At 41.8% G+C, this 868,263-nt stretch overlaps 4 protein-coding genes and 1 long non-coding RNA gene across 7 annotated transcripts; 4 read left to right on the top strand and 1 right to left on the bottom strand.

The window, feature by feature from the left end:
• Positions 1–30,921: 30,921 nt before the first annotated feature.
• On the bottom strand, positions 30,922–203,651 carry vps41 (VPS41 subunit of HOPS complex). The gene is made up of 29 exons (XM_052023137.1): positions 203,578–203,651; positions 183,724–183,762; positions 156,445–156,552; positions 151,544–151,621; positions 134,211–134,285; positions 116,557–116,619; positions 112,713–112,778; positions 94,071–94,190; positions 92,463–92,609; positions 90,231–90,297; positions 84,405–84,502; positions 81,187–81,316; positions 74,509–74,624; positions 73,825–73,881; positions 73,057–73,118; positions 72,889–72,970; positions 69,145–69,237; positions 67,539–67,666; positions 66,689–66,833; positions 63,563–63,604; positions 63,258–63,308; positions 59,377–59,514; positions 56,354–56,408; positions 49,456–49,596; positions 45,684–45,820; positions 39,502–39,601; positions 35,944–35,988; positions 33,591–33,670; positions 30,922–31,379 (listed from the first exon to the last, which is right to left on the bottom strand). Exons 1-29 carry the CDS (start codon positions 203,593–203,595, stop codon positions 31,320–31,322), a joined length of 2,541 nt encoding a protein of 846 aa, XP_051879097.1. The 5' UTR covers positions 203,596–203,651; the 3' UTR covers positions 30,922–31,319.
• LOC127574276 (uncharacterized) lies at positions 101,990–146,010 on the top strand. The gene is made up of 4 exons (XR_007956893.1): positions 101,990–102,067; positions 108,335–108,588; positions 143,580–143,662; positions 145,877–146,010. It is a non-coding gene; the product is annotated as an uncharacterized LOC127574276 (long non-coding RNA).
• A 32,419-nt stretch (positions 203,652–236,070) lies between the features above and the next one.
• On the top strand, positions 236,071–709,134 carry pou6f2 (POU class 6 homeobox 2). Its single transcript, XM_052022624.1, has 10 exons — positions 236,071–236,175; positions 249,593–249,767; positions 440,042–440,133; positions 459,504–459,732; positions 559,124–559,311; positions 629,895–630,008; positions 663,161–663,370; positions 668,642–668,801; positions 673,024–673,192; positions 708,630–709,134. Exons 1-10 carry the CDS (start codon positions 236,071–236,073, stop codon positions 709,132–709,134), a joined length of 1,947 nt encoding a protein of 648 aa, XP_051878584.1.
• Positions 709,135–798,801: 89,667 nt separating this feature from the next.
• Positions 798,802–863,085, top strand: LOC127574701 (ras-related protein Ral-A). Of its 3 annotated transcripts, XM_052023988.1 has the most exons (6): positions 798,802–798,982; positions 804,505–804,626; positions 847,910–848,076; positions 855,441–855,649; positions 858,230–858,404; positions 860,229–863,085. In XM_052023988.1, the coding sequence occupies exons 3-6, from the start codon at positions 847,963–847,965 to the stop codon at positions 860,349–860,351; spliced, it is 621 nt and encodes a 206-aa protein (XP_051879948.1). In that variant the 5' UTR covers positions 798,802–798,982; positions 804,505–804,626; positions 847,910–847,962; the 3' UTR covers positions 860,352–863,085. The 3 variants fall into 3 exon arrangements, with proteins under 3 accessions (XP_051879948.1, XP_051879946.1, XP_051879947.1); XM_052023986.1 differs by lacking the exons at positions 798,802–798,982; positions 804,505–804,626 and adding an exon at positions 829,404–829,709; XM_052023987.1 differs by lacking the exons at positions 798,802–798,982; positions 804,505–804,626 and adding an exon at positions 833,121–833,249.
• Positions 799,038–805,530, top strand: otulina (OTU deubiquitinase with linear linkage specificity a). Its single transcript, XM_052022625.1, has 3 exons — positions 799,038–799,133; positions 804,505–804,626; positions 805,098–805,530. Exons 1-3 carry the CDS (start codon positions 799,038–799,040, stop codon positions 805,528–805,530), a joined length of 651 nt encoding a protein of 216 aa, XP_051878585.1.
• Positions 863,086–868,263: the final 5,178 nt, after the last annotated feature.

The raw sequence follows: 868,263 nt of genomic DNA on the forward strand, positions 1-868,263 counted from the left end.
CTCATTTATTATGCGCACAAGCCATTCATATATTTTTAATATCGTTTCCTTTATTTCTCTGCGGGGTGTATCTATTTATAATTGCACACCGCTTGTATTTATAAAATTGATCTCAGACAGTGGGGGACCATGACTAATTGGCCACCGCATAAAATCTTTCCAGCGTCCAACCTGCGGCACAGTATTTAAGAAAAAAACGAGTATTTGGGGTTAATATTGCTTAGATTATTTGTGTGCTTACTTATTGCCAAATGGAAGCCAAAACATATTCAGGATCATTCGCAGAGATGCTTGCGTTCTCTCCAACATCATAATTCTATTTCCCAATACAAATGCACAAGGATAACATTAAATTAATCTCTTTCTAGTTGTAAAACCCTCTGACCTACGCCCTTGATTTTAAACCCACGCTTATATATCCCGCTTTTTGCTCAATAATTTAACCGTTCAGTTCAAACGAGAGTCTTTTGTAGGCAGCAGATCGTTCAATTTTCCTGTCTACTGATTGTGTTCACGTGGTTTAAACTGTAAACCTTAAATGCAGGAAAACACTTCCGAGGGAGCAGAGGTTTTCTTGAGAAATTCCAGTTGGACAATATGGTAAAATTCTCAGGAATTTGTCTCACAACATTCCCATTTTCATCATATTAACCTGTTAATTCTAACCTAGTTTTTCAAGGTCAAATATCAAGGTTATTGTTTATGCGGAATACCCCATTGACATCAAAATGAATAGGTTACTACAGTATCCTCCTTCCTGATAGAGTCAATATATTTATTACAGATCTAACCATGTCCCCAGCCATATTTCTCCTCAATCCCCCACTTAAGAAGTTTTACTGATCACTGTCATGCTCTGTTTTTCTGGGAACTTGATGAGCAAGAATTGGTGGTCATGTTTCCTACATTACTATTGTGACTATTCTTCATAAGTATTTCCTTGGCTGCAAATCACCTTAAGAGATCCTGAGGTTGCACGTGCTACGTAAATGCAGGCCTGCCTTTCTTTCAAAGCAAATTATGTTGACTTGTGTGCAGAAGTTAATCTATTCTTGCTCACTTATTGATGCAAAGTAAAGATAAAACACAATGCACATTAAAATACAAACTCAGAAATTTAATTATGGAAATATTGCATACGAAAATAGGCTAAGATGTCTTTATTAGTCAAATGTACATCAAAACACACAGTGAAATGCATCTTTTGCATAGAGTGTTCTGGGGGCAGCCCGCAAGTGTCGCCACGCTTCTGGCGCCAACATAGCATGCCCACAACTTCCTAACCTGTATGTCTTTGGAATGTGGGAGGAAACCAGAGCACCCGGAGGAAACCCACGCAGTCACAGGCAGAACATACAAACTCCTTACAGACGGTGGCCAGAATTGAACCCAGATTACTGGCACTGTAATATCGTTATGCTAACCGCTACACTGCTGTTCTGCCCTGCTGAGCATCCTTGGCCCTCCTAAGAAGTTCTAACCCAAGAGCTGCAGCATAAACAATTGAAGGACATTGACTTTCAGAGGAGGAGTTTGTAGAAAGTCTTCGAGGATGACCATGAAGAAAACTCAAAGTAGAAACCTTGGTGACAAGAAACACCTTGTAAACAGGAGTGGATACAGTCTGTGTTGATTGTTGGCTGATGGATCAGGAAAGGATATTTACTACGCTCTTACCAAATCAAGACCAATCAATGATTTTTCAACTGCTCTGAATACTGCTTCTCAGCTCTTTGTCAGGAGATGTTGCCAGCAGTGAGTCACCACAGGTTTAGGAACTGTCAAATCTGTCAGGGATTTTAATGTTTCTGAATGGTTCTGACTTTCAGCAACATACAAAAAAATGTACAAACCCTTAAAAATAACTGAATTGTTTAAAAATTTAAAGAATTTAAATGAAAAATTAAAATACTTAAACATTTTACAATCAGTAACATTAACAAAATAAACTAAGAAATTTAACTAATACCCTTATCCCTCACAGTCCTTCTTTTCTGTTGAAATGAATAGACTTGCAACTCCTGTTACAGGCCTAATCTGGTGCGGTGCCACTGTGCAGATTCTCCAGTGCGAGAGGTGGGTAGCTGTAGTACAAGCTTGCTCTGTCACCGACCTCCATGGGGAGTCCTCCATGGAAGCAAAGTCAGGGAAGCATCAGGGAAGAGCAGACAGCAAGTTCAAGACAGCCACGATTGCACTGGGATCTTGAATCTGGTGGCAGACACGGTAGTGTAGCGATTAGTGTAACGCTATTACAGTGCCAGCGACCCGGGTTCAATTCCGGCCACTGTCTGTAAGGAGTTTGTATGTTCTCCCCGTGTCTGCTTGGGTTTCCTCCGGTTTCCTCCCACATTCCAAAGACGTACGGGTTAGGAAGTTGTGGGCGTGCTATGTTGGCGCCGGAAACATGGTGACACTTGCGGGCTGCCCCCAGAACACTCTACGCAAAAGATGCATTTCACTGTGTGTTTCGATGTACATGTGACTAATAAAGACATCTTATCTTATGCAGAGCAATGCACATTCCTAGCAGATTCTGGCCCATTGATTGAAGCTCTGTGCCATTCATTATACACACAGGCTACTGTGTGTTTAGAAACCAGTAGGTGTCCCTTTCTTGACAACAATTCACTCTTTGGTGTCATCTGCACAACAGACTTATTTGCAAGTGATTCACAACAATCCCAACATTCACATTTATTTGGGCTGTGGGAATATTAACAAGTAAATTGCTCCTACCCTCCCACTCACATGCCTCCTTCCTGTTCCAGGTGGCCACAACCCCCCAGTTCCCTGCCCCTCCCCAGGTGTTGCCAGACACTACAAAATTCCCAAAACTCATGTGGCTTGCTCCAAAATCAAACTGAAACTGGACATTAAATTCAGTGCCTGAAATGTTGCACAATGTTTAAAATCTCTTATTACCATCACGGTACTGGTTCGTAGGTTTTGGATCTGAAATTGATTTCTTTTTGGCAAAATGTTTGCTGCTTTTGAACAAGGGTACAAAGCTGATTAACAAGAACAATTGAAATAAGTGAATGAATTGAAAGCCCTCGGCTTTATGTTCAATGTCACAAATCTGTGGCCTATAATTGAGATTCACCACAGTGACAGCACAGTCAGAAATTAAATGTCACAGTAGCATTAAACATCTTCACCGATAGCAGTAATATTTTGATCAGTAGTGACTCAGACATTGATGGAAGTCTTCCATGTAGTCTGCGGTGTTTGATTGGGGGAGACCTACCATTAATTTGCTGTCAACACAAAACATGTAACAGTACTTGGCTTGCTTTTTTTTTACTCTGCTTTCACATGTCTCCACAGCCATCTAACTAAAATAGTTAGCACAGCAGAAAAGACTGCGAGTCCAGGGCAATGCCGCAGTTGTGCCTCAGCAGAGTTTCCTTCACTGATGAGTCTCTGTTCACAAAGTTGTGGGTTTGACAAGGGCGGGGGAAAGCTCCGCGTTGATGTGTGAATGCCGACATCACTGAGGGCTTGCGATTGAAATAAAGTTCATGGAAACAGGTTTCCGTCCACCTACAGACTACCACCACCATTTGACAATTGATAAAAAAGTAATGTTAAATACTAACAGTTATAAACTCACCACAGAGAGATTATATAAGTACCTTCCTTAAAACTTAACCACACTACCAACCAATGAATAGTCCCTCCCCGTCTGAAGTCACACCTAACATTACTTTGGCTCTCTTTGTCCTCACCACAGCTAAAGGTCTCAGAACTACATCTCACCTATTGTTACCCCAAAGGTGGTTACGAGGACCACGGTATTTATTGGTTGCAGGATTAGAGGGGGCCCAATGTCATTAAGAACATGAGAGGGCTTGGTGGAGCAAATACTATGGAGGAGCGATGCCCCGTTTCCTCAGAGAGACACAGGGCCGACCACACACATGTTGAGAAGACTGAGGAAGCAGATCACTACAGAGGTTAATGACATGATTCAGCTGGAAGAAGTACAATAATCTAACATGAGATTATCAGCTTCGGTGAATGCATCTATAAATGTTAAATACCACTAACTGTACTCAGAGCCACAGTCACACTACCAACCAGCTAACAGTCCCTCTCATCATAAAGTTACATCTAACATTACTTTGGTTCACTTCACTCTCACACTCTTACCACAGATACAGATCTCAAAACAACATCTCACTTATTCAGTCAGCTATTCAACCAAGAAAGCCACTTCCCCCAAACTGACTGCACAATGGGCTTTGATGCACTTCCCTCCTGTTAGCACAACCAGACGAAGATGGAACAAATTGCACAGGAGAGGCACAGATCCTGTTTTATCATGGAGGAGACAGCACTGACCAGCACAAGAGGGACATTCTTCTGGCTACAGCTGCCCAAGGGGTGACACCACTGAAGGTCACAATTTCTTCAGACTGGTTTCTTCCACTTCCTTACATCCCATTTCCTCTGATTTCCAGTTTACTTCAGACTTAAGCTGCAGATAGTATAACCATGCATGGCGTAATCGTTGTGCCTTTATTTGGAAACCTAAGGCCTCACCCTGTCCAGGGAGTGGTGGTGAGTCGAAAAACATTGAAGAGGAGTGGGTACTTTGAATTTCATGCTCACGGTACCAGCTAAAGGACTGGCATTGTGCATAACTTCATGGTGAACACAGGCAGAACTTCCACATAGAGGAACATTGGGCAAAGGTGTACTTTAGCCAAGGCATGGACGGGAACCAGGCCAGAGAATGGAATCACACCTAAATTTTGCTGCAGTGGAACTTGGTAAAGGACTTGATGGACAAGACTGCGAAAATGGTCGTTGGGTGTATGCATTAGAGTGTTTAGAGCAATTGGGAACTCCGGCAGAAAATTTATGTCCAATCTTAAGTGCAGGGGACCCCAGTTTTGAGCTGATCTTGGAGAAAGTACTTCCCAACATTGAAGTGGACGGCAATCCCTTTGTAGAGGCAACTTTGGGACATTATCTGATGGCTAATGTCTCCACTTTCAAGGTATAACAGAACACCAGTGCTTCTACTTCCTCAGGAGGCTAAAGAAATTCAGTATTTCCCCTTTGACACTCACCAACTTTTATCGATGCACCATAGAAAGCAACCTATCTGGATGCATCACAGCTTGGTACAGCAACTGCTCTGCACAGGACTGCAAGAAACTGAAGAGAGTTGTGGACACAGCCCAGCGCATCATGGAAACCAGCCTCCCCTCCATGGATTCTGTCTTTACATTTCACTGCTTTGGTGTAGCGGCCAGCATAATCAAAGACCCCACCCACCTGGGTCATTCTGTCTTCTCTCCTCTCCCATCAGGCAGAAGATACAGGAGGGCACATACCACTAGGCTCAAGGACAGCTTCTTTCCCACTGCGATAAGACTATTGAACGGTTCCCTTATACGATGAGATGGACTCTTGACCTCACAATCTAACTTGTTATGACTTTGCACCTTATTGTCTACCTGCAATGCACTTTCTCTGTAGCTGTGACACTTTACTCTGTATTCTGTTATTGTTTTTACCCTGTACTACATCAGTGCACTCTGTACTAACTCAATGTAACTGCACTATGTAATAAATTGACCTGTACGATCGGTATGCAAGACAAGTTTTTCACTGTACCTCGGTACAAGTGACAATAATAAACCAATACCAATACCCGTTCAGCCTTTGTCAGAAGGACTTGTCCACGGCTGTCTGGGCAGTGGAATCGCACACTGACACGTGCGGTGTCAGACCTCTGGTGCATCATGGCTCTCGGTCGATGTTTATTGTATATATGTGCATGAAATTATAGTCATTTAAAAAGACATCTGCAGAGAAATGCTAAAAATACACTATTTACTTAAAGCTGAAATATTTTCGAGGTGGGTGAACAGAAGTCACATAAAATTATATTGCAGGGGATAGCACAGTGATGCAGCTGGTAGTGCCGCTGCATCACAGCTCCAGTGACCCAGGTTCAATCCTGACCTCCGGTGCTGTCCTGGATTTTCCCTGTCACCATGTAGGTTTCCCCAGCTGCTCCGGCTTCCTCGCATATGTCAAAGGCGTGTGGGTTGGTAGGCGAATCAACTTCTCTAAGTTGCCTCTGGTGTGGGTGATTGATAATATTGATGGGGACGTTCTGTCATTGCATTTAATAAACCAATTCCACTGTCAGAGAATAGGTAATAAAGAAACTTAGTGGGGGAATGGGATTGCTCAATGAACCAACAAAGATTCAGAAGGCTGAATATGCTCTTTCCCTGTTGTAAGGAAATATGGAAATTCCAAAAAAAAAGACGTACGGGTTAGGAAGTTGTGAGCATGCTATGTTGGCGCCGGAAGCGTGGCGACACTTGCGGGCTGCTCCCAGAACACTCTACGCAAAAGATGAATTTCACTGTGTGTTTCGATGTACATGTGACTAATAAAGAAATCTTAAAATATGGAACAGCAAGACAGTGTTTCAGATTGGAGTTACAGATACAGCATTTGACAGATTTCGGCCATGACCTTCTATTAAAGTGCAGACACTTATAATATTTGCCATCTCTGAGATTGGTAAATTGGTAAATTAGTTTATTATTGTCACATGTACTGTACAGTGAGAAACTTGTCTTGCATACCATTCATGCAGATCAATTCATTGCACAGTGCATTGAGTTAGTACAAGGTAAAACAATAACGGAATGCAGAATAAAGTGTAACAGGTACAGAGAAAGTGCAGTGCAAGTAGACAATAAGGTGCAAGGTCACATTGAGATAGATTGTGAAGTCAAGAGTCCGTCTTATCGTATTAGGGAACTGTTCAATAATCTTATAACAGCGGGATAGAGCTGTCCTTGAGCTTGGTGGTACGTGCTTTTAGGTTTTTGTATTTTCTGCCCAGTGGGAGAGGGGAGAGAAATACAGGTCGTATCATTGGCTGCGCAACACTCCAAGAAGATATAGCCTCTGATACAAGATCATGTCCTGCTCCTCTTCCTCCTCTCCTTCCCTTTTCCAGCAGCTTGTTCTACTTGGAGTGAAATCTGCTCATGTTCCCAGCTAATCTCAGTACCAACAGGAAAGCTGCCCAACCCTGGAAGCAGATGATTTGTATATAAGCCTTTATATTAGCAATAAAAAAAGTAAATCAGCATCAGTCAGAGCACATTCTGCAAGCTGTGAAACTAGAGGATGGAAAATGGGCTGTAAAATGGCAGATAGAATTTAGTGCTGACAAGTGTGAGGTGATGCACTTTGGGAGGACAAACCAGTGTAATACTTGCACAGTGAATGGTAGGGCACTGAGGTGTGCGGTAGAACAAAGGGACCTGGGAACACAGATCCATAGTTCCTTGAAAGTGGCGTCACAGGTAGATAGGGTCACAAAGAGAGCCTTTGGCATTTGGCCTTCATAAGTCAGGGCATTGAGTACAGGAGTTGGGATGTTATGTTGAAGTTGTACAAGATGTTGGTGAGGCCAAATTTAGAGTATTGTGTGCAGTTCTGGTCACCTACCTACAGGAAAGATATCAATAAGCTTGAAAGAGTGCAGAGAAAATTTACAAGGGTGTTGCTGGGACTTGAGGACCTGAGTTATAGGGAAAGGTTGAATAGGTTAGGACTTTATTCCCTGGAGCCCAGGAGAATGAGGGGAGATCTTAGAGAGGTTTCAGTGCTGTCGTGCTCTATGGTTCTATGACTCTAAAAGCATCCAAAACAGATAGAATTTCAGCAGCAAGTACAGAAAAAAATAATTTAACCATCAATTTGTAACCAGTTGATGACTCCTTTAAATAACACTGGTGGGGAAGTTCTTCATGCCATTAAGCACATGGTCAACCAATCAAAGTTGAGACTGGAGGTATCAGAAACAGGCCCATTGGCCCATCATGTCTATGCCAACCATCATGCCTCTCCCCTTTGCCTGCATGTCCCTCTATGCCCTGTTTATTCACCTACTTGTCCAGATGCCTCTTGATATGTTCCACCATTTAAAAATGGATCTGCTCTCCCTTCCTCCCCCGCACCTGCCCATCACTATCTCTTACCTGCATCTACCTATCACCACCTTGTGTCCACTCTGCCTCCCCTCTTTTGTCCACCTATCACTGCTCTGCTATTCTCTCTTATATATCGGGCTTCCCCTTTCCCTATCTTCAGTCCTGAAGAAGGGTCCTGACCCGAAATGTTGACCGCCTGCTTTTCTCCACAGATGCTGCCTGGTCTGCTGAGTTCCTCCAGCATCATCGTGTTTTTCATCGAGATTCCAGCATCTGCGGTCCTTTGTTTCTCTAACTTCCATCAGATTGATTTGCATTTTTGTTGCCATCAACCTGTGCTCAAAAGTTAATGACATGAAAGTGAATTCACAAATTCATCAAATTATCATTGCTTGAAACAATTATATATTTTTAAGATAAGATAAGATTTCTTTATTAGTCACATGTACATCAAAACACAGTGAAATGCATCTTTTTTGCGTAGAGTGTTCTGGGGGCAGCCCGCAAGTGTCGCCACACTTCCAGCGCCAACATAGCATGCCACAACTTCTTAACCCGTACGTCTTTGGAATGTGGGAGAAACTGGACCACCCAGAGGAAACCCACACAGCCACGGGGATAACGTACAAACTCCTTACAGACAGCAGCCGGAATTGAACCCGGGTTGCTGGCGCTGTAATAACATTACGCTAACCACTACACTACCATGCCTGCCCCTAAATATTCACCTAAAAGCCAAAACAAAATGTATTCTCCTTTTCTACAACTGTTATTAACACTATAACTACTCTTTTGGCAGCTACCTTGGTTCTGAATTTATTGCACGCACGAGGTGTTAACATGAGCCATTGGGTAGCCAGGAATAAGACAGGAGCCTGTGAGATGAGAAAAAGAAGTAGCTATTGTTTGTGAGGGACCAGTTTCTGGTGGGTTGGTAGTTGCAAGACCAAGTGATGTTGGCTGCCTTGTTTCCCTGTAACAGTACCTATCACTCAGAAACTCTTTCACTGGTTGGAAGCCGCTCTGAGGTTATGATAAGCATGTCTCACTTGCATTTGCTTTTTGATACCACTGTAACATAGGGACAGGTGTGGACTATTCAACCCCTTGAGCCAATTCTGCCTTTCATGTCTGGTCCCATATCTGAAGATCTATGGAGTTCATCTACACTTCCCGCTGCCTCAGGAATCCAGCCAACATAATCAAGGACCCCCTCCCACCTCGGACATCCTCTTTTCTTGCCTCTCCCATCGGGCAGAAAATGCAAATGGTTGAGACCACGTACTATCAGGCTCAAGGACAGCTTCAATCCCACTGCTATCAGACTCTTGAATGGACACCTCTAATACACTAAAAGATGAAACCTTGATCTCATAATCTACCTTGTTGTGGCCCTTGCACCTTATTGTCTACCTGCACTGCACTTTCTCTGTAACTGTAACATTGTAACTGCATTCTGTTTTTCTTTTGGACTACCTCGATATACTTATTTACGGAATGATCTGTCTGGATGACACGCAAACTAGAGCTTTTCACTGTGTCTCGGTACGTGTGACAATAAATAACTAATTCCAATTCCATTTCCAAGACCCCTCTCTGAAAGAGGCCTTTAACAACTCTGGTCACGCTCATAAGCAACATAGGTCATGCTAGCTGTGGTGAATGGCAGATCTTTCACTTCTGAGTCAAAAGCTTAAGTCACACTCTAGAGGAAGAACAAAAATCAACACTATATTCTGCATTCTGTTATTGTTTTTCCTTATGTACTACCTTGATGTACCTACGTACGGAATAATCTGCATGCAATGCAAAACAAAGCTTTTCACTGTATCTCAGTACATGTGACAATAATGAACTAATTACCAATTACCAATCACTACTGGCACTACATCAATGGCGAGCAGTAGAAGTATTCCTAGTGACCTGATCAATGTTGAGTTCTTAACTAAAACAGATTAACTCATCATTTTCATTTTGGTCTCTATGGGATCTTGCTATGTGCAGTCTAGCTGCCTTGTTTCCATGTAACAAGAAGTCAAAACTTATTTCATAGGTTGTGAAGTACTCTGAGGTTATGATAAGTACATCTTGCTTGTACTAAAAGAGAATCTCTGTGGAACATAGGGTCAGGTGTAGGCATTCAGCCAGTTGAGTTATTCTCTCTTTTATGACTGGAACTTATGCTGACTCCAATCACCCAACTGTCCTGGCTCCAATCCCTTAAGGCCAATAACTAGAATAAAAATTAATTGAGCTAATACTTACTGCTCTTTGTGGGATTATGGGTTTCTACATTCTTAGTGGTCTTCACATAAAGAACAGTTTCCCAATTTCTCACCTCAATGACCTGGCTCTGATTTTTTTGTCCCTGTATTTTAGGTTCCCCATTAGCAGACAAAAGATCGTTCCATAAACTGGTTTCATAAAAGCACATGTTACTTCTTCAAAGAACTCCAATAAGTTGCTCAAACATGATTTCCCTTTTAGAAAACCACATTGACTTTGCCTGATTGCCCTGAACTTTTCTAACACCTTTAATAATAGCCTATCATATTTTCCCTGTGGAGATGTGAAGCTCACTGACCTGTAGTTTCCTGCCTTCTGTCTCTTTCCCCTTTTGAAGCAAGGAGTTACATTTGCGGCTTTCTAATCTAATGGAACCTTCCTTGGATCTGGGGAATTTTGGAAATGGAAATCAGTGCATCATTTGTCTCATTGGCCACTTCATTTAAGACCCAGGATGAAGTCCATCAGGACACGGAGACGAGTCAGCCTGCAGCTCCACCAATTTGGCTGCTCTGCTGACTGTAACTTTCCTGAGTTCCTCCCTCCCTCCTAATTCCCAAGTTATAGCCATTGCTGGGGTGTCACTTATGTCTTCCATAGTGAGGATTAAAGCAAAGTTTAATTCATGTGCTGTCACCTATTTTTCAATTAGTAATTCCTCTGACTAATTTTTTGTAGGACCAGTGTTTACTTTTTTAACTTTTCTTTTTTAAATTTCTGTCTGGCTTTACCTCATACTCAGATTTATTAATCTTTCAGTTATTTGTTGTTTTGTTTTATATTCTGTTCAGTCTGCTGACCTCCACCCATCTCTGTGCAATTCTGTGCTCTTCCTTGAAGTTTGCTACAATCTTTAACTTCTCTAGTTTACCACAGATGCTGGGTCCTCTCTGTGGAATTTTTCTTTCTCATTGGAATGTATCTGTTCTGTTTATTCTAAAGCATCCCATAAAAAAGTAGCCCCTGCACTTCGATTGACTGATCTCTTAACTTAATTTGCCAGTTCATTTTAGTTCACATAGATGCTTATAATTGTCCTGGACTCATTCTTCTTTCCCTGAAACTGAATGTAAAATTCATTTTATAAATGCTGCCACCTAAGGTTGCCTTCACAATGAATTCATTAATTCATCCTCTCTCATTGCATTGTAGAATAGCCTGCTCTCTCATAGGCTCCAGAATGTGCTGTTCTAAGTCACAATGTATCCCTAAAACACTTGGGAACTCTTTGCCCATCAGATTTTCCCAGTTTATATGTGAAGTACCCCATGATCATTGCCGTACCAATATTTCTTCTTTATACTCTGGTAAATTGGTTCATTATTGTCACTCGTACAGTGAAAAACTTGTCTTGCATCCCGTTCATACAGATCAATTCATTACACAGTGCATTGAGGGAGTACAGGGTAAAACAATAACAGAATGCAGAATGGTGTTACAGTTACAGAGAATGGAGACACAAGAAATTCTGCAGATGCTGGAATCTGGAGTAATACAGATATACCGGGCAGGCACGGTAGTGTAGCGGTTAGCATAACGCTATTATAGCGCCAGCGACCCGGGTTGAATTCCGGCCACTGTCTGTAAGGAGTTTGTACGTTCTCCCCATGTCTGCATGGGTTTCCTCCTGGTGCTCCGGTTTCCTCCCACATTCCAAAGACGTACGGATTAGGAAGTTGTGGGCGTGTTATGTTGGCACCAGAAGTGTGGCGACACCTGTGGGCTGCCCCCAGAACACTCTACGCAAAGATGCATTTCACTGTGTGTTTCGATGTACATGTGACTAATAAAGAAACCTTATCTTACACAAAAAGTGCTGGAGGAACTCAGCAGGTCGGGCAGCATCCATGGAGGGAAATAAACAGTCGACGTTTCGGGCCGAGACCCTTCATCAGGACTGGAAAGGAAGAGGGCAGAAGCCAGAATAAGAAGGTGGGGGGAGGGGAAGGAGCACACGCAGGCAGGGGACAGGTGAGTCCAGGTAATAGGTGAGTTCAGGTGAGGGGGGGGGAAGATGTAATAAGCTGAGAGGTGATGGGTAGAAGAGGCAAAGGGCTGAAGAAGAAGGAATCCGGTCGGAGAGGGCAGTGGACAATGGAATAAAGGATGGGGGAGGGGAGGAGAGGGGATGGGCAGGTCATCAAGGTGGGGGAAGGGAGCCACAGGAATAAGTGAAGACAAAGGAGTTGGGGGGGGGGAAGAAAAAGAAGCGGTGGTAAAAATCATGAATGAACAATGTAGAGTTCATAACCTGGTCTCCAATGAATCAAAATCTTTAAGGATGCTATCCCCTTTTCCCAATTTCTCTGCCTCTGCTGCAGCAGCTCCCATAATGAGGCTTTCCACTCCAGGGCATCCGAGATGTCCAACTTCTTTTCTAACCGGGGCTTCACCCCCGACTGTGGTCGAGAGAGCTCACACCCGTATCTCTGCCATTTCCCACACCTCCGCTCTCACCCCCACCCCTCCCAGACCCAACAGGGATAGGGTCCCCCTTGTCCTCACATTTCATCCCACCAGCCTACGTGTCCAACACATCACTCTCCGCCACTCCTGCCATCTCCAACAGGACCCCACCACCGAGCATATCTTCCCCTCCCCATCCCTTTCTGCCTTTCGCAGGGATTGCTCTCTCCACAAATCCTTAGTTCACTCCTCCCCCACCCCCCCACCCATCCCACTCCCACCCCAGGGACTTTCCACTGACCACACCATAGGTGCAACACCTGCCCCTACACCACCTCCATCACCTCCATCCAGGGACCCAAACAGTCCTTTCAGGTGAGACAGAGATTCACCTGCACCTCCCTTAATATCACCTACTGCATTCGGTGCTCCAAGTGTGGCCTCCTCTACATTGATGAGACCAAACGCAGACTAGTTGACTGTTTCACAGAGCACCTGCGCTCCGTCCGTAACCGTGATCTGCATCTCGCCGTTGCCGGTCACTTCAACTCCCCCTCCCACACCATCACTGATATGTCAGTCCTCGGCCTCCTCCGCTGCCAGGAGAATTCCAAGTGCAAACTGGACGAACAGCACCTCATTTTCCGTCTTGGAACCTTGCAGCCTAACAGCATGAACATTGAATTCTCCCATTTTAGGTAATCCCCACCCCCCATCCCCACCCCCCTTCCCCACACCCCCCCACTCCCCCACCCCCCCCCACCCCCCAACCAGGCTTCTTCTCTTCTTCCTTTTCCTAGCCTCTTTTTTTCTACCTTTTTTTCCTCTCTCTTCTTACATTTGACCCATCCTCCAGTGGATCTGCTCTCCCCTCCTCCCCCACACCTGCCTATCACTATCTCTTACCTGCATCTACCTATCACCACCCTGTGCCCACCCCGCCTCCCCTCTTTTGTCCACCTATCACTGCTGTGCTTTTCCCTCCTATATATTGGGCTTCCCCTTTTCCTATCTGAAGAAGGGTCCCTGACCCGAAACGTTGACCGCCTGCTTTTCTCCACGGATGCTGCCTGGCCTGCTGAGTTCCTCCAGCATCATTGTGTTTTTCATCTAGATTCCAGTATCTGCAGTCCTTTGTTTCTCCTTAAGAAACCAAATGTGAACTTAAGCCCTTAATTTAGGAAACACAGATGCTTCAAGAAATTGCCCTAAAACTGAGATACTCAAATTAAGTTGGAAATACTTTTAATGTTATTAACAATTTGCATGAAAGTACAAAAAAGAATTACATGGTGTCTGAATCATTCTGCTCAATTCCATTAAAGGTTTAAGAATTCAAAAGGTACAGTTGCACAAGGTCAAGTCGTCCTTTCTCTGAGTAGGTATCAGAAAATTGCTTACATAGTGATAAGTGAGCTTGTTATGAATAGCTAAAACAACCATGTAGAAGATGAAGTTCTTTTTCCTCAAAAAGAACATTTAATTGACTGTTACAAATAATTATGGGAGAATAAATGGCCAAATTCTTTTCAAAGCCTATTACCTAATTGATCAAAACCTTGAGATAACTTTGGGAAACACCAACATTTGCTGATATTAACACCTTCACCTACTTATTTTAATTTTACATCAACCATAAAGTGACAGGATGGTCACATTGACTATAATTTTACAGTGAACATATTAATAAAGTGATGGTTTGCTGACTTATTTCCACCTGTGGGTCTGGAACACTGGGACCACATGGCCAGCATTGAACCTCTTGATATCTGCAGAGAAGACATGCTCCTTAAAGAGCACTGCTGTCTGGCAGCCAGCGAAGCCCTCCCACTGATATAGGGCCATAAAGCCCACTCTCCTCCCCCAATGCACCCATATAAAATCCCCCTACTGGAACGCAAGGAACACCTGGGCAAACTCAGGCACTCAAGGAGAGGCCAAGGAAGATGAAGCTACCTACTCCACGAGTGGAAAATGAGGAACAGTCCAAGTTATGTGCGACCACCCAAGTCACATCAGTGCCCACATATTGGACTCCAGCCCTTTGATTGCAACCTATGAATGATAGAAAGACACATGAATGATAGAAAAATAGGGGGCTATGTGGGAGGGAAGGGTCAGATAGATCTTAGAGCAGGATAAAATGTCGGCACAACATTGTGGGTTGAAGGGTCTGTACTGTGTTGTAGTGTTCTAGCCAGCGATTGGGGTTCGATTCCCGTCGCTGTCTGTAAGGAGTTTGTACATTCTCCCATGTCTGCGTGGGTTTCCTCCGGGTGCTCCGGTTTCCTCCCACATTGCAAAAAGACGTACGGGTAGGTTAATTTGGGTTTAAAATGGGCGGCGCGGACTTGTTGGGCCGGAAGGGCCTGTTTTACCACGCTGTAAATAAAACTTTAAAAATTAAAAATTTAAAAATTTAAAATTTATTCATTCACACTGCCTCACCAGAGGTTACGGAATGGATTGCTAACTTTGGCATTGAACTAAGACTGCTACCCTGGTTAGATTAGATTACTAGGATTTGACTCTTGACTCTTGACCTCACAATCTATCTTGTTTGACCTTGCGCCTTAGTGTCTACCTGCAATGCACTTCCCTTTAGCTGTGACACATTACTCTGTATTCTGTTATTGTTTTTACCCTGTACTAACTCAATGTATCTGCACTGTGTAATGAATTGATCTGTACGATCGGTACGCAAGACAAGTTTTTCACGGTAGCTCGGTACAAGTGACAATAATAAACTAATTCCAATACATTTGGCTTGTGAAAATCAAAGAAAAACTGCAGATGCTGAAAATCTAAAACAGAAACGGAAAATGTTGGAAATACTGAGCAGGTCAGGCCGCATATGTGCAAAGAGAAGCAGAGCTAGCATTTCAGATCTGAGATCCTTGGGGAGTGCAATCATTGCAGCTGTCAGAGTTCTTTAGTTTTGATGACTCAGCACATCAGAAGCACGTGCAATTGCTTTTGAACCTGGAACCAGACCACAAATTCTGCAACAGAATCATTTTGAGTTTCACAAGCTGTGTGATCACTTCTCAGTCACAAGACTTCTCCAATCATTTAAACACTGAACCCAGTTACAAAATGATAGTGACAAGGAGAAGACGAGTGAGTGGATTGGATATTGGTTACAAAGGAAAATAAAAGTCCTGCACTGGGAGCATTGTAATAGAATTTAAATGATTACACGAAAAAAGGCAAAAATGTGCAGAAGAATTGACGATGTTAAGGCAGTTTGCATTTTTAGTTCAAATATTTAAAGGCTATTTTATCATGTTAGGGTTACAATTACAGAAATACAGCTGCTCCTGTTTATTTAATATTAATTTCTGTTGAGCTCCACAGGGTATTTAACCTTTTGGCAATCTCCTTATTAACTGATCACAGCAGGAGCTGCAATGGATTAGTTGCAAGCATTGGGTTTTGATCGTAATTATCAAGTCTAGGACCATTTTACAGTGGCATTGCATAAATGATTGTACATTAACTGGACCTCTGCCCTGTTTGAGTTGAGAGTTAACTGGCATCATCAGAACTGCAGTGTAATTTTAATAAACACTGTGATGTTCATGTTATATGAGTCATTCATTTATAAGGGAAGGGAGCCAAAATTTACCAGTTCAAGAAGAAATATAATGTCAAGAATTAGTTCTTACAGGGCCATGGCATATGAGTCATTCAATTTAAGGGCTCGTGGCATGCATTCCTAATCAGAAGAAACTGTCAGAGTGAGACTATCAACCCTTCTAGAGAGGAAGGTGTAGAGTTCTCTTTTATTCATACATGCTAAGTGGGTGACACAGGCAGATCTAGTATTTAATGCGCATCCTTCATTGTCCTTGGAAGAATGGTCTAAAGCCACCTGCCTGAAACACAGCCCTTCCTGTGGGAAGCAAACTCCCATTGTGCTGTTTGAAGAAGCGTTCCAGGATCTTGACCCAGTTACATGAGTCGAAAGTACAGCGCCGAGTCAAGGGAGTATGTGACTTGAAGGAATCAGCAGGCAGTGGCAGCCCAATATATCTGCTGCTTGTGTCCTTTTGTCAGGGTTTATATAGGAAGAAAGAGTGAATAGGACGAGAGATCAGGCATCAGTATGGATACTTGGAGTGTCTTGAGTGCTATTGAACCTGTGCTCGTCCACGTAAGTGGAGTGGATTCCATGATACATTCCAACTGATGCCCAGCTCAGCCCTGTTCCCACCTTTCAATGCATAGACACACAAGTCAGATGTGAGCGGAGACTTGAGAACATAAGCCAGGCTGACTTTCAATGGCGAGTCATCTTCCTGAACCACTGCAATCGTTGTGGTGAAGGTACGCCCGTAATAGTGTTGGACGGTGAATTCCAGGAAATACCTCGAAGTCAGGCTGGTGTGTTATTTGAAGGGGAACAGGCAGGCAATGGGATTCCCATGCACCTGAAGCCCTCATCTTTCTCAATGGTATAGGCTGTGGATTTGGGAAGTGCTGTCAATGTAGCCTGGGCAAGCAGCTGCATTTCATTTTGTAGATGTCTCACACTGGTGCCCTGGTGGAGGGAATAAATGCTTCGGGTGTTTGGATGGATACCAGTCAAGCAGCCTGCTTTGTTCTGGATGGTGTCAAACTTCCTGTGAGTTATTGATGCTACATTCACCCAGGCAAGCGGAAAATATTCCGTCTCGCTTCTGTCTCACGCTTTGAGGATGGTGGAAAGATTTTGGAATGTCAGGAGGTGAATCGCTCACCACAGGAGCCTTGTGTGAATAACAGCAGCCTGGACCTGCCTTTGCTACAATACTCTTTATGTGGCTAATCCAGTTGAGTTTCTGATCAACGGTGACCTCAGCATATCAGTAGCGAAGGAGATGATAATGCTGGGTGCCCTTGATGCCACTTGTACAAACTTTTTGAATCAGAATCAGAAATCAGGTTTATTATCACTGACTTGTATGTCATGAAATTTATCATTTTGTGGCAACAAGACATAAAATTCATATAAATTACAACATAAATAAATAGTGCAAAAAATACGAATAGTGAGGTAGTGTTCATGGGTTCATGGACCGTTCAGAAATCTGATGGCGGAGGGGAAGAAGCTGTTCATGAAACGTTGAGTGTGGGTCTTCAGGCTCCTGTACCTCCTCCCCGATGGTAGTAACGTGAAGAGGGCATGTCCTGGATGGTGAGGGTCCTTAGTAATGGATGCTGCCTTCTTGAGGCATCGCCTCTTGAAGATGTCCTCGATGGCGGGGAGGGTTGTGCCCGCGATGGAGCTGGCTGAGTCCACAACCCACTATAGCTTCTTTTGATCCTGCACATTAGAGCCTCCGTACCAAACGGTGATGGAACCAGTCAGGATGCTCTCCACCGTACATCTGTAGAAATTTGCAAGAGTCTTTGGTGACGTACCAAATCTCCTCAAACTCCTAATGAAGTAGAGCTGCTGGCGTGCCTTCTTCATGATTGCATCAATGTGTTGGGCCCAGGATAGATCCTCTGAGATGTAGTTCACTGATATGGTCTTCACAATGTGGTCTCCTCTGCACTGGAGAGACCGAACACAGATTGTGTGACTGCCCTGCGGAGTACCTGTGTTCAGTCTGCGGGGTGACCCTGACCTCCATGTTGTCTGTCACTTTAATCCACCATCACACTTCCTCTCTCACTAAGCTGTCTGTGGCCTCCTGCACTGTGAAAACAAGGTCTACGGGAAGCTTCAGGAACAGCATGTCACCTTCCATCTCGTTACGTCGCAGCCTGATGGACTCAGTATTAAATTCTCCATTTTCCATTAACTTGCTGCTTCAGTCTCGGTCAGAACTGGCATTTTTGCTGTAAGTCATCCATCTGTGACATTAACTCAGCTTTTTTCCCTCTCCATTAGCACAGCTTGGCCTGCTATTTGTCACACATCAAACTTCTCTGCCATCCTTTAACAACCCCATTAACAACTCATCTCCAGAGCAACCCTGGCCTCAACCTTGCACAGATATTTCCTTTGTTTTATCTATCCTTCCCCTATCCTTAAAATTAACTTTTTTTTTCTTTCTTTGCTCGTCTTCAACTTGAAACATTAACCCTGGTTCTCTTTCCACAGGCCTGGTTGGTGTTTCAGATTTCCAGCTTCTTTCTTGACCTTCATTCACTGCGATGCAGGGAGTGGTTGACCAACCTCAGCTAAGGCGCAGGTCTATGGGGGGATGTGACAAGGGAAAAGGGGACAAATGGGAGCTGGTATGGACTGAATTGACAGAACGGTCAGTATGTCTATTAAATACCAAAGACTGCAGTTAGTGCAAATTTGAAATAAAATCATAGTGCAGGGAAGTCCCAACAGGTCAGTCTTCATCTGTGGGTGGAGAAACAGGGCTAATGTCTCAGGATGAAGACTTTCATCAGAATTAGGAAGAGTTAAAAATCGAACACGTTTTAAGTTGCAGAGAAATGGGAGGGTTGGAGAGAACAGGGGAGCAGAGTTAGCCTGGAGACCAAAGGAGGTGGTGTTGGCTTCTTATTCACTGCTGGTCTGTCTGGTTCAAACAGACTGTGGACAGAAGGGAGGGAAAAATCAAAAATTCTGGGTATTCTCAAGAGAATGCTATAAATATCAGGTGGTCAGGTAGCATCTGTGAAGAGAGTTAAACTGAGCTAACATTGTAGGTTCATGACCTTTTCGTGAGAACTGGCCATTGAAAAAAACTAGAAAGGCTGGTGATTTGAAATGGCTGAATTGTGAAGACGAGATGGTGTTCCTTGAGTTTATGTTCAATCTTATCTTTCTCCCAATACCTTAAACAAGAAGACAGAATAAACATGAGAACAAAATATGATTCACGTGTAGGAAGGCAACTTGTATTAACCAGAAGAGGTAACAGAGTAGATTTACCAGGATGCTGCCTGGATTGGAGAGCATGTCTTGTGCTGTGCTATAGTATTCCATGTTCTATGTTCTAGCAACTCAGAATGGTGAGCAGGGAAGAAGGTGGCAGATCCAAATAGACACTATTAGCTTTGAGGCGGTGGCAATGCGCTAACTGCAAACTAATTACAGCTTTACCCAGGCTGATTGGACAGGCTAGCTCTTTGATCTTGATTTTTCTTGGGACCGACCAGAGTATTTGATGATACACAAGTGCAAGATGTCAATGACAGTGGTGATTCACAGATTCATAGAGTTATAGAGGACAGAAACAGGCCCGTCACCCAATTCATCCATGCTGACCGTATATTGGGCTTCCCCTTTTCCTATCTTCAGTCCTGAAGAGGGGTCCTGACCCGAAACGTTGACCGCCTGCTTTTCTCCACGGATGCTGCCTGGCCTGCTGAGTTCCTCCGGCATCGTTGTGTTTTTCATACTGACCAAGATGCCTATTTAAGCTAATCCCTTTTGCCTGCATTTGGCTCATATCTCTCGAAACCTTTCCTAACCATGTACTTGTCCAAATGATTTTAAACATTGCAACTGTACCTGCTTTTGCCACTTCCTCTGGCAGCTCATTCCATGTACCCACCACCCTCTGTCTGAAAAACATACTCCTCTGATCCCCTTTAAATCAGTTCCCTCTCACTTTAAAACAGTGCCTTCTGGTTTTAGACTCTCCGACTCTGGGAAAAAGATAGTGACTACCTACCCTGTCTATCCCCCTCATAATTTTATAAACCTCTATAAGGTCACCCCTCATTCTCCTTCACTCCACTGAAAACAATACCAACCATCCAAGCTCTTTTTATAACTCAAACCCTCCAGTTCAGGCAACATCCTTATGGATATTTTCTGCACCGTCTCTAATTTAATCATATCTTTCCTATCAAATTCATGAGGCACAATTTCCCACACACAAAGCCATGCTGACTATCCCCAATCAGTCCTTGCCTCCCCAAATGCAAACAAATCTCTTCCAGTAACTTTCCCACCACTGATGTAAAGCTCACTGGCCGGTAGTTCCGTGACTTGTTCTTGCAGCCCTTCTTAAATAAAGGCACAACTTTAGCCATCCAGTGCCTCACCTGTGACAAACAAAGGTACAAAACTCTCTTGGAGGCCTATTTCTTCCCTTGCTTCCCACAATGTTCCAGGATACACCTGGTCAGCCCCCAAAGATTTATCCACCTTCATGTGCTTCAAGACCACCAGCACCTGATCTTTCATAACGTTTCAGGATATCACTATTCTTTTCACCAAACTCACTAGCTTCCATGCCCTTCTCCATGGTAAATACAGACAAGAAGTATTCATTTAAGACTTTGCTCATCTTCTGTGGTTCAACACATAGATCCTTAGGGGGACGTACTCTCTCTCTCTCTAGTTATCTTTTTGCTCTTAATATACTTGTAGAATCTTTTAGGATTCTCCTTTATCTAATCTACCATGGATATCTCATGTCCTCATTTTGCCCTCCTCATTTCCTTTTATTCTCCTACATCGTGTATACTCCTCAAGGGACTTGCTTGATCCTATCTGCTTAAACTTGACACATACCTCCTTTTTCCTGACCAGAGCCTCAATATCCTTCATCAACCAGAGCTACTTAATCCTGTCAAAGTGATAAAAATTCCACATCAGTATGTAGGCATCCCAATCCGAAAATGAAGTATCTGCATCCCCTGGTAACATCCAAACTGGGATAACTGCCACCTCAGTGGACCTGAACAACATTCTGTACATCATTGTGAAATAGAACACTCGCATGTTTTAACAGAAATGTGAAGAGGCAAGAACTTTCCAAGGTACTAAATTGAGAAAGCTCGCACACAAGGTTCATTTGTTACAGATGGCATAATACACATTCAACACACAATCCAGAGAAACATCGACATAACCCAGCAGAAAGAATAATCAAACAAAAAGCAAAAGCCACTTATACCTGTACCCAATCAATCTACGCTGCGTGGAATTGACTGTGACCATAAACTTTCAAGATGTTGTAGGAAAGGCCATCAGCAATTATCTAATGCCAGTGGCCTGTTGTAAAATATCATCACATTATAACAAGTATTACACGGTCCAACCAAGGACACATTTTGATCATGCACTGGCACCAAGCTCTTTGAGGTCAGATACAGCAGAAGCCAGAAGCAAGTTCAGTCTTACCTTAATCACATTGCTCAAACAACAGATGCAACATTATAAGCCACTCTAAGTCCCTCACAGATCCTGCCAAATCCCTACTTGTGCACAATTATGAACACATCTTATGCTAAAATTCGCAAAAAAGGAATGAGGTTGCACAAACTCATTTTTCATAGAATGCGTACTGCAAGCAGAGCTACCTTGAGATTATGGGCTGGTTTCAAACCTAAAACCACAGCAATGGATTTGCAACCTTTGGACTCTCAATGTATACTGAAACTAGAAATCTGTCTAAAAGATCATTTGCAATCTTACAGCAAACCACACTGAGTAAACCATCCATCAAAGATCAGCTACTCCAGATGGCTAACTGCATGTTAAGAACATAGAACATAGAACACTGCAGCAGAGTTCAGGCCATTCAGCCCACGATGTTGTGCCGACATTTTATCCTGCTCTAAGATCTATCTAACCCTTCCCTCCCACATAGCCCTCCATTTCTCTTTCATTCATGTGTCTATCCAAGAGTCTCTTAAATGTCCCTAATGTATCTGCCCCCACAACCTCTGCAGGCAGTACGTTCCACACACCCACCACTCTCTGTGTAAAAAACTTACCCCTGACATCCCCCTCATACCTTCCTCCAATCACCTCAAAATTATGCCCTCTCATGTTCGCCATTTTCGCCCTGGGAAAAAGTCTCTGACTGTCCACTCGATCTATGCCTCTGATCATCTTGTGCACCTCTATCAAATCACCTCTCATCCTCCTCCTCTCCAAAGAGAAAAGCCCGAGCTCACTCAACCTATCCTCATAAGACATGCTCTCCAATCCAGGCAGCATCCTGGTAAATCTCCTCTGCAGCCTCTCTAAAGCTTCCACATCCTTCCTATAATGAGGCGACCAGAACTGAACACAATACTCCAAGTGTGGTCTAACCAGAGTTCTATAGAGCTGCAACATCACCTCATGGCTCTTGAACTCAATACCCTGACTAATGAAGGCCAACACTCCATATGCCTTCTTAACAACCCTATCGACCTGCGCAGCACCTTGAGGGATCTATGGATGTGGACCTTTGAAAATTCCCAGGATAGATAACTAGACCACAGTGTCCCAATACCTTCAGCTTGTTCCTGATGTTATGTAGAGTGGAAATGAATGGGTGAAGACTAGCTCCTGTGGTAGTAACTCTAGGCGGCTGAGATATGTTGTTCTGGGACTCACTGTCATTGAAAATTGCCATGGAGCCTCCTCTTCCTCTTGGCTGTTTCATTATCCTCCGCTATGCAATAGTTGGCAGGACTGCAGGCATTTGACCTGATCCATCAATTGTGGAATTATTTCTTTCAATGGCAAGTCACCTTCACTGTTCAGCGTGTTTGTAATTCTATGTGACTGCTTCATCAGGTTGGCACCGGTAGTGTTGGGGCAGGCACGGTAGTTTAGCAGTTAGCATGACGCTTTTACAGTGCCAGTGACCTGGGTTCAATTCCTGCCACTGTCTGTAAAGAGTTTGCACGTTCTCCCCGTGTCTGCGTGGGTTTCCTCCGGGTGCTCTGGTTTACTCCCATATTCCAAAGACGTACGGGTTAGGAAGTTGTGGGCATGGAATGTTGGCGCTGGAAGCGTGGCAACACTTGCGGGCTGCTCCCAGAACACTCGACACAAAAGATGCATTTCACTGTGTGTTTTGATATACATATGACTAATAAAGATATCTTATCTTCTTGTAAGTTTCCTTCTTTCTAATACCTGTACACAGCACAAAGGGAGTTGGCAAATTTATTCATACTTGCAAGTGTGGCCTTTTGTAGCTTGTCACAGCATCTTTTCTGGGCTTTCTGCCAGCCTAGTAGCTTGGCAAGTCCAGGTCATTAATGCTTGGTGTCAATACTTTTTTTCTGCTGGTCTGTAATTCTGTGAGACATTTGATGTAATCCTTAAAATTTCCCTAAAGTCCTGGAGGAAATCTGATAGATTTGGGTTTCATTGTGTTCCTATAAACAAAGGCTTAAGAAAAATAAAACTAATTAAAAGTATACAAAGTGTGGGAAATCAATGCATTTTATTCAATGCAACTAATTATCTACAATTCCGATTGTTAAATAGCAAAAACAGAAGGCCTCAAGAGGGCATACCAACTGAGAAATCAGCATCCTAATAACATTGAATTATTAATGATAAAATTAACCTTACTAAAAACACCCACATTGTTTCAGAATTATTCATGTGCCCACATTATGTCAATCTTCATTCTCTGTCAGATCAATTAAATCTTTGCTTGACCAAAACTAGCTGCTGAAACTGATGACATGGTTCAGATAGGGGGCTTCTTGCTTCTAATTTTAAAAGGTGTTCGACACTCCACCATAATAAACTTACTTAAAGCAGATGTGCAATGTGGTCTTTGTGGGTAAAATGCTGACATGGACAATTGTTTTGGACTGAAGGAAGAGCTGAAATTTCAATGTCAAAAAATAATATGTTGAATTGAATTGACTACACAATCCAAACCAACTCGCAGTGGTAGCATGGAGAGAAAGGAACATGCTCAAGAGTGGAGCTAGTTCTGTCTGATATTTCCTCCTGTTCGATGGACCTGTGAAATAAGCTGCGTCCAAGGAAATGCCAGGTTAATTTGTGTGTTACTAAAACCCATGATATATGTTCCTTTCTTTTAATCTTACAGAAAGCAAAGCAATTATAGTTACATATTTTCTTCCTGTTTCTTGTCTTCCACTGAGCAAATTCAGTGTGTGTTATCATGATCATTAACAGGAATGAGTCATGCAACTCAGCGAGCCCAACAGATTAACACCACTTCCCACCTTCACCTGCAGTTCCTCATTTGCCTTTGTGCAGAAACACTTGGTTACCCATTTAATCTTTTTATACCCTATATTACAATGAATTTCCCTGTTAGCTTTACTTTCCACTGCTCTTGGGCGAAAAGCTCCCCCAACTCTCATTCTTAATCCCATTTTATTACTTATCAAACTTGTACAACTGTACAATTTGACCAGATTACTTGACTCATCGGCCAATAATTTTGAGAACTAGATTATTTCAAAAGTCTTCCCTTGGCCAAAGAAAACTTGCTTAACTTTTCCTCAGCAATTAGGATCAATTTTCTTGCTTACTCTTTGTGTTTACAAGGGAAGAAGTTCTTTGTGACTAATATCTAATGTAAACTGATTTGCTTCCTTTATTGCAACCATGCACTATTCTGATGGCTTTGGTTTATACTAGCTCAAAAATAAGCAGATTTAGTTTCTGATCAGCATCTACCATGTTCATATATGTTTCACGTTTAGATTGAATTGTAATTACCACTGGAAGCGGTCACTGTGAATTACCACAGTGCATTTACTTTGTGCATTGATTTTGGCTTTGGCGTGAGAAACTTGCCATTTTCTTTGTTACAGGGGCCAAATTTGTAGGTTGGCCTGAAGGTTTCATCTTACTGGTGACATGGTGTAAGATCTGTGTGTCATGAGCTCCAATCCATCTATTACTGAATCAGCCAATTCCGGGGATGTTCCAATCATCTGACCCTGCATGCTCTCCACATACTGGCTATCACACCCTGAAAGCATTGTGGCTTTGCCTCAGGACAGTTCAACCACCAAGCGTTTATATACTTTGGAAAACTTTCTCAACACCACACGGCCAAAGGAAGATGTAAAAGCCAAATAAAAACCTGTCTCTTTGGCCAAGCTTGAAGGGTATTAAAGAGAGGGAGCTGTAGAGCTGAAGGCCCAGAAAGTGAACCAAGGTTTTGCTGATACAAGTGGGATATAGAACATAGAACACTAAAGCACAGTACAGGCCCTTCAGCCCATGATGTTGTGCCAACACTTTATCCTGCTCTAAGATCTATCTAACCCTTCCCTCCCACATAGCCCTTCATTTCTCTATCAGTCATGTGACTATCTAAGAGTCCCTTAAATGTTCCTAATGTATCTGCCTCCACAACCTCTGCCAGCAGTGCATTCCATGCACCCACCACTCTCTGTGTAAAGGACTTACCTCCGACATCCCCCTTATATTTTCCTCCAATCACCTTAAAATTATGCCCCCTCATGTTAGCCATTCTTGCCTTCAAATTCGATCTCCCGAAGTGTATCACTTCACATTTATCCGGGTTGAACTCCATCTGCCACTTCTCAGCCCAGCTTTGCATTCTATCAATATCCTGTTGTAATCTATGGCAAACTTCTACGCTATCCACAACACCACCAACCTTTGTATCATCAGCAAACTTACTAACTCACCCTTCCACATCCTCATCCAAGTCATTTATAAAGATCACAAAGAGCAGGAGTCCCAGAACAGATCCCTGCGGAACACCACTGGTCACTGACGTCCAGGCAGAATCCGCTCCATCTATCACCACCCTCTGTCTTCTATGGGCGAGCCAATTCTGAATCCACACAGCCAAGCTTCCCTGGATCCCATGCCTCCCTGGATCCCATGCCTCCCTACCTTCTGAGTGAAATATGTGCAAGAGGACACAGTTAGAACAATTCAAAAGGGTGGAGGTGACAGTAAAGAATTAAAAAATGGAAGCACTGATCAATCACGGCCCGTGTAAGTTAGTGAACGCCCAACAAATAGTTTTGGAATTTGGTGCAAGAATACGGGCAGCAGAACTTTGGAATGACATCTGAGCCTCATCAACATTACCTGTAAATAACATTTCCTTAAGACATTGACTGGTAAGAAAGTAGGACTTTGGGGAGGCTCACGGTTATTGAAATCTGTTCTTCAAGGAAGCAGCAGAAAGTGAGACCCATGTGAGCACACTAGGAATGCTCATGGGAGATGCTCACATTGTTATATGTCTCACATCGAGAGCTGGGCTGCAACTGCTGCACTTTCTGGTGCAGGATGCAGACAGTCATGGGTGAGACATGGGGCGCCAGAAGAATGGTGACCCTTGCGGGCTGCCCCCAGCACTTTCTCAGTAACGTAAAAAGACATATTTCACTCTGTGTTTCGATGTACATGTGACTGATAAATATCTATATATCTGGGTTGTGGACGCCTCCAAAATCTTCTCAGATCCAAAACACCAAGCTTACTCCAATATACTGCTTAACACCCCACTTTGTTCCTGACATTGCTTTCAGTGCAAACTAATTCACCCTTCTGTTCTTCAAATGCACTGTCCGCTGATATTTCAACTCCTTTCAAGACTTTAAATTAGCATCAATTTGACACGATATTCCACACATTAACCTGAGGGAAAAAAAAAGCAATCACGTGGCTTGGCCTCCTTTAATTCACATTCAATCTCAGAACTGCAGCTGATGTCATTTCATTACATTGATAATTAAATACTATCATGTTTCTTGGTGTTTTTTCCAGTGAAAATAATTTTATTTTCCTTTCTGTACCTTTATACTTTGGAGTTCTGAGTTGCAGAATCATCCTAATTATCCTCCCCATGCTATTTGATACAGCTAACTACTGCTTTAATTCAAATGATTCCTTACCACATATCTATTGCTTTTGAAACACAAGGCATCTCCAAGGAACGATTGTGTACACCATTAAACAGCATTCTCCCTTCCCATCATCAGCAATACTTTCAACACAAAACTCCAGCTGCCTTTTTTTGAATCCATGCTCAACAATTAAAACGTTAACCATTTCTAATGTTCGCCTACGACATGTCAAAGTAATTGCAGATGCTTTCTCAATAGCCAATGATAAACTTGCTAAGGACTGCAAAACTATTCAATGACCCTTCTTAACACTATTTTAAGGCAAAATCCAAATCTTTAAGGATTTCTCTTTCTAATTTGTATCCACATTCCATCGTCACTGAAGTTAAAAGTTTCGATAAGTTCAAGTAATCATATTCTCAACTACATTTGCCCAACCACCACTGTTGAAAATTTGATATTTGATGTTTTAAAGCTAGAGGCAAGATGAGAGTCGAATAACTCTGCTAGCTCTGTGAATCTGGATTAAGACCCAACACTTACTTCAAAATACTTTATTCTATTGACCTACAACCATCAGATTTTTGAATATACCTGCACAACCCTAATCCTACCTCAACAATAAAACACTACGGACCTCCTCTTGTACAACCATGGACTTGCTTTGATTGCATCCTTGTTTGTTTTTGCACCGAGGTAGTGCTTTTGCAGTTTTTCCACTGTATGGTGTAATTACAGGGTTAATTCATGTATAATTTATATTCTGTGTGTTGCCTGTGCCTACGTGCCTGTGATGCTGCTGCAAGTTTTCATAGAACTGTACCTCACCACCTCTCGCTGCATTGGTGAAGCAGCCAGCATAATCAAAGACCCCACCCACCCGGGTCGGGTCATTCTCTCTTCTCTCCTCTTCCATCAGGTAGAAGATACAGGAGCCTGAGGGCACGTACCACCAGGCTCAAGGACAGCTACTATCCCACTGTGATAAGACTATTGAACGGTTCCCTTTTACGATGAGATGGACTTTGACCTCACAATCTACCTTGTTGTGACCTTGCACTGCACTTTCTCTGTAGCTGTAACACTTTATTTTTACTCTGTACTGTTATTGTTTTTACCTGTACTACCTCAATGCACTCTGTACTAACTCAATGTATCTGCACTGTGTAATGAATTGATCTGTACGAACAGTATGCAAGGCAAGTTTTTCACTGTACCTCGGTACAAGTGACAATAATAAACCAATTCCAATAAACCAGCTTTGGAAAAGGGAATAAAAAGGACAAAGGAATTTCAGAACAAGCCTTGAGAATTTAATGTGCATGAAGGTCTTTTGTTTGTGGACAAATGTCAGTGCACATTTTCCATTGTGCAGCTGTTGATAAGCACTTATCTCTTGAGATCTTCAGAAAGTATAAAATCTATTCCATCAAACAGCAATACATATCGGACAAGAGTGCAGCTATGCCATCCCCATCTGTGTCTTGGGGTGGTTTCCAATGGGACACACAAGATCTGCTTATGACCAACAGAGCCATGCCTGGATCATTCATGTCCTTAAGAGGAGGAAGCTGCATTGCATTTAATTCCTGCATTTTGTCAATGAATGAGATTGCATTGGTTTACATCGCCTAGGTTACTATGGTTGTGTCAATTTAGGTCAGTTTTGCTTGTGACCATTCAGATAACTCTGTCATATTATGCTGTGTGTAGTAGAAAGTTATCTTTGTTTCAAGAACATAATGTTCTACATCAAGTTCTCCATGTTCAACAGAATGCATGATAATTAATTGAAAAATTTGATCAGTCTTTAGATTTAGTTTTAAGAATATACTGGCTACCATCCTGTATGTAAGCCAAAGAATGAGTTTCAATATTATAATTAAAATATTAAAGGTAATTAATTTCAGACATATACCATTATTTGCTGAAGTGAGGGCATCAGATCCTAAATGTTTCATGGAAAAACAAAATCAGACCAATACAGAGGGGACAGCTTTCAAATGTGTAAAGAGTCCAGTAAACCACAGGTCCATAGCTGCTATCAGGGCAGGTTAAAATAATGCAAAGAAAATAATGGAATATTGGCATGAAGTATTTTTTGAATGGAAACATGTAATGTCTTATAGTAGGTCAGCAGTGACTCAGTTGGTAACATTCTCACCTCCAAATCAAAAGACTCTGGGTTAAATTCCTACTTTGAAGACTTCAGCTCAACAGTCTGGGCCGACATTCCAGTGTAGTAGTGAGGAAGAGCTGCACTGTTGGAGGTTCTGTCCTTCAAATGAAATGTTAAACTGATTCTTGCTTTCTCAGGTGACTATAAAAGAACACTGGCATTAGTTTGAAGAAAAGCCAGGAATTTTCCCTCAACCAACATCGCAAAAAAATAAATTATTTGGTCATCATCACATTGCTGTTATTAGTGTGCAAATTGGCAGCTGTACTTCAACAATGGCTACACTTTAAAAGTAACTAACTGGCTGTCAACTCCATTGGAACATTTAGAAAGGGCTGTAAAAATCTTCTTTCATAGGAAAGACTGCAACCACTGATGTAAGGTGAGATTGTTGTGCACAAGCCTTTGAGTTCAACTGAGCCACAAGTATACCACAATTAGTGCTTACACCTCGACTCAATGACTTGGATGGGAAGAACAAGAGTAAAGCATCCGGGTTTGCTGACAATAAAAAGCTGGGTGAGAAAGCAAGGTGAGGAGGAGGCAGAGGTGAGGCTCACATTCTCTAGACATGTGTAAAATTCTTAAAAGGCTTGGAAGTGAAAGATGTTGGTGTATGTTTTCCCCCAGCTTGAGAGTTTAGAAATAGGAACATTATCTCAGAAAAAGGAATCAAGTATTTAAGATTGAGATGATGAGGATTTTGCTCAGAGGATTGAAAATCTTTTAAATCCTGTACTTTAATGGTCTAGGACTTCTCAAGTATTGAGTCCATTCAACATAGAGGCCATGGATTTCTGGACAATGGGAATCAAAGGGGATGGAGATAGTGTGGATAAGTGAAGCTGAGGTCATTCATAATCTGTCTGATAGAACTGACGTTTCCAATGAGTTTTCTTTTCTATCAGAAAGTCAGAAGGTTACCATCATGAAAATGTTGAATCTGTCTCACTCTCCACATACGCTGCCAGACCTGCTGAGTAGTTCCAGCACTTTTCATTTTAAACCGGGCAATGGTATTTATTTGCAGCCAGACAGAATTAAAAAGTAGAGGGGTGATACTAACCCCACATTGAGTATTGGAGTACCCTTAGACTACCATGCAAAGCTCTGGTCTATATACTACAGAGAAGGATAGAAAGAGAAGGTTCAAAAATGATTAAGGAGTTTTAAACCCAAGGGATGGCCCAGAAGAGTGGGAAGAGCAAACCCAGAGGCATCGATATTAGATAGGCACCAGGAAACCAGATGGGGAATTAAAACAAAAACTTTCTTTAAACGGATGGATGAGAATTTCTAACTTGCCACCACAGGGGATGGTTGATCCAAACCGTATCCTTGCATTGAAAGAGTGGTCAGATAATAGGTGGGAGTGGAACATAAACACGGCATGCAGTGTTTTGGTCAAACGGCCTGCTTTGTACATTCTATACAATTCCTCATGCAAATCTCCAGAGACAGATCTAAATAGAGGATATGTCACCAAGCACTACAACACTTCTCTTATCAGATTAAACCAAATAAATAAGTAACTATTGTGCACTGAGAATGTGTGAACAACTATTTATTAGATTTTTCATACGTTTACAATTTCTGTATCAAGTGCACATACTTATATTACAAAAGCAAACACAGTTTAACTTGGTTGTATCTTTGACAAGCCTCAACTTTCTTGTGAAAAGGTCAAAGCTGTTGCACAAAAGACAGCAAGGGATCTGGAGGATAAATACACAGTTGTTCTCTGCATTTATATACGATCATACGGGTCCTGCAAGCAGATTCTGTACAAGTTGGATGGCTAAAATAATTTTTATTAAGAACTAATATTTCACATTCAAACACTAGCTTTGACGCTTGTCAAACAATAGTTGACAGAAAGTGACGTGTTGCAACAATTCAGCCAAGGTTTTTAAATTAGTGGTTGTCAGTCAAATTCGTCACAGGGTTTAAACTTCACTCATTCCACTGGCAGGCCCTCGATTTTTTGCACTGCAGATGTTACAGAACTGTTTATAAAAGAAAATCAGATGTTAATCTGTACTGTAAATAAGGAAGAAACAGAAGTAACATTTGTTTTAAACCTTAGGTGCGAGGACAAGAAATAATCATGAAATTTGTAACCTTTAGCTTTCTCTGGTCTTTATGATGGGCTTGAGTTGATGAAAGATTAAAGTGAAATGGTTTACCTGTAAGTACTGTCCACAACAGCATTCCTTAGCTTATTATTTGCTTGTAAAGCATTCAAAACATCTGTGACAAAGTTTTGGTGTTCAAATTGTGTTTTGTTTTAAACATTAGAAACTATTTCCATAGCACATCCCCAATGGTATTTAGTTTTTTTTATTTATTCTCAGAGTGGATGTCACTGTCCCAACAACAGGTTCAGTTGAGATCTAGGCTTATACATGAAGTGGTTTATACTGTGTGCATGCTTTCTCTACGACCAAAGAAAACTACCTCACACTACAAACAGGACATCCTTTCCACCAGTGCAAAAAATAGCAAGCACACACAAGTGCTTGCTGAGATAACTTCACTAAAATGATCATTTTTCATGGGACTTCTGAGTACCTTAAGTATTTTTTTGGAATATAATAAATACTGGGAAGGATAAAGACATTTTCTTTAGCTCCTCCTACATAATCTATTTCTGGGATTATAATTCCGTCCCCTTCCTTGGCCAGACTGCCAAAAATCTTGAGAACCTTCATGAGTTTCCAATCCCGTATGTTTCCAGTCAGCTAGTTTGCCTATTACTTTTTATTTACTCTGTAATTTTGCCTTTTTATTGCCAAAACATACATGCACGAGTCTGGATAACTCCAGTTTGACTCTTTCAATGTCTTTCTACCTGGCCTCCACTCTTCCACCCGACAGAAACTTCAGTCTATCCAAACCTTTGCTGTCTGAATCCTAGCTTGCAGCAGTTCCTGTTCAACCATCAATCTGTGGATGCTGACCTATGTTGACTCATGGTATAGGAACTCTACGAGGTTTAAAACTCAGGTTGCTGTTTTGAAATGGTCTCATGCCCTCGTCTCTAATCTCCTCTAGCCTACATCCTTCCGAGCCCCTTGCACGTTTCCAATGTCCTTCAGTTGAACATTTGCCACCATCCAGACCCTCAGCTCTGGAACTTCCTCCCCTCTTTCTCTCTATACTTGTCTTTCTTTAAGGCACTACTTGAAACTCACTCTTTGGCTTGGCATTTGATCATGTGTCCTAAAATGTCCTTATATGGGACATCTATGTTAAGAGGTACGAGATATAAATAAAAAATGTTCTGCCAATTGATAAGAAAGTTAAACATGCTGCCAATTTGTTGTGGTCTGCTTTACACCTCCACCCAAAATTAATTTTACCCTCAAAGACATTTTAGTGCTGGAATTTGTCCTATAATCCTCTTTCTGGCTGTGTACGTTAGTCCCCTATCAGGGAACAATTTTATAAATTCCCATTTTCCATTTTTGTACTGCTCTAATAGAAGAGCACTAGAAGGACTTAGCTACAGCTATACATTTAATAATACTGAAGGGACAAGATCAAACTTTCCAGCCTATAGCAGATGTTTTCCCTACATGCAACTGAAAGCAGAAATGAACCCAAATTTCAGGAGACAAATTCAGCATCTTTTGGAACTATGTAGGCTGACAGTCAGCTCTATTATACAAAAATGGCTTGTGGAAAGCCAGGATAGTAGCATTTTAAGAGCCTATATTGTACATCATTCACAAGCAACGAGAAAAAACAATAAGCTCTCAAATATTGTCTACCTGCACTGCACTTTCTCTGTAGCTGTGACACTTTATTCTGCATTCTGTATTGTTTTACCTTGTACTACCTCAGTGCACTGTGTAATCAATTTATCTGTATGGACGGTATGTAAGAAACGTTTTCACTGTACCTCGGTACAAGTGACAATAATAATAAACCAAAACCAAATACTAACTTAAGGAAATCTAGACATGTTGAACAAAACCTGACACAGAATCCTTCACTGTAATTGGATAAAGGAGAAAATTATTTCTGCTGTAGTGCTGAATTTTTCTCTCAACCCTTGCATAAAGTTGGAGAATAAATTGGAAATCACTATTGTCAGGTTGCAACTTGAAGGAATTAGATGATTATAGGACCAAACTCATGTAAGTAAAAATAATATTCCAACAAATGACATAGCCTTTATAAGTCTACATAAATAATTACTGTCAACAACATACCATGCCAGGAGAAGGAAGGCAATCCTTATGAAAGATGTGCCTGCAGTGGAAGACCACTACACTGAATGTTTTTGTGGCATCTAAAATGAGGAAACACAAAATATTCACTCATTCACTCTCTGCATTAAAAGACCCAACTTCCAAGTGCAGTAAAATCAAAGGTTACATAAAGTGACAATGCTCAAGCCTGCCAGTGTGGAGAGATGATTGGGTAATTCCCTTATCAATCAACCTTGGTGGTCACAATTGTTGAGTAAATAGGATTAATTTTACACACACAATTTATGTCTAAACATCTTTCATTTTCAGGAGAAATCACACTGCTTTCATTGAGAAGTTGCTGTAGTTTCTGTTCCCTCTGCATTTTAAATTTTCGAAGTTAATTAACTTTGTTCACTGTACAAAAGATTTGTTTGTTGCAAGCACAGTGTGTCCCAACTCCCACTCACTGCCTTACACAGTATTTCCAATAACTGCTCTGAAGATCAAAAGATTCAACAATAAAAAGGAGCTGATGGAGAGAACCAAACACTAGTCAAACATCGAAAGATAAAAAACCTTTTTGCAAAAGGAAAATTGAGCGAGTTAAGAAAAAATGAGGTCAAAGTTTATTGAGCAATTCCCACTGTTCAGTCATGAACCCAATGGGTGCACAGACTAACCACACAAAAGAATATCTCCAACAGATTAAATGGGATCTGAAATCAGTTCGGCAAATAGAGAATGGAACATTGATTTTTGTTGCAGGGCACCTGCAAGCTTTGCCCACTTGGAAACCTGGAACCATCTGTAACTCAGTGGAATAGAGGAGCATCCAAGATTTGGAAAGAAGTGCACAAACAAAGTCAGTCAGGTAACCTGAAGCTTTGATCTTGATATATTTAGATAACCGGGGATAAAAAGAACACTTAAGGGTGAGTGGACAGTGCGGAGTTTTGTGAAGACAGTCAAAATAATTTGTATGTAATAGACATAGGGGTTATCTTCCCACAAATTACAGCCTTTAGATACACTATTAAATAGGCTGGTGGGCCAATGCAAGATGGCACCAGAGCATGGTGACTCGTTGCAAGCTGCTCTCTACAGATCTACTCATTACCCTTACTATAATCGTTCTACACTTTCAATGTGTAATGAATTGACCAGTACGATGGGTATGCAAGACAAGATTTTCACTGTACCTCGGTACAAGTGACAATACTAAACCAACGCCAATACCCTGCAGAGTGCTGATTCCTCACCGTGCTCTCAGTGCAACAGTCGAGGTACGCACCCCCATGATTTGATAAAGAGATCCGCTCGGGATGCATACTGCTGAGACGGGAAAACTGGGGATAAAACCCAGTCCGCTGCTAGTGCTCTTGTAGTAATGAGCTACCCACAACTCGATGTGGAGAGGTCGCCTGTGTGGGCAGGCAGAGGCAGGTGAAGCAACAACTCAGTATCAAGATGTGGGGCTCCTGGCCCGCACCATGAGTCCAAGCCATCACTGGGGACTGGCACCACTTACCTAGATCACATGGTCTCTTTCATCATCCCTTCATAGATGTGATGGGAGCTGTTGGCTCCTCCTCTCTCTGCTTGGCTGCACAACTCTCCCTGGGTCAGAGAGGGCAAGGTAGCAGCTTCCACACCAGCCACAGGAGGGAATAAGAGAGACCACAGGACGTGGCTGGTCTGCGAGCGCATGGAGCAGCTGCTGCCAGTCGCCAGAAACGGCCGATACTTCGGTGACGGACGGCTGTACTGCTCACCGTGACCCTCACAGACGGCCTCTCCACACCAAGCCTTGCGATGGTTCATTGATGGATTCATTCCTAGCACCCGGTTTGCTGGCACAGTGACTGGTAGAAGCAGGGAGGTTTTGATCAGCTTCCCAGTAGAGCAGTGCTGGCAGTAACACATCTCTTTATAATGACCTGTTCCAGTACCAATTCCATTACTACTCTTGAACCTGGGAGCGCATCCTGAACACTCCGTGAGGTACCAGTGTAGATTATTAAATTTAAACTCCACTGATTCACAAGACTGGTGTCTTCACTCAGATGGAGAAACTTTTGAACACGTTTAATGGTTAAACATCCTTTATTATCAATTAAATGAGAAACACAACATTAAAAGTGACTTTGCAATATCAAATTAAGAAAGATGATCTGAAATGCATCTGCACAGAGGTGCTTAGAATAATTTGAATTGCTGGACCACATATCTTCCTAACGAATAAAGAAAGGAGGTGAGTTTTACTTAGCATTCCAGCCAGAAGAGAACACTATAGAGTCACGTGCAACACAGATTCACCGAACTTCCTTCTCACAGTTTCACTCACCCTTCCACCGGCTTAAAGGTCACCTACCTGCAGGCAAGATGGGAGAATGGCATGATCCACAAATATTCTCTTCTGCAAGAAAACAGTGATTACTGTACACTCTGCTGCAGAATCATTTCTATCACAGAACTGATCCAGAAACAATCATTTACAGAATCATAAAACAGTACAGTACAGGATTGTCTAAAAGAATTATTCTGATTAATCTCCCTCATTGGCTCTTTTCCACATAGCTTTCACATTTCCCCTTTTTAACTTTTTACACAACTCTTTTTGAAAGTTGTCACTGAAGCTTTTTCCACCAGGCAGTGTGTTCTGTTGCCTGGTTAGTGACACTCTTGATTCTGGAAATGGATTTCCCTCTCTGACTCTATCAAAACCCCTCATAATTATGACCTAAATTCAATCTCCCTTAATCTTCTCTGCTTGAAGAACAACTCCAGCTTTTCCAGTGGCTCCACATAAGTGAGGTTACTCCTGGCATAATGTTAGTACATCTCCTCTGCACTTTCTCCAAGCTCTTCAGAGACTTTCTAAAACATAGAACAGAGAATTGAGGTCCAACCAGTGATCTTTAAAGGTGTAGTGTGACTGCCTTGTACTAATACCAAGAAATTTCTCCCCTTTGTTTAAAACAAAACATACTTATGAACTTTCTCTGCCACTTTGAAAGACTCGTGAATATAACCCCTTGTGCCTCTTTGCACCTTTCCTCACTCTACTTTAGGAGAAAATAATGTCTAGAAACCAGTAATACAATGAATAATAAGCAGGACATCAAAAAAAATGTCTTGCTGACCTAACTCTTTCACTTCTTTGAAGGGGTAACAGAGAGTAAAATAGTGGGTGTAATTTATCTGGATTTTCAAACGATCTTCAATGAAGCCCACCTAATAAAAAATTAATTTTAAAAAACTGATTCTGGAAATGATAACAGAAAATGCCAGAAACATTCAGCAGGTCAGGCAGCATCACCATTCTATGAAGGGTCTCAGACCTAAGATGTTAACTGTGTCCCTTTCCACAGGCAGTGCCTGACCTGCTGAGTGGTTCCAGCAACCCACAAGATGCTGGAGAAGGCAAGAGATTCTGCAGATGTTGGAACCTGGAGCAACACAAAATGCTGGAGGAACTCAGCAGGTCAGGCAGCATCTCTCCAGAGCGTATTTCCCTCCATAGATGTTGCCTGACCTGCTGAGTTCCTCCAGCATTTTGTGTGAGATGCCAGAGGAACTCAGTGGGTCAGGCAGCATCTGTGGATGGAAGTGGGCAGTCGACGTTTTAGGTCGAGACCCTTCATCTGGACTGAAAGAGAGAGGGGAGATAGCCGGTATAAGGAGGTGAAGGAAGGGGTGGAACAAGTGCTAGCTAGTGATAGGTGGATCCAGGTGAGGAGGGGTGATATGTAGATGAAGGAGGGGAGAGTGGAAGTCATGACAGTAGCTGGGAGGTGTTAGGTCCAGCATTTTCTGTTTTTCAGTCCCAATAAAAGGTGACTGAGTAAGTTCAGAGTCTGGAGACAAACAGCAGAAAGAATTGCTGCTTGGCATCTAGCCAGAGTCTAGGGGCAATATTCAGTGTGGCAGGAGATGGGAAATAAGATTACTCAAGTATCTGTACTGGGACCACTCTTACTCATAATTTATATTAACAGTTTAACATTTGGAATCAAAAGGTCAATTTATAAGATTAAATTTGCATTTCCAAGCAAGGGTGAATAATCAATATAAAAAATTGCAACCAATTCCCTTAATAAAGAAAATGGATGTATTATGTACAAATTAATTTCAAGAGACCTGACAGTGAGTACATTCTGAGATGAAAAATAAGCAGGTCACAGAGTACTTGGAAAATACATCACACTGAAAGTAGAGGTACAAGTTAATGAGAGTGGTTAAAATGCAAACTAAACATGGATTCTAGAGGGATAGAATCAACAATTAGAACACACAAGAGTCTTGTACACAATTCTGGTAGCATATTACAAAAATCATATGGAGGCATTGGAGAGGATATAAACAAAGATCAGCAAGCATGATACTGGAAATTCATATATATCCACTGTAAAAAGGACATATGGTTGTCAATACAGATGAATCAGTGCTGAGCCAAACAATACATCTTTATTGGTTTGATGAGAACAATGAAAAGAATGCTCGACTCTTAACAGGTAGAATTTGTTGAAAGGCAGAATTATCTTGTTTTTAGATAAATGTAGGTTCAAGCACCAACAGAGTGCCTGAAGAGGGGTAAATGAATTGTGGGAAAAGAAAGCTGCAGAGACACAGACTTACAAACAATATAAAAATGTCCTTTGATTCTCTGAAAAGAGTCTACAAACTATTTAAATCTGGCAACTCTTCATAAGTTGTCAGGTGGCACAACATTCATCAAAGACAAGGAAGGAATCACATGAAGATGGGATGAACACCTTAGAAGACCATCTATGTGCCTTTGAGGAAATCATGGAAAACCTCAACTACTTTCCAACAGTTCATAAGGCTAAAAGAAAGCCATCAAAATACTAAACACTGACGAGATATCCAGCAAAAAATGAATATATCCCAGCGGATTGATAGTAAGCATATGATCCAAGGAGTAACAGTGAGCTCCACCACACCTTGAACAGAATCTGGAGATAGAAGAAATGCCACACATAAGACTTCAAGAATCTCATTGCTGCATCACTGTTCAAAAACAAAGGCAGTCGGGCCTGACTCAGGAAACTACAGAAGCATTGCCTCCTCTGTATAATGGAATATTTCTGCAAACATTCTACTGAATCAACTCATTGCAAGTAATGGAGGCAGATGGCATAATGCAGTAATGGAGACCAGAGAAGTGTGAATGAGAAGGGAACAGTGGTTTTGCTGATATTGAGCGATTGAAGCCCAAGTGGAGTGTTAATGCCAGCAAGGCCCAATTGACACAAGTTTCTCTGTTGAAGATTCTATGTGATTTTTTTTCCAAAATGCATCACTTCCCACTGTTTAGGAATGTTTTATCTGCCATGAGTCTGCCCTCTTCAGCAATATCCTTCTGAACTCCATTTCTTCCCTCTTCACTGTCTACTGCATCGGCAAGTTTAATGTCTTCTGTAAACTCAAGTTATTACCTGCATATCCAATTTGAAGACGTCATTATATCTTAAAAAGAGAAGAGATCCTCATGGTGATCCTGGAGTACTTCACTGTACATTTCCTTCCAACTGAAGATCTCCCATTCACTGCCACTCCTTGGCTTTGTCCTTTGACTGGCTTTGTATCCATGCTAATCTTGCCTCTTCAATCATATAGGCTTCAATTTAAAAATCAGGAGGAAAGGAAGGACCACTTATGGAGATTCTTCAATATTAACTGTTTCAGCTGCCTCTTATTGGAGGAATGTCCGTATTTTAGTTTTGAATACATTTTACTGAAAGTTTCACTGTGTCAGTAGTTATTCACTGGGGTGAAAAATTAATCCCAAGAGGAATATTTCTCTGACTAACCCAGAAATACTCAATGTTAACAGTAGAATTCAACAGTCAGTGCAAGCTTAATTACAACCTCAATGCTGTAGGGATGGACATGGAAGGTTGCTTACCATCAACGCGAACACCTCTCATCTGGGTTTTATGCATTTTCTTCAGCAATGCCAAGCAGTCAGTAACAATTATCTTTTTACATCCTTCCCGCAGTAAAATCTGCAAACAAATATTGAGATCAGCTGAAACAATCAATGAAGTGAAAGCTCTCTTTTCTCTTCATGTCAAAATAACATTAGGACGTGCTAAGTGAAGGTTGTGTTAAAGTCATTTTTTTGAATTTTAAAATCTTATCATCACAGCAGAAGCCAAAGTGCCTTACAACCAATCAATTACATCTGGAAAGTCATAAACAAATGCGGCATCCAGTTTGCAAAAGCCAAGCCTTCAGATATGATGTTCAGCCAGTTCCAGAGCTTCTGGTGATAGACTATTGTTGACAGGTCAGAGAGAAAACTCCATGATCTTAATACTGTACTGGGAAAGTTTTAAACCCACATGACTGTAGTCTTTTATTAACATTCCATCCAAAAAATGGCATCCTTGACAACTGGCCCTCCACTAAAATGTTTCTGCAGATTTTGTGTCATTGATGCAGTGATTTTTATGACTCAAAGGTGACACTACTGTACTGGCTGAAAGAAAGCCAGAAACGATGCGAATATTTATCGGTGCGAAAGCTATTTCCTTATTACGGCAAGAACTATATCAAGTTTGCAAAAACTATAGCAAATTTTCTCATTTGAGTGAGTTGACTTAAGTTAGAGATAACCCTTTCATCAGTGGTTTAAAACCCACCATATTTCCCCATTCTCTAAACAGTCAGTTTCTCCTGTGGGATGTGATAGGTTAGGGCAAGACTTAAATCAATTCAATCCCACTGATCAAAGGTAAATTACCTGAAAAAACTAACACCATTTTTCTCCAATACATGCTGCCTGATTTGCTAAGTAACTCTGATATTTTATGTTTTTAATTTCACAAGTTCAGCATTTGCAGTATTTAGTTTTTTACTTACTGAAGCCCCGCCATACAGTTTGTAAATTGCAGCCCTGCTTTCTGCAGAAGTGGGGATTGTCCACAGACACAATCTGAGATGTAACTGGTGGAATACACAGGGATCAGTTCTTTGCCCTCAGTTATTTACTCTTTATATTAATGACCTGGAGGGACAGGCACAGAATGTAAGCTATCCAAGTTTGCTATTGACACAAAAATAGGTGGAAGGTAAATTGCAATTCTGCAGATGCTGGAATCTGAAGCAACACACACAAAAATGCTGGAGGCAGCATCTCTGGAGGGAAATCAACAGTCGACGTTTTAGGTTGAGACACTTCATCAGGTCGAGACCCTTCACCAGGTCCTGATGAAGGGTCTTGACCTGAAATGTTGACCGTTTATTTCCCTCCATAGACGCTGCCTGACCTGCTGAGTTTCTCCAGCATTTTGTGTGTGTTAGATAACTTGAGTAATGGAGTTTAACGTGGGGAAAGTGCGAGGTCAAGAACTTTAGTAAAAGGAATCAAAGGCAGATTATTATTTCAATGGAAAGAGATTGCAAATGAGTAAAGTACAGGGGGATCTAGATGTTCTTGTGGTAAATTGGTTTACTATCGTCACATGTACCGGGTACAGTAAAAAACTTGTCTTGCATGCCATCCATACAGATCTATTCATTACACAGTGCATTGAAGTAGTACAAGGTAAAACAACAACAGAGTGCAGAATAAAGTGTTATAGTACAGAGAAAGTGCAGTGCAGGTAGACAGAAAGGTGCAAGGTCACAACGAGGTGTGCATGAATCACAAAGTGTAATAGTTACTTGCAGCAAGTAGTTAAGAAGGAAAATGGCATAATGGCTTTTATTGCCAAGGTGCTGGAGTTTAGAAATAGAGAAGGTTTGTTATAATGTGCAGGGTGATAGTCAGGCCTCACCTGATGTACAGCGCACAGTTCTGGTCCCCTTATCTAGAGATGATCCAAATGGAGGTTCACTAGGTTAATTCCTGGAAGAATAAGATTGTCCTAAACAGAGGCTAAGCGGTTGGGTCTGTATTCTTTGGAGCTTAGAAGAGTCAAAGGTGATCTTACTGAAACATATAAGATCCCAAGGGAGCATGACAAGGTAGATGCCTGGACATTTTTACTTCTAGGGAGTATCAAAAGAGGGGAGTACCAAAAGAGGGGAGTACATTCAAGATGAAGGGCCAGTCAGAGAAACATCTTGCAGAAGGTAGTAAGTCTCCAGAATTCTTACCCCAGAGTGAAGTGAAGGCTGCACCATTACTAGTGTTTAAAGTGGAGGTAGATAAGTGTTTGAAAGATCATGGTATTGAGGGCTATGGAGGTCTGGCAATGGGAAGCTGAGGCCTGGGGTAGATCACCCATGGTCATATTGAAATGGGTATGTTAAGGGGCCGATCGCCAAATCCTGCTCTTATTTTCTTGTGTGAGATACGTTCACCTATATGGATGCCTTCTGAACTTGGTTTTATTTCATGTTCTACCTGGCAGTTAGCCAGATTGACAAGCTACCCAGAGGGAGAGCCACAGCAGAAGACTGCGGTTGGGAAGAACTGGGAATGATCCCGAGCGACTGGAGCAGATTGTGAATTCGGGTCATGTTGGTGGTATGGGCCAGGGATGGAAAAGAGACTGGAGATCTGGTTGCTTTTGGAGCACCGGAGAAGGACACTGGGTATTGGATGTTGTAAACTGTCCAGATCTTCCCAAATCCTGCTGTAGTCCTGTCTGTTGCCAGCCTTCAGTTGTGCAGAGGAGCAAAATTGGGAACATTTCAGAATTCATTTAAGGAGGAACAAGGCATTGATGAGTAAAACAGAGAGTAGAATACGGGAAAAAGCCAGAAATTTGATTTCTGCCCTTCTGGCTCTCAGATTCCCCATAAATATTTCACCATTTACCCTAAACCTATGACCTCTAGTTCTAGTCTCATCCAACCTGAAGGGAAAAAGCCTGCATGCATTCACCCTATCTATACCCCTCATAATTTTGTATACCTCTACAAGATCTCCCCTCATTCTCCTGCGCTCCACGGAATAAAGTCCTAACCTGTTCAACCTTTCCCTATAACTCAGGTCCTCAAGTCCCGGCAACATCTGTGTAAATTTTCCCTGCACTCTTTCAAGCTTATTGATATCTTTCCTGTAGGTAGGTGACCAGAATTGCACACAAGGCTCTAAATTCGACCTCACCAACGTCTTGTACAACTTCAACATAACAGCCCAACTGAAAGACACTATGATGCTGGAGGAACTCAGCAGGCCAGTCAGCATCTGTGGAGAAAAGCAGGTGGTCAACGTTTCGGGTCAGGACCCTTCCTCAGGACTGAAGATAGGAAAAGGGGAAGCCCAATATATAGGAGGGAAAAGCAGAGCAGTGATAGGTGGACAAAAGAGGGGAGGTGGGGTGGGTACAAGGTGGTGATAGGTAGATGCAGGTAAGAGATAGTGATGGGCAGGTGCGGGGAAGGAGGGGAGAGCAGATCCACTGGAGGTTGGGTCAAAGGGGAGGAGAAAAAAAGGGATAGGATAGAAAAAAGGGATAGGCTAGGAAACTGAAGAAAAGAGGCATGGTTGGTGGTGGTTGTGGGAGGGTTACCTGCATCTACCTATCACCACCTTGTGCCCACCCCGTCTCCCCTCTCTTGTCCACCTATCACTGCTCTGCTTTTCCTTCCTAAATATTGGGCTTCCCCTTTTCCTATCTTCAGTCCTGAAGAAGGGTCCTCGCCCGAAACGTTGACCGCCTGCTTTTCCCCACAGATGCTGCCTGGCCTGCTGAGTTCCTCCAGCGTCATCGTGTTTTTCATCTAGATTCCAGCATCTACGGTCCTTTGTTTCTCTCACTTCCCAACTCCTGTACCCAATGCCCTGATTTATGAAGGCCAATGTGCCAAAAGCTCTCTCTACAACCCTATCTACCTGTGATGCCACTTTCAAGGAACTATGGATCTGTATTCCCAGGTCTCTTTATTCTACCACACACCTCAATGCCCTACCATTCACTGTGTAAGTCTTACCCTGGTTTGTCCTCCCAAAGTGCATCACCTCACACTTGTCTGCATTAAATTCCATCAGCCATTTTTCAATCCATTTTCCTAGCTGGTCCAGATCACTTTTCAAGCTTTGACAACCTTCCTCGCTGTCCATTACACCCCCAATCTTGGTGTCATCCGCAAATTTGCTGATCCAGTTTACCACATTATCATCTAAATCATTAATATAGATGATAAACAACAACAGACCCAGCACCGATCCCTACAGCACACCCCTAGTCACAGGCCTCCAGTCAGAGAGACAACCATCTACTACCACTCTCTGGCTTCTCCCACTAAGCCAATGTTGAATCCAATTGGCTACTTCATCCTGAATGCCAAGCAACTTAACTTTCTGGAGCAGCTCCCATGTGGGAATTTGTGAAAGGCCTTGCCAAAGTCCATGTAGTGGCAATGTACTGGCATAGATTGAAAATTGGCTAACAGACAGAAAACAGAGGAAAGGAACAGATCTTTTGCGCACTGGAAGGCTGTAGATAGCGGTGTTCCACAGGGACTGGTGCCGGGACCTCAGCTGTTAACAATGTACGTTTTAATGAACTGGAAGCGGAGAATCAAATGTGATATATCCAAATTTGTTGAGGACACAAAGACAGGTGGAAGTTTAGGGAGGATGCAGAGGGGCTTCAGGGGAGATAGACTAATTGTCAATAGGCAAGGAAATGGCAGATGGAACATAATGTGGAAAAATGTGAGGTCATCTCCTTCAGTAGTGAAAATAACAAGTTGGACTTTTTTTTAAAATGGTGGGAGATTGAAAGATGCTGATGATCAGAGAGACATGGGTGTCCTATAAAAGGAATCATATAAAGTTAACCTGCAGAGGCAGTGAGCAAATTAGTAAGACCTTTATTGCAAGACGAGAGATGCTAGACTGCAACTATGCAGGGCCCTGGCGAGATGTCATTTGGCACAGTGTGCATAGGTATGGTTTCCTGATATAAGGAAGGATATACTTCCACCAGAAGGTGTGTAGCAAAGGTTCACCAGATTGATTCCTGGGATCGAAGATTTGTCCTTTGTAGGGAGATTAAGCAGATTGGGCCTGTACTCTTTAACGTTCAGAAGAATGAGAGGTGATCTCATTGATCTGTACAAAATTCTTGCTGTATGAGGTGTGTATCCAGGAGTCACAGTAAATGTTCATTTCCTCTCCAATGGCACACAGTGGCTGTAGTATATACAATCTATAAAACACATTACAGTTACTAGCCTAGGCTAATCCAACAGCACCTCTACCACCAAGGAGGACAAGGGCAACCGGTTCAAGGGAACACAGAGTCAGCACGTTCCCCTGCAAGTCATACACCATCCTGACTTGGAAATACATCACAGAGCTTCATCATCCTGGAACTCCCTCTCCAACCACACTGTGGGAGCACCTTCACCAGGAGAACTGCAATGGTTCAAGATATGGCTCACCTTCTTGACAGAAATTAGGGATGAGGAATAAATACTAGCTTTGTCAGCGACAACCAAATCCCAAAAATGAGCTAAAAAATATTTTAAAATAATGGGTCAATGTTCAGGACAGAGATAAGACGAAATTTCTTCACACAGACAGTAGCGAGTTTTTAGAATTCTCTAACCAAGAGGGCTGTGGAGGCTCGGCTGCTGATTACATACAAGTCAGGGATTCATTCATTTTTAAATATTAAGGGAATCAAAGAGGGAATTAGAGCAGAACAGTGGCGCTGGGGTCCGACTAAAAAACCCAGGAGGCAGAAGTGGTCAAATGGTCCAGTCGTGCTTCTAATTTATGTTCCCTCCCCGACCTCACTGTGTCACACCGATCAGCTCCTCGCCCATTTGAAGTTTTCATGATGTGCCTGAACATTTCCAGTTCAAGGGTCAAGGTACATGAGATCCAGCGACCCTTCCAGTTCCAGCTCCAAAATGACTATTTTATGAGACCTGCGATTCAGTTACTTTGTGCCACCATTAAATATAATGGCTACGTAGAAAAAAATTGCTATCTAAATGCAGATGATTTAGTTAGTCATGCAAAGAAAATGGTGATCTTCATTAGTTTTCTCTGGTTCTTCAGCCACAGTGGGTAAGACATTTAAATACGCCCTTTAAAGACATTTTCTATGGATCCTCTGCCAAACATGGTGCAGAAAATGTAATTTTCCGTGTTTTCTATCTTTCCTCAATACTGACCTGCAAGTTATAATCCTGAAGGATCTTCACCAGTGAATCTCGCAGGTTAGGGATCTCCATGCCTTCCTTTATTCGGTGGATCAAGAGGATTGGATCAACATGGGTCCCAATATTATTCAGCAATCCAGTAATGAAGGCTGTATGGATGGTATAAAAGGCACATTGTCAGCAGGTAGTTTCTGGGCTCGACTTGATGAGCAATATTCAAATACCAGGCAACTACATAGTGAATCACAGCATCTCAGATCCCAACCCATGGCATTGAATATTATTGTCTTAGAAGTAGTAAATTATCCTTCAGTTTTGAAAATCACAGTGAGCAACCGGGGTCATTTATTGCATCCGGTGTTCCCGGTGCAGCCTCCTCTACATCGGTGAGACCCGACGCAGATTGGGGGATCGCTTCGTCGAGCACCTTCGCTCCGTCTGCCAAGGCGGCCAGGATCTCCTGGTGGCCAGCCATTTTAATGCCACTTTTCATTCCCACGCGGACATGTCTGTCCACGGCCTCCTCTACTGCCACGTTGGGGTGAGACGCAGGTTGGAGGAACAACACCTCATATTCCATTTTGGGAGTCTCCAACCTGATGGCATCAACAATGATTTCTCTAACTTCCGGTAACCACTCCTGTTTTCCTTCATTCCCCCATTCCTGTGGCCCCCTCACCTACCCCTCCCCTACCCTCACAATCTTTATTCCCTTTATTCCATGGCTACTGTCCTCTCCTATCAGATTCCTTCTTTTTCAGCCATTTTCCTCCTCCACCTATCACTTCCCAGCTTCTTACATCACTCCCTTTAAACCCCCCTCCCCCCCCTACCTACCTTCCCCCCCCACCTGGACTCACCTATCACCTGCCAGCCTGTGCTCCTCCCTCTCCCCCTACCCTTTGATTCCGGCTTCTGCCCTCTTCCTTTCCAATCCCGATGAAGGGTCTCGGCCTGAAATGTCGACTGTTCATTTCCCTCCATATACACTGCCTGACCTGCTGAGTTCCTCCAGCGTTTTGTGCGTGTTATCATACATTCTTACTTTTTCCAAATGAAGCCAAAACAATAGTCATCAACTAACAAGCATAAGCCAAAGTGGAAACAAGGACAGAGATCTAAGGACATATTAGATGTCACATGCTTAAAAAAATCAGATTCTGCTTTCTATAATTTTGGAAGGGAGCTGCAAATGGGAATTGAAGAGTTTTTAAAAAGAACAGATTACATAGCTTAAAATTTAACCCACAGCATGTAAAGTCAAACATTCATTTATCCTGTGGCTTAAAGAACCTTTGTATAAACAAATCCCTTATACATATTCAATGCTAACCAACTGATTCTTTATATGATATGACAGGGAAGGAATTTAAGTAACCAGTGAATAAATAACTTGAATCAAAGAATGCTGCTACAGGACACTGGTGAGGCCGCACTTGGAGTATTGTGTTCAGTTTTGGTCGCCCTGCTATAGGAAAGATGTTATTAAACTGGAAGGGGTGCAGAAAAGATTTACAAGGACGCTGCCAGGACTTGAGGGAATGGGTTTTAGGGAGGGGTTGGACAGGCTAAGACTTTGTTCCTTAGAGCACTGGAGACTGAGAGGTGATCTTAGAGAAGTGTATAAGATCATGAGAGGCATAGATAGGGTGAATGCACTCAGTCTTTTTCCCAGAGTTGGGGTATCAAGAACTAGAGGGCATAGCTTAAATGTAAGAGGGGAAATATTTAATAAGAGCTCAGGGGGCAACTTGTTTTTTTTTACACAAAGAGTGGTATGTATGTGGAATCAGCTGCCAGAGGAAGTGGTTGAGGCAGGTACAATAATAACTTTTAAAAGACAGTTGGACAGGTACATGGATTGGAAGGGATTAGAAGGATATGGGCCAAACACTGGCAAATAGGACTAGCTTGAATGGGGCATCTTGGTCAGCATGGACCAGTTGGGCCGAAGGGCCTGTTTCTGTGCTGTATGGCTCTACGACTCTCGCTGGGCACAGTCAGCCCAGCCCAGCCCTGTCAATTAACTAATAGATACATGCTTCAAGATAATAAAGGGCTTTCATAATGAATTCAAAAATGGAATGAATACACTGGCAGCAGTATAACTAATTAAAATTGGTTGATTTTGTAAATTACAGAAATATAATGCATTGGTAGAGAAATGATTTACTAAGACTTAACTTGCCCATGCCACTGCATTAAAGTGTAGAACCTGTGAGCTCCCTGCTCTCCACTTCCTTCCATCAGGCTCTGACCACACTATATCTCGGACACTATATATTGAATGACTGAGGAATCAACTGGCCAGAGGCTCAAACACCAGATAAACTCCAAACTGGACCCACCCAGGCAGCAAAAAAGCCTTGTTGCCTGGCAGCCAATCTCCTTTTAATATTAGTCCTAACTCGGTTGAGGTGAGAGGAGTGGAGATTTATCTTATCTTTCAGGAAATTCAAAGTTCCACTGAAGAATAACAATCCAATCAATCAGATCCAAACAAACACAAAGCTGAACGTCTCTGCAGAGCTTCAGACAAGAGATTGCTGCAGTCTACTGGCATTAAAGACAAGTTATCCCAAATCAGATGTGGCCATGAACCAGGCCCACGTCAATCTTGCATCAATCCACAGGCAACCTACTGTTGCTCACAACCAAGACACTGGATTAAAATTCGCCACAGGTGTATAGCTTAGGACAGTGTACCTGTGACTCCAGTTCTAGCATTTCAGTTATACAGATTTCACAAATGACAATAAAATGAATGGCCTGCAAAAAATATCTGCTAATCTTGATGGAACAGATGGTTCTGCTCCCAAAGTCATTTACTTCACTGATCATTTTTAATGGAATGAAAGTTACATAGAATAAGGAGCTGTTTTATCACCACAATTGTATGGACCTAGAATTTACCATTATAACAATAGCAAAACTGTCATCGTTTGCAGTCATTACTCTGTGAAACTGACAGCAATTTTTGGTAACAGAAACCTACAAGTTGCTGTCAATATTAACCTGCTCCTCTACATAGCACCCTATCATAGTCTTTGTCAAGGCAATCAACATAGAATTGGACAGGAACTTCAAGTTTTTATGCACTATTCTTGCTGTAAAACTATTCAAACAGTTACACCTCATTGACAGAGGAGAAATTGAGTATTTTAGTGTCATTCAAAACCATCATTCCTGTTGAATAACCTTTCTGCTCTTGCGTGTGTGTGTGCGCGTGTGTAAAATCAAATTCATTAGCAAAATTATTCCAACATTCTATGACTTACAATTTTTTAAAGTGATTTATGATTTTTCAGTTTCTATTTTAATTAGTGTATACATCCCAGCATTTAATTTATGCCATGTAAATTTTTTAATTTCTGTGTTATTTTCTGTCAGAATTCTTCAATTTGATTGCAGGTATGAATTGTGAGCAATTTCTTTGTAGGAATGAATGAATTTTGAAAGAGATAAACAAATGAAGATTAAAAACTGCACTGAACAAAGCTCCCTTGTCTAATCTGCATTCCTAAACTTCAGGAAGCAAAGATAGGGCTCACATTTGAGAATGAACAAGATGAGGAAGATTAAAGGTTTTACTCGGGCACCATTGAAGGTAGAGATGAGGGAATTGCGAGGTAGATTGCTGTTCCACAGTAATACTAGAGGACCATAAACTAGTTGGGAATTTGATCATGCCAATGTGAATGGATGGACAGATTTCAAAGAGAAACACGGTACCTAATTCCAGAAAATGTCTTGTATTTCAGATAACTTAGGGTCATCTACATACGTGGTTTGTCAATGGAGTGGGAGATGAGGTCCTCCCAGAGCTCAGCATCATCCTGTTCCTTGGCAAACTCAATGGCCTTGTCTACATCTTGCAGTTCCTCAGTTATCATCTGCAGTGCACGCCGGCAATTGCCCATTCTACCTGCAGAAGAAAAGCAAGCATTTTACACTTCAGCCGTGGGGAGAACCCATCACCAATCACAGCAGCTTATTCCCTCTATTCCATTGGAAATGACAGGTGGAAAATTTTAAACTTTTAATGCTAGGAGGGAAGGGGTGGCAGCAGATTATTGACCTGCTTAACAGCCTGACCCAACTGTCCTCTCCAGTGACTTCAGTTAAAAAAAAACAAGCAGGAGTCAAAAGTGAGTGACCCTGACAATCTCACAGGTGTTACCATCTCTGCTCCAATACATACTCTGGAAACTTGATCCATAAAACACAAGATACACTTGAAATTATTTAGCTCCTTTCTTGACATCAGTGTGTCACACAGTGCTTCAGAACCGATGAAAGTATTTCTGAGCTTACTTGATAATCTACCTTATCTGTACTTCAAATTGTGCTACAATTGAAAAATAAGGTTAGATTGCAAATTTTAATTTAAGAGCAATGTACGCATTTATTAAAAGAAACAAGATCACAGCAATGAAGGCAAGGACCTGGATAAGCAGGCCCCAATCGAAAACGTTGTTAGGATTTCCCCAACTATGGAAGTTTTCTTCTATCATAATATCTACAGTTGTGGCCCTTTCGTTGCAAGGACCAAGAATGTGCACAAACAAACAAGCAAACATTTTCTCTTGAAAGGTCATCGGTCTGAAATATTAACTCTTGTTTTTCTCTCCACAGATCTGTTTGATGTGGTTGAGTATCTCCCGCATTTTCTGCTTTCAAGAAACATCTTCTCTTGCAGAGAATCAATAGCTCAGTGTACACGGTTCGCTGAAGGTGTCAACTTCCTTGAATTTGGCGTTGTATTCAAGCTGGGAAGAAAAGGCTTGTACCTTGTAAATTTGTGCAAGGATTTGGGAGTAGTCAAGAGATGGATTACTTGCTGCAAAGTACTCAGCCTCCAGCCCGCTCTACCTTACATAATATCTCTGCAGCTGGTCCAGTGAGCTTCGAATGTCAACCCCCAAGATGTTGAAGGGGAGCTTTTTGCAAAGCTGGCTCCAGCATGCTTGGCTATTTCTTGATATGTTAGATGTCTTTATTAGTCACATGTACATCGAAACACACAGTGAAATGCATCTTTTGCGTAGAGTGTTCTGGGGGCAGCCCGCAAGTGTCGCCACGCTTCCAGCATGAATCTTTTTACTCAAGCCAGGTGACAACGGAACTTGCTGTGACATGGAGTCACCCAAGTGATTATGAAGTTGGATAAGTATATGTGCCAGAAAGGACAAGCGGATATAGAGGTGGAATAAAAGCTGAGAGAAGCGTCTTGTAGAGTTCAAATTCCATCATTTCTGGTTGGTTACCGGTTACTAGTGGTGTGCTGCAGGGGTCGGTGTTGGGACCGCTCCTTTTTACCTTGTAAATTAACGATTTGGATGATGGAATAAATGGTTTCGTGGCTAAGTTTGCAGATGACACCAAGATAGGGGGAGAAGTAGGGAGTATTGAAGAGATAGGAAGGTTGCAGAGGGACCTAGACAGTTTAGGAGAATGGGCAAGGAAATGGCAGATGAGATTCAATGTAGGGAAATGTGCAGTTGTACACTTTGGAAGCAGAAATAAGCGGGCAGATTATTATCTAGGAGGAAAGAAAATCCAAAGCACATAAGTACAAAGGGACTTGGGGGTACTCGTGCAGGATACCTTAAAGGTTAACCACCAGGTTGGATCGGTGGTAGAGAAAGCGAATGCTATGTTGGCATTCATTTCGAGAGGTATAGTGTATAAAAGTAAGGAAGTGTTGATGAGGCTCTACGGGGCACTAGTGAGGACTCATTTGGAATATTGTGCGCCGTTTTGGGCCCCACATTTTAGGAAGGATGTGTTGACGTTGGAGAGGGTTCAGAGGAGATTTACGAGGATGATTCCAGGAATGAAAGGGCTTACGTATGAGGAGCGTTTGTCGGCTCTTGGACTGTACTCACTGGAGTACAGAAGAATGAGAGGGGACCTCAAAGCGACATTTAAAATATTGATAGGAAAGGACAGAGTAAATGTGGCTAGGCTGTTTCCCTTGGTGGGTGAGTCCAGGACCAGAGGACACAATCTTAGAATTAGAGGGTACAGTTTCAAAACAGAGATGAGGAAAAATTTCTTTAGCCAGAGGGTGGTGAATTTGTGGAACTCCTTGCCACATACAGCAGTGGAGGCCAGATCAGTGGGGGCGTTCAAGGAGGAGATAGATAGATATCTAAATAGTCAGGATATCAAGGGATATGGGGATAAGGCTGGTAATTGGGATTAGAATAGTTTTTTTTTTCTTCTTCTTCTTCTTCTTCCCCCATTCCCCATTTCTCATTTCTATTTCCCTTCCCTTTCAATGGGCCGAATGGCCTGCTTCTGCTCCCTTGTCTTGTGATCTTGTGATAAACTGGTTGATGAGTTGGACTGCTCCTGTGCTATAAATACTGAGCAATTCCACCTGTCGTTAGGCCATCAACCTCATTAACTAAAATTGTGCAAAGGAGATAAGGCCAAAGGGAAAAAGCTTTCAACAGAAGATATTAATTAAATGAATCATTTCTGACTTTGATTGTTCTTCAGGCTGGTTCCCAGTACTACTGCAGTACCTTCACCCTCTTGCCACCCAGAAGTGTGGCCTTATGCAGTAGTTGGCGTGTTGATGAAGTTGAAGCGGGAAAGATACACAAGAATGTGAATGCGGAAGGGCAAAAGGGGCCTCAGTGTATTGTTTTATCTGAAAGATGGCCACCTCTACCTGTGCAGAAGGTCCTTGTGGCTGCAGTTAAAGGTAGTTCTAGATTGTGCCCATCAGTATTATGCAACATCAACCAGAATTTAAAGAGTACCTTTAATTTTGGAAAATGCTTAATTCAAGGTACCTTATAGGATTGTTTTCAAACGAAATTTGGTCCCAAGTTACCTGGAGAGACATTAAGGGAGATAACCAAAAGCTTGTTTAAAGAGTGCCGAACAGATTTACAAGGATGTTGCCAGGATTAGAGGGCCTGATTTATAAGGAGAGGATGGCTAGTCTAGGTCTTTATTCCATGGAACGTAGGAGAGTGAGAGGCGACCTGATAGAAATGTTTAACACTATGAGAGGCAGAGATAAGGTGGATGATGACGGTCTTTTCCCCAGTGTGGGAGAATCCACAATAGGGAGCATAGATTTAGGATGAGAGGGGAAAGATTTAAAAAGGACCTAAGGGACAACTTTTTCTACACAGAGGGTGGTGAGTATACGGAACGAGCTGCCAGAGGAAGTGGTTGAGGCAGGTACAATAGTCTCAGTTAAGAAACACTTGGATAGGTACATGCAGAGGCGGGGCTTGGAGGGATATGGGCCAAACGTAGGAAATTGGGACTAGCTGGGTGGGCACCGCGGTCGGCATGGACTGGTTGGGCCAAAGGGCCTGTATCCGTGCTGTATTACCCTCTGACTCTAAGAGGTAGATTGTTAAGGAGTGCTTTAAAGAATGAAAGTAGATGGTAGTAGTAGTTTAGGAAGAAATTCTGAGAGCTCTGGGCCACTGAAAGACTGCTGATATACTGGTGAAAGCATGGACAGCAATAAGGAGTGATTAAATCTGAATTGTTCAACAGGTCGGAAGTGGGGGAGCTCAGATATCTTTGAACGTATATCAGGGATGAAAGACAGTCCTGATGAAGGGTCTTCGACCTGAAGAGTTAACTCTAATTTCTTCCCACAAATGCAGTCTGATGTTGCAACTGTTCTTATTTCAGATTTCCAGCATCTGCATTTTTTTTTTGTTCTTAATTTGGAAGGCAGTAGGGTTGAAGGAGCTTACAGAGAGAACGATGCGGTGAAAGCATGGGAGGGGGATCTGAAAACAAGACAGAATTTTAACACTGAGGCAGGGTTTAAGCTGCAGTCAATGTAACTTGCCAGGCACAGGGGCTATGTGGAAGCAGTATTTAGATTACCTTTAAGTTTATGGGCAGGGAATGGAGGGAGACTGGTTGCAAGCACTGTGGAATAGTCAAGTACAGAGCTAACAAAGGTACAGACGAGGGCTTCAGCAGCAGACGAGCTGAAGGAGCAGGGTCAAGTGCTGTTAAAAGTGGAAACAGGCTGCCTCAGTGATACTGCATATATGTGATTTGAAGCTCACCTCAGGATCACAGATAAAACCAACACTGAAACAGGTTGGTTCAGTTTCAGACAGTTGCCAATGAGAGGGATGGAACTGGTGGCTAGGGAATGGAATTAGTGTCACAGATGAAAGGCAGCAGCTTTGTTCTTCCCAACATGTAGTTTGGGGGAAATTACTGCTCAATAATGACCATCACACAAGGAGTCTGACAAGGTAGACAGTGGAGGGATCCAGAGAGTGTGAGGTAGAGGTGACTGTCATCAGCATACATGTGGAAACGGATGCTGTATTTACTAACATGTTCTTGTATACAGATGAAAAATAGGAGAGGGCCACAAATCCTCCACAGGCACCAGGTAACGATGGGGACATGTAGGAGGAGCTGTTGTTTGTAATTCTCTGTGTCCCAACTGCTCTTATTTCAGATTTACAGCATCTGCATTTTTTTTGTTCTTAATTTGGAAGCCAGTAGGGCTGAAGGAGCTTACAGAGAGAATGATGCTTTCTCTCATTATACAGAGAGAATAAGTGGATCTGCCCTCCCCTTCTCCCCCACATCTGCCTATCACTATCTCTTATTTGCATCTACCTATCACCACCTTGTGCCCCCCCCCCCGCCTCCCCTCTTTTGTCCACCTATCACTGCTCTGCTTTTCCCTCCTATATATTGGGCTCTCCTTTTCCTATCACGGTTAGTTACCAATATCGGGCAAATGGAGAAATAGCATGGAGGAACTATGGAGCTGGTAGGAACCCTATCCTTGCTCCGGGCAGGAAGCGAGCAGGTGAGAGCAGAAGAATTTTGTAAGTGCCACCAACTATGGTGAAAGGAACCACAGTTAAGGAAAAAGGTCATTAGGTATCTTCCAATGACCTAATCTCCTCTGGAGATCTCCAAGTTATAGAGGTAGGTTTGAGTGAGTATGGGCAGTCGAAAAGTTGAGGCACCCAATGTCTTGCCGGAGGTTAACAATGAATAGATCTAGAGAGGATAGGAGGATAGAGGGTGGGGCCACATTCATCATGAAATCTGAAGATGGGAGAAAGGATCTTGGCCAAAGAAATGGATCTGCAGTTGTAAGTGCTGGGAGAAGAGCTCAATATTATACAGGGCCAAGAATTCATCACAATGAGGAACTAGCAGGAAGAAGTAGAAGTTGGGGACTGATCATTCGGAATCACAGAGATAGTGAAAGCGAGTCAGGGGCTAAGGCTAGAGCAGAGCCAGGGTCTGAGGAAAGTGTAGGCAGGAGAAGATCTGAAGTAGTATTAGACTTCAAGAGTTGTTGATCTTTGATGCTCGAAAGAAAAAGAAATGTCCTTGTTGAAGCACTGTAAGCAGCAAAAGATGAAGTCAGGGGAGAGAGAAGCCAAGAGCACGCTTGTGCCGACACATGGCATTGAACACGACTCTCAGGAATGGAATGAGATCAGTAAACTGAGAAATGCTGAAAATCTTAAATACACGTAATCATGGGTAAACATGAAATGCAAAGATTGCAAGTTCAGTTGGAATGCACATGGAATTAATCTGAGCTGGAGAGGAGGAAAGAGGTGTGGCTGTGGAAGTGAAGTTGGAGGAATTCTTGATCTTCTCGTTTCAAACCAACAGAATCTGAATGGGTGAATACCTTTAGCCTGGAGGCATCTTCCTGCTAGCATTTTGTCCAGTGCACATAGTAGATGCTGAATCCATAACTGGTCAAGGCAAAATATCTCCCCAGACATAAACAATACAAACAACAAACCAAAACTGCCTGAAGCCTCCATTTGCCAAGAGCCTCCTGTAATTGCTATCAGACAGCACTTTAAAAGTGTTACCTATTAACATATGGGACAATTGTTATTATGTTTTGCCCACAGAGATAGGTGTAAAGAACTTGCTTAATTGCATGAACTGGTTACTATAAACATATATCAGTCCCTTTGAACTTCTATGTTATGGGCACCTGGCTAACACCATTTGCCCGATATCGGTAACAGTCTATGATAAGCAAAGACTAAATTTTAGGATATTATAAGTTTTTATGATTCTTCAGTTCTTGCATTTTAGTTAATCTCAATGTGTACTATTGAAATTCTCCAGGAATCACTTTTAAACTTGTTCAATAGTTTTATTCTCAAAGTGTAGGAGAGACCAGTGGAGGGCAGCATTTGCCATTAAATAAGACAACCAACATGCAAGATGAATGGAAAAGGGAAAGTATTCCCCAAATATAAAGAACTGATGAAAATGCTCTTCCTTTTGGCATGAGAATACAATAATCCATCTTCTTCATTTTGATGATATCTCTTAAGCTGCATCCTTTCTTTGCAGAACCATTCCAGTAAAGGTAATTGGAATCCTTCATGTTGAGAATGCCACAGTACTTTGGCTGGTTTAATTTCTCGGCTTAATGCACACAGACTATATTTCTTTAGTCTTGTGCACCCTTAAGGAAGGCTTCAAAGCTTTTGGCAGCGTTGGAGAAGGACTTTTGCCAACAATGTGAAGCTGAACCAGGCACCTCACAGCAAACCATTGCTGAAAGCAGTTACTTAATGTGTCTCTTCACTTCGGTCCAAAGAGACTTTTCTTCCAGAGAACACTTCTCCCGCAACCCTTCCCAAAAATGCATTAAGCATCAAAAGTGTGCTTACTTAAGAGAAAAACCGTCTCTTCAACAAAGTTCCTCTGCTGACAAATTTCAAGAGCCTGTGGAGGAGAAAAACAAAAAATTAAGGCTGTTGACGTTTCTCCTTATTGATGTTTCAGTTCTTCCACAACAATACACACCTCAGGAGAGGGGAAGGTTTGAGATATACCTGGGAAGATGTACGTGCCTGCATTTTATGTACTATCACTATCAGTTTCAAGATATTTTCTGAGGAATGTTTGGTCCTGGGAACCTGCTTTACCAAGATTCATATCTGACTTGTTTCCTCAGAGTTGCTGAAGACCAGGAGCTGAACAGGCTAGTCAACAAAGAATGAGCAAAAGGCATTCGCCACAAGCTCCATATCTCACTTAACCTTTTTATAAAATGCCAATTTTATTGCCAAAGTCAAGTTTAACCTCATTGCTTCCATGCTAAGGGCAGCAATCCCCAACCTTGCAAATTATTCTTAACCCAGACATTCCAATTTTAAACCCTATTTTTTTTTTACAAGATTTCCAATCTTTTGTTTTCATTGTTCGTTATTTTTCGCCATTTTGTAAACACTTGTGCTTGCTCATGATCAACTGGTATCACACTTTCCAATGAGTAAGAAGATTTTTGGGTCTAAACACAAAGGAAGTCCAACAGTCTCGTACAATAGTGAAGGAGCACTGCCCTATCTATGCTGTCTTTTGAATGAGATATTAAGGTTATGCTTGTTCTTTCAAATGGATGTGAAAGATTCCTCAGCACTATTCAAAGGGAGGAGAAGTGTTACCCCTAGTGTTCCGGCCAATACTTTTCCTTCAATAAATAATACTAATACTAAAACATTAGCTGGATCTCATCAGAATTAGTTTTGGGAGAGCTTGCTGTGTTTCCTATATGACAAGACTTCAAACATACTCCACTGGCTTTATATTAGCCTGAAAAAAATTATTATTCCATTACCTGCTCTTAATGTGGGCAAGAGATTTCAAGAATAAATCAAACAGCTCTGCATCTCTCTTAAGTTAGAGAGAAACAGGCTATATTTGATGGAAAGTAGCAAACACACCAAAAACAATGAAGCAAAATAGATGACAGTAATTGCTAAATAGCCTAATTACTCCAATTTTCAACTGAGGTCAGAGCTATTGACGTAAAGATATTATATTTATGTTATCTAAATAATTCTGACCTGACTAATGTATCAATGGCATACAATAACAATCATGAGATATTTATTAGTCACATGTACATCGAAACACACAGTGAAATACATCTTTTTGCGTTACTGAGAATGTGCTGAGGGCAGCCCGCAAGTGTCGCCACTCTTCTGGCGCCAACATAGCATGCCCACAACTCCTGACCTGTACGCCTTTGGAATGTGGGAGGAAACCGGAGCACCCGGAGGAAATCCATGCAGACATGGGGAGAACATACAAACTCCTTACAGACAGTGGCAGGAATTGAACCTGTGTCGCCGGCGCTATAATTGCGTTACGCTAACCGCTACACTACCGTGCCGCCCTCGCATGTAATGCTGATAACAAAAATGAACATGCAGTACCAATTTTATTTTTACATTCATTCTTGTGATGGAGGAGTTACTGCAAAGTTATCATTCCGAATTGTGTTTGGTCAGAGTGACTTCCTACAATATATCAGAGGGTATTTGAGCCAATCATTTTGTTGTGGGTGTGGGTTCACATTTATTCCTGGACTGGGTGGGAACAGCATATTTTCTTCCCTGAGGAAGATTTCTGAACTAGATGTCTAAAATATGGTGGTTTCGTATCACCATCACCCTACCAAATTTTTTAATCTGGATTTAATCAGCCTGATTTATCAGCAACTACCAGCTGGTAAAGTTTGTAAAATAAATCAAACAGCTCTCTTCTCTCTTTACCCAGTAGCTCATTTCCTCCCACTAACAAACACCTCTAATCCCCAACCTGATCCCTGGACAGACCTTTGTTCCTCCGACACCCGGGCAGCCAAGCCTTGCACCCCCTTGGGTTGCACTAAAGAATTAGCCGAGCAGTGCTATTCCTTCAGGCAACATGTGGGATACCGGATAGACTCAATCCCAAGTCTGAGGGGAGAAACACACTGCATTGATCACTTGCTGTTCTTCAATGGTCAACCTAGCCATTGTCCAAACGTGAAGGATACTGGAAACCAACAAAGCAACCAAACCTTTCTCCACTGTCCGTAGTTAGTCCACAGCAAACTGTGATTGCACATGTTGAAGGCATGTACATTGAAGGCATGTACATTGAAGGCATGTACATAAGCACACATTTCCACCAACAGGAACTCCACTTTTCTCATTAATGGGGTTCCATGAACCTTTACTTGTCCAAACAAAGCATTCTTTTTAGAATAATAATCAAAGATCAACAATAAAATTGGAGATAAATATCAAAAAGATTCAGTCCTTCTGAATGTTGCTTAATTCTTGATGAAAGACATTAAAATTATGAAGGTCTTGGATCAGTTTAATGAAGAGAGATCGTCTCCACCTAAGTGTGCCTAGACAAAGGGCCAGCACTGAGCTGCTGCTGGGAGATTGCCCTTAGTGTGTAGATGAGTGGTAGATAGATGGGACTTTGGGGAAAATAAAATGGGTGCTTGATGGTTGGAGTAGACTAGCTGGCCGAAGGCCCTATTTCCATGATGTATCTTTCTATGACTCTGAGGGGGCATAAATTCAAGACAGCTTTTGAAAATCAAAGAGGAATTTACGATTTTTATTATTGGAAGTTGTTGCCACATGGTGTGGTTCAAACAGATCGCCCTGATGTATTGAAGGGAGGTTTGATCCAAAAACATAGGGAGCAGAGTGGGAAGAGATAATTGGAAATGAAAAGATGCATGTGGACTATAAACGTTGGCACAGAGCAAATGGACTGAGTGGCATTTCTGTGCTATGGAACATAATTATCTCGGGTGTACTACTTAATTAACAACAAATGTCCCTCCACGGCAGCACTCCTGCAAAGAAAGACACGTTACAGAGAATTACCAAGACCAATTTACTTTCTCCAGTGGGCAATGGGTGCTGTCTCTCAGGAACGGTAGCAGGCTCGGTCGATCATATTCAGCATACAGACTGATCTGTTGCTCGTGGAACTTCTGCCCTTTATGGTGATCTCTCTTGAATAGGTTATGCAAGTACTGTTTAAAGAAAATGTTGTGCAAGTTAGAACAAAACATTGTAAAATATTAAACAAAACTTTCAAACATAAAACAACCTTAGTAATACTATAAGAGAATGGTAACATGAGAAATATTGATAAGAAACACATATTCAGACATTTCCCTCACAGAAAAAGAGTCTTGACAAAGATACAAGATCAGCACACTTAAAGGGAGAATATATGCTAACAGAATCTTATAATTTTAAAATTGCCCTTAATTCCTTCCAGATTTTGGAATAAAACATTAACTTTTCATGTTTTCATGTCACCCAAGTCCATCTGATATTGCAATTAAAATAACATGCTAAAGATGCAATTTTCCTAACATTCATATAAAATCTATAGTGGAAGTAACTTGATGATTGAGGCTCAAAGCGGTGGGTGTCCCAAGAATTATTTGGACACAAATAATAAGATTTTTTAATTTTAAAAGTTCTATTTAATAGATTTTAAAATGTGCCTAGTGTCTTTGGGTCTGAACAAAGGTTTATTTCTTGGGGCTTCCTTCAAGTATGACAAACAGAAACAATGAGCAGAAATCCCCAATGAGGCCTGATGTCGGGTCGAAGTTAGTTCATGCAGGGAGGGGTGATGGTGGTGGCTGACATCCATTGCAAGGTTTACTCAATAAGTCAGAGTAAATTATAGTGAAAGCTTTATTTGTGCTAAAATTAATTTTCATTCACAACTCTTTAACCTACTGATTTGGCCAATTTCTGATGAATTGCACTAAAATTCAATTGCCTCCCAGGAGAAAGTCCAGGCCACTAAAATTACATTGTGCAACAGGGAAAGCACTTTCTGTTTTATTTTGAGAAATTCTTGCAGCATTGACACACCATAATCAATAAGCAGCATTGTCAACTGGGGATGAAACTAACTTCCTTAAACTATGCTTCAGCACCAACTCTACAATAATTGTAAAACGTTACTAACATCGTCACCTAAATATCTGTAGGAGTGTCTCTTTGGGATTACTGACATGAAATTACATCACAAATCTTGACTTGGCATTTAATTATTTTTATGCCCCACATTCTGGATAGCTGCCTCAATCCAAAACTAATAATCCTATTACCCTACCTTTCTGAATCTTCCTCTGTTTAATTCATTTATCAATCCAAAACTAATAATCCTATTACCCTACCTTTCTGAATCTTCCTCTGTTTAATTCATTTATCCAATTTTCCTCTGAAGGACACATTGGTCTGTGCAAGCATTCCATGACCAAGCATCAAGTTATTTTCCCTAGTCCTACATTCAGTGACTATTTTAAACTAACAATCATTTTTTTTTGTTCTGTTACCAAAGTAAATAGTCACTATTTGCATAATCTTAACAACATTCTAATCCGTTCTTAGCTTTTTCTGCCCTCATAGGAATAGCACCATGGTCTCACTGTTTCTTTCATCACTGTAAATTGATTAATATTCTTTCCATAGCTAAATCAAGATTTTGTTTGCTTTTTCCTGTAGCTATTTATATTAACAAAACTCTTTCCTTTGCACACAGTTCGGCTACATGGCGAAGAAGCAGGAACATCGTATGAAGCTTCATGGGACATTGCACTCCAGCCACTCTGAAACTAATGAAACCCAGTCACCACTTACATTGAGAACAGTGGGAATCAATCAATTTACTTCATGTATAACCCCTGAGAACCCTCCTGAGGCAAGCAGCAGGTAAAGAAAAATCTTTAGTGTCAGAAGTCTTTAATCATTGAGACACAAATTCTTTTGTCTAAGGCTCTGACCACTTGATGACAAATTCTAAGACTTTTCATATCACTGCAAAATCCATCGCCAGAACCGGTAGACTGCATTCGATGGACTCCTGCAGTATGTTGTAGTCTAAGTTAGCAACATCAAATAAATGTGTCTGAGTACAACGGCTGCTAAATCAGTTCTGATATCTTAAACTTCTTTGGAAGTATAGCTACCAGTTGGACCATTCAGTCCTTCAAGTTTATTCTGCTGTTCAGTCAATTTGTGGCTTATCTGCATCTCAATTTCAGTCAGCCAACTTTACTCCACTGAAATCCAAAAAAAAATCCACCTACCTCAGCCTTGATTCCCTGATTCATCCAGTGTCCACAAAGACTTCCATCTTATTACAACCATGTGTCAAACCCTGTTTGATCCTGAACAACTTAGCTCTAAAATTAACACTATATCCCTTCATTCCCGATTTCTCCTAACAGAGGAATTAGCTTCTCTTTCTACACTCAATCTAGTCCTTTTATTGTTCAGTCCCCAGGAGTAAGCTACTTTTAATCTTGTGTGTCTAAGGCCATACAAGACAAAGTACACGCTCAGGCACCTTGACAACAGACGCCAGTAGCTCCTCCTCAGCAGATGTTAAATCTGCAGTTATAGTTCCTGGCTCTCTTTCTCCTACCTGTATTAAATAATGGAGTGAGATTTGCAATTTAGCAGCATAATTTCCAAATCAAGACAACTTTGAAAGATTACAACTAACACTTCTTCAATTTCCTCATCTGCTTTCTATAACAAACTTAAGGGTTTTCACCCCAAAATATCAAAACTCTCTTATTTCCTTCATTACATCTTAAATTTATACAATCCACAAGTCCTTTATTTTTAATTTCCATTTTCCTGACTTGTGTTTTATTCTCTTATTCTACAGTGAAAACACTAATTTTAAAAAATAATCTGCCATTATTTGTTACCTTTTATTGTATAACTTGTACTTATCTTTAATGGGCCCACATCTCCCTTGACCACTCTTTTACTCAATATATTATTAAAACTTTTACGATTAGCCTTCATATTAATTGCAAGTTTTTTGTTAGTCCCTTTCTGCAGCTCTTGATATTCCCTTTGTTCCTCTTTGCCTTTCTTCCAAGAAATGGAATTAGTTCACTAAAACTTTGTGAAGTCCTCACACTCAGGACTGTGGTGGTGCCAGACTCAAGATTTCCTGGACTCTCAGCTGTTATTATACTGATGGTCCAAAACCCTTTTAATCCACTTTCTTATTAAGATGTTACACAGTAGAATAATAATTTTCTTTCTCAGTGGATCTGGGAAGTTTAAAGGGACTGTGCGTAACAGAACCAGGTAAGTTGCCTGGGGTAGCCAACAGAACCAAGAGAGTTTACAAAGAGCTCAAAAACCAGGGTGCTGGCAAGTGGAAGGGGAGCAGGGCAAACATCATCGAACATCCAGAGATACTTTCTACAGCTTTATATTCATATTTTCTATTATCATGTTATAATAACATTTTATATTAATATATTAATATTTTATATTAAAAGCTCAGTCCACTTTCAAATATTCAGCACATATCATTCCTCTAAATATAACTAAATTTATGATTTTGGTTTGGGTGTTATCATTTTTTGATTTTAAATTTAACGTCCAATCATGTTATGGTCATTGTTTGTAAGATGCACACTAACAGATGACTTCCCAATTCTTGGTTGTGAATTATTCCAAATCCGGTGTTTCCTTGTCACTTTTAAAACACTATTGGCACTGTCTCAAAATAATGAAGTAAATGGCACTCGCTTGTTTAAATGGCCCAGTAAGTTGGGGCAAGGGAATAGTTGCTGCCTGAGCTGCTCTGCCCCACTGTTGGTATTTCAGTCCCTCATGCAATGACACCTTGGACAAGATCACAAACTGGCAAATGCAAAGCCACAATATCATATGACACACTCAATAGCAAGCATTAGATGCCTGTCTAAAGCAGACTCACCACATGCTGCAGTTCAGGTTGGTCCTTCAATTCCTCTACAACTTTGTCAATCTTAAAAAACAAAATTAAAGTTAATCGGAAAAACACTGTTAAGGGATCACGCTATCTTTAGCTAGATTACACTGTTCCCAAGCATTCCCCAAATGAACTACTCTCTTTACTACATTACAAGTGATTCACTCCATAAGTATGCCAATGGCTGTTGTCGCAGAAGAGTCTGCATGAATGCAGGCGTTTCCCTTTAGTTTAATTTTGAAGGCTGTTTTCAACACGAGAACGAGTTGTGAATGAAGTTTGCAACTTACTGAAATTTTATCTTCATTGTCCAGGAGCATATTGACTGCTTGCTATGGAGGAAGCAGAGATATTAATGGTTCAAATAAGAGAACGGTAATGAGGTTTTACAATAAAGTTCAAGGCAGTTCACTCTTCGAATAAGCTTTCTAACAAATATAAGAAACTGAAATCACAAGCGATCAGTCATTTTTAGCCAGTCTTCATTGAGACGATGTGTTAGGCACAATTCACTTATCTGACAACATTAATGTGGAAAGTACCGGAAGGTATTTCATAAGATAGGGCAGAAGAACAGATGCCAAAACAGGAAAGGGGCAAAGTAAACAAATCTCAAGGAATGGATTTAAAGATGAGTTTACAGCAAAGGCTCCATCTGCAACCACTGAAGGCACAGCAAGGAATTCTAAATAAATGAGATTGTCGGAAACAAGAAATGCTCATCTTTACTTCAGTGATAATGACAGTAGAATTCCTCATGCACACAAAGCAAAATTTCATATTTAAACTATTTTATCTCATCTTTCCTGCCATCACGACAATGTATGCTGGCATTGTCCAAATAAGATCATAAGATATAGGAGCAGAATTAGGCCATTCAGCCCATCGAGGCTGCTCTGCCATTCAATCATGGCTGACTTTTTTTTCCATCCCCATTCTTAAATACACCCAATGACTTGGCCTCCACAGCCGTCTGTGGCAATGAATTCCACAGATTCACCACACGCTGGCTGAAGAAGTTCCCCCTCATCTCAGTTTTAAAGGGACATCCCTCTTTTCTGAGGCTGTGCCCTCAGATCCTAGACTCTCCCACTGATGGAAACATCCTCTCCACGACCACTCTATCCAAACCTTTCAGTATCCGGTAGGTTTCAATGAGATCTGCCTCATCCTCCATTGAGTACAGGTCCAGAGATCAAATGCTCCTCATTTGTTAAACCTTTCATTCCTGGATCATTCTTGTGAACCTCCTCTAGACCCTCTCCAGGGCCGGCACATCTTTCCTTGGATACGGGGCCCAAAAATTGCTCACAATACTCCAAATGCGGTCTGACCAACACCTTATGAAGCCTCAGCAGTACATTCTAGTCCTCTAGAAATGAATGCTAACCTTGCATTTGCCTTCTTAACTACTGACTCAATCTGCAAGTTAACATTAAGGGAATCCTGATCTATCAAGTCCCTTTGCACTTCTGATTTCTGAATTTTCTCCCTATTTAGAAAAATAGTCTACACCTTTATTCTTCCTACCAAAGTGCATAACCCCACACTTCCCTACGCTGTATTCCATCTGCCACTTCTTTGCCCACTCTCCCAACATGTCCAAGTCCTTCTGCAGATTCCCTGCATCTACGACACTACCGGTTCCTCCACCAATCCTGGTACTGTCTGCCACAATGCCATTAGTTCCTTGATCCGGATCACTAACGTATAAAATGAAAAGTTGCAGTCCCAACATTGACCGCTGTGGAACCTCACTAGTCACTGGGAGCTGTCCTGAAAAAGACCCCTTTATCCCCTCTCTCTGACTTCTGCCAGTCAGCCAATCTTCTATCCATGCTAGTACCTTGCCTCGAACACCATGGCCTCTTAACTTGTTTAGCAGCCTCAGGTGTTGCACCTTGTCAAAAGCCTTCTGAATATCCAAGTAAATAACATCGACTGACTCTCCTTTGCCCAACTGCTCCTTACCTCCTCAAAAAATTCTAACAGATTTGTCAGGCAAGATCACCGCTTTATGAAACCATGCTGACTTTGCCTTATTTTATCATGTACTTCCACGTACTCTGAAATTTCATCTTTAATATGGACTCTAAAATCAACCACCAAGGTCAGGCTAACCAGCCTGTAATTTCCCATCTTTTGCCTCCCTCCCTTCTTATACAGAGGTGTCACATTTGGGATTTTCCAGTCCTCTGGGGCCCTCCCTGACTACAGTGATTCTTCAAAGATCACTACTAATGCTTCCACAATCTCTTCAGCTACCTCGTTCAGAACTCTGGGGTGCAGTCCATCTGGTCCAGGTGATTTATCCACCTCCAGGCCTTTCAGCTTCTCCAGCACCTTCTCCTTAGTAATGGCCACTAAACTCACCTCTGCCCCCTGACTCTTGAATTTCTGGCATGTTACAGGTGTCTGACACTGTGAAGACTGATGCAAACTACTTATTTAGCTCCTCCGCCATTTCCTTGTTCCCCATTACTACTACTTCAGCATCATTTACAAGCGGTCCAATGCCCACTCTTGCCTCTCTTTTACCCTTTATGTATCTAAATAAAATTACATTGAGTGGTATACAAGTCAGATGAATGCCTGACATGATCCATGGTTTCTGCTGGGTGAGTTAATCTTCAATGACAACAGAAAACTGGGCTTTATTTTCCCACCAAACAGAAACAAGATTAGCTGAAAAGAATTTATTCTGGAAAACTCAATTAAAGATAGATAGATATCATTATTAGTCACATGTACATCAAAACACACAGTAAAATGCATCTTTTTTTTTAAAACCCACGCAGACACACGGGGAGAACATACATGGGGAGAATGTCCTTACAGACAGTGGCGGGAATTGAACCCAGGTCGCTGGTGCTGTAATAGCGTTACGCTAAACACTATACTACAAATTACTGACAATTCTTTGAACCATCACACGATTAGACACAGTTGGTATAATACTACATGAGCCAAGAAAAAAAATAAAAAGAATTCCCTACGTTCTAATTCTACATCCTGCCATACGCCATGTGCTAGAGCAAGTTGTCCCTTATCACACACTAAACTCTCCTGATCACACCCTGCAACATTCTGTTCCTCTCCACGCTACCATCAGTAACAAAGCCTTCAGTTGTCGCATCCCAGAACAGCCTTTAAATCCCACTACTTTATTTATTGGGAGCTTTCGCCACCTTCAAAGGTTTCCTCAGAACTTAGCTAATTTACCCCAGCCTCGGTGACCTCTTGTATTACCTCTTCCTTCGTGTCAATGTCCCACTTCCCCACTCAATCCAGGATTCTACACAAGAAGGTCATAACATCCCATGCATTGAAAAATCATCATCTTTGGCTTTAAAATACGTTACGAAATCAAGTAAAAAACAACAATGGAGAGCAAGGTGTGCATTAAACTTACATACCTCTCTATCAAACTCCATGAGCAGAACTATTTTATCCTTTATGGAACTGAAGAGATTGTGCTTGTGTATGAGCTGGAAAACATCTTTATGTCGCAGTTTTAAGTAAATTTCTAGGGCTTTATCATAACGCTGGTCATAGGTATACCTACGATTAACCAAAACAATTGTTAACTCCAGGTACCAAGTATCTAATCTGAAGTAACTTAATGCAACATATCTGATGATTTGAGTTGTTCAGCACCATGCTTCTATTTTGCTGGTTTATTCTATTTGCATTGCAGGAAGATATGAACATTTTAAGCACAAAACCAATCACTGAATTATCTAGTTTAAACTGCAAAGGTGAAACCAAGTTGGCAAATGCACAGCAGATGAAAAATACATCATGTTTTCTGGAAGCCATTGCAGAATATACATGTGTACAGAACTAGATGGGGTAAGGATTAACAGAGGCAGGTGTAAAGTACTACTCATAGAATAGAAAATAATTGAACAACAGCAGGGAGATGTGTCTAGAGACTTCCCAAATGGATGAATTCAGATGGGCAGAATGGCCTTTCTTGTCCATATTTTAGCATTCTCAGGTTATTTGAGCCAATTAGACATGTTCATCTAATCTAATAGTATCCTCCCCTATGATCTCTAGAAAATGTCTCCCATTCAAGCAATTGTAAAATACACTTTTAAAAGAATTTGTACATTCAGATTCAACAATAGCTTGATGCAATATGCTAGTCACTTTCTTAACTATCTTCTTGGTTTTACAAGTTGCTCTCTTTAGCAAAGAACCTTTGAGATCTTTGATTCAATAGGCATTGTTCAGAACAGACACACAGAACCAGATACTCACAATTCTGCCAGAGTTGTCAGCAGTGTTCTATTATTTGGAGCCCCATCCAAATGATCCAAGACGGAGCGGACTACAGCCATATTATTATATATGTCACCTGGCCACTCTCTGATCAAGGACGCAAACCCCTTAGAAAGAGAAATATGCGTAGATTAAGAATCCAAACTCATAATTGGTGAATTCTTCTGAATGGCTGCATCCTCCACACAACAATGAAATAATGCCTAACTAGTTGATTGGTCCTGAGACCTGGTATAAGATATGCCTCCTAACATAAAATTATTTTGCATTCCTTGGCAAGACAGGGGACCTTTCTTGTATACTGGTAGGACTGAAGTGATATCACTGTGCCATACATTGACAACATTCGGGATTGATGATGTCCTTTCCACAGGTGATGCCATAAAGTTGGGTGCACTCACAGTTACATAGGTGGGAGTTACATGGCATCGGCAACTATTATATCAAAACACAACTGTGAGTGGTCAATTGCATTTTAAGCGGCAAAGCCTCAGTCACGGCTGTTGTTGACATCTGGCTATGAAGGCACTCAGAATGTTTAGAAACAGATAGTACATGCAAGTGATCAGCACAAATGAATCAACAGCCACAGCTTTATTGGGAATGCAGATCCCCAGCTCATTCACGAGACACAAGAGATTGTAGATGCTGGAATCTGGAGCAACAGACAATGTGCTCGAGGAACTCAACAGGTCGAGCAGCATCAGTGGGGGCAAAGGAATTGTCAGTGTTTCAGGTCGGAACCCTGCATCAGGTCTGCACCTGTGACTCCACTTTGTTGCTGGACTCCACGAGGAACCCAGCCATGGAAGCCCCAGCTCAATGAATTCCAAAAACCATCCAATCCTCTAGTATACAATCCTTTTTTGATAACACTGCAAGTTTCTCTCCTTAATCTACCACTATCTTCAACTTCCCTTGTTAGCCCTGATTGGACCAGTTTTCTCCTACTGGTATTTTTATTCCTAAGGGTAATGCGTACCTGTTGCAAGTTGTTAACTATCTAAATCCATCATTGTTTACCCGCTGTCATACCTTCTATTTTAATATTCTGATCTGCCCCTCATAAACTATGTAGTTTTCTTTGTTCCTAATTATAGGTCTAAACATCAGTATCGAACTCCACATAGAATACCATCATGATCACTATTCCTGAATATAAACTACTATGATTTTTTTTTTAACTAACCCAGTTTCATTTGCCATACACTCTAAATTTACCTGCTTTCTCAAATTTCTTTATAAGTTCACATTCACTTGGATAAATATTCTTGGGCAAATGCATTCTGACTCTGTATTTACTGCAAGAAGCTTGTATTGTCATTACTAAATATTCAAATTTATTTTCTTACTTTGACGTACTGCTTTCATAATCACAGGAGTCAAATATCTTGAGTGCTATAACCAATTGCAATGCGGCCTGTCATTTCCCAAACTGCTAAAATCCAATAAAATGTACCCAATTTAAAGGTATCAACCATAGGGCTTAAAATAACTCTCTGTTTTGATAATTAATACTAATTAATAGCTCAACTACTTCTGCGATTAAACCAGGATGATTATCGAAATTAAATAACCAGATTACCTCATAATCGCTCTCCAGGAACTCGTACAGGATCATTTCATATATAGCAGGCCTCAGGCGTAAGTCACCTCTGGGCAAATACCTACTAATTGCCTAAAAGGAACAAATAACTTGATATAAGTACATAGAGTAATGCACGAGAATTTTGACAAGAGTTACAAAATGGTCAAATACTTAATACTTTTTGTTGTTGTTGTTAAAGTTCTTAAAACCTGCCATCAAAGCTGCTTTTGGCTGCTTTCTACACTCATCATAGGAGAAAATGCTGCAGCAGTATATTTAAGAAATGTTCCAGTGTCCCAATGTTATAGCGATATGACATGGTAAGAAACAATCTACTGGGAAATTAGACTGGAAGACTAGCTCACCCCACTAAGGAAATTATACTCCCTTGTCTGCTGCCAGATGTAATTGTTCCACACTTTATGTCTAGTCATAGTTTACAGTTCTTGTGTACTTAGGCTGTGAATCTTATTTCCTGTCTCAAGACTGGGATAAAAATACCATCTCAATTGTTGTTTCCATTTATAGGGGATGCATCAGATCTCATCTGAGAAAGAACACTGTCTCTTGCAACTGACCATGTTGTTAGTGCAAAGTGTAGTTGTGGCTTACAATCAAAGGAGGTAATGCTTTCAAAGAAGCTTCTGAAACTTTAAAATATATTTTGAAAGCCAACTACTATTCCTCTGTACTTCAAGGTGTGGACTTCTCAGGCTATCCAATGAGTAGTTAAATGTCATGCCACTAGACAAAATGTTCAGTGATATGAAATTAGCAGTAAGCTTTGCAGTTAATTACCACAACAAATGAGAAATCTGAGTGACTTTGCAATGTGCATTTATTGACACTTTGACATAAAGCAAGGTTTATTGCTAAAATATCTGAGAGAAAAGTCAGAGATTACTTGTCATGCGAGCAGCCCAAATGCAACCTGACAATTCAGCAGTACTACATTTCTAACTCATTTGCACTAATTTTGTAAGATGACAGTTACGTGTTTATCCTTAACACACTGATGCTGGATTGAATTAACCCTGACCATTGGTTTTAATTAATTGGTTTGTTGAAGACAATCATCATTTGAACGGAGGAGGTTGCATTGCTTGTTATTGAGTTATTTGCAAGTTTTGAGCTGGTGTGAAGTCTCTGCTTGTTAAAAGTTATTTCCCTCGACCACCAGCACTTTCCTCTCTTTACGCTATTGTTTTGCCAGTTGTACAAATGCCTGACTTACTTGGCATTGATCAAATGTATACTCCACATAAGAATTATTAGTATTAAAGTATTAATACTAGCATTAAAGATTTGTCATAAATATTTTTAACAACATATGAACAAAACTGCAAACCAGCTCTACAGTATTTAAAGACCTGATAACTCTACACCATCTGATAGTTGTTTTAATGAGAAACTATTTCCAAACAAACAGATACGGGGACATGCAGCACACTTAATAATGAAAGCCATTTTTTAAAAAAAAAACTGGAAAATCAAAGGTTGGGTTCAAATATAGAAGTTAATATTTAAAGATCTGCATTCTAAGCTGCAAGTTGTTGAAGTGAGGTGCCAAATGCCACAGCATTCACGTGGGATAGATACCATGAAGATCAGTTCAGATTAGACTGCAATTAGATCAGTATATTTCTTTGGACTTGACTACCACCCTAACATTGGGAACTAAACATAACCAAGTGCTAGCTGCAAGGTTTGATATAATATGTTTTAATCAAATTATTTTGATTATGCAAAGTACAACACACTTGTCAAGTACTAAATTCAGTCTATTAAACTGTGAAATCAGATCATAAACAAACAATTTGCCACAAAGATAGTGAAAGTTAAACTATTTACCAAATATTGTCTCTTATCTTTCTGATCAACTGCCGCAAATGTTGGGATCACACTCAGGGATGTAATTTATTACACAAAGATCGCCACAATAAATTTGACAGATATCATCACTACAGGGAAAGTAGCAATGTGTATCAGCAATGGCACCATACATTGTATCATGACACCACGCGTTCAACTGACTTGCCGCCCCATAAACCCTCTGGGCTGGTCCCAAGAAGAACAATGTCCCCAACATCTGTTGAATGATTCCATTGTTGAGAAAAATTATGCATTACAAGAACTGGCGAAATGGTGGTGAATTAACTAGAAGGAAGTATGCATGGTTTCTTGCATTAACCACCACTGCACCTTCATACTTGGAATTGTTTTTGTTCCGCATTTATTCTCCGTTCCTTTCCTTCCCTGGCTAGCTTTGGTCTAATAGTTTTTGTCTAAGTTGATGTTTGTGAAGTATTTTGTCCAGATTTTTTTTAGATTCAAAAGTTGCTGTAAACAAGCAACTGAACTCAGGAACAACTCCCCTATAACAGGTGCCCCATTGGATTCCCTCTTTGCAGTAGTTATCCATGTAGAAAGGATCATGTATCTTCAAAGTTTTAGATATGTAGAAGGCACAAAAAGCATTTAATCTACATTGTTTTTTCTTCCCACGTATACTGACCAAGTGCTGGATGTTACAGCAATAACTCTCCTTCATTTTAGCAATGCAAAAGGAATGCTTCTTTTTCGATTTTACATGAATCTTTTAAAAATACTTAATTGCAGACAACATCACATTATTGTGTTGAAAAGTATTAGGTGTAAGTTTAATTTTAAGGCTTGTGCACACTTTCATTTTGCAATTTCTGGTCTGCTTCACAAATAACAAAGATCCAATATCAACAAGCAGAGCAATAACTTCCTGCCTCTCCACTGAGAATTATGTTTTCTAATCCCTTCCTTGCAACCTCATGATGGTGGTTCACCTGTAGATGATTTCCCATATCATAAGATGCTTTAAAATTAGTGCCAGGCCCCACGTAACTTGTCTCCTATTTCTCTTTCACCCTGTGCCTCCGTGTGTGTGACAGCATAACTTGATTCATTGCATGTTCACCAATTCATGCTACAGAGTATGCTGGAAGAACATAAGAAACAATGTTGAATGGAAATGTTGAAACAAAGCTTTCCTGCTATTCAGTCTAAAACATATAGCAACTTTGCATTCATCTAGCTGCCATTTCCCAAAGGCATAAATTACAGGAACCAACAGAGAACATAAACATAAGAAGTTGCGGAGGAGATTTACCAGGATGCTGCCTGGATTGGAGAGCATGTCTTATGAGGTTAGGTTGAGTGAGCTAGGGCTTTTCTCTTTGGAGTGGAGGGGGACGAGAGGTGACACAATAGAGGTGTACAAGATGATAAGAGGCATAGATCGAGTGGACAGTCAGAGACTTTTTCCAAGGGCGAAAATGGCTAACATGAGGGGACATAATTTTAAGGTGATTGGAGGAAGGTATAAGGGGGATATGAGGTAGGTTTTTTTTTTACAGAGAGTGGTGGGTGTGTGGAACGCACTGTCGGCAGAGGTGGTGCAGGCAGATACATTAGGAACAAATAAGAGACTCTTAGATAGCCACATGAATGATAGAGAAATGGAGGGTTTTGTGGGAGAGAAGGGTTAGATAGATCTTAGAGCAGGATAAAATGTCAGTACAACATCGTGGGCCGAAGGGCCTGGACTGTGCTGTAACGTTCTGTGTTCTATAAAAGCAGCTAAATGTTGTTCTCCATTCCACTGCTCAATGCCTTACCCTTCTTGTCAATACCAAGTTACAAATGGAAGATTAAAATGAGGGATATCTGTACTATTAGAAATCTCTATGCAAGTGGTGGCAAACTTACTTTAAGTTGGCCTATCTTTTTAAAGCGGTACACTTCATTTTCCCAGAGATCCATGTTTTTGCCAAGAATCTTCTGACATTTCCTAGAAGATAATAAAACAAATTTTAAAATAAAGTCACATGAAGTTCCCTTTGAGGTGAAGGATAAAAATCCATTAATGAGCAGTACCTTGCAGCTCCATGATAGTCCCCTTTGTCCACCAGGTAGTTGATATAGGCTCTGCCAATATCCTACAAAATGAAATGCCACCAAACAGGTATTTAATTCTGTATGGATAAGTATCCATACAATCCATTCTTCATTCATTGACAAGGTGCTCGAATATATGTCACGTAGTATGTACTACTGCCTTTCAATAACTGCTTCAAATTTTTAACTGCTGCAGCTCTTTAATTGTAGCTGATTGTGTTACTGGTGGTGACAAGAGGTAAAATACTGTACTTGATTTATGAAAGGCATACATAAAGATGTTTGATAAATCAAAAAGGCTGGCTGAAATGCTCTGTAAGCATTTTGATACTGTGTATTCTCACGTACAGAGACTGGAGCCCCCTATGTTACAGCAAAAAATAGCTTCATAAATTGAAGACGACTTAGGCTGAAGGGTCAATGACATTGTAGTGAAAATTTCTAAAATGGCTATTTGTAAATCATGGGATTACTGTAATGTTAAATCACACAATTTAAATAGATGTCTTTAACTTAGGTAAACTAATTTAAAGCTAATCATTCATACTGCCTGCTCCCCCTCATTCAGTGAGAGAGAGGAGTCGGCCTTCCAGATCCTCAAGCCTGCTTTAACATTCAGTTCAAGTTTTTTTAAGTCATTGCATAATTTCTTGAGGGTTGGATGCCTTTCTTTAAGGGCTTGAAAGTTCTTGCATACAAGCTGGGCCCAAACACCTCATTAATGCAGTATCCATGTGCTTAAGTTACCAGTATGTTATGTCTTTTTATATTCTTCTGGCTGATTTCAGCTGCCATCATGGCTTCCTACAACAGAAGACAAAAAAATGATCTTTTTGGAATACAGCATTAAAAAAATGCCATTATCATTAATCATACAACATAGAACATTGCAGCACAGTACAGGCCCTTTGGCCCATAATGTTGTGTCGACATTTTATCCTGCTCTAAGATCTATCTAACCCTTCCCTCCCACATCGCCCCCTCCATTTCTCTATCATTCATATGTCTATCTATGAGTCTCTTAAATGTCCTTAATGTATCTGCCCCCACAACCTCGCTGGCAGTGCATTCCATGCACCTACCACTCTCTGTGTAAAAGATTTACCCCTGACATCCCCCTTATACCTTCCTCCAATCACCTTAAAATTATGTCCCCTCTTGTTAGCCATTGTCGCCCTGGGAAAAAACTCTCTGACTGTCCACTCGATCTATGCCTCTTATCACCTCTGTCAAGTCACCTCTCATCCTCCTTCTCTCCAAAGAGAAAAGCCCTAGCTCGCTCAACCTATCCTCATAAGACATGCTCTCCAATCCAGGCAACATCCTGTTAAATATCCTCTGCACCCTCTCTAAAGCTTCCACATCTTTCCTATAATGAGGCAACCAGAAAGATCATACACAAAGAGACAGGGAGCCGGAAAGAAAACTTACTTCATACTTCTTTTTTTCAAGCAGCCATTCAATGTGGTCATCCTGGTCCCGTTCCTTTGCCACTACAATGTCCCTTGGGCTGATGATGTAGAACAAGGATTCACCACTGGAGTGTTCTGTATGGGAGAGTGGGGAGGGAAGGGGTGTCTTTTTCAGGTTAAACTATAAAGGCGTGTAGAAACTGATTCACCTGTCGTATATTATCTACAAAGCAGCAACTAATCAAAAGCATCACAGAAAAACCCTATTGTCTGCATAAAATGCTGTGTCCAACACAGTGAAGTGTGCTTGTAAAGAATAGACATGCAAAAAAAATATAAACCTAAATACGTTGCTGTGAAATGAATGATGATTTTTCATGGAGTCAAAGGAATAACCAGCAAGTAGAAATGCTAATGAAGAATCAATTATCTGCAATAATCTATTCAACAACCATTGAAAGTGCTCAAAATATTTTCTTTACATTAAAAATAAGGTTTGCCTCATTAATTCATTGAAATAAATCAAAAAGTGAATCTTTAAATTTCTGCATAAAATATAGAGGACTGAGTGCTTGATAGGAGGGAGGTGGCGATCGATTCCTGTTGACAACCTCCTTGGTGGTAGTGGACTGGTCAGTGTTTTTTCTAGTTCATTAATTTTTCGAGCTCAGCAAGTTGTTGGGAAGCTCAGCGTTTACTGTCCACCCCTAATTGTCTCTGAATTGAGTGACTTGCCAAGCATACTGTTGGGATTGAATATAGGCAAGATCTGACAAGGAGAGCAAACTTCCTCCCCCTGAAAACACGATGGGTTTTTCTGGTAGTTTTGTGGTCATTGGGTAATGACCTTTTTTAAACTTAATTTAAATTCCACAACTACCATGGTGGGGTTTGAATTGAGGTGTTTGAATGTTAGTCCAGGCCTCTGGGTTACTGGCTCAGTAATCTAACAGCTGTGTCAACACCATACCCAAAATATTATGAGCTACAGTGCACATATAGAAGGAATGGCCGTAGGAGGGCTACACTGTGGGAGACGTCATCTCTTGAACAAACCATTGTTAAACTGAGGCTCTGTCTGCACTCCAAGGTGGACAGAGTCCTAATTAAAATGCTATGGTACTATCTTAAAGAACGGATAAGATGATCCAGAACCCTGGCTAATATCAGGCCAAGAGTTGTTGGTGGGAGCCTGCTGCATGCTAAGGTTGTTGCCGTTGCCCCTACATTTACATCAAACTACATGCTTTATCGCGAAGTGCTCAGTTTGTTCCAAGGTAGTGAAAAGGGGTTACACACATACAAGTTCCTGCTTCTTTCTACATGTGAGATTCACAAGGCAGAGTGACAGCCACTTGTCTCATTTGGATAAAATAACATGAAATTTGATTTTATTATTTTGAAGGACTGAAAGTCTGAATTGTACAATAAGCATGATTTTAAGAAAAAAGTAAATATGTAGTTATTTTGAAGTAACAGTCATATTTTGAGGAAATTAAAAAAAAAATAAACAAAATCTGTGGGGGAATAAAATGTTGAGAATGTAATTTTCTACAAATTTAGAAGTGATGGGTCAAGATTTGCTAGCAGTGACTTTCAAATAAATTACAAATATACTTCAAATGATCTAGCCAGTTGCAGCCTGTGAAGGAGAGTGAGTTGGATCCCTCAGGATAGGGACCTGTGACATAATAGGACAGTGTTGGGTATGGGGTTTTCCATTAGGAGAACAAGGCTTGAGCAGATAGTCCAGGTGAAACAGAAACTGGGGATGTGGGAGCAATGCTCCCTGTCGATGGCGGGCAAAAACGTAGTCTTGCCAGGTGGTTGGTGTTGCTGTAGTTTTGCCCATACCCCACTTTCCGTTTCATCTGCAGTTCCACAATGGATGCACCCAACAGATTGTGATGTATCTCCAGAGAAAGGGGGCTAAAACACACCCAATGTAGCCTTCACCCTAACAACCACCTTGTTATGTGACTCCATTGAGTTGTGAGTCAAAGTAAGGGACACAAACACAGAGCATCACTATGTGCTAAGATTCGACCTGTCCCTGCTGTTGTGAAGGATGGCCCCAGCCTCACTGTGCCCCAGTCCCACTGTGCCTCAGTTGAACCTTGCCCCACTCACTGCATTTCATGGAAAAGATTATGTGCAAAAACACCACAAATAATAACCAATGCAAATACATTTTGTGTACTTTTTTTGAATTTCCTCACTTGGCTGGCAATGAGAGGGGACCTCCCTGTCAGATCCTGCATAGCCAGAGTCTCACTCCCACCATACACTGCCCTCAAGATGGCTGCGGAGTGGATGAGACCATCATCCACATCCCCATGGATTGTATGGAAAGGGATACAGTGATCCTTGTCAAGGGCTGCCCTGAGCAGCTGCATAACAGATGATTCTGTGATCTATGGGCTGCTCCCAGGGACACAGAGTGAGACAACCGTCATCTGCTGCTGGAAAGTTATCAACTCAGTTAAAGGATTATCAACTCGGTCAAAGGTGCACTTTGATCTGACTGAAACTGGTTATCTTCTAGTGTAAAGAGATGTCCGTAATGAATGCTGCTGACTGGTGTATTCCAGGGTGCAGGAGTACTAGCCAAGGGATGCACTGAAGCTCGGTGCAGCCACTGCAAAGGCTTTGTGGGGAAGGATTACAGTCCAGGACTGTACTGCCACTAAGGGCCCTATCCGACAGCCTCTCACTTGCCTCATGGCTGCTTTGTTTAAGGAAGAAATGCAGATGATATTGATGCATTGAAAGGGAATGTGTTGATCTGATGGCACAACAAATGTACAGAAAAATGTGTACTGATTGTATAGTTATGAATATATTTTTGAAATAATAAAAATCTTTACAGTACACGCTTTGGAAGGGAGGATCACACTACACCTGTGCGAATCTCCACAGCATCCGATGACCCTGTGTCTCTACTTTGTTAGGAGTTGGAAGAGATTTGGGATGTTACCGAAGACTATTACAAATTTCTACAGATGTACGGTGGAGAGCATCCTGACTGGTTGCATCACCGCCTGGTATGGAGGCTCCAATGCACAGGATCACAAGAGGCTGCAGACGGTTATAAACTCAGCCAGCTCCATCACGGGCACAACCCTCCCCACCATCGAGAATATTTTCAAGAGACGGTGCCTCAAGAAGGCGGCGCCTCAAGAAGGCAGCAACCATCGTTAAGGACTCTCACCACCCGGGACATACCCTCTTCTCGTTACTAACATCGAGGAGGAGGTACAGGAGCCTGAAGACCCACACTCAACAATTCAGAAACAGCTTCTTCCCGTCCGCCATCAGATTTCTGAACAATCCACGAACCCATGAACACTACCTCATTATTCCTTTTTGTTTTGCACTATTTATCTATTTTTGTAGTTTACAGTAATTTTATGTCTTGCATTGTACTGCTGCCACAAAACAACAAATTTCACGTCATATGTCAGTGATAATAAACCTGATTCTGATGTACATGATGGACGTGCTCTCCAAGATAGGCTTTCGTGAGGGAATCTGTATTGGGATACAACTGGTCTATACAGATATCAGTAGAAAATTAGAAGCTTTTTAGTCAAATCTGAAGTCAGGCAAGGCTTCCCTCTTTCCCTGATCTTGTCTGTGTGTTATATTGAGCCTTTTGCTGAATCCATTACAAAGGACACAGTCATAAGAAGAGTGACAATCTGAGGTAATGGAGGCACTCAAGTCAAAGTCTCCCTGTGTGTGGATAAGACACCGTCTTCTGCTTGGACCATCTGTTGGTCCACAGATTGTTCGGCATCTATGACTGGTTTGAACTGACCTCGGGTGCCAAGGTCAATCACAGCAAAGATGACACCACGTTCTTTGTAAGCTGGTCCAATGATCCTTTGTTCTCTTCACCAGCAGTTCTGATTACCTGAAGGTACTGGGGTAAGGGTTATAGGGAAAAGGCAGGTAGTGGAGCTGAGTCCACAGCCAGATCAGCCACGATCTCAATGAATGGTGGAGCAGGCTCGGCGGGCCAGATGGCCTCCTCCTGCTCCTATTTCTTCTGTTCTTATGTACTGGGGATCTGGTTCAGACGAACTGGGGCAAGAGGCAGGAACTGGCTTGAGCGAACAGTCTAGGTGAAATAGAAATGGGGAATATGGGAGTGGTGCTCCCTCTAGATCAGGGAGAACATCAGGCAGGTGGTGCAGGTGCAGCCCAGACCCTGCTCCTGCGCTGCCTCAGTCACCTGAGCCGTCTTCTATTTCACCTGGAGATCCAAAATGGATCATGTTCAAAGGGATGTGATGTACAGTGTGCAGAGAAAGGATGAAAACTGGGTCGCTGAGCAGACTGTCAAAGTCATTTGGCAGACTGTCTCACCACAGAACTTTCAGACAAGCACCATGACCTTGCTTGGTTGGTGGTGGGAAGGCACTTGCATGCCTCTTTCCCCCCCTATCAAGATCTTTTATACACAGCCAGTGTCTCACTCCCTTGAGGAGGCTGTGGAGCGGATGAGACCGTCATCCATCTCCTTCTTGAATTTATGTTTGCTAAGAAAGCCTGGAAAAGGGAAGCAGTGATCTCTGTTGGGGCTCATCGCGAGCAGCCGTGTAACACAGGGCTCTCCCTCTACAGTCTGTTCCCTGGAGCCTATATCAAGATAAATGTGTCCTGCTGTTGGAAGGTCATCAACTTTGGCCTGCCTGAAACGTGATAGCCTACCAGTGGATGGAGTGCCCACAACTCAATGCTCCAGACTGGCACCTCTGAAGGTGCAGGATTACATGCTGAGGGATCTCTTGAAACCTGGTGCAGATGCTGCAAAGACTCAATGGTGAATGAATGGCCACAGTTCAGGATACTGCCAGCACTGTGCACTGGGCCTCACTTAATACCCTCTTAAGATCTTGCACCTCACCTCCAACAGACTTTCCATAAGTGTGGAGCTAACCCTCCGAATTGATGGGAAACTGTTCAATCAACGGTAACTAGACTTCAGAACCAAAGTCACCTAAGCCTTAGAAGTGGAGCTGCAGTACACAGATGATGTTTGCACTGCACAGACTTGGAGACCGAGCTTCAAGAGGGTAGACCTTTCGTTTAACATCCGCAAGACCAACATCCTACTGCATCACACTACCTTGTGACAGGTTCACGATGAGACCATGAAATCATGGAATTCTTCACATAAGTTGACAGCCACTTCTCAATGAAGGTAGACATTAATGATGAAATTTACTACCATCTTCAAAGTGCCAGCACAGCCTTTGGTCAGTCGCAGAAAAGGGTATTTGATAATTAGTATCTAAGACCCGGTACAAGACTCATGCCTACTGGGGGCAACAGTGATCTCTGCCTTCCTATATGATTCTGCAACCAGAACTACCTACGGCAGACCCCACAAGGCACCAGAAAAATAACACCAGTGCTGTCTCACCAAATCCTCCAGATTCATTGGAAGGATAAATGAACCAATGTCAACATCCCCAGCACTGAAGCTCCAGTTACTCTCAGTCAGTTACATTGGGAGGCCACATCGTGATTGCGTGGGTTTCTTCCGGGTGCTCCGGTTTCCTCCCACATTCCAAAAGACACACAGGTTAGGAAGTTATGGGCATGCTATGTTGGCACCGGAAGCGTGGCAACACTTGCGGGCTGCCCCCAGAACACTCTATGCAAAGATGCATTTCACTGGGTGTTTCAATGAACATGTGACTAATAAAGAAATCTTATCTTTTGCATGCTCGACACTGGAGTTCTGAAACAAACAGCCTATCCTGACCTCTGTCACGGCAGGAGATCACCAGGCAGATACAGAAAAAGACTGAGTGATGTGCTCGAAGCTTCCTTGATGATGTGCAACATCCCCACTAGCTCCTGGGAACCTCAGGCTAATGAATGTCTGAGCGTTTAAGATGGCAGAGAGAATGTTGAGGCCATGCGTCTGGAGAATACAGAAGCAGCAGAAAAGGCAGGCCATTTCACAAATCACCCAGGCACTTTCTGCCCTATTTGCAGAGTGTCTGCAGCTCCACACAACGGGCCTCATTGATCACCTTAGAGTGCATGAAAGCAGAGTGGAAGCAAGTCGTGTGAGCAAATGTAATGACATGCTGGGTGCAATGAATGAGAACAAAGTAGTAAAATTGTACATTTTATATATGGAGGATATTGTTGGAAAAAGGATGCTGCACTTTCCAGCTAAGAACATTGAAGATAAACATTAGGCGATCCTTGGCTTATTTCCTGCTATGTAGCCAGGGAACTGTTAAAACTCACAAACATGACCCCTCCTGAGATCAGCAAAGCAAGCAGAGGCAGGGAATTAAATTTGTGACGGGGCTACGTGCTTCATTGCACCAGGCATTAAGCCAGGAGGAGCTTTGTTGCTTTACACTTGGTCTGACTACATAACTGCTCTCAAACACTGTACTGGGCTTCATCAATGATTGGTAAATATTCTGCAACTTTATCCCTTCACCCATTCTGAGGGCTGGAACAGAATTCTAGTGAGATTGTGTCGATTTGGTTACGAGTGACAGAATGCTTGGCGACTTCTTTCAACTGTCAATCTGCAATACAATACTCAAACGTTGTCTGATTGCATACTTTGAGGGGATAAAATAATACCAGCATTCATTGGATGTACTATTAATCGATAACCATCTCCACAGTGAAGGTAACGTTACTACTAACTTCTTACCCAAGCTGTAATCTCTGCATTCGTTCTCTTGGAAACCTCGCACAGACAGGGCATCAGAAGATATCTCCTCATATGAATCAGGCAAATGGTGGATGATGTCAAGCCGAGGCCTTGCACAGTGTTCATTATCCTGCTCCATAAAGAAGAAAGGGTATGTCATTTTCTTTCCACAATGACAATGCTTCTTCCTTTCCTCCCCACTCCAGTTCCTCCAGCCATTGGGATCACACATCATCCTGTGGACCAGTTAATCTGTTGCGCTTGAGTGATATGGACTAGAACCTTCAAGTTCATTATTTTTAAGCTCTGATAAAGAGTAATAAACTTGCTATCCAATAGAAGAAGGGTTTCAAATGTTAGCTGTTGCTAGATTATAATCACTGGTTGGACCGTGTGCTGATACACGATCATTGTTTCTTCTTAATCATGATTAAAAACCACACCCGCTAGCACTCCGTAAACAACAACCAGTGGTTTATTAGCAGATTGTGATTCCAAAGACTCTGATGTTAAATTTGTTAAGTGATAACTGTTACATCTTATGATATAGTCTTTCAAAGCATTAAATCTAACACAGTAAATGAGTATTTTAGAACTTTAATTTGTTTCGAACGTACAAAATTCCTTAAAATAATCTTGTGCATGTCAGGACAAAGTCACTTTTATTGAGATTTCAGTTATTACCTATAGAATATTCTCAAATTTTGCTCATATTTTCAGAGTTTATTGCTGGAAAAAAACTGAAGTACAATAGACTTATCGACGTTTACTCCTCCAGGTTAGTTCTTCTGAAACTTTGCAAATGGTTCACAAATTCGAAGAACCCGGAGCACACCCATTTTAGTAGTCCAGGAGAGTGAGCAGATTATTCACAAGTATAGCAATACAGAAAATAAGTTTACCCCACCAGAAGCACAGGTAACACAACAAACAGAATCAATACACAAAAACATTAAGCAGCAATAAGTATTAGAATAAAGTGTGAGTGCAGGCAAGTAGTAAATTCACATCATCTTGAATTTATTTCCATTGAGATTATCAAGGCCAGGTTTATGTTAATCATTGATCATTTAAACTTTTTAAGACAGGAATATGAATGGTTTCCAAGGAAGTCAAGTTCTGATTTTCCCTGAAGTAATTGACAAGGACAACACCCTGTGTCAATGTTACAACCAACAAGAGATAGAACATGGAACATTACAGCACAGTACAGGCCCTTCAGCCCACAATGTTGTGCCGACATTTTATCCTGCTCTAAGATCTATCTAACCCTTCCCTCCCACATAGCACTCCATTTCTCTATCATTCATGTGGCTATCTAAGAGTCTCTTAAATGTCCCTAATGTATCTACCCCCACAACCTCTGCCGGCAGTGCGTTCCACGCACCCACCACTCTCTGTGTAAAAAAAACTTACCCCTGACATCCCCTTTATACCTTCCTCCTAGCACCTTAAAATGTTGCCCCCTCATGTTAGCCATTTTCGCCCTGGGATAAAGATGTGTAATACTTGGCTTGGCTCTTCGATATACACACCAAAAATATCGACAAAGTGTCTGACATTGATTTGTGTAACTTCAAGGGACAAACCATCTAATTACATGTAACGACCTTCAATAACATGCTACTGCAGAACTGATTACTGAGAGAGAAATCCTTTGGAGCACATTATATAGTGGAGGTAATGAGATGGAAGATGTTAGGATGAGCCTCATGAGCAAGCAGCAATAATAAACAAAGGTTTTAAGTGTAATGATACTGAAATTTCAAGTATCAAGTTATAAGAACAAGTTCCTTGCATTCTCTCAAGTTAAGGCTGAAGGATGATCTAATCAAGGAGTTTATAATGTTAAAAGCATTTGATTGGGTAAATAAAATAATTACATCCTCTGGAGTGGAAATCAAGATCAAGGAGACTTCATTTTAAAAGTGGAACTATTTTGGCTATTCTGAAATCAGGAACCACACAAAATGTAATATAAATATAAACTGTAAAAAGAAACAATTGAAACACAACTTCCTCCAGAAGTGCATGGTGCTAGAGCAAGTAAGAGCTGAGTTTACTGGAATTTGTAGGTCAAGGCATATAGAGCGAAGGAATTGAAATGCAGAGCAGCCACAAATAAACCAGGTGCAAAACAGGGGGCTGATTGGTCTACTCCACATGTTTATCAAGACAGTGATGCAATAAAACAAACTATATGAAGACAAATTTACTTAATGAATCTACGTCAAAAGTCCTTTTGGACTTTTGCACTTACTGTCAGATAACACACATTGCTATAACCTTAGTTATAACAGTGGTTGGTTAGGCTAGAAACAGATAAAGCTCTGAGAAATGGCCACAGTTGAATTGAAGGTTAGACTTCTTCCACACTCAGTAACAAAGATATCCGACATTCAAATGGAATGTCCTAGGCAGTTCATGTTAGCTCCTCATGATATTTATACATATCTTGAGGTAGTGAAGTTAATGATTTCAAAGTCTCTCCTCATTTACAGCCTTAAATGCTTTTACAAAGAAAACTTTTCTTTGTTAGAAAATTATAGCTGGGCATCATGGTTCACAGAAAGTCTTGAAATGTACAGTCAAGGAAAACAATACACTGTAAACCCGTCTTTAAAAGTCATCATAATCGGAGTCTGAGCCATCTGATTTTACTTTAAGCCATACCCGCTTGTAAAAGACTGACCACATTAGGTTTCAAAGACCATTACCACCAAAGTTCAAGTCCTCCTGTACTTCCCACAATCAATTGTTCTCCTACTTTGATATAAAGTGCAAATGCAATCACTTTGCACTGAGATTCTGAATCCAGATTGCTGAACTAAATTAAGAAGTGAAGGCATTACCAGACAAATCCTTATAGTATCTTACTGGAAATATAATTTCCCCAAAACCTAACTTAACTCCTCAGTAAGTAACCACCATACTCTTCATCAAGTTTTGCAGAAAGTGCCATGTTAATGTTGAATCATTGAGGTTAAGTTTCATGAAAAACCTGGACACATGAGTAACCTCCTTCCATGACCTAAACATCAGGGTGGGGTGACATTGAAAATTTTTTTTGTTTGCGAAATTTGTCATTCGCAAGATAATGTACTTAAAAAAAATCATTGCACAAAGGGAGAAGATTGAACAAAAAAGTATTTCTCTTGCACATTACTTTCCCTTTAGTTGCACGGCTTTAAAGCATGATGTTTTGAATCCACCATTACCTTCTGTTCCAAGGTCTCCTTCACATACATGAGGAGAACAAGACGCTCGCCGAGTGGTGCAAGTCCACTGATGTAAAACTCTGACTCAAAGGCAGACACTGTAAAGAAAAGGAAACATTGGATATCATAGTATATTTCATACTGCAAAAAAGCAAAGAACACATTATTATAGCTTGCTTAAAATATGACCTGGTTGGTGTCTTTATTTCATAATAAATATTGGAAACTGTACACGAGAAATGTGGACCAAATCAGAAGTAATTGGTGGACCCTGCAATGAGATTTGACTCTTCAAAAGTGAATTATCTCCATGAGTTCTAACCTCTCTTTAGTTAAAATGAAAGCTTTTTGAAATTGAGGTGATGTATTATATTCTGAAACATGTCTCAGTACATTGTTATTTATCAAATATTATGCAATCAAGCATTTCATTTGAAATACTGTTCAAATTACACTTCATAACATGAAGCCTGTAGAGGGCACTGAAGTTACTGCCTCTGAAGAGATTCAACATTCTAGTTCAAAGAGAGAATCAATACCAGTTCCATTTAGCTGTACTGCACTGCAAGACTAAATATATATTCTCTGTTTCAATTTGGAGATTGCCTTGCAGGATTAAAACATTTAAAATTGGGTTACCTTTAAAATTTGAATCATATTATCAAATGGCAACTTCCACTGTCTGTCAGCAAAAGAAGTATGCATTTCTACAGAAAGAACACTTAGCAATGGTGGAATCTGAGCTATCTAGGGAAGCTCATATACCCAATGTCATTGTAGTATTAATAAAGTGCCCTCTACACAGCATACCACAAAGCAGCAGCATTGCAAGGATGGTTTTCATGAGGAGTTCACATATGAAAGACAACATCAGTGAAGAAACATCTTCCATTTAGCAGCTTAAATCTAACCATCAGATGAGATAAAATATCTCTTTAATTAATTAAATCATCGCTACCTAATTATTTGTGAGAATCTGACCACCTGACTTAAACAGCTCCGGCATGGAAGCTAAAGTATCAAGATCATTGCTACTGGTTTAGGTGCAAAGCCAACAGAGCCAAAACCACACCCTGCTTACACATCTTAAAGTGCTTTGGGGGCCAGGTAAACGCAAAAAGCCAACGATGCAAACCTTTGTGAATCTGTAGTCACTGGAAATGCAGTGGCACTTGCCATTCACCCTGAAGAAAGCTGATCAAAAAATCTACCAAACCTCTGTGATATGAGTTCACTTTTTTTATGACGTGTTGCTATCAGGGTCATTTGTGGGCTTTCCATGTTTGCCTGCAACTCTATTGTCATCAAATTGGCAGGGCAAACACTAAATAATTTTTGCAAACAGCAAACCAAGTAAGGGAATAAACACAATTTCAAACTTGTCAAAGAACAAAGTAACAGCCAAAACACGAACACATGATTAAGGTAGAAGCAGAAATACGGGAGTTCTGTGAGACCCTCTCTCACCGCTCCCCGATCTCTGCTGCTCTCCAGCTCTTCGACCATGTGCTCACCTGGGCAATCCCTTTATTCCACGGTCTACTGTCCTCTCCGACCGGATTCCTTCTTCCTCAGCCCTTTGCCTCCTCTACCCATCACCTCCCAGCTTCTCACATCACTCCCTTTCATCCGTCCTGCCCCACCCACCTACCTTACCCCGCCTCACCTGGACTCACCTGTCACCTGCCAGCCTGAGCTCCTTCCCTCCCCCTCCCTTCTTATTCTGGCTTCTGTCCTCTTCCTTTCTAGTCCTGATGAAGGGTCTCGACCCGAAACATCAGCTGTTTATTTCCCTCCATAGATGCTGCCTGACCTGCTGAGTTCCTCCAGCACTTGTGTGTGTCGTTAGAAAAATCATATTTTGTATAAATTTAAAGCCAATTATATTTTGAAACATGAGCAAATTGCAATCCACAGAAACAAGAAGTATTTTTTTCAGGCCACAGAGAGTTTGCTAAGTAGTAATTATGACTTAGTATGACATTAAAAGTTCACTTAGTTCTCATAAAACAAAGTCTAACGTTTTCTATATTATTTAAGAGTAAATGCAATTTATAAAGTACTTCAAGCTCACAGTAATTCAACTGATATCCTTTGTTCTGTTGAAGAAGGCTGTAAGCAATGCTGGGTTGAATCACCAACAGCAAATTTTAGATTACTGCAATAAACCACACGTGTTTGGAAATCCCAATGTTGCTACCAGCTTCACAGTGTACTGACAGTAAATACTGGTAGTTTCATTGCCATTATAACTACAAAATCTGTATTCTTGTATTCCTTCTGTAGGGTTTTGAGAGAGTTTGCAGTCCATAATTCCATGCAGGTCTGTCTTTTGAACAAAATATAATTCTGAAGGATGTGCTGAATCACTGGGAAATGCATTCACAACTCAATTAAAGACTATTCAGTTAGAACTTTGACCTGCCAAATGCTTGGACGATAGATTGAAAATGTGTTTTATTTTACAAAACACCAGAAGGCAATCTTGAGTGCATCAGTGAAGGAGGACCAAAGAATGATTCCCATCATGTATTAATGAAATATCCAGAGAGTTACTGCAGAGCAGAACATGGAAGTCCAGCACTTTCAACAGAAGTGGCACTTCCAGTTCATCCCAGATGTGTGCCCAGTAAACTTAAGTTCCACTTGGAATTGTTCGAATCTGGCTGTAAAACCACCAAAGACCATAAGATGCTGGAGCAGAATCAGGCCACTCAGCCCATCCAGTCTGCCCCACCATTCGATCATGGCTGATTTTTTTTCTCAACCCCATTCTCCCCGTAACCCTTAACCCCTTTACCAATCAAAAACCTATTAAACTCTGCCTTAAATATCCCCAATCACTTGTCCCCCACAGCCCTCTGTGGCAACGAATTCCACAGATTCACCACCCTTTGGCTGAAGAAATTCTTCATCATCTCAGTTTTAAAGGGACGTCCCTTTATTCTGAGGCTGTGCCCTTGGATCGTAGACTCTCCTACTCATGGAAACATCCTCTCCACGTCCTCTCTATCCAGGCCTTTCAGTATCTGGTAGGTTTCAATGAGATCTCCCCTCATCCTTCTGAACTCCATCCAGTACAGGCCCAGAGCCATCAAAATCTCCACATATGTTAAGCATTTCATTGCCTGGATCAGCATATCTTTCCTTAGATATAGTGCCCAAAATTGCTCACAATATTCCAAATGCCTCATAAAGCCTCAGCAGTACATCCCTGCTTTTACATTCGAGTCCTCTATAATAACATTGTGTTTGCCTTCCTTACTGCCGACTCAACCTGCAAGTTAACCTGAACTACAACTCTCAATTCTCTTTGCACCTCCAATTTCTGAATTCTCTCCCCATCTAGAAAATAGTCTACATCTTTATTCTTCCTACCAAAGTGCACAACCCGTCCAAGTCCTTCTTATAATTATGGGGGTGGGTGTGGAAGAGAGGTGGGGTATGTGCAAATGGTCATTCTACTTTGGGGGGGGGGGGGGTGGCGAGCTAGCTCAGTATCTTCTGCATAGGAAATGACAGAGTGCAACATGCAACAAACTACGCATCAGCCCTGAGGCTTTTCTTGCCATCATACATCACCCTAAAGCTGCACCACGTAGTTCTTCCTGTTGATAAAATGGCCTTTCCCTTGCCCAGAATTAAATGCAAACTGTTGAATGGGGACTAATTTAATTTAATAGAATGTATACACCAGTAAAACAGAATGTTGCACGAGTGAGTCCAAAAAACAAACGTATTCTTTTCTCACCCAATGGTTACTCACTGAAGGCCATTTACTCTTTCAAATCTTCACCTCCTCTACGTAGCGGCAATCCAGCCAATCCCAGTCCTCTCCCTGGAGGTTTGCAAATTCTTTGCTTTCTAATACTTATCCAGCTCCCTTTTGAACACTACTCAATCTGCCTCATCTCTGGCAGTGCTCTCCCAACCAGAAACCAACTGCAGTGTGAAAACAATTGGTCAAATCACTATTTTTTCTTTCATCAATCACTTTCATTCTATGTTCTCTTGTTCTTGATCTCTATCCCAATGGGAGCAGTTTCTCTCCATCTATTCTGTCTGCACCCTTACAATTTCAAAAATCTCTATCCTACACAGAGAGTGGTGGGTGCGTGGAACGCACTGCCGGCAGAGGTTGTGGGGGAAAATACATTAGGGACATTTAAGAGACTCTTAGGTAGACACATGAATGGAGGGCTATATGGGAGGGAAGGGTTAGATAGATCTTAGAGCAGGATAACACGTCGGCACAACATTGTGGGCTGAAGGGCCCGCACTGTGCTGTAGTGTTCTATGTTCTATGTTCAGATCTCCCTGAAACCTCCTCTATTCCAAGAAGAACAAGGTCTGCTTCTCCAGGCTTCACATCACTTCTGAAGTGGGGTGCTCACACTCCAGGTGTGGCTAAACCCATTTATAAAGTCAGGACCCTACATACTTTCATTTTCTCTGCCTGACCAGTCACTTCCAGGGAACTATGTACAGGTACCCCAGACCCCTCTGTTCTTGTACTCCTTTTAGAATTGTGCCCTCTAGTTTGTGTTGTTTCTTCTCATTCTTTCAACCAACATTAATTTCTCATCTGCTACCTACCCGCCCGTTCCACCAGTGCCCTCCACTCGTGCTTTATGTCCACTCATGGTTCCGAAAACCTCTCGAGTTTTATGTCTTTAGCATATTTGGAAATCATGACCTGTACACCCAAGTGTAAGTCACTTACATTAAGAAAAGCAGTGGTCCTAGAACTGACTCCTGGGGATCTCTCTCCAGTCTGAAGACCCAGCTATCAACGCGGTAGCGTAGCAGTTAACGTAACGCTATTACAGCGCTAGCGACCTGGGTTCAATTCCGGCCGCTGTCTGTAAGGAGTTTGTACGTTCTCCCCACGTCTGCGTGGGTTTCCTCCGGGTGCTCCGGTTTCCTCCCACATTCCAAAGACGTACGGGGTAGGAAGTTGAGGGCATGCTATGTTGGCGCCGGAAGCGTGGCGACACTTGAGGGCTGCCCCCAGAACACTCTACGCAAAAGATGCATTTCACTGTGTGTTTCAATGTACATGTGACTAATAAAGATATCTAGATATATAAAAAAAAGAATCTGTTTTCTGTTACCAAGTGAAATTTCTATCCCTGCTGCATATCATAGACTTCAATCCCGATGATGAAGCTATCACATGCCACTATCTCAAATGCCTTTTGAAAGTTCATGTATCAACTGCGATTCCTCATTAACCTCTCTGTTACTTCATCAAAAAAAACTATCAACTCAGTTCAACATGATTTGCCTTGAACAAATCCACATTGACTTTCTCTAATCAACCTCACTTGTCTAAGTGACTTTTCATTTTACCTCTGGTTATTGTTTCTATAACACTGGAATATCCATCAGAAGAATGTAGCAATAAACCACCATTAAGAAAATGAGCTCTGCATTTATTTTCTTCATGTGTTACTAATTACTTCACATCATCTAATGCTCCTGTATTGTAAGCCCTACTTTTGCCTCTCTATGTTTCCATCCAAAATTTAACATTTCAGTTCTGTGTAAGTTTAGTCCACTGGTAGGAGTGTCCCTGCTCAGCACGTGTGTATTTAAGGTAACTGGACGAGAAGATTAATTTTCTAAACAGACATCCTGACAAAACTCATTGAAAATTACACCTACATTATTTTAATGATTTTTAAAAAATCGTTCAAGAGACTTCCATGTTGCCAGAATGTGCTACTATATCACAGTATCTCAAATGGCTAATGAAACAGTTATTATTTCACATGGATATCTTGAACATGTCAAAACAAACCAGTGACTTGAGAGAAATCTTACCAATTTCAACATAACGACTGGGCAAGTCTCTTAGATCAGTCGGATCACGCTCCTTCACTACACATACCTGGGAAAAAGACAAGGTACCTTTTAAATTAAAGCACAGATTCTACTCCTGATAAGAGGGTGCTACTTGATGAGGCACTGCCTGTGGTTCTGTGTTTCAAACACATTGTACACTTCTAAGTCACGTGGAAATCCATTTGGAAGATTTAAATGGATTCAGAAGAGCTCAATAATGGCCACATAGCACATTCTAAGGGAATATACTCTTGTTAATGACCATACTGATAGGTTTCATTAACAGAAACACTTTGAAAATTATGACATGAACAAAAATGCAACATGCAGAATGTTGACCAATAGTACGAAATTTAAAATGTGTGCACAAGAAAATCCCTCACTGTGTTGTGTTTTGCCAAGGATCTTTAACTTGTACTATAGCTCACTACCATTCATTCCAATTTCCCATCCAGCACCTTCAGTTACAATGTACTGCTCGGTCCTGCTTCCTATCAGGCATCAACATCCACAGCAACCACTCCTTCCCCTGAATCAACATTAACATGCCAGGGAAATTGTAGAAGACAATGGGAAGGGAACTCTGGTGAACAAAGGGTTACTGGTTATATAGCTGCTGTAAGAGCCATCTGCTTCTCTGGAATGTGGCGTGTTTGACAAGGAGTTACTGAGCTGAAACTTCAAGGCCACAAGGAAACAGGGTTGTTTGTGACTAACTGTTAAAGATGTGTTAACCTGTCTGGCTGCACACCACAGCCTTGGCTTGACCAATGGTAGCGTGAGCTGGTCAAGCATGCCCAAATATGGGTATACCTGTGCAGTAGGTGGACACCCACCAGAGAACAATGTATTTAAGTGCAGGGAAGAGCAGCACTGACTATTTGCTCCTCCATGTACCCCCCACTCCAGCTAGCGTTAAACAATAAAGAACTTTTTGTACACTCCTTATTTCTGCTGTTATCTGCTTTATTACAGCACGGGTCAACTTTCACAAAACAAACCCTACTTTAACATTCCTAGCCACCACAAACCCACCCTTCTCTTCTCCACCCCACCCCAGTGCCCACCCAGTGTCAATATTCACAGTTTGCAGTTGTGACTCTCCCTATACGCCAACAGACCAGCTCACGGGCTCTAGCTACGTCCCACTATCCCAATCACTCTCATTTACTGTGCCCTGAACCCACCCTCAGAGGTCACTCAGATGACCATGAAATGTGACCTTACTGCGGTATGTACAGCAGAGCAAGGCTGGGAGGATCTCTGTGACTGCTGCCATTTGAGAATTCTGGCAGGGAATGACACAACTTCATCACATTCCCCATGGCAGAAATTGGTGTCATCAAAAAAATACTCAGAAATAAAAGGTAGCCAAGATTTTCTTCCAAGGAAAAGAAACAAAAATGAGAATACTTAATCACATTCCTCACTTTAAAACCTTTATAATATTTAGATAGATGAATATATCAATACCTAAATGGACCTTGTGACTGCTCCTTGCAATTCAAGTGTGTAGAATTATACACACTTTGAATACACAAGTTCAATAATTTAATGGATCTCTTATTAGGACATAAAGCAATCCAAAGCAATGGTTCGATCAGTACAGATTTTAAAACTGTGCCATAAATCACATGCCCAACACTTGCCATTCAGGATCACGATGGAATGAGCAGAGTGGATTTTAATCTATTCAGTTTTGGTTTCCATTAAATCTTGTGTTAATCTAAATACTTAAAATAAATGTGTTAAAAGCTACTTCCAATTTCAGTGACCACTTAATCTTTATTCAGCTTTGCTGCAGCAAAATAAATGTTTTTAAAAATTATCATTGAGCACTATAAACTTAAAACATCTATTGCACAAATGAAAGAAAATATCTATTTTCATGAAAGATGGGTGCATGACAATTTTTTTCTTCTAATCTAAAGTGTATTCCTGCTGCAAACAATGTCATTAGTGAAAAGAGTAGTTTCAAATATTACCCCATGCTTCTCTCAACTGGTGACAAGCAGGTACTCAGAGGGGAACAGAAAAAGACTTTTTTCTTCCCACAATAATATTGATCTAAAGATTAACAATCATTCACACTCAAAGCTATTAAAATATTGAGAGAAAATTAAGATTTCTGCGTATAACTGATCCATCTTGATAATTCAGGAAGAATTGAGACCCTTCAAAATGTTGTCTTTGATGTGAAGTGGAACATACCTTAACAGATGTTGCCCAACCAATGATGAGTGTTAGGTTGTCCTTCCAACACAGGCTGCAGAGATACATATCCGGACGAAAGTCTGTGTTGTCTCGAGCAATATTTGTGATTCGCTGCTTTGAGCTGGCATCGAATATCTTGACTCCCTAAAAAAAATGGATTGAGGGTGGCAAGTAGAATTTGACAAACAGAATGCGATTTTCTATTAAAGTGAGATACATGGAAGGAGATGGTTCTTGTCAGAAGGGAAGAACTACATCATTATAACGCACTTAATCATGGCCTTAATTTTACTAAAATAAAGATAATGAATGAATACCCAGTTTTCTAAAATACTGACCTGAAAACATGATGTTCAAAATAAAGGAATGCTTTTGGGATCAGTAGTCACCACAGTTAATACTTTCCATCCAACAAAAGTAAGTTTCCAAAATGTTCTCAGTTATTGATATCAAGAGCCCAAACAGGGAGTCAATATTGATACATTGGCTTCATTCAAAAATATCACCATTAAAACCAGGACAATTAGGAAACAACATGTTCATTCCTCCATGAGTCCCTCCGTGGACTCTGTCTACACTTCTCACTGCCTCGGTAAAGCAGCCAACATAATCAGAGACCCCACCCACCCCAGACATTCCCTCTTCTCCTCCCTCCCATCGGGCAGAAGATACAAAAGCCTGAAAGCACGTACCACCAGGCTCAAGGACAGCTTCTATCCCGCTGCTATAAGACTACTGAATGGTCCTCTAGTACGATAAGATGGACTCTTGACCACACAATCTACCTCATTATGACTGTGCACCTTATTGTCTGCCTGCACTGCACTTTCTCTGTAACTATAACACTTTATTCTCCACTGTGACTGTTCTCCCTTGTACTAATGCATTGTGTAATGAATTGATCTGTATGAACAGTATGCAAGAAGTTTTTCACTGTACCTTGGTACATGTAACAATAATAAACCAATTTACCAATATTACAATAAAGACATTGAGTATTTGTCTTGTTAATGAAATTTTCCCTCAAGCGCTACCCAAACATTGAGTAACTGAACATTGATGGAATTATATGTTTTTAAAGGAGAATAATACAGGCATTGGAAGCAGACTGGATGATTGCTTGTCTATAGTAAGGACAATAGTGTCATGAGGAAGGAACAATGAGGAAACAAAGGAATAAAAACAAGACTTCACATTTGGAACCTTTTACAACTGAAGGAGAGATGTTAAATGGAATTTAACAAAGATTTTCAAAATAATTCAAAGTTTGGAGAGGGCAAATAGTGAGAAGCTATTTGAACTGTTCAGTATAGTTATGACCATAGAGCTGAGGCATTGGATTATCACCAGCAGGACAAAAGGGGAAATCAGGAAGTTTTTTTTTACACAATGAATTTGATAACATGGGTTGCTTTAATATCAGATTGGCCATTGAAGCAGAGATTTAATTTAAATGAGAACTTTAAGAAAACCAACAATATAAAACAAACGAGCAAAGAAATGGAAGTAGGATGTACAGCTCCAGTTTACTTGCCCTCTTCCCCTTTTTTTTTAGTAATTTCTTAAGTTTCCATACGTTATTAGTAAAGCAGCAGAATTCATTACCACACTGTTCGACCATGCAATGAGGCTGCCCCTCCATTTGACATTTGTTATGGTGCCTTCTCCTTCATGTAACACTGTCATTTTCCACCGGTTCAACCAGTTCCGTTCATAGAGCAGCAACTAGCAGCAAAAATGTGGGAAGGGGAGGGGAAGGAAGAAAAGTTCAGAAATTACTGCAAAATCGTATCAAGTCAAACTACAATCCTTTCAATTTATTTTGTTGTGAGTTAATCTTTGCTAAATTAAATACCAGACAAATAGAAACAACCTTTTAAAAAATAGGAAAAAGGATTTATTAGTTGCAATACTACTGCTGTCAGTCATAATTTGATCACAAATACCCAAATTCAAATCTTAAAGATCACATCACCACTGATAGAAACATTTTTAACACCAAATCACAAGAAAAAGACTAAACCAAGATATTGGTTATCGAGAGCTGACTGAGAAGAGCATGAGAATGAGAAACGAGACAGATGGAGAAGATGGGTGGCACGTGGGTGCAGCTCAGAGCGCTGCTGCCTCACATCACCATAGACCCGGGTTCAATCCTGAGCTCGGGTGTTGTCTGTGACCACTGTCTGTTCTCCCTGTGACCACATGGGGTTCCTCTGGGTGCCCCAGTTTCCTCCCACATCCCAAAGATGTTGTGGTTAGTAGGTTGATTGACCACTGTAAACTGTTCCTGGTGTGTAGCTGAGTGGTAGAATGGGGGGGGGGGGGGTGCGGAATACAAAAAAATGGGGTTAATGTATTATTACTGCAAATGGATGGTCGATTGTCAGGGCAGACTCGGTGGGCTGAAGGGCCTGTTTCCGTGTTGCCTCTCTCTCTATGACTCTAAATGAAACCAAATCCAGGTGGAGAGTTACTTCACTTGGTATCTTGGCTCCAACCACTTATACAGTCATACAGAATGGAAAAAGGCCCTTCGGCCCAACTGGTCCATGCCCATCAAGATTCCCATCTGAACTAGTCCCATTTGGCCCATATCCCTCTAAACCTTTCCTATCCGTGTACCTGTCCAAGATGCTTCTAAATGTTGTTAATGCACCTGCCTCGACCACTTCCCCTGGCAGCTCGTTCCATATACAGACCAACTCCTGGGTGGAAAAAGTTGCTGCTCAGGTTTTTATTGGATCTCTTCCCTCTCACCCTAAACCTATGTCCTCTCATTCTTGATTCTCCAATCCTTGGAAAAAGACTGTGCATTCACCCTATCTATGCTGCTTATGATTTTATACACCTCTGTAAATCACCCCTGATTTTCCTACACTCCAATGAATAAATTGCCAACCCTGCTCAACCTCCTTCCATAATTCGGTCCTTCGAGTTGTGGGAACATCTCCTCTGCACTCTTTCCAGCTTAATGGCACCTTTCCTACAGAAGGGTGAGCAAAACTGAACACAAAATTCCAAATGTAGCCTCACCCATATCTTGCACAACTGCAACACAACATCCCAACGTCTATACTCAATGCCCTGACTGATGAAGGCCAGCGTGCTAAAAGCCTTCTTCACTGCCCTGTCTACCTGTGGTGCCACTTTCAGGGAACCATGAAGTCCTACCCTGATTTGTCTTCCTAAAATGCAACACCCTGCACTTAACTGAATTAAACTCCATTTGCCATTCCTCAGCCCATTTACCCAGCTGATCAAGATCCCTCCGTAAATCCTGATCACCAACTTTACCATTAAAATTCCAAATAACTAACTTCACTGTCTAGAGAAAGTAATATAAAGAAAGTAATCAATCTGCACCACACAGACTCCTCTCCCAATGCCATTCATAAAATAGTGATATTTTCAAAGTGATATAATGATACATTCACTATTTAGTGAATGTTTCTTTTATTCATGAACAGATGTCACTGACAAGGGCAGCATTGATTACGTGTTCCTTGTTTCCCTCAAGAAGATCGTGGCGATTGTCTTTTAGAACTGCAGCCATCTATGTATTCCAGTGCCACTGGGGATGGTGCTCCAGGACAACAAAGACCAATAAACCTCCAAGTAAGGACGATGTACAACTTGAAAGGGGGACTTGGGAGTTGATGACATTCCTATCCACTTTCTAAACTGTAGAAGTCATGGGTTGGGGAGGGGCTGTTGAAGAAGCCTCGGTGAGTCATTGCAATGCAGCCTGTCATTGCACACTGTGCAGCCACGGCGCAGGGGGAAAATGCCATTCTATTAAACAATTCATAAAATTATATCCAACAACATAATGTCATGAGGAAAATCTATATTAGGTGAGAGAACTCAATAACTATCAAAAGTGCCTCAGAGAATTATTAGTTTCCTTGCCCACTGACCAATTTTTGCATAATGCAAACTGCCCATTAATTGTACAAAAGATATAAGATATTTATTTATTAGTCACATGTACAGCAAAACACACAGTGAAATGTGTTTTCTCGCGTCACTGAGAATGTGCTGGGGGCAGCCCGCAAGTGTCACCACGCTTTCGGCGCCAACATAGCATGCCCACAACTTCCTAACCCGTACGTCTTTGGAATGTGGGAGGAAACCAGAGTTTATTTTGAATTATTTCTACACTGTAGTATTAACATAGAACATGGAACATTACAGCACAGTAAAGGCCCTTCGGCCCACGATGTTGTGCTGACCTATATAAACCTACTCCACAATCAACCGAACCTTTCTCTCCTACACAGCCCATAACTCTCCATCCATGTGCCTATTTAAGTGTCCCCTATTGTATAAGTCTCTACCACCACCCCCGGCAGTGCGTTCCAGGCACCCACCATTCTCTGTGTAAAAAACCTACCCCTCATATCTCCTCTAAACCTTTCTCCATTCATCTTAAATGGATGTCCTCTGGTATTGGCCATTGCTGCCCTGGGAAAAAGGTACTGGCTGTCCACTCTATCTATGGCTCTTGTAATCTTACACACCTCTATCAAGTCTCCTCTCATCCTCCATCCCTCCAAAGAGAAAAGCCCTAGCTCACTCAACCTCTCCTCATGAGACATGTTCTCTAGTCCAGAGAGCATCCTGGTAAATCTCCTCTGCACCCTCTCTAAAGCTTCCACATCCTTCCTATAATGAGGGGACCAGAATTGAACACAATACTCTAAGTGTGGTCTAACCAGAGTTTTACAGAGCTGCAACATTACCTCATGGCTCTTGAACTCAATCCCCCGACTAATGAAGGCCAGCACACCATACGCCTTCTTAACCACCCAGCATCTTGCGCGCCAACTTTGAGGGATCTATGGACTTGGACCCCAAGATCTCTCTGTTCCTCCACACTGCTAAGAACCCTATCATTAACCTTGTACTCCGCCTTCAAGTTTGATCTTCCAAAGTGTATCACTTCACACTTTTCCGGATTGAACTCCACCTGTTACTTCTCCACCCAACTCTGCATCCTGTGTATATCCCATTGCAACCTATGACACAACACCTCCAACCTTTGTGCCATCTGCAAACTTACCAACCGACCCCTCCACCTACTCATCCAAGTCATTTATAAAAAAATCACAAAGTGCAGGGGTCCCAGAATAGATCCCCGCAGAACACCACTAGTCACCGACCTCCAGGCAGAATATGCTCCATCTACTACCACCCTCTGCCTTCTGTGAGCAAGCCAATTCCGAGTTCACCTAGCCAAGTTTCCATGGATTGCATGCCTCGTGACTTTCTGGATGGGCCTACCAGGGAGAACCTTGTCAAACACCCTACTAAAGTCCATGTACACCACATCCACCGCTCTGCCTTCATCAATTTGTTTTGTCTCCTCCTCGAAAAACTCTATTAGGCTCGTGAGGCACAACCTGCTCCTCACAAAGCCAATGATGACTATCCCAAATAAGACTATGCTTCTCCAAACACTCATAAATCCAGTTCCTAAGAATCCTCTCCAACAGTTTGCACACCACTGACGTAAGACTCACTGGTCTATAATTCCCAGGATTATCCCTATTACCTTTCTTGAACAACGGAACAACATTTGCCATCCTCCAATCCTCTGGCACCACTCCTGTGGCCAGGGAGGATGCAAAGATCATTGTCAACGCCCCAGCAATCTCTTCCCTCACCTCCCGTAGTAACATGGAGTATACCCCTTCCAGCCCCGGGGACTTATCTATCCTAATGTTTTTCAGAAGCTCCAACACTGCCTCTATCTTAACCTCGACATGCTCCAGCACATTAGCCTGTTCTATGCTGACCTCACATTCGTCAAAGTCCCTTTCCCTAGTGAACACTGAAGCAAAGTATTTATTAATTTTTAATTTTATTTATTTCTAGCACAATGATATGCCTTTAATAGAAAGCACCACGTCTCAGACTGCTAGTGAATAAACCTGAACACCCACTCCATCGTTAACAGAAACTCTCGCACATTACAGCTGCTGTTTATTTCATATATTTCATGCTGACTTATACAGATGCTGTACTGCACAGTCATCCAAAGACAATACTTCTGTCTGCCGGGACTTGGTTGAAGAAATCTTAAGTCTTGGTAAAAAGTTGTAGATTGTGTCGGATCCAGTTATTTTCAAATCAGCAGGCTCTTTCAGGAGTCCAAGAATGAGTTGAAGACAACTTGGTGCTTCACAAATTTTATTGGAAAAGTTTAAAACAAAGAAACAGTCACAGAGCACATGGCACTAGCTTTACTACTGGGAGATGAGCCGAGACAAAAGAAGTAAACTGAGCTAGGGCCAGGGGGAAGAGAGCAAGAGAGAGATTAACAAAAAAAGACACCTTTTATATCTGAGATAAGAGGTACTCCTCAGCTAACAATAGTCCAAACAGAAAACCTATTAGATACCTGTGGCAAAACCAACCAATGAGAAAACACATAGTCACCTGATGGACAAACCAATAAGCTAAAAAGCAGTTATACCTTGTACAGCCATTTGAGGTGTATTAAACACTATACGTTAAAAAAAACTACTTAAAACAGTCAAATCCAACAATTGTAACACCCACTTTCGTGATTTCAGCATGAAATCTTGGCTAAGGCAGTGCAGAACAGTGGGATTGGTGTTCTCTCAGAGGCGTAGCCTGTTAGGTCAGACATTCATCCCTTCAGCGTAGTCTAAAATAATTCATGGAACTATCCGAGGTTGTGGAAGCTGCTTTATAAAAGTTGTTTTCCTTCCTCAAAGTCGATTTTCAAAAACATCACAAGCCTTGATCAAGGAATGGGCTCTTTTAAAATGCAAAGAAAATGACTGCACTGAAAAAATATGCACTCAGTGACCTAGCTAGGAAAATTCAGCCTCAAACTTGTAAACCTATCAGATTCACAACTGAAATTGCAAGTCTAAACTCCGCCTGTAGCTGATACAGAAGAAAAAAAACCTCTTACTCTCCTCTTAAACCTTCGACTAGAGAATCTGTCTACAGCTCTACAAAAGAGCGGACAACAATCTGTGGATCAGGCAGCACAGGTGTAGAAAACCACCAGGATGTTGGTTTGGTTATGAATCCTGAGTAAAACAGCATTTCAAAAGAAAGAACAAAGGAAAGGAGAAAGGGAGAAACAACATCCCTGCACCAAAAAAATATTAATAAACATTCCACTCTAAGATGCTGATTGCTAGATCACCAGTTTCTAGTATTTTTTCATTTGTATGTTAGCTCCTCGAAAGTGGCAACACGAGTAGATAGAGTGGTAAAGAAGACATATGACATGCTTACCTTCATTGCTAGGGGCATAGGGTTTAAGAGCCAGGATATCATAATGCAGCTGTATAAAACTTTAGTTAGGCCACACTTGGAGTATTGTGTGCAGTTCTGGTTGCCCCATTATAAGAAGGATGTGGAGGCTTTGGAAAGGGTGCAGAAGATGTTTACCAGAATGCTGCCAGGATTAGAGGTATTAGCTACAAGGAGAGGTAGGACAAACTTGGGTTGTTTTCTGGAGGCTGAGGAGAGACCCAATAAAAGTTTATAAAATTATGAGAAGCATTGATAGGGTAGACAGCCAGAATCTTTATCCCCAGGGTAAAAATGCCAAATACTGGAGGGCATAGGTTTAAGGTGAGAGGGGGAAATATAAAGGAGATGTGCGGGGCAAGTTTTTTTTACACAGAGGTGCCTGGAACGTGCTGCCAGGGTTGGTAGCGGAAGCAAATATGATAGTGGTGTTCTGAAGGTTTTTAGATAGACACATGAATCTGCAGGGAATGGAGGGATACGGATCGTGGGCAGGCGCGGTAGTGCAGCAGTTAGCGTTACGCTATTACTGCGCCAGCGACCCGGGTTCAAATCCGGCCACTGTCTGTGGAGTTTGTACGTTCTCCCCGTGTCGGCGTGGGTTTCCTCCTGGTGCTCCAGTTTCCTCCCACATTCCAAAGACATACGGGTTAGGAAGTTGTGGGCGTGCTATGTTGGCACCGGAAGCGTGGCGACATTTGCGGGCTGCTCCCACAACATTCTACGCAAGAGATGCATTTCACTGTGTGTTTCGATGTACATGTGACTAATAAAGATATGTTCTCTTAGTTTAATTTGGCATCATACTTGGCAGAGACATCATGGGCCAAAGGGCCTGTTCCGGTGCTGTGCTGTTCTGACTCAACTAACTCGTGTTTCCTTTTTATCCATTTGCAGGATGTGGCCACCCCTGGCAAGGGCACCATTCACTGCCCACTTCTAATTGTTCTTAAGCAAGTGGCAGTGAGACGTCTTCTTAGGCTACCACAGTCCTTCTGGCGAAGGTACTTCATAGTGAAGGAAGACAGGGAGTTCCAGGATTTAGATAACACAACAATGAAGGAACAGAAATATTTTCAAGTCAGAAAGATATGTGCAAGATTACTGTACAATGGTTTCTCCCTCCCTACTTGTACCAACATACCTCTATTAAATTTCTAGTAACCATCTTTGCTGTAAGAAATTTCAACTACTGTATCATCTCAGCTCATGCAGACCAGTCCAAACATGTAGGCCTGTCATTGAAAGAATAATGATCCAAGGTGGTTGCAAAAAATTTAAGTAAATTTGGAAGCACATTGTAAGATTAAAGTGGGAAAGTTGTAAAAAAATTAGTGCTGTTCATATTGTAACTGTGTTCTGTGATTTATTTCACTTTATCACCTGAATTAAGATAAGATTTCTTTATGAGTCACATGTACCTCAAAACACACAGTGAAATGCACCTTTTGCATAGAGTGATCTGGAGGCAGCCCACAAGTGTCGTCACGCTTCCGGTGCCAACATAGCATGCCCACAACTTCCTAACCCGTACGTCTTTGGAATGTGGGAGGAAACCGGAGCACCCGGAGGAAAACCACGCAAATTCCTTACAGACAGTGGCCGGAATTGAACCTGGGTCGCTGGCGCTGTAATAGCATTACGCTAACCGCTACACTACTGTGCCTGCCCACTACCCGTGCCTGCCCTGAAGCAGTAACTCCAAATTTATTGGGCTTACAATTGACACAAAGCAACACTTTCCTTTCAAAAAGAAACACACATACAGATATAGGCCTCATGTCTCCTGGATGCATTAACTTTCCACCTTCCTTGTCTGGAGAACTGGAGAACAGGGGCAATGACCAAAAATGATTAAAAGGCAAGAGAAATCATAGCAGGCCGAAGCTCAATTTGGCCAGTTTTACAAGTTAGCAGTAACATGAGGTCAGATCAAATCAATAAAAAGCAGTGCAGATGTCAACCGAACATCAAGAATAGATTAAGCAATGTTATCAATTCCTTTACAAAGTACGGTTTCATTAAACTAGTACGGTAAAAATACTCCACCATGCTGAAAGTATCTTGTTTATCAGTGTTCTAAATTGTAACAAAAAGTTTTTATCTATTGATTCTGTGTGACATAAGGTCACCACTGAGCCTTTCTCAACTCTTAACCAGTTCTATCAGCTTTTCTATTACGCCAACTTGCGTCACAGCTTTTTTAATGTAGCAAGTGTCCCAAGGCAATACACAGATACAAGAACCAAAGATTGAACTACAAGGACATTCACTGGTGCTGATAAAGTTGCGGATAGTCAAAGGTGAGACAGTTACAATGGCAGCATCAAGATATATGAAAGGTCCATGACTGAAGGAGGCAGAAAATGCTGAAGTTCCAGACCAGGTCCTTGAGGCAGGAAAGGTTTGTGGATGAGGATGATGGTTTAGTAAATTGGTGGGAGAAGTCAACTACATGGACAGGGCTGGTGAAGCTGTGCACACGTTGATGTTCTTGTAGAAGCTCAGGAGGCCTGTCAGCAGGGCACTAAAGGCCAGACTAGAAAAAAAGTGCTTTAGCAAGAGATTGCCGAGCAAGGGTAGATGTAATATTACGGAGAAAAAGAACACAGAGGGATCTGGTATTCTTGTGCATGAATCACAAAGAGTGAGCAGATAGTTAGGGAGGCAAATGGCACAGTTGGGTGGGGAAGCTTAGAAATAGTGAAGTTATATTATTACGATTGTACAGGGTGTTGGTGCACTTGGCAAACTGTCCAGTTTTGGTTCTCTTATTATGTAGAGGTTTTGGAGAGGGTGCAGAAGAGGTTTAACAAGGATGCTGCCTGGATTAGAGGGCATGTGCTATGAGGAGAGGTTGGACAAACTTGGGTTGTTTTCTCTGCAGCGGTGGAGGCTGAGGGGAGATCTGATTGAGGTTTACAAGGTTATGAGAGGCACAGACAGAGTATACAGCTGGTATCTTTTTCTCTGGGTTGAAATGTCTAATACCAGAGGGCATGCGTTTTAGGTGAGAGGAGGTAAGTTCAAAGGAGATGTGTGGGGCAAGTTTGTTTTTACATAAAGAGTGGTGGGTGCCTGGAATGTGCTGCCGGGGTGTTGGTAAAAGCAAATATGAATGAGGTGTTCAAGAGGCTTTTGGATAGGCACATGAATATGCAGGAAATGGAGGGATACAGATATTGTGTAAGCAGAAGGGATTAGTTTAGTTGAGATTTGATTCTAATTTAATTAGTTCGGCACAACATCGTGGGCCGAAGGGCCTGTTCTTGTGCTGTACTGTTTTATGTTCTACACTCACCAGGCTAATTCCTGGGATGAGAGGATTGTCCAATCAGGAACAACTAAAGAATTTGGATCGGCATTCTTTGGAGTCTTTAAGAATGAGAGGCGATCTTATTGAAACATACAAGATCCTAAGGGATCATAAAAGGGTAGATGTTGAGATGTTTCCAGTCACTGGAGAGTTTTGAATGAGGGGACATAATTAAAAGATAAGGGGGCAGTCATTTAAAACTGCAACGCGCACGAGTTTCTTTTCACAGAAGGTGTTGAATCTCTGGATGTTTCTACCCCAGAGGGTTGCTGGAGGCTAGATTAATGGAGGTGCAGAGACACAAGAGATTCTGCAGATGCTGGAATCTGGAGCGACGCACAAAAAGTGCTGGAGGAACTCAGCAGGTCAGGCAGCGTCCATGGAGGAAAGTAAACCGTTGACGTTTGGGGATGGATGCTGTCTGACCTGCTGAGTTCCTTCAGCGCTTTTAATGGAGGTGCTTAGAGAGGAAATAATAGCATTTTTGAAAGATCTGGGAATCGAGACCTATGGGGAACCAGCAGAAGTGGAGATGATCTCTGGGCAGATCAGCCAGGATCATATTGAATGGTGGGGCAGGCTTGAGGGCCAGGTGAACATTTTTTGGTGAACTAGCATTTGTATAGCAAGTTCCTTAAACCAAAGATGTCTCAGTGTACATTACAGATGGAATTTCTAGTTATTTTTTCCTGTAATACAGCACAATGTTATCTTGTCTATTTTGCTACTTTCCTTAATTAATTTGTGCTTTGTTCTAATGATCCAGACTCTTCCATAATTCAGTGCTAAAGTACTCAACTTTTAGTCAAAACCTTACAAAACTAAAATTACTTGAGCATTTTAATGGTTCCTATTAAGGTTTAATGTAGAAAGAATTTACATTTACATCATGCCTTCCATGACTCAGTGGTCTGAAGCACTTCAGAACCAATGAAGCACTTTTACAATAATAGCAGAAATTGCTGGAAACACTCAGCAGGTCAGGCAGCATCTGTCGAAGAGAAACAAAGTCAATGCTTCGGGTCCAAGACCCTTTGACACCTGGTTTTTCTTTCTGCAGATGCTGTCGACGGTTTTCCAGCATCTTCTGTTTTCGCTTCAGATATCCCACATTTAGCAGTTTTTTTAAAATTTCCATTTACTTTTGAAGTAAAGTCACTGTGGTAACGGAAAAAATAAAATAAGCAGTTTGTACATCCAAGGTCCCACAAGTCTGCTTTTGTATAATGTTTTAAGGACCAATATTGACTGGGAAACGAGGAAGGGCTTCCCTGTTCTTCTTTGAAAATACTGTACTTGTAGCAGGAAGGCTTTTGGAGTCAGGGATAATTCAGTCTGTGCTCGAGCTTGACCCAAGTTTCACAAGAGAAAAGGCAGTCTTTTTTTGCACTCTGACCTCAAGGTACGCAGAAAGCACTTACAACATTAAAAGCAGTTAACCTCCCGGAATTCTAAGGAAGTACAATATTGTATTGTAGTTTTGCTAAAGTTTGAATTGAGGAGGCTTGCAATTTAAAGAAAATAAAAAAGCCTATTTTGTCTCATTGGTGGATAAATCCAAACCATAACATGCATAGACCATAGAACAGTACAGCACTGGACAGGCCATTCAGCCCATGATGTTGTGCTGATCTTGATGCCAATTTATACTAAATGTCCTCCTCCTGTTTATAATCCATATCCCTCCATTCCCTTCATATTCACATGTCTATCTACTCCACTACACTGCCTGCTTCCACTACTCCCTGGTCACCCATTCCAGGCACCTACCACTCTCTGCGTAAAGAACTTGCCCCTCACGTCACCTTTAAACTTCCCCCCTCTAACTTTAAAAGCATGTCCTCTGGTGTTTGACATTTCTACCCTGGGGAACAGATTCTGACTGTCCACCCTATCTATGCCTCTCATGATTTTAAAAAACCTCTATCATGTCTCCCCTCATCCTCCAATGCTCTAGGGAGAACAACCCAAGTTTGTCCAACCTGTCTTTACAGCTCATACCGTCTAATCCAGGCAGCATCCTGGTAAACCTCTTCTGCACCCTTTCCACATCCTTCCTATAATGGTGCGACCAGAACTGCAAGCAATACTCCAAGTGCAGTCTGACTGAAGTTTTCTACAGCTGCAGCATGACTTCCTTACTCTTACACTCAACACCCCTAGCAATGAAGGCGAGCATTCCATACACCTTCTTTACCACCTTATCTACTTGCGTTAACCATAATGCAGGTTTGTTAGTATCAACAATATGAGATACACCATTATAGGAATATAAAACTAAATCATGTAACATTTAAGAAGAAACAAAAAGAACCTTGAATAAATAATATAGTGAAAAAAAATTTACAATACATTCTATATCCCAACAAGAATTTTCTTGAGAACTGCATATGTGGACATTCCAGCATTTCTCTCAGTGAACCATATACAACTTTTATACCTCTGTTCTTGTTGAATAATTGCATAAACCCAAAAATGTTGTGGCAGAAGTGTCAAAGTATATTTTTTATGTACCAGATTTATTAAAATAGAATAGGCAGAAATGCAACATAAGATGAGATTTAATTGTCTAACTGATCAGAACAAACCCAAACCTCCTGGTGTAATAACCACCTGCATGTTATACGACACAAATTCATTTACTTCACCAAAGCTCACAGCACTTCCATCGTATACCAAGCCAAATCTAGTTCAGTTAGAAATCTGTACTTCCCAGTGTAAGCATATCCCAATACGAGCATACCCTTTATGTTATTTAAGCACTTTTATGCATCTATAAATACCAACCGTATCCATATTTATAATGGAAATGTCTTTGAAAATTTACAACATTGTAAATGCACTGCTTTCCTGAAGAGGTAAATCATTCCCCTCCCCCTCCTGGCTCCATCCACCCACTTCAGACACAGTCCCCCCCCCCCCCCCCCCCCACCCCCCACCCCTCCCCTGCATCTGGTTCCAATTGTCCTTCACCTCTCCCCTGATGGTTCCCATTTTCACCTCCTTACCCGTATCCAGCACTGGTGGCACTTCGTGTTCCTGCTTATCTCCCTCCAGCAGCTCTCTCCTATCTTCACACTCCCCTCCTCCCACCCCACTGTGTTTTTTTCCCCTTCTCCCTCCCTCTGTCTCTCTGCCTCCATCTATCATTCACCTGCCACTGTCTCCTAACTCCATCCACACTCCCCTCCCCAGCACTACCTACCTGTCATCTTACACCCCTCCTCAGTCCATCAATCATCTCGGAATCCTTTCTCACCACTCCCATTCTCCTCTTTATACTGGCCGTCTCCCCTCTCTGCTCTCAGTCCTGATGCAGGGTCTTGACCCGAAACGTCGACAATTCCTTTCCCCCCCACAGATGCTGCTCGACCCGCTGAGTCCCTCCAGCACATTGTGTGTTACTACAATAATGGTTTTGTTACTTAAAATGCAGGGAATTATGGCAGAGGTGTTACATAACCACTGTGTTTTTCTAACACAGACTTTTTCCAGTGTTTAAGATAGCAGAATGGGACACACATCAGTGTGTGACAACTGTATTTAATTTTAAAAGAGGCACAATTGAAAATAGACTACAATTTTATAATTAGCTATGGTTTGGTTGCCTCCAAGTCAGAAGGTCTTGGTTCAAGTCCAACTTGCAAGTTTACTAACAGTGCTTTACTCAACTAAAGAACTTAGGAGAGACAAGTATCTACATACAAAAGGCAGTTTTTCTTGTGTCTTTCTCCCTAAACACTTTGCAAGACATACTCATGAGCTGTTACTCACATGCTACAATCCTGCAGTGAGCATCTCCCAGCCATCTTCTGTGGAGTCTTGTAGAACAAGGCCTCACATGACTCATTAGTTTGAACTGCACTGCCTCAGGATCGATGGTTCGCTCCCGAATCAAGTTGAAACACTTGGTTATCCTTGCACCACCAATATCTTGGTGCAGATACATCTGGGGTGTGTTCCTGTCCTCCTCTGACACCACGTATATTGTGTTGAACTGGAATGCCAAATCTGACCCATCCCTGTCCCTGCACCGGTCATCTTTTCCACTCTGTGAACCTCCGATGTCCTCTTCATCGTGCACTGTTTGTAGAAATTATTTTCCATTCCACATTGCACTTTCTCCCAATCACTGAGAATTTCTTCTTCACCAACTCATTCTGATGTCCACTATACCTGCAACATCTAAATTACCTTGGCTGTGCTTTCCCCATTCTACCTTTGGTCTCACTACACATACTTCCTCCTGTTGGCTAACTAACATTTCCAGCCAGGCTTTGGACAGCTGCAAAGCTTTGCGTGACTGCATACACGTGTCCATATACTTCTGTCTTCCTCACTTCTGCAGATTGGACCCACAGACATCACAAACAATCCAAAATCTATGTATCTGCAGTAATCTGTCAACAGCACCATTAATAAAATATCAGAACATTCTCTCTCCTGATTGTGAGAAAAGAACATGCAAATGTTTGCCTTCTAGATGGCTGCATGGTAGTGTCATGCATCTAATGCATTCTTCAAGGATTCTTTTGAGGGCTTTATGGTGCAGTACAATTCTCTTCTCTTGAGGGCAATGGGATAAAATGGCATTATTACTTATTAGCACCATAGAAGAAAGCATCCTATCTGGATGTATCACAGCTTGGTACGACAATTGCTCTGCCCAGGACCGCAAGAAACTGCAGAGAGTTGTGGACACAGCCCAGCGCGTCACGGAAACCAGCCTCCCCTCCTTGGACTCAGTCTATACCTCTCATTGTCTTGGTGTAGCAGCCAGCATAATCAAAGACCCCACCCACCTGGGTCATTCTCTCTCCTCTCCTCTTCCATCAGGTAGAAGATACAGAAGCCTGAGGGCATGTACCACCAAGCTTAAGGACAGCTTCTATCCCACTGTGATAAAACTATTGAACAGTTCCCTTATACGATGAGATGGACTCTGACCTCACAATCTACCTTGTTGTGACCTTACACCTTATTGCACTGCACTTTCTCTGTAGTTGTGACACTTTACTCTGTACTGTTATTGTTTTTACCTGTACTACATCAATGCACTCTGTACTAACTCAATGTAACTGCACTGTGTAATGAATTGACCTGTACGATCTGTATGCAAGACAAGTTTTTCACTGTACCTCGGTACAAGTGACAACAATAAACCAATACTTCCATCTGTTCTGGTTTATTTTATATATCCAGTTCAACAAATAGTGGTCAAATTTTCACTCGTATGTCTCCTTTCTTTATTCAGGGAACTTACCCAGAGATCCAGCTTCTTGGGCATCTTAATTTGTTCTATGGTGCACACTCTGAATTGAACCACACAGCTTGCCGGCTCCCAGCACATCCATATGTTTCATTACTTGTCAGGGATTCAGGCACAGCATCTGAATTTCATAACTTTACCAACCAGTACTTCTGACACCATGCATCAGTACCAGCCGTCCTCAGAGAGTGATAAGCTAAACTAACAAAGTGCCTCACTAAACAGAAGAAGGTACAGAGGTAAGTGTTATTTATCTACTCTGTGCCATCTGCACACACAGACAAGCAGGCAGCTTCTCTACAGGGAGACAGACTTTCTGGAACCTTCCCTTTAAACATTGTTGGAATATATACAGAAAACTGCTCTGCTAGTTAGGACTGAAATGACCAAGATATGCTGGAATCCTTAAAGTTAGGACTGAAATGACCAAGATATGCTGGAATCCTTAAAGGGATACATGCTCAAAATTACAGGTGCCATACTTTTTCTATGCACCACAATAGCAAGTACACTTTAAGAGCTTTTCACTGATTATAGTGTGGTTTGGATCATATTGAAAAGGACATGAAAGATGCAAAATAAACACAACTTTTTAAAGTAAATTGTCACTTTGAGCCATTTGACTGGCATGTCTTGTAGCATCCCCAAACCTCCAATCCCAATTAACAATAACTTATTGCCAATACATTGTTATCTGAACAAAATGTTGTTGATTTTGACTTTGGGGAAGAGGTTTGTCTTGCATTGTTTGACTCTTCATAACTTGAACACAGCAGCAATATTACACAGTTTCAGTGAAACGCGTCATGGATATAATTCAGAGACATGCAAAGACAAGCTAATGCAGGAGGAACAAATCCTGGAAGTGCATGTATACACAAGTGCTGCAACTCAGCCATGAATGGACACTGTAAGCTGGGTGAGAGGAACATCTACTGAATGGAAAAGCTTGGCAGGCATGGTAATGTAGCGGTTAGCGTAACGCTATTACAGCGTCAGCGACCCGGGTTCAATTCCCGCCACCGTCTGTAAGGAGTTTGTACGTTTTCCCCATGTCTGCGTGGGTTTCCTCCCACATTCCACAGACGTATGGGTTAGGAAGTTGTGGGCATGCTAAGTTGGCGCCGGAAGCGTGGCAACACTTGCGGGCTGCCCCCAGAACACTCTATGCAAAGATGCATTTCACTGTGTGTTTTGATGTACATGTGACTAATAAAGATATCTTATAACTAAGTGTTCTATTTAACTAAAGAACTTAAGAGAGACCTCCCTCTGCGACTGGATCCTCGACTTCCTTATAGAGAGACAACAGCCAGTGTGGATCAGCAATAACATCTCCTCCTCGCTATCAACACAGGTGCACCTCAAGGACGCGTGCTTAGCCCACTGCTCTACTCTCTCTACACTCATGACTGTGTGGCTAGGCACAGCTCAAACGCCATCTATAAATTCGCCGATGGCACCAGTGCTGTTGGTAAAATCTCAGATGGCGATGAGGAGGCATGCAAGAGTGAGATAGTTTAGCTGGTTAAGTGGTGTTGCAACAACAACCTCACACACGACGTCAGCAAGACCAAGGAATTGATTGTGGACCTCAGTCTTCATTGAGGGGTCAGCGGTGGAAAGGGTTACAGCTTCAAGTTCCTGAGTGTCAACATCTCAGAGGATCTATCCTGGGCCCAACACATTGATGCCATCACGAAGAAGGCACACCAGTGGCTCTACTTCGTTAGAAGTTTGAGGAGATTTGGTATGTCACCAAAGACTCTTGCAAATTTCTACAGATGTACGGTGGAGAGTATCCTGACTGGTTGCATCACAGCCTGGTATGGAGGCTCCAATGTGCAGGATTGCAAGAGGCTACAAAGGGTTGTAGACTCAGCCAGCTCCATCGTGGGTACAACACACAGACGGCCAAGCCGATCTGTAAGGGGACCTATTCTCTCCCTAGCCACCCTTATACTCTTAATATACCTATAGAATCTCTTGGGATTTTGCCTCACCTTGCCTGCCAGATCCCTCTTATATCCTCTTTTTGCCCTCCTAACTTCTCTCTTCTGTGCACTCCTACACTTCTTGTAGTCAGCAAGAGATTCACTGGTTCCCAATTGCTATTGCACAGTGTATGCCTCTCTCTTTTTCTTAACCAGAGCCTCAATATCTCTCATCAACCAGGGTTCCCAAAGCCTGCCAGCCTTGCCCCTCATACTGACAGGAACATGCAGGCCCTGAACTCTTGACAACATACTTTTAAAGGCCTCCCACATGGCAGATGCTTCTTACCCTGCAAACAATCTCGGCCAATCAACCTCTGCAAGATCCCACCGAATGGCTCCAAACTTTGCTCCGTCCCAGTTCAGAACGTTAACCTGTGAACCTTTTCCATAACTATTTTAAAACTAATAGAACTGTAGTCACTGGACCCAAAGTGCTCGCCGACAGACACTTCTGTCACTTGTCCTACCTCATTCCCCAGGATGAGGTCCAGTGTTGCACCCTCTCTAGTAGGTCCCTCTATATATTGATAAAGGAAGCATTCTTGGACATACTTCACAAATTCCACTCCATCCAAGCCTTTTACACTATGGTTGGCCCAGTCAATATTAAGGAAGTTAAAATCTCCCACCAATACCACCCTATTATGTTTACAACTAGCTGCAATCTCTGTACATATCTGCTCCTCCAATTCCTGCTGACTACTGGGGGGCCTATAATACAATTCCATCAGAGTGACCATCCCCTTCTTGTTTCTAAGTTCTATCCATATGGCCTCACTGGACGATCCCCCAAGAATATCCTCCCTAAGGACCATTGTTATGTCCTCTTTTGTCTTTCATCAAGAAGGCGACTCCCCCTCCTCTCTCACCTGTACCTCTGTCACACCTGTAGCATCTGCATCCTGGAACACTGAGCCGCCAGTCCTGCCCTTCCCTCAGCCATGTTTCCGTTATGGCTATGATATGAATAGAGTGGACAACCTGCACCTTTTCCCAGGGTGGCAATGGCCTATGCCAGAGAACATCCTTTTAAGGTCAGAGGAGGATGTTTAGGGGAAATGCCAGAGGTAGGTTTTTTTTTCCCACACAGAGGGTGGTGGGTGCCTGGAACACACTGCCAGGGATGGTGGTAGAGCCTGATACAATAGGGACATATAAAATCTTAGACAGGCACATGGATGTAAGAAAAATGGAGGGAAGGGTTAGATTGAACAGGGAGTAGGTGTTTTTATAGGTCGGCACAACATTGTGGGCTGAAGGGCCCATACTGCGCTGTACTGTACTATGTCTGTCTATGATATCCCAGTCCCCGGAGCCAATCCATGCCCTGAGTTCATTCGCCTTACCTCTTGCAGTGAAATAAATGTAGTGTAAACCAATGGTCTTTCCTCTCACTTGACTGTGCTCCTGTCTATCCTGATGACTCAACTTGCTCTCATTGGCTACTGTACTATCCCCTGATTTTTTCATCAGCCACTCTACTGTCAGGGCTCCAACGCCCTGCCACTCTAGTTTAAACCCTCCCAAGGAGCACCAGCAAATCCCCCAGCCAGGATATTGGTTTTCCCCTCCAGTTCAGTAGTCTCAGCACACTGACCTTATAGATACACCTCTCCATGCCTTTGACCACAGCAAAACTTTCATTCCCTGCCTCCCCTTGTCCAAGTGTTCAGCTGCTGAGGCCAGTTTCACTCTTTACTTTCCTCGTCAAGCCTTTCAGTCTTGTCACTTCCCTTATCTTAAATATCCCCTTTAAATGCATTCCTTGACCAAGTTTTTGAAACTTCCAAAATCTTTTCTTCCTTGGATTAGCATTTGTTTTTCTTATACACTTGTAAGGGTTCAGTTTTAGGACCAGTACAAATGAAAATAGGGCTCACTTATTAGAGGACTGTTGGAAGAATTACTAATAGTATTAACTCTGTTCCTTTGACAAACATCTAACAAATTAAGTTGTGCATCCTCCATATGTTATTATTTTATCTACAAATTTGCTGCAAAACCTTACAGCACAGAAGACTGCATAATTGAAACATCTGTACAAAAGGTCAATGATGACGTAACAAAACTACTGGAGTATTATTAGGAGTTGTATTTGTTACTTCTGCCTCACCAATTGTCCATTTTTAAATCTCCCAAAGATAACTATCTTCCAACAAGCATCTGTCCAACCTTATGTTCCTTACTCATTGGTCTGTTTTCTTGTGTGTAATGTGCACTATAAAAACGCCAGTTTCGTTGCAGCATGATTAACAATGTTTTCACTTGAAAAGCACCTATTAACTCGACATAGATATTACTGCTCTGTAGTTCAGTTGTTCCTGGCACATTTAGTAAAAATCAAAGAGATAGATCAACATGCTTACCTTATTTGATCCTGTGATGAATTGCTTGCTGCTTGATCTGCCAAACTGTGGGTGAAGAGCCACTATCTAAAATATAAGTGAAGACAAAATACAACTGAGAATGGCTAATAGTCCTTGTAGAGCACAGATTTTCTTTGGTTCATTCTCAGGATGTGGACTTCACTGAGACTTCTGCCAACCACAACTAACCTGAGAGATTTGTGATGGACCATTTGGTGAAGGAGTTCCCAGAGAGGGAATTTGGGGATTGTACAAGGAATGACGCATCTTTGGTTCAATAAGGATTGTATACCTTTAGTGGGCTGCTTATTGCAATACTTCCCCCACTTGTGCTTCAAATACTCCTCTCTAAACAACCCCCGGTCATCACAATTACGGAAATCTGGCTACACTGAATCCACTTGAGAGCAACAAGACCAAGATATCTGTGGTCTAAACTGGGCGTACATCCTTATGGATTTTAACTATAATAAATTTGCTTTCAGCAGTCTCTGTGGCTCTCTCTATTCATGACTGGTTTAGAGAGAGAGTTTTTAAAAAAGCCATTAAATATATAAGTCACTTGATGTGTCATTTATAAAGAGTGACAATTTGTATATCAGTTTCAGATACACCTTCAAAATGCTCATTCACCCATCAGCTAACAGATTTTTCTGCAATATGGGTGCCGTCAGAGAAAAACGTCTCTTACACTGTTCAAATTAGTCCCGAATCCATTCAGCAAGCAAGGGGTTAGAGAAGCAAACTTTACTTCTATAACCAATTACTGCTATGTGAGGTATGTATATGAGCAGGAGATTGATGTTTACAGAATTTTCTTGAATTAATCACCAAATTACAAGCCTTTTCCATTACGACACAGTGGTTACAAATTAGCTTTGCTTCAATAGATTTCCAGCTTTTCACAAGATTGAAAATCGATAAAACTCTTACAAGCCTCAGGGGTACAATGATGAATGGCAGACGCAAGCTCCTTCCAAAAAATTCCTAACATAGGGAGGTTCCAAATTCAATTGCTTTGATCTGTGTACCCATTAGCAAGGAGGGGAGGCAAAAGAAGAACTTTAGCCAATTTGCACCATTCGGCTTACTGTCTAACATATGGAACAGCAAGAAATGTGATGAATACACATGGCAGGACATTTTAACATTGGCATTTGCCTATTCAAATCTCACTTTATCACTTGCTGTCTGCACTTCTTAAAAGTCAAACCATTAAAAATATTAATGATTAACTGACAAATTGTGTTGAGATGGTTGGTAGAGGGTGTTGTCATGAATGGCTTTCCACCGAAGACCTGGGTTTGAATTCCATCAGACATGTAGCAAAACATGCACTTCTCACGGATTCTGCAAACATTGTGTGTTTGAAAACTCTTGGTGCTGAACCAAGGACATGTGGCAACTAGAAATAACTTAGAACACATTAAACTGGAGAATGAGTCGGGCAATCAGCCCTCGAGCCTTCTCTGCCAACCAGGACTTTTTCCCAGAGCGACAATGGCTAACACGAGGGGACATAATTTTAAGGTGATTGGAGGAAGGTATAAGGGGGGATGTCAGGGGTAAATTTTTTTACACAGAGAGCGGTGGGTGCGTGGAACGCACTGCCAGCAGAGGTTGTGGGGACAGATACATTAGGGACATTTAAGAGACTCTTAGATAGCCACATGAATGATAGAGAAATGGAGGGCTATGTGGGAGGGAAGGGTTAGATAGATCTTAGAGCAGGATAAAATATCGGCACAACATCGTGGGCCAAAGGGCCTGTACTGTGCTGTAATGTTCTATGTTCAATATGATCATGGCTGATCCAATCTTGGCCTCAACACCATTTTCTTGTTCTCTTCTCATACCCTTGACTCCCATTGGTGGTGATTGAGGCTGGCACTTCAGTTCAGCTTCATTAATGACCTTCCTTGCATCTTAAAGTCAGAAGTGGGGATGTTCGATGGTGATTGGACAATGTTCAATTTTATTTGAAACTCCTCAGTAAGTGAAGCAGTCCATGCTCGTGTGCAGCAAGTAAGTGGCAAGTACAGTAAAACTTCAATAATCCAGTGTGCGTGGGACTGTGGCTGTGCTGGACTAGTAAATTTTCCAGACTATTGGATCTTGATTCTATAAATACCCAAACAAACTTTTATTTCACTTTACATGTTACACAGTAGGATAATAAGTTTTCCAGTGAACCTGGTGAATTTAAAGGGAGTGGGAAATACACGAGCCTCTGGACTAGCCACACACTCAACCCGCAGTCTGCTTCCCAACCCGGCCACACTGTGCTCTCCCGCCTCTGGCTACAGAACCACTTGCACTCTGCACTCCTGGGTCACAGTCCAGACTAATGAATGGCCCAGATGCCAGAACATCAGGATTTCAGAACAATTGGATGCTGGATTATCAGGAACCTTACTGTAACTTTTGCTCCATAAAAGCTAGTCAATGACCCTCTCCAATAAGAGAGAGTCTAACCACATGCATTTGATATTCCAAGGCATTACCATCATCGAGTCCACCATCAACTTGCAGGGGTCACCACTGATCAGAAACTAATCTGGACTAGCCAGGTAAATATCTTGCCTATAAGACCAGGTTGGAGGCTGTGTATCCTGAGGTGAGTGACTCACCTCCTGATACCCCAAGGCCTTTCTGCCTTCTACAAAGCACAAGTCAGGAGCTCGATGGAATATTCACTCCCTGCCCAGATGAGTACAGTGTCCAGAACTCGCAAAAAGTTCAGCACAATCCAGGAAAAGCAGCCCACTTTATTGGCACCCCATCAGCCAACCTAAATGTTGACCGCCGCCCAACACTGGTAAACAGTGGCTGCAGTTACAAAATACATTGCAGTTACTTGCCCAGGCTACTCCGACAGCACCTTTCAACCTCATGAAGCCTATCGCCAGAAGGACAAGGGTAGCAGGTGCACGGGTAAGATCTCCTCAAAGATGCACATCATCCTTACTTGGAAAGATATTGCTGGTCCAATCATTGAGGGAGAGTGATACATTGTCAGAGAAGCAAAGAGACTGCCGATGTCTGTGGACGCAAAGGGATAGTTGATGCGTTGGGTCAAGATCCTGCATCACGTCTGGCAACAGTTTGCTTTTTGCTTCAGACCACAGCATCTGCAATGTCTTGTGTCTCCACTGGCACAGGGTGACCTTTCAGTCCTGCTGTTCAACCCAGTGGACCAATAGACTGGAAGGCTGCTCTGGTTTAACCAAGATGCATTACATCCCACTTGTCCGAGTTAAATTCCATCAGCCGTTCCTTGGCCCACTTTCCCAGTTGATCTAGATCCTGTTGTAACCTTAGACCACCTTCTTCACTGTCCACCACACCACCAATGTTGGTGTCATCCACAAACTTACTAACCATGCCACCTACATTCTCATCCCAATCATTAATATATATGACAGATATCAGCTGACCCAGCACCAATCCCTGCAGCACACCACTGGTCACAGGCCTCCAGTCTGAGAAACAACCCTCCACTAGCACCCTCTGGCTCTTTCCACCAAGCCAATGTTGTATCCAGTTGGCCAGCTCACCCTGGATCCCAAGAAATCTCCCCTTCCAGACCAGTCTGCAATGTAGGACCTCGTCAAAAGCCTTGCTAAGGTCCACGTAGACAATGTCCACCGCCCTACCCTCACCAGTCTCCAGCTCTGAACCAATCCAAAACCAAAGTATGAAGTCTATCTTCACAGCTCATGCTCCTGTGCCAGAGCTCATCTTTGCTGCTTTCTATATCTTGTGAGTTGCTATAATGTTTACCTTTAAATCTCTCTTTCAACAATCCAATATTAATTTGCAGATTTTGTTTTAATACACTTACTTTGATAGGACAGTCAAAGCTTTCATGAAATCCTTCTCTGGTGTACAATCCAACCACCTGGACCTGTTTGGTAAGCAAAAAGCATGGTCACAAAACTAAAAAAAGACACAGGAAACCCCACAAGAAGACAATTCAATATAAGCATCCAGTGTCATAAGTAAAAGTAGAATGTGCACAGCTACTGAGTCAAAATCTTAATACCTTTACAGACTAAACAGAGGTCAGTAAATAATATTTTGGCAGAACTGTCGTGATGTTGGATCTGCATAAGATATTCACCTGTATTCTCTATTTGCAGCTGTTATAGGAGCTGCTGTGCATTTCCCAACATTCTCTGAGTAATCAAAGCTCTCTTAAGAATTAACTTCAATGGAAGGCCCATTATTCCGTCTCTTGAAGTACTGAAGATAAAACATTAAATTCTAAGCCTTCGTCTAATGCAAATGTTTAAATTACGCATGGAGTGTATGATTTTCCCTCATATAATCAATTTGAATATTCTATTTGAACCTCCCAACCCCTCCCCTTCCCCCCGCCCTCTCCTATTGATCGTCCTCCAATCCCTCCTATTTTTTGTCTCTTTTCCCATACATCACCTCCACCCCCACCCCCCCCCCCAACCATTCCAGTGCCCCTATCATCCATTTTCATCCCCCTCCCCATTCTGGTTCCATCCACTCACTACCCACATATTTTACCCACCAGCTCTCCCCCCTCCCCCATCTGATCATGGTTCCATCCGCACTTCACCTCTCCCCCAATGGTTCCCATTTTCACCCACCTTACTTATCAGGTTCCAGCACTGGTAGCCTTTGTGTTCCCTCATATCACCCTCCAGCAACTCTGTCCACCTTCAACTCTCCCCTCCCCTTCCTGGCTCCATCTTTTTGCTCTTGTCTGACAGGAATACTGAAGATTGTACAGGTTTAGGTAAAGTAGACAAAGAAAAGCTGCCCCCAATAGCTGATGGTACAAGGACTAGGAAACAAGATTTGGGATGTGAGGAAGGCTTTTTCTTAAATCCAATGACTGGTAATGACCTGGAGATCGCTGCTTGTGAGGGTGATTAAAGAGGTGACAAACTATGATTCCAAATGGACATTTTATAGATTGTTGAGGGAAATTACTTTCCAGGGCTATGGGAATAGAATTTGGATGTGGAAATGACCAATTTGCTCCACAGAGTATAGGTTTGGAGTTGACAGGCCAAAAGCCCTCCTTGTGAACTGTACAAGCTCTGACTTAATTGGGCTGAGATGTTTCAGTGCCCAACGATCAATAAACCAGTCACAATTGATAGCTGAATTCTGAAACACTGGATCCCACTGCTGATCACATTCTGGCTAAACGGTCATTGATTTGATTGGGAAATACAGAACAAATCCGTTAAGTGCGATTCCCTACCCTAGCTCTCAGACATTTCTTTCTGACTAGTTCTGGAACAATATTGGCAGGGTAAAAGAGCAGGTTGCTGATCACAAAACTTAGTTCAGAGTGCCTGGACACAAAAAAGAGAAAGGAAACAAAACTTCACCAACAAGTCATCTTTGATTGTCAACATGGCTAAGTAGTAGGGCAGGCAATGGTAGTGTAGCGGTTAGCATTACGTTATTACAGCGCCGGCGACCCGGGTTCAATTCCCGCCACTGTCTGTAAGGAGTTTGTACGTTCTCCCCGTGTCTGCGCAGGTTTCTTCCGGGTGCTCCGGTTTCCTCCCACATTCCAAAGACGTACGGGTTAGGAAGTTGTGGGCGTGCTATGTTGGCGCCGGAAGCGTGGCGACACTTGCGGGCTGCCCCCAGAACACTCTACGCAAACGATGCATTTCACTGTGTGTTTCGATGTACACGTGACTAAAAAAGAGATCTGATCTCAGTAGTAATCTCACCTCTGACTCAAGATGATTGCAGGTTCAGGGCATACCATGGACTTGCAGATCAAGTTTGACACTTCAAACGAAGAATCATAGAGTCGCAGAGCAATACCGCTGAGTACAGGCCCTTCGGCCCAACCAGTCCATGCCGACCACCCATCTAGTCCCAATTTCCTGCGTTCGGCCCATATTCCTCTAAGCCCCGCCCCTGCACATACCTATCCAAGTGCTTCTTAAATGATACTATTGTACCTGCCTCAACCACTTCCTGTTGTTATGTGTCATGTCAAGATCTAACAGCGACTTCAGTCATCAGATTCTAAGTATCATTGGCTATTGAATGCATTGTCTTGTTTCATTGCTGCATCAGTAGAAATGCCATAATTCTGATGAAACCATGACTTAGTTCCCCTTTCAGATACGAATAAGATACTCAAAGATACGCATTGAGGTTTTTTCTATCTGGTATTCCCCTCTCAATCAACATGACTGTTTCATTTGATGTAACGATGAAACCTCTTGTAGAAATTAAACTGGAGGATGAAAACTAACCCTTTTGGGGCAAAGACCTAGGGAACCCATAATTAATGAAATCTAACATCTGCCCAACTTGGCTCAGTTGGAGCAGTGATATTTGCAAGTCAGAGGGTCATGTTTGACCATGTAACCCCAGCTGACAATTCATTGAAGTACTAAATGAATGCTGAACTATTGGACTACAACCTCTACTTCTTACAGCAGTATTTTTGTCTGATGCAATTTTTCTTTTATACACATTGGCCACAACAGGGGAACAGAAGACTGCAGATGCTGGAATCTGGAGCAACAATGTGCTGGAGAAACTCAGCAGATCCAGCAGCATTTGTGGGAGGAAGGGAATTGTCGACATTTCAAGTCGAAACCCCATGCAAATTTTTAAAGACACTTATTAACAGGGTTTGCATGAGTGAAAGAACCTCAGCTAAACTGTTAATGATGCAAAAGTATGATGCAAACTGATGACGATGACTCTAAGATTACCGCAGGGATAAGTCAGATTCTTTGATCAAAAATTCTTGAAAACTGCCTTCTACTAACTGACAAATCACCTCATCCACGTGAACTGAGAACTGATGGACATAGGGAAAAATGTTTTTTGTGCTGCAGCCTAATTATGAAATCCCCCTGATATGTGTGTAACTACCATAGGACTGCTAATCTAATGATTTTTGTGACACAAGGTAAATTAAATGAGGGCATTTGATATGGAAGATGAACTCCACTCTGCCTCTGATAAAAAGATGCATTGTCAGCAAAGTTGGAGACCCTGGAATAAAGGAGGAAATGACAGGGTGAATAAATTGTCTTAGAAAGGGAAAACAAACTGGGGTGAAATTCATTTTCAGTCCAAAGAAGTAGTATTCCCCAGGGAATTCCCCAACTAGATTCACTGCTTCTCCTTGCAAACTATGTGTGGGTACCTGGGCTTCATGGAAGCAAAGAGTAGAAAAGTGAAAACCTTTATAAAATACTGGTTCAACCACAAAGCAAACATTGCATTCAATTCTGATCGTGGTATTTTAGAAAGGATATGAAGATCCTGAAGAGGATGAAGAAAAGATTTATCATTATAGCTCTTGGCACGAGGACTTCATGTTACAAGGAAAGATGAGAGAAGACGAAATTGTTTGCAGAGCAGAGAAGTTCAGTTGGAATCTTGCTTTAGACTGGAGTCACAACCAGTGCTAACAGACAGACTGACACCAGGAACAGGGAGAGAGAGAAGACTGTAGAGGAGGCTGTCAAACACATGGGGCTCCCTCCGGCTCTGTATTAGATCGATTGATTGATTGGTTGACAAGTATTTTTTCCTTCTGTATTTTAGTAACATGGTTAATGAGTAGACGTTATATAATCCTAATAAAGTAGTTCTTTCTAACCTTGAACACCTGTACAGTGCCTCCTTTGTTTGTGACTACCTCTTGCTGCTGAATCAGGAAAGAACAAGGAATGAATTTTAAAATATTTCATGACAATTAGTGTAATTGTCACAGTAGTGTATGGGCAGGCGCGGTAGCGTAGTGGTTAGCGTAACACTATTACAGCGCCAGCGACCTGGGTTCAATTCCGGCTGCTGTCTGTAAGCAGTTTGTACGTTCTCCTCGTGTCTGCATGGGTTTCCTCCGGGTGTTCCGGTTTTCTCCCACATTCCAAGGACGTACGGGTTAGGAAGTTGTGGGCATGTTATGTTGGCGCTGGAAGCGTGGCGACACTTGCAGTCTGCCCCAGAACACTCTACGCAAAAAGATGCACTTCACTGTGTGCTTCGATGTACATGTGACTAATAAAGAAATCTTATCTTATCAAAAAGATGGATGCTCGATAATCAGGAAGGACTTGGTGGGTAGAAAGACCTGTTCCTGAGATATGTGGCTCCAAATACCTTTTTATGCAGCAAATGATTAATATCTGGAATGCACTGGATGCAGATTTAATGGTGACCATTAGAGAGAATTGGAAGGCCAAGGGTAAAGGCCGGGAGAGAGCCAGTGGTTGCATTGTTCCTGCAGAGACCCAGTGTGGACTCTAAGAACTAAATAACCATCTTATAAACTATTTTATGAATGGAGCCACATGGAGGGGAGTAAATGGACAGTTTTCATCTTTATTTGAAGACCTGTTTTCAGACAGATGCTCTACCACAAGGGTCAAGTGAAGCAGAGACTGCAGCATCTTTTGAAAGGCAATTTTGTTAATATTTATCAGAAAAACTAAGGGGCAAAGGCAAGAAAATGGGATTAGTGCAGAGGACTCCAGATAAGAAAGTTAATGACTTCACTTTATGCTATGCATGTTTATACAATTATAACTCTATTAAACTTATTTTGCTAATGAATTCCTAAACACGATGGTACCTTTAACATATTAATTGCTTTGGATTATTATTCACTCGCAGTAATACTTCGGAGATCTAGTGATTAAAACTTCAAGTTGGTGCTGTATTTATGCTGAAATATCCCAATGGTGCCAAATTGTTCATCTTTACTTGTGTAGCTTCGGGTTAAACCTGACAAGCAGCATTGATTTATCCATACTTGCTTCAATCCACGCCTTTGAACTTAAGAATATATGGAACCGAATTGAACTGTTGATGCTTTGGTTCAGCACAATTAGCAATGTATCGATTAATCAATATTGATTAAGCACAGACAAACCTAAAGCACATACTGGAGTAGGTCTTTATTGCAAGATTTCAGTCTTGTAACCTTGCACTTTTTCCAAATGTACTTTGTTACCCCTGTTCCTAACTGGGCCATGCAAAAGAAATGTGGGGAGCGATTAAGAATAGCCTTGCAAATACAAGTATGGAAATTATAAATTGCAATTAAGCCGTAGCTGTTAAATATAATGCAGACAATAGATCAACCACTCCACTTACTTACTTGAATCTTCTGTGGACTCTTTTTGTGGACAGTTCTGTGGAGAGCCGATGTTAATCACACTGTTCACAGGCTGGGCAGATTGGCAGGGGTCCCAACATTGTGAAAGGCTCGTATCAATTAAAGCTAGTCTGTACTACACAGCTTAAAGTTAGGCTGAGCCTTTAAAGAGGTGTGCATCATGGTTGGTGTAGGTGCTGAACATGACGCTGCAAAGAATCTGCCCTGGGAAACTATGAAGAAGGGCACAACCCGGCTTCAAAGCGTCCTCTGTCGACAGATGCTGTCTGGCCTCTAAGTATTTCCAGCTATTTCTGTTCTGTTTTTAGACATGGAGACAGACTTTCTGTTTCATTTGCCACTAACTTTCCAAATTTCCTAAACCCTTTGCGTAAAGACATTTCTTGGTGGAAGAAGTACATAGTAGGAGAAATATCTCAGACCCACAGTGGTTCAGGAGGTCCTCCAGGCACATGTTAAAATACCTTGGGAGTAGTTAACTCCTCACATTGATCTGCAAGACTAAGTCCTGAGGACCTGGATGCAGTGCTGCAACAGGACAATGAACTCACACTGGTGGCTACCTGGAAGTGTATCTTCAAAACACCTCAACTCAGAAGCTGCACCACCACCCTCACACTGCCCAAATCACCACCCACCTGCAATGTCCATCGATCAGGACTCATTTAACATTTATACACTTCACCTCACCCTCTTACACTTCGCACTGCTTGCTCCAGTGATGAGGTGGCACATACCTGGATGCACAGGTGACGTACAATCTTGCATTCCTCAACTCCCATAAAAGAGGTGGTGACCATTAGAAGAACAACTGCTGACTCCAGGGCCAGTGTCAGGGCTGAATCAATTGGTGGTGGCATCCTTCTGCCGAATCCTCCTTGGTATCTCCAACTCTGCCTCATCCCACACCCTCTTCAAACTTACAAGCTGCAAATGGTTTAAGCATCCACCTCCTCTCTCCATTATTTTATTCCTGTGCCATTCACTTTTCAGATACCGATGAAATGTACACTGCCCAGACTCCAGAGAGTGATGATGAAGACACACTATCACTTAATACCATATTTTTTAACCAACCACCAGTTCAAATGCTCACACAGTAGCATAGCGGTTAGCGTAACGCTATTACAGTGCCAGCGACCTGGGTTCAATTCCCGCTGCTATCCGTAAGGAGTTTGTACGTTCTCCCTGTGACCGCGTGGGTTTCCTCAGGGTGCTCCGGTTTCCTCCCACATTCCAAAGACGTACGGGTTAGGAAGTTGTGGACATGCTATGTTGGCGCCGTAAGCGTGGCGACACCTGCGGGCTGCCCCCAGCACGTTCTTAGCAATGCAAAAAGACGTATTTCACTGTGTGTTTTGATGTACATGTGACTCTTTTTCACCCAGAGAGTGGCTGGTGCATGGAATGTGCTGCCTGGGGTGGTGGTGGAGGCTGATACATTGGACAAGTTCAAGAGATTGTTAGATAAGCATATGGAGGAATTTAAGTTAGAGGGATATGTGGGAGGAAGGGGTTAGATAGTCATAGGTGTAGTTTGAAGGGCGGCACAACATAGTGGGCCGAAGGGCCTGTATTGTGTCGTATTGTTCTATGGTTCTATGGTTTAAATAAATATCTTATCTTAAGATGCATAATTTAAAGGCAGATTCTGCAAACAGTGAGAGACCAGGCACAAGTGGGTTCCATCCAGCACAAGTGGTAATAATACAAGCGCCAGCTCTCCAAATGCAAGGTTGCACAGTGCATTCTGACCAAGGTATACAGATAAGTAGTAGTTTAAAGTGGATAAAGGCTGAAGAGCATTCACAATGAAAGGTCTGGTAACTTGGGAATCCTGCCAGAAAGTCGGTGTTCAATATCAAGGAGAACGGAAAAACCCAGAACTAAACTGGTACAGTTTCATTAACCTTCTGTTGCAGTTACAATAGAGATTGTGACATCACTGCTCATCTCCTTCCTCTGCCCACAACTCTCACCTCTCCTCACACACCAACCGACTGTCCCTATCCTGACCACCTCGGGATGTTCAGGGTAGTTTTATTATCAACATTTGGGACATTGCTACAAACCATTTCAGCAAGTTTTTAAAGAAAAATGTCGGCCACCAAAACAGTTTATTCTAAGTCATCAGCAAAAGGGTAGAAAGTGTCATCGATGGCAACATCAAAAAGCAAACCTTCACCTGTAATCTGTTCTCTGGGGCTTAGTTTGGTTTGCAACAGGATTAATCAGCCCCAGATTTCAGCACAGACTTAGCCCAAAGTCAGATAGCAGAGCCAAATTCTGGAAAAGAGTCAACATTGGTTGCCCTCGACAGCAAAGCAATGTTTAACCAAATGGGACATCGATGAGATCTTGTAAAACAGTGGGCATCAGGAAATAAACACCTCGACGGTTGGGCTCAAAACGTGCAGGAAGGAAGGAAGGAAGAATTTGACAGTTCTTGAAGTCAATCATCACAGCTGTTTCTTCGATTATCTCCCTTCTATCATATTGGGTTGTTTGCCGATGAATGTGCAACGATCAATTTTATTCATGGCTTCCCAGATGATGAAGCACTCTGTGCCTGCAGCAAGGCTGAGACAACATTCCAGGAGGGGTTACTAAGTGGCAATTAATGTTGCTGCAAACCAATGTTAGCATCCTCCCCCAGGTCAACATCTCCAGCACTGAACCCCTTGTTACTCTTACTAATCCCCAGTTAGCGCATGACCACGCAGAGTGGAGAGGGCACTTTCAGAACAGCAATGAGAATCCCAGGGCCATGATTGGGAGGACCCCGAATCCCTGTGGAAGGAGTGCACCACCTCATCTGCGACCACTCGTCTGCCTGCCCCATCAGCTCCTCTATGCAAGAGTCTGTGGATTTCACATTGACTTTATTAACCACCTCAGAATTCACACAAGTGGAGTGGAAGGAAGCCATCCTCGATCCTACCCAAGAAGAATATAAGCACCAGGTTATGACCTTTTCCAACAAGAGAGTCCAACCAGCTACCCTTGATATTCAATTCTTGAGTCTCCTGAAAACATCTTGAGACCAGTATAACAGGTGGGGCTATTCGGGCACTGAAAGTGGGGTCACCATTGACCAACAACTGGACCAGCAGTATGAATACGATGGCTACAAGAACAAGTTCAGAGCCAAGGTGACTCAGCAATTGATAATCCAAACTTTTCCACCATCTACAAGACACATGTCAGGAATATGACTGGACTGGATGATTGCAGTTCCAACTATGTTCAAGACACTTGACACCATGTTGTACAGCTGTCCAAATGATGGGAACCTAACCAACTCTCTAAACATTTATTCCCTCCACTCCCTGTGTATACCATCTACAAAATGTACTGTAGTTCTTTGCCTAGGTTGCTCTGATAGTCCCCCTCAAACACACAACCTCTACCATCAAGGGCAGCAGATGCACGGGAACATCAGCACCTCCAGACTCCCCTCCACGTCCCACACCATCCTAACTTGGAAACATATTGCTGCTCCTTCATCTTTGTTGAGTCGAGATCCCGAAATTCTCCACAGGACTCAAATGATTCAAGAAGGTGGCCCATCAACGTTTCACAGGAACTTAGGAGTGGAAAATATATGTTGGCTTGTTAGCAATGCTCATATGCTGTAAAGTAAAAACTTATGAACATCATGGTCTCAGAACTCAGATAAGTAACCAGGCAAATTATTTTTTGTTCCACGGAAAAGGAAATCTTTTCTAGTCCTCAAACTATGTTTTGCTAAAAAGTGAGTCTCATCAAAAAGATGGATAATTCCAAACATGACAGAGTGCCTTCCTTGCCAGCATTATAATGGCAACGTTAATCCAATCTAACAGTTGATTAAAGGTTCATAGTCAGGAACAGTCCATTGTGGCTACCAAATACCTTTCCATTTCTGCTACTGTGCATAAGTTATTACACATAGAAACATAGAAAACCTACAGCACAATACAGGCCCTTCAGCCCACAAAGCTGTGCCGAACATGTCCCTACCTTAGAAATTACTAGGCTTACCTACAGCTCTCCATTTTTCTAAGATCCATGTACCTATCCAAAAGTCTCTTAAAAGACCCTATCGTATCCGCCTCCACCACCATTGCTGGCAGCCCATTCCATGCACTCACTAGTCTCTGAGTAAAAAAACTTACCCTTGACATCTCCTCTATACCTGCTCCCCAGCACCTTAAACCTATGTCCTCGTGTCAACCATTTCAGCCCTGGGACAAAGTCTCTGACTATCCACACGATCAATGCCTCTCATCATCTTATACACCTCTTTGTCATTAAGATCCTGCTCTAAAGCACATTACCTTAGTAAAATCTGTTGATTATTTCTAAATCTAAATGATTAATTAGACCAGGTTTTATTGAAGGTACGAAATCTCTCTGCTAAGTGCCATTTGCCAGTATTAAGAAGTTTATATAAATATTAATTTTAGAAATATGCAGTCCATTTTCTTTACAAATAGTATCCGTACCACAGGCTCCAGGAAAATTGTGAGGAATTTCATTATTAAACGTCTCTACTCCTTCACGTTAGAACACAGAAGTGCGCCACCTAGCCATAATACTGGAGCTGTGTTTTCTCCCACATCCCAGGCTCTGGCTTTTGCCCCTTGCCATTTATCATCAGTTTGTGTCTTTTTGACTTTAAATTCTACACAGTTAACTGGCACCAATTTTAAAACTACTTTAAAAGCCTCACACAAAAAAAAACCTTTATCCAACCATATCAACATTTCAAACAAAATTACTAAAAAAGCTTTACCATCCAGAAAACTCTATTAGCCTGGCATTCTTCCCTAGAAGTCTATACAAATTCATCCTTTTTTATTTAGGAATATTTCTGCTTCTGCTTGGCATGCACCACCTCTCTGACATCATGCCTATACCAACAGGATTTGGACACAAGTACAAGCATGTTGTGCTTACAATCACACAGAGGTTGGATATAATTAAGCCATGCGAGAAGGGTGAAAAAAAGACTAACTTTCTGAAGACATTTGACATGAGCTCATCAATGATCTACACACTCTAAAGGATCAGTTACTGAACGTCGTGCCTTCATTCGAAATGTACTAGGCTGTCAAAACCATTGTACTATTTAACAACTGAAATCAGTCCAGTTAGACAAGGTTTTGGACAAGTGTTTTGCTTTGAAGTATTTGGAAGATTCATCAATTTCTGGACCCATGCTGATCAAAAAGGCTAAAAGACTTCTGAGAAGATGGAGATTACAGGATCCTGCAAATTTTCAGAAAGTTGGTTGTTGCGCTTCAAGCTTCAGCAAAGCACACAGAGGCTTGATATTTCAGGGACAAAAAAAAATCTGCTGATCAAGAGAGCGCTGAAAAAATACTGAGTTTCTTCAGAAGTTAGTGGATGAATATGATTTCTCCCTGAAACAAATCTACAGTGCTGATGAGACTGGTATCACTGTCTTCCAGAATTAACATTAGCACCTGCAAAGAAAACAGCATCTGGCTTTAAGCAAGATTCGGCTTACTGCCCAAGTTAGTGCCAAGGTAGCAGGCACATACAAGATAAAGTTCGTGGTTGTTGGAAAATACAATGAGCCAAGGGCTTTCAAGGAGGGATCTACCAATGGAGTATGAAGAACTTAATGACTGGATTGACAGCAAAATCTTCTGGTATTGGTTCCATTGTGTTTTATGCCAATACACAGAAACATTTGAGGTAAACTAAAAAGCCAGGAGATTCTAAGGTGATTCTTGGTAGAGTCCATGCTTCAGAGTTCAAGCTAGTGTCTGGGAATATTTTCACAGCCTTCCTGTTTTACTAGTGTGTTACCTCTTATACTGCCAACGGATCAAGGAATTCTCTTAAACATGAAAATGCTTTACGGGAAGGATTACATATACGTTGGTGAACTATGAGGTTAGAACTGTAGAATTTCAATCCAAGTACATCATCAAAGATGCAATTTATAATTTAGCATGTATATAGAATTCTGTGAAGTCAAACATTGAGGAGAGCCTGGAGGAAAGTCTTACAGTCCAGTGCGTTTAGGAGTGAAAAGAGTTTTGTATACAAAATATTAAGGGAAATAGATAGAGTAGACAGCCAGCAGCTCTTTCCCAGGGATCCAATGCTCAATACAAGAGGTTATGGCTTTAAAGTAATTGGGGGGGGGGGGGGGGGGGGGGGCGGAGGAGGAAGTTCAAGGGAGATATCAGAGGAAGGTTTTTCATCCAGAGAGTGGTTGGGGCAGTGGTGGAGGCAGGTTCATTGGTCAAATTCAAGAGATTGCTAGACAAGCATATGGAGGAAGTTAAAATGGAGGGATATGTGGGGGGAAGGGTTTAGATAGTTTTTAGGCGAGGTTTAAAGGTCGGCACAACATTGTGGGCCGAAGGGCCTGTATTGTGCTGTACTTTCTATGATTCTCTGACGAAGAAGAGTTTGAAGATTTCAAAGGAAGCAAAGAGATGCCAATTCGTAAAATCCTGGATATCCTCAGGTTTACCAAAACCTGAAACACACTCACTGAACTTGAAAAACAAGCAATGGAAGGATGTGGTTGCAATTGTCAAAGTCATTTCAACTTCAACTGATGATCAAATCTTCCAAAACGTTGTTAATCTTGAGCAAGCCATTGCATCAGGTGAAGATTCTGTAGAAGACTTTGACAACCTGATCAGCCAACAACAGCCTGGGCAGATCTGGAACCAATCATCAAGTTCTACAAGAAGAATTCCAGTTATTCTGCTCAGGAAATGACTAATTATATGTCATTGTAGCAGTTAGCGGTACACTATTACAGCGCCAGCGACCCAGGTTCAATTCCAGCCGCTGTCTGTAAGGAGTTTGTATGTTTTCCCAGTGTCTGTGTGGGTTTCCTCCAGGTGCTCCAGTTTCCTCCCACGTTCCAAAGACGTACGGGTTAGGAAGTTGTAGGCATGCTATGTTGGCGCTGGAAGCATGGCGACACTTGCAGGCTGCCCCCAGAACACTCTACACAAAAGATGCATTTCGCCACGTGTTTCGATGTACGTGTGACTAATAAAGATATCTTATCTTATCATCCACAGGAGTTTTTTTGAAGAAAAAGCAGCTTAATATTAGGCAATCAGACATTCAAAAATTGGGGCAAAATGATTCTACTGCATATGTGATACCTTCAGGCTCTGCAGCCTCACCAACATCATCAACAGCTGGTATTGCAGATTCTCTTTCTGAGACAGAAATGTTCAAACAATATATTACAGTATACTGTAATATCTGTAAAAATATATAATACTGATAGGTTAGTGACAAGTGAAAAGTAAGTGTACAGTGTAATTTTAAGTTATTGTGTACAATATAGTGCATTTGTACTACGCTGTGTAATGCTTCACTACTGCATGACAATAAATGGATTACAACTCATTGCTGAGTACCTTAGAAGACTGTATTTCATTTCCTTCTTCTATAACTTTTATAGTATTATTTAAAAACGTTTAACTCTTTACAAACACTCCCCCCCCCCACCCAATTCCCATGGATGCTAAATGAAGCTTTTGCTGTACATCATCCATCCACTAATTTTACTTACTTTCATGTGACCTGATCTACCTGATTACTCCATATGGATTTTGCACCCCTTAAAGAAGTGTTGATACCAATCATGAAAGGTTAAACTTTATCCTCAATACGGATATAAAGCCGGCTGTTTTGGATATTACAGGTTAATTTTTCATTTTTATTTTGAATGTTTAGCTCTTGCTTTCTTCTGCATTTCAAGTAAAATACAGATTTGCAATGGAGCTCCTGTCCCCTTTAACCAGAATCTTATCATTTGACTTGCATTTTGTTTTAAGTATATATTAAATGGTCTGGGAATTCTGTGGACACAAAACAAGAGTAATTTAGTGGTGATGGTACTGACTTAACACTGAGATATCTTAAGTTCAATCCTGCTGTGGTAACTTCTGAAAATGAATTCAATAAATCTGATAATTTGTAAGGCATCAGTAAAAAGAATAGAACTATCAACAAATCTCAATGGGGGCGGGAAACTACAATGTCTCTACATGATTTAGCTAAGGATTTATTCCAACCTTACACCATGTTTTATACACCCAGGGCAACTCAGGACAAGCAATAAACATGGTTACACAGTGCTGCATGCATCCTAAAAACAAATAAGTTAATTCCTGGTGTCAAAAGCATTGTATATCTCTGTGTTCTCAAAATTCCTAAGTCAGTATGAAATAGACCCTGCAGTTGTAACGGCATTATTTGTTAATAACAATATAGAGAATTAATTTATGGTAACTGCATTTTCCTGACCCTACAAAATAATCTATCATAATTCACTTCTAAGGGGGAACTGTTCTTCAACATATTTGGATAGGAAAATAAAATCTTTGTATTCTTCCTTCATGTTGTACACTCGATTACTCATTGTTCTCAAGTCAAATAAATTCCAAACACTTCCTCATTCTTCGCCTCATTATAGGAAGGATGTGGAGGCGTTGGAAAGGGTGCAGAGGAGATTTACCAGGATGCTGCCTGGATTGGAGAGTATGGATTATGGGGAGATTAAAGGAGCTAGGGCTGTTCTCATTGGAGAGAAGGAGGATGAAGGGAGACATGATAGAGGTATACAAGATATTGAGAGGAATAGGTAGAGTGGACAGCCAGCGCCTCTTTCCCAGGGCGCCAATGCTCAAAGCAAGAGGACATGGCTTTAAGGTATTGGGTGGGAAGTTCAAGGGTGATGTCAGAGGGAGGTTTTTCACCCAGGGAGTGGTTGGTGCATGGAATGCGCTGCCTGGGGTGGTGGTGGAGGCTGATACAATGGACAAGTTCAAGAGATTGTTAGATAAGCATATGGAGGAATTTAAGATAGAGGGATATGTGGGAGGAAGGGGTTAGATAGTCATAGGTGTAGTTTGAAGGGCGGCACAACATGGTGGGCCGAAGGGCCTGTATTGTGCCATATTGTTCTATGATTCATTCTTCCTTTAGTGGGAATCGTGTAGCCTGTGTGAGTTTTCTTTTTATTTCTCTCAAAACAGGGAAAAAGTAGCAGTAGGAATCAAATCAATTGCCAGCCTTTTGGTATCTGAAAAACACATTGCAAGCAACCGTTGTAGCCATCGTAAATAAACATTCTTTACAACTGAAATCAGATGATGCAAATTGCCGAGTTATTTTCAGAGCCTCTGGCTCACGAAAATCAAAGTCTTAGTTTTCCTCTAAGATAATAATCTTGGTCATTGAATTTAGATTTTACCTACAATAAAATGAAATGACATGAAACAATGCAAAGACATTTGTCTTTGGATCCTGTCAACAAAGAGAGGTTTTTCACATTAAGACTGCCTAAGACTTGCTCACTTTCTCTTCCCTCACTCCTGCAATACAATTCGCTGTAAAATAATAAAAATGTAAGGAAGTAAAAGGTCTGAACTTTGTTCAGAAATTGTGTTGAATACATTCATAATATACAGCATTATTTGAATGTACTAACACCATCAATTTTACAAATAGGGATTTTTGTACCTTACCATTGTTAACTTTCACTGAAAATACATGCAAGTTTGCACTCCAGTGGCAGAAATTTTCATCTTTAGGACATAATCAAGGCAGCTACCAGCATATCTTTGGCTTACTGGCACTACTTTAAGACTGCTACCATTGCCTCGATTTTCTCTTCAACTGTAAAGGGTGCCTACCAGCACTGTGGTGGAAAGGTCCAATAAGAACCTCTAACGAAGATGAGATAAGATAAGATCTTTATTAGTCACATGTACATTGTAACACACAGTGAAATACATCTTTTGCGTAGTGATTTTGGGGGGCAGACCGCAAGTGTCGCCACGCTTCCGGCGCCAACATAGCATGCCCAGAACCTCCTAACCTGTACATCTTTGGAATGTGGGTGGAAACCGGAGCACCCGAAGGAAACCCACACAGACACGGGGAGAACGTACAAACTCCTTACAGATAGTGGCCGGATTTGAACCCAGGTCTCTGGCACTGTAAAGCATTATGCTAACCACTATGCTACCGTGCCAAAGTCTAAATTTCCACATCAGGCTTAATGTTTACCAAATGTTTAATCAAGGACACCTACGAGAAATTTTGTCAAAATAATGCATTAAAAGTTAATTCTCAACCTAGTGCCAAGCAACAGAACTCTCTTTTTCAGTTTTTTTTCCCCATTGTTTAATCAAAATCCACCTTGCAATTTGGATGTGTCAATGGCAAAGTCTACTGTTAGACTATAAAACTGAAGCTATCCAGACTGCATAAATATTTGAGGCTTGGTATAGCAACTGCTCTGCCCGTGACCGCAAGAAACTGCAGAGAGTCGTGGACACAGTTCAGCACATCACAGAAACCAGCTTCCCCTCCACGGACTCTGTCTTTACCTCTCACTGCCTCGGTAAAGCAACCAGCATAATCAAAGACCCCACCCACACCGGACATTCTCTCTTCTCCCCTCTCCCATCAGGCAGAAGACACAAAAGCCTGAAAGCATGTCCCACCAGGCTAAAGGACAGCTTCTATTCCACTGTTATAAGACTATTGAACAGTTCCCCAGTACAATAAGATGGACTCTTGACCTCACGGTCAACCTCATTATGACCATGTATCTTATTGTCTACCTGCACTGCACTTTCTCTGTAGCTGTTACACTTTATTCTGTATTGTTTACACTGTACTACCTCAATGTACTGTGTAATGAATTGATCTGTACGAATGGAATGCAAGTTAAGTTTTTCACTGTACCTCGGTACATGTGACAAGAATAAACTAATTTCAATTCCAATTCCAAGTAAAGAATTCTTAAGTTACATTTGGCGATGCATTAGTTTCTGCATTCAGCACTTATGCAAAAGCAATTAAAATATTGTAGATGCTGAAAGTCAAACAAAAAGCAAAGATACTGGAAAACCTGAGGTCAGGCAGCATCCGTAGCAAGAGGAGACATTTTCACATGTGCTTTGCTGGTTATGACAGAAGGTCAAATCCAGAAATATTAATTTGATGCTTTTTCCAAACAAGCTGCCTAGCCTGCTAAGTGTTTCCAGTATTTTCTGAATATATTTCCAATTGTTTTCATGTTTCTCTCCAATCACCATTAGTCTCTCTGACTGTGTCTGAATACCTGGGTTGAATATGAAGATCTTTCTTTGTACCCGTTACCTTCCCACCAATCAGGGACTCAAACAGTCCCTCCAGGTGAGGCAGAGATTGACTTGCACTTCTTCTATTCCAGTGTACTGCATTATAAATGTTACCTCTCTACATTGGAGAAACCGAACGCAGATTAACTGATCACTTTGACGAGCATCTGCAGGAGTGACTGAGCTTCCAGCTGCCTGCCACTTTAATTCACCATCCCACTCTGACCTTTCTGTCATTGGCCTCCTACATTGTTACAATGAGGTCCAACACAAGCTTAAGGAACAAGACCTCATTTCTCGTCTGGGAACGTTGCATGTTTCTGGACTCAATGCTGACTTCTCCAACTTGAGGTAACTCACTCTTTCTTTCTGTCGGTATCTGAATTGTCTATTTCTCCGTCTTCAACTTGGCTCAGTTTTCCTTGTTCTGTTAGTATTGTCTGGACTGCTGGGCATGACAGCAATCCAGACAATACTAACAGAATTCGCTATTAACAACACACGACACAGACATAGAAACATAATGTGGCTCTAACTGCCACTAACTTGTTAAATTATCTGGTCTCACCCGATCAGAGATGTCCCCTTTGCTACTTCCTTTGTTGCTATTCAAAAACTGAGCTGTTTTCTCTCTTTCTCAATTCTGATCAAGGGTTTAGGACCTAAAACGTTACCTGTTACCCTTTCCACAGATGCTGCCTGGCCTGCTGAGTATTTCCAGCATTTTCTATTTTTGTTTCAGGTTTTCAGCAGCTGCACTTTACTGATTTTCATAGTCTCAGTAATAATTTGATTATAAGTAAAATACTGTTTCTTCCTTTCAAATGGTCCCTTAAGAGGGACAGTTAGTTAAATTTTAAACATATCCACAGGTTAATATACTTCTAAATATACACTTGGAAGTGAGAGCACTCCAAGAAATTGGTAAATTGGTTTATTATTGATACTTGTACCAAGGTACAGTGAAAAACTTCTTTTGCATACCATTCATACAGATCAATTCATTACAACAGTGCATTGAAGTGGTACTACAATAAAATAATGAATCCATATAGCTCCTTCTATTTTATTCATTGCTGGATTTAAGGAAAAATGTAGCGGAAAGCAACCATGGAACATGGGAAAACACAGCAAGAGCAGTAAGCAAACATGGGAGAGACAGGAAAAGGCGCAGACTATTGCAACTCTTACCTTGCCATCTTCTGAACAAATCCCAATATATTCTCCACTTTCATCCAGGCTAATCTGATTCACCTTCACAGAACTCTGAAATGCAGCAAGTAAAACAGAACAGGTCACTGATCAACAGATAATGGACACAGTTGCAGTCGTCTCACTGGACAGTCCTCTGGATACATAAGGTATAAAGCTAGGAAAGAAATATGAAAATAGGACAATGGAATGTTTTACACATTAATAAAATTAAAAGATTTGTATTTGAAATATAATTTAACAGTATTCAAAATAAAAATCAGGCAAAAGTAATAGTATGCATTCTAGAAAAATCTCACTTGATAGGTAGAGTTATCCACATTTAAGGAATGTTGGCACACTTTAACACTGAGAGTTCAAATTATTTTTATTTACATTAGGAAATTAGTCCTGAAGGTGCCAGATTGTTATTAAAACCCAAATTGCTCATCATGTCTTTCTGAGTTGGAACTGAACTCATCTAACCAACGTGTGGCTCCAGTCACACACCAATGTCATAGAACCTTAATTTCCCGTTGAAGTGGTCTCACCAAGGTTTAAAACCATGCATTGCTTAGAGGCTAAGTGGACCATATCAAGACAGGATTGGTGGTTGAAGGACAGGTGTAATAACTAGATTGGAAAAGCAGATCAGGAAATAATGTTCTTGTGCCAGATAAGTACTGGCGTGACTTATCAGGGTTGGAGAAACACCATTAAGCTATCAGCTGAGGGATGGAGGGAAAAAATGCCAGAGTTTTCTCAGCTCACCAGTATCCATTTATAAAGTGGGCTGTTAAAAATAGGTGCAATGAGAGGAAGCTTTCTATTGTTAGCTGCAGAATATAAAACAGAGCAGCTAAATAACTTACCCACCCACGTCTTTGGAATGTGGGAGGAAATTTGAGGAGATCTCGTTATGTCACCAAAGACTCTTGCGAATTTGTACAGATGTACGGTGGAGAGCATTCTGACTGGTTGCATCACAGCCTGTTATGGAGGCTCCAATGCACAGGATCGCAAGAGGCTGCAGAGGGTTGTAAACTCAGCCAGCTCCATCACGAGCACAACTCTCCCCGACAATCAAGGACACCTTCAAGAGGCAGTGCCTCAAGGAGGCGGCATCCATCATTAAGGACCCTCACCACCCAGGACATGCCCCCTTCACATTACTACCATTGGGGAGGAGGTACGGGAGCCTGAAGACTCACACTCAACGATTCAGGAAAAGTTTCTTCCCCTCTGCCATCAGATTTCTAAACGGTCCATGAATACTACCTCATTTTCCCTTTTGTTTTGGCATTAATTATTTATTTTGTAATTTATAGTAATTTTATGTCTTTGCTGCCACAAAACAACAAATCACTCAAGGTCAGGATTGAACCCGGGTCTCTGGCACTGTTAAACAGTGGCTCTACCAACTGTGCTACTCTGTCACTCTCACAGCCATTTCAGTTACAAGGAGAGACTGAATAGGCTGGCTTTATTTTCCTTGGAGCTGAGGCTGAATCCAATTGAGATGTACAAAAGGATGAGGGGCATGGGTCGGGTGGATAGTTGGAAACTTTTCCCCATAGCAGAAACATCCAAAGCTACAGTGCATAGGGTTAGGGTAAAGGGTGAGAGGTTTGGAGATCTGAGATGAGAGTAGAGGGAACCCAGCATTCACTGCCTGAGAAGGAAGTGGAGGCAAGCATTTAAGGAGTATCTGGAGAACAACCTGAATCACCAATGTATTAAAGGCTACAGGACGAGTGCTGGCAAAAGGGATGAGTGTAAGTAGGTACTTGATGGTCACCACAGACAGTGGGCTGAAGGGCCTGTTTGTGTTGTATGCCGCGATGACCAATAAGGAACTGCTGAAAGTTGGAGCCTCTTCTTCAGAACGCAAACAAGTGAAATCTGTGGATGTTGTTAATTCATACAAAGTGCATGGCCAGTTTGATGGGAGGAGAAACACTATTTGCACTGACAACAAGTTCCACTTAAAGTTCTGTGATCTTTTGCAATGAATTAAGCCAATTTCAGGTAAAAAGGTTAAAGTTACCTGGGTAACCAAGGAGTGAACTATTACCACCAGCTGAAAAAAAATTGAGCTCGGCAACTTACAAAGCACTTGTCAGACCACAGCTGGAGTACTGTGTGCAGTTCTGGTCACCACACTATGGGAAGGATGTGATTGCGCTGGAGAGAGGGCAGAGGGGATTCACCAGGATGTTGCCTGGATTGGAAAACTTTTGTTATGGGGAGAGTTTGGATAGGCTGGGCTTGTTTTTCCTGGAGCAAAGGAGGCTGAGGGGGGACATGATGAGGTATCCAAGATTATGAGAGGCATAGTCAAAATCTTTTTCCCTTGGTAGAGGGCATGGATTTAAGGTGAGAAGTAAGAGTTTTAAAGGGGATCTGAGGGGTTTTGTTTTACACACAGGGAGTGATAGATATCTGGAACACATCCCCAGAGATGGTGGTGGAATCAAATGCAATCATTACATTGAAGAAGCATATAGACAGACACTTAAATAGGCAAGGCATAGAAGGATATGGTCCTAATGCGGGAAAATGGGATTAGTGTACATGGGCAAATGTCAACATGGATCTGATGGGCTGAAGGGCCTGTTTCTGTGCTGTACAACTCTAGGAGCTCCGTTGCCATTTACAATCAAACTGGATAAAGATGCATTGTCTAATCATACACAAAGGTATGCCACTGGGATGAGGTAGCATGCAAACCTTATCTTGTCTGAATTACAAAGATTTGCCAAGAAATTAAAATGTGGAAAGAACTGTTTAGCTCAATCCAGTTAATCCACAATGAGCAATAGCTAGATCCCTGCTCCCTTATCTCGCTATCACTTTTCTTCAATGACCCAATTTGATTTTTAAATGATGCCTTAGACTCTGCATACATCATCACCTGTGAAAAAGAAATTTCTCCAACCATTTCTATAAATCTCCTACATTTAAATCATTCTTTGGGAACTCATTGCAATATTCTAATAACTGGAAACAATTAGTTTAGATCTCCCATCCAGAACACAAGTGGCAGCCAAGCACTAGATGCTCACAAGGTGTGCAGGTTTGTATTACAGCACAATTTGTAACCTTGCAGCCCAGGATAAGCCCTACTCCATCATCATCAATTCAAGCAACTAATCCCAGTTCAATAAGTGTAGAACAGCAAGCCAGGAGCAGCATGAGGTAAACCTAAAATGAGATGCCAAGCTGGTAAAGCTAGTCAGAGACTTTTTCCCAGGGCAACAATGGCTCACATAAGGGGGCATAATTTTAAGGTGATTGGAGGAAGGTATAAGGGGGATGTCAGGGGTAAGTTTTTTTTTACACAGAGTGGTGGGTGCGTGGAAGGCACTGCCAGCAGAGGTTGTGGGGGCAAATACGTTAGGGACATTTAGGAGACTCTTAGACAAATGAATGATAGAGAAATGGAGGGCTATGTGGGAGGGAAGGGTTAGAGCAGGATAAAATGTCGGCACAACATTGTGGGCTGAAGGGCCTGTACTGTGCTGTAGTGTTTTATGATATCAGTGAGATTTTCCCTGCTCTTCCAATAATGCTATGCTAGCTTATCAGTCTTCCAGTCGATTGAAGACTCCAAAATTATCACTTAATGAACGTTCAACATTAGATGCACCCATTTCGGAGGAAGAAATAAAGAAACCAATTTTTTCAATGAACTTGGGTAAAACACCTGGTCCCGATGGGAACAGTTGAATTTTTAAAATCCTTTTCTGATCTTCTCTCTCCCTGGTTAGGTAAAATTTTTAAAGATGCCCTATTAGTAGGTAAATTACCACAATCTTTTTCTGAAGCAACCATCTCTAATTTTGAACAAGGATAAAGATCCTACTGAATGTGCATCTTACAGACCTATTTCTTTATTGAATGTGGATTCCAAAATTTTTTCCAAAATATTGCCTTCTAAACTAGAAAAGGTACTCCCACAAATTATTTCTGATGACCAGACATGATTTATTAAGAATTGTTATTTGCATTTTAATATTAGGAGGTTAATGAATATTGTATATACCCCTTCATCTACAATCCCAGAATGCGTTATCTCGCTAGATGCCAAGAAGGCATTTGATAGAGTTGAATGGGAATATTTATTTAACACACTTGAGAAATTTTAGTCCAAATTTTATATCTGCAATTAAATTGATTTATCATACACCTATGGCTTCAATACTTACTAATAATCAGAGATCCCCCTTTTTTAGGCTTTTTTGAGGCACTAGGCAGGGTTGCCCTTTGAGTCCTTTATTATTTGACATTGCCTTGGAACCCTTGGCAATTGCCCTTCGGGACTCTTCTAACATATTTGGTATTACTCGTGGAAAGGGGATCCATAAGATATCACTATATGCAGATGACCTGTTGCTCTATATCTCTAACCTGAAGAAATCTATCCCTGCAGCATTATCATTGCTTGCTCAGTTTAGCGTTTTCTCTGGTTATAAATTAAATCTTGATATGAGTGAACATTTTCCATTAAATATGCAAGTCCCAATTTATAGGCAATTACCATTGAGATTAGTGACTGATTATTTTACGTATCTGGGTGTTAAAATTACCAAGAAGCATAAGGACTTATTCAAAGTTAACATCTTACCTTTAATTGATCATGTTAAACAATTGTTTACTAAATGGTCCCCATTGTCTCTAACATTGATTGGTTGAATTAACACAGTTAAGATGAATATTTTACCAAAATTTTTGTATTTACTTCAGGTAGTTCCAACTTTCATTTCGAAATCCTTTTTTGATTCTATTGATTCTAAAATTCTTTCATATATATGGCAGAATAAAAATCCAAGGTTAAGTAACAAATATTTACAAAAATTAAAAAAGGATGGTGGTATGGCTTTGCCTAACTTTAGATTTTATTATTGGGCAATTAATATTAGGTACTTAATTTTCTGGGCACAAGATTTAGATGTCCTCGATGGGTGTATCTTGAGTATGAATCAGTGCAAGGATTTTCATTAGCTTCTATTTTAGGAGCCTCACTCCCTTTTGCACTTACTAAATTGAGTAAACAAATGATTAACCCAATAGTTAAACATACAATACGAATATGGTTTCAATTTCGTAAATTTTTTGGATTGAATAAATTCATTTTATCAAGTCCTATCTAATCTAATTTTTTCTTTCAACCATCTAGAATTGACTTAGCTTTTTCTTTATGGAAAATGAAAGGAATAACATGTTTTCGTGATTTATTCACTGATAATTGTTTCATGTCTTTTGAACAGTTGTCTGAAAAATATAATTTGCCTAGATCACATTTTTTTTGATATTTACAGATTAGAAACTTCTTAAAAGTCACTTTACCTTCTTTTCCGATACTATATAAAACTGAAATTACGGGAAAAATCTTAGCTTTAATCCTTATCAGAAGGGCTTGAAAGCAATAACTTATGATCTGATTATGAAATCACATCTAGAGACACTTGATAAAATTAAGAATGAATGGGAAAGAGAACTCTAGATACTCTGACCTACAGAGACATGGAAGAAAATTCTTCAATTAGTTAATACTTCTTCAATGTGTTCTAGACACTCTTTGATACAATTTAAGGAGGTCCACAGGACCCATATGTCGAAGGACAAGTTAGCCCGTTTTTATCACATATAAACCCTATATGTGACAGATGTAATTCGGAGGTGGCTTCCCTGACACACACGTTTTGGTCCTGTCCTCTTTTGGAAAAATATTGGAAAGACATTTTTAATATTATTTCAACAGTATTGAATATTGATTTACAACCCCATCCTATTACTGCCATTTATGGGTTACCAATGATGGATTCTGGCCACTTATCGCTTCTGCTTATTGTATGATTGCTTTTGTTACATTATTGGCCAAGAGATCCATTCTACTTAAATGGAAGGACTCTATACCCCCTACTATATTTCAATGGTTTTCTCAAACTATAACATGTTTAAACTTAGAAAAAATTAGGAGTGGTACTGTTGATCCTTCACTTAAATTTGAGGAAGTTTGGAATCCATTTATTCAATATTTCCATACGATATGAACAGACCTTTTTTCAAATCCTCTTCAATAACCTTTGAATATAGAGGACTGGAGCTGACGACATAAGAATGTGTTTTTTTTTAATCGAAGAAATATCAGTCCAGTTTTTTTTCCCTTGAAGTTTTTGGGTTGCTTTGGTTTAATATTATATTTTTTTTTGATTGGGTGGGGGGGGGGGGTTGTCTCTTCATATAATTAAATTTCTTTTCAATTTTTTTTCTCATCATGTACACTTAGCAAGAGTGCGGGAGGTCTAGATTACATATTTTACTCCCTGTGAGCATAAATATTAACTGTCATTATTGTTATCCCGATCTCTTTGCATCATATGATTAATTATTAATATTATGTACATCAATTTGAATTAATTTGAAATTCAATAAAAAGATTGAAAAAGAAAGTCTTCCAGTCAAGGGTGGGCACAGTGGTGCAGCTCACAGAGCCTCTGCCTCACAGTGCTAGAGACTCAGGTTCATTCCTAATCTCAGGTGCTGTTTGTGAGGATTTTGCATGTTCTCCCTATGACTGCATGGATTTTTTCCAGGTGCTCCAGTTTCCACCCACATACCAAAGATGTACGGGCCGATATGTTAATTGGCCACTGAAAACTGCCCCTAGTCCGTGGGGGCAAGTGGTAGAGTCTGGGGGAAGTTGATAAGAAAGTGGGGAGAATAAAAATAAATGTGATTAGTGTAGGATTAATAAGTGGGTGGTTGATGGTTGGCATGGACTCAATGGGCTGAAGGGCCTGTTTCCATGTTGCATCTCTGTATGAATCCATGACACTGCTGGATAATTATGGCATCACATGATCAAGATTCCCAGTATTTCTTTGGACTCATCACAACAGCAAGACTTCCACACCTTTGGTGTTTTTGAATTCAAAGTGCAACTGTATTGGACAGTGAAGCATTAAAGACTCTTAAACGTTTAACAGAAAATGCTGGGCATTTAATAACAGTGAAGATGGTCGAAAGCCATGACCATAAACTGTCTCCAGTTGCAGGGAATTACTACAATTATCAATTGCACACAGCCGCAAATTAATATTCTTTATATATTGTCCATGAAACCATGAACATTATCTCATTATCTCCTTTTTTGCATTATTTATTTTGTAATTTATAGTAATTTTATGTCTTTGCACTGTACTGCTGCTGCAAGACAACAAATTTCACGTCATATAAGACTCGGTTCTGATTCTGATTTTGTTAATATATTGACTTCATTCAAGTATGTTGAGTTACAAATAAATGTTTCTGGAGGAAGTGAAGACAAAGAGTGAAACAATTACTAAGCTATAATTTATTGGTTAAGATAAAGCCTTGCAATAATTTGTAGAAGACAATCCATTGAACTCTGTCCAAAAACTACAGTTCCTCAACTCCAAGAGGCTGTGTTTTACAGGTATTACAAAATAGCTTCAATTCTGCATCCCAAATGCTTTCATATTTTTAAGTGTGAGCATGCAGGTTTACAGTCAGGATAACTACACTCTGTGCGCTTCAGGGATCTTAAAGAGGAAAACATTGCGCCATTACTCTTCCCAACAGTGTCGATAAAACTTTTTTTTTAATAAATGTACTTACTATGGCTCACTGGGTCCATAAGCAGTCCTCTCACTTACTCTCTCTCACATGCCCATCAACTCGCTTTGGATTCTTTTTTGTTCCTTACCTACACTCAGGGGTAATTTTGAGTAGTCAGTTAATCTAGCAACACATCTGTCACTTCTTCTACATTAAACAATCTGAAGATCATCTGAGATATTCATTCCATTTCCATGATGAGGATTTGGTCTCACACTCAAATCCTCCCGATTCCCCCAAACCCAATATTTTCCTAACTCTACAAAAAGTTCTGTTTGTTTTACAGCTGTTAGCTTGATAAAGGGAGAGGCTTGAAATATTGCAAATACATTCCAAAAGTGACTATATTGTTTAATAACTCTGTCGACTTCAGGACATCCTTAGGTCTGAAAAATGCTGCGATATGTTCCTTTCAATAAAGCACTGCAAACCTCTGGTCACTTGGTGGCACTATTGCACCTCTATGTGGAGCCCTAATACAGGTTGTCCCTGGGTTATAAATGCCCAATGCTGACATACCCACTGTACATATGAACAAACTCCCATAATATTATTACATTCAAAACTCTAACGTAATTACATATGAACAGCAGAACTAGTTTTCTCCCTCGCTACCTTTAGAAATTGTTCTTTCAAATTAGCCGTGTGCTTTTGATGCCATTCCTTACAATACTGTGGAGGTGTGCTTACCGTATCGTGTGATTGATTTTTGTGTATTTTCTGACTTACGGACAAAACTGACTTACGGATGTCTGTTAAAACGGAATTCGATTGTTACCCAGGGAGGCCCTGTACTTGCTGCACCACAATCTGAAAACAGAATTAAATTAAAAATATCTTCTAGGTCCTCTCATCTTTGTTATCTACTCCCCCATTAAACCCTGACCAAAACAATGCAGCTTTGTCGCAATAGAAGTGTAGAGCCACCTTTCCCCCCCCCCCGCCCCCTTCTGTTCTTCATTGACAGGCTTTGCTCACTCTTGACCTCACAAGGCTTTGCTCAATGCCTCTAAGCATCTCTTCACCGCTCCCACACAGCCTCATCCCCCTCACTATCCCTTTCCATGTGATACTAGATAATCTCTGACTGCTGCTTTCCTTGCTAAAACTGTAAATAGTAAAGGCTTGTGACAGAAGTCAGTGTCTGCAGTTTGGGTGAAATATTGGGGTCATGTTTTCTCATTGCATTCATAAGAACTGCAAGGAACCCAACAAAGCATCTGCTAGCAATGTTATAGAATTCATGTGTGTAGCCCACACTGTATCCAAGTATCATAGCTGTTTCTGGTAACATGTCTAATAAAGTGATTCCACTACCTCACCAGGAGTGAAATCATGGGAATAATATCTGTTCCTTCCTGTTGGAGATACACGAGATATCCCTGCACATAACTAAAGTTGATTTGAAAGAAGACAAATCATTTTGTTGCAAAAAAATATAACTAGTGCAGAATTTATAAAAGAGCTGACAGTTAAACCCCTAAACCTAGACTGTAAAGTACGGAGAAAATACCCTCAAGTATGGATTCTGTCAGCTTTTTGATTTCCTAACTATTAGGAGAGCCTTTTATAATCATATCATTTTTGGTAATGTCGTCTCCCTCGGCATCCATCACACCAGCTTCTGCTGCTCAGATACCCAACGGAAGCTAAAGTGATCAATCAGCTAATGGGTCATTTGTAAAACTTGCCTTGCTAACAAATAGGTAATTGATTCTTTTGCAGATGTTGCATCCCCATGGAAAATCTGCTTTGGAAGGGTAAACTGCGAAAAAACTCAAAGGGAAAGTGAGTGACTGAAGTAGCAGGTGAGGTCTTATCATGCTATTATCTTTTTTTGATGAGCTTTATACAGTCATTAACCCCACATACCACAGTGCAAAATTCAAGAGTCTCTCAATAATCTTAACATTTGTTTAAGACCATAAGACAAAGGAGCAGAAGTCGGCCATTTTGCCCATCGATTCTGCTTCGCCATTCTATCATGAGCTGATCCATTCTCCCATTAACCGCACTCCCCCACCTTCTCACCATAACCTTTGATGCCCTGGTTCAATCTCTGCCTTAAATATGCCCAATGACTTTGCCACCACAGCTGCCCATGGCAACAAATTCCACAGATTCACCACTCTCTGGCTAAAGAAATTTCTCCGCATCTCTATTCTGAATGGGCGCCCTTCAATCCTGAAGTTGTGCCCTCTTGTACTAGACTCCCCTACCATGGGAAACAACTTTACCACATCTACTCTGTCTGGGCCTTTTAACATTGAAAATGTTTCTATGAGGTCCCCCCTCATTCTTCTGAACTCCAAGGAGTACAGCCCAAGAGCAGTCAAACGTTCCTCATATGTTAACCTTCTCATTCCTGGAATCATTCTAGTGAATCTTCTCTGAACCCTCTCCAACGTCAGCACATCCTTTGTTAAATAAGGAACCCAAAACTGCACACAGTACTGCAATGTTTAAATGTTACTTTAAAAGTAGCACTTTAACATTTAAAATAATCGGCTTGGTATCGCTGCCTGATGGAGAATGTCATAAAAATTGCACTGTACTCCTTGTTAATATTGCAGTAATATTTTGGAATATTTCAAATCTTTTATTCTCGACTTATTTTGGTTCTCATATCTTAAATCAGTCACGAGCAATTGTTGATGCAGGTTCTCAACCCAACCCGCCAACCATCCCGCTGCCCCCACAGATGCTGCCTGAACTGCTGCATTCTCCCAGCAGTTTATTTTTGCTCCAGATTCCAGCACCTACGCTCTCTTGTATCTCCATTTGATTAAGTGGATGGGGAAGGGTCTGGCAAATGGAGGAAGAGGTGGGAAAACTTGAAATTATCCATTTAAGCAGGAAAAATAAGGAAGTGAATTATCATAGAGGGACTGCAGAGCACTGACCTGCACAGGGATGTGGGTGTACTAGTGCATTATTCACAAAAGGCGAATATGCAGGTACACCAAATAATTAGGAATGTTGTTTATTCCAGAAGAATTCAATACAAAGTAGGGAAGCTACGCTTGAGTCATATAAGGCATTGGTAACTTGGAAGGGTATACTACAAAAGAAAAGTGAGTGACTGAAGTCAGAGAAATAGTGGGTGGGGACCACACCTGGGGTATTGTGTATAGTGTTGTTTATCCCATTTAAGGAACCATGTTAATGCACTGGAAATAATTCAGAGATGGTTTACCTGGAATGGGTAGATTGTCCTCTGAGCAAAGGTTGGACAGGTCAGACTTGTATCTGCTGTTGTTTGTAAGAGTGAGAGGGACATCACTGTAACATATTGGACTCAGAGGTCATGACAGGGTGTACGTGGGGAGGATGTTTCCCCTTGTGGGAGAATATGGAATTTAGGCATCACTGTTTAAAAATAAGGATAATCTAACTGAGACAACGGCAAGGTAATTTTTCTTACTCAGAGGGTCATAAGTCTATGGAACTCTCTTCCACAAAGGGTAGAGGAAGCAATCCTTGAATATTTTTAAGGCAGAAGTAGATAAGTTCTCAATAAGCAAAGGGTGATTTATTATAAAGGATAGACAGGAATGTGGACTTCAGGTTACAATCTGATCAGCATGATCTTACTAAACAGCAGAGCAGGCTTGAGAGGCCGAGAGGGGCACGGTAGTGTAGCGGTTAGCGTAACGCTATTACAGCACCAGCGACCCAGGTTCAATTCCCGCCACTGTCTGTAAGGAGTTTGTATGTTCTCCATGTGTCAGCGTGGGTTTCCTCCGGGTGCTCCGGTTTCCTCCCACATTCCAAAGATGTACAGGTTAGGAAGTTGTGGGCATGCTATGTTGGCACCGGAAGCGTGGCGACACTTTTGCGGGCTGCCCCCAGAACACTCTACGCAAAAGATCATTTCACTGTGTGTTTCGATGTACATGTGACTAATAATCTTATCTTGTCTTATCCTGATACAAATTTGTATGTTCATAATTTCTGAAGATTCCATTTATTACACTGCTCTGTCCTGTGCAGTACTGAAGCAACTGATATCTGTGTTACAGTTGTGCAAGCAAACTTGCGGTAATGTATTGGGTGAAAAAGCGATCGAAGACCTCGAGCAACATATGGTGAGAACAGAGCTCTGAATGACAGCCAAATTGTGTTTAATATGAATATTAAAAACATGTTAAAAAAATTACTTGTCATCTTTTGGGTAGCAAATCCTCATCACAGGGAGTTTACAGAATTAATACTTAGGTCACTTACAGTAGAAGGAAACATTTAAGTAGTGGTTAAATGACAGTGGCGAGAAAACTAGCCCAATCTGCATTGATGAAAAACATCAAAATGGATTTCAGCTCCAACATGCTGCTGTAAATTTTCAAAAAAAATTATTTTTTTTTAAAAACTTTGGTAGGCACGATTTGATTATTCTTTTCCTCTGTTAAAACCAATATGAGCTACAAATCGAAGGCTCCAGTAATAATCAGCCACATCGGGGCGTTAAAGTAAGTGGCAGAAAACATCATGCAGGATGCATGTTGTGCACCATGGTCACTGAACTACAATCGAGTTTCCTACAGTAAATGTTGATGCTGGTGCCACGCTGTCCCATCACTCTGATCAATTTCTACTTCCTTGGCAACACATCAAAATTTTCAGCAACTGTTTAATCGTTTTAAAGGCATGAAATTATTTTATGGTAATAATCAGAAACACCTTGGGCTGAAGTGACTTGGATTCAGACAACAACCAGGATTCAGCACCTGCATTGCTGCTTCCCTGCACTTACACAGATGTGGCAGGCCAATTGAATTGACCCTTTGAGACCAATAGTTGGGCAGCAAAGCCTCACCAATGAATCAGACCCCATCCCTGAAACACACTGGCAGTTTTTGCTGGGAGGGAAAGCTACACCTCTTGTCAAAACTAGGAGCCCTTCAAAAAATAATTTTTATAATATTCCTGATATTCAGGAACATTTTAAAAACTATTGAAACTGCTGTAAGTAATCTAAGTTTAAAAAGAAATAAATTTTTTATAAATAGATTAAATCATTAAGTAGTTAAAAGCATTAAGATATAAGAAAAAAAACAAAATACCAATCTCTAGGCCGAGAACCTTCCTTAAAAGAATGGGGTCTCCAACGTTACACTTGGTTTGACTGGTCTTCCTGGGTTACAGAGGTGGATTCAACAACAGAGTGCTGGGGAATTCCAGCTAGAAAGACCTCACATGGAATCCAGGGACTGAATGGAGTGACAGGTGCACTGATTTCTGCCACACTACACATGCCAAACTGGTTCGTGCATGTCCTGGACTTGCTCACAAGGGAAAAGCTGATGGAGGTCACATGTTTGAAAGCAGCTGTGGAAGTTGCTTGGTATTTCTCCCGGATAGTACACAATGCAGCCACGATGTGCCAGTGGTGGAGAGAACAAATGTTTTGGATCGAGTGCCAATCAAGTTTGCTAATCAAGTGGCATCTTTATGTGACTGATGCAGCTGAAATTCCAACTAACGGTGACTCCCAGGATGAGTGGAGCTTGGCAATGAAAATGCCATTGAACACATGGTCCAGATAGAGTCTCGACCTGAAACATCGACTATCCATTTCCCTCCATAGATACTGCCTGACCTGCTGAGTTCCTCCAGCTTTTTGTGTGTTGCACCAGATTTCAGCACCTGCAGTGTCTTGTGATGCCAGTGAAAGTGATGGGTAGGTGATTAGACAGTCTCACCGGAGATGATCACTGCCTGGCACTTATGGCACAGATGTTGCTTGTTACTTACTAGGCCATGCCTGAAAGATGTGTAGGTTTCGATACATGGTGGCATGGTGTGCTTCATTTAGAATTCGAAAGGAATTGAACATCTTGCAATCAGCAACAAACACTCTCACTGCCTTGGATACCACCCCGAGGAACTCCTGCATGTACATCTTGGGGCTGGGGTAATTGATTTCCAACAACCATGTGTTGGCAGTCCTTAGCAATGTCACTATTTTATCTTAGCTGCATCTACTGCAAATTGTTGAAATTAGTGAGGGTGTAGTTATTAATTCCTTTGGTGTGAGAATCAAAAATAATCAGGAATAATCTAAAGTTTAGAAGTGGGAGATTCGAGAGGCACGGAATCAAGAACCAATTTTGCCAAGTGCAGGGACAATCCAGAAATCACATCCCTGATGTGTTAAGGATGTGGAGACAACTGAAGCCTTCATGGCTAGGACTTTTGTTAAGTCAGGAGGAGAGGCAGGCAAAGGCAGGAAAAGGAGTTGAGGTACAGATCAGGAATAAGGAGCAGAGGTACAGATCAGGAATAAGGAGCAAAGGCAGGCAAAAGGAGTTGAGGTATAGATCAGCTATTCAAAATCATAATTCATAATGCAGCTCCATAAAACCCCAGTTAGACCACACTTAGAGGATTGTGTTCAGTTCTGGTCACCCCATTATAGGAAGGATGTGGAAGCTTTAGAGAGGGTGCAGAGCAGATTTACCAGGATGCAGCCTGGATTAGAGAACATGTCTTATGAGAAAAGGTTGAGCAAGCTCGGGCTTTTCTCTTTGGAGCGACGCAAGATGAGACGCAACTTGATAGAGGTGTATAAGATTACGAGGGGCATAGAAAGAGTGGACAGCCAGCATCTTTTCCCCAGGGTGGCAATGGCCAATACCAGAGGACATCTGCTTAAGGTCAGAGGAGGAATGTTCAGGGGAGATGTCAGAGGTAGTTTTTTTTACACAGATAATGATGGGTGCCTGGAACACACTGCTGGGGGTGGTGGTAGAGGCTGATACAGTAGGGACATTTGGGCTCTTAGACAGGCACATGGAAGTAAGAAAAATGGAGGGTTATGGGGCAGTGCAGGAGGGAAGGGTTAGATTGATCATGGAGGAGGTGTTTCATATAGTTTGGCACAACATCGTGGGCGAAGGGCCGAACTGTGCTGTACTGTTTAATGTTTATAATCGATTGACAGTAAAAATCTGGAATACAAAGAAAATGATGGAAATACTTAGCTGGTCAAGCAGCATCCATGGAGAGAAAAACAGTTTACGTTTCAGTTTGATAATCTTTCATCAAAGCCTTCATAATCTAAATTGATTGCAGAATAGGTTTGATGGTCTGTTCGTCATATTTCTGCTGCTAGTACAGAATATTACATTTGTATTCAAAACTTATTTCAGCCTCTCCTTTTTTAGAAATGTTAATCAGTGAGTTCCAAGTATTTGGTAGCTCTGATGTCTGGTGTCAGCTTTCAGTGATGTGCTCCAGGATAATGAATTACCCAAAGCCTTTTGTAGGTTCTCTCCCATCTAGTTTTAAACCTAATTATACAAATTTTATTTTACACAAGATGAGGCAATAAATTAAGCATAATTTACATCACAGTCTAAGGTGTAGAAATAAAAGGCCTCTGTCTACCACCAAGTAAGGCTTTTTACAGTCTTCGCCAACCTAAGTAGTGTTTTTTACTTGTTTTTTTTTTCCCCAGTGCTAAGTGAGTCATAGCTGCCTAATTAACTCTCTTAAATTTCAAACTAACTCAAAAATTCAAACACCTATAGCTCCACAAATATCTCTGAAACTGTTGCAAAGACCATGGATTTGAATTATTTTCACTTGTCAACCACAAATGAAAATAACTAGCAATCATACATATAACTAAATAAATCATTTGTCCTTTGTTTGTTCAAAAGAAGACCGGTTCCTCCCTGAAGCTTTGGAGACAATCAAACAAACCTTGGAATATTTGAATCAACTCAAGCTTGGTCTAAGATGTTGCCTGCAGCTGATTTTTAAAATCAGTTTTAAAATCACTGGCTATCCTTTTAAAATCATTGTCGGCCAGTGTTCCAAAACTATAAAAAAAAATCTCAAATTATTGTACTCTGAGGGAAAGACTAATTAACACCATAGTTAAAATGAACACCCCACTTCTAAATCTCAAGTATGGTTTAATTATTCAAGCTAAATTAAATGAAATCCTTTGCATCCCCTTCTCACTAGACTGAACATTTACTTCCCCAAACACAGTACTGTGATTTTTATCCTTGATAATGCTAAAACTGGGAGTTTTCTAAATAGATTAGCAGGCTCAACACACATTGAACGTCAAAGCAACATCACAATGAAGACCAATGTTTCAGTCATCTAAAAACAAAAATATTGTTTTAAAAAGATCTAATATAATGGAAGTTCTAAACTAATTTACACTCAAGGTATAACAAAAACACAGAAAGAAGCAGCTCTACTATAAACAGATTTAGCAGATTCTTGAATTCTTCAAATGGACAGCTTTCAGGAAAAATATATAATAAAGATGGAGCTAGCAGCAAACAGATTCTTAACATTCAGTTGAAATTCTATCTCTTTATTTGAGAAGATAATGAATAGGAGCAGAGTAGAACTTGAGAATCCCCAAACCCATTGAGTGAAATGACAATAAATGGTCTCCAGAGTCCAATCAGGATTATTTCTCTTCACTCTAAAATCCAAATTACACTTCTAAATATGACTGACAAAGAATTACCCCATCATCTCCATTCTAAACAGGACTCATGATTAATCCATTTGGAATCGAAAGGATAAATGGATAAAGGGATAGGGCAGGCATGGTAGTGTAGCAGTTAGCATAACGCTATTACAGCGCCAGCGACCCCGGTTCAATTCTGGTCACTGTCTGTAAGAAGTTTGTACATTCTCCCCGTGTCTGCGTGGGTTTCCTCCAGGTGCTCTGGATTCCTCCCACATTCCAAAGACGTACGGGTTAGGAAGTTGTGGGCATGCTACCTTGGTGCCGGAAGCGTGGCGACGCTTGCGGGCTGCCCCCAGAACACCCTAGGCAAAGGATGCATTTCACTGTGTGCTTCGATGTACATGTGGCTAATAAAGATATCTTATCTTAATTATTAATTAAATGGAGGGAGACGTTGCCAAAGAAAAATCTTATCAACCTGAAACACTCTCTTTCCTCCTCATCATACTCAATTTCCAGCAATTTTTTAAAATTTCATATTAAAAGCATCTTAAGTATTTTGCTTTTGCTTATTGTACGAGCTAAACTTAGTACCTTGTGCAGGTAGAGACATAGGATGAATCTAAAACAATTTTCATTCACCAAGTGCCATCAGCATAATAAGAGATTCCAAAGAGCAGAGCAGAATTAAATAAATAGAGTCAAAATTTCAGATATTATGACCAGTGATCTAAAACTTTGCCAAAGAGGCAAGTTAAAAAGAGTACAATACAGGAGGAGGTACAAATGGACTGTATTCAAAATATTTATGCCTAGAGGTAACATCTCTCTTGTAATAACTCTCCGACATCAAAGCACGGTTTAGAATTTTGTGGAATAAGGCACTGATTCAAACCTTCACTTTTCCATTCCAAATCTCAGCTGAGCTGTCATAAGGGCAGAAAAGGAGGAAAGAAAAATAATTGAAAGGAGCAGTCAATTTGAACCGCTCTCATGAAGCTTTGTATAGCCAGCTCTGGAGCAGTATGGGAGGAGACCTCAGTAAGTTGTTTGCTCATCCTTCCAAAAGAGACAAAAGAACTATATGAATTTATGGAGCAGGAGGTAGAAAAGCAGAAAGCAGGAGGTGGGGGTGCAGGGGATTGGTTTAAAGATGAACAGTAGAAAAACAATTCAGATGGAGAGGAGAAATTTTTAAAAAACTGACACTCTTGCAGGGCTCGTAATACTACCACATCATACTTACGATGTCAAAGTGTTGCGTCACATCCCCCTGGATGTCCAGCAGATAGACTTTGCCATGATGTGTCCCCAGTGCCAAAAACTGCAACAGAAGAACAGTAGAGTGAAATTTATTTAAGATATTTGCAGCCTTCATCCTCTTTTATCAACAGAAGTCACTTATTTTATTTCACTGAAAAAGCTTACAGCAACTATTGCTATTCTTAAACAATTCATATAGAAATGAAACATTTACACCCATTTCCTTATACTTCTGGAACGATGTGCAAATCATGATAATATATGCCAAGGGGAAAATAGAGGTGCCAGTGGACTGTTTCTGTCAGCGATGGAGAGAGCTAATATCCTTGAAGACAAAAGAGACTGCAGACGTTTCGAGCTGTGATATATAATATTGGATTATAGTGACAACAGTGCAAAATTCAAATACTGCCATTGTTTTGATTGAGATGAGTTAATTGCTTTTTCTTGAACTGTGGATGGACCTCTCCTGCACCTCACCTGCAGAAATAGATAGCGGATGATGGGGGAACCTTGATATTACCCTTTTATTTCATTGAGATTCTTGAAGGAGCATAGTTCTGCAGTGCCCTGGAGAACTATTGCTCCTTCTACATTTCCACCGTGGCATAGATTTGTGGAGGAAAAAAAAAGTATTTTGCACAAGTTCTACATCTGTGCATTTGTCTGGAAGCTGATGATTGTACAATATTGACATGCAAGCCATATTATATTATAAATATGTTAATAGTTGATATTAAATATCTAAAGCCAATGTCAAAGTAGCTGTCAATAACAATATTGGAATTTAACAAGGGTATTAGATACAAAAAGCAGAACTCTGGAAGTACTCGGTGTGTCAAGCAGCATCCGTGGAGGCAAAAGGTGTACGTCAACGTTTGGGTCGCGACCCTGCAGATAGGACTGAGAGGGAAGAGGAAAGATTGCCAGCAAAGAGCAGTACGAGGGAGGAGTGGGACAGAGGCTGGTAGGTGACAGGTGGAACCAGATGGAGGGAGTGGGGGAAAGCAGATGAGAAAGGTGAACGAAGGGAGAAGAAACCTGGCTGGACAGGTGACTGTGTGTGGCAGAACACTGACATACAAAAAATCAGCATTCATACCATTGGGTTGTAAGCCACTGAGGTGGAATATGCCACGTTGTCCTGCCTAATTTCCATCTGGCCTCTGCGTAGCAATGGAGAAGGCAGAGGACAGACAGGTCAGGGTGGAAGCGGGAAGCAGAGTTAAAACGTCATGCAACCCAAAGCTCAAGGTGGCTGTTGTAGACAGTGCACAGGTGCACCACAAAATGATTGCCTAGATTGTGCTTGGTTTCTTCCAATGTGGAGGAGGCCCCATCGTTAGCACAGGGTGTTGAAGACAAGAGGTGCAGGTGAACACCTGCCTCACTCGGAAGGGCTGTTTAGGTCTCTGGATGGTGGTTAGGGAGGAGGTGAAGGGAAGACGTTACATCTTAAATGGTTGCGGGGTGAATGCCAGGGCACAGGGAGGGGTGGGTGGGGAGGGAGTGAGCAGACCAGGGAATCACCATGAGTGGTCTCCATACAAGCAGAAAAGGAGAGGGGAAGATGGAAGTGGTGGTGACATCATGTTTGGAAACTGGTAGAAAGGGCAAAGACTTATGTTTGATGCAGAGGCTGGTGGGGTAGGGAGAAAGGGGTGTAGCACGGTAGTGTGGCGAGTAGCGTAACGCCCTTACAGCGCCAGCGACCAGAGTTCAATTCCCGCCGCTGTCTGTAAGGAGTTTGTACGTTCTCCCCGTGTCTGCGTGGGTTTCCTCCGGGTGCTCCGGTTTCCTCCCACATTCCAAGGACGTACGGGTTAGGAAGTCGTGGGCATGCTATGTTGGTGCCGGAAGCGTGGCGACACTTGCAGGCTGCCCCAGCACATTCTTAGTAACGCAAAATGACGCATTTCACTGTGTGTTCCGACATACATGTGACTAATAAATATCTTAATATATATGTGGGAAATGGAGGAACTGTGTGTAAGGGCTCCATCATCTACGGCAGAAGGGTAGCCACATTTCAGGAAGGACTTTTCATCTTGAGAACAGGTGCAGTGGAAATAGAAAAATTGAGGTAAAAGGGATGGCATCCTCAGAGGAGATGGGGTGGGACGAGGTGTAAGCGAGGTATCTGTGGGACGTCAGTGGGTTTAGAGAATGTTATCAGTGCCAAGAGAAACCAGGAACGAACTAAGCAACTGTTTGGCAGAGTACCTGCAATCTGTCCGCAATAGGCTTCGAGCGTCCAGTTACTTCAACTCTTCTTCCCACTCACACACCGACCTGTCTGTCCTTGATCTTTTCTACTGCCAACGAGAGGCCAAACGCAAATAGGAAGAACAACATCTCCTGCTTGGGTAGCTTACAACCCAGTGTTACCTGAATTTGAGAATTTCAGGTAACCCACAGCCCTAGTGTTCTCACGCCACACATTCTCCAGTCCACCTTGGTTTCTTCCCCCTTTGTTCGCCTTTCTCGTCTGCTCCTCCCTCCCTCTCCTGCACCCAATTGCATCTGCCCAACATCCCTCTGTCTGGTTCCACCTGTCACCTACCAGCCTCTGTCTCACTCCTCCCTCATACTGCTATATGCCAGCAAACTTTTCTCTGCCCTCTCAGTCCTGAGGCAGGGCTTCGACCCAAAACGTTGACAATACACCTTTTGCCTCCATAGATGTTGCTTGGCACACCAAGTTCCTCCAGACTTCTGCTCTTTGTCTCTAATTATCCTTGCTAAATTCCAACATTGCTATTGACAGCTACTTCAACATTGGCTCCAGACATTTAATATCAACTATTAACATATTTATGACATAAAATGGCTTGCAGGTCAACATTGTACAATCATCAGCTTCCAAATAAATGCACAGATGTAGAACTTGCACATCATAATTATTTCCCCCAGAATGAGGACAAATCCATGCCACATTGGAGACAGAGAGGTTCTCAGCTCCAGGGCACTGCAGAACTATGCTCCTTCGAGAATCTCCATGAAATAAAAGGGTACTATCAAGGTCCCCAATCTTCCGCTATCTATTTCTGCTGATAAGGTGCAGGAGAGATTCTTCCACGGTTCCAGAATAAGGATTGGGGTATCACCCCAGGGGGCCCACACGAGTGGCATCGGTGCTGTGGGTTTTATAAAAATTAACACTAATGATTGATCTGTACATGAATGTAAAGGTTTACACTGTTTCATTATTGTATACAGTTTGTCTTTTATTATGAATAAAGTTTATTTTGGTTTAAAAAAAATTAACTCATCCCAATCAAAACAATGGCAGTATTTGTATTTTGTATTGTTATCACTATATCCAGTATTATACATCACAAGCTCAGAAACATGAAATGGGAGAACATTACAGATTCATAGTTCATTGTTCCTTGCTACAGAAAATTATATTCTCCAAAATCTTCACACATTTTTAATATACTTTTAATTTACAATCACTTTACCACCCCTCAGAACTAAAGAATTACATAAATAGCAATAAACTCAACTGCGATTTACACCTCATATTCCTCCCATATTATCAGCCTTGCCACCAAATATGCTGCTTCCCAGCATGCACCCATAAGTTCTGTTTATATGTGCACATTAAGTATTATTTTGCTTTATCATAATTAGCAGTGTTTTCCTAATTTCCAGCAATCATCACTTTTCTCATAAGAAAAACAGTTTCTCTTCAATTCAGTGACATCTTTACTCAAAGTGAGGCTTTGGGCCAATGTTATTGTGCAAGTACTGGCTACCTGTCAGAATGAGTCACAAGGAAGCCTCATCTGCTGACAACAAATTGTTTCTTTGCAGCTTGTGCACACTCACTGATGAACTGTGGCAGCAAATTAAAAGTGTAGCATTAAAACAGGAGGAAGATACAGATGCACAGCAAGGATGAGAGAATGTCTGCGGCTTTATTTAACAGAGTTATAGCTGTGTGAAATGTAATGGTTCAAAACAGCTGAAAATGCCAAGTTCTGGGAACACGCTAAAAAGAAAAAAAATACATAATACATCCAGGATTTTAACAAGCATATAAAATAAAATTTTAAACACCTGAGTTTAAAAATGGAACAGTAAACAGGAAATCAATACATACGAGTTCAATGCATTAACCAAATTCTGGGGCAAACTCAAATTACAGTCCTTCTGAGCATCCGAGCATGCTTGATTGGAGGCTCTAATGAAATGCTTCATATTACAGGCACTACCAAGCATGTCAGTCAACCAGCACCATCTAAAAATAACCTTCCATTAACTTGAGGTTTAAAAAGGATTATCAAGATGGAATTGCTAAAATGAAAATTAAATTCAGGCACTTATAACATGAACCTGCATTAAAGAGGAGAAAAGGAAGACGAGGTGCACTTGCAAATTCAGCCCGGCAATGTCTTCCGCCCCTGCAAGGTTGCTATTTTTTTCAGGAAGGAGAAGGTTCCCCCGGGTAAAGAAAATCAATACTGGTTAATAAAACATCAGGTGTGCGACATACTAGGTATGACTATTCCACTGCACAAGCCTGCTTGACTGCACCAGGTGCCATGCCGATAGTCATTAGTACAGACTGATGCTTGTGAAAATATGATGCTTTAAGAAAGGAAAGTGGCTGCTTGAAAGAGGGGAAAAAAATTTGAATAGATAGTGAACATTCAATTTGAAAAACCCAGATGCTTTATGAATGCATAATCACCATTGCTTGATATAAATCACGAGATGGACCAGCTATGCGTATGATTTTTAATTATTCACTATTAGCAACAGTAACAGTTCTGTAATCTGCATAACATGTTTTAGCTTCCTTAAAGACTTCATTAGAGAAATTAAAATCATTTGAAGATTATGGATCTTTCAAAAAAAGCTTTACGAAGGGACTACCTTATCATGCACGATCATACAACTTGCTGCATCTTTCTGCAGAATTTCTGTCACTCCATTACCCAGTCTTTCATACTTAAGCTTTGGTTCCTCTTCACTTTCTTCCTCCTGTGTTTAAATAAAATGAAAAAAAAAATCAACAGCTAAATGAACTGATAATTTCAAGGTTTTACTCTATTAAAACCACAAAAACAATTACTTTGGAACTCCTGTTATCCCAGGACAACCATGAATTATTGATTGTCTGCCAAGATTCTACCTACGGGAAATTAAAGTGGCAGACCAACTACTTACAATTTCTTGAGTCACCAAATAAGCTTATGTGCCCTGTTAGGTTATATGCAGAGATATTTTATTAACATGGCTACAAAAGTGAGTAATGCTATTTACATAGTTTTAGGAAATCAGCAAGACCTAGAAAAATTTAGTCGCCAAAAACAACTAATCACATCATGACATTGCTCCTTTGTATAATATTTTTCTGGATCGGTGTGATGGATGACTGTGCTAGGGAGGAGAATATTCTATTTTTCAAACAAGTGACAATGCCAAGCTCTAAGATTAGAAACAAAAAAGGCCAGGGGAGCTGTCTATTCCCACCACCCCCTCAGGTCTTCATCTATGGGGTTGAGATGGCTTGAGAACTGAATCCTTAACCCAATGGACCACTATTCTAAGGATTTTCTATTGCCGAAACAATGCTAAATGAAAAATATACTCAAAATGTTAAATTAGTACAAAACTGGATTATTTATTCCCCTTACAGCATAGAAGGCTAATTTACTATAAGATTCTAAAGAACTGCTCAGGGTTATCAGGTTTTGACTTCAAGAGAGAAATCTTTTTCATTAATAGGCAAATCAGTGACCAGACGATGTTGATTTATATAATGGAAGGAAGAGCCAGTGCAAAAGTGAGGACTATTTTTACTTTGTTTTGACACAGCAACTTACGATCCAGGATACATACCCTGAAATGCTAGTGGAACAGATTCAATGATAATTATTTACAGAAGGGAATATATTACAAATTCTGTAAGAAAAAAAAATCAGCAGTGCTATGTGAAGTTGGTGCAAGAATGGGTTAAATTAAGTTACAGCTTCAATAGGTGGAGGTAGGCTGACTGGCCTAATGTGATGATTTAATGGGATACAGAGCGTGGTTTTATATTTTCTGATAACTTGAATTGGACTGGACCAACTTAATCCATGCAAGCCCCGCCTTCTTTTGTAACTATTTTTGTACCGATTTTTAATTTTAAGGGTGATAAATATTTTGTAAATAACTAGGGGAGAAAGTATATATGATGCAGAGATGTTCAAACTGATCTGTTTGACCTGCAGTTCGGTCCAAATTTTGCTTAGGAAGGAAGAGTCGCATCACATAATTTTAAGATAGTCAGAGGCTTTTTCCCAGGACTGAACTGGTTGCCACAAGAGGACACAGGTTTAAGGTGCTAGGGAGCGGGTACAGAGGAGATGTCAGGGGTATGTTTTTTGAGTGCGTGGAATGGGCTGCCGGCTATGGTGGTGGAGGCGGATACAATAGGGTCTTTTAAGAGACTTTTGGATAGGTACATGGAGCTGAGAAAAATAGAGGGCTATGGGTAAGCCTAGTAATTTTCCTAAGGTAGGGTCATGTTCTGCACAGCTTTGTGGGCCGAAGGGCCTATATTGTGTTGTAGGTTTTCTATGTCCCAAACCACATTACACATTGCTTTTGATGTCTTGTCACTGTTAATACCACAGGATGCTTCATAACTGAACAATGCCATTCAACCAATCATGCCTACATCATCTTTTTGAAAATGCCATCTAATTAGTCACATTTCCCCCCCAGAGCATCACTGCTCTCAGAAATCAAGATACGTCTTAGCTATAGTCCTGAGGATTTTTAGTACTGTTACACCTTTGATTATATGAATAATCAGTTTAAAATGCTAGTTTTACAAACTGAAGGCACTGGGAAACTGGGGTGGCATGATATGAACTTTCAAATGTGGCCCCTGAAGTTTCCATTGGAATTGGTTTATTACTGTCACATGCACAGTGAAAGATTTGTTTTGCATACCGTCATACAGATCAATTAATTACACAGTGCACAAGGTAAAACAATAACAGAATGCAGAGTAACGTGTCACAGCTACAGAGAAAATGCAGTGCAGGTAGACAATAAGGTGCAAGGTCATAATGAGATAGATTGAGAGAATTGCATCCATGCAGACCATAAAAATTGTGCACACATTTGATCACATCTAACGGCATGCATGCCTGCTGGACAAATACCAACACAATCGAACTCCAACAGTTGAGCCTTAACCAGATGGTCTGCAACCTGGATGACTTACTTGCCCAAAGAAAACTTTCCGACCACACATCTGCACCATTGCCAACATCAATTACTTTCACCTGACTCAGGCTTCAGCTTCAGTTCTTGTTGAATCCTTCTTCCCACGTCTTCATTGCCTCTAGACTCATCTCTTCTAATACATATCAGGGTATTTCCAAGTTTAATTCAAGCAAGGATGTGTTTATATCACTAGTGATACCAACATTTAATGTCTGTTCCTAACTGCCCTTGAAAATCTGTGGTCATCCACCATTCTGTAGTCCTCGTTATAAGCGTACACTGAAGGCACTGGTAGATAGGAAGTTCCTAGAACTTAGATCCTTGTTACAATAAAGGAACAGCAGTATATATCCACATTAGGCCTGGTGTGCAACCCTGGAGGGAATTTGCACAGAGCGGCATCCCCATGCACCCGCTGACCCTTGCCCTTCAAAGATGGCAGAGGTTGCATCTTCAGGAGGCATTTCAAAAAATCCTTGATTTGCTTCACTGCATTTCGTTAATGGTACACACTGCAAGAACAGTGCATCATTTCCACAGGCAGTAAATGTTTAGAGTGATATAATGCTATGCTTTGTCCAAGGTAGGTATCAGACATCTTGACAACTGTTGGAAATACAGGGATCAAGGAAACAGAGAGGACCCTCTGCTGAACTCCACCTCATTCATCAGCTTAACTTTATGCAAAACTCTGCTGCCTATATCCCAACACAGAATCTCATTCATTCATTAGCTGCTCAACGACGTACCTTGGCACCCAAACTATACAATGCGTGATCTTTAAAATGATCCTTGTTTCAAATCACTCCATAGACATCATGCCTTCCTACCTCTGTGACCACCTCCTGCTCTAAATCTCTTCATGATAACACAACTCATCCAATTCTTGCCTCAAGCATATTCCCCATTTTACTTGCTCCATCACAAAAATATAAGAAGCAGAGGCAGGGGAAGGCAGTCGGCCTCTTGAACCTGCTCTGCTATTCAATACCATGACTGATAAAACCTTGGCCTTAACACCACTTTTCCTGTACTCCTCAACCCCCTTATATTTTAAATGTCCATCAATCTTTGCCTTGAATGTGTTCAATTATTCCACCTCTGCAGCTCTGAGGAACAGAATTCTAGAATAACAACCACGTGAGATAAATTCCTCCTTATCTCTGTCTGAACTGGCAACCCCTTATTCTGAATCTATGCCCCTTAATTTTAGATACTCCAAACAGAAAACATCTTCTCAGCATCCACCCTGTCATTCCACCCCCGCCTCTGACCTTGCAGGTTTAAACAAGATTGCCTCCCATTCATCTAAACTCCAAAGAGTACAGTTATAACCTGTCCACACTTTCTTCATAGGTCAACTTCTTCATCACAGGAATAGACATGGTGAACTTTCTCTAAACTGCCTTCAATGCAAGCTCATCCTTCCTTAAACATGAGGACCAAAATTATTTAGTGCTCCTGGTGTGGCTTCATCAATGCTCTGTAAAGTTGTACCAGAACTTCCTTTCTTGTGTATTAAAAGCCAAAAACATTAACCTTCCTCATTCCTTGCTGTCTGTGCATGCTAACTTGTAGCAGATTTCCCCAGATCCCTCCGTACCGCAACAGTTTTACTGCATTTAAACAATGATGTATTTTCTTCTTCCTTCTGAAGTCGATAACTTCACATTTTGCTACATTATACTCCATTTGCCAAATTCATCATCACTCAACCGAACCGTATGCCTTTGTAGGCTCTTCGTGTGCTGGTCCCACAGTACACTTTGCCCTTCCATCCATCATCAATACAGATTATACGTAGTTGAAGATCCTGCACTGTGACATTCTATTAATTACCTATTGGAAAATGACCCACTTATCCCAACCGTTGCTGACAAGATGCCGAGTCTATAATCAAGAAAGAAATAGCTAATCATTTAGAGTAGCTTAATGCAATCAAACCAAGTTAACAATTTTTAAGGAAGGTAAATAAGGTCTGATAAATTTTCTAGAGTTCTTTGATGATGTAACAGAGTGGACATAGGGGAACCTGTAAATTTAGATCTTCAGAAGATATTTACATGGTGGCACGTATAGGGCTGGTGCATTTAAAATAAGCTCATGGCATTGGGGGAGGTGTGGAGGAGATGGGGGAGACTAGTGAAGTGTCCCTAAGATCAGTTCTTGGCCTTCAATTATTACGATTTTTATTAATGAACTGGAGGAAGGGGCAACCAAGCTCAATGATGACATGAAAATAAGTTGGAGGTCACGTTGTGAGGAGGATATTTGGATGCTGCAGCAGGATGGAGGTTGAGTGAGTAGAATGAAAACTTGGCCAATGGAGTTTAATGTGGAAAATGTGAGACCATGCACTTCGGTAACAAGAATCTGAAGGCATACTATTATCTAAATGAGAAAGTTTGGAGGTGAGAAAAGTACAGAGGGATCAAGGTGTTCTGCACAATCGCAAAAAGTTAACATGCCGGTACACAAGTGGTTAGAAAGGCAAATGGCAATATGGCCTTTAATATAAAAGACCTGGAGTTTTAAAATGGTAAATACTGTTTACAATTGTCAGCGCATTGGTAAGGCCACACTTGGAGGAGTTCTGTGCAGTATTTGGTCCTTATTTAAGAATATGCTGCAGTTGGAGGCAGTCCAGAAGAGATTCAATAGGCTAACTCCTGGGATGACAGGGTTTTCCTATCATAAGTGAACTAATGAGAGTTAGTTTACTTATGATAGGAAAAACTATTTAGTTCTTCGTTGCTCCAGATTCCGGCATCTGCAGTCTCGTGTCGTCAAGGCATTTTCCTTATGTTCTTTTTCTATAGTCAGCTACTCCCTTATCCTTGCCAGCATATTAATTCTAACCCAATGTGCTCTTATTTTGTGCAGTAACCTTTTATGTGGCACTTTGTCGAATGCCTTCCAGAAATCCAAATACACTACATTTATTGGTTCCATTTCATCCACCCTATCTGTTACACTCTCAAAATGTATTGGCACCCTCCCCACCTTTCTAAGACTCCTTACAACAATTTTGATCACAACTTACTTTGCTCATTATCACATTTTGCTTGATAATGATTCCATAAAATACTTTGGCATAATTTACTATATTAAATATGCTGGCCAAGTATAAGAGACATGCAAACTCAGGACATAAAATGTGCAGTAAAGGACTTGATGTTTTTGTTTATATAGAGTGTGGGCCAAGACAGCAGAAAGCGATTCAAGTGAGAAATGCTGAAAGCATGAATGGAGATTTACAGAGATATAATAAGTAATATACTTTTTCAATTACATAATGGTCTTCAGTTATAGGTCATTGGAGGTAAAGTGCAAAAAACTGCACCATTTCTCAAGTACACTATATTTCAATACATTTTCTATGCAGGCAATGAGCAAGCTTGTAGCCATTCAAGAAAAATTGTGAGTCAATAAATGATGGACCAATGTATATCCTATTGTAATTCTAATTAGATTGACGGCATATTGTAACTGGCTCTTTGTTTCCATACACACCACTTTCAACAAGAAAAAATTCACATGTTCTGCAATCATTCTGGACACAGTATTTACATTTTTTAAGACATTTAAGACTCCAACTGAATCACATAACAAGTACATTCCATTCACCTCTTTGGTGTTGATTTAAGCTGTATTCTGAAGTATTGTATTAAGGCATTATTTTTCACTGTGTAGGGAAAAGTGTAATGTCAACTTTACCCATTTGCAGTCTTAAACTTTCACAAAGTACACACGGAATAATTTACATTACATGCCAGTTTATGGTACTGAGGCTATTTAAGATATTGATTATAACATTTGTATTATGTTTGATCAATATCTACAGCATTATTCTTGAGATGCCAGCAACTGAACTATACTAACATTACTTCTTTTGCTGTAAAGAAATGAACTTCTAAACTGCCTTTCTTTTTTTTTAAGAAACACCACAATTTGTTTGTATGTCCATCACTGGGTCAAATGAAATGCAATGAACTTTTTCAAGTGACCACCAAACACAATGCACAAAGTGGGCTTTCATTTCATTGAAAGCTGTGGTCTCTGAAAGTTTTCAGTTCCATGCTCACAGCATTGACGGTGGATCTGCCGTCAAATCACAGACTTACCCATTCTTATAGGCAGGTCAAAAACCATTGATACACAGTGATAACAATAAAGACAAAACACCAGCAATGCTGCCTCACACAACCTCAAAAGTGAATGCTCGAGATGAAAAAGGAGGAATATCAGCTTTGTCCAGAACTGAACTAGTAGCTTATCAGTTAGCTTTTATAGATAAGAGGTAAACAGAACCAAACAGAAGAGAATAAACTTGACTTCTCAGGATGTTGCAAAATGCATCGCATCCCTGAAATATTAGCATACAATAAATGGCCAGATACTGAAATGGGATTCAAGCACACCACTATCTGCCTTGGAGGTGAATTTGCTACCAAATGAACCGAATTGACACATGCTTGGGTGCTTTTGGGAAAGAAAGCACTAGCCATCACAGGAGGTATTGGAAAACACGATGATGCTGGAGGAACTCAGCAGGCCAGGCAGCATCCAAGATGGATGCTACCTGGCCTGCTGAGTTCCTCCAGCATCAATGTGCTTTTCATCTCGATTCCAGCATCTGCAGTCCTTTGTTTCTACAGGAGGTACTGGGTTCAAGTTCCACACCAGAGACATTTCGGTGCTGTGCTGAGGGAATGCAGACCATTGGAGTATTGCATTTTTATCGAGAGCTTATATTACGTCTCCATCTGCCATTCAAATGGACGCAAGAGATCCAGGATGCTGCTTAAATTAGAACTAGTTGTTTCTGGTGTCCTGGTTAATATTTATCCTTTGTTCAAGCAGATTAGTCAGGCATTATCTCATTCCTATACAACAATGTTTGTGCATACATGACAGAGGTCATAAAACCCCATACAAGCTTTCCTCTTTTCAAAAGCATGAAGGAGACAGGTCTAGCCAGTAACTAACCAGACAGCTTGGCAATCCTTATGTGGAAGGGAAGACACAGAATCTCACAAGAATCTCAGAATAATACCTGTAAGCAAAATGCTAAGAGGATCAACAGGGCAGATTCGAGGAGGATGTTTCCCCAAGCTGAGTTGTCTAGATCTAGGGGGTCACAGACTCAAAATAAGGGGTAGGCTCTGCAAGTATGAAATGAAAAGAAAATTCTTCACTCAATGGGCAATGAATCTTTGGAATTCTTTATCCTAGAGGGTGCGGAGACTCAGACATTCCAGGTATTAATCAAAATAATCACAGATGCTGGAAATCCAAAAATAAAAATGGAAAGTGTTGGAAACACTCAACAGATCAGAATCAGGTTTACTATCATTGACATATGACGTGAAATTTGTTGTTTTGCAGCAGCAGTACAGTGCAAGACATAAAGACATTAAAATTACTAAAAGTTACAAAAATAAATAGTGCAAAAGAGGAATAATGAGGTAGCATTCATGGGTCATTCAGAAATCTGATGGCAGAGGGGAAGAAGCTGTCCCTGAATCATTGAGGCTTCAAGCTCCTGTACCTTCTCCCCGATGGTAGTAACGTGAAGAGAGCGAGTCCCAGGTGGTGAGGGTCCTTAATGATGGATGCCGCCAAACAACTAACATTTCAGGTCGAAGATCCTTTGTCAGAACTGGTTCTGACGAAGGGTCTTTGATCCAAAACATTAGCTCTTTCTCATTCCAGGTATTGGTCTAGAAAACCTCCACAGAACTGTTTTGCCAATGCATTAATATCCAGAGTACTCTGGATATGGTCTCAATTATGTCCTTTATGATTGAAGCCTACCCTCCCTACTTTTGTATTCAATTTCTCAAACAATAAAAGATAACATTGTCAGCTTCCCTAATTACTTGGTGTACCTGCTTACAAGCCTTTTGTGAATCATGTATCAGAACATCCAGATCCTTCTGTGCTTCAGAGTTCTGTAATCTCTCACCACTTAGATAATATGTTTTTTGATTTTTTTTCTAACAAAGTGGACAAGTTCACATTTTTCCACATTGTAGTCCATTTGATAGTTCTTTGTCCATTCACTTAACCTATCCATAACCTCTTTGTAGCTCTTCTGTGTTTTCTTTAAAATTCACTTTCCTACCTATCCTATTCCTAACTTAAATGGCTCTGGTTTCAAACTTCACTCGAGTACATTATGACACAGCAGGTGTGTTGCATGGGGAGATCTTTCAAATGAGGCAATAATGCTCTTGGCTGGTGTCCAAGACAGAGAACTATTTGAAGAATGTGGGCAGTCTCCTGGTGTCTGGGCATTTATTCAGCAAATATCTTGTCATGTATTTCACTACGTTTTGTGGGATCTTGTTGTGCATAATAGCTGTTGCATTTCCTGCATTACAGCAGTGAAATTTGTTCCAAAATGCTTCCTTGGCTGTAAAGAGCTTTGGAACAATACGCGGTGCCATGTGTTTCTTTTCCAAGTGAAATTGAAGTGAAGTCCTGGCTGAAGCGGAATAAAGTACCACGAGCAGCAATGGGAGAATGCAAAACTAAACAAGCAAACTTGGTTTTATATAACATATCGGTCAATTAATTGCTTTTTCAAAGGCGATGCCACTTGCAAATTGTCTGTCACTTTTGCCTCCATTATGGTACAAACACCAACAACGAACAATGCTATGAGACTAATAAATGCTTCAGTTGATGAATTATTGGGTATTGGGCTTAACAAAGACACAAGAGACAAACTGGAGAAACTCGGTGGGTCAAGCAGTACCTGTGGAGATATCTGTAAGCAGGCTATAATAAGTCCAGCTCAATAGCACCATCAATGGCACATTCTATCATTTTGTTTACAACTGAAATCGCCCAGTATTTACTGGATTGGATGTTCCCTACTTTTAAGAACGTAAGAATTTTTTTTTCCCCAGGAGTAGGCCAATTGGCCCCTGAAGCCCGATCCACCATTCAACAAGATCATGGGTCTTCTATTTTCCTGTCCTCTGTCCATATCCCTCAGTTCCTCTAACATCCAGAAATTCACTGACCCGTTTTGAATGCAACCAATGACTGACTCTCCACTGCCCTACAAGGCAGAAAATCCCAAAGATTCACCACCCCAAGAGAACAGGATATTCCTGGGTAATTTTCCATATTGACGGGTAGATGCCAGTGTTGTAACTGTATTGAAATTACTTGGCTTGAGACAGATGATTCTACAGCACAAGTCTTCAGGACCACAGCTAGGTTGTTGTTTGGTTCCGTAGCCTTTGTATCCAATACCAGACTGTCTCTTGATAGCACATGGAGTCAACCTAATTGGCTGAAGAGTGGCTTCAGTGATGGTGGGGGTCTCAGGAGGAAGCTGAGATGGGTCACCAACTGAACTTCTGGCTGAACATGGTTACAAAACTTCATCCTCACCTTTAGCGCTTAGATGCTGGATCCTGTCATTGTTGAGGATGTTCTTGGAGCCTTCTCCTCCCTTCAGTTGTTTAAATTTCTTCCACCATGTATGATCGGGTGCAACAAGGCTGCAGAACTTTGGTCTGACCTGTCAGTTGTCAGATTGCTACACTTGGTCCAGTGCATGTTGTTTTTGCTGATTAGTCGAGTTTGTTGTCATATGCTCAAGTAGATATATGCGTTGGTGCAATGAAAAACTTATAGTGGCATCACAGGCACGTAACATGAGAGACACAGCATTCACAAAAATATAAATTAAACATAAATTATACAAGAAAGAACATGATTAGAACAAAAACAAACATCGTAGTGCAGTGGTCCCAGTATTGCTATACTGAGGTAGTGATTAGGGTAGTGTAGGTTGGATCAAGAACCAATAGTTGAAGGGAAGTAGCTGTTCCTGAACCTGGTGGTGTGGGACTTCAGGCTTCTGTACCTCCCACCTGATGGTAGCTGTGAGAAGATGGCATGGCCCAGATGGTGGGGATCTTTGATGATAGATGCTTCCTTCTTGAGGCAGTGCCTCATGTAGATACTTTCGATGGTGAGGAGCGGTGTGCCCGTGATGTATTGGGCTGAGTCCACTACTCTCTGCAGCTTCTTACATTCATGCACATTCGAATTTCTGTACCAGACCATGATACAACCAGTCAGGATACTTTCAACAGTACATCTGTAGAAGTTTGTTGGCATGTTCGGTGACAAGCTAAACTTCCTTAACCTTCTAAGAAGGTAGAGACGCTAGCGTGCTTTCCTTGTGATTGCATCTATGTGCCGGGCCCAGGACAGGTCATCCGATATGTTAATGGAATATAATTAACTGCAATTCTGCTGCTGCTGATGGTGGTGTACAGCACCTCATGGATTCCAATCTTGAGCTGTCACATTTGTTCTGACTTTATCCAATTTAGCATAACTGGAGTGGTACTCAACACAATGTACTAGCCCTTGGTGTGAAGACTTTAACTCCAAAAGGGCATGCAGTGGTCACCCTTACCGTTCAATGCATCTGCCACAGGTAGAACTGACAAGGACAAGGTCAAGTAGGTTTTAAACTCCCCCCCGTCCCGTGTCAGTTCCTCTGTGCTCACTACCTTATCACAGATAAAGTCTGGCAACTGTGCCCTTCAAGGTTTGGCCAGGGCTGATGTTACAAAGCCAGTCTTGTAATGACATTAAAGTTACCCACCTAGAGTACAATTCATGCCCTTGCTACTTTCAGTGCTTCTTCTATGTGTTGCTTATTGTAGAGGAACACTGATTCATGAACCAAGAGAGGAAAGTAAGTGACAATGACTGGAGGTCTCCCAGCCATGTTTAACCTGTTATTATGCTGCAAGTTTGATCAGATGACAACGAAGACCTCACGGCATGCAACCATCCCATCATTGTATTGTGGAGCTCCTAAAACAGCAACATTGGAATTGGAATATTATTGTCAGGTTGAGAGCTTCAAGTTCCTGGGAGTGAACATCAACAACAGCCTGTCCTGGTCAAATCATGTAGATGCCACGGCCAAGAAAGCTCACTAGCGCCTCTACTTCCTCAGGAGGCTAAAGAAATTTGGTTTGTCCCCTTTGACTCTCACCAACTTTTACCGATGCACCATAGAAAGCATCCTATCTGGATGCATCATGGCTTGGTACGGCAACTGCTCTGCCCAGGACCGCAAGAAGCTGCAGAGAGTTGTGGACACAGCTCAGCACATCACGGACACCAGTCTCCCCTCCTTGGACTCTGTCTTTACCTCTCGTTGTCTTGGAGAAGCAGACAGCATAATCAAATATGCCACCCACCCGGGACATTCTCTCTTCTCTCCTCTTCCATCGGGTAGAAGATACAGGAGCCTGAGGGCACGTACCACCAGACTTAAGAACAGCTTCTACCCCACTGTGATAAGACTATTGAACGGTTCCCTTATACAATGAGATGAACTATGACCTTACGATCTACCTTGTTGTGACCTTGCACCTTATTGTGACCTTGCACCTTATTGCACTGCACTTTCTCTGTAGCTGTGACACTTTACTCTGTTCTGTTATTGCTTTTACCTGTACTACCTCAATGCACTCTGTACTAACCCAATGTAACTGCACTGTGTAACGAATTGACCTGTATGATCGGTATGCAAGACAAGTTTTTCACTGTACCTCGTTACAAGTGACAATAATAAACCAATACCAAGTGAGGTTTAGTGAAAAACTTATCTTGCATACCGTTCATAGGGATCAATTTGTTACACAGTGCATTGAGGTAGTACAAGGTAAAACAGTAACAGAATGCAGAATAAAGTGTAACAGCTGCAGAAAAAGTGTAGTGCAGGCAGGCAATAAGGAGCAAGGTCATAACAAGGTAGATTGTGAGGTCAAGAGTCCATGTATAAAGGGATACGGAAGTTCTGGAGAAAATCTAAAAGACTTCCAAGGATTCCAAAGGATTGAGAGGTTTTAGTTATCAGGAGAAACTGAACAGGTCAGTAGTTTCTCAGTAGAACTACTGAGAAAATCCTTTTTAAAGTATTAGCATTTTTGATGGGGTAGACACGGAGAAGATATTTCCACACAACACGAGAATGAAAGCCAGGGGTCATTATCATAATGTAGTCAAGAAATATCTGATGAAGAACTCTTGATCCAGAAAATGGCCGCTACAGTGAGTAGAGGAGGCAAATAGCTCAGATGCATTAAAGGATAAGTTAGGTAAGTAAGTACATGAAGGACAAAATATGATAAGTTGATACATCAAGATGAAGGGAGTTGTGGCAAGTCATTTGTAGTGCATAAACTTTGACATGACTCAGGTTAGGAAAATCAGATACTTCCATGCTATAAATTTCAGTTTATGTGAAATTTATAGAGGTGCATAAGATGATAAGAGGCATTGATTGTGTGGATAGTCAGCGGCCTTTTTCCCAGGTCTGAAATGGTTGCCAAAAGAGGACACAGGTTTAAGGTGCTGGGGAGTAGGTACAGAGGAGACGTCAGGGGTACGTTTTTTACTCAGAGTGGTGAGTGCGTGGAATGGGCTGCCAGCAATGGTGGTGGAGGCGGATACGATAGGGTCTTTTAAGAGACTTTTGGATAGGTACATGGAGCTTAGAAAAATAGAGGGCTATGGGTAAGCCTAGTAATTTCTAAGGTAGGGACATGCTCGGCACAACTTTGTGGGCAGAGGGGCCTGTATGTGCTGAAGGTGTTCTATGTTCTAAAAAGTCCTCAGTAAATTGCTACATTACAGAAACATCAGGTTTTATAACATCAGGCCTCTTCTGCAATCAGAAGAATCATCAACTAGTTCCCAGGCTCCACACCTACCCCCACCACAGACCTATTCCCAGCCTCCTGACCAGACTCACTTGTTTCGACAGGATGTGAAAATCACCCTTCTCTGCCACTTAGTCTAACTTGCTTTCTCTCTTTCTCAGTCTGATGAGGGGTCTTGGACTGTTTCTCCTTTCACAGATGCTGGCTGACCTGCTGAGTTTTTCTAGCATTTTGTGTTTTTACTTCCCTTGCTTCCACAGTAGACCAAACAAATCAAATCCCTGGATTCAAGGAATAAACTGCAGTGCACCAACGGATGTGAAATGAGGAGAAAATTTAAAATACTCTACAAACATGAGTTAATGGTATGATTTGAATGTTTCAAAAAAAGTATATACTTTAACCTGTTTGTCTCAACCCCAGAAACAAGTATTCTCATTGACTTTTGAAAATTACTGGAATTAATAGTTCATATTATTTCTTGGCAATTTTGCCAATTTTTTCCACAAGTCAACAGCAACAGTTTTGTGCTCGTCCCACAAGTTACACAAGGCCTTAAAAATAAGCGAACTTTGGACCATCTGAAAGCACACCAAGATTCAAGTCCCTGCCTTAAAATGGAAGAGAGCAATAGGAACTCCAAAAAACCTAAAGATAGATCAATAACAAGGATATTCATAATTACTTGCTAAAAATATGCAGAAACTGTGCACAAGTCACTTTACAGCAAACTTTCTGATTACTTAAATTGTTCCTTATTCATCTAAAAAGCACATTAACATCACTGGCTGTCATGCCTCAGAAACAGGTGTAAGATCAAGAACGACCCGAGTAAACTCTTTAGCTTAAGTAAAAGGAAAATCAATAATTTTGTTAAATTTTAATAATCCTCTAAACTAACAAATATAACCACTAATGTTCTGAGTTCAAATGATAGTTAGTAGTGTTTCTATGGAAACCAAGTGCAACCATTAATGAGTTTTGACTTGCAGCAGAACCAAGATGTGAACAGAGACATTCTGGCCTTGCACAGGAAAAAAAAAAGACATCACTAGGCTTCAGAAAAATCAATTGTGTTGCTACTCATTTCTGGACCACAATTATTTAAGTTTGTTCCATTACATAAGACTAAGCATTATTGAATTCTATTAGTTACACAAGAGACTGCAAACGCTAGAATCTGGAGCAAAAAGTGAACTGCTAGTAGCCCAGATGCACGGTTTGCTGAGCATCTGTGGTCTGTCTGCAATGTCCACCTTGAGCTTCTGTTTGCACATCTTTTCAGTTCCCCTTCCCATACCTACCAGTCTGTCCTTGGCCTTCTCCACTGCCACAGTGAGGGCCAAATGCAAACTGGAGGAAGAGCACCTTGTGTTCTGCTTGGGTAGCCTATAACCCAATGGTGGGGACATCGAGTTTTCCTGTTTTTGGGTGATCCGCTCCCCATCAGTCCAACCAGGATCTCTCTCCCTTTGTTCACCTTGTCCATCTCTCTGCCCCTCATTGCCTGGACTCGTCGCCTTCCCCCGCCTGGTTGCATCTGCCCCTCACCCATCAGCCAGAGTTCCTTCTCCCTTGGGTTCAGCTTTCCTATCCCCTTCTAAGCCCAGTTATGTCTCCCCATCATCTCTCCCTTATCTGGCACCATCCATCAACTACCAACCTGTATCTCAAACCTTCCCCCTCCTGGCACCATCTGTCCATCACCCCTCCTCATCTGGCCTCACCTTACACTTAACCAGCTTCTGTCATATCCTTCTCTCTCACTTCTATATACCATCCATCTTCCCTCTACACTCTGTCCCGAGGCAGGGTCTTGACCCAAAACCTTGACCATCCCTTTGCCTCCACAAATGCTGCTTGACCTGCTGAGTTCTTCGAGCAGTTCTTTTTTTTGCACTGAAATCTATTGGTCTGATGTTTATTATTTTTTAAAAAATCAAGATTTAGATTATTGTGTTTGAATGAAGATCTCAGAAGTATGATTTTACAGCCTCAATCTTCTGTAGTGAACTGAAAGAGACTTTTTATTCGGCTACCAAAATAAACTAACTCACCTCTCCAGACACTTTGGCAGAACAATGGTTCCCATTAATCTCAGCGACAAGACCATAATAAAATCTGTCGATTTATTCTCATATGATCACGCGTTTACTGCTTTTGTTAAGACAGAAGCTTGGGGGATTGCAAGGGATACAATCAAGTTGACCTTGATTCTGGAGTGGAGGGAAGATTCAAGCGTTTCCCCCACTTGTCTTGCAGATTAGTGCCACTCCAGTGGGGAGCTTGTTGGAGGCTAGATATGTGATCAAGCACCTCAATCCTTGAGGTGCAGTATACACACGATGCCACAAATTCTCCATTCCATTCTCACTCTGATTTATCCGTCTGTGCTCTGATACCTCAAGGTCCAATGCAAGACTGAGGGACAACATTTCATCTTTAATCTGAGTACATGGCAGCTTTCCAGACTCGATATCAAACTCTTCAACATTAGGTATCTCAATCTTTTTCTATCTGGATCCTCGTTGTCTATTTCCACCAGTCAACCATCTGTGATTCTGGCTTAGTTTTTCACTCTCCATTAATATAGTTTGACCTGTTGGCCAGCCCTGCTATTAGCAACACAAAACACATACAAAAGAGCGTGATCTGCCTTTAACTGCTACAATAATCCATCTGATCTCACCCTATCAGAAATATTCCTTTTGTCCTATCCATCTCTCCCACATTTGCAACTTGAAAGTAACTTGTTTTCTCTCTTTTGCGGTTCAGACAAAGGGACTCGGAACTGAAACTGTTTCTCTTTTCACCAATACTGCCTGACCTGCTGGTTTATCTCTTCAACTTTCCACCATTACCAATCAACCCCCACCATGCCTCTCACTGCAATGCCCTACTTGATCATCTTTCAGAACTTCCCAAGACCCCTGAAGCATCTGCTTTGCATTCTCTCCAATCTTCACCCCCACTATCCTCTCTCTTGACACCCCCTCCATTCCTCTGATGTTTCTTCACTTTCACTCTTTCCCTAACCCTCGATCACTCTGACAACCACACCAAACCCATCCCCTCATAAACCTCTCCAATTGTCCACCACACAATCCTCATTCCAGCTCTGACCCCACACATACCTTCAACCCTCCAACTCCCACACCACTCCCTCATTCCTCAAACCTCATCCCAACTCATTTCTTTCATGGTGGTCCACAGTATGCAATTGAAAGCAAATGTACAGGAAGAGCAGATTATAACACCCACAAAACCCTAAGCTTCACATGTGCCAGAACATTCAAGACTCCCCTCAACAGTCCAAACCAAGAATAGTCACAGGCCAATTGTTCCTATGTTGAATATCCTTACAGTAGCAGGAATATCAGAAGCATTTTCAGAACTCCAGTGAGGTCTAATCAAGGTTCAGAACAAGGTGAACATATCTATCTCCCGGATATGGAACCCAGCACTTTTCTTCTCTATAAAAAAAAACCTTATTAATCTGTGGCACTACTTTTAGTGATTTGTGAATTAACAAAGACCCCCAAGACTCCACTCCTTCTCTTCTCCAGTATGACACTTATTTTTCCTACTAGCATACTGCTGCTTCCTTAGTTCTGCCTTTACTAATTGCAAGTTTATTGGTGCGTTTCTATACTTGGCCCTGTCTCCCAAAAACAAGTGCACCCCCAATATTCTGTCATCCATAAACTTTGAAATTACACGTCCCAAATTGCTTGACTAAATTGTGTGACTGGCCCTGATGCACGTGGAACACCATTTAAAGAAAATACCTTGTCCCGTTCTCTCTTCTGTTTTGTTTTATACTCTGCAACCTGTCCCTGACTCCATATTTTCTCATCTTAGTCTTGTGGTACTATACCAAAAGTTTTAAAAATTTCAAATATATTACAGCCTTTATCCACCCTGTTATTTCTTCAAGAAATTCAATAAAGATGATGGAACCTTCCCCTTTTTGAAAATCGATGCTGACCATTTTATTTTTAGTTTCTAAATGTTTTCCTATTACATCTTGAGAAAGGATTATCTTTCCAACCACTGACGTTAAGCTGACTTGTCCATAGCTCCCAGGATTTGTTCTATCATTCTTTTTGAATACAAGAATCGCATTAGCTGCCCACCAGTCCTCTTACACTTATGTCTGTTTCTAATGAATTTTTATGTAATGCCTTTGCTATCACTTCCACACCTCCTTTCAATAAGCACAAATACAATTCATCCAGACCAGGGATTTTATTCTTTTAAGATTAATTAGTTTATCAATTATCAAATGTCACATTCATCATGTTAACCTTCCTGCTAAACACAGAGCGAAAGGAATTATTCAATCTTTCTGTACCTTTGCCAGTATTTTCAGTAAATCTGCTTGATTTTTTTTATTTATAAATGTATTCCATTTTCTGTTACTCTCTAATATCCATCCACTCATGTTTGCCGTTGTCTTTAGACTCATTTTTGTCTTTTTCTTTCTTTATGAATTCACATCATGCCATTACTAGGTCTTTCTTTTATGGGATATACTGTTAATTGCAAGCTGCTCTCTGCAGATCCACTCATTACTTCTATTATAATTGTTCTACGCTTTTAAATCTAATTCCACTTTCACCCTCCTAAAATTAATAATGTTCGCCAGTTTACTTGCTTGTTTCCTACTTATGCATTCTCAGTTTTTACCTTAAAGTATATATTTTGTAATGGCTGCTTTGGTTTTGCTGTTCTTCTATGCTTACTTCCCCTTACTATTGGTTCATTTCCCCATTATCAGGTCCAGTAATATTACTCATTCTGGGCCTTTAAAACACTGGGTAAGAAACTAATTTGCACACATTTTAAAAATTCCATTTGCTCTACATTTATGCCCCCTCCCCTTGCCAAGTTATCTGGCGGCAGCTGAAATCTCCCGTTATTACTCCATGTGCTTTCCTCATTTCACAGAATGGCTTACACATTCTTTCTCCATTTTTTGTTATTTCTGCATCTATAAAATGCTTCCATTGAATGCACCTCCACCTGCAATGTCTTTCTAGTTTAATCCATTTAATTTGCATCTAGACTGCAGTTCTAGGCACACCAGGAGAAAATTTCCTTTCATAAACCCCAAGAGCACCACTCAACAACCCATTCCTTAATGGTTTAGTCCCTCATTAACTACCCTACACTCTCTTACCTACACCCAGTTACTAATTAAAGTCTGAAAATTATTGATCAATGATTTGCAAAGGAGACTTGTGAAAACAGCAGGTTCTGTTGAAACGCAACTTAAATCCCAATTCACAAAAACACCCAAGGGTTTCCTGGAATTGAACACAAAGCTCCAAAACAACACAGAAGAAGGGCAGCATTTAAACTATCCCCACTGACATTTGCTAGGATTTCAGAAATTCTACCAGCTTAATCATGGGGGTGGTGGGGTGGGGAAGAGGGGGTGGTGTGAGGAATTGAGATGAAGAGAGGGGCTGAGCTGGGTTAGAAAGTGGAGAGGACAGTGGGATTTGCAGCTTGAGTCTGGCAGCAAAAGAGAGAGCTAAAGGAGTCCACACAGGTTGAGTTGAAGCAAAAGGTACTTGACCTAAAGGTTACCAGACCATGAGATGTTTCATTGTGAATGGGTGAGAAAGAGAATTGGTTATTCCTTAAAGGGGGAACTGTGTCTGAAGAATTCTTTGATATCATCGCTTGCGTGCATTTTCAAATCCTTTTCTAATTTTCTCCTGACAGCCCAATCACTTTTCTTTTACCAGTATAATTTTGTATCCCTCCATTCCATGTGAATAATAACTGGATCATTTTGTTAGTGCAGAAGAAAGCTGCCTTTCAAGACTCCCTCGTGGACTCAATTAGGAAGAGTCAAATTCCATTGGCAAGTTTGGAGTTTTTCCCCTACTTTATATGGAATTGGCTCTAATTCCCTATTAATGCAAGCAGTCTATTTTCTCGTTCATCATTCCAATGTCATATGTAACAGGTTATTCTGGCAGGACTGTAGCAGACCCTAAACATCACCTTGGCCATTTTCTTCAGCTTTGTGTTGGTTGTTTCATACAGAACTATAGAATCCTTTTCAGTAATCTCCTCTTAAACATCCAAACATTCTTTGCTGCTCCAGATTTCAGCATCTGTAGACTCTCTTGTATCTAACTATGTGGTGCATGGCCATGTATGTTACAGGCATACATATGGCATGTAATGCACATCTTGTATAGTACAAGCTATTAATTTCCACATTATATAGCATTTTTGAAGATATTATAATGTAGGTTTGTTCACTAACGTCCTGTAGGGGAGGAAATCTCCCATCCTTACCTGGTCTGACATAAATTCCAGACCCACAGTAATGTGGTTAACTCTTGACTGTCCTCTGAAATGGCCCAGCAAGTCATTCAGTTTTAAGGAACCACTAAAAAGCCACAAGAAAATAAAGCCAGACAGATCACCCAGAAGCAACCGGGGCACCGGAAACGACAAAGGCAAAAACTGCCCTGTAGATCCTGCAAAGTCCTCCCTACCAACATCTGGGGGCTTGTGCTAAAATTGGGAGCATTGTCTCACAGACCAGTCAAGCAACAGCCTGACATAGTCGTACTCACGGAATCATACCTTACAGTCAACACCCCACACACACCATCTCCATCCCTGGGTAAGTCCTGTCCCACCATCAGCACAGACCCAGCAGAGGCAGCAGCACTGTGGTACGCGGTCGGGACACTGCAGTCGTACATCGACTCCGGATCCCATCAAATCGCATGGCAGCAAGTGAATCTAGGGCAAGGAAACATTCTGCTGATTACCACCTACCATTGCCCCCCACCCCGGCTGATTAATCAATATTACTCCATGTCGAGCACACTGGGAGAAATCACTGAGAGTGGCAAGGGCACAGAATGTACCTAGGGTGGGGAACTTCGACGTCCATCACCAAGAGTGGCTCAGTAGTACCACTACTGACCGAGCGCTGAAAGACGTTACTGCTTCATTTGGTTTGCAGCGGATGGTGAGGGAACAAACAAGAGGGAAAAACCTACCAATCTACCTGGCACAGATGCATCTGTCCATGACAGTATCAGCAGGAGTGACAACTGCACAGTGCTTGGAGATAAAATCCCATCTTCACAGTGAAAATACCCTTCGTTGTGACGTGTGGTACTACCACCGTGCTAAATGGGGCAGACTGCAAACAGATCTACCAGCTCACGGCTGGGCATCCATCAGGCACTGCAGGGCAGCAGCAGCAGAACTGAACTCAACCACAATCTGCAACCTCGTGGCCCAGAGAGCAGTGGACTCGGCCCAATACATTGCAGGTACATCCCTCCCCACCATCGGCAGTATCTACAGGAGGCACTGCCTCAAGAAGGCAACATCCATCAGCAAAGATTCCCACCATCTGGGACATGCCATCTTCTCGCTGCTACTATCGGGCAGGAGGTACAGAAGCTTGGAGTCCCACACCACCAGGTTCAAGAACAGCTACTTCTCTTCAACCATTCGGTTCTTGAACCAACCAGCAAAACCATAATCACTGCAGTTTAGCAACACTATGACCACTCTGGTCATTTTGCACTAAAATGGACTAGGGGATAAATTGTGGTTCAATGAAGAGTGCTGGAGAGCATGCCAGGCGCAGCATCAGGCATTCCTCAGAATGAGGAATCAACCTGGTGAAGCTACAAGACAAAACTACTTGTATGCCAAGCTACATAAATAGCATACAAGAGACAGAACTAAGCGATCCCACAACCAATGGATCGGATCTAAGCTCTGCAGTCCTGCCACACCCAGTCATGATAGAGGGTGGAGAAGGTTCCACAAATATCCCCATTCTCAACGATGGGAGAGCCCAGAATACCAGTGCAAAAGGGAAAGCTAAAGCATATGCAAGAACCTTCAGCTGAACTTTCAGCCAGAAGTGCCAAGTGGATGATCCACCTCGGCCTCCTCCAGTGGACCGCTGCATGCCAGTCCTCAGCCAACTTAATTCAATCTGCACAATATCTAGAAACAGCTAAAGGCATTGGATACAGTAAAGGCTGTGGGCCCTGACAACATTCTTGTGTTGACGACTTGTGCTCCAGAACTTGCTGCACTCTTGGCCTAGCTGTTCCAGTACAGCTACAACACTGGCATCTACCTGATAATGTGGAACATTGTCCAGGTATGTCCTGTCCATAAGAAGCAGGACAAATCCAATCTGGTCAATGATCACCCCATTAGTCTACTCCCAATCATCCGCAAAGTAATGGAAAGGATAATCGATGGTGCTATCAAGCGGCACTCGCTTAGCGACAATCTGCTCACACAAGCTCAGTTGGGTTCCAAAGTCACTCAGCTCCTGACCTCATTACAGCCTCAGTCCAAACGTGGACAAAAGAGCTGAACTCCAGAGGTGAAGTGAGAGTAACTGCGTTTGGCATCAAGGCAGCATTTGATCGAGAATGGAATCAAGAAGTCCTGACTAAACTGGAGTCAATGGAAATCATGGAAAACCCTCTGCTGGTTGGAATCACATCCAGCACAAAGGAAGACTGTTGTGGTGGTTGGATGTCAATCACCTCCACCACAGGACATCTCTGCGGGAGTTCCTCAGGGTACCAACCGTCTTCAGCTGCTTCATCAATGACGTTCCTTCATTCGCAAGGTCAGAAACAGGGGTGTTTGCAGATGATTGCGTGATGTTCAGCACCATTCACGACTCCTCAGATAATGAAGCAGTCCACATCCAAATGCAGCAAGACCTGGACAAAATCCAGGCCTGGACTGCTAGGTGGCAAGTAACGTTTGTGCTACACAAGTGCCAGGCAATGACGATATCAAACAAGAGAAAATCCAGCTATCACCCCGACATTCAATGGCATTACCATCACTGAATCCCCACTATCAATATTCTGGGGGTTACCATTGACCAGAAACTGGAATGGGATAGCAATATGCACAATTTGGCAACAAGAGCAGGTTAGAGGCTAGGAATCCTGCACCTCCCAACTCCCTAAAGCCTGTCCACCATCTGCAAGGCTCAAGTCAGGAGCGTGAGGGAACACTCTCCACTTGCCTGGATGAGTGCAGCTTCAACAACACTCAAGGAGCTTGGCATAGGACGTAACAGCCCACTTGATAGACACCCAATCCACAACCATTCACTCACTCCACCACCGACACACAGTGGCAGCAGTTTGTACCATCTGCAGGATATGCTGCAGCAACTCACCAAGACTCCTCAGACAGCACCTTCCAAACCCACCACCTCTACCAGCTAGAAGGACAAGGGCAGCAAAAGCACGGGGAACACCACCCCCTGGAAGTTGCCCTCCAAGCCACACACCAACCTGACCTGGAAATATATTGCCATTCCTTCACTGTCACTGGGTCAAGATCCTGGAACTCCCTCCCTAACAGCACTGTGGGTGCACCCACACCTCAAAGACTGCAGTGGTTCAAAAAGGCAGCTCACTACCACCTTCTCAGGGGCATCTAGGGATGGGCAATTAAATGCTGCCTCAAAGTCCACATTCCTTGAATGAATATAAAAAAACGTGAGGGAATGGGATTGCTCGGAGAGCTGGCATAGACTTGATAGGCCAAATGGCCCCCTTCTACATCATAAGGAATCATGAAGTACATTAAAGCTGTAAAATGCAGGTCAAATTGATCGCTGAAACCAAAATAGAGAATGTGAAAATTGCCCAACAGATCAGGCAGATTCTGTGTAGAAAGAGAAATTGAGTTAATATTACAGATGGATAACCTCAGAGCAGAACTGACCAGTTCTGATACAAACTGGAGTGTTCTCCAAAATTGTTGAATTAGAACTTGAGTCCAGGAGGCTGCAATGTACCCAGCTGGAAGATGAGGTGCTGCTCCTTAAGATTAAATCCAACGTAACCTCAAGGAACAGCAACTCATTTGCCGCCTAGGCACGTTTAGGAAGGACAGATACTGTGGACAATTACGCACAAGTAACTGTGCACTGGGCATGAAACAACTCTGTGGTCACTGTTTGCCAGGCTTTCGGGAACGGGCTTGAGTATAACCTAACACAGGCAGGAAGTAATACTATTGTGCCACTCTACACAGCGCAGGACAGGTCCCCTGCTGGACGTCAACTCCAAATGCAGGAGGTCACACTTAACATTTCAGCATGAAGGTTCGTGGGGTTCAAACACTCCACCAAGTTCAATGCTAAGCCAATACCTAGTCCCAAACATAATATCCCAACCACACACCCTCTCAAATTATCTATTCAGTGCTCACTTAAATTTGCTTCCACCCACTGTTTTCCCATACGTACAACTGCACCTAAACTACACATCCCTTCCGAAAGCTTAATCAGATGCATCCAGGGAAAGAGTAGGCCCCCTTAGGGACCCTGGGGGAAAACTGTGTGTGAAGATAGGAACTGTTGGAAAGAATCTAAAGGCACCAGACTTATCTTCACTTGGAAAGGCAAGCATTGATTAGGGATAGTCAGCATGGCTTTCTTTGTGTAAATTCCTGCCTCACAAATTTGATTGATTTTTTTTTGAGGGAGTAACGAAGCATATTGGTGTTATCTGTGTGGATTTTGGGAAAGCAATTAACAAGATCGCACACGGTAGTTTAATCCAGAAGGAAGGAGCCCAAGGGATCCAAGGAAAACTGTAAATTGTCCAAAATTGGCTTGGTAATAGGAGGCAGAGGGGTGAAGGTGGAGTGTTGCTTTTCTGATGGAAGTCCGTGACTAGTGGTGTACCATAAGGATCAGTACTGGAACCCTTGATGTTTTGTAATATACATTAATGACTTCTTATGATTAATAAATCTATAGAAAATTTACCTCTCAGATTAAATTTCTCCCCTCTCACCTTAAACCTGCGTCACCTAGTTCAGACTCCCCTGCCCTGGGAAAAAGATTTCATTTATCCCATCCATTCCCCTCATTTCATCAACCTCTATAAGTTCTCCCCTCAGCCCCAACGTTCCAGTGAGAATAAACAGCCTATCCAACCTCTCCAGCCCTCCATTCTAGGTAACATCCTGGTGAATCTCTTCTGCACTCTCTCTATTGCTACCACATCCTGCCTGTAGTGAAGTGACCAGGATTGTGCACAATACCCTAAGGCCAGAGCATGGTATAGATCAGCTAGAAAGTTGGTTAGAGCAATGGCAAATAGAATTTAATCCTGACCAATGTGAGATGATGCATTTTGTGAAGACAATCAAGTAAATGGTGGGGCCCCAGGGAGTGCTGATGAACAGAGGGACCTTAGTGTACTAATCCAAAGATCCCTGAAAGTGGCAGTAAAGATGGATAAGATGGTGAAGGCAGCAAATGAGATGCTTGTCTTCACTGGCTGTGGCACTGAATATAAGAGCTGGGACATCATGTTACTGTTTTATAAAACACTGGTTAGGCCACACCTGGAATACTGTGCACAGGAATGTCCTATAGGAAGGATGTGACAATGCTGGAGAGAGGACAAAGGAGATTCACCAAGATGTTGCTTGGAGTTGAGCATTTAAAGAGAGACTGAATATCCCGGGTGTGTTTTCCCTAGAGCAGAGGAGGCTGACGGGTGACCTGATAGGGCATATAAAATTAGGAGGAGGACAGACAGGGTAGACAGTACAAATCCTTTCCCCATGGTGGGGACGTCAAAGACAAAAGGGCACAGGTTTAAGGTGAGAAATAGGAGGTTTAGAAGGGATCTGAGGGGGGGAATCTTTTCGTACATTTGGTGGTTAGAGTCACGAATGCACTGCCTGAAGAGCTAGTGGAGGCAGATACTGTCATGACATTTAAGAAAGGCTCTAACCGAACTTGGCTAAAGACCAGAAGACACAGGAGCAGAGTTCGGCTATTCAGCCCATCGAGTCTGCTCCGCCATTCAGTCATAGCTGATATATTTTTCCCTCTCAACCCCATTCTCCTTCCTTCTCCCCGTAACCTTTGGCACCCTTAGTAATTAAGAACCTATCAACCTCCGCTTTAAATATACCCAGTGACTTGGCCTCCACAGCCGTGTGTGGCAATGTATTCCACATATTCACCACCCTTTGGCTAAAGAGGTGTTAGTAAATGGGGTTAGTGTAGGTAGACCAATGAGCAGCATGGACATAGTGGGCCAAAGGGCCTGTTTCTGTGCTGTACGAATCTATGGCTCAATCTTGGAAGGTAGATATAAGGTTTGATTTAACAATTCTCTTCAAACTTCATCATTTTTAAGCTGCTGGCTCATTGGTGATTCAAACAACATTTGAATTACAGGAAAAAAATAGCAGGAGTCACGTACCCAAATAAAGTCGCACTATTTCCACGTTGCCAAGAAAACTCACCAGTGCCTCTACTTCCTCAGGACACTAAAGAAATTTGGCATGTCCCTGTTGACCCTCACCAATTTTTAAATTGATGCACCACAGAAGCATCCTATCTGGATGCATCACAGGTTGGTATGGCAACTGCTCTGCCCGTGACCGCAAGAAACTGCAGAGTTGTGGAACACAGCCCAGCACATCACGGAAAGCAGCTTCCCCTCCACAGACCCTGTCTATACTTCTCGCTGCCTCAGTAAAGCAGCCAGCATAACCAAAGACCCCACCCACCCCGGACATTCTCTCTTCTCCCCTTTCCCATCGGGCAGAAGATACAAAAGCCTGAAAGCACATACCATCCAGGCTCAAGGATAGCTTCTACCCCATTGTTATAAGACTATTGAATGGTTCCCCAGTGTGATAAAATGGACTCTTGACTTCACAATCTATCTCATTATGACATTGCACCTTACTGTCTACCTGCACTGCACTTTTTTTGTAGTTATTACACTTTTTTCTGCATCCTATTATTGTCTTATCTTGTACTACCTCAACTCACTGTGCAATGAATTGATCTGTATGAACGGTATGCAAGACAAGCTTTTCACTGTACCTCAGTACAGGTGACAGTAATAAACCAATTCCAATAATGTCAACATCTAATGACTTACTTATCTAAGCCTATTGGAAGACAAGAAAGAAACAGAATATCCTTCTCTGTGCAACTTAGAGCTATAGAACTACTGTCTTCCTTTCAAAGAAGTTGCTGATTAATAGTGGTTTGCTACGTCAAACTTGATTTGCACGCACATATGCCCTTGACTATTGGCAGCACCATTTCTTTCTCATATTTCCTTACAATACAGATAACATCAGAAACCAAATTAAAATGGAGACCTCCCGTTGCATTAATGTAATGTAAAGAATGTAAATCCACAAGGATAAAATACATTCCTAGTTTCTCATAACTACAATTTAAAATATACAGTTACTTTAACATTTTAGAAGTTAAGACAGTGTTGCATCATAGTGAAACTGCACACTGCATTTAAATGGAGAAGTTCATTCATTTTTTATACGGCAGGACACCCAATCATAATGTACTTCAATAAATGCAGAGTATAGTGTATACAAGGAGTCCACAGTAAAGTACGGAACATGATATTTGCATGAATCTAACTAATATTTGAAATTACGTAGACAAATATTACACAACCGCCCATTAATAAATCTTAATGAAGCTTATGAGCAAGGGATGGAATTACATGGGCCTAACAAAAGTCAAGCCAGCAGGTCAAAATCTGCAACTTGAATTTGACTGAACCAATTAATTTTAACATCTGTGTTTAGTGTTTCCAAACTGTATAACAGGCATGATATCCATCTGCTTGATGTGATTTCAGCTGTATTAAAAAGGACCATTCACAACTGGAAATTGGTGGCCTTCAGGAGGAGTGGTGGACACAACATTGACAGCACTAAGATTTAATGACACCTTTGTTGAATTTCCTTCAGAGGCAGAAGGGATATACTTGTCCCAAAACAGGAGAAAGAAATGGCAGTCTCAGAGGAGATGGGTAGCAGAAGCGTAGAACTCAAGGCTTGGGTTGCAATGTAGAAGCAATTTAATGAACTAACTGGAATAGTAAAAGCTATTTGCCAACTGAACCAGATCCTGTGCTTTAAGTATCATCTCCCTTCTCCACATCATCTTTTCTTGCTAAGCATTTCCATCACGTTGTTCTTTATGCTTACTGAACTTCCAGCAACAAGCAGCTTTCACTCTCTAGACATTTCTTTCCCATTTACAATTGATACAACTCGTCAAATGATGTGCGAGTGTAAATGTGCTGTGCTAGAGCAGGGACGTCAGATAGGTTTGTACTGAAGTAACATATAATTGCCGGATTTAATTTACCTCTGATTCATCTGTGGACTCCTCATAGTTTTGAGTTTCCTGTAAAAGACAAACAGAGTAGAATTGAAGCACTGTGTACAATATAAACTACTTCAAAAGAGAATAATATAACAGAATATATGCAAAGAACCAGGCAACAGGATCAAAGTATACTGCTTTAGTGAAAAATCACCAAGGCGAGAACAGCAAGCAGGGAGCCACCCCCTGCACTGTAAACTCTAATTGTCTAATTGCATTTCTACTGTGGCACATTAGTTTGGAGGGGTTCCATTATTTAGTATTTGGAATATATACAACTATATGGGGTGGGGAGTGGGGGGGGGGGGGGGTTGGGGTTGGGAGTGGTGTGTGGGAGGTGGGGTGTGGGGACTGGGGACTGGAAGAAGGGTGGCAAAGGCACTCATTGTTTCAATTGATTGGCTTACCAGGCCATATCAAAGACATAGGATGGAAATCCCAGTTAACCTCCATCGGAATTGGACTCCAATAAAGTGTGGAAGGTGGGGGACTCTGTAACCACTTCACAATGCCACGTTTTAGGGGTAGTAGACAAGCCAAAACACAGCATCTCACAGCTCAAGAAATGGCCAACTGATAACACTGTCACGTTGTAAATCTTCCAAAGCCATGTTCAATGCCTGACAGTGTCACGTGCTGCTAAGAAGTTAGTAGAAACTGTAGAAAGTTTAGGATTTTCTTAAGGCCCTCACCAACATGCTGTGGATGATTCAGCATGTCTCCCCTGGTTGGAAAATAGCTCGTTTCGGGATGAGTGACGTTTTTTTGACTGGGTGAGGGTTGTTTCAGGATGATGCACTCAGTTTGTTCTTTGAATCCAAGGGAACCCTACCTTTGAAGTGCAACAATTCCTGCTTTTATCTGGATCCTGGGTAAACTCAGACTTCAGGCAGATGTTGAACAATATCACAGCCAGTCTGCTAGTACTGGCCTTTGCTTGTCCACGACTGCAAGAAACTGCTGAGTTGTGGACACAGTTCAGCACATCACGGAAACCAGCCTCCCCTCTGTGGACTCTGTCTACACTTCTCCCTGCCTCAGTAAAGCAGCCAACATAATCAAAGACCCCACCCACCCCAGACATTCCCTCTTCTCCCCCCTCTCATCGGGCAGAAGATACAAAAGCCTGAAAGTACATACCATTTGCTCAAGGACAGCTTCTATCCTGCTGTTATAAGACTACTGAACAGTTCCCTAGTATGATAAGATGGACTCTTGACCTCATGATCTACCTCGTTATGGCCTTGCACCTTATTGTCTGCCTGCACTGCACTTTCTCTGTAACTATAACATTTGTCACAAACCAGCAACAAAAGAAACACACTGAGCATGATTTAGTGTTAAAAACTATTTTATTAATCACTACTTATGATAATACGTAAAATAAAAGTAAAAATGTTAAACCTCGAACGTTAACCCCAAAACTAAACTCTTGTGTGGTGTGTGTGACAAAGTCCAAAACTTCCCAGTTCCTGAATGGTTCTTAAAGTTCAGTTCCGCAAGCCATAAGGTGAAACATGAGCAAGGGCTTCTTCAACAACCACCGTTGTCTGAAGATAAGATGTAGATGTAGAAAAACATAGAGAGAGTACATACGAAATCCAAATGTTCCACGATGGAACCCAAACGACACTTCAGTGTTTACTCGGTAGTGACTTCCTCACCCCGAAAAGCATCCGAATCGTGGTCGTCCACACAAATACCTGTTTCCTTCTACAGGTCAGCAATAAAGTGAACTCCACCGGATTACTTCCAACTTCCATACATGGATTTCAGTGGCAGACACAGTTATCGTTTCTCATCCATCGATAGAGAAAACTAGCAGGCTGGTGTCTCTCTCCCTTCTCTCTCTCTCCTTCTTCTTCTTCTGACTTCTTCAACAACGTCATTACGTCCTTTATCTTCTATTGACGTAAGCATGCCCCACACACACATGCACACACACTCTCTATCTTAAAGGGACTTTCACTGAGTCCGTAACACCTCCCACCTAAAAAAAAATTTTTCCCAAGAAAAATTTAACCGCGCATACAGTTAGTAATGTTAATAATTATCATGCTACACAACTACAGACTATCAGATTAGTACAGATACATGTTTCCCATTTAACATCGGAAAGACAATCAGCAATCACATTATCTTTGCCTTTAATGTGAGTTATCATGAGATCAAACTCTTGCAAAATTAAACTCCAGTTTAACAGCCTTCTGTTCTTGTTTTTGACTCAGCTCAGAAACACCAATGGGTTATGATCTGTATATACATATACACTGAAATGTTGCAAGGCTAAAACAAGCGACAGTAATTCTTTCTCTATGGTGGAATAATTCTTTTGATGCTCATTAAATTTCTTTGAAAAGTAAGCTACAGGATGGTCAATATCATCAAGGTCACCCTTCTGCAACAACACAGCTCCTGCAGCTTCATCACTGGCATCTACTGCTAATGAAAATGGCTTTTCAAAGTCAGGTGTTTCTGAGCACAGGATGGTAGCATAAAATGGCTTTCAGCTTCTTAAATGCTTCTTGACAAGAATCTGTCCAAACAAACTTACTCCCTTCTTCAGAAGATTAGTTAGGGGAAGAGCAATATCAGCAAATTTTACAAAATTTTCGATAATATCCAACCATTCCCAAAAATCTTCTAACAGTCCTCGTACCTGTGGGAATAGGGAACTCAGACATTGCTTGATCTTTTGCCTGAACAGGAGCTTGCTTGCCTTGACCTACAACATAACCAAGATACGTCACAGTGGCATGGCCAAATTCACTTTTAGCCAAGTTAACTGTAAGGTTAGCCTTGGAAAGTCTTTCAAACAACCTTTCTAATGCAGAGATGTGATCCTCCCATGTATCATTCCCAGTCACTAAGTCGTCAATGTAGGCATCTGTATGTTTTAACCCATGAATCACTGAATTAATCATTCTTTGAAATGTTGCCGGAGCATTTTTCATTCCAAATGGCAAAACATTGTATTCATACAATCCAGAAGGGGTTACAAAGGCTGAAATCTCCCTTCCTCTATCTGTTAATGGAACACACCAGTACCCTTTTAATAGGTCAATCTTTGTAAGAAATTTTGCCTTTCCCACTCTGTCTATGCAATCATCCACCCTAGGAATAGGGTAAGCATCTGACTTTGTTACAGCATTCACTTTCCTGTAATCTGTGCAAAATCTAACAGTTCCATCAGGTTTAGGTACAATAACACAGGGCGAACTCCAATTTGAAGTAGAATGTCCTAATAATATCATTTTCCAACATGTATTTTATTTCCTGATCAACAAGTTTACTTTTTTCACATTCATTCGATATGGGTGTTGTTTGATTGGTTTTGCATCCCCAACATCAACATCATGGGTAATTATCGATGTTCTGTTTGAAACATCTGGGAACAGATTTTAAATTTTAAAATTAATTCTCTCATCTCGTTGTTTTTGTGAAACTTGTAAATGGTCCAACTTCGTTTCAAGGTTATCCAGGATATTTGGTTTTTTAGTTTCGATGGAACAATATTTGGTCTAAATTGGCCTTTCCTCAACATCAACATCAGGCATTCTAGAAACAACCTTTACACCATCCACCAAGGCCACAACTGAATCCCTCTCATAATAAGGTTTTAGCATGTTTACATGACAGAGTTGTGTTTTCTTGCGTCTATCTGGTGTTTTGATTATATATGTTAGATCAGTCACCTCGAGATTCATAACATAGGGTCCAGAAAAACGAGATTGCAAGGGATTATTTTGGCTAGGGAAAAATACCAACACCTTTTGCCCCACTGCGAATGTCCTAGGCCGAGCACGGCTATCAAAATATGTCTTCATTCTTATCTGGCTTGTTTTCAAATTCTCTCTCGCTAGCTGGCAGACTCTCTCCAACCGAGTTTTAAATTTTTGGACATAGTCCAACAGACTCAAGTGAACTTCCTCATTAACCCATTGCTCTCTCAACAACTCCAAAGGTCCTCTCACCCTATGTCCAAATACAAGCTCAAACGGACTAAATCCTATTGACTCCTGGATCGATTCTCTAACGGCAAACAAAAGTAAATGGATACCTTCGTCCCAATCCTTGGTATTTCAAAGCAATAAGTCTTCAGCATATTTTTGAGAGTAGAATGAAATCTTTCCAGAGCTCCTTGAGATTCTGGGTGATATGCAGATGATACAATCTGCTTTGCTCCCAGCTCATAGACTATTTGTTGAAAAATTTTGACATAAAATTACTACCTTGATCAGATTGGATTTCTTTTGGCAAACCAAACAAGGTAAAAAATTTTACAAGAGCCTTTGACACCGTCTTGGCCTTAATATTTCTAAGGGGTATTGCCTCTGGAAATCTAGAAGTGGCACACATGATGGTTAACAAATACTGATTTCCAGTCTTAGACTTTGGTAAGGGGCCAACACAGTCCACAATCACCTTCGAAAAGGGTTCACCAAAAGCAGGAATTGGTTTCAAAGGAGCCACAGGGGGTTTTTGATTTGGTTTACCTACCATCTGACATGTGTGGCAGGTTCGACAAAACATCACCACATCTTTTCTCAAACCAGGCCAATAGAATTGTTTCAAGATCTTCCCTACAGTTTTATTCACACCAAAATGACCACCCAAAGGCATACTATGGGCCAGGTTTAAAATCTCATCCCTATAAACTTTTGGAACAACAACCTGATGAATAACTTCCCATTCCTCAGTAACAGGAACATGAGGAGGTCTCCATTTCCTCATTAACACTCCATTTTGACATAGTATCCAGTTGGCACCTTTCAATCTCCTCACATGAGAGAGCTTTTTCTTTCAATTCTGTCAACTCAGGGTCCTTTGTCTGTTCCACCATAAAATCCTTCCTCGACAAAGACAAATCTTTAAATTCAGGCTCACTATAAGGATGTTGATCCTCCAGTGAAGACAGAAAAGTCTCAGATAAGGCATCATAATTTTCTTCCTGTTTAGGACTGTCACAAGGAACTACATCAGACTGCACCGGACTGTCTGTCTTGGCTAATTCTCTAGCTCTAGCTCGAGTCACCGCACATGATGGGTAAACATCTGGATCATTCTCAGACTCATCAATCCTTGGTTTGGTTGTTAACCGTACCACAGGAACACTTTCTCCATTTGCAAGGTCATTTCCCAATAACAAAGAAACTCCTTCCACTGCAAACTAGGTCTTATCCCTATCTCGACTGGTCCTTCTACGAACTTTGACTTTAAAATCACCCTGTGAAAAGGGACAGACATGGTCTCACTGTAACACCTCGCACTAGATTTATCTCACCAGTGTCACTTTCTTCACCAAAATTTAAAACACTGTCCAGCAAGAGAGATTGACAAGCCCCAGTATCTCTAAGAATTTTCACTGGCACCTAGGGTGACTCATCATTCAGTGAAACAAAACCCTCTGATACATACGAACGGAATTCCTTTCTCACCTCCTCCAACTTTTCCGCTTTTATCTCTTGCAAGGACTGATCTTTAACAGCACCTCCTAAACCTTTTTGATTTTTAATTGCCTGAAAGCAAGCATTGGGCCCAGCTTCCTTCTTTTTCTTCAAAAGGGCACAATTAGATATCACGTGGCCAGGTTTCCTACAGTAATAACAAGTACGCTCAACAGGTTTGTCCAGCCCTGGCTTCTTTTCATCTTTTCCTTTTTTATTACCTCCCAATTTAATCTCTGGTTTACCTGGATTGTCTTTGTAACTCTTTTGAAAGGTTTTAGGTTGTCCCCATTTGGATTTATGGGTTAAAGCATAATCATCTGCCAACTTAGCAGTTTCTTGTAAAGTTTCCACTGCCTTTTCATTTAAATATGTTGTTAATTCAGCTGGAACACATCTTTTAAAGTCTTCCACCAGTATCAATTCTGTCAATTTATCATAATCCCCATCTACATTTTTAGCCAGGCACCATCGTTCAAAACATATTCTCTTTCCATTGGCAAATTCCATATAAGTCTGATCTGCAGATTTCCTCAAGTCTCTGAATTTTTGTCTATAAGCCTCAGGGACCAATTCATAGGCCTTCAATATAGCTTGTTTTACCTTGGTATAATCAGCTGCATCCTCAGCAGACAAAGCAGAATAAGCTTTTTGAGCTTTACCTTTAATCACACTCTGTACCATAAAGAGCCCATCCTTTCCTTGGCCAGTTTGAACTCACAGCAACCTTTTCAAAATGTTGGAAATACTGATCAACCTGATCTTCTTCAAACGGAGGGACTAATCGAACCTCCCTGCTGGCTGAAAAACCATCATCAGAATCAGATTCCAAACTCTTTTGCTTCATTTGTAACTCATGCTGCCTCTGTTTTTCCTTCTCCTCTACCTCAAACTTTAACCGAATTAGTTCCCATTCCCGTTCAGCCTCTAACTTCATCTGAGTTATCTTTTGTTCGGCCTCTAATTTCTTTTGTTCTCGTTCAGCCCTCTATCTTTAACTGGGTTTGTTCTCGTTCAGCCTCTATCTTTGCCAGCTGCACCTGTGCCTCAGAAATTGCTATTTCACTGCCAGGAAACTGTTTTAACACTTCCTTCTCAAACACCTTCTTTTCCACATAATGACCAGCTATCAGTCTCTGAATATCTGCCTTTCTCATAGACTGCTTTACTTCTGTAAGGTTAACCTTGTAGCAATCTTTATCAGATCATCCTTTTTCGTCACCTCCAATCCCTTTTGGGTTGGTGACTCAAAAATGCCTTAATATCCATTGCTGCTGGTTTCCACACACACAAGCCAATTAAAAAGAATTTATCAGACCTCCCTCAAAAATCTTTGGATTGGATCCCGGACGAATCTCGTTAACCTTGGGAACTATCCCGGATGACACTCGTTAATCTTTGGATTGGATCCCGAACAAATCTCGTCAATCTGGGGAACGATCCCAGACGAAACTCGTTAATCTTGGGAACTATCCCGGACGAGCCCCCAATTTTTGTCACAAACCAGCAACAAAACAAACACACTGAGCATGATTTAGTGTTAAAAACTATTTTATTAATCACTACTTATGATAATACGTAAAATAAAGTAAAATGTATGTTAGAATTCAAAAATGTTAAACCTCGAACGTTAACCCAAAACTAAACTCTTCGTGTGTGTGTTGTGACAAAGTCCCAAACTCCCAGTTCCTGAATGGTCTTAAAGTTCAGTTCCGCAAGCCATAAGGTGGAAACATGAGCAAGGGCTTCTTCAACAACCACCGTTGTCCTGAAGATAGATGTAGATGTAGAAAAACATAGAGAGAGTACATACGAAATCCAAATGTTCCACGATGGAACCCAAACGACACTTCAGTGTTATACTCGGTAGTGACTTCCTCACCCCGAAAAGCATCCGAATCGTGGTCGTCCACACAAATACCTGTTTCCTTCTACAGGTCAGCAATAAAGTGAACTCCACCGGATTACTTCCAACTTCCATACATGGATTTCAGTGGCAGACACAGTTATCGTTTCTCATCCATCGATAGAGAAAACTAGCAGGCTGGTGTCTCTCTCCCTTCTCTCTCTCTCCTTCGTCTTCTTCTGACTTCTTCAACAACGTCATTACGTCCTTTATCTTCTATTGATGTAAGCACGCCCCACACACACATGCACACACACTCTCTATCTTAAAGGGACTTTCACTGAGTCCGTAACACATTTTATTCTGTATTGTTTTACCTAGTACTAGCTCAATGCACTGTGTAATGAATTGATTTATATAGATGGTATGCAAGACAAATTTTTCACTGTACCTTGGTAAATGTAACAATAATAAACCAATTTACCAACATACCTGCTCTTGTAAATATGATCAAGTTTTGTTTTCTATTTTCTACTCTTCTCATTAGCTTCCTTTTCTGCTGCTTATTTGGGGACCTTCAGTTTTAAGCAGTTGGTGTGCTTGCTGGTTAGCTGCTACACTGTAATGTTGCACTTCATTATGCAGGTCATTACTTAAATTGGCAATGGGGCTATTTTGCTATCATGCATTGTATTAGCATTCTCTACCAGTCGCTACCAATGGCTTTTGCTGTCATTCTAGCAGTCCAGCACCAGCACCTTCTCCCTTTCTGTAGTGTGTTCAGCAAAAGGATCAGATACGGTGGGCAGGTCTGGTGAGGGTTACAATAATGTTATTTATTTGGCAGTTTCGCAGAATGTATGTTTTGGCAATGTATTTCATCACACTTACATAGTGTATGCCTCAATTTTCTGATCAAGATTCAATATAGTGCTTTGCCAAGATATGCTGTGAAATTCTGCCACTTTGCTTTCTTGAAATTGATCCATTGACAAAAACCTGCCATTTCTGGTGTTACAGGTAGATCCAGAACCACTTTGCAACTTCATGCCGTAATGTTGCTTTTAACAAAAGTGAACTTAATTTGTAGCCTGGTTTCCAACTTCGACTATTAAAAGGGCTTGGCATCTTGAATCACTGGTTTACCGCCACCCAGGTTTCTATCAGTGGGGAATTCAGAAGGAACTTCTTCACCCAAAGAAGTTTGGGACTCAAAGCTCACTGCCACAGAGAGTTAGTTGAAGCAAATAGTATGGATATACTTAAGGGGAAACCATGTAAGTAGACAAGGAAAAAGGGAATAGAGCAATGCTAGACTTAGATAAGAAAGGGATGAAAAAAAGGTTCAAATGAAGCCCAAATGTTGACTTGGTTTGGTTGGGCCTAATGAGCTGTTTCTGAGCCTTATATGTAACCTCCGTAGTCATTGGTACTATTGTATACCCAGTCATTAATGTGTCATTGTAGTGGGTCACTGATGCTGATTTGATTGGCAGTTCTGATTTTATAAAGACAGCACTGTCAAAATGTTCATTAAATCTTTCATCCCAGATATTCATGGACTGCTACTGTTTAGCCCTTTGTGCATCTCCTTTAGACAAACAACGTCACATTTTTGTTTTTAAAGCACAACTTTGCAGGTTAGCAGTGGTTGACAGAAGATGCCCTCAACATTGACAGAAATGATTGTGGAACTAGGCTTGAGGTGGGCCACTTATGTGGTGAACCTAACGTCCGTGACGCTCTTGTTGAATTGTTTTGAAGCCTACTTGGTGAATATTCATAGCAGGATCAGAAATCAAAAAGACTCCCATGTTTGCAACAGGGATGCTCCTGCTGTGGCTCCCGCTTCAATTGCCTCTGTACATTCAGTACCAATTTTTTTTCCCAGATAAAGTCTATAAAGTGGAACTACTGCTACTTCATTAAAGCACCAAATTAGTTAGACACAATTATCCCTTGACAGCTCCATGGTTATGAGTCTATATGAACCCATCTTCTCCAACTGAGAAATATTTACAGTAGCCAATTAACCTACCAACCAGCACAGCTTTGGGATGTGGAAGGAAACTGGGGCACTTGCAAGAAAACCCATGGAGTCACAAAAAGAACATCCAAGCTCCACACAGACACACTGGAGGGCAGAATCTCTGGAGCTGAGATAGCTGCACTACCTGAGACACCACTGTGGTGTCCCTTCAATTTCTAATTGAAGCTCCTCTCTGCCCAGGTTTAGGACTTCAGTAGGAATACCTGGAAGTATAAGATGGTGCAAGGCACTAGGTTCCCACAAGTAAGGGAATGCAATTAATCGAATGGGAACTTCACCCCAGGTGAGACACAAAGGCAAAAGTAAGCCAACTCAAAGATCAAGGTGGTGGGTACACCTTTTGGAAAGGCAAGCCAGAAGAGTAACACAGTGTTCACAGGGTGGGTTGCACTGTTAAGAACTAAACTGGTGATTCAGCAACAGCCTGAGTGGGATAAGTGGATGCCCCACCAGTCTCCAGTTCACGCCAACACAAAACCAGCACAATATTGTCATCAGCACATTCATTCCTTGGAAGCCATGGATGAACCCAGAGCTGCTCCAACCTGAAAAAAAACCCTGGCCCTCTGACCACTGGGAGACTTCAATGCCAGGGTCAGAAACAATACAATCATCTGGAAAGGTGCAACAAGTAAGGAGATTGTCAGCAAAACTAACTCCAGCAGAGTCCTGGAATGTAGTCTTGCATTATGCAACACCCTTTTCATCAAAGACAAATTTAGACCACTCAAATGGCAACACCCACAAGACAAGCACTGACACCATCAGACTGTGGTATCATCTGAGCTAGAGAACACAAGGACATCTACTTCATGATCATAATAACAGGGCACTGAAGACTGTTAGACCAACCACCACCTAATCCGCTGTTATCACCATTGACTCGCCACAAAACAATGGCAGAAACAGATGTGCTGCAAGAAAATCAAAAGTGCAAGTCTCAAGAACACTACAAAAAAAAGCTATACAAATAGAGTCTCACGTGCAAGTCAATGACCCCCACCCAACAGAGGCACACTGGATTGCCCTGAAGTCCATCATAATTAGCACTGTAAAGAGACTCTTGGCTTCTTTATCAGAGAACATCAGGGCTGATCTAAAAGAGAACAATCATGAGATCCAGGAGCTAATTAATCCTGGACGCATGCAGTAGAGACTGGGAACTCCAACACCTCAAGGGAAATGAAAACAGCTCTGAAAGTAACTGAAAGCCAAGGTCCCACAAAAAAAATCTTTAAGTTACAGAGCAACTGTAATCTAAAGATGAAGCATTGGTGGAAAAAATGCACAAGTTCCACCGACATCATATAATCACAACATATGTGGATTCTTTAGCATTGAGAAGACCTCTGGAGCCAAGTCCACTGACAACCAAGGACAGAGATGGTCAGCACCTGCTTGGAGAATTTGAATAAAAACCTAACCATGGCTCTATGGCTGATGCAAGACCCTTTGGCTCCCTCCTATGTTGAACTCTCTGTCCAGCCTCACCATCATCCCAGATATTGACAAAAAACCACAAAGCCTCAGGAAACAATATTTCTGCATTGAGTTTTTAAATTTAAAGATGAACCTCAGTGCCTAGCCTCACACATCAGGGAGGAGTAGGATGTGCCAGGAGACCCAAGCATCATCATAACTGAAACTACAGAGAAGCTCCCCATTGACTGCCACAAGAAAAAAAAATCGAGGATCTTCCTCAACTGTCTGCTCCCAGAAGCAGCAGATCTGCTCCCCAAATGATAGAGTGGATTCCATACACCTAAAGGCACAGTAGGCATAATGTTCAAGACACAATAAGACACAGTGAGCAGTACCTACCACTGTACTTGACACCCCAATTCCCCACTACAAAAGCCCATGACTTTGGTTCAATCAAGAACTGCAAAAAAAAGTTATCAATTTAGCTGTCCTCGTAAATTTGCCTTCATGTGCCAGACTCCTGAACCAGATACTCTGCTCCACACTCTGTCACCACCAGAGGTTACCAGGTTGACAGGAAATATCACCACTTTACTCACGGACTGCTTGAAAAACCTTTAACCTTCCCACTGAGGGAACACCTGACCCATGACTACTCAAAATGAAGATGGAACATTTGAGATGAAAAAGAGCCTCAAGTCCCTTCATCAGAAACACCACCATTCTGGTGAGGATAGCATCAACAGCAGAAGGAGGACCTCAGTTACTTATCCACCTGCCCACGGCTTGGTCAAGCACCTCCTACTCCACCGGAGGCAGAGTCAGTGGGTCCCACATTGGCCACTTCAGAATCCAGAAAACGGGAGCAGCAGCAGGTCATCCTCAACCCATGGAGTGCCCGAGAAGCAATAAACAGTTGTGTTTACAAGCCTAATAAATACACCTCAGATGGATATAACACAAAAAAGCACACCACTTTCTTGACAATAATGATTGTTGAATGAAAAGGAAGCGACAAACTGAAGACTTGCTGAATCCTCCAGACCCATGCTCAACCCACCACTTCCACAGGAACTGAAAACTCTCTGGACAGCTCCCTCCATGTGACACAGACACACACTCGACACATACTCTTCACTCCACACACACACTCGACACATACTCTTCACTCCACACACACACACACTCATACTCTTCACTCCACACACACACACACTCATACTCTTCACTCCACACACACACACACTCATACTCTTCACTCCACACACACACACACTCATACTCTTCACTCCACACACACACACACTCATACTCTTCACTCCACACACACACACACTCATACTCTTCACTCCACACACACACACACTCATACTCTTCACTCCACACACACACACACTCATACTCTTCACTCCACACACACACACACTCATACTCTTCACTCCACACACACACACACTCATACTCTTCACTCCACACACACACACACTCATACTCTTCACTCCACACACACACACTCATACTCTTCACTCCACACACACACACTCATACTCTTCACTCCACACACACACACTCATACTCTTCACTCCACACACACACACTCATACTCTTCACTCCACACACACACACTCATACTCTTCACTCCACACACACACTCCACACACACACTCCACACACACACTCCACACACACACTCCACACACACACTCCACACACACACTCCACACACACACTCCACACACACACTCCACACACAGACACACACACGCTCTACACAGACACACACACGCTCTACACAGACACTCTACACACAGACACACCCTCCACACTCTACACACACACGCTCTACACACAGACATACCCTACAGAGACACACCCTCCACACCCTACACACACACACCCTCCACACTCTACACACACACTCTACACAGACACACAAACACAGACTACAGACACACACACACTCTACACACACACTCTACACACACACCCCCTCCACACAGACACACTCTACAGTCACTCTACACACACACCCTACGCAGACACACCCTCCACACTCTACGCAGACACGCGCTCACGCTCCACACACAGACGCTCCCCACACACACACGCTCCCCACAGACACTCCCCACACACACACGCTCCCCACAGACACACACACACACGCTCCCCACACACACACACACGCTCCCCACAGACACTCCCCACACACACACGCTCCCCACACACACACACACACGCTCCCCACAGACGCTCCCCACACACACACACACACGCTCCCCACAGGCGCTCCCCACACACACACACACACGCTCCCCACAGGCGCTCCCCACACACACACACGCTCCCCACAGGCGCTCCCCACACACACACACGCTCCCCACAGGCGCTCCCCACACACACACACGCTCCCCACAGGCGCTCCCCACACACACACACACGCTCCCCACAGACACACACACACGCTCCCCACACACACACACACGCTCCCCACAGGCGCTCCCCACACACACGCACACGCTCCCCACAGGCGCTCCCCACACACACGCACACGCTCCCCACAGACGCTCCCCACACACACGCACACGCTCCCCACAGACGCTCCCCACACACACGCACACGCTCCCCACAGACGCTCCCCACACACACGCACACGCTCCCCACAGACGCTCCCCACACACACGCACACGCTCCCCACAGACGCTCCCCACACACACGCTCCCCACAGACGCTCCCCACACACACGCACACGCTCCCCACAGACGCTCCCCACACACACGCACACGCTCCCCACAGACGCTCCCCACACACACGCTCCCCACAGAAACTCCACACACACGCACACGCTCCCCACACACGCACAGGCTCCCCACACACGCACAGGCTCCCCACACACGCTCCCCACACACGCACAGGCTCCCCACACACGCTCCCCACACACGCTCCCCACACACACGCTCCCCACGCTCCGCACAGGCGCTCCGCACACACACGCTCCCCACGCTCCGCACAGGCGCTCCACACAGGCAGACACGCTCCACACAGGCAAACACGCTCCACACAGGCAGACACGTTCCACACACGCGCTCCACACACGCGCTCCACACAGGCAGACACGCTCCACACACGCGCTCCACACAGGCAGACACGCTCCACACACGCGCTCCACACAGGCAGACACACACACGCGCTCCACACAGGCAGACACACACACACGCGCTCCACACAGGCAGACACACACACACGCGCTCCACACAGGCAGACACACACACACGCGCTCCACACAGGCAGACACACACACACGCGCTCCACACAGGCAGACACACACACACGCGCTCCACACAGGCAGACACACACACACGCGCTCCACACAGGCAGACACACACACACGCGCTCCACACAGGCAGACACACACACACGCGCTCCACACAGGCAGACACACACACACGCGCTCCACACAGGCAGACACACACACACGCGCTCCACACAGGCAGACACACACACACGCGCTCCACACAGGCAGACACACACACACGCGCTCCACACAGGCAGACACACACACACGCGCTCCACACACAGACACTCCAGGCAGACACACACACACGCGCTCCACACACAGACACTCCAGGCAGACACACACACGCTCCACACACAGACACACACACACTCCACACTCCACACAGACACACACGCAGACACACTCCACACGCAGACACACTCCACACGCAGACACACTCCACACGCACTCTACACACATACACACACACTCTACACACAGACACACCCTCCACACTCTACACACACACACCCTCCACACTCTACACACACGCTCTACACAGACACACCCTCCACACAGACACACCCTCCACACTCTGCACACACACTCTACACACACACACACACTCTCTACACAGATACACACCCTACACAGACACTCTAGACACAGACACACCCTACACAGACACACCCTCCACAGACACACCCTCCACAGACACACCCTCCACACTCTACACACACACTCTACACACAGACACACTCTACACAGACACACACCCTACACAGACACTCTACACACAGACACACCCTCCACACCCTCCACACCCTGCACCCACACCCTCCACACAGACACACCCTCCACACCCTGCACCCACACCCTCCACACAGACACACCCTCCACACTCTGCACCCACACTCTACACACAGACACACCCTCCACACTCTACACACAGACACACCCTCCACACTCTACACACAGACACACCCTCCACACTCTACACACAGACACACCCTCCACACTCTACACACAGACACACCCTCCACACTCTACACACAGACACACCCTCCACACTCTACACACAGACACACCCTCCACACTCTACACACAGACACACCCTCCACACTCTACACACAGACACACCCTCCACACTCTACACACAGACACACCCTCCACACTCTACACACAGACACACCCTCCACACTCTACACACAGACACACCCTCCACACTCTACACACAGACACACCCTCCACACTCTACACACAGACACACCCTCCACACTCTACACACAGACACACCCTCCACACCCTGCACCCACACCCTCCACACTCTACACACAGACACACCCTCCACACTCTACACACAGACACACCCTCCACACTCTACACACAGACACACCCTCCACACTCTACACACAGACACACCCTCCACACTCTACACACAGACACACCCTCCACACTCTACACACAGACACACCCTCCACACTCTACACACAGACACACCCTCCACACTCTACACACAGACACACCTCCACACTCTACACACAGACACACCCTCCACACTCTACACACAGACACACCCTCCACACTCTACACACAGACACACCCTCCACACTCTACACACAGACACACCCTCCACACTCTACACACAGACACACCCTCCACACTCTACACACAGACACACCCTCCACACTCTACACACAGACACACCCTCCACACTCTACACACAGACACACCCTCCACACTCTACACACAGACACACCCTCCACACTCTACACACAGACACACCCTCCACACTCTACACACAGACACACCCTCCACACTCTACACACAGACACACCCTCCACACTCTACACACAGACACACCCTCCACACTCTACACACAGACACACCCTCCACACTCTACACACAGACACACCCTCCACACTCTACACACAGACACACCCTCCACACTCTACACACAGACACACCCTCCACACTCTACACACAGACACACCCTCCACACTCTACACACAGACACACCCTCCACACTCTACACACAGACACACCCTCCACACTCTACACACAGACACACCCTCCACACTCTACACACAGACACACCCTCCACACTCTACACACAGACACACCCTCCACACTCTACACACAGACACACCCTCCACACTCTACACACAGACACACCCTCCACACTCTACACACAGACACACCCTCCACACTCTACACCCGACACACCCTCCACACTCTACACACAGACACACCCTCCACACTCTACACACAGACACACCCTCCACACTCTACACACACACACACCCTCCACACTCTACACACAGACACACCCTCCACACTCTACACACAGACACACCCTCCACACTCTACACACAGACACCACCCTCCACACTCTACCACACAGACACACCCTCCACACTCTACACACAGACACACCCTCCACACTCTACACACAGACACACCCTCCACACTCTACACACAGACACACCCTCCACACTCTACACACAGACACACCCTCCACACTCTACACACAGACACACCCTACACAGACACTCTACACACAGACACACCCTCCACACTCTACACACAGACACACCCTCCACACTCTACACACAGACACACCCTCCACACTCTACACACAGACACACCCTCCACACTCTACACACAGACACACCCTCCACACTCTACACACAGACACACCCTCCACACTCTACACACAGACACACCCTCCACACTCTACACACAGAACACCCTCCACACTCTACACACAGACACACCCTCCACACTCTACACACAGACACACCCTCCACACTCTACACACAGACACACCCTCCACACTCTACACACAGACACACCCTCCACACTCTACACACAGACACACCCTCCACACTCTACACACAGACACACCCTCCACACTCTACACACAGACACACCCTCCACACTCTACACACAGACACACCCTCCACACTCTACACACAGACACACCCTCCACACTCTACACACAGACACACCCTCCACACTCTACACACAGACACACCCTCCACACTCTACACACAGACACACCCTCCACACTCTACACACAGACACACCCTCCACACTCTACACACACACACCCTCCACACTCTACACACAGACACACCCTCCACACTCTACACACAGACACACCCTCCACACCTACACACACACACACCACACTCTGCACACACCTCTCCACACCCCTCCACACAGACACACCTCCACACTCTGCACACACTCTACACAGACACACCCTCCACACTAGAACCCATCCACACTCTGCACACACACTCTACACACAGACACACACACACACACCACACAGACACACACCCTACACAGACACTCTACACACAGACACACCCTCCACACACACACCCTACACAGACACACCCTACACAGACACACCCTCCACACTCTACACACAGACACACCCTCCACACTCTACACACAGACACACCCTCCACACTCTGCACACACAGACACACCCTCCACACTCTGCACACACAGACACACCCTCCACACTCTGCACACACAGACACACCCTCCACACTCTGCACACACAGACACACCCTCCCCACTCTGCACACACAGACACACCCTCCACACTCTGCACACACACTCTACACACACACTCTACACACAGACACACCCTCCACACAGACACACCCTCCACACTCTGCACACACACTCTACACACAGACACACCCTCCACACAGAAACACCCTCCACACTCTGCACACACACTCTACACACAGACACACACACACACTCCACACAGACACACACCCTACACAGACACTCTACACACAGACACACTCTACACAGACACACCCTCCACACACACACCATACACACTCTACACACACACACCCTACACACTCTACACACACACACCCTACACACTCTACACACACACACCCTACACACTCTACACACACACACTCTACACACACACACCCTACACACACACACCCTACACACCCTACACACACACACCCTACACACACACACCCTACACACACACACCCTACACACACACACCCTACACACACACACCCTACACACACACACCCTACACACACACACCCTACACACACACACCCTACACACACACACCCTACACACACACACCCTACACACACACACCCTACACACACACACCCTACACACACACACCCTACACACTCTACACAGACACACCCTACACACTCTACACAGACACACCCTACACACTCTACACAGACACACCCTACACAGACACACCCTACACTCTACACAGACACACCCTACACAGACACACCCTCCACACTCTACACACAGACACACCCTACACAGACACACCCTCCACACTCTACACACAGACACACCCTACACAGACACACCCTCCACACTCTACACACAGACACACCCTCCACACTCTACACACAGACACCCTACACAGACACACCCTACAGACACACCCTCCACACTCTACACACAGACACACCCTCCACACAGACACACCCTCCACTCTGCACACACACTCTACACACAGACACACACACACACTCCACACAGACACACTCTACACAGACACACACCCTACACAGACACTCTACACACAGACACACCCTACACAGACACACCCTCCACACTCTACACAGACACACCCTCCACACTCTACACAGACACTCTACACAGACACACCCTCCACACAGACACACCCTCCACACTCTGCACACACACTCTACACACAGACACACACACACACTCCACACAGACACACCGTACACAGACACACACCCTACACAGACACTCTACACACAGACACACCCTACACAGACACACCCTCCACACTCTACACACAGACACACCCTACACAGACACACCCTCCACACTCTACACAGACACACCCTCCACACTCTACACAGACACACCCTCCACACTCTACACAGACACACCCTCCACACTCTACACAGACACACCCTCCACACTCTACACAGACACACCCTCCACAGACACACCCTACACACTCTACACACACACACTACACAGACACACCCTCCACACCCTACACAGACACACCCTACACACTCTGCACACACACTCTACACACAGACACACCCTCCACACAGACACACCCTCCACACTCTACACACACACACACTACACAGACACACCCTCCACACCCTACACAGACACACCCTACACACTCTGCACACACACTCTACACACAGACACACCCTCCACACAGACACACCCTCCACACTCTGCACTCACACTCTACAGACACACACACACACTCCACACAGACACACTGTACACAGATACACACCCTACACAGACACTCTACACACAGACACACCCTACACAGACACACCCTCCACACTCTACACACAGACACACCCTACACACTCTGCACACACACTCTACACACAGACACACCCTCCACACAGACACACCCTCCACACTCTACACACACACACACTACACAGACACACCCTCCACACCCTACACAGACACACCCTACACACAGACACACCCTCCACACAGACACACCCTCCACACTCTGCACTCACACTCTACAGACACACACACACACTCCACACAGACACACTCTACACAGACACACACCCTACACAGACACTCTACACACACACGCTCTACACACACACGCTCTACACAGACACACACACTCTACGCTCACGCACACTCTCTACACACACACACCGGGACACACATCGGAAGAACAAAAGTGAAGGTGTTCACATCGCCCCCAACCCCACATCACCCTCTGTACCTGCTCCACTTCCGCCATGGTTCTCGTGACTCCGCCTCACGTGATCTCCGCCTCACGTGATCTCCCCAAACTGCGCGTGAACCGCGGTGGTTGATGGGACTTGTAGTTCAGTAAGTTTGTAAAAACTTTAAACGCGACAAAACGGGAGTCAAATGGTGGGAGCGTCTTGTCACTGTGCACCACAGCCCGGCACCTCCCGTCACTCTACATTATAGACCAGCACCTCCCGTCACTGTACATTATAGACCAGCACCTCCCGTCACTGTGCACCACAGCCCGGCACCTCCCGTCACTGTACATTATAGACCAGCACCTCCCGTCACTGTACATTATAGACCAGCACCCCCCGTCACTCTACATTATAGACCAGCACCTCCCGTCACTGTGCACCACAGCCCGGCACCTCCCGTCACTGTACATTATAGACCAGCACCTCCCGTCACTCTACATTATAGACCAGCACCCCCCGTCACTCTACATTATAGACCAGCACCTCCCGTCACTGTGCACCACAGCCCGGCACCTCCCGTCACTGTACATTATAGACCAGCACCTCCCGTCACTGTACATTATAGACAAGCACCTCCCGTCACTGTACATTATAGACCAGCACCTCCCGTCACTGTACATTATAGACCAGCACCTCCCGTCACTCTACATTATAGACCAGCACCCCCCGTCACTCTACATTATAGACCAGCACCTCCCGTCACTGTGCATTATAGACCAGCACCTCCCGTCACTGTTCATTATAGACCAGCACCTCCCGTCATTGTACATTATAGACCAGCACCCCCCGTCACTGTACATTATAGACCAGCACCTCCCGTCACTGTACATTATAGACCAGAACCCCCCGTCACTCTACATTATAGACCAGCACCTCCCGTCACTGTACATTATAGACCAGAACCCCCCGTCACTCTACATTATAGACCAGCACCTCCCGTCACTGTACATTATAGACCAGCACCCCCCGTCACTGTACATTATAGACCAGCACCTCCCGTCACTGTACATTATAGACCAGCACCCCCCGTCACTGTACATTATAGACCAGCACCTCCCGTCACTGTGCATTATAGACCAGCACCTCCCGTCACTGTACATTATAGACCAGAACCCCCCGTCACTCTACATTATAGACCAGCACCCCCCGTCACTGTACATTATAGACCAGCACCTCCCGTCACTGTACATTATAGACCAGCACCTCCCGTCACTGTGCATTATAGACCAGCACCTCCCGTCACTGTTCATTATAGACCAGCACCTCCCGTCACTGTGCATTATAGACCAGCACCTCCCGTCACTGTACATTATAGACCAGAACCCCCCGTCACTCTACATTATAGACCAGCACCCCCGTCACTGTACATTATAGACCAGCACCTCCCGTCACTGTACATTATAGACCAGCACCTCCCGTCACTGTGCATTATAGACCAGCACCTCCCGTCACTGTGCATTATAGACCAGCACCTCCCGTCACTGTGCATTATAGACCAGCACCTCCCGTCACTGTGCATTATAGACCAGCACCCCCCGTCACTCTACATTATAGACCAGAACCCCCCGTCACTCTACATTATAGACCAGCACCTCCCGTCACTGTACATTATAGACCAGCACCTCCCGTCACTGTACATTATAGACCAGCACCCCCCGTCACTGTGCATTATAGACCAGCACCTCCCGTCACTGTACATTATAGACCAGCACCTCCCGTCACTGTGCACCACAGCCCGGCACCTCCCGTCACTGTACATTATAGACCAGCACCTCCCGTCACTGTACATTATAGACCAGCACCTCCCGTCACTGTACATTATAGACCAGCACCCCCCGTCACTCTACATTATAGACCAGAACCCCCCGTCACTCTACATTATAGACCAGCACCCCCCGTCACTCTACATTATAGACCAGCACCTCCCGTCACTGTACATTATAGACCAGCACCTCCCGTCACTCTACATTATAGACCAGCACCTCCCTTCACTGTGCACCACAGCCCGGCACCTCCCGTCACTGTACATTATAGACCAGCACATCCCGTCACTGTACATTATAGACCAGCACCTCCCGTCACTGTACATTATAGACCAGCACCCCCCGTCACTCTACATTATAGACCAGAACCCCCCGTCACTCTACATTATAGACCAGCACCCCCCGTCACTCTACATTATAGACCAGCACCTCCCGTCACTGTACATTATAGACCAGCACCTCCCGTCACTGTGCACCACAGCCCGGCACCTCCCGTCACTGTACATTATAGACCAGCACCTCCCGTCACTGTACATTATAGACCAGCACCTCCCGTCACTGTGCACCACAGCCCGGCACCTCCCGTCACTGTACATTATAGACCAGCACCTCCCGTCACTGTACATTATAGACCAGCACCCCCCGTCACTCTACATTATAGACCAGAACCCCCCGTCACTCTACATTATAGACCAGCACCCCCGTCACTCTACATTATAGACCAGCACCTCCCGTCACTGTACATTATAGACCAGCACCTCCCGTCACTGTGCACCACAGCCCCGCACCTCCCGTCACTGTACATTATAGACCAGCACATCCCGTCACTGTACATTATAGACCAGCACCTCCCGTCACTGTACATTATAGACCAGCACCCCCCGTCACTCTACATTATAGACCAGAACCCCCCGTCACTCTACATTATAGACCAGCACCCCCCGTCACTCTACATTATAGACCAGCACCTCCCGTCACTGTACATTATAGACCAGCACCTCCCGTCACTGTGCACCACAGCCCGGCACCTCCCGTCACTGTACATTATAGACCAGCACATCCCGTCACTGTACATTATAGACCAGCACCTCCCGTCACTGTACATTATAGACCAGCACCCCCCGTCACTCTACATTATAGACCAGCACCTCCCGTCACTGTACATTATAGACCAGCACCTCCCGTCACTGTGCACCACAGCCCCGCACCTCCCGTCACTGTACATTATAGACCAGCACCTCCCGTCACTGTACATTATAGACCAGCACCTCCCGTCACTGTGCATTATAGACCAGCACCTCCTGTCACTGTGCACCACAGCCCGGCACCTCCCGTCACTGTACATTATAGACCAGCACCTCCCGTCACTGTACATTATAGACCAGCACCCCCCGTCACTCTACATTATAGACCAGAACCCCCCGTCACTCTACATTATAGACCAGCACCTCCCGTCACTGTACATTATAGCCCAGCACCTCCCGTCACTGTGCATTATAGCCCAGCACCTCCCGTCATTGTACATTATAGACCAGAACCCCCCGTCACTCTACATTATAGACCAGCACCTCCCGTCATTGTACATTATAGACCAACAGCTCCCGTCATTCTACATTATAGACCAGCACCTCCCGTCATTCTACATTATAGACCAGCACCTCCCGTCACTGTACATTATAGACCAGCACATCCCGTCACTGTACATTATAGACCAGCACCTCCCGTCACTGTGCATTATAGCCCAGCACCTCCCGTCACTGTGCATTATCGACCAGCACCTCCCGTCACTGTACATTATAGACCAGCACCTCCCGTCACTGTACATTATAGACCAGCACCTCCCGTCACTGTGCATTATAGACCAGCACCTCCCGTCACTGTACATTATAGACCAGCACCTCCCGTCACTGTACATTATAGACCAGCACCTCCTGTCATTCTACATTATAGACCAACAGCTCCCGTCATTGTGCATTATAGACCAGCACCTCCCGTCACTGTGCATCATAGCCCGGCACCTCCCGTCACTGTGCATTATAGACCGGCACCTCCCGTCACTGTACATTGTAGACCGGCACCTCCCGTCATTGTACATTATAGCCCAGCACCTCCCGTCACTGTGCATTATAGACCAGCACCTCCCGTCACTGTACATTATAGACCAGCACCTCCCGTCACTGTACATTATAGACCAGCACCTCCCGTCACTGTACATTATAGACCAGCACCTCCCGTCATTGTACATTATAGACCAGCACCTCCCGTCACTGTACATTATAGACCAGCACCTCCCGTCATTGTACATTATAGACCAGCACCTCCCGTCACTGTGCATTATAGACCAGCACCTCCCGTCACTGTGCATTATAGACCAGCACCTCCCGTCACTGTACATTATAGACCAGCACCTCCTGTCATTGTGCCGTATAGCCCAGCACCTCCCGTCATTGTACATTAAACACCAGCACCTCCTGTCATTGTGTATTATAGACCAGCACTTCCTCTCATTGTACATAATATGCCAGCGGCTCCTGTCATTGTACATTAAACACCAGCAGCTCCGATTTTTATACCTCTTATACGACCTATGATGTTACATTTAAGCTACCAAGAGTGGCATAACTCTTACCTCTCATTCGACTTTCCAAATACTGTTCCTATTTCCAAATGTGTTTGGACCTTCTGGTGTTTCATCTCTACCACTGACACCGTTGGAAACCTCCACATACCTGAATGGAATTTTTACCAAATACAAAATATCACAATGGACAGTACAAGTGGATCCAAATATTTACCTAGTAATTCTGAAACAATACCATAGGTTTGGTAGTGTTTCTAAATATCCTCTCAAGAACAGAAGCAGGCCACCTGGCCATTCAAACCTGCCCTCTCCTTCCTCCATTCAATATGATTGCAGTTGATTTGTCTGATTCTTTGCTGTGCTAATACCACATTGCTCTCAATACCCTGACCTTTCAAAAATGTATCTACTGCTTCTGTAAGTGCTGCTGGTGTTCTAGCCTCCACAACCATTTGGGACAGAGAATTCCAAAGTTTTATCACCCTCTACAAAGATAAATTAGTATGCACTCTAGCCTTAAATGACCAATTGTTTTGTAACTTTGTCACCTCGTTTGAGACTCTGTCAGTCGTGGAAATACCTCAACATCTACCCTGGCATTCCCCTTAAATTTTATATATTTCAATAAGGTCACCTTTCATTCTTTTAAAGTCCAAAGAATACAGATCTATCTTTCTTTTCATAGCCACTTGTTAGAAGGCAATCCCGTCCATTACCCCATCCATATCACATTTTATGGGTAATATAATAATATATAGGATATATGTTCTTTATGAATTCCTAACATGCTTCTGTCCATTTGCAGTGTGCACACAAATACATCCAAGGCACAAGAAGCTCAAAACAATGCATGCCCTCTTTATTCAAAGACTCTTCACAGAGTTATACAGCGCAGAATCAGGCCTTTTGGCTCAACTTGTCCATGCTGACCAAGTTCCCTTTCTGAGCTAATTCCCATTTGCCTGCATTTGGCCCATATCCCTCTAAGTCGTTCCTATCCTTCTACTGATCCAAAAGCCTTTTAAGCATTGTAATTGTACTCACCCCTACCACTTCCTCTGGCAGTTCATTCTTTATACCCACCACTCTCCGTATGAAAAAAGTTGCCTCTCAGGTCCCCTTTAAATCTTTTCCCTCTCACCTTAACCCTGTGCCATTTAGTTTTAGACTCCCCTACCCTGGGTAAAAGACCATCATAATCCACCTTATCTCTTCCCCTCATGATTTTATTAACCTCTGTAAGGTCACCCCTCAGCTTCCTTTGCTCCAGGGAAAGCAGTCCCATCCTTACAGACTGCCTGTCTGGATCTCTCTACAAATACTGCTGCAGCCCACAATGAGGTAACATAAAAGAGGTACAGACTTAATGAAGATTTTTTTTTAATTGATCAATTAGAGTTTGCAGTTTTGTACATTAAGGGAATCCGTGGATATGCCGTTAGTACAGGAATGTTGTGCTGAGATAAAAGATTAGTTAAGATCATGGTTAAGATGGTGGTTTATCGGAAACAGAGTTTCATGTTTTCACTAGGCTTGGTGTGAAGTCATGCATTATGACTTCATTCCTGAACATCCTGTCTCTAATCCTATATAGTCGTGTTTTTCACTAAAGGGCCTTGATGGTTAAATTCAAACTTTCAGGAGGAGGGTGCCACCAGCGCAGCCAGCAATTACCGCCCATCCTTAATTATGTTTGAGAAGATGCTGATGAGGCACCTTTTAGAACTGCTGCATTCCATGTGGAGTAGATCCTCCCTACGTTCTATTGGGTCAGGAGCTACAAGATTTACACCCAGTAATAATGATGGAATAGTCACATATTTCCAATTCAGGATGGTGTGTGACTTGAAGCGAACTTGCTTATGGTGGTGCTCCTTTGCTCCTGCTTTTCTTCTTGTTGCTAGAGCTTGAAGGTTTGGGGCATTCTGTCAGACCTGCATAAGCAACTAACTACAGTGCATCTTATAGATGGTGCACACTGCAGCCACTGTACATTGGTGGTAGAAGGAATGGGTGTCTCGGGTGATGGATTAGGTACCAGACAAGTCAGTTGATTTTTCCTGGATATTGTTGTGCTTCTTGATCATTGAAGTTGCGCTTCACAGGTGGAGAGTATTCCACCTCATGGAAAATCTTTGAGATGTTGGAGGTGAGTCACTTGCCACAGCAGCCTCCAACCTGCCTTTAACCATATTATTTATGCTGCCAGTCCTGCTGAATTTCTGGTTTACAGTAACCCCCAAGAAGTTGTTAGTGGGGCTCAGTGATAGTGATGCCAATAAAAAATAATGGTAGGTGGTTAGACTCCCTGTTATTGGAGATGGCCATTGCTTGACACAACAGTTACTTGAGCTTGGTGAAAACCCGATGATGCTGGAGGAACTCAGCAGGCCAGGCAGCATCCGTGGAGAAAAGCAGGCGGTCAACGTTTCAGGTCAGGACCCTTCTTCAGGACGGACCCCTTTTCTCCACGGATGCTGCCTGGCCTGCTGAGTTCCTCCAGCATCATTGTGTTTTTCATCTAGATTCCAGCATCTGCAGTCCTTTGTTTCTCTAGTTACTTGACCTTATCAGTCTGAATGTTGAAATAAAAACAAAAAAAAAGTTTGAAACATTCAATAGGCCAGACAGCATTTGTGAAAACAGTAACAGAGTTAAGACTTCAGAGTTAACTGCTTTCTTTTCACAAACGCTGCCTGACCTGCTGAGTATTTCCTGTATTTTCTGTTTTTATTTCAGATTTCCAGCATCTGTGTTCTTTGGGAGGATCTTCAAGGTCTTCCTATATGAAAGCATGGACTGCTTTATTTATTGAGGGGCTGAACATTTAGCCCCTACTCTGATCTTATGATGGGAAGCCTATGGATGAGTCAGTTGAATATGTTTGGGGCTGGACACTCCCAATGAAGTCATCAGTTTTGTGGCTGGGATGATTACCATGCAACAATCACAATATCTCCCTTGTGTAAAGGCTGACTCTGACCATTGGAGTAGCTTCCCTTTGATTCCCATTGACTGCCATTTTTTCAGGACTCCTTGATGCAACATTCAGTCAAATGCAGTCAAGGACAGTCACTTCCACCTGATCTCTGGAATTTCTGATCTTTGGTTCATGATTGTAATGAGGTCTGGAGTTATGTGGTCCTGGCCAAACCAAAAATGGGCATCAATAAGCAGGTGACTGGTGAGTGAGTGCTGCTTGACAGCATTGCCAATGACAGCTTCTACCACTTTGCTGATAAAGAGAATAGATATTGGGCAATGGTTGGATTGGATTTGTACCACTTCCTGTGGAAGGATATATCTGGGCAATATTCCACTTGTTGGGTGGATGCTGGTGTTGTAACTGTGCTGCAATAGCTTAGCTGGAGGCGTAGCTAGATGTAGTGTACACGTCTTCACCGCTACAGGTGGAATGTTGTCTGGTGCTAAACCTTTTGCTATATCCAGTGCTCTCAGCTGCTTCCTGAAGGAAGTGAATTGATTTAGTCTAGCTTATAATAATTGTGGGATTATTGTAGCTGGAAGAAATGATTTCTCTGTATTTACCCTATAAAATCCTTCAATTTATCTGAAGAACATTCATTATATTAAATTTTATACTCAAGTCAACTCAAGCTTATTGTCATGTGCACAAGTTCGGTGAGGTACAGGTACAATGAAAGGTGTGCTTGCAGCAGCATCACAGGCACGTAGGTACAGACAACATGCAAAATATAAATTATACTTAAGTTATTACAAGATGGTGAAGAGAGAAAAAAAACAAGACCTTAGTGTGAAAAACAAAGACATAATCAGAGACAAGTCCAAGTAGGTCAAGAGGTGGTCCGTAGTGTTCCATTGCTGAGGTAGGGTTAGGGTGGTGCAGTTTGGTTCAAGAACTTGATGGTTGTAGGAAAGTAGCTGTTCTTGAACCTGGTGGTGTGGGACTTCAGGCTTCTGTACCTCCTGCCTGATGACAGCAGCGAGAAGAGGGCATGACCCGGATGGTGGGGATCCTTGATGATAGATGCCTCCTTCTTGAGGCAGCGCCTCCTGTAGATTCTGTCAATGGTGGGGAGTGATGTGCCTGTGATGGACCAGGCTGTGTCCACTACTCTCTGCAGCTTTGGAATTGCTGACCCAGGCCACGATACAACCAGTCAGGATACTTTCAACAGTACATCTGTAGAAGTTTGTTAGAGTATTTGGTGGCATGTCAAATCTTCTTAAGCTTCGAAGAAAATAGAGGCACTGGCGTGCCTTCTTCGTAATTGCATCTATGTGCTGGGCCCAGGACAGGTCATTTGAGATGTTGATGCCCAGAAATTTGAAGATGCTTACTTTCTCCACCTCTGACCCACCAACGAGAATTGGCACATGGTCTGCCCACTTCCCCTCTCAGATTACTGCAAGGATAGTTTGCGGTATGCGTCCCCATAATTTATCCATTTTAACTTCAATATAATTCTTGTGATTCAGCCCTGTATTCCCACAAAGCCAATACATCCTTCCAGAAGTGGTGTCCCAGAAATCAGCTCTGTACTTTGAATAACTGTGACATAACTTATTTCCTTTGTGTTCTACTCCATTGAGATAAAGGACATTTGGTCATTAGCCTTTCTAATTTTTGTCGGTACATCTGTGATTTCTGTAGTTGGACCACAACCTGCTCTGCCGCTGCACAATTCTCATTTTCTTACCATCAGATCCAATGTGGATGACCTCATAGACCCCACATAGAATCATTAAACAACATCTACCACAGTTTTGCCCAATTAAGTAATTTATCTTCTCAGATGTGGCAGATGAGGCTGTTAATTTGTGTCAACTTCCTCTCCACTAAGTTTTAGAACTTCAGCTAAGATGGAATCAAGGCACTCATGTCAAGGACGAGTTCTTCAAAGTGTTCCATCAGGTGCTTACTCTCTGTTTGTTATTGATAGGCTCCGCTCTATTGGGCTCTCAGTAGGGTGGGTTCTTGGCTGTTTAGGCCATAGATAGTCTTGGCAGTGTTAAAGAATCCATGTGTGTCATAACTGTTGGTGAATTGCTGAGCTTCCCGCACTCGTTCCATCTACCACCTGTTCCTTAGGTCATGGGGTTTTTGGATCTTGGGCTTCAGCTGTTTGTAGAACTGTTTCTTTTTCCCCGTGTGTCGTTGGTGATTAGCCCCTGGTCATTCTCATGAAACCAATCCTGATGTAGAAGCCAAAGGTCTTTGTAGAGGTGCTTGTAATAATTGGTTATCAGGGCAGTCCAGCTGCTTTGGACATGTTGTAGCTCCTAATAGTTATGGTTGGTAAGTTGTCTGTGAGCTGTGGCCTGAGAAGAGCTTGCTTTTCCTTGAGAACTTCAACACTGATTTTCTTGTTTATGTTGCTGCAATTTGTTTTGGGGCTGGGCCTTTGGAGATCATAGAGTGGATTCAACAGCTATCAGTACAACAATAATCAGTACTTGTCATGATATGTGTTATGTGGACATCCTTATAGTTTCTCATGCAAATGATGACATAATTTAACAGATGCCAGGGGTGTTGCCAGGAAGCCTTATACTTGTTTCTCTAATGGATCAGGGCATTGGTTATTGTGGTCCAAGCCTTTTACTGGCAGCAGGGCTCCACTGGAGTTGGCTTTCCCATTTCCCACTTTGCTAATATCACCTTTCTGGAGATTGTGTCTTCTCTACCTAGGATGATCAGTTTGGGATATGGGCTATGGTTCTTTCATGGTCGGAGTTAAAGTCCCTTTTGGTATTGACTGTGGCTTTCAAGGTGGGAACATGAACTGATGACTATTGTGTGCTAGTTCTGTGTTAGTGTGATCCAGAAGAAAATGATCCCACAGGGCAAGTCACTGAGCACAGGGCTCCAGTAGCTTGTCCTGGTCCAACCATGTAGACGACATGTTCAAGAAAGCGCACCAGTTGCGTGCCATTTTAACTACCCTTTCCTTTCCCACGCTGACCTGTCCATCTTCGGCCTTCTCTACTGCCAATGGAACTAAAGGAACAACAGAATGTCAGGGTGGAGCTGAGAAGTAAGAAGGGGATGATCACCTTGTTGGGATTGTACTATAGGCCCCCATAGAGTCAATGGGAATTAGAGGAACAAATATGTGGGGAGATTGCGGAGGGTTGCACGAATAATAGGGTTGTCATCGTAGGGGATTTTAACTTTCCTAATATAGACTTGGACTGCCATCGTGCTAAGGGCTAAGGTGAGGTGGAATTTGTAGCGGTTAGCATAACGCTATTACAGCGCCAGTGACCTGGGTTCAATTCCGGCCACTGTCTGTAAGGAGTTTGTATGTTCTCCCCATGTCTGTGTGGGTTTCCTCCAGGTGCTCCAGTTTCATCCCACATTCCAAAGACATACGGGTTAGGAAGTTGTGGGCATGCTTTGTTGGCGTCGGAAGCGTGGCGACACTTGCAGGCTGCCCCCAGAACACTCTATGCAAAAGGTGTATTTCACTGTGTGTTTCGATGTACTAATAAAGATATCTTATCTTAAGTGTGTCAAGGAAAGTTTCCTCAGGCAACATATAGAGGGCCCTAGTAGGGAGAGGGCAAAGCCTGAGCTACTCTTGGGTAATGGGGAAGGGCAAGTGACTGAGTTGTCAGTGGGGGTGCACTTTGGGACCAGTGACCATAGTTCTATTGGTTTTAAAACAGTTACGGAAAAGGACGGAACTGGCAAGGTGAATTTTGACATTATTAGACAGGAACATACAAAAGTTGATTGGAGTCGGTTGTTTGTAGGCAAAAGGATGTCTGGCAAATGGGAGACTTTTAAAAGTGAGATAACGAGAGTTCAAGGTCTGCATGTTCTTGTTAGAGTGAAGGGCAAGGCTGGCAGGAGTAGGGAACCCCGGATGATGAGATATTGAGGCCCTGGTCAGAAAAAAGGAGGAGGCATCGGTCAGGGACAGGCAGCTAGGACCAAGTGAATCCCTGGAGGAGTAAAGGGGATGCAGGTGCCTACTTGAGGAAATCAGGAAGGAGAAAGGGGGGGGGCATTTGTAGCTTTGGCAGTGAAGATCAGGGAGAATCCAAGGAGATTTTTATAAATATATTAAAGGAAAAAGAGTAACTAAGGAGAGAACAGGGTGCCTCAAGGTGGACATCTATGTGTGGAGCCATAGGAGATGGGTGAGGTCTCAATGAATATTTCTCCTCTGTTTTTACTGTGAGCAGGACATAAAGACTAGAGAACTCAGAAAAGTTAATGGGGGTATCTTGGGGATAGTCCACATTACAGTGGAGGATGCCTTAAAACGTATGAAGGTAAATAAATCTCCAGAGCCTGATCAGGTATATCCACTATGGGGAACTGGAGTAGGAAGTGTGGGAGCCCTGGCTGAGATATCTCTATCATTGCTCACAACGGGTGAGGTGCCAGGAGGCTGGAGGGTAGCTAATGTTATGCCTTTATTTAAGGAAGGTTGCAAAGAAAAACCTGGGAACTATAGACCAGTAAGCCTAACCTCTGTGATAGGTAAGTTATGGGAGGGGATTCTGAGGGATAAGATGTACACACATTTGGAAAGACAGGGGTTGATTAGGGATAGTCAGCACAGCTTTGTGCTTGGGAGACCATGTCTCACGAATTTGATTGAGGTTTTTGAAGAAATCACCAAAAAAGTCAATGAGAGCAGGGTAGTAGATGGAGTCTGTATGGACTTTAGCAAACCTTTGATAAGGTTCTGCATTGCAGGGTGCTCTGGAAGGTTGGATCACATGGGATCCGGGGGAGCTGGCTAACTGGATACAGAATTGGCTTGATGGTAGGAAACAAAGGGTGCTGGTGGAGGCACAGACACAAGAGATTCTGCAGATGCTGGAATCTGGAGCAACACAAACAAAGTGCTGGAGAAACTCAGCGGGTCAGGCAGCATCCATGGAGAGAGATAAGCAGTCAACGTTTTGGGTCGAGACCCTTAATCAGGACTGGAAAGGAACCTGCAGACAAGGATGGTGCTGTTGTAGTCTGGCAGACTGACCTTAACATTGCTGAGGCCAGACGTCAACTTGAAGGTCAGTCCACCAGACTACAACAGCACCACCCTTATCTGCGGGTTCCTTTCCAGTTTTGGTCTCGACCCGAAACGTCGACTGTTTATTTCTCTCCATAGATGCTGCCTGACCTGCTGAGTTCCTCCAGCACTTTTTGGGTGATGATGAAACGTTGTTTTTTGGTCTGGAGGCCTGAGGCTAGTGGTGTGCCTCAGGGGTCGGTGCTGGGCCCATTGTCGTTTGTCGCTTGGATGAGAATGTAAAAGGTATGTACAAGAATGTACAATGTATAAGTTTGTAGGTGGTATCATAGGGTGAAAAAAGGTAATCAGGAATTACAGCAGGATCTTGATCAGTTGAGTAAGTGAGCAAAGGAATGGCAAATGTGGATAAGTGTGAGGTGTTCCATTTTTGGAAGACAAACGAGGGTAGGACTTTCACAGTGAATGGTAGGGCCTGAGGACCGTTATAGAATAGAGGGATCTAGGAGTACAAGTACATAGTTCCCTAAAAGTGGTGTCATAGATAGACAGGGTGGTGAAGAAGACCTTTGGCACACTGGCCTTCATTAGTCAGGGCATCGAGTGTGGACATTGGAATGTTATTTTGCAGGTGTACAAGGCTTTGTGTTCAGTTTTGGTCACCCTGTTATAGGAAAGACGCAGTTAAGCTGGAAAGAGTGCAGAAAAGATTTACGAGGATGTTGCCGAGACTCGAGGGACTGGGTTATAGGGAGAGGTTGGGCAGGCTAGGAATTTATTCCTTGGAGCATAGGAAACTGAGAGATAATCTTATTGAGGTGTATAAAATCATGAGGGGTAGAGGCAGGTCTTTTTCCCAGTGTTGGTAATCAAGAATCAAGAACTAGGGGGCATAGGTTTAAGGTGAGAGGGGAAAGATTTAAAAGGAACCTGAGGGGCAACTTCTTCACTCTGTCTATATCAATGGTGCTGAGGTGGAGATGGATGAAAGCTTCAAGTTTCTGGGTGTAAATATCACCAACAGTTTGGCCTGATCCAGCCACATGGACGGTACATACAAAAAGCACACCAACACCTCTCCTCCCTCAGAGGGCCGAGAAAATACGGCATGTCCCCAGCGGCTCTTACCAATTTTTATCGATGCACCATAGAAAGCATCCAATTCAGATGCATCACAGTTTGGTGTGGCAACTGCTCTGCCCAAGACCACAGGAAGTTGCAGAGAGTTGTGAACCCAGCCCAGTCCATCATGCAAACCAACCTCCCCTCCGTTAACTTTGTCTACATTTCCCACTGCATCAGGAAAGCAGCCAACATAATCAAAGACCCCTCCCACCCAAGTCATTCTCTCCTCTCCTTTCTCCCATCGGGCAGAAGGTACAAAAGCCTGAGAGCATGAACCACCAGACTCGAGGATAGCTTCTATCTCACCATTATCAGACTCTTGAACAGACCTCTCTTACGCTAAAGGATGAACTCTTGAACTCTTGATCTCCCAAAATACTTCATTGTTGCCCTTGCACTTTACTTGTCTACCTGCACTGCACTTTATCTCACAATAACACCATATTCTGCATTCTGTTTCCTTTTTACGACCTCGGATGTAATTATGTATGGCATGATCTGAATAAAAGCTTTTCACTGTATCTTGGTACATGTGACAATGATAAGCCAATACCTTACTTAACAAATTCCAGCATTAGTAGCCTTTGTGTTCCTGCTTATCACCTTCCAGCCACTGTCACCATCTTCACCCTCCCCACCCACCAGCTGGCCCCATCTTCCTCTTTATTTTGTCTGCCTCCATCTACCGACCATTGAAAGGCCTGGATAGAGTGGATGTGGAGGGGATGTTTCCAGTAGTGGGAGAGTTTAGGACCAGAGGGCACAGCCTCAGAATGGAAGGATGTCCCTTTAGAACGGAGACAAGGAGGAATTTCTTTTGCCAGAGGGTGGTGAATCTGTGGAATTCATTGCCACAGACGGCTGTGGAGGCCAAGTCATTGGGTGTATTTAAAGCGGAGGTTGATAGGTTCTTGATTAGTAAGGGTGTCAAAGGTTATGGGGGGAAGGCAGGAGAATGGGGTTGAGGGGGAAAAATAAATCAGCCATGATCGAATGGCGGAGCAGACCCGATGGGTTGAATGGCCTAATTCTGCTCTTCTGTCTTATGATCTATCATCTACCTGTCTCCCAACTCCACCCCTCCCCCTCCCATACCTGGCCTAATCTGCCCATCATCCTTCACCCAGCCCCTCGGTCCTCCAGTCACCTCTGGCCCCTGTCTTACCACTCTTCCTCTTCTCCTTACCCTCTCCATTCTCAGTCCTGATGCAGGGTCTCGACCTGAAACATCGAGAATTCCTTTCCCCCCACAGATGCTGCTCGACCCACTGAGTTCCTCCAGCAGATTGTTTGTTGCTCCAGATTCCAGCATCTGCAGTCCCTTGAGTCTCATTCGGTCAAGCCTGTGTAGTGATGGGGGTGGAGAACAGCCATCCCAAATAAAAAGAAACCACACACAGGCAGTGTTCGATATACGACTTCAGTGATAACTCAATGTTATCAGACATGAAAGGATCAAGCATTCCAATCATTTTTTTTAAAAAGTATGCATATTAATCAGCTGCACCAATGGGATGCAAAACACAACAGTTCATTTTCAATTTAGAAATTTAAGTTTACTGCTGGCTGGTACTTTATATTCAGTAGCCATCCAAAACAAGTTTGGAGATTGATCAGTGTAAAGCAGACAGCACATTGGCTTTGTACTCATCTGAAGTTGGTCCAGTGGGTGCAAACTGTACTGTTCCATGCCTAGGGGTCGAATATCATGCGGTGCAATATTTTCAATGGCTAATACAAATTAAAGGTAGTACCAAATAAAGTCAACCTGCAGTACCTAAAACTAGTCCTTGCTTCCGACAGAGAGATGCATCAAGAACATATTCAGTCAGCTACTCGATTCTAGCAATCACATCATCCAAACAGATTGCACACTCCTCCCTCTTCCCTGCAGGAACAGATGATATCCAACCAGACACAGAACCAATTAATCAGGTGTGTCCAAATCCTAGCGGAGGAGACATCCTTTGCCATTATTGTTAATGGCATATTCAGCAAAGGGATTGAAACTATCAAAGACATGTGCAATATCCAATTCCAAACATTACCTTGCCACCACTTCTCCTGTTTTCTCCATTATCTCTGTATTGGAGGAACAGGTTTCCTCCAATTTAAACATTAAGACCAAAATCATCATCATTGCCCTCCCCATAACTGCACCCCAAACCCCCATGTCACATGACTGCAACCAATCAAATACAGTGTGTGTGTTTATATGATCCACTCTTTTAAAAAGATCAAATTTCATTTTCTTCTCAAATTAAGAAAGCCACAAGTTTCATCTCACTAAAGATTCATAAATCTGGTCGATGTTCTCACAGCTCTAATCTCTTCTCCACCTCTACCTTTCCCCAACGATGAAACAATTTCACCTTTGAACCTGTCAGAGTAACAGTGTTCAACAAATTCATTCTCTTGCACCTCACCACTTTCTGTAGTTTGAACAGATGGCATTGCACATGTTGACCTTTCTGAGCACTCTGACGCTGTTGTCATGGAATCTGTTCAGGCAATGAGACACAATCTAAGGCATAATATAACTGTGACTATACTTCAACTTGTTCATGTATACCTCTCCATGTGGTTCATGTGCTCACCCCTGATTTTTGTCAACAATGCTACTTGGAATGGCCAACAGTAACAAATGACCCAACTTCCCATTTGTCTGCATCCATTTTGATGAGGTATTCAAAACTCAGTCATGGTCATTGATCTGAAATCTTCCCCCCGTGGAATCTTACTTGAAATACTGCTTTTGGCAATCTTGTTTCTGTTCCACTCTGTCAATAATATTCAACAGTACCAAACTCAGCCTTATTCAGAGTATTGCATTGGGGCTGTCATCAGTCAAGGATTGGACAATGGGAAGGAGAAGAGCAAACAAAGTTACACACAAACAGAGAAGGAGGCATTGGGATTGTGTTTGGCATCAGGAAGTTTCATTAATCCCTTCTTGGAAGCAGTTTATTGATTGATCTCAAATACTCTTTTTTGTAAGATGCTGGTGCATACCAAGCGCTGACAAATGAGAATCCCTGCCGTACTTGTTTCCTTCAGCCTTCTTTAAACATCCTGACAGAACATTCAATTGCTCCATTGGATGCCAGATGATAAGAGAATAGCTAAGAAGTACATGAAACCACTTTCTGTCACAAAAGCCTTAACTTGCCATGAATAAAACTGTGGTCCATTGTCAACAATGCCATCTTCCGATAGACCATGATACACAAAAATGTACATTTTCCTTTTCCAGTGTACACTTTCTAGTGGCAAATGTTACAATATTGGAATTGGAATTGGTTTGTTATTGTCACATGAACCGAGGTACAGTGAAAAACTTGTCTTGCATACCGTTCATACAGATCAATTCATATCACAGTGCATTGAGGTAGTACAAGGAAAAACAATAACAGAATGCAGAGTAAAGTGTAACAGCTACAGAGAAAGCCCAGTGCAGGTAGACAATAAGGTGCAAGATCATAACGAGGTAGATTGTGAGATCGAGAGTCCATTTTATCATACTAGGGAACTATTCAATAGTCTTATAATAGTGGGATAGAAGTTGTCCTTGAGCCTGGTGGTTCATGCTTTCAGGCTTTTGTATCTTCTGCCTGATGGGAGAGGGGAGAAGAGAGAATGTCCAGGGTGGGTGGGGTTCTCGATTTTGCTGGCTGCTTTACTGAGGCAGCGAGAAGTGTAGACAGATTCTATGGAGGGGAGGCTGATTTTCATGATGTGCTGAGCTGTGTCCACAACTATCTGCAGTTTCTTGCAGTCCCGGGCAAAGCAGTTACCATACCAAGCCGTGATGCATCCAGATAAAATGCTTTCCATGGTATATCAATAAAAATTGGTGAGGGTCGATGGGGATATGCCAAATTCCTTTAGCCTCCTGAGGAAGTAAAGGGACTGGTGAGCTTTCTTGGCCATGGTGTCTATGTAGTTGGATCAGGACAGTATATTGGTGATGTTCACTCCTAGGAATTTGAAGCTACTTAACTTCCAACACTTGGAATGTCACTCAGTGAGGACTAGAAAATTGTCACCTCCATTTGGACAGAAATCTACATGCACTTGTAAAGGTTTCATAGACTGAGGCCACATTTTCAATGGTGTTTACACATTTGTACTGCTGACAGATTTTACTGTACCTCATCAGCTTCTTTAAATCATGATCCAGATGTGTCCATTTACAGAAAGCTATGAGCAATTATCTTCATTGTCACCATTCCTGTAGGTTCTGTATGTACTTCTGGTAATATTTTTGGTTTCAGATATGACCACATAGATGCCCAAGTTTAACCAGCCTTGGTTATATGATAATTCATTTGGTCAAAAGTAAAATGATCAAAGTTCTTCAACTGAACATTTCTTTAATTCTGACTAACTTCCAGGAGTGTTTGCATTAATCTTGACTCACAACTGGTTCTTTTGTTTGTTTTGCTATTTCGGAACTAATACGGGAAAACCATCACTCACTTGACTTAGCACATCCCACAATTCGACTTTCATGAGGTAGTTTGGACCATGCACCTGCCACTGCATTCTTTTTCAAGGTCTTGTATTCTATTTTGTGGTCATAGCATGATAGAACAATTGTCCATCCTTGCATTAGAACAGTAAATTTCAGACCCAAAATTGTCAGTAATGGTTTGAGATCTGTTATCAATGTAAACTGACTTCTAACTGATGAAACTTTCAGATGCCAAGTATGATACTAAAGGCTCCTTCTTGATTTGGCTGGAATTCCATTTGCTTTTCACCAAAGTATCTCTTGACACTTGTCACATCACTCCCCGTAGACTTCAGTAACTTGAAACAACTTTGGAAAGTATCAAACACTTAAAACTGTAGTACAGGCCATTCCTGGGTAATGAACAGGTTCTGTTTTTTGCTTCTGGTTCATAAGTCAGAAATAACCCTATATGTAACCATACCTCCACAGTATTGTATTGAATGGCATCAAAAGCGCATAAGACTGATAAGAAAGAACAACTATTAAAAGTGAAGAGAGGAAACTAGTTCTGCCGTTTATAGGAATGACTGTATGACGTACATCGGACTTTCACTGTCTTGCGTAATTTATGTTCTGTGCGTAGTCTGAATCTATGTGCCTGTGATGCTTCTGCAGCAAGTTGTTCATTGTACCTGTACCTCACCGTACTTGTGCATAAGTCTATAAACTTAATTTGACTGGAGTGTCCATAAGTCAGGAGTTCTTAACCTGGGGATGGCCTGTGATCAGAACAAAACAATTATGTTCATCCACTGAGCTCTGAAAGTAGCAAGACAGGTAAAAAAATCTATTGAAAAAGTCATACAGGAGACTTTCCTTTATACACTGAGACACAGAAATAAGATAAGATATGAGATATTTATTTATTAGTCACATGTACATTGAAAAACACAGTGAGATGTGTTTTTTTGCATCACTGGGAATGTGCTGGGGGCAGCCCGCAAGTGTCACCCGGGTTGCTGGCGCTGTAATAGCGTTACGCTAACCGCTACACTACTGTGTCGCCTAGTGAGATTATGCTAGGACTGTTTTATATAGAACATTGGTTAGGCACAGTGTAAATCTGGATATAGCTCTGGTCACTGTAATACAGGAAAAATGTAAATGCATTGGAGAGAATGCAAGGAAGATTTGTAACAATATTGCTTGGAATGGAAAATTATGGCTATGAGGAAAGATAGGATAAGGTAGAGTAGTTTTCTTTGGAACAGAGGAGGCTGTGGGGTGACTTAATTAAGGTGTATAAAATTATCAGGAGCCTAAATAAACAGGAGGGACCTATTTTTCATCACTGAAAGGTCAGAAACTGGGGAGGGGGGAAGGGGTCACAGATTTAAGGTAAATTGATAGATGGATTAGAGGGAAAATGAGAAATGGACCCAGTGTTGGAAGGTGAAAATAAGCTGGGCAGCTCTTTTCAAACAGGCACAGACACTATGACCTCCTTCTCTGTTGTAAATCTTTGATGACTCAATGGATCAGTAAATAGCTGATGATTCTTTTAAATATCAGAATCAGAATCAGGTGGGGAAATTTGTCGTAAAATTTGTTGTTTTGCGGCAGCAGTACAGTGCAAGACGTAAAAATTACTATAAGTTACAAAGAAAGAAAGAAAGAAAACAGTGCAAAAGAGGAATAACGAGGTTCATGGACCGTTCAGAAATCTGATGGCGGAGGGGAAGAAATCTCCTCAAGCTAGTAATGAAGTAGAGCTGCTGGCGCGCCCTCTTTGTGAGTGCGTCAATGTGTTGGGCCCAGGATAGATCCTCTGAGATGTTGGCGCCCTGGAACTTGAAGCTGCTGATTGTTCCTGCTGCTAATGTGCGCTCAGTGCAACTTAAGAAAGGCTTGTGGCTGGAGAGTTCAGCATCAAAATGGCAGCACTGGTGCTCCATCAGCGCCACACACCTAATTAACATCATGATCAGCTGACTCTGTACACGTAGAACATAGAACAGTACAGCACAGAACAGGGCCTTCGGCCCACAATGTTTTGCCGACATAGCTAATCCCTTCTACCTACAGAATGCCCATATCCCTCTATTTTCCTCTCATTCATGGGCCCATCCAAGCCCCTCTTAAAAGCCCCCAATGAGTTTGGCTCCACCACCCTATCAGGCAACGCATTCCAGGCATCCACCATTCTCTCAGTAAAAAACGTACCCCTCACCTCTCTTCTGAACCTACCCCCTCTCACCCTAAATGCATGCCCTCTGGTACTGGATCGCTCAATAATGGGAAAAAGATATTGCTTGTCCACCCCATCTATGCCCCTCATAATTTTATACACTTCCAACAGATCACCCCTCAGCCTCCGTCATTCCAGAGAAAAGAGCCCAAGTTTGTCCAGCCTCTCCTGATAACACATGCCCTCTAATCCAGGCAGCATCCTAGTAAACCTCCTCTGCACCCTCTCTAAAGCCTCGACATCCTTCCTGCAGTGAGGTGACCAGAATTACTTCAAGTGGAATTGGACAATAAGCGCACATTGACACCATGATCGGCACAATTGCCCACTGTAATTCACACAAGGATGTGTGAGTGTGTGGGACACCATTATGGAGCTTTGTTGACATCCAAAACACGGCATAACTAGATGCAATGTCACCCCTTTGCACTTTCTCATTGAAGTTGATGCTCATCAAATGGGTTATTTATTTTTCAGAGCAGCTTGTTCAGGGATGGTTTCTTACTCTGACAGCACAAGACAGGCTCAGCAGAGAGACCTGAGACAATGAAAAGGTGCTAATTATTTTGATAAGCATATGTGTGATTGCTGCTTGATGATAGTGAGAGAGCACTGAAACAAGAAGACGAAATAAGTGAAAACATGAACTGCATATAAACATGAAAGCCGCAGTAAAAGTGTCAATAAAGCTAATAAGCGGCAAATTGGCAAGTACGTCTGTTTCTTTTTTTCTCCCAATAGGTAGAACAATGTCATACATTTGGATGTGAAATGAGGGGCCCTGATTTTTTTGAGTGAGACTTGCTGTATTCATCACGAAATGCATCAATCTCAAATAACGATGAGTTGGAGTATAGGAAGGAGATAGAGAGCTTAGTGACATGGTGTCATGACAACAACCTTTCCCTCAATGTCAGCAAAACATAAGAGCTGGTCATTGACTTCAGGAAGGGGGGCAGTGCACATGCATCTGTCTGCATCAATGGTACTGAGGTCGAGAGGGTTGAGAGCTTCAAGTTCCTAGGAGTGAACATCACCAATAGCCTGTCCTGGTCCAGCCACGTTGACGCCACCATCAAGAAAGCTCACCAGCACCTCTACTTCCTCAGCAGGCTAAAGAAATTTGGCATGTCCCTTTTGACACTCACCAACTTTTATCAATGCACCATAGAAAGCATCCTATCTGGATGCATCACGGCTTGGTATGGCAACTGCTCTGCCTGGGACTGCAAGAAACTGCAGAGAGTTGTGGACACAGATCAGCACATCACGGAAACCAGCCTCCCCTCCATGGACTCTGTCTATACTCCTCGCTGCCTCAGTAAAGCAGCCAACATAATTAAAGACCCCACCCACCCGGGTCATTCTCTCTTCTCCCTTCTCCCATCAGGCAGAAGATACAGGAGCCTGAGGGCACATACGACCAGGCTCAAGGACAGCTTCTATCCCACGGTGATAAGACTATTGAATGGTTCCCTTATATGATGAGATGGACTCTTGACCTCACAATTTATCTTGTTATGACCGTGCACCTTATTGTCTACCTGCACTGCATTTCCCTGTAGCTGTGACACTTCATATTCTGTTATTGTTTTACCCTGTACTATTTCAATGCACTGTGTAATGAATTGATCTGTGCGAACGGCATGCAAGACAAGTTTTTCACTGTACCTCAGTACAAGTGACAATAATAAACTAATACCAATACCAATACCAATGTCGCACACTGATCTTGTATGCATTCAGGAAGATATCCTATTGAGATGACCCAAAACTGTGGAATTATCTGCGTGATCAGGTCCTGTAGCCAGGTCAAAATAAGCCGAGCCCAAACAATGTTTCCAAAACTATTAATGAAATAAGCAAATAAAACATCAAAAAATAAAACAACTTGAAGAAAAAAAATATATCATTTAAAAACATATTAAGTAATTAAAAGCATTATTCAAACACCTTATTAAGAAGTAATGCAACGTACCATGTTGCTTTCTTGCAGTTGTAAGATTTCTATTGAAATGAAAGAGCTTATGGATCCTGCACCATCAAGTTGGTGTGGGATCCAAGAGCATCTTCTCCAGTTAAATGCTGGAGAAATAGAACAAGCTCTCGTTCAAAGCACAGCCAGTGAACTCAGGACTTTGCATTAGCACAAGACTCTTGAAACCTTCAGGGATTCATCAGGTGGGTATGATTGTTCCTGGCTGAACCATACAAGTTCTACCAAAATCTCCAGCAGTGCATTATTAGTAAATCTGAGCACAAAGCTAATTGAGAAGATCTTTAGCTGACAGTGAAACAGTTGTGAAAGAGTGTGTAACTTCGGGCTGATAGCTAACGCAAGTGTGAGGGAGTGTGAAACCAGGGGCTGATGGCTAAAGCAATTGTGAGTGAGTGTGCGAATCTACGGACTGATGGCTGAAGCAAGTGTGCAAGTGGGAGAGTGTGCAGTTTCAATGGTTGACAGCTGAAGAAGGTGTGAAGGAGTGTGCAATTCCAGGAACTTGTGCTGCAGTAGTGTTTTTCATTTCTTCTCTCCATTCAGATAATAATGTCTTTTGATTCCTCTTGCCAAAGTGCATGACCTCTCATTTCTCCACATTAAACTTCATTTGCCAGGTTCTTGCCCACTCAATCCCGTTGCAGAATCACAATGTCCTCATCACAACGTGCCCTTCCTCATATTTTCGTATTATCAGCAAACCTAAAAACCTGACATTTTGTTCCCTCCTCCAGGCCATTAATGTAAATGGTAGATGACTGAGGGCCAATAACAGGTCCCTGGGGTACCTCACTAGTTAAATCTCTCCAGCCTGAAAAGGACCCATTTATTCCAACTGTTTGCTTTCTATGTAACAGCCAGTTTTCAACCCATGCTAACACACATCCTCTAATACCTTGGACTCTTAATTTATGCACCAGTCTCTTATCTGGCAACCTGTCAAAAGCTTTTTGGAAATCCAAATACACTAAATCTCCAGGTTCCCCTCTATCAATTGTCCCACTCGCACTGATTTTGAACAAATTTGTTAAACTTTTGTAAAAACCATCTTGACTAGGTTTGATTATATTCAGGTTTCCTGAATGATTATTAATGTCCTCTTTGATTAGTGACTGGCATCTTGACAACAATAGACGTAAAGCTAATTGGCCTGTTGTTCCCCACCTCCAACCTTCTGATTCCTTTGTGCAGTCTGCAGTCACGTCCTTTAAAACCCTTGGGTACAGGTCATTGGGTTTCAGCAACTTGTCTGCCTATAGCCCTGTGAGTTCCTCAGATACTTTACCTCTTCTGATTGGGATTTTTACAAGTTCCTCTCTGTTATTTGAAATTATCTGTTATCTTGTCATGTCCTCCACAGTGAAGAATGATGCAAAAAATTGGTTTAACGTATTTGCCATTTCTTTGCTTCTTGTTATTAATTCACCAGCCTCATTCTCTAAAGGTCCCAAATCTACTTTACCTGCCTTCTTCCAATTTATACCTCCATAGAAATTCTTATTGTTTGTTTTGATATTATAGGCGATCTCCACATTACAGGGGGTTGCGTTCCTAGAAAATGGTCTGTATTACGATTTTCCATAATGTGAAGCCGTGTCACCTGCCCATGCGTCAAGAAAGATAAGTTGAAAAAGAAAATTTTGTGTTTATTTACTTATTTTTTCCACTCAAATTCCGTGAGAACAAATTTTATTCTATATCGCAAGTTTCTGGGGAGTGAATTCTGTCAGGGTAAATTTCTGTTACCTATACAGCCATAATGCAGGAATTACCTGTACACAAAAGTTTTCCCTCAAAACCAATTTTTCTCCTGTTATGAACTTTTTAGTCATTTGCTACCTGATCCTATAAACTTCCCAGTCCTCTGGCCTACCATCAGCCCAACTTTGTATGCCCTACTTTTCAATTTAACATTGTCTGTGACCTCCTTTGTTAAACAGAGATTTTTCCTCTTTCTCATGGAATCCCTCTTTCTAATTAGGATAAATTCCCGCTGAGTGTTATAAGATATCTTTATTAGTCACATGTACATCGAAACACACAGTAAAATGCATCTTTTGCATAGAGCGTTCTGGGGGCCAACATAGCATGCCCACAACTTCCTAACCCGTACGTCTTTGGAATGTGGGAGGAAACCGGAGCACCCGGAGGAAACCCACGCAGACACGGGGAGAACATAAAAACTCCTTACAGACAGCAGCCAGAATTGAACCCTGGACCAGCTGTTTGAATATCAGCTATTGTTCATCCACTGGCCTGTCTCTTAGCTTATTTTTCCAGTCTACCTTAGAAAACTCCACCTTCATACCATTATAATTGCCCATTTTTAAGCTGAAGACAATGGTTTTGGTCCTCATGTGTTCACCCTCAAACTGCATCTGAAATTATATCATATTATGGGTCACTACCTCCTCGGGACTCTTTAACCGTACAACCTCCTGTTAATCCTTTCTGATAACCCGTGTCCAAAGCTAAGATAACCTGTTCCCGGGAAGGTTCAGAGACATACTGTTCTCAGAAGCAATCCCTGACGCACTCCATAAATTATTCTACTATACCCTTGCCAGTTTGGTTCATTCAATCAATTTGTAGATTAAAATCTCCCATGACAATTGCACTTCCCCTCAAATATGCCCTAGATATTTCTCCATCAGTGCTCTGCTCTGTCAAGAGGTCACATGTTGTGGGCCTGTAAACCATTCCCACCTGTATCATTTTTCTCCTGCTATTCATGATTTCAACTCAAGCTAATTCTACATTACTATCCACTGTTTCTAGATCACGACTCAACACTGTTCGGATACCATCATTGCATAATGGTCACCTCTACCAGTGTTGTCATGAACAGGATTATCTGCCACAGGTGGATTGGTGAGGATGAGGTTAAGGGTTTTATCCCTCATGTTGGTTCACTCATCACCAGCCACAGACACAATCTAGCAGCTATGTCCTTCATGAATCAGCCAGTCCCAGTGCTACCAATCTAATCTTGGTGAGGAACATTGAAGTCCCTCACCCAGAGTACATTCTGTGCCTCTACTTTGAGTGCTTTTCCCAAGTGTTGTTCAACATAGAGGAACTCTGATACATCAGCTGAAAGAGGATAATCAGGTGGAGGTCTTCTCTTCCATGCTTATCCTGATGCTATGAGGCTTCATGTGGCCTTTATGTCCCTGGTAGGCTTGGCCTGCCAGTGGGATAAGAAGTACACTATGACGCTGGAGGGACTCAGCAGGACATCCTGAAGAAGAGTCCTGACCTGAAACGTTGACCGCCTGCTTTTCTCCACGGATGCTGCCTGGCCTGCTGAGTTCCTCCAGCATCATCGTGTTTTTCATCTAGATTCCAGCATCTGCAGTCCTTTGTTTCTCTGGGATAAGAAGTACTTCTGGATTGTGAAGGAAGACCATAACATAGAACATAGAAGAGTACAGCACAGTACGCGTCCTTTGGCCCATGATATTGTGCTGACTATATAAACACCTGCTCCCTGATCAATCTAATCCTTCCCTCCTACACAGCCCATAACCCTCCATTTTACTTACTTCCATGTGCCTATCTAAGAGTCCCTTAAATGTCCCTGTTGCATCAGCCTCTACCACAACCCCCGGCAATGCGTTCCAGTCACCCACCACTCTCTGTGTAAAAAACCTACCTCTGACATCTTCCCTAAACTTTCATCCTTTGACCTTAAACTGCTGTCCTCTGGTATTGGCTATTGCCGCCCTGGGGAAAAGGTGCTGGCTGTCCACCCTATCTATGCCCCTCATAATCTTATACACCTCTATCAAGTCGCCTCTCATCCTGCGTCGCTCCAAAGAGAAAAGCCCTAGCTCGCTCAACCTTTCCTCATAAGACATGTTCTCTGATCCGGACGGTATCCTGGTATATCTCTGCACCCTCTCTAAAGCTTCCACATCCTTCTTATAATGAGACGACCAGAACTGAACATAATACTCTAAATGTGGTCTAACCAGAGTTCTATAGAGCTGCAACATTACCTCATTGCTCTTGAACTCAGTCCCCTGACTAATGAAGGCCAGCCCACCATATGCCTTCTTAACCACCCTATCGACCTGTGCAGCAACTTTGAGGGATCTATGGACTCGAACCCCAAGATCCTGCTGTTCCTCCACTCCACTAAGAATCCTGCCCTTAACCTTGTTAAGAGCCTGGCATGTTGTGGGTAAAGTATGGTTCAGTGAGTCTGACTATGTCAGACTGTTGCTTGATCAGTCTGTGGGATACGTCTCCCAATCTAAAAACCAGTCCCCAGGTGTTTGTGAGAAGAACTTTATGGGTTAACTGGGTTGGGAGCAATTTGGTGATTTTGAATTTGTTGGCTAAGTCAATGCCTGATAGTCCATCAAGTTTTGTTATTTCCCTGTTTCAGCGTAGTGGTAGTAGTCCAACTGCAGTGGCTCATCAGACCGCTTCAAAGGGCATTGAACAGTTAACTATGTGGGGTGGATCTATGGTAACACCGAGGACCGACTGGGTAAAGGTGGTAGATTTCCACCTCAGAAAGAATCAGAATCAGAATCAAGTTTATTATCACTGACATATGGCACAGTAGTGTAGCGGTTAGTGTAACGCTATTACAGCGCCAGTGACCTGGGTTCATTTCCAGCCACTGTCTGTAAGGAGTTTGTACGCTCTCCCCATGTCTACGTGGGTTTCCTCCGGGTGCTCCGGTTTCCTCCCACATTCCAAAGACGTACGGGTTAGGAAGTTGTGGGCATGCTATGTTGACGCTGGAAGCGTGGTGACACTTGCGGGCTGCCCCCAGCACACCCTATGCAAAAGATGTATTTCACTGTGTGTTTCGATGTATATGTGACTAATAAAGATATCTGATCTGATCTTATCTTATGTGTTGTGAAATTTGTTGTTTTGCAGCAGCAGTACAGTGCAAGACATAAAAACATAAAAATTCCTACAAGAGACATAAAATGTTTTCTTTGACAAACCAGTAGATCTGTGGTTATCTTACTGAGATTAGTTGTCATTATTTTTCCAAATTCCAGATTACTAACTGTGTTTAAATTCCACAGCTGCCGTGTTGGGATTTGAACTCAGATCTCAGGGTTCTTAGTCCACGTGTCTGGATCACTAGTCTCATAACATAGTCACTGTACCATCACCACCACTGACTGGCTGTGTAATTCCAAGGGCTGACGTTTGCAGCAGGGGTGAGTGAGTGCACAATGCCAGAGGCTGGTAGCTAAAGCAGTGTGAGTGTGCAATTCCAGGGACCGACAGCTGCTGAGCAGGTGTGTGAGGGAGAGAGAGAGAATGAGAGTGAGCTGAGAGGTGATGTCTGAAAGAGTTGTGAGTGTGTGCAATACCAGTGGTGCATGAGTTGTGAAATAATAAGCAATTCCAGGGTCTGATGGCTGACGTATGGGTGAGGGAGCATGTGAGGCCAAGGGTTGATGGCAACATCCAGGTGCGAGTGTTTGGGGTTCATTGTGTGTTGAAAACAGTGTGGGATAATATGTGATTTTAGGGCGGGGACTGACACTGAGAGTGTGCAATTCCAGAATTGGTGGCTGAAGCAGGTGTGAGAAAGTGTGCAAATCCAGTCACTAATGGTTGAAGTAAGTGTGAGAAAGTGTGCAATTCCACGGGCTGATGGGTGAGACAGATAGGAGAGAGTGTGCAAATCATTTTTCTAATAAGACAGAGGAGCAGAATTAGGCCATTCAGCCCATCGAGTCTGCTCCACCATTCGATCATGGCTGACTTATTTTTCCCTCTCAACCCCATTCTCCTGCCTTCTCCCCGTAACCTCTGACACCCTTACTAATCAAGAACCTATCAACCTCCGCTTTAAATACACCCAATGATTTGGTCTCCACAACTGTCTGTGGCAATGAATTCCACAGATTCACCAGCCTCTGGCTAAAGAAATTCCTCCTCATCTCTGTTCTTAAGGGATGTCCTACTATTCTGAGGCTGTGCCCTCTGGTCCTAGACTCTCCCACTACTGGAAACATCTTCTCCACATCCACTCTATCCAGTCCTTTCAATATTCGGTAGGTAAATTATGAATCAGAATCAAGTTTAACATCACTGACATATGACGTGAATTTTTGTTTTGTGGCAGCAGTGCAGTGCAAGACATAAAGATATAAAAAAATTACTGTAAGTTACAAAAATAACTAAATAGTGCAAAAGAGGAATAACAAGATAGTGTTCACGGGTTCATGGACCGTTCAGAAATCTGATGGCGGAGGGGAAGAACCTGTTCCTGAAATGTTGAGTGTGGGTCTTCAGGCTCCTGTACCTCTTCCAATATGGTAGTAATGTGAAGAGGGCATGTCCCGGATGGTGAGGGTCCTTAATGATGGATGCTGCCTTCTTAAGGCACCGCGTCTTGAAGATGTTCTTGATGGTGGGGAGGGTTGTGGCTGTGATGGAGCTGGCTGAGTCTACAACCCTCTGCAGCCTCTATTGATCCTGCACATTGGAGCCTCCACACCAGGCAGTGATGCAACCAGTCAGAATGCTCTCCACTGTACATCTGCAGAAATTTGCAAGAGTCTTTATGACATACCAAATCTCCATAAACTCCTAATGAAGTAGAGCTGCTGGCGTGCCTTCTTCATGACTGCATCAATGTGCATCAATGTGAAACAAGTACATGCAACAGTGCAAATGAAAGGTCGATACAGATGAGATTGTGCAAGTTTGGGATGACAATTGAAACAGGTATGGTTGAATATGCAATCTAAAGAGCTGATAGTGAAGTAGTTGTGGACAAGTGTGCAATTCAAGGGACTGACAGCGATAAGCAGGTGTGAGGGAGTGTGCAATTCTGCAGCAATCATACCGGTGCTCATGAGGAGCAGGTTGAGCTGCCTCAAATTCTATTGCCCGATAACACTTATATCTACCATGATGAAGGGCTTCAAGAGGTTGGTCATGGCTAGAATTAACTCCTGCCTGAGCAAGGACCTGGACCTGTTGCAGTTTGCCTACCGCTGCAACAGGTCTACAGCGGACGCAATCTCATTGGATCTCCACTTGGCTTTGGAGCACCTAGACAACAGCAAAACAGCTGTGAAAGATCATGCACTTCCATGCACAGATGTAAAAGATGTTCAGATCCAGGGGCTGAAATATAAAGCAGCTGTCAGTAGGTGGACACAGAAGAGATTCTGCAGATGCTGGAGTCTGGAGCAACACACGCAAAATGCTGGAGGAACTCAGCAGGTCAGGCAGCAACTATGGAGGGAAATAAACAGTCGATGTTTCAGCTCGAGACCCTTCATCAGGCTAAATCAAATCAGGCAGCATCTTCTCCTTGGAGCGACGAGGGATGAGAGGTGACCTGATAGAGGTGTATAAGATGATAAGAGGCATTGATTGTGTGGATAGTCAGAGGCTTTTTCCCAGGGCTGAAATGGTTGCCACAAGAGGACACAGGTTTAAGGTGCTGGGGAGTAGATATAGAGGAGACATCAGGGATACGTTTTTTACTCAGAGAGTGGCAAGTGCGTGGAATGGGCTCCCGGCAACGGTGGTGGAGGCGGATACGATAGGGTCCTTTAAGACACTTTTGGATAGGTACATGGAGCTGAGAAAAATAGAGGGCTGTGGGTAAGCCTAGTAATTTCTAAGGTAGGGACGTGTTCGGCACAGTTTTGTGGGCCAAAGGGCCTGTATAGTGCTGTAGGTTTTCTATGTTTATTCAGAAAGTGGGCATCTGTATGGACTGACAACTGAGGCGGTTGTGAATGAGTGTGTAATTCCAGCTGCAGGTGTGAGAGAGTGTGCAATTCCATGGGCCAATGGCTGGGACAAGACTGGGATACCAGTGGCTGGTCCTAGACTCAGGTGTTACAGAGTCTGCAAATGCAGGGACTGTTGGCCCGGCATTGTTGGTGAGAGGTAGAAAGGCGATGGCTGGAATTGACGTGAAGGGTCGTGCAAGTGCCCTGCCCGAGGGATGAAGCAAGTGTGCAACCCCAGGCGTCGGCGGGCTGACGCAGGTGTGATGGGATGTGCAAGCCCAGGTGTTGTCGGCGGGCTGACGCAGGTGTGAGGGGTTGTGCAAGCCCAGGTGTTGTCGGCGGGCTGACGCAGGTGTGATGGGATGTGCAAGCCCAGGTGTTGTCGGCGGGCTGACGCAGGTGTGAGGGGTTGTGCAAGCCCAGGTGTTGTCGGCGGGCTGACGCAGGTGTGATGGGATGTGCAAGCCCAGGTGTTGTCGGCGGGCTGACGCAGGTGTGAGGGGTTGTGCAAGCCCAGGTGTTGTCGGCGGGCTGACGCAGGTGTGATGGGATGTGCAAGCCCAGGTGTTGTCGGCGGGCTGACGCAGGTGTGAGGGGTTGTGCAAGCCCAGGTGTTGTCGGCGGGCTGACGCAGGTGTGATGGGATGTGCAAGCCCAGGTGTTGTCGGCGGGCTGAGGCAGGTGTGATGGGATGTGCAAGCCCAGGTGTTGTCGGCGGGCTGACGCAGGTGTGATGGGATGTGCAAGCCCAGGTGTTGTCGGCGGGCTGACGCAGGTGTGATGGGATGTGCAAGCCCAGGTGTTGTCGGCGGGCTGACGCAGGTGTGAGGGGTTGTGCAAGCCCAGGTGTTGTCGGCGGGCTGACGCAGGTGTGATGGGATGTGCAAGCCCAGGTGTTGTCGGCGGGCTGACGCAGGTGTGAGGGGTTGTGCAAGCCCAGGTGTTGTCGGCGGACTGACGCAGGTGTGATGGGATGTGCAAGCCCAGGTGTTGTCGGCGGGCTGACGCAGGTGTGATGGGATGTGCAAGCCCAGGTGTTGTCGGCGGGCTGACGCAGGTGTGAGGGGTTGTGCAAGCCCAGGTGTTGTCGGCGGGCTGACGCAGGTGTGAGGGGTTGTGCAAGCCCAGGTGTTGTCGGCGGGCTGACGCAGGTGTGATGGGATGTGCAAGCCCAGGTGTTGTCGGCGGGCTGACGCAGGTGTGAGGGGTTGTGCAAGCCCAGGTGTTGTCGGCGGGCTGACGCAGGTGTGATGGGATGTGCAAGCCCAGGTGTTGTCGGCGGGCTGACGCAGGTGCGTGTGCGCGCCTCCCCCCCCCCCCCCCCCCCGCACCCGGTGCGCGCCCCCCGCTCTCGGGGCCGCGCGCGGGGTAAACTCTTCCTCACGGCGATCCTGGGCTCTGTGTAGCTCAGCGGACTGTCCGCTCCAGTGAGTGTCATCGCTGACCGCTTGCTGATTCTTTTCAATCGGGAGCCCTTATTTGCGTTCGTAATTAAACTTTTCTGGAAATGAATGTTAATAATTCACTTTCTTCCCCCAGAGTGGCAGTAGTTTGACAGCGGTTAAAGGCTTGTCCGGCTGCAGCCGGTGGGTGTGGCTGGGATTATCTCGGAGGTAAAAATATAAAGAGCTGAACAGTTCCCTTCATGATGTTTTATAATTTATCCCAGAGGGTTAGAGTTTGGACCATGATCGGCTCTGGTGTTGCCGTCCATGGTTTGACATCGCTATATAACGGAAGAAATATGATGCAGATTAAAATAAGCAAGGACACATTTGATTGCATTAAAGATTAGGGTGATTTTTTTTGTTTCAAAAATAAATCATGCATGGGGAGTTTCTGGTGGGAAATGTTTTCATGCTGCAAACCCCCAAGTTTCGAAAACTCCCCATTTAAATTGAAATAACTTCTTGGCATTAATTGCATAACTTTCAGTAAAAAAAAGAACAAATCGAAAGGTGGTTAACTGTCATCTTAGAAGTGTCTTTATGCTGTACATGGAAAGTAATTGGTGACTAGCCAACAATTAAGTTCATTCACAGTGACTACTTGTGACAAGCAGCAATATTTCCTGTAGTGGTAGATGTTTTCCATTTGACAGTTATTTGTGTTGTTGTTTGTTTAAACTGGGAGCTGTTTTAGCATTTTGTTTAGTGCACTTCAGAAAGTATTTTGGAAAATTTAACATCATTTAAATATGAAATTTGGTGATATGATACATAAACTTTTTTATTTATTGGGGGGAAAATGGCTATTTTAAACCAATTAGTGCATCAGTTTTAAGATTCTGAACATCAATAAAAATTATCTTCAACCAACTGTGGTGTTTTACAGAATTACAGAAATCATAGCATTTCCAAATAAAGCTTATTTAAAACAAAGGCTTATTAACAGATTTCAGATTTCTGCATCTTGCTGTTTTGAAGCAAGGTCACTTATGTGCAGGAAATACATGCAGTGTGTGTGTGTGTGTGTGTGTGTGTGTCTGTGTACTGCTGTCATGTGATTTTTTTTCAATCCTATTTGGTGAAGCAGCTTGACTTTTTGCTTTTGCCTCTGTTTGGTGATGATTTTGACTGCAAGCGTTGATTGACAGATGCATGGCAGAAACCCCCATTCTGCTCCTCACAAGATATGTGTGATGGATAGCGATCTCTTGGCCCAGCAGGATACAGGGACCATGCATGCTGTAATTGGTCAGGTATGGAGTCAGCCATTTCTCAACTCCTCTCTTATTTTTCCATGGGGTATAACAGTTTGATTCATATAATTCATATTTACAATACCTTTCTTCTACTGTCTGGTCCGCAGTTACTTGCAGCAATTTTAGTGAGAAATTCAACATCGTAATCTGAGAATTAATGTTTAAAACTATTTTCCTTTTTTTGGTCTCTGTTTACTGCTTAATATGAATTTATCATATCCCATTTCTACTGTTATTTATACATGGCACACCATTGAGGCGGTGTGAAGACTCAGATTTGGATACATTGGTGGGTGATTTATAGCTTTATACTAATGTTTTGCTATGTTACCCTGCCTTCTGTATTTTACCTCTAATCTAAATTAGGTGTGACCTCAGTAAATGTAATAATTTCCATTGTACAGAAGCCAGTCTGCAAATTAAAAAAAAACTACAACAATCCAAAAGGTCCAGGTGGTCTGCTGCGTCTAATGTAATACAGCAGAGTAGCTTTAATAAACAGCTCTATTTACTCCCTCAAGCAACCAAGATAAACTGGTCTAGGGCTGCTGTGATGAAATGCCAGAAGAATATTTCTCAAAGGCCTCACATGCTGGGCTTTAGAGCCATTTCGTCTTTGTCTACTGGATACCAGATGGGTCACTAGTGCTTCTTGTGTTGTTTGTATTCTGAGTAGTTCTACTATTCGTGTCCTTTGCTTTTAAGCACAATCATCTAGAAAGCAATCCCAGGCTTGTACTCTTCTTGTTTCTCTGCATATAATCACAGGAACTGGTGGAATTATGCTCTTCTGGGTAAGGAAGGTTGGTTAAGAACAGGCTGTGTAAAGTAAGCATTTTCTAAGAATATTTTGGTAAAATTGTAAAAAAAATTGCAAAATAAATTATGAAACATTTAATTCAGGACATATATCACCATTTAATTTTATACATTGAAGGTACAAGGCAGCTGTGTAGATGTGTAAAATTTCTGTGAAAGATGTTACTTGAAAGCATCTCAGTCTGTTAGAAAATGGATACAGGAGAGCTTCAATTGTGATTGAAATGCAAGCTTGACCACTCGAATTGCCTTAGCAGATTTAATGAGCAAATGTACAGTTCACGGAAAATATAATTGTTTTGAAGATTCTTTTCGATATTGGTCCTCAAAAGTGAGTGCTCTGCCTTCAAGCAGGATTAGTTTTGGTCTGTGCATAATACAATTCAAATATTTACTACCTGCAATACATTTGTTCTAATAATTCATATCTGTTAGACATACTTTTATGTTATTTCTTTTTTTTTAACTCTATGTGATGGTTTTTTTTGTTATTAACTTGAATTACTTAGGGTTAAACTGTTCAAGTATTCCAACTATAGATCTGGGAATATTTACTAATTGTAATCTAGTACATTTTAAAACTATGCAGTACAGCACAAGTACAATGTGCTTATTTTCCACAGAGTTATTCTGATCTGCTTAATTCTCTGTAAATAAGTGGATGATAAAAGCTTTATCATTTAATTGGCTTAAACTTCACTGATCTAGTAGTTAAATAAAGTCATTTATTCCCTCAAATTTTCAGACAATAAATGTCAAGCATAAGAAAGTTATTTCAAAGAATTCCATTAATTAATGTTAATCATCAGCAGTAGTAACAGCAGAAAAAATAGCTTTTTAATTCATCGCCTGATTTGAATAGCATGCCTATCTGTGTTATGGACAACATCATGCAGCCAAATTGGCAGTCTTGTAATAGATCAGACCTGACTTTAAAAATTTGTTCAAGTCTTCATTCCAATTGCTGGATTCAGCTGACTTTAGTTTGCAACTTGTCAAATCACATCATAATATTCAAAGTGTACATCCATGTATTAAAATTGAAATTTTGTATTTCTGTTAGTGTTCAACTTTCTTAAGCCACAGAAGATGAATGCCAGAGTATCTAATCTCAGTATATTCATCTCTGCAAAGGTCATATTTGTTGAAGGAGATGTCATGGGCTTTTATTGTAGATATAATGCCATATTGTTATTAAACGAATTTTAGCATGCGTGTGTGTATTTTGTGCTTGTGTGGGTTTACGTGTAAGTCTGTGTTGATCCTTTTCTGTCTTATCAATTATTCTCTCTTCCCCTATATGTATTTCCCATGTTCCCTCTCCATTATGAACAAAACAGTCAAATTATTTTACAATATCCTATACCGTTTGAAAAGTTCTCTGGGCACTGGGTGTTCAGAACAATTTTTATTTTGAAAATTTTACAACTACATATGTTTCATTATTTAATAGAACTGTTTGTAAATGTAGAATCCAAGTTTGATTTATTCAGGTAGTGTAAGTCCATTAGTGTTCATTGTCCATAACAGTTCACATCCTTTTAGCAATAAGATTCTAAATTTTTAAAAAAAAGAAATGTCTACTGAACACTGAAAAAATATAATTTCTCATAATTTTAGAATATTTTAGTGTTTGTGTCATTATGATAAACCCCACAGCTAAATTAAAAAGTTGGTTGTTTTATCAAAATACCCATGAACACTTTATTTTTATGTAATTTTACTTTTAAAAGATTTGATCTCTGTAAAATCAGTTTCAAACCTTATTTGACACCAGATTTTGGAATACCAGGGACTTAATTTGAGAGTAAAAAGTTGCTTCATTTGAAGGAACAGAATTTTGCATCTTACGTGCATTGTTACATACTAATTATAAACATTTAAACAAAATTGACCACGTTAGCAGATGGTATGAGATGGGGAAGTACTAAAAATTTTAGTGCAATTCCATGAATAGATTTCTCAAGTGAAATACTACGGGACTAAAGAAACATGTTTTCAATCACTAGAGGATTAGTGGGTATAAATCAGCTGCTATGTAAAAACAGACACTGGAAAAAGCTTTTGTTCTTTCCAGAAGTCTTTTAATTTGTAAAGAACCATCTTAACTTTCCCTTGTTTAAGCAACTTTACAGTAATCAGATGGCCATTTTACTGGTAAGAGCTATTTAAATTGCTTACTTAGGTTTAGACTGAAATTGACTATATTAAAATAGGTTTAGGTTATAAATTAAATCACAATCAATGCTCCAAAAAATAAACACTGTTGCTAATCAAATGTGCAATTGTGTAATATTCAAACTTTACTGACAAATCATTTACTTAAAGTATGATTTACATGATACTGTGCTGAAGTGCATTATAAATTTGGTGTGTTCTTGTCAGATGTCGGCAGTTTTCCCGTTTTTAGACATTTTCCACAATTGTTTCAATCTGAGTGAGGCCACATCCTCTGAATGACAGGTATGTTCATCAGTATTACTACCCTCCTGTTTATGTCTCAGCTGAGGCAGGCAGGTTACAGCGTCCAGTCACCCTTCTCACACTGCTCTCCCCTGGGAACACTCTAACCATGCCATCATGATCCCTAGGCCTGAGGGCTCGGACTAGCTGTGCATTTGTATGTTTCCTGGGTATGAAAAGCATAATACAGCTCTGCTTGTTAAATGAGGAACAGAAAGAATAAAAGTGTTGTGACTTGAAGCTGAGAGACTCTGTGTGTATGTGTGTTTGTGTATAAGAGACACACGCAAGCATGTGAGTGTAAGTTGTGGGGGTTGGTGTGAAAGGAACTGTAGAACAATATTAATCTAATATTAAATCTACACAATGACCATATTTATAATATTAACCCTAAAGATCAAAAAGCTTAAAGCATTTATATACACAAATTATAATATATTAAAAATAACTAACCTGGGCTTCAGGAACAGGGAAATTATTTATTTTGGTTTTGAAATATTTATTAACTGCATTTGAAGCATACACTATTACAATTTAACTCAACATTTAAATTTTCATATATATTACATGGCAGTGCTTCATTTGACTGGTTTACTGAATCAGTTTTGATGTTTTGCTTTTAATTCAGGGATGAGATTTCCTCTGCATTTCTTGTTGCATAATTTGCCAATGTCAAAAATGAGTATTTTTTGTGAAGTGACCGATGCTAAAATTGGAAGCCAATAATAAGTAATTTGTGCTAAATATACAATTAGTAAGTTTAAGCAATGTGGGGAAATGTAAATGCTTTTTGCATGATGCTGCAGATGAAAATTATTGGAGCATTAAAAATACTTTTATGAACTGATGTTTTCCATTAATAAGACCACAATATGTCTTCATTTTTAAGTTTTTTTTTTACAAATACCTTGTAATTCTTATATGTTTGTCAGAAAATCTGTCATTAGAAATTGTAACTGTTGTTTAGTTTCTTCAGTCAAAATTTCAAAAATAAGCGAGAATCTGTGGTAGATTTTTTAAGTGCTTAGTAGGGAAATATTCTGCACTGTTTCTTAAAGAAATTAGAGAGATGAAAATTATCTGACATATTTTAAAAACCAGTAATTTATAGGTTATTTTAATCTATTAAACTCTCAGTTAGGCAAAAGTCTTGCATGGTTTTACCATGTGCTAAAAATTCTACGTAGCTGTAGAATGAGCAGTAAACAATCCCACTGACTGGCTTATTTTGTTTAGGACTATTTTACTTCTATTGGTGAGTTATTGTTGAATTATCAGTTCAGCTTGCAGTCTTTCAAATTGAAATTTTTAATCTTTTCCTTTGCACACAAGGATTTCTGATTTCAAAGAAAGATGTATTTTATCTGCAAAATCTGACATTATGACATTATTCTGTTTGGATTGTTCTTCATTTTGTATACTCTTAGAAAATAATAAGCCTATTTTCATTGTTTATCTGTAGGCCTGGTCTAATTCCTGCCTCGGTTTTTTTCACCCATTCAATGAATTTGATTCTATTCCTTCCTTACTGGGTATATAGTGAGCTGAGTTTGGTTAGGCTATATTAGTCATTTGCCCCAGAATTAGAAACTTTTTTTAAAGAAAGTACTCTTGCTCATTTACCTTCTATTGTAATTGTTGTTAAGCTACAAGAGGAGTGCCCTAGCTTTTTGCCTTCATGGATCACTTTACACATTGTGGAGAATGAAAACCTCAATATAAACAAATCCAAAACCAAAATGCTAACTGCTACCCTTGATTGGCAAAGCCAATTTTATGAAATGTAAAAGACGCAGAAGGGCTCTCTGAAGCTGTGCCGTGGGTGGATTTAGAATGTTTCCACAAGCAGGAAGCATTATTGCTGGGAACAAATCACTCCAAAATAAAAACAGTCTTGTAGGATCCAGAGAACATTTAAGTCCAAATCTACAGACTTTCCATGGTGTCAGCTGTTAACTATAGACAGGAAAGCTGTGTATTGTCAAACCATGGATATTTTAAGATGTATGTCCAGTATATTTGCTCAATAGGGGTACTTGCAGTGCAGTTCCAGGTATAAATGAGCAGACAGTATAAATCTGCTACAGTTCTGGTAGGTTTAACTATCCAATGTATAATATGAAGTCAGATGACAAAATGAGATTGCATTTTTTTTACTGGGACAAGGGGTAGGTATACATTAGTTGGAAAAAATATATCAATGCACATAAATCCTTTCAGCACAATCAGTTATGGTGATTCTAAATCCTGAGAAGTGTTGCACAACATGGGCGTTCAGTTGAAAAATAAATCATTTTGGATGCTTCAATGTTAAGTATTGTAAAAAGGTCTCAAATTATATGAATAAAAAAATAAATATCCAAATAATGAAACCACTGCAGGCCAACAAAAACCAATTGTGAACTACTGAAATTTCTATTCTTTTGGCAGAATTGTGAGAGTGGGAAGGACTAAAGTGGTGACGATGAGTCACATCCAGCAGCATTGGTGATGTTGGTTGTTTGATGGACATCAGCATTCTGTGCCTGGATTAATTGCCAGTTAATTGTTGCACCATAGGAACCATTAGTGTTTATGGTTGGCCAGAAAATCTGGGGGCATTCGAGTCTGAGGATGTTTACTCTCCTTTTCTGATGACTTTCCTCAAGTCCAGCCAGGGATCACTGACAGGTCTGGGCATTATTTCTGTTGTGCTGATATTTGCTTTTACTGAAAACATGAAGTAAAAGTACAGTTTTGTCTTTAGTAATGGGCAAGAATAGATCCAATTCTTTTAGGTGTGAGAGACCTTAGGCCAAACGCTGAATAAAGGTACCTATCTGGTATATGGTACAGAGTTTAGAACCACATACAGAAAAGAACCACATACATTTTTAAATTCAAGAAAACACCTGCTTAGAATGTTTAGTAAGTAGTAAGATCTATATGTTTTGGTAATTTAGTCCTAATTAGGATTAATGGGAGTAAATATTCCTCTTGCATGGTATGTTATTGGCTTGCACTGCATTGGTATACACTGCATTTTATATTCAGTTCTATTGAAATCAATTGAACTGAATGTGGAGGGGGTTGTTTAATTCAAGACCGATGTCATATCCTTCACTTTTTGTTACCATTAAAGCAAGATTCTACCCCATTTATTTTCATCAAATTTCCTTGCTTGTTTTTTGTTGTATTTTGTACCGCAACAATATTTGTAATGTAGAAAAACTGTACAGATTCCAGAGAATTTGCAAGTCCGCTTAAATTAAATTATCTTTCATCAGTGTAAGTTTTTATTGGCTCAAGTGAGGATTTTTTTGAGATTAAAGAGGTTGGTCAGTCTGAAGTGAATGATGTGTGGTCGATTTGATGAATTGAGGTTAAGTGAAAAGCAAGAGATTGACACTGGAGGAGACAGATGTCACAGATGTGGCGGAATGCCAAGAGAATGAAGCCAGTCCTACTAAGTTCGAGTCTTGGTCATGTTGAATAGCCCTTAGGATCGTTAACCTAGGTATTATATCAAATAACAACTACCTTAATGATGCCGTTCTTGTCTCTTAGTCAAAATGTTATGGGTTAATAATCTAGGCTCATACAATAGTGTAGTACAAAGGAGTGCTATACTGCCATACATTGTCATCTTTCACAGGAGATATTAACCAAGGAACATTTGTCTTTTCAGGTTGAGATAGATAATCATATTTGTAGAAAAGCAGGCAAGTAATTCTGGAGAATTTCTTGTGTCCAAGCAACTCTGGAGTTCTAAACAACAACAATTCCTCAAAAAATGAGCATTAAAACCGGAGGGGCTGGCTATTAGCTCACTGTTGACACCTATCCAATATTGCAAGTTGGCTGCACTAGTAATTACACTTCATAAATACTTCTCTGGCAGTGAAAACTTTTGGCATGTCCAAAGGTGGTAAAAGATTCTACATCAGAAGTTTTGCAACTTGCATTTGGGGATGTGCGTGCATTAACTGATTTCACCTAAAAAGAGTACTCTTTTGTGATAAGTAGTTGTGAAAGATGTAATTGATTGGACTAGGATGACTTTAATTTTGCGAATGTTTATATGCAGTAATCTCAGATGTGTGAGACGCATCTCTTGTTTGAGCATAAATTATCTTGCAACATTATTCGGCATGTTTAACTGGAATATACACGATTCTTTTAAGATAATTCAATGGGCAGATCGTGCTGGACCTGTTCCGTTGCCTGGAGACTCTGCACATCTGTGTTTACCTGGGCTGGGAGACTCCATCTCAATAACCGTCTGCACCCTCAAATGAGGTCACATAGCAATAAGGTCTGAGATGACATAGTACAGAGATCCTGTCTTCACAATGACCCTGAAATATCCTGCCCCTGAAATCCTGGGGGAAAAACGTTGCCATTCAGAAACATCTTAAGAACTATTAAAATTGATGTGAAACATTTTTTTAATTTAAATAAGAACACTTAGAACTAATTAAATATTTAAACCAATGCAAAATAATAATGAAAAAAATAACTTTTCTGAGTACCTCCAAATCTTCAGGCCTGGAACCTGTGTTGGAATCAGCTGGGTTTTAGATTCTCTGCCAGACCTAACTTGGCGTAGGATCCTACCGGTGATTTCCCCAGTGTAATGTTGGAGAATCCCAGCAAGACTGGGCCTTGCTGCTGGACAGAGTCCAACACAGCTTACATTAAGTCCCTGACTCACAGTGTCTGTGTGTAACACTGGGACTTAATTCAGTTTGAATTACTGAATGAGAGGTGTTTCCTTTGCAAACAGCCAGCAAGATTTCACCCATTGGCTCACCAATCACCTTCCTCTTTGATGCAATAGGCAAACGTAAATCTCTGTTGTACGTATAATTTTGAGCTAGTTTTATTTATTTATTGCATCAATGAAGAAGAAGTGGGGAGGGCAGTGGCTGCTGACCTGCCGCACCTCTGACACCAGAACAATTTGAATTTTTAAAATTGTAATCCCTGTTGAAATTCTTCACTTCTCACTAATTCACCTTTTGTTAAATTCCTTCAGCCTCTGACTGTTCAGAAACTCTGTGTACATCCAAATTGAGCTGCTTGTGCATCCCCATTTTCTGCTATAATTTCAGCTGTCTGGACCCTAAACACTGAAATTACTTCCCGAATTTCCCATTCTTCCACCCCTCTTTACTCAAAGGTTACATTTTTTGAACTTATAGAGATCTGTGCTAGCGTTTCCTCCTTTGATTTGTTAATTTTAATCTGTTTAGATTCCTGAGACTAACCTTGTGCCATTTTATGATATTAAAGATGCCATCCAGATGTAAGTTTTTGATGTTGTTAAAGCATCTTTTGTATGACACTGAGCAGCATAACTCCAGAAATTTCAAAGTTCATGTTATGTCCGTATTACTGATTCACTAAAAATATTGAAGGCGTTGCACTAACATTTCACTTCTTGAAGAAAAGAAATAGGGTTTGGTGATGTGTAATGGTGTGGGAAACACAGCCATGTTTTTGTAGCTCCTCGTCACCATTTGGAGATTTCTGCTGGTTGTAAATAGATGAGGACAAGTTTGTGCTCACTTTTGAAAATCTGTTTGAATTAATAGCTCACATCAGATCCCCAGTGGGATATTATGGAATCAAAAGAGCTTATTTAAGAGTATCAGGTGCTTCCAGTGAGAAAGCCATCCTTAAAAGTAATGTAGCTCGGAGACATGGCCAACAAGTTATTCTTCTGATTTTCTTACCCATGTTTCCTACATGCTACACGCCACATGGAGTGTGGGACTGTCAAATTAGAGCTTGTGCATCCTTGTCACCTATTTCTACCATGACCTGGATAGAAACATTAATTGCTTATGGAGTTTCTTCATTGGCCATTAAAAGTTTCTGTGATTGCTTTTATGCCTGTTTTTGTTATTAATATAAACAGGAAGAACAGGCAGAAATAAGCTGTTTGTCTCTTTGTATGAGTACATGTCTTAAGGCAAGTGTTTGAACTTGTGTTTCTGAGGAATGGGATCGCAGCTTAAATGTCTGTGGCGTAACTTTGTGCGTGTCTTTCTACACGTGCTGTTTATTTGGTCATTTCTTCTGCTTAAATTTTCTTGTAACTATGCAGCTGTTGTAGTAACATTATTTTTATAATAAATGCTATGTTAAAAATGTTCCAATTAATTAATGATATAGATTTTTGTCCTAGAATGGGAGATTGCCTTTGGTATTTGTTTGTTCAAAACAACTCAGTCAGGGCCTGCTTCATTTTTGTTTCCTGTTTGTTTTATTCTAGTCAGAACTGGAAAAGATTGAAGGTGATACAGAGAACATATCCATTGAGATAATTCTGTCACCTACCTCATCAGCATAATCTCTCTTTAGCCTCCTCTGTCTCATAACCTGGCTATTGATCGGGTCATGTGGTATGTTGGGCAAAGGAATGGAACTAAATCAGCCACCATGGCAGTAGCTTGCTGGTGTGGCTGGCTTTAGCTCATAAAGGGGAGGAAAAAAAACTCACACTGAGAACACAATGGAAGTATTTATTTCAATCTAAGTAATTCTAGTCAGGTCAATGTCCCATGGTAAGATGCTGAAAAACATTAAAAAATTTGAAGAGCTTGATTTTCAGCTGGAAAAGTACAGCATATCGCTGATAATGTTTTTGAAATGATTACTTAAGAACATTAGTAAACAATGTCTTTCACAATACAAGCTGTAGGAAAAAGTAGATCAATAATCCATGCACTTTTATTGACGCTACACTATGCAATATTTGATATGCTTTTTATTTTTAAAAACACAAACCTGTCTATACTGTGAACCAACAAAGTACACCATGATGAGCCAAAACTTCCTCATTGTAACCCTGTTTCTGTAGCTCATTTTGTCAGCTGTGTCTAAGCTTAATTATCTGCACTATATTGTTTCAGACAGATTTACAGATTGCACACCATGCCTCTCATTAGGGTGGTAAAGCACTCCAATTAGCTGTTACCACAGTGCAAGTACCTGGAACTCTTGGTATGGAGGTGGTTTGCTAGCACTCTGCTTAGTTTGTTTTAGACTTCCTAATGAGCTGTCAATGGAAGAATATTTTTTCCTTTGCAATCTACTTAGCAAAGATTTATCGATTAAGTTTTTTTTCTTCATAGAGAATTACTGATCCATTTTGGAAAATCAGATTTTCACACCTTTCATGAGAATGCACACAGCACAGTTCCCATGAGGCTGCCTTGGAAGTTGACTTTGACAAGAAATCCCTTGGTAGTAGCGTAGAATGGAATATAGTATCATTGCTGTTGTACATTTTGCAAGGTGGTAAAAATAAATTTGTTTCTGTACTTTGTTTTTGAAGTGGTTTGCATCGAAATGTTTTATGGGATGAGTATGTCCAAGATGATTAAATTTATTTGCAATCATGATCTTACAGTTCTAAAACTTTAAGGTGATGTAACATAACTACAATTTACAAATTTTATAACTACAACTGTAATTTACACTGTAATTTTTTAAAATTCTGTTTTCACAAAGCAAGAATAGAGGAACTGCAATGAAAGGACAGTGTAAAGGTATAATAGCTTCAAAATGGCGTACTATATAGGTAGTGAAATGATTCAGCTGTCTTGGCCCAAGGATTGCCAATTGAACTATGCTGTGCGACTGAAAGCTAGACAAATAGCTCGACTGAAAGAATATTGAGCTCAGTGGCATTGGGTGCAGAAGGAAATGCCGAATGCGTGAAGTGTTCTCTGCAAGAGCAGTTCTTGAATACTTTATTGCACATTTGAAGAGAGTATGGCGTGGACTGTGAGTACCTAGTGTCTACCACTACCATAACTAAACCTAAGGTCAGATTCGGACTGATTTGAATCTTTCTTACAACATGTTATTACTGGCATATCCTGACTAGAGGTGAACACTGAGGACTTGTAATTAATTAGATTTTTTCTTATTGTATACATCGTTTATCAATGCATTTGGTTACATTTGAACCTGCTGGTCTCCATCAATCTTTTAGGATTTGTGGCTCCATTTGAAACTTGTTCTTTTTGATATGCATCGAGCATTTATTTTGTACGCATATTGTCAGGAGTCTGTCTGCACTCTCCTTTGAGATGGTAATTAATATTCAGTTGTAAAAGTTTTCAGTCGTCATACATAAACAGTATGCTGCTTGTTGGTATTTCTATGGGAGAGATTATGCTGCTTGCCTTGAGCTCGCCTGTAAAGCTTACTGAAGACCATTGTAAAAGCAAATAGGGCTGGACAGTGAGAAAGCAAATGTGAACATCCAATGAAAGGCATTTGGAGCACTAAAGGTTAATTTAATGATCTTCGATTTTAGAAAATGCCACTGCTTGGGCTCCAGCATTTCAACGAGGCTCTCTGTGGTGACAGGTTCATGTGTACACAAAGCAGCAGAAATGTAGTTTTATTTATTAATTCCTGACTGTAATATTGGATTAAACTATTAGTGTAATTATGTTCAGAACTAAATTTGGGATCAATTTTATTTATTAATTAACAGTATATAAAAAAACTGCTGTCATATTATTTCTGGAACCAGAGATTGCAATGAAAGATGATATCTATGGTCTCATCCTTTCCACTTGTTTAGGATTGTCAGGATGAGGAATGTCAGCATTATGAAAGCTCAGCTCTGCTCTTGGTATGATAAAACGCTTCAGAAACAACCTTCTTCCATGTGTGCAGCTACGGTTTATTTCCCCACTGTTTTTTTTGTGCTTAGATGTCAGAAATTAATTTCTTTTCAGTGCGTGCACTTAACCCAGTCACACTTCCACAAGCCCAAACATAATGCATGTTGAAAATTGTATTGTTTAACAACAGCATGTTAAAATCATGAATCCTTTCCAGCCTCCCCCGTGAGGTTTCAAACAGTCAACAGACTGTAAAGAATAAATAATAAAAAAGTATTGATTATTTTGATGATGGTGAGATTCAATTAAGTATTAATTTTGCCCTCCAGTGGACCTATCAAGGTATTCAAAGGAGAGAATTTGCTGCAGCTAAATGCATGTGGAGTGCATCAGTCCTAAAACGAGGAAAATGTGTTTACCTCTTTGAAGACCAGCACACTGATGTACAAAGTCCAATATTTAAGTGGTGTGCAAATTAAGCCCTGATGACAGTGACATTGTTTACAGCAATATTAGTATTGACTGAAGGAGTGCATTTGATGACAGCTTAAACTATTTTTATTGATTAACATTTTCATAGATTATCATGTGTCATATCAAATACTATTTTCAGAAATGAATATATTAAAAACCCACAGGCATTCATCGACCAATGTGGTGAGTGGACACAGAACACTATCTAGTATAGAATGAATGCTAGTCACCTGTTCTTCACTTAGAACCATTTAGGCATAAACTTTGCAATAAATAGACGAAGCGTAGCTCAGGGAGTTTAGTCCTTCCCAGTTTTCATCAGTGAAGGTTTTCAAGAGCAGCTGTAGCCATCAAAGGTAAATGTCAGACAGTTTAATAGCAGGCCGTTTACCCTTTCCTTGCCTGCTTTTACTGACAGAGGTCAAACAATAATCAAGGAGAAAGAACTCTAAAAGTTATTACTTTTGTTAGATCTTCTCTGAAGTGATCAGAAATCGTTAACTTCACATTGAACTAACTTATGGAATTACTAATTAATGCAGTTTATAAATATGAAATGCAAAAAATGTGAGTATTGAGGTTTTTATTATAAATTGAATTTTATTCACAGCACACAGCCTTCCTTAGAGTCAATGCTGAAGAAGTCTGCCTGTGAAAAGTGAAAACTTATCTTTTTGATTGGTCCAGGGAATAAGCAATAAGTGCATCTGATGATGACAAGAACTACACAATTTTTGAAAACATAAATAGACTTTCTTTTAAAATAAAATGCTGGGCAGCATGCCTTGCACCACCATGCTTTCTTTAATCAGCTTTTCTTGAAAAAGTGTATTTTGACAAAGCATAGTAAAATCCTCGCATGCTAGTAGATCTTTAATAGGGCGGAGAGTAATGGAAAACTCATTGAATCTATAATAGCTCTTCACTTGACTGCAGCTTGCAATAGCAGCTGGAGCTGCCTGGGACTTAGATAAGGGGAGAGTGTACGCCAAAGCTAACCTTGTTTCACTCATCATTTTCTTTCCCAGGATCCTATGATTTCTGGACAGCAGCTCAGCAAACCCTTGCTGTCCCTTCGAGCTGAAATGAATGCAGAATCGAGAGGTGAGGACAAGGCGACCACTTCAGACAATGAGTTAAATGAGTCTCTGCTTGTGCCTGTGGAATTAAATGACAGCGAGGACACTCCCAGCAAGCTCTTCGGTGAGTTTGTTTTGAATACTCCTATTCTGTGAAAAGGATGTGCTTCTCTTTCAGTTTGGTGCTGAGAGGAAGTAGACCAAATCCTACAGTGTGCTTCAGTATTTGATTTTCATTTCAGTGCCAATCAAATTTATTTTAGACTTCTTCTCAAAATCCAGTTTTTCGTCAATATATTCTCACACTCCCACCTCACCCAAAAAATTTAAAACCATGTGAAAATTGTTAACTTTTTCACCAGAGACTTGAACATAAGCAAAATATTACCTGCACTGACTTGAGATCTGATCTCATAACTCTTAAGGGGGAGCTATCTCAGATTAAAATTAACAAGTCGCAGTCCATCAGTTTTATCCCAGTGACACTCTGATGCGATGTTTTAAGGATACTATGTCCAATGTTAGGAAGCGATTGATACCTCTTGCAATGTCTTTCATTCTGCTATTTTTAAGTACTTCTAAGCTTTTACTCTCTCCGTTCTGGATTTGTCTTCTTTTGTTTCAAGCAATAATGTCATGATGTGTTTATAAACAAAAGCAATTCACAATTATTTGTCAAACATTTTGACATAGATTTTCTTTTATCCTGCCGTTGCTGAATGATTATTGCTGCATTCAGTATGAAACTTGTTTTTTCATTATTGAAACTGAATGAAGGTTTAAGTCACTCTGTTTTAGTCATGAAGGGGCTGCGCTGATCACAATTGTTGATAGAAGTTATTAGATTAATTGATTTAATATCTTTAAAACAACAACAGAAAATCTGTGATTGTGCCATCTTGTCCTTTTTGGTAAGTTCTGTAACTGATTGAGGTTATAACTTTTTGTTAGTACAAGGATTGAGGAATTTATACAACTTTACTGTTACTTTGAACTTGCTCATAATATTGTTGAAGGTTGGTGGATATATATTCTCTACACAATACAAAAAAAATTGGAAAAAAATCAATCTGTACTGTTTTTTTGTATGGTCAAAATTGTTGAATTTCTATTGATGTATTCTTGTCAGAAGTGAATAAATCTGGATTATTTAATGCTGTCAGGAACTGGAAATTTCTTTGATTAAAAACCCTGCTGTTACATGATTTGAGATTAATAATAGATCACACAGTTATGCATCAAGAGAAGTACGTGAAAATATGAGACTTGCCAGTTTAAAAAAACTCTTCACTTTTACACCTGTCCCTCTGGTGGACAGGTTTTATTCCCATGCATTGGACATGAGATTCAGAGTTAAATTTGTGGATGGCTTTGCAAGGCTCAAGTTTAACAAGATCTGTTTGGATTTTTCCAGTACTAGGGATGAGGGCTGGTGGAAAAACTTCAGGAAGGCAAAGTGACAAGAGAGAGATCTGTGTAAAGTGTCACGCTGTGAGGTTAATAAATTTTTCAGTATATCCAAAGGCATGAATATCATAAGAATAGTTATAGTAGCAAATGCAATTCAGCCCATCTGATCATCCTTAATATCCAGAATGGTTTCTGTTTAAATGAGTGGTTCAGTTATATAATTCCTACTTTCTGCATTAGACTACTATGTCCGATGTTAGGAAGCGATTGATATCTCCTGCACTGTCTTTTATTCTGCTATTTTTAAGTACTTCTTAGGTTTTACTCTCCCCTTTTCTGTGCTCTGGATTTGTCTTCTATTGTTTCAAACAATAGGCTTTCTGCCACCTGCCCTTCTTTGGTATTGCTGCAAGTTTCTATGTTTGGAAAATTACAATGATTTTGTTGCAGGTGGCCAAGTCTAAAATGTTGGAGGGTAATTTATTGAAATCCTGGTTTTGGAATTATTATCTTTGTAGTAATTATATGTTAAAACACCAGATGCATATAAAAGACAGCAACAGGTGTCTATATAATACACCTGTGAGTTTGGTGACCACATGAAACAGGTTGTTGTATCCTGTTCATAGCTTCTTGGTCTGAAATTTTGTGCAAAATGTAACTCAAAATGGTGATAACCTGTTTGTATCTTTACATAATTATGCAAAGTTGGGCTTGTGTTTTGGAATTATACTTTAAAAGGATCTTTGAATGGAGAAATATTGACAAGATTCTATTGCACGATTAATGGTGATATTGGTATTGGTGATATTGGTATTGGTATTGTATGTAAAGATTTCTGTTACTTCAAAATTATCTTACTATCAAGTATTGATCGGCTTAATTTATCACTTCATGAAGGGAATAGACTGTTGTGCGTTTTTGCTTTGTTTTGCCTTTGTTTGGACTTTCTGTGAGGAAGAGGCCATTTAGCCCTGAATCTCCATTTTTTTCCTGACACCTAACCCTTCAAAACAACTCTTTCCAGCAATGTATCTACCCAATTTAAGGAGTCTTCTCATAATGTATTCCTTCTGGTGGAACGCCCATTCTCTACAACAGTTTGAAATGTCTCATTTTATGTTCATGGCAGATGTAACTTTCTCTCTCTGCCACTTGTATATCTTGGGGAAGAAAGGCTGTATATCCAAACAAATTGGAAGATTTTATAGCATAGAACTGTGATGCTATTCAGCCTCAGTTCCTGTGTGACACTCTTAAAGAATTGATAAGGGGCTACTGACTCTCCATTAACACTTTCCCACAGTTGCTGCCCAACTTTTACGCAGAATTCCATCTCTGGGAATGCCATTCCTACATGCTGTCTCCACACCCATTTCTTAATGTTTAAGTATTTCCCCAGTTTGCTGTAACGTTAATAACAATTTTGTTTTTAATACATAGGGAGCTAACACATCATTCCAAAAAAAATCTAACCTCACCTTTTTAAACAATGGTTTTAAATGTATTCCTTCTAGTTACCAATACAAATTGTTTTCCCCCATTTATCTTCAAAACACATTGGTGGAGAAATTAGATTTCAGCAATGGTGCAAACTAGGTGATAACAAAACAACAGGTCAGTTTACATCATGCCCAATTCACTTTTCCATTAGGATGCAGAAAAATAAATTGAATGCTGTGAAAAATGTTTAATTGTTTTTCTGCTGTGAACCAATTTTACCCTTATTCTGTCTCTTGCCTTTTCTGGTAGCAAACAGTACTGCTATAAGGTTGAACCCATGACCTGTTTGTATATATCCTCATTTTCAACCAACAGAGTAAAGGCTCAGTTCTAGTACCATTGCTATGTCATTATTTAGCAGCTTTGGAAGTGCCATTGGCTGAGGGTACTTTAAATTTGGGCAAACTGAATAGAATGCTCCATGTTTCTCTATGTATTTTCAACAGCAACATTTCCAAATTTGCCTTATTGTAGGGATTGGAGTTAGGCAATGGGAATATCTGCTATCATAAATAGCTTTAACATGCAATACCGGGATGATGGCTAGCAGCAATTTTTTTCCCTTTTTATCCCACCTTAGAATGAATTGAATGCTGAAGGATACATGGCGTTCATGCTGAGGGAGACAAAGGAAATTTGTGAGGCATTGAAAACTATTAAAGATTTAATGGGTACTGGGGAGGTACTGTTAGATTAGAAATAAGTAAATCTTAATCTTGTATAAAACGTTTGAATTCAGTATTATCTATTCAATTAGAAGCTCGCTGGTGGTAATCAGCATTATTTCAATATATAGATCCTGCCTGAACAATCTCATTTTCTCATTTGAGGAAGTGACAACCAAAGTATAATGTGGAACACCGAAAGATGGATTTTGAGCAGAATAAATTTGAAAGGCTCCTTTTAACTTCATCACAGATGTTATACCATAGAACATAGAACAATACAACACAATACAGGCCCTTCGGCCCACAATGTTGTGCCATCCTTTAAACCATGCCTAAGACTATCTAACCCCTTCCTCCCACATATCCCCCTATTTTAAATTCCTCCATATGCTTATCTAACAATTTCTTGAATTTGACCAACGTATCAGCCTCCACCACCACCCCAGGCAGCACATTCCATGCACCAATCACTCTCTGGGTAAAAAACCTCCCTCCTGATATCTCCCTTGAACTTCCCACCCCTTACTTTAAAGCCATGTCCTCTTGCATTGAGCACTGGTGCCCTGGGAAAGAGGTGCTGGCTGTCCACTCTATCTATTCCTCTTAATATTTTGTATACCTCTATCATGTCTCCCCTCATCCTCCTTCTCTCCAAAGAGTAAAGCCCTAGCTCCCTTAGTCTCTGCTCATAATCTCCAATCCAGGCAGCATCCTGTCAAATCTCTTCTGCACCCTTTCCAACGTTTCCACATCCTTCCTATAATGAGGCAACCAGAACTGGACACAGTACTCCAAGTGTGGTCTAACCAGACTCGATCCCATGACTTATGAAAGCTAACATCCCATAAGCTTTCTTAACTACCCTATCCACCTGTGAGGCAACTTTCAGTGATCTGTGGATATGAACCGCCAGATCCCTCTGCTCCTCCACACTACCCAGAATCCTGTCATTAACCTTGTACTCCGCCTTGGAGTTTGTCCTTTCAAAGTGTACTACCTCACACTTATCCAGATTGAACTCCATCTGCCACTTCTCAGCCCAGCTCTGCATCCTATCAATATCCCCCTGCAATCTTCAACAGTCCTCCACACTATCCACAACACCACCAACCTTTGTGTCGTCTGCAAACTTGCTACTTGAATTCAGGGTAATTCTTCAAAATGGATTAAAAAAATGATTGGAGCAATAAAGAACACGTTTCTGTAGAGCCTTACAGAAGCTCAGGTGGCACCAAATACTTTGTTACCTATTAAGAACTTGTGAAGTATTATAATGTTGGGAAGTGCAACAGACAATTTGTACATAGTAAGTGTCAACCAATGTTCTGATGATCAGGTTAATTAGGTCACATTGAATGGCTAAAGAGCATTGAGTATTTTATTGTGGAGCTATGCTGGGATCTGGTTGAGGAACACTGATGCTTGCTGATGGAACCATTACAGTTTCTAATTTTCACAAGCAACTTGGATTTAGAAATTCAGAATAAATTTGTAATCTGACAAAGAGATGAATTGAATAAAAGAACTTAGTAGGTACAAAAAGCAGTTGTAAACAAACTAATCTTTGAAAAACACTTAAATCACAGAAGCTTTGTCAAAATTCAAACCAATATTAATCTGCATCTGCTTGCTCATAGGATGGTTGTGGTCCAGTGGTATCCTGGGACAGTTCAGATAAATGTGACTGCTTCCTTGTTTGCTTTTGACTCAGGGAAATCAAATTAAGAAACTTTCCTTTGAACTCAAGACTGATTAAACATAGAACATAGAATAGAACAGTACAGCAGAGGAACAGGCCCCTTGGCCCATAATGTCTGTACCAACCATGATGCCAAATTAAACCAAACCTGTCTCTGTATATATGATCCAATATCCCTCCATTCCCTGCATGTTCATCTGCCTGTCTAAATGCCTCTTAAACGCCACTATCGTGTCTGCTTCTGCTACCACCTCCCCTGACAGCGCCTTCCAGGCACCTGCCACTGAACCCTGTCCATCTCCTTTAACTTTCCCCCTCTCACCTTAAAGCTATGTCCTCTAGTATTTGACATTTCTACCCTGGAAAAAAAAACCCTCTGACTATCTACCCTATCTATTCCTCTCATAATTTTATAAACCTCTGGTCTTCCCTTAGCCTCCAGCACTCCAGAGAAAACAATCCAAGTTTGTCCAATTTCTCCTTGTAGCTCATACCCTTTAATCCAGGCAGCATCCTGGTGAACCTCTTCTGCACCCTCTCCAAAGCCTCCACATCCTTCCTGTAAAGGGGTGAACAGAATTGCACACAAATACTTCAGATGAGGGCTAACCAAAGTTTTATCCAGCCGCAACATAACTTACAGACTCTTATACTCAATGCCCATTGAATATAAAAGGCATTGATTCTGTTCAGAAGTTGTATTTAATATCTTAAAAAATGGAAATAACAAAAAAATTTGCAGTTCCAATTTGGTCTTCGGGGATGTGATGTGGTTAATATAGAATCTAAGTTCATTTCAAAATCAAAACATCTACTAAAATAACCAGTATGACTTTTTTCAAACTGGCTCATTGAGATATTTTAATAATTTAATATGTTGTATAAATTGGTATTCAATTAAAATACAGCTGTAACCAATAATTCAGTGTTTATATGTATAAATGAACAAGTCTAGAGATCAATTTAAATTCCAAATGACTTTGAGTATTTCTAACTATTTAAACCTTTAATCTGACACTCTTGTAATCTAATTAAATCTATATTATGATCTATTCCTGGCATGGATTTCTAATAATTTTACTATAAAATTATTTTGCTATCTAACTTGCAGCAAATCTGTTGCATATCATCCCTGTGCTCAGTGAGCTACAATGCTATTTAGACAATAGCTTGATTTTAAAATCCTCATCCTTGTTCATATCCCTCTGTGCCTTCACTGATCCCCATTTCTGCAATCTCTCCTAGCCCTACAGCACTAAGATTTCTTCAAACATCCAATTCTGGCTTTTTGAACATCCATGAATTTGATGACTTCACCATTGATGCTGGTGCCTTGAAATGGCAAAGCCCTCTCTGAAATTCCCTCCCTGAATATTTCAGTTTTACTCCTTTCCTTTCCTCCTCTTGAGGTTCCTCTTAAAACCTACAACACTGATCAAGCTGGTGATCCTATGTCCTATTATTTCCCCCATGTAACTCAACATCAATTCTTTTTGATACCTGGAGCACTTTGTGACATCTGCAATGTAATAGGTGCTTTATAAATGGAAGTTATTGTTCCTTATTCTTCAAATCAGTGTACATTTCCAATCTAAACATCATTAGAATGTTATTCTTCAGCATTATTAGCTTCCTTTTTTGAAGCTGCAATGTCATGAAATTAATGATTCCTTTTGATATGGATGGAAAACCCATAAGCTCTTGTGTGAAATAGTGCAAGAGATTACAAAAAGCCTGAATTCCACTGCGGCCTGTGAGTTGTCCAGCCAAAATTTTTAGGTTATAGGGAATTTCACAGCTGCCTGGCCACTTATGTATTGCGGTGCATATACCCACCACTGGAGGCCTGTAGTGAACTACGTAAACTGTAGCTCCAAATCAGAAGCTTACAGTAACAATTTCGGATCACTGCATAAGTCTTGTGCTTTGAACAGTAATCTCTTTTTTCATATGTCCTGACTTCCTAAAAGGACTTTCCCAAGCTTGAGTATTTTCGAATTGGTCCAGCCCACAATGTGTGTTAATGCATTGAAAATGAGCTATCAGAATCAGGTTTACTATCTCTGACATATGTTGTGAAATTTGTTGTTTTGTGGCAGCAGTACAGTGCAAGACGTAAAGACATAAAAATTACTATAAGTTACAAAAATAAACAAATAGTGCAAAAGAGGAATAATGAGGTAGTGTTCATGGGTTCAGGGACTGTTCAGAAATCTGATGGCGGAGGGAAAGAAGCTGCTTCTGAAAACTTGAGTGTGGGTCTTCAGGCTCCTGTACCTCCTCCCTGATGGTAGTAATGAGAAGAGGGCATGTCCCGGATGGTGAGGGTCCTTAGTGATGGATGCTGCTTTCTTGAGGCACCGCCTTTTGAAGAGGTCCTTGATAGTGGAGAGGGTGTCCCAGTGATGGAGCTGGCTGAGTCTACAACCCTCTGCAGCCTCTTTGGATCATGCTCATTGGAGCGTCCATACCAGGCAGTGATGCAACCAGTCAGAAAGCTCTCCACCGTACATCTGTAAAAATTTGCGAGTGTTTTTGGTGACGTACCAAATCTCCTCAAACTCCTACTGAAGTAGAGCCACTAGCATGCCTTCTTCGTGATTTCATCAATGTGTTGGGCCCAGGATAGATCCTCTGAGATGTTGATGCCCAAGAACTTGAAGCTGCTCACCCTTTCCACCGCTGATCCCTCAATGAGGACTGGTGTGTGTTCTCTCGACCTCCCCTTCTTGAAGTCCACAATCAATTCCTTGGTCTTGCTGATGTTGAGTGCAAGGTTGTTGTTGTGACACCACTCAACATTGTGAGCTTTTTTTCCTGTCTCTAGATGTAGACCCACCAGAAAGGCTAACCCTTTATTGTCTATACATGAAAAACAGTGATGGACTTTCTTCAACTATTCAACATCAACATGTGATGAAGATGGTCCGGTGCTACTGTGCAGGGAGTGCCATATAACATGTTCCATGAGCAATGCTGGCACTACTGCTGATCATGCAGATAATTTTGAGTTGGGAATGAGAAGTGTAACATCAAAGTCTAAATATAACAAAAAAATTGGTGGATAAAGGTTATCCAGAGGAGGACCATAATATCTTAAGAGAATATGTCAACAAACTTTTAAGTTTGATGTGTAAATGGCAAATAAATGAGTCTAGGTAAGTGTGAGAGGATTAATGAGGTTACCTACTGCTTGGAAAATAAAAGACTAAATGGGCTAGAGACATAGTGAGTTCTGGGCCGACAGATCCACAACCATTAAAAGTAGCAACACCACTTCAGGCATAAAACAGGAATGGAACGATCACTCTATTGGGAGTATTCTATAGGCCCCCCAATAGCCACCGGGACATTGAGGAGCAGATAAGTAGGCAGATTTTGGAAAGGTGCAAAAATAACAGGTTTGTTGTCATGGGAGACTTCAACTTCCCTCATATTGATTGGCAACTCCTTAGTGCAAAAGGCTTAGATGGGGCAGAATTTGTTAAGTGTGTCCAGGAAGGGTTTCTGACACAGTATGTGGACAGGCTGACTAGAGGAGAGGCCAGACTGGATCTAGTACTCGGCAATGAACCTGGTCAAGTGACAGACCTCTCGGTGGGTGAGCATTTTGGAGATAGTGACCACGACTCCCTGACCTTCAGCATAGCCATGGACAAGGATAGGAGCAGAGGATGTGGGACAGTTTTTAATTGAGGGAGGGATAATTATGACAGTATTAGGCAGGATATTGGGAGCGTAAATTGGGAAAGATGTTCTCGGGGAAATGCACAGAAGAAATGTGGAGGCTGTTTAGGGAACACTTGCATGGGGTTCTGGATAGGTTTGTCCCACTGAGACAGGGTAAGGATGATAGGGTAAAGGAACCATGGCTGACAAGAGAGGTGAAACATTTAGTCAAGAGGAAGAAGGAAGCATACTTAAACTTTAGGATGCAAAAATCAGGCAGGGCTTTTGAGAATTATAAGGTAGCCAGGAAGGAGCTTAAGAAGAGACTTAGGAGAGCTAGAAGGGGACATGAGAAGGCCTTGGCAAATAATATTAAGGAAAACCCCAAGGTGTTCTACACGTATGTGAGGAACAGGAGGATGACTAGTATGAGGGTAGGACCACTCAGGGATAAAGGGGAACATGTTCCTGGAGGCGGAGGAGGTAGGGAGGTCCTCAATATTTTGCTTCAGTGTTTAGATAAGATAAGATTGTTATTAGTCACATGTACATTGAAACACAGTGAAATACATCTTTTTGCGTAGTGTTCTGGGGGCAGCCCGCAAGTGTCAACATAGCATGCCCACAACTTCCTAACCTGTACATCTTTGGAATGTGGGAGGAAACCGGAGCACCCCGAGGAAACCCACACAGACACGGGGAGAACGTACAAACTGCTTACAGACAGTGACCGGATTTGAACCCAGGTCACTGGCGCTGTAAAGCGTTATGCTAACCGCTACACTACTGTGCCTGCCCACTAGGCTACAATGCGTGGTGACTCCGACGCATGTGGGGTCAGTGTAGAACAGGCTAATGTGCTGGAGCGTGAAACAGGTGGTACTGGAACTTCTGAAGAACATTAGAATAGATAAGTCCCCGGGACCGGATGGGATATAACCCAGGATACTATGGGAGGTGAGGGAAGAGATTGCTGGGGTGTTGACAATGATATTTGCATCCTCCCTGGCCACAGGAGTGGTACCAGAGGATTGGAGGAAAGGCTACTGTTGTTCCTTTTTCAAGAAAGATAATAGGGCTGATCCTGGGAATTATAGACCAGTGAGTCTTATGTCAGTGGTGGGCAAGCTATTGGAGAGGATTCTTAGGGACAGGACTTATGAGCATTTGGAGAAGTATAGTCATATTAGGAATAGTCAGCATGGCTTTGTGAGGGACAGATCGTGCCTCATGAGACTAATTGAGTTTTTCGAGGAGGTGACAAAACAAATAAATGAAGGTAGAGTGTTGGATGTGGTGTATATGGACTTTACTAAAGTGTTTGATAAGGTTCCCCATGGTAGGCTCATCCAGGAAGTCATGAGGCATGGGATCCATGGGGACTTGGTTGCATGGATTCAGAATTGGCTTGCCCACAGAAGTCAAATGGTGGTAGTGGATGGAGACTATTCTGCTTGGAGGTCGGTGACTAGTGGTGTTCCGCAGGGATCTGTTCTGGGACCCATACTCTCTGTGATTTTTATAAATGATCCAGATGAGAAAGTGGAGGGTGGGTTAGTAAGTTTGCGGATGACACGAAGGTCGGAGGGGTTGTGGATGGTGTAGAAGGTTGTCATAGGTTACAACAGGATATAGACAGGATACAGAGTTGGCGGAGAAGTGGCAGATGGAGTTCAATCTGGAAAAACCTCATTATAGGAAGGATGAGAGGATACAGAGGAGATTTACCAGGATGCTGCCTGGATTAGAGAACATGTCTTATGAGGAAAGGTTGGGTGAACTAGGGCATTTCTCTTTGGAGCAATGCAGGATGAGAGGTGACTTGATAGAGGTGTATAAGATTATGGGGGCATAGATAGAGTGGACAGCCAGCACCTTTTCCTCAGGGTGTTTAAGGTCAGGGGAGGAATGTTCAGGGGAGATGTCAGAGGTAGGTTCTTTACACAGCGAGTGGTGGGTGGCTGGAACACACTGCCAGGGGTGGTTGTAGAGGCTGATACAATAGGGACATTTAAAAGGCTCTCAGATAGGCACATGGAAGTGGAGGGTTATGGGTTGTGCAGGAGGGAAGGGTTAAGTTGATCATGGAGGAGGTGTTCATATAGTTCGGCACAACATGGTGGGCCGAAGGGCCCGTACTGTGCTGTATTGTTTGATGTTCTATAAAGTACAAAGACAGCTTTCAAGTTCATTTCTGGACTATGAGGATTAAATGCAGAGGTTGCATTAAACTTGATTAGACCACATTTAGATTTCTGTGCACAGTTCTGCTCTCCATGTTAAAATAATTATTATATTGAAGCACAGTTCAAAGTCCATGGAAAAATTAATGTAATATGGTCATAAATAGATCTGGGAATGAATTTAGGAAAACCTTGTATACTCAGAGAATGGTGAGAAAGTGAAGCTTGGAAACTGGAGTATCTAAGGCACAGAATATGAACACAGTAAAGGGGAAGGTAGATAAGTACATGAGAGAGAAAGGTTATTTTAATAGGTTGAGGTGAAGTAAGTGACATGGCCCATGGAAAGATTCCTTTTCGGAAAGATGTTGAACTAAGGGTTTGTCTGTTCTCCCAGTTGGATGGACAAAGTCCCATGGCACTACTTCAGTCCAACATTTATCTCTAAAATTATCTGGTCATTGTATTCATGTTTATGAAGCCTTGCTGTGAACAAGACAACACCGTATTTTCCACAGTACAGCACTGATTACACTTCAAAAGAATTTTGTTGACATTGAAGCACATTCCTGATGTGATTTAAAAGGCACGATATAAATGCCAGTTTCTTTTCTCCTGATAAATCCATGACACAATGACAAATATACAGTATAATTACATAGAATATGTAACAAAGAAACTGACTATTCTGTTCACCCAGTCTGTATCCTTGTTCATGCTGTACCTGAGACTCCACCTAAACTGGAGACACAAGAGAGACTTGCAGATGCTGGAAATCTGGAGCAACACAGCAGGTCAGGCAGTATCTAGGGATAGAAATGAACAATTGATATTTTCAGGTCGAAACCCCTCATCAGGACTGGAAAGAAAGAGGGCAGAGCCGGGATAAAAGGGTAGGGGGATGAGCAGGAGCTGGCGGGTGATGGGCAAATCCAGGTGAGCGGGGGAAGGTAGGTAGGTCGGGGAGGGAGTGGAAATGATGTGTGAAGCTGGGAGGTGGTAGGTGGAAGAGGCAAAGGGCTGAAGAAGATGGATTCTAATAGGAGAGGACAGTAGACTATAGAATAGAGGGAAGAAGGTAGGGAACCAAAGGGAGGAAGGTGTTAGGCTGATGGGCAGGGTGGGAGAGGGGCAAAAGAAGGGTTATAGGGGCCAGAAGGAAACAAAAGGTGTGGTGTGGGAGGGGGGGGAACAGAGGGGGGTGGTTACCGGATGTTAGGGAAATCGATGTTGATGCCGTCAGGGTCGAGACTACCAAGGCAGAATATGAGATGCTGTTCCTCTAATTTGCATTTAGCCTCAACTTGGCAGAAGAGGAGGCCGTGGACAGACACGTCAGTGTGGGAATGGGAAGTGGGATTAAAATGGCTGGGAGCCGGGAGATCCTGGCTGTTATGGCGGACGGAGCGAAGGAGCTCGATGAAGCGATTTTCCCCCAATCTGCGTCAGGACTCCACTTGTATTTCCCCTTTGTAGTGCTTGTAGGTTCTTTCGTGTTATTGCTGCATTTATAAGCAAATAAACGCTGGTGAAGCAATCGACAGAGCATCCATTATTGAAAGCAGTAATATTCAAATAAACAGCGGTATCTGGTACAACAATTCATCAAAGCCATACTACATGCTACACTCATTTGTTAAAATTACACTTATATAACTCTTATCTGCAAAGCCTTCCATTCCTCAAGCCTTCTTAGCCTTCCCTTCTGTTCATCACTGTTATTTATAAGTTCCATGCGATTTCAAATTCCTCATCCTTACCAATTCTTGGCCAAAGAACAGTATTTCTGTATTCCCTTTGTGATTCATTTTTGACTATCTTATATTGATTATTATTGGTATTTAATTCTCGAGGAAGAAGAAGTGAGCAGTGTTTTTCACTTACTCCAACTTAGCTTTCATTTCCTGTTGTCCAGTCAAAAAGTAAAACTAATCATAATCTTGCAGTCATTTTGATTGGCTGAGCCATGTGGCTTACAAGTGGAAGAACAAAGAAACGGGGTGGACGCAATAACATGCATCTTAAAATATTGAGTCAGAGAGTTATGGGATGCAGGTGAAAGATATATTTCAGACAATTTGATACCTACCAACATACAATTAATCTGCATGCATTAATTGCAATACTGTCAGCTTCACACTGACTGCTCAGCTCCTTGATGGTAGTGTCCAGTCAGTGGGAGCAGACTATAGATTGGCCAGATACAACCAGAGGAGGCTAAAGTTGTTAACAAACACCTGTTAAAGTTATCTTGTAGTGCGTTTGTTCTATTAATTTTTAGGATGTGCTTGTTGCTGGCAAAGCCAACACCCCTAAATCCCTTCAGCAGACAGTGTTAAATTGCAGCCTGTAATTTTTCTGATGGTGATAATATATTCATAGTGCCATTCAGTGGGGGAGTTCAATACGTAGACTCATTGATGGTGAAGGAATGGCAATATATTTCCAAGTCAGCATGGTGCGTTACTGGGAGGGAAACCCATTGCGTGCTACTTAGTTTCTGTCCTCCTTTTGTAACTAGTTTTTTTGGCTGGTCCAGTTAAATTTCTGGGCTGTGGTGACTTCAGCATGTCGATGATGAGGAACTTGACAGTAATACTCATGATTATTAAGGTGGTATTTTAACGCTGTATTTTTGGAGATGGTCACCACCTGGCAATTGTTTGGCACGAATATTACTTGCCTATTATCAGCTCAACCCTGAATGTTGTCTAGGTCTTACTGCTTGCATGCGTGGGCTGCTTCATTCACAAATGGAATTGAGTATCGTGCAATCATCAGTAAGTGTTCCTGAATCCAATCTTATGATAGAAGAAAGGACACTGACGAAGCAGCTGGTTAGGCAAAGACCATGAGGAACCCTACAGTGCTGTCCTGTGACTGAAAAGATTAACCTACAACAACTAGAACTATCTTCCGTTGTGCAAGGTATGACTCCAGCCAATGTTACTTATTCCCTAGATTGTCATTTCTTTCCAATTTTATCAAGGATAATTGATGTCACTTGTTTAAATGCTGCCTTGATGTCAAGGGCAGTCACTTTCAGCTCACCCTGTAATTCAGCTTTGCAGCCCTTGATTCAACTAAGGCTGTAATGAGATCTGGATTTTCAATGAGGAGGTTATTGTAGAAGAGGTGCCACTTGATAACATCGTCAGTGATACTTTCCATCACTTTACTGATGATTGAGAGTAGATAAACTAGTGGGTTTGATTTGTCCCATCTTTTGTGGACAAAATGGACCTGGACAATTTTTTTCCATTGTTGGGTCGATGCTGGTTTTGTAACTGTATTGGAGAAGTTTGGGGGGGAGGCACAGCTTGTCCTGGAACGCAGGTCTCCTGCAATACAGACAAGATATTGTCTCGTTCCATAGCCATTGTTGCATTTAGTGCTCTCGGCCATTTCTTGAAATGATGGCAGGGGTTCCCAGAGGAACCTGTGATGGATCATTGGTGTAACATTTCTGGCTGAAAATGGATTTGCAAATGCTTCAGCCTTTTTTTGGCACTCTTGCAGGACTCTGCGTTTATTGAGGATTGGAATGTTATTGGAAACAACACTTCCCTTTTAATCCTCCTCCTCCCAGTCTGACGTTATTCCATGAGGAACGTTTACTGATGCAGTGCCACCTGCGAGCAACCTTGTTTATGCAGAAACCGTGAAGTCAAGATGAAGTCCTTCTGTCTTTGCCACACCTCTCCCTGTGGATTTTTGACATCTGAATCAATGGTAGAATCAACTTACACATGTAGAATCAGGTCAACAACCAGAAGAAGTCAATCAAAACTAATAGTTTGTTATTTCTTTAAATAAGGTTTGTGGGGAGATCCTTCCTGCTGTTGAATGCATGTACAACCATGCAAGTTTAAAAGCATATGTTAGCAGCAACGTTAACTTTAAACAGGTTATTGCTGTCAAATCAGCAGTGCAAGCTGCCTGACCTTGTAATTTGCTGATTCTGCGAACATGTGGGAGATGTGCATGAGATGGTGCATGCTGGTGCCCTCGCCCAGCTGGCATCCTCTGTGATTTGCTGCACAGCCGTGCTTGTGCTACACATGCCATTTCAAAGCTCCAAGTGTGCCTCTCAGAGTGGGGAAACACAACTGGGACTTCCAAGCTCCGTTTCTATTCGAACAGCACAAAGTTATGCTGTCAGAGCAGCTGTCTTTTGGGTGAGACATGGAGCCAAGTATGTACCCTTTCAAATTCACATCCAATGACATTATTTATTGGTGATTAGAGAATTCTCCTTGATGATCATTGTATTCATCCGTTGAATAACCTCACTAAAAATCAGATTACTGGTCATTGTCACGTTGTTGCATTTCCTTCTTTTGCAATAAAGGCTGCAATTCAAAAATATTTTATTGACTGTAAAGTGCTTTTGCGCAATCTAAGGTCATGAAAGGCACTGTATAAATGCAAGTTATTTTCTTTTTTCCGTGCTTCAATAAAGCTCAGCTTATTTGTTCTAGGTAGCTGCATTCTAACTTTCTTTAAATGTTGATGTATTTTAAGATGATTGTGAACTTTACTTTGAGTGTAAGCTATCTGGAGTGACTGATACTAAATTACAGTGGTGGTGGGATTGGTGCATTTGAACATAAAAAAACATAGGCACAGGAGTGGGGCATTCAAACCCTGAAGCTTGCTCCATGCTGATGTTTTACCCCAGTTTCCACTTCCTGCAATATCACTTAGTTCCTAGATATCTATCATTCTCAATCAGTCTTGAACGTACACAGCCCTTCAATGTTTAAAATTCTAAAGACTCGCAACCCTTTCTCCATCTCCGTACTAAGTGATCAACTCCGTTTTATGAGGTCATGACCTGCCCCCACCCCACCCCAAGTCCCAGACTTTCCAGTCAGAAATAATAGATTTTCAGCATCTACTCTTTCAAACCATCTAAGAATTTGACGCTTCAGAGTGTTACGGACCAGCAACAAAAGAAACACACTGAGTCATGTTTAAGTGTTAGAAACTAATAACTACTTATGATAATAAGAAAAATAAAAGTAAAAATTAGAATGTTATAAGTAAAAATGTTCAATACTAAACATTAACCCCAAAACTAAACCTGAAGTGTGTGGCAAATTCCCAAACTCCAAGTCCAGAAATAGTTCTCAAAGTTCAGTTCAGCAAGCCATAAGGTGAAACGTGAGCAAAGGCTTTTGCAAAACCACCATTGACTGGAGAGAAATTGTAGAGAGAGAATATAGACATTACGAAATCCAAATGTTCCACGACGGAACCCATACGACACCTCAGTCACTGATAATCTCCACTGCTTTGTTCCGAAGTACCTGCCACCCCGAAAGGCATTCGAGACATGGCCGTCCACAGAAATACCTGTTTCCCTCTACAGGTTAACGACAAAGTGGATTCCACTGGATTATTCCAAAAATCCATACGTGGATTGTAGTGACAGACACAGTTATTGTTTTTCATCCATCGATACAGAGACCAGCAGGCAGTGTCTTTCTCCTCTCTCTCCTTGTGACTGACTGAACCAAAACATCGGCACATTGTTATCCCCAGTTGTTGTTGTAATAATACCACACACACACACACACACACACACACACACACACACACACACACACACACACACACACACACACACAAACAAACTACTGTACTATGTCTTAAAGGGACATTCACCAAATAGTAACCTAATCCGTAACAAGAGGGATAACCTTCTCCAGAACTATTGTGAGGCTGGTATATTGGCAATGTGGAGAGATACGGGCAATTTATTTAATATATGATATCACTACAGTATTTAGTTATAATCTCAATGAAAACTTTTATTGCTTTCCTTCACTTGCTCTAATATGGAAGCAGGACACTGAGATAATGAGTTACAAAAGCAGTTATATATTCCAAAAAATAATTTCTCATCAACTCAAAATGCCCATTTCCAAATGTTTGATCAACTTCTGTAGTTTGCACAATTTAATCTGGTTGCAAGCTTTGGCTTGGGGATAGTATTTATACCTGAGTCATACAGTGTGGTTTCAAGCTCAACACAAGACAAGTGCAAAATCAAGGCTGTCTGCTGTAATGAGGGAGATCTACACTGAAGGAGGTGACATGAGAATGAAATGCTGAACTGAGGCCCTATCTGCACTTCAAGGAATTATTCAATGTACTTATTGGTTTATCTTGTTTGAAATTTATAGTCCTTAAGAATTGCCCTAGTACTGTCAGCTCACCAGTAACTCAAATCAGAGGATCAAGATCAATTAAGCGACATGAGGAGACCAAAATGTTCCAAGTCATTATTTTGAAGAAGAGCGGGGGAGATCTCCCTGGTGCCCTTGTTAACTTTATAACACAATGGGATTCACTAAAAGTCATATTGGCCTGGAATTTGCAGTCAGTATGAGCTGTCTGTAATCACCATTAAGCTACGCACTAAGTCTGCAAAATCAAAACACTGCAGGTGTTGGAAGAGAGAAAATCTGAGCCAATATCCCAGATGAATGTCCTGGCCCCTTCTACTACAGAAAGAGAAAGCGAGTTGAAGTTGTGGTTGCTACACTTTTGAAATAAAGGAGGAAATGCTGCAAATATATGGGAGGCCAGTCAGCATCTGTGGAGAGGAAAGCTGTCAACATTTCAATTTGCTAACCTTGGGGTAAAAAAAGGTAAAGGTAAAACAAACTTTAAGATGCAAAGAAAGCAGGAGGAGGAGAGAACAAAGGCGAAGGCTTGTGACAAGGTGAAGAATAGGAGAGATTAAATGTAAGAGGGAAGATGGAGCTGAGTAAAGGCATTTAGTGAATAATAAAAGTTTGGCTTGGTGGAGATGCAAATAAGAGAAGATGAATAAATGTGAAATTACAAGCAGAAAAGAGAATGTTCTAACCTTTTGCATCTCCTGTTTCTAGCACTTGTCGTTTTTTCTTGCCGTCTTTTTCCCCATTATGACTTATCAAATGCTTTGGTACATCATGAGCTTGCAAAAGGTATTTTTCAAATACAGGTTCTATAATTTCCTCAGATTTAGTGGAATTGGTTTGTTATTGTCACCTATACTGAGACACAGTGAAAAACTTGTCTTGCATTCCGATCGTACAGATCGATTTATCACACAGTGCATTGAGGTAGTACAGGGTAAACAATAACAGAATAAAGTGTAATAGCTACAGAGAAAGTGCAGTGCAGGTAGACAATAAGGTGCAAGGTCATAACGAGGTAGATCGTGAGGTCAAGAGTCCATCTTACCACACTAGGGAACCGTTCAATAGCCTTATAACTAATCATCTTTTTAAATCCCGACTGCCTTTAGTGAAGGGTGCTCTAAAGTATGATCCACTTCTGAACTTGTGCAATGTCTAGGTTTCCAGTTCCTCTTACTATTATGCATTTATTTGCCAGTTTGTCATATTTAAGTTATGTGGTCCTTGAGATTTGTATTTTTAGCACTATTGCCTCAAGTAACTGAAATCAGAGCACCAGTATTGGTTTGCATCAGCCTTCTGAGATCAAGCAAAATTAATTGGAATATGTCTTAACCTTCAGATGTTTGTTCCTTACCTGATCAAAATATCTGATGCCTCAGAATGTGTGTTCCCATGGCAGATTTTATGGAGAAAGGAGTTCCTGCAAATTCTTAAATAATCATCCCTCCAAAAGTTTCAGTGTTGTGCTAAGCTCAGGGTGTTAGGATCTTGTGTATACTTTTTGCACTGTCACTGAATATAGTGTTGGATTTGGAGTACCATTGCTGTCTAATATGTGGAGGGTTGTTCAATATAATAATTATAAAATATAATTACCAGCATAACTTGCATACTTTGCTCCACTTCATGATGAATTGGGACTTTGTGTATTTTCTATGAGTGTTTGGATGAGTTGAACCGGGCTGTTATGAGAATTTCAGTGAGGAAAACAACATAAGGTTTCCATTAGGAATAAATTCTCCTTAACTTTCATGAGGTTTTGAGTCTGGATCAAGGTGCCACAGCATAGACATGAAACTTTCAGCCCAAGGCGATGCCCAATAGCAGAAGTGTTCATTGGAGTACAGAAGAATGAGAGGGGACCTCATAGAAACATTTCGAATGTTGAAAGGACTGGACAGAGTAGATGTGGCTAAGCTGTTTCCCTTGGTGGGTGAGTCCAGGACAAGAAGGCACAGTCTTAGAATTAGAGGGTACCCATTCAGAACAGAGATGAGGAGAAATTTCTTCAGCCAGAGGGTTGTGGATTTATGGAATCCGTTGCCACATACAGCTGTGGAGGCCCGATCATTGGGGGTGTTCGAGGAGGAGATTGATAAGTATCTAATTAGTCAAGGTATCAAGGGATATGGGGAAAAGGCCAGGAATTGGGGCTAGATGGGAGAATAGTTTAGCTCATGGTGAAGTGGTGGAGCAGACTCGATGGGCCGAACGGCCTACTTCTGCTCCTTTGTCTTGTGAGCTTGTGAAAAGTGGTGCCTTTTGCAGTATGTCAATATGGCATTATTTGGTACTTTATGTTTCTTTAATAGCATGTTAGAGCCATGGCTTAAATGAGTAGAGTGAATCGAACCCTTTTATTGCAAATGGCATTCCAGAATGGAAAAAGAAGTCTATTATTTTTCTCTCATCTTTTATTGCTAAATTTGCCAGTTGCTGAAAACTATGCTAGTTGCAGCCAAACCAGCTGATAAAATGTTTATGGAGTTGGTTACAATGGTTAAACAGCATGGGTCCCCCATCCTCAGTTATTCAGTACAACGGCACAGGTTAACGATAGGAACCAGCATCCAGGTAAAATTCATAGAGACAGCACAGAAACAGGTCCTTTGTCCCAGCAAGTCCTTGCTGACCACCAAGCACCCATTCTTACATTAATCCTACCCTAACCCATTTTACTCTCCCCACATTCTCATCAACCTTCCTCCCCCACCCCCAGTGTAGGGCAATTTGCAGTGGCCAGTGGAAACCAGAGCATCCAGAGAGGAATCTCGTGTGGTCACAGAGAGAATGAGCAGACTCCAGACAGTACCCGAGGAAACTGTTACAGACTTTGTCATTGAATTGAGACCACAAGTATGGCTCAAGTTTGGATGAGAATCAAAATAAAAACTACAGATGCTGGAAATCTAAAATCTTCCCACTGATCTGCTGAATATTTCTGGCATCTTCTGTTTTTATTTTAAGTTTGGATGTGACGTTGCAGCATTTCATAGTTTGTAGAATCTAAAATGGGTGCATTTAAAGATAATTGAGAAGAAACGGAACTTCAAGCAGGCATTTGATATTGCCCAGGCAATGGGGACACCAGAAGTAAGCATAATATTTGTAACACTGCCCAGCGTGGGTGAAAAGTATTAATAAGTCAGCCTCAGTTCCACTGCATGTTATTGAATGAAGGAAGTAATTGAAGGAAAGGAGATAGTGTGATACTACACATTGTGGGGTTAATGAATGCAAAGCTTTTCGTAATTTTATGTTATCAAGGGACATCTGACAAAAGCTTGCTTGAAAGCAAAGCAAAACTCTGGAAAACTAAGCCAACCAATAAATGCAAAACCTATTGGGTAGAAGAACTAAGGGCATCATACATGGATCTTATGGACTATTCATGTTGTAAGAAGTCCATTGAACCTATCTGTACTAATGGAAAGAGATGTGAAATTGGTGATATGTGAAGAGGAACTTAAATTACATTTCCAGGTGATACGGTGAAACTCTGGAAGTTATCTGCTTGTTTTCATACCTACACTGGGGAAATAATCAAGGTGAAGAGGATATATGATGATTTGAGAAGTGGTGGAGGTGAAGCAAGGTTCATTCTTGTGATTTGTCTGGGGTAAGGATCCAATGTGATGGGTCAGCACAGGCTATCAAAGCTAAAGCTAAAGTAGGGAGAGAACACATGCATGAAGAGACTGTCTGCATCAGCTGTACTTGATAAATGTCTTGAAGTGTTTTTATGATGAACTTGGAAGTATTCACAGTACGGAAGCCAAGACTTGCCAGAAGCAGAGTGTTGCAAACTGGTTCTACAAACCATGAACTTCACCTTGCTGAATAAAATGAAAGATTGGGAATGAGCTGAAGAGGCTGCAGGAAGCAGGTGTCTTAAACTGGTGGAGGTTTCCGACTGGGTTGCTCCAAAAGATCCTCAAGTGAAGAGAGATGTCACATTAAGATCTGTGGAGATTGTAAGTTATCAGTCAGCAGGGAAGCAAAGTTAGATGAATATTTCTGTCTGCCAATTTGTTGCTCAGTTGGGTGGAGATCAGATCTTCATGACCCTTGACATGTACCATACTTGCCAGCAAACTGAGTTTGACAAAGGTTCAAGTAATAATTACTCATCTTGGACTATTCCAGTACATCAGGATTCCATTTGCAATAGCATCTGCTCTAGGCATCTCCTAGGGAACAATGGATAGCTTGATCCAAGGTCTTCCAGGTGTTATTCATTCCTTAGATGACATCTTAGTGACTCTAAAGGCAAATCTAGATCACAAGGAGAATTTTAGAATGTGTACTTCGATATCAAGAAACTGGAGGACTACTCATTTGAGGACAGAGTCCGACTAGTGTTGGATGTATCTACTGCAAACAACCTGACAAAGTTGAAGGCCTATGCAGAACTCCTCAATTACTTTGGATAGCCCTACCACCTTCTAAGCATTATGTCAGGACTGCCATATGAGTCACTGAATCACAAGACAATGGACAAGAAAACAAGAAACTGCATTCTGAGTTGAAATGGAATTCACTGATTCTTGTTCATTCTGATCCAGCAAAACAACTGTGCTGCCCCATGATGCGTGGTCTTACCTCAGAAAATGTACTTGACCATATCTTAGGAAATTAAACCAGGCAGGTGGAGTAAGTGTCATTTGGGGAACATAATTCTGCACGTTTCAAAGTAGTTATGGAAAGCGATAAGGTTAGTCCTCGAGTTTAGGTTCTAAAGTGGGGGAAAGCTGATTTTTAACAGTGCAAGGGAAGACCTGGCAAAAGTAGTTTGGGAGCAGATGGTTGCAGTTGAAAGAACATCTGACAAGTAGGAGACTTTTAAAAGAGAGATAGTGGCCGATATGTTCCGGTCAGGGTCAAAAGAAAATATGGCAAGATTAGGAAACCTTGGATGACAAAGCATATTAAAGTTTTGATCAGGAAAACAAAGGAAGCATATGACAGGTATAGGCAACTATAACCAAGTGAGTCCGTTGAAGAATATAGAGGGTGCAGGAGAGTACTTAAGAGAGAAATTAGGAGGGCAAAATGAGGCCGTGAAATATCCTTGGCAGATAAGATTAAGGAGAATCCCAATGATTCTATATTAGGAGAAAGAGGGCAGTGAGGGAAAAATGGGTCCCTTTAGGGACCAAAGTGATTGTGTATGGAGCCAGAGGATAGGGGTTAGTTCCTAAATGAATACTACTTGTCTGTGTTCACCAAGGAGAAGTAAATGGAGGATGGTGAGTTCAGGGAGGGATACACTGATAGTCTGGTGAATGTGTTAGATGTCTTGGAAAACATAAGGGAAGATAAGACCCCAGGGCCCCATGAGATCTACTCCAGAATGCTATGGAGGTTGCTAACCCTGACAGAGACTTTTGCATCTTTGTTAGCCACAGGGGGAGGTACCAGAAGTTTGGAGGATGGCTAATGTTATTCCTTCATTAAAGAAGGGCAGTAGGGATAAGGCTGGTGAGCCTTGCATCAGTGGTAGGGAAATTATTGGAGAAAATTCAAAGGCACAAGATTTATGTACATTTGGAAAGGCAAGGACTGATCAGGGATAGTTAGCATGGTTTTGTACAGGGGAAATCCTGTCTCACTGAGGTTTTTTTTGAGGAAGTAACAGAGGAGATTGATGAAGGCAGAGTGGTAGATGTTATCCAAATGGTCTTTAGTAAGGCATTTGACAAGGTCCTGCATTGCTGGCTGGCCCAGGAGGGATGGGCCAGCGTGGGAAGACATGGGATCGAAGTCAACAGCAAAAATCCACCAGACTCTCCTCTAATTCCATGGCTATGGTTGAACAAGCCATTTGGTGTTGGTGCATGTGAATTTTGCCAGCCTTTTTATGGAAAATGTGATCATAATTGCAGTTGCACATTAACCACATTCAGCTGCAGGGCAGGTGCCTGTTGAGTTATTGATGCACAGGTATGTCAAAGATCTCTTAGATTTGGTAAAGCCAGAGCTGCTGTGTGTTTAAAACAGGGGAAGCAGAAAGAACAACGTGACACCACAGCTCACAATTGCCTCTTCAAGTAGCTGATTCTAAACTTGTACGTAATGTCAAGCAACAAAGCTGGTTATCAGGACACTTGTTGATTGCACTGGACCAGCTTCACTTGTGATCACATTAAAACATGCCAGAATGTTTCTTTAAAATGAAAGAAATCCACTTTTAAACAGACAGTAGAGAAATGTGTGTAGATCACTTTGCGTCTGTCAAGAGTATAGATAGGTTCATAGTTTGAGTATGAGATAAGATACCTTTATTAGTCACATGTACATCGAAACACACAGTGAAATGCATCTTTTTGCGTCGTGTTCTAGGGGTAGCCCGCAAGTGTCGCCACGCTTCCGGCACCAACATAGCATGCCCACAACTTCCTAACCCGTACATCTTTAGAATGTGGGAGGAAACCAGAGCACCCGGAGGAAACCCACGCAGACACAGGGACAATGTACAAACTCCTTAAAGACAGTGGCTGTATTTGAACCCAGGTCGCTGGTGCTGTAAAGCGTTATGCTAACTGCTACACTACCGTGCCTGCCCTAACTCAGACCAATAAAAACTAAACAATAAATGAGAATTTTAGGCAATTATATATTAAAAAAATGCTGCGTAAGAAATAGATAGTCCAATCATAAGGTAGAGAGCAAATTGGTTGAATGACTTGCAGTCTGTTTCAAAGGAAGGTTCTGAATGATATGTTTGTGACATGATAATGCTATAAAAAAAGAACGGGAATGAAAGATCCTGCAGGAAAATGAAAGCAGAAAGAAATTCTGTATATTTAAGAAAATTGCCATCAATTTAATTTTGATTTTAGTTGAAGGGAGAGAAACCATTTCCATTGAGCAGAGGCTGGTTAACATAAGGACACAGATTTAAGCTAATTGGTAAAAGAACCAGAGCACCTTGGGTGCACCCTGAGCTCCTTTTTTACCTCCAGAATACCCATTGCAATGCCATGCCCACAGAGTATGGAAAAGGCAAAGGCCCAATATGGCACTTACAATATTTCAAAACAACGAGCAATGGCCAAAGATATCACATCACTACTAATCTATCTGTATAGCTTTCCATATCGAGCTCAATGTTAGGAAAGCTGATCACCCTATTTATAGAGGTTAAGTGAAAATGGGAGGAAATTATGTTATTCCACAATAATGCACTACCTTGAAAAGCAAAACAATTACCAGGTGTTGGAAATCTGGAAGTAAAACAGAAAAGGCTGGAATTACTCAGCTTGTCAGGTAGCTGTTCAGTTCTGATGAAAGGTCATTGACCTGAAATGTTAACTCTATTTTTCTCTCGCCACAGGTACTATCTGACCTGCTGAGTATTTCCACAATTTTTTTTATGCAGTAACTTACATGTATCTCAATCAAAGAATCACAGCAGACCCAAAATGCACGGCTATGGATTTCACTGATCTCTGTACTGTATAGACAATGGCTGAGTCATAATGCCTGTAGCCAACAGTTCCAAATGGAATTGCTAGCATTCAGTCATTCAAACTGAAGTAAGCTCCAGATCTAATGTGCATGTGCTGGGCGTCAAGAACTGTTACTACATTCTATTGCTGAATTTTGTAGATGGTCCAGTAGTGGGATGCAGTTTTGCTGTAATTTACTGGAATTTTTCTAGGGATAGACCATTCCAATTCTACATCAGGTCAGATTTGGCAAAGGATCCAATATCTTATCAATTTCAGCAGAGATTCCAGGCCTGAAGTTTAGAGGGGAAATTCACATTATTATTTAATTGTTATGCTTTCATTTAAAATATTAATTATTTCTAAGTTTTCGTTATGTGTTTTAATTATCTTTTCCAAAAAAAATATTTTATATTAATTCACTTTCATTTGCTTTGATCCTAAATTCAGTGATCCTTGTTACGGAGGACAAACTATACCCCTGGCTTTGCCTTTTGTGTTTCAGAAGGATTTTTGGAGCAAGACTTCTACACTGTGAAGCCTAGTTACTGCTCCAACCTCATGTTAGGCTCAGAGGTGTGAAAGGCCAGTGAGATAGACCATGGAAGGGGCATTGGAACAGGGCCAAGAGGTTATTAGCTCCCAATCTTGTAGCTAATTGAATCAGAGAATCATACAGTAGAGAAAGAGAGCCCTTCTGCCTCGTCCATGCCAACCATGATGCCTATATACACTAATCCAATTTGCCTGTTTAGGACCATATCCCTCCATGCTTTTCTTATTTAAGTAGCTGCCCAAATGCCTTTTAAACAATGTAATTTTATCTGCTCCTACTACCTCCTCTGGCAGCTCATTCCAGATAACCACACTTACAAGTGAGCGGTGGGTGCGTGGAACACACTGCTGGCAGAGGTTGTGGGGGCAGATACATTAGGGACATTTAAGAGACTCTTAGATGGACACATGAATGATAGAGAAATGGAGGGCTATGTGGAAGAGAAGGGTTAGATAGATCTCAGAGCAGGATAAAATGTCGGCACAACATTGTGGGCCGAAGGGCCTGTACTGTGCTGTAGTGTTCTATGTTCTGTGTGGAAAAACTTACCCCTCAGATCTCCTTTAAGTTTCTCCCCTCTTAGCTTAATCCCTGTCCCTGTAGTTCTACACTCCCCTGCCCTGGGAAAAAGACCCTGACTATCCATGCTATCAATGCCCCTCATAATTTTATAAACCTCTATAAGATCACTCTTCAGCCTCTGATATTGCATTAAAGATAATCTCAGCCTATTCAATCTCTCCTTATTACTACAGCCCTTTATTCCAGGCAACATCTGATGAATCTCTTCTGCACTCTCTCTATTACTAGCACATCTTTCCTGTAGCGTGGTGACCAGAACTGTACACAAAACTGAAAATGAGGTCTAATCAATAATTTGTACAGTTGCAATGTGACATCCCAACTTTAATACTCAATGCCTAGGTCTATAAAAGCAATCACACCAAATGCTTTCTTCAGAACCCTATCCATCTGCATTGCCACTTTCAGTGAGTTATAGAATTGCACCCCAAGGTCCCTCTGAAAGTCCCTGCCATTTCTTCTTTATGTCCTCCCAGAATTTGACTTCCCAAAGTGTATTACCTTGCCTCAATCTTCCACTGCTTTGCCCAGCTTTCTAGCTGATCTACGTCCACTGTATATTATGTTTACTGATTAAATTTATTTTAAAGAAGTAAGTCAGTTTAATTTAGTCAGGTAATTATCAGTACTTGTATTCTGGAATCCATAGGCTACACTCAGTTGCAGTTGGCATGTTTTTTTCAATGAACTGTGGGACTACAGACATTCCAAGGGCAAATCAAAAAATGATTTGTAATCTAAATGATGCTGGAATGTCATTGGGAATGGCACTAAACAGTCACAGCAGATACAAACATAGTAGGCATATCTGGCACAGAGAATGACATATAATTTCAAGTTGCCCATCACAGAAACATAGAAGAAAGCCACTTGGCCTGTCATGTCCACACTGGCTCCCTACCAAAGCAACTTTCTAGTTCCACCCATCAGCCCTATCTCCGTAGCCTTGTAGATTATTCTCCACCATAGTTTTATATGCTAATTCAATTATTTTAGCAGTAAGTTCTCAGTTTGGTATGTATTTACACTATTGCTTAAAGTCAGGTAACTAAAATGAGCAGAAAATGAGTTTGAATTGGGTCTAAGTTTTACATCATGCAGCAATTATAGACGTGCAAAAATAGAACAATTGATCAGGGTGAATATTGTGTCCTAGATTTTTACTGGCACTGTATGAACCTGGGGGTTGATTTCACAAATGAGCACACCCTATGTAACACTTCATGAATTTGGCTGCAGAGGTCAGCAAGCATTGTCAATTTTCCGTCCATTTATTTTAATGGGCAGAAGCCATGTTTAGGTATTTTGATCTCTCTGCATAGTTGGATAACCCTCGAGATTTCTTTAGATACAAATCAGCCAAACATATTCTCTTCTAAAATAAAGATCTGCAGTTACAATGGATGAGAAAGGTTTATCTCCATTTTAACAGATTAAGGTCATGGAGAAATAATAATTTTAGATTCTCAATTCACTTTCATTGACCATTAAACTACAGAATACAGTATATCACTCCCTGGTTATACAGTACTGCTTCCATGCTTGGTACCATCAGTAATACAATCCAAGTGTGTGTAAGACTACTATGACATATACTGCATAAGCTTCTCTCCAGTAATGCATGTGTTTTCCCAGCAATATATAATGTGCATTTTCCGCAGCAAAACTTATTTTGTGGATTATTCCAGGTATTATGTTCACTTCTTGGAGTAATCTTCTTCATTAACATACATAATATATGTTACTTTCTAAAATAAAACATATAATACACATTAACAAATGAAATTTGTAGTAACATCCAAATCAACTATTAATTGGAGAATATTCATCACTCTGAGATTTCAGCTTTGTAGGCTTGTTCCCAACTAAAAGTTACCACTACCAACAAAGCAGGAATTAAACAATAATGTGAAAGATTCCACCGTAGACAACAGAGCAGAAATTAGATACTGTTAGGAAGCAAGATTTAATCAAACAATATGATTTAGAGAATTAAATCGTCTCAAGCAGTAATTTCAATTCTTGATTTGGAAATTGCTTCATCATCACTAGTTCACAGAACCTGATAGAATTCCTGATTTCTATGATACATTTCCAAATGTTTGATCTTCTCCATTCAGATGTGTATTTGAGTCAATTTGCACATTTATTTGATGAATGGCAAGTAATTTGATGAAGAACTCAAATAGTTGTAATAAATAAGATGTATGCTAATAAATCCAATAGGTAGTTGAAGGAGAAACTGCTTCGCTTCAGAGAATGGTTAGAACATGGAACACTTCACAACAGAAAGCAGGTGAAGTGAATAGCATTGATGCATTCGAGGGAAACCTAGTTACACATGAGAAAGAATGAAAGGGTATATTGAAGAGTGTGAGAAAGTTCATGTGGACTACAAACATCTGGCATGACCCTATTGGGATGAATGGAGACACAAGAAACAGCAAACAAACTGCTGGAGGAACTCAGAGACACAAGAAATTCTGCCGATGCTGGAGTCTGGAGCAATACACAAAAAGTGCTGGAGGAACTCAGCAGGTCAGGCAGCATCGATAGAGGGAAATAAACAGTCGACGTTTCGGGCTGAGGAACTGAGCAGGTTGGGGGGAGGAGTTGTCGAGGTTTCAGGTCGAAACCCTGCATCAGGACTGAGGGCAGAGTGGGAGAATAGCCGGTATACGGAGGAGAGGGGGGAAACGGGTGAGATGGGGCATGGTTGATAGGTGGACTGAGGAGGGGTGTGCGATGGTGGGTAGAAGGAGCTGGGTGACAGAGTGGTGGAGTTGGGTGACAGAGGCAGGTTGGGTGATAGGTGGTAGATGCAGTCTGGTGGTGGGAAGGAAGAGTGAAGATTGAGGCAGGCTGGAGGGTGATGAGCAAGAACATAAAGTCTACAAGTGCAGGAATCAGATGAGTAAAATGGCAATAATAGGGATGATGAAGATGCAGGGTAGATGGAACTAGATGGGGGGAGGGAATCCAGTGGGTGAAGAGAGTGGGCAGTAAGTAGATGGAACCAGGAGGGGGTGCAGGATGAAAATTGGTGATGGGAATCTGGAAGGGGGGTAATTTCAGGTAACCCTTACCTCCTGTGTTCATCTCTCCTCCCTATCCCTCCCTCTCCCCGTCTCTCTCTCTCTCCTTCCAATCCATGTCCGTTCCTCCTCCCCTTCCTTAGCCCTTTAATCCTCAATATTCTGGTGAATCTGTTCTCTGCTTAAGAGGCCAGTATATATTTCCTGAAGTGCACTGACCTCAACTGAATGCAGTTCTCCAAATGTGGTTTCCACAAGTATTTGTGCACCATTTTTCTTCTATTCCCCAAACCCTTGAGATAAATATCAGAGCCTTCACCCAGTTTGATTACTTGTTTAAGTCTATACGTTGGTTTTTATTGATTTGCCTAATGACACCTAACTACCTTTGCTGTTCTGGGGATCCTAGTTTCTCCCCGTTGAGAAAATATTTGCACTTGATCTTTGATTCAAAAGTGGGTGACTTCTTACTTCTCCAGCTTGAATTCCATTTAGCAACATGAAATCTGAATTATTTGAATTTTCTGCTGTCATTTGCATAACCCACACTAATTCCTAATTCATGGTCATCTTCAAATTACAACAGTCTGTCCCTTCAATTGATACATGTCATGAAAATCTGATATACCCCTGAGGATCAGTACTTATAATATCGTGCTAATTAGAGAATGTTTATACCATCTTCTCTGTTCTGTACCTCTCAACCAACTATTAATCCATGCCATAATTCTGTGCATTTACATTTCTGAAAATCTCTTGTGCAGGCTATTAATGTATCCTTTTTAGAAAATTTAGAGATATTATCCGTAACTATTCTCTATGCTCCATGGTAATGACCTCCAAAAAAATAGTCACTGTTGTTGAGAATCCCAGTGAGGAGGACATTCAAGGACAGATTTCGAGAAAAAAAATATATGTATCTAGATTGTAATATGTCTGCAGATCTGGAAGTTGTAATAATATAAGGAGGAATCCAGGAAATGGAATTGAAAACTGTTTATGGTCAAGTAGGTTGTAGAGGATGCACATCATTATTGGGTTGGACTTTAATTATGAAATCCTGAAGGGGCAATTAGATGATAATCTGTGACAGAGAAAGTTTGGTGGCATTGCCTATGTTGAGTTTCAAAAGTTCTGACTTGCCCATTACAAAATAATGGACTGGCATTCTGATATTGAAGTGATAATAAATCTTGAGAGGGAGCTTAAATCTTAAGTGCTTGAGAGGGAGCTGGGTCTTCCACATACTTATGACAAATGACCCTGTTTTAAGGTGATGGCGATCTGAGAAGACCAAGGAAGATAACATGTGAGATGACCTTGTCCCACAATGATATGACAAGCCACAATGGAGTAAGTGTAAATCAGAAGCCATTTAATTTTACTTAGTTGCCTAACTGATACATGAATCACACAAACCATACTATTTGAGGTCTTATTAGCATATTGGTCTACTCTGTTAACCCTCAAGCTACTCTAGCCTCCTGTTAAATGCATCTATGCTAATCATAGACTGTTAAAGGACAGAAGAAGGCCATTCTGCCAATTGTTTCTGAGTCAGCTATTTGAATGTGCTATTTGATTCTCTTTTTTTTTTCCCTTGGCTCTACATTATTTACCTTTTTCAAAAAAATTATTGAAAATGCTTCTAATACAGATGATGCATTCTAGGTTGTTATAACCAGTTGGACCAATAAAATTCCTCTTGTATCACCAATGTTTTATTTGGCTGATTGCCTTAAATCTGTGTGAGAGGGTACAAAGAGAATTCAAGGTGATTAGACAATTTGAATGAATGGACAAATACATGGCAGATGCAATATGACATGGATAAATGTGAAGTTATTCACCCCAATAGAAAAACAGTAAAGCAGAGTAGAAGAGCAGAAGGATGACGAGAGTGAAGGTAGGACCGATTAGAGACAAAGGTGGGAAGATGTGCCTGGAAGCTGTGGAAGTGGGTGAGGTTCTCAATGAATACTTCTCTTCAGTATTCACCAAGGAGAGGGGCCTTGATGACACTGAGGACAGTGTTGGTAAGTTTAATGTTCTGGAGCATGTAGATATCAAGAGGGAGGATGTGTTGGAGCTGTTAGAAAATATTAGGAAGGATAAGTCCCCGGGGCCTGACGGAATATTCCCCAGGCTGCTCTGCGAGGTGAGGGAGGAGATTGCTGAACCGTTGGCTAGGATCTTCAAGTCCTCATTGTCCACAGGAATGGTACCAGACGATTGGACGGTGGCAAATGTTGTCCCCTTATTCAAAAAAGGAAGTAGGGATAGTCCAGGGAATTATAGACCAGTGAACTTTACGTCTGTGGTGGGCAAGCTGTTGGAAAAGATTCTTAGAGATAGGATCTATGGGCATTTAGAGAATCATGGTCTGATCAGGGACAGCCAGCATAGCTTTGTGAAGGGCAGATCATGTCTCACGAGCCTGATAGGGTTCTTTAAGGAGGTGACCAGGAAGATTGATGAGGGTAGTGCAGTAGATATGGTCTACAAGGTTCCACATGGTAGGCTTCTTCAGAAGGTCAGAGGGCAAGGGATCCAGGGAGGCTTGGCTGTGTGGATTCAGAATTGGCTTGCCTGTAGAAAGCAGAGGGTTGTGGTGGAGGGAGTGCATTCAGATTGGAGGGCTGTGACTAGTGGTGTCCCACAAGGATCGGTTCTGGGACCTCTACTTTTCATGATTTTTATTAATGACCTGGATGAGGGGGTAGAAGGGTGGGTTGGAAAATTTGCAGACGACACAAAGGTCGGTGGTGTTGTGGATAGTGTGGAGGACTGTCAAAGATTGCAGAGGGACATTGATAGGATGCAGAGCTGGGCTGAGAGGTGGCAGATGGAGTTCAATCCGGAGAAGTGTGAGGTGGTACACTTTGAAAGGACAAACTCCAAGACTGAGTACAAAGTTAATGGCAGGATTTTGGGTAGTGTGGAGGAGCAGAGGGATCTGGGGGTTCATATCCACAGATCCCTGAAAGTCGCCTCACAGGTGGATAGGGTAGTTAAGAAAGCTTATGGGGTGTTAGCATTCATAAGTCGTGGGATTGAGTTTAAGAGCCACAAGGTAATGATGCAGCTCTGCAAAACTCTGGTTAGACCACACTTAGAGTACTGTGTCCAGTTCTGGTTGCCTCATTATTGGAAGGATGTGGAAGCATTGGAAAGGGTGCAGAGGAGATTTACCAGGATGCTGCCTGCTTTAGAAAATATGCATTATGAGGAGAGACTAAGGGAGCTAGGGCTTTACTCTTTGGAGAGAAGGAGGATGAGAGGAGATGATAGAGGTGTACAAAATATTGAGAGGAATAGATAGAGTAGACAGCCAGTGCCTCTTTCCCAGGGCACCAATGCCCAATACAAGAGGGCATGGCTTTAAAGTAATGGGTGGGAAGTTCAAGGGAGATATCAGAGGAAGGTTTTTTGCCCAGAGAGTGGTTGAGGCGTGGAATGCTCTGCCTGGCGCATGGAATGCTCTGCCTGAGGTGGTGGTGGAGGCAGGTACATTAGTCAAATTCAAGACATTGTTAGATAAGCATATGGAGGAAATTAAAATAGACGGATATGTGGGGGGAAGGGGTTAGATAGTTTTTAGGCGAGGTTTAAAGGTCGGCACAACATTGTGGGCCGAAGGGCCTGTATTGTGCTGTACTTTCTATGATTCTATGATATTTGAAGGGAGATAGACTAGGAAATGTTGGTTTACAAAAATAATTGAGTATACTTGTACTCAAGTCACAGAAAGCAAACATGCAGATGTAGCAAACAGTTAAGAAGTCAAATGATATGTTGGCCTACATGGCAAGAGGTTTTAAGTACAGGAGCAAGGACGTCTTACTACAGTTACATAGGACCTTGCTGAGACCACACTTGGAGTAATGTGTTCAGTTTTGATTGTCTTACCAAAGAAAGGATATACTTGCCATTGAGGGAGTGTAATGAGGGTTCACCAGACTGATTCTGGAGTAGGGGTGTCAAATGGGGAGAGATTGGGTCAACTCGTCTATATTCTTGAGAGTTTAGAATAATAATAGATCTCATTGAAATGTTCAAAATTTGATGGGTGTCAACAAACTGGATGCAAGGAGGAAATTTCCCCTGTATGGAGGTGGAGTGGAGATCTAGATCCAGGGTCACAGTTTTAAGATACAGGATAAAACACTCAGGACTGAGATAAGAAGAATTTTTTTCACTCAGAGGACAGTCAACCTGTGGAATTCTCTGTCACAAAGACAGAGGAAGCCAAGACATTAATATATTTTAGAAGGAGACAGATAAATTTCTAGACACAAAAGGCATCAAGGGGCATGAGGACAGAATGGTTCTATGCTATTGAGAAAGAGGATTGTATTGTATTGTGGAGAAAGCTCAAAAAGCTGAATGGCCTAGTCCTGCTGTTTTCTTGTGTGTCTGCTGGTCACCTTCCCTTCTGTCACTGGGTAGAGTTTCTCCTTATTCAATCTATCAAAACCCTTCAAAATTTTAAACATATTTATTGAACTTAGCCCCAGCCTTTCCTGAATATATCTTGTCTGTCCATGTAACTGGCAGGCATGGTAGTGTAGCTGTTAGTGTAACGCTATTACAGCGCCAGCGACCCGGGTTCAATTCCGGCCGTGGTCTGCAAGGAGTTTGTACATTCTCCCAGTGTCTGCGTGGGTTTCCTCCGTGCTCCGGTTTCCTCCCACATTCCAAAAAAAAAGACGTACGGGTTAGGAAGTTGTGGGCATGCTATGTTGGCGCTGGAAGCGTGGCGACACTTGCGGGCTGCCCCCAGAACACTCTACGCAAAAAGATGCATTTCACTGTGTGTTTCGATGTACATCTGACTAATAAAGAAATCTTATCTTAACTGAAGTCCTTCAAACCTCTTGCCCACCCAGTAAATCTCTGCAGCATTCTCACTAAGACCTGGATACACTCCTCAAAGTGTGGTGCCCAGAATTGTACACAATGCTCTGGACTTTACTGTGAGCAGTGAAAGAGTGTCTTTCACAGTTCATTTTGCGGAAGGACCTTTTGCAGGCATGCCTGTGGAGTTTTCAGGCACCAGATTTGATGTGGTTTCCTGTACAGTAAATTTGCGAGGGTCTGACCAGGTGAAGCAATGCCAGTGAGATTGAAGATCCTTCACTGAGGTGCACAGACTACAAAGCAGGGAATATCAAGTATATTAAATTCATTGTAGAGGAAGCAAAAAGGGAGTGGAGGAAAACTATAAATTTTGTTTTAGTTTTTAAGTCTGTGATATTAATTTTCCTCTGATGGAGTTAGCCTGAAACCCAGAAGTAATATTTTTTCGAGCCGGAGAGGTTGTTCAGCAGTGGTTTCCTCCTCCTATGTTGTTATAAGATATGAGAATAAAGCCTGGGATCCTGTAAACTCTTCCAATGGTCTGTTTAAACCGATGCTCTCCTCATTATTCTGTGTGTGAATTCTCAGGTCTCTCTGCGCCTGCACCTCCTTTAAAAGTACACCATATAACTTATATTGCCTCTTCCCATCTTCCTGTCAAAGTACATTGCCTTGTAATAATGAGGAAAATTTTCCACTGAGATCTGCGTTGGATCTGCTGGCAGGAATTACTATAACTGTGGTCCAGCCTTCTGCAGAGCAGATATTGAGTCCATAGAACTTCTGCCTGCCCAGATATGGTGTCTAATGTTGGCTGCTGGGGTCACTGTTACATACTTGGCCCAAGTTTGAAAAGCAACCTTTCATCACTGTACCCTATTTTTTATTCTTATATTTTATTATTTGAGGCCCCTTTAATCCCAAGAGCTTCAACGTACTTGTAAATCTATTACGTGCTGCTTTATCAAATGCCTTTTGCTAACTTTCTCATGTACTTTATCAACTCAGTTGGAGAAGTTAAACATAATTTGCATTTAACAAAATAATGCTGGCTTTCCCTTATTAGCCTACTTTTTACATGAGAATTAATTTTATCAAGGATTGTTGTCTGTAATATTTTCTATGACTGACCAATAAATGCCAGGTTTATCACCTCCCTTTTTCTGGCAAGGACAGTAACATTCACAGTTCTTCAGTCCTCTGGGATTGTTCCCACATCTAAGGAAGATAGAAAATGGATGATTGTTGCCACAGTCCCTGCTATATTCAAATTACTTCACCCAGCAACTGGAGATGCTTTTCATCTCGCCTGTGACTTTTCTACTTTGTATACCACCAATCCCTTAAGTATGTCCTTTTTATCTTTTTCTAATCTATCCATTTCCTCTTCCATTTTCTAACTTTCTACTTTACCTTGACTTTGGCAGCATTCTCTTCTTGAGGGGAGCTGGAAGTAAATTTCCCATTTTTTTAATTTCAGCCAAGCTCTTTGACTCCGCTAAAGATCTCCTTTTTTTGATCACTAATTGACCCACCCTTTATTTCAACTACATTTTCTATGTTTCTAAGAATTTCTGGTTTCTCTTTAAGTTATCCTAACAGTCTGTTCTGTTACACTCTATTTGCCATTTCCTTTCATGGTTCTTTCCCGGCCTTTCTGCATTTGACATGGTTCTTGAATGAACTTTTCATTATCATTTTTCTGCTTTACTTTAAAGCTTTATTCATTCATAGACCTGTGTCTTTGGGTGCTATTCCATTGCCTTTGTTGGAATTTGTCTAACATGTCCCCAGACTACTCTCTGTTTGTTCAGTTGCTATCTTAATTGGCAGTCTTCGATTCTAATCTCATGGGGTCGGATCTATTTCCAACTCACAAATCATTCCAAAGATTTCCATGTCTTGTGGTCATTTATTTTACTTTAAATATCCCTGATAATTACTCATGACAATGAAGGGAGCAGTGGACAGTATTCTTGGACAAAATCTGGAAGTATAGACTTCCTGGCCTTCCTGCTGTAATTAACCACAGGTCACCCTTAACTTTTTTTCAGCAGGTTCCCTGCTCAATAATCAGGCTGATTAACAGGCTGGTTTCCAGTCAAATGAAAAATCAACTGGTGAGCAGGTGCAAAGTCAGGAGGAGATTGTGGGGAGATGGTTGGGACAACTCCGAGATTTATAGGTTTGAAGAGGATTTTGGAAATTGAAGGAAGTTACGTTAGATTTACTGGTGACCTTGTGTGAGAAACAGACTTAAAATTTCGGGTCAACATCCATCAGAAATGTTAACTCTGTTTTTCCCTCTAACAGGTCCTATCATCTTTCCTCAGTATTTTCTGCATTTATATAGATTTCCAGCATCTGATGTATTTTGCTTTTATATTTGTAGCCCTTGTTTTGGTCTCCTCACAACTGAAAACATCTACATCTCCCTTCTCAAACATATTACTATCTGAAGCCACTGTTTAAGACTAAAATCTCTTATAAGATAGAAAATCTTTAAAGTCGGCAGAGAAATTGATAACGTTGTTCAAAACGCATGCAGGATCGTTACCATTATTTACACAGGAATAGCGTACTAAAGTAAGAAAATTATGCTAAACTGTTATAGATCATTGATAAGTCCTCAGCTGGAGTAATGCATTCACTTCTGGGCACCACACTTCAGGATGTCATGTCTCAGAAAGGTTGCAGACAGATTTCCTGGAATCCTATCAGGGCTGATAGACCACACTTATCTGAAGAAACCAGGAGGCTGATACCGCTCTCCTTGAAGCTGTGAAGTTTAAGGGAAATTTAATGGGTATATTTAAAGTCATGAATGTTTACGACAAAGTAAATAATTCTCCGGGGAGACACAAGAGACTGTAGGTGCTGGAATCTGGAGCAACAGACACCCGCTGAGTTCTTCCAGTGGATTATTTGTTGCATATAATTCTCCAATGTAGGCTGACCAATATCGAGCTGGCTTATACTTAAAGTAATTGGCAAAGCAAATAGAGCTGAGGTAAGAAAAAAAGGGATATATACTTAACGTAGAAAAATTTGCAGGGCTCTTGTGATAGCTGGGACTAATTAGACTGATTACTAGCACAGACACAATGGGAGGAATAACTTAATGTTGTGTCGCATGATTTTGTGATTCTAATGCAGGCTAGGTGATGCACAACAGAGAAGAAATCTAGAGGGCAATATCTATTGCTGGACATTGGTAAGGCAGCAGGCAAACATAATACCTGCATTTAAAATACATATGGAACAGCAGGCCTTAAGCCAGTCCAGAATAAGAGGTAGAGTAATGGGATCTTTTCTAAGAGTCAGGATAAATGAGTAGCTTTGTAGCAATAAACAGTAGCCAGCATGGATTTAGAGGTGGGAAAGTCTTCCCTGATAAACTTGCTTAACATCTGTGAGATCTGTGGGGCGGAACAGTGGCGGAATGGTAGCGTAGCAGTTAGCTTGACGCTATTACAGCGCCAGTGACCCAGGTTCAATTCCCGCCACTGTCAGGAGTTTGTACGTTCTCCCTGTGTCTGCATGGGTTTCCTCCGGGTGCTCCAGTTTCCTCCCACATTCCAAAGATGTACGGATTAGGAAGTTGTGGGCATGCTATGTTGGCGCTGGAAGAGTGGCGACACTTGCGGGCTGCCCCCAGCACATTCTCAGTGATGCAAAAAGACGCATTTCACTGTGTGTTTCGACATACATGTGACTAATAAATAAATATCTATATCTTAGATTTCTATAGACAACGTAGTACTCCCTGGGCTATTGTTTTAGAGTTTTCAGAGGTTTTTGAAATGCATTTGAAAGGGTTCTAATTTATCTGAGAGCCATTGTAATCTACCTGGAATCTGGGGCTGGATAAGGTGCTGATTAAAGAGCATATTCAGAAAAAAACAGAGCTGTGGAGTCGGATTTAATGGAGGTATTGTGCAGTGGACTCCCAAGAGTTAATTATTTAGATCTTATTAACTTCAATCTTAATAGCCTCTCATCCTCAATGATTATGTTCTTATGTTTTTGTAATTAATACTACAGCTTTTAAATGATATGACTTTGGAAAAACAAAGATGCACACAACTAATTAGATTTACAATGTGCCTACTTCCCTTGGATACACTCATTTCCACCCAGATACTGAAAGGATGGTAGGATAATTAGCCACTGTAAATTGCTCCTAGTGTGTAGATGGATGATGGAATCTAGGAGAAGTTGAGAGGAATTTGGTGATACTGAAAAGAAAAAAAATAAGTACTTGATGGTCAGTATGAACTCAGTAGGCCGAAAACCCTATTTCTAGATAGATAGATACCTTTATTAGTCACATGTACATCGAAACGCGCAGTGAAATACATCTTTTTGCGTAGTGTTCTGGGAGCAGCCCGCAAGTGTCACCACACTTCCGGCGGCAACACAGCATGCCCACAACTTCCTAACCTGTACATCTTTGGAATGTGGGAGGAAACCGGAGCACCTGGAGGAAACCCATGCAGACACTAGGAGAAGGTACAAACTCCTTACAGACAGTGGCCGGATTTGAACCCAGGTCACAGGCACTGCAAAACATTACCCTAACCACTACACTACCATTTCGGATTCCACAATTCCATTTAATCCTAATTGTACCGATAATGGGAAAATCTTTTGACAGAAGAAAAAAAAATTTTCAAAGCATAAATAAGTTTATAACAACACCACTTCCTAATACATAAATCAAGTATAAAAAATTAAAGGAAAAAAAATAGAAGATGCATCTTTACATGAATATAATTTATACAAGTATTTTTTTCAAGTATTTTGAAGAAGACTTGCTTTCCACAATAGTGATCAACCTCACACTCCTTGCAAAATAAAACCTCAGCACATAAGCAAATTATTGTCCTTTCCTTCCAATCTGCTATATTTATTTTCAGTAAGGATAGGCATTAGTTGGAAACCAGTTGTTAAAGGTTGGCCAATACTGGAATGCCAAATCAGTTTGTGGGTTTTTTTTAGATGAACCAAGCTTCAGACATCAAAAGACAAGATAATAAGGCACTTCAACCACAATTCAGTATTATATTCAACATCTAAAGGCTCATCTGTTGTCAGTTTGCATTTACTGTTCAAGGGATGTGATGCATCTGTCATCATTTCGTCAAGGGGAGCCTGGCAGTAAAAAACCAGAGCACTTATTTCATGCACTTAGTGTTTTATGAAAGAAGACAATCTCATTCAGAGCCAACAAAAATAGAGGGATAATTTGAAAAAGGTCATGCACAGGCAAAGAGAGTTGTATTGATTGTATGATTAGGAGACATCATATAAGCAAGTTTACATTGGTTTGCTGTGAATTTTGTCTGTTTATTTAGCAATATGTCTTATTCAGCATGTAAAATGGTCGATTACAAGAATCATCGTTTGAAAGGGAATGACAAATGCAGTTAACCAGAAAAAATCCTATGAGGGAATATTTATCTGAAAAAATAAAGAAGTTTATTTAATTCACTGTTTTAGGATTCTTAAAAAGTATTCAGTTTTAACCTCCTAATTTCCCATCACTATCCTGATTAACAGAACATTGATGCTCCAAAGGATTCTTAGAAAAAACTTCCTCCTTCAGAGTGGGTTGAATAAAGAACACTTTGTTTTTTGATGATGTACACAATTCAAATCCCTCCATCTCAGTACAATGTTTTTTCCAGTTGCTCAAACACTGGATGAAACCTTATGTTAGCTGCACAACATGTGCCTTTAGAACAAAAGGTGCATTGTTGCATTCAGTGCAATGTGCCTGAAAGAATTTTTAAAGCCAATGCAACATAATATCTAACCTTACGAGGTGCATGCAAATTCTGAGTGAACTTCAATGCGGAATGTAAATAACCTAAGCTCAAATAAATGATAGAGTTTAATGTATGTGTTTATATTTCATTTCTAATTCAGAGGCGATTTTAAATTGGGGCACCATTTATCCTAAATGTGCAATAATTGCACATCACAAATATATTGGGAATGGCACAAAATAAACATTTTAAAGATAAATGCCAATTTATGAATGTATTTTTATTTATTTTCATTATTGATTCGGAAAGGGAATAGGAGTGGCTTTAATAGAATTTTTATTTGTTTTTTCTAACACTATTTCTAACAATCTAATTTTTATTTGTGCTGTCAGAAACTACAAATTTGGAGCTAACCAGTATGCAAAGAATATCAATGATAATTTAGGTCTTTAACATATAATTTGTTCCTCCTCTTCGATTACTGAAATTTAGTCCGAAGGTAGTTATAAGTGCCCGTTGCCCTAGCCATTTTTATTATTTATAACACACGTCCTCTGAGCAATGGCCAGTATTGATATACAATCCTTTGTCCTTTTAGCCGAATGGTTTTCATTTGGAACCTCAAAATAAATTACATAGAGGCACAAGCATGAGATTTCCTGGAGTGTTAATATTCTAGTTTTTTTGTGGAGATGTGCTGGGAGATCATATGATGTACCTTATTTCTGAATTCTTCAGAGGAAGGAAACTCGGTTATTGCAGCCTTTAGTTGTATATTTGAAGTAGAAAGGCTATACCTACATCCTGTGATGTGCACATTGACGATATTCTGTTGCACTGCTTCCTCACGTTTTTTTTAGTTTTCTTGCCTTTCTAAAAAGTGGGAATAGACAGAAAACCAAATCATTTCTTGCCCCTGTGCATGCAAAGAAGTCGGGCATGAAACTACATCAGTGACAGATCCCCTGGGGACAGGGGGAAGTATCCAGAGCATGACCCAGGGGTTTGGTCTTCCTCAATGGACTGTGTCAGGTCTGATAGCTAATGACCGAAACTGGATACTTTACCATCAGCTGCTTTTACTTTTGCTATATTGTCCCAATGCAATTCAAAGTGACAGCAAAAATTTCAGCTTTTCTCATCTATAGCTCATGAACCGAATTAGATGCCTTTTATGAGGGTATATGTCAGTGGGGTAATCATGGAGACATATTGTCATTTCCTAGTATTTTTGAAAATATAAACATTGTTCCAAATAGAAGGTATTTTGTGCTCCAAGAGAGCTTCTTTATATTCAGTTCATTTATGGCAAAGGCACAATAAGGAATTCTTTCTTTTAAAACAAGGGATAGTTCCTCTCATCTACTTGGACGTTGATAATATATTAAAACTGCATGTAAATCTAGAGAAGTTAACAATAATCTTCATGTAGGTAACTTGGCTATTATAGAGCAGCCCTTTTCAGTTCTGTGCAAGTAATGTTTAGTGATCTTTAAGTTAATTTGCACACAAAGTTTGTCTCTTCCTGCACAAAAAAAGCTTCATTATTACTCAGAAGTCTTAACTGGAAGATGTTATTTTATTCTGAATCTCTGATACTTAAGAACAGTGATGTCAGAGACCGGGTGTTTTGGCAGCATTGCGAATTGTGCCCTGTCAATCCATGAATTTTTCATTGTACCTTGTCTACTCGTTTAAAAATACACAACCAAATAACTCCAGTAAATTTAAGGTTAAGAACAGCAAGGAAGGTTAAATGGATTTTACCATAGGTGTTCAAAATTATGAAGGGTTTTGATAATATAGATGGGGAGAAACTGATCCATGGGTAGGAAAGTCTGTAACCAGACAACACATTTAAGATAATTGGCAAAATAACCAGGAGGGAGCAGAAGAGCATTTTTTTTATTCAGCGAGTTATGATCGGGAACACACTGCCTGAAAGGTTGGTGGAATATTTTTTTTCTGAAGGGAATTGCGTATGTACTTGAAAAAGAATAATTTACAGGGCTGTGAGGAAAAAGAGGGGAGTGGGACTAATTAGACGATTCTTTCAAAGACTCCGCCACAATGGGCCAAATGGCCTCCCTCTGTGCTATATGATTCTGTGATAACTGCTTTGGAAATTTTTGTTCTGATATTTATGGTTGAAGAAATTTTTGATTTAAAATGACTGCTGATGGATTTTTTTGATAAATAATTTCACAAAGTATGAGCATGGTCATCAAACTTATAATTTAATTGAAGGTTGATAGCTGTTGGTTACTGGCACCTGCTACCTTTGTCAGTTGTACGGAGAAAGGCCTTTTGCTGTACTTGATTGCAAGTGAACGTAAGAAAAGTGTAACTTTCACACCCCAAGAAGCATGACATTCCTTGTTACCAGTCAGAGTAAAGGCTAATTGAGAAATATGTATGAAACCTGTAATGAGTAGCATTTACATGTATTGATTAGAAATAGGACCACTGGCTCTCATTTATCACCTGCAGCAGCTGTGAAATTTTCCCCTCGTCAATCGGCACAGCTCGAATAGTCACTCCTCCAGTTATTTATTGCTTTTTTCCAGAAACCAGAATTTTGACCCACCAGCTGCAATGGGCTGGTAATTACTGCAACCCTTCCACCAGCTGCCAAATCGCTGGAGTGAAAAATTCCATCCTGCGTTTCCTGATTTTTACATTAGAACTGCATAATCATATTTGACGAATAATTAACCTGGGTTAATACTTCAGGGAGTCATTTGCTAGTCAGTTGATAAGCTGCATGCACTAACTGCTCACAAGGGTGTTAGGCTGCAGAGCCATTTCAAAGGATCGCCAAAGACAACATATAACAGTTTTGTTTTGCACGTGTATAAATTATTACTGCTAATCAGACTGCCAGTTACAAAGCTTGGTGAATCTCACTTCACACATGAGTGGCGTATTTCCAATGCTCCATTGTATTTTAGTTTATGTGGCTAATATCTCGGCTAAAGTTGCATGACTCAAAGTATAGATTTACTGTTGTAATTGGAGCTTATATTTTTAATTAAACACTTATGCATAATGTTCAAACAGGTTGTTCATTAAACTGCTTAATTTATACATAACAATGTCTGTTATAGATGCCATTTTCTTTAATGGCACTCTGTTGTGTGAATTCTTGCAGATCTTGTATTTTGGAAGGCATTTAATGAAAAAAATAACATTTGCTTATTTGCCCGTATATCCTCATGACAGTCCACTTTCAGGGAAAAAATGGGTTTCTTTCATCATCCAGAGGTTGGTTAGTTTCAGTTGATGCCAAACAAACCTAGACACCTATGGCAGTTGTTGTTGCTGCCCAAACATTGCAAAAGTGAACTGAAAATCTTGCCCTAAATATTCAGCACAAATCAAAACCTGATTCATTCAGATTTTCCTCAATAACCGAACTAAATATTCACTTGTAACTGAAAGTCAAAAAACTGCAGTTGTTGGAAATCTGAAATAAAAACAGGAAATGTGGGAAGCAGTTGGAGGTTTGGCAGCACCTGTCAATGGAGAAACTGAGTTAACATTTTGGGTTGAAGAACCTTCCCACAGTACAAAGATCAAGACAGTGGGAAGAGTTGGGATGTATGACATGGGTACATTAGAGCCATGCTGGAAAGGAGTGAGAGGATATTCCTGCCCAGCCTTGACATCTGGCAAGAAAACTTTCTGGACAACTAGTTCAGAAGTACCTAAGGAAACAGCTGATTAGCAAGTTGACAGTTAACCTAAACCGTTATAAGGTCTGGGATGATAAGTTTTGATAAGTTTTCTTGACAAGTTTGAGCCTCCTCCCAGAGTTTTTAGATTCAACTGGAGCCCACTGATGAGGTCCTTGAATTGACTTCTGGTGCTTGAACCCTGTTTGGGGGATGGGGTGGGGGGGATGGTGTTGGGGGGGGGGGGGCAGAGTTCGTGCCTGGGCCAGAGCATGACTGCTATTAGGAGATTGCTTATTGATCAGACAAGCAATACTTGGGTTATGCTGGACCCTTGGACATGGTGCAAGATGAAGTGGAAGACATGTTCAGTGAGCCCATTGTAAATACCAGCATTAAAGCAACCTAGATTTTGGTTGAGATCAGGTGCATTGTTTTTAATGTTCATATTCCATTCACCACAGCTGGTCCCTGCCCCTCCTCTGCCCACCACACAGTTGCTTCTAAAGGGACATAATGAACATAGTGAATGCACTCACACAGTCTGTTGGAGCACATATTAGATTCCTTTTTAACTTTGCCCCAAGGCTCAGCATTACAATTCGACAAGGGTATGGTGTCCCAATATTTCAGTTCTGTTAAACAAGCGTAAGATATCAATATTTGAATCATATAGCATGCATTTATCTGTAAAGGACATGAAATGGGGATTCAGAGTTTGCTCTGTCATTGCAGGGTCACAATTAGTTTTGGAATTGGAATTGGTTTATTATTGTCACTTGTACTGAGGTACAGTGAAAAACCTGTCTTGCATACTGTTCATACAGATCAATGCATTACACAGTGAATTGAGGTAGTATAAGGTCAAACAGTAACAAAATGCAGAATAAAGTGTAACAGTGACAGAGAAAGTGCAGTGCAGGTAGGCAATAAGGTGCAAGGTCATAATGAGGTAGATTGTGAGGTCAAGAGACCATCTTATCGTACTGGGAATAGTTCAATAGTCTTATAACAACGGGGTAGTTGTTCTTGAACCTGGTGGTATGTGCTTTCAGGCTTTTGTATCTTCTGTCCAATAGGAAGGGGGAGAAGAGAGAATGTCCGGGGTGGGTGGGGTCTTTGATTGTGTTGGCTGCTTTACCGAAGCAGTGAGAAGTGTAGACAGAGTCTATGGAGGGGAGGCTGGTTTCCGTGATGTTCTGAGCTGTGTCCACAACTCTCTGCAGTTTCTTGTGGTCCCGGGCAGAGCAGTTGCTGTACCAAGCCATGATGCATCCGGATAGGATACTTTCTACGGTGCATCAATAAAAATTTGTGAGTGTCAATAGTGGGCCATATTCACCCATTAGTAGGAGTCTGGTGTGATGGCTGTTAAACTGAAAGGAATTTCTAGGCTGCCAGCAGGTTTGAAGCACTTACTAGTCTTGCTGACGCTTACGGTGGAGTTTGAAGTGACTCGACCAATTATGCAATGATAAATAATTTGATAATGTCCCATAATCTTCTGATAATGAAATGCATGGCGAACACGAAATTTACTTTCATGGATCATCCAACGTCAATTCCTTCCTGAAGTTGTCCTGATCCTCATTGGCGATGTCCTGCACAGATGCAGAATTTTGTTATGTAGTTTGGAAGTAGGGGGCAGTGGAGGTTGTTTGTTCGAACAACTCCCAGCAGAAAAATAATTTCAAAAGTTGGCTAAGCCTTAATGGTCGTACTTGTCAACAAATGTTGGTTATTACTTTTGTGAGTCAAACAGTGTAACCTGGGGTGAAAACACCAATGAAGTTTACATTAAAATGTTCTCAATCATTGTATTTTAGCGATAGTAACAAGCAGCCCTGCCTTTTACAGAAATTTCAGCCTGGTGTCCTCGTGTCATTTTACTTAATATGTAGCAGTCCAACTATATTCCACTTTCATACTATGTAGAATTTGCAATCATTCACACTCAAGTAGATAGTTGCCCTCTCATTACTGCAAACTATTCTGACTTGGTGTCTGATTCTTTCAGTGGACTGAGTCACCCCAGACAGAGTGGCCCAGACTTGCTGCCTACATTTGCACCCACCCACATTTCCTCTGCATGCAGAGGGCTGAATGAGCTGACCCTCTGCACCCGGCAGAGGTCCTGCAAGAAAGTGTGTGCTCTGCATTAAAAATGGGCCTAAGGCAGCTTGCTGCCTCTCAAAGCCCATGATAGTTTTTGTTAAAGTCTTTAAATAGCCTTGATAGTTACACGTTTTGAAAGTTGGTGGGACTGCTTCATGTTAAATAAAATGTCAATGAAGGGCACAGTTGAAATTTATGCAAGTGATGTGGCTCCTTTAAATGATGCCGAAAGTATAAAGACTAAACATTTTGTAGTAAATAAAAACAGAAGATGCTGGATAAACTCAGCCAGTATAGTAATATGACTTGGAGTGAAGATAGAAAATAAGACTGCTACAAAATGTTAATCAAAACAAAATTCAGATGTGAGAAATCTGAAATTAAAACACAAAATTCTGGAAAAACTCAGGCAGCATCCATGGAAAGAGAAACAATCAAAGTTTCAGGTCTGCAGTGATTGTTTCTCTTTCCACAAATGTTGTCTGACCTGCTGAGCTTTCCCAGCATTTTCTGTTTTGATTTCAAATTTCCAACATTTGAATTTTTTTTTGATTAACATTTTGTGGCAGTCTCGTTATCTTCATTCTAAGTTGTGTTGCTGGAGAAATTAATGGCCCACATTTATTTGGAAAATGCTGACAGTTCCACAGGAGAAACAATTTTAAATGCTAATAAATGATTGAAAACAATCTGATAAGTCAAGCATTTACATGCACTTGCCTTTGTCCAAATTTAAAAAAAAATTAAACTTTATTTATACAGCACGGTAACAGGCCCTTCCAGCCCAACGAGCCAGTGCCGCCCAGTTACACCCAATTGTTGATGATTCCTTTTTAAACAATCAGAGTTGTCACTCTTACACAAGCTGTAAAGCTGATGACAGAGGTGAAGTGCATTCTCACCCTCTCTCTAGGAAAAGAGAACCTACCCAATGGCAGAATCAGGATGTTTCAGACTTCTGTGTTTGGCTGCCAGTGCACAAAAGGTTTAAAACTTCCTGAGGTCCAAATAACTGATAACAAGAAGCTCCAAACCCAATATTTGCATTGCGTATCACAATAATTGCTTGGTACTATGTGATACTCTGTCTTGATAACATTTTGAAATACTTATAGTTACCTGATGCTATATAACCACCACACCCACTGTGCAACAACTGGTTTTAACACCAGTGTGTGTCGTTTCTGGAGCAGGATTGCCTGTGAGAAAACTGCATGAAAAAAACTGAACGAAAATATATTGCTGTACAATTTCTACATAGAAAAGTATTGCGGTATTGCTTCTACATAACATACCAGTGCACTGTTGCTACATGAGTAAATATTGAGGCATGATAATACACTGTTACAATGGAGTTTAGGCTGATGATTCATTGTACCATGGACTATACTAGTGTACTGCCTCAATATATGTTGACTTACTGCATCGTCTAAATATTTTGGCACAGTAAGAAAATATACTGCTGCAAATGCCATATTATTCCAAAATGATAAAATATTGATGCACTAATGCTGTAATAAAAGATGTAGTGCCATCTCCTGGTAATGCACCAATTGTAAGCACCAAGCATTTTAAGGCCTGGCGACAGTCTGTTTTGCCAAGATGGAAGGCAACCAGACTGCAGTCTTGTAGGTAGTTCAAAGATACCTTATAACATAACTCGCCAAGAAACCACAGAATCTGACCAGATCCACTTTATTTAAAAGTAAGGACAAGCTACAGGTAAAAGCACAGTACAACAGCCATGGCAGGAAAGTATGCTGCCACATTGCTGGATTATGAGAATATTCTGCCATTCTATGGAGATTTGAAAGTGTATCATTGCATCCACACCACACAAAAGTACATTGCCTTGCTCCTAACTCATGACAGGTGCAATTTGAAAAGAGGTGGTGACATGAAATAAAATTCGCTATACCTATTTAATATTGGAATATATATCTATACTGTCACAATGCAAGGGCAATATGAAACAACACTTGTGCAATATAAATATCTCTTGGTACAGTGTTGCATTATGAAAATATGCAGCTGTAACATGAAGCCATGCTGCAATACTGCAGCAACATAAAATTAACTGGTGTACTTGAAGACAGTTTGAATCCTGGCACCAAACACATTTTACAATTTCCTATATTTATTTACCTGAGTCTGAGTCCAGATGCTCCCAATATTTTTAGCAGTAAAGTTTGCAGTTGGATGTGACAATGTTGTTGTTTCCAATCTTGATTCTCTTTACACTACTTAAAATTAACCTAAGACATTTACACTCCTTTTCGCACTATTGACAATTAATTCTGTTATGCCATTTTATAAAGAACAATGCCATGTTCATGAAAAGAACAGACATCAATTGTTTTCATCCTACATCATCATCGTCCCATCCTGATGTCAAAGCTTTGAAGCTCTCACTTTTTATGCAACATTTACAATGTGCACACAATTCAGAAAACAAGTATCTTTCACATTTTATGTTTTTCAGTTAAGTGCATCTTTCAAACAAGAAGTCTTTTACTCTATCATTAAGTAAAAACAAAATCAACAAAATTTTAGCATATGAAAGCAAATAAAATCTTAATCCTCTTTATGCGTTTCCACAATTGAGGTGTCCTCCAGTATTGCTATAACCTGAAAATTTACTGAGATATTGCCACAAAATGAAAACATGTTGGTGGCTGCTATAAGGTGAAAGAATAAAGCAGTACTGCTGTAGTGTTAAAGTATACTGGTGCACTGCAGCTAGATTTTCCCATGGAGCAGCAATCCGAATTGCATACTATATTATGTATTAAACTACAAAGGATGATTCTCCCTTTACTATATTTTCCCACTTGCTCTCCCTGTGGAAAAATTTTCAACCTTGCTTTTCACCTTGTCCTGGCAGCAGAACAAAGATCAAGATTTGATTGTGAATGCCACAACAGTTTTTGGTGCACATTGCCCCAACTGGACCCATTATTTTATTCAATTGAGTTCTTTTGTGGAATATTTTCTTTCCCTGTTTCTTCAAGATCAAGTTCTCTTTAAACATTAGACTTCCATAGAGGTTGCTAAAGAAGTAAAACTACACCAAAAAAAGCTATCATTAGAGTTCTATGAATTTGAGTTATTCATACTGTACACATGTCAAGTCACTAACAGTTAAATATAGTGTCCCTTTTATTGTAAAGCTCTAAGGCTAGTGGTTTTCAAACATGTAAGTGAGGCAGCATGCTTAATGTAAGTTGTCTGAACTAAAACTGTGTTAAAAGGGATGTGGGTGCACTTTAAATGGACACTGTGTGTGTGTGTGCGCATAAAAGAAAGGGAGCTGGAATTTTCTAGTATTGTGAGTGGTCTTGGGAAGAGATCAGGACTTCTCTGGAGCTGGTATGCAGGGGTGGGAAGAAAGAGGTAGGGAAAAGATTGGGATTTCTCCAACACTGGTGTGGAAAGGGTGGGGAATAAGGATCATCATCTTTGGTGTGGGGAGGAGGGGTTGAATTGAACAAGTTTAGCTGAAGGTGGTAGAGGAGAACATCGCAGGATTAGTGGGGTTGAAAATGAAGGCAGTCAAGAGGCCACGTGCAGATTTGGTCGGGGATGGGATGGGTAAATTTAGTGTGGGAGTTGGGCAGGATTTAAGTAAGCATTCTGGAGTTATGCTAGTTAGACCATATTGTCCTGGGTGTACCCATCAATGAGCACCCCAAAGACAATGTGGTCCTAGGTCTCTTGGAATGCTTTGGAAAATTCACCAGGGTTGCACAAGTGGAGGCACGACAATAAGTACAATAACTGGTTTGAAATTTCCAAATGATGCAAGGCAACCTGTGGATGGTCATGGAAAAATAGAATAATGATGAAAAAAGTTGTGGAATGAATTTCAAGGCATTGATTGATTGATTAGTTTATTTGCAATGAATGCATCTAATTTTACAAAGAGTGAAGGACTTGTAGTGGATGACTCCATACCTGCCTCTACATTTTCGGGGGTGATTGCCAACCACCCTGAAAAGGCAAGAGCTCATGGTATTGGGGAATGCATTAGCAAGCATGGGAAACCAAGCTAACAGAAAGTAGAGTTGTGCTAAATGGGTCATTTTCAAGTTGGTTTGGGGGTGGTGGGCGGGCGGCATAATGGCACAACAAGCAGAGCTGCTGCTTCGCAGCTTTACCAACCCAAGTTGAATCCAGACCTCTGATGCTCTCTGGAGTTTGCACATCCTCCTTGTGACCACGTGGGTGTCCTCCACGTGCTCTGGTTTCCTCCCACAACCTAAAGATGTGCAGGGCTGGTAATAATTGACAACTGTAAATTGCCCCTAGTGTGTAGGTGAGACCCTGAGGTATAGTCTTGTTCTCCTTATTTAAGGAGGAATATAGTTGCACTGGAGGGAGTTCAGAGTAGACTCACTAGGTTGATGAAAAACACGATGATGCTGGAGGAACTCGGCAGGCCAGGCAGCATCCGTGGAGAAAAGCAGGTGGTCAACGTTTCGGGTCAGGACTCTTCTTCAGGACTGAGGTAGGAAAAGGGGAAGCCCAATATATAGGAGGGAAAAGCAGAGCAGTGATAGGTGGACAAAAGAAGGAAGGCGGGGTGGGCACAAGGTGGTGATAGGTAGATGCAGGTAAGAGATAGTGATGGGCAGGTGTGGGGGAGGAGGGGAGAGCAGATCCACCGGGGGATGGGTCAAAGGGGAGGAGAGAAAGGAAAAAAAGGGGTAGAAAAATAGGCTCGGAAAGGGAATAGAAAAAGCATGGTGGGGGGGAGTTGTGGGGAAGGGGGGTGGGGATTACTTAAAGTGGGAGAATTCAATGTTCATGCCGTTAGGCTGCAAGGTTCCAAGTTGGAAAATGAGGTGCTGTTCCTCCAGTTTGCAGTTGGAATTCTCCTGGCAGTGGAGGAGGCCGAGGACTGACGTATCAGTGATAGTGTGGGAGGGGGAGTTGAAGTGACCGGCAACGGGGAGATGCAGTCTCATGAGGTTGATGGTCTCTTGAGGAAAGGTGAGGAGATTGGACAAGACATTGAAGTTTATAAGAATGAGAGGAGATCTTACGTATGATTCTGAGAGGGCTTGAAAGATAAGTGCTGAGAGAATGTTTCACGGCAGGGGAATTAGAACAAAGGGATATAATTTCAAAGTAATGGAGGATGTTTAATATGGAGGAATTTCTTCATTCAGAGCTTTGTGGATCTTTGGAATTCTTTACTGTAGTTCCCCATGGAGCCTGAATTACTAAATGTATCCAAGGTGGAGAGGAATGATTTTAGTCAACAAGGAAGTCAAGTGTCAGGAGGGGAACAGAATAGGAAGTGATGGGAAAGGCATATAGGCTGTTTCTGCTTCTATTTTGTTAGTATATTCTTATAGAAATTCTTTGCATAAGACTCTACTATATTTTTGAAACTTAAAGCAATCAGCAGTATATAAATTATTTTTGAATTTCTCTTCCCTTCTTGGTCTTTCTCCCTTTCTGCAATAGATATCTCGCACCCTTGCTTATATTTAATTTTTCTCTTTCATTAATGCCTTCATCTTCTTGTTTTCTGTCATCGTCCCTACGCTTTCATTCTCCTGTTCACTCACTGATATCCGAGCTCATTTCTTCTGTTGTTTCCTCTTCCATATTATCCCTCTATTGCTTTCGCTCTCTCAAGATCTCTTTCTCTCTTGTGTTTTCTTTCTTCTCTCTTCTCTGATTCCTCTTTCAAGTTTTCTTTCTAATGCTCTCTCACTTTATCCTGCTCTTTCTTGTTCCCACTTTTTGTTTCACATTCTCTCTAGACCTTAATCTATCTGAATTCAATCATTATTATGGACATAGAAAATGTCAGAAAAGTAGCCACTGTACTTTTGAAATAATTTAAGGGTCTTCAGTTACCTTCAGTTAAGTTACCAGGTAAAGGGTCTCTGTCTTTACCTCTCGTTGTCTTGGTGAAGCAGCCAGCATAATCAAAGACCCCACCCACCCGGGACATTCTCCCTTCTCTCCTCTTCCATCGGGTAGAAGATACCAGAGCCTGAGGGCACGTACCACCAGACTTAAGGACAGCTTCTACCCCACTGTGATAAGACTATTGAACGGTTCCCTTATACGATGAGATGGACTATGACCTCACGATCCACCTTGTTGTGACCTTGCACCTTATTGCACTGCACTTTCTCTGTAGCTGTGACACTTTACTCTGTACTGTTATTGTTTTTACCTGTACTACATCAATGCGCTCTGTACTAACTCAATGTAACTGCACTGTGTAATGAATTGACCTGTACGATCGGTTTGTAAGACAAGCTTTTCACTGTACCTTGGTACAAGTGACAATAATAAACCAATACCAATACCAATACCAATACCAATGCTAAATACGGCAAAAAGTATTGTTAATCCCATCCTGACACTCAATTCCATTTGAACCAAGTGTCAGATGGGGTGTAGAGTAGGTGGCTGGAACTTTAGCACTCATTTACCACCTGGGGTCAAAACCAAGTTTTTACCCCTTGTTTTCCAGCAGCCTCTAGAATTATCTGGCAGTCTAATTATTTTATTCTGAAGAGACAATTTTTTAGACCCAGTTTAGTAGTGGGTGGGTTTTACCGTCCAAATAATTATTCAGATTGGATGAGGCAGACAGTGCTGTGAAAAATAGTTGCATTTTCAAGGAGTCAGAGTCATATAGCGCCCACTATGTCCATGCTGACTGTTGTACCTGGATATATTAATCCTATTTCCTACATTACGTTCTTAGTCTTCTACTGTTCAACTGCCTGTCCAGATACCTCATAAATGTTGTGATTTTATCCACCTCCACCATCCCCTCTGGCACCAAGTGCCAGATATCAACCACTCAATGTGTGGAAAATCTTACCCTCTGATGTCCTCTGCGCCTCTTCCCTCTCACCTTAAACCTATACCCTTTTAGAGTCATAAGGTTGTACAGCACAGGAATGGGCTCCTCAGCCCACCACATCCATGCCAACCTTTACGTCCGTCTTCACGAATCCCATTTGCCCGCATTGGGACCTTCTATGTCTTGCCTTTATAAGTGTCTAAATGCCTCTTAAATGTAGTCAATGCATTAGACACCCATTCGTGTTTTAGACATCTCCCACCTCTCCCAGGGAAAAGAGAATGTTATTATCTATCCTACCTCTGCCTCTCAGAATTTTATATTCCTCTGTCAGGTCAGCCTTCAGCTTCCTCTGCTCCAAGTTGAGGTATTTGTACCGTACACAAGGTTTGAAGAGACTGAAGAATTGAATCAAAGCGCAATTTTTCTGGGGTTTTGCTTTGTCTTTAGGTTCTCAAGAACACATGCATCATTTTCTAGCCAGGAGAGAGGCCATTGACCTAATGTCAGATCTCTACTAACGCAGCTCTGTTGAGAAGTGTTATGAAATGCCAGTGATTGCCCTAGTGTGTCCCTGCAGTTTTCTTATTCCAAGAGTGAATCCACCTGGTTTACTTCTTCCTGATAGTATGAGAACACAGCGTGATGAATTAGGGGGCCATGTCCACTGATGTTTGGAGCACAGTTTGTCCCCTGGTGTAAATATCCAGGACCAGCTCGCCCACAAAGTATAACAGTTAGTTATAAGATAAGACATAGACACAGATGCTGGAATCTGGAGCAATACACAAAAAGTGCTGGAGGAACTCAGCAGGTCAGGCAGCATCTATAGAGGGAAATAAATAGTTGATGTTTCAGGATAAGATATCTTTATTAGTCACGTACATCGAAACACACAGTGAAATGCACCTTTTGCGTAGAGTGTTCCGGGGCCAGCCCACAAGTGTCGCCACGCTTCCGGTGCCAACATAGCACGCCCACAACTTCCTAACCCGTACATCTCTAGAATGTGGGAGGAAACCGGAGCACCTGGAGGAACCCGTGCAGACATGGGGAGAACGTACAAACTCCTTACAGACAGCGGCCGGAATCGAACCCAGGTTGCTGGCGCTGTAATAGCGTTACGCTAACCGCTGCACTATTGGACAATAGAGCCATGTGGTGTGGCTGCTTTGTAACATAGTTATAGCCAGTTAGACTCAGCAAGAGTGCTGCCTTGGAAGTAAACCACTAGCCCTTTGGAGCAGTAATGCCTTTCTGAAAATGAGGATAGTGGTATTTCTTTGTGTTGATTGTCACTTGGTAAATTCTAGGTGAGTGCTCAGCACCAAAACTGACTTTTCATATTGCTCCATAATTTTCTGTGCACGCTGAAGAACGTGCGCGGCACAGCAAGGCACGTGATCAAGGAACAATGACAGTGACTTCTTGCATGCACCAGAGCAAAAATCAAAGGAACTCAGCGGGTCAAGGAACATCTGTGGAGACAAAGGGATGGTCGACATTTCAGGTCATAACCCTACGTCAGGACTGAGAGGGCGGAGGGGAGATAGCCAGTGTGAACAGGTGAGGAGGAGGGGTGGGACAGGGGCTCATAAGTGATAGGTGGAACCAGGTAAGGTGGGGGGGGGGGGGTGGGTGTTGATGGCCACATGGAGCCAGGTTGGTGAGGGGGAGTTAAGAGACAGTTCCACATCATCTTCCAGCCTCTGTCTCTGTCTTCCCCCTCCCTTCCCACTACTTAGCTCCATCTGTCCAATGCTTTTGTGTTTTTTTTTTCCCCTTTATCTGTTTCCACCTTTCTTCCACCCTTCCCCACCTGGCTCCATCACCTGCCCATCCTGTACTACATCAGTGCACTCTGTACTAACTCAATGTAACTGCACTGTGCGATGAATCGACCTGTACGATCGGTGTGCAAGGCAAGTTTTTCACTGTACCTCGGTACAAGTGACAGTAATAAACCAATACTATCTGCCCGTTATCCTCCACCTCACCTGGTTCCACCTCTACCATCGATCATCCCTGTCTCATCCTTCTGTCTCACCTCTTTGCCCTGGCTGCCTTCCTTCCACACTCTCAGTTCTGACGCAGGGTCTTGGCCCAAAACATCAACTATCCCTTTGCCTCCACAGATGTTGACCTGCTGACTTCCTCTGGTAGTTTGCTTCTGGCTCCAGATTCCAGCTTCCGCAGTCTGTTGTGTCTCCATTGCATGCACCAGATTTAGCCCTGTCTCTGGGGCAAAAAAGTGGGCTCCTCTGACTTGCTTTGTTGGGAGTCTAGGCAATCGTGGTCAGTCTCTCTGAGGTTCAGAGGAATTTGAAAACAAAATAAAATGAAGTAGTTAGAAAATTTTTAAAATATATTAAAATAAATGTAGAAACATGTTAAATGAAAAACACTCTGATGCTGGATTAACTCAGCAGGCCAGGCAGCATCTGTGAAGAAAAGCAGGCGGTCAACGTTTTGGGTCAGGACCCTTCTTCAGGACTGAAGATAGGAAAAGGGGAAGCCCAGTATATAGGAGGGAAAAGCAGAGCAGTGATAGGTGGACAAGAGAGGGGAGGCGGGGTGGGCACAAGGTGGTGATAGGTAGATGCAGGTAAGAGATGGTGATGGGCAGGTGTGGGGGAGGAGGGGAGAGCAGATCCACCGGGGGACGGGTCAAAGGTAAGGAGAGAGAGGGAAAAAAAAAGTAGGAAAAAAAGAGGTTAGGAAAGGGAAGAAGAGAAGAAGCGTGGTGGTGGAGGGGGGATTGTGGGGAAGGCGGGTGGGGATAACGTAAATTGGGAGAATTTTCTGCCTGCTTTTCTCCACGGATGCTGCCTGGCCTGCTGAGTTCCTCCAGCATCGTCATGTTTTTGATCTAGATTCCAGCAACTGCAGTCCTTTGTTTCTCTAATAGAAACATGTTAAACTGCTATTAAAAAAATTAAAACATGGACATACAATGAAATGAAGAAAGATACACAAAGTAATTTCCTAATTTTGAATGAAGATTTGCAAACGCTTTCAAATGAATGGGGATATAAAGTGTATCCAGCCCCTCAGCTCAGCAATTTACAGAACACCACTGGACTCATCCCAGGAGCAGAGTGAGGGGCACATTTAAGAACCAGGTTGTGTAACTTTCATACGTTATTGCACCAGGCACTGTAGTTGAGAGCTTACTTTCAATAAAGGATGTTTGATTGATTGATGAATTGAAACACAGAAAGCCTGCAATTCAAGAGGCAGCAGAAGGGAGAAGATTTTCCATTGGAATGTACTTTAAGATGGCCCAGTGCTCTACTTGTCACAGGATAGGGTATAATGTTGGGTAGGTGGGGGGGGGGGGGGTTTGTGGGTGCAGATCCCTGAAGGGAGTAACTTGTAAAGAGGGTCGCAATTCACCAGTTGTAAGAGAACTGTGGCATGAAACAGTCCTGCTAGGATACCATATGTGGGATAGAATCAGATAAGGAGATGGAAATGGGAATGCTGAATAGAGTGTATTGTACATCAAAAGAGTTTGATGAAGACAATACCTTAAAGACTACCTTGAATGAGAGACCAATGATATATATGCAATGATACTCATAGAGTCACAGAGAAATACATCACAGAAGCAGATCCTAAAGCCCTTGAGTCCATGCCAACCATCAACCTCCTTGTGGCAAGTGGTTTGTTATAAGCTGGGATATGTATCAGAATTACCTCAACTACTTTCCGTTGAGACAGAGCTAAAGAAAGTAGAACACAAGTACAGGATAGACGATGTGAACTGTTAGGTTGCCAGCGGAGACAAATTAGTCCAGTTGCCTATTGTTGTAATGGATTGGATTCAAGGCCTGTTTTTTCAGGGAGAATCAGAATCGTGAATGAAAAGATCAGGGAACCACTCATGCTTTGGGGTACACTGGCCCCACCTGAACAGACCACCGGTCAAGTGGCTTTGAGTGGCACCAAAATGTTAACAGATACTGGCAGACTGGGGTTGGAAGCTACAGTTGCAGCTAAATAGCTGCAGAAGACAACTGTCGATGTTTTGGGTTGAGACCCTTCATCAGGACTCAATGATGAAGGTCCTGATGAAGGGTCTCGATCTGAAATGTCAACGGTTTATTTCCCTCCATAGATGCTGCCTGACCTGCTGAGTTCCTCCAGCATTTTGAGTGTGTTGTTCCAGATTCCAGCATCTGCAGAATCTCTTGTGTCTTAGTTTTAGCAGACAGTTGTTTGGTGGCTACTTTGCAACTACCTGGGGCAGTGAGAGAAAGAAAGGCCTGGTTATGAGTCTCATTGCATATATATCAATGCTCTCTCATTCAAGGTAGTCTTCAAGATATTGTCTTCAGCAATGAATACAGGCAGAGTTCTCCAGAGGGTAGGTATGGTGATCAAGATGCGATGCCATTTTAGATGGAGTTTGACAGCAGTCCTTCTGATGAGGAATGTGAGGCTTGGCTAAAAGGGGAGCTGAACATTTAAGCTCAAGACCTTTGTAAAAGGATGTAAGCCAGCAATTTGGTAGAAGCATGCAATAGTTGCATGCTTAGGAGACCAAAGGATACAGAGCTAAAGGCTGTGTTGAAGCCACATAATAGTGAATGCAAACATTCCTAGAAGTGGAATTGTAATAAGAGTGTGGAATATCAACAAAAAATATACCTCCTGAGACACAAAGAGAAAACTGAGGGCATTCTTTGAGTATCATGGACTTGAAGTGTTGACTGCGTAAGTAAAAGACTGGATATGTCTCTCTCACTGTAGGTCAGCAGGTAAGCAGGATTGCATCATGATGGAACCAAAACACTAAGGTAGATGAGGTTGATTACAGAAGCACCTGCAGAGATGACCATAGGTTCAGAAACAAAAACTAAAAGCTGAACAGAAAATTATACCAGAGTGAGGTGGTCTAGAGGGAAGGACTCTTCTGAGCCTGAGGCCAGTGAAGGAGAGTCAAAGTCATCACTTAGATAGACACTTAGTAGTTTCAGAGCAATGAGACTATTCACAAACCTCGAAGTCAAGAAATTCAGAGGAAGAGTCTGTAATCTGCAGGACAAGTGAGATGTTTTACACGGGTTTTAATGCTATGGCTTGTGATGTTGCAGAAATCCACAAACAAGGTGAGAAGTGAAAGGTTCAGTACAGGATGGGACAGTGAGATCATAGTGATTGAGCCTGGCACAAACAACGATGGTGGAGAAGCTGAGACTGCACGAATTCTGAAGGAAAGCTCAGTGTCTGTAAGACTTTTGTTATTTACAGAACTGCTGAATGGCCGGAATCAAGTGCAGATTGAGTTGGATACTCTCGCAGTGGACTTGGAGGCTTTGAAGACCCTGTGAGGGATGTAAAGTTAGAACGGATTTGCTAACGCCAGAGGAATAAAGCATAGTCAGATTGAGAAAAGACGGGCTGAAAACAGCCATCACAGAACTGAGGCATGGAGGTGATCCAGAGAGATAAAGTCGGAAGAAAGGGAAAGAGGAAGTATCCAGAGTGCCTTCTGGATTTCTGACTGAAAGTCAGGATGCAAGTCAGTGAGATAGTTGAGGAATAAACGTGGAGAGCCTTTAGAACAATCAAAGAGATGATTGTGTTGAGATCACAGTATCCAGCAATGTACCAAATACAGTATGCAATTGTAACTACTTTTGTAGCCAATAATTATTAGTTCTTTATTAAGCATAATACAAACAGCTTGATGTAGGAAAAGTTAATACCAATGGAATATGCCTACAGATAAAATGCTTGGAGCATGGTCTTCTCATGATCAAGACCTTGTATTGCCATAGAGACAAGCATAAGATTTCATGGCAACACCCTTGATCAAGGCATTGGAACCTGTGAGATTTCCAAATAAAAGGCCACAATGATATCCATATCACTATTTCTATGGTAGACATTGATGGCTGTTGGATTGATCACTGCTTAATCTACTTTGCCACAAGAAAATCAATGTTGAAGGTCTCAAGGACTTCATAAAGATAGCTCTTCTCAGATAGGACTCTACAGATAAATTGATGACCCCCCAATGAATAGGCATGCAGAGAGTCCACAAGCATCTGGACTGCCCTGAGGTCCATCATAATTAGAACCTGTGAAAAGACTCTTGGCTTCTCTACCAGAAAACACCAGGACTGATTTGACAACAACAACCAGTAGATCCAGGAGCTAACTAACCATATATGCAAGATATTCTTAGATTGGAAGTTCCACCACACTGCAAGGGTGAAGAAACACATCTATAGGCATCTGAAGGCTGAGGTCCAAGAGAAAAACCATGTTCTAGAGAATAGATGGTGGAAAGAAAGATACCAAAGATGTCTAGCAACTCATTCCTGTCACGTGCATCTAATATATTCTTCAGAACTTGTACAGTCTCAGCTTCTCCATCATTGTTGTTTGTGCTAGAGATAACCAAGGCATGCATGGATTCCTCAGCCCTGTCACGTGCATCTACTGTACCTCCGCTGAGAGTCAAAAGCAGAGGTGGACTTAACAACAACAGAAGAACAGTCAGTACCTGTTGAAACTCATCAGTTGTAACCATACCCTTGACATGAATGTCCTTGACTCCATTCCACAGCAAACTATATTGTCCAAATTTATTGCCTGCCTGACCAACAAAACTTCAAAAAAGCTAAATTCCAACTGAAAGACATGAAGGCCTCAAGAGCAAATAGTACCCTTGCTGAAGTTCTAAAACGTGGCAGCAAAGAACTTCAGTCACAAATTCACTGCCTCAACTTCCGTGTTTGGGAAGAGAACATGCAAGGGGACTTCTACAAGAAAGAAGACAAAGCTGATTGCAATAACTACAGGGTGTTTTCCTGCTGTCTGCCACATGGAAAGTCACCACCAGGATCCTCCTTGACCACCTTCTTCCATGACTGAAGCTGCTCTCTGAAATGCAGCATGGATTCTATCCACCTAGAAACAAAATGGACATGATCTTCATCATGGTGGCACGGTAGCATAGCGGTTAGCGCGACGCTATTACAGCGCCAGCGATTGGGGTTTGATTCCCGTCGCCGTCTGTGAGGAGTTTGTATGTTCTCCCGTGTCTGCGTGGGTTTCCTCCGGGTGCTCCGGTTTCCTCCCACATTCCAAAGACATACGGATAGGTTAATTGGGCTTAAAATGGGCGGCGCGGACTCGTTGGGCTGGAAGGGCCTGTTACCACGCTGTAAATAAAATTTAATTAAAAAAAAAATTTAATTTAATTTAATTTAACTCTAAGGAGCAACATCAATCACTATTTTGACGTTTTAACCTCACAAAATCCCTTAACTCTGTCAGTTGCCCACGTGAGTTTATTTCCATTTTACGTCTGCTTCATGATGGCAAACAAGCCATGACCTTAACCAACAGGTGTACAACAGACTCAATCACAACTGGAATGACTGATTTCAAGCAAGGCATTTTCATCACCCCAACACTTTTCCCAATCTTTCTCACCACCTCGTCTCCTCCACATCTCCTACTGGAAGAGAGCAAACTTCCAGTATAAGTAGGAAACAGTTCAATCTACCTCATCTCCACTCCAGAACTAAGACCACAACAACTTAAGTCATTGAGCTGCAGTAGTGCAAACTGGGAGACTGACCTTCAAATCATCATCAACCTGTTCACTGAAGCATGCAAGATACTGGACCTTACACTTAACATCCACAATAAAAAGGTCAACTACCAATTTCCTCCTGCTATAAAGCACGACTGATAACAAAGGTCCATGAAAAGACCCTGGGAAATGTTGTAGACCACTTTCCATATCCCAAAGAAGGCAGACATTGATGATGGAATTTAATATCACCTTCAGTGCATTAGTATAGCCTTTGGCAACTTGAGGAGAAGAGTGTTTTAAGATCAGAACAAAGCTCATGTCTTACTGAACAGCAGTGATACCTGTCTCTCTGTACATGGAATACAGTACTGGAGAGATATTACCAACAATATTTACATAAAAGGTACAGCAAGTAATTAGGAAAACTGGTAGAATGGTATTGTTGATTGTAGAGTAATTGAATATAAAAGTAGAGAAGTAATGCAATGTTAGTCTTTTTATTTAAAGAAGAATGATAATGCATTGGAAGCACTTCAGAAAAGGGTTACTAGACTAATATCTGGAATGGGTAGGATGTCTAATGTGGAAAGGTTGGGCAAGTTAGGCTTTGTATCCACTGGAGTCTAGGAGGTGATTTGATTGAAACGTACAAGATCGTGAGGGGTCCTGACAGGGTAGATGTGGAAAGAATGTTTATTCTTCGGAGAGAATCTAGAACGAGGGGTCATTGCTTAAAAATAAGGAGCCTTCCATTTAAGACAAAGATGGTGTGACATTTTTTCTCTTAGAGGGTCATGAGTCTTTGGAATTATCTTCCTTGTGGCAGTGGAAGCAGTCTGAATATTCTAAAGTCAGAGATAGATAGATTCTTGTTAAGCAAGAAGGTGAAAGGTTATGATAGGTAGATGGGAATGTGGAACTGAGGTTACAATCAGATTAGCCACAATCTTGTTAAATGGCAGAACAGGTTTAAGGGGCCATGTCCTACTCATGTTCCTGATTCCTAAGTTTGCATGCTCCGAGTCCATTGGCAGAATGAGCAAACTAACATCGGTATTCTCTCCCAGCACTCAAGGTCCTAATTACACTTAGTCAGCTCTGATGGGCAGCCTATATTGTTTGCATACCTGACAACAATTCCTCAAACAGACACTACTCTGTTCCTGCGAGAGATTACCAGGTGAACAAAGGGAAAAATTTAAGGATGTTCTCAAAGCCTTCTTGTGAAAATGTAACATCCTCACCAACATGCTCCTGTTTACATACTGTGCACACGCTCCTGTTTACATCAATGGTGCTGAAGTCAGGGGGTTGAGAGCTTCCCGTTCTTGGGAGTGAACATCACCAATAGCCTGCCCTGCTCCAACCACATGGATGCCACGGCCAAGAAAAGTCACCAGCGCCTCTACTTCCTCAGGAGGCTAAAGGAATCTGGCATGTCCCCTTTGGCCCTCACTGATTTTTATTGATGTACCATAGAAAGCATCCAATCCAGATGCATCATGGTATGGTATGGCAACTGCTCTGCCCGTGAAGAAACTGCAGAGAGTTGTGGACACAGCCCAGCACATCATGGACACAAGCCTCCCCTCCATGAACTCTGTCTATACTTCTCGCTACCTTGGTAAAGCAGCCAACATAATCAAAGACTCCACTCATCTCAGACATACCCTCTTCTCCCCCTCCCATCGAGCAGAGATACAAAAGCCTGAAAGCACGTACCACCAGGCTCAAGGACAGCTTCTATCCCGCTGTTATAAGACTATTGAATGGCTCCCTAGTTTTATAAGCTGGACTCTTGACCTTATAATCTACCTTGTTATGACCTTTCACTGTATTGCACTTTCTCTGTAACTGTAACACTTCATTTTGCACTCTGCCATTGTTATACCTAGTACTACCTCAATGCACTGTTGTAATGAATTGATCTGTATGAACAGTATGCAAGACAAGTTTTTCACTGTACCTTGGTACATGTGACAATAATAAACCAATTTATCAAATTTACCAAACATATGGGAATCCTTGGCTCATAACCATTCAAAACAGGGAAGGAGAATTTGTGATGCTATTGTGAACCTTGAGCCCATTTGTCAGGAACAGACAGTAACCCAGCATAAACAGCAGAAGTTGTGCAGTACACTGGGAGATAGACAGGCAACAACTCCATAGATCCACACTCAGAGACAGACAGGCAACAACCCCATACATCCACACTCAGAGACACAGGGCACACAGCCGCACACACCCACACTCAGAGACAGACAGGCAACAACCCCATACATCCACACTCAGAGACACAGGGCACACAGCCACACACACCTACACTCAGAGACAGACAGGCAACAACCCCATACATCCACACTCAGAGACACAGGGCACACAGCCGCACACACCCACACTCAGAGACAGACAGGCGACAACCCCATACATCCACACTCAGAGACACAGGGCACACAGCCACACACACCTACACTCAGAGACAGACAGGCAACAACCCCATACATCCACACTCAGAGACACAGGGCACACAGCCGCACACACCCACACTCAGAGACAGACAGGCAACAACCCCATACATCCACACTCAGAGACACAGGGCACACAGCCGCACACACCCACACTCAGAGACAGACAGGCAACAACCCCATACATCCACACTCAGAGACACAGGGCACACAGCCGCACACACCCACACTCAGAGATAGACAGGCAACAACCCCATACATCCACACTCAGAGACACAGGGCACACAGCCGCACACACCCACACTCAGAGATAGACAGGCAACAACCCCATACATCCACACTCAGAGACACAGGGCACACAGCCGCACACACCCACACTCAGAGATAGACAGGCAACAACCCCATACATCCACACTCAGAGACACAGGGCACACAGCCGCACACACCCACACTCAGAGACAGACAGGCAACAACCCCATACATCCACACTCAGAGACACAGGGCACACAGCCGCACACACCCACACTCAGAGATAGACAGGCAACAACCCCATACATCCACACTCAGAGACACAGGGCACACAGCCGCACACACCCACACTCAGAGACAGACAGGCAACAACCCCATACATCCATACTCAGAGATAGACAGGGCACACAGCCGCACACACCCACACTCAGAGACAGACAGGCAACAACCCCATACATCCACACTCAGAGACACAGGGCATACAGCCGCACACACCCACACTCAGAGACAGACAGGCAACAACCCCATACATCCATACTCAGAGATAGACAGGGCACACTTGCTCCACCTGTGACAGAGTATGCAAGTCTCATTATTCACCTCAGAACGGGAGTGGAAGCAAGTTATATTCTATCCCGAGGGACTGTCTGAGAAGAAGAAGTAATTCTGTGTTAAACTTCATACAGGCAGTTTGGTGTCCAGAATATGCAATGCAGTATATTCATAGTTATTGGAGATAGTTATGTTGAAATAACATTTGCAGAACAAGATGTGAGACAATAAAGCTTATCTGTAGAAGTGATTCACTGGAATTAACATCACTTAAGTGAATACTTAGGGATGTTAAGTACAGCTCCTCGTGAAGAGTTTTGTAGACAAGACCAAGAAACTAAGTTAATTCATAATTGGTTAAATTATTGATACATTGTTGAGAGTTTACTGTCTTCAATAAACCATTTTCATCTGGTTGCAATATCTCTTGTATTTTCTTAGTAAAGTTTTGTTGAACCAGGAAATACTTGGTTGAGATGTGTGACAAAATCTTGTGTCCACATGGATCAAATCAGTTGATCGTGAACTTGCGTCCAAGTCAGATCTGGAGTAGACTTTAGGAAGTAAAGTATGAAATCCAAAAAAAGAAACAAAACCGTCTTTCCGCTTAAATACACATCAAACAATTCAAAATTTGATTCTGTGGCCAACCTTCATGCATATCAGGAAGAGACTAATTTTTTTTGCTAATTAAGATTTATAATTGCTCTTCTTTGAATGTGTACATTGTCATATGATAAATTTATCATTGTTGCAAAGGTTTAGACAAAAATACCTTTCTTTTTTTGAAGAAAGGGGGAAATGTGGAGTGAACCTTTAAGCAGGGTCTTGTTATTATCAATGTATCTCTGTATGTTTTCATATGGTGATTCTGATTGGACAGGACAATCATGTAGTGTGCCCGCCTCATCATAATGTAACACGGTCACAGATTTTTCAGCGTAAAGGCTTTTCAGCATAAAGTCTCAACATATCAATAGTTTCAGTCTGCTACTGTACAATTAAACCACTGGCTCTCTCAGTTAAATTTATATAAAGTCATAATGCCTTTGTGAAGACATACCATCTTTAATCTGCGGCCTGGGAAATTATTCCTTTGAGACATCCAGACTCTGAAGGCAGTGCAGAAAAAAGCAATAAGATAGTTTCACAGTGTCAGATGAATGAGTTTGGTGAGTTCAACATTTTTTGCCGTAAAAATGGACTGTGTTGAGATGCTAAAGATATATGAAAAAGAATGGAGAAAATAAGGTTGCAATGTTATTTCTGGGAAGATTGTATAGTGTCAGAGCTGAGCAATCTTAGGACTGATATCCATGTATGTTCATTGCAGGGAACCAAGAGCTAGAATGTGTTACAAGGAAAATTAGTTAGAGACCAAGTTCTTAAAAAACCGTGGGATGCTGCACTAAAGATATTAAGGGGTTGGTCCTATGTAGTGATCAAATCAAATCATCTGAAGAGACTTCTTCATATTAACCTAAGGTAGTGACTTACTCAGTGCACCTATAATCTTCAGAAGATGTATTGCCTGGATCTACAAAAATAGGATCTGGGTTCAACTAAGAGATTATTTTGCCTATCACCAACTGTTTGCTTCATGAATTCCCTGGACGCACTGCTGGATGGAATCCTGCATTCATTAATTATCCTAAATTCATCTGCAAGTTCAAGTTTCAAAGTCAAATTTGAGTTTATTGTCATATGCACAGGTGCAATGAAAAACTTAGTTGCAGCAGCATCAAAGGCACACAGCATCGTATCGCCAGCATTCGCAAGGAAAAACAAAGTTAGTCATTAATTATACACAATTTTTACAAGAAAAAAACACATCTAGAACAAAACAAAACAAAGTCCATCTTAGTGCAAAGTGAGCAGAGTGGTCTAGTGTTGCTAAACTGGAGTGGTGATTAGGGCTTCTCTGGTTGGTTCAAGAACTGAATGGTTGAAGGGGAGTAGCTGTTCTTGAACCTGGTGGTGTGGGACTTCAGGCTTCTGTACCACCTGACCGATGGTAGCAGCAAGAAGATGGCATGGCCCGGATGGTGGTGGTCTTTGATGATGGATGTTGCCTTCTTGAGGCAGCGCCTCCTATAGACACTACTGATAGTTGAGAGGGATGTGCCTGTGATGTATTGGGCAGAGTCCGCCACTCTCTGCAGCTTTTTACGCTCCTGCGCCTTCGAATTGCTGTACCAGACCATGATGCAACCAGTCAGGATACTTTGGACAGTATATCTGTAGAAGTTTGTTAGCGTGTTCGGTGACAAGCTGAACCTCCTTAACCTCCTAAGTAAAGAGGCCAGTGCGCTTTCCTTATGATTGCATCTATGTGCTGGGCCCAGGACAGGTCATCCATTATGTTAATGCCCAGGAATTTAAAGCTGCTAACTCTCTCCACTGAGGATCCCCCAATGTAGACTGGTGCATGTTCACCCTCCTTCCCCTTCCTGAATTCAACAATCAGCTCTTTAGTTTTACTGATGTTGAGTGGGGGGGTTGTTGTTGAGGCACCAGTCAACCAGCTGTCCAATCTCACTCCAGTAAGCTGACTCATCACCACCTGTGATTCATCCAACAACAGTGGTATCGTCGGCGAATTTGTACATGGTATTGAAGTTGTGCGTAGCCACACAGTAGTGTGTCTAGAGAGTAGAGCAGTGGGCTAAGTACACAGCCTTGAGGTGCACCTGTGTTGATGATCGGTGAGGGGGAGATATTGTTACCAATCCTCACTGACTGAGGTCTGCAGATGAGGAAGTCGAGGATCCAGTTGCAGAGGGAGGTACAAAGGCCCAGGTCCTGAAGCTCGACGATGAGCTTGGATGGGATGATTGTGTTGCTGCAGTCGACGAACAGCAGCCTGACGTACGAGTTCCTGTTGTCCAGATGGGCCAGAGCAGAGTGAAGAGCCAGAGAAATCGCATCTGCTGTTGACCTGTTGAGGCGGTAAACAAATTGGAGCGGATCCAGGTCATCGCTGAGGCAAGAGATCTGTTGTAGAATTATTTTGTAATCTAACAACTGTACTCCATCTCCAATCATATTTTGTTCATTGTAGCAAGTATTACATTAAATGATATTACATGAAGAAATCTTGCTTGTTTACACAATCTTTTCATTCTCTTCCTGCCAGGAAGTAGAAATTTTATTTAACAGATTTGAGATAAGATGCATTTTCACAAGATCACAAGACAATGGAGCAGAAGCAGGCCATTCGGCCCATCGAGTCTGCTCCAAGGAAAAGGGAAATAGAAATGAGAAATGGGGAATGGGGGAAGGAGAAGAAGAAAAAAAACTATTCTAATCCCAATTTCCGGCCTTATCCCCATATCCCTTGATATCCTGACTATTTAGATATCTATCTATCTCCTCCTTGAACACCCCCACTGATCTGGCCTCCACTGCTGTACGTGGCAAGGAGTTCCACAAATTCATCACCCTCTGGCTAAAGAAATTTTTCCTCATCTCTGTTTTGAAACTGTACCCTCTAATTCTAAGATTGTGCCCTCTGGTCCTGGACTCACCCACCAAGTGAAACAGCCTAGCCACATCTACTCTGTCCTTTCCTATCAATATTTTAAATGTTGCTATGAGGTCCCCTCTCATTCTTCTGTACTCCAGCGAGTACAGTCCAAAAGCCGACAAACGCTCCTCATACGTAAGCCCCTTCATTCCTGGAATCATCCTCGTAAATCTCCTCTGAACCCTCTCCAACGTCAACACATCCTTCCTAAGATGTGAGGCCCAAAACGGCGCACAATATTCCAAATGAGTCCTCACTAGTGCCCCGTAGAGCCTCATCAACACTTCCTTACTTTTATACACTATACCTCTTGAAATGAATGCCAACATAGCATTCGCTTTCTTTACCACCGATCCGACCTGGTGGTTAACCTTTAAGGTATCCTGCATGAGTACCCCCAAGTCCCTTTGTACTTCTGTGCTTTGGATTTTCTCTCCTCCTAGATAATAATCTGCCTGCTTATTTCTGCTTCCAAAGTGTACAACTGCATTGAATCTCATCTGCCATTTCCTTGCCCATTCTCCTAAACTGTCTAGGTCCCTCTGCAACCTTCCTATCTCTTCAATACTCCCTACTCCTCCCCCTTTCATTTGTTGCTCATTTTTAATGTAAAAGTTGTGATTATTATTGGGTTACAAAATGCTAGTAAGTTTGGAAGAGTTCGTAAACAGTTTCCCTTTTCTAGAGCAGCAGAGATTTACTTTAGCCTGTAAATAAAGCATAACAAGTTAAATCAAGATACCTTTTCCCATTCCTAACAGTTTGTTTCTGAAATTCAAGTTTGAGAGGCCATTACTCCATCGCAATTGGAATTCCTGTGACTAGGCACTCAATCCAGTAAAGCCAAATCTCAGCACTGAGTATCTGAAAGCGTTTGAATTTTGTTTTTTTTGTATACAGACAGCCAAAGAAGCAAAACATGGGAATGTATGTCTAACTCTCTTATCTTCTCAAATACCATTGAATGCTGAGATTTCAGTCTTAAAGTAAATGAGCCTTAATCTTTGCTGGGCATATCTATCTAATCCAAGTTTAAAATCCAACTAAGGATTAGGCTAGGGTGCAAGCAAAATAGTATCAGGAGGAAAATAAGCTTAAGCATCCTTGGCAGAGCACTCCTGCTGCACCTTACCCCACAAGGAATTGTAACATTGCCCTTTACTGGAAGGGTTGGAAGATTCTTACACAGTCAACTTTCTGACCCCTTTGAAAAGCTGTGGATCAGCAAAATTTCAGTCAGGCCTTCATTAGTACTTTAAGAACCCAACATGAGTATGTTATTAAAAGTCTTTCTTCTCTACAGTAGGATATTCGGATATAATGCATAGGACAGATCAGGATAAGATCCATGCATTTCATTTTTTAACCTCTCCTGACCCTTGCCCACTCATTGTAAGGGAGAGGCAAATCTAAAGGCCATTGTTTCCTCAACTTGCTGCTTTCTTTGCTGAAGCTTCTCAGTATGCATTTCATTTGCTCATTGCTATCCTTAATTATCCAGTAAGTCTTTAAGCCTGTGTACAAACAGCTCCTGCTTGTCATCTGTGGGTATATTCAAATCCACCTAATACAACCCTGGAGCAACTCTGACTGAAGGTCAAGAGAATTGATCTTTCCTTGGAATTTCAATCACCCCGGTGTAGAGTTACCATTGTTTTTTGAGATACAGCATTTGTCAAATATATGGATTTTGGTGGTCAAATCAGAGGTCACATGTCTTTTGGGAATCACATGTACAGCAAGAATGTAGTTGATGGCAGTGAATTCTGGTGCTACATCATTTCCAGTGTTTGTGATTATTTTGTTTGTTGGCAATCTCATTATTTGGGAAGAAAAGGGTAGTGAAGACGAAGGTGCGCTGTCTCCAGATGCTGCCAGTTTTTATTAGTGCAGTGAAGTAAGATTAGATTTTTTCTTTAAACCATAAGCAATTGTCCATAAGTTAACTCCCGAACACCTTTGATCTGAGACTTACATGACTGGACATATGGCTAAGAGATCAGTGTGCCACCATTTTCCTGAGGAACATAGAAACAAGAGTGAAATAGTTAGGGGCCTTAATGCTTCTTTTGTCATTAAGCAAAATTGTGATCTAAATTTGGAGCATCTCCTATGAGACATATAACATATATTCCAACTTATTCTTTCCTTAATGCATGCTTCCATGAATTAGTAGCAATTTAACACCTCCTGGTGCTCTGGTTTCCTCCCACATTCCAAAGACGTACAGGTTGGGAAGTTGTGGGCATGCTATGTTGGCACTGGAAGCTTGGTGACACTTGCGGACTGCCCCCAGAACACTACGTAAAGATGCATTTCACTGTGTGTTTCGATGTACGTGTGACTAATGTTATGAACTAGCACAAGGAAACACATGTATAAGTGTTAAAAGCTGCTTTATTAATAACTACTTATGATAATAAGAAAAGTAAAAGTAAAAATGTTAAATCTTAAATATTAACCCCAAAAACTAAACTCAAAGTGTGTGTGTGGCAAATTCCCAAACTCCAAGTCCAGGAATGGTTCTTAAAGTTCAGTTCAGCAAGCCACAAGGTGAAACGTGAGCAAAGGCTTCTTCAACAACCACCGTTGACTGAAGACAAAACGTAGATGTAGAGAGAAAATAGAGAGTAATTACGAAATCCAAATGGTCCACTTTGGAACCCAAATGACACCTCAGTGTTTACTCAGCAGTGACCACTCCACCGCATCTGCCTCACCCCGAAAGGCTCTCGAATTGTGGCCGTCCACACAAATACCTGTTTCCTTCTACAGGTCAATAACAAAGTGAACTCCGCTGCTTTGTTCCGAAGTATCTGCCACCCCGAAAGGCATCCGAGACGTGGCCATCCACACAAATACCTGTTTCCCTCTACAGGTTAACGACAAAGTGGATTCCACCGGATTACTCCAATAATCCAAACGTGGAGTGTAATGACAGACACAGTTACTGATTTTCATCCATTGATAGAGACTAGCAAGCTGCTGTCTCTCTCTCTTCTCTCTCTCTCTTCCACAGACTCCGACTGACTACTTCAAAAACGTCATTACGTTCTTTATCTTCTGTTGTCGTAACCACGCCCCCCCCCCCCCCACACACACACACACACACACACACCACTATGCTCTATCTTAAAGGGACATTCACCAATAGTAACCCCGTTCGTAACACTAATAAAGAAATCTTATCTTATTTCCAAGATCACCTCCCAATTATGTTCTGATTGAAGTTGCTGGAAGAGGTTAGCAAATTCTTCAGACCTCTGAAGACAAAATGAAATATGCCTCAACAGTAACCTGTTCCAATTTTGCCATGTCATAAAAAGAATTGTCTTTTCATGACTTTAGGGTGTCTCATATTGCTTTGCAGGCAATAATGTATCTTTGAAGTATGATTGTTATTATAATACAGAAAACAGCAGCCAATTTCCACACAGCAAGTTGATACAAAGATTAATTAGATGATTAGAAGGCCATCAATTAGCACCCTTTTTGATTTTCTTCCCGCACACATCATTACTGCTTACATTGCTCAACAAATTCACACGGCATTATATGCTCGTACACAAAAGTCGGAGGAGTGGTGAGGAAGCAGTGGCTCAAAGCAACCCTTGTACAAGCTGATTTGCCAGTCCTGCCAAATTGGGCCAATCAATGTCATGCATTAACCATGCACAGAAAAACTAACACAACCTCGTTCCACCAAACCTAGCTTATTTAAAGAGGTCCCAAGTAGCTTGCAAGTTTGTTGGTGATTGTTTTGGATTGGGGTTCATGAGAAAAAAATCTGCTATTAATTTGACTGAGGTGACAACTTTCTGTAAACTCTTAAGGGAGTGCTATGGTCATCATTAAACTTATAATCTCAAATTGTGTCTTCAGTCATCTCTGCTGACAGAAGTGGCCATTTCTTTGAGAGCAGATCATTGTAAGCGTGGTGAACTCAGAGCCCACAAATGAGGGCAACCTACAGGGAAGGGAGAAGGCTTCAAACTAAGTGGGTATGTCCAGGAAGAGTGTTCAGAAACATTGCCTGCAGAGACTCTGTTTTTCCAAGAAGTTGGTGACCGAGATCCGTTAAATGCTGCAAGCTGCTGTTGCAAGACCATGTGTGGGCTGTGCTTCCCTTGGTTGTAAGGTTCACAGTGGTCCTCAGTGCTTTTTCAATGTCATTCCAGGCTGGTATTGCCAGCATAAGTAAAGTATCCCTATCTGGCCAGGATGTTAGGGGGAAAGTTATTATCTTGTGCATCTGGTTAGGAGAAGCCTGAGTAAATTGCCAATGCTTGGATAATGAAACAGCATGCACTAGCATGCAGCAAGGTCTGAAGAGTATTGAGGCAGAAGCTGATAAGTGCTAAGCAACATTTGCACAACAGACCTGCCAAGCATTGACCATCTCCAACAGAAGAGAGTCCAACCAACTCCCATTGGCATTCACCATTGAGAACCCAGCATCGACTCTTGCAGGTAATAATTGAACCAAAACTTACCTGGATCAGCCAAAATTAGATTACTTATTCCATGGCAAGAGACTCAACTCCTGACTTCCCCAAACCCTTCCCACCATCTATTTGGCACACATCAGGAGGATAATGGTATGCACACCCCACTTGCCGAGATGAATGCTGATCCAACAGTAAGGTTGACACCAATCAGAAAATAAAAAACCCCGCACCAGTGCTGCTTGTTGAGGACTAACTATTTGACCAGAAAACTGGGGACAACTCCATTGTTCTTCATCGAAATAATGCAGTGCATCTTTTACTTCTGGGTGGAGAGCAAAGAGGGTACAGATTGTTCAGAATCAGCATCTTCAACAATACAACACTCACTTTTCACCGTCAGCCTAGTTTTTTGTTTTCAAGTATTTGGAGGAGAACTGAATGAATGTTGCAGATACAGTAAATTATTAAAGAAGGAAGTACATTGCAAATCTGAAATAAGAGTAGAACACTGTGAAAACGTATACCAGCCTTGGAAAAATAAATCTGTTACTGCTTCTGATCAAATAAAAATTGTAATTAATCATTTCCCTTGCAGAATTAGACACATCTGCAATAGTTTCCCTTTATTTCAAATCAAGACTTACCTACTATATTTTTTCATGTACCCATGGGAGCTAAATTGGATGACACAGAGACAACAATGCAAGGTTGACCAGCACCAGTGCCTTCCGTTGCAGTGCGCTAATTACTATGATCACAGCAGCCAGATAGTGCCATTGAGTGACTCTATGTCTCAGCAGGGATCCACATTTATGAGCAGCTGGGATGTTTAAAGGCTTACTTGGAGCCAGCTTACAACTCTTGTGGCACATTAGGCTGGAGCAATTGGCAGATTTCAGTGAGGCTATTCTTACTGATGAGCAAACATCTCACATTCTGTTTATCATTGAGGTTCAGGTAACCCAAACAATGAGGTTCAGAACCACTTCCTGAACACCTAGCTGGATAAAACCTGCTGAGACCCCTTCTTCCCCATTAATCTCCATTCTCTTCTGGCAACTTATCCTGTTCTATGTGACTTCTATTCATTCTCCTAGTCATGTTGTACTCTGGTGGAGATTCTTATTAATATACATATATTTAGGAGCAACTAGTTTGTGTACCTCAATACCTGTCATACCTCTCTTGGACTTTAAAGATCTCTAGATAGTCATACAATTGCAGCATCATTCTGTAGAAATCATTCAGGAGCTAACCTGAAAGTAGCTAGCAAGGGGTATTTCAGAAAGCAAGGTGCTTCATGCTTTTGAGGGGTGATTGAAGGACGTTAGCTGGCAGGCTGAATGACCTGGTGTGTCTGCGCTGCTCTTTTCTGGCAGGTTTTATTTCTGTGTCTGCTAATACCCACAATGATCCCTGATCCACACGTAGATGATCATATCCCTGAGCAGCACAAGATGTCTCGACAGGCCCAGACCTGCCGACAGTGTACAATGCTACCCTTCCAGCTGCCAGCATGCCAGATTCCATGAGAAAGGGCAACATCAACTTCATCTAAAAACAGAAGGAGGAGAAGGAAAAGATTAGATATTGGCAACCCATCTCACTGATAAATGTAGATGACAAGATTCTGTCCGAGAGCACCACAAGATGAGTCAGCTTGGATAAGGGGCAGGTGAGCCACCCTGACATCGTATCTGGCAGGAAGAACTCAGGCAGTCTTGTGCTGTTCAGGGATACGGTCATCCACATGTGGATCAGGGGTGGAATCTTGCCTCATCAGTTTGGACCAAGAGAAAGCCTTTGACGGAACATAGCATACGTACAAGATGGATGAGTTTTCCAAGATGGGTTTTGGAGAAGGTATCTGTAATCAGATACAACTGCTCTACACGGATATTGGCAGCACAGTACAAATTAAGCGGTGGGAAATGAAAAGCTTCTTCACCAAATCTGGAGTCAGGGAAGGCTGCCCTCGTTCCTCTGTCCTGTGTGAGTACTGTACTGAGCCTTTTGTTGAATCCATCAGTCATAAGAGGGGTGATAATCCTAGGCGATGGGCCTTCAAGTCAAAGCCATGGAGAAGGATAACATTGCTATTATCTGCTCAGATCTACTCTCGCAGTGCAGGTTGAACTAGTCTCAAGGGCAACGTCGGTCACAGCAAAAAAGAGACCATGTTCTTCGGCAACTGCTCTGACCAATGCTTTGTTTCTTTCATCAATGGCGTGAAGATGCTAGGAATCCGATCCAGGGCATGCAGTAGGAATAGCCAAGTTGAAACAGACTTTGGGAATGAGACAGAAGCGCTCCCTTTTGATTGTAGGAAAGAACCTGATCATCGGGTGCAAGGTGCTCTTGGTGTTGCACATGGTGCAGGTTGACTTGTACCCTGCCCCTGCACTGCAGCAGTATCTGGTGGCGTGATGTGCAGGTCAACACACAGCTTCAGGCTGCACTGAGGATGAGATGGTTTTCCACCTCCTTGTGAACTGTATTTTTTGCCATTAGGGTTTGGAAAGGGATGCAATGGTTTTGTTAAGATTCATGCTGAACAGCTGTGCTCTGTGGGCTATTCCCAGGGGCACCTATTGACACAGAACACGACTGCCATTGGAAGGTTGTCAATTCAGTGAAAGGAGCCCCAAACTAGTTGTCTTCCAATGCAAGGAGCTGTCTGCAACCAAATGATATGACTGGCAGATTCCAAGGAGGCTGAGAATTCACTGAAGCTTGGTGCTGCTACCACAAAGGCTCCGTGGGGAAACCCACATTCTAGGGTCCTCCTGCCACTGAATGCTGAAGGGCTTTTTGCCCTGTGTAACAACATTTTAAACATTTCACTGACGGAATGTTTGAGGATGAAACATTTGTGACATTTTGATATGTTGTAAATGTTGTAAGTTGGAGAGGGTGCAGATGAGATTTACCAGGATGCTGCCTGGATTGGAGAGCATGTCTTATGAGGATAGGTTGAGCGAGCTAGGGCTTTTCTCTTTGGAGAGAAGGAGGATGAGAGGTGACTTGATAGAGGTGTACAAGATAATAAGAGGCATAGATCGAGTGGACAGTCAGAGACTTTTTCCCAGGGTGATAATGGCTAACACAAAGGGACATAATTTTAAGGTGATTGGAGGAAGATGTAAGGGGGATGTCAGGGGTAAGTTTTTTTACAGAAGTGGTGGGTGTGTGGAACGCACTGCCGGCAGAGGTTGTGGGGGCAGATACATTAGGGACATTTAAGAGACTCTTGGATAGGCACATGAATGATAGAGAAATGGGGGACTATGTGGGAGGGAAGGGTTAGATAGATCTTAGAGCAGGATAAAATGTCGGCACAACATTGTGGGCTGAAGGGCCTGTACTGTGCAGTTATGTTCTATGTTCTATGAATGTAAGGATATGCTTAGTACAGTGAATAAAGATAGTACTATGTCCTGTAATTGTATTTTATGAAGGAACAATATATTTTTGGGAAGAAAAATCTGTGGTTAAAACAGAAAGAATGTAAAAAGGAATACAGGGGTTCTCATAATTAAATGATAAAACCACTCTTTGCAAGTCCCACCTTCGTTAAAACCAGAAGTGGCAAGTTCAAGGTTGATTGAGTTACTGAGCAGCACAGTGGCATAGCAGGTAATGCTGCTGCCTTCCAGCTTCAGTGACCTGGGTTTGATCCTGCCTGACCTCTGGTGCTGTCAGTAGCTATGTGGGTTGCTCCTGAGTGTCCGGTTTCCTCCCACATCCCAAATTTATGCTGGTTGGCAGGCTAATTGGTTATTGTAAATTGCCTGAGTGTAAGTGGGAGGTAGAGGAATCAGGAGGGAGTAAGTGGGCATGTGAGAGAGAATAGGCTACCGGCAAATATTTAGGGAAAGGGGATTCATGGAATTGCTCTGAGGGCTGCCATAGACTGAATGGCCTGTTCTGTGCCACAATGAAGCATGATGATATATGATCCAGATCCTGTGACCCAACCCCAATGCATCAGAGCTTTGGAGTTAGGATTCAGTCAATTATTTAACCAATTTGCTATGATATTAAAGGGAACATTCCATGTAAGGGCATCATATCTAAATGTAATAGTTCATGTCACAACTTCTGAGAACTATTCTCTGTTTTGTTCACTAACTTCAAAGAAGTGGCTGTAATAAGAAAGAATTCCCAATCTATAACTCACCCAATGAGTTGCTCATGTCTTTCATTCTAACAGGTGTTTAAGTAACGCATGCCTAACTTTCCATTATAAGATAAGATATCTTTGTTAGTCACAAATACATTGAAACACACAGTGAAATGCATCTTTTGCGTAGAGTGTTCTGGGGGCAGCCCGCAAGTGTCACCACGTTTCCAGCGTCAACATAGCATGCCCACAACTTCCTAACCTGTATGTCTTTGGAACGTGGGAGGAAACCGGAGCACCCAGAGGAAACCCATGCGGACACAGGGAGGACGTACAAACTCCTTACAGGCAGTGGCCAGAATTGAACCCGGTCACTGGCGCTGTAAAGCGTTACGCTAACCGCTACACTACCGTGCCTGTTAGAAGTGTTTATTTCCAAAGATCTATTATTTATTAAGTTATGTATCAAATACTCTACAAAAGAGACTTTGTGGAGTATTTAACACGTACACAAGTTCTAATTTTTTCCAATTTACTTATTACTGAGCCCTGATTCCATCGCAGTGTGAGCTTTTCACACAGGATCTTTACATTGATACACAACCTTTTAACATTTAAAAATGTTTATTTCACAAGTAGGCAGCAAGCCACTTTGGCTTCGACTTTCAGCTTTGGCAGAGGTGCAAGGAAAATGAAACTATGTGACCACCTGTTAAACACCTTTCAGATGTTCCTTTCCAATGAAGTCAATAGATGGGAAATCCAGCAGAGTGTATAAGATGCAGTGCATTCACTTTTGCTGATTTTAAATTCCTATGAAAGATAAAAGTTCCATCCAATCACTGTGACTGTATAAAATTACCCCTATTAATCACTTGGTTCTCCTAATAATTCCCTTTCTACAGCATATTTTAGATGTGCCTGAGTCTGTCTCCACTACAATGCTGCTCTCAGAACTTTGCTTTAAGCATCATACAGAAGCATATTTAACACTGTTCTTAAGATAAGAGATAAGAGATAAGATATCTTTTATTAGTCACATGTACATCGAAACACACAGTAAAATGCATCTTTTTGCTTAGAATGTTCTCTGGGCAGCCCGCAAGTGTCGCCACGCCTCCGGCGTCAATGTAGCATGCCCACAGCTTCCTAACCCGTACGTCTTTGGAATGTGGGAGGAAACCGGAGCACCCGGAGGAAACCCACGGAGACACGGGGAGAACGTACAAACTCCTTACAGACAACGGCGGAAACTGAACCCGGGTTGCTGGCGTTGTAATAGTGTTACACTAACCGCTACGCTACCGTGCCTGCCCTCGTTCCCAGATACTCATAGAAAAAATGTGTGGGATATTGTTATGAAAGCTGTCATCTGAACATGTTTGGTAGCACTTTCCCTTTAAGTGAAAAAGCTCCAGTTGCAAACCCCACTCCAAGATTTAAAGCATGGAATATATGCTGACAATGTAATCTGATATAGTACTGACAATTGCATTATCTTTCAGTTGAAATGCTAAACTGACTCCCTATTCACAGGGATGAAAGTGATCCTGTGCCAATTACACTGCACACTCTCCCTCCAGTCATTACAAAGTGGTTTATGAGTGTGATTGTCCAGTAAAATTCTTGAACTGCCAGAAAACTTCTGAATTTGCCTGTAGTTCTGTAATTATGGTGTATGATCAAAATCCTGATGGATTATGAAATGTCAGCTATTTCCATTGATATCTGTGGATGAAAATTGGCATTTGGAGAAATAGAAGATTTATAGGGAATTTTCCCTCGGCTTCCCTGCTTTATTTCCTGCATCTTGACGATTTTTTTTTTGACACTGGGGTAATTATAAACACAAATTCTCCGTGGAGTCATACCTTTCACATAAATCAGCCCTAACTGCTCGTGATGTGTATTCAGCAGGGACATACCAATCTAGCTGGCAGTGAGTTCAACGAAACAGGAAAAAAACGTGCTGATAAATGCCCACTCTCAGCAATAGGATGCACAGTAACTTGTCTGAGAGATGTTTTACTGGATATTTGGGGCACAATTACACAGAGGGATCTTTACACTTTCATCAAGGCATAGGTATTTAACCAAAATGAGGAGCATGAAGTATTACAGAACTACGCCTGCCTCTGAAGTGGATACAGATAAGACCAGACTTTCTACTGTATAAGAGCTCATGAAGCTGACAACTAACTAAAGTTGGTGTAGAATAAAATTCTATCAATGGATTGATACTGAACCCAAATGAAATGCCAATCCTGCAAATTTATCAAATTATTGATAGAAACAGAAAACCTGTTGGAAATACTCATTAAACCAGGCACCAGATTCATCAGAATCTTTAATCCACATTTCTTGCATCTTCAGCTTTTTCCTTTTATGTCAAATCATTTACATTATTTTTTTTACTTGTGATGTTTGTTGAGTTTTTCCCATTGCATGTAAGGCTGTGTTTAGAAGAATGTGCAATTATTTACAATCTTTTGAAGCCTCGGGACAGCCTAAGATGTTACAAGGAAAATTAATTAAATTTGGACTCTGCCACCATTGTAATGTAAAAAGTGTGACAGCAATTATGTGCATAGCAAACTCACGAAAGCAACAATTAGGTAATTGGTTAGATAATCATTTTTAATATGTTTGACGATTAAATGCTGCTGAGGACTCCAGAGGAATTGCTCCGTTCCTTTCTGTGCAACTTTTTCTATCCAGTGGAAAGAGCAAAATATGTCCTTACTTTAATGCCTCATTTTTAAAGACATAAAGATAGTAGCACAGAAGTGTCAGTCTAGTTTAAGGGCCTGTATTGTGCTGTACTGTTCTGTGGTTCATTTACACAATTTCTTGAACTGAGACTTGACCAACTATCCTCCTAAGTTTGAGGCAAGAATGCCACTTTGAGATAGGGCTGATAGGTTGCTCCATTATAGGACGGATGTGTTTGGAGAGGGTACAGAAGAGGTTCACCAGGATGCTGCCTGGATTACAGAGTATTAACTACAAGGAGAGGTTGGACAAACTTGGATTGTTTTCTCTGGACCATCTGAGACTGAGGGGAGATCTGATAGAGGTTTATAAAATTATGAGAGGCATAGATAGGGTAGGTAATCAGAGTCTTTCTCCCAGGGTAGAAATGTCAAATACCAGATGGCATAGCTTTAAGGTGAGAGGGGGAAAGTTTAAAGGAGATGTGCAAGGTAAGTTTTATACACTGAGAGTGGCAGGTGCCTGGAACACACCGCCAGGGATGGTGGTGGAAGCAGATATGAAAGTGGTGTTTAAGAGGCATTTAGACAGACACAGGAACATGTACGCAATGGGAGGGATATGGATCATGTGCAGGCAAATAGATTTAATTTAATTTGGCATCATGGTTGGCGCATACATAGTGGGCTGAAGGACCTATCCCGGCGTTCTATGATGGCTTGATCTTGAAAGGAAGTGGGCACTAGAAGACGTGGTGCATGCTTCAAACCTTATCAGTGAGCCTTGCTGATGGTCATATCCACTGAGTGTGATTCATTTCAGAATTTGTGCAATAGTTCAGATTATGATGAACAATCTAACTTTATGTGTAGTGCTGGGATTTAAACATTTATTTTATTGTTAACTTTCCTTGCATGTTTTAATTATGTTCTGTCCAGGGCATGACTGTCCTACTTAATGTAGGTTGCAAAAAAGTAGATTAAGGACATGTAAGGTCATGGTGAAATGCTAAGTCAATGATCAGAATGGTTTACATAATAGATAGGCCTCAATTGTTCTTAGTATTCCCTGATATTATAGTCAGCGAGTAAACACTCAGTGTAGGCAGTTGTGCACCTTGAAGTCTAATTGAATAGTGAGGCTTAATTTACGATACTTAGATCATAGTATTTTCTCTTGAGATTTGATTGAAGTGAGATAAATGTAAGTGCCTAAATAAGTGTAAAGAGAACCTGTGCTTGTCTAACTCACAGTTTAGCATTGCTGTAAATAATTGGTGATAAACAGAGGAAAAACAAGTTTTTCTTTCCAAATTCATATGTTTTTTTTCAAAAGCCTTGCTCTTGCCTTCAGGTCAGTATAAATCACCCGACTTGGACTAACTCAAAACTTTCTTAAAGTTAGTGCTAAAGAGTGTATCAAAATTATGAGTCAATAATGAGTATAGACTTAACCTTTAACACAAAGAAATCCATGGCTTCAAACACTTGATTCATAAATGTAGACACAAGAGGTAAGAAAATGAGTTTTGAGGATACAAACTCTGCAGAGGGGAAATTAAATCACAGATTATTTTTGACATTCGCGATTATCATGGACTAATATGTGCATTGACCATAAAGAGGGAAATATGGTTGCGGTGGACAAGGACCAGGCTAACTTGACAGTGAACAGCAAAACCAGTTGTATGCCAGCCTGCAGTACATGAGTTTGAGTGGGGGAATGATGGAAATGGTGATCTGTGGATAAGGGCATCAAAAGCAGAAATGACATTGTTATTTAATAGATCAAGAATGCAGCGGTGTATTGACTAGAGAACCGTGAATCCTGCATTAATGAGACAGAAAGGGCTGTTTTTCTCAAGGGGACAAAAAAGTTGAAAGTAGGCAGATAGATATATTGAAAAAGGTGAAGAGGAAATGGTCAAAATGTAATTGTATCAGTGATCAGGAGTTTAGATGAGTTGGGGTCAAGGTATTGCGAGCAAGGAGGTGGCCACTGGTGATGAAGGCATTGATTTGGAAGCACAGCTAGACAGAGGAGATTGAGGAAGAGGACTGACAGTGGACCTTAAGGAGTGTGAAAAGTTGTTCACTGCCCAGATTGATGGAGGGGAGAAGGGAGGACATCTTAGCAAGAAAGTTACAGAGTAGTAGAGGAGAAAGAGTTTAATGGAAGGGCAGGCATGGTAGTGTAGCGGTTAATGTAACACTATTACAGTGCCAGCGACTAGGGTTCAATTCCGGCCACTGTCTGTAAGGAGTTTGTACGTTCTCCCTGTGTCTGCATGGGTTTCCTCCGGGTGCTCCGGTTTCCTCCCACATTCCAAAGACGTACAAGTTAGGAAGTTGTGGGCATGCTATGTTGGCACCGGAAGCGTGGCGACACTTGCGGGCTGCCCCCAGAATACTCTACGCAAAAGATGCATTTCACTGTGTGTTTCGATGAACATGTGACTCATAAAGATATCTTATCTTAGAGGGTGAAAATTTGCTCCAAAAGAGATAAAGATACAAGAAGAATAGGGGAAGGGTTTGTGTTCAGAAAATGTGAGCCAATCTATTTAAATGCATTTGAAAAAATAATTTATAGGATGCATGTTTCCCTGGCAAGGCCAATATTAATTGTTCAATCCTTATTATCGTTGAGGAGGTTCGAGTGAGCCATCTTCTTGAACTGCACAGTCAGTGTTAAATGGACACGTGGGGTGCTTTTGGTTAGGAAGTTCAATGATTTGGAGTCAGCCATGATGAATTAGCAATGCTGCACTTCTAAATCAGAACGAGGTGTGACTTGGAGGTGAATCTGCAGGAGGTGGTGTTCCTATGCTCTAGTTGCTTGTGCTCTTTATAGTAGTGGTCATAGGTTTAAGAGGTGTTGTGGGTGAATAACTGCAGCCAAGGTGTGCCAATGGTGGAGGACGTGAACATTTAGATTAATGAACTATAGCCTAGGGATAAAATTTTAATGTAAGGCAAAGGGATAGGAGAGTGAGTTCTTTTCATTCAGATTTCTGTCAGGCTAAGCTAACAATTGATTCATGTACAGTCAGATCATAATTGGCAAGGACACTGTTGACAAGGGAGTGATTGCACAGAATGGGTCTACAGGTGGGGTTTAGGAAGAATTCAAGGAGTGGTGATGAGCCTGGGGGGTAAGGAACGTTAACCAGAAGCAAGATGGGAAGGCTATGGGAGCAGAGGATAAAACAGAAGAGCATAGTACCTGGCATGGGATAGGGAGGTTCTGAGCCTTTCTAAAAGACACAAGCATGAAAATTGAATTGAGTAAACAGGGAAAAGAGAATAATTTTCTGTGGCTGGATGAATTGAGAAGCATGTTTTAAAAATAACCGTGCAGAACTCTGGATTTTAAAAGCAGAGTATTAAGGCAAGGAATTCTGCAAAATCTTTATAAAGTATTGGTAAGGCCTCAGCTAGAGTTCTGCACAGCAGACCCCTGCATTATTGTGGGGGGGGGGTTGCGTTCCTGGAAAATGGTCCGCATTGCGATTTTCCGTAAATTGAAACCATATCATCTGCGCATGAGTTAAGAAACGCAAGTTAGAAGAAAATAAATTTTGTTTTTATTTATTTACTCTTCTCACAGAAATTCCGTGAGAGTGAATTTTATTCCATATCTCAGATTGTTGGGTAGTGATTTGTGAATTCTGCAAGCGCAAATTTCCATTACCCAAATGGCCGTAAAGCAGGGGTCATCTGTATTCAGCGTTGGGCTTATGAAAGGATATCAAGGTTATGAAAAATTGCCAAAGAGTTTTACCAATATTATAGATGAGGACCTTCAGTTATTTGCAAACCAAATAAGTCTAGAGAGAAACTCTAGATGTGACCAAGTCAGTCAGTCAGTACGTGGTAGTTTTTGGGGAATGAGTTCTGTGATGTGAGCATCAAACCTTCCCTCTATGGCTGCATCCATTCATTAGATGGCAACTGGAGCTTGCCCTGCATCCTGGCTCGTACGAGCTTCAACTTGGCCTTTCCTGAGTGACGATACCAATCTTCTCCAGACTGAGCTGTTGTGGGCCATAAGTGGGAATACTGAATTTCTTGAGACCTAGCTTGACCTTGTTGCTGTATTTTAGATTTGAGCTTCACCTGCAACATGGGTAGTTCTTGAGTCAGGCATCAGACACATAAGCCTTGTACTCCATTTGTCCCAACTGACAGAGTTTGCCAGCATCCAGTGTAGAGACTGTAGACTCGTTCTCTCAAGGATCCCAAGACTCTCCATGGGTTTGTCTGAGACATCAATGGTGGAAGCTGTTCCATCTCCTCTCCTGCTTGGACAATGCAGTTCAATATTTGCTGCTGTTAAGAAGAATATTGATGCCCTTGAGTAACAGCATGCTTTGTATTTAGGATTAGCAGCTTTGTTGTTTCTGGCATATGAAACAAGTGTGCCAAAGGTGAGAGCTTTTGGGCCAATTTTTGTATCAAGCTATCTATCATGGCTAAAGGAGTTGGTAAGAGTTAAGCTGAGTTAAGCTCCAAAGATTCATTATTAACATACATTTTGAGTCCAGTGTTGGTACCCAATGATCATCAGTTGTTATCTTGACCCTGACTGTCATGCCGAGCTTGTGATGCGTTAGGAACTTGGTCATTGTGATCTGCAGTCCATCAGGTGACTTAGAGAAAAACACTGTGCCATCCACGAAGAGCAGATCTTGCATGATTTCAACAAGTTATCATCCATTCTTAATTCAGTTAATTTGCCATTTTGATCATTTAGAAAAATAAATTTGCGAGAAATAAAGAAGAGTCAATTGAAATTTTGCTGCAGACCAGTATTAATGCTGAATTCTGATCATGTTTTATTTTCCAACTCTCAGACTGAATTCCGTTCATTACCTCATGGAACTCTTTAAATGGGAAGAGCATCTATTGTAGAAAACCTATTTTTAAAAGAATGCAGTGGAAGTCATTTCTGTTTACTCTGCAAAGGCCTGTTAGTTCAACACTTGCTCCTCAGAGGGGTGCCCGTTGTCATAACTTTCATCTTACAATAAATGCTGGATTTAGTACATGCCAGCTATGGAGCTCCCAACTCAGATCCATCCTGATTGTCAGGGTGGACTCTTTTAGTAAGGACTTGCTCATTTCTGCAGGACCTAGCAAGCACTTTTCTGTCAAGGCTATGTGGAGGTATTCTCTGGTAGTTGCCGCAGTTGGCTCTCTTCCCCTTGTTTTTATATCGGGTAATCATCTCTGCACCTTACAGGTCCTAGGATACGATACTCTTGTGCCAACAGGACTGCAAGGATATCCCTCAACTGATTTCCTCTTCTTTGCCTTCAGGATGCCTGGAGGTACCATTGCCTGCTACTTTGCCAGGCACAATCATTGTTAGTTTCTTTGACATAACTGAGAGTTAGTGGGTTTGCTCTAGTTCGAAAATGGCAGCTAAGGCAGTATCGCAGATGAAGGCATTCGTGAGTTGGGTTTGTAGAATGGAAAATCCCCTTGTTCGAAGCAAATCTAAATCTTTTTGCATAGGTCTTGAAAATAATACCACAGTTTCTGGGGGCTAACTGAACCTTTTGGGTTCCAGAATCTTGGACTCAATCGGTTGTTGAAATAGGGTTGGACAAACTTGCCTTTTCTTTTGAGTGGGAGCAACGTATGTATGGATCCTGTGAACCAGTCAGATTGTACTTTCTTTGTTATTCTAAAGACATCTTTCAACCTGCTAGTATATTCTTGAAATTCTGCTGCAATGTATCAGGATCAGATGATTATTTTGTGTAATCTTCTCGGGTACACATCCAAGCTTTTGTGCAATTGCCAAATTCCTGCTTATTAGTGAGTTTGAGGTAAGGTGAAAAACTGTATGTTGCTGGAGGAACTCAGCAGGCCAGGCAGCGTCCCGCTCCCACCCTGGGGACCTTCCACTATCCCCGCCACAGGTGCAACACCTGCCCCTACACCACCTCCATCACCTCCATCCAGGGACCCAAACAGTCCTTTCAGATGAGACAGAGATTCACCTGCACCTCCCTTAATATCACCTACTGCATTTGATGCTCCAAGTGTGGCCTCCTCTACATTGGTGAGACCAAACGCAGACTAGGTGACCGTTTCGCAGAACACCTGCGCTCCGTCCGTAACCGCGATCTGCATCTCCCCGTTGCCGGTCACCTTAACTCTCCCTCCCACACTATCACTGATATGTCAGTCCTCGGCCTCCTCCACTGCCAGGAGAATTCCAAACTCAGACTGGAGGAACAGCACCTCATTTTCTGAACCTTGCAGCCTAATGGCATGAACATTGAATTCTCCCACTTTAAGTAATCCCCTCAGCCCCCACCCCCCACACACCCCCCAATCATCCCTCTTCTTTTCTTCCCTTTCTTAGCCTATGTCTTTTTTCTACCCTTTTTTCCTCCTTACCTTTGACCCGTCCCCCGGTGGATCTGCTCTCCCCTCCTCCCCCACACCTGCCCATCACTATCTCTTACCTGCATCTACCTATCGCCACCCTGTGCCCACCCCGCCTCCCCTCTTTTGTCCACCTATCACTGCTCTGCTTTTCCCTCCTATATATTGGGCTTCCCCTTTTCCTATCTTCAGTCCTGAAGAAGGGTCCTGACCCGAAACGTTGACCACCTGCTTTTCTCCACGGATGCTGCCTGGCCTGCTGAGTTCCTCCAGCATCAAAGTGTTTTTCATCTGGATATTCCAACACCTGCAGTCCTTTTGTTTCTCTAGTTTGAGGCAAGGTTTGCCTCTTGACTTTATAGTATAGATCTTTCTAGGGTACTACTGGCATGGTCAGTGTCACAGTCAGTACAGAGCACTGATAAAGCGTGAATGAGGTTGCAATTGTTTCAGCAACAGATCAGGATAAGGTTAAACTACTTCCAGTGACTGACAAGCGAGCTTCTGTGTCCTTGCTGTGGCACTGCATCTAAATAGTGCTCGAGACTATCAGCTCACATATGCTCCTGTCTACATCAGCGGTGCTCAGGTCAAGATGGTTGAGATCTTCAAGTTCCTAGGAGTAAGCAGCAACAATAGTCTGTTCTGGTCCAACCTCATTGACGCCATGGCCAAGAAAGCTCACCAGTGCCTCTACTCCCTCAGCAGGCTAAAGAAATTTGGCATGTCCCCTTTGACCCTCTCCAATTTTTATCGATGCACCATAGAAAGCATCCTATCCAGAATCATCGTGGTTTGGCATGGCAACTGCTCTGCCCATGACTGCAAGAAACTGCAGAGAGTTGTGGACACAGCTCAGCACATCATGGAAACCAGCCTCCCCTCCATGGACTCTGTCTACACTTCTCACTGCTTCGGTAAAGCAACCAACATAATCAAAGACCCCTCCCACCCCAGACATTCTCTCTTCTCCCCTCTCCCATCAGACGGAAGATACAAAAGCCTGAAAACACGTACTACCAGACTCAAGGACAGCTTCTATCCTGCTATTATAAGACTATTGAACAGTTCCCTAGTACACTAAGATGGACTCTTGACCTCACAGTCTACCTCATTATGACCTTGCTCCTTATTGTCTGCCTGCATTGCACTTTCTCTGTAAATGTAATACTTTATTCTGCATTCTGTTATTGTTTTTACCCTGTACTACCTCTATGCATTGTGTAATGAATTGATTTGTATGGACGGTATGCAAGACAAGTTTTTCACTGTACCTCAGTACATGTGACAATAATAAACCAATTCCAATGCAAAGATTAATGACATGCTCACTGTTCTTATTGAGGCCACCTGTATTGCCTTGACCAAAGATGTGCTCGTCCCTTTCCACGTGCCATTGTAATCACCAACAATACAGACCTATTTTTTACAGGAACATTCATGTTGATTTGTTCCAGCTGAGAACAGAGCTCATCTTTGTGCTATTTGGACTAATGAAGTGTTGTCTATGGATGAGCAGAAGAGCCACCAGAAAATGATCCTCGACCCCCTTTGACAGTGTGATTTTGTGATCCTCCAACCTTTATTTTAAAGTATCCCCAAGCATACTATAATACTTGTTTTTTAAGGCACACTGGAAGAAATTCTCTATCCACTGCTGTGTTTTAATAACCTATGAAATAAACCATAAACAGACCTTCCTCTGCTCCGATGTTATCAGAGGAACAAATGTTTGCGGTCTTTCTTCTCAGTCTCAGCTTACTTTTAGCATTTTGTATTTAGAATAGTCTGTTGGTACATACAATTTCAGACAGGTCTGTGTACACACCTCTTATAGTTTCTGTACAGTTGCATTGTTCCATTGAAAGCTGCATTATAATGATATAATTACACAGATATCTTGCTGAAAACTCACTATGGTAATACATTAATCAATATGAAATTGCAGGTCCTGCATAACCATCATGAAGTTTCCAGATGAAGTAATGTTTAAAAGTATGAACATTTCAAATTACTGCAAAACAATCTCTCTGGCGCGGAAAAATCATTTAAAATATGCGATCGCATTCCTTCAGCTTTCACTTATCACTGGAATTTAAAAAAAGCAAATTAAATCTTTTTTTTATTTTTTCTTTCTGTTTCTCTTTTCTCCTCTGAATTCCATCTCCCTTTTCCTCTTTATTTTGTTTTCTGTGCATGATCTTACATCGAACTAATTGTAATACTTTACAGGTGCTTGTTCAGCCACAGTTCCTCACACTGATTGTGGATAGATCCCAGCTCCCCTGTGCCATATTGACTTTGAATTTACAGGAAGTTTCCGTGCAAAATCTTGTGGAAGGTCTGTAAACGGGTGGAAGTGTACTGAATATTTAGCACCACCTGAGACAGGAGAGGCGATCCGATTGATCCAATTTCCCCTTTCCATATCTTCATGATCCCCTTTAAGTTATTCCTTCTCACGTTTACCCATTAACTTCCCTTTGATTCTTTTTGTCATAACTTATACTCAGGGGTAACTTACCATAGTGACCTACAGCATGTCTTTGGGATGCGAGATAACACTGACGAACCTAGTGTCCACTTTTATTTCCACTTCACAATGAAAACATACAAATTCCACACAGACAGCTCCCAAGGTCAGGGTCAATATGCTGCGCATGATGAAGATTCTGTAGCGTTTTGGAAACTTGGGGGCGGGGGGAGAGGTTGGCCTTTCAGAGGAGAGCAGCAGCAACAGCCAGACCCGTGGCACAATGACGGGCCCTGATGCATAGGAGAGGAAGGTGGAGAAAAGGAGAGCTGCACTGATAGGAGACTCGATAGTTAGGGGACAGACAGGAGATTCTGAGGCCACAAACTCGACTGTGATGGTATGTAGCCTCCTGGGTGCCAGGGTCAAGGATGTCTGATGAAAAACATGATGCTGGAGGAACTCAGCAGGCCAGGCAGCATCCGTGGAGGAAAGCAGGCGGTCGACGTTTCTGGTCAGGACCCTTCTTCAGGACTTTTCCTGAGTTCCTCCAGCATCATCGTGTTTATCATCTGGATTCCACATCTGCAGACCTTTGTTTCTCAAGGATGTCTCTGAGTTGTTTCAGAACTTTCTCAAGGGGGAGGGGGAGTGACACATGGGTACCAACGACACAGGAAGGAAAAGGAATGAGATTGTGCAAAACGAATACAGGGAGTCAGGCAAAGGGTTAAAATGCAGGACCTCAAGGGTTGTAATCTCTGGATTACTCCCGGTGCTACGTGCTGTTGAGGGTAGGAAAGGGAGGACAGGACAGATGAATGGATGATTGAGGGAACTGGTGCAAGAAAGAGTGATTCAGGTTATTGGACCATCAGGATCTCTTCTGGGGCAGAAGTGACCTGCTCAAGAAGCATGGGTTGCACCTGAACTGGAGGGGGACCAATATCCTGGCGGGAAGATTTACCAGAGCTACTTGGGAGGATTTAAACTAGTCTGGGAAGGGGGGTGGGGAGGGGAACAGGCAGGGGCAGGACGGGGAGCAAGGAAGGATTGACAAACTAAACTGCACTAATTTTAATGCAAGAAGCCCAACAGGTAAGGCAGATGAACTCAGGGCATGGATAGGTATTGGGACTGGGATGCTATAGCCATTACAGAAACATGGTTGAAGGATGGACAGGACTAGCAGCTCAATGCTCTGGGGTACAGATGATACAGGCACAACAGAGATGGAGGTAAGGGAGGTGGAGTTGCATTTTGGCATGTTCCTGATTGACGAGAGATATTGAGGTTCTGGTTAGGAAAAAGAAGGAGGTATATATCAGGTATAGACAGCTGGGATCAAGCAAATCCTCCGAGGAGTATAAGGGATGTAGGAGTACACGAGGGCAAAAAGAGAACATGAGATCACTTCGGCAGATAAGTAATGGAGAATCCTAAGTGATTCTAAGGGTAATGAGGGAGAGAATTGGTCCCTTGAAGGGTCAACGTTATCATCTGCGTGTGGAACGACAGGAGATGGGCAAGGTCTCAAATTTCTCATCTGTATTTACTGTGGAGAAGGTCCAGGAAGCTGGAGAATTCAAGAAAGAGAATAGTGATCTCTTGAAAGATACCCACATTACAAAAGAGGAGTTGCTGGTGGTCTTAAAGCACATGAAGGTGGATAAATCCCTTGGGATTGTGGGAGCCAAGGACGAAGTTACTGGAGCCCTGGCAGAGATACTTGTATCATTGTTAGCCACGAGTGATGCACGGGAAAACTGGAAGATGGCTACCACTGTGCCTTTATTTCAGAAGGGCTGCAAGGGCAAGCCAGGAAACTGCAGGCCAGTGAGCCTAGTATCAGTGGTTGGAAAGTTACCAGAGGGAATTCTGAGAGATGGGATCTACCTGCATTTGGAAAGGCAAGGACTGATTAGGAATAGTCAGCATGGCTTTGTGCATGGGAAATTCTGTCTTGTGAATTCGGTTGAGTTTTTTGAAGAGGCAACCAAGAAGATTGAGGAGGGCAAAGCAGAAGACATTGTCTGCATGGACTTTAGCAAGGCCTTTCACAAGGTTCCACATGGTAGGCTGGTCCTGAAGGTGAGATCACATAGGATCCAGGGTGAGCTAGACAATTGGATACAGAATTGGCTTGGTAATTTAGGAGTGAGAGGGTGATAGTAGAGGGCTGTTTTTCAGATTGGAGGCCTGTGACCAGTGGTGTTCTGCAGGGATCTGTGTTGGGTCCACTGTTGTTTGTCATTTATTTTAACATTCTGGATGAGAATGTCATTGGCATGGTTAGTAAATTTGCCGATGACAGCAAAATTGGTGGTATAGTGGACAATAAGGAAGGTTGTCTACCATTACAACAGGATCTAGGTCAATTGAGAAAGTCAGCCAAGGAACGGCAGATGGCATTTAACTTGGACAAGAGCAAAGCTTTGCATTTTGAGAAGTTAAACCAGGATGAGACATACACAATAAATGGCAGGGCCCTGGAGAGTGTTATAGAACAGTGAAACCTAGGGGTACTGGTACATAGTTCCCTGAAAGTGGCGTCACAGATCGACAGGGTGGTGAAGAAGGTTCTTGGCAGGCTTGTCTTCATTTGTCAGGGCATTGAGTGCAAGAGTTGAAGCATCATGTTACAACTGCACTAGACATTGGTGAGACCACACTTGGAGTATTGTGTGCAGTTCTGGTCGCCCAGCTCTAGGACGGATGTCATTAAGCTGGAAAGGGTACAGAAAAGATTCACAAGGATGTTACCAGGACTGGAGGGCTTGAGTTTTGAGGAGAGATTGGATAGGCTGGGACTTTTTTCCCTGGAGCATAGGAGGTTGGAGGATGACTTTATAGATGTACATAAAATCACGTGGGGTGTAGATAAGGTGGATGGTCACAGTCTGTTTCCCAGGGCAGAGTAGTCTGAACCTAGAGGGCATAGGTTCAAGGTGAGAGGGAAAAGATTTAAAGAGGAAGCTGTAGAGGCAGGTACAATTACAATGTTTAAAAGACATTTAGGCAGGTACATAGAGAGGAAGGATTTAGAGGGATATGGGCCAAACACAGAAAATGGGACTAGCTCAAGTAGGCAGTTTGGTAGGCATGGATGAATTGGGCTGAAGGGCCTGTTTCTGTGCTGTATGACTCTATGAGAATAATGTCTGGCTGAAATTCTTTAGAGTGGCTGTCTTCTGCATAACTGTGGAATTTCGCATCTGCAAAGTACTGTAAACCTGCTCCAATCCTACTTTAGTGGTTCTGTTCTCCTTATAAAGGTGAACAAACTACACACTTATGTAGCACTTTTCATGCCATTTACTCCTTTCAAACGCCTTTGCAAGTGGAGTATTTTTGAAGAGGTTACCAGAATAATGCAGTAAATGCAATAGCAATATGCATACAACAAGGACACACAGAGAGCTGGTGTTTTGATTGAGAGAGAAATGTTGGCCAGCACTTGGAGGATTTCTCTGTTCTTCATTGAATATTGCTGTGGGATATATTACCTTAGAGGACAAGTGGGACCTTCAACTTTGTCACACTTCTTCCATAAAGCACTGGTGCAACAGCCTGAATTATATGATCTGGGACTTGAAACTACAACTTTCTGATTAGAGACAGGATTGTTGAAGCTGAACTGAGGCTGAAATGTCTTTTTTTTTGCTGGTCTTTCCTTCCAGCCGTGCTAACAAAAACTAATAAAAGAAGCCAATACTAAGCAGTTGTGCCAAATGTGAGCTGGACTCGTACTGCTGTAAGTAGAAGGCTGAGGCACTTAACTGGAAATTACATTAATAAAGGTGGAACATCTTCAAATAAGCAAAGGGAACCTTGTCCACATTGCAGTATTAAATATATTAGAGACAATATTAATGGTGTTTTCCAATACCTTGATGTGCCTGCTGTAGATATCCAGGTCTCAGAAACACATGGGATCACTGCTGCCATGTAGACCATGCATTTAGTGCCAGGCCTAAGGTCCTGGTCTTCAAATACCCTATTCCTCAGTTGACCAAAGGCTGAACTAGCACATTGAAAACATTGGTGAATTTCATTATTGACACTGCCTTCACCAAGTGGTGGTTCCTGAGGTATGAGACGTGGTCAACCTTCTCCATTGTCTCACCAAGGAACCTTTATTATCAAAGTACAAGTGGTGAAGCGGGAGCAGGTTGGTAGAAGACCCTTGACTTGTGGACATTGAGTGCAAGGTTCATCCTCTCCTATGCTTCAGCGGACAAGTTAACAATGAATGGAAGATCATGCCATCAATCTGTCCCTGCAAAATCCTCTAAATTCACCGGAAATATAAATAAACCAACATCAGTGTCTTCTCCCAGGCCAACATCCCCAGTATTGAAGCCCGAGATATACTCAGTTTACTATGTTTGGCAGGCTATCTCATTCCCATGCCCAACATTGGACTCTTGAAGTGGACACAATTCAGAGCTCTGGCATCGGAAGAGGTTATCAAGCAGACAGAGAAAAAGATTCAAGAATGTGCTCAAAGCCTCCATGAAGAATTTTAACATCCTGACGTATCTGTTGAACGGTCTGTGGTTCTTACTCTGGCCTCATCAGCCACCTCAGAGCCCATGAAACTGGACTGAAATCAAATCATCCTTGATACTGAGGTACTGCCGAAGAACTATATTGGAACAGCCAGGGCAATGTGGCAGTTATTCCACAGCTTGTGGGTTTGATTTGAAAATCATACATCCTTTTCATTTGTTCAGATTCACCTTGCAATTCCAAGCTTGTTCTCACAGTACTGAAATGGGTGCACCTATTGGACTTTGTCTCCACTGCATGAGGCTGCTGTAAGAGCACTTTGTGAACACATGGCATCTGCATTTCTTCGAGACACTTTAATGTGGTACTGGTGAGGTAAAACCTGAAGATTGGAGAAATCAGTGGGATTAATTGTGGGCAATTGATTAGCAAACAGCAAGATCTTCATAATTTTTACATTGAATCCCTTCTTAAGACTTTTCTTCTTGTTCTTGCTACTTGCTGTGTAGGTTTAGTTTTTTTTTCATTTCTTGGATATAGATAACGCAAATCCCTAGTTTTCCTGAAAAGATGATGCAGCAGTTTGATATAAACTAGTAGCTTCCCAGGATATTTGAGTTGGCATTAAGATTCAACCATGTTGGATATAGACAGAGGTCTCCTTCCCAAAAGGACATTAATGAATGAGTCATGTTTATACAACAAACTGGTACTTCCATAGTCTCTTTCACCAACACCGTCTTTTTATTTACTTATCTTTCTAACTGCATTCAAGTTCACAAACCATGATGGCATGATTTCAGCCCTGAATATTTAGACTCTGGAGTCCTATTTATCCACTGACATAAACGGTATCTAACCATTCCCTCGAAGCATTGGGTACTTGGCAGAAATATAGAAAGAAAGAAACAGCTTTGATTTATTCAGAGTCTTTCAAATCCCAAGACATCTTAAAATAGTTTATAGCTAATGAAATATTTTAAAATGTCGTAACGATTGCCATGTAGGATATATGATAGGTAAAACTGCACATAGTGTACTCAAAAGGAAAATGAAATATATAACTTGATAATCTGTTTTATAGCTTGGCTGAGGTGTAAATATTGGTCAGGATACTTTGAGATCTCTCCTGCTCTTATCTGGAAGCTTGTACAGAATCTGAAAGTAAAGAGTGCCAGAGTTTAAAATCTCATCTAGAAGATATAGTTTTCAGCAGCTGAGCACTATTATAGTATTGCTTTGAGGGATCGGTCCAGATTTTATGCTCATGTAATTAAAAAACAGATAATGCTGGAAATACTCAGCAAGTCAGGTAGCATCTGTCATGAAAGAAACAAAGTTAACTTTTTGACCTGAATCATTAGCTTCATTTCTGTGTCCACAGATGCTGCCTGCTCTTCTGAGTAAGTTCACCATTTTCTGTTTTTATTTCATATTTCCAGCATCTATGTTTTGTTTTGGTGCTCAAGGCGCTGAAGTGGGACTTGAGTCCACCGTCTTCTGAATCAGAAGCATAAGTGCTGCTGCTGCTGAGCTCTAACTGCAAGGCTGACCAGCTGCCCTGAAAATATCAGGATTGTGCAAATATTAAGAATGTTCTGTTGTTATTCACTCAGGATACAAACAAGATATCATTTGTCCTGATTTTTCAGTTGTTACCTGGTCACTTTGTGGATAGTGCTAATCTGTCACACAATGAAGACAGTAATATGACCGTTACTGGAAGCATATTTACAATATAGCTCCGAGAGTGTATAAGATTTCTTTATTATTCACATGTACATCGAAACACACAGTGAAATACATCTTTGCGCAGAATGTTCTGGGGGCAACCAGCAAGTATTGCCATGCTTCTGGCACCAACTGTGTGTGTGTGTGTGTGTGTGTGTGTGTGTGTGTGTGTGTGTGTGTGTGTGTGTGTGTGTGTGTGTGTGTGTGTGTGTGGGCGGGCTGAATCATTGCCTGTACATTACGAGGACCATGCTGGAATTCTGGGCACTGATTATTCGCTCTGAGAACCGTGCATTACAATGTCCACTTCCACCAGCTGTTGCTCTGTGAGTATCAGCATCAGTTCATTCTCCGGAGTATAATCGGTTTATTATCACTGACATATGTTGTGAAACTTGTTGTTTTGAGGCAGCAGTACAGTGCAAGACATAAAAATTACCATAAGTTACAAAAATAAATTGTGCAAAAGAGGAATAACGAGGTAGTGTTCATGGGTTCATGGACCGTTCAGAAATCTGATGGCAGAGGGGAAGAAGCTGTTCCTAAAACGTTGAGTGTGGGTTTTCAGGCTCCTGTACCTCCTCCCTGATGGTAATAATGTGAAGGGGGCATGTCCCGCATGGTGAGGGTCCTTAATGATGGATGCTCCCTTCCTGAGGCATCGCCTCTTGAAGATGTCCTAGATGGTGGGGAGGGTTGTGCTCATGATGGAGCTGGCTGAGTATACAACCCTCTGCAGCCTCTTGTGATTCTCCATTGGAGCCTCCATACCAGGTGGTGATGCAACCAGTCAGAATGCTCTCCACCGTACGTCCGTGGAAATTTGCAAGAGTCTTTGGTGCCATACCAAATCTCCTCAAACTCCTACTGAAGTAGAGCCACTGGTGTGCCTTCTTCGTGATTACATCAATGTGTTCCCAGGATAGGTCCTCTGAGATGTTGACGCCCAGGAACTTGAAGCTGCTCCCCCTTTCCACCACTGACCCCTCACTGAGGACTGGTGTGTGTTCTCCCGACTTCCCCTTCCTGAAGTTCACAATCAATTCCTTGGTCTTAGCTGACATTGAGCACGAGGTTGTTGTTGCAACACCACTCAATCAGCTGATATATCTTACTCCTGTTTGCCACCAGGTCACCATCTGAGATTACAACTGGTTGCAAGGAATGTGTCTACAAGTACAAGTTTATTTCACCATTGGTTGCAATGGGAAGAACTTGTTTTCATAAGAACATATTATAATGGGCTTCTCATTCAATTGCGACAGTGCCTCATCAATTTTTGATTACCCCTCTCATCCCAGAGAGTGATGAGCATTAGAAACTGCAGAGAGTGGAAACTGGAGAAGGAAGGAGGTGCCGGCTTAGCCTGACCACCCATTGCTTCCTTGTCATCATTTTTGCATCTCCTCCACCTTCATTACCAGGCCCTGAGTACATCACCTGTTGAGAACTCATACATATTGTGGGGCTGCAGAGACCAACAGATCCCTGCAGACTGCTGAAAAAGGAGATTCACTCCATTTCCACAACGATCTTCCTGCATATTATGAATAAAGTCTTTAATGATTTGAATAGGCTGAACATTAGCATGCTCCTTTCATTGATAAGAAGATGCTGATGGCCAGCCATTGCACAGTGGGCTTAGAGACAGAGACAGAGGTGGAACCCATGCAAAGTTTATACAATTAGAAAGATTGGTTCCAGCAGAATTAGTACTGCATTCTGATTTTCCAAGAAGGCTTTACGAGTCTTGACAAGGCAGTGTTATAATTGTGGGCAATTCTCATTACTGCTGCTAAATAATTTTAATTCATGAAAATTGTTCCCACAGTGAACCCTGCATGGCTTGTTCAGAACAGCTACTTATTCTTTGAGCACTTAAGTTAAATGAATGTTGAAGGCTCCCAAATTAAAGTGAATACTTTTTAACAAGCATTAAGCCAGTTGGGCTTCTTTAACACACTCCCTTGATATTTTCTAAAAAAAACAAAGGGAAGGAAAAAAAGAGAAGAAAAAAGGGGAGAAGAGGGGAGGGGTTACTGGAAGTTAGAGAAATCGATGTTGAGGCCGTCAGGTTGGAGACTACCAAGGTGGAGTATGAGGTGTTGTTCCTCCAACCTGTGTCTGGCCTCCACGTGGCAGTAGAGGAGGTCATGGATAGACAAGTCAGTATGGGAGTGGGATGTGGGATTGAAGGTGATGGCCACCGGGAGATCCTTGCTTTTGTGGCAGATGGAGTGATTTACTAAAAAACTATTTTTTAGACCTGAACTGAGTCATTCTATTGAATTAAAATTCATGGCAAGTATTGTATTATCTTATCATTAGTTTGCAGCTTGAAGACATTGTGATTGGAAACGTGTGACAGTGTGGAGAATCTGAGAACCACAATAAGTAATGCCTCAGCACAAAGCATTTAAAGGTATTTGTCACTTGTTTGTGGCAGCACAGGAAATTTAGCCTTTTTAAGTGATAGGCTTTAGCGCAATGTGAAATCAATGAGCAAGCAATATAACACAATTGGTTCCATATTGATAGAATTAAACATTGCTGTTAACGCCACTTGTCATTGATCTGACTGCAAAAGGAGTTCAAGCTTAAAAACTGCCCGGAGCCTAAGCATAAACTGCAGTGTCACTAATGCATGTGAACAATAACAAAGGGCTGTCTGTTTCAAGCCTAATATTCACTTTTGTTGTCCTCGGGATTTTTTTAAAAATGGCCAATACAAATGAAATGTTCATGATATGTTTTGGTTCACTGTTGTTCCCTCCTGAATGATGCAATAAAAATTAAACTGCTCTTTGAACTTGTTTGTCAAATTAACTTGGATTTGGTTGACATTCAATTGTGTGGTTTCTCAAGGCATGAGATATAGCCCTCATAGATAGCTTTCTAGGTCCTTGAAACAGAATAAGAGATTTTTGTGTTATGTTAAGCTGTCTGTAGCAATCTGAGATTGCACTCGAGGTGTATTTAAAAGTTAAAATGTAATTTGAACTTTGTCAATCGACACAGTTTGGTACAGTTGAATATTTCCAATATCCACTTGCAATTATTGATCCTATTTAAGTCTGTTTATTCTGCAGTTTACTTTCTGTATCATATTCTTTGAATGTGACACTAACTTAGAGATGGTAGAGATGAAAAGATAGATTATGAAAATAAAGTTCAATGCTTTGTATGGCAGGAGCACATATCAGAGATATATGAGTAAGAGTGTGGCCTGTCCAGCAAGATTTTTTAGCCTTTAAAATGAGTGAATGGAAATTTGCGGGTGCATGTGCATGGACCACATTGGGCAAAGCTTTGCACTGGGAAAATACAGTTGGCAAGCATTGCATCTGGTGCCTGGGAACAACATGATTTACTTTTATACATTGGGACCTAGCCACCATGGATGTGTTTCACAATAAATGTTCTTTTTGTGTAATTTTTTTTAATGTCCACATACTGCTAAACATTTTATTTCTATTCCTCTTGGCAAACATTTATACTTGATTCCTCAAGATCCAAAGCTCCTATGCTTCAAAATTTGTGGGAAATGACTTAATAATTAAGAACTGAACTTGCGGTGGATGTTTGAGTAATATTTGGAAGTAAACTATACTACATGTTTAAATCATTTACAAAGATATTTTTCTGTAAAACTAATTCTTTAAGCATTTTATTTACTGCTGCTTGGAGGATTCTACATAAAGTAGATTGGGCAATTATAATTGGATTCCTAACAACCGAGCAGAATAGTAATGGAATTAGAGAAACAAAGGACTGCTGATGCTGGAATCCAGATGAAAAACACAATGATGCTGGAGGAGCTCAGCAGGCCAGGCAGCATCCGTGGAGAAAAGCAGGCGGTCAACGTTTCGGATCAGGAGTAATGGAATCGATTTGAAACTAACTTTATCAATCTTCCTGGATAGACACAGGACAAAATTAAAGACATTGTATCTGAATATTCATAACATTCTCAACAAGGGAAATGAATTAGTGACACAAATAGAAATAAATACTTGTAATCTAATTGCCTTTATGGAAACTTGGTTGCAGGGTGATCAAAGCTGGGAGCAAAATGTTGAAGGAAATTTGGCATTCAGGAAGGACAGGCAGAAAGGAAAAAAAGGTGTGGCATAGTACTATTAATAAGGGTGGAGATCATTGCAGTGGTAAGAAATGATCTTGTCTTGAAACTTCATGGTGTAGAATTAGAACCAATTTAGGTCAAACTAAGAAATAGACAAGGAAAGCAAATATTTGTAGGAGTTATCTATAGGCCACCAAATAGTAGATTGTAATGTTGTGCATGGTCTAAATCAGGAAGTTAGAGGTACATGTAACAAAGGTAATGCAATGATCATGAGAGACTATAACCTAAATATAAATCAAATAGGCTATAATATTATGGAATGTATATGAAATGCTTTGCTGGATCAATAGTTATAAAAACAACAAGGGTAAAGGTTGTTTTGGATCTTTTTTTTTTACAAATGAGAAAGGATTTTTGGTAATCTTCTTCTCAAGGGGCCTTTGGGAAAGAGTGATCATAATATGATAGAATTTGACATTGAGCTAATTCTGATATTGTCCAGTACAAAACATGGGTCTTGAATGTGAATGAAGGAAATTATAAAGGTATGGGAGGAGAGGTGGCTGTGGCTGATGAAGAACACACATTGAAAGTATCATGGAGGACAGGAAATGGTCAGCATTTGAAGGAATAATACGTAAGTTGCAAATAAAATATATTCCTTTAAGGCACAAAAACTCAAAAGGAAGAGTGATTCATCTGTTGCTGTCAAGTGAAATTAAAGACCATGTTAAATCAACTCAACAGACTTATAAATTTGCAGAAATAGCAGTCCACTTGAAGATTGGGAGCATTTTAGAAATCAGCAGGCAAAGGCCCAAGAAATTGGTAAAGAAAGGCAAGATAGAATGTGAGAGTAAAATTGGTAAATTGGTTTATTATTGTCACATGTACTGAGGTACAGTGAAAAACTTGTCTTGCATATCGTGCATGCAGATCAATTAATTACACAGTGCATTGATGTAATACAAGGTAAAAACAATAATAGACTGCAGAATAAATTGTTACAGTACAGAGAAAATGCAGTGCAGGCAGACAGTAAGGTGGAATGTCACAACAAGATAGATTATGAGGTCAAGAGTCCATCTTATCGTACGAGGGAACCATTCAATAATCTTATAACATCGGGATAGAAACTGCCCGTGAGCCTGGTTGTACGTGCTTTCTTGCTTTTGTATCTTCTACCTGAGGGGAGAGGGGAGAAGAGAGAATGTCTGGGGTGGGTGGGATCTTTGATTATGCTGGCTGCTTTACTGAGGCAGCGAGTCCATGGAGGGGAGGCTGGTTTCCATAATGTGCTGAGCTGTGTCCAGAACTCTCTGTTTCTTGCGGTCATGGGCAGAGCAGTTGCCTTACCAAGCCATGATGCATCAGGATAGGATGGTTTCTATGGTGCATCGATAAAAATTGGTGAGGGTCGATGGGGACATGCCACATTTCTTTAGCCTCCTGAGGAAGTCGAGGCACTGGTGAGCTTTCTTGGCAATGGTGTCAACGTGGTTGGATCAGGACAGGCTATTGGTGATGTTCACTCCTAGGAACTTGAAGATCTCAACCCTCTCGACCTCAGCACCATTGATGCAGACAGGAGCGTGTGCATCACCCCCCCCCCCCTTCCTGAAGTCAATGACCAGCTCTTTAGTTGATATTGAGGGAAAGGTTGTTGTCATGGTACCATATTACTAGGCTCTCTATCTCCTTCCTGTACTCCGACCGGTGAGAAACAAAGAAATGGGGTGTAAGTGCTTTCAAAGGCACAAGGGTAAATGTGAATCCCTTACAGAAAGAGACAGGAGAATTCATAATAGAGAATAAGGAAACAGCAGAGGAAGTAATAAAACTACCTTGCTTCCATCTTCGGGGAAGAAGGCGCACAAAAATATGCCAAATATATTAGCGAATCAGGGAAATAGTGATAGTGAGGATTTGAAAGAACTAAATATTAGTTAAAAAAAAGTATTAGGGAAATTGGTGCTCTTGAAAGCCAATAAGTCCCAAAGACTTGATGATCTAAAACCCAAGAGTTTTTAAAGAATTGGCTTCAGAGACAATGGAGCCACTAGAGGGAGTTCAGCAAAGATTCATAAAACTGGTTCCAGGAATGGAGGGGTTGAGTAGACTGAGAATGTATTCTCTGGAATTCAGAAGAATGAGAGGAGATGTCATTGGGACTTATAAAGTTCCTGAAGGGCTTGACAGACTCGATGCAGGGAGGATATATTCCCTGACTGAAGACTCTGGGACCCGGTGATAGGGTTTGAGAATCCGGAGTAAGTAGGCCTTTTAGGGCTGAGGTGAGGAAAATTTTCTTCACTCAATGTGGTGAACCACTGAAGTTCTGTACCCTGGAGTGCTGTGGAGGCTCAGTCATTGTGTCCATTCAAAACAGAGATATATTTTTGAACATTAGACAAATCAAAGGAAACTGAGATAGTGTTGGAAAGTGGCACTGAGTTGGAAGGTCAGATATGATCACGATGAATAGTGGAGCATGCTCAGGGGGCCTACTTTGGTTCCTATTTTCTATTACCTTGCAATAGGTGGATTCATGAACATTCTACGTGATAGGAGTGGATTGGAATTGTTAGTGAATGCTTGAGAAATTCAACCAGGCACGAAAATATGTTAAAATAATTTGTCCAGGTGATGCTTACAGAAGAAATTCATGTTTGCAAATAGTCCCAACCATGCTTTTGTTTTGGTGCACAATAATAGAGTAATTTCTGGAGTTCCTGGCCCAAGCTGAGAGGAATCGGTACTGATAAGTCATAGCTAGACTTCCCAAATGGGAAGAGATAACTATCTCAAACCACTGCTAGGAATCATTTGGCAGTTTAGGAAGCAGTGAGTAGTAGGACAGCAGAACAGTCACTGGAGATAGACTTCTGAAGGGAGTTTCTGCATGCTCAAGGTGACTTCTGAAAGGAGGTTCTGTGTGCTCAAGGTCCCAGGAAGTTAACCAAAAGATAGATGAAGCATCGATGGACATAGATGGCCGAGAAAGCGAATGACAAGGGTTATGACTCTAGGTCCTGACGATGGTGCAGAAAGGAATTTAATGACCTCACCTGGATGCTCAAAATCAGTGAATACAGCAAAGTATCTTACTGTCAACAACTGTTTAATTATATTGGCAAACTTACATCAACACCAACCCCCGTGGATACACTAATCACACCACACACATTCAGGCTATTCATTCATGCTAGGTTCAGCACAGGTTGTAAGACACTCATCAACATGCCTCCTGCAGAAGAAGGTAGCAAGGAATAGCTGACAGTAATTGCATATTTTCCCAGTTTGGGAGTGGTGGGTGCTGGTGCTGGGTTAGTGGCAAGGTCCCTTCCGTGCAGTGTTGGATTGAGGAAGAGAGTGCTTATGATCATGGGCTTCTCTAATTCATCTTAGGCAGTCTCTCAGGATTGTAGAACAATAGAAACACAGAAAACAGGAGCAGGAGTAGGCCATCCAGTCCTTTGAACCTGCTCTGCCATTCAATATTTTATTTTCTGATCCTCTATCTCAATACCACATTCCCACTCCCTCTCAATACCCCATGATGCCTCATGTGTTTAGAAATCTATCTACTCCCATTTCAGTGACTTGGCTTCGACTGTCTTCTGTAGCAGAGTTCCACAGGTTAACGGCCCTCTAAGTGAAGAAATTTCTCCTCACCTCACTCCTAAATGTTTTACCACATATTATGAGACTGTGATCCCATCTCTTGTTCTAGAGTTGCCTCTCCCCCCCCCACCCCAGCCAGCAGAAACAACTTCTCCACATCCAGTCTGTCCAGTACATTTTGTACATTTCAAAAAAATCCCTCTTATTCTTCTAAGCTCTAGTGAATACGTGCCTAGTTGACCCAATCTTTCCTTATATGACAGCCCCGTCATCCCATGAATCAGTCTGGTGAACTTTTGCTGCACCTCCTCTGTGGCAAGAATATTAAGAATGATTTGCTTCCACTCTGGTTTTATGGATTCTGAGGTGCCTGATGAGGCTAATGTAGGAACAGCAGAACTCAACAGGGCAAGCAGGTGGTGCACACCCACCACCATTTGCACATCACTTCTTCTGTGTTCTCCTGATGCACGGACTTGAGGTTCTCAAAAGCATCCTAGATGTCCTCCATTTTGAGTGGCCTTGGGCCATGAATTCCCCCAAGTAAGTGTGAATGCTGCATTTTTTCATTCCTTGGAAAAATACAGGAGAGGCCTGTCTACCATAGGAACAGTGTTCAACAGAGGAGTGGAGATCATGAAAGATGTACATTTTTAATCTTTCGTCTCACATCCCACTTCCCCTTCATTGTACAATTTCTTCTTGCTTATAAAGTGAAGATGGAATGAATGTGCACCTCTTATGTGCCAACTCCCATCACCGTGACCGCACCATGTGTCTTTCTCATTACAGATACACAAGAAATCCCACCCATCCAATCCCCATCTGATGAGCCTATAGACTCAGAAGAAGATACCGCATCACTTCGTCTGACACGTGCTTCCACCAGCTCAGATCCTGCCACTTTTCATACAGTAGAGGATAGTTTAGAGACGGAATTTGCAATTGGTGAGTCACCAAGCCTGAGCAGCCCGCAGCCAGACCAGGGAGCAAAGGTGGCTCCCCAGACATTTGGTTTGGTTAGTTCTTGCCTTCACAGTTTTGTGGCTAAGCGGACACTAACACGATCTACAACAGAATTGCAAAAGCAAGAATTGGTCAAAAGTGAGCACAGGCATCGCCTGCAGTGGAATATTCAGATATTCAAAATCGGATATGCATGAAAATGGGGAGGTTCAGAGCATTCATTACCAAAAACCCGCATAAGATGTTTAGGAACTTGGTGGGGTTGGGTGGGGGTGGCGCTTGTTATTGTATGTGGAACCTGGAGCCCATTCCTTTCAAGCACTGGGCAATCAGCCAGCTCTCACTCAACACTCCCAGACTCAACGATGGTGCAGCTCCTGATAACTAACTTATAAGGTTTCACTGCAGTGCAGGCAGAAACCAGCAAATGGCTGAGAGTTGTTGAGAGGCTCAGGCGGCTGCCAGCATATTGTGGATATTGAGGGTATCACAATATTTTAAGAGATTGCTAGGATTGCTGATGTGCCATACAGAGAAGTGGCAGAGCCTCCATGGAACATGAATTTGCTGTCCACTCTCAAAGTGATTCCTATCACTGTTAATTCCTCACTGGCATCACTGTTGACTGTTAACCAGTTGGCCCAGTCTACCAATGCTTGCAGTCAGGCAGTGTTGTCTAAAGTTAAATCACCTAAGTCCAGAGCTCCTTACAAGAACCCTTCAAGGCCGTCTGCTGGGGGGCTCTGTATAGCAGTGGTGGGGGATCAAAGCCACATGGAAAACAAGCATTAAAGAACTGAGTAAAGCTGAATGGTCAATGATTTTATTTATTTTTAATTGATTGAATTGTATGAAATTATTTGTTATGTTAATTTGGTTGGTTCTAGTGTATTTGCGATTTGTGCTTAAGTAATTACTGAGAAGATTCATAACAAAGTAATGCCAACAATAGGAACTGTATGACTATGGATCTCAAAGAATCTCTCGTGCTAGAAGGACATCACTGGTGTGTCAGCATTTAATGATGAAACTGAATTGTCATTGAGAATGCTGGGGATTGCCTTCCTGACATAGTACTGTGAAGAAAAGTTTGCATAGTGCTGTTATGTGGGCTACTCCAATGTTGTGAATGAAGATCCATAAAGGAATGGGGATTATATTACCAGCTCAGGATGGTGTGAGACTGAGAGGTCTCCTTGCAAGTTGTAGGTATCATAATACCAAAGTGCTTCCTGTACCTGCCATTCTAAGCAGTCAACATAAATAATTTTTCATGTGCAACTAAGGAAGCCTTGATGACTTGCTGACTCTCATTTGGTAGATGAAAGCCAGTGGGTCAAAGGTGAGCATAATGAATGTGTTGATTTTCAAGAGTATTACTTTGTTCTAAATTAATTCAGGCTTCCTCGATGTCTTTAGAGCTGCATTAATAGAGGCAAGTAGGGAAGATTCTACAATGATTTTGGAGCTGAAGGTGGTAAAGTCTTTCTGAGGTCAGGAACTGAGTCCCAATGCAGAATATACATTCTCTGACATGCTCCTGCAGCCATGGTAAAGAGGTCTAGGTCAGTTTCTTTTCTAAAAACAGAAAAAGTTTGAAATAATCAGCAGTCGATCAGTAGAGAGAGAAAACCAGAGTTAACGTTTCTAAAGAAACTTCATAAGTTTCAATGATTTAAAGAAGCAATTAACATTTCAGATTGTTATTCGTATTGGTTTACTATTGTCACTTGTACCGAGTACAGTGAAAAACTTGTCTTGCATACCGTTCGTACAGATCAAGTCATTACACAGTGCATTGAGGTAGTACAGGGTAAAAACAATAACAGAATACAGAGTAAAGTGTCACAGCTACAGGGAAGTGTATTGCAGGTAGACAATAAGGTGCAAGGTCATAACAAGGTAGATTGTGAGGTCAAGAGTCCATCTCAATGTATAAGGAAACCATTCAATAGTCTTATCACCGTGGGATAGAAGCTGTCCTTGAGCCTGGTGGTATGTGCCCTCAGGCTCCTGTATCTTCTACCTGATGGGAGAGGGGAGAAGAGAGAATGATCTGGCTGGGTGGGGTCTTTGATTATGTTGGCTGCTTCACCAAGGCAGCGAGAGGTATAGACAGAGTCCATGGAGGGGAGGCTGGTTTCCGTGATGTGCTGGGCTGTGTCCACAACTCTCTGCAGTTTCCTGCGGTCACGGGCAGAGCAGTTGCCATTCCATGCCGTGATGCATCTGGATAGGATGTTTTCTATGGTGCATCAATAAAAAATGGTGAGTGTCAAAGGGGAGATGCCTAATTTTTTTAACCTCCTGAGAAAGTAGAGGTGCTGGTGAGCCTTCTTGGCCGTGGCATCTACATGGTTGGACCAGGACAGGCTATTGGTGATGTTCACTCCTCGGAACTTGAAGTTCTCAACCCTCTTGACCTCCGCACCATTGATGTAGACAGGTGCATGTACACCGCCCCCTTTCCTGAAGTCAATGACCAGCTCTTTTGTTTTGCTGACACTGAGGGAAAGGTTCTCTTCAGAGGTAATATCCAGGGTGTTTCTGGTGGGCAGTAATTATATTGTTGAATTCATTGGGAGATGGTGAGACTTCCCAGAGGTGACGATTGCTTGGTACTAGTGTGATCTGACCATAATGTACCATTTATCATTCCACATCCAAATTGCTGAATTCTGTCCCAGACTACCTGTCCGTCTGTGGAGACAGGTGTCTTCCTCTCAACCTTGCTTGGGGAGATCAGGCATGCCTTCACAGGATGCCCAGAAAGAGACTTTCATCATTGATGCTTGCAGTATTATTTTTTCATTTGTTCATTTCCTCCTCCTCCTTTTCCTGCTGCTGTGAATCAGTGGGCAAAGGCTGTGCATATAAACATATAAAACACCAGAGTCCTCATCCTCTCAAGCCTGCTCTGCCATTTAATAAGATCATAGCTGAACTGTTCTTACTGAGGCTCTGCATTCCTGTCTACCCATGATAATCTTTTACTCCCTTGCTCATCAAGTATCCCAAAAATATTCACAGACTTCGCTGTCCTTTGAGGAAGACAGTTCCAAAGACCTGCTAAGTAATTTAGCAGCTTACACCTGAAAATCAGGCAGTTGGGGTTGGTCTCTGAATTTAACAATACTGGAGATAATAAGGGAGCAGACAAAAGAAATGCTCGTCAACAAATCAAAATACACAGGGGAAGACAAAATGAAAAACAAGCTAAATTTTCTGCATGATTTTGGAGCAGCAAGGGCCTTCACAGATCAGCTCAAAGTCTTTTTATTTCCCCACTTTTCTTAAGGACATATTGAAAATTGCAGGCCACACAAGCACGTGACCTTTGGCATGAACTTATTTGACCCATCTAATTGCATTAAGAGCTGATGCTGGCCTGGCTTTAGTTTTTCTCAACACAAATTGCAACAAGAAATAAAATTTCACAACTGTATACACCCGGTACAAAGCCTAGCCAGTTGCCTCAGTAAATAGAGAAGCTGGAAAAGGTTAAGAGTATGCCTGTGATTTTTTTTCCATTGATTGCTCTTAGGATGAGTATAACACAGGCCTCGAGTCTGTGCTGGTAATCATACTGAGACCTTCAGTTTGGTTTAATGTAGAAATCCTAAAGTTGTCAGTAATCCTTAGGCTGTACTGTTTGTTGCCTTTTCTATTATAATCAAGTACAATCACTTGAGTGGACTGAAGCTATTTGAGACCTAGTCCCTTACCAATTATACTACGTATGTTATACCATATTAATGCGGCCTAGGTGAGTTTTTAATGTTGTACCAAGCCATAATAATTACTTACACACAGTCACTAATTACATTCAGTTGGTTCCATTGGGCAGGTCATGTCCTTCCTTAAGCCGTAAGATGAAGGACAGGAGAAAGGCATGCAGCCCCTCGAGTCTGCTTCACCATTCAGTAGAATCATGGCTGATCTGACCTTCATTCAAGTCCATTTTCTTGCAACTTTCCCTTAACATTTGATTTTGTACTGATTAGAAACCTATCTATTTCAGCCTTAAATGTACACATGCCCAACACTAGACTCATGACACTATTGCGAGCTGTAAGAAAAGATTACTAAGCGGACAGAGGAAAAGGTTCATTGATGTGATCACAGCTTCCTTGAAAAAATGCAGCATCCTCGCTGACTCTTGGAAATTTGTGGCTCATGGCCACTCAAAGTGGAGAAGGATCACTCACGGTTGTGCAGTAAATCATGAGTCCATGCACTGGTAGCACGGAGAAGATCTGCACAAGTGGCAGATGGAGTGCACCAGCTCACAAACTATCCACCCATCTGAACTGTCTGACACCACCCTGCTCCATCTATGGATTTATTATTGCTACATGCACTGAGATACAGTGAAAAGCTTTCGTTTTGCATGCCATCCAGACAGATCATGTCATACATAATTATATCAGGGTAGTAAAAGGGAGAAAAGAATGCAAAATATAGTGTTACAGTTACAGAGAAAATGCAGTGCAGGTAAACAAATAAAGCGCGAGGGCCATGACATGACATGGTAAACTGGGAGACCAAGAGTTCATCATTTAGTGTATGAGGGGTCCATTCGAGAGTCTGATAACAGTGGAATAGAAGCTGTCCTTGAGTCTGATGGTACGAGCTCTCTAACCTTTTGTAACTTCTGTCTGATGGGAGAGGGGAGAAGAGATGGTGACCAGGGTGGGAGGGTCCTTGATTATGTTGACTGCTTTCCAAAGGCAGCAGGAAATGTACACAGAGTCAGCGGAGGGGAGGCTGGTTTGTGTGATGGACTGGGCTGTGTTCACAACCCTCTGCAATTTCTTGCAGTTTTGGGTAGAGCAGTTGCCGTACCAAGATGGTATGCATCTGGATAGAATGCTTTCTAAGATACATCTTTTAAAATTGGTAAGAGTCATTGGGGACATGTCAGATTTTCTTAGCCTTCTGAGAAAGTAGCGGTGTTGGCAGTTGCGAATCTGCTGTGCTTATCAGTTACTCTGTACTAACTCAATGTAACTGCACTGTGTAATGAATTGACCTGTACGATCAGTATGCAAGACAAGGTTTTCCCTGTACCTTGGTACAAGTGACAGTAATAAACCAATACCAATACCTCAGTGGAGTGAAACCAAATCATCTTTGAACATAAGGCCCTAAGATTATCAAAGTATATTGTAATTTCCCTATGTGAATCTTTCAAAATATAACAAATACATTAAGCTTTTATATGAATTGTATGTCTTTCCACTCTGTAGAATGTTTAAAAAGTGCATTTTCCTTTCCAGGATGTTATCTATGAGAAATTTTAATGTGATGTGTTGTTCAGCTGGCTTGATACATGGTTATTGGGCATCTGTTGAAAGAGATCACTGTTACATAGTTCCTGGGATCCCTTTGAACAGATGCCTAATAACCTGCTATGATGATGAGGGGCAAATCTTGCTGGACTGGTTCCAACTAGAACTGCTAATTTTCATGGAGGGCCATTGACACTGGCCATTCTCAACCAGATCAAGTGACTGCAGATACGTGGGGACAGATGGCATGCTTGGGGCATAAGATATAAAAGTTGGGATGTTGTGTTGCAACCTTACAAAACACTTGTTGGACTGAACTGGGAGTATTGTGTGCAGTTCTGGTTGCCACACTATAGGGGGAATGTGGTTGACCCAGAAAGAGTGCAGAGGAGATTCAGAATCAGGTTTATTATCACTGACATATGTCATGAAATTTGTTGTATTGTGGCAGCAGTGCAGTGCAAGGCATAAAAACTACTGTAAGTTACAAAATAAATAAACAGTGCAAAAAAAGGAATAACAAAGTGGTGTTCATGGGTTCATGGACCATTCAGAAATCTGATGGTGGAGGGGAAGAAGCTGTTCCTCTCATTGAGTGTGGGTCTTCAGGCTCCTGTACCTCCTCCCTGGTGGTATTAATGAGAAAAGGGCATGTCCCAGATATGCTGCTTCCTTGAGGCACTGAATCTTGAAGTTGTCCTTGATGGTGGGGAGGGTTGTGGCCGTGATGGAGCTGGCTGAGTCTACAACCCTCTGCAGCCTCTTGTGATCCTGCGCATTGGAGACTCCATACCAGGCAGTGATGCAACCAGTCAGAATGCTCTCCACCGTACATCTGTAGAAACTTGCAAGAGTCTTTGGTGATGTACCAAATCTCCTCAAACTCCTAACAAAGTAGAGTGGCTGGTGTGTTCTTGATTCACCAGGATTTTGCCTGGTTTGGAGGAATTTAATTATAAGGAGAGATTGGATAGGCCGGGCTTGTTTTTCCCATAGGAAGGAGACTGAGGGGTGACCAGATGGAAGTATATAAAATTATGAGGCGCAGATAGGATAGATAGAATCTTTTCTTTCCATGGTAGGGTTATCAGAAAACAAGAGGCATAGGTTTAAAGTGAGGGGAAGGAGTTTTAAAGGGGATTTAAGTGGAAAGTTTTTACACAGAGAGTGGTTGATACCTGGAACGCTCCCAGAGGAGATGATAGAATCAGATACAGTCGTGACATTTAAGAGACATTCAGACAGACACTTAAATGGCAAAGTGTAGAAGGATACATTTCTAGTGATGGAAAATGAGATTGGTGTAGATGGGCGAAAATCTCAGCATGGACATAATGGGCTGAAGGGCCCATTCCTGTGCTGACTATACAGTATCTATGACCATGGCTATTAACTCTTGGTTGTAGGCTAGGTCCAGCAAGATCCACTGGGAGATCATTTTGTCAGTGGTGAGTTCCATTGCTCTGCTGCTGCTCACAAACTCTGGGTCAGCAGATATCTCTTCCAAAGGGTATTAAGAATCAACAGTAAGGCTTGGGCTAAATAACTTGAAGGTCAGACATGGTGGTGATAGATTCCATTTTTTGAAGGATGTTAGTGAAGCAGTTGAATTTTTATGACAATTCAGCTGCTGTCACACACATTTTCTTGGGTTTGCCCATAAATTACTGGATTTATTGCATACAGTTTTTCATTTTGCCATAGAGGGGTTTTAACTTCTGATTCCTGAGTGGCTGGTCCGGTATCATAACTAGTAGTCGAGTGTACCATAAAATTTTGGCTGCTCTGTTTTATTAGAAGTATCAAAATTCATGTGCAGTTAAAATGAATGCCTGTTGTCATTATTTATAACACAATGGAATACCAGTGCTAACTTATTTCATTCAACAAATTTCAAGCAGTTTCCATTTACTCTAAAAACCCTACCAAATAATTTTATTGAAAGCTTCCTATTTTCTTTAACTATGAACAGATGCTGGGTTAACGCTGGTAATTCATTCCTGACTGCAGACATTGTGACATACTTATATAAGGCCTGGGGAAAAAAATGGTGATTCTGACTCTGAGGTGAATGATGAATCTTTGTGAGACTAAGCTGTTCAATTCAGAATCAGAATCAGGTTTATTATCACTGACACGACGTAAAATTTGTTGTTTTGCGGCAGCAGCACTGTGCAAAGACCTGAAAATCAATAAATTACAAAAGTAAACAAATAGTGCAAAAAAAAAAGAATAGAGTTCATGGGTCATTCAGAAATCTGATGGCAGAGGAGAAGAAGCTGCTCCTGAACTGTTGAGTGTGGGTCCTCATAAGATAAGATAAGATACCTTTATTAGTCACATGTACATCGAAACACACAGTGAAATACATCTTTTTGCGTAGTGTTCTGGGGGCAGCCTGAACCTCTTTCCCGATGGTAGTAACAAGAAGAAGGCATGTCCTGGATGGTGAGGGTCCTTAATGATGGAGGACACCCTCTTGAGGCACCACCTCTTGTAGATGTCCTCGATGGCGCAGAGGGTTGTGCCCATGATGGAGCTGGCTGAGTCTATAACCCTTTGTAGCCTCTTGCAATCCTATGCATTGGAGGATCTATGCCAGGCTGTGATGCAACCAGTCAGAATGCTCTCCACCGTACATCTATAGAACTTTGTAAGAGTCTTTGGTGACATACCGAATCTCCTCAAATTCCTAATGAAGTAGAGCCGCTGGCATGCCTTCTTCGCAGTTGCATCAATGTATTGGGCCCAGAATAGACCCTCTGAGATGTTGACACCCAGGAACCTGAAACTGCTCACGCTTTCCACTACTGAACCCCTCAAGGAGGACTGGTGTGTGTTCTCTTGACTTTCCGTTCCTGAAGTCCACAATCAATTCCTTGGTCTTGCTGATGGTGAGTGCAAGGTTGTTCTTGTGACACCACTCAATCAGCCAATCTGTCTCACTCCTGTACGCCTCCTCATCGCCGTCATAGATTGTACCAACAACAGTTGTGTCATTGGCAAATATATAGATGGTGTTTGAGCTGTGCCTAGCCACACAGTCATGAGAGTAGAGAGAGTAGAGCAGTGGGCTAAGCACGCGTCCTTGGGGTGCGCCTGTGTTGATTGTCAGCAAGGAATAGTTGTTATTGCTAATCCACACTGACTGTGGTCTCCCGATAAGGAAGTCAAGGATCCAGTTGCAGAGGTAGGTACAGAGGCCTGGGTTTTGAAGCTTGGTTATTAGTACTGAGGGAAAACTGGTGTTGAACGCTGAGTTGTAGCCAATAAACATTAGCCTTACGTATGTCTTGTGGCTGTTTAGGTGCTCCAAAGCAGAGTGGAGAGCCAGTGAAATTGTGTCTGCTGTAGACCTATTGCAGTGGTAGGCGAATTGCAGTGGGTCCAGGTCCTGGTTCAGGCAGGAGTTAATTCTAGCCATGACCAACCTCTCAAAGCACTTCATCACTGTAGATGTCGGCGATAGTTGTTGAGGCAGCTCACCCTGCTCTTCTTGGACACCGGTTTGATTGCTGCCCTTTTGAAGCAGGTGGGAACTTCAGACCTCAGCAGTGAGAGGTTGAAGATGTCCTTGAACACTCCAGCCAGTTGGTCGGCACAGGTTTTCAGCACCTGGCCAGGTACGCAGTTGGGGCCTGACAGCTTGCCAGGTTTCATCCTCTTGAAAGATGTTCTGACATTGGCCTCCGAGACACAGGGTTGCTGGGTGCTGTGGGGATTCGCACAGGTGTAGTGTTATTCTCCCTTTCAAAGCATGTATAAAAGGCCTTGAGCTTGTCGGGGAGTGACTGTCACATGCTGTTAGGGCACAGTTGCTGTAAAATCCTTATTTTGAGCAGGTGAGTATTAACATCAGAGTCAGGGTCCTACAGCACAGAAGCAGACCCTTTGCCCCTCATCCATGCCAATTCATCAGGTACCCATCTATGCTAATCTCATTTTCCAGCACTTCGTCTGTATCCTTCTATGCCTTGATAATTCAAGTGCTTATCGGGACACTTATTGAATGTTGTGAGAGTCACTGCTTCCATTCCAGATTCCAACTGGATGAAATAATTCTTCCTTAGGTCCCTTTTTCTTATTCCTTACCTTAAACCTATGAGTTGGATATCTCCGCTGTTGGAAAAGGTTTCTTTCTAATTCCCTTTATGGGTGCCCCTCATAATTTTGTTTACTTCTGTCAGTTCCACTGAGCCTCCTCCACTCCAAAGAGAACAAACCCAACCATCCAGGCTCTCCTCATAACTGAAGCACTGCATCCCAATGAAAAACATGATGATGCTGGAGGAACTCAGCAGGCCAGGCAGCATCCGTGGAGAAAAGCAGGCGGTCAACCTTTCGGGTCAGGACCCTTCTTCAGGACTGAAGATAGGAAAAGGGGAAGTCCGATATATAGGAGGGAAAAGCAGAGCAGTGATAGGTGGACAGAAGAGGTGAGGTGGGGTGGACACAAGGTGGTGATAAGTAAGTGCAGGCCCCCTCTACATTGGCGAGACCAAATGCAGACTAGGTGATCGTTTCGCAGAACACCTGTGCTCTGTCCGTAACCGCAATCTGCCTCTCCCACTCCATCACAGATATGTCAGTCCTCGGCCTCCTCCACTGCCAGGAGAATTCCAAGCGCAAACTGGAGGAACAGCGCCTCATTTTCCATCTTGGAACCTTGCAGCCTAACAGCATGAACATTGAATTCCCCCACTTTCAGTAATCCCACAACTCCCCCCCACCCCCAAACATGCCTGTCCTTTTTTTCCCTTTCCTAGCCTTGTTTTTCTACCCCCCCCCCCTTTTTTCCTCCTTACCTTTGACCCATCCCCAGGTGGATCTGCTCTCCCCTCCTCCCTCGCACCTGCCCATCACTATCTCTTACCTGCATCTACCTATCGCCACCCTGTGCCCACCCCACCTCCCCTCTTTTGTCCACCTATCACTGCTCTGCTTTTCCCTCCTATATATTGGGCTTCCCCTTTTCCTATCTTCAGTCCTGAGGAAGGGTCCTGACCCGAAATGTTGACCACCTGCTTTTCTCCACGGATGCTGCCTGGCCTGCTGAGTTCCTCCAGCATCAGGGTGTTTTTCTTTTTTCCTTTTTCAATATTTTTATTGAATTTCAAATTAATTCAAATTGATGCACGTAATATTAATAATTATACATATGATGCAAAGAGATCAGGATAACAATAATGACAGTTAATATTTATACTCACAGGGAGTAAAGTATGTAATCTAGACCTCCTGCACTCTTGCTAAGTGTACATGATGAGAAAAAATAATTGAAAAGAAATTTAATTATATGAAGAGAAAACCCCCAAATCAAAAAAATATATAATATTAAACAAAAACAAACCAAAAACTTCAAAGAAAAAAAAACTGGACTGATAATTCTTCGATTAAAAAAAACCACATTCTTATGTCGTCAGCTCCGTTCCTCTATATTCAAAGGTTATTGAAGGGGATTCGAGAAAGGTCTGTTCATATCGTATGGAAATATTGAATAAATGGATTCCAAACTTCCTCAAATTTAAGTGAAGGATCAACAGTACCACTCCTAATTTTTTCTAAGTTTAAACGTGTTATAATTTGAGAAAACCATTTAAATATAGTAGGGGGTATAGGGTCCTTCCATTTAAATAGAATGGATCTCTTGGCCAATAATGTAACAAAAGCAATCATACGACAAGCAGAAGCAGATAAGTGGCCAGAATCCATCATTGGTAAAGGTAACCCAAAAATTGCGGTAATAGGATGGGGTTGGAAATCAATATGCAATACCGTTGAAATAATATTAAAAATCTCTTTCCAATATTTTTCCAAAAGGGGACAGGACCAAAACATATGTGTCAGGGAAGCCACCTCCGAATTACATCTGTCACATATAGGGTTTATATGTGATAAAAACGGGCTAACTTGTCCTTAGACATATGGGTCCTGTGGACCACCTTAAACTGTATCAAAGAGTGTCTAGAACACATTGAAGAAGTATTAACTAATTGGAGAATTTTCTTCCATGTCTCTGTAGGTCAGAGTATCTGGAGTTCTCTTTTCCATTCATTCTTAATTTTATCAAGTGTCTCTAGATGTATTTTCATAATCAGATCATAAATTATTGCTGTCAAGCCCTTCTGATAAGGATTAAAACCTAAGATTTTTCCCGTAATTTCAGTTCTATATAGTATTGGAAAAGAAGATAAAATGACTTTTAAAAAGTTTCTAATTTATAAATATCGAAAAAAATGTGATCTAGGCAAATTGTACGTGTTTTTCATCTAGATTCCAGCATCTGTAGTCCTCTGTCTCTCCAGTAACACTGCATCCCAAGCAACATTCTGGAGAATCTGCTCTGCACACTCTTCAGTGCAATCACATCCTTGTTATTGTGGGGTAACCAGAACTGTGCACGGAATCCAGCCGTGGCCTAACCTATGTTTTATAAAGTTGTGTCATAACCTCTCTAATCATATATTCTGTGCCACATCTAATGAAGTGTGCCATTTGCCTCTTAGCACCTGCAGGATCTTTGGACGTTCATCCAGATCCCTCTGCACTTCAGTATTCCCTCATGTCCTACCATTATTAGTGCTCCCAAATGCATCACCTTGCACTTATCAGGATTACATTCACCTGCCATTGCTCTGCCCATTTTATCAATTCTTTAATATTGTCCTGTAGCCTAAGTCTATCCTTCTCGTTAACAACACCATCATTTTCTGTTCCATCTGCAATCTTGGTAATCATACTACCTATATTCACATCCAAATAGTTAATGTATATAACAAGCAGTAAGGGTCCCAACACTGATGCCTGTGATACACCAGTGGTCACAGACTTCCAATCACAAAAGCAATCTTCCATCAGCACCATTTGTCTCCTGTCACGCAATCCGAGTTTGGATTAATTTGCCAATTTGACCTGAATATTATAGGCTCTAACCTTATGGCCAGCTTTCCATGTGGGACATTGTCAAGGCCATTACTGGCGTCCAGGTAGACTACATTAGCTACACTGCTCTGATCAATACACTTTCTCATCTGTTCAGAAAATTCAGTTAACTTGGTCAGACAGGATTTCCCCCTAACAAAGCCATGTTGACTATCTTTGATTAATCCCTGGCTATTTAAGTGTCAAATTGGGTGTAATTGAGCAACATGGGCTCGTTGGGCTGGAAGGGCCTGTTACCATGCTGTATAAATAAAGTCTTTTTTTGAAAGAATAATTCTGTTCCCGAAAAGTTTTTTCAATAACCTGACTACCACTAATGTTAGACTCGCAGGACTATAATTACCTGACTTATCCCTGCTGCCTTTCTAAATAAAAATGTAGGAAATTCTATATAAAACTGATGGTTCGAAAGGGAGCCATTCCAAAGTTAGGATTCAGAGTCAATGTCATGGTCTGCGATATTACTGACTGAGGTGATTTTGGTACTGTGCCATCTGGATAAAAACACAGCTCTGGTTAAGTCTATCACAGGAAAAATGAGTTCCAAAATCATTAGTAGGATATCGTTGTCTCTCTTTGCCTGAATTTGTAATCAGTAACAAAGGAGCTTGCTGCTAACGTACAATAAAGCCTCCTATTTATCTTGTAAAGTTCCCTGGTGGGAACTTGCAGGCATTTGCTGACTCCATATATTACAATCAAGCTTTGTGAGTCAACAGGGCATTCTGCAATGTAAATTATATCATTCTAGCAGGATGGGGATTGAGGGTGGCTGCAGACCAAAGCAGCTGAAAAATTGTTGAGCCATCTTAAGCCCTACTCTTTAGTTTAGCAGGCTGTCCAGCCTGACTAAAACATTGCCTTTTATGATACGTGGAAACATTTAAAACCACTAAAAACTATTAAAGTTATTAAAAGGTTTGAAAAAAAATTAAAAATGCTTAAAAGGTAAGTAAAATCTAAAATTCTAAAACTTGCATTAGTTCCTTGTAGCCCTGCTGCTCTATTAAGATCAATGGAGAAATCATCTCTGGTATAGGTTGTTTAACCAGATTCCCGATCATAAGTGGTTCCCCCACTAGACTCCATCTGGTTTTGGAATGTGGTCAATAATACAAGCACATAGAGCTAGATGCAAATTCTGGATGTTTCCCTTATGGTAGAAGTCCTGAAATTGCGGTTAGTTACAAGAGGAAAGCTTTTAGATGTGTCTGGATCTGCTGACATTTCCTTACAATGTTGACCATTGATTCATTCTCACAAACAGCAAACTAAGAAGGTAAAAGCATCATTTTTAAAACCATTATGCAAAGAGACAGAATTGTGAACATGCTTCCCAAAATTTGCAAGATTCCAATTACTAATGGGTTAGACATCCCATGTGTCAAAAGCTCAGTGTAAAATGACTACTCACATGTACTCTCCAGATTTTAGTGTGACACTGACTATCACTATTTGGGGTCCAGTAGCAGAAGGAAATATTAGTGATTTAGTTGTTTAACTTATCCTGCACAAATGATTAAGCTGACTTCAAATGTTTAATTACAAAAACGTAAGTAGTAGGCTATTTCCCGTTAATGCTAAATATTGGAACTCTGCAAAATAAGATAATGAAGAAGTAGGAAGTGACAGTATGTCCTTAATCAAACTGTTCCTACCCTCCAGCCTGTTCAGCTATCAATTAGATCATAACTGATCTTTATTTTGCTCAATCTCACTTTGTATCCCTTTGTACCAAATACATTTTTGCTCGTAACTTGAATATTTCCATTGATTCAACAATTACACTATCTTAAAAGAGAAAGTTCACTCCATTTTGTGTGGTAAATAATGCCTTCACTTCTGAATAACCTAACATTAATTTTAAGATGATGCTCCCAATGTTGTGAATGGCCCTTGTCCTTCCATTATTTAAACATGTTAGGAGAGATACACTAGGACCTATTAGTCTAATGTTTGCAGTGGGAAAGTTATTATATTATATCTGTAATTAACTGAGGATTTGAACAAACATGGGCACGTGAGAGTCCTACAGTATCATAGACTTCTAGAAGTTCATCATATTCAACAAGCTTGAATCAACCAGAAAAACCCTAATCACCATTGCAGTTTAGCAATACCATGACCACTCTGATCACTTTGCATGAAAATGGACTTTCTAATTGTGTTTTTTTCTTGTTAAAAATTGTGTATGATTTATGTGTAATTTATGTTTTTCTTGTGATTGCTGCTTATATGATGCTACGTGCCTGTGATGCTGCTGTGAGTAAATTTTTCATTGCACCTGTGCACACATGGACTTGTGCATACGACAATAAGCTCGACTTTGACTTTAATTAAACTAGATAAAGGTTTGAGGAGGTCTTTAAGTTCATTACTATGGGTGTCCCTCTGGATATTACTTACATGAACTTCCAGAAGGCATTCAGTGAGATTTCATTCGAGAGTTTGTTATGATAAAAAGGGAAATGAATTATTTGAGGCAATCTTTTAAGATAACAAGGGAATTGGATTGAAAGAAGGAAGCCATGACGAGCAAGAAATGACAGATAGTCCAGTTGCCAGGATACAATTAGCTGCACCCTTCCTTCAGGGATCTATAATGGGCCGCAGCTTTTCATTTATTTATCAGTAACAATGAATGTAAGTAAACAGTTCAGGAATTGGCCATACACATCATCAAGCCTGATCTACCATTAAATATGACTATGGCTGAACATTGGTGTGATCTAACAGGAAAGAATCACGATGTTTTCCAAATGGTGAACAATAAAAATTGTGGTGGAGCAGAAGGATTTACGGATCCATGTCTGAAATCATAAATGACCAGGATTGCCATTGTAACTCTCCTGCTCACTGGGTTGGAGAAAACTTGGGAACTGCTGGCCCAATCAACCTAGCATTGATGATGGGAAATTTTTAGTTTTGGGACAAAATTAATTGGCAGCTGGAAAAATTCATTTTGATTTATAAAAGCCAGCATGATTTATTTAAGGTAAATTTGTATTTGTATAACATGTCAAGTTATTTGGTAATGCAAGAGAGAAGTGTGAAAGGGGTAATACAGTTGGCACACAGAGACATAAGATATGATAAGATATCTTTATTAGTCACATGTACATCGAAACACACAGTGAAATGCATCTTTTGCGTAGAGTGTTCTGGGGGCAGCCCGCAAGTGTTGCCACGCTTCCGGTGCCAACATAGCATGCCCACAACTTTCTAACCAGTACATCTTTGGAATGTGGGATGAAACCGGAGCACCCGGAGGAAACCCACGCAGGCACGGGGAGAACGTACAAACTCCTTACAGACGTCGGCTGGATTTGAACCCGGGTCACTGACACTGTAAAGCATGATGCTAACCGCTGTCAATAAAGCATCTCATTATAGATTAGTCAGCAATATTGAAGCCCATAATATTGAAGGAGCAGTGGGGGAAAGTGGGTAGTGTGTGTTGGACTCACAGCTCTTTTAGATACAAATTAATGACTTGGTTATATTGGACATAATTTCAAAATTTATAGATGATTCAACTCACAGAAATATAGTTAAATAGGACAGAGACATGTTTGTCAAAAGAACATATATCACATGCAGAAGAAATTTAAAGTCAAGACGTAAAGTGACTCATTTTAGTACGAAAGAAAGAAAGTGGCAATATAAATCAGAAGGAACAATTTTAAATGGGTGCAAAAGCAAAGAGCCCTGAGGGTGTATGTTGAAAAGGTTGTTAAAAGGACGTACAGGGTCATTCGCTTTATAAACAACAGTATAAGAGTATAAAACCAAAGGCGATATGCTGAAGTTATAAAAAGACAAGTTGGGCCTTGGCTCAAGAACTATAGCCAGCTTTTTGGCACCATCTTTAAGGATGGATGTCAAGATCTTTAGGGAAGTTACATAGGAGGCTTATTAGAATTGTACTGAAATGAAAGGCTTTATGTATGTGAAGTCTCTGAAGAAATTTCAGTTGTTCTCTTCAGAGAACAGAGATTAGGGGGAGATTTGATAGATGATTCAAAATCTTAAAGTCATTTCTAGAGTAAATAAGAATATATTTCCTACGGTAGAAGAGTCAGTGACCAGAAAACACAGATTTGAAGTCATTGGCAAAAGAACCAGATAATACCATTTTTATTCAGCAGGTCGTTTCGATCTAAGTGCAGTGTCAGGAATGATAGTGAAAGAAAAATCTATAAAAACTTTCACATGGAAAGTAGATAAATACCCAAAAGAGGAAAAGAATGATTGCTGTGGAAAAGGTGTTAGGATAAGAAGAATTAGATAGCTCCTTCAAAGAACCAATATAAGCATGATGGCCCAAATGGCCTTCTCCTGTGCTGAATTCCTCTGTAATTCTATACTCTGAATTTTATAAAAAAATACAGATCAGCTGTAATCTAATGGAATGATCTACTGGCCCAAGGGGTTAAATTGTGTCTGTTCCCATGTTCTTACATTCTTATTCTTTGACCAGAGGAAATGGTTTCTCTGCATCTAACCTAGATAATTCCTTTATCATATAAAAGAACTTACTTCTCTGATGTGTCAAGTTTAAAACCTAAGAGAATACAAACAGTTCCACCAATCAGACATTATGATTTAACTCTTTAGGCTCAGGTATCATTCCAGTAAATCTGTGCTGACCACCATTTTAACAGCAACTGTAATTTCTTGTGGATTGATGCCCAAAACTGGATTTGACTAAAACTCAGTGCAACCAAAGCATGACTTTAAGATAATAGGGCAACAATCCATTAATTTATCTGATTACTTCTTGTATTCGCACAGAGAATGTCAGTGATTTAGACACAAGATTTCCTTTGCTCCTCTGCTGTTGCTTGTATATCAACAGACCATTTCTGACACTAGGCAATGGATTAAGGAGCAGGGGACTTGTATATTGCAGGGTGTTTTCTAGCACAGGAAGGGGATGTTTGTGGAGATCACTTAGACTGGGGGAGTTGGGGTGAGTGTGAGGGGGGAAGGTGTCTTGGAGAATGTTAACTCTGAAGTTCTGAATGTGCAAAAGAAGTTACCTTGGGCAGTGAATTCACCACAACAGGACCAGTCATCTCACCAATAATAAAGAATCAATGCAGGCTTTGGCAGATGGGTGTACTTAACTGATGCACAAAGGGAAAATGAACAATTTTGGTCCAGAACTTGCAGGAAATTGCTGACATTTCTTTGCAGAATTGCCACCATTAACCTGAGTGAATGCCACCAAGTTCAGGATTCTGACATGAATGCAGTATCCTAAAATTTCTGGCTGCCCTTTGCCCACCTTTTCCAGGCTGCATTGGATTCCTTACAGTCCAACAACAGAGCAGCAAGTTGGAACATTTCCCCTGCCCTTATTACGGCCTGCAGAAGCAACACCTTTTCAGACTTGGCACATGAACATAGAGAACATAGAACAGCACAGGAACAGGCCCTTCAGCCCACCATGTTGTGCCGAACTAAATAATTACTATTTAGTTGGTTATTAACTAAATAGTCGAGGCACTGAGTTCAAGAATTAGGAAGTTATGTTGCAGCTTTATAAAACTCTAGTTAGGCCGCATCTGGAGTATTGCATTCAATTCTGGTCGCCCTATTATAGGAAGGATATGGTTTACTGGGATACTGCCTGGATTAGAGCGCATGTGATATAAGGAGGGGTTGGACAAACTTTGGTTGTTTTCTCTGGAGTGGCAGAGAACCTAACTACCTAATTAAACTAATCCCTTCTGCCTACACAATGTCCATATCCGTCCATTCTCTGCACATTCATGTGCCTATCTAAGAGTCTCTTAAAGGCCTCTGTCATATCTGCCTCCACTACCACCCCTGGCAGCACATTCCACACACCCACCTCTCTCTGTGTAAAAAAATATCTCCTTTGAACTTACCCCTTCTCACCTTAAATGCATGCCCTCCAGTATTAGACATTTTGACCTTGGGAAAAAGATACTAGCTGTCTATCTATGCCTCTCATAATCTTATAAACCTTTATCAGGTCTCCCAACAGCTTCTGCCACTCCAGAGAAAACAACCAAAGTTTGTCCAACCTCTCCTTATATCACATACCTTCTAATCCAGGCAGCATCCCAGTAAACCTCTTCTGCATCCACTCCAAAGCCTTCACATCCTTCCTATAATGAGGTGACCAGAACTGAATGCAATACTCCAGATGCGGCCTAACTAGAGTTTTATAAAGTTGCAACATAACTTCCTGATTCTCGAACTCAGTGCCTCGACTAATAAAGGCAAGCATGCCGTACACCTTCTTAACCACCCTGTCAACCTGTTCAGCCACTTTCAGGGAGCTATGGACTTGGACTCCGCAATCCCTCTGTACATCTGCACTGTTAAGGGTCTTGCCATTTCTCTGCCCATATCTGCAACAGATCTGTATCCTGCTGTATCCTTTGGTAATCTTCTACACTATCCACAACACCACCGATCTTTGTACGGTCTGCGAACTTACTAACCCACCCATCTACATTTTCATCCAGGTCATTTACCCCCCTTTTTTCCTCCTTACCTTTGACCCATCCCCCGGTGGATCTGCTCTCCCCTTCTACCCCACACCTACCTATCACTATCTCTTACCTGCATCTACCAGTCACCACCTCCCTTTTTTTGTCCAACTATCACTGCGCTGCTTTTCCCTCCCATACATTGGGCTTTCCCTTTTCCTATCTTCAGTCCTGAAGAAGTGTCCTGACCCGAAATGTTGACCGCCTGCTTTTCTCCACGGATGCTGCCTGGCCTGCTGAGTTCCTCCAGCATCAGCGTGTTTTTCATCTAGATTGCAGCACATGCAGTCCTTTGTTTCTCTTTTCTCAGGTCATTTATATGTATCACTAGCAGCAGAGGTCCCATTACAGATCGCTGCAGAACACCACTAGTCATGGGCTTCCAGCCAGAATAAGTCCCATTGACCACTACCCTCTGTCTTCTATAGGCAAGCCAGTTCTGAATCCAAATGGCCAATTCATCGTGGATCCCATGCATCTTAATCTTCTGGATGAGCCTCCCATGAGAGACATTGTCAAACGCCTTACTAAAATCCGTGTGGGCCACATCCACAGCTCGACCTTCATCACCTCCTCGAAAAAGTCAATCAAGTTTGTAAGACATGACTTGTCTTTGTTAGTACCACTGGAGATGAACGACTCCAGGAGGTCTGACTATGTATTACGTGTTACGAACCAGCAACAAAAGAAACACTCCAAGTCATGTACCAGTGTTAAAAACTACTTTATTAATAACTACTTATGATAATAAGAAAAATAAAAGTAAAAATATTAGTATGTTAGAAGTAAACATGTTAAATCTTAAACATTAACCCCAAAACTAAACTCGTAGTGTGTGTGTGGCAACTCCCCAAATTCCAAGTCCAGGAATGGTTCTTAAATTTCAGTTCAGTAAGCCATAAGGTGAAACGTGATCAAAAGCTTCTTCAACAACCACCGTTGTCTGAAGACAAAACATAGACGTAGAGAGAAAATAGAGAGTAATTACGAAATCCAAATGTTCCACGATGGAACCCAAACGACACCTCAGTGTTTACTCAGCAGTGACCACTCCACCGCATCTGCCTCACCCTGAAAGGCTCTCGAATCGTGGCCGTCCACACAAATACCCATTGCCCTCTACAGGTTAATGACAAAGTGGACTCCACCGGATTATTCCAAAAATCCATACATGGATTGTCGTGACAGGCACAGTTATTGTTTCTCATCCATCGATAGAGAAACTAGCAGGCTGGTGTCTCTCTCTCTCTCTTTCTCTCTCCTCTGGCTGACTCCGATGACTGCCTCAAAAACGTCATTACGTTCTTTATCTTCTGTTGTCGTAACCATGCCCCACACACACACACCACTATGCTCTGTCTTAAAGGGACATTCACCAATAGTAACCCAGTTCGTAACATATGTAATTTTATCCTTTTGAATTCAATGAATATTTTCTAAATGTTTTAACTTTTATATTTTTAAAATTAGTTTTTATCCTTTTTAATTGTCTAAATTTTTAATAGTATTTGAATGTTTCTGAATATTGGAAACTGGTGTAGGTAGTTGTCAAAGATTTTTTTCAGCTGTATCATACCCAGGTCTTGTTCTGGCCTGAGTCCTTCTCAACCTGTGCATGACACCATTACTGTGGAGGATCTTGCCATTCAGGATTGAGCCAGTTTGGTAGTGGAAATTATTGAAAGCAGATCTGGAAAAAGTAACTTCCTAATTACCACTTGGTTCCGTGGCAAACATGGATAGATCACCACCATCCTTTAGTATTTTAACATTGAGTTTCCTTTTCATTCCAGACAGGGCAAACTGTAAATTGCTTTCCTGAGTCCCAATTCTTTCAGGTGGAAACTGAAACCATTAGTGTACATCAACACCCAAAGTGATAGCTACATTTCTCTTCATTTGTGATTTCCCCAAAATACACTGTTGACTCCGTGTGTGTTATCACTGTGCATTTATCAGGAATACCTCAAAATAGGAGATGATGTTCCAGTCAATTCAAACCCTTCTTCAACAAAGTATGTGTTTGCTCTGCTGCAGCCTGACTCTTGCTTTTGTGGCCTCTCTGCTGCTTTTTTGAAGGACCTTTGGTGTTTGTGTTGATTCTCTGAAAACCTTCATTTCCGTGATGAACAGGAGTTGAAATAGTATAACAACAGCCAGGTGTCAGACGACTTCCTGAATTCTGAAACAAATTACCTGCCACTTAAAATGATGTTTTCCCTGGTCATGAACTTTACTCAGGTTTTGTTCAGCAGCAGGGAAGGCCTGATGGAGGGCAGAATTCAGCTTACACACTGGTGATCTTGCCAGGTGATCTGTTCTGCAGGTTTTCATTGCAGAATTACTGGCGCCCACATGATGTCTGGAGAGCCTAAGAACTCCAGGTTCTTGACAGTTGGGAACTCAAAGACCAACCATCAAATAGACCAAAGCCTCACACCCAAATATATTCAGATCAGTGGCATTTATTCAGCAACGAGAAGAAGTCTCTGAATCCACTCTGGTTGCTTTTGCTCACCTCACAATTAAATCACCACTTTGGAAAATCAATACAGAAGTAGGAATTTCTGCACATCATTCCTTTGGACCAGCTCTGACTCAAAACATGCTGAATCCTGAATTGTGATGACTCAGATGCCCTGGACCTATTTTTACACAATTTCATCAACATTTGCCCAGCTCCTCGTTCTGGGCCTGCAATTTTCCAAATTTGTCAGGTTGGTCCATACAAGCCTTATTGTTCCTCCCAGTATTTCTCTAAATGAAATTTCAAGCCCAATCTGCTAATAGTCGGTCTCCTACGGAAATTACTTAAACTCCTCTCTACATTTAATCACGATCCTCATTTTTTTGTACATCTTGTAATTCCTGGTACATTGTTCCCTCCACCAGAAACCCTGTCTTTTATGTCATTGAACCATAGAAGTCCATGGCACAGGAGATCATCTGACCAATTGTTTCCCTGTTAGTCAAAAAAGAGCCATTGATAACTTGATTCACTTTTCCTTCAAACAGAATCAGAATCAGATTTATTATCACTGACACATGACATGAAATGTGTTGTTTTGCAGCAGCAGTACAGTGCAAGACATAAAAATCTATAAATTACAAAAATAAATAAATAGTGCAAGAAAAAAAGGAATAATGAGGTAGTGTTCATGGGTTCATGGATCATTCAGAAATCTGATGGCGGAGGAGAAGAAACTGCTCCTGAATCATTGATTATGGGTCTTCAGGCTCCTGTACCTCCTCCCTGATGGTAGTAACAAGAAGGGGGTATGTTCTGGATGGTGAGGGTCCTTAATGGATGCCACCTTCTTGAGGCACCACCCCTTGAAGACGTCCTCGAGGTGAGAAGGGTTCTATGCATGGTTGAGCTGGCTGAGTCTATAACTCTCTGCAGCTTCTTGCGATCCTGTGCATTGGAGGCTCCATACCAGGCTGTGATGCACCATTTCAGAAATCTGTGGGAGTTTTTGGTGACATACCAAATCTCCTCAAACTCCTAATGAAGTAGAGCCACTGGCATGCCTTCTTCATGATTGCATCAATATATTGGGCCCAGGATAGGTCCTCTGAGATGTTGACACCCAGGAACTTGAAGCTGCTCACCCTTTCCACCGAAGATCCCTCAATAAGGACAGGCGTGTGTTCTCCTGACTTTCCCTTCCTGAAGTCCACAATCAGTTCCCTGGTCTTGCTAAAGTTGAGTGTGAGGTTGTTGCAACACCAGTCAACCAGCCGATCTATCGTGAGATGTACGCTTCCTCATCACCATCTGAGATTTTACCAACAACAGTGGTGTCATCGGTGAATTTATGGATGGCGTTTGAGCTGTGCCTAGCCACGCAGTCATGAGTGTAAAGAGAGTAGAGCAGTGGGCTAAGCACGCGTCCGTGAGGTGCGCCTGTGTTGACTCCTCCTCACCTGTCAGTGAGGAGGAGATGTTATTACTGATCCGCACTGACTATGGTCTCCTGATCCGCACTGACTATGGTCTCCTGATAAGGAAGTCAAGAATCCAGTTGCTGCGGGAGGTACAGAAGCCCAGGTACTGAAGCGTGGTTATTAGTACTGAGGGAATGATGGTGAACACTGAGCTGTAATCAATAAACAGCAGCCTGACGTATGTCTTGCAGTTGTCTTGGTGCACCAAAGCAGAGAGGAGAGCCAGTGAGATTGTGTCTGCTGGAGACTTGTGTCGTAGACCACTCTTTGAGGCAGTGAAATCCAGATGCCCACCACTCCTTTGGTGAAAATATCTTGTCTCAACACCTCCCTTATCCTTTTATCAATTCCCTTAAATCAGTGTCCCCTCATTATTGAGTTTTTATTTTGCTAAGGGATGTACAGATTGTTTATCCTGTTTAGTCTTTCCTTAAATTTTACACACCAGTTAAAACATTCCTCAGCTCCTGTTGCAAAGAAAATAATACAAATTTTGCCAATCTTTCATCTTTGCTAAATATCTCCATCCGACAACATCTTTGTACATCTCCAAATCAGTCAGTGCTTTTATATCTTTCCTGAACATGTAAACAGGACTGTACACAATATTATTGCTGTAGCCTCACTCCTAATTAATAGAGTTCCTAGCAATGTACTCTGTAGTCTCATATTTTGTGCTTCAGCAAGTATCTAGAATGAGCTGTCTTAATTACTTTTACTACTTTAATAACCACCTTTTCTACCTGCCTTGGTACATTCAGGGATCTGTGGACATGCAATTAGAGGTCCCTGTGTTCCTTCACATTTATCACTATGTTTCCATGTATTGTGTGTTCCTCTGCCTTGCTTGTGCTCCCAAGATGCATTAACTCGCTTCTCTGGATTGAATTCCAGTTGTCTGCTTTCTGCCTGCCTAAGAATTCCATTGATATCTTTGTGAATGTTTTTATATCTGTGAACTTAGTTTATATATATTTTTGGTAACCAGTTGGAATTTGCCAGTGAATGTTGTGATGTGATAGGAGTGACTCTACAACGAATGCTAAGACATGTACAGTTCAAGGGGTAAATAAATGAATCCACTCAAACTGATGCAGATAGTCCAAATATTGCATCAATCCTTGTGCAACTGTTCTGGATGATTATTCCAAAGGTCTGCAGGGAAATTTGGTTCCAAAGATTTCAATATCAATAAATAGATTATGTGGTTCAACAATGTGCATTTGGGGTTACAGAAATGAAATGGTATAAATTCCCATGGCATTTTGTTTCATAATTTTATACATGATATTTTGAGTGTTCTGGAGCTGATACTTTTGCAATTATTTATGGCATTTTTTGAATGTGTTAAGTATAACTGGTTATTACAAGCTCAATCAAAGTTGCAGCAATAGAAAAAATCTTGTTATAGTAATAAAGATTTATTGCATACAAGGAAGATTTATTTTCATTATCCAGTTGAAGGCAGATCCTCTAAGGTTTTGTAATAGGAGTAAATGAAAAATAAATTTTAAGGTATGTATCACTGGGAATAACACATTCCATGATTCATTTACGTGCTTGAAAGAAATTTCCATGTATATTGTTACACAAATAGTGACTGTGTCGAGGGCATGATTGCTAAGGCCATTACCCTGGGGCTGTGGGAATCACTGTATCAAACAATCACTGTTGCTTTAGGCAATTGAACTTAGTATTTCTCATCCTTTTATATTATACTCTGGAGCTGGACAGCGTGACCTACAGAGGAACAGTTAGCATTTATAGCTAGCTTTACTGATACATCTCAGGGCAATCATTTTCTCTTGGAGAGGATGGAGGGCAATATAGCTAATTAAATATTGTCTTTAAGCTCACTTTATGTGTAATTTTATGAGGGGTGTAATGTAGTCCAACTCTGGTGTTTGTTTTTTTTAGTCTATGCAATGGCTATTAAAAATAACAAGAGATTGACATACCATACAACATTCTTCCATCAATCCTTTCCATTTTGGAGCTGTATATTTTCTGCAAGAATTTTCTTCAATTCTAGGGACATGAAACAAAGGGGATATTTCATACAGGAATGTCAGGCCATCAGTTGGAGTTAGATTTATACTAACTGGCAAGAGAATAATTTGTAGGTCCATGTGCCTCTCCGTTCAGTTCCTGAGATCACACTCTTCGAATGAATATGCTGTCAATACAGAAATACTCAGAATCACCAGATTATACTCATTGAATCTTTAAATTCTAGAATTGTTTTCTAAGTCCACAAATGAAATTACCTGACTACATTCTTACTGAAATTCTGTCAAGAAAATACTTCTTACCAGCTAAAACATACATATGCAGTTCAAAGACTCACACTGGTAACAAGAGACCTATCGGCCCTTCATGTCTATGTCAGTTCCTTGGCAGAGGTATTTAATTAGTTCCATTTTCCTGCTCATTCCTTGGAGATCTACAATTATTTTTCCACAACGAGTAAATGCACAATTCCTTTTTGAAAGTTAGTATTGAATCTGCTTCCACCACGCTTTTAGGCAGTTTATTTCAGATCATTATAATTCACTGTGTAAAAATTTTCACCACATCCCTGGCTTGGAATTTTTCCAATTATCTTAAATCTTTGTGTTGTGGTTGCTGACCTTCCTGCTGGTGGAAACAGTTTCTCCCTATCCACATCATCAAAACTCCTCATGATTTTGAACTTGATTTCTTTTGTGATTTTTGAAATGTTTGACATTTCTTTCTTCATGTTCATGTTTCCCTGTTTTTTGATACATTTTCTGCAGCTGCGTCTCGTTTTTTTTGTATATTGCTTTGTGGCTATGTGACTGCACAGCTGTGCACTGGTGAGTGCACTCATTAGTTCAAGCATCTGGAACACACCCTGCTCATTCCTACATCACAGCTGTCAGGCAGCTCAGACCCTGCTCTCTTTGAGGATGCATGTTGCATGTTGCTACTGAGATTATAAACAGAGCTTTCATGAGCTCAACAGTCAAGGTCAATGTACAATCTCAAGCAAAAATGACTTCTATTTTAATAAATCATCTTTTGATATAACTTAATGAGAAAGAAGGTGCAAAGTATCGTATCTGATTACTGACATAAAGTTCAGTTTTGTAATTTGCTGTTCTTTACTTCTCTGCACTATCATCAGCAATAACGATTTTTTTCTTCAGTTCAAAATGTCAGAGTAAATTGTCTTATAATCACATACTTTACATGGCTATGGCAGCCTGCTGAAGACCTTAGCATTTGAAGTGAACTGTACTCATGCACTCAAAAAACCCACCCCCACATCCTGACTGAAGCTGAACTCCTTCAGAAAGGCTTAATCCATTGCTCAGGATGGGAAATCAAAAACACAGAAAAAGATAGAGGTAATTTTGAGCATATAAGTAAACATGAGTTATTGATTTTATTGATCACCCTGTTAACTCAGTACAGCTTACTTATGTACAGAACCTACATGTAGCATTCACTGTTTTCTTTTCAACTGAATATAATCACCATTCCAAATACAAATAAACTGGTAATGAAACTGTCTGTCATTTGATGTCAAGATCTGGCTAATTTGCAGCTACAAAAATCAATTCATCTAACTACACATTATAGTCACTTGATCGTCACCAGTTTTAACACAAATTGTTTCTGTATCTTGTTCCAAATTCACTTTTATCAGATCTTAATACGTTCCTATTTTACCAAAGGAAGTGATACTCCTTCATAAATCTTCTTAAGAAGGATGGCATCACCTGGTGCCTCTGAAAGACTTAATGAAAGAAGGGAACATCATGGAAAGGATTTCACAACACCCAATGAAATGCCTTCACGTTTCCTTGATACAAAAAGTAAATCTGTGCATACTTCTTTTTCGACTGAACAACTATCACAGTTATTAATTGAAAGAGACTTTTTGAAACAGTCTTTTGCTATTCATTTTTGCGGAAAATGGACATCACTGGCAAGGTCAGCATTTTTGATCATCCATAATTGTCCGTGAGAATGTGGTGGTGAGCTGCCATCTTGATCCACTGCAGACCTTCTGATGATATACTTTCTGTTGTGTAGAGAGTTCCAGGTTTTAGACTATCAAGGGACAACAATACATTTACAAGTCAGGAAAGTGCATGCCCAATTCATCGTTTTGGTCAATGCTGGCTCTATTTGTCAGGGCTCATCTGTCAGGGTTTGTTTTTATTCCAGCAGTTGAAATGCTCAACCATTTCATAGAGCAGTTGAGAATCAGTGATATTACTGTAAGTACCTATCATGTATAATCCAGCCTGGGTAAAATCTGCTGGCTTCCTCTCCTGAAGGGGATAGGTGAGTCAAATAGATATGATAATTGCTGACTGTAGTCAGTAATGATCATTACTGAAACAAGCTTTTTTAAAAAAATTCCAGGTTATTTTACTAAGCTGCATTAAGTTCTACAGCTGCCATGGTGCAATTTGAACTCACTTATCTGGTTTGTTGGTTCAGGCCCACCGGATTCCTAGTCTGATAACTTTAACAACTGCATCACTGCAGTTCTGCATTTATTCCTATTTTGGAAGCAAAACTGCTGTGTCCCTGTTTTTTTTTAAAAAAATGTGAAATCAAACAAATTTAGAGTTATTACTTTTATACCACAATTCAGCATGGAGGTAGTGAAGGAAAGGACTAATGTATGTGGATTTGAGGCAAATGGAATGATATTCAGTGGTGTTGGTTTATCACGTTACCTGATTATAGAATCATAGAAAGTTCAGCACAATACAGGCCCTTCGGCCCACAATGTTGTGCCGACCTTCAAACCTCGCCTAAAAACTATCTAAACCCTTCCCCCCAACATATCCCTCCATTTTAACTTCCTCCATATGCTTATCTAGCAATCTCTTGAATTTGGCCAATGTACCTGCCTCCACCACCACCCCAGGCAGCGCATTCCATGCCCCAACCACTCTCTGGGTAAAAGACCTTCCTCTGATATCTTCCTTGAACTTCCTACCCATTACTTTAAAGCCATGCCCTCTTGTATTGAGCATTGATCAACTGGGCTACAGGGAAATAAACCGGTCTTGTACATTTGTAACTCCAGTGCCAATTTATTACGATTCACTTCTTCCTGAACTTCCTTAACAAGCCACTCAGTTCCACGTAAACTGCTACAAAAAATAAAATGACTAAAACAATTAAATCAGTCAGACCACTTTGGTATGTTCTAAGTGTAAAGTAAGGAAACAGCAGAAGCACAACAACGCCAGCCAATTCATGCAGAGAAAGAAGCTGCAGTTTTTTAGTACCTTCTATGAATAAATGGTTTTGAGGTATGTAATCGGGGAAACGTAGCAACCAATTTGTACACAGGAGGACAACGACAGTCTTTTTTTATACGTGATGTTGGATAATGGATAAACATTTGTCAAGACAGTGGAAAGAACTTTTCTCTTTGTGTAGAATAGGACAGGAGTAGATGTAATCTTTTACAACCACCTGAGAGGACAAATGTGAATTCTGATTTCACATCTCATCCTTAAGACCACACAACCAACAGAACAGTACTCAATCAGTATTAGACTGCTGCATCTGGAGTGGGACTTGAACTTACAGCATTTTGCATTAGAGTTCAAAGTGCTAACAAAGGCAGCCTATCCCGAAATATCCTCTTCACTAATATAAGGAGACATATCAAAGTTGGAAGAGCTGGCCCTTGGAGTAATCAAGCAATACTCTGACATTGCCATAATCACAGAAAGATGCATATCAGCCAATGCCTCATCCTCCATTATCATCCCTTGATAAGATCTAGATCACCAGCAGGATGCGCTCAGTGGAGATGAGGGCACGGTGATGTGTACTTGAGTGGCCCTAGGAGACCTCAGTATTGACTCTGGAGCCAATGAGGGTTCATAACTTCAGTTCAATATTGGACAAAGTCACCTTCCCCTTGTTGCCAAGTACTGTCTTTTCTCTGCTGTTGAATCAGTACTCTTATGTTTTGGAGACTTCAAAAAGCACCAAGTGTGAAAAGAGCATAGAAAAATTTCTGGATGGTGGTCTAATTAGTCAAACACCAAGAATGGGTTGGGAACATCTCCACTGATTAGTTTGATTGAGCTGTGAGTGAATTTATTTGAGAAAAAAACATTGAGGAATAAAACTACAAGGTATAAAATCACATTGGGTGGAACAATTCAAGAGACTAAGCAAACCATTCCTATAAAGTTACCCCAATGTAAGTAGTCCTTGGTTTATGCACATTTGATTTATGGGTTTTCACTATAGCACCATTGACTGGATTTACTTTTCTTACCAGAACATTATAAGGTGAAGTGCACCAGTGTCCACCCATAATAGATTTTGTACCTTCTCCCAAGCCAAGATCAGTGTTCCATTTGTTTTTGTTTATCACAATATATTCTGTGCACACTTCAAGAAAGCTTCTAAACTGCCCCCAGCAGTTCTGAGAATAACGCCCCTCTCAGAAATCATGGCAAGCTATAAACATTGAAACTAAGCCAGATGTAATTAATACAAGTGAAAAAGATGAGCATTTGGCAAACATTAGTCAGTAGTCAAATCTTGCAGTGCCAACAATGCGAACAATCCTTAACAAAATGGATAAAATAAAGGTTAGTGCCATCCTGGAAAAGCATCATGTGTTACAAAGAGCAGAGCTGTTATAATGGAGAGAGTGTGGTAAGAGTTAAGTACGTGATTGGAAGAGCAGAATGAATTGCATGTCTTCATGCAACTGATGATCTTCCACTGCAAAAGTGAAATTGTTCCAATGGAGTTTAAAACATTGTGAGGATGGTGCTGGATTTTCAGAAAGTGCTGCTCCGTTCTAAGTCAGCCATGGCTGTTTTGCAGCATTGGGGTGCAGCAGTATATGTGGCCACATGAGAGCAAGTGCCACATTTTGCTGTAACAAGCTTCATCAGATGATAAAAGGGAAATATCCAGATGTTCATCAACATCATTTTTATGCATCGTTCATCAGCCCCCTGGGAACAGTAACAGGAAGAATACCCACCAACAATATCACAGACTCCATCAAGGTTAGAACACAAGAACACAGGCACACAGGAGTAAATCACCAGACCCCTCAAGCCTCCCCCACTATATAATGTGATCATAGCTGATTTCATCTTCTGTGCCAGGTCCCTATAACCCTTAATTTCTTGACCTTTAAAAATCGCCTTTGGACCACCTCCAGTGCTACTATATCCTTCTTCAGCTAAGCGGGCCTGTACTGTGCTGTAATGTTCTATATGTTCAGCACAGAAACAGACCCCTTCAGCCCACCTCGTCCATGCTGACCACGGTGCCGACCCACGGTAATCCCATTTGCCTCTGTGTCTTTCCTATGCAAGTACCTGTTTGAAAGCTTTTGAAACATCATAACTGTACTTGCTTCTACTAGCTCCTGTGGCAGCTTGTTCCAGATAACCACCACCCTCTGTGTGAAAAACCTAACCCTCAGGTCTCCTTTAAATTTCTCCCCTCTCACCTTAAACCTGTGCCCTCTAGTTCTAGACTCCCCTGCCCTGTGAAAAGGATTCTGACTATCTAACCTATCTGTGCCCCTCATAATTTTATAAACCAGTGTTCCAGTGAGAATAGACCCAGCCTATCCAATCTCTCCTTATAACTGCAGCCCTCCATTCCAGGCAGCATCCTGGTGAATCTCCTCTGCACTCTTTCCATTGCTGCAACATCCTTTCTGGCGAGTGGCGTGTATTTACACTGTCCTTCAATTTGAAGACTGATGCAAAAAATTGATTTAACATAGAGTATCTGCTGTTTCTTTGTTTCCTGTTATTACCTCACCAACCTTGTTCTCCTGAGGTCCCAAATCTACCTGTGTTGCCTTCTTCCTATTTATGTATCCGTAGGAACTCTTACTGTTTGTTTTGATATTACACACATTTTCTCTCCAAATCAATTTTCTCCCTTCTTATGAGCTTTTTAGTCTTTTTTGGATCCTAAAAACTTCCCAGCCCTCTCACCTCCCACCAGCCCTTGCTTCTTGGTATACCCTACTTTTCAATTTAACATTATCTTTGACCTCCTTTGTTAACCACAGATAAATAAGATATCTTTATTAGTCACATGTACATCAAAACACACAGTGAAATGCATCTTTTGCATCGAGCATTCTGGGGGGCAGCCTGCAAGTGTCACCACGCTTCCGGCACCAACATAGCATGCCCACAACTTCCTAACCCATATGCCTTTGGAATGTGGGAGGAAACCCACGCAGACACGGGGAGAATATATAAACTCCTTACAGACAGCAGCTGGAATTGAACCCAGGTCGCTGGCGCTGTAATAGCGTTATGCTAACGGCTACAGTACCGTGCCTTCCTCTTTCTCATGGAATCCCACATTATAATTGGGATAAATTCCTGCTGAGTGTTAATGGACCAACTGTTTGAATACCTGCCACTGTTTGTCCACTGACCTACTCTTGGCTTATTTTCTCAGTCCACTTTAGACAACTCCACCTTCATACCATTATAGTTGCACTGATTTAAGTTGAAAGCAATAGTTTTAGTTCCAAAGTGCTCATCTCAAACTGATTCTGGAATACTATCATCTTGTGGTCACTGCCTCCTCGGGGATCTTTAACCACAAGATCTCTTATTAATCCTTCGTCATTGCTCACAACCAAATCTAAAATAACATGATCCCGGGTAGGTTCTATTACATACTGTTCTAACAATCAATCCTTGACACACTCCACAAATTCCTATTCTCTGATACCCTTGATAGTTTGGTTCATCAAATCAATATGTAGATTAAAATTTCCCATGACAATTGCAGTTGCCTTCAAACATCCCCTAGATACTTCCCCATTTATCCTCCACCCTATCAAGAGGTCACAAATTGGGAGTCTATAGACTATAGACAGGCACGGTAGTGTAGCGGTTAGTGTAACACTTTACAGCGCCAGCGACCCAGGTTCAATTCCCGCCGCTGTCTGTAAGGAGTTTGTACGTTCTCCCCGTGCCTGTGTGGGTTTCCTCCGGGTGCTCCGGTTTCCTCCCACGTCCCAAAGATGTACGGGTTAGGAAGTTGTGGGCATGCTGTGTTGGCGGCGGAATCGTGGCGACACTTGAAGGCTGCCCCCAGAATATTCCACGCAAAAACAATGCATTTCCCTCTGTGTTTCGATGTCCATGTGACTAATAAAGAAATCTTAAGAAATCTGTGTCTTCTTTCCCCTGTGATTCATGATTTCTGCACAAACCAATCCTATATTACTATCCACTGCCTCTATACCATGACTCAACACCACTCGGATACCTTCCTTGATAAACAATGCTACCTTGCCTCCTTTCGCTCTTGGCCTTTTCATTTGGAACATCTTATAGCCTGGAATATTGAGCACGCAGTCTTGGTTACTCTGCAACCACATCTTCATAATAGCTGTTAGATCATACTCATATGTTGCTATCTGGGAAGTCAACTCATCTATCTTTTTTCAAATGCTTCTTGCATTCAAATAAAGACCATTAAACTTTTATGTTCGTATATAGTTGTTACTAAGTCTGGATTTCCTCTGTGCTGCATACTTTTGCTTGCGTTTTTTGCCCCAGCATGTCACACTTTGCTTGTCAATTTTCCCTCACTACCTTGTACCACTACTCTTTCATTTCCTCTTGATTTATTACACAGCCCATTCTTGGAGATTCACCAAGTTTCAGTGATGACTCTGCCTTTCAACTTCCCCACCTGAAAATACAAAGCCATCATAACCACTTACATACAAAGATGCAAAAGTACAAATTAGGAATAGGAATAGACGAATCAGCAGCCCATGGTATCCTTTCACCCCTTGCTTATCAAGAATCTGCCTTAAAGGTGATTCTGCTTCCATGGTCCTTTGAGGAAATGAGTTTCAAAGACTCATGATTGCCTGGGGGAGAAAAGTATACCTCTTCACTGTCTTATACAGGGTCGGTCTTAGTTTTGAGGTGGCGACTTTTGTATCCAGATTCTCATCCAATATCCTCTCCATATTCCCACCCTGTCAAGATCTCCTGGGATCTTGTGTGAGTACCCTGAAAGCATACTTTATATATGTTTCTGTTATCTTAATTTAAGGTGTAGTTGTTAATAAAATGATATTTTGTAATCTCATTTACTGGTGTTGATGCATTTTTTTAGGTGTTTAGATTTTTTTCTGAGCAAGGTTCTTGAGCCGTGGAACACAACCAGGGATTTTTTTAACCATGAAACCAAAGGGAAAAACATACTTGATAAACAAATTTCACCAAATGAAACATACTCTAGGAATACAGTCCTTTCATAAATCAAGAAATAATCTGTAGTCAGTTTACAGTGAATTTCTACCCCATCCACTTCCATTCCTTTGAACTTCCTCCCCTCCCCCAGTACAGTTTAAGGCTTGAAAATTCAAATGCTTGTGTTTCTTCCCCCCCCTTCTGGTGTTCATCTTGAAACCTTTCCTCTGCATCCCAATTAACTAATCACCCTTTCTCCACTCCGTTCATCTTTTAGCATTGACTCCCTTTCTGAAATCTTGACACTCTTCTTCAAACTCCTCCTCTAATCAGATAACATTGGCACCTTTGCCCCCTCGCCCACTTAGCTGATTGTGGCACTCTATCCTTCCCTTGCCCAATTAGTTAGCTAATAATGTGCCCCAACCCCTTCTTTCCTTCCCTGCTTAATGCTCCCATTCAATTCTGCCTACAATTAATGTTGGTACTCTTTCTGTCTTAATGGAAACATCATTTGTAACTTCCCTTCCTTCTTTAATGTTGCCACTGTCTGCTCTAATACTAATTTGTGACCTCTAGTTACCAACATTGCTCCTAAGCAGGACCTGATACTTGCAGAAATAACAACAGCTGCTGTAATCAAAACAATTCCATTGCTTCTGCATTGTTGCCACAATCACAAAGAAACAGCATTAGGACAGGTGTTCACGAGTATGAGGGGAGCCTATTTTTTGCTGATGTTGTCAGTCAATATTTACAGTAGACTTGAAATGCTTTGAATGTGAAACACTTGGGTTGGGGTAAATGCATCTTGAAACTGTGTTAGAAATATCAAGAATGTCTCCTGATATACTTTTTGATAGAAGGATTTGGCTTAATTTAAAGCAGTAATGCCGGCCCGCATAAAAATTGCTTAACAATCGAATCTTCAGGCCTTAAACATTTAATAATAATGGCCCCAATAATAGAAATTTCATATGTAAAGTCCAGCCTTAGTATAACTAGAAGAGCTTTGTGTGATGAAAGTGCATATTGAAAATCTGATGGCAGAATTTACCATTCCCTCGCATTTGTCCCGAATTAATAAATAGTTAATTCTGTCATATCTATACTCTGAAATTGCTCTTACCATTTTCATTATTATGAAAATGCTGCACTAGTGCACATCATTTGACTAAAGAGAAATCATTTTCATGAGAGCTAAACCATTCTGTATTTTCTTGTGATAGTTTCCCTTTCATATTTGATCAATAGATTTTTAGATATTAAGGGAACCGAGGGATATGGGATTAGTACAGGAAAGAACTGCTGAGGTAAAAGATCATCTGTGAGTTTATGAAATGGTGGATCAGGCATGAGGGGTTGAATGGCTTACACCTACTTCTATTCTGATGTCCTCATGTTGTTATAACATTTTTTAATTGTTAATATTTACTTTTGTCATCATAGTAATGTCATCAGTGTAATGGAGAGTGATTTATACTCAACAGGTTCCGACACTAATAAAGAAGTAAAAAAACTTTATGCCCGTGCCACTGATCAGCAGATATTCTGCTTTTGAGACTATATTTAGATGTAAAGACAAGAGTTCCTTCTCAAACATTTCTTTATTTAGTAACACTTACCATTTATTTATCGCCAGTACCTGATATGCTACTGTTAATCTGCAGAATTAATGCTATTTTGGTTTTGAACAGTTGTGTATTATAGTAGAGATAGGGGAAAGAGATGTACTGCTGAATTTCAGTGGATCCAGTTACACAAAACTCAGTTTAAATTGGCCTTTATTAGGATGGTTGAAAGTGAGCAGGAAGCAGGTTTAATTTGAAGAGGGCTTTGTCTGTGTTGCCCCCGTTGCGCCGAGGGAGCAGCTGGCCAACGTGAAAAAATAATGAAGGTAGAAGGTTCACACTTATTTAGTGACCTTTATTTCATAGGTCTTAGCTGCAACTAGAGAGCAAAGGCAGTCCTAGTAATTAAAAAAAAGGAAATAACTGGTGATTTTAAGCTATAAGTAGAATGTGCACATCCTGCCAAAGAAAACCTAATGTAGAATCTGACACATAAAATATAGCCATGCAGTTTATGTATCAGCTCAGTGCCATTCCAGCACTAAATGACCTTCAAGAACACTACATAGAATGAAATGGATTTCCAAAAAAAGCAAAGTATGTGTCATTTTAACACTGAATGTCCCACCAAGACAATATAAACCAAAAATATTCTGCAATGTTTAAACAGATTCTTGGTGACGGACATCAGTGATAGATCCTTTCTCCAGATTTATCTGTATCTAGCTGTATTTCTGTGCACACGTGTTTATTTGTGTATCTTGCTACCATGTATATTTATATACATTTCTATTGGTATGAATCCCTGATTATCAAGCTGTCTGTTTGCTTATTAATTTATCCGTGGATCCTTATTTTTGGCGTCTACCTACAAAACTCCATTAATGCCTTTCGATCTATCCAGCCTAAAATCTATTTTTGATGTATTTCTAGCTATGTATCAGTCTCTGTGTATATCTTTGTACTAAATTTATTGCAAACTATTTGTTACAATTTATGTTTGTGTCTAATTATCCACCATCCATCTACCTATTTCCCTATACGTGACCATATTTCTGACCATGCATTGCTATTTATTCATCTGGCTACTGCTCTGTCCAGCTACGCTAATATTTATCACCCTCTGTCCCCTTTCTATGTCTGTCTTCCTAGATCTATTATCCACCAATGCCTGTACTTATCACTCAACCTATCCCTATCTATCTAAGCCTTATCTCTCTTTCTATCCTTATTTAATGATGCCTACATGTCTAACATAAATGTATTATATATGTGATAAATTTTTGCAATTATAATTATTGTGTTATGCCAACATGATGAGCACCTTAAATTACTTTATCGCATGGTACACTGTAAGGTTGTGCTGAAAATAATAACATTTAAGCATTATTTAAATCAAATAAAGAACTTTCTTGAGCCATTGTCTTAAATCAGGCAATAATGTAGCTATTTTTAGGATATTCCAAGTCTCCTGTAACCAGTAATCAAATTTAAACAGACTTGGTAAATGTAGCATTGATATTAATGAATAATCAATGATACAGGAGGTAAGTTGTAAACTGGAACCACAATTTAACTAATCTTTATATAAAAAAATGAAAGTCTGAAAATAGAAAATGGAAACTGACCAGGGTTAGCAATGAGTTGCAAGACAGAAGAAGAATTGTCCCTTCTTGTATCCATTTTGTAAATCAGAAGCAAAATGGGCTGAAGAAGGAAGAAATTCTTCTTTCCATGCAAAAGAAAGCCAGGATGGACCATCCAGTTGGCACCTCCGCTTGAATGCGGTTACCTTCACTTTAGCACTCAACTGCCGGGATCTGCTATTGTTAAAGAAGGGATGTTCTTGGAGATTCCTCCTCTTGTTAGCTGTTTCATTGTCCAATACCATTCACGATTGGATGTGGGATGAAAGAGGAATTTTGATCTGATCCATTGGTTTAAAGATCTGTTAGCTCCAGCATACTTTAGTTGTTCAGATATTCCTGGCATTGCTCTTGACAAGCCTTTCATGCTGGCTTGATAAGGCATAAGGTAGGTCATCATGTTGCAGGTCCTAGGTCATCAAGCCCAGACATTGTTTTAAAAAAGAATATATAGTTGTCACTAATTACAAGACTGTCACAGACAAATGCATCTACAACAGGTACATTGGTGTGGCTGAGGTCAGGTAGATTTATCCCTTGGTTTGAGTTTTCCATACCTACTGGAAATGCACCTGGCAGCCAAGACCTAGCTCCTTTAGGACTCTGCATGGACTTGATCTGTGCTGGTGCCACTGATGTTGGACATGATGAAACAAACAATAATTCATGAGTTGAGTGAGGACGCTGGGAAGAGTTTTCTTTGCCTGGTTTTGACCTGGCACTTCACCATGTACCTTGAGACTTGATGGGAACCAGAGTCACTGTTGAGGACTCTCAGGGCCACTCCTTTCTGCCTGTGTTCCACTCTGTCAGCAGATCTGGTGGGTCTGTCCTGGGGTGGCATGTGGTGTACCCAGAGAATGTAACTTCTCAAACTATACAATCGAGGGTCTGCTTAAGGACACTTAAAAAGAAATTAGGCTGCCAATTTTCAGGATATGGATGCATCTTGGCCAATAAGGAATTTTTAGGCCACAGAGCAGCCTTCTTAGCCTAGTAAGTGGAATCATTATTATCATACCATAAATTTATTAATGTGAATTTCAGTGCAGTTCTGTGCGTTTGACTGAAGTTTGATGGCATGAAGAGAGATTATGGTCAATCTGTGCTTCAGTGAATTAGATCGACCATTATGTTGATTCCATAAACAACGTAGTTAGTTGGAGTCCATGGTTATAAATGAAAATTTTCTTTTACTTAATTTTCTCCTCAGACATTGAGGAAAAGAGGGTGCTCCATTATTGAACCTACAAGATTCATTACGTTTGAGTATAGACCCAGGTAAATTTGTGATGCCTACTTTCAATTGTTCATCTTTATATCCGGTCAGTATGTCTATTATTAAACTTTTAAAGTTTAGCGCTGCTTTTGTGTGGTTTGAGACACTGGGAGTACATGTCAGTAATTATAAAATGACAAATTTCCAGCAATTGCGATATTCCAATAAGACAAAAAAAGACAAAAGGAATAATTTGCATCGGTATGGTGACTTTCATGTCCTCAAAGTACCCAAAGTACTTCCCATACGATGAATGTTTCTTGACAAAATCTTTGGATAACACTCTCCCATGTTGTACTAATGCAGAATAAGGGTAGTTGGTGGACTCTATAGTGCCTTATGGGATAAACCATAATTAGACATTTTACATATTGGAGAAGGAAGATTTGGCCATGCCCATTGTCTTCCTTTTGCATTCTCTTACTTCTTGTATTGATTGTCTGAGAGAGGTCATTTGAAGATCTTTTCAGAGATGCTTTGAGGGTATCCTTGTTTCTTTTGACCTCCATGAGTTTCTGGTCATGACTGAGATGGGAATGGAGTACTTGTTTGGAGGAACACTCATCCCAACTGTGCACAGTGTGACCTGGCGCAGTAATCAAGTTCTCAGCACAGGTAGAGTTGGCATTTGATAGGATCCTAGTATTTGTGAGGTGGTATTGTTATTTGATTCTGAGGATAAATTAGCCTACCGTGAACAGATATTAGAAAATCTTGAGCAATGCAGCACCCTTCCGAGTGTGTTAATAGCAGGCAAGAACTGGAGTAACCTATCCTTCGTATTCTAACTTGGAGACAGGGCTGGACTTGATATCACATGAAGAAGAATGAACTGCCTCATTTCTTCCTCATTTCATATTCTGGTTCGGTCTTGACACCTGATTTAAGCAAACCAGCTTTAATCTCAATACAAAGCAAAACCAAACTCAACAGCAAAGAACAACCAGGCATGATCCAACATTCAAACCCAGGAGTATTGCAAATTAGGAGGGAGAAAATAGTAGGTGAGCCATTTCTCTTTCAAGTACTAGATTAATAGTGAGGCCTATGGCTATTTGAGAATGTGATTAGTTGACAATGGTTTTAAACAATCACGCAAAATTCTAGGCCAAGTGAATTGACTGGGAATCAGAATACACATCAGAGAGGAAAAGAAATGTTTTATGTTGAATCAGCAAACTCGTTTTTCATTAGTTGGTTTCTCTAAGGAAACATTAAAATATATGTAAATATTCCCAAACCAATGAATGCTTCTGGCAGGTCCAAGTAAAGAAAAAATCATAAATCAATCTAATTTCTGTATATTTGCATGTTTATTCTGTAATCATATCATGAAATGTCATTATGATTGACAGAATGCTGTTGAAATAAAGTTAATTCAATATTCAGTATTGGTCTATTTCATTTAGGCTATATTATCAGAAAACTATTTTTACAAGAGTTCTGATTTATAATATTATTAAATCCATTCCCAGAGGAGATATTTAATTCCTTTTTCATTTTTCATATGAATACTTTAGCAAAGCCAGCATTTATTGCCTGTCCCTAATTGCCCTTGAGAAGGTGCTGGTGAGCCATTGACCACTACAGCTCTTCTGGTGGAGGCACTTCTGGTGTTGCTTGGTGGGAATCACAGGATTTGTGGACAATAAAGGACTGGGGATACACTTTAAAGTCAGGATGGTTTTCAACTTGGAAGGGAACCTGCACCTGCTGCTGTTCCCAGTTATCCTACATTTTTGTCATTCTTGGTGGTAAAGTTTGGATCTTTGGGATATATTGTTGGAGTAGCTTAAGTGGATAAATGCAGTGCATTTTACAGGTCGTACAAACCGGAGCCATGGAGTATCAGAGCTGAAAGGGTTTAGGGTTGTGGATGGGGGGGGGGGGGCAACCAACAGGGGTTTTGTCCTGGATGGTATCATGCTTCTTGAGTATTGCTAGAGCTGCACTCATCCAGGCAAGTGGAAGCTATTCTTTCACGTCCTGACTTGTGCCTTACAGATGGGGGGAAAGGGTTTGGGAGGTCAAGACTATTGCTGCAGCTTCTCAACTTCTCATGTAGTCTCAGTGTTTATAAAGCTGGTCCAATTGTGTTTCTGGTCAATGGGGACCACGAGGACATTCATAGTGGGGGGCTTGGTGGTGGTAATGCAATTAAAGTTTGGTGGTTGGGCCTCCTCTTGTTGGAGGTGGTCATTGCCTGGCAATTTACGGAGCAAGCATTACGAGCCACTTTTTTTTTAGCCCCTGCCTAGATATTGCCTGGATCCTGCAGAATCAAGGCATGGACTCTTTCACTTGCTGAGGCGTTGCAAATGGAGTTGAACATTTTTTTTGTGTAGTCACAAATAAGCATCCCAACTCCTGGTTTTATGATAGATGAAAAGTAATTGATGAGGCAGCAGAAAATATCTGGGGCCAAGATATCGTCCTGAGGAATTTCTGCAATGCTGACATTAGAACCCCAACAATCTCAACTACCTTCCTTTGTGCAAGGCCAGACTCCAACCATTGATGCCTTTCCCTAGAATGCCATTGTTATCGGTTTTACAAGAGCCCCTTAGCGCCTTATTTGGTCATGTGCTACTTTGATGTCAAGGGCAGTCACTCACATCTCACTTCTGGAATTCAGTTCTTTGGTCCATGTTTGGACCTAGGGTGTGATGAGGTGTGGAGCTAAGTGGTCCTTGCAAGACCCAGACTGAGCATTGGTGTACAGGTTATTCAGAGTAAATGCCATTTGATCGCACTGATGGTGACAATTTCCATTACTTTGCTGATGATTGAGGGTAGACTGATTAGGTTATAATTAATCCAATTGGATTAGCCCTGCTTTTTGTGAACAGGGTACCTATGGGCAATTTTCCACATTGTCATTTGAATATCAGTCTTGTCACTGTACTGGAATAGCTTGGCATTTCTGGCTGAACTTAATTTTGAATGCTTCAGCCTTGTCTTTAGCACTCACATGCTGGCTCTGGCTTTGTTGAGGATGGGGATATTCTCAGAGCGGCCTGCTCTGTTTTTGATAGTTTATAGTGATCCATAGATTTATGAATTATACGTAGTGATTTATAGATGTGGCAGTACTAGAACATAGAACATAGAACACTACAGCGCAGTACAGGCCCTTCGGCCCATAATGTTGTGCTGACATTTTATCCTGCTCTAAGATCTATCTAACCCTTCCCTCCCACATAGCTCCCTATTTTTCAACCACTCATGTGTCTATCTAAGAGTCTCTTAAATGTCTCCAATGTATCCGCCCCCACAACCTCTGGCGGCAGTGCGTTCCACGCACCCACCACTCTCTGGGTAAAAACTTACCCCTGACATCCCCCTTATACCTTCCTCCAATCACTTTAAAATTATGTCCCCTCATGTTAGCCATTGTCGCCCTAGGAAATAGTCTCTGACTGTCCACTCGATCTATGCCTCTTATTATCTTGTGCACCTTTATCAAGTCACCTCTCATCCTCCTTCTCTCCAAAGAGAAAAGCCCTATCTCTCTCAATCTATCCTCATAAGACATGCCCTCCAATCCAGGCAACATCCTGGTAAATCTCATCCGCACCCCTCTAAAGCTTCCACATCCTTCCTATAAAGAGGCGAAGAGAACTGTACACAATACTCCAAGTGTGGTCTGACCAGAGTTCTATTGAACTTTGTTCTGATCTGTTGCTTGTGGTGTTAGTTAGCTCTGCCCTTTCCCATGTTTTTTGCTGTCTAGCAATTACGGAGTCCTGCGCTGCAGCTTCATCAGGTTGGCACCTCATTTGATTTAGGTGTGTCTGGTACTGCTTCTGGCATGCACCTTGCGCCATCCACATTAAACCACAATTGGACCCTGGCTTGATTGTAAAGGTGAAATGAAGGAAATGCTGAGCAGAGAGGTTGCATTCTGATGGTGTACAATTCTGCAATTGCTAATGGTCACAGCACCTCAAGGATACGCAGTTCTGAGCTGACGGATCTTTTATGAGTATATCCCAATTCGCCTAGCACTAGTGCCACAATACATGATGGAGGGTGTTCATGGTGGGAAGACTGGACTTTGTTTCCACAAGCACTGTGCAGTGGTCATTTCTACCACAGTTCGCATGGACAGACCTATCTTCTACAAGTAGGTTGATGAGGCTGAGGTGGAGAAGGTTTCTTCCTCATCTTGGTTCACTCACTACCCACTGCAGACTCACTCTGATAGTCATGTCCTTCAGGACTCAGCCAGCTTGGTCTATGGTGGTGCTACCAAGTACTTTTAATGCAGTGGAGATCAAATGATTTGTCTTTTAGATGTAGTGTAATTCAGAGCCAACATTGATGCAGTGCAATATTCTCACCTCCTTAAACCAAAAAATTGTGTGTTCAAAATCTGTTCCAATTTCTGAAACATAAAATCTGTGACAAGGTTCTGCACGGTAGGCTGGTCCAAAAGGTTAGACCACACGGGATCCAGGGCAAGCTAGCCAAGTGAATACAAAAGTGCCTTGATGGTATGAGACAAGAGGATGCTGGTAAGGCATTATTTTCAGATTGGAAGCCTGTGAGCAAAATAGATTTACGAGGTTGTTACCAGAACTGGTGGGTTTGAATTATAAGGAAAGGCTGGATAGGCTGGGACTTTTGTGCCACAGAGAGCGGTGCTGGGTCCACTGTTGTTCATTATTTATATTAACAATTAGGATTAGGTAGCATGGTTAGTAGGTTTACAGATGACACCAAAATTGCTGGTATAGTGGACAATAAAGAAGGTTATCTAAGATTACAATGGGATCTTGATCAACTGGGCCAGTGGGCCAAGGAATGGCAGGTGGAGTTTAATTCAGATAAATGCGAGGTGTTGCATTTTGGTAAGACAAATCAGGGCAGAAATTACACAGTAAATGGTAGGACCCTGTGGACTGTTGTAGACCAGAGAGACCTAAGGATGCAGGTACAAGGATGCAAGTTCCTTGAAAGTGGTGACACAAGTAGACAGGGTGGTGAAGATGGCATTTGGCATGCTTGCCTTAATCAGTCGGGATACTGAGTACAGGAGTTGGGGCATCATGTTACAGCTGCACAAGACGTTAGTACAAAAAAGATTTACGAGGTTGTTACCAAGACTGGTGGGTTTGAGTTATAAGGAGAGGCTGGACAGGCTGGGACTTTTGTCCCTGGAGTGTAGGAAGCTGAGTACAGAGCTTTATAAAATCATTAGGGGCAGAGATAAGGTGAATAGCAACAGTCTTTTCCTCACGTAGAGATGTCCAGAACTAGAGGGCATAGGTTTAAAATGAGAGGGGAAAGATTTAAAAGGGACCTGAGGGGGCAATGTTTTCACACAGAGGGTGGTGCATTTATGGAACGAGCTGCCAGAGGAAGTGGTAGAGGTGGGTACACTTATGACATTTAAAAGACATTTGGACAGGTACATGGATATGAAATGTTTAGAGGGTTATGGGCCAGACACAGGCAAATGGGTTAGTTGTCTAGCTCAGGCAAGGTGGTCAGCATGGACAAGTTGGGCCAAAGGGCCTGTTTTTCGTGTTATGACTATGTTGGCCCTCAGTACACATTGAAGAGGTGCTGCATTGTTGGAAGTGCATCTTTTGGATGAGATTTTAAACTGAGATCCCTTGTCTGTCTCTCAGCAAAAAGACAGATCTACTGAGGATCTTCAGAGAACAACTCTCCAACCAGGGCTTTGTTGGGGTGCTCTGGATGAGGTATCCTCACTGGAACAAGGAGGTTGCTGCAGAACTGTATCTTCTTCAGCCGCAACTTCAGCTGTCAGACATTAGAGTAGAGATGGTCAGACTCGCCATCAACCTCAACTTTTTATGTCACGAACGTCTTTTAGGCTGCAACGAGTGACATTAACACCCTCACGAGATTCACAGTATACAGAAGCAATAGGCAGTCGTTAGTACACCGTGAGAAATGCTTACATTTCCTTTCATATTAACAGAGAAAAAGCCGATGACAGTCTACAAGATTTTGTCTGTGAAGCAGACCGTCTGTCTCGTGATGCAAGATACAATTGCCTCACACACAATGCCTGTGTTCTCTCCAACACTGGAATATTAAGCAATAACAATTCCTTAACGTTCAGTCCTTATACCCATCAGGTCAGCTCACAATCCACCCAGCAGTCATACTCTATCATTCTGCTGCACGGGGCACTTGATTCATATCAGGCCTTTAAGTTAAAGGGTAATTATCAAACAACAAGGGCATTAGCTGAAAACTGCTTGTGACTGAAGTTAGCAGCCTTGGCACAACTGCTCGGCAGGCCTTCCTTCAGTGGGAGTCACAAGGAACACCACCGAGCAGACAATCAAAGGCTGGATCTCACTGGCTAAAGCTGATGGTCCTGAACCACTGCTGTTTAGCCTTTTAAACGGCAGGAAGTCTGGGATCTCTGTGCAGCAGTGCCATGTCTGTAAGTATGTCCCATTAGTAGCCCTCAGGTAGAAACTAGCAGTGAAGACTAGTCTTGCAGAATAGACTTTGTCCAGCCTCCCTGACCCAATGATTTCAATGAGCACTGTAGGATGGAAGATTAGGTAGAAAGGACAACGAGACAGGAGGTCACTTTCCTAATTATTTCATTTGGGCTTAATGTTCTTAATTATAACTTTATTCATTGCTAACCTTAGAACTTTTATATATTTAAATCATTTACTTTAGTTTTAATAATTTTAACTACCTCTGGATTCAGAGATGTTTATAAGCTATTAAATGATGTTCACAAATTTTACAGGGGCAAAGCTGAGGGTTGGACTTTGCTGGCACAATTTTGGTGGATTGTGGGTCTGCTTAGACCTCCAGGATGCTTTACCCCAGCAATACAGGCATTGGGTTTAGAGCAAGCATGGTAGTCTAGCAGTTAATGTAACACTATTACAGCGCCAGCGACCCGGGTTCAATTCCCGCTGCTGTCTGTAAGGAGTTTGTATGTTCTCCCCGTGATTGCTTGGGTTTCCTCCCACATTGCAAAGACGTACGGGTTAGGAAGTTGTGGGCATGCTATGTTGGCGCTGGAAGCATGGCAACACTTGCGGGCTGCCCCCAGAACACTCTACGCAAAAGATGTGTTTCACTGTGTGTTTCGATGTACACGTGACTGATAAAGAAATCTTATCTTAAACCTGGACATGGGGAGTCTGCAGGCAGTGTTTGCAGATGGGATGGGGCGGGAGGAATCCAGGCCAGGAAGATCTAGCTCACTCAGGAAAAGCCCTTCAATGAGCCACTAATCAATGTCAAGATTTAGGATTGCTCACTGTGTGCTCCACAATTTCACCGTTATGAGGGGTTTCCTTCACACCAGCAAAATGATGAAAAGGATGAAGAGAAGGAAGAAGGAGATGATCTTGGGCGTCCTCTTCTGACAGTTGAGAGTTCTCTTCTGCCCAAGCTCTCAGAGGTCAGATGATTGAGAAGAAGCTGCCCCCATTCCTATCCATGGGTCCAGCCAGTGTATGTTGTGAGTAATGTTGGCTTCTCATAACGATCATTATAACGAACAGATAACAATAATTGTGCATGAGGCAGTCGAGGCATGGGTTAATCTTGTATCACAATCCCTTCACTACTCAATTTTACCCCTTATATTTCTTCATTTAATAATTTCACAAGAACTAGCTGCTTAAACCTGTGAAATAAGGATTATAATTGAAACACTTTAAAATGTAGATAGATAGTGAGACTATGTTCTGTTGTCAATCACTTGTCCACTCATAAATATTATAGCCATCCCACACTTAAACTGTTTAACTGTGGGAAAATAATATAAGAAACAAAAGGTAAGAGTATGTTGAAATGATGTGTAAAGGGTAGGGAATAGAAATATATCGAGATTATAAATAGAATGAGTTGGTGGTATTTGCCAGCTCTTTGATTCTTGGTAATATTTCACCATTTTGTAGAGTGACAGTTCACGAAAGCAAAATGTGAATTATTGAAGCAGCTGCTTTGGCAATTATCAGGTAGGTGGAATTAAGTTGAAGGCTGCACTCGACAGTAAGGGATCATTCACTGGTGTGCAGAAACCAATAAATCTTGCTGAGTTTTCATTGGTATACCATCTCCTGGCTTTGAAACTGGTCCAGTTACCAATTCTATATTAAGGTTGTATTCCTACATCTTATCCTTCAATATTTTGCATTGAATTTAGATACTGCAATTGTTGTAGGTAGTGCCTAACATTAGTCAGACCTAAAGCAGAAAATTGGGCCAATTTTGAATTACTAAAAGGGTCAGTAATTTTCCATACTGGTTTCCCCAAATTACCTCGGGCTTTACACTCTCCATCAGCAGACAACATTTGTGGGGATCTCAGATGAGTTTGTAAGTGTGTGTGTGTATAGTCTTTTATTGTTCTCTAATTATATATACATATAATAAGAGAATAATATAAGACAAAGGACAGAAGCAGGTTCTACAGTCCTTCGAGGCTGCTCCACTATTCAGTAAAATTGCAGCCAATCAGATCTTTGGCCTCAAATCCATTTTCAACCTGACCCCCATAACATTTGATTCCCCTGTTGTACAAAAATCTTTCTGTCACAGCCTTGAACACAATGACTCAGCATTCAAGGCACTCTGAGGTACAGAATTCCAAAGATTCACAACCCTCTAAGAGAAGAAGTTTCTTTTCATCTCTGTCTTAAATGATTGACCCCTTATTTTGTGACTTTGCAACCTGGTTCTAGTTCTGCCAGGAGGTGAAACTTCCACACAACATCCATCCTGTCAACCTTCAAGAATGTTACGTGCTTCAGTTGGATCACCTCTTATTCTTCTAAACTCCAGACAGCAGAAGCACAATGTATTTCAGCTGCAAAGGTCTTTTCCCTTTTGCTCATTTTTTTTGTTAAATTTCCTCATGAAAATATTCTACTTATCGACAATCACATTTATGGACTGGCAATCTGCTCTTTAGATTGTTGTTTTCCCAGTAAATTCTGAGTGGGTCTCCATCTTTTCTCTGCTGTCTTAAACTATGCCAGGAGTATGTGAAATTGTTTCGAGTTATATCCTAAATTTAGGTTACTTTCAATCACAGCTTGCCATGTGTCTGTCAGTGGATTTAAAGTTGTTATATCACCTAGTATAGTTAAGTGACTGGAGGCAATGTGTAATAGAATGTAATGTGCTTATGTAATAGAAGGCACAAAGCAATGAAGACAATTTCGGCTGAAAGACTTAATGAGATTGCTGATGCAATTTGCAGTTTAGTTCTAAGATGTAGCACACACTGTCATTAGAGTTTCTCACTGTGAGGTGTATATTAAACCTATTTTAAAATGAAAGAGGGCCATGCAGTGAAGTCTCCAGAAAGTGCATTGTTGTTAATTGAGTTATGCCTGAGTTTGGTGAAAGGACAGGTTTTTTCCATTTCATTTGGAATTGGCTTATCAGGAGCTCCTGATGAAAAATCTTTCTGTACGATATCATGAAACATACTACTCACTCTGGCTATTCCTCTCCATGTTCAATAATGGCATCTTATTGTCAACTTCATGTACTTTGGTTCAACCACCTATTCATGTTGGGGATACAAGTGTTGTTAAATGTACAAAACAGGATTACAAACCATTAGTTCATGGCAGTTTCAAAGAGAGAATCTGGAGGTATTTGGCAGGAACACATTTTGTTTCACGTCATTCATGTTCAGTTGATTGTGTGTGCTTCCTCCAGATGAATTGTCTATTCCTGCAAAGTGACAGCCATCTTTGCAGGTGATGCCACTCAGCCACTGGTAAAATATAATAAGAGCTTAAAAGTGATTCCAGTGGAGAAGCAGATGCACAATAATCGAATAATAATAGCCTGAAATCTTTCCACAGATTTAAAAGGATGTCTAGATCTGCTTTGGTAGACAATAGGAAGGAAGGTCACAAAGAGCCTGCAAGTGGATGTGGACAGGTTAAGTGAAAAGGCAAGAAGTGTAATGTGGGAAAATGTGAGGTTATCTAGTTTGAAAGGAAGAATGAGAAAGCAAATTATTATTTAAATGGAATCAGCCTACTAAATGTTGCAATACAAAAGGATCTGGGGATCCTGATACAAGAAACATTGGTAGACACGTGCAGCAAGTAATTAGGAAGGCTAATAGAATGTTATCCTTTTTCGCAAGGAGTAGTATAAAGGGTAGGGAAGTTTTGGTACAACTTTACAGGGCACTATTGAGACTACACATGGATTATGGAAGGGGATTGACAGGGTGGATTCTGAGAGCATGCTTCGCCGAGTGGAATCTCGAGAACCAGCAGGCATAGTTTCAAAATAAGGGGGTAATCATTTCAGAAAGAGATGAGGAACTATTTTTTTCTCCTCAGGGCTCATGAGCCTCTCGAATCCCCTACCCAGTGAGCCGTAGGAGCAGAGCAATATTCAAGACATAGGTTAACAAGACATGTAAATCACAAAGGAATTGAGGAATTTGGAGAGAGTGCAGGGAAGTGTTATTGAGGCCAAGATTGGATCAGCTACAATCTTATTAAATAGCAAAGCAAGCTTAAGTGGCCAATTGACCTACTGCTACTCCTGTATCTTATGTCCTTATGTTAAAGTGGGTATGTAGGATTTAGTTGCTAGGGAATAATGGATATGATAATCTGGAGGAGAATTGGACAAAGAAGAGAAAGATCATGTATGAATACAGCTCTTCTCACTCCTTTTCAAGGTTCCATTAGGCTTCACTGTCAATGAAGTGCATCAGAAACATTTAAGTTGCTGTAAAATGCAGCCAATATGTGCAACAACTTCCAAGTGCCAGCTGTGAGATGACTTTGGTAATATTGATTAAGGAATCAGTGTAGGGAAGGACAGTAGGGATGTGTCCCATTCTTTGAGTATGCCTTTGACTCCTTTATAACCACTGAAAGAGCAATGCCTTGTCTAGAAGATAGCTTATCTAATAGTGCAGCCAGCAACCTATTTTAGTTTCCTAAAAATACAAATTGATACTGCTCATACTGTCAAGATTTTATTTTAAAGTTGAAATCTGTATCTCTGGAGTATGCAGTCTGGACCAAAGTTTGAAATCATGACTTTCTGACTCAAGATGAGAGGCCCCAACACTCAGTGACAAATATATATAGGACCCTGGTCAGACCCCACTTGGAGTACTGTACTCAGTTCTGGTCGCCTCTCTACAGGAAGGATGTGGAAGCCATAGAAAGGGTGCAGAGGAGATTTACAAGGATGCTACCTGGAATGTGGAGCATGCCTTATGAAAGCAGGTTGAGGGAACTCGGCCTTTTCTCCTTGGAGTGACGGAGGATGAGGGGGGACCTGATAGAGGTGTATAAGATGATGAGAGGCATTGATCAGGTGGATAGTCAGAGGCTTTTCCCCAGGGCTGAAATGGTGGCCACAAGAGGACATAGGTTTAGGGTGCTGGGGAGTAGGTATAGAGGAGATGTCAGGGGTAAGTTTTTTACTCAGAGAGTGGTGAGTGTGTGGAATGGGCTGCCAGCAACGGTGGTGGAGGCGGATACGATAGGGTCTTTTAAAAGACTGTTAGATAGGTACATGGAGATGAGAAAAATAGAGGGCTATGGGTAAGCCTAGAAATTTCTAGGGTAGGGACATGATTGGTACAGCTTTGTGGGCCGAAGGGCCTGAATTGTGCTTTAGGTTTTTCTATGTTTCTATGTTTCTAAGAGGGACTCCTTAGGGAAGGTACTAGCATGAAAGTGAATATGAAGAATAATGAACACATCAGGATATTCAGGAGTAATTCTGCAGAATTTTTAAAATTCAATTTCTGTGATCTGGGCACCATTGGCAAGGCCAACATTTATTGCAAATTCCTAATTGGCCTGGGGAAGGTAGTGGTAACCATTTCTTCAACTGCTGGAGCCCTTCCGGTGAAGGCACTCTCACAGTGTTGTTGGGTGGGGAGTGCTAGGATTTAGACCCAGCAACGAAGTAGGACTGATGATATGTTTCTAAGCCAGGATGGTGTGTGACCTGGAAGAGAAGCTACCGATAGCAGTGTTCTGATGCCCTTGCTGCACTTGTGCTTATTGGTGATTTAGAGTACAGGTCTGGGAAATGCTATCAGAGCAGCCTAGGAGAGTGAATGCCATGCATTTTGTAGATGGTATCAAATGCAACCACTATGCATCAGAAAAACACTTAGGGTGGCACAGGGGCTGCCAGTCAAGTGGCTGCATTGTCCTATATGGTGTTGAGCTTCTGGAGAGTTACTGGAACTGCACTCATCTGCACAAATGGAGACTTCTGACTTGTGCCTTGTAGATGGTGGAAAGGCCTTGCGACATCAGGAAGTGAGCTGCTCAGCACAGCCTCTGGTCTCCTCTTGTAGCCAGTTTTTATGTGGTTGATCCAGCTGAGTTTCTGGTCAATGGTGGGGGATTTGGCTTCAGTTTTACCAGATGCCACGCTTCATCCAGTGCAGCCTTGATATTTTATCTCACTGCTGAGATTGAGCTTTGTAGTTCATATTTTTTACACCTGCTATCACATTGCTGATGATCAAGAGTTGACTGGTTGGGCAGTAATTAGCCATATTGGATTTGTTCTGCTTTGAATGAACAGCTGGGCAATTTTCCACTTCATCAGTTACCTACCAGTCTTGCAACTGTGCTGGTATGGAGTGTAGATCTTCAGCACTGCAGCTGGGATGCTGTCTGCCCTGGAGCCTTTGCTGAATCCAGTGCTTTCAGACATTTGATATCACATGGAGTGAACTGAATTGGTTTCTGTGTTCCCGAGGATGTTGGGAGGAAGTTCAGATGGATTATCCAGTTGGCACTTCTGGAGATGTGAGAATGCAGTTGCTCTTGAGTCACCTTCTCCTCCTGCTGCTAGTTGTCCAATCGTTTATCAACATTCATGACTAGATGCAGTTGGACTGCTTTGATCTGATCCATTGATTGCAAGTTTGTTTAGCCCTATCTATTGCATGCTGTTTATGCTATGTTGCAGCTTCACTAGGCTGGCACCTCATCACTTTTAGCTTTGCCTGCTGCTCCTAGAAAGCCTTTCTGCACTCCTCCCTGAACTAGTGTCGATCCCCTGGCTTCCTAGTAGTGACAGATATACTGGGCCATGTGGTCACAGATTGTGGTGTATATTTCTGCTGCTGGTGACTGTCCACAGCACTTCATGGATGTCCAGTTTTGAGCTCCCAGATCTGTTCTGAGTCTGACCCAGTTAGCATGATTGTTGTGCCACATTGGTGTGAAGACAAGACTCTGTCTCCATAAGGACTGTATGATGGTTATTTTTACAAATTCATGTATGATGCATCTCTCAAAGGTTTGGTTAAGTAGATTTATTCCTCATGCTAATACACACAGTAGCTACTGCAGACTGACTCTGGTAGCCATGTCTTTCAGGATCCACCCAGCTTGGTCTATGGTGTTTCCATCAAGCCACCCTTGGTAATGGACACTGAAGTCCCACACACAGAATATGTTCTTGTCCTCTTGATAACTTCCGTGTTTCTTCCAAGTGTTGTGCAACATGGAGAAGCACTGGAGGAGCGTTCATCGGGATGGTACGTGGTAATCGGGAGGAGTTTCCTTGTCCATGTTTGTTCTGATTCCAGTTGAGTTGATGGAATTTGGAACCAAGAGCTACTACCTCCAGCTGTGTGCTCCTCTGGTGAATCTGTCCTGCCAGTGAGACAGAATGTTCACAAGGAATGTAACATGGAAGTCTGGCACATTGTCTGTCAAACATGATTCTGAGTAATTTAGACATCACCTCAAGATGGTTGTGAGAAGGACTTAGCAAGGTTGGCTGGACTTGGAGCAACTTTACCATGTCAGAATTCAGTGCTTAAGTTGATGCCAGGTGACTTGCTTGGTTTTATTCTTTCTTTCTTTTAACACAGTGGGAGTGGTCCACTTCAGGGTGCATTTAAGTGTCAACCATACAGGTTGGATCAGGAGTCACATACAGTAAGGATGGCAGATTTCCTCTCCAATTGAGCCAGGTTGGTTTGTACAATAATCCAGTAATTCTTAGTGTTAATCATCACTAAGTCTAAAAATTATTTCTCTAAATTCCAGAATATTAAATTCCCCAGTTGGTAGAATGTACTAAAGATCTGGCTGGAGTATTTACAGACATACTCAACCTTTCACTTCTGTGGTCTGAGGTTCCCACCTGCTTCAAAAAGGCATCTATAGTACCTGTGCTCAAGAAGAGCATGGTGACCTGCCTCAATGACTACCGTCCGGTAGCACTTACATCAACCATAATGAAGTGCTTCAAGAGGTTGGTTATGGTGTGACTCTGCTCCTGCCTCATAGATGACTTGCATCCGCTCCAATTTGCCTACTGCCAGAACACGGCAACAGCAGATGCTATTTCTCTGGCTCTTCACTCTGCTCTGAACCATCTGGACAACAAGAACTTGCACGTCAGGCTGCTGTTCATCGACTACATCTTGGCATTCAACACAATCATCTCATCCAAACTAATCATCAAGCTTCAAGACCTGGGCCTCTGTACCTCCCTCTGCAACTGGATCCTTGGCTTTCTCATCAGCAGACCTCAATCAGTGAGGATTGGCAACAGCATTTCCTCCTCACTGACCATCAACACAGGTTCACCTCAAGGCTGCATGCTTAGCCCCCTGCTCTACTCTCTATACACGCGACTGTGTGGCTAAGCACAGCTCCAATGCCATATACAAGTTCACTGATGACACCACTGCTGTTGGATGAATCACCGGTGGTGATGAGTCAGCTTACCAGAGCAAGATAGGACACCTAGCTGAGTGGTGCTGCAACAACAACCTCTCACTCAATGTCAGTAAAACTAAAGAGCTGATTGTTGACTTCAGGAAGGGGAAGGAGGGCGAACATGCGCCAGTCTACATTGGGGGGATTGGCGGTGGAGAGAGTCAGCAGCTTTAAATTCCTGGGCATTAACATATCGGATGACCTATCCTGGGCCCAGCACATAGATGCAATCACAAGTGTGCCAGCATCTTTACTTTCTTAGGAGATTAAGGAGGTTCAGTTTGTCACCGAACAATCTAACAAAGTTCTGCAGATGTACTGTTGACGGTGTCCTGACTGGTTGCTTCACGGACTGGTACAGCAATTCAAATCGCAGGAAGTAAGAAGCTGCAGAGAGTAGTGGACTCAGCCCAATACATTACGGGCACATCCCTCCCCACCATCGGTAGTATCTACAGGAGGTGCTGCCTCAAGAAGGCATCAACCATCATCAAGGATCCCCACTATCCGGGCCATGCCATCTTTTCATGGCTGCCATCGGGCAGGAGGTACAGAAGCCTGAAGTCCCACACAACCAGCTTCAAGAACAGCTGCTTCTCTTCAACCAACTTCCCTTCCCTTCGGTTCTTGAACCAACCGGCACAACCCTAATCACTAAGTGTTTAGCAATACTATGACCCCTTTGTTTACTTTGCACTAAAATAAACATGTTTTTTTGTTCCAATTGTGTTCTTTCTTGTAAAACTTTTATTTAATTTATGTTTAATTTATGTTTTTCTTGTGAATGCTGCTTATATAATGCTCTGTGCCTGTGATGTTGCTGCAAGTAAGTTTTTCATTGCACCTGTGATTACATGTACATATGCATATGACAATAAAGTGGACTTTGACTTTGACTTTGAATGTGAACTTGGGTCTCTAAATTGTTATTCCAGGCCTCTGGATAACTAGTTTGGTAACTTAACTGTGACAACTTCATATCCTATTTATGGAACTTAATATACAAATTGGTTGTCATATTTCCTTGTATTATAACCTTGATTATGTTTCTAAAATATATCCTACTAAAATATAGTCAGAAAGATGGTCTTCCTCTCGGGTTATAGAGTGATCAGAAATTGACACTTAATTGAAGATGTGCCGGGAGGTGTGCAGTAACAGTTGGGATAACTGGCTTAGTTTTATTCCTTTTCTGCAATGGAGGAATATCTGTCACCAATTGCCATCGCAACTTGAGGAATTTTCTATTGGAAATTTTGCATGTTTAGAACAACATACGGCAGCTACTTTAAAAAAAAGTTTGCAATTGAGGTAACATTGTGGTTCCAAAGAACAATTTCATTAATTGTAAATTCCTGATCTCAGCCCATCCTATCAGGGAGAGATGGCATTGTGCTTTGGAACCATAATGTTACCTCATTTAGCAAGTGTTTTGTTTCAGTAGCTGCCTTATGTTGTTCTAAATGGGCAAAACAATAAATAATTGTGGAATGGGCTGCTGGAAACGGTGGTGGAGGCAGATACGATAGGGTCTTTCAAGAGACTGTTAGATAGGTACATGGAGCTGAGTAAAATAGAGGGCTATGGATAAGCCTAGTAATTTCTAAGGTAGGGACATGTTCGGCACAGCTTTGTGGGCCGAAGGGCCTGAATTGTGCTGTAGTTTTTCTATGTTTCTAAGGGGGAATACCCCAAAGCCTCCAAATCCAGGTGAACTTGCTCATTTTCTTCACCATCAGATGACCTTGTTTTTCACTAATTTCTACAAGTGTAACTCATGCAAATCTTATATTTGTGCTCTCTCACATGCATTTGTGCTTCAGCATGCTCATCTGTTCTGCAACTTAGCATGCGTTCCTGCACCTTCAACAGCAGAAACAGAGACAGAGAGACAAAGCCAGGCAAACTAAGCAAAAGACCTAAAATTTAGAATGGTTTACAGAGAAGACAAGAGAGACAAGCAAAGACTAACAAATGAATCAGGAGCTTAGAAAAAATTGAAAAATCCAGATTGCAGACACGACACAGTGTTAAAAACATACAGTTTGAGAAAAAAAGATTAAAAGAACAGATATGGAAAAATAAATTGAGTGACTACAAAGCGACAGAGAAGTTGACAAATGACGACTGACGATAAGGAACTACTTCTCCCCTAATTTTTATTTATCATGAGCCTATCATGCATCAGAGGTCACCTTTTCAAGCATTCACCATGTTACTTCCAGAACACAAGTATCACATTCATAAGGTAGCTGCAAATCCTAATTGACTACATTGGGTCTGACAAAAAGGCACATCTAATCAGGTTTGTCATAGACTCATGGAGTTATAGAGCACGGCCATCCTGAGCTAGTCCCATTTGCCTGCATTTGGCCTATAACTCTAAACCTTTCCAATCCATGAATTTGTCCAAATATCTTTTAAATGTAATTGTGCCCACCCCTAGCACTTCCTCTGGAAGCTCATAAACCCCCTGTGTGAAAAACTTGCCCCTCATGTCCCCTTTAAGTCTTTCTCCTCTTGCCTTAAACCTATGCTCTCTAGTTTTATTCTCCCCAACCATGAAAAAAAGACTATGACCATCCAGCTTACCCTCATGATTTTATATTCCTCTATAAGGTCACCTCTCAGCCTTCAATGTTCCAGGAAAAACAGTCCATACCTATCCAATACCTCCTTATAACTTAAGCCCTCCAGTCCCAGCAATGTCCTGTGAATCTTTACTGCCTCCGCTCTAACTTAATCACATTCTTCCTATAGTATGGCAGCCACAACCCTCTCACTAATGTCCTTTACAGCTGTAACATGACGTCCCAACTCTTGTACTCAGTGCCCCATCCAATGAAGGCAGGTGTGCCATATGCCTTCTTCACTGCCCTGGCTACCTGTATCATCACTTTCAGGGAACTATATACTTCTATCCTTAGGTCTCTCTGTTCTTCAACACCCTCCAGTGCCCTGTCATTCTCTAAGTATGTTCTGCCCTGGTTTAACTTCACAAAATGCTTCATTTCACACTTGTCCGTGTTAAATTCCATCAGCCGTTCCTTGGCCCACTTCCCCAGTTGATCTAGTTTCTGTTGTAACCTTAGACAACCTTCTTCACCGTCCACCACACCACCAATTTTGGTGTCATCCACAAACTTACTAACCATACCACATACATTCTCATCCAAATTGTTAATATAAATGACAAATACCAGGGGATCCAGTGCCGATCCCTGCGGCACACCATTGGTCACAGGCTTCCAGTCTGATAAACAACCCTCCACTACTGCTCTCTGACCCCTTCCACTAAGCCAATTTTGTATCCAAATTGCCAGCTCATTCTGGATCCGATGTTATCTCACCTATCATGCAGGACCTATTCAAAAACCTTACTAGTGTCCATGGAGGCCTTGCCTTCATCAATCCTCTGGATCACCAAAATTCACATTTCTAATAAGTATTGTATTAGTCTGCTCTCATAGCTTTAGCCCTAGAAATCCATCCTCACGTTGATAAACATCGATAAAGTAACATTTCTTCCTTGCATTAATTTGAGCCTTGCATTTTTCCATGTATCTTATTTGCCCTGAAATAACCAACTGGTTTGCTACCATGTAGCATGATCCACCTTATTATTCCACTCCTCTCTTCCCCATTGTCCACATTACTGCAACTTTTCCAGGTCTACATTCTGGAACAATATGGCAAGAGACCTATTAGTATTCTCCTGGCATCACTGGGTATTTCCCACAAGTGGACCTGTTTCCCTCTCAATGTTTGCTTTGTCCCCCTCCCCAACATCACAATGAGGCCACCTCAACTATACCGATTTGACACCATAGTATGCACATGATTCTTCTTATCTTTTGGAAACTCTAACAGATGAACACTCTGACAAGGTGGGGTCAATAAAAAAAAATCAAAATACTAGTTTATTTTGCACGATGTAGTAATTCTGGATTTATAGCTTCTACCATAATGCTTCCACCAAAACAGGCAAATCAATCATGATGCTTGTCCAGCTAATGGATTACTCAATTGACTCCTAGCTCTGCATTATCTTTGGCTGAGGTCATCGATGTCTCTTGCAAATCTCTTCACAACCAACTAGAACATATATAGAACCAGAGCGGTTTTCTTGTTAACTATGTGCATGAAAATTTGAGGGCTTGACCTCTAAAGCCACCTTGGCCCTGCCATTGACTAGCAAATTTATCAGTTAAACCCATATGGGTCGATTCATGAATCCATTGCTTCCTGAATGTTAATAATACTGAAAATGCCTAAAATATAGCAGCAAACCATTCATCAACCCAGATCATTAAATGTAATTGTGGCAATGCCTGGTTCGTTGGCTTTCAGAAGAACTCATTGTAAAGTAATCCCTTCTTTGTATTAGTGATTTCAGAATATGCATATAAATTTGACCAAGCTATCTTCCGTGACAAAATAATTGCGAATTCACAAACACAATAAATATAATCACACGTTATGGGAATAAAATTGATCTCTGCCAAAAGTTTAGGTCAAGATAGTCATAGAGAATTGGCAGCTCATTTCTATTTCTCATTGAAGTAAAAAAAAGGCAAAATGGGCTTCTGATTCATTATGAGTTCTGTTCCCACCACACCCAAAGACATTTCAACCATTGTATGACACTGGTCATTATCTGAAGGACATTGTAAAACAAATTATGGCTTATCATGAACAATACTGTGGGGATTCCACAGGACTGAACATAAATTGACATTGTAAAAAGGAGATCAAGATAAATCCTTTTTACTCATTCAACTTCTGGGCTGTGACTTCCCTTTTGAGATCCAGATTACTGCCTATCCGTAATTGTCCTTGAGAAGATGGTAGTGAGGCTGCTTCTTGAACTGCTACAGCCCTCTCTTCTGATAATAGTACCCCCACAGTTCTGTTGGGTAGGTAGTTCAGCATCTACACCCAGGTCAGGATGGCATGCAACTTGAAGGGGATCCAGCAAGATGTTCTCAAGAGCTTGCTTGTCTTGACTTTCTTGATGGTAGAGGATGCAGGTTTGGAATGTGCTGTTGGTGTAGCCTAGGCTAGTAACCACAGAGTATTTCCAGATGGTACTTGACACAGGACACTTAGTCCCTGACTTGCTCTTGTATCCATGGTATTTATGCGGCTGGTCCAGCAGGATTTGTGGTCAGTGGTGACCCCTAGTGTATTGGTGGTGGGAATTCAGCGATAGAAATCCATTGAATGTTAAGGGTAGATGGTTAAATTCTCTTTTGTTGGAGATGGTCATTGTCTGGCACTTTAGTAGCCCAGGTGTTACTTGCCACTGATCAACCCGCACCTGAATGTTGCCTGGTCTTGCTGCAAACAAACATTAGCTGCTTTCTTTGCTGAGAAGTTGTGAAAGGAATGGAACATTGTGAAATCATAAGTTAACATCCCCTCTTCTGACCTTATGATGGAAGGAAGGTCTCTTTTGAAGTAGCTGAAGATGGCTGGGCCTCAAACATTGCCTTGACTTGATCCCCTGATGTTCTGGGACTGGGATGACTGATCCCCAACACTCACTGCCATTGTCATTTCTGTGAAATGCTGCCTTGATGTCAGGGGGAGTCGCTGTCATCTCACCCATGGAATTGAGCTGTTTAGTCCCTGTTTGGGTCAAGGCCGTGATGGGGTCTGGAGCTAAGTGGTCCTGGTGAAACTCAGACTGGGCATCATTATAGGTCATTGGTGAATAAGAGCTGCTTTAATAGCATTTTCCTCCATCACTTTGCTGATGGTTGAAAGAAGACTGATAGAGTAGTAACTAGCTAGACTGGATGTACCCTACTTTTTTGGTGAACAGCACATACCTGGGCAATTTTCCACCTTGTTGGGCAGATACCAGTGTTGTAGCTGCACTGAAACAGCTTGGTTAGAGGTATTGGAACTGGAACTGGTTTATTATTGTCACTTGTACCGAGGTACAGTGAAAAACTTGTCTTGCATACCAATCGTACAGATCAATTCATTACACTGTGCAGTGAGGTAGTACCAGGTAAAACAATGCAGAGTACAAGATGAAGTGTCACAGCTACAGAGAAAGTGCAGTGCAAGTAGACAATAATCCTTGATTTCCTTATCGGGAGACCAGAGTCAGTGGTATTGGTATTGGTTTATTATTGTCACTTGTACCGGGGCACTTCATGATGGTGGATGTCAGAGCCACTGGTCTGTAGTCAGTAATCAGTAACAACACCTCCTCCTTGCTGGTGGGGACACAAAGGCTATAAGTGCTGGAATCTGATAAGGAAGGTGATAATGGGAACTGTTAGAGGAGAAATGAAGGGCAGGTGGGGAGGAAATAGAGTGAAGTTTGTGGATAGCGGGTGGATGGAACCAGGAGGGGGAGGGGGACGAGAATAGGTGTTGGGTGCTGAGGGGGGTGGGATGGGAAAGGGAACAAAAATGGGAGGACTGGAGGTGGATCAGAAGGAGAGAGAGAAGGAGAGGGGTAAACACAGGAGGTGAGAGTTAGTTGAAATTGGAAAATTCAATGTTCATTCCATTGGGTTGTAGACAACCCAGGCAGAATATGACGTGTTGTTCTTCCAGTTTGTGTCAGGCCTCCCCCTGGCAGTGGAGAAGGCCGAGGATGGACAGGTTGGTGTGGGAATGGGAAAGAACCTAAACAGCCCTTCCAGGTGAGGCAAAGATTCCATGTGCACCTCCTCCAACCTCGTCTGCTGCATTCGGTGCTCCTGATGTGGCCTCCTCTACATCGGTGTGACCAAGTGCAGACTGGCGACTGGTTTGCAGAGTACCTGCACTCTCTCCACAATGGCCATCCCGAGTTCCCGGGTGCATGCCATTTCAACTCCCTTTCCCATTTCCTTCAAAATCATTCTTGATGATGGACATTGAAGTACCCCATCCAGTGTACAATCTGTACCCTTGCTACCTTCAGTACTTCTGGGGGAGCAATGATGCATCAGCTGAGAAAGGAGGATAGTTGGTAATCAGGAGCAGGTTTTCTTGCCCATGTTTGACCATGGGGTCTGGAGCCGGTGTTGAGGATTCCAAGAGCTCAAGTCAAGTTTATTGTCATGTGCACAAGTACAGTGAAGTATAAGTACAATGAAAAACTTGCTTGCAGCAGCATCACAGGCACATAGATTCAGACAACACACTGAACATAAGTTATACATAACTGGGACATAAATTATACAAGACAATAAAAAAACGACTGTGCAAAACAAGACATTAGTGCAAAAAAATGTCAGAGACAAGTCCATAGTAGTGGAAGAGGTGACCCATAATGTTCTGTTGCTGAGGTAGGATTAGGGTCGTGCAGGTCGATTCAAGAACCTGATGGTTGTAGGAAAGTAGTTGTTCCTGAACCTGGTGGTGTTGGACTTCAGGCTTCTGTACCTCCTGCCCAACGGTAGCAGTCAGATGAGGTCATGACTTGAATGGTTGGTATCCTTGATGATAGATGATTGCTGCCTCCTTGAGGCAACCCCTCATGTAGATGCTGGCAATGGTGGGGAGGGCTGTGCCTTTGATGGACTGGGCTGTGTCCAGTACTCCCTGCAGCCTCTTGCATTGGAATTGCTACATCAGGCCATGATGCCACCAGTCAGGATACTTTCAACAGTAGAAGATTGTTAGAGTATTTGGTGACATGCCAAACCTCCTTGAACTTCCATGCCAGGGCCTCTATTCTTTGTAATAGAATCTATGTGCTGGGCCCAGGACAGGTCATCTGAGATGTTAATGCCCAGAAATTTGCTTACCATCTCCACCTTTGACCCACCAATGAGAACTTGCTCATGGTCTCCTGACTTCCCCTTTCTGAAGTCAACGATTAGTTCCTTGGTTTTGTTGACATTGAACATGAGTTGTTATTGCAGCACCACTCAACCAGGTGTTCTACCTCACTCCTGTACGCTGATTCATCGCCACTCATCACGTGGCTAACAACAGTGGTGTCGTCAGAAAATTTGTATGATATTGGAACTGTGCATAGCCACAAATCGTGGTGTAAAGAGAGTAGAGCAGGGAGCACACAGCCTTGAGGTGCACCCGTGTTGTCGGTCAGTGAGGAGGGGATGTTGTTACCAATCCTCACTGATTGAGGTCTGCCAATGAGGAAGTCGAGGATCCAGTTGCAGAGGGAGGTACAGATGCCCAGGTCTTAAAACTTGTTGATAAGTTTGGAGGGGATGATTGTGTTGAACGCCGAGCTGTAGTCAATGAACAGCAGCCTGATGTATGCGTTTCTGTTGTCCAGTTGGCCCAGAGCAGAGTGGAGAGCCAGTGAAATTGCATCTGCTGTTGACCTGTTGTGGCGGTAGGTAAACTGAAGCTGATCCAGGACATCTCTAAGGCAGGAGTTGATTCACACCATAACCATCCTCTTGAAGCACTTCATTACAGTGGGTATAAGAGTGAATGGACGGTAGTCGTTGAGGCAGGTCACCACGCTCTTCTTGGGTACAGGTATTATAGATGCCCTTTTGAAGCAGATGGGAACCTCAGACCACAGAAACAAGAGGTTGAAGCTATTTCCTCCCACCACTCTGGTGAATCTGCCCTGCCGATGGGACAAGATATACCCTGGGATTGAGATGGAGGGGTCCAGCACATTGTCTGTAAGATATAATTCTGTTAGTATGACTCCATCAAGCTGTTGCTTGACTAGTCTGTGAGTTGAGCTCTCCCAATTTAGGCATCAGTCCCCAGATGTTTTTGGGAGGAACACTTTACAAGTCGACCAAGCTGAGAGCAACTTTCCCATTTCTGAATTTAACACTTGGATTGATGGCAGGTGATCTATCCAGTTTTATTCCTTCTCTGTTTATAAGTAACTATAATGGTACAACTGTGTGCCATGATAGACCACTTCTGAGGAGATTTAAGGGTTAATAGTGGGGTATGTCTGGACTCGTACATAGCCCTAACCGGGTAAGAATGGCAGATTTCCTCCCCTGAAGAGCCAGATGTCTTTTTTTAACAACAATACAGTTTTTTTCATGGTTATCATAACTAAGATCAAATGTTGTTTATTATTCAATCAACCCAGTAAAACCGCCCAGCGTTGTGAAAACGTTGACCTGTGCGAGTAGTAAGATTTTATTCCTTTTTCACTTCAGCCGACTGGGACCAATGCCCTTGTGGGGATATTTGCACATACCATAATAAACCAACTTGACAGGGGGAGCCTTTCTCAGAGCAGTTTCAGAAGGAAGAGAGACTAAACTGGATGGGCAGTGTTGGTAGGCAGATGAATGAGTTTGGAAGACAGAGGGAACAAATATGGGGAGAGAAGTTTTTGGCAGTGCTTAAACATGTGTACTTCAATGCAGGAAATTAGTGAATAAAGACCAAGAATTATGGTCATAGATAAACAAATATGGTGAACATTGCGGAAGCATAGCTTAAAGATAAGCAAGAATGGCAGCTGAATGGTTACAGGGATGTCGGAAGAAATGGTGTTAAAATAGGACGGTGCATAGCAACATTGGTTAAAGAAGCAACTACAGCTACCAAGAAGTCTTTCCAATATAGAAGGAGGGTATTCAGCCTATTGACAGCATGCCTGCTCTCTGTAGAGCAACCCAGTCAGTCCTACCACCCACCGTGGCTATATCCCTGCAAACATGCAAGATTATTGACTTTATTTGCTCATCAATTTTCTTTTCAAATGATTGATCATCTCCTCTTCCACCAACCTTGTAGGCAGTGCATTCCAGGTCATTACCACTTGCTTCGTGAAAATGTTCTTTCTCATATCTTCCCATAACGTAGCCCAAAATCTTACATCTGTATTTCTAATCCTTGAGCCACCAACTTAAGGGAAGAGCTTTTCTTTATCTATCATATCGAAACCTGTAACAATTTTGTACACTTTCATCAAATGTCTTCTCAGTCAGAATCAGAATCAGGTTTATTATCACCGACATATGTCGTGAAATTTGCTGTTTTGCACAGCAGTACAGTGCAAGATATAAAGACATAAAAACTACTGTAAGTTACAAAAATAAATAAATAGTGCAAAAGAGGAATAACGAGGTAGTGTTCATGGGTTCATGGACCTTTCTGAAATCTGATGGCGGAGGGGAAGAAGCTGTCCCTGAAACGTTGAGTGTGGGTCTTCAGGCTCCTGTACCTCCTCCCTGACAGTAATGTGAAGAGGGCCGGGTGGTGAGGGTCCTTAATGATGGATGCTGCCTTCTTGAGGCACCGCATCTTGAAGTGTCCTCAATGGCGGGGACGGTTGTTCCCGTGATGGAACTGGCCTCTTTTGATCCCGCACATTGGAGCCTCCATACCAGGCAGTGATGCAACCAGTCAGAATGCTCTCTACCATACATCTGTAGAAATTTGCAAGAGTCTTTGGTGACGTACCAAATCTCCGCAAACTCCTAATGAAGTAGGGGCACTGGTGTGCCTTCTTCTTGATTGCGTCAATGTGTTGGGCCTGAGATAGACCCTCTGAGATGTTGACGTCAGGAACTTGAAGCTGCTCACCCCTTCCACCGCTGACCCCTCAATGAGGACCGGTGTATGTTCTCCCAACTTCCCCTTCTTGCAACGCTGGCAAATTCCTGCAGTCACTCCAGCTTTCCTTCTTGATGAAAGAAAATAAGATGAGATGAGAGATGAGATTTCTTTATTATTCACATGTACGTCGAAACACACAGTGAAATGCATCTTTGCGCAGAGCGTTCTGGGAGCAGCCCGCAAGTGTCGCCACGTTTCTGGCGCCAACATAGCACGCCCACAACTTCCTAACCCATACGTCTTTGGAATGTGGGAAGAAACCAGAGCACCCAGAGGAAACCCACGCAGACATGGGGAGAACGTACAAATGTGAAGTTTTGGAAATTACAAACGTTAAGGTGGAACATATTCAGCATTCTGGCATTTTAAAACTTGGCTAAGTCACCTGGCACAAATAAAATGTAACCCAGACGCTTCAGAAATGAGAGAGGAAATAGCACAGGCTGTATCTTTAATTTTCTGCCCTCTAGTTGCAGGCCTGGAGAGGAATGGAGATTGCTGATGTGCTACCATTGTTTAAGAAAGGGAAAGTGATAGACTGAATGACTGCAGGCCAGTCAGACTGGCATCAGTCATGTGAAAAGTTTTAGAAAAATTTCTGAGGATAACATAAATCATCATTTAGACAACTGCAAATCAATCAAAGACAGTCAACATGGATTTGTTAAGGGAAGGCATGATTTCTTTCAGGAAATATCAAGGAATGTCAATGAGGGCAGAAAAATTGATGTAGTATACATGATTTTAGCAAGTTTGTTGATAATGTCCTAAACGATAGATTGATCAAGAAAGTAAAAGCCATTAATATCCAAGAGAAATTAGATTAAAAGTTGTCTCAGTGGCAAATAGCGAAGGGGGGAGGGGAGATTTTGTCAGGAACTTTAATGGCTAGAAGACTGTATACAGGACAGAACGAGACCTTGCTTTTTATGGTATTTATAAATGGGGGTAATATATTGGCATGGCTATGTGACTGGTTAACTATCAGAAAAATGTAATTCGATGTAAATAGTTTTGAATTGGTGATCAGTAATTAGTGTGGTGCCACAAGGGTCAGTGTTAGGGCCTCAACTATTTATAATCCATGGATTTGGATGAAAGAACCAAATACATGGTAGCCAAATTTGCTGATGATAGAATGAGAGGTGAGTTAGCAGATTGTGAGGAGGACACAAAGAAACTGCAAGGGGACATAGAGGAGATAAATGAGTAGGCAAGAAGTTGCAAATGGAATATCAAATGGGAACTTGTGAGATTATCCACTTCGGAAGAAAAAATTAAAAAGGCAAATTATTATTTAAAATAGAGTGATACAACAAGATGTTGTGGTGGAAAGGATTCGGGGACTCAGCTGCATGAAACACAAAGGGTTAGCATGCAGATGCAGCAAATAATTAAAAAGACCAATGGAATGTCAGCCTTCATGGCAAAAGGTCAAGAGTATAAAAGGAGAGAAGTTTGATGCAATTTATGAGGTGTTGGTGAGATCACACCTGGAATATTGCATTCAGTTTTGGTCTCTGTATTTAAGGAACAATGTCCTCATGTTGGAAACAGTGTAAAGATTGATTCCTGGGATGAAGAGATTGATGTACGAAGAAAAGTTGAGGAGGTCTGGCACATACTCATTGGCATTTGGGAGAGTGACAGGTGAAGATATTGGAAAAACAGGATTCTGAGGGGGATGGGGAGGATGGACGCTGAGAGGATGTGCAATGGGGGTATCTGCTTCAAAACAATAGGTCACCTATGGGAGTCATCACTCTTTGGAATTCTCTACCCAGGCAGCTTTGGAGGCGGAATCATCAAATATATTCATGGTTGAGTTTAACGGATACTTGAACCATAAAGGGGTATGCGGAGAAAGCAGGGAAGGGGTATTGGGGCAAAGATTGGATTCAGGATAATTTTATTGAATGGTGGAGCAGGCTTGGGGACCCATTAGTCTCCTCCTGATCTTGTTTCTTAAGTTTACTTTGTTATGTTTTGTTTGTGATGGCTCAGGATAATGTTTCTGCTGGAGGATCTCATTTGAAGCCTTACTCCGACTTCTCCCTTTCAGGTGTACCCCACCCATTCAGCATCTTGGACTATTTTTAGCTTTCATTTTCAAGTCTCTGATATTCACCATTCAACTTATAGTGGAACAGTTCACATCTCACAGATACAATATAAGAGGGGAGAGATTTAAAAGAGATTTGAACGGTAACTTCTTTACACAAAGGGTGGTGAGTACCTGGAATGAGCCGCCAGAGAAAGCAGTCAAGGTGGCTACAATTCCAACATCTAAGAGGCATTCGGATAGGTACATGGAGGGGAGGGGCTTGGAGGGTTGTGGACTGAATGCGGGCAATGGGACCAGCTGGGCGGACACTGTGGTCAGCATGGACTAGTTGGGCCGAAGGGCCTGTTTTCATGCTGTATTACTGTTTGACTCTATGACTTTTTTCTCAGTACAGTTTATTTTACCAGCATCTTCCTCCAAACAATGCCACGTAGAATCTAGTCTTAAATTGTGCATTTAACTGAACTCTGCTTTTGTTTACTTTTTGGAGCAGAGAGCAATAATCTGAAAGACGTCATCTTTTTTAGCTCTAGCACAGGAATGTTTCTGTTAGGCTATGATGCACTTTTTATTCAGGGTAATTTGTTTATAGCTGGAATGCATCCTTGCAATTTATGACCAATGATTTAGGAATTAATATCTATCTTTAATGTACTTCATTTGAATTGCTTAGCCTGTGATTTGTATTTAAAACATTGAAAGTATACCTTCACTCGTACTTCAGAAAACTATAATTTTCACAGAAATCTCCTCCTAATATTTTATTTACAATATGTTCAGAAAAGAAATGGGAAGTAAAGCCAACCATGAAGGAGATTTAGTGTTGAGCAGCTACAGCATTGCAGAATATGGGATAAATTTTATGGGTTAGTGCTCCTGCTGCAGAGCTTTGTGGATGGTAGCACAAAGCAGGAAATCAGGTTCAGAGGTCAGTGTTTATCTGGGATAGCTTTCTGTCCAGCGATTCTGATGAAAATAATAAAAACATCTTAAAGAATCATAAAAGGATTAAATATGCTAGACCCAGAGAAATGGTTTCCTTCAGTGGAATCCAGAGCAAGCATGATTTTAAAATTAAGAGGTGAGCAATTTGCATTAGGAAGCACAATTTCACACAGAGGGTAGTGGATATCTGATAGTCTCTCTCCCACCACAATGTCATCAATGGACAGTTGCATTTTTCAATACTAGTGGACTTCAGATACAGATCAGCCCTAATGGAACTAAGTACCAGAACAGGCGCAACTGTTGAATGGTCTACACCTGTCCCACAACTCATGACTCACCAAGCAGTTTCTGTCAAACAGAAATTAGCTTCTTACTGAACTATAGCTGTGGGGACATAGGGTGGGACGATTGCTGATTTAAAAGTTATAACTGGGAGATAAAGTGATAAAGTTTGCTTTGTATTTTCTAACCTGTGGTTTTCAAGTAATAACACCAGATTCCAATATTTTTTTAAATCTACATAATAGCCTTGCTTTAAAGTTTGACAGTTCCTTCAACTGAAAAGACATCCAAGGGCTAACCTCCTCATTTGGTGCTCCCATTGAAAAGCAGCATCTCAGAGTCCTTGTTCAGGGAGATCATTGGCTGGCATCCATGATTCAGTTGTAAATGTACTGAAAACTCAGGTCAGTATCTCACAGCTTCCCAATCAGCATCACTGTGCACTGCTCTTAAATGAGAGAAACAGATTGGGCATGATCAGCAACCAGATTATCATTAATAACTTTAATGAAACTTTAAATGCAGGTTTTTGCTCATTATTATGATAAGATTTCTTCATTAGTCACATGTACATCGAAACACACAGTGAAATGTATATTTTGTGTTGAGTGTTCTGGGGGCAGCCCGCAAGTGTCGCCACGCTTCCAGTGCCAACATAGCATGCCCACAACTTCCTAACCTGTACGTCTTTGGAATGTGGGAGGAAACCGGAGCACCCGGAGGAAACCCACACAGACATGGGGAGAACGTACAATCTCCTTACAGACAGCGGCTGGAACTGAACCCAGGTCGCTGGCGCTGTAATAGTGTTACACTGCTTCTTTGGAAGAGGAGAAATCCTCAGGGCTGCGGGGCCTTTGATCATTGGTTAATACTTTCTTCTGCCTTGGATTAGTGACATTAGAGAGCACTGGAAATGCTGCTAAAACATGTTAACTTGTTCTGTTCACTGATGTACAGAATTCTGATTTCCAAACATTGCAAAGGATACTCTATATGATGTAACTTTTGGTCAACCTCATGACAACTGGTCTTGCTCCGTGAACAGGGACTTTGAATCATAACACTGTATGGAATGCCTCTCTAGATTCTCTGAAGAGCTTATGTGGTCCATAGTTTTAAAATGTAACCTGTTTTGACCATTCCAGTGAATATCCAGTTGGTACTGTGCTGAACATTGCTGCAGTTATTTTCAACCCTCTCTTTAAGCAGAGTCAGTGATAATGATAGCACTCTCTAAGGTTAGCACCCCTTATATGTCCAGATATCACAGATTCACTGGCCTGTATTCTCCAAGAAGATTTTTGGGGGAATGGAATCAGAGCGTGCTGGAGCTGAAGTTCCTTTGGTGGAAGTTTGAAGAAGGCAGCTATATCTGAATATATATATTGAAAATGAAAGCTGAAAATAGTCCAAGATACTGAAGAGGTGAGGCACACCTGAAGGAGAAAAGTCGGAGTAAGGCTTCAAATGAGACCCTCCAGCAGAAACATCATCCTGAGCCATCACAAACAAAACATAACAATAAGAAACAAGATCAGCAGGAGATTAGTGAGTCCCCAAGCCTGCTCCACCATTCAATAAAATCATCATGAATCCAATCTTTGGCCCAATACCCCTTCCCTGCTTTCTCCGCATACACCTTCAGTGTTCAAATATCTGTTAAACTTAACCATATATCATATATAAAGAAAAGAACTGGACTGGATGATGATAACCTCCTTGTGGTCCCTCCCTGTTCAACAGATTCCAGAATTAAAGCTGGAATTCCTAACTAATGTTATCAAAACAACATCCATGTGTCTGTTATTGCCGACCAGTCAAAGGACTGAAACTCAAAATCAGCCTCCCCTCCATGGACTCTGTCTATACCTCTCGTTGCCTTGGTGAAGCAGCCAACATAATCAAAGACCTCACCCACCCGGGTCATTCTCTCTTCTCTCTGCTCCCATCAGGCAGGAGCCTGAGGGCACATACCACCAGGCTCTAGGACAGCTTCTATCCCACTGTGATAAGACGATTGAATGGTTCCCTTATACGATGAGATGGACTCTTGACCTCACAATCTACCTTGTTATGACCTTGCACCTTATTGTCTACCTGCAATGCACTTCCCTGTAGCTGTGACACTTTACTCTGTATTCTGTTATTGTTCTTACCCTGTACTACCTCAATGCACTCTGTACTACCTCAATGTGCTGTGTAGTGAATTGATCTGTACGACTGGTATGCAAGACAAGTTTTTCACTGTACCTCGGTACAAGTGACAATAATATACCAATACCAATACCAAAGCAATCACAGCAACACGCCCTTCAAGCCCAAGTGTTCATGAAATTCAAGCATAAGTTGTGGTACAAAAACTGCTGTTGTCTACACTTCAGTATTCTCCAGCTGAATATAATGTTCCTGTCTGGGCCTTAAATCAACACACCAAGCTCATCGACAAACAACTCAGTAATGTCCAACAATGCAACGAATGGGCTTCAACCTGCCACAGAGTATGTGGGCCTACCATAAACAGAGTAAGAAGTGGACGTGGCTGATATGACCACCTGATACACAAGTGGCACCTTTAAACTTTGCCTGGCTGCAACTGTGGAATCCCAGATAAATCACAAAGCATATAATAACATTCTTGCCTTGATAGGGCAGCAACTTAGAGTTACGTTTGCTTTCCTTCAGGGTTTTGGATTGATTAGGAGACTTGAACATAAGAAATAGGAGCATAAGTGGGCTATTTGACCCTTTGTCTGCTCCACCATTCAACAAGATCATAATTGATCTTTTACGTCTCTTCTACATTCCTGCACTAATCCCGTTTTCTTGATTTCCTTAATATCTAAAAATCTACTGATCTCTATCTTGAATCGACTTGAGTTTAGAACTGCAATGATAGTTTGTGTTCCTAAAGTCATAAAAAAGAAGCATAAATGAAGAGAACGGACAATAATCAATTTAAGCACGTTGTTGATTCTGCAAATTGTTCAGTCAGAAGAAGAGACTGAACACCAGAAAGCATGTTTAAAAATATAAAAGAACACAAAGGAGATCTTGTATCTTTTCATTGTATGCTGAGATAAGGACTACTCATGTTACTTTTTTTAAGCAATACGGGTTTGAATTGCTGCATAAAGTCAGTAACTGATTACCACTGGTAGATAATCAGTTGATTTTCATCCACTTTTCACATATTAAAAGATTCAATTGCACTCTTCCATGCACATCACGCACACTTGTCTAAGTGTGGAGAGGTGACATCAGTCATTCTGCAATGCACATTTCACACCTGTCCAACCAAATTGGTCCTTATATACAACCATTATATAGTGTGGGCCACAGACAGTAAATCTTATCTGCACAGCAGAAAGCCACCTTTCACTTAGAAGGGATAACCAAATATTTGAAGGTACTTGTTTGTTGGGCCATCAGTTGGAGGAGAATACATTGGGATCAGTTGGATTGCACTTTGGAGCTGCTAGGCTTGTGGAGAATTTTTTTTCTCATTATTGAAGTTAAGCCTTATTTAAAAATGGTGTTTTAATTGTGATTACTCTGGACCGGCTGCTTGCCAGGAAGAATGGATATAAAGGAATGAATACTGTAACAGAGGATGTCAAAGAGGGAAGGAGAGAAGGGTTCTGCTCATGTGTGATAGGATCAATACTTCTACCTCCACCTCTATGAGGAGAAATCTTTATTTACAGCATGGTAACAGGCCCTTCTGGCCCAACGAGTCGGCGCCGCCCATTTTAAACCCCCAAATTAACCTACCCGTAAGTCTTTAGAATGTGGGAAGAAACCGGAGCACCTGGAGGAAACCCACGCAGACACGGGAGAACGCACAAACTCCTTACAGACAGCGATGGGAATCGAACCCTGATCGCTGGCACTGTAATAGCGTTGCACTAACCGCTACGCTACCGTGCCGCCCCGAATCTGAAGCCTAAGAATCTTCCACCTTCAACATATGGCGCCCCAGCTATGAAGCTGTTCCTGGGCCGTTCCACCTGTGAAGGTGAAGGCCACTGTTGTCCTGATTTTGCCAGGAATTGGAAGCTGATAAAAGGCACATATTGCAGTTTGCTGCAGTACATCACAATATTCACAATATCACTGACATCCTCTGCTTAAGAGGAGAGGAATTCATCTCCTTCCCCTTAAGAGTGCAGAATACAGGCTTCCCTGGATAACAGGTTCCTTGAATGATTGACTGCTGATACACGGTTCTAAGGGTTCCACATGTGAACCCAGTGATCCATATCAATAAAAAACACTATCCTGAATCAAACATGCAGATGACCAGTATAAATATTTCATAAAAGCACCTAGAAAGTGCACCATGAAGCACCTTGGGTATAGCCCAATACATCAGTTCTGTTGAGCTGCCTCCTGACATTAATGTGAGGGAATTTCTGCTGGGCTTGTGGAGAATATTTTTTTCTCATTTTTCTCATCCCTAATGTGAAGGAGTTCTGCTCACCTCATTATAGGAAGGATGTGGAGGCTTCAGAGAGGGTGCAGAGGAGATTTACCAGGATGCTGCCTGGATTGGAGAGCATGTCTTATGAGGATAGGTTGAGCGAGCTAGGGCTTTTCTCTTTGGAGAGAAGAAGGATGAGAGGTGACTTGATAGAGGTGTACACGATGATAAGAGGCATAGATCAAGTGGACAGTCAGACACTTTTTCCCAGGGCAACAATGGCTAACGCGAGGGAACATAATTTTAAGGTGATTGGAGGAAGGTATAAGGGGGATGTTAGAGGCAAGTTTTTTACACAGAGAGCGGTGGGTGCGTGGAACGCACTGCCGGCAGAGGTGGTGGGGGCAGATACATTAGGGACATTTAAGAGGCTCTTAGATAGACACATGAATGATAGAGAAATGGAGGGCTATGTGGGAGGGAATGGTTAGGTAGATCTCAAGAGCAGAATAAAATGTTGACACACCATCGTGGGCTGAAGAGCCTGTACTGTGCTGTAATGTTCTATGTTCTATGAACTCCCACATTGTAGAGATGGGGACAGCTCAAATATAATCAATGGGTGAAAGCACTTTCAAGTCAGGAATGTGTGACTTGGAATCCCCTTGTCTTAGATGATGGATTATTTCTATGTTGTGGAGGATACAATAGAGAATAACAAAGCAGGTATCGAGGAAGAGCAGTAGGACACTCCTGATCATTCAAGGGAATGGAATTTTACCTCAAGTATCGTAAAGGAATTTCTGCAAAGATCCATGCGATCCCCTTGCATGATGTAATTCAATTCTCCTGCACTTTGAGAAAATTGCACTGAAGAAGGGCACCTGGACGAAGGAAACATTGTCTCCCAGGAGCCATTTATCCATTCGGCACAGCAGTAGAAATATGGTGAGCGCAGCATACTGTCTCAGCATAAATACCATTGAGGTTAATGAGGAAATCGTTTAGGTATAATCAATAAATGCTGACCTCCCAACAATGCCCATCACTTAAGATAGAATGGATGTAGAAAAACCTGAATCCCATTGAGACACAGGTTCAGTGCTGCTATCTCTTCAGTTGCTCTCTAACAGTGGAGGAGATTATAGATGGATGCGAAAGGTGATCACAAGCATTTCTGGACTTAGCTGGATGAACTTCAAACTTTGCCACCTTTTCACTTGTGGAACCTGGGAATACAAGTATGGGTTCTGCTGTGTATTTTAATATAGTTTACAGTATCTACAGACTGCAGACTTGGTGACTAAGGGACTTTGGGAAAGTATGGGCAATGAGTAGCTCTATATTCACTGAATTAAATTAATTACATTAACTAAATTAAGACAGCACAGCAGGGCAGATGATGTGTTGCAACTTAATACATGGGAGCCAGTGGAAACCATTGTGAAGCCAGCAATCATACGGTATCAAGTGTTCGCAGCTCGATGCATTTTGTGATCTGTGCAGAGCAACGCATCAAGGAGGGGAAAGCTACCTGGATATTTTGTTCCAGGAGCAAGGTCCACATTAGTGAAGTGAAGAGGTGGTTTCAGTGTCTCTCCTGCCACTTTTTCCAAACCAGGGTCCCCAAACCGCTGGATCACCTCAAGCCACTGTTGGGGTTAATGAGGCACAGGTTGTTTTCTGAGAGATATGTGGGTCTCCCACATTTACTTGGAGCTAGAATTTGATAATGCAATAAAAATTACAATTGGCATTGCAAGAGGGACACACACGAAAATCTTGTGCAACTAGGACCCACCATTTTATGGCATCCTTTCTTGCACAATCTAATTTCAAGGCCAGATTTTTTCAGAACAAAGGGAGCAACTAGACCCAAGTATAACAACCTTTATTTCAGCAACCAACCTCATCAACAGCCTTTTCGCCAAACAACCATTTCCCTCCATCTATTTCCCCCCCAGGATCCATTTATACCATTGCTTCTTTTGGCTTTCTTGACATCTTAATCCACAAATCTATTAACCCCTCAGCCTTCCTTCTCCACATAACCAGATGTTTTTAATGCATCTCCTGGCACAGGCCTTTCACCAGAGTGAATAATTTCCATGGAACATTTTTTATATTAATTCCCTTCACTGTATGAGACTTTTTCTAAAATGATCTTAAAGAAGGTAGGACATTATCTTTCAAAGCACCATGATTTGATAGTCATACTCCCAATGTTCTTTTGCAAAAAAAGGGCTGTCTTCACTAATATAAATTAAGGAAATTCAGTGCCATCATGGCTATTCTGTGACATAAACCTTCCTTTTCTCCCATATCCTTTGTTTAACAGAAATTAAGGTCAGATTAAAATTAAATCCACAGTAGTGCAGCGGTTAGCATAACGCTATTACAGCACCAGAGACCCGGGTCAATTCCAGCCGCTGTCTGTAAGGAGTTTGTACGTTCTCCCCGTGTCTGCGTGGGTTTCCTCCGGGTGCTCTGGTTTCCTCCCACATTCCGAAGACGTACATAGGAAGTTGTGGGCATGCTATGTTGGCGCTGGAAACGTGGCGACACTTGCAGGCTGCCCGCAAAACACTCTGCGCAAAAGATGCATTTCACTGTGTGTTTCGATGTACATGTGTCTAATAAAGATATCTTATCAAATGATCTAGCATCAACTGCTATTTGTGAAAGGGAATTAAAACTGCTATCAGATTTTTGATAGCATTTCCTAACTTCGTTTCTGAAAAGCATGGCTTGAATTTTTTGTTCATGCCTCTGGTTTGGGAATCAAGGTCCCAAACCGGTGCCATGAACTTCTATGGAGACACAAGAAGAGAAGTAAAACTCCTTTAGCCTTTTGCCTCTTCTACCTATCATCTCTCAGCTTATTACATCTTACCCCCCCCCACCCACTACCTTCCCCCCTCACCTGAACTCACCTGCCTACGTGTGCTCCTCCCCCTCCCCCCCCACCTTCTTATTCTGGCTTCTGCCCTCTTCCTTTCCAGTCCTGATGAAGGGCCTTGGCCTGAAACGTCGACTGTTTATTTCCCTCCACGGATGCTGCCTGACCTGCTGAGTTCCTCCAGCACATTTTGTGTGTTGCTTCATGAACTTCCATCCATCAGTTTAATAATTTGAAAACTTTGATTGATTGATCCCTTACCTTCTAAATTACAAGGAATTTTGCCCTTGCATTGCAGGAAACGGCTTCAATAGTTGCAGGGAAAAAATATCGATTTTCAATCCAGTGCCAATATTGAATGAACAGACATCCTTGCAATGGAATGGAGGGTGTGCAGCCAGTGTCTATTCCCTGCCACAAACTTAGCTCTATTACCTGAATCCCATCCACAGAAAGTGCCTGGAACTGAACCAGATGAATTTTCAGCCATAAATCTCCACATCATTACTTCCATCTCTGTCACATCATCCACTCAGCCTTATCTGACTTCATAAGCTGTTGAAACCTCACACACACTTTTCTTACACTCTAGGCTTGATCAATCCTCACTGGCAACCCACATTATTTTTCATTCAGTTATGGCATGGGAGTGTTGCTGGCAAGGCCAGCATTTATTGGTGTCCCCTAATTGCCCTTGAGAAGGTGGCATGAGCCACCTTTTTGAATTGTGGCATGAGCCACCTTTTTGAATTGTGGCAGTCCCTCTGTTGAAGTAATCTTACAATGCTGTTGGGTAAGGATTTCCAGGATTTATATCCAGTGACAATGGCAGAATAGCAATATAGTTGCATGAAAGAATAGTGTATGAATTGGAAGGGAATATGCACATGGTGGTGGTTCCATCAGCTTGCTAAAATTTTCTTATTGGGTCTAATAAAATAACTGCAATGCATTTTGTAGATAGTAGACATTGAATTTATGGTGCACTGTTGATAGATGGAATGAATATTGATTGTGACAGAGTGCCAAAGAAACAGTTGCTTTTTCATGGATAGCATTGAGGTTAAGTAAAAACAAGAGAGTGCAGGAAATCCTCAGGAAGTCAGGCAGCATCTTTAGAAAGAGAAGCGAGGTTAACATTTCAGGTCAATGATATCTCTAACTGAGAAAGTGGGGTAGGGTGGGTGTGGCCTTAGGCAAACCCAGTGGCCGGCAGATCCTTTCAAGATCTGCTCCCACTCACCGCCAAGATTTCTACCAACCTCCACTGCCATTTCTACTGAGTCATTTTCTGGTGCAACCACTGAATTGGATCTCCACCAGAGACATCAGGGGCTGTAGGTACACACAATGGAAGAAAACTCAAAAGAACTGCAAGCCCTGGAAATCTGAAATAAAAATAGAAAATACAGGAAACACTCAGCAGGTCAGGCAGCATCTGTGGAGAGAGAAACAGAGTTAACATTTCAGGTTAAAACTCTTCTTAAGAACTGGGAAAGAAAGAAAACTGGGAGTGTCTATGACAGGGTTGCCATGGGATGTAATGCAGAGGACATCCAATCAAATAGGTTTATAGAGGCAGTTAGCGGGTGATAACAGACAAAGTGAAATATGTTGCTACTGGTGGGACTATGGGACATGCCCAGCAACTCAGGCTGTATTAGTGGCCAATATTCAGGATGGATGACTTAGGGCAGAAGTAGCCAGTTCTGATACAGACAGTTCACTCTCACACTCAGCTTTCTAACTCACAGATTATTCCACATTGCTCGCACTGATCATTGCTGTGTCTCACAGCTCACTGGTATGAAGGCTCCAATGCACAGGATCGAAAGAGGCTGCAGAGGGTTGTAGACTCAGCCAGCTCCATCACGGGCACAACCCTCCCCACCATCAAGGACATCTTCGAGAGGCGGTGCCTCAAGAAGGCAGCTTCCATCACTAAGGACCCTCACCATCCAGGGCATGCCCTCTTCTCGTTACTACCATTGGGGAGGAGGTACAGGAGCCCGAAGACCCACACTCAATGATTCAGGAACAGCTTCTTCCCCTCTGCCACCAGATTTTTGAATGGTCCATGAACCGATGAACACTACCTCATTATTCCTTTTTTTTTGTACTATTTATTTATTTTTGTAATTTATAGTAATTTTATATCTTTGCACTGTACTGCTGCCACAAAACCACAAATTTCACGTCAGTGATGACAAATCTGATTCTGATTCACTGCTTACCATAGTATAAGGTGTTTTCTAAACTCAAGTAGAAGGATTATTTCAAGTAGAAGGGCAGGCACGGTAGTGTAGCGGTTAACGTAACGCTTTACAGCACCAGCAACCCGGGTTCAATTCCGGCCACTGTCTGTAAGGAGTTTGTACGTTCTCCCCATGAGTGCATACGTTTCCTCCGGGTGCTCCGATCTCCTCCCACATTCCAAAGACGTACAGGTTAGGACGTTGTGGGCATGCTATGTTGGCACCGGAAGCGTGGCGACACTTGCGGGCTGCACCAGAACACCCTGCGCAAAGGTGCATTTCACTGTGTGTTTCGACGTACATGTGACTAATAAAGAAATCTCATCTCTCATCTCATCTTATTTTCTTTCATCAAGAAGGAAAGGTGGAACGACTGCAGGAATTTGCCAGCGTTGCAAGTTTCCCGTGGTTTAGGCTGTGATAGGCTTCAGTTCCTGGAGTTCCTCATGATTTGCAAGGGCATCCATTTACTCAAAAAAGAGATTTTATTTGACAATATGTTTCAGGATTCACTATTTTGTCATCATCTGCTGCTCACTGCGCAACCTGGAAAACAGTCATGACTGAGACTTTCCTTCAAGATCTACAGCTGTTTAGAAGGACCAGGGAGGTGGAAATCAAGGATAATGATACGAGGGAAGAAGAAAACGAGAATGAAGACATTGGCCACAACATACTTCACCCACAACAGCTGCATGTGGAAGAGACCAATGCTGGACATACAGTCAGGAACCATCTAATAGAACATATATTCTCATGGATTATAAAAGCAAAATAGTTTATAGCACTCATAGGCTTCTTAGAGTAAACATTTTGATGTAATTGGGAAGAGGAGTGGACAACATTCTACCATTTTTGAGCAGATCACCACATAAATAAAGTATTACTAAAATTACAGAGGTTCTAATCACCTGAAGGTAGGGTTTATCTTCCCGAGAGTGTTGGCCCGAGCAGAGGAGGTCATACCTCTGAATCAGACGTGAAAAGAGAAAGCAAACTATGACAAGATCTCACTGAGTGCGTAATTGCCTTCGATCCATTGTGGCCCCTCTTAAGATGACTGCTTGAAATGTCAGCCTCCATTTACATCTTCACAGGGACCTCCCGGTGGCCACCCACTTCAATTCCACATCCCACTCCCACACTGACCTGTCTATCCACGGCCTCCTCTACTGCCACGTTGAGGCCAGATGCAGGTTGGAGGAATAACGCCTCATATTCCGCCTTGGGAGTCTCCAACCTGATAACCTCAACATCGATTTCTCTAACTTCTGGTAACCCCTCCCCTTCTTTTTCTTCCCCCCTGCCCCCCCCCAACTCCTTTGTCTTCCCTTATTCCTGTGGCTCCCTTCCCCCGCCTTGATGACCTGCCCATCTCCTTTCCTCCCCTCCCCCATCCTTTATTCCATGGTCTACTGCCCTCTCCTACCAGATTCCTTCTTCTTCAGCCCTTTGCCTCTTCTACCCATCACCTCTCAGCTTATTACATCTCCCCCACCCTTCCCCTACTCACCTACCTTCCCCCTCTCACCTGGACTCACCTATCACCTGATCTCACCTCTCACCTGAATTCACTTGTCCCCTGCCTGCGTGTGCTCCTTCCCCTCCCCCCACCTTCTTATTCTGGCTTCTGCCCTCTTCCTTTCCAGTCCTGATGAAGGGTCTCAGTCCGAAATGTCAACTGTTTACTGCCCTCCATGGATGTTGCCTGACCCGCTGAGTTCCTCCAGCACTTTTTGTGTATTGCTCCAGATTCCAGATTCTGCAGAATTTCTTGTATCTCTATCTTCACAGTTGTTACTTATATAATTAATCTCCAGATAGAGTTAGTGGCAAACTACATCATCCATTAACCAGATCTGCAGAAGTTCATCAGATGGGCAAATTAAAGAGAATGGAACTGCCAAAAGGGATCTGATGCCAAGGTCAAATCCATACATGAAGTGGGGCAGCCAGTGAAATTGGTTGCAGTATCATTCCTCGTTGTCTCTGGATAAAATACCATGCTTCAGCATGGTGTCTAAATAGTGATCATTTAAAGTGAAGATTACTGAATGTCAGTAACTCCATGGGTTTATTTTAAATCGTAATTCCAGCCCTGAAACCAAACTCAAAACTGAACTTGCTTTTCAAGACCTTTAATCCGGTACTTGCACCTGTGAGACAGCACAGAGGTGGTTGTGCTCAGTAGTACTCAAGGTCAAACTTGGGTTACCAAACCAAGAAAGTATTTAAGGATGAGCAAGTAATTAGACCACTCGTGTGAATTCCATACCAACATTAACACCTGACTGCCTGACCATTCTCTAAGGAGAAGGTCTGAAGGCATCCATCACTAAGGACCCACACCATCCGAGACATGCCCTCTTCACGTTACTACCATCAGAGAGGAGGTACAGGAGCCTGAAGACCCACACTCAATGTTTCAGGAACAGCTTCTTCTGTGATATGCCACAGTTTGATTCAAAACATCTCTTGTTTCTTCAGTATCGGTACAAATGTCTCTTTTTACACTCAAGTTAAAATTATATACTTTTCATTCCATTCATTTCTGATGGAAGCCTCTGTGACCACCAGAGATAAAGGTTATAGATCATTCATAGTGTGTAGTAGCTTGCATTTGCTATGAGGATGATTAATCTTAAGACAGGTAAGGCCAGTAGTGAGATCTTGATGGATGGCAGGTCCTTCAATCCCCACGGTGCCTCTGGGATTGTAACGGGGCTGGTCAGTCAGCGATGGACAGATCTGCTGTGACAATAGTTATCACTACCGTTGCTTCAAACTCCAACCCCTGCCAAATCCATCAACAAACTCCTGGAAACCACCAGTCTGCTCTCCATGGGCTGCTGTGGAAACCAGAGGAGCAGTTCTCTTTCCCTCAAGAATAACTACTTGCTCACAGTGAAGATCAACCAGCTGCTGACTCAAAGTAGGAACTGGTCTCAGGCTGTGCCTTCATGAAAACTCCATCTGTATCTATTATCCCTGAGTAGAATTGATACTCACCTTGCTCCCCACAACCAACTGCAAAGCTCTTACAAGCTTCACACCCTCGGCCTCTGTACCTCCTGCAGCAACCGGATCCTGGGCTTCCTTATCAGGAGACCACAGTCAGTGCGGATCGGTAATAACATCTCCTCCTCGCTGACATTCAACACAGGCGCACCTCAGGGATGAGTGCTTAGCCCACTGCTCTACCCTCTCTGCACTCATGACTGTGTGGCTAGGCACAGCTCAAACGCCATCTATAAATTCACCGATGGCACCAGTGCTGTTGGTAAAATCTCAGATGGCGATGAGGAGGCGTGCAAGTGTGAGATAGTTTGGCTGGTTGAGTGGTGTCGCAACAACAACCTCACACACAACATCAGCAAGACCAAGGAATTGATTGTGGACTTCAGGGAAGTCGGGAGAACACACACCAATCCTCATTGAGGGGTCAGCGGTGGAAAGGGTGAGCAGCTTCAAGTTCCCGGGCATCAACGCCTCAGAGGATCTATCCTGGGCCCAACACATTGATGTAGTTATGAAGAAGGCACGTCAGTGGCCCTACCATCAGGGAGGAGGAACAGGAGCCTGAAGACCCACGCTCAACAATTCAGGAACAGCTTCTTCCCCTCCGCCATCAGATTTCTGAACGGTCCATGAACCCATGAACACTACCTCATTGATCCCTTTTTTTGCATTATTTATTTACTTTGTAATTTATAGTAATTTTTATGTCTTTGCACTGTACTGCTGCCGCAAAACAACAAATTTCATGTCGTATAAGTCAATGATAATAATCTGATTCTGATTCTGAAAATGTGAGAGATGGACTCTTCCATTCTTCTGAGCATATTGTGCATTTGGTCTGACAAGCCAAACAATCCACTGATCATTTCACTCTGCATCTTCTCCTCTTCTGATCCCTCTGGGGTAGGATCACTGTGTGAAGTCACCCTCTTCTAAGGGCACCACAACAGGCTTCCTCTCCCTCCTGCCTGATGCCAAGTGCCCCCTTCACGCAACATGCCCTTCTAACCTTTGCTTTGCCTTCGTGGTGCCTTTATTTCAGTTGGTGTTTGTTAGGGATGACACATCAATGAAGGGTGTTTTTCTTCCTTCTCTTCCTCCTCCGCTGACTCCTCATGATCCTTTGTCTCGTGTTCCTTGCTTACTTGAGTTGGAGCTGTTCTTTGTCTGATAACCGTGCAGTGATAAGGGCATGAACAATCGCGTTGTTAAATGTAGATACAATCCCTTTGAGGAACATGTTCAGCATACTTTTCACAGAGAAAAGTAAAACCATCGCGAGAAAGACTGTAGAATCGTACTAATGTTATGCATTGAAGGAGGAACTTGTTTCATTGTTTCCGCAGCTATCAGCCAAGCAGCTCTTTAGGTTATTGTGATTTTTCCAGCTCTTATTCTGTAGCCTTGCATTTGATGGCTCCCCATGGGCTCTGCCACCATTTCCTTTTCAGGCAGTGGATACCAGAGCCTCATTACTCTTTAGGTTTAAAGAGCTTTCTTCAACTGTCCTCTAATCCCAAAAGCAATCACTTTAAATGCATGTCCAGCACCTACCAATCTTTCTGCCAAGGAAATTGCTTCTTTCTGTTTTCCCTGTCTCGTCCTCACCAACTTGTACACACCTCGGTTAACTCTCCCCTCAGTCTCTTTTTTTTCCCTTTGAAAACAATCACAGCCTCGTAAGTCTTTACTAATAATTATATTTCTTGAGTACTCTCTCGTGCTATTGCATTCCTCTGGCAGTGTGGTAAACAGTACTGCACACAGTATTCAAGTCATGCTCAGTCAATGAAAACAAGTGTTCTGAAAATCAAAAAAACTGCAGATGCTGGAAATCAGAAATAAAAAGAGAATGCTGGAAATGATCAGCAGATCAGGCAGCATCTCTGTAGATAGAGACAGAGGAAACTGAGTCCGCACCGACCATCAAATAACCATTTACACTCATCCTATGTTACTTCTATTTCTTTATCTTCCCCACATTCCCGTCAGCTTCCGCAAGGTTCTACCAATTACCCACACACTGGGACAATCTACAATTAACCTACCAACCTGCACGTCCTTGGGGTGTGGGAGGAAACCCGAGTATTGTAGGAAACCCATGCAATCACAGGGAGGACTCCAAACTCCACACAGACAGCACCCGAGGTCAGGATTGAGACAGCGACTCTACTCACTACACCTCTGGGCTGCCCAGCTGTGGAAAGAGAAGCAGGATAACAGAGTTTAATGTTTTTGTAAAAAGTGGGAAAGAGAGAAAACAAGTTAGTTTTAAGTTGCTGAGAAGGTAGGGGAGGGATGGTAGGGTGAGACCAGGGTTGAATAAGTTGCAGGTGGCATCTGATCAAAGGGTCAATGGGAACAGTAAGAGAGAGAAAAGATGAACAAAAGCAATGAGATGAGGACAGTTAGACAGTGAGAATACAAACATTGGAGGATAAAAGGTACTTGACCACCTTACCCAGGCACAAGAAATTCTGCAGATGCTGGAATCTGGAGCAATGCACAAAAAGTGCTGGAGGAACTCAGCAGGTCAGGCAGCATCCGTGGAGGGAAATACACAGTCGACGTTTCGGGCCAAGACCCTTCATCAGGACTGGAAAGGAAGAGGGCAGAAGCCAGAATAAGAAGGTGGGGGGGAGGGAGAGGAGCACGCACAGGCAGGCCTTACCCACCTGTCTTGCTACTTTTAGCCAGCTATCTATGTATATCCAAGATCGCTCTGTGCTTCTGAATTTCTCATGCTTGTTCCATTTATCATATATTAACTTACAATGTTTGCTCTCCTTCCCTAGTGGAGACTTCAAACTGCTCTGATTGAATTCCTTATTAAGCTCATGACCATCTAATCAGTCAGTTAGAACATAGAACAGTACAGCACAGGAACAGGCCCTTCGGCCCACAATGTTGTGCCGAACCAATTACGTTAGTAATAAAATGCCCAACTCAGCTAGTCCCTTCTGCCTTCACAATGTCCATTTCCTACCATTTCCCTCACATTCATGTGCCTATCTAAGAGCCTCTTAACTGTCTCTATTGTATCTGCCTCCACCACCACCCCAGGCAGCACATTCCAGGCACCCACCACTCTCCGTGTAAAAAAAACTTGTCCCGCACATCTCCTTCTAACTTAGCCCCTCTCACCTTAAGTGCATGCTCTCTGGTATTAGACATTTCAACCCTGGGGAAAAGATACTGGCTGTCTACTCTATCTATGCCTCTCATAATCTTATAAACCTCTAACAGATCTCCCCTCAGCCTCTGACACACCAGAGAGAACAACTGAAGTTTGTCCAAACTCTCCTCATAGCACGTGCCCTCTAATCCAGGCAACATCCTGGTAAACCTCTTCTGCACCCTCTCCAAAGCCTCAACATCCTTCCTATAATGAGGCGACCAGAACTGAATACAATACTCCAGATGCAGCCTAACTTAAAGTTTTATAAAGCTGCAGCATAACTTCCTGACTCTTGAACTCAGTGCCTCAGTTGAGCAAGTTTTGAGTTGGGAGGTGGGGGGTGGTTGGCGGGGGTGGGGAGGTGGTGTAGAGAATTCTGGTGATTATCTGACCATAGGATTAGAGCTAAAGGCACAGTAGCAGAGCAGTTGGCGTAACACTATTACAGCGCCAGTGATCAGGGTTCAATTCCTGCCGCTGTCTGTAAGGAGTTTGTATGTTCTCCCCGTAACTGTGTGGGTTTCCTCCGGGTGCTCCGGTTTCCTCCCACATTCCAAAGACGTACGGGTTAGTTGGTTGACATGGGTGTAATTGAGCAGCGCAGGCTCATTGGGGCGGAAAGGCCTGTTACAGTGCTGTATAAATAAAGTAAGATTTAAAGTTAACTATTACGTCAGTGCTGAGGTCTTATCCTCGCATTTCTTGTGAGATCATGATTACTTATTTCTGAAGGTGTCAATGCCTGCACCATTGCACCCAGGGTGCATCCGGCTGTTCCTCTGGACCCTGGCATTCCTGCCTTCACGATTGTAAAACTTCTCCATGAGTATTGGACTCTGGGAGCAGGCTTCCTCCCTGTACTTACTGCTCTGTCAGCCATTTTCCCAACCTGAACAACGTGCGCCAGCTGCAGCAGTGGTGAGTGTGTTTTGCATAGGTCCCATGCAAAAGGGTCATGGCTGTGAGACATATTGAACTTCTTTGTTCGCGTACACTAGTTTCCATATAAGGCAGCATTTTTAAAACAAATGGGCTGTATACTGTTACATAAGGATCATGAATGAAATTCATTCTAGAAAAGAAAAAGAAAAGGAAAAGAAAATCATGTTTTCATGATTTATTCACTGATAACTGTTTTTCATCTTTTGAACAATTGTCTAACAAATACAATTTGCCTAGATCACACTTTTTTCGATATTTGCAAATTAGAATTTTTTTAAAAGCTACTATACCCTCTCTTTTCCCACACCTTATAAAACTGAAATTACAGAAAAAATTTTTGGTTTTAATCCTTGTCAGAAGGGCTTGATAGCAATAATTTATGATTTAGTTATGAAAATTCATTCAGAACCACTGGATAAAATTAAGAATGAATGGGAGTGAACTCCAGACATCTTCACCTACAGAGACTTGGAAGAAAATTCTTCATTTATTTAATACATCTTCAATGTGTGCCAGACATTCTTTGAGACAGTTAAAGGTAGTTCACAGGACCCATATGTCCAAAGATAAGCTAGCTCGTTTTTATCGACATATAAATCCTTTATGTGACAGATGTAAATCAAATGTGGCTTCTTTGACACATATGTTCTAGTCCTGTCCTCTTTTGGAAAAATATTGGAAAGATATTTTTAACATTATTTCAAATGTATTGAAGATTGATTTACAACCTCATCCTATCACTGCAATTTTTGGTTTACCAAGGATAGAATCTGGCCATCTATCTGCCTCCGCTAACCATATGATTGCCTTTGTTACATTAATGGCCAAACGATCCATTTTGCTTAAATGGAAGGATCCAATACCCCCTACTACTTTTCAATGGTTCTCTCAAACTATATCATGTTTAAACTTGGAAAAAATTAGGAGTGGTACTGTTGATCCTTCGCTTAAATTTGAGGAAGTTTGGAGTCCATTTATTCAATATTTTCACATGATATAGATCCCCTTATAATAACCTTTCAATTTAGAGGAACGGAGTTGATGACATAATATTGCTCTGTTTCTATTGAGAAATTTTAGTCCAGTTTTTTTTTTGGTTTTTTTGATTTTTTTTCTTTAACTTGGTTTGATATATTGTTTATAATTTTTCTTATTGTTTTGGGTTTTTTTCTTTTTTTATATTTTATAATAAATCTTTTTCTTTTATATTATATTCATTCACTAACAGATCATTGGATCTATAGATTTTTTTATACTCTATTGTTCTTTATGATTATCCATGTCATGATTGATCTCCTGATCTCTTTGTATTACATGTATAAACATTGATATATTAATCTGTATTAATTTGAAAACTAATAAAAAGATTGAAAAAGAAAAGAAATTCATTCTCTTGCAACAGTTGAAAACAATGTAAAACTTTTTTATTACTGAAATCCTAGGGATACTTGCCTTGTTCTAACTTTGGCCAAATGTTATTCACCTTGTGTTGCTCTGGCTTCAACATCACCTAAGTTTTAAAATCCTCATTTGTGTTTTCAAGTCGTTCCATGTTCATTCTACCCCTTCTCTTCCCACACTTCTGCATCTCTGTGGCTTTACAAGCCTTCCTTTCACAATCCAACGATCTACAAGGTCTCTGCAGGCCAGCATCTCCAGCCTTTTGCACACCCCTGATGATCATACCTGTGCTTTGCCCTCAGCATGAGAACTCCTTTTGTAAATGTTCCTTGTCTTCACCTCTCTTTCCTTCTTTAAGATGTTTCTTAAGATGTGACAGTTTCATTAAACCTTTTTTAATCTGCCCTCATATCTTTGTGTCAATTTTTGCCAAATTTATGTTTGATAATACACCTCTAAGGTGCCTCTAAGTTAGAAGTGCCATATGCAAATTGTTACTGATGTTATGTAAAACTTTCAACAGATGCGGTTTTCACGGGAGATATTTGCTTGGTTTTGGTTATAGTTATTGGAAGACTTTGACGAATGCAAGCTTTGAAATTTCACAATTGGGCTTACTGCTAATCGAAAGACTAAACATTGCAGATGGTGGACATCTGGAAGATGCTGTCAGTAATCCGGCAGCCTCTGTGGGAAGAAAAGTAGAGTTTGCATTTCTGATCAGCTGAAAAAACATTGATCAGTCCTGATGCAGGGTTTCAACCCAAAACATCGACAATTTCTTTCCTCCCACAGATACTGCTCAACCCACTGAGTTCCTCCAGCAGATTGTTTGTTGGTCTTGATTTCAACATTAACTCTTTCCATATGCACAATGTCATCATATTGAAGTGGTGTGTGTTTTCCTACAAAAAGATGTCAGGTGTCTAAGCCTAAGGGTTGACGAGAAAGGTGGCAGTGATACTAAGTGTCTCAGACTAGAAAGCATCACAGACCTCAGTCCTTCCTTAGCTTGCTACAGTATTTTGCCAGGTTTCTATCAGGCCTTTCCATGATGTTAAAACCTCTCTGCAATTAGCAAGGAAGCTTTGGAATGAAGATCAACAGAGGGCAAATCATTCTTGGTCTAGTAGATGCAAAACGAGATACTGAATCTTTCCTGTAATGTCTTCACTAGTGGTCTTGAAGCTGTCATCATTCATGTTGTGATATGGGTCACAAGTGACGTGTACTGTATGCTGCTTGAACTTTATCAAAGAGTGAGAATTATCCGCAAATGGAAAAAGAGGCATCAGCGATTATCTTTGGCGCGACTCTTTCACAAATTCCTGCTGCTACTACTTCAATCAGAGGACCCAGAACCTACACTATCTAATTAATCCCACGCCTCTGCTGTTTTTCCCCTGGTCCGGTAGATATTAACTTTTCAATCATGTATTCAATTTCCTTTCGAAAATTATGATCAAGTCCATTATGACAGTACCGTGCATTTAGATGATAGCAAACTGTTCCATTAAATAAAATATCTCCTCTTTCTGGTTTTGCCAATTATCTTATATCTTTGTGTTCAGGTCACTGATCCTCCTCACCACTGGAAGCAGTTTTTCTCATCTGTTCTATAAAAGTCACTCATAATTCCTCATAATCTCACTGTTAAATTTCTCATAACCTCCTCTTTAAGAAACACACTCCAGTCACGCTGGTCTCTGAATCACTTTCTAATAAACATCTTCTACACCTTCTTCAAGGCCTGGATATTAATACTGTGGTAATAACAAAACACCTAAAAAAGAATAATGGAATTGAACTAAGTCAGCATGGATTTATGAAAGGGAACTCATGTTTAAACTAAATTATTGGAGATCTTTGATGATGTGACTAGTAGAATAGATAGGGTGCATTTATATTTTCAGAGGGCTTTCAATAAGGTCCTACACAGGAGATTGGTTGATAAATTACAGCACGTGGAATTGGGATTCTGGACTGGCATAGATTGAGAATTGGTTAGCAGACAGAAAGTAATGAATGGGAATGAACAGGGATAGGAATAACAAACTTGTTTCCTCTGCAGCATCGGAGGCTGAATAAAAGTACGTAAGGTTATGAGAGGCATAGACAGGGTAAGTAGTCAGAGTAGATTGGAGGAGTGAGAGGTGATCTCACTGAGTCTTACAAAATCCTTCCAGGGCATGTTTGAATAAATGCAGGGAGGATGTTCACTCTGACTGAGGCATCTCAGAATAAATAGTCAGCCATGTTGGACTGTAATGGCAGAGTAGATTCGAAACGCGATGGCTCACTCCTGCTCCAAATGCTTGTGTTCTTATATCTCTATTTAAAAAGTTCCAGAACTGCATTTTTGTTTCACAAGCTGTAGCACTCTACAAAGGGTCACAGACTGTTGACTGTTTCTCTTTCCATAGGTGCTGACTGACCTTCTGAGTTTTAACAACATTTTCAGCCTTTGTTTGCAATATACCTTACTTTCTTCAAAGATAAGTAAATATTAACTGTCAAGGCTTTCTCTTCCAAGATTAGCAATAACATTGTACAATTTATTTCTCATTATTATGACACAGCAGAGATATCATTTATTTGATGAGTATTAAGGCAGCATATTAAGTTGAAGCATTGTCATGTTAATTGTCTGTGATTACTGAGGTGCTAAATGAGTACTTAGCATTGGTATTGAGCAAGGAAGAAGAATGGAGGACAGTGAGATCAGGGCGGGCTACACTGATGTTCTGGGGCATGTTGATATCAACAGGGAGGAGCAATATTAAGGCAGTAAGTCCCCAGGGCCCAATGGGATCTATCCCAGGTTATTGAGAGAGCCAAGAGAGGAGATTGCTGGGGCCTTCTATATGATTGCTGAGACCTTTGTATCCTCTTTAGCCATAGGCAAGGTCCCAGAAGACTGGAGAATAGCCAGTGTTGTTACTTTGTTTAAGAAAGAGAAATAGTTAATATCTTGGGTCAATAACCCTTTGTCACAACTGGGAAATTGGGAGGTACGAGTTAACTTTCAGTAGAGAGAAAGTGGGGTAGAGATTTGGTAAAAAGGGAATACCTGTGATTGGGTGGGTTGTAATGGCTTAATTGGGGTAGTTACCTGCACTTTAAGCATCTTGGTCTGTTAATGGCAAGGTTGTGAGACCTGCCTGGCACATCAGAATTACACAAGTAGGATAAGGAAAACAGCTTGTTTGATTAAAAAAAATGGAAAAATTCCAGCAGGTCAGTCAGTATCTGTAGAAAGAGAAATGGATAGAGTTTCAGATTGGGGATGCTTCATCAAACCTGAGTAGGAGAGTAACAAATTAGTCTAGGTGGGGAGGGCAAAGATGGGGAAGGTGATGGGTGGAACAAAGGGATTTTCTCTGATATGATGATATCATGTGGCAATTGGGAATCAGATTAAACTACTACAGCTGTGTAATTTGACGCTAATGTAGTTCTGGCCTACTGGAACATGCCCAGCAGGCTAGACACAAAGGGAAAAGAAATAGGGCAGGAATGTTGAATTTCTGCATTTTGACGGGAAGAAAGAGTAAGTTATCCAAAGTTGGAGAATTCTTGACTGAGTTTGGAAGGCTGCAACATAGCCAGAGCGAAGGTGAAATGTTGTTCCTCGAGCTTGAATTGGATCTCATTGTAATGGTGCAGGAGGCCCCAGACAAAGAGATCAAGAGAGCAAATGGAATAATGGATTAAAATGCAGGCAACTGGAAGCTCAGATTCACTCCAGTGGACTGAGCACAGGTGCTTCACAAAGAGATCACCCAGTATGGGTTTGGTTTCTGGAACGTAGAGGAGGCCACTTTGTGAACAGCAAATGCAGTACAGTGGATTTGAAGAAGTGCAAATTAATTGTTGCTTCACCTGGGAAGACTTCTTGGGTTCCTAGATGCTGGAAAGGGAAGAAGTAAAAGGAAGGTCACTGGGGAATGGTGGGCAGGGATGGAGGAGCGGAACAGGGAGCCGAGAAGGGAGTGGTCCCTCCAAAATGTTGAAAGGTGAGGGGAGGGGAGTACATGTCTGGTGGTAGAATCTTGTTGGATGATAGTTTTACTTTGTTTAGTAGGCTATATGGATTTATATAAATTCCCAAGCAGTAATTTGAGATCATTAGCTACAATTTTAGACAGGATAATTGGATTGATATCCTTGAATCAAATAAGGTTGTGAGAAGAATTGATAGAGATGTACATGATCATTACCTTTACGCACGTGTGCGTGTGTGCGCACGTCTTTCAATGTAATGTAAACTTTATGTGTTTAAATAAGGTAAAGAGCTGAGTTAAGGACCAGGGGACATGGATCCAAAAGGATGGGCAAAGGATACACAGAAGATTTGAGGAAAAACCTACTTATATAGAGTGGATGCAGTTTAAACTTCCTGCTTGTAAAAATGATGGAAACAGAGTCAATCGGTGTGTTCAAAAAGAGTTATGTAGGGAAAATAATAGCGGATTCACAGAGAAAGAGCAGGAAATTAAGCCAACTGGATTGATCTGCGTGGACCCATGGGGCCAAGTGGTTTGTATCTGCTCCTTCACGAACCAGCTGAATGCCAGTCTTTCAATAGTTTCAAAGTTGTGAGGACATGTAACATCATAAACACAAATATTATTGGTTATTTAATGGAGTTCTGTTTGGTTTGCAGGGGCCAGAGGAAACACTACACACTCGGAACCTGGTACACCTGACCAACACCAGCCTAGCCAAACACACCCCTCCTTTACAGTTGGGGCGCAGGTTGGTACATTACAACTTTACATGGATGGCACATCACCTGCGTTTGTTCGTGAATGTATGCAAGTGCAAATCAATCTCTTTGTTAGAAATCATGATTCAAATTCTGTCAAATTATTGTATATGTGCCTTTCATGACTGATTGTGCTTATTAAGAAGTTAAACAGGATAACATTTCTGTAAATCCATTGTCATTGTGTATGTGTGAGGGAATGATGTAGATTTAACGAATTAATGATCAACGATTTAGGAAAAGCTTCTTCCCTTCCACCATCAGATGAACCCATGAACACTACTTCATTATTCTTTTTTTTTGCACTATTTATTTATTTTGTAATTTATAGTAACTTTATGTCTTTGCACTGTACTGCTGCCGCAAAACAACAAATTTCACGACATATAAGTCAGTGATAATAAACCTGATTCTGATTTGTTTCTGCAGTCAGAGGCAATTGAATCTCCATCTATTTGTATAAGGAATTGCTTAGCGTCATTGTGAGTTTGTTGACCAGTTCGAGTGAACGGCTCTTGCTTGCTACTGCACTTATCTATCCAATTTATCAATATCTGTACTTCCTGCCTTCATTATCTCTGGACACCTGTTTAGCATTAGTCACCCCTTTCTGCTTCGCCTTGCCAATGACATCCAAAGGTTGGGGCCCCGTTATTCATCATCACTTAAAAAATGCACCAAGTTGATGCTGAATGGGTGATCCATGCCAGTTTGACGTGGTGTACTTTGGGAACGATTTTATTGCATGCATGTTTTATAAGGCATTGTGCACATGAGCAATAGGATTTGCAGTCCTCGTGCAGTTATGCACCTTAACTGTGTGTGATTTTGGGAACTGATCCCCCCCTTGAATGAGGTGCTGCCGTGCCTGAAGGCCTTAATGACAGTCCTGGGTGAAAAGTGCCAGGAGGAACCTGATTGTGAGTTCCCAATGCCGGAATGGAGAATATAGCAGAAGAGGTAGATACCTGGAGGGAGGATAGGAGTCCTAATTATTTCTCAAAACAGTAAGAGGTTTTGCCTGAATAACAAACAGATTCTGTTGTGTCTTCTCTAACAGTTTCCCAACAACAATGCAAGAAAGGTCTATCCCTTTACGTTGTGTGCTTCCTTCATTTAGGGCCTGCTTGTAGCGTGCTCTGTTTCCTGACAGAGAACAGGATATGTTGCATATCCACATTATTGTGTAACAGCGCCATGTTGAGCTGGCATTGTACAATGATCAACATCATAGTGTGTGCATCGTGTACGTGGCTCATAGGTGTCAAGAACATGGAAATATGACGTCACAATCACATGTAGTGATCAATTTTACTCATAGTTCAGTTGGTTAGCAAATAAAAACTTAAATTTCTAGACCACATAGTCATATTTTTGGTCATTCCTTGGATCTTGTACCCGGAGATCTTCCATGGTGCCAGACAGAGTCTCTAACCTTTGGTCAGATTATATGACTATTTGTCCAGCGATTGCCCAGCAATAACATTAAAATATTGCAACTCTTCATGCAATGTACTGTTATTTTAGTGTTATATAAGATTATTCAAGGCATCTGGAAAAATACCACCAATGATATCTTTGCAAAATTCTTCAAATTCACTGAAGCATAAGTGAACCAATGTCAGTATCTTCTTCCAGGCCCTCGTTCCCAATATTGAGGCCCCAGTTAAACTCAGTCAATTATGTGGAGTAGGCTATGCCATCTGCATGGCCAGCACCAGACTCCCAAAACAAACCCTCTTTTCCAAGCTCTGTCATGGGATGAAATTACCAAAGAGACAGAGGAAAATATGATCAAAACCTCCATGAAGAAACGCGGCATCCCACCCACTCCTGAGAATCTCCAGCTCATGACAGCTCAAACTAAAGAAAGAGTATTCCTGATGGTATTGATATCCTCAAGGCTTTGCATCAGGGGCACTCAGAAGCCCTGCATAAGCCATGGATGGAGTGCACCACCTCACAAACTACCCACAAGTCTGCCACATTGGTCAGCACCCATCCCTTCTGTGGAAGAGTCTGCAGTTCCAAGATTAGCCTCTTAGCCACCTTTCGGACAATCACACCACTGAATCCGACGTGGTACTGAAAAGCGTAGTCTTCTTGAAAATCAGTAAAATGTCTATAGACATCTTTGATGGAAAAAACTAACAGCTTTTCCCACAAGCCTTAAGTCACTGGTAACAATCTTGCTCCTGAACCAGAAGGGTACATTCAAGCCCAACTCTTGAGGTTGAAGCACACAATGTGAGCTGACACTTCGTGCAGTATTGGGGACTCCTGCACTGTTGGATTTATTGTCTTTTCAGCCAAGGCCCTGACTCTTCGCTATTGATCCCACGACAATCTTTTGTTTCTTGCAATCCTGTATCCTTGCTAATATTTCAACCCTAAAAAGCAGGAGAGGACAATGATTTTCTGGGAGTAGGACCTTTTGACTCCTGGATGAGGGAGGAGTGCTTTGCAAGTCACTACAGCCCTGAATTTCTTCAATGTGGAACCTGCAGAGAGCAAGGAATGCCAGCCATTTGTCTAACAGGCAATGCTTTGGTGTCAGAATAGCCACTCAATCTAATTACAGAGGCAGGGCTGCAGTTCACAGATATCATTGCAATACACATACAATTTCAATAGCAGTTCGAGTGAGGGCCACACAGTCCTGAAGATCCACTGAGCAGACTGGGTTGTAATTGTTTCAACTTCTTAACATTCCCTGTGGATCAGAAAGAGCAAGAAGAATTGCGCAGGAATTTCTAGTGCGGAAATTACAGTGGCCCTGGCAGAGATATTTAAAACATCCTTAGCCACGGGTGAGGTGCCAGAGGACTGGAGGATAGCTAATGTTATTCCATTGTTTAAGAAAGGCTCTAAGAATAAGCTGAGAAATTATAGACCGGTGAGCCTGACATCAGTTGTGGGTAAATTATTGGAAGGTATTCTGAGGGACGGGATATATAAGTATTTGGGTAGACATGGACCGATTAGGGATAGTCAACATGGCTTTATGCGTGGCAGGTCATGTCTAACCAATCTAACAGAGTTTGTCAAGGAGGTTACCAGGAAGGTTGAAGACAGTGGACGTTGTCTACATGGACTTTGGCAAGGCCTTTGACAAAGTCCTGCATGGGAGGCTGCTCCAGAAGGTTAAGTCGCTCGGCATTCAGGATGAAGTAGTCAATTGGATTCAATGTTGGCTTAGCGGGAAAAGCCAGAGAGTGGCAGTAGATGGTTGTCTCTCTGATTGGAGGCCTGTGACTAGTGGTGTGCCGCAGGGATCGGTGCTAGGTCCGTTGTTGTTCGTCATCTATATTAATGATTTAGAAGATAATGTGGTAAACTGGACCAGCAAATTTGCAGATGACACCAAGATTGAGGGTGTAGTGGACAGCGAGGAAGGCTATCAAAGCTTGCAGGGTAATCTGGACCAGCTGGGAAAATAGGCTGTAAAATGGCAGATGGAATTTAATTCAGACAAGTGTGAGGTGATGCACTTTGAGAGGACAAACCAGGATAAGACTTATACAGTAAGTGGTAGGGCTCTGAGGTGTGCGGTAGAACAAAGGGACCTGGGAATACAGGTCCATAATTCTTTGAAAGTGACATCACAGGTAGATAGGGTCGTAAAAAGAGCTTTTGGCACATTGGCCTTCATAAATCAGGGCACTGAGTACAGGAGTTGGGATGTTATGTTGAAGTTGTACAGGATGTTGGTGAGGCCGAATTTAGAGTATTGTGTGCAGTTCTGGTCACCTACCTACAGAAAAGATATCAGTAAGCTTGAAAGAGTGCAGAGAAAATTTACACGGATGTTGCCAGGACTTGAGGACCTGACTTATAGGGAAAGGTTGAATAGGTTAGGACTTTATACCCTGGAGCTCAGGAGAATGAGGGGAGATCTTATAGAAGTATACAAAATTATGAGGGGTATGGATAGGGTTTTTCCCCTCAGGTTGGGTGAGAATAGAACTAGAGGTTACTGGTTTAGAGTGAAAGGTGAAATATTTAAGGGGAATCTGAGGGGGAACGACTTCACTCAGAGGGTGGTCCGAGTGTGGAACGAGCTGCCAGTGGAAGTGGTAGATGTGGGTTCAATTGTAATATTTAAGAGAAGTTTGGATAGGTGCATAGATGAGGGAGGTATGGAGGGATATGGTCTGGGTGCTATGGTAGATGGGACTAGGCAGAAAACCAGGCTGGCATGGACTAGGTGGGCCGAAGGGCCTCTTTCTGTGCTGCAGTGCTCTATGACTCTAGGAGCCGTTTCCTGATCCAAGAATGTTGCTCTCCTTGGTTATTGCTTTCCTTGAGCTTATCTCATTCAGCTCTATACATGAAGGTCCACCCCCTCCTGTTACCTTTTGCACCCTCAGGTTTTGTGCGGCCCTGCTCCATAAGAGAGGGAGAAGTGTATCACCCAATATGTTTGGGTGATGTGGTTGTCATGGCTGAATGGCAATCAATGCAAGCTGTAAGGTGCAGTTATGGGGTTTGTAGCTAAGTGTGCAGGATTGCAGAGATAGCATCTGAATGTTAGGTTCGAGTCCTGTTTGGTAGATATTACTGGTAGGTAACTGATAGGATTGTGGTGGATTGAGCACCAGTCGAGAAAGGTGCTGAAGTTGATAGAATGAACTATCTGATGCTTCATTTAATGACCTTGCCCTTCAATCATGAAATCATTGAACTTCTCGTGCCATTGGATCCAGTTTATGGTATTGGCTTGTGACATGAGCCTCCAAAGTTATCACCAGGCTCTTCCCATCAACCATGTGTCTGGAGGCATCCTGTTCTTCTGGAGAAGCAAGACATTTAATCCAACCTTTTACCTCCTCCATCAAGGTCTCCAGTGTGGCTTCTGAAAACCTTGGAGCTCTGCCTCTCCAGTGTTGTACAATTCTTCATCATTTACTGGATCAGAGCAACTGAACTGCGGCACAGTGGTTCAGGGAGCCATTCAAGAGGGGGCAGAGAGGAGAAACGTAGTTGTGATTGGGGATAGTATAGTCAGGGGAATGGACACAATTCTCTGTCGCAAGGATTGAGAAACGCAAAGGCTATGTTGCCTGCCTGGGTTTGGGTCACCTTGTCTGACCTGCAGAGGAGTTTGGAATAGGAGGGGAAAGATCCAGTTGCCGTGGTCCATTTGGGCATCAACGATGGAGGTAGAACAAGGAAAGAGGTTCTGCTGAGGGAATTTGAGCAGCTAGGGACTAAATTAAAAAGCAGAGCCAAATAAGTAATAATCTCTGGATTGCTACCTCAGCCACATGCAAATTGACACAGGGTCAATGAGATCCGAGAGTTAAATGCATGGCTCAAAGATTGGTGTGGGAGAAGTGGGTTTGAATTCGTGGGACATTGGCACCAGTGTTGGGGAAGGAGGGAGCAGTTCCAATGGGACGGGCTCCACTTGAACCACGCTGGGACCAGGGTCCTGGCGAATTGCATAACTAGGGCTGTAGATAGGGCTTTAACCTAAATAGTAGGAGGGTGGGTTCAACAGATTGGAAGAGTAAAGGGAAGAAGAGTGCAGGATACGTTTTGAAGTCTCCAGAATAAGTTTAGAAAGGGATAAGAATTTAACTTCAGGCAACTTGCGACAAATTTGAGAAGAAGGGTGGTGAATACAGGACCGCAGGTCTTATATTTGAATGCACTCAGTATATGAAATAAGGTAGATGAACTCATAGCACAGTTAGAAACTGGCAGATATGACGTTGTGGGCATCACAGTCGTGATTGAAAGAAGATCAGAGCTGGGAACAAAACATCCAAAGATACACATCCTATGGAAAAGACAGGCAGGTGGGCAGAGGGGGTGGGGTGGCTCTGTGGGTAAAAAATGAAATCAAATCCTTAAAAAGAAGTGAGATAGGATCAGAAGATGTAGAATCCTTGTGGGTAGAGTTAAGAAAATGCAAGGGTAAAAAGACCCTGATGGGAATTATATACAGGCCTCCGAATAGTAGCCAGGATACGAGGTACAAATTACAGCAAGAGATAGAAAAGGCATGTAAAAACGCTAGCGTTACAGTGGTCATGGGGGATTTCAATATGCAGGTAGTCTGCGAAAATCGGGTTGGTACTGGATTTAAGGAGAAGGAATTTGTAGAATGCCTACGAGATGGCTTTTTAGAGCAGCTTGTGGTTGAGCCCACTTGGGAAAAGGCAATTCTGGATTTGGTGTTGTGCAATGAACCAGATTTGATTAGGGAGCTTAAGGTGAAGGAACCCTTAGCAGGCAGTGATCATAGTATGATAGAATTTGCCATGCAGTTTGAGACGGTGAAGCTAAAATTGGATGTATCAGTATTAAAGTTGAGTAAAGGTAACTACAAAGGCATGAGAGAGGAGCTGGCCAAAGTTGATTGGAAGGGGACCCCAGCAGGGATGACGGTAGAGCAGCAATGGCAGGAGTTTCTGGGAGTAATTCGGAATATGCAGGATCAGTTCATCCCAAAGAAGAAAAAGCATTCTAAAGGGAGGATGAGGCAACCGTGGCTGACAGGAGAAGTCAAAGACAGCAGAAAAGCAAAAGAGGGCATACAATATTGCAAAAATTAGTGGGAAGCTAGAGGATTGGGAAGCTTTTAAAAACCAACAGAAGGTAACTCAAAAAAAGCAATAAGGGGAGAAAAGATGAAATAAGAAGGTAAGCTAGCCAATAATATAAGAAGATACAAAAAGTTTTATTCAGATATAAAGAGTAAAAGAGAGGCAAGAGTGGACATCGGACCGCTGAAAAATGACACTGGAGAGATAGTAATGGGGAACAAAGAAATGGCGGATGAACTAAATAAGTATTTTGCGTCAGTCTTCACTGTGGAACGTGCCAGAAATTCGAGTTAGAGCAGAAGTGAGTGTAGTCACTATTGCTAAGGAAAAGGTGCTTGGGGAAACTGAAAGGTCTGAAGGCAGATAAATCACCTGGACCAGATGGACTACACCCCAGGGTTCTGAAAGAGGTAGCTGAAGAGATTGTGGAGGCATTAGTAGTGATCTTTCAGGAATCACTAGTCAGGAATTGTTCCGGAGGACTGGAAAATCGCAAATGTCACTCCACTCTTTAAGAAGGGAGGGAGGTAAAAGACATGAAATTATTGGCCAGTTAGCCTGACTTCAGTGGTTGGTAAGATGTTAGAGCCCATTATTAAGGGTGAGGTTTCAGGGTACTTGGAAGCTCATGATAAAATAGACCAAAGTCAGCATGGTTTCCTTAAGTGGAGATTTTGCCTGAAAAATCTGTTGGAACTCTTTGAGGAAGTAACAGGCAGGATAGACAAAGCAGAGTCAGTGGATGTTGTTGACTTGGATTTTCAGAAGGCCTTTGACAAGGTGCCACACATGAGGCTGCTAAACAAGATAGGAGCCAATGGTATTACAGGAAAGGTACTAGCATGGATAGAAGATTGGCTGACTGGTAGAAGGCAAAGAGTGGGAGTAAAGGGGGCCATTTTTGGTTGGCTGCCAGTGACTAGTGGTGTTCTGCAGGGGTCAGTGTTGGGTCTGCTACTTTTCACATTACATATTAATAATCTGGATGACAGAATTGAGGGCTTTGTGGCCAAGTTTGTGGACGATACAAAGATAGGTGGAGGGGCAGATGGTGTTGAGGAAGCAGGGAGTCTAAAGAAGGACTTGGATAGGTTGGGAGAGTGGGCAAAGAAGTGGCAGATGGAATACAGCGTAGGGATGTGTGTGGTCATGCTCTTTGCTGGAAGGAATAAAGGCATAGACTATTTTCTAAATGGGAAGTGAATTCAGAAATCAGAGGTGCAAAGGGTCTTGGGAGTCCTAGTGCAGGGTTCCCTAAAGGTTAACTTGCAGGTTGAGTCGGTAGTAAGGAAGGCAAATGCAATGTTAGCATTCATTTCAAGAGGACTAGATTATAAAAGTAAGGATGTAATACTGAGGCTTTATAAGGCATTGGTCAGACCACATTTGGAGCGTTTTGAACAGGTTTGGGCCCCATATCTAAGAAAGGATGTGCTGGCATTGGAGAGGGTCCAGAGGAGGTTTATGAGAATGATCCTGGGAATAAAAGGGTTATCATATGAGGAGCATTTGATGGCTCTGGGCCTGTACTCACTGGAGCTTAGACGGATGAGGGCGAATCTCATTGAAACCTATCGACTATTGAAAGGCCTGGATAGAGTGGGCATGGAGAGGATGTTTCCAGTAGTGGGAGAGCCTAGGACCAGAGGGCACAGCCTCAGAATAGGAGGATGTCCCTTAAGAACAGAGCTGAGGAGGAATTTCTTTAGCCAGAGAGTGGTGAATCTGTGGAATTCATTGCCACAAACAGCTGTGGAGGCCAAGTCATTGGGTATATTCAAAGCAGAGGTTGATAAGTTCTTGATTAGTAAGGGCGTCAAAGGTTACAGGGAGAAGGCAGAAGAATGGGGTTGAGAGGGAAAAATAAATCAGCCATGATCGAATGGTGGAGCAGACTGGATGGGCCAAATGGCCTAATTCTGCTCCTATGTCTTATGGTCTTATTTCCCTGCAACTATTCTCTTTCACATACTCATCAATTCTCCCCTAATTCTCCAGACATCCACCTATGCCAGTGATAATCTTTACTGGAGCTTATCAACCAGCATGTCTTTGGGATGTGAGAGGAAACTAGAGCACAAGGGCAAAACCTATACCGTCTCAGGAAAATATGCAAACCCTACACAGAGCAGCAGAGACAATAGCACTACCTGCTGCACCACTGAAGACCATTTCAGATAGAGAAGTGATTTCTTCCCCCAAAAGATGGTGCATCTTTTGAATTCTTTACCCGCATGAGTGGTGGAGGTGGGTCCTTGGATATTCAAGGTGGATGTTGTCAGATATTTGAACTACACTGGAGTCAAGGTGTATTGGGAGGTGGGAAAATGGTGTTGAGGCTAAGATTGGATCGGCCATTATCTTATTGAATGGCAGAGTAGGCTCAAGAAACAGATAGAGCCTCTCCTGTTCCTTTTATTTCTATGTAGCCTTCCAATAATGGCTCATAATGCTACTCTACCTGTAGGAATCACATCATCATAAAAGGAATGTAGACTGAAAAACCTTTCAGTATTTGAAATTGAATGGTGGCATTGATATACTGACTTAGGATTCCTGGAAACTTATCTGCCATGTAAATTATTGTAACTGTTGGAATCATCCAATACTACCGAGGAGTAGGCGACCCACATCCGAACTGAATCAGACTGATAAACAATGAGATTGCAGTTTAAAAAGCAGCCAAACTCATCCAGAACTGAGGACAGTGGAATGCATTGAGAGCTATAAATTAGCTGAGTGCTGGAACTACAGCGGTAGCCAGGATAGTAATAGAACAAATCTGCCATCACCACTCCTCGGGCTCAGTTATTTAAACAATTATAGTTTTGTTTGTAAGCTTTTCCAGTTTCCCAGCAATTCTTACAGATTTCACAGTTACAGGAGATACAAATTTCAATAAACATTGCTGGATTTCAGCCACAGCATAGCAATGAGCAGAGGGGAATAACTGCGAGAAATAATGCCCGTGCTGAATTCTCAGTGCTTTGGAAAAAATCCCAATTGTAGAAGTTTTTCAGCCGGTAAATTGCACAACTGCTCTGACCCTGTTGCTGAACATTCAGTTGACACAGTCAATTCAAGGGCACCATTGTCAATTTTCCTTCTACCCTTTTATCTCATTCATACCATTTGGGATATTTCAATTCTGGTTTCATTTGAGAGTGTGGAACATTTAAAATGTAAACAGAGAACTTACTAATTGGAAGTAAGCAATCTCGAGATGAGTCATGAAGTAATTTTGAGACCAACCATCTGCTCACCAGGTATATTTCAATTTTATGCATTAGCAATTTGCATTTCAGCTGAGGAAAAAATAAACTAGAATCTGACAATAAGATTCTTGAAAGAAAACAAAAATTTAGTGCAATAACAAAAGAATATCTGGTGAAGAATTTACCTTGGGAACTGAATACATTTACAGAATCTCAGAAACTTTGAGCTGAGCATAGCCGAATGAGTAAGAGATGAAATTTCATTCATTAGGAATGACTTTTGCTAATTTTATTTGCCAATGCCATTTCCTTTGAACATGTGTTATTCCTGAACACTATTCCAAAGTGTTGCCAACAATAACATTCAAAAACATTGGTATTTACTTGACTGACCAGGCTTTCTCGTGGGTTATTTATTCCAAAATTCCACAGAATAATTCCGCACAATTTATTACTGGCACATCCCTCCCCACCATCAGTAGTGTCTGCAGGAGGCACTGCTCAAGAAGGAAACATCCATCAGCAAAGATCCCCACCATCCAGACCATGCCATCTTCTCACTGCTACCATCAGGCAGGAGTTATAGAAGCCTAAAGTCCCACACCACCAGCTTCAAGAACAGTTACTTCCCTTCAACCATTTGGTTCTTGAACCAACCAGCAAAACCCTAATCACTACAACACTATGATCACTTGGCAATAAATGGGATTTTGTGGGTTTTTTGTTCTAATTGTGTTCTTTCTTGTAAAAATTGTTTATAATTTGTGTTTAATTTGTTTTTCTTGTGAATGCTGCTTGTATGATGCAATGTGCCTGTGATGCTGCTGCAAGTAAGTTTGTCATTGCACCTCTGCGTACATGTACTTGTGCAAGTGACTATAAACTCGACTTTGACTTTAATGGTGCTGATAGAATGTGCTGAAAGGAAGTTTAACCTGAATAATGTGGGGTAGACTTCTGTTATTTTTGGGTGGGAGCACAACCCAGCTACAGTCTGTCCAGTTCCAGATTTAACATATCAGATGGTGGGGAGAAATTTACTTAATAAAGACTAAATTTTAATTGTTTCATGTGGATGGGGACGTACTGCTGCACTTAACATCCTTAATGTTATTTAGCTCTTTTAGAAGTTAATTAGCTCTTTTCAATCTGTTTTTAATGTCTCCAATTTTTACATGAGCAGACCAAGTTTCCTGGAGCTCTGGAAACTGACCATTGAAATGAAGGCTAGTTTGAGCCATGTGGTTGGTATTCAACCAGTCTCTGTCTTATCTAAAGAAAATATCACTCAATGAGCCAATGTCTTAATTCCCTCACACGTTAACCCTATGGGTTTTATGTGGATGCAGCTTTAAAGATTTCAAATTGCCACAGTCAGGAGGCAGATTGGATGTGTTTGTTAAGACTTTAGATGAGGAGGATGGTCACTGTTCTTGGCAGCAGTGACATACGCTGATGGGATCAGGGCATGCTCAAGAGTGTGGGTCAACAAAGGGAGGTCCAAAGTAAGGAGCCACATAAGAGCAAAATTACACAGCAGAAGGTTTGAGGTTACTGAAGGCATTTCCCATGCCGTTAGGTTAATAGACAAGTTCTCAGCTAGTTTTGCCTCTTGGGGAAACCAGTGCTGAGATGGTCACATCAAGTGGCAGCAGATGTCTACAGTCTTCTCCAAGAACCAGGTCCTTGATCGACCATATAGCCACACATTGCCACTAGCTCCAAAAGTGATTGTTGCTCTCCAGACTTTTGATTCTAGCTGCTGCTTGGACTATACTAATGATACATCTCTGATTTCCCCCAGTTGGCTGCTCGTAACAAAGGCTGTGAGACTAGACAACATTCCAGCCTGCACTCCAGATTCTCCTCAAAGCCTTGGGCAAAACATGAATCAATGAGCTGAATTCTAGAGCTGAAGTAAAAGTGTCTGCCCTTGACATCAAGGTGACCGCATAAAATCAAAGTCAGTGAGCATCAATGGGAAAACACTGTGGTGGTTAGAGTCATAATTTGCATGTAGAAAGACAGTTTATCTTTCTAGGTCTATCTTCCCAGCTCCTGGCATCATATCAGGATTTCCTCAAGGCAGTGTTCTAGACCCAACCATCTTCAGATGCTTCATCAATGACTTCTAACCACCTTAAGGTCAGAAGCATGGAAGTTTGCTGATGATTACACAATGTTCAACTCCATTCGCCATCACTCTGCAAATGAAGCAGCCCATACCTGCATCCAGCAAGACCTAGACAACATTCAGGCTTGGGCTGCACAAACTTGCACCACACAAGTGCCAGGCAATAGTTAGCCACACTGACAGAGTTGAGCCGCCTACCCCTAATATTCAATAGCATTACTATTGCTGAATCCACCACTGTCATCATCTTGGGGGGAGTGACGTCATGACCAGAATCTCAGTTGGAGGAACCACATTAATATAGTGGCTACAAGAACAGGTCAGAAGCTGGATATTCTGCAACAAGTCATTCACCTTCCACCACCTACAAAACACAAGTCAAGAGGGTGATGGACTACTCTCCACTTGGAATTGGAATTGGTTTATTATTGTCACAAGTACCGAGGTACAGTGAAAAACTTGTCTTGCATACCGTTCATACAGATAAATTCATTACACAGTGCATTGAGGTAGTACAGGGTAAAACATATACAGAATGCAGAATAGCATATTTCCAACAACACCCAGCAAGCTCAGTAACATTAAGGACAATGCAGCCCACTTGCACAGTGTCCCAATCACTACCCTCAACGTTCATTCTGTCCAGCCCGTGGTGCACTATGCATGCAGTCTACAAAATGTTCTGCGGTTACTTGTCCAGACTGTTCTGACAGCTTCTCCCACTTCCATGACTTCTACCACCAAGGAGAACAAGAGCATCAGGTTCATGGAAAACCTTCTACCTGCAGCCCTCCCCTCCCCACCCCCACAACTTACCATTGTCGTTGGATCTAAATTCTTAATCTCCCTATGCGGCAGTGTTGTGGATGAACTGCAATGATTCAAGGTGGCATTTCACCACTGCCTTCTCAATAGTATTTAAGGATGGATGTTAACTACTGATCTTGACAGCCATGCCCACATCCCAAAAATGAATACATAAAGTAAAACCTAACTGTACCTCTGGCTCTCTTGTAACTCTGGCATCTATCCCACAGTGCTGAACATTGCGCAGGTAAGTACTATCAACAAAAAGCAGGCATATCCAGTCTGAATAATCACTGCCCGATCAATCCAATCTGTATCATCAGCAAATCATACATTGAAAATGTTGTCAGCAAAGGTATCAAATAATACAGGCAGTCCCCTGGTTACGTAAGTGTTCCATTCCTGAGAACTGTCCAGAAGCCGATTTTTCCGCAAGTCAGAAACGTCAGTTTCCTATACTAACCCATATCAAAGCTCTATGTACACTTTCTATAATTCTTTTGTTTCATTGAATATCCACCCTAACCCTACCCATAATTAAACTGATGGAATATATACTGTATCCCATCATTAATAAATACCATGAAACATTTTATTAGTAGTAGCTTGAAAAATGCTTTAAAAATGTATGGGAGAATTTGCTTAAAGACAGATTTCCATAAGTCAGGTCATTCGTATCTCTAGGAGCCCCTGAACTTACTAACCAATAACTTGCTCACTAATGCTCAGTTTAGGTTTTGGTCAGACCATTTGGCTTCAAACAAAGAGCTGGATTCTGGAAGGTGAGATTGACTTGACAAGAGGACAACATTTGACCATGTATGGCATCAAGGAGCCCTCCTATAACTGAGGTCCATATGTATCAAGGGGAAAATGCTCCAGTGACTAGATTCTTATTTCACACAATGGAAGATGGTGGTGGTCATTAAGAGGGCTATTGTTGTAGCTACAGGACATCAGTGCAGGAGTTTCTCAGGGGACTGTTCTAGCCCTAGCCATTGTCACCTGTTTCATCAATGACTTTGCTTCATCATAAGATTAAAGTACAGATTTTCCCTGATTATTGTGCAATGTTTAGTTCCATTTGCAAATGCTCAGAATTTGAAGCAGTCCATGCTTACATGACAACTCCCAGGCATGGCCTGATATGTGGCAAGTGACATATGATAATGCCTGCTCACAACAAATGAGGGTTTAACCATTTACCTTTCAAATTCAGTGACAAGGGGGAGCATACTTGTCAACATCTTTTGAGCCCCATCTTATCTACAAGAATTGAAACCATCATGTCATCTATGATTCTTAATGCAAACAACCTCCTCAGAATATCCAAAGGGCTGTCTAATTCGATGATCAATCTCTATGAACAACAGTTCACTCTCTGCAAAGTCTATGTATATTTGTTGCCATACCCTTGTGCATCATTTCCATGACTGCAAGGGAACTGTTGTTTTTTTGCTTGCCAACTGATACACCTCTCAGTTGCATTAATGCCCTTATGTAATCCAGCCCACTTGAGATAGCTCTGTCATCACACATACAAAGGTGTCGATCATGTAAATCACTTAACCAAGATCCGATTTCCTCAGGAGATGCACCTTTGGATCCCCCTGTGGCATGCCCTTTGTTAACTGATAACTCAACCTTGCAAACAAAATATGAGCAAATATCTTTATCTAAATCAGACCCATGTGCCTGCCAACCTTTTGCAGTGTAGTAATTTATCCTGACTGACACAGTGTACCTTTAGTTGCCTCAGAAAAATTATCTGTAGTGATATCATCCCATTCAAGAATATAATGTTAAATATTTCTTCCCTATTTGCAGTGGCTGGTACTGGGGTGATAATCTTTACAATATCAGTATTGCTGTTGTGCTACTGATCTTCTGTGCTGAAGATCCCAGTTGTAAGCAGACAGAATTAAAACTCATCTTTGCACTCATTGCTACAACCAACATGAGAATTGGTTATTTTGAATCAAAATAGCTGTCAAGAAATTATGGTCATTTATGATTGTAAATCTAGCTCTATACAGATGCTTATAGAAAGTCCACATTCCAAAAGTCAGAGACAATGCTTGTCATTTTACTTGGGAATAGTTTTGCTCACTGGCACCATCTCCCAGTGGACCAGCACATGAGAGATCACTGCACTGACAGGTGCATCACAAGCTCATTGGATTTATTTCAATACATCATTGTGTACAACCATAGTCCTTTCTGTGAGCTGTCTGTTACTAAACTTCAATGTTTTGTCACAAGAGAAATAAAGGACTGCAGATGCTGGAATCTAGATGAAAAACACGATGATGCTGGAGGAACTCGGCAGGCCAGGCAGCATCCGTGGAGAAAAGCAGGCGGTCAACGTTTCGGGTCAGGACCCTTCTTAAGGACTGAAGAGAGGAAAAGGGGAAGCCCAATATATGGGAGGGAAAAGCAGAGCAGTGATAGGTGGACAAAAGAGGGGAGGTGGGGTGGGCACTAGGTGGTGATAGGTAGATGCAGGTAAGAGATAGTGATGGGCAGGGGAGGAAGGGAGCAGATCCACCGGGAGACGGGTCAAAGGCAGGGAGAGAGAGGAAAGGAATGGAAAAAACGGGGTGAAAAAAGAAAGAGAGGCTGGGAAAGGGAAGAAGAGGAGAAGCATGGTGGGGGGGGGTGTGGGGAAGGGGGGTGGGGATTACCTATAGTGGGAGAATTCAATGTTCGTGCTGTTAGGCTGCAAGGTTCCAAGACAGAAAATGAGGTGCTGTTCCTTCAGTTTGCACTTGGAGTTCTCCTGGCAGTGGAGGAGGCCGAGGACTGACATATATGTGATAGTGTGGTGGGGGTGGGGGGGGGGGTGGGTTGTTGAAGTGGCTGGCAACGGGGAGATGCAGATCGCGGTTACGGACAGAGCGCAGGCCCCGCACCTGCCGATCACTATCTCTTACCTGCATCTGCCTAGCACCGTATTGTGCCCACCCCCCACCTCCCCTCTTTTGTCCACTTATCCCTGCTCTGCTTTTCCCTCCTATATATCGGGCTTCCCCTTTTCCTATCTTCAGTCCTGAAGAAGGGTCCTGACCTGAAACGTTGACCGCCTGCTTTTCTCCACGGATGCTGCCTGGCCTACCGAGTTCCTCCAGCATCATCATGTTTTTCAACAATCTTATGATCTTTCAAATGTTGGCGACCCATTCAAGTGAATGTACTGGGGGCACCACCAATGGTTGGATCATGGATGGTGTATCTATAGGGGAATCCAGAGGTGAAAGAAAAGGTAAGAAGTACATGCTTTCGAACTTCAGTGCTTTTCCAACTACTGTTCTGCATTGTACAGGCAGAGAAATGTTAATCATAACAGGTTGCCAGGGTTCTTGTTATTAACTATTGGGTCATTATGGCCAATTATAAGGTGTACAGTGCTTTCTCATACCCAGTAATCAAAACTGAAAATGTTGGAAGCATTTAGCAAGTAAGGCCCTATCCATGAAGAGAGATAGAGAGTCAGTGTTTCAGGTCTATGACTTTCTGTCATCTGACACCCAGTAGCTACCTGTACTACATCCTTCTCCTTCAAGAAGCAAGAAGGAAATGCAAATAAGAAGTAAAAGACAAATACTATACACTGTCATGAAGATGAACCACCAGTTAAAAACATGCTGAATGCACTTGCAGGGCACACTGTTACACTAAATAAAGTTTGACTTAATTGTAACACCAGTGTGTAGTGAGGTGTCAAATGTGACCAAGCAGAACAATGTAACTGGGTAGAAATATTCCTGAATTTGTCAAAATGGTGATGATATTTTAGTTACAGAATTATTTCGTGAATTCCTAAAGCATAACTCCATTTATGTTTCTGAAGTAAATGGCTTTGTAATGACAACATGCATGACATTACGATGACTTCATCTAGCAGGCCTCACTTGCGTTGATCCTGTTTTCCAGATTGAAGTTGCATAATGCCACTATGTATTGGAGGATATGAAGTCTTTATAATTAAATGATATCTTGTCCAGCATTCTGTTTTGATATTACCGTACAAAGTTGTATCATTCTTATTAACCTAGTTCCCAATACTTGAAACTGTCCAATGGAGCAGAATTTCAAGGTCGTAATGACAGAGTTGGCCTTTTCCTTAACAGAGTTTATAGATGTGTCTGCAACAGTCCTGTCATGGCATGACCCCGTTCAGATACCCTCTCTATTTTCCTGATTACTGCTCATTTTACAGTTGCTTCTCTAACTTACTGTACAGTTATACGCACATCCTGTATAGGTTACTATACAGAACCTGTACAATACATACTTATTGTACAGGTTCTGAGTACATCTCATTCAATTCCTCCTGCAGTTGAGTCTTGCTGTAGGTGGCAAATGTTCTATTAATAATCATATAATTTCCTAAACTACAGCCAAACATGGCCGAGACAGCCTCCTCATTGATCATGTATATCTATGTGATGCTGTCATTGAGAATGTCATTCAACGATAAACAATGAACTTCAAAATCTCATCACGTGAAGTCAATTTATGTCACCTTCAGTCTCAGCAAATTTTAAGGCTGGAGGCCAAGGATTATATGACCGCAGAGGAACCACTTAGTGCAGACTATTTGGGTTTCCAAATTGATTAGTATTATGCATATCATTATGTTATAAATGAAATATAAAGGTGCTCTTAGAAAAACAGTCAGAAAAAAATAAATTGTTGAGATTAATAGATGTGTGCAAGCAGGCATGTTTGAAAGTGTGAATATGTATGTGTGAATGTACATGTGTGTATGTAACAAAATTTCATTTTACAAATTCAACATGCAGTATGACACTGAAAAAAGTAAAATCGCTGTATGTTTAGACACTAAATGACTGATGTGAATACTAAACACTGTAGCCCCTAACCTTGACACTTGTTCAATGTGAAGATGTACGTTGCATTGTATTTCAAGGACTTTCTGAAAGACCAATTAAGTTGTGAAGCTTCCATCAATTTCTAACTGTGATACCTCAATTGGAGATGGGGTGGACAGGAGCATGGAGTTCCATTGGCCATCTTGGGAGTGCACCATTAAGGCATTAACAGCACAATGTGATCACCTTTTCATGGTGTGTGTCAAAGATACATCACTTCCAAGTAGTGTCATGGGCAGAGGGGGGCAAGCACAGCACACAAGAACACAAGAAAATAGCAGCAGAAGTAGGGCCTTCAAGCCTGTCCAGCCCTTTAATGTGATCGTGTCTGAGCTATGCTGACCTCAACTCCTCTTCTGTGCTATTCCTCAACGCCCCTCTATTCTTCGATCTATCAAATGTTTACCCACCTCCACTTTAAACACTTCCAGTGATCCAGCTTCCACCACCACTTGGGGCAGAGAATGCCAGGGATTCACCACCCTCTGCGAGAAGAAATTTCTAAGTACCTTGGTTTTAAGTGATTGGTCCCTTATCTTGTAGTTATGCCCCCTTGTTCAAGACTCTCCCAAGAGTGAAATCATTGCAACATCTACCCTGTCAAGTGCACAAGGATGCAACACATGGATCTTTAGGGTCCTCCTATGCAGCTTCTGCTGAGATTCTAATCCTCAGTGAGAGCAACTACTCACCAGAAACCATTCATGTCAGTGTTCCAGTGTCAGTTTTGTAATGTTATGGAGTAAAGTCTTACTGCAGTTTGAGAGAATGATTTTATTCTGTCTTGTAAACTCAATGAAGTATGTATTTGATTTTACTCTAGGCGTGTTATAAAATGGAGGTCCATCATTTCTATTATTTATGGTGTTAATGATTCACCAGTGTGTAGCAGAATGTTTTCAAATTCGTTAAACACTTACAAAGAGTGGATATTTTTCGGTCTCATGACCCCTGTGAATGAACACAAATATTCTTTAATCAGATCTTGGATTGTTTGCTTCAGGAGGTGATCTATCTGGCTGAATTTACTACAACTGCCTTTCTTGATTCTAATTGGATAGGTTAGGATTTACACTGGCTCATTCCATTCAATGTGCAGAGGTTGAACAGGTCATTTTGCCAGTAAGTGGCAAAAGAGCATTCACCAAGTAACTAAACAGCCAGGTCAAGAAACAATGAGCCCAATTTACACAGATATCCTGTGAGGTTACAAGGAATCTGACAGATGAGCTTTAATAGACTGAATACAATGGGGGAGGTGGGGGAGTGGTGTGGGGGGCAAATCAGCAGTCACTCAGCTTAATTTCGGTAATGAATTTAATAATTAATTCTATTGTCCAACAGCGGTCAATTAATCACCTTAAATAAATTGCTGCTTACAGAGCTTAATTTGTAATTTATCATGTGACTTAAAATAATGACACTTGCTTAACCGTAAAGAAGCTTTGCAACTGCTCACGTTGCCATGGTGACAGTTTAACATGAAGCACAACAGTCTTATGAACTCCCTCTCTCTACCAGTCCATTAGACCAGGGGCATGTCTCGGGCAGGTCCCACAAGAATTACAGGGTTGGAAACCCCTGGCAAATACAGAAAAAGAAATCTAATCAAGTGTTGTACATTTGAAGCATCAGGGAGTGATCCAATAAAATGATGCTAAAGGCTGTGGAGACAATTTTGGCCAAATTGTAGCTACCATTAAATATGAGGAATATTCATACTAATTGCCAAATTACTCTTTCTGTTCTTTTCAGCCATTGTTAACAGCACAGCAGTTGGCCTCAGCTGTAGCAGGAGTGATGCCAACCAGCAATCCTGCCCTCAATCAGCCAATCCTCATACCGTTTAATATGGCTGGTCAACTTGGCAACCAGCAGGGGCTTGTTCTCACATTGCCAACCGCCAATTTAACCAACATCCAGGGCCTGGTTGCAGCAGCTGCCGCTGGAGGCATTATGACATTACCACTGCAAAACCTGCAAGGTAAGCAGCTATCACTGAACAACAAGCATCAAATAGGTCTGAGACTTTATGTCAGGGCTGTCACAGATTGACTTTCTTCCTGAACCTAATCTGCTTTCATTACTTCAAACTATTGCTTGCATTGACAGTCAAATATATTGTGCGTGATACCAAGGCATTTTTGATCTGTTTTACATGTGAGTCCCTTATTCTCAATGTTGCAATGATAAGGAGGTAATCCGCTGATGGCTATTGAAATATTTGGATGTTTCTATCAAGGATTAACTTGACTTAAACTGATGCTCTGCTGTCTGTTACAATATTTACTCATGGGATGTATACGACATCTATGGAAGCGTAACAAAATGAGTAATGGTGTTCAAACATTACTCTTTCATCTGGTATTAGATTGAGGAGTATAGTATAATCAAAAGATGGGAATACTGGACCAGATTTTCTAATCACTGGCAAAAGAATGGTGATTGCCATCAGCTTCAATGAAACCCATCCAGAAAGTTTCAGCAGGCTCTGTGGGGTGGATTCCCCCAACCTTGTTGCTTTCAGGCACCTGCTGGAGAAAAAGAGTAGCGTCCAGTAAGTGCGATGCGATCATGCTTGCTTAGTAACCAATTAGATGGAACAATCAAGTCAACTGCAAACCAAAAAGTAAAGAGTTAAAATTTTTGTCCAGCTTTTTTAAACATTTTTTACTGAGGGTGAAATAAAGATTCAAATACATGGATCATGGTAAATAAATTATTAAATTGCTTAAAGACCATGGAACTTTGAAACAATATTTATTTGTAAATTTTCTGGCATCTGGACATTGCTGCCAAAGGCAATATTTATTACCCATCTGCAATTCCTCTTTAGAAGGTGGGATGAGCCTCCTTCTGGAACCGCTGCAGTCCTTCTGTTGGGTAGGATTTCCAGAGTAATGCTGGGGAATTCCAGCAAAACTGGGCCCCATTGCCGAAATCCATGAAGAGTCTGGCAACAGAGTACAGTAACTGATTCACCCCAATAACTGTTAGTTTCAGTGGTTGAACACTGGCAGTCCTATCACAAACTCAGTAAGAACCAGCAATATTCTGAAGGAATACACATGAAGTAGGTTTTGCACTGCTAATAAACTTGCTGAGTGTGGTTAGGATACTGTTAACAATCTTTATCAGTGGGACCTAGTGTTGCTGGAAATCCCCAGCATTACTCTGGAGAATTATCACTTGGATAAGATATCAAGCCAGAATCTGAAACCCCATTTATTCCAGTGGGGATTCTCAACCAGCAGATTCAGAGCACATGGAAGATAAATTACTTCTTTTTGATTAGGTTGCTGTAATTTAGTTTTAATCTTAATCATTTCCATGTTTTTTATCTTTAAAATTCATTTTTGTCTTTACCTTTTATAAAATGTAATTCTTAGAAAATATGTATTTCAATTTTTGAATGTTATTGATATTAAAAACTTAAAGTCATCGTCAGTTTTGACAGAATGCAAAGCTCTGCCTCCAGGTTTTCTGGCTCATAGAGGACTTCATGGGCAGGGCCTCTCTGCCACACTGCATGTCACCTGGCTGCTGTTTTGACCACATTGCTGAGACTGAAATGGAAAACCAGTGATGTATGCCCTCTCCATCCAACCCATGTAGGTGCAAGGACCATAGGCAGTGAGCCTGGTTTAATAAGGCCCAGCTCAGTCTGTTGACCAGAAATTTCAATGGAACAAAAAAGGGACAAGAAACCAGTATGAATGAGTCTTCCAATATAATTCTATAAAATATGTATGCATTCAGGGTTTTTATCAGAGAGCACCAAATGCAAGACAAATTAGGAGATATTTTGTGAGACATGCAAATTTATAAATGACCTCAAAATGGAATTAATGACACGTACACACTGTGCTGAAGTACTGGACAGAGTGAATGTAAAGATGCACGGTAGTCTGTTAGCATAACGCTATTACAGCGCCAGCGACCTGGTTTCAATTCTGGCCTGCAAGGAATTTGTACGTTCTCCCCATACCTGCGTGAGTTTCCTCCAGGTGCTCCGGTTTCCTCCCACATTCCAGAGATGTACGGGTTAGGAAGTTGTGGGCGTGCTACGTTGGCGCCGGAAGCGTGGCGACACTTGCGGGCTGCCCCCAGAACACTCTACGCAAAAGGTGTATTTCACTGTGTGTTTCAATGTACATGGGACTAATAAAGAAATCTTATCGTGAGAAGTCAGCCCTTGTCACCAACCATGTGGCAATCTGCTGGACAGCATCGGGAGGAGGTAGAAGATAGAAAAGGAGGAAATGGAAGGGAGGAGGTTATGTGAACCATTAACCATTAACCACAAACCAATTTCAAGCTAATCAACTGTCCTGTGTGTTGTATTTCCTCTTTCACTGACTGTCACAACATCCACTCAGTCAGAACAGAAAAATAAAAAAAGCAGCGCAAAATAAACATTCGCAAACATATTTTGAAACAGAAACATGCCTTCCAAGATGCAGCAATTAATTAATCCTTCTGGTGCATTTTCTTAGCATCTGTAACACCCCTGTGCCGCTCCACTGCACGGACTCCAGCATGGTTGGTTGGGGGGGGGGTTGCTGGCTTACAGCAGAGGAGACCGCAGCTGCTGCTGAGGATGACCTTGAGTAGCAAAAAAGGCATTGGAGAGGTAGTAGTGGTGGAAGGACGAATGGTGTCGCCATGGGATGTGGCAGCAGATCTGTGCTTCATGAAGCCTCTGCCACTGCTTCTTCTCCAGTACTTGTCAACCAACCAGCCCATACTAGTGCTGTCCAAGTAAAGGTTGGGTGGGTATCGTTTAGAGGAGCTGTGGTATTGGCTATTAGGCATTGCACTGTGGTTGGATCTGCATTTCTGCAAATAGAATTGGTCGTTACTTCCATGCTGGGAAGGCTGGGCTTTCTGCAGAACCCAGGTTGTTGCTGGATATTGAACGCAGGAGTTCTGGCAGGCTTCCCACACACAAGTTATTTCACTGTGCTTAAGGACAGAGCAACTGCAGTATTCAGGCTGAGACTTAGCTCTAAATACCACATTTGTACCATACCTCTTGATACCTCCTGTTAACAAAAATCTATCAGCTCCCCTTTTAAAATTAACAATAAAACCAGCATTCCTATTTGTGAAGCAGAATTCCATAGTTATGCCAAGCTTGGCCTTCTTCTGTAACCTGTCCATTGAAGCACCCATGGAAGTCACCTGGAGCAGAACTCAATGTGCACTGTTTCCCTGTGCTGATTTGGCACCAGTTAACCTTGTCCCCTGTGCTGGCTGCAGGCCACACATGTCCTGCACCACACCACATGCAGACCCCCATCTCATTTTATTCCCTAAATTACATGCAATGTAGTTACCTGAGCTGGTGGCCATGAGTGTGAAATGCAGTTTTCATTATCATTATCTTCATGCTGTTCCTATACTGCCTGATCAGGTTGCAGTTCTTGAGTATACAGACAGATAGTGTTGGAAATCCTCGTTAGGTGGGGTTACACCTGTGGTGAGTGGAATAGAGTTAATGTTTCAGGTCAGTGCACCTTCCTCATCAGTTCTGATGAATGGTCGTTGACCTGGATTATTATTTTAGTTTCATTCTCCACAGGTGTTACCTTTCCAGCATTTTCTGTTTACAATTTAGTTTTCCAGCATCTGTCAAATGTTCCTTTCGAACCTCTCTTCCTGGGTTTCTGAAATAAGAACGTGTGATATGAAGGAGTGGAAGTAAAAGCTGAATGCTAATCCCATCTGCAGCTTGATAATTGGAACTGGGTGTGATTTGAGGGGGAGATGAGAAGTGCAAAGATAGATTACACATAAGGATACAGTTATCTTTGATATCTTCAGACACAGCTTGCCACTACATCAGCATACGTTTCCCGATGATGGTTTGCATCATCTCCTTCATGGAGAGGGTTTGGATATGCAGGCATGTCTGCCCCTCTCTGATTACCTCCTGCTGCCCTGTTGTCACTCTTACCTGGAAGAGAAAGCATTGTCCGATGTGGTTGAATGAAATAGCTGTCATAGTTGAATAGTTGTCAGGAATAGTCTGAATGCTGTTAGATTTGGGTGTGAGGCTTGCAACAGTACAAAAGTGTGTGGGTGTGGTGAAGCTTACAAAGCCTAAGTATGATATTTCTGATTGATAGAGATTGTTGGTTGGTGAGTGATGGGGGTATTGTGCATTAAGCAGTATACAAATCCTCTGGTGCAGTTGAAGATGCATTTACTGACCTTGACCACACACTGGAAGTCATTGATTATCTTGTGGCATTGCATCTAGATCCCCAGTGCTTGACTCCAGGTACTAAGTGCTAAAGTTACCTCCTCATACTGCCTCTCAGTCTGGGTCTGGTGGCCTCCAGGCCCCTGCAGAAACTGAACCGACTAGAAATTCCATTATGGAATACATCATTTGTATGCTTGATAGCACAGGTCCATTGCTGTATGTCTGACTGTCCAAGGCTGACTAAATCTAATCATAATAACAAAAACATTGCACTCAGCCCAGATATTGTGTTGCTGTGACAATCTGTGCATATAATCAGGCTTTGCAAACTGCTGCTCCAATTCAGGTTGCATTTATAGAACTGTGTCTTTAAAAATGAGGACAATAAGTCAAAGAGACCTGTACTAAGGTACTAATTGTACTAAGGTGGATTTTCTTCTCGGTTTCAATCATCTGCTTTCAAATTCAATAAAATCTCCAAAGAAGGGATGACATATCTTTGTTAGTACTTGGTGGATGGGTATTATTAGGTGTATTCTTCACTGAAGAATGAAGAATAATGTAATTAGTTTCTGCACAATTATACACAGGATGGCCACCTCAACCAAATGCTTACTTTATAATTTAATTCCAGCTTGTTTATGCCTGGTGACCTTGTCCTAAAGTGCATAAAAGGCCTTTTTCTATGCTTCACAGCTGTGAACTACAAACTCACAATTGTGGTCCTTAAAAAGGTATTTACAGACAATGACGTCAGTGACTGCAAGTTCACTTCATTGCCTTTGATATATATTCTCAAAGGCCAAATGTTTCTTAAAATACTGAAAAGATTAGAGATTCTGGAAAGTGGCACAAACTTCAAGAGAGAATGAGATATAAAGTGGTGCAAATCAGTTGCTGAAAATCCACCCTCCTGTTAAAGGAAATCTGGACTGATGACAAGTTACTCCTGCTGCCTTACACTGCTACTAGTACCTTTCTAATTTTTGGCTGAGGAGGTGCGATAGGTGGGTTTGTTGAACCACCGGCTATCATCATTATTGGAACAGCCTAATTTTAAGAAACATTACTAGTCAGAGGCGTGGTGGCTGTAAGTTCCCTAGCACCTCTGCAGTGGAAAACTGAAGCCATCTTGATTAAATCAGAATAGAAAGAGTGAAAGTAACTGCTAAGAATATAATGTCAGTAAAATGGAGCTTTTTAATTAACTTAAGAATGTAAAATCATGGATTTAAGATTAATTGTTAAGTAATGTTTAAGCAACAAACAGGACATGAGACCAGTGTTTAAATTACATATGAACCTCTTCTCAGCTTCATTTAACCCAACCAACACATTCTTCTGGTTGCCTCAACTCCTTCATGCAGAAGCAAGTTCCACATTCCAACTTTTTACCCCACTCTAAAGCTTTGCCTTAACTTAAATAGAGTCACAGAGCAATACAGCACAGATACAGGCCATTCGGCCCAACCAGTCCATGCCGACCATGGTGCCCGTCCATCTAGTCCCTGCATTTGGCCCATATCCCTCTAATCCCTGGGCCTGCACAAACCTATCCAAGTGCTTCTTAAATGGCACTATTGTACCTGCCTCAAACACTTTCTCTGGGAGCTGGTTCCATATACTCACCACCCTCTGTGTGAAAAAATTGCCTCTCAAGTCCCTTCTAAATCTTTTCCCTCCCACCCTAAATCTATGTCCCCTAGTTTTGGACTCACCTACCCTGGGGAAAAGACTGTTACCATCCACCTTATCTCTGCCCCTCATGATTTTATAAACTCTATAAGGTCACCCCTCATTCTCCTACACTCCAAGGAATAAAGACCTAGGCTGGCCAACCTCTCCCTATAACTCAGGCCCTTAAATATTTTTGAGATGTAGAAAAAACTTTCATGTTCTTCAGCATTAGCATAAAATGTGTAGTTTTTTTCTATTGCAACTTCTCAAAATTTCCCTCATTAATGAAACGTAACGCTACGGTGACTAGATGCTAATATTAAATTGCCAGCAGTAATAGATCATCTCATCCCCTAAAATCTAAAGAAATAATTATTAATATTTCTGTAAATAAATAAATCTGTAAGGTCTGTAAATCTGTAAAATCAGAAATAAATCTGTAAAGTTTCTTCACTTTTCTAAACTGTGGTTTTGTTTCACTTCCACATTTCACACAATCGTTTGAGGTGAGCCCTGAGCTATGTCCATCTTAGAAAGTGTACGTCCGCTTTCCTCATTGTCAAGGTGAATGATAGCATGGCCCAGGATCTAATTTAGAGTATCTTCAGTTTAATACAGTTGGTTGTTTATTCTGTGGTTTTACATGATCTTCCTTGTTTTTGGAAAGTAGCAGGATGACACATCTGACTTTGACTTCTAAGTGTATTTTGCTGTTAAAATCTTGGGCAGGAAAAGAATAAGTTGCATGTAGCAGTAACACACTAATATATATTTTACCACAGCTGTTTAGGTTAGCTAGCGCCTCATGCAATCAACAGCTCTGTTGTTGCTGTGTAAACTTTCATGAATGTAGTAGACTTGCATAGCAATTATTTTCCATTTCTTAACCTTGGGCTTACCTGGTTGTCACTTTTTGAAGAGTAAAGATAAAATCCCTGATGTGAACAAGACAGGTTGATAAATAACTTGACAGAGACTAAGCAGATTTAATAACTACCTGTTGGTATTCAGAAAAGCTGAGAATCAAAAATATAGTTTAACAAATCCCACAGGGTGTTACTACTTGAATTGAAAGGTTTTGCCCCTCCTCAAATACCTGGTGCAGGCAATCTAACTAAAATGTATAACAAGTGTACTGTTGTGGTTTATGGTAAGCAGATGTTAATGCCTATGTATCAGAACAGTTTTCTTTTAACAGGCAGGATCGCACAAAATCACAGAGAAAATGTATAAATTTTTTTCACAGTCCTTTTTATGAATTAAGTTATGTTTATGAAATGGCTTGCAACTTTACAACTGCAATTGTAGCCCGTTGCAATTGGCCTGAAAATTGACCGAAAGCATCCAAAACAAGCCTGCCTTTTTTTGGACTATTTATTTATTTTGTAATTCATAGTAATTTTGTCTTTGCACTGAACTGCTGCTTCAAAACAACAAAGTTCATGACATATAAGCCAGTGATAATAAACCTGATTCTGATTCTGATTCTTTCAGTTCAGCAGAGAACCCCAGACTTGGTGTTTTTTGGGGTCAGCCTGCCTCTGACTTCTATGGCTATACTTCATATCTCAGCAGTTCTTTAGTTAAGGTTGACATTTGTAGCACGACCCCATTCATCTGAATTGGGTTGCCAACCTTGATTGAGAAGTTAAGGGCAGAGAAATCAGTTATTCTTTTTCAAGTTTACTTAATCTTCATGTTTTAATTAAGTCATAGCACATAAATGTGTTTTAAATGTATTATGTTTGAACTTTTTTATCATTTTTTAAAATTCTTTTAATCTTGTTCACCTGTTTTCAAGTGGCTCTGATCATCTGAGACACTTAAGAGCAATTCAAAGGCTTTTGATAGAAGGAAACTGTTTGAAGGCCATTGGGTCAGTCCAGGTTTCGGGTTTCAGAATCTGCCAGCTGAGGTCTAGTTTCTGTTCAGAGACTGCTCTGCTTTGCAGAAATGACATGGCGGCGAGATCTCCAGATCAGTTGCACCTACGGGGCTGTACAAAATATGTGCAGTTGTGGGAATAGCAGAGGTAGCATGTGGACCATCAAGTCTATGCCAGCTCTCAGAGCCATCCCATGTACCATGTACCAGCGGCCTGAAAAGCTTGAGCATGTAGATATTAGAAAAGAGGTAGTGCTGAAACTTTTGGAAAGCATCAAGTTAGATAAGTCGCCGGGACTGGATGAGATGTATCCCAGGTTGCTGTGGGAGGCGAGGGAGGAGATTGTGGAGCCTCTGACGATGATCTTTGCATTGTCAATGGAGACGGGAGAGGTTCCGGAAGATTGGAGGGTTGCAGATGTTGTGCCCTTATTCAAGAAAGGGAGTAGAGATAGCCCAGGAAATTATAGACCGGTGAGTCTTACCTCAGTGGTTGGTAAGCTGATGGAGAAGATCCTGAGAGGCAGGATTTATGAACATTTGGAGAGGTATAATATGATTAGGAATAGTCAGCATGGCTTTGTCAAGGGCAGGTCTTGTCTTACGAGCCTGATTGAATTTTTTGAGGATATGACTAAGTACATCGATGAAGGGAGAGCAGTAGATGTAGTGTATATGGATTTCAGCAAGGTGTATGATAAGGTACCCCATGCGAGGCTTATGGAGATGGTGAGGAGACATGGGATCCAAGGGGACATTGCAGTGTGGATCCAGAACTGGCTGGCCCACAGAAAGCAAAGAGTGGTTGTTGAAGGGTCATATTCTGAGTGGAGGTCGGTGACCAGTGGTGTACCTCAGTGATCTGTACTGGGACCCTTACTCTTTGTGATTTTTATAAACAACCTGGATGAGGAAGTGGAGGGGTGGGTTAGTAAGTTTGCAGATGACACGAAGGTCTGGGGTGTTGTGGATAGTTTGGAGGGCTGTCAGAGGTTACAGAGGGACATAGATAGGATGCAGAGTTGGGCTGAGAAGTGGCAGATGCAGTTCAACCCAGATAAGTGTGAAGTAGTTCATTTTGGTAGGTCAAATATGTTGGCGGAATATAGTATTAATGGTAGGACTCTTGGCAGTGTGGAGGATCAGAGGGATCTTGGGGTCCGAGTCCATAGGACGCTCAAAGTGGCTGCGCAGGTTGACTCTGTGGTTAAGAAAGCATACGGTGTATTGTCCTTCATCAATCGGGAAATTGAATTTAGGAGCCGTGAGGTATTGTTGCAGCTATATAGGTCCCTGGTCAGACCCCACTTGGAGTATTATGCTCATTTCTGGTTGCCTCACTACAGGAAAGATGTGGAAGCCATAGAAAGGGTGCAGAGGAGATTTACAAGGATGCTGCCTGGAATGTGGAGCATGCCTTATGAAACCAGGTTGAGGGAACTTGGCTTTTTCTCCTTGGAGAGACAGAGGATGAGGGGGGACCTGATAGAGGTGTATAAGATGATGAGAGGTAGTGATAGGGTAGATAGTCAGAGGCTTTTCCCCAGGGCTGAATTGGTGGCCACAAGAGGACAGGTTTAAGTTGCTGGGGAGTAGATATAGAGGAGACGTCAGGGGTAAGTTTTTACTCAGAGAGTGGTGAGTGCATGGAATAGGCTGCCGGAAACGGTGGTGGAGGCGGATACAATAGGGTCTTTCAAGAGACTGTTAGATAGGTACATGGAGCTGAGTAAAATAGAGGGCTATGGGTAAGCCTAGTAATTTCTAGGGTAGGGACATGTTTGGCACAGCTTTGTGGGCCAAAAGGCCTGAATTGTGCTGTAGTTTTTCTATGTTCTATGTTCTATTCCCCCATTATTTCGTTATAACCTATTCTCTCTCACACACCCATCAACTCCCCAAGATTCTTTTGCCCTCCTTCTACACTATGGGCAATTGACAGTCATCAGTTAACCTACCAGGCATCTTTAGAATGTGGGAGGAAGACAAAACACCTGGAGCAAACACCGTCCCAGGGAGAACGAGCAAATTCCACAGAGACAGCACTGGAGGTTAGAATTAAACCTGAGACCTGGAACTGTACAGCAACAGTTCTAACTGCTACACCACTGTGTTGTGATATCCTTTTATCTGCAGATCATTCTATCGTTAAGGTCAGACATCTTTGTTGTTGTATCATTAATGCCTGTGGAAAATAGTTGCAGTGCCTTTACACAATTTATTGAAAAACTAAAAGAGAGTATAGATAGACAAAGAACAGTGAATATACGTTCACATGTTTTCATTGCATAAAATCATCCGCTACTTGTGAACATGACCGAGTAACACATCTTCTGTTTAATCAAAATTTCACACAACTAAAGCATGGAACCAATCGTGTGTGTATTGGTAAGTTCAACCTCCATCCAATGCCATTATATCATGCATTTATATTTAGCCTGTGTACAGGCCTCATACGCACAGGGAAGCAGTTATTAAAAACAGGAGGGTGGCCTGCAAGACTCCCTCACCTTGGTGCTCTTGTCCATATCAGCTTTGGTGCTCTTGTCTGTCTCATTGGTGCTCTCATTTGTCTCATCTTTGGCTCTCCTCTATGGCTCATAGGTGTTCAAATTCATGTCATCTTTGGTGCTTTTGTCTGTACTCCCTTTGGTGCACTTGCTAGCGTACCTTTGGTGCTCTCCCTTGTCTTGCTGTTGGTGCTGACCTACATCTCATTGGTGCTCATGTCCCTGCCACCTTTGGTGTTCTTGTGTCTTTGGTCTCTCTCACACTGTAAGTGCTCTCATCTGTCTCATTTTTGGGGCTGTCGTCCATTTTTGCCTCTGGATATTAGGTTTGACAACGATTGTGAAATGAGGCTAAATTTTGACAAAAGCTCTTATTTCAAAAATGGAGAGCAAACTAGGGAAAAGTTGGGCCCATTCCTGATTCCCAAGAGTTGTTTGAATGGATTATTATCGTCAAACATGAAGAAGTTATAGATAAGAAAACAACAGAGGGCCCCAGGAAAGACGTTGCTGAAGATTGAAGGGAGTGACCAGGTAACATACAAGGGATACACAAGTGGGACTCTGGGAGTGAGAAGACCTATGATGAAGGGTAGTGAGAGAAGCCTTTCAGCATTTCTAAGGTAGAGATAGATAGATTATTGATAAGCAAGGGGCAGAATGGTTCCTGTGGATAAATGGAGTAGAGATTACAATCAGATCAGCTGTAATTTTATTGGATAACAGCGAATGCTTGAAGAGCTGAGTGCCTTACTACTGCTCCTAGTTCATATGTTTGAATGTTTGTAAGAGAGAGCATCAACAAAACCAGCAGCAACATGATAGTGAATCCAAAGAATATTCGATAGACTTGCGAGTAGGAAAAGGGTTGTGAGGAGAGTGTGGAGTTGATTAATGACCACATGCGAGAATGCAGGCTTGGTTGCTGAGGGAAGTGAAGAAGAAAATTTGCAGAGACGCTGGCCAAGTATTCCGAACATCTATAGATTCAGAGACAGTGCTTGAGGACCAGAAGACTTTAAATATTTTATCTTTACCTAAAAAAAGAGCGTAGAACTAAACCTATTAACTACAAATGTCACTTTAGTGAAAGATCTAAAAATGTTAATCAAAGTCAAAGTCAAGTTTATTGTCATATGCACAAGTACGTGTGTGCACAGGTGCAAAGAAAAACTTACTTGCAGCAGCATCAGATAAGTAGCATTCACAAGAAAAAACATACATTAATTGGTATTGGTATTGGTTTATTATTGTCACTCGTCTGAGGTACAGTGAAAAGCTTGCCTTACAAACCGATCGTACAGGTCAATTCATTACACAGTGCAGTTACATTGAGTTAGTACAGAGTGCATTGATGTAGTACAGGCAAAAACAATAACAGTACAGAGTAAAGTGTCACAGCTACAGAGAAAGTGCAGTGCAATAAGGTGCAAGGTCACAACAAGATAGATCGTGAGGTCATAGTTGATCTCATCGTATAAGGGAACCGTTCAGTAGTCTTATCACAGTGGGGTAGAAGCTGTCCCTAAGTCCGATGGAAGAGGAGAGAAGAGAGAATGTCCCGGGTGGGTGGGGTCTTTGATTATGCTGGCTGCTACACCAAGACGACGAGAGGTAAAGACAGAGTCCAAGGAGGGGAGGCTGGGGAAATTATACACAATTTTTACAAGAAAGAACACAATTGGAACAAAAAAAAAGTCCATTTCAGTGCAAAGTGGTCATACTGTTGCTAAACTGTAGTGATTATGGTTGTGCTGGTTGGTTCAAGAACTAAATGGTTGAAGGGAAGTAGCTGTTCTTGAACCTGGTGGTGCGGGACTTCAGACTTCTGTACCTACTGGCCGATGGTAGCTGTGAGAAGATAGCATGGCCCAGATGTTGCCTTCTTGAGGCAGGGACTCATGTAGGTACTACCGATGGTGGGGAGGGATGTGCCCGTGATGTATTGGGCGGAGTCCACTACTTTCTGCAGCTTCTTATGTCCCAACGCATTGAATTGCTGTACCAGACCATGATGCAACCAGTCAGGATACTTTCAACAGTACATCTGTAGAAGTTTGTTAGAGTGTTCGGTGACAAGCCAAACCTCCTTAACCTCCAAAGAAAGTAAAGACGCTGGTGTGCTATCCTTATGATTGCATCTCTGTGCTGGGCCCGGGACAGATCATCCAATATGTTAACGCCCAGGAATTTAAAGCTGCCAGCTCTCTCCACCGCCGATCCCCCAACGTAGACTGGCGCATGTCTGCCCTCCTTCCCCTTCCTGAAGTCAACAATCAGCTCTTTAGTTTTACTGACATTGAGTGGAGGGTTGATTTTGCGGCACCACTCACCCAGGTGTCCAATCTCACTCCAGTAAGCTGACTCATCACCACCTGTGACTCGTCCAACAACAGTGGTGTCATCAGTGAATTTGTATATGGCATTGGAGCTGTGCTTAACCACACAGTCGTGTGTGTATAGGGAGTAGAGCAGGGGGCTAAGTATGTAGCCTTGAGGTGCACCTGTGTTGATGGTCAGTGAGGAGGAGATGTTGTTACCAATCCTCACTGATTGAAGTCTGTCGATGAGGAAGTCGAGTACCCAGTTGCAGAGGGAGGTACAGGGGCCCAGGTCTTGAAGCTTGATGATGAGTTTGGAGAGGATGATTGAGTTGAACACCAAACCGTAGTCAATAAAAAGCAGTCTGACATATGAATTCCTGTTGTCTAGATGGTCCAGAGCAGAGTGAAGTGCCAGAGAAATCGCATCCTCTGTTGGCCTGTTGTGGCAGCAGGCAATTTGAAGCAGATCCAGGTCACCTCTGAGCCAGGAGTTGATTTGAGCCATAACCACCCTCCCGAAGCCCTTCGTTACGGTTGACGTAAGCGCTACCAAACAGTAGTCATTGAGGCAGAACCAGCCCGACATCATGACAGAACTAGCAGCATCTTGTGTGGATGGATTAGAGAGAGCCAACATGGATGTATTAAGGTCTTGTTTAATTAACTTGATACTTTTTTGGTGAAGTAACAGAGAAGATTGATGAGGGAAACACAGTTGATATAACGTATATGAACTTCCAAAAAGCTTTTGATCAGGCACCTCATAACAGGCTTGTCGACAATATGAAAGGCAATAAAATAAACGAGATTGTCACAATATGAATAGAAAATTGACTCTTTAACAGGAAACAGAATAATAGTATTGTTTTTTGGTGTAGAGGGAAGTGTAAAGCAGAGTTCACCAGCAATTGGTATCTAGACTGTGAAAGTTGACCCGTGCTGTAATTAAGCAGACAACAGCAGAACCAAGGAGCGTATAATTAATGCTTTATTATTTTAATGCTAGCGGGAGTGAGGGATACAGAGAAAGAGTTAACAGTGTAACCCAAGCTCTGTACTGATCCCCACTCAGAGATTTACACGTTAGTGTCCCTCCTTTTATACTTAATTGAAAGAAGCCTATGTGGGGAACTGCACATACTAGGGCAGTTGCTTACAACAAACTTTTAGCAAAACAAAATATGCCTCAAGCACCTGCACATCTTGGGGATAAGGCCAGAAACTGGGGCTAGATAGGAATAGTATTAGTTTAGCTCATGGAGCAGACTTGATGGGCCGAATGGCCTACTTCTGCCCCTTGTGATCTTGTGATCTTGCAGTCATAACTATAGTCACACCATGGTTGGAGAGATAATAGGAGCACACCATTAACCCTTATATTTCCAGTCATTAACCCCTATATTTCCAGTTACCTTTTACAAGACCACTGCTTTCCTTAATATATCTTAATGACTTGAACCTGGATGTACAAGACAAATTTCCATATTTGTAGATGACACAGAATTTGGAGGCATTGTGCACTGTGAACAGACTAGCAATAGACTCCAAACAGGTGTAGGCTGGCAAGTAGAATGGAAAAGTAAGTGACAGATGAAATTTAAAGCTGATAGATGTGAAGTGTTACATTTTGGTTGGGAGAAGGAGAAGAGGCAATATAAACTCGAGGCCAGAATTTTTGAGAAAAGCATACAGACTCCTGAGATATATAAATAAAAACATCGTGTACAAGAGCAAGGAAGTCACGATGATTGTATATGGAACACAACTGGAGTATTGTGTCCACACTTAAGGGAAGGTGAGAAGGCTTTGGGGAAGCACCAGCAGGAGAAATTTGCCAATTGACTCCAAGGATGAGGGAATTTAATTATGTGGATAGACTGGAGATTGCAAGGGCATCTGGTAGAGATAATTAAAATCATGGGTATAGAGAGTAGATAGAAATAAACTGTTCCCATTGGTGGAGGTTTCAAGAACTAAGGGACATAGAATTGGCAAAAGAACCAAAAGAGGCATGAGGAATAACGCTTTTGCACAGTGAGGGATTAGGGTCTGAAATGCATTGCCAGGGAAAGGAAATAACTTGCAGTAGTGTGCAAAGATGGTGGGGGAGTGGGCCAAGTTGGATTGCTTTGTATAGTACTAGTATGGGCTCAGTGGACCAAATGCCTTCCATCCATGCTGTAACCATTCATTGATTCTGGTGGTGGTGGCTGATCTATGCCACGTTTCCCATGTTGCAGTGCACTGTTGAAAATTAAGGGCATCGCTGATGTTCTCTATGCAAGAAGAGAGGACTCATTATTCTCCATGACTAGAGAAACAAAGGACTGCAGATGCTGAAATCTAGATGAAAAACCTGATGATGCTGGACGAAATCAGCAGGCCAGGCAGCATCCGTGGAGAAAAGCAGGCGGTCAACGTTTCGGGTCAGGACCCTTCTTCAGGACTGAAGATAGGGAAAGGGGAAGCCCAATATATAGGAGGGAAAAGCAGAGCAGTGATAGGTGGACAAAAGAGGGGAGGCGGGGTGGGCACAAGGTGGTGATAGGTAGATGCAGGTAAGAGATCGTGATAGGCAGGTGTGGGGGAGGAGGGGAGAGCAGATCCACCGGGGGACGGGTCAAAGGGGAGGAGAGAAAGGAAACAAAAGGTAGCAAAAGAGAGGCTAGGAAAGGAAAAAAGAGAAGAATCATGGTGGTGGGGGGGGAATTACTTAAAGAGGGAGAATTGTCCATGACTAGCTGTGTGTAATTGCCCAGACTGAGAGTTTCCTGCAAGTTCAATTTGTGTTAGACTGTACACATGACATTCTGAGCCTCAGAGCTTCTTTATTCACAAGGTGTTTAATTTCTGGGTTTTTCTGGGTGTTACGTGAGCACATCTGAAATTCCTCATGATGAATGCATCGTATCTGGAAAGCAAGTAGGACTCTTTAATCTTCAAGGGCCTCGGGGTCCTCAAGATGAGCTTTAAACATCTGTGGTGCCTCTGATTCCTCCATGGAAGGTATACATTTGATGGGCAGTACAAACTTCGGCAGGATAATACACTCTTCTTATTGCCAATAATTTACCAACTAGTTTATGTAGAAAATAGTATAAGAAATGGTGGAAATAAAGAATTAGTTACAGAACTTACTAGAGCATAGAAGTATAACAAAAATAAATGTCTTGTCATCTATTGTTTGATTTTTGGAAGTTGTTCCAAGCACTTGAAGAATATGGTTGGTTAACCCAGAACTGAAATTATTTAAGCATTTAAGACCATAAGACCTGAAGGTATAGGAGCAGAATTAGGCCATTCAGCCCATCAAGTCTGCTCCACCATTCAATCGTGGCTGATTTTTTTCAACCCCATTCTCCTGCCTTCTCCCTGTAACCCTTAACCCCCTTACCAATCAAGAACCTTAAATACACCCAATGGCTTGGCCTCCACAGCCCTCTGTGGCAACAAATTCCACGGATTCACCACAGTCTGGCTGAAGAAATTCCTCCTCATCCCAGTTTTAAAGGGACATCCCTTTATTCTGAGGCTTGCCCTCGGATCGTCAACTGATCCGATGGATACTGATGGAAACATCCTCTCCATGTCCACTCAATCCAGGCCTTTCAGTATCCGGTAGGTTTCAATGAGATTCCCTTCCCCTCCCACATCCTTCTGAACTCCATTGAGTGCAGGCCCAGAGACATCAAACACTCCTCATATATTAAGCCTTTCATTCCCAGAATCATTCTCCTCTGGACCCTCTCCAAGGCCAGCACATCTTTCCTTAGTAATAGGGCCCAAAATTGTTCACATTATCCCAAATGCGGTCTGACTAATGCCTTCTAAAGCCTCAGCAGTACATCCTTGCTTTTATACCCTAGTCCTCTTGAAATGGATGCTAACATTGTATTTGCCCTCTTTACTACTGCCCCAACCTGAAAGCTAACCTGAAGGGAACCCTGGACCAGGACTCCCAATTCCCTTTAGAAAATAGTCTACACCTTTATTCTTTCTACCAAAGTTCATGCCTGTTCACTTCCCTACGCTGTATTCCATCTGCTACTTCTTTGCCCATTCTCCCAACCTGTCCAAGTCCTCCTGCAGACTCCCTGCCTCCATGACACTACCTGTTTCTCCACCTATCTTGGTATTGTCTGTAGACCTGGCCAAAATCCCATCAGTTCCTTCATCCAGATCATTAATGTATGAAGTTAAATGTTGTGGTCCCATTGGTCACCGGGAGCCACCCTGAATCCTTTATTCCCACTGTCTGGCTTCTGCCAGTCAGCCAATCTTCTATCCATGCTAGAACCTTGCCTCTAACACCATACTGTAGGCTCATATCTTGTTTAGCAGCCTCAGGTGTGCGGCACCTTGTTAAAGGCCTTCTGAAAATCCGAGTAAATAATATCCACTGACTCTCCTTTGTCTAATCTGCTTGTTACCTCCTCAAAGAATTCTAACAGATTTGTCAGGCAAGATTTCCCCTTAACAAAACCATGCTGACTTCACCCTATTTTGTCATGTACTTCCAAGTACTTCGAAATTTCATCCTTAATAAGGGACTCAGAAATATCACCAACCACAGACGTCAGGCTAACTGGCCTATAATTTCCTATCTTTTACCTCCCTCCCTTCTTAAACAGGGGTGTCACATTTGTGATTGTCCAGTCCTCTGGGACCCTCCCTGACTCCAGTGATTCTTGAGTGGTCACCAGTCATTTAAGTGACTTTGTCTCGCAGTCCAAGCAACTAAATAGGTGAATTCTTCTGTTTATGCCAGTTGCGGGGAGTCATATCCAGCCCAGGGGGATCCACAGTGCCCACAGCCATGCATGTTCTTATTTATACTTGGCCTTCAGAGACCACAAAGCTAATAGTTCACCCAGCCAATTTTCCACCTGCCTACAGCCAGTGAGAAGAGCTGACAGCAATTGATATAGAATATAGAACAGCACAGCACTGGACAGGCCATTCGGCCCACATTATTGTGCCGATCTTGATACCAATTTATACTAAATGTTCTCCTCCTGCTTACCATCCACATCCCTCCATTCCCTTCATATTCACGTGTCTATCTAAAAGCCTCTTAAACTCCACCAAACTGCCTGTTTCCACTACTACCCCCGGTAACTAATTCCAGGCATCCTCATTAAACAAAGTAAAAATAAAAATTGATCCATCCTTGCAACATGGAATTCTGTGCATCTTAAAAATCTGTCTTACTATCTCTAAAAGCTGCTGAAAATTGCAAAATGTATGATGATCATCAACACTAGATGCATTTCTACCCCTTTCTATATTTATATTACTAATATTAATACTATACTATATTATTAAATTGTGTGCGTGTAAAAATATTGTAGGTTTAAGCTCCCTTGGAGTTAGGCACGTTATCTAGGCTGACACTTCAGTGGAGTTACTGAAGGTAGGTGTGTTGAAAATGAAGCTTTTCAGTTGAGACATGAAAATTAAGGTGGAAGTAATTTGGCTCAGTTTTGAAAAGCCGGGGAAGCAGGGTGTTTTTACCCCAACACAATGTCCTAGTCAATATTTATCTCTCGACAACCATCACTGAATGTAAGTATATGACAATTGTATTGTTGGTGTTGAAGGGACATCACTGAGCTCATTAACTTCCACAAGAGTGAGCAAAAGTACTTCACTGGTTCTTAAGGACTTTGGATCATTATTTATTTCTGTTTGGATTTGTTGCAAGACACTTAAAAGTTACTTTCTTTCTGTTTTTGCTACTCCTCCAATCCCTCCTCCTCCTTTCAGTGTTCATTGTATTTTGCAGTATCTGCCCTGCATCTTGATATTGGATGTCATTAGATACCAGATTTTTAGATTGAAGGATTCTCAAGCTAGCAGAAATTCAAACGGTACTGAATGAGTGACAATGACTTTGAAGTAATAGCAAGAGAGATGTTTACCCCTTACAGGGATAAGATTCTATTATTAAAAAGAACACCCTGCGGTTCTGTGCGATTCTGAAGCCAATTTGGTTTTGTAAAGGACAAGTGAGATCAGAAGCTGAGCTCATGAATGGAATTCCACAAGTTGTGGATGAATATTGATTCATCGGTACTGCGTGAATCTCTTCTCAGTAATCACAGAATTCGGACCATATGAACCAGCCCTAGGTCCGTCAAGCCTATTTTTGTTTTCTTATTGTGAGCCACTTTCCTGCTTGTTCCTCAGACACTTTACTCTGTACTGTTACTGTTTTTACCTGTACTACATCAATGCACTTTGTACTAGCTCAATGTAGCTGCACTGTGTAATGAATTGACCTGTACGATCAGTTTGTAAGACAAACTTTTCACTGTACCTGGGTACAAGTGACAATAATAAACCAATACCAGTACCAATACCTTCACTGTTCCTCCTTTTCAAGAATTGATCTCATGTCCTTTTGAAAGAACTCATGGACCCTGTTTCAGGAATAGATTGTGGCAGAATTTGCCATTTTAGCCATGCTTCATAGAAGGATATTGGCCAAGAAATTCAATCATACAACACTGTTTTTGCAGCTTAAGGTGATTGAAAATCAACTTCTGTTGGAGGGAAATTGTGGTAATGGGCAATTCTGGGTGATATTTAATCATTGTGCAAATTCAACCAGGTTCTAACTGGAACAATTTGTACATACGTTTTTCAGCCCTTGATGCATACCTGAAGGCATGAATCCTTGTGTATCACTGTTTTTGGGGTCGCTTGATGAAATTTAGACACATATTTCCAAAGCACTGCTCACATACAAATTTATATGCCATTTGCTGTGCAATATGAATAAAAGACATACAAATACTTGCTCCTCTGCACTCTGCCTTGAAACACTTCAGAGCTACCTCCTCATTCTAGAAACCCCTTCTGATCTCCACTGACCCTCGCTGCCGTTTCAGAACTTGGAAGCCTTACATTAATGCTCCTGCTGATCTTGTTGGAGGAACTGAAGCACAAGCTTCAAAGGGCATGGATCCCAAGGGACGAGACCTAGGAGAGCTCATTAACAAAGACCTTACCAGCCCAGGGTCTTCAGGTCCCACACTGCCAACACAACCTCTCTGAGGAGTTTCTGCAGGCTGAAGGTTACCAAGACACAAAGGTTTATCACTCTTAACTGCTCAGAAACCTGCTCAGGATAGTGCCTAGACTGGTCAAGGTCACTGTCACACTCAGCTTCCTAAATTCAGATCATTCCAGATGGCTGTGGCAGATCTATGACCATTTCATAGTTTGCTGCTCTTGCAGCACTGTTGAGATTACAGATGCACAGTACTCAAGGAGAAATGACTTACTTGGCTTCTCCTTGAGCTCTGAGAACATGACAAAGCTGATGTCTGGGTTTGTCAATGCTGCCAGCTTCCTCGAGGTTCAGCCCAGCACAGGCTGCTCTCATAGAGTGGCTCGTGTCCGTCAGAACTCAGAGCTCTTTGTGAATCACAAGGGCTTCTATTCCCTCAGTGTTCAGGTCATAGTCAACTATGAAAAGAACTTCTCCATGGTCATCGCAAGGTATTTGGGAACTTGCTTGACTCCATCCAAAAGCATTTACAGCTACCTATCACCTTTCAGGACTTACATTGACTTGATGGATGGATATTGGGGGATAAGTGCATCATTGAAATAAAATCTATGCAGCACAGAGAGCTACAGACTTCCCCCAAAATTAGATCTTGCTGCCTGTGCCACCTTCAGGGGCACACCAGAGCATTCATCAAACATGCTCAACTACTTTGTCATCAACTGGTGCTCACGGTATAATTACAGCTCTCACTGTACAACTACAGCTGAGCAGAGCCTTTGCCTGGAAGCCTTCAGTAAGACGAGGAGCAGCACCTAACACAGGAGGAGCAGGAGAAGGAAGAGCAAGGAAGAGGACAAAGGGGACCTGGGCCACCATCAACTTCACCCACAGCATGGGCCAGTGGAAGAACCCAGTACAACTGTTTCTAGGTTGGCTACTGGTAGATTTCTTAGAAGTACTGCCACAGACATTTTGTTAGTTCCCGAAAAGAGGCTTTGCATACACCTCAAGGAATCAATAGTTTTCTCCCATTCTTAAACAGGGGACCAAACAATGCAGAACGATTGTATCTGTCAACAGATACAAAATCACTGTGCTAAGCATACAGTATTCAACCATAACAACGATGAATAAAAAGGTGTATTTGTCTCAAGCTTGTGTTGATCCACTATGGTTTGCTATCTGATAACCACTCAAGATATGAGGCCATTATTCACGTCAGCCTGGGTGTATTGCACCAGTTGTTTTTGATATCACTCTCTGGACAAGGTCAATCCCTCATGGCAAGTAGAACCTTTCATCAAACATTCTTGCAGATTTCAACCGACTATGATACTTCAAGGCTTGTAGTCAACTGATTCAATGGAAGTGTTGCCAGGTCAATTGCACAAGTAATGTGGCAGCCAATAAGATGCCAAGGGTGACTATCAATTCTCTGTTAGATTAAATGCCATGCTAAATCATAATGGACAAATGCTGATTCTTTAAATTCCAGACCACTTCACCCTAACAAATGTATGGAATAATTTTCATTTGCAAAATCCTGTGATTTATTGAAATATTGGCATTTCCTTTCAAAGTTGCAATTTGCATGCTTGTACCTGAGAGCGAACTACAGAAGTGCTTGTGCTCGAATCAGGCAAGGGAAATGAGAGCAGAACATCATGCATATAAATGTGGTCTCTCAATAGGCCCCCTAGTGTGAAGGCAGTGCTGACACCAACACTTGACTGCCCGACCATTGATGCATCTGCATGCGGAGGGAAGGGACTGTGGTGAGACATGAACCCTTTGATTCAGAACCATTGCCTCTATAAACATATTGGTATTGGTTTATTATTGTCACTTGTACCGAGGTACAGTGAAAAATTTGTCTTGCATACCGATCGTACAGGTCAATTCATTACACAGTGCAGTTACATTGGGTTAGTACAGGGTGCATTGATGTAGTACAGGTAAAAACAATAACAGTACAGAGTAAAATTGTCACAGCTACAGAGGAAGTGCAGTGCAATAAGGTGCAAGGTCACAACAAGGTAGATCGTGAGGTCAGAGTCCATCTCATCGTATAAGGGAACTGTTCAATAGTCTTATCACAGTGGGGTAGAAGCTGTCCGTAAGTCTGGAGGTATGTGCCTTCAGGCTCCTGTATCTTCTAGAAGATTTAAAAGAACATTATTAGTAATAGTTAGTGACATAGAGTTTAAATTTAAAAGAGTAGAACGATTATAGTAAGGGTAATGAGTAGATCCGTAGTAGAGAGCAGCTTGCAATGTGTTGCCACACTCCAACGCCATCTTGCCGATTGTTCCAATGGTAAGGGATTCTGTAAATGGGATGTGAGACATAATTGCATGGGTCATCTCTTCATGAATGGAAAAGTTTATGCTTCACTTAACTCTTACTTAGTGATGGGTGCAGAAGTTGCTTTTAATAATTCAATATGTTAATATAATGTACAAGCTGAACATGAGCATTCCCGATCAAAGCCTTAATGCCCATCAGAAATGGTGGCCTGGAGTTAGGGTTTAGTGCATAAAAGCCTGCACTGCCTGTGAGTGTAGTTAACGTTCTGCATCCTCATGCAGTGGTAGGCAATAAGTGCCTCTCCCCAGTATTCCTCACTATGGAGACATTGGCTGCAGCACTACCGTCAAAGCTGATTTACAGCTTTACCTGTTATAATGATGAAAGCACATGATTTGGACCGAATGACTTGTAATCTCACCTTTTTTTTGGAGTATGCTTTGTGAAAAAATGACCACTGGATTTCCTTTATGATGACAGTAACTTTGCTTCAAAAAGTATTTCATTTACCGTAAAGTGATATGGGATGTCCTGAGGTAGTGAAAATGCTGTACAAATGCACATCTATTTTAGATTTTTTTATAGATTACATCCTTTCTGATGTATATCAAATGTATTATTACCCCACCAAGCTGTGATTGGACACTTGCAGAGTAGGAAAGTCTAATCCCTTCAAGGATTATTTGGTGTAAAGTGAATGATGCGGATCTCAAGCAGGTCATAACTCAGTGTACACAGACCAACCGCTGACTTAGAAGTTTCTCTGGAAGCCACACATAAACTTTTGGTCTGCAGCTTAGAGTCGCAAGCTGCCAGGAACTCTGTCAAACTCAGAAAGAGATGACCGGCAGACTGACCTCCATGTTCAGAGCTTTTGCACTGGCACCAAAACCCCAATGTAATATCAAAACTAAAGGCAGTACATCACTGATTCTTGACACTCAAGTACTAAGCACTATGTTCACTCTGCATTCTGTTATACTGTACCTCTAGGGAACATCACCACATGCAAGTTTCTCTCCAAGTCACAAAATCATCCTCATTTGGAAATATGTTACCAATCTTCATTCATTGCTGGCTCAAAATCCTGCATCTCCTCCTAACAGCACTGAGAGTTACCTTCAACACATAGACTGCAATGGTTCAAGCTCAAGACCATCTGCTCAAGTGTAATTAGGAATGGGCGTTAAATGGTTGCTTTGCTAGCAACACCCACATCGTACAGAAGAATAAAACAATGGCTGCTCTCTCTTTGGAGTGACGGGATTCCATCTGAGAGATATTTTTAACAGTAGAGCACAATTTATCTTGAGGCTTGTCAGTTTCCATTTTAGAAACAGACAGAAAATCAGAGTGAAGCTACCTAGGCCAAGAGTCAGACACTAGATAGACAGAGCATAATGGGATGCAGAGTAAACAAGCTGAGCCAATTCACAGGACAAAACTCAGAGTAGGACATTTACTGTATGTTCGTATCCTCAATTTAACTGCTCAGGTCAGAAACGATGTCGTGGAGATATTGCTTAGATGCAAAACATTACTGTTTTAAATGCAATCTTGATGATAACAATAATTGTTTTTATTAAATGTATTGGTAATGCAGCAATATTTTGCTTCCATCTGTCTTTAAATTCCACTCCAGCATGGCATTTGTTTAAAGCTGAGTTGTGCTGAATTCACATTTGCACTAGAGATAAACCACTGAGACTGCTGAAGTTATTCTTAGCTTTATTTAAATCCTTAATTGCAAAGACAAAGAACAAGCAATCAGACCATGCATAGTATACTACATTTCAAGACACACAAGGTGATCAGTCTCCATTAGACTTCTGGCTCTCAGAGTCCCTCCTTGTGAATGTTGGTCCTGGGGTCTCTCTGTGATCCCAAGATCTTATGTAGTCCCAGAGCTTGGTAAGGAGTTAAAACATTTTCCCAAACATAGCACGGTAGTGTGGCGGTTAGCGTAATGCTGTTACAGCGCCAGCGACCCGGGTTCAACTCCGGCCACTGTCTGTAAGGAATTTGTACGTTCTCCCTGTATCTGCGTGGGTTTCCTCCGGGTGCTCTGGTTTCCTCTCACATTCCAAAGACGTACAGGTTAGAAAGTTGTGGGCGTGCTATGTTGGTGCCGGAAGCGTGGCGACACTTGCGGGCTGCCCCCAGAACACTCTACGCAAAGATGCATTTCACTGTGTGTTTCGATGTACATGCGACTGATAAAGAAATATTATCTTGCCATATATCTCCTGTTATTTGTGTTCTTCTCTAATGAGATGGTACTGTAGCATACCAATGGTCCACATCTGACCAACTTTGTCTGCCTTCATCCCATTTAGCTGGACTGTTTGTTGCAATAGTACCACCTCTATTTTCCAGTTCACTATTCCTATAGCATCCAAGTTATAAATACTAAGCCAGTCAGGTAAAGAGGAGCTTGTAATTGATTTCCCTTAACAGTTCCTCCTGTGGATCTCATGACCAAGTCTCACTACGTAGGTATTTTGCTATGTTAATCTAGGCCTCTAATGATCTCTTATTACCATAGTCTTCTGCCTGCTGTTGAAGATTGGATGCCATTAGAAGTGTCTTGTAGTAGACCTATTGTTTCTTACCTCACTCTGACCAGATGGCCACTTCACAGTTAATTAGGCCTCTGAGACCTTAAGTCTTGGTAAACTGAGCTAATTTCCCAATTTATAGATGTTGCTTGGTGAAACTGAGAGAATATTTATTTGGGCTTTTGTCCCTTATCTGAGACGGCACTAGTTCATCCTGTGAATAATCAATATAGGAGATTCAGTCCTTCAGTTAATTCATTATCAATCTTCTTCTTGACATTCTCAGAGAACTTCACGCGCCATTAACCATCCTTGTACATGGCAATCTCCAAATGTTGGTTCAAACTGAAAATACTCTCCATTCTTTTGGGATGGTTGTTTTTAAGATTTGTCTACCACAGCTGATAACTGAATGATTGCCATTAGTTGCAATGTAGGAGATAATTCAATATTCAGTCTTCAGCTGCAGTCAGCAATGGAAATTGGGAACAAGTGTATGCAGTATTCACATTTGCAGTTTGTGAAATTGAGGGTGGTGCCCTGACGGCATCACAGACTTGTAAGAATCACCCCGGTAAATTAAATTCACTGAGAATGGTTGGCGCAAGTGGACAACATTGAAGTATTTTGGATTATAAAATAGCAATTATAATCTTCAAATTGTAATTTATTATTATTAACTGAAACTCCAATGGATATAAGTTAACTGCAGGATTATAAATGAATTCCTCTTCTATTAGACAGATGCATGAATCTGCAGGGAGTGGAGGGATACGGATCATGTGCAGGCAGAAGAGATTTAGTTTAATTTGGCACCATGCTCAGCAGAGACATCGTGGGCTGGAGTGCCCGTTCCTGTGCTGTGTTGTTCTGTGTTCTATGTTCTAAATTAAGCGATCTTGAATGAAGAACTCTTTCCCAAAAGGTGTGTTGTTCAGTGAAAATGTATTTTCTGTAATAGTTGAGGTGGAGAGTTTTCATTTTCTTCTGCAAGTAAAACCATCTGTAGAGGTTGACCTTGTGGCCTTCCTGCTGTATAGCATCTTAGAACATTTAAGACACAGAAGGAAACCACTTGGCCGTCTTATCTATTCTGGTTGATAAAAAGCCACCTGACTAATTGTAGCTTCCAGCTCCAGAATCTTAGCTCTGCATGTCATGGCTTTAACTGCACATCCAAATACTTTTTACATGTGTCAAGGGTTTCAATCACTTTCACCCCTTCAACCGATCATCTCCAAGCTCTTACCACTCCTGAATGAAAAATCTTTTCCTCCTCTCCCCTCTCATCGTTCTACCAATTACTTTCTCTCTCTCCATTCCTGGTTTTTGACCCCTCTTTTAAGGAAAATATGACCTTCCTTTTTAATGTATCTGGGCCATTCATAATTTTAATTCAGTTAAATCTCCCTTCAGTCTTGTTTGTTCAAAGGAAAACATAGAATTGTACCGCACAGAAACAGGTCCTTTGTCCCACCACATCCATGCTGACAGTTTTTCAATCTACACTAATCGTTCACCCACATTAAGGCCATATCCTTCTATACCTTGTCTCTTCAAGTGTCTGCCTAAATGCCTCCCAAATGTGATAATTGTCTGTGACACCACCAACTCCTCTGGCAGCACGTTCCAGATCTCAACCACTTTCTGCGAGCAAAAATCGCATCAAATCCCCTTTAAAACTCCTTCCTCTCACCTTAAACCTATGCCGTCTTGTTTTTTGACACCCCTATCATAGAAAAAGATTATGACTCTCTACCTTATCTATGCCTCTCATAATTGTATTATTCTATCTGCTTCTCCTTTAAACTTCCCTCTTTCACTTTAAACCGATGCCCTCTAGCATTTGACATTTCCACCCCTGGAGAAAGACTCTCTCTGCCCTATCTATGCCTCTCAAATTTTATATATACTTCTATCAGGTCACCTGTCAGCCTCTGTCACTCCAGAGAAAACAATCGAAGTTTGTCCAACCTCTTCTTCTAGCTAATACTCTCCAATCCAGACAACATCCTGGTGAACCTCTTCTGTACCCTCTCCAAAATCTACACATCCTTCTTGTAATGGGGCAACCAGAACTGCACATGAGGCTCCAAATATGGCCCAACCAAAGTTTCCTACAGCCACAATATGACTTCCCAATTTTTATACTCAATGCCCTGACCCACGAAGGCAAATCTGCCTTGTTTACCGCCCTGTCTATATGTGTTGCCTCTTCCAGGGAGCTACGAACTTGAACCCCAAGATTCCCCTGTCCATCAGTGCTCCTAAGGGTCCTGTCCTTTACTGTATATTTTCCTCTTACATTTGATGTTCCAAAATGCAATGCATCACACTTATCCGAATTAAACTCCAGCTGCCATTTCTCTGCCCATATTTCCAACTGATCTATATCCTGCTAGATCCTTTGATAACCTTCACTATCCACAACTGCACTAGTTTTTGTATCGTCTGCAAACTTACTGATCAGAACACCTACATTTTCATCCAGATCATTGATATATATATACAGTAAGTCCCCAACTTACGAACGCCCGACTTACGAACGCCCGTACTTATGAACCGACCTTCGTGGTCAGTTTGTAAGCGGGCCCGGCCCCCGATCCTACCACGGCGGCAGTACACCTTCTTTGGCCCAACCCCGGACCAAGTGCGCATGTGCAGCTGGGGCCATGTGCGGCCGTGGTCCCCAGACCATTCTATGACCAAGCCAATTTGCATCCAACTTACCAACTCATCATGGATCCCATGTGACTCAATCTTCTGGACCAGTCTGCTATGAGGGGCCTTGTCAAATGCTTTAATGAATTCCATGCAGACAACGTCCACTGTCCTACCCACGTCAATTACCTTCATCATTTCCTCAAAAATCTAAGTCAAGTTTGTGAGTCGTGACCACCCCCACATAAAGCCCTGCTGACTTACTCTAATAAGTCCATGCTTTTCCAAATGTGAGTAAATCCTGTCCCTAAGAATCTTCTCTAGTAATTTCCCTACCGCTGACGTAAGGCTCACTGGCCTATAATTTCCTGGTTTGTCCCTGTGTCTCTTCTTAACCAAAGGAAGAAAGTTGGCTATTCTCCAGTCTGCTGGGACCTTGTCTGTGGCTAAAGAGGATCCAAAGATTTCTGTCAAGGCCACAGCAATCTCCTCCCTTGCCCCCTCCCTCACCATCCTGGGATAGATTCCATCAGGCCCTGGGTACTTATCCACCTTAATGTTTTTCAAGAGACCCAACACCTCTTCCTCCTTAATATTGACACGCCCCAGCATACCAACATCCACCTCCCTGATTTCACCATCATCCTTGGTGACTACCGATGCAAAATATTCAATTAGGACCTTGCCCACTTCCCTCCTTTGTCCTTGAGTGGATCCACCCTTTTCCTTGCTAGCACCACACTTTTAATATGCACATAAAATGCCTTGAAATTCTCTTTAATCTTCCTTGCCAAGGACATTTCATGGTCCCCTTTAGCCCTCCTAATTCCTTGTTTAAGTTCATTGCTGCTTCCTTTCTATTCCTCAAGGGCCTTGCCCGACCTCAGCTTCCTAAACCTTACATATGCTTCCTTTCCCTTTTTGACTAAACTTAAAATATTTCTTGGCTTCCAAGGTCTATCTGCTGATCATCATGTATTTGGGCCCAACCATTTACCATCTATGTCTGACCCTTATTCGACTTCCAGAAATGCACCATCTTGTACTTGTTGGGATTAAATCACACCTGCAAGTACTCTGTCCGTCTTTCCATCTGATCTATATCCTGTTGTTGCCTTGGGCAACCTTCTTTGCCATCCATGACACTGCGAATTTCCTTGTCATCTGCAAGCTTACTAATCATACCTTCTACATTCACTTTGAAATCAGTAAAATATATCTCAAACAACAAAGGTCCGAGCACCAATTCCTGTGGTACACCACTGTTCACAGACTTCCAATCGGAAAAGCAACCTTCCACCGCTACCCTCTGCCTCCTGTCGCCAAGCTAATTTTGGATCCAATTAACCAGCTTGCTTTGGACCTCATATGCCTTAATCTTCTGGACCAGCCTAACACGTAGTGTCTGAAGCCTTACTAAAGTCCATGTAGAATGTCCATTGCCCTGCCTCCGCCAATCTTCCTCGTTACCTGCTCAAAATACTCAATCAAATTAGTGAATCGGATTTCCCCCGCACAAAGCCGTACTGACTATCCCTAATCAGCCCTTGTATTTCCAAATGTACATAAATCCTATGCCTTAGAATTTTCTCCATTTTCCCCACCATTGATATAAGGCCTGTAGTTAACTGATTTATCCCTGCTGCCCTTCTTAAACAAAGGAACAACATTCACCATCTTCCAGTCTTCTGCTACCTCTTCTATGACTAATGAAGATGCAAGAATCTCCACTGAGAGCCTCTGCAATCTTCTCCCTTGCTTCCCATAGCATCCTGGGATAGACCTCATCTGGCTCTAGGCATTTAACCAACCTTATATTTCCAAGATATCTAACACCTCCACTTTCTTAATACTGACACCCTCCAGAATATCAGCGTAGCCCTCCTGAACACACTGTCTTTCACATCTTTCTTCTTGGTGAATACAGATGAGAAGTATTCATTTAGGACCTTCCCCACATCCCTTTGCTCCAGACATAATTTGCCCCTTGGTTCCTAACAGCACATACTCTTTCCCGAGCTACCCTCTTGCTCTTAACATACTTATGGAATGCCTTGGAATTCTCCTTAATCTTGCCTGCCAAGGATATTCCATGGCCTCTTATTGGCCCTCGTAATTATTTCTTAATTTCTCTCCTACACCCTTTATATTCAAGGGACTCACTCATTTGCATTTCCCTATGCCTATACCAATCAATTGCTTCCTTCCTTTTCTTCAACAGCCCTTCCATATCCTTTATCATCCAAGGTTCCCTAATCTTTGCCTAATTCTGAAGGCTTATTAATTCTCTTTTAAATGACTCCCACATCTCAGATATCGTTTTCCCCACAAACATCTGCTCCCGATCTACTTTCGCCAGGTCCTCTCTCATGCTATTGAAATCAGCCTTCCCCAATTTAAGTCCTTAACTTGAAGACCAACATTATCTCTTTCCATAATTAATCTGAAACTTGCCGAATTATAGTCACTGTTCTGAAAGTGTTCTACCACTGACGTTCCTACCACTTGCCCAGTTTCATTTGCTAAGATAAGGTCAAGTACAGCCCCCTTTCTAGTGGAACTATCTACACATTGTCTCAAAAAGCTCTCTTGGATGCACTGAACAAATTTCTAAGCACCTTGCTCTATGGTAATCCTAGTCAATATTGGGAATTTTAAAATCCCCCATCACTCTAATCCTATTGCTCCTACAACATTCTGCTATTTGCTTACATGTCTGTTCCGCTAATTTCCTCTGATGATTGGGATGCCTTTAGCATAACCACAGCAAAGTGATTGCCCTTCTCTTATGCCTGCATTTCACCATATGGCGTTGTTGGACAAACCCTCCAGGATATCCTAAGTATTGCCATGATGTTCTCCCCAATAAGTAGTCTGATTCCCCTCTTCTCTTTTCTCATTCCTGTGAAACTTCTATCCCCGGAACATTAACCTGTCAGTCCTGCCTTTCTCTCAGTCAAGTTTCCATGATTGCAATAATAACGTAATTCCACGCACCATGCTCTAAACTCGTGCATCTTACTCGTGAGGCTCCTTGCATTAAATTCAGTTGAGCCTACCATCCCTCCCATGCTCCATATCCTCCCTGTATCACGTCTACCCACTGGATTTGCTTGATTTGTCCTCTGCATTTGAGTCGATCTCCTCACCCGCTGCATTGCTGCCGTACTTCCCATCCCATTGCCAAATTAGCTCATTAGAATCTTTCTTCCTTTGTGAGGAAAGTGACAAAATATTCATTAAAAACCTTCAGCACATCCTCATCTCTACACAGAGGTTTGCTATTCAGTGACGAATAGGACCTATTCCTTCCTTAATTATCCTCCTGCCCTTTCTGCAATCATACGATGGCTTTGGATTCTCTTTGATTTTACTTGCCAGCATATTTTCATATCAAATCTTTGCTTTTCTAATTTTTCTTCTGCACTTTCTATATTCTTACACCTTTTTGCTGCATTAACCTGGGTGTTTCATACAAGCTGATGTTTGTTTTTTACCTTATTTTATTCTCTGTGCTGCTTGTCAGTCAGAGGTTCCAGATTTGGTGGTCCTACCCTTTCCCTTTGTTGGGGGAGGGAGCATGTTCTGAACACCTTGAATTTCCTTCTTGAACACTGGTCATTGTGGCATGACTGATCTATCTGCAAGTCGATGTTTCCAGTGCACTTTTGCTAAGTGACTGCTAAGTCTGGTAAAAATGGTCTAACCCAAATTTGAAACCTTTACTTTTATTTTATCTTTGTCCTTTTTGGCAACTGTGCATAAATCTAACCAAATTACGCTCACTTTAACAAAAATTCTCTCCCGCTGATGCTTCTTAAACCTTCCCAGCTTATTCTTTGAAGCTCAATGCGGAACTGCCTCTCCTTCCTCCCACACACCCCCACACACCCATCTTTGAACTGGGCAGGCACGGTAGTGTAGCGGTTAGCGTAACGCTTTACAGCGCCAGAGACTCGGGTTCAATTCCGGCTGCTATCTGTAAGGAGTTTGTACGTTCTCCCCGTGTCTGCGTGGGTTTCCTCCTGGTGCTCCGGTTTCCTACCACATTCCAAAGACGTACGTAGGAAGTTGTGGGCATGCTATGTTAGCACCGGAAGCGTGGCGACACTTGCAGGCTGCCCCCAGAACACTCTACACAAAAGATGTATTTCACTGTGTGTTTCGATGTACATGTGACTGATGAAGATCTTATCTTTTGCTAGATGCTGCCAAAAAAGTTCTCTTGATTTAAATTTAAGTTATGTACCCTCTATCCCAGTTATTACCAGGATAATTGAAATCCCTCATTGTTATTGCCTCAATGTTTCTGCCATCCCCAGAAATTTGCCAAAAGATTTGACCTATCTCCCTTTGGTTTGTTTTGAAGTTCTATTGTAGACACCCAGCAGCTGATTTTTTTTGTTCTTTTGTCTGTCTATGACCCAGAGAAGATTCGCACAATGTGTGCTCTGCATTGGATTACATTACCTTTTCCGATAGCAATGTAGCAACGGAGAAAGTACATCTAGGCACATTATATGGGTTGTGTAATCACTGACTTCTGGACTGCTGCAGCCATAAGATTTGACAATCCAGTCCTCAATGCACAAAGAACTGGATCATTGAAAAGACTTTGAATTGGACTTTGGTTCTCTCAGAATTCATCAGAGGAAACAAGTTGCCACAGTCCTGTACTCAGACAGTGAACTTTAGAACATAGAACAGCACTGGACAGGCCATTCGGCCCATGATGTGGTGCTGACCTTGATGCCCATCTATACTAAATGACCTCCTCCTGTGTATCATCCATATCCCTCCATTTCCCTTCATATTCATGTGTCTATCTAAAAGCCTCTTAAACTCCAAACTGCCTGCTTCCGCTACTACCCCTGGTCACCCATTCCAGGCACCCACCACTCTCTGCGTAAAAAACCTGCCCCACCCCACGTCACCTTTAAACTTCCCCCCTCTAACCTTAAAATCTTTGTCCAAAACCCTGCTGAATTCTAGTCATAACATTGACATTGTCAGCAATTCTGAAAGGAAAGTTTAATTTAATTCTGTTTTATACAATTCACTTGGTGGCATTTTATGAAAGTTAGGTGTGTCTGTGGTACAAAATAAAGCGAAAATAGGATCTATGTTCACACCAAGTACAAAGACTTTTTCCTCCCCATCTCCGAAGAAATGTGCTTCAAAAGTATAATTCTGAATAGTAACATCTGGTAAAACTTTGAACTAAACATTAGTTATCTGGAAACACAAGAGATTGCAGGTGCTGGAATCTGGAGCATAAGATAAACTGCTGGAAGAACTCAGCCAGTCAAGCAGCATTCGTGGAGGCAAAGGGATTAGTTATCTCAATTTCTTGGATAGTTTTTCATAAGGAAAGTGGCAACAACAGTCCAAAAGCAAGAAATCATTCTAATGAAACACACCATGCACTTAGCACTCCCAAACAGAGTATACCTGATTTGAGGCAATTGTATCTTAAAGCCATCATTACGAACCCACTTGCAGGATCTAAGTAATGTATTTGTTGATGTCTCATTATTTGTATTGTTTCACCAGTCAGGTCCATTTTTCTGTGGTATAATCCTTCTTTAAGTCCTGGAGCTATCAGACTGCCTGGGCAGATCAAAAACAGGAAAATCATGTGGGAGCATATATCCCGAACAAAACCAGTTCAACATTGGTGGAAGTATAGGAAGGGTGTGAAGATTCTCGAAAGTGTACAGAAAAGATTTATCAGAATGGTTCTGGCAATGAGGAATCTCAGCTGCAAGTTTAAATTGAAGAAGATGTTCTCCAAGGAGCAAAACAAAATGTTAAAACCAAATTTGATTGAGATGTGCAAAATCATGGCAAGGTATTTAGGGTAAACTGAGGCAAGCTGTTCTCAGTAACATTTAGTTCAGGACCAGTTTTCAAAAGGAAATTGGATAGGCAGTTTAAGAAAAGACTTCTTTCTTGCATCCTCTGGTATCTTTAATCCAAAATTTTAAAACTGAACCCCTTGGTCTTTGAATCACATCCATTACTTGGGCATTGATGATAACGTTCAAGTGCCAGCACAGACTTTGACTGTCTGAGGAAATGAGTGTTTGAAGATCAAGACCTCAAACCCAGCAAAATGCTCATGGTCTATTAGGCACCAATGATTCCTGCCCTCCTGTACACTTCCAAAACATGGTATTCTGACAGCAGGCACCTCAAAGCACTGGAGAGATGCCATCAATATTGGCTGTACAAAATCTTCCAAATCCACTGTGTGGATAAGTAATCGAATGTCAGCATCCTCTTCCAGGCTAAAAGCCCCAGTATTGAGACTCCAATTACGCTCAGCACACACAATCCAGCATAGATAGTGGAAGAACCACACCACTACCAAACAATTGACCTGTCACCCTGTTAGGCATCTCCTCTCCTACCTGTGGTAGAGTCTGCGGGTTTCCTATTGATATCATCAGATCACCTCAGAACCCAGAACTGGAGTGGAAGCAAGTCATTCTCAATCCCAAGGGACTGCCTGAGAAGAGAAAGTGAATATATTTGCAGAGAAATGACAACACAAAGATTCTCTGGTGTACTTTGACTGATTTGTTTTGACAGTCGGCAGAATATTTGGAGCAAAAGGTGTAATTGCAGATGAGGTTTGGTATGAACCATCTCTGACTGACGAAAGTAATGGCTTATGTCTCATTTTGCTTGATATTGAATACCATCTACTCTTCAATAAAAATCACAATGATGTATTTTTAGATATTTTGTTTATTTTATTTGTTGACATTTTTGGGAAATTATTTTAAGTGCAACAAAATGCCATGAATGGATGGTCTTTACATGGAGAATTCTGCCTTCAATCAATTAAATTTCTTTGGAATGTCCTGTCTTCTACTGCACACAGTTTCCTCTGTTAGAGTGTGAGGCAATGTAAGGATTTGTAGGTTGATTAACTAACTGACAGTCTATTACCTGAATGTTTATGCCATTGTTGGAGCTAGCTTTATACCAGCCAGAAGGAAACTAATTGGGTACCACAAGAATATTTTATGGCCAACCTTAATCTACTGTATGTGATAAAGTTGCAGTCATTCATACCAACCAGGAGTGGATTCTTTGCGGGATATCATCCTAGGATCCAGATAGAGAATTTGTATCTCCCCTTCCTGGGACTTTCTGTAGCAGGTCTTTCTCAGAGGCAGAAGTCCGACAACTGAACAAAAAACTTCACTCTAATTGTTTTCCTCTTCAGTCCTTGGTAATTGAAGCCATGCAGAGTTAGCAACCATTTTTGCAAAACCAAACACTACAAGTTGTTTTATCATTAAAGTAAACAGATGGAAAGTTGAAGACAGTTTGATATTGTAAAAGGCCTCTTGATGGTTACAGTTCAGTGCTGATAGGAACATTTCTTTCTGGTTCGCTCTCAATCTTTTTTGTTTCTCTGTTCTGCAGCTGGGAAAGAGCAGATCTGTCAACAATGGCAGTGGCATATATTTGCCCAGTACATTTGGTGAGGTTCACTATTGAGATCAGTGGCCTGTTTCCATGATGTACGATTCTATGATTCTTGTTGCTTTTGCGGGTTCCTTGAGACTTTTAACATTGATTGTCCCGTGCCAACATATGGGCCGCACTGATGGAGATAACAGAGTAAACTGGATGGTGGTCAGGCCAACAGTCCTCGGTATCTGTTGTGACACAGGTGATGCAGATATCCTTGCAGTCTCTTACTTGGATAATGACATAATCCAACAGGTGCCAATGTTGCATTGGGTTTATTGCCATAAAAGTCTTGTGCTCACCTCGCTGATGAAACAGAATGATGTTTAGAACAATTCTATGCTCTAAGCATTTTGTCAAGAGAAAGATTCCACTGAGGTTAGTTTTCCATATTTCCTCCTTGCTAATTACGCTTTGCCAGAGGGTTGTATCATTGAAGTTACCCTGAAGGATCAGTTTGTCTCCATCAGTGCTGTGGGCCAGAATTTCTTCAATGTTGGAATAGAAATATTCCTTGACCACATTTGTAGCTACCAGGGTTGGAGCTGATGACTGTAGCATTGATTGTGCTGCTTTAGATTGAGCTGGAGGGTCATGAGGTGTTCACTTCTTCCCTGGGGAGTCACTGAGGTGCAAGACTAGTTCATTCTTGATAATGAAAGTCTTTCACTGTTGGGATTGTCCACAAGGGTCTGGTTACTGCAGGTCCCAAACTTCATAATGAGAAGTGGAAGTTACCTGTGCATGACTTCCTTTATACGGAATAACCAGCTACTGCAAGGACATGACAGAGCAAGGTCTTGATCCTTTGGCAAGAAGGTCCAAGACCGCAGAAGGCCAGGATCTGCTGCATGGACACAAACACACACACACACGCACACACAAACACACACATAACTGGACACACACATCGGTGCAAGTGACCATTCATGTATGGAAACACACACATACAGGTAGACTCAGGCATAGATGCCCTCACCCACTGTCTCCTACTTGCTTCATCCCCCTACGCATCCTCCCTTTGATTCCCCTCACGCTTGATCATCTGTATCCCTTAACATCCTTCAGGGTTCCCCCATTCCTTGTCCTCACACCTTTCCCCAGACCCCTTCCCTCTGTCCCTTACACCCTCTTCCTCTCTCTTGCACCCTGAACCTTGCTTCATCTTGCCTTCCCTGCACTGATCACCCCTCCACCTCACTCGCTCTGGCCCACTGTTGTCCTCTCCTCCTCCTTGACCTTCCACCAACACCCCTCCTCCACCACTCCCATCCAGCCTCACTCTGCAGTGTTAACAAAAGCCTGTGCACCATTACCAGGTAATGTTCCCCAGACAATGGGCCGAGCTGGCTCTAGGGCATCTGATGGCAGCAAAATCAAAGTCAAATTCAAGTTTATTGTCAATGCACAAGTCCACATATACACACGTGCAATGAGAAACTTACTTGCAGCAGCATCACAGGCACAGAGCATCAGATAAGCAGCATTCACAAGAAAACATAAATTAGAATTGGAATTAATTTATTACTGTCACATGTACCAAGGTTCAGGGAAAAACTTCTCATGCATACCGTTCATACAGATCAATTCATTACACAGTGTACTGAGGTAGTACAAGGTAAAACAATACAGAGTGCAGAGTAAAGTGTCACAGCTACAGAGAAAGTGCAGTGCTGGTAGACAGTAAGGTGCAAGGTCATAGCGAGGTAGATTGTGAGGTCAAGAGTCCATCTTATTGTACTAGGGAACTGTTCAATAGTCTTATAACAGCAGGATAGAAGCTGTCCTTGAACCTGGTGGTACGTGCTTTCAGGCTTTTGTATCTTCTGCCTGATGGGAGAGGGGAGAAGAGAGAATGTCCAGGGTTTGTGGGATCTTTGATTATGCTGGCTGCTTTACTGAGGCAGTGAGAAGTATAAACAGAGTCCATGGAGGGGAGGCTGGTTTCCGTGATGCACTGGGCTGTGTCCACAACTCTTTGCAGTTTCTTGCAGTCCCGGGCAGAGCAGTTGCCATACCAAGCCGTGATGCATCCAGATAGGATGCTTTCTATGGTGCATCAATAAAAGTTGATGAGCATCATGCCAAGTGCCGGGGGACATGCCAAATTTCTATCACTTCCTGAGGAAGTAGAGGTGCTGGTGAGCTTTCTTGGCCATAGCATCTAAGTGGTTGGACCAGGACAGGCTATTGGTGATGTTCACTCCTAGGAACTTGAAGATCTCAACCCTCTCGACCTCAGCACCATTGATATAGACAGGTGCATGTGCACTGGCCCCCTTTCCTGAAGTCAATGACCAGCTCTTTTGTTTTGTTGACATTGAGGGAAAGGTTGTTGTCATGACACCATGTCACTAAGCTCTCTATCTCCTTCCTGTACTCCGACCCATCGTTATTTTGAAATGCGGTGCACTATGGTGTATCTGCAAACTTGTAGATGGAGTTAGAGCAGAGTCTGGCCACGCAGTCATGAATGTATAGGGAGTAGAGTAGAGGGCTGAGGATGCAGCCTTGTGGGGCACCAGTATTGAGAATAATCATGCTGGAGGTATTGCTGCCTATCCTCACTGATTGTGGTCTGTTGGTCAGGAAGTCAAGGATCTAGTTGCAGAGGGAGGTATTGAGTCCCAGGTCTCGGAGTTTGGTAATGAGTTTGATTGGAATTATAATATCGAAGGTGGAGCTATAGTCAATAAACAATGGTCTAACGTAGGTGTCTTTACTGTCCAGATGCTCCAGAGATGAGTGTAGGGCCAGGGAGATGGCGTCCACCATAGACCTGTTTCAACGATAGGCAAATTGCAGTGGGTCAAGGTTTTCTGGGAGGCTGGAGATAATGCATGCCATGACCAGCCTCTTGAAGCACTTCATGATGAATTAAACATGTTTTTACAAGAAAAAAAACACAATTAGAACAAAAAAAATCAAAGTCCATTTTAATGCAAAGTGATCAGAGTGGCCATAGTGTTGCTAAACTGTAGTGGTGATGAGGGTTGTGCAGGTTGGTTCAAGAACTGAATGGTTGAAGGGAAGTAGCTGTTCTTGAACCTGGTGGTGTGGGACTTCAGGCTTCTGTACCTTCTGCCCGAGGTTAGCTGTGAGAAGATGGCATGGCCTGGATGGTAGGGATCTTTGATAATGGATGTTGCCTCCTTGAGGCAGTGTCTCCAGTAGATACTCCCGATTGTGGGGAGGGATGTACTCATGATGTATTGGGCAAAGTCCACTACTTTCTGTGGCTTTTTACATTCCTACGTATTCGAATTGCCGTACCAGACCATGACGCAACCAGTCAGGATACTTTCATCTGTAGAAGTTTATTAGAGTGTTTGGTGACAAGCCGAACCTCCTTCACCTCTTAAGAAAGTAAAAACACTGGTGTGGTAGCCTTAGTTGGCAAGGGGCACTATGGTAGGCCCTGGGGTCATTGCTGTGGGCAGTGGGACAGGGAGAGAGAACCAACGGTTAGTCTCAAGGGGTGGGAGGTGTTTCTTCACCCTTTCATCTTGGTTCCCTGGCTCACTCTAACACCCTGGCCTCCTCCTACTTCCCAGGCTGCCAGCCACTCAGATTGCAGCCCAGAGCAAACCCCAGTCCTTTCCCAGAACCACTTGGGGGAAATTGCCCATCTGGTGTTGGCCGTTTGCAGTCTCCCGTTGTGAGGTTATTAACCACCCTGGCTGCCCTTAGATCCCATGAAGATCCATGGGTTTCTATCACCAGTATTGTCCCTGAACCCACTGGACCTCTGTCTCCTGTGCCACCCTTTAAATTAACAGGACTTCTTTCTCTGGCACAGTCCTAAACCCATGGGATGTTGGTCTCCCACTCTGTTTCCAAACTATGACTCCTAGCATTGCGTTAAATTGCTGTTAGTATTTAATCAACTATTGTTGGTCCTATGTTGCTACCACCATTTGAACTGGTGAAAGGTAGCCTGCAATATGGAGATACTCCTTGAGCCCTGCACTCGTCCAAACTGGTCCTGAGAGTGATCAAAGCCATGCATTACAAAAACTGATACCCTGGATCTATAATAACTCCATTGCAAATGGTCCATATGCAAAAATCTTGGAGCTTTTCATACTGTTTACAGAAACATTGTATGGCTGTATTGTAAATCAAAGAAGAGTTGAGATCATTCTGCTAACTGTCGAAGGAAAGGGAATGGAAAGGTGTGGTTTGCAAACTTGCTTTGTACCATGTGTTAGATTGAGAGCCCAAAAGCAACACATTTTCACATGCAAGGACTGAGGTGTGTGGCATAGAAGGAGGCTGTTGCCCTCCGTTCTCAGCACCGGAAGGCTTCATAAGGCCAGGATGTACCTCCGTTATACTACAGTCCAGGCTCCCTGTCTCAGATCAGTACAGAGTGGATTGACAGTAGCGGGGCCACAGACCAACACAAGGAGTGGAAGATTCTGCTGAGACCCTGGGCGCTGTGCAAAGCTCATTGTCACAGTGGAGGCCCTAGATGGGTTGATGGTAGGCTGACTGGATGATAAGTAAGTTGCTGCTATTTTGCCTATCTTAGCTCATCAGTGCCGGCAGAAATAGACACAAATAACCCATGAGCCTCAGGCAAGCCTGTCCCAAGAAATTCCAGCAAGACAGCCTCCAGTATTCCAGAATTCCCAGCACCTGCTCCAGCAACTCAGCAACAATGAACTCCCTTTAAAAGGTGCAGGACAACTTTAAGCAGTACAGGCAAGAATTAACTGGCATCGCCACTCAGTGTAAGCCAATGAACAGAGTTGTTAGCACGCACAGCAATCATGAGCATGAACAGACAGCAAAAAGCAGGTGTGTTGTGGACAACAGAAGCAATGGGAATGGTTTAAATGGGTGTCACAGTCCCTGCATTTGCTTTTTGGGCTTTAGAGCCTTTCTTTGTTTATGAACCTTTGCAGTACCTAGCATTGATTTTTGCGATTGTCTTCAAAGCAACACGTGACTGCACCTAAAATGCAGTGCATTGGTTGTGAGTGCCGAAGAATATTATAATATGGTACAGTCCTGCATCATCTCATTATTCCTCTTCTGCACTATTTATTTCTTTTTGTAACCTATCGTAATTTTTACGTCTTTATGTCTTTGCACTGTGCTGCTGCCGCAAAACAACAAATTTCACGACATATGTCAGTGATAATAAACCTGATTCTGATGTCCTGGTTCTTTCTTTCCATCACAGAACTAGTAACAGAGAAAAAAATGATCCTCAGTCCATTAAGGAATCAACCTCAGGTGAACATTTCCCCAAATTGTTGAGATATATAATTGATTTACGTCACACTCTGAGGTGTTATCCTTGTGAATAAAAAGCATCCTATTTCAATATATTTTAATTATACCATAGTCTCTATTATCTCAAATAACACAATGCCTTTTTTAAGCAGCCAGTGTTGTCTCAGTTGCTTTTGATATTAGGTTTGCTCCAAATATAATTTTGGAATCCTTTGGGAGTTTTGTAGATGACTCAATATAAAATTATTGTTTCTTCTACATGGCTCAGTGTTTCAAAATGTGGCAGCTGTTCATCCCCTAAGTAATAACCTCTGCTGCTAAAATTGTTTCCATTGTACACATAAAGAATATAGTGTTGAAGATGTGTACCTTAAAAATAGTGGTTCTTCCAGTGTAGTGCAGCAGAGATTCTGATCATTCTGCCATTCAATAAATAAATATCTACAAGAGTGAGAATTAGTGACACTCACCAACTAGCTTTGCCAATTGTTAGACTGTTGGACTTGACTGATAGGAACAAAGTGACTGAGCTCACATGTTTGAGGCTTTTTCATCTAAAAAGCAGAAGACCTTTTTACTGTGTGGTAGAAGTATGTTGGAGAGCTGATTACAGCATGAGCATTGGGCTTGATAAGCACTTTAAGTGAAAATTGACTCGTAATTCACATGGCAAGTAGTAAGAAACTTTTGGAAAGTGACAAATAAAACAAATGAAGAGTTTAAAAAAATGTTCTGATGGGGCAAAAATTCACTTCTGGCACAACTCTACAATATTTTTATCAGTTTTAGACATAAATTAGAACATTATGAGACACAACTGAAATACAAATAGCACTGTCAAATTTGCCAAGTATTATATAGTATATTACTGAATCTTACCAGACAATTCACTACATTTTTTTGCTTCTTAAAGTTTGCTTCTTACAGAGGGATCTTGGGGTCTACATCCACAGATCCCTCAGGATTGCTGCACAGGTCGATAGGGTTGTTAAGAAGGCACATGGTGTGTTGGCCTTCATTAATCAGGGTATTGAGTTCAAGAGCCATGAGGTGATGTTGCAGGTCTATAGAACTCTGGTTAGACCACATTTGGAGTATTATGTTCAGTTCTGGTCGCCTCATTATAGGAAGGATGTGGAAGCTTTGGAGAGGGTGCAGAGGAGATTTACCAGGATGCTGCCTAGATTGGAGAGCATGTCTGATGAGGATAGGTTGAGTGAGCTTTTCTCTTTGGAGAGAAGGAGGATGAGAGGTGACTTGATAGAGGTGTACAAGATGATAAGAGGCATAGATCGAGTGGACAGTCAGATACTTTTTCCCAGGGCAACAATGGCTAACACGAGGGGGCATAATTTTAAGGTGATTGGAGGAAGGTATAAGGGGGATGTCAGGGGTAAATCTTTTACACAGAGAGTGGTGGGTGCATGGAACGCACTGTTGGCAGAGGTTGTGGGGACAGATACATTAGGGATATTTAAGAGACTCTTAGATAGACACATGAATGATAGAAAAATGGAGGGCGATGTGGGAGGGAAGAGTTAGATAGATCTTAGAGCAGGGTAAAACATCAGCACAACATTGTGGGCCGAAGGGCCTGTACTGTGCTATAATGCTTTATGTTCTATGTTAAGTCATTCATATTTCAATTAAGAAAACCAAATAGAAATCTTTGCCAAGTTGATTTTGGCTTTAAACTTAAATTGTTACAATGGAAGGAAAGCAATTCAAAAGGGAGAGCTTCTTCTTTACAAATTAATGTACTGAATGCAAATTGACTCACCTATCACCTGCCAGCGTGTGCTCATCCCCTTCCCCCTCCCCTGATCTTCTTATTCGGGCTTCTTCCCTCTTCCTCTCCAGTCCTGATGAAGGGTCTCGACCCAAAACGTCGACTGTACATTTCCCTTCATAGACGCCACCTGACCTGCTGAGTTCCTCCAGCATTTTGTATGTGTTGACAGTTCAACTATGTTTTCATCAGGTGATATGCATGACTAAATTTTCAACAGAGGTAACTTTTCCTGAGCTGTTGGTTTTAACTTCTCAGTTGTAGTCAGTCTTCAGGTTTTATGTACCAGAATCTCAAGTAGTTTACATAAACTATGTATTTATTATCTGAATATTAAGTTTGAAGATGACTGTTTTTTCAACAAACTGTCAGCAATAATCTTGTATGTAATACTGTAAATGCACAAAATAAGGGGCAATTAATTTGCTGATGATGCAAAACCAGGTGCAGAGTAAATTACGAGAAGGATAGAGAAAGAAGTTTCGGGGGATATAGATAGGTTAACGGAATGGGCAATGACAAGGCAGATAGAAAATAAAAGTTAAGTTATCCACTGTGAATGAAAAAAATAAATGGTGATAAACTGGTAACTATTGGTGTTCAGAGAAACCTGGTCTCCTTCTACCAGACTCATTAAAATTTAACATGTAAGTACAGAAAGCAATAGGAATGGCAAATGATATGTTGGCTTAATTGCAAGGGGATTTGAATACAAGAGTAAAGATGTCTTGCTCCAGTTATATATAGCCCTGGTGAGACTGCATCTGGAATATTAAGGGTATGGTCTCCTTACCCAAGGAAGGATATACTTGGGATAGAGGGAGTACACTAAAGGTTCATCAAATTAATTCCAGACATGGTGCAGGTTTGCTTTATGAGGAGGGATTAAAGTTCACCTCGTGTTGTATCGTCAGCTAATTAATTGCCCCCTTATTTTGTGAACTAGATGGAATATTATTTTGATTTTACAAGAATTAGAAGTAATTCATTGAAATAAACAAAATTCTTAAGGGGCTTGAATGGGTAGATGCGGAGTTGATGTTTACCTTCGCTGGGCTGTCTGGAACCGGCAGCCACAGTCTCAGAATGAGGGATAGCTATTTAGGACAGCGTTGAGAAGAAATTACTTACCCCAGAGGGCAATGAATCCTTTGAATTCTCTACCCAAGAGGAAAGTGGAGGCTCAGTCAGTTAGCATATGCAAGGCGCAGAACAATTTTTATATATTAAGGAAATCAAGGTGAATGGAGTTAGTTCAGGAAAGTGGTATTGAGGTAAAAGATCAGCTGTGACTTTTTGGCAGAGTATGCCTACTCTTACAAATATTTCTTATGCTCTTAACTTTAACACCCTGCAGAATGAGTGGATTTAGTCTGGGTGAGAAGTTAACACAGAACATAGAACAGTACAGCACAATACAGACCCTTTGGCCCACAATGTTGTGCCGAACTTTAAACCTCACCTAAGACTATCTAACCTCTTCCTCCCACATATCCCTGTATTTTAAATTCCTCCATATGCTTATCTAGTAATCTCTTGAATTTGACCAATGTACCTGCCTTCACCACCGCCCCAGGCAGCACATTCCATGCCCCAACCACACTCTGGGTAAAAAACTTCCTCTGATATCTCCCTTGAACTTCGAAGCAGCTCCACTGCTTTCTCACTATCACCTGGTAATTATCATCTCCTGTGCAATGAATGTTAAAGACAAGTTTTATTGTTGCGTAAACTATGATTACATCAAAACAATTCATCCAAAGGAACTCCAAAACTCAAAATCACATAACGCTATTACAACGCCAGCAACCCGGGTTCAATTCCAGCCACTGTCTGTAAGGAGTTGGTACGTTCTCCCCGTGTCTGCGTGGGTTTCCTCTGGGTGCTCCGGTTTCCTCCCACATTCCAAAGACATACAGGTTAGGAAGTTGTGGGCATGCTATGTTGGCGTAGGAAGCGTGGTGACACTTGTGGGCTGCCCCCAGAACACTCTACGCAAAAGACGTCTTTCACCGTGTGTTCCGATGTACATGTGACTAATAAAGAAATCTTAAAAGTCAAAAGTCCTAAAAAAGTAGCCCTCATGGACTGGTGAATCTCCTGACTGCCAAAAATGATTATCAAAGAACATTTGTGCAGCAAGATTGCAAACATGCTCAACCGTGCTTATTCAAATTTTCTCCAGAATCCTTGGGTAGTTGTTGCCTGCTGGAAAGTTCAGGATACAGTAGAAAACTTGTGGTAGTTGTCCATAGAGAGGAGATTAAAATATGCTGATGAGTCTTTCAGAGTGAGAAGGCTCAATACATGGATCAAGAGACTTAAAAGCAGTTACATTTAAACAGGTGAAAATAATAGGCAGGGAGAAAGCAGAAAATTGCTCGTGGCTGAATACTTCCTCACCACTCCTGTCAATCCATTTTGAGCCAAACCTATATATTAGAGTTCTGAAAACATTAAAGAATGCTTCTAATCTTGGTGCGACTCACAAAGCAAATATTGAAATGTACCAATAATCCAAATGGTATAAAAATGAAAAAAAAATAGAGTTTTGTCATTTGTTAACTGAAATCTGCAAACAGAAGTTTCATTATTTGCTGTGTTGATTATTATCATTACAATATTAAGTAGCATATCATCATCTTTAAATATAGCATTGTAAATTTGACTGTTGAGCAATTAAAAAATGTAATTAATCATAATTTGTGGTTTTAGTTGCACTGTTAACTGTAATGGAATACCAATAGTTTCCAAGAGAAATATTTTGCCTTTGATGAGGCCGAGAGATGTAACTCCTTCAGATGCATTCAGTCTGAGTTATTCTCATCATGAATTGGGAATTCAAATGTGCTAATGTGTCTCTAATTAGTAAAGAAAATGCAAGTAATAGAGACTGTCAGTGATCACATGGTCAAAATTTGTGGGCAGGGAAGAAACAAGAAGATAAGATATCTTTATTAGTCACATGTGCATTGAAACACACAGTGAAATGCATCTTTGCATAGAGTGTTCAGGGGGGCAGCCTGTAAGTGTCACCACACTTCCGGTGCCAACATAGCACGCCCACAACTTCCTAACCCGTATGTCTCTGGAATGTGGGAGGAAACCGGAGCACCTGGAGGAAACCCACGCAGACACGGGGAGAACGTACAAACTCCTTACAGACAGCGGCCGGAATTGAACCTGGATCGCTGGCACTGTAATAGCGTCACACTAACCAGAGAGGAAACCTGGTAATCCTGAGGATTCTGAGGCCCTGCTGGATTTACCATGAGGACCTCTCTGTCACTTTTTCTTCCACAGCAGGCTGGCAGCAGCCAGACTGACGTGCTGATCAATTGCTGAGAGAAAGCCGGCATCAGGAGACCACATCAAGTCACGGGTGATCTGGAAAGATCAAAGCTTGCTAGGGGGTTGTGGCTCAGACCCAGAGCCAGACATTTGGGAGGGAGAAAGAGAGGTAAAAAAACAGAGATCAGTGTTATTGTTGAGCAGTCAGCCCAGAAAGGGAAGAGACGGATTCTACGGACCTCACCGTGAAAGACGAGCATAGCAGAGCGCAGTTACCGGGGAGGAGTTGACTGCAAAAATTTTAGAAAGGCGGTGATTGGCAGTAGGCTTCCTTGAGAGGCTCTGGAGAGCATTGCTGCCTCTCCTCACTCACAGGGAGCGGTCTTAAAAGCACTTACTGTCTGTAGGCAGCCATGTGTTTCCTAAGCTCTATAATAATAAAGTACCCAGCTTGTTATAACTCTAATACAAGAGGTAAAATATTTAAAAACATGTAACACAACCAGCTGCAGTTCATATGGTGGCAGGCATATGCACGATAATTTGGAGTTGCATTTTGTGATTTTAAATTTTTTACCTGTTGTATTAGAGCCAAGAATCATACAGCAGAGAAACAGGCCCTTTATCCCTTCGTCTATCCCGCCCATCAAGCACCCAGTTTCACCCCAACCTACGCTAACCCATTTTATTTCTCCCCACATTCCCATCATTCTCCCTCCAGATTCTGCTACTCTTCTGGTCACCTCATTAGAGGAAGGATATGGAAGATTCAGAGAGGGTGCAGAGGAGATTTACCAGGATGCTGCCTGGATTGGAGAGCATGTCTTATGAGGACAGGTTGAGCGAGCTAGAGCTTTTCTCTTTGGAGAAAAGGACGATGAGAGGTGACTTAATAGAGGTGTAAAAGATGATAAAGAGGCACAGATCGAGTGGACAGAGACTTTTTCCCAGGGCGACAATGGCTAACACGAGGGGGCATAATTTTAAGGTGATTGGAGGAAGGTATAAGGGGGATGTCAGGGGTAAGTTTTTTTACACAGAGAGTGGTGGGTGCATGGAATGCACTGCTGGCAGAGGTTATGGGGGCAGATATATTAGGGACCTAAAGAAACTCTTAGATAGACACATGAATGATAGAGAAATAGTGGGCTATGTGGGAAGGATGGGTTAGGTAGATCTTAGAGCAGGATAAAGTGTCGGCACAACATTGTGGGCCGAAGGGCCTTTGCTGTGCTGTGCTGTAATGTTCTATATTCTATGTTCTGCACACTAGGGCAATTTACAGTGGCCAATTAAGCTACCAACCCACACATATTCCAGTGAAGTTCAATGCTGACCTTCAGTGCTGTCATTACAGTCATAGAGTCAAAGAGCACAGAAACAGGCCTTTTAGCCCAACTGGTCCATGCCGACCAAGATGCCCCATCCAAGCTAGTCCCATCTACCAGTATTTGGCCCATAACCTTCTAAACTTTTCCAATCCATGTACCTGTCCAACTGGCTTTTAAGAGTTGTTATTGTACCTGCTTTAACCACTTCCTCTGGCAGCTGATTCCACAAAGGTACTACCCTTTGTGTGAACAAGTTGCCCATCAAGTTCCTCTTAAATTTTTCCCCTCTCACCTTAAACCTATGCCCTCTAGTTCTTGATACCCCAACTCTGGGGAAAAAGACTGAGTGCATTCACCCTATCTATGCCCCTCATGATTTTATACACCTCTGTAAGATCATTGTTGAGTCTTCCCATTCTCCGTGACCGCATGGGTTTCCTCCCACAGCCAAAAAATGCGCAGACCGGTAGATTAAATGTCCGCCATAAGTTATCGCTTGGAGACCAAAGTGACAGTGATGGATAGTTGACAAGTGGGTGGGTAGTATCAGAGATGATTGAGGGGGCATCAGATTGTTGCTGGGGTGGAGAAGGAGCTTAAGACATTGGGAGCCTAGAATGATGTTAGGGTTTGAATGTCAGATTGGGAGACCTAAGCCAAAGGCATATGGCAGTGGATTGTTGAGGGTAGTTGGGGTCAGGAGATCAGGGCTGGGACCTTGGAGTCATGGCATCAGGGGTGAGGACAGAACGGTGGGTTGGTGCCTAGTACTTTGACAGTTGGAGTTGGAGCGAGGGATGGAAATTAAGGGTTGAAATGGGGCTTAGTGCAATGCAATACTGGGGTGGTCTCAAGGAATGAAGGAATTTTACCTGACAGACATCTCAGTCTAGCACTGTGATAGAAAGCACGTGTTGTCCCAGGATTAGCAAGAATGGTAACTGGACAACGTGATCCAAGTTCTGTCTTCATGTCCCAAAAGCAGTGTTGCGTGGGTGAGGTGCCAGCCTGTGTATGCCAACGCCAAAATCATATAGGGGCTCAAGGGTGACCTCTGCCCAGAAGTGCTAGCTGAATTTTTGCAGTGGCACAAAGCAACTGGGAAATCGTCAATACTGCATTTAATTCCAGAAAATCACATAATGTTGAAAAAATGCAGTGTTAAATTTCTAGGCATACATATTCAGTGCAAACCTGCTTTTAACCAACACAAAGCTCTTGGAGCATAAGCTGGCTGCTAACTCCTGAGATAATTCTCCTCCAGAGAGTCTCTGTCATCTTCTCACCATTGTCACATCAGACTCTTAATTCTAACTTCAAGCTCCATTTACAACATCAGCACAGTGCCAGTGAGACGAGACACTCCTATATCTCCCTGCTGTTTGCTTGAAGCATACATGGCCTGTAAACTCCAATAAGAAAGCTGTTAAAAGGATCTAAAACATTAAGGGTAAGCAGAGAAGGACAAAGCTTGCAGATAACTACTCAGTAAAAGCTTGGATCTTGTAAATTTAAGCCTGGCCATGATGATTCTAATTAATAGCCTTTAACTCTGAGCACTTAGCAGTCTTTGCGTAGATGACTGCACTGATTGTTGGTACATAAAGTATATTTTTGGCAAGTTCACTCAATGTGTCAGCAGAGCAAAGAGACTCCAGAGGAAGAGATTCTGTCTGTAATGATCCTAAGAGTCCTAGATTTTACTAACCACAAGCACATCAGTATATGATCATATGTCATCTCCTCAAACCACAGTGCTGCTAGTGGTTTAGAATTTGAGGAAATAAGAGATCGCTTTCAAAATCCATACCCCGAGTGGTGAGGTTATCCATCAGCACAAATAATATTAAACTGGTCCAATCATTGAAAAATAAAGCACAGTTTGATTTATTCTGCTTCTGTATGGAGTTTGACTTCTTCATTGAATCAAATGAGAGACAAAATGAGAGACATTGCTGTATTGTCAAAACTGATCTTTGCACTACTGGCCGTGGTTAGTCTGAGAACTGTACTCTGTTCCTGACATGCATTACACTCTGATTCTGAATTCAAGACTGATAAGAGTTCAGCGGGTGAGTGAAGAACTGGAAACAACCTTGAGGGGAAAGTAGTGAAGATAACAGTTCTGTGGAGCTGATTTTCCCTGGAAGTTTTGCTCTGTGTAGTTAACTTGAAGACGGTTACAAGTGCTGAAAACATGACAATTATTATGTCCTTCCCGGACACTTATGAAGCTGGCTGTTGTCTGACAATGTGGAAAATTACTTATTCACAAAAAGCAGAATACAAACCTTGTCCTGCAACATCCTACAAGTCTTCAGCTAGTCATCAATAAATCAATGGTGCCAACAAGTAACACATACACTCCCATGTCCTGTTTATCAATACTCAACTTGGATTCAGGCAGGATTAAATAGTTCTGCCTTTCACTACAGCTTTGATCTAGCCAAGAATAAATGAATTAAATGATAGAGGAAAGGTGTGAAGAAATATATTTCAACAAAATATGGCACCCAGCAGTCTCAGATAAACAGATGTCAGCAAGATTAAGACACAAGAGATTCTGCAGATGCTGGAATCTGGAGCAACACACACAAAATGCTGGAGGAACTCAGCAGGTCAGGCATGAGTCCTGATGAAGGGTCTCGGCCTGAAACGTCAACTGTTTATTTCCCTCCATAGATGCTGCCTGACCTGCTGAGTTCCTCCAGACTTTTGTGTGTGTTGTCAGCAAGATTATGCCAGTTCTCCAAAAGGGTCATGGATGCTGCTTGACTGGCTGAGTTCTTCCAACATTTCCACAGATGCCGCTTGACTGGCTGAGTTCTTCCAACATTTTCTGTTCTGTTTCAGTTTTCAGCATCTGTAGTTTTATTTGTTTTCTAGGTGTAAACTAGGGTGAAAGGGAAAATCCTTTGGTGACTGAAGACATAGAGAGGAACATCACTGCAAGAGTTCATGGGACGAAGGAAAGGCCACTTAATTCTGAGCAATTTCTGCCAGTTAGTTCATGGCGGATCCATACTTTATCCCCATTTAGCCACTTTTGAATCATGTTCCTTGCTATCACTGCCAAACAAAAATCTATCCTCAGTGAAATGTAGATGATGCTCCCAAATTCATTGTGGTAATCTGATTTAAATATTACAGTGAAATTTCCAGCAATACACAAAAAAGTGCTGGAGGAACTCAGCAGGTCAGGCAGCATCCATGGAGAGAAATAAACAGTTGATGTTTCGGCCCGAGACCCTTCATCAGGACTGGAAAGGAAGAGGGCAGAAGCCAGAATAAGAAGGTGGGGGGAGGGGGAGGAGCACACGCAGGCAGGGGACAGGTGAGTCCGGGTGAGAGGGGGAAGGTAGGTGGGTGGGGGAGGGGGGGAGAAGATGTAATAAGCTGAGAGGTGATAGGTAGAAGAGGCCAAGGGCTGAAGAAGGAGGAATCCGGTAGGAGAGGGCAGTGGACCGTGGAATAAAGGATAAGGGAGGGGAGGGGAGGGGAGGAGAGGAGATGGGCAGGTCATCAAGGTGGGGGAAGGGAATGTCCAGTCTCTCCAAGATGAAATATTCTTGCATGGCATGTCACCCACCATTGTAATAGCAGTGGCTGTGATTACATGAGTTGGGGATATGTTCCTTAGTTTTTGGTTTTGACTCTGATCCTAACACTGTCTCAGTGTTTAATGCTGACCTTTTTTTGGCTGGTCAAGTCTTGTTGGTTACAAGTTGCAGTGCAAGTTACCATTGCATTATTAAGTAAGGAGAAAACAGACGAGCACTTCCAGTGCCAGATGCATTCACTTACACTGCATCAGAATGCATCCAATATCATCATCAGCACTGAGGAAAAACTCATATCCCAGATATTCTATCCATGCGGAAGAGCACATATAACAACATGAGAAAGAGGAAAATATGTGTGGAAAGGTGTCAAAGTAATCCCTGGAGTGGTTTCGTTCTGCAGTGAGCTGAGTGCATCATTTAAAGTTAAATAAAAGAATTTCCATTTAAATTAATACTACGTTGCACATGATTTTGAGCAGAATCTCACATTCTTCTTTATAAACTGAATGAGGAAAGTTTCCCAATGATCTGTAAACTGCAATTTCTTCCAAGATGTGCTGCTGTGTGTTTTTTTATTTCTCATATTTATATTTTGCCATTTCACACCATGTCTGTGTTTTGAAAGCTTGCTAAGTTTCAAGAGCGTATATTCCTACTGATGATGTATTGTCCTGGTGAAAAATTTCATTTACTGGCTTTGCCCTCTGCTGAACCTGTTGCTAGTGGGAAAACACAATGAGCGTATAAGTGGTATCCCACTTCATTTATCATGGATGGTTTTTGCTGCTCAAGTATCTTACAGAATTTAGCATTTTGCAGCATGAAAGTACTGAACCAGCAGAATCCCATTTGTGTAGGTTGGAAATTGAAGGAGGCATATATATTTATTATTGTGCTTCAATGTAAAGCTGTCTGCTAATAAACCTTGTGGTATCAACAGAATCTTAAATCTTAAGCTTAAATCTTCTAAATTTGCTGAAGTACATCATCTTCGAACAGTCCCAATGATTTTCTTGTAAGTGAGCAAGCTTATTATTGGGGCAGGATCAGAAGTATATTGTCATAGTTACTTGCGTCAGCTGTGAATCAGCATTCATGTCCTTACCTTTGAGTCGGAAGGTTATGGATTCATGTCCTTCTTGAGAGACTTCGGCACATTCCGGACTGACATTTAAGTGTAGAATCAAGGGGGTTTGCACAGTCATTAGTGTTGTCGCATGGATGCAATGTTAAAGCGAGGTCTGCCTGTCCTGTATGGTGGATGTAATGCAGGGCATAGGAGTCTGTTAATATCATCACGTAACTAAAACCTAAAGCAAATTAACAGGTCTTTTATTCCATTTCTGTTTGTGGATGCTTGTTGTGCAAACATGAGAAACCATATTTTCTGCATTATAACAGTGACTGCACTTTAAAAGGACCTGGTTGGTTGACACCATGAAGTGTACAAAACCAAAATAAGAATCTCCAGAAGTTTAAAGAGCACATACTAGAAACACTCGGCAGGTCAGCGAGCATCTGTGGAAAGAGAAATAATTGATGTTTTGGGTGAAACCCTTCATCAGGACTGGAAAAGAGAGAAAACAAGTTAATTGTTCAGTTTTAAACTGGGTTTTTGAACAGCCGGTTCTACATATAAACATTAACTAGGAACTGGAGAAAGCCACTTGGCCACTCAAGCCTGGAGATGTAGCTGATTTGATTGTAACCTTAACTCTGCATTTCTGTCTACCCGTGGTAATCTTTCACTCCTTGTTTATCAAGTATCCATTCTACCTCTGCCTTAAAAACACGTTGTCTTGGTGAAGCATCCAGCATAATCAAAGACCCCACCCACCCGGGACATTCTCTCTTCTCTCCTCTTCCATCGGGTAGAAGATACAGGAGCCTGAGGGCACGTACCACCAGACTTAAGGACAGCTTCTACCCCACTGTGATAAGACTATTGAACAGTTCCCTTATACAATGAGATGGACTCTGACCTCACGATCTACCTTGTTTTGACCTTGCACCTTATTGCACTGCACTTTCCCTGTAGCTGTGACACTTTACTCTGTACTGTTATTGTTTTTACCTCCACTACATCAATGCACTCTGTACTAACTCAATGTAACTGCACTGTGTAATGAATTAACCTGTACGATAGTATGCAAGACAAGTTTTTCACTGTACCTCGGTACAAGTGACAATAATAAACCAATACCAATACTCAAGGATTTTCTTTTCACCATCATTTGAGGAAGAGAGTTCCAAAGGCTCACAACACTGAGAAAAAAGATTGCATCATCGTTATCTTAACTGGCCAACGCTATACTTTTAAATGATTCTCCCACAAGAGGAAACATTCTCTCCGCATCCACCCTGTCAAGACCCCTTGGGATCTTATGTTTCAATGAAGTTACTTCTCACTCTTCTAAGCTCCAGCAGATACAAGCCTAGCTTGTCCGGCCTTTCCTCATTGGATAAGTCGCCCATTCCAGGTATTAATAAATGAAAATAAAAGAAATACGGCTGATGCTAGAAATCTGAAGTGAAAAGAGAGAATGCTGGAAGCACTCAGCAAGTTGGTGAGCACCTGTGGGAAGAGAAACAATTGATGTTTCGAGTGAAACCCTTCATCAGAATTGGGAAAGAGAGAAAACAAGGTAATTTTATCGTAGAGCGAATGGGGAGCAGGGCGTGGATAGGACAAAGGGCATATCCCTGCAAGGGTGGTGCCAGGACTGCCATGATAATGGAACTGCTGAAGGAACCATCTCAGTGATAGATTAATGAAGGCAGTTAGAGAGAGGTTCATTCATTTGTCCACTTGATCACTCCCTTACCTTTCCCGCAACTTAAAAGCAACTTGCTTTCTCTCTTTCTCGGTTCCAGTGAAGGATTTTGATTAGAATCATTAGCTACACATATGGTGCTTAACCCGCTGGGTTTTTCCAGCATTTTCACTTTTTATGTTAAAGTGGACAAGCAAACCTTTTCTGAACTACTTCCAGTGCATCCTTGGAAACTGTACACAGTACACCAGTTATGGTCCTACAATGATCCATATAACTGAAGTATAACTTCCTTCCTTTTGTATTCAGTTGCCCTTGCAATAAAGACTAATTACTTAAGATATCTTTTAATACTTGCTACACTTGCACACTAGCCTTTTGTGAATCCTACACCCAGAACATACAGCTTCATCTGCATCTCAGAGCTCTGCAATTCCTTACCATTTAAATAAATGCTCCTTTTTTAAAATTTTTCATGCTAAGATAGACAAATACAGATGTTTCCACTTTATATTCCATTTAAAATAAGATATCTTTATTAGTCACATGTACATTGAAACACACAGTGAAATGCATCTTTTTGTGTAGAGTGTTCTGGGGGCAGCCCACAAGTGTCGCCACGCTTCCAGCACCAACGTAGCACGCCCACAACTTCCTAACCCGTACGTCTTTGGAATGTGGGAGGAAACCGGAGCACCCGGAGGAAACCCACGCAGACACAGAGAGAACGTAAAAACTCCTTACAGACAGTGGCTGGAATTGAACCTGGGTCGCTGGCTCTGTTAAAGCCATGCCTGCCCAGATCTTTGCCCACTCACTTAACCTATCTACTTCCCTTTGTAGCTTCCTCATGTTCTCTTCACAACTTAGATTCCTAGCTATCTTTGAATGATCAGCAAATTTAGCAACCTTATCTTCAGTGCCTTCTGTCAAGTTTTTTATATTGATGGTAAAAGGTTTGAAGTCCCAACACCAATCCCTGCAGCACACCACTTGCTAAATCTAGCCAACCAGGAAAAAAAACAGAAAAAGACCCAGTTGTGCATGTGCTCTGTTTCCAGTTAGCCAGCCAATTTTTTAACCATGGCAGGATGTTACCTCATACACCGTGAGCTTCTGTTTCCCACAATAACCTTACCAAATGCCTTCTGGAAATCCAGGTAGTTCATTGGTTCCCCTTGATCCAGAGCGCATGTTACTTCTTCAAGAAAATCCAATGAGTTGGTTGAACATGATTTCCCTTTCACCAAACCATGCTGACTTTGCCTGATTACCTTGAATTTTTCTAAGTGCCCTACTTTGACATCTTTTAATAATAGCTTCTAACATTTTCCCTATGACAGATGTTAAGCTAACTGTAGTTTCCTGCATTCGATCTCCTTCCCTTTTTGAATAAATGAGTTACAGTTGGTAATATTATTTTTATGCTGTGCTTGGAATCAGTAATTCATTTTGTAGTTTGCTTTGGTAATAGAAAGACATACAAAATATTTCGTTCATTGTGGTCAATATTCAATATTCCATTTTGAAATATGTGGAGAATGGCACGATTAAGTAAAGAAAAGTAACTATGAGTGCAAAAATTCCCAATCGAATTGAATTGAACCCAGGCCAAATGTGAACTGCTTGTTGTAAAATCTATCATATACACATCGTATAGATCTATCGGAAAAACTAGGTCTTATAATATAGTGATAATGGATGCATTACCACAACAGTGCAAGCTATTTTACCAAATTCATGAACGCAAATCTTTCTTCTTGTCAAACTGGATTGATTTCTCCACATTTAAAATACTGAAATAATCCATAACCGCCCCACCACCCATCTGCTAATCCCCAACATCACCCTTCCCACCTTCACACACACATACACATATTGTATAAAGCATTGTCTGACAGCGTGAGAAAGTATATCAGTGAGTGGACTGTGGATTTAAAATATAATGATCTCAACTACTGTCCTTGTCATCAGTATTTGAAGCATTGGTTCTTTTGTCCTCTGTAAGAGGAAAACATAATAACAATTAAGGAGAACAAGTTTTCTTGAGAATATATACATACTACCTACAAAATACACCTGACTGAAAGTGAGGGATTAATCTCCTAGAACTAATAACATGAAATAGCCATTCATCTACTTCATCTATGGAACAAAGTTGAGTTCATTTTGGAATGATTTGGTAAATATGAATAAAACTAGAGGATGTAAATAGAGGGTAAGGGGGAAGAGATTTAGAGGGGATCTGAGAGGGACCTTTTTCACCCAGAGAGTGGTGAGTACTGGAATGCACTACTGGAGAGAGTAGTGGAAGCAGGCTCTCTAACAGTATTTAAGAAGTGTCCAGACAAGCACTTGAATCATCTAGGCATTGAATGTCTTGGGCCAAGTGCTGGAAGATGGGATTAATAGGGATAAATGCCCACCGATCATCATGGACGTTGTGAGCCAAATAGCAATTCTAATGCTGTGTGAAGTGAGAGGAGCAAAGGACTGCAGATGCCGGAATCTACATGAGAAACACGATGATGCCGGAGGAACTCAGCAGGTCAGGCAGCATCCTTGGAGAAAAGCAGGCGGTCAACGTTTCGGGTCAGGACCCTTCTTCAGGACTGAAGATAGGAAAAGGGGAAGCCCAATATATAGGAGGGAAAAGCAGAGCAGTGATAGGTGGACAAAAGAGGGGAGGCGGGGTGGGCACAGGGTGGTGATAGGTTAGATGCAGGTAAGAGATAGTGATAGGCAGGTGTGGGGGAGGAGGAGAGAGCAGATCCACCAGGGAAAGCCCCCCTCTTTTGTCCACCTATCACTGCTCTGCTTTTCCCTCCTATATATCGGGCTTCCCCTTTTCCTATCTTCAGTTCTGAGGAAGGGTCCTGACCCGAAACATTGACCACCTGCTTTTCTCCACGGATGCTGCCTGGCCTGCTGAGTTCCTCCAGCGTCATCGTGTTTTTCATGTTGGCGGATTAATTGGCTGCTGCAAATTGCTCCTTGTGTAAGGGGAGGATAGAATTTGAGGGGAGTTAATTGATAGGTTATAAGGAAAATTAGTGGGAGAATGGGATTGCTCTGTGAGCAGGCAGGGACTTAATGGGACAAGTGGTCTCCTATATTGTAAGAAAATAAGGCAATGCTCTGCGGCCGAAGGATTGTGAAAAAGTAGTGCCAATTTCACCCTGCTGTGCCAGGTTCACCGCAGACGAGGTTCGGTCTAAGGAGATGCACTCTGCCATTTTCTGCGCTGCTCCCTTATTTTATACCTTCTTTTTCCTTTCCCTCCTTACCTTTGACCCATCCCCCGGGGGATCTGCTCTCCCCTCATCCCCCACACCTGCCTAACGCTATGAAGTGCTTAGGGATATTCTGAGGATGTGAAAGTTCTTGTTTTCTCAATTTTACTCCATTCCACTCCTCTAGTCAAATTCCAGGAGTAGACTTTGATATTGTACCATTGTGAAATAGTTGTTAGCATACCAGCAGCCAATGAAATAAAAATTGTAAGAGTTATAAAATAGACTAGTGATTTACTTTCACATCTTTACCAGCAGTTACAGCAGTTTTAACCCAGAGGTGGACTGAAGGTCCAGGGAAGATCCTATTGCCTTGGAAAGACTAATTCTGGTTTAGGTGCATGACATCAACCAAACACTAAATTTGCATGGGAACAGAAAGTGCTGGAAAGAGGAACCAGCCAGAAATGTCCGCCTATGATACAATACGATATCTTTATTAGTCATATGTACATTGAAACACACAGTGAAATACATCTTTTGTGTAGTGTTCTGGGGGACAGCCTGCAAGTGTCGCCACGCTTCCAGCGCCAACATAGCATGCCCATAACTTCCTACGTACGTCTTTGGAATGTGGGAGGAAACCGGAGCACCCAGAGGAAACCCACGCAGACAGGGGGAGAACGTACAAATTCCTTACAGACAGCGGCCGGAATTGAACCCGGGTCGCTGGTGCTGTAAAGCGTTACGCTAAACACTACACTACCGTGCCTGCCTCCTGCTCTACATTTCACAACTCCTACATTCTTTTGTCTATGTTCTTCTGTCTATGTTCCCACTCTCAAACTGCTCCCATTCACTCATTGACCAGATAACCTCGTTTACAGCTTATTCCATGGTCACCCTGGTTTCACCCTATCGTAGACGTCCCCTTTCCACCACCTTTCCTGCAGCTTCTCAAGCTTCTTTTCCCTCCCCTCCCAGTTTCGAAGAAGAGTCTTCAACCTGAAATGTTAACTCTGTTTCTCTTCTCACAGATGCAGCATGACCTGCTGAGTATTTCCAGCATTTTCTGATTTTAACTTAGATTTCCAACATCTGCAGTTTTTTTCTGATTTTCCATTTTGCATGGGAAACCACTCACATACGACAAATCAATTTATTTCTGCTATTTGAAGATTGCAAGGAGGAGGCAGTTCTCCACCTGTGTCCTGGCCCATACTTATCCCTCAATTCACCGATAACCAAACGCCTGGTCATTTGTTATATTCCTGTTTGTAGGGAACACACTGCTTCTTGTGTTTCCCATTTTAGGATCGTGATTAACCTCAAAAGTAGTTTATTGCCTCTAAAGCACTTCGGAGTGTCCTGAGATTGCGAAAGATGTAGAAATGTATGCTCTTTCTTTTATTTTATCGTATTTTATCTTATTTTATCTTATTCCCTCTTTTTGTCCTCTTTAGCATTGTCCTGTTCTCTTCCTTTACTTCATTTTAACTTGTTGCCAGTCTCTTCTCGTCTTCTTTAACCTCTCCCTCTCTTTTTCTCTCCCTCTCTTCTTTTTTAACCTTTTACCTAATCTCTCTCTTTCTTTTTGCTTAATTTGATTGTACGATACAGTAATTTTTTTTTGTCTCTCTTGCGCCCCTGTTCTAACTTTATTGAAATTGAAACAGTATACAAACAGGTATCTGACCTAAGTCTGGCAGTTTCCTTAAAACCACTTCCTCAATTTCACTTTGGCAATGGGCTTAAAAAGTCAGCCACGGGTATTTTTCAGAAGTTTTGTCGAAATGATGATATCCCGCTCAGAACATGCAGCAGTTGCATTATGTTGGGATACCTGCAGTCCGCTTGCCTCTTGTGGCTGTGTTACTCGCAACCTGTGATGTATGAAGGCATTTTTCACTGCTTCTTCATTGCATAATAGATACTTAGACATATTTGGAAAGCACTTAAATCATGAAGAAAATAAGAATTATAAATCATTAATAAAAACAAGATATAAGCCTATTCAATGTATGTAAATGAATGAAAACATTTAATATCAATTATAATAACATTAAATAAAAACACTTTCATTTGTGTTTTAGTGAAGATCAGTGAAATAGATTTGAAGTGAAGTGAATGAGGCTATTCTGGATGAACCAGCTACACATGTTACCTTCTGAGGCCATATGGCTCACAGCCTTTTCCACTCTTTTAAAGTGTTTTGAACAGATATTTGGGGAAATAATTAAGAAATTAAGGCTATTAAGCATGGTCCCTTAGCTCAGAATGCTACCAAAGAACCGAACTCAGTGATGAGGGTGGGTCGGATGGGGAGGTCGGATGTGTTCACATCTGACTTCCAGCATATTCCCGTTCCTCCATGGTGAAGTGCAGATGTCCAGAGAGCGCTGACATCCACACTGCAGCTTGCTGCTGGTTTTACGTGGAACCGCTGGCTGAGGAGAAGCATTATCATGTAACTGGCTGCAAAGCATTGGAGCTCAACACAACCGATTTTTTTTTTTGTTTGTTAATCTTGCACAAAGCTAATTCAGTCTCTAAAGCAGACACAAAATGTAATCCAATTCTCTGAATGGAAGTCACTGGATATTAATGTACAGGGCTCGAAGATAAAAAAAGACGACATATATTCAAAAATAGTTGGATCGATGAATTTAAAAGATATAGAATATTAGGTTTATTGAGTTGTTGGATCAAATTGTGGAAATAAACTTTATGAAGACTGTCTCCTCACTGACGTATTTGTAAGCATCAATGATTGTTGTAGCAGAAAACTTTAATTTAAATGTAAATGTTATTTTCTTGTGTATAAATAATGAAATGGAATACAGGAATAATACATCACATTACAAATAAATGTTCTGGAGGTTCAAAGTGCATTGTTGGAAAATAATTATAAAGCAGTTGTGTGTGAAATAGATGACAGCTTTCTGTGGCTTAAAAGCCACCATCTCTATGTAATGGTGTAATTGCTTTGAACTTCAAAATCATAATTGTTATCAAAAATAATCCTGGGGAAAGGCTAATATAAGGTGAGCAGACTATTATATGAGCTCTAATACACTCGATTCCACAAGCAGCAAATGCAGCCTTTCAATCTCCTGGTGCTTTTAGTGTCAGTCAGAGAGCACTCAGTCATTTCTGTGCATCAAGCCTGCAGTATTGATTTTTCCACTGACTGAAACAGCCGTATAAGCATAAATTTTGCATGAGGCTTTCACTTTGTAGACTCTCCTTTGGTCAGATGACACATGATGTGAACATGAAAACTGTATAATAACCATGCATGGTCAACCTACAGGCTTTAAAGCATGGTTTCCCATAACTGTGAAGGACAAAGGCTTGCTGTTTGAATTCAGCAGCCAGAATGTGATAGAAACAAATATCACTTCCATCTTAGCAGCTAGTGTTTGGTCTTTTACTCTGTAAACCGTGGCTAATATTGGCAGCAGATAGAAATCAGCTTCGCTGAAGTAAAGCTGATATAATCAATAGCTAAACATCAAAACATATATCATTTGAACTTGTTTCTGTAGTGGTTAGATTTCTTTTCAAATCAACCCTTGGGACTAAATATTGCTATTTGATAAGATCTTGTATCAAAAGGGAAAAGCTTATCCAGAGATTTCTCTATGTGAATGCAAACCTGGTGAAGATCTTGCCAAAGACCATTCTCAATCCAATATTGTTTCCGTTTCAGCACTGCGTATTAAATACTCTTCAGCACCTCACCTTCTAAATTTGTGAACATCTGTATCATAACACCAGGTTTGAATCTCTCCAACTTGCTTTCTGACCTGCTATGGATAAACGCCCATTATCAAAGTCATAAATAGCACCTTATTTGACTGCACACCTGGTATATTAACCTTCCTACTCCTTCCCAACCAGCATGCAGTCTTTTGACATGATTGGTCACACCCTTCTTCTTCAACACTTCTCCAGTGCCACCTGAGAGAGAGAAAGGTTAAAAAAAAATGATAGAATGGTGTAGCCAGAGAGTCCCTTGCAGTAGCTTCTATCCCTATTCAGTCATTGTTACCTGGGGTTCACCCAAGGGCCTTTGCTCAGCCAACTCTTGTTTCCCACCAATCAGCTGTTCTTCAATGACATTGTGCAAAAGCACATTGGGCTGTACAAGTCTGTTGATGACACCCAACTCTCCATCACGATAACCTATATCAGTGGCCCCAATTTCTTCTCTAACATCCAATAAATATTAGGTAGGATAACACTCTGCTTCCTGTCATTTCCAGCAATTGTCTGAGGCCAGAACCAGACTGTTTATTGTCTTGGTGCCATAATTGACCTCAAAGTAAGCTGCCATCCACATTTCCAATCCATCACCAATACACCCTCCACCGTCTACTGTTCAATTGCTGCTGAAACCTCAAGCATGTTATCTCATGAAGTGATTATCCCATTGGTCTCTTGGCTGACCCATACATAAACCTGAATTCAGTTGGAACACTCCCATGGGTATCCCAACTTGAGCCAAGTTCCATTTCCCCATCATTTCTGTGCTTCCTGACCCTCAGTGCCCCATACACCAGCAACACCTCAGTTTTAAAATTCTCCTCCTTGGTTTTCCAACCTTTCATACAAAAACAGAAAATGCTGGAAATACTCTGCCGGTCAGGCTGAAGAGAGAAAAATGACCTAACCCTGTCCACAAGTCTTTAAGATTTCTGTGCTCCTTATCTTCTGGCTTCTTTTAATCATACCATCACTGTCTTTTCAGGCAGGATTTTGAAAGACCCTCTCTAAACTTGTCCATCACACTCCCTTTCTTCATTTAAGATGCTCCCTACAGCCTAACATTTTGATTAAACTTCTCCTTATCTGCTAAGTATGGAAAAGTGTTTGCTAATTCTCTTATGAATAATCCTGAGGCAAGTTAGTACATTAATTGTGTTGTATAAATGTAAGTGCATTGTAACTAAGTTTCGATTCAAAACTTAACATATAATTAGTTGCATTTAAAACATCATATTCTACCTCTGGCCAGCAGATAAGTGGTGCAAATTTTGTGGCTTACTCATCCTGAGCTTTAGGGAAAGTAACCCCTGAAAGTTGTGGCTAAATCTCAATTTACAATCAGAAGCTCAAACGATCTTACTGGAGTGCTACTGTGTGTTTGATGCTCAGTTAAGAGGATTGAGTCTCAGTACAGGAGGAGAATACAGACTTATTAAAACTAAAGATGGCCCTTTCTGGGAGATGTAGAGAACTGATTGGATACTTGGATGGATTTCCACATTATGCAGAACTGATTGGATGGACTGTCACAATCGGTAGAGCTGATTGGACATACTGTCACGCAATAAGGAATTGATTGGAAGGACTGTCACACAATGACAAATTGATTGGACGGTCCATGATACCATGAGGAGGTGATTGGATAGGCTGACACACTGTGATGAGCTGATCAAACGGACTGTCACATGGAGTTAATTGGTTAGCCTGTTAAATAATGGAGACCTAATTGGATGGACTGCTGCACAAAGAGGAGTTGATTGACTGTCATACTGAGAAGCTGATTGGATGGATTGCTGTCCACTATGGAGCTGATTGGATAGACTGCAACAGTATGAAGCTGATTGGAAGGATTATCACTCTGAATTAAATGGACTATCAGACAGTGGGTTGGAGGATGATATAGACTGTTACACTATAGGGAGTTGATTGAACAGATTACTAGACAATGAGGTGGAGGAAAGGATGGACTGTATCATTTTAGTGTGCAGGCCCACCATAGAGAACTGATTGGACGGGCAGTCACACCATGAGGAACTAACTTGATAGACCAACATCATTGGGGATCGAGGATTTGATGGTCTATCAAACAATGAGGAGCTGATCAGAAAGAATATCACCATCAGACATAGAGAAATAGGTAAATACTCTATGGGAAGCTGAGTTGGTAGACTATGGAAACCATGTGAATAGATTATCACTATGTTGGATGGAGAATTGAGTGGTGAGTTGGGAAGCTCATTGGATGATCAGTCAAACAATGTAAAATTGACTTAACGGACCATTAATCTGATTGAATGGGCATTCACAATGTTGGAATCTACTGAATTCTATTTGATTATAATTCCTATCTAGAGATTTATCTACTTCAGATAATTATGAAAGATCTATTGAGTTTATTCAAGAACTTTTACTTAATTCTGAAGACTTCAAAATCTTCAATTTACTGCTCTTCTTGATCACGTGATTAACCTCTTAATAATCTGATGAAGAAGGGTAGAAAATTGAAGATTATCCCTGTTAACTTCTCAGCAGTGGTTGGACAATTTTGCCTATTGCAATATTATTCCTCAGTGGAATGTTAATTCATTGAGGAGTATTTCTTTAAATATTTGCCATTGTTTATCTGCTATTACAACTATTAATTTACTACTTAAATTTCCTTATCCAGGCACCCCTTAGACCTGTTTCTTTTGCTTTGATTTGGGGAGCCTGGTTTTTAATTCAACAAAATCATTCTCAAGTTTAAATTCTATAATATTATGGTTACTCTTGCCTGGAGATTCTTTCATGACAAAAATACATTAATTAATCTTGTCTCTTTGCACAAAACTAGATATAAAATAGCCTATGATAATGCTGGAAATTCTCAGTAGGTCAGGCAGCCTGTGTAGAGGGGGAGAGGGAGCAAAGATTTCCGTGGGTCAGGCGGCCTGTGTGCAGGGGGAGAGGGAGCGAAGATTTCAGGTTGGTGGTCTTTCATCAGAAAAGGTAGAAACAAGCAGTTTTTAAGTTGCAGGGAAGCAGGAGGGCTAAGGAGAACAATGTCCACAATAGGGCAGAGACCAAGAGTGACTGAATGTCACGGATAGTATTGTTGTTGTCCCTGTGTGAGGCTTAACTAACAATCCAAAGATTATTTTCTACGTTTTCATTTGGATCCTATTTTCAAGATTTGCCAGCAGAAATGTTCTTAATTTATTTATACAATTGATTCTAATATATGGATCATAATAACTTCTTTCTCCCATTCCAAGTTCTTCTCCAATCCCAAGACAAGCTTAACACTGGTTTTGGCAGGCACCATAACTTTCAGAGTACTGGTCATATAGCTGATCGTTCTGTCATCGCACACCCACTCACAGATCTGTACTCAATGTGTTGACGTTCCTTTCATAAGCACAGACAACAAAAATTTTGTAATCGTCAGATTCGAGGCCCCCTCACCCCCAAGTATCACTTTCATATCCCCCTGTCCTAGCTCACTGAACTAACTTGTAACCCTATCTAACCAAATGGCTGTGACTAACTGTGGAATCAAAGTATCCAAGTCACTTTCTACCTCACTGATGCCCAACAACAACTGCATCTCAGATTCCAACTCAACAAGTCTGAGCTGCAGTTCCATGACAAATGTTTGTCGAGAATTCCTATATTTCCCTTAAACTCTTACAATTTGCAGTTATGTCTCATTGCCATTGCAAGATGGCTTCTACCTATTCAATATTGATTGAACTCTTGATTTATTTAGATTAATTGGTTTATGTATTTCATCAATGCTGCTTATATTACAGATCTCCTACCGTAGGTTTGATTATTGATCAGTGGAGCCCTGGAGAGCAGCAGAAATGGTTGTAAATAGGCTGTTGTTTTGCTGATGCCTTTCAGTTCCACTAATTTCTGCCACTGAGCAATTAGGATCAACTCGAGGTGTTTGGCTTTTCTTTAACATCAGCAAACGGCTTTATGTATTTTGTAACCGGGACCAGTTTATTGTCAAAGTAGGTTGATATGACATGAAATAGCTTGCATGTCACAATGGATAAAAGTGTTTTGGGGATATTTAAAGAGAGAGTAATGTGTTCCAGTTGGGGAAAACAAGACTATGTGGAAAGTCAATTTTGATGTGATGGGTGAGCATGGGGAAAAGTTTATTAAGAAAAGATATCTCCTCCAACTGCAATCAAGTAAGTTGTTTCGCTTATTTTTCAACAAGCTAAAGTTCACTTAAGGGTTGACCATTGCAGGTTTTCCTAGCCTAAATGGTCAGTTTATCTCAAAGCAATGGAACTGGAACCTCAATCGTGTTCAACATTTCAAAAACCAGATATTATCTAATTACATAATGATACTGATTAATGAGCCTTCACCTACATTTCATACCTTTTTAAAAAGAAAACATTTTTATTGTATTTGAAAACTATACATAATGTAAATTGTAGCTGGAGGGAAACAATGCTGGGGTTATATTTTATAGCTTGGTATTGGTGTAGGACAGGATTATTAGCTAAATGTTCTCAGCCTGATATTGAACTTGTTTGTTAAAACTTCTTTGTCTATTTTCTTTTCATCCTATGCTTAAAAGTACTTTAAAGGTTAGACAATATTGTTGTCTTGTTACTGCATGAAAGTTCATAAGATATTACCCTCTCCAATTTTGAAAGGAATGTTCACCCATTTAAAATAGAATAAATCCTTCATTGAAATAGCAAAACAAGAACAAGTTATCCTTAGATAGTCTGTGTAATACAATGAATCAACCCAAGGTGTTTTACAAAGGCACTAAAAGTTGATATTGGAAGATCTTAGAAGTAATGACTAAACTTAGTCAAAGTAGGACAGAAAGATTTTGGAGAGGAGAAGGCAGAAGGATTTAACAAGGGAATTCTAGAATGCAGGTTCCGACTGGCTGAAGCACAACTCTATATGGTTGAGTTACACGAGGTTACTGGTAGAATAATGCAAATCCTCAGTGCATGTATTAAGGATGGGGGAGGTGTGTGGTTTATAGCACTGGAGATGGTGACAGAACACAAAGGTGCAACAATATTAAGATAATTATATATAGAATAACATAAGATTTCTTTGTTAGTCACATGTACATCGAAACACACATTGAAATGCATCTTTTGCATAGAGTGTTCTGGGGGCAGCCCGCAAGTGTCGCCACACTTCCGGCACTAACATAGCGTGCCCACAACTTCCTAACCTGTATGTCTTTGGAATGCGGGAGGAAACCGGAGCACCCGGAGGAAACCCATACAGACACGGGGAGAATGTACAGACTCCTTACAGACAGTGGCCAGAATTGAACCCAGGTCGCTGGATATAAATCTAAGATACTGAGGAATGAAAGCTACTGTAAGTCAGCCATGCCAGGTGCATAATGAAGAGCAGTGTGTGGGATAGGAAATCAACAGCAGAGATTTAGATGAGGTAAAGTTTGTGGATGATGGTGGATGGAAGACTGGTCAAGAGAGCAGTGGAATAGCAAGAGAAATACATTAATATTAGCAGTTATGAAAGTTTTTAGAAAGACTTGAAAGTTTCCTACAAAATATTAAAGTTCTGAAAAAATGAAAAATTCTGTTCCATTTAATTAATACTCTTCACAGCATCTGATGTTGTTTTCCGTTTGTCAATTTTATTGGAGACCCTCAATGCCTTGTGTAAAATTCTGAGTGATCTGTGATGCATTACAATAATATATAAAAAGTATTGGCAGCCAATAAAATTATTTACATAATGAAGCTCTATAATGTGGAAGGCTGTCATGTTTTCAATTATTCATAACATACTATATAGAAATCAATATTTTTTTTCCTTTGCTTCTGTTACAATAATAAGTGACCTTTGCACAAGCAAATGCTCTGTTGAGAAACTGCACTTCGGCACTCTCCGTGGTGGAGATAATTCTTCCAGCTCTCCATCCCCACCTTTCTCTCTTCTTTCCTTTTTCTTTTCTCCTAACACTTGAGCATCAGTTAACTGTTAATCCTACTTTGCAATTTTTTTTGTATTAAAAACTGTTTGCCTGTGTGATTGCAGCCTCCATGTGTCAACGTAATCCATGTGTCTAGCAGTTTCTGAGCCATGAAAGGGCATTACATAAACATGCTTTACTTTCCCTTTAAAACATTTATTTCTTTATTAACCCTGGTTTTTTTGTTTCAATTTGTTTGATTCATGCTTGCTTTAGTATCTGCTTTCTCATGTCTAACTCTGCCTTCTTCATGTGACCTCGTTTCTCTGCGCCAGCCTTACTCTTTGCTTCATTCTGTCCCTTTATTGTTTTTCTTCTCTTGATCTTATTTTATTTCTTTTAATTTAGTTGTATCTTGAGAAGGTACAGACTTGAGGAGCCTAATAGGTCTTTTTAATGTGCAGCGACATTTGATGGTTCTGCAGAGAGTGGCTTTTGCAGGTGAAGCTGATTGTCGGACTTAAAAAGCAACAATGAGGAGCAAATTGGGAAATTGACTTGGATTGACCAGCAGTTAAAGTGGAGAATTATTCCAGTCATAGAGAGAAGAGCAGCACCTTCAAGACTGAGAAGTGTATAAGAAGATTACAGGGAGTTAAGACAGGGGTTCACATCCCATCTACTGTCAAGTGAAGCATCTGTAATCATTTCTAGATTGATTCTCTGCTTAGCAAAACAGAACATGTTCGGGTCACAACAGCTGCTATTTCCTCTGGAGTCGCAGCACTCTCCATAAATGTTCCTATACTAAAATAGGCCATTCAGCCCATCTTATCTGCTCCTGCCTCTCTTTCCGTATAAATCACGAGATACAATCTCATTTCCCCAGCTGGATATTCTATGCCCTTTAATATTTCCTCGAGGAAACGTTAATTTCCCTTTTCAAAAAGTGTCCACGGACTTCACTTCAGCAGCAGTTTGTGGCAGCGAGTTCTAAACTGCTAAGTTATAATTGTAATGGGATACCCAAATCAAAATATTTTTTTGCTCTGTTGGCATCGGAGAAGGTGTTGCTGCAGCTATGTTAATGAATACAGTTACAGATGTAGCAAAGACAGGGCCAAAATAACTGAAGAGGACCACGTAAGATGCCCCTGGTCTGTAATCCATGAAAAAACACGCAATTGAAAAGCTTATCGGTTGGTCTCTTGGATTTCAAATACCTCCGTGCTATGTAAACATTTGCCATCTTTATTGTATTCCAATATTTTATTAATCCAAGCACACATACAAAATCCAATTAGTTACATTCTGTCATCGGGACAGTACCTTCTGGCCAGAGCAATGCAACACAATATATGATAGAAGAAGGTATTGCATTTTTGAACACAAAGTCAGGTTATTTTTTTTTATTCCCAGCTTGTGGCTTTGACTGCTGATGTAGTTTTGTTGCACATTTCAATTGTTTGTTCTGGGTAAACAATCTGAGGGAAACTCCCAAACTTCATCAGATATTAAAGGTGAATACAGTTAGAGGCACGTTGAATACAACATGATATTTTTTAACAATAAAGTGAATAGTATCCTTCTACCTTTTATGTCAGAAAAAAAATCTAAATTCTGCACTTTTACTCCTGGCGGGCTACTCCAAGCTCCTGGTCCATCTGCTGTTGATAATTTAATAGTAAGTATTGCAAAAATGTCATCTGAGCACAGTTTGCATTCAGAATTGGTACTGGGACAGCTACCAAAACAACCTCTAAGGTGGACCTTGGATGCTGCTGGAACTCGAGGAAGTCTGCAAACAATGACAGCTACAGATTACACAACTGTGTTTATTTTAACTCATAACAATGAATCCACTGCAGTTAGTGCTTCCATATATTTTTCCATATCTGAATAAGATGTCCTATGTCTGACTACATGACATTTGCATAACTATGTATAACTACACTCATAGTGTTTTTTCTCTTTGAAGACATGTCACGCTTTAAACAGCTATACACAACCATTAAAGATCAGATTGTTGACTGTCTGATTTCCTCAGTTGTTGATTGTTTCTAGGACTTGAGGCATTTGCAAATTCTTGACTTGACTCTCTACCTTGTTGTGACCTTTGAACAGTGGTTGCTGTTGTATTGATGTCAGGAATAGGTTCATCATCATACATTATTTCCGAGTCTACAGATATGTCTCAAACTATGATCAGCTGATCTACATGGACCTGATACAAATAAAGTACATTTCTGGACTACAGATTTGGTTGATTTCACTCAGGTCTTGTTGCTGAGTCTTGTACTTGCTCACAGACTCTAAAGCTCCCACTCTGTGGAAATTTCATTTCTATTCCATAGAACAATGTCTTTTCCTTCAATTGCTTCTCTCTAAATTAGGCTGCGCCAGTCTCAATTGTACACGAGGGTGACAGTGCATTAACGGTACTGCCAGAGTAAATCCATCAGTAGTTATACAGTATTTAAACAAGAAGTTAGCAATCAACAATTCATGAAATTAGAATCACCTTAGAATTCTTACTCCCTCAAAACTTTTTTAATTTCTCCCTCAGAACACTTCACTGCCCCATTGGAAGTAAGATGAAACCAAGGAGTCAATAGATGTTTAATAGCATTACGTTGCGTAAAACTTCGAATAAGTGAGGAGTGAACTGTGTTCTATTGTCGGATTCTAATCCTGCCAGTATTCCATGTGCAGCAAAGATCCATCTCAACTCTTCAATGATATATTCCAATGTCATACAAGTACGTCCACATGACTCACACTCAACGATTCAGGAACCGCTTCTTCCCCTCTGCCGTCAGATTTCTGAATGGTCCATGAAACCCATGAACACTCCCTCGTTATTTCCTTTACTTTCCACTATTTATTTAGTTTTGTAATTTTATATCTTTGCACCGTACTGCTACTGCAAAAACAACTAATTTAATGACATGTAAGTCAGTGATAATAAATCTGATTCTGATTCCTGTGTGACTTCAAGCTGTTTTATGTGCATGTCAGTCATCGCCATGAAATGATCGTTGCCCTTAAGACAAAAATCAGTATGGATTTGTTGGAACAGTTTAAGTTGCCCATTCTCATGGTTCTAGTAGTACCTTAAGTGGTAGTACTCTGCACTGCTGGCAAACACAACTTCTTCCTAATTTCTATCAATGTTTTGGGCTGTAGATAAAACTCCTTGCTATGGCTTTCATATTGACATTTCCAATGTGTTTGATGTTTAGCTTGACTACAGTCCTCTTCCTGAGAATGCTTGGAATGATACTCAATATCCCCATTATTAGCATGCTTAGGCAGTTCATTATTCAAATCCAATAATTATAGATTGGCTGTTAAGGTTGATTTGGATTTATGTCCAGGTTGGTCCATCCTGTGTTCATTGTAATACATCGTTCTGAGTCATCTGAGCAACATCAGTGGCTCTATCTAGGAAACCTTCATGTGCAAGTTAGAATACGAAAACTGAACTCTATCGATATAATGGGATTCATACCATAATAATTCTGTTTTCTCTCTGTTAATCCATCCATAATCCATGCTGGCATATTAGCAAACTTCCACGTGTTCTAAATGTATTTTATAAATTCTTCTGTGCCACTTATCGTAGGCCTTCTGGAAGTCCAAATACACACACAAAAACTGCTTCCCCTTTATCTATTTTACAAGTTACAAACTCAGAACCTCTAACAGAATAGTCAAACAGGACTTACCTCTGCCCAATCTTATTATTATTTTTAAATGCCCTCTTGTCACTAATTAATATGGTAAACTCTCGTTTATTTGGTATTTATGTATCCAGAACTCTCATGAGTTTCTGAGAGTATTAAGCCTTCGACTTCAACTACAAAAGTTCTGTTAAACCTGCTGGAATGCTAGCCAGACCACAGCAAACAAATTGCACCATCCTTTTGACATTTAGATTTTAGTTTAAGTGGTGGCCTAGCCCAAGCTAAATTATGCATTAAAATCTGTGCATAGCCTACATAACATTGTTTTGCTTTATTTGAATTTAAGCCCAAACAGTGAATTTTATTTCATAATATGCAAAATTGGTATGAAAAGTCATTTTTAACTTATTTACATTTGTACATATGGGCAGTGCAGTTGTAGGCTGATTAGCAGCAACATCCTCTTTGAAGATTTGGCACTTCATGTGATTAGTGAGTACAGTCATTCATTTGATTTATATTTGCCGTATTTTACATTGATGCTGTTTAGTGTTAAGTTGCAGTATAAAATGCTGTTATTTAAAGGATAAAAAGACATATAGTTCAGCAATTTATTTAAAGGCTGATGCATAGAATGCTAGTGTGTGATGTACAGTAATTTTTTTTGAGTGATTCTCATACAACCAGGACCACCCATTCCCCATGGATGTCTAATGGCTGAGAGTATATTGTAATAGATTATGGCACTTTTTCCAACTACTGATGTCAAGCTAATTGGTTTGTAGTTCCCCATTTTTTCCTCTCCTTCACTTCTTAAATGGTGGGGTTACATTTACCAACTAATCTGTGGGAAGTTGATAACCTGTGCATCCACTGATGTCATAGCCCACAACTTTCAAACCCTTGGGATACAGGTCATTCGGTGCTGGAGATCTACAAGCTTTCAGTTTCATTAATTTCTGCAATTCTTTTGTTTAATCGTGCTAATTTCTTTCAGGTCCCTCATGCATTCCAGTCCAATTGTTCTCCCATATTTCTGGAAGGTTTTCTGTGTCTTCTATTGTGAGGACAGACACAAAATAGTTGTTTCATTCCTCCGGCGTTTCCTTGTTCTCCAATATAAATTCTCCTGTCCCAGTCCATAAGGGACCCACATTAACTTCTGCAAATCTTTTTTATTTCTTCATACTTGTGGAAGCTTTAACAGTGTGCTTTTACTTTTCTGGTGATGAGTAAATCATCAGGTAAGGCTAGAGGTTGCAATAATGAGAACAAGATGAAACTAAAGGCTCTGTGTTTGATTGTGCAGAACATTTTAAAAAAACAGATGAAATGCAAGTGCAGATAGATAATGGCCACATGGCTCCAAGATAACATAGGTTGGCATCAGTATATTGAAGGGCAGAGCCAGTCTGAGAGCTCAGATGGTCTGTAGCTGTTCTTCATTCATGTGTTCGTATGTTTGGTCATATTCTCAGGCTAACTGCCCTTTTTACCAACATTGTAAGGCTTTGATCCAATACTTTCTTTAACTGTTCTTGTTTGCCAGGCTCGGACCACTTTTCCTGTGTGTTTTTGTATCTTAAAACGATAAATAATTGTGTGAGCTGTGTATTAATTAAATGCTGGCTATTCCTTTTTTTAAAGTAATACCTTTTAATGTAGTTTCCCAAGCAACCATATAACCTTATGCCTTCCTAGCCTGCTATCTTTAGATTTAAGACTGGTTTCAGATTGAACTAAACGTTTATGTGAAATCCCACCACATTATGATCACACTTCCTAAAGGCTCTTCAACTTCCATTATTAATTACTCTTTTCCCATTGCAGAATACTGGATCTAAATTTCTTCATTAATCAGTATTCTATTTGTAGTTGTAACATTATGCGGAACCTCTCTTTGTGACTTCTTGTAAGAAATTTGTTCTCTCTGTCTTGATGTTACATTCAAGATGACACTTCTGTTGTTTTGGGTTTTGCTTTATAAACAACTGTTACATGTAAGGAGAAAGGACATAAGTAGTACATAAACTGTGCCAGAGTATACCTCTGTGGGGACAAACTGCTGAGATACCTATAAAACTAATCTGTTCCACTTGTAGTCACATGGACCAACGTTTGGAGAATTGTCCTTTGACTGTAGATTACTATTATATATGTGACTGATGCAGGATCAAATTCCCTGACATTCTTGCCTTCCATCTCCATGGAAGTCACAATCCTATTTGTCAAATCAAGTGAAAGACTTCTTGTACTTAACGGCTTTGACTGGATCTTTTCATCTCTTAGATCACATATGAACTTGTCTCTGAAACTAAAATTCTGCAATGTTACAATACCTTAATGATTCTATGAGCTTTTAAAATCAAGTGTTGCTTTCCAGCCTGTAGTTCTCTCTGTCTCCCTTTGACTTGACCCAGAGGACTCCATATAATGAACCTGCAGTTGTGAGATTCAACACTGGAGCCTTCTTTTTTGGTGTTTTGCTGTTTTTACTTGCTGCAGATTTTTCACAAGTTAACAGTGCAGGAAAGCTTCTAATGGTACATTGCTGTTGTTATTTCTAATCTCATGTTCATTTGTAATTTATTCTAAGATGGACCTTGGCTGTTGTTGAAGTTCTGTTAAATCCTACTTACTATTATCAGTGAAGGAGACAGGAGCTTTAAACAAAGATGTTTATCCTAATTCTAACAACAGGGAACTCCTTACACATTGTGGTCCGTACATTCATTTTGGCGCTGAAGTCCATAGATCCCAAAAGGTGGCAGCAAAGGGGTTATAGAATCATAGAAGTGTGCAGCACAGAAATGGGTCCCTTTGGCCCACCATGTCCATACTGACCCTGATGGCTATCTATGCTAATCCCATTTGCCTGCATTAGATCCATACCATAATCACCTCCTCGGGCAGCTCTTCCAGATATTCACCACCCTCTGTATGAAAAACCTACTCCTTAGATCGCCTTTAAGCTTCTCCCCTCTCACTTTAAACCTGTGCCTTCTAGTTCTATAGTGTAGGGGGCAGGACGGTAGTGTAGCGGTTAGCATACCGCTATTACAGCGCCAGCGACCCAGGTTCAATTCCGCTGCTGTCTGCAAGGAGTTTGTACGTTTTCCCCGTGTCCGCGTGGGTTTCCCCCGGGTGCTCCAGTTTCCTCCCACATTCCAAAGGCGTACGGGTTAGGAGCTGTGGGCATGGTATGTTAGCGCCGGAAGAGTGGTGACACTTGCGGGCTGCCCCAGCATATTCTCAGTAATGCAAAAAGACACATTTCACTCTGTGTTTCGATGTATATGTGACTAGTAAATAGATATCTAAAAAGATTCTGACAGTCTATCCTATTTATGACCCTTATAATTTCATAAACCTCCATAAGATTTATAAAACTATGAGAGCCATTGATAGGATAGATAGTCAGCCTTCTAGGTACCTGTGAGAATAAACCCAACATATCCAATCTCTCCTTATAACTACAGCCTTCCATTCTGGGCAACATCCTGGTGAATCTCTTCTGCAATCTCTCTACTGCTACACGTCCTTCCTGTAGTGTGGTGACCAGACTATATACAATACTTTAAGTGTGATCTAACCAGGTAGATAAGGTGGGAAAGAAAGCATATAGGATGCTGGCCTTCGTTAACTGGGACCTAGAACATAATATCATGGAGATCGTGGTACAACTTTATAAAGCTTTGGTTAAGCCACAGCTGGACTGTCAAATGCAATTCTGATTCACCAGGATTTTGCTTGGGATAGAATGTTTCAATTATGAGTATAATATAAATAGGCTGAGTTTGTTTTCCTTAAAGCAGGGTAGGCTGAGGGAAGACCTGACAGAGGTATACAACAAAGTGATGGCCATGAATAGAAAAGTGAGAAACTTTACTCACAATCACTTTCTCACTGAATCTGTGGAATTCTCTGCCCAAGGAAGCAGTAGAGGCTACCTCATTAAATATATTTAAGACACAGTTAGATAGATTTTTGCACAGTAAGGGAATTAAGGGTTATGGGGGAAAGGCAGTTAGGTGGAGCTGAGTCCACAGCAAGATCAGCCATGATCTTGTTGGATGGCGGAGCAGGCTTGATGGGCCAGATGGCCTCCTCATGCTCCTATTTCTTATGTTCTTATGTTCTCCATGACAGGTATATAAAACCAGAGGGCATAGTTTTAAGATGGTTAGAAGAAATAATGTTTCACCCAGGGACTGGCTACAATTTGGAGTGTCCTGCCTGAGAATGTGGGGGAGGCAGTTACTCTCACCACAGTTATGAAGTATCCAGCCAAGACATTGAAAGCTACAAACCAAGTGCTGGTAAAGGGGATCAGTATAGATGGGTAGTTGATAGCTTGCATGGACTTTGTGGGCTGAAGGGCCTGTTTCTGTGCTGTATTACTCTATAATTCTCTTACTTATGACATATTACACCAATATATTTGTGTACATGAGATGTTACTACATCCTCGGATCATATGATTAACACAGCTATATAGGCAAATAAACCACAGGTTCTATAGCCAAATTTCATAGATTAAAGAAAAATGATGTGTAGAATTTGGTACCTACATATACCTAATAAAAACTACGAGACAATTAAAACTAAATCTGTCAATTGTTTGACAGTTTCCAATTTGCCTTTTTAAGTAATCTGGGGGCTTTTTAACATCAACTAAGTAGTTCCTTCTTATGGAAATTCAGATCCTTTGGGTTTCTAAAAAGCTGTTGATAAAGAGCCTCAAGAGGAATTGTAAAATGATTTGTTATTATTTATGGTGTCAAGGGGGGATTCTAGAAAATGGATGAATAACGAACCAAAGTTTTTAAATGCATTTGTGTTCCATTGTGGTCTGGCCACAAGTGGAGTACTCCAGGTTTCACTGCTGAGTTTCATACAATTTATTATAGCAGCCTGCAATATGGCATAGATATTAAAATTATTACATTTGCAGATAATACTAAGTCAGGTGAAAGATTGGAAACATTAAAAAACAAAAGAAGAAAGAGCTTTTTAATGTCTTTCACAAGCTCAGGACATCTCAAAATACATATTCCAACTGGATCTGATTGGGGAACAACTTGGGGAAGTGATCTCAAGACTGACAAATGTATTTCATTGTGGCGTAGCGGTTAGTGTAATGCTATTACAGCACCAGCGACCCGGGTTCAATTCCCACCACTGTCTATAAGGAGTTTGTACGTTCCCCCCGTGTCTGCGTGGGTTTCCTCCGGGTGCTCGGATTTCCTCCCACATTCCAAAGATGTACGGGTTAGGAAGTTGTGGGCACGCTATGTTGGCGCCAGAAGCGTGGCGACACTTGCGGGCTGTCCCCAGAACACTCTACACAAAAAGATGTATTTCACTGTGTGTTTCGATGTACATGTGACTAATAAAGATGTCTTATCTTATCTGAACTGCAGAGTTTCTCTCTGTCCACCCTATCAGTTTCCTGTAATATCTTAAAAAATTTGATGAAATTACTTCCTAGTGTTCCATTTTCCAATGAATGCAAACTTAACTTTTATAACATCCTTTCACTGATGAAGTACAAAAATCACTTGAATATTCCCTCTGTTATATTCTTCTCAGGATGTACTGCCCAGTTGTGAACACAGTATTCCTGGTGTGACCTAATAGGGTTTAGTGTGACAGTAACATTACTTTTCCATTCCATTCAACTGAATGGAAAGATCAGCATTCCATAACTGTTTTTATTATTCGTTTTCCAGGATCTGGGTTGCGTTGGCAGGCCAGAATTTATTCTCCATCCTTGAGAAGGTGCTGGTGAGCCACCTTCTTGAATTGGTGCAGTATTTATATTGAATATACCTCCATAGTGTTGTTGGGTGAGGTGTTTCAGGATTTAGACTCAATGGTGACAAGGGAACAGCAATATTTCTCCAAGTCCTGATGGTGTGTAACTTGGAGTGGTGGTGTCTTGAAGTCCTTGTCTTTCTCAGTGGTAGAAGCCCTGGGTTTAGGAAGTGCTGTTAGTTTAGCCAATGTGAGTAGCCATAGTGCATTTTGTAGATGGTAGCCTTTTTGATTATTTTCAGTGTCATTCAGAGATTATTACTGAACAAAAACGGATCCTTCAGCCCATAGAGTTCATGCTGAACGATAATCACACATTTGCACTAATCCGATGCTAATCCCATTTTATTCTCCCCACTCCATCATCGCCGCCCATGTTCTACCACTCACCTATACATTAAGGGCAATTTACAGTGGACAATTAACCTACCAACCCACACATCTTTGGGATGTTGAGGGAAACCGGAGAACCCCAGAGAAACCCACCCAGACACAGGGAGAACATGCAAACTCCACACAGACAGACTAGAGGTCAGGATTGAACCTGGATCACTGGAGCTATGAGGCAGCAATTCTACTTAGCTTGCACCACTGTGCAGCCTTTTAATGATCTGTGTACATGGATACCTAAGTCCCTTTGAACCTCTGCTCTTTCTAGGTTTCTATCACAGAGAGAGAGGGAAAATTTGGGTCTTTTCAGAGTAGCAGATGCTAACAGGTAGGGTACCACAGGGATCAGTGATTGGACCTCAACTATACATAATATTTATCAGTGACCTGGACAGAGGAACCAAATGTAATAGTTCAACTATAAAATAGAAATAGAAAATGCTGGAAACTCTCAGCAGATCAAGCAGTATCTGTGGAGATAGAAACAAAGTTAACATTTCAGGTTGAAGATCCCTAATCATATTTTAAAGTTTGCCAGTGACAACTAAATTGGATAGGATTATGAGGAAGGTGTAAAGAAGTTCAAGATGATTTAGGCAGATAGAACGAGTAAGGAAAGGATGTAGTATAACGTCGATAAATGTGAAGTTGTCCACTTTGGCACAAAGGTGAAGTATCATCTAAATGATATTAGATTAGGAAGTGTTGATGCACAAAGATACACACACATGAGGTACAGCAAGCAGATAAGAAGGTACGTGAGATGTTGACATTCATCACAAAAGGATTTGAGTATTGGAATAAGGACATTTTTCTACAATTATAATGGGTCTTAGTGAGATCACACTTGGTGCATTGTGCGTGGTTTTGGTCATCTTACATAAGAAAGGAAATATCTGCTGTAAAGCTTCACCAGACTGATTCCTGAGTTGATGGGACTGCCAGATGATACTGCCTGATGAGGTTTATAGTCACTAGACCTTAGACAAATGGGAGAGGATCTAACTGAAACATACAACACTCTAGTAGGGGTAGTCAGACTGGGTGTGAGGAGGGTGTTTCCACTTGTTTGGGAGCCTAGAATGAGGGGTCACAATCTCAGTCTCAGAGCAAGAGACTTACGACTGAGGTGAAGAGAAATGTTTTCACTTAGAGAGTGGTGAACCTGTGGAATCCACTATCACAGAGGACTGTGGAGATCAAGTTACTGAATATGTTTCAGAGATGGATAAATAACTAGATGCAAAAGTCCATGAGGATATGGGGGAAAGCAGAAAAATGGTAATGGGATCCACGATTAGCCATAATCTTATTGAAAGACAGTGCAGGCTTCAGAGGCTAAATAGTGAGCTGCTCCTATTTTCTACATTTCAATTTTGAAAGTATTTCAATCTATCCATTTTAAATCTAAAATAAATGGCTTCACAAACTGAAATCCATTTGCCACAGTCATTGTGTTTAACATCTATTGGCAGCAAGCCTGGGCAATATGACTGGGTGTTGGTTAAATATGACAGGAATTAACTATGGAAATGAAGGTGTGGCCACCGACCATTATATAAAGCACAACCTTAGGCAAATGTGGCCAAAATAACAAGGTCCTTAAGCTATATTTCCCAATCTTCTCAGGATGACAGTTATGTATGATTTCAGTGATTTCCCCTTAAATACATGCGTGCTGTTTGTCTCCATCGCTGCATGTGATGATGAGTATCACTCTCTCACTACTCCCGAGGTAGAGGAAATATGAACTCCTTTGACATTCCAATAGGGAGTAAGTGACTATATGATATTTATGTCCCTTAGTCTGAAGAAAGACTGAGGAAATACTGGCTGCAAAAGTGGATCTGAATGGCAATCTAGTATGTAAGTTAGCGAATGGTGCAGAAAAAAATAATCTGAAATTCTCCTGTAAATTAAACTGTGGGTATAAGATAAAGATTCATAGGTTCAAACTTATTAAAGCTAACTTTAGACCTAATATCAGAAGATTCTCTTTGAGGGCAGCATGAACAAGGCTTTGAATGTATTTACCAAGGTGAGTGACAAAGGCAAAGATGTAAATTATTTAAGAAGCAGCTAGGAGTAGCAGTGGAGAATATATAGGGTTTAGTGGATGGATGGATTAGTTGTTTCAGAGATTGCGAATACAGAGACCCTGGGTCGTACTGATTTATATTTCACAGTATGATTGATGGTATTTCAAATATCATAGATGCTTCAAGTAGCACAAGGTTCCTTTATAATTGACTCAGGGATGGTAACCAACAAACAACAGCCTGTTGGGATCATTGTCCTAACTCATCTTCACATAATTTTAAAATGACTCAGACAAGGTGTCTGGAACAAATTATAAAAATCAAGCCTGCTTTGGGAGTGGTTGTTTGATTGACAGCTGTATTTAGAGTGAAAATATGGATTTGGCCTACAGGTAAGCACAAGACTAATGATACTTTATAATGTCCATTGATAGAAGTTTGGTGAACAGTGGTTTCAGTTAAAAGAACTAAAAGGAGAAGAGTAGGCCATGTGACTATGGAGCCTTCTCCACCATTCAGTAAGATAATAGCTGAGCACCTACCTTGATACACTCTCCTACCCCATTTCCATGTTGTGTTTGCGTGAACCGCCATTAATCTCATTTTTGGATCGACTTAACAACTGAGCATGTGCAGTCCTCTGGATTAGAGAATTCTGTAGGTTCACCTGAGTGGAGAACTATTTCAATCATATACGTCCAAAGATATGACCCCAAGATCAAATCTCTAAAGCCAGGAAAAGCGGTCTGTTAGTATCCATCCTATCAAACCCTTTGTGAATTTTATACTCTTCAACAAAATCACTCCTATTTCTTACATTCCAGAGATCAGAAGCACAAAGCTCAGTTCATTGCAAGTCAGAAACAAAATCAGGAATTTGTTGTTCTGTGGCAGTAGGACAGTGCAAGATGTAAAAATTACAATAAGTTACAAAAATAAATAAATAGTGCAAAAGAGGAATAATGAGGTAGTGTTCATGGGTTCATGGACCCTTCAGAAATCTGATGGCGGAGGGGAAGAAGCTGTTCCTAAGACATTGAGTGTGGATCTTCAGTTTCCTGTACCTCCTCCCCAATGGTAGTAACACGAAGAGGGCATGTCCTGGATGGTGAGGTTCTTATGATGGACCATTATCATGTGAATACTATAGTGAATCATTTTACACCTTTTCAAAGACAATTATTTCTATCCAATAAAACCACGCATACCAAAGCCTAGCAGAAAATTTACAACTCTTATACTCCACCTCCCTCGCAATAAAATCTAATTGCTTGCTAAATCTGCAGGGTAACTCTGGGGTTTGTGTACAAAAATACCTGAATCCTGAACACCAATCTTTACCGGTGTCTGCTTTTCAATTTTTTCTGTGAAAAGGCATGTTACGTTAGCACATTTTTGGCTGTATTGGGCAACCTGAATTTAGCTTCAGTTTACAAGTTTCAGTGGCAGAGACATGGGCCCCTGAGTGTGACTTTGTGAGGATGTTGGAATGTGAACATTGACCAGTGAGATTGAAAGATGAGCTGTCCTCTGTTGTTTATACTCTTTATGAATTTTCAGGAAAGGCTGTGCATTGTATTCCATCTCTGAGTTTTGGACCAAAGTAGAGGCACTATTATACGTACACATTCAATGCAAGCACACAAGGACAAATTTCTATCCCATTAAATCATCCTTATTGTGTTTTGAATTGGAACATTTACTGTCTTTTCCATTCATCTGTCCTTTGTTAAATTAGTGGTCCATTGTTTTATAGCCTGAGGTTTGGTCTGATCGCTGAAGTTTGGTTCATTCTGTCTGTAAATGATGAGGAAAATCACATTGTGGCACATGACCTGTCCTGTGACAATGATTTATTGAAAGACAGAAAATCTGCAAATGCTGGAAATCTGAAATGAAACAGGAAATGTTTGAAATGCTCAGCAAATCAGGTAGCATCTGTGGAGAGCAACAGAGTTAATGTTTTATGTTGATGATCTTTTATAAAACCCTGTCCTTCAACTTGATAACACACATCATCAGTCATTGACATTAGTTGGAAGGTCATCAACTAACTTATTAACACTGCACAGATATTACATGACCTGAGTATTTCCAGCAGTTTCTGTTTTATCATGGGTTTATTAGACTTTACCTAAATATTGAGCTTATTTGCCCAACACTGAGTATGAGGTCTATTTGACACTGAACAAAATTGAATTAATAGCAAAAAGCTAAAAAGACGCTAATGCAATACACACATTTACTGGAGCTGGTCAACTGGTGGTAAATGCCATGAGTTGAACATTTTTTCAGCTCAAATTATGTCAATAAATTTACTGTCAAGGCCTTAGAATGGAACCATTTACCTGCCCCTTTAAACAATCACTCGTCAAGATAACAAAGGAATTGTAGTGAAAAAATTGGGATGATTTAGAATATGGTGAGGAGCAAATTACTGGCATGAGCCTATTTGGTTTAGTGGCCTGATTCCCTGACATAAGCACTACTTCAAAACTGAACAATCTTGTTGTACAAGCATCTGTTTAACAATGGGAGCACCTTTTCACCACATTGGACTGGATTTGATTTGGACCCAGGTTGCAGAGCTGTTTGTGATATTAGTAAGCAATTCTCAATGCAATTGTTTTTTCATATATTCAATAAAGGGATCTGGGCTTTGCAAGCTGTATTAATGGAGTTATTCATGAAATTAAAATTATTGGTTTGGCAAAACCATCATGGGAGTTATAATGGGATGTCAGATGAAGACGATGAAATATTAATGGAAATAATTTCCAGTCGAACCCATTGGTGCCACCCAGCCCCATTATTGACTACTATTTCATACCTCATGGATGTAAAGAGGTTTTTGGTTATAACTTGGTATTGCTGAGAAAGTTGGTTTACTGCAACATCACCTGAAAAGTGAACCAGGCATTTTAACTCATGAAATCTTCCTACAATTTAAGAACAATTCAGTGAGGCAGATTTGTAGAGGACTCATGATCTTATTCAGTTACCTGTATTTGAACAGAATTGACAGCTGTTTCGAGAACTACTAATATTATTTATTAAACTTTGTTCATGTTGCTCTGGATTTAAAAGCTAAACCTAAATCATTCCTGAGGGCTGGGCAATAGATTCTTTCATCAACTAATTTATTATGTTACAAGCCTTCTGGTGAAAGTTGAGAAGTCCAGCCTGTATTTATTGTAGAAAGAGAATCCTGAACCTGGGCAAACCTACGAGTCTTACTCAGAGAAATCTGTCCACTTCCATAAGAAGCATTGAGAGCAAGCTGCCGCTACAGTGTAAAAGACAAGAGCATCAAAGTATGCTCCATGAAAACTGTTATATTGTTTAAAAAAAAGGGAATAATATTCACACTTTGGTGTTCACGCTTTCTTTCCCAACGCAACTGCACATAAATCTTTTTTTTTAAATTATATGGAGAAGCTATTGGGTTCAGACCTGGGAAGATCAGAGACAAGACACCAGACCCAGAGTGGGATTTCATTTATACAAGGTGGCAGGAAGGTAGCTGAATCTCGGATAATGAGGAGCGGATTGCAATTTTTTTAAAGAAACGGGTCTGGTGATAGTGAAAATAAAATGACATTCAGCTGATGAACGAGCAGAGCTTGACCTACTCTTTCAACCTCTGACAATCAATCCTACCTGCTCTTTCATAAAGAATTATAACCATGCCAGTCACATTTGACTCCCTGAATTGTATTATGAAATTCTTGTATTTTGAACCCCTTGATACTGTAAGGCAGGATATGTGTAGGTAATTATTCCCAGGCTGATTTTACCAAAATTATATGCAATGATGGATAACAATAATTAATTGCAAGAATAGTAAAATATAATTTTAATCATGTCATCTTATTTCCCTTGTTGTCTGCTTTGTTTTGGTTTTAAATTTGCATATTTTTGAGAAGATCGTCATGCCTGTCACAGATCTTGGTCATTGACAGATCTAGGGATTTATGCAACCTTAAATGAACCTGACACAAACACATACAGAGACACCCAAGCTGACACACACACACACTTTCACACACACACAGGCATGATATATTTAATTTCAGTTTTGGCTAACTATCCTGAAAGCTTTAAAGCTTTAAAACTTAACCATCATTAATTCAGGAAACTTCAAGTAGAATTTATGCCAATTAATGTACCTGCACTGATTTAATTTGCAATTTTTGCAATTTGCAATTTTTGGTGCAGTCTCTTCCTTGCGCTGTATCCTGACTCCAATAAAATATAAACGGTGCACATTATTTTCATGTTCAATAAAAATGTATCCACCTCACTTTTAAAGGTACTGCACAGCTGGCTTGTTAGTGGAAAACTGAGGTCAGTGGTCCTGACAGTCCTAACAAGGATGGCAGAATTTATGAAGTGCCAAACTAAAAGAATATTGGTACCTGGAGTCTGGTGATATAATAAGTCCACCTGGGGCCAATAGTTAATCCCCTTGACTTTGTTTTCCTTTTTTCCCCGTTTCCCTTTGTTGCTCTCTCCATGTCGTGGAATCTATGCTTGAGGAAATACAAGATCTGACTTTGATCTATGGTCGATTTGGGTAATTTTATGACAGATTTTTCCCTTTTAGAACGAGTTACTGCTTTTGGTCCGTGATGTATGGAAAATGAGATGGTAGCTCTGTCAGGGCTTGTTACATATCTCGTCTCAGTGTTTTAAGTAAGTACGGGACCCTTATTTTACGATACAGTTTATAGATAATTCATAGAGCAGCATAATGCTAGTATCAAAGTGCCAGACACCATGAGAAATGTAAAAGTACTGTGTTACAGAGCAAGTGCTCAGTTTCAAATCTAGCTTAACTATCACTGATGTGATTTTTTTTTCTCTCCTTTGTGTGGTGATTCCATACTCAGGAAACCGCTCTGAGGATGCTGCCTGATTCAGTTCAAAGGGTGATAATCCCTTAAAGCAAATTAAGACAGTCAAAACATTTCAAAGCATTCATTGATTAATTTACTCACAATAAAAATAAGATTTTGTTTTTTAAAAAAAGTCAGCAAAGCCTATTGTTCTTTTTTCTTTCCTAGATCAAAGGATTTGTTCACATTTCTGAATGAAGCACTTTGTTCTACTTGTCCTGATGGGTTCCCAAAGCACACTTCAGGAGTTGTGTGTGTTGGTTAGTCATGAAGGTTGCACTTGGCGACACTGGGGGATGGAGGAAGTTTGCAAATTTTGAATTATTCAGCACTATCTTGGATAGCATATAATGCAAAGCACCAAAGCTATGCTGGGAGCTACTTGAACATTACCTTGACATTGCAGAATCTTCAGTAACTTATTATTTACTCAGAATCTTCTTCAGTATTCATTGATTTAGCAGCCTGCAGAGAACACCAGTGTATTGGGAAGTAGCCACCTTCTTTGGTGTATCATATAGAGAGGAGTGAAGCCACCCGACGCTGAAAAAGATGGCACCAGAGCGTGGTGACTTATTGCAAGCTGCTCTCTACAGATCTACTCATTACCCTTACTATAATCGTTCTACACTTTTAAACTTAAATTCTATGCCACTTACTATTACACTTTACTCTACTTTTATTGTTTTTACCTGTACTACCTCAATGCACTCTGTACTAACTCAGTCTATCTGCACTGTGTAATGAATTGACCTGTACGATCAGTATGCAAGACAAATTTTTCACTGTACCTCAGCACAAGTGACAATAATAATCCAGTACCAATACCAATACCAAAACAAGATCCATACTTCAGCCAGGTCACTCACAACAGTGAGTACAACCCAGAGGTTCAAGGCAATGCTCAGACTGGGACATAAGGGGGTGAGACACCATTTTATATGGGAAGTTTAAACAGAGCATGTGTGCCCCATTATACATTATTACAAAACTGGACAACTTGGTGGAAAGATTTCATGCACCATTGTACGTAGTCGGGTTCAGCCAGTTGAATGGGCAAAACATCTTTGACAAAAAGAAAAGCAAAATATTGCATTAGCTAAGTAAATTGGTTATGCAACAGGAAACAGAGAACAGTAGTGTAAGTTTGTTTCTCGTCTGAGGGAAAGTGTACGTTGGAGTTCTGGAGTTTGGTACCAGGACCACTCCTTTTCTCAATGTATTTTAATGAATTGGACCTAGGTGTACAGGGAAAATTTGCAGATGACACAGAATTTGGAGGCATAGTGAACCGTGAACAGGTAAATAGACTTACATGAGATATAAGCAAGCTGGTGGAATGAGTTGAGAGGTGACAAATGAAATTTACCGCTGAGAAGTGTCACGTGCTTCACGTTGGTACCAAAGTTTAGAAGGAAGCTGTATTGGTACATGGATGGAAACAATTTGCAGGGCAACAAGGAGAGGTCAGGAGAGTGACACCAACCAAATGACCTCCTTCTCTACCATAACCCAACAGAATCTCGACACCTGAGATAAAATGCAAGATGTTGGAAACACTCAGCAGGTCAAAGAACTTCAGTAGCGGGAGAAACTCTTCACAACTCAGTAAGCAGCTATTAAACAAAGCCTCTCTTCCTCAGCTTATATAGAGCTGAAACCCTCATCCATGTTTCTGTTTCACTAACCTTGACTATTCCAGCACACTCCCAGCCAGCATCACATTTCCCACTCTTGTGGTTATCCAAATCTCTGCTGCTCCTATTCGAGCTCTTGCCCACCACCCATGTGGTGTTGCTCTACATTGCTCTCCAGTGTAGGGCAAGAACCACAGTTTGAGGGTCTTCAATTAAACGATCACCCATTCTGCTTTTCATCAAATGTAGAGGAGATTACATCATGAGCAATGAAAGCAGTTTGCTAAGTTGGAAGCAGTACAAATAATTTGTACTTGGGAGTAGTGAATGAGACCTTGGACAAGGGGGAAGGTGGGAGATAAGTAAATGGTGAAAGGAGGGAAAATGTGGACTAGGACATCTAGAAAGAAGAGTCCTTCAGGGATGCTGAAAAGGGAAGGAGAGGAAAATACTTTTGACGATAACTTCAGGCATGGGGTAATAGAAAAGACGTTGATTTGCTGAATGCGGAGATGCATCTGGGAGAGCAGAGAAGGAGGATAAAAATGCATGGTACACACATAGCAAGCACAGGAGAGCAAAGATGTTTCTTTTCACCTTTCCTCTGTTTAGGGTCCAACAGTGATTTTAGAAGATATAATGAAATGTTAGTGATTGTATTTATAGAGCAACGTTGTCCTCTTCCTTTGAGGTCCACAACCTCTGCATGGCCTGCTTATCTCCTTGATGGAGTGGTGTAGACGAAGGTGAGGTTTACTATATTGTGGATGAACAAGGAAGAAAAAGCAGCAATGAGAAGCACTGGTTAAGATCATTGGAACTGATGCAATGGAAACAGAGAGACCGGAAGAACAAAGGTAACATTGGAATATGTTGGTCTTCATTGCATCTGTTATAATTACATTGGAAGTTCCAATATATATCACTATTGTCCTTGACTGAAGGTTTCTCTCCATTGAGGTTCATGAAGCTTTGACTATGTCAGTTCTATTTCCACACCTTTGCTCTCCGTCCCAAAACCACAGTAGGGCCTCACCTTGTCCTCAGTATCCATATGCAACTAATCATCCCCAGTCCTCTCCAGTTGAACATCGCCATCGATTCCAAAGGGGACTGTTCCTAAAGCAACACCCTGCTTCACTCTGACAAATTCCCATCGCCTGCTTTCCTTGCTTGACTCATTTCCATGCAATTGCTGAGCTGCAACATCTGTCCTGTAACCCTACTCTCTGCACTGTTCAGTTGCCTAAGTACGCCAACCTAACGAAACAGTGTCTTTGTTGCATTGTTCTGATTAGTGCACTGGATATACTGCTCATGATCTGGTCTTCTCTACATGGGGACGACCGGATACAGATCAGATGGAAGCATTACTGAACACCTCTAGTCAGTCTCTAAGCATGAGCTTTCGATTGCCTGTCACTGTAATTTTCTGCCTCAAACCCACTTTCAACTCTGTCCGATGAAGCTCAATGCAAGCCCGAGGAACAGCATTTCATCTTCTGAGTCAGCTTTTACAAACTTCCAGGCTGGCTATTGGATTCAACAACTTTAGATCATAACCACAGCTGTCAATTTCTTGGACAGTTGGTTCTACAGTTATGATTTACAGTCCAATCTTTTGATTTTTTTATTGACTCATTATCACCCCTCTTTGCCTGGCATCTTCATCTCTTTCATCATTTAATCCCCTGGCTTGAATTAATAAGAACCTTAAACTACATTTTTCAGCTAGATAGCTTTAGTGTCTTCCATGCATAATAAAAGCATAAACGTTGAAAGAAGAATGAGAGAGTTACTAACACTGATATGGTGGCTGCACTACCAAGTCTTCTGAAGCTATCTTCATTTCAGGAGCTTTTCCCTTAGGCTTTACAGTCAAGGAAGAACAAGGGGCTGTAGCACAAAGCTGCTGAATTTGACTTAGGGGAACTTAAAATTAGAAAGTAGTAACATTCTGTACATTGGTAATTCTGATTGGATGTTCAATTTGCAAAGTGATTATTTATGGATGTGTATATGGCATTAAATATTCAATTACGTTAATCCATTTTGGATAAAAAGCAGTTTAATTTCTGAGACCATCTTCTGAGTACTTTGAAGAACATTGCTCCATTTGGATGAGCTTAAGCATTTACTTTATTGGTATTGTTTTATTATTGTCACTTGTACTGAGGTACAGTGAAAAACCTGTCTTGCATACTGTTTGTACAGAGTGCATTGAGGTAGTACAGGGTGAAAACAATGACAGAATACAGAGTAAAGTGTCACAGCTACAAGGAAGTACATGCAGGTAGACAATAAGTGCAAGGTCAAACAAGGTAGATTGTGAGGTCAAGAGTTCATCTCATCATATAAGGGAACCGTTCAATGGTTATCACTATGGGATAGAAGCTGTCCTTGAGCCTGGTGGTATGTGCACTCAGGCTCCTATATCTTCTGCCTGATGGGAGAGGAGAGAAGAGAGAATGACCCGGGTGGGTGGGGTCTTGGATTATGCTGGCTGATTCACCAATGCAGCGAGAGGTATAGACAGAGTTCATGGAGGGGAGGCTAGTTTCCTCGATATGCTGAACAGTGTCCACAATTCTTTGAAGCATTATGTACATCTTCCACAGTATAGTATTGCTATTGGTTTATAATTGTCACTTGTACCGAGGTACAGTGAAAAACTTGTCTTGCATACCGTTCGTACAGGTCAATTCATTACACAGTGCAGTTACATTGAGTTAGTACAGAGTGCATTGGTGTAGTACAGGTAAAAACACTAACAGTACAGAGTAAAGTGTCACAGCTACAGAGAAAGTGCACTGTGATAAGGTGCAAGGTCACAACAAGGTAGATCGTGAAGTCATAGTCCATCTCATCGTATAAGGGAACCAATAGTCTTATCACAGTGGGGGAGGAGCTGTCCTTAAGTCTGGTGGTATGTGCCCTCGGGCTCCTGTATCAGACTTCTGATAATGACCTCTGTAAATGGCTACTTTCTTGGAATTCCAACTGAATTGTTACCAAATTGTCAGAGGATCAAGAAAGTCCATGTGAAAATGCAGAGCCTTTGATTATTTGTCTTGAAATCATTGATGCAGGAGCTGAAAGTTGATATGGATGCTTCTTATCATGTTACATCATGGATCGACTTGATAATGAATGGATAACATCCCAGTATACATAACTGGCAATTCAACAGCTGCAGCAGAAGATGAGATTTAAAGGAGTAAGAATGGAGAATGCCGGAAATGCTCAGCGGGCAGCGTTTGTAGAGAGTGAAACAAAGTCCAGGTTGATGATCTTTCTTAAGAATGGGGAGAAGTGAGTAAACAGGAATATTTATATTTGCATCGAAAGGGCAGGGATAGAGAAAACAAAGGAAAACCAGAGAAGATAGATGACACAGATTGGTGTTGCCCAGGAGAGGAAACTAAATGTTTGTTATGGCAACTTGTCTGTCTGGAGGTGGTGTATATACGGGGAGAACAGAGGAGCAGTAAGGAGAGAGAAAAGCCGACTGGGATTTGTGAGCTACAGGACACAGCAGCTGCTGGAAATCTGAAATGAAGGAGAATGCTGGGAAAGTCCAGCAGGTCGGATAGTACCCATGGGGGGAGAAAAACTGAGTTACATTAGAACTGGCCAGGGACTGAACAAAAAAACTGCTGATGCTCAAAATCTGAATAAAAACAAACACAAATGCTGGAAACACTTAGTAGATCAGGCGGCAACGATGAAGGGAGAAATGGAGCTAAAGCCCTGGGTTGACAGTTCCCCACCTTGGGAGGTCATTAATAAATGTAAATACTGCCTGAACTGTCCTGTTCTTGAGTACAAACATGCAATGTTCGTAGTCAAGGGAGGTTGATGGGGTAAGGGTTGACGTTTCCACAGATGCTGCCAGACCTAATGGGTTTCCAAACATTCCCCTTTATTTCCAATTTCCAGCAACTGCTGGGTTCTGTATTTCTACAGGCCTGTATCTATTTCCTCCATTCCAGCTCTCCAGACAGATTAGATGCCATTAACAAAGCCTCTCCTGGTTGACATCATCTGCTTTCTCTTGGTAATCACTTTATTCCATTCATTTTCCCACTGCTTCCCCTTCTCTGCAAGTTCAAACACTCCTAAACTTTCCAAGTTCTGTTTATCAAGCTGAAAAGTTAACTCTGTTTCTCTCTCCCCAGATGTTGCTTGATCTGCTGAGTATTTCCAGCATTTTCTGTTTTTATTTCAGACTTACAGCATCTGATTCTCCGAGGCCAATCATATAGGACTTTTGATTGAATGGTGTGATGAATAATTGAGAGGAGGTTTTTGCACAGTTGACTGGCTGGGAGTGAAATTGGTATATTCCGTGAAAAACTTCTATGTTGCGTTCCCTCCAAACAGGTTATGCCATATGTAATTGCACCGAGGTAGTAAGAAGAAAACAGAATGCAGAATATAGTGTTACAGTTACAGAGGAAGTACAGTGCTGGTAGACAAATAAAGTGTAGCGGCAGCGATGACGTAGATTGGGAAATCAAGAGTTCAAGAGTTCATCTTTTAGCAAATGAGAAGTCTTCCCAAGAGTCTGATAATGGCGGGATAGGAGCTGTCCTTCAGTCCGGTGGTTCGTGCTCTCAGGCTTTTATACCTTCTCCCCAGTGGGAGAGGGCAGAAGGGAGAATGACCGGGGTGGGAGGTGTCCTTGAGTATGTTGGCTGATTTCCCGAAGCAGTGAGAAGTGTAGACAGAGTCAATGGAGGGGAGGTTGGTTTGCATAATGAGCTGATTGTGGTAACTATTATACTGAAGTTAGGTTGTGGATAAAATAATAACAGAAAACAATGGAAATACTGATTAGGCTGGGCACTGTGTGTGTACAGAGACATATAACTAATGGTTCAGGTCAAGACTTTCCATCAGAATTGGGAACAGCTTGAAGTTAAAATGGGCTGCGTTCACAACTCTCTGCAATTTCTTGTGGTTATTGAAACTTATTCAATGTCTGGATTAATGCTGGTGATCCATGCTGGTTTGATCCTTTTTTTAAATATAGCCCTTATGATACCACAGAACAGCTTGCTGAACAATTTCAGAGAGCAGTTAAGAATTAACAACATTCCTGTGAATCTGGAGTAACATATACCCCAGATCAGATGAAATGGCAGATTCCCTCCACCAAAGGGCATTAATGAACCTATGGAGTGCTTGCAACTATCCAATAGAGTTATGGTCATCATTACTGAAACTCGTGTGTTTTTTTGATTCAGATTTTTCAATTAACTGAATTTAAATTCCTCAGCTGGACTTGAACTCACATTAGTAATTGTTAATCCAAGTCTCTGGAATACTGATCCAATAAGTTTAACCACTGCAGCACTATTTGGTTGCATGCATTTCTGGCTACACTTTGTGGTTGGTCTTGCTAGTCATGGCTGGTGCATCTATCTCAGCCCCAGTCACTTCAAAGGGGTCACTAACCTGGATGGAAAAGTAAATGAAAGTAAGTACTTGTGTTTTTTGTATTATAATGAGTATTGTGACAATGGCTAACACAAGGGGGCATGATTTTAAGGTGATTAGAGGAAGATATAAGGGGGATGTCAGAGTTAAGTTTTTTACACAGACAGTGGTGGGTGCGTGGAACGCACTGCCGGCAGAGGTTGTGGGGGCAGATACATTCGGGACAATTAAGAGACTCCTAGATAGCCACATGAATGATTGAAAAGTAGGGGGCTACGTGAGAGGGAAGGGTTAGGTAGGTCTTAGAGCAGCATAAAATGTTGACACGACATTGTGGGCCAAAGGGCCTGTACTGTGCTGTAGTGTTCTATGTTCCATGTTCTATGATATTTTAATTAATTTGTGTCCATTAAATGTGCTTTTGCATAATTATCTTTTTTAAAATATTTACATATATTTAAACTTTTTAAATGTCCGTGATCATCACAGATATTTAGAAACTATGAAAAGTCCTTGGCCAATATGAGCATTCATCGGGTCTTCAGGACAATGTCCAACAGGACCCTGGCACCTGAGACCAAGTCATTGGTTGTGGAGATTGTTTCACTTCAAACTCAGTTATTTGGATGCAAAAGGGCTGAAGGTGACAAGAGGCGATTGTTCTAAAAATGACACCAGTGATTATAAACAGAGGTTGTTGAATTCATTGTTGTGTCTAAAAGGGTGTAATGTGCCCAATCAAAAGATGCTTTCTTCAAGCTTCCACTGAGCTTCATTAGAACGGTGTATGAGGGCAAGGGGAGAGGTCAAAGTGGGAGTGGAATAGGGAATTAATCGATTAGCATTAAACCTCTAGTTTTCTGACAACAGTTGCTGGTAGCTATTCTACTTTTGTCATTTTCAACTCCTGCAGGCCCATTTTTTATTTATTATATTGTCACATCACTTCCTTCTTCTGTTTTGCACCTTATCCCTTTTGTCATTTAATCACCTCCTTTCTTCCACCCCAAAGCCACCTTTTCCCTTCTGTTCCTTCCTGTCCTCCCACCTGTCTCTGCCTCTGTACTTGTTTTAACTTCAGGCTGTTCCCAATTCTGACGGAAGGTCTTGACCTGAACCATTAGTTATATGTCTCTGTACACACACAGTGCCCGGCCTAATCAGTATTTCCATCGTTTTCTGTTATTATTTTATCCACAACCTAACTTCACCACAATGTCTGTAGGTTCTTTTGTGTTCTTGTTTGCATGAGCAAGTAAATAGAGGTCGTGTTATGAAAGAATATCCTTTAATGAAGGCAGTAATTCTCAACTAAGTAGCAGTGTCTGGTGTAACAATGCATCAAAGCTGCACTGCATGGTGCACTTCATTCTTAAAGGTAGTCTTACACACACTGCACTGCTTTCCCTTCTAAAAATTAAAAAATAAACACATACAAACCATTAACCAGTTACATTTATGAATTTGTACGATCAGTTAACTATTTACATCAATATACAGTTGTAAATTCAACCAATTATGAATTCACTTATCTTTTTGGTCACTTTGTTCACTGAAGAATTCACTGCTAGCTGCACTTGACATCTGAAATATCTGCACCAGGTGCTAATGATTCCAATGGACCTCTTCTCACGCACATCTGATCTTACATTCTGTTCTGCAATTGTTGCTTTAATTGTGGTTCATAACTTTAAACACATTGTACTAGATATTCTGGATCATAATTTCCTTGTCATCACCCATATGCATGACATTGTCCACAGAAGCTCCACACAGAGGCTAATAATGCTTATTGATAACTACGGTTGTTATTACAATAGATTTGGTGAATTTGGTGAATTGCTGGATATCATTAACACAACTGCAACAGTCTTTACTTTGGTTGCTTCTTCATGCTTTCCTCCACGTTCATTCCACCTTGCATCTGACTCCCACTCTGACTCTCTGTAGACCCCGGATCCCAGACCTTTCCTCTTTACTGCAGTCACTTTGAAATCACAAAATCATCTCCTCTTACTTTCCTTTCTGAATTGTCTCCAAAGCTTTCAGTACTGGCCTGACTGTTTTCACCCTGTCATCTCCTGCTCTGCCTATGCTGTGTTGAGCCAGTGTTAGTAAGTTCAAGTCTGTTGTAACGTCCTTCAGAGGATCTTCAGAATTTTGTGCATGCTCCACTTTGCAATGACATTCTCTTTTAAAGCATCCAGTTTGGTTTGTGCTGATTCAGTCCATTCAACATTTTTTTAAATAGCAAGAACCTTGTAGACACTGAGATCTTCCCTAAAACATGTGCAGTTCTAGCTTCTAGAACCATAGAACCATAGAACACTACAGCACAGAAAACAGGACATTCAGCCCTTCTAGTCTGTGCCAAAACTTTATTCTGCTAGTCCCATTTACCTGTCCATAAACCAGTCCATAAACTTCCAGACCTCTCCCGTCCATGTATCTATCCAATTTATTCTTAGAACTTAAGAGTGACCCCACATCAGATGGCAGCCCACATCAGATGGCAGCCCATTCCACACTCCCACTGCTCTTTGAGTGAAGAAGTTCCCCCTAATGTTCCCCCTGAAGCTTTCCCCTTTCACCCTAAAGCCACATCCTCTCATACTATTTGGTATTGGTATTGGTTTATTATTGTCACTTGTACCAAGGTACAGTGAAAAACTTGTTTCGCATACTGATCATACAGGTCAATTCATTACACAGCGCAGTTACATTGAGTTAGTACAGAGTGCATTGAGGTAGTACAGGTAAAAACAATAACAGCACAGAGTAAAGTGTCACAGCTACAGAGAAAGTGCAGTGCAATAAGGTCAAGGTCACAACAAGGTAGATCATGAGGTCAGAGTCCATCTCATCGTATAAGGGAACCATTCAAGTTTGCCAGACTCGATCTCACCTCATTCAACACTTTGCTTCTCATTCTGTTTGTGGACTCAAGGAATGATACAGCACTTGTCCTAAAACTTCTATGAACTGGTTCTGACATGCTGTTCAGACAGATTACACACTTTTCATCTGAACCGCTTTCCATCAAAGTTTGTGAATAGTCCCATGATTCTAAAATAGCCAAGTCACCATGTTTTTGTCTTGGGCTAGTTATCATGGACTCCACTAGCCATAGACTCAGAACATCTTTTCCTTTAGAATACTTCACCCTGGTCTTATTCTCCAACTAGCTTATTATTTTGCTCTGGAGGTCTGTTGCTGAACCTCATGATTGCCTCTGTGTTCAGTGCCTTTTATCCGAGTATTTCCCTGTTATCACAGTGCAATACCTGCTTCAGTTGTTGAGCAGCAGCAAAGTAATCCGATGCCCAGCCCTTTTTGTCTGTTTCCTGAATAACCAGCACTGCAAACCCATGACTTGAAGAATGCCCTCAGAGTTCTCTTTTGCCCATGAAGATATATCCCTTGTTCATATTACCCAAACCCACTTCTAGAGAGAGCATGCACCCATTTACTGTCATGCTGCCTCACTGCGGCCCTTGGCTCTGTACCCACTTGACTTCCCTTTGGCTTCCTTCATGTACAATGTCTGCATTCCTAGCTCCTTGAAGTAAGTAATAGTCTTTACCTGGTTAGCTGTCTTTTCAGCCCAGGCTTCACATTCCTCGTCAGATGAACTGTCATCAGATTCTATCTGCAGCACCACTCTGAGTACCACCCCTGCCTTCATGGAGAAAGCTGCCTACATTTACCACACTCTCATCCTGGGTTGCATGTTATTTCTTTGTTCCAGGTGATTGCATAATGCCATTGACCAAGTGTTGTCTCTAGATACCTCACTTGACTTGTAGCCTGTAAATTCTGGTCTGCCAGTAACTGCAAGCTGGAGACTCCCAAGCCCACCTCTCCAGTGGTCTGCTTGGGCAGCGCCAGTGGACCACAAAGTGTGACTGACTCCCGGATCTCCTCACAAACGAATGCTATGATTCTTTCAGAAACATAGTAGTTCAATCCAGTCTAGTTTATAGCCATTTTGTCCATAAATGGCAACTGAATCCATCCAACCTTTTCAGAGATCCAGCAGTTCACTCGTCCTGTAACTCCTCCTCCATTTTGTGTCCAAATCATTTTGCTCTGCCTTAATATTAAGTGCTTGAAGTATTGCAGATACAGTTCTTTACCTTCTAAAGACCAACTTCATATCAGAGTGTGTATTTGTAGTTGCTTCCTCAATCAAAATGATGGCTTTAGATATACTGTTGTTAAAAACCCTTCATGGGTGTTGCAATAATGCCATGAAGTATTTCAGTTCCACACCCTCATTGATACACCAGTGGAACTGTTCAGTAACCTTACTTCTTGTATTCTAAGCCATACCGGGACTGCCAGAGTTATCGACTTCCTTCAGTGATTTACACCCCGATGCAATATGAATTACCCTGTGATAGTAACGTCACCAGGCCATCTCAGACGGGCACTCTGAGGCTGGGAGGATCCCATAACATCCATGGCAAAGCCTCCCCCCTTCTGTACTCAGGAAACCTGGTGATTTCCTGCTCAACCCACGAGAGAAGATCACAGTCCCATTACCATCTCTTTGTGCATGTTCTTCAGTTGTCCCATCGGAATAGTATCCTGAATGAACTTGCCTCAATTTTTCAAGCACCAACTGTATATAGGTGTCCAGAACATTATCTCAAATGTTAAATAAAACAGAAAATATTGGAAACGCTCAGCAGGTCAGGCAGTATCTGTGAAAAGAGAAACAGAATTAATATTTCAGGTCTTAGACCTTTTTGTCAGATTTGGGAAAGAAAAATTTTTAAAAATAGTTTGAAGTTGCAGAGGAGGTGGTGAGGGGGATGGATAGGACAGAGGGAATATCTGTGATAAGGTGAGACCAGGTTACTGTGGGATGAGTTGTGGGAATCCGCTGTTCAAATGGGTAGTTAATGAGTGATAACACAGACTAAACAAGAGTAGTGTGTTGCTAATAGCAGGGCTGTGGGACATGCTCAACGGGTCAGACTACATTAATGGAGAGAGAAAAACTAAACCAATATCCCAACTAGATGATTTGCATTGGAAATGCTGATTCTGACACAAACAGAGAAGATGAGTTACCTTAAGTTGGAGAATTTGATATTGAATTTGGAAGGCTGCAATATTCCCAGATGGAAGTTTTCACCAGATCCTCAGACCTTGTAATAATTTGTAGTGTTAGCAGACTCACCAACATCTCATTGCTCTGACCCTACCAGCAACAACAATATTGCCTTTCTCTGAGTCATAGAGCCATAGAGTACAGCGGCATAGAAACAGGCCCTTTGGCCCATCTAGTCCATGCCGACCTAATCTTCTGCCTAGTCCCATCTACCTGCACCCGGACCATATCCCTCCAAACCCCTCCCATCCATGTACATCCAAACTTCTCTTCAATGTTACAATTGAACCCACATTTACCATTTCTGCTGGCAGTTCATTCCACACTTGCACCACCCTCTGAGTGAAGAAGTTTCCCCTCAGATTCTTTTTAAATATTTCACTTTTCACCCTAAATTTATGTCCTCTAGTCCTGGTCTACCCAACCTGAGGGGAAAAAGCCTGCATGCATTCACCCTATCTATACCCCTCATAATTTTGTATACTCCCCTCATTCTCCTGCGCTCCAGGGAATAAAGTCCTAACCTATCCAACCTTTCCTTATAACTCAGGTCCTCAAGTCCCAGCAACATCCTTGTAAATTTTCTCTGCACTCTTTCAATCTTATATCAATAAGATTGAAAAAGTGCAGAGAAAATTTACAAGGATATTGTAAATTTTGATATTGATATCTTTCCTGTAGGTAGGTGACCAGATCTGCACACAATACTCTAAATTCAGCTTCACCAACATCTTGTACAACTTCAACATAACATTCCAACTCCTGCACTCAATGCCCTGATTTATGAAGGCCAAAGTGCCAAAAACTCTCTTTATGACCCTATCTACCTGTGACACAACTTTCAAAGAACTATGGATCTGTATCCTCAGGACCTTCTGTTCTACCACACACCTTAGAGCCCTACCATTCACTGTGTAAGTCCTTCTTGCACATTGCTCTAATCTTTGTCCTTCCTGGAGTCTCAACAATATTGTCTCTCCTCAGAAACTCACACACTGAATGGCTGAGTCTACTCTTACTTCTTGGGTTCCCTAACGTGGTCGATATATCCACTCCCTGCCATCATCACTGCTTGCCTTAGTGAATCCAGTCTCTACATTTTTGCATTAGATGCTATTTCCTTAAGCAACAGCATCCCAGACTCAACACCACTGTATTGGCCGAAGGTTTCACCGTCATGCTGCTTGCATAAGCAGCAGTTAGTGCACATTGTACTCTCCCCTCACCCCACCTAACAGTCTCCCATTTAACATTTGTGTGCCATTTTTCTTTTAACTACTCTAGAACTGCAGGCAATGAAAGAGCAGTAGGAAGGTGTGACAATGAAGATACACCTTCATTCATTTTCACACTTGCAGGTGGCAGCTCAGACGCTGAGACAGTGTGTAGTTTTCACAATGGGATAGAGGTGGGATCCACTGTTGCTATATTTTTAGGCACAAGAAACCTGCAACCAAGGGGCAGGGCTCACACCAAGCAACTTCCAGGAGATTGAGATCACTTTCCTACAAAAGACTCTGAAATGTGAAATGTTTGGTACATGGGAAAGCATGTCAGAAAGACTGTTCGCTCCCATGGAGCGTGGAGAACTCTGCCACTAACTTGGCAGAAAGTTTTTGGCAGAACTTGGAACACAGATTTTCCAACATGGAAGTGGTGGGCAACTCCTTTTCCAAACCTGTAGGCTCAACTGCAATGTATCACCTGGTGGTTGATGCCGCAGCATCTATTGGAGTACGTAGGATAGACATCTAACATTTAAGTAGAAGTTCCAACAGCTTCCATGATGGCTGTGGATTACAGTGTACAAAGTAGTTTGCAGGGTTTTAAGGCTATCTATCAGTTGGCATCCAACAGATTGCTAGGATTGTTGAAGAGTTATCCATGGGAGGGTAGCAATGGGTCAGGGATCACAACCTGCTTTCGTTTCTCATGATGACAGCACTTCTCCTTCGACACTGCCATCCTGTCAGAATTCTTGCACTTGTCAATCAGCTGGCTCAGACTTTTGCTACACATGCTGAGATGATGTGGGCTGCAGGCAGGCCTTCTGCTCAAGGCCACCAAGGAGTACCAAGGCAGGCAAAGGCACGAGAAACTTGGCCACTGAGGAAATGGACACAAATGATTAATTGACGTTAGTGTGCAGTATGACATGCTTTGATTTAGAAGTCTGGTTTGGTAAGTTCATTTCATGGGAGATTTCATTTGTTCCTTTTGATCAAGTGGCCATTATGATGAACAATTTCACAGAGGACGATGGCAGTTGCTGATTTCTTACTTGCATGAGTTCCTCATGGAGAACCTGGGCAGGTTGTCTCCTCCTCTCCACAGTCTTCACCTCCTACTCGTCATCCATCTAATCATCATATAGCTGGTGGCAAGGGCCAGCCCTCATGATGGTGCGCTGGTGCTGCAATCAACAACCGACCAAAAGTCTCGACGTTGTACTGGAGTGCTCCCCAGTGACTTCCATGCTGCCAGAACATTGTTTCAGCATGCCACTGATCTGTTCTGTCACATTTCGGGAGGCGGTATGGCTTTCACTGGATAGTGCTGTACACACATATCATTGGTCATGTTGACAATAGGCGTGAGTGCTTGTTTTTTGTGGTAGCTCAAGTTAAACTGGTGCAAGGATCTGCACAGATTGAAGGCATCATGACACTTCATGGTGCACTGCCTCAAGTCACATTGGAGCTGGATACCGAGAAAATGGAATCCCTTTAGTTATACTATGAGATGGAGTTGATATCCAGCATTGTAAAGCAATGAGTGTACAGTAAATGGTACCATGCGCCATGGGGAAGGCTGCATTCCTAGAAAACCCAAATGATCTGTCTACCTGCTACTCTATGGCAAGAGAGGACGGTGATAATAATAGATAACCACAAAAAACAATGGATGGCATACAACCAATGTCAATGCGGTTGTTGCCCTGCTTTGAGTTTACAATTTGTAGCAGCAAGATGATAGTGAGAACATCCTTATTGACTTGCAGGCGTCTTGCACGTTGTTACTCACTGAGGTAGTAGAATTTCCTGGGCAGATGTGGGCTCCTTCCCTCTTTCTCTTCTTTTTTTCAGTGGTTTGTCTTGCTCTGTGTACCCTCTGCTTCTCCCAATTCTGCTGTACACCAAGTCTGGGAGCAGTTAGATTTTGCAGAAGAAGTCTTGACATCAGGATTAGTCAACCAGCACGTTTTATCTCACTCCCTGTAGACTTCTGCAACTTTAGAGAACTATGTAAAGCACCGAACACTTGTAGAATTGTAACAACCACCAAAATCATCATTTATCAATTAACCCTTCGAGAGCTGATGATTCCTACTGGTCAATCTGCTGGTGGAAATGCACAGTTAAGAGGAGGTGTCGGCTGGACCATTGGTAGTTCTGTGTGCTGATTGTCATGATGATTAACCTGCTCTGCAGACTTACAGGAGATGTTCATCACACACACCAATACAATGTCCTGTGCAATGCACTCCACAGATTTTCACCAGGGCTGAGTGCAACTGATTGCAAAATGTGAACAGTTGTTTAAATTATACAAAATAGGATTGCAGTTAATATGACATAAGAGAATCTTTGTAATTAACACATATGATAATGAAAGAAGAATTGTGCCCGTTGCTTAATTCAGATGGCTGTCAGTAATACGCTTAGATTGTATAGTTATTTCTTGCAAATTCTTATTTTCTAAAACAAGATCCTTTTTCAGAGAGCAGTGGTCATATTGACTCATTACTACCATCGGGGAGAAGGTACAGGAGCCTGAAGACCCACATTCAACGATTTAGGAACAGCTTCTTCCCCTCTGCCATCAGATTTCTGAATAGTCCATGAACACTACTTTGTTATTTTTTTGCACTATTTATTTATTTTGTAATTAATAGTAATTTTAAGTCTTTGCACTGTACCGCTGCCGCAAATTTCACGACATACAAGTCAGTGATAATAAACCTTATTCTGACATAAGCCGGTTGTATATTTGACCAGGTATATGAGTATATTCCTTTTATTACATACTTATATGTCCTCCTTTGGAATATTAGGCCATTTTTCCCATCTCAAAATTGATCTCCGGACCACAAGATATGAGATTTATCCTAAGTTTGCTGATCTCAGCCTAGTGCACTAAAATTGGCTCCTGTACTTCTGAGAAAGAGATGGTAAAATCAGCCAGTAATCTACTGCTTCTGTCAATACTGAACTCCACTACAGTACCTCCTGCACTGGAATAGCTGGCTGATGGTCAGTGCTGACATTTAGGTGAAAATGATGGAGAAATGGTAGGAGAACAATATGTTATCACTGAAGTTGCTTTACAGCAAAAAGATTAAGATTAAGATATCACATGTACTCCGAAACACACAGTGAAATCCATCTTTTGCGTAGAGTGTTCTGTGGGCAGCCCGCAAGTGTCGCCGCACTTCTGGCGCCAACATCGCGCGCCCACAACTTCCTAACCCGTACGTCCTTTTTTTGGAATGTGGGAGGAAACCGGAGCACCCGGAGGAAACCCACGCAGACACAGGGAGAACGTACCAACTCCTCACAGACAGTGGCCGGAATTGAACCCGGGTCGCTGGCGCTGTAAAAGCGTCACGCTAACCGCGACGCTACCGTGCCTGCGTCTTTATGACAGAACGATTCAAACCTGGTGAAAGTAAAAAGAGTTGACTAAAATAAAGTTCTTTATGATGCCTTAGGCCTACTGTGTGTGTATGTGTGTGTGTGTGTGTGTGTGTGTGTGTGTATTCAACGTGATATTTTTGTCTCTATTTACCGCAGCTACCTCATCCTTGAATTCTCAAATACAGCAACTTCAACATCTTCAGCAGCTGCAACAGCAACAAGGACAACAGCAACCACAACAGAACCACCAGCTGCCTGGCCAGCAGGCATCATCCCCTCAGAAACAAAGCCAGTCCCCAGGGCAAGGCCTCCATTCACCACTGACTCCAACCAATCCCCTTCAGGTATGGCAGTTTAATTCAATGGAAGGGAATAATGTGTGTGTTCTGTGTGGCGATTTAATTCAATGGAAGAGCATACTGTATGGTGGCGATGTTCCTGATCAGCTAGATTGGCAGAGTTAAAATGATGAGCTTGAAAATAGACTCCAAGGTGCGTGTTCCAGGTGCGTTTGGATTTAACCTCAATTTCAAATTGGATTTAACCTCAATTTGCCTGATAGGGTGGGGGAGGCAAATTCAATGGGGGATTTTAAGAGGGGCTTGGATGGGCACATGAATGAGAGGAAAATGGAGGTATATGGGCATCCTGTAGGTAGGAGGGATTAGCTATGTCGGCACAACATTGTGGGCCGAAGGGCCTGTTCTGTGCTGTACTGTTCTATGTTCTATATTCTTGTTCAAACATCAGAACAGAGTAATTTCAGATTCTAAGCTGGTCCGTTATAAAATTGAAGCTAATGTCAGTTCAAGGAAGATTGTGGCAGTTTCCTACTTACATACTGCATTTATTAAGAGATTTTGAACTTTTAAGAATTAGTTTATGGGACATCGACATATTTATTGCCCATTTCTAGATGCTCTTAAAAGTAACGGCAATGTGATCATTAACTTACTAGACTGGTATCCAGAGGTGTGAACTATTGATCTGGAAATTTGGATTTGAGTCCCAGTACTGCAGCTGTGAAATTTACATTCAGTTCATTAAATAAATCTTGAATAAAAGAATTGTCTCAGTGATGGTGCCTATGAAACTGTTGGATCAACATAAAATCTCGTCTGGTTCCCAATGTCCTTCAGGGAAGGAAATCTGCCAATTTTATTTTATCTGGCATATATGCGACTACCCCGAGCAAGCCACTCAGGACAGGGAGAAGTAGACATGCAGAATAAAAGGCTGCCTTCTCAGCTATAGTCACATCCATTGCAGTTGTGTGGTGATGGTACTCCCACAGTTGAGAGTTCCAATATTTCGACCCAGCAACAATAAAGGAACATTGATGTACTTCCAAGTCAGGATGTTGGTTCCGAAATACTGACGGAACTGAGAACAGCACACTGCATGTATATATATGTGGATCTCCAAAGAAACAGAGAAGGAAATTGAGTGAATTTCTTCTATTGACCTGGCATTTTGGTGGCCTGGCTGTGATAATGTCACCATGGTTTTATAACAAATCCTACCTACCAAGTGAACACATTCTCATACAAGTGTATGTAAGTCATTGGCATTTAACCACAACATTCTATGTAGATCAGGTAATAGAGCTTTTGTGTCAAATTGTCGAGAATTTTGACATGGTAACTAGTTTACTGAAGCACCTAGTCTGCTGCAAAAGCAGGCTTTGCATTCAAAAGCCACACGCATGATTTTCTGTGAGAACTGATACTGGACTTGGTGCATCAAACAAGAGGGCACAGCTGAAGAATTTTGTGGATCAGGATATTCACAGCTTTTTCTTGATAGCATGTCAGCTGAATGAAAGTGAGTATGCCATATGTATCCTCTTTTCATCATGCTGCTAGACCACCAGATTGTGACAAGGAACAGCAGAAAGATATTTCTGAAAACTTCAGAGCTGCTTCAACAGCTTGATTTTTCAGACCTGTTGTCTCTTAAGTGAAAAGAAAGTTACTACACCCAACAATCTGGTTTCAGAGTGCCTACTTAACAAGAGACACTGAAAGCTTGTAGTCAACAAGACGAGCTGATGTGTGTGATCATTGCCTTGGGAAAGGATCTCCAGAAATTCTAGAGAGTTTTACTGAGGATCCCTTACTGGTGACTTCAGTCATTTTGACACCACAAACTACATTAAAATCTTTCTTTTGGTAGGGAAATCGAGAACCAAGAGACATGATATAAAGTTAGAGCCTAGTTATTCTGGAGTAAAATCAGCAAATACTTTTTTACACAAAGGTTAGTGGGATCTGGACAGACTTTTCAGAAGATATCAGACACTGCAGCAATGGAGATTTCAAGTTAGAAATCAATGTTTATCTATTAGGTGTTGTCAAGGGATTCAGAACAGCAAGGACAAATAAGGTTGAGCTACAGGATGAGAAAGAATCAAGTTGAATGGCAAACTAGGCTTGAAATGTTGATGAGTCCACTTCATTTTCTGAATCATATATATTAATGACTTAGGTACGAAATGTAGGAAGTTATGCTGAGTAAGTTTGAGTATAAAAGTTGTGAAGTCACAGTGCAGTTGTACAGGATGCACTTGGAGTATTGGAGTATTGTGTTCAGTTTTGGTCACCCTGCTCTCGAAAAGATGTTATTAAACCAGAAAGAGTGCAGAAAAGATTTACAAGGATGCTGCCAGGACTTGAGGGACTGAGTTATAGGGAGAGGTTGGACAGGCTAGGACTATTCCTTAGAGCATTGGAGACTGATGGGTGATCTTATGGAGGTGTATAAAATCACGAGGGGGCATAGATAGGGTGAATGCACTCAGTCTTTTTCCCAGAGTTGAAGTATCAAGAACTAGAGGGCATAGGTTTAAGGTGAGAGGGGGAAAGATTTAAGAGGACCTTGATGGGCAACTTTTTCACACAAAGGGTGGTATCTATGTGGAATCAGCTGCCAGAGGGAAGTGGTTGAGGCAGGTACAACAACAACTTACGGTAGCGTAGTGGTTAGCACGATGCTATTACAGTGCCAGCGATCGGGTTCGATTTCCCGTCGCTGTCTGTAACGGAGTTTGTACGTTTCTCCCGTGTCTGGCGTGGGTTTCCACCGGGTGCTCCAGTTTCCTCCCACATTCTAAAGACGTACAGGTAGGTTAATTTGGGGGTTAAAATGGCGGCGCAGACTCGTTTGGGCCGGAAGGGCCTGTTACCATGCTGTAAATTAAAATTTAAAAAAAAAATTTTAAAAACTTTAAAAGACAGTTGGACAGGTACCTGGATAGGAAAGGTTTAGAAGGTTATGGGCCAAATGCTGGCAAATCTTGGTGGGGCATCTTGGCCGGCATGGACCAGTTGGATCGAAGGTCTGCTTCTGTGCTGTATGACTCTATGACTCTAAGTTTGTGGATGACACGAAAATTGGGGGCGTTGTGGATAGCGAGGGAGGTTGTCGAAGGGTAGAGCAGGAGATAGATCAGTTGGAAAGCAACGTAGAACATCGGCAGATGGAATTTAAATCCCGACAAGTGCGAGCTGATGCATTTTCAGAAGTCAAATGGGGTAGCACGTATACAGTAAGTGGGTGCCAAGATGAACAGAGAGACCTAGTGGTCCAAGTCCATAATTCCCCTGAAAGTGACAACACAATGGCGTGATGAAGAAGCCATCAGTCATGCTTGCCTTCATTGTTCAGGGCACAGAATAAAAGAGTTGGCATATTATGCTGCAACTTTACGAAACACTGGTTAGGCTGCAATTGCTGTATTGTGTGTAGTTCCAGTCATCACACTGTAGGAAGAATATGATTGCATTGGAGAAAGTGCAGAAGAGATTCACCAGGATGCTGCCTGGATTGGAGGACTTTAGTTATGGTGAAAAGTTGCACAGACTGGGCTTAGGAAGCTGAGGGGTGACCTGAGAGAAGTCCAAAAGATTATGAAAGGCATAGATATGGTTGATAGTAAAAATCTTTTTCTCACAGTAGGGGTATCAAAAGCAAGAGGGCATAGGTTTAAGGAGAGAGGAAGGAATTTTGAAGAGGATCTGAGGGGAAGGTTTTTTGCACAGAGAGGTTGATATTGGAATTGGTTTATTATTGTCACCTGTACCAAGGTACAGTGAAAAACTTGTCTTGCATACCAGGACAAGATAAGGTAATGATTTCTTTATTAGTCACATGTACATCAAAACACACAGTGAAATACATCTTTTGCATAGAGTGTTCTGGGGGCAGCCCACAAGTGTCGCCACGCTTCCGGCGCCAACATAGCACACCCACAACTTCCTAACCTGTACGTCTTTGGAATGTGAGAGGAAACCGGAGCACCCAGAGGAAACCCACACAGACACAGGGAGAACGTACAAACTCCTTACAGACGGTGGCCGGAATTGACCCCGGGTCTCTGGTGCTGTAATAGCGTTACACTAATCGCTACACTACCGTGCCTGCCCTCAGGAATAGTAAAGGGAAACAATAACTGGTAAAGGGAAATAATCCCATTCATACAGATCAATTCATTACACAGTGCATTGAGGTAAAACAATAACAGAATGCAGAATAAAGTGTTACAGTTACAGAGAAAGTGCAGTGCAGTTAGACAATAGACAATAAGGTCTAGAAGGACAATAGGTAGAATGTGCTCCCTGAGGAAATGGTGGAAACAGATACAACTACTGTTTAATTGGCATTTAAACAGACACTTAAAAAGGCAAGACATAGAGGAAATGGTCCTACTGCAGGCAAATGGGCTTCATGTAGATGGGTAAAACAGGTCGGCGTGGATTCGGTGGGGCGGCAGAACCTGTTCTGTCTGTAGACTAGGACTCTTTTAAACAATAAAAATGACTCGTGAAAATATACTGGCCCAGCTCCTTAAACCAATGTAGTAGCAAAGCTGCTTTAAACTCAGAATTAATCTCCTGACCCTTCAAACATTAACAACTCTCCACCATTTCTAACAATCTAACTTAAGCCAAGCCAAGGTCCCCTGCAAGACCAAAGTAATATTTTGTTCTTTAGAAGTTTACCCTTTGAACTAAATCTAGAATCCTGTTTGAGAAACAAAGGACTGCAGATGCTGGAATCCAGATGAAAATATATCTTTTCATCTGGAATCCTGTTTGTTTTCACCATAACTGTAATTCATATGATGAACCTTTGGAAAGAAATGCACCATAACATATTGTTCTTTCACCACTAGTTACAGTTCTGCTTCCTGCAGAATATAGATATATTCCGCATTAGTTTTGCCTGCATACAAGTGAATACATGGACACTATTCCCAATATACATTGAGAACTGGTTGCAATAACTTAACACACCCCTATGCTCCTAATCCTCATGCATGCCATGCCAGAATTAAGTTTTTAAGTTTAAGTTTTATTTACACCGTGGTAACAGGCCCTTCTGGCCCAAAAAGTCCACGCCGCCCATTTTAAACCCAAATTAACCTACCCGTATGTCTTTGAAATGTGGGAGGAAACCGGAGCGCCTGGAGGAAACCCACGCAGACACGGGAGAACGTACAAACTCCTTACAGACAGTGACGGGACTCGAACCCCGATCGCTGGCGCTGTAACAGCATCGCGCTAACCGCTACGCTACCGTGCCGCCCATTGTGCCGCGCATTGTTTTCTGTAAAATCCCACTTGTAAACTTATGTAACATACAAATAAAAAAATTGATTTTACAAAATGTAAACTATCATCACAAAATGAATGACTAAACATATTCTTGGACTGTTTTATTTATGTGTTTTTAGTAGGTTTGTGCATAATTTCTAAATTTTTACTTTATTCCTTTGATCTCTAGACAAATTCTTGTTTACAACCAGTTTCCGTTTACCCTCGTCCCCACACTTTGCACGTTTAGCTCTTTCAATACGGCTGATTATAAAAGATTAACGAATTAGTTGCACATACCATTCCAGTTCGTTTCTGTCCCTTCCGCTTTACACTAGCAATACCTAACATTTCTACAACTAAGCCCTTCATTCAATTGGGCTCACGGACCTTGCTTTAAAAGGTAAGCTTTTTGTTTATTTTTCTTTATTTTACAGTTTTACTTAATTAACAGCAGTTTCAAATGTTTAAAATAAATATGTATTTTATATTTTTATTTTTAATAATTTTATACGCACCTTTTTTCACCTGTTTCCCAATGTCTCTGATCATTTGGAAATGGTGAAAAGGCCTCCCAATTCATATGCACTCAACAGGCAGCGGGCCATAACTCCACTGCCTGCAATAAGTTGCAGCTCACTGCCAGCTACTCCTCATGGATAGATGATGACACCAACAGTGCAATGGGAGTTACATGGATACAAAACTTTAATGCAGCCCAGGGCTTGCGTGATTGATGACTGTGAGATGCCGGCTGGAATTATCGCAATCTGTTTCATTGAATAAATCAAAAACAACTATAAAGTTTAATTGAGTGCAGTTAAAGGAGGCAAGAGAAAATATTGCCGACCAAATTATTCGGTCCTGTTTAAATATGTTGACTTCCATTTACATTGCAGTCCTATCATACACAATGGCAAAAAGTCAGAGTGGTAGGAATGATGGAGCTTGGGTGACTCCCAGTCAAATAGACTGTAAAATGTTAGCATAGTTATACTTTGCCTTTAACATGTAACGAACTACATTGTTACTGTTCTGGGTCTTTTTAGCTTTAAGGTGTAGATATGAAATGTAGGTGAGTGCAGCTTGCAAAACTGTTTACAAGGAAGAAGAATAGTGAAGTCTGACACAATAATTACAGCTCATGAAAGGGGTCACTAAAGGATGATCTTTCACTGACGTGGACAGTTCAAAAGCACCTTCCCCACATATCAAATGGCAACGAACATCCAAAGTCTCATGGAATGCAAAGGAAGGAAGTTATCACTTTCTGCTTCAAATGGATGCACTTCCAATACTTTCAACAGATTTTGTTGAAACCATTGCACTGGATAAATATTTAATAAAATAATGTAAATAAATTTTTCATACTAGAACAGGCAGTTATTTCAACAAAGTTTATATGACAAGATGCTGCACTCATGGTGGTGCTGTGATATGTGAAAGGTGATGGTAGCTCCAACAACATCAGAACCCATTACTGAATTGAAATACTGTCATTAATCCAGCACTCTCGTGTCTTCAATAATTCCACCACATTTCAGATCCAATAGATTACTCCTGTTATGAAGACAAACATGGATAACAATGGCACACAACAGGACCTTACAGGCATCAAATAAGATAAAGTACCAGCTAAATGCTTCTTGAAGGTGTTAGCAGAGGGAAAATAGTTGCTTAGGACACCAGTGAGAACTCTTCTTAGGCAGTCCTTTGGATTGAGGATGACATGTTTCTGCACTGGTCTAGCAGGTTCTGAGGTGACTGATGAGGCCAATGTGGGAACTGGAGATTCCACCACAGATGGGTCAGGAAGTTCCTGACAGAGCAGGCAGGTGGATAGCTTGTGAGGTGATGCACCATTGTGCAGGTCTTCTCCATGCTCCCAATGGATGGACTCAAGGACCTCAATACCAAGCCAAATTTTCCTTCTCCACTTGGAGTTTTCATGGGCCAAGTTTTTTCAAGGAAGCTTCAAGCATTTCCTTAAACCTTTTCCTTTTTCTTGGTGAGCTCAGAATAGAATGTCTGTTTTGAGATCCTGGCATCAGGTATGCACAAAGGAGCTGATTGATTATTATTTAGGCATCAGTACTGGGAATGTCAGTCTCAGAAAGGGCACTAATGTTGGTTTGCTTATCTTTCCAGTGAACTTGGAGGATTTTGCAGAGACAGTGCGGGTGATACTTTTCCAGTGCTCTGAGGTGCCTACTGTGGGTAATCCATTCTCAGAACCATTAGGATGTAGGGTTCCCTGCTACCTCATAAACCGTGTACTAGGTCTGAAGTCTTAGCCTTCGAAAACCCTCTTCCTTAGTTGACCTAGTGCGTTGAAAGCAGTGGTCAATTTCATTGTTGATGTCTACCTTTTTTATAAGCTTATAAGCTATCTTTATTAGTCACATGTACATCAAAACACACAGTGATATGCATCTTTTGCGTAGAGTGTTCTGGGGGCAGCCCGCAAGTGTCACCACGCTTCTTCGCCAACGTAGCATGCCCACGACTTCCTAACCCGTACGCCTTTGGAATGTGGGAGGAAACCGGAGCACCTGGAGGAAACCCACGCAGACACGGGGAGAACGTACAAACTCCTTACAGACAGTGGCCGGATTTGAACCCAGGTCACTGGCACTGTAAAGCTTTACGCTAACCACTACATTGAAAGATTGCACTTGAGATGTGCAAGGTCGCGTTTTCTTATATTTATTCAAGGGATGTGGGCTTCACAGGCTGAGCCAGTATTTAATTGCCCATCACTAGTTGCCCTTGAGAAGATGGTGGTGAGCTGGCTCCTCTGTAGTCCTGAGATGTGGGGGTACCCTCAATGCTGTTCGGGAGAGAGTCCAGGACACATGAAAATAATGTCCACTCCATTCCAGTGCGGTGCTGAGGGAGTGATCCACTGTCAGAGATGTTGTTCATTGTGCTGAGCACTACAGCACAGAAACAGGCCCTTCAGCCTATCTAGTCCATGCCAGCCTGGTTTTCTGCCTGTCCCATCTACTTACACCCAGATTATATCCTGCCATATCTCTCTCATCCATATGCCTATCCAAACTTCTCTTAAATGTTACATTTGAACCCGCATCTACCACTTCTGCTGGCAGCTCGTTCCACACTCGCATCACCCTCTGAGTGAAGAAGTTCCCCCTCAGGTTCCCCTTAAATATTTCACCTTTCACCCTAAACCTATGACCTCTAGTTCTAGTGTCACCCAACCTGAGGCGAAAAAACATATATCCCTCATAATTTTGAATACTTCTATAAGATCTCCCCTCATTCTCCTGCGCTCCAGGGAATAAAGTCCTAACCTATTCAACCTTTCCCTATAACTCAGGTCCTCAAGTCCCAGCAACATCCATATAAATTTTCTCTGCACTCTTTCAAGCTTATTGATATCTTTCCTGTAGGTAGGTGACCAGAACTGCACACAATACTCTAAATTCAGCCTCACCAACGTCTTATACAACTTCATGTAACATCCCAACTCCTGTACTCAATTCCCTGACTTATGAAAACCAATGTGCCAAAAGCTCTCTTTTCGACCCTATCTACCTGTGATGCCACTTTCAAAGAATAGTGGCTCTGTATTCCCAGGTCCCTTTGTTCTACCGCACACCTCAGTGCCCGACCGTTCACTATATAAGTCTTACCCTGGTTTGTCCTCCCAAAGTGCAACACCTCACACTAGTCCGCGTTAAATTCCATCTGCCATTTTTCAGCCCTTTCTCCCAGCTGGTCCAGATCACTTTGCAAGCTTTGATAGCCTTCCTCGCTGTCCGCTACGCCCCCAATTTCGGTGTCATCCGCAAATTTGCTGATCCAGTTTACACATTACCATCTAAATCATTAGTATAGATGATGAACAACAACAGACCCAGCACCGATCCCTGCGGCACACCACTACTCACAGGCCTCCAGTCAGAGAGACAACCATCTACTACCACTCTCTGGCTTCTCCCACCAAGCCAACATTGAATCCAATTGACTACTTCATCCTGAATGCCGAGCGACTTAACCTTCTGGAGCAGCCTCCCATGCAGGACTTTGTCAAAGGCCTCGCTGAAGTCCATGTAGACAATGTCCACCACCTTCCCTTCATCAACCTTCCTAGTAACCTCCTCGAAAAACTATAACATTAGTTAGACATGACCTGCCACGCACAAAGCCATGTTGACTATCCCTAATCAGGCCCTGTCTATCCAAATACTTATATATCCTGTCCCTCAGAATACCTTCCAATAATTTACCCACGACTGACGTCAGGGTCACCGGCCTATAACTTCCCAGTTTATTCTTAGAGCCTTTCTTGAACAACGGAACAATTTTAGTTATCCTCCAGTCCTCCGGCACCTCACCCATGGCTAAGGACATCTTAAATATCTCTACCAGGGCCCCTGCAATTTCTGCACTAGCTTCCCACAAGGTCTGAGGGGATAGCTCATCAGGCCCTGGGGATTTATCTCAATTTGCCCCAGGACAGCAAGCACCTCCTCTTCCGTAATCCAGATACAGTCCATGACCTCACTACTCTTTTTCCTCAGTTCTATAGATTCTGTGTCTGTCTCCTGAGTAAGCACAGATGCAAAAAATCCATTTAAAATCTCCCCCATCTCTTCCAGCTCCACGCATAGATGACCACACTGATCTTCAAGAGGACAAATTTTGTCCCTTGCTGTCCTTTTGCTCTTAATATAGCTCTAGAAGCCCTTTGGATTCTCTTTCACCTTGTCTGCCGGAGCAACCTCATGTCCTCTTTTAGCCTTCCTGATTTCTCTCTGAAGTGTTCCTTATACACCTCAAGCGCCTGAAGAGGCATTTAGACAGACACTTAAATAGGAAAGGTGTAGAAGGAAACAGTCCTAATGTGTGCAAATGGGATTAGAGTGGATGGGCACGGGCTAAAAGACTTATTTCTACATTGTATGACTCCGTGACTCTCAATGGGCTGAAGGGCCTATTTCCATACTATCTCGATATGACTGACTCAAACCATAGGTCACTCCATCATGAACTACACTGGAATGGAGTGAAGGATATTCATAGGGAGTGAGTCTTCAGCTTCTGCCTCAGAAGTGAGCGCACTCGAAGCAGAACCAAACTGTTCCAGACGTACCTCTTCTTGTGCCATTTAAACCAGAAACTCATAATGAATTTAATTGCCTCTATGCAGATTTAGAAATGACCCACTAGATGGTACAGGGCACTGAATTTGCCAGGTTTGCATTGCCTTTAGCTGAGAAGATCTTTGAAGGAGATCACTGACCTCAAGAAAAATGAATAATACATTTCAGGATCACCAGCAACCATGAGAGTTCTGTCAGTTAAAATTCAACAGTAACATAACACAAACCCCAAAATCAAAGCAGATTTATAAAGCCACAGCTGGTTCCTGGTCTGCTTCTACAGGTATTTTGAGGGGTGCTTCACTTCTTTGCCCAGTCAAAAGCTGTCTTTGTGCAATTATTTCAGCATTGTAGCCAGTACCATAAAATCCACCCGCAACACAGAAAGTTCAAACCCTCTGTAGTGTTAGCAGTCTTACATATTGTGGCGTCATTTCATTCAGGAGCAGTTCTGTGCTATAATTGAGGAGTGTTAATGGACAAAGCATGTTTGTCTTTGCCTTCTTTGTGCATCAATCCTTGACGCTGAGCATTTATAAAGTCAATGTTCCCTTTTGTAAAGGGCACATGTTTTTGTATTGTCTTTGCATCTGAAACCCTGGAGGTGGTTGGAAAGAAGAAATACTTCTGTCTATCGCTATGTATTTATTTCCACTGATTTTATTATCATTTATATATTTATAAATATGAATAAAGATTCTGACAAATTAATCTTTTGGAGTCAGGAAAAGAAAGGGATGTTTAGATTACCATTTCTGAGCAATAATCAGTGGACCAGAAAACAAAATTTAAATTACAAATGACATAAATCTAGAGGAAATGAAGAACATCAAAAAACTTAACAACTGACTTATCTTGCCCTGAAATTGACAGCCTGAAATACATGTCTGAATACCTGAGTATCCTCCAGCAGCCATCCCCTTATATTATTCAAGTACAGGCTGTGAATTTATTAGTTTAGAGCAATAACATTCAATGCTCCTTGTAAAAATGGGTGGTAATTTATAGGATTATTACATCTAGTCCAAATGTATCAAAAATGAAAGCACAGAAATTTTAGAAATTGTGGACAATCTGTCAGATTTTCTTGGAGAAATGAAATGAGAACAGCTTGTTAAATCCTGTCTTGCACAGGGCTGTTGCTGTCGGCCATGAGTTAAGCTGCACAGCCCCTCTGGATTTTGTGCTTGGAAGATCCCTTCATATTTTATTGTCCAATCTGTCCTGGATGTTTTGGCTGAGGTACTGATATTAAATATACTTACTTTCATAACAGAGTTGCAGAGAATACTGTCCAGTTATTTTCTGCAGGTCTAGGCTATCTGGAGTTTAGAGTAGCAGTAAAGAATGGGGATAATTCAAGAAGTGGTGTGAAAGGCACAATGCACATTTGCTGCCCATTATAAGCCACATTTGATTTTAATTTTGATTCAAGTTGTCCTATGACCTATGTTACATGCAAAATTTAAAATGATCACAAATAAGTACTTCTGGTGACTGTAGTTTTTTATTTGTTCATTTATGGGATTTGGGCATTGGTCAGAAAGCTAGCTTCTATTATCCAATCCTGATAATCAAAGACCCCACCCACCCGGGACATTCTCTCTTCTTTCCTCTTCCATCGGGTAGAAGATACAGGAGCCTGAGGGCATGTACCACCAGACTTAAGGACAGCTTCTACCCCAGTGTGATAAGACTATTGAACGGTTGCCTTATGCGATGAGATGGACTCTGACCTCACGATCAACCTTGTTGTGACCTTGCACCTTATTGCACTGCACTTTCTCTGTAGCTGTGACACTTTACTCCATACTGTTATTGTTTTTACCTGTACTACATCAATGGACTCTGTACTAACCCAATGTAACTGCACTGTGTAATGAATTGACTTGTATGAATGGTATGCAAGACAAGTTTTTCACTGGACCTCGGTACAAGTGACAATAATAAACCAATACCAATACCAGAAGGTGGTGGTGAGCTGCCTTCTTGAGCTGCTGCAGTGGTTCTGGCAAAGGTAATCACAAAATGTTGTTGGAGAAAGGGTTACATGAAATAGATCCAGTGATGATTAAGTAATGGCATATATTCCCAAGTAAGAATTACCTGGGACTTAAAGTGAAACCGACTGATGCTGATGTACTCAAATGCCTGCCTCACTTGTTTACCTTTGCAATATAGGTTACAAGGTTGGAAGGTGCTTTTGGGGGAGGCAAGGTAGTGCATTAGGAGCCTGGTACACATTTCACCCATTGTAAGTTGGTGGTGGAGAGAGTTAATGTTTCTTAGAGTGAATAAGCTGCCAGTCAAGCAGGTTGCTTCGTCCTGAATGGTGGTGGGTTTCTTCAGTATTGCTGGAGCTGTAATCCTTCAAGTAAGTGGAGGATTTTCTGCCATACTCCTGACCTGTGTCTTCTAGGGGATGCAGAGGCTGAGGGTTGTCAACAGGTGTGGCATTTGCAGCTGGCCCAACGTCTGACCTGCTGTTGTAGCTACCATACTTATGTGGCTTGTCCAATTAAGTTTCTATTCAGTGGAGAGCTCCAAGAGGTTAGTGCAGTGTCTCAGAAATGGTAAAGCCATTGGATGTCAAAAGTGGGTGATTATATTCTCTTTAATGAGATATGGTCACTGCCTGGTACTTCTGGCTAATGATAATCCCTCATCAGATTATCTGCTCATGTACTTCATTGCCAAACCTGGGAACTTGCAGTGCACAGGGTAACTATTCTGTTTTCCCATATTTAACACTTTCATGACTTTAAAGGTACTTGATTGGTCGAGAAGTCACTTGGCAAGTGCTGACAAAGCACTACAGGAGTACAAGTCTGGCACAGAGTCATAAGTCATCGAGTGATACAGTACAGCAACAGGCCCTTCAGACCACCACATCCATTCCGACCTTTGTGCAAATCTACACTATTCCCATTTGCTGGCATTAGCTCCGTATCCTTCTATGCTTTGTCTAGTCAAGTCCCTATCTAAATATCTCTTGCATGTGGTGATTGTATCTCATTCCACCGTCTCCACTGGCAGTGAGTTTCAGATACCAACTATTCTCTGTGTAAAAAAAAGTTTTCCTCTCAATTCCCCTTTCAAACTCCTTCCTCTCACAAATCTATGCCCTCTTGTTTTTGATACCCCTCCATGGGAAAAAGATCCTGACTACCTGACCTATCTACGTCTCTCATAACTTTATATATCTCTGTCTAGTCACCTTCAGCCTCTTTCCTCCAGGGAAAACAAGCCCAGCCTATCAAATCTCTCCCCATAAGTAAAGTCCTCCAGTTCTGTCAACATCCTGCTGAATCTCCTCTGCACTTTTTCCGGCGCAACTACATCCTTCCTATGGTGTGGTGACCAGAACTGCACACAGTACTCCAAGTACAGTCTAGCTGGCATTTTGTTCTTTCCTCTTCCTTCAGTCGATCGTCACATGTGATTTCTACAAAATGATTTTGTTACAGAGCATAGTGGTTGTATTACTGGGGCAGTAATCCACAGAACAGAGTTCAAATCCCATTACTGCAGTTTGAGAACTTGAAGGAAAATTTTAAAATAAAATTACATCAGTAAAAGTGAGCATAAAGCTATTGAATTGTTGTAAAAGCTTTGGCAATAATGCCCTTCAGAGAATGAAACCTGCCATCCAAACCTGGTCTGGATTCTGAAATCAGAAAATGCTTGAAATACTCAGGAGGTCAGGCAGCACCTGTGGGGAGAGAAGCAGAGTTAATATTTCAGATCAATGTCCTTTCATCAGAGCAGGTTCTTCGTAAGCAGAGTACTGCAGGTTCAGGGATGGGGTTTGGGTTGAGGGGTAGATACAATGAGTAAGTTCAGTGGAAAAATCAAAAGGGTCTATACGGCCTAAATCATGACACCTCACCTGTGGCTGACGAAAGTGCAAAAATCTCCCCAGCTATCTCTTGCTTGGCTTCCCATTGAATCCTGGAACAGATCTTATCCAGCCCCAGGGATTTATCAACCCTAATGCGTCCCATGATATCTAACATCTCCTCCTCCCTAATACTGACTTGATCTAGGTTATCCGTGGACCCTTCCCTGAACTCACCACCTTCCACGTCCTTCTCCTTGGTGCATACAGATGAGACGTATTCATTGAGGACCTTGCCCACTTTGCCTGGCTCCACACAGAGATTACCCCTTTGATTCCTAAAGTGACCTACTCTTTCCCTGACTGCCCTCTTGCTCCTGATATTCTCCTTAATCCTAATTGCTAATGATTTTTCCCTCCTAATTCTTTCTTAAGTTCTTTCCTGCACGGTATATATTTCACAGGAGACTCCCTTGATTCCAGTTGCCTGTACCTGTCAAATGCATCCTTGTGTTTTCCTGATCAAACCTTTATTACCCTTTGTCATCCAAGGTTTCCTAAATTTGCCACCCTTGCCTCTCACCCTTACTGGAACATGATGGCCCTGAATTCTTACTAACTGTCTTGTAAAAGACTTCCATTTGTCAGCTGTTGTTTTACCTGTAAGCATCTGCTCCCCACCTACAGCTTCTATCCCACTGTGATAAGAATATTGAACGGTTCCTTTATACGATGAGATGGACTCTTGACCTCACAATCTACCTTGTTGTGACCTTCCACCTTATTGTCTACCTGCAATGCACTTTCTCTGTAGCTGTGACAGTTTACTATGTACTGTTATTGTTTTTACCTGTACTACCTCAATGCACTGTGTAATGAATTGACCTGTACGATCATTATGCAAGACGAGTTTTTCACTGCACCTCGGTCCAAGTGACAATAATAAACCAATACCAATCCTTTCACCTGTTCCTCTCTTACGCTATTGAAATCAGCTTACCCCAATTCCAGATGTCAACTTGAGAACCCAGCCTAATCCCTTTCTATAACTACCTCGAAACTCACAGAATTATGGCATTGATTATTATTGATGTTGATGCCATTTATTGCCATTGGTCGTAATCTAGTAAACCTCTCAATTACATTCTGGAACATTGGATGCAAAAAATATTTTAATTATAGTCAAGAAGGAAAAGGAAGCATTTGTAAGGTTGAGGAAGCCGAAATCGGACAGGGCCTTGAGGAATACAAGGAAGCAGGAGAGAACTTAAGCAGAAAATCAGGAGGGCTAAAAGGGGCCATGAAATGTCCTTGGTAAGTAGGATTAGAGAGAATCCAAAGGCATTTTATTACATTCATTAAAAACAAAAGGATAACTAGGGAGAGGGTAGGACCACTCAAAGACAAAGGAGGGAATTTATTGCCCGGGGCCCAGAGAATTGGGCAAGGTACTAAATGAGAACTTCACATTGGTATTCACCATGGAGAGGGACATACAGGATAGAGAGATCAGGGAGGGGTGTGCTGATATGCTAGGGCATGTTGATATCAAGCAGGAAGAGGTCTTGGGGCTCTTGAAGAACATTAAGGTGGATAAGTCCCCAGGGCATGGTGGGATCCATCCCAGGTTATTGAGAGTGGCAAGAGAGGAGGTTGCTGGGATCTTGACAGAGGTCTTTGTATCCTCTTTAGCCACAGGCAAAGTCCGAGAGGACTGGAGAATAGCCAATGTTATTCCTCTGTTTAAGAAGGGCAATAGAGAGAAACCAGGAATTTATAGGCCAGTGATCCTCACATCAGTGGTAGGGAAATTATTGGAGAAGATTCTTAAGGATTGGATCTACTCACATCTGGAAAAGCATAAACTTACTCGGGATAGTCAGCATGGCTTTGTGTGGGGGAGGTCACGTCTTACAAACTTGATTGAGCTTTTTGAGGAGGTGATGAAGATGATTGATTGTGTTGTATACATGGTCTTCAGTAAAGCTTTCTACAGACTCTCTAATAGTAGACTAGTCCAGAAGATTAAGGCACATGGGATCCATGGAAAACTTGGTAGATTGGATTCAAAACTAGCTTGGCCATAAAAGACAGAGGGTAGTAGTGGAGGAGTGTAATTCTGACTGGAGGTCTGTGACCTGTGGTTTTCTGCAAGAATCAGTGCTGGGACCTCTGTTGTTTGTGATATACATATATAAATCATTTGGACAACAATGTAGGTAGGCTGATCAGTAGACAACACAAAAATTGGCAGAGTTGTAGATAGTGAGGGAGATTGTCAAAAGGTTCAGCAGGATATAGACCAGTTGTAAATGTGCAGATTAAGTTTAAAACAGACAAGTGTGAGGTGTTGCACTCTGGGAGATCAGATGTAAGAGGAAAGTTTACAGTAAATGGCAGGACCCTGAGGAGCATTGATGTACAGGGGGATCTTGGGGTGTGTCCATATCTCCCTGAAAGTGGCAACACAAGTAGATAGGGTGGTAAAGAAGGCATATGTCATACTTCCCTTTATCGGTTGGGGTGTTGAGTATAAAAGTCGGTAAGTCATGTTACAGCTGTATAAAACTTTGGTTTAGCCACATTTGGAGTATTGAGTGCAGTTCTGGTCACCACATTACAGGAAGGATGTGGAGGCCGTCAAGGGGATGCAGAAGAGGTTCACCAGGATGCTACCTGGATTAGAGAGTATTTGCTATCAGGAGAGGTTGGACAAACTTGGGTTGTTTTCTCTGAAGTGTTGGAGACTGAGGGGGCAAACCTGAGTAAAGTATATAAAATTATGAGCAGCATAGATAGAGCAGAAAGAGTCTGTTTTGTAGGATGAAAATGTCAAATACTAGAAGGCATAGCTCTATGGTGAGAGTGGGAAAGTTTAAAGAACATTTACGAGGCAAGTTTTTTTACACGGAGAGTGGTGGATGCCCGGAACGGAGTGCCAGGGGAAGTGGTGGATGCAGATATGATAGCATTTACACAGACACATGACCAGGCAGGGAACAGAGGGATATAGATCACGTGCAGGGAGATGGGATTAGTTTAAATTGGCAACATGATCGGCACAGACATCCTGGGCTGAAGGGCCTCTGCTGTACTGTTCCATGTTTTCTGTGTACCTGCAGCACCACAGCCTGTGGGCTCACCCCTATCTGGCTACTTTCTACTTAGTTACACTGGTCTTCGCTGCCTTTTATTCACTACCCAAGCAAAACTACTCCTTGTTCTTGAACACCATTTCCATAACTGAGACCATTCTACATGTTCCCTTAAACATTAAGCCCTTTGTGTCAAACAATTCTCCTTAATTCGCTCATCAATCAATCCCCAACAAACGATCCCACAGTGCCTGATGTCCAATGGTCTTGAATTTGTTCCTTTTCACCAATGTCTTTAGCCCGACCACACATTCACCAGCCGCTGCTTCTGGTCTCTAGTTGCACTTACAAAACCTCTGAAGGTGCTGGGTGAAAATATTCCTTCAGTGTTATAACAGTATTCTCCTAGGAGACCTGATCTGTGGCTTGCGGTGATAGTAGTCACTAATGGCAGATCGAGAGTGCAGGGGAGGGGGATGCAAAGGGGTGATGGGGCCGGTGGGATAAGGGCAAGAAAGGGGGACAGAGGGGAATGGTTACCGGAAGGTGAAGAAATCGATGTTCATGCCATCAGGTTGGAGACTACCAAGACAGAATACCATCCCGTCACCCACACACTCCTCCCTCCGGTTCCCCTCCTCACCTCCTTCCCTTTATTCAATGGTCCACTGTCCTCTCCTATCAGATTCCATCTTCTTCAGCCCTTTGTCACTTCCACCTATCACCTTCCAGCTTCTTACGTCATTCCCACTCTCCCCCCTTCCCTCATCCGCCTATCAACCCCCTCACCCCCTCACCTGGATCCCCCATCACCTGCCAGCTCTTGCTCTGACCCTTCCCCCCCCCCCACCATTTTGTGCTGGCTATCTCCCCTCTTTCCAGTCCTGATGAAAGGTCTCGACCCGAAACATTGACTGTCCATTTCCCTCCATAAATGCTGCCTGACCCACTGAGTTCCTCCAGCTCCTTTGTGTGTTGCTTGAGAATTTCAAGGCTGCCTTTGGTATTAAACCTTGTGAGTAGCTGCTACTATTAATGGGCTGGACTTTTTTGTTTACTAGTAAACAACTCAAGCTCCATAGTAGCTTTCCCCAAAACAGGTATATTCTTCCAGTGGAAGGCCAACTCCTGATAGAGCAACGAGGCCCAATGCAGGTCATCATCCTGAATTGGGGGAGTTGGTGCAGGAGGGTGGGGAAAGGACGGAGATCAAAAGGGTTTCAAGAAGCTGGGGGGAGTCCAGATATCAGGAGGGCTGGATCAACAAGATTTGTCAAAGGGAAGGAGTTAGAGATCATTTAAGATTCTGAAGGCCCCCAGTAGTGTCCTTGTCAGAGCACTTGGCCGATGAACCTCGTATCCCAATGGTCTATCCTGTAACTCTCCACTTGTCAGCTTGTAGTGACTGTGCCAAGACTGGTCAACGTTGGAGCAGGGTTTCTCTGCTGACTACTATCTGAGGAATCCTGGACACCACCTCTCCCAATCAGTATACAGCGTTACCTGACTGGTGATCGCTGGTATTATTGAGTAGCGTTATCGATATCATTGGGTATATATATGCCTCCTGCCAATTCTGCAGATCTGGCGTGCCACTCTAGTTAGCTCCGCTTGGATTGACAATAGCAGGCCTGCTTGATGACACAAGAGCAGAAGATTCTGTGGACTGCTCCGTCAATGGAGGTGATGTGAATGATAGGGAAACAGACTTCGACAGGGATAGCTGCTGCCAGCCAATTAACCACCTCATGTCTGGTTTATTATAATCAATTTACTATCAAATTTAATAAACTCAGCAGCTAATTTGTAGACGATAAGATCCCTCACATGATTTGTCAAATGAATGACCACTTAATGGTGACATTGACCAAGCCAGCTGTCTTAAATGATCTAAAATCTTAGCACATGCTAGGTACCAAGAACAGATTGTAAAAGAAACTAATTGAAAACGTGGGTTTGTTAATATTTTCTTTCTCAAGCCCATTTTGACTGGAGGAATTGTGCTGAAATGTTGGTCCTGTATTTTTATCAAAGCTTTGCTGAAAAAAATCTGCAGATCTGCACTTATGCTGAAATGGAGTATCCGGTCCTGCCGGGATTTCAAAGCACAGGGGGCTCTAACATTGCTGACATCAGCAATCTTGCTCCTAGGTGCAGAATAATAAAGCTCAATTTCAACACTCAAACATTCCTATTTGTTTGATGTCTCCTGACATGATTTGCTTGATCTGTCACAAAAGGTAGACTCAGAACCCCAGAAACTGCAGAGCATGAAAGGAGTTGTTCTCATACACAGACCCTCGGTTGTTCTATCTAGTAAAAAAGGTGAGAAGGATGTATCTTACACAATCAGACAACAGCCACCTGCACTGGGACATTTTCATTGTGTAAGGCAACAGAAAGAGGAGCTGTGTTCCTCAGTTACCAACTGGCTGGTGAGTTTTCTGTACATGAAAACTGTGCCTTGCCTTTGTGTTGGCGGTCAAGAACCTCGGTTTCTGGGAAATGTGGAACCTGTCCCATGGATCTTCTGTTCTTCTCCTTGGGAGTCCTTTGGAGTTGGAGTTCACCTACTTGTGCTCCACATCTATGGGCTCTGACGTGGTTTATGCAGCCAAAAATAGATGAGCAGTGAAATTGGAATTGGTTTATTATTGTCGCTTGTACCGAGCCGTACCAGTGCATTGAGGTAGCACAAGGTAAAACAATACAGAATGAGTAATTCTTAGAGACATAGAATTTAGATTTAAAAGGGTAGAATGATTATTGTATTGGTATTGGTTTATTATTGTCACTTGTACCGAGGTACAGTGAAAAACTTGTCTTGCATACCGTTCGTACAGGTCAATTCATTACACAGTGCAGCTACATTGAGTTAGTACAGAGTGCATTGATGTAGTACAGGTAAAAACAATAACAGTACAGAGTAAAGTGTCTCAGCTACAGAGAAAGTGCAGTGCGATAAGGTGCAAGGTCACAACAAGGTAGATCGTGAGGTCATAGTCCATCTCATTGTATAAGAGAACTGTTCAATTGTCTTATCACAGTGGGGTAGAAGCTGTCCTTAAGTCTGGTGGTACGTGCCCTCAGGCTCCTGTATCTTCTACCCGATGGAAAAGGAGAGAAGAGGGAATGTCCTGGGGGGTGGGGTCTTTGTTTATGCTGGCTGCTTCACCAAGGCAACGAGGGGTAAAGAAAAGTAGTGAGTAGATCTGCAGAGAGCAGCTTGCAAAGACTTGCCACACTCCGACACCATCTTGGATGTCTGGCACAGGTGAGACAGCAGGTATTTGACTGGGGAAGGGGGAAAGGGTAGATAGTTTCAGAGATGGCATGATCCTTCCGCTGTTTATGCTGGGCTTCTGTGTCATCCTAATGACAGGATTCAGTTCTTAATGCCATCCAAAATGTTCCTTCTCCCTTATGAGCATTCATGAGCCAAGGACTCCTAAAATTAGAGGAGACATTACACTTTCACAAGGCAGCTCTGATGACACTCTCCTCTGTCCACCTAATCATCTGAGCTTGGGGTAGCCTCTTGCTTCAGGGGTCTGGTGTTGAGCATGCAAATGGCCCAATTTCCAGCTGGTGTTAAGCAAGGCTACAACACCTTTCTCAATCTTTCTTGCCACAATGCTGCACTTCACCCTCATCAAGGTTCCTGCGAGAATGGAGCGAATCTACAGGACAAATATGAAACTGTAGAATATCAATAACCTCCATTCCAGAACCAAGGTTATCCCAACCTCAACCATCGAGCTGCAGTATACAGATGATATTTTTATATTCACATATTCAGAGACCAAGCTACAAGTTATCATAGGCTCATTAACACACAAGCACATGAGAAGTATGACCTTAACAAAGGCCATCTACCAACCTACCTCCACTGGACAACCCTATTCTCTAACAATTAAGGTCTGCAACAAGACCCTGGAAAATATGGAGTGCTTCTCCTATCTTGGGAGCCCACCTCACAGTGCAGGAAGACATCAGTGATGAAATTCAGTGTGCCAACACAGCCTTTGGTCATCTGAGGAAAAGTGAGTTTGAAGATCAAGACCTCAAATGCATTACAAAGGTCCTGGTCTATTGAGCAGCAGTGATCCCTTACCTCTTGACACCTGCAAATTATAGAATAATCAATATCAGAGACACAAACCACTGGAAAGATACTGCCAATGCTATCTCTACAATAGTCCCCAAATCTATTGCTAGTGACTGCAATAAAATCATACATATGTTGCCTTCAATCACTATGCAGCTGATGAGTTGAAACACAGAGAGCAACTTATGAGTGTGAAGAAATACTGAGATGTGGCTGCAGAATCCAGGACCAGGTGCTCAATATTTCAGGTTATGTGATGTTCCAAAAGAGTAGGCCTAAAGGTGGTGTTGAATCATGATGTAATGGCAGTGTAGATAAAATATCTAGAGCATGTTTGAAGGTGACTGCAATTGCCATGAGAGATTTTAATCTGCATATTTATTGAATGAACCAAACTGGTGAGAGTATCATAGAAGAAAAATTTAAGATAAGATATCTTTATCAGTCACATGTACATCGAAACACACAGTGAAATGCGTCTTTTGCATAGAGTGTTCTGGGGGCAGCCCGCAAGTGTCGCCAAGCTTCCGGCACCAACATAGCATGCCCACAACTTCCTAACCCGTATGTCTTTGAAATATGGGAGGAAACCGGAGCACCCGGAGGAAACCCACGCAGACACAGGGAGAACGTACAAACTCCTTACAGACGGTGGCTGGAATTGAACCCGGGTCGCTGGCGCTGTAAAGCGTTACACTAACCGCTACACTACCGTGCCTGCCCTAAATATTCTAGATTTAGTCATGAGTAATGAGGAAGGATGAAAAAAAATCTTGTGGTTAAAGATCCCTTAGGAGGTAGTGACCACAATGTGATAGAATTCCAGACGCAGATTAAGGGTGAACACATGGGACCAAAACTACTGCCTTCAACTTAAATAAGGGCAACTATAATAGTTTGAAGGTGGAGTTGTCTAAGGTGGGCGGAGAAATATGCTAAGAGATCAGTCGGTGAACAGTGGCAGATATTCAGACAACTCTTTCAAAACACTCAGCAGGGATTTATCCCAATTTTAACATGGGATTCCATGAGAAAGAGGCACAATCTGTGGTAAAGAAAGGAGGTTGAGAATAACGTTAAATTTAAAAGTAGGGCATACAAAGTGGCAATGGCTGGTAATAGGACTGAGAAGATTTTAGGATTTGATATTGAAAGACTAAAACGCTCATAAGCAGGGAGAAAATTGATTTTGAGGGAAAACTTGTGTGTCATATCAAAACAAACAGAAAAAGTTTCCAGTTATATACAAATAGGAAGAAGGCAGCTGGAAACTCTAGAGAATGAGACTGGTGAATTAATAACAGGAAGCAAAGAAATGGCAGATATATTAAATCAATTTTTTGCAACTCTTCTCTGTGGTGGTCACTGCAAGTATCCTTAAGGTAACAGACAGACTAATTTCAAATAACATGGAACTTTTAACAGTCCTAATCACAAGCGATGAAGTATTAGAGGCTTAAGGCAGGCAAATTACCAGGACCCTGTGGTCTGCATCCAAGGGTTTTAAAAGTGGCTGCAGAGACAGTATTGGTTGAAAGTTTTCAAAACTCACTAAATTTCAGGAGGGTACCAGAAGATGGGAAAACGGCCAATGTGATTCCCTTGTTCAAAAATGGAGGTAATCAGAAGGCAGGGAAGTATAGCTAAGTTTGTTTCATGTCTATTGTTGGCAAAATGCTTACGTCAACAATCAAAGAGGAAGCAGCGAACCTTTAAGGAAAGCTGAATACAATCAAACCTAGGCAATGTGGTTTTACGAAAGGTAAATATTGTTTGACAAAATTGCTCAAATTCTTTAAGGACTTGACAGGGAGAGCTGATAGAGGGGAACCTGTAGATGTCGTGTATTTAGATATCTAAAAGGTATTTGACAAGGTGAACGTAAGAGACTGATGCATACATTAAGAGCTCAAGGTATTGGAGGATGTGTGTTAGCATAGACTGTCACATAGAAAACAGTTGGAATAAGTGGGTCCTTTTCAGGCTGGAGGAGTGTAACTAGTGGAGTACTCCAGGGATCAGTTCTTGGCCCTCAATTGTTTAATATTTACATTAATGACCTGGAGGAGGGAATAAAATGTAAGGTTTCCAAGTTTGCCAATGATATAAAAACAGGTGGAAGGGCATGTCGTGATGAGGACGCTGTGATTCTGCAATGGGATATGGATTGAGTGATAGTGAAAATTCTGGCAAATGGAGTTTAGTGGGAGGACGTGTGAGGTCATGCATATCGGTGAGAGGAATATAAAAGACAGCTTATTATCCAAGTGGAGAGAGACTGCAAATGAGTGACGTTCAGAGGGATTCAAGTGTTCTAGTATATTAAAACTTTAAAAGTTTACTTATACAGCATGGTAACAGGCCATTCCAGCCCAACGAACCTGCGCCGCCCAATTACCCCCCCCCCCCCCCCGTTAACCTACTAACCCGTACGTCTTTGGAATGTGGGAGGAAACCGGAGCACCCGGAGGAAACCCATGCAGTCACAGGGAGAACGTACAAACTCCTTACAGACAGCGGCGGGAATTGAACCCCCGATCGCTGGCGCTGTAATAGCGTTATGCTAACCGCTACGCTACCGTGCCGCCCCAAAAGGCTAGCAGGCAGGTCCAACAAGTAGGTAAGAAAGCAAACAGCATTTTGGTCTTTATTGCAGAGAGTTTGGGGTTTAAAGATAAGGAAATGTTGTTGCACTTGTAGAGGGTGTTGGTGAGGTCACACTTGGAGAACTGTGCACAGTTTTGGTCCCCTTATCAAAGAAAGGATACAGTGGAATTGGAGGAAATCCAAAGCAGATTCACCACACTAATTCCTGGGATGAGAAGGTTGTCCTGTCAAGAGAAGATAGAGTTTGGGCTTATATTCCTTGGAGTTTAGAAGAATGGGGGGGGTGTCCTTATTCAAAGGGGCTTGACAGAGTAGATGTTGAGATATTTTCACTAGCAGGAGAGTCCCGGACAAGAGGACATTACCACAAAATAAGGGGCTGGTTATTTAAAACTGAGGTGCGTAGAATTTTCTTCTCTCGGGGCGTAAAGAATCTCTGAAATTCTCTGGCCTGGACAGGGGAGTTGAGGTCAGCATACATCAGCCATGATCATATTGAATGGAGGGGCAGGCTTGACTCCTGCTCTTGTTTTCTCATGTTCTTGTGTGCAGCTGTCAGGGGTGTTACTTCACTCTGAATATGCAATTGGAGACATTCTAAGTCAGAGTGTAAATCACCCAACCTCATTGAAATAATTGAAACCAAAATGAAACCAAATGGTTATTCCCCTCTTAAACAGAGATACCGTGTTGGATACTGTCGGGAAGATGATCTCCTAGGGAAAAACAGCAGCAACAGCCCAATTTGTGGCATCAGGGAGGGCTTTGCTGCACAGAAGGGAGGAGTAAGACTTTGGAGAGCAAAAGTGCTTGGGGACTCTTTCGTTAGGGAGACAGTTAGGCATTTCTGTGGCTGTAAACAAGTCTCCAGAATGGTGTGTTGCCTCCCTGCTGCTAGGTTCCAGGATGTCTCAGAGCAGAACATTCTGAAAAGGGAAGGTCAGCAGTCATGGTACATATTGGTGCCAACAGCATAGGTAGAAGAGGTGAGCTCCTACAACATGAGTTTGGGGAGCTAGGTAGCCATTTAAAGAGCAGGACCTCAAAGGCTGTAATCTCTGGATAGCTTCTGGTGCCAATAGCCAGTGAGTATAGAAATAGAAGGACATGTCAGATGAATGTGTTGCTGTAGAAATGATGCCGGAGGTGGACTTTAGGTTCCTGGATCATTGGGACTGTTCCTCAGGAAAGTGTGACCTGTATAAGAGAGGTGGGTTGCATCTAAATTGGAACAGAATCAACATACAAGCAGGGAGATTTGCTGGTGAAATTGGGGAAGGTTTAAACTGAGTTGGCAGGGGAAGCGGGCTCAGAGTAAGATATTCAGATGGGAAGATACAGTCACCTCGAGGAGAAAAACTTAGTCAGTCCAGTAAGCAGAGCAGGTGTATAAATACACATCAGGGGAAAACAAAGTTAAATTGCATTTATCTTAAAGCAAGGAGTCTAACTAGTGAGGTAGATGAACTCAAAGTTTTAATTAACACAATATTATTGCTATCTCTGAGATATGGACTGAAGAAGGGTCTCGACCCAAAACATCGATTGTCCATTTCTCTCCATAGATGCTGCCTGACCTGTTGAGTTCCTCCAGCATCTTGTGTGTTGTTCCATTATCGCTCAGAGTTAGTCCATAGTCTCTCCATTCCACACAAATTAAAAGGCATTTGTCCTTCAAAAAGTCATAACAGCAAGTAATTATTTGTATGCGAGTCCAAACAACTGAAACTTTACACACCAACATTGTGTGGAACACCCATGCCCGTGTGTCACTACAATTCGTTATCCTTCCTACAATGTTCTACCTCCGTGCCTTCAGCAGAGTTAGAGGCTGCTCAGGTCCCTATTATAATAAGGTAAGATATCTTTATTAGTCGCATGTACATCGAAAGAGTGAAATACATCTTTTTGTGTAGAGTGTTCTGGGGGCAGCCCGCAAGTGTCGCCACACTTCCGGCACCAACATAGCATGCCCACAACTTCCTAACCTGTACGTCTTTGGAATGTGGGAGGAAACCGGAGAACCCAGAGGAAACCCACGCAGACACAGGGAGAACGTACAAACTCCTTACAGACAGCAGCCGGAATTGAACCCGGGTCACTGGCGCTGTAAAGCGTTACGCTAACCACTACACTACCGTGCCTATGTAAGCAGACTAAATCCTAAAACGGATTTATTCAGTGACCAAAGACTGACACAGTAATCAGAAGTGCAATTGGTCTGGGCAAATTCAGCACAATATTCTTTGACAGCGATTGCACTCTGATTGCTGAACTCATTCTGAGAAAATAGGGTAATGACACAACTTGCAGCAGTGCCAGGAATCAGGGAGTGCGGCTCAGTGGAGCCCTTTGTTTGGACCATGCTCATGCCAGCCACTGCCACACAGGACCTTTATTCAGCTAATAACAAGAGTTCAACTTAAATGAAGAAGCTCAAAATTTAGCAAAGAAATCTCACCTCTTCCTGCAGAGTTCTTGCAGATTGTTCGTGATTGATTTATAGGGACGCTGTTGCCAAGAAACACTGATTCAGGTCTGCAAACTTTATCACAGCTTCAGAGGAGTGAGGTATGGGTAAGAATGGTGAGCCAACACAGGGTTGGTGGCTGTTTCCCTCTGTGTTGCAGTACCAAAGGGAGGAAGAGAAGGGTCAGGGAAGCCTATTAAAAAAAAGGAAAAGCAGGAGGGCGAGAAGGGCTCTCAGCAGGTGGCCTGTCCCTGCAAAGTTTACTGGAACAGATGTGTTACCTGCATTTCAGCGAGGGGCAATGCATGTAGTGATTCAGTTTCTGGAAGGGCATCTTCTGAGAAAGGTCGACTGCAGCTACAGAATAGAGCCAGAAGCACATTCCCAGTCACAGTGACTGTCATTGAGTCACAGAGTCATACCACACAGACACAGGCCCTTCAGCCCATCATGTTCATGGTGAACATCAGGTGGATAGGAAAGGTTTAGAATGGATAGGAAAGGTTTAGAATGGATAGGAAAGGTTTAGAATGGATAGGAAAGTTTTGGAGGGATATGGGCCCAATGCAGGCAAATGGGACTAGCCTAGTTGGGAATAAGATAAGATTTCTTTATTAGTTACATACACATCGAAACACACAGTGAAATGCACCTTTTGCGTAGAGTGTTCTGGGGGCAGCCCGCAAGTGTCGCCACGCTTCTGGTGCCAACATAGCACGCCCACAACTTCCTAACCCGTACGTCTTTGGAATGTGGGAGAAATCTTAGTCGGCATGGACCAGTTGGGCTGAAGTGCCTGTTTCCATGCTGCACGACTCTATGGATCTACGACTCTATGATACAGGTCCTCCCCGGGTTACAAACACCTGACTTATGGACAGCCCTGTTCATACAAATGAGTATTTGGGAGACTGGCGGGATGGACGGGGATGGATTCTCTGGCTGCTGCAAGGCTGCAGGGACCTTCTGTTGGGTGGGAATGGTCGATTTCCATGTGCCTCCTCTCCTCACCCCCTCTGGGTCGCACCAAGCAGACTCACTCGCTCATTGACTGAGCCAGCGGCCATTCTTCCAACTCCTGCTCGCTCCCCCGTTACAGCTGTTCCTGAGATCCTCTCCCACGCACTGTTTTTGTTTCCTTCCAGCTTCTGAGCAGTTCAGGCTACAAACAGTTCTCAGGAACAGCACCCTGTTGTAACCTGAGGACTGCCTGTTATCCCATTTACCTGTACTTGGTTCATAACTTTCAGAACCTTGGCAATTTTCTGGTGCTGGTCGATATACTTTTTAAATGTTGTGAGGGTACCTCCTTCACAACCTTCTCAAGCACTGTGACCCAGATGACAACCACTCTCTGGCTGAATTTTTTTTTGTCTCATCCTTGTGCTTCTCACTTTAAGCTTCTACCCTCTGGTTTTAGACGTCACTGTTATGGGGAAAAGTTTCTCACTATCTGCCCTCTCTTTGCCTCTCATAATCTTGTTTAACTTCATCAGGATCCCCCTCAGCCTCCTCCTTATCAAGGAAAACAAACCCAGCCTCTCCAGCCTCTCCTCATAACTGAAATGTTCCATTCCGGGAAACATGCTGGTGAATCTCTGCACCTTCTCCAGTGTATTCATGTCCTTCCTACAGTGTGATGACCAGAAATGCAGACAATACTCCAGCTGCGGCCTAACCAAAGTCTTGTAAAGTTGCACCAGGACGTCAGGGTCTTCTGTGCACTGGCCAATGAAGGCAGGCATCCTTCACCTTTTCTGGATTGTCAGTGTGACACTAACTGATCTAGCTGTGATTTCAGTAAACACATCTCTGATTGCTCTACTTGCTACAGTTGCCATCAGACTGTTTCTCTGTTCCTGTTCACCTCAGTATCTGCTTGAACACAATGAAACCCCACAGGGTCAACATTCCAAACCAAACTTAAGCATCATGTTGTGAACCTCACAACCCTTGTGCATTATTTTAATGCCAGAATGTCACATGCCTTTGTCCTATGCAATGATTCCCCTGTGGATGCAGCATATCTGATTGAAGGCTGTTGACTTGGAGGATAACATTGGGCAGCTCTAGACTTGGGTAACACAAACTAATAGCCTGCTGACATGGCTGTAATGGAGAGGCAGGGTTGTGAATATAAATGGAGTCATACAGAAAAATCAGATTCATTCTCCACAGACCCATTGTCTCACTACTGGGACAGTACCTCAGCAGTCCTTATGTTCCATAAGAGGACAGATTCATGGAATTCAACCCCACCATCAAAGCCCCTTTGAACCTTGGTATGTAGAGGTATGATCAGTCAGGAGTGTGATGGAATACCATCCATTTTCCTTGATGAGTGCAAGTCCACCAACTCACAAGAAGATCAGCACCGTTCAGGGCAATGGAACTCATTTGATTGGCATCCATCCCATTCACCACTGCAGACCTTCATTCCCTCCATCACCTGGATGCAGTGTGCACTATGTACACAAAAGCACTGTAGTTCCTGACCAAGGCTAGCCCCGCACTCCCACACTCACAACCTCCAGCACTGAGAAGAACAAGGACAAGGAACATCACCACCTCTAGAACCCCCTCCATCATGAATTAGAAACACATTGCTGGTCCCTCATCATCGCTACCCAACATCACTTCATCAGAAGGATTGCAGAGGTTCCAGAAGACAGCTCACCACTACCTTCTCAAGGCAGTTGGGGATGGGAAATAAATGCTGGCCTTAAGAGTGATAGATCCTGAAAAAATAAATAAATAAAGGTACAAATCTCATATAGGCAAAATATTATTTACAATTCTGATCAGGAAAATTGAACTGAGTCTCTAAAATAAGAGGATTCAAAATATATACTCTTTCAAATTTTATAAGATAAGATAAGATATCTTTATTAGTCACATGTACATCGAAACACACAGCAAAATGCATATTTTGCATAGAGTGTTCTGGGGGCAGCCCTCAAGTGTCGCCACGCTTCCGGTGCCAACATAGCATGCCCACCACTTCCTAACCTGTACGTCTTTGGAATGTGGGAGAAAACCGGAACACCCGGAGGAAACCCACGCAGACACGGGGAGAACGTACAAACTCCTTACAGACAGCAGCTGGAATTGAACCCTGGTCGCTGGTGCTGTATTAGCGTTATGCTAACCGCTACAAGGTCACTTCTGATGTCATGGGACTCAGCTGTGACTCAGCCAAATACTGCATACTGAAGAGTATGTGTCAGGTTATCCTGATTGATCTCAGGATAACACTGGTGAATGTTCTATCTGTGAACTAATTTACTACACCCATGCCTATTCAGTGTTCTAAGGCATGAATCGTATATTAATAACAAGCTAAACCTCAGTTTACTTGCAGAAAGGGGAGATGAGATGATCTGGTATTAAAGGTGTAGATTCAAGGCTAAAATCCAGAGCACAAGGAAGCAAACTCATTCAGAAAATAATCATTCTATTCCAGCTGAATATCCACTGACATATACTGCTGGACACGAACAGTGCATAGGTATATCTTATGCATTTGTGTCCACAATTAAATTACCTCTGGCTATGTTTTTTTAAAAAAATTGAAGAATTTCAAACATTCTCAAGGATTTAAAACTTGTTCTAAGATTTTACCTGAGAGTGGTTCTTAAAGTTTTTTGACATTAGCAAATAGATCAAGTAACATTTTTGTGATAATCTATTGGAGTATTGCACTTTTAATAGAATGTTACAAGAGTGCAACTGAAAATCCATAAGATTACAAAATTTGCTTAAATGTGTTAATAGGTTCACGGCTGAGTTTGGGCCCAGTGGGTTTTCAGTTAGTTGATTGATTAGTGCTGCAGGTCCTCCATGCTCAGCCCTGGGATTTGACTGTAAATGCTGCCAAGACTGTTACATAGAAATTTATCTTAATTAGATCTGAAAGACCTGCCACAGCAGAATAGTCACACCGATTAAAATGAAAAACAGGAGAAATTACTGATCAAATTAATCATAATGTCGGGTTACAGCTGTAGGTCTGATGTAATTTGCCACTCCAGTGAGTTACATCGGTCGAAGCAGAGGAAAGAGAGCTGGTACATGCTGATCCGTAACACCAGCTGGCTCAAGGCAGCCCACGAGAAGCTCTTATTCCATTCAGACTTACAGTACATACTGACCTCAGAGTCTCGTGACTGGAACAAAATATGCCTGAAACAAGTTCAAACTCTTAGCCAAGTGATTTTGATATCAGTGTAATTTAACACCAAGTTTCTCATCCTCTTAATTATGCTGAAACACAGGTTTACTTCAGAAAAAGCCAGCCTGATGAACTGTACATATTTACTTGATGGTTTGCTTGAGCTGATTCCTTCATTTACAGGGAGGTGGAGAAAATAAACTGTTGCCTGGGTGGGGGTGGAGTCGTGGGAAGCATTGCCGCATTTTTTGGATGCCAAATTCACATCTCATCAGAACTAATTTCTGGATATGACTTCCTGTGCCTGACACTCCACTTTAAAATTCTACTGCCAAATTTAAGAGAAACTGGGTAAGACTGTGGCACTTATGCACTGCTCTATTTTAACAGTTTCACTGCATCTATCTAACCAGTGATCTTTGGATCTGCCAATGTATTTATGTCTTTCACTTAACTAACATTGGAGACAGAATTAAACAGGAGCAATACAAGACTCCAGAGCACTGCCGGGTTGCATTCACTTTGCCTACTGCTCCAATTTTATGGGGAGCTCTGTGTCAATGCAGTAAGCTTTGAAGATACCCTGACTGGTGAGTTGCTTTAGAACACCTGATTGTCATTTGCAGCTTGTCAGTTATAAACTGGTAAATAGGGTTATTATTGTCACACGTACTGAGGTACAGTGAAAAACTTGTCGTGCATACTGTTCGTACAGATCAATTCATTACTCAGTGCATTGAGGTAGTACAGGGTAAAAAACAATAACAGAATACAGAATAAACTGTTACAGTTACAGAGAAAGTGCAGTGCAGGTAGGCAATAAGATGCAAGGTCATAACGAGGTAGATTAATTGTAGTCGTGGACCTCTTTGAAGTGATTGTTGGATAACCACCTTCAGGGACTTTCTGCAACTATATTGGCTATAGGATCCTGGAAAATAATTAAGCAGCCAATGACTCATTTTTCATCTCCACATAACTTTCAAGGAGAACAAATGTATCCCACATAAACACAAAAAAAGGCTTGTTATGATTGGGCACTGCCTAACTGGGCGCAATAAGCAGATTCGATATTGGCTTTCAAAGGAGAAGTGGATTGATATTCAAAAAAAGGGAAAAATTACTAAGCTCTGGGGAAAGTACAGATGTCTGGACTAATTGGCTAGTTCTTCCTAAGACCCAGCCCAGATATGATGACCTGAATGAGTCTATGATATGCATTAAAAAGCTGAAATCTGAGCAGTGCACATTCATTCATTTATTTGCTTTTATTAACAGTGGGTATCACAGTTCTTTGTCCTTAAGCACGTGGACAATTCTCAAGTCTCCAAGCTCCAGTTTGTGTGTACATTAAGCCCTTTTTTACGATCACAGTGCCCCCGTCCCAGGCTGTTGCACTGTGCAGTATGGATAAACTCATTACATATAAGATTGTTCCATTAAGTCTCTCAGACAGTGTCTGCAAACAGGAGTTTGAATTTGGTACTTCACAGACCTCTTGGGGCACCTATTCTTCTGATCTGTTTCCAAATGTGTTTTTCTTTTTTAACTCTTTGAGTGCTGGTGCTCAGGTAATCATTTCTGGTAAACAGTTCAAAAATCATGTTAATTTTGTTCATTATTGAAGATTTAACTAACACAATACCACCAAGTTTTAGAGACCAAGTACAATGGTTCAGCACTAATATGTTGCGTGTTCTACCCCTGAGAGTCCAATTGGCCACAAAGGTTTGTAATTTAATTTCCACCAAACCTTCAGACTTGTGTCTGTCTGCCTCACAGTTCTTAATTTTAGGGCAGGCATGGTAGTGTAGCGGTTAGTGTAACGCTTTACAGCGCCAGCGACCCAGGTTCAATTCTGGCTGCTGTCTGTAAGGAGTTTGTACGTTCTCCCAGTGTCTGTGTGGGTTTCCTCCGGGTGCTCCGGTTTCCTCCCACGTTCCAAAGACGTACGGGTTAGGAAGTTGTGGGCATGCTATGTTGGTGCCGGAAGTGTGGCGACACTTGCGGGCTGCCCCCAGAACACTACGCAAAAGATGCATTTCACTGTGTGTTTCGATGTACATGTGACTAATAAAGAAATCTTATCTTAATTTCTCTAAAGTGCATGAGTGTGCAGTAATGCAGCTCGTTGCCGAGAGGGATTTCTGACTGCATTTTAGAAAGTATCACTTCGGCTTCAACTTAATCAACAGAAAACCGTGACTGGTCACGTGCTGGTGAAGAATTAGAAATGTTGTGGGGATGGGGATCTGATTACAGTGAGATACAGGGATGTGCTTTCACTCACAAACATGGGGTCATTGTGGAATCAGATGGCTGTGGTGCAATGGCCTGATATTTCTTAAAGCTCCTAAATAGAAAGATTTTTGACAATTCAGCCTTGTGCCTATTCACGTTGAAATGCTGAGAAATAGCCGAGATAATCTGAATTCTACATGGCACACATCCCCTCCAGCCTCCCAGACAACCTCCACCCACTGCAATTTGCCTACTCCCAGAACAGATCTATGGCTGACACCATCTCCCTGGCACTACGCTCATCTCTGGAGCATCTGGACAGTAAAGACACCTGCATTAGACCATTGTTTATTGACTACAGCTCCGCCTTCAATACTATTATTCCAAGCAAGCTCACCTCCAAATTCTGAGACCTGGGACTCAACACCTCCCTTTGCAAATGGATCCTTGACTTCCTGACCAACAGACTGTAATCGGTAAGGACAGGCAGCAACACCTCTGCCAAGATTATCCTCAACACTGGTGCCCCATAAGGCTCTGTCCTCAGTCCCCTACTCTACTCCCTATACACTCATGACTATGTGGCCAGATTCTGCTCTAACACCATCTGCAAGTTTGCAGGTGACACCACTGTAGTGGGCCGTATCTCAAATAATGATGTGTCAGAGTACAGGAAGGAGACAGCCTACTGGCATGGTGTCATGACAACACCCTTTCCCTCAATGACAGCAAAACAAAAGAGCTGGTCATTGACTTCAGGTCAATGTAAACAGGAGAGTGGTGCACACGCTCCTGTTTACATCAACAGTGCTGAGATCAAGAAGTTTGAAAGCTTCAAGTTCCTAGGAGTGAACACCACCAATAGGCTGTCCTGGTCCAACCATGTAGATGCCATGACCAAGAAAGCTCACCAGCGCCTCTACTTCCTCAGGAAGCTAAAGAAATTTGCATGTCCCCTTTGACCTTCACCAATTTTTGTCGATGCACCATAGAAAGCATCCTAGCTGGATGCATCACAGCTTGGTATGACAATTGCTCTGCCCAGGACTGCAAGAAATTGCAGAGGGTTGTGGACACAGCTCAGCGCATCATGGAAACCAGCCTCCCCTCCATGGACTCTACCTATACTTCTCGCTGCCTCAGTAAAGCAGCCAACATAGCCCACCCACCCTGGACATTCTCTCTTCTCCCCTCTCCCATCAGGCAGAAGATACAAAAGCCTGAAAGCACGTACCACCAGGCTCAAGGACAGTTGGCGCACTTCAGCTTTTCTGCTGCTGAAACCCTCAGGTTTTCAATTGATCCCATCTGTTATTCCTCAAACAGTGAAAACTCTGCATGTTATAAATTTCCCTACTGTGACCAGTGACATGCCGCAGGGATAGGGGCTGGGTCCCCTGTTGTTTGTCATATATATTAACGATTTGGATGATAATGTGGGTGGCATGGATCGTAAGCTTGCAGATGACACCAAAATTGGTGGTGTGGTGGACAGTGAAGAAAGGTTTTCTAAGGTTACAACAGGATCTAGATCAACTGAGAAAGCAAACAAAAGAACAGTAGATGGAATTTAACTCTGACAAATACAGAGTGATGCATTTTGGAAAGTTAAACCAGGGCAGGGCATACATAGTGAATGGCAGGGCCCTGGGGAGTGTTGCTGAATCGAGAGACCTACAGGTACAAGTACATAGTTTCCTGAAAATGGGAACATAGGTGGATGGGGATGCTCACATTCATCAGCAAAGGCACTGAGAAAAAGAGTTGGGACATCATGTTATAGTTGTACAAAACGTTGGCTAGGCTGCACTTGGAGTATTGTGGGCAGTTCTGGTCACCAAACAAGAGGAAGGATGTGATTAACCTAGACAGGGCGCAGTTTTCAGTACTTCTCCCTGGATTTCTCTGCCATTACCTGCCGTCAGCAGTTTCCATTACCAGTGTTCAGGGCCACTTCCTGACGTTCTTCCCTAGGCAGAAAAACTGATGTAAGTTTCAGAAGATACAGCACAGAAGAGGCAAGTTGACTCACCAAGCCTGCACTGGCTCTCTGCAAATGCAATCCAATCACAAGGACAGTTACCTGAATTGGAGGGCTTGAGTTATCAGGAGAGATTGGAAAGGTTAGGTCTGTTTTCCCTAGAGCAAAGGAGGCTGAGAGGAGACATGACAGAGATATATAAAACTGTGAGAGACATAGATAGGGTAGATAGCCAGAGTCTGTTTCCCATGATAAGAGTGTCTAAAACTACAGGACTAAGTTGAGAGGGAGAGAGTTTTAAGGAGATCTGAGGGGTAAATGTTTCACACAAAGAGTAGTTGGTATCTGGAATGAGCTGCCAGAGGAGGTGGTGGAGGCAGGAACACTAACAACATTTAAGAGGCACCTGGACAGGTACTTGAATGAGCAGGACATAGAGTGATATGGAATTATTGTAGGCAAGTAGGATTAGTAGAGATTGGCATAGACATTGTGGGCCAAAGGGCCTGTTTCTGTGCTGTACAACTCTATTACTTTATTACTCTATGAGGAGTATTAGGGATAACTTTGAAGATTACATTATTTTTACAGAATGTGGAACAAGCATGGTCTCCTCAGATTAAAAAGATGATAAGCAGGCTGTCATTTCATTGTAGTAGCACTGAGTATTCTCCCGCATTCTACTCCACTTTCCCCTCAACAAGCATCATCAAATATCAGATAAAATACTCATTCACCTCATTACAGTTTGTCCAGCATTGGTGATGCAGAATACCACTCCCCTCTGAGAACCTTTGCCACTGGAAGATTGGAAGAAGTAGTCAGTGCTAGTATGCACTGCTCTGTTTTTCTCTGCTGTTGTCTTGCTGATAGAAGCATTCCCAGCATTCAGCAGAGCTCCCTATAATTTTCCATGATTCCCTGCCTGTTAGGAGTTCCCATTGATAGGATCCAGTACTTCTCCCTGGATTTCCCTGCCATTACCTGCTGTCAGCAGTTTCCATTACCCGTGTTCAGGACCACTTCTTGACTTTCTTCCCTAAGCAGAAAAAGTTTCAGAAGATACAGCATAGAAGACGCAAGTTGACTCACCAGACCTGCATTGGCTCTCTGCAAATGCAATCCAGCCTATCCCATTCCCCAACTTTTAACACCTATCTAATTCCCTTTTGAATACAACAATTGAATCTTTTTGCACCATCCTTTCAGGTTAGGTATTCCAGAGCATAACTACTTGCTGCATGAAAATGTTTCTAATTATGTCTATCCTGGTTCGTTTGTCAGTCACTTTAATTCTGTGTCCCCTAGTTGTCAATCCTTCCATCAGCAAGAAGAGTTTCTCTTTGCCACTCTTGTCAAAATCTTTAATGGTTTTGAATATCTCTATCAAATCACCTTTCAACCTTTCCTGCAGTAGGATGCTGGATCCCATCGAATGCCAGAACTCTGTGGGGGAAAGTGCACTACTTGTGGAGTTTTAAAACATGCCACTTTCCCTAGGGATCTATTAAAGGTGCAGAGCTGATACCACCTCTTGAAGATGGTCTTTGCTTGATTGTAACTGGCAGCAGCAGCCATAGCTGATATTTCTACATTTCTGACATCACTACTGAAATACCCAGCCCGGTGCCACAGCCATAAGTACAGAGTAATAGTCACCATGCTCTGGTAAGTCTACTCTTGTACTTATTTAGTCTTTGTGTTTCCAAGATGTTCTCTGAACAGATCACCGTTCCGTCAGTCAAGTGTATACTGATAACCAACCTTTCATCAAACACATAATATGTGCAAATTGCAATCAGTTGTTAATCTTGATGAACTTATTCACACTCTGTGGTTAAATTATTCCTTAGCATGCTCAATAATCACAAGAAAGGGACCTCAAAGGTATCACCATTTTAGCACCTGCACAGATTCAAAGCAGGTTAGCATTACATAAACCAGTTCACCTGTCACCTGCCAGCCTGTGCTCCTCCCCATCTCCTGACCTTCTTATTCTGGCTTCTGCCCTCTTCCTTTCCAGTCCTGACGAAGGTGCTCGACCCGAAACATCGACTGTTTATTTCCCTCCATAGGTGCTGCCTGACCTGCTGTGTTCCTCCAGCATTTTGTGTGTGTCACTAATGCTATTTGTCTGAGCAATGCACAACCACAGTGCTGTTGCATTTGGCAAGAATTTCGATCACACGGTCATGTTTCCTTCTGTTTACCCAATCTAAACTGATCATGATCTTGTGCAACTCTTTCATATCTTATCTTAACCTTCTTTGTTAACAAGGGACAATCACACCATTCAACTCTCTACTGAATGCAGCACACAACAATACAACCTCTGCAATAAATATTAGCAACAGTTTAATTAATGATGTTGTGAACTCGTCTCCCTGAAGCCATGCTGCTGCATTCATTAACTAACTGAGCCTTGTGTCGTGATTCCCTTCCTGGACACATCAGACATAGAAAATGCTGGAAATATGATAAGTTAACTTTTTTAGTATTTCCACGGACACTGCCTGACCTGCTAAATGTTTCCAGCATTTTCTGCTTTTATTTCAGGTCTCCAGCATATGCATTTTTTTTAAATTTTCTCATCAGGTGGCTCAGGTGAGAGGACTCACGAGTGGGAAGTCGTGAACTCAATCCCCATACCAGAAGATGAGCCACAATTTAGGTCAGCCCTTTGTTGCAATACTAAAGGAGCTATCTTTTGAATGAGTAAGTGGGGTATTAAACATTTTCCCCAACTGAATTGTTTTTCTTTATTTTCAGTGCACTTTACCAGATAGAGTGTGTTACTTGTTCTTTGGGGGGGGGGGCTGCGAGTGTAGATGCAAAATTCTTTCTTTTTCAATCTTTTTATTAATTTTCAAATTAGTACAAAATAATATATATAACATTAATCATTATACACATGGTGCAAAGAGATCAGGATAACAATCATAACAGTTAAAATATATAATCACAAGGAGTAAAAAAAAAGTAACCTAGACCTCCCGCTCTCTTATTAAGTGAACAAATACAGAAGGAAAGATCGAAAAGAAATGAAATTTAATTATATGAAAGAAGAACCCCCAAATCAAAAAAAAATATTGATAATAAACCAAAATAAACCAAAAACTTCAAAAAAAAACTGGACTGATATTTCTTCAATTAAAAAGAAAAAGAAACATTAATATGTCGTCAACTCCGCTCCTCTGCATTCAAAGGCGATTGTGAGGGATCTGAAAAAGGTCAGGGTAGATGCAAAATTGTGGAATAGTATCAGGGAGTTCCCCTGGTCAATAACCGGTGCCACCAACAAATAGATTAACTGGACATTCAGATTTCTTTATTCTATGTAATATCTTGCTGTTCAGCTACACAGCCACATGACTATACTTCAAAAGAAATTCATTGGATGTGAGGTACTTTGAAGACCTTGTAAGCCATCGTATAGTTGTAATGTCCATTGTCTGGGAGAATCTGTGTCTGAACTCACCTATCACTTCCTTACGCTCCCCCGACCTTCTTCTTCTGGCTTCTGCCCTCTTCCTTTCCAGTCCTGATGAAGGGTCTCGGCCCGAAACGTGGACTGTTTATTTCCCTCCATAGATGCTGCCTGACCTGCTGAGTTCCTCCAGCACTTCTTGTGTGTGTTGTCTGGACTTTAAATGTATTGAGGAGAAAACATATTCCAAAGCTGCAATTGCAAAATCTAAAACATCAGGCACGTGTCTATTTGCTGATAAATGTTTAAATTTGTGGGAGGACTCAAAATTGCAGAACACTAAACTTAAACAGGGTTTTTATGAAGCAATGCAGTTTAGACACTTATTGTTGTCACTTGTCTGTCAATAACAGCAGCCTCACCATATCCACACACTACTGAACACTTGACCGAAAGTATTAAAAAAATGGATCCCCTCTGACATTAAACTGGTTAGAAACCCATTCCAAATCTGTACCTTTCATCTGCTTTGGTGTTTAAATCATTTCACACTTAGGGGATGGATTTTAACCATCCATATTTTAATCCATGATTCTAGCCCAAGCTTTTCAGTGAGATGTACTTTAATTAATCCATATTTCTGGGAAAGGCAGCAACAATTTTTACAATTACTAAATTGACATTTACATTGCAGTATTGCTGTTGGGCAATAATCTAATTTTCTGCTTCATTCCACAGCCACACAGTTGGTTAGGTTCTATTATTCTGTACATCAGACCGTTGTTGATAGTGTTAATGGTTTAAGTGCAACCTGCAACACACCACATTTTACGTATGCTTTACATAATCCGTCATGCAGTTTCTGTGTAATAACTCTAGCTCATCCAGCGATGAGATCAAACACAGCTATGAAGCATCCAATCCAACTAATCAATGCTACAAAACTACAGTGTAAATTTTTAAAAAGCCCAGTTCTCACTTTAGCGTTCTGCAGCACAAGGGACATTTATAACATGTAGAATTTTCACTGTTTGAGGAGTAACAGGTAGGATCAATTGAAAACCTGAGGGTTTCAGCAGGAGATAAGCTGAAGTGGGCCAGAGTCAGGGATGTTGCGAGGTGGAGGTGGAGGAGCAGGAGGTAAAAGTAAACGTAATAGAACATAAAGAAGGAAGCTACTGAATAAAGGAGTACAAAGCTATTCTTGAAGCAATTTATAATGATTATGCAATAGATACTATATGGCACATTCCTTTTAGGTCACCATAGAGAACCTTTGACACATCCCGATCAAGTACCTGTTTTCTGTCAATTGTTTGGTCAACTGTTTGTAATAAGATTTGTGTCACTCATTGGATGTAAGCATTTCAGTTTTATAATATTTTTCACACTTCACTTTCAGCAGAGCAATGCAGTCCCAACTCAATTTCCACTGGTGTAGCCTATCACAGTTTGCCATTAGTTTTGATTTACTTTTAAGGCAAAAAAAAATCCTCTTCCTAACCAAACATTTCTGCATTGAAAATCCATCACTGACAAACTTATCCCCTCCTCTAAACTCTAATCTTTCGCACATCAAAAGACAATAGAAGTGTCCAGTGCAGTAGAACTCACAGTCTAATAAGCAAGCTTATTGATTGACTTATTTTTGAAGTTGAACATTGAGCTATATTTACAATGGTCTTAAGTGTTCTATAAACATATAGCTGCAGACTCCAAATGGCTTTCTGCTGCAATTTGTTATCAGGACAAAAATCTTTTCTTTCATCCTCCATATTTTGTAAATATAATGCTAATGTATTTCTTGATTCTTGTTTCCATAGTAGGCAATAATAATTGTGTTTGAAAGCATGCTTCTGTCATGTTACATGAAAGGTCATCAAAGTGCTTATCAAGTCTGTGAACAAATCTTGGATTAAAAGACATTTAGATTGCCCAAGTGAAATTTGACTGTAAACCTATCTCTAAAAGCAGTTGTCTGCTGAATCCAAACATGATGCAAGTCACTTTATCATCAACTCACCTCACTTACACTTGATAAGAAGAAGAAACATCAGTCAAAGCAAACAACAGGAGAATTGCCATGCCTACCTACATAAGTAGTTATTAAGTGCTATTTTCACATGTTAACACTGGATATCCAGAGAATACATCACTTTTCCCTATAATCCACCTATTACTTTTCTTTTTGACCATCTTATTTGTACCCTTTATAGATCTCCCTTGAAAAGTGTTTTAATATTTTCTCACTCACTTTAACCCTTTGCATAGGGCTCTAGATCAAGTCAGTATTTGCATGCTTAAATCTGTATGCAAATTTAGAATGGAAAGTTGAGAAATCATGCCAAATCATATTGAAAATTCACGACCCTGGCAAAATGCTCTATTGATGTGATTCCATTGAGATCTTCTGCATTCCATTCTCCCTATGTGTATATTTGGCATGTTGTCTTTATTTATATACTCACTGTACATCAAGGTCAATCTTTATTGCCCATTCATAATTTCCCTTGAGAAAGTAATGACAAAGTACCTTCAGGAAGTGCAGCAGTCTGGGTGGTGCATTTATTCCTATGGTACTGTTGAGTTGGAAGCTCCAGAATTTTAATCCAGCAATTCTTATTAATGTTGAAGTCAGCATGACACAGGACATGGAGGACAACTGGAAGATGGTAGTGGACCCATTGTCGACTGCCTTTAGACAGTAGAGAATGCAAGTTTGTGAAATGTTACCTGGTGAGTTGCTATGATGCATTTTATAAATGGTACACACTGCAGCTGTGATGCTCCATTGGTGAAGGGAGTGCATATTTCAGGTGCAGGATATTTGGAGTTTTACCCATCCAGGCAAATGGAGAATATTTTTATTTTACTCCCAACTTGTACCTTGTGGCCAAGCTTTGGAAGGTTAGGAAGTGAGTAACTCACCTCAAAGTACCCAGGCTCTGACCTGCTCTTGAAGCTATAGTATTTATTTAGCTTATCCAGCTGAATTTTTGGATGGTGACGAACTGTTAGATGTTGATGATGGAGCTTTGAAAATTGATTTTTTTTTTCTAAATGGCAAGGGTAGATAGTTGTCAATTGTCATTGTCAGGCACTTACGTGCTGTTTAAAAAAAGAATGAGAATAGCAAAAATAAATGTGTCCTCTTGGAGGCAAAACCAGGAGAAAAAGTGTAGAATAAGGAAATGCCACAGGCATTAAACAAATATTCTGTATTTGTCTTCATTGATAAATGTAGGAGAAACATTGGGAAACCAAGAGTCTAATGTCAGAAAGGAATTTAAAGTAATTAGTGAATAAAAAGCATTGAGAAAACTAATGGGACAAAATGTTAATGAATCCTCTGGATCTGAGGCCAAGAATCCCAGGGTAGTTAAAAAGGTGGCTACAGAGATAATGGCTGCATCAGTGATGATCATCGAACGTTTCCTGGATTCCGGAACAGTCCTAGTAGATATCAAGATAGTTACACTGATATTCAAAAGAAGAGGGAGACAAAAATAGAGAATTGTAGCTCAGTTAGTCTGACACTCGTCGTTGGGAAAAGAGTTAAGTTCATTATTAATGATTTGGTGGCAGCATGCTCAGAAGTTGTAAGAAGATAAGATATCTTTATTAGTCACATGTACATCGAAACACACAGTGAAATACATCTTTTGCGTAGAGTGTTCTGGGGGCAGCCCACAAGTGTCGCCACGCTTCCGATGCCAACATAGCATGCCCACAACTTCCTAACCTGTACGTCTTTGGAATGTGGGAGGAAACTGGAGCACCCGAAGGAAACCCGTGCAGACACGGGGAGAATGTACATTTACAGACAGCGGCCAGAATTGAGCCCAGGTCTCTGGCGCTGTAATAATGTTACGCATAACCGCTGCACTACCGTGCCTAAACATAGCATGGCTTTATGAAAGGAAAAACCTAATAGGGTTTTTGGGGGTAATAACTAGCAGTAGAGGTAAGGAATAGCCTGTCAACAGGGTATACCTGGTTTTTCAGAAGCCATATAGGTACCATACAATTCCATAAATCTGGGGTTCATGGGCTTTGGAGGCAATATATTAGCATGGATAACAGGTTGGATAAAATTACAGAAGATAGGGAGTAATAATGAATGTCTTTTTCAGGTTGGTGTCTGGTTAATAATGAGGAACCATGAGGATTAGAATGAGCTCTAGGCTATTTACAATCTAAATTAATGAGTGAAGTGAAATGACAGAGTGTAATGTAAATAAAATTATGCTTTTAGACATGCCTCAAATATGACTGGAAGTAATGTTGGTTATAGCACATGGCTTAGCTGAAGGGTCAGCTTGTGTGATGTTTGTGCACATGATGCCTTGTATACCATGAGTCCAATGAAATCCTTCCCTGCAGCCCTGAACAACAAAGGCACGGGCCACCTTCACAGCACCATTTGCGTCTGTGTAAGAATTTCTTGGTCAAATTTGGGTGATAACTGCTTGCCTCCACCCACACCTCGCATCCGCCCCTCACATGATCTAACTCTTTGTGGCACCGTTGGTCCAATTACATTGGGGGCATCACCACCACAGTTGTCCCACAAAATGGAGTAGTTCAGAAGCAACAACTATGCCCAGGGGCCCTGCCTCAGGATCACCCTGTTGGCCTTCATGCTGTCAAAGTCCTTTTCAATTGTTTTAAATTTAAAAACATGTCAATAATTTTAAAATAATAAATTTATTTCAAACATATTTCACTCATGTTATTAAACAATTAATATTATTTTTTATAAGAAAGATACAGCTTCACTTACCTTTGCCATCTGGGTCAGCAGTGCCATAGATGCACCAGCTTTGGTTAGCCTAAAGATGATGCAAAGTGCATAATCTGCTGAGTTTAGCATAACTGAGCCTGGCCTCTGGAGTTATATCTGAGTGGAGCAGAAGACCATTTGCACTAGCATCTGACCCGCGTATGCTGTATTGCCTCACAGCATAATACAGGCACAGAAGTCAGGAATAGACTTTTCTGCACAAAACTGTTCACCATCAGATTGCTCTGAACTGCCAGCTGAACAGGAATGCATTCCAGCCTTTTTAATTAGCTGGAAAGAAGCAAATATAAGAGTACAGAGGAATCTTGGTGTGCTGGTTCACAAAGCACAATAAGTTAACATCTATTACAGCAAACAATTAGAAAGAAAAATGGAATTTTGACTTTAATTGTAAGGTGATTGGAGTACAAGAGCAATGGGGTATTGCTCAGTTGTACAGGACTTTGATGTGGCTATATCTGGAGTAAAAGGTGCTGCCTTGGTCTTCATTATGAGAGGTTATACTTGCCTTAGAGGTTATACAGTAAAGGTTCAATACATTAATTTCTGGCTTCAGGGGTTCATCTAAACTAGTAGCAAAGGAAAGGGGTAGTTGCCCTATCCCGCTGGAATTTAGAAGTGATTCATTCAGACAGAATAAGAATCTGAGCATGATTCACATGGTAGGTATTTAGAAGCTGTTTCCAAAAGCTGAAGAAACAAGAAGTAGGGTGCGTTGTCCAAGGATACGCAGATAACCATTTACTACAAAGATGGGAAGATATCTTTTGATTCAGAGTTATAAGTCTTTGCAATTACCTACCCTTGAAGGTTGTGAATATTTACCTGATGTGTTTTTAGACATTATGGAAACAAAGGGCATGAGAACTAGGCAGGGAAGTGAATTTGAAAAACAGAATCAGTCATGGTCTCATTGAAGACATTACAGGCTCAAGAGAACGTGTGGCTGTCCTCCTGTTTCTAAATGTTTGTTCTGTGTTCTCACCACTTATCAGCCTAAACGTGAATACTGCCCAACTCTACCTGAGCATAGGAATTATTCAGGGAAGAATTGGAGTACTGTGTAATCACAGGTAAACTCCTGCTTATGATGAGTAAAGCTCCAATACCCCTCAAGAAGCTTGACATTAAGGAGGTCAAAATAATCTACTTGATTAGGACTCCGTCCACCACCCGAAATATTCACTGTCTCCGCTGGCTGCAGTCTGTTCAATCTTCAAAATGCAACACAACAAAGCTTGATTAACAACAACTCCCAGGCCTGCCAACCATTGGAAGAACAAGGACGGTTAGCACAAGGGAACATCACCACCTGCGGATTCCCCCACAGGTCACACACCCTTTGTGACTTGGAAATACTTGGATGTACCTTCATTCCCGTCAGGGCGAGGTACTGGAATTTCTCACTCAAAAGCATGTGGGAGTACCTTCAACACATTGCAGTTCAAGAAGGCAGCTCACCACCACCTTTTAAAGGCAATTAAAAGTAGGCAATAAATGCCAACATCTGGAAGTGTAAGACATGCAGTTAAAGAGGAAATGGCAAAACCACAAAAGACTTAGAAGATCCCAAGCTACCAAATAACCAAGGAATAGCAAATATAACAGACCAATGCTTCTTTTCCCTCATTCACGGTAAGACCACAGGCAATTTCCTCGCAATGGTGAGTTCCTCCTGAAGGAACAGATGAATTACCAGCAAAAGCCAGGAACTGAGGTTGGGAAAGGAAAAACAAAGGCCCCATGGGCTTTTGAGAGGCGCACTGTCAAAAAGCGCCAACAAATTAGTAGTGTCCTTGCACAATCTTTGGGGAACTATGAGAAACAAAGAGAACTACTACTGATGAAGAATATTATTCATGGGGCATGTGCAGGGAACCAGGGGTAACAGGGGCATATCCCCTCCCAGTAATTAAAAACATCTGTGTGCCCATCTGAAGGAGCATATTCACATCTCATTGATACATCTTGGAATGGTTTGGATGAATTTCTTGCAATTTTCATCCAATTGTACAAGTGGTTGTTAAAATTCTGTGAGGGAAGCAATAAAATGATCTTTTCTTAAGTAATTCAGTCATTTACAAATTGTATTCTTATCAAATTCAGTTTATAAATATTTGAACTTGTAATATATCAGGAGTGAGTAAAGTTTTCATCTGCACTGTCAAAATGAATATGACTTATGAATGTACAGCAGCCAAATACCTGGCAATATTATCTAAATGCAATTTGGTAACATTTAAGGGTTGAAATGTTGTCAAATAAAGGAAAACTAATCAGAAATGCGTGCTCTGGAAGAAGGTGCCTAACCCAACAGTTATTTGCTACAATGAGGTTGTTCATCACTCTGAATCTGTTCAAAGAAAGAGCAAGATTAAAAAATTAAAAGATCAATTAACGCCATCTCACGCAGGGTTTGATTTTTTTCAATATATATTTTTAATTCAGTCCAGGACTTGTTAAAAAATTTTATTGGCATTTGGCTAAATGAGATACAGATGAACATATCCCACAAATGGGATTGGTCAGCTTTCTTGGTTCTGCATGGTTGACATTTATTGTTTGCATGAAGTGTTATCATTGAAAAAAAATCCAGTTAGGCACTTTGTTGGGGTGAGGAGGCTCATCTTTTTGTCCATTAACACCAAAAACATTCGAGCACTTACTTGTATTTCATCCCAGATGCTCAGTCCAGATGCTACTGACAAGCTGAAATGGTATTCCTTTTTAAAATGAGACACCCAGTATGTTCTGCAGAGTTGCATAAAAAATTATATAGCTGATGCACAGAATTATGGGTTGTACATGTTTTCTAATTGACACTGAGGTAGACTTCAGCAATGTTTTTGATTGACGTATGAATATCGAAATGTAAAATAATTACCCATGCATCATTGTAAGAGAGTTAAATGTAACAAATTAGATGAGTTAAGTCAGATTCTGAAAAAAATTATTTAAGTTTGAAAAATGTAAAATAATTCATTTACTTTAAGAAACGTGCAAAAGAATTGAATTTTATTTTCAAAATAGAACAGTGAGTTCAAAGAAATTGGAGTAGAGTTTCTCAAATTGGGTTCTTTTCCCAAGGCACCTTTCCATAACCAAATGCTTTAGAATGAGTAATCGAAAGATACCTTTAACCATCCACAAGGGACCCTTTATGCATTGGCTTCGATTTGAAGCTGACTGCAGCCCAGTATTCAGGAGGTGTTTGTAAGCATTTTCTAATGGCATTTTGATGTACATGTACAAAATTGATGTCAGAAGGATCATTGTAAAATCCAAAACAGCGGAATGTTGGGAGCATTTTCAGGTGGCAGTCAAATTCTGGCTGGGTGATCCCAGGATATTTTCTGATCTCACAGTTGATTAGGTTCGTAAGGAAGTGGAAATTGTGGAGGAAAAATCTCCTATTACCGTGCCCTGCCGTATCAGGTCTCTTTTTCCCTTTGGATGCAACATTAGTTTTGCAGTAACTGCTTCCTACAATTTGGAGGCTTATGAAGGAGAAGTTATTTTCACAACTGGAATGGACAAGAAGTTTTTTATTTGTGTTGCTTTGATGTTTCTGATGAAACAAGTGAAAAGAATTTACTTGTTTTCTCCGCATTATGCTGTACAAGTTTCGTTCAGCACTTAGATGTTTTATACATCAGATTTGTTTTTACAACACTGAAAGTATCAAGCTGTGAAAAGAAATGTGGTTATTACAGTCACCAGATGGGTTGTGAGTTTTAAGTGTTTGTTTCACTGATAAACAGTATTACTGTTCTGGTGAAACCAACTATTTCGTCTGAATTTCTAAATTGTGGCACATTTATTTTCTGCTTTGATCAAATTATCTCTACTTACCAATGTAGAAATGTACTTGTAAGGACACAAATACACACAGCAATCTTAAAAAGAAACTGCTTAAATTTTAAATAGGTGTTGCATCTGCTTCAATATTGTGGAGTGAGATCATCCCCTGCAGTTTGTAGATAGTTCACTGAGCTTCTGTAGAAAATATCCAGAGCTCTAAATTCTCTAAAGTGGTGACTATGCTGAAAGCCACACACACTCACACATAAAAACATCAGAAACAGGAGCGGGTGTCAGCCATTCAATCCCTTGGTCCTGCTCTGCCATTCAGTAGCTTTGTAGCTCATTCTGTCTCAATCTCAACCTCATACTCCTTGACTTCCTGTAGTTCCAATCTCTGTCCATCTCCTCCTTGCACATATTCAAAGACTCTGCCTCCATAGCTTTACAGGGCAGAGAATTCCAAACTTCATGATTCTTTGACTTCCTCTTCTCCATCCTCAATGGGCGACCCCTTATTCTGAAACTATCCTCCCTAGTTCTAGAAAACCCCGCTAGGGAAACATCGCCTCAACGTCCACCCTGTCAATCCTGCTGAGAATCTTATATATTTCAACAAGAGCTCCTCTCATTCTTATGAACTCCAAGGAAGTGTAGGCACAATCTGCTGAGTTCTATACCCCAGGAACTACTGTTTTCCAATAATTCATGGTGCTACATTGAAATAACTGGGGTACTGTTGGTCAATTCAACAATTCAGAAACCTAGGGTTGGAAAGCTAACATGTAAGAATGGTTATAATGGATACAGCATTGAAAAAATGCCAGTTCAAACTCTGTTAAAATCTATTCTCCTTCATGACAGGAAAAGTAGTAGCACATTTTTCTATTTAAGGGATCTAAAGTGAATTAGAGCCATTGACAGAATACTTTAATTTGTATCATCTTCTTTGGCTGCTTGGAGTGAGATTGAGAATAAATTATTCTAATCTAACCTGAACCTAAACTAATTCATACTTAACTGCTTTAGAGGCAGTAACTAAAATGAATGGGACAGATTTTACAGTCAGACACTCATTGCCTGTAAGGAGTTTGCACATTCTCCCCATGCATGTGTGGGTTTCCTCTGGGTGCTCTGGTTTCCTCCCACATTCCAAAGACGTACGGGTTAGGAGCTGTGGGCATGCTATGTTGGCGCCGGAAGAGTGGCAACACTTGTGGGCTGCCCCCAGCACATACTCAGTAACACAAAAAGATGCATTTCACTGTGTGTTTCAATGTACATGCGACTAATAAATAAATATCTATATATCTATCTATAATAAAAATATACTGCTAATTAATGTTCCACAACTCTCCCAAAGGGAAATTGTGTTGAGACAGTTTTTGGCATGAGGCACTGTTCATGAGGAGCATCACCTCAGGTCATCAAAGTAAGACCAGTCCATTAAACATAGAAAGAAACTGGCAGCCAAAAATATCAAAGTCTAAATCTTCTTAAAGCATTCTGAATGTCTCTGAAATAATTAAGAAGTCTTGAAAAGAAAAAGCAATATTTTAAAATATTAAACAAGATCAAACACTTAATAAAAATGGTTAAAAAATCTAAATTAACAAGCCATTAAAATTTTTTTGCAGAGTTCCTGGAAAAGTCTTAAAGGTTATTTTTTTCACCAATAACATATTAAAAAGCCTTTTGAAATTGCAAAACTTTTGCAACCCTTGCCTTCCATTCAAAGCAATGGGAGAAAACCCTTTTCACCTCCTCAGACCTGGCGCAGAGTTCCCTGACAAGTTTGTAATGTAAGAGCACTGCACTTACCTCAAATTATACTGCTTGGGCTATCAGTAGAAGTATAAAGTTATCTCACTTCACATCAACAACAGCATCAACTTGTATTGATGTAGAATATTTAAAGTAGCAAAAAATCCCAATGAACTCCACAGGAATGATATCAAACAGAATTTGGCATCAAGAGTTATTAGAAAAGAGGCAGGTTTTAATAAGCAGCTAAAATTAAGAGCAAGGTGAAAGGTTTACAATGGGGATTTCAGACTTGGAGTCCAGACAACTGACAATTTGGTAGCCATTGGTGAAGGAAGCAATTGTAGATGTAAAAGATTAAAAGAATTCACTGTTGTTCAATGATTCAAGAGCTGAATTTGATTAAAGGGTAGAAACAGTCCTTAAAAATGGACAGATAAGAAGCCATTATCTTTTCTAACATAAAGGAGATCAGCCGTCAGGGATCCATATTATTGAGACACCAGAGACTGCAGGTGCCGGAATCTGGAGCAACACACAGAGCGCTGGAGGAACTCAGCGGGTCGGGCAGCATCTGTGGAGGGAAATGAACAGTCGACGTTTCGGGTTGAGACCCTTCATCCGGACTGAAAGACTGGAGATAGCCGGTATAAAAAGGTGGAGGGAAGGGGTGGAGCAAGAGCTGGCAGGTTATAGATGGATCCGGGTGAGGACGGTGGAGGGGGTGGGGGTGGATGATAGGCAGATGGGGGAGGGGAAAGTGGGAATGCTGCACCTTCGTCTCCCCTCAGATTCCATCGTCTTCAGCCCTTTGTCTCTTCCACCTATCTCCTTCCAGCTTCCGATGCCATTCCCACTCTCTCCCCTGCCCCAGCTGCCTACCAACACCCCTCACCTGGATCACCTGCCAGCTCTTGCCCCACTGCTCTCTCCCCTTTATCTTTCAGTCCAAATGAAGGGTCTTGACCCGAAATGTCGACTGTCCACTTCCCTCCGTGATAAAGCCATTATTAAAGAACCTGCTGAATCCCTCCAGCATTTTGTGTGTTGATCTATATGTTATCGAAGTGGACAAGCAATAAAGAAATGCCCGTCAATTAATTGATCTCAGGATATCTTGCAGGAGGAGGGGGCAGTTGGTCTGAGCATTGGAGGAGGATGGTGTGGTCGGAGTAAGGTTTGGAAGAGGGTGTTGTTGTTGAAGTGAGTCTTGGAGAGGACAGTGTGGTTGGAATGAACTTTGGAGGACGATGGTGTGGTCAGTGTCAGCAGTAAGGACGACGGTGTGAGTGTTGGGGAGGACGGTGTGGTGACTGAGCTTGGGAGGAGAATGTTGTGTCATTTGTGAGTGTTGTGGTCAGAGTGAGCTTTGGAGAAGGAGCATTCATCTCAAAGGCTGTGATTGAGAAGGATGAGGAGGGATAATCTGAGAATGTTTTGTAGCTTTGATTCAACCTGTTTCAGTGTTGTTTCACGGTGGAAATGAGATCAGTGATGTTCAGACAATGTGTTTTCAGAAAGATGAGCACAGATCTGGGAGGTATCTGCACGCTCAAATACTTTGAAGGTGAAAAGGTCAGTTGAGATTGTGAGGTTGTTTACAAGGCGGGTGGCGAATGCAAGAGGAAAATACGGGATTGGTGTAGATGAATGCTCGACGGTCAGTATTGATGCGATGGGCTGAAGGGCCTGTTTCTGTACTGTGGGGGCCAATGTCCAGGAGACCACTGCTTCTTTTAAGGTTGGGGGGGGGTGGGGGCGCGGATGAATAGACAAGTGAAAGACAGAAAAATACTGTTGTATGGAGGGCGAGGGTGGCAGGATTCCTATTAAATTGCTCAAATTAACCATGATGGACTTAATGGCCTCTTTTTCTGCTGGAAGTTTTAAATGTTCCAAAATGTATTTTGGAGACTGGGGGTATATGAGTTTTCTACCAGTGAGGAAACTGTAAATTAATTTATATCATGTCAAGACTCTGCAGCATAACAGAGCACCTTATAGGAATTAATTTATCTGCTTTCTTTACTGGTGTTGTCTGGTTTCTGTCATTTCCTGTTTTTACTTTACCCTTGTAAAGGGGTGTACTATGCATAAAGTAAAAATGTAAGACTGCAGCTTTAAGTGAGTTGTCTTTGCTCTGTAAATGTTGATATAGTTCTGCCATCCCTGTCTCCCTTTAATTTAATATCTGTCTCATGATTCATGCTCAGTTCAATCAGCTGGTTCCCGACACACTGAAATGTTGTGGCAAATGAGATTTCATTATCACAGGTTCCACTATACATCAAAGAATAGATGAAAATACTGCCCAAGAGTTTGTGGAAGTCTGTCTTCATATCCTTGAGAATATAATGATGGTATTGTGTTCAGCGTGTAATAAATTGCTTACTGACCAGACATAGCTGATGCACATATTTATTTTCTTCAGGTCTTGTAATATACTGCCAGGATGTGTCTTTCTAACTCTGTGCTTTCAACAATTATTTTTAATTAAACACATGAGTGCAAATGGTGTGATGTTTGGGCCAATAAATTTCTACAAAACTCATGAGTTGAGAATGATACAAATTTTGATTCAAATTAATATAAATTTATGAGAGTTCATATTTAAGTGAATGCAAAGTTAGTGCGGTGTTTGCAGTCAAATTCTCCCCACTCAGAAGCAGCCCTTGAATGAAAAGCAGGTTGAAGATTCCCCGTTCTCTACTTCCTCACTGAATACAGCTGCGAATTGATCAGCCCACAAGTACATGAAGTCATCTATGGACATCGGCTAAAGTCAGTCAACCAGTGGGAATGCAAAACCACGAATTAGGCCATAAGTCTGCTTAGCCATTCAATAAAGTCATAGTTGATTTTATTGTAACCCCAACTTCACATTCCTGTCTCTCCCCAGTACCACCTGACTTACCAAGGACCCATCTGCCTCTGCCTTCAGAATATGAAAGACTACTTCCACTGCCCATTGAGGAGGAGAACTCCAAATATTCATAACCCTCTGAGAGAAAATATTCGGGCTCATCTCTGTCAAAAATGGGTGACCATTATTTTTAAACTGTAATACCTGGTTTTAGATAAGATATTTATTTATTAGTCACATGTACATCGAAACACACAGTGAAATACATCGTTTTGCGTTACTGAGAATGTTCTGGGGGCAGCCCGCAAGTGTCGCCACTCTTCCAGCGCCAACACAGCATGCCCACAACTTCCTAGCCCGTACGTCTTTGGAATGTGGGAGGAAACCGGAGCACCCGGAGGAAACCCACGCAGACACACGGGGAGAACGTACAAACCCTGTTTTAGATTCTCCCACAAGATGAAACATCCTCTCCACAACCATCCTGTCGAGACCTGTCACGATCTTATTTCCCTCAATCAAGTACTCTGTCGCTTTGCTAAGTGGGACAACATGTAATCCTTCCCTGTCCAGAACATCCCTCAAATGATAACTTGCCTATGCCAGGTATTAGTCCAGTGAACTTTCCTTGTTCTTGATGCATCAATAATGAGGAGATATTTAGAATATTCATTGCAGTGGATACCATGGACTGTAAGCCAAGAGAAACACAAACACACATGCACATCCACTGAGCGCCAGACTGACCCCAGTGGGAGGCTGTGAATATGGAGCCCAGAGTGTCAGTCAAGGGCCTGATCTTGGGAGGGAAGGAACATGAGGAGCAGCAGGATACACTGGCTTTGAAGAGCCCAGAAGAGCTCTCCTACTCAATCTGGACACACAAAAGTTAACTCACACTTAGTTGTTGACATCTTACCACTACAGCTGGTTCGCCAGGGGATGCTATTCAGAATATACCCACCCATCCATCCAATGTGGTCCTAAAATGACAACCAGAGTCCTCAGTGGTTCATAGAACATAGAACATTACAGCACAGTACAGGCCCTTCAGCCCACAAAGTTGTGCCGACATTTTAGCCTGCTCTAAGATCTAGCTAACCCTTCCCTCCCACATAGCCCTCCATTTCTCTATCATTCATGTGGCTATCTAAGAGTTGCTTAAATGTCCCTAACGTATGTGCCCCCACCACCTCTGCAGGCAGTGTGTTCCACGCACCCACCACTCTCTGTGTTAAAAACTTACCTCTGACATCCCCCTTATATCTTCCTCCAATCACCTTAGAATTATGTCCCCTTGTGTGAGCCATTGTTGCCCTGGGAAAAAGTCTCTGGCCATCCTCTGACAGTTCTATTGGATTCAGATCCCAATGGCTCCTGCCCAGCAGGTCCTGCTCCCTCGTCCCAGTCAGGACCCAGGGAGCTTCTATCTGAACAAGTCAGAAGAGTCGACCCATTCCTGAACCTGCCAGTTATTCAGCCCATACATGCACCTTTCCCACCCCAGCCAATACCTGTGGCTGCAGCTGCATTCACTGTGAACTCCATTATAGAAACAGAAAGTGAATCAGAATTAGATTTATTATCACTGACTTATATGACATGAAATTTGTTGTTTTGCGGTGGCAGTACAGTGTAAAAACATAAAATTACTCCAAATTACAAAATAAATAAATAGTGCAAAAAAATGTAATAATGAGGTGGGTTCATGGACCGTTCAGAAATCTGATGGCAAAGGAGAAGAAGTTGTTCCTGAATCATTGAGTGTGGGTCTTCAGGCTCCTGCACCTACTCCCCAATGGCAGTAATGAGAAGAGGACATGTCCCAGATGGTGTGGGTCCTTAGTGATGGATGCCACCTTCTTGAGGCACCGCCTCTTGAAGATGTCGTCAATGATGGGGAGGGTTGTGCCGTGATGGAGCTGGCTGAGTCTACAACCCTCTGAAGCATCTTACAATCCTGCACATTGGAGCCTCCATACCACGCGGTGATGCCACCAGTCAGAATGCTCTCCACCGTACATCTACAGAAATTTGCAAGAAGCTTTGGTGACATACCAAACCTCTTCAAACTCCTAACAAAGTAGAGCCACTTGCGTGCCTTCTTAGTGATTGCATCAATGTGTTGGGCGCAGGATAGATCATCCAAGATGTTGGATGCCCAGGAACTTGAAAGCTGCTCATCCTTTCCACCATTACCCCCTCAATGAGATGTGTTAGGTAACAGTAGATGCTGCGATACTACTGTCCATACCGAGCAGACTAAGTGTGCTCCTAGAAACGAACATAGACACAGTGGCACATCTCCTAGAACCACTGCTGTCTCACAGCTCCAAAGACCCAAGTTCAATCCTGACCTCCAGTGTTGTCTGTGGGGAGTTTGCACATTCTCCCTGCAACAGCATGGACTTCCCCCAAGTGCTCCATCTTCCTCCCACATTCAAGGATGTGCGGGTCGGTAGATTAATTGTTCACTGTACATTGTCCCCAGTGTGTAGATGAGTGGTAAAAAGGTGGGGGAGAGGGAGTTGATGGGAATGGAGGGAGCACAAAATGTTAGGGTGAAACTAATGTAAATATGGGTTGGCGCAGACGGTGGGCTGAAGGGCCTGTTTCTGTACCGAATCTTTCTATGACTCTACGACTTTTGGTTCTGCTTCAGTCACAATAAGGATGCAGTTGAATTTGTGAATTCCGACCAGCATTCTCATCAACTGCTGCCAGGAAATGAAAGTGACGTTTGACTAGGACAGGCACAGCATAATATGTAGCCGACAGAAGGTAATGACAAGTTTATCTAATACAATTAATATGACTTTAACTGATCTGTAATGGGAAGAAGAATACCAAAGTTTTGATAATAAGTAGATTGTAGTGTTTTATGAAGCTGAATATGATCACCAACCACAGGTATTTTTCCTGCATGTGAGAGTAGTTTTCAAGTAAAGAGGTTTGACAGTATCAAACACAAAGCAGAAATGCACGGTAGTGTAGCGGTTAGCATAACGCTTTACAGCACCAGCGACCCGGGTTCAATTCCGGCCACTGTCTGTAAGGAGTTTGTACGTTCTCCTCGTGTCTGTGTGGGTTTCCTCCGGGTGCTCCGGTTTCCTCCCACATTCCAAAGACGTATGGGTTAGGAAGTTGTGGCGTGCTATGTTGGCGCCGGAAGCGTGGCGACACTTGTGGGCTGCCCCCAGAACACTCTATGCAAAAAGATGCATTTCACTGTGTGTTTCGACGTACATGTGACTAATAAAGAGATCTTATCTTTTCAAGCTCTCAGGACGCAAGGATCACTTGTGAAATGCCTTTCTTTAGGAAAACTGCCTGACTCTTCAGATTAATATGCACCCAGCCATAAGACCTGGTCACCACTGTTTCCATCAGGCACTTCAATCAGAGTTATGGTTAAAATAGAGCCAATTGATAGAAACATGAATAACAACCATGAAGGTAAAAAAATTGCAAGTAGTAATTAGTTGGTATCACATCTCCCACAAGATTCCGCCACCAGGCACATATTGTACATTACTCTAGATTCCAGCATCTGCAGAATTTCCTGTGTCTACATATTGCTCTCCCCTCTCCTTTTTGAAGGGATCATTCCCTTTGCAACTCTCTGGTCTGCACTTCCATCCATGCAGCTGCAGGAGATGTAACGTCTGTCCTTTCATCTCTTCCCTTCCCATCCTACAGGGAACCAAACAGTCTTTCCAGGTCAGGCAAGAAGGAGACACAAGAGATTCTGCAGGAGCTGGCAGTCTGTAGCAATGAACACAAAATGCTAGAGGAACTCAGCAGGTCAGGCAGCATCTATGGAGGGAAATAAACAGTCGACGTTCTGGGCCGAGACCCTTCATCAGGACTGGAAAGGAAGAGGGCAGAAGCCAGAATGAAAGGGTGGGGGGAGGGGGAGGAGCACACGGGTGATAAGTGAATTAGGTGAATCCAGGTGAGAGGGAGAAGGTAGGTGGGTGGGGAGGGTGGGGGGGAATATCACCTCCCAGCTTCTCACATCATTCTCACTCCCCTCCTTCCCCCACCCACCTATCTTCCCCCATCACCTATTCCCCACCTGCTCGTGCTCCTCCCCCACCCCCACCTTCTTATTCCGGCTTCTGCCCTCTTCCTTTCCAGTCCTGATGAAGGGTCTTGGCCCGAGACGTCAACTGTTCATTTCCCTCCACAGAAGCTGCCCGACCTGTTGAGTTCCTCCAGCATTTCGTGTGTGTTGCTCCAGATAGTTAATCTCTCAGATGAAAAACACAACGATGCTGGAGGAACTCAGCAGACCAGGCAGCATCCGTGGAGAAAAGCAGGCGGTCAACGTTTCAGGTCAGGACCCTTCTTCAGGACTGAAGATAGGAAAAGGGGAAGCCCAGTATATAGGAGGGAAAAGCAGAGCAGTGATAGGTGGACAAAAGAGGGGAGGCGGGGTGGGCACAGGGTGGCGATAGGTAGATGCATGTAAGAGATAGTGATAGGCAGGTGCGGGGGAGGAGGGGAGAGCAGATCCACCGGGGGATGGGTCAAAGGTAAGGAGAGAGAGGGAAACAAAGGAGGCTAGGAAAGGGAAGAAGAGAAGAAGCGTGGTTGGGGGGGGAGTTGTGGGGAAGGGGGGGTGGGGATTACTTAAAGTGGGAGAATTCTATGTTCATGCCATTAGGCTGCAAGGTTCCAATACAGAAAACGAGGTGCTGTTCCTCCGGTTTGCGCTTGGAATTCTCCTGGCAGAGAAGGAGGCCGAGGACTGACGTATCTGTGATAGTGTGGGGAGGGGGAGTTGAAGTGCTCAGCAACGGGGAGATGCAGATCACGGTTGCGGACAGAGCGCAGGTGTCTGCGAAATGGTCACCTCGTCAACTTTCACTGCTACTTAGACTAACCTGTTTCTCTCTTCTCAGTCCTGATGAAGGGTCTCAGGCATGAAATGTTATCTGTTTCTCTTTCCACAGCTGCTGCCTGACCTGCTGAATGTTTACAGCATTTTTTGTTTTTATTTTAGATTTCCAGTATCTGCAGTTTTCTTTTCATTAAATTTGAAAGCTTTTTATCTGAATGTACGTAGCATTGTTAGCAAGATAAATGACACAAATTATGGCACCAATAAAAATAAATGTGTTTGATCCGATAGCCATTTTAGAGGCATGGTTATACAATGACCAAGGTTAAGGACCGAGTGTTCCAAGATAATTTTGGAAGTGATAGACAAAATGAAAAAGGAGGAGATGTAGCCATGATAGTAAAGGATGCAACAGAGGAAGTAGAGAGAAATGTTCTTAGCTCAGGTAATCAAGAAGCACGATCAATTTGGTTGCAGTTGAGAAACAGTAAGGGGCAGAAAACATTGATAGGAGTCCCCAAATATCAATGGTATTGTAGGGCATAGTATCTATCGGGAAATAATCACCAGAGACTTTAATCTGGACAACTAAATTATCAGAGATAGGTTGGTGGATGAAATCATGAAGTGCATAAGAGATGGTTTGATAGATCAGCACGTTGACGAACCAGCGATGATTTGTTTTGTTCTAGATCTCACATTGTGCAGTCAGAATAGGCTAATTAATAATCTAGCAATGAAGGGACCTTCAGGGTAGAGTAATCATAATACAATAGAATTTTATATAAAGATACCAAAAATGATTTAGTTAAGTCTGAAACCAGGGTCTTAAATCTAAATAAAGAAAATTATGAAGATCAGAAGCATGAGATGCAATGGTGTTTGGGAAAGTACATTAAAGCATGTGAAAATAAACAGATATTTAAGGAATTAGTACATAGTTTACAACAAAAACCCAAAAGGAATGGCAGAGTTGCTGTGTTAAAGACAGTATTAGTTCACAGGGGAAGTCTTATAATGTTACCAAAAAGAACAGTAAAACAGGGGATTAGGGGGAAAAAATCAAGTTTCAGCAAAAGAGGACAAATAAGTTGATGGGAAAGGGGAAGTAAAATGCAAGAGTAATTCACTGAGAAACAATAACAGAGAATAAAAGCTTCCATAGATATGTAACAAAGAAAAGGGAAAAGTTAGTGTGGGTCCTTACAGAGTGAGAAAGGAGAAACCAAATTGGGGAATAAAGAAATGCCAAAGAAATCAAACAAATAATTTGCATCTGCCTTCACAGAAGACATAGAAAACCTCCCAGAATTGGAAATGGAATTGGAAGTGGTTTATTATTGTCACATGTACCAAGATACAGTGAAAAACTTGTCTTGCATACCGTTCATACAGATCAATTCATTACACAGTGCATCGAGGTAGTACAATGTAAAACAATAACAGACAGCAGAATAAAGTGTCACAGCTACAGAGAAAGTCGGGTGCAGGTAGACAATAAGGTGCAAGGTCATAATGAGGTAGATTGTGAGGTCAAGAGTCCATCTTATCGTACTGGGGAGCCATTCAGTAATCTTATAACTGCAGGATAGAAGCTGTCCTTGAGCCTGGTGGTACGTGCTTTCACGCTTTTGTATCTTCTGCCCGATGGGAGAGGGGAGAAGAGAGAACATAAATAATAGAGAGCATCATGTCTACAGTGAATGAGGAGCTGAATGAATAAAAAGTTTTGAAAACGTTAATGGGACTGAAAGACCAGATGATTTGCATGTCAAGGATTTGAATGAGTTGACTCTGAAACATTGGTAGTCTTCTTCCAAATTCCATAAATTTTAGAATAGTTCCCTCAAATTTGAAAGTAGAAAATATAATCCCACCGCTTATGAAAGAAGGGAGATAAAACTGTGAATTTCTGATCCGTTAGCCTGATATCAGTGGTAGGAAAGTACACAAATCTATTTTAAAGAATTGGTGGCAGGGCACTTGGAAAATAATAACTGGATTGTTAAGGCAAAATGGATTTATAAAGAGGAAATCATGTTTCTTGAAGTTGTAAGCAGCAGAATGGATAAGTGGGAACCAGTACTTTCAGAAGCCTTCAACCAGGTGTCACACAAGAGGTTTCACCAAAGAGTACATAAAATTAGGGTAATGTATTGGAATGGACTGAGAATTGGTTAATGGACAAAACATAGAGAGTAGGAATAAAGGTGCCACACTTTCAAGTTGGGAGGCTGGGCTGGTGGCACTGGGGCTCCAACTGTTCACAATATATCAGTGATTTAGATGAGGGAGCCAAGTGTAACATATCCAAGTTTGCTGATGATCCTAAGTTGGTGCAATATGTATTGAGAAGAGGATAGAGAGAGGCATCGAGTGGATATAGATAGGCTAAGTGAAGAGGTGAGGACAGAACAGATGGAAAAAAAATTGTGAAGTCATTGACTTTGGTAGTAAAGGAACAGAAAGGTGGAATATTTTTAACTGATGAGGGATTGGGAGGTGTTGTTCACAGGGATTTAGGTATCCTTAAACACAAATCTCTGAGAGTTAATCTGCAGGTATAACAAGCAATTAAGAAGTCAAGTGGTATTCTGGTCTTCATTGCAAGAGGTTTTGAGCACAAGAATAAAGATATCTTAATGCACTTACATTTTACTGCCTTGGTGAGACATCATTTGTAGAGATCTGATCTAATTTCTATGGAAGGATGTACCTGCGTTAGAAGCAATGCAACAAACATTTGACAGATTGATTGCTATGCTTGGGGGTGTGGGGGTTGGTGAGGAGGTGTTTTCCTAATGAGGAAAGGTTAACCATTAACGGTCCATACTTTCTCAAATGAGAGATGATCTCATTGAAATGTGCAGAATTCTTAAGGGACAAGGATGATGATTCCCCTGGCCATGGGGAACCAGGGTTTACAGTCTCAAAATAAGAGGTTGACTATGAGATGAGAAGTTTCTTCATCCAGAGGTCAGTGGATCTTTGGAATTCCCTAACTAAGTGGCCTGTAGAGGTTCAGTTATTGTGTATAAGATAAGGTAAGATTTCTTTATTAGTCACATGTACATCGAAACACACAGTGAAATGCATCTTTGCATAGAATGTTCTGGGGGCAGCCTGCAAGTGTCACCACACTTCCGGTGCCAACATAGCATGCCCACAACTTCCTAACCCGTACGTCCTTGGAATGTGGGAGGAAACCTGAGCACCCGGAGGAAACCCACACAGACACGGGGAGAACGTACAAACTCCTTACAGACAGTGGCTGGAATTGAACCCGGGTCAATGGCGCTGTAATAGCGTTACGCTAACCGCTACACTAAGTAAATAGATTTTTGGATATTAAGGGATTTGGAGTTAATGCAGAGAAGTAGTTATGAGGTAAAAGATTGGCTGTGATCTTACTGAAGAGCAAAAGCAGATGCCAGGGGTGGATGGTTCACTCTGCATCCATTTTTTACATTCTTGTTAAACCTTTCCTCTTGATTGAAGGATTTATGTGTGAGTCTGCCATTTCAGAAAGATGAAAAAGGGAAACTAGTGAATTATAAACCAGTTAGCCTTACATCTGTTGTCGATATTTATCTATCATTTAGTAACTGAGCACATTGAGAATTTTCAACTGATCAGAGAGAGCCAGTTTGAACTGTATGTCATGTCTGATGAACCTGAGTAAAACTTCAGAGGAGGGGGATATTAATGACGGCTGTTAATGTAGACTTTCAGAAGCCATTTGTAACAGCCCCTTAAAAAAGGACTGCTAACTACGGTTATATGGTTAGGAAATTGGCTGATCTGCCCCTGCTCCTTTACTTCTATGGGCCAGATTCTCTGTTCAGGTTTTCTTCAATATGCTCCACGTGACAAGCCACATAACCGAGAACATTGATGGGTGAAAGTGAAATCTCGATTTACGTAATTGGTCACATATTCCTAACATTTGGACAACCAGTGATACGATGAGCTAAATCACAGGAAAATAGACAGCCATGAGCAAGCCAATTACTAACAAATTCATAGGAAGATGTCCCCTTGAAGTGGATATGCGATGAGAATCCACTTTTATTGATAATATCTAAAAGAGGTAGGCAACCATGGCACAATTCATCTTTCAGGACCTGGCTGTCACTGGTAAGGCCAGCATTTACTGCCTGTCCCTCATTGTCCTTGAGAAGATGGTGGTAAGCCCCTTCTTAAACTGCTGAAGTCCTTCTGCTGATAAAAACAGTGTGCTGGAAGTACTCAGCATGGGAGGAAAGAGAAGCAATTAACATTTCAGATCAAAGACCCTTCACCTTCAACCTGAAATGTTTATTCTGTGTCATTTTTATTACTCACAAAGTTTTGCTCTATGCCGATGAGTTACTGCTTTTTATTTTTTAATGTTAAGACCTCATTACCTCCTATGCTTTCTCTACTTTCCTGTTTTAGCCAGTTTTCAGGATATAAACTGAATTTACACAAGAGTGAACTTTTCCCTTTGAATAATCTGGTGTCATTTGATACTAACCTTCCTTTCAAAATTGTAAGAAATCATTTTACCTATTTGGGTGTAACAATTACTAAAAATTATAAACACTTATTTAAGGAAAACTTCCTTACTTTATTGAACTATGTGAAAAGGGTTTTATCAAATTGATGACCCCTCTCTATATCGTTGATTGTCCGCATTAATTCTATTTTACCTAAATTTATATACCTATTTCAGGCCTTACTTGTTTTTATTCCTAAGTCCTTTTTTGATTCTCTTGATTCAATTATATCTTCTTACATATGGAAAAACAGACATCCTAGATTAAAATTTGCCCCAGATGCCGCCTTGTCTGGTGCATGCTTTCAGCACTTTCTGTGCTCTGAGGAATGTTTTGTGAGTTACAATGTTGATTAGCACAGAAGAGAGCTCTTCAGTCTTTAATTTTTGCTGTGAGCTTTTATCACATTTTCCAGATGTCCCAAAGTGCTTTATAATTAATGGATTACTTTAGAAGTGTTCTTTTTGTAACCATGTGGTACATTTCAACCTTTTAAATCCTACTAACAAGAAAAGCTCAGTTGGCCTGTTTTTGTTTGTGGTGTTGGTGGAGGAAGGATATTGGGAGAACTGCCTGCACTTTTTTAAATGGTGCCCTGGGATTGTTTGCTTCAGTTTAGTCTCATCTGAAAGGTGGTAGCACCACCGCACTTAAGTGTCAACTTAGATCATGTCCTGGAGTGAGGCATGATTCTTCTAACTTGGAGTGTGTTAACCATTGAGGGAAACTAGCATTCATGTGAAAACTGACCAATCAGTAAATGGCACAGTGCTTTAGGGATCACGATGCAGATTCATGTTTGTAGTGTGTGGCTGATTAGTGGAGATGTACATTGGAGACAAGGGAAAGATGAAGGAGGAACTGTAAACACCACAGTGCTGCTCATTCACAGTTACATCTGGCTGAGACAGAAGCTGGAAGAAGATGTTTCTCATGTCCATCAGAAGAAAATAAATCATTTCTACCAAGTATTTTAAAGTCAATTAAATACCTTGAAATGCAATCATGTCTGTAAATTAAGGGGAATCGGGAGCCGATTCATATAAGAAGCTCCTACAATATGAACAGATAATTTTTGTTTTATGTTTCATCTACTTAGAAAGTAAGCTGTGCAATACTTTTTGTCCATTTGTACAGACTGATGGGGAAGGTTCAGTTTCCCATTCAGAAGCAACAACTCTGGCAGTTCAGCACTGAAACCTCTGTGCTTAAGTTTCTGGAGTGTGGATTTGAACCCATTGTGGTCCGACTGCAAAATGAAATGTGCTTTCACTGAGCTGTGACTGACACTGTAAGTGGGCTTTATTAAAGCAGGGAACTGATGAGGGAAAATAAGAGTGATCATAAAATAAGTGGGATGAATAATTTGTTAAAGTATGCTTAAGAAAGGATAATTTCAAATCATAATCTAAAGGCAAAGGAATGTAGAGACATGTTACAGACCCAGTGCCTAGAATACTCTCCCTAATCACAGACTACTGTATACTTTTATCATTTGAATATATCTATGAATAATTTCAGCTGAAAATGCTAATGTGTGTTTAAGTGATTTTTACTGAACACGTAAACTCAGAGTTACAGACTGAACTTGTTTATATCTATAATAATACACTGCATCTACCTAGATTATGTCAAATTGATGCATGTTTCTCTGCTCTTTTTGCATGCTGGTGATTATGCTCCAGTGCAGTTTAGTGAAAATGCTAAGAAACTTTAAACCAAGCTTATATGAAATGAAATGACAAACGTAAGCCAATGAAAAATGAGTTCCCTGTACAATCCAACAATACAGATACAAATGCATTTAGCTGTGATTTAAGCCTCATTCATTATAAAAGAAATTGAAGCAACATTCTGTTAGCAGTTCTGTATACTTGAAACAAGTTCCTCAGATGTTATTTAAAATAGGTCAGCATGTTTGTGTATCAGAATGGAAAGCAATTTCATTCTCTGTTGTAACATTCAATAATCCTGATTTGAAGACTCTGGATAAAATAATACTTATGGATAAAGCGGTCTGATAACAAGCAATAAATATGTTGTTGTAATTTGTTTCATCAGGTAGATTTAAATTATATAACTAATTTTAATGGATATTTTATGTGATGAAGCTCATTGAATTTTGAACTGTTTGCACAGGTGGTTGGCAATCTTATTAGGATACTTACTGGCCAGCCTGCTGATGCTGATGGGTCTGAACAGAACCTCCAACATTTAGCCATTTAAAGGGCATTAAGTCCAGAACTTCAAATGCACAAGTTCTGGACTTATCAATTTCCTCTGCCACAGGAATCCAACAGCAGAGTCCTCTCTTCCTGAAATTTCCTAGCATCGTGATGGGAGATTGCCTCTTAGATTCTGCACCAGCTGGTATTTTTTTTTGTTTGTGTTGATTTATAAGACCATAAGACATAGGAGCAGAATTAGGCCATTCAACCCATCGAGTCTGCACTGCCATTTGATCATGCCTGGTTTATTTTTCCCTCCAAACCACACTCTCCTGCCTTCTCCCCGTAACCTTTGACACCCTTACTATCAACCTCCGCTTTAAATATACCAGTGTCTTGGCCTCCACAGCCATCTGTGGCAATGAATTCCACAGATTCACCACCCTCTGACTAAAGAAATTCCTCCCCATCTCTGTTCTAAGGGGATATCCTTTTATTCTGAGGCTGTGCCCTCTGTTCCTAGACTCTCCCACTAGTGGAAACATCCTCTCCACGTCCACTCTGTCCAGGCCTTTCAATATTCGGTAGGTTTCCATGAGATCGCACCCCATCCTTCTAAACACCAGTGGGTACAGCCCAGCGCCATCAAACACTCCTCGTATATTAACCCTTTCCTCTCTGGGATCATTCTCATAAACCTCCTCTGGACCGTCTCCCACACCAGCACATCCTTCCCTAGATATGGAGCCCAAAACTGCTCACAATACTCCAAATGTGGTCTGACCAACACCTTATAAAGCCTCAGCATTACATCCTTGCTGTTATATTCTAGTCCTCTCGAAACTAGAAGACTTCTTTTAATCCTTTATTATGGCATAGAAGTGATCTATGAATGGAAGGTGGTGGTTGTTTTTTGTGAAATTATTGTAATCCAAGTAAAATTACCCAAATTAGCACAAAAGTATAGAGAACTTTAAATGTAAGTGAGTTACATCTCAGACCACTCGTGTTCTTGTATTCCGTGACTGTTTATGCTAGTTTCAGTTTAAAGTTGCCTAATCACAAAGCTGGTCCCACTCAAAGTAAAATTGTATTATGGTGCTGGTTTAGGAAGGCTTTTCAAATTTTGTTCATTTCACCAGGCCAACAGGTTATTGATGGGAACATCTTTAAAGATTTTCTTAGCAAAATATATTCACTGTGAAATTGACCATTGTACACAGTGATATTATTAAAGGTTTTTGAAAGCATTTCCAGTGATTTTAAATCAGTTTACTCAGAGATGAAGGATTCACATGATTAAAATTAAATTTTTGACAATAAACACCTTTTAAGCTGTATAAATAAAACTACACTGGATAATCCCTTATAAACAAAGCGGGAGTATTTTTTATTAATACAAAGTAACAATTACTTCTGATCAAACTGCAAGATTGCACTGACTCATGGAAGATTTTCAGCTTACGATTATGAAAACTTAAGGTTGGGGGAAACTTGAAACCTAACGTCTCTGAAATTTCAAGCACATTTTGGGCGGAGTTTCCCAAATATGCTCAAAGCAGGAACTACCCTCAGCAGTCTTAGTTCTCCTCACCCATCTCTAAATGCTCCTCACTGGCTGTGGGAAATGCCTGTCAAACTACATTCCTCAAACCATTTTCTGACACCAGCCTTTGGTATGATTTGTGACCATTTCTCGTGCATTTTGGCATTCTCTGGCATTCCTCATGAAAAGCCAGGGCTGAAGCACCTCTTACATTTCTCCCTTGAGCTCTCAACAATAAAGCATCATTTTGTATGGGTATCACTGTATAGGCAGAACCTATTTGTCACCAATATCATCTTGTACTATAGCTGAGGCAGTGTTTCAGACACACGTCCTCTGTATCCTGGTGGGAGTAGACGGTGGATGGGCATTTGGAACACTTGGCCAGAATGTGGCCTGATCTAGAGAAACAAAGGACTGTAGATGCTGGAATGTCACGTCAGTACGAGGTGCTGTTCCTCCAGCTTGCGCATGTCAGTCCTCGGGCTCCTCCACTGCCGAGAGAATTCCAAGCGCAAACTGGAGGAACAGCACCTCGTTTTCTGTCTTGGAACCTTGCAGCCTAATGGCATGAAGATTGAATTCTCTCACTTTAGGTAATCCCCACCCCCCTTCCCCACAACACCCCCCCCCCCCCCAGCCATGCTTCTTCTCTTCTTCCCTTTCCTAGCCTATCTTTTTTTTCTACCCCTTTGCTTTTTACCCCTCTGTCTCCTTACCTTTGACCCATCCCCGGTGGATCTGCTCTCCCCTCCTCCCCCACACCTGCCCATCACTATCTCTTACCTGTATCTACCTATCACCACCTTGTGCCCACCCTGCCTCCCCTCTTTTGTCCACCTATCACTGCTCTGCTTTTCCCTCCTATCTTCCCCTTTTCCTATCTTCAGTCCTGAAGAAGGGTCCTGACCTGAAACGTTGACCGCCTGCTTTTCTCCACGGATGCTGCCTGGCCTGCTGTGGCCTGATCTTCTCGTCTCCCCTTTTCAGTCACTTATGAGCACATAGTTAGTTTGTAGTGGAGTTTAGCTGTTTGCCAGACTGTGAAACAATTTAACAGCCAATCGTACAATTTATTGGATATACTTTGTACTTAAATTATCTCCCTGTGTGTCCCGTTGACATATACACCACTTATCATGGACACCCTGCCCCAATTATCTTCTGTTCCTTATACTTCATGGATTTTTCACTCTGTTTTCCTTTCTTCTCAGACCCCCCCCCCCTTATTTCACACCTTAACTTTTGTTGCTGTTGTGCTTTCTTGCTTCTGCAAAAGCCAATGTGGATTGGAGCTCTGTGCAAAAAAGGAACTGGATGAGCCGGGAAGACTGATGATCCCAAACAGGACATAAATCAGTAATCCGGCACTGTTGAGGTGGCTAGCGCAAGAGCCGGGAACAAGCTGGATCCTGATAACAGTTCAGGGTTTTGGATCAACTCTGAAGTGGTGGGGCGATGGATATAGGGAGGGGTCAGTACCAGCAGCATAATGATTGACCCCAATGTCCATGTCAGCAATTATATTGTTTCCATGGACCATCCAGGTGGTTTAGTCAAATTAATAGACACATGATCACTACAGCTACGCCATGTTGTCCAAGCAGTTACTAACAAGCCTAGTTTTATTTCCCTGCATGTTGTTTGTGTGACCTAAGGGAAAACCTGTAGTAATTTCTGCACCAGAACTAGAAACTTCCATTCAACAGTGGTTACAAAAGTAAATTAAATTCCAATTTTTGTCCGCTGAAGTGCAAATTTTGTGACAACTCTTTACATTCCTCTTTATTCCCAACCTTTAATTAGTTTTCATTTCATCTGCTCATTTGTAAGCTGCTCCACATGTTTCTGCTGCTGAGGTATCTGAAGAGCTACTAAAAGCCAATACAGATAACTTGGTGCCATTCTGAAGGCCATGTTTAACATTACAGAGCATCTTCATCAGAGCTTTTGCTGGGCAATATACAGTAACTCTCGGAGAAGCCTAGTCACCAGTCAACAGGTACATCAAGAGGAGGTAAGCAGGTTGGGTTTCGAAATCTTGCCTTTATCGGCTATGAGCAGACCAGTTGTAGGTCAGGATCAGTCGTTTTTTTTTCATAGAACTCCTTGTTTATGAGATGGAAACCTCTCAGATGTCTAGTCAGTGTGTGTTCTTTGTCTTTGTGAGGGCCTAGTGGTTTGTCCTCAATGTTTTTCACTTCACTAAATAATCTATTTCACAATGCCAAGATGCATTAGAGTCAGCAACGTGAGGTATCTGCAAAGTGATACATGGATTTAACCTTTATAGGAGTCCACCTAGTTTCATGGAACATGCTGTATTTGCCACCAACAGAGATGAGCTCAACAAATCATTCCATAGAATATAATGTACTACGATATAACTCACAAATAATCTTGTAGCAGGCATAATATTTCTGCATTGCCAATCTTGGACTCAAGACATATTTGATTGTAGCTTTCTTCTGCATACCATCGAAAAGAGGAATTTGCATTGGTTTGGGCTAATCCTGAGGAGCCACAGTCTCTCGGAAGCAATATTTCAAGGAATGATCACAGGGGAGGGAAAGGCATAGAGACAAAAGTTGAGAAACAAAGGTCTGCAGATGCTGGAATCTGGATGAGAAACACGCTGATGCTGGAGGAACTCAGCAGGCCAGGCAGCATCTGTGGAGAAAAGCAGGTGGTCAATGTTTCGGGTCAGGACCCTTCTTCCGGACTCCTGACCCGAAACATTGACTGCCTGCTTTTCTCCATGGATGCTGCTTGGCCTGCTGAGACAAAAGTTGAACTGGTTAGAAAAAAATCAAGCAGTGGACTGGAGCCACATTACCTGAGTGAATGTAGAAATCCCAAGACCACATGTCAAAGGCTACTGAGTCTAGTGGCACAGTTACAATCAAGTTAGTCATGACATCAATGACATAGCAGTAATAGGGTTGTGGATCAGCTCCTTCCCATGCTAGGAGCAATGCAAAGTGATTGGTTACAGTGGTGCTTTCATAGGGAGTTTAGATCAGAATAATGAGCCAGCATTTTTGATTCAATATCTGAAAGTAATTATACATTCTTAAGTGGTCCAAAATCATAGCATAACTAGAGAGTCATGCCTTCTGACTGAGGAGTGCAAAAATATTCAGGGAATTTGTCCTGTTTGAGAAATCACAGATTCTCGATAGTCCATTATGTGTGGTCCAACAAATGATCCTCTAGATGTAAATATATTTTCTGGTGGTTCATTGAACTCCACAGATATGGAATCCCTTGGCCTAATGTGCTGGGTTGCCAAATGTCACTCCTGGACAGCACTTGAAATGCTGCAATTCTCTCCTGGGTCAAGGAGGAGGGATTATCCCAGAATTCCCAATCTAGTTGAACGTCTATTTGGACATCAGATGAGGACAGGTTTCAAATTCTGGCACTCCATTATACCCTGCTCACTTCCCTCTACTGTGATGGTCAGGTTTTTCAGCCATTCTGCATCAACTCTCTCGACCTCACTCGAACTTTCCATCTCACCACTTCCTTGCAACCTTCAAAAGCCTTGCAAACACCCTTACTCTTTGCAAAAACCTCAGCACTGCTGGTCTTTCCATTATCCCAATTTCTTCCCCTATTCATTGAAAGACTTTATGTCTCCTTATTACCTGCAAAACCCATCTCTTTGATAAAGCTTTCAGTGGCTTATGGCAATACCTCTTTTCTTAGCTCAATGAAAGTTTTATAATAATACCCCACGGTGATAAGACTATTGAGCAATTCCCTTATACAATGAGATGGACTCTTGACCTCACAGTCTACATTGTTGTGACCTTGCACCTTATTGTCTACCTGCACTGCACTTTCCCTGTAGCTGCGACACTTTACTCTGTACTGTTATTGTTTTTACCTGTACTACATCAATGCACTCTGTACTAACTCAATGTATCTGCACTGTGTAATGAATTGATCTGTACGAACGGTACGCAAGACAGGTTTTTCACTGGACCTCGGTACAAGTGACGATAATAAACTAATTCCAATACATTTTTCTACTTCAGAGGTACTGTTGTTGCAAGAGTTATACTGGTAGGAGTTATAGTAGTAATTGTATCAGTAATCGTACTAATATCTGTTCTGTAAGGGCTTCTCTGAGTCTCTTGGTATATGAGAATTTCCCAAGGAATGCAACCTGCAGCTGCTATTTTGGCTGAATATTTGGACTTGTTACAGACATTTAAGGTAGAACTGCAGTAGTGCATATGTTCTTTGCGCAAGTATGGCAAACGGTCAGAAATCCTAACAGCTCTGATGTTTTGGAATCCCCTCCCTCCCTAAACTAACTTGTTCTACACCTCCCCCACCATCTTTAACTTTACCTACTAACATTTTTTTGGTTTTGCACATTTTGCATGATTATACCTCTGTGAAGCAATTTTTTCTGCATTACATATCATGTTGATGTTGCTGGTGCTACACTGTAAAGGACATAAAGCAAAGCACTTCTCCCTCTCCCAGAACAAACCTGCAAACTAGCTCCGTGCAGGAGCCAGCCAAGTTCCAAACTATGGAGGGGAGACTGTTTGTCACCTACAATTTGCTAGCAGCATTTAAGCAAGGGATCAAAGAGAACCTTACTCACAGGTGGAATTTCTTGGCCAATATGCAGAGCAGAGAGAGACAATGTTTTTCAGATACAGAACATCAGACCTCCAATACCTTAACCTGACATATCTGACATGTCTTTATTGGAAAACAACCAATAATTCTCCAGTTCCATAAAATAGTAAAAATGAGTCGAAAGTTGCACAGAAAAGTCTCAATAATATTAAAAACATCTGAAATGCAGGTTACATATAAATCAACCAAAAACCTCGTTTCATACACTTGCTGAGTCTCAGGAGTCCCCCAGTGAGATGATTAAAAGCTTCCTAAAGGCTTAGTGTATTATAAAAATGAGCGTGTGCCCTTCTGAACACTAAATTCACTGACAGCTTCCAAAATACACTCACATTTTCCTCTCTGTAAAAAGAGGTGTCTGTAAATTTTTAATGTGAAATAATATTAAGCAGAACAAAAGTGAAGAGCTTTCCTTGGTGTGTTGTATTTTTCAGCAGAATATCTGAGTTGTATTTAATTTCCTTTTTTACTTTGAGGTTCCAGAAGTACATGATAACTATAAAGAATATTGAATAGTTTCAATAATTATAAGCTGATGCCTCTTTGAGAATGCTGAAATATGTTGTAAATAATTAACAAAGATTCAAGGCATTTAAGCTTTTCAATGAAAGTGCATAATTGATGCTGCTGAAACCGGATTATGTTCTGCAAGTCAAGGTCTTACATCAGCTATAAACCTTCCTCAGCCTTGGGCCACCAAGGAAGTGCCATAATTCAGAGTCAAAGTAGTCTTCAGATTTTGACAGATCAGGTTACCAGAGTCTCCTAGTATCTGAATTCCTTCTGATGTCAATGTTGCGTGGCTTGACATGTGACCTCCTTTGGCAGAAAAATAGAAGTAAAGCAACTGGCTTTTATACAAGTGTAAATGATTAAGCATTTCATTCTACGCAATAATGGAATGAAAAAATATAGAAAGAACAACCACGTTAAGGGTGCAATACAAGCCATCATCATTGGTTTCCTCATTTCCAATCTTCTAATGATGCATTTGAGTTCTGTAAATATTGCTTAAATTTGGAGGAATCTCTTGGGTTGTTTTAACTGAATTATTATTCGTATCACCAGAAAAGCAAGGTATCAACTAATTTATCTATTTGCAGTTGCAGATGAAGGAATTGATTTGGCTTTGTGATAAAAATCCATGCACAGATTAATAACATCTGGCTTTCAGTAGGAGATCCCAGGATAAAATCCATATTGAAAACACAGTAACACTTAAATACATTTACAACTTGCTACAAAATGATGATTTTTGCTGTTTATTTTCTCAGCTGGCAAGTCAAGCAGCAGCCATGGGTTCCATAGCTGGCTCTCAGGCCTTCAGCAATGCTCTCTCCAACCTGCAAGGGATGACTTCCCAACTAGTCACGAATGCACAAGGCCAGGTGAGTCTTGACATTACAAAGGTTTAACATTGTATTAAATGGACTGTATTGACTATGTCAATTGATTTTGCAATATATTCTAATTAATGGTTTAAACTCAACCTAGTCTCATACCAGACCCAAAGGATCAAAAAACAAATTCACTTCAATATTCTGTTTTTAAGGAGAATGTATTTGTTAGATATCAATGTTATGATAACTGAAATAAACCATATTGGAAGATAATGTTTAATATTGTGATATAGGCACATACTTGTTAATGAATATTGCATGAATGATACACTTTGAAAATATTCTCTCTTACACACGCGCACACACAAACACGGAATATCTCTTGAGAAAAATCTAATATAAGCAAAGATATACCTTGAGCAACAGTAAATTGCTGACCCTGTCATTTTTATTGGGCAGATTCAGAATTGCTCCATCAGTACTCAGAGAGTTGAACGATGAACCTTGTCATCGTGCAGCCTGATCTAATGAATCATCCTATTTCAGGTGCACACAATAGACATTATGGGAAGATTGTTTCAACAACATGCCGGTCTCACCAAATCTTTGTTGCCTCAACCTTTATGCTGTATTAATTTCTATTTGGATGCTCCTTATGCATGTGTATGCATGTTCTATTTAAAATGGTTCGGCTTTGAAGCCATGGCTCAGTGTAGAGGGAGATCATTTAGGATGAAATATTTTGAAGATTTTATGTTTATTTTCAGAAGATGACCAGAATCTCTGAGTGTAAATCAGTGAGTGTGGAATACCATTCCCAGACCAGATGAAACAGTGTTTAAACATCAACAAACAGTATGCTGAAATAGTGATTATTCTACTTGACAGCCTTTGGTTAAAAAGGGAGTCATATTTATGGAGACAGTTATTTCACTCAGCACAACAGACTGTTCTCTGCCATCGACAGTACAACTGACTAGACGAGAAAAATAAGTTCTCCTAATCTGCATTTTCATAATTCCTGTCATGAAGATTTTAATGTCAGCAGAACAAGGTTTTTCAGAAACTGAGACAGGTTTTCCAAATACTTGGCTAGAGTTGTCAGATATTGTACTACAGTTCCAAATACTGGGGACGGGTTGGCAGATCCGGGGCATATCCCATGGAATTTATAGCACAGAAACAGATATGAGTCTGGTCTATGCTAGCACATTGCTCCAGGCATCCATTTCACCTTGGCCTCTCTTCCTACCCTTTTCCTTTCTTCCCTTCGTCCATATCTTGGTCTTCCTTGAAGAGCCTTTGTCCTTCACCGTAACAAAACTATATCCACTCTCGGGGTAAAGACATTTTTCTTATATCTTTATTAGATTATTACTGACTTTCACATTTATCATCCCCAGTTTTGGACATCCTTAAAAATAGAAATTCTTTCTCTTCCTTTTCCCATTTAAGTGCCTTCATAATTTTTAAGACCTTCATTGGGTCACCTATGCTTGCTAAAAGTCCTGTGTTACAAAGAATAACCTGTACTTGGCCACTCCTTAGAAATCAGTAAGAGATACTCTACTTTCTATATTTGAACATATGTCCACTAAAGAGAAGTGTCCTCTGTAGCCATCATAGTGGAATCTAGGAAGGTTTCCTTCACACTCACAGCACATGCTGGACCACATTAACCTATTAACTTAAAGCTCACTCTTCAAAACATCTATGGTATCACAGCTATAGAGCTAAGATGCTGGTGGTGGTGTTCCTTAGTGACAGGCTGCCAAGGACTGGGAGAAAGGAGATAAAGTCAATTTGTAAATGAGGGTGGGATGTAGAAGATAATCCTCAAGAAAATTGTGGGTCAGATATTTAATTTTGGCATATAAGAGAACTCAAAAGAGCCACTAAGTAAATCGTGCATTGCAATGTGAGCTGTATGTATTATAGAAAAGACATTCCCAGGCCCAATTTGGACCTCTACTTATTCTCTCAGTTCCTGCTCTTTCCAAATAGGCCTAATCTGGATCTCAGCTGTAGCACTTACTCTGGGTTTGTGAGGGATTTGTGGTTGCTGGTGTATCAGTCTGTCCTAGAATCCTACATTCATTTATGGAATGGAGGTGCCTCTGGCAAGGGCTACATTTATTATCCATACTCAATTGGCCATCTTGGAGACCAGTTAAGAATACAGCACACTAAAATACCTGGATTCATATCGAGGCCAAACCAGCTATAGAATGCAGATTGCCTTTCTCTGTAGAAAGCAAATGGGTTTCTACTGGCTTTATGGTCACCATTACTGAGACCAATTTTCTGCTCCAAATTTATTTACTTGAATTACTTATATTTAAATTCTCCAACTACCATGGTGGGATTTGAACATGTATCTCTAAATCAATGATCTCAGGCCTAGAAATTCAAATGGTACTGTGTGATTGAAAATATGTTTAACTGAGAGCAGAGCAAAATTGAGACCATTTTCAAGCACCTTTGCGTCAATTGGGAAACGTGACCCCAGATTTTTCTGTTGGTGCCAAGAATTCATTTCCAGGGAGAAATTCATCCAGTGATGTCAACTACAATGCAACACCTGTTTTTAGACTTCTGACCTGATTGTGAACACCATTGGTTGAAAAATGTATAACTATTGGTTATTTGCAGATAACAAGCTTTTACTAATTCTGTTTCCTCTGAAGCCACACTATTTTAAGGGTCTATGGCACTGGAACAACATTTTTTACTGGACTCTGCAACCTCACTGCTTACTATACACAGAGCCCTCAGAGGACTCAGTCTTTCTTACACTATCGCACCATTCTGCCCTCCAAGCTTACTGCCAGTGGGTCCTTGTCAATGCCTCACATTCATCTTGCTCAAAGACATGGAAATGGAACATCAGCATTAGAGACACAAAGGCAGCCACAAGGGCCACTTTGAAATTAAGAAGTTCTTGTCTCGCAGGACCTCACCCGTCAACACAGGGATAGATGGGTGTTTTCTTTCATTTATTCATTTATTTAGGATATGGGTATTGTTGACAAGCCCACATTTATTCCCCATCACTAAATGCTGTGGAGGAGGTAACGATGAACCACTTTGTTGAACTGCTGCAGTCCATCTGGTGAAAGTTCAGTGCTGTTGTGTGGAGATTTCCTGGATTTAGACCCACTGAGAGTGAAGGAATGGCAATATACTTGCAAGTTAGGTTGGTGTGTGGCTTGGAGGTGAATCTGTAGATGATGGTGTTCTCTTCGGCCTGTTGTTTTCCTCCCTCATGGTGATAGAGGTTGCAAGTTTGTGGGAGGCGGTGTGATTTGTAGATGATCCACATTGCAGCGACTGTGCACTGATGGTGGAGAGAATGAATGTTTAGTGTGGTTGATGGGATGCAGTCAAATGGACTGCTATGTCCTGGATGATCAAGAGCTGCTTGAGAGTTGTTAGAGGTATACTCATTCAGGCAAATGGAAAGTGCAACTTGGCTTGAGTGATCCTCCCAGTGGGAATTTCTAGGAACTGCTAAGGATATTCCTTCCCCAGCAAAGTATGCCCTACCTAGAACAAGCCCGAGAGAAACAAAGGACTGTAGATGCTGGAATCTAGATGAAAAACACCATGATGCTGGAGGAACTCAGCAGGCCAGGCAGCATCCGCGGAGAAAAGCAGGCGGTCAACGTTTCAGGTCAAGACCCCTCTTCAGGACTGAAGATAGGAAAAGAGGAAGCCCAATATATAGGAGGGAAAAGCTGATAGGAAAAGAGGAAGCCCAATATATAGGAGGGAAAAGCTCTCCTATATATCAGGCTTCCCCTTTTCTTATCTTCAGTCCCGAAGAAGGGTCCTGACCCGAAATATTGACCGCCTGCTTTTCTCCACGGATGCTGCCTGGCCTGCTGAGTTCCTCCAGCATCAAAGAACAAGCCCAACCTACAACATATCACTTATTTTGAAATGCATTATTGATACTGTGTAGTATCAGAAGTGATTAGTGCTCAGAAGATCAAGCAGGAGCAACAAATCTGGAGAAGCAGATTGAATCCAGGGCATAATGACAACAGAAACATAAGGACATAAGAAGTAGGAGCAGGATAGGCCATTTGGCCTTTTAAGCCCATTTGACTATCCCTCTACCTCAACACCATTTTCTTTTGACACAAGAGATTCTGCAGATGCTGGAATCTGGAGCAACACACATGAAACGTGCTGGAGGAACTCAGCAGGTCAGGCAGCATCTACGGAGAGAAATAAACAGTCGACAATTCGGGTCGAGACCCTTCGTCAGGACTCTGATGAAGGGTCTTGACCAGAAATGTCAACTGTTTATTTCTCACCATTTCCTTTCTCCATATTCCTTGATTCCTTTAAAACCAGAAGTTGATCGATCGCTGGTTTGATTTCAATCACTACCTGGTCCTCCATAGCCCTTTCAGGTAGATAGTCAAAGATTAACTGACCTCCGAGTGTTGCTGTTTCTCTTCATTTTTAAATGGCCTACCCTTGATTCTGATACTGTGACCTTAGTTCGAGACTCCTCAGTCAGGAAAACAATTTCCCATGTCTGTCCCTCTAAGAATGTTGTAGGTTTCAATGTCACCTCTCATTCTTCGGAACTCCTGATATACGAGGCCTGTGCTTCCTCTATAACAAGTATGTCCCTCTTTCAGTAGGGAGACCAAACGTGTGCACATTACTCCAGCTGTCGTACAACATCCTTTCTCTTCTAACCAAATCCTCTCATAATAAAAGCAAACGTACTATTTGCCTTCCTAAATGTCTGCTGCACCTTAACATTAGCTTTCAACGATGCTGAGGTCCCCTTGAGGGCATGCATTTAAGGTGAGGGGGGTAGGTAGAACAGACGTGGGGGGTACGTTTTTTACTGAGGGAGTGGTGGATGCCTGGAATGCGTTGCCTGATAGGGTGGTGGAGGCAAATTCATTGGGGGGGTTTTAAGAGGGGCTTGGATGGGCACATGAATGAGAGGAAGATAGAAGGATATGGGCATTCTGTAGGTAGGAGGGAATAGCTATGTCGGCACAACATTGTGGGCCGAAGGGCCTGTTCTGTGCTGTACTGTTCTATGTTTGATGTTCTGAACATCAGGATTTCCCAGTCCTTCATCATTTGGAAAACAAAGATTCAAAACCAGAGAAGATGGTTAGGCAGATGAGTAATGCATCTGTTTTGTGCAGCAGAGCAAAATAAACAAATTGTCACCTTGCTTTCCATTAAACCAGTTTTCCTACATTTTTAATCAATGGCAAAGAAATCATGTAAAATGGATTACCAGATCACAATAGGAGTTTCCCTTAATGCCAAAGGCACTCACAGGCAAAATCATAGTAACACTGGTTAACTAAGCAATAAATGCAACCTTGTTACAGTTCAGTCAACAAGTCACTCGTTTGTAACATGCGTCATCAAATTTATTCGTCAAGGCCAGCTCACATATAAGATAAGATTTCTTTATTAGTCACATGTAATCGAAACACACAATGAAATGCATCTTCTGCGTAGAGTGTTCTGGGGGCAGCCCGCAAGTGTCGCCACGCTTCCGGCGCCAACATAGCACACCCACAACTTCCTAACCTGTACGTCTTTGGAATGTGGGAGGAAACCTGAGCACCCGGAGGAAACCCACGCAGACACACAGGGAGAACGTACGAACTCCTTACAGACAGTGGCAGGAATTGAATCCAGGTCGCTGGCGCTGTAATAGCGTTGCGCTAACCGCTGCACTACCGTGCCTGCCCTTAACTATTTGGTATCCAATAAATTAATTATTTATTAAAATCAGTCTGATTATTGTATCAAGTTAGCATAACTTTTTTTAAAAGCCAGCCTGGAATTTATTCAGTTATTTAAGGCTGTTATTATTTTGTTTGCTTGTCCAAGTGAATTAGAAATGTATTAAAAAAATTAAATGGTACATCATGTCATCATGTCCTGGAAAAAAAAATTAAACCTACAATTTGAAGGGGATTGAAAAGAATGCCCTTCTCCACACTGTCTGCACATTGGTGATCTACATTGGGCATTCAGCACAGGAAGTGGACTTGCAGGATGTAACTGAGGCCTGGAGTTAATATTGTCAGGCCAGATTTCTACTGTGATTCATGAGATTCCAACCTACCTCACCAAAACCACAGTTAAAATCAGACCAAAGTTATGATCTAGTTCCATAGGCTGACTTTTTGAGGTTTCGTTTTGTGGGTGCAGTAATGCCCATTACTTCTGTACATGAGCATTACCCATTTATGATCTAAGAAAGTAAATCTTGATCGGTATTTGATCATGATCAAGTTCAGTCATGCCGCAGGCTCTTCTAGTAGGGCGCAGTGAATGGAGACAAGCTGTAGGAACTCGGACGTCTCTTTCCTTAACTACTTTATGGGAACCAAGACCAGTAATAACAGCTTTCTCTGTGACAGTCAAAATATTTGATTGCCGCACACTGCCTTTACAAAAGTGTCACAAGTGCAATTAAAAATAAATCTAGTGTCGGCCATGCTGTCAGTTTAAATGAGTAATGACCTCATTAAGTGTATACCAGGCTCCAGAGAGGTGAACTCTTGCAACATTGCGGCAGCCAGGTCAAACAAGGAGTACAAATTCAGATTAACTTCAAAATGAAGTCTTGCATAGTTAGCAATGCAATTTCTTCTTTATCTGTTTTTATGTCAAAAACACATTTGCAATTGCTTTTATAAACATTTAACATTTCTGTCTAACCCATGCCAGAACACATCCCATCTTCGGGTCAAGTATTCCTAATGTGGATATCTCACTGCATATTCACAACTTTCTCACCTTCATTCATCTGAGTCTGACTTTTATGGTGCTATGGGGCCTGCTGAAAGGGAGTGGAAGGGATCGAAGTCATTTCCAAACAATGACAGGATGGAATCTCAATAACTGGGACACTAAAAGCCAAGTCAAATGAGAGTTTGCTGTCTCATCTCAACTAGCTTCAACCTTAAATCAAAGTGATCGACTTATGACACCCTCATGTTCATAGTCCAGAACCGGGACAATCTCATAGTGGTGGCTGTGATCAACGCAGTTGCTTTTAGCATCTCTGAAGTAGACAAATGCTGTGCTCCTTTCAATGTTGCAAAGGGTTGATCAATAACTCTGTTGAGATAGATTGGCCATGACAGTGGCCACCCATCCCTAATCTATAAGAGTACTAAGCTCTTCGGTTGAAAGTATTGACTCTCTCAGCAGGACAATCACATCCAAACTAGTCTGAAAAAAAAACATAATGATGCAAAAGATGTGTGGGAAATCAAACTGAGCTGGAATATCAGAAAGCTCAACTCTACTCACCAGAGTCTTTAAAATAAATGTTTTGAAACATAATATTGCAAGCAGTAAAATTTATTGGAGGGGTAACTTTGTCTTTGAGAATCAAGAGTCAGGCATGGTTAAATTCTTTTCCACTAATTTACATTAAATATTGATATCAGAATGAATGATCAACAGAAGAGGAACTCTGCAAGTTGGACCCACTGAGCCTCACACTTGTTTCTCCAAGTTCCTCTCCTGTTGATTTCATTACCACCAGGCCATAAAGGACGTTGTGTGCCTCACTATTGTAATACCTTAAAAATAGATTTTAAACATTTGTGTCAAAAATGTAATAAAACATCTTGCATATACTTCTACTTTTATGTGTTAATGCTCATTAACTTTGCAGGGTGTGCTGCCAGATATTACAAAGAAAGAATTGCGTTATACACTGTCTTGATCTGAAGATTTCCCAAAGCACTTTACAACCAATGAAGTACTTTTCAAGTTCAGTCGTTGTAATAAAGGAAATACAGCAGGGAGTTTGTTCTGAGTGAGGTCCAACAGATAGCAATTAAATTATCAGCAGATAATCTGCTTTTGTAGTGGATCTTCTACATCTGCCTAAAAAGGCAGACGGGCCACAGTTTAAAAGAGTCATAGAGTTGTAGAGAGATACTGTAGAGAAACAGGCCCTTCAGCCCACTGAGTCCATGCTGATTCAGACATTCCATGTCTCACCTGCATGATAGTGCATCGTTCAATCATCTCCAACTGTGCAGCAACCTCTCAAAGTGTCATACTTTGTGCTCCACTCGCTGAAGTGGGATTTGAAATTGCACCTCACAATTGAGAAGAGAATGTGTTACCACTGAATCTCATTATAGTTGCCACAGTAAGTGACACTGTGATGCATACTCTGTGCATCTCTCAGTTGACCTGACCTACAGCAATTAAACATTTCCCACACCCACCAGTGTCCAGTATAACATGGAATGCATTGCCCATGTGCATCGCTTACACTCCATATGAAACTTGCTTCACCTCATTTAATTGATCATCTTATCATAAAACTGCATAATTCACCAGAAGCAATGTTACAAGAACTCCTTTCATATTTACTATAATTATAGACTACATTCAGAGCCTCTAAGTGAAACCTTGGGCAAATAAAATCAGGTTTACTCTATCTGCCTTTGCTCTTAATTTAGAACCTTTTCAATTGAATCATAAGAAATACTTTACACTATTGAAAGGTTGGTTCATTTCCCCCAGCTTTACACTTTTCCAAGGTAATTTTCAAAACTTCCACCTCTAGTTTGTTTACCATTCCATATGGTTAAGGGATTTTAATATTTGGAAGTGAAGAATCATTATGGCTCAGGACGAGTCTATTCAGCCCATCTAGATAAATGCTGGCCCTATGTGAAACAATTTAGCCAGTCCCACTTACCCGAACTTTCCCCATAACCCATCAAATTATTTTCCTTAAAGTGCTCGTCCAATTCCCTTCTGAAGGACCTGATTGACTCTGTTTGTACCATATCTACAGGCAGGAAGTTTCAGATTAAAATCACTCTCTGCAAAAAAAAAGCCTTATCCTCAATTCGCTACCACATCATCTCCCAACCCCCAGTGCTCTTTGCCCATCACTTTGAATCTGTGTCTCTTGGTTCTTGAACCATCCACTAATGGTACTAAATGGATACTCTGTCTATTTATCCTTTCTAAACCTGTCATGATCTGTTGCATCATAATTAAATCACCATTTATATGGTTAAATGTAAATGAATATTTTATTTTTATATAATGAATAATTGGTGATAAAGTTTAAATATAAGGAAGTACAAATTGAATGAAGTATGGACATCGTCATGATCTCTCATGATGTCATATCACACAACTTGTAGAAACTAAAATTTGCAACATTTCTTCATGTAATCAAAAGGTGAAAAGTAAATTAGAAAAGTCAGCCAGTGCATATTTGAAAGCTGCCACACAGACTGAGTTTCCAACCGCTGGCCAGGCCAATATTTCTCTTCCTGCCATTGTGGATGAGAGCTCGTGGGCCTGTGTGTGGCAGAGGCTCACAGATTCAGGGAGACCAAAAATCCTCTCACAGCCCTTATGTCAAAGGTTGGGATTTGGCCTTCTGGATAATTGTATATTCAAGAAATTCATTTCATTGGAATTATTTGGGGCTTGGCTGGTGAAATTACGTGTAATCACTGAAAATTTGGTAACAAGAGAATGATAGGAAACAGGTATGGTGGCTCAGTGGTACAGCAAGTAGAGCTGCTGCCTCACAGTGCCAGAAACCTGAGTTCAGTCCTGACCTTGGCTGCTATCTGTGTGGAGTTTACACATCCCCCCCGTGACCACGTGGGTTCCCTCCGAGCACTCCAGCTTCCTCCCGCATGCCAACGACTTGGGGTTTGTCAGGTTAATTGGCCACTGGGAGTTGCCCCTAGTGTGTGGGTGAGTGGTAGAATCTGGGGGAGGTGGAGAGAATGTGGGGGAGAATAAAAAAGGGGATTATTGTTGGAATAGTGCAAAAACGGTGGATGGTGCAGACTCCATGAGGGGCCAAAAAGCATCTTTCCGTGCTATAGCTCTCTATGATTCTAGGTATCTGGTTAAATTTTAAATTTAATCCTTGTCAGCAGAATGGATTGGAAGAAAACAAATGTGAATGTCCTTTGACCTTCCACTGCCTTCTTCAGTAGAAATATGTAATGGGACCATTGGCCCAGATTTTTCCTGTATGGGACCTACTGACTGTACTCATCACTCAGATTCCCATTTTCTCAAACTTATCTACTCCGGACCAGTAGTCTATCTCACTGCAAGGCACATGGGCCCCAAGCAATGCAATCAAATGGTGAAGTGAAGCCAGAACAAGACCACGAAACTCATCTGGAAGCCCTTATTCCACACTCTGTTATTGTTTTTACCTTGTACTACATCAATGCATTGTTGTAATGAATTGATCTGTATGAACGGTATGCAAGACAAGTTTTTCACTGCAGCTTGGTACATGTGACAATAATAAACCAATTTACTAAATTTACCACTTTAAACAGAGGGTGAAGCCTTGCACCACCAAAGATCAAGATTTCTCAGTGTTTCTGCCCATGCAAAAACATTTTAAAACTACTTAAGAAGTTAAATAAACTATTGCAAATTTTTAAAATTGTAATAATAATATAAAAAAAAGTTTAAATAATTGCAAGCAGTAAAACAAGCACAAGTAACTTTAAAAGGTATAACTTACTGTACTCCAACCTTTCCTTCAAATGAAAGGGCTTGCTCAGTGCAACCTGGCACAGAGTCCGAGTGCAGGTTCCCCAGCATAAATGAATTTCCAGCAAACTCCTGTTCTACCGCACAGGGTGTGGTGCCAAACAGCTACTGGGAAATCACCAGCAGACCACCAGCAGCAAGGTTTGTGTGGAAGTCCCAAAACATGCAGGCACTTTCGTGAGGCAGCAGGCAGGCATGGTAGTGTAGCAGTTAGCATAATGCTGTTACAGCGCCAGTGACCCGGGTTCAATTCTGGCCACTGTCTGTAAGGAGTTTGTATGTTCTCCCCGTGTCTGCTTGGGTTTCCTCCGGGTGCTCCGGTTTCCTCCCACATTCCAAAGATGTACGGGTTGGGAAGTTGTGGGCATGCTTTGTTGGCACCGGAAGTGTGGCGACACTTGCGGGCTGCCCCCAGAACACTCTACGCAAAAGATGCATTTCACTGTGTGTTTCAATGTACATGTGGCTAATAAAGATATCTTTTATCTTGTCTTAACTACTGTCAATACGCAGCAAAATTTGACCATTGCAGTTACTCGTGGAGAAGGCGGCATCCTGCAAATCTTTCCTCAGCATTTAAGAAATGTGAAGTTCAGTCTTCAAGTCAAAATAATTTATGGGACAATGAGACCCCAATAACCCTGACTGGGACTTATACTATTCATTGACACTCAAGATCATGGAAGAGTTAATTTCCCAGTTTTACATCTCTTGGCTGGAAGCTAATCCCATGGAAGTTACCATAACAGATAATGTTGTACACATTGCACACAATTCTCAAAACAGTCAGCAATGGCTTGGGACAAGATTCACAGACAGTAACACACAGTCAGGAAATATCCCCTCAATATCCATCTTGAAGGAAAAGATAGATTAAGACCTTAATTAAGGATGAGGCTACAGTAGGATAACTCAAAAGATTATGGCCCAGAAATTCATCACACAACTTCAAAACTTTAAAGTGAGAAGGGAAAGATTTAAAAGGGACCTGAGGGACAACTTTTTTACACAGAAGGTGGTGAGCATATGGAATGAGCTGCCAGAGGAAGTGGTAGAGGCAGGTACAATTATGAGATTTAAAAGGCATTTGGACAGGTACATGGATAGGAAAGGTTTGGAGGGATATGGGCCAAATGCAAGCAAATGAGTCTAGCTCAGGAAGGCACCTTGGTCGGCATGGATGAGTTGGGCCGAAGGGCCTGTTTCTGTGCTGTATGACTCTAAAACTCTAAAGTAGGCATTGTGCAGCTGAAAATTGTATTAACCCAGAATAAGGCAATTTTGTGCACATTTCTTGGTACCTTAGTACCTGTCAAAGGACCTTTTCTTCAGCATAAATTTCCCCCACTAGGGGATCATATACATTTCCTCTGCAGTGAGATTTTCATCCTTACGATCTGAGAAACATCGCCTCGAGATTCATCGTCACCACTTCTTCAACATCGGAATAGCATGAGCAATCTCCCTAATTCTGTTTTTAAAACGTTCTGGAAAATATGGCAACACTGGTTCCAAAACAGTACTAGCTGCTGGAACTGTATGGTCACACTAGTTGGGGGTCAAATTCCACTTTACTAATGCTTTTTGCTCTCAGTTCTGACCTCAGGAAGTAGCTCCTGAAGGTCACGCCACGTTATAGCCTGCACTTTGTCAGCTGCTGGGGAGTGTGGGCAAGGAAAGAGCCCATGCCGCCGTGATGGGAAGTTGACGGAGAGAGCACCCTGACAGTGCAGAGCAACCGGTACATGATTCTAAAGAACAGTCCCTGCAGCAGGCAGCTTACTTGTGTAGTGTCTGAAAGGGCTGGAGTGTCTTTTGTGATTGGCTGCACTTTTGGGAACTTTGCAATGCAGCCGAACGCCTCTTCCAGCTGTGAATGCAAAAGTTGCGTTTATCAAGAATGGAAGGTTCCCTACTTGACCGAAAGTGGTTTGGTTAATTTTTGCAGTGCCACGTTGAACAGCAAAGTGCTATATGTGGCATAGTCAGCTAAAACAGTTTGCAATTGTTCTGCGTGTGAGGGTGATCCTGTCTTTGGTGCTGAGAGAAGTGCAAGTATCTGTGTTTCTTTGTTAGTTTAGTTTTGTTGTTGTGATGTGTTGCATGCTGCAGAGCTCCCACCAGGTGCCAGAGGAAGAGCAGCACAGTGACCCAGAGGCTAAGGGCCATGCAGCACACTCTGTCAACCAGCAGGTACAAGGAGAATAGGAGGACGAGAAAGGATATCAAGGAGACGTCCCAGTTTAACATCAACAGCCTTATGTCCAAGCTGAGTGGAGGAGCAAGACATTATTCCCTTAGACTATAAGGGACTCCCTCTTATCACTGGGATGCTGCTGTATAATAGTCCCCAGTGCAATCCAAGTACACCACACCCCAATCAGTAAAATCAACACAGTACATCAGCAATCAATCTAATGGGCCCAGGTGGTACATAAATTCACTCAAATCTTACTGTGCAGACCCACCCACACTAATTATTACACATCAATGATTGAATCCCTGATCTTATTAATAAACAACCTTACAACAACATCTCGATATTTCCTGTTGAGAGGCACCTTATTTAAAAGAAAAATGACCTCCACAGCTCCACTCTGCAGGTGCAAACATTGGTCGAGATCTTGAACACTGTTTGCTCTCAACGTTGATGGTGGCTCATCAACCTCGTAGCCATTATAGCTACAAGTGATGCACATCACATTGTATAGATGAGATTGACATGCAATGTGTAATGGATGGAAAGATGAACTGAGGGGCTAATGTTTCAATTCCACGCTCATTCCTGTGATGAAAAATCCTTCATGGAATTCCAAGTGAGATTCATTTTAAGCCATTGCACCAAGTGACCATTTCAAGGTATGAAAAAGGAAGGAACTGATCATTTAAGGGCTACAAGAACCACGTCTTATTCAGCTCACATCAATTGGATGTGACCATTGTCATGCTTTCTTGCATGAACAATCATTTCTGACTATGGCTGGCCCACCAGTGCCTGTCACTTTCAATCCAGCAAATTAATGGAGGCTCCCAGAGAATGGGCAATATGGAGTAGATGTTTAATTTCACCTGGTGACCTTTCTCATTGTCCTCAGCCTCTTGAGCCTTAGGAGTTGTCAACAGATCAAGCAGGGAGAAGAATCCTGAGATACGATTCAACCTCACGTAGTAAGGTCACTCATTGTAAGAATAAAATGGCAGCTGTGATACAAAGTCATAGAGTCATACAGCACAGAAACAGACCCTTCGGCCCAGCTTGTCCATGCTGACCAAGGTGCCTTCCTGAGCTAGTCCCATTTGCCTGCAATTGACCCATCTCCCTCTAAACCTTTCCCATCCATGAACATGTCCAAATGTCTTTTCAACATTGTAATTGTACCTGCCTCTACCACTTCCTCTGGCAGCTCGTTCCATAGACCCTCCGTCCTCCGTCTGAAAAACCTGCCCCTTAGATCCCCTTTAAATCTCTCCCCTCTCACCTTAAATCTATACCCTCTAGTTTTAGACTCCCCTACCCTGGGAAAAAGACTGAGTCCATCCACCTTATCTACACCCCTCATGATTTTATAAACTTCTATAAGGACTCCCCTCACCCTCCTTCACCCCAAGGAAAACAGTCCCAATAATTCAAGCTCTCCAGCCCTGGCAACATCCTTATGAATCTTTTCTGCACCCTTTCTAGCGTAATAACGTCCTTCCTATAGTATGAAGACCAGAAATACACTCAGTATTCCAGGTGCGGTCTCACCAACATCTTGTAAGCCGTAACATGACGTCCCAACTCTTGTACCCAGTGCCCTGGCCCATGAAGGCAAGTGTGCCATAGGCCTTCTTCACCACCTTGTCTATCCGTGACTCCGCTTTTCGTACTTGTACCCCTAGATCAATTACTTCTGCACAACAGTGAGGAGAAGCATCACTCACTGACTTGAGGTAATCAAGGTTTTTTCTCAAGCACATTGACATGAACTGCATGATATTGGCAAACTTGATTGGTGGGGAATCGCAAGGTATGCAATGCCAATAGCTGCCACACCATTATGACTTAACCTTTAACTCTGAAGTATGGTACATGCCCATTTAGAATGTATTTGAACATCTTGGAATTATTTATAACAAAGCATAATAAATAATGCACTAATGGGAAATAGTTAGGTTTGTTTCTAAAGTGTCTTTCCCAATTCTCCCTCGTGTGTCTACAGTGTGGCTCCTGGAAGATTGGTCCCTTTCATGCTGTGTCTGCACAGATGAAATTGGTGCCTCACAAGTAGCTCTTACCCCACATGAGCCAGCTTTGGAGTGTTGCCCAGGCCAATTGAAGGAACAGTTTGGGATGCAGGCTATATGCAGCCTATTAGGCCTTGGTGGGAGGTGGCTTGAAGTCCTCATCAGGGGGATGTCAGTGTCCTGAATCTTCACGCCAAGCACTCTCTCAGAGATTGGGTAGACATTGGCATCATGATCTGCTGACAGAGAGACACAAGAGACTGCAGATGCTGGAACCTGGAGCAACAAACAATGTGCTGGAGGAACTCAATGAGTCATGCAGTATCTGGCGGGACTCTTAAGGGGAGTCATACTCCCCTTAAGGGGAACACATGTGGCTCTCGAGGTGAGTTGAGTCTAGGGATTCCTCCCGAGGGAGTACACATGGCTTTCATGGTTTAAACCCTGGTTCCCACTGCCAGGACCTGGTTCACGTCATCCAGGACCACTTAAGTTCAAGTCTGGTTACACAGTAGCTGTGCTGCCCTTTTAGGCTCTCTGCAGCACAGCGAGTCGCGCCTCCCCGCTGGTCCCGCTGGAAACACCTCGACTGGTGGCCAAAGCGACTTTCCATGAACCCTTCAGAGGCGGTGTTTGGCCACACCCTCCTTACAAAAAACAACCTATCAAAGGGCTTTTGCATGGGTGTAATTGCCTGAGGTGGAATTTGTGGTATGTAAGTCAGCCAGGTTCGTTTTTACGGTAAGTCCTGACTGTAGTATATTTTGGCCACTCCCGGATGGGCAGATAACTGGGGAAAGAACTGCCTCGTCGGTCGTTTCAGGTCGAAACCCGAATGGATTTCATAGAACATAGAACACCACAGCACAGTACAGGCCCTTCGGTCCACGATGTTGTGCCGACATTTTATCCTGCTCTAAGATCTCTCTAACCCTTCCTTCCCACTATTTTGTTTTTCTATCATTCATGTTCGGGTCCTGATGCAGGGTTTCGACCTGAAACATCCACTATTTCTTTCCACCCACAGATGCTGCTTGAACCATTGAGTTCCTTCCGCATATTATGACCTGCTGATGCTCAGACTGCCTTCCCATCATTTTGAAACACAAAGCCTGCCAGAGGTGTCAGGGAATCAAAGGTCAACTGAGAGTGAGAAACCGAAGGAACTTAATTAAGAAATAGTACCAGAGTAGTTAGTGAGCTTGAAAGCCGATAAATTCCAAGAACTAGATGATTTACCAGTCCAGATGAAAGGTCTCATCCCAAAATGTACACTATTTCCCTCCACAGATGCTGCCTGATCCGCTGAGTTCCCCCAGCACCTTGTCTGTTGTCCAGACTCCAGCGTCTGCAACCTCCTGTGTCTCGAGATGACTTACGTCCCAGTTTTTTTGAAAGAGGTGGCTCTAGACATAATGCATCCTCTGGTTATCATCTTCCAAGGCTCTGTAGATTAAATTTAAATTTTTAAATAAATTTTTTAAAAATTTTATTTACAGCATGGTAACAGGCCCTTCCGGCCCAACGAGTCCACGCCGCCCATTTTAAACCCAAATTAACCTACCCGTACGTCTTTGGAATGTGGGAGGAAACCCATGCAGACATGCGGAGGACGTACAAACTCCTTTCAGACAGTGACAGGAATCGAACCCTGATCGCTGGCGCTGTAATAGCGTCGCGCTAACTGCTATGCTACCATGCTGCCCTAAAATCCTGGAATTTGAAATTGATCGGAGGGTGGCAAATAGTATCTGACTATTTAAAGTTACAGGGGATAGAATGTTAATGGTGGTGTTAGAAAAAAACCTGTTAGCCTCATGTCAGCAGCAGAGAAAATGCTAGAACCCATCCTGAAGGATTTAGTAACAGAAAACCTTGAAAAGAATCATAGGATTGAGCAGAACCAAGATGAATTTATGAAAGCATTATCAAGCTTGATTAATTTGCCAAAGATGTTTAAGGATGTAGTGTAGCAGTTAGCGTAACGCTTTACAGTGCCAGCAACCCGGGTTCAGTTCCGGCCACTGTCTGTAAGGAGTTTGTACGTTCTCCCCGTGTCTGCGTGGGTTTCCTCCGGGTGCTCCGGTTTCCTCCCACATTCCAAAGACGTACGGGTTAGGAAGTTGTGGGCATGCTATGTTGGCGCCAGAAGCGTGGCGACACTTGCGGGCTGCCCCCAGAACACTCGACGCAAAAGATGTATTTCACTGTGTGTTTCAATGTACATGTGACTAATAAAGATATCTAATCATCTATGTGACTGGTAGAATAGGGGGAACAGTAGAGGAGGTGAATTTGGATCTTAAGCCATTTGATAAAATTAATCAACACATAAAATACTGGAAGAACTCAGCAGTATCTATAGAGGGAAATAAACAGTCGACATTTTGGATCAGGACTGGAAAGAATGAGGGGAGAAGCCAGTATAAAAGTATAAAAGTGGAGCGAGAGCTGGCAGGTGATAATTGAATCCAAGTGAGAAGGGGAAAATTGATCAACAAGGTTAGTGTACATGGAACTGGGGCTAATATACTGACACGGATTGAGAACTGGTTATTGGACAGAAAGAAAGGAGTGGGGACGAATGGTTAGTTTTCAGGTTGGCAAGCTATGGCTGGTGGGGTACCAGCAGTGGCACAGTTCTCTCTCATCTGTTTTCCTCATCCCTCACAATGCCAGTCCCTGAGCTTACAGACTGAAGTTATAGACTCAGCCAGCTCCATCATGGACACAACCCTCCCCACCATTGAGGACATCGAGCGGCATGGTAGTGTAACGGTTAGCGTAACGCTATTACAGCGCCAGCGACCGGGGTTCAATTCCAGCCGCTGTCTGTAAGGAGTTTGTATGTTCTCCCTGTGTCTGCATGGGTTTCCTCCCACATTCCAAAGACGTATGGGTTAGGAGGTCGTGGGCGTGCTATGTTGGCGCTGGAAGCGTGGCGACACTTGTGGGCTGCCCCCAGCGCATTCTACGCAAAGGTGCATTTCACTGTGTGTTTCGATGTACATGTGACTAATAAGGATATCTCATCTTACCTTCAAGAGGCGGTGCCTCAAGAAGGCAGCATCCATCATTAAGGACCCTCACCACCCGGGACTTGCCCTCTTCTCGTTACTACCATCGGGGAGGAGGTACAGGAGCCTGAAGACCCACACTCAACGATTCAGGAACAGCTTCTGCCCCTCTGCCATCAGATTTCTGAACGGTCCATGAACCCATAAACACTCCCTCGTTATTCTTTTTTTTGCACTATTTATTTATTTTTATAATTTATAGATATGTATGTCTTTGCCGTTCTTTCCTCCTGTTCCTCATGGTCCTTCTCAAATATCCCAGTGTTCTGGTGAGGGGGAACAGGGGGATTCCAATATCTTACAAGGACAAAACAGAAGAAAGTTGTATTTATAAGCTGCGCCCAAACATCGTCCCGGTGGAACAGCAGTGCACGTAGTAATGAAGGTGCCGACTGTTGATTAACAGCAGTGCACGTAGTAATGAAGGTGCCGACTGTTGATTAACACAAAGACCATGTTGTCAACACAAAAGAACACTGTTACTGGAAGTACCTGGCAGATCTTGTATGTCCCTGCTTGAGATGTGGTTCATACCTTAGTAGCCCCTCGATGTACAAGGGGGAGGATTCTTTTCTACAGGCCTACCTCGGGAAGGCCCCCTCCTAGTTAGATGACTCGCTTCCCATTCCTCACTGTTTTAACCTAAATGGACTCAATGAAGAACACTGAGTAATCTTTCCACTATCTTACATTTGTAAGTTTGCCAATATCGTGCAGTTCATGTGAGGACTGGAGGGGGTAGAATGCCAATAGTGAGTGTTGATACAGAAGGGGAGGGTGTGTGTGGATGGTGGATTCAGTGTGTGATTGATAGTTTGTGTGAGTGACCTTGTGTGTGTGTGTGTGTGGGGTGGGTGTGTGTGTGTGTGGTGTGTGTGTGCGCATGCATGTGTGTGTATGTGTGAGTGTGTGTGTGTGTGTCTGCATGTTTGTGTGTGTGTGTGTGCGCATGTGTGCATGTGTGTGCACGTGCATGGGTGTGTGTGGTGTGTGTGTGCGCGTGCGTGTGTGTGTGTATGTGCATGTGCGTGTGTATGTATGTGTGTGCACGCACGCGTGTGTGCGTGCATAAGTGTGTGCGTGCATAAGTGTGTGCGTGTGTCTGCATGTTTGTGTGTGTGTGTGTGTGTGTGTGTGTGTGTGTGTGTGTGTGTGTGTGTGTGTGTATGTGCGTTCGTGTGACAGCATGCAGCTCACCTTGACATATCTTGTAGGGCCATGGAATTTCTTGCAACATAGTTCAGGGCAGAGTGAAATATCCTCCTTCCTATATTCCCACATAAATATTGGGCTACAATTATACCACATGGAACGTCAGATTTTAAATATTTTCTTTCAATCTATTAAAATTTCAGGCAGAGGCCATGCCATAAATAATGTGAGGTGCATCAGTTCACTACACATACTTCAGCCAGCCAGCTAAAGAAACTGAGGAACTAGAGGCAAGGTGCTGGACCATATTGGTAAATTGGTTTATTATTGTCACTTGTACCGAGGTCCAGTGAAAAACTTGTCTTGCATACCGTTCATACAGATCAATTCATTACACAGTGCCTTGAGGTAGTACAAGGTAAAACAATAACAGAGTGCAGAATTATATATAGATAGATGTCTTTATTAGTCACATGTACATCAAAACACACAGTGAAATGCATCTTTTGCGTAGAGTGTTCTGGGGGCAGCCCACAAGTGTCACCACGCTTCCAACACCAACATAGCATGCCCACAACTTCCTAACCCATTCATCTTTGGAATGTGGGAGGAAACCAGAGCACCCGGAGGAAACCCACGCAGGCACAGGGAGAATGTACAAACTCCTTGCAGACAGCAGTGGGAACTGAACCCTGGTTGCTAGCGCTGTAATAGTGTACCCTAACCGCTACACTACTGTGCCTGCCAGAGAAAGTGCGGTGCAGGTAAACAACAAGGTGCAAGGCCATAACGAGGTAGATTGTGAGGTCAAGAGTCCATCTCATACTAGGGAACCATTCAATATTCTTATAACAGCGGGATATAAGCTGTCCCTGAGCCTGGTGGTAGATGCTTTCAGGCTTTTGTATCTTCTGCCCGATGGGCAGAGGGGAGAAAAGAGAATGTCTGGGGTGGGCGGGGTCTTTGATTATGCTGACTGCTTTACGGAGGTAGCGAGAAGCTTACTGATACCATAGTTATATGTTTTCAACGTCAGTGCCGCAGGATCCCTATTACAGTATGACTTTGTATACAGCATAGCCCTGTACATAGAACTCATCTCAATTTGGTTTAGGTGCTATATAAATGAAGATTTTTTTCTCATTAACCAGACTTGATTCAGCAGAGTGCTATTCATTATTGTGATTAACTGGAAAATGTAGAACAATCTTGAAGACAACTAAGTTAGTGTAAGGTTTAAAAAATGTAATAACTCAGTGACTCTCATGAAAAGCTGTTCTTTCGCAAAATGCATTTAAGGTGAGAGGGGGTAGGTTCAGAACAGACGTGAGGGGTATGTTTTTTACTGAGGGAGTGGTGGATGCCTGGAATGCGTTGCCTGATAGGGTGGTGGAGGCAAATTCATTGGGGGCTTTTAAGAGGGGCTTGGATGGGCACATGAATGAGAGGAAAATAGAAGGATATGGGCATTCTGTAGGTAGGAGGGATTAGCTATGTCAGCACAACATGAAGGGATATGTATTAAGAAGGTTAAGTAACTATTTTTTAGTACTTGTTTTCTAGATATTTGAAGCCTCAGTAGTCCTCCCAGAACTTTTTCAGATCAAGAGCATTTTTACTTGGAAAACAAGCTCAATTAATGAAAACTAATCCTCTCCACATTAGTTGGTGCATAAATCAAAAATCTGCGTGAGCCTAACCCTCTGTTATCTGTTGTTCCAATGATATAACTAACAAAGTATTCAAGAGAGTGTTGACCTGGTCTGCTCACATGTAAATCTAAAGCTACTTTGAATCACTTATAAATGGGAATGGATAGCTCCCAGTGACTATCATCAGGCTTTGCAATTGGCTGATACGAGCAGTCACTGACCAGTGTTCTGATTCATCTGGTGCACCAGTTTTAAATTAAAACAGCCTCAGATAATACTTCTAAGGAAAAACACTAACCTTGCCATTATTTCCTGTTTTATCCCCAGTGTCTTTTAAATCCTCATAACAGTAATAACCTTCCCCGTGCTGAAATCTTCACTGCCCTTAGGGTTAATGCCGGCAGCATTTAGGATGTTGTTTTCATGTAGATAACTGCCTAAGAGTGCTATTAAACTCATTGTGTCTCGTGTTATGAAAAAGTGACAGTGGTTGAGTGAGGTGTTCAATGTTTTATTGCCTAATACTGTGAGACGTAAAGACTATAAGCAACAGAAGGTGTATTGAGATAAAATGCTTGCCATTATCGCCGCTGAGCAGTGGAGTCTTGTAAGATCTTATCAAAGGTTTTCCATAGATTAAGTGCTAATGTTAGGTTATGGCTGCCAAGTTACTCTTTTCCATTGGTAATCATGCCTTGTTTAACAAGTGTCTCCTGACTCAAAATGTACCTTGTATGCAGAATTAAATGCAGCTGAATGAGTTATCAATCAAGCATTTACACTTACCAGATTCATGACAGATATGTTTCAACCTACAGTTAGCTTAGACAACAAAATTAGGCAAATAGATCTGCTGATTCAATTAAAGAAGGCTCTGTGCACTGGCCTCCTCAGTGTTCTGATAAGATAAATGTTCATTTATTTACGAAGGCCTTGGTGCTAAATGGTGCTAATGAGGTCTGATGGATTCACCGCTTGCAGCCGGCCTGCGGCTCTGCAAATCATTACCCTGGAAAGGGGCTTGATGGGATGCACTTGCTTTTGCAGTGTCTCAGCTGCTGAGACTCCCCGACATAATCAGGTCATAAAACTGGTCACAGGCATCAGCAGAAAAAGACACACATATACATGCTTCATCTCTCATCATCAGAATATAGTATTAAGCTTCAAAAATAAATCTAAGGCTGAATCTTTCCCAGGGAAAACCTATTCAATATTAGAAAGGAAATAAAGCCTCAATCCTGCACTATTTCAGCCCCATGGTTTAATATTTTGCAGTTTATGAAAAACGTTGTGATAATATGAACCTTTTTGCCTCAATTAGAGTGAAGAACATGAAAATAGTCGAATATGTCTACAATAAGTACAACCTCTAGACTTCAATTATAGAAATATTTATCAAAGTGAATTTGGTATTGTAATGCAATTATATAAGAAAAATCTGCTTTTTTAATGATAGTGGCACCCAGTTTGGAGGAACAACATCTCATATTTCACCTTGGGAGTCTCCAACCTGACGGCCTCAACATCGATTTCTCGAACTTCCAGTAACCCCTCCCCACGTCTCCCCCCCACCCTCTTTTTTCTCCTTTGTCATCCCTCATTCCTGTGGCCCCCCCCTTCTCTTTCCCCTCCCCCCGCTCTCATGAGCTGCCCATCTATTCCCCACCTCCTTCCCTTTATTCCATGGTCCACTGCCCTCTCCCACCGGATTCCTTCTACTTCAGCCCTTTGCCTCTTCTACCTATCACCTCTCAGCTCCCCTCCCCTCCCCCCTCCCCCACCCTCCTACCTTCCCCCTCTCACCTGAACTCACCTGTCACCTGTCACCTGCCTGCGTTTACTCCACCCCCTCTCCCCACCTTCTTATTCTGGTTCCTGCCCTCTTCCTTTCCAGTCCTGATGAAGGGTCTCGACCCAAAACGTCGACTGTTTATTTCCCTCCATAGATGCTGCCTGACCCGCTGAGTCCCTCCAGCACTTTGTGTGTGTTGCTCCACATTCCAGCATCTGCAGAATCTCTTGTGTGACCTGGTTTTTCTCTATATCTTTAATGTAGCAGATATGTTCCTTCTTCTTTTACTATTAAGGTACATTGGTCTTTAAAAACAATCAAGACTATGAATGTAAACAAGGATCTGAGGTACAGATTAGGATTCACTATTGAAAAGAAATTTTTGTCCACGAGCAGTCTTTCTGGAACACATCATTCCTGCCTGGAGTTGTGCACATCGAAACCTGAACTGAGACTCGTCATTCATCAGTGGGGGAGCTGGTGCCTAAAGGCTCCAGGGACCTGGGTTCAAAGCTGATGGCTCTTTTGTTAAATTTGCAAGTTCTTCATGTGAGTTTCTGATGGGTGCTCCAATTTCCTCCCATATCCAAAAGATGTGCCGGTAGGTTAATTGGATTCTGTAAATGGCCCTTTAGTTTTGGTAAGTGGCAAAAAAGAAGTGTGACAAAGAAGAGTAAGTTGCAGAGTTATAAGGAATGCTCTGCTGAGAGCTGGCATGGACCCGATAGGCTGAATGGCCTCCTTCTGTGTCATAGCAATGTAAGGAAGAAATATCAATAAAATTAAAATCAAAATGAAATACAGAAAGCCAGAGCAACACACAAGATGCTGGAGGAACTCAGCGGGTCAGGCAGCATCTATGGAGGGAAATGGACAGTCAACGTTTCGGGTCGAGATCCTGCGTCAGGAGTGGGAAAGCCAGGATCTCATTGATGTGCTTGACATTGAAATGTGTTGGAAAACATGCAAAAATTAACCTTAACACTCCTGATCCTAATAAGAGCAGGGAACATGGACCATGTTCCCTCTTTAAATCACATTTATTCTATGGACAAAATTGAAGTTTGAAGTCATCAAACTATTGTCATTCACAATAAGCAGACCACATCTAAAAATGCACTCATGCAATCTTTTAATGTCAGAAAAATCAGTAAATACGGTATAATCTGGAAGAATTTTTAAATATTGTTATATTCTGATAATCTCCAGTCCATCAGTATAGGGGTAGAGAGATGCTTGTGGAGTAAGGTGATGAGCTAACCAGCAGTTCAATGGATGTAATTTGGGATGTCGCAAATCACTGAGGAAATTCACACACAGACCCGTAAACCCTATTGACTAACATCCAGGGAATTGTACCAAAACAGATAGTTGTCCCACAGGTGAGTCAATAACAGCCCATATGGTCATATGTAGAGAATTTTAACCTTCAACCAATGCTCTATCATCAACACTGAGCTCGGCCTGTCCCAGCCAGACGGACTGACAGCATGATGGTAAAAAGCCAGGAATTAATAACCTGGGAAATCCTCACTATTGACTCTGGACCAAGGCAAGTTCCAAAACCTTCTCAAATCCCCACCTCCTGATGTATTCTATCTTCTGCCCTCCCTCACCTGATAAATTTGTACAAACGTATATTTTGCTGAATTGTGTGACATGATGTCTATTTCTAAATTATAATTGGAACTTTATATCCTGCTCTCAAGAACCTTATGCACCACTGCAAGATTGTATCCTTTGCCTTATTCACAAAAATCTCAGAGGCAGAGAATTGGCAAAAGTGCAGTGTGATTTCCTGCATTTTCAGGTGAAATACAAACCTCTCTACTTTGATCCTAAACCAGTAAATGCAACAGATTGCCCTATTAGTGACTGTGAAGTACAGGGCTGTGGAGACGCATTAAACATGATTACCAGATGCTCTGAGAAAAGAACTCCTGAGTGTTGAATCGTATAGAACACAACAAGAGTGGAAATATTAGAAGAACCTTATAAATTTGTTAATCCATGGAGTCATTGTAGTTGATGTCTAGAAGCAGGCTGTGATAGCTGAATTAATTTGTTCATAATTTTTTATCAATTTGCAAGATCATTGATAATTGGGATTCTGCAGTTAGGCAAGGCTTATCCCCCAGGAATGGGTGGTTTGGGAGCAGGTAAGAGATAATAATTGTTGGATCAGGAACCAGTGCGTCTTCAATGCTTCCACTTGGTGGGTTAACTGAGTTGCCTTTGAATGCCAGATCAACAACAGAGATTTAATAATTGGATGCATCAATAATGGGTATTTATTGAAACAATTACCATCCTTAGGAAACATTAATGAGCTTGTTTAAAATCGTTTGTAGTTGTTGTTAAAATTTTTACCTAAGGAGCTCAGGTTCAGTGGCCTGGAAACATTTTGGGGAAAGGAAGGGGTGGGGTGAAAAGCAGTTCCTGTTGGGCAGGTTAACTTGTTACTGCCCCTCGAAATAAAGCCTCATTAATGCAGCTGCTGTTCAGTTCCCCCAAGGTATTTTTCTTAAAATTGATTCATTTGCATTTCCAGTGAGGCCAGTAATTATGACACATTCTTCATTGCTCTGGAGAAAGTAGGAAATGATAGCCTTCGTGAACCAATACAATCTGTCTGGTCAAGAGACCTAAACACGGTGCCGTTAGATAGGGAGCTCCAGGAGTTTGAATCAGAATCAGGTTCATCATCACTGACTTATGTGCAATGAAATTTATTGGTTTGCGACAGCAGTACAGTGCAGAGACATAAAACTTACTATAAATTACAAAATAAATTAATAGTGCAAAAGAAAGGAGTAACAGAGTAGTGTTCATGGCTCAATATATTTCTAAGTGAGGATGATCTGTAACTTGGGGGAATAATTGCAGGATGCAGTGTTCTCATATGTTTGCTCCACTTGGTCCTTTTAGACGATAGAGGTTGTGGAGTTCAGAAGCGTTGTAGAAGAAACCTTGGCAAGTTGTTTCACTGCATCCAGCAGTTGAGGGAGTAGATGTTTAAGGTCATGGATGGGGTGATGGTCCAGCTCACTGCTTTGTCCTGGGTTATATTGTGCTTCTTAAGTATTGTTGGAGCTGCATTTATCCAAGTACATGAAAAATATTCCATCCCTCACATTTCTGACTTGTGTGTTATAGATGGCAGAAAGAGTTTAGCAAAACTGGAATTAAATTGCTCAGAGCTGAATACTTGGCCTCTGACCTGCTCCTGTGGCCACAGTAATAATGTGGCTTTTCTGGTTAAACGGTTCATCAATTGTTGATGGTAGAGGAAAACTCAACATCAGGAGTGCTCTTGAAGTTAAGAGGCAATGGTGGTCTTGATGTGGATGGTCATTACCTGGCACTTAGGTACTTGTGATACAATTGTTATTTTCTATTTAGCAGCCCAAGCGTGAAAGTTATCCAGCTCTTTGAGCAAGTGTGCATGGTCAACTTCATTAACTGAAGAGCGCTGAATGGAACTGCAAATTACATTAGTAACATCCATCTCTACGTCTGATTTAATGATGGTGAGAAAGGCATTGAAGAATACTTGGTGATAGTTGAGCCCAGGGCACAATCCTGAGGAACTCCTTCAGCAGTGTCCTGAGCCTGAGGTTATAGACTTCCAATAACATCTTTTTTGTGGCAGATATGAGTGGAGTTTTTCCCCTGATTGTCCAGATTTCATTGACTTCAGATTTACTTGGACTCCTTGCTTCCGCACTCAGTCCAACGCGGCTTTGACGTCACCCTCACCCCACTTCTGGGAATCAGTAGCTTGGTCTATGCTTGGATCATGCCCGTGATGAGTTTTGGAGCTGAGTGGTCTTGGGGGAGCACAAAATGAGTTTCAGTGAACAGCTTATTGGCGAGTACAGCATGATGGCATTGCCAATGACCACATTGCTGGGTAGATCTCAGTTGGCTAGACGTAGACATAGAACAGTACAGCACAGGAAGAGGCCCTTTGGCCCACAATGTCTGTGCCGAACAAAATGCCAAATTAAACTAATCCCTTCTGCCTGCACATGATCCATACCCCTCCCTTCTCTGCATATTCATGTGTCTGTCTAAAAGCCTCTTAAACGCCACTATCATATCTGCTTCCACCCCCACCCCTGGCAGCCCGTTCCAGGCACCCACCACTCTCTGTGTAAAAAACTTGCCCTGCCCATCCCCTTTAAACTTTCCCCTTCTCATCTCAAAGCTACGCCCTCTAGTATTTGACATTTCTACCCTGGGTAAAAGATTCCGGCTGTCTACTCTATCTATGCCTCTCATAATTTTATAAACTTCTATCGGGTCTCCCCTCAGCCTCCGACGCTCCAGAGAAAACAACCCAAGTTTATCCAACCTCTCCTTATAGCTTATACCCTCTAATCCAGACAGCATCCTGGTGAACCTCTTCTGCACCCTCACCAAAGCCTCCACTTTCTTCCTATAATGGGGCAACCAGAATTACACATAATACGTCAAGTGCGGCTGAACCAAAGTTTTGCATAATTGCAACATGGCTTCCTGCTTCTTGTACCCTTAGTGATGAAGGCAAGCATGCCATATGCCTTCTTTGCCTCTCTATTTACTTGTGTTGCCACTTTCAGGGAGGTATGGACCTGGACTTGAAGATCCCTCTGTATTTCAATGCTGTTAGGGGTCCTGCCATTAACTGTATAATTTTCTCTTATATTTGACCTCCCAAAGTATAACACCTCACATTTGCTCAGATTAAACTCCATCTGTCATTTCTCTGCCTATAATGGTAACCAATCTATATCCTTCTGTATCCTTTGATGACCTTATTCACTGTCCACAACACCACCAATTCTTCTGTCATCTGCAAACTTCCCAACCAACTCATCTACATTTTCGTCCCAGTCATTTCATCCATGTCCACAAACAACGGAGGTCCCAGCACTGATCCCTGCAGAACACCTCACTTTAGGAAGGATGTCGAGGCTTTAGAGAGGATGCAGAGGAGGTTTATCAGGATGCTGCCTGGACTAGAGGGCATGCGCTATCAGGAGAGACCGGACAGCTTGGGCTCTTTTCTCTGGAGCAGCAGAGGCTGAGGGGTGATCTGTCGGACGTGTATAAAATTATGAGGGTCATAGATAGGGTGGACAAGCAATATCTTTTTCCCATAATTGAGAGATCCAATACCAGAGGTGATGCATCTAAGGTGAGAGGTGGTAGGTTCAGAACAGACGTGAGGGGTATGTTTTTTACTGAGAGAGTGGTGGATGCCTGGAATGCGTTGCCTGATAGGGTGGTGGAGGCAAACTCATTGGGGGCTTTTAAGAGGGGCTTGGATGGGCACATGAATGAGAGGAAAATAGAGGGATATGGGCATTCTGTAGGTGGGGGGAATAGCTTTGTCAGCACAACATTGTGGGCCGAAGGGCCTGTTTTGCACTGTACTGTTCTATGTTCTACGTAACACCACTGGTCACAAATCTCCAGCCAGAATATTCACAACATACATAGCCTTTGTTGTAGCCAGTACATCCAACCATTCTTGACATTTATTTACTTAGTTTTTGTGATACTGGGAAGAGTAGCACTTATTGCTCATCTCTAATTGCTCTTGAGGTATCACCTTGAACCCTCTGGTGAAGGTACTCCCACAATGCTTTAGGGTGCAGCCGCTGACCTGTTCTTTTAGGTGGCTGTTCTTGTTGCAATTCTTGGAGATGATAATGACTTTGAACATCATTTATGGTTGTTTTGACAATCTGTTGTTGTTGTCTCCCATCTTCACGCTCTCCTTCCCCCACCGTGCTCCACCTACTGTTTTCCCCCTTTCCTCTCTCTCTCTCTGTCTGCCTCCGTCTATCATTCACCTGCCACCGTCTTCGAACGCCACCCCCACTCTCCTCCCCTCCCCGGCACTACCTGCCTGTCATCTTACACCCCTCCTCAGTCCACCAATCACCTCAGAATCCTTTCTCGCCACTCCCCTTCTCCTCTCTATACCGGCCGTCTCCCCTCTCCCCTCTCAGTCCTGATGCAGAGTCTCGACCCGAAACGTCGACAATTCCTTTCCCCCCCACAGATGCTGCTCGACCCGCTGAGCTCCTCCAGCAGATTGTTTGTTGCTCCAGATTCCAGCATCTGCAGTCTCTTGTGTCTCTGTTGTTGGAGATGGTCATTGAGGCAGCACGGTAGTGTAGCGGTTAGCATAATGTTTTACAGCACCAGCGACCCAGGTTTAATTCTGCCGCTGTCTGTAAGGAGTTTGTACGTTCTCCCAGTGTCTGCGTGGGTTTCCTCCGGGTGCTCCGGTTTCCTCCCACATTCCAAAGACGTACTAGTTAGGAGCTGTGGGCATGCTGTGTTGATGCCAGAAGAGCGGCGACACTTGCGGGCTGCCCCCAGAACACTCTCAGTAACAGAAAAAGACGCATTTCACTGTGTGTTTCGATGTATATGTGACTAATAGATAAATATCTATATCATTGCCCAGTACCTGTGAAGCATGAATAACTTGCCATTCGTCAGTCCCGGTCTAAACGTTGTCTAGGTTTGACTACTCATGGGCACAGACTCTTTCATTTTCTGAGGAGTGGCAATTTGATTTTAACATTGTGCGATTTTCAGCAAACATTCCCACTTCTGACCTTGTGATTGAAACAAGGTCATTGAGGAGCAGCACAGAACAACTGAACCAGGTGAAGTGAATTGAATAGGCTGAAGCCTTTGTCAGTGGGACATAGCTGGTGGCTGAAATGGATCATCCACTTGGCATTTCTAGCTGAGGGTGGTTGAAAATCCTCAGCCTTGCGTTTGCACTGTAATGCTGGGCCCCACCGTCACTGAGGATGGGGGTGATCTTGGAGCCTCTTCCTCCGATTAATTATCTAATTGTTTACTGTCGATCGTGACTGGCTGTGGCAGAACAGCAGAACCATTGGTTATGGACTGAATATTGCTGACTATATTGGACTGTTTCTGCAAAAGAATGTGCTTGTAGATCAGCGCACTTCAACATTCCTTAAAAACACAGGAAGATAGGTGCCCTGGTTTGATGGTAATGACAGAGAGAAATCAGGCCCCGTGGTTGCAAACTGGGATGGAATACACTTTTGCTGCTCAAGCTGGCCCTTAGGTGCCCAGTTTTGAACTTTTGGAATTGTTCTAAATATCCCTGATTTTGGCACAATAGAAGTTTCCACATAAAAGAGGGCATGGCTTTAAAGTAATGGGTGGGAAGTTCAAGGGAGATATCAGAGGAAGGTCTTTTACCCAGAGAGTGGTTGGGGCATGGAATGCGCTGCCTGGGGTGGTGGTGGAGGCAGGTACATTGGTCAAATTCAAGAGATTACTCAATCAGCCGATGGAGGGATTTAAAATAGAGGGATATGTGGGAAGAAGGGGGTTAGATAGTCTTACGCGAGGTTTAAAGGTCAGCACAACATTGTGGGCTGAAGGGCCTGTATTGTGCTGTACTGTTCTATGTTCTATGTTCTATAATATGATGGATGAGACCTTTTTCCTTTCAAGGAATGTGCTCTGGTCACTCCTACAGTTTTGTCATAAACAGCTGCATTAGCAACATGTGGATTGGTAATTTAAAGGTCATGTATTCTTTTCTGTTGTTTATAGACCCAGGCTGGCAGCAGTATCCTTCGGAGCCGGCTTTTCTTTTGCTTTTCTCGGAGCTTGTTCCATATGCTGCTTGTTTTGAGATGCAGATTCATAGAGTCACAGAATCATACAACACAGAAACAGGCCCTTTCGCCCATTAAGTCCTTGCCAACCATCAACTAACCACCCATTTACACGAATCCAACATTAACCTACCAACCTGCGCACCTCTGGGATGTGGGTCAAAACCGGAGCACCCAGACGTGTCGACACAGACAGCACCTGAGGTCAGGATTGAACCCATGTTTCTGGCGCTGTGAGACATCAGCTCTACCAGCTGTGTCACGTGCTGCCCATCTCAGGGGTGCAATAGGAGGTAAGCAGCAGGAGAGTTCCTTGGCCGTGTTTCCTTGATGCTATGAGACATGAAGGAGCCCACAGTTAATCTTGTGGAGCCCCAGGTCTGCTCGGTAATGGTTGTGCCATCAACCCTCATGGGGGTCTGTCAAGTAAGTGCTATAGGACCACTCCAGAGATATTAATAAAGGCATCTGGAATGCTGGCTAGGATGTATGATTAAGGAAAGTAGATTGCATTCCAAACAAACTCATCTCCAAACCCCGAGACCTAGGACGCTGCAGCCCCCCTGATGGTGAGAAAGGCATTGAAGAATACTTGGTGATAGTTGAGCCCAGGGCACAATCCTGACGAACTCCTTCAGCAGTGTCCTGAGCCTGAGGTTATAGACTTCCAATAACATCTTTTTCTGTGGCAGATATGAGTGGAGTTTTTCCCCTGATTGTTCTGACTTCATTGACTTCAGATTTACTCGGACTCCTTGCTTCCACACTCAGTCCAATGCTTGACTTCCTGACCAGCAGACCGCAATCAGTAAGGATAGGTGACAGCATCTCCTCTATGATTATCCTTGGCATTGATGCCTCACAAGGCTGTGTACTCAACCCCTTACTATACTACCTATACACGCACTCTGTGGCCAAGTTCTGCTCTAACTGTATTTACAAGTTTGCAGATGACTCCACTGTAGTGGGCCAGGTCTCCAACAACAATGAGATGGAGTACAGGAAGGCTGTCTGCCTAGTGGCATGGTGTCCTGACAACAACCTCTCCCTCAATGTCAGCAAAGCAGAGGAGCTGGTCATGGACTTCAGGAAGTGGGGTGGAGTTCACGCCCCTGTCTGTATTGCTGGTGCTAAGGTGGAGATGGTTGAGAGCTTCAAGTTCCTAGTTGTAAAGATCATAAGACATAGGAGCAGAATTAGGCCATTCAGCCCATCGGGTCTGTTCAGCCATTCGATCATGGCTGATTTATTTTTCCCTCTCAACCCCATTCTCCTGCCTTCTCCCCATAACCCTTGACAGCCTTGCTAATCAAGAACCTATCAACCTCCACTTTAAATACACCCAATGACTTGGCCCCCACAGCCGTCTGTGGCAATGAATTCCACAGATTCTCCACCTTCTGGCTAAAGAAATTCCTCCTCATCTCAGTTCTATTCTGAGGCTGTCATCGGGGACATGCTAAATTTCTTTAGCCTTTTGAGGAAGTATAGGTGTCAGTATGCTTTCTCGGCTGTATTATTCATATGGCTGGACCAGGACAAATTGTTGGTGGAGGACTAGAGAACAGCCAGTGTTGTTCCTCCGTTTAAGAAGGGTAATGGAGACAAACCAGGAGATTATAGGCTGGTGAACTTTACATCAGTGGTAGGGAAATTACTGGAAAAGGTTCTTAGGGATAGGCTCTACTCACATCTGGAAAACATTGAGTTATTAAGGATAGCCAGCATGGCTTTGTGCAGGGGAGGTCATGTCCTACAAACTTGATTGCATTTTTTGTGGAGGTGGCGAAGAAGATTGATGAGGATAGGGCAGTGGATTTTGTGTAAAGCCTTCAACAAGGTCCCTCATAGTAGGCTGATCCAGAAGATTAAGGCACATGGGATCCATGAAGACTTGGTAGGTTGGATACAAGATTGGTATGGACATGAAAGACAGAGGGATGTTATTCTGACTGGAGGTCTGTGACTAGTGGTGTTCCATGAGGATCAGTGCTGGGACCTTGGTTGTTTGTGGTAAATATAAATGATTTGGACAAAAATGTAGGTGGGCTGATTACTAAGTTTGTAGACAACACTAAAACTGGCAGAGCTGTGGATAGTGAGGAAGGTTGTCAAAGGATTCAGCAAGATATAGACCAGTTGAAAATATGAGTGAAGAAATGGCAGTTGGGGTTTAATCTGGACAAGTGTGAGGTGTTGCACTTTGGGAGGTAAAATGCAAGAGAAAAGTATACAGTAAATGTCAGGACTCTTAAGAGCATTGATGTGCAGAGGGATCTTGGGGTACAAGTCCATAACTGCCCGAAAGTGACAACACAAGTAGATAAGGTGGTAAAGAAGGCCTACGGCAATCTTGCCTTCATCAGTCGGGGCGTTGAGTATAAAAGTTGGCAGGTCATGTTGCAGCTATTTAAAACTTTGGTTGGGTCACATTTGGAATATTGTGTGCAGTTCTGGTTACCTCATTACAGGAAGGATGTGGAGGCTTTGGAGAGGGTGAAGAAGTTCGCCAGGATATTGCCTGAATTACAGAGTTTTAGCTAAAAGAAGTTGGATTGTTTTCTCTGGAGGTTCAAAAGCTGAGGGATGACCTGATAGAATTATATAAAATTACAAGTGGTGTAGATAAGGTAGATAGTCAGAGCCTTTTTCCCAGAGTGGAAATGTCAAATACTAGAGGGCATAGCTTTAAGGTGAGAGGGGGAATGTTTAACGGAGATTTACGAGGCAAGTTTTTTTTACACAGAGAGTGGTAGGTACCTGGAATGCTAGCAAATATGACAGCAACATTTAAAAGGCATTTAGACAGGCACATTAACTTACAGGGAATGGAGGGATAGAGATCATGTGCAGGCCATTGAAATTGGTATCACATGTTAGCACAGACTTCATGGGCCGAAGGTGTAATGTTCTGTGTTCTATGTACTCTCCATGTCCAGTGCAGTGAATACAGCTAAATATTTTGACTGGAAGGCAAGTTGAGAAAATTGTATTGAATTTCTTGCTCATGCTTTTCCTTATATCTTTTTTTTTCTCATTATAGATCATCGGGACAATCCCTCTGATGTCAAACCCTACAGTGCCATCTAATCAAAATGCAGGTGGGACTCAAGGCATCCAAGTACAACCAATTACCCCGCAGCTACTGACTAATGCCCAAGGTCAGATCATTGCCACAGTGATTGGAAATCAGATCTTGCCAGTAATCAACACACAGGGAATTACACTGTCACCCATAAAGCCAGGCCAGCAGGTAAATACTTTCCTCTCCCATTGCAGTTCATTTGCCTGCCATGAGTCATACCAAAGCAGAAAAAGATGGAAAGATATAAGGATCAAAGTACAATTTTTAATCTGTCCTCTAAAATAATCCTAGTATACAAACATAGTCATTTGTTTACTGAAAGAAAGCCATAAGGAAATCTGATGAGTTAACTAATGAAATTGTGGGATACCACAATTGTGGAACTGTTCAATGTTGTAGCTGAACAGCCAGGGAAACTGGACTAATTATAAACTGATCTCCAAATAAAGACACCAACAGTAAAACTAACAATGCCACAAACCTGCGCTGAAGTCAGCTATCTCAGGACAAATAATACGATGCTATGAACAGGTAATGAGATGTATTGGCCAGCAAATGGAGTCAAAGTATCACAAATATTTTTTAAAGTGGACTCATTTACTCATAGGCTGTTGACGATAATGATCTAATTTAGTGGCTTCATTGCTGCAAACAAGCAATCCCCTGTGATTTGTATATATTTCAATGTCCTCAGAGGCAGAGTTAGCTGATCGTCACCGAGGTTGCTGATGACCTGGTCTGTTCTGTGAATTCAAATGGAGTTCACAATTAAAGAGCTTGACTGAAGAAATAAAGGAATATATTTTTTTAAAATTGTTGATAAGTCAGTAATATTTGAGAGTCTTAATATCTACGGCGATGTGTAGGTTAAGCGGTTACCACATTAGGTTCCTTCAATGCATGCCTTAGACAGTAAGAGTTTACATTATGAGGTCCCATCTTCTGTACTTGCTGACTCTCTTGGCCATTATTTTCCAATACAAAGCATTGACAATCCATAGGTATGACCTTTTCAAGCTATTTCAGCCCTAATGTTAGTTCCTTATATGTTAGTAGAATTTCCATATATAGATATTTATTTGATAAATATCTGATCAGTGGGCAGGGACTGGTCTGGAAGGTGAGATTACTTGATATCTAGGATGAGCTAGCCTATTGGATGCAGAATTGTCTTGGTGGAAGGAGTGGGAGAGGAGGGTTATTTTTCAGAGTGGAGGCCTGTGACCAGTGGTGTGCCACAAGGATCGGTTCTGGGTGCCCTGCTGTTTGTCATATATATTAATGATTTGGATGAGAATGCAGGTGGCGTAAGTTTGCGGATGACACCAAAATTGGTGGTGTGGTGGACAGTGAAGAAGGTTGTCTAAGATTACAACAGAATCTAGCTCAACGAGGAAAGTGGGCAAAGGAATGGCTGATGGAATTTAACTCAGACAAGTGCGAAGTGATGCATTTTGCGAAGTTAAACCACGGCAGGACGTACACAGTAAATGACAAGGATCTGGGGAGTGTCGTAGAACAGAGAGACCTAAGGGTACATAGTTCTCTCAAGGTGACAACACAGGTAGAGAAAATGGTGAAGAAGCTTGCCTTTATCAGACAGGGCATTGAGCACAAGATTGGGACATCATATTACAGCTGTATAGGATGTTGGTGAGACCCCACCTGGAATACTGTGTGCAGTTCTGGTCACCGTACTATAGGAAGGATGTGATTAAGCTTGAGAGAGTGCAGAATGGATTCACAAGGATGTTGCTGGGACAGGAGGGCTTGAGTTACAAGAAGAGGTTGGGACTGTTTTCCCTGGAACGAAGGAGGCTGAGGGGTGACCTTATAGAGGTTTATAAAATCATGAGGGGCATGGATAAGGTGGATGGTCACAGTCCTTCTCCTAGGGTAGGGAAGTCTAAAGCTAGATGGCATAGGTTTAAGGTGAGCAGGGAAAGATTTAAAGGGGACCTGAGAGGCAAGTTTTTCATATAGGGGGTGGTGGATGTCTGGAACGCGCTGCCAGAGGAAGTGGTACAGGTGGGTACAATTACATTGTTTAAAATACATTTGCACATGTTCATGGGAAAGGAAAGGTTTAGTGGGAGATGGGCCAAATACAGACTAATCGGGCTAGCTCAGGAAGGCACCTTGGTCGTCATGGACGAGTTGGGCCAAAGGGCCTGTTTCTGTTTAAGTATTTTATTTCCTAGAGTCATATATAACTCTATGACTCAAGGAAATGAAATACTTAAATAATTTTACCAAAGAAAGCACATTAAAGTTCACGTACCCACACAATGTAATAGTGAAGATCAAGATTACATGTCCAATGAAAAGCTCTGTTACTGATCAGAGGTAAAATTTGCCACATTGACCTAGGTCTAAATCTCATTTACACCTTAATTTTCACACATTGTATTTCACCAACTTAACATTTTTACCTTCCTCTATCAGCATTTGTCAGTGAAAATCAGGAGAGAGCAGGTGGCTGCAGCTCATTGGTATACCTTTAAAGTTTAACTTCTATCTATGGCCCAATGTTCCCTGGCTTGAGAACAAATTGAGTGCCACTGGTAAAATTCAGGTAGAAGTCGGCAAATTTGAACTAACCTCACAAACACAAAATGCAATAGGTGCCGGACATCTGAAATAGTATCAGAAAATTTTGGAAGTGTTCAGCCAATCAAGCAACATCTGTGGAAAAAGAGAGTTAAGATTTCTGGTTGATGACTTTTTATTAGAAATAAATCCAGTGAGTGTTTTTAGTCATTTGGAGGCCAGAGAACCAATGTTTCGAGAGACATTTATTGTGACTCAAACATTGCAGTCAGACAGCCCTGCTTTACACTACAACTGAAGACATAATAATTTGTATCAGTCGTAGGAACATTTAAAATCCTTGATGCACCAGTGCATTCTTGTGTGTCAATTTTTACAACAATTTTAAGTGAGGAGCAGAAATTTTTAAATGCTGCATATGCTAAAAACTAAACAGAAAATGCTGGAAATACTCAGGCTGTATCTGTGGGAGGAGAAACAGAGACAATGTTTCTGACAAAAGGTCTCTGTTCTGTTTTTGGACAAGATTTTTTACTTTATAAAATGAAGGAATACAACAATGGTTATCCTAATTCAAGCAGACTGTAGTGTTTGAGATTTTATCATGCAAATCATACTGCAAAGATACTGAGTTATTTCGTAGGTGGTTTTCCAGCACAGTGGTTCTCTATCTCCTGTATTGTAAGGATTTAATAAATGTTATCATTGACAACACACGGTCACTAATCATGAGTCCATTAACAATTGCCCACTTCAGTTACCATTTGAGCTGCTGATCTGAAGTTCTGTTTGTATTTACAGCACCGACAGATGAGGCAGATATTTAGACAAACCCAACAGCCACATTGTTTCTGGAGTTTTGCCTTAGATGAATGAAGAACTGAGTGGAAAAAGAAATTAGCTGCCAGTTTCTTGCCACACAGCGTAATGGAGGAGATATTGGCATCGTAGTTCAGGTGTTGAGGTTTGGAACTAACTGATGACCTCACCCATGGAGGCTGTGGGGAAGGACAGCATTAGGACACATTCTTTAGGAGTTTGGATTTAGGTGATATAGAGAAAGCTTTGGTCCACTATTATTCTTGACCTGGTAATATTTAAATTCAGGAGAAAAGTAGATCTTGAATATGTAAAGTATAGTGGAGCAAAAAGTGTGGGTATTTGTGAAGGGAAGCCTCCCACTGCCTCATTCCCCAAGCTTCTGGATTCCATTCCATATACCAACTTCCCTGAAAATCATTTGAGGTTGAACCAGGATGTTCACAACTCCACCGTCGTGTTCTGACCATATATCCATCCCATAACTCAGATCACCCTTCCGCACAGCCACCACATCACCTACGTCTGCCTCAGATCAGTGGTTGAATTCCTCATCCATGCCTTTGCTACCTCTCGGCATAGTTACTCTAATTCACTGTTGTCAGACCTTCCACCTTCCATAAGTCTAAGATCATCCAAACTCTTTTAACCATGTCTTTAACTCTCATCAGGTATTGTTCATCCATCACTCCTGTGGTACCGACCAACATTGGCTTTCGGTTACATGGCCACCGTCCAGTCTACCTCTTCTTGTCCTATAACCCTTTGAGATCCTTGCGCTCCTTCAAGTCTTGCCCTTTGCACATTCTTATTGTCTCCACCATTGGCTGCCATGCATTCACCTGTTGAGGGCCTAAGTTCTAAACATCTTGGCTTCTCTACCTCTCTTCATTAAACTATTTGTTAAAGCTGACCTCTTTGAGTGTGTTGTCATCAGTGCAGATATGTTACTTATATTTGTTAATATTTCTGCAAAGTACCTTGCAAAGTTATACTTGGTTTTACTTTGCAGTTTAAATGAGGGTTGTTGTTGATATTCCTGACCACATTTTCCAGATCTTGTCTGTCTAATTGTGTGAAGGTTGATTACGTCCATTACATACCATCTCTCCTCCAACCATCCTGAGAGTCTGAGAATGTGAATCAGGCCAATAAGCTGAGAACACCATCAGAACGGGTACTACGTGTTGGGAGGAGTGATTTATTGGCCTGCTCCCACCACATCAAGCAACCCTCCCCACCATTATTTCAATGGGAGTGAAGGCAGAGTCTAATTCAATGGCAGGGGAGACTGGGTTCATTCAGAAGGAAGGCACATTGAACTTCACTCATTAGGAGGGCAGATTGAACCTCACTCTTTAGGTGGGCAGACTGAACAAACAGGGAAAGATGTGAGTTCCAAGCCCTCCTAATGTCTTGCTTGAGGCTCCAACATTCATCCAATGAACTAAGAATCTACACCAGAAGCAATGAATGGTTAATTGTGCCCCTCGGAGTGCACATAATATGTGGTAGCAGATTATCCACCTGTTATCCTGAAAGTCTGGGTCAGAGTAAATGCATAATGAGCATTCAATTATCCACTCTCCACCCAATCCAGTGTATCATGCAAGAATCAGGTGGAATTAAAATCATCTCCATCAAACAAAAAAATCTAGGTTTGAATTATTATATGGAATGAGCTGCCAGAGGAAGTGGTTGAGGCAGGTACATTAACAACATTTAAAAGGTACTTGGACAGGTACATGGATAGGAAAGGTTTAGAGGGATATGGGCCAAACGCAGGCAAATGGGACTAAACTAGATGGGAATCTTGGTCAGCATGGGCTGTATGATCAATATTACTGCTGGAATGTTATTCAACCTCTCATGCTTAATACAACATAGGCCCAAGTTAATTACAGTTCATTTTCACCCTGGATTTATTTTTTGAAATGTAAAGCCAAAAGGAAGCATTGATTCCAGTTAATGTGCAGATGTGTGTGAACTGACATTGCTCATCTTGTTCCTGCAGATCTCAATGTATTCTAACCTTTGGTTGTATGTTTGTGTGTTCTGCTTCCACTGCAGCAGCAACAGCATCCGCAGGTAGGCCAGGTGTCCCAGGCTAACCTTCTGCACATGGCACACGGGCAGTCCTCTCTCGCACAAAGCCCAGTGCGTCAGGCCTCTTCTTCTTCCTCTTCATCCTGTTCTTCTTCAGTTCTGAGTGTTGGACAGTTAGTCAGCAGTAAGTAGGGGCTTCTCACGGCACAGTTTATTACCCAGCAGCTTCGTTCTCAGCCAAACACTGTGATGAGTTTATTGCACCTGGGTTCATGCTTCTTCCTAACAAAGTCTGTCCGGGTCAGCTCAGCTCTGATGCGATCTGCATAGAAAATCAAACTTAGAAGACTTTACAGAAAGTCATTAGAATCGGTCATATGTTACAATGATTGGCCATTAAAACATTCATATCAAAGGAAATTGGATAAGTCTTTGACTGGAATAATATGAAAGGGTATGGGGAAAAGAGGAAAATAGGATTAAAGTATGCTTCTCCATCTGAAGTGCAGGTATTTGGTGAGAAGGCTAAATGGTCAGTGCTTGAAGGTCTGTAATTCTAAGTAAGAAGTATCAATCTAAGGGCAAGTTGTAAGGAGAAAATTCAGCTCGAGTCTCAATAAAGCCCACCATTCAGAGGTTCTGCAAGTCTCACCCCATCGTGACTTTGACTGAAGATTGATGGAATTAACCACTTCCGTGATTTCTTTTGGGTTTCCACTAAGGTCATGGTGGCAGTGGCAGAAATAACAAAATGAAAACAGAGGAGGCCATTTAGCCTCTTGAGCCGACTTCATCATGGCTGATCCGGACTTCAATCTGATTTACCTGCCTTGGGTCCATTTCCCCTCTGTTACCTGACAAAACATCTGACAAACCTCAATAGTCCTAGCACCCAGAGCATTTTGAGGAAGAGATTTCAAGACTTCCACTAGCTTTGGTTTGGAGAGAAAGGACTTCCAGATTTTGCACCTTAAAGGCCTAATTTTAAAATTATTCCTTCTTGATCCAGATTCCCCCAGGGTGAGAAGCAACTTTTCTCGTAAGTACTCTGTTCCCCCAGGTAGAAATGTCAAACACCAGAGGACATACTGCTAAGGTTAGAGGGGGGTAAGTTTAAAAGCGACGTGAGAGGCAAGATTTTTACACAGGGAGTGATGGGTGCCTGGAATGCGTTACCAGGGATAGTAGTGGAGGCTGGCAGTTTGGTGGAGTTTAAAATGCTTTTAGATAGACACATGACTATGAAGGGAATGAGGGAAATGGATGGTAAACAGGAGGAGGACATTTAGTATAAATCAGTATCAAGATCAGCACAACATCACGGGCTGAATGGCCTGTCCCGTGCTGTACTGTTCTATGTTCTATGTAGTCACATAATATCCCATATTTCTATCTTTTAACAATTGCTGTGCCAGCGACACAGAACCTATCTCCCTGGTTTTACTAGTTCAGCCTCAGTTAAAATCTTTTCTGACTTCTCAATCAACGAGTTATCAATGTTAGTGCTTTAGCCATGGTGAACATCATCGGCGCAGCGAGTGGACCAATAGCACCACCTGCCTGATGACACTAGTGACAGGTACAAACCAGATCATGGGCAGACCCCATTTGTTTTGCAAACAACAAATACTCAACAATAAGCAGATTATCACTTGAGATATCTAGGATCTCCTGTACAGAATTGATTTATTAGATAAACATTAACCTGCACAGAATTGATTTATTAGATAAACATTAATTAGTAGAGGCACAGCAAGGTTTGGATATGGGGCATGAAGCACCCACTGCAATCAATAAGGTTTGTCAGGGACAATAATCAGAGGCACTAACATTATTTCCTGTTTTTAGATTGGCCGCAGTGTTACACTACTTAGGCCACTGTACCTCTGGGGCTGCTTTAAGTAAAAATGGTTCCTGCCCAACTCGAAGCCTGAAAATTGAGCCAGACCATTACAAAATTTTTAAAGCAATTCTTGGCTCAATGGTGGCTCTCAACCTTCAGTGAGAATGTCATGGGGTTCAAATCCCACCCCAAAGTCTCAAGAAAAAACTTTCAGAAGCGCCACATTTTGGATGGACTGTTTAACCAAGATTTCAACTGCATCTCTGGTGGATGTGAAGGATCCAACAACACTATTGGAAGATTAGCAAGGGAACTTTCCTGCAATCCTGGCTAATTAAATAGTTTTTAGTGAAGACCAGTCATATCATGATTAATTAGTTTATTTATACTTCTTTCTTAGCCTGTATCTTTTAACTCAGAAGCTTACGAAAAATTTCAAATCTCCCCAATATGTAAATTTGAACAGCCTGATGTGAAGATAAATTACAATCAGCAAGCTACTCAAATATCAGTAGTAGTTTAATTATTGTTAAGCTAACCAGAAATAGCTCAATTAAACAGTAAAAATATAGACTAAAATTTTAAAACACCAGAGTTTTGATTTGTTTGATGTTTTGAAATGGGGCCTCACTTGACAGGAGTATGAAATGGAGGAATTGAAATTGAGGTCACTGTTTAATTTGTAATGCGAGGAAACTGGAATTGCACAAGTGGAGCTCTGTCCTATCCAGTCAATAGTCCAACCTTCATTAGCCCTGTCTTCCTTTTACTCTATATTGTTTCATTGTGCCCTCTGTTTCCTGATTTTGTCATTTTCCTTTTTATGCTACCTGACATAATCCAATCTCTTTGTTCTATATTTCATTTTTGTTACTTAATAGTTTAATGCATCTGATTTGCTTGAATGCTCTTGCCTCTCTATTCCCACAACGAATTTAGGGACATTGCACCCAAATTAGACTCAGGAGGGGGTATTTTTGTCTGCTTGCAGCAAATAGAGCAGAGATTGGCATAACCATGTGCACAAGATCAATCACCAATGTGAAGGTGCAGTATTGCTTATCCACGCCCCTCTTTTGCTGAAACTTTCTTTTATGCTTTTGTTACCTCCAGAATCCAGTTTGCTTCCCACCATGCACCCTGAATAAATCTGACCTTACGTAAAACTCTGGTGGTCATATCCTGACTTATACCAAGGCTTCATGAATAACAGAACAGAAGATGTTCTTAAAGCTGGTACTATTTTAGCAAGTGCACAAAATCTTTATTCCAACTCAAAACCCAGATACATGCACACAAAACACTGTGGATGTTAGAAATCTGGTGGGCAACATCTGTGGAGGGGATGTTTGAATGTTCACCTGCTAAAGATGGGTTAGCCGCTTTGGTCTTTTTCAACAGGCACCACAGGGTTTCTCTTTCCGTTCTCCCATTTCAATGGTGTTTTTGAGCTGCATTTTATTTTTTCTTCCAACCCGAAGTTGTAACAATTTTTTCACCTGTTTCTTCTCTCACCACTGCAGGCTGAAACCTGTTTCCTCAGTCTTTCTCTTTGTACTTGTTAGGTCTTTTATTCCTTCAACCATTCCACCCCTTCCCCCCCAACTCTAGTCATTAAGTCACATTCAAACCCACTCTGCCTCCAGCCCTGTCACTTTTACACCTCATACACATTATGATTTAAGTACCATTTTTCATACAAAAGGGCACTGCTGTAATGCTAAGGTGCCTGGAGCCTTCAATAAAGTGATGATGTTACAGTATTGTCACTGTGCATGTAATAGCTCACACCTAATAAGTCAACACTTCCACAAGTAGATCTATACATTGCAGGTAGTTCAGTCAGTGCTTATCTACTGGTGCTCCCTTTCAAATTATAGTAAATGAACAAAATAAATGAACAATGCAGTAAGTATGGCCTAGAGCTCTATGTGTGCTTGTAGCTTAATCTACCTAGGTACACTGGCTGCTTTTACAGGCATTTTATGTGTGTGTATCTGTGTTTTAGTCGATGTGGTCTTTTGTTTTTGGTTTATGCATGCCCGTGTGGATATGTGTGCTTGTGTGTAAGTGTGTGTCTGTGTACATGCGCATGTGCACCATGACACCATGTTTTGAACTGTTCCCACTGGAAAGGCAGAGGTGTTCTTCTTGTTAGGCAGTCCCTGGGGATCGAGGATGACTTACGTCCACAGTTTTGTGGATTCTGAGGTGCTTGATGTGGGAACCACAGACCCTTTCACTGATGGGACTGGAGATGGTTCACTAGGCAGATGGATGGGTAGTTTGTGATGTGATGCACTCTTTCTACTGCCTGTGTTGGGATCCTGTATGCTCCTGATACACGGCCAAAGAAAACTGGAGAGAGTGTAAAACATGCAATCAGTGCCGCTCCTTTATATCCTCCCCTCCTACCAAGTAGGAACAGTTAAACCCAGCCCTCCTGTCTATTTGTATCTATGCATGTAGGTGGCCATGTGTGTCTGTATGTATTTACATGTGTATATCCCTGTATGTTTACTCCCTGATTCATTGACACACTTTGTTTACGCACTCACTGCAGATCCTCAAACAGCAGCCAGTGAAGTTGATGGAGTGAACCTTGAAGAAATTCGTGAGTTTGCAAAAGCATTTAAAATTCGACGTCTGTCTCTTGGTCTGACACAGACGCAGGTTGGACAGGCCTTAAGTGCCACTGAGGGACCAGCATACAGCCAGTCTGCCATCTGCAGGTAGCTAAGTACTTTGTGACTTTTGGAATTTGACCAGTATGCTTGGTGAGTGTGTCAAAACATGTTTAACTGCAACTTCTATCATTGCGATTCTGAACAATGCAATTGATGTCAACTGAAATAGGACATTATAAATGTTAACATTTAAGATATAACTTTTTTATGTTTATTAAAATAACTGAAATGTTTCTGTCAGAAGCAATGGTCTAGAAATTGGATCATGAAGCAGAGATGGTCAAATTAGTCCACTGGCCTTGTCAGTATAGCCCTGTATGTTCTCGGTAACATTCACAGCTTCATAGGTAATATCAGTTATATCTGTGACATGCCAAGGTAATATTCAAGATTGGAAGCAGGGAAAGTTGAGATGAAGAGGCCGCAGGGTAGCTAGCAGTAGCCTACAGTTTGAATGTAGAACAGGTGAGGAACACAACTTCTGGCTTCGCAGTGCAGAAAATTATTTTGAACTCGCAGTCCAGAAACAGATCAGCTTGCCACTGCTGGTCTTCAACACAAGCTTTCTCCGCTCTTTATTTCACTCAACCGACATAATCTTCTTTTCCTTCTTAGCATGTGATCAAGCAGCATCCCATTAAATGCATCCATGCTATTCACCTTAAGTAGTCCTTCTGATGGTCAGTTCCATATTCTGACCACCCTCTAGATAAATGATTTCTTTCTGAATTCCCAACTTTCATTTTTGATGATGGGTTTCCGCGTTCACCTTAAGGACCTTTGACTAGGTCACGTGTCAACAAAGTTTGCCAAGTTCAAGGAGCACCAACTTCTGCTGCAGATGCTAAAGGAAATGATAGGACTGTTGTATGTTCGTAAGGCCAAATACCGTGATAGCCATGTCAACTCTACATCACCCAAGATGGTGTGATGGATGTATTTCCAATGTTGATATGTATCTAAGCTTATCCTTTGCAAAACAGATCACTTCGTAGGCTTGTTGGTGTCGCCACTTACCAAGATAGACAGAGGTAACAGAGATGGAGCTATCAACAAAACATTCTTGAATACGGACAGTCAATTCTCAACAGCAATGAGTGGTACACTATTTTATCACAGTCATAGCACACGGTACATGCAGATCTTTTAGGTATCCTTTCACTATATACAAAGTGTCCCCTTTAAAAGGAAATGACCCCATACAAACTATCAATTATTTCCTTATATAAATTTATAGAGAGGTTAAATATTGTCATTTTTCAACTCAAACAGGTATAAATTCAATCTTCTCCATCAACCACCTGAATCTATAAGGTCTCTTTGGTTGGAAAGCTGCCATTGTTGTCCCTGAAATGCCCACTCCAAATGCCCTCAATTCTGATGGGTCATCTCCATCTGCAGATCACAGCTCAATGGCTGCATCATAGGACCAGTCCTGTATTCAAACCCGGATTTATCCTGCACGTCATGTTCTCCGTCTCCATCTACTTGGGTATCAAATCCCTGCACTGGTTGGTCAACATACACTTTCGGCATTTGTCACACATTTTCACCATCTATTTCCTGACTCCCAGTACTTTTACAGTCTCCCCAGAGCTCTGTGTAAACAATCCTCCACGACCTGTTGGTCAGAGCATTCTCATATTGGCCCTACCTGAAACCATCTCTCCTGACCTTGTGACCTGTGCCACCCTTTCTGGGTCCTCTTTTTTTCCCCTCCAACTGCCTTTTCAAGTTAGGCTGCACCTCACTCAGCAGTGCCTGTGACCAGAGATATGCTGGTAACTCAGGCAAGGAACTGTGGTGGAGTGTGGGGTAGTTCTGTCTCTGAACAGAATAATGGTAGCTGATATATGAACCACTGGGACCCTTTGTCCAATAGCTGGTGTGCTGTTGTTTCCTTCATTGCTCAGGCAGACCATTCAACCTCCCTGCTAGATGCTGGATGGTATGCAGGTGTTAAACTATGCCAGGTTCCATTAGAAAGGAGGAACATGACAAACTGTGCCGACCTGAACTGTGGACCATTACTGGAAACCAGTTCCCTCCCCCCACCCCCAACCCCGAAGCCCATGTGTTACAAAAACTGACCTTTAGAGGTGTGAAACCTGACTGGCAATACTCCTCAAAGTCAAGTTTATTGTCCTATGCACAAGTACATGTGTGCACAGGTGCAATGAAAAACTTACTTGCAGCATTCACAGGCACAGAGCATCAGATAAGCAGCATTCACAGGAAAAACATAAATTAAACAGAAATTATATGCAATTTTTACAAGAAAGAACACAATTAAGATAAGATATCTTCATTAGTCACATGTACATCAAAACACACAGTGAAATGCATCTTTTGCGTAGAGTTTTCTGGGGGCAGCCTACAAGTGTTGCCACGCTTCCAGCAGCAACATAGCATGCCCACAACTTCCTAACCCGTACGCCTTTGGAATGTGGGAGGAAACCGGAGCACCTGGAGGAAACCCATGCAGACACGGGGAGAACGTAGAAACTCCTTACAGACAGCAGCCGGAATTGAATCCAGGTTGCTGACGCTGTAAAGCATTACGCTAACCACTACACTACCATACCTGCCCAATGAAAACACAATCCTAACCACTTCAAGTGGGTATCAGCCAAATGGTCCTTTCCCAATGAGAAGAAGTCAATATGCACCCTGCTGGAAGGAATGAGCTGAGGCTTGAAGTTCTGACACATTGAGCAAGACACCAGATTTTCAATGCCCTGATAAATCTTGACCAGTACTCTGTCAGCCTCTCTCCCATATGCAGAACAGGAACACCCTTCAGCATGACACCTAAAGGACATTCAGAACCACCACCCAGTGCCCCACTTCAGACAACCTTGCTGGCAGTTTGATCTGGGCTCATCAGATGGACTCTTGACCTCACAATCTACCTTGTTTGACCTTGCACCTTACTGTCTACCTGCAATGCACTTCCCTGTAGCTGTGACACTTCACTCTGTATTCTGTTATTGTTTTTACCCTGTACTACCTCCATGCACTGTGTAATGAATTGATCTGTACGAACGGTATGCAGGACAAGTTTTTCACTGTACCTCAATACAAGTGACAATAATAAACCAATACCAATGCCAATACTCACTCCCACTCCATCCAAATAAGATATTTTCATGCGACTACCCGAAAGGAACTTCTCAACAGATGGCCCTAGAAAACTGTCAACAGCCTGCTGTTGACAAATGTCCTGTACCAAATTGTTTGTTGCCTCCTCATAAGGCAGCCATGCCAGTCCACCCACTGCACCCCTCTGCTTCCATTGCAAGACTCGATAGAGTAATCCAAATGCAAGACAGCCATTGTTACAGTCATGCAGTAGCAATGGCCAACTTTGGCCCAAAGATTCCCACTGGCCATTTACAGTCCATGACCAGGGTGAAGCTGGAATGGTTTCTGCAAGTTGTAATGAGCCAGAGATGACTCAGTACTAATCGTTGCTCACTTCACTGGAGCTGATGTACCTTCTGCTATATCCCAGAGCCACGTCACACTTTGTGTGTTAACCTGTGACGGGAACTCAATATGTGGCCAGATACGGAACAATGTAGAATAATATTGAAGCATCCCCGTGGAAAAAGCAATTCTCAGTAATGTTAGTAGGGTCTCTAGTATCCAGCACTATCACCACCTTTTCCTGGACAGGTCTCTGCATATTCCGATCAATTCTGAATCCCAACTTCAAGGCTGCATAAATGCACAAATATTCTACTTCAGCCATATATTCTGTTCCTCTGGCATCTTTAAGTATTCTTTGAACTCTGTGGAGTGTGAATCTCATCTTGATGCATAGCTACCTAGGGATCCCTTGCAGCATTTTATCCATTGCAGACTGACTTAATTCAATACGGGAACTTGGTGTCGATTCACATCGCCTTGCACATATCAATGGTCAGGTAGCTTTTACTCACTGAGTCCACATTCAACTGCAGGTAAACAGATCCAACTTGCTCAGGCACTGAGATCATGTCAACTCCGCAAGTAAATTTTGCCATGTCGGAGTGAATACCGCTCATCATCAACAGTTCTGGTGACCTTAGGTTCCCACAATAACTGAGCACCTTTTTCTACCTTGAGGACCTCTACCATTGCGGTAGCCAGGACACTATGTTGGACTTCCACCAAAAGCCCATTTTCTTCTAATTTGTACAGGCCTTACTCCTACTAGGAGTGTAAAGACATGGAGAACTGGTTCAGCTAATAACATGAGACTCGGTTCCTGCACAAAGGTAAATAGAGGTCTTGAAACCAATAATGCCACTACATAAGTCAGGAAAAGGTGCTCATACTGAGTCAAGAGAGGCCCACAAATGCCATGCCAATATTGTGGATCACTACCAGTCGGTACTTCCCCATCTGAATCTGCTGTCTCGTGTAATCAATTGTCATCATTAGCAGCTTCCTTGGCATGCTTTTGTATTGGACAGTGCATGACAATTCACCCGGAATATGCAAGACCTCCCCAACATACATCTACTGGATAGTCCTGCAGTCCATCAAAGGAGTCGTGCTTACAACTGCCCTTGTGTATTGCAACCCATCAATAAGCAATCCACACCCACGTCAATCACCATTTTTGCTGGATGACCATTTATCATAACTGTGACTTTTTAATAACCAAAATGTTGCAACTGTTCGTAGATCCACCGGCATCTCACATGTCTCTGGTCGTTCCATCAGCAACAGTAGGGGCTTCCTCTTTTTTTGTGTGACTGCATTATTCGGTTCTGTATCCTTCCTTGGGATCTTGATGGTGGCCTTCACTGTCAGGGAGTGCATGTTTCCAGTCCTCGGATATACAGGGAAAATAGCTGAACCACTCATATTCTTCAAAGTGCCCAATAAGTTCACCACATCTACTGCCTGTTGTCTTCATGGCCTGACCTAAACAACTCTGTTATCTATTACCTGCACGTTGGATCATTTACTTGCTACTCCCTCTAACAGCAATATCCCAAGCTCAATACCAAAGTAGTGTCTGTAAGCCCTTTGGTGTTGCTGCTTACTAAGGCAATTAATGGAGGTAAAACTATAAACAAAACCTCCTTTATTGAAGATCATCTCTCAACTAACAGCAGCAATGGTGCATTAACGTATCAGAGTCATACTACATGGTGCATACAGTTCTTTTCTTGAAGATACACCTACACCATGCACACTATGTTAGGAATGCCATATGGTTTCAGGCTTTTCAAGGAAAAATAATTATTTTGGCAGTACACTGACATTTTCAAACTTCTACGGAGAAGGCAGTCTACAACAGGGGTGTTCTCACTGGCGGTGGTAGATGCAGCAACACAGGCATTGACCATCCTAACGATCATTAAGCACTTCAGCGGCTTGCAAGCGTGCACATGACTTACGCAATAAGCATTTGTTTAAAATATTTTCTAGACTTACAAACTAACATTTTCTGATAAATGCATGAGGACACCTGGATCCCTCAGAATCTCAGTCCAATACCAGAGGGCATGCATTTAAGGTGAGAGGGGTTAGGTTCAGAACAGACGTGAGGGGTACGTTTTTTACCAAGAAACTAGTGGATGCCTAGAATGTGTTGCCTGATAGGGTGGTGGAGGCAAATTCGTTGGGGGCTTTTAAGAGTGGCTTGGATGGGCACATGAATGAGAGAAAAATGGAGGAATATGGGCATTCTGTAGGTAGGAGGGAATAGCTATGTCGGCACAACATTGTGGGCCGAAGGGCCTGTTCTGTGCTGTACTGTTCTATGTTCTATGTTCTAACTCTGCACTTTTTCGTCATTTGGATAAAACACTAATTCTTTATTTTTCCTGCAAAAATGGACGTTCTCACGTTATACTCCATTCGCCAAACCTTTACTCACTCAGTTAACCTATTACCTTTGTAACCTCCATACATTCTCTTCACAACTTAATTTCCCAGCTACCTTTGTGTTATCAGCAAATTTAGCAACCATTCATACAGTACCTTCACCCAAACCATTGATATAAATTGTAAAAGAGGTTGAGGCCCCAACACTAATTCTTGTGACACATCACTATTTACATCTTGCCAACTAGCAAAAAAGATGCATTTGTGCCTACTCTGTCTCCACTTAGCCAGCAAATCTTCTATCCATGTTAACATCTACCCAATGAGCTTAAATTTTCCACAATACCCTGTGATGTGGCACCTTATCAAATGTTTTCTTGTCTCATTGCTGGGAAAGTTGGTTTGGGAGAGGACGCTGATGTTGATTCACTTATCCTTCCAGTAACTATGGAGGATTTTATGGAGGTATATTTCCAGTATTTGAGATGTCTGTTGAAGGCAAATCAGTCTCAGAAGCCTACAGTACACCCCACATTACGGACCAGTTGCATTCCTAGAAAACCATCCATATCACGATTTTACGTAACATGAACCTTTGACCAAACTTGGCAATGCTTGCTACTTCTTTCACATTTTTGTGTTTATTTAGTTATTTTTTTCTCACATAAATTCCATATGAGTGAATTTTTATTCCATATCTCAAATTTTTTGGTTGTGATTTGTGAATTCCATAAGATTACTCGAACTGCCATAATGCAGGGGTCACCTGTACTCAGAGCAACTTAAGACACAGTCATTTTCTTACCTTTCCAGTTCTGATGACGAATAATTTCTCTGAGATGTTAGACCATAAGACGATAAGATATAGGAACAGAATTAGGCCATTCGGCCCATCGAGTCTGCTCTGCCATTCAATCATGGTTGTTTTTTTTCCAACCCGATTCTCCCGCTTTCTCCCTGTAACCCTTAACCCCCTTACCAATCGAGAACCTATCAATCTCTGCCTTAAATACACCCAATGACTTGGCCTCCATAGCCATCTGTGGCAATGAATTCCACAGATTCACCATCCTCTGGTTGAAGAAATTCTTCCTTATCTCAGTTTTAAAGCAACGTCCCTTTATTTTGAGGCTGTTCCCTTGGATCCTAGACTCTCCTACTGATGGAAACATCCTCTCCACATCCACTCTATCCAGGCCTTTAAGTATCTGGTAGGTTTGAATGAAATCTCCCCTCACACTTCTGAACTCCATCAAGTACAGGCCCAGAGACATCAAAAGCTCCTCATAGGTTAAGTCTTTCATTCCTAGGATCATTCTTATGAACCTCCTCTGGACCTTCTCCAGGGCCAGTACATCTTTCCTTAGATACAGGACCCAAAATTGCTCATAATATTGCAAATGTGGTCTGACCAATGCCTTATAAAGCCTCAGCATTACATCCTTGCTTTTTATGTTCTAAGATAAAATAAGATTTCCTTATTAGTCACATATACATCGAAACACATAGTGAAATGCATCGTTTGCGTAGAGTGTTCTGGGGGCAGCCCGCAAGTGTCGCCACGCTTCTGGCGCCAACATAGCATGCCCACAACTTCCTAACCCGTACGTCTCTGGAATGTAGGAGGAAACCGGAGCACCCGGAGGAAACCCACGCAGACACGGGGAGAATGTACAAGCTCCTTACAGACAGTGGCCGGAATTGAACCCGGGTCGCTGGCGCTGTAATAGCGTTATGCTAACCGCTACACTACCGTGCCTGCCCCACTTCTACTCCTCTCAAAATAAATGCTAACATTGCATTTGCCTTCTTTACTACCGACTCAACCTGCAAGTTAACATTAAGGGAATCCTGAACTAGAGCTCCCAAATCCCCTTGCACCTCCAATTTCTGAATTCTGTATCCATTTAAAAACTAGTCTTCCTTTATTCTTCCTACCAAAATGCAGAACCCCACACTTTCCTGCGCTGTATTCCATAGTGACTCTATTTCTCCCCCCATTCATGCAAGAACCTGCCAGTTCTTCCAGCAATCTTCCCATTTTGGATTTCCAGCATCTACAGTTTTTCGCCCCAATATCCAATGACTCCTTTCATCTTTACCTCCAGCCAAGACAAAGATTCCAGCATCACCAAAAGCCAGCTCGTTCTCCTTCACCTAATTCATTCTGCTTCTGGCCAGGAATTCTATTCCTTTCAACATTTTGTATTTTTGATGCACTTCCCTGAGGGTGGGAAAGTGCTTTTCCTACATTTTAAGATCAGTGTTATGAGGAATCACAGTAGGGGGCACTGAGCATGCAGTTTAAAATGGCCTTGCTCAATAACTCTCCATTATATTGCATTGATTGTTGCTGCATACAGAGCTCTAACTTGTACACCACAGGATCCCTTGACTAGTTCGACCCTCCCTACTGTCTTGTCTTGTCTGGAATTTCGGTACAGAAGATTACACTACTTATTCAATCCTGTCAAAGAGATCACTATTTAAATTAGTCACTTTACGTTTTTGTACATTATGGCAAGTTCCTCTTGCCAGATAGACTCACAGTACTGTGTAAATTAGATACCTTTCAAAGACTGCAGCAAGTTTAAAGCAGTAAGCACATAAGAGAAATCGGATTATTTCAAACCTGGCTTGTAAAATAAGAGCTTGATAGTGCAAAGGAGCTTATAAGATCTCAAATACCGATGCCTTCTATAGTTATTTTGCTCTTAAATAAGGCAGGGTGGATAATGCCTTGTTGACTTCCACAATCCTCATTGTGACAAGCTGTGAAACTCAGCTGTACAATTGGAAAAGTAGGATATATTTTGACTGTTGGTGGGCAACGCCTGAACTGTTCCTCTGGTGAACTGTGGTTAGAAAATAGGTAGCCATCAGCTCTGAGTTGGTGTAACAGGAGATCTGGAACCACAGACACCCTGGCTGTTTGTGTGGTGCATTCCTGTTCCTCTAGCTCATGAGGATGATTGAAAACTTGACACTTTGGGCTCCATAGACCATATCAGTGGGGAAAAAAAAACTAGATTGAGTGGGTACATTCTCCCCTCGACTGTCTTCAAAAATGCTGGCTGGCTCATTTACACATCAAATAATTTGCGTAATGAATGTGCCACTTGAAACAGAGAGCTGGGTGCTCCGGATGCTGGTAATAAGCAAAAAGAACTCAACAATATTCATCATTCAGGCAGATTACATTTGATCTTTGCCTCGCTTCCATTTGCTCCTTTGGCCATATCTCTTGAAATGATTACTTAACAGATGTCTGTTTCATCGTTGAAGATGGTGATGGCCAAAATGCCATTTAAACAGGATGGTATACCTTTATTCGAGCCATTAACATTAACCCAGCCAGTCTAAGTATAAACCTCTCCCCTTCACATCAGTTATTAATTTTGATTGTAAATAGTTAAGACCCCAGCACTGATCCCAGTTGCACCTACCAGTTCCAGCTTGCTTACATTAAAATGACCCAGTTATCTCAACCGTGTTTTCTGTGAGTTAGCCAATCTTCTGTCCACGTCATAAGCTCTTATCCCAATTTCTATGAGCTCTTGCCTGAGTGGTAAACTTTTCTGAGGCACCATTTTGAATGCTTTTCGTAAATCCAATTTCACTCCATCCACCAGTTCCCCCTTTAACCAGAACTGAAGATGCTAGAAATACTCAGCAGGTCAAGCTGCATTTGTTGGAGAGTTAATGTTTCAGGTCGAAGATTCTGCCTCAGAACTAGGAAGGAGCTTGTTAAGCTGCAGGGTGGGTGGGAGAGGAGACGTCTCTGAAAGGGTAAAACTGGGGTGACCAAGGGGATAAGCTGTAAACTGGGTCATCTGGTGAATGAATGAATGGGAGCAGTTAGCGAGTGAGAACACAGACAAAATTATAGACAAAAGAATGTAGGAATACTCAGATGTGGCCAGACCTGCTGAGTATTTACAACATTTTCTGTTTTTATTTTAGATTTCCAGCATCCGAGGTTTTTATTTTGATTTTCCCTTTTATCCAGCCTGCTTGTCACATTCTCAAAGAGGGTGTGCGTTCCATAGAGATAATGGATTAAAATGTGCTGGTAATGGCAATATTGCTCAGTGTGTTTCAAGATGTTAGTTGTGCTTTCTACTTTTCTGCACAGTTGTAATGTTGGAATTTATTTTAAAAAAATGATTCCTCCAAATATTATGATATATGAAGGATAGCTGAGGGAGGAAGTAATGAACTCACAATTTCTATCCATTAATTTTTATCCCTGGAAAATAACAGGCAATTCCCACTATTTATGTCTATACTTGGACGATGGGTAAAGACTCCAACAATACCATGATCTCATAAATTTAGCCATTAGATTAAACAGTTTCTACATGGTGGTACACTGGTTTAATGTAAGCCCAGACTTAAGACAATCTGATTCCTTCCTCAAAGGATTCCCCACATGACCTGACCAAAAGCTGGTGCACTTCATGAACTTATCGTCTACAAATCTGTTTTATTGTGCATATTCCTCAGAGAACAGCAGATTATCCACAAAATTGGGGTGGTCACTGCAGCCAAGTCAATTAACCGGTAGCACATTAATGCCACGTGCAAATTCTCCTTTATCATGCCATTAACATAACTTAAACGGCAAAGAAAACCTGATATAGAGAAAGGACAGGATATGTACATTTGTTTTTATTGTGCAAAATGCACTTGAACTCTAAGTGCAAGGTAAATATGGTATAATTGAGCCTGTGTATTTAAGTATTCCCTGATTTACTTGCATGGACTCTTGGAATTTAACTGAATGCATGGGCGGCATTTATTAGTTTACTCCACTGGTGTTTAATAACAGGTATCTGATCATCTGTCTGCCTTACAGTACTCTAGCTGATGCCTGCCCAACTCCACGATTTATAACGAAACTGAAAACTAGGCTCCCAATGCACTAAACACAAACTTTTATTACAAACTTACAAAGAACATTACCAACCCAACTTCACATACAACTCACTTAGAAGCTGCAGTATACAACCACCTATTCGATGGTCTGCCCATAAGGGTGTTGGTCCCTTCAGTCTAATGGACAAGAGCTGCACCTTTCTTCTAAGTGCAGTAGAGTTTAGTTCATTATTTCTTTCGCTCTTTCCCAACACATAACCAGTTTTCTGTTTCAAATACCATTGGTCGTTTTGGGTCCTTCGCCTTTGATGTCATTCCCTGTGCACAGGACGGCACAGAAAGATATTGTTCTTCCTTGTCAGCAAAACCATTACGTACCTCAGAAGACAGATGTATCACAGTAGAGCAATGAGATCTCAGTATTTACCACATTAACTCAAGTTTGTTTAATTACAATTTGTGGCAATTTGATTACAACTTCTAATAGGTATGGTTCTCAGCATCCAGTCATGTGTACATATCTCATTGCCCTCCTAATAATCTGTTATTATGGGATGTCTGAGTTTTGGAAAGTCACTCTGTGTGGAATTGTAGGGTACTTCTATGTCACCACCAACTTATCCTGTCAAACAGGCAGTCTGCTCAAATGGAACTTCAATTCTGCTGCAACATCTAAAACGCTCCAAAACGTAAAGATTGTTGTAGGAAATAGTTCATAGAGCTCAGAGAGTTATATAGCACGGAAACAGGCCCTTCGGCCCAACTGTTCCATGCTGACCAAGATGCCCCACCCAAGCTATTCCCATTTGCCAGCATTTGGCCCATAACCTTCTAAACCCTTCCAATCCATGTACCTGTCCAACTGTCTTTTAAAAATTCTTATTGTACCTCCCTCAACCACTTCCTCTGGCAGCTGATTCCACACAGATACAACCCTTCATGTATAATCGATGCCCCTCAAGTTCCTCTTAAATCTTCCCCCCTCACCTTAAACCTGTGCCCTCTAGTTCCTGATTCTCCAGCCTTGAGAAAAAGACTGAGTGCATTCACCCTATCTATGCCCCTCATGATTTTATACACCTCTATAAGATCACCTCTCAGGCTCCTACACTTCAAGGAATGAAGTCCAAGCCCATCCAATCTCTCCCTATAACTCAAGTCCTGGCAACATCCTTGTAAATCTTTTCTGCACTCTTTCCAGTTTAATAATGTCTTTCCTATAGCAGGGCAACCAAAACTGAACACAATACTCCAAGCACGGCCTCACCAGCGTCCTGTACAGCTGCACCATGACCTCCCAACTTTTATACTCGGTGCCCTGACTGATGAAGGCCAGCCTGCCAAACACCTTCTTCACCACCCTGTGACTCCACTTTCAGGGAACCATGTACTTGTACTCCAAGGTCCCTCTGTTCTACAACAATCTCCAGGGAAATCCCACTTACTCAGCTGATCAAGATCCCCCCTGTAATTTTTGATAACCTTCTTCATTGTCCACTACACTGCCTTTCATAATGTCACCTGCAAACCTACTAACCATGCCTTGTACATTCTTAGCCAAGTCGTTGATATAGATGACAAATAACAATGGGGCTAGCACCGACCCCTGAGGCACACCACTGGTCATGGGCCTCCAGTCCAAGAGACAACCTTCCACCATCACACTGCTTTCTACCATCAAGCCAATTGTGTGTCCAGTTCGCCATGAGTCATCCAGTTCGTCCAGAGCAGCCTACCATGTGGAAGCTTATCAAAGGCCTTGCTCAAATCCATTTAATCCACGTCTACCACCCTGCCCTCATCAGCTTTCTTGGTCATGGCATTCTACGGCCAGGAGACCCTTTGGTCCATTGATCTCATCCCTCCTAAACACAAATTCCAAAACAGTCTCATGTTGGAGTATTGTGTTCAGTTCTGGTCACATCATTATAGGAAGAATGTGAAAGCTTTAGAGAGGGTGTAGAGGAGATTTACTAGGATGTTGCCTGGATTGGAGAGCATGTCTTATGAGGATAGGTTGAGTGAGCTAGGGCTTTTCTCTTTGGGGAGGAGGAGGATGAGAGGTGACTTGATAGAGGTGTACAAGATGATAAGAGGCACAGACTGAGTGGACAGTCAGAGACTTTTTCCCAGGGCGACAATGGCTAACACAAGGGGGCATAATTTTAAGGTGATTGGAGGAAGGTATAAGGGGGATGTCAGGGGTAAATCTTTTACACAGAGAGTGGTGGGTGCATGGAACGCACTGCCAGCAGAGGTTGTGGGGGCAGATACATTAGGGACATTTAAAAGACTCTTAGATAGCCACATGAATGATAGAGAAATGGAGGGCTATGTGGGAGGAAAGGGTTAGATAGATCTCAGAGCAGGATAAAATGTCAGCACAACATCGTGGGCTGAAGGGCCGGTACTGTGCTGTAATGTTCTATGTTCTATGTTATTTCGTAGGCGAGTATTCTGCTCAGGATCTGGCAAATTCATATCCAGTTGTTAATTACCTCTGTGAAAATCAATGTGGATGAACTTGGTCAACAACCTCGCCACGAAATAAGACTGTTATAAATCAACTGAGAGGCCCACATTGATGGGCTAGGACTTTATTCTTTGGAGAGTAGGAGAGTGAGAGGCTTGTAAAAGTGTATAAAATCATGAGGGGCATAGATAGGGTGAATGTACTCAGTCTTTTTCCCAGGATTGGGGAATCAAGAACTAGAGGGTATAGATTTAAGGTGGGAGGGGTAAGGTTTAATAGGAACTTGAGGGGCAACATTTTTTTACACAGCTGGTGGTACATATATGGAATGAACTGCCAGAGGAAGTGGTTGAGGCGGGTACAATAACAACTTTTAGAAGACAGTTGGACAGGTACATGGATGGGAAAGGTTCAGAAGGATATGGGCCAAATGCTGGCAAAGGGGACTAGTTTGGATGGGGCATCTTGGTCAGCATGGACCAGTTGGGCCGAAGGGCCTGTTTATGTGCTGTCTGACTCTATGTTAAGAACAAGTCACTTCTGGAATTCAACTCTTTTGTCCCTGTTTGAACAAAGGCTGCAATGAAGGTTGGAGTTAATTTGTCCTGGCAAAACCTAAACTGAGCATAAGTGAGCAACTCGTTGATAAGTACCATTTGATGGACCTCTCAGAAGCACTTTTCATGGATGGAATCATTGTTAGTTGCAGAACACAGGGCTTCAGCACCACAACCAGGACCAGATACAGCTATCAGATCCCATGTGTTCTTATCCCATAGGCTTTGAGGTATCCAGTTGTCTCTGCTATTTCTTGATGTAATGCTGACTAAATCAATTTAGCTGAAATTTGTGTTGTTACTGGGTCATCAGGCAGAAACTGGAATGTATCACCCACCTGGGACTAATGGCAAATTCTTTTGCCTCTTCCTAGGCATTCACAAGCTAGGGTCTGCCATCGTTAAGGTTGAGGATATTATGGAGCTTTCTGCCCCCCCATTGGCAGTTTAATTGTCCATCACCATTCACAGCTTGTTGCAGCAGGACTGCAGAGTTTAGATTGGATCCATTAATTGTGAGATCATTTACAACTATCTATTGCTGGATTTTCTATTTAATCCCATGTTACCACTTTCCCAGGCTGGTATCTCATTTTAGATATGCCTCATTAAAACAGGGTTGGTCTCCTGGCGTGGTAGTAATGGTACTGTGAAGGATATTCTGTACCATAAGGTTAAATATTATCTTAGGCCTGACCATCATTGAACTTCCTTCCATCACAAGGTCAGAAATGGGATCCTCACTAATAATTGCATAATATTCAATTCCATCAATAATTCTTCAGCAAGTGTAGCACCTGTGTCTGCATGCAGGAGGACCTGGACAACATTCAGGCATGGGCTGGTAAGTGAGGTGTTTGTCTGACAAAAGTGCAGGCATTGACCATCTGCAGTAAGAGAGAACCTAATCACCTACCCTTGAGAATCAATGACATTACCGTCAACAAGGCCCTCAATATCCTGGGGTTACCACGAACCAGAAATTCGACTGGAGCCGGTTAAATGCAGGTATCCTGAAGCAAGTGACTCACCTCCTGCCACTCCCACGCCGTTCAATATCTACAAGGCACAAGGCAAGAGTGTCTGGGTGAGTGTAGCACTAAAAACTCTCAAGAAGCCTGATGTCATCCAGGATAAATGTGCACGTTTGAGTGGCATCCCTTCAACCAACCTAAACACTGGACTATAATTCACAGTGGCTACAGTCTGTACCCTCTGTAAAATGCACTGCAGTCATTCACCCCAGCTACTCCGACAACACCTCCTAAATCTACAACCATTCCATAAGACCATAAGACGTAGGAGCAGAATTAGGCCATTCAGCCCATCAAGTCTGCTCCACCATTCCATCAATTCCAGCATGGGGACACCACCATTTGCAATTTCTCCACCAAGTTGCACACCATCCTGGTTTGGAAATATATCACCGTTCCTTCATTATCTCCGGTTCTAAATCCTGGAATTGCCCCAACAACACCTCTGTGGGAGCAGCTTGACCAGAAGAACTGCCGTGGTTCAAGAAGGTGGCTCACCATCACCACCTCAAGGGAATTAGAGGTGGGCAGTAAATGCTGGCCCTGCCAGCAGCACTCAGATCCCAAAAATGAATTGAAACACCCATTTCTGTAGCTACCACTGGCTCACAGTGTTTCATGGAGGCCCAGTTTTGCATTACCTGCTGAGTTCTGAATCTTTCTCATCGAGAATGATGGTAGTGCCAAACAGTACAAGGAGTCAGTTTCTCAGTGTAATGACAGGACTTTGTCTACAGAAGGACTATATGACTGTAACTCCTATCAAAGCAATCGCAGACAACTGCATCAGGGACATTGAGGAGATGAGATCAAGTATCCTTGTTATCTATTCACTCACCACCTGCCAGAAACCCAGTCTGGCAGTGATGCCCTTTCGTACTCAAGCTTGGATGGTTCCACCAAGCCACTCTGGGTGATTGCACTGAATTTCCCCTTCCAGAATACATTCTGTGTCTTTGCTATTTTAAGGGCACCTTCTAAGTATTGATCAATATAGAAAGGCACTCATTCATCCGCTGGTGGAGGGCAATAGATGGCAATCGGGAGGAGGTTTCTTTGTCCGCGTTGAACCTGATGCCATGAGAAATAATGGGGTCTGGAGTCAATGATAAGGTCTCCCAGAGGAAGTCCCTCTCACCTGAATACTACACTACCTCTGATGGATCTGTCATGCTGATGGGCCAAGATGTATCAAGGGATTGTGATGAAGATATCTGGCATATTATCTGTAAAATATGATTCTATGAATATTAGAATCATAGAATCATAGAACAGTACAGCACAATACAGGCCCTTCGGCCCACAATGTTGTGCTGACCTTTAAACCTCGCCTTCCCCTATCTAACCCCTTCCTCCCACATATCCCCCTATTTTAAGTTCCTCCATATGCTTATCTAACAACTTTTTGAATTTGACCAATGTACCTGCCTCCACCACCACCCCAGGCAGAGCATTCCATGTCCCAACCACTCTCTGGGTAAAAAACCTCCCTCTGATATCTCCCTTGAACTTCTCACCCATTACTTTAAAGCCATGCCCTCTTGTATTGAGCATTAGTGCCCTGGGAAAGAAGCGCTGGCTGTCTACTCTTAATATTTTGTACACCTCTATCATGTCTCCTCTCATCCTCCTTCTCTCCAAAGAATAAAGCCCTAGCTCCCTTAGTCTCACCTCATACTACATACTCTCTAAACCAGGCAGCATCCTGGTAAATCTCCTCTGCACCCTTTCCAACGCTTCCACATCCTTCCTCTAATGAGGCGACCAGAACTGGACACAGTACTCTAAGTGTGGTCTAACCAGAGTTTTGCAGAGCTGCATCATTACCTCGCGGCTCTTAAACTTGATCCCACGACTTATGAATGCTAATATCCCATAAGCTTTCTTAACTACCCTATCCACCTGTGAGGCAACTTTCAGTGATCTGTAGATATGAACCCCCAGATTCCTCTGCTCCTCCACACTACCCAGAATCCTGCCATTAACTTTGTACTCCGCCTTGGAGATTGTCCGTCCGAAGTGTACCACCTCACACTTAGGGATTAGCCTGTTCTTCAACTGATCTGTGGGACAGCTCTCCAATTAAGATACCCAGCTGTTTGCAAGAAGAAATTTGTAACGCTGACTGGGCTTCTTACGATCTTGTCTGATTCACTCATCCCCTCTCACTCTTCTAACCTTTCCTAATAAGATAACCTGCCCATTCTCTGAACTACTTCTAATGCATTATCATCCTTCCTTAAATAAGGAGGCCAATATTGTACACATAGTCCACATAGCGTCTCACCAATGCCCTGTGTAATTGAAGCACAACCTCCGTACTTTGGATTCAATTCCTTTGACAATAAAGAATAACATTCTTTTAGCTTTCCTAATTAACTTGTTGCCATCAAGAAGGTAGCTCAACATTTCTCAAAGGCTGTTAAGGGTGGTCAATTAAAATATGGGATGCCCATATCGTATAAATTAATGAACTTTTTAAAAAAATCTATCTTCTTCATTATCAACTAAACATCAAATTTTTTTATTACAAGATGACTGTTCCAGTGATCCCATCTACTGATTTGGCACATTATAGTTTTCAGGACTGAACATTGAGACCATAAGACATAGGAGCAGAATTAGGCCATTCGGCCCATCAAGTCTGCTATGCCATTCGATCACGGCTGATTTATTTTTCCCTCTCAACCCCATTCTCCTGCCTTCTCCCCATAACCTTTGCTGCCCTTACTAATCAAGAACTTATCAACCTCCGCTTTAAATATCCCCAATGACTTGGCCTCCACAGCCGTCTGTGGCGATGAATTCCACAGATTCTCCACCCTCTGGCTGAAGAAATTCCTCTTCGTCTCAGTTGTAAAGGGACATCCTTTTATTCTGAGGCCGTGCCCTCTGGTCCTGGACTCTCCCACTACAGGAAACATCCTCTCCTCATCCACTCTGTTCCAGGCCTTTCAATATTCGGTAGGTTAAACTGAATTCAATAGTTCAAATAATCAGCCGTTCCAGATTTGTATCTCACATTTCCAGCATTCAGTTTGCTTTCTGTTTCTCTCCCTCTACTGGTAATTTCAAACCTATTTTGCTTCCTCCTTTTACACCCCTCCTCAACTCACCCCTTGTTACTCACCAGTCACTACCACTCTGTTTCAGCTAGCACCCACGTCACTTCACAGACGCTCTCTCATATCCTCTCCACCCTTTTCCCATTCACTGAGACTTAAAACTTGTTTCACTTCTTACTTTTTCCCTGTTCTGAATAAAGTTCATCAACCTGAAATGTTAATGCGGTTGCTGTCTCCAAAGATGCTTCCCAAGTATTGCCAGCATTTTCTGTCTTTATTGCAGATTTCCAGCAGCTGGAGCATTTTGCTTTTGCAGCAATTGCCTTCACCTTGAAAACTCTTCTTCCAGACTCTTCACGCTCCACAGCAAAAGCAGCACTTCCCCCCCTTCAGTCCACCAGCCAAAACTGCAATTCGGTCCAAGTTACACCATCAACATTTTATCTGCATATTTAGCAAAGGACCCTGTCAATAAGACTGTTGTTGAACAGTAGAATAGTTTAAAATCCCGAAAACCGAAATCGTGCTGGTGTCCCAGTGCATAAATTATGGGGCAAATTTAACAGCCTCTTTCTAACAGTTGTCTTCTTGTTGGACGAGCAGAATTAAAATTACTCCCAATGTGTGATGTATCTTGAGCACTGCACAGCTACCTGGAACAGGGATGCCCAGATTCTGCCTTGGTCACATAAGGCCCCTGAATCCTACCAATACCAAAGAGCCCAGATAAATAAGTCACCTAAATCTATTTGTACGTGTTCCTCTGCGGGAATTTTGTTGGCCAGGAGGTTTGGAGCATATCCTTTTTAGTTGTGTTTTGTTGTATGTGTCTTAAACTAGAATTCTGTTTGTAACATGAGGCTATAGGGGTTTGTAACATTTGTGCTATAAGGAGAGGCTGGACAAACTTGGGTTGTTTTCTCTGGAGAGGCGGAGGCTGAGGGGAGACTTGATAGAGGTTTATAAGATTATGAGAGGCATAGATAGAATAGACAGCCAGTATCTTTTTTCCCTGGGTTGAAATGTCTAATACCAGAGGGTGTGCATTTAAGGTGAGAGAGGATAATTTCAGAGATGATCTGCGGGGCAATTTTTTTACACAGAGAGTGGTGGGTGCCTGGAATGCGCTGCCAGGGGTGGTGGTGGAGGCGGATATGATAGAGGCATTCAAGAGTCTCTTAGATCAGCACATGAATGTACAGGGAAGGGAGGGATATGGATCATGTGCAGGCAGAAGAGATTAGTTTTGTTGGGCATTTTATTACTAATTTAGTTAGTTCAGCACAACATTGTGAGCTGAAGGGCCTGTTCCTGTGCTGTACTGTTCTAGGTTCTGTGATCAGAGTTATATCGGCTATTCCCAAAAACAGAGCACTAGGATAGGATGCAGGATTGCAAAAGCCCATTGATTGCAGTGCAAGCAGCATGCCAACTCATGTTGCCTGCTCGTTGCAATGGTTTCTACATCCAGCCATGCTAATTAGGTCCAATGATGTTGCTTACTACTGGCATCTGAAGATGGCCTACATCTCTTCAAATGCCATGTTCGTACCAGCCATGCCATTAGTCTCTATTCATCGTGCACACACATTACTCAAACACCAACCATCTCCATCATCAGGACTCATGCCCGGAGTCCATGTGCTTCACCTCAGCTTCACACTTATGTCACAAACCAGCAACAAAAGAAACACACTGAGCATGATTCAGTGTTAAAAACTATTTTATTAATCACTACTTATGATAATACGTAAAATAAAAGTAAAAATGTTAGTATGTTAGAATTCAAGAATGTTAAACCTCGAACGTTAACCCCAAACCTAAACTCTTCGTGTGTGTGTGTGACAAAGTCCAAAACTCCCAGTTCCGGAATGGTTCTTAAAGTTCAGTTCCGCAAGCCATAAGGTGAAACATGAGCAAGGGCTTCTTCAACAACCACCGTTGTCTGAAGATAAGATGTAGATGTAGAAAAACATAGAGAGAGTACATACGAAATCCAAATGTTCCACGATGAAACCCAAACGACACTTCAGTGTTTACTCGGTAGTGACTTCCTCACCCCGAAAAGCATCTGAACCGTGGTCGTCCACACACAAATACCTGTTTCCTTCTACAGGTCAGCAACAAAGTGAACTCCACCGGATTACTTCCAACTTCCATACATGGATTTCAGTGGCAAACACAGTTATTGTTTCTCATCCATCGATAGAGAAAACAAGCAGGCTGGTGTCTCTCTCCCTTCTCTCTCTCTCCTTCCTCTTCTTCTTCTTACTTCAACAACGTCATTACGTCCTTTATCTTCTATTGACGTAAGCACGCCCCACACACACATACACACACACTCTCTATCTTAAAGGGACTTTCACTGAGTCCATAACACCTCCCACCTAAAAAAAAAATTTTCCCAAGAAAATTTTAACCGCGCATACAGTTAGTAATGTTAATAATTATCATGCTACACAACTACAGACTATCAGATTAGTACAGATACATGTTTCCCATTTAACATCGAGAAAGACAATCAGCAATCACATTATCTTTGCCTTTAATGTGAGTTATCATGAGATCAAACTCTTGCAAAATTAAACTCCAGTTTAACAGCCTTCTGTTCTTGTTTTTGACTCGGCTCAGAAACACCAATGGGTTATGATCTGTATACACAGTCAATGGTTTCTGAGCGGTGCAAACATATACACTGAAATGTTGCAAGGCTAAAACAAGCGACAGTAATTCTTTCTCTATGGTGGAATAATTCTTTTGATGCTCATTAAATTTCTTTGAAAAGTAAGCTACAGGATGGTCAATATCATCAAGGTCACCCTTCTGCAACAACACAGCTCCTGCAGCTTCATCACTGGCATCTACTGCTAATGAAAATGGCTTTTCAAAGTCAGGTGTTCTGAGCACAGGATGGTAGCATAAAATGGCTTTCAGCTTCTCAAATGCTTCTTGACAAGAATCTGTCCAAACAAACTTTACTCCCTTCTTCAGAAGATTAGTTAGGGGAAGAGCAATATCAGCAAAATTTTTACAAAATTTTCGATAATATCCAACCATTCCCAAAAATCTTCTAACAGTCCTCGTACCTGTGGGAATAGGGAACTCAGATATTGCTTGAACTTTTGCCTGAACAGGAGCTTGCTTGCCTTGACCTACAACATAACCAAGATACGTCACAGTGGCATGGCCAAATTCACTTTTAGCCAAGTTAACTGTAAGGTTAGCCTTGGAAAGTCTTTCAAACAACCTTTCTAACGCAGAGATGTGATCCTCCCATGTATCATTCCCAGTCACTAAGTCGTCAATGTAGGCATCTGTATGTTTTAACCCATGAATCACTGAATTAATCATTCTTTGAAATGTTGCCGGAGCATTTTTCATTCCAAATGGCAAAACATTGTATTCATACAATCCAGAAGGGGTTACAAAGGCTGAAATTTCCCTTCCTCTATCTGTTAATGGAACACACCAGTACCCTTTTAATAGGTCAATCTTTGTAAGAAATTTTGCCTTTCCCACTCTGTCTATGCAATCATCCACCCTAGGAATAGGGTAAGCATCTGACTTTGTTACAGCATTCACTTTCCTGTAATCTGTGCAAAATCTAACAGTTCCATCAGGTTTAGGTACAATAACACAGGGCGAACTCCAATTTGAAGTAGAATGTCTAATAATATCATTTTCCAACATGTATTTTATTTCCTGATCAACAAGTTTACTTTTTTCTACATTCATTCGATATGGGTGTTGTTTGATTGGTTTTGCATCCCCAACATCAACATCATGGGTAATTATTGATGTTCTGTTTGGAACATCTGGGAACAGATTTTTAAATTTTAAAATTAATTCTCTCATCTGTTGTTTTTGTAAAACTTGTAAATGGTCCAACTTCGTTTCAAGGTTCTCCATGATATTTTGGTTTTTTAGTTTCGATGGAACAATATTTGGTCTAAATTGGCCTTCCTCAACATCAACATCAGGCATTCTAGAAACAACCTTTACACCATCCACCAAGGCCACAACTGAATCCCTCTCATAATAAGGTTTTAGCATGTTTACATGACAGAGTTGTGTTTTCTTGCGTCTATCTGGTGTTTTGATTATATATGTTAGATCAGTCACTCGAGATTCAATAACATAGGGTCCAGAAAAACGAGATTGCGAGGGATTATTTTGGCTAGGGAAAAATACCAACACCTTTTGCCCCACTGCGAATGTCCTAGGCCGAGCACGTCTATCAAAATATGTCTTCATTCTTATCTGGCTTGTTTTCAAATTCTCTCTTGCTAGCTGGCAGACTCTTTCCAACCAAGTTTTAAATTTTTTTGGACATGGGGAGGTCTCCATTTCCTCATTAACACTCCATTTTTGACATAATATCCAATTGGCACTTTTTCAATCTCCTCACATGAGAGAGCTTTTTCTTTCAATTCTGTCAACTCAGGGTCCTTTGTCTGTTCCACCATAAAATCCTTCCTCGACAAAGACAAATCTTTAAATTCAGGCTCACTATAAGGATGTTGATCCTCCAGTGAAAACAGAAAAGTCTCAGATAAGGCATCATAATTTTCTTCCTGTTTAGGACTGTCACAAGGAACTACATCAGACTGCACCGTACTGTCTGTCTTGGCTAATTCTCTAGCTCTAGCTCGAGTCACCGCACATGATGGGTAAACATCTGGATCATTCTCAGACTCATCAATCCTTGGTTTGGTTGTTAACCGTACCACAGGAACAATTTCTCCATCTGCAAGATCGTCAATCTGGGGTACAATCTCGTCAATCTGGGGTACAATCCCAGACGAATCTGGGATCTCGTCAAATCTCGTCAATCTCGTCAATCTGGGGTACAATCCCAGACGACACTCGTTAACCTTGGGAACTATCCCGGACGAATCTCGTTAACCTTGGGAACTATCCCGGACGAGCCCCCAATTTTTGTCACAAACCAGCAACAAAAGAAACACACTGAGCATGATTCAGTGTTAAAAACTATTTTATTAATCACTACTTATGATAATACGTAAAATAAAAGTAAAAATGTTAGTATGTTAGAATTCAAGAATGTTAAACCTCGAACGTTAACCCCAAACCTAAACTCTTCGTGTGTGTGTGTGACAAAGTCCAAAACTCCCAGTTCCGGAATGGTTCTTAAAGTTCAGTTCCGCAAGCCATAAGGTGAAACATGAGCAAGGGCTTCTTCAACAACCACCGTTGTCTGAAGATAAGATGTAGATGTAGAAAAACATAGAGAGAGTACATACGAAATCCAAATGTTCCACGATGAAACCCAAACGACACTTCAGTGTTTACTCGGTAGTGACTTCCTCACCCCGAAAAGCATCCGAACCGTGGTCGTCCACACACAAATACCTGTTTCCTTCTACAGGTCAGCAACAAAGTGAACTCCACCGGATTACTTCCAACTTCCATACATGGATTTCAGTGGCAAACACAGTTATTGTTTCTCATCCATCGATAGAGAAAACAAGCAGGCTGGTGTCTCTCTCCCTTCTCTCTCTCTCCTTCCTCTTCTTCTTCTTACTTCAACAACGTCATTACGTCCTTTATCTTCTATTGACGTAAGCACGCCCCACACACACATACACACACACTCTCTATCTTAAAGGGACTTTCACTGAGTCCATAACACTTAGCACTACTGCAACTCATTATGACACCTCAGAGCCTGCATTTGCACCGCCAGCTACTCAACCATGATTGAACACAATGTATGATGTTGATACATTTGCCTTTCTTGTGCAAAGAAAAGTGGTGCAAGGCAGCAGGGGACAAATACAGTTACATTACCTAATTAGTATGGAGGAGATGATGTTGATTATTATTGGAATAGTTCATGATGAAGACACGGTAATAGTATCCTCATACCTAATAATGTTCCTCACATCTAATCTCATACTAATTCTACAACCCCTTCTGACTTGCAACCTTTTTTTAACCACACTCCCTAACCTCCATCGTTACAACCTTACCCTTGTCTGATTCTGCTTTCAGATGCCCAAAAGTGGATTTGGGGTTAAATCCGACTGCTCCTACGCCAGTTATTAAGATGTAAACACGCCACACGGTACAACACCGACTGCTGCTTCACTTACCGTGGAGTCGGAGTAATTTCATCCCCTTCCCATCGCCCACCGTTCGCTCCCACCAGCGAGCAGCACGTTAACAGAAACACTTTTAGTTTCACTTAAAAAGACAAAAAAAAGAAAAGATGCCCAAAAGTGCATTCCTCAGTGAAGGAACACCAAGAAGAAGGTCATGACGAAGGTGCACTATCGCATTGGCAGCCATGCAGATAGTGCACGCTGGAGCAAACCAAAACTGATCCCATTGCCCTGCCCCTTCCGTGGCTTCAAATATTTCTCCGCCTTTCCCCTAAAAGATCCAATGATTTCTGTCCCAAGTATTCTATCCTTTAACAGCTCTCTTAACCTCACTGCTATCTCTTAAACTCTCCCCTTACTGTGGGTGACAATTTCAAATTGATGACTCCCTATCTCTGATACCCCAAGAGGAATCAGTCTTTACCTATTTCAAATAGTCCCTGGATCATGGCTTATCTCATAACTCAAAATTCCCATCACTGACATCATCTGGGTAATACAAAAATGTCACTTTAATTTTTTTTAATGTTGTGTCTACAACTATCTCCAGTCCTCCATTTGCTTCCTGTTTCAACTGTGCAGGTTTTCAGCGCAGAATTTTAATGCTGATATATTGAGAGATTTTGATAGTATAGCCCTTCCCCCACGAAAAACATCTCAGTTGTCCTGGTAATCTGTTGGAGGATAGATTGCTGATCGACCATGTCACCTTGAAAGCTTTTTAAGCACAAGCATCCAGAGCCATGAAGACAGCAGACTGAGCTTCTGTGGTCAAAGTCTGACAGTCTGTGCTTTCACTGGCACACTTCTATGTTGTGAAGCTTCCGTTGTGCTGTAATGAAACCCGAGACTTTAGCTGAATATCCAGCAACTGCCCTCTTCAACGACGTCCGTGTCATTGTTGGTTACAGATACTGTGGCAGTCACTCATCCACCACACTGCTGAGCCAATGGGAACAGGCTAACCAGTCAGTGACGTTCTGACATAAATGAATAGTTTTGAATTTACATAATGTGTAAGATATGGACCTGAGCCTTTGGGTAAGTGGATGAGGGTGTGGTGGTTCATATGAATGTTAGGTAAGCGTGTTGATAGTGATTGGTGTTAGGTGAGTGATGGGTGCATTCCATGAAGCAGTTTGTGTGGCTTATGTTGCATGGGACTAGGCAGAGGACCTGGGGCTGAAAAAAACAGTGGAACAACATGATTTCATTATTATTATTTTTGGCTTTCTTCATGGAGCAGGAGGACTTGGGCTTCTTCTCTGCATCCCATTGAAAAAATAGATCTCTTAATGTTCTTGCTGACTTGATTTTGATTCATATGTGAGGTCAATAAACTTTTTTGATACCCCAGTTCCACCATAACCTGCCAAAACCTATTTACAACTTACAACTGGGCTTCTTGAATTCAAAGTAATTCTATACTGATATGTATAGAGTTCATTTATTTTCAAGATTACAACAGAACAATTTGCATTTATATAGTACCCTCAGAAGAGTAAATAAGGGCCATCACTTATGTGCAATCAGCCAAAAACCGACAAAGAAAAGACAACGGATGGAATTTGAACTTCATAATGCACTGAAAGCAGAGAAGGTAAACTCAAGAGCAGTTGGATGCAGGATTTCTTTCTCAGCATTTGTTGGAGATTTAATTCAGCCATTCCACTAATCTCTTACTTCCAGGTTTCACAACCAGTGATGACAGCATGCACAACTCAACTTCTATTCAGATATTTCAAAGCAGATTGCAAGTATTACATCTCATGGCCTCTGGAGTTGCCCACAGATGAAAATGGAATTTATTTGCCAAGGATATCATCAGATTATGTTGATGCCATGCTGGGGCTATTAAGCACCTTTAGGGACTGTATTCCCTGTGGACTGACTCAAGAAGCCTGTAGTCAACACCAATAATGTATGTCTTAGTCCAGTGCCTGGATTCAGTACCAATGCTGGTTGAATTACCTCATTAGATCAGCACAGTGTCACATCCTGAGGCATTTGTTAATCCAACCCATTTACTCCGCCCTTTTTAATTGAGTCCAGTCAGTACAGCTCACACTGACACTATCAACCTCCACTGGCCTTTCCCGGCTCACTTTGCAGGTACACCCATCATTCTGCCTAGGCGCTTGCTCACTTTTCCATGTGCCTAGCCAACAAAAACAAATGTTCTCTGTCCATCCCTCTATTCAATACATCACTTACTCTCATTGAAAGGTCTGTTCTTTCCCCCATTACAGGAGAAAAGATCACAGGACACCAGAGAGAGAAAGAGAGCTGGAGATTGCCCTCCAACCATCAGACAGCTAATATCTGCTGAGAAGATGGCTTTGCATAAGTGAATGTGTGATCATTGGAGAAAATCAGACAGGGTCAGGCAGCTACCGATGAATCACCTGACTCATGCCTAACACCAGGGCAGATATTCACACTTCAGTGGGTCAATTAGAACAGATATTTGAATGTTTGCATCTTACACATCACAAGTGAACAAAAGTAGACAATGGGACGCAAGTCTGCTCTAGAAGGCACACGATACTCTGAGCACTACTTGGCTAGTAGCAGTTACTGTGCGTTGGGAACCATCAAACTGCTTCATACTTCAGAAAGTATAGGTATCTTGATATGCATCTGAAGGTATCTTGATACATCTGAATGGGCATAGATAGAGTGGATAGCCAGCATCTTCTCCCCAGGGCGGCAATGGCCAATACCAGAGGGAGTCAGCTTAAGGTCAGAGGAGGAAAGTTTAGGGGAGGTATCAGATGCAGGTTTTTTACACAGAGAGTGGTGGGTGCCTGGAACGCACTGCTGGGGGTGGTGGTAGAGGCTGATACAATAGGGACATTTAAAAGACTCTTAGATAGGCACATGGATGTAAGAAAAATGGAGAGTTATGGGCTGTGTAGGAGGGAAGGGCTAGATTGATCATAGAGTAGGTGTTTATAGAGGTCGGCACAACATCATGGGCCAAAGGGCCCATACTGTGCTGAACTGTTCTATGTTCTATCTTCTATGTATGACAAGAATAGGTGAGACCCATTGTTCTCTCTTGCAGGTAGATTGGTGAAATCCATCTCCTGCATGAGAGACATGACTTTGCTGACTTTTGCAATGATGTCTTCACCTATTGAAAGATAGCTGTGTGAATGGAGTACTTAATGCAACAATCAACAAGTGCATGTTAGTCCTTACAGCAGGCATAATGACAGGTGCCTTAGCTTTGCCCGTATGACTCCCCACTGACCTGCAGGTGAATGCAGGGAATGCAGGCAATTGCAGAAAAACCATGCCAAAGTCAAAGCTTAATCATGGACATTGAGTCTCTGATCAAAATGATTCCCCTTCTCATTTACTAGCTCCATGTCTCCACCTCAGTCAGAGTCCTATTGCTGCTCAACATAGAATATAGGACATTACAGCACAGTACAGGCCCTTCAGCCCACAATGTTGTGCCAACGTTTTATCCTGCTCTAAGATCTATCTAACCCTTCCCTCCCACATAGCCCTCCATTTCTCTATCATCCATGTGTCTATGCAGGTCAGTGGGGAGTCATACGGGCAAAGCTAAGGCACCTGTCATTATGCCTGCTGTAAGGACTAACATGCACTTGTTGATTGCTGCATTAAGTACTCCATTCACACAGCTATCTTTCCACAGGTGAAGACATCATTGCAAAAGTCAGCAAAGTCATGTCTCTCATGCAGGAGATGGATTTCACCAATCTACCTGCAAGAGAGCACAATGGGTCTCACCTATTCTTGTCATACATAGAAGATAGAACATACTGAAGCCTGAGTCTGTTCCCCTGCAGGTGAAACAGGCTGTAGCTCTAAACCTAAAGGGCATTGACGGGAGCATCTCCGTCAACAGAAGTATCAGTGCTGTATGCCTCCGCTATTGCTTAAGCCACAGGGTGACACTACAGAGGAGTCATGCAAAGTGGATGAGGAAGATTTGTCGTGGCACAAGGGGGTTTTACAAATGTTAGGATGTTACGTTTCCATAGCTGTTAACCCAAACTCAGTTTTTAGGTCTACAGCAATTAAATTTAATCTTTTAACTTGAATGAAGCCATTGGGTGATGCTACCCACAGGATTCTTGTGGAAGGTTTTCTGTCGGTGAAAAGATGCGAAGCAAAGAAGTGTTGTCATCTCAGTGTCACCTGGAGGCAATTCTGGAGACTGACTAAGTCTCATTGCTTTAAATGCATCCTGGCAACACAACTTCATGCACTGCTTCTCCAGCATGGGTTGCATCTTCTTCTTCCACATGCTCTTCTTCTGCTTGTCCAAGGAGAGTCTATCTTGTCCGATGTGAGTTGTGGAACGCGCAGCAGACCACCATCGATCTCAAGAGACACCAGAGGCTGCAGACGCTGGAATCTGGAGCAACACACAATCTGCTGGAGGAACTCAGCAGGTTGAGTAGCATCTGTCAAGCAGCACTTTTCCCGCCATAGATGTTACACGACCAAATGATTGTCTGTCACTATCGTTTTCAACATTGACCGGTGCAAGTTGATGAACTCCTCCAGAATACTGAGGGCACCTAAAATGCATTTTCAAAGTGCTAGTAACTTCTCAATATAATTTCTGGTCCTCACTGGGATGGCCAAGCATGTTGTGTGGATATCCTTTGCCCTTGACAGCCAGCTCTCTGCTTGGAGTGTTGAATACATCAAGGAGATGCCACAAGAGGAATGGATTTTGACAGCTGCCTGGTTATTTTGCTCACACCAAGCGCAGCACGGTAGTGTAGCGGTTAGCGTAACACTATTACAGCGCCAGCGACCCAGGTTCAATTCCCACCACTGTCTGTAAGGGGTTTGTACATTCTCCCAGTGTGTCTGCGTGGGTTTCCTCCGGGTGCTCCCGTTTCCTCCCACATTCCAAAGACGTACGGGTTAGGAAGTTGTGGGCATGCTATGTTGGTGCCAGAAGCATGGCGACACTTGCGGGCTGCCCCCAGCACATTCTCAGTAATGCAAAAAGATGCATTTCCCTGTGTGGTTCGATGTACATGTGACTAATAAATATCAAATATCTAAACACCTTCCTCAGGTGGCAGATCAGCTGAACAGCAATGGAACAACTAGCCAATAAATAAATATTCCAGCCTAGTCTCAGGGTCTCCTTATAGTTGCATGATTTCTGGTGCTGAGCTCTGGACCTGTGGAGAGACAACCTGAGCCATGACTTGACCACCTGTTCTGTCCTACAGCAGCACTTACAAACCAGGCATCTTTTCCCTGCCTCGTACAGTTGTGTATGTCCTGAGAAATCCTGGCGCTGTCTCCAGTAGGTTCCGAGAAAGATCCTGATGTACAGGACCATGGTCACTTTGCCAACCTCTGTCAAAATATGTCCACAGGCCCAACAGGTGGCAGGGCTTGTTTGAGGAGGCTGCAAAGATATGCCATTGCCTGATATAATAGCCTGAAGCACTGAGATGCTGCTGCCTGATACACTCATGCTCTCTACTTACACGCCCTACAAAATACGACCTTCAAAGACCTGAACCTCCAGCATGAACTTCTGTCTCATTCGCAGCTGTAAGTGGACCTGGAGCAGCCTTGTGCTGTTCTTAGGCTCATGCAGTTGTTCATCTGGCTTCTGCTCTGGATCCTACAGCGCTGCCTCACAAGCTACATCATAAAGTCTTCACGGAGACCTGCTAACTCAGACAGGCACGGTAGTGTAGCAGTTAGCGTAATGCTATTACAGCGCTAGTGACCCGGGTTCAATTCCAGCTGCTGTCTGTAAGGAGTTTGTATGTTCTCCCCGTGTCTGTGTGGGTTGCTATGCTATGTTGGCGCCAGAAGCGTGGCGACACTTGTGGGCTGCCCCCAGAACACTCTTCGCAAAAGATGCATTTCAGTGTGTGTTTCGATGTACATATGACTAATAAAGATATCTGATCTAACTGCCGTAGACAAGTAGCAGGTCCAAAGTTGGTACAACCGAACTCCAAAGTGATGACACTACTCCTCCCAAATATTGCTTCAAAGTTTACTGAAAGGACCAGCACAATTCCTATTGAGAAAACCTTTGATCGTCAGCAGCTTGGAGGCTGCAGCATTTAGTGTGAGATGGGAACGTTGATTTTTCAGCCCAAATCCAGTGCCATTCCGCTCTCGCTGGGTTTCAAGCACTGGCAAACTGGGAAGACCCATGGCAGATGTGTAGATAGGAGCAGGTGTAAGTTAATGTACAGGCAGCAGGTTTTATATTAAATTTCACAGATTAAATCAATCCCTGCACACTGTCTAACAACAATCAACATGGATGTCATTCAGCCATGTTTCATCTCCCAAACTGGAAATTTTGGAAAATTAAATTAGGAGAACAATTTGCATGAAATTGTATTCCCAAGAAGATAGATATCACAGGGTTATGTTTTATGATGTTTGAGGTATGACCACATATTATTATAATGCTTATGGCCAACCAGAATCATAGGGTAATCTTGTCAATTAAGCCATGGGCCTGCTTCTTGCTTACTGCAGTGAGCAGTCCTTTATGAAGTGTGCAGCTTATCCAGCTGTGAATGACAGAGTAATATCATGATATGCTCTCAATTTTCTAGAGAGACACCCTGATTTTACTGGAGGGCAATATTGTAATTTATGCTTTTTCTGCTCTTTAAACCTTAAGACATTTAGACAGACACTTAAATAGGCAAGGCCAAGCAGGATATGGACCTAATGCGGGCAAATGGGATTAATTGGAATTGGTATTGGTTTATTATTGTCACTTGTACCAAGGTACAGTGAAAAACTTGTCTTGCATACCGCTTGTACAGATCAATTCATTACACAGCGCATTGAGGTAGTACAGGGTAAAACAATACTGAATGCAGAATAAAGTGTTACAGATACAGAGGAAGTACAGTGCAGGCAGACAATAAGGTGCAGGGTCATAACGAGGTAGATTGTGAGGTCAAGAGTCCATTTTATCGTACTAGGGGACAGTTCAATAGTCATAACAGTGTGATAGAAGCTGTCCTTGAGTATGGTGGTACGTGCGTTCAGGCTTTTGTATCTTCTGCCCCATGGGAGAGGGGAGAAGAGAGAATGACCGAGGTGGGGTCTTTGATTATGCTGGCTGCTTCACTGAGGCAGTGAGTAGTATAGACAGAATAATAGTCAGAATAATGCAGATGGGCAATAAGGTTGGCATGAAGGTGAAGGGCTGAATGGCTCATTTCTGTACAATGCATCTCCTTAGTTCTGTTTTCTGATTGATTTTGTGGTACACCCCAAACCACCTTTAGCTCATTGGCTGTTGTCGCAAGGTTGACAGAAATACTCAACTGAAGGATGATAGGGTAGATAAAGAGAAATTATTTCCTCTGCTGAGGAGTCCAGGTTAAGGCGGCATAATCTTAGAAGTAGTGTTAAACTGTTCAGAGGTGAGCATTTCTTCACATGGTATACATCTAGAACACTCTCCTGTAAAAGATGCTCAGGCTCAATTGAAACTGTGATTGATGGATATTTATTAGGCAAATATTTTAAGAGTGAGATATTTGGAGTACACAAGAAACAGAGTTTGAGGAACACAGAGTTACAGTGATTGGAGCATCAAAACCATAAAGGGATTTGAACATAAGGTGTAGAATTTTAATATCAAAGCTTTAATGCCCTGGGAGTCAAACCAGGTAAATGAAAATAAGATACAGATCGGCTGAGATATAAATGAATGGTGGGGCAGATTCAGGGTCTAAAACACACTCTTCTATTCCTGTGTTCTTATGGTTTGACGGTTTGACGATGGGGAAATTAGAACGCACCAGTTTTTTCACTTCATGTGTGATTCTAGAGATCACTAAAATGAGTTATTGAATTTTCCAAAATGGACGTCGAATTCTTAGGTTAAGAAATTAAAACTAGAATCACAAGAAATTGTAACATATAGGAAAAATTTAATCCAATATTCTGACTGATTATTACAGAATATAACTTGGCATGTATTTTAATGTTAGCAGTATATAAATCAAAAGAGTACTCCTCTTCCAGTAGGAATATGTTTTATTTTAAGTCCAGAAAACTAAATTCTTTACAGTAGAGTCAATTTTATCTGGTGGGACTGCTGACTGAAACAAAGGCAGTGGTCATTAAATACTTCCCATTGTTAAAGACTCATCCCTGGCCCAGATTCTTACACTCCTGAGGGACACTGGAGGGAGTGTTATGCTGTCAGAGATGCCATCTTTCATAAACCAAGGCTGTTGGGTGGTCATAACAATCTCATAACATTACCCAAAGAAGAGAATGGGTGTTCTGTCACTAATATTTATGCCTTAACCAACACCTAAAACAAATTATCTAGTAATTTATCTTTTCACTTGTTATGGAAGTTTACTATGCAAAAAGTGACTGCCTAAGTTCCCTCATTTCCAGTGTGGACAGCTCTTGAAAAAGGTGCTTTATTATTATTGTAAAGGCCTTTTGGAAGGTCTAGAAGTGGTGAAAGGTGCTATGTAAATACAATTCTTTCCCTCCTGGCTAACAATATTCTGCAGTGGAAGCAGAACCTTAACAAGTTTAATAATGACCTATAATCTACATGTAAAGTAAAACAAAAGAAAACAAGTTTTTTGACATAAAATGAAAAACGTTCGCAATAATTATCCAGGGTAATGTCTTTCCTCTCACATCCACGCAACTTTAAATTAAATTAAATTTTAATTTAACTTTATTATTCACTTGCTTGTGGTCAGGCTTATAATGGCTGTTTACATTGTTGAACTTCATATTAATCTGAACAAATTGGTACCTCAGGACCAAACAGAACAGATATAGATATTTTGGAGATTGGAACAACCTTATTGATGGACCTTTAGAGGAATCCTGTTCACAATCTTTATGTGATGGATTAGGCTTTTTTCCAGGGTTTTTGCTGAAATCATTGATGAACTACACCAGGAACTTAAGAATATAAGAACTAGGAGCAGGATTAGATCATATATCTCCACAAGCCTACAACACCAATGAATAAGATCATGGCTAATCTGATCTGGGCCCCACCTCTGCTTTATTGCCTGTTGCTCATAACTCTAGACTCCCTTTTGATCTGCCTACTTTTTAAATATATCCAGTGATTCAGCCTCCACAGCTCTCTGAGGTAGAGAATTCCAAAGAATCACATTCCTCTGAGAGAAAAAATTCCCCCTAATCTTTGTTGTAAGTGTGTGGTCTCTTCTTCTGAGACCATGCCCCATGGTTGTACATTCCTCCACAAGGGAAACATCTTCTCTTCATCAACTTTGTGAAGGCCCCTCAGAATCTTATATATTTCGATAAAATCACCTCTTGTCTTTCTAAACTCCAATGGTCAAAAGCTGCTTTCTCTGTTACACCCGGAATGTCTGTCCGTGCAGTGAGCTTGGACCTGTGCTGCTCTGGGCATCGTTCCTTCTCCCTGCTCCAATGCAGGAGGAATGCTGGAGACTGTGAAATATCCGGAGGATCAGTTCGGCTCAACCTGCTCAACTTTTCCTCACAAAATAACTCCCTCATCCCAGAAATCAATCCACTGCATCCTTTCTGAGCCACCTCGAATGCAGATATGTTCCTTGTTAACTAAGGGGACCAAAACTACAGGTACGGTATCATTAACTCCACATACAGTTGTAGCAAGATTTCCCTGCCTTTATATCCATCCTTTTGTAATAAAGGTCAACATTCCATTTGCCTTCTTAATTACTTACTCTTCCCTCGTGCTAACTTACTGCATTTCATTTTTGAGGGCCCACAGATCTCCCTGTACAACGGCATTCTGTAGTCCCCCTCCATTTAAATATTATCCTGCTTTTCTATTCTTCCTATCAGAGTGGATCACCTCACTTTTCCCCACGTTATAATCAATCTGCCAACATTTTCACCCATTTAACCCATCTGTATCCCTTTGAAGACTCCTTGTGTCCTCCTCACAACTTACTTTGCCGCCTCTCTTTCTACTGTCAGAAAATTGGGCCACAATAAAGCTACATCTACATTATTAATGTAGACTGTAAATAGTTGAAGCCCCAGCCCTCATCCCTGTGGCACTTCACTACCTACAGTCTGCTAAGCTGAAACTGACCCATTTATCCCAGCTCTCTGTTTTCTGTCACAGTAGCCAGTCCTCTATCCATGCCAATATGTTACTTCCATTCCCAACTCTTACCTTGTACAGCAACAATGCAGGATAAAAATAAGCAATGTTCAAAAATTGTAGGGGTGAACTAGTTTCATTCATTAATTTTAACTGGAGATATAAGAATTTTCCTGGGCTCAAATCTAAACTCATTTTACTGAAACCCTTCACTCTGATTTTATCTCCAATTATAATTACAGCAGAGCTCACATAATATTTAGCTCTTTGCTCTCTGTCAATCTCCTTCTGTGTCTATTTTTAAAATTCTATAGCTCCTCCATTTAACAAAGGCTCTGATTATAAACTATCCATTATTTCAATGCCTCCCAGGAAAGCTGCATGACTATGTATAGAAACAATTCAATTCCATTACTAAATTCAAAAGGTCAATAAAAAGGTTTGTTTTGCCAGACCTTACCAACATGAAAAATGTTTTGAGTAAAAGGACTATGGTCACTTTTGGAGACTCCACAGTTAGTATTTAATGAAAAGAAATAAAGCAGCATTGTTTAAGACCACATGGAAATGAGTCTATAATTGAAAAATTATGTCTTCCAGTACAATTGTATTAACAGAATTAGTTTAAAGTTTCATATGCACTCTAGTGTAATGAATCTTTTTAAAAAATTTGGGAATCTACAATCTTATAGAATGTGATTAAATGTGGTCTGTGCAAGATAGCCAAAGATCTTCTTTTGTTCTCTTTTGCACTACTTTTTTTTTGGTAACTTATAGTAATTTTTATGTCTTGCACTATACTGTTGCTGCAAAACAACAAATTTCACGACATATGTCCGTGATAATAAACCTGATTCTGATACACTCAGACAGGGTGACATTCAGTTGCAATGTTGCTGAGATGGAGCTGCTCAAGTGGCCATTTCCTCTGTTCTATCCTGAATGTTTGTCCATGCAGTGAGCTCAGAGCTGTGCTTTCTCTGGGCAAAGTTCCCTCTCTCTGCTGTAACCCTGAGTATGTGGGTGGAATCCCAGGTGCTGCACAGTGTCTGAAGGAGACTAACAAGGGTTGTGATTTGCTTGTCTTTGAGTGTTTGGTTTTCTCCAGATTGAATTTCCATTCAGTGTATGGTTAACACATTTTGCAGGTAATATAGACATATTGTTAACTGGGAAAATTGTGTAAATGTGTATGTTTATATGTTTCTGGAATATAATTTTGATAATTGTTGTAGAGATGTAAATTATATGTGAATCAATGAAATATTAATTTTAAAATTAATTCTTTCTGGCAAACGGTGTTCCTGTAATGTCGCAGGGCCAATTCTAAGTGTCTCTGCCGGTTAATCAATCAGTAGAATCCCACCCTGGCAGAGCACCAGAGTAAGACTCTTCTTTCTCAACTTTCCTCAGACACACCATCCTGAGAAGCCACTTTTTCCTACCACAGGATGCCCAAGAGAGCTCTATAGCTAGCAGTCTGACAGCCAAACTGAACCCTGGCCTTTTGTATCCTGCCAGGTTCGAAAAGCTGGACATCACCCCTAAAAGTGCCCAGAAGATTAAGCCCGTTCTTGAGCGGTGGATGGCTGAGGCTGAAGCCCGCCACCGAGCAGGAATGCAGAATCTAACTGAGTTTATCGGCAGTGAACCTTCCAAAAAACGCAAGCGGCGGACGTCTTTCACCCCCCAGGCCTTGGAGATCTTAAATGCCCACTTTGAAAAGAATACACACCCATCAGGCCAGGAAATGACAGAAATCGCCGAGAAACTGAACTACGATCGGGAGGTGGTTAGAGTTTGGTTCTGCAACAAGAGGCAAGCGCTGAAAAACACAATTAAACGCTTAAAACAACCTGAGCCCTCAACAGGCTTGGCCATGGAACCACTCACAGACTCTTTCGAAGAAACCTCTTAAAAACAAAAGGTCCACCAATAAGTCAAGAAGCAACATCTTTGGAAGAGTCCTTGCACCTCTCCTGCAAGAAAAAGAATGCAAAGTGCTGTGTTGACACATTTTCAGACTGTCTGTTGAGTTTACTATTGAGAAAAGCAACACATTATTGTGCAGTAGAATTAGTTTTAACAAAAAAAAACACCCAGTCTTTTAGCAGGCTGAAACTGAACCAAATAGACATTTCTTGTACTGTAAAATATGTGAAAATATTTGACTGAGAAAAACACCTTCCATGAGTTACAGAAAGCTCTGTATTTCACAGAGGAACAACGTCTGAAGTAGTGCCTGTCATTCATTGTCAGGTACCAAGTGCTGCATTAATACTAATCTGTTAACCAAAGTCAGAAAAAAAATAGCACCAGAATCAAGTTATTAGCCTACTGGTTTTGAACGTATATTGTGTTTAAAGTTTTTACATTTGTGATTACAAGAATTGGATGAATTACTTTTCTTCCCCTCACAGATTGTGTCTGTTTGTCATGTTGGGGTACCGCAACTGTGGAAACCATTACAACGTTGTCATTTCGTCTTTCTTATGTGCTATTGTAAGACCAGAAATGTTTGTGTGCCAACAATTTCTAAGTAATAGGCAGCTGCCAATGTTTCCGTGTGATGAGTTTTAAATTGCACTCTATTTTAGTAGTGCAATACAAAAGGGAATTATACACATCGCCAGTAATGTAATGTTGGGTTTCCTTTTATTACAAAGTGGCCACGAACAAGAAGAAGTTCTATTTAGCATTCCTGTACCACAACCTCAATTGTCTATGTAATTACAGCATCAATGTGAATTTTGTGTGCAAAGCAATTTTTCCAAAGTCTGTTAGCCAAAGAATTTCAACAGCATTGTGGTTAAGAGAAAAATGATAAAGGTTAAATGAGAGATTAGGATTGGGTCATGACCACATCATGGACTGTTTCATTATTGATCTTACTTATTCAGAATAAGTACTGGAGCAATGCATAAGCTAAGGCACTGAGCTACAGTAACTACACAGGCTGTAACTGGTAATGAGATTTCATTTACAGCTCCTGTTTTTCTTAGAGTTTAGATTACTGAGTATTTATCAGTTCCCTAAATCCCTACACCAATGGAAGCACATAAATGCACGTATACATTTGCCAAATGCTTTATTTAATTACAGATGTAGTGTCTCTTTTGTTGGCCAAATTAAGGTATTACCTGAAAATAATCAATTAACTCAGCAAAAGCTTTAAAAGATGGAGGGAGAATGTTTTTTCCCATCTGGTTCAGTATTCATTATTGAAGTTAATTTGTAGAAGACAGTACGGCCCACAAAGAATTGGAAATATATTGCAGATCTGATTGCATGAGGTCTTGCCTTCATCAGAACTCACGAGTAGATATATTTTTTTGGAAACAATGGATTTCAGTTCCGTTTTTCACACAGATCACCCACATTAAACACCCAGTGAAAAGTGATATTTTGCAATTATTTTGCTCTTTCCTATTGAACTTTATAAATTGCATTTAGGTCAATATTTGAGGATTTCAGCTTTCATATGAAGTAGTGTAGTTGTCAAATAAATATTCACTGCAGCTTAGAGAGTAAATGGACAGAAGTTATTTTAAATTAGTTGGGAAATGTTATGGAGATATGTTCACCTTGAAACTTGTCCTCAGTTGGTGATGATAAAGCAGCAACCATGCCACTTCTCGATTGACTTCAGTGGAACTAAATTTTGGAGATAGAGCGCAAGTCATAGACTCTACCATGTTACACATTTTATGTCAATGACTGACGACAGATTTCTACCCAGTGAAATGTTTTTTAACCTAGTAGTCCTGAAGCTGACTAGCTTTTTCCCTACATCATTACATCTTTATTCAAATATTAAACAATCAACAGTGGATGTTACAAAATGGATAAGTGATGAGAATGGTTTTGAATCAGCAAAGTCCCTGACTGAGTAGGAAGCTGTCAGATACCTGCTTCATATTACCCATTCTATTGATTTGAGATCAAATAAGATGATATACAAAAAAAAGGAGTGAGTATTCCACTCCGAGGAGAATTCTCCCCAACTTGAATATGTCCTACTTTTTGTCTGTTCAATAAATTTAGCACTTATGTGTGCTGAAGGTGATGTTTGATTCAAAGCATCACATTAGGGTTGTTACGTGGATGACAATAAAGCAGAAAATATTGAGGAAACTACAACTTCTAGCTATTTGGTGAGCAAGTTAAGAGGGATGGCTCAACACTTGTTCAAGAAATTGGTTTTTGAAATTGGACAGCTTGAGTTCTGGACTATAAAGGCCAATATGGTTGAGCTTTGAGTGATGCTTATTCCAATGTAGTGGAAGATTTATGTGGTGAATTCATGATCATCTATATGGCCAAATGGTGAATAAAGCTGAGCGATAATACAGCATTACAGAGAGCCAATGACAAGCATTGTGGCTAGTTATTGTTGTGGGAGCACTAAACTACCAGGTGCGAAGTATAGGCTGCCTGAGGCCAAGTCAAACCATACATGTGGCTTCAAAGGAGACAACCTCTGACATAATGGAGGGATGAAAATCAGAAACATCGAGCTGAAATGGGTTAAAAAAGTAATTTTATCCAGACTGTGCTAACTGCTACCCTGAGAATCTTCATAATCATAAGTTCCTCAAGGCCTCAAGGTCATAACACACCAGAAAGAGGCATCATTACTAATAAGCCACACACACTTTAATGTGTCATTACTGAACAGTTCTGTGGAGCAATCTCATCATGACAATCTCTGCATTACTAGATTGTGTGTCTGCTGGTAATTCCTTAAATAGATTTATCAATTCAGTTATAACTAAATCCTTTTCAGTGAAGTAGCATTCTAGCTGCAAACATTATAATCATATGTAAAAAGTTAACCAATGTTACAAGAACATTGTTGTACCACTGGCCATCAAGAGAGACATTGCAATATGACAGCTGTTGTTTACATTTACTATGTGTCTTACATTGATGTAACATTCTTTATCCCTTTCTCTACTTTGGTTTTCTGTCCCCTTCAATGTCTTTGTTTAACTATAGAGATTCTGAAAAATCTAATACTTGAAAAGGTTTTAACTCATTTACTCATTTCCACCACATTAGCAGATATAAAATATACTGAATGGAACTGAGAAAGATAAGTAGAGGCTTAATGTAACTCAAGCTGTAACCAAATATAGAATCAAAATGCCTTTGCTCATCTTATCAATGCTGGACCAAAGCTCAAAGTATATGAGTATAGGTATATGCACATTGTATAGATGTGGCTCGATATTACAGACAATCTCACAATATTAAGCTGTTACTTTTTAAATCTCTTTATAAATACTTTACCTCAACACTCTACTTCTTGTACCCTAAATTACAACATTCGAAACCACTAATTTCCTTGTTAGACTTTGATCAATTGAGTGAAATCTGTTTGGGTTGAAGTTTGCATTGTTCTCAGCTGAATGTGAAAGTCATGTGTTTTGCTTGTTTATAAATTAAGAAAGCTCTATTTGTAGCACAGTGTCCATTAATTCATTTGCAAATGAGCGTTTTGCTAAAAGCTATAAAATTGTTGCCAGGGTCACTCAAATAAATTGCTGCAGAGAGTTTAAGGTGTGAAACACACCACTGTTCAACTGACAGTAAGAAGATTATCTTTTTGGAACTTCAATGCAAGGAAGGATAAAAACTGGAGCCAGAGACAAAACTTACCAGATGAAGATCCTTACTGTTCAGACATTTAAACCAAAGCTGACTTACCTGCACAGGTTGCTTACCTTTTATAGACTGAAAATACTGTACTTTATCTACAGCAATATCTGTATGGTCAGTTAAGCTGCACTTTGTGTATTTCTAAACAGCTTCAGATCTGTCACTTTTACTTTGTACCATAAAAATAAACAAAACATTTGAAATGATATTTTTAAACAAAATGATTATTTCATGGATACTTTAGTTTTGATGTTGTGCAATGTAATGTTGATCCTTCCAGAGTGTAGAAAGTATCTTCATTGTGGTTTTAGGAAAAATTACTTGATCTTTTTGAGTATCATCATTCATGATGCTTTTGTGACGGTCTTCAGATATACAGGTGGCTGTTGAATTTAAGAGGGACTGCAGTTCTGATCGACTGACTAACATTGCCTCATTAATGGCACAAGTGTGGTACCGATTGGGTCAGTTCACTATTCATATTGTTGGAATAATTGCTGTAGGAGCAGGCAGTGCTTCAGAGCACAGAAATCATCAATGATGATTGAGTGGAATAAGAATTCACAAGCAGAAAATAGTTGCATTTATAGGAATCTCTTTACGATTTCAACACATTCCAAAACACTTTATGGCTAATGAACTTTTGAAGTGAAAGCATTTGTACTGCTGGGAAGTGTGACAACCAATTTGCACACAGCACTTCCCAAAGCAACAATCAGGTCATGAATGTGGTGACGTTGATTGAGCGGTAGGTATTGGCTATGACAAGGAGGGAACATACTAGCTCTTCCTTGTAACTACTTGCAACTGACAGGCCAGATGGGTGTAGGTTTGATGTCTCACCTGAAAGATGGTACCTCTGACAGTTCAGCATTCCCTTTGTTCTGAAGTATCAGATTTCGTACTAAAGTCTCTGGTATGGGAATTCAACCCCCAATCTTCTGATTCAGATACAAACGTGGCACCCAGGAGCCACAGCTGTTAAACATTGACCTCCTGACACAGAACCCAATAACAGCAATGGTCTCTTCACAGTCATAGAGAAGTATTAACGTGCATTTCATTTTCATATTACTCCCACTTATGAGCTTGTTATTGTGAACATCACAGTTCAGATTTCTGAGTTCCTTTCACTGCTTCCAGTCACCAATTTATCATCGTTTAACAAGGAAACCAACAAGTGTTGACCAGTTAAAGGTGGCTCTCCTGCAGAAAGATACTCACCACCATGTCAGCAACAGTAGGCCACTTGGTCCCCTCAAGTCTGTTCCGCCATTCAATAAGATCGTGGCTGATCTGATGGTGGCTTCAGCACATTCTAGTTGACCCATGGTAACCTCTCACCTCCTTAAGAGTATTCAAGGACTCTGCTTCCACTTCCCCTTTAAGGAGATGTTCCAAAGACTTTCAACCCAAGAGAAAAAAAAGTCCGTCCCTTCATCTCCGTGTTAAATGGGAGACCCCTTTTGTTTTTAGAAAGTGACTCCTAGTTTTACATTCTCCCACAGGAGGAAACCCGCTCCACATCCACCCTGTCAAGGCCCCTCAGATTTTTACACATTCTCCTCTCACTCTTCTACACTCCAGCAGCTGCAAGCCTTCCTGTCCAACCTTTGTTCAGGGAAGTACAGTGTAAGTGGTACTATTTCATGAGAGTGTGGGCTTTCGTATTGTTAGAGAGCTAAAATTACTGTTAAAAGATGTTATTTCATTCTCTTCCATGGTTACTTAAAGCTGAAAAGCAAAGCTCCCATCACTTTGGAGAGGTTGAGGAATGAACTGGTTTTAAGGAGGTAGTTGTTCTTTTCACCCAATCAGTTTTAGGAACTTTATTACAATATTACACAGTCCTCTCAAAGGTTGTGATTACCCATTTGTCCTAAATGAGCACTGACCATTACTGTACCTCCAAGAACAAAATTGTGGAGTACAGTGGTATAAAGCATTTGGAAATGTACCTGTGAGGAGCTTAAAAGCCTTATATAACCTACCCATTAGGCTACTTCTGATAGTACCAGTAATAGCAAAGTCAAGGAATGGCTTTGAAAAGTTTGTTCAGTTGAGTGAATCTTCAATGCTGGAATAATGGGAGTTCTGATGTTTATAACAACTTGCCTTTTTATTTAGCTGCTCTGTGTAACAGAGTAGAAGCTTTGGCCCACATTTTCTTCGTGTTTACCGTTCCTCTGGTGTTGGATTTTGGACTTGCAGTGGAAGAAAGTAGAAAAGGACTTCATTTCCTTCCAGGTCCAAAACACTGTTGCAATTTTATTGTTCAGAATCCCTGCCCAAGCCTGCTAATTTACTTTCTCTATTAGTCCCCCTGCCCAGTACGTAAACTGTAATTTAACTGTAACTTCTCGTGCAATTTTGCATTTCGTCCCCTGTGATTTCCATAGGAATTACAAATATTGAAGGTTTACAGTTAGCTGCAGGTTGCTAGGCAGCGGTACTGAAGATAAAAGAACTAGTAGCGGCCATTCTGTTCTTGGGATCTTTTTGTCAATTCATATTGGGAATAGACATTTTGTTTACATCTTGGCTTTACTTGAACCTCCAGAAGCTGCCCAAGGGTTCTAACTCTGTATCTGTTGCTTCTGCACTAATTTCCTGCTCCCCTCCTCATTCCCCATCCCTCTCCCCCTCCCCCTCCCCCCCCCCCACACTTCAACTCCCCCTCCCACACTATCACTGATACGTCAGTCCTCGGCCTCCTCCACTGCCAGAATTCCAAGCGCAAGCTGAAGGAACAGCGCCTCATTTTGTGTCTTGGAACCTTGCAGCCTAACAGCATGAACATTGAATTCTCCCACTTTAGGTAATCCCCACCCCCTTCCCCACAAACCCCCCCCCCCCCACCATGCTTCTTCTCCTCTTCCCTTTCCTAGCCCTTTTTTCCCTCTCTCCATACCTTTGACCCGTCCCCTGGTGGATCTGCTCTCCCCTCCTCCCCCCGCACCTGCCCATCACTATCTCTTACCTGCATCTACCTATCACCACCCTATGCCCACCCCGCCTCCCCTCTTTTGTCCACCTATCACTGCTCTGCTTTTCCCTCCTATATATTGGGCTTCCCCTTTCCCTATCTTCAGTCCTGAAGAAGGGTCCTGACCCGAAGCGTTGACCGCCTGCTTTCCTCCATGGATGCTGCCTGGCCTGCTGAGTTCCAGCATCATCATATTTTTCATCTAGATTCCAGCATCTGCAGTCCTTTGTTTCTCATTCCCTGTCCCCCGGGACTCAGGAGGAATGTTACAAGGGATTGTAATTTAACACACTCATAGCTACTCACAGAAGATGGGGCCTTTCTAAATTTCACAGATTTTCATGCTTGAGGTAATGCTACCATTATAAGCAAATAATAAATTTGCCAGATACTTGCCTAGCGTCTGGCACTCACTTCCATCAGAGGTACCACATTTCCTGTGGCAGTAATGTTGACCAATACTGAGCTACTATGACCTGTCAAGTTCATCTAGTTTCTCAATATATACATGATGTTTTCCACTCTTAACAGTGACTCAACTTCCCAGATGTGAATGTTCATCAACAAATCACTAGAATCTTTCCTGCCTCTTTGTAGAAAGATATAATTAAAAGATAAAAAGAACATTGTTCGCTTTATGTGCATATAAACATGTGCTATCCAGGAAGTTGTGATTCCTTTCATTTAGGATATTTCATAATCCCTTTGCTGTTCACAGGTCTAAACCGTGTATCTGGAATTGGAATTGGAATTCGTTTATTATTGTAACATGTACTGAGGTACAGTGAAAAAATTGTCTTGCATACTGTTTGTACAGATCAATTCATTACATAGTGCATTGAGGTAGTACAGGGTAAAACAATAACAGAATGCAGAATAAAGTCTAACAGTTACAGAGAAAGTGCAGTGCAGGCAGACAATAAGATGCAAGGTCATAACGAGGTAGATTGTGAGGTCAAGAATCCATTTTATCGAAAGTATCTGCATATCTGATTACAGTCATGGGGGAACTGGATTATGAGGAAGAATTATATAAAGTGGGCATGCTCCACCAAATATACAGAAGTTTTGAGATATGATTACAGTCTGTGGGATTCTAAAGGGCCTAGTTATTGCTGCTGATGATCAGCTATTTCACCTTGTCCAGAAAAGTAGAATCAAAAAGAAAGGCAACGACCAAACTAACCTATCAGAAGACATTTTATGAATGAGATATCAATTTGTGACTAGGCTCCCTGGGAAGATATTGGAAGTAGATGGTATTGAATAATTCAAATCTGTGTGAGATACATCCGTTTCAGAAAGCAGCGTATTGAGAATCAGAATCAGGTTTATTATCACTGACTTACACGTCGTGAAATTTGTTGTTTTGTGGCAGCAGTACGGTGCAAGACATAAAGACATAAAAATTACTATAAGTTACAAAAATCTGTACGAACAGTATGCAAGACAAGTTTTTCACTGTACCTCGGTACAAATGACAATAATAAACCAATACCAATAAATAAATAGTACAAAAGAGGAATAATGAGGTAGTGTTCATGGGTTCATGGACCATTCAGAAATCTGATGGCGGAGGGGAAGAAGCTGTTCCTGAATTATTGAGTGTGGGTCTTCAGGCTCCTGTATCTCCTCCCCGATGGTAGTAACATGAAGAGGGATACGGTATATGTGTAATTTAAGCCAGAATTTATGATAATTGTAACAAACTTGGAAGTAAATGACTTTGACCCTATAATCATTGGATCCTTGACTTACCAGGACAGCAGAATGCAAACACGACTGACCTGAGGATATTGTTCCTGTTTCCGACCATACTCTCCATACACAGACTAAAGACCCCACCATCACTGACTCAGTGGAGCTGCTCCTTGTTTGCACCTCAGAATCATGCCCCAAGTGAAGCTACACATTCCCTCAAACATTAGGACCACTGTATTAAGCCACTATGCTTAATGTTCTTGCAATAACTCCCAATGTTGGATAGAAATCACCTTTGATGGTCTGCACAATGTCCTCATGTGATACCTTGGAAAAAGTTTATGATGGCAATAGACTTACCCACTGTCTTCGATCCTGTAACCAGCAACAACATCACCTTCCTCACCTCATGAATGCGAGAGGCTATTTTAAAGAACGTGATAACAAGACACTTAGAAAATACAAACAACATTAGACAAAGTCAACATGGATTTGTGAAAGGGAAGATGTGATTGACAAAGGATGTAACCAGAAGAACAGATCAGGGAGAATTATTAAATGTCGTGTAGATTTTCAGAGGACTTTGATTGGAAATTAAAGTGCAAAATTAAGATAAGGTAAGATCTCTTTATTAGTCACATGTACATCAAAACACACCGTGAAATACATTTTTTTTGCGTAGTGTTCTGGGGGGCAGCCCGCAAGTGTGCGCAAGTACGTGGGATTGTGGATAATATACTGGCACAGATTTAAAATCAGTTTACAGACAAGAAACAGATAGAAGGGTCTTTCTCAGGTGGTAGACAGTGACCACAGGGATCAGAGATTAGGCCCCATCAATGTGTTGGACAAGGGAACCAACTGCTATATTTTTAAGTTTGATTACAATGCAAAACTGGGTGGGATTCTGCGTTGTGGGAAGTCAAAAACAGGATCAATATACTAAGGTCTGTCATGTTTGCATTCTATTGTCCTGGTAAGTCAGTGATACAATGATTATTACAGTCAGTTCAAAAAGGACCCAGGACTGATTTAGACAAGTTCAGTGAGTCAGCAAATACATGGCAGATACAGTGTAAATATGAAGGTATCCATTTCATGAGGAAAACAGAAAAGGAGAGTGTTACTTATATACAGTATATAAATACTCTGTCGATACACAGTATTCTAGGTCTGATTTCACCAAGGTCCTGTATAATGGTAGTAACATATCCTTGCCCCTGCACTGAAAACCTCCTGCAATGAAGGCCAATAGGTATTTGCCTTTTTAACTGCTTGCTGCACTTGCATGTTTCTTTTCAGTGACAGGGCTACAAGTAAAGCCTGGTCCCTCTCTACATCAACAGTTCCCAATCTATCACCATTTAAGTAACACTCTCCTTTTCTGTTTTCCTAATGAAAGGGATACCTTCATATTTACACTGTATCTGCCATGTATTTGCTGACTCACTTGTCTAAATCAGTCCTGGGTCCATTTTGAACTGACTGTTATTGGATCCCTGACTTGCCAGGACAACAGAATGCAAATATGACAGACCTTGGTATATTGATCCTGTTTTCGACTTTCCACAACTCACAATCCCACCCAGTTTTGCATTGTAATTTTGGGTCTCTTCACCCCGAACATTTGTCAGACTGATTCCTAGGATGACAGGACTGTCGCATCAGGAGAGATTACACTAACTAGGCCCATATTCATGACAGTTTAGAAGAATAAGAGATCTCATTAAGATGCTCAAAATTTTGACAGGGCTCAATATGCATGGAATATGTTTCTTAAGCCGGGGTCACAGTCTCAGAATATGGCACAAGACATGTAGGACTGAGATGAGGACAAATTCTTTCACTCTAGGGTGTGAATCTGTGGAATCATCTATCACAGGAGGTTGTGAAGGGCAAGTCACAGAATATGTTGAAGACAGAGAATGAAAAAATCTCCAGACATACAGTAAAAGGCATCAAGGAGTATAGGGAGAGTATGGTGGGAGTATGGTATTGAGTTAGGTGGCCAGCCATGACCTGACTAAATGGTGGAACATACTTGAAGGGCTGAAAGGCCTAGTTCTGCTCTTAATTTTCTGTTTCTATGTTGGTGTCATCTTGCTCTTCTATCCTGTAACCTCTCATAAGACCACAACAATATTGTTTGTCTTGAGGGGCATGGTGAACAGCTATGTCTTCTCTCACCACCTGAGCTTCCCAACGTATCTCAAATATCTATCCCTGTCCTTCACTACCTGTCCTCTTGTTTAAGCGAGCAGGTTCACCACACTAGATCTCTCACCTCCTTGCTCTCACAAGCAGTGATATCCTGAACTCAATGTCAATGTACAGTCTGTGGCTTTGTGTATCATCTGTAGTGTTGCTGCATGTTGTATCACTCAGGCTAGGTAGAGCTAACAGCAAACCACCGAAAAGTACATTTACACTTATCTACACTACAGAGGGCATGGCCAACGGTCTTCCTGAATATCACATATCTCAGTAATGACAGCCTCAGACAATGTGAACTGTGAATGTAGTGTTTGTTGGGGAGATCCAGGCAGGATGGGGTGTCTCTGTAGACTCTGTGGAGGTACGTTCTTTGCAGATGAGCATGCCTTTGCCCCCACCTCAAGGAGACATTCCAACCTGAAATCATGGCAATAACGGTCCATCCAGTAAAGACATGTTGGTCCCATGTCACTACCACGGCACTCAATGGATGTGCATCTTAGCAGCTAAATGCTGGAGAAGATTGTTGGTTTAACTACATTTCATGGATCTTAGAAGGTGCTTTGGCAGCCTGCTGTCAAATCCTGGACATGCCCTCTTCTCGTTACTGCCAGTGGGGAGAAGACCCACACTCAACATTTCAGGAACAGCTTCTTCCCCTCCACCATCAGGTTTCTGAACGGTCCATGAACCCATGAACACTACCTCGTTATTCCTTTTTTTGCTCTATTTATTTATTTTGTTATCTATTGTAATTCTCAAGTTCAAGTTATATTTTATTGTCATTCACCCACATGCTGTAAAACACATGGAGGAACGAAATGTCGTTTCCCCCAGACTCACACAACAGAGGACATATATAGGACAGAGGACGTACAATAAACGCAGACAGAAAAATTGTGCAAGTGTTTATTGTATGTTCTCTGTTCTGTGTATGTCCTCTGTTGTGTGAGTCTAGGGGAAAAGACATTTTATGTCTTTGCACTGTACTGCTGCCACAAAACAACAAATTTCACCTCATATAAGATGGTGATAATAAACCTGATTCGGATTCTGTCCAGTCAGGACTTCAAGTGACTAAAAGGTGTCACTTTAACTAGTGGGGAAAGAAGCAAACTATGCATCTGCTGATCTACATCGGACTACAATTTATGTCTTTATGGGCAGACAGTTACAGTGTATAACTACTGATTAATTAGTAGACATCGAACACTGGTAATAAATGGTGGTGCAGAACTGCTCAGACCAATTTCCTAGTTGGTGTGTTTTCACCTGGAAATGATCACTGGAGCAATCTGCTCCAGGTAAAATTGAACTTGGCACAGTTATTGCCTAAAATAACTGGTGCAACACAATCCAATTTCAAGGCTAATGCAAGGGAGTATTTCTGGTCCAGCTGCCTCATAGAAACCGAAAATAACGGGACCAAATCCTGTGCAGGTATGAACTGCACACCCAGCATAATTTGTATCACCATTCAAATCTTAAAGAGGCTCAGAATTCATCATTTCTCATATTTGGATGGAGACCATTCTGCCCATCAAGTCTATACTGGCTCTCATAGCTCACCCATCAGTTCCATTCTCCCACATATCTCTTTGCAACTTATTCTCTCTCACATGCCAATCAACTCTCCCCCTGCCTGCCCCCCCTCCCCCGGCTCCGCCAACCCTCCCCAGTCCTCCTGCCGCACTCCTGTTTGTGCCAATGAATCTAATAACCAGCACATTTTTGAGATGTGGGAGGAAATTGGAGCACCCAGGGGAATCCTGTCTGGTCACAGGAAGAACATGCAAATGTGGAAACTCCACACAACAGTATCCAAGGTCAGGGTTGAACGAAGGTTATTGATGCTGCACTATTGTGGTATCTATTGGAGACGGTCAGTTTCCTCAGTAATACACGGAGATCAGGATAAAGTGATGCAATTAAAAATCTGGCAAAATTTACATCTCGTTCCTTCAGTTTCTCTGCAAACCTTGACCAGCATGTTTGGAGGCAGATGTTTCCAGCTGCAGGAAGGAGAAAGTTTGCAGCAGCACTGAAGGATTCACAGTTTCCCTGCTTGTGTGAGAGTTAGGATTCTAACACAAGGAGAAACTTAAATGCAGTAGAAGTTGGACAAAAATTGAATAGAGTAACAAGGAAAATAAAACAAATATGACGCAGTTAAGGAAAGGAGAAAGCATGGTAATACACAAAAATGTTGGAGGAACTCAGCGGGTCAGGCAGCATCCATGGAGGGGAATAAACAGTCAACGTTTCAGGCCGAGACCCTTCATCAGGACTGGAAAAGAAGAGGGCAGAAGCCAGTATAAGAAGGTGGGGGGAGGGGGAGGACCACACGCAGGCAGGTGACAGGTGAGTTCAGGTGATAGGTGAGTCCAGGTGAGAGGGGGAAGTTAGTGGGTGGGGGAGGGGGAGAAGATGTAAGAAGCTGAGAGGTGATCGGTAGAAGAGGCAAAGGGGCTGAAAAAGAAGAAATCCAATAGGACAGGGCATGATGAAGAAGGAAATGTGAAATTAGAAAGTTTAGGTGAATAAATAAATTGTAAAATTATAATGGGAGTAAGGGTACAACAAACTTGAAGCTGCTTTAATACTGTTTGCGCGTTCACGACCCAATGCTCAGTTAGATTTCTGTGCTTCCTTTCACAAGGTTTGTAACTATTCACACAGAGGGATTTCTGTATAAAGCAGCCTTATGGATTGGTAAAAGCTCCAGGTATTGATTTGCTTCCAACCTGCTATAGATTTTGTTGAGGATTTTTAGAAGCTGTTCAACAGTAAATCAATGGCTGGTGGGAAAAAAACAGGGTTGATCTGACAAAAAAGTCTGTAAATCAGGTTGCTGATAGTACTTCATCCCCAACCATGTGCAGTTACCGAACTTCAGAAATTGCGATATTGTTGTGACAACCCAGCAGTCGGTAACAACTAACAATAAAGTATCAGAATGATACAACACAGGAGGTTATTCAGCCCATCAAGCGTGTGACAGCTCTAATTTTTCCTATTGGTTACATTCCCTGACACCTCCTCATCGCTCTGCAAAACCTTCCCCTTCAACTATTTGTCAGCACGCTTTTAGAAAGCAACTATTGAATCTTTTATCACCAGCCTTGCAGATAGTGCATGCCAAATCCTGCTGAACAATAAGACAAATCTCTTCACCTCACTCTGGTTCATTTACCACTTTCCACACCCAGTTCCTGACCAGCAAGGCCCAGTGTAGCTCCTAGTCAGAAGCAGCTACACCACAAGGCTTACTGGATATTAGAGCCATCAAAATGTTTGCAAAAATCTCCAATAATTCTCAAACATTGAGAAAATAGTTCAAAATCATTAAAATATCATACTATCTGGATAGAACTGGGCAGAATTTGGAAAGAGCTGCGCTGTCCAATGCTACATCTGCCACTACAATCTACTTTTTCTCACTCTTAGATTGTGAGTCACCGGGTGAAAACCAAAATAACTACATTTCAATAAAATCAGTAGATCAATATAACTACAAGAACAGCTAACACTGGAAACACCCAGCAGGTCAGACAGTATCTGTGGAAAGAGATCCAGTTGACCTGAAATGTTAAGTCTGTTTCTCTTTCCACAGATACTGTCTGACCTGCTGTGTTTCCCACATATTATGTACTTATTTTAGATTTCCAGCATCTGCATCTTTTGGATTTTCACTATCTACATGACTGGTTTCACTGACATACGAGTTTTTGATTTGAACAAGCATGTATCCTGTGATGATGTTCCCTTAGAATAACACAGAAGTCATGCTGAGTGACCTTGGGACCAAGTCATAAACAGGAGGACATAGCTACAAAGGAGTGGGGGGGGGGGGGGGGGGGGGGGAGGGGGCTAGTCAATAAAAGAGGTGAGTATAAATTCCTGAAACTCATTGCCTCCGAGTGTGATGGAGGCCAGATATATTAAAACATAGAACAGCACAGTATGGACCCTTCGGCCCACAATGTTGTGCCGAACTGTATGAACACCTCCTCCGTGATCAATCTAACCCTTCCCTCCTGCACAGCCCATAACTCTCACTTTTCTCATTTTTCTCACTTCCTATCTAAGAGCCTTTTAAATGTCCCTATCCCTAAGGTGGAGGTAAATAAGTATTTGAAAGATCAAGGAATTGAAGGTTATGGGGAACTGGCACAGAAGAGGAGTTGAGGACAGCATTGATCATACTGAATGGCAGGGCAGGCTTGAGAGATCCAATAACCTACTTCTGTTCCTATTTTCTTGTTGTCTTGTTCTTGTGGGAGGGTCCTGCAGGAGATAAAAAGCATGAGTAAATGAGCTCTTTCAAAACCTAGCCCAGGCCGAATTACCTAATTCTATGCTGCAATATTCTATAATCTCAGAAATAGCAGGAGGAGACAATTGATTTGATGGAATCAGTTTTTAAAGGGGAATATGTTGGTTGGATCTTCCTTATAATGCTCAGCTCTTGCGTGTGTATATTTCCTTTTATTAATGTCTCCCTGAATTATCATTTCTGCCGGGTATCGTGGATCTTCATCAGATGATGAAAAATTTCAAAGTTCATGTTTGTGTTTCCAGCGAATTTTATTCCCAGGAACTTTTGAGTTAATCCTCTGAGTGACAAGTGGAGATGTTTGATCCATTTCACAAAATCTTTCACTCAAATTGTCTCCATAATTGGATCCTTTGTTGCAATCTCAGTGTGTTTGAGATAGTCGGCAGAAGCTATTTGGTTTATCTATAATCTGGATGTAGTTTGCCAATAGCTTAAAGGTAGCCACTTAGCATAATTATTTATACACGTGAGGATTCACCACCATTTCAGAATGCTTAGCTTTTCTGTGTTCTGAAAATGGTATAATTACTTAATAAATTTTAGATTCCCAAACCAACCATGTAAACTTGACTGCGTCTTTATGACACAAAATTGAAACTTCTTTGATTTTCCTTCATTTTGGCCACTTCTTAACAAAATCTTAGTAGAGCCTGCTGCTTCATAGTTCCAGTACAGAGGTTCAGTTCTGACCTCTGGTGTTGTCTGTGTGTTTGCAGGGAGAATTCACTGCATCGAAAAGGATGAACACAAAAAGTGTTACCATTGCCTTTTTGAAGCACTCGATAATCTCCGGTTAATTTTCGCCTTATATTGGAACACATGCAGTTGGTTGTGAGACCTGTTGATATAGTACATACCCCAACACTGTGGTGTAGCTGGTAGAACTGTGCTCTCACAGCTCCAGTGACCCAAGTTCAATTCTGGCCTTCGGTGCTGTCTGTGTGGAATTTGTTTGTTCTCCCTGTGACCACTGTGTTTCCTCCGGGTGCTCTAGTTTCTTTTAACATCTCAAAGACATGCAGTTTAGTAGGCTAATTGGTCAATTTAAATTGCCCACCTAGTGTATGTGGAATGCGAATGTGTGGAGAATAAGTTTCAGGGAAAATTAGTGAGGGATTGCACTGTGAGCCAGCACAGACAATGGGCTGAATAGCCTCCTATGTCATACGGAAATATGGAAATATCATTGTGTCTTGGATTCAGAAGCACAGACACCAATGAATTTACTCTTCATCCCAAAGGAGATCTGAACAACCTCTGCCACTTCACCAGTTTACAAAGCAAGCTCCAAAATTACAGCTTCGCTCGAGCTGGGATGATGATAAGATAATTCCAATTAAGGCACAATTCATTGTCCCACACCAAAGCCTCAAAAACCTACCCCCATTGTGTTTGCACTGTACATATTGCTGTGATTATATAGTGGGGGAGTCGTCGTCGTCGTGGCTATCCCTCAAGGTCGAGGATGATGGTCCTCGTTCCATTGATCTATTTATGGGTTCTCAAGTGGCTTGTGAGTCCAATTGAAGTAGCCCACAGAGCGAAGACGCCTGTGCGTGTATTTGTTTAACGTGTACTTGATGTTGCACTACAAAAAGCACACGATATTTCACAAATCAACCAACTGATTCCAATGGCATGGAAACCACAACAATTGGAGCTGATGGATTTGTTGCAGCCTTCATCCGCCTTCACAGCCGTTGAGTTCGAAGTAACTTCATCCGCCTGTTCCACCGTTGAGGTCTTGGTTGGATTGTTCTCTGTCAGGGACCTCACCATCGACCTTACCGCCATGGGTGACCCTACCAGAAGCATAGCTCCAGACGGCATCGCTCTCAGGATGTCAGGACCACACAAGCTTCCCCACCACGACAAGGTGACAATCCACGGAAAAGTATTGGGGGAGTGACTAGAACTTAACCAGAGCAACCAAAGGTTGAGAAAAGACCAATCGCATTATTATGGGGCTTCTGTGAAAAGAACTTAAATGGATAGAAGGGTCCCAAAACTCCTTGAGGACCTGCTCCACCAACATAACCCCTGGTGAGAATCTCAATTCTGTGGCTATTTTTATAGCTAAATAAGCTTCTGAGGCCTACAACTATACGTGGCACATGCCCCTGCTCAGATATTTCTTTGTAAGATACCTCGATCATATTCCTCAACCTGAGGTGCCTTGAATGAGAGGGTTAACACATGAGGAACGTTTGACGGCTCTTGGGTTGTACTCCTTGGAGTTCAGAAAAATGAGGGGCAACTTCATAGAAACATTTTGCATGTTAAAAGGCCTGGACAGAGTAGGTGTGGCAAAGTTGTTTCCCATAGTAGGGTAGTCTAGTACAAGAGGGCACGATTTCAGGATTGAAGGGTGCCCATTTAGAACAGAGATGCGAAGAAATTTCTTTAGCCAGAGAGTGGTGAATCTGTGGAACTTTTTGCCACGAGTGGCTGTGGACCAAAGTCATTGTGTGTATTTAAGGCAGAGACTGATAGGTATCTAGGTAGCCAGTGCATCAAAGGTTATGGTGAGAAGGCGGGGGAGTGGGGTTAATGGGAGAATGGATCAGCTCATGACAGAATGGTGGAGCAGGCTTGATGGGCCCAATGGCCGACTTCTGCTCCTTTGTCTTATGGTCTATGGTCTAATTCCAAATAAGTTAAAATGACCACCCTGCTCACCCACAGAAACATCCACATTACTGTGGCATCTGAACACGTCCTACAGGCACAGGTGAATTGCCTGGCACTTGTGTGGTACAAATGTTACTTACTGGACCATACCTGACTGTTGTCCAGAAAATGCTGAGGACACTGGGCAGCCCAGGCAGCATCTGTGGAGGGAGAAACAGTTGATGTTTCTGATCAGTAATCCTTCATCAAAACTACAAAAGTGAGAAAACAAGCATGTTTTGTTGCAGAGAGAGGGAGGGATGGAGAGAACAAGGGGAATATCTCTGACAGAATGGAGACCAATGTTGCCCAGCTGACATATTTGTCTCTGGTGTCTATGATACGGAAATTAACTTTTGTTATAGCTGATTTGACTGGAAGAGCGTAAATAGAGGAAGATGAACAAGGGGATGTATGGAGCTTCTTTTGCTGACAAGTTAGAAGTGCAATTGATTATGGAACCTTCAGCAAACACTCAGTTACTGACCTTATGATAAAAGGAAGAGCACCAATGAAACAGCTGCCTTGGATGCTACCCTAAGGAATTTCTGCGGTAATATGCTGGGGTTTGGAGAATTGACATCCACCAACAACAACAACAACCATCTCCCTTTATGCATGGTATGATTCCAACCATTGGAGTGTTTTCCTCTTGATATCCATTGACTCCAGTTTTAACAGGGCTCCTTGATGCACACTGGGTCAAGTGCAGCCTTGATGTGCAGAATACTCAATCTCACCTCACATCTATCATTCAGCTCCTTCATCCAAACTCAAGTAAAGTCCAAAGCCAAGCGGGACAAGCAAAACCCAAATTGGACATTAATGAGCTGGTTATTGGTGAGTAATTGCCATTTGACCGAACTATCAATGACGCCTTCCACTGCTTTGCTGGTGATTGAGAGTAGACTGACTGGCAGCGGATAATGATGTATCCTGCTTTTTGTGGGTAAATAACACCTGGACAATTTTCCACATTATTATGTAGACATCAATGTTCTGACTGCTGATGCAGCTTACAGCTAGTTCTGGAACAGGTCTTCCGTATTACAGGCTGGGATCTTGTCTGGTCCCGCAGCCTTTCCTGTATCAACTGTTCTTAGCCATTACTAGAAATCATGTGGAGTAAATCATGTTGGCCAAGGACTGATTTCTCTGATGAATAGGACCTCAGAAAGATGCCAAGAGGGATGTGGCACCTGGGATGTATTTGATTGCAAATGTTCAGCCTTTTCTTTGACTCTCACCAACTGCAATTGAAGATGGAGTTTCTTCCACCCGTTAACTGTTTAATTGCCCCCCCCGTCCATTTACAACCGATGTGGGATTGCAGAGCTCTGTCCTTTGCTCGCTGTTTTTACTGTTAGCACGTGTGAAGTACTGTGCAGCTTTTCCAGGTTGTACTTCGGTTTTGGGCATTGCTGATGCTGCTTCTGGCAGGACCTCTGCACTCTGAACTGAATCAGGTTTCAGGTCATAGAACATAGAGTTATCCAGCATGGAAGCAGACCCTTTGCACCACCGAGTCTGCATTGACCATCGGGCACCCACTTACACTGATCCTACATTAATCCTACTTGTTTTCATTACTCCTTTATTCCCCAGCAGCTCCCCCCAGATTCTACCACTCACGTACACACTAGGGACAATTTTCAGTGACCAATTATCCCACCAACCTGGGATGTTGTACTTACCCAGACTCACTCGGCCCCATTCCTACTTTCCTTAGTTCCCTGCACCTCATTGTCTCTCCCACATGCCAATCAATTTAAAGCAAGACTTGAGAATTCCTATACTCTGTTTTACATCTTGTAGTACTCGGGTCTCATCATTTTTTGTTCTTTCTTTGATTGCAGAATGCTTTTGCTATTAAAAGACCTGCTTTCACACGGCACTCTTGATCATCAAAACAAGCAGTTTGTTACATGATCTTGAATGGTCAAAGCTGGTTTGAATTTTGTACTCTGCCTTGGAGTTTGTCCTTCCAAAGTGTACCACCTCACACTTCTCTGGATTGAACTCCATCTGCCACTTCTCAGCCCAGCTCTGCATCCTATCAATGTCCCTCTGCAATCTTTGACAATCCTCCACACTATCCACACCACCAACCTTTGTGTCATCTGCAAACTTGCCAACCCACCCTTCTACCCCTTCATCCAAGTCATTAATAAAAGTCACGAAAAGCAGAGGTCCCAGAACCAATCCTTGTGGGACACCACTCGTCACAGCCCTCCAATCTTAATGCACTCCTTCCACCACAACCCTCTGCTTTCTACAGGCAAGCCAATTCTGAATCCACATGGCGAAGCTTCCCTGGATCCCATGCAGTAATGGTGCTACCAAGCCACTGCTGGTGATGGTCACTGAAGGACCCACCCTTGCTGTTTTCAGTGCTTCTTCCAAATGTTTTTCAACACGGAAGAACACTGATTCATCTTCTGGTGGATGGCAATCCAGAGGATGTTTCCTTGCCCATGTTTGACCTAAAACAATCAGACTTCAAGGAACTCCAAGTCAATGTTGAAGACTCCTAGGGTACTTCCTTCCTCTTGTGTATCTCTGTACCACCACTTCTGATATACCCAGGCATTGTGAAAGAGGAGTGTCATACATTGTTGTAAAGTATGATTCTGCATGAACCATTGCATCAGCCTATTGCTTGACCAGTTTGTGAGCCAGGTCTCCTCATTAAAATATTGAGCTCTATAGGCTGGAATGGTTCCTTCATGTACAAAGTGTCAATTCATGGGACACCCATAACATGCAGTAACCCATCTAACAACCTCTTTGATCATATCAATAGGACGGCTCAGTGGTTGGTAGAGTAGAGCAGCAGGTAGTGCAGCTGTCTCACAGTTCCAGCAACCAGGTTCGATTCTGACCTTCAGCACTATCTATGTGAATATGTGGGCTTCTCCCTGATATTCTCATTTCCTCCCACCGTCCCAAAGACATGCTGGTTTTGAGGCAAATTGGTTACTGTAAATTACCCCGAGTGTAGGTGGTGATTGAGAATTACTGGGGGCGGGTGGGGGGTAGGATTGGAGTTGATGGCCATATGAGAGAGAATAGGGTGGCACGGTAGCATAGCGGTTAGCGTAACACTATTACAGCGCCAGCGATCGGGGTTCAATTCCCACTGCTGTCTGTAAGGGGTTTGCACTCTCTGTGACTGCGTGGGTTTCCTCCAGGTGCTCCGGTTTCCTCCCACATTCCAAAGACGTATGGGTTAGTAGGTTAACATGGGTGTAATTGGGTGGCATGGGCTCATTGGGCCAGAAGGACCTGTTACCGTGCTGTATAAATAAAGTTAAAAAAAAGGTTACAGGGAACTAAGTGGGGGAATGGGATTGATGAGATTGCTTTAAGAGTCAGCATCGACTCGAGGGCCAAGTGGCCTCTTTCTCTGTCATAAGGATGTATGAAAAAAGGAATGTAATTCGATTAATGTACAACCTGTGGGAAGTGCTAATCACCTTACACCATGTATAAATACAAGAAAATTGGTGCAACTTGTTCATCGTGTGTCAGTCCACCAAACCAGCTCTGACCATTCAAGGTCATGTAACAAGCTACTTGTTCTGATGATCAAGAGTGCCGCATGAAAGCAGGTCTCTTAACAGCAAAAGCATTTTGCAATCAAAGAGAGAACAAAAAGTGATGAGACCCGAGCACTACAAGATGTAAAATAGAGTATAGGAATTCTCAAGTCTTGCTTGGCATGTGGGAGAGACAACGAGGTGCAGGGAACTAAGGAAAGGGGGAATGGGGCCAGTGCGTCTGGATAAGTCCAAGTGTAATTTCCTGGTTAAACCCAGAGCCTCTGATCACCAAGAACTCACTGCTTCTGAAATTGGAATATAAGGAGGGTTGTCGTCCAGTCCTGTTTTATCTGCTTATCTGGTGTTCTCAGCCATTTCTTGACGTCATGTGAAATGCATTGAATTGGTTTGGTAACTCCAGCACTGACTGAGATGGCCCTGAATTGAAAGACAAAGTTGCCAGACTGGGTCTGTAGCAGGTAGCAAGGATAAACCCACTTGCTTCATACTCACCAATCTATCTAAATGTTCATCCTGTAGCCCGAAGATAGGAAAGAGGGAAGCCAGTGACCAGAGAAAGGGAGGACAATTTATCCTTTGTACAAGTAGTAGTCGGCAGAATTTCCAGTTCACCCTCCTCCATCCTTTGTAAAGTCTTTCCTTACCTTTTTCCTTATTCTTTGCACTGTGGAATTGTAGAAGTTTATAGCTCAAAAGGAGGAATTGTGTCCACGCCAGCCAGACAAGGACCATTAATCCCACTTCCCAGCTCTTGGTCCACAGCCGTGTTGTTTATGGATCTTCACGTGGCCATCCAGGTACTTTTTTAAATTTGGAGGGGGCTTCTGCTTCCACCACATTGTCAGGCAGTGAGTTTCAGACCCCTGCTACTTGCTTATTGCAAAAGACTTTCCTCAACTCCCATCTAATCCTTCTACCAATTAACTTAAACCTACACTTTCTATTTGTTATCATGAACAGATACATCTTCCCCAGGTAGATTGGTGAGTATGAAGTATAGTCAGCACGCAAATTTCAAACCACTCTCTCGGGTGATTACAGGCTGTTTTATTGGTTTAATTAATTAAATCATTGTTATTTTATTATTAATTTAGCCCTATTTCATAAATGCCAAGCATTTCACCAATTCAGCAAATCCCCACACTTTCCAAATACCCAGTCTTTCCACTTTGTTAAATTTTGCCCTCAGTTGAAATGCAGCCACTAGATGTGAACCCCACAGGAAAGAAATTGATGTCATCAGTGCCTACTTTGTTGAACAACTTCCAGCCCAAGGGTCAAAAAATCCATTCATCTCATTGCTAGTTCAGAGTTCCAGCAACCTTTAATGTAAAGTCTAGAAGATGTAATAACCCCAATTAAAGGCGCTTCTCGCAAGGTTACCTGTTTCAGTTATTTCTGCCCCATTGTTCCTATTGTGATCGCTGATGATGCCTTTCGTGATCGGCTGTCTTCTGTTGCGATATTTGCTGCAGTCTCCTACTGATATTCCTTTTGTCATTTTGTTACTATGTTCTTTGGTATGAGATATGGGTGAAAGTAGTAATGCAAACTTTACTGCCCTTTCCTATGTTTCCAAGAACTTTAGAAGTTAACTGTCGGCAGTTCAATATACATTTAACCAGATGGGAGTGGCAGGTCTCTTCATCTCACTTCTCCTTTGCCTCTCTTCCCAGACATAGTTCAAGTCCCAATAGGAACAAAAATCCAGACTAACACTTGACTGTTACATTATGAGATTACTATATGTTTTTATGAGGAGTCAAACCAAGGTCATATCTGCTCTCTCAAGCAGACATAACAATTCCATTGTACTATTTCATGAGAAGAACAGGGGAATCAGTGACCTGGCCAATATTTACCTTGCAATCAATAAAAAAAATATCTGGTCATTATCACCTTTCTATTTGCAGGAGAGTGCTATGTGCAAATTGTCTACTGTATTCCTTACATTACAACAGCAATTACACTTCAGAAAAGTGTTTCATTGGCTGTTCAGTGCTTTGGGATGTACTAAGGTTCATGGAAGGACTTTTTTTCCCTTCCTTTTCTCCCTCTCTGTTTTTCTCTCTTTCTCTTTTCTCACCTGCCCTACCTAACCTGCTATTGTGTTTATGCAGTCATTACCGAGGCACACCTTGGTGTCTGTCTTACTGTTCCTTCAAGTTTATTGACACTTACTTCCTTTAAGATCTTCCACGTGTCACCACACCAAGCCACAGTTGCACATGTCCTCGCAGGTGAATGCACAAATTTACATGACACTGTATAAAGGAGAGGGGAGTTCCCCTGTTGTCCTGGTCAATATATTGCTCAACATTATCATTAAACTAATTTAGCTGGTCATTAACTCATTGCTATATTCAAATCAGCAGGTGCAGGCTCTGCATTACAACAGTGACCGCAGTTCAAATATATACTTCATGGTTTATGAAGTGTGTTGTGGCATCGTGAGGTTATGCAGGGTGTTAGTTAAACGCTAATCTTTCTTGTGACCAACTGTGTTTGACTGATCCATGATTAAATATTCATTTTGTGGGACTATGGTAAACAGTCAAATCAATAATTATCTCTTTTAATCATGAAGAAAAATATAAAATGGAACACATCAATCACCGAAGTGATTGCCCATCTTTGTAATGAATCTGAAGATTTATATTTACTTTTAATTGTTCTCCTGCACTCAAACTTGAGTTGCAAAGTTCCATTGCTGTCAGGAAATAATATTGTACTTTGAAAAGGGGTTACAAAATATGTTAATATTTTATGTTCCTCTTCAATAAGAATAGATGATTCTTTCATAACAGCTTTATTTTATGAAGAAGTTATTCTTTTATTATCTTAATGGTACCTGCACTGTTTTAAAACAAAAATAAATTGGATTAATAGCCCAGCACCAATCCCATAGAGGTTAAAAGATCTAAAGCAAATTCCACCTGTGTGATGAAATATTTATTTACTTTTATTCAAGATGATTCTTCTCCCTTCCCATTGAAACATTTTAACAGAGAGAACACAATGTACAGTGCAGGTAATCTAACACACTTTCATATATTACATCAATTTTGAGTGTAATCCAACTGTCTCTGCACTTTGGAGATGTTGTAAATGGTTCTTTTTAAATCTGGGACATGTTTTTTTTATAATCAGATAAAGTGAAAGCAAATACTGGTTCCATATCTGGCAACTACAGCCTACACACTGTGCTGTTACATGCAACCTGCTGTATTTGAACAGGGCAAGACGATTACTTCCTGCATGTCTCTGTTGAGTTGGTTTGATCAATTGCATCCTTTCCTTTCAGAAGAAGAGGGCCTTTTTCTTACTGGCAACTCTGACAGCACAAGACCTGGCTCTTTCAAGAAGGAAGCTCCTTTATACTTGCAGCGCAAGCCTCTTTTGGAGTTTACCTCCACTTCACAGTTTGTTCTAATAATGCAGCAAAAATATTATTTGCAAAAATGTAATTTTTAACACAGTTAATTCCTCGCCATTTTTGTGTATTTTTTTTCCAACGTCTCGGTTAGTTTTTGTGGAACAGTTGCTTTCAATCATTCACACGTAATTAGAAGAAACACTGCATGGCACAAATTCCCAGGTGGATCAACGATGAAGTGCTTTGTTTTTCACTTTTCAGAATAAAGACACTAAGTTCCTTCTGGTCTAAGTCGATCTGTGAGTTGCCAAGGTGCTCTCGCTCCATTGTGCAACATACTGTCACGTTAAATTAGATAGTACAGACTCCGTGAGTGTAAAAAAATCAATAGTTGATGGAAGATTGCTCCCTGGAAAATCTGTTCTGATTCCAAGATTTATTCTTGACCAGAAATGACATGCCATTAGGTAGAAAATGAACACATTCTACTGTACAAATTGGACGGAAATGTGTCAGATGACTTGACCTGTTCATTTGTTTTTGTTCTCTTGAGTAAGAAAGCTGGGTGTGGTTTCCTGGACAGACCTGTGCCAGCTCAGCTTAATAGTCCAACACTCCTCTGAGCACAGGAAGAATTCTCCAGGCCATTGTTGTAAATATATAGTAAATGCACTTCATCAAGGTAAATGCACTTTACTCAGTAAGATTTTCCTCTCTTGTGTTTTTTAAAGTCTCAGTGCACAATACACAATTTCCTAAAATAAAGCACTGATTTTCTTCTTTACTGGAAAACTCATCCAATATTAATAAATATCTTATGTCTTCCTTTGTCAAGAAATTACTTTGGATAGAAAGGAATATTAAAACACAATCTTTCGTACTTTTTTGTCTACTAATTCTCCTTAAAGAACAGTTGTAAAGACACATAAACCTAGAAAATAGGACATTCGACACTTCCAGTCTATTCTACTATTCAACATGAACATGACTGATCATCTCTGTCCACACCATACGGCAGGCAAAATGAGCACTGCACTGGCGGACCAACAACTATTTTGGGCTGGGATACAGCACAGGAAATTTCAGTTGCATCTAATGTCACAAGGGCCACTGAAATGGATTTTCACATTTCTGTAATGGAAAACATTCCTCTTGGAACTGGAGCTAAACCCAGGGTGTGGGGATGGAGAGGGTAGGTAGCCAAAGGCCATAGATTGGGACCTCTGGGTCAAGTTGGCAAGGAGTGGTGGGTGGGGCTGGTTATCAATCAGATAGGGGGCCAAGGATCTGGATCCGGGGGTTAAGAGGATTGGGAAGTGTATGATGGGAGGATCGTGGTCAGGAGCAAGATTGAGAGTTGGGGAATTGGTGCCCTGTGCAGGATGAGACCTGAAGGATCATAAGCAAGTATAAAACATACTTCACCAGGTCCCACTTCAGCACGATGTTATTAAAACTTATTTGTCCATGGTCATTCCTGGGACAACTTGGTCCAACTTGCCCAGTAGTGCTCCGAAAGAAGTGTAGTATGGGGGAATGATGTTACCCCAAGCCTGGATGACAGAAACCATGTCAGAGATAAGGGTGGGAAATGCCCTGTCAAATTTATGGAGTGATCATGGAAATAGTTGGTGTTGCATTTCACCCCGGGTAAAGTCAATTTTCAATTGCATAACATTGAATAAAGCAGCCTTATATTATCGAATTCCCAGGCAAATGTATTCCCTTCAGTAATTAGATTTAGTTTATTTGAACTAAAATAGCCAGTAGGAAAAAAAGTCTTCTCTAGTGTTAAAGGCACTCAGAGAGCAGTGAAACCAAACTAAGTCTCTGCTGCCAGATCAGGGTGAAGTCCTGGAAAAGTATACATGCAGTTTTCTTTCGCGACCAATTTTCTCATCCTGGTCCAGTGGTAATGTAGTGGAAGGATTTTCCATCTGGTGAAACAATAGAAAGAAGTTTACAAATTTGCAAATATTATTTGAAGGTAACTTTTGCCCCAACCTCTCCTCGTTGATGTTGGCTTGCATTGTCTCTTCTGGCTCACATGGCTACTTCTGTTTCCTGTTAACTCTTCATAATTCCAATACCTTTTCTGTTCATATTTCTTTCCTCCAGCAGTACGGTGTCACATTCTCTCCGTTCAGGGCAATGAGGTCACATTTCCTTCTTTTGCTGGTGTCACCCTGTTCAGAATCAGGTTTATTATCACTGACATACGTTGTGAAATTTGTTGTTTTGCAGCAGCAGTACAGTGCAAAGACGTAAAATTACCATCAATTACAAAATAAATAGAGCAAAAAAAGAAATAACGAGGTAGTGTTCATGGGTTCATGGACCGTTCAGAAATCTGATGGCGGAGGGGAAGAAGCTGTTCCTGAATCATTGAGTGTGGGACTTCAGGCTCCCGTACCTCCTCCCTGATGGTAGTAACGAGAAGAGGGCATGTCCCAGGTGGTGAAGGTCCTTAGTGATGGATGCCGCCTTCTTGAGGCACCGCCTCTTGAAGATGCCCTCGATGGTGGGGAGCATTGTGCACTCTCACTGCAATGTGAAATCAAGTTCACTTTTACTGGTGCATCAAGCTGCACTCATTCACTCCAGGTGTGAGGTCACTCCGAATTCTGGGTTGTGTGCACACATTCTGATTCTTCATTTATATGGCGTAACATTCCCATTTTCCTGGGTGCATGGTCATACTCCACCTTGTTGGGTCGCTAGGTCATGTCCCCTCTCTCCAAAGCCTGTCTCCAGAGGTGAGGATTCACATTGCTGCTTTATGGAGGTATGGAATCACATTCCCTCTTCTCACGGCCACATGATCACATGTCCTCTTCCAGGGGGTAATGGATCACATTCTGTCTCCCCACAGCTATGCGGTTACATTCCCTCTCTCTGTGCCTGTTGCAACACATTCCCTCCCTTTGGGCTGCCCCCAGAACACTCTACGCAAAAGATGCATCTCACTGTGTGTTTCGATGTACATGTGACTAATAAAGAAATCTTATCTTACCTTATCTTACACTTTCACATTTCCTCTCCTTAGGGCATAGAATTCCCTTCCATCTTTCTAAGTGTTATAGGACCATATTCCTTCTTTCCAGGACATTCACAGTCTCTGAGGATGTGGAGATCACATTCCCTCTCTCCATGTTCTCCACCCAAGAGATTTCCTCCATACTCCTTCTCAAAGGCATGGACTGCCGTTCCTCTCTACAGCACTATGGGGTCACATTTCTTCTTAGGCATTGAGTCACCTTGTTCCAGTTTTTTTTAACATTCCTTCTCACTGGACGAAGCTGACATTCCCTCAATCCTAGGATCTAGGGTTAAATTTTCAGTCCTTGAAGAAATATGGTCACATTCCGGGCATATTGTATTATATTCCCTCTCCTCTGTGGTCTGGAGACACATTACCTCTGCCCCATCCTACTGAATCACCTCCCCTCTCTTCAGGAATTTTAAGTCACGTTCCCTTCCTTCAGGTGCAACGCACACAAAATGCTGGAGGAACTCAGCAAGTCAGGCAGCATCTATGGAGGGAAGTGAAGAGTGGACGTTTCGGGCCCAGAAACTTCATCTTCAGATTTCCCGCATCTGCAGTCTCTCTTGTGTCTCCCTTCCTTCAGGTGTGTGGATTCACATTCTCTCTCTCTCTCTCTCTCTCTCCCCCCCCCGCTCTCTCTCTCTCTTCCCCCTCTCTCTCTCTCCCCCCCTCTCTCCTGCTCTCTCTCTCTCTCTCTCTCTATCTCTCTCTCTCTCATGAAGAGGAATAGCTGTGAGAAGCACAAATGGAGCTGATGATGGAGCGGAGCCAGCAGGGGAAGAGGGATTCTGCATAAGGAGGGGACAGGGGATGTTGAGATCAGTGCCATTTTGCAGGGCACTGGTATTGGTTTATTATTGTCACTTGTACCAAGGTACAGTGAAAAACTGTCTTGCATACTGATTGTACAGGTCAATTCATTACACAGTGCAGTTACATTGAGCTAGTACAGAGTGTATTGATGTAGTACAGGTAAAAACAATAACAGTACAGAGTAAAGTGTCACAGCTACAGAGAAAGTGCAGTGCAAAAAGGTGCAAGGTCACAACAAGGTAGATCGTGAGGTCAGAGTCCACCTCATTGTATAAGGGAACCGTTCAATAGTCTTATCACAGTGGGATAGAAGCTGTCCTTAACCCTGGTGGTACGTGCCCTCAGGCTCCTGTATCTTCTACCCAATGGAAGAGGAGAGAAGAGAGAATGACCTGGGTGGGTGGGGTCTTTGATTATGCTGGCTGCTTCACCAAGGTGACACACTGGGTTGTGTCCACAACTCTGCAGTTTCTTGCGGTCCCGGGCAGAGCAGTTGCCATACCAAGCCGTGATGCATCCAGATAGGATGGTTTCTATGGTGCATCGATAAAAGTGGATGAGGGGTGGAGATCAGGGGTGGAGATCAGGGCCTCTATCTGCACTGGAGATTTCAGGGGTTTGCAGAGTTCTGGTTATTCAGGGGATCAGCAATCATGTGATTGGAGTTCAGCAATTAAGAAGTTGTCCAGTCAGGGATCAGGGGCAATTGAGGAGCTGAGGCCAGAGGGAATTGGGGATTGCGCTTGAGATGGGTGGAGGGAGTCAGTCCGATTTCAGAGGTTGGGGCCCAGAGATTTGGAGGCAATCTTAGGGGTCCCAGTACAGCATGGCACAATGAAAGCACATGGGAGTGCTCACACATTGGCATCTGCTGGGCAACAAGGTGTAACTTCTCTGCTGAAAAGATCACAGGAAATGACACACAAAAGAGAGACTACACATGCTGGAAACCTGGAACAACACACAAGATGCAGGAGGAACTCAGCAGGTCAGGCAGCATCTACGGAGGGAAATGAACAGTCAACGTTTCGGGCCGAGACCCTTCAACAAGAAATGACATCATTTAATGCCTGTCCAGTGTGGAAATGACGTCGACATGTGAGCATGGGTCGCACCAAGAAGCATCCAGAAGAGCACAACACAACCCAGAAATGTCCGTTATCGATCTCATTTCAGGAAAAGTCTGCTTTCAGTCCTGTAACCCCAAAATAGACAGTACTATCTGATCAAATTTTGCAGCTATTTAGTCACACCATTACGCCCAACGAAATTTTCATTTTGGAGATGCTAATTGACTATGTTAACATGTAGCCACAAGCTTTACATGTTCTGCACTCCTCTACCTTACAATCAGTTCTTCCTCACTTGTGTCACACTTTCGTGCAGTATAACTTCTTTGTCATTTTATCTCAATTACCACACTACCCTCAGCATTAATATCACACACTTGTAGTGGGATGGATGAGATGCAAACTGCTGTTGACACTGTTCCATATTCCACCAAATTCTTTTAAACATTAGCCATCCCATAGATACCCTCTTAGATTAATAACATGGCTATACTTCATTTAATTGCATTTATTTCTACAATCTCCAAACAATTAATTACATTACTGACACTATGATAGACAGTGAGAGCCAGCTTAATGCCCTTGCTACTAATCTATTTCGACCATGTCTGGTGTGTCGCTGTGTCTGTTGCTGTGATTGATATTTCACAGCATGAAATGGTTTTAAAGGAAAGTGCAGTAGCTCAGGCTTCCAGAAATTGTTTCCAGTTGTCTTTGCTGTGCACCAATTTATAGCCTAGGCCCTGTCTGCAAGGATGATTGAGTGCCCTAGGTAACCTGGTGTGGGAAGACCAGGTGGCTCCCATCAATCTGGTGCTGAATTACAAAGCACAGGCTCTGGAAATCCAGCAGGCAACAAGGATTTTGCACATAAGAGCCAAAATGTCCCAGACTTGCAGCCCAGTGCTTGTGAGGCTCAAGGGGGTCAGATGCTCTGCGATTTACTCAACAATGGCAAGCTCTGCAGATGTATAGGACCCTGGTCAGACCCCACTTGGAGTACTGTGCTCAGTTCTGGTCACCCCACTACAGGAAGGATGTGGAAGCCATAGAGAGGGTGCAGAGGAGATTTACAAGGATGCTGCCTGGATTGGGGAGCATGCCTTATGAGAACAGCTTGAGTGAACTCAGCCTTTTCTCCTTGGAGCGACGGAGGATGAGGGGCGACCTGATAGAGGTGTATAAGATGATGAGAGGCATTGATCGTGTGGATAGTCAGAGACTTTTTCCCAGGGCTGAAATGGTTGCCACAAGAGAACACAGATTTAAGGTGCTTGGGAGTAGGTATAGAGGAGATGTCAGGGGTAAGTTTTTTACTCAGAGAGTGGTGAGTGTATGGAATAGGTTGCCGGCAACGGTGGTGGAGGCGGATACGATAGGGTCTTTTAAGAGACTTTCGGATAGGTACATGGAGCTGAGTAAAATAGAGGGCTATGGGTAAGCCTAGTAATTTCTAAGGTAGGGACATGTTTGCAACAGCTTTGTGGGCCGAAGGGCCTGAATTGTGCTGTAGGTTTTCTATGTTTCTATGTTCTGCTTTGCAACCCAGCAGTGTCTTTGAGCCAAACCCCTTTGTGTCCTAACCATCAATCAGTAAAGGAAACTAAACCAAATGGCAACAGTTACAGTTACTTATAACCATGAGGATATGGTGTGAGAAATGCAGCCACAATGCTGACCAATGGGTCATGGAGCAGTCATAGAGTCACAGAGTCATTAAGAGATACAACATGGAAACTGGCCCCTCAGCCAGAGTCTACCCTGACCATCAACCACCCAGTTACACTCATCCTACATGAATCTCATTTATTTATTCTCCCCACATTCCTATCAACTCTCCCCAGATTCTACCCCTCACCGACACACTGGGGAAAATTAATAGTAGGAGATTAACCAACCAATCCACACATCCATGAAACATGGGAGAAAACCAGAGGAAACCCAGATGGTCACAGGGAGAACATACAAACTCTACACACGCATGACCCATGGTCTCAATTGAATCTGGGTCTCTGGCACTGTGAGGTAGCGGCTCCACTGTGGGTGCAGTTTGAGGAGGTAACGACTAGATCGAAAGATTGTGGACAAAGGGGTACTTGATAATATTGAGAAAGGATGGATTGTTACCAGAAAGGTATGAAAATTGGTGTAGGGGACGTATAGATCAGATCAGCAAACAGGCTGTATTCTGCTTGATCAGGCCCATTGCCCACACTTGCACCCCACACCCCTCAACTTTCCCACGAGCACACTTACCACTTGTGACTCTATTGCTCCAATTGAGACTGAGGCCACGTTGCCATGGCCATTGTCAGTGACAAGCCATGAGTAGCAACTAGACCTTGAGATGAATGTGGAGAGTCCACCTCTGGAAGCCCTTGGTTATCTTTTCTGATGATTAATATTGTGATAACTAATAGATAGATTTAAACAATTAAAAATGAACATTATTTTTAAGCAACATAAAGAAAAGTAAACTAATCTCAAAGTTGCATGATCTCTTTAAGCAAGGTTGGTGCTCCCATTCGAATCAATGGGGCCACACTACATATGAAACTGTCCAAGGCATTAAGCTCCAGAGGTACAGTACGTCCTGTCCTAGAATCAGTACATTCTGTTCTGACTCAGCACTCAGCTCAGTGGTACAACAGAAGGTTAGAAACGCCAGCAAAAAACAATCTGCTTGAGGAACTCAGCAAGTAAGGCAGCATCTGGGGAAGGAAAGAGATAGTCAACGTTCTGGGTCAAAACCTTTCATCTGGACTGAAGGAGGGGAGAATCAGAATTAGATTTATTATCACTGATTCGTGTGACGTGAAATTTGTTGTTTTGTGGCAGCAGTACAGTGCAAAGATATAAAATCACTATAAATTACAAAAATAAATAAAAAGGAATAAGAGTGCAAAAAGAGGAATAACGAGGTAGTGTTCATGGGTTCAGGGATCTGATGGCGGAGGGGAAGAAGCTGTTCTTGAATTGTTGAGTGAGAGTCTTCAAGATCCCCGATGGTAGTAACAAGAAGAGGGCATGTCTCTGATGGTGAGGGTCTTAGTGATGGATGCCGCCTTCTTGAGGCACCACCTCTTGAAGATGTCCTTGATGGTGGGGAGGGTTGTGCCCATGATGGAGTTGGCTGAGTCTACAACCCTCTGCAAGCCTCTTGCATTGGAGGATCCATACCAGGTGGTGATGCAACCAGTCAGAATGCTCTCCACCATACATCTGTAGATAGCCAGTATAAGGAGGTGAAGGAAGGGGTGGAACAAGAGCTGGCAGGTGATAGGTGGATCCAGGTGAGGAAGCGTGATAGGCAGATGTAGGAGGGAAGGGTGGGAATAGGGATGGAGGCTGGGAGGTGACGGGTGGAGGCAACAAAGGGCTGAAGATGATGGAATCTGATAGGAGAGGAAGGTGGAGCCTGGAGCCAAATCAGGGAGGTGAGGAGGACAGATGGGAACAGTGGGGGAAGGGGATCCAGTGGGAGGAGCCTGCGGGTGATGGGCAGATGGACTGGGCGGAGGAGGGGGAAGAAACAGGGTGATGGGGAGGTGGGGTGGGGAAGGGTGGGTGTAGGAGGAACTGGGTAGATCAGGAGGAGAGAGAAAAGGGACAGAGGGGGAGCAAGTTACCTGAAATAGGAGAATTCAATGTTCATGCCGTCAGGTTGTAGACTCCCCAGGGGAATGTGAGGTGCTGTTCCTTTAGTTTGTGTTTAGCTTCACCCTGGCAGTGGAGGAGGCTGAGGACAGAGAGCTCAGTGTGCCATCTTAGAATTAGAAATAAAAGGTTGGTTGCTATGGAACACCACTCCACACCAATGACTTAAAGGTCTGATCTGAATGTTTTTAAAGATTTATGTACTTTAAGATGTTTTCCCCAGAAATTATTATATCTCATGCCCTTTGATAGTGACCAGATTTAAGGTGTTCTGAGTAACTGACTACATGCTTCTGCATCAAGAAGCTGAGCTGTAATTTTGGAGGAAACCATCCATAGTATTTAGTGGTTAGCGTAACGCTTTACAGCACCAGCGACCCAGGTTCAATTCCGGCCGCTGTCTGCAAGGAGTTTGTCCGTTCTCTCCATGTCTGCGTGGGTTTCCTCCGGGTGCTCCGGTTTCCTCCCACCTTCCAAAAGACGTACGGGTTAGGAAGTTGTGGGCGTGCTATGTTGGCGCTGGAAGCGTGGCGACACTTGCGGGCTGCCCCCAGAACACTACGCAAAAGATGCATTTCACTGTGTGCTTAGATTACATGTGACTAATAAAGGTATCTTATCTATTACTCAATAACAAAAAAACAACTAAATGAATTGAAAGCAGCCTTTAGTTTACAACACTAAGGGCACAATTAAGAAACTAGAGTTATGTATTTTGAGAACTTCTGCCCCCCCACCCCGCCCCACACACCGCCACCTCTCCCCACCGTTTTGTTTATGCAAGTATCTGTTGTATATAAAATATTGAATTAAGTGTCTCCATCAGGTTTGTCTTTGTTGAAGGTAGCATTCTCTGGGTGGAAATTGATCTTAAGTTAAAAGTGCGGCACTCACTGTATGTTGTAATTTACAACTGAAATTCTGTTCCATTGAAGTTAAGTTTTGGAAGTGAGGTACAACAATGTGCATCCTCTACTGTATTGTGCATTTAGCATAAGAAAAAGTACTTTACCTGACCACCCCTCCTCCCCCAAAGCATTTACTTTCCTTTCCTCTGCTTCTTCTCTTTCCTCTCTTCTACAGACAATACTTTCCATTTTTATGTTACTGATTTAGTTTTGTTTTTGTTATCTATTAATGAGTTTTAGACTGACTCAGATGGAAAACAGAAAATGCTGAAAATACACAGCAGGTCAGACAGCATATGTTAAGATTTCAGGTTGATGACCCCTAATCAGAAATCAAATGGAAATATGATGTTCGCACCACAATTTACAGAGTCAGTTCATCAGCGTTCAAAAGAGTCCAGAGAATATATGCAAAAGGGGAGAAGGAAGCTTTATGCAAGTGAAACTTAAAGAAGATGAAAGGCAAATAGACTCTGAAGAAGCAGCAATTCTAAGGAATATATATTCATCTGCCTACAAGTTATGGAGCAGCCAACTATTCACATCCTGATACTATTACGGTGGGGGTGCTACTATACTAAGTGGTTATGAGAAGCTTTACCCTATCTGAAATTCCACTGCCCCTGTGAACTAGTATTGCAGCAAGCATGCATGGAAGGAAAAACTTCCAATTATATTGCATATTTACAAGCTCAGGCCATCCCTAAGTACATCACAGCGAACAGAGTACTTCTGAAGAGAAGTCACCTGCCGCTTCAGAAAAATGAGTAGCCAATTTCCACAAGACAAATCCTAACAAAAGTCAGGGAATAAACCATAACTGTTGACCTTGCTCTATTACAACTATGGGATTAGGGGTCTTTTGATATCCACCCCATTTGAAAGAGCAGATTGGTTTAATGTTTCATGTCTGTAAGGAGTTTGTATGTTCGCCCCATGTCTGGTTGGGTTTCCTCCAAGTCTTCAGGGTTCCTCCCAAATTCCAAAGACGTACGGGTTAGGAAGTTGTGGGCGTGCTGTGTTGGCGCCAGACGGGTGGCGACACCTGCGGGCTGCCCCCAAAACATTCTACGCAAAAGATGCATTTCACTGTGTGTTTCGATGTGCATGTGACTAATAAAGATATCTGATCTTACCTGAACACTCCACAAATTGTCTCCTGGTTTGTATGCTTATGTCTCCAGTGTAGGGTTACCAACAGTTTATTATTCTTCACTTATTTCAAAGCGAAATAGACTATCCCATATGAGATCCCTTAAAATTTACCTGATCCACAAAGCCCGGAAGGAAACAATAACCTAAAACTTAACTTCCAGGCAGGAGATTGGAGCTGCTGAGCAAACCAACCCTGACAATAGTGTACATCTCATGCCTGTAATCATGGCACCAAACCTTGCCCCTAGTTACATTGCCGCCACTCCCAGAAGCAGTGAAATGGCAATCAGAAAAATTGCTCTTTAATCAAGGAATAGTATCTGAGGAGGGAGATTAGTTATGAAAAAAGATTGGATAAGTTGGAGTTGTTTTCTTTTTAACAGAGGCTGAGGAGAAACAATAGTGGCATACAAAATTTTGATGGGCCCAGATAGATTAAAAGGGATCTGTTTCTCTTAGCACAGGGGTCAAAAATAGAGGGTATAGAGTTAAAAGTTTCTGGTGGAAGGATTTAAAGGAAGGTGAGGAAGTCTTTTGTTCAGCTTAAAGGATGCTAAGTGTCCAGAAACTCTTCATCAAATGTACAAGGTAAATGTGTACTGGAAACACCTTAACCTGAAGGACTATCGACCTTTTGCTGGAATGTAGGATTAGAATGGGTAGCTTGGTCTGACTGCCACAACCACAATGGACTGAACGACATTCTTGTTGTTGTATGTTTGTAATGATGGTGACTCTAATTTGGGGTTAAACATACAATCTACTGACTGATCCAAGAAAACTAGTTCCAAGCAAAAGTTGATATCTTAGAGTTACAACTTTTAATGTGTTACCATCTGATCTCCAAGTTTCTGGTTTTCCTGAATTATGCCTGAAATTGTAGGTGTAAGGATAGGCACAGATAGATGAATAAATACATCTTTAAAAAACTGACCAAATATAATATCGAGGTAAACTTGTTAAAGCACATTTCTAGAAGACATACAGATATACTCGGCAGGCTTTTAGCACAGCAGGGATGGGAGAGACACAGATCTGTGAAGAAGGAATGTTGATTGTTGAGTGGATTCCAGTGTAGCTAAAGGAAAATGGTTCTTTTGTAATAAAGAAAAAAGATGATATCAAAAGCAAGCACAGCAAATAGTAAAAGCTTACAACAACTACATTAATGGCATGCACACAGCGAGGCAGCAATGATATTTGATACAGGCATTTCTCCAATTTAATTAAACTTATACAAGGTAAGATAAGATATCTTTATTGGTCACATGTACATCGAAACACACAGTGAAATGCATCTTTTTTTGTGTAGCGTTCTGGGGGCAGCCCGCAAGTGTCACCACACTTCCGGCACCAATATAGCATGCCCACAACTTCCTAACCCGTACGTTTTTGGAATGTGGAAGGAAACCGGAGCACTCGGAGGAAACCCACGCAGACATGGGGAGAACATACAAACTCCTTACAGACAGTGGCCGGATTTGAACCCGGGTCGCTGGCACTGTAATAGCGTTACGCTAACCGCTACACTACCGCGCCTGCATACCATACTACATGTTCTAAAGAATTCCTTCTGTGACTATTGTAACCATGTATAACATGTTTGTGAACTACTGATGAAGACTTTTTTTGTATATGAATTACAATCAACATCTTATAGTCAGAAAGCAAAGGATTTTTTTTTATTTACTCATTATTGGGACAAGGACGTTGTTGCTAAAGTCAGCCTCAGTAGCCCATTCCTAATTGCCTTGAGAAGGTGGTGTATTGGTATTTGTATTGGGATTGGTTTATTATTGTCACTTGTACCGAGGTACAGTGAAAAGCTTGCCTTACAAACCGATCGTACAGGTCAATTCATTACACAGTGCAGTTACATCGAGCCAGTACAGAGTGCATTGATGTAGTACAGGTAACAGTACAGAGTAAAGTGTCACAGCTACAGAGAAAGTGCAGTGCAATAAGGTGCAAGGTCACAACAAGGTAGATCGTGAGGTCAGAGTCCATCTCATTGTATAAGGGAACTGTTCAATAGTCTTATCACAGTGGGGTAGAAGCTGTCCTTAAGTCTGGTGGTACGTGCCCAGAGTTTAGACCCAGTGATGACGAAGATATGGCAAAAGGCAAAATAATGCTGAGCTATGGTTGAACTCAGTTTGGAGGTGCAGTTGAAGAAGACGAGGAGAGGTTAACAAGGTCAACAACGTGGTTAAAAAGACACATGAGATGCTTTCATTTATCATCTGGGGCACAACTGCAGGGAGGTTAAGCTAGGGTTGGCGTCTGAGAATGGACCACAGTTCTAATTGCAATAATTTAAGAGTTCTATGCAAACATCTCTTGACTCTTTCACATCATCCTGAGGCTTGCATTTGGCATGGAATGATGTGGCCAGTCCAACATACTGACTAAGAGTACCTAGGGCCACAATGCTGGGGATGTTAGCCAGGGAGAGGACACCAACATCCGTTTATTTATCCTTCCAGTGAATTTGGAGGATTTTGTGGAGACAGTGTTGGTGGTATTTTTCCAGTGCCTTGCAATGCCTAGTGTATTGTAATACAGCTCTCAGAAGTATAGAGGAAGTCAGGGGTCACTGCTATCTCATAAACCGTGACCTTTATGCCAGGTCTGAGCTCTTGACTTTCAAATAACCTTTTCAATCTGAGGAAGGCTATGCTGGCACATTGAAGGTGGTATGTCTGCCTTCACCAAGAGGTAGCTCCGGGGATATGGAAAGTGATCCATGTTTTCCAGAGTATCATCATGAACCATTATTGTCAGAGGACAATGTGGAACAGCAGGGGCAGCATAGTGTAGCAGTTAGCGTAATGTTATTACAGCACCAGTGACCTGGGTTCAATTCCGGCCGCTGTCTGTAAGGAGTTTGTACGTTCTCCCCGTGTCTGTGTGGGTTTCCTCCGGGTGCTCCAGTTTCCTCCCACATTCCAAAGACGTACGGGTTAGGAAGTTGTGGGCATACTATGTTGGCGCCAGAAGAATGGAGACACTTGCGGGCTGCCCCCAGAACATTCTACGCAAAAGATGCATTTCACTGTGTGTTTCGATGTACACGTGACTAATAAAGATCTTATCTTGGAGGACTTGGTTACTGAATGTAAGGCTCATCCTTGCCATATGCTTCCATGAACAAGTGAACAACGATTTGGATCTTAGGACCCCAGCATGCAGAAACACATGGTCTGCATACTGCAGAAGCTCTGAGCCTTGGTCCCGGAGAGTATTCACCATGGATTGTAGTTTCCCCCTAGTTCTAAAAATTATCTCCACTCAAACGGGAAGTGAGTTGCAACATTGCAGCAAGAAAGATTGAGTGAAGTGTTGGGGCAATGACACAGCATTATTTGACACCGGTCTTCAGCGAATTTTGCTTTGTCATAGACTCTGCCGTGGGCAACAGTGGAGCAAATCCAATCTTACATATGCTTACATATGTCTGTGAGCAGCTGAATTTGAGGAGGGTGTTCTGCAGTCCCTTCTGACTGGTGGAGTCAAAGATTTCAGTGATTTTAGAACATAGAACACTACAGCACAGTACAGGCCCTTCGGCCCACAATGTTGTGCCGACATTTTATCCTGATCTAAAATCTATCTAACCCTTCCCTCCCACATAGCCCTCCATTTCTCTATCATTTATGTGTCTATCTAACAGTCTCCTAAATGTCCCGAATATATCTGCCCCCACAACCTCTGCCGGCAGTGTGTTCCATGCACCCACCACTCTATTTTAACCCTGTCTAATAGCTAGTGCTACTCCCTGCACTTTTGTTGAAGTTATCACACAGTGAATTTCATGTCCACTGTGTCTCCAGATGTACGAGCTGCACACTTGAGATTTTGGGAGTAGCTCCTCAGCTCTAGGGGGAGGCAGGTAAAGAGGATTCTGGCAATGATTTCCCCAGTGGCAGATGGCAGGGATTTACCATAGTCAGACTTTCTAAGGTATCTCTGAGGTCCCCTGGTATATCTTCCTCTTTCCAGATATGGACAAGAAGGTTGTCAATTTGTGACTGAATTTTAGGATTTCAGGGGGGATACTGTCTGCTCCACCACAGTGAGAGCCAAAACAGGAGTAAACTCACCAGGGACAGAGAGGCAGTCGATGCCTCCTGGAGGAACACCTCAAAGATCCCTTCAACCATGACCCTGTCCATGATATGAATGCCCTTGACTCCAACCCACAGCAATCTATTCAGACCTACCTTGCTGCCACTCCAGATCAACAAGAGGTTGAAAAGGAACACATACAACATCAGATATCAGCACACAATTGAGAAGTACAGTTATGGAAGTCAGTGGACCTGCAATGACTGTGTGTAACCATGAAAAGTGTTTACCCACATTTACTTTAGAAAAGGAATTTCTGAGCAGTACAGTATATATTTTTATGTAAATGTCATGTAGTCACAATACATTATCATGTAGTAAATCCTTGCTGTTATAAAAGAACAAGCACCCATGTTTGAAACTCTGCTTTCTGTAAATGTTATTATTAGTAGAACTTAACCAGAGTTACAGCAACATGCAAGCTCCCCACTAGTATACATTAAATCCTGCAATGTGACAGCTTAATGACAATTTCCAAAACAGATTCCAACCACCTTTCCTGAAAATTCGATTGTATCACCATTGTCACATTCTCTCCTGTTGTAGCTGTTGAACAGAGACTCTCAGTGGGACTACACCATAGGTACTAGACCTGAACAGTGCCTGGGTACCCTGCAGCAAGTGAAGTACTCAAACCTCTCAAAGGCTTTCTACCAACTACAAGACATATTTCAGGAATATGGAGGAGTACTCACCAATTGCCTGAGTAAGTGCAGCATCAACAACACTCATGTAGCTTTGACACCAACCAGGACAAAGCAGTTTGCTTGAATGGCATCCCAACCACAGCCTGAGCTATTGATGCCCTCCACAACAAGCTCGCAATGGATCATTGTGTTCTATCTGCAAAATGTGATGCAGTAACTCACTAGGCTTCTTCAACAGCAGATTCCAAACACACATCCTCCAGCACCTTGGTAGAACAAGAGCAGTATGAGCTGAGGAACACAATCACATCTAGTCTGCCTTCCATGTCACCATCCAAACATGTAGCAAGCTCTGCTCCAATATATTCTCCAATAATTCAAGAACACAGAATCCCTCTAAAGAGTGCAGGTGAAATTCGGAACTGGTTTCCTATGTGTGGCTCATGCTGCGTATTAAGTATAGTTACAGCTCTGTGTTGTACGTCAGATGACATACAAATGTTGAATGACAATTGGTAAATTGGTTTATTAGTGTCACATGTACCGAGGTACAGTGAAAAACTTGTCTTGCATACATTCATACAGATCAATTTATTACACAGTGCATTGAGGTAGTACAAGGTAAAACAATAACAGAATGCAGAATAAAGTGTTAGAGTTACAGAGAAAGTGCAGTGCAGGCAGACAATAAGGTGCAAGGTCATAACGAGGAAGATTGTGAGGTCAAGAGTCCATCTTATCGTACTAGGGAACCATTCAATGGTCTTATAACAGTGGGATAGAAGCTGTTCTTGAGCCTGGTGGTATGTGCTTTTAGGCTTTTGTATCTTCTGCCCGATGGGAGAGGGGAGAAAAGAGAATGTCCACGGTGGGTGAAAAACAACAGGTCAGGCTGCATCCGTGAAGAAAAGCAGACGGTCAACATTTCAGGTCAGGATGGGGTCTTTCATTATGCTGGCTTACTTGATACTCTGATTTTGTAATCTATGTCCAGTTCACGCGGAACCTCACAATTCACTTTGTCAAATAGTGCAATGTTGCAATCACTATTAAAAATCTACTCTGAACACAAATTGGGTTCTATAGTTACAAAAAACATTGGATTTCCAGGTTTTCCACTCTGTTTCTCTCTGCATTGGCATTGCCTAGTCTGTTGTGCATTTGCAGCAGCTTTTTCTGTTTTAATTTCAAATTTACAGCATTGCAATATTCTATTTTTTGAAGTTTTGGCTGCAACTGAATCTCTGTTAATCTATCCACATGTTTGATTCTTTCCTACTTTTCAGTATGTTTCCCCCACTGTTTGAATTATCTCATTATCTCTTCATCTCAGTGAATTTTTACCTGATCATGGTTGTTTTAGGGCAGGCACGGTAGTGTAGCGGTTAGCGTAATGCTATTACAGCGCCAGCAACCCAGGTTCAATTCCAGCTGCTGTCTGTAAGGAGTTTGTACGTTCTCCCCGTGACTGCGTGGGTTTCCTCCAGGTGCTCCAGTTTCCTCCCACGTTCCAAAGACGTACGGGTTAGGAAGTGTGGGCATGCTATGTTGGCGCCAAAAGCATGGCAACGCTTGTGGGCTGCCCCCAGAACACTCTACGCAAAAGATGCATTTTACTGTGTGTTTCGATGTACATGTGACTAATAAAGATATCTTACCTCAGGTCACTGTGTTATTCCATCTATCTGCGTAAGTGATTGTTTCTTGACCTTTAGTGTTTTCTCGGTCTCTTTCTCTGTTCCCCCACCCCACCCCCCCAAATCTTTCAGTATTTTTGTCCTTTGGTGCCCAGCTGCTTGTTTCTTTTGCATTTCGGTTCCAGTGCATGTTTTGATATATTTACTTTGCATGTGCTTTTCCCATTTTCCAGATGATTCTCCGTTTCTTTTTCTAATAACACATATATGTATTACCACATTTTCACTGACCTTCCTGTGACCCTACTCAATAATCAACATTAGAGGAGCTGCCTTTTTGGTTCGCCTCAAGTTATACAGAAGAGGAATCCAGTGAAAAATTCCCTTCCAATTATCCTGCAATCCTGTGTAAAGGGCAGGCCCTCATTATGGATTCATGGCTATGAATTACACCTCCCATAAAATGATTTTTTTATTTTAAAACCAATGACAAATTTAAAGTTAATTTCTTTAAGATTGAGCTCTCTATCAATATAGTACAAAATTAATATACATTTAAGCTTGGTTTGATCTATCAATTTAAGGCTATTCCAACAGATTGCATGGGCATTTTTTGACATAGAGCACAGGAAATGATAATGGTGTTTATAAATGTTAGATATTTAACTTTCATCTGAAATATATCTAAGTCCCTAGGTCAATTACTTATGTCTTTTGAGAATGATTCAAATGAAGAATTCACTTGATCATATCTCCCTGCATTCAATATCACTGGAGATTGATCAGCATTCTATATTTTCCCATTCCAATAATTACACATGTGACTTATGTTCAACTTTGAATGTGGCTGTGTTAACATTTTGAATGTTGAATGCCTGAGTATATGCTAACAATATCCATCTCCACCTGAGGCTGACTCAGAGTTTCTAAAATCTTGACAATGTGGCATCATTAAAATCACCTATTTCCATTTCTGTAAAATCACATTTGTCTCGGCTACTGCTAAAACCAATGCATGTCTTTCTTATCTGTAAACGTAACTATTCCCTTCCAACTGTCTCTCTGTTTCTACCTTCCATAAATTTGTCATCCTAAAACATGCAGCTAACTCGCACCAATTCTTGTACATCCGTAATCCCTGAGTTTGAGTTGTACTGGTTCCTGATTAAGTCAAGTCAAGTCAAGTCGAGTTTATTGTCATGTGCATAATTACGGTGAGGTACAGGTACAATGAAAAACTTGCTTGCAGCAGCATCACAGGCATGTAGGTTCAGACAACACACTAAACATGAATTATATATAAATTATACATAAATTATACAAGACAGTAAAAAGAAAAGAAAGACTGCGCAAAAAGAAGACATTAATGCAAAAGAACCCACAATCAGAGACAAGTCCACAGTAGTGAAAGTGGTGGTCCATAGTGTTCTGTTGCTGAGGTTGGATTAGGGTTGTGCAGGTCGGTTCAAGAACCTGATGGTTGCAGGAAAGCAGCTGTTCCTGAACTTGGCACTATGGGAATTCTGGCTTCTGAACCTCCTACTTGATGGTAGCGGTGAGAAGAGGGCATGACCTGGATGGTAGGGATCCTTGATGAGAGATGCCACCTTCTTGAGGCAGCGCTTCCTGTAGATGCTGTCAATGATGGGGAGGCCTGTGTCCAACACTCCCTGCTGCCTCTTGCATTCCCGTGCGTTGAAATTGCCGTACCAGGCCATGATGCAACCAGTCAAGATACTTCCAAAAGTGCATCTGTAGAAGTTTCTTAGAGAATGTGGTGAAATGCTTAAGCTTCTAAGAAAGTAGACCAATGCCTCAATTTAAAATTCCTCCATTCCCTTGCCTCTCTGTCACCTTCTCCAAACCTAAAATCTTTTGAGATATCTATGCTCTTAAGATCTCTTGAGCTTACTCAGTTTTAATTGCTCTTCTATTGGTAACCAAGTCATAGTCCTATGCTCTGGAATTCCCTCACTAAATCTCTCTGTCTCTCTTTCTTGTTTTATAGACCAAGCCTTTGACCACCAGCCCTAATAACTCCTTCTCTGGTTCCATGTATAAACTCCTTTTATGAGGTTCCTGTGAAGCACTTTGGGACATTTTATATAAATGTGAGTTGTTCGAGAAACTTCACAGCAATACACATCCAAAGCAATGTTCTTGGCTCATTGATGAATTCTGACCAGGGCAAAAGGTGCCTGATCATTCTCATACCAAAAGAACTCTCATTAAGTCAGAATACCTAAATATTGGAATAATCTTTTGAAGTGACTTAAGTGGATGAAAAGGCAATATAATGTCCAAACACAGCTGCAGCATAGTCACTGCTGTGAAATCACAGCTGTGAAATCAAGATTTGGTCGCCATCGGTGACAATTTTGCCTGCACTTTATGCGCACTGCTGAGATACACATTTTAACACATCTCACACCACTGGTAAATGGATAGCACATCCAATATTAACACCCAGTAGAAGTATGCAGAGCAAGCAGATTGTGACAGTATCAGTGCTGATGTGATATTTGTGCTGTGAAACTGGAGCTCAGTAATACCGCTGATACCATGTGTTCAAAGCAGTAAGAAGTACATTGACCTCCTCTATTTAAAGGGATTATTATTTGCAGGTTTGTTGATGATTGATTGTAAGGGAGGTTGATTGCGGAGAAATGGTGCTGCGTGGTATTTAGAGACAATAACTTCTTCAAAAGACTTAAAGAAGTGATGTGATGAAGTGTACAGTTACTGCGAGTCAAAGGTCTTGCTGGCTATTACACCAAATCTTCAGCATGATAGTGAGAATAAGTAGCACGTTCACGGAAAATGGATTAGGGGAAGGTAATATCTACAGATGGTTAGCAAGCAGCTTTCCTGATATTCGCCTCATATGTACAGCAGTATGTAAGAAGACTCTGCTTCTCTGGATACATAGTCACACAGCACAAAAAAAGGCCCCTTGTCCCAACATGTCCAATGCCACCATTGTATCTATCTACACTAATTCTATTTTCCCACATTAAATCCATGGCCTTCTATGTCTTGATGATTCAAGTACTTGTCTAGAAGCTTCTTTAATGTCACCTTCCAGACTCTAACCACTCTCTGAATGAAAAAAATTCCCTCTAAGATCCTCTGTAAACCTTCTACCTCTCCCCTTAAACCTATGACCTCGTGTGTTAGACACTCCCAAAATGGGAAAAAATTACTATTTACACTAACAATACCCTTGATAATTTTGTATACCTCTATCAGGTCACCCCTCAGCTCTCCACTCCAAGGGAAACAAACCCAGCATATCCAATCTCTCCCCATAACTAAAGGCCTCCAATCCTGGTGAATGTCCTCTTCATGCTCTCCATTGCAATTATTTCCTTCCCATGGGGTGGTGACTCGAACTGCATACAATATTCCAAGTGTGGCTTAACCAATGTTTTTTGAAGTTGTAGAATGACATACCAGGTCTTACGTTCCACGTCACGGCCGATGAAGGCAAACATTCAATATGCCTTCTTCATCACCTTATCTACCAGTGCCACCATTTTCAGGGATCTATGTTCGTGCTGACAGGGATAAATGACATCCTGCAGTTACAACTGCAAATACAGAGCAGGATCAGAACTGCATTGTCAGTGATACCAAGGGGAACAGTGAGCTGCACTCCTTCATCTCCAGGTCTTTCCAAGTTGGTGACACATTAGATTCTGCAGATGCTGGAAATGTGGAGCAACACACACAAAATGCTGGAGGAACTCGGCAGGTCAGGCAGCATCTATGAAGGGAAATGAACATCTCTCCATAGACACTGCTGGACCTGCTCGGTTCCTCCGGCATTCTGTGAGTATTGCTCCAGATTTCCAGCATCTTGAGTCCTGATGAAGGGTCTCGGCCCGAATTGTTGACTGTTCATTTCCCTCCATAGATGCTGCCTGACCTGCTGAGTTCCTCCAGCATTTTGTGTGCATTCTTTCCAGGTTGGTACTGAGACTATCAGTGACACCTTATAAATTACAGCACAGTGTCTTGAAGGAGTGGAGCAGGCAGCATGTGTGTCTAGATTTGCCAGGGCTGTGGGTTTCCCAGTGGTGCAGGGAGTCATCAACTGCACCCACATAAGAACCCTGAGGTGTTTAGAAAGCCCAAGGGATTTCACTCCCTGAATATTCAGCCAGTTTGCAAAAGATCATGATCACTTTTGCCTGATGTCCAAACAGCAGTAGAACTGGACACCACTTCCTAGCTGGAAAGGATGGGCTCCATGATGGCGATGCCTCAAGAAGGCAGCATCCATCACTAAGGACCCTCACCATCCGGGACATGCCTGCTTCTCATTACTACCATCAGGGAGGAAGTACAGGAGCCTGAAGACCCACACTCAACGATTTGGGAACAGCTTCTTCCCCTCCGCCGTCAGATTTCTGAACGGTCCATGAACCCATGAACACTACTTTGTTGTTCCTTTTTTGCACTATTTATTTATCTTGTAATTTTATGTCTTTGCATTATACTGCAGCCGCAAAACAACAAATTTCACAACATATGTCAATGATAATAAACCTGATTCTGATCCTGATTCTGCATAAGGCTGGAGGTGGTCTCCTTCCTTCACACTGCACCCAGGCATTCAGGTCAGTCCAACAGTACTCTGAGTATTTCACTTTGCAAACCCATCAGTTTACATCTGTAGCTGTCCCATCTACAGATTCACTTGGATTCATTTGGTCCTTGACACCACTTCTAAAAAGTGGTGCTCAAAAATGAACACACAACCCCTCCAGCTTAAGTGTCACCAGCGATTTAAAGAAGTTTTTAAATACTGGTTATACATTTTTAAAATTAAGTTTTGTGTTCCAGGTGTCGCATTTATTTGGTAAATTAAATTGGTCAATTGGTTTATTATTGTCACATGTACCGAGATACAGTGAAAAACTTGCCTTGCGTACCTTTCGTACAGATCAATTCGTTACACAGTGCATTGAGGCAGTATCAGAATCAGAATCAGGTTTATTATCACTGACAGATGTTGTGAAATTTGTTCTTTTGTGGCAGCAGTACAGTGCAAGACATAAAGACATAAAAATTACTCCAAGTTACAAAAATAAGTATAGTGCAAAAGAGGAATAATGAGGTCATGCAGAATAATTGCTCTTGAAATAAATGATGGCAAGCTGCCATTTTGAACCATTACAAACTTTTTGGTGAAAGTACTCCCACAGTGCTGTTGGGGAGGGGAGCTCCAAGACTTAAACCCAGTGACGGAAAAGAAACAATGCTAGACTTCCAAGTGGTCTGGTGTTCAAATTGAAGGGAAGCCTGCAGGTGATCTCCTGTAGCCCTTGTAGATAGAGGTCACAGGTTTGGTTATAATGCAAAGTGCAGACGATAAATCATTAAAAGGACATTTTATTAAAAATAGAAAAAGCAACCTTATAAAAATCAGCAGCATCAATGTACCAGTTGTGCATTAATTGTACTTGAGTGCCCTCTGCTGGCTAAAGCAATGGATTTAGAATCGACACACAGAACATGCTAGCACAAATTGGGTTATAGTAGTGAGGAGGTGCGACAAACCTTCAAAGATCAGTGATCAGACGGTGTAGACTGTGCAGAAATGTGCATTAAAATGGCACTGCACAGGAGGTCCAGTCAAGGCCCAGGGAAGGGATCTTCTTACAAAAAAAGATGTGCAAGGAGTCAGGTACAAGACTGCAGAACCTTCAGTGTGGTTATGTACAGTAAATGTGCTTACTTCCAACCATTGTACTAGAATTGGGAATTTAGCTGTGCAAATTTTTAAAGTAGAAGTATTCAAGAAGAGTAGCCACTTCAAAGGCGAAACATGGGGAGGGAGGGGAAGCAGGCACTCTGTACTACTGATAATTGAGCATGGTGCACTGTGGTGGTGGTGATGGACCCATGCAGAAAGGATCAATGTGATAAAGGTGCCCACACCAAAACAACTTTGGCTTATCCCAAAGGTGGAGATATCTGGTCCATCGCTGGCGACTCCATGACTCTGGACACACAGTCATGAGTGTATAGGGAGTAAAGTAGGGGCTGAGGACGCAGCCTTGCAGGGCACCAGTGTTGAGGATAATTGTGGCAGAGGTGTTGCTGCCTATCCTTACTGACTGCAGTCTGTTGGTCAGGAAGTGAATGATTTTCATTTAGCAATCTTCCTGTGAAGAGCCATGGGATACTTCTCTATGGTTAGGGTGCTACCTAGGTGACAAATGTTGTCTGTTTAGGGGAGACCTGGTGAGGGGATATTTGAGTAGTTAGCACTTCCAACGGAAAATGTGTGACCTGTAGTAGGAGATGGTAAACTCATGGTAAGGAATAGTGAATTCTTGGCTCTGTAGCCCAGCGGAGAGATAAAGGGGGATGATCATGTCGCAGAGAGGTAAAGGGGCACTCTACAGGGTTGGTATCTGGCAGTGGAAGTCTGTGACAGGCTTAACCAGCCTGAGCAACAAACTGCAATCTAAAGTGAACTCTAGTAAAGTCATGCCTGGTTACCAGCTAACAACTCCAGGACAGAAGCTTGCCATTGTACATGTGAGGTAAAAGCAGAACAGCTCACAGCTCACAAAGCACAGAGGCACTAAGCTTGACACTGCAAAAGGCTTACCTCACTCTATGTATACACAGCGCATATGGGGTAGAGGTAGTGGGGGGAAAAGTAGATAGGAAATTGTATAAGAATAATGAAAACTTTGGATCAGGGAACATTCCCCTCCTTGGACTCTGTCTTTACCTCTCGTTGTCTTGGTGAAGCAGCCAGCATAATCAAAGACCCCACCCACCCAGGACATTCTCTCTTCTCTCCTCTTCTTTTGGGTAGAAGATACAGGTGCCTGAAGGCACGTACCACCAGACTTAAGGACAGCTTCTACCCCACTGTGATAAGATTATTGAACAGTTCCCTTATACAATGAGATGGACTATGACCTCACGATCTACCTTGTTGTGACCTTGCACCTTATCGCACTGCACTTTCTCTGTAGCTGTGACACTTTACTCTGTACTGTTATTGTTTTTACCTGTACTACATCAATGCACTCTGTACTAACTCAATGTAACTGCACTGTGTGATGAATTGACCTGTACAATCGGTTTGTAAGCAAGCTTTTCACTGTACCTCGGTACAAGTGACAATAATAAACCAATGCCAATATCAATACATTCATTCCAGGATGAGTGACTCCCCGTTGACGTCAGCTTGTAATAAAGAGAAAGTTTGTTCTGAAGGTACCCCCAGACTCAGTGTGAATTCTTTGCATCTACAGACTTAAGAGATGGTCAGTGGAAAGAGAACTGAAGGTTCTTCAGCACTCTTATGGTCATCTGTGATTCAAACACTCAAGCCTCCACCCCACTGAGAGGCAACAACAGATCTGAACTTATCAAGAACAGAGAGGCAGTCAGTATTCACCAGAAGGAACACTTTGAAGACCTCCTCAGTTGTGACTCTTGAAGGACAAGACTTCAAGCCTGGTGCAAAACTCATGATCTACTGGACAGCCACGATTCTTACCATCCTATACGCTTTTGAGACAACAGGCATCTCAAGGCATCGGAATGATAGCACCAGTGCTACCTCTGCAAAATCCTCCAAATTCACTGGAAAGATAAACCAATGTCAGCATCTTTTTTCAGGCCAACAACCCAGCACTGATGTGGTTCCCATTATTTAGCTCATCTCCAGGTGAAAAGTTTGCATAGTTTAAAGGCAAAAACAGCACCTTCATGGTTGAGGACGGTTCAGCATTCTGAAAACTCCAAAGTGGATTATTGTATTGGCATTGGTATTGGTTTATTATTATCATTTGTACCGAGGTACAGTGAAAAACTTGTCTTGCATACTAATTGTACAGGTCAATTGATTACACAGTGCAGATACATTGAGTTAGTACACAGTGCAATGAGGTAGTACAGGTAACAACAATAACCGTACGGAGTAAAGTGTCAGCTACAGAGAAAGTGCAGTGCAATAAGGTGCAAGGTCACAACAAGGTAGATCGTGAGGTCAGAATCCACCTCATCGTATAAGGGAACCGTTCAATAGTCTTATCACAGTGGGGTAGAAGCTTTCCTTAAGTCTGGAGGTATGTGCCCTCAGGCTCCTGTATCTTCTACCTGATGGAAGAGGAGAGAAGAGAGAATGACCCAGGTGGGCGGGGTGTTAATTGAAGACGAACCCTTTTCTTGATCACATGGGATAGAGGCAGGTCTTGGCTGAACTTGGCCAGGATACATTTGCAGAAGTCAATCCTGATAAACAATGCAGGAATGTGTGCTCTCTGCCCAATATGGCTTCAAGTCACTTTTACTATTGACAGTCATTGGCTAGTGCTACAGTTTATTAACCTTGTATGGACAAATAAAACTATTAACCATATTGGTGTCAGGTCAAATCATTAAGTCCCAGATGAGAATAAATCTTACAATCCCCTAACAATAATTACTATCTGTAGTCAGAGTTCCAAACTGAGAGTGAGAATTTGTGAAATTTACCTTCCCAAGATTTGGCTTGAGCCTGATGATTTAGTAGAGAGTAGACTAACTTCAAGTGTGATTCTCACCACACTGAGAGACAGAGGGACTTCTCCATTATTCCCAAATCAACCAGAGAGTACAAAAAAGACAGACCATTACTGCCTGGGACTGAAATTAAACATTTATCTTTCAGTTTTGGCTTCTTTAAATTTTAGCTTTCAAGCCTTCTTATTGCTTGTTTGTGGTGGTGTTTATATCCGCCCCCCCCCCCCCCCCCCCCCCCAACCATCATGCCTGAGATTTCCATACCCTGGAACACTGAGCCTCTGTGATTACAGTAGTATTGCACTTCCATCTACTGATCAACACTCTTAAGTTCATCAATCTCACTAGTCAAGCTCCTTGTATTAAAATAAATCCAGTCTAGCTTATCAGTCCTTCCATCTTCCTGCCTTATCCTACTCCATCTGTCCTGCCTACTGGATTTGATTGATTTATCCCCTACATTTGACGCCATCTCCCCACGTGCTGTACACCTGTTCTGCATCCCATTCTCTTGCCAAATAAGTTTAAGCCTTCCCCAACAGCATGAGCAAACCATCCAATGTTCATACAAAACGTAAGTTGATAAATTTATGGATCAGGGATCTGGGGGTCATGGAGGAGAATGGTTCTGAGATAGATCAGTCATGATCTTAGTGAATGGCAGAGAAGGCTCAAAGGATCTGGATCACTACTCCTGCTCCTTTTTCTTATGTGCTTACTTCTATGCTGCCAGTCAACATAAACACCGACTTTGAGAATATTAGGACAGAGACCAATAAAGGACCTGTTTCTGTGCTGTAATGCTCTATGACTGTATAAAACTACACAGCTCTGTGCATTCCTGATTTTGAAATAAGACATAATTCAAAAAAAACTTTTGTGTCCTCTTTTGCCAATTGTCTTAAATTTGTGTCCGTGGATTAACAATCTTTGGAATAAGTTTCTCATTTAATTAAGTGAAACCTTGAAAATTCTGAAAACTTCCAACCAATCTCTTCTTAACCTTCTTTACTCTAAGTAAACAATCTCTCCACGAAACTCAAGTCTTTTATTCATGATCGAAGTCTAGTAAATTGTGATGTCAAGAAATGACTGAGAGCACTGCATACAGCAACATCCCAGCCTTAGTACTGAAAACCTACACTTCAGAACCAGTTGCACCTCAAGCCAGACAGCTACAGTACAGACAACTACCCCACAAAGTGGGAATTGTCTGGGTTTGTCTTGATCACAAAAACAGGACAAATCCAGTTCAGCTAATTCCCACCCAATAAGTTCATTCTCTTCAACAAAGTGATAGATGTCTTTGACAGTACTATCAAGCAGCACTCACCAATAACCTGGTCATCGATGCTCAGGATCATCTCCAACAGACCTCAGCAAGCTTGGTCCAAACTTGGTCAGAAGTGAGCTGACCATAAGTGCCCTTGACATCAAGACAGCATTTGACCAAGATGGCATCAGAGAGCCCTGATTAAAACGATAGTCATTAGGCATCAAGAGGAAAACACTCCAATGTTTAGACTCATATGTCACACAAAGGAAGATGGTTGTGATTGCTGGAGGTCAAACATGCCACTTCAGGAATTTGTCAGGCCAGTGTTCTCAGCACAACTATGTTCAGCAGCTTCATGAATGATCTTCCTTCCAACACAATATCAGAAGTGAGGATGTTCATTGGTGACTGCACAATGTTTAATTCATTCACAGCTCTTCAACAAATGAAGCAGTCTGTGCCAGCATATAGCAAAACCCAGACAGGGGCTAATAAGTGGCAAGTAACATACATGCCACAACCATTTCTAACTGGAAAGACTTACCATCTTCTCTTAACATTCAATAGAACTACCAGTGCCAAATCCACCACCATCATCATCCATGGGGTCACCATTTACCTGAAACTCAACTATACCAGCCTCCAAAATACTGTGACTACAGAAGTAGGTCAGAGGTTACAGCAAGTAGCACACCTCCTGACAATCCAAAGTCTTTCCATCATCTATTAAGCATGTGAGGATTGTGATTGAAGACTCTCAACTTGTCTGGATGGGTACATCTCCAACAGCTCCTAAGACACCTGACATCATCCAGAACAAAGCAGCTGACTGAACTGGCACCCCATCAACGACCTAAACATTCATCTTCTCCACCACTACCACATGATAGCTGCAATGCACACCACCTTAAAATGCCCTGCAGTTACTCACATGCCCCTCCAAAATCTGTGACTTTTACTGCCAAGAAGGACAGGGGCAACAGGTTCATGGCAACACCACCATGTACAGATTCCTGTCCAAGCTGCACACTGTCCTGATATGGAAATATATCACCAGGTCTTCAACACTGCTGGGTCTAAATCTTAGAACTCCCTCTGAAACAGCACTGCATGTGGAAAGGACTGCAGCATAGGGGTCGTTGACCACCCATCTTCCCAAGGGCAGGTAAGATTGGGCAATAACGGCTGCCTTTGGCAGTGACTCCCAGTTCCTGAAAAGTGAATAAATCAAAAAAAGAATTTTGTCGGCACATGTCCCAAGGTCTTGACGTCCTTCCTATAGCATGGTGTCCAGAATTAGCCACAGTATCCTTCGTTTTGCATTGACTTGGCATTATATGTTTGCTTTACTTCTCTATACCTTTATTTATAAAGTCAAGGATCCCATATTCCTTTTAAAACAGCCTTCTGAATATCCTGCCACCTAGAAAGACTTGAATATATCCATATTTTGATCACTGTTCCTGGAACCATTGTAAAATTAGACCAGACTCTTTTCAACTCTCCACGATTTTCCTACCAATATGACTAATTTCAGAATTCCTCGTATTAAATTTCTACTAGCATGCATCAATCCAATTTACTCATACCTCTCATGTCATAGGAGGAGGCCACTAGGTCAATTAATTCTCTGCCGGCTCTTAAAGCAAAGTCCTTAATCCCATTCCCCAATTTATTTTTCAGTAACTTATTCTCTTTTGTGTGCCCATCAACTTATTTTCATACCACCCACATTACTGGAATTTACCATTGCCAAATGATTTCCCAACCTGTACATCTTTGGGAATGCGGGGGAACCCACGCAGTCACAGGGAGAACAGGCAAGCTCAATGCAGACAGCACTGGTGGCCAGAACCAAACTCAGGTCGCTGAGTTTTAAGGCAGCAGCACTACCTGTTGTGTTATTGTGCCACCTTTACCAGCCCAGGTGCTCCAGTAACCTAGTACAATGCACCTTCTTATCTAAAAATTATCTGTTCCCAAATTTGGTGTTTGCAAACATTTGCGTTCCATATATCCAAGCCCAGGACATTAATATGCATTGGAAAGAGCAAAGGTTCCAACAGTAGTGACACCACTGAACACTTCCCCCTCGTCTGAAAAATCTCTCTGTTTTCTGTCTACTAAGCGATTATATAACTGGCAACCACTCCCCCTTCAATCCTATGGTCTTTTATTTGGTCATTAAGTTTATTATATAGCATTTTAAAGTCTATTTGCAAATCAATAACTATACAACTCTCAATAATCCTTTCAAATACAGGCGACCCCTGTGTCATGACCATTTGAGTTGCAGAAATTCCCCCTTACAGAATTCTCAAATCACTGCCCAAAAATTTGAGATATAGAAAAAAATTCATTCTCATGGAATTTATGAATTAATAAGTAAATAAATAAGCACAATTTATTTTCAACTCAGGTTTCTTGATGCACGCACACATGACAGGGCTTCATTTTATGCAAAATCACGATAAAAACACAACCCACGCCCGCCATAATGCAGGGTCACCTGTAGTTCATCAAATAACTTGATCGAGTTGGTGAAATATTCAGACCATGTAGTAGTGGTAAAAAGCTATGTTTACACCATTGAAGCCAACCAAATGTTATCAGCAGTGTTCCTGGAAGAAAGGGAGATGCAAGGATGCAGAAAGACAGCAATTGGGAATAGGTCTCATCTACTTGCTGCACCTTCCTTTAAAAGTGCATTAACATGCTGTGACTCACAGGGAGATAATCACATAGAAATGCAAATTGCCATTTCCAGATACTGAGAGATACTGATCCCAATGCATTTCTGTCACTGCAACGCTAGTCATTAATATTTTTTCCTTTGGATTCCTTGCAAGCAGCAAAGGGAGATTATAGTGACATTGGTGAAGGCACCACATCTGTCTGTAATCAAAAGTTGACTGATGCACTGTTCTGAAGCATGGACAGGTTCATTCATTTCTTCAGAGTCTTATGCTATTTCTGGTTTCTGGGTGTGGTAGAATGTACCATTGTGGAGATTCAATCATCAGCATTCTGAATGAACACTTCAACCTGCTATCCTTCAGTTAGGCCAGTGATCCTCAAAGAATGCTCTGCTGATAGCTGCCAAATATCAAGAATTTAACTAGTAACCTCTTCCCATCTCAGTGATTTGCAGTATTTGAATGCAACACTGCTCAGCTCACCAACTGAGCCCATTACTGTGACATTAATTTTAACCCCTGCTTACATTTTAGCCTTCATTTTTTAATGGGATTTCAGCCAATTTGGATGGCAAAAGCTTAATTTCTGGCCTATCTAAAGAGATTCATCTGAACGTTACAGTAGTCCAATCATCTGATGTCTGATCTATTCATTCTGTTACCAATTATTGGGGACAGACCCGATCTTGCCATGTGATGGAGAGATTATCTAACAGAATTAAAGCTTTTGCCACTTGGGGAATAAATTCCAGTCAGAAGAGGTTAACAATTGCACCACTTACAAGGTACGACCAGGAAATTTACTTTTCAAAGTACGATGGTATTTAATACTCTGACACCATTTCCAGAATTTTCCACCTGCTTATATCTCAATTACCAAAGTCCAGTAAGCTATTGAGCATTGCATAAAAACCGTGGAGCTCGAAATTCACTGGTGCCTTTTCTTCAGTGTTAAGGCAGCTGTGTGTATCGTCCTAATGCTTGTTGTGCTCTGCTGTACTGTCCCATTGTTATTCTTTCTTTCAATACGTACTCCCTGTCACATTGATTCACTACCACCTTTGCCTCGGGTCTATCTGGTACCTCATGCACAAGCAGAGTCTGCTTCTGATGCTGTGCCTCCACTGATTGGTGCATACTGTATCACAATTTTGTGTGCAATTTTCATTCTTGGTCAGTGCAGTGATTCACAAGCTCTCTTCAAATAGCCGCTTCTCCTGGATGTGATAAGTGTACACTCCAGCATTTCCCTCTAAGGTTTTGCTACTGTCGTTCTTTAACCTCTGAAATGAAATCCCTCAAAAGTCCTGAATCCGTCCCAAACATGCAAGTACAGGGCAGGACGGTATGCGAGCCCCTGCTGCTTCTCCTGCTGTCCTCTCATAACCCCCCTCATGCAATTCTCACAATGTTGTCTCAAGTAATGATGCTCGATGTGACATCTTCATCAACGGCTTTGCTTTAGGCAGATTTAATTGCTCCAATTTTGTGTACCTGTGATCTGCATTTCCAGCAGGAAAAGATGCACAATTTTGTATCTGCAGTGTACTGCCTGAATAGCAGTCTATATCTCATATGTTCAAGCACAGCATCAGTTGTTGCTGTCTTTTTGAGGGTGGTGGAAATTGTTTATCACAATTAGATCAAAGGGTTTGCCAACAAGTACACATCTCCCTTAAGTATACGGGTGGGATCTCTTAAGCCCAAATGACACAGATGGTAACTCGTTTTCAGTTTGAGCATAATATGTCTCAACATCTGTCAGAGATCTGCTTGCACACAGTAGTGATTGGCCGTCTCACGTAGCATCTGATCCAATTTCCTGTTCTGGGGTGTTTGTTTGAGGTGTCAACTTTTGTTTGTTGTTGAACATTTAAAGCAATGAGCAGAAAACGCTGGAGGAACTCGGCAGGTCAGGCAGCATCTATGGAGGGAAATGAACAGTCGACGTTTCAGGCCGAGACCCTTCATCGGGACTGGTGAAGGGTCCTGATGAAGGGTCTCGGCCTGAAACGTCGACTGTTTATTTCCCTCCATAGATGCTGCCTGACCCGCTGAGTTCCTCCAGCATTTTGTGTTTGTTTCTCCAGATTTCCAGCATCTACAGTCTCTCTTGTGTCTCCATTTTGTTGAACAGTTAAACATTTCCTCGACAGTGGGCTCAGTGGTTCACTCACCGCACTGACAACAAAATCCCATTTTCAGCAGCCATATCCTGATTTCCAAAAAGCCTCTGGTAGTGGCATGGACGTCACTGTCATGCTGTTCAGTTGGTGTACTTGAAGTAAATGCAGAGTAATCAGGTACAGCCCCTGAAAGGTGAGACACAGCTGTGTTGGTCTGAGGATGTATGTAGTGAGTGAGCTGCTGGTGCACCTGGAGTCCACCATTGAAAAGGTTCTCTGAGCTCTGCCACCAACTCCACGTCGAGGGGAAGTGCTCCCTCCCTGATAAGGAATATCCGTGAATCAGAGCTCCAGTGGCTGCATGAGGGCCTGCGCTTTGGGGAAGCCGGCAATGGCAGCAAATCTCTGTGCCCAATCTGCCTGCACCTGTGAACTGATGGAGAAAGAGACGAGGTCTCTTCTGGAGGACAGTGTGTCGATGACCCTCCTAATGCAGTAGTGAGCAGCAAACTGTAGGCTGTGGCTACGTATCAGCAGCTGTGGGCTGGAATGTTCCTGAGGTTAACAAGTTAAGAGTGACAGAGACCTCCACTTGGATTGTGAGATAACTCCAGGTACATTTGTTGATCTAACCTTCCAGACCAGCCTGCCATGCAGGACCTTGTCAAAGGCCTTGCTAAAGTCCACATAGACAAAATCCACTGCCCTACCCTCATCCACCTTCTTGGTTACCTCCTCGAGGAATTCCAAGCAATTTCAAACACGACTTCCCATGCACAAAGCCGTGTTGACTGCCCTGAATTGGACCCTGTCTCTCCAAATGTTGATAGATCCTGTCCCTCAGAATCCCCTCCAGTAATTTACCTACCACCGATGTCAGACCCACTGGCCTGTAGTTTTGTGGCTTGTTTTTGCTATCCTTTTTAAACAATAGTTCCACATCAGCCACTCTCCAGCCCTCCAGAACCTCACCTGTGGCAAGAGATGAAGCAAAAATCTCTGCAAGGGCCACCGCAATTTCTTCTCTAGCTTCCCACACAGTCCAAGAATTCACAAGGTCAGGCCCCGGGGATTTATCCACCTTAATACACTTTAAGGCCTCCAATACCTCCTCCCTGCTAATTCGTATGTGGTCCAAAACATCACCACTCATTTCCCCCATTTCCTTAACTTCCATCATTTTCTCCACAGTAAAAACTGAAGAGAAATATTCATTAAAAATCTCTCCCAATTCCCATTTCCTTTGGCTCCACACACAGATGGCCATGCCGATCTTTAAGGTGACCTATTCTCTCCCTAGCCACCATTTTGCTCTTAATATACCTGTAGAGTTGTTTGGGATTTTGCTTCATCTTACCTGCCAGACCCCTCTCATATCCTCCTTTTACCCTCCTAACTTCTCTCTTAAGTGCACTCCTACACTTAACTGTAGCCATAAAGAGATTCACCAGTTCCCAATTGCTATTCAACAGTGAATGCCTCCCTCTTTTTCCTAACCAGAGCCTCAATATCTCTCGTCAAGCAGAGTAAGGAGGCACGGGATCCAAGGGGTCATTGCATTGTGGATCCAGAACTGGCTGGCTCACAGAAGGCAAAGAGTGGTTGTTGAAGGGTCGTATTCTGCATGGAGGTCGGTGACCAGTGGTGTGCCTCAGGGATCTGTTCTGGGACCCTTACTCTTTGTGATTTTTATAAATGACCTGGATGAGGAAGTGGAGGGATGGGTTAGTAAGTTTGCAGGTTGACACAAAGGTTGGAGGTGTTGTGGATAGTGTGGAGGGCTGTCAGAGGTTACAGCGGGACATAGATAGCATGCAAAGCTGGGCTGAGAAGTGGCAGATGGAGTTCAACCAAGATAAGTGTGAAGTGGTTCATTTTGGTAGGTCAAATATGATGGCAGAGTATAATATTAATGGTAGGACTCTAGGCAGTGTGGAGGATCAGAGGGATCTTGGGGTCCGGGTCCATAGGACACTCAAAGCAGCTGCATAGGTTGACTCTGTGGTTAAGAAGGCATATGGTGTGTCGTCTTTCATCAACTGTGGAATTGAATTTAGGAGCTGAGAGGTAATGCTGCAGCTATATAGGACCCTGGTCAGATCCAACTTGGAATACTGTGCTCAGTTCTGGTCACCTCACTACAGGAAGGATGTGGAGCCATAGAAAGGGTGCAGAGGAGATTTACAAGGATGCTGCCTGGATTGCAGACCATGCCTTATGAAAGCAGGTTGAGGGAACTCAGCCTTTTCTCCTTGGAGCAACGGAGGATGAGGGGCGACCTGATAGAGGTATATAAGATGATGAGAGGCTTTGATCGGGTAGTCAGAGGCTTTTTCCTAGGGCTGAAATGGTTGCCACAAGAGGACATGGGTTTAAGGTGCTGGGGAGTAGGTATAGAGGAGATGTCAGGGGTAAGTCTTTTACTCAGAGAGTGGTGAGTGCATGGAATGGGCCGCTGGCAACGGTGGTGGAGGCAGATACGATAGGGTCTTTTAGGAGACTTTTGGAATAGGTACATGGAGCTGAGAAAAATAGAGGGCTATGGGTCTCTAATGTAGGGATATGTTCGGCACAGCCTTGTGGGCCGAAGGGCCTGAATTATGCTGTAGGTTTTCTATGTTTCTATGTTCCCAAAGCCTGCTAGCCTTGCCCTTCACCCTAACAGGAACATGCAGGCACTGAACTCTTGACATCACACTTTTAAAAGCCTCCTACTTGGCAGACGCTCCTTTCCCTGCAAACAATCTCGTTCAATCAACCTCTGCAAGATCCAGCCTAATGGCTCCAAAATTTTCTCTGGCCCAGTCAGGACCTTAACCTGTGAATTGGTCGTATCCAAGGTTGGACAAACTTGGGTCATTTTCTCTGGAACACCAGATGCTGAGGGGAGACCTGATAGAAGTTTCTAAGATTATGAGAAGTATAAATAGAGTAGGCAGCCAGTATCTTTTTCTCAGGGCTGAAATGTCTAATACTAGAGGGTATGCATTTAATATGAGAGAGGGTAAGTTCAAAGGAGATGTGTGAGGCAAGTTCTTAGTTTTACTCAGAGAGTGGTGGGTGCCTGGAATGTGCTGCCAGGGGTGGTCTGGTTCAAGTGCAACCCATCCCTCTTGTACAGGTCACCTCTACCCCAGAAGAGATCCTAATGGTCCAAGAACCTGAATCCCTGCCCCCTGCACCAGCTCCTCAGCCACACATTCATCTGGCCTATCTTTCTATTTCTGACCTCGCTAGCACGTGGCACCAGGAGTAATCCAGAGGTCACTACCCTTGAGGTCCTGCTTCTTAACTTCTTACCTAACTCCCTGTGCTCATTCTGCAGGAGCTCATCCTTTGTTCTACCTGTGTCGTTTGTACCAACATGTACAACAACCTCTGACTGTTCACCCTCCCCCTCGAGAATGTTCTGCAACTGCTCAGAGACGTCCTTGACCCTGGCACCAAGAAGGCAACACACCATCCTGGCATCTCTTCTGCAGCCACAGAATCTCCTGCTTGTCTCTCTAGCTGTCAAGTCTTCTATCACTATCACCCTGCCTGACTGCACCCTTTCCCTCAGAGCCAGTCATAGTGCCAGAGACGTGACTATTGCTGCTAGCCCCTGAAAGATCATCCCCCCAACAGTATCCAAAGAGGTATACCTGTTAGTGCGGGGAACAGCCACAGGGAAACCTGTACTGTCTGCCTACTCCCCTTACTTTTCCTGATGGTCACCCATCTCTCTGAAGCCTGCAGCCTGGGTGTGACCACCTCAGTAAAAGTCCTACCTACGATGCTCTCAGCATCCTGGGTGATCCTGAGTAAATCCAACTCCAGCTCCAGCACCTTGACCAGGTCTGTCAGGTGCTGCAGCTGGGTGCACTTCCCACAGATGTAGTCATCAGGAAGACCGTGAGGTATTCTGACTTCCCACATCTTGCAGGAGGAGCGTTCCACTGCCCTGACTGCCATCCTGCCTACACTGAGCCAAGTGCTAAGGATGAACAGGAAAGTGAAAACCTTACCTGTTCTTACCTGTGCCTTCTCGCCAAAGCCTCTTGAGCCAAAGCCTCAGCTCCCCACTCTTACACTGGCCTACTCTCGCAATGGCCACTCCAAAATGGCTGCTCCACCTAACCTTACCTTACCTTTCATTGGTTAAAGTATCGTCCAATTAGCCAATTAACGAGGCTTGCCTTTATAAAGGTTCCCGCTCTCACTCCTGACTCCTATAAAAATGAAATTAACAAGCACATACGCCTCCTCCTTCTCTCTGCTTCTTTTCTTCCTCCCCTTTCTCTCTGTGCTTTTAACTCTCCAATTCTCACCTTTGCCCCTGTTCCCATTCTCTCCTTCTCCACCGCCTTCTCTTGAAGTCCTCTTCCCCCTTTTCTCTCCCTCTCCCTTCTCTCTCATGTGCAGTATCACAGCATGGCTAAAGCACAGAAGGAGGCCATTGGTAAGGTAAGGCCACAACGTGAGACAGATAATTCTTGAAACCAGTACCATGCATCAGGAAGCAAATGTAACCATTTAGTGCCCTGGTGCTGCACTGCAAGATCACATACTGGGAAATGAAATACTACCTATGATTTGCAGCCCATGAGACTTTTAAGGTAATTCATAAAAGCTCAGAATGCAGTACTGATCTCCATGGTTGAATTCCAGGTAACAAGTGAAACTATTTAATGCCAAGAGCAAACAGAAAATTTAAAGACAAGAAATATGGCTGTTGGACTGGCATCAAAATCCCCTCCTTTTACAAAGATATATTTTACATTTGTATCTGTTAGGCCAAAACAAAAATGGTTCCTCCATTGTACCTAAGGCAACAGGAGTCAATATAGGTTTGAGCCAATAAACTGCTTCTCCGTGGGACGAGTTGTCAATCCATCATTCTCCTTCAATGAGTTATATTACATTCCGCTGCATAAAAATAAATGCTTGATGTGCATTTCCTGGGTAACACACATTAATATTATTTTCAGCCAATGGTTACAAGCACCGATGGAACTATAATCAGTCCCGTGTAGGGTTGATGGCGGTTACACAAAAGGCTAGTAATTTGGATAAACAACCGTCAGCCTTGTCACTGTGCATCAGTGCCCTCCATAAGGAAACAAACTGGCCGACTCCTGTATCCCTGTGGAAGCATGAGAATTGTTGGATGAAGGAAGTTCATATCAAAAGAAACACAGTTTGTTTGCTATCTGTCAGTTTGGTACCCACATGATACAATGTTCATGGAGAAGCTGGCTAATCAGACCAGCTGATCTCTATAAATTAATTCATAACAGACCCAGAAATGATTTGAGAACCATAGACATTGTTGCCTGGATTATCACAAAGAATGAGAGTCGGGATGGGTTTCTTTCTTCCAGAAGTGGGCTGCAGATGGTTTGTCTCTCCCTCTGAGAGTCAGGGAGCATTATTCTGTTCCTGACTCATACTGAGTCTAAGCTGCCTCATGCTCAGTTCTTCGATCACTCCATCAGATCGGTTAACTGGCATGGTTCCCAGAAGGAATCACGCGCCTTCTGCATGTTTTTGTTCTGAGCCACTTTTATCATCTCTTTCTTACATTTCTCTTCCATAAGGAAAGACCAACAAAGGCTAATATGCCCATTTTATGTAGCAGCAAATGGTACAATATTTTTCAATGCTATGATTATTGATCACAAAACTAATGCACACTCAGGCAAAGATGCTCATTTTTTGAGGAGCCTTCAATTATTTGGCAATGCATAAAAGGGTTTTGCATCATTAGCTGTTCATCAATTTTTATAAAAGCACAAGATGGTCATTTCTTCAACATTAACACTGCATATTGATCCAGTTTATTAATTTCTTTATTTTGGTTAATTGAGATTTTACACACCATTATTTCAGAACAGATATTAACCCATCGAAAATAAATGAGTTAACGCCTCCACTTTACCTTCAAAGAGCCAGTCAATAACCATCCTACCATGCCATTTCCTGGCAATCATTACAAAATAAAAATACTTTTCCTCATTCTTACCAGGGCTGCTGAATGACAGCCTTCTGGTAACTAACTGATCCTTAAATATCCTCTGTTCTATGTTATTCAGCTTTGTATGTAACAACTTCTATGTTATTCAACAAAAGCAAAGTTAATGCTCAGTCCCTGATCTTGTTCATAAGGAGGAGTCTTTGTTACTGAGTGCTATAGGCTCCCTTTTCTCCTCTATTCACTCTTCTCTTTGTCTTTGCACTTCTGATTAGGTTGACAGACTGCATATCCTAAATCGAGAAGTCAACAAACAGAAATTTCCTCCAAATGAATATTAGAAAGATGAAAACCATAGAACCCACCACAAATTCTATTTCCTAGACACTGGCAATATCCCCCTTTATAGCAATTGTCTGAGGCCAAACTAGACTGTTTAACACCCTGATGTCATATTTCATCTGAGATGAGCAATCTATGCACGCCATAATTAAGACTTCACTCTTCCCCTGTCATACCTGATTTCCCGCTGAAATCCTCAGGGTTGTTTTTTCCTAGTCTTAAGTATTCAGTTGTCTCCTGGCTGGCCTTTATTTTCCACCTGGCATAAAGTTAAGCTCATCCAAAACTATGCTACCCATATCCTAAATTGCACCATCCTACTCATCTCCTAGCTATGGGTATTGACCTATGTTGACTCTTTAGGAGTGAATCAATCTTAAAGTTCTCATTGTTGTGTTTGATTCCCTGCATGGCTTTGTTCTCCTCTGGTTCGGTAAAATAAGGATCAGTTAGTTACCAGAAGGCTGTAGTTCAGCAGCCCTGGTGAAAATGAGGATTAGTAATTTTTATTTTGCAATGATTGAGGGGAACAGCCTTCTTAGAATTTTGTGTTTTCTCGGTCCCTGGAACATCTCCAATTTCTGCCAGCAACAGCCATGCTTTCCGCTGCTTAGGACTCAGGCTCCGGAATGATACGGAACTTTTCTGTCCCATCACCTTTATCTCCTCATTTAAGAACCCTTCTTGAAACTTATTTCTTACTTGTCTCATTTAGATTCATTTAGTCTTGTCCTACTATTTCTGTATAGCTCAGTGTTAAATTTCATTTGATAACACTCCTGTAAAGCAATATTAAAAATAAAGTTTTACTGTTGCTGTTGTTGTTGTCGGGACTGACCACCCATTCAATTGTTAGTCATTGGAAGTTCAATGACAGTGAAGAAAGCAAACTGGCGCCAAGTAAACCTTCATTACAACTTCACAGTGAAAAGTAATCATGTCACTGAAAAAAGAAAGGAAATTTTAGGCAGAGACATTACAACTGTGACAGTTTTTTCAAAAGCACTTCACCTTCTGTGAAGAACTTTACCCTGAAGACATTCAAGATACATTATAAATTTGAGTTTATCTGTCACTTGATACGTTAACAGGAGAATAGATTAAATTCTAATATTGTAATTAACAATGTTTCTGGACCTTACATGATCTTATTCATTTGAACTGGTGAATAAGTCAATTCCCTCATCTTCCTCTTTGAGTCAGCAGAGGAACAGCTATTCTTTCCTCCTGGATCCATGGGCAAATTCACCTTCCATGCTAATAGTGGAATCTGGACTTAAAGATATAAATCTCATTCCCCTTAACCTTGGAGAAACTTCTACATTTTATTTCTCTTACTTATCTGTCAGAAGCACATCCCATTTTGTACAAGGACTTCTTTCTAGACACATAAGGCAAAGAACTCTCTTCAATTCATTTAATTGACTCATCTGAATGAAACATATCAGATGAACTGTCCCTTTTTGGTATCAATAACTTCAAAAAGCCCTGTAGGTACTACTAGCAACCAACAAGATAAACAAGGCATCAGTAAATATATATGCTTTTTTTGTCATTTTTTACTCCCTACCTTCTCAGTTTCTTTCTAACAAAGGCATCTCACATGGTTCCCGGAAATGCACAACTTATTTATAAATCTCAGTGAGATATCTCCTGTTCTATGACAGTGATGATTTGTCTTCTTTCACTGGTTAAAAAAATGTTTCATAAATCTTCATGGGTTCAATTAACACTTAACATTTACATTTCCTCATATTCACCTGCATCATTTTCCAGACATAACCACATAGGATCACAGGAACTGAAACAGATTATTCCGTTCCTCAAGACTTTTTCACCACAACATGAGATCTATACCCTAATTTCATTCCCCTCCTTGATCCATTTGATCACATGGATCTGGGTTGAATATGAATTTAATCTGGAGTGGGGACAATTGTGACTGTTTCTTGACTCTTGATCACCCAATCTACCTTGTCGTAGCCCTTGTACCTTATTTGTTTACTTGCACTGCTCTCTCTTTGTAGCTGTTACACTATTCTGCGTTCTGTTTTCTTTTTACCACCTCGATGTACTTAAGGCTTGCATGATTTGCCTGGACGGCAACCCAAAGGTTTCTCACTGTATCTTGGTACATGAGACAACAACAAACCGATGTTGTTCAACATTGCTCCATGTTGCAACGGTCCCTTCCAGAGATTCAACCAGATACTTTCAATTGAGATACATTCTTCTGATGTGTTTTCAACATCAGATCTATACCCAGTCCTCCTGTAAAGCCATTTTTCAGTGTTGCCAATATAAATATGATGACAGTGGTCTGAGCAACAACCATCATATGGAAGTCACAAACCAAGTAAGTCTGCATGGCACCACACGCTCTATGGTAATGCCAAGTAAAGAGCCGCTCATGCTGAAACAACAAACCTCTGGAGGACGCTCCTGAATTCTCTGGAGGCTCTTTACGCAGGATGAAGTAACTCCGAGCCACCACAGATACTGCTATTGAATTCTACTGAAATATTGACATTTGGAAACTACTTGCAATGAATGCCTCCATGGTGATGCCATTGTTGGTATATTTTATGGAGGAAGTTCAACCAGACATATGGAGACACCACAGGCAAGGTTGGGCATCCTGGGGGAGGAAACAGTGAAGTGTGGGCACTCAATGACCCAACCCCTGGGGAGACAAGACCTCTTGCAGATGGCTGGTAGGCAAGCCCATAAGAGGACTGTTAGTGAGATTAAGTTGCAGCCACTAGCCCTGGGATAGCTGATCCCTGATAAGATTTCTTTATTAGTCACGTGTACATCGAAACACACAGTGAAATGCATCTTTTGCATAGAGTGTTCTGGGAGCAGCCCGCAAGTGTTGCCACGCTTCCAGCGACAACATAGCATGCCCACAACTTCCTAACCCATACATCTTTGGAATGTGGGAGGAAACCGGAGCACCCAGAGGAAACCCATGCAGACACAGGGAGAACGTACAAACTCCTTACAGACAGCAGCCGGAATTGAACCCAGGTCGCTGGCGCTGTAATAGCGTTACGCTAACCGCTGCACTAAAGTTGGGTTAATGTGGTAGTTAGAAGAAGATTATTCTTCTTAGTCTGTGACAACACATAACACAAAGACAATGTTTGGTCTCACCCTATCAAAGATATTCCCTTGTTGTACCCACCCCTCGCTCACTTTCTCTGTTACTGAATCTAACTTGTTTTCTCTCTTTCCCAGTTCTGATGAAGAGTTGCCGACCAGAAAATGTTAACTCTGTTTCTCCCTCTACAGATGCTGCCTGACCTGCTGAGAGTTTCAAGCATTTTCTGTTATTATCTTAGAATTCCAGCATGTGCATTTTCTTTGATCCTCAGTTGAATCAGGTGTCTGTCACTGTGCCATCTGGCCTTCTTACCTATTCCTTCAGTCCACATGGTGTCAGTATAGGGCTTGGTGGTCTCAGGTGCAATAATACCATGTGCACTTTTTCCATAACTTAATCATCCTCCTGTCCCTGCACTGGTGGTTGGGTGAAACTGGAAGACTCTCGGGATGTACTGCAGTGATAAATGACAACAGAGAGGCACAAGTAAGTTTTGTGCATGGTGCTTCTGAAGGAATGGGTCAATGCACGTGCAGGTCGCTCCAAGACTTCAAAGCTGGATGGATTGATGAAGAGGGGACGATGAGAGGCATGCCCACCAGGGAAACAGGTTGCCTCTCCTGCTGTGGCCTTGGTTTGGGCTGGAGTTGAGGAGGACCCTATTCTCCAGCCTTGTAAGTCACCGAGCGGTGGGGTTTTGAGGAATTAGTAAAGGTGCTATGTGCCTGAGTATAAGCAATTGCTGCAGCTGGAGGCAATATCATAGACGAGAGCTTTAAGTCCTGGAGCTCTCACCTTGAGATCATGGTGGTTTTTGTTTGCTCCTTGGGGTGTCATACCTGAGGTCGGCGCATCCGTGACCTCCTGTCAGCCTTTCCTGATGGTAGCCCTGGAGAACCCCAGGCCTCTTGTTGCACTGCACCACTCTCCTAGTTCTGTACCCTGGTGCATTAAGTGTGCTGCGCTACTTCCTTCTCACTTCCTGAAGTACCTGTTGCTATTGTTGGTCCACCGTAATGACTGTGCCTTTAAGGGCTGAAGCTGTGCCCTGATTGCTGCGTGACTAACTGCTGGCAGCTGCTTAAAGGACAAACAGACAATCTGCATCACCTCCCATATGTCTCCACTGTGAGTTGATCCAGCACAAGAGCAACACACATTAATTTATGCTCCAAACGGAGCTAATGAATTTCTAGGCACATATCTCCTTATACCCCTCAATCTCAGATTTAAAATTATTGATTATGCTACACCTACTTTCTTTTGGATGGGATTTTTTCTAGATGAGACAGTTCTCTAAATCCTTTGGTTTGGCTTTCGATTGTATTGTTCTATCCCGTTGCCACAGATTTCATTTGATTATGGATTCCTTTCCATATTCTGAAAACGTCAGGCCTGTGATTTCTATTTTTATTGCCTAGGGTCAGCTGGTTTTGTCAGCTATAAACATGTATTCACTCCAAATACCTTCAGCATAAGCAATGGAAAAGAGCAGATAAATTTTACAAATACATGCCCCAGTATGTTGATGGAAATTGTGAGAGAGTTCCCTGGTTCATATCCCTGTGGATAGTGTTCTGGGCACAGAATGTGCAGTCAGAGATTTACCCTCTGTTTCCATAGTTTCAACTTGGAACAGTTAGAATCAATGTCACCTTTAAACTTGTGAGGTTGTGTTTCCGAGGCTGAAGCACTTTATATCCACTGACATTTTGGTGCACAATGAGGGAAAGCTGCACCATTGTGGGTGAGTCACTCTTATATCTGGATATAAAATACCTCCTGGCCCTATTACAGAATAAGAGAGGTCTGCTAGTGTCCAAGGTCAACACTCACCCCTCAACCAACAAAACCAAAACAGGTTAGTATCTCATTTTTAAAAGGTATTAAGAAGCTTCTGGACAGGTACTTAAATGAGCAAGGCATAGAGAGATATGGAATTAATGCAGGCAAGTAGGCAGGCACAGTAGTGTAGTGGTTAGCGTAATGCTATTACAGCGCCAGCGACCCAGGTTCAATTCCCACCAGTGTCTGTAAGGAGTTTGTACGTTCTCCCCGTGTGTCTGCGTGGGTTTCCTCCAGGTGCTCCGGTTTCCTCCCACATTCCAAAGACGTACGGGTTAGGAAGTTGTGGGCATGCTATGTTGGTCCCAGAAGCGTGGCAACATTTGCGGGCTGCCCCCAGAACACTCTACGCAAAAGATGTATTTCACTGTGTGTTTCGATGTACACATGACTGATAAAGAAATCTTATCTTATCTTATCTTATCTTATCTTATCTTATCTTATCTTATGAAAAGTATAGATAGGCAAGATGATCAACATAGACATGGTGGGTCGAAAGGCCTGTTACTATTCTGTACAACTCTATGACTCTAAGTAAAATATTTCACATGCTTAAATATGAAACATAACCAAAAAACACTCCAAATACCCAGTAGGTCAGGCAGCATCTGAAAAGGGAGAAATGGATTTAATCTTTCAAGCCTTTGGCCCCTTTTCAGAACAGGAAAAGGTGGTGGATGTGAGGGGTTTTAAGAAAGTATAAGTTCAGGTAAAGTATGAGAGGGGAGGATAGAGCAGAAGGAGATAATGTTCATAGGTGCAAGGCAGGAGTGATCAAATACAGAACCCAAGCTATGAGGAACCAAGATTGATGACGGTGGACTCGCTACCATGACCTGTAGTCCAAAAATGTAAAAAAATGTTCAACTCATCAGTGAGTCTAGGAGACTGCAAAATACCTAAATGAAAGATGCCATGCTTTTCTTCAAGCCTCTGGTGAGCCTCATCAGGACAGTGTTGAAATCCAAGGACAGAGAGTTCAGAGTGGGACTAGTGCAGAGAACTAAAATGGCAAGCAGCTGGAAACATAGGGTCATTGCTTATGGAGTTAACAGAAATTCTTCATAAAGCAATCAGCCAATTTGCCTTTGGTGTCCCCAATGCAGAGATCCACATCCTCACCTTCTGCCTCACCAGCCTCCACATTCAAAGACCATTCTTGGCATCTACACTCATCTTTCCAGCCTCCCCTCCACAGACTCTGTCTACACTTCTTGCTGCCTCGGTAAAGCAGCCGACATAATCAAAGAGCCCACCTACCCCGGACATTCCCTCCTCTCCCCTCTCCCATCAGGCAGAAGATATAAAAGCCTTAAAGCACATACCACCAGGTTCAAGGACAACTCTATCTTGCTGTTATAAGACAATTGAATGGTTCCCTAGTACAATAAGATGGACTCCTGACCTCACAATCTACCTCGTCATGACCTTGCACCTTATTGTCTACTTGAACTGCACTTACTCTGTACTGTAGCACTTTATTCTGCACTCTGTTATTGTTTTATCTTGTACTACTTCAATGCACTGTGTAATGGATGGTGTGCAAGACAAGTTTTTCACTCTACCTGAGTACATGTGATAACAATAAACCAATTTACCAAATTTCCCTCTCCTTATCTCCATCTCACTCTCCACAGATACTGTCCAACCTGCTGAGAGTGATCAGCATTTTCTAATTGAATCAGTGTCTCACTGGTGTTTGTGGAACTTAGCTGTGTCCAAATTGACTATCATGTTTGTTTATGTTACATGAATTATTAATTAGCAGTGAAGAACTTTGGGATAGTCTGAAGTTACATTTACATCCAAGTTAAATCAGTGCTTCTCAACCATTTATATCCCAGGACCATCTGTAGGCACCAATGGCCAGTTGTGACCCAGAATTTAGTTCAGGTAGAAAACACACCAGTTTTTGTCCCCTAATTACTTATTACACACTGCTAGTCAAAGTACTTCAATATTCTTGAAGACAGCAGTTATTGACAGAGCTTGCCTCCCCTCATGGGATGTCTCTCAGGTGCAAGGTGTCAACATCCAGACAAAGTGAGCATAGGCAAGCCCCCCATGGGTGACAAGTCCGTCAGCAAGCTGGACCAAGCAAGGTTCAGGCCCATGTCTTTGGATGATAGCACCACCTCTTCAGATAACAGCATTCCCAACTTGCATTGGCTGGTTTTGAGCGGATTCTTTAATCAACTCCACTGGGAGGAGGGAGGACATCTGGGATAAGCCAGGTAATTACAAGCCTATGAGTCTAATGTCAGTGGTAGGGAATTTATTGGGAAAAAAAATTCTGAGGGATTGGACCTACACCTTGAAAGGTACGGATTAATCAAAAGACAGTCAGCATGGCTTTGTTAGGGTGAGATTCTGTCTGAATTTTTCAAATGGGTAAAGAAAAGGGAGACGGTATGGTTAATGTGGTCTACATGGACTTCAGTAAGGCCACATGGAAGACTGGTTAGAGCCTCTGGGATCTAGGGAAAGATGGCAAATTGGATCCAAAATTGGCCTGGTAATAGGAGGTAGAGGGTGACGATAGAGGATTGTTTTCGCGATTGGAAACCGCGAACCATTTGGCTGCTTGGGACCCTTTCTGTTTGTTCTGTACATTAACAATATGCATTGGAATGTAGGAGGTATGATTATAAAATTTGCAGATGACAAGGAAATTGTTTGTGTCATTGGTAATGAGGAGGAGAGTCATGGGTTACTGGATGATATTGATCAGTTGGTAAAATGGCAACTGAAACTTAATCCTGATATGTGTGAGGTGATGCATTTTAGGAGTAGTAATAAAAGTAGGACATACACGATGAATGATAGGGCCTAAAGGAGTATTTAGGAACAGAGGGATGTCAGTGTACAAGTCCAAGGATCCATTAAGGGGCAGAACAGGTTTACAAAGCATTGATTAGGTCACAGCTGGAGTACTGTGCACAGCCTTGATCACCACTTGATAGAAGGATGTGATTGTACCGAAGAGAATGCAGAAGAGATTCACCATGATGCTGCCTGGGATAAAGCGTTTCAGTTACGAGGAGAGATTGAATAGGCTGGGTTTGTTTTCCTTGGAGTGGGGGAGGCTAAGGTGAATAGTACGAAACTTTCCCCCACAGCAGAGTGGTCTAAAACTAGAGGGTATATATTTAGAGTAAGCAGTGAAAGATTTAGAGGGGATTTGAGGAAGAACGTTTTCACCCAGAGAGTGGTTAATCAGATCAGATATCAGATATCTTTATTAGTCACATGTACATTGAAACACACAGTGAAATGCATCTTTTGCATAGAGTGCTCTGGGGGCAGCCCGCAAGTGTCGTCACGCTTCCGGTGCCAACATAGCATGCCCACAACTTCCTAACCTATACGTCTTTGGAATGTGGGAGGAAACCGGAGCACCCGGAGGAAACCCACGCAGACACGGTTGGAATCTGGGTTGCATGAGCCATTGATGGAGGCAGGTACCGTCACAACATTTAAGAAGTGGGCTGACAGGAATCTGAATCAGCAACACGTCAAAGGCTACAGACCATGTGCTGGTAGATGGGATTAGTAAAAACAGGCATTTGATTGTTGGCATGGAGATGGTGGGCCTGTTTCTGTGCTATATAACTCTGGTTCTATAACTCTAGTTGTAAAACCAACATACTTAGAGTCAGAGAGTGATACAGCAGGGAAACAGGCCCTTCAAACAGTTTAATCTCACTGACTCAAGCAGTTTTTCATTGTAGTATATATATCAACACCAGTAATAGAAGTGTTTCAATGTACATGTGACTAATAAAGACTAATAATATCTTTTTTTATCTTAGACAACTCAGTACTGTTCTTGCAAACACCATCCCATGCATGCTTCATATAAACCAGAAGCTAGCATGGTTTGATATATCTGTAGAATCATCAAAATGCAATGCCATATAGACACATATTGAAAGACTGTTTGGAGTACAATATTGGATATTCCTTCCATCATAGAGGATTATTTTAAATATCTTTGCAAATGATTTTCTCAGCAATTCAGTATAAATATAAAAAGGAAAAAGAAAAATGATTAGCTCCAGAGAGTGAAATTTTTCCACACTTCATAATACAGTGCAGAAGGAGGGAAGAGACAAGCAGTGCCCGCTCCTGGACAGTACATACATTTTCAAGTCTTCTTTCTGATAATTCCAAATCTGTTTTTATTGTTTAAAAAAATCAAGAGGCATGTCTTTGCAGTGGTGTGTTGTCTTCAAATGCCAAGGCAACTTTGATTATTTTAAGCTTTCATTCACCAGCATTTCATCACACATGACACACTGCTGCCTGTGTTCACCTTTTCTGTACTAAATAAAGGAAAACTCAGCTTCCAGTGAGCAGATCTGTAGAAGCAGGAGTAGGCTTCCAGCTCTTTGAGCCTGCAGTGCCATTCTACAGTCTCACGGCTGATCTGATCCTTGCCTCAACTCCAGTTTCCTGCACCATAACCCTTGATTTCCCCTAAAGTCTAAAAATCTATCTCAGCACTAAACACTCTGTACAGCTCTGTGGAGACATCAAAGATTCACAATCCTTTGAAGGAAGAATTTCGTCCTCATCTCAGCAACTCCTTATCCTGAGATTGTACACCTGATTCTACGTTCCCCTGAAAACATCTCTCAATATCTGCCCTGTCAGGCCCCCAAAGGACTTTACATATTTCAATATAATCACCTCTCATTCATCTAACCTCCAGAAAATGTAGACCCAAGCTGCTTAATTTTTCTTTATAAGATAATGCCTTCAAAATTGGAATCAGTCAAGTGAAACTTCTCTGTACTGTGTCCAAAGTAAATTTATCCTTCTTTAAGTATGGAGAGCAAAACTGTACTCTGTAGTCCATCAAAGTCCTATACAATTGTAGCAGGTCTTCCCTACTGATTTGAGCATTTACTGGAGATCTTCCTCCGTGTTTTCATTTTGTTGGGATGCAAAATGAGCCAGCTGCATCCTAATTCCATGAAAACCAAAAAGTGGTTTCAAACTTGTTTGAAGGATTGCACACATCAAAATTTGATTTGTGAAACTGATTGATGGATTTCTGATCAAAACCACTGAGTGAAAAGTGAAAAAATGATACAAAAGACTAAACTAGATTAATATGCCATACAGGCAAATAATAACATTTCATCTGACTTACAGTAAAGTTAAACAACCCTCAACTACACAGAAAAATCATTTGACTCAATCCCCACCCAACAGCCCATGTGTCAAATGAAATCCTTTCACAGGCAATGTTTCTGGCACTTTGCTGCGGATGTGTTACTTGCAGCTCATTTCAAGCTATTGAGGGCAAGCCACAAATTTTCAACAGCATTGCCACTGTTTAAAAGTTGTTTCACAACAAACTGTCGCAACATCAAGCAACTCACTATTTAGTGCAACCTATGAGTTGTGAACACTGGTGTAAATTGTGAAGCAATGTTTAGTAATATACAGGAAGATTTGGTTCTGTCCAGCAGAGGGCAATGTAGTACCACTGATGAAGTAGTGACTTTTTTAATTTGTTATGCAGATGTACTGGGTTGGAAATTCTTTCATGTGTGAAAATACTACACTGGGAAGTCAAATCACTTCTGTGCAAGGCCCTTCTAGTATGCATCATATAAAGTAGAATTGCAGGCCTTTGGAAGTTAACTTTGCAATAAAGTGGATGCTAGCAGTAAAGTTGATTGTGAACTTCCAGGAGCTTTTAAAGTGGCAGTTCCCAATGATAACTAATTGCACCACTTCAACTGGTAATGTGACAAAATTGCCTTCTAGCCATGCATGGGTGGCTGCTGGGTTGGGGTTGCCCACTACACTTCCTTAATGGCTGACTGGAGGTGCCTTGCCACTGGAGGTGACATTCAGGGGAAAACATAGAAATGCACAGCACAGAAATGGGCCCTGATGGCCCACCTCATACGTGCCGACCATGATGCCCATTTAGGCTAATCCCATTTACCCATGTTAGGCCCATATCCCTCTACACCTTTCCGATCCAAAGTACATATACAAATGCCTTTTAAACATAAGGATCACTCCTTGCAATCTGCTCTCTACAGATCTACTCATTACCCTTACTATAATCGTTCTAACACTTTACTCTGTATTGTTATTGTTTTTACCTGTACTACATCAATGCACTCTGTACTAACCCAATGTAACTGCAATGTGTAATGAATTTATCTGTACGATCGGTATGCAAGACAAGTTTTTCTCTGTACCTCGGTACAAGTGACAATAATAAACCAATAGCAATACAGTGTTCAAGATCACCTTGCTAACACAATCTATTCACTTGCCTCGTGATGTACAACATCAGTGAGTTGCAGCTTGACTAAATGACGGCATTGCTGATCCAGTCCATTGAGGGGCCTTGAGCCAGCCGAGGAAAATTCTCAACACTGAAGAAGGCCCTCCCTCTTCAGTTAAAGCTTGCTTCATGTGACAGGCCTGAGCCATCTGCAAACCCTGCATGATAAAAATGAATTGCATACTCACTGACATCGTTGTGTACACATAACAGCCTCAATGCAAATGTGCATCATTTGAATCGGTGGATCAGGATAGAATTTCGCAAAACACCATTTGTACATTTGTACTTCGTATATTATCCATGTACAAAGGAATTGGGATTGGAATTGGAATTGGTTTATTATTGTCACATGTACCGAGGTACAGTGAAAAGCTTGTCTCGCATACCGTTCATACAGATCAATTAATTACACAGTGCATTGAGTTAGTACAAGGTAAAACAATAAAAGAATGCAGAATAAAGTGTAACAGCTACAGAGAAAGTGCAGTGCAGGTAGACAATAAGGTGCAAGGTCTTAATAAGGTAGATTGTGAGGTCAAGAGTCCACCTTATCGTACTAGGAAACCGTTCAATAGTCTTTGAACCGTTCATAGAGTCCAGTGACCTTTAGCTATCTAATTTTAAATAAAGTTCAATAATGTAGCACATAAAAAATTGATGGTCCATGAGGCTGAGTTTCCAGGCCATAAACTTCACCTGCTGATGGAAGTGTAAAAATAAAATTCCATGAATTGTGTGGACCTTTTATGACCAATATTCTTGGGAGGGACAGGAATGGAAAGTGGAAGTTTAAAGTTTGTAAAACGTTCTCTACAAAATGTGGATGCTTATTTCAGAAGTGGAAGACAATTGCAACTATTTTCCAGAAGCGTGGCGACACTTGCAGGCTGCCCCCAGAACATTCTACGCAAAAGGTGTATTTCACTATGTGTTTTGATGTACATGTGACTAATAAAGAAATCTTGTCTTATCTTAATTGCTTCACTGCAGAAACTCAGTTGGGCACTTCCAGCTATGATTCACCATTGTACAACTTCAACATCAGTCACGTATGGATGACATCATTCTACATGCAGTGTCCTTTGCAGGAAGGCCTAGGAAATCAGGTCAGACTATTCTTTAGGGTGGCTATCGTGGAGCACACTAAACAGCAGCGTCATTTAAATTGGGCTTCCTAGAGCTGGTCACAAGCCAGCAATGGAAACCTGAACCCTACAGTTTTTGTATATTTTCTGTTCCCATTGGCCCCACCACACTGTCTACTCCTAGACACCCAAAACCAAACCCTGGCTCCAATCCCTGATCACTCCTACCCTCCTCCCCACCATGTAACTTCACTCTCCAGCCTCTGCTCACCCCAAAATCCAATCAGCCCCATCCCATGTCTTACATCTTCACTCACCCCATCTCCTGTCACCTCCACCTCCACCCTAAGACTCCGGTCACCTCACCCCCGTCCCATTCTTTTATCTCCAGGCACTCACACCCCAAACCCTGATCAGGTCCCAACACCAGCCCTCTCACCCTCACCACCCAGCCCTCCCATGAAATGGCACCAGTTGCACATAGAGGCCTTGAATTCTTTTTTAAACTTAACACACAGCATCCAAACAGAGGAAAACAGGGCCAAACTGGTTGATATTGTCAGAAGTGAGGTGTAATCTTCATGGGGGCTGCTTTTAAAACACACACCATGTGCCTTTCTGTTCTAGTGTTGTTCCCTAGGTCGACACTTCACTACAGGTTCATTCCACAAGATAAAGTACATCATGGAACAATTGAAGAGAGCTCAGTGGGTACTTGCAACAATGGGGTATTAGTTGACCTCCACCAAATATTTAGTAAGTCTTTGCCTCCAAAAACTAGTCTGGCCTTCCTGAATGGTGGTTATGTACCTTCCCTAATCCTATCACACTGGTCTCTGTCTTGGCCTCAATAATGCCCTCTCTGGATCAGATAAAACTGCATGTAACTGTTTCCAGAAACATCTGTAAACTCCCACATTCAAAGGACAATACTTTGCTTTTTAGCAGTGAAAGATTGGTTCAGTATTCATATGAACGTATTTGTCACTTACTTTTACAGTTACTGGCCAGCTTTCATGTGATGTACATGGAAATTTCCATGAAAGGTCATTCAGCCAACCACCTTATATTCCATTATTCCCAATTCAATGTTCACATACAATTATAAATCTCTTTCCTTCAATCACTCATCTAACTTATTCTTAAATGATGATATTGTCTCTCATCACCGACTCCTGTGATACATCCCAGATTCTTAACCCTTTATGTGTACAGAAGTTTCTCCCAGTGTCTGCCAAAAATTCCTTTATCTCACATTTCCCATAGGAAAATGGGCTGAAAAACGGCTGATGGAGTTTAATGCAGACAAGTGTGAGGTTTGCACTTTGGGGGGACAAACTTGGGTAAGACTTATACAGTGAGTGGTAAGGCTCTGAAGTGTGCAGTAGAACAAAAGGACCTGGGAATACAGGTCCATAGTTCCTTGAAAGTGGTGTCACAGGTAGATAGGATTGGAAAGAGAGCTTTTGGCACTTTGGCCTTCATAAATCAGGGTACTGAGTACAGGAGTTGGGATGTTGTGTTGAAGTTGTACAAGTTGTTGGTGAAGCCGAATTTGGAGTATTGTGTGCAGTTCTGGTCATCTACTTACAGGAATGGTATTAATAAGCTTGAAAGAGTGCAGAGAAAATTTACAAGGATTTTGTCAGGACTTGAGGACCTGAATTATAGGGAAAGGTTGAATAGGTTAGGACTTCACTCCCCTGGAGCGTAAGAGAATGAGGGGAGATCTTATAGACGTATACAAAATTATGAGGGGTATCAATAGGGTGAATGCATACAGGCTTTTTCCTTAAGGTTGGTTGAGACCAGAACTAGAGGACACAGGTTTAGGGTGAAAGGTGAAATATATAAGGGGAATCTGATGGGGAACTTCTTCATTCAGAAGGTGGTGCGAGTGTGGAATGAGCTGCCAGCGGAAGTGGTAGATGAGGATTCAATTGTAACATTTAATAGAGGTTTGGATAGGTACATGGATGGGAGGGGTTTGGAAGGATATGGTCCGAGTGCAGGTAGATAGGACTAAGCAGAAGATCAGGTCAGCATGGACTAGATGGGCCGAAGAGCCTGTTTCTGTGCTGTAGTGCTCTATGACTCTATGACTCTATTTATGACCCCTGGTTCTAGGTCCCTCAACCACTAGAAACAGCCTGGGTTTATCTCTTCTATCCTATCCCTTCATAATCTTAAATTCCTCCATCAAACAGACTCAATCACCATTGTTTCAGGAGAATAAACCTCCCCAGTTTCTCAATCTTTCCTCCTTCACTCAAGGAAACATCCTTGTGAATTTAAGGCGTGTCCTCTTGATTGTCATATCCTTTCCATGCAATCACACTTTGAGCCTTACACTCTAAACTGCTTGTCATATGCCACAGTATTCATCAAGATTTTGACAGTCTTACCCATTTGAAAGCTACTTCTCAAGTCTTGTGAATCTGAACTCCTGTTTTTCCAGATTATAGCTTTCTCCCACTGAAAAGTGGATTGGAGTGTTTTTTCCCTATTTTGATGGTGGTATATCCTAGATAATAAAATATAGAAAGTAGGAACAAGAGACCATTCAAGCCTACTCTGCCATTCAATATGATCATGGCTGATCGTCTACCTCAATATAATATTTGCCCTGTCTCTCCATACCCCTTCATGCCTCTTGTATCTACAAATCTATCTCCCTTTTTCTTCAGTATATTCAGCAATTGACATCCACTGCCTTCTGTGTATTCAGAGCTTCTTATGCTTTATGGGCCACATAATGTTAATAGACAAGGACAGTATGTTGTGCACATGAAAGTCAATGAACTACTGGTAGAAAACTGTGTACAGAATTGCTAATAAGATGCCTTGTAACACCACAACTTTATTGGGCCTACGTTCTCTGTGCTTAAGAAGTCAGTTAATTTCTTCTAGCACTAAGCCACCAGACAGCTGTGTGTTTCTGATGCTGTTTGCCATTTCATGAAGATGTGTTAGTATCCAGGGGACTAGACCATTGATATAGGGACAGGAGTTTGAATCTCACCAAGGTAGCTGGGAAATTTAAATTCAGGTCCTTAAATTTAAGAAGTTACTATAAGTAATAGTGACCATGAAACTAACAGATTGTTGTAAACTCCCAGCTAGTTCACTTTTGTCCTACAGGAAGGAAAATTTCCACCCTTACTTGATCTTATACGTCACTCCAGGCCGACCAGTATAGTTGACTCCTAATCCCCTTCTCAGTTCCAAGGCAACTAAGGATTGACAATAAATGCTGGAGATACCCACATCCCATGAACAAATAATGCAAAAATAGCCCAGTTGATGCCTCTGGTGATTCTCAGGCTAAGAAAGCTGGTCCTGCTTTACTGTATTAAGTTACACCATATCTGAACTGCAACTTGAAGAACCCCTTGTCTAAAGTATTCCAGTCAGTCAAATTGCTATAGTAACAAGATGGCTGTCTTGTCTCTTTCAACTAGTGCATGCTAGTTTTAAAAAAGCAGCAATATTTAATTTTTCACCCCCATTCGTCCAGCTCTCAAACAAATGAAATGCTCCAAAAGAGGCTGTTAATAGTTGCCGTCAGCAATCCAGGTGCTTTCACTGATGGAGCCTCAAAGAAAATTGGACTGGCTCATGGCAGCATTACAGAAGTTCAATTCTAGCAGCCAAGGAGGAAAATCTAGATCATTGTAACTCCGCTAGAAAGCTTCCAACAGTTTAGTGAGGAAAACCTTTTCTTAATCAGCTTTAGCTCAGTTATGGCACTGCTACCTCTGTCCAAAATTGTGAGTTCCAGTCCCATTCCAACAAGGTGTTATTCAGATGATACGTGAAATGCTCTCAAGTGAATATACATATTAGGACCACTCCAGTATTTCAAAGATCAGGGGAGTTCTTCCCAGTATCCTGGCCAATGTGTATCCATCAACCAACATCACAAAAACAGACTGTTTGGTCATTAGATCATGCCATGGGACTTCACTACATTTCCATTTCTTGACAAATAATTTGTCCACCATCTATTTTATCTACCTATGTGCAGCCAAATGAAACACTCCTGCACTACCCCCCGGAAGCCTGGAATAATTTGGAGGGAAGAATTCAAAGCTGGTATTTTATTTTGCAACCTCTGGCCACTAAAACCAGATGCAGTAATTCTGGACCTAATATTCTCACCATCTGGAAGCACTGTTCCTCTGACAGTTCAAGGAAGTTGAGCCTTTGCTTCCTGAATGGGGTCTCCTGCATCTCCTACACCCTTTTCCAAAGGTCATCCAATCTGACTCAATTAAATTTCAATACAGAAAAATAAACTAAAGGTCTTCGAATTACAGAAGTGAATATAACAGGCTCTAACAATGCAAGAGAAAAACTGGGGCCCCACAGTGTAGGTCCAAAGAATAAGTGAAATTACTCAAAAGCAAAGTATGAACTGCCAAAAGCTCTTCCCTCTCTCATCCACTTCGTTCCTTCTTACTCTGAATCTCATGTGCCATCTCATCACATGGCAATATGGTTCACCAGTTCAGAGGCAATTAGGGATGGGCAAGGAATGCCACCTTTCCCAATGATGTTCACATCCCATAATTGAGTAAAAAATCAGCCATATCAGCACATGATACATCAATGGTGCTGAGGTCAAGAGGGTTGAGAGCTTCAAGTTCCTGGGAGTGAACATCACTAACAGCCTGTCCTAGTCAAATCATGTAGAGACCACGGCCAAGAAAGCTCACCAGCGCCTCTACTTCCTCAGGAGGCTAAAGAAATTTGATTTGTCCGCTTGGATTCTCACCAACTTTTACCGATGCACCATTGAAAGCATCCTATCAGGACGTAGCACGGCTTGGTATGGCCGCTGCTCTGCCCAGGACCACAAGAAACTGCAGAGAGTTGTGGACACAGCCCAGCGCATCATGGACACCAGCCTCCCCTCCTTGGACTCTGTCTTTACCTCTCGTTGTCTTGGTGAAGCAGCCAGCATAATCAAAGACCCCACCCACCCGGGACATTCTCTCTTCTCTCCCCTTCCCATCAGGTAGAAGATACAGGAACCTGAGGGCATGTACCACCAGACTTAAGGACAGCTTCTACCCCACTGTGATAAGACTATTGAACGGTTCCCTTATACAATGAGATGGACTATGACCTCATGATCTACCTTGTTGTGACCTTGCACCTTATTGCACTGCACTTTCTCTGTAGCTGTGACACTTTACTCTGTACTGTTATTGTTTTTACCTGTACTACATCAATGCATTCTGTACTATCTCAATGTAACTACCCTGTGTAATGAATTGACCTGTACGATCAGTATGCAAGACAAGTTTTTCACTGTACCTTGGTACAAGTGACTATAATAAACCAATACCGATACCAATGTGATTGGCTTGGGAAGGCAACCAGCTTATGTTGTAACCTAGAGAGGGTTTGATTCCTTCACTACATCAATAAAGTCAGACTCAAGCTCCTTCCAGGAACTGGTCAGTGGTCAGAAGTTGAGCTCCTGGGACCTGTAGGAATGGACCCCATAGTCACCAAAGTGGTGAGAAGGGAAGTCCAGATACACTAAGGATTTGTATTTGGATTTGGGTCAAGGGGGAGGGCAAAGCAAATGGTAAGTGATCCTCAAGATACATTAGGGGGTCTGAAGGAGGATTCCACTGCTGTTCTCCTGATCCACTGCAGTGACACTCTGCTTAGTGCTATCCCTTAGAGCACTGATTTGTTATGGCATCCTTGATCCTCCGGTTCGAACACTCAGAGGTATGTATCCCCTGTCCTGGGATTCATGCTAGGTTCCCAGAACAGCAGCACCATCAGTAACACAGATTGCACCCCAGTGGCACCTTCAGAGCCCAATCTGTATATTTATATCTGAGGCAGCTGCCTCTGCAATTTAAAATAGCAACAAGTCAAATCAGAGCAAACAACAAATGGATGAGGAGCCTCCACCTCCAGCCTGTTTTGTCATGGAGTGGGGAGGAGGGTAAAGCTGAGGCTAATTTGCAGACAACAATGAGAATATGTCATAGAGTTGTACAGCATAGAAATGGGCCTTTTGGCCCACCTTCTCCATGCCAACATTTTTTGGCCCATCTACACTAAACCCATTTGTCCACATTAGGTCCATATCCTATTCATAGATTCATATAATTATACAGCACGGAAACAGGCCCTTTGGCCCAACCAGTCCAAGCAACATCCCTTGTGAATTTTTTCCACCCCCTTTAGTTTAATCACCTTCTTCCTTTAGCATGGCAACCAGAATTGCACACAATTCTCCAAGTGCAGCCTAACCAATGATTTGTACAATTGTAACATGGCATCCCAACTCCTCTACTCAATGCCAGAGCCAATGAAGGCAAGCATACGATACACCATCTTCACCCCTCTGTCTACCTGCATCACCACTTTCAGGGAACTATGTACTTGTACCCCAAGGTCTCTCTGTTCAGTAAAACTCCCCAGGTTCCTGCACTGTGTATGTCCTGGCCTGGTTCAGCTTCCCAAAATGCATAACTTTGCACTTGTCTAAGTTAAATTCTATCAGCCATTCCCTTGCCCACTTTCCCAATGACCTACATCCTGTTGCAACCTTAGGCAACCTTCTTCACTCTCCACTATACCACCAATTTTGGTGTCATCTGCAAATCTACTGTACCTGTGGGAAGTGTGTCCAGCTGCAGCTCCTGACTGACCGCATCGTGCACTAGAGCTGCATTTGGACTCATACAGACACATCCCTGAATTGGAGAGCATCAGAGAGGAGTTTTAGTGAGGTGGTCACACCAAAGGTGCAGGCAGCAGGTAGTTTGGCGACCACCAGGAAAGACAGAGGGAGTAGACTGGGATTGCATGATTCCCCTGTGGCCATTACCCTCAGTAACAGATATATTGTTTTTGATACTGTTGTGGAGATGATCTTTCAGAGGAAAGCAGCAGCAACAGCCAGGTCTGTGGCACAACAACTGGCTCTGATGTACAGCAGGGAAGGATGGAGTCAAGGAGATCTGTAGAGATAGGAGACTCAATAGTTAAGAAGTCAGACAAAAGATTCTGTGGCAGCCAGCAAGACCCCGGACGGTATGTTGCCTCCAGGGTGCCAGGGTTAAGGATGTCTCCAAGCAGTTGCAGAACAATCTCAAAGGGGAAGGTGAGCAGCCAGAGGTCATTATAATATAGGGATGAGGTCCTGTAGGGAGTTAGGCAGAAGGTTAAAAAGCAGGACCTCAAGGTCTGTAATCTCTGGATTACTCCTCGTGCCATGTGCTAATGACAGTAGGAATAGAAGGATACCGCAGATGAGTGCTTGGCGAGGAGTTGGTGTTGGAGGGAGTCAGGTTCTTGGGCCAATGGAATTTCTTCGGAGGTTGAGGTGACCTGTAAAAAAAAAAGACTGGTTGCACCTGAATTGGAGGGGAACCAATACCCTGGCTAGGAGATTTGCTGGAGCTACTCATAGGGTCATTGAGTCATACAGCACGGAAATAGGCCCTTCGGCACAACTCGTCCATGCCAACCAAGATGCCCGCCTAAGTTCGTCCCATTTACCTACATTTGACCCATATCTCACTAAACCTTTCCACCTGTCCAAGTGTCTTTTGAATGTTGTTCATGTACCTGCCTCAACCACTTCCTCTGGCAGCTCATTTCGAATATGGATCACCCTCTGGGTGAAAAAGTTGCCCCTCAAGTTCCTATTAAATCTCTCCCCCTCACTTTAAACCTATGCCCTCTAGTTCTTGATTCCCAGCCCTGGGGGGAAAATACTGTGTGCATTCACCCTGTCTATGCCCCACATGATTTTATATATCTGTATAAATGTCCTAAATCTCCTCATATTCCTACACTCCAGTCAATAAAGTCCTAGCCTGTTCAACCTCAGTCCCTCGAGTCCTGGCAACATCCTCATAAATCTTTTCTGCACTCTTTCCAGCTTAATGGCACCTTTCCTATAGCAGGGTGACCAAGAATGAACACTATATTCCAAATGCAGCATCACCAAATGTCCTGTACAACTGCAATTTCTGACATGACATCCCAATTTCTATACTCAATGCCCTGACCGATGAAGGCCAACATGCCAAAGGCCTTCTTCACCACCCTGTCTACCTGTGATGCCACTTTCAGGGAACCATGTACTTGTACTCCTCGATCCCTCTGTTCTATAACACTCCCCACAGCTTTACTGTTCACTGTGAAAGTCCTACCCTCGTTTGTCTTCCCAAAATGAAACACCTCACACTTATCTGAATTAAACTCTATTTGCCATTCCTCAGCCCACTTACCCAGCTGATCAATATCCCTCTGTAATTCCTGATCACCATCTTCGCTGTCTACGACACTGCCGACTTTAGTGTCATCTCTAAACTTACTAACCATGCCTTGTGCATTCTCATCCAAATCATTGAGATAGCAATGAGGCACACCAGTAGTCATGGGCTTCCAGTCCAATAAACAACCTTCCACCATCACCTTCTGTTTCCTACCATGAAGCCAGTTGTGCATCCAATTAGCTAACTCTCCTTGGATCCCATGCGATCGAACTTTCCATAGCAGCCTACCATGCAGAACCTTATCAAAGGCCTTTGATAAGATTCTATGTCTACCGTCCTGCCCTCATCGACCTTCTTGATCATTTCTTCAAAAAACCCAATCAAATTCGTGGGACATGATCTCTCAAGCACAAATCCATGCTGACTATCCCTAATCAACCCCTGTCATTCCAAATGTTTATATATCTCATCACTCAGAATCCCCTCTAGTAACTTATTTACCACAGATGTTAGGCTTACTGGTCTATGGTTCCCAAGTTTTCCTCTGCAACCCTTCTTAAATAAAGGCACATCAGCTACCCTCCACCTTCTGGCACTTCACCAGTCGCTAACGATGATACAAATATCTCAGCCAGGGCTTCCACAATTTCTTCTCTAGCTTCCCACAGTGTTTTTGGATCAGGACCTGGAGATTTATCTACCTTGATGTGTTTTAAGACATCCAGCGCCTCCTCTGCTGTAATTGCAGACTGTCTTCAAGACATCCCCATTAACTATCCCACAATCCGAAGTCTTCATGTCTTTCTCCACGGTAAAAACAGAGTTCTCAAAATTCATTGAGGACCTCTCCCATGCCTGCAACTCCACACAAAGATGTCCACTTTGGTCTTTCAGGGGCCCTATGCTCTCTCTTGTTCCTTGTTTTCCCTTAATATACATAAAATCTATTTGCATTCTCCTTAATCTTCTCTGCCAAAGCTTTCTCATGCCCCCTTTTTGCCCTTCTGATTTCCTTCTTAAGTATGCTCCTGCATCCCTTATACTCCTCCAGGGATTCACTTGATCCCAGCTGCCTGTACCTGACCCATGCCTTCTTTGCCCTGACCAGGGCCTCAATATCCCCCGTCATCCAGGGTTCCCTACTCCTGCAAACCTGGTCCTTCACTCAAATAGGAACATGCAGACCTTGAACTCTCGTTATCTCACTTTTAAAAGCCTCCCACTTGCCAGACGTCCCTTTGCCCACAAACAACTTAATCCAATCGATTTTTGCAAAATCCTGTCTAATAGCATCAAAATTTGCCACCCCAATTTAGAGCTTTAACTTGTGGACCACATCTGTCTCTTTCCATAACTATTTTAAAACTAATAGAACTATGATCCCTGATCCAAAAGTGCTCCCCCACTGACACTCGCTCATTTGTCCTGCCTTATTTCCAAAGATTAGGTCAAGCTTTGCCTTCTCCCTAGTACATTGTGTGAGGAAACTTTCCAGAACACACTTAACAAATTCCACCCCAAGCCCTTAGCACTATAGCAGCCCCAGTCTATATTAGGAAAGTTAAAATTGCCTACTATTATTCTTGCAATTCTTCACAATCTCCCTGCATATCTGTTCCTCTAATCCCCGTTGACTATCTGGGGGCCTGTAGTACGATCCCAACAAGGTGATCATCCCCTTCTTATTTTTTAGCTCCACCCATAAAGCCTTACTGGATAATCCCTCATAATTTCATCTCTGACTACTGCTGTGATGTTCTCCTTAATCAGAAATGCAACTCCCCTTCCTCTCTTTCCTCCACCTCTCTCCCCCCCATAGCACCTGTACCCTGGAACATTCTGTTAGATGTGGTGTACTTGGATTTTCAGAAAACCTTTGATAAAGTCTCATAAAAGGTAAGCGTACAAAATTAAAGCACATGGTATCGTGTTGGCTTTAATTGAAAATTGGTTTTCAGATGGAAAACAGAGAGTAGAAATAAATGGGACTTTCTCGGGGTGGCAGCCAGTAGCCGGTGGGGTACTGCAGGGGTCAGTGCTTCGTTTTCAGCTGTGCATAACATATATCAATGATCTGGAGGAGAGAAAGAATGTAATGTTTCAAGTCTGCCGATGACAGTACACCGAGTAGGAGTATGAATTATGAGGAAAATGTAAAAAGACTTAGATGGATTGAGCAATGGGTAATAAATGGTATTTGCAGTACAATATGAATACAAGTAAAGTTATCCACTTTGGTAGGAAAACAGAACGGCGGTATATTACTTAAATTACGTTAGATTGGGAAGTATTGATGAACAATAGAGTTGGGTGTCCTTGTACACAGGTCACTGAAAACAAACATGTAGATGAAACAATAAGTAAAGAATTGGAATTGGTTTATTATTGTCACTTGTACTGAGGTACAGTGAAAAACTTGTCTTGCATCCCGTTCATACAGATCAATTCATTACACAGTGCATTGAGTTAGTACAAGGTAAAACAATAACAGAATGCAGAATAAAGTATCATAGCCACAGAGAAAGTGCATTGCAGGTAGACAATAAGGTGCAAGATCATAATGAGGTAGATTGTGAGGTCAAGGCAAATGGTACGTTGACCTTCATTGCAGGAGGATTTGAATACAGCACCAAGAATGTCTTCCTTGTTGTACAGGGCCTTGGTGAGACCACAATTGGAGTACTGTGTACAGTTTTGGTCTCCTTATCTAAGGAAGGATATACTTGCCACAAAGAGAGTGCAACAAAGAATCATCAGATGGCAGGACTGCCACGAGGAGAGATAATGTTCGTTGGGTTTAAGAATAGAGATGTTTACAAAACTGAGGGAGGGTGGGGGTGGGGGAACCTAATTGAAACTTACAAAATTCTGATAAGGCTAGACAGACTGTCTGAAGTGTCTAGAACGAGGGGTGACAATTTCAGTTACAGGGCAAGAAATTTATAACCAAGCTGAGGAGAAATTTCTTCACTTAGAGTGATGAATTTGTGGAATTCATTCCACAGAGGCCTATTGAAGCTATGTCACTGAATATAGTTCAGAAAAAGATACATCAATTTCGGGGTGCAAAATGTGTTGAATAGGAAGAAAGAACATGAATGTGGTATTGAGACTGAGCACAGCTGATGATCAAAGGCCTAATCCTGCTCCTATTTTCTATGTTTCTTTCTTGAACCACTCCAGTTAGTGCAGCAAAGGAGATCCCACAGTGAGGTTAGGTAGGCAGCATCAATAATTTGACCTCAGTCAACATAAGGAACTGCAGCTTATTTCTGGATTTGTAAAAGCTGGTGCTCCCACATGCCAGAAGTTTTTGTCAATCAAAATGCAGGTTTGTGAGATACTTTCAAATCACTGACAATGCTGCACAGCAGCCAGACTGCACCCGCGATGGAAGGAATGAAAGTGGTGCCCATCAAACAAGCCATGTTACCAAACTTCTTGTGCATTATTGAAACCACACTCATCCACATTAATGTCGAAAATCTTGTTTCCCTCCTTTCCTGTGCCTTGTAGGTGGTTTTTACGAAGTCAGGAGTTGAGTCAATGCTGCAAAATACCCAGGCTCTAACTTGTTCCTGTAACCACAGCATTTATGTTAAGTTTCCAGTCACGTGTAACAACCAGGATATTAAAATTGGGAGAGTGGAATTTGATTTTGGTAATACTTCAGAATGTCTCTAGTTGGAGACAGATATTGCCTGGAATTCTGCTGCTTCTTTGGGCTTGGTGCAATTGCAGAATTCTTGCCAGATCTAGATTTCTTTGTCACTTCATCATGATCTTTCCATAATAAGCCTTCATTTTTTAAAATTTCAGCTTCTGCAGGTGTTTTCATTTTACATAAATAAAATACGTTTGTTAACAGTATAAATTATTTCCAACTATTTCCAGTATCTTAGAAAATGGTTATGGGAGATACGAAGATAAGGCAAAACACTGATTCTGCCAGTAAACATGAATTGCAAACATAAATATTACAACTCAATGTAGACACAAGAGATTGCAGATGCTAGGACTCTGGAACAATACACAAAGCGCTGGTGAACTCAACCCGAAACATTGACTGTCCATTTCCCTCCACAGATGCTGCCTGACCCACTGAGTTCCTCCAGCACTTTGTGTAGTGCAACTCAATGTTCCAGTTTTAGTTCACCTTGTGCATATATCATTTACAGTAAAAAATAATTCAGTGATTCAACTTGCATCCTTAACATGTTCCAATGAGCATCATGTGGCACAGCCCTAATAACAGCCCTAATACTCTCATTATTTCTATGTCCTTGTGGAGGTGCCATATCACAGTTGCTTTAACAGTTGTTATTCCTCTCTGGCTGCACTGGGCCAACTCAGTGTCACACTTCCAGGTTTTTTAAAATATATTTAACAAGGACTCTGGGGTAGCCCCGTGATGCCTTTATCAATTCGTCAAGAAAAAACAGGAATGTGAAATACAAGTCCCTCAGGTACTAAAGGGCTTTGCATCTTACAGGAACGCCATGGAGTGAACACACAAGGTGGATCCACCATGAGTGTGACGTGACAACTCAGTGAAAGACGTCCTTCGGTATGCTCGAAACTTGTTGGTCTTCCAGCACAGCGAGATGTCCGCAAAGGAATGCTGCTGACTGCCACATTCCAGGCTGCAGGAGTACATGCTGAGGGATGCACTGAAGCTCGGTGCAGCCAATGCTAAGGTTCTGTGAGGAAGGAGCACAGTCTAGGCTCCTTATGCTACCACACATGGAGGGGCTGAGTTGCATGGGGAAGCCCTTCAAACAATGAGGGGGGACCCACAGGGCCACAGAAGTGGTTATGCTGCTATGTTCTTTTTAAAAAAGTTTATACTTTTGCCTTCATTGGTAGGGGTGTTGAGTATAAGAGTAAGGAAGTCATGCTGCAGCTCTGTAAAACATTAGTCTGACCGCACGTGGAGTATTGCGTGCAGTTCTGGTCGCCCCATTACAGCGAGGGTGTGGAAGCTTTGGAGAGGGTGCAGAAGAGGTTTACCAGGATGCTGCATGGATTAGAGGGTGTGAACTATAAGGAAATGTTGGACAAACTTGGGTTGTTCTCCCTAGAGTGTCGGAGGCTGAGGGGAGACTTGATAGAGGTTTTTAAAATTATGAGAGGCATAGATAGGACAGACAGTCAGAATCTTTTCCCCAGGGTAGAAATGTCAAACACCAGAGGACATGCTTTTAAGGTTGGCGGGGGGGGGGGGGGGGGGGGGGGGGGGGGGGAGTTTAAAGGCGATGTGAAGGACAAGTTTTTTTACGCAGAGAGTGGTAGATGCCTGGATTGGATTGGCTTACCAGGGGTAGTAGTGGAGTTTAAGAGCTTTTTAGACAGACCCATGAATGTGAAGGGAATGGAGGGATGTGGATCGTAAAGCTGTTTACCAAAGCTGTTAAATTGTTGAACATGGACTGACACCTCCTATACATACATACATACACATACTATGTCTTCTCCCCTTTACCGGCTGGACTCATCATGGTGTTATTTAATATATTGATATTAAATACTGAACATGTATATGCTGATATATGTATATGCAATGCAATTGCATACATATGCATTGTTGTTGCAGTTTGTTGCACTGGTCTGAATGTACCAAAACTAGGTGCATCTAAACTAGTGGCAACGCCAGGACTAAAACAGTGGCCAGAGCAGATGTTTAACGTTTGCTATAAATATTACTTGAGTACCAACTAAGCAAGTACTGTATGTGATCGGGACGGTGCAATGTGACCACAGACCAGGGACCCTGCCCACAGCGGCTGGGCTGCTGCGCATGCGTACACCGAGTCCCGCCGGCGGCCCAGGCGCGTCGCCACGCTGTGCCCCCTACCTTCAGCCTCCGCATATATGCAATGTATATGCTGCTGATTATCATTATTATTATTATCACGGTTCATTTGCACACTGCCTTTTGTTTTATACCTTACATTTGTGTAAGCATGTTTGTTTTATTTTATAGTCATAATTGCTCTTTTCAATTTACTGTTTTGGTTTTTATTAGGCAAGGGAGTGCCATCGTAATCTCGTTGTGTTGTCGTTGCAACAGTACAATGACAAATAAAGAAAGGAATAAAGAATAAAAAGCAACAGGAGGACATTTAGTATAAATCAACATCAAGATCAGCACAACATTGTGGGCTGAATGGCCTGTCCAGTGCTGTACTGTTCTATGTCCTAATGGTGGTGAACCATAAGTAGTTAGACATGGACAATGAATGTCTGGTCCTTACATCCATGTCCTGTGTATGAATGAATGAGTAAAAACTGAAAGGAAAACCCTGAACTTATCTCCAAACTTAATATAACAAATGGCAGTAGGTCCATTACCTCAGGTTTACCTGTAAATTCCTTCATTTGTTCATATTTTTAAATCTCTATTTAAAAGGAGCGTGACGTCACTCGGGCCTGGCGTAACCAGGCGACGTCGGTGACGTGTGCGCGGATCACGTGGCAGCGGCTGGCGCGGCGGCCGCACGCTTCCCTCTCCCCTCCCGCCGGTCCCGCTGCGGGGAAGCAATGTGGCGGCCGACCGCCACCCAGGGCGATGATGTGTTCGACGAGGAGGCGGACGAGCTGCGGCCGTCGCGGAACGAGTGGGAGGCCTGCATGGGGCGGAGGCTGAAGGTAGGGGGCACGGCGTGGCGACGCGCCTGGGCCGCCGGCGGGACTCGGTGTACGCATGCGCAGCAGCCCAGCCGCTGTGGGCAGGGTCCCTGGTCTGTGGTCACATTGCACCGTCCCGATCACATACAGTACTTGCTTAGTTGGTACTCAAGTAATATTTATAGCAAACGTTAAACGTCTGCTCTGACCACTGTTTTAGTCCTGGCGTTGCCACTAGTTTGGATGCACCTAGTTTTGGTACATTCAGACCAGTGCAACAAACTAGAACAACAAACTTCACGACATATGTCAGTGATAATAAACCTGATTCTGGTTCAAGTGTTCAGGGTGCGCTTGGTTTGGTTATTAAAGTTTGGCAAAACCAGCTAATTTTGATTATTAAACTTTGATCAGTAAAATATATCAAATGTGTTTAATAGGTGCAATGAAATGAAAATACAGCAACATGCACATTCCACCAGACTTAAGGACGGCTTCTACCCCACTGTGATAAGACTATTGAACGGTTCCCTTATACGATGAGATGGACTCTGACCTCATGATCTACCTTGTTATGACTTTGCACCTTATTGCACTGCACTTTCTCTGTAGCTGTGACACTTTGTACTATTATTGTTTTTACCTGTACGAACGGTATGCAAGACAGGTTTTTCACTGTACCTCGGTACAAGTGACAGTAATAGACCAATACCAATACATTCAGACCAGTGCAACAAACTGCAACAACAAACTTCACGACATATGTCAGTGATAATAAACCTGATTCTGGTTCAAGTGTTCAGGGTGTGCTTGGTTTGATTATTAAAGTTTGGCAAAACCAGCTAATTTTGATTATTAAACTTTGATCAGTAAAATGTATCAAATGTGTTTAATAGGTACAATGAAATGAAAATACAGCAACATGTATATTTAAATTTATTTGACTAAAATTTACAAAATTGCTTGCACCTTGACACCTAATACAAAATGCATAATTAAAATGGTTATCATTTCTGTGATACTGGCGAAACTGCTTGTCAGATCTCAGAGTACCCACGTTGTTTCTGGAGTAGTATGGATGTTGCCAACAGAAAAAGTTTTTGTAAAAGCATTGGGAAGAGCAGGACATGACAGGGACCACATTGAAATAAGGATATGGATCCCTTGGTAAACTGTTGCACAAAAGAGGCCCTGCAGCAATAACTGCAACATAAACCAGCTTTACAGCAAATGTTTCTGAGAATTTTTAAAATGATTTGTGTGATATTACAAGCATGGTGAGTAGTTAAAAGAATGCTCTAACTCTTATTGAAGGACTTGAGATGCCTATCGATGCAACTGGAAGTATCCTGTTTATGTTCTCTGATAACGGGGACAAAATGAATGTAAATTGCAATTATGCAAATCCTCCCCCCAGCAACAGTACTTGAACAGGTTCTCATCATATTCAAATTCATGGGCTGATGTAATAGGCTTGGGTACTAATTCTACAAATTACATGGCAAAGCTGTTCTGCAATTTCAGATGTATTTACCCTGATCATTAGAGAAATGCACATGCCGAATCCCAGCTGTTTGTGCACAAGGATATAACAGCAGCCTTTAACTCTGCTTTTAAGTACGTATTGGATATTGTCCTTCATGCTAGTAGTTTATTCAAACTTCCATGGGAGTTGAAGAGAGCCACCTTTACAATCTACCAAGAAATGACTTTAGCACTGAAAATGATTCAGTCAGCCACAATGACTCATTGATTTTATTTTACCAGGGCCATTAGCTGCATTATTGAATGTTGGAGATGGTTCACAAATTTCCTGCTATGTAACACAACATTGGCAAAATCTTCATTTTCCTCGTGCACAACTTCATTTGTTTACTTTTTCCCACCCTATTTTTGCTCATGCATTTTACTCCAATTTTTTTTTTCACCAATTTCAAGTATTGAGAGTGTTGCATTCCACAGAAAAATACGATTGGTTTGTACGTAGAAAGCAACCTGTAAATTCTGCATTGTTTGCATTTACTCTCAACACAAGGTTTTATCAGTAAAAAAAAATTCTGTCGGCTCCATCTCTTGCCTTATTATTTAATGCCAAAATGTTCAATCCCTACCACTATTGTGCTTCAAATATAAGAGATTGGTTGCAAATAGATATTTCTGTGTGCAGAACCTGTTTGGCTTTATCTAAAAGGATTCCAGTGGTTCATAGAAATTCTCACTCCAAAGTAACTTTCATTTAATTCAGAGGGCAGTTGACGGTGCTGACTGACTGCAAAATCCTGGACCCTTCTGTCTGACAGATGGATGTGGAACAAATGGTGTCCTAAAGTTATTCAGCTTCGAACTGGCCCAGTGCCACTCAGCACCAGTGACAAGGGTTTGCTCTTCCCATCAAGTGCTGTCTGTGTGGAGTTTGCTTGTTCTCCCTGTGATCAAGTGGGTGTCCCCCCAGATGCTCCAGTTGTCCTTGCATCCTAAATATTGCTGCTTGTTAGTTGAATTAGCTACTGTAAATTACCCCTAGTGTAAAACACTATGATGCTGGAGGAACTCAGCAGGTGGTCAACGTTTCGGGTCAGGACCCTTCTCCAGGACTGAAGGTAGGAAAAGGGGAAGGCCAATACATAGGAGGGAAAAACAGAGCAGTGATAGGTGGACAAAGAGGCGAGGAGGGGTGGGCACAAAGTGGTGATAGGTAGATGCAGGTAGATAGTGATAGGCAGGTGTGGGGGAGGAGAGGAGAGCAGATCCACCGGTGGACGAGTCAAAGGTAAGGAGGGAAAAAGGGGTGTCGAGAAAAGAGAGTGAGGCTAGGAAAGGGAAGAAAAGAAGAGGCATGGTTGGGGGGGGGGGGGGGGTTGGTGTGGAGCTACCCCTAGTTGTAGGTAGCTGGTAGGCGAAGCAGGAATGTGTTAATGGGATTGCTGTGAGAGTCAGCATTGAATCGAAGGGCCAAATGGGTTCTTTCTGTATTATTAGGAAAAAAATACAGAAAATGGATGCTATCATTTTAGGTGGGATGCCCTCCCTCTCCTGCTTTTTTGTCCTTCTTTCATCCCTTGTTTGTTCACATTCAATCACATTGCTCCTGCTCCCACCTACTGCTTGTCCAGGACAGTCCCATTCCCTTTGGGGGGGTGGGGGGGTGAAGTAGTGAAGTGCATACAAATTATAGGACTTACAGTCTTCCACAAACTGCAGATGTAGTTTGACACTAAAGTGAAATATTGAGGGATCGATGTCAAGTACTGCGTTCAGATCTTGTCATCTCCTTAACCATGCCCATCGTTCCATCAATTCCATGTCTGAACTCCTTAAGTCAGATTTCTGCCCCTGCCATGGATTGAAACGCCCTTATCAATCTTGCAAATGTCATCCTGTGTAACTGCAGTAAATTGTTAAGCTTCTTATCCCATCTGCTGCTGCTGGTCTGGTTCCCACATCATTTAGTTGGATGAGATTACTCTTAACTAATTCCTTTCTCTTCTGTCCATTCATTGCCAGAAAATCATTTGCAGTGGCCTTTCTGCTCCCACATTGTTAATGTATAAACATCCACACATTCGTTCTTGGTCCCATTTATTAAATATCTGCCTGCTGTCCCACAGCAACACCATATAAAAATATATGGAGTTCCACCTTTATGCTGACATAAAGCTCTAACCCAGAACAGTCTCTCCTCACAAGGGAAATTAAAACGTGGGATTACAAAATGTTAGAATTGGAGAACAGTGATCTGAGACAGTGAAGAGGACAAATTTCTTGTCTGACATCTCAGCTTGGACAAGTAAAAAATTTTTAACAACCAAATATAAGGAAGGCCAAGTTCATTGTCTTGTGTTCCTATCACAAGCGCCGTTCCCTCATCACTGATTCCATTGTACTCCCTGGTCACTATCTGAAGCAGACAGTTCAGAACCTTGGCGCCGTGTTTGATCCTGAAATGAAAGTTCAATCATGTATCCACTCCATCAGGACTGCCTACATCCATCTTTGTAACATTGCCTGTTTCTGTCTATGCCTCAATATATTTGTTGAAGCACTCATTCATGCCTTTGTTATCTAAAATTAATTTCTTAGTGTTTTATCTATCTAGTGTCTGATCATCCATCCTCAGTGAATCTGAACTTGTCATACTTTGTAGCCTAATTTGTTTTAAGTCCTGCCATCTGTCATTCCTATGGTTATTGGCTTCCAGTCCACCAATGCCTTGATTTTTTAAAAAATTCTGTTCCGTGTGTTCAGGTTTTATCTTTGTTACTTCCTCTGCTTTACAAGCTTCCCAGATCACTGTTCTCCAGTTCTAACTTGTTGGCAATCCCACTTTTTAATTTCCATTGTAGCCAGCTCTGCCTTCAGCTCTCTGGGAACTGGGTTCTTAAATTTGCGCACCTAACCACTGATTTTCTTTCTGTGCGAGACACCTCTTTTAAAAAAAATTACCACTAATGATGGGGCTGATCTTGTATCCTGATGGCAGTGCTACCTAGCATATCTTTTTTTCTCCTCGCCTATTTTTTTCCCTCCCCTCCCATTCCCACCCACCCCCCGCATGGGGTACCTGCCTCCATACCTTTGACCCATCCCTTGGTGGATCTGCTCTCCCCTCCCCCACATCTGCTTATCACTATCTCTTACCTGCATCTACCTAACACCACCTCGTGCCCAGCCTGCCTCCCCTCTTTTGTCCACCTATCACTGCTCTGCTTTTCCCTCCTATATATTGGCCTTCCCCTTTTCCTATCTTCAGTCCTGAAGAAGGATCCTGACCCGAAATGTTGACTTTTTCTCCACGGATGCTGCCTGGTCTGCTGAGTTCCTGCAATATCTTGTTTTTTCATCTAGATTCCAGCATTGGCAGACCTTTGTTTCTCTGCTAAGTTGACAGTGTCAGCCCTTATGCTGTTAAATATTAAGATCAGTATTTTTAAATTTTTGAAGTTCCAAACTTTCACTAACTAAAAATCTTCAGGAACAAACAGTAACACTGACACTTGGACAGCTGATAAGTGTGGGTCCAGGGCCTCTGACTGTCAAAACTGTTCCATGAGTGCAGTCACTGCATGCTGAGGCAGCCCCATGCTGTAGTCAGCCACATTGAAGTACAGGAAGCAGAGCTCCCATTGGAAGACTGTGCTGGGGCCATGGTGGAACAAACAGCATAGCACAGCATGTGGTGACTAGAGATTTAGGGATGTGGTAGATCTGTCCATTATCTCCTTATAAAATGCTTTGAGATGTTTCTCTACATTAAAGGTATGATGTGGATGCAAGTTGTTTCTAGGTAAGCCATGCTGAATTCAAATTTAGACATGACAGAATCTAAATTTTCTGGATTTTTTAATCCAGTCCTGTTAAGTTACTGATCCAACAATATTAATGATTATATCTCTTATCTCTCCAATAGGATGAAATTAATTTTTTTAAACTTTTATTGTTGGTTAGGTAGAGCATTTGTAAGTTCATGCATTGCAGATGGCTTGCCATCAGATGTAGATAGCCAGCATCTAATTTAGTCATTGCTTTCAACTGTTTATTTCTAGGAAGGTTATCGCGATGGGCTAAATGCTGGCAGAGAATCCACTTTACAGCACGGTTTCAATAAAGGTTACCAAGAAGGTGTGAGGAAAATGTTGATCCCCGGACAGATGAAGGGGCTTCTGAGGTGAGTGCACACAAAAGTGTACAACGCTGTTCATAGGCTGGCATACCTTGTCCTGTGGTGCTATAGTCCAGTTACTCACAGGACACAATGCATCTTTACCAAATGCACAGACAGAGGCCATTTCTCTGAACTTTCTATGCTGTGTATGAGCTTCTTCTCATCCTGTTTTATTGAATTCTAGTCAGCATATTCTTTATTCCCATATTTGTGCACATCGGGATTTCTTTTGAATACATCTGCACGAGAGATTCAACCACTTCGTGATGTTATCCAGGAACATATCCCTTTTGTGCATTGAGGAATGGCTGCATTGGAAATGTGTGCTGACAAAAGATTTTATGACAAAGATATTGTTTGATGAAGATTTATTTACAATTCTTTATAAGAGCACTTGTGCCTTATTTTGATTCATCTGGGCTTTGCAGAGGAAATACTTTTAAGAATAAATCTATATATTTTCAATTTCTACAGTGCACTGCTGTCATGGTGTCACCTGAATAAAAATGATCCTAATCTCCTGTCCAAAGTAAATCAGCTCCTTGACGTTGCTACCCAGCAGGAAGAACTTATTTTTAGAAACCTGACTTCACCTCCCAGGGAAACTAATGTCAGTGATGTAATAGAGTGCATTGAGGACATGGGATTGGACGGTGGACCAGGGCAGCCAGATATGGATAGTTCCAATGATGCTATAAGCAAAAACTACTGCCACGCTGCCAGTGAAATCAGAAATCACAATCCTGGAATTAGCAGTACTGGTTTAGTTCACCAGAGATGCTGCAGGACTGCATCAGGAATTGATGAAGCAGAAATGGTTCAGCAGCTCTATCGAGACTGTGTGCTCTTGCTGAAAGACTATGAAATACCAGTGGACGTAGCGCCACATTTTCAGTTGCAACCGTAAGTGTGTCAGTGAATGAGTGCAGTGCATTCTGGTTCTTTTTGGTAAGTGGGAATAGTTGAGAATGTTCATTATCTGCTGAGATATTTGTTTAAAAGTTTAATAAACTGAGTTGTTTCAAATAATATTTGGTTATGTTGTGTACTAAATAAGAACAAAGGCCTTGTGCCATGTTTACTCTCTGTCTTGACGTTTCCTTTGTAACAGCCCACCTCCAGTGTTTTACAAACATACAAATTAGGAATAGGTGCACAAGCCTCTGCTGTTATTCAATAAGATCACAGTCGGCCTAACCATAATTTCAACTCCACTTTACTGTCCACATGCACTAGGTAACCTTTTGCCCTCTTGCTTATTAAGAACCTGTATACCATCTTTTCATGCCTTAAAAATGTTCACAGTCCCAGCTTCCACTACCTTTTGAGGAAGAAAGATCCAAAGACTCAAAACTCTCAGAGGAAAAAAAACTCACCTCATCTTAATGGACAGCCCTTATTTCTAATGGAAGGAAGTGACCTCTAGTTCTACATTCTTCCATAAGAGGAAACGTCTATTCTGTCAAGACCCCTTGGGATCTCGTATGTTTTAGTCAAGTCCCCAACCACCCAAACTCCAACAGATTCAAGGCTAGCTTGTCCAACCTTTCCTCATTAGAAACAGCCCATGCCAAATATTAGTATCATTAGCATCCTTTCTTAAATAGAGAGACCAATACTGTACAGAGTACTCCAGATGTATTGTCACCAGAGCATTATTTAATTGAAGTAAACCTCCATACTTTTGCATTCAATTCCCCTCAGGAAAAAAGATATTGGCCTTTTGCAAATCATGTAGTAGGATACCACAAACCTTCTGCATCTCTTCCTTAGCCTCAGAGGATATAAAAGTCTTCTGGCAAAACTTGCCCTTTGGTCACTCGCAGGTGCTTACATAAACCTCATTGAATACATGGGGAAGGATTTGTCTTGGGGTTAGAATGATGCAATCACATTATTTTTCAAATAATTATCTACAGTTTTCAGAATCAGGTTTATTATCACTGACGTGTGTCGTGAAATTTGTTGTTTTGTGGCAGCAGTACAGTGCAAGACGTAAAGACACAAAATTACTATAAATTATAAAAATAAATAGTGCAAAAGAGGAATAACAAAGAAGTGTTCATGGACCATTCAGAAATCTGATGGCAGAGAAGAAGCTGTTCCTGAAACATTGACTGTGGGTCCTCAGGCTCCTATACCTCTTCCCTGATGGTAGTAACATGAAGAGGGGGTGTCCTGGAATGACTGAATAAAATCTCTGTCCTCAAGGCTACTTTTGCAGTCCTGATCCATAAGTTGTCTGACGAAAAATAAGACTTCCTGATATCCTACCTCACTGATAATCTGCCTTCTATGTGAATCAGAATCCTTATAAATCAACATTTCTCTAACAAGGATCAATGGTCATGACTTTACTTGACAAGGACTTAAACTCAGAAATTTCATCCCTAAACCTCTCCATCTCTTAAGGTGATATTACAGCTAAATTTTGAAGAGCATCTCATGTAGCTTGATGTCAGTTTTTATTTGATTCTGCTCTTGAGGCAGTTGCTGCATTATGGGAAGTATATAATGCAAATAGCTGTTCAATGCCATGATATTAAATTAATTTCATAACTACAGATCATACAAGTGGCTTTCTGTTCACCTTCATTCAAACCTTATTACCTTTGCTGAAGTAGGAGTGATTTAGAAAAGGTGGGAGCTAGGAACTAAAACTTTATTCTGGCCAAAGCTGTTAACATTACTTAAAGAATACATTATCAAGGGGCACTTGTGGAAAATGCTTGGAAATCAAAGGTGCCTGCTAATTTTTGAGGTGCCTTGCATCTCAATACATAGTTCCAGTGACTTTACAAAACAGTATTTAGTGTTTAAACTCCACTTTTTTTTTACTTGAACCATAAATGCTCATGTACATTTTAGTTAACTAAGTTTAGATTTATTGGCCTGTAGATCCCACAATTTGATTTTTGGATACTAATTTGATTCAGATTAGTTTATTGTAATTACACTAGGGTGCAATGAAATTCCTTGCTCACGTGAAGCTTAATTTTCCCTGTAGCTTATTCCCCATCAACTTCCTCCAGATTCCACTATTCCTTGCACTAGGAGAAATTTACAGTGGCCAATTACTTGACCCATCTGCCTACCTTTCAATTCCCACCGCTGTCTGTAAGGAGTTTGTACGTTCTCCCCGTGTCTGCGTGGGTTTCCTCCGGGTGCTCCGGTTTCCTCCCACATTCCAAAGATGTACATGTTAGGAGCTGTGGGCATGCTATGTTGGTGCTGGAAGAGTGGGACACTTGTGGGCTGCCCCCAGCACATTCTCAGTAATGCAAAAACACTCATTTCACTATGTGTTTCGATGTACGTGACTAATAAATAAATATCTTACCTTTGAGATGAAGGAGGAAACTGGAACACCTGAAGGAAACCCAAGCAGAGATGCAAACTCCAGACACAGCACCAAATGTCAGAATTGAACCCGGGTCTCTCCTAACTATGGCACTGTGCGGTCTTCATTTGGACAGTACGAAATCACCTAAAGATGACAAGCTGCCTTTACACTTGTTTCCTGGTCTTAAGCTTGTTTCCAACCTATCGGGCTGCTGCTGAAGAGTCCTTGGCATCCTTCTTCATCTGGGTAGATGTCTTTACCTCATCATTGCTGATTTGTACTCTTCCTTTCCCTCGCTGTTTATTTTCTAATCCCTGTATCTCACTATCCACCTGACATGCCACCTGTCCCCTCCCAACGCATCCTGAGAATATACCTGTTTAGACAAAATGAGAAACGGTGACCCAAGAATTTGTAGTCATGCCCCTTTAGTAAGGGAGTGTCTATATAATAAAACCATGCAAAGGAGGCTATTGACTTAGTCATCCTATTGGAATTCTATTACAATAAGAATGGTGATATTGTCAAGGCCACAATGTGAAAGGCTAATTATTTTCCATTGCATCATCTCATTGAGAAATTACTCTTTCAACTGTTTGTCTGTACCTTCCACCCGACTTTTTTCTATGCTTCCCCTATCAGTTCTCAAGTAATATGGTAAGAAAGCTCATGGTTAAAATGCTTTGTTCCCCAAGAGGTTAAGTGCTGACATTGGGTAGAATGAACTGTTTCCATGCTGCAAATGAGCTGTACCCCCTGTATTTCCATGTCCTGCTGGTTCTTGTTCTCCTCCCCCCCCCCCCCCCCCCCCCACCCCCCACATTTGAACTTACAATATTCTGTTCTGCTTCTTACCAACATAGTAATCTTCTCTTATCCTGATACTATTGCTTCAATATGGATAATTGGTTACTTTGAATGTGAAGCATCTTTCACAATCTAGCAAGGTAAGCTATTGAATAGATCTTTTACACCTAAGAAATTAAGCTTCCCCTGTTGGACATTAATCCTCTTTCCATTCTTTCAAAGGTGGAAATCGCCTGGGTTTTGGTACTTCCCCAGAGGATAGCAGTGCTCACACAAAACAATTTTCAGAATTAACTGTGTAACCAGTTTTCAGCTGAAATTGGGGACAAAGCTTTTAAAAGCAAACTTTGCAGTTATCACAATCACATGAAGTCAAAGTCAAGTTTATTGTCACATGCACAAGTACATGTGTGCACAGGTGCAATGAAAAACTTACTTGCAGCAGCATCACAGGCACAGAGAATCATATAAGCAGCATTCACAAGAGACATAAATTAAACATCAACTATACACAAATTTTACAAAAAAGAACACGATTGGAACAAAAAAAAATAAAGACAATTTAGTTGAAAGCGGTTAAGTTGTTCATAGTAACCTATGTCAAGCAAAGATAATTGTACTGCTTTCAATATTAGTGAAAGGCTATTACTAGAAGGTGTCATTTCCCCGTGAATGAGATGGACTATGACATCACCATCTACCTTGTTGTGACCTTGCACCTTATTGCACTGCACTTTCTCTGTAGCTATGACACTTTACTCTGTATTGTTATTTTTACCTGTACTACATCAATGCACTCTGTACTAACTCAATGTAACTGCACTGTGTAATGAATTGATCTGTACGATCGGTTTGTAAGACAAGCTTTTCACTGTACCTCAGTACAAGTGACAATAATAAACCAATACCAATAAAAAATTTAGCACCTCTACAATAAGCTCTTGGCATCAGCAGAGTTTAAATTATATATTTTTGGGCCATTGGTTCTTTAAAAAGTCAACACAGTTCGTCTCGTTGCCCACATTATCAACTTTGCTATGGAAATCTTTCCAAAAAATTCTCATCTTCCCTTGGTCCTTTACTATTTAAATTCCCAATCACAGCTTTCCGTAATTTTAAAAGGTGAAAACTACAGATGCTGTAAATTTGAAATAAAATAGAAAATGCTGGGGATATTCAGCATGTTGGAAAAATCTGTGGACAAAAAAAATCAGTATGTTTCAGGTCAGTAATCATTTGTCAGAGTTGGAAAAGCGAGGAAACAAGCATGTTTAAAGTTGCAGAGAGAGGGAAGGATGGAGAGAACAAAAGAGATGTCTGTGATAGGGTGAAAACCAAGATTGTTCAGGGACACAATTTCTTTTGGTGCCATCTAAGAGAGGGAAACGAATCCCTGCTAACTGTAGCTGATCTATCTGGAATATTCCCAGCATTTTCTGCTTTACTTCAGATTTCCAGCAGCAGTTTTTTGGCTTTTCAAATACCAGTGATAGTCAGCAGGTGAGGTGCCATCTGCGGAGAGAGAAACAGAATTTAACTGAAAGGTCGTCAACCTCGAGTGTTATCTCCAGCACTTTATGTTTTTATTCCTTTAATTTTAGTTTTCAATGCCACTTTATCCTTACACTGAATTACTTCACAAGTTCCTGAGATGATTTCAAATACAACTACTATTTTCTGTTACCTTAAATTATTTTTTAATTATCATCTCTCTTGGTATTGGAAACAGCTTCTCCCTCTATTAAAACTTTTGATTATTTAATACTCCACTTCTCTTCTCAAGGAGGATAATCCCAGCTTCTTGTCTCTCCTCGAAACTGAAAGTGGAAAGATGCAAAGATTTTTACATTAAACAAAAGTAAATTTTAACTTGTGCAGATGCTACGAATGATTTAGATGAGACTGCAGGTCATGACAACTGGCTGAGAAAATTTCTAGAGGAAATAAGCACGAAGGTCAGCACTTTCATGTGCTTCATTGAATGGAACAAAAGCATTGGAAAAGAGTGCAGCAACTATTAAAACCCATTTATAAAAACTGCTACACAGCACAATATTAAACTGAACACAAAACTCCAAGCAAAACAGGGACAGATCAGCTTGCAAATGATTACACAGTACCCTGTGTCAGACAAAATAATACCAATTCAAGATCATTATTTAAAGTTATCGTTCTCTGAATTTTTCAGGAATGTAGTCTGGTACCTTTTTTATGGTGCAGGTGGAAGGCAAGTTTGTTTCCCTTCACTGTTTAAAGTATTTTGCTCCGTGCTATATTTCTACTTTTAGTTTCTTTTCAATAACCATTTTCAAATTGAAGCACTTAATGATACAAATGTTTCCCAAGATGACTACAAACGTAAGCATTACTCTTAAAATAGACATGCACCTCAAAAGGCTTGAAAAACCATCCATTCCCCCTAACTTTTTTTGTAATAGCGCCTGGTAGTAAATAACTTTCTATTATACACATGGAATATCAACACATCAGAGCCAGGCAGAACTAAACAATGAGCCACCAAAATGGCCATCTGATCTAGTTCCTTCACAATCTACTGAATGGAGGGCACAGAATTTAATAAAATACACTCATTTGTTGGTATTAATATATAGGCACGGATTGAGGATTAGTTAAAGGACAGAAAAAAAACAGGAATAAGCACGACATATCAGATTGGAAGGCTGTAATTAGTTGGGTGCTGCAGAGATCGGTGCTGGGGTACAATGTTCATAATCTACACCAATGATTTGAATGACCAAGTTAATAAATCCACTTCTGCTGATGATAGAATGGTTGGTGCCAGTGAGAGTTGTGAGGAGGAGTCACAGAAGCTAAGTGAATTGGACAAGGACATAGCAGGTGGAATATAATGTAAAAAAAATGTGAAGTCATCCACTTTGGTAAAAGAAGTTGGGAAGCAGAGTATATTTAAATAATGAGATACCAAAAACATTGGTGTTCGGAAGTATCTGGGTATCCTTTTACAATAATCACTTAAAGTTAATATCCAGGCAATTAGTTAACATCCAGGTACTGCATGCAATTAGAAAGACAAACACTATTACAAGAAGAAATGAATAAAGATATCTTACTGCAATTATGTAGGGCCCTGGGGAATGAATACCGGGAATATTGCATACAGATCTGGTTCCCCTACCTAAGGAAGGATATATTTGTAATAGACGGAGTTCAATGAAGATTCGCCAGATTGATGTGGCAACGAGAGCTTAAGCAGACTAGGCCTAAACTCTTACAGCATTTTGAAAAATGAAAGGTGATCTCATTGGAACATACAACATTCTTATGGGGTTTAATATGGTAAATGCAGAGCTGATAATTTTCCTGACTGGGGAGTCTAAAACCAGTGGTCAGACTCAGAATAAGAGGTTGGCCACTTAGTATAGAAGAAATGACTTTCCCTGAAGAGCAGTAGCTTTTTGGAATTGTTGCCCAGAAGGACAGTGGAAGCTCAGTCATTGACAGAGATCAACAGGTTTTTGGATATGAAGGGAATTAAGGGATAAGGGAAAGTGATGGAGGTAAAAGATCAGCCATGAACATTGAATGATGGAGCAGGCACAAGAATCCTAATAGCCTAATCCTGCTTCTATTTCTTATGTTCTTCTAATATAGTAAAATGTCTGAAGTCACCTGATTGACAAAACTGAAATAAAACCCTAGAAGATGTCATTAGTCTTGGTGACCAGAAGATTTGTTTAAAAGGCTTCAAGGAGTATTTAAAAGGAGAAGAGACTTAGGGAGTGAAAATCTAAGCCTAGGGCTAGTCAGCTGAAGCCATAATTGCCAGAGAAACAAAGGAAGTCAGGGAAGCACACGTCAGCAGAACTGTTGGAGCACAGGGATTTGGGAGGATTGTAAAATAAGAAGATGTGGCAAGAAAAAGTAAGCAGCAAGGCCTTGGAGAGGTTGGAACACAAGGATAAGAATTTTAATATCAAGGCTTTGGTGAACTAGGATCTAATGTAGCTCAGTCAGTAAGCACCAGGATAAATGAGACCTGAAGTGAAATAAGGAACAGGCAGCAGGATGTTGGAAGAACTCAGCTCCCTGGAGGGTGGAAGATCAAACAATGTGGAGCACTAGTAACAAAATCATGGATCAGTACTTCAGCACCAGTTGCACTGAGAGATCGGCAGAGGCAAGAAATGTTCTGAGGAAACTACATAAAAACATGGCATCACTAACACCCTATTAAAACAAGAAAAGCTTTTCCCGATTCATCCAGTTTACCCACATTAATTGTTTCTAAAAATTCTGATAGCTTCTAAAATAAATGAAAATGTTAATTCCCCCAAAAAAGATGACGATTAAACCTTGTATAAGGACAAAAATAATGCTCTGTATTCTCTGATTGAATGCTGTGGCATGACACTGGGGAACAAGCAGTTGAGAAATACAAATAAAAATAAGCCATGAGGAAAAGTGAAGGAGAAATGGAGAAAAGAAATAGAGAAAGAAACAAAACTAAATGCAGGGGAAATGTAAAATGACAAAGTTAAAAAAACACTCTTTTCCCTGAGAAACTCTTAATTCCAAATAACCATTGTACTTTCAGCTAACATCAAGAAATGAATCATTCTCAGTTCTGATGATGCAACCAGCTCACCGTGTCCAAAGCCATAAATGAAAGCAGATATTGTATGAGTTTAAAAATAAACATTGTGTATATACTGTTCTGAGTGTGCATTTTGAAAGTTACGCTTACAGATTTTTACTGTAATTTAGTGTAGATTTTGACTGATAGCAGCATTGATTCTCACATATTGAGTAAGGGTTTTGAGTAATCTTGAGGGTACGTTTTGACTGACATTGAACGTATCTTTTAATTAATGTTCTGAGTCAATACTGAGCACCGATTTGTACTTTCATAACTAGGATATCCCAAAACGTTATACCTCCAGAGAACTATCTTTTGAAATACAGACTTTTGTAATGTAACGAATTTTCACACAGCAAGCTCCCCCAAAGACTAACGAAAATGGCCAGGTAATCTATTTCAGTAATACTGATTAAGGGATAAATATTGGCTAGGACACTGGGGAAAACTTCTGTTCTTCTAGTGGATCTTCTGCATCCTCCAAGGGAGCAGGTACAGCCTTAGCTAAACATCTTGACCAAAAGGCAACACCTCCAATCGTACAACAATGACCTCCTGTTCATTTCCAGACTGATTTTTCTCATCCATTCATTGTAATATATGGAACTGTCTCCCAATTCTTCCTTAAGTTTAGACTACATTGAATATGTATGACAGTCTGGATTCATTTAACTGGGTGGATCTTTTTTCAATTCCTATGAAACACATCACATGCAAAAGAATGTATTCTCTTGGAAGAAAGCAACAGATGCTCTGTTAATCATGTTCTAGGACAGCAAGAGCAAGTAACACTGAGTCATGCTGTGGGCACTGTACCACCTCCACATAGGGCAAGGCAAGGCAAGGCACTGAAACTACATCCATAAAAGTGCAGAGAACTTCAAACATCCATTTGAATCTAATTTAGGCATTGATATCAGTCTAAAAAATTTAAAAAAGACAACCTGGTAAATTTAAATTGCAAATTTAATCTGCTTTGTATAAATCTCAGTGACCAAACTTGATTAAAGAGGTAGATTTTAAGGAGTGTCTTAAAGGAGAGAAAGTTAGAGAGACAGAAATAATTTCAGAACTTCAGATCTTGGCATCTGAAGTTACCGGCAACAGTGGAAGATCAATTATATATTGCAGAGCCGATGAAGGTTAACAAGGGTCAGACTGCCTTTTTTAATATGCCTTCAAACTTGAATCTAAATCATTTGCTGCAGTGACTGCACAATGTGTTGATGAGCAGCTGCAGCCACTTTAAAGCAACCAGCCCTGCCATGCAAATGAACTAACTTGCTGGCTGCAGTGAGATAATGAGGACGTAATTTATGGTGCAGTAATGTGTGCATGAAAGTGGGCCAATCCTCATTTAAGCAACACACAGAGTGCTGAAGGAACTCAGCAGGTCAGGCAGCATCTCTGGAGGGAAATGGACAGTCGACGTTTCGGGTTGAGACCCCTCATCTAGCTTGGTCCGCCACTCTAGAGAAAACAACCCCAAGTTTGTCCAACCTCTCCTTATAGCTCATATCCTCTAATCCAGGAAGCATCTGGTGAACATCTTCTGTACCCTTTCCAAAGCTTCCACACCCTTCCTGTAATGGGGTGACCAGAACTGCACAACAATACTCCAGATGCAGCCTAACTAAAGTTTTACATAGGAGCAGCATGACTTCCTTACTCTTATACCTCAATGCCTCGACCAATGAAGGCAAGCATTTCATATGCCTTCTTCACCACCCCATTTACTTGCATGGCCACTTTCAGGGAGCTATGGACTTGGACCCCAAGATTCCTCTGTACATCAAACTGTTAAGGGTCCTGCCATTAACTGTTTACTCTTCGCTTAGATTTCACCTCCCAAAGCACAACACTTGCCCAGATTAAACTCCATCTGCTATTCCTCTGCCCAAATCTGTAATTGATCTGTATTCTGCTGTATCTTTTGACAACCTTCTTCACTGTCCACAGCTCCACCAACCTTTGTGTCTTCTGCAGACTTACTAACGCACTCATTACCTTTTCATCCAAGTCATTTATATATAATCACAAACAACGGAGGTCCCAGCACTGATCTCTGCGGAACACCACTGGTCATGGACCTCCAGCCAGAATAACACCCTTCCACCACTACCGTCTGTCTCCTATGGGCAAGCCAGTTCTGAATCCAAACTACCAAGTCACCATGGATCCCATGCATTCTGGATCAGCCTACCATGAGGATCCTTGTCAAATGCATCCCTTTATTTGGCTGGGTGAAGGGACTTGGTTAAGGGTGGCTTGATAAATGAAAGACATTCAGTGGTATAGATACAAAGAAATTATTTTCCTTGACGAGGACATAATCAGACAACTTGACAAAACCATGTGGGAGCAAAATCAGAAGCACATTTATATATATAAATGCTGAAAGTCTGGAATTCTTACTTCAAGGAGACTGGGTGCCGAGTGAATTGAAACCAGTCCCTGGAAAGGTGGTGGAAACAGATTCAACTGTCACTTCCAAAGAGAAATGGGATAAATTCGTGAGTGGGGAAAAAAATCAGCAGGGCTTGTGTGAGAACTGGTGGATTTGTACGAGAGTCAGCTCAGGCCTCCTTTAGTACTGTAACAATTCTCTGATTCCAAGCACCTCCTCATTCTCACTTGAGGTAACCACTGAGCAGATTCTACCCAGTTCCAGAATACTGAAAGAGAGCACAAGGTGTTGACAAATACTCCAGCATTTCAATGTTTTATTTCAATTTTCCACTGACTCCAGTGATTAATCCTCAGCAAAACTTAAAATTTTTCCAATAATGTTCCTACCCCAAATGAAATTTAGGTTTTTCACAACACTGCAACATGCTTTCATTGTCTTTATGTCTATGCTCAACAATTTAGCTTGATCTTTCCCCTGAACTATGAACCTTTCCTCCATCTAGACCTTCTTTGACCTATTCATTGGTCTCTTTGTTAGAGAGCATCAACAGTGATATCTGCAGTCTTAACCTCTCTGCTCGCCCTAACTTAACTTACTTCTCCCTGAGCGTTTAGCACTCAGCTCTCTCAGGTCCAGTTCTGCGAAGGATGGCGCAGTTACTGTCTGGTGGCCAGATTTCTACCTTACGGAGGCTGAATGCCAATTGGGGTACCTCCTCCCACTATGGAACATTAAGTCATCATTTCCACTGGCACCCTCAACAGCACTCAGCCTACTTCTACCATCCTCCCAGGATCCACAAATAGACCTCTCATTTCAACCTGTGGAATCTATTTCTTCCCAGCTCAACTTCTTTTTCTCCAGCCTCTTCCCCACTACATCCATAACTCTTAAAATGCCACTTTAACAGTTTCCAAGTTCTTGGTCTTAAATATCCAATTTTCATCAATGGGCATATTAAAATTTCCCTCCCCCCCACACCAGAACATCCCAACTTCTCACTGAAAGAAGGTCCAACCTGTCTCCCTCCACCACAATCTGCATGGTGGAACTTGTTATCACGTCGAACATCTTCTCCTTTGACTCCATTCACTTTTTCCAAATAAAAGATATTATTATAGAAACTCTTGTATTTCCTAGCTATGTCTGACTTTTCATGGGACATCTGAAACACGTTTTATTCCAATACTACACCTCAAGATAGTCATAGAAGTACACAACATGGAAACAGGCCCTTCAGCCCAACTTGTCCATGTCAACTAAGGTGTATTCCCGAGCTAGTCCCATTTGCCTGCATTTGGCCCATATCCCTCTAAACCTTTCCTATCTAGAAACCGATCCAAATGTCTTTTAAATGTTGTAATTGTATCTGCCTCTACCACTTCCTCTGGAAGCTCGTTCCATATACCCACCAACCTCAGTGCGAAAGACTTGCCACTCCGATCCCCTTTAATCTTTCCCGTCTCACCTTAAAACTATGCCCTCTAGTTTTGGACTCCTCTACCGTGGGAAAAAGACTGGAACCATCCACTTTATCAAGGACCCTCATAATTTTATAAACCTCTATAAGGTCACCCCTCAGCCTCCCTTGCTTCAGGGAAAACAATCACAGCCTATCCAGTCTCTCCTTATAACTCAAGGCTGCCAGTTCTAGCACAGTCCCTTTTCTGTGCCCTTGCGAGCTTAATCACATCCTTCCTATAGTATGGCGACTCTGCACACAATATTCCAGGTGCGGTCTCACCAACATCCTATACAGCTGTAACATGATGTCCCAGTCTTGTACTCAGTGCCCCATCTGACAAAGGCAAGCTTCTTCACCACGTTGTCTACCTGTGACGCCACTTTCAGGGAACTATGTACTTGTACCCTAGGTTTCTCTTCTACAACACTCCCTGTGACCCTGTCACTTACAGTGTAAGTCCTGCCCTGGTTTAACTTCCCAAAATGCATCACTTTGCACTTGTCTGAGTTAAATTCCATCTGCCATTCCTTGGCCCAATTTCCCAGTTGATCCCGATCCTGTTGTAACCTTAGACACCTTTCTTCACTGTCCACCACACCACCAGTTTTGTTGTCATCTGCAAACTTACTACGCCATCCCCATTCTCATCTGAATCGTTAATATATATGACAAACTGCAGGTGACCCAGCACCGATCCCTGTGGCACACCACTGGTCACAGGCAGCCAATCTGAAAAAAACTCTCCACAACCACCCACCAAGCCAATTTTGTATCCAACTGGCTAGATCACCCTGGATCCCATGTCATCTCACCTACCAGACTAGCCTACCATGCGGTACCTTGTTAAGAACCTTGCTAAAGTCCATGTAGGCAACATCTGTAGACAACTGAAATCCACTGTAGACTAATGAAATGTGAGGATCTAGTACGAAGTCATACAGTGCTGGTCTGAGGAAATAGATGAGCTTCTACACAACTGTTTTGAGTTGGTAGACGGATCCATGTTCAAAGACTCAGCAGCCAACTCAGATGAGTATGTCACCACCATCACAGACTTTATCAGCAAGTGTGTGGAGGACTGTGAACCAAAGAGGATAATCCGGGTGTACCCAAACCAGAAAGCATGGATGAACCGGGAGATCTACTCCCTACTGAAGTCCAGGACTGCAGCATTCAAATTGGATGACCCTGACGTATACAGGAAATCGAGATACGACCTGTGTAAAGCTATTAGGGATGCCAAGCAACAAAACCAGTCCAAAATCGAGTCCCAGACCAGCCCTCAGTTGTGGTGGGGCTTACATGCTATAATGGGCTACAAAGCAAAGTCAGACAATAGCGCAACCTTCCTGAGTTTAACGCATTCTATGCACGTTTTGAACAGATGGGATATGGAATGTCACCACCCACCCCGACAGCCTCCAATGCACCTGAACCCACAGTAACCATTAAAAACATTCAATCAGTCTTTTGGAGAGCGAATCTGCAGAAAGCATCTGGCCTGGATGATGTCCCTGCCCATGTCCTTAGATAAGCTGGCGGGAGCATTTGCAGACATTTTTAACCTGTCCCTGCTTCAATCTAAGGTTCCCACCCACTATCACCCTGGTACCAAAGAAAAATAAGGTAATGTGCCTTAATGACTACCATTCAGTGGCTCCTACATCCACCATCATGAAGTGCTTTGAGAAGCTGGTCACGGCACGCATTAACTCCAGGCTTCCAAGCAACCTCGACCCACTGCAATTCACCTACCGCTGAAACAGGTCTATGGCAGACGCCATCTTCCTGGCCCTACATTCATCTCTGGAGCAACTGGATAATAAAGACACTTATGTCAGACTACTGTTTATTGACTACAGCTCCACCTTCAATACCATAATTCCATGCTAGCATAATGATAGACCCCAACCACCCCGGACATTCTCTCTCCTCCCCTCTCCCATTGGGCAGAAGATACAAAAGCCTGAAAACACATACCACCAGGCCAAAAGGCAGCTTCTATCCTGCTTATAAGACTATTGTACAGACCTCTTGTACAGTAAGATACACCTTAACCTCACAGTCTACCTCATCATGGCCGTGCACCTTATTGTCTACCTGCACTGCACTTTCTCTGTAGCTGTGACACTTTACTCTGTATTGTAAGAAATTGCTGGCACCTGGCCAAGACTTTTGTATCTCCTGTTGCCATGGATGAGGTACTGGAAGATTGGAAGTTGACTAATGTTGTGCCTTATTGAAGAGGGCTGCAATGACAAGCCAGGGAACTATAGGCCAGTGAGCCTAACATCAGTGGTGATTAAGTTAATGGAGGGGATCCTGAAAGACAGGATCTATCTGCATTTGGAAAAGGCAAGGACTAATTAGGAATAGTCAGCATGGCTTTGTGTGGGGGAAATGGTGTCTCACAAATTTAAATGAGTTTTTTAAAGACATGAATTGGAATTGGAATTGTTTTATTATTGTCACAAGTACCGAGGTACAGTGAAAAACTTGTCTTGCATACTGTTCACACAGATCAATTCATTACACAGTGCATTGACGTAGTACAAGGTAAAACAATACAGAATGCAGAATAAAGTATCACAGCTACAGAGAAAGTGCAGTGCAGGCAGACAATAAGGTGCAAGGTCATAACAAGGTAGATTGTGAGGTCAAGATTCCATCTTATCGTACTAGGGAACCGTTCAATAGTCTTATAATAGCGGGATAGAAGCTGTCCTTGAGCCTGGTGGTACATGCTTTGACGCTTTTGCATCTTCTGCTCAATGGGAGTGGGGAGAAGAGAGAATGTCCAGGGTGGGTGGGGTCTTTGATTATACTGGCTGCTTCACCAAGGCAGCGAGAGGTATAGACAGAGTCCATGGAGGGGAAGCTGGTTTCCGTGCACGCTGGGCTGTGTCCACAACTCTCTGCAGTTTCTTGTGGTCCCGGGCAGAGCAGTTGCCGTACTAAGCTGTGGTACATCCAGATAGGATGCTTTCTGAGGTGCATCAATAAAAATTGGAGAGGGTCAATGGGGACAAATTACCACACCATGTTTTTAGACAGTAGTTGCTAGCTTTAACTCAGTTGTTGTCATTCTCAGCTCCTGCCAATCATTTTTTTTCTTTTGTCCTTATAGTTTTCTCTTCAGCCTCACACTACTATGCTATTTCTTCTGCCCTCCATCCTTTCACAAACAATCCTTTAGTTTTTTCTTCCTCTCAATCCATTTCCCTCCCTCTGCTCATACATAGATGAAAGACTATTGACCTGAAATATTAACTCGGTTTCCCTCAACACAGCTGTCGCCTGACTTGTTAAGTATTTCCATCAATTTCAGTATCCTGCATTTGAATGTGGTTTTTAATAGTCTTTCAGTTGATGGATTATAGAACAGTAAATCTGCATTCATAGACTGCAAAAACATTTTAACAGGCATCTTAAAATGTATTTGAAACTAAATAGTACCATTAACATAGCAAAATGTTCCACAGCATATCACAGTACTCCAATCAGACAATATTTTAATATGACAATAAAGAGATATTAGAAAACTTGAGCAAAAGTTTGGTCAAGGAAGTAGGTTTAAAGCAGCAACCTAAAGAAAGAGGGGTGAACAGGTATGAGGAACACATTCTTGAACTTGGGGCCTTAGTTAAACACAATGTTCTTTGCTGAAGAGCTGTTGGTGGGTACAGAGATAAAGGGACAGACAAGACCATGGAAGGTCTAAGAAAGCAATGAGCATGAGTGAATAGGACCTAGTGAAGATTAAAACCTGATAGGTTTTGTGTGAACTCAAGTCAATGTAGTATGGAAGATGACCTGCTGGCTAGCAAGGTATTGGAAAGATTAAGGGGATAACAATTACAGCAAGAAGGGTAAACTGAGGCAAGAGTGAGATTACAGAGATCAATACTTCATTTAATTATTATAGTCCACAAGTCAAGTTTCTTAAATTCACATGATTTTGATTTGTAGCTGGTCCCTATTTGGTTATCGGAAACAAGAAAATGAGGGGAGGAATCTAAGCTTGCAAGAAAAGAAAGCAAATGGAAGTAGATACAGAAACAAAAGAACATTTATTTAGTGCTCTCTCTGGAGAATAAAAGTGCATCAGAAACAATGAATAATTCTGTATACAATCACTTGTCTTGTATAGGAACATGACAACTATTTTATGTGTAAGGATCCTCATACAGCAGATGACATGAATTACCTATTTTTAAGTGGTTTTAGTTGAAATGTTCCCAGAAGGTTCCAAGAGAACACCCTGCAGTATTTGTGTAATGCTGATTTCATACTGGCTGACTAAATCTAAACTTATGTTCTGAGTTCTCCCTCTCCGAACCATTTAATAATAGAATGGGTTATCACCGATGGCATTGCTGAGTTGGCAGGATTACCAGAAGTAGCCATCATTCAAGCAGATAATGACTGACATGCAACTTGACTTTAGTTTCTTTATTTCTTAATTATTTCTATTGGGGGGGGGTACAAAACATGTGAATACACAATAAATGTGAACTTTCTTTATAGGACACTGAGAAGTAGAAGAACTGAGGGACCTAGGAGTGCATTTTCAGAGGTCTCTAATGAAAGTAAGGCAGGTAGACAGGATATTTTTCTTTATTGAGAAGCAAAGAAAATAGGACCAGGGAAACTTAACTTGAATTGTATCACTGGTTAGGTCACAGCTATTCTATGCACAGTTCCAACCACTGCATTTCCAGAGCACCAGAGAGCGTTTTCCAGGGATGTTGTTGGGATGGATTGATTAACCAGGCTGTTTTCTTTACAACATTAGAGGCTAAGGAGAAATTGAGTTGTATAAAATTATCACTGGCTTAGATTGGGTGAATATTTCACTCGACAGAGTTTGACAATTGGAGCATAGATTTAAAGTAATAGTGGAAGATTGGAGGGGATTTCAGGAAAGTTGGTTGGGAGTTGCAGCGAGATTTGGAGCGGGAGCTTTGAAAAGAAGTGAGTCTGTGCCTGTGCTTGTGAGTTTCACCTCACAGAGTTGGGAGTTGGAGCCAGATTTGGAGCGGGACCTTTGAAAAGAGGTGAGTCTCTGTGCGTGTGCTTGTGAGTTTCACCTTGCAAGAGTCTACAAGAGGCACATTTGCAAATTGTTAATAGTTGATTGGCTAATTAACAGCAGCAAATAAAAGGAAGGTAGATATCAGCAGAGCGGCCATTTTGGGAGTGCGCCAGGGTTAGAGTGGAGCACTTGAGGCTTTGGCGCGAAGAAGTGGAGGCTAAGGTAAATCCCTGGTAAGTTTCTTCCTATCTTTCTTTGGTTTTTCCTTTAGTGCCAGGCTAGAGTAGTGAGAATGGCTCCAGGGTCAGTGGTGTGTTCATCTTGTGAGATGTGGGAGTTTTGGGAGACCTCCAGTCTCCCTGATAACTACATCTGCACGAGGTGCATCCAGCTGCAGCTCCTTACAGACCGTGTCAGGGAACTGGAGCTGCAGCTGGATGACCTTTGGCTCCTATGGGAGAATGAGGAGTTCATAGATAAGAGCTACAGGGAGGCAGTCACTCCTAAGCTGCAGGAGGCAGGTAGCTGGGTGACTGTCTGGAGAAGGACGGAGGATAGGCAGGTAGTGCAGAGTACCCCTGTGGCTGTTCCCCTCAATAACAGGTATACCGCTTTGTATACTGTTGGGGGGAACGACCTACCAGTGGAAAGCTGCAGTGACCATTCTCTGGCACTGAGCCAGGTTGTATGGTACAGAAGGAAAGGGGAGAGGAGTACGGTAGTGATAGGGGATTCCATAGTAAGGGGGCAGACAGGAGATTCTGTGGAAAGAGACTCCCGGGTGGTATGTTGCCTCGGGTGCCAGGGTCAGTGACATCTCGGATCGGGTCCACAACATTCTGAAGGGGGAGGGTGAACAGCCAGAGGTCGTGGTACATATTGGTACCAATGACATAGGTAGGAAAAGAGATGGGGTCCTGAAGAGGGAATATTGGGAGCCTGGTAGGAAGCTGAAAAGCAGGATCTCAAGGGTAGTAAAGCGGTGGGGGAGTGGCTTTGCTGATCAGGGACAGTGTCACAGCTGTAGAAAGGGAGGATGTCCTGGAGGGATCGTCTACTGAGTCAGTGTGGGTGGAAGTCAAATCACGTAGATGCCACAGCCAAGAAAGCTCACCAGCGCCTCTACTTCCTCAGGAGGCTAAAGAAATTCGGTATTTCCCCTTTGACACTCACCAACTTTTATCGATGCACCATAGAAAGCATCCTATCTGGATGCATCATGGCTTGGTACGGCAACTGCTCTGCCCAGGACTGCAAGAAACTGCAGAGAGTTGTAGACACAGCCCAGCGTGTCATGGAAACCAGCCTCCCCTCTTTGGACTCTGTCTTTACCTCTCGCTGCCTTGGTGAAGCAGCCAGCATAATCAAAGACCCCACCCACCCGGGTCATTCTCTCTTCTCTCCTCTTCCGTCGGGTAGAAGATTCAGGAGCCCGAGGGCACGTACCACCAGGCTTAAGGACAGCTTCTACCCCACTGTGATAAGACTATTGAATGGTTCCCTTATACGATGAGATGGACTATGACCTCACGATCTACCTTGTTGTGACCTTGCACCTTATTGTCCACCTGCACTGCACTTTCTCTGTAGCTGTGACACTTTACTCTGTACTGTTATTGTTTTTACCTGTACTACATCAATGCACTCTACTAACTCAATGTAACTGCACTGTGTAATGAATTGACCTGTATGATCGGTATGTAAGACAAGTTTTTCACTGTACCTCAGTACAAGTGACAATAATAAACCAATACCAATAGCAAGAATGCTCTCCACCGTACATCTATAGAAATTTTCAAGAGTCTTTGGTGACATACCAAATCTCCTCAAACTCCTAATGAAGTAGAGATGCTGGCGTGCCTTCTTTGTCATTGTATCAATGTGTTGGGCCCAGGATAGATCTTCCAAGATGTTGACACCCAGGAACTTAAAGCTGCTCACCCTTTCCACCGCTGACCCCTCAATGAGGACTGGTGTGTGTTCTCCCGACTTCCCCTTCCTGAAGACCACAATCAATTCCTTAGTCTTGCTGACATTGAGTGTGTGGTTGTAGTTGCAACACCATTCAACCAGCTGATTTAGCTCACTCCTGTACACCTCCACATAGCCATCTGAGAATTTACCAACAACAGTGGTATTATCTGTGAATTTATAGATGGTGTTTGAGCTGTGCTTAGCCACACAGTCATGAGTGTAGAGACAGTAGAGCAGTGGGCTAAGCACACATCCTTGAGGTGCGCCTGTGTTGTCAGCTAGAAGAAGAGTTTATCAGCATTCTACAAGTATAAAAACTCTATAGTTGGGTATCTTTGAGAAGTATAGCCCTCTACAGAGATTCAATTTGGAAAAATCTGTAGTTCTAAGTGTCCATTTGAATAAGAATGGTGGTGCATATTATATGAAGAATAAGGAATCTGTACAACACTTAGATTATAAGAAGAAAAGGAGGGAGAGAGGTCCAGGGGTTTAGTGCTGCAGATGCACAAGCCACAATGTAGAGATGCAGATTAACAAGGCCAGAAAAACCGTACACCGAAAAAGATAACTTAGATGTTTTATCTTTGCCTGACACATACTTCAGGGTTATAAGATACTGTCTATAAAAAAAGACTACAACTACACATTATAAAATTACCTCCAGGTGGATCCATTTGGCCCTTGGCCTGTTTTTGAGCTTGGATTTCTGTAATGTTAAAGCCAGCAGTATTCCTTTACAATAAATTAAGTGCAAGTTGAAATACCAATAACCAGAAAATCTGGATCCTCCAGCTTATTTTTCACAACTTTTTCTTACCACACAAAATTCCTGCCATTTGAGATAATCCTATAACATACTGAAGTTATCAGCTTTCCGAGAGTAAACAGAAACAATAAAATGCTGGAAACATTCAGCAGATTAGAGCACAGAACAGATGAATTAACATTTCAGGCATATAATTTTTTATTCAAACATTTGGAGATTACAGATTAAGTAAAATTTAAAAATGTTATAAAACAGAGTTTCTGGCATGATATAATAACACTTGCTCACATGTGGGGGAACCTACAAGCTGGCTTGGGAGACTGTATGCCAACCTGTGACACCCAACCAGAGTCCACAATTTTTCCTCCCTTGTATCAGGCTAGGACCAGTGTCCCAGGGAGTCAAATACCTAGGGCTCTAACTAAGCCATTTAGCTAACTAGCTAAGATGGAGATGGGGGGGGGGGGGTGCTGGTTGGTGAAATGGGGAGAGGGCTTAGGAAACTAGGAGGAAGTTTCTGGCAAAGAGTTTATAAAATTAAGGAGACAGGATAAGGTGTATGGCATGGTAACAAAATGGACATTAATAATCCATTCCTGTCAAGGTGTGATAAAACATCCAACATGTGTTGCGAAAAAACAAATAGCTGGAGCAACTCAGTGAATTGAGCTGCATCTGTGGGGCGAACTGAATCATTTGGATAATCTTTCCCCCTCCTACAGATGCTGCTCAGTCCCACTGAGTTCCTCCAGTGGTTTGCTTCTCGTTCCAGATTCCAGTATCTGCAGTCTTTTGTGTATCCGACACATGTTGACATTCAGGTATTCTGACCAGGAAAAAAATCCTGAAAGGACAAAATTGGAGGCTACTGAAACATGCAATGTTTATTATGAGATTGGTGAATTGATGGAATAACCAGAAGTAAATGGGTTCAACCTATTAGCTATTACAGAGAGGTGGTTGCAAAGTGAACAAGGTTGGAAATTAAATATCTCAGAATACTTAACTTTTTGAGGTGGAAAAATAGAAAAGGAGGCAGATAATAGCCTCAATAACATTGGATAGGATAAAGACAGTAGAGAGAAAGGATCCAGGCTAAGAAAATCAAGCTGGTTTGGATGAAACTAAGAAAGTCTAAGAGCAGAAAACATTGGTGAGATTTGTTGATAGGCCTCAGGCACTAGTAGTACTCCATGGCATAGATCAGGAAATCTGAGGCACTCATAACAAGAGTAATAATAATAAGGGACTTTATAGCTATTTTGATTTGCTGTCCATATGTAATAGCCTGGAAGATGAATTCATTAGATGTACAAGAGATGATTTTCTAGCTCAGTATGTTTAGATCAAGTATTGTGCAATGCGAAAGGGTTAATTAATAATCTTATAGTTGAAGGGTCTTTAGGGAAGAGTGATACCAATATGATCTTTTTAATGTAGATTGGAAATAATTTAATTAAATCTGAAACCAGTGTGTAAAACTTAAACCTGCAGATGTATGAAGCACAAAATGGCTATGATAGACTTAATTTTAATGTACTAAATACACTGAATACATTGTAATGTTCTGTGCTGCAGCAAAAAGCTAATTTTCATGGCATTTATACCCCGTGTATTGTATGCCTATGATAATAAACTTGGAAACTACATTAAAAAGGTATGAGAGTAAATAAGCAATGGCTAACATTTAAAGAAACCCAACAGGAAATATGATCCAGATATAGCCAAAAAGAGAAGTTAAGGTAAGTATTAATTCAAAGGAAAAGGTTTCTAATATTACCAAAAAGAGCAGTAACCCTCAAGATTGGAAAAGCTTAGATTTCAGCAAAAGAGAACCAAGAAATTGATATTGCAAGAAAAAGTAGAAAACCAGAATAATTGAATGAGAAACACAAAATCAGACAGTGAAAACATGTGAAGGCATGTGGCAAGAAAAAAATTAACAAAAATTAATACAAGTCCTTTGCAGACATTCCCTGAATTCAGCACTGCAACTGTTGTGCCTTCTGTCAATTTAACAATCTGAGCCTGTGAATTCTCTGAATTATAGAACGCAAATATTGAATAAATAATAAGACATCTTTATTCGTCACATGTACATCGAAACACACAGTGAAATTCATCTTTTGTGTAGAGTGTTCTGGATGCAGCCCGCAAGTATCGCCACGCTTCCGGTGCCAACATAACATGCCCACAACTTCCTACGTACGTATTTGGAAGTGGGAGGAAACTGGAGCATTCGGAGAAAACCCACGCAGTCACAGGGAGAACATGCAAACTCCTTAGAGACAGTGGCGGGAATTGAACCCGGGTCGCTGGTGCTGTAATAGCGTTACGCTAACCGCTACACTACCGTGCCTGCCCTTTTTTTGCAACTCAATTCCCTAAGCACCAACTCTATTCTTTCCTCAAATAGCTACCCAAGGCTGAAGTAGACAGTTCGCAATTGATAACATATTTGAAAATAAATATGGTCCAGAACAAATATATCGACAATCACAAAGACACCAGTTTGTCTTTAAAACCTCAGTACCAATTGCAGTTCATGTACACTTGATCTATCAGCCACACTTTAGTTAACCCATGATTTCACAACTCCACACCATATATTCTATCCAGGGGCCTTCCTTCTACCCTTCCTTCCTAGATTCCAGATAATCTAAAGCTATTTCTCCCAGTTTCAACTCCATTCACCAGTCATTCCTGTATTTGCTAACTCACACTGGTTCCCCATTGAGTAAGTAATCTTTTTCAAAATCCTACTTTATTTCCAAAATATTCCTCCAAAATATCTTTGTTCTTCCAATTCTATCCTCTTGATCATCCCCAGAATCAGGATCAGGTTTATTATCACTGACTTGTATGTCGTGAAATTTGCGGCAGCAGTACAGTGCAAAGACATAAAATTACTATAAATTACAAAATAAACAAATAGTGCAAAAAATAAAGGAATAACAAAGTAGTGTTCATGGTCTGTTCAGAAATATGATTTAATCAATCCACTATTTGCAGCTATGTCTTCCACTACCAAGTTTCTGAGTACTGGAATTCACTCCATAAACCTCCCTTTCCTTCCTTTGGGTGTTCTTTGACTCAAGCTTTGGCTAAGCTTCGATTTGCCTGCCCTAATAACACCAGCTGTTTTGTTGATACTCTTGTAAAGCACCACTGTAAATTTTACTACGTTCAGAATCAGACTTATTACCACTGACATACGATGTGAAATTTGTTGTTTTGCAGCAGCAGTACAGTGCAACGACATAAAAATCTTTAAATTGCAAAAATAAATAATAGTGTAAGAGAAAACAGAAGAATAATGATGTAGTGTTCACAGGTTTGTGGACCACTTAGAAATCCGATGGCGGAGGGGAAGAAGCTGTTCCTGAGTCATTGAGTGTGGGTCTTCAGGCTCCTGTACCTCCTTCCCCATGGTAGTAACGAGAAGAGGGCATGTCCCAGATGGCGAGGGTTCTTAGTGATGGATGCCGCCTTCTTGAGGCACCGCCTCTTGAAGATGTCCTCGATGGCGGGGAGGGTTGTGCCCGTGATGGAGCTGGCTGAGCCTACAACACTCTGCAGCCTCTTACGACCCCATCGAGTATATGATACAGGAGCCTGAGGGCACATACCACCAGACTTAAGGACAGCTTCTACCCCACTGTGATAAGACTATTGAACAGTTCCCTTATACAATGAGATGGACTCTGACCTCACGATCTACCTTGTTGTGACCTTGCACCTTATTGCACTGCACTTTCTCTGTAGCTGTGACACTTTACTCTGTACTGTTATTGTTTTTACCTGTACTACATCAATGCACTCTGTACTAACTCAATGTAACTGCACTGTGTAATGAATTGACCTGTACGATCAGTATGCAAGACAAGTTTTTCACTGTACCTCCGTACAAGTGACAATAATAAACCAATTCCAATACTTCCATCTGTTCTGGTTTATTTTAAGACAAGTGCTGTATCATTCCTTGAGTCCACAAACAGAATGAGAAGCAAAGTGTTGAGTGAGGTGAGATTGAGTCTGGCAAACTTGAATGGTTCCCTTATACAATGAGATGGACTCTGACCTCACGATCTACCTTGTTGTGACCTTGCACCTTATTGCACTGCACTTTCTCTGTAGCTGTGACACTTTACTCTGTACTGTTATTGTTTTTACCTGTACTACATCAATGCACTCTGTACTAACTCAATGTAACTGCACTGTAATGAATTGACCTGTACGATCAGTGTGCAAGACAAGTTTTTCACTGTACCTCGGTACAAGTGACAATTATAAACCAATACCAGTACCATTGGAGCCTCCACACCAGGCGGTGATGCAACCAGTCAGGATGCTCTCCACTGCACATCTGCAGAAGGCGCTACATCAATGCAGGTTGATTGTCAGTTGTGAAAGGAAAGTGACTCCCACTGCCCGCAGAGCAGCAGCAACAACCTCGGGTGGGTCCTTCCCCCGGGCTGCACAGGGACACTAGGCCCCAAACCCTCGCCCATGGCAACCGGGCGGAAGTGACCGATCCGTCCGCGGGTCCGTGACGTCACGCTTCCGTAATTTCCGGCAGGTCAGGGCGGAGCGGCTGACTGACGCGCCGTCGCCGTGAACGGAGCGGCCCCGGGGCGGGCGGGCGGTAGCAGCAGCGGTCGGTCGGTGAGTGAGTGAGTGGGGAGACGGGGTACTCCCGCCCGGCTCCACTGTCTGTGGAGCGACGGTTGGTGGTTGTTCGCGCGGCCCGGCCCCGACCCCCGTCCCCCGGGCAACGCCCCAGTCCCCGGGCCATCACACACACCCCCCTCCCGGGCCCCGTCCCCCGTCCCCCGTCCCCCGGCCTCGGCCTCGACCCCCGGGGCACCGCCCCAGTCCCCGGGCACCTCCCCGGTCACTGCCCCAAGCCCCAGGCTCGACCCCCGGGGCACCGCCCCTCTACCCCCGCCCCAATCCCCGGGCACCTTCCCCCCCCCACCCCACCCCACCCCACCCCACCCCCAGGCTCGACCCCCGGGCACTGCCCCCATCCCCGGGCCATCACCGACCCCCGTCCCGTCCCCAGGCTCGACTCCCGGGCCATCACCGACCCCCGCCCCAATCCCTGGGCACCAACCCCCCCCCCCCCCATCCCCAGGCTCGACCCCCGGGGCACCGCCCCTCTACCTCTGCCCCAATCCCCGGGCACCTTCCCCCCCCCCACCCCATCCCATCCCCAGGCTCGACCCCCGGGGCACCGCCCCTCTACCTCTGCCCCCACACCCCCCCCCCCGTCCTCAGGCTCTTCGACCCCACCCCCAACACCCGTTCCCCACTCCCCCACCCATCCCCTACCCAACCCCACTTGCTTCCCTCCACGGGTCATCCCCAACCCCCTCCCCGTACCCAGCCATCTACCCACCCATCCACGATCCCCTGGCCATTCATTAAACACCCCCCCCTCCAAATCCATGCCCATCCACTACACTCCCACCCATTCCTGGGCCATCCACTACACCCTATTCCTGGGCTATTCTCTGCCCCACCCCCAGGAGTGAGACTTTGGGGTGACTGGTCTTGGTGCAAATTAGGACCTGGAACTGTTAATTTGGACGACCTCAAGTTTTCAAGTAGGATGATCTACTCTTATCCATGGATGCTGCCTGGCCTGCTGAGTTCCTCCAGCAAGTCGGTGGTCAACTTTTCGGGTCAGGGCCCTTCTTCAGGAGGATATGTGAGGGAGACCAACCAGGAGTGCATTCAAGTAGTCAAACCTGACAGAATGGATGTGGATTGAAGAGGATGTAGCTGATGCAAAGTAAAGTGAGGTTATGGTGGCAATTTTGCAGAACTTTTAGAGAATTGTGATCTGATGTTCCATTCTGTAAGACTTGACTACATTAATGCTCCTGGCTAGTGTGCTTGGTGTACATGGAGTCCCAGTTATAACTAAGATAAACAACTAGTTGATTTATTTCTGTTTTGGATATTGTTTGGTGAGAGTGAGTATTAGGTAAAGTAGCAACAGGACGCCTTGCTTCTTAAAAATGGTGTGCATGGATTTTTTGGCTCAAACTGACTCTCCCTCAATCCTATGCTGGATTTTCATCCTGAATTGTATGTTCAAGTTGACTCAAATGTGCTCTGAATCTGAGGCACAGTGTTAGTAATTGAACCAAGATAATTGTACAGTCTGGTATTGTGAGTTTATTTTTTTTAAGGATTAGCTGCACTAGTAATGTATTCCATGTCCTAATTATTCTTTAAGAGATCATTTGATTTACCAGATTATTCCCCCACTGCCCCTCATGCAGTTGCCAATTCTGGTTATTCCTAAAGCTTCAAATTGAATTTGCTTCAATTACAAGAAAGCTTGATGGGATGCTTTGTTTTGTTACGTATTTCTTGTTTTGTAGTTGGATAGCAAGGTCTTGAAAGGAGATTTACCAAAATCGAAAATCAGGCAAAGGACATCAGTTATGGGGTGAATTACTCAAAATCATCAAGGCTTTAGATGGTGCAAAGCTCTTCCCATTGGCAGGAAGGCCAGTAACCACAGATTCAAAATAATTGGCAAAAAAAAGTCAGAGAAGACCTTAATAAAGAGAACCTGTAGTGAGTTATATCATCAATGCAGTGGCTGAAAGTGGGAAGATGAGAGATTTGGAAATGCTTAAAAAGGAAAAAAATCTTCAGGGTGGGTGGGGGTGGGAGCAGTAAGCATAGAGTGCATAAGTTTTAAGAGCTGATACTAGCAGCATGGATAGAATGGCCTCCTCCGTTGTTTTGATTCGAAGGAGCTCATACTTGTATTTTAAAGGATCTATAAGTATAATTTTGATATTTTTAAAGATATTCAATGAATGTAGATTTTCCATGTCAGGTCTTATTCTCTCTGATTCTAATGTTGTCACCATCTGGTTGCCTTTGATTAGTGCTCTTCATTTAAAAAGGTTGAAGAGGAAGATGATGTCTGGAAATCTCCTTACAATATGGTGGTTTTAAACTAAAATTGTATTGATTAAACATTATCTTAAATTACAACACTCATTCTGAAAAGGGAGTCAGACTGAAATACATGAATTTGTATTAGACTTCACTGAGAACAGTTTCTACTCATTATTTTTTTAAGCAAATTTTGATTTTCTTTCCACTCATCATTTGAATTTTTTTGGTCTCCAATCTAATCCCTGTTCTCGTGCTCATTGTAGGATGAAAAGCTTTTTCTTTCGTTCATGGTGTGTGAGTGTTGTTGGCAATGTTGACGTTTCATGCCCATCAATAATCCCCCATGAGAAGGTTGTGCCAAAGCACTCTACTAAACTATTAAAATCCACATCAAGAATGAAGCTGCTTCCACAATCCTGTTAGGGAATTCCAGGACTTTGACCCAGCAGTCCATCCCTCGCCATCTATTAATGACCACTATTCACATTTGGATGTTGCAGGTCTTTCTGAACTTTGTTTATATTTTTTAGTTATGAAATGTTTAGCTTGATTGCTTCTGCTGTTCAGCATGAATGTAATCTTTTATTTATAACTATTAGATTTGGCATGTCCTGCTCAAATATCCCTCCTGCAGCACCTGCTATATTCTTCCACATGCGTTTAACCAGGCTTGGTTGTTTGGGTTGACGATGACGGTGGTGTTAGGGATGTCTTGGGCTATGATGTTACAGATTAATTAAAATGGCTTTGCTGATAGCCCATGGACATTTAGTGTTGAGCTGCTAGATCTTGTAACCCATCAATTTATTCCCTACGTAGCAATGGAGAGTGTCTTCATTGTGTAGTCTCCATGAGGGCTATGCAGTTGTCTCTACCAATGAATCTGCAACAGGTAGATTGTTGAGGACAACACAACTATGACATTCACTCTTGTGCACTGGATTGAGAGGGCGGTGATGTTAGTTTCTACCGTGCCCCATCACTGGGTGTCATTTTGTACAGACAGTCTGTGTCCAAGAATGAAATAGAGTAATTGACTGATAGGAATGCTTGATTGGGAAAGCCTGACTTGTTGAGACAGCCCTCCGTAATACGTCGTGATGTCTGGCAGACTCGCCCCTTTTAACCGCACATAGCGCTCGGGCGCCCTGGCTGCCTGTTTAACATCCTGTGCTCTTGTCCGAGTCACTCTACATTAAAACAAAGCTGTTTTCTCCTGGAATATTATGCTGTGTAATTTGAAGTATTACAATCTGTACAAAGCCGGGGAAATAGATGGTGTGTTTAACTTGGCTGTGCAAGTGCTTTAAGACGTCGAGATACCCCATTGTTGATTTGAACCTGAACTGGTTTTGCGCCTGCAGATTAGTGGCTTGATTTCTAATGGCACCGTGGACGCGTAATTCTCGTTACACGCTACTTTATTTGTAAACATTGTTGCATGTCTGTACTTCTGTACATTTGAGGAAGCTTTCAACTTCAGGCTGCAAGTCTTTGGTGTCGCGGTATGCAGAGGTCTGGTTTGTTTTTCGGTTGCAAGTTACAATAAGCACCACACCCTAAAATGAAGCCAGGCGCTGGGAAGCTGCAGAATGCGTCAGCGCATCGTCGTTTTTGTGGAAAAGCGTAATGATTATTGGTTGTAATGGTCTCCACGTAAATTGTCGTTATTTGAATGTTATTTGCACTTAGAGGCGAATATATTGATGCGATATAGAAAGAATTAAACTCAGACTCCCTGTAACAATGTAATGGCAGTGTGTTATTTAAACAAGTTCGCCAGGCCTCTGAAGCCTTTCATCTTGTCTTTTTCTTCTGTAGTTAGTGGCCAAACATTCTTTTATTCTCCTCGTGTCATGGTGTCTTATGAACATAAGAATTGGGCGCAGGAGTTGGCCACCGTGGCCCTTCAAGCCCATTCTGCCATTCAATAAGTTCATGGCTGCTCTGACTGTACAGTATTCTCAGCGACACTTTCCCTCCTACCCCCGATACCCTTCTCTGCCTTTCATACGAGAATCTATCTAACTCTGCCTTAAAAATATTCAGAGTCTGCACCACTACCCCAGTAAGCAAGAAACTTTGCTGCATCCCTTCGGGCAGGAGTTGCCTGCAGATTTTCCTTGGTTCAGGACTTTGTGCATTGGTGAACTAAAATGTTCAAATCCAAGTTGTTTATTAGAATGAATATGTTGGTAATGATTACTTGCTGAACACAACACTTAGTTTGATGAATGCTATGAACTTTTATTCCAAAGCTTGAACAAGCATTCAGGTTCCGTGCCTTGGCTTACTGGTCTGGCTCATTCCAAAGCAGTTTAATCCTTAAAATTCTTGTCTGTTTTGCCTGCAGAGTTATCCAGTAATTGGAATATAGTAACAAGGATAATGGAAATACAGAACTAGATTTATCAAATAACTTCTGTCAGTAGACATTACTACAGCCTATCAAAGGCTTCAAATAGACTTTTAATCCATTTTCCCCATTGCTTCTGTGCCTTGTTCTTAAGGCATTTGCTCGGGTGTGTGTTTGGGTCATTGCGGCCTTGAGATTAGATGGCAATTAGAGCTCGGCCATGTAACATCTGAATCTGGTGATGATGGGGTTTCTATTAAGAAATTGGGGGAAAAAAACACCTTTTGTGGACTCCTTCTCAACCAGCTACGGTTTTCTTTTCATATTTTGAGGAAGTGAGCATTATTGCTCATCCCTGAATGCCCTTGCCCCTGATGTTGAGCCATCTTAAATTGTTGAAGTCATTGCAGTGAAGATACTCCTACAATGCTGTTGGGTAGGGAGTTTGAGGATTTAGGCCCAGTAGTGAAGGAACAGGAGTATATTTCTGAGTTGGGATGATGTAAAACTTGGAGGGCAATCTGTAAGTAGTGGTGTTTTCCATGCATCCACTACTCTTTCTAGGCAATAGAGGTCACACATTTGGGAGTTATTTTAGGAATAGCCTCGGAGAGTAACCCCAGCACTTTTTGTACTTGGCGTACACTAGAGCCATGGTGCAGTAGTGATGGGATGAGTTTCGTTCAGACCGGCTACTTTGTTCTGCATGGTGTTGAAGTTTTTAGTACTGTTTATGCTCCACATTGGTAAGCAGAGAGTATTCTATTATGCTGTTAACTTGTGCTTTGTGGATGGTTTTGGCATCCAGAAGGTGTCACTTGCTGTAGGGTATCCAGCTTCTAACACCCATCCGTCACTAGAGTATTTGTGTCATTGGTCAGTGAAAGGGTTTGGTGCGAACTGGTACTTGACTAGAATATGCGTGAGTTGGGGGGAAAAAATAAAACATATTAGAACACTCTGGTCAGGCAGCATCTGCGAAAAGAGAAAAAGTTAATGTTTTAAGTCCGAGATCCTTCATCAGTTCTGGACTGTTCAATCAGTGTAAACGTCTTCATTTTGTGTTGTGATCTTAACACCAGAGTAAGATTTCTTCATTTTTTTTACCGTGGAATCACAAGTAAGGACTGCATCTGAGAAGGAATTTGGTATACATGGAAGCAGTTGAAAGCCTTTCACCTCTTCATTCTTATCTAGCTAGAGGTGAATAGGAATTACTTACACAAACTACAACATGTTAAGAGCTGCACATCACTTTCTCAGAATTAAGGATAAATGCCTTTTGTGCCAGCATCACTTGTGCTAAGAGTGATTTTAATAGTAAGAATAAGAGGTGAAGTAAAGGACACCATTCGAAAAAGGGTACAAGAGATCAGAGTATTTGTACATGGTTTGTTGTAAATGGCAAGACAGTTTAAGGAAGTGAATAAAAAGGGGACCCTAGGCTTCATAATTACAGGCACAAGAATACAAGAGCAAGGAAGTCAAAATGAACCTTTATACTAGCATACTGTGCAAAGTCCAATTTGAAAAACTGAGAACTTTAGGTTAGTCTATGGTATCCTTTCCATTTGACTATGGAGTTCCATCTGCTCTTGCATTGTTTGATTGAGCTCTAGCATGATCTTGCTCTTTCCCATCTGTTCATTAGGATTAGTGTGTAAATTACCTAATATCAAATTCACTTCAATTAAGTCCTTGCATATGATCCCAGAGAGTCCCCAGGGGATATCTTGGAATCGACAAAAATACTCAAAGGGGCTAGGGATGCAAAAATGAAATTGCTAATCAGGCAAATTTAAAATAAAAATCAGTGCCACAGCTTTCTGGAGAGTGAATTTTGAGATTTTTTTTCCCAGTTGAGTATTATAACTGGTTGCTATAATCTTTTGTCCTCCATTCATTTGCCCCTGATAAATGGTAGTGGCTCCAGTGTGACACTGTCAGGAAACTTTATTGGATATAAATTAGTCTTTTTGAATTTGTTATATACAGTACATTCTTAATTTTATCATTTTAAAAACTGCCTCGAAGGATAGTTTTAATTAATCTAATGAATTGCAACCTTGCTTAATCATTTAAAAAATATTATCCCTATATATTTTAACATTTGAACTAATGGGCAAGTTTTGTGGCAGTTGTCTATTTTCTGAAGTTTGATTCCTGTAGCTCCGCCAACTACATACAATGAAAGTTGGCCATAGTGGGGAAGTATTAAACAAAATGTTTGAATTCCATTGTATAGGCAAACCAAATATCCTGAGCCTCATTTTTTAAAAAATAAATTTCAGAATCTCAGAATGGTTACAGCACAGGAGTCCACTAAGCACTAGCCCATATTGGTTCAGTGCTAGATCAATTTATTGAGTCTCATGTCTTCTCCCTTCACCCTGTAAATTCTTTGCTTGCAGTTGCAGCTTTCTTTAGAATGTTATAATTGAATTTGCCTCTACTATACCACTACTACTGGAACTCATGGTTTTATTTTAGAAAGCATTTCCTCCTGTCACTTTTGGTTCTTTTGCCAATTGCCTACATTCTATATTCACTTGTTCTTGACCTTTCAACCAATTGGAACAGTTTCTCACTGTGATCTTAAATCCCTCTATCTGACCCCCTTGCAATCTTTGCTCGATGGAGAATAATCTCAGCTTTTCTGCTCTATCCACATAACTAGTTATTTATCCCTGGGATCATCATTGTAAATCTCTTCTGCACCCCATCAGTCTTTTTCTTTAGTGTGGGGTACCATAACAGAATGTACTCGAACTGTGGCTGAACAATGTTTTATGAAGGTTCATTTTAACTTCCTTGCTCTTGTATTCTTGTACTTGTGATAATAAAGCCTAGGGTCACCTTTTTATTCACTTCCTTAAACTGTCTTGCCATTTACAACAAACCATGTACAACTACCCTCTGATCTCTTGCACTTGTACCCCCTTTCGAGTTGTGTCCTGTACTTGGCCTCTTATTCTTCCCATCAAAATCGCTCTTTGCACAAGTGATACTGGCACAGCTGCATTTATCCTTAATAATTCTGAGTAAGTGATGTGAGGCTCTTAACATGTTGTAGTTCTTGTGCTGATGTTTGCGTAGGTAATTCCAGAATTTTGATACAGTCTTAATGAAAGAGCATCCAAGTCAGATGCATAACATGAGATAGTGATATCATCTTGGAAATAAAGTTGGTCATGGGACTGGAAAATAATGGGCTGGATCTGACCAGAGTCACAGCCCTTAAGACACTGAACTAAGCTGGGCCAGATTTGGTGGGCCTTTGTCACTATCATTCCACAACTTGCAGATAGTGCAAGGTACAGTGGCAACTTGGCTTCAGGTATGGAACCCACCCTGGAATACCCTGCCATCTCCTGGCAGAACACACAACATGCAGCAGAGCTTTAGATTCTTTCACTGCTGTGAGGCTTTAACTTTTTAAATGTCTAACATGTACATGTAAACAGTTTAAGGTGATGTTAATGATATTTAAATTGAAAGTTTATTAAAACACTTAGTCATTATCATCATTAAACTAAAGATAATTAAAAATAATACCTTGCTCTTCCTTTTTTGCAGACTGAGTTCCCATTCAAATGAATGGGAGACCTGATCTTCAGGTGCAATGTGTGGTAGGAGTCTTGTGGCACTGGTCATGTAAAGTCTTTTTGGAACTGCCAGTCACAGCCTGGAAGATATTGGCCCAATGTCAAACCATTTCCCTCCACAGATGCTGCCTGACCTGCCAAGTTCCTCCAGCATTTTTTTCTCCAGATTCCAGCATCTGCAGTCTCTTCTCTCCAGTCAAATATGCTAAATTGTTTAATTCTTTCACCAGGGAGTGATAATTCTATTAGGAATATTCTGCAGACCCCCCCCATAGCAGCAGAGACACTGAGGAGTAGATCGGGAGAAGTGCGAAAATAACCATGGGTGACTTTCAACTTCCCTAATATTGATTGACAGCTCCTTAGTGTAAAGGGGATAGATGGGGCAGAGTTTGTTAGGTGTGTCTAGGAAGGATTCCTGACACAGTAAGTGGACAGGCCAACTAGAGGAGAGGCCATACTGGACCTGGTACTAGGCAATGAGCCTGTTCAGGTTTCAGATCTCTCAGTGGGAGAGCATTTTGGAGACAGTGACCATAACTCCTCGACCTTTACAATAGCCTTGGAGAGGGATAGGAGCAGATGATATGGGAAAGTATTTAATTGGGGGAGGGGGAATTATGATGCTATTAGGCAGAAACTTGGGAGCATAAATTGGGAACAGATGAAATTGGGGAAGTGCTCAGTGGAAATGCAGAGGTTGTTTAGGGAGTACTTGCATGGAGTTCTGGATAGGTTTGTCCCATTGAGGCAGGGTAAAGATGGTGGAGTGAAGGAACCATGGTTGACGAGATGTAGAACATCTTGTCAAGAGGAAGAAAGAAGCTTACCTAAGGTTTAGAAAGCAAGGATCAGACAGGGCTCTGGACACTTACAAGGTAGCTAGAAGGAAGCTTAAGAATGGATTTAAGAGAGCTAGAAGGGGGCATGAGAAGGCCTTGGCAAGCAGGATTAAGGAAAACTCCAAGGTGTTCTACATGTATGTGAAGAATAGGAGGATGACCAGGCAGGTCATGTCTCATGAGCCTGATTGAATTCTTTAATGATGTGACAAAGCATAATGAAGGTAGAGCAGTGGATGTGGTGTACATGGATTTTAGTATGGCATTTGATTAGGTTCCTCATAGAAGGCTCATTTCAGAAAGTCAGGAGGCATGGGATCCAGGGAAACTTGGCTGTGTGGATTCAGAATTGGCTCGTCCATAGAAAACAGAGGGTGGTTGTAGATGGAGCGTATTCTGACTGGAGGGTGACCAGTGGTGTTCCACAGGGATTTGTTCTGGGACCCCTGCTCTTTGTGATTTTTATAAATGTCGGATGAGGATGTGGAAGGGTGGGTTAGTACATTTGCAGATGACAAAGGTTGGTAGTGTTGTGGATAGTGTGGAAGGTTGCTGTAGTTTACAATAGGACATTGGTGTGTTGGCCTTCATTAGTTGGGGTATTGAGTTCAAGAGCCGTGAGGTAATGTTGCAGCTCTATAAAACTCTGGTTAGACCATGCTTGGAGTATTCAATTCTGGTTGCCTCATTATAGGAAGGATGTGGAAGCTTTAGAGAGGGTGCAGAGGAGATTAACCAGGATGCTGCCTGGATTGGAGAGCATGTCTTATAAGGATAGGTTGAGTGAGCTAGGGCTTTTCTCTTTGGAGAGGAGGATGAGAGGTGACTTGATAGAGGTGTACAAGATAATAAGAGGCATGGATCGAGTGGACAGTCAGAGACTTTTTCCTGGGTCGAAAATAGCTCTCACATGGGTGCATAATTTCAAGGTGATCGGAGGAAGGTATAAGGGGGATGTCAGAGGTAAGTTTCTTTTTACACACGGTGGGTGCATGGAATGCACTGCTGGCAGAGGTGGTGTAGGCAAATACATTAGGAACATTTAAGAGACTCTTAGCCACATGAATGATAGAAAAATGGAGGGCTATGTGGGAGGGAAGGGTTAGATTGCTCTTGGAGCAGGATCAAATGTTGGCACAACATGGTGGGCTGAAGGGCCTGAACTGCTGTAATGTTCTATGTGGATGCACTTTCTCAAAAACATTTCAAACGTTTAAAATATTATTGTGAACATTTAGAATTTGAAGTAAGCAATAACAGCAAGTTGTTTTTATACAAAGTCTTTACCATAGCAAAACAACCCAAGTTGCTACACAGGAATGCTATGAAATGAGGTTTGACACTGAAGAATTTATTGTGGCATATGACAAAATTGGTCAAAGAAAGGTCTTCAGGGTGGTAAATGAGGGAAGATTGGAAAAACTTAGAGGGTTTTCCAGAGCTTACTGTCTTGACAACTGAACTGCCTGTGGAGCATTTAAGCTTCAGATCCTGGGCGCCTCTACCTCCCTCTGCAACTGGATCCTAGACTTCCTTATCGGGAGACCACTGTCAGTGCAGATTGGTAGTAACATCTCTTCGCTGACAATCAACAGGTGCACCTCAAGGATGCGTGCTTAGCCCACTGCTTTCCTGTCTCTACACTCATAACTGCGTGGCTAGGCACAGCTCCGACACCATCTATAAATTCGCTGATGACACCACTGTTGTTGGCAGAATCTCAGATGGTGATGAGGAGGCTTACAGAAGTGAGATAGATCGGCTGGTTGAGTAGTGTTGCTGCAACAACAACGTCGCTCTCAATGTCAGCAAGCCCAAGGAACTGATTGTGGACTTCAGGAAGGGGAAATCGGGAGAACACGTACCAGTCTTTATTGAGGGGTCAGCAGTGGAAAGGGTGAGCAGCTTCAAGTTCCTGGATGTCAACAGCTCAGAGGATCTATCCTGGGGCCAACACATTGATGCAATCACAAAGAAGGCACGCCAGCGGCTCTACTTCATTAGGAGGTTGAAGAGATTTGGTACGTTACCAAAGACCCTTACAAATTTCTGCAGATGTATGGCAGAGAGCATCCTGACTGGTTCCATCACCGCCTGGTGTGGAGGCTGCAATGTGCAGGATCAAAAGAGGCTGCCGAGGGTTGTAGACTCAGCCAGCTCCATCACGGGCACAACCCTCCCCACCATCGGACATCTTCAAGAGGTGGCGCCTCAAGAAGGTGGCATCCATCATTAACGACCCTCACCACCCGGGACATGCTCTTTTCACGTTACTACCATTGGGGAGGAGGTACAGGAGCCTGAAGACCCACACTCAATGATTCAGGAACAGCTTTTTCCCCTCCGCCATCAGGTTTCTGAATGGTTCATGAACACCACCTCATTATTCCTCTTTTGCTCTCTTTATTTTTGTAACTTACAGTAATTTTTGTCTGTCTTGCACTGTACTGCTGCCACAAAACAACAAGTTTTACGACATATGTCAGTGATAATAAACCTGATTCTGAAACGTGGGTATGATCAAAATAGCAGAATTGGTGATTTCAGAGTTTGGGCCTGAAGAATATTAGGAGGGGTAACCGAAAGATTTGAAAGCAAGAATAAGAATTTTAAAACCAACTATTGCTTAACTGGGGTTAATATTGGATTGTGTGAATAGCCTTGATTGTAGAGGCCTTTAGTACTCTGTGAGTTAGTGACAGTCAGCTTCTGTGAATGTTAAATTTATGCAGAGTAGAACAAGAAGACGATCAAGTTAAAATTAACGAAGCTACAGATGGTGTCAGCAGCAGATGACCTGAGGTAGGGGCAGAGTATCTCATTATGTCCCCAGAAAAATTGGTGAAAGCCAATTTTATTCTGCATCTCAAATTTTTGGGCAGTGACTTCTGATTTTTGTAAGAGTGATTTTCTGTAACCTGAAGGGCCATTATGCATGGGTTACCTGAAGTCAGCATCTAAAACTAAAAGTCCTATTTGAGAATTCATAAGTTATTGCAGAACACAACTCCATTGTCCTGGGATTAGCATCCATGTGATAAAATAGACTGCCCACGGTCCAATTTACTAATGGTCGAAATGCCAACAGAACAATGGAGTGTTTATAAATACTGGTTCTATGTCATGATGATTTATGTTCTCAAATGGCCAGAGCTCCACAAATTATGTTCCCAAATGGTCAGGAGAACCCAGCCTTGGAATAACACGAGCTAAAGGATAATATTAAATGAAAAAGGCAAAAACTCTTGCCTATCAGAAGGATATCAAAAAGTGACAAAACCAAATGGTAAAAATCTACAAAAAGCATGGAAAGAAACATTAAACATTAGAAGATAATTTTAATAAGTTGTAATTATAATAAAAGGTGGTTGGGAGGCGTGTAGGTTTTTGAAAAAAAAATGGATATCTGTAATACTATAAATGGAAAACTGTGGACAAGTTGAATGATTAATTTGCATTAGTAGTAAGTAGCCAGGCACAGGGCATCCTCCAGGCATTACAAGTAAACTATATTGAATCAGGCACAGGACTTTGGAAAAAATTGCACTAGAGTGAAAAATCTCCAGGATCAGAAAATTTCAACACAGGACTGAATATTTTGATATATTAACAATAATATTCCAAAGTTTTTGATTTTAAAAAATTATTCTAGTGGACTGGAAAACTGCAAAAGCCTATCCAATCTCGCCTTGTAACTCAAGTCCTCCAGTGTCTGCAATATCTGCATGAATCTTTTCTGCACCCTCTAGGTTAATCATATCCTCCTTGTAGTCTGGTGACTAGAACTACACACAATGTTCCAAGTGCAGTCTCACCGACATCTGTAACACAACATCCGAACTTGTGTACTCAATGCCCCAACTGATGAAGGCAAGCATTCCATATGCTTCCTTCTACAACCTGTCTACCTGTGTCACCACTTTCAGGGAACTATGTACGTATCCCTAGGTCTGTCCCACAGCACTCCCTGGGCCATGACTGTGCATGTCCTGCCCTGGTTTAATTTCTCAAAATACATCACTTCACACTTTAGTTAAATTCCATCTGCCATTCCTTTGTCCACTTTCCTAGTTGATCTAGATCCTGTTGTAATCTTGGAGAACCTTCTTCACTGTCCACTACACCACCATGGCAGTATGTACTGGTACCTGAACACCTGATGATTCTAAAGTCTGGAAACCAGCCTGTACTGAACAAGTAGGCTGTAACAATAGTCCACTGATCCTGGCTCAGCTTGCTATTAATTCTAAGTGGGGAACCCAACTGTGGAGAAGGGTCAAAGAGAGAAAAGGTATTGACTTCTTGTGGCTGTAAGGGAGATCGACCAAATTTTGGACAAAGGATGATGTTCACATGATTTGGGGCATATCTGAATTGTTGATATGCATTCACTTGTCTACTCCTTTTGCCCTTTTCACATATCTAAAAATGATTAAGATTGATTGGTGTTCCAGTTATTTCATTCTCAAACTATTTCCCACTTGTTTGAGTAAAATTTAATGGCATTGCTCTTTAGACAATATGGTGTGAATGGGTGATGTCCATCACCATTTTAAAAAAAAGTTATTGATTTTCTAGCATGGAAACTAATATAACATTTGAAGATATCAAAACTGGATTAATTCTGGTCTTAGTAAAATTTTGCATTTAATTGATCTTTGAGGCTTCTTTGTGCGATTCTTAATTATCATCAGCTCTTTATAAGATGTTTGGCTATAGATGACCAGACTGGTTTCTTTTTATAACATTTGTGATTTTAAAATTGCTCAACTGTGAATCAAATATTTTCCAAATTAATGTAAAATAGCTCCAATCTTCTACCACTGTTCTCCATAGTAACAAAATGTCCATGCAGAGACTCTCTCAATTTTGTGATTTTTACCTGAATTGTACCCTTGAGTGTAGCTTAACCAGGCTCCAATACAGTTTAACCAAACTGCTCTACTTTTGAATTAAACTGCCTTAAACCAAGTTCCATTGTTTTGTTACCATTTTAATTGTTTTACTGATGTGATGCTGCTTTTACTAATTTGTTCACTTTGTATCCCTCTGTTCATTTGCTATTCTGCGCTGTTCATTTACTTGTTTCCCAAGAAGTAGGTGCTCCTACATTGATCATCACTTGGCATTTACCTCATGGTGTGCAAGTGATATCATGTAAGAATGTCTAAGTGGTGCAGTTTGTTAACCCCTTATGGCATATGATGATTAAAATAGACGGGTATACTAAAATTTAAATCAATGATTTTTATCAGTGTATTTAAATGTAGTTCATTGTGTACTTTGATATTTTAAGGAACTTGGATCTATCATGACAGAAACTGAAAGCTATGTGAAGAGGGGAAAAAAAACTATTTTAAAACTTTCCCCAGCTGCAATCGCTACCTGAAACTTGTTGCTTGTTTTTCCTTTCTCTTTTATTCACCTATTTTTTTTCTCAATTTTATTAGGTCCAAAAGGCTTCATTTTGAGAACCTCAGTCTTCAAAGATTTAACAGAAGTGGCTTTTAATAAACTTGAACTGCCCTTGTGCAGCTCTTACTGTTAAGGAGCAGAAATGAGTTACCTCACATGCTCCAACCACACAGCTGGGGAATAATTTATGGTGCCTGGGATAAAGTAGGAGGAATACTTAACATTTTAACATTTTCGTGAGATTTCAAATTTATTTAAGAGCAAAATATGAATTGGAATGGAGTCATGCAGATTGCTCAGAAGATATATTGCAAATTTTTTAAAGTACAGTTAATCAATGACTTGGGATTCTTGTTTTGTCTTTAATTTCCAATAGAACTAAGTACCTGGAGCACTGGTATGCATTTTTCAAATTGGTATGGACAGTTATAGTAATGTGATCAAGTTAATTGACTAGTATCCAGAGGACTGGGCTATTAATTCAGAGACAAGTTTGAACCCCACCATGAATTCTGGGGAACGTAAAAGCTAGTATCAGTAAAGTTAACCATTAAACTACCATGTTATTGTTTAAAATATCTAATTGATTCACTGCCGTCTTCCTCACCTGATTTGATTGGACTGGTGCTGGAAATCTAAATGAGAAACAGAAAATGCTGGGAAATCTCTAAGTCGGGCAGCAATGGTGGAAAGGGAAACCGAATTAACATTTCTGATTGAAGACCCTTTGTCGAAGTTAGGACAGATACAAAACAGCTTAGTTTTGAATGGTAGAGATAGTGGGAGAGAGGTGCATGGGACAAAGGGAATATCTCTGGGGGGTGGAGGTGGGGTGGGGTGTCAGGGTTGCCTTAGGGACAAGCTGTAAACAAGAACATCTGTTTGGTTTAATGGGGCAGTTAGAAAATAACAAAGGAACAAAGCTATGAAATGAGAGCAGTTAAAGAGTGAGAATAGAAAGGAAGATAAATTTATAAATAGTGGAGCTATAGGACACGTCTGGCAGCTCAGGCTGTGGTAATGGAAAACTGAGCCAGTATCACAAATGGGCTGGCTAATTCTGATACAGAAAAGGCTAGTTTCCTGAAGTTGTAGAATTCAATATTGAGTCTGAAAAAGTGCAGCATGCCCAGACAGCAGATGAGTTGTGGTTCCTCAAACTTCCCTGGATGGTGGTAAAGGAAGAGATAAAAGGACAAATCTTACAGTATATGGGAAAGTGCTGTAAGAAGGGGAGTGGCTGGTCAAGACAGAAAAGCAGACAAGGGAGTTGTAAAGGGATTCCACCAGTCAAATCTTTCCCTCTCCTCTGAATACCCTGGTCCACTCTTCCATCCCCAGCAACCACTCTCCTTATGTCACTTTCCCATGTAACCACAAGAGATGCAACACCTCTTTTCATCTCTTCTCCTTCCACACCTAAGGACCTAAATCATCCTTTCAAGTGAAGCAGTGATTCACTTGCATTTCTTCCAACCTAGTGTATTCCACTCAGTTTCTCAGTTGGAGAAACCAAAGGTAGGTTAGGGGATGGTTTTGTAGAGTACCTGTGGTCAGTCCATAGGGATGACCCTGAGCTTTTAGCCTGCCTCTAATTCTCCATTCCACTCTGTCGTATGTCTGTGGCCTATTGCACTATTATAATGCTGTCCGATGTAGGTTTAAGGAACAGTGCTACATCTGGTCACATTGCAGCATTTCAGACTGATCAAATGCTAATACTGTCTGTCTGAAAGAATTGCCTATTTTGTCCCATTCCTTCCTCCTAATACCCTTCTAAAGTTTTAAAGTATTTATCCAATTTTCTTTTGAAAGTTGCCTCCAAATCTTCTTCCAGGTAGTGCATGCCAAATCACTTTTCAAAAAAAAAACCTTTTTATCTCCCTTCTGGTTGTTTTTGCTGGTTATGTTAAACTCTAATAAATTGATGCAATGCATTGTTCAGTTGACTAGTACATTGGTTTAGGACAATGAAATGATAGTTTACTTCCAATGTACAAAATTTGTTTTCTGCTAAAAGTTGAATGGGCTGGTTTGTGTCACACGTCTGTGAACAGAAACAAGCAGTCTGCATTTAATAGAAGTATATCACCTGTCGTAGCTTCTAACAGGAAGCTACAGTTGCTCAATTTGTGCGTATTGAATATGAACATATGAGTTACAACTGAGCCCACAAGTAAACTGAGGGCTGTTTTATTTTTATTTCAAGTGAATTCAGTTGTATCAATTTAATTAACTTAATCTGTTTTTCTCAGAACTAACAATTAGGCCTGGAGTTCTTTTGAGGTCTGAGTAACATTAGACAGCAAAGCTATGCTAATGAAGTTGGTGGCTCCTGTGTGCTGCTTAGGGTATGTGGGCAGGACATCTTTTATGCTGCAAGATGATTTCCCAGCCTACACACAGTGCCTTGTTTTTCTACCTTCTGTTGAATCTGAGAACTGAGAATTACATATTATGGTTCTCAGAAGATTGGAGAAACCAGCTAAAAGATTTTGTTTACATGAGGCTGTAGATTCCATCCAAAAATGCTGCTTTATCATGCATGTTGAATCTAAGCACAAAAGTTTCTATGGTGGGAAATACTTGCATTGATACAGCATGAATGGATTTAATTGCCTTTAAATTTGATGTTTCTTTCATAAAATGGCTGAATTTAGTTTGTGGTCATGATTTTAAACTAAGTATGGAAATAGTTCATTTTCACATGCAGAAACAACCTGTTTATTGTTTCATACTACCAGTTTTCAAATGATTGCGTGGATTTTGTCTTCATTACATTACCTGAATGGCCATTCCATCTTCATTATTACTGTTATTTGGCATAATACTTCAGGATCAGTTCTGACTTTAATATAATGGGCTTCATTATACCTAATTAATATGATGGCCTTTGCTGTACTCAGTTATGTTCTAACAAAAAGTAACCTGTTCTCTGCATTCAGTAGAAGGTATAAGAACACAAAATAGAACCAGAAGAAGGCTGTATGGCCTCTCAAACCTACTGTGCCTTTCAAAAGTTAATGATCTTGTACCATACCAACTTTCACACCCACCTAATCCCACAGCACTGATCCCCTTGCCTGAATATCTGAATTTGTCCTTGAATATACTCAAAGACTGAGCAGCTACAGTCACTGAAGTGTTGTTGAGCATGTCTTAAACCTTGTTTACTTCCAGCATCTGCAGTCCTCTGCTTTTTATTACAGTTTTAAGAGTCAGCACACTGGGTCCATGCTGACTATCAACGACCCATTTATATTAATCCTACATTAATTCCATCTTCACACATTCTCACCAACTTCACCCAGGTTCTGCCACTCATCTACACACGAGGGGTAATTTTCAATTAACCTACTAACCTGCATGCCTTCAGAATGTGGGAGGAAACGTGTGGTCACAAGGAGAATGTGCAAGCTCAACTAGGCACCTGAAGTCAGGGTTGAACCTGCATCTTTGGCGCTGAGAGGCTGTGACTCTACTGGTTGTGTCGCTCTGCTGTCCTTGGTCACTTTTTAACGTGCTCTCTTCCTAGTTACCTCTCCAATGCTGAAAACTCCAACTTTATTGAGACTTTCCCCATTATTGCCTCTTGCCTCGTGGTTTGAGTATATGAGATTTTCTAATGTTTTATCAAATCGATAATGGTGCAATACTGATTTTAGCCTTTAGTTCAGAATGTCCCCACTGTTTCAAGTTTGTTTTTAATTCACGTTTTAGGTGGAAATTGATCTATTAAATTTCACACTTGGCGAAACTCCAACATTGACGAGATGGCAGCAAACAAGACCAAAGGCCAAAATTCCTTGGCACTCCACAAAGTTATTATGGTTGGCAGTGGTGGTGTGGGAAAATCTGCCCTAACACTGCAATTCATGTATGATGAGGTAAGAATATCTCTATTATGCACAGTTTTCTCTAACAAGTTATTTTAATTTCTTAAATCTTCAAAACCTTATTGAAGATGCATCTCTTTTGGGGACCAATGACCTGCAATAAAAATACAAAATCTTTTCATTAATAAAACCAGGCAACGTTTAAAATAGCTCAGCCTTCGGAATAAAACGTGCTTTCTTTTACACAGGCTTAAATATTCTTATTCAGTAATTCTATTCCAGATTATTAGAATTCATGCATTAATCTGATTTTTTGAGACTAGAAGGAACTGCAATGAAGATGTGTGTTTGCATATTTAATATGTAAGAACAATTACACCAAGACAATTAAATGACCAGACATGCATTCCAGTTTATTAGATGCTATTCTCCATCCCATGTATTTTCCTCCTTAGGGATTGGGGGGGGGGGGGGGGCTGTTGGATTTATTGGCCATTTATAGTTGCCCTGAGAAAGTTTTGTGTTCAGAAACCACAGTGGGTGAAAACTGTATTCAGTAATTGGTATTAGTTTATTATTGTCCCTTGTACTGAGGTACAGTGAAAAACTTGTCTTGCATACAGATCGTACAGATCAATTCATTACACAATGCAGTTACAGTGGGCTAGTACAGAGTGCATTGATGTAGTACAGGTAAAAACAATAACAGTACAGAGTAAAATGTCACAGCTACAGAGAAAGTGCAGTGCAATAAGATGCAAGGTCACAACAAAGTAGATTGAGGTCAGAGTCCATCTTATCATATAAGGGAACCGTTCACTAATCTTATCACAGTGGACTAATGCTCTTGTTCTTGATACTGAGTAGGGGTTAAGGTACTTGAGGGCAGCCAGGGGTTAGGTTGGAGTGGACTAGATTTTTTCCTAACATATTGTTAAACACATTGAATTATTGGAACAATTCAACAGCTTCATAGTCATTTTTAAATTCAGTTTGTTATTCGTGGGGCTGTAATCCCAGCTATTTGCTCACTTCCACATCCTAATCACTTTATTGTTACAGGACACTTTTGCAACAGGCCCAGGTATGATTTTTATTTTCTCCCCTAATACGAGTTTATGACTTCCCTCTGCTCCAGCCGAAGGCAACATCCATGCCTGTGGGCCCAAACGACTTGCTTTCCTTCCTCCTAGCATGCCACATGAACCTTGTACAAGTTTATCTATTCTAGACATTGCCATGTGGTTCCTATATTGCACCCGTCTCCTTTCCTCCCTCGTTTCTGTGAGTTGTGGTTTATCTGGTCAAGTGCCCAAACACTCGTGTTGCTACTCATAACTAGGTCCCAACTTTCTTTTTCCCTTCTATCATCTTTTTCCGTGCCACCTTTCTTTTAATTTGTCTACTGTATCATATTCTTGAGGTCCACAGTGACATTCTGGCTAAAATTTACAATTTTCAATGTTCAATCATAACACTGCACATCTCTGACATTATGCATGCCCAATTAGTCACACAGTCAACACCCTTCAACTCTGAAAGAGCACACTATATGTTGCACCCTCTTTGGTATTTATCCTCGCGCACTTTTACCCTGCAAATAACACAACATCCATAATGATGAATGTCTCCTTGAGGGGTACAGTAGAATTATGTTTAAGTTACCGAACTAGCAGTCAGTGTTGTGGAACATTGATCTAGAGCCACAAGTTCAAAGCCCAGCAAGGCATCTGGTGATTTTAAACTCAACTACTTAAATACACATTCATTTTTAATTGCTCATCTCAGTAGTTGTAACCACAAAACTATTGTCTAGTTATAAAAATCATATGATTGGCTAATAGGCATCAGGGAAGAAAATCTGCCATCCATACTGCTCTGAACAATGTGTGACTCTTGACTCAGCAGTTTGTTTTGATTCTTACCTTCAGCTTTAGTTCAGGGATGATAGAGATGGACAATAAATGTTGATATTGCCAGTGACAGCCACATCCTTGGAGAAAATAAATTCTAAAAAACCTCAGTGAGGGTTTGCTGTTTTCAAAGTATACTATAGTAATTTTGACAATTTCTTTAGGCATCAATATTCCTTTTCCATTCCCAGCTTTTACCATTACTCTGTGATAAAAGCCATCTTACTAACATATTTGCAATTGTCTCTCATCCCTCTCTCTATCTGCCAGAATGTTGCTGTCTGAAACTTTGACCAATCTCTTTGCGTTGAATATTCCTAGTGGTCTGCTGATCCTGTTCCTTGGTTACTACCTGCAATCGTCTCCTCGACCTTAAATGCACACAACTTGCCTGATTAACGATGCCAGATCTGCCTTGACATCCTTCCCCATCTACAGCCAAATCATCCTGTTTCTACAGGCTGTCCCCAGGTTAAGAACATCCGACTTATGAACACCCCTACATATGAACAAGCTCCCATATTATTAAATTCAAAAGTCTGACATGTGTACATATGTTTGTTCCTATGAATGGCAGGATTAGTTTCCTCTCCTAGTAATTGTTCTTACCAGTGTGTGCTTTTGATGCCATTCATTACAATACTGTGGAGGTATGGTTAGCATATTGAATGATTTTTGTGTATTTTCTGACTTGGGGACAAAATTGGATAAAAACAGAACCCATTTGTTGCCTGGGGACAGCCTTTATTAGAAATTGGTGGATAGTACAACCCTTTCTCTGCTATCAAATACCTTTTTGAGTTTCCTACCAAGTGCCTTCCATCCTATTGATTACAAATTTAGGTGATCTGTTCATTTGTTGCAGTACCCTACAATTCTTCTTTGCCGTGGATCATTAGCATTGTCTCAAAAGTACAGTACAGCCTGTAGTGGTTTTTTCCCCTTATTTTCATCTTAGCTCTGCTTGCAATACTTCTCAACAAGATCAAATCATGTTTTCTTAATGCTTTCTAGACTCTAAGCACTCGATTGACTCTCTGCCCAATGCTCATCAACATATTTGAGTGCAGACATTAGTCATTGGCTAGGTTGTGAGCAGCTTAAAAACAAGCCACTGATCTTTGGATAAAAGGTTTCTATTTGCTATTGATAAAAACAGAAAATGCTGGAAATACTCAGCAGGTCAGGCTGCATCTGTAGGAAGAGAAACGGCTAACATTTTGGGCCAAAGACCCTTTTGTCAGAACTGGGAACGTGACAAAAGAAGTTTGCTAAGCTGCAGGGGAGTTTGGATGTCTCTGATCAGGTAAAATTTGAAGTGACTGGGGGGTGAGCTGTAAACAAGGTCTGGCTGGGTTCCAGAGAGGCAAAAAAACAAACTGAGCCAGATCCACAGATGGATGACTGAATCAGACAGATCTAGTTACCTGAAGTTGCAGAGTTTAATAGTAAGTCTAGAAAGCTGCAGAATGCCCATACAGAAGCTGAGGTGCTGTTCCCTAAGCTTGAGATGAGCCTTCCTGTAACAGTACAGGAGACCATAGTTCAATAGATCAGGGTGGAAGTGGTATGGAGGATCAAAGTGGTCAGCAACAGAAAGCTCAGGGTTGCCCCTGCAGACTGAATGCAGGCTTCTCCAATGAAGAGAAGATCACTAGATTAGAAGTGCAAGTGAATTGCTGCTTCACCTGTAAAGACTGTTTAGGTCCTTGGATGGTGGGAAGGAGGTTGCAAGGCAAAGTGCTGTAAGAAGGGGGGGGGTGGCTGGTGGGAAGAAAAAAGTGGACCGGGCGGTTGTGAAGGGAATGATCCTTGTGAAATCCTGAAAGAGGAAGAGGGGAGAACATATCTGGTGGTGGAATTTCTTTGAAGGTTGTGGGAATTGCAGCGAATGATGTATTGAATGTGGGGGCTGGTGGAGTGGAAAGTGAGGACCAGAGGAACACTATCTTTGTTCTGTTCCAGAGGAGACAGGGTGAGAGCAGAGATGTGGGAAATGGGGATTAGGTGTGGTCAAGGAGACTGCAGATGCTGGAATCTGGAGGAACTCAGCAGGTCTGGCAGCATCAGTAGAGGCAAAGGGCTAGTTGATGTTTCAGGTCAAGACCCTGCATTCGGACTGGGAGTGTAGAGGGGAGATGACGTATAAAGATGTGAGAGTGAGGCAGGGGCTGGCAGGTGATAGGTGGACCCCAGTGAGGAGAGAGGTGACTGGTAGATGCAGCTGAGAGGGGTGGAGTTGGGAAAGCCCCCTTTTCCTTTCTCTCCTTGCCTGTCCCTACCAATCGCCCACCAAATGCGTTCAAAGGCGGTGAGAATCCACAGTTCAGGAAGAAAGACATTTCAGAAGCATCTGTACAGAAAGTCTCATCGTTGGAGCCAGTATGATAGAGGGGAGCTAGGAGAATGGAATAGAGACCTTGCAGGAGGCTGGATGGGATGAAGAAAAGTCGAGATAGCTGTGGGAATAAGTAGGCTTGCAATGGATGTTAGTAGAAAGCCGATCTTGTGCACCTTCCTTGCAGCTTAACAAGCTTTGTTTTTCTCCTTCCCAGTTTGACCTGAAATGTTAGCTCTGTTTCTCTTCCCATAGATGCAGCCTGATCTGAGTATATCTAGCTTTTTTGTTTTTATCTCAAACTTCCAGCATCTGCAGGTTTTTTTTTCATTTGCTTTTGGCAGATTAATTTTGTTTATTTTCAACCATTTTGCAGCTTATTCTAACAGGGTCCAAACACTTGTTGAATTAATCTTGGGAACTGTAAACCACTGTAAATATTGGGGAAACTGCTTGGTGAGAGGTAGGGGAGTAGGTGGAGGGATGTCATTACTAAGACAACTGCAAGATTGTCAAGACAGGGAACTAAATATACCAAGTTAAAAGATCTGCAGGAAAATTAGGGAACATTATTGAGGCAGTGACCAGAGTAATTAGGATGAAATCACTAAAATATTAGAGGGTTGTAACAAAAGGCTGTGGAAACTATATGCGTGGAATAAAAACTTGTTTAAGATTCTAGTAGTAGTCATGTATAATTCAACTGGTAGCAGCTGTAAAATGTAAATTCAGAAATTAAGTTTGGCAAAGGCAGTGGTTTCATTAGATGATTTAAGTTGATTATGAATATTAATCTCTGAAAGGGAGCGAATTATGTCCCAGAATTGACAAGCCAGTGGTTCATTTTTGACTTTGTTAACAGTCTAACAATGCATTTGTAATACCAGACCTTGTGTGATTCATTTGAAAGGGAGAAATGAGATTTTAGATTTTATGTATGGTTGACTTCTATAAGGTGAAACAAGAACCTGTCCACCATAAACTGGACAAATCTGATGAGTAAAACCACAGATCAGTTGGACATATCCAGATTGTGCCTCAAAGGGCAAGATCTCTGTTGGCTTAAAAAATCCATGGATGTCTAAAGAGCAATAAGAGCTCAAGGCCACTATAAATCCATTAAGCAGTGCAAAAAAAAACTGGCATGGGGATTACAACATGATAAATGTAAGGTCGTCCTCTTTGAACTGAATAAAGGTAGAAAGGTACTTGAAGTGGAACTCTGAAGTAGTGAAGATCCAATGAGTACATTGGTCATTAAAATGAAATACTGGTCTTTGTATCCAAACAAGTGGAACATAAGGAGTAGAAATTGTACTGCAGGTACGTAAAGCCATGATCTGTAGTGTGAGTAGTTCTAGGTACCTTGTGCTAGAAAGGATGTACTGGCCTTGGAGGATCTGTAATACAGTTTTCTAGAATGATATCTGGTCGCCCAAGAGTTGCCTTTTCTGGGATTTAGTTAAACGTTGATTTAATGGTGGGGAGGGGGGGAGGAGTGGTTCTTTGGTAGGTTATGCTGGTTTGGGATTCTAGGACTAGGGCAAACAGTAAACTAGAACTATGAATTTAGGAGTGAAGGTGAGAATTGCTTCCACATGGAAAAGATGAAAATTTGGAATTACCTTTTTAAATGGTAATTGTTGCTTTGTCATTTGTTAATTTTATATCAGTGTTTGACATGTTTTTGGTGAACTAAAATATTAAGGGGTAAGGCGTAAAAGACCTGGATTTGATCTCAAGTTAGCCATGATTTCATTGTAAGCAGAACAGGCTTGAGGATCCATATGCCTTCCCACTGTTCCACATAAATTGATTTTATAAATGGGGAAGATTGGGCTCCTTACTAACTTCTAACTCCACTTTAGTAAGCAGAATTTTCTCCTGAAATTTTGTGAAATGTTGAAATAATACTTTGTAAGCCTATCCGACAGTTGTTCCAAATAAAATGTACTCAGTGTAGTTTTAACACTTGTTTGTATAGTTTGAGCTGCAGGAAGCCAAGACTATCACAGAACAGTTTGTTTAGAAATTACTTTATCTTTCTTTTTTTAAAAAAAAGTTGAAATATCCTCCAGTCTATAGAAATGTGCATAATTTTATGAGATGAATTTAATTGATCACATACAAAGAGCCTATTCCAATGTTTAAATGTTGCTAATATGAGCAGGTGGACTTTTCCTGTTCCATATGCTGTAGTTTAAACTGGTTTCAATGCAAAACTGACTTCAGAAGCCACCCCATTTCTTCTGTCATGATTTCCATTGTTGCCCCATACATTCATGCTCAACCAAATCAAGAATAAAATTACATCGATCTCCATTATAAAATAGTCAACTGTAGTAGAAAATTCTATTTTTGAGTGATCCATTTTACTCTCAATGGTGGTTAATGCGACTGATAACTGATGGTTTAGAAATGCTTTACCCTGAATTGTTCGATTTTTTTAATTTGCCTGCATTCATGAGTTTGTGAACTCCCTGAATTTGAAAACCATGTTTTAAACATATTGGTGAAAATCAAACAAAAAAACTACAGATGCTGGAAATCTAAACCAAAAGCAAAATGCTAGAAATACTTAGCAGGTCAGGCCTAGTCCGTGGGAAGAGAAACAGTTAACATTTCAGGGTGAAGACCTGTTGTTGGAAGTTCATAAAGCTGCAGGGAACGTAAGGGTGGGGTGGGGGGTGTGTGTTTTATTGTGAAATTGGGGTGACCATAGAGATAATCTGTAAACAGGTCATCTGGTACAGGCTTTAACCTGAGACATTACCTGTTTTTCTTCCCATAGATGCGGCCTGACCTGCTGAGTATTTCCAGCATTATCTCTTTTTGTTTTAAACTTATCACTTGACTCTGTATGAGGATCTTCAGCAAACTTTTAAATCAGTTTTCTTGTGTGCTTTGTGTATTTTCCTTACAGGTTTCTTCTGTGAACTTCAGATTTTTTTTAAAACTGTGGATGCTTCTGTAATGCATCAAAGCACATGTTGGATTTTGAAATGGCAAAGACAGTTGAACTGTTGGCTTAAACTAAATTCTGAAATGCTTACTTGAAAACTGTTTTTGTTCCCGTTTCTCCCTAAACTTGCATTTGATTTCTAGCAAATTAGTGTATGAACCACAAAACTTGTATTGTATCACTGTTATAACATTTGTTTTAGTTCGTTGAAGATTATGAGCCTACGAAAGCAGACAGTTACCGGAAGAAAGTGGTGCTGGATGGTGAAGAAGTCCAGATAGACATCCTGGATACTGCAGGCCAAGAAGACTATGCTGCAATCAGGGATAATTATTTTCGCAGTGGGGAGGGCTTCCTCTGTGTCTTCTCCATCACTGAGCAAGAATCTTTTGCAGCTACTGCTGACTTCAGGTGCATTTTTAAAAAATCACTCAATATTTTCATAAATGCTATTTTGCTTGGTGTTTTTACTGTGTTTTATGAAGATGTTAATCTGACAAGGGAGTAACTTACAATATTCTTAAAGTTCAGGTGATCCTTAGACCTTTTTCCCCAACAAGTGCAATTTAATTTGAATTTCTGATTTTTAATCTATACAAGAATGAGAACACAGCAGTTTGATCCTTTGGAGATTAATATAGTCATTTATCCAACAAACCAGTGTTATATATTTTGTGATGGCACATTATTTTGTTTAATGATGATCTTAATACTTGAGGCATGTTGCTCTCGCCTTTTATATATTACCCAGCATTTAGGTTTTTGGACTAGAGTTCAATAAAGATCTTCAATTTTCTTCCCTTTGCCACCCAATCTCACACCACAACATCCTTAGAGGAAAGGAAGGAAAGTATGTAAACCAAAATGCAGTTCTTAGTATTGCTGGAGTAAGGACTGCTCTCATCTAAGTAATTGGTGCAAACGTATCTTTTTTCCATTTTGGAAATGTATCTCGTGTTCTAACCTTCATGGCCTGAAATTAATACATCTAGGGAAAAAAAGTGATTATTCTCAAAGATCCCATTTGCTAAAATCCTGCCCTACAGAGTAGTCAGTCAGATAGCATGGAAACAAGTCCTTTGGCCTAACTTGTCCATGTCAACAAAGATGTCTATCTGAGCTGGTTCCATCTGCCTGCATTTGGCCCATATCCCACCAAACCTTTTCTATCCATGTGCTGATGTAAATGTCTTTTAAATATTGTAATTGTACATGCCTCTACAGCTTTCTCTGGCAGCTTGTTCCATATACACACTATCCTTCCACCCCTCCCTCCCCACCTTAAATCTATGTCCTCCAGTTTTAGACTCCCCTACACTGGGGGAAAAGACTGACCATCTATCTTCCCTCCACCCTCATGATTTTATATACCTCTATAAAGTGACCCTTCAGCTTCCATGGAAAAAAGTCCCAGCATATCCAGCTCACTAGTCCTAGTGACATCCTTGTGACACTTTTCTGCACTGTTTCCAGCTTAGACATCTTTCCTATAGGTGGGTAACCAGAACTGTGCACAATACTCCAGATGTGGTCTCACCAACGACTTGTACCATTGCAACATGACATCCCAACTCCTATATTCAGTGCCTGACAGATGAAGGCATGCACGCCAAACACCACCTTCATCCTGTCTACCTGAATCACCATTTTCAGGGAACTGTATACCTATACTGTAAGGCCTCTCTGTTCTACAACTCTCCAGGGCCCTACCATTTACTGTGCAAGTCCTGCCCTGGCTTAACTTGCCAAAATGCAACCTCGATTTCACCTTGTGTATTCTGGATGTAAAATCAGTAATAGTTATCTAAAATGTTCTTTACAGTGGACATTTGCATGTAAGGTTTGATTGTGTCTTGACCTCGCACATTCTGTCACAAGTTACTTGGATGAGCCCACTAAATTGAGTGAAGAGTAGGAGAAAACATCCATTTGTGATTTGAAATGGTTTGTATTCATTGCCTTGTTCTAGAAGATATTCAGTTTCTCTCACGAACTTTAATTCTTTCTCCTGATGATGAATAGCCTTTTGAGCTTCATGGTAGTTCCAACTCCAGTAAATTGTAATACCAATGGTGCACTTTTTTTTTATTATTTGCTTTAGTTATTTGAAATTTGTTTCCAATGACACATTTTCCAAAGAAAAGCTATTCTTGACTAAAGTGGTCTACTTAAATGTGGCCACCAAAATATCCCCTCTATACGACACATGGCCAACTAAGTTTTCTCAAAGGACAAGGTTCTAACTCAAAAGTATTGAACTATGTATTAGAAGGAGTAGATGTATCACAGGGTGACTGAGCTGTTGCCAGTGTATTGTGACTACTTTGAACATTCTTCACTATCCCCTAGCTTGGGTCACACAAGTGGGTGCCTGGGATTCTGAAGCATGTGATGTTATTTACCTTTTGAAACATTGCTAATTTGCAATTCCTTTGTCTCTTTGAACCTCCAAGCTAAATTGAAATAGTTCACTGGCATCTCAAAGGTATTTTTGCAAACCGCACACAGATTATTAAGATTAGTACAATTTACAAGAATTTAGAATGAGAATAATCCTAGAAGAGTCGTGCTGCAGTCTCTCCAGGTCAGCATAAATCCACCTCAATTTCGGATGGATTCCATTCCTCTTTGGTAAGATGTTTTAAAGTATGTGAACGTGATAGGGGAGAGGATTTAGTCGATACTTGGTACAGCTTGTATCTACTACTGTCTAAATTATTTCAGATATTTAATTACTTTTAATGTTGTGCTTTGTGGCTCTTCCTAGTGTGCTATTGTGGGCCACAAGTTAAAACATAACTTTGACATATTGATATGGAAAAATTTCCATTGAATGCACAATTGCTAAACAAGCAGACATATGATAGGGCCGTTATTGCATTTTCACACGAATGATGTAGTCTGGTCCACTTTGCTACATAATAAATATGCTTCTGAGCATTAACATGAAGCAGATTTTGAAAGACTGAGTTTGGGATTTTCTTTCTCCAGGGAGCAGATTCTCAGGGTAAAGGAGGATGAGAATGTTCCCTTTCTGCTGGTTGGCAATAAATCAGATTTGGAAGACAAACGACAAGTGTCCGTGGATGAGGCAAAGAGCAGAGCTGAACAATGGAGTGTGAATTACGTAGAAACATCTGCAAAAACAAGAGCAAATGTTGATAAGGTGTGACCATCTCAATGAAATTTGTAGGCAAATTTTGTAGGAGCTGGAAATCTGAAATAAAAACAAATACTGGAGATGCACAGCAGGTCAGGCAGCATCTGCCATGGGAGAAGTGAAGCTGTTGTTTCAGGTTGATGACATTAAAATGTTAACTTCATTTCTCTTTCCATAAATGTTCTCTGATGTCAAGCATTTCCAGTATTTTTTCTATTTCAATGAAAATTGAGGTTGTTACTGATTGTGGTTTGTTCCTTTTGTATATGTAATTACAAATATTTTCAATTACTTTCTTAACTGAAATTTTCTGTATAGATTTAGTATTTTCTGACTGGCATTCATATGCAAGTAAAAGATGGTATCACTGGCGTGTGATGAAAGTAAGATCTAAAGTGTGATGCCATCTTATGCCCAAAACAAAAGGGTGAAGGATGGGAAAAATAGTAGGGTACAACAAAAAACATTGTTCTATGTTGACCAATTAAAGTCCCTTGCTTTGGATTTGAAGACCCATTATTGTAGTTCTGTACTTTTTTTTGGCTGAAGAAAAATCCTAATGTTGAATGGTACTTAATAGGATGTGTTTTTTTTTTGTTATTGGGACACGGTAGTTGCTGCTGGGAGAAGTCCAGATCAGAAATACTGCTGGGGAAACTTACAAAATAGTAAGATTAAAGGAGCTCGGTTACACTACATTTATGGAATGTTTAATGCTTTAATTATTTAATATCTTTGGCACACTGATTTTGCCACCTGATTGAATATGGGTACTATCTGTCTTGCTGTTCTTTTCTGGATCTATTTCTTCTTTCTCCCCATCCCTCCACAAGAAAGCTCTGTAAATTTGTATACCTAATTATTTCCTTTCTTTGACTCGAGGTCAAAACTGATTTGCAGTTGATTTGGCTTCTGCCCTCTTCCTTTCCGGTCCTGATGAAGGGTTTTGGCCCTAAATGTCAACCGTTCATTTCCCGCAATAGATGCTGCCTGACCTGCTGAATTCCTCCGGCATTGTGTTTGCTCCAGGTTCCCAATAGCTGCAGTCTCTTATGTTTCCTTTTTGTTTCTATTGTACTATTCATTACTAAGTTTGGAGAAGGTTTGCACACTGGCAAAGCATCAGTGGTGCTGGCACACAGCTCCAGCAGCCTGGATTCAGTATAAGATAGGGTGCTGTCAGTGTATGATTTACATGTTTTCCCTCTCCCTATGTGGGTTTCCTCGAAATGAGCTGGATTCCTTTCACAAACCAAAGAGATGCTGGTTAGTAGATTGCTAGGTTACTATAAATTTCCCCTGGTCTCAGAGACTATTGTTGGGGAGTTGATATGAAGGAGATTAGGTTGCAGAGACGTAATTGGAAGAATGACGAGATTTCTGAGAGCCAGCAAAGTCTCAAATGGCTGCCTCTTAACTGCACACAATTCTTGCACCTTGAATTTAGAAAGATGTCCCAAGATGTTTCATAAGTCACGTTTTCTTCCCTAACCTTCATTCAGTTCCTCTCCCAATTCCCCTTTAGAACTCAGCATGCGTAACCTAAGGGATTTTGTATGTGATTATTCTGACAGTGCTCACTTTGATATCCAAATATTTGCGTTGTCTTTTAGCAAGGAAAAAGTAGCATAAAAAAAGTTTGTTAAAAATCTTATGGATTATTGAATTGAAATGATTTCTTCTAGAGTAGCATATGAAACTGTCACAAATACTTCCCAATGTTTTATAATGTTTTCATCCTTCTGAGAGTCAGGCCCTTAATGTTTTAGTCTGCTGTGTTAACTCCTCTGTGCTATGTCCTCTAATTCTAAATTATTTCTTTCCTTGAAGGTTTTCTTTGACTTGATGAGGGAAATAAGAGCAAGAAAAATGGAAGATAGTAAGGAGAAGAATGGAAAGAAGAAAAGGAAAAGCATAGCTAAAAGAATCCGGGAAAGATGCTGCATTTTATAAACTTGGTAGACTTAAACTATTTTAGAAGTCCAAGCATACTAAGTATCTCATTTCATTTGCTGTTCCTTCAGAGTGATTGAAGGTACACTAATGTCTTACATATTCAGATTTCAGAAAGCATAAATTGGAGCCCACTTTACAACAAACGATTAAGAGGTTTAATGTCAATCCAAAGTGCTTTTGTGCTGTGTCACTTGGTATCTGGGCTTGGGGTTATATCCTTTTATTACAAGTACTGTTGGAAGATTTTCTTGGGAAGGTTAATCAGTTCAGTCATTTAAATTACAAAATGAAGAGGTAACTTATTTTTCTTGCAAGGCAATGCATTTTGTTAAATCGTCCAAACTGTTTTTTTTGCAGATCCTGTGTAATATTTCTTTTATTTCCTTAGTACAACTAATTTAGGTGCTGATATCTGGGAGAGGAATATTTGGTATTAAGTGAAACTTGCTCTTACCAAATTTTTTTTAAAAAATACTGCCTCCCTGCAAATTCAGTTATTAAAGCAGGTTTTTCACCTTTGAATTTTTTTAAATCAAATACACTTGCTGTTTACATTTATATCAAGAGTGATCTTAAATTGTTGTGAGCTGAGACAAAACTTGGTGCATAGTAGTTTGGAAGCTTCACTAGGGATTAAGCAGGGGAAACTGTGAAACAGTAAAGTGATTCTCAAAGAAGATTTAGTTGGGTTATTGGCAGCTTACCTTTGGACATTTTGCGTTGTTTTGACCTTTATGAATGTGCTGGTAACCATTAAGGCTATTAATCTGGAGCTGTGTGTTTCTGATGATGCAGGTTAGACACCAAAATTATGCTACTTTTAGAGTGCACATGTTTTTTTAAAATCTTTTTGTCACTTGTCACATTGAAGTTAATAGGAAACATTTGCACATACATGTTTTACCTTTGTTTTCTTTCACAGTATTCTACACCAATTTCTTGTGAGATGTCAGTAGCTCATGGAAATTTTAAATCATTGGGCCTCAATAACAAAATAAATTACCCCTTTTTCAAGTCTTAATGACCTAATAAAAGTACAAGAGCACTTGCTATTGAATTCTACAACTTTGTTAGTGGGTCAGTTGAAGAAAAACAGGTATTCTCGTGTTTTTTAAGAAGTTTCACATGGCTAAGTATTGTGTTCCCGAAAGAGTCTACATTTTTTTGCTTTGAGCAAATTGGAGATCTGATTTCATTATTGTGCTTTGATGTCGAGATTGAAAATTGAGAACTGTTTTATAAATGCCTGAGCTTAAATTATGATCGGTTTTTAAACTGCAAATAATTTATTACATTTCCACCAGTGAATTGATTTGCTTTTCTTTGGGTTACCAATGGAGCTTGATCATACTAAATTTTAGTTTAGTGAGCAGCTTATTATATGGGCTCTCGAAGTTTTGTATTTGCTTTGATAACTCGTACAAGGTAGACTCTCAGCTATTTTAACTTAACCTGCCTATCCGGAAATCCACAGAACCAGACGAACAGCTGGTTTTTCAGTGCTACATGTGAAGACATTTAAGAGTATTATTTGATTGGGTGTGAAATCCTGTCTTTCATTATGTGCATTTCCTATTTGGCAGGTTGGGTTAAAGTGAATCTCCATATAAATTTGAGAAAACCTGGAGGTATGCTCTCGCACAGCATGGGAATGTTATGATGATTTTCAGTAAGCACGAGTTACTGGGTTTGCTCAAGTCTCAGGTCAACAAACTGGGACTCCTGTTTTGTGTTATCTAACTTGCTAGAATTGCATGTAAACGGATTTCACTATGTCATATCAAAGTAATCATAATGGAACTTTGAAGCAAAGTTTGTTTTTTCAAATGATTCACTAATGCACCATATATATAATCAAGCTGGGCTGTACTATAGCAAAGCAGTGTAAAACTTGTAAATAGAAACTTATCTGAATATGCCTTAAATTAAAATTTTTTACAGGTTACATCCATCAGGAATGTGGCAAATGAATTATGCAGGTAAAAACTGCTTTAGAAAAGCTTATCAACCCTGTAAAATAGTGCCATACTTTTGGGTCTGCTGGCCTAGAACACAATACCATCTTCAGAATTATGCATTTTAGTTCAAAGAGTAGTTACATGTTTCTTGTGAAAATATATTTTGTCCGTATTACAGTCCTTAGTCTTGCAGAGAAGTTGATGGAGAAAGTAGAATGATGTTTGGTTGGGAAGCTCATCCCACATCCATTCCAATTTGTTCACTTTCTATTGGCAGAGGTTAAGACAAAATTTAACAAAACTGCAGATGAATTATTTAAAGTTCAACTAGGAACGTGAGGACATTGTCACTAAATCTGGAGTGCTGAGAATCTAGAATGTATCATCAATTAAATATCATTTTGTGTTTTAGATGTACCGTTTGCCTTTGTCACATGTATATTCAACTTGTGTTTTTCAATCTTGGGTTTATTTGCACTGTATAGAATTGAGGGAGTTGTTGGAAAATATATAAACCTTGTTTAGACATTAGTTTGGACCCTTTTTTCTACTTTTTGTGTGCATTGCATAGCTGTGAAATTTGTATGGCAGTGTGAATTTTAAAGTGTAAGTGAATCTAACCACTAACATGAGGCTCACAGTAAATGTGAAGCTTGGGTATTATGGTGTTATGAAGCTGAAAAAACACAATTAAGTGTTAAAGGCTGATGCCCTTGCCCTAAGAAAATTTTAATTGTATGTTAAACCACCAGAAATAAAATGTTTTTACAGCATCTTGTATTTATTTTGCAGTAGTACTTCTTTGCTTCCTAATAACAAAATACCTTAATGATTAAACTTAACTTTGTATAGTCTTCTGTTTCAAAAAAACTGAATCTGCCAAGAAAGGTAACTTTAATCAGAATTCCATTCTCTTGCCTGAAATCAAGTTATAACCATGAGAGGATTGAAGGTGGTCTACCTTCAGGACATTGAATCAGAAGCAAGTACTGAAATGCGATGAACAGCATGAACCAGATGGCTTTGTAATAATTGGAGGAAATCTGTGTTCAGTTTCAGCTACCAGATGGAATGATTTGAGGAAAACAAGAGGATACCTTTGCATTCAGCTTTAGTGACAATTAAAAATACTTACTCCCAGAACCTACCAGAAGCTTTGGAGGCTTCTCAAGGTCAATGAAAAATAGAGCAAGTCCAAGTGACAGCAAAACCTCAGTAGAAAGAAATGTGCAGAAATCTATAAGGAAGTCATGGATGCATCCAAAGTACTGACAATTTTTATGAATAGCTTGTTTCACCTTTTTAAAAACTATTATAAGCACAACAGGGAAATAATTGGCTGTGTAAGAGGGAATATATCTGAAAATTAAAGTGGGGTGGGAATGGACTAAAATTAAGAAAATATAGAATGGTGAAAAGTCTTGAACTATAAATTGTACTAATAAAAGAATTCATTTCAAGGTTGAGAGCACAGTGGTACTCAGCAATGAATGGAATAAAATGAAGTTGTTAAAACAAAGTATAGCTGTAATTGTCCTGGATTAACAACTTCATAGTTGAAGAGCAATAGAGGTCAGAAATTTCATTCATTTTAAAGATTTAACAGGTCTGTGTTTGGAAGTACAGATAACTAAACATGAATCCCAATAGGAATCTTAATACTCATTCATTTAATAGAATTGTGAAAACATCTTTCAGTTTTAATTGAGGTAGTATGGGGGAAATGCCTAAGCTGCTTCCATTATTCATGATTCAGAAAGCAGCAGGGTGATGGTGGCATATTAAACTTTGAAGAATTGAATTTGAATTCTGGTATGTAATCTAATGAATTACTTTATCCAAAAGCCCCACCCCAACCTGTGCCCAAGCTGAAAGCACTAATCATGCATGCTTAAAAGTGCAAATGCATTTGTTTAATGTCATGTCTTCAGTTTTTGAAGTGGTTTCAGAGTCTGAAGGTTGCAAGTGAGTTCTGGCGAGTCCCACATTATGGCTATTTGGGTAATGGAAATTTGCCCTTACAGAATTCACAAATCACTACCCAAAAATTTGAGATACTGAATAAGTCCACTCATTGAATTTTTGAAAGGGGGAAGAAAGTTAACTATTTCACCCCCCCCCCCACCAAGTCATTTTCTTGACACGTGCAAATGATGTGGCTTTGTGTTATGGAAAATCATGACAGACTGTTTTCTAGCAATGCAAGCCCTCCATAACATGTGGGTCACCTGTAATATTTCATTAAAAAATTGACAATCTAGACTGCATCCAGATGGTACTGAATAAGTGCTGCACTTGCAAATGGTGCCATTTTTGGGGTGAGAATTTAAATATGTCCATCTTGGGCAAGCATAAAATATCCCATTAGTGTTACTTTGGAAAATCAGGGCTATCGTGGCATTCTGACTGATAGTTATCCTTCACCCTAGATGAAATCTGTTCGTTATCCAACTGCTGTCGTGGGAACTTGCTGTGAGCAATTTGTTCTCTAAATTGCAGAATTTGGAATGCCACGAGGTTGTGAAAGGGCTTAGAATTGCATACCTTTAAGTTGAATGTTGCAAAACAGCATGTTGGAAATTTTTGAAATGCTAATTGTTTACTGCAAATGATTCAGCTGTGGAATAGATATTCTGGAATGTTTATTTTCAGTACAAAAGCATGTTTCACTTTAACCATTTCTGCACGCTGATTTTCTTTTTCTGGTAATGTGCTGTAAAGAGAATACTGTTGCTGATTCCAATCATTAATTCCAAAATCCTGAATACTTTGGGGGGGGGGGGTGGAGAACTGAAAACTGGTTATGTTTGCTGATACAGAAGCTGGAGAAAATTGTTTTCACAGGTCCACAGAAAGTTTTATACCAATAACTTTTAAAATGTTCAACATGGGCCAAGAAAAATCTACATCAATAAGTGTGTAATGAATGGAATAGAATTGTTCTGGAGCTAAGATTGTATCAGTTTTCATATTCAAATTATTAGGTAAACTTCTAATGACTTTAAAAAGTGGACCAAGGAGCAAAAGCAGGAGATTGTGAAGATTTGAGATGGGGAGTTTTGACTGGAATAATCAACTGTGTGTGGTATAGGAAGGTAAAGCATTGTTATTTAAAATAAAACCATCAGGAGATCCTGATTTTTATCTCTACTTAAAGTTTTTTTTCTTGATGTTGATTCCCTTAACCTCAATCATCTTCTCTGTATGCCCCCTTTATATTTGGGATCAACCTTGTTCTTTTACAAGTATCTTGAACATCTAATGGCTGTTTAATTTTGAAATATTAAATTTTCCCAGAATTCTGCAGTTTTATTGTATGTTGTAATTATAGATATAATTAGGTTTTAGACTTGCATGAGAAGAGGACAGTTGTTGTTTGACCTATAAAGTGTTAAAACTTAAAGGGTGTGATATGGATTAAAGGGTTAGAACTGTCTGGGATCCTTGAGTCCATTCTTATTTCAGTGCAATGCGTGTACATATCTAATCTGGATTTGGGTATTGGCCATATGTTGTTTGATGACAAAAGCAAGGGTCCTTCTAACTTGCTATTTCACAGAAATTGTGGATTCTGCAATATACTCTTTTCCCCAATTTTTGGCCAAGGCCATCAGTATCATGACCACCCTGCTCATTCCTTCTCGCACCGAATGTCCATCTCACTCCATTTGGCACTCTGTTTCAGAAGTCAGGTCTGGAAAGGAGAGAGAAGAACAGCTGCAACAGCACAAGGGTGGAGTGTACAAAGGGACATGGCTCCTGGTTGAGTTCTGATTGAGTAGAGAAAAATGATGGGCTTGTTTGGCAGTCTGCAGGAGCTTAAGAGTCGGACCATTGGTAGGCCACTGGGAACTGGTCCCAAGACTGGATCAGGCTAAGCCTGGATGTAAGGAAGAAGCAGCAGTACCAACGCCCTTCCAGCCAGACCATGGTGCTTTCCCGTTCACTTTTCCAGTCAATGCTGAAGAGTTAGTTTATAGCTGGTTTTTGATAGGAGCAGAAAGACAATACTTTAATCAGTGTGTGTAGTTTCCTCCCCCTCCCATAAATATGCCTACTGGCTTGTAAATTCTAACAATGAAAAGTAGGGCATATGAAGTTTTAGACCAGAGGATTGAAGTTTTTAGGAACCAGCAGCAAAAGACTAAAAAGCTCATAAGATGGGAGAAAATTAATGTTGAGAGGAAACTTGCATGTAATATAAACAAACAGGAGTTTCTATAGAAAGGGTGTGATACCTCTAGAGAATATAGCAGGCAAATGAATAACAGGAAACACAGAAATGGCAGATGTCAATTGCTTTGCATCTGTTTTCATCATGGAAGACACTGCAAACATCCCTAAGATAACAGCCAAAGTGACTCCCTTGTTCAAATAGGGAGGAAGACAGAAGGTAAGGAACTAAAAGCCAGTTAGTTTAATATCTATTGTTGCAAGGATGCTGGAGTCAATTAAATGGGAAATAATCATTTAGGAAAACTGAATATAATCAAATCTGGTCAACATAGTTTTATGAAAGGTAAATTGTTGTTGACAAGTTTGCTCAAATTCTTTAAGGATGTGGCGGGGAGAGTTGATGGAGGGGAACCTGCAATTGAAGTGTATTTACATTTCCAAAAGGTGCCATACAAGAGACTAGTGCATAAGAGCCCAAGGTGTTGGAGGAAGTGTGTTAGCATGGATTGAACACTGGCTGCCACATTGAAAACAGAGCTGGAATAAATGGGACCTTTTCAGACTGGAGGGATGTAACTAATGGATTATCCCTTAGCCCTCAATTGTTTACTATTTACATTAATGACCTGAATGAGGAAACAATGTAAGGTATCCAAGTTGGCTGATGATATCAAAATAAGTGGAAGGGCATGTTGTGATGAGGACATTGTGATTCTGCAACAGGATATAGATTGAATGATTGGGGGGGGGGGGAAGGTGGGGAGAGAGAAAACTGGCAAATGGAGTTCAATGAGGGGAAGTATGATGCACTTCAGTAAGTGGAATCAAAATGTAGATTATCATCCAAAGGGAGACACTGCAAATAGGTGAAGTTCAGAGATTTCTAAGTGTTCTCATAAATCACAAAAACATTAGCAGGCAGGTCCAAACAGCATTTAGGCCTTTATTGTGAAGGGGTTGGAGTTTAAGAATGGGGAAGTTTTGTTGTATGAAGTGTTGGTAAAGCCATACCTGGAATACTGTGCAGCTTTAGTGACCTTAACTAAAAAAAACGATTATAGTAGCATTAGAGACAGGTAGTCTGAAGATTACCAGGCTCATTCCTGGAACGCGAGGAGTATCCTATTGAAAGGGTAGACAATTTGGCTCCATATTCCTTGGAGTTTAGAAAAATGAGAGGTGACCTTATTCAGGTATATAAGATCCAAAGTGGGTTTAACAGATGTTTTTATTTGTGGGAGAGTAATGATCAAGGGGATATAACTACAAAATAAGGGGCTAGTCATTTAAAACTGGGGTGCCTGAACATTTCTTCTCTTGGAGAGTGAATCTCTGAAATTCTCTGCCCCCAAAGAATGGTGGAGGCTAGATCTTTAAACATATTTAAGGTGGAGTTAGATAAATATTTGACAGATTGAAGGCTATGGGAAACTGGCACAGAAGAGGAGTTGAGACCAGACATTATTTCCTATAGCTTTGTCTCTTGTCTGCAACTCGGCTGTAAATTTGGAGAAATCCCACAATTTACATAGGGCCTTGCACATGATTGAATCGAATGGCAAAACACTGCAATGCACTGATCACCCACTCCTGCTCCTGTAAACAGAGGAGTTTGGGAGAAGAATTTGAGGTTCTTGAAATTGCACTTTAAAAGCAGCAGGCTGCTAATTAGATGTGAGAGGCAAGAGTCACCATTTATAAAATAGCTGTAGAGGAAGGGGATTGAGATAAATCAGTTCTTTAAACCAATTGCTGTTTGTAATCAAAGAATTTTG

Source organism: Pristis pectinata, chromosome 9 (genome assembly GCF_009764475.1).
Source record: "Pristis pectinata isolate sPriPec2 chromosome 9, sPriPec2.1.pri, whole genome shotgun sequence".
NCBI classification, from domain to species: Eukaryota; Metazoa; Chordata; class Chondrichthyes; order Rhinopristiformes; family Pristidae; genus Pristis; species Pristis pectinata.

What these genes read in the sequence shown, in the direction of transcription:
- vps41 (XM_052023137.1), bottom strand. An exon ending in AGTCCACAGATGAATCAGAG is followed by an intron (nt 156,553 to 183,723) that starts GTAAATTAAATC and finishes ATTTAAACACAG; the next exon opens with GAGGAAGAAAGTGAAGAGGA. An exon ending in GCCTTCCTTCTCCTGGCATG is followed by an intron (nt 31,380 to 33,590) that starts GTATGTTGTTGA and finishes TTTTATAAACAG; the next exon opens with TTCTGTAACATCTGCAGTGC.
- pou6f2 (XM_052022624.1), top strand. Translation starts at nt 236,071, where the DNA reads ATGCATGGCAGAAACCCCCATTCTGCTCCTCACAAGATATGTGTGATG. An exon ending in TGCATGCTGTAATTGGTCAG is followed by an intron (nt 236,176 to 249,592) that starts GTATGGAGTCAG and finishes TTTCTTTCCCAG; the next exon opens with GATCCTATGATTTCTGGACA. An exon ending in CACTCCCAGCAAGCTCTTCG is followed by an intron (nt 249,768 to 440,041) that starts GTGAGTTTGTTT and finishes TTTGGTTTGCAG; the next exon opens with GGGCCAGAGGAAACACTACA.
- otulina (XM_052022625.1), top strand. Translation starts at nt 799,038, where the DNA reads ATGCGCAGCAGCCCAGCCGCTGTGGGCAGGGTCCCTGGTCTGTGGTCA. An exon ending in CTTGCTTAGTTGGTACTCAA is followed by an intron (nt 799,134 to 804,504) that starts GTAATATTTATA and finishes GTTTATTTCTAG; the next exon opens with GAAGGTTATCGCGATGGGCT. An exon ending in CAGATGAAGGGGCTTCTGAG is followed by an intron (nt 804,627 to 805,097) that starts GTGAGTGCACAC and finishes CAATTTCTACAG; the next exon opens with TGCACTGCTGTCATGGTGTC.
- LOC127574701 (XM_052023988.1), top strand. Translation starts at nt 847,963, where the DNA reads ATGGCAGCAAACAAGACCAAAGGCCAAAATTCCTTGGCACTCCACAAA. An exon ending in GCAGCTACTGCTGACTTCAG is followed by an intron (nt 855,650 to 858,229) that starts GTGCATTTTTAA and finishes TTCTTTCTCCAG; the next exon opens with GGAGCAGATTCTCAGGGTAA. An exon ending in CAAGAGCAAATGTTGATAAG is followed by an intron (nt 858,405 to 860,228) that starts GTGTGACCATCT and finishes CTTTCCTTGAAG; the next exon opens with GTTTTCTTTGACTTGATGAG.